Source organism: Choloepus didactylus, chromosome 11 (genome assembly GCF_015220235.1).
Source record: "Choloepus didactylus isolate mChoDid1 chromosome 11, mChoDid1.pri, whole genome shotgun sequence".
In the NCBI taxonomy this organism is placed as follows: domain Eukaryota; kingdom Metazoa; phylum Chordata; class Mammalia; order Pilosa; family Megalonychidae; genus Choloepus; species Choloepus didactylus.
In genome coordinates this window covers 44648747-45802179 of record NC_051317.1, presented here as the reverse complement: position 1 = coordinate 45802179, position 1153433 = coordinate 44648747, and the positions used below count along the sequence as shown (strand labels likewise).

Genomic DNA, 1153433 nt, shown 5'->3' with positions numbered 1-1153433 from the left:
AACAGGCAATTTGGAGATAAAGAACAATAGGCCACTATACCTGTTCCAATTTGCAAAAGCTGCTATTATGCAAAATACCAGAAATGGATTGGCATTTATAAAGGGGATTTATGAGGTTACAAATTTGCTGGTCTAAGGCCATAAATATGTCCAAACTAAGGCACCAACAAGAGGATTCCTTCACTGAAGGAAGGCCCATGGTGTCCAGAAAACCACTGTCAGCTGAGAAGGCAAGTGGCGGGCATCTGCTTGTCCTTTGCTCCTGGGTTGCCTTTCAAAATGGCTTTCTCCAAAATGTCTCTGGGCTTGTCTCTCTTAACTTCTCTCAGCTCTTTGCTTGGTTCTCCTGGGACATTTCTCTCTAAGCATCTGAAAGTCCTCTCTTAGCTTCTATGGAGCAAACTCTGGGCCTTATCTCTCAGTTTAGAATTCCCAAATGTCCTTCTCTCTGCATCTCCCAGCATCTCCAAGCATCTGTGTCTGGGTTGACTCTTAGCTTCTCCCAGGTGGCAAACTCTGGATCACATATATTAGCTTCCCTCCAAAATGTCTCGCTCAGCTTCTCTGAGCTCCTTTTCTCCATGAGCTTTCTTAAAGGACTCCTCTAGTGATCTAATTAAGACCTACCTGGAATGAGTGGGATCATATCTTCATGGAAATAATCTAATCAAAAGTTCTCATCTACAGTTGGGTGAGTCACATCTCCATGGAAACAACCTCATCAAACATCTCATCCTATTCAAAAGACTAGTAAGTCTGCCCCCATAAGATTGCATTAAAGAATATGGCTCTTATGAGGGACATAATAGATTCAAACCAGCACAATAGTCAACAGCTTATGATCATTTCTAAGGCATCTTACATCCATACAAATCAAACTGCCAGTGTATTTTGTATTATATCATTGGGTTTTATGAATATAGAACATAAATATTCATTATTAACTACATAATTTATTTTCCCTTTTTTTAATTATTTTAAATCAAATGTTAAATATATATATAAATGAATATTTAAAACAAATTTTGGGAAGAAACAACAACAATGAATTGATTATTCATTTATTTATCAATCCGCTAAATCTCTCTAGATTTTTCACTTGCATCCCATTCTCTTCCTTCTTCAACTGAGTAATAATCCCTTTGCTTTTCTTTATAGGCTTGCAAAATATATATATGGAATCTATATTATTTTTTGAAATTTGTACAGAGTGACATAGTATATATTTCATTATTGACATTTTTTCCTGAGATTAAAATTGATGTATGTGGCTATAATTCATTCATTTTTACTGTTCTATAGTCTTGCGTTGTATGACTCTGCCACTTACGTTTTTTTATGAATTTCAATGGATGGACATTTGGAGGGTTTCCACCCCATAACCTCCCTGTCTTTTTTTCTCTTAGTAAATTTATATGAGACTCTGGAGTAAATGCTAATGGTGAATTTTCTAAGTAGCACCTAATTATTTTCCAAAGTCCAAGTAAAGATTTTTTGCGCCCATTAGTACCCATTAGCAATGTATAAGTAGGACAACTTTCCTATGTTGATAATGTCACAGGTTTTTGTTTGTATGTATATGTTGGGTGTCAAATTGAGTATTTAATTATAAATGGGGGTTAGCATCTTTTTATATTTTTATGTAACAGTTGTTTCCTCTTTTCTGAAGTGAAGTGCCTGTTCAATATTTTTGGCCATTTTTAAAACATTTTATTTGCTTAATGATTGGGAGAGAATTTCTTGATTTTTGTTTGTTTGTTTTTCCCTCTGTATTTAATGCCTACTAATCCATTATAAGTAATATATGTTGGAAATATCATCTGTGATGTGTAGCTTGTATTTCTCTTTCTTAATGGTGACTTTCACTAAGCAAATTTTTACATTTAAATTAGAATTTGTCTATGTATTTCATTATGTTTTGGGATTTTTTGTGATACACATGAAAATGTTATCTAATCCAAAAATGTAAATATATTCTTCTATCTTGTTTGTGAACATTTTTCATTCAGAGTTAGTTCTTTAATCCACCTAGAATAGTTCTTTCTATTGTGCAATATTGGATCCTTTTTTTTCCATATATGTTTGCCAATTTTCCGAGCAATATTTTTTGAAATATATATCAGTCTCTTTTTGCTAATAACATACAAACATACACACACATGTATTTATATCAAGTATCCACATATGCTTGGGTCTTTTATTGGCTCTCTTTTCTGCTCCACAGTCTACTTACCTTTCCTAATGAAAGTACTACATTGAAATAACTCTTATAGAGTTACAATTGCTTTTGTTACATGGGAAGAGAAGTCCCCGCCTAAATTGTTAAATTTGTTCAGATAGTTTGAACTATTTTTGAATTTTTGTAGCCCATATGCATTCCAAAGGTGGCTTGTTGAATTCCATAAAAAACTTAATTTGGAATTGCATTGAAGATGTTGAACTTTGGGGGAAATGTGACATTTATAGTATTCAAAGTTTTTGTCTTCAGAGATGGCAAGATACAAAAACTAGTATATAAGGGTACATAAATTTTAACCTGTCATTTATTTCCTATGAAGGGAAAATTTTGTCATTACTTAGTGAGCTACTATTAGTTTTTTAATCTAGAGAAGTTGTTCGCCAAGATCAACATTTTATGAAATTAATGTAGTGACACAACTTACTTTGGGCTGATATGTGTCCTATATTTAACATTTCTTCAGCCTTGTGTTTGAGGTGAGTCTCTTCTGAACAGTTAATTACATTCTTAAACCAATTTAATACTTTTTTCCCATTTAGATAAATCATTATTGCCATTTATTTTATGCAGTTAATAATATATGACATGATTTTCAATTTAACAGCAACAACAAAAAAAAATACTGCTAATACCACTAATGTGAGCAGGTTTGTTGTAATAAATTCTCAGGAAATATTTCCTTTTTTCTTTATTTTCCTGTCAGTGTCCTGGGAGAAGAGAGAGTTGGTATATTTCTAGTTCAAACTTATTCTGAAACTATCTGTATAACCTTTCAGTTCCAGGATTTGTTTTTGTATTTGTCAGGGTTTTTGTTTGCTTTCTTGCTTACTTCATTGCTTGATTGTTTATTTTTTGCCAGTTCCTATTTGTCTTCCTCCCATGAGAAGGCTCTTTTTTATCTCAGACTTGTCACTGTAAGTTCTGACTCTCTAGAGAGAGCAACTGCCTTCTGGATTCCTACTTCACTCATCTCCTGAGCTGAGTATCTCCTAACTTAGTACTAGGTCATAGAAGCATTTCAGAGTTTATTCTATTTTTTCATCCGGCATTTCAGTTGTTTTCTGTGGCAATCAGTTCTACCTTATTTTTAGAAAAGGAATCCTTTTTTCTGTACAGTCTGCATTTGATATTTATGATGCATATAGGTAATAGAGCTACTGTTGTAGTTTTTGTGTTAAAACCATAAGAATTAATTCCTTTTTGTAACTTTTATGTTAAAAAGTCAAATATGAATACTTGGACTATTCCACTTGAAGAAAACTATCATTTTCTAGCAAGTTATTTTTTTTTTTTTATGTTATTGTGTTTCATTTCCCAATAAGTATTTTAGAGATAAAAATTGCTAAGAGGGCTTTCCTTATTTTGAAAAGAACTGAGTATATATCTTTATGTCACACATTAAATCATTATTTTTGCTTATGGTACACTAATAGCAGATGTATTTTAATGAAATATTTTACCTAATATAAAAATATATATTTTAGATAAGATAAAAATACTCTCTCCTGTCCTATATTAATCCCACTTCAGGGATAAATTTCAAACTACTGACTTTTCCTCAACTCTTTATTCAAAAATAATAAAACCATTTAATTAAAAAAACAATCCTGATTGGTCTTATCTTACCACTGAAGCAGGTTTTTACAGACAAAATATTGAAGGGACATGTCAAACAAGAATTATGTTCTTATCACCGAGATATCAAATTTCCAGCCAAGAGACAATACATTTTATTCTTTCATATTTTGAAATATCCACTGTACTTCCAATGACTCTTACCTTTCAGAGATGAGCTCACTTATTTTAACATCTTTTTGTACATCAAAACCACATTCATAACTATGTTCTTTTCTTCTCCAATACTTCTGCAAAGGGTTCAAACTGTCTATTGGCACTCAATTACCATGAGGGTGAGGTTCTTATACTTTTAGCCTCAAGATACTTTTATACATTTAAAAACTATTGAGATCTCAAGTAACTTTTGTTTATGTGTCTTGTATCTCTCAATGTTTATTGTAAGAGGACATAAAATGGAGGAATTTTTAAATATCTATTTGTAATTCATTAAAAATAATAAACCTATAAGATGTTGAAATAAATATATGACAAAAATGTATTTTTTCTGGGACAAAAAAAATTATGGTAAGTATGACATTGTTTTGCAGTTTTTGCAAATCTCTTTAATGTCTGCTTTAATGGAAGACAGTTGGATTCTCATATCTGTTTCTATATCCAATTTGTTGTGATACGCTGTTTGGTTGAAGTACGAGAAGTAAATCTGGCCTTACCCAGCTATGTAGTGAGAAAGGGAGATATTTTATTATTCCTTTTAGTTAATTGTGTATCTTTTTATCCTATACCAAAATTTAGCATTTGGTAGTTCTTAAAATCCACTGTTCAATCCTACACTTTTAATGAATCATTTACCCATTCATGATTTTGCAACATTGAACATTTGAAAAATATTGGTTCTCTGAAGTATATAGTCCTTCACATACTGACACATTTCACTATACAACACAAAAAATCATATTAGTTAATATCCCCAATACTCTCATCAGAAATAACACAGTATTTAAGTATGTTAAACTCATTGCAGCAAGTACTAGTTTTCTAAATTTTTAAGTTTTGCTTGAATGATTGCATTTTATCATTGACAACGTCAATTGTTTTCCTTGAAGTGACAGCCTCCCCTTGTTCATTTTCAAGGAAATGTCTACCAAAACCCAAATCTGAGTATTCACAGTATGTCTGAGAGACTGTCAAGTAAAAACGGTACCCTGAACAAAGCAGCTAGTTTAGCTCGTTACTAAAACTGCACATGTGCTTTTCCTGGAGATAATCATTGAACTTCAGAACACAGCAAAAAGTGCTTCTTCCTATTTATTCATAACAATAGGTACTCAAGGATCAATATTTAATTTGTAATTTATTTTTCTTTATCAAAGGAAACATGGCACTACTTTTTTTCTTTTTTTCTGTGAGCATACAGTATTGAAAAATACTGCAAGTCTTAGTATGGTTTGGAGACACTTCCTTGATTTGTGCTAAGGCACCAACATTTTTACCCATTGTTGTTTTTAGCTATCAGTGCCACTGTCCACACAGCAACAAATATAGCATTTAATTAAGAAAATAATTTTGACCTCATAAAGCAACTCATAGGGTCTCATGAAACTACAGGGGCTTAAGAATCAAATTCAAAAATTGCTGCCTAATGCAATTCCCATAGCACATTCTGAGTACCTTAGATTTTATGCAAATATTTGGCATGAAAGAACAACAGAAAAGCTGACATTTTAATGAATAATATTATGCTTAACATAATTACCACATTTGGGCTCAGTTATTATGGTCCTTTCCAACATTGTTAAAACACATTGAAGGGGGCTGGCCTAGTTATTGCTCTGCCAGCCCTTTATGCGAGGGCCACTAAATCATTGTCATTTAAGAATATAATTAGCACATCTCATTAGCTAATGAAGATGACCATTAAAATTATTTCCCAACTTATGGTTTCCTCTTAATCACAATTTAACAACAATGTCGTTTCAGGGTAATAACAGAACTGGCTTACAAATGACCCTTATGCTAATGAGTGAACAGCACCTTGTATTAAGGAGCAAAGGATTATTTATTCATTGCACTCCTAATTATATTATGTAGTGGGGTTATATTGCTGATGACTTTCCAATATGTTGAAGTAAGAGTGTTCTGTGGAAGTACAATGCCAAACCCTACAGAGTATAATTTTTTTAAAAAAATCCTTATTTATAGAGTGCTTAGAGTCAATTTCTACATTCTAAGTGTTAAAGTAAAGGATTAATTATAATGATGAATGCAAATAGACTATACAAGCATTTCATAAATAATCTTAGTTTTAATTTGGAAAAGCTCCATTTGTTCAAACTTGGTTTTGTTTTTTTTAAAAATGCATTTTCTAAAAATGCATTCTGGATGCTTAGTACACATTTAAGAAAATCTGAAATAATTAAAAAAAGCAATTCCACTGATAATTATTAACACTCTCAAAAGGAAAATGCAGTGGGGAGAAATCTTTGAGATTAACAAAATAATATGTTGACATTTAACTAGACAAGTGAAAAAGTTGAATTAGGAATCAACTGATTATTAATATCACTTTATGACAGGTGCATTCATTTTGTATTGCTGTGTGACAAATTACCACAAACTTAGGGCTTAAAATAACATCTATTTGATATCTCAGTTTCTGTGGCTCTGGAGTCTGGACCTGAGTTAACTGGCTCTCACAAAGCCAAACAAGATATTATTGGCCAGGTCTGTAATCTCGTCTGAGCCTCAGGGTCTTCTTTCAAGTTCATTCAGGTTGTTGGAATAATTTAGTTACTTGTAGTTATAGAACTGAGATCCCTTTCTTGTCTAGTCAGACAGGTGACTCTCTCAGCTGCTAGACGGTGCCCTCAGATCCTAAAACAAAAACAAAACAAAAACAAAAGCATGGCAGATTACATCTTCCAAGACAGCGAGAGAATCAGATGCCTGCTATTCAGGAATCTATATAATATAGTAAAATCACAGGACAGACTCTTCATTAGATTCATAGACTCTTCCTCTATGTGTGTGTGTATGTGTGTGTGTGCACACACATGCAAACAAACTCATCCACTAGCTTTTTTCATCCTCGGCTTCAATTACTCAATTTCTTTATTTTGTGGATTTACTACACTTTTTTAATTTTAAGGCTTTATGAATTGACTGTTTTACCTCTATCCTCCATCTCTAATAAATTACATGATCACACAGGCACTTTGTTCCCAGAATGTTGCTCATTCATCATTTCCTTCTCATTCCCATCACTACCACCCCAATAGCATCTTTGTTTGTCTTTATATCTCCTATTATAACAATGCATATTTAATGGGTCTTCTTAACCCTTTCCACTTCCTCCTCATGCACTTCCCAGTTTGGAACACTTAAGGTGTGTCAAACAACCAGGATTCACCAAAACAGGAAAACAACTTAAATTGTGGGTGTGCATAGCTGAGATTCCAATGTAGATAGGTCTGACTTCAGAATCTTTCCATGCTATGTGCAGTAAGTGGCAGAGTTTATGGGCTCTAATACAGGTTGAGAAGACTGAGATGCGGACTGCTAGGCAGGGTGATAATTAGTCAGTACTGTGTATACAAGTGTTTGGAAGGAAAGAGAAGAGAAAAGTAGGATTGAGCAGAGCAGGAAGTTGATTTCTGAGTTGTTTGCAAAAACAGATCTCAGTAGACTACGTGGGGAGTTCTCAAGATGGTTATGAGCATTTAGAGCTGTCCCTAGTTAGAATGAGAAGGCCAGGACATTTGCTAATAGCAGTCATTGGATATGAGCTATCCTGGAAGTGGGACTAACTTTAAGAGGGGATTACTTCAAATACAGCATTTTTTTTTTCTAACTGAGTTTCTTACTGGGAAGTTCTGATTCTTTAATATCCAGAACTCTTACTTCAAATTGGCCTGGTTCTTAAAAAATACAATTAAAAATTACATCAAAGGATTATAATATTGTTTTATTATATTGCAACATGTATTTTCTTGTTATTTTTGGACAACATGCAGACACTTCTTAACCCCATTCTGCCTTTATTTTTCTTCATAGCACCTTTGGTCATCTGATACATAGTATATATTTACTTATTCAAGTGTATATTTTTGTTACCCCCACCCATTGCACCCTCCAGAATATAAGTAGCATGAGGAGAGGGGCTTTTATCCTTTGTGTTCACTGCTCTATCCCCAGCATGAATAATAGTGTTTTGCACATCCTAGGTGCTCAATAAATTGTTGTTGAATGAATACTCTGTCCCTTTGTCTTATTTACAAAGTATTTAAGGTATCTTTTTAACCTTTATGAGTACCATTTTCACCAGTTTTAGGAATAGAAATCATATATCAAAGCACATTGTCACCAAAGGACAAGTAAAGCTGACTATGGCTAAGAAAGTCAGGGAATCCAATCCTTATGTTTTTGGCTTTTAGGCTCTGAAAAGCCTTCATCACCTCTGAGAATACATATTCATCTTTATTTGTCTTCTTTTAATATCTTTAAGTATTAATAATAAACATTTTCTTCTTTTCGAATTTAATGCTTCAATCCAACTGAAAATATGTTATGTATGTCATAAAATATGTACCATTTTTTTAAATTTTCTCAAACATGTAATTGTTAAAATACCAGCACAAGAGATTTCTTATTGATTTAAAATACCCCTTTATTATACATTTTATATTTTAGTTTTTATTTACTTCTCTTTCTGGAATTTCTAGTCCTAGTCTGATCTGTTGCTCATATTGTGTTAGTTTCAAAGTTCTTTAATTATTGACTTAATGCTTGTTAATATTATTAATTACTAATATCATAACTATCATTTTAATATTATTTAAAATTACATCATATTTTATATTGACCATATATAAGCACAATGCTAAGTGCCTAAATGGATTATAATATTTAAGTTAATACTCAGGGCCCTACAAGGGATATTATATATCTGTCATTATCATTTGAGGTGATAGCACTTAGGAAAACATGACTAAATTGTCCAGGATCATACAGATAACAGGTGATAGCCTAAGATTCTAATTGGTGTGTTTGTTTCAAAAGGCTGTGCCCTTAAAAAAATATACCCAGTAGTTCAAGACCCTCAATATTTTCCCTCTTCAATAAATGTATTTGCTATACATCCTCAGTTAGGCTTTCATTGATTGAATTCTTCAGTAGTATGGAGAAATTTATAACTTAATAGCTATATTTCACTTTACTCAGAATTGTACATAAATTTATATACTATAGAAGTTGAAAAGTTTTTCATGTTTTTTTTCCATTTTTCCCCCTTCAGAATTCAACTACTGTGATATTTAGAGAGAAAATATATCATCAAACATTCATGAAGTGAATTATAAGGTAATTTTTCTGTGTAATTTTTGTTACATTAAAAATGTTACAGAAATGTCAGACTTGTCATAGAGATTCTCTTAAAAACCTTTAAACTTATATTGAGATATATAGAGATTTGGTAATTTTCATATGTTATATATGGGTTTTAAACCGCCTTGAAAATAAAAAATCATCTAACCCATTCTTTTTTCCAATAAATTTTTAAACTCTTCCTTAAAGTCACACTTATCAAATGTCATAGAACTAGCAAAGGCACTTTGACATTTTGCCACCTTTTATGGGTGTTTCTAAATTTTCATTAAAAATATAATAAATCTCAAGAGAGTTGTACTTGAGCAAGATCAATGTCTTTCAATAAATATGCTCTATTTCTAAACTAAAATATTTAATAATTATTCATGAAATATGTTTCTTAGTATTGTGTACTTCAAGTATACATATATAAATAAATCAGATATCTTATGTTATTTTTTTCCCTACATGTATATCTCTTTACTAATAAGCACAAAGGTTATACTTTGTAACATATCTTTAAAAGGCAGATTCTAGAGGTGTAAGAGATTCTGGGCATTAATCATCATTTAACTATGTACATTTGTTTCACAGGTGAGGTTTAGTAAAACAAAAACACTTATTTTTGAACAGCAATTAGTTATAGTGAATGTGGATATTGAAAAAGTTAATAATTAACAGTAGATAAAAAAACACCTTCTACCATTTTGGCCAGTGATTAATGACGCCTGATCCAAAATCCCCTTGTGTTATAAACAACATCTGCCTGAGTACTTGAATTTCTCATCAAAAGATGAAATATAAGGAAACAAGCCATGAGATCAAAAGTATTATTTTAATTTATTTTGTATGAATTACACTCATTAACTATATTCTATGTAATTGCTTAACTTTTTAGGTAAGTATATATATATATCATGTTAAATTCTGTTTATTCTTACAATTGGAAAGGATTGAAAATGCTGATATTTCCCATAATTTTGTAATGTGTTGTTATTAAGTCAATTCTGAATAAGTACCTGCTCTTCTGAAAAGATATTAAATGCAAAAACAAAGCAAAACAAAAATACTAATACTGTGTTGGATTTAATTTATTACACAGTTTTCAATTGTGGGACCCTCTGGTCTTGTCCCCACCATCTGCATGTACCCCCAGTCAACCTCAGGAGCCTCCAACCTCGGATGTGTTGGAAACTCTTAGCAAGGTTGAGATCACATAGATTCAAAACTTATTTGTGTTGCAAACTATTTTTTTTCAATGTCTTTTAGGATGCAGAAATATATAGATTTAAAGCAAACAAGGTATAGAAACTGTGTCATGAGAGGTTTTGTTGCATACATGGCTTTATTGTTATAATAAATCATTTTATTATGACTTTATCATCCTGAATACACTTCACCATTAGAGGTAAAAACAGTTTTGTGCATGTGTTTGTGAAAAAATTTGAACTAATTTTCATGTCCCATGATGTGAATTAAAAATACATAACTTTGAAAATTAAAATATTAATTCATAATTTATTATTAAATTATTTATTTTGTTTAAATCTTACAGTGCCATCTTTTACAGCTGTAGGGAGTTATAAACAGAGTTAAATTTATGGAATCATTTGCTCCGTATGTTGGAGATAAATTCTGTAGCCCCACTTCTGATAGAGCAGGTAGAACATCTCAAGCTTTATCTTATGAGGTAAAACTTAATTACACTTTTAATATTAGCCTGAGTTTCCCATGGTATTAGGTAATATTTACAGAGAGAGCTATTTAATGTAAACAGAAGAGGGTGTATGACACTCTTCATCTAGTGAATTTAATCTAAAGACATTTGCCTGACTCCAATATTATTGCAATTTATTAAAAACACTGAACAAGAAAAAAATGAAAGCAGGAGGAAGAGATTGTATACTCACTGTCTTTCTAAATTAAACCTCAAACATGTCTTTATATTAATTTTATATTAAGTATCACCTATACTTTAATTCTTAGAAATCATTCTTCTAACTCTTCCTTCAAATCTAACGTAACTTGAGGATGTAAATACCAAGACACAGTCTCTGTGTTTAATTAATGAGTGGAGTCAGAAAATCTCTGATTTACAAGCATCAGTGTCCTGTGTAAAGGATGTGGGCTTACATTTCAGAAGAATGTTCATACTCTACTTCTATTCCTCCAAAACACATAACAGGAAAACTTTTCACTAGAATTTTCACAGAAAGAAAATATTCAGGAAGGCATATGGTGCACTTTAAATTAATGATTGATTTGTCTTTACAATAGAATTCAATATATACCTGTTGATGTTAATGGAGTGGAACCACAAGCCACATGCTAAGTTATAAATTAGCTAATTGTGGTTTCATATTTTAAAAAAACACATTTAATTGTAGGCAATGAAAACAATTTATAATTAGTTAAATGTACATGATTACATAATGTATACATAATTACACAAAAACTTTTACACCACTCAATTTTAGATGATTCTTTTTTTCTTTTATACACAGAGAAAAATTGCATAATCTATGTTTCCTTAATGAAGTTATTTAATTTTTTACCACTCTTGTTGGGAAAATGTGAGTAGTAGTATATCTATTTCATAGAGCTGATATTAGACAAAAATAATACATTTGTGTATTGCTTTTACCCCACAGGATTTTTAGTTGTTTTTTTTCATTGATTGTTTCTATGTGCTATTCTTAGCTCAATAAATATTCCTCATATTGTCACATAAAGAAACCAAGTAAACTATGTAAATTTTTGCATGCCAACATCTACTAGTATAATTATGTGGTCATGAATATTTACTGAGTACATCCTGTAAGTGATTGGTGTTTGTAAATTCTTTACTCCTTACAATAACCCTATGACATAGCTATGCTTATTACTTACCAGAACAGTGGATAAAATGGAAATTACATAATTTGGATATGGCTTTAAACAATTGTTTTTTAATGTCAACTAAAACACAAAAACGATATAATTATACTAAGTGCAATACTTGCTTACTCTGCTTTTCCTTAAAACTTATTATCAAATGATGTATAACCATTCTACAGAAGGTCACCTGGGATTGAGAAATTGTCTATGGTTTGAAATGGTAACAAATCTAATTTTTAGTTACAGACATTGACACTTATTTTTCTTCTGTTTTATAATGAAGTAATTTTGGAAAGTGTCATCAGGAACTTCTCTGTTAGTCAGAAAATTGTTCTTCAATATTTTCATTGCTTCCGCTACCTCTTGTTTGGAGGCTGGGGTACATGGCAAGGCAAACCACACAGTTTGTGCTGTGTCTCTAGAATGAACGTTTATCTCTTGTCATGTAGCCAAGGCAGATTTATAAGTACTTCATATCTTCTGGGGGATTGAATCAAGCTGACTGTTTATGAGGGAGAATATGATCATGTACTTTCAAGTTTCCTGTACATTTATTGATGAACGACATTATTCATGTTCCTTAACGTCAAACATTTATCTCTTTTTGCTTACTCAACAGTGTCAGTGATTTGAAACATGTCCCATTGAAGAAATAACCCTGATCCAGTCTGCATTAAATCTATCATTTCACATATTTTGTATCTCATGAAAATCTTTCACACCTTAAAAAAATAACTTCACAAGAAATATATTTTTTAATTTAGCAATTGCATACTTCATGTTTAATTTATACAAATCAAAGGGAAAGTACTTATTGTGTATTTCTAAATAAATAAATACTATATTTTCTCAGAATTTTGAAAAATAAATTAATTACCTTTTAGAAAAACATGCATGAATCTTTACTAGTACAATGTCTTCTTTGATCTAAATCCAAATTTTCCCATACATTTCCTCATTTCTTAATATTCTGCCACCCTCCATTTTAATTAAAATTCCTCTTCCCTTTTCCTATTGTTAATTACCTACAAATTTAGGTCTTATTTTAGAGAAGTCACAGTGCCTGAATGTAACTTTAAACCACTAGAAGTTCCGCTTCCCCAAAAGTATATCTTTCACTCACCTTCACAAAATAGCTATTTCTTCTTATCTAGACTATCTTCACAATAGCTCACTAATTATATTAAAAAGCATGTCGTTATCTTATTAGTGTTTATATTCAGTCCTCTGCCTTCCCCTAAGCCCCACCTGCACCCCCCAGTGTAGAGTACATTGCTTAGCATAAGATAAGTTAACTAAGGGAGAAATAAGTTGCAAGTTTCATTTAATAGAATATACCTCCTAAAATACACTCAGGGGTGCCAGAGAGCAAAATGTGGTAGGGATGGGAGAGTAAGTACCTCAAATCCTGAGGCATTAGATGAACTCCTTAGTGGAGAAATGAATTATCAGGCTGGATAATTGCGAAGGCATTGACTGTGGACTATTGTTGGCATGGCTCCAGTGGATCAGAGGAAGAGGAGAAAACCAGAAGGAAGGAGAAAACTGAAATATCAACAAAATTGGTGTCAGTAATGGGGTGCTCAGTGTAGGCACAAGGTCTTTAGAAGTGGGACATTACTAAATTTTTAATGATTATTTTTGTGATTATGATTGTGCTATTTTTGTAGTAGAAAGTTAAACTTGGCTTGGGGAGGACTTTGGAAAGTAACTACCACAATGGTTTGAAAAAAATCTATATTAAAGGCAAGGTTCATTTAATGCTTAATGATTTTTTGATGTCTAATTCTATCACGTCTTGGGTTGGCTCACCTTAGGAGCTTCACATAGCATGTCACTGTCACCGTCTCAGGGCTCTAAAGTAAAACTTCCTTAACCACTCCAAACATCTTCGCTAGGAATTTTCCACATCTACATAGAGCAATAATTTTTGACAAACACTACATAGTATTTTTAAGTGTCAGTTCCATACCTCTTTATAAAGGGTAACTGATCTAGTCTTATAATAGCCCTATGAGGTATTTACTATTATTAAATGTGCACACTGTAGCTCAGAGAGGTTAACTTGTCCAAAGTAAGTAAAGAAACTGGTATTTAATCCCAGGCAATCTCTAGAGTCTGTGATCTTAAACACTATGCTATGCTCTCTTTGTATAAAAAAGGTTGAGTTTGCATCTTAATATGCCTTCAATGCCAATGAAGAACATTATATAGTAGTGGGAAGTAGCTTAGTGAAAGTGATTTTGGATTAAGAATCTGTGTTTGGTTGAAGTCCATGCATTTCTCATTAATATTTTTGAAACCAGTGGGCATGAGTTGGCTACTTTATTGTTTAAAGTCTGTTTCCTTCTCTCTAAAATAAGATAATAGTGCAATGAATGATCCACCACTTAGATGGATTTTGAAAGTAACCAATTAAGGCAATGCATGTAAAAGTCATTGGAAAGTGCAGAGAATATAAAAACAAGATTACTGTATCATTTGGAATAAATGGGTCATCAAACAACCAAAAGGGGGTTATTAAATCATTAAATAAATATTGTGTGTATGTGTGTGTGTGTCCACCAGCTTGAATGACTACTATATCAAAAACTATAAGAAGTGATTGACAAACTGTATCTTATTTTACCTTTCTCCAAACCTCTGAGGTAGGAATTATAATCACCATTTTAAAGAAGAAAAATGGGAGACTCAGAAAAGCATGGTAACTCTCTTAAAATCGCAGAGCTAGAAAATAGACAAAGAAGACATTTTCAACTATTCTGGTTCTAGCTTCCATGTTCTTTCCTCTATACCCAACTCTCTATTCTGTTGGAAAGAATATTAAGCTTGATGATCTGTGGACTTTTTCTGTCCTCCTTTTTTTCTCTTATAATCAAAACATCCATCTTTATAAATGCTAAGATAAGTAGAATATCAATCAAGTCCTGGGATTTTAACTCACTATGTGATATTTCCCTCATTATATATAGAAAAATTACATTCATTTTATACATATAAAATGTTTTACACCCACTCTGAGCCAGGTAATATTCATTAGCATGCAGAAGTCTAATTTGATATTCAGAAAAATCCAATTAAACAGGTACTGTCTCCATTTTACTGATGATAAAACTAAACCTGAATTGATTGTGGGTTCTTCTGGCAGAAACACCCTGCTCTTAACCATCAGGAATATGGAGGTGTATTTGGTTATATTCACCCACACCCACACAGGCACCATGGTTTTGTCAATCTAGTAATTAGAGCTATTGTTTCTTTCTAATTATGGATTCATAATTAACCCTTTGTATTTGTGCTTTTGGCTTTTCTTCAAGAAATGTACTAAAATAGAACTTCTTTCAAATCCCCTCAAAGAATGTGCAAAATTTTGTTTCTATATGGTTTGCTTTGCAGTGTTGTCATCCTTTTCATAAAATTCTCAATGGAATCTGTGACTGAAAAGGGTTTTACGTACATAAAGCAACAGAGGGATAGAGAAAATCATACTAAAATATTTGTCATTTGGGGAAAAAAAAAGAACAGCCGTGGCTTCCTAATTACCAGAAACAATAATCGATCTACACAAATAATAAATAGCTACCTGAATAAAGTTTGTGCATCCTGAGTGAAGTTTTTTATAAGATACATTTATATTAGCGTAATATGGCCTCCACACTTGTCTTTTGACCTAATTGCTATGTGTTTATAATTTGATATTTTATAGGATTAACTCAAGGTAAAACTGCATAGTAAGCATGTGTTTTCTTGGACCTTCCACCTTGGTATTTAGCAACCCTTTACAAAACTATGGATGTTATTTTCCATAACTCCATATACTGCTGCTCCACAGTCCTCAAATTTTGATAGTCATTCTGCAGGTCACCATTAGCCGTAACTATCCTTTCTTCTTTTTACAATCTCCTCCCCAATTAAAACAAGGGCAACACAAATTACATCATCTTAACATCAGGCTGTCCTTTCTTTCAATCTTGTCCTCTGCAAACCAAAAATGGTGATAATACCAGTTATCAATATATTAGATATCTAACTGTTATTCCATTCTGAAAACTTATGCTATAGTGCAGTTAAGATTCAGAAGGTTACTTGCAAGGTATGACACTAAATACTGAGGATTTCTCTACAAAGGCAGTTTTTTGTTTGTTTTTGTTTTTTATTGCACATGATGTGTTTATGTGTTTGTTTATGCATGACATGAGAAGGAGAGGGCATGTTTAAATAGGAGCCCAGGCTATCTCAAATCACATTATTCTAACTCATGAGCAATTTTGAGCAATTAAAAAGCCAGGCACTGTTCTGGGCACTGCAAATATAGGTTTGTTATCTTGCTGAATGTTCTTAATAGTCTGATAAGATAGGTAATAATGTACCCACTTTTCAGAGAAGAACTTATTAAAGAATTCAAACCAGATCAAGTGGAAATTTACACTCAGCTTTTCTGGCTATATTTCTAGAACTTTCTCTTATATCACAAGATATAAAAAAAATCTGTTTGGCATCTTTTCTTTTCACCTTCCCCATTGCTGTGTTTTCTATTTTACTTCAGAAAAATAAATAGTTTTAGTTCACATTCATTCTGGGATTCAAATCCAGGCTTATTTATGGGGATATAAAAATGCTTTAGAACTTTTGATACTGTTTCACTTGTTTTAAGCTGGAATATATAACATCACAATGCCATCTATTTCAACGTTATTGCAAAAACAATGTATCCAGATTGTTCTGTAGGAAGGTAAAATAAGGTTTGGAACTGATTCTAGTGTGAGTATAAGTTTTATTTATAAAGCATGCTCTGCAAGGACAAGAAAAGCCATTCTGCAGAGCTGAAGACATATCTACTAACAAATGGCCATTTAGTTCTGATTTAATGCAACTCCTGGGCACCAGTAAATTACCTAGAGAGATACCAGGCCAAAACATAAGATCTTTAAGTCTTGAAGTTTCTTGTCAACTGTTGCTTCATGCACTTGATTTCAAACATTAAATCTGTTACTGAAAGGCCAAATAAATTTTTTAAAAAAATGATGAGCCACATTTCTCTCTTCCTTTCTCTCTCTCTCTCTCTCTTCTCTCTCTCTCTTTCTCTCTTTCTCTCTGTCTACCTGGATCCAGGAAATTCATTAACAAGGTCATTCTTTATTTATCCCACTGGGATATGATTTTTAAAAGTTATATGCAAAGAAACAATTAAATGGCAAAACATATTTGATAAAATAATACATTATAAAAACACATACAATTGAAAGAAACGTTCTTACTTCAGAACCTTTTAAAGATTATAAAACATCAAGAAAACATATAACTGCTTTTATTTATCACAAGGAAACTTAATTACTTTCATTTCCACCCAGTCCAAACCATAAAATTCCATCAATTTCTTATGCTTAAATTATTTACTAAGTCTTCTTAGTTAGAATTTCAGATTTTCTGAGAATTATGAAAGTGGGCACTGTATTTGGATACCTTTTGGTTGCCCTCTTGCGCTGGTAAAATGATGAGGCTAGTCTAATGTGAGCATACGGGGCTGCTGGCATTGAGTGTGAGAGGACAAGGTTAGAGTCTCCAAGCAGAATTCAGTATCACGTGGACAATACTTTTTGAACAGAAAAAAAATATGTGGTTTATGCCCATGTGTCTTTGCTTTGATTGGCACCTTGTTTCTTAAAACTGCTTTATAGTAGGTTACACTATCAAAATGAAATTTCAACTCAAGATTCAGCCATTATCAACAGAAGTTGCTATTAGATGTAATTAGTTTGTGGGTGATTACTGATGGTAAATGATGTCCATCTGTTTTTCTCGATCATATCTTAAAATTTAATATTTAGAATATCATCAGAGAAAAACATCTAAATATTGTAAAATGCTCAATATTTCAATCACTAATCATAGATTTTTAACTGAATAATGTCAAAAATCTTCAGCTGGGAGTTCCAGACATCCCCAGCACCTTTGCTTTTTTGACCCTCATTAGCTGTGTCACCTTGAGTAATTAATGTGCTCTGTCTGAGCCTCTGACTCATTATTTGATAATTAGGAGTGGGAATGGTGTGGAGGTTTCTAAGTGCCAATCCTTGCACTGGGGCCTTTCTATGATAAAGAGTCACAGGTCTAACTTACAGTGATATAAATAATTACCGAGTTTATTGTTATTCTATGTGAATTCCATTTAAGCTCTCTGCTTTATTTAGAGATTGTTTTAATGTAAGCTGCCTTTTCTGAAAAATTTAAGAGAACATTACTATTGTAATAATAATCATCAAAATGATATCAGTTGATCATTAACGATCAAACTGTGCAGCACTTTGTGCATTCTGGATTTTAAAAGTTTTTTATTATGCATTATATCAAATCTCCCACTGTATTAGTGGAAATTAAGACTATGTAGTTTTTATATGTTGCAGTATTTCTTCAAACAAATCTCTACTGTAAACAAAAAACAATTATAATAAAATTTAATTTTTCATTCTCTTTGACACGGGAAATGTAAAATTATATTTTGGAAGCAAATATTTTTCTTTATAGGTGGGTTATTAGATGATAAAGAATGGCTGATAATTCCAATAATTTTACCTATAATAATGAAATCAAACTTGTCGTTATTAAGAAAATTTTTTTTTAGAGTTTCATGCTAAACTATTTAGAAGGAAAATTCTTAATTTCTGGGATTTGCTGTAAATTAATTGAGCAAAATATGCAGACACAGCAAATATACCAAAAGATTAATAATTTTTCAGTCTGGATTATGGGTTTATTGTGATAGGGGTCATTTTATTTTGCTCTCTGTTTTTAGGTTCAGTGGGAAATTTTCATTCAAAATGCTTTAAAAATGTAACATGACTTCAATGAAATGACAATGAAAATTGTTACCATATCCTCATTTAGGGAAATAACAGATTAGTATTCCTTTGACAATCATTTCATTTGAATATATTCTTCTAGTCAATGAAACCTACAATGAAGGAATAAATATACTGGGTCAAATGTCCACTTTCTTTTTAAAATTATGTATTAAATCCCTTTAAAATTTAAATCTAAGTCAACCAAAACTTCATAGGAAAAAAGTGTTGCTTCCAACTTTGCCTTTGTTTATTCTAACTATTTTTGGCTAATGAGGTAGCTTTCATTGCCTCAACTTCTTTATGCCTAATTATCCAGGGGGAGAAAAAAAACATATTTAGCTAACAAATATTTATGGAGAATTTACACAATGTCTCTAACTAAACAGAATTTATACATTTTAAAATACATGAACAAGTTGCTGGGGAACCAGAAATGTTTATGTTTGTGGAGGTACAATCTCATTTTTGATACCATAGAAACTGTGTGGTCCCATCCTTAAAGTTGCTCGCAGCCAATTACACAAGCAGATGCACACGCCCGCATGCGTATCATGGTGGGCATTCCGTTAGGCTTCTCATCTTCTAGGATGAAATGCAAAGAACATATGCTTGAGTGTGGGCTTTGTTTCAGGGAGACCTGAAATCTTGGTTCAAATCCCCAATCTGACACTTATTAGCAAATAAAAATTAAGAAAATTATGCCTGAATGCTCTCACCTACAAAAAAGTAGGTTAGTTTTGAAAAGTTAATACACTTAATAATGCAATATCTGATAAATAGAAAATTCACAGTAGAGATGTATTTTCAACATTTTTTGTCATGTTTTACTTTAAGGAAGGGTGTAAATGTAATAACCTCTGTTTACTTAGATTTCCAAAATGAATATTGTCACAGCCCATGAGGGCCATGCCAGTCCAGAGGCTAAAGAAGACAACAAGCATTTTCTGATACATGAACTTTTATTCAGGGCTTACTTACAGGGTGGGAAGTCGTGGAGAAATCCTGAAGGCTCCCTCAGGCTAAGCAGACATCGCATTTGCAGGGAAGACTACCGAGCGATTCAAAAAGGACAGAAAGCCTTTCATAAGGCTTAAGACAAAGGCCTTCCTAAGGGTAGGGGGAGCATAGATGCAGGAACAGGTCACTCTGACCTGGGGGTAGTGCAGGATGGACTAGAATAACACTTGAATAATTACATTTTGCTCTTTTTGTGAGACTAAGAGCCTCTCGCTACCTCCCTGCTTCCTATAAAGTTACATTTTAAGTTCAATTTACTCTTTTTCACTTTACTGGCTTACAAAGACAATAGGTTAAACATATAGCTGCCTAGGTCATGCAGACTGCTGTGCACCAAAGATCTGCAGATCTGTTTTGCTCAGGCCACGGGTTGCCACGAATATACATAAAATGTTTTAAAACTGTTCTAAATTAATTGATAATTTGTTTAAAGGGGGAAAAAGGAGGACCCTATGATGCCCATGTCCATTCTCTATTAAATATATAATTCTGCCCATATCTCCAATCTTTCTGCTTTATCTGTGTTTTTGTATACAGACATTAAGCTTTCCAATAATATTTTTGGGCTCTTAAGGTTCCAGGTGATAGTTTTTTGTATTTGTTTGCTTTTCTCCCCAAACAAGCAACACAAAATAGAGGGTCAGATCTTGGGAATAAAACATTAAGCTTTCTGAGCCTTTAATAGATAGCACATCCTGAGCTCTCCCTGGGTAGAGCCTCTAGAAATGGAAGACAGGATAGATTTAATGAAACTTTACAAGTGTTAAAATGGATCCAAGTAAAAAAAGAAAAGAAAATAATTAGGAAACATTGTTAGTATTTTGCTTTAGAACTCCTAACATTTTATATTGTGTCTGAACTTGTAAAATGTATTCAAATCTTGCTACATACATAGATAATCTTCAAGCAATCAATTTAAATCATAGATGTGAAAGAAGAAAGTTATAGACTGTTATTGATTTATATAGAGTTAGAAATCTATTAAGTCCAATATTTTTTTAAACACCTATGTTTGTCATAAAAAATATCAACTATTTTTTAAACACCTATGTGTGGAGAGACCTACCCTAGTCACGCCGTGTGGGAGTTCAAGTGGAACCACTTTAATTCCCCCATCCTTCTTCCCTCTTCCCTTACCCCCTGCTCCCCAAATCTCTGTCCTCACCCGGGACCTGGGGCCTTCGTCTTCACCGGAGGCACCCAGCTGCATCCACCCCAATTCACCCAACGTCGGGACCACTAGGTACCGGCGCCTGAGGTCTCCCTCAGTAAAGTCAAACTCTGCCACAAGCTCAACGGTGGGGGCCAGATCATGCTGAACGCCTTATATAAATACGAACCCCACATTCACATAGTGAAGGTTGGGGGTCCACAGCCATTGCTTTCCCAAAACCAGTTCATAGAGGTGACAGCTTACTAGAACGAGGAGAACATGACTCTTAAAATGAAATGCAATGCATTTGCAAAAGCTTTCCTTGATGCAAAGGAAAGAAGCAATCACAAACATGTGCCTGAAGGACCCTCAGACAACCAGCAAGCTGGGCACTCTCAGTCAGGTGGTGGCTTATTGCAGGCACCAGAACGCTCTGTCCACCTGCCAGCCCCGACCATCAGTGTGCAGGTCCCCTCCCACTCTCCCCCCCTACCGGCTGTGAAGGATACCCACCCCACCCTGAGGAACCACCGCTGAACCCCCTACCCCAGTGCATATACTCATCGGAACAACTGTCCAAACTATTCTGACAATTCATCTGCATGTTTCTCCACGCTCCAATCTCATGACAATCGGTCCAGCCTCGTAAAGGTCCGTGAGCCATAGCCAGTGCCACCTACTGTACTAGTCAGCACTCCAACCCTTGGCCTGTGGATAACGGCACCTTCACACCTGGCTCCCAGACACCAGGGATGTCCAAAGGGCTTGGGGCCCAGTTCTTCGCAGGCTTCACTGCACACTATGTACCCCTTGCCCACACATTCTCAGCTTACTCCTCCTCAGGGTCCCTGCTGTATGACGGGGTGCCGTGGCTGCAGACATGCCTGACAGTGCCTTGGCACAACCCCGCCTCATAACCTCATTGACACCCGGGTTTCCAACTTCCACATGAATCACAGCCCTTTTCTTAAAAGATGCATTGACTTTTTTTTGGTTTGGCAACGAAGTATTGATTTGATCAATCTACTAGTAAGGTACAAAACGGCAGTCTCAAGGGGCAAGGGAAGGAAATAAAGCTTTTTAAACTCCATCTTCAGTAGGAGGAGGAATACACATTCCGTTTATCAAATACAACAGAACAAAAACAACCCACCACTTCCATCACCACTGATTTCCCCAACATCTGCAATAGCAGTTTAGTCCTGAGTTGTTTAAATGCTGCAGGTGAATTTAAGTTTGAAAACAATATCTTTGGTCTAATTCACCATTATTCATAATAAAATAAATTGCTAGCGTCCAGAAACTTAATTTTTTTTCATAGCGCATATGACTTTGACACACCAGACTTTATAAACTCCACTGGTCCTACTCTAGAGAAATAAAATACACACTTCCTAACTTGTTGCTCTTTCTTGTTTCTTTGGAGTAGTTTTTCATGTCCCTTTTGGGGTAATTACCATAGTTAATGGTGAGCTGTTATGGACAGAACAAATCTGAGGAAAACAGATTTTACTTGAAATGAAAATCTGCCATCTACTAAAAAGTGTGTCCCTTGGAGCAGATGCAGTTATTTTCTTGTTTTGTTAAACCCAGAACTGTTTGTATTTTTCTTCTGACAAAGTAGCCAAAGACAATTGGGGAAAAAAAAAAAAACATTTTTGCAAAATAAAAGCAATATGTAAAAAAACAAAAACAACAGCAAAACTACCTATGTGTGAAGCATTCTACAAAGTGATACAGGTAATAAATTCTTACCGACACAATGCTTTTGGCATATAACGTACTTCCATATGTATTGCATCAATTGATTCTTACACATAGTGTGAATCAAAAATAATATTTTAAAATCCATTTCTCATTGTTGCTTAAAATTATTTTAAATTTTAAGGTGACTATTGTTTTTTGTTTTTTTTTTGTTTTTTTTTTTTAAGTTTTCAGGGTAATATAAAAGCATAAAGCATTGTCCTGATAACCTAACAAATTAAATTCACACTTGGGTACCTGCTATTGTTTTTCTCATTAGCATCGGCAATCATATTATTTTTGTTCTTTTTCTCTTTGTGCTAAAATACATACTTAAAATATTGACTCTTTCAATACATTTATTTTGTCCCTTTTGTTCAGGTTAATTCACTTCATTAATTCTCCTTTCAGGAAACCTATGTTCTCTGTATTTTTTTATTATTATTATTTAATATGTCTTTTCCCAGTATCATATGTGCATCATTGTAGCTAAACATCAGAATTTCTTAAGGCCTCAATCTAGGAGATAATTAATTAAAAAACATCACAAGCAATGAAGATGCAAAATAGAATGAAGTATTTTGAAAGTATTTCTTACTTACTTCTAAATAATTTTAACACCATTATTGAGGTATAGTGGACATACAACAAAAACTGTGTATAGAGTGCAAAACTTGATGTGAATTGCAACCAATATATACTCTGAAACCAGAGCATAATCAAGATAGTGAACATTACCAGTACCCATAAATATTTACTCTTTCTCTTTTGTATTCTTTTCCTCCAACCCCTTCCTGTATGCTTTTCTGATTTCTGATACTGTACAGTTTTTGTATTTTCTAGAATTCTTTAATAAATATAATCATCATGCAGTAGGTACTTTTGGGAGGAGGGTCTGGCTTCTTTCACTTAGTGTAATGATTTTTAAATTCCTACACACTGGAACATGTCTCAATAGTTCATTCTTTTTAATTGCTGAGTCATATTTCATTGTGTGGCTATACCAGTTTATTTACCATCAACATGTTAAGATATATTTGTGTTATTTCCAGATTTTAGCTATGATAAATAAACCTGGTGTGAACATTCACAAAGAGTCTCAGCATAAATATATACCTTTGTTTCCCCTTAGGTAAATACTAAGGGGTGGAATGGCTGCATTGTATGATAGGTATATGTTTAACTGTTGTGCAAAGTGGTTGTAACATTTTACATCTCCAACAGCAGGGTCTGATAGTTCAAGTTTCTCCACATCACTGCCAATATGTATGGTTTTATTTCACATTTCCCTAAGGACTAATGATGTTGAGTATCTTTCTATGTGCTTATTGGCCATCCATATATTTTCTTTGTGAAACGTCTGTTTAAAATTCTTGCCAATTTTTATTCGTTGTTTTCTTATTATGGAATTTTGAGAGTTCTTTACATATTCTGGATTTTTTTTAATGTGAAAAATGGTTCATGAATTATTTCTCCCAGTCTGTCACTCATCTTTTCATTTTTTCAACTGTCTTTCAAAGAGAAGTTTTTAATTTTGATGAAGACCAAATTTTATACACACATGCTCTGTCACACACAGACACATATATTAATTGATCGTATTTTGATCTTACCTAATAAATTTCTTTCTCTTACCCAAAGTTGCAAATGTTTTCTCATGTTTTATTCTAAAAACTTTAAAATTTTAGATTTTATAATTAGGTCTATGATCTACTCTGAGTTATTTTTTTTTTATATGGTATGAGGTATAGATCCAAGTATTATTTTTTTGTTTTGTGTTTGTTTGTTCTAGAGCCAAGTGTTGCAAAGGCTATCCTTTCTTCCAGCAAATACCTTTGATACCTTTGTCTGAAAGTATATGGCCCTATCTCTGGGCTCTCTATGTCATTTCATTGATCTACTTGTCTATCTTTATGCCAATATCACTTTGTCTTGTTTACTTTATCTTTATAATGAGTTTTGAAATCAGGTAGTGTTAATTTTCTAAACTTGCTCTTCATTATTGTTTTGCTGTTCTAGGTCATTTGCATTTTCATGTAAATTTTAGATTTAGTTTGTCAGTTTCCATGAGAAAGTTTACTGGGATTTTGATTGGTCTTACATTTAGTCTACACATCAATTTGGGGATAATAGACATCTTAAAAATATTGTATCTACTGATCAATGAGAGGGATATTTCTCTCATTTTATTTAGGTTGTCCTTAATTTATCTCATAAATATTTTATACTTTTTGTTGTACATGCATTTCTAACCTGTTGTTAGATTTATCCTTAAATATTTCTTATTTTATTCTGTAGTAAATTGTAACATTTTAAAAGTTTAATTTTTGATGCTCTTAAAATACAGTTGACTTTGTTTGGTATGTAAATCTTATATTCTGCAAACTTTCTAAATACATTTATTACTTATAGTAACTTTTTTAGAGTTTTCATCACAATTTTTACATAAATGATTGTACCAGTTTGTGTGTGTTGTGTCCCCAGAGGAGGCCATGTACTTTGGTGTGGTTTTGTGGGGGCAGACATATTAATGGGGATTAAGTTGGAATTTTGGATTAGGTTGTTTCCATGGAAATGAGCCCCACCCAACTGTGGGTGATGACTCTGATTGGATAATTTCCATGGAGGTGTGCCCCAGCCCATTTAGCATGGGCCTTGATTAGTTTACTGGAGCACTATATAAGCTCAGACAGAAGGAACAGGCCTGCTACAGCCAAGAGGGACACTTTGAAGAATACACAGAAGCTGAGAGAATAGCTGCAGATGAGAAACAGTTTGAAGATGGCCATTGAAAGCAGACTCTTGCTCTGGAGAAGCTAAGACAAGACAAACACCCCAAGAGCAACAAAGAGTGACATTTTTGAAGAACTGCAGCCTAGAGAGGAATGTCCTAGGAGAAAGCCATTTTGAAACCAGAACTTTGGAGCGGATGCCAGCCACGTGCCTTCCCAGCTAACAGAGGTTATCTGGATACCATAGGCCATCGTCCAGTGAAGGTACCCGATTGTTGTTGACTTACCTTGGACACTTCATGGCCTTAAGACTGTAACTTTGTAACCAAATAAACCCCCTTTTATAAAAGCCAATCCCTCTCTGGTGTTTTGCATTCTGGCAGCATTAGCAAATTAAACAATGATCATTTTATCTGTGAAGATGGTAAAATTTTACTTCTTCCTTCCTAGTATGCTTGACTTCTATTATTGTTCTTCCCATTTCACTGGCAAAAATATCCTCTACAGCCCTGAATAAATTGGTGAAAAGATATTCCTATCTTATTCCTAATTTTAGGGAAAAAGAAAACATGCTTCTTTTACTATTAAGAATGATGTTGGTTATTGGTTTTTTATAGATCTCCTTTATCAGTTTGAGGAAGTTCTCTTTTATTCCTAATGTCCTGAGAATTCTTATTTGGAATGAATTCTCAGTTTTATTAACTCTGATTTTGAATCTATTGAGATATATTATACAATTGATATTTTTAAAATTTCTTAGTATACTGAAGCGGTTTGATTAATTTGCCATGTTAAACCTAACTTTCATTCCTGAAGTAAACCCTCTTGGTGTATTATCCTTTCCATAAACCATAGCCTTTGATTTGCTAATACTTTAATAAAAAATTTTATTTACATGCTCATGAAGAATATGGGGTTGTAACTTTCTAATATCTGGGTCTTGTTTTTATATCAGGGCAGTATTTCCTCCTGTTCAAGTTGGTAGAAAAGTTTGTGTAGAAATGGTGTGATTTTTTATCCTTCTAATATTTTGAAGAATTTACTAGTGAAACCATCTGGTTCAATCTACAAATTCAATTTCTTAAATAGATACTGGGCTATTTGGTATCTCAATTTCTTCTTGAGCGAGTTTGTGTAGTTTGTGTTTTTCATGAAATTAGTCCTTTTAATCTAAGTAGTCAAATTTACCTGTATAAAATTGTTTATAATTTTTCTTCAATATGTTTTTAATAATGTTATAGTCACCTCCCTCACTCCTAATATTGGTAATTTGTGGTTTCTTTTCTCCATTATCAGTCTAAATGCACATCTGGAGAAAGTCTTTATTTTGTCTTCTTGAAAAATAGTTTTGGGGGGTATAGAATTCTTTATTTGGATATATATATTTTTTCTCAGTACTTTAAAGATCTTGTTCCTCTGGTTTGTTGCTGGGATAGTTTATGACACCAAATCTGTTACCATCTTTATCTTTTTTTCTCGGTTCATAATGTACCTATTTTAGCTGCCTGCTTTTAATATATTCTCTTTAGCATAAGTTTTGTGCAATTTGATAATGTAGATGTGCTGGCTTATTCTACAACACCACCCCTGCAAAATACAACCTGGTAACTCTCTCAAGGTATTGTTTTCTTCATGTTTCTTGTGCTTGGAGTATGCAAGATTCTCAGTTCTGTGATTTTCTAAATAATTTTCATCTAAATTTTAAACATTTCTGCCTGTCTTTTTCTTCAATCATTATTTTTCTTTTCCCTCCCCTGTCATTTACAGACTGCAGTTGCACATATAATAGCTATTTTAACTTGTCCTAAAGTTTACTGATGCTCTGTTTGTTTTGTTTGGTTTTAATTTTAAATTTCTGTTTCCTTTCTGTATTTCACTTGGGATAGTATTTTTTGCTATATTTTCAGTTCAACAATCTTTTCTTCTGCAATATAGCGTTCTACCCATAACGCAACTCAATTAATTTTTTTCTCCAAAATTATAATTATCATCTCTAGAATTTAAATGTGGGTCTTTTTTTATTTATTCCATATCCCTACTCCGTTTTATTCAGGGTAATTTTATTATCCTTATTTTATCATCTTTGTTTGCTAGTTCTAACATTTTTGATAGTTTTTGTGACAGCTTGACCAGGTAATTGTCTCCAGTTTTCTGTTCAAGCAAACACTGGCCTAACTGTTATGCAAGGATATTTTGTGGACTTAAATTATCAGTAGGTTGATTGCATTTATGGCTTATTACATCTGCAATCAACTAAGGAGGGTTTCTTCAGCAATGAGACATATTTCATACTATTGATTGAAGGCTTTAAAAGGAGAAGTGATGACTTCAGCAGTCAGAAGAGAGAATATTATCTCTACTTCAGCCAGCCAGCTTCTCCTGGGGAATTCATTAAAAACCATCAGAGTTCTCAGCTTGCAGCCTACCCTACAAAATATGGACTCATGCAACTCTACAGTTGTGTGAAATACTTTTATAAAATATCCTAATTTTATAGATTACTCCTCTAGGTTCTGTTTCCCTAGAAAACCCTGAATAATATAGCTTTGGTACTGAGAGTGGTTTTTATGAAATAGAATCTTAGAAATGGGATTGCTCAATTGGTTCTGGGGTTTTTGCAATTGATTCTCCACTCTGGTTAGATTCAAAGACACTTATGACTCTATTTCCAAGAAACAACATGGCACTGATAGTCCATGCTGTCAGTGGCAAAATATCACCACCGGATATGGCTACTCAAGTGCCTGTAAGAGGCAAGGCTCTGAGAGAAAGTGTTTTTGATGCCTTAAAAGAATTTTGTGGAGTTAAAAGGTATAAAGATGTTGGCTGGTTATTCCTAGATATGCTGGATACAGTTATAAAAGCAAGGGATGGGCTGAAGTCTTCAAATTTGCAACTTAAATGCCACATGAAAGATGTAAAAGTTTCTATATGAGCCCTGACAGCAAACGTTATTTCCTGTAGCAGCAGATGAGATTTCTGAAAACCAGCCCCAGAGTCTCATTTTGTGAGTGGCAGAATTACAATTTAGACTAAAATCCCAACCTTGCAGGGTGTCTGATGTTAATGTAAAGGCATTTATTGGAAAGGAATGGGATCCTGAAAATCAGAATGGGGACATATGGATTGGTAATGATGGCAGTGGGGCACTGAATCCCTAAACTCTGCTGAGTCTTTGCCAGATAAACTTGTAATGGTCTGCCCTGAGGAAGCAAACACCCAAATTCAAATGTGCCTTGAGGAATCTGTCATACAATTTTCACCTGAAGAAATTAACCTTATAGGTTAATAAATACCTGTACCCACCTCTGCTGAGGAAATAGACCTCATGCCTCTGTCTGGAAAGATTAATCCTGTTTCACAAGATGAAGCTGCAATGGTATGCCCTTAGGTAATTTGCATAAAATACACTTCTAATTCTTTTTCTGACTGTCTCCCACTACCTCTCTTTTCTTCCAGACCTATAAGTAGACTGAAGTCCCAACAGACCCCAAGAGGTGAGGTATAAAGTGTGACCCATGAGGAGTTATGCTATACTCCAAAAGAACTGCATGAGTTTTCCAACTTACATAGACAGAAATCAGGGGAGTATGTGTGGGAATAGATATTAAGGGTGTGGGATAATGGTGAAAGTTGGGTCAGGCTGAATTTACTGATATGGGCCCACTAAGCAGAGACTCTACAAACAATATTTTAGGTCAAGAGGTTAGAAAACACTCTTAACAGTTTGGGTGGTTGGCTGAAACATGGACCAAAATGTGGCCGACATTACCTGAAGTTGAAATGCCAGAACTGCCCTGGTATAATGTAGATGAAGGGAATCTACAGGCTTAGAGAGATAAGTATGTTAGAATGGATTTACCATGTAAGACCTGCTCACCCACCCCAGGAATGTCCAGAGGACACACCTTTCAGCAGAACTATAAGGAATAAATATGTAAGACTAACGCTTTCATCTCCGAAGAGCTCTGTGGTTGCTCTTCTGTGTAGGTCAGGTATTACTGTAGGAATTGCTGTCACTGAGCTAGAATCCTTAAACACAATGGGGATGATCAGATCCCAGGTTGGCAGAAACAATTTGGCAGCATTTAATTGATAAAGACAAGGTGGGCATGGCTATCATAATGGACCGCAGACTCAAAGCAGCAATCAAAATAATCTGACTCACACAGACCTATGGCATTGTCTAGTAGACCACGGGGTACATAGAATTAAAATAGATGGGCAGTCTACTAAATTTTTATTTGATCTGTATAGGCAAAAGGATTTAAGGTCAAGTAAACAAAAGTCTAAATTGAATTATAAAAACAGAGTTTTCTTAATTGCCAGACAAACTTGTAATGATCTGTGCTGAGGAAACAGACACCCAAACTCCAGTTTTCTCTGAGGAATTTGAGGGCAAATTGATCATGGCCCCTTAATCAATTCATGGATTTAAGATGATTTATATACCCAGAGCCCCTTGAATGAGGGGAAGGCTGGGACCCCTTGGGGAAGGACCCTTTTACACTGCCAAAAATTTATACAGTTAATCCTTCTGCCAGCCTTCCCCAAAGAGACCTACAGCCTTTTACTAGGGTAACTGTGCACTGGGGAAAAAGAAATGATCAGACATTTTGAGGATTAGTAGACACTGGCTCAGAGGTGATGTTAATTCCAGAATACCAAAAATGTCACTGTGGTCCACCAGTCAGAGTAAGGGCTTATGGAGGTCAGGTGATTGATGGAGTTTTAACTCAGGTCTGTCTCACAGTAGGTCCAGTGGATCCCCATTCTGTGGTTATTTCCCCAGTTCCGGAATGCATAATTGGAATAGACCTACTCAGCAACTGGCAGAATCCCCATATTGGTTCCCTGACTTGTGGAGTGAGGGCTATTATGGTAGGAAAGCCCAAGTGGAAGCCACTAGAACTTCCTCTACCTATCAAAAATCATACATCAAAAGCAATGATGGACTCCTGGAGGGATTGTAGAGATTAGTGCCACTGTCAAGAACTGAAAGAATGCAAAGGTAGTGATTTCCACTACATCCCCATTCAACTCTCCTTTTTGACCTGTGCAGAAAACAAATGGCTCTTGGAGGATGATAGTGTATTACTGTAAACTAAACCAGGTGGTGACTCCAATTGCAGCTACTGTTCCAGATGTGGTATCATTGCTTGAGCAAATCAACACATCCCCTGGCACCTGGTTTGCAGCTATTGAATTGGCAAATACTTTTGTCTCAATTTCTGCTAGCAAGGAACACCAGATACAGTTTACCTTCAGCTGGCAAGGCCAGCAGTACACCTTCACTCTCCTACCTTAGGGGTATATCAACTCTCCAGCCCTATGTCATAATATTGTCTGCAAGGACCTTGATAGTTTCTCCTTCCCATGAGACATCACACTGGTCCATTATATTAATGATATCATGTTGATTGGACCTGGTGAGCAAGAAGTAGCAACTATTCTAGACTTATTGGTAAGACATTTGCATTTCAGAGGATGAAGATAAATCCAACAAAGGTACAAGAGCCTTCAGAGAAATTCTAGGTGTCCAATGGAGTGGAGCATGTCAAGATATCCCTTTTAAGGTGAAGGATAAGCTGTTGCATCTGGCCCCATCTTGACCAAAAAAAGAGGCACAGCATCTAGTTTGTCTCTTTGGATTTTGGAGACAACATATTCCTTATTTGGTTGTGCTATTCTAGCCCATTTACTGAGTGACCATAAAAGCTTCTAGTTTTGAATGGGGACTGGAACAAGAGGAGACTCTGTGACTAGTCCAGGCTCCTATGAAAGTGCTTTGTCATTTGGGCCATCTGATCTAGTAGATCTAATGGTACTAGAAGTGCTATTCAGAGGCTTTGGTGGGCCACTGTAGGAGAATCACAATATAAGCCCTTAGGATTTTGAAGAAAAGACTTGCCATCCTCTATAGATAACTATTCTCCTTTTGAGAAAGAGCTTTTGGCCTGATGATGGTCCTTAGTAGAAAACAAACGCTTAATCATGAGCCACCAAGTTACCATGAGACCTGAGTTGCCTGTCATGAGCTACATGTTTTCTGACCCACTAAGCCATAAACTTGGGCATGCACAGAAGCACTCCATCATAAAATGGAAGCAGTATGTATGAGATAGGCCTTGAGAGGGTTCTCAAGGCACAAGTAAGTTACATGAGAAAGTGGCCCAAATGCTCATGGCCCCCACTCCTGCCACATTATGTTCTCTTTCCCAGCCCACAGCTATGGCCTCTTGGGTTGTTCCTTAAATCAGGTGACTGAGGAAGAGAAAATTTGTGCCTGGTTTAGAGATGTTTCTGCACACTATGCATATACCACTCAAAAGTGGACAGCTGCAGTGCTACAGCCCCATTCTTGGATGTCCCTGAAGGGGAGTGGTGAGGGAAAATCCTCCCAGTAGGCAGAACTTCAAGTAGAGCACCTGGTTGTTCATTTTGCTTGGGAGGAGAACTGACAAGAGGTGCATTTGTATACTGATTCGTGGACTGTTGCTAATGGTTTGGCTGGATGGTCAGGGACTTTGAAGGAGCATGATTGGAAATTGGCGACAAAGAAGTCTGATAAAGGAGTATGTGGATAGACCTTCATGAGTGGCCAACAATTATGAAGAGATTTGTGTCCCATGTGTATGTTCACCAGATGTTCACCAGAGGGTGAATTCAGCAGAGGAAGATTTTAATACCCAAGTGGATAAAATGACCCATTTGGTGGATACCAATCAGCCTCTTTCCCCAGCCATTCCTGTCATTGCCCAATGGGCTCATGAAAGAAGTAGCCATGTTGGTAGGGATGGAGGTTATGCATGGGCTCAGCAAAACCAGCTTCCACTCATCAAGGCCAACCTAGTTACAGCCACTGCTGAGTGCCCAATCTGCCAGCAGCAGAGACCCATACTCAGTCCCCAATAAGGCACCATTTCCTGAGTTGTTCAGTCTACTACCTGGTGGTTGATTGACTACATTGGACCACTTTCTTCATGAAAGGTGCAGCAATTTGTTCTAAGTTGAATAGACACATACTCTGGATATGGATTTGTGGTCCCTGAATGCAATGCTTCTGCCGAAACTACTATCCATGGACTTATAGAATGCCTCATCTACCATCATGGTATTCCATGCAGCATTGCTTCTGTTCATGGAACCCTCTTCACAGCAAATGACATGTAGGAATGGGCACATGCTCATGGGATTGTCTAGGCTTACCATGTTTCCCATCATCCTGAAGCAGCTGGATTGACAGAATGGTAGAATGGCTTTTTGCAGACTCAATTATGGCACAAAAGAGGTGGCAATGTCTTAAAGGGCTGGGGCAGTGTTCTCCAGGAAGCTGTGTATGCTCTAAATCAGCATCCACTCTATGGTGCTGTTTCTCCCATAGCCAGGAATCAAGGGATGGGGTGGGAGTGGCACCACTCACTATTACTCCTAGTGATACACTAGAAAAATGTTTGCTTCCTGTCCCTGCAACCTTAAACTTTGCTGGTCTATAGGTTTTAGTTCCAAAAGGAGGAGTGATCTCACCCAGAGACACAACAACAATTCCATTGAACTGGAAGTTAAGACACCATGTGGTCATTTTGGGTTTCTCATGCCTCTGAGTCAATAGGCGAAGAAAGAGGTTACTGTAATGGCTGGGGAGATTGATCCTGTCTATCAAGGGAAAATAGGACTACAACTACACAATGGAGGTAAAGAAAAGTTGGCCTGGATAACAGGCAGTCTCCTAGGGCATCTCTTAGTACTACCATGCCCTGAAATTAAAGACAGTGGAAAACAGCAACAACCCAATTCATGGCCCAGAAACTTCAGGAATGAAGGTTTGAGTCCCCCTACCAGGAAAAGAACCATGGCCAGTTCAGCTGGCCAGCTGAGGTACTTGATGAGGGTTAAGGGAACATGGAGTGGGTAGTATAAAAATGTAGCAATAAATATGAAGTACAGCCAACTGACTAGTTACAGAAATGAGGACTGGAATGTTGTAAATATTTATTCCTTGTTTTGTTATGAGTATGTTTGTATATGCATAAAGCAAATATGTGTTTTCTTTTCTATCTTATCCCCTTATCATATGATATAAGCTGTATTGTTCAAATCATAGTATTTAAGTTCTAAGACATCATGTTTAGAATGAATATTATACAAGGATTTGCACCCTATTGTGGAGAGATTTATTGCATTTCCAGTTGTACAATGGACAGTTGAGTATTGTTAGGCTAAAAATATATCTGTTATTGGTTGTGTTTTTTTTTTTTTTTTATTTAGAGATTATGGTTTAAAGTGAAGTGAATAGCTACCAATTTGACAAGGGTAGACTGCGATGTTTAAGTTCATGTGTCAACTTGATCAGGTAATGGTGCTCAGTTGTCTGGTCAAGCAAGCACTGACCTTCTACTGTGAGGACCTTTTGTGAATTTAAAACATCAGTAAGTCATTTGCATTTATGGCTGATTACATCTATAATCAACTAAAGAGAGTTTCTTCAGCAATGAGAGTTATTTCATCCAATCAATTGAAGGCTTTAAAGGAGAAGCGATGACTTCAGCAGTCAGAAGAAAGAATTTTCATCTCTAATTCAGCTGGCTAGTTTCTCCTGGGGAATTTATCAAAAACCTTCATTGGAGTTCCCAGCTTGCAGCCTGTCTGTGCTGGTTTGGAGCTATTAAGTACCCCAGAAAAGGCCATGTTCTTTTAATCCATTCCTGTGGGTGCAGACCTATTGTGGGTGGGACCTTTTGGTTAGGTTATTTCAGTTGAGATGTGACCCAACCCATTTAAGGTAGGACTTAATCCTTTTTCTGGAGTCCTTTGTGAGAGGATAAAAGACAGAAAATCCCAGAAAGCTCAGAGAGAAACATCCCTGGAGTAGCAAGCAAGGACCCACAGAACCTCACAGAGGAAGCCCCTGGAACAAGAGAGCTGAAAGCAACCCAGGAGAGAAGGACCAGCAGACATCTCCATGTGTCTTCCCATGTGACAGAAGTGTCCTGGATGCCAGCAGCCTGTCTTCAGAGTCCTGCTGACGCCTTAATTGGGACATTTTCATGGCCTTAGAACAGTAAATTTTGTTAATAAACCCCCATTGTAAAAGTCAATCTATTTCTGGTATATTACATTCAGGCAGTATTAGCAAACCAAAACACTGCCTTACGGAATTTGGACCTGTGCATCTCTACAGTTGGTGTGAGACAATTTCATATATCTCCTGTAAGTTCTGTTTCCCTAGAAAACCCTGACTAATACAGCTATGAGTCAGGTTTTTCCCTTGGTCGTATTTTTCTGCCTCTCTGCCTCCCTGATGATGTTTGATCGAATACCAGAGATTGTGAATTTTACCTTTTTGTGTGCTTGATATTTTTATATTTCTATAAATATTCTTTTTTCTGGGATGCAGTTAAATAACATGAAACAGTTTTATCATTTGTTTTTAAGTTATGCTAGGTGGTGCCATAGAAGCATTTATTCTAAGCCTTCCCACAGATTAATTCCCCATTTCTGAGGCAGCAACCTTCTAAGTGGTCTACTCAAGACCTCTGAATCATGAGGATTTCCAGTGTGGCTGCTAGACACAGCCACAGTTCCTGCTCCTGTGCATCCCTCGCTGTCACTTCTAATACTCTCGGCTGCATCTATTCCTGCCCTCTGACAGTTTCCTTACCTGCATATCCTTGTTAGTACTCAGCTAATTTATTCAGTGGCACCCGCTGCAGATTTCTGGAGTTTTCTTTGTGTGCATCTTTCTTCTCCAGTACTGTGTTCTTCAGGCTTAGCCACTCTGTTCCAGATTTCTCAGTTCTGTATTTTCAACTCAGGGAATCTACCATGACCCTCCTGTCTTGGACTGCTCCCTGGAAAAACTCTCAACAGTCTTATGCTCACCTTGCGTGTTTCTGGTGTGTTAGGGTTAAGTTTTTTGTTATAATGGCCAAGGTCTTGACAATTTTGTTTCATACATTTTGAACAATTTTTGGTTGTTTCAAGAAGGAGGGAAAATCTGTGCCCCGTTTCTCCATCTTTGCTGGGTTTGGAATTCAAATGTAAACGTTGAAATGTAATGTTTTTAGATATTTCAATTTATTATCACTATAAAATATGATGTCTAAAGTCAGTGGATACTCAAAAATGCAGATGTTGGAAGATGGAGTAATTTTCTATGCTGGAGGATAATTTAAATCAATGCCCATTTTAATGGTGTTATCTCAATTTCATATGGTTTAGAGAACATGATTTCACTCAAGTTTCTGGTCATTCAATTATTGCTATAATATCTGATCACATTCTCATGTCCTTGGTTTTTAAACTGTATGTTAGAATTTGCCAAACTTGGTTTTATTATTTTCTTTTTCCTTTTATATTCTTTTTATTTTCTTTAATTTTTTCTTTGATATATTTGGATGACATTTAAAAGAAGATTGTTATTTAACATATATAAAAAGGGAACTCATGATCAGGAACACAAGCTGAAGAAATTATCCAGAATGTATAATTATAGATAAACTTATGGATGAAGTGAAAGAGTTATTAAGAAAAATGGAGAATTGGATCAATATATGTGGCACACAACGAATCTGAGTACCAGAAGGAGAGATTAGAGGGAATGTGAAAGAAGAAATATTCAAAGAGAAAATAAATGTGGTCTTAGAACACGTGTCTATGCTTTGTTTGGATGGTCGTGATGCCCTGGGCCAGGCCCCCTTATTTCAGCAGAGCTCACTCTCGCATCTGTGATCAAGTGGTGCATTGGCTGGGGACTGGCTGGTGAAGGACGGTCTCAAGTAAGATCATTCATTTTTCCTCCACGTGTTCTCTTATCTTCCAGTAGGAAGACAGACTTGTTCTCATCTTGGATGCTGGGTTCTGAGATAGGAGGGAGGGGACAGACAGAGAGATGTGGGAAGTGCTCAATGACTTTTGAGGCCTATATCATACCTGGAACAATGTAACTTCCACCATATTCCATGGATCAAAAAGCAAACAAACAAACAAAAGTCCACCAGCCAGATCTTATTCAAGAGGTAGGTCAACTAATGATAATGATATGGGGAACGGGGGAGGGGTGAGATTTGTATTCATTTATGTAGTTTATCTTCCCAAAAGATTTTCAGAATAGGATAAAAAGCAAAACATTAATACCAAATGTAGAGGAGCACCAGCCTGGAACAGAATAAAGAACAAATCCAAAATATACATTGTGAAACTACAGAAATCCAAAATTAAAAAGAAATTCTTAAAAAAAATCAGCAAATAAGGACAGATTACAACCAAAAATGATAAATTTCTCATCAAAAGCAAGAGAAAAGGAAGATAATAAAATACATGTTTATGGTGCTACTGGGAAAGAGCAATCAATGTAGAATGTCTGCTTATCTAAACTATCTTTTAGTTTAGAGAGAACTGAATACAATTTCAAAGTTTTCCTCTAACATCATCACAAAAAAAAATGAAAGACTAAAATAGAACGAAAGAGATACAAGATACAAAGGGATTAAATTCATAATCCTGTGAATAAGCATAGATTGTAAATAAGTATCATCTATATTAATCTATCAATCTGCCATAAAAATCACTAATAACTAGTAAATATGTATTAGTGTATGTAATAAATATGTAAAATACAAATATTAAAAATTTTATATATATTTGCAGTTGGGAAAACTAAAAAATAAAATATTAGGTAATGACTATATGAAGGACAAGCTAGCTACTTAGTATGATTTAAATCAAATGTTTAAGTTTCTTAGAGGAAAGATAGGGATATTGATTAAACACCAGTGTTTTATAATCAAATGGATTATCTGATCTTTATTTTTGATTCTGATTGACATCTGTAAGTCATATATTCAATTCTATTGAAGTGACTGGTGGTTGACAATTGCATACCTATAAAATATGGCCTTTCTAATCCAAATTACAGTTTTCTTTCTCAAAGTCAGAAGGCAGTCTATTATTCCTCCCAAAGTCATTTGTTTTCCTTAAAGTTAATCCTTTAATTAATGTAGAATATGTAGATGCAGACCCACTTTTCAACTATTACATAAATAACATAAAATAATTTAAAAATAAACATTTTATTTTTGGTATCTTGTCCTTTTAAAAATATTTCTCTTCACCTCCCTGTAAAATGTATCAATGTGATATGTTTTTGCCTCAATATAGCTCATATAAACAGGTCAGAAAGCAAACAATATCCCATTTGGCATGGTTACTATCGTAAGGGGAACAAAGTTTCCCAGTGGTGAAAACAGTGGGCCCAGGATTTTTAAAAACTTCCTCAGAGCATTCACAATGTTAAAGAAATTGGTCTACACATTCTAATCTAAACATCACTTTAATGATATTTTGACAAAACCCCAGAACTATGATTTAGCATTAGACACTGATTTTAATTCCTTCTTTTCTTTTTCTACAAATCTCACTGTCATGACTTCCAATGCTAGAAGCAACCTGAAAATAAATTCCAATCACTTTTTGGTCCCTGTGTTACTGACCACTTGTAAAGTTGGTCAACAGAAAAAAAAAAATCACTCTTCATGTACAGAATAATCACTTCACATAGGTGGCATTGTTTAAACACCCAGAATTTTTCCACCTCTTTTGTCTTTTCTTTATCAGTTCTTATTATATTTGTATCATCAAGATAATTTCCCAACAATGCTTTAGGATGCCATGACTGATTAACTCATTCTCTCCTCTATTTTTTCTGAAATAAATGAGATGCAGTTTGGAAACTTTCTCTCTGTGTAGATTCCATTTCAACAGTGTGTGTAATAGAAAATAAAACAACATATTCCAGAAGACTTGGAATGATCAAAGTCACTTTATTACATTGCATAAACTAGCAGAACTAGGTAGAACAAAGTTAAAACATTATCTCCTCACAAATAAAATAATATATATTTGTATATATTTTTATTTCTGTACTTACTTGAAATGAAAGCGTATGTATGACCTGTGAGCATACAAAGAGTGATGTATTAATAGTTAACAGATTACTGGAGCTAATAGGATGAGCATCAGTCAGCAGTGGAGAACTAGTCTTTGCGGTTTTAACCAACAAATTTAGGCAGGAGTAAATATCAGTATTAGGAAGCCCAGCTTCTCTAAGCTCTGGGGTAGAGATCTCAAATCATGTCTCAGTCTGGGTCTCAAAGGAATAGGAGAAATTTGATTTTGAAAATGTATTTTGAACTATTACCAGTATTTTCTAGGGACAGAGTGATCAATTCCATTCCTCTGGTTCCTACAGGAACTTAGCGGAAGTTGAAGGACCATATCCTACTGTAATGACTCTCATTGCAAGACACTGGCTTTCTGTTATGCACACACAGGTTTTAGAAGAGGCATGCATGGGAACTACTATTCCTAATGAATGGAAAATCATGCAACTCAACTCATAAAGGACTTTAGCTTCTAATTAACTTAGGGAAACTCACCAGTTGTATTTCACATTCTTAAGATATATAATGGGTGCAAATGATCTTCCAAACATAAGAGGAAAAAAAAAAAAGATGATCATAGACAAAATGCCTGGAAACTAACCAAACTCCTTCCTCATTCAGAGGTAAATAATACAAACAATATACCTAAATGTGTTGGATTCTACAGAAAATAAATAATGGAAGTAACACTGTAATCATATTATTAATTTACAGTGCTCCTCTCAAAACAGAATCTGGGATACTTTGTGAGGAACAAACAAAAATTATACCAATCTGGGCTCTTTGCCCAGAAATACAACCACATAAAAATATACATAACTAAGGGAGAAAAAGAATCTAGCCCAAGGAAAAGACACTTGGAGAGGGAAAAGGAAAAAACAAAACAAAACAAAACAAAACAAAAAAAAAAAAACAGGCAAAATTCTACTGATTTAAGAAAAAAAAATGCTTTAATTGAAATTGCCAGTAGATCTGATGGGATGCATTTTTATAGCAGTAAGAGATAAGGTTACTTAAATAGAAAAATAACAATTTTAATAAAAATAAACTCAAAATAATTATTTAGTGATAAAAATAAAGATTTTGTATGGTCTCAAAAGGTATCTACTAAGGAGCAAGATTCACTGAGTTCCTGACCTCTTCTTCAAGATGAAATAGACCCCGGTCTTTTATGGGAAAGATTGAGGAACAGGTCTGCCTGGTGTCCTAGACAGTACAAGTCTTCAGAGATGTGGGGCCTAAGGATACTCAATAAGTCTGAACACGACCTGATCTGGGTGAGGATTTTGTGAAATGCACACATGATAACAAGAACCTTTTGCTGATTAAGTTGAGAAACATGTGATTCTAATGTCTGAGCTAGCTTTTTTGTTTTGTTTTGTTTTGAAATTTAATCTTTTTTTTTATTTATTCTTATTTTGAAATAATTTCAAACATGTAGGACAGCTGCAACTACAATACAAACCCCATACAGAGAACTCCAACACCCCCCAACCCCCCAATATATCCGTATCTACCAATTTTACATTTTGCTACCTTGGCAGTACCATTGTTTCTCCTTCCTTCCTTCATTCCTTCCTTCCTCCTTCCCTTCCTCCCTCCCCCATCTCTTTCTTTCAACTGTATCTATTATCTTTCTATCAATTATCTATCTACCCCTTTATCATCTTCTGAACCTTTGAGAGCAGGTTGCATGTATCATACTCCTTGAACTCATAACACTTCCATGTACATTTCCTACCAACAAGGATATTCACTTATGTCATTAACTTAACAGCAGTTAATTCAAGAAAATTAATATGGATATAAAGCATAAATTCTATATTCCAATTTATCTTTATGCCCCCTTTGAGCTTTTCTCCTCCAGTATCACATATTGCATTAATTGTCATTAACTCTTAATTAACTTTTTTTAGATTAACTATATCAAAAAAAATTTCTTAAAAAAGATACACAATAAAAAACGTTTCAAACAAACCATAACAAGGGAGTAAGAAAAAGACAGCTAACCTAAAATAACTACTTTACTTACAACATATTCCTACTCTGCCCCAAGGAAGTAACCTAATATAGCAACATTTCTGTGAACTTGTTCCTACCATACCCATCAGAAATTAACAAACAATAGTTATTCCTGAGCATTCCCAGAATGTTAAATTTACCCACAATAGCTTATCTGTTCTTATTGGGTTATCACTCCCCCTTCATTAATTGCTCTCTATTGCTAGTTCCCCTACATTCTACATTATAAACCATTTATTTTAGGAGTGTGTTGTTCAACCTCCAGGTGTTTGTGAATTTTCTAAGTCTCTGATGGTTATTGACTTCTAATTGTATTTCACTGTGGTCAGAGAATGTGCTTTGAATAATTTCAATTTTTTGAAATTTATTGAGGCTTGTTTTATGTCCCAGCATATGGTCTATTCTGGAAAAAGTTCCGTGATCACTAGAGAAGAATGTGTATCCTGGTGATCTAGGATGTGATGGTCTATATATGTCTGTTAAATCAAATTTATTTATCATATTGTTTAGGTTTTCAGTTTCCTTACTGGTCTTCTGTCTGGTTGATCTATCTATAGGAGAGAGTGCTATGTTGAAGTATCCCACAATGATTTTGAAACATCTGTTGCATCCTTTAGTTTTGCCAGTGTTTGTCTCATGTATTTTGTGGCACCAGGATTGGTTGCATAAACATTTATGATTGTTATTTCTTCTTGTGGAATTGCCCCTTTTATTAGTATGTAGTGGCCTTCTTTGTCTCTCATAACATCCTTGCATTTAAAGTCTATTTTATCTGAGATTAATATTGTTAATCCTGCTTTCTTCTGGCTGTACCTTGCATGAAATATTTTTTCCATCCTTTCACTTTCTATTTCTTTGTGTCCCTGTGTCTAAGATGAGTCTCTTGTATGCAACATATTGATGGTTCATATTTTTTGATCCATTCTGCCAATCTATATCTTTTAATTGGGGAGTTTAATCCATTTACATTCAATGTTATTACTGTGAAGGCATTTCTTGAATCAGGCATCCTACCCTTTGGTTTATGTTTGTCAGATATATATTTTCCCTCTCTCTCTTAATGTCCTTTAATGAACCAATATTGAATCTCTTTAGTATTGAACCTTTCTCTATATCTCTCTCTCCTTTCTTTGTTTCTCTTGTTGGTAGGGCTCCCTTTAGTATCTGAAGAGGGCAGGTCTTTTATTTGCAAAATCTCTCAGCATTTGTTTGTCTGTGAAAAATTTAAGCTCTTTCCTCAAATTTGAAGAAGAGCTTTGCTTTGCTGGATAAAGTATTCTTGGTTGGAAATTTTTCTCTCTCAGAATTTTAAATATGTCATGCCACTGCCTTCTCGCCTCCATGGTGGCTGCTGGGTAGTCACTACTTAGTCTTATGTTGTGTCTTTTGTATGTGGTGACTTGCTTTTCTCTTGCTGCTTTCAGAACTTGCTTTTTCTCTTCAGTATTTGACAGTCTGATCAGAATATGCCTTGGAGTGTGTTTATTTGGATTTATTCTCTTTGGATTTCACTGGGCATTTATGCTTTGTGTATTTATATTGTGTAGGAGGTTTGGGAAGTTTTCCCCAAAAATTTCCTTGAATATACTTTCTAGACCTTTACCCTTCTCTTCCCCTTCTGGGACACCAATGAGTCTTTTATTTGGATGTTTTATTTTATCTATCATATCCTTGAGGTCCATTTCAACTTTTTAATTTTTTCCCCATTCTTTCTTTTTTTCTTTCATTTTCTGTTCTGTGGTCCTCAAGGTTGCTAATTTGTTGTTCATCTTCCACTAGTCTTATACTTTGAGTATCCAGAATCTTTTTAATTTGGTCAACAGTTTCTTTTATTTCCATAAGATCATCTATTTTTTTATTTACTCTTGCAATTTCTTCTTTATGCTCTTCTAATGTCTTCCTCATGCCATTCATATCCTGTGTCATGCTCTTCTTTGTGTCCTTTATATCCTGTGCCATGCACTCATTGTCTTTGTTCTTTGATTGATTGCTCCAAGTACTGTGTCTCCTCTGATCTTTTGATTTGGGTGTTTGGGTTTGGGTTATCCATATCGTCTGGTTTTATCATATGCTTAAAATTTTCTGTTGTTTTGTGCCTCTTGGCATTTGCTTTACTTGATAGGGTTCTTTTAGAATATGTAGGATTATACAAAGATGAATCTCTGATTTGTCAGATCTACAGCTTGGTGGTTTACACTTTAACGAACCAGCAGATGGCATCTGTGAGTCACCTATTCCCCTCAAGTCAGTTCTCCCCAACTTTGTCTTTGTGGTGTGTGGGGGTCTGACTCTTGTGGGGTCCAATTGGTGGACCAAATTTGCATGTGTTGTTGGTGCTGTCTGCCGTGAATGTGGAGTGTGTGTCTGAGCAGTTAGCAAGGGAGGGCAGCTTTAACAATCAAACCTCCCAGGTGTTCTTGAAGATTTAATGCTGTTGCAGGAGTCTAATCCTTCATTTCAGTCTCACCACAGATTATCTCTGCTACTGACCCGCAAGTCCTTGGTATTGGCGTATGATCCCTGGGATTTCCGAGTGTTTCCCTCTTCCAAGCTGTGCCCTTCTAGGGCCTCTGCTGAGGGAAGGTTTTACTATATCACAAGTGCATGCCGTCCCTCAAAGGAAGTTCTGGGCCATCACACTGTGTAGGGGCATTCCCAGCCTGCTGAAAGGATGGCTGAATAGGGTGTGTTAATTTCCCCCTTTTTGCACAGCTCTGCCTTCCCAGTTCCGGGACAATTAGCTGTGGGTGCATGAAAAGCTATTGTCCATGCCCGATATTGTGGCATGTGCACATGGTGCTGGAAACACTTCCCATTGCACTGGGTTTTTTGGTGCAGCTCTGGTCTGTGGCTCCAGAGCTGGGCAGGAGCATACCCAGCCTGCTGGGAAGCTGGTTGCAAGGGGCATGGTTTTTTTCTCCTTTTGGCTAACCTCTGCCTTCCTTACTCCAAGTCAATTACCAGTGGGTGCACAAAAGGCTATCTTGCATGCCAGATATTGAGGTGTTTGCACAGCCCGTTCCTGCCATGCTTCACTTTGTGGTTCTTGCTACTGTATCTGTGGCCACTTTTGGGTTTCTTTTAAAAAAAAAGAACTAGTCCTCCTCCAAATGCCAACCCTCAGTTTCCCCACACCACAGCATGGCTGCTGGATATTCACTGGCTTACTCACTCATTTCAGAACACAGACTCCCGATTTCACCAAGTGCATGGACCCTGTGGATTTAGCAGAACTTGTCCAGCTGGTGCATCGCTGGAACTGGTGTTCTGGGTCACTTTCTGGCTTTTATCTCTGAGCTGGCTTTTTAATCAATGATCTGATATTTTATACTTCTACTTGAAATTAAAACTTCAGGGTCTTGACAGTTTTTTAATGTACTTAAGTTTTATTCTAACCCTTCTTCCCATTGATATCCCCATATGGCACAGAAAATGAAGTAGCAAAGGCATCCCTATCTGGAAAAAAGAATATTGATCAACTCTCAATTCATCATCCCTATCTGGAAAAAAGAATATTGATCAACTATCAATTCATCAATCTCTCCTTGGAGCCCTACATACATGTGAATCTACCTAACTTAAGCTTCCTTAAGTACATTCACTACATGAGACTATGACTCTGCAGCTGATGAGAAAGCCTCTAGCCTATTATGCTACTGTCAAGAGGATTTTGAAGCAACCAAATCTACTAGTCCCACTCCTCATAACACAATACTTCTCTTCCATATTGGAGATTAAGTAGTCTAGCCAAAAGAAATGTTCAGGGAAAAGGGTGTTGGTTTTGTGGCATTTTGAGAGCTGCAGACAAGAATAACTGGGTATGAATTTAAGAAATAGACAAGAAGTGACCAAAAGGCAGGATAAAAACCAAAAAAAAACAAAAAATAAAAAAATAAAAAAATCACTACTTTTGTCACTGAATGCAAAGACAAAATATTTTTCAGGTAAAGGGATCACATCAACATTGTCAAATATTGTAGAAAATTAAGAAAAATATGCTTTAGTGGGCACTGGATTTAGCATTAATAAAGCATTTGATTTAATTATCTTAGAAAAGCAATGCCAGCAGAAAGTTGAGGATGTTAAGTGAGACTTCAGTGGATTAATGAGAAAACAGGAAATGAATGGAATAATGGTAGATAATTCCTACAATCACTATGTATGTGGAAGAAATGAGAGAAAACACTGTGGTGAAATGTGGGGCTAAGGCCATTTGTGTTGGCTTGCCAGATGAGGTGGAAGGGCTCTGAATATGTTTAAACACTAACAGGGAGGGGCTAGCACAGGAAGGGTTGATGCTATAAAAAAAGAAAAAATATATTGTTTAAGGTTTCTGAGATGTGAATGAAAAGAAAGTATAGAATGATCAACTGGAGAGAGGGTATGGGGTGGAGGAAATGAAGATACTTAAATTTGTGGGTCAGAAGAGGGTTGATTCTTGAATCCTAATGAATCCTCATGTCTTTATAAAATAGGAAGCCTCGTCATTTGTTGGTCATGCGTGAGGATGTGCTGGAATAGGACCTTTGTGGAACAAATCAGAAGAGTGGTGAAACAAACCCCAAGATGAACTGGGGAGTAGGCTGACTATGAAGTAGAGGAGTTGAGCACAGTTTTGAAATACAATTTGAGATTGGAAACTATACATTTGCAAATGGATCTACCTGTGAATTTGAGAGTTTTTTACCCATCACATTAGAAAGCCCAGGTATAAGAGGAGCTGGGTAGATGGAATATTGATCACATTAAGGGTTGTATAAGGGCAGGACAAATTTGGGACAGTTTGTTGTATCAGCAAGTGCAGGGTTGAATACGACTAAATATGGGATTTGGTTTAGATGAGAAAAGAGATGAAGATTTAGTTATAGCTAGAGATAAAGATACAGATACAGATACAGATACAGACAGATACAAACATCAATGAGTCAGAGAGCCATTGTACTGGGAGGAGCTGAGTGAGAGAATGAGGCCTTGGTAACTGCTTTTGTCCATCCAGTGATTTGAAATAATTGCTTAAAGCTCTTAGACAACCTGTGCCAGTTTGAATGCATTATGTTCCCCAAAACACCATTACCTTTGATGCAATTTTCTGTGGGCAGAGGTATTAGTGTTGATTAGATTGTAATTCTTTGATTGGGTGTTTCCATGGAGATTGACCCACCCAACTGTAGGTGATAACTCTGATTGAATAATTCACATGGGGGTGTGGCCCTGCCCATTTGGCCTGGGCCTTGATTAGTTCACTAGAGCACTATATAAGCTCAGACAGAAGGAGTGCGCTTGCTACAGCCAAGAGAGACACTACAAGGAATGCACAGGTGCTGAGAGAGTCGCTGCAGATGAGAGATAGTTTGAAGATGGCCATTGAAAGCAGACTTTTGCTCTGGAGATGCTAAGAGAGGACAAATGCCCCAAGAGCAACTGAGAGTGACATCTTGGAGAGAAACTGAAGCATAGAGAGGAGCGTCCTGGGAGAAAGCCATTTTGAAGAACTTTGGAGCAGATACCAGCCATGTGCCTTCCCAGCTAATAGAGTATTTCCAGACACCATTGGCCATTCTCCAGGGAAGGTACCCAATTCCTGATGCATTATCCTGGACATTTTATAGCCTTAAGACTGTAATTGTGTGACCAAATAAACCCCCTTTATAAAAGCCAATCTATTTCTGGTGTTTTGTGAAAGGGCAGCATTAGCAAACTGGAACAGAACCCTAAGGAAGAACATTGAAGAGTAGTTGAAGGGGTAGAGGAGGACCATTTGGAAACATCAAGTTTTAAAGTGTCAAGTAGATAAAGTAAGTAGTAAATTTATATAGAACAGTTTCAGTGTTACTGAGGGCAAAAGCCAAGAACAGTTAAAGAGCAAATAAGAAGTTAAAGTATTCCTTGTGGAGAAAAGAAAAGATAGAAATTGGTAGCTGTATAGGGTGAAAAATGAAAAGAAGATTTATGTTATGTATTTATTTTAGGGGATGGATAAAGGTTCCAGGGAGAACATAAAAGAGTGTAGAGTACAGTTGAATATTTAGAAGAAAGATGGTAAAAATAATGGGACAAGATGCATCTTAAAGGAAGGAGAAGAATTTAAAGGAGAGGTACATTCTTCCAATGTGAACTCAAGGAAGAAGACATATGCTAATGTTCAAAGATTTTCTCTATCTCTTCAAATAGTAGATTCACACCTTTACTATCACTACTGTATTTTTTGGATTTTATAACATATATTCATATGGCATCCCTTCTATTGTTTTTTTTTAAGCTTTTGTATATGCATAACTTGTCTCCTCTTTCTAATTGTGGAAAGCATTGAGAATGCATGAATAATTTTTTAATGTCCAAAATATCTAGTATAATGCTTTTACATAAATTAATATTTCTGGATTAATTTGGTCCATAGAATCAAAAAATAAATATTAAACGTGTATTTAATGAATAAATTTTGATCCATGTACATTAAAAGTATGAAAATTCAAATAACTGGTTTACCAAATTAAAAATATAGAAACACTATGTTAGTTTCTTACTGAAATAACCACCTCAGGTCTAATACATAACTTAGAATAAATTATATAAGGTTCCTGCTTTCTGCAGAAAGCAAAAAGAACTGAGTTTGTAATTTTTAATACAGTGTCTTTTTTTAGAGATTTATTATTTCCTTCTTTTAAAGTGAGAATTTTATTTAATATGACAGGAATGACAATAATCTCACTGTTGAAACCCTTCCATCAACTTTCTTAAGAATTAAATGTTCTAAGTGCAGTATATCTGTGGCAGAAGTCACATCCATACAGAAGTGATTCATTTCAACAAACAATATATTAGTAAAGTTAGCATATTTTGCATTTGCTTTTAATCATAATAATCACCCAATCTCTTTGTAGATGAAACTTTGATTGTCAAATATAATTTGATTTTTATTCAAAACAGTGACAACTAATTTCAACTGCTATTTTATACACTTTAATTTTAGTTGTGTGCATAACTCTTAAACTATACTTTTAAGGTTCAGATTTTTGCTTTCTAAAGACTGGTATGTTTGTGTGGATATGTGTTTGCGTGGATCTTGCTTTTTTCTTTAACATTTGCTTTGAGTTGCCTTTAAGAACAAGTTTCATACAAATGCTTATAGATTCCAGAGAAGAAGCATACTTGTAAAAATAGTTTATTTAGTTAGCTCAGTACAGAGGGTCCAATGCCTTTATTTTCTCCCTTCATGTCCTACAAAAATGTTCTGTCATGCCATTGCCCATCACCTGACATACTTTGTACAGATCCCATGGCCTTCCATTTATATATAATTTTAAGAACCTTTCTTTTGCCTGTAAAGACTCACTTTCAAATATTCCCAAGGCACTCCAGTCCAACATAAAACTTCTATCTTACATCCAATTCAAAGACCCATCCCCCCACTGCTCTAGCTGAGGTCAACCTCAGACATCAGAGGTCCAAAATAGGGCCTATTCTCTAATTTTTTCTCTGGGTCTTTTAGCTGCTTTTGGGCACTCCAGAATCTACTTAGAGGGTGGTGCTTGGAGGGAGGAGACTGGTACAGTAAGGAAAAAAAGTCTTTTACTTAGATAAGGGATTTTCTCAATTCTCTTTTTGCAATTCTCTTGTGGCTCTGTCTCTGGATGGACTCAGTTTTTGGGAATGTCTATAGGCTGCAGTCTTCATATCTGTGTGTCCCAAGCCATAGACAATGAATTTTCTGAGATACACCACAACTCTCTCTCATCTTCTGCCTCCTGTAGTCTGTCCTACAGTCTCTTAGAATTGGGGTCCCCTTGTTCTGTTGGACACCCTTCAAGAAGGTCCAGGTTTCTTGCTGGTGTTCTCACAAATATTGGGGACTGATGGCTTGATGCACTGAGCCTCCTGTCTTGGGGCTCACCCCTATGAACCTTGTTGCTGCATGGAGAGGCTAAACTTGCTTAAAATTGTGCCTAAGATTCTCTCCCTGAGTACCTCTTTGTTGCTCAGATGTAGCCATCTCTCTCTAACTAAGCCACCTTGGCAGGTGATCTCACTGCCCTCCCCGCTACATGGGACCTGACTCCCAGGGGTGCAAATCTCCCTAGAAAAGCAGGATATGACTCCCAGGGATGAATCTGGACTGAGCCTCATGGGATTGAGAACATCTTCTTGACCAAATGTGGGATGCAAAATGAAATGAAATAAAGTTTCAGTGGCTAAGAGATTTCAAATGGAGTCAAGAGGTCACTCTGGTGGAAATTCTTATGAACTATATGGATAATCCTTTTTAGGTTTTAACATATTGGAATAGCTAGAAGTAAATACCTGAATCTACAAAACTCCAGCCCACTAGCCTTGACTCTTGAAGATGATTGTATAACAATGTAGCTTACAAGGGGTGACAGTGTGATTGTGAAAACCCTGTGGGTTGCACTCCCTTTATCCAGTGTATGGATGGATGAGTAGAAAAATGGGGACAAAACCCAAATGAAAAAGAGGGTGGGATGCAGGGGTGATTTGGGTGTTCTTTTTTATTTTTATTTTTTTATTCTGATTCTGATTCTTTCTGGTGTATGGAAAATGTTCAAAAATAGATTGGGGTGGGGAGAACCTAAGATGGCGGCTAGGAGAGACAGGGCAAAAAGAACACCTCTGTGAAAACTACTAGATAAAAGCCAGAAAGTGACACCAGAAAGCGAAACAGAACACCAGTTCCAGTGATGCACCAGCTGGACAAGGTCTGCTAAACCCACAGGGACCGTGCACTTGGTGAAACCAGGAGTCTGCATTCTGAAACAAGTGAGTAAGCTTGTTGAATATCTGGTAGCCATGCTGCAGTGTGGAGAAACTGTGGGGTGGCATTTGGAAGCGGACTAGTTCTTTTTAAAAAACCCAAAAGTGGCTGCAGATACAGAGTGAGAACCACACAGCCAAGCGCAGCAGGAACAGGCTGTGTGAATGCCTCAGTTTCTAACATGGAATACAGACTTTCACCCACCTGCTGCTAACTGTCTCAGAGCAAGGCAGGCAGAGAGAGCCAAAAGGGGAAAATAACCACACCCCTTGCAGCCATCTTCCCAGCAAGCTGGGAATGCTGCTTCCCAGCGCTGGCGCCACAGCCCAGAGCCGCGCCAAAAAACCCCGTGTGAGACGAACTGTTTTCAGCAACACGCACACATGCCACAATATCGAGTGTGGACAATAGCCTTTTACGCACCCACAGCTAATTGTCCCAGAGCTGGGAAGGTGGAGCAGTATGAAAATGGGGAAATTAACATGCCCCATTCAGCCATCCTTTCAGCAGGCTGGGAACACCCCTACACAGTCTGGCGGCCCAGAACTTCCCTTGAGGGATGGCATGCATTTGTCACATAGCACAACCTTCCCTCAGCAGAGGCCCTAGAAGGGCACAGCTTGGAAGAGGAAACCACTTGGGAATCCCAGGGACCATACACCAATACCAAAGACTTGTGGGTCAGCAGCAGAGACAATCTGTGGTGAGACTGAAATGAAGGTTTAGACTATTGCAACAGCCTTAAATCTCTAGGAATACCTGGGAGGTTTGATTATTAAAGCTGCCCTTCCTCCCTAACTGCTCAGACACACACCCTACATTCAGGGCAGACAGCACCAACAACACACCCAAACTTGGTGCACTGACTGGACCCCACAAGAATCAGACCCCCACACACCACGAAGACAAAGTTGGGGAGAACTGACTTGAGGGGAATAGGTGACTCACAGATGCCATCCACTGGTTATTTAGAGAAAGTGTATGCCACCAAGCTGTAGATCTGACAAATCAGAGATTAGCCTTTGAATAATCCTACATATCCTAAAAGAACCCTATCAAGTAAAGCAAATGCCAAAAGACCAAAACAACAGAAAATTTTAAAGCATATGAAAAAACCAGATAATATGGATAATCCAAACCCAAACACCCAAATCAAAAGATCAGAGGAGACACAGTACTTGGAGCAATTAATCAAAGAACTAAAGACAAGTAATAAGAGCATACCACAGGATATAAAGGACACAAAGAAGAGCATGGCCCAGGATATAAAGGACATGAAGAAGAACCTAGAAGAGCATAAAGAAGAAATTGCAAGAGTAAATAAAAAAATAGATGATCTTATGGAAATAAAAGAAACTGTTGACCAAATTAAAAAGATTCTGGATACTCATATTACAAGACTAGAGGAAGCTGAAAAATGAATCAGCAACCTTGAGGACCACAGAATGGAAAATGAAAGAACAAAAGAAAGAATGGGGAAAAAATCAAAAAAATTGAAATGGACTTCAGGGATATGATAGATAAAATAAAACGTCCAAATATAAGACTCATTGGTATCCTGGAAGGGGAAGAGAAGGGTAAGATCTAGAAAGTGTATTCAAAGAAATTGTTGGGGAAAACTTCCCCAACCTTCTACGCAATATAAATACACAAAGCATAAATGCCCAGCAAACTCCAAATAGAATAAACCCAAATAAACCCACTCCAAGATATATTCTGATCAGACTGTCAAATACTGAAGAGAAGGAGCAAGTTCTGAAAGCAGAAAGAGAAAAGCAATTCACCACATACAAAGGAAACAACTTAAGACTAAGTAGTGACTACTCAATGGCCACCATGGAGGCAAGAAGGCAGCGGCATGACATATTTATAATTCTGAGAGAGAAAAATTTCCAACCAAGAATACTTTATCCAGCAAAGCTCTTCTTCAAATTTGAGGGAGCACTTAAATTTTTCACAGACAAACAAATGCTGAGAGATTTTGCTAATAAACGACCTGCCCTACTTCAGATACTAAAGGGAGCCCTACCAACAGAGAAACAAAGAAAGGAGAGAGAGATATGGAGAAAGGTTCAATACTAAAGAGATTCAATATTGGTATATTAAAGGACAATAAGAGAGAGGGGGAAAAAATATATGTGAAAAACATAAACCAAAGGATAGGATGGCTGATTCAAGAAATGCCTTCACAGTAACAACGTTGAATGTAAATGGATTAAACTCCCTGATTAAAAGATATAGATTGGCAGAATGGATCAAAAAATATGCACCATCAATATGTTGTATGCAAGAGACTCATCTTAGACACAGGGACACAAAGAAATAGAAAGTGAAAGGATGGAAAAAATATTTCATGCAAGCTACAGCCAAAAGAGCAGGAGTAGCAATATTAATCTCAGATAAAATAGACTTTAAATGCAAGGATGTTATGAGAGACAAAAAAGGCCACTACATACTAATGAAAAGGGCAATTCAACAAGAAGAAATAACAATCATAAACATTAATGCACCCAATCGTGGTGCCACAAAATACATGAGAATGAGACAAACACTGGCAAAACTAAAGGATGCAATGGATGTTTCCACAATCATTGTGGAGACTTCAACACATCACTCCCTCCTATAGACAGATCAACCAGACAGAAGACCAATAAGGAAATTGAAAACCTAAACAATATGATAAATGAATTTGATTTAACAGACATATATAGAACATTACATCCCAAATCACCAGGATACACAGTCTTCTCTAGTGATCCTGGAACTTTTTCCAGAATAGACCAGATGCTGGGACATAAAACAAGCCTCAATAAATTAAAAAAAAAAAAAAAATGAAATTATTCAAAGCACATTCTCTGACCACAAGGGAATACAGTTAGAAGTCAATAACCATCAGAGACTGAGAAAATTCACAAAAATCTAAAATAAATGGTTTATAATGTAGAATGTGGGGGAACTAGCGATAAAGAGCAATTAATGAAGGGGGAATGATAACCCAGTAAGAACAGATAACCTATTGTGGGTAAATTTAAGGTTCTGGGAATGCCTATGGTTTGTTAATTTCTGATGGGTATGGTAGGAACAAGTTCACAGAAATGTTTCTATATTAGGTTATTTTCTTGGAGCAGAGTAGGAATATGTTGTAAGTAAAGTAGTTATTTTAGGTTAGTTGTCTTTTTCTTACTCCCTTGTTATGGTTTGTTTGAAATGTTTTTTTATTGTATATCTTCTTTTTTAATTTTTTTTTGATACAGTTAATTTAAAAGAAAAAAGAGTTAATTAAAAAAAAATGAAAAATACATGCAGAGCCCCCCTGAGGAGCTGGGGGAGAATGCAGGGGTGTTGAGCTTCCCACTTGGAAGCTGATGTGCTCACAAACATAGGGGACTGGTGGTTTGATGAGCTGAGCCCTCTACCATGGAACTTGCCTTTGGCAAGACAGTTGCTGCAATGGAGAGGCTAGGCCTGCCTATAATTGTGCCTAAGAGCCTCCTCCCGAATGCCTCTTTGTTGCTTAGTTGTGGCCCTCTCTCTTTAGCTAAGCCAACTTGGCAGGTGAAATCACTGCCCTCCCCCCTGCATGGGATCTGACACCCAGGGGATTGAATCTCCCTGGCAACGTGGAATATGACTCCCAGGGAGGAATCTAGGCCTGGCATCATGGGATGGAGAACATCTTCTTGACCAAAAGAGGGATGTGAAGGGAAATGAAATAAGCTTCAGTAGCAGAGAGATTCCAAAAGGAGCTGAGAGTTTACTCTGGTGGGCACTCTTACACACAATATAGACAAGCCTTTTTAGATTCTAATGAATTAGAATGGCTAGCAGTAAATACTTGAAACTATCAAACTACAACCCAGAAACCATGAATCTTGTAGACAATTGTATAAAAATGTAGTATTTGGGGGGTGGCAATGTGATTGGGAAAGTCATAGGGACCACACTCCCCTTTGTCCAGTTTGTGGATGGAGGAGTAGAAAAATGGGGGGGGGGGGGGGTGAGGAGGAAGGCACCCAGTATTCTTTTTTACTTTGGTTGTTCTTTTTCACTTTGCTTTTTATTCTTATTGTTTTTGTGTGTGTGGGAATGAAAATGTCAAAAATTAATTTTGGTGATGAATGCACAACTATATAATGGTGCTATAAACAATTGAATGTATGCTTTGTTTTGTATGACTTCATGGTATGTGAATGTATCTTAATAAAAATGAATGAAAAAAATACATCAGTTCATGTCACTCCCCTACTCCAGACTCCCTATTATCTTCCAGTTTCTTTTGAGTAAGAGTCAAAGTCCTTGCAAGCAATTTGTCAGCCTAGATTAGTTTTTAGTAAAATGTGTGTGTGTGTATGTGCAGCTCAAAAAACTTCTCAAATTATATAGATTTTTCAAAAACCAAGGAAATTGCTTCCCCAAAATTCTTGTAAGGAAAGGCATATATCGTTTACACCCAAAAATGTGCAATATCCTCTGATTAATCAATAAATTTTTTTCAGTGGTTAAAAAAAAATAGATTGGGGTGATGAATGCACAACTATAAGATGGTACTGTGAACAGCTGAAGGTACGCCATGGATGATTGTATGGTATGTGACTATATCTCAATAAGACTGAATTTAAAAAAAAAAAAAAAAAGAAGGAAGAAGGTTCAGGTCATGCTACATTCTACACCATCCATATGGCCCATAGGACCATCACTCACTTTTCCCACATGCTATCTAGGAAATGAAGGCTGTCCTGCAGCTGCTGCTTCTCTACTGCTTAACATCATAGGCAACTCCAGTGAACCCATTCCACCCCTAGAATTCTCAAAGAAGGGAACAGGCATGCAACTCCAAATTTATGCTACTTGCCCGCTACTCTTTACAGAAAATATATGCCGAGCCCTTCACAGCATTTTGAGTAGTGAGCCTCTGAGTTTCCACAGCTCAGCAAGTTTTATTGTGTGTGTCATGACGGTGGCAGCAGTGGTGGTGGTGGTGATGTTACCAGCTTATAGCTGAAATATTATATAAGTATTATCCCTTTTATCTACTACTGTCCTGAGACAGCAAGCAGATTGTTCACTCGTTTGTCCATTTGCTCAACAAATATTTATTAAGAACCTAATGTATTTTAGGCATTTTTCTAGGCCTGGGAATATAGCCGTGAATGGAACAAAATCAGTATTTTTCTCCTCCAGCTCAAGTTATCTTCCAGCTGGGATGAAGACAAATAATGTCAGATGAAGTGATAAATGCTGTGAAGGAGAAATAATATAGGATAAAAAGGTAGACAGTGACTTCGAGAGATATATTTTGATGGGATTTTCAGGGAAATTTTCATTGATGAAGTGACATTTGAACAATGACCTGAAGGAAGTGAGGGAAGGATCTGTACAATATCAGATTAAAGTGTTTTTCTTCTGAGTACAATGGAATATTCTAGTAGCAGCTAGAAGAAAATTGTTGAGGTTTGAGGGTAGGAAGAAAGGGGGAGAGTATGAATATTTGTTTATATACTAGGGTGATTGTTTGTGACACAAGAGAATATTCAAGACCATTGCCATTTTCCCAGTAAATGCTGTATAATCATGTCAAAGCAAATGCTTGCAAATTAGCGGGAAAAAAAAAGAACAACTTACATCAGAAAATTTCTGGCAAGCTTTTATATCTAATTTGAAGCATTTATCAAATCAGTAAAAAGAGAAACACTATTTGTTCTTTAATTAAAAAGAATGTATTTTATCATGTCAGCAGACTTTTAACCAAAAGGCATAGGAAGAGAATAGATGTAGCAGAAAACAGCAAATCAATATAAATGATAGCCTATCCAGTACAGATTGATTTTGCAATATATAAAAGCTTGAAATAAAAATGGAAAATGAAATCCAGAATTCCACCTGGCCCAAATCCAAGCTGTCTTAGTGGTGCATGCTCATATAACCATTGACAACATATTCATATTCTGAAGTTGGATTTAAAATCCAAAATATAAGAACAGTGTGGATGTTCATACAGAAGTGTCCCTTTCCCAAATAATTAAAATATTCTGAATACAATAACTTTTCAAAATTACTGGAGCTAGGAATAACATTATGTGCTCTAGTGCAAAATGATGCTAAGGTTTTTATTATTGTATATATGAACCCATTAAATATCTGCAATTGTTTGATTTTTAAATACTTGACCTATATTTTGAGAAACAAGAGTAAGGTAGCTATCTGCCAAAGTAATTTTACATGTTCAAAATAAGAACAAGATTTCAGAGCATCTGTAAGTCATAAGAGCCTGGTTAAAAGATGACTCAATTTATCTCCTGTGACAGTGAAGCTTCTGCAAATTGAAAACAGAAGCAGATACTGAAATGTGCATTGTTTCATAACAACTTAATACAAAAGGAAAAAGCAAATCTTTCTCAGGAATTGTGGTATTTATCATTCAAATAAAAATATTTGTTAACTCTATAACTTTCTCACCCAGAAATCACAAGACAGAAAGATTTCTAATAGTATGCAATGTATTAACCTTTATTAAATAGCCATCAAATAAATTTTATTAAAAGTTAATTTTTATTAGATGAATTACTCTGATAATCAGAATAAATTTACGGTTAAAGTTATTATCATTATTATTATTTTATTTTGGTAAAAATAGAAAGCTTCTATGTGATAATACATTCACTTCCTCACATTTTTTAATATGTGAAATATAAAACATTATTCTTTACAAAAAATGTCAAACTTGGTAATAAATGACTGCAAGGAAATCAGACAGAAAGAGGCATCAGAAAAATGCACACTGCTAGTTACCTCTGAATCCCTTCATCACAGGAATAAATCTCAAATCATAATTTTTTTTTTTTCAAAACAAAACTGGCAGTTATAATAGTTGAGAAGCAAAAATGTTGAAGAAACTATTTCCATAGTCCTTGGAAACCAAAATAGGTGAATTAAACCACAATTCTAGAATATGTAGTATTTTGTAGCCCCTCTCCTTTCACCTCCCTCCAACACTACCAGCAAGCTAAAGAGGAACAGAGAGTATTGCTATTCTTTGAAGAAGTGTGATTTCCAGAAAACACTCTGCTTAGGAGTCCTTGCCAGGAAGCCACACTGCCTGGCTGAAAATCTGAGCTTTGCCATGCATAGCATATGTGGCCTGGAGAAGTATTTCTATACATTACTGTGGGTCAGTTTTCTCATCTGTACAGTGTGGACAATGACAGTGTTTGTAGCAGATACTTTTTGGGAGGATTAAATGAGTTTATGCAAACATTGTAATAACATATTATCTATCAGTCTCCCTTTGTGAAGTTTAATCAGACGTCTTGCATAAACAAAGAGTGGCAGTAATTTTCTATTTAACAAATTTATTGGCCTTGTCTACATCTTCATCCTCTCCCTTTTCCCATCAGCATCTCTTGGTCTAGATGGTATGGCAAAGACCCCTGTTACATATATCTCCTGTGCTTCATGTACAACCTAGGATGAGGGCTGTAATGGCCATGGGGCCAGTCCCAGGTGGGATAAATTTGCAAAAGAAAACTCGCATTCATTGTTTTTGTTGGTACTGTTGTTTTTCCTGTTTTTTGAAAACTTACTTAATAAAAGGTTTAAAGATATAGAAGTACATTCTAAAGTAAATAAGTTACACCAGTACATTATAATCACATCAGCAAGATTTTTAGGAATACACTTATATACTTACATTTATACTTATATTTCAGGAATATGTTTATTTATATGCTATTAAAATATTTGTACAATAATTACAGACTGTCAAGGCAACCAATGGGAAAATTTGCTGAGAGATGGAGGAAACTAGAAGAGGAAATTATTATAAAATTTTATCAATATTGTAATAAATGCCTACATTTGGATAATTAAATTAAAAATGGAAAAGAGAAAAGTTATGCAGAAGTTTTTGTATATAATAATGAAGGTGAAATAATTCCTTGAATGCTGTTCTGAATTCTGAGAAAGTAGCTGTTTATCTACAGGTCCTTACCTTTAGTTTTGGAGACTGATTTAAGTACATCTCCCCATTGCTCTTGGAATCCACAAGAACAGTTTTGTTTGCTTTGTTTTAGATTTTAAATATATTTTAATCCATAAAATGTGAAATTAAGATGCAAGGCTTGAATATGAATAAACTTGCAATTATTAAATCTATTTTTGCTATTAACATAGGTTTGGGTTTTAGGGTTGACCCAAGTTGTGGATTGAATTGTGTCTGCCAAAATGTTATCTTCAGTTACTAATACCTGTGCCATGAATGATATCCTATTTAGAAACAGGATTTTGCACATGTTATTAGTTAAGATAAAGCCAACCTAGATGAGGGTGGATCCTTTTCCCATATGACCAATGTCCTTCTGAAAAGAGGAATTTTGGACAGAGAGAACACGGCCAAGTAGCATAGGCAGAGATTGAGTTATGCTACAAGCCAAAGAATGCCAAGAATTATCAGCAAACCCTGCCAGAACCCTATGGGTTTAAGAGGAAGACTGACCCTGTCTACAGCTACCAATTTTCAACATCTCATCCCCAGAACTGTCAGACAACAAACCTGTGGTTTTATGCCATCAAACTTTTGGTACTTTGTTACTGAAGCCCTAGAAAACTAAGACACCTAGGATTCAAATAGATCAAATAAAAATTTATATTAAATTAGAAAATGTCCTTTCAGTAGTTTTGGCTTTCAAAAACAGAAAAAAAATTAAAGGAGAAATTAGACTACTTTTATGCCAATGCAACATACAAATATTTGGACTTTGATTAAGAATAATCTAAATGGAAGAAGATAAGCAAGATATTGAGAAAAGTACAAAAATATGCAGAGCTCCCTGCTGTAATTTAATTAATATTCTAGAGATATCCAAACTGTTTTGCTCATGGCATAATCAGTGTTTGATTAATTTTTTCACAGCACTTCTAGGCCAAATACTTATCAGTTCTTTTCATTAAGAAGGAAGTGTAAACAACTAGTAGATTGTGGGGTTTCTAACAAACATCCTCTTGTTTCCTTCAAAATTTAATACATCCTGGATTACTCTTAATCCCATGAATTCACTGTGATGCTCTGGGGTATAGGGAGTTTGAGAACTGTAAAGTGCATGTTACTTCTAGAAGCATATTCAGACAGATGAACGTGAGAGCCTCCTTCTTCTGCTTTATGGATCTAAATGTTCACCTCCTCATCCATTTTTATATCCAATGACTAGACAAATGTGCTTGCATCATGCTTCTCCTCTGTGTTAGTATCTATAATGAACCCAGCACTACTGTTACCCACTTCATTGGATTGCCTCTGTGATGGTGAGGTTCATGTGTCAGCTTGACCAGGTGACAGTGTCCAGGTGTCTGGTCAAGCAAGCACTGGCCTAACCTTACTGCAAGGACATTTGTGGGTGGTTAATCAACCAGAAGCCTGGTTTATTAAATCATCAGTCAATTGACTTCACATGTGACTGATCACATCAACGAAGGGTGTGTCTTCTGCAATGAGAGAATTCAATCAGCTGGATTTAATCCAATCAATTGAAGACTTTAAAGGGAGAGAGAGAGAGAGGATCTTCACTTCTTCTTTGGTTACCAAGTGAAGTATTTATTTCCTGAGGAGTTCACTGAACACCGTCATCGGAGTTGCCAGTTCACTGTATGCCCTACAGAATTTGGACCCTTGCATCCCACCCTACGGAATTTGGACTCGTGCATCCCCACAGTTGCATGAGACACTTTTATAAAATCTTATATTTATAGATATCTCTTTTTGGTTCTGTTTCCCTAGAGAACACTAACAAATACAGCCCCTAACCCACCTCAATGGGTTCCCAAAGCTTGGTTTTCACATACCTTAGCTTGAGTCAGGTCGCATCTTAATTGTTCCTCGAACACTCTTTGATTATTATATTCTCTATAACTTTCCTCCCTGGAATGTGCTTCTCTGTCTTTCCTTCTTAGTCAAATAATAGCAAGTCAAATGTCAAGGTCAAGTTCTAACTTGTTCTGGATACCTTACTTGCCTAACATTTCTATTACTTGCTTTTGGTACTAGAAAAAAAATAGCATTAGTGTCTTCAGTTATTATATATTGCATGTTTCTAATTATTAGTCGCTTTAAGTAGCTATTTTACATTTATCATACTAAAAGGTCCTATGCATGTACAAAATTCTAAATAAATTTTGAATTGGTAATTTTTAAAAAAAATCTCTGCATTCAGTATACCTATATAAGCAAACCTGTTTTGGAATTCATTAAGATAAGGGAAACAATGGAAATAAATTCCAGTTGAAGTGATGAGAAAAGGAGTGATTTTATAGTTTGAGACCCTGATAACCATATCACATTTCCTTTCTGATTTGGAAGACCACAAATGAGTAATAATGATCACCTGCATTTGTATAACACTTAATAGTTTAAAAAGCACTTTTGATGACATTTAATGGGATTCTGAGTATTATATAACATGTCACATTAAGCAAGAATTATAATTTCCTTTTGGCTGTGAGCAAAGACTCTTGGGATGGTTATAATGCACAGATACATGAATTCAAAACACTTACTTGTGAAAATCACAGTTTGTAAGTATAAGAGCGAGGAGTGAAATTCTGACTGCTGAGTCATAGCTGCATGCTCTAGCCACTATACCACAATGTCTTATGTTTTTGAAAGATAGATTCTACTTCCTTGATTCTGATCGTTAACTGAAAACAAGAAAATGAGGAGGTAAGTATTTGGATGATGTGTTTACTAATCACTCAATGAATTCTGCATCTGGAGAAATTTTCTGATTTAGTGAAATGTGTGTCCTCATGTTTGTAAAAAGGCAGTCACTGTTCTTTAGAACCTATGAATAAGTTACCCAACACTAGAATTCTAGTGAGGTTTTTTTTCCTAATCTTGGATTTCAGAAGCCATTTAGATTGTTTTCTATTATATAATTATCTTATGTTTAATATATATTGCTCTCTAAACAGTCACACTGATTTTTGGCTGTAACAGTTGCCAGAATTAAATGTCATGACAGAATTTCAGGACTCGGCAACAGTGAAGCAGCAAGATTGGCTAGATGCCCTACGACACAACCAGGGTCATTGTCACTGTGAGTAGTATTTGTGCAAGGAAACTTCCTGATTCTTCCAGCCATAACTGCTGGAGTCTGGATTTTCACATCTAGTGTATTTGTTTGAGAAGGCTGAGCTCCACTTAAGTATTTTTTATAGTACAAAATTTAAACCAACAGAAAATACAGTCATTTTTCCTAGAAAGATAATCATTTCCTTGACATATTTTGCTCTATGGCAAAATAAGAATGTTTTATTCATATATTTCATCTTCTAGAAATAAGAAGGCTATGTAATTCAAGGGAACTTGAATTGAGGAAGGGGAGTTTAATCATCTGCTTTATCATTTTCACTTCAAGCTGCTAAACCATCCTTTCTCCACCCCAATATCACACACTTAAAACATGCAAAAAGCAGTGCTGCATAGCAGTACTATGACTTTATAACCTGAGATTTGCAAGTAATATGACTTGCAAAACCTGAGATTACTCCACAACTTCTCCACGTCAGAGCATTTTTTACTGAGACAGCTGTGAATAGAGTGAATAAGCAATGATGCTTTAGGTCATGAAATAATGTAGGAATCAAGCTACCTATGTTGACATCCTTAGCAAGCGTCCAATACATATTTTAATTGGAAACTCTCTTGTAGAAATATTTTTATCCGTTCAAATTCTCTTTCATGGGAATTGAAACGTAAAAAGTAGAACACTGGAACCTCAGTAATTGGTACATTGCTATTATTAAGTATACCAAAAATCTGATTTAAGTTGAAGTATTTTTTTCCCAGAGTTGAAAAGATAGATGCAGGCTTTCCAGGACTACAAATTTAATGTTCATTGAGGGACTGAACAATATAATTATAGGGCATAGATCCCAGAGTTAGTCTGCCTTCATTTAATTCTGGTCCTGCCATGTACTCATTGTGAGATCTTAGAAATAGTATCTCTGTGCCTTAGTTTCTTGTTCGTAAACTAGGTGTACCAGTTTGGATATAGGCTGTCCCTCCCAAAGATATGTTTTAATCCAGTCTTGTGGGATATTTGGATTAGGGTGTTTCCATGGATATGTGACTCACCCAACTGTAGGTGATAATTTTTATTAGATTATTTCCATGCCTATTCAGCATTGATTAGTTAACTGCAGTCCTTTAAAAAGAGCCACACAGGCCCAGAAGCTTGCTGACGCAGATGCTTAGACATGCTTGGAGAGACAGACAGAAGGATGTTTAGCTAAAAGAAGAAGCCCAGAGTTTTCCCCAGGGTAAACCAAGAAAACACCCCCAGATGCTTAGGGAGAAACGTCCTGGGACAAAGCCATTTTGAAACCAGAACCCCATAGCAGATGCCAGCCGCGTGCCTTCCCAGCTGACGGGTTTTCCAGACGGCATTCCTGTTCTTCAGTAAAGGTATCCTCTTGTTGATGTCTTAGTCTGGACACTTTTATGGCCTGAGGAATGTAACTTTGTAACCAAACAACCCCCCTTTATAAAAGCCAATCCGTTCACAATATTTCACATAATGGCAGCATTAGCAAACTGGAACACTAGGGATAAGGACATATGCTTTAATCATCACAGTTCTTTGTGATGATTAAAGGAGTTACTATATGTAAAGCATTCAGAATATTGCCTGGATTCATAGGCACTATAACTCTTACCTATTATGAAAATATGCTCTGGGGCCTATCAAAATAATGCTGTTTTACTGAATGTCAGAAAAGAAAATAACAACAAAAACAGCCAAAACAAACACTAGAAACAACATCCTCCTTGGCAGTGTCTTACTTTTTATGCAAACAGATGTACAGTTATCTCTAACTCATTGACTTAGAAGATGAACAGATGTATATATGTGTCTTCCAGGAAGGGTGCTAAATTTTCACGCTATCCCATAATAGTCAAAACATATCTTATATAATGTTTTAACACATTCCTATTTATCGAGCTTCAACCTCCTTTTGATTTTGTCAAATTATTGGAAATTTGGAATCATCTATGTTTTTCAGGTTCAGGAATCTACAGGCCTTCCCCTAAGTGGTTCTGTGAGAGTGATTTGATATTTATGAAGGCTCATGATAAAATATGAATTAAATATCAAAGGATGTTACCTACAGAGTCACTGCGAATATGTTCTACCTAATTAGTCAAATTATTAGTTAGCCAGTATATGCCTGCAGTTTCACTTCATCAGAATTACAGTTTTACTCCTTCATTCTTAATTTCTTGGAGGAAACAAATTCTCTTAAAGATACCATATACTTATTCATTGATTAACATATGTTAACTATTTTAATATAATCAAACATATTCAAAAAGTCAGTCTATGCAAAGAATTGACCATTTGTAATTTTATATAATTATTTTGATGCACTGATTCCATTTAATAAACTCTGCTCTCATGTGATAGGGTATTTCACCTTAAAGATAATTTTCTGAGATCTTTTTAGGCAATGAAATGCTGAAAAAAATAAAAGCTGTAATAAATTATTCTGCAATGAAATTCCTCAGTGAGAAGAAGAAAAGATCATTTTTATTATTAGCTGGGTGCAGACATCATAGAGATATCATATAAATAAATATGAATAATAGAAAGACATTCAAATATTGCATCAATTTTTGTTCAAATTACTAAAATTCCACTCTTATAATATCAGTGAACAATGAATAATTTCAAGTAACTGCATCTTCTGGGTCACTGAATGCTAGCCTTTTCATGAAATACAATTCTCAGTATATAACGATAATCATATACACAAAATCTGCTGCTTCTACATAAGATATAGATATATGTAGGCTTTGGTTTATTACTTTTTAGACTTTTCTTTTAGCTTTGCAGTATTATCTAACTATTTTCCTTTATACAGTATAGTAATTTGAAAATCACAACTATTTAATTTATCAACCAGGCCAAGCCCAGATTTTGTAAGCAGCCTGATGAAAATAAAAAGTTGAAACTGAATCCGACAGTTTTAACCAGGGATAACAAACCTAGAGGGAAAAAATTAGATGAGGTTTAAAGTTATGGTGATGAAATGCAAATCTGGAATTACTGTTTGATCTCTTAGGAGAATAAATGCAGGTAGAGGTGACTAGGGAAGAAAAAAATTACCCCCTAGCAATTCAGAACAGCTGAATCAAGTCTGGTATTCAGGGAAGTGTTAAGTGTTGCATAGAATTTTCCCTTCCATCTAGGTGGTCAAGGGGCAAATCACTATTTTTTTTTTTTTTTTTTTTCTTGTTTGGAAACTTGGCTTCAAAATTTCAGAAGTTTATAAATACTGTTCAAGTGTTCCCACTTGAAATCTTACAAAATTCAAATGGCAATAAGTTATATCCATAACTTTTGCTCACTCATTCTTCCTAGACCTCATCCCACCAGCATTCACGATTCCTTCCTCTTATGCCTTTATGCCAGCCAGAGTATTTGTCCCTTTGGCCAACTGATCCATCACCAACTTTAGATGTCCATATATAATCCTGACAGTTACCATACAATGGGTTGGCCTTGCAACAGGACTTTATTAGCTCATGGTTTCTGGGGCTTTCAGTCCAAAATCAAGGCATTGGCAAGGCTTACTTTCTCCATGGAGTCTGTAGCCTTCTGGTGCTGGCTTGCCACAATCCTTGGAGCTCCTTGGCTTGCATCTCTGCCTTGTGTAGTGATCTGTGCTGATTTGGATGTATTATGTCCCCCCCAAACTCCATGTTATTTGATGCAATCATGGGGGCAGATATATTAATATTGATTAGGTTGGAACTATTGGTTCAGTGTTTCCATGGAGATGTGACTTAACTGTGGACAAGACCTTTCATTGGATTATTTCCATGGAGGTATTGCCCCACCCATTCAGGGTGGGTCTTGATTGGATCACTGAAGTACTTTAAAAAGAGCCACACAGTCCCAGACACAGAACAGCTGTGAGTGACATTTTGGTGAGCAACTGAGAGAGAAGCTGCAGCTGAGGTACACATTTTGAAGATGGCCACTGGAAGCTGACATTGACGTTTTGGAGAAAGCCACTTTGAAACCAGAACTCCAGAGCAGTTGCCAGCCATGTGCCTTCTCAGAGGTTTTCTGGACACTATTGGTCATCCTCCAGTGAAGGTACCCGATTGTTGATGACTTACTTTGGACACTTTATGGCCTTAAGACTGCAACTTTGGACACTTTATGGTCTTGAGACTGCAACTTTGTAACCAAATAAACCCCCTTTATAAAAGCCTATCCATTTCTGGTGTTTTGCAAAACTGTAGCATTGGCAAACCATTTCATGATCCTCTCTCCTTCTGTCTGCTAACTTCTGGCTTCTGGCGTCGTTCTGACTTTCTGCACCTGAATTTCTGCTGCTTGTAAAAGACTCCTATAATAGAGAATAAGGCCCAGCCTGGTTCAGTTGGGCCATACCTTAACTAAAAATCATATCTTCAACAGGTCTAATTTATAAATGGGTTCATGCCCACAGGAATGTGGATTGAGATTAAGAGCATGTCCTTGGAGAGGTACATAATTCTATCTACCACAACTACTAGTCTTTCTGTAGATTTTTCCAGGTTATTCAGTATATTCAGTAGCATTCTCATTATTTTAATCAGTAGCTAATTGAACATGACCTACAGTTCAATTCAAGACAGATGTAACAGTCTCTGAAAAGGCATAAGTACTGGAGAAATGTAAGAAAATTAAGAAATATGATTTCACTGATGCAAAGGGAATATACATAGCGTGGCGAAAAGTACAGCTGAAAGGGATGCTGGGTTACCTGCTGAAAGGTCTTATATATGAAACCAAAATGGTTTGACACTAACCAAGCACCAGTGGTTACTCATTTCTGAACTTGAGTAGATGAACTTCAGAATGTATAAATCGAGCCGGTGTATCACAATATCCTTCAGTTTATTCCTTATTTTTATCTGTGATTAGTTAATAACACAAATCATGAAAAGCATTAACTTATTGAATGAAAACATTTCAGTACTTACAATTTTCTATGAAGATGCAAGATTACAAGGATGGAAAAATATGAACCATCCCTGCCATAGACAGAAGACAAATATGGTTTAAAAATGCAAAAGTAATAAGCGTAAAGATAGACATATGGCGCTGTAGAAGCAGAATGAAACCTGGAACGTGCTCTTCTGGAGGTACATTTCTGTTAGATCTCGAAGGATTAGTATATATGCGGGCCAAAAATAGGGGAAGGAAATTTTAGAAATAGTGCCAGTATGGTTGGAGCGTGCAGCAGCAGGGAGGCAGTGTCAGATGTAGCTAGTGGTGAACGACATGTCATTCCCTATTAAGGTTTAAATTTATGCTGTGAGATCGGAGGAGTCAATGACAATTATGGCTTTATTGAATATTTTTCTTTTTTATTTAGAAAAGTAAATATGAAAGCACATGTGAAGCATGTTCTCAAGTGAGAGGAGAACAGTGGGTGGGAAATCTCCAGTTAGAGAATTGATAAAATCTAGATGATTAATCAGAAATTATGTGGATGAAAGCAGTGACCAGGAGAATTAGGGAATGGGAAAGATTTAATAGATGCCATACAGGTATTGTTTTGGGGACTTAGTTGATACAGTGAGGGTGAGGAAGAATTGGAGAATGATTCTGAGGATGGGGTATTAGTTGGGGTTTAGTCAGGAAAGCAGAAAACATGCTATGTATTTTGAACTAAGGGAAATCAAGGCTGCCCATTTGTTACCCAGAGGTTGGTAGGCTGTAAACATAAAATGAGTACACTGAAATTACTTAAAAATTAATAACTGCAGGAAACAGCTTTCATTCCAAGGGTTGAGGGTATAGAAAAAGAACAGTAACATAATCAGAACCTAGAATTTTGCGGACAAACACTACAGGACTGGTGTTCATTTTGGGGGTTAGGGCAAAGCTCAGCACCCCTTGTACTAGACCCTCTGTGGAGATCTTGTTCCAAGGGTTATTGTTCCCTCTTGAGGGGGCTCAACGAGGGGACCCAGAGAGTTCTGGAAGAAGCTGGGGAATGGAGCCAACTGTCTTCTGCTGCTGGAGATGTACTAGCAGGAACTTGAAAAGAGGAAGCCCCTTTTCCCCGTCTGCCAGATTCCAGCCTTCCTCTCCTGCTCACATCTGGCCAAACCTAATAAGAAGTCAGAAGGTAAGAAAGTCTGAAAAATTCAATAAGCAGTGTCTCAGCCCCAGCAACCAAGAACAGTGATTAGAGGGTGGTCTTAGAGTTGAGAGACAAAAAAAAATAACTTGGCACAGATAGTAACTAAAATTGGCAATTCAGGAAAAAAGAAGCACTGAAGTAAAGATAAGTTCAATTTTGGACATGGCTGGTGTGAAATGAAGGGATAGGGTATAGATTGGACTTAGAGATAGTCCTTATTTTGTTTTATGCTGTTTTTAACCTACTTTGGCTACATCTCTTACTAGCTGTTTTTTGTTTTGTTTTGTTTTACTTTAGGTCAGTAAATTAGTCTCCCTATGGCTTGGTTTTCTCATTTGTAACATGGGGATTATAACAGTATCTCCCTCATAATGTTGTGAAGATTAAATAAATTACTATATATAAATTACTAAAATGCTGAGTGGAATATAGGAAGTCCTGCAGGAGAGTTAGCTACTATTATTACTTGAATATCTTCCATTATAGAAGACTTTAGAAGTCAGGAGAATGGAGATAGATCTATAAAGAGCATGCAGATGATTAATAGGAGGACATACTGTCTACTAGCATTTACATTGCTAGAAAAGAAGAAGTTATTATTAAATTGCAGGAGGTCTAAAAGAAGATTGTGTTAAGGAAAACAAGAGGAATACTTTATAGGAATGAGGGTGATCATTAGGCTCCTAAGAATGAGAAAAGTGAGATGACAATTGAAAACAGTTCTAGAGAATTGAGATTAGGAAATTATTTATTATATTCATCTAAAACTGCTTAGGTGGACTAGAGATGAAAGTCTTTTGAAATGGACTGAATAATAAATGCCAGCAGTGAGAGATTAATTAGGAGGCTTTCCATCCCTGACAACTAACATAAAGACTCCAGTGACAGTGAGCCACTGAGGGTGCAGGAAAGAAGTCAAGTGGAGCAATGGCCCAAAGGAGGTTGCAGGTAAGGTGACCAATAACACACATCAGGATATTAACTCTTCAAAATTAGAACCACATATTTTTCATGGACATTGGGATGTGTTTAGCCTAGAAAAGAGAGAAGTTGAGGCATATTTTTGCCAACATGAGAAGAACAGAGAAAGAAACTGGTTGCCGCAGTCTAGGTTGTAGATTGATTTTGCATTTGGGTCAGACCTGTTGGCAAAGAAATGAGGTGATGGAAGGTTCTGAGGAGGGCTTTGTAATAAATCAGTGAGAACTGGATTTAAATGTCAGCCCCACTATTTACCAGCTGCCTCATTTTGAACAAGCTATTTAAGCTCTCTGTGCCAGCAAAAGGGGGGCAATAATTACTTTCTCATAGGAGTATATGAAATATATACAGCATGTAGCACAGTTCTTGACAGATAGTAAGGTCTCCATTTTGAAAATGATGATGAAAATGATGATGATGATGATAAAAATATTGATGATTGAAAAATGGAAATGTTCAACCTTGCTGCCAGTGTGGGTAGAGAAATGGAGATACAGAATAAAACGATTAACATAAACAATTGGGAGTGATCAGTGGAATGAAGAAATTTCTAGACAGGGAATCATTCTCTAACATTTATTTGACTGGCAGTGTTTGAGTCAGATGCTACAGTTTTTGAACCATGATGACTCTCCATAGCTTCAAATATGTGTTTATTGATTTGTTACATTAGACTCAGCATTCTATTTGGCAAAAAAAAGATTATTATTTAATTGAAATGGAGCTTTTACAGCATGTTGTATAGGTTGAAAACCTTTAATTATTAAAATAAATGCATAATAGGTATAATAAAGGACCATACACAAATATATACACAAAGGTTCTGAGGAGGGCTTTGTAATAAATCAATGAGAACCAGATTTAAATGTGACCCCCACTATTTAATGTTATATATAACATTAAATATTACAAATATTGTAAGGTACTTCAACTTGTGATGTTTCTTAGCAATGCATTCTTATTTTAATGCAACGTGTTTATATGACTCACAAAGCATTACTCCTTGGCGTATCTGCTTTCCCTATTGAGTTGGCAGGTTTTAGAACATAGATCCCATGTTCAGCACAATTAAGGTTCTATCTTATAATTCTCATATGTGTTGATGTATTTCAATAAGCTTTGGAATACAAGTTGTTTTCATTAAGCACATTTATCAAATTCTCATTTTTGAGAATATTCCCTAATATCTGGTGCCATATGTAATTTTATTTTATACAAGCTGTTCATGAAACAATGCTTATGATTGCTATTTTTGTGTTAACATAAAAAAGAACAATACTCTCAAGATTCAACTGCTCACACCCTTGATTAGACACATTTAAAAAATATTGTTACAAGTCATATAGTATTTTGGCAAACTAGCTTGAAACTGAGGAAGAAGATCATACTTTTTCTTATATTGCTTGAGAATCACAAAGGAACCTGACATGCATTTCGTAGCTGCATGAAAGAAACTTGTTTTCTTTTTTCCTTCCTTCCTTCCTCATTTCACACAAGGGACAGAGTAATGACTATGGAATTTGGCACAAACGTGAAACAATGTTTCATAACTTATATGTGTAACCTCGAGAAACTTTTGTTTGAGCCCCATTTGTCTTATCTGAAAATGGGGAAATTTATAGTCCATCCCAATATTGCCTAAGAACTGAGTAAGATAAATGTATACATAGTGCAAGTACTTTGCCTTGTCCAATGATATTACAGGTTTTCAATGAATATGTCTTAATTCCTTTCAATTTCTTTTCCATTTTCATTTTCTATTTTCACTTCTATTATCCTCTTCTTTCTTTTATTCTCTTCATGTCATTTATTCTTTCCTTCAACAAATACATATTGCATGCCAACTGTGTACAGGCAAAACAGATGAAATTGCTACTTCCGTGGGACTTAGAAGCTAGTGTGTGGTGGATAGTGACAGAAAATAAACATACATACACACACTCATACATATAACCAGGCAATGAGAAAATAAAGCTGCGTAAGGTAGAAAAGGATAGTGGCCGTTGCTCTATATTATATAAAGTGGTAAGAGAAATCCTTTCAGGTTCAGTCATATTTAACAGAGGCCTTAAGGGAGAAAAGGAGTGAGCTCTGAAGATGTCCTCAGAAAGGACAGCAAGTGTTAAAGTCTTCAGATAAGATTGTGGCTGTCTGCGACACACAGGGCCCCATTGTGGCCGAAGTGAAATGATCAAATGGGGAAGGGCCTTGAAGTAAAGGTCAAAGAACTAGAGGAGGCCAAATCATGCAAGAGTTTGTAGTCATAGCATAGACTCTGGATTTAATTCTGAATAACATAGGGAAGTATGGGGCTGCTTTGAGGAAAGGAGTGTCATAATATGACTTGTTTTTCAAAAGAATCTTTGTGACTTCTACACTGTGAAAAAACTAGAATGGGGACAAGTGTGGAAGCAGACTGATTATTTGGGAAGCTGCTATAAGAGTACAGGTCAAATATCTTGGTGTTTGGATAAGGGTGCTGTCAGCGAAGGTGGTAAGAGGTGATCTGATTCAGTATCTGTTTGATAATAGAGTTGACTAAGTTTCCTACTGAATTGGAGGTAGAGAGTGAGATGAAGAGATGGATCAAGAACAACTCCAAGGTTTTTGACCTGAGTAATTCATGACTGGAGTTGCTAGTTTCCAAGAGTTTTTGAGTACCTAATGGGAAATCAAGCTGAGAGAGAAATAAAAAATATATCCCACCAAGGAGCAAATTATAGTAGTGCTTATTTTAACAAAGTCAATCAGTGTAATTCAAATCAATAGCAGGTGACTGGAGGTGATCTTGAAGTTTAAAGGTCTAGTTCTTTGCTTCAGGCAAGCAAAACATATCTTAATAAAGCAACTGAGGACCAGAAAGACCAAGTGAGCTATACAAGGTCAATCACCTATAGTTGAGGACGGGGAAGAACTCCTGATGCTAGCATCACTTTCTATGTCCCTTTATCTAATTTAAATCACATTGCTTTTCTGATATTGTGATTTCCAAAGAGAATTTATATTCCTGATCACCTTCTACAATAGGAAAGGGAAAATTGAAATCATCTTCATTAGATCAAGTGATTATTATGTCAGAAAAGTACTCAAGATGTTTACTGGATATTTAACTTCAATCCAGCCCTAGCCAAGTCACACTGAGAATTACAGAGAGCCACACATGTAACTGTATAGTAATTTTCATTATTTATTATCACAGAAGCAATGATATGTAGAGGCAGAAGGACAGTTTTAGATGCCTTAAGCTTGTGTTAGTGGAGAAATTTTTTTTTTTTTTTTTGGATTGTTGAAAGAGATACGAGCAATTAAAGAAAACAGGAGAGATTAGATTTACCAATCTGCATTATATAATGAAGATGCAATGAATAAGGCATGTATTTGATTTCCCTATTCATATCAGGGGACTTTCTTAGATAAAGAATAGTACTAATGTTAATCTGGAAGTAGGTTGACAATCACATCATGACAAGCACTTTCTTCTCTTTTTTTTTTTTTTTTTTTTTTTTTTTAAATTTTTTTATATATGCCTGTCTATTGAGATACCTTCATTGAAGCATTCTATAAAAGTGGAAAAAAATTTCCTGTACGGTTTTTGATCACCCAGGTTGCTAAATGAGTCTTCAGTCAAGTTAAGACTATTTTAGAAAGTCAAAAACTTCAAAAACCATTGCTCATCATTGTATATCAGTGTCCTGGGTTTCTATTATCATTTATTCCTAAGGATTTAAGAGTAACTGATATTTTCAAATGACACTAGAAGAAAGAAAATATTTGGAATTTAGTGTATATCATTTCACGTAACTCTTCCTTGTATTAATTCCTTTAACAAGCATTGATATTGTAAATTTTGAGGAAGTTTCATTAAAATCAATATTAACCAAAATTAACATTTATCCAGTTAGGTATGAATCATCCAGTAAAAAAAAATTTGTTCATTTATTGGCAAGAGGTTACTAAGGACTTCCCCCATGCCAAACATGCTATTTAGCTGAAGGGTAAGAGGTTTGAGCAAGCACAGTTCCTAGATTCAGAGAGGAAACAGTGAGATAAAAAGAAAACTATATGTGAATGAATCTCTGTAAAATGTGCTAAATGCTATATGAAAGGCAGGCGAAGGGGCTTCAGAAACAGATAAGGAAAGAGCTGCTTATGTTGGATGATGGTGCAATGTCAGCAAAAGCTGCAGTCTTTTCTTTGGTTTCCATTATTTTTGTTATTTTTTTTCCTTTTTTTCATTTTATATTTTATTCCTTCTCTATTTGAAGCAAATCTTTGCCTAGGCCTAGCAAGAGATTAGATGGTAAAACATAGACATGTATCAGTTTATTAAAATTATAGTTTGTACAGCTAAATTTTCCATTCAAGCTATCTTTTAAAATTAAGTAGCCTTTTATTGTCAGATCTTTAATATTCACTATTCAAAATCATTGTTGTGAAACTTCTGAAAGAATTCAAAAAATGAGCCTGTGAACACATATGTGAGGTTATTTTGACTTTTAAAAGAAAATTAATATCATAACATCCAACAGTGCTTGGTGTATGCTAGACACTGTTCCATGCATTTTACCTGTAGTACTTGCTTTAATCTCCACAACAGACTAACAAGGTTGTACTATTTTTCTCATTATTTTACAGATGACAAAACTAATGTCCAGAGAGTTTAAGTAACTTGAGCAGGGTCACAGAGCTTGAAAGAAAATGGGCCAGGATTTATCTTAGGAAATCTGGTTCTATAGACTACACTATTCAACTCTACACTAATCCTATAATTAGCATCTCTGCATTCTCATGAGTGAAGCTGAAGTGATAAAAACACGGAAATTATTCAGACTCTGCCAAAAAAAATGTTTCCTTGGTTTCAGGATTAACCCTTCACATGCAATCATTTCTCACTGGAAGGAGTTGAGGGTCATTTTTTAGCAATCTGTTCTTTTCCTTCCTAGATTGAAAGGATTTTCAAGACAGATTTGTGAAAGCAGATAACCCATGCACATTTTCTTTGCTCTCACAAATTGACAGGCCCGGCGGCAATTTATGCTGTCATGTTTAAGGACCCTTATGTGAAAGTGCATTGAGGCAGAGTGGGAAAAGAATAGAATTTGAAGGCTGGCAAACAAAGATGCAGAATATAGCTCTGCAAATTACTATGTGGCTTTATACAGGACACTTTAAACTCTTTGAGTGTCTCTTTCTTCAGCTCTAGGGTGAGGCCTTAATGCCTACCTTATAGCATTGGTTATTTGAAGTTCTAGTACAGAGAAACACTAACATGGTGAATAGACCAAGTAAGTCCTGGATAACTGATAAGTACTGTCACAAGAAAAACAATGTTATTTTTATTACTTTTGTTGTTGTTAGTTTAAATCATACAAAATTACCATTTCCGTAGGTCAAAAACTATCAGTTATAGTTTACTGTGTTACAAACTACGGTAACATTTCATGACTTGAAACAAGAATGATTTGTTATTTCTTATGATCCTATTATCTGAGTGATTCTTCTCCCCCTGGTGTTAGCTGGGTCACTGCATTCACTGGCAATTCCACTGGGGTGTTTGTTTCTCCTCCACATACCCTCTCACTATACATAGTGTCTCATTCCAAAGGCCCTTCCATGTGGCCCCTTCTCTTTCCAGCAGAATATCCTGGAACTTCTTATAACCTGGCAGCTGGATGCCAAGAAGGGCTCTTTCAAGAGGATAAGTCCCAATAGCAAATGCTTATGAGGTTTCTGTTGACATCCTGCTTTATGATGCCTCATGGGCTAAAACAAATCACATAGAAAATTCCAAAACAGTGTGAGTGGGGACTACTCAAGAACAGGAATGCCAGGAAGTATCGTCCAACAGGGGCCACCAATGTAACAGCCTAGCACACTATGGATATTATTGATTTTGTATTATTTGATCAATGTAGGCTGGAGAAACTCTCTAGAATGGCCACTCTAGGCAAAGGGGACCTGCACCCTCGTGAAATTTCAGATGTATCAGTAGAGGTGCTCTCCTTTCCACTGTGATAGCTGTCATTCAAGGACCAATGATCCAAGAATAGAGAAGCAGAGGCTCAGCCTAACTGAAAGACGCCAAGAAAGGACTATGGATAAGCTGTTGGCCTCATCTAAATGCAATGCTGCATAATCACATGCCCAGTGTAATAAGTGTGCTCTTCTCATATCCCCATCTCCCCTATTCCACCTCCATGCACAATAGCAACTGGCTTCAGGTGACTTTTGCCTCCAATCGCCAGTACCTGCATCTGTTTTTAAGTAGGCTGCTCTCAGGCTGCCAGAACTAATCAAGATGGCCTTTAATTAAGGAAAACTAGAGTCCCCTGCCATTCCCACATTTAACCAATGAAGAAGGGGCATAGTGGCAAACACATTCTCAGATTGGTAGAACTTTGAGATATGGTTTACATAGGCTGCAAGTTTCCTCTACCAGATTGAGTCAGACTTAACCTTGATGGAACTTTGCAAGCTTCCTTGACCTCCTTTTCTTCCTGGAGCCTCTTCTTTGCCCCACCACTTTTACTCCTCTGGGCCGTCTTCCCAATAAATAACTTTTACATGAGTCCTTATCCTTATCTCATGTCTGCCTCTGGAAACCCAAAACCTAAGACAAGAACTAACATCTTGTTAGTTCTTGCTCTTCAATTTGCATATTAAATACTGCATTTTACACTAACAAATGTAAAAAGAAATCAAATCCTTTCTAATTTCTTAATAATTCTAAAGTTAGCACCAATATTTACTGGTTTCTTTTCCTTTCAGCTTAGGGCCTCCCCACTCTGGTTCTTGGCATAGCAAATCTAGATGTCACCTAACTTTGAAGAGGTTTTTCAGTTTATCTGGGTCTCAGTTTCATCAACTATGTTAAAATGAAGTAATAACACTTGTCTTCTTAGACAAATCTTTATTAGAACCACCACAAATTCCTGGAAGGTTCTTGACACCATGTGCTTAGTAAATGTAGGCTGCTGCCACCACTGTTGTTAGTAGTATCATTATTTCATTAATATACTTGTTGAAGCTCAGCTTACTTATACAGTAAATGTATTAAGTAACTCTTTGCAATGACCTGCAACTCACCCTGCCATAAATTTTTCACATAGCTATTAGTTTCTCTAAGGTCAAATCATTGTCTCTGTCTTTTGGAGCAGAAATCCACTAGGTCTGATTTGTTCTTTCTCTTTTGAGTAACTGTCAACTCACCCTTGAAAGATATAATTAATGCAGCTCTGTCCACAAGCAGAGTTGTTTCATTGCAAGAATACTTGATTTATTGTCAGAAGACCCAGGTTGAAATTTTGGTTCTGCTGCTTACTTTATTCTGCAATGTTTCCATTTTCTCATTTGTGAAGGATGAAAATATCTAGTCTGCCCACTCCCTTGTTATTTTGTGTGACTCAAGTGTATGTGGAAATGCTTTTGGAACTGCAAATTATAATGCAGGAAAAGGTATTATTATTGTCAGCACACCCTGGCTGTTCTTACACATTTTCCACCACTATTTCACCACCTGGTGTGTGAGAAAAGTAGAACACTTGCTTCTGTAGAAATTGGAAAAAAAAGAGAGAAACTCTATTTACACCAATTACTGAAGAAAGGTTGCTCTCACACCTGCTCTAGATATTTTATAAAGTTTTGTTTTTCTTAATTAGAGCTTACAAAAGGAGCTACTTAGAATATCTTCAGTAAGCTAATGAAGGAACAAAAAATGTTGGAAATGGGGAAGACTGGTGAGGAGAGAAAGAAAATCCAGCCATAGAGTTTGAGAATGGTCTAAATGGAATGTTAGGAGCAAAGATTTTCAATATAATAATTGGTTCTAAAATGGATTCATATTGGAGAAAATTAGATAGAACCCCCCTAAAAGAATACAAGCAAAGTTCCTGACTCTCACCCTTTCCCAACAGTCTGTGACTGGGGCACTGTGATAAGAGGGGTTTGGTCATAGCAGATGTTTCACATCTATTTCTCCTTTGACCTTTAATATATCCACTGTGTTCATCCATCAGTACTGTCCTCCCTAGAAAAATCAACAGTTGATATTAACAGAACTTCTCAAACTGATACAAATGTATTTTTGATTCTTTGTTAAACAAATAAAACTATAGAGTGGAATAGTTGCAGGTCAGTTAAATGATTTGGTGCTTCTCACAAATCCAATATGATAAATCATATGTCTTTCTGTTTCGCTTTTTCGCAAGAGTTACTTATTTATTAAAATAAGAAAGACATAGAAACTCAAAATTCTAAAAGTGAAATACCAAAATGAGCCTATTCTTCTAAAAGATATTACTTGGAAAGGCTCTTGTTATGATAATTAGGGTGTAGCAAACATTTTTCAAATTAACTTACCAGTACCTCCTAGCCTGAAAAAATTAATTTTTTCTAAAATATCAGAAAAGCTAAGTTTTAGCTAGTAGAGCTATGGTTCTTCAAAACTAAAGAACTTTAAAGTCACTGTTTTAAACACTGAATTAAAATAATCACATTGAATAGAACAATAATTTATTGTCACATCTATATTGTAAAAATACATAAAGCATAAACTGCATTTAGATACACATAAATCCCCAAATCACAGTGGCTTAGCACAGTTGCTCTATCCTGGCAGAGTTCCGTGGGTTGGCAGGAAGGCAAAGCTTTAAGAGTCATTTGGGAACCCATGTTGAGCTTCTTCAGTGATCTTGCTCTACTATATACATCGGAAACCTCTGAGGTCAGCCCAGCATTGTCTAGGTGGCAAACCCGGGAAAGAGAGAGAGAGAGTGAGAAGAGGAAGCACAGTATCTCTTAAGCTGCTCCCAAATGAAAGTGATCCATAACATCTGTGTACATTCCATTGGTAAGAAATAGTCACAAGGACTACATGGATGCTGGTGGAGGTGGGATCAGAAAGTAGAGTTTCGCCCTAAGGCAAAGAAAAAGCTGTGGAGTCAATAGCACATCTTCACAACACTGATAAATGGTTTGAGAATTTGCAGGTTCAAGTATAGCAACAGGAGTTAGCAGCCCGTTGGTGATGATTGGCCTATGCCAGCAATCTCAAATAGAAGCAAAGTAGCAACAATATTGTTCACATTAAGAAACTGTTTTGGGCACTTAACTTTAGAATAGGAGGCAGCATACTTGTAATTATGCCTAAGAGTTACCCCCAGAGAACCTCTTTTGTTGCTCAGATATGGCCTCTCTCTCCCAGCCAATTCTGCAAATAAACTCACTACCCTCCCCACTATGTGGGACATGACTCTCAGGAGTGTAAATTTCCCTGGCAACATGGGACAGGACTCCTGGGGATGAGCCTAGTCCCAGCATTGTGGGATTGACAGTGCCTTCTTAACCAAAAATGGGGAAAGAAATGAACAAAATAAACTTTCAGTACTAAGAGATTTAAATAGAGTCAAGAGGTCAATCTGGAGGTTATTCTTTTGCATTACATAGATATTCCTCTTTAATTTCTAGTGTATTAAACTAGCTAGAAGTTAATACCTGAATCTGTTGAAGTGTAATCCAGTAGACATGATTACTGATGATGATTATATAACTATATAGCTCTGATCGTGGGACTGTGTGATTGTGAAAACCACGTGACCTTTATCCAGTGTATGGACAGATGAGTTATAAAATAAAGATATATATATATATATATATATATATATAACTAGAACGGGGGATATAGGGTATGATATGTTTTGAGTGTTCTTTTTTCTTTGAGTAATAAAATGTTCTAAAATTTTGGTGATGAATGCACAACTATATGATAATACTGTGAGTCACTGATTGCATACTTTGGATAGATTATATGATGTGTGGATATATCTCAATAAAATTGCATATAAAAAAAGAATAGGAGGAAGCAGGAGGGTTATTGTTAGGATCTTATGGTAATAATTTCTAGTGTCAGACTGATTAGTTTGTGACTATAGCATTTGACATTGAACAGGTTACTTGTGTCTCTTTCCTCTTTCTATTTCTGTTCCTCCTTCTCTCTCTTCCTCCTCTTCCTTCTCATCTTCTACCTCTACCCCCCAACCCTTCTTCTTTTTCTTCCTCTTCTTATTAATATCATTATTATACACAATAGGACATATTATACATATTTCATTATTATACAATGAAATGTATATAGGCTACTAATCCATCTTTATATATCTTGAAGAGACAGCTTTTAGAACATCTTGATCACAAATTTATCTTCTGTCTGATAGTTATGCAGACAGATTTTTCACTACTTTTCTAGTGTTTCATAGTTTTTAAAAATAGAGAGCCAAATGTTTATTTTAAATGTGATGCTCACTGCAAAAAATTAGCTAAGAAAAATACAGTAAAATATTATAAAAGCATAATAAAAGCATGAAAAGCATGCCTTTAATTCAATCACTCGGAGACTACTAGTTTGCTAAAAAATCCATATTTTCATCATATGTTTGTTGTTAAAATGGAGTATTTTGCTGTGTTTTATAACCGGATTTTATTCTTTCCTAGAAATATATGGTTGACATCTTTCTAGGTTAATGAATATCAACCCATATCTTTATACCTGATGCATAGTATTTCATTTTCCTCAAATCTTTAAATAGGAAAACATGTTGGCATTCATTACACCTAAATGGAGTGACTTGTCTAGCTGGTTGTATTATGTGATTGCCTGATTTGAGTAAGATGTGTATAGATTTATCTAAAGCACCTGTTGAGACTGTCCATTCCTGCTCCCATGTGCTGCAGAACATAAAGCAATGCATGGTGTACAGTAGTTGCTCAATAATTCATATTTCACTCTATTGAGGGCATATCTTTGTTTCACAAACATCTGATCTCAGGCTGAGAATAGAGAAATAACTTGTGTATAGTTTCTTACCACAATAATCTCATCTAAAGACCCTTAAATGAGCAATTGTATTATACATTAAAATTAAAATACTATTTTAATAAGTTATTCTGGGATGATAGCATTGTCAGTAGTGTATTTTGTTAATCTATTAAATTCCACCCATAAAAAGAAAAAGAGCAAGTAAGACTACAAAATCAAGTAGTACAACAAGTAAGACAAAACCTACAACAAAACAGCTATAAGACATCCTCATGAGTACTGAAATACAAATGGATTTGTTTAAACACCATAGCTACAAGACATATTTGCAACAAACAATTACATGAGAGAAAGTGATGTGATGGCTCTGAGAAGCAGGTAGCTGAAAACAATCTTAATATGCACACCAGAAAGCTCAGTGGGCAATCCTGAAACAGCACTTGAAACTGGGAAATTTGGGGTTGGTGGGATTTGAAGGCTCCAATACTCAGGTGAGTACAAGGGAATAAAAGAATGTCAATAATGCCCAAGTATGCTAGGTGTCTGCGCATATGAACCTTCTAGACTAAACAAAGCACCCTTCCACGTCAAAGCCTGGTTGCAGAATCCTAATGAGCTGCATAGGATGACAGGGAAAGGAGAGAGAATATTCAGATAAAAGGACTAAGATCTCAGAAAACTGAATCCTATTGTTTTGATCTCTTGGTGAAAACAATGGAAACAAAGCTTTAGAGTAGTGAAGTTAGAAGAGTTATACTGGTCCTCTTCTTTCTCTTTAAAGTACACAAAAATTCATTTCACTTAAAAAAGAAACAATGCATGGAATAGCTAGAAGTAAATACCTGAAACTATCAAACTGCAATCCAGTGGCCTTGACTCTTGAAGATGATTGTATAGCAAAGTAGTTTACAAGAGGTGACAGTGTGATTGTGAAAGCCTTGTGGATCACATTCCCTTTATCTAGTGTATGAATGGATAAGTAGAAAAATTGGGACAAAAAACTAAATGAAAAATAGGGTGGGAAGGGGGGATGATTTGGGTGTTCATTTTTACTTTTATTTTTTATTCTTATTTTTACTTTTTGTGGTACAAGGAAAATGTTCAAAAAATAGATTGGGGTGATGAATGTACAACTATATGATGATACTGTGAACAACTGATTGTACACTTTGGATGATTGTATGGTATGTGAATATATCTCAATAAAATTGAATTAAAAAAATGCAAAAGATTGTGTCTTTACCCTTAAAAATTTATAAAAGGAAAAATAGAATAAGGAACAGAAGAACCTCCTACAAATGAAGAAGTGTGTCAGAAGTACATGCCCACACAACAAATGAAAAGCATAACTTATTTTAAAATTAGTCAAAAGAAATAGAGAAAATTATAGAATTTACTAACCAACAACAAAAATCAGATTTACAAATGATCAGAAGCGAAGTAATTGGAGAAAATGAAGATAAAAAAGAGAGGTGCAATAAATACTCAGTTTAGATTTAGCAATAAAATAAAAAAAAAAATGTTATAGACCTCACTAAAGAAAAAAACGAGAAAAATGCAATAGAACAAATACCAACAATTATTGTCCAAGGACACTTCTCTGAAATAAACAACAGCAACAAAAGTACTTGAAACTATATAATGAAAGAGCACTTGGAGTTCCTTGGAAAGTCAAACAAAAATTGACAACATTAAGTCATATTCTGATAAAATATTTGGACTTTGAAGTAAAGAAAAAAAAGTCTTTAGGACCATCCAGGATATTGTATGGGACTTTTCTTGGATTACTATTCAAACTAAGAAAGCATTAAACTAACTAACAAAAAGAACATGTATGTTGCAATCAGAGAAAATAATGTGAACATGACTGGATATGTGATAATATTAAAGAAAGAAATGATTATACTGGGGGATAGGTTTCTAGTGGTAGTTGCATTTGAAAAGGAGAATCCTTGTCATTTAGAAATACATGCTGAAATATTAACATACAAATTAAAGTGATGCCTGTGATATGCCTCAAGCTCATCTGGTGTGAGGATGAGAAGTGAGTGGGTGAAGAGAGAAAAGAAGATTGGTCACAGTTAAAAAATTACTGAAGCTGGGTGATGAGTACATGAGAGCTCAATATACTCTACTTATATCTATTTTTACATATTAGACAGTAAAACAATTTGAAAAAAAAAAATGGATTGTTTTCCTTTCTACTTTAAACCAATGATTTTCCACCATAGTACACTTTGATTTACCATTCCTAATGTAACAAATTTAATTTCCCCAAATCTTGGGGTAATTCTCAAAAGATTTTAGCCATCACACCCAAACTACTCTCCATGAAACAAATGAGCATGTCCTCTAAATTCAAGCTACTCAAAATGGATAAAATTATATTGGTATATGTAACTTCATACCTCTTAGTGAGGAAAATATGTATTCATTTTAATTGATTACATACTCTAAGCATTAGAAACCCATAAATAATGTCTCTACCTAGGGCCCAGTACTGTGATTACAATTTTTCATAATAATCCATCATCTTTTTTTCAAGCTACAAGTATTTCTGGCGTCACCAGTCTGATCTACACACTTTCCTCAGTAATATTTTAAAATACATATCTGACATGTCACCCCCCCACCCCGGTGGAAACATTTCTATGGCTTCCTGTTTTTCTTGTTATAAAGACAGTGATATTTCACCCACATTTTCTATCCCTTTCAGATGACATCAGCCTCATCTCACCCTCCCCTATCACCCCCCCCACATCCCCTCTGCCCCCCCACACACACACACACACATTGCCCACTTCCCCTTCAATTCACTTCAACTCTGACGTTTGGGTTGCTCTTCCTCCTTTGCATCTCCAGGTCTTCACAGTGTCTGTCACCTCTGTCTGGAACGGTGCCGAAGCCGCCCCACCCCCACCCCACTCCAATATTTTCACCTAGTTAATTCCTACACAGGAATACAGGTCCAAAGTCATTGCCCGGGACAATAGCTCCTGAGACTCATTTTGCAATTTCTTGAGGTATACATTCATAAAACCCTGTCATTTTGGTTTAGAGCAATTATGAGTTTGTTATTATATATTTATATGCTTCTGTATTGGTTTTCAAGGACTGCTATGACTTACAACACAATGCGTTGGCTTAAAGAGGAATTGATTGTCTCACAGTTTTGGAGGCTAGAATTTTCACATCAAGGTCTCAGCAGGCCATGCTTTCTCCTGGAATCTGCTGTGTTCTTGTGCTGGCTTGCCACAATTCTTGAGGTTCCTTGGCTTACAACACTGCCTTTGTCATGTGGCTTCTCCTTCTGGCTTCTACTTCTGCTCAGTCACCTGTGGCTCTGTCTAGATGTCTTCTCCTCGTAAGCACTTCAGCCATTCAGACTAAGACTTAGCCTGATTCAGTTTGAGCTCATATAGATAGGATCTTTAAGGATCCTATTCACAAATGAGTCTACACTTTAACAATAACATCTTCAAAAGTCCCAACAATTGGTTCACACCCATAGGAACAAGAATTAAAACTCAACCATGGCCTTTGTCAGGGACATAACTGAATCCCCAACAATCTGCCCTCTGGACCCCCCAAAAACATGTTCTTCTCACAAGCAAAATAATTCATCCCAACCTTAAATCCCCAAAGACTTTCAGTAACAACTTTCAGTGCAAGATCTTATCAAAATCAGTTATGGGTGTAATCTATCCCGGGGCAAAAGACTTCTCCAACTTTAGACCTGTGAAACCTAGAAAACAATTTATCTGCTTCCAAAATACAATGGTGCAATAAGTATATGCTAGACATTCCCATTCCATAGGGAAAAACTAGAAGGGAAAGAGAGTAACAGTTCCCAAGCATGTCTGATATACACAGCAGGACAAACTCCATCAACTGATGCTTTCTCCTCTGAATATTTTGGAGTGGCAGCACTATCCCTTTCAAATGTTGGGACAGCGGCCACACTTCTCCCAAATATCGGGACATATACCCTACCATCTCCAAACACCAAGGTTATGGCCAAGTTCTTCTGAAAACCTGGGGCATAGGTGCCAACCCCTCTGAGCACCAGGGCAGTGACCATGCCCTCTCCAAATGCTGGCATGGGCCTGCTCTTTCCAAATGCCAGAGCAGAAGCCCCTCTTTCTTGGCTCAATGAAATCACTTCAGCCTCACCCCCTGTTTCAGTGGTTCAGCCCTTGAAGTCACTTTTTCTTCACTGCATCCTATCTCTCTCCCTTTCAGTCCAGGCCAGCAGTGCATCTGCTCATACAAAATTCTCAAAATCCCTACTGGTTTCTGTTGCAATTCAAGGAGTCTACTCCATCAGATAAAAGGGTCTTCCACAGATCCTTCCTGGATAACTGCATTTCCACTCTTGACTTCCTCCAAAATGTCTGACTGAATTCATGAGTCATACACCTAAATCTCCTTACCAAGGAGCTGTTCAGTCACACCCTCTCACAGCACCCAGTTCCCTGGGAATTCATCTTCCAGAAACTCAGGGAGGATCCTATAGGGCTGATTTATTTTTTTTAAGATGAGATTTCTCATTAAGTAATGGATAGTGACTAAAACTCACTCTACAGTTTATTTTACTATGCTACAGGAAACTGCTGTGACCCAGTTCACGTAATTAGTAGAAGCACATGTACACTGTATAATCAATATTTATGCAAAATTAAATAAAATCATACAGTTTTGGAAAACAACCATCCATCAGCTTTGGTCTATTTCCTAACAAAACCATCACATACACTTTTATCCTCAAAGTAATGCCTCCTCCCATTTAAGATACGATCACAGTTTAATGCGATGTTGACCATAAAGATGGTATACTATTGGTGTGCTGCTTCACAAAGCATGTACTATTCATGGGAGGGAGAGTATATGAATATACTCTACCCCTGCCACTGTACTATTTTTTATGATTATGGTTTCTAAAAGAGAGTGCCAAAATATATATAGTTTTACATCATCCACATTATGATTTAATGTGGTTCATGTAAGAAGAGAAGGAAGGTCACAGTTTGGGGAACCAGTAAACCATCCTGTAAGTTGGTATAAGAGGCAGAATAAAATGCAGGATTTTGAGTCCTTGGGTCTGTCTCATACTAGTTACATAACTTCATTTGGGACACTTACTTTCATAGACCTCAGTTTTCTCCTTTGTACAGTGAGAAAAATGAGAATCACCCTTTTAATTCTTGGGAATTGTAAGGATATAAGGAAACAAATCTGTGTGGATAGACATTGTATGTTTAGTTGCTTTTTTTCCGTCTTTCAGAATATCACAAAAAGGAAATGTATTTCTATGGTATGGTTGCTTCTGACCTTAATCTCAGAGCATGCTATCTATATAAACTGAAATTTTTCCAAATCATCAAATACTTGATCCTTTATGCCTAACAGTTCTATTCTTAGTTTATCCCTTTCCTCTCTCATTTTACTATAAGTAACAAGAAGAAACCAAACTGTAACTTCTACACTTTACTTGGAAATCTCCTCAGCTAAATATACAAAGTTCATCACTTACAAATTTTGCCTTCCATCCAATTTCAGAATATAATTTCACCATTTTCTCTGCCACTTTACAATAAGGACTGCCTATCCTCCAGTTTCCAATACATTCATCATTTCCTTCTAAGACCTCATCAGAAGTATCTTTTAAGCCCATATTTATACCAACATTCTGTTCGTACGATATATGTATTCTTTAACACAGTAGAAACTTTCTCTAGAGCTCTCTTCAAAGCAATCTAGACTTTTTCTATAAAGTGCCTCAAAATTCTCCCAGTCTCTATCCATTAACCAATTTGAAAGTCACTTCCACATTTTTAAGTATTTGTAATAACAGCATCCCCCTTTCCATTACCCAAAACTATCTTAAACTGTGCTCTTGGCGGGATGTATTATAAGGTACATACCTCCAAAGTTGAGTCCAAAGTCCCCAGGGGAAGCCAGTGGACTGCTGGAGACACTTCTATGACCTCCTGTTTTTCTTGCTGTAAAAACAGAGATCTTTCACTTATATTTTCAATCTCTTTCAGACCTCTTCAGCCTTATCACACCCTTTTCCCCTCTCAATAAACTTCAAATCTGAAGTCTGGGCTGCTGTTCCTCCTTTGCCATCAGGGCCTTCACAGAGGCTGCTATGTCTGGTGTGAGCGTCCCCAGCCACTCCTGATGTTTTCACAGCTAATGCCTACACGAGGATCAGAACAAAGGTCCAATGCCACTTCCTGGGACAATGGCTTCTGAAGCTGGTTTTGTAATTGCTTTGATGTAGACATTCATGACACCCTGTAATTTTGATTAAAACAATTTTCACAGTTTGTTATATAGTTACATATCCACTTATAATTTATAAATATTTAATTCATGCATTAGGAAATAAGCTCCACGAAGGCAGGAGCCATGGATATTTTATATGTTAATGGTTTTCCATTTCTTTAGGCAATGGTTTAGTTTACATTGTTGAATGAAGAATTCCCAAATGCTCTTGTTTGCATTCAGTGCCTCTCTCTGCCAGATAATGAACATACATTTAAGAAAAAAGTCAATAGTAGTCCTCCTCTGTATTCTCCTTTTTCACTTACTGCTTTCAAGTATTTATTTTTCTCCAAAACATCTCTCCTAGGAAATAGTGGCAAGTTAAGCAGAATTTACTGACTGACTGAGTTCAAGAGAAAACCACTATGGCCTCATATGTAACTCTTAAAATTTCATCATTTAAACTAAATGTATCCCAAGACTCTCTAAAAACATAGTTTCAAAGACATTTTCAAATTGCAAGCTATCAAAAGCCACAACTGATTTCTAAAAGGAAAAATGTAAAAACAATTGTAGAAACAAACAAGAATAACGGAACAATGATAAAGGAACTGGAAAAAGGCAAGCATTAAAGTATGTGTACTATTAATGCAGCCTTACATGCTAATGGTAAAAATTTTGAACTTCTGAGTGTATAACCTCAGAGAGAAGAGATGTAAACAGTACTGCTGATATAAAAGCTCCTGACATCTTAATTTGCCTTATATTGAAAGAACATGTGATCAGTCTAATAGTCATGGAATGATAATAGTCAATTGTTATTAAACATTTCAGTTCTCCAAGTTAGAGAAAAATCTAACTAAATCAAATTAAAATATTTGGATAAATATCAGTATTTCTATATTTTTTCTTTTATCAAGCAAAGCAATTTGAATTGCATGTATGGTGAAAAATATTTTCTAACAAATTGTTAATTTTCCAGAATATCTAAACATAAGACTTACTTTCTTAAAGGGAAATATCTTCCCAGAAAGGGGGAAAATTATAAACAGTATTATGACCTTAAATAAATAACTATATGACACAATATATTAATGCCCTCAAAATTTTTAATACATTTACTATTCTATATGAAGCAGAGAGAACTATCAAGAAAAATGCACCTTCTTATAAGGTTGAATAAAAAGTTCATTCATCTAGGGAAGAAAGCATATAATGTTGAAAAACATGACCAAATAAAATAAACTAGAATGTATATGATTTAGCCATTGCATAGTTTTAGTTTTGTACCTTAAATGGATTTATACCTTTATTAACCAAGAAGGATCTTCTGCATCATGATAAAAAGCAAAAACAAAAAAAAAAAACAAAAAAAAAAACATATTTTATATTCTTCATTTAGTTAGATAATGGCAAGAACTTATATGGTAGTTTTTCCAAAAAAAAAAGCAATTTCTATTTTACAGACTCCACTAAAGCAAAACAAACAAACAGAAACTAAACTAAGCTAAACAAATGCCTAATACAAAATAAAACCGTAACAATGACTTCTAAAAAACATAGATATTGACAAGTTTTTGTCTTTAGAAACATGTAGGTTGACAAGACATTTTAATTAATTTGTTTATATGTTTTAATTTAACTTGTTTTCTTTGTTTGAATACACTTGTGATACTGTCATTATGCATAACTAAATATAGTTAACTAAGCCATGTTTTTCTTTTCATTCTCCTGTGAATAATTATTAGACTATTAATAATAATAATAGAACTATTAATAATGTTTAAACTTTTATTATAGATTTGAGATCTCTATATCTATATAGATAATAATTATTAAAATATAATTTTATACATGTAAATTTAATTTTAATTTATTCTGAGACGGCTACTTTAAGACTTTAATTTGACCAAGACATAGCTGCTTATAATGAAATGTGCAAATATACAATCAAAAGTTGATTACAATATAATACCCAAAAGATTAACTTCTAAAAGGCTCACGTTTAATACAGGGATTGAAATAAGAGAAACTTATTTTATTGCATATGGGCTTAGTCTTATAAAGCACACATTAATAAATTACTGGACATAAGCAGTAGAGTTTAAAAAATTCTGTTCTCTAATTCTTTTGGATGTAAAAAAAAAATACTGGCCCTTCTTATTTCATTATTTATATATTTTTCATCTCCAATTTAAAAAGTTAATAAACCTGGAATTTTATATTTTGCCAAAATATTTCTAAGTTTGTGATTTAAAATACTTGCATAATATTTAATATCAGAGATGATTACTTTTGGAATGTGTGAAGTGATGAGACCAAACAAGTTTTGAGAAAAATTGAGAGCTAAATTAACAGCAAATAGTCAAAGTGGGTAACTTAGAATGGCTCCTATGAAACTTCTTTGCTTTTATGGTTGAAAGTACAAATTATCCCCAAGGTTAGTTCTCAAAAACAATCATTATTACTATTGCTACTTGTGGAAGTACTTCTTTGAATTAAAACTGAATATATTTTAATGAAAATTTTTGATGCACTCCACAGAATAGAATAGGAATTAATGTTCTCTCTTTGGTTTGGGAATCTTCTGTCCGGCGCTGCCCCGCTCGGTCCCCGGTTCCCGGCCGGCGAGGGGAAACAGGGAAGGAGAGAGAGAGATGCAGACTGCGCGAACTAACCTGGTCATGAATCACGACTCGAACCACACGGCAGTTGTGAAAGCAAGCCCTTTACTACAGCTAGATGAACATTCTGTGTTACTGGTTCCCACACGGGGCACGGCGCCTCGTGGGAGAGCAGCCTCGATGTGGCCGTCAGGCACGGCTCCTTGTGGGCTGTCTCACCCTACCCCGTCCGGGTAAGACCTTTTATACACAATTAACAACCAATAAGCTTCTAGGCTAGTATCGCGTATACAGGATTTCGATTGGTAGGAGCGGGTGGCGGATACATGCGTCACTATGCGGAAACAGGATGCAGGCGCCATCTTGGCTCACTCGATGGGCGGGGGTAACTCTAGAGCAGGCTGCAGCGCATACGCTAGGCCCGATTCGGGAGGCGGCTTTCCACATCTCCCCCTTTCTTATTTATTTTTGACCCAGTGTCTCCAGTGATGAGCGTGCTCCCGTGAACCCAAATGGTTCACAACCTCTTTGGTGCTTTGGGGAGTCTGGACTAGGCCTCAGCCATCCAGCGGCGGAGCCTCTAGCACCAACCAGAATGCTCACGTCATATGGAGACCGGAGAGTCCGTAAGCTGGAAGCAACGTGACTCTCCCTGCAGTGCTTTGCCTGGCAACTGGGGAACAACGACGGGGGCAGGAACAGCAGTAACCAGAGTCGGGGGTGTCACTAGGTGTCTCTGTGCAATGGCTAGGGTCCAGTCTGGCCACAACTAGGACTCTGCCCTAGAGACCCACCTGAGACAAAATTATGACTACTGGTGTCGCCTTTTACACCCGAGAAACAGCCATGCGATTCGCTACAAATTTTGCTCCAAAGCGCCCCACCTGAGGCGACCAGGAAGGGGTATGGTTAATAAATCGGTCACTATCGGGGGTAACAGAGGTGGGAGTCATAGCCATCATAGTGGTAACACGCAATTGCTGCTGCGCTTGAAACAGGCATTCTAGCAAACATTTAACAACGACTAATCCCACCAATAATCCCACTGCAATGAGGATCCAATTAGTTAAATTGGGCCAAGAGAACCAGGAAGAAACACTGTGCAATAGTTTCTGTAGAACCTCGCCTAACCCGGAGAGATCGACTTTAACGGGTTTTAACTTGATCCCCCCAATTGTGTCTAAACTAGATTCCACCTGTTGGGAGAGATTAACAAATTCAGGAAAATATGACCTTTTCAGCCAATCAGAGACTCTGGAAATGCTTCCGGTCACGTTGGCCCTGACAGGAGTGACACAGAGTTTAACCGTAAGCCACCGGGTGTCACATGTTTGCTGAAGCACTCTCCAGAGTCCATCTATTTCCAGTCCAAGTTCATCTATCTCCGCTTGGAGTTTCTGAATGGCCTGGAAATTTAAGTTCAGCATCTGATTGTGGCGGCGTAGCACGTCTCGGGTAAGGTTGACCAAGCCATTTACCGTTTCCATCGTTATGGCGAGCTGCCGATCTGTCCATGCTTGTAGCACAGCCTGCCCGATCGTTGGGACAAACAAAGAGGAAGCTACACTGGCAGCATTCGATAGCCATTCTTTTATGCCTCTTGGACGCCTAGACTTAGAGAAGGGGATATTGTTAAGTGAAACAACTTGAGAAACAGGGCCAACCCAGTCGGTTGCCTTGACGGGGAGCCAGACATAACTTGGGCGATACACTAGGATAGTGGGGCGGCGAGGCATCCGGGTCTTTGGAACGGTTGCAGACTGTAGGAGCAAGCCCTGGAAGGAAAAGGCACCTTTGAGTCTCCTTTTTACTCAAGATCCCTTCACAAGACTGGCGGCTCTTCCCTGTAACGTTAAGAAATTCAAGCAAGACTCCCTTACTTAACTCGCCATTACCAGTTTCACAAGTAGCATTCGCCGCAACTGTGGTGTTGACAACCTTGACAGAGAGGTTAGCAAAAGAGAGGATCAGTGTGTCATTGGTGAGGGGGAAGGACTCGTTGAAGCTTGTGGAGGAAATCCACTAAAAAGAAAAAGGCAGATTAGAAGGATTGCTATAGGAGAGCAAAGAACAGAGTTACCGATCCTCTTTTTGGGCAACCGCGGGGTGGTCAGTCCTACTATTATCGTCTTGTCGGTCGTCGCCATCATCAGCAGGGTCGGAGGCTTGGTCTAATGGTTCAGGTTGTATATTCGTTGGCGTTTCTGACAGCTGTTCCTTGGCTTCTTCAGGTGATGTCACGGTTCTCACCAGTCTTTCTGGAACCCACACTGGTTGACGTCCTGGTTCCTGGGGAAAAACACAAACAGAGCCTCTGGCCCAGCTGAGCACCGGGTCAGGGCCTTTCCACTGCCCCGACAGGACATCCTTCCAACGGACTAGACCTCTATGCGGAGGACTCGGGGTGGTGTGTTGCAGGGCAGGTGTCATTCCTTGTGAATTTTCGTTTAAAAAATTATATGTGAGCAAGGCTACAGACAGTCGAGCTTTTGGGGACAGGCCGTGGCCTATACCCTCTTTCTGTTTTTTAAGCAAGTCTTTGAGAGATCTGTGCGCTCTTTCAATGATTCCTTGCCCCTGAGGGTTATAGGGGATGCCATGTTTTAATTGGACATCCATGTTGTCACAAAATTTTTGGAAGGATTTACTAGTGTAGGCAGGCCCGTTATCCGTCTTTAACGTCTTTGGCTTACCCCAAGCTGCCCATGCAGCAAGGCAGTGTGCAATGACGTGGGAGACTCTTTCTCCTGGTTCAGCAGAGGCAAATAAAACTTGGGAGCATGTGTCCACCGACACATGTAAGTACTTGATCTTACCATACTCTGAATGATGAGTGACATCCATCTGCCAAGTATCCCCTGGGGTGAGACCCCTAGGGTTGACCCCAACCGAGGGGACTGCTCTCTGCTCTGCACAATTGTTGCAGGCTCGGACAATATCTCGAGCAGCTGCACGTGGTATGCTGAACCGCTTAGCTAGGGTACCTGCATTGATGTGAAACTTGGCATGGAATTCTCGGGCTTGTTGATACGGTACCAGCATCGGAAAGATGTGCAGCTGTCGAGTGGCTACATCTGCGCTATGGTTCCCCTGGGCCATAGGGCCAGGCAAACCTGTGTGGGCTCTAATATGGGTTATGTAAAAAGGGTGTTGCCTGGTCCATATAACCTCCTGTAGTTTGGCAAAGAACGTCCTTACTGTAGAGGAATGTTTAACAATGCCCACCGTTTCTAAAATTTGTACAGAGTTCACAACATAAGCAGAATCCGAGACGACATTTAAGGGCTCGGAAAGGCTTTCCAGGACTGCAATGATAACCTGCAGTTCTACCCATTGAGGCTTTTGTGGTTGGAAGAGCACTGTTTTAGGAGTGTCCCCCTCCACACAATACGCCCCTGTTCCAGAGCTGGAGCCGTCCGTGTATACGGTGGGGGCGCCTGCTAGTGGCCTAGGAGAGGTTACTTTGGGAAAAATCACTGGGTGCCGGGTGACAAACTGCAAGAGAGGAGCCTTAGGGAACTGATTGTTAATGGGACCAAGAAATGTACACCGGAGAATGGCCCATTGATCTATGCATCCGGTGAGTATCTCAAGCTGCTGGGAAGAATAAGGCACCCTGAGATTTTTGGGCTGCTGACCGAAATGCTGCACAGCCCTTTTAATGCATTCTAGGGCCAAGTCTGCAACCGCTGTAGGATAGTGCTCTAGGACTTTTTTGGGGGAAACTCCAGGGTGGACCCAGAGCAGCGGCCCCCGCTGCCACAGTACCGCAGTGGGCTGTAATTCTGTCGGCAGCACGCAGGCTTCAAAAGGCTCATCAGGGTCTATTCTCTTCAATGCAGCGCCACTGAGCGCCTGTTCCACCTGGCATAGTGCTCGCCTTGCCTCTGGAGTGAAGCTTCGAGGTGAGTTTATATTAGAATCCCCCTTCAACAGGTCGAACAAAGGTGTTAGTTTGACATTGGGTATTTTTAGGTATGGACGGATCCAATTGATATCCCCCATGAGTTTTTGTAGATCATTGAGAGTGTGTATATTGTCTAGCCTGAGAGACACCTTTTGGGGGGAAACATGAGTGGGTGCGACTTTCGCCCCCAGGAAAGTGGTAATGTCAGTCATTTGGATTTTTTCAGGGGCAATCTCTAGGTTAGCTTCTCTAAGACTAAGGACTAAATGTGACAAAACTGTTTTAAGAAGATCTGTGTCTCTATGGGCTAAGAGAATGTCATCCATATAATGGATGATTTTCACTTGAGGGAACTGCTGCCGAGTGCTAGCTAGCTTCGCAGCGACATACAGCTGGCACATGGTAGGACTATTAGCCATGCCTTGGGGCAGGACTGTCCATTCAAAGCGTTGACAGGGCTCCTCTTGATTACTAGAGGGCACAGTAAAGGCAAACTTAGGGGTGTCTTCAGGGTGGAGCGAAATAGAAAAGAAGCAATCTTTCAGATCTATGATGAAAATCGACCAGTGCTCCGGTAATGCCGAGAGGAGGGGCAATCCCATCTGAACGGGCCCTAAAGGCTCCATGCAATCGTTAATAGCTCTTAGATCATGTAGCAGTCTCCATTTACCAGATTTCTTTTTTATTACGAATATAGGGGTGTTCCACGGTGACGTGGAAGGGGCGATATGGCCCTTTTCTAGTTGTTCTGATACTAGGGCGTGCAACGCTGCAAGTTTTTCCTGTGGCAAGGGCCACTGAGGCACCCACACCGGAGCCTCGGTTTTCCATTTTAGTTTTATAGGTGTGGGTGGGAATCTCTCCTCAGTGGCCCCTATGAAAAACCCAAGCCTCGTCTGTCAGACTTGGGGGCAGCTTGTATAGGCTCCGCACGTCCGTGCAGTGAAGCTCCTAAACCCTTGCCGGGGGTATACCCCATTTCTTTTAGCAGTCGCTTAGAGGTTGGGGAGTAGCCGCTAATTAAAGTAACGTCCATTTGGGTCAGAATGTCTCTTCCCCACAAAGACACAGGCAGGGCTAATACATAAGGCTGGAAACTGCCTTGGTGTCCTTCTTCATCGGCCCAATGAAGGGCAGCTGCACTGAGCATGGGCGCTGAAATTTGGCCTATTCCTCTAATGGGCTCTTCCGCCCTGCTCGTTGGCCAGGTGGGGGGCCATTCTTGTTGTCTTATGATAGACCGATCGGCCCCTGTATCGAGCAGGCCCAAGAAAGATCTGCCTTGCACCTTAATGGTTAGCATAGGTCGAGACTCCAGGGACATATGGAGTCCCTCAAAAATCGCTCCACTGGATCCGAACCCTTTTTCCCCTCTCTGTCTGATTCTGCTTGGAAAGACTGCATGTAAGCTGGGTAAGAGCAGGAGCTGCGCCAGCTTATCACCTTCTGCAATGACTAAGGTGCCCTGCTGAGATTGAACCATAACTTGGGCACGGCCTGTGAAATCTGAATCTACAAGTCCTGGTATAACTGTTAATCCTTTCAGGGCCGTGGATGCTCTTCCCAATATGAGCCCTACAGTACCAGCCGGTAAGGGCCCCTTGAAGGAGGTCCCTACTAACTGGACACCCATGGAGGGGGTTAGTACGAGTCTGGAGGTGGCACAGAGGTCCAGTCCTGCTGAGCCGGGGGACGCACGAATTTGATCGGATCCTGTGTTGTCGAATGGCATGCAAGGGGGTCCGTCGAAAGGGCGGACCCCCTCTTCCCGTTTTTTGGAATCTGCTCGGGGCGGCCAGAGAGGCGTCTACCCTGCGCATCGAAAACCGATTTACAGTCTTCTGCGCGGTGGGGGCCTTTGTGGCAACGGCCACACGGCCTGGTTGCTGCACCTGGTTCGCCAAACCGTTGAGTGGCAGGGGGCTGACGTCTATTGGGACAATCTCTCTTAAAGTGCCCTGATTGGCCACAGCCATAGCACCCGTTAGACTTTGCCCCTAAGGTTCTCGGGCTTTTTGTAGCCACCTGTAGGGAGCTGGCTAGCATGGCAGCTAGACCTGCATTAGTTAAAGGGCTGCCAGCATCTCTACAGAGCCTGACCCACTCTGTCAAATTTTTTGCTCTGTTTTGTGCCAGGATAACTTTGCACTCCTTGTTGCACTGCTCAAAAATCATTTGCTTAACCACAGTCTCTGCTACTCCTGGATCTGAGAAGATTCTCTCAGCTGCGGTTTGCATCCTGGCTACAAAATCCGCAAATGGTTCTGTGGGGCCTTGGTGTATATTGCTGAGTGAGGCCTGAGCCTCTCCCTCACCTGTTAGCTTTTTCCAGGCACCCACAAAACAGCGGAAGATCTGGGCATAGACCTCTTGTGGGAAACCCGTTTGGTTCTGGGCATGGGCGCCTCTCCCCAACAGCATGTCAGCATTCCACCCGCCACGTCTCCCCGCCGCATTCCTTGCGGCCTGCTCTTCAGCTAACTCCTCAAACCATGCTTTCCAATCTATGAATCGGCCTGACGGCAAGCAAGCACGGGCTAGCTGAAAAATATCTGCGGGTGTATGATTTAGAGCAGAGAGGTTCTCGATCATGTTCAAGGTATAAGGGGCATTGGGGCCATACTGATGGACGGCCTGCCTCAATTCCCTCAATAGTTTGTAATCATATGATTCATGCCGATTGCCACCTTGGGGATTGATAATAACCGGGTACATTTCTGAGACTGGCTGCGGCTCAAGTGGCTGGTAGCCACCCAGCATGCCAAAAGGTCTAAATGTTGTGAAAGGGTTCCATCTCCAGAAATGTCTCCCACCACTACCTAATGGCAAAGGGTCCTGAGGGCCTGTATACTCGGGCGGGGGGTACGGCAAAGGTTGCCCCTCCCCTGACCGACCCATCGGGGTTTCCGGGTCTGGCAGCAAAGGATAATTACATTTACTGGGCATGGCCACTAGAGGGAGCTCTCGGCAAGGTCCTTTGGTGGGACCGCCCAAGGCGTCAGTTGGGAGCTGGGGTGTCCCTGGGGGTGCAGCGGTAGACATTGGCGGGGCGGAAGGCCGCACGGGTGTGGCGGGAGGCTCCTCCCACTCAATTAGCGGGGATGCTTCCGCCTTCTCGTCAGTATCGCTATCTGACTCTGAGTCAGAGTCACTGGACTCCGGCGGTTTGCCCTTACAGGAGCCGTCCGCTGACGAAACTGACTGGGTTTCTTGGAGCGCGCACCGTGCTTCTTGCAAGACAGAGGACGGGCTTAGGCCGGTAGCCGATTCTAGTTCAAGGACCGCACGGACGGTCTCCCATATGGGTACTAGAATCGGGTCCATACACACGCCCGTCTGGCGCGCTCGGTCTATGTCGCGACCGAGCTTCATCCAAGAGGGTAGGCTAAGGCTGCCGGTGCAGGCAAACCAAGGGGCAAAAGTATCAACATCATCAAGAAAACGCTGAAGGGAGCTTTTCCTGACCGAGATACCCCGTTGTTTCAAAAGGTTCTTTAAGGGAGCTAAGAGAGGTGAACTTCCGGACTGCCCCATGATTGCAGTCGGCACTATACTTCAGTCACTCGGAGAGCTCTTCCGAGTCCCCCGGGGTCACCTGAAAACCCACGGGCCCTAACTATCATGTAATAAGACGCACTCACCTTCTCGCGTTGATCAGGCGCGGGAAGTCCGCCGTAAGCTCGACGCGCAGCGCTGCTCTCCTCACAGAGGGACCGTCGAGAGCGAGGCAGGAGGAGGAGCTCCCCGTACGGGCCACCACTTGTCCGGCGCTGCCCCGCTCGGTCCCCGGTTCCCGGCCGGCGAGGGGAAACAGGGAAGGAGAGAGAGAGATGCAGACTGCGCGAACTAACCTGGTCATGAATCACGACTCGAACCACACGGCAGTTGTGAAAGCAAGCCCTTTACTACAGCTAGATGAACATTCTGTGTTACTGGTTCCCACACGGGGCACGGCGCCTCGTGGGAGAGCAGCCTCGATGTGGCCGTCAGGCACGGCTCCTTGTGGGCTGTCTCACCCTACCCCGTCCGGGTAAGACCTTTTATACACAATTAACAACCAATAAGCTTCTAGGCTAGTATCGCGTATACAGGATTTCGATTGGTAGGAGCGGGTGGCGGATACATGCGTCACTATGCGGAAACAGGATGCAGGCGCCATCTTGGCTCACTCGATGGGCGGGGGTAACTCTAGAGCAGGCTGCAGCGCATACGCTAGGCCCAATTCGGGAGGCGGCTTTCCACAATCTTCCACAGAATTTTTTAAAATTCCTACCTTTACCTAAAGATTTTCAAAGATACTGTGTGCCTTTCAATTTTAGTCAATAGTTGAGTCATTTTAAATTATATGGAATGTCTTCCAGTGTAACAGTGGAGCACCACTATATTTTGTAGGACAATTTTCCTTCTCTGTGGTCTATTGCTTTAAATTAGATTCCCTAGCTTGGGGTTATTATTTCTGCAGTTGTTTGATCAAGCACACTGAATTCATTCAATGACATGAGCCTCTCAGTTACAAAAGGATGCTACATTTTATCTAAAGATGTAATTATAGATTTGAGAATTTCATAACTTTTCAATGATGATCCATTTTCAGTTTCATATTAATTTACAACTATACATTCATTCCCTTGTTTGGTTCCTTTAAGCCTTGCTTAAGTCGTGATTATAATTAGCTATATATTAATGTGTGCTACACTTTGGCATTTAACCAATACTGACTAGTGCAGCCAAGACAAATTGCTGTAATCATTATAAGTGTGGAAAATGTATCTTTGGTCTCTAATTTGGAAGTCACATTGTTCATTGATTAGCATCTTTCAAAATATGATATCTTTAATTACCTCTGTTATGATAAACGTGCTTGCTTGTTGAAGCAATTTCAATATCATTATCCTAAAACAGCTTATGGGGGACCTCATCAGTTAGTCAAAGTTATTAGAACAAATTTTATGAAATATCCACAGACTTTATTTAGAAAAATTATGTTTTAGATGATAGATACATAGGTCTATAGATAGATAGATAGATAGATAGATAGATAGATAGTAGATAGATAATGTATAACATTTACAACCCAACAAAGAAGTGTAAATGTTAGGAGTTTTAAATGTCTCTGTGAGAAACATGTATTAAAATAATTAATGTTGCAGAAATAAAATATCTAATGCATTTGTTTTCCTTGAGCAATTCATGACTTTAAACATTTCAATTATTCACTCATTCATTCATCCATTCAACATATACTTATCTATTCTGTGCTAGGTATCTGCTGTTGGCCACTCTAGAACCACATTCCACACTTTACCCCAGCTGTATGGCCCATAAAGCTTATCTGTATCTGCATGGCCCATGATACTGCCTTGTTCTGGCTTCTCATGGTTTAAGTCAATTGGCTCCCTGGCAGGATATGACAGGGAGAGAGAAGAGTAAGGTCAAAGTGTTTCTCCCATCCCTTTGTCTTTATGTGTGGTACATAACTACAGCAAATATAAAAACCATTCTTCAAGGAAAAAATGAAAGAAGCTGTATTGCCTTGTCATTAATATTTTTCACATTCTTATTTAAATATTTTAAATAAAGTATTATTATCTAATCTTTTTAAAGGCAATTAAAGGATACAGTTCAGATTTAAAAACATTAAAAGCATTTACAACCATTGAAAAATGAAAATAAACATTTAAAAATTTGTTTGGATATAAAAATCCACAGATTTTTGCTCTTTTCTAACACATTCCTTAATTACTCAGTTTGTTAAACATGAGGTTTAGGTTAAAGTATTGATTCAAATTCCTTGAAAACAAGTCTAACAAGACGTGCTAAGTAAAACTTTTATCATAAACCTATGAGATAAATTGTAAATTCTATGGTGTTAGAATTAGGATTCAGAATATAAAAAGACAGCAACATGACATAACTATATTACTGCATGGTATATTAAAACAGTAAAGTGTTAAGTACATTATGTTTTGGGTGTGCAACTTTTGTTATTCTCCTTGCACTAGTTTGAATGATTCATATCTCTCTGTCTTTCTCTCTTGTGATGAACTAAACTCAAATTTTATAATGGATAAATTTTATTTTATAAGAGCTATTAGAGCAAGTGAAATCAAAGATAATTTTTAAGAAATGTATCTTCTTTCCTGAAAATTCATTATAGTAATGAAACTTAATCTTAGACTATAATATTCAATTGAATATATTTCACTACCCTTAAAACTTCCAAGCACAGTACATTTTTAAGATGACTTTAGCTAAGTCATCATTGTTAATAAAGTTTAAGGTAAATGAATGTAAAAATTGGAAGATGATGTCATTTAGTCATTTTTCTATCCTCAAAGTGGAATACATTGTTAGGTAATAGCAGGTATTTAATTAAATTCCTATAATAAAGTTAACTATTGACACATACATTATACAGTAAAAATAAATAACTCTTTCATTGAGGAGAAAACATGCTCTCCAAAATTAGGGAATTCATTTACAAAAGTCACAGAACACAGCACAAATAATGGAAAAGGCTTTCTTTCAAACATTTCTACTGTGCTTCCCATTTTCATTAACCTTAATTTTCCTAAGACAATTTCTCCCTGGTCAACCCACTTCTCTTGTTTGAATTTAAATTGCACATCCAAAACTCTTTATTCCTTAAGTCACTTTTGGTTGAAAGATATAAAGGTAGTTAAATTATGAATGAATTCATTGTATTCCATCATCCTTTATCTTCTCACTGGGGAAGATCTCAGGAAGGAGAATAGCTGTTGCAACTAAAAGAATGGAACAAGTGAAGATTGTTTTCATAAATTTAACAACGAAATGAGACAACTTATGAATAACAATATTCTTGTCTTTTAGTTCAATTTGGAAGAAAGCTTTTTTAATGGAAATCATTAAATGATTCGGACTATCTTTCTGTGATACCTGTATTTAACACTATAAAAGAGTCACATCTGATTATGATATCTGGGCATCATCTCTCTACCCTTTAACAATGGTTCTGCTCCCAAGTTAATTTACTCAAATTTAAATACTTTATATTTTATCTGACATAATATGGAACTAATACCAGAAGATGAAAAATCCTTCACTTTAATAACCATTTAAGAAACACTGGCTGATTTAGAAAAAGATTTTAGAAATTAGGTCCTTTACAAATATAGAAAACATCTGTCCTACATTGCAAGGAATTACTGGTATTGTCTTCTCACTAGAATGTTTATATAAGGTTAAAACCATGGTCCTCTGTAAGTAGCAGGGAGGTTGCAAGTGTTGTAACCTAACCAACATTTGAATCTTGTCTCCACCACTCAATAACTCTGTCACTGCCCAGAAATTCTTTATTTTGGGCCTTAGTTTAGAAAAACATAATGATTATGTTCTGGTTTGCTAATGCTGCTCTTATGCAAAATAGAAATGGATTGGCTTTTATACAGGGGGTTTATTTGGTTGCACAGCTACAGTCTTAAGGCCATAATGTGTCCAAGGTAAGGCATCAACAATTGGGTACCTTCATCAAAGGAAGGCCAGTGGGGTCCAGGAAAACCTCATTAAGCTGGGAAGGCACATGGCTCACATCTGCTGATGCCGAGTTCTGTTCTAGCTCCTCTCTCAGTTCTTGTGGGTTCTTCAAAATGTTGCTCTTGGGGCATTTGTCCTCTCTTAGCTTCACCAGAGCAAAAGTCTACTTTCAACGGCCATCTTCAAAATGTCTCTCTCAGTTGCTCTCCAAAATGTCACTCACAGCTGTTCTGAGGTCTTTCTGTCTGTGAACTCCTTTATAGGACTCCAGTGATCCAATTAACACCCATCCTGAATGGGTGGGGTAACACCTCCATGGAAATTATCCAATCAAATGTTTGACTCACAGTTGATTGAGTCCCATCTCCATGCAAACAATCAAAGGATTCCAATCTAATCTAATACAGCTGCCCCCACAAAACTGCAATGTAGAACATTACATTTGGGGGAACATAATACATCCAAACTGGCACAGATTACTTTGTTGGGTTTCTGATTAATATGTGTGAACCTCTTAGTTTTTTCAATAAATAGTAACTTCTGTTATCATCAGTACTAAATACAGTATGCACCAGTACACATAATAGCTTATAATAAATAGTATAAATGAATTAACCAATGCCAACACTTCACATTTATATCACTCCCATGTATTTTATACATTTTATCACAAGACTCTGTATTAAAAATGCAAAATTTTTAAAATTTGAGTTTTCTCTGTGAAAATAATGTTTTGAATCTATCTCATGGGTTGTTTTATAGTTGCACAGAAATGTAAGCATCAGAGGAAACTTTAATGATTATTTGCAAGGTTTTTTTTCTGCTTTATAACTTTTGGCCTTTATACTCATTTCATGCTCTTTGCTCAATAGAAGCTTCCTCTACTTGAATGATGATTGCCAATCAACCTGCAGCTTAATGGCCATTTGCTGCTAAAAGGCCCAGCAAGATAGGAATCTAAAGATGGCATTGGATTGACAAGAGATAGTCCACAGTGATCTTTAGAAGAATCAGTATAGTAAAAAAAAAAAAAAAAAAAAAAAAAAAACAGGACTGAAATTGCTTTAAAAGCTCATGAGCAGAAATATTGGACATTCTATAGGAAAATTGACCTGGTTTCCTCAACAAATCAAAGGAATAAGAAAATGTGATGGTGGTGTTTCTAGATTAAAAGAGACTTAGGAGATATGACACACAAATCTGAACATCAATTTCACATAGATTAAAAAAAAAGTAAAAAGTCATTTTTGTGACAGTGGAAGAAATTTGAATATTAGCATAATGTTAGATGACACCAAGGAATTAACTTTATTATTGTTTGATATGGCAAGGGTATTACAGTTATGCAAATAAAATTTCATGTTTTTTCAAGATTATTTTTGAAATGCATAGGGATAAAATAATATGACATTAGGGACGTTCTTTAAAATGCCTCAAGAAAATTTGTGGATAGATGAACAAATATGATAAAATCTTCATAATTATTGAATTTAAGTAAGGCTCTAGAGAGCAATTATGCTGTTTGTTTTTATATTTCTTTAAAGAAGTAACAAATTTAATATAGAAACAGTTTTGTTTTTTTTTTTAAAGAATTAAGGTTGTCTTCTATTTCTACTGGAATGCTGGATGATATATTCCATGACCATCTTCCTACAGAAAGGTACTAAAAACACAGAAAATATTAAAGTAGAAAACCAACCTTACGATTGCATCAATGAGCTAGAGAGAAAATGGGAATCATGAGGCCAAAAACTAGTTTAAAGCAAGAAAGAAGAGTGGTAAAAGAATTTTACTGGAGTTAGCTTCTTACACTGAGGGCATTATAAAACCTGAGGAAATTGAGTATTTGTTTTTATATAATTATTGGACTGGTCAAGGGGTGAAGACCTAGAGTAGAACTACTAAATACAGTTAGGATTCCAAATGGCCATACCCTTCAATTAAGAACACAGTAAATAAAGGGGCATTCCCTAAGGCCATGCTAGATCAAGAAAAATTACTAGCCCTCAAATGAGGAACTAGGTGGAAAGAAATAAATCTTCCCTGAGATTCATCCAGGTCTTTGTTCTGAATTCAATTGATGTGATTGAAAAAAAAAAAAAAAAAAAAAAGTTCTAAAGTTGTGATTATGGTCTAAAGAGGTCCCATAGTAGTGCTTCCTTGACTTTGGAAAAAGTAAACACAAATCTCACTGTACAAACTCGGCCTCAAAGAATTCCCAAGGAGAACGTTCCATAGAAATGAGTTCACAGTCAAAAATTGCAAAACACACAAGGAAATGAGACAACATGAGGGGAAGATGATAAACAACAGATCATCAAATCAGACCAAAAAATGTCCAAAATTGAATTAATTAAAAAAAAGAATGTAAACCAAGCATTTTTACTATTTATATAAAACCAAATAATGGTTGAAAACATAAATAAAATAAAGTACAATAAAGGATTATGAGAGACTGTTTTAATGGTTGCCTCGTATAAATCATGCTTCTCAGTATTGAGACTTTGTTTACTCCTCTCCCACCTTGACTCCAGGCTTGGCTATTTTTCCTACCTTTGTCAAAGGGAAATTTTCAAGCACAGTAAAAGCAGATGTTTAATGAGCACTTGCACATTGGGATTGTTTAGCTTTTCTAAAACTGCTGGAATGCAATATACCAGAAATGGATTGCCTTTTACTACGGGCATTTATTCACTTACAGATTTACAGTTCTAAGTCCATGAAAATGTCCAAATTAAGGCATCAGCAGGATGATACCTTCTCTGAAGAAAGGCTGCCAGCACCTGGGACATCCCTGTCATATGGTAAACCATGTGGCTGGTGTCTGCTTGTCTTTCTCTCCCAGGTTTCATTGCTTTCAGTTTCTGGCTTCAGTAGCTCCCTCCCTTAACTTCTGTGGGTGTGCCCTGGTTTGTCAGCTTCTCTGGGGCTTCATTGAGCTCCCTGGGCTTTTCTTTCTTTTGTCCTCTCACAAAGGACTCCAGTAAAAGGATTGAGACCCACCTTGAATAGGGTGTGTCACATCTTAATTGAAATAACCTAATCCAAAGTTCCTACCCACAATAGGTCTGCACCCACAGGAATGCATTAAAAGAACATGGCCTTTTCTAGGGTACATTACTGATCCAAACCACCACAGGAATTTTTCATTTGGAATGTTCCCTTGAGGAAAGCAGCCTCCATGTTGTAAAACGGCTCTGGTTAGACTTTTGAATCATGAGAGGAAACATAGAAGAAAAGCTATGTAGTATTAGATACCATCTTGGAAGTTCTAGAACCAGCCAAGCATCCCTTCTATTTGGGCTTTCCTTCCATTTCCATCATGTAATTCATGAATGGAATTATGAATTTCTTTCCTAAGACACAATCCACATTTGATTAAATACTGTTTGTCTAGTGAAGGGGACAAAAGAAACAAGATATTTCCACATGGTATTTGCAAAATGTGTATCCATGTTTATATGGAAAATTTTCTGTTGGGAAAGGCCTGATAAATTTATAAAACAAGGTATAGTTTTGACATACTTATAGGAAAATCAATAGTTGAGAATTTTGTGATCAGCTCCACCTAACTCTGCCATTTCCCTCATTTTCTAAGAAAGCCACCTGGATCCAATTATTATTCATGCTGGTTCCATTTTCAGTCCTTCGGTAGAATATTTCTTGTTGTAGTCTTTGAGGTTAAGACTCAGGTACAGAAAGATACTCGGGCACATCTTTTGTAGTCAACATCAAAATGCAACCTCAGGAGTCTGACCTGAGTTGAACAGGTCACATAGTCCATTACTCGTATTTACTATAAGCTGACTCCACATAGGCAGAAAATATGCAAAAGTTGTACCAAAAACAGTCTAGAAAAATGTACAAAAGAGTTCTTTAAAATGGTTTGAATTATATTTCCTAATCAATAGATCTTTCAAGTGGAATGAGGATATTGGAATGCCCCATTTACTTCATCCAATTTTGCCCCTGATTTCTAAATGAGTAGTGATTTTTATCCCAGGTGCTAATTCCCACAGTACACTTTCTTATCTTATTGGTAGGAAATCCATTGTCCTTCAACTTTTTTTAATTCCTTAATGGTCTCTAGATTTTCAATACTCAAATATCCCCCATTCTCCTGACCTAGTCTTTTCAGTCTTCAGTGTGTATTAGCAGTCACTTTGTTATCCAGTTACACATTTCAAATCCACAGTAAACCAGTAGAGGATGGAGTAGGAAGAGACATGAAAGAGAAAACATCCCCTAACAACAAGTAACTTTAAGAAAATAAAAAGTTTTACATCATCAAAGTTGATTTTCTCTGAGCAGATTTTCCATAAAAAGATTTTGTCACTTCATCTACTTCATATTGCAACATCACAAGCTGCTCTGCCTTCTGTTATCTAATCTTTGGTCAGGACTGAGCCATAGAAGAAGGAAAGGCATGCAGTATTATTATAAGAATTGATGATAGGAAATAGTCATAATGATTAAATTAGTGTTTTTGTTTTTTAATGCAAGATTCAAAGTATCAACTGACTAATCTGCATTGCAAAATTCATATGGACAAATTAACATATAGGGTTTCTAAAACTCATTGAATTGCTAAACATTTTTTCAATGAAAATTTTATGGTATAATTTCCAAAATACACCTTATTGGGGAAATATCACTGTTTTTATTAACTCTGATTTTATTTTTATAATTTTTTTACTATTATAACAAGATTAGGATTATTTTATTCTTCTTGCACCCTGATCTCCATCCTAAAATGTAGACTGTCAGATATCAACACAAGTATTCTTTATCATCATTCCAATTTCATCCATGCTAGGCTTCTCTTTTTATACACTCCATAATTTTAAAATTTTGCAATGTCAAAGTTAAATATAGTTAGACCTAGGCAATCTTGCATGTATTCAAGACATATAAGTGATAAAGAGTAAGTCAGCAAATTCCTCCTTTTAGAAATCAACTCTTCCATGGACAAGGGCTATTAAAATTATATAAGACTTTGTATTTTATATAACTGGTTTTAACCACATCATATATTCAGCATTATCAAAGCAAATGATCCCTGTTATAAAATAACCTCACTCAGTAGAAACAGACATTTAAATCATGTTCATCATCACTGGATTCTACATAGTCCATTCATATTCCACTGGACATTATAAAGCTGAGAAACTTAATTATTTAAATTTTTCAAGGCAAAGATTCCCACATTCTCCACATGCTTTTTTTCAAGTGAATAGCGGTATTTAAGTTGGATTTATTGGCACTTTAAATTTCTGCAGTCATGTTTTCCCACATCCTCCCTCCCAAGTTTAAGTTTTATTCTTTGTTGAGTTAATACATTTTATAACAACTGTGATGAGAAATAAAAGAAAATTCAAAGTTGGCCTAATGGCATTTTAATGAGAAAAGGTCAGGCTTTCACTAAAAGACAAAATATAAAGTTTACTTATGTATGTATGTATGTATGCATACAGACACACACATATCTAAATCAGCTTAACATCAACTTACATCTAGAAGATAAAATGGAAAGTAAATTTTTTGCATAATTTTTATTATGGAAACCTAATATATTTTACACATACATGAGCATAAACTAGAGATCATTAAAGTTATCATTTTAGATATTTAGAGTTTTACATTGAACAACTAGAGTAGGCCTCACAGGGATGGTGGCATTTGAATAAAACTCCAAAAGAAGTGAATTTCCTAGCCAAGTGGTTATTGGGGTGTTCTGGTTTGCTAATGCCGCCATTTTGCAAAACACTAGAAATGGATTGGCTTTTGTAAAGGGGGTTTATTTGGTTACAAATTTACAGTCTTAAAACCATAAAGTGTCCAAGGTAACAAATCAGTAATCGGGTACCTTCACTGGAGGATGGCCACTGGCATCCGGAAAACCTCTGTTAGCAGGGAAGGCACCTGGCTGGTGTCTGCTCAGGGGTTCTGCTTTCAAAATGGCTTTCTCCTCTCTTAGCTGCAGCCAACGTCGGAGGTCCACAACTCCAAGCATCTCTGAGATAAGCAGCTTTCAATGGCCATCTTCAAAATGACTATCTCACCTGCAGTTCCTCTTTCTGCCTGTGAACACGTTTATAGGACTCCAGTGATTCAATTAAGACCCACCCTGAATGGGTAGGGTAACACCTCCAAGGAAATTATCCTATCAAAGATTTCGCTCACAGTTGATAGAGTCACATCTCTACAGAAACAATCAAAGGATTCCAAGCTAATCAATACTAATACATCTGTCCCCACAAGGTTGCATCAAAGATCATGGTTTTTTCTGGGGGACATAATATATCCAAACTGGCACACTGGGTAAGATATGTTCTATGCAGTGGAAAAAAAAATGCAAAATCTCTGAATTAGAAGCATGCTGTTTGTTTGTGGAACTGCAAGGAGACCAGGAAGAGCAGTTTAGAGTGAGCAGTGGATAAAGGGAGTAACACAGGCTGAAGTCAGAGAAGAGATGGGACCACTCCTTGGGAGGCAAAGGGGATCACAGTCAGGATGTTGGCATTTAACTTGAGTGAGAAGGGAAGCAATTGGGGGTGGGTGTTTAGCAAGGGTGTGACTTGGTTGGATTCACATTTCAATGGGATCATTCTGGCAGATATTTTGAGAAGAGATTAGAAGACAACCAGAGAAGAGTGGTAGAAACAGAGATGATGAGAAGAATCAATTGAAGGTATATTGTCAAGACAGAGGCAAAGAAATTTTAACATTTTAATAAGTGGATTAAATAATACTAAAGTTTTTTGTTTGGCTTAGTTTCTAAAAGTAGTTGTACAGAAGAAGATGGAAATAAGTGAGATGCAGTTTGAGGGCAGACTCTCAGATTCTTGAATAAGAAGAAAGAGAAAATGAACTCTTGATATCCATCAACAGGTGACTGTGATAAACATCACAAAGCAAATAGAAAGGTCATGCTTGTTGGCAAAATATGATTTTTTTTTTTGAAATGCTAGTGCTAAAATTTTGGCAGATTATTAAAATGTAAAAGGTAGGAAAGCTCTTCAAGGATGTGGACGGAAGAGAATTTGCATCTGAAGATAAGTATTTGGCAATCATCCATATTCATTAATAAGGCAAATATTTTTTAGCAGTTGTTAAGTGCCCGTCATTCTTCTAGGCACCAGGGATATAGTAGTCAAGAGTAGAGAGAAAATCAACTCTTTACAAGGTCTAGAGTACTCACAACAATGCTTTCATCAATGGTAACTCCACTGGGTCTGTTTTTGGTAGACAGAGAAAGGGGAAGAAAGGTAATGACAGCCTCTACTCTTATGTATTCATGGTTCTTAGAGAGGGAGCAGCTGGGTGTGTGGGAGTGTGTGTGTGTGTGTGTGTGTTTAAAACATCATATGATATATAATAGGAAAAAAACAACAATCTCAACATTTTGTGTTATTACTATTTCACTTTCTTTTGCGTCTATGGTATGCATACCAGTGAGGGATTAATGCACATAATGGAAAGTAAACTGGTAAATTTAGGGGCTTTGAATCTGATGTCAAAAACTAGGTGCTTATATGATTATTGCAAAGGCTGGGGAAGATAGACTGTAGGGTGCACTGATGGGATACACTCTGAATAGCACCCCAGAATTTTTCTGCAAGGGATCTGCTACTTCTGACCCACTCAGAGAGTGGAGAATCTGGCAGCACTGATTGACAATAGTCAAGAAGACTGACTCCAAGATCACTCTGTCTGTGTATATAATCCAGAATCAGGAATCTCCAGACAGAGCTGTTAGCTCTAGAACTATGCTAAACAGGAATTCCTAGTTTATTAAGATTATTGCTAGTAGACTAATATGCCTAAAGACTTGCCTCTCTCTCTACTTCACTCAGTTCTGAATTTGGATTTCAGGTGAATATTTCTGATGGACAAAAACACCCAGACCTTAAGTTGCAAGGGGGTTGTACAAAACACTAGGTGCAAAAGGTTCTGAAAATACAGCTTCTGGATTTCTACCCTTTGCAGTATAAGAGGGCACTTCTGGAGGGTGAAATAGACTTTGACATGCTAACCTACCATACTTACCTGCTAATTAGGAAAATTATACAATTAGCTATGAAAGAAAATGTACTCCTGATTATTGATTGATGGGAATTTCTGGTAGATGACCACAGACAAAATTGATAAAACTGATGTCTGGAAAATAGAGAACAAATTACAGACAGGTTTGTTAGTGATAATGTTCCTAATGTTTGTACTGAATATTTTCTTGAGATAAACAGCAATAGGTTAGGAGACTGTTCTTTGTGAAAACACCTGGGGAATTCATATCACTGTGTTGGTTTTCTACTGTTTATCTTCAAAAGAATGCCTTCCTGTTAAAATCTGTTCATGTGTTAAATCATAAGACCAAGTGTTGAGTTAAACAAATCCAGACAAATAAATCACCACTCTGAGAACCTTTTAGAATATCTCCAAGAAAGTGTATCTCCTCAGTAACATTTATGGTAATTTAAAAATAAATAATACGAATTAATGTGTCCTTAGTTATACATGAAAATAAAACTACTGCTACAAATAGATGATGGATGATAGATAGGGAGGGAGGGAGGGAGGGAAAGAAATAGCGATGTGACAGCATGTTAAGGTTGGTGGATTGAGCTATCGGGGGAGGGGGGTCAGGGTATGATGGAATTCTTTGTATGGGGTTAGTATTGTTTTTGCAACTGTTCCTATAACTTTGAATTTATTTCAAAATAAAATAAATAAATAAAAAATAAAAAACTGCTACAAAATTAATAGATCATATGATCCAATTTTGCTTTTATCTTTTTTTTCCTCTATTGAGATTTTTCCAGGCTTTCTTTACTTCGAACCTTAAATAGCATGCAGCTCGTGGATGGTCTCCAGAGTTTCTATGGATTATGTGAAATTGCGTGAAATGTTTACTGTAACTTTATTTTCTAGGCAGAGCTCAACAACTTTAGTCAAATCATAATTTGACATCTACCATCCCAAAATACAAATTCATCCAAAAAATGTTTCACCTCTTCCTTGCAATGAATGACTCATCTTCGTGAAACTGTTGGGTTTATTAAAGTCGGTTAAGAGGAAACAACTTTTCTTTATGCAAAATTAATTAGCCCTTGGAGAACTACAACTGTGTATAATCTTGGCCTCACAAGCAGAATTCTCCAACTGAGTTAACGGGGACATCACAGTGATCTCAATTCAGCGTTAATCTATTCAGAACCGTCTTATATTTATTAAGTGCATTTTTACATTTAATTTAATTTTCATGAGAATTTCATTACTGCAAGATTTTTTCCAGGGACTCAGAATTAGCTCTTAGCAAGGAGATAACTACTTATCTTCTTTTAACAAGATTTTTATTTTTAGTGGGAATTGAGATTGAGGTAATAGATTATAAGGATTAAGCTGCTGCAAATGCAATACTCACTCTGCAGCCATAAGAGAGAAATTTAATCTTTAAATCTACAAGTAAAGTGCTTCAGAACTCCAAGCAATTTACTTTCTTTCTGATTTTAAGCTCTGTAAACAAATATGCAATATAATAAAAACAATAAAGAGGGTTCAAGGAATGCCAATATGAGAATAGAATGCCTTAAGGAAATTTCCCTGTTCATAATGTCTTAATTTGCTCTTGAACCTCATATATGTTTCTCACTTTGAAGGACCCTTAATGTTAAAATTTGTTCAATTCTAATCTTATATTTAACTCCTTGTTCCACACTCTTAGGAAGGGTAAATGCAATTTAATTTCCAAAGTATGTGTCCTGAATCCAACGGCTATTAATGAAGCTGCTAAATGTTGATAACTATAGAACACTTCTAACAATTGATACTGAACCCCTGAGATGCCTCATATTTTCCCTGATGGTACAAGTTAAATCATTTCTTATATTGGTTTATAAGTGTTAATGTGTTGAAGAATTATATCTTCCTCCATACATTTGTGAATTATTAAAAGTATGAGGAAATGCCAACTTTAATAGACGTTTTTGGAAAGGACCTCTTGCCTTTGAAAGTAGCATGGGGTCATTAAATAAATCAAAAGAAACATGTAAAAAAATGTATAAAATCACACCCACACCAGAATTAAAAGCACAACTGATTTATCATTTGTGGGTGGTACTCTGTCTTCAGTCAATAGAAATATTTCAAAGTAGGTTATAACTCAGGTTAAGGAGCCAAAATGCAAAGCTTTAAGCATGAATTTTGTTTATCAACATTACAAATTTAGAGATACATGTTTCCTTAGTTATATACCAGGGATCTTTCTACTTAAGCTCTTACCAATGGTCAATCATCCAGTTTCTATATAAGTATTTCCACATAGAGAAAGCCAAATAAATATACATATACATATAGCTTATATCATTAACATAGGAAAAAACAAAGTTGGTTACTCTTAAATACCACCTAGGTCAAGAAATAATACTTCTACAGACTCCTCTGAATCTGCTCCTTGTGCCCCAATCCACAACCAACTCCTCACCTCCCACCAAATGGAAACACTATCTTGACTATACAACAATCAATTCCTTATATTTCTGTATGTAATTTCCAATTTATTATAGTTTAAAGAGTTCTGTATTTATTTAAATAGACCAGTTTCTGTGTTGGTGTTGTATATATCTGATTTTCAATGTTTCTTTCTTATGATAATCTCAAATTTGCTTTCTTATTATTAGTAAAATGTACTCGAGTGTCCTGCAAATACACGGAGTTCGAGTATTTCTTTCCCATAACACAGACTTTCAAGTAATAGAGGAGCTATAAAATTGTCCCAGGAATCTTCTTCTATAGGTTAAATTCATAATTTCTTTAAGCTAATTCTTCTCAAATTAAAGTACCCATACCAATGTTATGGAAATCACCCGCAGACCTAGTTAAATATACCTATTTTTAAATCTTACTCCATGTCTAATGAATAAAAATCTCCAAGGGGTAGGATACAAGCACCATCCATTTTTAGCCAGCTCCCCAAGTAACTGTAATACATATTCACTCATTCTAAAGTCCCATGGGTGGGCAGCTATGAACTGTGGTAAGGTTAGCAGGGAAGAAAATGAAATTGAGTTAGGGACTCAACGTTTTTCTTCTTCTTCTTCTTTTTCTTAATGATTTTTCTCTATTCTTCTTTCCTCCATTACTTGATTGTTTTACAATATTTATAGACAAAACTTCCTAGATGACCAAAAAATTGCTGAGAAAATGTAGACACTAGCCTGAACTTGGTTTGCAAAATAGACTTAAAAAAAAAAAAAATACCCTCTAATTTCTCCAGTCTATTCATGAGCATTCCTCAGTACGGTGTCCTCATCACCAAGTATTCAGAAAAGGAAATGAAGGTTATTTAGAATTCACATGGACCTATTAATTTAAAAGTACTGATTTAAGAGTACCAATTTAAGACCACCAATTTAAGAGTACTAATAAGCAACTTGCTGGGGTTTTATTTTCCATCCCCATTCCTAGATAGTCTTTTGCTTGGAATACAAGTGTCTAACAATTGATGATGTTATCAGTCATACCACTTGACACATAAATTGAGTATGTAGGCTACACCCCTAAACTCTCTCTTCAGAGAAAGACAGAGAAGAATTCTTTATCAGGGAATCAGCCCAGCAGGATGATGGGCACGTATCAGCTGCAGCAGACTCTCTGGTTCTATTAATTAAGCTCCCCACCTGCTGCTATTTTGCTGTTGTCCAAAAAAGCAAGAACCAGGGACCATGGTCTTGTCTCCTCCAGGTTAATACACCACAATGGAAACTTCATTCTCATTGGATTATTCATTCCAATCTCATTCTGAGGAATGTGGCCTAACTGTTGTTGACTCAACTACATTATCTTGTATACACAGAGAAAATTTAGCAAAATCTGGGGTTTGTTGACAACATTATCTCTAATTTATTCGTATATCAGTTGTCCATCAAACACTCATGGATGGGAGCTGCAGCATGTGATTAAGCAAATGGGCCCTGGATCCAAACTGAAGGGGTTTGAATTCCTGCTCTGCCACTGCATGGGTATATAACTCTGGGCAACTGGTTAATCCCTTGCAGTTTCTCAACTGCAAATAAGGATGATAAAAATACCTACTTCAAATGGTTATTGTGAAGAGCAAATATGTGAATAAATATAAATCACTTAGAATGGTACCTGGCATGTGACAAGTACTATAGAAGAATTAGCTATTTTTCATAAACTGAATAATTGATTTCCCACCTGTTCTAGTTTGCTAATGCTGCCGGAATGCAAAACACCAGAGATGGACTGGCTTTCATAAAAGGGGGTTTATTTGGTTACACAGTTACAGTCTTTTAAGGCTATAAAGTGTCCAAGGTAACACATCAATAATCGGGTACCTTCATTGGAGGATGGCCAATGGATTCCGGAAACCTCTGTTAGCTGGGAAGGCACGTGGCTGGTGTCTGCTCCAAAGTTCTGGTTTCAAAATGGCTTTCTCCCAGGACATTCCTCTTGAGGCTGCAGTTCCTCAAAAATGTCACTCTTAGTTGCTCTTGGGGTGTTTGTCCTCTCTTAGCTTCTTTGGAGCAAGAGTATACTTTCAATGGCTGTCTTCAAACTGTCTCTCATCTGCAGCTCCTCTCTCAGCTTCTGTGCATTCTTCAAAGTGGCCCTCTAGGGTGTAACAAGCCCGCTCCTTCTGTCTGAGCTTATATAGTGCTCCAGTAAACTAATCAAGGCCCATGCTGAATTGGTGGGGCCACACCTCCATGGAAATTATCCAATCAGAGTTATCACCCACAGTTGGGTGGGGTGCATTTCCATGGAAACAACCTAATCCAAACATTATAATTTAATCAACACTAATATGTCTGCCCCCACAAGATTGCATCAAAGAACATGGCTTTTTCTGGGGAATATAATATATACAAACCAGTACACCATGGTTCATTCAATGCACAAACAACTGGAAAATACTGGTGAGTAAAGGAAATATGATTCTATCTCTCACAGTACAGTTAGGACAATTTATAGTAATGAATCAATCAAACAAATAATATACTACTGAAAGTAGCAATTCCAGATCTTTAAGGCTATGTGAACAAATTTGGTCTTTTTCTTAAAAGCAAAACAGTGAGTTATCTTGAATAGATTTGCCTTAGAAGTATCTCTTGAAGGGTAATACATGCAATATTTGGGTTGTGAGTTGGAGACCCAAAGATGAATGCATAAAGCTGACTCATAAGATTAATGTAATAATCTTTGTAAGAGGTAGTGGTAGTTTAGATGCATGTGATGGAACAGTAAAATTGAACAAAATGGATAGATGGAATATGAGAGGCAAAGGAGAAGAAAAGTTCAGAATGACTCCCAGATTTCCATCTTACGTAATTGGATGGCTAGTGGTTGCATTTACTGATATAGAAGACATAAGAATACAATATTATTAATTTCATTTTTGTGTGGGAGAAAGGATATGAAATGCATATATTCATGTTTGACACATTGAATTTGAGGAACTGAATTGTCTATTGATGCACTGTCCAATAGAAATATAAGCCACAAAACAAGCCATATGTGTACTTTTAATTCTCCTAGGAACCAAATTAAAAGAGGTATGAAGAAAATAGTGGGATTAATTTTAATAGGTTTTATTTAACAAAATATATGTTAAATTTGTTAATTTCAATCTATCAATATAAAATTATTAATGAAATAGTTTATATTGTTTTGTACATTCTAAGTCTTTGAAAGCCTGTTTGTATTTTGCCCTTATAAAACATCTTAATTGAGACTAATCATATTTCAAACACTCAATAGTCATATATGATTAGTAGGTATCATACTGGATACTGGGCAACTGTAAATATGTAGATCCAGAGCTCACAGGAAAAATCTGGGGTGGGTATAACACTGGCAAATATCAATATATAGATAGAAATATCTTCCATGTATATATAAGATATTGTCTTAAATTCCAAGGGCTGCCTTTAAAAAGTGTCACAAATTGGGGGGCTTAAAAGAAAAGGAATTTATTGTCTCACAGTTCTGTAGGTTGGAAATCTGAATCAAGTTTTTGTCATGGCCCTGCTTCCTCTGAAGTCTGTAGGGGTATGGTAGTGGCTCTCTGGCAATCCATGACATTCTTTGGATTCTAGTATAACTCAGTTTCAGCATCTATCACAAGTCTGTCTCCTCAGTCTGTCTGTCTGTGCCCAAATTTTGTACTCTTATAAGGACACTAGCAATATTGGATTAGGGCCCACTTAATCTAGTTTGGCCTTATCTTAACTAATAACATCTTCAGAAATCTTATTTTCAAATAGGGTCGCATTTATGTGACTGGGGCTAGGACTTAAACATATTTTTTGGGGGATGCCACTCAACCTATAACAGATATCACCTAGGAAAATGGGATGCAATCAGTTAAGAAGGTTCCTAAATAAATATTCTTGAGAAAGATCATCATTTAACAGTAGGATGGGGGAGAAGGGGTGTGGTGATTTGGAGCTCTAGGTACCCAAGAGAAACATGCTGTTAAACATAATCCATTCCTGTGGGTATGAATGCATTGTGACTAGAACTGATGGTCGGGTTCATGTGTCAGCTTGGTCAGGTAAAGACCTAACCGTTACTGTGAGGACATTTCATGGACTTAAACTGTCAGTAAGTTGCATCTATGACTGATTGTATCTACAGCCAACTAAGCAGAGTGTCTTCAGCAATGACAGATGTTTAATCCAATCAGTTGAAAGCTTTAAAGGGAGAAGTGATGATTTCAGCAGTCTGAAGAGAGAACTTTCATTTCTGCTTTAGCCAGTCAGCTCCTCCTAGGGAATTCATAGAAAACCCTCATCGGAGTTGCCAGTTTGCAGCCTGTCCCATGGAATTTGGACTCATGCATCCCCACAGTTGTGTGAGACACTTTTATAAAATCTTATACTATTTACAGATATCTCCTGTTCATTCTGTTTACCTAGAGAAAACTGACTTATTTATACAGGACTTTTGATGAGGTTACTTCAGTTAAGGTGTGGCCCACGATGGGTCTTAATCCTATTATTGGAGTCCTTATAAACAGAACGAAACTCAGACAGATAGAGTGAAAGCCATGAGAAGCAAGAAGCTGAAGATCAATAGAACAAAGAAGAGAAGAGGGAAGCCAGGAGAAGCTGCCATGGGCATTTCTACGAGACAGAGGAGCCTGGGACCAAAGATCACTGGCAGACAGCCCCAGAAAGCCAGTCTTCAGGAAGAAAGCATTGCCTTTATAACACCTTGGTTTGGACTTTCTCTTAACTTCAAAACCGTGAGCTAATAAATTCTCATTGTTTGAGCCACCCCATTGCATGGTATTGCTTGAGAAGCCAAGGAAACTAAAACAGGTGGTAGCAAACAAGACTGAGAATGAACTGATATAAAAAGAGTAAAACCAAGAGAATAGGGTCAAACTAAGTATTACAAGTGCTTGAACAAGGCCAACTGCCATTTAAATGCTGCTGAAAAATCAGATAACATGAAGAAGAATAAAAGTCCCTTGGATTTAGTAACATGGACAATACAGATGCTCTCATCAAGAACTGTATTTATGTGTAATGAGACAATAACTGTCTTGAAAAAGTCATCAGTGTATAAGAGATGAGATTTTGAGAAATTTCAGAGTAATAAGTATTTTGAAGAGCTTGTGAAATAAAGGTACAGATAAGATAATTGTTAGAGAATGAATATGAGGAGAAAAATGTTTTTAATGTTTTGTTGTTTTCCTGGCTGCATTTATGCTGAGTTGTATGTAAGTGTGTTCAGATACAATCCTAGAGCAAAGAAGACTTTGAAGGTATGGAATGAGATAATTAATTGTATAAGGTTCTTTTGTTGAGAAAAGGGATAAGGACATACCTTCTTTATAGTAACTGGTGGAAACTAGGAGACAATGAATTAAAATATGAATGTATATTTAGTTTTGGAAACATCAGGATGAGAACTTTCCCAGCTAATGGTTTCTATTTTCTCTGTGAGGCAGGAGGTGAGTTTGTATAAACTGAAAAAATAATTATGGTATGGGTATTGAGGAGGTTGGAGAAGGTTTGAGATTGTTATTGTAAAGGATGGGCTCTTCAGATTTCATTTGGAGAAGAGTCAAAATTAGTAAATTTATAGTGCCACCAATCTGAATTTTTGCATGATTTTTTTTTTCTGGCTGTTTTGGCTGGACTGAATAAAACACAAAATGAAGCAACACAACAAAATATCACACAAGAAAATTTAGGATATGGAAAAGATTTTTGTTACAACATTGAACCACAAGAAATTAGATGAGGAATTAGGAGCAAAAAGACAGAAAGCAAAAGTCAGGATTTGGAGTGAGTAAATGAATAAAGGCAAGGTAGAAGAGTAAGAATCCCAATAAGCTGAGTAGATGTTTGTAATAAACTATTTAAACTAGCAGGCTAAAGATTGTCAGCAGAAAATTTAATTAATGATTTAGCAACTTTGAAGGTAAAATGACTTCTACTCCTGAGGTAGCTAATGAAATAAATGACAAGATGACACAAAATGAGGTAGTCAAAGAAATCTGGGTTGATTGAGTTAGCTATGATGTAGAAAATAATTGTGGTGAGTTGTTTAATTGTAATGAGATGCAGATTCTTTTGGAAATGAAATAGAGATGAAAGAAGTAGGAGAGAGTGAAGGCAATAGTCAAGTGGTGTGATTTTCCAAAGAAGAATAGCTGGTTTTTCACTTATTCCATCATCATTTGTTCACTTATTGTTTTACTTACAAGAACTGTAGAATGGTAATGGTCTGAGGGCAATAGTGAGCAATGAGGATAATGCCTCACCTCTTGATTCTGAGATGCAAGAGTTGATATCATTTAAAATCCTTCACTTAGAGAGGATTAGAAAGAAATGGTGACTTTGGAGGTGAGTCAGGATTCATTTGAAGCAAGGGAGTGGATGGAACCCTGTGAGAAGATGATGAGGCTCTAGCGAATATGATTACCCACCAGTAGTCCTTAGCATAAATTCACTACTGGGAATTGGGAGTCCAAACCAGGACCAGATTTACTAAACACCATTTCAACTAGAATTGGCCTGAGATAAAATTCTGTTAGATGGAATGTGACTGAAAGTGAGATGACAGCTCCCATGGACATCTTATCTACTATGCTTTCTCCTCCATCCTGTTTTCACCTTCTGGCTGTCTGCCTGGAATGAAGAGACCACCCAGGCATGAATCCAAGTATTTGAGGTGACATGGTGCTCTCATTTGCTAATGCTGCCATTATGCAAAATACCAAAAACAGACTGGCTTTTATAAAGGTCACACAGTTACGGTCTTAAGGCCATAAAGTGTCAAGGTAAGGCATCAACAATAGGGTATCTTCACTGAAGGATGGCCAATGGCATCTGGAAAACCTCTGTTAGCTGGGAAGCCACATGGCTGGTGTCTGCTTGTTCCCAGGTTGTATTTCAAAATGGCATTCTCAAGAATGTCAGCAGTCAGCTTCCAATGGCAGTCTTCAAAATGTATCTCTAAGCTGCAGCTGCTCAGAAGTCCTTCTGTTTGTGAGCCCTGTTATGAGTCTCCAGTGAACTAATCAAGGCCCATGCTGAATGAGCAGGGCCACACCTCCATGGAAACTTTCAATCAGAGGCCACATCCTTACCAAAGATGTCACTTACAGTCGGGTGGGTCACATCTCCATGGAAACAACCTAATCCAAATATCCCACAAGATTGGATTAAAGAATGTGGCTTTTTCTGGGGGACATAAAATGTACAGACTACCACACATGGTTTTGTCATACTGGGTCCTTGAATCACTTCACAGAAGAGGTCTATCCCACTAATCTGATCACTCACCCAATACTATTATGTAAGCAACATCAGTTGTATTGAAGCCGTTATAAGATTTAGTTAATTTTTCTACAACTAGCCTTATACATAATGCAATGGTGTTTGTTGTTTGGTTGGTTGGTTGGTTGATTTCAATGAAGTGTCAATTCTAGAGGGTTTTAGGGAGGAAAGGAGGACCAGGTCAGAAATAAGAAATTATAGAATATTAAAGTAATTAGCTTCTATGGAGGCTACTTTGCCTGAGGATTGTTTTTCTACTTTCTGCATTGACTGATGAAAATGAAGATGAGAAGCATAGTTAAATTTGGAAGCTCCATTACTCTTAGCTTGGTTGATGGAGAACAATGTGATTTTAAGCGTAAGTAGTGTGGTCTAAGCATCCAGAGATGTTGCTGGTCCAAACTGCTATAATTTGCAAGATATTTATAATTGAATAGCTTACAATTTTAAAATCAAAATATACTTACTTCTCCTTTTGTTGTAATAATAATATTGTTTTAATTAATATGGGACATAACCCTTTCCTTAAGCAATAGAAAGTAGAAAGGAAAAAACAAAAAAAAATGTGTTATTAAAACAATATTTAAGCACACATGAACACATACACAGACAAACAAAACGCCTCAAATGCAGTGTTCCCTGACCTCTTTAGTCTGAACTATTTTATCTTCTAAAATAGTTGGGAGATAACCACTTATCCCAATAGCGTTAAGTGTAAGAACCATAAAATCTCCTTTGCAAGTACTGTAGAGGTGGTTAAGCAATTCACACTGGAAAGGACAAGTGATTGCCTTATAATTGTTTGTTTTATTTGTACCCTATTGTGATAACAACAAAAACAAATGGATATTCCCATTTTAACATCTTGTTGTGTTACATATGTTTTGTGGAAAATCCTCTTTGGCCCTTGATCCAAACTGAGAAATGAACCAACAAAAATATTTTCTACTTGGGAGCTAAATCCATAGCTGCAAAGATCATGAAGTTCTGGACAAAGGAAGGGAAAAGAGAACAAAAACAAACCAAAGCAATTTTTTTCAAAACATGTTATTTATCTATATTAAAATTTATAAACTTTGCCATGTGTCTGGAATGTTTCCAACTTTGGGCTATTGCATATGGATCGGGATTAAAAAAAAGAACTATTAACAGATTAATAGGCTGCTATCTTTTTATTCACTCTTATTTTATGTTTTCTTCTGTCTTTTTATAAATCAGTTTCTCCTATTTTTAATAGTGCAGTCTAATATCGCTTGTGACAGAGCTGGAGAGTATAAAATGCAATCAATTTATTTCTTCTTAATAATTTTTGCAATGCCTTGCTGTAAACATTGCTTATATTTGTTTGTAAAAATTCCAAGCAGAAAATAAGCAATCTTTGCAATACCAAATCCATACGTGCTCCTCCTTTGGATCAACCTTATTAAATATACATGTGCAAATTAAACCCAAGCAATAAGAATTTGTAAATATAAAGTAATAATTTATGTGTCTTAGAAGTGTAAATGAGTAAAGGAATTCTCCCTTTAGCAATGTTTCCAAAATCATGCTTTTCATTAATTTGAGATACTTTAAACTTTAATATGAACCCCATGGTGAATGTTGTGCCTCTTAGAAGCAAGCCCTATAAAAACAGTGGGTACTTTTAGAAATAAACATTAATTAATTAATTAATGCAATGGCTGTCAATTTTCAGTCATTCCTCCCAAAGTTCAAGAACAGTGGTAGTGAATGTGTATGTAATATTAAGTAATACCTAAGAAATAAAAATCAAAATTTTGAAAAATCATTGCTTTTGATCATACTCTTTTCAAAAGCAGCTTTATCACTTGTTTGAAATAAATTATTAAAAAGTAAACTGCTTTAGTAATATGGTATTGTTAATATATACTTATTAACTGAAAGTTTAGTAGCTTACCTTTTTGTTTCTACCATATACTGACAGTTGCTAGTATGGCACATTCTACTTTTAGCTTTAACAAGTAAATTATGATAAATAAAATTTAATTTTTGTTTGACTGAAATATACATTTTTGGTGCAGGCATTCATTCATTTATTTGTTTGACAAAATTTTTATTAAGTATTTTTGGTAGGCCAAGTGCTACTGAAAGCACTGGAGATAATGTAAGTAATTGTTGGAAGAAAACTCGGTCTTCCTGGAGCTTTACAGGAGCTTAACAATAAGCAAGTCGGTAAATAATATGATATAATTCAATATAATTTCTAGATGGGGTGAGTGTTAGAGGGATAATAAGACAGCCTGAGTGAATGGAAGGTGACCCAGTGGGTGGCTGGGGGTGGGGGCATTGGGTGAAGGCTGCTATTTCAATTAGGGGAGTCAGGAAAAGGCCTTTATTTAGCAACATTAGATCATACGGTGAGAAGGAGCCAGCTGCATGAAGATCTCGAATGTTCCATATGGAGTGGTTGACTAAATGCTCTGAAAGGATTAAAAAAGCCTTATTGAGGAAATACAAAAAGGTAAGTGTGTTTTCAGTAGAGTGAGGGAGGGAGAAAATGGTCAGAAAGGAGGCTTTGGAGAACTATTGACAAGAATCCTGTATGTCCTCATAGGCCATTGCAAGGATTTGAGATTTTGTTCATGGGGAAAAGGAAAGCCAGGGTTTAAGAGTGACATAAATGAATTATATTTTAAATTTTAGAATATCTCTCCAAGATCCATAGGGAGAACGAGTCTATGGGAAGAGTAGGGCAAGAGTGAAAATGTAGCATCCAGTTAAAAAGTACAAACAAGCAGTTTTTGTAAAAATAAAAAAAAAATTGAAAGATAATTACAGTGAACGGTCTAAATGAAAGACAGTGATGTTTTGCACTAGGGTGTTATCAGTGGAGTTTTAGTAAAATTTGGGATATTATATTGATATGCACATGGTTGATAGATTGTATAGTCTGTGAGTGAAAGAGGGAAATTGAGGATTAATCCTATGTTGAAATCTGAGCAACAGAGTGAATACTGAGTCTATCATCTGAAATTCAGAAGACACAGAGTGGAGCTGCTATGTATGGAGTAGAGGAGATCAAAATTTGTGCCTTGCACTTAGTAAATTTCAGAAGTCTATTAGAGCTCCAAATGCAGATGTTAAGTAAGCAGTAAAATACACCTGTATGGAATGCAGAAAAGAAGTCAGAAATGGAGATAGAGGTTTAGAATTTATCCTCTTGCACTTGGTGTTTAAAGCCAGTCATAACTCAAGACAAAGAGTTAATGAAGGACCTATGACTTGCCCTGGGTAAGAAAGAGGGAAGACAGCAAAGAACTCTGTGGTTAGACTGTGGGAAACTCTCCAAGAAGGAAGATGTGGCCAAAAAGAGGAAAGAGAAAGGTCTCTTGGTATGACAAGAAAGAAGACATTGGCACTTTTGAGAGAAGAGGTTTCTAAGTCCAGGACAAAGGCCTAAATGGAGTTGGCTAGAATGAAAAAGAATGGCTTGGAGACAGTCATGGTGACAACAGTCAATGTTTGATCATATCTATTTAATCCATGTACAAATTTAAAAGCAAATGAAGTTTACAAAATTCTATTAGATCCCTTACATCAGGTTTTCTCTTGAAAGTTGTGCATGATTATTTTTTTAAAAAACATATCTAACATTGACTTACTATCTTGTAACTTGTCTGTTTCTCCACAAAATTATGTAGAGAAAATACACTGGAGAATTATAGAGTCTGTTACTTTACTCTATGATTTATTAATGTAACTTTTTTGTTTATCTTTGAGAAATAGATTTAAATTGCAGAATTTATTTGTCTTATGCACGCTATAGATAACAACTGGGTTGATGTGTTCAAGTTACGCAGAGAGAAAATGGGCAATAGCACCAATCCATCATAGTGTGGAAAATTAAAGTGTAAGGCTCATCAGTTGTGACTGTGACATACAATGGAAATAGGCAAAATAAAATGAAAGAAATATTCAGATAACTGTATCAAATTCCATATGATTTACAGCTTCTCTGTAAGGAAATAAATTGTTATTTCCATTACAATGAAACTAGACAGTTGTTTGAAGTAACTGTACTATTAAAAAAAAATTAATACTGAAAATACCGTAGAGTAAGCAATGAACAAATTCTTAAAGAATATTGTCTACTGAAATCAAATCACATCAAATACATTAAACAGTGTTCCCATCATCCCCATGAAACAACTTATCAAATGCATGATGTTATTTAACTTTAGTCCTCGTAATGAAATGGAGTGGAGGGGAAAGATTTTGCAGAAGCCCACATCTATCTTTAGTACTGAAAGCAAAACAAACAAAATAAACAAGAAAATAAAGTTTCAAAATCAATGGTCTTGAGACATAATGCTCTTCTTTATGTAAGAAAATATATACCAGCAGATTACAAAATTTCCACAAGAACTTACCATATAGATTAATTTCAGCAATTGCATTTACTATTAACAAATGAATACATGTCTCAGGTGAGTATACATATAAAAAATTTTTAAGCAAAATAATGTTAATTATCTATTTTTACCTATAGTTCTGAGGAATTTGTATTTTCACATGTAAAAATACATCTTTATTGAAAAAGGATATTCTAATAAAATTCTATTAGAATTCTTCATGAATTCATAACCACATCAGATAAATGAAAATAAACTAAAATTAAGAATTAAATTTAATTATTAAATGAAGTTGACTATATTCAGGGTTTTTTTTTTTAATTATTGAGGAAAAGCAATTTTTAAAACTCTGCTTTTCTGTATGACATTTAATATTTCAGAATTTTCAATAAAAGGATGTTTCCAGAATTTGGGCCTTTGTAGTAATAATACTTTTGACTATTTTACAGGATTTTTATATTACAATTGACTACAATATAGATGCCTTTCATAAAATATATGAATTTGTCCCAAGGTATTTGGGTTTTAATGAACTTCAGCTTCAGGATAACTTTGTTCTGTTTTTTTTTCTAAACTCTTGAATACAAAAGATGACAGTCAAAAGAAGTAGCAATTTGGTTACATGCATGAGATTAAGGAAGATAACTAAATTTCAAATGAGATAAAACTTTTTTATCAACATACTTTTATGTTAGTTCTCTAGGATTAGATCTTATAATGGATAAACGACCCTCAGATTCTAACTGAATTATCCTTCCTGCTTATGTTGAGACCCCAAATTGTTTTCTTCCTAAACTGAAAGATACCTCGGAAGAGAAGGCTTGTGTCTCTCTGTTTCTTTATCTATTTTATAGGTTTTCTATTTATTTATTGCAATCTTTTTCTTCCACATAAAGTGTCTAGTTACCCATTTAACATTATTCAGAATTTAATTTTCACATTTTGCTGTCCTTACTATTGATAGTTGGCTGTCTTATAATTCTCTCCTTCATTGACTTTGATGACATTTGATGACTTTGAAATTTACATTCTTTCTAAATTTCCTCATACCCACTGTATACATCTCAGATATTGTCTCTCTTTTGTATTTCCTATCTCATTCTCAGCTATGTCATGTTACTATATAATTTGTACCCAATAAAGCCCTTGCTACAACTGCATTCTAAATCTCAATCTACAGTCTGATCTTCAGGGTTCAATCTTCTACTGATGGACTGGATCCCTGCCATGGGATGGCCTCAAGTCTATCTGTGACAAACTAAATATACAAGGAACAATTCTTCCTCCTAACCTCACTTTTACTCTTGGTGCCACCTAAGCCAAGCATTAGTTATGTAGCCTCTGCCATCTATTTCCTCCATAATTTATATGCTATCAAAACTAGTTGATTTACAAGACCTCATTTACACTTCTATGAATACACTGCAGGTGTAAGTGACTTTTGCTTAGATAGTGATAATGTTCTCCCTATTTCTTTCCCTCCTGGTGGTATAGCCCCACCTCAATCCCACCTAGGACCACTACCAAGTCAATTCAATCAAATTTATTGACTGATATGTCAAGTTATGTGTTGCATAAACAGATCCAAGTTCCTGTTTTTATGAAACATAAATTCTAGTTGGGTGACAGGTGCTTAAAAATAAGTGTAATACAGTAATAAATGCTAAAATAGAAACACAGATATTTAGATAATAAATGCAGGCAATTCAGATTCCTTCCTGGGGATTCAGAGTAAATTATATGGTGGAGCTGGAAATGGAAGGTGAGTGGGAGTTAAGCTGGTAGAAAAGTACATTCCAAGTAAAAAAAGTCAAGTGAAAATTCACTGTGACATCCAAGTACATAGACATTTAGTGAACGGCAGGTGGTCCTCAATGCTGGAATGAAAGCAGAGACTGAATTCAGAAGGACCAAATTCACTTGCAAGTTTGATGGACATGTATGGTAGAACAAAGGGAGATGAGTATAATGAGGGCCAAAGGCAAGAAAGTGAACTTAGTGTTTTCCAAAATGTGACTTCCTATTTCAGCTTTGACATGTGAAATACATGGAAGTCCTCTCTCCTTACTTGCAACAAGAAAAAAGCTAAACAAACTGAAAATTAATGAATTTTCTTGGACCTGTCAGAAAATGGAGGTGACAAAACACTGCTTCCCTGAAACCTAGAGAGAGGCAGGCAAATTCTGAGGACACAGACAAATTATGCTTGCTTGGAAAAGAAGTCATTGGAGTATAAGCTGCTGAAGAACTTAAATGGGAAATTTGTCAGTCTTCTAGAGGCCAAGTATATACTAGCACAAGAGTGAGAAATATGTGGAGTCACAAATACAGGGATGGCCCCTGTACCAGTTTGTATATATTATGTCCCACAGAAAAAGCCATGTTCTTTGATGCAATCTTGTGGGGCAGACATATTAGTGGGGATTAAGTTGGAATGTTTGGATTAGGTTGTTTCCATGGAAATGCACCCCACCCAACTGTGGGTGATAACTCTGACTGCATAATTTCCATGGAGGTGTGGCCCCACCAATTCAGCATGGGCCTTGATTAGTTTACTGGAGCACTATATAAGCTCAGACAGAAGGAGCGGGCTTGTTACACCCTAGAGGGCCACTTTGAAGAATGCACAGAAGCTGAGAGAGGAGCTGCAGATGAGAGACAGTTTGAAGACAGCCATTGAAAGTATACTCTTGCTCCAGAGAAGCTAAGAGAGGACAAACACCCCAAGAGCAACTAAGAGTGACATTTTTGAGGAACTGCAGCCTCAAGAGGAATGTCCTGGGAGAAAGCCATTTTGAAACCAGAACTTTGGAGCAGATGCCAGCCACATGCCTTCCCAGCTAACACAGGTTTTCCAGACACCATTGGCCATCCTCCAGTGAAGGTAACTGATTGTTGATGTGTTACCTTGGACAATTTATGGCCTTAAGACTGTAACTATGTAACCGAATAACCCCCCTTTTATAAAAGCCAATCCATCTCTGGTGTTTTGCCTTCTGGCAGCATTAGCAAACTAGAACCACCCCCATAGTTTATCTCCACAAATTCCATCTTTTCTTATGGTGAAGCTCATAGGAAAAACAAAATAACAACAACAACAACAACAACAAAACACCCTAGTGGTTCTGGAAGGGAGAGGGAATAGTTATCATTGTGAAATATACCCAGAACATTATCCATAACAAAAGCCTACTATCTGGTGTAAAAGACTTTACTAGAGCCTTATCCAATTAGAGGGAAGGGTATTCCTCCCACTATATTTCTTTGAGGACTTCCTGGCTTGCTTAAATGAGAAAATAAAGCTAGTCAACAGGAGTCAAGTTTACAAGGAAATAGATGGCAAAAGCTGTGGCCATGAAGGGAGTATAGAACAATGGAAAAAAGCAACCATACCACTGGACAAATGTGATGGACACAGCTCTGGGACACAGGTCCACTAAAAGACTTAGATTTAATCAAAAGATTAGAGAACACTCCTTCTCCTCAATACTTAACTGCCACAGCAACATGGTTCCAAATATGGATTAGAGCTGAAAGAGCTGCAATACACAGATTCTCTTAGGAGGATTATTTAGGGAAGCCAAATGTCAAGAGGAGACAAAAACAAAGGGAATAGGGAAATTTTAAGGTTCAGGTAGCTATAATTATAACAGACATTAAAGCAACACAAACAACCCTCAGCCAGCTCAACATGAAACATACACTAAGTGCTTATTTGCCTAAGTTCCTGGTACCCAATACAATATGTCCAACATACAACAAAAAATTATAAGCCATGCCAAAGGTCAAGATAAAAACACTCTGAAAAGGTAAAGCAACCATGAGAACTGGATATGAATAGAACACAGATAATATAAAATAACCATGATAAATATGTTAAGGTCTCTAGTGAAAAAAACAGACAATGGGTAAGCACAGATGGATAATATGACAGGTGGAAAGGCTAGAAAGCAGTTCAAAGGTCATGATTCTTTCCCTGGTGGGGTAAAATCCAAACCTTTATCCCTTAAGGGTCTGAGCCATTAGTAGTCCTACCTGGCTTGGGTTGTTGTAGTTTTTCATTCACTTTAATCACAAGGCATGGTAGTATTAAGAGATGCCCTAAAGGATCTCCTGTATTGCAGGTATATTCTTCTTTACTTCCATTGGATAGTAGCAGTCCAATTTTCCCTTGGTAATCAGGAGCAATTACTCCAGCCAGTACAGTAATTCCCTTCATTGTCTGAGTCAAACTCATAGTCATGAAAAGCCACAAGTGGCCAAGTGGAAGTCTTAACTTCCAGTTCAGTGGAACTATTGCTGTGTATCCTGTTGAAAGCACTCTTGTTTTTTTGGAACTAAGACATCTAGACCAGCAGAGCACAAGGTCATGAGGACAGGAAACAATTGTTTTCTAGTGGGTCATAAGGGGTAATATTGAGTGGTTTCACGTCTACTTCCACCTCTTGATTACTGAATGCATCAATCTTCACTACAAGAGAAATAGCATCATAGATTAGACATTGATTTAGAGCATATACAGCCTCCTAGAGAACATTACTCCAGCTATGCAATCCTGTTGGCACTGTAATTGGATAAATACCAAAATCTATGCAAATAGACTTATCACATCCAAACTGCATAAAAACTAAAGACTTGGAGCAAATATTGATAGAAGCTGGGGGGTTGGAGGATGGCACCATAGAGAAATAAGACTAGGAATTGCAGCAGACTGATCAGAAACAATCCAAGCAAGAAGCAAAAAGAATGATATATTTAACATTTTGACATTAAAAAAAAGAAAAAAAAAAAAAGAACACCAACCTAAAATTCTTTATCCAGTGAAGTTAGACCTCAAAAGTGAATTAAAGGAGCAAAATCAGCAAGACGGTGAAGTAGGCAGCTCCAAGCTCCAGTTCCCCCAAAGAAACATCAAAAAGAAGCACAAAACACTTAGAGCCAACTTTGTCAGAACTTTGGAAAGCAGATAAAGGTTTATAGCAACCAAACAAACACTAAATCAAGAAAGGATCAATTTAAAGGTGGTAGGAAAGCATTGTGGTGTTTTTATCTGCGCTTGCTGTACCCCCTACCTGTCTCAGCAGCAGTCTTTAAGATGGTAGCCTGCATTCCTAATGTGAGATCCTGATCAATGGTTATAGAGGGAGCAGAGCAGACCTCATTTGCAAATCCTTGTTGTTCCAACCCAGATGAGCCTCAAAACCAAACAGCACACCTGGCACAGAGTTACACACGAGTTTAATTAGGGACTTACAAAACAGGGGATGATGTTTCCTGATGGCAGCAGGTTGGAAGAGTTAAGTCAGCATTCCACCATTCCACAAAGAAAGAGAGGCATGCAGGGTGGGGGTAGGGGGGGACTTATAAAGGTTTGTGACAGTGGAGTTTCTTATGAGATTTGGTTAAAACAGGATCCCATGAGATTTAGTTGTAACAAGGTCTAGCAAGATTTGGTTACTAACAGTGATTAGGGGAGAGAAGTTTTAAGGCTTTTCCCCTGGGGAGAGGGGGCTTTTGCCTGGTCATGTAGGTGACTGGGTGTATCTCATAATGGAGGACGGGGCAGGGCCCCGGGCCCTGGGTCCTTGCAAATGTGTTTGTCAGTTCTAACCTGTCTGGTGGCTACCTGATGGACTGACACGAGGTGCTCACAGCTCCCTTACCTATCTTGATACTCTCAGAACTCACTTGGAGCAGAAAAGTGATTGATCAACCCACATCTGCCTGGAGCCAAAGATTATAGTTGAGACATACCATGGATCTCCTGAAGTACAGAATGAAAATCTAGAGAAGTCTCCCTGGGAAATTAAGGCATTCAAAAACACCCAGGATTAGGGAGAATTTAGAAAGCCACATGCATACCTAGGGCAAAATGCCCTGAAAAGATTAAAAAAGACCCTGAGCTTTTAACTTGGGCTGATCTCTAGACTCAGTGCAACTTGGCTAAGGACAATCTGAAAAGACTGGGAGAGGTATGTTCTGTTGCTGTTGTTTAGTTAGTTGGTTGGTTGGTTGGTTTTGTTTTAGTATTTTTAGTACCCGATAGTCAAGGAAATCTCTGTCAAAACATCAGCTGAACACAAGCTAATAGAGCAGAGACTTCAGTGACCACACATGACAAGGAACACAGTCTTTGCAAAAGCAGTTTGGAAAACTCACTAAACAAATGGACTAATACAGCCTTCAACAATCACAGAAACAGCAAAGCTTAGGGAAGAGAAAGATTCAGATTTCCTGAGTATGACATTATATTATTCAATTGTCCATATTTCAACAAAAACATACAGAAAGCATGCAAAGAAACAGAAAAGGATGGTCCATTAAAAGGAACAAAGTGAAGTGACAGAAGCCTTCTCTGAGTACACTGTGGATGAGTGTAGGGTTCATGAATGTATCTCAATCAAACTGTATTTTAAAAAGTAAATGAACAATGAAGGGAGCAGGAGAATGGGATGTTTTAGGTGTTCTTTTTTATTTTTAATTTTTATTTTAGTTTTTGGAGTAGTGAAAATGTTCAAAGTTTGTGGTGATGAAAGCAAAACAATATGATGATACTGTAAACGATTGTACACTTTGAATGATTGTATGTTATGTGATTATATCTCAATAAAATTGCATTAAAAATCAAAGAAACAAAAATATGGTTTTATAAGAAGATCAATATATTTAATAGACACAACTGGCCCTGCTAACCAAGGAAAAAGGAGAGAACACACAAATTACCAACCAAAAACTAAACAAAGGCTATTACTACTGAGATTACGGACATTATAAGGGTAATATAGTATAAAAACTCTATGCCCACAAATTTGTGACTTAGATGAAATGGACAAGTTAATTGAAAGATTTTAACTACCAAAACTCACACAATGAGTAGTAGATAACCTGAATAGTCCTATATCTATTAACAATATTTAATCAGTAATTCATAACCTGGCAATAAAGAAAGCACCAAGCCTAAAATCTAGCTAGAATTCTAGTGAATTCTACCAAACATTTAAGGAAGAAGTAATACTAATTCTCTTATAGAAAAAAATACACAATCTCTTCCAGAAAATTAAGATTGAGTAAATACTTCCTGTTTTATTCAATAAGGCCAGTATCACCCTAATACCAAAACCGGAGAAAGACAATACAAGAAAACTACAGAACAACACTAGTTAACTTAGATACAAAATTTCTCAAAAAATAGTAGTAAATTGAATCCAACAATGTACAAAAACAATTATACACTGCAACCAAGTACTGTTTGTTCTAGATATACAAGTTTGTTCAACATTTGAAAAATCAATCAATATAATATACCACCTCAATAAGCTAAAGAAGAAAAATCAAATGTTCCTATCTATTGACATGGAAAATGATATAACAAAATCCAACACCCATACATGATAAAAATACTCTGCAAATTAGGAACAGAGAGGAACTTCTTCCACTTAATAAAGAAAATCTACCAAAAAATCCCTAATGCATATGATCATATATATTGACATGGAAAAGGATATGACAAAATCCAGCACCTACTCATGATAAAACAAATCTCTGCAAATTAGGAACAGAGAGGAACTTCTTCCATTTATTAAAGAAAATCTACCACAAAACCCAGATGTAACATATTTAATGGTGAAAGATAGGATATTTCTTCTCTACGACAGAATAAGGCAAGGATACATTCTCTCACCCATTCCTACTCAACATGGCATTGAATACACTAGCTATTGAAATAAAATATTAAAATTAAATACTTAGTTTGGAAAATCAAAAATATGTAGAACTTTCTTTGTTTGCAGATTACATGCATATCCATGTAGAACATTCTAATGAATCAACAAAAAATTATCTCCTGAAACTAGTAAGTGAATATAGCAAAGGAGCAGGATACCAGGTCCATATGCAAAAATCAATTACTTTTCATTATACCAGTAATGAAAAATTGGAATTTGAAATTAATAAAAACAATTCTATTTACAATAGTTTCAAAAAAATTAAATACTTTGGTAAAAATCTAACAAAAATATATAAAGGATCTCTATGTGGAAAACTACAAATCACTGATGAAGAAATCAAAGAATATCTAAATAAATGCAGATACATCTCATATTTAAGGATCGGAAGAGGTGATATTGTTAACATGTCAATTATTTTTGATATGTAGATTCAACTCAATCCCAATTAAATTCACAAAATATATTGCAGATATTAATAAGCCGATTCTACAGTTTATAAGTGAAAGCAAAAGGCCTAGAATTGCCAACAGAATGCAGAAGAACAAAGTTGGAGGACTCACTTTATCCAGTTTCAAGATTTTACTATAAGCTACAATGATTGAGACAGTGTATTGGTGAAAGAATTGACACATATATCAATGGAACATAGCAGGCAGTAAGAATAGAACCATGCAAATGAAGTCAACTGCCTTCTAACAAAGACATGAATGGAATCCAAAAGAGTGTCATTCAAAAAACGGTTCTTCATCCTTTTGACCAAAAGGGGGATGTGAAAGGAAATGAAATAAGCTTCAGTGCCAGAGAGATTCCGAAAGGAACCGAGAGGTCACTCTGGTGGGCACACTTATGCACAATATAGACAACTCTTTTAGGTTCTAATGAATTGGAATAGCTAGCAGTAAATAACTGAACTATCAAACTACAACCCAGAACCCATGAATCTTGAAGACAATTGTCATCCCTCATAAGCAAAAACTTGCTTATGAGGGGTGACAATGTGATTGGGAAAGCCATATGGATCATACTCCCCTTTGTCCAGTGTATGGATGGATGAGTAGAAAAATGGGGGCAAAAAAAAAAAAAAAAGGCACCCAGTGTTCTTTTTTACTTTAGTTGTTCTTTTTCACTTTAATTTTTATTCTTATTATTTTTGTGTGTGTGGTAATGAAAATGTTCAAAAATTAATTTTGGAAATGAATGCACAATTATATAATGGTACTGTGAACAACTGAATGTACACTTTATATGACTGCATGGTATGTGAATATATCTCAATAAAAATGAATTTAAAAAAACTGTTCTTGAATAATTGACTTCTTTATAGAAAAACAATAAAAAGGAACCTAGAAATAGAATTTACACCTTACACACCTGACACAAAATTGATCATTGACTTAAATGTATAATGTAAAACAATAAAACATAAAAAGAAAACATAGGAGAAAATATATGTGAACTTGCATTTGGAGATGAGTTTTACATACAACACCAAGAGAACAACCCACTGAAGAATAATTGATAGGGTTGACTTCATAGAATTATAAACTTCTGCACTGTGAAAGACAAACCAAAGATTGAGAGAAAATATGTGAAAAACCAGTATCTGATAAAGGGTTTATCTAAAATATACAAAGAAATCTTAAAGCTCAACAATTTTCTTATTTGCTCCTTTTGTGTTCTGAACAAATAGCACAATTTTTTAAAAGTGCAAAAGATCTGTACAGACCCCTCAACAAAAAAGATTTACAATGCTAAATAAGCATATGTAAAGTTGCTAAACATCATCTCTCCTTAGGGAAAGGCAAATTATAACAACAGGATACCAGTGCACACGGATTTGAATGACTAAAATCCAAAAAACCTGAAAAATCCCATTGCTGGTAACGATTCAGAGCAGTAGGAATTTTATTCATTGCTGGAATAAAAAGTTGTACCATCATTTTGAAGACAGTTAAGTATTTTCTTACAGGGCTAAACATAATCTTCCCATAAGATTCAGCAATGGTGCGTCTAGATATTATCCCAGTTGATTACAAAAATTATGTCTACACAAAAACCTGCATGTGAATGGTTAGAGCAGCTTTATTCATAATTGCCAAAACTTTGAAGCAACTAAGAACGTTTTACAATAGGTCAACGTGTAAACAGACAGTGGAATAATATTCACTGCTAAAAAGGAATGAGTTAGATGAATCATAAATGCAACTTGCTATGTGAATGAAGCCAGTCTGAAAAGCCTACATACTATATGACTCAATTTATATGACATTCTAGAAAATTTAAAAATATAGAGGTGAAAAATTAGAGGTTGCCAGGGGCTCAATGGTGGGTGGTGTTGAATGGATATAGCAAAGGGGATTTTGTAGGATGGTGAAAACCATTTGTATGGCATTGTAATAATGAATACATGACACTTTGCATTTGATAAAACCCATAAAAATTTACAGCACTATAATGTATGAACATTAAAAATATATATATTTAGGAGTTTTAAAAATCTCAAAATAGATGGAATACAGACTATACTTAAAGAATCTATCTGTATTACCAATATATGAAAAAACGTCATTGAAGAAGTTAGGGGAAAGGTGCTAAACTAAATAATGTTGGAAATGAGTGAATTATATAACATTAAAGTTAAAAAAAAAAAAAACTGCACATAAGAATTGGTATACAGTTGAAAACTACACCCTCCCCCCATGGGGCTTTAGGTTAACAATTCCAATACTGCCATACATGTAATTCTGGAATTGAACTATTAAGTAAATGGATGCCAGATGGAGGGATCCTGGTTTATCCCTGTTAGAGTGACAAATTGCTGACAGGCAAGCAAGAGGGAAAGGTTAGAATGATTCATGTGGTCATGGAATAGAGCTGGAGGCATCAGAAATAATTCATATTTAAAGTAATATAGTTACGGATAGTTATATATAAAGATCTAGAAACATCTTTATAGATGTATGTTTAGTATATGTAAATGGTTAGTTATATATATATGTATATACGTATATTTAGTTAGTGTACTTGTATATGCACATGCATTTTGTTGTAAGCCAAGAGATCCTAGAAGCAACGCCAACCCAATTAACAGTGAGTAGACCTGGCACCCAGATCTTGGTTTCTAGTACCACTCTCCAATACAAGGAATCTGGGATCCTTGGAGAAATCACTGATTCTAGGACTGGGACAGTAAAATACAAGATGAGATTTCTACATCTTATAGTACCAAAGGTAAGGAAATGCTCAAAAATTATATATACCACATGCAATGATGGAGGTACATTAGAGACTCAGGAACCAACTAAACAAGAAACCAATAGTGAGAGCTGGAACATTTTGAGCAATGAAATAAATAAATAAGTTTGAATTATATTTGAGGTTTGAAATGAGTATCCATGAGTCTATACTAATAAAATGAATGAATGAGTGAACGAATGGGGTAGAGTAGATAAATCTCCTGTGCCCAAATGAGTCCAAACAATGCATGTAGATATTCTGCCTTCAGTGAGGCAGAGCATAATTCTCCATTGTTGAAGTTGGACTGCACATAGTGACTTCCTTCCGAAAGGTTCACTGCAAATTTCTTGATGTCTGCTATTAGATTATTCTTCCTAAAGATCTGATTGTGTGTCTGCCCACTCACAAATGTTCAGTGTCTCACAATTATCAATTTAAAGAGAAGCCCCCCCCCCATATCCTACCATCCTACCTTTTATGGTTAACATCCACGTATTTTCATATAGATTCCTCCAAAGATATTTCTTGTATTGTCCCAAACACACCCAATAATTGGTATGCCTTTTCCACTAAATCTATTTCTTAATATCTTTTCCACCAAGACTAGCTTTCCATATTCTCACCATTTCTCAAGACCCATTTAAAATCTAAAATATAATTTTTTCCTTGAGCCTTTTTCCAAAACAATTGCATTCCTTATCTAGTATGCATTTTAATGGCCCTTTAGAACTCTTCAAAGTTTTATCATATTCTGTCATGATGAAATAATTTTAGTAGTTTCTATCATTAAAATTCAATATCTTATGCTGCACTAATAAATGACTCCCAGCATCTCAGTGGTTTTCATCACCAAGAAGTCTTTTATTTTCACTCTTATTATAACCCCTTCATGGGTCACCTATGGCTCTGCTCATCTGGAACATAGCTTGAAGGTGCAGTGCTTACCCAGAACATCCAGATCTTGTGGAAGATGGAAAGGAAAAGGGTGGAACTGCATGATGAATTTTCAAGATTTTGCTCATCAGAGCTGCTCACATTTCTTTAGCCTAAGCAACTTATATGGTCAAGCCTTTATAAAACCTTGCATAATATCTCTTGGCATATGATGTGTCATTTCCTTATTAATTTTTCTTAATTTGGATAAAATTAGACATATTAATGTATATGTTTCAGCTGCAAGTAATAGATTGTAACTTGAGATTAAAAGTGATATGTGGTGTTTTTTCTTCCTTGTGGATCATGTAACCCAAGGACAGAAATTAACTAGATCTCAGAAAGAAACTGGAAAGAGAAAATGCAAGTTATTGTGTGAATTAGTCCCCTGGACTGCTGTAACAAATACCACAGAATTGGTGGCTTAAAACAACAGAAATTTATTTTCTCATAGTTCTGGAGGCCAGAGGTCCAAAGTCAGTATTACTAGGTCAAAATCATGGTGTCAACATGGCTGTACTCTTCCCAAAGGCTAGAGGAGGGATTATTCCAGCTTCTGGTTTCTCTGGAATTCTTTGGCTTATGGCCACATCACTCCAACTTATGAGCCCTGCATTTTCAAATCTCTCTCTACTCCGTCCTCACATTTCCTTCTCCTGCATCTGCCTCAAATCTCCCTCTGCCTTCCTCTTATAAGAATACACATGATTGCATTTAGAGCCCCAACTGTATAATTCAGGATATTTCCTCATGTCAAAATCCTTGACTTAATCATATACATCTGCATTTTCTTTTTACCATATAAGGTACCATTCACAAGTTTCAGGGGTTAGGATATGGAATTCCAATGGGAGACCATTTTCAATCTACCGCATTTGGTTGCTCACTCTGATTACTGTTTGACCTATGGTTTCTCTCTCTCTGCCTCTCTCTCTCTCTCTCTCTCTCTCTCTCTAATCCAAATGATGGAGAAAGCCCCAACAACATATATTTTCATCTTACAAATTTCAAACCACATGCAAAGACTTCCTGAATCCCACGTTTAGATGGTTAAGATTGAGAATCTTTTGTCTCAGTATTTTTCGTGTGCCCTCTCCTGATGAAATCAACAATGACCAGGTTTTTGGTTTCAGACATGACTACTGGATCCTTTCCTTTACAGATCAATTATGAAAATAAAACTAATGCCCATAAACTGGACAAGCATTCTAGTTTCTGATACATTTGAACTGCATGCAGTGTTCTGGGGAAAACTATACTTCTGTGTCCAATGAATCTTTAAAGTAGCCTAAACATTTATTTTCTAGGATTTCACACTTTCCTTAGATTTTTTAACAGAATGCACTGATGTAAGAGCAGTCTGCAAGAAAGCTTAATAATACTATCTCTGATAAATCACACCTTACAAGCCCACATTTTGCTAATTAAGAGTTTATAAGGTGATAAGCTGACAAATTCAGCTGTTCCTAAAATGTAGCACATTTTGATTTGTATTAGGAGTAGCAAAATGCATGGGCAATGAATTTCTCCTTTAGGTGTTTCAAATTCCCTTATTCATCAATATATGACAGTGTATATATTTATTCATACCAAGGAGACGTGTCAGAACACTTTAACACTATAAAAGTAAGCTCTGGGGTAGCCCAAATTATGCTGCTTTAATACCATAGTAATTTAACTATCACAGGAAGATCTTATTTTAAATGTCCACCATATTTATCTCTTTTCTGATAGAAGAATCCCTTCATAGTTCAGCTAGATTAGCCAGATTTTCTTAAAACAATAGCACTGTATCTTTGTACATGGTTTTCAAAGAACTTTTCCTCATATTATCTTTTTGTAATACATTTTCTGAAAAGCCTTGTCAGATGAATAGGGGAGTTTTATTCTTATAAATGGGGGAAGTTGAGACTCAGAATGATTAAAATGCTGTTTAGTAAAAGACTGTACTCAAAGACACCTTTTTCTGGTGTCACCCTGTAATAATTGGAGTGATGTGGAAATATACTTCCAGGAAAGCCTATTGGGGAGAACAGAATGAGCTGAGGCTGACCTACAGCAGTCTGTTAGAGATGAAGGTCACATTAAGTGGTTGCAAGAGCAATCCCTCCTCCCCAGGAGAGGACCATAGCCATAAGTCACTTTTCAGAGAGAGTGGCAAAGTCAGATCTGATATGGGCCACAGGCAGTGGGCAAGTACAGAAAAACAGGGTCTTAGGAGGGGGATGATCAAGACAGTAGTGGGAGTGAGTCCTCAGAGTCAAGGGAAAATGAAGGCGATCAACTGGCATGATCTTGTAAGGTGAACAAGGTTGATGTGCCACAAGAAGGCCTTGCCTCAACAATAAAAAAAGAAATGATCTTGTAGATTTAAAAATTTCTACTCATAGCACATGTGTTTGAGCAGCAATCTTTCTCATTTAAAGTTTAATATAGATATTTTATATGAAAACATTATGTAATTAATTACAGAATAAGATGCATAATATGGAATAAATTTCACCAGTGATTTTTAAAAAGTGATAGCTATTTTTTCTCTAAATGCAATATGTGTATAAAAAGAAAATTATTACAAATAAAAACATACACATATACTCTCTATATAAGATGAATATATTATAGTGTATGAAACTTCTTATTCCAAAGAAAACATTATGTAGAAAATAGAAACTTTTACACAATTTCAAGAGAACCACATATATTTGTAGGTTACAGCTGAGCAAGTTCTTCCTGAACCCCAAAATTTCTGTCTTCACAGCATAGCAAGGCAACCATTTTTTTTTGCTCTGACACACTATTGTTTTGTGTGTGTATGTTGGAGGAGGGAGAATTATTATTGATTTGTGTATGGTCTTTATTTCCATATATGCAAACACCGATTTCCCTGAAACCTTCCCAAATAGAATACAACTAATAGATGATAGAATACAAATCTTCTTCTCATTTGGTGATCCAGTCTCTAACCCTGCTTTTTATGTTGAAAATTCCAGAAACCCATTTAAATATGAACACTAGTCATCTGATATTTATCCAGGAACCAGCAAATATAATTCCCTCTCTAGTATTTATTTTAAGTTAATCTAAAACAACTATTTCCTCTCTGGAAACCATCACATGTCTGAGTCAGATTCTAGATGTTGCTACAGAAATACAGTTATCAACTAAGCTCTTCTGTTTCAAAGAAATCTTTATTTTTCTATAAATTCAGCACATATTTATTGAGCACTTTCTATCTGGAAGGTAATTTTCTTCTTTCTTGGGATACATCAGCAGCAAACAAAAATAACCCAAGTCCTGCCTTCAAAGAGCTTAAATTCTGGTATACTTTCACCAAAACACACTTGAGTTTGCACTTATTTGTTACCAGAAGAACCTACTTTCAATTAACAGCTTCGTAGATTTGGTAGAGGTGGTGGTGGATGGAGTGGGGGGGAGGGTGGCGGGGAGGACTCGCTCATAAAGGATACATCCCTTTTGTTTTCCATCAACACATATGCTTAATTTTTAAATCTACATCTTCGTCTTGCCCTTGCTTTTATATTGAAGTTTCTGTTTTCCTTAATGCATTCACTAATAGAATATTAAAGATATTGAAGGAAATAAATACTGCCTTTTCTGGTAGGATTAGAGAATTGCTATGATATTTTCCAAAGGCATAATATGAAAGTTAAAATGGTCTAACATTTGCATTTGATACATACTTTATAAAGATAGTATTTGATAACTTCACTAGAATCTAAAACAGTGGTAATATAGTAAAGATAAATTCCTCATGGGAATTGATCTGGTGAAGATCATTGTAAATTCAGGTATTTAACTGATAGCTTACTAAACCGATAGTAATTCAATATTAGCAGTCACACAGAAAAACTATGAGTATAAAAGAAAAGTGATTTCTTAAACTTTCAAAGGCATACATCTAATGACTCAGTTTAAAAGAGTTGAGTGTAGGTGTTATACTTTGCTGGTGACAAAGCTGCATATTTATGGATAGTGTTTCCTGAAGCTATAAAACCAGGACCATGTAGAGCAGACTTGCTTTGAGATTTTTATACAATATGGAGAATACAATAATTTATTTTACTCTTTCCACTTTAGAGTTTTTCTAATAAAATGCCTTTCTCTATATGCTTCATTATAGGAGAGGCAAGAATAAACGAAGTCATTGCTAAGCTTTCAGCAGACAGTAAAGTTACTGGCATAACTATGGCTCCCATATTCAGCTTAGATTTAGAGATTATAAAATGTACAGTTTACAGCATGGTAGTATTGATCTTAGCAAAATATATTTTGAATTGTCAATTTTCGTTTTTATGTTGAATTTTTCAGCTAATTTCACTTTCTAGAACATTCCTCATCAGTGTACTCACAGGGAAAAGCCAGAAATTCAGCCTCTGTATTCAGCGTGAACCTTTCAATGATTCTGTTTTCTCTATGATCATCAGAATTTTCCTCCCTTAGCTGGGACCTGCTGAGATGTGTATTTAAATGTGGGCCTGAGGTATGCGCTTCATGCAGGAAGAGAAAACTGTAGCTTTTCATGAAGTCTTTTCTCCTAGGATGCTGATTGCAAGCTAACTGTTAATAATTTCCATCTGGTTGAGTCTTGCACCTACTTTACTCCCCGATTCTCATCTTCCCCTTTGAGCAGGAAAGTTTTGCTGCTTCCTATAAGAATGATTTGTGTCTACTGTACAAATACGAACAGTAGCAAATATCATGTACTCTCATAGTTTTCAACAAAAGCAAACTTTGAATAAAAAAACAGCTGAAATTAGGATTTTATAATTTTTAACTAGAAAACAAATAAAAATAGCATCTGTGAGTTATTTTTATTGTATTTAACACTTCCTAAAGCATTAATGACTTAGAAACTCTTGAGAAGTGTTCTAAAATAGCTTACAGATTATTTCAAGTTTTAATTTTCTTGTAAATAAATTATTTTGGAAGTATTATTTACATACCTGAAAGAATAACACAACATCTAGCAAATAAATGATGTTTCCTTCTTATATACACAGTGTGTTTTGTATAGATAAAAGATAAAATCCCCATTCCTTATGTTTTAGACTCTATTGGATGCTGGTGTTTGTGGGAGAGTATTTCCAGATTTTCATACATGCAGAATGTTGCCATTAGACAAAACTTGTGTTGGTAAATTAACTATATAGTTGTTTGATGGGCAATGACACCCAACAATAGTCCACAACATTTGTCACATTTTAAATGAAAATCCAAATTTAGCATTTGAATGGCTATTCAGGAGGACATTCAATATAGAAGGTAAATTCTGATCATTTGATTGTTGAAAGTTGGAATCCAAGGAAAAGTCATTGAAATATGCTCTCTTCCATTGACACATCTATTTGCTTTTAACTGGCTAGAGCTAATCCATCCATTTTTCAAGAACATTTAAGGATTCATTAAAGTCATTCCAACAAGTGTCTCTGATGTGAAATAATCAGATTAAACATAGGTTCTGTCTGAGCAGAATTTACTGTGCTGTGGTAGTCATTTAAACACTTCCAGAGAAATAGTTTAGATACTAAATACTTTATAAATATAGAATATAGCTCAGAAATGCAGATTCTTTTTTTTTTATTTTTGCTAAGACTAGGCAGTATAATTTTGGAATGACTATGTCATGGCTTCACTAGCTTTTAGTTATGTGATCTAACTAGCTTTTCTTATGCAACCTCTTAGATTACTTAAATTCCCCTGTGCCTCATTTTATATATCTATTGGGAATCGAATCATATACCCCACAAAAGACACATTCAAGTCTTGATCTGCATTCCTGTGGGTGTGAAACCATTGCAAAAGGGACTATCGAAGATGTTATTATCAGTGAAGGTATGGGGTCATTTGTGAATAGGCTCTTTGAATATCCTTTTTAAATGAGGCCAAATTGAATCAGGCTGGGCTTTAATCCATATGACTGGAGGCCTTTTAAAGACAGGAAATGTTGGATTCTGTCAATCACAAGAACTCAGAAGCAGCCAGAGAGGAGAAAGCTCACCGTGTGATGGAGGCCTGCCTCATCAGGATACGACCTACTCCAGGAGAAAGCATGGCCCTATCAACATCTTGACTTTGGACTTCTAGCCTCTAAACTCTGAGCCAATAAAATCTTGTTGTTTAAGCCAACCCATTGTGTGTTGTATGTCAGAGCAGCTCTGGCAAACTAAGACACTTATCTTACAGTATCCCTGTCCTTATTAAGTGATTTAATCCTTACAAATTGCTGAGAACAGAGCTTAGAAAACAGTGAAATCTTTAGGCATTTTAGCTCTTATCATAATCATTGCTTTGTTGTGTGTTGATATTATAATTATCTTCCACCGTTCAGGAAGCACTAAGTTATTCTTCTTTCACCTTGTCATACTTCATGTATACCTACATCCTATTATGCCATACAATGCATTTTTGATGAATTTTTGTCTTTCTTTCTCTCTCTAATGGATTGCTACAATAGAGAGAAAAGATATACCCATTCAGCTTTAAAATATTGAGAGCTCCTGGTGCATATCCATCAGTTCAAAGTGAACTGAATGAGTTTAGTGTATTAATGTAATTTTATGTGTAATAATATGAGTTGAGGACCTGGTTAAGCTGCATTGTGAGTATGGAGATCAAATATAGGAAATTTGTTTATATTTTTAAATACTTTCTATATAAATTATATTGATTAATATGCATTTTAATTATAGTACTACAATTAAAGGCTGCTGTTATACTATGATAACAAAACAAAAATAATAAAAATTACCAGTTGCTTGCCACATGTATAATTTCATGGTAAATACTCCATTGTTGGACTTATCTAATTTAGGAAGAAATTTCAGCAAAGGAAATATCTTCCTAAATTAGATAAGTCCAACAATCGAGTTCACTACTGCAGGTTTCCATGGACTCAGCCAGAAAACCTTCAGGGACAGAGGTGGAAATCCACACGCCACAGTGCTCCAGAAAGGGAGAGGATGAATTAGATCACCTTCCATATTCTGAAAGATTATGATCCCCTGATACAGCGCAAAGCTGAGTGGCATACCTTTATGGAATATTTTAAAGCATTCTACATATTATATGAGCGCCTACTTTCCCCCTCCTCCTATTTTATCTCCAGCACCTAGCTTGGTGCCTGGTGTAGTAGTAGTTGTTAAATAAATAAATACTGAATGAGTTAATGTGCACTAAGGTATATTCTTTAGCTTACTGTAAATTAACCTCAGTTTATAGGTAGGCAATTTTTATTAAAATGTTTTACTCTGGGAAAGTCAATATATGTTCTTCTATCCCCTATCAAAATTGAATATTTTCTCTCTGATTTCCTACCAATTCATTTATTCATCCATTCATTCAAGATAGATTTATTAAACATTTCTCTGGGAACCTTAAGGATCCTTCACTCAAGTAAAAGAGACAAGACACAGATACTTAGACTATGACTGGTTCAAAAATACTTTGAGTGAATCAATTATGGAATATATGTTGAGTGGAAGGAAAACATATAGGAAAATTTTCAACAGATTTGGAGATGTTGAAGCAGGACTTAGATTTATATAAAGGAAATATCTAGGTGTTGAAAGCAGGAGACAGTAGAACAAGGTACAACGAATCTGCCCCAGATTTTGTTCTGGAGAGAAGAAGTGAAGACAAAAGAGGAGAAATTTCAGCAAAGGAAGTATCTTCCTAAATTAGAGAAGTCCCACAATCGAGTTCACTGCTGCAGGTTTCCATGGACTCAGCCAGAAAACCTTCAGGGACAGAGGTGGAAATCCACACGCTACAGTGCTCCAGAAAGGGAGAGGATGAATTAGATCACCTTCCATATTCTGAAAGATTATGATCCCCTGATACAGCGCAAAGCTGAGTGGCATACCTTTAAGGAATATTTTAAAGCATTCTACAGATCACATGTTATTAATTTGTTCTCTTAATATATATAAATTACATACTTAGTATCTGAAAGAGGAAAATTATAAATACAAAAAAATAATTTCCAGATAGTGCACATATGAATTGGATATATGCAGTGATGGTGCAATGAAGGGAGTAGGAAGTTTTGCCTGGGTTGTTGAGGATGTATTTCCTTTAGGTATTATGGGATGTGTGGCATTGGCCAAATGAGAAATGTCCTCAGAAAGTGAACACATGGTTAAAGATAGAGAAGTATGGAACAGCTTTCTATTTTGAACTTTATATTTTTAAACTATAAATTCGTCAACATGACTTACCACTTGAAATTGTGGGAAATAAGTCTAGAGAGATCTACAGGGCCTTGAATGACATGGTAAATTGGATTATATGCTAAAGTGGAAGAGAGCCAGTAAAGATTTTTAAATAGAGTTAAAAGTATATCCTTTTAAAAAGTGAGATCATAGTGTTTAAAAAAAAAATCTGCCAATGATCATTGCTTTGCTATACAATTCATAATAAATACTAGAAAAGCCAGTTGAAGAATAGTAGCCATAACCAGACATTTCTTTAGTATTTGATGGGCACCCTTCTTTTCATAATTTTTAAGTGTTAGCTCTTAAAGTAAATCTGAATACCATTAAGTAATTTCTTTAGTCACTCAACATTTTTTTCTAAAATCAATGCTACAATTAACAAAAAAAAAAATGGTTACAAAAGATTTCTAAGATGAAATTTTTTAATGTAGTATACTTTTCCAAGTTGCTGACAAATCAACCTATGCTGATGATATTCACTTTTTTGTAGTTCTTCTTAATAAGTTGGTCCTTTCTGGGACTTATTTGTATAAAATTATGAAGAAAAATTGTAAAGGAATTAGCAGCAATGCTATTAATATACTCCCCACCTCTTATGTACTTACATTTTGACATTAGAGTAGGTGGATTTATTTCCCTTCACTTATAATAATAGCAATTGAAAAAGCAAAAAAAGAAAAAAAAAATGGTGATTGCTCTGGTTATTCATCAACTAAATTGCCATACCTGTGTCTTAAATATCATCATCTATTAATCAAAAATATTTTAATATATTTCATGAAATGCCCTAAAATTGTTATTGGATACATATTCCATGCATAATCACCAGTTAATCAAAAGAAATTAGAAATATTTTAAAATCCTTAATAGCATTCCATCTTATAATTCTGTTCACTGCATTTCTAAAATGTCTCCCATTTTAATTTGCACTCACTTCTTCTAAGTCAACATGTTTTGATCTTTTGGTAAATGTTGTTTATAACCTGAAGGTGATTATAAAACTAAATCCTACTTATTACTTAATAGATCTTCCATTTAGAATCAGTGTACTCAATTTATCTCTACTAGATCTAAACAAACACCGTATTATAAAGGTCAGATTTGACCGGCACAAGTAAACAAGTAATCTTAATAAAGTCTCATTAGGAGGAAGCATATTTTCCACCTTCATCTTTTGAGGGAAGTTTCTTTACAGAAATAATTGAAGAGAAATTGGTTATATTTCATTTTTTCTTGGCAAGCCTTGATTATCAATGCAAAATAATTTGTTTAGAATGAGGTAAAATCAGATTACTTTTTTCTCCCTTGATATATAGTATGTGCATATATTTATGTGCTTTTAATTTGCAATAGTATTTGGAAGGATTACAAACAGATGATGCTGGAGGTGGACATAAGTATAAGAGAGTTATTAGTTATGCTTAAGTTTTGTACTTATAAATTTGAATGTGAAACATATTTAATTAAATGATCAAGTTGAAGAGAAATCAAACACCCCTCAACAGTAACATGCAAAGTAACCAGCATTAAAAACAAGCAAATAAAACAGATTTTACTTTAATACAAGAGAAAATATAATTCCAGTAAAATTTAGGCATATTTGAAAGATGTATTTTCAGAAATAAGTTAAAAGGTTAAAATATTTTTTTTTCCTTTCCTTATTTTTATAAATAGATCCATAATGTGGTGGTTTGGAATTGTCTGTACCCCAGAAAATCATGTTCTTAAAGCTAATCCATTCCTGAGGTTGTAAATCTATTGTAAGTAAGATTTTTTGATGAGGTTACTTCAGTTAAGGTATGGCACAGGGTGTGTCTTATTCCTTTTACTGGAGTCCTTTATAAGAGAATGACATTCAGACACAGAGGGAGAAAGTCATGGAAGGAAGAAGTTGAAAGCAATGAAACCTGAAAGAGAAGGGAGGGACCAGCGGATGCTGCCATGTGTCTTTCTATGTGGCAGCAGAGCCAAGGATCGCTGGCAGCCAGTCTTTGGGAAGAAAGCATTGCCTTGATTCCTTGATTTGGATTCTCACAGTCTCAAACTGTAAGCTAATAAATACCTGTTGTTAAAAGCCAACTCATTTCATGGTATCTGCTTTTGGTAGTCTAGGAAACTAAAACACACAGGTAAAACTTTCCTTTCTGGAAATGATGCTAATTTCTCTGCCAAATATGGTTTTTCAGATCTACTAATTAGAGAGAATTTATTTCCTGAAATTCCTCCCTCCAACTGCAGCCTTCACTGGACTGCAGACTTATCACTTTATCTTCTTCTTTCAATCATTATGCCATGAGTCATGTGTATCTTCCATTCTGCCACTTCCATTGCTAAGTGCCAGACAATCATTAATTTCATGGAATATTAGAGAATTTAGAAAGATACAATTGAAGTCGGTTAATTTTGCTCTTAGCAAAATTGCAGTGTTCCCTATCCTATTAGTTTTATTAACATAGTTCCATTTAAAAGTAACGGTGTAATTGTGGTATAATCACTACAATCTAGAGGAATGGAATAGACAAGTTGAAAATATTGGATATCCTCAATGCAACACAAATCCCTTCAGGTTACTGAAAACAAGTCTATAGTAATCTCTGGGGCAGAATCCGTCATTTTCTCTTGAAAGGAGGATACAATACTTCTCACTGGAGTCAAGGTTTGGAGAGGGTGGATAGAATGGGAGAATGTTCCCAAACACAGGTGTCAATCAATGTTTATCTGTGTACAGACAAGGGTTCAATATGTACTCATGTGTACATCATGTTACATATGGATGATTCCTTGTCTTCCTGACTCAACCTCTTCAATACGCCTCATGTCCTTTCACTTCTTACACTCTGTGACCTGCTTATTCTAGGAACCCTACCCATCACCTCTGCCAATAGGTGATACAGCCAAGCCCCTTCCCTATGCCATAAATCTGTCCCCCAATAAAATATCAATGGATATTTCATATTCTTAGGTTCCGGAGAGCTCTAATTATTGGGGAGGGGACTCTGGTTCTCTGTGTTTGAAGAAGGATGGAGAGTAGGGTGCCATAGTAGCTTCTTTGATCCCATTTCTCTTTCACAGTGATGACTAGGCTGGTTACCTCCTGTGCCAGTTCGATGTATTATGTCCCCCAAAATGCCATTATCTTTGATGCAATCTTGTGTGGGCAGACATATTAGTGTTGATTACATTTGGAATCCCTTGGGTGTTTCCATGGACATGTGATTCAATCAACTGTGGACAAGACCTTTGGTTGGATAATTTTGATGGAGGTGTTGCCCCACCCATTCAGGGTGGGTCTGAATTAAATTACTGAAGCACTATATAAGCTCAGACAGAAGAAGCGAGCTTGCTACATCCAAGAGGGATACTTTGAAGAATGCACAGAAGCTGAGAGAGTAGCTGCAGATGAGAGACAGTTTGAAGATGGCCGTTGAAACCAGACTCTTGCTCTGGAGACGCTAAGAGAGGACAAGCACCCAAAGAGCAACTAAGAGTGACATTTTTGAGGAACTGAAGCCTAGAGAGGAATATCCTGGGAGAAAGCCATTCTGAAACCAGAACTTGGAGCAGACCCCAGCCCCGTGCCTTCCCAGCTAACTGAGGTTTTCTGGACACCATTGGCCATCCTCCAGTGAAGGCACCTGATTGTTGATGTGTTACCTTGGATACTCTATGACCTTAAGACTGTAACTGTGTAACCCAATAAACCCCCTTTATAAAAGCCAATCCATTTCTGGTGTTTTGCATTCCAGCAGCATTAGCAAACTAGAACAGCTCCTGAACTTCCTAAGGTCAGATACAGCCTGTCATCTAGGATGTGAATTTGCTTTTGAAGAATTTACAGTCCACTCTCACGAGAAATCATGTTTAACCAATTAGCATGATTTTTGCCACTACTCCTATAAAATAATTATTTAACTTTCTTAAGGCAAAGCCATGATAATATTTAAATTTTTATCCTCCTGAAATAATAAAAGCTGCTTGCTCCTTTCTGAGCCTTCACTTGGCTCCCAGAACACAATTCATTCTTGGTTTTCCCTCTGTTCCCAGGGTCATTTCTTCTCAATCACTTCCACTGATTCTTTCCTCATTTTATCAGTAATCAATGTTATATGGCCTCAGTGTTCAGGAATCTGAAAGTGACTGAACTATATTCACTTTTTCATTGATATCAGACAGATCTATGATAGCTCTGTATACCTTCTGTTGACTGATAAGTACCAGATTCCCATCTCAAACCTAGAGTCACATCCAACAACCCACCCAGCCACTCCAATGTGGTATCTCATAGGAATCGAAAGCATAAACTGACCACCCTACACAGACACAGACTGACAGACAGACAGACACACACACCACCCTCACAGAACCTGCTCCTCCTTTAACCTTCTCCCTCTTTCCCTCTCAGTAAGTGGCAAAGCCTTCCTTCCCATGACCCAGCCGAAGAGCCAGGGTCATCTTTGCAATGTCTCCCTCTCCCACAGCCCCTCAGGTAATCTAACATTAAATCCTAGGGGCTCAAAACTCCAAATATATACATTGTCGTAAATTAGTCTAAACCACTGTCTCTCACAATGACCCATGCAGTATATCCTGACTCATCTTCCTTTTTCCAAATTGCCTTCTTTCAGGCTGTTCTTCACAAGTAACCACAGCAAGCCTTTTAAAGCTTAACTCATTTCAAAATTCTGTCCCAAACCCCCAGTCACCAAGTATGAAAAGCATAGTATGTAAAGTGTGTGTGTGCAATATAATATATATATACACTTCATAATACTAAATATAGTACATAGCATTACAAGGCTCTGGTGTATAGGATCCATCTCTTTAATTTCATCTAGTATCCATCTCCCTTTTGCTCTCTACACTCCAGCCACACTGTTCTCCTCCACATTCTGCTAACATGTTGAGCTCCTGCATTATTTCTGTCTGCTATGATTGCGATTTAGAATTCAGCCTGGCTCTCTCCCTCATTTCATTCAGTTCCCTGGATAAACCAGAGAGGCTTTTCCTTACTATCTTGTATTAAGTAGCAAACTCATTCTCCACCACCTGTAACTCCATTGTCACTCCTTACCCAGAATGTCACATCTTTATAAACATAGCATCGCCTGACTTATGCACTGTTCATTGCCCATTCATGCGCATTTAGACAGAGAGGTCAATGAGAGCAAAAACACTTGGTCTGTTTTGTTTTCTGTTCTATTTAACCACTTAAGGCAGGGGTTGGTGTTTAGCAAGTACTCAATAGATACCTTTGTTCTCAATATTGAGTTTAAATGATTCCTGAACTTCTTTCACTAAAAAGAGCTCCTTTTTTAGCTGAAGATTCCTCTGGCTGTCTCTTCATCTGAAACTGATTGTGCAAATGTCACTCCATCTTCAAATGGTTTCTCTCTGATATTCACATTTCTATTTTGGTTGTAGACTAGTGAGGGAACAGGAAGAAGAGGGGTTAATTAATACTACATCACTATTATATTTTTGGATGTCACTGCAAACCAGACAAGATTCCTTAATTCCAACAACACTTCCAGGTAATTCGTTAGAATGATCCATGCAACATCTACTCCACTTGTTTCAACAGTAAATTAATTGAATATCCTGAATGTACCTGTCTCCTTGAGCCACCAGCTTTCCCCTTTGAGGCATATACAACACACAAATACCTCTTAAACAATTAACAACCATAAAAAAAACATCCAGCAGCAACAGCAAAAAAACTTCTCTCTGTACTTGCTACTCTAACAAACTTCTCTCTGTACTTGGCACTCTAACTTCTTTCCCCTTCTTCAGAATTTTCCCAGAGAATATTGCTATGCTTCTTGTCATTTTTACTTAAGTTCTTCCTTGTCTTACTGTTATACCAGTAAGCCTTCAGAGAAACCTTACTATGGGCATTATTATTTTCCAGCTAACCTATAAGTTTTGCATTCTAAAAATAGTTTTGAAATGCCTTTTATTCAAATATGCTGACAAAGAGCCACATAAGAAAACCATCCTAATTCCTTTATTGCCCACAGCTAAATTCCGCAATAAATTTCTTGGCATCAGAATGCAATCAGTCTGCCAGAAACAGAAGTGTGAAGTGGCTTGTTTTTGTTTTGGGGTGGGGAGACAAATATTGCATGTTTTGAATACAAAATGCTTTAAATAGAGTTGCAAACTGGAACCAGCCTTCCTTATAAACAAGAAAAAAAGAAAAAGACTAAGGGCTTTGATGTTGGCTGAGGATTAAAGGATTTCAGCTTGGGAAAAATGCATATAATTCCTCTTTCAATAAATGGGAATACTGTGGCAGTCGACTACTGAAAACAAATGCTAGTTATTTATCTCCTCAATGCTCCAGTATGGTGAATTATAATTCAGTGCCTTTTCCTGAAATATACTTTTTAAAATATATTACAATATAATGAAATGAGGAGGTTATTAAAATATAATCTGCATTTAGAAACACTTCTGTTAACCTGTGCTTTTAGAACTAAAGCGGTTGTTTATAAACGTGGAAGAAACAAGTCTCCAATGGTTTTATTGTTTTGTATTTTAAGCCAAAGCAGCCTGCTTTTGGGAAGAATTATAATAAAAAGAATCAACAGAAGATTTCTAACAACATGAAGCTCAGTATTTGAAAAATAATTTCAAATTGTGCTAAAAATAATGTTTTCAGTGCCTACTCCAAAATTCAGTGTGAAATTCTCCCCCAAGCACAATTTTACTTTATCAATATTTCAGCCAAATGCAAATTGTATGTGTGTGTGTTTGTGTAGGGAGATATGAATAACAGGCGTTATAACGTATGGCTATATTCTGTTTTTAATATTAACTATTAACTATATAATTAAAATATATTTATTTATAAGTTTACTATAGTTACACTTGCCAACAAAGCAATGGTTATGCTTCACACATTTGGCTAATTGACATGATAATATACTGCCATTTCAATGAATAGTGTCATGCCTTAAGAGGAAATGTAGTTAGGTCAAAATTGTAGCAAATGTATTTAAGGTACTAATGTTCACACATTTATTTAAAGGCCAAATATATATTTCATGTAATAGATTTCCTTAAGTAAGAATATCTGTGTATGGGAACAATGCATATTTGAAATTCTTGCTTGTCACAAGAACCCAGTATTTGTTATCAACTATCTATGCCACCCCCATTTAATCATCTCATACTTTAAAGTAACATCTTAATCACAGTAGAAAGAGAAAGAATCCTGTCTTATGAATCTGATGATTATTCATAATGGCCCTGTGTTTTTTTAAAGCAAGGGAAACCAGAATTCAGGCTCAGATATTTGATGGCTACTTCTGCACTCCCAGTAATTACCTTATACTTTTTACCACATCACACATAAAGCTTCTAGAAAAGTGGCTGGCACTTAGCAGGTGCATTATTTGTTAGAGAACGTTTCATCAGCTACTGAAAAATAAATCCCTGACACCTGTGGTTTGCTCTATTTTAAATGTATTTGTGCTCACCTTGGAGGCTGGTGTGCATCTGCTTACACACTAAGGTAGCTGTCCTCCAAGGGGTGACTCAGGCATCCAGGCTTCTTCCATTGTGACCTTTCTCCAACTTGGACTCCTTTGCTTTCAGCTCACTTTCAGCATTTTGGATGGAAGGCAGCATGTTTAAAATGATTCTGAGGGTCAGGATTAGAAGTTGTACTTCTTATCTTGTCTGTCTGCATTTCTTTGGTCATGGTAGGGTCATGGCCCCATCTAACTGCAAAGTGAACTTGGAAATGTAGTGTCTTTGTTCTTGAGGGAAAAAAAAAAATTTTATGTTAGCAAACATCTAGCTATTTTCATCCAGATAAAAGAAAAAAAAATGCTGTTGGATGAATCTCCATACCTAGCCTGTTTTCATACAAATAGCCTATGCATTAAGTAGATTTAATGCATAGGCTATTTGAACCTTTTACTCAAGGCGGAAAGAACACTTAGGAGGGAAAAAGAAAATATTAAGTACAAAGGCAAGTAATTCACACTTTTGCTATTGTCTTTGTTCACGAAAATGTTATATATGGATTAATATAATGGAGGGAAATAAAAAGGAAAAAAATCAGTATTATAGAAACTATAGTTCTATAGAAATTACCTTACTTGATAATTAACCGTTTTCCTTGAATTTGATTATTCAAAAGCAGTAACAAACAAAAGGTAAAAAATCACTGATCTAGCCAGATTTCCAATTGATAATTAATAAAAATAGGATTTTTTATCCTTAATTATGAGACATCAAAGTGCTGGGGACAGGGGGAACTAGAAGACAAATTTACACACAATTTATGTCCTTATTCCAAGGAAGATACATATATTTAGTATTTGCTTTGTCAGGTAAATACATAGATTTTATTGGGGAAGAGTACAAATTCATTTTCAATATTACAGATTCTCGTTTTTCTTTAGTTTGCCAGTACCTTGGGTATAAGGTCAATTTAACAATTAGCCACAATAATTTGTCTTATATTTCAGATTCCAAAACCAGATCCATAAGGGTCGTTGAAGTATCTCTTAAAAAAAATGTTCAGTATTTTCAAAAGTGCAATTAAAAATGGTATAATCACCAAAGTAAAAGCTGAATGGCTAAAAGCATTTTGTCAAGTAGAAGCTCTCATTAGCAACTGGTGTAGCTATAGATGATCCAAGGTTAATATAATAGGCGGGGATTGATTTTTGTTTGTTATATATTTTGGTAGACAAGTATTTAAATGTGGGATCATGGAGAAGATCTGGCAGTTCTCAGTGTTTTTATCACATTCTGTTCTAGGAAATACACTATTTCCTCCATGCTTTTGAAACATTTTAAATATATCAGTGACCTCTAGCCTTTCCTTCCAAAGTCATCTAGATGGTCTTTCCAGATGGAGAAAGTCTCAAGGTTTCGAGATAACATATAAGCTTATTGTCATGCTCTTCCTCTTTTCCTCTCTCTCCTTCTTTCTCTCCTTCTCGCCACCTCTGCCTTTCTTAAAAATGATTCCATCTTAATTGTCTGCATGATATGATAATATTAAGAAAAAATACCCAAATTTTACTCCACATTCTAACACAAGTGTGTAGTTTCACGCAAGTTTATCTACTTCCAGTTTCTAAATGGTTAGAAAACAATTTAACCAAAAGTCTTTACTTTTTTAATTCTAAAGAAACTTTTTCTTTTTTTTTTTTTATTGTTCAAAAACCTCTTTGAAGTAAACAGAGAGCAAAGCAAGCAGGGAATATAGTCAAGTTTTTAAGAAAACAATCTTTTGTTGTTGCAAAACCAAGTAAAGCAAAACAAAACAAAAACTGAGCTAACTGCCTCCTAAATTATTGTACCTTAGTAAAAATGACTTCAAAAACAGCTGCATGGGCTTAGGTGGGATCCATTCTGAGGGGTCTGCTGGAAATCTACCTCTTAAACTAATGTTGAAAGCTCTGCCTGCTGCTTTGGGGCATATAGTGTCGGCATTTAACCTTTATTCTGTTGTTTTAGAAATGAAGCCTTTATCAATTTAGTTCCTTTTTTGTACTTCAGTCCTTGTTATTCTTGCCATTGTACCTGCCATAGCTGAGATTTGTCTTTGCCTTCTTCAAGTTGCAAATAAAAAATGCTCTTTGCATCTCATGGTAACTGTATCTCTCCCCAAAGAGAATGTTTTCTTACCAGAAACTTTATCTAGTCAAAAGACGTCCACTTCTAATTGCACTCCTAAATTCTTAAATTTGTCTTTTAGAGCCAGTCCCAGTTACTGTACTTATTCTAATTGTAAGGGCTAGATTTTTCTCTATCTGTGCCATTACTGATTCCAAAAATACCTTTTGAACATGTATTACATGTAAAGCCCTGTAAGAAGGAACTAGGGATACAGTAGTAAGCAAATCAAAGCAGCTTCTTGGCCTAATGGAGCTAACAGTCTATGAGAAGATGGAAGTTTAAATGAGTTTTTATCATTAGTGACTACACCTTAATGCATGCCAGACCCTTTTATAAGCAATTAATATTTTATATTTCATTTGTTGATCATTACATACATCTGACAAAATTATCAGTTCCCTTTACAGATGAGGAAACTGAGGTATAGAGAGTATGAATAAGTCCCCTGAGGTTTCATCAGTGGCATTAACCCTGGCAGTCCAGAGAAACTTGTACAGGTGACTAAAATCTTTCATCACGTCTTAAAGCTTCTGATTCCAACTGAAAATACTGCACTAGCTTAACTCAATTCAATTCTGACTCTATTAACTGCCTGGAATTTGGCCAGACTCCATAGGTTAAGGGAAATCCCCTGGAAGATCGCCCTTCAGCTACCAACTATGTTTGGGGGCCTAGCCCATCTGCACTTCTGGCCAACTGGCTACAAATCTGGGAATTCCCTCTACCCCTTTGGATTTGCTAATTTGCTAGAATGACTCCCAGAACCCATGGAAAGTGCTATACTTACGATTATCGTTTTATTACAGTAAAGGTGATACTAAGCAAGAACAAAGGCTCACTGCCCAATGCTTACAGAGGCCAATACTGTGACATAAAGATATTGAGAAAAAAAGTTTACTGTGAGGTCCACCAACAAGGAGACAGGAGGCAAGACTCAAATATGTCTCCCTGAACAGAGAACTAATGGAAGTTTTATTGGAATGTGAGGTGGGAGGTGGGGACAGAAGTAGGGAGGTTTGATTGATCATATTCTGACTGGTTAATTATAGAGTTCTCCATACGTGTAGAGTGGACTTTAGGCCAGTCTTCCTTACTGCAGGACTTCTCACATTTTATTTGCTTCTGATGTCTCCTTGTCCTTGTAATGTTGGTTCTGACAGAGGTAATCTTTTCTCCTGGTGTCTCAAAGGTCATCTAAAGGACAAGGGTCTGTGTTTCACGCATGCTTGAGTTATGTAGGTTGCAGCCCAGCTTGGCTGCTTGTAGGACAAGCTCAGAAAAATGTGTTAGATAAGAAAACGTTCTGCTAAGCCACTTGTAGCCTGCCCATGGTTTGAAAAAGATACAATAAGAGGCAGCCAAAAGAAGAGATGCATAGGGCAAGGTTTGGGAGGGTCTCCAACACAAGCTTCTTACATTCTCTCCGTGTGGAGTCAAAAAGGTGTCTCATCAATTGTGGAATCTCATCTGCCCTAGGGTCCTGAGTTTATATGGGATCTTACTCTGGGGCATGATTGATAGATTCAACATCCATGTGTTTGAACTCAATTTGCAACCTCTCTCCTCCCCTCTTCACCCTCCTCTCCCCTCCCCTCCCAGAGGTCAGGGGTAGGAGATGGGCTGATATGACGTGACTTGAAGCCCCAATTTCCTAATCACAAGGTTGATCTTTCTGGTGTAGCCACCCCCACCCCAAGACTGCTGGGGTGACTGGCCCCTCTTGTCACCTCACTAGCGTATAAATTATTAGATGTGGTCCTGGACTCACCATGGGTAATGAAAGGAAAGACATTCCTATCACAGGAAATTCCAAAGATTCAGAGTCTCCCTCCCCAGGAACTAGGGACTAAGATCAGCTAAGTTTGTCATTATATTATACCACCACACTGTCATCATAAAAACTACCATGTGATAAGGATAATTACGGCATGAACTTAAGATAGTCTAGTAGACAGGGAAAGCATCCTTGAGGAAGCAGTGGTTAAACTCATCTAGGTAAGCAGGGTTGTGGTTAGCATGGGAGACTGAGACAAAGTTAAGGGCTCACAGCTGCCCAGACTAGGAGTTGGGGAGCCAGGAGAGTCAAGTGGTTTGAGGGAAAGATTTAGAAAAAGAATTGGGAAGATTCAGTGATTGCCCTGATGAAGAATACAGATAAATCTAAAACAAATCCTAGGTTCTTTCTGGTTAGACACCTGGAATCATTTACCATGATAAGAACCAGCTGGTTGCTTAAAAAATTCACTTCTGTTAATGGAAAGTATGAATATAAAAGGAATTTAAATGCCTTTCCAATAAAATGTTACTCAGAATTACAATGAAATACTAAAAAGCCCATTTGATTAATAGAAATTCATTTTATTAGGTAATCAGTACAAACAAAACTTTTTTGAAACATACAACTTGAAATTACAGTTTATGGATGATTTTTGCAGTCTGTATTAGCCTTGCTATCTAATTTACTATTTTATATTTTTGAAGATACATGGTCTTAAGGAATCCTAATTCATAGATGAGTTATTACATATTACAGTCATGTTTTCACAGGTTGCCATGCAATCTTGGGTTGAGTTTCAACAACACTGAGGTGGCAGTGAAATGTTATTTTAAGTTGAGTTCTACATTGGACAAGGAAACAAACAATATCAAAAGCAACAAACCAACAGGCAACAAAGGTCATTTCCAACACATTTAATTTTCATAAATAATACTTTTGAAAATGTTTTTTATTATACTATGTCAATAATATCAATGATTATGAAATATGGAACACAAGAATTTTGTGGAAACCTTGGAACTCATGAGTAAGTTTTTAAGGCCTCTTTTATTCATTCGCTCAACAAATGTGTATTGTGCAACTATCATATCTGTGAAACTTCCAGCAGAAAACAGATAGTAAACTTGTAAATATTTAACTGAAAAAAAATCAATAAAGTGATTATTTAAGAAAACAAGTAGGAATGTGTCAAATCCTTTGATTTCTCTGAGGACCATTCAAAGGTGGGAATGCTCAGCAACCCTCACCCTGAGGCGACAAGAGGAGGGCAAAGCAGGATGACAGCACCAATCCAGGGAAGTGGGATTGGTGACAAGACTTTCAGGGATAGGAGGGAGCCACTGGCAAAACCACAGCAGGACAGGAGGTTTGGGACCTCTTAACCCAACCTCACTTCTCCTCCTTCGTATCTCCTGCTGGTGCCTCCCCCAAACCTACCCAACTGAAGCCAAAAAGGTAGAATGAAGTCTATAGGTGTCAGCTTTCTGGGACACAGAACAGAACAGAAAAGGAAGAATCAAGAACAAAATATAACTAGCTATTTGCTAGACACCAGACACTATTCAAGACACTGTAGACACAGCAGGAACACAGACCAGATAAAAATCTGCACTCAAAGAACTTACATCACATGAGGAGACAGATCATAGAGTATGTAACATGTGAGGTAGAGATAAAAGATGAGGAAATTCAATAAGGCCCTGAAAGGTACAGGAAGTGTGTGTGTGCATGTGTGTATAAAAGTGGGCTGAAAATTTAGGTTGAGTATGCTGGCAAGGCTTACTGTTAGGTTGGCATTAAAGTAAAAACTCCTGTGCACCGCTGTGATGAGAGAGAAGTGGAGCAGGTGGTGGACCCAGAAAAGTGACAGGGAAGAGATCATGTGGGACCTCTAGACATTCTAAAAATGTCTGTTTACCCTGGAGGAGAAGGGAATACACTGCAGTGTTTTGAGCATATTCATACTTCAACAGAACACAGTTGGAAACCCACTGAGACACTCTTGTTCCCTCAATTTACAAATGCTTACAAACATCTTAGAAATGTTTACAGATGTCCTAATCCAAAGATGCTAAGAGACATCCTATCAAAGCTAGGAACAGAGTAGGGTTAGCACCCATGTTTTCTGAACTGCTTATGCTCTCTATTGCATACCTTCATTACATCTATTGAGCATAGCATTGCTCAATAGAGGTGCTTTTTAATTATCACTGTTTCAAGCAATTGAGGTGATTTTACTTACCTTGTGGAATGCACTGGAAGAATAATTTAAAATATATATCATCTCTATCTCTATCTATACACATACATATATCTATATATATATGCATATGTATGTGTATGTAATGCATACAAACGTGTGTATTTTATATACAGACAATGTACACTTCTATATACAAGGTATAATACATGTACATATAAAATGCTAAGATATATTTTGATATATTATTTAATACTATATACTGATATATATATACACACACATACACACACACACATACATGAAGTGTTTTAAAAATAGCCATGCCCAGTTTCCATCTAAAACCAAGAGAGTCTTGGGGTCTGAGAGTGGGATCTGAGCATTAATATTACTTTGAAGTGACCCAGATGATTCTAATTTGTCCCCAGGAATGAGAACCACTCACTTGGAAGGAAAGGAAGATAGAAAGAAAAGGAACACCACTAAGGCTTGAGAAACCAAAATAGACATAACTTTACACAACTTTGCTTTCAGTCTAAGGCAATGTTAAATTTTTTACCATTTCTTTTTCTAAACTTTTCTTTCTTTTGGCTCACTGTACATAATCCCCACAATATATTCTGTTTTAAAGTATGATATTTTCACATAAATATCTCAGCTGAAGGTGCTACCAGTCATCTGCTTCCTATTTAATTTTTTTGTGACACCTTTTAAAATGCAATCACAAATGTTGATTTTATAAATCCATTTGGCCAGTGTTATAAGAGTCTGATTTACTTTTTGAGAGGATATTTTAAAGTGTTTCGAGCAAATTATCAGTTGGAGAGCACTGCAATAAACTATTGCAAAAATAGAAGAGACTGGAAAGATAGATATGTTTCAGTACATTGCTTAAAAACCAACAATTTGACAAGGGATGTTACAAATCACTCTTGTCTATATTGAATGGTCACAGACATAGAAGCAGGCATTGGATTTGTTCAAAAAGCATTTTTTAATGCAATGAGTTCCTAGAGTACTTATTCTGGGAACTTCAACATTAACTGAAAATATTATTTTGTAACAATCTGGTTGAGACAATTCTTAGCAACTTCTGCATGTTTTTATATGCATGTGTGCTTCACTCAAGAGAGCTATAAGTCCAAAACACATAGCTAAGAACCCACGAACTAACACCCTTGTAGGGAGGAGAACTTAATTTGTCCCTTATTGTTTTTCTAATCACAGTTGGTTTATAATTTAACCTTTCTTTTTGGTTAAATTAAATAATTTTGACCTCTGTCATTGTTCACAAAATCCCACCTATCTTCTTATCCATCCCTCTTTATACTATTTCTGGTTTTACCAGCTTCTGCACATCAAGAACATGGTGCCTGCAGAGATATAAGGTGAGTGTAAGTAAGTGGCTGATCAAGAGAAATGAGATGGTGGTCTTGTCCTCAGATCCAGGCACAGTGCAGCTATCATTATGCAACATACCAGAAATAGATTGGCTTATATAAAGGGGATTTATTAAGTTACAAACTTACACTTCTAAGGCCATAAAAGTGTCCAAACTAAGGCATGAACAAGAGGATACCTTCACTGGGGAAAGGCCAATGGCGTCCAGAACACCCTATCAGCTGGGAAGGAACATGGCTGGCATCTGCAGGTCCTTTGCTCTCAGGTTGTGTTTCAAAATGGCTTTCTCCAAAATGTTCCTGGGCTCCTGTTTTTCTTAGTTTCTCTCAGCTCTCTGCTTGATTTTCCTGGGGCATTTCTCTCTAAGCATCTGGGAGTCCTCTCTTAGCTTCTCCGCAGCAAACTCTCAACTCCAAATGTCCTTCTGTCTGCATCTCCCAGTGTCTCCAGGCGTCTTGGTCTGTGTGTGTGATCAGATCTCTTAAAGGAATCTAGGGATCTAATTAAGATCCACCAGGAATTGGTAGGGTCACTTCACCATGGAAATAATCAAACATCTCACCCACAGTAAGGTGAGTCACATCTCCATGGAAACAATCAAAAGGCTCCACTCAACAAGCTTGGATTAAAAGATCAGAGCTCTTTTGGGGTCCATAATAGCTTCAAACTGGACCAAGTATTAACTTTTGTCTCCTCTGGACCTCAGACCCTCAGCTCAGACTATCTTCATCCAACCCATGGCAGACACTACATTTCTCATTGCTCACACAAGCACATGCACACAACTACAAAGGATATTTGAATATAATCTCATCATAATTCACATGTATAGCTAATTCCTTCCACTTAAGAAAGTGATGTAAAACTTTGGCAATACCAAATGAAAGAAAAATTGGCTGTTTCATTTGTAATCCAGTCCTTTTATCAAATTGGCTCATTGACTATCATTGATCTTCATTTGTGTTTCACATTGGAACTAGCAAAATGGTTCACTCTGAGTTTGAGCACTGGTACACAAACTGAAGAGATTTCTCAATCTTGTTTTCGATGATTAAAACAATTTCACTTACAATAGTCATTATCAGCTGTATTTCCATAGCTTCCGTTAATGATATTCCTAGTGCGATGCTTTCTGGATCCTGGCATTAGTGAAATTTAGCAGTGTCTCTCATGCAGTCACTCTTCAAGACTGCCTGTGGCAGATGCCTGGATATCCTAGCATTATTATTATTATTATTATTATTATTATTATTATTCTTTCTTCTTCTTCATCTGTTGCTGTAGCAGATGTTTTATAAACTACCATGAGGTTTCTAAAAAAATAGAGTATCTTTCACCTTACCCAAAATCATTTTCTACAAGTTCTTCTTGAACCGTCCTATCAACCATTCTTATTGGTTGCAGCAGTCTGAAATTTTGTTCTTTAGTACCATCAATCCAATTTCATATTACATGCAAAAAAAGCCTCAGATTTATATCAATAGTCATAAACATGATTAAAGTATACATTTACTCTCTCAATTAGAGATACAACTAAAAAGTGACTATTTCTAAAAACCTTAAAGTATAAAGTAAAATCCATGCTAACAAGTATACACACACACAATAATAGATATATACATGAATCACACCCCCACTCCAAGTGCAAATGTTACTGGTGATGGAGGGAGCCATGAAGAACAACGTACTTTTGGAAGCTGGACAGTGAATTCCAAGGTGGGAGATGGGACGTGATATGAAATTAGAGGCTGTGCATATGGGAAATACACTCAACCTGGAGATAAATTTAGATGCTATGAAATTATATTATGGCATAAATAAGCCAAACTCATCATGAAACACGGGAATGATTTTTACCAAAATCAATGTACTTAATGATGACAAATTATAAATTCCCGGAGGGAAAATATTTTTTTAAACATAGGTATTGATAATTATACAGGTGTACACAAAGGGAATTAAAACTTAGATATTTATCTATCTAGGCAACACTAAATTGAATATACGGTTTTGTTTTGTTTTTTATGATGGGGCTTTATTGTAATTGGAACTCAATATATGCTTCTGTTTGGGCAAGAACTTTAAAAGCCTGCCTCAGGTAAGGTAACAACTCTTAAAATAAAAATGTAGTATACTAGACAAAGGATACAGGAACAAAGTTTCAAAATTTCATCCATTTATTGCATTACCCAAGGAGTTTATTTCCCTTCTTCATACTTTTAGTATATAGTTAGTAAGATTTTGTTTTCTTGCAACATATTATTGAGAAATAGACCTCAAGAGCCCACTCCTTCCTCCAGAAATGAAAATAACTTTTAAAAATTAAAGGAAAATAAAATATTTCATTTGATCAGGAAATCAAGGAAATCTTGTCTAACAGATACACTAAATCAAAACTATCTCTTCTCTTTTAATTTTTTATGAATATTTTTACATTATTCAGTTACTAGTAATTATTATTTTAATAGAAATTAATGAACAAAATTAAATGGTATTCTATGGGCCATAATTTTCCCTGATATTAGAAAAACTTTTGCAGCAAGGTTAATAATTTAAAAGGGATATATCTAGAATTCATTTGGTTAGAGATAGATGACAGTATTTTCTTTCTGAAAATAAAATTAATTTTTAAGAGAAATGCCTCCTTCTCAGGAGTTATTAAGCCCTCATAAAAATTCATGGGTGGAAAGTAGATCATTGTCTTTATTTTGAGTCATATCAAAATGACTATAGCAACAGGCACAAAACTGCCAAAACATTCACTGTCACCTAATTCAGTCTTTGATAAATTTGACTAATGAATGCACTATAGTAGTCCATTCTCAAAAAAAAAAAAGTTAATGTCCATAATATCCAGAATCACCCAACGCATGATTATGTCTTCTCTTAGGAAGAAAACCAGAAATCAGTGGAAAAATTGCATTTTGTGAAATTGAGATTATGTTTATTCACTAAGAGTTCTGTTTTCCTTATATGCTGCCAGACATCTGGATAGAGACTGAAAATCTTAGCAAAATATCAACATCTTTCCAAGTGTCTAAATGTTTGATTGCATTTTATGTTTCACTCTAAATATTTGATGAAATTTAGTTTTATCTACCAAATATATATTTCGTTGCTCTATTATCTTTGAAGATATTTCTCGAGCAAGCAGTTAGGATTTGTCTGGTTTGGAAAGAGAGAAGAGAATATGTGATGCAATTTTAGAACTGGAAGAGATTAAAATAGTGTTGACCAACTACATTACTGGTGCTGAAAATTTTAAAAATAAAAATGTCATTTTTCTAAATCATATGTGATATCTGTGGCCAAGTATAACAAGAATTTCTGTATTATACAATAAACCCCTTTATTTTCCCCTCAATAAAACAACCCTGAACATGAAAATCATTAAATTAAAATGAGAAACTGAACAAGGGAGCCTGTTATCCTCATTACTGTGTAAGATATTCTTTGAGATTCTATGGATTTTAGTAAGAAATAAAATAAATTAGTGTACACATTTGAAAATAGGAGATAAAGTGATTTATTTTTGGTGATGATATGATTTATCATGGATGTCCATTTAAAGCACTTTGGGAAGTACATGAAAATTTGTTAAGCTACATAAATTCTAAATATGTAAAAATTTTTATCTCTATTTTAAAAACAGTTACTTATAAATTAAAATGGGAGAGAAATTCCATTTACTAAGGAATAAAAAGAAATACAATTGCAATTGAGACAGAACCTACATAAGGAAATTATAAATTCTAATGGAAAGACGTAAAACTAGGTTTGAATAAATGAAAAACGACTATACAAAATCATGTACTATAAAGCATCCTATCATAAAAATCTATTTTCTCAAATTCCAAAAGCAAATTAAATACATTTTCCATAAAATTACAACAGCATTTTTCTGTTTAGATAACATAATTTTAAATATATGTTGAAAAATAAATATTTAAAACAACCAAGAAAACCTGAAGAAAGAGAATATCAGTGGCTTATTAGTTATCAGATCGTTCTGACTCAAATCAATACTATATTGGGAGAAGAACAAACAAGTAAATCAGTAAAACAGAATAAGGGTCTAAAAATGGATTAAAGTATATGGAATTAATATAAGATAAAAGTAGGATTTTGATTCAGTGAGAAAAGGATGAATTGTTCAATGGGATTGTGAAACAGGGTATAGGCCCAGAAGAAGTTTAATGATTTACATATAAAATTTAAAGCAAAAATGTAAGAAAATTTAGGAGAAGCAGTTCATGGAAGGTAAATTTTGAAAAATTAAGACTGAGTTACCTGGTATATTAGTCAGGGTTCTCTAGTGAAATAGGAGATACCCATAAATATGAGATTTTATAAAAGTGTTTCGTGCAACTGTGGGGATACATAGGTCCAAATTCCATAGGGCAGGCTGTGAGCCAGCAACTCAGATGAAGATTGTCAATGAACTTCCCAGGAGAGGCTGACTGGCTGAAGAAGTGAAAGTTCTCTCTTCTCCTATTGAAAAAAAAAAAAAATCTTCAACTGATTGGATTATATCCAGCTGATTGAATTCTCTTATTGTGGAAGACATACCCTTAGTTGATCGTTGATCTCATCAGTCACAGATGCAAGCCATTGAATGATGACTTAATAAATCAATCTTCTTGTTTATTAACCAGCCGCAACATGTCCTTGCAGTAACGTTTAGGCCAGTGCTTACTTGACCAGACAACTGAGCATCATCACCCGGCCAAGTTGACACATGAACCTAACCATCACAGTCCACCCCTTGTCAAATTGACAGCCATACACATCATCTTAAACCATAATTAATCTCTAAATAGAGCACAATAATGGGCATATGTTTCACCTAACAAGACTCCTGTGTACAATCATTAATGCACTAAATCTCTCCAGAATAGGGTGCAAGTCCTTGGATAACATCCACTCTTAAATTGGATATCCTATACTATGAAATGAACAGACATGTAAATTGTCATGATAAGGAGACAAGATAGGAAGAAAACAAAGATGTTTGCTTTATGTACAAATACAAACATATTCATAACAAAACAAGTAGGAAATATTCATACCATCACAGTCCTCATTTCTGTAACTGGTCACATGGTCATAGTTCATATTTATCACTACATTCTTCCACTACCCATTCCATGTTCCCTTTACCCTCAGCAAGCACTTCAGCTGGCCATGGTTCTTTGCCTGGTGTGTGACCCATACCTTGATTCCTGAAATTTCTGGGCAATTGGTAGTCCTGCCTGGATTGGGTTGTTAAGTTTTCCATTGACTTTAATCACAGGGCAGGGTAGCACTAGGATATGCCCTAGGGGATCTCCTGAAGGCCAGGAAAACCTTTCTTTACCTCCATTGTGTGGATGCAGTTCTATTTCCCCTTGATAGTCAGGATCAATCACTCCAGCCAGTACAGTACTCCCATTCCTTGCCTGTTAATTCAGAGGGATGAAAGCCCAAAGTTGCCAGGTTCAATGGAATCATTGTTGTGTCTCCCGGTACGAGCACTCCTTTTAGAACTAGGACCTACAGACCAGTAGAGCTTAAGGTTGCAGGGACAGGAAGTAAAATTTTTTTCTAGTGGATCACTAGAAGTGATAGTGAGTGGTGCCACTCCCATTTCCACCCCTTGATTCCTGGACGTGTGTATCCCAGCTATAGAAGAAACAGCACCATAGAGTGGATGCTAATTCAGAGCATACATGGTCTGCTAAAGAACACTGACCCAGTCCTGCCAGGTATTGCCACCTGGTTGGCGCCATAATTGAGTCTTTAAAATCTGTTGTAGTTTGCTAAAGCTGCTGAAATGCAAAATAACAGAAATGGATTGGCTTTTACAACAGGGGTTTATGTCACAAATTACAGTTCTAAGGCCATGAAAATGTCCCAATTAAGGCATCAAGAGTAAGATACCTTCTGTGAAGGAAGGCCAGTGGTATGTGGGGTTCCTGTGTCACATGGGGAGGCACATAGCCAGAGTTTGCTGGTCCTCTCCTGGTTCTCATGGCCTTCTTCAAAATGTCTCTGGGCTTCTATCTTAGCTTCTGTCTTTGCTTCTCCTGGGGGCAAACTCTGGGTTACATGTCTTTGTTTCCCTCTGAAGTGTCTCTCTCAGCTTTTCTGAGCTCTCTCTCTCCATGAACTCTTTTAAAGACTCCTTTAAAGGATTAAGACCCACCTTGAATGAGCAGGGTCATATCTCCATGGAAACAACCTAATCAAATGATCCCACCCACAATAGGTCTGCCCCCACAAGAGTGGATTAAAAGAACATAGTCCTTTACGGAGTATGTAAGAGATTCAAACCAGCACACCTGAATATCTTTAAGAAAAGGTAGAAACATATGTAAATATTAATGTAAATATTTGAAATATTTTATAGTCATATAGACTATTGAAAAATTAACGTTGCAATTCAGTTGGGAAAATGTTTGTCATACCAAATATGATAAATGACTTATTTATGCTACACAAAGAGTCCTATAACTTCTTGCATTTAAGTGCGTTTTTGAGCAACTTATAGTTGAGCTGTATCTTTAACTATTTTCAAATTTTGTCTCTAATTAATGAGTTTACCTGTAGTCTCTGAAGTTTTGGTTTATATCTTTTATTTTATGATTTGTCCCATTTAAAAAATTCTTCTATGTAACTCTTTCCTCTTCTATTTTGCCTTTTTTTTAACTAATTATGTTTTCTCTTCTATTATTATTATTAACATTTTAATTATATATATTTTTTTCAGTGAAAGGTGGGCATTTTCTAATAGTTAAACTGAAATTACAATATGCATAATGGACTTCTTACTGTTAATGTGAATACCATTTTCAACACAATGTTAATATATTACAAAAAATAGTATCTATTTATTGCATGTCATGTATTTTAATTCTCTAAGTATTTTAAACTCCATAGACATTATTATTATGGTAATTTGTGCACTTAAAATTTGTCTATATTTTTGCATGTAATTATACTTTCCTTTTCATTTCTTTCTGCATATGTGTATTTAATTATGGCATACTTTTTCTTTGGCCCAAGAAGTCCTCTTATGGTTTCTTCAGAATATGACTTTTTTTCTGAAAATATATATATATTTCACCACCACCCTTAAAATATATGTGTGATGGATATAATAGTATGGATTAATGGTTGTTTTCTTTCTGCAATTTAAAGATATTTTTGGTCTTCTATCATTTTACATAAAAGTAACTTAGCCTGTTTCTGTATATTTGAAGTTGTATTATTTTTCTGGTTATTTATATATATAAATATTGCTGTTCATGAAAGGCCTAAATATTTACCTTGCTTAGAATTTCAACTGCATATTAAAAGTATAGCTTGATATCTTAAGGTCTTTAAACAGTTTCATGAATTCTTATCCATTTTTCTCTGCACATATTGCTTCCTTTCAATACTCTCTCCTTCTGTTTTTGGATTCTAATGTAAAGTAAGTAAGAAATCTTGTTCAAATCCAAGAAGTCACTAACCCTCTTTTACATTTTCTCTTTTTACAATTTCTGCTCTTGTTTTTCAGCTTGCATGTTTTCTACTGTCTATTTTCCAATTCATTATTCCTCTCTTCTGTTGTATCCAATCTATCCCCTGTGGTTCTTTTTTTATTATTATTATTGAGACTGTTCACATACCATACAATTATCCAAAGATCCAAAGTGTACAATCAGTTGCCCAAGGTACCATCATACAGCTGTGCATCCATCACAACAATTAATTTTTTTTCCATTTTTTAGAATATGTTCATTACTCCAGAAAAGAAATAAAGACAAAAAAAAAAAAAAGGGAAACTCAAATAGTCTCATACCCCTAACTACCCTCCCTCCATTATTGATTCGTAGTATTGGTATAGTACATTCATTACTGTTGTTGAAAGAATGTTAAAATACTACTAACTATAGTATATAGTTTGCTATAGGTATATATATTTTTCCTATATGTCCCTCTATTATTAACTTCTAGTTACAGTGTAATACATTTGTCCTAGTTCATGAGAGAGATTTCTAATATTTGAACATGGACATTGTCCACCACAAGATTCACTGTTTTATACATTCCTATCTTTTAACCTCCAACTTTCCTTCTGGTAGTATATGTGACTCTAAGCTTATCCCTTTCCACCACATTCACAGACCATTCAGCACTGTTAGTTATTCTCACAATGTGCTATCATCACCTCTGTCCATTTCCAAACATTTAAGTTCACCTTAGTTGAACATTCTGCTTATAATAAGCAACCACTCCCCATTCTTTAGCCTCATTCTACATCCTGGTAACTTACGTTTCATGTTTATGAGTTTACATGTTATAATTAATTCATATCAGTGAGACCCTGCAATATTTGTCCTTATGTGTCTGTCTTATTTCACTCAATATGGTGCCCTCAAATTTTCTTCATCAACCCATTTTTTTAAGACGGTTTTGTTCACACACCATACATTACATTCCTAAGTAAACAATCATTGGTTCCCTGTATAGCCAGACATTTATGTATTCATCACCATCACTACTATTAATATAAGAACATCTCCATTTCTTCCACAAAGAAGGAGGGAGAGTCAAAGAAGGCAGAGAGACAAAAGAAAAAGAAAGAGAGAAAAAAAAAACATGACAGCTAGGAAGCAACAAAAGGAAAGATAGCATTAAACTAAAGTAGAATAAAGACTCAGACAACATCACCAATGTCAATAGTCCATTACCCCTCCCCTGTGTCCCCCCCGTATGCATTTAGCTTTGGTGTATTGCCTTTGTTACATTAAAGGAAGCATAGTACAATGTTTCTGTTAATTATAGTATCTAGTTTGCATTGATTGTATTTTTCCCCAATCCCACCCTATTTTTAACACCTTGCAGGGTTGACATTCATTTGTTCTCCCTCATATAACAACATATTTGTAAATTTTATCAAAATTTTTGAGCACCCTAGGTTTCACTGAGTTATACAGTCCCAGTCATTATCTTCTTTCTTTCCTTCTGGTGTCCCACATGCTCCTAACCTTCTTCTTTCAACCATACTCACAGTCATTTTTGTTCAGTGGACTTATGTTGCTGTGCTACTGTCTCCCAAAATTGTTTTCCAAACCTCTCACTCCTGTCTTTTCTTTTCTATCTGTAGCTCCCTTTAGTGTTTGCTGTAGAGCTGGTACCTTGTTCACAAACTCTGTCATTGTCTGTTTGTTAAAGAATATTTTAAGCTCTCTCTCATATTTGAAGGACAGTTTTGCCAGATATGAGATTCTTGGATGATAGTTTTTCCCTTTCAGTATCATAAATATATCAACCCACTTCCTTCTTGCCTCCATGGTTTCTGTTGAGAAATCCACACATAGTCTTTTCAAGCTTCCTTTGTATGTGATGGATTGCTTTTCTCTTGCTGCTTTCAGGATTCTCTCTTTATCTTTGATGTTTGATAGTTTGATTAAGTGTCTTGGCATAGGCCTATTCAGATCTATTCTGTTTGTGGTATGCTGCATTTCTTGGATCTGTAATTTTGTTTTTCATAAGAGATGGGGAATTTTCATTTATTATTTCTTCTATTATTGCTTCTGTCCCTTTTCCCTTCTCCTTGCGGGACACCCATGACATGAACATTTATGTGTTTCATGTTGTCGTTCAATTCCTGGAGCCATTACTTATATTTTTCCATTCTGTTCTCTATCTGTTCTTTTATGTGTAGGCTTTCAGGTGTGTTGTTTGCCAGTTCCTGAGTGTTTTCTTCTGCCTCTTGAGATCTGCTTTTGTATGTATCCAGTGTGTCTTTCATCTCTTGTGTTGTGCCTTTCATTTCCATAGATTCTGCCAGTTGTTTTTGCAAACTCTTGATTTCTACCTTCTGTACACCCAGTGTTTTCATTATATGCTTCATCTCTTTTGCCATATCTTCCCTAAACTTTTTGAATTGATTTAGCATTAGTTGTTTCAATTTCTGTATCTCAGTTGAAGTGTAAGTTTGTACCTTTGACTGGGCCATAACTTCATTTTTCTTAGTGTAGGTTGTAGTTTTCTGCTGTCTAGGCATCTGGTTTCCTTGGTTACCCCAATCAGGTTTTCCCAGACCAGAACCGGCTCAGGTCTTGGAAGAAGGCAATAGTATCCAGTTTCCCTGGGGGTGTCTTAGAATATTGACATACCCTGTTAGGCCTCATGTCACTGTGCTTTTCTGCCCAGCAGGTGGCACCTGTTAGCCTGTCACTCTAGACTGGTGTAAGGAGTTGTGGCCTGTGGCTGTTTTCCCTCAGGCTCTGGGGTCTGGTTCTGAATGGAAGGTGGGTATAAAGCTTGGCACGACCTCTTTCCTCTTAGGGAAGATACACCCTCTAGGGAGAAATCATTTGCATTTAAGTAGTCTCTCTGACTCTGCTATCTCCACCCTTGTCTGGGTCACAGTACTGAGAACTGAAAATGGCTGAGGCTTTCTGCACTGAGCCAAAAAGGGACAGAAAGTCCCCCCTTCAGGGCCAGTCCATGGCCACCCACAGTTTCACCCTCTGGCCAGAGAAAGCACCTGGTCCTCTAGGCTCCTCCTCCCTCCCAGAGAAGTCCTCCATCTCTCCAAGCTCAGTCATCACCAAAAGCCTCTGTCTGCTTGTTGAGGATTCATTGCTTGTATTGAACAGTCAACATTTGCTAATTAAAACCTCAGTTGGAACTGGGCTGAGGTTTATTCACTTACTCAGAGACTGCTGCTCTCTATCACAGCAAAGCTTTACAGTCTGGGGCTGCTGTGCCGGGAGGGGGCTCTCAGCTTGGGTCTGCAGTTTTTATTTGCAGATTATATGCTGCAATCTCAGGTATTCCTCCCAATCCAGGTTGATGTATGATGTGTGGGCAGTCACATTTGTCCCCCAGCAGTTATTCCAAATTATTTACTAGTTGTTCCTGGTTGTTCATTAGTTGTTCCAGAGGGACTAACTAGCTTCCACTCCTCTCTATGCCATCATCTTCTTCTGGATCCTGTGGTTCTTTTTTGTAGACTATAGTTCTATGGTAAATTTCTACATCTTGTCAATAATTTTTTCATGTGTAATTTTCACATGCTATTTTAAAGTTCATAACTGATAGATTTCAATATCTACATTATCTGTGTACCTGAGCCAATTGTCTCATTGTTTTGTTGATCCTGCTTTTAGATATGCCTGGCAATTTTTTTTCCTGGAAACCAGCCATTGTTTCTGAAAGTATATGGTAACCATGCATGAGGCTACCTGTGGTGGTTTGGAACTGTATGTACCCCAGATAAACATGTTCTTAAGGTTAATCTATTCCTGTGGTATGAATCGATTCTAAGTTGGAACTTTGATGAGGTTAGTTGAGTTAAGGTGTGGCCTACTTTAATCAGGATGGACCTTAATCCTCTTACTGGAATCCTTTATAAGAAAATGAAATTCGTACAGAAAGAGGAGAAAGCCACAGGAAGCAAGAAGCTGAAACAGAATGCAGAAGAAAAGGAAGAAATCAGGAGGTACTGCCATGTGACAGAGGATATAAGGATCGCCAGCAGCCAGCCCCAGGGTGCCACAGACTTTGGGGAGAAAACATTGCCTTGATTTGGACATTTTCCCAGCTTCAAAACTTGAGCAAATAAGTTCCTATTGTTTAAGCCAAACTATTTAATGTGCTTTTCTTAAGCAGTAAAGGAAACTAAAACACTACAGTCTTCTAGTGATGGTTTACTCTTTCTTATAATCAGCAGCTAAACTACAGGTAGATCACTTTTTTTTTTTTGTTAATTTTTTTTTATTAAATTCAGTTTTATTGAAATACATTCACACACCATGCAATCATCCATGATATATAATCCACTGTCCACAGTATGATAACATAGTTATGTGTTCATCACCACAATCTGTCTCTGAACATTTTCCTTACATCAGAAAGAACCAGAACAAGAATAAAAAACAAAAGTGAAAAAAAACACCCAAATCATCCCCTCATCCCACCCCATTTGTCCTTTAGTTTTTATCCCCATTCCTCCACTCATCCATACACTAGATAAAGGGGGTGTGATCCACAAGGTCTTCACAATCACACTGTCACCCCTTGTAATCTACATTATTATATAATTGTCTTCAGGAGTCCAGACTGCTGGGTTGGAGTTTGGTAGTTTCAGGTATTTACTTCTAGCTATTCCAATACATTAAAGCCTAAGAGGTGTTATCTATATAGTGCATAAGAATGTCCACCAGAGTGACCTCTCAACTCCATTTGGAATCTCTCAGCCACTGAAACTATTTCATCTCATTTTGCATCCCCCTTTTGGTCAAGAAGATACTCTCAGTCCCACGATGCCGGGTCCAATTCATCCCCGGGAGTCATACTCTGCGTTGCCAGGGAGATTTACACCCCTGGGAGTCGGGTCCCACGTAGGCGGGAGGGCAGCGAGTTCACCTGTCGAGATGGCTCAGTTAGAGAGAGAGAGGGCCACATCTGAGCAACAAAGAGGTACTCAGGGGGAGACTCTTAGGCACCATTACATACAAGTTTAGACTCTCCTTTGTGGTAATGAGCTTCATAAGAGCAAGTCCCATGCTCGAGGGCTCAGCACATCAAACCGCCAGTCCCAATGTTTGTGACAACATATGCTAGGGGATCAGCATCTCAAAGTTTAGAGATAGGCCTTACAATTCAGGGATAGAGTTAACTGCTGTAAGAGCTTACAATCTAGGGACTATTACAATTATTGTGTCCACGTTAGGCTATGTTCTAAGATTCAATTCTGAGTTTACACATTGTAGTTAGTCCATATTGGTGAGGCATCATCCCTCTCACCATGTTTTCTCCAACACTTTCACTCCTATATATATATTTTCCTACAATTTTATAGAGTTATATTCACATACCATACATTTATCCACAGTGTACAATCAGTTGTTCATGGTATCATCATAAAGTTGCACACTTATCACCACAATCAGCATTTGAACATACTTATTACTACAAGAAAAATTTTTTTTTTGTTTTTTGTTTTTTTTTTTAGCAATAAGAAAAAATGATAAAAAGAAAAATAACATGTCATACAATACAATATACTACTAAGGACAGCAAATAACACCACTACCAAGAATCCCATATTACTCCCCTATATCCCCTTCTCATATACATTTAGCATTGGCGTATTGCTTTTGTTACATTTAATGGAGGTATATTACAATGTTACTGTTGACCATAGACTCCAGTTTGCTTTGATTATGTTTTTTCCTGAATACCATCCCTTTTTCAAATTTCTACATGGTTGACATTCATTTGCTTTCCCACATGGAAAAACATTTTTATATTTGTATATTTAGTAACAGTCATTGTCCACTCCAGTTTTTGCCACGTTATACAGTCCCAGTCTTTATCATCTATCTTTACCTCTGGTGTCATACATTCTCCTATCCCACCTCTTTCAGCTTTACTCACAGACATCTTTGTTCAGTGTACTTACAATACCGTGCTACCATCACATAGTATTATCCTGTCTATTTCTGGATCTATGCAATCAATCCTAAACATTCTGTAGTCCTTCAGCATCAAATGGCTGATCTCTGCCCTCTTTCTATCTCCTGGTCGCCTGTGTTGTCAGCTTTTAACTCCCAAAGTTTGTTCATTAATGTCTGTTCATATTAGTGAGACCATACAGAATCTGTCCTTTTGTTTCTGGCTAACTTCACTCAACATAATGTCCTCAAGGTTCATCCACATTATTACATGATCCATGTCTTTGTTCTGTCTTACAGCTGCATAATATTCCATCATGTGTATATACCACAGTTTGTTTATCCACTCATCCTTTGATGGACATTTGGACTGTTTCCATCTCTTGCCAATTGTGAATAATGCTGCAATAAACATCGGTTTACAAATGTCTGTTTGTGTCTTAAGTTTCCGTTCCTCTGAGTATATACCCAGCAATGGAATAGCTCGGTCATATGGCAAATCTATATTTAGTTTCCTGAGGAACCTCCATACTGTCTTCCAGAGTGGTTGCACCATTCTACATTCCCACCAACAATGAATAAGTGTGCCTCTTTCTCCACATCCTCTCCAGCACTTGTCATTTTCTGTTTTTTGGATAATGGCCATTCTGGTAGGTGTGAGATGATATCTCATTGTGGTTTTGATTTGCATTTCCTTAATAGCCAGTGAAGTTGAGCATTTTTTCATATACTTTTGAGCCATTTTTATTTCCTCTTCAGAAAAATGTCTGTTCATGTCTTTTGCCCATTTTTTAATTGGATTGTTTGTCTTTCTGTTATTGAGATGCAGGATTCCTTTATATATTCGGGATATTAAACCCTTATCTGATATGTGGTTTCCAAATATCATCTCCCATTGTGTAGGTTGCCTTTTTACTTTTCTGACAAAGTCCTTTGATGTACAAAAGTGTTTAATTTTGAGGAGATCCCATTTGTCTATTTGTTCTTTGGTTGCTCGTGCCTTGGGTGTGAGGTCTAAGAAGCCACCTCCTTTCACAAGATTTTTAAGATATTGCCCTACATTTTCTTCTAAGAGTTTTATGGTCTTGGTGCTAATGTTTAGGTCTTTGATCCACTTTGAGTTAATTTTGGTATAAGGTGTGAGATGGACATCCTCTTTCATTCTTTTGGAAATGGATATCCAATTCTCCAAACACCATTTATTGAACAGGCTGCTCTTTTCCAGTTGCTTTGGCTTCACTGCCTTATCAAAGATCAGTTGTCCATAGATGTGAGAGTCTACTTCTGAACACTCAATTCAATTCCATTGATCAGTATATCTGTCCTTATGCCAGTACCATGCTGTTTTGAGCACTGTAGCTTTGTAATATGCTTCAAAGTCAGGTAGTGTGAGACCTCCCACTTCACTCCTCTTTCTCAAGACATTTTTGGCTATTCGGGGCACCTTACCCTTCCAAATAAATTTAGTTATTGGTTTTTCTATTTCTGTAAAGTAAGTTGTTGGGATTTGAATTGGTATTGCATTGAATCTGTAAATCAGTTTAGGTAAAATTGCCATCTTAACTATATTTTGTCTTCCAATCCATGAACATGGTATGTTCTTCCATTTTTTCAGGTCTTGTTCAATTTCTTTTTGCAGTTTCTTATACTTTTCTATGTAAAGGTCTTTTGTGTCCTTGGTTAAGTTTATTCCTAAATACTTGATTCTTTTGGTTGCTATTGTAAACGGGATTTTTTTCTTGATTTCCTCCTCTTGTTGCACATTACTTGTGTATAGGAACACTACAGATTTTTGCATGTTGATCTTGTAGCATGCTACTTTGCTGTATTCATTGACTAGTTCTAGTAGCTTTGCTGTAGATTTTTCTGGATTTCCTACATATAGAATCATGTCATCTGCAAATAGTGAAAGTTTTATTTCTTCCTCTCCAATTTGGATGCCTTTTATTTCTTTTTCTTGCCTAATTGCTCTAGCTAGAACTTCCAGCACAATGTTGAATAGCAATGGTGATAGTGGGCATCCCTGTCTTGTTCCTGTTCTTAGAGGAAAAGCTTTCAGTCTCTCCCCATTGAGTGTGATGTTAGCTGTGGGTTTTTCATATATTGCCTTTATCATGTTGAAAAAGTTCCCTTCTATTCCTATCCTTTGAAGTGTTTTCATCAGGAAAGGATGTTGAATTTTGTCAAATGCCTTTTCTGCATCAATCGAGATGATCATGTGGTTCTTCTGCTTTGATTTATTGATGTGGTGTATTACATTAATTGATTTTCTTGTGTTGAACCAGCCTTGCATACCTGGAATAAATCCCACCTGGTCGTGGTGTATAATTCTTTTAATGTGCTGCTGGATTCGATTTGTGAGTATTTTGTTGAGGATTTTTAAGTCTATATTCATTAAAGAAATTGGTCTATAATTTTCTTTTTTTGTAGTATCTTTGCCTGGTTTTGGTATTAGGGTGATGATGGCTTCATAGAAAGAGTTAGGTAGCTTTCCCTCTTCTTCAATTTTTTTGAAGAGATTAAGCAGGATTGGTACTAATTCATTCTTGAATGCTTGGTAGAATTCACATGTGAAACTATCTGGTCCTGGGCTTTTCCTTTTTGGGAGCTTTTTGATGACTGACTCAATCTCTTTACTTGTGATTGGTTTGTTGAGGTCATCTATTTCTTCTTGAGTTAATGTTGGTTGTTTATGCTTTTCTAGGAAGTTGCCCATTTCATCTAAGTTGTCTAGTTTATTAGCATATAGTTGCTCATAGTATCTTCTCATTATCTCCTTAATTTCTGCAGGGTCGGTAGTTATATTTCCTTTCCCATTTCTGATTGCATTTATTTGCATCTGCTCTCTCTTTTTTTTTGTTAGCCTAGCCAGTGGTCCATCGATTTTATTGATTTTCTCAAAGAACCAACTTCTGGTTTTGTTGATTCTCTCTATTGTTTTCCTGTTCTCAATTGCATTTATTTCTCCTCTAATCTTTGTTATTTCTTCCCTTCTGCTTGCTTTGGGGTTAGTTTGCTGTTCTTTCTCTAATTCCTCCAGGTGAGCAGTTAACTCTTCAATTTTTGCTCTCTCTTCTCTTTTAATATAGGCATTTAGGGCAATAAATTTCCCTCTCAGCACCGCCTTTGCTGCATCCCATAAGTTTTGATAAGTTGTGTTTTCATTGTCATTTGCCTCGAGGTATTTACTAATTTCTCTTGTAATTTCTTCCTTTACCCACTGGTTTTCTAAGAGGGTGTTGTTTAGCCTCCATATGTTTGTGAATTTTATGACCTTCTGCCTTTTATTTATTTCCAACTTCATTCCATTGTGGTCTGAGAAAGTGTTTTGTATAATATCAATATTTTTAAATTTGTTGAGGCTTGCTTTGTGACCCAACATGTGGTCTATCCTAGAGAATGTTCCATGAGCACTTGAGAAAAAAGTGTATCCTGCTGTTGTTGGATGTAGTGTTCTATAAATGTCTGTCAAGTCTAGTTCATTTATCATACAATTCAACATCTCTGTTTCTTTAGTGATCCTCTGTCTAGATGTTCTATCTATTGATGAGAGTGGTGTATTGAAGTCTCCAACTATTATTGTAGAGGTATCTATTTCTCCTTTCAGTGATCGCAGTGTTTGCCTCATGAATTTTGGGGCATTCTGGTTTGGTGCATAAATATTTATGACTGTTATGTTTTCTTGATGAATTGACCCTTTTATTAATATATAGTGTCCTTCTTTGTCTCTTTTAATAGTTTTGCTTTTGAAGTCTAACTTGTCTGATATTAATATAGCTACTCCCGCTTTTTTCTGGTTGTTGTTTGCATGAAATATCTTTTTCCAACCTTTCACTTTCAGTCTATGTTTGTCCTTGTGTCTAAAGTGAGTTTCTTGTAGACAGCATATAGATGGGTCCTGTTTTTTAATACATTCTGCCAGTCTGTGTCTTTTTATTGGGGAGTTTAATCCATTTACATTTAGTGTTATTACTGTAAGGGCAGTACTTTCTACTACCATTTTGTTTTTTGGAATTTATATGTCATATCTTATTTTTTCCTCTCCTTTTACCTTTCCTGATAATCTTCATTTCTGCACTCTTCTCCAACTCTCTCTCTCCTGTCTTTTCCTATCAGCCTGTAGCGCTCCCTTTAGTATTTCTTGTAGTGCTGGTCTCTTATTCACAAACTCTCTCAGTGTCTGTTTGTCTGAAAATGTTTTAATCTCTCCCTCATTTTTGAAGGAGTTTTGCTGGGTATAAAATTCTTGGTTGGCAGTTTTTCTCTTTCAATATCTTAAATATATCATGCCACTGTCTTCTTGCCTCCATGGTTTCTGCAGAGAAATCTGTACATAGTCTTATTGACTTTCCCTTGTATGTGATGGATTGCTTTTCTCTTGCTGCTTTCAGAATCCTCTCTTTGTCTTTGACATTGGACAATCTGACCAGTAAGTGTCTTGGAGTAGGTCTATTGGGGTCTATTCTATTTGGGGTACGTTGTACTTCTTGAATCTCTAATTTTCTGTCTTTTATAAGAGTTGGGAAATTTTCAGTGAATATGTCTTCTATTACTCTTTCTGCCCCTTTTCCCCTCTCTTCTCCTTCTGGGATACCCATAGCACATATATTTGTGCGTTTCATGTTGTCACTCAGCTCCCTAAGACCCTGCTCATATTTTTCCATTTTTTTCACCATCTGTTCTTTTGTGTGTATGAATTCGAATGACCTGTCTTCCAGTTCACTGATCCTTTCTTCTGCCTGTTCAAATCTACTGTTGTGTCCCTTCATCGTGTTTTTCATCTCCTCCATTGTGGCCTTCATTCCCATGAGTTCTGCCATTTGTTTTTTTAAGTTTATGAATTCTTCTTTATGGTCAGCCAGTGTCTTCTTTATATCCTTCAGCTCTTTTGCTATATCTACCTTCATTTCATCAAATTTATTTAGCATTAGTTGCCTCCACTCCTGTTTCTCAGCTGAGCTATTAGTTTGTTCCTTTGGCTGGTCCATGTTTTCGTGTTTCCTGGTATGGCTTGTTATCTTAAGTTGTCTAGGCATCTGATTCTCTTGATTACTTTATTTTGGAGCTTGTTTTCTGTCTTTTACCTAGTGGTTTTCTTGTTGGTTGGCTTTGTTTTCTGGCCTCTGTTATTCAGTTCAACTTATTCTAGACCTCTAACTTAGCTTCTATTTAGTTGATCAGAATTTTTCCCCTCTTGTTTTTTCTGTTTCTTGCTCTGCCTCTATGTAACCTTTTTGTGAGTGGGTCTCCTCAGATATGGTCGACCCTAGTCAGATTTTCCCAGCCTAGTGAGGCCCAGGTCTCAGTGGGAGGGTATGGAGTTTTCCTGAGAATGAGACCCTCCTATGAGGCCTTTAGAATTGGTGCTTTTCCTCTCCTGTCCAGCAGGTGGCGCTGGCCAGCCCGCAGCTCCCCCACCAGTGTAAGGAGGTGTGGAGCCTTTAGTTCTCCTGGTGACTCTGATCCTGTCGGGGGTGTGGCTGACTGAAGCAATGTTCGCTGCGATCTCAGCTTTTCCTCCAATTCCGAACTTGTGTCCAATGTGTGACTGGTTACTGGAGACCCCAAAAACACTGTTTCATATAGTTCTTGGGTAATTGCCAGCTGCTCTAGGGGAGAGATGAAATTCTGCTCCTCACCACTCCGCTATCTTGCCCCACCTCCAGGTAGATCACTTTAATCTAACCAAGGACTGAGATGATTCCAGACTGAGTTATAGTTTTGAGAATATTTTGCTGATATCTAGCTCATCTTGTGTCTAGGCTGTCACTTTCTTAACTGAGAGCATTGGATATTTAGTAGGTCCCCTCCTCATAAGACAGTATTAAATTTTTCTCTCCTTGGCACTGTGCATCCACTGAAAAGATCACTTTGATTTCCATTGGTTTCTTCTTAGCTTTTTAAGCACTTGCTGTGCACAGCTGAAGAATTTGGTAAATGCCTCCAGGGGATGAACCATCTTTCTTGACAAAGTATTGGCCTCTTAAATCCTAGAAATTCTGGCTTCCCAGAATTCCAATTTTTATTTCCCCTGCCCTGCAAAGTTGTGAGAGCTCCACTGCCTTTTCTTCCTCTTGGCTCTTGCCCTCTGCTGGGATTCCTAGACTCATGATTGACACCATGAATTAGTAAATTCCCTGAGGATAAAAGCAACTCACACTATTTGAGCTCACCTATATGCCCCTCAATTCTTGACTGCCTAGGTAGTTCTCTAATTCTTTCCATCAGATTTTTTTCTTTCCTTTTTTCTGGATTTTTAGTTGGTTTTCACCTATTATTTTTATACTTTATATAAGAAATTATCAAGGTACCAAACAAATGATTCATCTGTGTTTAATTTTCAGTGTCTTCTTTAGAAAATCTATGCGTTTAATACAGTATAAACAACATATATAGTTCAACATAATTTTCAATTGTATTCTAGTCACTTCTAAAGCAATGAATTCTAGACTGTGTTCATTTACACGTAATGAATTTAATATGCCTATATTACTTGCATGATCAAGTAACTAGAGATCACAGAAAAAGAGTACAGATTTAAATCAGTAGAAAAGAAATAAAATTTGCAATGAATTTTAAAAATAATTTGTAGTGCATTTTATGTAAGGATTTTCCCACAATAAATGTAATTTTAATTGGATTAATTAATAGTTTAATATTTGTGAACATGTTACACTAGTCATTCTTTCTCTTTTAATGGAGCAAATTCCATTTACTTTCTTCATGCAGTTGGGAACTTAGATATACAAAATGCCATCCTGTGCATTGGGAAGGTTCACAAAATAAGTCAGATTTAAACCTCATTTGCTGTAATATGGTAACCAAAATTGGAAGCATATATTATAAATGATTTTAAGTAAAATACTTCATTGGAGAGGCATGTCCCATGGAGGAGGCCATGGTTGTACTGGGCCTTGAAAGATATACATTGAATTTTCCATGATAATTCACATTTTAATAACAATCATCAGAGAGAAAAGTTTTCTTACAATAATGGCGTTCAAATACGTGAATCATTTTCTTGAATGCTCAAGCATTTAGAAATGTATTTAAAAATATAATAGCAGACTATTTCAAAATACAAAATTTTTTCTCTTCAAGCCATGTTTTATCATTTCACAATTTCAGCTAAAATGTTGTAATTCTTTCTTATCCATTTATTCTTCAAGGGTAGTGCTTTATATTCAATTTTTTCAGTTCAATGAAATAAAAATTCCAAACTCTGTTAACATGGGAAACAGAATTTTATGTTATTCTCAAAGGATGATTATCTTTTCAACTAAAATAGTTAGTTTATTTTGTATCCGGTGGAGTCCTCTTGAGTCAAAATCTAAAATCCATAGGCAGGGGTTCCATATGTTTTTAACCTCCTGAACATTGCCAGCTACTTTGTCATGTCCCCTGTGGAAACCGTTCTGTGGTAGTTTACACTTACTCAGCACCTTACACTGGAAGAAAAATGCAATCACCTTGATAATGAAATCCCTTGACAGTATTTCAATCAAGGAGGTTAGCAGAAAAAGTCAATATGCTCCTTCTCCTATGGATTCAAGATTACTTTGTGTGGCAGTTAAGCAAAGCCTCCTGACGTGACTATATCCTTTTTCCTAAATGAGGTAACTTCACCTCTGGTGATGCCTAACCTGGAGATATTTGCTTAATGTCACCAATGTGCTGTGATAGTTGATTGTTATTATTAATGAAACACTTGAATTTTTAATTGTGTCACCTCATCTCTTCATTTTAAGTAAATACAATGTACAAGTTTTACAAAAATATGAAATAACATACCAATATTGGATTTAAACAATTTATAAAATAATTTTTATAAGATAAATCTACCAACATAGAGAACTACCTGACTGTATTAAATAGAAGAAAGAGATCACTGGTACTGTGAGAGTTCAAGTGAATTAATAATTGTAAACTACTTCTGCATTCACATTATCATTGCTGAGTTGTTGAAGTTTATGAATGTCTCTCAGTTTTGTACTTTAGAATTTGTTCCATGTCACATCTATTTTCAGAGCACATACTTCGTTTTGGAATCATTTCCCCTAAACAATTCCAATAACACAAGTGTTACAACTGGCAGTTACCCATGGTATAACACTTTTAATATTTTCTATAATTCACCAAAATTCTTGGTATGTACTTTCCAAAGGCAATTCATTTAACAAATACAATTGTAGTTTTATACTGAAATCTAAATGAAGTATACTTTCCTGTGCCTTTATTAACTTATTATTTCCTGTTTTCATTTATAAACTTTTTCAAACTGTCACCCACCCAAAGACTATGTTTAATTTATTGACAACGTACACACTTTAAATAAGAATATTTTTCAAAGCATTCTTAAGCACCAGATAAAAAGCTTTGACAATATCAAGTTCACTTATAGAATATATTAATTGAAAATTGAAAAACAATATCTCTAATGATTCTTTGGAAACTGTTCCAATGTCATGATGAAAACTAGTAGCAGGTAATGTAGCAAAATCAAGCTAATTTTTAAAACAATATTAAAGCAGCATGTGGTATTTCAAAGGCAGCAATGTTTTATAAGCCCAAGTTCTTAGGATCCATCCAAGAATATTTGGCTACAGGTATGCTCTAAAGAAGTGTTTTAATAGCAATAAAATGGCCATAAAATATGATAATGCCCAGAAAAAGCATACGTTCTTTATACAATTTTTGTCAAAATCTTGATAACTTTAAAAATAAGAACCAGATTGAAATGAGAATCTCCGTGGTTTTTATTTTGACAATTTTTCTATGCAAGTAGTGCTCATCCCAGATGTTAGCATAAAGTATTCCATCACTAAAACAAAAGGCATTGACGCAAACTATGTGCATTAATTTTCTGAGCATTTATTTTGTGGATCTTACAAATCACTAAGAGAAATATTTAAATGGATTTATTTCAATTATGAACATAGGGACCACACTGAGTAAAAAGTATGTGTGTCAAATTTCCATTTTTTCCCCAGAACAATGAGACTAAAGAATTTTGTCATTTGTCATTTTGACCACTTACTTGATTAAGTAGTGTAAAAAACAATGACAATGACAACAGCTGCAGCAGCAAAAGTCGGGCACCAGATTTGGAAAATTCTAACAATGATAATCCTTTTCATGTGCAAAGGCCTTCAAGCTAAAAATCTGTATGCATGAACATTCCTTCCTTACTTTTAAAACATCACTGAGTCAGCTATGTCTGATGTCGTTGCACCTATTTTACAGATTGAGGGAACTAAAGTTCAAAGGAAGCAGATGATCCAGGATTCAAAGCCATGTTTTCAGAATCTGAGAACAGTGATTATCCATAAGCTCATGCATGCAAATAAGGCACAATCCCAAAAGTAGAGAAGCATGAAATTAAAAAAAAAAAAAAAAAAAAAAAAAAGTCTCAACTGGGAATCTCAACTTGATGCACTCAAATCAACTGCAAGAGTCTGAAATTCTCTTGGGAATAAGTCCTAACACCACATCCCTCAAAATAAACCCCCATTTGTAGCAGATGCAGAAATATCACCTTGGATGCCATCATCCTGCAGCAGGTATAGAAAGGAATATTCTAAAGTGAAGGTAACTTTAAAGAAGTAACTCCTATTGCATATTTTTCTAAGTAGACACATATTTTGGTAGAGTCTGGTAGGAAAATGTAAGAAGAAAAGTTGGAAAAATTCACCAGGAAGTTTGCCTTTGGTTTTGTGCAGCATTTCACCTATAGAAAATCAGAAGCAGAAATGGAGAAGCAAATGGCAAATGGAGTAAGTTAGGAACACTTCAGACCTTCGGCACCTACAACAATGGCTCAAATATTGTTGATGCCCAATACACAAGCTTTTAGTGAAATAATTTGTTTTAACAGCCAGCTAACATTTTGGGGAAAGGAGAAACCAAATCTAAACTCAAAAGTTTGCATTAGTAAGAGTATCTCTGAGAGGGGTACAGAAAAAGTCATTTGTGGTTTAATTTAGAAACTGCTGCTAATTAGAGCGATGCCACTCTAACTTATATAAAATTGTGGGTCTATTTTTCCTGTCACCCTTAGCTTGTAGGGCAACAACACCATGCTTTAGCTTCAGCTACTTCTTCAACTTGGAGTTGCCTTCCCTGACAGTTATGGTCTCCACCTGGTACAATCACAAAAATATATCTAGAGTCAAATTAAAAGCCACTTACTTTAAGAATGTTTTCTACCTCCTCCAACACTGGAGATACTTCCTTGAATTAAATCAAACAGTATTGAGTTAACTCTGACTTTTATCATAGAAAATCAACCTAAAAGCTGACTATAACATCCTGACGATTCTGAATGTAACTTACTCACCATGATAACGGACTTTACAGGTTCTGCATATTGTTTTCAATATATCAGATGCTTGATTTTCTTTTGCATCAAATTGACACTTTTTAACCCTGAAAATGGTTAAAACCCTTTTTTGTCTGACATCTTGTAAAGGAGATGGGGATTCATTTAAATAAAACTACCTTATTTTTATTGAAAAAAAAAAGATTCAGGAAAGTGCACAAAGATAATTCAAATGTTCTATTTGGTATCAAGTTTTATTTACAGTAGAATAAGAAAACCATTGGTAGGTTTTAAGTAATCATTCAATCATAGTCTTCACTAGCCATGGCTCCAAAATTTATGATGTTTTAAAAATAGGTATAGTAGCTCAGAACATATTTTTTATCCAAAGATCTTTATACCTTGTTCAAAAGTCTTATACAAGCAGTCTATCCCCCATATATTTATCTTACAAACCTACCAGAAAATCCAGCAATGTAAGCTGGTTTTTCTCAAGCTTTCTTTATTCAAAAGCCAAGCATGGCACTGAGTCATAAGTCTAATCTTCTCAGTATTGGATTCAAAAACTCCTTCTAGATATTTTCAGAAGGGAAGGAAGAGTAGTGAGTCATTTGGGACTGGGATTTAAAAAAATGTACCGGCTACTGGCTTTGTGTTCATGGGCAATGTAACTCACTATTTGAATTTCCTTTGTTCCTATATAAATTTGGAATAAGTCTATTTCTTAGGGTGCTTTCAGCTACTAATTATGGAAAGGTCAACTGAAAAAGGCGGTAATAATAAGTAACTTTATTAACTCATGTAAGAGAGAGTCCAGGGACGCCTCAGACTCCTGGACTAAGTTGATCTGCATTCTGGCTCCCATTCTTCTGCCTGCCTGTTCTTCCATATGCTGGCCTTGCCTACAGGCTGGCTTCTCTCATGGACACAGTTGTCTGCCAGAAACTTCCAGGACAACATGCTCCCTTAATTATGTCAAACAGGAAAGAAAGCACCTGTATTCCAATGTAAATATTAAGAGATTTGTTCTAGGAATTGGCTCACGCGACTGTAGTGATTGGCAAGTCCAAATGCCATAGGACAGGCCACAAGCTGGGAACTCTGATGAAGTTTCTATGAATTCCTCCAGGAGAAGCTGGCTGACTGGAGTAGATGTAGACATTTTTCTTTCTGACTGCTGAAATCATCAGTTTTCCCTTTTTTGTCTTTAACTGACCGGATGAAACTTCTCTCATGGCTGAAGGCAAGCTCGTTTGTTGATTGTAGATATAACCTGCCATAGATATAATCAACTGACTGACTTCAATCCATGAAATATCCTCACAGCAACAATCAGGCCAGAGCTTGCTTGACCAAACAATTAGATGCCATAACTGAGTTTAACCATCACACTTTGTTTAGGTAATTTGTACCATGACTTTTCCTGTTTATTAGCTGTTTTATACTACTTGTTGGCAATGTATGGCTTTTTACCAAGCAAAGCAAAGCACTTGCTAAATCCCGGGAAAGGAGAAAAAACATAGTCAAAATAAATGACCAAGACAAAATTGAAAAATGACTTGAGGAGACCCATTGTATATTGTCTCACAATACATACTTATGCAATTTGCAAATATTGCAAGTGACATATAGATAGCTAGCCTTAAATAAAAAAAAGTGTGCTAGAAGCACTACATCTGTTTCACTTTTTAAAATTAAACTCTATCTTTGAAGCATCACCACTAAAAAAATACACTTTAATACATGTTTCATATACTATTCATAAAAACTATGGAGTATTATGTAGTGATTTAAAAACAGATAAAGCATATCTTTATATTGTGGATATATATCACAGATTTGTTGCTTTTTCTTGAACTCAAGAGTAGCAGAAAACTATTTTCCAAAATTACTGCAATTTTTTTGTGTGTGTTCAGTATAAAAGGAATTACTGATATTCCTTGGTCTCAGCAAAACATATTGCTGTATAGTTGGACCACCAGTTGATTGAATCAAATACTTTGTTCTCCAAAATACTTTTTGAATCATTTTACCATAACTAGAATAAGCAAATTGTGACTGAGAAGACTTGTGATAACATATCTTTGTAAACAAATAATACTTCCCATAACAAACTTTAATATTGATGGTATTCAATTGTTTGAAAACCACTGACCATACCTCAAATTCTAGATCATAGTAATACTCTATGGTACCAAATGTAGGCTAAGAAACAAATCACATATCTATGCTAAGAAAAAATGTATAAAAGATAACCAATATTTTATTTATGAAATCATTTAATCAGTAAATATTTACTATTTCAAAGCAAGCAGTATTTGGTACCAGTAATTCAAGTTTAAAATTTTTATTAAGAAATTCGTATTCTACTATGAGATAATGACATTTAAATTCAGTGTGATCAATGCAATATTAGGATAATGAACATGATGGAACCCTAACAAAGAGGAAGCTTCATATTTCCCTAAGCTGTATCGGGGAAGATTTCACAACTGTGAGTATTGACTATGAATGATATTGTTTCTGTGACTTTGCATATCATTCATTTATAGTACATAGTTATTTTTTATTTTCTTTATTCCTTTGATTTTTCCTTCATATCTACCTCCACCTCCCTCTCCCCTTCCTATTCCTCCTCCTTTTTCTCTTCCTTATGGTTCTGCTTTTCCTTTTTATTCAACCTACATTAAAGTTTATAGTCCTAGTTCCAAAAAAATAACCAATATACTGATAATTTTAGCTCAAAATACATAGGTAATGATTTTAAGAAATTTTGCTGTTCATTATTTTTAAAATTTTAGCTAAGTCTTTATTGATAAGCTCATTATTATGTGTTCTCTGCACTCTTGTTGCCTTTGAGCAGACCCTTCACAGCATTTGAGAATACCTTGGTATTCCAGTTGTGTAACTCAGTTGACTGTATTTGTGTAACTCCACAGCAGTGCTGTGCTCTGTCCCTGATAAGTTATCTTAATGAAATTCCGTGCAGCACCACTAAATTACATGACTTCACATTTAATCACAGAATGCTTTGATTATTTAATGAAAAAAGATTTTAAATGCTCTTTCAACTTTGCTATTTCAAGGAAGTTCAAAGGAACAAAGAGAATATAATAAATGGCCTAAAGGTCAAATAAAGAAAGAAAAGAAATAAAAGCCATGATGTAGGGGAGAATTTGAATATATATACATCACATGCACACACACATTTATATATAGCCAGCAACTTGTTGGACAAGATCATTACATTTCTCTCATCTGTGGGTTGGTTTTCAACTGAGAAGCTTCATTCACAGTACGTGCTCTTCAGATGTTGTTATCTCAACTCCACAATAAGCAGCATTATGACACTACTAAATGTTAAATATGCAGGTCAATACGGCCACTCTGCTCTTCTTAGTTTGTTTGTTTGTTTGTTTGTTTGCTTTGTTTCATTTTTTTAATCACCTGTTCACTTTCCTCTTTAAGGAAGCTAATGAAACTGAATAAGCAAATTTGGTAAGTGATTAGGTCAATCTTTCCAGTCCTTCAAAATTTGACAAAGTATAAGGAAGTGGAAAATTGAGTTGTGTACAACTAGGAAAATATACACAATTATACAAAGTGCTATATTTTACTAACAGAGAATAAAACTTCAACCTAAGCAGAAAGCTTTTTTAGATAGATAAACAGTCAACATCCCATTTAAAAATGAATAATTGAATTTAAAAACGCCATTATTAGGCAATTGTAAGAGAGAAGACAGTGGACTTTTTTAATAAAACCTTCAAATATTTTAAACCATTTATTCAAAATAGCTAAAATTTATGTGTGGTGATAAAATGTAACACATCTGAGTAAATGCAAAAGGCATAATACTTTTATATATTCCCATAACTTTTGTAAACAAGATTTCACTTTTTCAACGTTGAAAAGGCTACTACCTTCCTCATTTAGTTCCTGATTTTTTAAGACAAGTCTCCCTTCCCACCAACAAATGGTCATAAAAACTATATTCAGAAGGAAAGGTTTATTGCTACACTGTTTTAGACGTACTTTCTTATGTTTGGAGTTGTATTCTCGGCATTTCACAGCCCATAAATCAAAATCTCAGGGGACTACTGCCATCCCAGCCCAGGGAAAATGATTTGGAGAGCCCTGAAGTTCATTGAAGGGGTATATTCTCCTAAGCTCTACATTGGCAGTTTGCTGTGTCATCAATCTTGTTCAGCTGAATGGCATGACAGTTTGTCTGGACAACACTACATAAAGGATAGCAAAAGGTTATTGTTAGGTTATGAAGTTTTTCTGACAAGTGCAATATGCCAAGGTTTATGTAAGTATAAAATAAACCTCAAACTCAAGAATTGCTTTGTAAAGTTGAGTTCTACCTACATTTTACAAAGAAATTTTGAAGTCTAAGTTAATATACTCCAAATTTCAGGGACGCTACCTGAGATATAGCAGTTGCCTATATGATCTTCTATATAAGAAACTTTGACATTACTTTAATTGAGTAGAGGATGCAAAGGTAACTTAATGTTGACCTCAGTGTCAAGGGCCCAGGAATAGAAATATGGTTCCATTATTCATAAGGATAATGACCTAGCACAATTTGAATTTGATGTGCTTGACACTCTTTGTCAACCACAATGAATAATTTTTACAAAAATGTATAGCTCATTTTATTTTGTTGATTAGAAGAACCATGCCGAAAAACTGTCAATCCATGTATTTTATTCTTCTTACTAGTATATTTATATAGTCCATAAAGAAAATGTCAATTATCACAAATAAATTGGTATAAAAATTGATAAGGCCTTAGATACCATCACCCTATATTTTTAAACATATATATATATTTAGCATTCTATATAACAAAGCCACTTTGAGAAAGTATATAGAAGACAAAAAATGCAAAATTTTGAAGGTAACTTGGGAAATTAAATACTCATATATGGACAGATGAAGAAGTCTGAAACTATACACAATTTTCCACCTATATTTTCTGTCTTTAAATTAATCAGAGTACTTAGTTATTGAGCTTAGAATTTGGTCCTTTTCATTTATTTTGAAATCTATTTAATGATACTGGTTTATTTTAGTGTCTGCTAATAATTTTATTTTAAAACAGATAATTCTAGGAATAAAAAGTTGTTATTTCATTATGAGGCTTATGCTAGTTTCGTTTCACATTTTATTACCATTTCAATTAATTGATGAAGATGAAAATGAACAAACAACAATTTAAAAAAAATCCTTATTGGGACATCACAATAAAAACAGTCAATATCTGATAAATCTAACAAATTCCAATTGAAACTTTGAGCATCCTTTAAGTAGTCCTCTATACAAATAGAAATGTTTATATTATGTAACATATATTTTGGTATATATTGACTGTATTAATCCTTTATTCTTGTGGAAAAAAGAAGGAAATGTAACTAACCTGTATATAAATGGCAAAATCATGAAGTATATACATGTTTTGAATCATCTGTAACACAAATTAACTTCTAATTCCTCAAAGGAAATGGTGAAGCAAAGACTTGAGTTTGAGATTTTTTTCAAGATATTCAATTATTTCTGTCTCTGAAAATGCCACACTATAAGATCAAAAATTAAATAGAAAATAAAAAATTGATTTCCTCATGGTGATCCCAACTTGATCATCAATACATGAAAATGTTGAATTAGAAAGATCACAGACCTTGAATACAGAAACAGGACAGGGTTCTTTGCTGAGTGTTCCACCCTGAATCTTGATCCAATAACTTAGCTTTCCCCTCATCTGAAAAATAAAAGATTGGAGGAGGTGGATTCTAATGTTCTTTTCGTTTTTAATTTTCTTTCTTAACCTAAAATACTTAGGTCTGTCTTATGGCCATACTCTGTCATTATGGAGCTGCTCTGCTCTCTAAGGATTTAGCATCATTTCCATCCAAGGTACTCCAAGGATCCAGGGAATTAATGGGCGATTTTTCATATGTGCACCTTTTTGGCTTGGCCCACAGACTCCTAAGTCATGATCAAAACAGGCCAATACAAGTAAAACTCAGTTGTCATTCTCTGTCTGCAGATTATCACGAAATGACTTTATTCTTCAATCTGTTTCCCACCATCCAATTTCCCATCCCAGGGGAAGCAAGTCTACATAGGTTTGTGATCCTCTGTATAAGCAAGAAAAAATCAAAGTCACAATACTGCCTCACAAATAGTGAAAAATAATTAGATTTCCTTCTTTTTTCCCCAAGAGTAGAGGATTAATACAGTCAATATATACTAAAATAAGTAACACATTTTCTAAGGAATAGCATGTATATAACAAGAATGCCTCTGACACTTTAATGATGAATTAACTGTAGATTTCATAATATTTTACTGTAGAAATTAACATAAAGATAATAAAAAAATAACCTTACAGATGCAAAAATATTTGCATTAAAAGCTCTTGAAACATCCTCATGTGATGGTGTGTATTGCCTATTCTAATTATAGGGCCATTCATATTTCTACTTAATTTTGAAAGCATAAATATAGCCAACGTGTATTATCCAAAGAGAAATGAAAGAGTCTGTATCTTTATTGGTAGTTATTCCACATGCCTCTCTTGCAGTTAAAAGTCTATTTTAAATGCAAATGTGTTATTTTGTAGCTATTAATTCAGAATGCCACTTCATTATTTGACTTACTTATTTCAAGGAGTATTTAGACATTTTATTTAGCCATTTTGACCCAGAAGCCCAACACTATTATTTGCAAATCTATTCACAAGACAGAATTTTCAATAAGTAGTCAATAGTGGGTCAAAAATCAGTTTAAAAACTATATTGTGTATAAATGCCATCCTGGGCTACTGAAAAAAAAAAAGAAACAAGTAAAAGCACTCAAAATTAAATACAGGAGACACAATATATGATGATCATGTATACATAAGAACTTAGAGAAAACAGAGGCATTCAAGATGGGAGTTCTGTATCTTCAGCTGTATGTATATGAATAATTACCATTATTATTATCATTACTATTATTATTATATTTCATTCATGCCTAGAAATGAACACCTAATTAAAAAGCTCTAGTATTTGAGACAGGGTCTATGTCTAATTTTTAAAGGCAAACTCAAGCCCAATATCAATGATCATTCCAGAAAATAGATCCTTGAAACTGATGGTCCCAACCAAGATGAAGAAATTGGTTTTCCATGAGTTGCTAGCTCTACAATATGGAGGGTATTATTACCCAAGAATCCAATGAATCTCAGAATAAGTTCCCTTTCAGTGAGCATGCAGATGAGACTGATAGTGTTGAGATGAGTGAATTCATTAATATTATTTCTTCCTCATCATCTTTTCTTTTTTTCTCATCTTTTTCTTGCTGCACTTTAGTTTTTCCTTCCTTCTTATTTTTCTGTTTGCAACAAATACTGTATAATAGCTAGCCATTTTCTCCAGAGAAATATGAGTATTGTTCCCTATAATAGTGGCTAGATTTTACTGGCATATACTGGTTTCCCTCTGCTTGCAACATTCTCTCGCCTATTCTGAACATTTTCAATCTTATCTTTGAAGAAGGAAAACAAATGAATATTACATTACCAAGCACAATTCCACTGGACCAGCACCACTGTAAGCAAATATCCTTTATACAGTGAATAAAATCGTTGTTTCAAAATGCAATGAAATGTTACACTGGGAATACTTTCAATTGTCCTCATGGTGAACTGTTTTAACAATTGAGTTGAGAACATTTTTGGCATGCACAGCAGAGGAGGGTATTACATCCTCATCCTCTCCCCACACTGGAAAAAATGAAAGGAGGGGAAAAAGAAAGAGAGAGAGAGAGAGAGAGAGAGAGAGAGAGAGAGAGAGAGAGAGAGAGAGAGAGAGAGAGAGAGAGAGAGAGAGAGAGAGAGAGAGAGAGAGAGAGAGAGAGAGAGAAGAAATTATTTCAAGAGAAACAAATAAGAATTATCAGGTCAGATCACAAAATAAGTTTTGCAACTTGCCAAATTTGAAAATGCAGTTCTTCACCTAAGAGAATATCCTTGAAATTTCAGACAGCTGTTAGTGTGAAGTCTTTGATTCTGGGATAGATTTTTTAAATAAGACTCAACCAACAGTTCAAAAAGTGGAAAGATGTAAGTTGTGCACCAAAATGCACATGCACTGAACTGGGATTGTATGCATTCAAGAGTATTGGAATCAATAGAAAGAACTCTATAGGTTCTGAATAGGTAAATGTTGGAATTTTTATCTGCTGTCATCTGAAAGTGCTTAATTAAAATAATAATTTTACTAGCTGTTCTTAACTTTCTAAAGCAGTCTGAAGTTGGCAACTAATGATTCTAAAGTTTTTCTATGTACTCTTTTCCTAATAGCCTCAATAATGAGAAAGGTATTGGAAAAAATATGCTTAAGAACTAATAACTCAATTCTGTCATCCCTATATTAATGAAAATATGAGCATCATTTCCTGATCAATCATCTTTAAAAAGAGCAGCTAGATGGTTTATCATGTTCTTTCAACCACAACAGTCTACAGATACATGAAAATACTTTAAATCCTTTATGCCACTTCATGGCAAATGTGTATTTCATTAAAAGTACTAAATGAAATTAAAATTATAATACTCACAGATTACTCTGCCAAAGTTAAACATTTAAAAGAAAGTTTGTACCATTTACACCTTTAAAAATATTTTGAATGCTCTGCAGCTGCAGATCTTCCAAAGACTATTGAGAACTGTTAACACTCTACCTTCAGAGTAGAATTTCTGTTTTTCTTTTTTTTTTTTTTTCTTTTGGCTAAAGATCATTGATGTATATTGAAACGTGGGTGTTTTTCTTTGTGCTTTTCACTTCTGTATTACACAATCTCTCTCTACTTCAGTGTCTCGGCTGCTAAAACACAGATATGTATTGGCTCTTGGGTTTTTGAGACTAGCAGAAGTCCAGAATTGATGTGTCAACAAGGAGAAGCTTTCTGCATGAAGACTGTGGAGTTCTGGGGTAGGCTGCAATCTTTGGTCTTTGGCTTTTCTGTCACATGACAGAGTACGTGGCAGCATCCTTTCCTTTCTCTTCAAGGTTCTGTTGACTTCCAGCTTCTGGCTTTTCCCTGTGACTTTTTTCTGTGTCCAATTTCCTTTCTTATAAGAACTTCAGCCATGCTAGATTAGGCCCACCATCATTCAGCCTGGGCACACCTTAACTATTAACAGCTTCCAAGTCCTGTTTACAAATGGATTCATACTCACTGGACCAGGAGTTGGAACCTGAACATGCCTTTTGTGGGGGACAAGATTCAATCCCCACCAGTCCCCCTTTCTGGACATTTCTCAGACATCTGTGTTCCAGCGAAGCCCATTTCAGTTGTCACTACAATTAGAGTCTCAAGGAGTGTTTCAAAAGTGTTACACTCTATTAAAAGTTTCATGTCCACTCCTCCCACTGTTCCCTCAAGGTAACTGAATTTATCAAGTAAGTGTAATCCCAAATACTCAGTGGAATGGAGTAATCCTCTTTTAATTGGGCAAATGAAATACAGGAGGAGAAATTCATGGAGTAGTCATTTAATGTGACCAACAAGGTTTCCTCCTCCCAAAGGTAGTTCCCTACTGTCCATCCCTCCACTTAGCTTTCTGTTACTGTATCGTTTTCCCTGAGGACCACACTGCTGCTTCAGTGTTTCCCTGCTTCATATTAGGATCAGATATGGTACTCATTGAGGTAAAACAAAAAACAACAACAACAAAAAAAGATGCAAACAATGTGAGAATTTTAACCTGTTACTTACCAAAGTATCCCAATTAGTTTTGTTAAAAATACCAAATTAATTAACTAAAAAGAAGATATATTCATCAGCAATTTAGTATCTATGGAAATTCTCACCAAAGATGTGGGCCTCCAACTTCGGAAATGATCTTCTTTTGTGTGTAATAGGGAGAAATACACCTAAATTCCAAGAGAGGGTGGAATGCATAACTGAGATACTTAGAAGTATGTTTCATAAGACAGCATGTGGTATTTAAAACATTACTGTTTAGGGGAGAAAGAGATTTCAAGGAAATGTACTGGCAGGTATATGCAATTTTTAAAAAATCATCTTGCAGCACTCAGATATTCCAAATTAATAGATTGTAGAATTGGATACCTGATTTTATTCCCTTGCATGTTAAACATTGGTCGATAGCTATCAGGCTCTCAGATTTCTGATTTAATATTGAATATATTAAGAAAGGATATTGTAGTTGTAGTTTACATTGCAGTTTTGTTGTAGCGTATGTGTTTGTTAATAATGAAAGGAAAATAGCAATTCAATTGCATAGCTTTTGCTTCAGATATAAAGAATCTGGGTTCTAAATTAATAACTCTGGCAGTCTATTTAAATTTCCTGTGACTGCAGCAGCATGTGCAAAACATGATTAAAAAAAGTAGGAGGTGGATCACTTTGGGGAGTTTCATCAAAATAGCTCATGCTATTTAAAAATATTTCCTTTCTTAATTTTAGGAGTTTTGTAGCACTCCCTAGCACTCTAAGGATAGGTGATATTATTTGAGTGCCAGCAGAGAAATGTAACACAACTACTTAAACCTTAAAGATATTTTCTGGATCTGAAATGATTTGTCTTTAACTCCATATTCTTTCTTAAAGGGCCAATATCATCTGACATATGCAGATGAATGAGGTGAGTAACTTGCAACTAAATTTCAAATCACAATTTCATTTTGAATGTGTTTGTATAGCCTCAATAAATTACCACAACTTTATTCTCATGAAGAATTGGGGTGAAAAATCCATTAGACTTGTTCATCAAAAAGTTTAGAAAAATGGGAGAAAGGATCTCTTTAGTAGCATTGCATGAGCTGGCAAGTGATTTATTTACTGGAAATTAGCAATGAATTCCAGAACAGGGATTGATTACGTAATTTACTTTGTGTTGGATCAGAATTGTTATATATTTTTATGTGCTCTTGCTAGACCTTTTTTAAAATATTAAAATTAGATTTTAAAGAGATAAATCTGAAAGTAAATAAAAGCATAATAATAGATTAGTTACCAGTTTATTGGTTAATGTTTACATTTTCTCTGCAAACTGTTCATCCTTCTGGACAAGGATGTAAATGGAGCAGGACTCATATACCCATCACCAGAACCTTAAAACGGTCTTTAACTTCTTCCTCTACTTGACATCAATTTGAATGTTGATAGCCCCTTGCCAACACTCTGTATGTTTAGCACTGGTTCTTACAATTTTATTTTCACTGATTTCACTCTAGTTGAAATTCAGATTCAGTCTTTATATGTGGTCAACAATAAGTTTTTAATGCCACACTGCAATAATCTTGTTAGCGTTCCTCTAACCTGACTATGGCCTTACCCTTAAAATATCCGTTCACCGTGAGTAACAGAGTGTAATTTGATTTTCTTACCTTTCCATTCCTCAGTTTATTTGCTGACCTCATACATCTCAAAGCTCTTTCTTTAACCATCTTCTCTTCCAAGCCATATTCTCTGGGTGAACTCATTCACTTCCATGGGTTGCACTATCATATGTATTTGAGGACCTCCAATATTTCACCTCTGTTTTACTTAACATGCAAGAACGAAACCAATAATTCCAAACATCTGCTTTTTAGATCTCCTGTGTATTCTCCTGGCATCAAGCCTAGTTTAAAATGGCATGCATTTGCTTCTTCAAACATGCTCTGGCTCTTATATTGGTTACCTCAGTGAATGGTATGGCATTTTGGCCACTGTCAAGACAAAGAAGAATCTTTCTCTAACTTACTTCCTCAGGATTATCTTCTGCTACTTCTTTGCTATGGTCTTTCATTGAAGAAGCATAACTTGGCTTGAGGTTAGCATTTACACCATTGGACAGATAATTTATTGAGCAACTACTATATGCACTATACAGTTCTAGACTCTTAAAATACATTAGGGAACAAGACATACAAATTCCCTCCTCTCATGAGTCTTAGTTTTTAATGAGGGTGATAAAAGAGACAACAAACAAACACTTAAATATAGGTATAATTTCAAATACCAAATGCTAGGAAGATAATGAAACAGAATAATGGGATAGAGTGTAATGGGAAAAGGGTCAGTTATATAGACTGGATGCTTTTCCAAGGAAGTAGCACTTGAAATGAAACCTCAGATACGAGAAGAAGATTCATTTGAAGAGCCTCAGAAAAAGCATCACAGATAGAAGTTATGCCATGTACAAAGGTCCTGACGGGGGATCAAGTTTGGCATATATGGATAATGAAAACAAAGTTTCGTATCATCTCCATCAGCAAAATTTTTAAATAATACACTGCAATGGTATGACTGGAAAAAAAACTCCCTTTCTTTCTTATCTTGTTTTAATCATAAATTTTTCCAAGTGATGAGCAAGTAAGAATTTAGCATGGAGTCCACTTTGAAAGGGTTTGTGGGAGGAGGGGCTTGTATTGAAGTGTAAGGTAGTTGCACCAGATAAACAGAGGAGATGGATACAGCAGCTGTTTTCTTAGGCTATCAATTTAACTTTATTTTCTTGGGTCCAAAATACTGACAGAAAGAGAAAATCATAACACCAGAAAAGAGGAAAAAGGGGAAAAATGCTAAAGTAATGCAAAAAGGCTATATTTCATTTCTTATTCCTTTAGGAACAAATTACATAACATGTATGAAGACTCATATAATGATGAAATATGTGACTATTCATCATTTATGGGCAACCTTTCTTTAATTTATAGTTGGGCTAAAATTAATTAGCCCTTAATCACTGGAAGACTTTCATTTAATTAAAACCAACTAATGGTCTGCGTAGCTATCCTACGGTACACTGTGTGTCTGAATTCATAATTAGTTTGAGATTGCAAATAAGTAGATAGTATTAACACATTAGCTGCATCATTTAGGTGAGGGCTGTCAATGATTAGCAGAGTCTTACAATCAATGCTACAGATATGTATGTTTCTAATATATTATGCTATGTGGATAATATTAGAGAACTGTTTTTGATGATGATTTTTTTTTCTTTTCTTTCTGTTATTGTTATTAATGACACCTGAAAAACACACCACACAGGTGAATACCGCAAATATCAAATAACTATCTGGGGGAAGTCTGAAGTGCTTGAAAATATCTAGTATGAATTTAGTAAATTAGTTATCACATTTCTTCTTTTTTGCTTAATGAAAAAAATTTCAAAATACTATTGCTGTGTCACTGAAACTAGGAAAACTTCTGAAAATATTAAGCAAAGTTACATACAAATTCATACCATTTTTAGAATGGCCAATGTTGGTGTTTTAGTTTCCTAGTTGCCCAAATACCATACAAGAGGTTGGCTTAAACAATGGGAATTTATTGGCTGACGATTCTGAGCCCAGGAGATGACAAAAATCCAGGAATCACCAAGGTGATCCTTTCTTACTGAAGACTAGCCTGCTGGGGCTGGATGCTGGTGATCCTTGGTCCCTGGCTTTTCTCCCACATTGCAAAGCACATGGAGGCCTCTCCTGGCCTCTACCTCCTCTTCTGGGTTCCTCTGACATTCAGCTTCTAGCTGTTTCCTCTGGCTTTCTCTTGCCCTATAAGGATCTCAGTAATAGGATTAAGACCCATCCTGATACTTCTGGGCCACAAGTTATCTGAAGTAACCATATCAAAAGGTCCTATTTCCAAGAGTTCCCATCCACAGGGTTGGATTAAATTTAAGACATTTTTTTTCTGGGGTACACATCTCTCCAACAGCAGAGTTGGCATAAACTTTTGTTAACAGGCCAAATTTATTTTGAGAATGTGAAAGTTTATAATAATTTTTTTCTATTTATCTGTTAATATTGTCATATTCCCTGCCCCTAGCAAAGTACAGAAAACTTTTACTGAGCATCTCAAATATTATCCATCTTACCCCATGTACCAGTCCATCTATTTACTTATATTTTGTCCTTGTTGCTTTTAAATAAAGACTGATACGGAAAATATATTATATTTTGTTACCTGGACATATTGCTGAAAAAATACAATTAGATATTTTGGATGAAATTTTCATTGCATAGGGGAAAGTTTTCCTGTATTTTATGTAGACTGCAAGTTTCACCAATCACCTTAATGGAAGCCCTTTGAAAGTTTCCTTGTCTGGGTGGATATATTTACTTTGGGCTTGTTTCACCTCACATTGATAACAGCATTTGGGATTTTGAGACATGAGTGATAACTCAACATTGTACAAAATGGCAAATATATTGAAAATTGCATATCAAGAACATTTTGTTGACGTTATTAGACAATTAAGGTTTAATATTTTTCAGGTGTCTAGATCAGTAGTTAACAATGACACTGAAAATCAGAATCACTGGGGGATATGGTGATATACAGATATAGATACACAGGTATAGGTATAGGTATCGATAAGTATAAATGTAGAGATGGAGATATAGAGATAGAGATATATTCCCCCAGGCCCTTATCCTAAACCTCCTGTGTTAGAATCTGAGGAATCAGAGATCCTGCAGCTTTTCATTTTCAGAACTCTTTCCATGTGCTTCAGATTCAAAATATACAAAGAATTCATACTGGCTCCTGATTCAAGAAAAATTGTGATTTATGTTCTGGCTTGGCCTTTCATAATTTATTTTCTGATGATGCAGGTTTTGTTTCTTGATCTATCCTGGCCTTATTTGTATAATTGCTTTTTCAGCAGTAATCATCATAATTTTCACATTTTTATAAAAAAAAAAAAAATGGACCTACTTTGAAAATACAATTTGTAAAATAGCTCCATTTTTTAAAGTCCTTGGCAGTGAATTCCATGCAGCTATTTGGATGTTTTGCAAAATAATTAAGTTCATGTTAAGCACTATGAGAACTGCCTTTGTAATATTAAATATACCCTTTTATAGTCTCAAGAAAATACTATAAAATTGTAATAAATTCTTAATAACCTTTCTCTTTTTCATGTGGTAAAATTATAGATGTCTAAATTAGTATGCAAGGTATTTTGCTAATTGAAAATTTATCATTTATCTTAAGGAAATTACCAGAAAACTATTTTAAGTTAGATAACTGAATTATCTGTAATATTATCTTTGATTTTGTCTCAAATTTCTGGACCAAATAAATTTTATCTGTTTAATATAAACCTTTGGAATGAGAAACCTCATAACTCTTATCCCCCAAATAAAATCTCAATTAAAACTTTATTACAGATGTTATTTCTACCTTTTTTAATGGAGAAAGATTCTCAAGAAAGGAATGTTTCTTAACTCAGTTTAAAATTAGTAGTAAAACAAACGCAAGACCAACTCAAAACTTACAGAGCATTAAAATTAACAATTCCCCCAAATTTCTGACAGAAACTTAGAAGTCATAAACTAGCAGGAAGAGAGCCTGGTAAGCTAACTTAGTACTTCAGGGTAGCTAGAACAATAAACTATGTCATTTTCTTGATTATGCCCAGGTGATTGAAGTAAGGCTCTGTGATTTGGACAGGATCATAATACAGGGGCATTTCAATGTGGTGGTACAACTAGGTTCCCAAATTAATCTGGAAGCTCATATTCCAAAGCTTTCAGGGAAAAAAACCTGGTCACAATAATGAACAAATACACAAATGTTACATGAAAAAATTACTACCAGTGATAAAGTTAATTAGTGTATACCAAACCTAGATACACACATATATAATATAAAAAGTAATAGTTTTAGTATATTTTAAAGGAAGTGTGTTATATATGTATGACTACACCTTATATTTGTAGAGGTCTTCATAATTTATAAAAATAGTTTCATAGGAATTACCTCCATTCATCCTTACCACAGCTTAATGTAGTAAGCTGAGCAGATACATCATCTTCATTTTTCAGAGGCTGACAAAAGCTGAGCATCAGAATTTAATGACAGTTTTCAAGGCTATATGTGGTGAGCTATCTGGTCAGCCAAAAGTCAGATTCTCCAGTTAAGTGCTATTAGGACTTTAGGTATCCAAAAAGTTAATGAAAGAACAAAAAAAATTTTTAAAAGTAGTCAAATAAATTGTGTTTGTAAACACAAAGGTAAAATAATAAAGGAATTAAAAAGCAGATAAAATTTATGACACAGATTTTTCCACAGAGAAGCAAAAGCTTGGCATCCAAAACAACAGCCCACGATTAAGAGCAAGAAACACAAGAATCAAGATAGATAGCAGTGACGAGCCATTTTATTTGCCAATTTTTCTCGATAAAGTCAATTTATCTTTTGCTCTTCACTTCGTCTGTATATGAAATGGGAAAAAATGTCATCAGGCTTTTATGTTACATTCTAAATCAAATAGCTAACTTTCAACTACGGTGTTTCAATTTACGGAGTCCAGAGATTATTTGTCACTGCCAGCTTAAGCGTAGTGTGGTTTCTGAGATGTTAGAGAAAGTTCCCATTGATGGAAAATATTAATCATTTGTTTTCACAACAATGTTTAAGAGGTATGCTTAAGTTGTAAGTATATTATTCTTATTATTTTAGCATATAAAATATGCTAAATTACAATATAGCATAAGAAGCATCTCCCAAATCTCAAAGATGTTTAAAATGTGCTTTTAATTCATTCAAAATATTTCCTGAACATATATCCATGTGCTGGACACTGAGCTTAATGCCAAGCACCAGTCCTGCCTCTGGGAGTGTGAGGTCAGTTTGTGAAAATAGAAACATATTCAGGTAGCATTTATTCAGTGCTTACAAAGGATTAGCAACTTGTGGGATATATGGGGGAAATATGGCATATTTATTAATAAAGCTTGTCTGGATCTTAGTGATTAATTACATGTGTTGGTGAGAAAGGGAAATTCAGTCTCTTGTTTAGTGTGTGTCCCCAGAAGAGTGCCTGAGATTCAGAATTAACCAATACAATTTAATTATCTGAAGGATGTTATGGATTTAATTGTGTTCCCTCCGAAACACATTCATATCCAAACCCCCAGTTCTGTGAATGTGCACTCATTTGTAAGTAGTATCACTTAAGATGTCTTTTGAGAGGAAATTTGGAAACAAGGAGACAGAGGTAGAGAGAGATGGCCATGAGACAGAGGCAGGGATTTTGAATTAAGCCACCACCAAACAAGGACTACTATGGTTTGCTGACCACCCATCAGAAGCCAGGAGAGAGGCATGGAATAGGTTATCCTCTTTAAGAAGAGGCCTGGCTCTTCTGACACCTTGATTTCAGACTTCTAGCCTCTATAACTGTGAGACAATAAATTACTGTCATGTGAGCCAACAAATCTGTGGCACTTTGTTATAACAGCCCTGGAAATTTAGGACACAATATGTCTATGTTTACAGGAAAGCAGTGGGCAAAGTGACTTTTCAACTAACTGCAAGATATGAGACAAGACATTAAAATTTCTGAATCTTAGATTTTTCATTAGCAAAATGTGTAACTGGTCAATGCTCACTGTGGTTCAATCAAGATTTTTTCCTTCTTGATAGATCAAATTAGCATTCTAGTCCTTTGGGATTTCTAGAATTATACACTTTAATGGTAAGTAAATGGAGATCCAGAGAATGACTACTTATTTCTTGTGGGCCTATTTACAATCTCTTGATACTGAAAGTAATTCTTGACATGCAGGGCTTACAGGGTTTTGTCAATAAAGCAAGGAAATATTTGTGGAATCATTATAAAAAGGTGAAAAGTATTATTAAAGAGTGAAGTACTACTGCTGCTGATTTTATTTTCACTAGTGTCATGATATTGAAGATATTTCTTTCTGATATAATTTTATGAATGTTTTATAAAAAATTAATCCCTGAAATCAATAAGCTCAACCGTACCTTAGTAAGACATTTATCAGTGAAAAGTTCTCTTTTTAAAAAAACTGATATGTCAAATAATTCTTGATGATTATGCCAAAATACCTTATATTTGAAAAGTATTTGATTAAAAATAAAATTTATTTTATTTCTATGAGAAATAAAGTACCAAAATCAAGGTACTTTATCCTATGAGATTTAATTTAGAATAAGTTTTAAATGAAGAGTAATTTAAACCAATAACTTAGGAACATATAATAGTTGTGCATTATGTTCCATAAAATGTGTTGAGCTATTTTTTTATAGTCTGAGGTAGTTGACCTGGACATTTTGTCCCAATTCCTATATATTTTTAAAGATTTCAAATCCTTAGATGTATAAGACATTTCTTTATGTATTAAACTTTTAAAAGAAATAGAAGAGCAGTGTCAACTGTCTATATGCCTCCCTTTTGACAATTGTTCCAAGTCAATAATGTCTCATTTGGTTATCAAAAAACAAATCCATGCTGTCTCCATTACCTTCCAATCTGGGAAGGTAGAGAAATTTTCTCATGTAGTGATTATTATGCATAGTGAAATACTTTCCTTAACCAAGGTTCATCTGTGCCTTCTTGTTGGTTGTTTATTAAGACACCATTCGGAATGCTGCTATATTTGTATTGGGCAGCAATTGACAGGACCAATTCTAGGCCAAATTTCCTGTTCAAGTGCTGGCTCCACCCCTTAGGAGCTGCAGGATGTTGGGCAATTTACCTAAGCCGTCTGGGCCTTAGTTTCCTCATCTGTAAAACAGGGGGAAAAAAAAAGTGCCTTCATCATCTGTGAGGATTAGTGAACATATGTAAAACACAGAACAATAACGTGCATGCAATGACACAATAAGTACCGTGGAAATGGTGATTACTTTTGTTTGTTGACCATCTCAAGGTCTAAGTCATGAAATGGGCACTTGGATGCTTATCTGACATGCACATGCAACAAAAGTCAAAGCAGAAATAGCATGTTAACTTTTAACAAGACTTTCTTTAGCAACCAGAAGAGTATTTTCTAAAGCAAATACCATTTTTACAAGATGTATGTGGCTTGGTCATTTCACCTTGTTAATTGCTCTTGTCATTTGACTTTAAATACAACTTTACTATATATTCTTTTTAACAGTTTAAAATAATACGAAGAAATAACTGCCATTTCTACTTCTAAAGTGTGAAGACTGCTAACATTTGGTAAAAATACTTCCAATATTTTGCTGTATGTAAATCCAAATATAAAAACAAGTTTATTTTAGAAAAGATGTCTTTAAATCTAATTATTCTTGAATCTAAAATTAAATTAAACAAACAGCCAAGGCCATTACCTATAGATGGCATGTAGAGCTGTTGTTTTGATGCTTAGTTTTACCAATATCTATTGAACACTTTGTGCTTAAATCAAAGTGTATTGATTACATTGTTTGTCTTTTAAGAAAATTTTAATAGTATTTGTTAGTTTTTATTTTAACAACTCATTATGAAACTCTTTCCATGTAACTTAAAGCAAGGAATTGAGAGGGAAATGTAGGAACATTTCACATGAAAGTTCCAGTAGTAAATGCTCTTCCATGTAATATATAACATTTCATGAGAAACAGAAGAATATTAAAATTAAACTGATCATATACACATTATTTCCCAGAATTTTGTGCATGTATACAAAAGCCAAAGGAAATTTTTTTCCTAAGTTTTAAATCCTTAATAAATGCGAAATGACTTTCTATGTTTTTCCCTGCAGTGTTACTAGAGCAAAAATAACTTTAGGAAAAAATATCATTTCTGCCACTCATGCTTAAAAGGATGTTTCTTTAAACTATGGTTATATCTTCTTTCTGAGTCATATAGTGTATGCATATTTTAATAGAATGATGAATAATACTTGGGTTGGCTTCACTTACGTGGAATTCAGCACAGATAGTAGAATGTACTTCTTTACTAAGTGAGATAAGTTCACAAAGAATGCCACAATATCTTTTTCTCTGTACTAAAAAGGATAATTTAATTTCAGAAGTAACCTTAGTGCATGTTTTAAAACTACTGCTTCTCTACAGCAGTGGAGTGTGCTTCTCTACATTAAGTTCATAGTTCTATCACACGTATGTCATAAATTTTCAAAATTTCAGAGTTTTGAAGAATTTTAGGGCACACAAAGATAGAATTGTATAGCTAAGTATTATCTTTATTAATACAATATTAAATGTGATTTTCTGGCTGTTGATATGAGTCATAAAAACTTACCAAATTCCTACTGAGCCTACTTTGTAATAGTTACTATGGCAGTCCTTTTATGGTATATTGATGAAAATAAACTTGAGTTGATGATTTTGTAAACTAGAGTCCACTAGGTCATATTTTTAAATTAATAATAAATAGTGTTGGTGCAGTCATCAAAACTTGGAAGACAAATAGATTTAAATCAATAGTATTTACTTCTCTATGATCTGCTTCCATTCCCTTGTAATCCATTCTCCATGACCATATTTTGTTCTTTTCTTTAGAGGGCTATTTAGGTTCTTACTACAAGTCTTTGGTTAGCCTAGGGAACTTGAGTATAATAATATAGAATGCTATTACTCTCAGGGGAAAATATTTTAATGTCTACCTCGAAAATGTAGCTCTAAATCAAAAGATGTTTTAGGTAAAACACAATAATAACACTTCCTAAATTTATCTTCTTCATTGTGAAGCCCTTAGTTATATCTAAAAATTAAAGAGAGTTTTTCTCAGAATGCTACTCATGAAATAACCATGCTACTTAATCATCCTGAAAGTTATAGTTCCCTCAGTAGAAAAGTTAGGTACAACCAGTGTGCAAATATTCCTATTTCTTTAAGTTATGCCTTAAAAATAGTAACTGGATTAACATAGCTATGATGAATTTTGTATATTTGTTTATTGATTTGCTTATTTTTGAGGGGAAAAAAAAAAACAAAACAGTTCTAGTAGAATTCTAGAATGCCATGCAGTATGATATAAACATTTGGAAAAGGATTTCTCACCATTCTCGATGAGGCCCATTTTTTTCATACTTGGCTCATTTTTGAACAATGGTGTGAGTGTCTTTAACAACTAAAGGAAATGTATGATTCCAAAAATATAATTGCATAAGAACCTTGAACTATTATATATACATATGTATAGTATATTAAGGAAAAAATAATTGCATGTCACAAATGTCATTTTAAAAATAAAGTGAATTAGATAAGTTATGATGGTTTGAAGCTGGATGTACCCCAGAAAAAATGTTCTTAAGCTTAATCCATTCCTGTGGATGTAAACCCATCTTAAGTAGGACATTTTGTTGAGACTACTTCAGTTAAGGTATGACCCACATCATTCAGAAAAGGACTTAATCCTATTATTAGAGTCCTATGTAAATGGGGTAAAAAGCCATGGAAGCAAGAAGCTGAAAGCAAAAACAAAAACAAAAACAAAAAACAAAAAGAAGAGAAGAGAAAATAAAAGAAAGAAAGAAGGAAAGAAAATATAAACAGAAGAGAAGGGAGAAGGGAGAGCCCAGCAGATGCCACCATTGTGCCTTGCCATGTGGCAGAGAAGCCAATGATCGCTGGCAGCTGGTCTTTGGGAAGAAAGCATCACCTTAATGATGCTTTGATTTGGACATTTTCTTGGCCTCAAACCAATAAATTTCCATTGTTTAAGCCAGTCCATTTCATAGTACCTGCTTTAACCAGCCTAAGAAACTAAAAGAGGAGCTAAATTTCATGAGGGAAGTCTTTGTTCACCACTGTAACCTCAGTGCCTAAAACAGTGTCTGGTACGTATTGGAAAGTCAAAGGATATCTGTTGAATGAGTAATGAATGAATAAATATATAAGTTAATAAAGAGGGTGTATATTGGCTCTTACATGAATTAATAATTTTGGTAGGGTATGATAGAAAGGAAGTCTGTCTAAATTATAGAATAGAATATTTATGTGGATTATTCTTAATAGAAAATTCAAAATGTATAAGAAGAAAAGAGATTGACACTGTAATGTTTCCAAAGATTGATATATATTAATAATCTCTTATTTTCTTGATTTTTTGAGATTGTATGTGGATCACATGTTCATGAAAGGGGCAAATAAAGGATGTTGTTTCAGTTTCCCAGGCTGCTCCAAGCAGACACCATGGAATGGGTTGGCTTTTAACAATGGGAATTTATTAGCTCACAGTTTGAAGCTGAGAAAATGTCCAAATGCAGGCATCATCAAGGCGATGCTTTCTTCCCAAAAACCGGCTGGTGGTGATCCGTGACTCCTCTGCCAAATGGCAAGGCAGTGGCAGTGCCTGCTGGTCTCTCCTTTCTTTTCCAGGTTTTGTTGCTTTCAGCTTCTTGCTTCCTTGGCTTTTCTCTCTCTCTTTCTCTCTGTTTTCATTCTGCTCATAAATGACTCCAGTAATAGGATTAAATCCCATCCTGAATGAGGTGGGTAACAACCTGAAGTTGTCTCATCAAAAGGTCCTACTTACAAGGAGTTCACACCCACAGGAATGGATTAGACTTAAGAACATGTTTTTCTGGGGAACATACAGCTTCAAACCACCACAGATGTATTCTTAAATTATATTTTAATTCAAAAGATGAACAAATATTGTTGTTGCTTTTATTGTCTAATAGACACCACTGTAAATACCGGGGATATAGCAATTAATAAGACAAATTGCATCTTTGTCCTTATGAAGTTAACATTCTATTCCAGAGGCTGTTATTTACTTATGGATGACATCTTTAACCTACCACAAAGAAACAAGGAGTCAACTGCATCTACTTTTTGCTTATTTTTTTGAGAATATGGAACACAGCTCTGTTTTTCTTCTTGATTTATCTTCGCAATTCTGGGTACAGGATATTCTTTTCCTAGCTCTTTTCAAAGGATAAAGAATGAATGATGACCACTTGATATATATGTGCTTAGAAACTAATACAATATTTACTTACACAAAATGAGCTGCAACCAGAAAAACAAAATGAAAACAAAAACATTAAAATGGAAACTTACATTAATGTAAAGAAGTTTCATTTCTTAAGAAACAGCTACTCTATTCCTTCATGTGAAAGTGCATTTTCTTAAATTTAGAACATACAGAAACTTTTTGGACTCTAAATTTAGAAATAAACTGAAGCCTTCAAGGAAAAAGCCCTATTTAATACTGGCAAAGAGCCAGTTCCCTTCTTCCACAGACAGCAATGGCTATTGCTCATAATGAACTTGGAAGCAAGTGCTTTTACATACCTGTCATTAGTATAAAGGCCCTTCTATTTCAGGTGAAGTGATAAAAATGAAAATTTCAACATTGACTCCAGTACTTCCAGATTGCTTCAAAAAAGAGAAACCGTGTCTTAACTCAGTAGGGGATGGTTGCACAGAGTTCTGTAAGTTCATGTCATCTATTTCTGTCAGTCAGAGCAAATATGTGTCTGAAACAGTGATAGCTGAAATAAAGCAGGTTTTCTTGAATGCCATTTGTTGGGTTTGTTTATTTACTTATTTTATAAATGCACACTTAGCCTCACTCTCTGAGCACGAGTACAGAATACAGATAATTATAGCAGCTAAGATTTGCTATGTGCTTTCCTGCCATGGGAAGTTTCCAAGCATCTTCGCAAAACCTCTCTCTCTCACTTTCCTACCGACAAAGAACTCTCTTTCTAGACATGTGTTCTACTTGGCTCATGCTTATAAACCAACTCCACAATAAGATAAGTATAATCCAATTGAAAGAATGTGTTTTTTTTAGAATGTAGTATATGAGAATATAGAATTTAGTTTGTAGAACAGGTGCCAAACTTGAACATGATATTTCACATGAGAATGTTTTATGCACCCAGAGACTTCGATGGACCCCAACAGGGATTTGTATATTTCCCATTGATAATAAGTCAGCAGTAGGTCTTACATATGACTAAGTTATTTCCTCACACATTTTATACTAGTAGGCTATGTAAAATAAAATCTTAACTTTGTTAGATAACAGGGAAAAATAAAACAAAAAAAAATAAACAAATTGTGTGTTTTCTGTGTTGGTTGTATTTCACAGAATTACAGATGATGGTGTTGCAATTAAGAGTCTTTTGCAACAAAGGTGTTAATATTATACATGCTCATGTCAAGAAGATCTATCTTCTTCAAGAGATCTGGTCTTGTTCAGTTGTCCCATCTCAGATACAGCCTTTGATAATCTGCAATGCCTGACTTTGCTCCACCTGGCTACAGTTCATTGAATTGAGCTCAGTAGGCAATGAAAGCCATGAATACATAGAATTATTGACAACTTATGCAATAGCCAGGAATGAGCATCCTTTTTTTTTTCCCAAATGAGCCCTTGTAATCAAGAAATTGAGAGACAGTCTCTTTATAGTAATTGTTATATCTGTGAAGATGAGCAGGCAGAGCTAAGTCATGAAAAAGCATGAATATACCCTAGTTAGAGGGCACAGAAGCTGTGAGAAGAAGCCATAAGGTGGAGGAGAGATAAACAGAAGGTGAGGAAGTTCAATTGATATTGTGAGGAGAACCTAAACATGAAAATCTACAAACTCCTAATGATGAGGTTCCTCAGATAGAATCCAGTTTCCTTGGACCCAAATGATCTTCAAGTTTTGACTTTTTAAGACCTGCCTGGTCATACTACTGATCTTCATGTTTGAGGGGGGTGGGGGTGGAGGGAAGGAACGTGATAAGATAAACAAAAAAAAAGACATTATCATATTATAGATTACACATGCATGTCCTTTTGTGTTGAGTACTTGAACTATTTATCTAATCTAATCCTTGTGGCAATTCTGTTCATTCTTCCACTGAACTCATATTTTGAGCTCTACTATGTGACACACATTTGTTGAGCATCTTTGTGAGCTAGGTACTTGGGCAAGTGACATCCCACCCTTAGGAAGTAGATTTTTTAAGGAGGGTGATGCAAAATAAAAATAAGCATATTAAACAAATAAATTGCACAATATGTGCCTTAGTTCCAATTCCCCAGAAAACTAACTAATGAAGAAATTTATCTGCAGGAGATTTATTGGGATATTGTCTCAGAATCAACCTCCCTGTGGGAGAGAAGGAAGTAGAATTGGACAGAGGGAGGAATTGCATTGCACCACAGTCATAAGAAAGGATCCCACAGTAACTCTGGGCCTGGAACCTTCCTTTAGCATTGTCCCACGTTGAAGCAGTGGCCCTGGCTTTTATCTCCAACCCACCTATAGAATGTGGGCTACCCCCAGGGAGGAAGAGTGGAGAGTAAACTTGGACAAGGAAATTTTCTATGGCTAAGAACAATTCCCAGAGAGGAAACTCATCAGAGAGTCATTAACAGATCAAAGTCCCAACATCTAAGGGAATGTGTTCCCCTGGGGGGTTCTTGGGTGCTGAACCACAGCATCCTCTACAGAACGTTAAATTTGATAAGTGTCATAAAAAAACAGAGCTGAGTAAGGGGAATCCAGATAATTGGGAGGCAATTTGAAATTTAAATAAATAATAGGGTAGGTCTCATTGAGAAGTGATGTCAAAGAAAAGACTTGAATGAAGAGAATTTGATGAAGAGATGGATGGAGAAAATCTCAGGCAAAAGGAAGAGTTGAGCAAAGATTCACCTGGCATGTTCAAGGAAGGAGAAGGACACCAGTTCAGGTTGACTCCGAGTATATCAGTGATTGAGTATTAGGAGATGTGGTCAGATTGGAAATTGGAGACCAGTTCATTTGGGACTTTGTAAGCTATCATAGGTGATGGAAAACTTCTTTTGTGGGGAGTATGGGTACATGCTGTGCCTATCTAAGTAACACACTTAAATAAGAGACACTATCAGTTTATTCTGGAAGTTATCAACCAAAAGATATTACTAGCTTCATGTATTGATAACCTTAATAGCTTTTGTATAGGATTTGAATATCAATAACTTTCCCTTATCTCCAGAAGGTGGAATTTAGTAAAAGCTCTAGAAATAGAGAAAAAAGTACTAGACTTAGTCTATGAGTGCAGGAATCCATACTGCCATTGTTGGTATTTAATCTATCTTTTTTCTGACATCAATGAACTTCATTATATTTGGACCAGTAAACAAAGTCTATTGCCTTCACCCAAACTGCATTCTATGGAAACCATCCTTCCTGCTATAACATTTGGAACTTGAATTTTCCCAGTATTGATGCCTATACAGCATGAATTATTTGCAAATTGGTTCATAAAGAGATAACATTATTTTTTGCCCCTGAGGCACCTCATTTCTCATGCTTTGCTGCTATTCTGAGATACCATTTTGTCAGATTTCCTGGTAAACTTTGAAGTTAGGCAAGCGCATTTTCCCTTTTATCCTTGTAGATCTCATTCATTGCTCCAAATGCAAGTCCTTTTAAAGTATTGCAGCCTCTCTTTCTCTCAGAGATTTGAGAAAGACCCTTTGGATGAAGTTTCTTCATCATTTAATCTATCTTGACCTATCTTGATATTTTTATGTATATTAGGCAGAAACTTTTTCATTGTTAAACTTACCCACTTACCTTAAACTCCAGAGGGAAGAGCTGATTGGGACAATGATGAATCAGAGTGTGCAAATAATGGTATTTGGAATCTCTCTCCAGCCCCTTTACTTCTATATTTCCTCTGTGTTGTACTGCTGTTCCTTACCATACACGAGTTCTATGTTTCCTTAGTGATATGATCTTTATTTTATTTTAGCAAGGTAGAATCATATTATGGATTGAATTGTGTCCCCCACAAAAAGAAAATATTTAGTTCCTTATCCCCACTACCTCAGAATGTGATGTTATTTGGAAGTAGGTTCCTTACAGACAGAATTAGGCAAGTTAAAATGAGGTCACACTGGAGTAGGCTGGGCTCTTAACCCAGTACAACAAGTGTCCTTTTAAGAAGAGGCTATTTAGATACATGCAGAGAGGGAACAAGAGACAGAGAAAATGCCATGGATGGCTGGCACATGACCAGAAGCTAGACAAGGCATGGAACAGACTCTTCCCTATAGATTTAAGAAAAAGCTTGGCCCTGCCTGCTGCTTGATTTTGGACTCTAGGCTGTGGAACATGGACAATACATTTCTGTTGTCTCAAGCTATGCAGTTTGTGTATTAAGGAAGCTCTAGCAAAACTAAGGCAAATCATAACTCCAGAAAGTTGTAATTATCTAGAAAAATGGTTGGAAACTTCACATGTTTTACAATGATAAAAAATATGATGGAAGAAAATACTGCATGAGCTGATTCTGCTGTCATCACAATTAACACTGAAGAAATTAAAGGACATGTAGGTTCTTTAGCATTATTTTAGACAAATTGGCAAGACCTCAGTAAGCAAATGAAAGGCCAGGTCTTATTTGGAATTCTTGGCCAACCACAAAATCTTCTATTAAATGGCTAAATTATGTCATGACACAAAATGGGAAAACAATTTTATTCCCTCATGTACGAGAAAAGGATTTTTTTTATCTTCATATAATCAGTTGTTAACACACTTGCCATGATCAATATTAGAACACGTTTAATACATTTTGATCATATCTCTCTTTTCTGGAAAATAAGCAAGCTGTGGTAAAGCCGAAGTGCATTTTTATTAGAAAATTCTGTTGTTTTTTTCTGACCCAAGCTCTTTTGAAATTATATAGACCACTCTAAATTGCGAGAGAGTATTCTCTAGAGAGTAAAAGGTAAAGATTAGCTTTTTTGTGGTACTTCTACCAAAAAAAGAAAAAGAAAAAGACCAGTTTCCAAGGAGCTAAATGCCAGACTATGTCCTGACATTCATAGGTTAAAAATAGGACTGTTTTGGTTAGAATCAGTAATTATTTTTTGTTATTTTGGTTAATAAGGGACTGTCATTATTCTGCTTGACTGACATTCCCTCATATTCTACTTGAACTGACTATGGTTAAGCATGAACTTTCTTATTGACCCTATGAGAAAAATATTATAATCTGGTGCGTCTTGCAGTGTCTTAGTATAAGTATGCACATAATATTATTCTCTGCCTGCCAGAATTTAAGCAGTATTTTGGATTAAGAGATACTTAGCTCATAACAGAATATAAATGTGTGCTTAATGATTTATTTGAAACACTACACATACACATTTACATTTGAAAACTATAATGGGAGCTAAAACATTTGTGAACCAAGTTCATATCCTCTCCTAACGATTATAGCTGTCCGTACAGAAAGCCAGGGCATTTGCCCATTTGTGAGAAACTGCTACTAATATTCTGCTTTTGTATCCATGTTCTTCAGGTTAAAAATGCCCTAAATATCATAGCTGTTTGGCTTCAGCATGCCCACATGAAAGAGAAATATGCAACCATTAGGCATTTTCAAAAAATCAAGTATTCATGGTAATCCCAAAATGAAACAGAAAACTTTATAAGGAAAAGATCCTCCCCAGCTCAGAAATAGAACCTCCAATAATATCTGTTACCTATCTTGGGGTAGGGAGGATAGTTACCTTCACATTTATAAGTAACATGCCTACTACTGCTACTACTTGATTAATTAACTTTAATCATTTTTTATTGACTTCCTGCTTTGAAAGTTGAGGATTTAGCCTCTAACCCACCCCCCCGTTGCTTTTTCTCCATTTTAGTTTTAATAGGAGTTGCTATTTTGTCTTTTCTCAGTTATGTTTCAACTTCAATTGATATTATTAAATTTGTTTTTCTTATTCCTTCAGCTTTGACAGTATCTTTTCACTTGCATCTTGTAATCTGAGCATATCAGTACTCCTGAAGTTCTGTCCAATTCTCTTGCTTGCGTGCTTTCAGTAAGATCGTAAACTACAGCTTTTCTTTTAACAATGTCCAGTATGATAATATTTCATTATGTTCTGTAGCCAGAATTGAGTTTCATGAATAGATTATAAAAGTGTAGTTAAAATCCAGTGAGTAGCATATGTATTAGTATGGCTACACAAATTTCCTCATGGAGTCAAAGAGTAGACATGTGCTTCCCAAAGGAGAGTGTTCTTAAGGTCAACACCAAATGCATGTCTTTGTGATGTTTTAACTTTCATCAGTTACTCCAAAGCTTGCTGTGTTTTTAGCGTTCATTTTATATGGATCATTTATTCTGTGCATAGTTTGTGGTTATTCTTGGAGGATCTCATGACCTTTATTATATTGCAGAGACTCTAAGACAACTTCATGGTCATAGGTTTCTAGGATACCCCAGTATATTCCTCAGGAACTAAATCGCCGTGGTATACCAGGACTGCCTTTTAGCTACACATATTACTTTATTTTATTTTATTAATTTTTGTCCTCCAATACTACATCTATCACTTAGTAAATATGTGTTAGTTCATGATTATCAGCTTAAAATACAGCTATATCAAAACAGTAATTAATACCATTTTCAGAAATGTTTGTGTATTTTATACTTTATCAGCAAATAAAACCTTCTGATTTATATTTTGTTTAAACCAATAAAAATGCTTTGCACTGAAACATATGGAGATTACAGGAAATACTTTGCTTAGAAATCAGTTTTGCTTTGAAATCTTGTCTTATCAATATCCATGTTGTACTTAAACCTGGTAAAAGAGGAAACTAAAATTCTGTAACAAAGAACTGCCAGGAGTATAAAAATGTCACCATTTAGTACAGGTAGTTGTTAAGCATTTTCTGATAATAAATCAGAAGCCTTATTTTACTTCTATAGATTAGACCAAACACAGGACTGAAAATTTGTGATTCTAGATATTCCTTAAATCTGATAACCTTTTGAAAATCAGGGAAATGTCTGTAGAAAAAGGATCCAATTACGTTCAGATCCTGTCTCTGTGGCTTCATTATTTCTAGAGGTTCTTGAGAAAGTTACTTTTAAAAAGTTGCTAAGATTTAAATTCCAATTCTGGAAAAGCATATAATCATACTTATGTTTCTGGCTTATATTGAAGTCCAAATGTGATAAGACTTGTACATAGCCTAATGAAAGGCTGGGTATGTAGTAGGAACTCAATATTTATAATGAATCATATTATTAAATAAAGAAGATGGTGTCTATATTCTCACTGTCCTCACACCAATTAAAAAAAAATTAACTAGGAACTTTATGAAGCAACATACCTTGAACTGCTTTAATGATACACTAAATCGTGTAAATATCTTGGTTGCATCAGGAAAGCAGGTGCTAATTCATTTGACCAATTCCTTTTTCAGGAAATATAGCATTGCTCAAAATGTGGAAAGGAATATAGACGTATTCCTTTTTATTTTTATCATATGCAATTATTTCTGTCTTTTTTAAGAAAAAGATTAAGCATTGAATAAAACTCTGGATAAGAATTTCTTATTAAAGACAAAACATTAAAGTTATTTGTATTTCCTTTGAATAATAGTATAAGTTAACTATTGAAGTATAAAGTCTAAATGTCCACAGTGTTGAGAAATGTTTTGTAAACGATGTGCTTAAATCACTAAATAGTGAAAGGGACCCTGAAACAAATGTTCTTGATTTGTTTTAGATAATTAGTGTCCTAAAATGTATTTAATGATTTTTAAAGCTTGAAAAAATAATATGGCGCTGCAGTTTGTTCAAAGACTATCAACAATTTAATAGAATACTTAGGAAGCTGTTTAAATCCAATTAAAACTATATGTGGAAATGGGACTTTTCACATCTGTAAGGTTGACAGTAAATATTTATTTTCTGAGTGATACTTGCTAATACTCTACTGCCTAATTGCTTTTCTGCATTGCATAGCAGACTCAAAACATTTTGAAGACATTGCACTTTTCAAACTTTAACAATAGACTATCTAAAGGCAAACATTTGTTCACTTGAGTGATACAGTTCTATTTTAAATTACTTTGAATTTGGGTTAATAAGACTGCAAACCTTTTTTTCCCATGTGTGTTCCATTTAAATATGCAATTTAAAAGCATAATATTTCTCTCATTTCTTTCAAAGATTCCCTGTCTTTAACTGTAGTATTTTCTATTCTTGCTTTTAATAATAGAAATAATGCTAAGGTGCTGTAAAGTTCACAAATTGATTTCACATGCATTATTCATCGATTATTTGTCATTTCGTAGGTAAAAGACATATTTCTGTTGAATTGTTTTCCTTGAAGGGCTCATGAATTTCATCAGAGAATTTTTACCACAAAATCTATTAACCTACATGCATTTGTACACATGCCTTCTGTCATTTCTTTCTGTTTCAGTTGTTGTACTGTTCCAATCCTATCCAATCCCAACCCCTTATTATTTTTGTCTCTTCTTGCTTTTTATCTTTGCCTCTCTAGATTATTCCCATCATCATATAAACATGCTGTTAGATCCACCATTTTTAAACTCTCCATTGTTTATCTATTCTATTCCAACTACTGCTCCATGTTCCTCTTATTCTACCTTGCAGCAAAATTCCTTGAAAGACCTTTCCCTCATTTATACTTCAACTTCTCTGATTCCTTTTTGAACAAACACCAATCAGGTTTTCTTTCCCAGAAATCTACCAAAACTGCTTTTGCAAAGTGCTGCAAAATCCAACACTCCATTCTCCATCATAACTGTTTTTGATATATCAGCAGCATTTGACACAATTTTTGACCTTCTCATCCTTGAAACTTTTTATTTACTTGTCCCCTGGGCCATTCTCTTCTCATCTCACAGGAAAAATTCTGTCAGGCTCTTTTTTGGATCTTTTTCGAAATCCAGCTTTTTAAAAATGTTTGACTTCCAAGTGCCTCATAATATTTATCTATGACCCAAACACCTCCACTGAACTACAGATTCATATGGACCAATCTTCTTATATATATCTTTACTGAGAGGTCAAAATTACTGCATCCAAAATTTAACTCATCACCCACCTCTGTGAGCTTGTCCCCAAGTGTTCCCCATCTCAATAATTGCTGTAGATGGCAACTCCATTCTTGCAGTTACTCAAGCGAGAAAAGGTTGTGTCATCCCGGATGCCTCCATTTCCTTCAACCCTCACATTAATCTAGCAACAAATTCCAGGGGCCCTAACTTCATATTATTTCCAGAATCTGACTTCTTCTTACTACTTCCACAACTATCACCCATGTTCCAATTACTGCAATCTAAACTGGACTTGTTTAATAGCATACTAATCTTTCTTCTTTTTCTGTCCGCTCCCCTCAATGGTCTATTCTCCACATAGTAGCCTGATTAAGCCTCTTAAAATGTAAGTAAAATCATATCGCTTCCATGTTCAGATCCATCAAATATCTTCCCATTGCATTTGTAATCAAATAACGTGCCCTTACAATGGTCATTAAGGCACAGCAATCTACACACTGATATCGTGTACTCTCTCTGCCTAGCATTTCTACTCCAGTTACTCTGGCCTCTTTGATTTTACCTGAACAAATAAAAGGATGTTTCTACCTCAGACTTTCACCTTCTCTAGTCCCTCTAGCTAAACTGTTCTCTTTGTAGGGTTCTCTGTTCAAATGTCTTCTCCTCAGTTGAGATGATTTTGACTACCCTATCTAAAATGGTACCTCCCCCGTGTAGCTCTGTCGCTATTTCCTTAACTTTCTTTTATTTTCTTCATATAATGGAGAGTAATATGTATTCCATAGAGATATGAAAGTATTATATCTTTCATAAATGCATATATAGTTTATATATGTACATATATATATATGTTTGGGTTTATGTAAATTTGGGTTTTGTCTATCTCCCCTCACCAGAAAGTGAGCTCTCTGCTATTAGACTATCTCACTAAATTTCTGTTGAATAAATGAAAAAGTGGTAATGAAAAGTAGCAAAGAAAAGGAGAATCATAGGTCATATGGAAAGAGTGTTTGACAATTGCAAATAGTGCACAGTATTTTTATTTTTGAGGGTTTGAAATTTCTTGAACTATCTATGGCACCAGCTTCAAAGATATATCTGGGTTGGAATGGGCAGGTAATTTATTGCCACTTCCAAAGATATGTTATTTACTAAAAGGAGTCACTGGGTATTATTAGAACAGATAAATTAAGATGTGCCTAATATGAAATAAATCAATCTTCTAGATGAGTATAAGTACAATGAAGTATGAATCTTAAATAATACACAGTCATAAATATTTTGAGTCCCCTATTTTGCATGACCTTAACCACTTTGAAATATAAAGTGACTATATTCTGGGCACAGGAACTGTACTCTGGCCTCCTATGCAACCTTGTCATCATCACCATTCTACCACTTGAATTTGGAATTTACAAAGTAATACAGGGGAATTTGTGGCCTGTCCTGAGAATTATTTCATGTTGCATTTCTCATTTCTGCTCTCTCTTGTGTGAAGCCTGTAAGTGGCAAATGGATAGACACTGATGTGGTATGACCCAGAGAGCTCTGAAAAGCCCATCAACTAAAAATTATTACTCCATCAAAAGACAGGAACAGTGCCTGAAAATGTCAGCATAAACATTATGACTCCTTTGAGTTTCAGAAAAGTGTTTCATAAAAGTTCTTCCTAAAATATTTGTGAAGTCTTATCACCTTAATTTGAATTAACTAGCTGCTAAACAAAATAGTTACAGCCCTGAACTCAGGAATAGTATTGAAATGTGATGGCAAAACACTGATAGCTGGGTCTGGGGTAATTCTGATAGAAAAATTATGAACAGTCTTCCCTACTGGAATATTGGGCAACCACTGAACATTTTGGTATATTGAATGACATGGAAGAAAATGTGCAATTAGAGAAAGAGTAAGAAAATATTAAAATTTATTTGTTTAATATACCTTTTTCCAAAAACAGATCTTGTTTGCAGCATGGTTTTAAAAGTAAAGGAGAAAATATCTACAGAGTACAATAATCCATCAATAAATACTGATAATCATGGGAGGCAGGGTGAGGAGTAAAGGGAAGGAGGAGAAGGGAAGTAGACATGGAAGACAGCAAGATAACATGGAGTGTGGAATGAGATGACATGATAAATTCTGGCTTTACATTTTATGTGCCTATATGATTCTAGCTAAGTGATTGTATTAGTTTCCCAGCTGCTAAAACAAATACCATACAATGGTTTGGCTTTATAATGGGAATTTATTGGCTCACAGTATCAGGGTTAGAAAGCCATGGTAAACACCTTCTGGATGGCGCACAATCTTTGGGGTTCCTTGGCTATTCCATCACAGACAATATACATGGTGTCATCTTCTCCTTTCTCTTTCAGGTTCCATTGACTTCCAGTTTCTGGCTTCTCCCCATGGCTTTTTTCTCACTGTCCAATTCCCTTTGCTTATAAGGAGTCCAGCCATATTGGATTAAGGACCACCCTCATTCAGTTTGCATGCACCTTAACTAATGACATCTTCTAAAGTCATATTTACAAGAGGGTTCACATCCATAGGACCAAGGGTTGGGATCTGTGAATGTCTTTTGTGGGGGACATGATTCAATCCCAATCAGCAGTTTACCTTTTCTAAGACATAGTTTACTCTTTTCTTAAACAGAGATCATATTTCCTACACACAAGTTATTGCTAAGTGGGTAAATGATATAAAACATTAATGATATGAAGAGCATTGGTATTGGCTGGTACAGAGAAAGCTCATTGAATATAAGGTGTTCTCATTCTCTTCATTATTCAGCAGCATTTTAATTCCTTTTTCTATAAAATGAGGATTATTTTACTTATATTGAAGAATTAGTGGCTACTGACTAGAACTAACTTGGATGAAACAAAAAATTGCCAAATAATATTTTCTATTAACATATATTTAGGTTTTATGAATCTTTTGCCACCATAAGAATCTACCATTTTCAGACCAATCTCTTGGATTAAGCAACAGAGGAATACACATAGCATTTGATCTGTCTGCTTCCTCCACTCCAGAAAAGGATTTATAGGCTAAGTCAAAAAGAGCTCTTAGAATGTGAAATGATTGTCTCCCAGATTCCTGCTTTTCCAGTATTTAGCCTAACTCCCCATATTATTTATATCCTGATGCCACTTGGAGTGCCCAAAAACCAAAATAATTTTGAAACAAAATCCGTCTCTCATATAAAAAGAGTGCAAAGTTTATCATTCCAGAACTGATATGGTGCTCCATGGTTCCCATTATTAACATACAGGTTTTACACATTGGCCAATGAATACAGAAGTTGGTGGCTGACAGTAGTTGCTCACATTCCAGCCATCACTTCCAGCCAGCCCAAAGGAGAAAGGCTTAAGAGGAGACATTATGTCCTCTTTCTAAGGACATCTGCCAAAGACTGCACATACGATTTTCACTTAAAAACCATTGTCTAGGAACTTGTCATGTGGCCATACCTAGCTGTAACAGAGGCCTGGCAATATAATCTTTATTTTGGGGTGTCATGTATCCAGCTTAAAAGAAGGAAAAAAAAAGGTGGAAAGGGAATGGATATAGGAAGACACAATTGGGAACCTGTCAATCTGTACCATATACTCTTATTTTTTAAGAAAATGAACTTCTAAAGGGAAGTGGACTTTCCTTAGAGTGTGCCAAGATTTGGTGACCTCACATTCTTAGCTTTTCAGATAAAGAGAACTTTGACCCTATTATGCTTACTTTCTGCAAAAACTGTAAGAAGGACCAAAACGACATAACATAGTATTACATTATAGGAATAGAAACATAACTCTAATAGAAAGTTTTCTCATAATTCATCCAAGAGAGCTTTCAATTGCACAGGCAATATAAGTGTTTATAAACACCAAGATTTTTTTTTTTTAATTTTTGGAAAGAGGTAACAACTGAATGCAATGCTTAAATGCTTCATTTCTCTTTGGTTAAATTAATCTTCACAATTCTGTTTATGTATCATTAGCATATGCAAATTAAATACATGGATGAACAACACATAGTTAGGCCAGTAACACAATTTGTCTATAGGAGGTGAAAAATATGTAACTATTCATATATATTATAACTATTCCAAAATACACATTATGTAAGCATATAAGTATATATACGTACATACATATATATATATATATATATATATATATATACACATATATATTCAAAATATCCCTCTTTTTGTATATGTTGTCCTTTTACTTTCTTGATAAAGTCCTCAGAGGCCCAAAAGCTTAAAATTTTTAAAAGATCCCATTTATCTATTTTTTCTTTTGTTGCTTGTACTTTGGGGTGTAAAATCTATGGAACCATTGCTGTTTTGATTACTGAGACTTTGTATTAAGTTTTAAGATTGGGAAGTGTGAATCCTCCAACCTTGTTCTTCTTTTTAAAAATGTCTTTATTTATTCATTGCCTTCAGCTTTTCCCCATAAATTTGATGATCGGTTTTTCCATTTCTGCAAAGAAGGTTCTTGGAATTTTAATTGAGATTGCATTAAATATGTAAATTTCTTTGGGTAGAATTGACATCTTAATATTTTGTCTTCCAATCCATGGATGTCAAATGCCCTTACATTTATTTAGGTCTTCTTTGATTTCTTTTAGCAATGTTTTGTAGTTTTCTGTGTAAAAGTCTTTTACATCTTTGGTTAGATTTATTCCTAGATTTTGATTCTTTTAGTAGCTATTGTAAATGGATTTTTTTCCTAAATTACTTCTTCTGATTGTTCACTGCTAATGTATAGAAATACTTCTGATTTGGGGTGGTTGATCTTGTAACCTGCAACCTTTCTGAATTTATTTATTAGCTTTAAGAGTTTGTGTGTGTGTGTGTGTGTGTGTGTGTATGTGTGTGTGTTTTAAAAAAGTCAGTGAGACAGAAATTTGGATTACAAAACTCACATCTTTAAAATAGAAATATTCATGAAAATATGCAATCAAAAATATGTATTTGTTAATTAATTTATTAACTCATAATTCTTCTTATGTAGAGAGAATGAATCTGAAAGTCACACAATTCACTTGCTCACTAACATTTGGAATCACTGACAGAACATATGTTTTCATTTGTGGAGAATAAGCAAGGAATAACTTCAGGGAACAGATCAGGCTTCTGCTCCAAATGCTGCTGCTTCTTTTTGGAAACTTCTATAAACATAAGTTCTGGGGAATTGATTAAAGGGTATGCATATCAAAACTAACCCATTTTGATTTAATCTATTTTTTTTTTATGTACCTGACCATAGAAAGGAAAATCAGCCCTCTTTCTGTTTCATCCCATCCTTTAAAACACTACCACATGGCTCCCTATTATTAGGAATCAGAATTAGGAAAATTACCTTTTACAGAGTTCAAATGATTTATGAATAAATGGTATTTTGAAGACTATCCTGGGAAAACAGCTACCTATTTTATGTTGTCCTTAATTTCTGAATTCTGCATAATCTATTTACAAATGATCTTTAGGAACATTGTAAAGAGAATACCATGGAAATTTGTGCATATAGTATACTACACAGAGGCATGACTTGCAGAAGGGGAGAGCAATGGCAGAATTCAAGTCTCCATTCTGCTCCCCAAACTCTGTGTCCTGGGGTGGGACTGTGACAGCAGGAAGAGCAACCATTGAGCAATTCCTGCAAATAATCACTTTTTTGCAATTTCCATAAAGGCATGGGAAAAGAGAATTAAATTATATCGGAGGCAGAAGGAATAAGGAGCAAAGATCAATGGGTATGTAGACAAAAGGAAAAATCTTGGGTATCATGAAGAAAGGCAAATCCAGAGGATGGTGGCCTTAAACCAGTGGTTCTCAATCTGGGAAGAGTTTGTGAGTTTGTCTCCCTGGGGATATTTGGCAATGCCTGGAGACATTTTTGACTGTCCTTACTGAAAGATTGAAGGGATGCTCCTGGCAGCTGCTGGTAAGTAGAGTCCAGGGATACTGCTAAACATCTTTTAATGCACAGGATAGTCCCCCACAACAAAGAAGTATCCAGTCCAAAATGTCAACAGTGCTGGTGCTGAGAAACTGTACTTAAATGAATACACACAGTATTTAGAAAGAGGTTAAAATGTTAGGAAGAAAAGAAGTTTGCTGAAGGGAGATTGACACCCAAATAAAATTTTGTTTGGAGGATTATTTTTCCTGACCATTAAATGTTTTTATTGATGTGGTTGTTGTTTCATGCTATTAAGTAAGATGCCATATACTGATCTTTTTTGGTGAAAAAAATATCTGGTATCAAATTACTTTTTTTCTCAAAAATAACAGATCTTATTATTTGGAAAAAGTATGCCATTTTTTACAATTACTATACAAATAAGAAATCTAGATCCAGGGGAAATTTTCCCTTGATATTTTGATCTAATTATTATTTATACAGAAATGTTACTGTAAACTCTTCATTGAATTTCCAAAAAGATCAAAATATGGAAGTTGGATGACATCTAAATGTATCTCTCTAAAGTATAGTAAAGACATATGGTATTATGGTTTTATAATCCACAGTTATAAATTATACTTACTAATTTCTGTATAACTGAATTATTATTCTGTTTCTTTTAATCTGTGTGATGCTATTTAATATACTATCATTGCAACTGCTGAAAAGATGTGACAGCATTAAGCTGGCAGTTAAGAAACATTTGCTATCTAAATCAAAATAATAAGTTTCTCCGAATTTTTAAAAGTGCCTTTAGACAAGACAAGATCATCACTGGAAATGTCTAAACATCACCCTTACACCTTGTCTGAGAACTTTCCACGTGAGTGTTGTCTATGCTATTTCATCACCTCAACCAGACAGTTTAAATATGTCTTTTTTCCAGAAAGGGGAAAGAAAACCATAAACTAATGCATTTATTCATTTTTGAAAAGGAAATTTTATGTTTTTGAGTCATTAAACTAGAGAAGAGAAATGTAGCTTGAGGTATTAGCAATCTGGGAAGCTCAAGCTAATAACATTTAAAACAACTTCTCCTAAAACCTGGGTCTAATTCAGAAGTCACCTTATCATTCTTAGGTTTTAGAAAGATGTAAAGAAAGGCAAATAACTAAGCTACACTGCATCAATTTTGTATTTTGTCCTGAAGAAGTATCATTCAGTAATATAATTTAGTGTTGATATATTAAGGACACTACAAAACATGCTAGACATAAAGAAAAATATGACAAGAGAATGGGTCTTTTTTCTGTCCAGAAGGAAAAGAGTGGGAAAGCTCAGATTCTAGAATCACATTGTTTGGGTTCAAATACCAACTTCCTCTTTTTGTAGCTTATGATCATGCACATGCTATTTAACTTCTCTATACCTCACTTTCCTAATATTTTTACAAACATAATGTAACCTTTCTTGTAAGATAAATGAGTTGATACAAATACAACACTAGCTCATATTGCCTTGTCCATAGTAAATGTTGACTAATACCTGAAGAATCCTTGAGTAAGTTTAAACAGAGATTTGGAGAAAGGCAAATATGTTATTTTATGGTTTTCAGGATCCTTAAAAATCAACAGGTGCAGCTTCCCATAGAATACTGATTTCCCTTTGTTAGGTCTCAGAAAATGGCTGTCTAACGAACTCTTGAACCCACTTTTGATAAGGAAGGTACCACTACATGAGGAAACATATGTCATGATGACTATTTCAGGGGATTCTATTTAGGTAACTCAAAAATTTAAGAAATGTTCCTTTTAAATGAGCAATAAACAGCATTCCCTGAATTTTTCACTCTTTGGACCAGAAGAAGAACCTGAAGTTCACGTTCATGTCTGGCCTGAAGCTTTTTGTTTTTAGGAAATTCAACATCCCTAGTTGTTTCTTTATGACAAATTTCAGAAGCACCATGAACCCTACTTATTTTCTGATTCATAGCCATCTCCAAACAGCACACTTTATGAAACACAGTATTTGAATTGTTCTCCTATAAGTTCACTGTGTGACCCTTTCATTTCTCTGCTTGTGGGGCTCCTCTATGCTTTCAGTGTACCATCTATGCAGTTCTTTTTCTCTTTTTATTTGGTTATATTTTTTGTTTGTTTGTTTTCTTGTGTCACATCTTCTTTTCCGTTCCATTAAAATGAATACCTTCAGAAATGTTAAAAACATTGTACATGCGTAGTTTTTGGTAGTCATCCAAAAACACTGACATGCCTCCAGGTCTCTAAGTCATTTAAAAGTTTTGAACATGGAAGATCTGAAGACAGCCTTGGTTCCTCCTCTTTTTTTCTCCTCCTTCTTTTTTTTTTTTTTTTTTTTTAATTTTTTAAGGTATTATTTTTAAATTTATTAAAGATTTAGTGCCTGCCATTATCTGCCAGGCTGAGAAATTTACCTACATTATCCCATTTAATTCTCACGATCAATAGTCAATGTAGTTAGAATTTTCTATTGTGCAAATGGGGACTGATGTATAAAGAGTTTGTCACTTTTCCCAATCCCAGGCTGACACTGGAGCTCATGTACTCCACCAGGGGAACAGCTGTGGATTAACATCCTTTGGAAATATACCCCTTGCCAAAGGTTGTACATCTAATTTATTGTACTTTTTTCAGTCTGCATTTCTTTGCTATATTCATGATGACTTCATGAATGTCTTTGTCAAATGCCTTAATGTCTTTTTAATATGTTGTTTTGAGGGTCTAATTATAGTAGCTACTCTTTATCCCTGAAATGTCAGCAAAAAATAACTACAACAACAAGAACAACAACAACAACACACACACACACACACACACACACAAACGGACGAGAAATAATCAACCACCAAACTTTGCCCTGCTATAAAATGAAAACAAAAACAGCAAAAACAACAAACAATAGTTATTGAGGCAAATTAGAAAAAGCCTTAGACTCACCTTCTTTGGGTGCCCAGCTCTAGCACCTTCAGCAAGCTATATAATATCTCAGACTCATTTTCTTTTCTTTTCTTTTCTCTTTTCTTTTTTCTCTTCTTTTCTTTCAAATCCCATATAAAATTCTACTTTGAAGTGTTGTGATATCTGCAAAGCTCCTAACAGTTCAGTACCTGGCTCATTGTTATTAAAACAAACAATACTAAAATTCAGCACTCGATGGATTGCATGAACATGCCAAGAAGGTACTGTTAGCATGTGCCAGTCAATGCAGTGGTAACAAACTCTCCAAATTTTACTGGCTTGCACAACACAAGTTTGTGTTGGACTAACACTACATGTCTAATGTGGGTTGGCAGAGGATTACACTCAATTTAATCAGTGATGACTTGCGATGACAGAGGCTTTACTTACATTCTCACCCAAAAACTGAAACAGAGAAAAGATAAGGAACTATGTCCAATCATGCAACAGATTTTAAGGTTTCCATGTGGAAGTGATTGGCGTATTCATATTTCATTGGGCATGCAGATCAACTGATCATGTCTTACTACAAAGTCCCTGAAAGAAAAAGTACTAGAACATTTGTTGAACACTGATTCTTCAACACAGTAGGTTTAGAATACAAGTGAACCTACAGAAAAAGAAGCCAGAATATGCAATGATTTCAAATAAGCAAGGGAAAAAAATGGCTTTAGAGTGGAATTTTTCAGCTGTTTGCAGAAGAGAGTAGGATCCCCTCTTCATTTTGTAGACAGGAATGTAATTACTTGAAGGAAAATTAATTCCTGGCCCTTGTGATTTGATCTCACGGTGGAAAATCTGAAACTCCATCAATTTCTTATTTTCATGTACAGTCACAATTCTTTCCCCCTACCCACTCCATATTCCTATCACATATGTGTCTCACACACTTCAGAAATGATATCATGCAGCTGCTTCCATTGCCATCTGTTTTATTATAAATCATTCCTTTCAATTTCTGAGAATTTTGTCATTCTCATATGAGGTTACTCTTCTTTTTTTCTGTGTGCCACTTCCATATCAGAGAAATTTAAAAATAAATATATGTAGCAATTATGCTGCATATATGTTTACATGTTCACTGGAATAACATCTAATCACCATGAAAAACTTGGAAATACATAGCAAATAATGGAAGTTCATTGATAAAAAGTAATGTCCATAAACAAAAGACAACCAATATGACTGTATTTCTATCATGCAAGGATTATTAACTTTAATGGAATAGGTTGATCTTTGCATGAACTAAAAGTGTCTATGTACATGGTCCTCTAATGGCATGACAATGTAAAGAAGCTGACTGCCAATAAAAGAGCCATATTGAAAAAAACACTCTCTTGCTGATGTGATACTTGGCTCCACCATTCCAATTTTCATTTTTAAGATTTGATAAGTGAAAGGAGCACGATGACCACATTAGGCATAAAGAGCTCTTGAATATATGTGTTGGAGTCATAATCATTCAAAAGGGTGAAACTTTGAAACTGACTTCCAGACAGTCTGTTTACTTCCTGGCATGCCATCCATTCTATCTCATTCGGCACCCTCAAATTTCTTTGGCAGTAGTCGGGATATTTTGGTACTACTGAACCCAGTGGCTTTGTCTCAGTCTGTTGGATTTAGGCAGCTATCCTTTAGAAGTTTCAGTACACTGATTTTTGTTTCAATACTCTGTCCTTGTCCACAGTACAAGGCCATTTTAGATGACAAAAAAGTTTTAGAGATTACCTAGCTTAACCCCATCACTTTGTAGAAAAGGAAACATTTTTTAAAAAAGACAGATGCAGCTCCTTGTCACAACCAGAAGCATGTTAATCGCTTCCTCTTTCTAAACCTTTTGCTGAACATGCATTGCATGTACAATGAAGACAGTTTTAGTACTGTAAAAAGGTAAAAGGATTGTTCTTCAAGGTTCTTTGCAAAGAAAATACCAAGAATGAATGTCATCTTCGTTTCCCTCTCTCCTCCAACCTCTCAACCTCGGTACTGTCTAGAAATCTGGCTTTATTCAGTAGATCTGAGCATACTGATATCACAAACTTAAAAGACAACCATAGGAAGATTTAGGGAGCACTGGCTTTCTTACAAGTTTACTACTCATGTGTCATGTGACCCGGGGAAAATTGATCTAACTCCCTTTTAATAATCTAAAAAGAAAGAGGTATTATATCAGTTTGGTGGATTTTAAATTTGGAAACTTGGCCCTATTTAAAAATTCTGTTGAAATGAGAGAAATCACTCTTCAAAGAAAGGAACATCAACTGAGTTTTGCTTGCCAAACTAGAGTATCAAGTTTAAGAGTGTATATTTTCTCAAAGGGCACTCTTAACCTCTGTCCCCAAATGAATCATACATTTCTGGAAGTTGCATGACCTCAACCAATCTAGAACCCACAAATATCTAAGACAGAGCCTGGTAAATTACTATTCATTTGAAGGCAACAAGGCAGACAAGTGGATAAGATTGGAGACATATATACCTAGGTTCAAACGTTGACTTGGAACTGTGTAGATACCAAAGTCTCCATACCTTGATTCCTTAACACCTTATCTACCCTTTCCACCTAACTGGGCTGTTGTGGAGGTAAGCAATTGTGCATGTAAACAAATAACAATACCGAGCACTAGTCTTAGATTTATTACCATTGCCATTGGAATTTCCAGGTGAAAGATGATGGCAAACTTAATTAGCTTCTTCCTAAATTGCTTAGGAAATGGTTTGGGCACATAAGTAATATAAATTGCCTGATTGTCATGACTACTGCTTTTTAACTGCAAAAAGTAAGACACTTTGTGACTTTTTTGCTTGTCTTTAAAAAGTTTGTACTGACCTTTAAAATTTCTAGGATGGCCATCTTCAGATTTGGTATCATTTAATTTTCTCACCAAACAAGAACAATCTCTGTTACCTGGCCTTGAAATTGGCCTTGAATTGGGTATATGTTCTCTCCGACACCAACAGGCCTCCTGCAACTCCTCCTCTTTTTTCCTTTTCCTCTTTATTTATTTACTTACTATAAATTATTAGCTTAAGGCATTTTACCTTGCTGAATGTTTCTGAGAGAAGATGGATTGAAATCCTTTATAATTTCCAGTTTAATCCATTTTCCTTAAATTAAATCCCCTATAGCAAAACCATACCTTGTTCACATAGCTCTAATACCTTCAAACCTTTACTTACTTACTGTATTTGTTTCCCACTGTTGCTGCAACAAATTACCAAAAACTTAGCAATTTGGTACTAAACACAAACTTAGTAATTTGGTACCAAAATGACGCAAATGGACTCTCTGTCAGTTCTAGAGGTCAGAAATCCAAAATGGGTCTCACTGTGCTAAAAATAAGGTGCTGGTATTTTCTTCTGGAGGCTTGAGACAAGAATCATTCCTTTGCCTTTTTCAGCTTCTAGAGGCCACTTGCATTCTCCTTGGCTCCAGAACCCTTCAATGACAACAATGACATCACTCTGACCTCTGTGCCAGCATTACATCTCCTTCTCTGAGTTTTCTTTCCTCTTTTAAGGACCTTTGTGATTTCATTGGGCCCCCCAGATGATCCAGGATAATCTCCCTATTTTAAGATCATAACCTAATCACATCTGCAAAGCCACTTTATAACATACTCCTGGGTGCCAGGGATTAGAACACAGATATCTTTGAGAAACAAATATTGTGTCTACCACACATAGCATTTCTTTTATATCAGCTTTTTCGAAATTCCTCTCCTCACTTCAAGGCCTGATTTTATACCTACCTACCCTGTGTCTGAAATCTTCCTTGTTGCTGTAAAAGGTCTTGCTCTTCTGTGATTTCTGATACTACCTATCGTTTGGATCATTCACTGGGATCTTATCTCCTTTGAAATTTACATTTACATACTTTGATATGTATATCTTAACCCATTTTGATTTATTAAATTTTATTAGGCACTGTATACACTTTCTCTTTCCTTAAGGATCCAGAAGTGACTATCTTTTAGAGAGTAAGTTCCAAAATGAGAAAGAGTTTATATTCCTGTTAGGTGCTTAGCAAAAACACTTCCACTGTGTTGATTGATAGGTTGGCTGTGCCCTGTCTTCATTCTGGCACTCAATATCTTCCATCTCTATCCTCCAAAAGGTCTCCTTCCTCATCACAGATGTTGGGGCATTCTATTTGGTTTGCAATAGGTGAGCCCAGGCTGTTTAGCTTTCGGTGGAAGGTGAATTTTCACTCTGTCTCTATATTATAGTCTCTTAAAAAAGACACTATTGACAACTCACCTGTAAGCGTCCATTACTTCTGTGCAAAGATATTTATGAACTGCATAATCTGAAACATTCATTTTCTGCCTTAAAAATTATCCTAATCTTATTTCTTTACAAATATCACATAAAGGTTACAGAGTCTCAAGAGTTGTTCTGGGTTTTTGTTTTTGTTGTTATTTTTCTTTCTGTTTTCTTTTTTTTTTTTAAAGAATACAAAGAACTTAATGCTTGAATATCTTGGACTCCTTCCACTACCAGTGTCACTATCTTACTTTTCAAGTAAAGAAAATAGAAACAGGAGCAGGGGATTAGCAAGGGTAAAACTTTGGTCTCATTTTATGAGAAGTAAATGAGGTAGTTAAGCAGTTCCCTCATGCTCTCAGAAACTGCATGTGCTCGTTGGGGAATTTATCTGCCACTTTAGATTTGCCAGTCTTGTGTATCTAACACCATTCCCAGGAATCTGTGATGGCACCAGCCCCTTCTAAAGCTTGTTAACAACCAAACATTTTAAACCATTTATTTTCAAAGACTTTCTTTTCTTCCCAGTAGAATTTAAGGGATCCTCAGTCTTTTTGGTCATTATGGCAGAGTAATTCAACAATAAGCTTTCCTTTACAGATTAAATTAAGTCCACCATACACCATGATGTGTAAAGATCAGCGTGGCTCATGGGGTTCCAGAACTGTTTAATCTCTCAACATCCTTTGAACTAACTCACGCAGTTCATTCACAGGTTGTAATAATAATGTGGCCGAAGTCCCCTAATGACTTTCTTGGGTTTCTGAGTATATTACAGAAAATAAAAGGAAATGTATACAGGGCCCCATGTCCTCTACATCAAAGAAATGGGTGAGCCAAGTGTCAGTTTTGATACTTTCAATTCAAATAGACAGTTCTCACTACTAACCAAATCCCTACTGAAAGAATGCACATTCTTATATTAGGTCAGCCCCATCATTTCACAATATCCTCATAATCCTCTGATGACTTCACTTTTCCACATGTCTGTATAGGTGAAGGTGGAACATAAAAGCCACTTTTATTTCAGGTTGTCTAGGATACTCTGTGGTTCATCTCCTAATATTATACATCTTTCATTGGAAGTGGCTAATTATCTCCATCTCTTCCACTGAACATTCACATCTCAGCATGCCTGAGTTCTTGATGTACTTACCCAATATCCATTACTTAAATATTTGCACAATTCAATCTTTTTGGGGGGGATACAGGCACTTCCCTCATAATATAACATAGCTAATCATTGTGTCTTATCTTTTGCATATAATAGTAATGATTTTCTGTTGATTCAGACTCAAATATTTACTAGTGCCTACTAGAAAAAAACTATGGCATTCTAATGTACATCTCTTATGATCATTGTTGCTATTTTCACAGATGTGTCATAACTTTTCTGTCCAGGTGTTTCTATGAACACAGCATTAGCCATTTTACATGGAAGTTAGAGTCTATTCTGTAAGTATGGCATACATTGAGACGTGCTGCTCAGACCCATTTCGTGGTGTGTGGTTAGTTGACAGATTCCATCTCTTAACAACTAAAAGGTCGGTTTCACCTTTTGAGTTGAAGTCTCACCCTTCTCTGGTGGCCATCAGCCAATGTCAGAGCAACGTGGAGAACAAGACCTAGGGATTTCCACCTGAGGTCAGGGAATAAATGGAATTCAGAGAGAAAAAAACAAACTTTTAAAGAACTTAGGCCTTTAATTCTAGAATCACACAAGCTGCTAAAAAAAAAAAAATCTATCAACATGGAAATAATAGAAAATGTTATTAGTTTTCTGTTTGTTTGTTTTAATTTCATTCAAATGCTAAGGTGCAAGGCAACATGATATCTTCTTTTTTTTGTTTTGTTTTGTTTATTTTAATTCTCTGCTTCTTATGCCCAGTGATTAAAACTCACATGAAAATGTAAGAATAATACATAAATATTATGTTCACTTGGAATTTTCAAAGAGTTCCAACCCTTTATATTCTATACAATTCACTCTAATGTCTTACCTTTAAAATGTCATCATTATACAGCATCCTGTTTGAGAACCTCTAGAAGTTATTATGGCAGGTTGGATTCTAAGTTTCCTCCCCAGATTTATCCCTTAAACACACAGGTCCTACATAATCCTTTGGACTGTGAAGATGATGGATTTCCCTCCTATGATTAGGTTATATCATATGACATGGGTGGTGTTAAAATAGGGAGGCAATCCAGGTGGGCCTGACCTAATCATATGAGACCTTTAAAAGTACAGAGTTTCTTTGCCTGAGGCACAAAAGAGAAAGTTATAGATTTGAAGCAAGTGAACGACTCAAAGCACTCGTGCAGTCATGAAGATGTGGGCCACACGTCTAGGAATGCAGGCAATTTCTAAGGGCTGAGAGCAGCCCCCAGCTGGCAGCCATCAAGCATAAGGGACCTCAGTCTTAGATCCACAGGGAACTAAATTTTGCCAAGAACCAGAATGAGTTTGGAAGAGAATTGTTTCTCAGAGTTTACAGATGAGAACTCAGACCAGCAGGCATCTAGATTTCAGCCTTGTGATACTCTAAGCTGCAAACACAGTCTTGCCATGCATTTTGTTCTTACTTATAGAATTGTGCTGTTTTATAGCCTGAAGTTTGCAGTAATTTGATGCACAGCAATAGAGACTAGTATGGTTATGTTCTTTCATGCCATGGAAGTTATACAATTAGAAAACATGCCCTCCCTAAACCTTCTGAATAATAAAACTTTAAAATCCATTATTTGGTTTCATATAACAATAATTTTTTAAAAATTTAGCCATTAATCATTTTCCAATAAATAAATAGCACAGATAATCTCATAGCCTCATGAAAATGCTCTTACTTTAAGAAAGTATCAAAGCAAAACTTCAATAATTGTGCTGTAAACCTTAAAAATTGAACATAAGTTAAATGAAAGATAAGATCTGCAAATATAGGAATTTTTCTGGGAGGATGGCCAAGCATGTTCTATGTTCTAATGAGAATGTTACAAAAAAAAGAGATTTATCATTGGAATTATAAAAGTGCATAGTTATCCAAATAACATGACATAGCTATAGCATCTCTGACCCTGCTTCTTTAAGGCTGTGTTTCAACTGTAAGCATTTCCCTGTTTTTGGCCATAAAGAATTTCTTTGGACCAAGCAACAATCACTTCCCATAAACATCACTAAATAGATCAAAGAGCCAATCACCATTGTGGTCGATTGCCTCCACTCCATCATGCCATGGCATTACCTCTTTCTTCTTACCGAGAAGCCTTTCTGACTGTACGTATGGAATTTGTCTACACATCTCTGGTTGTGTGGCAACCTTGTACATGGCATCTTCCTTGACCAGATATACAATATCTTCCAAACAACACCATCCTCAATTTTTTATTACTCTCCTTTACTGGTTTTTCATGAGCCCTTCTTTCCACTTGCCACCCACATGCTGATATGATATAGCATATATATAGCAAAGTCCTATTTTTTTCCTAGGCAACTAGTTTAGTTTTCCAGGGATGCTATCACAAATATCACAAGCTGGTTGGCTTAAAAAACAGGAATTTATTGTCTCACAACATTGTCTCACAGGAGGTTAGAAGTCCAATATCAAGGTTTTGGCTGGATCATGATTTCTCTAAAGTCTGTGGTGTTCTGGTAATGGCTTTCCAGCCATCCAAAATTCAGTGTCTGCCTCTGTCACCTGATCATTTGTCCCCTTCTCTGACTGTGTCCAGATTTCCTCTGCTTATTAAGACGCCTTGGATTAAGGCCCATCCTGATTCAGTTTAGCCTCATCTTAGCTACCAGTATCTTTGAAGGTCCTATTTATAATTGAGTTCATGCCTCAGTACCTACATTAGGAATTGAACTTGTCTTTCACAGCACTATGAATCAATCCACAAAAGCAACCTACTCTAGCAGTGGTAATTGAGGTATTTGAATGTTATTGATGAGAGATTTGGAATTTCAATATGAAATCAAGAAATTATATAGTTTAGTGTAATATATGAATAAAAGAAGTTTCAAGCTGAAAGATAAAGACATTTACATTTTGCTACATGATGGAAAACTATAATCACTATGTTATATATGCATAGATGCACATAATAAATATTTTTGAATGGGTTTTATGTTCAAAAAATATTTGCTGACTAAATGAAATTTCTAAGCTTGATACATAGAAAGTTTTGAAATCTCACAAAAATGGTGTAAGAGAGATATTATCTTTTTTTCACACTTGAGAAAACTAAAGCTTCCAGACTGTAACTAATTCATCAATGGCTAACAGCAGCAAATAGGCAAAGGCATGATTTGAACCCAGATCAGATCTTCCTGCCCACAAAACCCCACACATTTTCTCATACAGCAAACATCTTTGTTTGTTTTCTCTGTGCTGAAAAGACAATGTTTTATTACAGCATTTTTCTAAGAACAAGCCAAGGTCAGGCTGTCAAAATCAACCAACCACTATTTAAGAAAGATATTTAAGAAAGAGTGACACAGAGATACACTTAATTTGTGGAAAAGTATAGAGTAGAAAAACAGCAATGTTTTAGCATATTTTTTAGGTATTATTTGACTTCATTTTATATGGAAATTATTTCAAAAATAAGATTTGGGTTGGACATAGTAGAGGGTGGATATTATATTGAACATATTTCCAAGCAGAGATTATTCATTAACAAAAGGACTGTGGTAGATTGAGTTATATACCCAGAAAAAAATAAAATAAAAATAAAAATAAAATACGATCTTAAACTTAATCCTAGCCCTGTAGGTGTGAACCCATCATAAATAGGACCTCTTAAAGATGTTATTTTTAGGTAAGGTGTGTCACAACTGAACAAGGGTGGGCCTTTATCTGCCTTACTGGAAGCTTTATAAAGAGAAAGCCATGAGGAGGCGCTGGAAGTCAGAAGTTAACAGAACCCAGAAGAGAAAGGAAAAGACATTGCTTCGTGGTAGGAGGCAGAGATGCAAGCCAAGTACTACCAGCAAGCCAATGCCAGAATGTTCCAGGCTTCAAGGAGAAAGCATTGCCTTGATAATGATTGATATGGACTCTCCAAATCTCAAAACCATGAGCCACCTGAATTCCCATTATTTAAGCCAATCCATTGTTTGGTATTTGTCTTAGCAGATTAGCAAACTAGCAAACTAAGACAAGTTCTAAGTGAAAAATTGATAGTGAGAGGAGTATGTGAAGAAAGTTGTAATATAAAAATAATTTGTTTGGTGCTACTTAGAAAACAGGCTTGGACATTACAATTTTGATTTGTTACTAACAAACAGGAATGCCTGTACTGTTTAAAGAAAAATAAGGCTTGGAACAAGAGAGCTGATTAAGAGGAAACTGTAGTTGTTAAACATGACCTTGGCCTTCTGCAGACATTATCTCATTGTAAGGAAAAGAAAATCATTTTGGAAAACTCAAATTTGTCAGATTTGACCAAAGAATAAAATAAAATGCCGATTTGACTTTGCTATTTAACCAAATTGATTACACCATAGTCACTTTCTCACTCATGAGCTTGAAAGATATGATTCTATTTTATATGCTTTAATTTAATATTCCCTAAATGGAAATATGACCACAGGGATAAAAAGAGTATGGAAAAGTGGAAACTATTCTGACATATTTATGATCTTCCTGTTTTCTCTTAGGCTTCTCTGTGTATCCTTACCAAGATGAAAAATATGTAGATTTTCTATTAATGTATATGAATTTTTTACATTTATCAAATTCTGCTATATTCCACAAGTTAAGGCATAGGCTCTGCTCCATAGAATCCCCATAGCCTGGTGTTAATGATAGACAACAAATGACTACTTACAGGGTAGTAAGATCTGTTTAGTAAGATATGTTCATTTATTTAGAAAAGAGGGTAGCATTCTTTATAGAGTGATGACGTACTTCCTCAGAGTGTAAAGGAAGAATTACAAAATAAAACTCTTTTGAACTGGATCTTGTTATATAAATACCTGAGCAGAGAGGAGGGGGAATGCTATTCCAGGCAGAGGGAACAGAATGTACAAAGACATGAAACACAAGATGGCTCAAGAAAGGTGATTAGTTCAGAATCATTGGAATGAGATGGGAGAAATTATTAGCAGATAAGCTAGAATACTAAAGACCATGTAAGTCAAGGATACTTCGACATCCTCATTGGTTTATAAAACATTTGTGATTTTCAGTGCACAAATCCGCTGGCTCAATTTAGACCTTATCCTGGAATAATTGCTTATAAATATTCTCCATGGATTTGTTCTCAACCATTTGTCTATGTTCCACACTATACAGACAAAACTGACATTTGTCTCCTTGTTCAAACACCTTCAATGGCTCTCACCCACTTACAGGGAACATTCTGAACCCTTTACCAGAGCGGATGAGGATTTTCTTCGTCTGATTATCCCCTCAATATGCTAACACAGGAAAACAAAGTTTCAGTCATTCCAAAATACTTCTCATCCCCTAACTTGTTATTTCTCTTACATATACCACACCTTCATATTTTCAAACAAGCCTGATTTTCTTCATTCCTCTCTACCATGATACCATGCCAACCAGGCCAACTTCTTTTATGCTTCAAGAACTTTGCCAAAACATCACTTCCTTTTTGAACGTTTTCCTCTCTTTACCCTCCTTAAGATCCAATTACTTATTTCAGATTTTATGTGACATTTTACACCTTATTACATTATCCCATGTCACTTTTGCGATGATTTGTTTCATGTAGCTGCCTCTTCCAATACAGTTTGTACTCTTTGACTGTAGGGAGCCACATTTTATTTCCTTGAATAAGAACCTAGAAAAATGCTAATCGAACTGTTGACTCCAAAGAAAGGTTTTGAGCAAAACAAATGGTTGTCTAAAGAGAGAATAATAAGGAAGCTTAGATTTCATCCCTTAGACTGTGGTTAATTAAGGCATTTTATAGTAATTTTATGGTCAGAGTAGTTTTTCATAAACATAATTTTATTTTCAGTACACAATGGATACTGTGAGTTTGTTTGCTCAACACTCACTCCAACCATCTCTCTTCCCTAGCTGGAAAAACTAAAGACTGCATTTTCCGGACTCTATTACAGCAAGATTTCCAGATAGGATTTGTTTTGCCAATCAGTGCACTAACACCCATCTGTGCAGAATTGAGTTGGTAACGGAGGAAGGCAGAGCATTTTGTTGTCTTGGATTAGGTCAGAAGCAATGTGATTCTGCAGCCAGTTACTTTGGGAATCATAAAAAAGCTGAAGTAGCTCATGCAGTTCCAAAATTTAGGTTTAGAAATTCTTCATGGAAGCTCAGCCTACAGTCTATTGCTTTAGTCTATAGTTTTAATACCTTGAGGAATTCTGTGATCTAGCTATACACCTTAATAAATCCCTTTCATATTTAACTAGCTAGAATGGATCTCGTTTTCTACAAGCAAGAACCCTGACAAATGGACAAAATAAACAATGCAACAAAGGTTGTAGAGAAGAGGGACAGTGGGTACAGTTATCAACAGTTGATATATGAGAAATGCCTTACCAAAGGCAAAGCTGAGGCCAGTGGATATTAGACACCGGAAATGGATTTAAGAGGCAGCTCTGAAATGGAGATGATATGACTTGATAATTAGTTGAAAAGTCAAGGGAAGAAATGAAAGAAGTTGTCAGATTTGAATGATGTCATCAATATAGATAGAATTTTCACGAGGAAGCACATTTTGGGGGGCAAAGATACTATCTTAGGTTTGGTATATTTTAAAATTAAAAAAGCAGAAACAAATCAAGAAGAAATATGTAGTAGATATTAAAAGATAGATTTTGTGGAAGGACATTTGGATATTTCTACAGAGGTTGAAATTGACCCTTCATCTATCTGATGTAAGCTTATCAACTACAAATATTATTATATTCCAAGCACTATGAAAGATTCTAAAAGGTAGCACTATTTAAACCTGAATATAAGTACAGAACCATTGGGAAATTGAGAGTCAATTATATATGCATAATTTTTTTTCATTTCTAATTTCAAAATAGCCTTGCACTACAGTTTTCTCACATTAATAAAATATAGAGAAATAAACATATGAAACTTAAATTACCTGTAGTATAAACCTTTCTAATCCTTTGATTTTTCTTCTTCATCTTTATCTTTCAACCCTATTTTTTTCTTCAGGATTTGCTTAAATTGTAACTCTTTCCCAAATGAACAATTATTTCTATACTATAAAAATTTTACTATGTTTTACTATAAATTAATTTTAAGGAAAGCATTTGGAGAGGTCCAGCTAGTTAACTGACTCTTTGTATTAAAGAGGTTTATCTGGTCAAAACATGTACCAAGGAATGTCTTCTTGTAGCTGTCAAATGATTGTAGTCAAATCGTGTGCATTTATTTAAGAACTTGGTTATTTTTAAAAAAAAATATTCATAGACTCCCCTTAAGAGCAGATGGTAATATCATTCTTATACACATTGAAAGAGAAATGGAATAAGTTTTATTAGATTTTATACAAGCAATACAATTCATAATCCTTTCATTGACAAATTAGCTCCCAAGCCTTTCCACCTACTTCCTTATTATTTTCATTGAATTGTTTCACTAAAACCAGTACATGAAGGGCATGAAATGTAACAAATGAGAAACAATATTCCCTTACCAAATATGAACGCAGGAGAACAGTCAAAATCCATCTGAGGCTTGACCACAAGGTGTTTTGTGGTGTTTAGTTTGTATAGTGAAGGTCTTCCATGACACACAAGCCTGCCAGTGAGTAGTGGAGAACATCTGAATAATAAAAGAACTGTAGATGTCTGGGAATTACTCATCTGTAAGTCAGAATTCCCCATTATGCAATGTGTTAAACTACAAAAGTCATTTATTTGCCTTGAGCTATCTCCAAGGTGATTATTTTCTGGGTATAATATTCCCTTAACAACACTCTTGTTATTTAGCAAGTATTTATCACCTGCTCTGTTCATGACTTCTGTTTCTTGAAACAAAATGTGTAATTGTTTCCAAATGCCTATACATAGTAGTTTGCTATTGCCCACCACACTCATTCTATGAAAATGCTTATAAAGATAATGTGCTGCTTTATAAGGACTCTACATTATCATATGTCACTGACTGAAAGTACGTACCCATGCCTCGTTTAAGCTGTCATCCTTCTTTGTCAATTTGGAGCAAAAATTCCTTAACTTTAGCTGCACTTCAAATGGCTCTATCATTCTTATTTTATTATCCGGAGATAACCAGTACTATACGCACTCTTTGTTTAGTGATGTTTTCTTGACCTTGATTCCATGAAAATACCAAAGCACCGTTCATTTCCTCAAGTTGATAATGTGGTATTCTTAGAGGACTCACTAAAAGGTATTGTATCTAAAGCACCCAAACCTTGTTTTTGCCTGCTCGGAAACGTTCCAGTTATTCATTTTCATTCCATGGAAAGAAATGTTGATTTCTTGCAGTGTTTTATCAACTGTATCTGTAACCCTCTTGTACTGTTTTAGGAAGCCTATTCTATAAAAAATTCAGCGTACAAGCCTTTTATTTTCTTAAGATTCCTCACACCCAAAATGTTATTCTTTGGCATACAAAATGTTTTACTTTGTTGCACGTACATCAACTCTGCATCACACAATCATAAGTAAAGCTCAATAAGGAAAGATCCTGTAAGTGGTAATACTTTCCATTTTTCTTCTACTCTGGGCAGCAGAATCTTGTTTCCAGATGTTATGCTGTGTAACCTAAAAGCTTTATGTCTATTTCTATGTTGATATCTGGATCTAACTTCACTTATAATTGTCCTTGTATCTCTCAACTGTCTAAATCTACCTCTACACATATCACCGCAACATGGGCCCAACAGGGTAGTAGATAAGAGCATCAGCTCTGGTCTGGATCGGCCACTTGGGCCCATTGCTAGTTCTGTGACATCGGCAAGTTACTTAACCTTACAGTGTCTTAGTTCCATGCATAAAAAAAAAATGATAACAGTACTTTCATCATCACATTGTAATGTAGGTTAAATGTTAAACAACCTAAAGTGCTTAGTAAGGTTCCTGGCACACACCAAATACTTAGAAATGTCACCTTTTAGTTAAGTTGCTCTTGCTCGCTCTCTCTTATTCTCTTTCTCTCTTTATCCCCCTCTCTCCCTTCCTCTACCCTCATCTATCTCTCCCTCTTCCTCTCTCTTTCTGCTTCTCTCTCTCTCTCTCTCTCTCTCTCTCTCTCTCTCTCTCTCTCTCTCTCTCTCTTTCTCTCTCTCTTTCTCCCTCCCTCCCTCTCCTTAGAATGAATATAAATGTTAAGGTCTTGTTGAGAATGTTAAACTCACACACGTATAGCAACCTACATGTTCATTCACTACATAGAGTATTTTATAATAAATGCTAAGGGATAGAGCATGGTGCCTAGTTCCTGCTAACTAAGGGGAATGCTAATCCTTAACAGTGACCAAAAAGAAAAGTTTTCACCTAGTGGGTATCCTACTCTGCTCCCTCTTTTATTTACCTTATAAGGTCTACCCAGAGCTTCCCACTTCTTGTTTCAAGACTTACATGACTAAGCCTTGGTCTTTGATTATTCATTTCCTTCAAACTACATTTCTTACACATGGCATCTTTGCCAAACTGTTTTCATATAAAGGACTACCCCTTCCAACATGCTTCACCAATGGCTGGCCTAGAATGCAACACCACAGTCATCTCTGTAAAGTTGTCAGATGATTTTAACATAAGTCACCCACTTAAAATGCATGTTATAAAGGAAGTTGAGTCATTAAAATCCACAGAGTTATCTTAATTTTTATATTAAATTGGTTTTCCTAATTTCCTTTTTTAAATTTTTCTCTCCCCCCAAACAATGAAAATTCACCTTTCAACGATATTCTACATGATTTGTTGAGGTATTAGTCCAAAATTATCCAAGACAATAGCTTTTCTTCCCTCAATAAAATATCTAACCAACAACAGCAAATTTGAAATTACTTTTTTTTTTCCTGGAAGTGAACATATTCTTATAATTACAATGGGAAGAGTACCCTTATTTTCCTCCCATATGGGCAATATGTAAGTCTGAATTTAATATAAAACCGATTCCTGATTAGCCAAAGACAACTTTCCAAGAAAAATATTTCCTTAAATATTTGAGATTTCTTCATTATATATTTAATCCTTCAGGAAAATTTCTAGCTGGGAAATTTTTCAATATTTTTAAATACGTTAAAAAAACTTACCTACTGTTTTCTTTCCCCAAGGAATTTTTTTTTATTTTATTTTGAAATAAATTCAAAGTTACATGAATAGTTACAAAAACAATACTAGCCCCATACACAGAATTCCATCATACCCTGACCCCCCTCCCCTGATAGCTCAATCCACCAACTTTAGCATGTTGTCACATCACTATTTCTTTCTCTCCCTATCTATCATCCATCATGTATTTCTCTGTCTTCTGAATATATAAGAGTTAGCTGCACACATCCTTGAAAATACACTATAATTCACGTATGTACTTCCCATGAACAAGAACATTCTTATATGTAATTACATTAAGCACAGCTAAGAAGTATAAGAGATTCAACAATGATACAATGCTTACATTCTATATTTCCTTTTCCTTCTGTCTAAACTGTCCCTTCGAGCCACCTGTCCTCCACCCTCCAATCCCATCCAAGTTCATCCTTAGCATTCAATTGTCATCTAGTTAGACTGCCTTTTTTTTTTTTTCTTTTTTCAATTGTGGAAACATATATACAGCCTAAATCTTCCCATTCCACCCCTTTCCTAGCCTTCCATTAGTGGGATTAATCACATTTAGAATGATGTTATGCTCTTTCCCACCATCCATTACTAGAAATTTCCCTTCACCTCAAACAGCAACCCTACACTCCTTTCTTAACTTCTCATTGCCTCTTCCCCCATTTCTCTTAACCCAAACTCTACTTTTCATCTCTATGATTATATTCTCCGATAATTTCTTTGTGTTTACTGTGGGGCTTAAAATTAACCTCTTAAATCCCTATCAATCTTGTTTTTCTTTGATACCACCTTCACTTCAATAGGGCACTTAAACTATGTTCCTATACTCCTTCATTCCCCCACCTTTATATAGTTGTCTAAAATTACATATTTTACATTGAGTTCAAAACCATTGATTTGTCCTTAGAGTTTGTGTATTTTTTATCATGTAGGAAGTAAATAGTAGAGTTATAGTTCAAAAATTATTGACTTCTATTTGTATTCCATTGTGTTTGGAGAATGTTCTTTGAGTATATTCTTTTTTTTTTTTTTTTTTTTTTTTTAATTTCTTGAGGCTTGTTTTATGTCCCAGCTTATGGGCCCTTCTGGAGAAAGATCTGTGATCACTAGAGAAAAATGTGTTTCCTGGTGATTTGGGATGTAAGGTACTATATATATCTGTTAAAATTATCTATATCTCTTTCTCCTTTCTTTGTCTCTCTGTTGGTAGGGCTTCCTTTAGAATCTGAAGTGGGGCAGGTCTTTTATTGGCAAAGTCTCTCAGCGTTTGTTTGTCTGTGAAAAATTTAAGCTCTCCCTCAAATTTGAAGGAGAGTTTTGCTGAATAAAGTATTCTTGGCTGGAAATTTTTCTCTCTCAGAATTTTAAATATGTCATGCCACTACCTTCTCGCCTTCATAGTGGCCACTGAGTAGTCACTACTTAGTCTTGTATGTGGTGAATTGCTTTTCTCTTGCTGCTTTCAGAACTTGCTCCTTCTCTTCAGTATTTGACAGTCTGATCAGAATATGTCTTGGGGTGGGTTTATTTGGATTTATTCTATTTGGAGTTCGCTGGGCATTTATGCTTTGTGTGTTTATATTGTGTAGAAGGTTTGGGAAGTTTTCCCCAACAATTTATTTGAATACTCTTTCTAGACCTTTACCCTTCTTTTCCCCTTCTGGGACCCCAATGAGTCTTAAGTTTGGACGTTTTATTTTATCTATCGTATCCCTGAGATCCATTGTGATTTTTTCAATTTTTTTCTCCATTCTTTCTTTTGTTCTTTCATTTTCTGTTCTGTGGATTTCTAGGACGCTGAGATGTTGTTCAGCTTCCTCTAGTCTTGTATTGTGAATATCCGGAGTCTTTTTAATTTGGCCAACAGTTTCTTTTATTTCCATAAGATCTTCTATTTTTTTATTTACTCTTGCAATGTCTTCTTTATGCTCTTCTAGGGTCTTTTTTTTATGGCGCTTATATCCTGGGCCATGGTCCTCTTGATGTCCTTTAAATTCTTTGCCATGTTTTCGTTCTTTGATTGTAGTACTTTAATTTTGCAAGGTATAACATTTCTTCCAAAGTCTTGATTTGTGTGTTTGGAGCTGGATTCTCCATATCATCTGGTTTTATCATATGCATTAAGATTTTCTGTTGTTTTTGGCCTCTTGGCATTTGTTTTGCTTGATAGGGTTCTTTCAAGTTGTATCAAAAAAAAAAGGATATCGATCTAATTTTTCAGAGATAAAGTTTGGTGATGTACACTTTCTCTAACTAACCAGCAGATGGTGTCTGTGAGCCACCTATGTCCCTCCAGTCAGTTCTCAACCTTTTTTCCCATATAGTGTGGGGAAATGATTCTTGTGTGTTCAGTTGGAGAGCTCAGCCTGGGTGTGCCGCTGGAGTTGCCCACCCTGAATGTGGGGTGCATGCACAGGTGGCCAGGGAGGAGGGGCAGCTCTCTCTTGGTGTCCCATAAACCATCAGACTTGGCGTAGTGCACCTGGGTTCTCCAAGCGGATCCCCCCTCCCAGCTGCGATCCTCCCTCAGCCGAGGGGGATGCCGTGCTATGTCATCAATGTGCGCCGTCCCTCTAGGGAAGCCCTGGGCCACTTGGCTGTGCTGCAGGACTCTCAGCTCGTTTCAGAATGCAGAATGTGTGAGGCTGTCTTTACTGCAACTCCTTGTGGGCTGAGAGCAGCCGAGGTTTTCTCCACAGAAAGAGAGCGAGAGACAGAATATTTCCCCCGATTCTCCCAAGGTCAGTTGTCACCAAAAGCCTCTGTCTGCTTGTTGAGGATTTGCTGTCTGTATTGAGCAGTTATTATCAAAACCTCACTTGGAGATGGGCTGAGAAAGTGCACGGCGCGGCTTCATGAGGGAGGGGCTCCCGGCTCTAGGTTCTCGGCTCTCAGCGCGGGTCCGCAATTTTACTTACAGATTTTATGCTGTGATCTCGGGCATTCCTCCCAATTCATGTCGGTGGAAGTTGAGTGTACAGTCATGTTTGTCTCCCCATTACCATTCCAGGTTATTTACTGGTTTTTTGTTCATTTATGAATTGTTCTGGGGGAGACTAAGTCTTCCACTTCTTTCTATGCTGCCATCTTCCCAGAATCCTGGAATTTTTTAAATACATTTTTAAAATTGTTGACTTAATATGGACAATCTTCTTTTGATAAAACCGTTTACTTGAAAAGAGACCTGAAAAAGAGCAAACCAAAGGGCAGTATTATTAAGACTGTGCATTTATAATATTCATAAATTATTAATTGTTTTTTCTCTTTACCAGTGGGTCATTTGAATATGAATTGGAAACTGCAAACACATGGCCCTTGGGCCAGGGTCTGTAGAGGTCACCCTGCGTTCCTATACCAGCAGAGTTTACATGTGAAAGAAGGAGCCTCAGCCCATGTCTAGAGCTTTACAAAAAGTAAAAGATAAAACTCCTTTTTGTACTCTCCTCCTGGAAAAATGGCTAGATACTGACTGTTGGCTTAAAATCAAAAATTGAAATCTGCTTGTCCCCCTGAATGAATACAAATAAGTAAAGGTTGAGTTTTTGTGCTGAAAGAATTGCTATTGTCATAGAATTGCAGCTGAAGGGGGAGGCTTCAGCATCCTTCGATTATAGTTCCACCATGTTTAGATCTCCTCAATAGTCTCCATCCATCTCCTCAAGAACTTCAACCCCTTGATTTATTCGTTCCCTTCCTAGCTGTACTCCTGTCCTGTTGAGTGAAGACATTATTCATCTATAATTTCTTCCAGTCTCTTACCGATGCTAACTCCTTTGCTCTCTTGACCTTTTACCACACCAATCAGACAAAACCCATACTTTTTTTGTTTATTTGTTTTTTGTTTTTTTTGTTTGTTTGTTTGTTTGTTTTTGCAATGGAACAAAACCTTTATTTGAATCATAAAACATTTTACTTATATTACATCAGAGTGACTGTGAAATATTACAAACTTTCAATATGAAGTTATATAAAAATTTTGTAATAAATTTGCATTTGATACATATTAATGTTACAGTCCTATTTTCCCTAAGGGTTCCTCCACTAGAGAGTGGATGACAGGTGAAGAACAGCCTCTGCTGCCCATTCTGAATCAAGTTCTAATGTGACATTAGGCAGAAAACCCATGCGTTTTGATTAATCAAACTACCATTTCTACTGGTGGGAATACAAACTTATCTCCAATGCAAACTAGGCACTCAATAATGTCTGGTAATATTTCATGATTTCCTTATTCAACTCTCCCATTATCCAACCTCTCTCCTATTCTCCAAAACAGTTATTTAAAATTCCTAAATCTCCTACACTGTCACTTCTCCCATCCCCCAACCTATAACTCTGTTTCTTATTCCACTGAAAAGATGAAGACATCAAAAAGAAACTTCCACTTCCACATTTATACTGATTTTTAACCCTCTTCATCTACTTTTCCTGTCTTAAGGCCCCATCCTCCATTTTGGACTGTTGTCCATTACCTTCTACGTTTTCAGGTATCTCACATGTAACCCATCTGCTACATATACCTGAACACATATTTAAAACTTCCAAATGATATTCCATTGTTTTTAGAATAAAGCCTGATCCTTAGAGTAATAAATGGTATGTGGATGTTCCCAGATACAATTAAGTGTGCAAAAGTAAAACTTATTTTTATCTTTAATTAACTCCAGACCCCCATTTGTCTTCACCACAAGTTTAGATGTTGGGTAACCAGGTTCCCACTTTGACTCCCGCACATAACTGTTGCCCTATAATATCCAATCATTATCTGGGAGACATACCTGCTCTGTCTGCCTCTTATTTTCCTAGTTCAGAGCACAGAGGAAATATCTGATCACCCTTTTAACAATTTGAAATCCATGGGAAAATTGGCCAAAGGAATTTGTTCTCCAGCCTACTGTCTCATGGCCAGAAATGCCATATCTCTGTTTCTGAACCAGGAGTGCAAATCTGTCCAACCCAAAGATTCTTAGAAATTCCATCAAAGAACCAATTTATTCTACCACTGCCCACACTACAAGGTTCTGTGCTTTTTTTCCTATTGGTTTTTTTTTTTTTCCTAGGCTAGATCCTTTCCGCTTACCTTATGTCCAGCTCTACAGAATTCCAAGTCTCCTCTCTCCACTCTAGGGGAATGTCTATCCTGGGCTATTGATGGGTGAATTGTACATGGAATGCAGGACTGAGCTGAGCATCACAGATCAGACAAATAGCTCTACTGACCAAATGATCGCCTACTGAGTAGTTCCCTCTCATCAAATACTTCCCCAGCTGGGAACAAACAAGATAACTCAATGCTGTCATGCCTCGCCTCTGCCTGTCTCCCTGGAGCTGTCTCTGAATGATGTTTACTCAGGCAGAGGCTCCAAATTTCTGGATTCACATTCCTATTTCCACTCCCCTTCCTCAATGTTGTCAACTGATGGGGAAGATGCTAAACCATATCCTTAGCCATTGGACTTAAACTACATATGCAAGAATTTGGATCCTTGAATGTCTGATTACACAGCTAAAAACTTAGATCTAGTTTTTTGCCTTGGAAGGTTCCCAGTTCTCCCTTGTCCTCATTAAATGATTACCTCTTATCCATCCTTCAAGTATCAGCATAGTATACTGTCCCTGGGAAGATGTTTCCTTTCCCCTCAGAATGGATTCAGTGTTATTTCCAATAGAGCTGTCATCCTAACTTTATCCCATCATAGCAATTCTTCACTCATTCCAAGTATTAAACATCTACCTTCTGTTTATCTGTCTTCTCCAATAGACTGTAGATGCCTTGCAAGCAGGAACTATGCATTTTTCTTCCTTGTACAGGCAGTACCTAACACAGAAACTTCTTTTGTAAATATTTTGAAATGTAGCTGGATGTTCACTATTGGGCTTAATTCACCTCACTGAATTAGCAAGTGCAATAGCCCTATGTCTGTCTGGCATGTTTGGGGAACCTCTAATCTTATTCTCTGTAAGTATCAGAGAAATGTTGTGAATATTCTGTCATTGGCATTTTTGTAGAACCACAGTGGTATGCATTCTCTCAAATGGCACATTAAGCAGTAGGGTATCTATTGACTTAAATAAGCAATCTAAAAATATTTTGGATCTCACCATAAACAACTTTCCTTGCTGTTAACAGCATTTGGGGAAAGTACATCAAAAATACTCTTGGCTGCATAAAACAAAGTGACATTCTAAGTTTAGGTCTCAAAATATGGTTACAATAATATAGCTACAAAGGAATGCTTTGGTTCCCTTAAGCGTTGGTATGTAAAAATAGTTTAGTAGGTGTGAATCTAAATATCCATATTTTACCCCGAGGCATGTTTGAAATATGTAAGTCTATCTGAGGGAATGATGAAATAGAAGCCTTAACTATTTTTTATTTGGATGGTTTCTTTAAATAAAATTCATGATAACATTAGCCAATCTATATAAATATATAAATAAACATAATAAGATACCAAGGGACATTGAAAAGCATCTAATGTCCTAGCCAGTAAAATTTTTCCAAGGCATTCTAAAATTGGTTAGTCATCAATCTAATAATCAAGTCCTATTTTCAAGCTATGCTGGAGAACTTATCAGGGTCATAATTGTCAATCTACTAATATAGGTTGTCCTTAGAGATTCAGAGAAGGGCCCAGTGAGGGAGAGAGAGACCCAGCATAAGAGGGGCCCAGGGAGAGGTTTCCTCACAAGGAACCAGGGTGCCTAATGACAATATTATACTGCCTTTGAACTATCAAATACCATCCCCCACATGTAGATTGAATTTGCAATAGGAGCAGTATTATGACTTTAAAAAATTAAAGGAAATTCATGTGTATACAATGCATGCACAGAGATCAACATGTGAAAGTTGACAGACAAAATTTCCCAATTTTAGACACATTTATAAAAAACTGGAAGTGGCTTCTTATTAGTAAAAACTATCAATAAAATTCTAGCAGCTTTCAGAATGCTAAGCATGGAGAATTTGTTTTGAAAGCTTACTTGACATCTGTATTTTTATTATTCAGATAAAAGATATAAGAAAGTCCTGCATATTTTGGAAGCAGTTCTATATGATTGGTACATTATTTTCTAATAATGGAAAGCATACTGAATTTTATAAAGGTCCTTATATGAAAAATGTTAACAGCATTGTGCATTGGGGAGTCATTTTGGAGATGAGAAACAAAATCTCTCATTTCAGCAAGACATAGTTTGAAATAGTGGGAGTGATCTGACTCTCCAGTATTTCCTGCTGCCCCCAAACAACATACCTCAACTCCTTATAAAGTACTGGGGGGAAGGAGAGAAACATTGCAGAAGAAGTGGCTCATAGCACATCTTTGATGTCTAAATAACATTGGGTCCAGTGATTTTATTCTAATTGTTGATTATCTTCAGACTGTTGAACAATTCTGAACAAGTGCTAACCTTCATTGTTTCTCGTTTCAGAAGTCAAGCCATAAAAAAGTTCTAAGAATAAAAAGCAGAATTTGGATAAAGCTGAAAATCTCTTTCAAACCAGCTTTTTCCCAAAATATGGATTGTGCCACAAACATTGAAATTTCCAAAAAATATATAAATAAATAAAAGTTGCTCAAATGCACAATGATATCTCACAGGAACCACAATTCTTGAGGTATCCCTTCACTGACATTGGCAAGACAAATATAGAATAGTTACATAGCACACATATTTTCAGCTTATAGGATATTTTTTATAATTACAAAAACATTTAGTTGCCATTTTGACATTGTTTTATTCAAACATATATTTATTTTAATGAGTCATATTAAGGTTACTATAGATATTCTAAGTGAGATTTTACAAATTGGAAGTTCAGAGCTGATTTTAATACTCTCTGAGAAGTCTTTCACGTATTCTCCAATTTCGAATATCTTTTTATTTTGCTCTTTCTTCTAGGCTCTATACCGATGACTACACAGGAGTTGTGTTATACATTACAAAGCAGAATTTGCTATGGGGAGATTGCTTTGGTGATAAACATGAAGATGGTCAGACAAGAACCCTACAAATGTTATTTGTCTGTTGCCATGCACAGTCTGATCTCTCCTAGCCTGAACAAAACATTTTCAAAAGGCTAACTGTACTTTTGCTCATGTTCACCATCCTTGCCTAAAATATCCTTTTCTAATTTGTTTTCATGGCTAAATGTTTCTCGTCCTTCCTATGCCAACTTTTCTTGAAAGTCAGTTTGTATTCCATTACTTGGAAGTAAACACCCCTTCCATGTAGTTTACACAGATCCTCTTTTCAGAATGTATTTCATTCAGACAGATTTTAATGTTTATTGAATGATTATAAGGATTAAACTTTCACTGTTCTAGGCACATTTCACATTCTTAACAAATAATAAGTAATCATATTTGGCAATGAAGGCCAAAGTAGAGGATTTCCCTCTTTATTCTAAGTGCAATTGAATTAAAGGATGTTAAAAAAGAGATCAGCAGCTTCCAATTTATATTTAAAAATCACTCTGATATGGTGGGGAGAATGGTTTAGACAGAGCTAACTGTCTATGTGGAGACTAGATAGGAGATTATTTCTGTAATTTAGGGCAGAGATGATGGTAAATTGGACAACAAAGATGTCAGTTGAGATAGAAGGCAATGAGTGGAAACACTACTGTGAAAAAAAACGATAGTGTGTGATATGCACTAAATATATAGGGGATGACTGTGAGGGAGAAATGAAAAGTGATCTCCTATATCTTGGAAAATGGAAGTGGATTGATAATTGTGTCATTCACTGAAATAGGAAATGCTTTGGGAATGCCACAACTTGGGTCTGGGGAGATCATTATTTGAGTTCTAGAAACACTAAATTTGTGGTGCCTTTGAGATATAGAAGTGCATTTTCAAGGAGGCAGTTGGATAAATAGGTCTAGAGATCAGAGGAGATGTGTTGGCTAGGGACACACCAATCAGAGGCACTGGGTAAGGGAGTTGTTGAAAACTTGGACTCTGATAATATTGCCTAGGTTTGAGTAGTATGCAAGAAACAAAGGAGATAGTCATGAAGAATTCCAAGATTTAAAGCATAAAGAGCAAATCTGTAAAGAAGATTGAAAAGAAGCAACATGAGAGATAGAAGGTGCTTTGCCTTACAACTTAAGAAAAGAGGGTCTTTTAAGATGGAAAGCACAGTCAATGTTACTGAAAATTCAAGAAAGATAAGGATTGAAAATAATGGCCATAAGATAGAATGACATAGGAGTCTTTGTGAGAGATTCACCTAGTTGAGTGATGAGGACAAAAGCCAAATAAGAATGTGTTAAAGAGATGGTAGAAAGTGAAATATAGAAAAACTTTTACAAAGTGTGTATAATTTTCCAGCATGCTTTTGGTCAAGGGGAATGACACAGACTGCTCCCTCATTTATTCATGTAAGTACCTGGGCTCTCTGTTGAGGCATCCCCCAGAAAAAGGATAGATGTTATCTCACAATACATTTGGGAAGTTAAAATTCAATATCAACATAATTAATACAAATTGAGATATGCAAACCAAACATAAAGAGAGTAGCTCTGAACCTGACAAAATATAATTGTGACCTTATTATATGCATTAAATTTTAAAAATACAGAATGCATCTTTTAGAATGGAGTACTAAGAACCTTGAAAAGAAATAAATAGATGCAAATATTAGTACTATCCTTCCATAAAAGATTTAACTTGGCCAGGTATTACCATAATTTGTAGAAGGGAAAGAGTCTATCTTATCATTTGAATATTATCAAATTCCCTGTACTCTACTATTCTCACAAAATTTTATTTTGATAATGATTTCACTTCCTTTTTAGCTTGTCAACAGAGAGAGGGTACATTCATGTGACAACTTGCCCTTTTGATTTCCTTAGCAGTTATAGTTCTCTGTGTAGATTAACTCATTAACATTATAATTTTATACATCAGTATGGACTTGCATAATTACGCAGTTTGGTCTTGAGAAATGCACATCTTTGACAATAGAATCAGATTTCTTATTGTTCAGAAATTAGGGACGGATTTTACAATTCATCAAGGTGAAGCCGTCTCAGAGAGCCATGGGAGAAAACCTGGATTCATTTTGATGACATTATACTCTTCTATACTAGCATCATTCACTGGATGAGGTTTTTCTTACTTTCATTTTACATTTAACAAGACTGTATCTCATCTATCATTATAAGTACTTTGTGGGTGGATATCATTTATTTTCCCTAGCACCCAGCAAATTGTCCTAGACATATTGGCTACTGAAAATAAAATAAAAATTTTAAATGTTTGTATATTTTATTGATGTGAATTTGAGCATAGAAGGGCATTTTTTTCTTGGCAGCAAAGTGTTGTATTTCATATGCATTATCCATCCATTTATTGAATTCTCTTTGTGCTGGAAATTAAAACCCCTGAGGCACAAGGGTATTATTGTAAATATGGAATGTTCTTTCAAGATCTTGGGCTGTAACTGATAAATATTAGCTAAAAATGAAAAATTCTGTACTGTAGTTGAACACTTTAGCAGAATTAACATTCATATGCAATGTTGTTATGTGTCCTCGAAGAACAGATTGGCAATAACATGCTCTGTGTTTGATGGGATATTAAAGACCTGCTTTCATATTTTTTCACTTCACGTTTACAGATTTGTTTCTGCTGACAAACTAGTGGAAATGTAATAAAATGTTTAGTTTAATTAAAATGGAAAATAAAGCCCTGCTCTCAGAAATTAAACACAACCCATAAAACAGCAAACATGAGTGATGATGTATCTCAAAAGCATGTACTACTAGCTTTCTACATGTATATATATTTTTAATACACAAATATAATTACACTCATATATTGCACGGTCCCCAAAGCAAACTGCAGTGTCATCATAAAAAGAAGTTTTATATGTAGGGTCCACACAGAGTTTACCATATTTACATGCAAAAATTAGCTGCAGTTGGCCTAGTGATGTGATGTGGTGTGTATTGGGAAATTCACAAAAGATATGCCTATGCCAGGGATCAACCAAGTTCTCTGTAAATGTTTTAGACTCTGCTGGCCACATGGTCCCCGTGACAATTACTCAACTCGAGCACTGTGGTAGTAACCACAGACATAATCAAATGGGCAAATGTTCTGATAAATCTTAATTTATGACCCTGAAATTTGAAATTCATGCAATTTTCATGTTTTGTTAAATAGTCTACTTCTTTGGCTTTTTAAAAGCCCTTTAAAAATGTACAAACATTCTTAGCTCTCATGCTAAGCAAAAGCAGGGAGCACATCCAATTTGTCCCCAGAGACAATAGTTTGCACGGCCATGGATACACAAACACACTCACACACATGTCCCACACTTTCTTCCACAAAGGTACTGCACTTCAAACTAGTCAATAAACTCTCCAACCTCGACTCTGGCTGCTCCTTGCCTTGTTCATCCTGCTCTAGTCACACTGGCATTTTTTTTTTTTCCTTCCAAGAACACTTCACTTTATTGTCTCTATATTCAAAGGTTTTATGGATACTTACCCATACTTTTTTTCTCCTCATTTTTATGTGTTTATTTTTTGTTTACTGAAGTGTTTTCTCCTCTGGAATGTATTTTTTGTATGTGTCAGCTCAAGGTCAGGCTTTTATTTCTTGTTCCCAATGGTTAGCTATTTCACTCTCTATTACTAATTGAATAATTCACCCTTTCCTTTTCTAACTTGAAATGGTGCTATGCTGTAGAGTAAACCTTTATATTTTCTGGTGTGTATGGAATAATTTCTCTACTTATGGTTAATGTATACTTTTAAAAGTCACTTTCAAATATATTTTGAAATATATATATAGGCCAAGTCACTATGACTTTTACAAATTTGTGTTGGTACATCCAGTGAGTCAATTTTGAAATCAAAATTCACATCTGCTAAATTAAAAAAAAATTATTCATTCAAATATAGGTGGCAGTTGTGTAAAGGTTTTAGAATATTTACTTAAGAATTGACATATTTAATCTCATCTAAAAATACAGGATGTGTTTCTTTTAGGTCTTTTTATAATTCTGTAACCTTTCCTTACAAATGTATCACATATTTTCCTGTTTAATCTTAGTTGCATAACATTTTTGTTGCAATTTTGAAGAAGAATTGTTGATACATTAATTTCAGTTTATTAGAGATTTATCATATTCCGTGAAACCATTCTTTGAGTCATTAGACTTTTTAAGCATTTATCAGATAGGTACTATGCTTTTGAAAAATGTCTAAATTGACACTTCTTTTCCAGTCATAATAATAGCTATGTTTCAGCCAATTATAATAATTTAGCTTTTAAATTATAGAATACTAATTGAGGAAACTCTCAAACAGAGAAGTAGGAAGAGGGAAGATTAAAAAGCAAACTCGTATCCTACTAATCTGAGCATTATCCTTTGTTTCCACTTTTAATATTAAAGGGTGTTTAAGTTGCTTTTATTATAGAAATTATAGAAATTCTCATGGAATTCAAAAAATCAAAATGTTTAAATAAAAAGAAAATTCTTCCTCAAAGCATCCCTCAGGACAGGAATTCTTATTTTTAATTCTTCTGGTAGACAATATTATTGTAAATACACCTCTTATATGCGTCTTTTTAATTTTTTTTTTTTTAGCTTTTAACTCCATACTGTTAAAGAAAAGGAATTTGACACATGTAAAGCATCTATTTCCTCTTGGATACTTCCACTTTCCACTTTTTGTTTTCTTGTTATGTCTTTTATGATTTACAAAAATTAACAACTTAAATCCCTTTTTTTCATTTCCAAGTCTAGTTGCTATCTTTTGATGTTTTGCCCTTCACAGAGACGAAATCTATATATTAATCCAACCTTCCAATTTGTCTCTCCAATTTTGTTAGTCATATTATTATTGTGTGTATTATGTTTTCTTATATTATATTGGTTTATCATAAAATTAGTTTTCAGTGCTCTGTGAGTTTATTGAAAGGAAAAATGAAACAGTTTGTTTCACATTTGACATCCTATTTCTTTGAAATTGCCACTCAAAGAACAGTTCTCCAAGCATCAAGGTTTAGTGCTCACTTGCCAAACTTGTTTAATCATAAGCATCAACTCATGGAAGCCTGTTAAATATACAGATTCCTAATTCATCCACACTGAGGGGTCTAACATAGTTAGTCTAAGGAGGTCCAAGATTAGCTTTATAATCAGACAACATTGACCAATTGTTTCTTTTTCTGGATCTACTCTGTAAAAAGTGTTTCTGGTATCATGATATCAGTGTCTTTTTTTTTTTTTTTCTTTCATTCCTTCTCGTTTGGTTAGTATCCTCCCTGAACACACACACACACACACACACACACACACACACACACACACACACGCATATAAAACTGGCAGGTAGTAAATGTGTACAGTTTTTCATGTTTAAATGTATTTATCTTGCCATTATCTTTGATTGATAAGTATGGCAAGCTATGGAATGCCAGATTCAAACATCTGTTCAGATTATGTGCTGCTGTTTTCTGGCATTTAATGCTTGTTGGTGAGAAATCAAATGTCAGTCAGGTTTTCGTTCCTTAGTAGATAATATCTTTTGTTTGTTTGTTTGTTTTTTTGATTTTCCATCTAAAGTCTTTAAACTATCTCTTTAATTCTGTTATTCTAAAATCTGACTGAGATTTTTACATGTGGTTCTTTCTCTTTTTTTCCATTATTTTTCTTTAGAATTTCATGGGCTATTTCAACTTAAAAATTTGTGTCTTCCCTTAACCATAGGAACATATTATTCTTTTTATTCACCCTTCAGATTTATTTTTTATTTTCTTCCTTTCTGGAATACCCTCAATAGATTTTTGAATTTGGTATACCCATCAACATTCTGATTTTATAAACATTAGTATAGGAATGGTTAATTAGGCAAACTGGTCTTAAGAAATTGACTTGCTCTTAGTTGATAATAAGTAGATTTTTGAGTATTCAGACTTAAAGGAGTATTTTGATATCTAGACCTCCCTTTAGTTTACATGTGCAGTAATTAAGCAGACCAATGAGGGACATGCTCAGTCATCAAAATAACAAAGGTTTTGTTCTGATATAACCATTAAAAATGATTACTCTCCTGCTTTGCAGGAATCAAAAGTTAGTGTAGGAAGCTCTTACAGGAGTCCTAGTGAGGTAAACAGGTGACTTGGACCAGTGAAGAGAGAGTAAAGCACTCTAGCCAGATTCAGAACATGCATGTACTTGCTAATGAGTTAGAAATAGGAGGTGATAAAAAGTGAGGAATCAAGGACAATCCCTAGCAAATTTAATTGAGAGCACAAATGAAGTGGTTGGCTTTAGCTAAGAGCACATCTATCATTGTAACAAAGAAAAGACTAAAAATATGAGTATGATATATTAGATGCAGGTGCTAGGTTTTCTTATAAGAAGAAAAATGGTCATTTTGTGATTATTTCTATTTTATAAATGAAATTGATTAAGGTGAGAGGGAGACAGAGGTGTAGGTTGGAGAATAAACAAGAAGTTGAGAAATGGACACCTTGGGGAAAAAATAGTTGGAAAATATAGCACAATTACTAGGAAAATAATGTGCCCTTTTGGGGTCTATGTTTCAAATATGAAGACACAACAATCAGCAGTGTAGTGTGAAGTTTCTCCAGCAACTTCAAACTGTAGTAGAAAATAGTGCATGGAATAGATGCATAATTGGCTGTAATTAGGGTTGGGGCTTCCTAGAAAAAATAAATGAAGGAATGGGGAGAAAATACCGTGTTATAAGGAACTCATCACCTTGGAGCATGGACTCCATAGTGAAGAAAATGGGTAACTGAATAGTTTAAAAGCTGATTGGAAGAAAGGAAAATAGAGGTCAAAGAAAGGAAGTTTGAAATTGAAATCTATATAGTGACCATGGGTAGGCAACTTGGGTGGGATGGAAGGAAAATTTATTAGAGATGAGAAAATCAAGGAATTGAGAGTATGGGTTGCTCGATAGATCATCTTCATGGATATTAATGTCAGATCTCTAAGTATACCAATAGGCATCACAAAAGAACAGAAATGGAAAGGCTTGTGTCAAAGTCTTTAGTTACTTAGCAGGAGATCCTTGGAGATATATAGAGAATCATGAAGAGCAGTAGCGGGAGAGATTTTCAAATCCTAAGTCCTTCAAAGGAGCTGAGATATTGAAGAAGGGTAATGAAGAAATGGTTTGGGAACAGAAAAACAAAACAAGACCAAATCCTTCATATTCTAACATTGAAGAATGCAGATTAAAGGAGAAGACCCTACAACCCTTGGCAGGAGTTTCATGAAAAAGATGGCTTCAAGGGACAGAGTAGTTTCAGTTAAAGTAAGAAAGAAAAGAGTTTAGAAAGGAGATTGAATGTGTTGTAAGATTTTCAGTGAGAATTCCAGAAAGCAAACCATGTGCAGAGGTCCACTAAAAGATGGCTATGGGTTACCGGCTCAGATTCAGGTTGGTACAATGTAGTGTGGGGCTGAATGTCTGGGTGCTAATGACCTAGAAACTTGGTCTTACGATAGGGACTATGATCACTAACCCATGAGACATGGTGAAATTAGCCTAGGCAATCTCTTAAAGCTGGGTTGGGCAATAACTCTGTACAGTGCACTGAGCAGTGGTAATGGAAGCCTAGAGAATAAATGACAGATGCCTTCAGGGCAGGTGCTAATCAATAAGAAGAAAGAATATGTAGACCTCCTGGAACTTGACCATCAATTTGGACCTGAAGTCTCAAGTTTATTCCTGCTCACTGAGTTTACCAGGAAATGGGGAAGCAGGGCTGGCTTCAACTTGCCCAACTCTCTGGAATAGCATATTTAGTGGAAATTCCCACTCTTCCTTGGCCCATTCCCGAATTTTCATTAACCAGTTATTTGCTTAAACCTTGAAATTTATCTGAGGCTCTTTTGGTTAGAAGGGATATTTTTCTGTTTTGTTATTTTTTAAATTTCTGAGCACCAAAACAGTGTTGATGATTTTAAAAATATATTAAATGGAATATTATTGTATAAATATCAGATGCAAATTTGTGTCTTCCTATCTACATTTTTATTAGTTTCTAAAATGTAGACTTTTATACAGTTACAATTATCAGGATATTAATTTATTTATTATCAATTAAGTTATTGGTCATACTATATGGAAGCTTCAATGCCATTCTCACTTAATTTTAGCCAGAAAACATTTGTTCCTAATGATGTTTGCATGTGTGTGTCTGTCTGTGTGTGTGTGTTTTTATGAGCATCTAGAGAACACTTGTTCACTGTATGTATCCATTATCCAACACTTCCTCAAAATATATAAATGCTTTAAGGCTAGAATTTCTAACTACTACCCATGACATCCCAAAACACACACAGAAACACACATGCACAGACATTGTCCAAGGCTGAGATTCATGTATGATTTAATTTTAATTAAAATTTGTAGATTTGTATGACTTTCGTGGTCTTTGCAGTGCCTTTTCAATTTATAAACATGGCAAAAACATTGCTCATAATCTCTAAAATGATTTTAATGTACATTTATCTTTCTTTACACATCCTGAGAATATTGCTTCTAAATTATTAAAAACAAAATCAGCTTAAATTTTGTGGGAGAAACACAAATGATGACCTAAAATATTCAAGTTGACATGATAATAAATTGTCATGTTTATTGTGGCCATTTAGCAGGAAACAGAGCACCTAACACACAGATTTTCTTCTTTTTGGTTGAGTTCTTTTTCTGACTTTTTCTCTGTTTCACATATTCACGGTTGTGCTCTACAGGTTCTGTGATTGGCAAACCAATCCCCTTTATCTCTAGCCTCTGATTTTTGTTCTCTGGAACTCTGAAATAGAGAAAATCTATATCTTTCCTGAACAGATTGTGGATGGCAACAGATTCCTTCTTTAGTTCTGCTTTTCACTTTTCAGAGAAGTGGGTAATCTCAGCAGCAAAAAAATGTCAACAAATGAGCCATGTTGCTATTGCTGCAAATCATACTGCTTTTTTTATTTTCTGTAATGAATGTATTGTCTTCTTTGTGCAGTCACTTATAACTTAATGACATTTAGGAAGATCCCATTTACACATACATACTTTGGTAAAACCATAATAGTAACTATGAAGTTATGTCTATGGTTATTACTGTTATTTACTGAGTGTATACTATGTTCTAGGTCCTGTTCTAGGTGAATTAAATAAATTATCTTCTTCAAGCTGTATAAGCACCCCAACTCTCTTTCTGGAAATGTGCTGTTCTGCCATCAGAAAATGAGGAAATGGAGAGCCAGTTCTTATCAAATGCAACACAGCAAATACATGGCAATGCCATGATTTGGACACAGGTTGGTCTCTCCAAACTTTAAGCATTAGTTTTCAGTTTCCTTTAAGCAAAAAGAACAACAAAAGGATTACAAAGAACTATATTTATTACACAATATATTCAATAAAGTTCTAGGGGGAAATTCAGAGATGGTCAGCTAATGAGATCAATACTATTTCAATACAAAAGTTACATAAGTTGGATCCCTGTTGTGTGAATTAAAATTCAAAACATGGTAGAACTGTGCTAGAAAGATTTAGGGGACTTTGGAAGGGAGAGATTCTGACCTGGAGAATGTGATGAGAAAATATCAATGTCAGTAACGATGGGCAGAGCATATGGTAAGGGACAATATGTGTGAAACTGCCAACTATAATATATGAAAATTGGCAGCTTGAGGAATCTTTAGTTAGGCAAAGAAGGACCAGCAAGCTCCTCTCCAGCCTATATATGCTTCAGTATGAATGCAGTATGCTGGTGAAATTGTAACACCATCTATACTTTAAAGTTGCTACTCTGAAGGCCTGAAGTTGAGCAGGACAATAAATTTAAAGCCTGAATTGTCTCTGCTCTCATGAGCCCATCATGTGATTCTTATGGCTACAGTGACCAAAAGAATAAGGCTTACACAACAAAGGAGCCTGAAGAAAAAATATTTCTGCACACCACACTCAACTGATTTGCAATAAAAAAGAAAAAGAGTAACAACATAAGGCATCCTGAAATTAGGTAAATGAAATCCCTTTTGATTTAGCCAATCCTCCCAGAGTCCCAAATTAGCACTGGCAATATGAAATTTATTTGGAAACACTTTCTAGACAATGCATCAGAGACCCTGTTCTTTTTTTAGCTTGTTCTGTTCTTTATGGGGTTGACAGCCTCTATAAATTTTTCTCTGAGTTAAAAATAATCAGGCTTTATGACATGATCCAAGTTTCAAGGTAGTAATATAACTACCCTTTAATATATAGCAGCTACTCTTAATATTGTGCACTCATGCACATTCACTGACACAGACAGGGTAAGAGAAGGTGATAGAGTTCACATTTCAATTTCTTGCCTTCAATAAAATCTTTAATTTCCTCTATGCATAATTATACATGCTTACTCCTTGGAAATCTTTCTATAAAGCAACTCTGAATAAGCAAGGAAATGGTAAAGTGTAGCTAATCACACATTCCAAATGAAGATCAAGCTTCTCATGCATTAAAATAAAGAGAAATTATGATATTTCATTTGAGAATTCTGCATGCTGTAGAGTATGCAAATTTCTACTATACTAAGAGTCAATTTGATCTATTTTTAGTGAGACAGTTTTCCACACTGACCAGACCTTATCATTGAGTTTCCACATTTTTACCTTGCCAGCCTTTGAGAATAATTCTGCTTACTAATCAGTAATATGAGGTTTTGAATTACTACAATATCTTTTTATCATATCACCTTCAGATTTAGTAGTGTTTTCTGATCATCCCTTCTTTCTCCTTTTAAGTACCATCGCTCCCCTCCCTACCCTCCCTATTTCTCCTGTCCCCTCCTTTCCTTCCCTCTCTCTCTCCCTCCCTCTCTCTCTCTCTCCCTCTCTCTCTCTCTTCCCCCTCACCCAAAATGCATCACTTATTCTAGCTCTATCATTTGATATTGTAGACACTTTTTCTTCCTCCTTAAGGGCTGCCTAGTTTATATTATTATTGTTGTCTGTAGATGACTCATAAAATTATTTCCTCCACTCCAATCTATTTCCCAAGCTGTAGTCTCATATTGCACCATGTCCTGGGTATGTCTTCATAATGTCTAGCTAACACCTTGACATCAAAACATTCCAATCTGAATCTATTACATTCCTAAACCAGACATTACTATTTTCTTCCCTCTTTCTATGGATGACAATGCCATTTTTGGGGGACCAATATTTCAGATCTGACAACGCTGATTCACTCTTAGCTCCACTATGACACAGTTCATTCTTCTCTAAATGTCTCCAATGCAAGCATTTTTTTCCTTTTTCTATTCTTAGACCCAGTAAAAGGCATTCAGTACATCTTTCTAGATTGCAACCATAAGATCACCACTGCTTTTTCATCCTGCAATTCAACATGCAGAGTGATAAAACACTGTGTATTTGACTAATGTTTTTTGATTCTGTATTAAAAGTCTTTGAAAGTATGGACAGTGTCCCCACCAGCTCAACCCCATTATTCCACCATGCCCCCATTTGACTTCTCTGCTTCTATAAATTGTAAAAGCTACTAAAATCTCCTCACTACCCCCTAATCCCCATTATTTGAATTGGTAGCATGGCAATGGCATAATTTAAGCCCTCATGGTGCTTGCCAACCATCCTACCTGACTAATCAGCAAAAATCCATTCAAGAGTGATGGGAGAATATGGTGAACTATATGAAGGTAGAAGAACTTGGGATGGTGCACAATGGATGCTTTGAGGATTATCAATAAAGCAAGATGGGCTGAACTTGATTGATTGGATTGGTAGCAGCAGTGAGTAAAGCTGACTTCACAGGCATGTCAATTCTGCTGTCTCACAAGGCTCCACACAGAAAATCCTCATACTCAGTTCAATGCTCTCCTGCTGACATCTTGAAATTATTAATAATTTTTTAACATGGGTCTCAACGTTTTCATTTTACACTATTCTCAGATTCATTTAACTGGTCCTGGTAGTGCGGAAAAGATATATAACAAGGCTAATGCCCAAGATTTTATTTGGCAATTGCGGAGAAGGTGTGTGTGTGTCTGTGCGTGTGTGTGCACGTGTGTGCACGTGTGCTTGCCTGGGGGAAGTAGCAGTAGGAGTGAATGATGGTTCCTTCATTAATTTGAGGACCTCTAAATAAGAAGCAGATTTAGAGTCTTGTTAAGCCTCTTTCTGTATCCTTGTGGACTTCACCCTATACCTTACCTTCTCTCTTTTTCTTGTAGCTTTAAAGCATTCATTTTTATAGTTATTGTCTAACGTTTTCTTTTTCTAAGGGGGAGAGTGGCTTAAGCATTAGGAATGTGTTGTGTCACAGTTTTTGTTTTGAGGCTAGACATCTACAGCCAAGGTGTCAATGGGGCCACGGCATTCTGGTGGTGCTTGCTGGCAATCCGTAACTCAGTCTCTGCCTCCATCATCCGGCCATCTGTCTCCTCCTCCTGCTGTGTCTAAACTCCCCCTGCTTATAAGGACTCCTGTCATATCGCCCTCAATGATTTTTGGTTTTGTTTTTTGTTCTGTTTCTTAAACTAGATCCAGTTTCTTCCATTTGAAAAGATAGTGGTAATTTAAGAATTTCACCATGAATCCCATGATGCCTTGCTGTTATGAGTCTCTTCCCACTTTCTAGCAAAATCATTCTACATTGTCCTCTTATTTTTAATTTTTTTATTTTTTTTCATTTACCAGCAGTCTATTTTTTTGACCATCAATTTTTTGATTGATGCTGCCAATGCTACAGATGAAATACAGGTTAAAAATGGCCTCCACATCACCAAATATTACATAACTTTTCACATATAATTCTACCAAAATTAATATGATTGATTTTTCCAAGCCTTATGGCAGTCTCTATTTTAGGTTTGTAACACAAAGCACTTTTTGTATTATTCTAAGATCTCCACCTCTTTCTCTGATAACCACTACAAGAGGTTCTCCCCCGTGGCTCATACTATATTTACTAATTTTGTTTAGGGCTTTTTCCCTTTTATGCTGCCCTTTACCAATACCATAAAATCAGGAGACTTTTCATTGTGATATATATGTATATGATGTGTATATATACATGATATATATTTATATTATTTGTGTATATGTATGAACAACAAAACAAGTCAGATTTAGAAATACACACACATATATCATACATGTACATATGTGTGTGTGTATGTATATACATGTATTCCAAAATTTTATTTCAGCCCCGACTTATTCTCTAAACATGAAGCTAATATCCAACTGGTCCAATAATTCACTCACATCTAACAGACCCCTTAAAGTCAATGTGATCTCAAATCAATTCGTTATCTGCTTTTTTCTAACTGATTTTCCTCTGGCAGTGAACTTTCTGACTATATAGAAACTTTGGCCTGACTCAGGAGAATCCCCATATTCTACCTTTCTTATCTTATCCATTTTATTGTAAAGTCATCCTTCTTTTATATATTTTATAAATATTCCTTGATCCCATCCTCCCATTTCAGCCCTATTATAAGTGACATATTTCATGAATTCATAAAAAGTATTTCAAATTACTTTGATAACCTCCAGACTGGTCCCCCTACCCCATGATATTTATTTTGACTCCCCTGTACTTGGCCACTTCGGTAGTAGTTTGGAGATTCAGTTATGAGATCAAATGTCACCATGTCACTATCCTACTTAAAACCATTCATTATTTCCCCATAACTTAGACTATAAAGTCTATGGCCATCTTGCCTCTACTCTCCATTCCAGCTTTACCTTTTACCTCTACCTTCCTTATTCTTTATATACAAAGTTTGATGAATGCCTTGCGACTTCTGCTCACACCTCTGCTTCTCCTCCTATTTTTTCATCATTTTTCATTATTGTATAATTCATCTCTCCTAGATATTTGCCCTAAATATTCAAGATGAATTAAGGAATCCTCATGTACTTTCACTATACTCAAGGCAAGCCTCTATTATAGTACCTGGCTTAGTGATGAAATGTTTATGTTTGCGTATCCTTCACACTATTAAAAGCTTCTTGAGGTCTAGATCGTACCTTATCCATCAATGCGTTTCACACACCTTGTACTTAGAGTGAACTGCAATTTATTGAAACAGATGTGGGGATAGAAAATTATAAAATATGACTTCCTTTGGTCCTCGAAGAGTTTAGAGTGTATTTGTGCATAAAGATATGGTAATACACACATTGCATTATGCTATGCTGATCTCCTCAATGCAGATATAAACAAATACTTTTGGGACCCTACATACAGAAGTGATTAATACCACCTGTGATTGTCCAGAAATTGTTCAGAAAAGAAGATTACAAAATTAAATGTTCTATTCATTTTATTCACCTTCTCAGAAATACCTACATGTTCTACAGTAAGTCTGCCATTGGAATCTTAAGAAGGAATCTAAATACTAAAAAAATTTCATACACACTCTGCACAATATACTCAAAAACAGTGCTTGTCCAGAATCTTCCATGAAATGATTTTAAAACTCAGTCTTTGAAGATTCTGATTCAGTAGTTCTCTAGATAAACAAAAGCATTTCCTATTTAAAAGATTTTTTGTGTTTGAAATGTTTTTTTATTCATCAATTTCTATTACAAGCCTCCTTGTTATTTAAACTCTATCTCAAATTTTGTCTTCCCCAAGAGCCCTTTACCAACTTCGTTGCCCTCACCCCATCTCCAAGGAGGTACTATTGAAAGTAATTTACCAATTTTTTAATATGTGAAGGACATTGTCCATACATAGAACTGGGAATTCATTATGCTGCACTGCAGAAAGTAAGTGGTAAGAAAGTAGTTGGTAAGCTTGAGGCCAGAAAAATCTGCCTTACTTTTCTTCATATCCATCATGGAACACAGAGCAGTGCTTTGCATATGTTGTTCTGTAGCTGTTTATGGAATAAGTCTATTAATTTCACATGTACATGTATATATTGATACATGCATATGTGTATATATGATTATATATAAAAGCTTTTAGACTAAGAATGAGAAAAGTATAAAAACTTCTGCTGAATTCCATTTTCTAGCATATCTTCCAATTGAACATTAAATCAATTAAGTCCATTACATTACTCAATTAGCAATAACATCCTAGGGGAGTGGATATGGACAGAAAATTATGAGAAGAAAACAAGAAAATGGTTAATAAAGATTCAGTAGTCTCATAAATAGAAGCAAACAATGAGATACTAATTTTCCATTATAGAATAAGCAAATTGAAAAAAAAAAACTATTATTATTTAGGTGTAACAATGGACCAATTAATCCTTGACTCTTCTCTAATAATGTTAGGGAGCAATAAGGCAAAACATCATGAGTTTTAAAAAATATGCATGTCTATTACTTTGTAGTTCCACTATCAGGAGTCTATCTAAGTGCAGGAGTCTGCAATACAAAGTTTTATAAAAAGAGATGTTCACCAAAGTATTATTTATAATATCAAAAGCTTAGAAACAACATAGGGATCAGTGATCGGACAAGGGTTAAATACATATATGTATACATAGATATGTGTGTATGTGTGTCTATATATATATAGTGGACTATAAGGTTGATAATTTACTGAAAATGTTGGATAAGAATTTTAATACCATAGGAAAATCTGATAAATTCTAAAGGGCAAGATATATCAAGATATAGGTATCATTTTTCAAAGTGTCTTATAAGATGTTCTTAGGGAAAACAATAGCAAGTTTGAGTGCTACTATACACTACTGTCTTCGCTGGGATGGTCACAAATGCACATTAGCAAACTGAATAAAGTTCTGAAAAGATTGATCATTCCATCAACTGGAAGTTTTGATTAATTGAATATTAATGAAATCACTTTGGTTTTTGTGAACCCAGCTTATCAGAAATGATTTTAAACACTTACTTCTTTTATGGTATTACAAATATTGTATCCTGGGTGCAATATAATATTTATTTGATGGTTAAGAATTTTACAGTGCCTCAAGGTAATCTAAATGTCAATTTTTATTATATAGCACCAAAAAAAGGTAAATATAGATATGGGAGGTTGAACTCAGCGATTGCTATCCCCAGGATATTCCATGGAAGCTATTTTTGCTCTTTTAATAAAAAGCTTCCAGGTAAGAGTTTGTTTATTTCTGATTTGCCTCTCTGCTACAAATGGAGAACAGAAAGCAAATATGATTTATTTAATAAACACTAACTGAGCACATACAATTGGGATTCAACTAACCTTTATCCAAGGCTTTTATGTGCCATGGACTGTTCTAGGCCCTTTATGGTGCATAAAATTTTTTAAGGCCTGCAACGTCTCTATCAGGTGAAGGTGGCTTCCCAGTTTACAAGTGAGGTAACATGTTCACAGAGTAAAAAACCTGGTTAAATAGCTCTATATTTAATATTTTTTGACATTAGGTCTCCTAGCCCCAATATATATTTATCCACATTTAGACATATCATGTACCAAATAAACATCCAACAGCTTGCATTCAATTTGGAGAAAGACGTGCAAACATATACTGATTTTTTTTTAAAAGCAAGCGTATATAAACATCATTAGATGCCTAACAGTTTTCTAAGCACTTATTTTAACATGTCTCATCTTCTAGTAACTCTAAGAGATAGGTGATATTGCTGTGGTCATTCTACTGAAACGAAAAGGAAACTTATCTAATGATGCAACGTACCTGTTTGGCTTCAGATTCCGTTCTCTTAACAATTATGTCATGGTGTCTCTAGCTAAAACACAATTTGTTAAAACAACATGTTAGAAGTCTTTTAAAAGTATTTGGCTCAAAAATGGAGAAACTAGAAATACCTGTTGGAGCAAGATGCTTTCTCTGAAGAGGTGATTTTCATTCTGCCATTTGAAGGATGGATATGGCAGGGAGGCTAACAGGAAAAGAACCAAGTGAGTGAATCCCAGGAGTGAAGGAGAGAGAGAAGTTAGAGATGGTATTATAAGCTTTGCAACCAAATAAATGCTAATGAAAATATAATGAAGAAGGATCACCAATACCTATGGTCTTTTTTAAATGCAATATTCCAAGTGAAGTCTCAATATTTTAGAACTGAGGAAGACGATACCACTACCATCATTGTGATGCTTTGATTTTTGTAAGGATGCCTAAATTTACATTTGCATTTTTGATGATCACATAGCATAATTCATTTATACTGAAGTTATTGTCAGTAAAAATCTCTAAGTCTTTTTCACAAGTTTTGATTCTAACATATGTTTCCACTTCCCTACCAATTATTTAATACACTCATCCTTTGGGACCTAGCTATGAAATTTGTTATGTGTTAGATTTGTCAATCAAGTTTTTCAAGATCCTTTTTAAAAAATTCAGTTCTTCATTAAATATATTGGTCCTTTGTCATGTATATATTTTTTATGGATCACTGTGGTATTCTTAGCATTAATAAAAACTATGATCAGGGTGGGTTTGAAGTCAGAGCTCTGCCTTCTCCTCCAGGTAAGCACATATACTTTTCTAAACACTTGAGTATGGTTACTTAACCAGTTACTATACCAAATAATGGTGCTAATACTTCTTCATGTGGGCCATAATGAAATTAAGAGAGTTATGTGAATGCCATATTGAAAAGTTATCAATATCAAATACATTTCCCCAATTTCCTGTTTAGCATGCCTATCACAGAAAGGAATGAGATTGTTCTGAAATGATTTACTTGTGATGCAGACTCAGATGATACCACTATTTCCTCTTCTTAGTGCTCTGTGTATTTCTTTCATAAATCACCTTACTATGTTGCCACATCCCACATTCGGTGCAGTAATCACTAATTTATAGAATCCACATTCACTCAATCAATTTTTGAAAGTTGAGAGAAGTTTGCATGCCTCTAGTCTCTAGAAATTTGCGGCCATTTATTCTCACTGAATCCTCAAAGTTTACTGACAGTACTGCAGATTACATATATTTTTTTTAATTAGGGCATGTACTTTATGTGATCTATATACAAAAATGTTAAATCATTTAAAACTACATTCCATGTTTTAGTATAGTTTCACTTACCTTGGAATTCATTCAATCATTTATAATGCAAAAATTAACTGTTTTACAGAAATAAAGTATATACACAGAAGTTGAGGAATTTTACTACAGCTATCAATACTATCTCATTTGATTCAAATAAACTCATTGGTTATTTGGTGTTTTAACTGAACAAAACTAAATATGAAAAGTGTATTCACTCATTTAATTATTATTATGAGTAAGACATTGTTTTTTAAAATAAACTTTACATGTAGCATCTTTGAAACATTTTTGCTAGCTCTCTATTCATTTTCCTGTATCAATATTTTCATAGTGCTCTGCAGTTATTAAGCTGAATTGTGATCACAGAATGATTAAAGGTTAACTTTATTAGGTCATCTATAATTAACACTATTAGAAATCACATTTTAATTAGTGTTCTCTATTTTCTTTTAACAAAAATATACAAACTTTAGTACTTGTTACCCTAGCACATAAAATTAAGAGCTACAAAGGAAATTTTGATTTGTTTCATATTTTCACCACCTGTCCCTTACATGAAAATCAGATCACTTATTTTAATATTATTTTAATTCTAATAATTTCAATTAGAACATTAACCAATGTGCCATTTTTCTGCAGTTGACTGCTCTCACTGCTAATTATAACAAGAGGTATCCCCACAATTCCTTTACATTTCTTCTTTATTAAGCTTTGAAAACATTGCATAGCCTCCCACAATTCCAGAGTAAAGCTGAGCATGAGATGACATCCAAAGAGACAATTTCTTGAGCCTGTCTCTCAGAACACGATTGAAGTTTAGCATTACAATTTTATCTTTCTTCGTTTCTGAAGTCCAGCCTTCATCAATTGTGTGTTGGAGGATTTTCTGTCACCAGCTAAAATGAGTCTTATAACTCTCCCAAGGTAATATAAGTGAGGACTCAGTATCAGAAATGCCCGTGCTTTCAGTTTTAGAGATTAGTGCTGAAATACATTCTGCTGCCTGAAACATTGTCCAGTGTTTTGAAGTAATCTTTGACAAAAGGAGAAAATGGGCACCTTGCCTACCACCTGGCTTTCCACAAACCACATGTTCTGCATTGGTTCACTTGCTTTCTTCTTTTTAACCTGAAAATACAAGAGATGCACTAAGTGGCTGACAGGTTCACTTTTCTATGGCTAGGAAAAGTTGGCACAATTTCAGAATGTCAAACTTCAGAAACTATTTAAATCCAGTGTGCGTTGCATCATTGGGTTTGTGCAGAATCCAGGGCCCTTAAGGTGAGTTTGGGCTTACAAATACAAATCCTCCCTTGGTGAATGAATTCCTTCCCTAGAAATGGATGGCACTGTTTGGTGAGGCTGACAATTCCCTCTGCGTGTCATCCCACTCAGGAGCAAGTGCCTGTTGACTTCGAATATGACTGTCCACTGGATGTGCTTATTATGGTCTTAACCAGGGAAAACCACCAAGGAAGTCTAGCAAAACACATTTTATTTTCAAGTGTGTCCCTTGGATGCTCGTTGCTGGTGTCTCAGCAAACGCTTCAGTAGCAAGCTGGCAAACAAATATTTTATTTCATTCAACTGAAGGCAGCAAAATAAACACAGTTAGGCTTCTCTGGAGGATGTCATAATGTGAAATTTTAAAATGAAACTCTATGGCCTCTTTCAGACCAAAAGTTCCTCTCTAACTCCTCTTTATTTTGCATGACTATTCTTTCCCTTTTACTCTCAGGGCTTCAACAACTTAGGAAGATTTGAGATGGAGTCTTTTCATTCTCTCCTTCAATAACCAAAAATGAACAAGCATTTGTGTCTGGAGACTAAGCAAGGCAAATCCTTTATTTAAATCAAAAGCTGCATGAGTGAGGACATGCAAAACATAATCTAACATTGACTCATTATTCTGATGCTGTTGTTTCTGTCCCACTCTTTCTGTGAGAGGTAAGATTTTTGGAGATTTCTAAATTCTAATTGACTTTTAACATCTTCTTTATTAGTAACTAAGCACTTAAATGTAAAAGTCACTCACAATTAGAAGTAATCCAATTTAAGTGCCTGCTTCATTGTTTCTGTGGGTTTGTTTAATCATACCAACACCCCACACCAAATTAAATCCCTCCACATTTCACATTACTCAAGCTAAATAAAGATAGTCAAATAGAACTCAAGAGGATTCCAAATGCTCTCTCTGTGACTCTTTAAAATTCTATCACTTACCTTATCTTCTTGGTCTCTTTGACCTTTCTCAGGTCAAGAGAAGAGAAAAGGGGAGGATGATTAGAAATTAATAAAACTTTATTAAAATTTTAGTGAGGATTAGGCATAATTACACTGTTATTTAATCCTCACAGAGAACCTCTGAAGTGAGGATTACCATTTAGAATTTTAAAAAAAGCTTCTGGGATTCAGAGAAGCAAAACAGCTTACTCAGGTTCAGGCATGGAGGAAAAGTCCAAGTTAGCATTTGAATCCTCGCCTTCTGGCCTTTTAGAGAGTCTGGCCCCTCTCAAACACCAGGTCTCTTATGCCTAAGTTTTTTTTGTTGTTGTTTTTTTTTTTTGTTTGTTTGTTTTTCCTCCTTTGAACCTCTCAACCTGGCCATACATAGTTTTTATGAACCAACCAGAGCAAATGATCCTGCTCTGTTCGTGGTTTCAATGGCTGATGATCTTGTATAGTTATGTATCTATCTGCTAAGAGACCCTTGGAACAATCTTTCAATTTAGAAAGACTCCTACTCTTGTTAACTACAAGGGCTTTAAATGGGGATGCTTGATGTTCTCAATCTGTGAGTATGGGTGACTTTCTGTTGGGAATAAGTCCTGAAGTTATTTCAGTTATTCTCATCAATTTTAAATACAGCAAGCAGGCCCCCTAAATTCCTGTTCTAAGAAGCTATGTGCATTTCAAACTATTCCGGAGTGATATGGAGGTGAGAAGTTTGTGTGTGTGTGTGTGTGCGCGCGCGCGTGCGTGTGCGAGTTTTCCTGGCACAAGTAGAGGGGTTGGAAAGGCACTGCAGTTCCTATTCATCTTTACAAATATAATGCTGACCTCCACAGGGAGATCTATCTAATAGAAACCCTCCATGCCTTGAGCACTTTGGGGTAAGGCATTAAAGGGCATCACTCTAGCCAAGTCTCCCGGCTACGTCCGGATTATGGATCGCTGATGAATGAGCCAGCGGTTGAATGTTTAGCAGGCTGTGACGACTTTGTACGGAAATATGAAAATTTATTACCAGCTTGCCACATCAGTGCCTGCCCTGCCTGCTTTTTCTCGTTCCCTCCCGTCGTATACTCCCGCTCCATGTGACAGTCAAACCCCTTCTCGCCCCCCAGTTTCCTCTCCCCCGCAGAGCATTGATGGTCTAAACTGTCACCGAGTCCTGGCCTTCATTTTTTTCAAGAGCTCCGATACTAAAGAGGATGCCGTTGGACCGGGATTTTATTTTTATTTATTTATTATTATTAATGAGATTGCTTCCCACATGACCTTGCTGAGGGGGCCAAAGGGTGTCCTTTCTCTGGGCTATAAAATTTGTGTAGTACCAAAGTAGGTATGATGGGGGGGGGGGGAAGGAGGTGGGGAGAAAGGAAGGAGGCCGAAGGGAAAAGGAGCGGACAGGAGAGCCAGGGAGAGGAGGAAGGAGGAGAGACAGAGAGGAGAGGATCAGGCAGACAGGCTCTGCCAGCCAATCAGAGGCGCGCTCCGGAGCTGCAGAAGACGGAGCCTCGCAGCCCCAGGCTAGCAGGAGCGCGGAGCTGGAGTCTGGGGCTCTCCGAGGACCCGGAGCAGCTGCGCCGTGAGCTCTGGGAAAGTCCCCTCTTTTGCTTCTCATACATTAAGTTCCTTTCCACCACTTAGGGCAAGTCAACCAAGGTAAGGCTTCTATAAATGACACTTTCCTATGTAGTGACATGAATCTTTTTCTACAGTGGAGCTGCTTACCTAGTGGCGAGTCAAAACAATATTTGGTGAAACCGTGCTCTCGGATATTGGTTTCACACAGAATCTGGTGCTAATGGGAAAGTTGTAGCAGATGCCTTAAGCCTGATTGCTAGTGTACGGTTTTATTTTCTTCTCCGGAAATGTTGCAGTCGAGCCTATGGAATGCGAGTGTGATAAGCCAGCTGGCTCTCTGTTTATGTTTCTCGGTGAATGTGTTGTTATCTGCCCTGCCCCTGAAGAAGTTGGAAGGATACTCTGCAAGGCGCATTTGAATAGTGATGGCATCAAAGTGAGCTCTCAGGCGTATCTATGTGCAAAAGTGAGGGAAAGCATTGTCAGGATAAAAACAGGGACATTGAAATTGGAATCTCGACAGTGCATTTTAATTATTGCCTTTCCAGTATCCTCTAAAATTACACGATATTGTGAGCACTGAAACTGCAGTAGAGCAAGGCTCATTTTTTATTTTCTTTCTCACTCCCTTTCTTTCTTTTTTTTTTTTTTTTCCATGAATCGCTTCCATAAATGCTTATTAAGGTTTAAGAGAAAACTTTTACTTCTTTTAAAGGGCACTATAAATAATGCATGAAATGAAATTAGATAGCCTTCTACGGCCAGTAACCCCCATCTTCAGAATCTGCTCTTTTATTTGTTAACTCTGATTCATTTCCCTTTATTAACTTCCTGATTGTGATTTGTTTAAGTGGGAAGAACTGTTATTTCATCTTAATTTCCATGTCTTAAAAACAAGGTAAAATTATGCTTTATGTATGCTTGCATGTGTGTGCTTGTGTGTGGGTGTGTGTTGTGGTACAGATGTGAAACTGGGGAAACCCCTCATATGTAACAGGTGAAAAAAAGAGAATTTTATTAACTAGAGTTATTAAAATATTTTCTTATTTCAGTGGCTGTTGTATTTAATGAACTTTCAGTTTAATAAAGAGTTAATCCTCTTTGCGCTTTCCCTGATGAAAAACAAGAGAAAATAAAATGAAAATCTTGGCTGAAATTATTATGGTCTTCAGATTGCTCAGGTGATGGCATCGCTGCTTTAAGCACAGAGACAGATCAGAGAAAGATTTTGTTATGCAGCCAAAATACTAACTATAGGCTCTGACTGTGTTTTCAAACCTTTATTTTCCACTCTGGGATCACCCACAGATTTTACAAAGCAGGGGGCTTTACTTCTGCAGTAATTGTTCTCCCCTGTTTTACTGTACTTGTCTTATCAAAAAAATATTGAATTCTAAATCAAGAGTTTGAGCTCCAGACTAGATCTTCTGTTTGCCTTGCTGGATGTGGGAGAAAGAGGGCAGGGTGATGTGATACTAGAGAGAATTATTCCCATAGCCTAACCCTGGTCCCAACTACTAATAATTACTCCAGTTTCCTTCAAGTCTCCTGTTAGTGCATTTATTCTGGATTTCCTAACAATAAATTCACCTCATGTGTGTCAAGCCATTTATTCACTTAATAAGGCCCATGTAGATAAGCATTTTATAAACCATAGTTATGATACTTTTTTTGCATAGGCAGCTAATTTCAGAGAAAGAAAGTAAAGCATAAAAAGCAGCTAATGGTCCAGTTATGTTTCCTCCTTTCCTAGCCTGTAAACACTGTAGGTAGAAAAGGGGATTTGCTATTTTAGGTGCAACTGAAATGTCCAACTGAAGGTAACCCAATAGGAAAGGAGAAAATAACAGTAGAAGGAGAGTAAGTGGCAAGTAACTCTAGCTGCAACTGTATCCTGTGTCTGTTCAATATAATTAGCTATAGCAGTTGCAAGCATGGGCAATAGCAACCAATGCCTGAATAAAATGTATACATTGTGCATTATGTCTCCTAATGACTTATTTCAGATGGATACAGTGGAAGTATGAAAACATTCAGTCCAACTTTATAAATTCTTAAGATGAAGGGGTCTGTATGTATAGCAAATATAAAGTATTTATTCCATGGCTGATATAAACACCATTATTGTGGTTTGTTTTGGGTTTTTGTGGTCTGATGAGTACAAACTACATATTTACAAATCTGTGTCCCACCTGTCCTGTAATTGTCTTGTTGATGATAACCTTGTATATTTACATTTGCAACATGACCTAATAGTCATTTCAAATCTAAACATGCATGTATACTGGAACAGATCTAGGCTAAAATGTATTGCCTTTATTGAAGTGGAAAAAAATGTACTTATCTGGGATCCATATTCTGATACAAAGCTAGAGAAACAGATTAGGTGAGTAAAGGCAGTTCATGTAAGGTGTTCCTTTGTGTTTTCTTATAGGTAGAAAACTTCACTCTTTAGTTTGCTTAATTATATGTCTTCTTTATAGTTGCATTATAAATGTCTATAGACCTACATTCTAGATCAGGGAGTCTTAACCTCAATGCTATTGATATTTTGGGCTTGATAATACTTTGTCATGGGGCACCGTCCTGTGTATTGTGGGGTATTTAGCAGCATCCCTGATGTCTACCTAGTAGATGCCAGTAGCAGCAGCCCAAAATTGTGGCAATGAAAAAATGTCTCCAGATATGTTAAATGTACCTTGAGGTGACAAAACCACATCCCTCCTCCCACTGAAAGCCACTGTTAGAGGTAAAACCAAAGGATGTATACAGAGAAGGGTGGTGAATGTGCTGTTTGAGTAGTTAACTGCTCCTGTGAAGTGCAGTTTGGGTGCTCCAGGTACGGTCTCCCTTCTCTTGCATTGATAGGGTTTCTGCTTGCAGATCATTAGGTCCGTGGCACAATACTGTGGAAGAGTTTATCAATGCCATTTTTTTTTTTTTTGCTGTAAACTGAGACAAGAGCTGTATAATCATTTGCTAACACTTTGAGGGACAAGAGGGAATGTAAGCTGAGAGAAAGACCATGTAGGTGTTGAGGGAGAAGACAGTGTTGACTTCAATATGTTTTTCAGATGACCCTTTAATATAAATACTAAATCAATGAGAGATACCTATTCTCTTTACAATTGCTTTCGCCAAATTTTCTGGAGTATGTGCACGTGTGGGTGTTGGAGGAGGGGTGCAGTCTATTTGCAGAGGATTGCTCATAGCATTCAAAGGCTCCTTTCAAAGGCTACACAAGAAAAAAGCATTTTAATTTAAAAATCACAGTTCTCAACAGGTGGTGATGTGTAGCACAATGGGAAAAAAGCACTGAACTTGATTTAAAGACATGGTAGAATGTGAATCCTGCCAGGGTTTACTCCAGTTACTTGCTACTTGTCTGTAGGCTATTTTCCTCATCTGTAAAGGGGATAAAAGTAGGTAAGAGATACAAATAATGAAAAGTTTAAAAATGGGTTGTAAATTATAAATATCTACACAAATGTTTGTAAATTATCATAGATATAATGTCTTTAGTGATTTCTTTGAGAATTGCTTCAGCACAGTCAAATTTTAGTGTGGATTAAAATCATATATAAGATAGTCTTATTTTGAAAGTATTTCTTAATGGATGAAAATAGAGCATCTTCAGTTTGAAACATGTGATTGTAAATTACAGATAGATCTTAATTTTCTGTCTTATTTCCACCCTTCACCACATCATCCACTTATCTATTTTGTAAAAATAAAGAAATGTAGAACAGAATGTGCTTGAAATTCACTGTTCAACAGTAACTTTTATTACTAGCTTGGTGTATATTTTTAAATGATTTTTTCTTTGAATAGACCAATATGGATATCATTATACAATTATATAATCAAATATAGACATAAAGTAAATATGTAGTTATATAGATAGAGGTACATACATTAAAATACACATATGTACGTAAACATTTTTACATAAAGAAAACACAATTTGATGATACAGTCAACTAATATTATAGCTTGGACAGTCTTCCATGTGTGTTATACAGGATCTTTGTTTTTTGTTTTTGTTTTTTTTTTTACAAGAGTCCAATATTTTAGTTTCCTTGGCTACTCAAGAAAATACTATGCAATGGGTTGGCTTAAACAACAGGAATTTATTGGCTGAAAATTTGAGGCTAGATGAAGTCCAGATCAAGGCATCATCAAAACAGTTCTTCCCAAAGACTGGTATTCTGGGGCTGATGGCCAGTAATCCTTGGTCTTTGGCTCCTCTGTCACATAGCAGTGTATGGCGACCTCTCCTGTCTTCTGCCACCTCTTCTGTGTTCCAACGATCTTCAGCTTCTTGCTTCTGGTGGCTTTCTCCTTGTCTATCTGAATTTCATTCTGCTTATACAGGACTCCAATCATAGGACCTAAGCCCATCCTGACTGACTTGGGCCACACCTTAATGAAGGAAACTCATCAAAAGTTCCTGCTTACAATAGGTTGATGCCATTAGTAATGGATTAAGTTTAAGAACATGATTTTTGGGAGTTACATAGCTCCCAAACCATCTCACCCAATATGCAAATATGCACAGGCCTGATATTTAGCTCAGGTTTAGTTCCAGGAGTGCTTTTTCCTCTCTTTAGGTCAGGGTATTTTGAATTGCTGGCCGCCTTCACCATATTGACTGTTAAGCATATTGATTGTCACATGGGATTGTACAGATAAAGTATCATCATTTAAGTAATCCCCTATTAAAATTTCTTTTTACAAAGAGGAAAGAGAAGGCCGATACAAATTAAATAATTTAATATCTTTAACTCTGCTGATAGTGTTTTGATTTTTAAGCACTGTACAAGTTGCAAGAAGATATATCCAGGAAAATAAATGGACAGAAGGAAGGTTGCTAGAATATTCTTCACCAGGGGACATGTGGGAACATAGAACAGATATGTTTTCTCTCATGCATCCTGACATGCCTGAATGTTGCTTCTGTGGATACCAGAACATTCTGATATGTAGACTTGTACATTGCTGGGCTATATCAATTTAGAAAACTTCCTTGTAACCTGAGAAGAAAATGAGCATAATTCAATCCCTGGAAGAATTTGAGTGAAATATTTGAATAAAACAAAAACTTCATTTATCTGAGCTCCTTGAGTTCCATAACTAAGATTTATTTGAGATTGTATTCACAATGCGTAGAATATGGTAGATGAAATGCTGGCAAAATGAATTCAGGCTTATGCAGATGTCTCCTTTAAACAGGAATTCAACTATTATATCCTTTTCATTTTCTATTTAGATGATCAGAAGGACCCTCAAATAGGTATTTATCATCATTTATACTGAGGCCTTTGGGGTACATAGGACTATGGCACAATCAGATTTGGCTGACAAGTTGCACTTGATCCAATTACATTCAGTCAGTCAATCTCATGCTAAAAGTATTTTAAACAAAAATATCCATCCAGGTCAAATTCAGTTTTTGAAGGGCTATAAATGGAGGCAGGATACTATTTTAACCAATAGAATCAACATATTATAATGTCTTAAAACCAATGTTTACATAGGTGTGTTAAAACTAGTACTTACATTTATTCTTGGTGAAAATGAAAATTAATATACCAGTTTTGCAATTTGCATTCCACTGTGAGAGACAGAAAAGAAAATGAAGAAATCCCTCAAGAAGTTAAAATTAAATTTAAAAATTTAAATCAATCTGAATAACAAAATCATGGAAATTTTATATAGTATATTAAAACTGAGTACAAAGTTTTACGTGCACTGTGATTTTAAAAATGACTTACAGAAATCCATTTAGGTTAGACCAAGTATTAAGATGAAAATGTGTGTCTTCCCCCAATTTTTCTATGTTTTAATTTGTTTTTTAAAAATCATGTGAAATTAATAGTTTCTACTGTAGCATATGTTATAATTTAAGTGAGCAGTGGCAGATAAAAACCAAAAAAATATTTTGGCTGTACGTTATTTTGCTGCTTTTATAGAGACCCCACTGGTTGGCCAATGGTTTGATTTAACTTAGCAATAGATGAATACTATTGATAACAATATAATAATAATGAAAATAATAATATTAAGGTCAAAGGGTAAACCAATTTCAAAAGAATCTTCAGTAAGATTTTAATTCTGGTTATTGCAATTCTACTTTTATTTTTTAAAACAGAAAAATTGAATATTAAATTATAACTCATTAAATACTAAATTATAATTCTACATTTATTCCTTAATTGACAGAAATTGCATTCTATGTGGGTAGAAAGATGGTAAGCAAGGAAAATAACTAATATTATATCACATTTGCAGGAAATGATCATTGTTAAGGAGGAAACTGTAACAGAGAAGGTAACTTTGAATGGAAGCCTGGAGGAAGGGGTGATATGAACAATGTTGATATCTCGAGAACCATATTCCAGGCACAGCAAAAAACAAGAACAAAAGCCCTCAGGGTGGAACATGCCTGGCCTATTAGGGGAATAGCAAGAAGGCCAGTGTGAAGCAAAGTGACAAAAAGGCAGCATCGGAGGAGACACCATTAAGAGATATCCTGGAGCTTAGAGTGAGGACTTCAGATTTTACATAAACAGCTGAGACAGCATTAGATATTTCTGAGCATAGACATGACATGATCTGATTTATATAATAACAAGACCCTCTGGACACTGCACTGCTGTTAGACTAAAGGGGAGCAAGGACAGAAGCAGGGAGTCCAGTTAAGAATCCAATTCAATAATCCTGGAGCTAAGTGATGATGAAATGGACCTGAGTGGCAGCAGTGGAGGTGGTAAAAGAAGGTTGGATGGTCTCTATCTGTCTTTAACATAAAGCTGACAGGACTTGATATGGTATAGGATATAGACAAGTTGGGGAGAGAAAGGGTAATTCTACTTTTATTACTTTACTTTACTTTCTACTTTTATTACTTTACTTTGTTTGCTTTACCTTGAACAACTGGAAGGATGGAGCTGCTATTCCCTAAGAATGGAAACAATTGGGAGAAGCAGGTTTGTCAGGGGAAGGGATGGGGACGGAAGTTATAAAGAACTGAGTATTGGACATTTTTAGATTGAGATGTCCAAATGGGGATGTCATACTGGCAATCGAGAACACAAGTCTGAAATTCAGGGGCGAGATTGGTTCTCAAGATATAAAATCAGGAGCCATTGCTCTTAGATCATGTATAAGCCAAGACACTGAATAAGTGTTAAGAGAAAAGGGGAAAGACCCAAGGACCAAGCTTTGGTGCAACCCAACACCATAGATTGGGAAGATAAAGAAGAAACAATCAAGCCACTGAAAGTAGTAATTAAATAGGGAGGAAGAAAACACTAGTGATTCAAGTCTTTGGGAAGCCAGAGAAAGATGAATTCCAAGGTGGAGAATGTCCAATATATTAAAATATTGAAATGGAAACTCCCAAACATATATAAATACATACACTATATGCATTATGAGCATTTTCATTTTAGGGTATAAATGAGCCATTTCCTTATTTTTTTTCAATGTTCATCTTTGAATGACCTTATTCAGCATGGTTGCTTACTATTCGTATTTATAATAATCATTTTAGATTCAATGTGAGTCTGATATTAGGAAGAACTGGAAGGATTTTTGATGTCATAGAAAAAAACATTGCCACAGATTTATTGGTTTAATTATGTTTGGTTTCCATTCATTAATGTAGTTGTTGTGTTCTGATTTATATGTTGGCTTTTCCTGAAATATGATGTTGCAATTATTGTTTTTCAGATATGGTTAATTTGCAACATAAAATACATCTCATTTACTGGTAACTCTTTGGGTATTGTTCTCTGTCAAACCAAAAGTACTCTAAAAATAATTAACAACAAAAGAAGAATAGATGAGATATGAAAAGTTTCCTCCAGCCAATATCCGATTAAGGGCCTCAGTGTTTTCACTTTGCCGTGTTACTAGTGATTTATGCTCATCCCTGCAAGAGCTAGAGACATTATTAAGAACTGAGAAATAAATCTGCAGTGTTAGCTGCAAGTATGAGGCGACTATAAAGCTGGGAAACTGATATTTAAGGAAATACTCAAGATCACTATATTAGGAAGATCATATCTGCGATGCTGACACCACTTAAGGCATTCCTTCCCATAACTATTACAAAAGCCACACATGCACAGAAACTTCTGACTTAATACTCACACAGTTTCTTAGCCTAAAAGGATAATAGCTTGAGTAACTAGCTCTTCATCCACCATTCTTCACTTGGAAAGTTTTATAATATCAGGTCAATTAAGTGATGCAGTTTCTGAAGTTCAGTTTTAGGAGAGACATGATAACAATATTTTGAACAATTTAAATAATGTGTAAGTGCCGCGTGGAAGTACACGAAGGCTGGGATAATCTCCTCCAAAGATGGCTACTTCCTAATACAGGGACATGTGACTATGTGAAGTAACACAGCAAAGGGGAATGAAGGTTGTAAATAAAATTAATGTTGTTAATCAGCTGACTTTAAATAGGGAGATGAACCTGGGTTATTCTGGTGGGCCCAATAGAATCACAGAATCTTTAAAAGTAAAAGAGTGGGGCAAAGAGGAGGTCAGAGGTCATGTAAGGAGGATTCTGCCTGCTTTGCTTGGTTTAACAGTGAGGATGAGGTTGCACCAAGGACCACAGGCAACCTCTAACATGGGCCCACAGGCATTTTGAGACCTGTGTCAGACTTCTGAACTACAAAACTGTAAGGTAACCACTTTGTATTAAGCTGCTGAGTTTGGGGTAATTTGTTACAGCAGCAATAGGAAATAAATACTACCAGTGTACTGGGGTATATTAAATTTCACCTTTTTGTTAACAACAGAACTTATGAATTTTCTGAGAAGGATGTAATAATTCTACTACTAACCTGACATAATTAGTCATTTAACACTAAATTGATGGGAAAATCATGATGTCAATCCTGAAGGCTAGTTTCCTAAAAGAGAAGATAGGCTATAATCATCAAAAATGAAAGAAAATGATTTATCCTACCCAATGTATACTTTCTTTTCCCTAATATTTATAAGTTATATTTATTTTATACTGCTATTTATATGGATTTATTGGACATCTGATTCCTGTGTCCAAATACAGCTCTATTAAGTAGATTATTCATTTATGTAACTATGCAAACAAATAACAAAGTAAAATGCAGAACACATAGCAAAATAAACAGTCTCCTCACCTTTCGTCTCCTTTTACTTTTGCAATAAGTGAAATATTTATTCACCTTTTGAGATATACTGCTAAAAAACACACAAAGTTTAATAATGATAGAACATTCTTTAGTTTACAGACAAGATTATAACCAGGTATGATGGATGAAGATGGACTTGGAATAATAATATCTGCATGCTTTTCCTTTTCTATTTTTTAAACAATTGACTTTGAGATGCTACTTATCCTCCCCAAAACTATCAAATGGGGAAAAAGTTATCCTCCATGAGAAAATAGCTTTTTCTAATGTTTAAATCATAACATTTAAGAGAATGTTCATAAAAAAAATAAGAGAATAGGGTAAGGCAAAGCATCTAATGATATGTCATTCATTACAATTTTATTTCAATCTTTAAAATGTCCTGGGAATATAGTTTCTTTCAAAACTATACAAAGCCCTTTTCAGCACATGGTTCTAACAGTGGGAGCCAATCCTACCAGGACAAACAACCAGATAAATAAGTTGCACCATTCTTCCCTGATGTGTCTTGTTGGTGATTTCACTGGCACTGCAACAAATTCCAACTAAGCTTCCATATTCTTGATCAGAGTATCCCATTCAACTAAACTGAATTTCATGTAATAACAAAAGTCCAGTGAACCAGGGCTTTTGAGGGTAACTTTAGCTAAGTGTGGAGGCATAAGCTTGCTGAGATTGCATCAACACCTCGTCTGTTCCTAAAGACTTTGACTGGGCATCCAGCACCTGGCATTGATTAAGAGCCACATGTCCATCACTGACACAGAAACAAGTGTCATTGTATTTTCTCTTGTGTTTGGTTTTCTCATTTATTGTTTTTATGCTAATTCTTTCAGTGATAAAGTGATCCATTGCCATTTTAACAAGTCAAATGATAAAGTTTAATGACCTTTATTTTTTTACCTAGCTACACCTTTCTCTTATATTGAATAAATATATGCATGCACATGTATATATACATTTATACACACATGCATATTATACACATTATACACATATACTTATGAATATATTATGATATATTCACATAGATTTTTTTTTCAATTTTCTTTTCTTTTCTGTTTTAAATTAAAGGTATACTTTTATCCATATTACAGTATTGCATATTTTTATGTAATATTAGATCAAAGGTATCTCTACAAGTCAATAGATCAGTCTAGTTCTTCCTTGTTTTTATTGTCTGTCTCCTCTCAACTCATTTTCGACTCTGTTTCATTCTTTATGTTCTGCCATATTTCATCTCTTTTGTCACTCTTCAGTCTTTTCTTTCCTACATTTATGTGTTCTTCCTTTGGTTTTTCTGTTTGCAACTCTACATAACATATTGACAATTCTGATTATTATATTTCTAAAGATTTATGTTTTCTCCTTCTGCCATTCTTGAATCCACCAATCTCTTCCCTCCTTAATCTCTCCCAGTCCTCAATCACCTTCTTTCCCCAATGCCAGTTCACCTTATATGACTCCTAAAGAAAATGCCTGATTATTATAGCCTCTATTCTTCATCCTTGGTAACAAAGACTAAATCCACACCTCCTCTCTGAAATGTCACAGATGACAGTCATCATGTAGGTCATTCTTGAAGACAGTTTAAAGGTCATGAATATTACTTGAATAGTGTGCCAACTCTATACTGTCAAGTACTGAAGGAGCAAATGTAAGAATCAATGTATATAGCTCTTTATGAAGATAATGTGTTATTTTCCCTCAACACCTACTTCCTTTAATTATGTTGATTGCCTACATCTATGAGATGATACTATTTAGAATATCACTTGCAAATTTATTGCATTGTCTCTGATAGCTAAAGTCCATTATTTTTCTGGAGTTTGTGAACATATTATTTAAAGTACAGTTTAAAATAACTTGTTTCAGATTTTTAAACAGAATTTCTGGGAGTTTTATTAAGGAAAGTTTACTTTGAGCAATTTAATACTCACCTGAGTATTAAAAAGGGGCGGGGGCTGCGGGTTGGGCATCCAAAATCTGAGAAGAATCAGTACTACATGAATCCCATGGTTTGAAATTGCAATGTCATGAATGCCATTTCCAATGAGGTGCTTTCACCAACTTCAAATGCAGCTCCATGTGTGATTCTGGAGATATGTAACAGTTATGAATAGTTTGCTGCATCTCAGGAAAAATACATCTCATTCCATTTCCAGTCTAGTGCTAAGGAGAATTTATGTGTATGTAAAGAAAGTATTTTTAACACTTAAATTTGGTATTAGCCTCCTGGAATTGCTGACTCTTCCGAGTGTAAAATTGTGGCTTTCAGAAAGAAGTAAACTAGGACACCCTGTCAGCATCCTGGGAATGATACCCATTCTTTTACTAAAGGAAGTGCCAAACATTTAAAATGATAAAGAAACACGTTAGCTCAACAAAAAGGCTGTATTTTTTTAAGCAATAAGCTCTACAAGAATAGTTTATTCTTAGCTAATGCAAGTTTATGCCCCTAATTTATTAAGCCAAAAAAAAATCTGATTTTCTGAGAGAGATAAAATATTTAAAATAACAATTGCTTCAAACCAGGTTGTATTTATTGTTATTGATCTTCCAACTCTATCTAAATGCTCAACTGAGTGCCTGCTCTTCATTGAAAATGCATTCACTCAGATGTTTATCAGAGTACACATTTTTCCTGCACACACCAGAATTTACTTTTCTGTATATTAATTTCCATCCAATATCACTAAGTTTTCTGTGATTTTTTGCAGTTAATTAAACAAAAACTACACAGAAAATAGCATTCTTATAAAGTGCAAAAGTGGCAAATTTTGGCCAAGAATGTTTCAATGGACAAAACAGATGTCACTGAATTTAATACAATGTGTTTTTTTTTCTATAAAGTATAACATGGAGACCTAGTACACTGAAACATTTTACAGAAAGTATTGAATAAAAATATATACTTGAATTCAAATTTTAGTTTAATTAACTTACTGACTTATTTAAGAATTCGGTTCCTTTCATACAGTTTTAATCATGGAACCCTGAAATTTCAGAAAAAAAAAAGACAAAATTAGTATGGGTGAAAATGCATTGTCTAAGTTTGGAATTATGAGAATTTGGGAGATACACACAATGTTTAAATAAGTTATTTTTTAAATACTGGATTACTAATATTAGTAGTGTTACAGGTATTGACCTGGTTAGGACAAATGCAAGGAAGGTATTTGCTTAAAAAGAGTTAGAAAAATGTGTAAATAAAAATATATTTAAGAAGTTTGGGTATATTCACATGGAGAGCATGAGGGAAGGGCTTGAATTTTAGGATTTGATTTTTACCTGTTGAATGTGATGGAGGATCACTGTCACCTTCATAAGTAAATACATATAATAATGTGGGATCCATGCTGAAGTTAGCAGTAGGCTTGTGAGGGGTGGTGGGTGAGATGATTGGGTAGAAATGGATAGTCACGTGCCTTCTTGTAAATATGGAGAGTTTTCCCCTTGACAAGAGACTTTCCGTCCGTCTTTCCTTCCCTCTCTTCCTCCCTTTCTTTTTCTTTATTCACATTAATCAAAAATTTGCCAGAAGACTTCTCTGCTTTTCTGCTCCCATTGTGGTCTGCTAATTTACTCAGAGAACTATGTCGGTTATAGCTCAAAGCCAAACGCTAGAGGAAGCAACTCTGTGTAGAGTCAACCAGGTTAAACTGAAGTCTTTTCAGGAACCTTAGAATGTACTCATTGCTTTTCTGTATGAAATCTCCTTTGTGGCCTACTGCACTTGAGGTTGGGTGGGTGTCATTAACTTCATTTTGAATAAGAGTGAACTGAAGTCCGAGAAGTTTGCCCACTTGCCCGAGGTTGCACACTGAATAGTCCAGCACCCGTCTCCCACACCCACCCTGGATCTCAGCTGATGCTCTTGCCTCACATTTCAATCATAACACTTTTTAAAACAATAGCTTAGTAATTAACTGTCTCATGTCACCTTCACCAAATCTGAATATGAACTAGCATCTATCCTCTAATCTCTTGTCTCTGCTCAAATGATAATGAATGAGGACCCTTGCCACAGCATCTTTACCCTTTCTGACTCCTCCCCCTAATCTGCTGCATCATCAAATATCCTTCCCTAATGGATGGTTCCCATAAGTGTGTTCCGGTAACCCCATCTTTATAAAACATCTTAAGCTCCCACACCCGTTTACTCTGCTCAGATTTAACTTGTGTTAGTCATCTCAGTAAATGATACCACTACTTCACAAGCCAGAAACCTCAGAGATTTCCTTTATTGCCTCCTCATCCTTATCCCTCAAGTCCTATACATTCTACTCCTAAAATGTATCTAAAATATTTTCACTACATTCTATCTCTGTTGCCACCAATCACCTAACTACCTTGGTCCATATCACTAAGATTTTTTTTCTACAATGATTTCCTCTAGTTGGCTGGCACCAACTAATGCACTCCTCAGATAATGTACCATATATCAGCCAGCAGAAACTTTTTTTATTTTTCATTTTCCACATCTGGCTTTAAATACTCATCAGGGTGCCAAACAAAGGGGCTGGGGTGAGAACTTGTTACATGCAGCAGAAACTTTTTAACATATAAACCAGTAAGTGTTCTTTCTGTCCTTAGAAACCCTCCTATGGGTCCCAATTTTATGTATAATAAAAAGCTAACTTCTCGTGATAAGATATAACATCCTATATGATGTCACCCCACCTCCTTCTCCAGCTGTGCTTTTATTCTTTCTTGTCCTCAAATGTGCTAAGCCTCTCTCAAGACATTTGAACTTGCTACTCCTTCTGTCTGAAGTGTCCTTCTCCCGTATCTTTCTCTGGCTATCTTCCTCTTATCCATAGTGCTTAATCTCTTCCAATTAAAAATAATGCTCCCTTCCCTGAAGTATCTATCATGCCATCCTATGTTTTTTTAAATGTTCTTCAATGATATTGTTTACTTATAGGTATACTCATTTCTTTTTTCTCACCTCCCACTAGAATCTAAACCCTCTTTGAGCTGAGGTTTTGTCTGTTTATTCACCTTTTGGTCCCCAGTACATTCAAATTGTCTGGCACATAGCAGAAATTGGACAAACTCTCCCGGAATATTTAATACAAGGCAAACAACAAGGCAAATATAATAAAATACATAGACTTAAACTGTAAAAATTCAGGCTTTTTTCCCCTAACATTTTGTCAGATTTATTTAGTCATTTTTTCTCTTGCTCTTTCTGAAAGCATTGCATACTCTCAGAGAACTTTACCCCTAACAGTTCAATGAGTTTCCTAGGAACAAGGGTTTCTTTTCCTGTACAACCACAGTATTAAATTCAGTAAATTTTACAGTGATACATACTTTCACATAATCTACAGTCTGTATTCCTATCTTGTCAATTATCTTGATACTGTCCCTAGAGTTATGCCCTATCACCATCAGTAATGGATCCAGTCCAAGATCAGATGTTGCATTTAACTGTCATGTCACTTTGAACTTATTCAGTCTGGAACAGTTCCTCAGCCTTGTCTTTTTGTTTAAATCTTGCTTGATATTGTCATTGTTGAAGGATACAGGCCAATTATTGTATAGAAAGTCTCTAAATTTTGATCAGTGTGCCTCATGATAAAGTTCAGGTTTTTCATCCTTCAAAGTTAGGGAATCATCCACAAGGCCACCCTCACTTCTGACACCACTTGTAAGTTAAAAGTCCCCAAGATCAAGCTTCCATTCAGTAATTTGTTAGAACTCACAGTGCTCACTTAAAGCTGCTATATTCATGGTTATGGTTAAAACAGTGAAAGGATATTGATCAAAATCAGTCAAGGGAAAGGACGCATGGGGCAGCGTCTAGAAGAGTTCCACACATGGAGCTTCCAGTTTTCCTCTCCTGGAAGAGTCAAGGACAGCGTTAACTTCTCTTTGAAATTATGTTTGACGATATGCGGAGTATTGCCAACCAGGAAAGCACACTCAACCCTTGATGTCCAGAGCCTTTCCTGGGACTTGGTCATGTAAATATGGTCAACTGTTCACATGCTGACCTCCAGAGACTGAGGTGATACCACGTGACCTCAAGCCCCCACTCTAAACCACATTGTTAGACTACCTGGTGTGGCCCAATGCCCCAGGTATTCAAAGACACTCTTTTCAGGCAGGACAATTCTAGGGGTTAGAGATTATCTCCCAGGAGCTGACGGCAAAGGTCAGAACTCTGCTTGGGCAAGATTAAAGTTAAATTCCTTACTTTACAAATATCCCCAACCAGGATATTATATAAGTGATATTGTATCCTTTTGAGGATCTCGCATATGGAGGCACTTGATGTCTGACCAACTCATATAGGTGATGTTAATTCTGATCACCCGGTCAATGTTGTGTCTGGTGTCACCAGTAGTTTCTTTTTTTCTCTTTCACATTAAACAAGCTATGGGGAGACACTTCAAGACTTTGCAAATTTCTGGTTCCTCTTTAAATTTCCTTTCTAGATTTAGCATTTATTGATGATACTTGCCAGATCAGACTTTGCTATGATTATTGTAAACTGGTCGTTTTCCAGCTCCACCTCTTCCTCTGCTTTTATCAGTTGGCATTCTAATGTAAGGAAGAGTGCTCCTTTCTCTCTTGTTTCCTTATTTATTTTCCATGTATTGTCCATTGATTGGGCTCATGGATACCTGTTTTAGTCTATGGATAAAAATACAGGCTTTTTCCAGGCACAAAAAGAGAGATATTGTATGTTACCACTAATGTGAATTCTGTGAAAAATGTACAATGTTTTGTACTGTAGAATGTAGGGGACCTAGAGATACCAATTGGTGGAGGGGGAATGAAAATCTAATAAGAACAGATAAACTATGGAGGGTAATCTCAATGTTGTGGGAATGCTCAGGAATGATTATGGTTTGTAAACTTTCTTGGATATAGTAAGATCATGTTGGAAGCAATAGAGTTATTTTAGGTTATTTTTTTCTCTTATTCCTTTGTTTTCTTAGGGGTTGTTAATTTTCTTGGGGTATAGTAGGAACATGTTGGAAGCAATGTAGTTATTTTAGATTATTTGTTTTTCTTACTCCTCTGTTTGGACATGGTTTATTAATTTTCTTGAGGTATGGTAGGAACATATTGGAAGCAAAGTAGTTATTTTAGGTTATTTGTTTTCCTTAATCCATTGCTTTGTTTGAAATGTTGTGGGGTTTTTTTGGTTGTTGTTTGCCTGTTTGTTTTTAATTTTTTGATAAACAAAGTTAAAAAATGGAAAAAAAATCAGTAGAAAAATGGGAGTAAAAACTAAATGACAAATAGGGTGGGATGGGGGGATGGTTTGGGTATTCTCTTTTCACTTTTATTTTTTATTCTTATTCTGATTCTTTCTGATGTAAGGAAAATGTTCAGAAATAGATTGTGGTGATGAACGCATAACTATATGATCATACTGTGAACAGTTGATTGTATACCATGGATGACTGTATGGTTTGTGAATATATTTCAATAAAACTGAATTAAAAAAAAATACAGGCTTTTTAAAATTAAACTTCTTAATTAAAGTATGACATTCATAGGTAATAGTGCACAAATCATTTGCTAAGTGTACAGCTAAGTAACTATCACAAATGGAACACACTCAGGTGACTCTTAGTTAAAATAGATTATTACCTGCATTCCAGAATCTGCCTTTTACACCTTCACAGTCCCTTCTTCTTCTTAGATGTAATTTCTTTATCTTGACTTCTCCTATAGTAGATTATTTTGCCTATTGTATTTTATATAAATAGAATCAAAGATATTAATTCATTGTGTTTGTTTCTCAACATTACTTTTCTGAAAATATTCCATTTTGTTGAATTAATTCATTTTAATTATTATTACGGTTGTGGTTAGGGTTAGGTTCAGGTTAGGTTTTCTATTAAAAATAATATAACTATGAACACTCTTGTATTTGATATTTGGAGAACATAAGTATGCATTTATATTGGGTATATACTGGTGTCCTAGTTTGCTAATGCTGTAGAATGCAAATCACCAGAGATGGATAGGCTTTTATAAAACGGGGGTTTATTTTGCTACACAGTTACAGTCTTAAGGCCACAAAACGTCCAAGGTAACACATCAGCAATCGGGTACCTTCACCGGAGGATGGCCAATGGCATCCGGAAAACCTCTGTTAGCTGGGAAGGCACGTGGCTGGCGTCTGCTCCAAAGTTCTGGTTTCCAAATGGCTTTCTCCCAGGACGTTCCTCTCTAGCAAGCTTGCTCCTATTCAAAATGTCACTCACAGCTGCACTGAGTTCCTTTTCTTTGAGTCAGTTCATTTATATGGCTCCACTGATCAAGGCTCACCCTGAATGGGCGGGGCCATTCCTCCATGGGAGTATCCCACTGGAGTCAACACCCACAGCTGGGTGGGGCACATCTCCATGCAAACAACCTAATCCAAACATTCCATCTTAATCCCCACTATTATGTCTGCCCCACAAGACTGCATCAAAGAATATGGCTTTTTCTGGGGGACATAATACGTTCAAACCGGCACAACTGGAAATAGAATTGTTAGGTTATAGGGTATGCCTATGATCAGTTTGAGTAGATACAGCCAAATAGTTTTCCAAAGAGGTTGTATTATCCCACCATCAATGTATGAGAAAAAATACACAGTATGGTGAATTTTAGCCATTCTGGCAAGTGTGTAGTAGCATCTCATTATGTTTTTCCCCAAAATTTATTTTCAATCTTTAAAACTACAGGAGAATTAAAGAATGATGTAATGAACATTCATGACCTTCAACTGCATTCATTAATTGCTTACATTTGCCACTTTTGTTTATTGATAGCTAGCCATCTTGATGTTTCTGAATATTTGAAAGCAATTTTTTCATGTTAGTTTCAGACTTTTAATAATTGGAAATTGAAAGGCTTTCTGAATGTATAGACTTGGCAGTTTTTGACATTCACTGAGCATTTTCTTGATTTACTTTATCAGTTTACAAAAAAGAATGGTAGGCTGCAACATAAATACAATGCCCTAGGTATATTTATTTCAGATGCTAGAGAAACAAATTGTTTTGCAACTGGTGAGGATACTATATAAGTGAGAAAAAACAAAGGCCATAGTAAAGTTAAACAAGTTCATTCATTCTTTTCATCATATTTAAACTTGAATCAGGCTTGAAATGCTATTTGTAGACAATGTCATTATAGGGACAAAAGAAGAATATCACTTTCTCTTTGTATCATCCCTCATTAATGAATAAAATAATAGTTATTTACTCCAGAAAGTATTTGCATATATATATTTTTAAATTTATAAACTTTTCCCCTTTTTTATAATGCTTATCGACATAACAGCACTTGAATGAGGGAAACCAAATGGTTGCACTATGCTTTCTTATGAAACTCTGGTAATATAATTTAAACTTTGCTTCACTGGGTACCAACTTTTCTGGGCACATTGGCATTTTTCCTTCTCTGATTAGGGTGATACGTGATGTGTGTAATTCATCCCTGTCCATTGGCTCTGGAATGATTGAGATACTACAAACTATTGCTAAATAATTAAACCATTTTGTATGTTGTCACATTCTATATTCTGATTATTATAAATTTTATTTTTTATGGTAGACTTGTATTCAATCCATAACTATGCTTTGCTTTAACTTGCTGTGTTATTTTAAAATCATCATGCTAAAATGACATTTGTTTTAGAATAAAATATAAAAATATAAAAATAAGAGTAAGAAAGAATTATGCTCTAGCATAGGAAAGGAATAAGGGATCGTTGCATACAATTTAAAAAACTCTTTTATTTTCCTTACATTAGTATCACTCCATTTCCAATAATACTATCCTTAACTATTTTTAGGAAAAGTTGTCTGCACTGCCTGAGTATGTAAACAAGTTAATCTTCACTAGAAACTGTGATTTGGACTGTTTTCACTGTTATTAAAAATACCCAAATTTGTCATGAATGGCAGAACAAATGATTTTTAAAACCTGCTAATAGGCATCTTTCCAATTTAAACATGATTTTTAAAGTGCAAATAATTTATTAAACTTTTACTTTCCTTGCTAAGAATTCTAAAAATAATACTGTTATGGACTATATTTCCATGAACCTGGGGAACTTAGCATTTTAATGTTCATTCAGTTAGATCACTTACAGTTGGCATAATTGTATCTAGAACATTGCAGAACCTTTTTAAAGAGAGAGTAAGACAGTATTACCTAAGAAATTTAAAAGACAAAGTAAGACAGTATTACCTAAGAAACTTAACTTAAGAACATTGAGGGTTTTCCCTAACTGATTTATTTGATTATTTTCACTTTAAAATTTTCTTTTCACTTCTGTTACTAAATGAAAAAAGTGGTTATTCAAAAGTATGAAATGATTAACATTTATCTTGGAACAGAAGGGTATCTTTTACTATGTATAAATTTAATTTAAAATATCCAGATGCATAATATTTATTTTTAATGCATTGCAAATATATAGACTACTGGACCGTGGAAGTACCAGTAATTGACTTTATGAAAAATTACCATTGTTCATTTGTGTTTATGTTTTTATGTGTGTTGTTTATTTATAATATAAATAAAAATTTATTCTTATTTATTCATTAATTAATTGACTTGCTTCTTGTCTTTTTCATTTTTGAGTCCCTTTAATTCTTGCCACCTTTCTTTATATATTCTCACTCCCTTTTTTAGCTCATCAGCATTCATGGTTGTCACTCATGTAATTTTATGACTCTGTGTGTCTAGCTCTGTCCTTTAACCTCTGAACTGGTCTTTTATTTCCAGCAATCAATAGACTCTCTATTGGGTTATCTTGACTGTTGCTTGATGATATATCATACTTATTGAATTTTTAAATGACCACATTACTCTAACAAGGTAATGATTCATTGCTTCTTTTGTGATCTGAGAATATCAATCTTCTTTATATTTTAAACGAAAATATTATGTTATACCTTCTTTCATTTCTCTAGACCTAATAGGATATTGGATAAAGAGCATGAACTTTTAGAATCAGACAGAAATTATTTTGCAACTTGATTTCATTAATATTTGTATCACCAGAGGCAAGTTAACTTCTACTATAAAATATGTATAGTACCAACTGAAAAGACTGAAATTATATATTATACATCTCTAGCATAGAGCACAGTGCCAAGCATAGAAATAGCATTCAGTAAAACATAGGTCTTCATCCTTTCTATTCCAGCCAATTGAAATGCTCTTCCCAATTTTTCTATTTATAACATTGACAGCACCAGGATTTCTTTCTTTAAGACCATAATTCTAAAATAATGTTGAATATTCCTTCTCTAACACATTTCTAATTCTGTCAATTTTTTTCCAATTATTTATCTTGCAAATACATCAAATCTTCTATATTCCAATGACTATCAGTATGTTCCGTACTGTCAATATCCCTATTTGGCTTACAGTACCTCTTACCACAATACCTCTTACCACATTCTCTTTTTTTTTTTTTACAACTTTTGTCTTGAGGACAAATATCAAATAACTAATTTTTCTTGGCTGTTGGCCAGAACCTAGTCTGGAAGTGAGTATATTATGCTGATGGTGAGCATTTCAATTGATAGTTTAGCATAAATACATTTTTTTCTAGTAATGTTTGACATTTAGGTCTGATGTACACTCAATTATACATTTTTTATATCTGCCATCTTTTATTTTAAAATCACCTCTCTCAAAATGTGAGGGTAACCTGAAATGAATTTTAAAATACCTTACCAAAATTATTAATTAAATGAATTGCTCTCCTTTATTCTCCATTGTTGATCGTATGTGAGTATGTATGTATATAATTCTTAAGAATAATAACTTTCTGTTTGCCAATGGAGAGGAAATCTTATCCCAGAAAGTCATACTTTTTGAGCTCACTTCAATCAGTAATATGTTCTACTAGAATCTCTTTATTAAAAAAAAAAGAGTGGTTGTTATTCCTGTTTAATGATGTGGCAATTATGCTATATTTTTTGACCTTTTGATAGATTTGCTAAATATGCTTTCCATGCTTTTGGTATAAATACAGAAAGAAATAGAAATTAAATCTACAATATTCAACTGGAATATAAGATAAGGTGGGTATCTCATGTAATACTAAAATGTATTAAACTTTTCCTTTCTTATACAGATTTATAAGCTCCTAATCTTCTGTTAAGGTTTCAGTGTTTTTTTTAATAATTAGAAAACTGAGAAGGCTAACTAATATACATAAAACTATGAAATATTTTTCCCTATGAGGAAAAATGTTTATGGCTATGTTATTTTTTCATACCATCATGACTGAGTTAAATATACTGAACAGTTGTCCAGAAATAAGAAGATACTATGATTTAATGACCAGTAACCTCCAGGGTGATGTACCCATTTGAAAAGTGATATTTCTGTTGTCTTTGTTCCGTGCTTTTAAAAAAATTCTCTTTTTACACATAAATCAAGTTAGAATGTGCAGAAGTCAAACTCACAAAATAAAACCAATTCATTTTCTTTCCTGAAAGCACGTTGCTTTTTTCATGATAACCACATACCATCTGTTCAGTATTTACTACAGGTTGTTTTCATTGTAGAAAAAGAAAACAAACTTGTGTGTTCCGTTGTATTGTATGCACACCTTCTATTACGCTCAAGCGTAGCTAAAACAGATTTCTGTGTTTACTGACAAGGTGGGACAATATGTTCCAAGATTCTGTTCTCTTTCCAATGTGCTGTTTTCACCACAATAGTGTAAACTGCCCCCCATGTGGGTAAAAGTATCCTTGAGGACAGTTAAGTGGCAACCTGCCTAGACTTGGTGCTATCACCCCTATTTAGAATGAAATAAATCTAAGAAGTCACTCTCCTAATTCTAGTTCACTGATTCTCTTCAATAGGTATTTTGCTAATATGCAATGCTCTTTATTTAATCTACTCATTTAAATTATTTTGCTTTTGTTTCTATCAGTTCAATTATTACCAGATATTTTAATATAATAAAATTAGACATACTCCATTTAATGCATCAAGGTTTTCTAAACAAATTGTGTACACACAGGATTCAGATTTAGAGTTTCTCTTGCTTGTCACAATTGTGGAGAAAAGCCCTGGAAAGCAGGCAGATCCATTATGGAAAGCAGGCAGATCCATTATCCCCCTCTATAATCCCACATAGACAGATAAGGTTACCTGTGTTCACTTATGTCCACATAGGACCTATTATATTTTATAAATTCCTAGAGGACTAAAAATACTTTATTTCTATGGAATAGGGTAAGTACTAAGTTATACTTACATCATTAATTTTTGCCTTTCTCCACATTAAGTAATACAGATATCGCATTGAAAATATTGGTGTAGAAATCCATAAAGTACAAAATAAAGTCCCTCTATACCCCTCCACTCAAAAAACAATTTCTGCAAACACTTTGTTGAATATTCTTCCAAGTATATTTTTAAGTAGAATTCATTTTATTATATTGTATATTGCTTATATATGGGTTTTGAATGTGCTTATGCAACGAATAATAATATATTTTTGGATCTCCCCATAGCCCTAAATATTTCAGTGTGATATCATCTTAGTGTCTTTATATGTTGAATGGACATATCAAAATGCATTTCACCAAAAATTTATGGTGGACCCAGTTTATTTCTACTGCTACCACCAAGGCTTTGTTCATTTTTGCTGTTTTTGTGTGTGTATGTATTTCTGATTATTTTCTCAACTTAATTCTTATGAATTAAGTGGAATCACTCAATATTCATGAATATTTTCCAGATTCTTAATACCCAGTTCCATATTATACTTCAAAGGATTTATTTAAGTTTCTTCTACCTGTCTGCATGACTAACCAATTTTATGTACAGTCATGGAGTTCCCAGCTGACTGAATATATTTTATAATACAAAATATGAAAATACTTCCTTTTAACCCTCTATGATATAATATTGTGTTTTAGTTCTCAACATTTTCAGTCCAGTCCTATACCTCTCAAGTGAAAAGTCTCAGTTTCATGCTTTGCCTTCTTATTCCAATCTGCTATCATCATCTTCCAACAGTGTTTTAATTTTATACCTTTGTTTTAGTTTCCTGGCTACTAAAAGAAATACCACACAATAAGATGACTTAAACACAGGAATTTATTGACTCAAATCATCAGAGGCTGCAACACTTGCCTTGTTATTTTCTGGTTGGTCGACAATCTTTGGGTTTCCTTGGCTTTTCTGTCACTTGGCAATGCGCATAGCGATGTCTTCTCCTTTCTCTTCTATGTTTCCTTGACTTACAGCTTCTGGTTACTCACCATGGCTCCTTTTTCTGTGTCCAATTTCCTTTGCTTATAAGGACTCCAGCCACATTTTATTTAGGCCCACCCTCATTCAGTTTGGGCACATCTTAATGAGTAACATCTTCAAGAGTCCTATTTACAAACGGGTTCACACCCACAGGACTTGTGGTTGAGACCTAAACATAACTTTTGTTGGGGATGTGGTTCAGCCCCCAACAACCTTCAAATGAAAAGTTGGATTGGGATGAAAACTGCTTAAATATTTTCATCCTCTTAATATTTTTAAGAAATGCATAAAATAAAAATACAAAAAAAATACTGTTGATGTTCCACAAAGAAACTAGTTTTTAAAAACCTTTATAAATGGGAATAGTGCAGTCTCATGGTTTTATGAAAGGAACTGTTTTGTTTTCTTCTCAGACCTCTTAATAGCAGTATTTTTTTGTCACTGTTATCAGAAATAAATTTTTAAAACCTAATATTTAAGGAAATATGGTGTGTTCCTTTGCTATTGTACAGCATATTTTAGGCAGGAAAGAGAGAGGACAATAAGCTCAATACTGTTTATTATGTCTTGGTACATTAGAAGGGAAGTCATTTAATTTTAAATGAATCATGTATAATGAATACTTTAAATTGTGTTCTATTAGACTTAAGCATTACAGAGCCTCCTTAAGATTTTCCTCGACATATAGCATAATGCTGTCTGACCTAGAATTTGATGCCAGACCTATATATGTCAAATAATCTGAAAAGAAATAAGTTTTCTGAATTTTTAAATGCATTTTCTAATTTATAGATTTATCATCTGTCCATATACATTAGGTCTTCAAATTGTCTTCCTCTATGTTCATAAGTAATAAATATGATTGGCAAATATATGTTTCTATCTTTCAAAATTAAAGTATGATAATAATATAAGATAGGAGGGACAAATGAAGATAACAGCATGCTCCAGAAATCATTTTATAGGCAAACATTTCTCATACAAGCAAGGAGACATCACAAATCAAGGTTAAGAAATGAGCCTACAATAAATTATGGCAATATTGGGGAAATCAATTAAAACTGTACCTTTCCAAATTAAAAAAAAAAGAGAGAGAGAATGCATTGGAAATCAATCACAAAAAGTAAAATAATAGAAAACTGGAGGAATTTATAATGCCACATTTATCATACCTGTGGAAGGGACGGTTGATATAGCTGATAGTTTAGAAACAATATAGGTTGCAGAGGAATAATGGCAAAGCTTAAGAATTGCATACTATAAAAACAATACACTTGGATATAAAAACTAAGGAAGGAATGAAAAAAATCATTAAGAAGGCTAATAAAAATTTACCGTAAACTTGAAGGGATAATAATTTTACTATGTTATAATAATTAAAATTTGGTAAATCTTGAGCAATAATCATGACTATAAAATAATATTATTATATAAGGAATATATAGAAACATTAAAATAATTTTAAAAACTACAATTGGCCAAAGACAATGAAATCACAATTAATCTCAGCCTTGCACATTATTAAATTAATTAAAATTAAGCAAAAGATAAAATATTTATCTGAATTTAAATTTGAAACCAAGAGTTAGGAATATAGGGCTGGTGACAGTGAAGTGATATGGCCACTCTCCTGCATTGCCAATGGCCCTCTACACTTGAACCTTTTGGAAGGCAATTTTACAACTGATATTGAAAGCCATAAGATATGTAAAGCCTTTTGCTCACCTTTTTCGTTTCTGGAAAACCACCTCTTAAAAAAGCCCTAAATTTGAAACATTTATGTTTAAAGAATATGTATTTATACTTACTAAACATTCAATGTTCTAAATGTTCAATAATTTTTAACATTGTTAAATAAATGGTTATTAGGTAAAATATTATAATCACATAACAAAATGGGTTTTCTTTGACTAACAAATGGAAAATGGATTTTCTTTGACCAACACAAGTAGGAAAATAATCATACAAATTTTAAATACAGTATAATTACATCTGTATTTATAACATGGATAGGAAAAAAAAATCCTGTTTTGATTTTTACCCCCTTTTCTTTGCATTGTTAAATTCCCATAACTAAATATAAATCAATATATCTCCTAAAAGTTTATCTTTGATAAAATCTTAATGAAAATTTTAGATAATTGACACACACACACACACACACACACACACACACACACACACACATTGTGGGAAAAGTGTATGAGTTTATTTTCTCATTAGCTAAATTCCCAATGAATGCTGTTCTTTAGCATCTTGCAAACATGTTCTGATCAGTTTCCTAATGACTTGTTCAGCCTGCTGCATGGTGACAGAGACAAAAAATATTTATGCATTTGCACTGCATATGTTCTGAAATGTAGGTCTGAGATTTCTTAAGGGAAATGAAATTTGCGGTAACTTGAAAAATGCATTTCAACCCCAATTCCAGGAAAGTAAGAACAATCCTTTCCCCTCCTTTTCTTTTCTTTCTCTCCATATTTTTATTCCGTTCCTCCCGCCTTCATTCACTCTTCCCTCTCTCTTCATTCTTATTCCTGTCTTTTTAAGTCAATTTCACCCATACCTTTCTCTTTTCTCCTCATGACCGCTGCATTAAACAAATGTTAATCATAGCAGTTAACATAAAGACCACATGATATTACTGAGTGCATCCGACAAGGGTAAATTATTCAGTGGATACAGGAATTGGTTTTAGGAGTCAGGATACATAGCAAATGATCAGCAACCTTCTTCAAGGGCATTGTTGCAAATGAGAAAACAGAAAGTGCTGCCACAGCAGACCATTTTAGAAGTTTAAGCATTTTCCATAGAATATAACAACAGAACATGTTGCAGTTGAGATCATCATGCATGAGTTTGTGCCTCGCCTATTACCTCCAGGCTAACATTCTCTTAGCAGGATAAAAGGTCTATTGTAAACATCCTTTTCCTCTTTTACATTTTAGGCTTTTATATTAGTTAATTCAGTCAATATTATTTGGTGCCTGTTGAGTTCCTGACAGGTGCTCAGCTTTAGGGGCACCCAGATAAGGTACGCTGGCCTCAGGTATCTTACAGTCCAGCCTTGAAACTTGCTGATAGCACATTGTTAGGTCTCTTTCATTTCCCATCTGATGGAAACCAACCATTGACAAGGTACCAGGAAATTTTATTCATAAACCTGATATATTTTGAAGTGATGCACATTTGTCATTAAATATCATGGTGCTTCATAACCTTAGCAAATACGATAAATATTGATGTAGACCAGACAATCACATGCAGCTTTATTCTTAGACTATTCATGGGTGTTAATCCTGCTCAGAGATTTTCACACTTCAACTCTCCTTGTTTTCAGTTGTCATAAATAATTCATATAAGAATCTTGAGAGCAGAAAACTGTGAATGAAGAACACCTTAGCAAAATTCCAAATAGTAAAATGGATTTAAATCTGTTATATTTAGAAAATTAAATTGGTATAAGTTCATATACATAACTGTAATTAGATGTGCTACTCCCTTTAACTGGGTTCAAACTATTTCTGTCCTATTAAGTGTTTGTGAGCTTCTGGGAAAAATTAAAGTCATCTTCAGTTTGGTGAAATATTGTAAAATTCTTCTTTAAATTTCTTATGGTATAGAAATTGTGACTCTCTGGACTTTTTTGTTGATCATTTTAAGGAGATCTCAGCATTCTGGGGAATTTGCATTTAATTTGACCAAGAATAAACAGGAAAATCATTTCTTTACTTTCATGGTGATCTCAAACCTCTGGAAATGTATAGATGATTGAATGATAGATAGATAGATAGATAGATGTTTTTTTATTTAAATTGTTAAGAATAAAAATGTTTTAATGACAGGGAAATAATTTATCTAAAAGTTATATGTACGTACATGTTTGTATTATGTAAATATAAAGATTTATTTAAATAGCTATATGATTTTTGCATACCCTTTGTAATTTTAAATTTAAGATGTTCATTGCAGTGAGCTATGACAAAAGTGTTTCTCTTTAGATGTATGGAGTTGTTTTAGTTATTATTTATCACTTGGATATAATAAGGTTGGCTATAAATAGAAATTGCTAACTAAACTCCCAATAATCTAGTGTTTTATTTTTCTTTAAAAGCATTTGTGAAATTCATTTAAGGAGACATTGGCATTACTTTTTGTGTATTTGAGAGGGATACAGTTTATTTTCTTTCTTTCCTGCCATCGTTTGTTATAATTGTAAGCTGATGCACATTAGAGGACCATTTGTTTCCAGATTTAAGGATTATCTGAGAAAATAAAATCTGTAGTTTTATTAAAGAGAAATTTTCTATTACAGTGTGGATAACAGAAAAAGGACAAACACTTCTATTAATGATTATGATGCCGAAATTTCTAATTGATGAGTCTGTGCTAAGTCAGAGTATAGTAGATACAGCTAGCTCTTTCCAAAGCACATTTTGTTTTGTTTTCACTTCTTTTTAGGCATTTAGGGATGCATTTAAGTGTGGCCATGTGACTTAATGTGCAGGCCACAAAAATTTTCCACATATTACCTTTAATTTTGTTTCTTTCAGCCTAATGGATAGTAACAGCCAAGGAGAATAAAGGCACACAAAGAAGAAGGTAGAGCTTCAGGTAGTTAGTACAGCTAACTGCCTGGAGCAGAGCAAATACCTTCAACCATTGACCTGGAACCATGTTGGACTGTTCAGTAATTAAATAAACAAACAACAAATAAACAAATTTTTATTGTATCTAGCTCAAGAATTTGGGGGCACCTTAAATATGTACACATGCACATACATATGTATATATATGCATATATAATTATTGCTGACAGGGCGACACAGGAATGAGACACGGACACAAAGCTAAGAATTAAGGGAGCAGGGGGCCCACTTGTATCTCGTGCTAAGTGGACGACAATGCAGCCTTGCTCCAGCTATTTATTTCAGAAGATCAGGTGTATACGCTAAAGGTGCATACAATCTAGGTTTAAGACAATGGTAGTCACAAGACACACATCTTTACAGGGCGGGCCTGCATGGCATTCGATGCAGGCCTGCAGCTCAGCGTTCTAAGCCACCACCCCAGATATGCCTCAGGCAACATGGAAGACTCAGTTCCCCACATATAATATGTGCATTCTTTTAATATTACAGGTATTAAATATTAAGGAAGTAAGTTATAATATATAGCAAGCTCTAAACATTAAGCAGGAATTAATCCTATTAAAAAGGACTATATATACCATTAACTGTTTGATAAAAAGTTTAAAGGAAGAATAGTTTAACACCATATGGTCTCTTAGTATCTGTAATTTGAAATTCAGTCAATCAAAACTGAAGACACACAATCCCTAAACATTGTGGGATGCAATTTTATGTACAGAAATTTATAGAGAAGCTCATTTTGAAATTAAATAAAAAGTTTACTTAACTAAAAAGATACTAGTGAATATCTTTAAATCTAACTACTGATAATTAAAAAATTATTGTGTTCTGCTTTTCTGGCCTAACACATGTAGTCAGAATGGTATATTTAAACATCCCAAAGATAAATTATTATTTAGAGAATGGAAAAATAAAAAAAAATTGAATTTGATCATGTATTTGTTTCATGGTTTAAATCAGTTTTTATTAGTAGGAAGGTATAGGAGGGGTTAGCTAAGTTTCATTTCAATTTGATATTTAAATTGAAGGATTGGCTTTCAACTGTGTTTCTAATTATAACTTTTGATATGTTCTTTTGAATACTATTAACTCTTTAGAAATGAACAATGTCAGTACAAAAATTAATTTTTCCTTACAACCATATCCCACGTCATTTCAGTAACAGCATTACACGTCCAGTTGTCAACTAATTTTAAAGGAATTGGCATGTTGCTCTGAGGTGGACACTTTTTAAATGATGAAAATGCCTATTATTTAAAGCAGTGTATCCACAGTTTGAAACCTGAAAGTTTATATGTAAATTTAGCTTCTTATGATAAAACATTTCATAAAACTTATTTTAAACTGACATATTTTCTTGTAGAGTATAAATCACAGTCAGCAAGTTTGTTTGCTACATGGATGTGTCCATAAACTTATATACCTACCCTTATGCCCTACAGCTACTTGTCAGGGACTTGTGGAATCCGTAATAGCTTTTCATGGTTTATTATTTTTCCCATTCATTCTTGAATTTTATCTCCTTCTATGTAATCTTTCAACTTTGATTTAGCCATCTTTATATTCCATCAAATTCTCTTCCCATTGGGAATATCCGTTGTGTGATGCTATACACGTTAGTGTTCTTTTCTTGTCTTCAAACTCACCCTGTCATATAATCATATTTAAAATTAGGAGCATTTCTTATCTGTTTGACCACTCTCTTTAGCATATTCAAAATACTATAAAATCAATACAAGAAAATGTTGCAATAAATTCCACAGTGCAGGATGGGTTAAAATTACGTGATTATCTCACCACCTTCATCAAAATACAAATTGTTAAAAATATTCACTCTTTTTGCATTTGTTTCTTCTGGTATGGAAATAATGTAATACTACAATGGATTCCTATCTTGATTTCTTTATCATCTTTTGAAAGTATCATAAAATGATGAGCACTTTAACTTAATATCCCCTAAGCTTCACTCCTCATTTTGCACTCAAATTTTTAAATGCAAAGAACTCATTTTTCCTATAGATGTTTCTTGTTTTATTTGATGTAATTTTCAAATATATTTGAGAATTCTAATATATAATATATGGTATGGATATATGTGTGTATGTGTATCTGTATATCTATAGATATATATTCTATATTCTTTCTTGATATCTGTTCAGATTATTCACCTTGGTCCATTTATTCTGCTGTATGCTTTCTTTAAATGATAATTTGTGGTGTCCCAACATATTTGTGAATTAAGGACATTTTTAATGTAAATCTCTGTAATATTTTATCTGCCGTTGCTGCAGTTACATAGGGCTGTCCCCAATATGTCAGACCAATTTTGCATATTTTTAAATTTTTCCTAATAAGACTTTTTCATGTCCCAAGTATGGATCAATATGGCTAACTTTTCTCTCAATTTTCATATCATATGTTCATTTTAATATTTCTTGTCAAATAGACTTTTCAGCATTTAAACCTAATTTGTTACTTCTCTTTTATCCACAGCATTAATGCACACATCTATGAAACTAAAAAAAAAAATCAGTTTCATATTACTACCAGCATTTTCACCTTTTCTTAATATTAGTTATTTTACTAACTAAAATCAGCAAGGCAGTACTAAGTAATCAGTAATAGCTCTTTGAAGAATGATATATATTGTTCATGTATATTAATTCAGAATCATAAATGACACAAATTAGAAGTGGTATTTTTAGAGTATTTACTAAGTTGGTGATAACGTTATAGGGTCCAAAATGAATGCAAATCTGTGGTGGAATCAAGTTCTATTAAATAATTGCTTTTAGTCTCCTAAAAATAGATATTTTAAATAGTACAGCCATGATTTTAATAGTTTTCATTTTAAAAACCTTTTCAACTCTTGGTTTAAGAATTTTGCTTTCCAAGAAACAATTAAAACACCAATTACTTTGAGTATAACCACTGCCATCCTATATTCCAAAATCCATGTAAATATAAACAAAAATCCATGTAAATATAAACAAAAATTCAAAGCAGTAAAAGATCCCTATATTTTGACCAGAATCTAATGCTCCCATTCTGATTTGGTGGCAAGACAAAAAACTATGTCAGTTTCACATAAAGCAACACACTGACTTTCTGTGCTGTTTTCTAACCTGCACAAGAAGTCTACACTGTTGAATCTCCTTCAGGAAATAAATTGAATATCACTATTGCCAAAGTTAAAGATGAATAGCCAAGTGGATTCATTTTTCTGGCAAAGAATAATACATTTAATATCTATTAGTTATGGCGTATAATTATATGTATAATTACTTTAAAATGCTAATCTTTTTTTATTTGAATGGAAGTTTTTTGCCTGCTTATCTATGAACTATAATTACCCAAATACAATTAACAAGCCAGGAAAGTTCTATGGATTGCTCATTTTTACTATCCACTTCATCCAGACAATGTAACATAGACCAAGAGAGAAACTACAAACAGTACTCCAACTCATTAATAGACTAAAGAGTCTTTTTGTGGGTATTAAACTCATTTATTCTTTGCTTTTAACATAATATTGATTCTATGTAAAACCTTCATGAATTTTTGTAATATTTAACTACCCTATCATTCTAAATAATTTACAGGATATTTGTGAATAGTTTTTTTAATCTTAGATGTGGTGGGAGTCTAGTATCCAGCTGGGATTTTATGTTCTATAAGTAAAGTTGACTGTGTGTATAGATCTGCCTTTAAATCTAACAATGGATATTCAAGTACAGTATCTTATATGCCAAATGCTTTCTTAGCAGATGAGTCTTTTAAAAAATAACTCAAATAATTGTTTTCCAGAAGAATATAAGTGAATATGTATTCACCAACTTTATTTCAGTCAGAGAAGATAAAATGGATAAAATAGATAAGACAATTCAGATGGCAAAATTTTATACTTTTATTTACTTTCTGTTTTAGAACATCTGGTTCCAAGCAATTGGACAATTTTATAATTACATTTCACTACTGTAACGTATCTTCATTTCTCCATGTCAGAAAATTTTCCTCAAATTCCTTCTATACAGGTAAATATATTACATGGGATTTGAGTGTACATTGAACAATTTGAGCCTGGAAATTATGCTAACTTAGCTATGCAGTGGCCAGTTCAAACTTGCAAAAATGCTGACAGCTTAAAAATGCAGTGAAACATAATTTCACAAGCTATTTTCGTAAAGTACCTTTATTTTGAAGTATATTAATACATTCATTTATTAGATGCAAGAAAACTGAAGAGATTGTATGTACTGGGAGCAAAAGAAGGGTTTTATGAATAAAGCTGCATAATGCAATAGTATCTTGTGTTTTTCTGCTTCTTGTGTATCTTATATGTATATTTGGCTACAGATTGGTGGCAGAACAGTGGGGAACTGAAGGGATGAAGGGGTCCATTAACCATAAGAAATCTTGGAATAGGTACAGGCCTGAGAAGTAGAATTATTAGGTTACATTTATGGTTCTGTTACAGTTGGAAACTGGAAAAATATAATTGCAGTGATTATATGGGAGAATAACTAAGAATTGTTTATGTGAGTTTTTTTTTTAAATTCTTTGGTTCTAGATTTTCAGATTAGTGATGTGAGAATTGCCTTTTTTTTTTTAATTTAGAATGTAACAGATTTGATGACTTTGAAATGCCTCAGATTCCTAAATATTCATAACCATCTGGATATCTCTGAACAGTGAGAAGACAAGAGCAAAGTAGGATGATAACAAACAACTCAAAACTTGCTTACCCCCGACCTCCATAGTTGGAGAATTGAGTATCCTAAAACACAAATGTGTGCAAAGTGTATAGATTTTCTTAATAGGCAAGGATTTTAATACTTTTAGGAGATATATATATATATATATATATATATATTTAGTCCAATAGTTGACATAAACTATAAAACGTGATGCCATAATTAACTTAGTTTTATGATTTCAGATCTCAATTTAATTCTGTTTAGTTGTCTCTGTCACAAAATAAGCAAGCTCCAAATTGGAGAGATTGCTTCCCAATACTTTCTACGTCCTTGAGGATGATATTAAAAATAAAGTACTATTACTAATATATTTTATAAAAATGAAAATAGAATATTTGAGAAAATACAAAGACTGAAGCTTGTGGAATCATAATCCCTTAAAGGGTGCTCTACTCGTTCCAATTATATGGTTTCTACAATTAATATACTTGTAGAATGAAGTTTACTAGACTGCAGATATACAAGCTTCCTTTTTCATTTATCTTTCTAGCATTAAGTGTCTCACCCAAAGAGAATAATACTTAGCTGGCATGACTTGGCACTCTGGGTCTTAAAACTTGCAAGACATCTCTAATCTTTCCGGGTAAGCCTTGAAATTCTCCTTAAAACTACTTAAGGCCCCAACAGCCAATTGAATGGAGCAGACATTGACACTGAAACCTGTTCACTCCAGATCAAATGAAATATTTTTGGTCCAAAAGATCCTGAGTTAAACCCATTCATTCTTAAAAGAGCCGATCACTGTGACTGAACCCAAACAATGGATAACCTAATCCAAGTAAGGGGAGAGAATCCTACTCATTTTAACTAGTTTATGATGACATATGATAGAATGGGTTTAAAATTATTTTTCAATGGATTGACAAGCATTTGTTGAACAATTTTAAGCCTTGTAGTAAAATTATTTTTATTTTCCATTTATTATAGTTATGTTGAATATAAAATAATATATTACATGTCAGATATTTATTTCAATAATTATTTGGAGTGTGTTTATTTATTTATGTAACAATGCACTGAATCATTTTTATATCAACTTTATATTGTTTCTCTGATGACTTAAATTCCAGATGGTAATCAGCAAAGATAACTCAAAATGAGAAGATGTTTGGCCGCAAAGTATTTTCACAATTGTAGTTAATGTTTCCATATTTCATGAAATAGAATTACCTTAACAGTTCCTGACGTTAATATTATAATCCTGTTTGTTTTTTTTTTTCCTTTTGTAACTGGAGCCAGCTGGAAGACTAAAACTGACCACAGAATTTGTAACCACATTTTATATATTAGGAAAAGTCTATGTATTGCAGTTCAGCAAATTATAGTAATTTTACCCCAGTTTGTTGCAAAATTAGAGCAAAGGAATTAAATGACAAAAAGAATAATATACTTATTTTAAAGATATTTCCCATCCAAACTTCAAAAATGACAGAGGTTTCCTTTCCTATATTCTCTTTGGAAATTTGGGAGAATATTATTAAAGTTCAAAACTTACACATGGTTTCCAAATGTACATGATGGACTGGGAGGGGGCAAAATCAGCTTATGTACTTGTTAATAAGCACTCTAACAGAGGAGTGAGATGTCACACATATCTTCCTCTATGTGGACAAGTATGTCAGAAAGGAGGGACATGGCAATGACCACAAATATGTCAAATACTTAGGTGCATTTTTGTTATGAAACCTTGAAAGATAAAAATGTACATACCTCAATACATATTTTCTTTCTTATAAATACAAGACCTTATATCAAGGTATAACCTATACTGAAGTAGTCTTTTAGGAACTATTAAATGTAGTTTTCAGTATTATTTCTTTTGTGTCCAGGAAAGAAACATTTTGAGAGAATATATAGTTTGAGTATAATGGCTAATGTAATCTTTGATCCCTCGCATGTAGCCTGTGCTTAACTTTATGTTGCCTATAACATTTTTATGATTATGAAGGAGGTCTGCTATTCAATCATGTGTAAAGAAGGAAAGCTTCAATGAATCCACTGTTTAGACATAGGCATTAGAGCAAAAAGCAGTCATAGCCACTTCAATACAGATTAAACTTTCAAAACCTGCTACTGTTCTTTAACTGGCTTCAGGTCTTGAGCAAGTTTTTTGGTAGAAAACCAATGGTTTGTATGTGAGGTTGTGTGTGTTTAATTCATTCTGCCAATCTCTGTTTTTAATTGAAATATTTGGACCATTTAAATTTAAATTAATTGCTGATATGTTAAGTCTGCCTTTGTGTTATTTCTTTTGCTTTTTTCCTTCTCTGCCCTATCCCTATGATTCCTTCTTTTGCCCTCCTGTGGTTTACTAGTACATTTTATAAAATTTCATTGTGATTTATTTATATTGGTTTTAAGTATATCTCTTTTATAGTTTTCTTTGTGATTGCTCTTTGTATTATAATATACATATGCAACATTTCACCCCTTATTAGTATTGCCAATTTCTATTTTGGTCCTTTTACACTTTCCATTTTAAAAATATAATTGTGTTACGCATTTCCTTTATATACTTTTGATACCACGTCAGAGAGTGTTTTTATTTTAATACAACAAATTTTTTTTTAAAGCTCATGAAGAGAAGAAGAGTCTATTATATTTACCCCTATTTCTACCTGTTGTATTGCTCTTTCCTTTCCAAAGAATAAACCTTCTTCTGTTATTGTTTCCTCTCTGTTTGAAAAGCTTCATTCTTCAAGAATAGGTCTCTGTGTTGGAATAAATTGTGTACCCAGATTATACAGGTTTTTGGTCCTGGTCCATGTTATGGTGGGTGTGGACCCATTGTAAATAAGACCTCTTCAAGATATCTCTTCAGTTAAACTATGGCCCTACTGAAACAGGTTGGGATTCAGTCTGGATTACTAGAGTCTTTTATAAACATAGTGAAAGTCAGATTGTGAGAAAAGCTATGACGAGCAACCAGAAGCTGGAAGTCAATGAAACCCAGAGGAAAAAGGAGAAGACATCATCATGTGCATTGCCATGTGACAGAAAAGCCAAGGATTGTCAGCAGCCAATCTCGGAATACCACAGTCTTCAGTGGGAAATCATCACCTTGCTGACACCTCCATTTTGGAATTCTCTTAGCTCAAAACCAAGAGCCAATAAATTACCATTGTTTAAGCCAACCCATGTATGCTATTTGTTTTAGTATCCAGGAAACTAAAGCAGTCACTGATGACAAATTCTCTTAGTTCACTGACTCTAAGAAGGGCTTTATTTCCCCAACAATCCTGAAAGCTAGTTTCACTGAATACTGAATTCATAGTTGACCATTCTTTTATTTTAACAGTTGAAAAATGATTGTCCACTTCTTTCTGGCCTCCTTGGTTTCAGATGAGCCATCAATTGTCATTTGAATTGGTATTCCCCTATATAAAATTCCTGTTAAGATGTTTTCTTTGTCTTTTTTTTATTTATTGTTTTATTTGGATGTGTCTTGGTGTGGATATCTTGGGTTTTTCCTATGTAAGTTTTCCTTAGCTCCTTGGATCTATAGGTTTATATTTCACCATGTTTGGAGAGTTTTCAGTCCTCTACTCTGCTATTGAGCCCATCCAGTGTTTCTTTTTTTTTTTTCTTTCACTTTTTGTAGTTTTCAGTTCTATAATTTTCATCTGATTCTTTTTTATAACTTTTATTTCTTCATTGAGTCTTTCTATTTTTTTTCATTTGTTTCAAGATAATTTGGAATTGATTGCTAAAACATTTTTATGATGGCTGCTTCAAAATTCTTGTCAAATAATTATAAAATATTGATGGTAGTTGATTGTCTTTTCTCATGAAATCATGATGGTCTTCATTCTTGGAAAGATGAGTGATTTTCAATTGTATAATAAATGTTTTGGATATCATGCTAGTAGGTTTTTGGTCTTGCTTATATCTTCTATTTTAGTTGACATTTGCCCATTTTAGGCTTAGGTGTATGTTCTGGCTTACTATTATGGAAGGTGGTTCCACTGACAAATTAGTTTTCAGAGCTGTTGCAGTGCTATTCTTGGCTGCTTCATTTTATGGTACTGCTGGAGCTTCTGATGGATTCCTGCTGGTGCTGCCTATAGTATCAAAAAGCATGTTTTGAGATATCTTCTGCAGGCAATGGGGAGAAGCCACTGGGCCAGTTCATATTCTGCCCCTGCTAGCAGAGGGCCAGAAGATGGCAGGCCTGGGGCCCCTTATGGTGGGGCTGGAGACACCAGGCTCTGCTGTTGCTGCTGGGGTATCGGCCAGCAGGTTCTGGGGCCCCCCGCTTGGTGTCTGTTGGGCTTCTCCTTTCCTGGTTATTTGATCAGAGAGAGAGAGGCTTTTCTTATTTTTCTGTTGATGGTTACAAGCTGCACGCTGCTCTAGTGTTCGGTACAGGATATATGAGAAATAAAAGAAAAACTCAGGGAACTCACTTCAGTGTTGTTCCCTGAGTGCCAAACTCCCTAGCCAGGCCCCTATCTCCTTTCCATCTTTCAGAGTCCTTGAAAGATTATCTGTGGAATTATTTTCAGGATATTTGATTATAGTTAGAGGGGAGGAGCAGGGAAAGTGAATCTGTGCTGTCTTGTCTGGGCATGTGTAATATATTTTGAGGAAATGGCCAAAGCTTATATGAATCCAGATCAGTAAACATGCCAGCTTAATATACCTCTGTTAGTAGGGCAGATAGTTCATTTTTAACAAAGAGAGTGAGTGGAATAGGTAAGGAAAAGAAAAATGAATGCAGAAACAGCAGTTCTCCTCAAAATGAACAGTGCATTCTCCATGTGTGAAAACCATAAGGGGGCTTTGGGCATCTTTATCTTCTAAACCAGTCTTATTAAACAATCACCACTAGAAGCACACTCTTAGAATTAGAACCCAATGATCTAGTACCTTTATTAAATTACATGTACACTTTAAGGACTCAGATTTTCTTGAGTTTTATACTTCATCTATTATTAGGTATGCAGTTCTTTTTTATCTATTCCTAATTTAAGGTTGAATAGATGGGCTTTGCCTTTTTTTTTTCTATTTCTTGTAAAATATCATATTAAAGGACAAAAGACAACTACACTTTTAGATCAAACTAAAGAAAACAACATTTGACAACAAATGTTATCACCAATTGCATTACTCTTTATGAAGTGCAGTATGAAACCAGAAAAATCATCTGGAGACTGTAAGAAAATATTAACATAGAAAATGACAAAGGAAACCATGTCAAGCAGGAGTTTTCATGCCAACTTCTCCAAACCTTTTCTCCTTTTTATAAGTGGATGTAATTTTGTTTCATTTTATTGGTTGAATCAGTTAACCTAGTTTTTAACGATGTAATAGAATGTTGAAGTCAGAATGAATAAATGTAACTGCTGCTTATTAGTAATGCAAAATAATTATTGAAAAAAAATGCCTGCATCTCTTTTCTTACAGAATTTTTTTTCTATAAATTAGCAACTAAGAAGATTTCCACAAAAAGCAGAGCATTGGGTGTTTTTATTTAAGAAAGAGGTTTAAATATTTGTTTTGCTAGATTTTTTTATGTACAACTATAGTTGCTATTAGATCATCATAGTACTTTACAGGGTCACAGAAACAATTAGATCTAAATTCTCTCAAAGATCCTTGAGCTATTACAAAATGTGTATATCTTGGTGTAAGAGTGGGGTTACCTTGTTTATTTTCATTTTCTCTAAAATTAGATCTCAAAATTTATGACTGATGATGGATCAGAGTACTGTTACCCAAATATGACATTTAAATCACATCTCAGTTTAGAGCTTGGAATAGCTTTCATATCTTGACAAGACTGGTTATTTACAATCTGAGCAATATCTCAGGATTCAAGTGTTTGGATTCATTCTATATGTCCTTGAAATATTACATTTAGCCTCATGTTTCCTCTCAATTCACTCTGAAGACTGAATTACTTAGATTGATGTAGTTTTGTGGAACGAAAATGTCATTTGGATTCAAGAGACTGAATTTGAATTCTAACTTCACCACGTAGCGACTGAATATATTTGTCAAATCTTTTCTTTGATTCTCACTTTTATTATGGAAAAAAGATGAGTATTATAATAATTTCTACCATGCGACTGTCACAGTCTTGTGAGGATCAAGGTGAGATGACATGAAGTAAAAGCACTTTGTAAATTGTTCAGAAACATGTAATATTGCATTATCATTGTTGCTAAATTTTCTGTTTGTAGTGAGTTCACAGTTAGCTAAAACTAAGCTCAATGAGGCATCATGCTGCTATGGGGCAGGAAAATCACCTAGACGAGATTATGTCAGATGACAGACAGTCTTATCATCCATGACATGGGTAGCCAGTCTTCTCTCCAAGTCGTGGGTTTGGGGTGTTCTGGAAATGAAGCCCTGTCAATGGCAAGATGTCCAATTGCCTCTGATACCTATGTTGCTTCCTGCTGAGGGTCGGTGTTGTGATTTGGTAATGCTGCCATTATGCAAAATAACAAAAATGGATTGGCTTTTATAAGGGGGGTTTATTTGGCTACAAATTTACAGTTCTATGGCCATAAAAGTGTCCAAACTAAGGTATCAAAAAGAGGATATCTTCAATGACAGAAGGCTGATGGCATCCGGAGCACCTCTGTCAGGTAGGAAGGCATGTGGCTGGCCTCTGCTGGTCCCAGGTTGTGTTTCAGCTCCTCTCAGCTCCTTTCCCAGCTCCTGTGAATCCTTAGCTTAGCATCTCCACATGCTCTTCTTTCTGCAACTCCAAGCATCTCTGAGCATCTCAGGCAGCTCCCAAGCATCTCTGCAAAAGTCTCTCTCAGCTGCTCTGAGCTTCTTCTGTCTGTGAGCTCTCTTATAGGACTACAGTGATTTAATTAAGACCCATCTTGAAAGGGCAGGGTCCACATCTCCATGGAAGTAATTTAATCAACCGTTTCCACCATAATCAATAACCTGATCGATCTGCCCCCACAAGATTACATTAAAAACTTTGGATTTTCTGGGGGACATAATGTATCCAAACTGGCACAGTTGAGGTACTTCTTCACACCGTCTGCACACCTAATGTTAGCCTCATGCTTCTGCCTTGACCTCCATTTCTTACTCAGTCTTTGCTCTGACTTTTAACCTGATGTCAAACCAAACTCTCGTTCCTTAATCTGTCTCCAGCAAGCCTTAAAGGCAAGAATGGTGACAAGTCAGAAGTAGGCAAGAATGGTGATGTTTGTCAGCTCTGTGTGAAGGGCTCAACCTGTGTGGTGACTCATTTCAGGAAAATATTAGCAAAATGGCAGATTGAAAGCCAGAAGTTAAGGATCACAGTTACCCTTTAGAGAGAGTGTGAGAATGAAGGGCAGGCTTGCCTGGGAAACGTTGAAAAGTTTATGGGAATAGAGCCCCCTGATAAAATGCAGAAAGATATTTTGTTTGTACATGAAACTAGGTCCAGAAAGTCACTTGTAAATGGAAGCACTCTTTATTCCGTTGTCACCGATGCAGTGGCTGCAGTGGATCTTATTTCCAAGGCCAAGGCTTTAAGCAGGTTGAGGCTGAGTTAGCATGCTCCAGGAAAGGACGAAAAGCTGGTGAAGGGAGGTCATATCTGCCTCAGTTATGCCATGAGAAGAAAAGGCCTCACAGATGTTGGCAAATTCTTCTTCCAAAACAGGTCTGTAGCTCCTTGAAATTTTTGGTACTGTCTGGGTTTTGGAGCTCTGTCCTTGGTGCAGAAGTTTATATATAATTTTGATTAATGATTTAATATGCTTTTGATGTTGAACCAATATTTAACTGCTTTCTATGTCTTGTTTCCCATTTGAATTCCACTTTACTAAGTTTATCTTCATTCTCCAATCCTAAACTCAATTGCTGTCTCTAAGCTAATATGAAATTCTGGGATTTGTTTGAAGGGTCATGGTATAGTGCAATGAAATGAGCATGATCTGGAAGATAGTACATTGGTTGTAGTATTAGTTTCTCAACTAGTTTGATATATGATTTAAGGCAAATATGTCAGTGACTCAGCCTCTTTCCTCACCTGTAAAACAAAAGAGATTGGCAGGAAGGTTAAGAAAGTTTTTAAATATGATTTGGGGACAGTTCAAAGTATATATTCTAATTACCGGCAATAAAGCCAGACTGTGTTCAAATGCTCTGTCAACCAACTGCTTGCTGTATGACCATGGCCAAGTTATTTACTCTCTGTAAAACTCTTTTTATCCCCTCACCCCACTTCTTTAATATGCAGATATTAGTTTAAGCTCTGTGTTAGGCATTGAAATATAGAAATAAATAAGGAATATCTATTCCTTGCATTTTGGCTCTTTAATTTTACTGGGGAAAAATTAAGAAAACTATTCAAAATAAATAGAGAATTTTGATTTGTAAATGCTGTGATGGAAATAAACAGATGTGTAGATCAAAGATACAGGTGAAAAGTTCCATTTTAAGCAGAGTAGTTTAAGAAGCACTTTATGAGGAGACAACATTGAAATATACCATAGTCCGAAGTGCAAAGTTTAGTAAGGTGCTTGGTAGATTGCAGGTACTGGAAGGAAATCCATGTGTGTAAATCACAAATGATAAGGGACAAATTTGGAGGTTTATGCAGGCATTAGATTATGAAGAACTGTGTATGACAAATTAAAAATTTTTATTTTTTTTCTAAATGCAGGACTTTAAAAAATGTATAATACCATCTAATACACATTTTAAAAATAGTTATCTGGTCTATGTGTGCAGAGTTGTGGGGTGGGGAGTATCTGAAGATTGAAGATCAGTTGTGAAAATAGTGTAATGATCTAGGACAGAGATGATGCTGGTTTAAACTAGGAAGACGTCAGAGAAGCTGGAGACATATTTAAATTATATTTTATAATATTTAGAGATTATATGATTTGATGAAAAAAATTTATGTGTATACTGTTGATAAGCACTACCAACATTTAGTTGATATTTATCGATGATTGGTTATGAAATGAAGAGGAGGTTTCATCTTAAAATGTTTAAATGAAATAATACCCCTCTATTACTTAGGGTGCCTTTTTTATTAGGGGAGAGGTTCAAACAATGCAAAAGTGTTGATTTCTTTATGGACAAACAGGGAAAGAGGTCAAGGTTGATAAATGAATATGCAAATTTTGGAAAGTATCAGCATTTTTTTTACACAATCACCCAAAATATGTTAAAGATACAGGAGCTAACCTTTTTTTGCCCATACAACTGGAAAAAGTAATTAAAATAAGAGAAAGAATTACTAAATTTAAGAAGCCTGTTGATTTTTACTTACAATTACATAAAAATATGAGAAGTTTAAGTTAAATAGAAGTCCCCTCTTATCTACATAGGGTTCTTTCCAGTCCAGAAAATAATGGAAATTTTATGAGGTTTTTCCAGAGTGTTAAATCTGACACATCATCATGATCACTAATATATCATTTAATAATTGAAATGAAAGATTTGCTTTTTAATATATAATTTTGCATCATGTCCCAAGGATATAAAGAAAATTTTGTAGGTCTAATCATTCCTTATGATACTAATACTTTTCCAGCCTTCTGCTTTAATTTATACTTAGCACACACACAGTTAAAAATATGCTTAGGGCAGAAAAGTGTATCAAAAATTAAGCTTCCATTTTCAATATACATAATGACAATAAAAAATTAGACACTTTTTTCATTGGTGAAACTGTTGAAATCAGCTTTGTAGTTAAAGAAATATGGGTTACAATTGGGAAAAATATATAAATTTATTCAAATTAAATTACTAAAAATGTAACACAGTATTAAACTGACTTCATTGGTTGCTTGTAATTTTAAGAAAGTTAAAATTTTTAATTGAATTTCAAAATGGTAGAAAATTTACTTCATGAGATGTGTTACATCATACCACCAAATTGAGAAAAATGAAACAAACAAAAGAAAACCAAAAACACCAGAAAAACTTTGCTATCTATTACTGGTAGATCTAAGATAAAGAAAAGGAAAAATCAATTTTTGGATTGTTGCTATAGAGCTTATCTCAAGTAAATTTCACTGGTAAATATTTTGGTCCTCATTGGAAAAAAAACATTTTCAACTATGAAAGCCTCGTTAAATGAGCTTGATTTATCTGCAATGATACTTTCTGTCTTTTAAAAATAGTTTTCTCTCATTAGTGTATGGAAAGAAGCCATTGTACTTTAATGCTAATTGAAATTTAAAAAAATAGAGGTCATATTCAAACATGTTTAAGTACATTAAAAATCAAACTCGTCATTTATACTTAGTAGTGGATTTTAAAAGTGAAAGCACATCCCTATAGAGAGTATCTATGTAACTTTAAAAGGCATATCATAGGCACAGATATTTATCTATTTACTTTTCTAAAAGGTTTAGATAATACCATTTTAAAGTACCTATAACTTTCTGCCCTGACAATTGTTTCAGAAACAACCAAACTGTGACTTCAAGAATCACTGATAAGGCATTGAATTTGATAAATGGAAAAATACATATTAAAAGAATAATTGAAGGACGTATTCTTGAAATTCCTAGTTACCAATGTGATTGATTTGATAATATTTACTTAATTTTTGTAAGTACAAAAAGGTTTATAAAATTATGTACTTTATTGTGGTATGGAGAAAAATATATGAGAATGTATATAACTGCTGAAAGTTGCCATTGTCTAGTAAATGTTTGGCATAGGGTATCTGATGTCATATTCGTGATAGCAACAACATCCACAGACAACCTTGGCTTCTCTGTCAGGAAGGCTACAATCAAGAGGATAAGAGCAAAATTAAACCATGACAACAGAGTAGCTTTTCCATAAGCTAGTATCACTGGATCAACAACCCTTCAAACTTCTCTCCTTTTGCTGTGGTTCTGGGATGTTTCCTGGAAAGACGGTCATTCCATTTCCGTGACCTCACCAGTTCATAGTATTTGCTCTCTAAATCGAGTTATTTTTAAGTAGTGATTTACAAAAGGAGGGTCTATTTGTCCATTGTTTAAATATAGAAGCTCCTGGAACATTTTTGTTATTCAAGGACATATTATTTCAAATAGAGGTATATATATAAATACACAGACACACACACACACACACACCCTCCCACCCCATCCCCTTTTTAAAAATAAAGTGGAGTAAAATAGAAAATGGGCACATCCCATTGTGTGGATAGGCATTGCTTGCTAATATTTTTCTTGAAGTTGTATATTGTTTATGTCTGAGTATGCATGTATGGCTGTACGTGTGTGTATCGGCTTGTGATAAAAGACATATTTAGTGTCAAAAAATTGAAAAATACTCTTCTAATGTGTATTTGTTTTCTACCTATTTTACTCAGGGTCTCTCTATCCAATATTGGTATTCAACCTAACCTTAACAGTCATTGTGCCTCACAAGCACCAGGCTCTTGAGTAAATCCCATCTTCACTACTCCATTCTAACAACACCTCCATACTCATTTCCTGTTGAGAATGCCACCTCCTATCACACACAGCATGTGCTCAAGAGAGAGCACTATGCACCGTACAAGAGTGACTGCTTGACCAAATGAATGAGTGACGAGCATCTAGAACCATCCTTTTTCTGGAAAGATAATTATGTTTTACAATAGAACCTTCCAATGTCATTTCTTCAAATATATGCCCCTCAACATTCTACCATGGAAATTTAAAATTTTGATGTACATAATGATAAGTTGCCTCAACTTTTATGATGTTTTAAACTGGTCAAGTAGGTAATCTGAAAATTTTATAAAACTGATTCTTTTTTTAAAGAATTGCTCTCATCATATATTTACAGTAACTAAATTTCGTATTGGTATAATGGAAAATAACATACATAACTAATGAAAAATAACATAAATAGCCCTAATATATAATTAATGGAAAGTAAAATCAATAGCTCTCTTGATTCTAACATTTCTATTATTGTCATATATAAGCATATTTAAGGCTGAAAAATTGCAATAATGATAATATCTAAACACAACTAGATACACTCACCATTACATCTCTATTCATTAAGGGTCTGTGACACATTTTATCTGACGTATTTGTCAGTTTCTATATTTTGCTTTTAAATCTTTAAACACAAAAGGAATTTTGTATTCACATGCTAAGTAAATGAATTTAACATATATTTGTGGAGATTTCCACCTGAGAGTATAGAAAAGATAGCTTTAGTGGTATTTTATTTAAGCCTTCAAAGTCTATATTAAAAATCTTGCAAATTTACCAAAAAGGAAAACATTTCTATTATCAATAGCCTCAGTGTTTTGTTTTTTCTTTGAAAAAATCAAGATCTCAGAGAAGCCAAATTGTAGCCCATTTGTTGTATTTATTAAGTTAGTTATACTGAAAGCATTATAATTGCTATTTGGCAGTTCTTTTTACAAAATTGTAAAGCACACATATGTGAATCGTTGTATTGCTTTCGAACTTTTAAATTCAGGGTATACAATTGATAAAAACATAAAGCTCGAAGCAGTTTAGGTTAAAGAATGTTCTATATGAACGTTCCCAGCATCCTCTTCAACATTTTGTCCAAATATTTAGCCAGGGAAACAAATCTCATTTATAATTTATCCTTTTAAAAATAAAAGAAATGCCCTTTAACTTTCACTTGGGCAGCATTTGATGCTGAAAAACAGAGTTACAACCAAACAGTCTTTTATTCTATTTGTACCTAAGGGGAAATTTTTAAAACTAACAAGGCAACAAATGTTTCAAAAATGCATTTAAAACTGCATTTGAATCAACTGCTTGACACAGAGAGCACAAGCAACGGTTTGATTTACTTAGTATCACAGAATTAAAAATTAAAGTGTCATAGGAACTTTAACACAATGTGCTGTGTCACACTTAATACATATGGATTGTCTAACTATGGGTTTCAGTTACTGTTTGTGTAAAATTTCTCATAAGTGGTTTATAGAAACTGGAAAATGACAGCCTTTTCAATCATGCTATTTAAAACAACAGTGCTAACAGATTTGATTAAATGATCAAATGAAATCTATCAGAAGAAAATAAATCACCACTACTCCCATAGAAACAACTACAGGTATTGAGAAAACATCCAGGTAGAGATTTCCTGATTGGCCTTAAAATCTAACTCAGTGTTTAAAAGTGATAACTACATTGAGAGTCTTCCTTTCTCTTAGCAAAAAATGCTCACAATTCAAATAGCCTAGCCCAATTAAGGATGTCTATGGAAAATATAGGGAAGCAGATCAAGAGCAGGCAAGCCAGAGCATTTTAATCCTCCTATTTCAGGGTTGGGTCAAATAAGTGTAAAGCCACCCTAGAGATGTCATGCGCTGATCATTAAGAGGTATATCACCAAAGAACTATGCAAGTCCTTTAAGAATTTGGATGGAGTTCCTTTCTGGAGTTTTTGGACAAACAACAAGTAGACAACCAAAAAAAAAAAAAAAAAAAAAAAAAAATAAACCTGGAATAACAGCTTATTTTGTGTTTTTCCACTTCCAAACTGAAAGTGATGTTTGAAGATAGGGACATAATTATTGGCCAAGGAAAAAAATATCAAACTGGGTCTTTGAAAGCTCCTTAAGCACAGAAAAATGTGCTAAATAAATTCAGGATGTTATTGGTCCTATTGCTTTCTTTCCCCCCCTTTTTTTCTGGGAACATCTTAATAGAGCAACCAAGGTCTTAGGGTAAAATACAAGAGGAAACCCAAGGCCAGGCACTGTCTTGAAAAATCTAAATTAACCCACTTCGATGAATCTGGAGTTTTTAGACCGTATCTTTGTCATTCTGTGCAGGATTAAAAAGTATTAATAAAATGAAAATTGTGTTCTAAGCATTTGCAAAACGATGATGCCCATGTAGATAAATATTGTCCTATGAATGGCCATATAGTGCCATTGAGTGAATCACCTAAGATTTTCCTGTCTCCTTACATCAGAGCCACATTTCTTTCATAAAAATTCCTCCTGTGAATATGCTCTATGCATGTAAAGGTTCTTAGTTCTGTGAATTGGAGGTAAAATCAGATATAAAAAAATGTTTTAAATGTTTCCTCTGGCTTGCTGCAGGCTTCACAGTTAGCAGGGAGTCTTTAGGGAACCAGCCATTTCTGAATGGCCTTCCCATGTCTGTTAGAAAGTGAAGGCTTGCACATAATATAGTGAGCCCAATATGTTTTGTTGTTTGAAAGTCAAGTCACCTTGCCATGTTTTCCACTCCTATATCCTCAACTGTTAGCACATTACAAATACTCAATAAATGCATGTTAAATTGTAAGATGTACCCTACACTAAATGCCCATCACCAAAAGTAGAATGAATAATTTTTGCTCCTATTGCAAAAGCAGATGCTATGTTGGTATGAAGGGGCATAAAAACACAATTTAATTCTTAACCCAAGTACTGAGTAGTATTAGGATTACATTTCTCACCTGCTTTCTACTTTGCCTCATGTCCATAAACATAAGTGCAATATCTTAGATATTTAGATACTTTTTGAAACAAGCTCTATTATATTAGAGTTCCAGATACTGTCTCTTTTAAACCAGAATAAGTAAGGTAAATATTATTTAAAATAACACAGAGTGAAATAAACGTTAAATATACAGTTGAAAAGATGAAAATATCAATGCCAATTAGCTCATTTGTTGCTCAATATGCTAATAGACTACAGTTTTCTATGAAAAAATAGAGACTTTCAAAGTAAGTTAACGTAACAAAAACCAAATGCATGTGGACAACCAGAAAGGTACTTAAAATGAAATAAATGTAAAGGTTAATAAAAACAAAAGAATATACAAGATAAATTCAAATTTAAAATAAACAATGGAAATGTAACATTAATGTCAGTCAAGATGTGTTTTAAAAGCAGTAGACAATATTATTTTGGAATGATAAAGGTTAGAGACATATGAAGAATATAAAGTAGATATAAAATCACTTAGTGTACTGTTATATCTTAATTGGATATAAACTTCTTGTAAAAAAAGTTGTTTATATTTAAAAGTAAAAAAAAAAAGAAAAAAGTAAATATAATGGAAAATTTTAATATACCTCTTTCAAAATCAGCCGTATCTACTAGATAAAGAATTTAAATGAAGATATAGAGGAACTGAATAATAAATTATAGAGAAAACTTTGCATCCTCAGATTAAAACATTTACACTGTGTATATTCATAAAGCATTTATGAAAATAGTGTACTAAGAAAACATTATTAAAAATTTTAAAAGTATAATTTTTTCCAGGATACTTTCTCTGATCATCATTCAAAAATAGTTTAAAATAAATTTAAAATAATAACCAAAATGCCCACTTCTTCCCAATCCCTATCCTAATTTCCCTTACCAATTCCAGGGCACTCTAATTTGTAGAATACTTGCTTTCAAATTTATAGTTATCCCAAAAACTATGTAGTGCTGCTTTGAATATATGTTTAATTTACAGGAATAGCCTAATGCTAAATATCTCTTTTTATTCTAAATTTTGCAACTGAATACTATATTTTTCAGGTCTCTCTATATTGCTGTATTAACAACAATAGGGAAAATCCCATTGTTGGAAGCCTAAGCCTAAACAGATAGATAACTAAATAAAACAGATGCACAAATACATTGGTTCATAAACATATATCATTAGGATAATTACAATTGCATGTTTTTGGGTGACAAAAATTAAATAAACTGGAAACACTCTGTTTATCCAATAATATGGTTTGAACAAATATTTATGCATCCATCCCTGAGAATATAATACTTCTAATGGGAAGAATGTTAGATATATACCTGTCTATTTGAATGGATTTCCATGCTATGCCACCACATAGGAAAAATAAAATGTAGGGAAGCATATGCAACAACAATAATGATGAAAATGACAATAGCAGCTAACCTTTATTCAACCTCAAAGCCTTTCAGTGGTCTAAATGTTTTCTGTTTATTGCCCCTTTGAATTCTTAAAAATCTCGGGTGTCAGTAGAATTATTGTTCCTTTTATAGACAAGGAAAGTGAGAGGGAGGTAATTTGCTTATTAAAGTGAACAGTTAGTAAGTGGAAGCCCCTCAATCAAAATCTGCTTAACTCTGAATCACAACCCCTTAACCTCTATATCATACTGTCTCGATGTAAGAAAGGAATAAGTTTCGTTTTCACATAGAGACAGCATGGAATAAGGGAAATGGAGGCAAAACCAGTTTAAACAAGCCCCAGACAAAGAGAAGAGAGAATCTGCCTGATGTAAAGAGACATGAGGTAGTATCAGAGGCGGGAACTCACAGCAAAAAAATAAAAATTTGGGGGGGGGCATTGGCTAATCAGTTCAAAATCTCAATAATGAGCTAGTTGGCTCTCTGGGATTGGCTGTACAAATTAAAATCTCAAAAGATGAATTAGTTAGTGTTCTCGGATAGGCTGTAACCTCTGTAGTACCCAGTCAATGGGGAAACAGGGGAGGGACTTGCGAATTAGGAGTAGGAGATTTAAACATCGCCATTCTCTTCCTCTGGTGCGCCAGCCTTCCGCGTGTTTGGCTGGACGCCCCATCTTGCAAGATCGTAAATAAATTCTTTTCTCCTCCAGAACCGAGAGAGCGTTTATTCCCTTACAGGTACCACTTTATTTCTGACATCGAGTGGTTCACAAGTAAGAAAAGAAGTCACTCATCTCCCCATTTACCCCACCAGTGTCGCTGCCTTTCAGCTGAACTGCCTGACTGTAGAGAGAGAAAGAGAAAAGTCTCAGCATCCTGTCCAGCAAGGGCACCTCAGTAGTTTCTTCAGCCCTCACACAGTTGCAATTTGCTGAGGTCCTTCTGTGAGAGAATTATTGTGCTAAACACAACGGGAAGTATGGAGAGGGAGAAGACAAGCTCCTGTCTTCAAGAAACATTTCACTTAGAAGTAAATTGACACATTCCTCATGTTTTCCTAATGCAAAAGAAAGAATTTCAGTTGAGGTATCAGTTAAGATCAGATATTTCTTATCTAAGAAAACAAATGAAACTATCTTATTTTTTAAAATTTGCTGGAATGCCACGGCTCTCTCCTGCCTTTATGAGTTACGTTATCCTCTATTCAATCCTAGATATGTGTTTACACAAGGTGACGTGTAGCACCATTGATACACACAAATTTGAGGCAATAGGGCCAGAGGGCACCTGCCGCAGAAGAGGCGATGTGCAGTGGGAGCTGCATTTGTGATGGCTATAAGGGAAGATTCTAGAGTCCAACTGCCCAGCTTCAAACTTTTGCTCGGCAACTTTCAAGCTTTGTAACTTTTGACAAAATCTCCTAAACAATCAAACATTCAGTTTCTTCATGCTTGAAAAAGGAATAGAAATATTAAATATATCCTAGGGTTGTTATGAGGTTCAAATGAAATAAAGCATGTAAGTGGTTAGCAGAATGTGTGATGATGCTAATATTATTTGAATATTTACTATCTGTCATTTTTCTTAATGAAAGCTCTGCTATTTTTTTTTTAAATGGGAATGTATTACTATTTTATCATTTGTATAGAATTTTCATGCAGGGTAATAGTATTATTTTGAAAAACATGTGCACACAAAGTTGATGGTTTTCAATGTCATTCACAGTATTTAAAATATTCTTAATACCACTACAAAATAGCTCATTAATTCATAGCTATAAATGTGGAGAGAAGGGAGAAATCTTAATTATTGGCTGTATATGCATGTGTTTGCATTCATTCCACTGTGCTGTTTCAAATATACCCTGTCACCTCATTCATATAATATAAAAAAGAGCTATTATGTTTATTTTTAAGTGGTCAGAAACTGTAAATAAGAAATTTATAGGATTTCAAATTCAAATGGCCTATAAACATACAAAAATTTGTTAAGTCAATTGCCAGAAAGGTAAATACAGATAAAATGAGAAATCTGTGTGTGTGTGTGTATGTATGTATGCTTTTAGAAACTTTTAGGGAAGGTAGAATAGGAACTTACCGGATTCTCTTTCCTAAAAGATAATGGTTAGTTCTAGGAATCTAAAGTGCTACAGAGAATTATGTATAAACATGGACTAACCACTTTCCACCACTGTGAGGGATGCAAAAATAGGCCAACACATTAAACTCTTCCCAAATTACTCATTTATTCACTCATTCATTCATTGGGCACATATTTATTTAGCACTTATTTATACCAGTCATTGCCCAACCGTTGTCATTTAGCAATGGGGAAAATAGTCCCTGCCTCATGAAATTTATATCTATTGAAATTCTATTTGGTTTGAGCTGACTGAGATGAGGAAGAGTGCAACAAAATCAGGACTGGGAAGTGGGAAATAAAATAAAATAAAGTCATGAGTCTAGATGTTATCCCTTTCCTAAATGAGGAAAGGGAGTATAGATAAAAAAGAAATGTCCAAAACTGACCCTCTTCAAAATTTTAAAGATCAGAGAGTGGCACCAACAAAGGAGGCTGAGAGAAAGTACCAGTAAGGTTGGGAAAAAAACAAAAACAAAAAACATGAGCCTCTAATGTCTTGGAAGCAAAAGAGGAAAAAGTTACGGGAAAAACAGGGGATCAGGCATTTAAATGCTGCTGTTTGGGTGAGAACGATGAGACCAAGAACTTACCATTGGTTTTAGCAATATAGAGGCCACTGTTTTTTGCATGAGCAATTTGAGTGGAGTTATGATGGAAAAATGCTGACTGAAACAGGTACAGAAGAGAAATGAAGAAGCAGAATGAAAATATTGCTTGTAGGTAGTTCTTTCCAGAAGCTTTGTTATCACAGGAGCAGAGAAATGGGGAAGTAGTTGGAGAAGGAATTGAGGTCAATATTGAGTATATTCATATGCTGATGGAAATACCTAAAAGAAGGGAGAAAAATAATGAAGTGAGAGGGAACAATTGATGAGATTCTTTTCTTGAGAATGTAAGAGAGGATGGACTTCAATGCACAAGTAGAAGATACAGACTTTGGAGCATATATTATTTATATATGAGTTTATAGACACATATTTTCCATAATAACAAACAGAAGACACATAATATGGGAAGAGATGTAAGAAAGTATGTATGTTAGTGGAAGCTTATCAAGTTTCCCCTCTGATTGTTTTTTCTTATCTCATTGGAACAAGAATTATCATCAGCTGAGTGCAGAGATGGGGGAAGAAGCGATAGAGATTTGAAACAGCAGAAGGTGTCAAAGAACGAGCTAATACAGAGGTACAGTGAATGGAGCAGGATTGTATGGTTTGTATATCAGGATTCCACTTAGGGGTGATAATCATGAAGTTTTAGGAGAAACCAGTAAGCATGACTGTATAAATTATTTTTCAGTCATTTTTATTTAAATGGTTACAGGAAAGGAATAAACAAATAGTTTATTTTAATCAATGTTACAGTTTAGTGACATGCTTCATTTAAGTTTCAGAGAAGAGAAATTGAGAGTGGTTTCAGCATGTATGCAAGCAAATACTTATGAAAATTGGTCATGGAGTAAAGAAAAGTGAGAACACAATGGATGTGAGGTACAATGAGGAGATGGTAGGATCTTTGGACTGTATGTTCAAGGAGGGATAAAGGATTGTTGAAATTGGTATATTAAAGCAAGTGGGCTGTAAAGACAGGAGATGAGGAGGACAGAGACTTGCAATTGAAAGTGTGGAGGGATTGCAGTTATTAGTAGGACAAGTTCTAGTGGATGACTATTGTAGAGAGGAGTTGAGGTAGGTTAGAGGTCAGTGTTATTGAAAAATAGGAAGTAAAGTAATTGAAAAGTCCAGCATATTGGACGGGCCATCATAGATGCATGATGGGATTGTTGTAGAGAATAAATGACCAAAATTTAAAAAGAAAAAAATCAGGGGCTGGCTTAATACGTACTCTTCAATGAATATAGATTATCTTCAAATTATCTCTGTACCTATGGGTATGAAACAGAGCCTTTTCTATGTCAAAAGAATGTCAATAGTTTTCTGAGCTGTGAAATCTTGTGTGTTCTCAGCCTTCTGGGCTTATGTGCTTAATGCTTTCTCAACCTCGAAGAGCCCACCTCATTGATTCTCTAAGAACTAAGAGCATCAAATATGATATGTACCAGGTACCCTTATTGGTTTGGAACCTCGTATGCTCTAGTCCATCTTTTAGTCGATATATTCAATTCCCAGCTTAAAAAAAAAGGGAAAAAAAAAGAACAAAAAGACAGATGGGGTAAAGAGTACGGAATCAGGAACTTGGATTAGTCTTTGCTGGAAGAGGAAAAAAGATAGCTAGCATAGGGCATGGGGAAAGTGAGACAGAAGGGAAAAAATAAAATTTAAGAGAGAGACAGGGAGATAGAGATATGTATCTAGAGAGGTAAACACTCAGAAAGGCAGTTAAAGAGGCACACGGGCAAAGAAAGGGAAGGATACAGGAGATTATATAAAAGTAGAATAACACAGAAAAGACTAAAAGCTAGAGATTTTTGAATGATATCTTCATATTTTACTCCTATGTTAAACAAAAATTTTAGTTGTGGCATTTTCCCATTTGTAGTCATAAAAATCTTTATTGATTGTCAGGCACTAGCTGCATAAACAAATTTATTAAGTCAGTTCTTGTATCTGACCTGCAGCTGGATACTTCTGACAACGTTTAGGCTTTCTACATTAATACACTGTCTCTGAAAGAATAAAGAGCATTTAATGCAGAAAATTTGGCATTCAGTAGTAACAGCAATAGCTCTAAGACCTAGTTCTTAATTTTAGTCACATTTATGTGAAAATACACATTCCAATCTTAAAAATGGATGTTAATTTCAGTGGAAAATAAAATTACACTTTTGGGATTAGGAAAGAACTTTTTTTTTCCATCTAAGAGCTGAAACACTGAGAGAATAAAAATTAGCTGTAGATGTGTATTAGCATTTTAACCAAGTTGAAGTTATTTTGACAGATGAAATCACAACTGACATTAGAATGGAGAGACAAAATTATCATTGAAGAATCCTGTATTTGAATTAATAGTCACAATTTTACTAATCACATACGTGAAGGATTATGACATTCTTAAATAAATCTTATATATGACAAAATTAGTGATGCAATTTATTTAATGCTGTACCTCAAGTGAGTTCATTGGTACTGTGCATCTAATACCGCCTGTGCACTTGAGTATTTCAGTGTTTGAATATATAGTAAACCAACCCATGAATGTAGTTTATATTTAAATTATATCTGCCAAGATGTAATACATAGAAAGTCTTGATCACAGTTCCATTCAGGGATTTATAAATGTTTTATTCTTTATTACATTCTTTGAATTAGGTTTCTGTTATTAAACTGCAGAAACATCTTAAGGGTATGGATTTTGGGGGCTTGATTACTTGCTTTATTTTTCACTTGTTTTACTTTGGAACCAACGACTGCCCTGATCTTCTTTAAATATGGTGTGCATCTTATGCAATACAAGCAAGACCTGGTTTATAAACTTAGATGGAGAGTTTATGACACACTTTCAAGCTGCCTGTATCCCTTGGCAGCACAGCAGGCCCTTGTTATCGAGCTGCTTGCAACTCTTCTCACTTACTACTTTATCCTTTTATTTCCCTTCTCAGGCACATCCCCTAGACCTTTATGGAGTCTTGAAGATGTTAGCCACTGATCAATATTTCTTTCTTGATTGATATGATGGCAGAACAGGGTATGCTACTGTGGGAAATAAAAGAAGGATTTTTTTTATCGTTTTTCATATTATCTATAGGATGATATGATTCTTATTCTTAACGTTGGATACCCACATCCAAAATTATTTTTTTTTCCTTTTCAACGTTTCCTTACTCCTGTGTTCCAACTTGGCTTCTGCAGTGTCTATGTGTCTGTGTATTTTCCCCTTTTCTTGCCCTGTGTTTAGCTTTTTAACCCAATCCAGAGACAATAATTTGAGAGTAATTAAGAATGTACACTTTGTCACCAGTTCCCTGAGTTGGTTATCTCGGTATTACCAATTATCAGCAGTGTGTGCATGTGACCCTTGACAAGTTGCTTAACCTCTCTGTGTTCCATTTTCTGCATACATATGTTGGTGACGATAATTATAGGATGTGATCCTTTAGGGACCATATGAACACTATTGCAAAGAACTTGGAATAGTGCCTAGCATGCACTAAACCTTTTCTAGGTGGGGATTAGCTCCATTCTTATGCTTTGTTCTGCTGCTCTCATTATGCATCTGAACCTATTTTTCCCATTTGAGTTTCTACTTTAACCGTTACCTCTTCACATGAAGGAGGAGCCTAACCAACATGCATCTTCCCAGTAAGTCATCATGCTTTCATTTTCAGGGAAGCACTGGAAATATAGAAATCTTGACAGGTTTAGGATATAACATGAAAATTCAACATATTTATATAATGCCTGATTATTTTGGCTATTCTGCTTACACTAGAAAGTGTGCAAATAAGTGATAGGTTCGAGGGAACAAACATTGGCCTGTGACACTCATATTTGCGCACTAAAATTTAAAGCTCTGATATACTAGGGTCATTCTTGAAAGGTCCTTATATATCATAGATTATCTTGCTGATGATTCTCAAATCCTGGGTTTCAGAACCCATCAAGAACAGTGAGGAGAGCAAATCAAGATAGTCACTTATCCATTAATTCCTTCATCCATTTATTTGTTCAGTAAGTAATAGCACATGTCTGTTTTAGGCCAGTTAGAGAATCAGATTCCCTGGAACACAGAAGCTTATGGAATATTTATGGGAACATAATATATATGCACCCACATTAAACATTGATTGACAAGGCAATTTATAAATGTGCCTGTATGCACAGTGTCCAAAAAACCTCCTGTCGATTGTAGGCTGGTGCCACTTAGACATCCTTAATTCCCAGTACCTCATTTTTACTGGTTGTCCTGCAACCTTTTTAGTCTAATGATTCTGCCTTTTTATTTCATGTTCCTACTTTTCACCAATAAACTGTTGAGCCAGACTAGAGGTGTCTGTCTCTTTGCTTTTCTGCCTATATATTTAGAAACACTCTTCTCTACATAGGTAGCTATGATGCCACACTAAACCCAAATGATTAAGTAACTTGATTAAAAGGCCCATATTTTGAGTTGTCTAGAACCAATGAGAGGAAGAAGGTGTGACTCATAACTACACTTTTGAGACTGTCACAAATGGACAGGTTTCTACTAATCATAGAAAACATGAACAGATGTGCATTTGCAGTCCTCAAGATTTGCCTTGATTATAAAGTTAGAAAACATTTTTATGGTATTGAAGGAATTCTCAAGGAATATTATGGGAGATTACTTCCACTATATAATTAAGGATGGAAATCTATTGCATGAATGGCTGAAACCTGAAAGCAACAATAAAAGAAAAATGCTTATGTGTTTTCCAACACAATTTCTGGAGTTGTCTGTGTCCAGTTTCTTCAGCTGTAAAGTGGGATAATAATAGCCCCATTTACAAAGCTATTGTAAGGATTAAACAAGGTAATGCATGTAAAATAGCAGTGCCTGACACTCAGTGAGCAATCAGTACCTTTATTAACAGATCCTGAGATTCAAGGTTACCATCCAGCTGACAGGTGATTCACTGCAATGTCAATTTAGGCTCTTATCTTCGAGACCCATTCCTATGTCTCTTCCCAGTGTTCTGATATAGATAGCTAGCTAGATTTTTTTTTTTTTTTTTTTTTTTTTTTGCTATTCTTGGCCATTGTTTATTTCTTTGTTTAAAAACATCCTATGGGGTAATTGATAAACACAGGAGGCTGCAGACAAAATTGCAGATGGAATTGGAAACTCAGGAATATGCATGGTCATGTTTCTCCATTATTACTGTAAAGAGCAGGTAGACCTGCTAGACCTGCCCTTTTACTGTCAGGTGTGGTCCCCCGGGCCCAGGGAGGTTGAGTCTATAGGCCGATAAGCTTGACCCTATGGGACAGAAGACCTGCTCTGCCCATCCTGCTCTGTCCTTCCCAGAGGACAATTGCACATGATAATGAACTACCATAAAAAAATGCTTCAAGATGCTCATGAGCCAGAAACTGTCCTGTCCTCTGAGGGTCCCTCATATTTCATGTCTCTTTGGATACATACTACCCCGCAGATACTTTCTGTAAACACTCTTCAGTCTGAGAGCCTTGAAGCTCTGCTTACCAGCCTTGCTCTTTGGAATCCCATCTCATAATTGTTTTGAACATGCTTGTTTGAGCAAGCATTGTAGTATCTCCCTTAAAGGGAATAATTTTGAAACTTATTTTCATAATGTGAATCACTATCAGGTTATTACAGACAAAATGACTTTTTTTTTTAAATCCTGTGGTTCACTATGAGTATCACAAACTTCTTTAACTTCCACAACAATATCTTACTGCTTTGGACGCCAACCACAAATACTACAGTAACTAAATCAATCCAATTCTCACTCTATTACCTGGAGTTAATCCAGACTCCATAGGTTGAGGACAATCTTCTCCAAGGTTGTCCTTTAACACCAGTTGCAAGTTTGGTGGCCCAGGCCTCTGGCACTTCTGACCAAAGGGCTATAAATGTGGGGGCTCCCACCACCCCCTTGGCTTTGATAATTCACTAGAACAACTCATAGAATTCACTGAAAGCACTATACTTAACATATAATTTTATAATGGTAAAAATATATAAATAAGAAGAAGCCAAAAGAAGTGATAAATAGGGTGAGTTTGGGAGGGTCTCAAACACAGGCTTCTGTGTCCTCTCCATGTGGAGTCAAAAGGCTTCACCCTCCAACAGAGCAATAGATGATGGGTGTTAGGGAGGGAAAGAAAGAGACAGTGGTGTGACAGGATCTTAAAGGTGATGGATCGGGGTATCGGGGGAGGAGGGTGGGGTATGATGGAGTTCTGTGTATGGGGTTTGTACTGTTTTTGCAACTGTTACTGTAAGATTGAACTTATTTCAAAATAAAATTTATTATTAAAAAAAAAAAAAGTCATCACCCTCCTGACACAGAGATGTATTTTCTCAATCATAGAAGCCCTCTGGAGCTTCGAGTGTCCTGAGTTTATATGGGGTTTCATTATGTAGGCTTCATTGGTAGAATCCATGTCCGCATGGTTGAATTCAATCTGCCACCTCTCTCCCCTCCCAGAGTTTGGGGAAGTGGGTTGATGTGGACTGATGTTACCTGATTTAATGCTCTAACACCCTAATCATATTCTTGGCCTTTCTGGTGTGGCTGTTCCCCACACTAAGGCTACAGGTGTGGCTAGACCTGATCTTTAACTGTCAGATGTCATCTCTAGGCCCCCCATAAAGAACAAAAGACACTCCTATCACAGAAAATTCCAAAGATTCAGAGGTTGCTTCCCCAGGAACTGGGGACAAAGACCAGCCAAGTTCTTCATTAGACTCCATACTCATGAGACTGTGTATCCAAGCATACTAGATTCTACATTCTGACAGAACTTTTAGGAAAATAGTTCATTTTTCCGAGTGTAATGTGTATGTGTTTGGTGATTTCTAATCAGATAAAAAAGTAAATGGTTTTCAAGGGCCATGTCCAGGATTCCCATCTTTTATTTTAACAACCTCTTATATAATTCTTTTTCTGTGTCACTCACTGTTGTAAGTGTTTGTACACATTAATTCATATATGTCAACAGTTTCTAGTACTGCAACAAACAAATAATGCATTGGCAAGCAGCATAGTTAGAAGATTCCTGTTCAATATTTGTTTTAAACATTTAGGTGCAACTGAATTCAGTTTAAGTGCCTTGGACAGCAGCCACTGAAAGCTGTGAGGGTCTTTGCAGGCAATCTGGAGACTCTTTTATCCTCCTCACAGAGTTTGGGTATTGCTTGAGCTTCTCCATGGCAATGAATCATGAAGTGGGACTGCCATGCTGTGTTTACAGGAGCTCTGCATGACCAATAAGCAAAGTGAGTAAATAAATAGATTGATCTCAAATAAGAACAAATAAAATAGAATGGATTTAATAGACATGAAACCTCGTTTAGGCTTAGTGACCACATTCTCATTGTAGAGGCTCAGAATCACAATGAAGTAGAATTTAGAAAAAACATGCCACCTCCTGGATCAACATCAGAACATAAACTCACAATTTATTTTATGAGCTCAATAAACAAATGTGTACATCATATAAAATGTTCAATAATCTAGGATTAAATTGAGATCCATTTTTTCAAGTTTTATTCACCATTTTAGATGCAGAATGTTTGTCTTAAAAAGTAGAAGCTATGAAATACATAGTTTTTTAAAATTGCATTCCTGCATTAGGAAAACAGCTGGCCTGCAGTGGAATTCACCAAAATGTGATTTTTTTCAAACAATTTATATCAAAAAAACATATATTTTTTATTGTTACATTTTTTATTTTTATGAACACTCAGGGATTCTTATATGTGTTTTCATACTTTGTTTCATAATCATGTACCTTTAATATTAAATGAAATATTTTATGTTTTAATAATAATTATTGTTATTGTTTTTATTGGTAAGGAATTGGATACATTTATATATTTAAATAGTCCATATAGTATATTGGTTAAGAGGTCAATGTCTGGAGTTGAATACTTCCTGGGTTCAACTCAAGGCTCCACCATTTTGCGGGCTTTTGACTTTGACAAGTAATTAACTTCATCTGTAAAGTGACTATGGCAAGAAAAAACACCTCATAGAGTATTGTGAGGAAGAAAAGAGATATTACCTCCAAACTGTTTAGTGTACTACTTAGTATTTACACTGGGAAACAACTATCTTGTTTCTGCAAGTCTTCCAAGCAAGGAACATTGACATCTTTGTCCAAATCATCTTTTCAAGGATATTTGTATCGCAAACAATCTTGTAAGGTAGAGATCATATCTCCCTCCAGGGAAGAGGACACATTTGCTTCTTGACCAGATTAATACAAATGCTATCTCTATCCTGGAGAAAGTTTGCTATGTGCCACTTCTAAAAGATTGGAGATTTCTAAGCTTGTGCTTTCTCAACTATGAGACAAATTTACTGTATGTGCAGCATACACCTGGGCTCTTTCACATGGTCCCCATGGCTTTTAGGGTAGTAATCAAGGAGAACTAATGTGAACATGAAGCTCACATGGCCTGCTGTGCACTGAGTAATAATGTTGTTTGTCTCTGAGCAAGGAATCTCATGTCTTATGCCAGCATTTATGAAACTGTGGCAGGTTAACTGAGGCAGGTTTACAAGCAGGGTAAAATCCCACATCATTCACAATTCTTGACTATGTGAAAAGCACTCAGTAAACTTTAGTTATAATAATAATATTATAATTTTATAACCTAAAGAAGTAATAACGCAAAAAGTACTTAATATAAATTCCTTGACAGTTTTAATACCAATAGAATGCCAATTGGATTAAACAATCCAAAATGTCTTATTCATGACAAAAGCAAAAGCAAAAAACATTAAATAGATAACATGTTTTGGCTAATCAGATTATGATGTGAATGTTTGGCTCTTTCCTTTAAAAATGGCCTTATCTTCACATATGCTTTCTATCTTGACGATAAAAGTTCTTCACATTATTAGTTCAAAAATAATGTAATTCCTAAGCATTGAATTCTGAAAAAAAAAGGTAAATAAAATTTGGAAATTGGATCGCTGATATTCATTTTGTTAGCTAAAGAAAACTTCAGTGAAGCCAGTGAAATAGTGGTTGCCCGTGTGTTAAAACTTGGTATAAAACACATTTAAGTGGAAATTTTATTTTTATTATAGTTTTAAAAGTCTTTTAAAATGTCTTACGAATGAAATTAAAAGCAAGGATTTATGGAGCTTCTAAAGCTCTTCAAGTTTCTGTAGAATATATTTAAAAAGCACTGTGCCAAATAGAGCACACGAGAAGCCTCGAAGCTGTATTCCACTTGAGAATTTTGGTTCTGAAAGCATTTAGATGAGCCCTCCAGTTTCCTTCAGTTCCCGCCACTGTTTTTGTTCTCACCCAGCTTCATTGATTTACATTACCTTGCTGCCTCCTCTAGCTATCCAAATTTTTAACCTTATATTAGATGATTTCTAACGTGCTGTTAAAATTTTTAAAAAATAGGAAAGAAAAGGAAAAAGACAAAAAGAATATAGTACAGGGAGATATATTGTTTATTTGTAATAGAGAGTGAAACTAAATTTATGAGAGGAAGGTAGACTATGTGTTGGAGTACTTATTTACGGGAAATAATACTATCATGGTAACATGCTTCTGAAAGCTTACCTTTCTCATAATTGTTACTCTAATCATAAATATAAATATTTTTTTCACTGCTAGGAAGTCTGTTAAAAACTCATGGCTGAAAAGCCATTATATCTATAGCTTTACTCATGGTTGAAAGTTACATTCCACAGACTGAAATGTAAACCAACAATGGAATGCCCCCAAAGAAAGTAATTGGGCTACTGTTGCTCTATAATACACACTCCTTTTGCCTGTTCAGCACATAAAATAATTCCTATAACTATAGCATCTCACTAGCAGATGGTAGAGCACTTGATCTGTAACTGCTGTTCCACAAAAGGTGAACAACAGCTTCGGGCAGTTGTCAGAATTTCCATGGTCTAAATATGAGTCTCTCACAAACTAGCCTTTTGAGAAGAGTTGACATCTACGATATTAATAAGAGATCATTTAAGTAAGGTTTCAGATTTTTGAAAGGGCTTTGAGCGTGCTAGTTAAGGCTTTATGTCCATAGCATTGTCAGCTTATATGTTGTCCGGTTTAGTTCCTTCACCTGTAGTTGGAGATATGATGGTAAGAAACATGGGAAGAGACTATTGAGCTTATCCATAGCTATAAGAATGCATTCTTATGTTTTCATTAGATTACAGAGTCTAGACTCATGGACTCTGCATTTTTCTGCTATGTGTGTGGAGTGGGGGATGCAGTAAATAAAGGGAAAGGAAATTCAACCCGTATGTAAGTGGCCAAGATATTTAAGGGAAATCATCTATTCCAGGTATCTATTGATGTGTAACAAACCACTCCATACTTAACTTGTATAAAGCAGCAAACTATTTTTGTGCTCAGTTTCTGTGGATCCAGAATTCAGAGAAGGCACAAAGGGAATGACTGGTCTCAGATTCATGTTTTCTGGAGCATGATAAGGGAAGGCTTGAAGTCTTGGGGTTCCAAACTCTCTGGCTGATCATCTGGAGATTTCCTCGCTCACATCTCTGATGTATGGGTTGGAATAGCTTCAAAGCTGGGTTCAGCTGGGCCTGTCAGTTGGGCTGCCTACCTTCACATGAAACTCTTCACATTATGTGGGCTTCCTTACAGCATCGCAGCTCCAGGATTTGCATGGTGGCTCAGGGCTCAAAGAGCAGAGAAGATGTGGCATAGCCTTTCATGGAGTCTCATTTTTGTTGTACCCTATTGCTCAGTGTAATCACAAGCTTGCCCAAATCCTAGTGGAGGATTCAGAAATACCAGTTTGCTATTTAAGAGATGTCAAAGAATTCATATTAAAGCTGCCACAGAAACTAGGCAAAAAAATTTAAGAGGTATCTTACCAGTGACTGCTAAAACATACAATCTAGACTCAATCTTGCATTAAGTCAATTTTCTCACCTTCCCTTCTCTCCAAAAATAGCTCATGATACAGGAGCATCTGGGCATTTTAAATGATATTATGAAGAATATAAGTATAATCTTTCATTTGTTCAATTCTTAGATATGTTGATGAATATTATTGCACCTCTCTGGAGAATAATGGCAAAATAAATGTTTCAAAGACCAGTAAAATTAAACACAGTATAAACAAATTCCCAAGAATGAAGTAACAATTCCCTGCCAGAGAAGTGGATTAAAAGTAAATCCACTAAAGCACATGGCATCTTGGTGATTTTACATTTTTCTGTCATAAGCCAACAAGGATCTTGTTATCAAGAGACAGAGGGAGGAGGTTTTGGTTGATTTTCATGTCAAAACACAGATCTGACAGGTCCATAGATCTGGTAGCAAGCTGCATGATAGCATTTGATGTGTATGCAACAGGCTTGATCTCCTTTAATGCCCACACAATTCTTTAACTGAAAAGTTTGCTGTGTCTATATTTAGCAGTTGTGAACATTTCAATCATTTTTAAAAGCACTGTTTTATAATAATTTCAAGTTCATTTAACTGTATCACTACCCAATGTAAAGAAGAATTAATAATTCTCCAGTTGACTGAGTGAAAGCAGAATATATGTAAACAAGTATAGAACAAGGCATGGTTTTGTTTATATTGCTCTAATAAATTCTTTCCATTGGCAGTTTATTTTGTTTTAGAGTAATAAGATTCATTACTTGGAATGATAAAATGCGCTTTGCTTGAAAACTTGGATTAGTTCTGACAGTTCACTGAGAGAGAAGTAGTTCTTCTGTGAAAATGTGTTAGGTCAGCAGTACTCTCCATCTCCGAATCCCATCTACCTTTACACTCCCAGGAACGGCCTGTTATTGGTATTATGTTTCTCCATAATGAAAGCAGCAGGGAAATGTGATAGACCTTCCCTCCAGCGCAGTGATTCTCAGATGTTTTGGTGACAGGGCCCTTTTATACACAAATGTTATTAAAGGCTATAAATAGCCTTTGTTTATGTGAATTATCTATAATGAGATTTCTTGTGTCAGAAATTAAAACTGAGGAATTTTATGTGAGAATTTTCCTTTTCCTGCTTTATTATCAACATAGCTTTTAAAAAATGTCTTTGCCAATTTAATAGGTAAAATATATCACATAGTTTTAATTTTGAGTTTTTCTAATTCTGAATAAGGTTGCATGTCTGGATATTCTTTTTCAGTGAAATATTTATTTATATTCTTTGCACATTTTTATATTGAGTTTTTAATTTTCCCTTATTTTTCCAGGAGTTCTATATGTTTCAACGTAATTAATTTGCCCTTGGTATGGGCTGCAAATATTTTTCCAGTTTGTCTTTGATTTCGACTTTATGTTGTTGTTGCCTTAATATGGATTTATATTTTTAATTATATGGTTGGATTTATCAATCTTTTCCTTTGTGGCTTCCAGTTAAAATTATAATGGTCTTTTTGACTTTGATTCATAAAAACAATTTCCTACTGGTTCTTCAAGTACTTTTCTTTTAATGTCTGAATGTTTGGTCTCTCCAGAACTTATTTTCATTTCATGTTTGAGGTGATAAACTATTTGTTCTTTTCTTGAAGCTAACCAATTGTCATAGTACCATTTTTTAAATGACTTATCTTTTTTCCATTAATTTGAAATGATAATTTTATCTTGTACTAAACCCTCCCATAGTGGTATATCTGTGTGTGTGTGTGTGTGTGTGCGTGTGTGTGTTATTTATTCCCTAACTCCTTAATTTCAGGTGAGAAAAGTAAGGTTAATGTCTTTTATCTAATACGTATCATTTAATAAAGAGAAATTTGCATGAAAATAAACTGGACACATGATTTTGGTAACGGTGCTACTATAACAGCAATGATATTAACTGTACAGCTGGAACAAAAATTGGCATCTCTTAAGACCTGATCAATATTTTTTACTTGTTCATTACATTGTATGCAGTAAATTGTCATCCCTTTCTAACATTGCATATTCAAAATGGCTTAAATTAAACGTTTAGTTTGTTTATACAGTCTTGATACTTAAATTATTTAATGCAAAACAAAGGCAAAATGGAATTTTCTAATGTATATTATGAAATATAATTTTAAAATTTCAAAGGTAGCAAGTTTTAATTGCAGAGCTTTAGAAAAATGTTATGTTAACTGAAAATATTACACAGAAAAATATTTCCCAATATTGTGTCTGCAATTTCTTTAAAATGGTTTTTTGTTAGATAAAAATAGTTAGAACCAGAAAGTGATCTACTAATGCAAATTTGTGGTTTAATAAGCCTCATTCTTCCTCTTTAATAAAAAAAATGACTTCTAATGTAGAAGAGAAGGAAAGAAAATTAGCATATGTAGAAACATTTTGATATGTTTGGTTTTAATGGGCCTATTTCTTTCCTTCCACTTTTTTCTTTTCTTTTTTTTCCCCTCATTTGTAACCAGAAAAACTTAATCCGAAAGCTGCATGTAAGTCTGTACAGTATAGCCATCTCCTTTTTCTGTATCCAAGCCTCTATTTCTTTCCTCAAAATTTGATCAGATGTTCAGTCACATAATCACAGGAGAAATTAGTATCCTTTCTTCCAAACCATTTGACTTCTGTAAAAATTTGAATATGATCATTGCTTTACCAGCATAAAGACAAAAACTTTACTTAACTCTTAACTTGATTTACACAGTGCTTTTGAGATATCTTTACACTTTTTAAAGTCATGCTCTAAATTTAATGAGATAGTTTCTGAGAAAATATAAACCTCTCACCTCATTTATTTAATTATAAGGATTTGTTCAGTCATCCACATGAAATTTATTACAATTCGTTTTTATGGATGACATAGTACAGCTATTAATGTATGACTGAACAAGCAAATGTAATCTCTGCATGAATCTGAAGTTGTGAGTCCTGAAAGATTAGGTAAAATATTAGCACACATCATGATGGATTAGGTTTACTGGTTTACGGAGATATTACTGTGGGATGTCATATGTTGTCTGAAATTTTCCAAAAATCTTATATAAGATAATGGATTTTTTTTTCTTCTATATGAAATAAGTAATTATCTTTGATAATAGGTTGCAATAACATCTAATCGGCAAATTCTTCACTTTTTAAAGATAAATGTGGACTTGCATTATCATGGAGTACCTTAACTTGCAACAGCAGTATTGTCATATTGGAAATCATTTATTTTTCTGAAGTTGTCCCATTTAAAGTCAGAGATTAAGGCTGATGCTGACACAATTTGACAGAGTTATATCTGTGCCCTTATAAACACATATGTTTTAATCTCTATATAAACATTTCTTTACCTGAAAGATGATACTAGTACAATAAGGCACATATAATTTTACAGAATTATATTTCACACTATCTCATAGAAAAAAAAAAAAATCAGTCCCTGAAGACAGGGTTTGCCTTACTTATCTTTTTCTTCCACAATTCACTTCTGTCCTTCAATTACTCATGTATTGAAAGTGATTAGAATTTTCCCATCATGGTCTTAATTCAAAGTCATTGAATTGCATCAAAGAGCTAAAATAAATAATAAAAATGGAATGCTGGGTCATATTATGTAATGGATTATAATTGAACATGTATTTTTAGCACAACAATCTTCTAGGTATTGAGGAAATGTAACAATAAATAATGTAGTGCTTACCCACCAAAGAGCTTGCAATAATAATCCTTACCTTAATATGATGTGAATTAATGTACATTTTCATCCATTATCTCATGTTGACCCACTAGAATTAAACTGAATACTGAATAGATACCACTTGCTGCCTTTATATAGAAGATGAAGTCCAACCTTAGAGACCTGAAATGACTTGTTTTAAGTCTTGGGGCCATTAAGTGGGAATACGAGAATGCAAAACCAGACATTTTTACTCCTAACTTAAAAGCCTTTTCTACTCTTCTACACAATCTCAGTTAGGAAACTGAGGCCACCTGCCAAGCCCCTGTCATATAAAGTAGTTTAAATCTTCAGGACCATGACTCTGAAGTACATGTTGTAACGATTTTTAAATACTCACTGTCAGCAAAAATTTGAGAAATGCAGGAGAATGAGAAAAAGCCCAGAATAATATTGGACACAAAATAGTCCTCAATTTTTAAAACACAAGGAAAAGTATACTCTGATTACTATATATCATGTTTATAAAAATTCCAAAATTAATTTGGTGAACTTTTGAAAATGGAAAAGATTTTTAGAAGTCATTATGAATTAATGTCAAACTGTACTAATTAAAAAGAAATATGTTGTCATAGAACTGATGGAATGCAGATAAATTTAGACGTAATTTATTTTGATTTCAGCCATGCAGATACAGATTTTCTCAAAATAATGTGGGAAAAATTTAAAGAAATATGTGTTATACTGATAATTAATTTGCATCTATTTCAATAGAATACCCGTCAGAGGTGCTTATGGAATGACTGACAACTTGAATAATATGTGCATGCTACACAGCTCTGTATATGGTACTGGCTATGAGAGATAGAATTCTTGGCAGAAAATTCTATTGAAACATAGCAATCATTTATCAAACATTCAAGTAAAATGTTGTTGCTAGCTTTATTTTGTATGTTGGCAAACAGGATCAAAAATTTAATGCCCTTGGATAGATTTGAAAGATTGCTAGAACTTAACAGAAATAAATTTTTTGAGGGTAAATGTGAAGACCTGAATTCAAAATACTATTTATTGTGTATCTTCTAAGATTCAGCCATGATTTTAGGGACTTGGACAACATCTTTGACCTCTAGAAATTTTATTCCTGTCTTCATAGGTCGTAACTTTGATATTCTAGCTGGGAAACATAAAATAAACAATAAGCATAACATGTAGCATTTTAGAAGGTGATACCTGTATGGAGAAAATGTAGAAAAGGATAAGGGGGATTTGGAATTGGAGCAGGGATGACCGGGTAGGTTTATTAAATACCAGAATCAGGAGGTATTTCACTGGGATAGTGGAGATTGAGCAAGAACTGGATGAGATGAGAGAATGATCCATGCAGATATTTGAGGGAAGAGTTTTCCAGCAGAGTAATTCAAAGAGGCAGGGGTCAGGGGAGATGCCGGTGTGGAAGAGTGGAGTGGCTGAGTGGAGTATTGTAAGACAGGATGTCAGGGAAGTAACTGGAGGTCAGATCTGGTAGCATCTTGTGGTCCCAGCATAAGGACTTTGGCTTTTGAGGGTTTTAACTTAAGATTTCAAAGGATACTTTATGCCCCTATGTTAGGATTAGACGTCAGAAGGGGACAAAGCAGAAGCAAAATATCAATGGTGGCTTGGAATTATGTACCCCAGAAAAACATGTTCTTAATCTTAATCCATTCCTGTGGGTGTGAAGCCACTGTAAAGAGAACATTTTGATGTGGTTTCTTCAGTTAAGGTGTGGCCTACCTCAACCAGGATGGCTATTAATCCATTACTAGAGGCCTAGTAGAGAAGGCCACAGAGAGAGAAGCCATGGGGAGGAGCCAGGAGCTGGAAGTCAAAGGAAAGAAGAGAAAGAAGACACTGCCATGTGCAATGCCATGTGACAGCACAGCCAAGGACCAAGGATCACCGGCAGGCAGACCGACAGCACCATAGTTTTCAGGGAAAAAGCCACACCATCAAGATGCCTCAATTTTGGACTTCTCCTAGCCTCAAAACCATGAGCCAATAAATTCCCATTGTTTAAGCCAACCCATTGTTTAGTATTTGTTTCAGCAGCGAGGAAACTAAAACCATCAGTTAAGAAGCTACTGCAGAGTTACAGGATTTTCTGAATATTAATTGTGTGGTGTGGAAGAGAGATTGGAGTCAAGGATGCATCCAGTGATATTGGCCTGATTAACTTGAAGGATTTAACAGTAATAAATCATAAGAAAAGTTTAAAATTAGGCAAGGAGTAATCTATGGACTGAAATCAAGCAATTTAGTTACTCATGAGCTTAATGGAAGTCAAAAATGAAAGTTCTGAAATAGATGAATTAGAGAATGATTGTTTATTGACCCCTTACTCTAAGCTATATATATAATAAAATATTAAATAAGCAAATTAAAATATATTAAACTAAAAAAATTAAATATATATATAGTATCCATAGTTAAAAAAAAGCTCAAAAAGCTCAAATATTTTGAACAAGTTCACCCAGCTAGTCAACTATTACCAACTAATGTATAAATAATGTTCTAGTTTTAGTAATTATTTGTGATGTGATTCCTTAAGAAGACATGGCTTATGTAGTTATGCTAACCACCTTAAAAGAATTTAAATATTATTATCTTAAGACCAACTACAAAGAAAGGTAACCATATTTTCCTTCTAATGGTGGGTTTTATTAAAAAGCAAATCTGGGATACATATAAATAGTGCTGCCCCATCTGAAAGAGCCCAGGCTCCACTGTGCAATAGTGAAAATCTGAAGTGCCCTATCAGCTCTTAAATCCCACTCTCACAGTGTTGTTCACAGAATAATATGCATGAGGGTGCCTTTGTACCGTATTTCTAAGATTCCCCCCCATCAACGATATTCAATAATTTGTATATTCTCTGACTACAAGAATCTGGCAATTCATGATCAGTATTTTCCAAATTAGATAGGGTTTAACTGTGTGCAGCCCACATAGATAATCTTGATCTCCCTTCTGTCCTAGCCACAATTTACCAGTCTCCTGAGTGACTGCTCCAAGACGGAGATCCTCCACTCTCCCCTCCCACCATGCATTTCATTTTAACACTGACAGCCACTGTCTGCTGGGCAAAGGATTCTCTTTGGCAAGTTTTCTAGAAAACAATTGATGCATAATAAAGACCAAAACTTCCAACTCAAATTTGATACAAGTTTTAAATTTTTAAAACATTGAAAGATTTACTACTTGAGAGTTCTGGGAACAAAAAGAGCAAGAAATAAGGAACAATATTTCAGGTAACTTTAGGTGCCAAAATAGTCAGACTTCATTGATAAAAGGAAAGAAGGCAGCTGAAATGGATTATGTTTACAGACAAATAAAAGCAGGGCCGTCCTGGGCTCTCAAATTTTGCAAGCAGAAGAATTTAAAATGCTAATGTGAGAGGAAGGTAGGGAAAAGAAAGGCAGTTGAACTGGAAAAGACCATGGAAAGATACAGTATTTTCTAAAGGACATTAGTAGAGGGGTTTCTAAAAGGAACTTAGAAATCAGAGGAAGATTTTGGCAAAAATGACAGTTTTTATGTTTTCTTTAAAAGGAGCAGCATGTTTTAGAACAACTTCAAAGTTCTTCCACTCCACTTGTTTTTATACCCACCAACTACACAATTCCAAGTGTTTTTAAATCTGTTTTGAACCAGCTTTGTCATCTATTTGACTCCCCATTTAAGAGTTTAAACTTTTGACAGAAGTTCACTATTTACTACATGATAGTGGTGTTAATATATTGAGAATTATATTTTGACAGGCATGAAAATAATTAAATTGTCTCATATCATTTCCCATCACACTTCTTTCATATACGGGCAGCTATCTTTTTTCCTTCCATCCCTGCAACACCCCAGCCCTTTGCCCATCCTCAAAATCTGCAAACTCCTCTTCTATTTAAGGAGCAAGGGAAAGATTCGTCAATGAGAGCATCATTTCATTATTCTCAGAAGAGACTTATTTAATACATTATTTCAGATGCTTCTATACTGTTTCATATTTCTGTCCTATGACTTGTCTCTTCCATCATAGCTCTGATCACTATTTTATAAGATGACCATCACTTATCTGTGTATAAATATCGCTGAACCATCCCTTTCTTGTCTATCAGGCAAATGATCCTAACCTCCTGATATTTTCTTGCATGGCCTGAGACATGCCTGTTCCCTAATATCAGGCTTCTTCATAGAAACAAAATGCGTTTGCCTGTTGATTGATTTTTCTACGACCAAAGAGTACTGGCAGATCAAGGATACGGAAAATCAAGAACACTATAGACATTAACATTCTCCAATGCAAATGTCCTAATTCTCTCCTGTTGCAAGTTTCTCTTTGTCTCTCTCTTTCTCCCTCCCTCCATCTCCCTCTTGCTCTCTCTCTCCCCATGTCTCAATTTCTTCTCAAGAACAGAAGAATAACTATTATTTCAACAGATAATTTTATCTATATGGTTTTTTCTTTCTAGAACCCACAACTTCATAACAAGCATTACATTTTCTTTAACCTTTCCTCACTTAAAGGTATTCATATTTTAGATATCCTTGTAATGGGACCTTATATAATGAGAGCATTATTCTTTCCTAATATAAAATATAAATTATCTTGTGCACACACTGAAAACATCAGTTTCTGCTTTAAAAAAAATCAGTACCTCTTTTCTGTCATTTGTCTTGATTCCCTCTTTCTCTCCACAGTGATGGGAAAAAGGGATTGATTTTCTTAAAATACTCATATTCTTCCTGCCACTGTCCTGACCAAATGACTCAAAGGCTCCTTCATGTCTCTAAGAAATGTCTAAAATCTGGCTGAAAATCATCTCAGCCTCAGTGTCCAATCATCCCTTTGAAGAACCCTCACAGCCCAGTCTTCTCACTGTTACAGTTTCTGCACTCTCCTCTCGCTGTCACTGAAGACACCAAGCAATTTTATCTTCCCTCTGACCCATGGCATTTTTTTTGATGCCACTCCTTCTTCAGACTAAGCTCAAATCTCTCTGCCTTTATTCAGTTTTTCATCATTCCCCCATACATCATTCCCCTGTGTACCTCAGAAATAAACATGTTCTTAAACCACATTTCTGTGGGTGTGACCCTTTTGTAAATAGGACATATTGAAGATGTTATATTTAGATAAAGATGTTATATATTAGATGAAAACCAACTGAATGAGGATGGGTCTTAAGCCAGATTACTGGAGGCACTGTAAAGAGAACCCAGAAGTCACAGAAGTCAGAAAGGAGAGGACATTGCCATGTGAGGGGAAAGCCAAGGCACCCCAAGTTCACCACAACCTTTGGTGAGGAAAAAAGCCAGCACCAGAACACTACAATCTTTGGTGAGAAAGCAAGCCTTGCCATTCTAGATTTTGAACTTCTCCTAGCCTCAGAACCATGAGCCAATAAATTCCCATTGTTTATGTCAAACCGATGTGTGGTATTTGTGATAGCATTTCTGGCAAACTAAGCACAAATCATCTACTGCCTAGAAATTCATAACAGAAATAACTTATTAGCAAAATAATTCAACTCTCCCTTACTCATTTGCAATTGGAATAAGATTTGTGGGGTAAAGGGGCCAGGGGTTAAAATAGAGAAACTTGATAATCACTAAACTTAGTTTCAGTCAGTGGCCTCGTTGCTCCAATATAATTATTCTATGTAAGTTGACCATGTCCTCCAGGTCACTAAATTCATGGGCATTTTTCAATTTCTGTCTCCTTTAACATCTCAGAGCCTCAGACATTGATGTATGTGTCTTCCTTTTTCAAGCAAACTCCATGTGACTGATGAAACACCCTCCTGCTTTGCTCCATCCCCTGTGGCTGCTGTGTTTCAATCACTTTGCTTTCAAAAAACTTTTAAATGTTGTTAGTCAGTCCTTAATAGTTAGACAATTCTTGGCACGCTCTTTGTTTTTGTTTTTGTTTTGTTTTTTTCCTCACTGTGTGCTCTCTTCCTGAACACTCACACCTGGCTTTACATTATCTAGAATCACTGACTCCCAAATATTATCTCTAATCTAGCTATTTAACTGACATCACCACCTAAAATCTCAAAGGCGCTCAAGTTCCACTTAGCCACATCTGAATGTGTCATTACCACTCCCACCCACCAAGCAAATATGGTCCCCTCACTGTTTCCTTTCTCTGTGGTATTTGATGCTGAAGCAAGTTATCCAAAAATAACCTTTGTCAACTCACTCCCTTACCTGTATTCATTCACCTCTTCTATGGCTGGTTCCCCTGGTGATCTCCAGAGTCTGTCCCCTTCTGTTTCCACCACCAACACCCTCTTTGAAACCACCATCATATCTTAGTTCGACTCATTACTTCTTCCCCATCTCTTGCTACACAGAGAATACAGAAATGTTTTTAATAAGAATGTGAACCTAATAAGGGCATTCAGCTACCAAATACCTTTCCGTGACTTCACACTGTTTTAGGATGAGAACATAATCCACAATATGGCTTTCATCTCTCAAGCTGGGATGCATTTAAAGTCTCCAGCTTCTGTCACCAGAAGCTTCCCCCCTCTTTACCTCTTGCTTTGTCAGTGGCAGCCACATGAACCTCCTTTCAGTTCTCTGTTTCTTGCAGGCATTTGATGATGCTCTACCCTCTGCCTGGAATTTTCCTTCCACTTCCCATGTGTTTAATTAGTCAGAATCCACTTACCTTTCACACATCAGCTCAGATGTCATCTTTGTGTCTATGCCTTCCCCAGGCCTGAGTAAATCCTTCTTAATAGGTTTTCACTGTACTTTTCATTTAAAGAATTTAGAATATTTTGTGATGGTAATTATTTATGTAGTTGTTTGGTTAATATAGCTCTTCCTCCCCTCTCCCAGACTGTAAGATCCACAAGCATGACTTTTTTGTCTAGTTGGCTAATTTATTACCTCCAATACTTAGCACACATAGTGGGCATTGCAGAAATATTTTTGATTGAATGGTTATACCATGTACTGCCTGAAGACATGATTGTATTTTTATTTGACTATTCTACCGTTATATATTCTCAAAGTGCTTAGTTTAGCTCCTGGTCTCTTTCCCAAAGTGCCTATAACCTCTATTAAATATTGATATAAGTAAAAAATATTGATTGATTGCCTAGAAATATCTTTGACCATATCCATTTGTGAATCTATAATAAGTAAATTTGCACACAAGGGCAAGCAAATAAATCCCCACAACATCAGGTCATGATACAGAGCTTAATGGGGCACAGATCCCTGCTGCTTGTGTCCTTAAGGAGCATGTGCTTGTTTTCACTCTGGGGTGATCTAAACCAGCCTAGAGTTGTTTTTATTTAGGTGGCTGAGGCACTTTAAAAGAATGATTGTGACATTGCTGACTCATTTGGGTTCCAGTTCACTAGGATATATTTCATAGTAGGTTGTATTTCTTCAATAAATGTAAATAACACCAATTTGCAGTCAGCTCTTTTTACATTTCCCCATTATTACATCCCATCTTGGCCACAGTTATTGAACAACATTGGGACTGATTTATTTCCTGAGAGCTAATAAACGCTCCACATTTTGAAGGTTAACTGATACATTAGCAAAGGAGAAAATCTATGCAGTGGACCCCTAAAGGATGTTTGCCACAGCAAGAATGAACTAGCTGTCACATCAGAAGTCAGGCTATGTTTGTTTATAATGTAGAAGGGGAATGGCATACTCTCCAACACTGTGCTTTAAAGTGTAGTAATTATCCTCAAAGGAAAAAAAGACAAGCACATCTTGCATCCTCACAACATACTTATTTTATTTGGCCTACCAAGTCCATTATATCTTTCCTGTCCCATGAGATACAGGGCTGTCAGTTGTGTACACTGATGGTAGTTGGAAATGGTGTTTTTCTTTCTTCTGTAACAAAGACAGATTTAGTTAAGGCAAAATCAAGACATTCACCAAACAAATTTATACGCCTTTCATTAGTATTACTTCCTACAAACTTGAAGTAAATGATAGCACAAGATAACCATTGCAGATAGATATCAATGTGTGTATTTTAATTTGTCATTTCACCTACAGGGAAGATTTGACACCAGATTTGTTACATAATAATATTTATTAAAATAATAATAACATTCAGCAAAGGGTTCCTGTATAACAGAAATTTGAGAGGGCATTTGCATTACTTCATTTAATCCTCACAACTCTATAGAGTTGTTTTGTTTAGTGGCTGAGACACTTTAAAAATTGATTGTGGAGCTGCTGACTAATTTGGGTTCCAGTTTGCATGGATCTATGTCATGGTATGTTGCATTTTCTCAATCAATGTGAAAAACCCAAATTTCTCCCCCCAATGCCATTATGATTCTATTTTATAGCTAATAAAAATGATGTTTCTGGTGTAAGAAGTTGTGCCCACAATAACTGAGCAACATGGTGCTACTACGTGACTGAGCCAGGCAATGAATGCAAATCTTACTGACTTCAAAGGCTACATGTTCACCCACTGCATTGATCTCCCTCTTAGCATGAATGTTCAACCTAATAAATGGACAATATTATGTTTATTCCATTTGGGATTTAGGAAATCTTTCCAAGCAGATTTCAGTATAACTTTTTCTGTCACCATTCAGGGTCAACAAAATATAATTTAAGTTTCCAGTGCAAACAGTTGCCCTAATATGACTTGGAAGAAATTGAAATCTCGCTTCAAATAGAAATAGATCATGTGACTGATTGCTGGTTGCTCCTGTCTTATGCATGCACTGACAGTATGCTCCATTGAGAAGAGCTGTAGACAACCTGGAAAAGCACAAATGAATTCTGGAGATTTGGTCTAACATTTTGGTGTCCTCCGACTGCTGGAAAGAAAAGTTCTTGAACTTATACAAGCATTTTTAGAAGAACCAAATTTTATTGTGGGCATTATTAGTGCTCTTTATTTTGATTTGGAGTTTGTCTACATTTTTCTTAGTTTATTTTTTCCTGACTCCTTATAGTACATACATAACTTTAGGTTAAAATTATGGAAGATGTTCAGGCCACAGGAAAATGTTTTTTAATTAACTAATGTTAAAGTTTTCATATATGTATATATGTTCACATATATAAAAGAAACATCATCACTCTCAATAATAGAACTCATTACAATAACTCTTTGAAATGTCTGAGCATCTGAATTTCACTTTCCATTGAACATTTAATCATATTAGTTCCACTGACTTTTTTTTTTCCTTTTATACAAGTTAAAAGAGTGATCAGGTATTTCTGACAATTTTTTATAATGATTGATAGTAAATAAGCTTTCTGAAACAAGATTTTTAATTCCTTACCAAGAAGAATAGAAAGCAAATTAAAGACTAGTCTTTTGATGTTGCTAGGCTAATCACTGAGAAATAAGAGAACTAATGAAAGCAAATTACATATTTGTTAGACATTTCTGATTGATTCTTCCTTATTCGTGTTCAAAGACTCTAAAATATACATGTCGAGTACCAAGTATAAGATGTTATTTTATTGTGAGTCAAAACTTGAAAAATATTGCCCCTAAATATTGAATGAGTAGACAGTTGTATATTATATCCATAAAGTTATTTCATCTTCAACCTTAGCAAAAATGGACTAAGTCAAGATAATGATTATATCATAATTCTATAAATCAATTCATTTTGTGAATACCCTTTTCCTACTTTTTGTAGAATAATGCATTGTGTTTAAGAAACAAAGAAAATTATTGGAGATTGTAGAAGCGAAAAAGTCAATGAAACATAGTTAGCATCATGATTTTCTTTAGCTTTATAAGTTTATTTAATTTTTCAATATGAAGGTTTCAAACCACAAGGCAAAGTATATTGTGAATCTACAGAAGTAGATTCAGTGAAAGCATTTCCTAAACATATATGATCATGTACTTTTTTAAATGGAGACATTTTTCTAGACTGATATTTTTAGGAACCTATTGCCAGAAAGTTTGTATAAAGACGAACATAAAACAAGAATTTTTCTTTTGAATTAGCTGGCAATTTTCAGCAATCATCATTTCTCTTTATATTTCAGGCATGGTATGATAGACAAAATATTATTTTATCATTATTCACCAAATATTGACAATTTCCTTTTTAAATTGATCTTTATTTACCTTTAATGTGATATATCACTATACTTTAGTTACCAACTTCTGATAACTGGTGAATATGAATAACTGATATCACAGGATGATATCTCCACTGAGGAATCTAATAATGAGAACGCTGATTCTTTCTCTTTGTGCTGCTCTCATATACCACCTGATGTTTTCTGTTCCGATAGTGAAGAACCAATTATTCCTTCTGATATAGAAACATATTTAACAGAACTTTTACCTAAAAACACTCAAGTACAATTTCCAAATGATAAAAAGTGGAAAGGTAGAAAGGCCTTACTATAATAACTGGGACAGATGTTTCATATCCTTCAAGTCCCATATTAGAAAATTATACTGAAGGAGAAGCTAAACAGTTAAAAGAACTGTGAGTATTTTTTAAGAAAGCAGAAAGGCCCTCTCAACCTACTTAGATATAGATAACATGTAATCACTTAGTCCTCTGTGAAAACGGGATGGACTACAGCTGTTACTTTAATCATAGAGAAGTTGTAAATAATGTAGCAAGGTTGAACACGGTCCAAATCAAATGTATGTTTATCAGTATGATGTAATGGCTAAACTAATCAATAGAAGAGAATAAAAAAATGTAGTAACAAGTTAGAGACAAGTAATAGTAATCTCTTTTCTAATTTTTATTAAAGTAAAAGTATGTTACGTTACTCTTACAGAAATCACAGCTTAGTAAAAATATTATCAGTAGAGTGTTATGGGAATTCAAAGCTAAGACTCTGATAACATGAATACCTTCCTTTGATCTTGATGCATTCATGTTCACGAAGGATGATTTAATGTAAAAATAGAATATGACTTAATTAAAGTAACTCTAAATCAAGGGCTATAAATTTTCTGTAATCGAGACAAGGGGGAGCTCTCTCTGATGTCATGTCCAGCTGCATCTGGAGAAAGGGGGCTCCCAGGCTTGGTAATGTATCAATTAATTTTACCTTAAGAGCTCCTTAAAATGTGTTAAAGGTGAATTCTTGTCTTGAGTGCTCTTTACTTTCTAAACTCTTGTCTGTCTCTGTACTCTTAATTGAGTGAGAGGTTGCTTGAAAGAAGCCCAAACCCATTGAATCAGGACCTGATTAGGCTCAGGCCTTTTCTAATGGAGATCATAGGTTTGAGGCGTAAAGAGACAAGCTCATGACACTGAGAGAGAAAGAAGAAAGAGACAGACTTGGGCAGATGATAGTTGCATTATGACTGGATGTTGACTGAATTTAGTTGTTATTACATTGGTCCAATCATGATATATTTTTATTCTAAAATACTCGGTCTTGAATAATTGATTTTAGAATGATGTAATTTTGACTGTATTTTCTGTTTTATCTAGTATCTGTGCTATTTTGAACTGGGGAATCAACTGGAATACTTTCCTCAGAACATTTATCAGAATTACATAAGCTTGAATAGCACTTCAGAACTATGCAGCACAAAGATACAGAATCTTAGATACTGTGTGTGGGTCACAATATTAGCAATAAATTAGCAATAAAGCGAAGTCTAGGAAGAAGTGTTGCAATGAGTATATGGTCAAGATATGGAACTTCTCATTGGAAATATTGTCCTGTTTAGGTTAATGGGGTGAAGTTAATGAAAAATATCTTTAAATGGTAAACTATTACATTGTACATTTGAATACGTGTATGTGTGTGTGTGTGTGTGTGTGTGCGTGTGTGTGTGTGTGTCTTAGCAGTTCAGTACATTGCAAATTGTCATTAGATAGTGTCTGGTGTCAGCATGGCTGTGTTCCTTCCTTCTGGGGGCTCCAGGAGGCTCTGTTTTCTGGCCTTTTTCAGATTCTAGGGGCTGACCATTTCCTTGGCTAGAGGCACTGATCATCATCTCTCTGAACCATCACGTCTCTTTCTATCCATAGCTTTGTCCCCAGAGAAGTTCTTCACCTTTAAGATTCATGTGATGAGTTTGGGCAGAACTGGGCAATGCCTTAAACACATCTGCAAAGTCCCTTTTTCAATGTAAGGTAACATATTCACAGGTTCCAGGGATTAGGGCATGGACATGTTTGGGGGGAAGAGAGGTTCTGGTTATTCTATCTAACATACTTTCCAAGATTTTAAGCTAAAAGAACCAACTATGGCTCAAAGAGTTCTAAGAAGGTGATTCTACTATCACCAACCCCAATTTCATGAGCATTTCTGTTCTGGGTCCTTCATCTTCCACCTAATATACTTAATTCAGCCACGAACAAAATCAAGCAGTAGATATCACCTGGGGTGGCACCTTTTTGCTTCCAGAACTGCATCCAGAATTACTCTTGCCCATAACATGTGGATTAGATTTACGAGTCCCATGAAATCCCTGCAGTCATAGAATTTCTGCCATGTCATGATTTTTTTTAATATTTTTATCCATCTTTCAGACAGTTTGCTGATCATTTTTTAATGAATTATTTCTTCCACCATCTCTAGGAACTGTTAAATTGAAGTTTGATCTCTGAAACTGTACAATATCAAGGTGTTTGTTCATGGGTAAAGGGAGAAAATACATTTTAATTCCTACGGAAAAAATGTACTAGCTGCAGAAGGTAATTGTCTAAAATGATACAAGTAGTATCTTTGAGGATGAATAGTCTTACTGCTGACATCTGGATATTTTCTCTATATGGAATTTTTTTTAAGTGATATCAATTGCAGAAAATGCTATATAATCCTACTTGTCAGTTTTCTCCTGGATTCTCTATCAACCTTCATTTCAGATAATTCATAAGTCACAGTGATTTTAACCCAGTTATTTCATGTCCTGAGACCTCTAGTGGTCATGCTAAAATAGCCTCAACCAACATTATTCATCCCCCACCAAAATTTTTTAAAAGGTTAAAAACAAGTATATACAGGTAAAGAAACAAAGCATTATATTTTGTAGTTTACCTATAGCTGGTTTTCACTAATTCTTTTCTATGAAAGGAGATTAGAAAAAAAAATTAAGCGGTTATTATAATAATAAACTACAAATATAGAAATTATGTGTATTATAAATTTAATATAGTTCTAAATGCATTATAACTCATTCATCACTCCATTTCCCATTCAATATTTTAAAGGAAATATTAGGAAAACATAAAGAATCACAGGCCATTTCCAAATTACAAACAAGTTGTGCTCTGCAAGTTCATTTTTAAGCCACTTTTAGAATTTGGAACCTATTTCACCATAAAGCCTGTGTGATGAATGTGGTTAAGATACAAAGCCAACCTCCAAGATTCTCCCTAAATCAAAATGTAATTAAAATATAGTACTGGTATTATTATAGAACCTGGCCATTATTTATCCACCTGCTTCTTTGGGAAACAGTTTCCAATTTCTAACTTGGAAATTGGAATACCTGGACTTCATCTTTCTCCTTCATGTCTCCAGTCGTTTGCAGAATTTCCCTCCCCTTCTCTAGCCCCAGGCTCTGGAAGCTCCCATTTCAATAACACAAATAGAGAGCCTTTATCAGTTCAGAGAAATGTCTCTCAGTGCAAAGCCATTTGCAGTTGCAAGACCTTCATAAATCATGCGGATATCTCTCAGACTTGCTGTGAAAGTTGCATTCTCTTTGTGGTTGTTTTTGTACATCTACATTTTTCAAGAAAAATATCCACAACTGTCATCATATTCTCAAAGAAATTAAACACTCACTTCACACACAATATCAAGATATGTTTTTATAAATTTTGGAAAGGAATATATAAGCTAGATTATGATCAGATTACCTCATAGAAATAATCATAAGGAGCCACTTCAAAATCATAAATCTAATACTCATTTTTCAAATTAAAAGTGCAAAGGACAAATTAGTGCTGATTCAGCTGAGCATATATAGCTAGCTAAGAATACAGCTGGGTTAAATGCAAAGCAGTGATGTGATATCACAGCACCTGAAAACTTATATATAAAGAATTTTTTTTCTCTTATAGTAGTATTTTCTTAAGGTAGACATATACATATATCTTGTATTCTCAAGTGTCTCCCCAGCTTCCCAATACTAGAGAGGCCTGACAACTTGTGGCCAAACATATAGATTCCTATATTTTCCTATTTAATATTGGGTTATATGGCTTTATGGGATAGACTCTCTTATAAGATAGAACCATTACATTATCCAGTACAAAAAGAATCCAAGTGTCATATTATTCAATTGTCTTATTCAACAAATGACAAAAAATACTTAGGAAGATTGTAATTCATTCCAGGGAACAGCCCATTTTGTCAGCATGCACTTTGGAAGGAAGGCCTCTGTCCTCTGAAATAATGGAGAAATGGTTGTGTTCTTTGTTTCACTCTCATGGAGCAGCACAATCTCCTTCAGATACTTCAGTTGAGTTCTGTCCACACACTGCAAAATGCTGCTCGAATAATGTAAATGTATAGCCCTTCAGAAGGAACAAAGCAACTTTGCTTGCTTTACTCAAGAAACTGACATAACAACTGAAGTTCCTGGCAACATCTTTAGATTTTCCTGCAGTGTCATTATTTTTTTGTGGTAACTACCAATATATTTTTATATATTGGTCTATTTGTAATAAAACCATAACCTTTGCTTTACCCCCTGTTGCGGATTGAATCATGTCTCCATCAAAAGGCATGTTCCCATGTCCCAACTCCTGGTCCTGTGGGTGTGAACCCATTTCTAAGTAGGACCTTTGAATGTTTTTATTTATGGTGTGCCCAAATTGAATGAGGGTGGGCCTTAATCCAATACGGCTGAAGACTTTATAAGCAGAGGAAATTGAACACAAGAGAGGAGGTCATGGGGAGCAGCCAGAATCTGGAAACCGATAGAACCAGAAGAGAAAGCAGATGTATGTGCATTGGAACATGACAGAAAAGCCAAGGAACCCAAAGAATTGCCCGCAGCCAGGCCAACAGTGCCACAGTCTTTAGGAAAAAGCATTGCCTTGAGGTCACCTCAATTTTGGACTTCTCTTAGCCTCAAAAGTGTGAGCCAATAAATTCCCTGATGTTAAGTCATCAAATGGTATTTGTATTAGCAGCTAGGAAACTAAAACATGCCCCCCACCCCACCCCACTCCCACTCCCCTGTTTAAAACAACTTAGAAGCTATGAAACAGCAAAGCACTGTATTTTAAGCACTATTAGGAGAAGGAGAGACAGGGTGCCATTCCTAGTTCATCACCTATTAAATGAAAACTCTAACTTTCTATATAAGAAATTCTAAAGCTAAAAAATGTCATAGAGTAACACACCACATTTTAATTTTCAAATAAAAAATATGTAGTGCTTTATTATAGTGTGAGGCTCTTTCATATTATGTGACCAGATTTACAGCTCTTTTATGGCTTGTATAAGTTTTTTATAGGTTTGGAAGATAAATTAAAATGCTCCAAGCCAAACCCTGATTGAGAAAAGCTGTTGTGTAGAGATATGAAGAAACAATTTCAATTAAATTCTCACTTTTTTCTTATATTTTGAATAATTTACAATAATAAAGAAAATATTTTGAATAATACTTGATAAAAATAATAGGAAAAACAAGTATATATTCATGTATTGATTGCTTTCTAGATGCCCATTTTCTTGATATACTGTGGTTACTTGGTATGAGCTAAAGCTCAGAATTACTCTGTGAAATATAGATATGTAAAGACTCAGTGTAGAGAATGGGAAACCATAGCTGTGAGAGGTTAAGTAACATGTGCAGGAGCAGTTGGGTAAATTCTGTATTTTTCCTACCTGTATTCATTTACCTAAACTTAGCAGTGTAATAAAATAAACATTTATTATCCCACACAATTTTCATGGGTCAAGAATGTGGGAGTAGCTTAGGTGGTGGTTCTGTCTAAGCGTCTCCTAAAAAATTGAGGTGGCTGGGACTGCACTTATCTCAAGGCTCAACTGGGACTGGAGAATCCACTTCCAACTCACTTACATGGCTGTTGTCAGGACTTAGTTCCTCTGGGTTGTTGAACTAAGTTCCCCGCTCCTCACCTCTTGGGCCTCTCTTGTACGGCAGTGAACAATATGGCATCTGGTTTCCTTGAGCAGTTGATCCAAGTGGGAGGGAAGGAGGGAAGGAGACAGAGAGACCTTGTAACCTAATATCAGAAGTGACTTGCCATCTTCTGTTGATTAGAAAGGAGCCACTAAGTCCAGCCCACACTCAAGGGTTGGGGAATGAATGTCCACCATCTTGAAGGGGGTAGAATCAGAAATAATGAGGATATACTTTTATTTTTTTTTTTTTTTTTTTTTAAATCATCATTTTATTGAGATATATTCACATACCACGCAGTCATACAAAACAAATTGTACTTTCGATTGTTTACAGTACCATTACATAGTTGTACATTCCTCACCTAAATCAATCCCTGACACCTTCATTAGCACACACACAAAAATAACAAGAATAATAATTAGAGTGAAAAAGAGCAATTGAAGTAAAAAAGAACACTAGGTACCTTTGTCTGTTTGTTTGCTTCCCCTACTTTTCTACACATCGATCCATAAACTAGACAAAGTGGAGTTTGGTCCTTATGGCATTCCCAATCCCACTGTCACCCCTCATAAGCTACATTTTTATACAACTGTCTTCGAGATTCATGGGTTCTGGGTTGTAGTTTGATAGTTTCAGGTATCCACCACCAGCTACCCCAATTCTTTAGAACCTAAAAAAGGTTGTCTAAAGTGTGCGTAAGAGTGCCCACCAGAGTGATCTCTCGGCTCGCTTTGGAATCTCTCTGCCACTGAAGCTTATTTCATTTCCTTTGACATCCCCCTTTTGGTCAAGAAGATGTTCTCCATCCCACGATGCCGGGTCTACATTCCTCCCCGGGAGTCATATTCCACGTTGCCAGGGAGATTCACTTCCCTGGGTGTCTGATCCCACGTAGGGGGGAGGGCAGTGATTTCACCTTTCAAGTTGGCTTAGCCAGAGAGAGAGGGCCACATCTGAGCAACAAAGAGGCATTCAGGAGGAGACTCTTAGGCACAAATACAGGGAGGCCTAGCCTCTCCTTTGCAGCAACCGTCTTCCCAAGGGTAAAACTTATGGTAGAGGGCTCAACCCATCAAACCACCAGTCCCCTATGTCTGTGGTCATGTTAGCAACCATGGAGGTGGGGTAGGCGAATACCCCTGCATTCTCCACAGGCTCCTCAAGGGGGCACTACATCGTTTTTTTTTTTGTTTTTTTTTCCTTGTTTGTCTTTTTTCTTTTTTTTTTTTTTTTTTTAACTTTCCCTTCTTTTTTCAAATCAACTGTATGAAAAAAAAAGTTAAAAAGAAAACAAACATACAATAAAAGAACATTTCAAAGAGACCATAGCAAGGGAGTAAGAAAAAGACAACTAACCTAAGATAACTGCTTAACTTCCAACATGTTCCTACTTTACCCCAAGAAAGTTACATACTATAGCAACATTTCAGTGAACTTGTTCCTACTACATCCATCAGAAATTAACAGACCATAGTCATTTCTGGGCATCCCCAGAACGTTAAATAGCTTATCTGTTCTTCTTGGATTATTGTTCCCCCTTCCTTAATTGCTCTCTACTGCTAGTTCCCCTACATTCTACATTATAAACCATTTGTTTTACATTTTTCAAAGTTCACATTAGTGGTAGCATATAATATTTCTCTTTTTGTGCCTGGCTTATTTCGCTCAGCATTATGTCTTCAAGGTTCATCCATGTTGTCATATGTTTCACCAGATCGTTCCTTCTTACTGCCGCGTAGTATTCCATCGTGTGTATATACCACATTTTATTTATCCACTCATCTGTTGATGGACATTTGGGTTGTTTCCATCTCTTGGCAATTGGGAATAATGCTGCTATGAACATTGGCGTGCAGATATCTGTTCGTGTCACTGCTTTCCGATCTTCCGGGTATATCCCGAGAAGTGCAATCGTTGGATTGAATGGTAGCTCTATCTCTAGTTTTCTAAGGAACTGCCAGACTGACTTCCAGAGTGGCTGAACCATTATACAGTCCCACCAACAATGAATAAGAGTTCCAATTTCTCCACATCCCCTCCAGCATTTGTAGTTTCCTGTTTGTTTAATGGCAGCCATTCTAACCGGTGTTAGATGGTATCTCATTGTGGTCTTAATTTGCATCTCTCTAATAGCTAGTGAAGCTGAACATTTTTTCATGTGTTTCTTGGCCATTTGTATTTCCTCTTCAGAGAACTGTCTTTTCATATCTTTTGCCCATTTTATAATTGGGCTGTCTGTACTATTGTCATTGAGTTGTAGGATTTCTTTGTATATGCAAGATATCAGTCTTTTGTCAGATACATGGTTTCCAAAAATTTTTTCCCATTGAGTTGGCTGCCTCTTTACCTTTTTGAGAAATTCCTTTGAGGTGCAGAAACTTCTAAGCTTGAGGAGTTCCCATTTATCTATTTTCTCTTTTGTTGCTTGTGCTTTGGGTGTAAAGTCTAGGAAGTGGCCTCCTAATACAAGGTCTTGAAGATGTTTTCCTACATTATCTTCTAGGAGTTTAATGGTACTTTCTTTTATATTGAGATCTTTGGTCCATTTTGAGTTAATTTTTGTGTAGGGGGTGAGGTAGGGGTCCTCTTTCATTCTTTTGGATATGGATATCCAACTCTCCCAGCCCCATTTGTTGAAAAGACCATTATGGCTCAGTTCGGTGACTTTGGGGGCCTTATCAAAGATCAGTCGGCCATAGATCTGAGGGTCTATCTCTGAATTCTCAATTCGATTCCATTGATCTATATGTCTATCTTTGTGCCAGTACCATGCTGTTTTGGCAACTGTGGCTTTATAATAAGCTTCAAAGTCAGGGAGTGTAAGTCCTCCCACTTCGTTTTTCTTTTTTAAAGTGTCTTTAGCAATTCGAGGCATCTTCCCTTTCCAAATAAATTTGATAACTAGCTTTTCCAAGTCTGCAAAGTAGGTTGTTGGAATTTTGATTGGGATTGCATTGAATCTGTAGATGAGTTTGGGTAGAATTGACATCTTAATGACATTTAGCCTTCCTATCCATGAACATGGAATATTTTTCCATCTTTTAAGGTCCCCTTCTATTTCTTTTAGTAGAGTTATGTAGTTTTCTTTGTATAGGTCTTTTACATCTTTGGTTAAGTTTATTCCTAGGTACTTGATTTTTTTAGTTGCTATTGAAAATGGTATCTTTTTCTTGAGTGTCTCTTCAGTTTGTTCATTTCTAGCATATAGAAACATTACTGACTTATGTGCATTAATCTTGTATCCCGCTACTTTGCTAAATTTGTTTATTAGCTCTAGTAGGTGTATCGTTGATTTCTCAGGGTTTTCTAGATATAAGATCATATCATCTGCAAACAATGACAGTTTTACTTCTTCTTTTCCAATTTGGATGCCTTTTATTTCTATGTCTTGCCGGATTGCCCTGGCTAGCACTTCCAGCACAATGTTGAATAACAGTGGTGACAGCGGGCATCCTTGTCTTGTTCCTGATCTTAGAGGGAAGGCTTTCAGTCTCTCACCATTGAGTACTATGCTGGCTGTGGGTTTTTCATATATGCTCTTTATCATGTTGAGGAAGTTTCCTTCAATTCCTACCTTTTGAAGTGTTTTTATCAAAAAGGGATGTTGGATTTTGTCAAATGCTTTTTCAGCATCTATTGAGATGATCAATTGATTTTTCCCTTTCGAGTTTTTAATGTGTTGTAATACATTGATTGATTTTCTTATGTTGAACCATCCTTGCATGCCTGGAATGAACCCCACTTGGTCATGGTGTATGATTTTTTTAATGTGTCTTTGGATTCGATTTGCAAGTATTTTGTTGAGGATTTTTGCATCTATATTCATTAGGGAGATTGGCCGGTAGTTTTCCTTTTTTGTAGCATCTTTGCCTGGTTTTGGTATTAGATTGATGTTAGCTTCATAAAATGAGTTAGGTAGTGTTCCATTTTTTTCAATGTTTTGAAAGAGTTTGAGTAAGATTGGTGTCAGTTCTTTCTGGAAAGTTTGGTAGAATTCCCCTGTGAAGCCATCTGGCCCTGGGCATTTATTTGTGGGAAGATTTTTGATGACTGATTGGATCTCTTTGCTTGTGATGGGTTGGTTGAGGTCTTCTATTTCTTCTCTGGTCAGTCTAGGTTGTTCATATGTTTCCAGGAAATTGTCCATTTCTTCTACATTATCCAGTTTGTTGCCATACAGTTGTTCATAATATCCTCTTATAATTTTTTTAATTTCTTCAGGATCTGCAGTTATGTCACCTTTTTCATTCATTATTTTGTTTATATGGGTCTTCTCTCTTTTTGATTTTGTCAGTCTAGCTAGGGGCTTGTCAATCTTGTTGATCTTCTCAAAGAACCAACTTTTGGTGATATTTATCCTTTCTATTGTTTTTTTGTTCTCTATGTCATTTATTTCTGCTTTAATCCTTGTTATTTCTTTTCTTGTACTTGGTTTAGGATTGGTTTGCTGTTCATTTTCTAGCTTCTTCAGTTGATCCATTAGTTCTTTGATTTTGGCTCTTTCTTCCTTTTTAATATATGCGTTTAGTGCTATAAATTTCCCCCTTAGCACTGCTTTTGCTGCATCCCATAGGTTTTGGTATGTTGTGTTCTCATTTTCATTCGTCTCTATATATTTAGCAATTTCTCTTGCTATTTCTTCTTTAACCCACTGATTGTTTAGGAGTGTGTTGTTTAACCTCCAGGTATTTGTGAATTTTCTAAGTCTCTGATGGTTATTGACTTCTAATTGTATTCCATTGTGGTCAGAGAATGTGCTTTGAATAATTTCAATCTTTTTAAATTTATTGAGGCTTGTTTTATGTCCCAGCATATGATCTATTCTGGAGAAAGTTCCGTGAGCACTAGAAAAGTATGTGTATCCTGTTGATTTGGGATGTAATGTCCTGTAGATGTCTGTTAAATCTAATTCATTTATCAGATTGTTTAGGTTTTCAATTTCCTTATTGGTCTTCTGTCTGGTTGATCTATCTATAGGAGAGAGTGATGTGTTGAAGTCTCCCACAATTATTGTGGAAACATCAATTGCTTCCTTTAGTTTTGCCAATGTTTCTCTCATGTATTTTGTGGCACCTTGATTGGGTGCATAGACATTTACGATTGTTATTTCTTCTTGCTGAATTGCCCCTTTTATTAGTATGTAGTGGCCTTCTTTGTCTCTCAAAACATCCCTGCATTTGAAGTCTATTTTATCTGAGATTAATATTGCTACACCTGCTTTCTTTTGGCTGTAGCTTGCATGAAATATTTTTTTCCATCCTTTCACTTTCAGTTTCTTTGTGTCCCTGTGTCTAAGATGAGTCTCTTGTATGCAACATATTGATGGTTCATTTTTTTTGATCCATTCTGCGAATCTATATCTTTTAATTGGGGAGTTTAATCCATTTACATTCAACGTTAAAACCGTGAAGGCATTTCTTGAATCGGCCATCTTATCCTTTGGATTATGTTTGCCATATTTTTCCCTCTCTCTATTAATATCCTTTATTGTACCCATACCGAATCTCTTTAGTACTGAACCTTTCTCCAAGTCTCTCTGTCCTGTCTTTGTTTCTCTGTCTGTAGGGCTCCCTTTAGTATCTCCAGTAGGGCAGGTCTCTTGTTAGCAAATTCTCTCAGCATTTCTTTGTCTGTGAAAAATTTAAGCTCTCCCTCAAATTTGAAGGAGAGCTTTGCTGGATAAAGTATTCTTGGCTGGAAATTCCTCTCACTCAGAATTTTAAATATATCGTGCCACTGCCTTCTCGCCTCCATGGTGGCTGCTGAGTAGTCACTACTTAGTCTTATGCTGTTTCCTTTGTATGTGGTGAATTGCTTTTCTCTTGCTGCTTTCAGAACTTGCTCCTTCTCTTCTATGTTTGACAGTGTGATCAGTATATGTCTCGGAGTGGGTTTTTTTGGATTTATTCTATTTGGAGTTCGCTGAGCATTTATGATTTGTGTATTTATGTTGTTTAGAAGATTTGGGAAGTTTTCCCCAACAATTTCTTTGAATACTCTTCCTAGACCTTTACCCTTTTCTTCCCCTTCTGGGACACCAATGAGTCTTATATTCGGACGTTTCATATTATCTATCATATCCCTGAGGTCCATTTCGAGTTTTTCAATTTTTTTCCCCATTCTTTCTTTTATGTTTTCATTTTCCATTCTGTCATCTTCCAGGTCACTGATTCGTTGTTCAACTTCCTCTAGTCTTGTACTATGAGTGTCCAGAATCTTTTTAATTTGGTCAACAGTTTCTTTAATTTCCATAAGATCATCCATTTTTTTATTTAGTCTTGCAATGTCTTCTTTATGCTCTTCTAGGGTCTTCTTGATTTCCTTCATATCCCGTACTAGGGTCTCATTGTTCATCTTTAGTTCTTTGAGTAGCTGCTCTAGGTGTGTCTCTTCTGGTCTTTTGATTTGGGTGCTTGGGCTTGGGTTATCCATATCGTCTGGTTTTTTCATATGCTTTATAATTTTCTGTTGTTTTTGGCCTCGTGGCATTTGCTGACCTTGATAGGGTTCTTTTAGGGTTTGTAGACCAGTTGAAGTCCTTATCTCTAATTTATCAGATCTACAGCTTCGTGGAGTACACTTTCTCTAACTAACCAGCAGGTGGCGTCCACGAGCCACCTGTTCTCCACAAGCCAGATCTCCCCTGCTTAGCCTTTTTGGTGAGTGGGGGAGTGAGTCTTGTGGGGCCCAATTGGTGTCCCAAGCTTGCGTGTGTAGTTGGTGTTGCCTGCCCTGTATGTGGGGCGTGTTTCTGGGCAGTCGGGGAGGGGGGGTGGCCCTAACAATCAAATCTCCCTGATGATCCTAGAGTTTTAAAGCTACTGCAATAGTCTAATCCTTCAGTTCAGTCCTGCCACAGTTTGTCTCTGCCACTGACCCACAAGTCTTTGGTATTGGCGTATGGCTCCTGAGACTTGCAAGTGGGCCCCTCTTCCAGGCTGTGCACCCCGGGTCCTCTGTTGAGGGATGACTGTGCTATGTCGCAGGAGAGTGCCGTCCCCCCAGGGCAGTTCTGGGCTGCTGGGCTGTGTTGGGAGGCTCCCAGTCTGCTCAAATGATGGCTGAATGGGGCTCTGTTAATTCACACTGCTCCCCCTTCCCAGCTCTGGGACATTCAGCTGAGGTTGCAGGGAAGGCTAATGTCACGCCCAGTTTTGTGGTGTGTGCCTGTTATTTGAAGCACTTCCGTCACACTGGGTTGTCTGGGGCAGCTCTGGGCTATGGGGCTGGCGATGGGCAGGAGTGTTTCCTGTCCACCAGGATGGTGGCTGTGAGCGGACACCCCCCTTTTCTTGGGAAGTTGTGTTGTTTAGTGAATTTTCTCAGCCACTGGATTATTGCCTTTTGTCTCAGAGCTCTCTTAGTTCTGCTCTTGACTTGACGTGCCCAAATTTCAATTCTTTGAAGCTTTCTGTATTGAGCTTCTTAGAGTAATTGTTTTAGAAAAAGCAAAAAGGATTTAAAAAAAAAAAAAAAAAAAAAAAAAAAAACGGCCCTCCTCAGAGATCTAATGGGTTATTGAATTGCTAATAGACAAAGCAACCAGGGCCATTATGGAAAGGTGCCCAGGGCAGAGAGATCAGCCTTGCTTCGGGATTTGCATATGCGCCTCAAGGCCTGATCTCCGCCCTTCCCCTTTCTGTGTTCACCAGAATTCCAAAAATCCTCTGCTTTTATTTTGGAGTTTTTCGTGTTGTTTTTTTTCTATGCCTGTCTCCTCTCTGCTGGGCTGGCTGCTCTCAGAGTCTCTGGTGTCTGGCCTCAGTCTATCTATGGTTGGAGTTTGAATCAGTAGAATGAGTTTCCGGTAAGAGCAGCCACTGCAATTCTCCCTTCTCCTTCCTGGAGCTGACAGCCCCTCCTCCCCCGGGACTGAGCCTGGCAGGGAGGGGCGCGGGTCCCCTGGCCGCAAAAACTTACAGGTTTCGCTGATCTCAGCAGTTCCACGTTTTCATGAGTGTTGTATGAAGTATGCCCAAAGACAGATTGCTCTGTGGTGTCCAGTCCACGCAGTTCCTGGCTTTTTACCTACTTTCCTGGAGGAGTAACTAAAACATACAGCTCACCAGTCTGCCATCTTGCCCCGCCTCTAGAGGATATACTTTTAAAGCCACCACACCACTCTTACGGACTGTTTCCATATACTTGTCAAGTGTAAGGTAGCACAGTTTTTCATTGATAATTGTGAATATGTTAAAATAGAACTCAGTAACATCTTAAATGAATTAACTGTGTGATGGTTTAATGTACATGTTTTGGTTGAATCAAGAAAAATAAGTAGGCCTACTTAAGGCAATGATAAATATGATAATACTTTATTTAGAGCATTGTGATATTATTCTGAAGAAGAATTAATCACTGTTAAGATAAAAATAATTTACATGTCATTTATTTGATTATTGATTGAGAGCATGTGATATATACCTATAGCCATTTAAACTTTAAACATTACATGCTTAAAAAAAATTCAGTGATTGAGTGATAATGGCTTGTTCTTATTTATCTCACAAAATGCCAATATTGGGTTTTATTATGAGCCTAAAATTTTATTTATATTCCACATTCTGCCAGGGAATTTATTCTGAGTTTGTTTCATAAATATTTTTATATGAACATTTATTTTTTTAAACTATCAATATTTATTTACGACATGTAACATCAAAGCTTATTTCTTATTTGTTCCAAACTCAGTGAGCAGTCTATACCATCTGAAACTTGAAACCATCCATATTGTAGATTTAATCTTAGTCTCAAAAGCTCATTTTGTTTCCAATGCAAATAATGTAGAGAATTCAAACGTAAGTGAGGTAAATTGAAGGATAATTAGTTAAGCTTATTTTAAGATAATGAAAGAGATCTTGGAAAGAGTGAACAGGAATGTTAATAAAGTAACCAAATGAGAATGCATAATTATATATTTTCTTCTGTTGAAACTATTAAAATGTGTAGAATTTTTGAAACAGGTTTTTCTATGCTGAAGTGATCAACTACATTTAAAAACTATAAAGATGCAAGTAAAATACTTTTAAAAGTGGTAGTGTATTCCTTTATATTTAAAAGAGTAGACTATGACGTATCAAAACATGGCCCCCAAAAGTTTCTCCAGTATGTTAATAATAATGAAAAAATAAACAACAGTTTATTCAAGACCACATATAATATACTCCTGCATTAATATGTGAGAGCTTTGTTTTCCCAATTTTAGAGAGGGAAAAATTAATTCTTGCTGAGGTTAATTATATTTCCTAAGACACAAGATCTTAAGAGCAAAGCCAGAATTTTAACCTGCTCTGCTTGATTCCTAAATCTATTTTCGATTGCTCCACTTACCTGCATAATATTTTTGGAAGGCTCCTTTTATTCAAAGGCTTTATTGATATTTTAAAAAAAGTAATGTATTATTCTGTAAGAGCAGGGAAAGACAGATTTCCACTAAGCACATAATAGCTTGAAAATCTTTTATGCAAACCATCAAAAAGAATAAAACGAAAGTAATAATTACAACACTAATGTATTACTATTTTAGAAAATTGGTATATATCCAGATTTTTTCCATTATATATATTTAAGCATTCTTATATATATACATATATATATATATTTGTAACATGCTGTTTAACTTAGCAATGAATTATCACTTTACACCCACTTAATAATTCATATACCACATCACTTTTATTGACTCCATGTTATTCTTTTGTAGGGATGCTCCCATTTTTAATAAGCAGCACTGGAATGAATCTCTTTAAAGCTATGCTGTGCTATGTATTTAGGCACATCCCTGATATTTTTATAAAATGCATTCCCAAAGTTGGAATAAAGTCATGGCACTTCATTATTAAACAATTAGAAAATGTGGTATCTTGAAAAGATTTCTTTCACAATAGCAAAAAAATATTTAGATACATATAAAAATAGGAAACTATCTGACCCCAAATTTTCATGACGTATTATTAAGAGAAAATAAAAGCAGAACAAAATATTTCTGAAGGGAACAAATATAAAATAAGTGAAAATATATAGCAAGTTGTTTAATGTGAAAATAAAAAACAAAACAGCATGGATGAAAAGTCTATAAATTCAATGCAATCCCTATTGGTTATTTTCTGGAACTAAAGCCCATCCAAAAGGATAAATAAAAAAATAAATTGTGTGTGTGTATGTGTGTGTGTGTGTGTGTGTGTGTGTGTGTGTGTGTATACATATATTTAATTGGCATAGCATATAGCGCAATAAACTTTCCTGGGATGAAGCCACCCATATTCCCTGAACCCAGAAAAAGAACTTCACCAAAATACCAAAATTATGCCATTCCCTAACCTCATTCCCAACCCCTTCAAGTATAACCACTGTCTCTGTGGTTACCTTTTCATTCTCTTACTGGTGTTTTTCTAAGGAATATTATTTCTCAATTTCATAAATTTTAACTTAATATTTTTCATGGTTAACATGTTTTTTTTTTTGTTGTTTTGTGTTTAAGATATCTTCACATACCCTATGGTCATGAAGATAGTCTTCTATTTTTTCTAGTAGTTCTAAGTAAAGTAACTACTTTTTTATTAATTAAATGTTAATCTTAAAATAATCATAAATTCACATGTAATTTTGTAATGTCATGTACCCTTTAACCAGTTTCCCCCAATGGTAATATCTTACAAAGCTATATAGTACAAAATCACAACCAGGGAATTGATATTGATATAATCCACTAATTTTCTTCAGACCCCTCCAGTTTTACAAGTATTTATTTTCATTTTTTTATTAATTCTTTGCAGTTTTATCACATGTGCACCGTATTAGTTTCCTTTCACTGCTACAACAAATTTCAGCAAACTGGATGGCTTAAAACAACAGAAATTTATTCCCTCATCGTTCTGGAGGCCAGAAGTCTGAATTTGGTATCACAGGGTCAAAATTCAAGTGTCTGCAGGGTTGTGTTCCCACTAGAGGATGGAGGGGAGAATCTTCTCTTCATCTTTTCTGTCCTCTGCAGCCTGCCAGCATTCTTTGGCTTGTGGTTGCATCACTTCATTCTCTGCCTCTGTGGTTACATTTCCTCTTCTTCTGTATGTAAAAGCTCCCTCTCTCTCTCTCTTATAAGGATACTTGTGATGCCATTTAATGCCCACCTCCCTCTTGCCCCTTACCCCTGTCCCTAACCTCTAGCAACTACTAATCAATTGTCCACCTATATAATTTTATCATTTCAAGAATGTTATCTCATTAGGCCCATATAGTATGTAATCTTTGGGGATTGGCCTTTTTCATTCAGCATAATTCCCTGGAGGTTCATCCAAATGTTCTGAGTATTGATAGCTATTTATTCTTATTGCTGAGTATTATGCCATGGTATGAATGTAGTGCAATTTGTTCACCCACTGAAGGGCATATGAGTTGTTTTCAATTATGGGCTATAAAAAATAACATGCTGTGAACATTTATTTGCACTTTTTGCATGAACATATGTCCCCCCATCTCCACCCCACCCCACTCTGGAATAAATGCTTAGGAGTACAATTGCTAGTCATTTGCAACTGTCACATTTAATTTCCAGGCTTCTCACTCTTGTGGCTTTAAAGTCTTCAGGGTTTTAGGGTAGAAAGAAATTTAAGTATATCCCGTGCTTTCTTCAGAGAAAACTACACCTTTATAAAAATTTATGGCCTCACTCTAGATCAAGCTTATCATCTCTGGCTTCTTTAGCATGTTTCTGTTTGCTCCCTGTCAACAGACTTTTATTAGAGGGAAAACTCAGTTTGCAAGATATTCCATGATAAATCTAATGACTGCAGCTCAAATTCTTCTCAAGGAGAATCTCAGTTCTACTCCCACACCCCACTACAGAAACAAACCTATGCTGGATTTTTACCAAAAGTTCAGCAGACTTGACTACTCCAACAGCCAGCACAACCTAGGCTCAAGCAGAAATATGCACCACCAAGAATTATGTTTACATGAACATTTTGATCAAAGGAAAATTGGTTATATCAAAATGAGGAAATTATATAGGTACGGTCTTAGATCACCAGGCTGAGACTAATAGCACACAATGGGTTGGTTTAAACAATGGGGAGTTGCTGGTTTATGGTTTTGAGGCTAGGAGAAGTCACAAATGTAGATATGGGTAAGATTTTCTTTTTCCCCTAAAGACCATAGCATTTTGGTAGGGGCTGCAGGCAATCATTAGGTTTCCTTGTTTCTTACAGCACGTGATGATTTCTTCTCTTTTTCGCTTCTGTGACTTCTAGATCTTTATAAATTGAAGAAGGGTTTAAAACCCACACTCATTCCTTTGGCCACACTTTAAAATAACATCTTCAATTGGTCCTATTTACAATGGGTTCAGATCCACAGGAATGCAGATTAAGTTTAAGAACATGTCTAAATTGGGGTACATAATTCAGTCTACCACTGCTACTTTATGACTCAAGGTTGGCAATGAGAACAAGGATTCACAAGGAAATCATCAGCAAAGACAGAATTATCTGTATGTGTCAAAGAGAAAAATATCACCTGCACGACTTTTCAGTGCTTAAAGACTAATAACATCATTCTTCTTGAGCACTGAAGAAATTCTTCAGGTAAGGGTGATAAATAAGTCTCTAGTGTTTACTAATATTGGATGAGTCTGAGAGAATATAGAAATGTTTGGGAATGAAATGTTAATAACTTTCTGTTTTTCAAATGTTTGTACAAACAGTTGTGAAGGTAGGAATTCATTTAGAAAAAGTTGCATGAAAAAACAAAATAACTGGTATTTTTCTGGAGCTAACAATAAATATATAGTTTCTTAATTTCCTCTAATAAGAGAAAACATCTCCACAAAAAACATAAAGAATGAGTGAACACTTAAGAAAATTTAAGTATAAGTGCATTTAAATAATAAAAAAAGTTAAAAATTTTGAAACCACCCTCCCACCCCACCCCACCCCACCCCACCCTACCCCACCCCACCCCCATTTTTGGAAATGGACAGACATTTATTTATCATGGTGACCTAATATTCTGTCATTTTCTAAATACATATACTTAGCATATGAAATAGGTAATTAAATATTAAATAGACATACTAAGTATGTAAATTTAATTTACCAAACTGCCCTAACTCTCACAGGAAAACCTGTATTTATATGAAAATATCACTTTTATTAACACAGTACATCTATAAATTCAAGTAGTTGCTATTTTATATTTTTCTATTTGCATATATTCCTTTCAAAAGGGAGGTTGAAAAAATAAAATTAATCCAATTTAAAAATACCAGTGGATTTACTTCCAGAGATTCCTGATTCTTATGCTAATTAGAACAATTATTCATTTGGAAACACTGACATTATTTTTCATAAAGATAAAATACTCCTAATTTAAAATCAGTATAATCTATTACAAAATAATTTTTTTTAAAAAAATAAAAAAAAAGGGTAACAATGATACAAAGCAAAACTGATAGGGTACATGGCAATATACTGTAATAATGTCAGAACAGTTTTTCTTTTAGCCTCTTATCCTTATTTTTAGAGATGTTTTCCAATACATGAAAATGAAGTAAAAAAAAAAAAAGGAAAACGCGGCCAATTATGTGTTTTCATGGAAGTCATTCCCCACCACATATGTTTAGGGATGTGTCTATTTTTTAGTTTCTTACACCATCTCTGCTTATGACCTAGGAATATTTTTTAACATAATTTTATTGGGATATATTCATATACCATACAGTCCATCCAAAGTATACAATCATTTGTTCACAGTATCATCACATTGTTGTGCATTCATCACCATGATCATTTTTAGGATATTTGCATTACTCCAGAAAAAAAAATAAAAAGAAAAAAGAAAACTCCAAACATCTGATACCCTTTATCCCACCCCCTAACCCACTGACCACTACTATTGCACTTGACCCAATTTAAGACTTGCAATAGAGGTAGGTTAAATAAGACAGTGTAGCATTGTCAGAGAGAGATATATAGATCAGTGGAACAAAACAAAACATCCAGAAGTAGATTCATACAAATGTGGGCAACTGTCTTTTAGTTTTGTTTTGTTTTTGTTTTTTGCTATATACTTATGCAATCATTATCAAAGATCAGGACTACTGGATTAAAGTTCAACAAATTCAGGTATTTCATTCTGGCTATTCTGAAACACTAGACACTAACAAGATATCTATATAGTGAGTCAGTAGTAAAAGTCATTCATTAAATCCTAATTTCTCAGTTATACCTCCTCTTCATTTGATCATTTCTTCAATCTTCAGGGATATCTGGGCAATGACCATTTTAACTTCTTATGCTGTAAAGGGGTGTTGACCTTATGGGGTAGAGAAATGAAACTGTTGATGTTCTTGGAGAGACTAGTATCTCTGGGTTTCAGGGCTTATCAGGCATAGGATCAATCTAGAGGCCTTACATTTCTAAAAGAATAAACTTACTAAGAAAAACTTTCATAGAGACTTAAATAGAGCCCAGAGCACCCCCTAGGGTTTTCAGGAATACTGTTGGTTGGGTTTTGACATACTGTGGTAGTTTACAATTTCTGGCTAAAGCTTACATAGGAGTAACCTCCAGGATGACCTCTTGACCATATTTGAAATTTCTTAGCCATGGGAACTTTATTTTGTTCCATTATTTTCCCCCTTTTGGTCAGGAAGGCATTCTCAATCCCATGATGCCAGGGCCAAGCTCACCCTGGGAGTCATGTCCCACATTGCCAGGGAGACTTACACCCCTGGGAGTCATGTCCCATGTAGGAGGGGAGTATAGTGAGTTTACCTGCAGAGTTGGCTTAGAGAGAAAGGCCACATCTGAGCAACAAAGGAGGTTCTCTGGGAGTGACTCTTAGTTATAATTAAAAGCAAACCTAGCTTCATCATTGCAGAAGTAAGTTTCATAAGGGCAAGTCTCAAGATCGAGGGCTTGGCTTATTAAATTGAAAGTCCCTAATGCTTGAGAGAATATCAGGAGTTCCCCAGTTGTGGAAGTTTAATCATTCCATGCTTTTCCCCATTCCCTCAAGGGGGCTTTGCACATACTTTTTCTTTATTTTCTGCCCCATATACTCTGGGATGTATCCAAGTATTTCATTTACCTGTACAGAATAATAAGATCTCGTCTTCTATTCTAGGTTCCACATAATTAGATTGCTTAAATAAACTTACCAGACAAGATAAATTAGATAATGTCTGTTCCAGTTTGCTAACGCTGCCATTTTGCAAAACATCAAAAATGGATTGACTTTTATTAAGGGGGTTTATTTGGTTACACAGTTACAGTCTTAAGGTCATAAAGTATCCAAGGTAAGGCATCAACAATAGGGTACCTTCCCTGGAGGATGGCCAATGGAGTCCGGAAAACCTCTGTTAGCTGGGAAGGCACGTGACTAGTGTCTGCTCTGGAGTTCTGATTTCAAAAGGGCTTTCTCCAAAGACATTCCTCTCTAGGCTGAAGCAGATGTCCAAAATGTCACTCTTAGCTGCTCTTAGGTTGTGTTTCAAAATGGCATTCTCCAAAATGTCTCTGTCAGCCTTTTGGGGCAAACTCTGTGCTAGTACCACCAAAGCATCAGCAAAACTCTGCTTTCAATAGCCGTCTTCAAAATGTCTCTGTAAGTTGCAGCAGCAAGCTCCTTTTGTCTCTAGTAAACTAATCAAAGCCCATGCTATATGGGCAAACCCACACCTCCATAGAAATTATATCAGAGTTATCAGCTACAGTTGGGTGAGTCACATATCCATGGAATTGACTTAATCCAATGAATCCAACTTAATCAGCACAATACATCTGCTCCCACAAGATTGCATCAAAGAACATGGCTTTTTCTGGGGGACATAATATATACAAACCAGCACAATGTGCTACAGAAAATTTAAATTTTGGACCAAATAAACATCTCTTCCTTTGGTCTTATACAGAAAATGAGGTTTTAAAATACAGACAATATCATCCTTTGCCCTGTTTTCTGATTTACCTTAGATCTAACCAGGTCCATGTTATTCATATCTTTAATTGAAGTCTTTTTCAGCTTCTTTAACAGTTGCTGTATGGAGTAATACTGATGTTTAGAGCAATAGAATTCTGACTCTGAGTCTCAGGTGTCACACAGATACCTAATGTTCCAGGGAACTACCAGGTTATACACAAAGAGCACAGCATCTCAGACTTTAGAAATAACAGTTAAAACTCAGGAATAGATATGACTGCTGTAAGTGCTTACAATCTAGAAACATTTACAATGAGCCTTATTTGAACATTCTGTACTCCTTAATCATCGATTGCCCAATCTCTACCAACTTCCCATCCCATGATAACCCATGCTCATGAATTCAATTCTCAGAGTTTGCTCATTATAGTTAGTTTATATTAGTGAGACCATACAATATTTGACCTTTTGTTTCTGGCTTATTTCACTCAACATAATGTCCTCAAGGTTCATTCATCTAGTTGCACATCACACAATTTCATTCCTTCCTGTTGCCACTCAATATTCCATTGTATTTATATACCACAGTTCACCCTTCCATTCATTGATGAACCCGTAGGCCACCCCCATCCATTAAAATCCTGAATACTGCCACCATAAACACCAGTGTGCAAATGCCTATTCATGTCTCTGCTTTCCGTTCTTTCAAGTCTTTGTCTAATAACAGAGCTGCAGGATCATGTGGCAACCCTATACTTAGCCTCCTGTGGAGCCACCACACTGCCCTCCAGAGGGGCTGCACCATTCTTCTACCCTACCAGCAGTGAATAGGTATCTCTCTCTCTACATCTTCTCCAGCACTTGTATCCTTCTGTTTATTTTCAACCAGTTTTATACACACACCATACAATTCTTCCTATGTGTACAACCAGTGGTTCCCAGTATAATCACACAGTTATTCATTCACCAGCACAATCTATATGAGAACATTTCCATTTCTTCTGCAAAGCAAGAAGAGGAGGAGAAAAGAAAAAAAAAAAAAAAGGAGAAACAACACCACCACCAAGAATCCCGTAGCGCTCCCTTATATCGCCCTTGTATTGGCTTTTAGCTTTGATATATTGCGTTTGTTACAATTAATGAAAGAACACTACAATATTATTGTTAACCATGGACCCTAGTTTGCATTAATTGTATTTTTTCCATATACCATCCTAGGAATATTTTTTAAAGTCATTATGCTATATTAGTCTGTGTGACCCTAAATGTACTTTTGATTCTGTCTTTATAAAGTCCCTCTGTGGGGCTCAGGAATTTGTCTAGGATTAATGTGTCTAGGATACTGTGGATACATGGAAAGGTAGAGAAGTACCACATATTAGGGGAGGGATTTTCTCAATAACATACCGATTCTAACATACTAATTAATATAGTTTACATAAATATTTACATATTTATACAAATATATTTTTGCTATTTTATCAGTTAGCTATTTCTGCATAACAAATTATTCTAAAATTCATGGCTTAAGAAAACAATAAACACTTAAATCTCCCATCATTTTTGCAAGGCAGGAAATCAGGAGCAGCTTAACTGGGTAGTTCTTGAACATTGTCTCTTATGAGGTTGCTGTTAAGAAGTGTTGGCAGGGGTTACCATCATTTGAAATCTTGCTGGACCTAGAAGATGTGTTCCCAGGATAGTTTAACCACATGCTGCTGGTGGTTGATGGGAAGCAAGCCTCAATTCCTCCCCCTCTTTGCCTCTGCTGGCATGTCCACCTGATATCATAGCCAGTTTTCCCCAGAGTGAGTAGTTCAAGGAAATGCAAGGCAGAAGCCACCTTGAAAGTTACACTCATCTTTTCCAAAATATCCTTGTTGGTTATATAGATCAGCCCCGCTTAGTGTGGGAGGGGACTATGTAGGCACCAAGAGATGAGACTCCTGAGGGTCATAGATCATTGGAGACAATATCTTAGTTCAAATTCTTAATTCTAAAGTTAAGAATTTTAGACAATATGATTTATAATTTTAAGGGTAATAACATTACAGTTTTGGCTTTTGATTGCTAAAGCAAATACCATGCAATTGATTGGCTTAAACAATAGGAATTTATTGGCTCATGGTTTTGAGGCTAGAAGTCCAAAATCAAGGTGTCATCAAGGAGATGCTTTCTGCTAGAAGACTGTGGCATTCTGGGGCTGGCTGTTGGAAATGCTTAATCTTGGTTCCTCTGTCACCTGGCATTACAAATGGCAACCTCTCCTGGCTTCTCATTTCCATTGACTTCTAGTTTCCAGCTGTTCCATGTGGCTTTCTCTCTGTGTCTGAATTTCACTCTACCCATAAAGGACTCAGTAACAGGATTAAGACTCATATTGATTGGATTGGTCCACATCTTCAAAAGGTCCTATTTACAATGGGTTTACATCCACAGGAATGGGTCAAGATTAAGACTATGTTTTCCTGAAGTCTATAAGCTCCAAGCCATCACAGTCACTAAGATTGTGCCTTGTACAAATGCTTGTTTCCAACTCTTTCTCAAACTGAAAAGTAGAATTATATTTCACTATTTTTAATATATCAAAAAGTATTGCATACTTTAGATAACAATAATTTTCTTTACTAAAGGTAAACTAATATTAATTACTAAACTTTAAAGATACCCTAGCCCTTTATAAACCCAGGCAAGTAGTATTCTAGCTCAATGGTTATTGTAGCTAATCAGGCAATATCTTCTAACTTTGGTTTTGAATACTCTTAATCCCTAATTATTTCTAGTATTGATTATTGTGCAAATTTGAAGATTGAGTTCTAGTTTTAATTTTGCTTCCTGTTCCTCTCTGATATCCACCCAATTGTGCATTTACATTACTAATCATGCTGAATTCCCACAAAATGCTAAGACTGGGAAGAGAATGGAATAGTTAGCTAAATAGGCAAGCAAATAAAATGTCAGCAGGACAGTGCTCTTTAACGAAGCTCTTCTGTGACAACTTCATTTTATCTTAGTTTTCTTTTGCTAAGAATCCTCTTAAACTTTGCTCTCAGGCAATGTTTTTAAAATGAAATATGTAATTACATTGCATTCTCTTGGTAAATATGTGAGTCAGTTAGAAAGCAAGTTTAACTGTAACGGGGAGATCAGATTGTCCCAGACTGGTGCTTTGTGTCATTTCCAGAGCTGGTGTTTCTATGCTTGAAGCAGGGCAACTCAGCTTTGGGACATATTCAGAGGTTACATAGTCTCACACCAATCTGACATTAGAAGCCTCTCTATTATCCTTCTGCCAAAATATAATCCAGTTAAGGTTTGAGGGCATTTAACAACAGGAAACTCAGTATTTCCTGAGGGAAGCATGAACAATTCAGGGCTCTTATGAGTTGTTTTGTAAGTTTTTCCTTATACTGGGTCAAAAATTCATAGTTTCACTTTCATGCGGTCATCTTTCATTTGTACACATAACATACCATCTCGAAGCAAGGCATGAACGTTTCCTACTTCTAGTTGTGCCCCACCCCCATTCCTCTGTCACACCCTCCAAGAATTCTCAAATAAATGAAATAATACTAATGTTAGAAAGTGAAACTATAAAATCAGCATGTATTTCACAGTGGTCATGTACCACACTTGTAAAGAGGTAGAAGGATTCCTTGGCTAGCTTATACACACAAGCATGTTGAAGACTTTTCTAGCAAAATCGCAAAGCCAGAGGCTGTCAGTGCCCATCTTAGAACTTCAGCAGGAAGAAATAAGCTCTAACAATGGACCCTGAATACTGTAGTCTTATTAGGAATGCTATCCAATGTTGTGGAAATGGATGAGTGACTGGTATTCCCTTAATAGTAAAGTTTTCTGTCATGTAACTAATCTTTTACTGATTTCACTTTCACTCTGAAACTCACGTAGATTTTGTAATTGTTTTTCCACATAGTTCCACCTATAAGGAATAACTGTAGTGGTTATTATAGAAAACAAGTATTGCAGTCTGTAAGATATTATAAATACATAAATTGATGTTTTGGACTTACACTATCCTGAGTATGATTAATGTTAGATGGTCCCATTTTCTGCATCATCTTAAAATCATATTGTTTCTCATAAGCTATGCCTCTCTGAACTGAGCTCAGATAATGGAAATTTATAAATTCAACAAGGTTGCTATGGTAGGCAGAAAATGCCCCTCCCTGAAAATGTCTGTGTCCTAATCATTGGAACCTTTGGATATTTACTTTAGAGGGCTAAAATAACATTACAGATATGATTAAGGTAAACTTTGAGATGGGGAGATGGTCCTGGATTATTTGGGTGTGCCCAGTATGATCACAAGAGACCTTCAAAGAGGGAGGCAGGAGGGTCAGAGGCAGCGATGAAATGTGAGGGCAGAAGCAGAGGTTGCAGTTATGTACTTTGAAAATGGAGGAAAGAGCCAGAGCCAAAGAATGCAAGCAGCTTCTAGAAGCTGGAAAAGTCAAGGAAACAGATTCTCCCAGAGCCTCCATAAGGAAAGCAGCTCTGCCAGCACATTGATATTAGTCTGTAGGACTCATTTTCGACTTCCGACCTCCAGAACTGTAAGGTGACAAATTTGTGCTAAATCACTAAATTGCTAGTAATTTTTTATGACACCAATAGGAACTTATTATAGTAATTCATCTTTTGAAGACTCTAAGAAGGCAGACAGTTGACTTTTCCTTGTTCAGTCCCATCTTGTATTGTAAAAATTTTTTTTTCTTAAATGGCTATCTGCATATCTGATATCACATTATCATCCTCTTCTAGAAAAATGCAGAATTTCAGATACAGTTTGTCATATCACATTCTTTTTATGCTACTCTACTTTATGCAAGCATTTTAAATCAAAGTAAATTTCTTGATGGCAGCCACACTACCTATTAAAGCTTTTAAAAATAAACACATATTGCTGGATTTCCTACTTCTACTTAGAGATTCTTTGATTTAAAAACTCAGATACCATTAAAATCTTCTCCTAGGCCTGCTTTATCTTTCTTTCTTTCTTTTTTTTTTTTTTTTTTTTTTGGTAAAAAGCAATTTTTTTTTAATTAGAAAAGTTGTAGATTTTCAGAAAAAAAATCATGCAGAAAATACAGAGTTCCCATATACCCACCCCCATGATTAACACCTTGCATTGCTATGGTATATTTATTACATCTGATAACAGAATATTACTGGAATTGTACTATTAACCACAGTCACTAACATAAACTGCAAATTATAATTAATAGGAACTGTGAATTCTTACAACCAGAGTCTAAATTCTAAATTCCTGGGAGAGAATACGATTAACCAGCAAGATTCAGATACCCATCCCAGGACCAGTGTTATGTGATTAAGATTCAATCTTTTGTTCAAGATACTTCAAAAAGTTATGTTTGTTTTGGTGCTTTTTTCTTTAAGAAAAGATATGTGACATGGGAAGAATTAATTGAGCTATCTTTTCACTTGCTACCTGTGTGGGTGATGGAAATAAAATGTTATAGTACAGTGGTTCTCAAACTTTATAATCTCACACAATTGTAAATGTATTAAAGGCCCCAAAGAGCTTTCATTTATGTGGGTTATATCTATCAATATTTTCCATAAGAGGAATCAGGACTTCAAGAAATTATAAAAATATTTATTGTGATTACAGTCCAGAAAAAATAAAATTTGCTCATTGTATGATAATTTAAATAACTAGTTTTTAATGAAGAATAATTATATTTTCAAAAACAAAAAGATTAGTAAGTGTGGCATTGTTTTACAGTTTTTCCAAATGTCTTTAAAGTCTGGCTTAATAGAAGGCAGCTCAATTCTCTTATCTCTTTGTGCTTCCAATCTTTTGCTCTGTCACACTCAAGGGGGAATGAGAATGAAAAAGACAGATAATGGCCTAGTAGAATTATAAAGATAGTTTTGATTTCCCAGATCACTTGAAAGGGTTCCAAGGGATTTCCTCCTCACCTGAGATGTGTTGATGTGATGAAGGAAAAGTGGCTCTGGAGCTAAATACACCAGAGCTCAAATTGCAGTTGAATCGATTGTAACTTTGTCACCTCTCATTTTCTTCATCTGTCAAACGGGTCTGTTAAAATCTCACAAAAATTATTGGGAGATGATTTTGAAGATGATGTGAGATAAAATATATGAGCTACTTTATCAGTGATAATAACACAAATAGAACCTCTTTCACTGACACTTCACAATACCTCGGACTTCTTTCATTTGGCTTTACATGAATTAATTCACAAGCTTAATGAAGTAATTCCATTTTGCACTCCATTTTATAGATGAGACAAAATTGTCATTACTTGATTAAGATAGCAAGTCTACCAAGTGGGAGAATAGGATATAAAGCCAGACATTCTAATGCTGCATCTCTCATTCTTGGCTACCATGTGCTGTCTTAAGTGAATAAGAAATATTCAAAAATGCATTTTTTAATTATGTTTACTCTAATATAGGACCTATGATCCTATTCTTTATTTAATCTTGATTTGAATTTTATATCTTTTTGCACCCCTCTGAAATCACATTAGATTTATTGTCACTTCTTAGGAATCATGTCATATACAGATTTGATTTGCTTGATAATAAATACTCCTACAGAATTTAAAATGAGCTGGGGGCCATTCTAATTCAATGCTTACAACAACCTTCCAAATACATGCTAATTCATTATACATTTTATATGTGAAGAAATGAAAGAATTGGAGACTAAGTCACTTATCCTCAGCCTAAAAGGTAGTAAAAGACAGAGCTGAAATATGAACTCTAGTGCCCAAGTTCATTTGCTTAACCACTAAGTTATGCTTTGTAAACCATCTCTGTCCATTTGTAGTATGGTAGAGAGTAGAAAAAGGAGGCAGAAAGACGGAACTAATTTATAGCTCATTTAGTGATACTTTATAATTTCCTTTGAACTATCATGTCTCAAGACATTAAAAAGGCACAGCAGAAAAAAAAAGCATAATGTATAGATTATGTTTGGCATCAATTGTAAGTTATTTGCATCCTCCAGTTTGCATCCAATGGTCAGTTGACTACTATTATGGGTTGAATCATGTCCCCCACAGACACATGTTCAAGTCCTAATCCCTGGTCCTGTGGATGTAAACTGATTTGTAAATAGGTTCTTTGAAGATCCTATCAAGATGAGGTCAAGCTGACTCCAATTTGACTGAAGTCCAAATAGGCCCAGAGAATTTGGACACAAAGTCAGCGTGAGTAGGAGACCAAAGGAGGCAGATGGCCATGTGGCAGGGGCAGAGGATGAGTTATGGATTGGCAGCAAGTCATCACCAGAACATACGAACTTCAGAGAAAACATGATCTGCCCACACTTTGACTTTCAACTTCTAGCCTCTGGGACAGTGAATTCCTGTTGTTAAACCAACCATTCTGTGGTCTTTGTTATAGCAGCTCTGGCAAACTATGACAACTATAAATGATGTTAATCAATGATATTGTTGTGCTGTAACTAGTTATATTGAGTTGGTTTGATTTTGGTGGTAAAAATTCATTATTACAAGGAAAGCAAGAAAGATGAGTGGGGGGCACAGAGAGAAAGAGAGAGAGACAGAGAGACAGAGACAGAGAGAGAGAGAGGAGAGCAAGGGGGAGGGAAAGAGGAAAAACTGTTTATGAAAACGAAAAAAAGAGTGAAATTCCTTACTGAAAGTTGCTAGGAATAATCCTTTCTTCAACTGCCAATAAAATGGTAAAAACACAGATGCTATTTTTTTAAAAACGCAAAGTGCCATAAGAGTCTTCAACAATCTGTTTAGAGTATTTGTATTATTCTCTTCCTTTATTTCTTTTTATCATATTTATTCTTATTATTTATATTATAGGAGTAACAATGTGCTATATAGTTGTAACTCTTTGAGGGTTTCTTCATATATTTATGCTTTTATTATTTTCATATAACAAATCCTATTGCTAATAAACAAAATGATAGATTTTAAATTAAAATATATAGTTATAGCTCTTTGAATGTTTTCTCCATATATTTATGCTTTTAATATTTTCATAAAACCAATCCTATTACTAATAAACAAAATGATAGATTTTAAGTTAAAATAGTAACTAGCCTCAAAGGGAAAATAATTGCTATGTTAGGTAGTATTTAATAACTTTTCCACATTTCTAACTTCTTTAAGGACTATTTAGTTCATTGTTGTCATTTTGTGCCATTAATAGGTCTGAAGTTTCCCTCTGAGGCTCAAATGCAAAAATCATCAAAGCTTTAGTGAAAACAATTTTGTTAACAGTCTTTTATAGCTAGAGATGATCTGAAGCAGACAACATTGCTGCAAAATTTGTCTTCAGAATTTTTAGTAGAATATAGACTCCAACTATAGCTATAATTTTAACTTTCCATTGACTGTCAGTTGGAAATATATAGAAAAAGATGTGCTATTCTCAGAAATCTCCATAAAAGGTTTAAAGATTATTACATTTCAACATATTCAACTGACAACTCGTGCTTTATTGCACATAAAAATAATCACACACAGAAAAGAAATAAGCACTTTATGGCCTGTAAAACACATAGAACAAATTGTATTTCTCAAGGCATGTTTTAGAAAGTCAAAATGTGATTTAAACAAAGATGGCATGCATAATAGCTTAATATTATATGTTATGATGACATAGTATAGAACTAAGAAATAGAATTATTTTAATATTATAAAGAGTAGGCATATTTCTTTAGTAAACTCTCTAATCTCTTCTTGTATATTTGCAAGTTGAGTTTTATTTTTGCCTTTAGGCATAAAACCCCAACTAGAATACAGATATGGCCTTAAGAATAGAATATTTAAACCTTTTCTTTTCATATTCTAGCTCATATCACATTTCAAACCTTAGTTAATGTCCAAAATATAATCTTTACATGTAAGATGTGACATTTTAAATTATAAAATTGTACATTTAAATTATGCAAATACATCTAAAATGTAAAATACCAAAAGTTATAGTTTGTTAAAAACTGTTTTGTTTGTTCACTCACTTTATTAAATTGTGTAACAACAAAAAATGACTGATTCCAAACAATACTATTTTAAAAAATGGTAACTAGATGTTTGTCCACTATACAAACTATGTATGCCTCTCATTAGAAATACTAAAGTAAATTCCTATTAAATCTGAAAGAAGAAACACGTGTCTTTGAAAATATACATACTGGACAGAACAATCATGATTATTTTTCTAAATCATTAAAAATGTAGGTGCAAAATGTATCTCAGAAATCTTATAAACAACAAATGCTTTAGAAAAAATAAAGAAATTGTGGTATAGTAGATGATCGATGGATATTCCTTATCTGAGATGCTAAGTGCCCATGACTTGATTTTTATAGTATAAATTGCTCTTTAAAATTAAGAAAAGGTTTCTTGGACACTCCACTCTGATGATGTAGAAATGCCTCCCACAATTTGCTTGCAGTCATATTTCAAGTAACTGATTATCCCCTTCTTCAAGACCAATATTTCCAAACTAATATTTACAAGAATCATCTGAAGAACATGTTTAAAATGTAGTCTCCGGACTTAATGTCCCACCAATTATATTCTGTAAGTGTGACCGAGGGCTCTAGAATCTGTATTTTGGGCCCTGTAACCCCTGTGGTAAACAGGGTGTGTTTAACAGGCCATTTCTTGTACTTAACGGTTTAAGTACCTTCAAAAATCCAAACACACATATTCTTTTATGGGATTAAATGCATTCATTAGACTGTTACTGTTCTCATCAGTTTGAAAGCAGTGTGGGTGTAAAAATATGATTATACTTTTATAAAGATAAAATGCAACCAATCATATCTTTATAACTGATAAATACAGTTAAATGTCGCATTTCTCCCTTCTTTCCTTTATTTGGGATTGTTCATATATAGTAAAATCTATTCCATGATCATGCATATGAATCTTCTGTTCTGATAACATTTTAGGGCATTGTTTCTCAATTGGCAAGAGATTATATATCAATGAAAAATTTCTTGCAGCTTCTTTTCCAAGTTTTGCTATCTTCACTCATATCACAATGAGTATGTTGATGCCATGCTGCCAATGCTTCAGAGAATTTAGGTACAAAACTAGTTTTGAAAATAAAGGGAAATGCATTTTTGTCTTTGTCTTTTTAATATTTTAATTTCTATCTACATCATTTATATAAATAATTCAAACTATTATTCTAGTTCACAAAGTGCTAAGAGTATTTACAAAAGAAAACAAAACAAAACCCTATACAATGCTTTTATTTAATTATCCTAAGAAAATTCAACTTTATGATGTAGCTCTTGAAATAAAACAGGAAGAGATTTGGTTTATATTTATGCATACATTTCACAATAAACTTGTATTTAATACTGAATGTACATCTACTCATGTTATGTACAATGGAGTGTGGGAAAAGATGGACTATTCCTATAATCAGAATACTTTCTCGGTGAAATAATGAGTCATAGATTCAAAAAACAACAAAACATATAGAGTGTCAGCATTGCTTTTAAGTGAGCAGTTATTTTCTAAAAGGTGAATAAAATAATCCTGTGAGACCTATATAAGGTTCAGTGCACATAGGAATTTTGACTACACACGTAAATGGAAGGAGATCAAACTTGCAAATAATCTGCAATGATGATGTGTTAAGAGTTTTAATATTTACATTAGAATATGCCATGACCTAAACTGAAATATCCAAAATTTATTATAAAATAGTAAATGCACATCATGAATGAAGTTCAGGTCCAAGAATACCAAAAAAGTTAGTTACCTTCATCTACTTACTAGAGTATAGTCCAAAAAGTTAGTTACCTTCATTTACTTACCAGGATATATTCCAACACAACTATCAAATAATAGAAATAGGCATGTATAAACTTTCATTAATCTCATCACTGAGGGAACCAGCAGGATACTGAAAGGGATTCAAAGAGCACCTGAAGAATTAAGTATTTATCAGCATTTTAAAAATGAATGTTCAACTAGAATAAGACTACTCAGTTATATAGAAAACTGATTATGTTCTTCAGGACAGTAAAACCATAACCTTTCCTGTTATCTTTTCTACCACACAGAACCATCTGCATTTGCCTTGACCAAAAACCAAAACAAAACCAAATAAAACTGAATATATCACATTATTGTGTAACTTTATAGAGTACTGGCCTTTAATCAATAGTAGATAGTACATGAAACAAGGAGATGTTCTTGAGGTTTAAATAATCTTTGGGCTCTCTGTTAAAATTCAACATTGATAGGGCATGCTATCCACCCTTTGCCTTATATCCAAGTTTTAGATAACTTTTCTTAACTATATTTCTACTGTTCTCTCCTTTCACATGTATTCCTTATTTAATATTGTTGCCTAGTTTACAGCACTATTTAATAAACTCTTTCCCCTCTCCTTTTGCCAGAATCACAGTTCCCTGGAGAGAAGGAAGTAATTAAGTATGTGAATTCAAAGGGGTTCCCTGCAGGGCCCCAGGCTTCAAGCTAAGTAAGAGTAAACAGAAATTGTTTGAGATGCCAACAATCAGAGCAGACAGAATCAATAAGAATTTAGAGGTAAGGTTAGCAATAGATAAGCCACTAAATAGGAAATATTCCTTATGAGAGTTAATGAGATATCTCTATTTGGAAAGTTCTGAGATGTTTAGTGTTTCTCTGTGAGCATACAGATGTTTCTAACCGATTTCTCATTCTAATTTTAGATGTTTTGTATGTTGCATTAAAAATTCCTTCATGTTTTGAACAGCTATAATTAAATGCTATTTAATGTGCCCTTCAAAATGAGACACTTCAATAATTTACTGTACTCCAATCCACAGTGCTTCTGTCCAGAGCAATGATTACACCAAATTGATCTCTTGACATTTTTCCCAGCACTCCATTTCCAAAGTAGTTGGTCTTGTACACATGCATATTAACCAAAATATTGCAATTCAGAGGGGCTCTTCAAAAACTGTCAAATAAATCTGTCTTTCTTTAGTGCTTAATTCACTTGAAAGCTAAATCCTATAGATTTGATGGTTCTCTAAATGAGTGTAATTACTCTTCATTTAGGCCTTCTAAAAATGCTGCTTCTTGTTTAAAATTACTCAATTTGCGTTCACCTCAGTATGTGTGGATGATATTTTTTGTTTGGAAGTCTAATTTCAATAAAATCTAATTTAATATACCTAAGTGCCTAATTTAGGTAAGTTTCTGCTCTCCGTCCCATAAACTTTATAATTTCTGAATTCCTTTCTCTCTTCCTTTCCCCTAATGGAGTTTAAGTGTCTGGCTGATGGAGCAGTTAAAGAGTGGAAAAGAAAACAGATAGAAATGCACATAGAGATTAAACCAGAGCATGAATATTAGTTTGATCATTTTCCTTAAGTAGGAGCCTTGCTCGTGCTACACTGTGGGAAAATATTATTTATACAATGTAAAATATATGAATACATGGTCCCATTCATTTAATGCTCCCCAAAAGGAATGCTTTAGGAATTGGCTTTGTGTACATTGCATTCATTCATTCATTCATTCATTCATTCTTACCAGGTAGGATGTAATGAGGTTCCCAGCAAACGATTTATTAAGCATCTTAGTTTACCAGGGCACTTATGACAAATGCCACAATCTGCTTGGCTTAAACAAGAGGGATGTTTTGCCTCACAGTTAGGCTAGAAGTCCAAAATGAAGCTATGGGCTGGCTGTGCGTTGTGGTGGTGGTTTGCCAGCAATCAATCTCTGTCTCTGTTGCAAAGCAATCTGTCTCAGTTTCCTCCTGTGTCTTCTAGCCCTCCTGCTCAGTACTTTGGATCTCAGTTTAGATTTCCTTTCCTTAATATGATTCCATTCATATTGGTTTAAGGCCCACCCTGATTCGATTTGGCCTCATCTTAACAGGATGGAGAGATCCCACTTACAAATGAGTTCACACCCGTACCATGTGTTAGGACTTGAACATATTTGTGGGGAACATGATACAATCCCCAATGTTGAATCACGTCTACAAGATATACATCCACCAAGAAGAGGCCACAGTGGAATATATCAAACAAGCTAGGCCTAAATGAGGAGAACTCAGCTATGTTTTGAAAGAAACAACTACAAGAAAATCAGTGATATTACCTAATTAAATGTGGTTTCCTCCTGATGGACACATATTCCGTTTCCCGGTAAAAATTTTCAATATTTTGTTCTTTCTAAATACTTCAGCTGACTTTCATCTAACATTTGCTACAGCCATGTCGTTGCTCCAGTAATTATAATGAGTGCCATCCTACTTAGGCTCACAACCTCATACTTTAGGCATTATATTTAGTTCACAGCAAGGAAATAAAGACACAGGTATTTCATGAAATTTATCCAACATTATATAGGTGGTAAGTGGCAGGATCAAGATATAAATAGTAGTCTGGAATTTTTAAGCTCATGTTTTTCCACTTTCTCATTTCCTTTACAAATACAGGAATCTTTGGTCAGTATTTGATGTATCAATATCCTACTCTTCAGACACTAGGGTTAAGAAAACTGAGGAATTGGTTGGAAAAAATGTTTTTAAAGAGTTAGGAGTCTTTTTATTCAGCTTAAGAATTAACACAACTTTTCACTTCACTTAGAGCATTCTTATCACCCTATAAAATTCTCTCTTTACAACATCACACTTGGTTTTGTTTTTTTGTTTTTTTTCCTTTTCAGTTTTTTCTGTTCAGATTAAAGCTCTAAATTTATTTATTGGGCCATTTAAGCTAATTTTAGGTAAAGGAAACCTGGACTAGAATATTATTCAGTAGCCTCTAAAACAAGCTTGAATATCATGTTCATTGGTGCCCTCATTTGACAGTGGTACGATAATTGGCATAATTCCATTTACTTATTGTAGGTCTTATTTCTAAACAATAGTTTTTCACATGTTCAAATATTTATTGCTTAAGTTTAATGAAAATGGGACTATAGATAATGGTAGACATTTGAATAAATATATTAATATCAAATTCATAGTAATAAGCTGAAGACAGTATTCTTTCTGTATCATATCTCTTAAGACAGTACTTATTGTTTAAAAGTTAAGAAGCTTTGAAAATACTTCTAAGTAAGAATTAGTTTTATTGGATTAAAATTTAAATTCTGACTTCGTACCATAAAAAGATGATTTTCATAAAATTCCTTTCAGGGATGAGGCTATTTTTATTGTTGACAGACAAAATAAACTCATTTTATTATATCAACTGTGCCTCTTACAAGTAACATAATTGTAGCTATTTTTTAATATGTCTAAGCCTTGTTTTTGTTTTTGTTTTTGTTTGTCTTTTTTTGTTTTCCATAGATAAAAAGAGTTTCTTTAGATCTGAAATTACAGAACCTCTCCTCAAACCCCTGTCCCTTAATGCCAAAGCACATATTCCCAATCTTCTACATTGGTGCCCTCATTTGACAGTGGTATGATAATTGGCATAATTCCATTTACTTATTGTAGGTCTTATTTCTAAACGATAAGTTTTTCACAAAGAAAACGGCCATATAAGTTTTTTAAATCCCTATTACTACAAACATCTGTGCCTCAGAAAATGCCAGCTTTGTATTTTTGTGAAATTGTTTTAATAACTATATTCCCTTCCTTTTTGTGTACAAGCTGTAACATATTACCTAGCCCACTGTGGATTTACATTTTAGGGCCTAAAAATCTCCACTATATGAATACCTTGTATTTAAGTGTCGCACAGTTGCTCAAATTATTTCTTCTTGGGGAAAATTCACAGAATTACAATTGCTCAATCAAAGCACATGGCCATTTAAAATTCTGAGGCATATGATAATACTGTCAACTAGTTTCCTCCACTTTTATCAACATTTAATATTGTGTTGTTTTTTTTTTACATTCCAATCAAAGCTACTAGCCAAAATGAAATCTTACCTAAATCCTAAGCTATTGCTTTGTGATAGAGAAATACTCATTGCTGTAAGAGATAAAACTCCAAGGATCAATAGCCAAACACAAATTATTTTATTTCTCACTCACCTAAAGTTCACTGGGAGTGTGGTGAAGGGCTCTGCTCCCCACAGTCCTCCAGGGATCAGTTCCTTCCATTCTGTGGTGCAGCCTTCGCCTAAGGCCACCGAGTTTTCTCTATTCCGCCAGAAATGGGTAGAGTGATCTCAAGGGAGGATTTTGCAGGCCATACCTAGAGTTGAGGTAAATCATTTCTACCTATATTTCATTGGCCAGAATTATATCATGTGGCCACCTTTCACTTCCAGGGAATCTGGGAATTTAGTCTAACTGTGTGCTCAGGAAAACTGGAACACAGGCTTAGTAAGCAATGAGCCAAAGCTAATTATAGTCTTGCCTTCTGACTCTTCTGACTCACTAAATATCTGTTCCAATATTCATCCTTCACATAGAATACCAAAGGAGACAATCATTCATCCCATCTGTACAAAATTCATGATTTCTGGGTGATGCTCAGTCTTCTCTAATAAATTGAGATCTAAAAGACAACCTCACCTCACCCCATATGCACACACAAAATTAGAGGAAGAACCAAAATAGGATAGCCACAATAAAATTTCCTCCTGGGTAAAAGGAGAATGGGAGACATACACCAGTTCCCAGTCTGTATCATTTCTGAAATACTCCTGAGAAGGCTTTCTGAATGTCCTCCCCTTAAAGGTGTGGAAATTCCTTGCTTAGACACTGATTCTGACAAATGAGGGGGCCTCTTTGGTCCATTATTCTATAAAGCTTCTAGCTCCACCCTATAACATGTATTTCTTTGTCTTTTTTCTTCCATGGCTATATATGTAGGAGGCACAGGTGAATAAGTTGCTCTTTAGGACTTCCCAATTCTCGTAACCTCACCCCCATATTTGCACTTCTCAGCATCCAAAGGTTTGAGTCTCAAAATATCATACTTTCAATTTTGAAATCTGGGGTCATTGTTTCATTGTCAGTAAGAGTTCCTTATACAATCAGTAGATTTCTGGCCTATTTGTTTGAATCAGTTCCATATATAGTAAATCCACCCACAGTGATTACCTAGACAAAAACTAAGCTGTCCTTAGTTTCCTTATTACTTTGCTGTATGCCCCTTTGTCTCTCTCGGATTAATAATGGCTACCTTGAGGTGATCTGGAACAGAGGAATTGGGTGTGGAGGTAACACTCTTCATCTGATCATACAGCATCATTTTGTTCAACTGACAAGTCGTAATTAGCTTTTTTTTTCTATTTACTCAAGTATATTTTCAATCTTACCTTTCAGATTTTGATGGTCAAATTGCAGTCAGCTTTTTGAAACTTCTAAAGCCCTGGACTCTCTTTATTCCCTTTGATTTCTACTTAAGTATCAGGAAATACTCACTGAGCCCATCTCATGCTTGTAATATCTTTTTGAAGGCAGTTGTTAGTAGCCATCACACTCTAACTGACTCTAACAAATTCCCTTGAAACTAGAGTCTAGTTGGCAAACTGCCTGCTTTCTAAATTCTGCAGGTGATAATTTTACCAAAGTTTTTCTGCTTTATAATATGATGACAGAACCACACTTAATATATTTTTAAAATTATCAGTAAGCTTTATTTTTAATATGGCTTTAGATGTACAGAATAATTGAGCACATAGTACGTAGAGTATCACCATACACACACACTACCTCCACTCCCCACCCCACACAGTTTCCACTATTATTATCATGCATTAGTGTAGTATATTTATTAAAATTAATGAACCGTTATGGATACATTATTATTAACTATGTAGCCCATAGTTTACATAAAGGATTAATCTTCATGTTGTACCATTCTATGGGTTTTGACAAATACGTAATGGTATGTAACCACCACCAAAGTTTCATAAGGAATAATTTTACAACCCTAGAATTCCCCTGTGCTTCACTTATTCATCCTTTGCCTCCCTCTGCCTGAACTCCTGGCAATCGCCGACCTTTTTACTGTCTTCATAGTTTGGACTTTTCCAAAATGTCATATTTGGAATAATGAATTTGCAGCCTGTTCAGACTGGCTTCTTTCACATAGCAACATGCATTTAAGTTTCTTCCCTGTATTTCTGTGAATTTCTGTGATTTGACAGATCATTTCTTTTTATTGCTGAATAATATCCATTGTATGGGTGAACCACAGTTCGTTTATCCATTCACTTATTGAGGGATGGTTTGGTTGCTTCCAGTTTTGAGTGATTATGAATAAAGCCACTATAAACTTTCATGTGCAGATTTTGAGTGGAATTAAGTTTTCAACTCAATTGGACAGCACAAAGGACTTGTATCCAGAATATACAGAGAACACTTAAAACTCAACAATAAGAAAACAAAAAATCCAATTAAAAAATGGGCAAAAGATTCGAAGAGACACCCCACCAAAGAAGACATAGTGATGGCAAATAAGAATATGAAAAGATGCTCAAAACCCGAAGTTATCTGTGAACTGCAAATTTAAATGACAATGAAATATATGTACACAAATATTATAATGGCTAACATTCCCCCCAAAACTGACAATACCCGATACTGGTGAGTATGCAGAACAACAGGAAGGCTTATTCATTGCTGACAGGAATGTAAAATGGTAAAACCACTTTGTGTAACAGTTTGGCAGTTGCTCACAAAGGTAAACATGCTCTTAACCGTATGATCCAGCAACCACGCTCTTAGGGTATTTAACAACTGAGTTGAAAATTTACTCCACTAATTTTGATATTAGTTGGAGTGATATTTGCAGATCTAACAGATATACCCCATGATCTTAGTAGTCTAATGTAATAGATGCTTATTTCTTGCTCAAATAAATTTAGTTGGTAGAAGAGAGTGTAATTCTTTAACACATAATTCAGAGATGCAAGATTCCTCTATCTTGGATGTTTTCCCTGATCTAAAGTCTTCTTCATTTAACTAGAGATAGGAGAAGAGAGGATTCAGGATCTCTGGGAGGTATTTATTGGTCAGAACTGGAAAAGGTTTTGACCACATTCTACCACACTCTTTTGGCCAGAACTCAGTGAAAATAGCCACACCTACAAGAAAGGGGAGGCAATGCAACCCAGCTATATATCCAGGAGCAAAGAGAAGAGAATTTTGGTAAATAATGAATCCATTATTTCCTTAACCATGGAAAAGAATAAACTCTCATTAAGGAATAAAGTTTGGTTAATTTTCACCGCCTTGTTGAAGTTTAGAGTCTGTAAATAAAGAAAGATGAAAGTACAACTTTGTTCATTTTTTTTTTTCATTTACAAAGTAATAAAACAAAGAATTAATGTGAAATATATTTAAGTTTAATAGGAGAAAAACATATCTTCAAGAAATCATTTTCCCCAGTAAATGTGATTAAACTATCATTTAACTGTAAATTTTTTAAAAAGTTGAAATACAATTACATATAGAATAGCAATAGAAATTAAAGAAAAGTTAAACATTTTCTTCTTCCTAGATTTAACCATTTCATGGATCCATTTATATTTTGAATACTTGTATTTAAAAAGAGTTGACATTGGGTATGCAAGCTTCATGGAAGAAAAAGCAGAATGTGTTTTCAAGTAAAATAATTGGGCTTTCCCAATTACATAAGGAAGGGGCATATGGAGAGATGAAATTAGATACTTCTCTCTCAGGAGCTGACCCTCCTAACTGAGGACCCTCAAACCTTATTGCATAAGTATCCTTGATTCTTTTAATCATCTCCCATGGGGATTCAGGAATCAATAAGGCATACAGCTTCCCTTCAGAGGGTTATATTAGGGTGCAATGGTTACAAAAAGGGGGTCCAGAGATGGGCAGAATCAGCATCACTTGTGAACTCAGTAGTCCCGTGTTCTTCTAACAATCTGTTTTTAACAGGCTCTCTGGGTGATTCTAATGCAAGCTAAATTTTGAGTATCACTGGTCTGGTGAGATCCTTTAGGGGTAGTTGTGATTTGTGAGAGAATATATCCCCCCATCCCTTCCAAAGATTTTTTCTAAATTACAACAGTATACTTAAAATGTGTGAGAATTCAGCTTCAGCACTTTCTGTTACATGTACCTGCTTTATGTCCTATATGCATTATAAAAATAAATATATCTATAAATAAGTTGTAGCAGGGAAGGTCTTATAGATATCTGAAAATAAGATACATATATTAAAATAATATAATAAACTTCTATTGAAATAAGCATTAATTTTTTTTCTTAATTTAGATTAAATCTGCCTGTCTTTTCCAGAATGAAGTAAAGACAATTTCTACCAAAAATATGTAAAATATAGTTAATAAGGAACAAACCCAAAGTAAAGATCAAGACAATAGAAGGAAGAAAGCAAGTCTGTTAACTATAATGGTAAATATAGATTAGGCGATTGAGAATTAGATTTCACTCTTATCTTTCCTTGAGCTAAAGTTGAAAGGAAAGCATGAGTAGTCACATTGGGATTAGTGCTGTAGAAACATATGAAATGCTTTTCTGTGTTTTCATAAAGATATTGTGGATGATATTATTAAATACTTTTAGAGGTCCCAAACTCAATAGCCTAAAGTGACAGGCAGATAATTTAAATGAGCAATTAGGGCTGCATGTGATAAAATAGACTTCTCAGCTCATGGAGATCACTGTTAGGCACCATATATGCCAAAAGTTTTTTTTAATAATTAATATTCTTAAGATTTTGTTGGGAAAGAACATATTTCTGAAAGAACATACCTTTGGAAACCACCCACCAGTACGTAAACTCTGTACTACATTGTATTCTTTATGTGAATTCAAGAAAAATTTATTTCTTGTTTTTGTCTCAGAAAAAAATGATTTCTTTATACTTTGACACCATGAAACATGAAAATGGTAATGTGTCCATTTTGACTTGGGTACCAAAATACTTTTAGCCTTTGTCTTCAATTTTTAGTTATCCACCAGGATGGCCTATACCTATTACAAAAGGGTAGGCCATCAGATGTTTGCATTCTTATGTAAGCTTTTTTATGCCTTGTCTTTTGTATGCCTCCTTACTTTGATCACTGCATTTTAATGTTATTATTTATTATATCATATTTTATGGTATATTTAACCCAAACATTCTTCTGTCTTCTCAAATTTATAAGTACATGTACAAATACATTTATATGTAGACATTAGATATAGAGGCTCCATCCATATTTTGAATAGTTCAGTTTGGGGGGGATTTCGCTCCACAAATATTTCTGAGATTTCTTAGTGTCCCCATCATTAGGTCTCTGTCATGAGGCCTGACTCTACAGTGACAGATGCCAAGGAGCTGCTTCTGTAGCTGGAGGTGAAAACAAGTTGCAACATCCAGCAGTCATGCCAAGCTATCTTTGTCCCTGAGAGCTGTACAGAAATTTTTAGTGTTCCCAAAGGAACCTGCCCCTCACTGACTATTCACTGCAGACTCCAGTGCCTTAATTCCTTTTGTTGCTGCCACCGTTGATGAGCCATCACTTAATCAGGCCACTGTATAGACTCTCAATGAGATATATAGGGCAGGACTTTAAGGTAAGAGAGACAAGTTTCTTTTCTCTGAGCCATGTAAGTCAGACTGCTTTCACAAGATAACTGCCTGAATTGCCATGTCAAAGTCCTCTGGTAATTTAGCTCTTTGCATCCATACATGTATGTCTTACCGCACAGTTTCCACAGGGTATCATGAAAATCAGATAGTCAGAAGCACCCATGTTCTGTAACCAGAATGATCATTTCTTTCCAGGCGACACCAGAATCTGTACTCACCTTAAGTCCCCAGGCCAGTCTCCCCTCCTACACACACACACACCTTTTTAAATGTTTCCCCCTGAAACATTTATCCTTTTATGAAATTTGTCTTCATTTAAATCTATCTCATTCCCTCAGAGATGTCTTTATATCCTTGCTTCCAAGCATACCTACGGTAGAGGACAGCCTAAGGACAGGGATTGGGATTCTTGTCTCCAGAGAGTTGTTCTGGTCCTGTGTATTCAAGGGATGGGGCATGTACTCATTTTCTGTTGCTGTGCAATGGATTCCCACAGCCTTAGCCACTTGAAATAACACCCATTTATCTCTCAATTTCTGTGGAACAGCAGTCAGGCATAGTTTAACTGGGTATCAGCTCAGGGTGTCACAAGGCTGCAATGAAGTTGTCAGTCTGGTTGCATTCTCATCTGGAAGCATGGCTGGGGGAAAATCTGCTTCCAAGATCATTGAGGTTGTTGACAAAGTTCATTTTCTTCTGGCTATAGAAGTCATGGTGGTTTTCTTCTTGAAGGCCCATAGGAGAGCTTGTCTGTCCTCATGGAGGACCCCTGTCCCTCCTTCAGTGGCTTTCACTTGATAAAATGAGGCCCTTTTGATTACCTCAAAATCACTTCATTAAATAAACTTAATTAAAACTGAAAAATCACTTCACCATTGCCACATAACCTACTGTAATCAAGGAACTGTCTCTACCATTACTTTTTCTATTATTTATTGGCTAGATGTCACAGAATCTGCCTGCACTCAAGGGAAGATGTTTATACATGGACAGGACTCATTGGGGAGAGTGGGGATGTCACCTTAGGGTATGTCTGCTACAAGGTCTTCCCAGGTACAGCTGAATGTATTTTAAGGCAGATGATGACTAACCACCTGCCAAAAGACTCTTAGTAGCAGGCTGTTCATCAACTACAAAATATTATTTTATTTGAATTTGAATAAGACATTTAAACACATTCTTATATAGAATTAGAATTGAATGATTAATGAGTCAATCAAATATAAACTCTAAGATAATATGTATGAAACAAAGAGTTTACATTATCTAAATCGATTTCGCTCATCAATTTCCAGTGAGAGGCAAGCTTTCTCTAACACCAAAGTCTGAAAGAAATATCTCACGCTACTTTGTTAATAGGCATAATAGATAGTGTTCTTAACATTAATAATTCTCAAATGTATTGTTGCTTAGTAAAGACAACGTATGCCTTAGCTCATTTTATTTAAAAAAAAAAAAAAATAAAGTAATTTTTATTATTATGAAACTGAAGCTTGAAGAGGTTACAACACACACACACAGACATTTAGGAACATAATATGTTCTAGAATGAATTTTAGAATCCAAGTTTCTCTAGAGTCAAAATTCAAAAACTCTACTTCATTTCATTGTGCTATATTGTCTTCACAGTGATGAAAAAGAAGTCATCATAAATAGAGGTATATAGACTTGAAAGTAACCATATGATAATTTCATGAACAGAGTAAAAAGTAGACTATAAAAGAATATATGAATTAAACTACAGAACTGTTGAACTAAAAGATATTTAGAACTAGTTCTTCATTCATTATTTCAATATATACTGAATGCTTTTTCTATGCCAGATAGTGTTCTAAGTTCTGAGAATGTAAACTAGAAAGATGCTTCCCTTTTTACTAATGCTGAATTTAAAAAATATGGCTTAGGAGCTTGGAATTTGGAAACACATGATCCTGGGTTAGACTGCTACCTCTTGCATCCTCAAATTCTAGAGCATTTGGTAAGTTATATGACCTCTCCACATCGGTTTCTTCATATCTAAGATGGATGAGCTATTAGTTACCATCTCATATGATCATTATAAGGATTAAAAGAGATAATACAGGCAAAGTGCTTATTGTCATTCCAATGGCATGTCAATCAATACATGTCATCTCTAGATAATGATGATGAGAATAATAATAATGATGATGATGAAGTCAAGATTGACATTCTGTCTCTGTGTCATGGAAGCACATAAAGGAAAGATGACTAAAAATCATAGTGTAGGTCCTTGGGTAAAACTGGCCCACACAAGTATTTCGTTAGACTAACATAATTTCCATAGTTATGCCAAACGACAATGGGCTAAATCTTCGGACTATGTAATGTCCAGATTTCCACAGTCCATTCCCATTGCTTAATTATTTTACCTTATCTGCTTGGACCTGTAAGTATCATGAGTACTGGCCCTTAAAGTACAACTGCTTAATGGTTTCTATTAGTGCCTAGAACTCTAGCATGGTGAAAACAGAAACTTGCCCAAGGAAAGGTATGCCTCCAATTGAAGAAATGTTATTTTATGCAAGTATTTGAGGAAGTCTCAGAATCTTATAATATTGGCATACTCCATAGCTGAGCTAAGAGAATTTCAAAATTGGTCATGGCTAAAATTCTTATTTAATTAAAAGCAGATATGAAGGTCAGTCATAAAAAATATGGTCAAAAAATCAACCTCTGATTTTATAATATCCCCAGATAAAGTACTTTTTCACTACAAAAATTTTATAGGGATACACCAAAAGACTGGGTTTAGAATAACAAAATATATCATCCCATCTACAATTAATAACATTTATTTAGATAGTGGAAAGCCATTGTCTTTTTTGACAAAAACTCTTTGAAACCCAGGGACTAATATAAAATTGATATTCCTCAAAGAGATATGAAACAAACTCATAATTAGTGCATGATATATATTGGTTATCAAAAATAGCTATGAGTCAACTCATCCTCCTTTGCTACTTAAGATTTCACATGCTTTTGTGGTTAAGAATATATATATATATATTTGTGTTACTTGTAGTAATGCACTCATTTGGTTTATAAAATAACTCACACAAACCTATAAATCTTCATTCAGAACACCAAAATTTAAAATTAGACCATTTTATATGCCAATTGGAGTCTCAGAATGACTTTGCTACAAAAAAACTTGAAGTACATAATGTGAACAATTAATATAATGCTGCAGTTATAATATTGATGCATTACTTGTTCTAGCAAGTCTTACAAGTACTATGTCAACTGGTTTGAAAGGTGATCAGAGATATGCCTCATTAAAATGTGTGGAGATGGTATAATTACTAGAAATATGAATTTAAATGCGACTGCCCCTTAGCAACACCAAACATCTTAGTCCAGAAAATGAAAATATAGCATTGCTTAATTAACAGCTTGTACAATACTACTAAGGCCATACATTTAAATATAAACTACCTTTGTGGTTTATAAATGGATTATGTCCTTAATCCTCACAGCCTTCTTGAATGACAGCAAGCTGTAAAGTAATATGGAAAGTTGCATTATTACAATCCTGGATAATGCTATTGTCATTAACGTCATCAAAAATACATATGTTACAAAGAAAAGTTGGTAGTTTGTTGGTAAGGGGAAAAAACCCTCCTTATATATTGTGCTTATATTTAAAAGGTATCTATCATGTTGAAAGATGAAATTGTAAGGTGCTCATAATTAGCCATTGGTTCTTCTGGATATGTAGAATTATATTACGACTGTTGGTTTAGGTATCTTTTGGACTGATGAACACAAGTGTATGGAGCAAAGTACAAAGGAAAGGGGGAAAGACCACAAGCATGTTTCCTTTTTTAATCATTTTGCTGAAGGTCAGTTTAATATGTTTAGTACTTAAAATTAGGATGACACTGCTGTGTGTGTGCTTAGTAAATTAATTAATTTCTTGCTTATTTTCAGAATTAAGAGGACATATAAACATGCATATGGTGCATATAAATTAAAAAAATAAGTCAGTATACTAATGCGTTATTTTCTCTACAATGCTCTGTCTCTTCTTTCTTGTTCCTTAATGATATTTTGGGCATATTTTGTAACATTGTGGCCACTTTCAGTTCCAGAATTTTTTTTTCAGTTCATTAGAGAACATCAAACTTGAAATCAAATGAAATCTGTTTCTGTCCTTACCTCATCCTTGCCCCTCTCATTTCTCCTTCCCATCCCCATTCCACACTTCCACCCTCACAGCACACGAGCTGGGACCCTACTTCCTTGGAGTGGAGAGTAGTGTGACCTCTTTATGCCCTTTTTCTGGTAACCACAACCTCCAAGAGTGGGTGCTGAGGAGACATAGACATGGAGTTAGGGAACATTTTATGGAAATGTGCTCATATTTGTGTTGTGGGATATCTCTAACTTTGTCATGGTTTAATGTTTTCCATCGTAGGTCTCTGAGGATGCAATGGTCTCTATTCATCCAAGGTGTGTTGATTTCATGAGGTGGTAGAATTCCAATTCAGCTGGATGTTATACCGAAGTTTTTTTTTGTTTTGTTTTGTTTTTTTAAATCAGTGTACTATAGATAGGTCATATAGCGTCAGAGTAAAATTCAGTAAAATCTTTGTGTGAGCGTGTGTGTGTGTGTGTGTGTGTGTGTGAGAGAGAGAGTATGTACATGTGTTTGATCCAGCTGTCATCTCTCTGAAGGCCTAGTTTATCACAGATTGTATAGTATTTGTCTGAATGGTGATTCTCTGCTTTTTGAAATATTAATCATGCTGGCTTCTCTAGTTCTCTCCAATTGGATTAGTGCTCAGGCAAGCACAAATAAGGCCCATGAGCTGATCTCCACAGAGATAGGATGTGGTAGTGGATTTGGGGAGAGGCTGGAGGGAAACTTGTGGATAATCATGTATTTGTGTTTTCTGTTCCTAGAACCACATTCATATTCATTATTATATTTTGCAGGAAATAACTTATCTATATTGGTAACATAAGTAAAATAATATGGTATAGCTCAAAATGTTTATTTAGGTAAACTGGTTAATAACAATCAGTAAATATCTTTTATATATGTCATTATGTGTGTATCACATTTAGTGGTCGGTATTATAAGAAAATATCAGACCTGTTTTAATTAAATCACACACAATATGCCATTCATAAGATCAGCAAGCAAGTCATCATTTGTTAGCTTGTATCCCAAGGCTTTATTTCACATAAATCCTTTCAGGTACATATCAAACACCATTTATTACATGAAGTTTTCAAAAAGATGTTAAAAGATGGATAGATAGATGTGGATGTAGATATCAAATCTTTTCCTCATGCTTTGTGTGTGTTCCTTCACTTTTTAAATTTCTTATATCTTTTTCTCTGATTCAAGTCAATTCAACATAAACTATGGGGTCAGATTACGTAAGGAAGCTTAGTTAGTTCCTCCTAACTGTTCCTACTTGTTATTACAAAAAGAGAAGAACCATCAAAAAGGGGACAAGAAATGAAATAAAAATCCAATTTTCCAATAATATTGATTTCAATAATCTTTTAGAATTATTAAATATCAAATTACCTTATGGAAATGCTTTCTTAGAGGGGCTGGGTGTTCTGAGAGTACATTTTTTAATGCCCCAAATCCATGCTTAGATGGCCTATTAAATAGAATGACTATGCAATTTATCGTCCAAATCAGATACCTTGAAGAGTAGAAGGAGGAGATACTAATCAGCACATCAGGACCACAGGGGTAAAACGAGACTGCCCTGGGAAAACCAGGCTGTGGGCACCCTACTGAGAAATCCGTCACCCAGGACAGCTGGTTCTTTTCTGCACCTTTCCCCACTTACCCGATGCCAAGTAGGTTCTCTAAACATCTGTGCTTTATTCTTGTCTTTGCACTGGGAATGCTCGCCAACTTTCTTTTTTTTTTTTATCTGACAAAATTTAGTTGGGTGGCCTCCTTCAGAATCCCTTTCCTCACCTTCCCCTTTTTGTGTCCCTTGAAATTGGGTTAGGCAACCTGCCTCTCTTCTGTACTGAAGCTGAATCGAGCAGTCACTAAACGCCTGCTGTGTTTTCCTTGGTGCTGGGTTTTGTAAGGACACATTTCCTTCTTGACAGTATAATAATTTGATTATACTGATTATATGTCCTTCATGCACAATCCCCCATTCCAGGCTGATTGGTCTCAGAGTTTTATTATAGAAATGCCTCAAGGCATAGTTTGTTTTGCAGAGAGAAAATATTTTATGTGTTTTCAGAGCACTGGTTTTTGTTTTTCTGAAGCAGTGGTATAGAACTCTGATCCACAAGTTTCTGCCTTAAAGAATAAGAAGTTATTTCCCACAAGATTCTACAAAGATGTCACTGGCTGAAGAAAAGAGTTAGATTAGTGGTATCTCTGAAGAAAAATGGTCCTAATCCCATTTTCCCTTGAATACAGTCCTTGAGATTCAGGTGAAAGATGTAGGTATCTTTGATGATTCAAAGGCAGAGGGAATTTAATGCATGTCCCAGATAGATCCTGGAAAAACAATGAATTTTCACAATCATTAAATCCAGCATGTCATGGGGGCAGTAAATATATGGGGTGCCATTGCATAACAAAGCAAGAGGTTCTGAGTCAAACTCATAAGTCTCCTGCAGCCCCTGAGAACTTTCAGAGCTCAACCAAATTTCCTATGGCCCTGAAAGGGGCAAAGGGGTAGTCCAGGGTTGCCAGTGAGCATTGGAAGACCTTGAGATGTCTTGTGGACACTGAGGATTCTGCAAGGAGGCAGGTTTAGAGACAGACTGGGTATATGGATTTCTCAATGGGAGCAAGCAGGGGTAGTTGCCTTTGTCCAGGGAAGTGGCAGATGATTCCCTGACTACCTGACACTTGACATGCCCAAGCCACTCCTGCTTGTCATCGAGGTGGATAAAATATAGAAATGACTCTTCATTTGCATGGGTGTCATTTGCCAAGAGTTGACGAAATCCAAGATTGAAATAGAGATTGAGTTATTATGAAAAAAAGTAACAGAAGCTACATTTTCTGTACATCTGGCTGTAGAATGTGAATATTAAGCAGCTTCTCAAATTTAGAGAGAAAGGAAGGATAAAGAGCTAGCAGATACTATGTAGCAATAATTTGCCAGGATTTGTGTTTGATATTTCACACGTTATCTCACTCATCCTTCAAAATAACTCATCTATTTAGAGTCTTATCCTCAGTTCCCACCAGAAGCTTAGCTTGATTCAAAGTCTTGCGTGTACATCGTTTGTTTTGTGATGTGATCCTAAGGAATGCGTGCAGGGGAAGGAAGCTGGGAAGAATCAGTTAGGGAAGGAGAGAAAACCTGACAAAGGTGTCTTGTGGAGCTGTTCCTTGTGGGCAACTGGGGGTGGTTTGAACAGGGTGTCTGAGGGGTTTTGGAGAAAGTACTTCAGATTTTTGCCCCTGTGGGCCTGAAGAAGGGAGCCTTTGTCCATCAGCTCATATCCCTGACTGATCATCAGTTCCGCACTTCTAAGTTTGCACACGTCTGATCAGCTGAATTGGTTCCCACCACATTGCTTGCAATCCTCAGACAGGAAGTGAGATATTTACTGAGCAACTGAGGCACGAAGCCGTTTAAGGTTATATCTGAGCACAGCTGGTTTCTCCAGCAAGGGCCACAATAAAGTTAGGGGTAGAGGATGTGAGGTGTGGCACAGAAGCTGCCCTTAGGTCCAGGGCTGACTTTGTGGATACATGACCGTGGCAGTTGCACAGGGTCTCCTCCTCATTAGGGCCTCACGCTTGGGGTTTCATGCTCTGTGGATATGGTATTGAAATGCTTACACATTTTACTTTTCAATTTGTGTTTTGTAAATGAAGTTGGAGGGAACAGTGGCGCATGCTCTAGGTCTTGAAGTATTGGTAACACTTGGTCCTGTCTCCCGCTGCCTCCCTCGTTCTGCAGCATGCACCGATGGCTGCCTGCGATGTTGGTTGCCTTTCCCAGCCCTCTGGTGCTGTGGACCCCACCAGGCCTCTCCCTCCTCTTCACAGTCCTGAGACCACTGCTGTCCCCTGCCTGGGGCAGTGACCATATTGTACTAATGAATGGAGAGGTAGCCCCACATTCTACCATTAACCTCTGCCCCAGTGGCATGGGCACAAGGAGGGCCAGGGTCAGGCACACTCTGTAATGTCTTGGAAAAGAACAAGGCAGTGGCCATCTTCCCCGAAGTAGCAGTACATGGGGCACTCAGCAAGGCCCTCTGCATACCCCATCCAGGTACCAAGCACATCTCAGCATGGAGTTTGCTGTCACTTGGGATTCACCCATCTGCAGTGAGTTGGGGCAGTGGTGCCGTGGGAAGGAGATCGACTTCCCCACTGGCTGCAGTCTGCATTTTCATTTCGCTCTGGATGCTGCAATTGTGAAACAAATCCTGCATACAGGGGACAGTGATATGACTAGGTTTAAATGTCATAACTATTAAGCTGCAAGGATTCTAGTCCTGCTCTGCCTTACTCTGAGTTTGTGTTCTGGTCACACCACTCTGCCAGCTGTACTGAAGTACATTCACCTGTACTGCGGCCAGCAGTGCATCAGTCTCATCAAGTCCATTGTTCTAGAAGGCAGGTAAGCAGTGAGCCCAGGGACAAAACTGGAGTGTGGTCTCAAGACAAAGACTACCCAGGCATAGAGCAGGGTCTGATGGATTTTCATGGATGAGGTCTCTTTTTAAAGAAATTCTTTGAGATACCATGTGGCTTTCATGCACAGGTTAAGGGTAGGCAAGAGTGTCTACCTTTAGGCTGTTATCTCTTGCCTCATAATAACCTTTGGTAAAAAAAAGAAAAAAAAATGCCATTATCCTCTGCTTCTGGTGAGATAGTGTGCTGTTTGGGTGATTGGGGGATCATTTTCATGTATTTGTACCATATTTTGTGGTCATTTATGATTTATGTACCTGCCTTGATATGATATACACCACAGCTTTTGGGGGAATAAATGATTAGGAATAATTAACACAGTTTATCTGTTTTATGGGCATAAAATGGTATATATGAGGCTTTTTTTTAGTTGGTAGCAATAATGGTTTGATTTAATGTAAGTAAAAACAGCACCCTATTAAGTTTGAAAAGTTCATCCAAAATTAACTTCACTTCCCGATCTGCCTATTTCTGAAAACCTGAAATCTCTAATATAATATGCATTTGGAAACAAACAAACAAACAAAAGAACAGCAAAGAGCATACTATGAGATTGTTATATGCCCTCATCTATAGTGGTTTGGTACTACCTCGTCACCATTTGATTTATCAGTTTATTGATTTATTATTTGACTTATCAAACAGTTCTACAAATGAGTTCATGACTAATCTTACCTATTCCAATGAGTACATTCAATATTATTTATTCATTGAACGTGTAAAACCATGGAGAATAATTCAAATAATTGCCAACTTGCTGCAAATTCTGTACTCTCAACAACAAGGAAATCATGTGTCACTATGTAGTGTGATAAATACCATATCACTTAATATTTGATATAATTCGAAGTGTTTGCATTCTCCTCTTTTCTATATAAATCATTGATAGGAAAAATGATTTTATTCTTGAAGTTGGGTTCCTTTAACTGAGCAAATAAAAATCTTTCTTACATGGGATTTTATTTCCCTAATTTAAGTTATAAAATGTGGCATTGGGTCTAAACTCCTTAATGTGCCAAACATTATTATCATTTCAAAATTTGTTAATTTTGATACATAAATCATTTAAATGCATTAACAAATCTTCTATTCTTGTTAAAATGCTTTGGTTAAGCCAGCAGATACTTCAGTTTATGCACCAATGTTTATGAAGTAAATCATGATTTGGCCTGCAGAATTATTTAAAAATCATGATTCCTAATAGTTCCTTCAACAGTAGCTTGATTTATATGTCATAATGCTTGTTCATAAGATCCATTTTGTCAACTATATATCATCATTTTACACTGAAGAAACTAAGACTCAGAGAAGTTAGTTATTGGCCTAAGTCACAATGCTCTAAGTGGGAGAATGATCCCACAAACTATAATCTTAAACCACATGGCTTACATATTTAATTTTACTTCTACTATGCTTTCTAGGTGGAGTGATTAGTGACATAATTAATTGTCTAAATGTTCTAATCTGGGACTAAATTATTTTACTCTTTTCAGGAGGAAAGTTTTGATTTGATGGTCCTTTACTAACCTTCATATCCATCACCTCAACTTTGAACCCAAAGTAATTCAAAAGTATCTTCTGTTGGGAAGATGTGCAATCTATCATCACTAGAATTGACAGTGCAAGCTTACACCTATGCCCATTCTTGTTACATTTTCTTATTGGAATATTGCTTATGATTCTTCCATATCATAGGTAAGGTACACTATCATCTCAGGTGCATAAAGTTTTAGGGAAGTGCTCCTTAAAAAAAAAAAAAAAAATCAGCACCAGAATCACCTGTAAAACTTGTTAAAACACATTTTCCTGACCCCATCACTGCAGATTTACTTGGTCTGGGAATTTGCATATATAATCAGCTCCCAGTTGAAGCTGATACTGCTGGTCTCTAGAACAAAACTTCAGCAGTGTCGTTCAAAAACATGCCCACTGACTCAAGTTACCTTTTATTACTTTGGAGAAATGGCACGATTTCATTTAGAATGTTTATTGGAACAGTGGAGCTTTGGGTAATTATTAGGAAAAGTCTTTTGCTGTGAGCCTTTCTTTTGCTTTAAGCAGATGCTGTTCCCATAAATAAAGGAAAGAACAACTGTGCCTTTTCCAATATTATCCCCTGAATCCTTCCTTTTAACTAAAAACCACCTTGAAAATATCTTAAATGAGTTATCAGTTTGCAAGACATGAGGTTGTTTTCCTTTGTTCCCAGTCTGGTTTTCCAAATATAGAAACTTCTTAATCTACATAATTGTTGATAATCTCTTATTTGTTTTAGTGACATTAAATCATCATGCAATTTTATCTGTTGTAGCAAAAAAGGATGGTAATTATTAAACAATTACTACCAGAAAACATATTGCTTTTTTGAGGATCAAGCACATCTGGGGCTGCAAACTACCTCAAGCACCAGATGCTCCATTTGCTGTCATTTGTTTCAGAATTATTTACACACATGTGGGTGAGCAGAAGGGTAGGGAGGTGCCAAACATTATTATTATTTCAAAATTTGTTAATTTTGATTCATAAATCATTTAAATGGCTTAATATAGTGTAAAAAATGTAAACATAAAAATGTATACAGGAAAAAGTCTTCACTCCACCTGGTTCCCACTCTCCCCCCAAAAGGAAATAGTGTAAATTTCTCATATATTCTTTCAGAGATGTTTATCTATAATGAAGTAAATATAAATGCATAGTCTATTCCATTCTTTAGAACCATCACTAACATTAATATATACACTATTCTGAAACTTGTTGTTTGCTCTTAACGACATATCTTGGAGAATCTTTCCTCTGTTTAAAGTGCTGCCTGATACATAGAATCCCTTTAACCAGGCACCTGTTGATGGATATTAGCAGGTAAATGGTAACACGTAAATGTTTGCTGAAACAAAACATTTCCATTTAGCATGGTGTTAAACGTTTAAATTTTTATGTGGGTCATTTACCATATATGTGATTAAATTTTATTAAAGAATAATACTCATGTGGCATTAAAGGAATAAACTGACAACATTTTATTCTTTTCTTTAAGTGTTTTCAATGATTTAACTTAATATCTTGAAGAAATTCCTAGAAGTAGAATTTATTAGTCTAGAAACAGGAGCTTAATAATTTTGGTGCAAATCAACAAATTGTCCTCAAGGGAATGGAAATAGTTTCCATAATCATAAGCAATGTGTAAGAATGTACCTTTCTTCCCTAGACTTGCAAAATTAGACATCACATCTTTGGATTCTTTAATAATCTACTGGGTAAGAAATTGCATCTCGATGTAGTTTTTTTTTTTTGGTTTGCTAAAGCTGGATTGGCTTTCTTTTTTTTTTTATTTAATTTTTTTTTAATCATCATTTTATTGAGATATATTCACATACCACGAAGTCATACAAAACAAATAGTACTTTCGATTGTTTACAGTACCATTACCTAGTGGTACATTCATCACCTAAATCAATCCCTGACACCTTCATTAGCACACACACAAAAATAACAAGAATAATAATTAGAGTGAAAAAGAGCAATTGAAGTAAAAAAGAACACTGAGTACCTTTGTCTGTTTGTTTCCTTCCCCTGTTTTTCTACACATCCATCCATAAACTAGACAAAGTGGAGTGTGGTCCTTATGGCTTTCCCAATCCCATTGTCACTCCTCATAAGCTACATTTTTATACAACTGTCTTCGAGATTCACGGGTTCTGGGTTGCAGTTTGATAGTTTCAGGTATCCACCACCAGCTACCCCAATTCTTTAGAACCTAAAAAGGGTTGCCTAAAGTGTGCGTAAGAGTGCCCACCAGAGTGACCTCTCGGCTCGTTTTGGAATCTCTCTGCCACTGAAGCTTATTTCATTTCCTTTCACATCCCCCTTTTGGTCAAGAAGATGTTCTCCGTCCCACGATGCCGGGTCTACATTCCTCCCTGGGAGTCATATTCCACGTTGCCAGGGAGATTCACTCCCCTGGGTGTCTGATCCCACGTAGGGGGGAGGGCAGTGATTTCACCTTTCAAGTTGGCTTAGCCAGAGAAAGAGGGCCACATCTGAGCAACAAAGAGGCATTCAGGAGGAGACTCTTAGGCACAAATATAGGGAGGCCTAGCCTCTCCTTTGCAGCAACCGTCTTCCCAAGGGTAAAACTTATGGTAGAGGGCTCAACCCATCAAACCACCAGTCCCTTATGTCTGTGGTCATGTTAGCAACCATGGAGGTGGGGTAGGCGAATACCCCTGCATTCTCCACAGGCTCCTCAAGGGGGCACTACATCTTTTTCTTTTCCTTGTTTTTCTTTTTTTTTTTTTTTTTAACTTTCCCTTCTTTATTAAATCAACTGTATGAAAAAAAAAGTTAAAAAGAAAACAAACATACAATAAAAGAACATTTCAAAGAGACCATAACAAGGGAGTAAGAAAAAGACAACTAACCTAAGATAACTGCTTAACTTCCAACATGTTCCTACTTTACCCCAAGAAAGTTACATAATATAGCAACATTTCTGTGAACTTGTTCCTACTATATCCATCAGAAATTAACAGACCATAGTCATTTCTGGGCATCCCCATAATGTTAAATATCTTATCTGTTCTTCTTGGATTATTGTTCCCCCTTCCTTAATTGCTCTCTACTGCTAGTTCCCCTACATTCTACATTATAAACCATTTGTTTTACATTTTTCAAAGTTCACATTAGTGGTAGCATATAATATTTCTCTTTTTGTGCCTGGCTTATTTCGCTCAGCATTATGTTTTCAAGGTTCATCCATGTTGTCATATGTTTCACGAGATCGTTCCTTCTTACTGCCACGTAGTATTCCATCGTGTGTATATAACACATTTTATTTATCCACTCATCTGTTGAAGGACATTTGGGTTGTTTCCATCTCTTGGCAATTGTGAATAATGCTGCTATGAACATTGGCATGCAGATATCTGTTCGTGTCACTGCTTTCCGATCTTCCGGGTATATACTGAGAAGTGCAATCGCTGGATCGAATGGTAACTCTATATCTAGTTTTCTAAGGAACTGCCAGACTGACTTCCAGAGTGGCTGAACCATTATACAGTCCCACCAACAATGAATAAGAGTTCCAATTTCTCCACATCCCCTCCAGCATTTGTAGTTTCCTGTTTGTTTAATGGCAGCCATTCTAACGGGTGTTAGATGGTATCTCATTGTGGTCTTAATTTGCATCTCTCTAATAGCTAGTGAAGCTGAACATTTTTTCATGTGTTTCTTGGCCATTTGTATTTCCGCTTCAGAGAACTGTCTTTTCATATCTTTTGCCCATTTTATAATTGGGCTGTCTGTACTATTGTCATTGAGTTGTAGGATTTCTTTGTATATGCAAGATATCAGTCTTTTGTCAGATACATGGTTTCCAAAAATTTTTTCCCATTGAGTTGGCTGCCTCTTTACCTTTTTGAGAAATTCCTTTCGATGTAGTTTTAATTTCCATGTCTCTTATTATGAGTGAAGAAGATGGTTTCCATAATGTGTTTAAAAACCTTTTTTCTGTTTTCTTCCCTCTGAATTGCCTACTGATATACATTGTCCAATTTTGGGGGTGGGTGAGGTTATTGATATGTAGGAGCCTGTTTTTCCAATAGGAAGATTAGTAATTCTTGTGTATCATATTCATATTATGTAGACATTTCCAGTGTTTATGAGTTGGTTTTAACAACCTTTTCTTTTATAATTTCATGGGTTAACAAAAAAAGTAACTTTTTGTGCCTTTATGGGGCCAGCACTGCATTTGCCCAGATTAGCCTGTTTATAAAATTCGAGACTCTCTCCTGCCAAGACAGATAGCTCTCAGTAAATCAGCTGTGTATTTGTGATTTGGGATGCAGTCTTGCTTTCTCTGCATTGCTGAACCATAAGGGGTTCAGGAAGGTTTTACTGCAAACTTGACATTCCCCAGTTCCCATTGCAGGCAAAGTTTTAAACTTGAGGATGTCCCCTTACCTTCAGAAAATTTATTTTTGTTCAGATCTACTAATAATGACTCCACTTGCCTCTAAGATCTATTTTAACACTTGCCTCTGAGATCTATTTCAATGGTTTCTTGTCTCTGCTCCTTCTGTGCAGCATAATAAAAAAAAAACAAAAACAAAAAACTACTTTGTTTCATTCCTTCATTTTTGGAAGCCCTTATGTATATTTTAGATTCTAGAGATTATATATCTCTCAGGGTTTATGGAAACCTTTCCATAAATAAGCAGTCTTTCCCACCATATTGTTACTTTACTTACTGTTTTTCAATGAAATTCAATAGGACCTGGAGGGAATACTGATATAAACATCCAATTTCATACTAGAAATATCTGTGATAATTCTAAATTGCATTTTTTTGATAGTCTTTAAGACCACCGTTTGTCATTGATTGTTGGAAAATAACATATATTGTGTTTAGTCCAAATGGATTTGTAGACAACCGTTATTCAAGTTATCACTTCAAAGAAAACAAAACAAAAAAGCTATTGGATGAAGAATAGGGCATGATTTTTCACAAATGTGAACAGGACCACTCAGTAGGTTTTTCAGTGGGAACTTAGGAAGGGGATATGTGTGACCTCTCCAGTTTACCACCAAACAGAGAATATTGTAATACATCATAGTTTATACTGCCTATGCTGAATACATAAAGACTGAAATCTAAAACAGGTAACAGGAAAAAGAGGATTTTCCTATTTTGATGCTCACAGGTATATGCAAATATGTACATCCACATGGTCACACTTGCAGCCAGATGCCTCACAGGTGTTAAATTGCTTTTCTCCCCAAAGAAAACAATGAGAATGATCATTGTTTCAATGATAATGATCATACTATCATTACTGATTATATTTGAGAGATTTATTCAAGCTAGACCCTCTGAGAGATATCTTATGTAATAATTTTACTAGTCATAGTAAATAGTTATTGTCCTCAGTTCTAGGATGTGAATTCAGAGGCTAGAGAAATTTAAGTTGCTTGCGTAGATAACCCCGTTTAATAATGACAAGCAGCAGAGTCAAAACTCAAACTCGGATTTGTGCGACTCCAAAGCCCTAGCTATTCACCTCTGCCACCTGGTTACTCCAGATATTCTTACTGGAAAGGAAAAAGTGAGTAATGAAGAATGATTATTGTCCTTTCTCTAAGTTAACAGGATCTTGGTTGAAATAGCATGAGCTATTTTTTCCCTATTTAACCACATCTTATATGGAGTGAGCTTATTTATCTACATACACAAAACCATGCTGATAAAAACGTGCTCTATAAACAGACTGCCTTTGTTTATAATGTAACTCAGAATAACTCCCCTATCAGCTAATAAACTAAAACTCTGGCTTTCTCTTGGGTTTAAACTTAAAGATTTTAAATTAATCTTTTGAACCAAAAAAGGATTGTTGTCCACTGATTTGAAAGAGTGTGTGTTTTTTAAGGATAAAGAATCTATATGCTCAACAGCAAGATAAGTAGTTGAATTATTGTACATTCTTACATTGTGGGATATGAGATAGTAAAAAATAAGTTAGGTCTATAAAAGATATAAAATGCATTCATTAGCAAGGCAAAAAGTGTTACAGAATACAAGTCTAAAATAACCCTGTTTGTGTAAAAAAAAAATCAGTTTAGCTCTCTTCATTTATTCTCTGTTTATTGATATATCAAGTATTCAGTTTATCCTAGGAATACATATGCATACTAATTTTTATATATGCAAAGTAGAATTTGGAGTCGGGAAGAAGGGAGATTTTTTGCTTTTCCTCTTGTGTTTTTGTTTTTTTGTTTTTTTACCATGAGTTGGTAAAACTTATAAAATATAAACGGATAATAAGATCATCATCATAAATGTTTTAAGATAAAAATGTAGACCTAGAGAATTTACTTTTATTCCTTTGGAAAAATGGTTATAAAAATCTTTTGCATAGTCCCAATAAAGATATATCAGCTGAAAAGCCTTCATTTTTATGGACAACAATGCAGTGATTATATTAACAATGTAGCAAATATCCCACGTAAAAATATCAGCAAGTTATCTAATAATACTCTGGAGCTCATTTCACAGTTTCATTTTTTTTTCCTTCATTAAGATTCAACCAAGTTACAATTTACAGGCTAGCAAGAGTTGGTTGAAATGTCCACAAGGACTTTATTACAACAGGCGACTCCTCCTTATATTCAATCTTTTGAATGATAATATGATGAAAACGTATTACATACTTTATTTCTTAATTGCTACAAGCTATAAAATTGTATAAACAGTATAATGCAATAATTGTATATATGCACATAAAATTGCAAATAAAAACTCAATGAGTTTTTAGATAGTTTTTAGATAGTAAAAATAAAAACCTTTACTTTCTAAGCTCCCTCCCTTCAAAAAGTTAGATATTTAATGTTTACATAATTCTAATAAAATCTCGAAAATTTAGTAATGCCTTGGAAATGTTAGGGTTGTTTTTCTTTTATGGGTCTGAAAGATGATAGCAAAATTGGTGATGGATTCAATCTCCCTATTTCCTTTCTTTGTAATCTCCCTTCTATGTATGCCAAATTAACATTTGAAAGAAAATGTCCCTGTCATTTGAAAAACCTACTTAGGTGTAGATTTGTTTTTCTAGAGTTTATCCTAGTTTGCAAGGACAGGAGAATCAGGCTCATTAAAAAGGTAAGCTCCTTATCTTACTGAAGCTATAGAAAGACATTTGAATATGCATGACTTGTGGAATGCTAGATAATGGTAACGTGATTTAAAAAATCACATTTATTCTAAACATTATGTGCAGTTGATTATCATAGTGCATATATTTACTTTGTAATTTTAGGATAGTATACCAGATATAATAATAATAAGATTCCCTATCTTTAAGTTTTGTGTATAGAAAACAAAACAAGACAGGTAACATGCAATAACAATCAATGTGAGCTAAATATTGAAATATCTAATAACCAAAACTAGTAGTATTACCAGTGCTTACTATGAATCAGGAAGAATAATGAGTGCTTTATCTTCTTTTAGCGCACATAATTCTAACTACAATTTATGGAATGGGTTCTGCTGTCATACCCATTCAACATCCAGGGAACTAAAGCTCTGAAATGTTAAATAACTTACATCTACGGGACCCACAATGAGTTAACAGAAGCATAATGATTCTGTTTAAATCCAATGTCAGAGGATTGTGAACTCAAAGAGAACTGTTTTCAAATGTCGTCTCTCCTAATTTTAGTTCGATGCAGTGAGTCAACTGAAAATGGGCATAAAACAAGTTGATTAAATAAAATAATGGTTTTTAAGAATCTACCCCAGTATATACAGTATAGTAACTATTTCTAAAGTGTTTATTCCTATACTCACTACATAAATACATATTAACATAATTCAGTGCAAAGGGCTGGTTGCTTGGATCTGGGTGTAGTATAAATAAAGACAGTGATTTGACTGGTTATCCACTTCTCACCATCTGAAAATGCTTTGTTCTCTATGATACCCTGTTTACCTCCAATCCCCACCACAAGCACACTGGGCATTTCTTCTGTTTCTTTTACTGGTTCTTGATCCTCAGCTCTTAACTCTAACTGTTCAATACCAAGGTCTGACACCCAGGCCTTCTATGCTTCTCTACCTCCATCCCTCCCTACAGGATGTTATAACTCTATGTAACTTCTCTCTATATCCTGCTGACTCTTGTCTTTATACCTTTTGTCCTGACCTTTCTACTGAGCTCCAGAATAGTTTATCTGTTGGTTCAACATCTCCTTTCAGCTTCATCATACATAGCACACTTACACTAAGTTTGAAGACAGAACTTTATATTTTTACCCTATTACCCTTCACTCTTCTGATTCTGGATTCTTCTCTTGGTGTCCCCCAGCTATCACCTTATTCTTAGCTGCTATCATCTTATCTGCACTTCTGCAAAAGCCTAATCAGCTCCCATTTACTCCTATTTGCCTCCCATATTCCATTCTTCCCATGGAAGCTAGAGCAGTTTTTTAAACCAGATTATGTTATACCCTCCCTAAAGCTCTGTACTGTCTTCCTAGTTCAGTTAGTGTTATAAACACTGTCCTCACTGATCTTTGTTGTTCTGACTCCCTCCTGTTTCTGATGCAATTTCTAACCCCTCGCCAACCCCACTCAGCCATCACTGACTTCCTTGCTTATAATGAGCAAGCCCAGAACTCAGGGCATTTATATTTGCTATTTTCTCACGTGGAATGTTTTGGCCTCATTTCTTTATCTCTGGCTTCTCTTTATGATTCAGGCTTCTGTCCTCAAGTATCAGGCCCTGAAGGGAGATTTTCCCTCAGGCCACTCATTTTGAAGTTCCCTACAATTCAGTATTCTTTAAAACACCCTGAAGGTTTTTGTTTATTTTGTTTTTCTGTCATAACACTTGTTACCTGAAAGATATTTGTATCCTTAGTTTATCATTTTTAACTAACTTAAATGTAATGAAAGAACAGTAATATCCTCTGTTTTGTTAATCAGTAATCCCCAGTGTAGTAGGTCGAATTATATTCTCCCCAAAGATATGTTCAAATGCTGACCCATGGTACAAGAAATGTGATTGCATTTGGAAATAGGGTTATTGCAGATATAATCAAGTTAAGATAAGGTCATACTGGATTAGGGTGGATTCCAAATCTAATGACTGATGTGTTTATAATAGAAAAAGGCATTGTGTTGTTTTTATGTTTGTGTGTATATTCAAATATATATTCAGATGGTCTGATGATCAAACATACTTTGCATTTTTATTATGCTCAATGTTACCTTCTACCAGTACAATCATATTCTTGCCAATATAGTCAACTCTTCCTCTCCAGTGTAAGCCTGTTATACCTACTTGGCAACACTGTAATCCTAAGAATATGCCTTCTCCATGTTGGAGACAATCAAACAGATCTGCTCCCTGGTGCCACCACAGCTTCACGGTTTCCAGCATTAAATGGTTCTCACTGTTCCTTTATCCTACAGCATTTTGTAAAACATATTATCTTACTGATTTTCTAATGATAACTCATTTGTCAATTTCATTACCTATGCTTAACTTCTCATTATGGCCAGCAAGACCTTTTACCTTAAGCCATACCCATAAGAAACCCTGTACTCTGTGTGCTGAGTAATTTTACTAGTTTGGACACAACATGTTTGCTCACATGTGTTGGTATATTCTGTTTGTTTTTATTGAAATTCCTCTCACTCCTTCAGTCCCTGAACATTTTATACTCATCCCTTAAGCATCAATATTATTCCCTCTATGGCTCCCCCAATTCAAATTCTCATCACTCTCTGTGGGTTAGGTACTTCCTCTTCTTTGCACCTATAACTTACTGTAAACACAATTTTATTTTGTACTATAAAATTTTATCATGTCTTTTGTTTTCTCAGACTAGACTGGGAGTGTCTTAAAAACAAGAGATACATCGTTTCTCAAATACTTGAAGTAGGGGCATATAAAATGGTCTTTGAATGAATTTCTGGATCATTGTTAATGAACATACCCTTAATCTAATAAGTGAATAGTTAAAAATAGTAGTCTCAGTGGTCCAAACTGGACCTGAAGCTTTCAAATTGAATTTTGATAAGTCTCCATCATTTCTAAAAACATCAATAATGCCAATGTGAACTAAACTATTGCAGATCCAATGTTGTAGACCTATTTGCTACCTTTCTGTTATGTATTTAATAAAAGTTATTAAATTCTACAACATGTGAATTACTTTACTTGTGGTCATGAAGAACTGCAAGAGAAAACAGAAAATAAATGAGCTCATAAAGTGACCATAGAACAATAAGGAAAATAGAATATGCATATGTAACTAAAATTCCATATTTCTATTAAAATTTGTATGCCACATTACAATATGAAAGTGTTTTCTCATCTTCCATATTATTTTATTTTCACAGTAATCCTGTGAGGTAATTGAAAAATGATAACATAATAAGGAGTGTGTGAAAAACATGGAAAAGTGTTGACATAAGAAAAAGCATTCTCCATATTTCAAATAAAGACACTTTTATGAAGAGGATACCATTTCATTTAGGTTTCAAAGGTTTTGCTTTGGATTTTGATTTCAAATTTTATCAAATCCGTTTATGCATACCATTCCTCATCATTCAGCTAAAATTTATTGAGTAGTATCTATTATCAGCTAGCCACACTCTAATAATTGGTGTATTTGTTTCTTAGGGCTGGAATAACAAATTACCACACTGGGGTGGCTTAAAACAACAGAAATTTGTTCTCTCACCATTCTCGTTACTTGCATCAATCTTTCTAGGAGTGAGTTGGAGTACACATGCAGACATGTTCCTTTTGTGTATTTGTTGTGTTAATAACCAGATAATAGGAGCACAGACTACCACACAGGGATGTGGACTGTTGGGCTAAGCTGGGGGAGGGGTGGGGCTAGGGACAGTGGAAGGACCATGCAGCTTTCCTACTATTTTTAGATTTTTTTCCTGAATCAGTGTCCTATTGGTTGCTGTTTACCCTTGAACATTTTCCTCAGCTCTAGAAAAGTTGGTTCTGCCTTTTTTTTTTTTTTGCTTCTGTGGGAAGAGATTGCTTACAAGCTGTTATTTCACTATCTTTCTGATGTCACTCCCCCTAAATGTTATGTTTTAATTATGCCAAACAAATTTCCATATAAATTGAGGGATATAAAATCCCCCAAAATAGGGGAAATCATGTTCTTACTTTTTATAGGAAAATGTCACCACTTTACTGGCAAAATAGTTGGAGAATACACATTATAGGGGAGTTAAATTCTCTCAATTTTTTTCAGGTTTATTGTACCCACTGCTGATTATATGTATCTTTTGAGAAAATTTCTTTGGCAGTGTTATAGCTGAAGGATAGATTTCAAAGGGAGGTGAGTTAATGTATTGAACTAATGTTCCCCTTCCATTGCATAACATAGTGTTATGTGCTGTGGTTGACACCAATACAACTTAAGATACGATGTATGACTTCAAAAGAGGAAGACAGAGGAAAATAAAACTTTCACATTTTAAAAATTTGTCCTACAAGTTGCTGAGAAGACTTTTACAGTAATTAAGTTTTCTGGAATTTACAATGATGTGTCATACATTATTTTCTCATGTTTTCATTCCAATTTCTTTTCTTCCTTGGTACTTTATTTCCAAAATCCTCCCCCAAATCCAAAGCTGTTGAAAATACACTGTTTCAGCTCTATAGTTGGTTATGTTCAGCTGTGAGTAACAGAAGCACAGGACTTTCGCTTTAAAAGACAGGAATGTTTTCTTTCTCAAATTCTCACATGTGAATCCAGAGGAAAACAGCCCAAGGCATAGAGCAGTTCTGCTCTACCATGTTCTCAGAGACCCCAGGTGCTTTTGATGGAGGCTTTTCCACTGCCAGCCTTCCAGGCTGTGACAGACATCTCATAGTCCAAAAAGGAAAACATTCAGGATCCGCATGGCAGGATGCAGGAAGGAGGGAGAAGGGGTAAGACACAAGTCAGTAGCCTTTCAGGGAAGTTGCAGGGAAACTGCTAGCCAACACTTCTGCTTATATGACATTGGCTCTAACTTAGTAATGGAACCACACTCAGCTTCTAGTTAGGCTAAGAAATGTAATCTTTATTCCAGGGCCAAGGACATATTCTAGGCAAAATATATAGGGTACTCAAAATCAAGCTGTGAGTTAGGCCACTAGAAGTCTCTGCTCAGATAGGATTCCTTTAGGATGTTGTAATATTTTAAATCAAAGAGACTATTCACTTTTAAAATGTATTTCATGAAATTCCATCATGGTAAATGTATGCATTTCTAAAAATAACTGAAGCAAAGCAGAAAAATAGTATGGTAGATATCTTTTAGAAGATCTTAAGATATTCAAAATATCTACTTGGCATTCTGTCAGTTTCTGTATGTATCTGTATGTATATGTATACAGATAAGTAGAAAAAGTATTCTGTTTGGTGCCATGGTTTTCTTCTTCTAATCTGTATGTATTTGTATATAGATAAGTAAAAATACATATATATTCTGCTTGGTGCCATCATTTTCTTCTTCTATTTTTTGCTTTTTAATTTTACTGAGTAATGTCCATTAAACATTATGATAGTTAGAATCATCCACAAGGGAATAGGAAGTAATTCTATAACCTTAGCTACTATGGCCAAATAGAACAATATTGTTTATATCATCTTATATTTGCAAATATCTTTAGACTATTGCTCCTTCTATTTTTATGTATAATCCCAGGAATATGTAAAATATTAAAATAAAACAGCTCTACAAATTTTGACCTCCCTTGAGTCAGAAGAACGGTGACAACATGAATCATTTCTGTTTTCTTTCCATTTATATATTTTTTTCAGTCAACACAGCAGGAGGGTTTATACATGTATGTTGAGTCACATATAACCAATAAGACTGACTTATAAAGGTATACAGTATGTGCCATTCCAAATTTGACTACTAATGTGCAGTTGGCTCAATATTTGAATGACTCCCTTGAATTCCTCTGTGTACAAGGGAATTTAGTGAAAGCAGGGTTTTATCAATGAAATGAGACTTTGATATCCAGCACTTATGCTTCTTTGATGCTTACAGGCTTTTAAGTGAAAGGCAGAGTATAATGTTAACCACATCAAAGCAAGCTTTTACAAACTTCTGTAGCCCACACTCTTAAAATTAACAACCTTAAGTTGAAACTTAGTATTTTAAAAGCACTCTTGCTGCACAAAGCCTGAATTAATTTGTCTATTTCTGTTCTATTTTTTAACTTCCCTCAACAAATGTTTACTTATGGCTACAATATGAAAGGCACTTTACTAGCCAATGCAGGGGATGGAAAAATACATAAGATATGGTATGAGAACTCACAAAAGTATCTGATAAAAAGGAAAAATTAAATAACACTTATGTAAGTAACTAGAATGCTATGGGTCTGCAAGAGTAAGAAAGAATTAGATGAATGCTATGGTCATTTAGAGGAGCAAACAATTAAATTGGACTACGATATCCACACTGTCAAATAAGGGTCTAACAAGCCAACAGGTCACCCTGACACAGTTTTATCAATGGTGGTAGAAAACACAACACTCCTGGGTCAGAGACAAAAGATGTTATTACCCACGGCACAGCAGGCATCATGAGCTTAGTGTTAGCATGGGTTCCCTTTGCTACTCACATCCTAAGGGCAACAGATATATATGCCACATACACAGTAGGTATGAGTCACACCTTCCAAACCCTGTGCTTCAGAACCCCAAATCTTATAGGGGACTGCTAACACATTTCCTAACCTTTGCCCCAGAGGAAGACATTGTCTTCCTTATGCTGTCAGAAAACACATCTTCCCTCAGCCCACAAGGGAAGGTATATCTCTAACTCCCAAGGCTGTTTGCTAAATAAATATCCTTGAAAAGACAGTATGAAACAAAACTGCCATTGCCTCTTTTTCAGAAGCTATGCAGAATTATAAGAGGACCAGAGAGAATTGCCTCTCCACACAAGGAAGTCTTTGTGGACATACAGCTTTTAGTCTAGGCCTGGAAAGGCAGGTTTCATTAAATGGAGTTTGGTGAGTGAAGAGTTCAAGGCAAACAGAGTTGAATGAACCATGACATAGAGCAATGGTCATACATGCCAAAGTAGTATTTTCATCACTGTTTTCATGAAAACTAAATGAATGTTTCCAACAGAAAAGCACAATCTGAAAAAAATTACTTACTTCTGAATTTTAATGCTATATAGCATTTTATTATAATTCAGAAAGAAACAAACCGTATTTTAAATATGCTTGGCTGTTTACATAATTTAGTTTCCTGGGCTACTCGAGCAAATACCATGGAATGGATAGGTTAAACAATGAGAATTTATTTACTCACAGTTTTGAGGCTGGGAAAAAATCCAATCAAGGCATCATCGAAGTGATGCTTTCTTTCTGAAGACTGTGCTATTCTGTGGCTGGCTGCTGGTGATCTTTGGCACTTAGTTTGTCACATGCCAAGCATATGGCTGCATTTCTTGTCCCCTTCATTCTCTTCTGGATTCCACTGAATTTCAGTTTCTTGCTTCCATGGTTTTCTCTCTTTGTCTGAATTTCATTATCTTATAAAGGACTCCATTAATAGAATTAAGACCCGTCCTGATTCAGATGGGGCACACTTTAACTGTAGTAACCTCATCTAAAATTCCTACTTACAATGGGTTCACATCCACAGAAATAGATTAAATTCTAGAACATGTTTTTCTGAGGTACACACAGCTTCAAACCACTACACTACACCTTCTGGACCCCCAAAGACATGTTCTTTATATACACAAAAATTCATTCACTCCATCACAGTATCCCAAAGGCCTTAAGTCATTTCAGTAACAATGCTTAGTACAAAAATCAAAACCTTTTATAGATGTAGTCTATCCTGGGGAATAATTCCCCTCTTTGTGTACCTGTGACACCCAGAGAATAAGCTTTGCTTTCAATATACCATGGAGGGGTGGACATAAAGTAAACATTTCCATTCCCATAGGGAGAAATTGGAAGGAAAACAGAGGTCATAGGTCTCCAAAATTCTGAAACCCAACAGGGCATTCTCCATTAGATGTTGAGGTTGGAGTATCATCTGTGGAATGATGTTTTGTCCTCTGGGCCTGATGGAGCAGCATCCATACCTCTTCCAAGTGCTTGCTCAGTGGGCATGCTCTCTGCAAATGCCTGGGCACAAGATCCATCCTGTCAGAGCACTAGGATGATTGCCAGACTTGCATGCCCCGGGGCATAGGCTCCCCTTCTCTGAGCACTGGGGTGGCAGGATCTAACTGAAAAATGGGGCAGGAGACCCACCCTCTCCAAGCACCGGGGCAGACTCACCCTTTCCACACTCATGGGTGGACCTTGTCTCTTGGCCCAAGAAGATGTCTTCAGTTCAGACCTCAGCTTTCATGGTTCTGTTGTTGAAGTAACTTTTCCTTCAATTTGTCCCTTCTCTGTCCTTTTAGTCCAGACTGGAAATGGTTCCATTCATACGAATTATGCAAAAAACTACTTGCCAGCTTTGGCTGTAGTATGCAGGGATCCAAACCATCAGACAAAAGAACTTTTCACACTGATAGCAGAGACAGGAATGGACATTTGCAGACTGGTGTTCATGGAGGCAGTAATCATGATTTGCAAAGGGTGGAGATGACCTAAGGGTACATTGACTGAAGAACTGAATGGTGTACTGTGGTGTACGCATACAGTGGAACATTGAGCAACTACAAGAAGGAGTGATGCTGTGAGACACACAACGAGGTGAATGGATCCTTCACACAGTATTTGAGTGAAGTACACCAGAAATAAAGGCAAACACTTTAATGCCTCACCAATATGGTCTAACTACAATATGTAAACTCAGAATTGAATCTTAAAACATAGCCTAACGTGGACATAATTATTGTAATAGTCCCTAGACTGTAAGCTCTTACAGCAGTTAACTCTATTCCTGAATTGCAATGCCTGTCTCTAAACTATGAGATGCTGATCCCTTAGTGTATAACCTGATTGGTCTCTGGAACAATGCATATCCTGAGACACCTGAAACTCAGAGCTAGAGCTCGGCAGATATGAATGCCAGTATTAGTGCCTACAGCCACTGTTAAAAAAAAAAAAAAAAAAAAGCTGAAAAAGAGCCCAGACTTCGATTAGTGATATGAATGAAGCAGGTCTGGTTAAGACCAGGGCAAACTGGGCCAAAGAGTAAAGGTTGAAACTGACTGTGTATTAAAACTTCAACTTACATATGAGACCAAGGGAAGAGATGTCTATTTGGTACAGGATCTATATTTTCTAAACAGTACAACTCTACAGTCAGTTTGTTCAAACACCACAATTACAAGGAACTTTAAATAGGAAGTGAGATACAGTAGCTTAGTATAGGCTAGAGTGTAATAGTGACACATCCCAAAGTAATTTGGGCAGGTAATAAAGAATATATTTACAGCCTCCCCCGCCAGCCCCGAGGAGCTGGGGGAAAGTGCAGTGTTGGACTTCCTCATCTGGACTGGTGTTGATGTTGTCACAAACATTGGGACTGGCGGTTTGATGTGTTGAGCCTTCGATCATGGAACTTGCCCTTATGAAGCTCGTTGCTGCAAAGGAGAGGCTAAACTTGCATATAATTGTGCCTAAGAGTCTCCCCCTGAGTACCTCTTTGTTGCTCAGATGTGGCCCTCTCTCTCTCTCTAACTGAGCCACCTCGACAGGTGAACTCACTGCCCTCCCCGCTACATGGGACTCGACTCTCAGTGGTGTAAATCTCCCTAGCAATGCAGGATATGACTCCTGGGGATGAATCTGGACCTGGCATTGTGGGACTGAGAGTATCTTCTTGACCAAAAGGGGGATGCAAAATGAGACGAAATAGTTTCAGTGGCTGAGAGATTTCAAATGGAGTCGAGAGGTCACCCTGGTGGACATTCTTATGCACTATATAGATAACATCTCTTAGGTTTTAATGTATTGGAATAGCTAGAAGTAAATACCTGAAACTACCAAACTCCAACCCAGCAGTCTGGAATTCTGAAGGCGTTTATATAATAATGTAGATTACAAGGGGTGACAGCGTGATTGTGAAAACCTTGTGGATCACACCCCCTTTATCTAGTGTATGGATGGATGAGTAGAAAAATGGGGATAAAAACTAAATGACAAATAGGGTGGGATGGGGAGGGATGATTTGGGTGTTATTTTTTCACTTTTACTTTTTATTCTTATTCTGATTCTTTCTGATGTAAGGAAAATGTTCAGAAATAGATTGTGGTGATGAATGCGTAACTATATGATCATTCTGTGAACAGTTGATTGTATGCCATGGATGATTGTAAGGTATGTGAATATATTTCAATAAAAATGAACTTTAAAAAAAAAAAAAAAAAGAACTTTTCACAAATCCGTCCTGGGAAACTGTATTTCCACTTCCGACTTCCCAGGAAATGACTGACTGATTCCACGTTCAGTTAAACCCTCTCATGGAGAACTATTCTCTGTGGACTCTCTTTCTGGAAGCTCAGAATATTCCATACCATCAATTTCTGATTTTGTTGTGCCCAAGAGTTCAGTTCTCAGTGTATCCCTTTCTTCTTGCATTTTACTGTAAGCTGCAAGGAGAAACAAGGCTGAGCACTTTCCACGTATAGCCTGGAAATTACTTCAGCTAAATATCCAAGTTCCTCACTTTCAAGTTCTGCCTTCCATCCACCATCAGAACTCAATTTCACCAAGTTCTCTGCCACTTTAAAATAAGGATCACCTTTTCTCCAGTTTCCAGTAGCAAATTCATCATTTTCTTCTAAGGCCTCATCAGGAGAAACTTGATATTTCTATCAAAAGTTTCTTCAAAGCAATCTAAGCCCTTTCTATCAAATGCCTCACAATTCTTCCAGCCTCTACCCATTACCCAATTCCAATGCCTTTCCCACATTTTTGGTATTTGTAATAGCAGCCCCCCACTCTCCTGGAACCAAAATCTGTTTTAGTTCCCTGGGCTGCTCAAGCAAATCCCACAAAACAGATCAGGTTAAACAATGGGAATTTATTCACTCACAGTTTGAGGCTGGGGAGAAGTCCAAATCAAGATGTCATCAAGACAAGACTTTCCTCCCAAAGACTGTGGATTTCTGGTCTGGCTACTGGAGATCTGTGGTCCCTAGCTTGTCACATGGCAAGGCACATGGTGGCCTCTCCTGGCCTCACTGTTCTCTTCCTGGTTCCTCTGAATTTCAGTTTCTTCCTTCTGTAGCTTTCTCTCTTTATCTGAATTTCATTCTCTTTAAAGTGTTCCAGTAATAGGATTAAGACCCATCCTGACTGAGATGGGATACTCCTTAACTGAAGCAACTTCATCAAAATATCCTACTTACAACAGGTTAACACTCACAGGAATGGATTATTTTTTTTTTTTATTTTTCTGTTATTAGAGAATTTGTGGAATTACAGAACAATCATGCATAAAATACAGGATTCTTATGTTATTAACACCTTGCATTAGTGTGGAACATTATTTACAATTGATATTAGCACATTTTAATAATTGTACTATAAACTATAGTCCATGATATAACTTAGGGTTCACTGTCTGTGTTGTCCTTCCATGTATCTTTTTTTAATTTTTGTTCTGTTACCATATATACAATTTAATATTTCCCTCCGTAATCATATTCAAATATATATTTTACTGCTGTGAATTACATTTACAATGTTGTGCTACCATCACCACAATCCATTGCCAATGCATTTCAACCATTCCAAATAAGAATGCTGCATAATTTAAGCCTTAACTTCCCATTCCCTGTAGCCATCACATCTCCTGGTAAACTTTATTCCAGATTCTGACCCTATGAGTTTGGTTATGCTAATTATTTCAAATCCATGAAATCATGCAATATTTGTCCTTTTGTGTCTAGCTTATTTTATTCAACTTGATTTCTTCCATGTTCGTCCATGTTGTCGCATGAATCAGGACTTCATTCCTTTTTATGGCTGAATGATATTCCATTGTATGTATATGTATATACCACATTTTATTTATCTGCTCATAATCAGTTGATGAACCCTTATATTGCTTTCATCTTTTGGCAATTGTAAATAATGCCACTATGAACATTGGTGTGCAAATGTATGTTTGAGTCTGCTTTTCAATTTTTTTGGCTATATACCTAGTAGTGGGCTTGCCAGGTCATATGGTAGTTCTATGCTTAGCTTTCTGAGGAACCTCCAAAATGTCTTCTACAGCAGCTGCACCATTTTACATTCCCAAGAGCAATGAATGAGTGTTCCTATTTCTTTACATCCTATGTAACACTGCTATTTTCCTTTTGTAAAAAAATAGCAATTGTTCTAATGAGTGTGAAATGGTATCTCATTGTGGTTTTGGTTTGCATTTCCTTGATAGCTAATAGTGTTGCGCATCTTTTCGTGTGATTTCTGGCCATTTGTGTATCTTCTTTGGAAGTATTGAAGTATTTTGCTCATTCTTTAATGGGGTTATTTACCTTTTTGTTGTTAAGTTCAAGAATTTCTTTATATAGCCTGGGTATTAAACATTTATCAGATATGTGATTTCAAAATATTTTCTCCCATTGTGAAGGTTTTCATTTTATATTCATGATAAAGTCTTTTGAGGCACGAAAGTTTTCAGTTGATTTTCATATGTGGTGTGAGGTCCACTTTCATTCTTCTGCGAATGGAGATTCAGCTTTCCCAGCACCATTTGTTGAAGACTGTATGCTTTCCCAATTGAATGATCTTTGCCCATTTATCAAAAATCACTTGGCCATAAATGCAAAAGTTGATTTCTGAGCTCTCAATTTGATTCCGTTGGTCTCTTTTTCTGTCCTTGTCCCAGCACCATGCTGTCATGATTACTGTTGCTTTGTAGTACCTTTTAATATTGAGAAGTCTTATTCCCCCAACTTCATTCTTCTTTTTCAAGATGGCTTGAGTTATTCAAGGCACCTTACTCTTCCATAAAAATTGGATGACTGGTTTTTCCATTTCTGCACAGAAGGTTGTTGGAATTTTTATTGGGATTGCATTGAATTGCTTTGGGTACCATTGACAGCCTAATGATATTTAGTCTTCCAATTCATGAACATGGAATATCCTTCCATTTATTTAGGTCTTTTTTTAAAATGTATTTTAGCAGTGTTTTGTAGTTTTCTGAGTACAAATCCTTTATACCCTTGGTTGCATTTATTCCTAGATATTTAACTCTTTTAGTTGCTTCTGTGAATGGAATATTTTTCTTGATTTTTTCTTCTGATTGTTCATTTCTTGTGTATAAAAACACTACAGATTTTGGGGTGTTGATCTTATGTCCTGCCACTTTGATGAATTCATTTATTAGCTCTAGGAGACTTACTGTGGATTTTTCAGGATTTTCTGAATACAGAATCATGGCATCTGCAAATAGGGAAAATTTTATGTCTGTCTTCCAATTTGGATGCCTTTTATTTCTTTTTCCAGCCTAGTTGCTCTGGCAAGAACTTTCAGTACATGTTGAATAACAGTGGTGACAGTGGGCATCCTTATCTTGTTCCTGATCTTGGAGAGAAAGCTTTCAGTCTTTCAACACTAAGTAGGGTGTTAGCTGTGGGCTTTTCATATATGCCTTTTATCAAGTATTTTTATCAAGAGGAGATGCTGGGCTTTTCATATATGCCTTGATAAGTGTTTTTATTAAGCGGGGATGCTGGATTTTGTCAAATGTCTTTTCTGCATCAATTGAGATGATCATTTTTTTTCCCTTCATTCCGTTAATGTTGTGTATTACATTGTTAGTCTTATGCTGAACCAACCTTGCATACCACCTGACCATGGTATATAATCCTTTTAATATGCTTTTAGATTCAGTTTGCTAGTATTTACTTGAGGATTTTTGCATCTATATTCATAAAATGTAGTGGTTTGTAGTTTTCTTGTAGTATCTTTATCTGGCTTGGCTATGAGGTGATGTTGGCCTGGTAAAATGAATTAGGATGTGCTCCCTCCTCTTCAATGTTTTTGAAGAATTTGAGCAAATGTTTTTGAAGAATTTGAGCAGAATTGGAGTTGAGGTTTCTTGGAATGTTTGGTAGAATTCTCCTGTGAAGCCGTCTGCTCCTGGGCTTTCTTTTGTTGGGAGGTTTTTGATTACTAATTCCATCTCTTTACTGGTAATTGACTTGTTGAGATCTTCTACTTCTTGAGTAAATGTAGGTAGTTAGTGTGTTTCTAAGAATTTGTCCACTTCATAGAGGTTATCTAATTTATTGGCATATAGTTGTTCATAGTATCTGCATAAAGTCCCTTTTATTTTTCATTTCAGTTATTGTGGTCTTCAACTCCAGAGTTCTGTTTGGCTCCTTTCTAACATTTCTCTCTTTACTAAGATTCTTAAATTGCACATTAATTTTTTTGCTGATATCCTTTAGTTCTACCTCTTTATTTTCCTTCATCTCATTTAGCATTTTTAAGGTGATTTTTTTAAAAGGATCGTTGGTATGTCCAAATTCTAGTCTTCTTCATTGGTATTTCCTGGATTTTTATCCTCTTGCTGTGGATGGGCCATCATTCCTGTTTCTTTGTCTTGTACTTTTTTGTTGCACACTGTACATTTTCATATTTTAAAATGTTAAGTCTGGGATTTATTCCCTGAGATGTCTGTTTCCTGATTTTATAACTAGCTGGTGATAAGACATTTTAAGCTTCAGCCCTGCTATTAGGAATGTCTGCCTAAGGTGAATGCAGTGTATGGGGTTTTCCCTTTCTTTCTGGGCTTCTCCCTAGTCACGGGCTTTTGCTTGTTAGTTGATTTGGCATTCCCCTATTTACAGGAGTTTTGCTATCCCCTCTGGTTCCCAGGAGACAGACTTCCCTTTCCTTAGTATTTAAAGCTCAAAAGCCTTTCTGCCTCTATTGTTTCTTACACTCCTTTTGTTGTTTCAAGCTGCTCTTGCTGGGAGAGTAAATTCTGGGTGGAGAAACACACCAGAGAGGGTTTTCCCAAACAAGTCTTTCTAGCCAAAATAGGACCAGGGACCCACAAGAGGGCACAGACTGGCTTGAGTACCCTGGAAAGGGGATCAAGAAGGGCACCAAGAGTTTCTTTTATGGCTCTGCAAAGCTGAGCTTTCATGGCATGCTCAGCAAGTGCAGCCCTTCAACTAACTGTCCCCTGCAGCCCTGAGGAAGCTCAACATCCTTATATTTACATTGCTACTGCCCCTTTTCAGGGCAGGTTGAAACAATGACTGCCCTCAGAGCCGGACTTCCCACAATCTGAAGTTGCTGATCAAAAGCTGTGATCAGTGATCAGCCATGCTCACACCTGGTCTTGGGAAGAGGATTTTTATGGTCCTTTCTCTCACCAGCGAGCTAGCCAGGGGCTGGGCCCCATAGTGGCCTGTCATTAGAGTGGGATATGGGTGCCAGTATGCACAGCTCAGAGAGAGCAATTTACAAATTTTACTGTAATTTTTCAGCCTCTTCCTCCTACTTTTCCCTGGATGTTGTACAGTAATTTTCTGGCCTGTGGAGTTAAATAGTTGCTTCAGAAGTTCCTACATGTTTAGTAATTGTTCTGGTAGAAGGACTGAGTCCTGGAACTCCCTGCTCTGCCAATTACCAACAATCCTTCTCACCCAATACCAGGAATGAAATAAATTGAAGAACATGTTTTTCTGGGGTACATACTGCTTCAAACCACCACATATGTGTGTGTGTGTTTGTGTGTGTGTGTGTGTGTGTGTGTGGTTTTAAAATGTTATTTATTATATCCAATTTTATCAAACTCTATTTTCCTGAAATGATCAGTTTGAGATTGGAAATGTAGATTTGGGAATCAACCAAGAAATCATACTTTTAACAAATTTAGGTGAGGCCTTCTACAATTCCATGTGGTTTATGGATGCTCCCATTTTGATTGCAATCAATAGTTATTTAATTGAATTTCTATTCTTGCAGAAGAGTAAAATTAATTACTAGACTGATAAACTATCACTTAGGAGAGAGAGAAAAAAAGTGAAGGTACAAAGAAATAGTGAAAAAAAAGGGTAAAGGACAGGTTGGTAAAAGAATGCCAGAAGCCAACAACATTGGAAATTGAACAATAACTAGATTTAGAAGAGAAAAATACTGAAATTGTGTATCATTGGATCAAAAAATGATGGAAACCCTAGCTCTAGGAGTGAACCTATACTTGAGAATGTAGCTTGCTAGAAATTGGAGTTATGGCTGCAATCACCAAACTGAAAGACTGACTTCAAGGATTTAGAAGACACAGATACAGGCTAACAACCTAAAAGTGAAAAAAAAAAAAAAAATGTAGCTTGTTAGTTACAAAAAAAACACAAAACAAAACATTATTATACTTAATTAGAGAAAAATAGCTTATACTCATTATGTGTAACTCTCACCTATGTAGGTATCCAAAAATTCAAAAATAATATAAATTTCATGTATTTAAATCTGCCTGTCAGTCTGATGATTTAAATGCTTCAATGCTGAATAAGTTAAGTTCCATTACTTTCAATATGAGTCCTCCTTACATGAAGAACAGCTCTTATCATTAGATGGATTTGTGGGTCTGAACTTTGTGAGAAGTCCCCTTTCAGTATCATGAGCATGTTACCACTGGCAGGCAATTTTCCATTTAAGATGCCCTTATATTTCCTACAATGAAAGTATTTCCCAAAAAAAAAAATTGGACTTTTCATCAGTCTTTAGCTTCTTTGACATTTTCCATTTAAGCTAGGCTTCCTCTGTATGAAGTCAGATAAATTCCTATCAGCATGATTCTAGACTTTAGAAGTTGGCAATTATAATTCCAGGTTTTTGAACATGTAATATAATATCTCATGCCATCCCACAATTATGCAAATATGGAGAAAGAAATAATATATTAATGTAATAAAATTCACAATGGGTTTTTTTTTTTTTTTTTTTTTTTTACTTTTCAAAACAAGAACAAGAAAAAAAAACATTTTTTTTAAGAAAGCATTCTCTAGACCTCTTTGGAGTCCAAGGTTTGTAAATTAAGAACAAAGTTGCATAAGAAAATCCAGTCATAGTTCTTAGTGACAAGAAATAAAATCTGCGGTAAATTTGAGGCTCTTTTCCTTTGTGAATAGGGTTTCTGTTTTATTCCTATCACCTTGTGTGAAGTATGGTAAAGTCAGAGGCAGATCAAAAGAGAGAGAACAGAAGAGTTGGAAAGATTAATTATGCTCACAGTTACCTGGGGAGTGGGCAGCATGCTATGCACAGCTACAAGAGGAAAACATCAGCGTTGGTCACTAGGCAGAGAGTTCAAGTTGGGCTGAAGAAACGTCTTTAATGTGGTTTTCATAGGAAGCAGGCAAGGATGGGGCTGGGGCATGCCAGTTTGAGATTGGTTGCCTATATTTGAAAGTGTGGCCTCACGGTGGGGGTCAGAATTATTTAAGAGTAACAATTGTATAGGTGGGGTTTGCCACCTGGGGATCCCTCTAGATGTTAAAGCATCAATTTGCAGAAACTAGAAAATGTGATCAATACAACTTCTTCAGCACTCTCTGAAGGAATGTTCTCTGCAGAGCTTTAAATGGCTAATGATTTAATTTTGAGTGACGTAACTCATAGCACCTAAGAGAAGTCATATGGAAATGTGAAGTTCTTGCTGTTGGAATAGGGTAGCTAGAATGCCTTTCCACTAAGGCCGCGACCACTGGACTCTGTCTCTCATAGCTGCTGACCTCACCACCATTATTTCTGAGCTATTGGGACCTTCTCCATTCCTGTAATGAATTTCTCAACTCTGCTCACATCTATTCATCATTTGATCCAGTGCGTTACAGCATATGATAGTCACGCATACGTCATTGGCAGGTGCTCTAACTAATAGGATGAAGAAGAAAGTCTCTGGTCCCTAAGTGTTCATTGTTGAATGGCAGGGCTCTGTCATCAGAATTCACACATTGGAGGGTTCTATGAAAGCAGGAAGGGTATTTGGTTACCTCTTAGTAAAAAAAGAGAGAAAGAAAGCAAATCTATACTGTTTTCTTTTGTGTTAGTATCAATCTGTGTTTTCTTTATTATTATTTGCATTTTAATTCTTTCTAAACTATTCAGGGATCAATTCCATGAAATAGAGAAGAAAATTTTCATATTTGGAGTTCTGTACTCTCATATAGTAAATTAAATTATCTTCAAAACACAATACTGATGTTTGCATTTGCTCTTACTTTCCACAGAGCCATATTTATCACTTTTCATAAATGATTGTCAAAAACAGAAAGGCATAAACATATAATGCATATATCAGACTAAAATGTATTTGTATATTTTTGGAAGATCACACAAGATTGTTATTGGAAAGAAAGTACCTGTTCTATATATCTACAATGCATTACAAAAGCCAATTTCTTCACACTCTACTCATAAATTATGCTTTGTTAAACAACATAGCATAAAGGGCAAAGATGTTAATTTCATTTGAAAATCACACCAAATGGTGTGAAAGTATTAAGATAACACTTTCTATATATTCATCAACGTGGCTTCTAAGAAAAAAGACTAAAGTTTCTTTTTTTGAAATTCATGACTTGAAAATTAAGAATCTTTTGACAATTAAAAAAAAACTTTAAGATAAAAACATAAATAAATTATTAAATAGGCTGAAATAATATTAAAAGTAATAATGCCAGTCCCATGTTTTAGTAAATGAGAAAATTAAGACTTGAAGAAACTAAATGATTCCTATAATTCATACTGTAAATTAATTGTCAAAAAAGGAGAATAAAACCTGTTTGGTTTTTTTTTCTTGACTCTTTCCAGTGTTCTTAGAATGTTGGAGCTAGCATGACATTCTTCTTTTTCACATGTTAGAAGAGTTTTTGAGCCATTTAAATTTAAATTAGTGAAAAGGTATTGTTTTCATAATTTTTTAACATATTATTGGCAACACAAGTATTATTATTATCCCTAAATAATGGGGAAAGTTATTGATAGAGAAGAGCATCCTGCTCTGGGGACTTTTTTCACCCCTAACTCAATATAAATATATTTTTTTCTCAAATGTATGAAAGGTTCATGCTATGATTGTTCGTAATCAATCTTTAAAATAAATTTCATTATCACACTGACCACTTTGTAATAATATGGAAATAATATTATATGTAATACATAATATATCTTTATTTATATAATACATTGTATATATTATATTATAATATATAACACCATATATTATATATATAATATTTCTTCCAGAAATGTTTCTCAAATTTGACTTTGCTGTCCAGTTGTGCTTAAACCTAAGTACAAATACTTAACATCTCTTATGTGAAAAATCAAAGCATTTTCCCCTGTCTTCTTTCCTTCCTCAAATCGTTTCCTCAACCATGATGCTAGTGTTATATGTTCCAGTGTGTTCCGTGTGTTTTCAATCATGAAAATCTGTCTTGCCTATGTGGAGAGTCTCACTATAGGGTAATGTTAACAGGGTCTATCAAAATCCATGCAATCTTTGACTTACCCAGTTAAGTTGTATGCATTTTATATACCCAGTCTCTTCCCTTTTCTTGTTTCTTTTCTTCTCTTTTACATACAAGCACTTTAGTGCATACTTGATTGCTATGATGATCTGTGACAGTATGTCAGTCCTAAGGGTATTTTGTTGAAGTTCTGTGAATGGCATACCAGGAATCCACTATGTAGTTTGAATAGTAAATTTATATTACACCTAATAAAAACAAAAATAAACTCAAAAACAAACAAAAAATTGTGTTTAGAATGTAATTCTTTAATAGATCACATGGCATAAGAGATCACACTACAGTCAGCTATATGTACATACTCATGGTCAAGTTCTGAGTGTCCCTTCAGCTGTCATTCCTATTGTTTCAAAGGATAGATACTTAGTTGAGAATTGACAGTACAGGCAAGAATGTCCATGTAAAAATGCTCACAGACATGTGCATGAGTGTGTGTTTATGTGTTTGTGTGCATATTTCCAAAAGAACCTGCATATATTCTTTGACTATCAGCATCACACTGCAAAATAGTATAATTTGCATTCAGAGCAAATAGTTAAAATTACTATTTTTCACAACATGTAATTTTCTCTCTTTCCATTAGGTAGAAAAATGGTTGGCTGTGTTTAATTACTGTGAAGACTTGGAATCAGACAACTACAGCTTTAATTCTCAAAGTGTTTCAGGATGTAAATGTAGACTGACCTTTACCCAACGGGCAGATAAATCATGGACGCGTCAGTTTACTTCGGACTGTCCTTCCGAAACCTTCTTTGGCTTCTCTCTTGAATGCTCACTAAGCAATTGTAGCTGACAAAGAATAGAAAGAACTTTGTGAACTGGCACGTGATCTTACAATGAAAATTACGAGCACATCTTGCATCTGTCCAGTCCTAGTGTGTCTCTGTTTTGTGCAGAGGTGTTATGGAACTGCCCATCACAGTTCCATAAGGGTGACCAGAAACCAAACCAAACACATTGAAGGGGAAACTGAAGTCCACCATCGTCCAAAAAGGGGATGGGTATGGAATCAGTTCTTTGTTTTAGAAGAACATATGGGACCAGATCCACAATATGTTGGAAAGGTAAGTTTTTGTTTGTTGGTTTGTTTTTTCTTCTGGGGAATTTTGGGGTGAGATGAAGGTGGAGTTGGAGTGGGATTTGAGGAGATATGGAGTATGGAAATAAATTCTGTAATAGAAAACTATTATTTGTACTAGACGGTTGAAAATAATGATTGTAAAAATGGACATTTTCAATCATACCACATCTCTCTAATCATTGTTCCTATACTAGCCAGAATTTTCCTCACCCCATATTATACTTTCTCTTGTGGTAGGAGAAAAGACTTCATTGAATACGCAACTTAATAGTTTTATCTTTTATTATCACTAAGGTGTATTGGAACTTACAATGTCCCTTATCGCAAAGTTGATATTTACAAGCATTATTATTTATTACTAATGCAACTGAAGCTAAAAGAAGAAACTATATCATGATATTTGATATATGTCTTCTAATTAGATTGTGTTGTAAGATAAATCAGATTTGAAAAGCACATGGATATTTTTTCCAGTCTCCAAAGTTGATTTCAGTAAAACTGCTGATACATTTTAACTATTGACTGTCTTAGTTTCCTATCTGGTAAGACAAATACCACACAATGGGTTGGCTTAAAAATGGGAATTTATTGGCTCACAGTTTTGAGTCTAGGAGAAGTTCAAAATCAGGTGTCAGAAACTTGATCCTTTCTCCCTGAAGACTGTGATATTACGGGACTAGCTGCTGGTGATCCTTGGATCATTGGCTTTTCTGTCACATGGCGATGCACACGGCAGCATCTTCTCCTTTATTTTACTGGTTCCATTGTCTTCCAGCTTCCATTCTGCTTACAAAGGGCTCCAGGAATCCAGGTTAAAGCACATCTCAATTTAGTTGGGCCACACCTTAACTAAACATGTCATAGTCTAAAGATCTTATTGACAATGGATTACCACCCACAGGGATTAATAAAGTTTATAACTTGTTTTTATTTTTATTTTCTGAAGTACATAATTCAACCTACCACCTTGACAAAGCACTGGATATATAAGATTTATTTTTTAATCCCCAAAGAAGAAAGTTAATGAAGAGATCAGTAATTTCAGATCAAGTTGCTTTTCTTTCCAAAATGCAGACACAGCAATTTAATATTTTACCAAAACCTTTAGGAATTTGTGTGCTTGTTGTTTTTTTTTGTTTGTTTGTTTTGTTTTGTTTTGTTTTCAAATAATATCGGAGAGCTTAAACAGAGTAGAAAGTGGAGAGACCTTCTTCTGATTAATTACTGATCTTTAAAAGAAGCCACATTTAAACTATGCTCATCATCACTTATCAGTAAAGAAATTGGGAATGAGCCTCGATAAGTTCACTCAGTACCTTTAGGAGAAAGGGTAAATGTAACACTAAGAATTTCTGTGGTTGCAGTCTCAGGGGCTTCCAACTCACTGCTTGGCAATCTATTCTCACTTTGGTACTGTTAGTACTGAAAAATAGTATTCCATCCAAACCATGGAGCTCCCCTAATGTGTAGGCAGTGCGGTATCACAAACCATCTGTTCTACCCCTCATACAGCAAGGACTGGGCTACAGCTGCATCCGACACTGTGGTGTTGGGATATGGGCAAAAAAATCTGCAACAATTCTGTTATGCTTTTATTCTGTGCATATTAAAATGAGAGAAAAGTTTCGTCCTAATTTTATGCTTTTTATCCCCGCAAAATACTCCATGAAGTAAATGAAAAAAAAATATTAAAATCAAGACATAATATACTAAATTACTAGAAGTGTTTTTGTTATGAATTTCAAAATTCTCTTTCTTTAGTTTTTCTTCAATTTTTGAAAAGAAAAATTTTGCCCTTTCGTGTTAGCCAATAGAAAAAATGTTTTATTATTTAAAAATGATTTGTTATCATTTCCTCCATCACTACCACCACCCCCACAAATACATACATATGTACATACAAGCATACAATTTTTAAAAACCTGTAAATCTCAACAATCTACATGTGCTTCCTCTGCCATTTTAAATTTTTTTAGAAAGTAAATTTACATCTTACACATGCAGATATATTTATTTATATTGAACAAGCCACATATTTTCACAGCACTGCTGAATAAAAGATAGAATCATTATAATTACTATGGAGATGAGAAGGGGCACCTCCACAAAAGAAAAAAAATTATCCCCTCCACCCTTCTCTCCCATATAATAAGCATACAATACAGCTCTGATATTAAGAGAATGTTCTTTAAAGATGAATTATTTATATTTGTTTCTAATTATTCTTGAGGTCTTGATTGCAGTTTTCATAACATAGGCACACTCACATTATAAAACATTTACCGGACTTTTAATAAGTGCTCAAGCCTAAGTATTTTGATATGTGCCAACTTCCCTTACATTTCTCTTTAAGTTTTTCTTAGCTTTTTGTTAGTCAATGATTTTATTTATTATGAAAGTGTTTATTTTGTTTATATTGGTCAATATGTATTGTTCATTACTAAATTATGTATCTATGTAGCTGAAGCTATGATTATAGGGTCCTTTTTCATTTTTATTTTTATATTTTTTTATATTAGGATATTGTACAATTTTCAAGGCTAATAACAGACTCTTTTTAGTGTGAGTATTTAAAGCATAACAAAATAAAAGTATTTCAAAAAAGAATCCCACATTACAGTACTATTGAAATATGAAGCATAGGATAATTATGCATTTGTGGGTTATTAACATAATACATTCATTTAAAAGACTAAACATTTAATGTGAATAACATTTTGGTTAAGATAAACATCATGGTAAATGTTAACAGCAACACCTGAAATATACAGATACAAGAAAGGTGTTTTGTAGTAAATACTATGAAGAATGGTAAAGCATTCATGAAATGACTGTAATATCTTACTAAATTTACAATCGTTGCACACTCTCGAGCACTTTATTTATATAGGGATACTCTTCTCCACCATTCCAGAACCTCAGCATACAAAGCAAAGATACCCCACATTTTTCTCTGGGTAATGGGTACCAGCATCTGAATAAGATTCAGAATCAGAAGTACCTTCCGATAGGGTCATTTTTAATGAGAAGAAATATGTAAACATACATGTGCAATACACACATATAAAATCATTAAGCCATAGATTTTTTTTCCCGGAATGTGGGATCCAAAGAGAAATCAAATATCCAAACTAGCATAGGAAGAAAATACAGCATGAATTTGATCATTTGTTAAAAGTCTTTTAAATAACTGAAGGAATAGAGAAAGAAAAATATAATGGCACATTTGTTGAATAAATTATAGGGTAATTAGTCACTGTAATTTGAAAACAAAGTTGTTCATTCTCAAAAATCATGTGAATACTAGCATAGACTGGCTAGTATATTCATTTTTCAAAGTTGAACAATGATAAATGAACCCCATCATAAATAAGAATATAATTTTATATAAGATGTTACACAAATTCTACAATTCATGTCATACATCATATGTATCACTGGAGTTGGCTCATTATCTACATGAAATATAATGATTCATGCATACAGTTTCGGGTTTGAGTTAGGGCTTCCCTGATTGCTCTCTGCATTACATTTGACAAGACTCTTTCATTCCTTGTAGTTTGTTTCCTTACATGTAAAACTGAGAAATACTGTTGGGCATTTCTATCCCTTATTGAAGTGTATTCTAAGGTTTGGTTCATAGTTTAGATCAGGGGTCAGTAAACTACAGACTATGGACCAAATCCAGCCTGCTACCAGGTTTGGTATGCCCTGCAGTATTTATTCACTTTTGAATTGTTGACAAAAAAACACAAGAATAATATTTTGTGACACATGGAAATTAAGTGAAATTCAAATTTCAGTGTCTATAAATAATGTTTTATTGGAACACAGACTCACTAATTCATTTATGTATTGCTTATGGCTCTAGTGGCAGAATTGAGTACTTGCAAATGTGATGGCAGAGCTTGCAAAGTCTAAAATATTTACTACCTGGCCATTTACAGAAGATGTTTTCAAGTCCTTGGTTAAGATGTCTACTTCTTCTGCCACACTCTGAAGGCCTTGGCAGCAGATTCTGGGTCTATTTTATCATTATGTCTTCAGCACCTATCACAGTGCCTATTGTAATGTTCAAATATGATAATTCAGAGGTGCTGCATAAACTCTAAACACCTGTGGCTGTGTTAATGTTTGTCATAATTATTTGAAATTATTGAAATGAAAATTTCCATAAAAGACCTTTTTAAATTTAGAAACCCAAATTAAATAAGCAGAGTTAAACTCTCTAACTTCCACAAAATTTTCACTTCCCATCTCTATTCCTCCTCATACACACACACACACATTTACATACATAGACAAATATATGCACATACTTATACATGCACATATGTATATCTACATGTGTGCTTACTTTTTTCTTCATTAGAGAGGTTGTTGGTTTACAGAACAATCACTCATAAAATACATTTTTTTTATCTCTCCTCTAACAGAAATTGGAATTCTCCCTTTAGTCAAAGGAAATCTGTCTTCTAAATCTTGAATGTACCCCCCCACCCCCACACCATCAATTTAATTCCTTTGCTGATGACATCTCCTCACCTAATTCAAGTCCATCCTTTCTTTTACAAAAGGAATTCTCTTTTGACCTAAGGTGTCCTAATTGCTCTCCTTTGTTGCTTCTTTAGTTTTCCTGAACATTAATGGAAAAAATAATCACTTTGCATCTCCCATACAAACATCTCATAGTAATCTGGTTTCCTACTTTACTTCCTTTGATAAAGTCACAGATAACCAACCCAAAGCCACATCCTGTTGATCTTATCTAATTTTTCTCTTATTTCAGAATTTTAAATGGTTGACCATTTGCTCCTTGTATCTTCCTCCACTTTTGGCTTCCACGGCATTCTTTTCTGGTTCACCTCATTTTATAGCAATTTCTTTTCATCAGATTCCTTCTTTCAATTTCACCTTGAATGTTGGTGTTCTTGTGGTTTGGTCCTTAACCTTGTTCTCATCAAATACCTCCCTTGAGTAATTTAATCCAAACCTCTGCAACACTTATTTGTATAACCCCACAAGAATATAAAGAGTTGAGACTTTTTCTGTTGGGTCCATTTATGCTTTTCCATATGTCTAGTGTATAGGTCCATTTCAATGGACCACACTTATATATTTGAACTGCACATATGCAAAACTGGACTCTGTATTTCCATTCACACCTTACTACTCGTATATAGCCTATACTAAATCATAGCATCACTATCCATCTGGTCATTTAAACTAGAGATGTAAGCGCCATTTATTTTTATTTCCCCCCTCCTTCATTTTTCATGTACTGTCAGTGCCCTAATTTTTTTTTCTCCCACTTATTTCCAAGTGAACATTATTTACTACTTATATTATTACATTCTTCTCAAACTTTCTTTTCTTTCTTTTCTGTGTAATTTTCAAATGCTTTTTTATTCAATGATGAGCATATACAAATATTTATTCTTGCCTGCCCCATTTTCTGCACAAATATTAGCCTGGTATATGCGCTAGTACAAACACTAGTCTCTCATTTTTTATATCAGAGCTTAGTGAGTTTGCTCGATCTTTTGTAGAGTCATATAATATGCCATTATACGGATGTAACATAATTTATTTATCCAGTGTTTATTACTGGGTCTTCTTTACCAACTCCAGGAGCATCCTCCTTGTTCCTCATTGCCATCTACAAAGCTTTATTCCTCCCTCAAAATCCCACATTGCTCTGAAGTGCTGGTATTAGAATTTGCCACCTAAAACCTTCTTTGTAGAAATTATCCAAGGACACCCTGTTCACAAACCATTCATTGAAAATTTTAGCTCAGGGGCTTTCTCACATCATTGTCAATGACTCCAACACCAATGTAAATAATATATCCAAAATCCTTGCATCCCATCTTTTGTCCTCCTCCCTTCAAACGATCTTTACCTCCACTGTATCTTTAATATTCTCTCCCATGGTCTCATCATAATTATTTCCATTATGTGCAAAACCTCAACAACAGAGTACTTTACCCACTCTGTTGCCCAAACAAGCAAAACCCAATCCTTCTTTTTTTTTAATTTCATTCAAAATCTCTGAAGATTTCTAGAAAAGAAAATGAAAGTATGCTGACTAATCTCACTTTAAAATCATGATTATAAACATTATTAGGCCCTCATCCCTTCCAGAAAAGCCCAGTTTAATTTTGTTTTCCTTCTATTTCATGAGTCCTTCAATCCTCCAAACCATATGCCAGGCTGTTCCAGCAAATGAAATGCAATGGGTTGGCTTAAACAATGGAAATTTATTAGCTTAAACTTTTGAGGATAAAAGAAAGCCCAAATCAAGTATTCATCAGAACAGTGCTTTCTCCTGAAAAACTGTGGCATCCTGGGCCTGGCTGCCAGCAATCTTTGGTCCTTAGTTTGTCACATGACAAAGCACATGTCAGTTTCTCCTGGTCTCTCCATTCTGGGTTCTACTGATTTCAGCTTCTGGCTGCTTCCTCTGTGGCTTTTTTGCTGTCTAAATTTCATTCTGCTTATAAAGGACTCCAAAGATAGGATTAAGACCCATCCTGACTGAGGTTGGACACACCTTTGTAACTGAAGTCACTTCATGCAATGGTCCCCACTCTCTTCCATGGAAATATGACTTCTATCATAAGCACTCAAGTGAGTGTATTATCTCCCATTTTTGAAACATAAAAATCTATACTTTCTATGTTCCACATCTTCCTGCTTTACTACCTGCTTCCAGTTCCTAATTTTTTGGTTTGTTTCAAATAGCTAATTTATTTGTATGGCACAAAAATCAAAATGACATAGCAAGATATAATAATTTTAATCAAGGGATCTCATTAACAACCTGCCCTTTTCTCTCCTTTTGTCTACTATTACCTCTTGGCAACCACTGTTTTAAATTTGTGTGTAGCTTTGCAATGTTTCTTTATTAAATTATGAACAACTACAAATATACAATCTCATCCTTACAGTCATTCAAAACTATTAGACTAATATATACACTAGTATATACACTATTGTGACATTTTTCTGTGTCAGTGGTGCATAGTGTAGTGACCTTGCTAATTCTTTTTTGGAGCCATATAGTATGTCATTACATGGAAGAGCCATACTTAATTTTATGTTTGCCTATGTGGGTAACTTGACTGGTACTCTTTATTTCTTCAAGTAGTTTGAATTACTGTCCAGTGTTCTTTTATTTTAGTGTGAAAGACTCCTTTCTCCTTTCAGTATTTCTTGTAGGTCTGCTGACAACACTTTTTTTTTCTCTCTAATCTGTGATAGTGTCTATTTCATGTATACTTTTGAAGGATAGCTTTGTGGATTTAGAATTCTTAGTTAACATTTTTTTTTTTTTCTTGCAGCACTTAGAATATGTTATTCCACTACTTTCTATCCTCCATGGTTTCTAATGAAAACTCAGCTTTAGTCTTAACTAAGGATTGCTTGTAGATGATGTATCATTTCTCTCTTGCCACTTTCAAAATGCTCCCATGGTCTCAGGTTCTCAACAGTTTGGTTGTGATGTGTCTAGATGTTTGTTAATTCTACTTGGTATTCACAGAACTTCTTAAATGTGTAGATTCATGTTTTCCATCAAATTTGGGAGGTTTTCAACTATTACTTCTGCAAATACTCTTTCTGTCATTTTCTCTCTCTTTTCTCCATCTGGAGCTCCCTTTATGAGTATATTGAAATGTTCGGTGTTAATCTACAATTCTGAGACTGTTCATTTTTCTTTATTATTTTCACTTGTTCTTCAACCTGGATAATCTCAATTGATCTATTTTCAAGTTCACTGATTCATTCTGCTACCTGCTCAAACCTGCTGGTATTTTTTTTTTTTTTTTCATTTAAACTATTGTGCTTTTCAAATCCTGAATTTCTATTTGGTTCTTTTGTATAGTTTCTTTTTACTGATATTCCTTATTTGATAAGACATTGTTCTCATATTTTCCTTTAGTTATTTAGACATGGTTTCCTTTAGACTTTAGAACACACAATGCAGCCATTTTAAAGTCTTTGTCTAGTAAGTCCAATAAGTGGACTTTCTTGGGGATAGCTTCTATTGATTGCAATCAATATGGGCAGCATTTTCATATTTCTTTGCATACCTCATAATTCTTTTGTTGTTGAAGTCTGGACATTTTAAGTGATATAATGTGGAAATTCTGGAAATCGAATCCTCCTACCTTGCCAGGGCTTGACAGTATTTCTGCTTTTTTATAGTATAGTACTGGTTGCTTGTTTAGCACTATTCTGAATTAATATTTTAAAGTCTATATTCCTTGTTGTGTGTGCCCATTGAAGTCTCTGTTTAGTTTGCTTAGTGATCACCTGATTGGACAGAGATTTTCTTAACAGCCTAGAATCAGTAAGTCCTGCAGTCTTTGTCAAAAGGTTCTGTGCAGGTGTTGGAGAATGCCTTCAATACTTGGCCAACAGTTGACAACTCTGCCTTAGCCTTTACTTTCTGTTTGTGCAGAATCCCAAGTTCACCCAGAGGTTGGAGTTTACAGCTTTCTCAGCTGTTTCTGAGCACGAGTGCAGCTCTGAGCATGTGCACAGCCCTATACATGCAAATGCCATCTAGATTACCAGGAATATGATGGTGTTTTCTAAACACATATGAGCATCTTATCACTCAGGTTTTCCTTTTAAGTTTTTGGTTATCTTGTTGTTTTCTGTAATTGTTACCCACTGCCTCAGGCAGCTGGGAAATTAAACTATCATCTGCCTATAATTGTTTTTGACAAATGTACCTGTAGAAAAGTTTCTTAGCCTGGGAGAGTTCCCAGTCTGGTAATATAAAAATCCTTTAAGCTCAATGTTCCTCCCAGATTTAGTGTTTTCTTAAAGAAACACTCCTTGAATCAGTGCATGCCTGTGTTTAATTTCCAGAGTTATGAAACATTGATTCTAACAATTTTCACACAGGTGTACCCAATCACAATAGTTAATTTAACACTGTTTATTATTGGGTTCTTGGAATTTGTTGTTGTTGTTTTGTTGTAGTTGTTATTACATTAATTAATGCAATGAAAAATCTTGGACAAACATCACTTCACACACCTAAAGGAATATCGGTGGGAGAGATTTCTAGAATAAAATTCTGATTAAAGATACATAAGTCTTCAATTTTGGGAGAAAACACTAGATTCTTCTGCATAGGTATTGCATTACTTTCACCTTTGTCAGTGATGTAGACGAGTGACTATTGCTCCACAGCCGTGCTGTCCTGGTATGAATCTATTATGACTCCCACAAAAGCCATGTTCTTTAATGCAATATTATGGGGGCAGACCTATTAGTCTTTCAATTGGGTGAAACCTTTTGATTAGGTTGTTTCCATGTAGATGTGACCCACCCAATTGTAGGTGGGTTTATTTATTACTTGATTAGATAATTTCCATGGAGCAATGACCCTGCCCATTCAGGGTGGGTCTTAATTAGATCGCTGGAGTCCTTTAAGAGAGACAGAAGCCCAGATACATTTTGAGATGCTTAGAGAGAAATGCTGTGGGAGAACAAGAAGGAACTCAGAGATGCTGAGAGGGACATTTTGGAGAGAAGCTAAGATAAACAATCCAGAGTTTGCCCTCAGAGAAGCTAAGAGCCAACACAGCCCCAGATGCTCGGAGATGTAGACAGAAAGATGTTTGGAGATGCTAAGCTAAGAGATGAAACCCAGAGTTTGCTCTGGAGACGCTAAGAGAGGATCCCCAGATGTTTAGAAACACCCCAGGAGAACAAGCAAGAATGCACAGGAGCTGAGAGAGAGAAACTAATAGAGACAGAAGCCCAGAGGCATTTTGGAGAAAGCCATTTTGAAACCAGAACCCAGGAGCAAAGAACCAGCAGATGCCAACCACATGTCTTCCCAGCTGACAGAGGTTTTCGGATGCCACCAGCCATTCTTCAGTGACAGTATCCTCTTGTTGATGCCTTAGTTTGGACCCTTTTATGACCTTAGAACTGTAAATTTGTAAACTAATAAATCCCCTTTATAAAAGCCAATCCATTTATTGTATTTTGCATAATAGCAGCTCTAGAAAACCAGAACACATCCCAACTGATGGGGTCATAAAGCTTGGAATTTTGCCAATATGACAGGTGAAAAATGATTTCAGTGTACTTTTTGCCTTTTTCTTATTCTGACTAAGAACGATCATATTTTCATGTTTTAGAGATATAAGTATTTCTATTTATTAATTGGTTCTTCATGTTGCTTCTTAATCTTCCTGTTCTGTTGCTAGTTTCTTTAACTTATCAATGTCTAGTTCTTTATGTATGAGAGAGAGTAGGTCTTTGTCAGTAATATAAATTGCAAATAATTGTTCTAGGATTTTTTTACTTTTCTTATAATGATTTTTGTTATAGAAATTTATTATTTTAATTCAGTAAATATTAGCAGTCTTAGAAATGAAATTATATTTTTATTTGATCTGAAATTTGAGGACATTGGTCTTCTGAATTCAGGGCCATTATTAAAAATGCATTATTCAGTCCTTAATATCTACAGTTGATCATATATATTAGAAAATGCTACATATTGAATATGAAAAATGATGTAAAAATGAATTGCTTATGTTAAAGACCAAAAATTATATTATAGCATACATTGGGATTTCTAGTTTTAGCCATTAACTATCAGCAGTACTGCATATGCATCTTATATTTACTGATAGAACATAGCGTAGGTGTGCAGGTTGTAATTGCAAAGTGTTGCTTCTTAATGGCAATGTGTTGAGAATATTCAAATATATGTAACTGGTCTAATTTAAATAAGAAGATACATTTGAAATAATGTCTGATGAAAACAAAGCAAGAGCCAAAATGTTTCATGTATTTGAAGTCCCCTTCCCCCATAATCACTATCACTCCCATTCTTTTACATTATTCTTTATTCAGAAGAGTGCCTTTAGATTTCTTTTAATATGAAGAACTGTGGTTTCAAATTAAATGATTTTCAGGTTAAACAGAGCATAAATCATGTACAAAGGAAGTGGAAGGGTCAGGCTTTTCAGAAAAAAAAATATGATAGCTTTAATGTCATCATGAACTCAGAATTAAAAATTAAGTGCACTGCTAGGAAAGGTCCCAATTGTCATTTAATATTGTCAAGATGATAATTTTATGAACATTTTTATCATAACTTCCATAAAATGGAAGGCTTTGTATATCAAACATGACATTTAAATTCTATGGAAATGACAGTGTGATGACATGGTGCCATATGCAATTAATTATGGCACACAGTTCTGTATGGATATAGAATTTTTATAATAGTCATCCTGGAAATTTAACTACCAAGATCCAGTCCTCAAATGAATTGATACATAAAAGAGGAACTTGATTTGGTATATATTTTATTTAGTTTTTAGTGACATGGAATTTTTTAAGTCAGTTTTCATTAAGATTATTTTATATTTTAGAGAATATGATATTTATTTCTTCAAATAATTCAAAAATGTTTAAATTAATGAGTATGTTTCTTTACACTGACAAATGATTCTTTAAAGACTGTTAGTGAAAAGTAATATATATATTATGGACAGAATTCATATATTTGCATTGTGAACTTTGTATTACGATACAAATGATACACATATACATGTATTAGTGTGTGTCTGTGTGTATGTGTATACATATTGTGGTGCTCAGCCAAAGGTATCTTTGATCACAGAGGGCATTTGGAATGTCTAGAGTTATTTTTGCCGGGTGTAACTTATTCGTTAGGCACAATAGACATAGACACTAGTGCCTATGAGTCTTATGAACCTCAGGAAAATGTTTTACTATATTTTGAAATCAGAACAAAAGGTTACTTTAATTCAGTCTGTATTGTATTAGTCTTTATACCAATAAAAATGTAAACTTATAATTATTTTATTATTATTATTATTATTATTAAAACTAGAGTCCACAAAGACAAAAGTGCCTAAGGCTCATGATCATCCTAACTAACACAGGCTTGATTTTTTTTGTGACATCTAAGGGTGAGGTGCTACTGGCATCTGGGTAGTAGCAACCAGGGATGCTACTAAGCATTTTATAGTAGGTAGGACAGCACACCACAACAAAGAATCATCCAGCCTCAAATGGCAATAGTGCAAAGGTTGAGCTACTGTATGTAAATGTGTATTTATATGTAAATGTATGTATATATATGTGTGTGTGTGTGTATATGTAAATATACGTGTCTATGTGCATGCATAGTTAATTGTGGTTTATCAAGTGCATATTCATATCTGAAAAGGAAAACCGAAATTGATTATAGTAATTACCTGCGGGGGTGGGGATGAGACTGGTTGAGCAACAAAGATGACATTTGATAAACTTTTGCATTCTGTTTAAAATAAGAATATATTAATTATGTTACTTTTGCAATGAAAAATAAACTTCGGAAACATAAATAAATAAAGCCTATCAAGTCATAGATAGCAAAGTTGTGTTAGCCAGAGCCTCTTCTATCAAATTGAAATCATGAAATCTGCACTGTTGAAAGGAAAAACTACTTTCTGCCATCCTCCCTGAACCTTGAGGTTGCACCAAAATCATCAAGATATCATATATGATAATATGGTCAGTTATAGCTGGTTTTGTTTTGTTTTGACTTGTTATGTTTGTTTTTATTAGATTTAACATAAATGTCAATGAAGCCATCAAAATGAATAATGGATTTCTGCAATCTGGTTTATATAAGAAGGCTTTTTTTGCCTCCTTAATAATAATAATCATAAAAGTTGAGTTCTACAATAAAAACTAAATATTTAAAATACGTATTTTCAGTATATGTTTATTGCTGATGGTGTTCTTCACTCAAATATTGCACTTAAATATACTTTACCTGGGTGGAATAGACATTAAAACCTTTTACTATGACTATGGATTTCAATTTTTGTGATTTTGTAACTTTAATTTTATATTTTGAATTTAAGTTCTGAAATAGTTATTAGTTCAGAATTATGTTATATGAAAATTATTCATTTATTATTAAATAACTTACCTCCAATATTGTTTTCCTTTAAAATCTCCTTGACCTGATATTAACATCCATATACCAAGTTTGTCTTGGTCAAAATATTCTTTAATATTTTGTTCATGTATTATAGCACTATAATAATGTTTTATGTGTCTTTTATGATCTACTTAAAGATGGGTTTTAACTTTTAGTTGTCTTGTTTATGCAATCTGGCAATATCTTTTTGTAAGCTGTGACTTTTTTCCAGACTTATTGTGATGTCTAACATATTTGTAGTCATTCCTATCAATTTTTTTTTTTTCTGTTAACTATGGGTTTTGTTTGTTTGTGGATTTGTTTTGTCTTCTTTTGTTCCCCTGCAATGGCGTCTACTGAATTTTCTCTCTATTGGTTTATGTTTATGATATTTGTGTTTCTTTATAATTTTTTACATGCATTTTTAACTTTGCATGTCAAACTCAATGTATCTGCCTACCTCTGAAACAATAAGAATATAAAATATTCAAATTTGGATTAATTATTGTGCTTTTCATGTGTGTAATATGGCTTTTTCAAGCCTTTGAAATCACTCGTTACCCTTATCATTACTGTTGTTATTATTGTTAATGTCAAAGTATATATTTATTTATATTTCTAATAAAGAATCTCTACTACTCTTTCTTTCTATATCAAATTGTTTTCTTCCTGATTTCAGTTTATTTCTTACTAAAATATCATTACCCTAATTCTTTATAGCATTAAAAGTTATTATCTTTTTAATTATCCACAACTATGTAAATACCTTAGTATGCTTAAACACTGATTATTTTCTCCTTTATTTCTTGTTATAGTGGTCTAGTATTTTGTTTCTTGCTGTTTTTAAGTACTTTCAAGGTCTTACATTACTATCAAAATCATTTAAACATTCAATATTTGCTTGGATTTACCCACATGTTTACCATTAATTGTTTCTCATTGCTTCTTTTCTTTTCTTCCTCCTGAATTTAATTTCTTTATTGACTGTATACAGTCTTTATTAATTTTATCCTATTCAGCCTGTGAGCAGTAAATGCTCTGTCTTTGTTCTTATTTCTGTATAAATGGTTCTATGATGAATTATTTTCATTATTGCTTTGTTACAGATATAATTATATTAGACTTAATTTTGCCAATAAGAAGTCTGCTGTAATTATATTGTAAATTTCCCCTCTTTCTGTTAGGTTGATTTCAGGTTTGCCTCTTTGTCTGTGTGATCTGTAGATTCGCTAACATGTGCCTAGCTTCAGATTGATTTTGTTTGTTTGTTTTTTTGTCTTTCTGTTTTTCGTGGTCTTGAATTATTATTTTTTGTTTAATTTTTAGGAATTTTATACATAACTGTAGAAAAATTATTTTTTTAAATTGCTATTCCTCATTTTTTTTTCATTCTGGAACTTCTGGTTAATGTAATTATTGTTAGATCTATTTTCTAGCTTACAGCTTCTCTCTTCAGCTTGTTGAATCTGTTATTCCTTATGCTTTTTGACTTTGAACATGAATATTAACTTGAATATATTTTATAATTTATAGTTATTTTTTGTTCCTTTTCTACTTTTTTGCGTAGTGTCCTGTCCTTTCACTTTAATCCCTTTTCTCCTCTTAAGGCTTTAATTATTTCAAACTACGTATTTAACAGTGTTGCTCCAATTTTCTATTTGGTCTGTTTGGGGTAGGGGAGGACAAGTCTGCATATTTCTTTCATCTATTCGTTCTCCTTCATGGAGATTTGGGCTTGGTATGCCTTATGTGTTTTTATACACACTTGTCTTCAAGGTACATGAGGAATGAGGGTGGATATTTGTATGAGATTCATACTAAATTTAACAAGTTATTTCCATAAGGAGAGCCATCTATCTTTTAATCTTCTGGCAATCAAGTGATTTTGTAAATCTAGTCATTTTTAATTATTTACTACTGATTGTTGTCCATGCATTAAATGTAACCCTGAATAGTAACAACAGCAAAACGAAAGCCAAAAACAAACAAATAAACAAACAAAAAACACTCTTCATATGGGCTGAAGATTTGAAGTATCAATTTCTTACAGGAAAGTTTTTCCCTATCCAGAATTCCAAATGGACAGCTAGCTTCCTGGCTATCTTTTCTAAGCTTGTGGGAAGATAGTATAATTTTTGTTTCCTGGAGTTGTTTTCAACTGTTTTGGCTTCCTTCAAAGATCTCTATTCCAGTTCACCACTTTGAGGAGACTAATAGCTATATTTTCTTACCTACATGAGTTGCAAAAACCAAATTCATAGTGGCTGAGGTCCTTATCCAGTTGAACATCTTCCTTGAGGCGTTGAGCCTGCTGCCAGTTGAAAATGACCTCCTGGCAGAAAGCCCTCTCTCCCTTCCTTGAACTCAGTAAATTATCTTTCACTATTTCTAGCTCTGTTTTATATTATTTTTACTTTTAATTTTGATACACTACTTCTAATTGTTTATAGTAAGAGAAAAGACTTTTTCAGCTTTCTTTGCCATTTATATGGTATTTCTTGCCTTGAACTTTTCTTTGTAGAAAAGCAAAATTTTGATTAGCTGTATTCTTTACTTTCCCTTCTGCTTTTACCATGCTTCAATACTTTCTTGTATGAGTAGAGTTGATAATCAAAATAGTTCCAGAATATGAAAGGGTAGAAATATGTTTCCAAAAACCCCATTGCTTCAAAAGCAATTATAAATGGATTTGTTCCAACATGTATTTACTTTAAGGCAATGAATAGTTTTTAACTTTGGCATTGGATTTTTCTCAGGAACTCTGTTCCATTATTTTATTGATTTTTATCCAGTGAATATTTGAACATTTAATTGCACTATACTTCACATAACAAAGTCATTTAATTTGAAATTTGAGCCTACAGGGCCTCCAAATATATCCAGATTTTTTTTTTTTCCTTTCGTAAAGGAACTACCAGGCATTAGAATTACAGGCAAAACATAATCAACTCATCTTTTCCAGGATTTGTTGTGTTTCCTGTATTTGATTGATTTTTTTACCATATTCATAGAAATTTGAACAATATATGATGTGAAATACTTTCCTACATTAAAAAGAAAATAAAAATATATAATAACTCATGACATTTTCTTTGATTTTCAATATTTGAAACTACAGTTAAGCTCATTTTGTAAAAGCTTGGAGATTCTTTAGTACGTATTCATTTGTCCAAAATTTTCTGATAACTTCCTCTGTTAAGGTTATCACGCTGTGCATTGTTTTATGGTGAACAAAGCAGACATATTGCCTAGAATCTACTGGGTTTATGGGGGACATTGGCATTAAACCAACATTCACACAAGTAAATATTCAACTGCAAACTAATGTGGATTAAGAAATAAAATGATCGTTCCAACATAGTATATAACCTAAATTGGGAATGATGGAAGAAGAAGATCTGAAGAAGGGGCAGTCAGGCTCAGATCTAAAAAAAAAATGGAATAGGGACTAATCATGCTGAAATGACAGTGCACTTGTGTATAATTATTGGGAATGGGGAGTTGGTATCCTTAGAAAGGGGGCAGCAAATGTGAAGATCCTGAGATCAGAAAGAGTTTGGGGATTGGAGGTTTAATGGAAAGATGTAGATGTTAGTACTTTAGAAGAATACACAGTACAGAAAAGAGAGATGAGGCTGGACTCATTAGTGTCTACATGATACAAGACTTCTTAAGTAAATAACTGGATTTGATATTTAGAGAAGTGTAAAGATGTTATTGACTTTTAAGAAGAAACATTGGTGACATAAATGAATTTATTTGATTTTATTTATTGTTAAGTAATCACTTCTTCTGCATGTACACTTGGATTGGAGTGCAAAAAGAGTTTCCGGAAAGCCAAATATAGTTTTGTTTCTGAAAGGAGTTAATATATCATAGAGAAGAGGGTAGTAGAGCATAGTTTGCTTTTACTTCTCCATAATTTTGTGAAAATCATTCAAGGGATATTGTACTGACACTCTTAGCACAGCATCTGAAAAATACTAATAACACATATTTAAGTAATAAGTAGAAGAAGTAATATTGGACAGGAAGTCCTGAGTTTTCTACTGTATGGTTCTTTGACTTGGTAAATCCAACCTTTCAGAAGAACATTTTCTTATGCATATATCTTAGTTTCCTATCTGCTAAACAAATACCATAAAATGGGCTAGTTGGCTTAAACAGTTGGCATGTTTTTATTATTATTATTATTATTTCATGGCTTTGAGATTAGGAGAAATCCAAAATTGAAACATCATCAAGGTGATGCTTTCTCTCCTCAGTCTGTGGCAATCTGGGGCTGATTGTTGGTAATTATTGGTCATTTTTTTTTTTTTTTTTCCTGTTCCATGGCAATGCACATGCCAGTAGCTTCTTTCTTCTCCAGGTTCTGGCTTCTTCATGTGGCTTGCTCTGTCTATATCTGAACTTCATTCTGCTTATAAAGGACTCTGGTAATCCAGATTAAAACCCAACCTGATTCAGTTGGGCACATTTTAACTCAAGTCAAATCTGCAAAAGATTCTATTTACCATGGCTCCACACTTATCAGAATGCTGACCAAGAATAAGAACACAACCAAACGGGTACACGATTCAATCAATCGTACTTGTATAAAACTAAAAGTAATGATTCATAAACTTGTTCAGGAACATCTTGTCTGCTGGGTAATTGCTTGTTCTATTCATTAGATACTTTGCATGCATGGGTTCTTCCTATTGTTATATCAAAATTATGAGAAGTACTAAGCACATCTATGGTATTCAAGGCAATATAAACCATTTTTAATTAAAATGAGAGACCACTAAACAGAAAGGAAATGCTGTGAGAGAGACATATTTTACTTGGAATTACATTTCCCTTTTTTATGTGAGTTATATTATGGGTTTATATTAAGATTTTTTTCCTTTTGCTGTTGTTATTCTTGTTCTATGAACCTTGTTATTATTGTTTTGTTGAATTAAATTGATGATGAGGAGTTTTCAGTTTTATTACTATTTTAAAAATCATTTAGATAGAGAAGGATAGAATACTATCTAATTGCTCATCAATTATTGGCACAAAAAGCATTAAGAAAATATTTGTATGTTTCTTGGGGAGGAGCATCAATATGCAGTGCAGCTGTGGAAAACAATCTTTCTGGAGAGCTGTCAATTTGCATATGTTGTTTTCTGTCTTATGCTTGGCAGCTGCACTTTGCTTAGTGTCTATAAGAAACATTGAAAATAATGAGATAATTGCATACTAAATTTTGTATGGTAAGTATATTAGAATCAAAGTTCTGATCTGATGCATGTAACTATGGGGCAGAAATTGATAAGGTACAGAGCTGTGGTTGGATGTTAGAATCAGCTGAGGAGATTTTAGAAATCCTGAAGCCCAGAGCAGCAACCCAGACAATTAAGTCAGGAACTCTGAGAATAGGGCCCAGGTACCAGTAATTTTATGCTGCCAATTTCATCCTAAATAAGTATCTCCCCTCAAGAATCATGGATCGTTAGGGTCACTTCACTAAATTGATAGTATGATCTATATGGATACCTTAAGTGACACAGCCCTTGGGCAATGATGGAAATTTCTACTTTGTTTTAATTACTGATACTTCCAAAATAATGATATCATCTTAATACAACACATGTAGTTAATCTTATTGCATTATATTGAATAATGTTGAGGGTTCTTAGTAAATCTTCTGAACGAAAATATTCTTCCTCTTTTAAGGTTATTGTTAAATAAGACTTAGTGTTCTTTTATTATATTTTTGCTATACTTACATGACTTCATGTCACCTTTATTGTTTTATTGGGTGTGTTCCCATTTTTATTGACTTAGTGTGTGCACATAGTAGGGGAGAAAGCAAATAGTACAAAAGCAGTTATAACAAAAAATGACATTCCTCTTCCCTACCCTTTCCCATCACAGCCCTCCTTTACAGGTACAAATAAATCTGAAACATTTAATTATTTTATTTTAACACAACTAGTCATGATCTTGATTTCCTGCTGTGATATGTGAGGATATACTAATTTACCCTAATCCTACCTCTTTCTCTTTTTCCCAGTGTAGTTTTTTTCACTAATCTTATAGTTCCTTTTCTTCATAGTCTCTTTAACCTATGTAAAATACTGAAATGTTTCTTATTAACTCATTAACTGTCCTTATTAACTGTAGATGGGCTACACTGACTTCCCACTTTGTAACATGAGAATCGAGACAAGCCTAGCCCTGGCTTCTGAGGCCTTGAGGCAGATGACAAATATCTGTGCTCCAAGACAGAATGTGGATACAGAGCCTGTTATTGTAGGTAATCCCATCCTCATTGGCTCCCTCAGTTATTTCTCCCCAGACAGGTTCATTAGTACTTTCCTTAAAAATATATTACATTAAATTTTTTCATGGGTATGGACTATTACAGAGAGAGAGGTCTATTGACTGATGTTGGGAGTTCTGCTTGGAAACACCAAGTTATTTTTTATTTTTCCATTAACTTTATTTTTTAGAAAAAAAAGTCTCACTCTTGCTGTCAGTTATACCTGGCATTTCTAATTCTTAAGCTTCTCAGGAAATATGCAGGACAGGCTAAAGTCTTGCTCAGCAGTAGTCCTTCGGCATGTTTTTTAAAGGTCTGTTTTCCTTTTCCCTCCTATATCAATCATCATTCCTTCATTTGTACTTTGTGTTTTAGTAACTTACTGAAATGTATTTTGCTGAGAGCAAACCTCCCAAACTTTACTTTGGCAAGTGTTTAAACCTTTCAAGTTATTTTTATCACTTTATTCAGACCTCAGGGGGAAGAAGAAACAAAAATCTTGTGCCCAATCTCCCATCTTGAGCACAAAGACTTCAGTGAACCTCGCATAAAGGAAAATGTGTATTGTTTGTGTTACAGTGTTTCTTGAAAAAGATAGATGGCTTGCAAAGTTTATACTTCCCAAGCATTTAGGCTACACAAGCATACAATGCTGTATGATAGCATTATCATCTGAGACAACAAAATGGACACCAAGTTTTAACTTATATGTTGGACTTCATTGTTTTCCATTGTGTTAGATATTAGACAATATGAAAAAATAATCCCCTGGGAAAGTAATGCAGCAATGATGTATCTTAATATGTTTTCACATCAGTAGATTATGTTTACATATGCTCTGTAATAATTCTCTGTTCCACCTTCACCGCATTTCATTATTCCTTAAGCTATCCTTAAGATATTTGACAATGTCATGTACTTTTTTTGATATGTTACATGAACATCCAATTCTTAGGTTTTATTTAATATTTTGTAAATAAAGTGTTAGCAGAATAAAATTAGAGATTCAAGACTCTAAGGTTGAACTTTTAGTTTATGAATGAGTAGAAACTGATTTTCAACACTTAACACTTTGAAAATTTAATGCTGGCAAAAGTCTGATGACCTTTTGGGATTTCCTCTAAACCTGCTTTAACATATGACTTACAATGACCAACAAAACTATATTTGTTGATGCTAATAGTAAGCATTGGCTCATTTTGTTCAGCATCCCTGCCCCCAATTCAGCAACAAAGTTGGTTATTAGTTAAGAGTATTTCCAAAAGTCTGGAAATGCATCAGAGATTATTTGCCTTTTTTCAACTCTGTATACTATTTTTTCATTGAAATTTTTATTGAGGTAATTGTGGATTCATATACTGTTGTGAGAAATAATACAGAGAGCTTCCCTGCAAACTTTGCCTAGTTCCACCCAGTGGTAACATTTTTCAAATTAGAATATAATGGCAACCAAGATATTGACATTAATAAAATGTACTCTTCTTATTCAGATTGTCCAAAGTGTGTTTGTACTCATTTCTATGTATGTTTTTGTATTAATTTTTATAAAAAATATTGCAAACATTGACAGTTCACAAATCTACCACCATAGTCACTATTCTAACAATTTTAGTTTCTGCATGTTGTTATTGTGTAGAAATGTGAGTGATTTTTGTGCATTAATCTGTCTTGTAAACCTGATGAGCTCACTTATTAGTTCTAGGAATTTATTTATTTATTTATTATTTTTTTTTTTTTTTGGTAGATTTCTTAGGATTTTCTATGTGGACAAAGATGTCATCTATGAATAAGTATAATTTAATTTCTACCCTTTGGATTTGTATGCATTTTATTTCCTTGTCTTGGATTATTGCACTGGTTATAGCTTCCAGAACTGTCTTGAATAAGAGAGGTGAGCATGAACATCCTTGTGATGAAAAAGCATCCAATTTTTACCATTAAGTATGATGTTATTTGTAGGATTATTTATGAATACTCTGTATCAATTTTCTTTTATTCCTATTGCTAACTTACTGGGAGTTTTTATCTTCAATAGATGCTGGAGCTTGTAAAATGCTTTGCATCAACTGATATGATCATATGTATTCTTCCTTATCTATATATGGCTAAAATTGGAGACAAAGTATGCCTATCTTCTTTTCCTCCTAATCTTAAATTTCACTCACAAAATTCTTCTTTTTCCTTTTCCTTATTTCTACCATGGCCACAAAGAGCAGAACTAGGTTAAGGGCATTAAAAATATTTTTTTTCTTCCAAGGTTTGTAATGTGTGAATGAGGCATGTTTCTGTCTTGTCCCTAAAAGGTATGGTTTATATATTTTGTCCCATAATAAATTTTAAGGTGCAGATTGGATGATGATCATATGGTCACCTTAGCTCTCAGGCAACAAATACTTGTTTCTGAAGCAGTCTCAAGAATATCGGTGAAATGACTTAACAGATCATCTGTTGCAAAACAAAACAAAACAAAAACAAAAACAAACAAACAAAAACTTATTTAATGAAATACTTTTATTATTGCCACTGATTTTTGAAGTTAGTAAAATTTTAATGACCAGTGATTACTTTGGATTAGAACTAGGGCTTAAGGTAGGGAGCAAGTCGAATCATTTCCCCAGAAATAATAGCCTAAAATCACGATCTCAAGTCCCACTTACTATTTTCTCCAGGTTATCTGCTTTGTCTTTGGAAGAAAACAGCAAAAATTGAGTAGGGAAGGAGTAGAACAATCATAGATTATAAATTTTCTTTAATGGAAAATGGAATAGTAGTACTAGTAATTCTAAAAATATAGTAATTAGAAGTCATTGATTTCTCAGAGCCAAACTCAAGGATAGGAAGATGGTTGGACTATTCTGAATGCCAAACTATAAAGGATAGTAAAACAACAGTGAAATAAATTGAAAGTATTATCATTTTTTCTGATATGCTACAAGTGCCTATGCATAGTGGGCTAAACGTAAATGTCTTGTCTTTCTATTGAAGTAAAAGTAAAGTGCCCACCATGGGTGGTTCATCTCTGTGAAGGATGATGAAAATTAATTGTTCATAAATAGGTATCTTTTGATATGATACATATAAGTCTATGTCTTACATCTGTAAATAAATAAATAATAACACATAATGCTATACCTTCTCCTGCACTTATGGTCCAGCTTGACTTTGTGCAGTGAAAATATAACTAAAAACTTGTGACCAAAAATTACCATCTAAACTTTGGAAATTATAGAATGCCTGGCATACTACTACTTACACATAATATGTGCTTACAAATAAACATGTACAGTTTAAATTCCTTAATATTCCTCCAAAGAAGTACTGTTGTGGAACACCACAAGATAAAATGAGGATAGAATAAGAGCTATGGAAAAGTGAGAAATAACCTGCTGAATTTTTCAGAGTATTGACATTGGTTCCGCTAATGTAAAAGAATGAATAAGTAAATCTACTTCTTTTTCCCCTGTTACTGTCACATTTCTTGTGAGAATCTGATTTGCTTTCTGATTTTGAAATGGAAAATAAAAATAGAATACTGTTTGGCTTCTGCTGTGTCAGATAATTACTCTGAAAATTCTGTAACTTGAAGCCAAGTGGGATTTGAACTGTGTTTTGTTCCTCTGAAGGAGAAATTCTGTCATGTGCAGCTGCAAGATTTGACTGATACTGCTGAAAATCCCCTCTGTACTAAGTGAGCATGGCTCACTAGCCTATCCAGTTTACCTGTGATGGAAAAGCTGTGTAATGAAAGCTAATTGCAGAAAGTTAATGTATTTTAACATGCACAATAAATGTCTTACGTTGAATATAAAGAAGGAAGGATAGATAGATCTTTTATTAATACAGATGTTTTTCCTTCTTCCCCTACTAAATACATTTTCCGCCCACCTGTATATATAGCTAGCTATCTAGCTAGATAGGTAGGTAGATAGATCGATAGATAGATAGACAGATTATTTTTAAAGTGCCAAAATTATTAGGCTCCTCTCTGGGAACCTCCATAGCTCGGACAATTGAGTCCCTGTTCTGTGATATGTGCTTGGTATTTTGTAGACGTTAATACTTGCTATCAATCCCCAGAATGTCACCTTCATTTTCAAAGGAAGGAACTGAGGCTTTAGACATAGTCTAAATGGTGGTGATTTAGAGATTGATATTTCTAACCCAAAGCTGCTTGAGATTCAGACTCATATAAGTGATATGATCTTAAGATTTATGATTGGAAGTTGTGTTGCCATTTCAATATAAACATGTACAGAACTGAACCCTAAGTCTCCCTCCCTGCTCTCCCTGCAGACTCCTCTTTTCAGCAATTATACCTCCACCTACCCAAGTACAAAGCAACACACCTGAGAATCAAAGAATCATTATTTTTAAAATTAATAACTTTTTATTATTAGACAAGCTTTAGATTTACAGAAAAATCATGAAGAAAATACAAAGTGCCATTATAAACCCTTTAACACACACAATTTTCCCTAATAATTCACACTTTGCATTAATGTGGTAACTTTCTTAAAATTGATGAAATAATATTATTATGCTAATAACCATAATCCGTAATTAACATTAGAGTCACTGTTTATGTTGTACAGACCTATATTTTGTTTTGTTTTCAAATGTTTATTCTAAGAAATTTTATGCAAACTAAAATTTCCTCTTTAAACCATGTTCAGATATATAATATAGTGGTATCAGTTTCTTTTACAATGCTGTGCTATAATACCAACCATCTAGTAACAAAACTTTTTCATTACTCCAAACAGAAACTCTGCCTATTAAGCATTAAATGCCCATAAGCCACACCCACCATGGCCTCTAAAAACTGTATTCTAGTTTCTGACTCTACAAATTAGTTTATTCTAATTATTTCATTTCAGTGAGCTCATACAGTATTTGTCCTTTTGTATTTGGCTTATTTCACTCACCGTGATTTCTTTAAGGTTCACCCATGTTATCCAAAGTATCAGAAATTCATTCCTCTTTATGGCTCGATAATATCCCATTGTATTTGTATACCACATTTTGTTTGTCTGTGCATCAACTGATGTGCACTTGGGTTGCTTCCTTCTTTTGGCAATTGTGAATAACACTGTTAAGAACATCAATGTGCAAATACATGTTTGAGTACTGCTTTCATTTCTTTTGGGTATATACCTAAAAGTGGGATTGTGGAATCATATGGTAATTCTATACTTAACTTTTTGAGGAATTTCCAAACTGTCTTGCACAGCAGCTGTGCCATTTTACTTTCCCACTGACAAAGAATTTGTGTTCGTATTTCTCCACATCCTCTCCAACACTTGTAATTTTCATTTTTTCTTGTAAATAGTAGCCATTCTAGTGGGTATGAAATGGTTTTGTTTTGCATTTTCCTAATGGCTAATGATGTTGAGCATCTTTCATGTGCTCATTGGCATTTCTGTATCTTCTTAAGAGAAATAGTTATCAAGTATTTTGCCCAGTGTTTCATTGGTTTGTGAGTCTTTTGGTTGTTGAGTTGTGTATGTGTGTATATATATATATACACACATACACAACAGATATTTTCTCCCATTTTTGTAGGTTGTCTTTTCACTTTCATGAGGAAGTCCTTTGATGCACAAATGTTTTGAATTTTGATGAAGTCCTATTTATCTATTTTTTTCCTTTGGTTGCTTGTGCTTTCATTGTAAAGTCTAAGCAACTATTGTTTAAAACAAGGTCCTAAGGTGCTTCCCTATGTGTTCTTCTTGGAGTTTCATAATTTTGGTTCTTATATTTAAGTATTTGAAACATTTTGAATTAACGTTGTGTATTGTGTAAGGTAGGTTTTTTTCATATGGATATTCAGTTTCCCTAGCACCATTTTTGAAAAGACTATTCTTCCCCCATTGAGGGTACTTGGCATCCTTGCCAAAAATGAACCTGCGAATAGAAGTGAGGGTTATTTATGAACTCTCAATTCTATTCCTTTGGTTGATACGTACTTCTGCCACTACTGTGTTGTTTTGATTACTGTAGCTTTGTAATAAATTTTAAAATCAGGAAGTGTAAGTCTCCAACTTTTTTCTTTTTTTTTCAAAATGGTTTTGGCTCTTTGAGACTCCTTTCCTTTCAAAATATATTTGAGTATTGGGTTTTTCGTTTCTGCAAAGAGGGTTTTGGAATTTTGATTTGGATTGTTTGAAACTGTAAATCACTCATGGTAGAAATTACATCTTAGCAATATTTAATTTTCCAGTACATTAGGTCTTCTTTGATTTCTTTTAGCAATGATTTGTAGTTTTGCATGAACAAGTTCTTAACTCCCATGGTTAAATTTATTTGTAGAGATTGGATTCTTTAGTTGCTCCTGTAAATGGATATTTTCCCTTGATTTCCTGTTGAGATTATTCCTTACCAGTGCATAGAAATACCACTGATTTGTGCATATTGAACTTATACCCTGCAAACTTGCTGAATTCATTAGCCCTTTTGGCTTGGTTTTGGATTTTTCAGGATTTTATATATAGGATCATTAAACCTACAAATAGGGTAAGTTTTATTTCTTTCTTTTCAATTTGAGTGTCTTTCTTGCCTAATTTCTCTGGCTAGAACATCCAGTACAATGTCAAATAACAGAGATGACACTGGACATTCTTGTCTTGTTCCTGATCTTACAGGGAAAGCTTTCAGTCTTTCACCACTGAGCATTATATTAATTTTTGTTTCTTTTCATATATGTTCTTTATCATGTTGAGAAAGCATCTTTCTATTTCTATTTTTTTAAGAATTTTTATCAAGGAAGTGTGCTGGAAGTTGTCAAATGACTTCTGCTTCAATTGTGATGATCATTTTTTCCTTTCATTCTACTAATGCTGTGTATTGCATTGATTTTCTTAGATGAAACAGTGCTTGCAAAACTGGATGAAATCCCACTTGAACATGTGTATAATTATTTTAATGTGTCATTGGATTCTATTTGCTAGTAGTTTGTTGAGTATTTTTGCATCTATATTCATAAGGGATACTGGACTGTAATTTTTGTTTCTTATAGTATCTTCATCTGGCTTTGGTATTTGATGTTGACCTCAAAGAATTAGTTAGGAATTGTTCCTTCCTCTTCAATTTTTTGAAAGAATTTGAGGAGGATCGGTGTGTTAATATTTCTTGAAATGTATGGTAAAATTCACCAAATGAGCCATTTGGTCCCATGATTTTCTTTGTTCGGAGGTTCTTGATTACTGGTTCAAACTCTTTAGTAGTTATTGGTCTATTGAGATCTTCTATTTCTTCCTGAGTCAGTGTAGGTAGTTTGTGGGTTTCTAGGCATTTTTCCAGTTCATCTAGGTTATCAAATTTGTTTACATATAATTGCTCATAATGTTCTCTCATAATCTTTTGATATTTCTATGAAGTCATTACAGATATGACCCCTATTTCATTTCTGATTTTAGTTATTTTCATCCTCTCTTTTTCTTTATCAGTCTAGCTGAAGGTTTGTCAATTTTATTGGTCATTGCAAACAACCAAAATTTGGGTTTGTTTATTTTCTCTATTGTTTTTCTTTTAATTCTCAACTTTCATTTATGCTTGCTCTAATCTTTGTTACTTCCTTCTTTCTGCCTGCTTTGAGTTTAATTTGTTCTTCATTTTCTAGATCCCTCAATAGTGAGGTTAGGTCTCTGATGTGAAATCTCTCTTCTTTTTTAATGTAAGCATTTTGAACAGTAAATTTCCTCTCAGCACTGCCTTTGAAGCATCTCATATGTTTTGGTGTATTGTGTTTTCATTACCATTTGCCTCAAAATATTTCCTAATTTCCTTTTGGATTTCTTCTTTGACCTATTTGTTGATTAAGTATGCATTGTTTGATTTCCATATAGTTGAAAATTTTCTTGTTTTGTCTCTGTTACTGATTTCTAGCTTCATTCCATTTTGGTCAGAGAAGATACATTGAATGAGTTCTTTTTTTTTTTTTTTTTTTTTCTTTTTTGAGACTTGCTGTGTGATCTTACATATCTTCTATCCTGTAAAATAATCCATGTGCACTTGAGAAGAATGTGTATTCTGCTACTCTGGGATGAAGAGTACTATATATGTCTGTCAGGTCTAGTTGGTTTAGAGTATCATTCAGGTATTCTGTTTCCTTATTTATTGCCTGTCTAGAGGTTCTGTCCATTATTGAAGGAAGTAGGAGTTCTCCTACTATTAATTAAAGTAGAACCACCATTTTTTTTAACCTTCATGTCTGTCAATATTTACTTAAGATATTTTGTATCTCTGCCATTAGGTGCTTATGTATTTATACTTGTTATGGCTTCTTATTGAATTCACCCCTTTATCAGCATAAAGTGACTTTTTTTGACTCTCCTAATAATTTTGAATGGAAATCTGTTTTATCTGAAACCAGTATAGCTAACCTAGCTCTCGTTTGATTTCTATTTGCATGGCATATTTTCCCATCCTTTCACTTTCAAAGGTTTTTCAAATTTCACTTGTCTTTGAATTTAAGGTGAGTCTCTTAAAAACAGCGTTATTTGGTCCATTTTTTTCTTTATCCTTTCTGCCAATCTCTGCCTTTTTACTGGAGAGTTTATTCCACTTACATTTAAAGTAAGAACTGATAATTCAGTGCTTTCTTCTGTCATTTTACTATTTAGGTTTTGTAAGTCTCTACCTTCTTTCTCTCTCAATTCTTTCCTTAATGCCTAATTTCATATTTATTTGCTTTTTGTAGTGTATCATTTTTAGTTCCTTCTTATTTACTTCTGTATATATTTTTCAGATATGTTCTTTGTGGTTTTGATGGATGTGCCGGTTTGATGTATTATGTCCCCAAAACACCATTATCTTTGATGCAATCTTGTGTGGGCAGACATATTAGTGTTGATTAGATTTTGGAATCCTTTGAGTGTTTCCTTGGAGATGTGCCCCACCCAACTGTGGGTGATGACTCTTATTGGATAATTTCCATGGAGGTGTTACTCCACCCATTCAGGGTTGGTCTAAATTAAATCACTGGAGCCATATAAATGAGCTGACAAACAGAAGGAACTCAGTGCAGCTGTGAGTGACATTTTGAAGAGCAACTGAGAGTGACATTTTGAAGAGGAGCTACAGCCAAGAGGGACACTTTGAAGAATGCACAGGAGCAGACAGAGCAACTGCAGTTTACAGAGACATTTTGGAGATTGCCTTTGAAAGCAGACATTTGCTCCAGAGAAGCTAAGAGAGGACAAATGCCCCAAGAACAACTGAGTGACATCTTGGAGAGAAGCTGAAGCCTAGAGAGGAATGTCCTGGGGGAAAGCCATTTTGAAACCAGAATTCTGGAGCAGATACCAGCCATGGGCCTTCCCAGCTAACAGAGGTTTTCCAAACACCATTGGCCATCCTCCAGTGAAGGTACCCTTTGTTGATGGACACTTTATGGCCTTAAGACTGTAACTTTGTAGCCAAATAAATCCCCTTTATAAAAGCCAATCCATTTCTGGCGTTTTGCATTCTGACAGCATGGCAAACTAGAACAATGCAGTTTAAATTTAACATTCTAAATCTATAACAATCACATTCATTTGATACAAGCTTAACTACAACAGCATTCACAAACACTATTCCTATAACCCTTCATCTATCCACCTTTATGTCATGCTTGCTACAAATTATTTCCTTCTACATTGTGTATCTAAAATCACAGATTTATCATCAATCCCTATTCATTTGCATTTTAGAATCTGTAAGAAGTCAAGGGGGATTTACATACTGAAAAATGCAATACAATAGTACTGGCTTTTATAAACTACCCATATTGTTACCTTTACTTATTCCACTTTGATCCACTGTTTAGTATCTTTCATTTTGGTTTGAAGAGTACCCTTTAGCATCATTAGTAGGGCAGTCTAGTGGTGACGAATTCCCTCAGCTTTTGTTTATCTGGAAATGACTTAGTGTCCCCCTAATTTTTTAAAAAAGTCTCACTGAATATAAAATTCTTGGTTGGAAATTATTTCCTTTCAGATCTTTAAAAATGTCATCCTACTGCCTTTTTGCATCTATGATATATGAGAAATCAGCGCTTAATCTTACTGTGGCAAACAGTATACAACATGTTGCTTTTCTCTTGCAGCTTTCAGAACTGTCTCCTTGTCCTTAGCATTTAACAGTTTGACTACTTTGTACTTAGATGTGGTTTTCTTTGAGTTTATTTTGTTTGAGGTTTGTTGGGATTCTTGAATGTGTATATTCATATATTTCATTAAATTTGGAAATTTTCTTGCCCTTATTTCTTTGAATATTCCTTCTGCCCCTTTATTTATTTTTTTTCTGGGACTCCCATAATGTAAATATTGGTACACTTGGTGGTATTCCACACATCTCTTAGATTCTGTTCATTTTTTTGCCATTTTATTTTTCTTTTTGCTCCTGACCCTAAATCATTTCAATTGTCTTCAAGTTCACTTATTCTTTCTGCTGCCAGCTCCAATCTGTTGCTGAAACCCTCTAGGAAATTTTTCATTTCCATTATTGTGGTCTTCAATTGCAGTATTTATGCTTGGTTCCTTTTAAATATTTCTGTTTCTTTTTAAGATTCTCATATTTTCATTCTTTTTCCTGACATTCTTTAGTTCTTTCTTTATGTTTCTTCTATTTCCTTGAGCATTTTAGGATCCTTTTTAAAAATTTTTGTCCAGGATATTCAAAGTTTTATCTTCTTCATTGATGGATCCTGAATTTCTATATGTTAAGGGCCATTATTTCCTGTTTCTTTCTTTGTCTTGTAATCTTTTTTGCACACTGTACATTTTAATATCTTAATGTGTTAACTCTGGGATTTAGTCCCTTAGCTCTCTAGTCTTAAATTTGTATCCAGCTGGTGATATGACAGAGTTTTCCTTGAATGCTAGGAAATAACAAAAACAATGCAAAAACACCTTTCACAATCTTTGTAAATTGACTCTGCATTGACTGGTGCTCTTCTTCACAATTTTGCCCTCCTTTCAAGAAAAACAGCCAGCAACTAAAGTGAAGTACAGGGTTCTCTCTGTCTTTCTCATTCTGTATTTTGTCCTGGGTTTGTGCTGGACTGTGGCCTTAAGAATTCCTCCATTTATAGGAATATTTGTCTCCTCTATTCCCTATGAAATAGACCCTCCACCCCCTCCTAAGTTACTCTATTGTATGTCTTAAAGCTTATAATAATTTGCCCCAGGCTGCTTTGACCTAATTGTTGCTTATACTGCTTTAGCTGTCTTCATGATGCTTCTGCCTACAATGCAAGTTCTGGAAGAGCTAGCAACAGATGATTTTCCTGGTTCAGTCTTTCAAGCTGTCACCCAATAGATTGGTACCAACATAGAGATGCCCCAGTAGGTGCCTTGGATTTACTCTGCTCCCTCCAGAACAGGATCTAGTGACCTACACTGGGAGCACAGGCTAGCTCTACTCCTTGTCAGGAAAGTGGTGGAGGACAATGAAGGGTGCCACAAGCTTCTCCTACCTTTTTTAGAGCTGCAATTTCTTGATTCAGCAGTTGCCTAGTTACTGCAACTCTTTAACTGTTTTCCAGAATTTTGAGGAAGATGGCTCTGCCAGTTATTGCTAGTTTTTCAAAACTTCTGTTGGTGACTTGCTCCCTGGAATGTCTTGCACCTCCATCTTGGTCAACTGGAAGTCAAATGTGTGAGAATCACTTCTGATATCTCCTCACACTCACCACTCCTTCAACCAAGTCTGTTAGTGAGTACTGCCAGCTGCTCATCTAAAATGTATCTCAAATCTGTTTGGTTCCCTTGAAGTCAAGTGTAAATGGAAATGAATTATGGAGAATTAACAGCATCCATTTCATAGGCAAATGAAAATGTAGAACTTACCCCAGAATATGTTCAGGATTAAAATATTTTAAGAACCACACATTCCCAAACTACATCTATTTTTGTAGAAGTTCCAACCCAGCTTAGCCCTAAGACCAAACAATACACCAGGCATGGAAGTGGACATGGGTTTAATTGGGACGTACGGACAGGAGATGATGGTCTCATGGTTACAGCAAGCTGTGGAAAGTGAACCACACAAAAAAGAGAGATTGGAGAGCCAGAGGGGGTAGCTTATAAGGACTTAGGTTCACAGGGTGTAACAGCAGATTTTCAGCAGGATCTGAGTTTTGGGTGTTAACAATGATCAGGTTAGGGAAGTTTTAATGCTTTAATGATACATTCTTTCCCCCCTCCCAGAGGGGGTTTGCTGACCTTTGATGTCTGTCCTGGTCTTGGAGACAGTTGCATACACTGATAGTGGAGGAGGGACAGGACCCTGTGTCCTCACAATCCACCCACACTCATTGACCATAGGACAGACGTTTATCCATATTTCACAACAGTATAAGAGAAAACAGAACACCAGAAATCTCCCACACAGAGATAAAAATTCCACAAAAAGATACTGCCATGACCAAGAAAGGGAATTATAACATTTAGACAAGGGATCTACTGACAATTGATCAATATTATGTATATGCTCTTGCATATGACTTAAAACATGTGAAACATTGTGTGAATCAACAAGAATATATTGTTGCGGATTGATTAAGGCACAGGTGCCACCCTATGCTGCAGTGAGGATATTTAAGGCCATTCTCTTTTGTAAAACTGTTTCTTAAGCTGTGTGGTTTCTTCGTTTAGCAAGGATATAGCCATTTTCGAATCATTAAGCTTGTGGGTAGTGTGATTGACTAAAGCTGCCAAATGTTTTTCAGTAACTTTTGTAGGTCCACCTGGTGCCAGAATGGCAAAAGGGTAATACCACCTGGGAGTGCATTTTATTCTATATCTAGCTGCAGCCATCTCCCAATTTCTAGGTGTATAGGTTAAAGAGTCATACAAGGTAATAGGAAAGTAGGTCTGTACCCACATACAACCTGTCCAGTTATAAGGTAAATAGGGCCAACTGTATTGCCCAGAAATCCATAGACATCCCCTTGGGTAAGGATATGCCCCGTGTTGGTTGGAGACATTTTTCCAGTGGAAAAGACTATTGTTTTGTAGTTTAACAGTAAAATTGCACAATTTGTTGGGGGTGGGGGGTAGACACCCCACATAATGAATTCCATTAAGCCTTTCCTTTCAGACAGGGGCAACATGGTCTACTATTAACAGCTTCTGCCATCAGACACCCTAAACCGTCATACACAGCATACCCCAATACAGATTGGGGCTTGTTCACCTCTTCCCATACAATGGAGGATATGTAAGCCCTGGTTTCATTATACGATGGTAGGTGGATTTCAGTCTTAAATGAGAGATTTTTTTTCAGATTTTTTAATGTTGAATTCTGCCAGGCCAGCAGGGTGTTCCACACAATCCGATTTGCAGGGATTGCAGTCCAAGGAAGGCCAGTAGTGCCTGAAAATGGCAAGTCTGTAAAAACCCAACATTAGGTTCAATTGTGGGCATGAGTTACTGCTACAGCCCGTTGCGGGAGGGTGTTTGCTATGGTGCTATGGGTGAAAAGAAAAATGTTTATGGGGAACAATAAGGGATAATTCCTTCAGCTCTAATAATATAGATGCTGGAGTCCCATTGTTGACAAGGTACTGGGAAGAGAACATTATGGGAAAATTTAAAATACCAGATATCCTGTCCTTGCAAATCTGGAGAGTCCTCTGCTGTTACATCAGTTGTTAATTTGGGCATAAGAAGGGTCCACAGAGACATACATAAGGTTCCTCTGGGAATAGGAAGCACTGGATTAGTGATAAAAATTTTAATAGGCATTTTCTGAATAAATTGAGGGCTTATTGCGATAAATTGAGGAGTTATTTTGGGTAACTCCTATTCCCCAGGGGCTTACGATTCCTAAGCAACCCAGCTGCATAGGCCAGCAAGGCCACAGGACCTCATTTTCCACATTTTGTACGGTCTGAGGGACAGACAAAAACAAGTTATCATTATTCTCTCACTTACGCCATGAGGCGGATGGCCCTTAAACTTGGATTCTCAGTGCTTGCATTGGTCCCACCACTAGCATTTCAATGGGGGCAGGTGTAGCAGCTTGTGGAATTGCATTCAAGCAAATTAGTTAAGGCATGATAGAGCCTTTTAATCCATGCTGCAAAGACCTTTTATTATCTTTTAGCTATTCCTTTAACAAACCATTCATTCTTTCAATAAGGCCTGCACCTGTGGGGTTATAAGGTAGATGGAAAATCCACGTTAAATCATATCCATAGCCCATGCTTGGGTCATTTGTCCAGTGAAAAGTGTTCCCCAATTACTGTCTATTTGTGTAGGTATACCATACAGAGCACTCATTCTTTCCAACAGCATTTGGTGGCCCGCTGATGTGCCTTCCCCAGTAAAAGCATACCCCACCCCTTCCAAGAGCAGAAAGGGACTGATGTAGTCCACTTTCCACCAGGTCACCAGGATTTGTGACCAGCAAATTTGTCCCATCTGGTATGTTGGCCCAAGTGGTTGATACAGGGAGCGTGAAGGGCACTCTCTAGTGATATCCATTAGGTGCTGGTGCATGACTGGCAACTGGAACTGTTGAGTCAGATGCCCTTGATGTCCATTTTTCCAATGGAGCTGTCGGAAATAAAGCGGTACCTGTAAGGGAATAAACACTCTCTCGGTTCTGGAGGAGAAAAGAATTTATTTACGATCTTGCAAGATGGGGCGTCCAGCCAAACACGCGGAAGGCTGGCGCCCCAGAGGAAGAGAATGGCGATCTTTAAATCTCCTACTCCTAATTCGCAAGTCCCTCCCCTGTTTCCCCATTGACTGGGTACTACAGAGGTTACAGCCTATCGGAGAACACTAACTAATTCATCTTTTGAGATTTTAATTTGTACAGCCAATCCCAGAGAGCCAACTAGCTCATTATTGAGATTTTGAACTGATTAGCCAATCTCCCCCCAAATTTTTATTTTATTTTATTTTATTTTTTTGCTGTGAGTTCCCACCTCTGATACTACCTCATGTCTCTTTACATCAGGCAGATTCTCTCTTCTCTTTGTCTGGGGCTTGTTTAAACTGGTTTTGCCTCCATTTCCCTTATTCCATGCTGTCTCTATGTGAAAACGAAACTTATTCCTTTCTTACAAAGCTGTTCTGCTGCTTTACTGGATTCAGCTGTGCTGCTCCAAACCCATGTGAGTGCAACTGCTTCACATTCCTGGGTAGTGTGTTGGCATGTGGGCAGGAACATGATAAATGCTTACCTTTCATCACTGACAGGTGTCCTAGATGTCTTTCCACAATTCTTGTCCCCTGAAAGGGCAACCTATGATCGCCCATTGTTCCTACATCCAGGTTGCCATCCAGGTCATGAGGTCTTTGTAAACAGCCCAACTGTCAGTACAGACAGCATTCGTGCACTTTTACCATCCACATGGCTCTTAACTCAGCCCATTGGCTGCTTTCATAGTGCCAGTTTCCCACCATATGGTGTCAATACTGGGTTACACTGCCACAGCTGTTGATGTGGGAGGCTGCCTGCTAGCAGACCTATCAGTGTACCAAGGTGACTCAGGAATGGTACCCATGCCTTCAGTAGTGGGCATTTCAACAATTTCACATGCAGCAACTTTAGCTGTTGAATATTCTGTAAAGGACGTTTGTCTGAGAATTTCATGCATTTCTGCCCTCAGAGAGCTGGTATTGAAAATGCTGTGCTGTAGCAGGTAGACTTTCCATTTTGTCACTGTGCTCAGTTGGGCACTACAAGAATGTGGCTTAGAAGCCATACCAGTTATCCACCCCTGAATAGGATGGTCATTTTCAAGGTGACTGGGCATCTTTGTGTCAGTTCCTTAACTTGCAATAAGACATTATATGCAGCACACAATTGCTTTTCCAGGGGGCCATATGTCAGTTTTGCCTCTTTCCATAATTGTGACCAAAAGCCAAGGGGCATTCATTTAGAATGTTGCCTCTGCCACAGACCACACCCAAAGCCAGTATTAGTGCTGGCTACATCCAATTCACAGGTCTGGATTTACACCCCCCAGAACTTGTGCCTGTGGTATTGCCCTTTTTGCCTTTTCAAATGCCATTTGTTGGAGGTCATCCCATTCCCAAGGATGGCCTTTCCTAAACAAAACATTCAAAGGTTTTAACATTTGGGCTAAGTGAGGAACAAAAAGTCCCCAACACCCCAACAACCCCAAGAAAAGCCATTAGTTGTTTTTTTGGCATTTGTGGTGTGGGAAAACATTGCACCTTATTAATCATAGTAGAAGGTTTTTTTTTTTTTGGTTTTTGTTTTGTCTTACCCAACCATGCAACACCCAAGAATTTGATAGAGGAGCCAGAACCTTGCAATTTGTCACGATTGACAGCCTGTTCTCAACTCACGGTGAGACAGCAATGAACCTGATATTTCTTTTAATTTTGAAAGAGAGTTACTGATTAACATGACATCATCAATACAGTGAATTAAAGTCATGCTTGTGGGAATTTTCCATTTATCCAAATCCTTTGCCACCAGACTGGCAGATGCTCAGGCTATGCCCATAGCATTGAGAAAGCACAGTGAGAGTCCATTGTTGGCCTCCACAAGTGAAGGCAAATGTAGACTGGCTTGATTTTTCTAGGGAGATAAAGCATTAGCAAGATCCAGTAGCAAATGGTAGTGAAACAATTGGGTGTGAATCTCTTGTAATAAACCAGTGATGTTCAGGAATGCAACATACAATGGTGATGTTACCTTGTTTAACTCCCAAAAATCTATCACGTACCAAATTCCATCAGGCTTTCATAGTGGCCATGCAGAACTATTAAAAGGACTATGGATTGGTATTATTATCCCCACCTGCTCCAGTTCTTTGATATGGCTGAGATTTCTTGATGCCCTCTCAGAAGTTTATATTGTTTTGTAGCCATGACCCTCTGGGATGGGGGCACTTCTACAGGGGACCATTTTGCCTACTCCTTTAAGACCACTTTAATTGTTCTACACCAGAGGTGGAATTCTTCTACAGTAGTCTGCAGTGTGACATTCTGTAGCTCAATTCCAAAAGTGTATTACAGTATAGGGGAAATATATACTGTATACACTTGGGATAATCTCCCAATTTTTAAGATCAAATTATGCTATTTAGCTCGATTATTTTTCCCCCATATCCATCTATGGCCAGCACATACCCCTTAAATGAGGCTACATTTTCATTAGTCAGAGCACATTCAGCTCCCATATCTACCAGTGCTAAAATGGCTTGTAGCTCCTCCATAGTTTGCTACTGGGGATGTATCCCCTTCATTAGGCCATGCAGCCTTACACCCATCAATGAGCCATACCAATAAGGAGGCAGTCCTCACATTAGCTGAGGTAGCGTATAAGTGTTATTGTAGTGAAGGGTGGGTGATAATAGATGCTGTGCTCATTTGGATGTATTATGTCCCCCAAAATGCCATGTTATTTGATTCAATCTTGTGGGGGCAGATGTATTTAGTCTTCATTAGGTTGGAACCTTTGGATTGGGTTGTTTCCACAGAGATGTGACCCACCGGACTGTAGGTGATAACTGATTGGATTATTTCCATGGATGAATGGCCCCACCCATTCAGCGTGGGTCTTAATTAAATCATTGGAGCCCTATAAGAGCTCAGTCCAAAGGAGCTTGGTGCTACAGCCAAGAGAAACATTTTGGAGATGGCCATTGAAAGCAGACTTTTGCTGACACTTTGCTCCAGAGAAGTTAAGGGAGGAAAAATGCCCCAAGAGCAACATTTTGAAGAACGCACAGGAGCTGAGAGAGGAGCTGGAACAATCTGGGATCAGCAGATGCCAGCCACATGACTTCCCAGCTAACAGAGGTTTTCTAAATGCCATTGACCTTCCTTCAGTGAGGGTATACTTGTGTTGATGCCTTAATTTGGCTATTTTCATGGCCTTCAGACTGTAACTTTGTAACCAAATAAACCCCCATTATGAAAGCCAATCCATTTCTGATATTTTGCATAATGGCAGCATTAGCAAACTAGAACAGATGCCAATTTACTCATCTCTACCTGCAGAAAGCATTATTTCCTCTGCTCTGGAGTCTCATAACCTCAGAAGCCATTTGGGTAGAGACTCCCTAGTTTTTTGTCTATACTGCTCCCCCAAATCGTCCTATTCAGTGGTGGTATAATCTCTCATATTAACATGTAATTTCTGTTCAGAAGGTTGGAACTGCCAAACCCCAGGGGGTTGATCTTGTGATGCCTTCCATTTCTGTTGTATTAAGGGGTACACCTGTGGGGCTCTTCATCTTCCTCCACCTCCCATTCTTCCTCCCCTTTCTCTTCTGAGGAGTCTATAGGGGCCCATGCTTTGGGGTCCCATCTCAGAGTAGCTAAAATGCTCCAGACTTGAGCCCAAGGCAACTTATGGCCTTTGACTCAGGCATATTTGTATGCCAGAGTCTCTAGCTGATCGTCCACTTGGAGCAGGCAATCAGCCAGAGTCATTCATTTCCACTTGTCAAGGTACATATCTTTTTCTAGCTTCACCTTCTCCTCTAAATGGCATGCAGTAGCTTTCACTGCTTGTTCTGCCTCAGTAGCTATTTGCAAGTCTTCTAAAAGGGGCCATACTATGGATGCCACTATTTGGTGGTCTCTTTTCTTCTTACTCAAATTTAATTTTCCCACTATCTGTTACAAAACAGCAACCCTGCCAGAGTTTCTAGTTCCCATACTCCTGCATTGCTCCCCATTCATCCATAAGGGCATCCACCCCTCCCCATGTGGACAATATGGGCCAATTTGGGATTGCCCCCATGGATTCCCCCTTCCCCAGGACCTGAGCCCACTACAGCGAGCAGCTCTTCAGCCTCCTGGCTGACATTCCAGTTGTTCCAACCCTGCTTAGCCCTAAGACCAAAGAACACACCAGGCATGGAAGTGGACATGGTTTTAACTGGGACTCATTTACAGGAGATGATGGCCTCATGGTTGTGGCCAGCCATGGAAAGTGAACTGTACAAAAAGGAGAGAGAGGAGTGGCTTATAAAGGCTTAGGTCCACAGGGTTTGATGATGGAGTTTCAAGGGTCTCCTGAGATTTGGGTACTAACAATGACCATAGGTGGGGAGATTTAATGCTTTGAACACACCTAGCATGAGGGGATTTGTTGACCTTTTATACCTGTCATGGAGGCAGCTGCATGTACTGAAAATGGAGGACAGGGTGGGGTCCTGGGTCCTCACAGTGTTTTCCTCATTAAACGTTTGAAATGAAGTATTTGTTTCTATCATTGGTAATCTAATCATAAAAATGAAATAATGTGAATTTCAGCACACTTTTTACAAGAATGCATATTCCCTATGTGCCTTAAGCAGTGTCAATTATGACCTTATTGAAAAGTGTATCTCTGTCTCCCCAAAGTACATAAATTCCACCCCTGACTGCAGTTGCTTAGTTACCATTTTTCAGCATCCTGAGAGTAACAGAATATTTGAGGACTGAACGTAACAAACAGGTACATTTTCCCTACAGTTTACTGAGTGCCCTATTACAAGCAAGAGAGTAAGCACAATCTAGCTCTTCTTTTTTCACTGCAGAATTGGTTAATTTTAGGCAACGAGATGTAGAATTTGAACAAGAGTGAGAGACAAAGAGAGATTAAAAATGATAAATATTAATATTATTGTTGCTATAGTGTGCCCAATGCACACAAAAATCACTTTTGTATTGTCAGGGTTTCAAAGAAAGAGGTTGGTTAAATGGCTGTTAGTAAGGAGAACAGGAGCCAAAGGAACAAGCTCCAATCTGTCTCCTTTATCTAAAGAGCTCAGGGTTTTATGGGATTTAAACAAAAGGAGGTGGAGATAGTGCAGTTGGTACATATTGCTTGTTTTTAATTGGAAGTGTGTAAGAGCTGACCCAGGAAGCTCTCTTAAAGATTAATAAAAGCCAGTTGAGGTGATCATTGGGTTACAGGTTATAACAGGGTTGTAAATTTCTTAATTAACATAAGTTAACAAGTAAAGGAATTGAAATGAGCAAAACAAAGGGGCCATTAGGAGTGGACAAAGTCCAGCTGGGGTAATACATATGGTTACAGGCTACAGTAGAGTTGTAAGTGGTTCAATCAACATAAGAAAACTGAGCTAAACTAATAGGCTATGAGAGCTAACAAAAAGCAGCTGGGGCAAACATTTAATTACCGGTTACAGCAATGTTGTAAAACATAAGAGAACAAGTAAATTAATGGAAGCAAACTAAGTTAACATTTGCAATTAAAATTTTCTAGTCATCCATTATGATCTACAGGGAAACAGAGACTTTTCTCAAGGGAAATGGGCTACCTGGTGACAACAGAGGTTACATGTTTACAACAGGTGCTATACCTAATCAAATAAATATTATTTATCTGACAAAACTTCTGAGGCATTGTTTTATACTGGGTTAAAAAAAAACTATTTTATCTGGAAAGATAGTGTTAATCTTATTTGTTGGGGGAGTCTTTAGATATATTTCTTTCTCTTTAGATACCTGGTCTTTTATCAGGGTTTTTATGCTCTCACTTGCTCTCTCTTTTCCCAATAGATTTTTTTTTTTTTTTATCCTGCCAGAGTTTTATCTTTTCTGGTTTGATATGTGTGTAGTCATTGATCCAAGCCTGGCTCACAATAATTTGGTCTTCCTTTTCCTTTAAATCACTTGACCTAGATGTATTTCATTCATTGACAAATTTTAAATATGCAGTGTTTGCATCATTCAATCATTTGGGAAAACTTCTTTTAAATAGTAATTACAACTAGAGCTGGAAATTATTGATAACAGAATTCCAACAAAAATAAGTGCTCTTGTATAGTCACAGAATGGATAAATTTTTATTCTTAAATGCTAACACTGATTTCAAGTGTGGAAATTATTGTACCAGTGTTTTTGTATGTAATACATTTTGTTTTTATTTTTAACTTTAACAGAATAGCAGTTGATGATATCCCTTTAAAAAAATATATACGTATTTCTTAAATATAGTCATTTATTTCTATTTATAATCTTAATGTTTTAAAAACTACTCAATTTATTGCATCAATGAATTTGAAATCATAATTCATAAAATGTTTTAGCTTAACTCCCTGTTAAAATATGTATTTAAATTCCAATCCTCTGGGTGATAATAATTGAAGAAAGAATTTTGCATTTTTGCATCTAGTTACCAGAACACATGCTATCTAATCAAAATGCTATAATAATAATTTATTGACACATAAAAGATTATTGTGAATTTTTTTTAATTAAAATATAGCAAAGACGCAATGCATGGGGGCTGGGAACTATATATCCTGAGTATTATATGATCCTTAACCTTTGTCGCCGGCTGTAACTTCCTTATGTATCAAAGATTCCCTTCCACAACCTTAAGTTTTTAAACTCTTCCTCTCATTGTGTTTTTTTGTTTCATTTTGTTTTTTGTTTGTTTTTTAATGTAGAAAAACAATTTATTTCATTATAAGCACTTACACAGTTAGTCATGGAGAATAACAGGCCTGCTGGTGAAACAGGTCACCCAAAAGGGGCATGGTACCAAACTAGTGGTCAAGGACTAACTCCTAAAAAGAAAAAAAGGAGCAAACTCTTATTCAGGATTAATTTAATTTTAAAAACAAGTATCCGCTATTGAGTCATTCTTCTCAACTTAACTGGACAGTCTACCTGTGGTATAACTGTCAGGTAAAAACATACATCTTTACAACTTGGTGGTCCCAAGTTTAAAAAAACAACCATTTCACAGAAAGGAAAGAAATAATATGAAACAGCTCAAGAAATACACTAATGAGCAAAAATATATGGGGAAAGAGGAACACATAAAATAAAGTTTTGACTTAACTGAAGAAACTGAAACTGGTCTACATAGGAAAATGTGCATCCTGGAAAGTTAGGTATGATGATTTTAGAGAAGGAATCTATATGACTTGAATCTCTCCCCTATTTCCTGAATAAGCACATCTGCAGTATTACACTTCATGGCTCAGACGCCAACCCAACGTGGCTCTATTCATTATCCATTCTAACCTGAAATGAGTCTGAAAAACTTGGGAATATAGCGTAAGAAAAACAACCACACAGCTATATTCCCCTTTCTGTGTCTACTTCAGACCTGGGTTTGATTCTAGAAAATTCCTGAAGAAAATTTAAATATAAGTTTGTGGCTTTCCTGAATCCAAGTCCCCCAGTTAATATTTAGAAAAACACCTAATGTCTGGGCTAACAGCATTTGTTGGTGGCAATTGTAGAGGGATAGCCAAAGTCTGTGTCTCAAAACCAGTGTTAAATCAATCTCATGATTGAGAGGGAAAAAAGGGGAGTTTAAAATCACAAGTGCAGATGTATCTAGGATTCTTGTCCTTCTGGATTCACACTTCCTTCAGGGTCTTCATCATTATAACTGTTCTCTGCCATCTGCCACACTTGCATGATACTGTCTTCTGATACAGAACAAATCACCCAAGGTTCATTGGGATTCCAGGAGAAATCAGATATCTTGGCAGTGTGACCACCATGAATGAACAACAACTCTGGTGGCCCATCTTCTGCATCTTCTTGATGATTGTTCCTCTCCAATTTTACTTAAATCCCAGACATTCAGTCTACGATCCATGCCACTGGAAGCCAAAATAGTTTCATTGTGAGGTGACCACTGAACCTGGAATATTTCATCCTTATGTGATTCAAAGGAATGCAACTTGAGTTTCAGATTTCTCAGATCCCACAAGGCAACAGTCTTGTCAGCTGATCCTGTGGCAAGAATGAACTCACTGTAAGGACTGAAAGAGAGGCAGTTCATTTCAGCAGTGTGAGCATCAGCTGAGTGGCTTGGTTTGGAAGTATTGTTTGAACGAGTATCTCAGATCATAAGCTTCTGATCATCAGCAACTGAACCAAACAGAGACTCATGGAGTAGATACCAGGAAACATCCTCCACTACAGCTGTGTGCCCTGTAAAGATGGTCTTCGAATCTACCACTTTTTCCTTCCTTTGGAATGGCACTGATGTCCCATAAGCAGACGGTATGGTCATCTGAAGCACTAAGTAAGTGCCCACTGAGATTTGGGTTCCAAGAAAGCCCATACCCTTCTTTCTGATGTCCACGGAGACGCAAGTCTGGGTTGCACTCTCCAGATGGGTCTTGTTTAGAAGGGTGTTTCATGTAGTAAAAAACAAGAACGTCACTGGATGGAGTCTTTGTTGCAATGATGCAAGGGTTCTGGGGCATATAATGGGCCCTGTTCACTTCTCCTTCATGGTTGATCTTGATTTCTATTTAAATTTTTCCGCTAACTGAGCCAAAACCTCCAAATTCTCCTTTCTCACTGTCATAGCGTGATGCATAAAACTGAGCATCATCATTAGGGAGCTGCACACTGGCTATTACAAGGTGGTTTTTTTCATCTGAAGTGTGTGTCCCCAGGACAAGTCGATGAATGCTGAAATCTTTTCCTTCTGGTCTGGTTACATCTGGAAGCCACTGTGCAGTGAGGCTGGGCCAATCCAGAGCATGGGTCATGACCAAATCATAAAGAAAAGGAGTGTTCTTTCTCCATATTTTGTACTCCTTGCTGATCACACGTTCTTCCACTGCGTCATCAAAGGCTGCTTCCTTGTCGGCCATGGCGGACAGGCAAGCGGGGGAGTGGGGGGGGGTGTAGTGGGAGTGGTTCCCAGAGTTGAGCATTGCGGGAGGGGTGGGGAGGCTGGGGACGCTTGCTCAGCACGCTGGGCCTCTATTGTTTCCTCATTGTGTTTTATAGTATTCTATGGCTACTGTTAACTTGGATTATTCTGACTCATTGTTAGTTTTTGTTTGTTTTCTTTTTTCTTTTTTTTTTCAGTTTATAACTGAATATCATGTACTTTTAAAAGCATGCTTGCCACAATTTTCTTGTGTATCAATATGCATTTTTTTACTCTCTGGTTTCTATTTAAGCAAGACATTTGGCTCTTTGAAATGCTGAAGTTGTGCTTCCATTATTTTTCCTATTGCTTATCATGCAAATTATTCTTGAAAATATTTAAAATATTCTAGAAAGATTTGACTCAGGTAATTGTTTTTATTATCTATCTATCTATCTATCTATCTATCTATCTATCTATCTATCTACCTAGCTATAATCTATGTACTTTTAAGTAACTACCATTGAGCTTTTGGTGCAGATTTTTTATAAGTGTTTTTTTCTTTGGTATTTCATGAATTTTTCTTTCTGGTTTCAACCTTTAATGTTGTTACTAATAATTCTGAAAGGTTATGCTTTCAGAGACACAATTGAAAAGGCAACTGAGAGAAAACTTTAGTCTTTTGGTTCTGTTTGTATATTTTATCACAATACCAAAACTTTTGTTCCAGTGCTTATTCCTCAAATGAAAAGAAAAAAAAATATTTATATATATATATTTACTATATGTATTTTTATTATTTTTTTAGCGACAATTATTTCTACATGCTACTACATGCAATGCTTATTCAAAAACTGCCTTGGTTGTGAATATATGCCCCTGTGTGAGATAATGATTTGCAAGTAAAAATAGCAATTTCAATTCTGCTACCAAAAAAGAAGCGGCAGTTATTGAGAGCTCACACTAGAAAGTTGCCTTCAGCAGCATTGTGATCTTTTCCAATGATCTCAGTTGTTATTTATCGAAATCACAACTAAAATTAGTCTGCAACACACACCAAATTTCTGACTTCAAATATCAGCAAAGTTAACATTGCAGTGACATGTAAATAAATGTATTATAAAGTTTCTACAACAAATAAGAACAATGCTGTTTTGCATTCAATAATTTGCTCATTAATTGAGCAAACATTTTTGTAAAGATCTGCCGTGCATCCTCCCAATTTGATATATATAGAAATAAAATGACTCTTCTGTCTGGGAGTCAGCTCAAGGTGGAAAGGTCTCAGATTCATGAAACTATGACAGCTTGTTGCCAACCAACAATTCCTGCTCCCAATCTACAGGGGAGCCCACTCAGTGCCTGAATTTCTCAGTCTTATTTACATTTGTATCTATTTCTCCCATATAGAATAAGAATGGAAGGGGTTTTTGCATATCCCACGGGGGAGCTTATCCTCTGGTTTTTACTGTTCTGAAGTGGAAACACAGAGGGTCCACCAGAAAGCCTTCAGGCTGCAGAGGATGGAGAAGCCACATGGTGGAAAGAGTCTGGAAGAAAATCCATGTCTACACACATGCCCATGTGTGTGCATACACACGCGCACACACACACACATACATGCTGGGGGCTTATGTGAGCTGGAAGAAGTAGACTCCCTTGTGATAATCCAGTTACATTCTAGGGTTAGCAGTCAGATGTCCCTTAACTAGTACAATGTCTGAAGAAGGGTTAAGTGACATATTAAGAGTCTGTGTAGTGTAGTGAAGACATGAAAGAGAGATCAAATGTGTGATATCAGGGACATTGAGGGATGATGTGTTAGCACTGCTAAGAGTCTATTGAAGACTCTCCTCTGCCCTTCCCCTCAATTTTGTTTTGTCTAATTTTTTTTTTTTTATTTTCCTTTTTTTAAGTTAGTGCTCTGTATATTCAAGGAGACTGATTGGAGATACAGGTAGAACCGTTTCAAGCTCATTTGATTAGCAATCCCAAATCTCATTAACAAGCCAGAAAATAAAGCTTCCACTACAATAGATTTGGTTTAAAAAAAATGAATGGGAAGTAATTACTCTATTTCTCTAAAATCAAATATGAAGTATGCTGACATACTAAATAGAAATGTGGGGGACTGATAAAAGCACTCAGAGCATACTAAGAAGTCTATCATGTTAACAATTTTTACCTGAGTGTTGACAGCACCATCATCTTAATTTAGAAATAATTGGAAGTTCTCTCTATTTTTTGGCATTCTTTATTGGATTTTTTTTTTTTTTTAATTTTGCCTTCTTTAATCGAGTTTTCTACTCTGTTGTATTCCTTGAAGTTATTCTGTGTGGAGAAAGCTGGGTTCTAAGATATTTGTTTTTCATTTTTTTGTTGAGATTTTTTTTTAATTCAGCAGTAAACAAATGCTGTAAATTTTTCTTTTCTGAATTTACTTTACTTTCTGATATTTTAGAGAAATTTGCCAAGTACCCCTACCCATCAAATGTTTCATTGCATTTCATACTGTTTTGTGAAATACAAAAAACAAATTGGATATTCATCATTGCTGAATTCCTGAACTGTTACTGTGAAAATACCATGGTGTATATAGTGTATATGTGAAGCATGTTTTATTTATAATGAGTTATAGTGACTCATAGTTACATGTTATTCATTTTTAATTCACAAGTAATACATGCTTTCATTGTAGGAACATTGGAAAATACAAAAAAAGTAAAGAAAACAATTTCAAATCACCATTTATATCATTACACAAAGGTATTCCCCCTTAGCATTTTTTCTCTGCTATTTTAGATCTTTTTCCTGTACCTGTATACACATTTACATTTAAAAATAAGACCATTCCTGCTCAAAGTATTTTCAAACTTGCTTTTTCCACTTGGAAATCTTATAAAATCTTTCTGTCAATAAATATATTGATAGAGTAGCATTCTTAATTGCTAGATAATATCTGATTTTCAAATATGCCATAATTTAGCCAACTAGTCATCAGTTATTTGACATTTTGTTTTTTTTCAATGATTCATTATTGTATGGAGTACTGGAATGAGCCTCATGTTACCCCCAACTTTGTAACTCCATTTTGATTGATTGATTGATTTTTATTTGATAATTCCCATATGGCAAGGATTGTATTATGATCTGAAGAGAGTGGCAATGACTTTAAGAGTACAGGTTCAGGAGTCCAGCACCCTGCATCTAAGTAAATTACTAGTTGTATGCCTTTGGGCAAGGTACTTTACTTTCTGTCTGTATTTATCTGTATAACTTATAGTGATTTCTAATTTGTTTAGGGCTGCTGAAAGGGTTGAATGGGTTAATACAGATATGGTAATTTTTAAAAGTGTTTAGTACTTAGCACATGCTCAGTTATTGCTGAATTTTATTGTATACTTTTACTAATGAAGTGTAAGAAAGACTGATAAGAACTAATATAGTGCCATGGAAGGAAAATGTCTCCAGGTATTTGAAAACATTGGCAAGAGACAAGATAGATCTGGAAGATGAAAACCACACAAGAAACTGGGATTTCTGTGAGATCAGAGACCAGTTTTAATGTCTGAGTGGGTGACACAGGTGTCAAGTATTATTATTTTCAAAATGCCAAAAAGAAGAAGACAACGAATTGGCTTGGAGTGGACTCCTAGAAAGGAGACAAGCATTTTATTGTTCAATACTTCTGCAAATGATTTTGTAAAAGTATTATTGCTAGCTTGTATCTTTGCATGTTTTGATGGCTTTTCAAACCTGTTACCAACTGTGGTTCAGAAGGACTCAAGCCTGTGCATTCTAACCAAGTCTGGAACTATACATTTTTGTTTTCCTTTAAATCCTGAGTATATGTTTTTCCTGAGTTATCTGACTACATTTCTATGGGACTGTATGCTTATTTACATTTGACTTTAGAATTATGAAAATATATAAAAGAAATGAACCCTTTAATGGTAAAATCTATTGTAATTCTTATCTCCATTTATTATTTTTTACTTGTCAGTGGGATTTCATTGTTATTGTTGCAGAGAAATGTTAATAATATTGAGGTAAATGTCCTCTCTTTCTTTTTTGTTTTCCTTAGAAATTAACCCACAAAATATGGTTAAATATCAACTACAAACCATCAATAATTCTTCTAGTTCTCTAACACTTAGTTGATATGTAGCATTTTAATCCATTCAATTCATTGTAGGTACTGTATGAAGAATTTTAACTCTTTATTTTCAAAGAAGTGACCAGTTGTTTTCGCACCAATTATATCATTCATTTTCTGCTCACTGATTGAAATTTCATTGCCATCAAAGCTTACATTTTCTGTCTGTTTTACATATATATATGTATTTATATGTGTGTATATATACACTCACGCACCTATATGGTTTCCACCTTCATTCTATTGCATTGCATAGTTCACTTATAGTCTTTCAACAGTATAGCTTTATTTTTATCAACTCATTGATTAATTATATATATATATACACACACACATACATATATACATTCACACATTTAAGAATATAGGTCATTGAATTTTCATCAGTGTTTACACTAGTAACAACTCCCCAATCAAGATATGAATTGTGCTGTCCAATAGGATAACCTCAAGTTCTATTAAGCACTTGATATGTGCCTGGTTCAAATTAAGATTTGCAGTAAACATAAAATATGTACTGAATTTCCAAGATGTAATGTGAAATCCAAGTAATATGCCTCATTTTTTATCTTGATTGCAGAATGAAATTATAATACTTTGGGTATATAGGTCTAAATAAAATTATTATTAAAACTTTAAAAATGTGACTATTAGAAATTTTAAATTACATATGTGGCTCACATTATACTTCAATTAGACAGTGCTGATAAAGATCAACAATCTCCCCAGATTCTTCTCTAGATCCTACCCCTGGGAGCCACTGACCTGATTTCTGTTACTATAGAAGTTTTTCCCTATTAGACTTCCATATAAAGGAAATCATACTCTATGTACCCTTCAGTGTCCAGATTATTTTTCTCAGTTTACCTGTGATTTTCACCCATTTATAAATGAATCTTATCCATTTATAAACATGCCACAATTTGTTTAGCCCTTCATCTGTTAATGAACATTTAAGTTGATTCCAGTTTTGGGCTAATATGAATATAGTCACTATGGTCAGTTATATACAAGTATATTATGGGCACAGGTTTTCCTTTCTTTGGGTAGGGCATAATTGCTGAGCCTTATGGTAGGTATGTTTAACTTTATAACAAATTGCCAAAATATATTTGGAAAGGTTTTTTCCCCCCATCATTTGAACTGATTTTATTGATACTCATTAGTGAATAAAAATACATTTTGGATTTTTCATGCATTACAACACACTTCTTGGTAGTGGTTGCACAATGTTGATCATTTATTTACTATACTAAGTATTGCAACCTCCAAATTGCTAATGTTTTTAAACAGAAATTTCCATTGTAAAGATGGGTGGTTCCTCTTTCCGAATTCATTAAGTGGTCTATTTAGTCCATGTTTTCCATGTTCCTTTGCTATTCTATCTACTGCTTTAAAATACATTCAAATAAAAAGACATAAGTTACTTGCAGTGAGTGCCCACATACAAGAGTGAGGGGAGCTGAGAAAATCCTTACTTGGAATCTTCAGTCTTTTTAATTTTAGTTGGTCTGAGGAGGTATCACATTAGGATTTTAATTTCTCTACTGACTAATGGTATTGATCATCTTTCCATGTGCATAGTAGCTATTGATATATTTTCTTTTAAAGTGTCTATCCACATAGTTTGTATCATTTTAATTGGAATGATTGTCATCATATTATTGAATTATGAGAATTTTTATATTCTAAATATAAGACCTTTGGAAGATTTATGTATTGTAAAAATTTTCTTCAAGCTATGACTTGCCTTTTCATTTTCTTAGTGGCGTTTCTTTTTTACAGCACAAGTTTTTAGGCCTAATTAATTCCAATTTTATACTTAATTTTCTTATGTGGTTAGTGCTTTTTGTATCCAATCATATAACTGCTTCAGATTCCCAAAATTTGCTTGTATGTTTTATTTTAGAAGATTTATGTTTTGGTTAATCTAGGTATTTGTCTTTTCATGTGAATTGCAGAACATATAAGGGATTTGATAGGGATTCAGTGAATCTATGAATCAATTTGAAGAGAATGGACATTTTACTAATGTTGAGTTTACACATTAGCATGGTGTATTGCTTAATTTATTTGGATCATCTATAAGTGATTTTTCTCAGTTGAATTTTATAATTTTCAGTGTGTGTATATATGTATTGCACAATTTTCTACAAATTTATAATATATTAATTTATCGATGCTAATGTAAAGAGTACTGTTTTATTCCATTTTTGCTGATCAGAAATACAATTAAGAAATAGTGTGTACTGTTATAGCATGAAATGCATTTGTTTTGCTAATTTTTTGTAGATCCTTAAGTTTTCTACATAGATTCTCATATTCTTTCTGAAGACCAGCCGCACAATTTTGAATTGAAATGATAGGAGTGAACATCCTTACCTTGTTTCCTCTCCTAGAGAAAAATCATTCAGTCTTTCACCATTTAGTGTATTGGTAGCTGTATGTTTTTAGTAGAAACCCTTTATCAGGGAGAAATTTTTATTTATTCTTATTTTGCTGGCAAGTTTTCTTATGAGTGCGTGTGGTATCTCATCAGATGATTTTCTGATTGTATTGTGTTTTCATATGCTTTTTATTCTTTATTCAGTTAATGGGATGATTTGTATTTATTGCAGTTCAAATGTTGAACTATCATTCTAACTCTGGGATCAATCTCACTTGGTCAGTATGTTCTATCCTTTTCATATATTGCTGGATGATTATTGAGGATGTATGTGTCTATATTCATGGGAGATATTGTTCTGTACTTTTCTTTCATTATATATCTTTGTCAGGTTTTGGTGGGAAGTTAATAATTATCCTTTGAATTTGTTTTTGATTAGTATTAACTCTTTGAATGTATGAAAAAAAATCACCAATGTAAACATCTGTGTGTGGTGTTTACATGGTAATAAGTTTTATGAATACAAATTAATTATTTTATTAGCTATAATTCTATTTTTTCTTGAACCAGTTTTGATAAACTGTATTTTCATATTTCATTTAATTGAATTTGTTGAATAAATTAGCAGAAAATTCTTCAAATTATTCTTTTATCATTGTACTGTTTGTAATATCTGTAGTGTTCCTTACTTTCAATTCCATATTTTCATTTCTCTTGCATATTCATAGGACTATGAAGAAATAGTATTAATCCTTTCAAAAAGCAAACCTCAGCCTTTGTTAATTTTCTGTTTTGTTCATCTCATTTCTCTCTTTGATCTCTGCTTTTAACTATAATTTTTTTCCTTCTACTTCTTTGTATTTATTTTCCTTTTTTCTAGATTTGAAGTGTAGAAACTTAGATTACAGACTTTCATCCTTTTATTTTAATAGAAGCATTAAAAGGTATAAATTAACCTCTAAGAATTACTTTAAATGAATTTGTTATTATAATTCAATTAAATATATTTCTTCAAACATTCAATTAATTAGAGGTTTCAAGTAAATATAAACCTAGTTACTTTCCAATTTGTGTATCATTGCTTTGTTCTTTCTGAGATAAATGAAAGACTGACTAGATTTCTTAGCTATGTTAAGCATATATGGGGTTTATTCTGTTATAGAATTTTTAATGTATATATGCACGTTTATATTTATAATTATTTAAGCACTAACTATGAAGTATTAGTGACTAATCCCTGGATGTATTTAACATGTAGATCAGTATTTTAAAGTTCATTAGTGAACATGATTGAAATGTTTTGGACTTGTCTTTCCTAATCCATTCAACACTACTGGCAAATTCCACTGTTTCTGTAGTGGAATTAGCTTCAGCAAAATATAATTTCATATGTTTTCACTGTAGTACCATATTGTCTGTAATGTTTTCTTAATGAAGGTGATAACAATAATTATCAGAGTATTTATACACTTCCTATTTGTTACTATATTGCTATGTATCAGGACGTAGCTTGTATCATTTAAAATATACTTTTAAGAGTCCAGCCTTTATTAATGCAGCTGCAACATAAGTTTATATAAGCCTAGATAAGAATGAAGCATCATTGAGTTATTTAGCACAAATTATATGGGAACACAAAGAATACTGACTTCTTTTTAAAATAGACTTTACTTTTGCTTTGGAAGTGAAGGGTTCAAGAAATTTCTCTCAGTACAAATCATTTAGGCAAGAGTACCTTGGTAGAAAGCAGAGAACACTGTGGTTATCAAAGCAGTCCAGTTTCCTTTCCTCCACATGTACCAAAAGAAGTGTGGAGAGCCACAGTGACTTAAGATGAAAATAGGAGAGGTGACTTAGATCAAAAGAAGGCAGTTTGTACAGAGAGAGAGGAAGAATGATATTTCTCATTTTCAATATTTGAGTTTATTCTCCATGTTTACAATAATTTTATCCGTCATTATTGGGAAAATTGAAGTGAGAATTTTTTTCTCTGCTACTCCCTCCATGAACTCTCAGTTTCAGATGTGCTGGCTGCTTTGTCTTTCCCAAGAAGTATTCCTATTGCTGCTTCAGAAGTCAATGGTTGGCCTAATTTCCTTTTGACCACCTTCTCTTTTCTGTCTCTAATAAATCATTTAATTCAACAAATTAAATTAAAGTAATTCAAATTAATGATTTAACACTCATGATATCTAAATAATTTTGATATTTCAAGATATTAGCAATAACTACACTTTAGTAAGTGCCTGCTAAGTTGAATAGGCTAAATGCCATTATTTATATTACATATATTTCATTGCATGTATTAGCTAGTTTAATCTTCATAAAAGCATTATGAACTACCTATTTTAATCTGCATTTTGCAAATGAGGAAACTCAGGTTCAAATATTTTTTTATTTTATTTATTCATCAAATGTCTATGGAATGGCTAATGGATTTTTATAATTTGATAGAAGTTGGAAATACAAGAGTGAGCAAGGCAAACACTCTTTCTGACTTAACGGAGTAATCATATGATAAGTAACAGGCAAAAGTGACATCTATATATATTTTTGTGTATGTGTGTATATATACACATACAAATAAATACAAATACAAATTGTGACTCTAAAAGTTTTAAAATATGTCCAAAAATTATTTGATATTTTCTCCCTGGAGAGGTGAGATTCCTGTCCCCTCCCCTTGAATCTAAGTTGGTCTCAGTGACTCACTTTTAACTAATGGAATGTGTTCAGAAGCTGCTGTGTGATATCTGCAGCTAGGTCAGAAAAGGCTATGCAGTTTCCTCTGTTTCTTTTGGTGAAAGCCAAACCCCAAGTAGAAACTCTGAATACCCTTAGACCACCATGCTGGAGAGGTCAGTTTAGGTCCTCCAGTTGATACCCAGGAGAAATTTCTATCCAATAACCACCATCAACTTCCAGGCATATGAGTGAGCCATATGGGACATGCAGCCCAAAAAGACCTTCAGATGTTGATATCTGACTGCAACTATAAGAAAGGCCCTAAGTGAGAATTGTCCAGCCAAGTCCTTCCTATTTATGATCCATAAAATCATGAGCAAAATAAATTTTTTTGTCTTAGATGCTAGGTTTGGGGTTTGGGTTAATGTGATATTAAACAATAGAAACTGATAGAGTAATAAATATGATGGAGAGAGCTGGGATGAGGGGAATAGAAATTTCTATTTTAATTAGGATGGACAGAGAAAACTGAAAGTTAGTGAACACATTGTCTATGAGAAGAAGAGATGGGAAAGAATGCTGTAGGTCAAGAAAACCACTCTTGAGGAGGCTCTGAGTTGGGAATGAGCGTGCTGTGTTGTAGGAACTGAAAGGAAGCCCAGCAGCCTTGGACCACAGTGAGCAATGAACAGGGAAAACTCAAAGGCCAAGATACAGACTTTAGGTTTCATTCTACTTCCAATAATAATTTATTCAGGGGCTGCATAAACCCTTGAGTGAATTGATGGCAATACACACATACACACACATGACACTCATACATGTGTGTGTTTTGTGTGTGTGTGCGTTATTTTTTCTCTGAGTGCTTTTGGAAATGAAATGGATGGAGACAAGAATAGAGGTGGTAGAGCATTTAGGAAGCTACTATGGCTTGGACTAGGATGCTGACAATGAAAAGACAAATTGGGAGAGAATCCAGATAATTAGCACTCATTGACGTAGTTAATGAGATTAAAGGAAAACCACAGATTTGAACCTATGTGCATCACTCCCATCTCAGTAAAAATCTATAAACAATAGAAAACAATAGAAATACATGTATGAAGACATGCAATACATATAAATACTGGAAAACCAGAAGAGGTGAGCTTGGATGGAGGGTCTGCACCAATGGTCAAGGTGATAGGGTCGGACCATAGGGTAGAAGGATGGGGTGCAGTAGCAAAATCAAAGAGTGAGAGGCCCGAGTGCTAGACTGGATACTTGGATGCTGAAGTTACCAAGAAGTCTTCAATAATTGGTCAAGAAATTCATGAATAGATCTGCAATTGCAAGCAAAAAGCAGAGAAAGGAGCTATGTATCTTGCTGGACCTATGTTAGTCATGTTCGAGGTCAGAATCAAGCATTTAGCCATGAGTTAAACAAATATCTCTCTGCTCAATATATTAAGATGTGAAGAAAATTATAGAAACTGGTAAAAACAAGAGTAGAATATTGAAAAATAATTTGCATGATCAGGAAGTCCATTCTAAAGAATTAACATTTGTATTGAGATCTGAACTATGAGTAGGAGTTAAGTAGACAAATAGAGTAGGGGAAGCTTTTAAAAATATTTTTTAGCAGAATAAGCAGGAAAAAAAGGTATGAAGACCCCAAGTGTGAAAGAGCTTGGGGATTATGAAGATCAGAGAGTGAGTGGGTTTAGAGTAAAGGCAGGTAGTCTGCAGGATGCCACATAAATACAATCTGTTTGACCCTTGGGATGATGACCTGTGCAGTATACAGGAGTAAATTGAGATCATCTCTGCAGCTGAAAATAAACAATGACCCTGCAGTTGGTTGAGAGTGCAGTATTGGCATCCTTGCATTCTGATATGGAAATTGCAGGGCGGTGCTGTGTGTCAGCAGCCCAGTTAGAGGGGATGCACTTTCTCCAATTCATCACACTCAGACCAGTCACTTCATTTATGTTACCCGTCCATCTGCATGTGAGTATGGTACCCCTGATCTAGATTAAGAAAAGTGAAGGGGACAATGAAGGGAGTTATTGGTGAAGGGTTTACACTATGTTGAAGATTTTGTTTTTCATATTGCAAAGGGAAACCATTGAAAAGATTTTTGTAGTGAATGAAATGATAAAATTCAGTTATGTGTGGGCATGAAAGGATAAGACCAGCTAAAATACAGAGAATAGATGCACATATGGCTTTATATGTCCCAGTTCCCAGGGAGAATATTTTTAAGTACTAATTGGACATATGGTAAACAATATGTCCTATTATTATATACTACCTAGAAGCAAAATTTGCCTTAGCATTTGTATTTGTTAGGGTATAGGCTCAGCTGCTGTGATAGAGTCCCCCAAACTAACAGTGGCTCAAAGATGAAATAAATGTATTGCTCACATTTAACTATCCTGAGGGAGATAGAGATTCCTGTGTTGGTGGACAGATCTGCACAATGGTGTCATGGGTGTGTGTGTTCAAGGTTCTGTCTATCCCATTGTACATCATTTGATAAGGTTACTTTTCATCTATATGATCAGAGCAAGTTTGCAAGTAGCATTCATATTCTAGGAAGGCTGGTGGAAGAAAGGAGAGTGGATGCTTACATCCCAGCAGGTGGAATGGAATGCAGTCAGGGTACTACATCTACCTGATGGGAGGCTTGCTAATGTATTATTTTGCTCGATAATATGTAACCAGGTAGAGCCCAGGGATATATCAATAAGGAAGAAGTAAAAAGACATACTAGGGAAATTAGCAGTCTTTCCCAACAATAACTCTACTTGTAACCAAGTTACCTTTCTTAATCACAATGTAGGAATCTCTTTTAAGAACCCTTTGTATTAGTTAAGGTTCTCTAGGGAAACAGAATCAACAAGAGATCTATAAATATAAGATTTTATAAAAGTATTTCACGCAACTGTGTGTGCATGAGTCCAAATTCCATAGGGCAGGTAGCAAACTGGCAACTTTGATGAATGTGTTCAATGAAGTCCTCAGGAAACAAACTGGCAACTTTGATGAACTCCTCAGGAAACTCTTTGCTGGTCAGTTGAAGAAGAAGTGAAGGTCCTCTATCTGTCTCACTTAAAAGTCTTCAACTGATTGGATTAAATCCAGCTGATTGAATTCTCTCATTGTGGAAGACACACCCTTCATTGATGTGATCAGTCATAGCTGCAGCCAATTGACTGACTTAATAAACCAGCCTACTGGTTTATTAACCAGTCACAAATGTGCTTGCAGTAACAGTTAGGCCAGTGCTTGCTTGACCAGACACCTGGGCACCATTATGTGGCCAAGTTGACACATGAACCTAACCATCACACTCTTATTTGCAAGTATTACTCTCCTGGATATATTCACTTTTGTAAAATACTTCAGCATGTTCTGAACTAAACTTAGTTACTCCAAAAATGTGTACTTTTTCATACATATTTATATCAGCTATTATGTGCCATGCATGGGCTAAATATGCCACAAACTTTCTATGTTTCCAATTTATTAAAAATCATATATGATCACTCAGTCATGAAAGCTGAGTCAATCACTCATTGAAAAAATATTTATTCATCCCATATTCTGTAACAGGCATATTGTTGCTACCAGGTTTACAGCACTAAACAAAATACAGGATACCTTTATGAATCTATATTCCAGTGGGAGACAGGCAAGAAATAGGAACAAAATAGCATATAAATTGTGACATATGATAATTTTTATAAAGAAAAACAATGGAAAGAGATAGGAAGTTCTAGGGGTAGGAATGTTATTTTTAATAGGTTTGTCAGAGAAAAAATCACTAATAGATGACATTTGCACAGATACCTTAAGAGAGGAGAAAGCCATTGTTCCAGTTGGCTAATGCTGCCATTATGCAAAATACCAGAAATAGATTAGCTTTTTTAAAAGGGATTGATTAGATTACAAATTTATAGTTCTAAGGCCATAAAAGTATCCAAACTGAGGCATCAAAAAGAGGATACATTCATTGAAGAAAGGCCGATGGCATCTGGAACACCCGCATCAGCTGGGAGGGCATTTGGCTCGTGCCTGCTTGTCCTTTGCTCCTGGGTTCTGGTTTGAAAATGGCTTTCTCCAAAAAGTCTCTGGCTTCTTTTAGCTTCTGTTTCTCAGCTCCTGTGCATCTGTGCTTGTTCTCCCAGGACATTTCTCTCTAAGCATCTAGGGATCCTTTACCAGCTTCTCCAGGGCAAACTCTGGGCTTCATTTCATAGCTTAGCATCTCCAAATGTCCTTCTGTCTGCATCTCCCAGCATCTCCAAGCATCTGGGTCTGTGTCAGCTCTCAGTTTCTCCTTGGGGCAAACTCTGGATTACGTATCTTAGCTTCTCTCCAAAATGTCTCTCTCAGCTTCTCCTTATTTCTATGAGTTCTCTTAAAGGACTCCAGTGATCTAATTAAGACCCACCCAAAATGGGCAGGGTCACATCTCCTTGGAAATAATTTAATCAAAAGCCTCCCCCATGGTTGGGTGAGTCACATCTCCATGGAAACACGCAATCAAAATGTTCCACCCAACAAGATTTGATTAACAAGGCTCTTCTGGGCTCCATAACAGTTTCAAACAGACACAGCCATACAGATAAACTGCATGAGAACATTTTGACATATAGAACAAGTACAAAAGCCCTGAGCCAGGATTCTAGCTAGAGAATTGTGAGACGGTAGAAAGCTATGGAGCATCAGTTCCTATTAGTCCTTGTTGGAGGTTGTTGAAAGAAGCCTCTGTGTAACTTAGCTGAGATCTTTCATTTTTCAACTGTTCATTTCAGAGCTTAAGGTTCACTTTTTTTATGGTGTATAGCAGTTTACACAAACCTAATGGTTGGTGGAAAGAGAGGATTTTCTGCAAAAGAAAAAGGTACTGCAGAGAAACAGTAAAGACAGGGATTTAATTACAATCTGAAGAGGAGAGGCTGCTTTTATCACATGGATGGTAGCCAAAGGGGGCAGAAACAGTTGTGATCCCAGGCCCGTTCAACGAGTCCCTAACATTCTTTTTCATATCTACCATTAAATTGCACAACAAATAGAAAAGTTCTGGAAAAAAGAATTATCATACTTTTCTATGTTATAAATTAGGAAATCACTTCAGAGAGCAATTTGGCAATAGCTAGGAAAGTTAAAGATTCTTGTTCTCTACAACATATTTACAAGGAAAACTCATACATACACAATGATGAATGTACAAAAATGGTTGAGATTGTTTTAATAGCAAAAAAATTGAAATAACCAAAACAAAATTAAGTTAAATAAAATGTGGCATATTCATAACATGGAATACTATGTTACAGGTAGTATCAAAGGCTTTGATTTAATGTCTCCACATGATCAAATGTCAGGATAATGCTAACTGAAAATTTCAAGTTGCAAAATGATAATAGAGAATTAAGCTATTTTTTTTAATTATAGAAAATGTATGAAAGTGCTATATTTAATTTCCAGAAAATGCTTTTGAAGTATAAATCATTCATGGGGATGATAGGATGAGAGAGGGATAAACTTGGGAGATTAAATTATATCTTAATTTTTTATTTCCTTAAAAAAATTGTAAATATACATGGGAAATCATTTGATTTTTTAAAATTAGGCATTTAATCCAAAAGACATAATGGTGATCATTACAGTCTGTGTGTTTGTATATATGTATGTATATATGTGTGTGTGTATATATATACACACATACATATATATATATATATATACACACACACATATAGTAGGTTTTTAATGAATTGCAGATAGAAAAAAATACAAGTTAAGGAGACATTTGATTATTAAGTATATGTAAAGGATACTTCCTAGAGGCCTATAGCAGCTCAGAGTATCACAAAGTACCTTTTGAAAAATACGAGTTCTGTGATATGGTATATACACATACACACCCAGATGCAACAGGGGATATTCCTGTAAGTAAGTGAAGGAAAGTCTACATTATATTGATTACCAGAAAAAATGAACAATATTATTTTATATTCTCTCTCTAGACATAGAACAATGTACTCAACTAATGTGAAAACAGTCATTAATTGGGTAAATATTTTATTTCTTTATCATGTTATATGATATGTTTAGCTCACTGAAAAGGATACCTTTATGTATCTTCAAACTTATTTAATCTTTCAATAATTTTTCTTTAAATCTTACTTAACACTGTTTAACCCTAATTTATCCTTTCTTTAACCCCAAGTTAATAAAATGAACTTTAGGAAATGCTGAAATATAATCTTCAAAATTGGCATTAAATATTTCTTGTTTGTTCTCATCTGATTAATTATTAAATCTACAATTTCTATTGAGTACTGTACATATTGTTCTTACAAATATTTGAAATTATATTACACAGTTTCGAGCTCCTCTCGGACACACATGAAATTCATTCTCAGAGCGCTATAAGAAGAATCATTGGCTTGTAGAGCATGAGCATCTTTAACTTTCTAGATTTTGCCCAATTATTTTCTGTATTACAAATTTTGGCCCATATTCTCATGCTGTTTTGAATTTTGCACCCTTTACAAACATATCTTTATTATATATATTTTGCTCTTCCTTTAACCGTATTGTAAACCCCTGAAAACACAGGCTATGCAATTTTAATACACAAATTTTGCTCAAAAACTTGCACAATGATATGTACATAGCACATAAATAAAATGAATTAAATTAGTTCTTGAATGAGTAAATGAATATACTTGTTTTGAGTACAGAACTATTAAATATGTATTTGATTATCTATGAAATACATAAAATTATACCTCCTTTTAGGTTTTGCATATATAATGGACATAGGAGGGTATTTGATAATGAGTAGGCATTGAATAAATGGTACAGATCATTTGTAATATTATTTGTAATAAAATCAATATAAATAATTTAAAAATGCTTACTAGATGTGTTACAAAGAGCTCATTATCATTATAAAATTCCTCTAGCAAATATTTCCTGTCATATAATTTAATTGTCAATTCTCAATATCAAACGTAATAACATGCCAAGGAAATTATGATAAATGATGGAAAGACTGTACAACTGATAGCAGGTCATAACAAATGAGAGACGGTTCTTCCTAAAATAATGTGGAGTGTAGGGAGTAAATTACAGAATTGAATGTGGCCCCATCTGGTGAAAGAGCTTTCATTGATAGAAGAAATGTTTGACTTTATCATCCATTAATTCCTAATGGGAATGATACTAAGTTGGAAATATAACAACAACTGCAAATGTACAGTGATTTCTAAGAGAGCCATTATTTAAAATCTGGTTATGTTTTTTGTTTTAAGTTGGGTTTTTGTTTTGTTTCAACTCCTGCTGCTTTGAAAGTGTAAAATACCTAATATGTTATTATGTAGATATAAGAGTTTTAAGATTGTTAGCTTATGTCCTTCATTATTTTATTCTGTCTGATTCACTGTTTCCACATTTATAGCTCTCTATAGAAACCATTTCATAGAGGTTAAGAAACCTCTTTATCTAAGTGTGTCTTATTAAAGAATGTTGGAATTAGGATGTGAACTGAAGTCTATCAGGCTTTCAATTTCATATTCTTCCACTTCTGCATCATGCCTTCATGGTAATCATAAGAGTGCAGAAAATTAAATAATGATTCTGATTATGGGCTGGCAAAAAGGTTTTATCGCTAATTGTCCCTATCAATTAGAAACAAAATTCATGCAGCCCAGAGCAGCAGAGAACTTTCCTTCAAATGCATTTTACATTTGTGAACCACATACCATACTCAGAAAGCTCGGACTATACAAAGCACTAAACTACTTCCAAGAGCAGAGAAGTATTAGATGAATTCATTTTATATCTACAACAATTGATATAATATTGAAGTATATAGGTCACCCAAAGTAAAATTCTAGTCCTCGTGAGCTTTCCTTATACACGGAGTAAGGTCAGAAGTACTTAGGAAGCTTGAGGGTGACTTCTCCAGGCAGGGCTTTTATTAGAACTATGTGAGGGAATATTTTTGTCGTTAGGAATGGGACTTGTCCCAACATACCCGAGTATTACTGTCATCCTCATTTTAAAGTGGAGGACACTGAGTCACAGAAAGGTTAACTAACTTCTTCCAGATCACAGGGCAAGGAAGCCTAAGTGCCCTCATGCAAATTCAGAAATTTACTTGACCATCATTCTGCTGTGTTGCCTCTGTTCTGGAGTAATATATCTGTAATTATACGAGTTTTTATTAAATTTATATTTGCTTTGTTCCACACCACAACCCACCAACCAACACTACACCACATGAAAGTCCATTTTGTCTCACTCACCTCCATAGAAAGGTTTTTTGTTTGGGCATGAATTTGTTCCACCCTAATATAATATTTGAACTGAAAATAGTTTTTTAGATAATATGTATTTCCTTTGATAAAAAGCAAATAAGTAGCTATAAAGATGAAGGTAAAATATATTAGTAAATAGTAGACATATGATATTAGTGTATATTAACAGAGATGCCTTGGAAACAGCAAAGTAAGGTAGAAGGTATAAAAGAAGTCAAAGAAATGAAAAGCAGAATGCTGCTATTTTGCTTTGCCCTTAAAACAGGTGATTGCCACTCTTTTTTTCCTTCTCTGTCCCACTGCCTTTTCCATTTTCACCCATAATTCTCTCTAGACTGATTCCATTTTGAGTTTTTAATTTATATGCTAGAAACTATAATGTTGAGGAAGGAGAAGATGGTGGATATACTAAACCATTTAATAACCATTTTTCATTCTGTAATGCAACTTATCTTAAAAAGTTTTCATAAAACCTAGCTTTATATGAATAAAAGATAAAAATCCAACAGATGATTTTAAGTTTTTCATGATTCCATATAGTGCCTGTTTTAAAAGAAATGTTAGTACTACATACAGTACTGTCTTTTTGTTATTTTTTCTTTTATAATGATTATAATTTTTGAGGAGTTTTTAGGCGTATATTTCTGTTTTCTAATACAGCCTAAAGGGTTGATGGTATATATTTTTGTTGTCATATTTAAATCTTACAGCCATTTTATTTTATTTTATTTTTAATTTTATTTTGAAATAAATTCAAACTTACAGGAACAGTTGCGAAAACAATACAAACCCCATTCACAGAACTCCAGCATACCTTGACACCCCTCCCCCGATACCCCGATCCACCACCTTTAACATCCTGTCACACCACCATTTCTTTCTTTCCCTCCCTCCCTATCTATCATCCATCATCTATTGCTCTGTCTCCTGAACATATGAGAGCAGGCTGCACACATCCTTGAACAAACAATATAATTCACATATACATTTCCCATAAACAAGAACATTCTTTTATGCATTCCCATTAAGCACAGCTAAGAAGTTCAAGAAACTCAACATTGATACAAAGCTTACATTCTATATTTACTTTCTTTTCCTTATGTCCCAACTGTGTCCCTTTGAGCCTCCTCTCCTCCATCCTCACATCCCATCCAGGGTCATCCTTGGCATTTAATTGTCATTGTCTATTTAGACTGTCTTTTTTTTTTTTTTTTCCCACTTGTGGAAACATATATACAGCCTAAATCTTCCTATTCCAGCCCTTCCCTAGCATTCCATTAGTGGGATTAATCACATTTAGAATGTTGCAATGTTATCACCTTCCCACCATCCATTACTACAAATTTCCCTTCACCCCAAACAGAAACCCTACACTCCTTTCTTAACTCCCCATTGCCCCTTCCCCCACTTCTCATAACCCATACTCTACTTTTCATCTCTATGGTTATATTCTCTGTTACTTCCTTTGTGTTTACCATGGGGCTTAAATTTAACCTCTTAAGTCTATAACAATCTTGTTTTTCTTTGATACCAACTTAACTTCAATAGGACACATAAACTATGTTCCTTTAATCCTCCATCCCCCCACCTTTATGTAGTTCTTGTCAAAAATTGCATATTTTACATTGAGTCCAAAACCACTGATTTATCATTGCAGTTTATGTATTTTAGATCCTGTAGGAAGTAAATAGTGGAGTTACAAATCAAAAATACAGTAGTATTGGTATTTATATTTACCATGTGATCTTTACTGGAAATCTTTATTTTTTCATGTGGTTTCAGTCAATTGTTTAGTGTCCCTTCCTTTCAGCCTGCTCAACTCCCTTTAGCATTTCTTATAGGACTGATCTACTGGTGCTGAAGTCCCTCATCTTTTGATTATCCGGGAATGTTTTCATCTTCCCCTCATTTTTACCCTTCAGGTGTTTATGCATTTTATGTCTCTGATGGTTATTGACTTCTATTTGTATTCCACTGTGGTCAGAGAATGTGCTTTGAATAAATTCATTTTTTTTTTTTTTAATTTATTGAGGCTGGTTTTATGTCCCAGCATATGGTATATTCTGGAGAAAGATCCATGATCACTACAGAAGAATGTGCATCCTAGTGATTTGGGATGTAATGTTCCATATATGTCTGTTAAATTTCTCTATATCTCTCTCTCCTTTCTTTGTTTCTCTGTTGGTAGGGCTCCCTTTCTATCTGAAGTAGGGCAGGTCTTTTATGCTTTATGTATTTATATTGTGTAGAAGGTTTGGGAAGTTTTCTCCAACAGTTTCTTTGCATACTCTTTCTAGGCCTTTACCTTTCTCTTCCCCTTCTGGGACACCAATGAGTCTTAAATTTGGACGTTTTATTTTTTCTATTGTATCCCTGAGATCCATTTTGATTTTTTTGATTTTTTTCCCCATTCTTTCTTTTGTTCTTTCATTTTCCGTTCTGTGGTCCTCAAGGATGCTGAGTCATTGCTCAACTTCCTCTAATCTTGTTTTGTGAGTATCCAGTGTCTTTTTAATTTGGCCAACAGTTTTTTTTATTTCCATAAGATCTTCTATTTTTTTACTTACTCTTGCAATTTCTTCTTTATGCTCTTCTAGGGTCTTCTTTATGTCCTTTGTATCCTGTGCCATGATCTTCTTCATGTCCTTTATATCCTGTGCCATGCTCTCATTGTTTGACTTTAGTTCTTTGATTAATTGCGACAAGTACTGTGTCTCTTCTGATCTTTTGATTTCGGTCCCTGGGTTTGGGTTCTCCATATCATCTGGTTTTATCATATGCTTTAAGATTTTTTGTTGTTTTTGGCCTCTTGGCATTTGCTTTACTTGATAAGGTTCTTTCAGGGTCTTTAAAATACCAATCTCTGATTTGTCAGATCTACATTTTGGTGGCGTACACTTTCTCTAACTAACCAGCAGATGGCATCCGCGATTCACCTATTCCTCTCAAGTCAGTTTTCCCTAACTTTGTCTTTGTAGTGTGTGGGGATCTGATTCTTGTGGGGTTCAATTGGTGCCCCAAGTCTGGGTGTGTTGTTGGTGCTGTCTGCCCTGAATTTGGGGTGTGTGTCTGAGCAGTTAGGGAGGCACGGCAGCTTTAATAATCAAACCTCCTAGATGTTCCCAGAGATTTAAGGCTGTTGCAAGGGTCCAAGCCTTAAACTCAGTCCCACCACAGATTGTCTCTGCTGCTGACCCACAAGACCCTGGCACTGGCTTAGGGTCCCTGGGATTTCCAAGCGGGTCCCCCCTCTCAGCCGTGCTCTTCCGGAACCCCTGCCGAGAGAAGGCTGCGCCACATCACATGTGTGCACTGGCCCGCTAGGGAAGCCCTGGGCCACGGGGCCGTGCAGGGGCATTCCCAGTCTGCTATAAGGTGGTTGAATGGGGCATGTTAATTTCCCCCTCTTCGCACAGCTCTGCCTTCCCAGCTCTGGGACAGTTAGCTGTGGATTGCCCTAAAGGCCACTGTCCATGGCCGATATTGTGGCATGAGCGCGGTGCTGTGGGAATCACTCCCCATCACACTGGGTTTTTTGGTGCGGCTCTGGGCCATGGGTCCGACCCCAGGCGGGAGTATCCCTGGCCCACTGGGGAGATGGTTGCAAGGGACATGGTTTCTTTCTCCTCTTGGCTCCCCTCTGCCCCCCTGGCCCCAAGACAATCAGCAGCAGGTGTGGATAGGGCTATCTTGCATGCCAGACACCGAGGCGTTGGGAGAGCCTGCTCCTGCCGTGCTTCACTGCATGGTTCTCACCGTTGTATCCACAGTTGGTCCCAGGTTTTTTTTTTTTTTTTTTAAAGAACTAGTCCATCTCCAAACACCAACCCATGGTTTCCCCACACTGCAATGTAGCTGCCTGACTTTCAGCCGGCTCACTCACCCATTTCAGAATGCAGACAACCAGTTTCTCCAAATGCATGGTCTCTGTGGATTTAGCAGACCTGGTCCAGCTGGTTCATTGCTGGAACTGGTGTTCTGGGTCACTTTCTGGCTTTTATCTAGTATTTTCATGGAGGTGTTTTTTTGCCCTGTCTTACCTAGCTGCCATCTTGAGTTCTCTAGCCATTTTATTTTAGTTGTGTGACTTTTTTGCATGGGAGTTTGTAAAATTTAGAATTTCAACATTTTCTGATTAAGTTCAATCTTTGATGATTGCAAGTGTTTATTTTTGTTTCTTTGAAATAACAACATGCCTTTACATATGCCAATTAGTACACATTAGACCTTTGAACCATGGGCATATTTTTTGCCACAGTAACTCGTGAATTGAGAAAAAGCTTCTGGTTGTAACTTTAAATTGGCTACAGAAGCACACATAGACTTGTACATGTTAGAGTCATTGGAAGAAAGCATATTTATTTGGGACTTTTGTTTCCTTCTAAAAGCATTTTAAGTCACTGATTTCTTATATCACTCAATAAGAAAATCACTCAGAAAGCCTGATTTGGTCAATTGTAGAAATATTCTTTGCAGTAAGTACAGGTTCCTTCAGTTGTGGTGTAACAGTTCCCACTACTAAACCTTTGCAGAAAGCCAATACAAAATTTGACTGGAAAGTAACTATAAACCATGTTTTAATTTGAGAGGCATTATTAAAAATCTAGAAATTATGGCTGTATAAAAAAGTCAAGGAAAGGAATTGGAATAAGTAATAGGAAAAATTAATAAATTTTGTCTCTAGTGAATTTGCAGCAGGTAGTGGGAAATCATTTCACTCTTTAGAAATGATATTGAAGCAGAAATAACAAAAAGGTCAATATGAACCAGGCCATGTCCTCTGCAGGTTGGTAGATTAGATAACCAAGAAAAAAATGTATCTAGAAGCAGTGTAAAGGAGTTCCAAAATAAGAATTTTTAAATTCTTAAAATAAGCTAAACATGTATATTTAAATATGTTGTGAAAAACAATGTAGGCAATAAAGTGACAGCAGAATTTAATATATTGATGAAATCAAAACACAAAAATAAAAACTTGTGAAATGAGACAGAAAATATTATTTATAAGAGAAGGGAAAAAATTCACATAAGAAAAAGGTACTAGCAATATACAGATTCACTGTTGCTTTTTATTACCAATGAAATACACAGATTTTTTTTTTATGCAGTTAGACACGAGATTTAATACAGTGAATATGCTTGGTGTCTGTAAATATATTTAGTTAAAATATGAATACATATCTACTTGGGAAAATGGAGGTGGTACATGAAGACATGGATAACTTCAACTGATGGTTAAAAATAACAAAACCAACCAACCAAAAAGCCTAGTCATTTTGTGATCAGAAGGAAGATCCATTTTGTTTGATCTAGTAGGAATTTGTGTTTTTTTTCCCCTCCTCAGCTCATTCACTTTTCTAGCTTGATAAGTATGTAGCAGTGGCTTCAGCTAACTCCCCATGACTCACATTTCCACTATTCTGGGGCAAATGTTCCATGTCCTGGAAAGAGAATTGATAGAGGGAATCTTAGGTGTCCTGGTTAAGGCAGAGATGGGGACACAGAAGCTTACCCTCTTGAAGTTACTTTTGTACTTTCAAGGCCTAACCCCACAGGCTCCTCTATGGAAGGCAACCACTGTATAGGGCTAAACAGATCCTACTCAGTTCCCAAGCCCCTTAAGTTGATAAGCAGCTAGGAAGGTGTACATTGACAGGTCCTTCCTATGTCTATATCAAGAATATCTAAATTCTTTGTATTAAATATAATTCATAAATTATCATTGTTATGTGAAAGCATCCATGCATTAATAAGGCAAGAGAGAGAAATGGAATGAAATTTTTATACTGTGCTATATTGTGAGGCAAAAAGAACTTAGGTTATGAAATTAAACATACTGTTCAATTCTATGAACCACACATTACTAGCTATGTGACCATGACACAGACTGCTAGTTGTTCTTCAAAGTCTGATCATCTTTTGTGCATTTTAGCAATATAAGGTTCCTTGTACATATCTGCCAGCTGAAGAATACTTTGCCAGAATTCTTTGTAGATATGTGTAGCAATGACTAAGTTCTAGCCAGTTGGTATTAGTACAAATAATATGTGCATATCCTATGTGAAAATAGACTTTGTCTCTTGTTTTCTGCTCTATGCTCAGCACTTAGGTGAGTACAAAGTGGGCACTCAATAATATTTTTGGAAGAATGAATGGATGAATAAGTAACTTAATAAATGAATGAAAATAAGTGAATGATTAAATGAATAAGTAAATACCACACTGGACAAATGACAACTGATTAAACAGAAGAATGAATGATTATTAAGGTGAAGTTTATATAAGGAATTTCTTGAAATCGAGGAACTTTTGGATTCATAGACATTTTTGTTCATTTTTATCAATATGTAACTTACTTGTATTAAACCACACTGCACATGTGTAAAGAAAGTTGATAAATTATGTATATGTAATCGAGATAGCCATCACCCCCAAAAGTTTCTGTGTCATCTTTGATAATAATAGCTGGATAAGTAGAAAATACTCAATATAATTCTTTAGCTGGGAAATGCTTAGTATAGTCTCCAATAGCCAGAAGAAAAAAAAGAACCGTTTATTAAGATCACCTCATTCAAGCAGCATAAAAAGCCGTTGTTAAAATAACTTGCTGTTGCTCTAATCTCAACAACATAAAAAAACTTATTCTTGTTACCATTAGAAAACATAGTAACAATAATCCTTCCCATCTTCCTTCTTTACCCTACTCCCTAGGCCACCATTTATCTGCTTGCTATTACTCTATTACTGGCTTAAGTGGCATCATGGATTAAGTACTGTATTTTGTCTAGCTGCATTGAATTAGACTAATTTATGTTTAGATTCAGCCATGTTGTAGTGTGCATCAAGAATTCATTCCTTTTTACAATGAGTCCTATTCTACAAAAAAGATATATCACTGTATTTACCCATCCACTTGTGATAGAGAATTGGCTTGTTTCAAATATTTAGCATAACAAACGTAGCTGCTATGGATGTATACATTTGTGTACAAGTCATTGTATGGACAAATTCTCTACTTTCTCTTGGAAAAAAATACAGGATGTCATGGCTGGTCATATGGTAACTGTATGTTTATCTTTCTAATTAGAAACAAATTAGAAATTTAGCATAACAAACGTAGCTGCTATGGATGTATACATTTGTGTACAAGTCATTGTATGGACAAATTCTTTACTTTCCCTTGGAAAAAAATACAGGGTGTCATGGCTGGTCATATGGTAACCGTATGTTTATCTTTCTAATACATGGGCAAACTGTTTTATAAGGAGTTTGTACAACTTTGTATTCCTACCAGCAGTGTTTGTGTGTCCTAATATTCCTGTATATCTTTGGCAACACTTGATATGTTCAGTCTTTTTAATCAAAAAAAGGTTCAATTAAAAATGAAAATAGGTTTACAGTGGTACCTCATAGTGGTTTTATGGAATTTTCCTGATAACTAATAATGTTGAACACTTTTCCTGGTGCTTATATGCCTTCCAGATACCTTCTCTGGTGAATTGTTTGGTCAAATATTTTACCCATTTATTTTGTTGGGTTGTTTGTTTTCTTATTATTGATTTTTTTTCAGAGTTATTTATGTATTTTGGAAATGAATCCTTTAAGACACATATTATTTGTACATATTTTCTCCTTGTCAATTATTTGTCTTTTCATTCTCTTAAAAGCATCTTACAAAAAGCAGATTTAAAAAGTTCTGATGAAGTCCAAATTATTAATATGTTACTACATGGATCCTTATTTTGGTGTTTTATGAAAGAAAATTTTGCCCAACCCCAAGGGTTTCTCATGTTTTTTTCTTCTACAAGTTTAGAGCTTGTATTATACATTTAGTACTATGATCCATTGTAAGTTAATTTTTTTTAATCTTAATGAGAGGTATGGATCAAATTTTATTTAATTGTTTGCATATCAGTGGTTCCTGCTCCATTTGTTGAAAAGACTATGTATTTTCCCCACCTTGTTTTTGCAACATGGTTGAAAATCAGTTGTTTGTGTAGGTATGGGTTGATTTATTGATACTATTTTTCCTTTAATATACTTGTTTGTCTTTATGCAATATCACAATGTCTTGATTAATGTGTCTTTATAATAAGTCTTGAAATCAGGTGGTGTTAATTCTCCAAAACTGTTTATCTTTTTCAGCATTCTGTCTATTCCTGATTCTTTGCATTACAATTTGAAATTTTGAATCAGATTGTTGATTTGTAGGGAAAAAAAAAAGATTTTAGGAGATTAAATTAAGCCTATGTATCAATTTTGAGGAATAGACATCTTAAAAATATTGAATCTTCTGAACTATAAATAAATTTTTCTCTCCCTGTATTTAGGTTTTTGTGTACTTTCTCTTAGCAATGTTAAATTTCTCTCAGAAGTATACAGGTCTTCCATATATTTAGGAGATTTGTTCCTAATTTTTATGCTTTGATAAATAATAAATTTTCATTTCAATGTTTGATTGTTTTTAGTATAGAGATAAAATTGCTATTGTATCTTGAGCTTGTATCCTGCTGAGTAAACTTGATTAATAGTTCTAGTAACCTTTTTGTAGATTTAGTTGGATTTTTTTTTTTAAACAGAAAATTGCATGATCTGTGAATTCAGATAGTTTCATTTCTTCCTTTCCAATTTAGAGGTCTCTTATTTATCTTTCTTGCTTTATTTTCCTTGCTAGAACTTCCAGTAAACTATTGAATAGAGTGTTGAGAACAGGAATCTGACTTTTTTCTGATCTTTGGGGAAAAACATTCAATCTTTCATATTTCATTACGAGTTTAGAGGCATGTTTTTCATAGAGGCCATTTATCACTTGAGGATGGTCCTCTTTATTTTTAGTTTGCTGAGAATTTTTAACAGAGATGGATGTTGAATTTTGTGAAACGCTTTTAGTGTATCTATGAGACAGTCATACATTTATTTCTTTTGTAGTTTGTTAATACGGTGAATGACATTGAATAAATTTCAAATGTTATATCACCTGTGTATACTTTGGACTTACTTGGCTAGGCCATGATGTATTTTCTTTTTTTATAAGTATTTGGATTTGATTTGCTATTTTTTGTTTTTTTTTTTTTAGCATTTTTGCATCTATGCTCATGAGGAATATTTATCTATATTTTTGTGGTAATATATTTTATTTTCTTGTCAGATTAATGGTGGTCTTGTAGAATAATTTAGAATGCATTCTATCTTATCCTTTTCAATTTTCTGAAGAATTGGTTTTATTTCTTCCTTAAATCTTTGATTGAAATCACTGGTTAAGCTATCTGGGCCTGGAGATTTTTGTTTGAATGATTTTTTATTACTTTTTGGAACATCTTAAACTATACGATAAATATAATTAATAGGTACAGAGCCATTTATGTTATCTGTTCCTTCTTGATTGAGTTTTTATAATTTGGTTCTTTCCAGGAATTTTCTCCTTTATCTAAGTTATTGAAATTATTCACATAAAATTGTTTATTTTATTTCCTTATTGCCTTTTTATTATTTTAGAATTTCAATGATGTCCCCACTATCATATCAGATTTGATAATTTTTGTCCTCTTTTTTTTTTTGTCTGTCATCAATCTGACTGCATTGCTATTCATTTTAGCAATTTTATTCATTTTCACAAAGAACCTTCATTAAAAAGTCCAGGTATTTTCAGTCACTTTGACTATTCGAGTGGTATGACTCTTTTTGTTGTTATTCTTGTAATTCTCCGTTTCCTATTTGACTAAGGAGGAGAGGACTTTCATCTCAACAATATTTTATTCTAATTCACCCTGCAAGAATGCCAATAATTTAGACACTAATATGCCTTTTAAACACAGTAGCTCCTTCTTCATCCTAAAAGTTTTAGATTCACTAGCTAGCATATTTTGGTCCAAGCCAATCCATGTGACTCTTCTGGTTATATCAGTTCATTAGACAGGGACTATAGTGGCATAGCTGTCTTCTGAGCTCTATGCATACTGGGTAGTCCACCCAAATAAAATTGCTTTCCACAGTGTGCCCCATTCACCTATTTCACCTCAAAAGTGCATTGTGTGAAGAGAAGGAAAAAACCCTCTTAGATACTGATATTAATATATTTTTGCATCATATTTACAGTTTCCTTTTTAAAACTTGTACAAAAAAGTGGATATTTAAGTATTATGTTATGTAATATTTTATTAACATCAGCTACTTTCTAAGCACCTGTTTTTATTACCTGGCATTATTATAACTGATTTACTGGCATGTAATTTAATCTCTGTATCTACTTTGACTATTTAATTAGTAGTGTTTCTACTTTCCAAATGAGAAGATTGAGACTCATATGATATTTAATTTTTTGATATCATAGAACTATCACATTCTAAAGCTCACACTCATATAGTCTTATTTTAATATGATGCCACCCAATCAAGAAAAAAATAATAGCTTGAAGTGGTTGCTTAAGAGAAAAATTCTATGGGCTTATGTTTTATAAATATAAGACTGCTGCTCTATACCTACTCATTTTCTAAAACCCGCTTGACAATATATGTTACTGTTTACAACTCCTTTTTTCTCCCGTTTAATCTCACTAAATGTGAATCTTACCTTCCAGTTATCTCATATTCTATTGTGTCATATCCACTGTTTAATTCATCCACTAAGAGTTTGATTACCATAATATTTTTCATTTCCAGATGGTAATATTTGTTGAATGCTTGTTCCTTCTTGATGGTTTCTTGTTATTTGAGCATCTTTGTAATTACATCCTTTATTTCTCTAATCGTTTTGTGTGCAGCACAGTTATTCTGTAGTCTGTATGTACATCTGCAGTTTTTGGTGATCAAAATCCATTGTTTCTTGACTCTTGATTCTCATTTGGGATGGCCTGCCTTTGCATGAGTCTTATAATTTTGCTTTGTTAAGCCATACTTATTTTTCATGGGCAATATTCCTGTTTGCCTTACTTGGTAAAACTTTGCTCCAAAGAGTGTGTATATATGCCTCAGCTGGTAATAGGGGCAGGCCCATGTCCCTGGCTTGCTTCAACTCAACAGTTTCCCTCTGATTTTGGCAAAAAGCTAGTATTATAGTAATTCCATGCATCTTTATCTTCATCAACTGGTTGTCATAGAAATCCATCTGTTGTTCAAGCCTGGCTCGCTGCCCCTTCTGGCTACTGGTTTCTTCCACTCTGTGCTGCTCCTGACCTGGCTCTGAAAATCTGCTCTGGGTTGCCCACTGTGCCTCCTGGATATTCCTGCCCAGGACATAAGACATTGAAGGACTGAAGGACTAGCTATTGGGCTGTGAAATCCAGGCATTTTTTCTGCTTTGCTATGTCTTATCACTTCCCCATTCTCCCAAACTCAGGTTGTTTTGGTGAGATCCTTTGAGACCAGCTGTATGTCCAAGAGTGTTTAGTGTCTTGGGTCTACTTGTGTAGAGAAGTACTTTGCACAAAGACCTCCAGAAACTGTTCTTGTTTTTATGCTTCTTCTTTTTTTAAAAAAATATTGTTTACTTTGGCATTTTTCTCTACTCTTCCCCTAAAGGTTGGTGAAGATTTTAGATGCATTGTTGGTATTGTGACCAGTATTCTGGTTTTAACTACTATCAATGAAATCTTTGGATTGATAGCCCATATCTTTTATTCCTGATGTTCCCATTAATCTGTCAACTGGTTACATCTACTTATGTATTTACATGTAGCTCAAATTCAACTTTACCCAAGTGATGTTATATTTATATCATCTTCTATTTATGTCCCTCCCCCATATTTTACTTCTTCTTATTTACTTTTAACCTATAAAAGACACCATTATCTTTCCAAGTGTCTTAGTTTGCTTGGGCTGCTGTAAAAAGGTAACAGAATTGGGTTAAACAACAGGAATGCACTGTCTCACAGTTTTGGAGACTAGAAGTCCAAAATCAAGGTGTTGGAGAGTCATGCTGTTTTCAGTCTGTAGTATTCTGGTGGTGGCTTTGCCAGTAATCCATAACTCAATCTTCACCTCCATCACATGGTTACCTCTCTCCATATCTCCTACTATGTCCATATTTCACCTGCTTATAAGGACTCCAGTCATATTTGATTAAGTCCACCCTGATTCATCTTGGCCTCATCTTAACCAATGGGATGTTCAAAGATATTATTTACAAAGGAGTTTACATCCACAAAACCAGGGTTAGGACTTGAACATGTCTTTGTCGGGCAGGATTTAATTCATAACACCAAGGTAGAAAACAATTTGCCATCCTTGACTCTACCTTCCCCTTTTATCATCCAAAAACCGGTTTAAAAGTTAGGAATATTACATCTATTTACTGTCCCTCAGATGTGCTCTTATATCACAGCTTACCTAATATTTTCAGTGCATCCTCATAACTTGTCATGCTTTCTGTAATCTTGCCCCTTCTAAATCTGATTACACATGGCTTGTTCATCCTAGAATCCAATTCTGCTTCTACCAATTGTTCTTTCTCTATACACTTCCCTTTCTAGGTTCCAATAATTACACAGATTTCTTCTTTTAATTTTTCCATAAAAATTTTAAAATACCTAGCTTGCCATTCAGGTTCTTTGGCCCTATTTATCTCTTCAGATTTCTCCTGATTTTATTCTGTATGATTTAGAACTTAAGCAAGAATGTCAATTTATTCATCTCTGAATTTAGACTTAGTTATATTTTCTTTGGTCTTAATAATTGCACACATTAGCTGGTACTTAGTAAGTACCTGATATCTAGCTGATGAAATATGAAACAGGCACAAGGATCATTTATACTTACCCTATGATTATGTCCATAAGAAAATATATACAAAAGTCTATGGAGGAAAAAAAAACAAACAAACAAGGAAAAAATATGCAGAGCCCCCTTGAGGATCTGTGGAGAATGCAGGGGGATTGGCCTGCCCTACCACGATGGTTGCTAATGTGCTCAGAGACATAGGGAACTGGTGGTTTGATGGGTTGAGCCCTCTACCACAGGACTTGCCCTTGGGAAGACTGTTGCTGCAAAAGAGTGGCTAGGCCTCCCTATAATTGTGCCTAAGAGCCTCCTCCCGAATGCCTCTTTGTTGCTCAGATGTGGCCCTCTGTCTCTAGCTAAGCCAACTTGGCAGGTGAAATCACTGCCCTCCCCGCTACGTGGGATCAGACACTTAGGGGAGTGAATCTCCCTGGCAACATGGAATATGACTCCCGGGGAGGAATGTAGACCCAGCATCGTGGGATGGAGAACATCTTCTTGACCAAAAGGGGGAAATGAAAGGAAATGAAACAAGCTTCAGTGGCAGAGAGATTCCAAAGGGAGCCGAGAGGTCACTCTCTGGTGGGCACTCTTATGTACAATATAGACAACCCTTTTTAGGTTCTAATGAATTGGGGTAGCTGGAGGTAGATACCTGAAACTATCAAACTACAACCCAGAACCCATGAATCTTGAAGACGATTGTATAAAAATGTAGCTTATGAGGGGTGACAATGGGATTGGGAAAGCCATAAGGACCACACTCCCCTTTGTCTAGTTTATGGATGGATGAGTAGAAAAATGGGGGAAGGAAATAAACAAACAGACAAAGGCACCCAGTGTTCTTTTTCACTTTAATTATTATTGTTGTTATTTTTGCATGTGTGGTAATGAAGGTGTCAGGGATTGATTTTGGTGATGAATGCACAACTATGTAATAGTACTGTGAACAATCAAATGTATGATTTATTTTGTATGACTACATGGTATGTGAATATATCTCAATAAAAAAAATCTATGGGGGGTATGAATATGAGAAGATGCATATCACAAGGGTAAATCATCCTTCACTTGTTTACATATACTCAAGGTGACATAATATACAAGCTTTATCATGTTTAATCACTAAAATATGGCTATTGCAGAAGTGAAGAAAGTTTATACAATTTTACATAGATGTTTCAATAACTATGCATGTGCATACATAATACTGCCATTTGACTCAACTGTATCAGTTCAGTCTCTGAAATAAGACATACAGGAGATCAAATTCAAATTCTCTCACAAGCCACCTAACAACAAAAAAGTTCAGTTTCCTCATTAAAAGAAATAAATGAAGATAAAAATAGTAGCTGTCTCCTAGAGTTACTGTAAATAAAGATATGGTAATTTTTTAGCAAGATGTTTGTCACATGCATAGTGCATTAATTTCCTACTGCTTCTGTAATAAATTGCCACAGACTTAATGATTTAAGACAAGGCAATTTATTATCTTACAGCTCTGGAGTCAAGAGTCAAAAAAGTCCAGGGGTTAGCAGGGTGGCATTCCTTCTGGACGCTTATGGGAAGAATCTGTTTCCCTGTGTTTTCCAGTTTCATGATCCCTTTCTCTATCTTCAAGGCAAGCTGCACAGCATGTTAAAATGACCTCTGCTTCTGCTGTCAAATCTTTTCTCTGTTTTTCCTACCTTCCTCTTTTGCTGATAAGGACTTAATCTTAAGCCACATCCTTGTGTGTGTGTACCCTATTTTACAAACGGGAATTTTTGAATATGTTATTTTTTGTTAAGCTTTGGTGAACTGAACCAAGGTGGACCTTAATCTGGAATACTGAAGGCCTTAGATAGAGAAGGCCTTACGGAGGGGCCAGAAGGCAGCAGTCAGTGGAAACTGGAGGAGTAGTGAGGGAGAAGACATCACCATGTGACTGGAAAGCAAAAAACCCCAAGGATTGCCAGAAGCCAGCACCAGAATGCTACAACCCTCAAGTAAAAAACAAGCCTTACTGATGTTTAGGTTTTAGACTTCTAGCTTCAAAACTGTGAGCAAATAAATTCCCAATCCCTTTGGCTGTTTAAGCCAACCCATTGTGTGGTATTTATGATGACACATTTGGTAAGCTAAAATAGGACCACTGCAATTACACTGGGCACACCAGGATAATCCAAGATAATATCTCCATCTCAAGGTTTTTAATTTAAGCATATCTGGAATATCAATTTTTCCATATAAAGTAATATATTGACAGATTTTGGGAATTAGGATATGAACATTTTTAGGGGAAAATTATTCTTCCTACCACATATTGTAAGTGCAAAATTAATGTAGTTTCTTTTTTTAATTTGTTTTTGTGGGAGAAACAGTGACAACCAAGCTCTATTGTTCCGTTTTTTTTTTTTTTTTGTCCCAGATATTCATTAATTAATTGTGTGGCTTTAGTTTTATCAGAGATTTGTAGGGAAAAGTACCTAAGCATCTTAATGGAAGATTCTCTGAAAAGATCCCATGAAAAGGATTCATGATGGGAAATAATCTGGATATTTCCATATCCAGTAAGATGCAAAAGAATCATAGAACTTTACTTTTGATAATAGATATTTTTCCTCAAATCTATAGAGGTTCAATGTGCACAATGTATATTGAACATATATGTATAGTTTTAATACATATAGTTTGGACATTACATAAATTGTCCTAATCAAGAGACAGAAAAATTCATCACCTGAAAATATTTCCTTCTACCTCCTTGTAGTCAATTTCCTGCACTTTTACTCCTGACAACCACTGTTTTGATTTCTGTCACTATAGATGGTTTTCCTGTTTTATATATTTATATAAATGGAACCAAAGTATATGCTCTCTGTTGTGTTTGACTTATTTCATTCAGCATAATGTTGTAAGACACTTCCTTATGCATCACCAGTGGATTAATTATTTATTACTCCAAAACCTAGTGGCTTAAAATGACAAACATTTATTTTCTAACAGTTTCTGTGAGTCAGGAATTCAGGCATGTCTCAGCTGGATGTCATCGAGTGAGGTGCTATATGATGTGTCATCTGCACATAGTCCCAAGCACAACAGAATCTTTCATAAATGACCACTTTATTACTGACACAGCACAAAGGGTCCAAAAGAGCAGGGGAATACATCTTATCATGGCTGGGCTCCCAGAAAGGCCAAACTACTCAGGTTAGGTTGGTGGCTGGCACTCCACATGCCCCACTTCATGTCAGAGAGGAGAGACAAATGCCTGCTGTTTGAAGGCTATTAATGCAACTCGGGGAGGGTACCCTACTGCTGCAGCTGCTTTTTCCTGGTTTCCAGGTTCATGATGTGAACAGGACATTTCATTAGACTTAACATCTTCCCCAGCTGCAGAAGGTAGACAGACAGAAACATCTGCCTACAACAGTGAAGGAGGGAGCTGGGTAGGTGAGGACTGGGAGATGGCCATCCACGGGCCATCTCAGCAATAGCAGGTGTCTGGCTTGGGATCTTTCATAAGCCTGTGATCAAGATTCTATCTGGGGTTACAGTCATCACAAGAGTCAGTTGGTGGAAAATCTGCTTCCAAGCTCACTCAACTGTCCGTAAGACTCAGAATGTATGACTCCAAGTGCACTGGCATAGCTGCTGGTGGGCATCAAGTTCACTCTGGCTGATAGCTGGAAACATCAGTTCTTTATCTTGTGAGCCTTTTCTTAGGGCTTCTCAAACATGACAACTTCCTTCCCTCAGCATGATGGCTCCAAGAGGGAAAATGAGATAGGACAAGAAGAGATAAGCAAGACAGAAGCCAGAATCTTTTTATAACCTAAATTTATTAGAGTGAGTCACTAGGTTCCTCCCCACATAATCAAAGAGAAGGAACTATACAAGAGTGTCAACAGCAGGAGATTAGGGGTAATTCTAAAAGCCACTTACCACAGTTTGCTTCTGACCCCTAATAATTCACACCCTCCCACACCCTGTCTCATGGTCCCGAAATATTATCCCAGTATATTGTCCCCTCAAAGTCCAGAGTCTCATCTAATTTAGGTCCAGGTATAGATGGGGATTTTGGGTTGTAGGTTCACAAGTACATCTCTTTAAATATACTTCCTCTTGATCTGTTTTGTGGAACTGGAAAGTCATGTTATCTGCACACCAGACACACAATTTACAATGGTAATAAGAAAACCAGTGTAAACATTCCTGTTCAAAAAGGGGAACAAATGGGAGGCACAAAGGAGTGCCGAGTCCATAGTAATTCTGAAATTCAGCCAAGCAAATTTAGGAGTTCCTGGAGAAGATCTCAAGAGCTAGGAATACTTATTTATGGCTCCACCCTCTCGGCTTCTTTTTCTGCATTCTGAGTCATCCTTCCCTTCCCGTGAAATTTAGTATGTGTTTGCATCTAAATAGTTTTCTCAGATTATTTTCTGCCATTAGAATTTTAGGGATCAAACAGCCTTTTTTTCCTTTTGTACTCTCTCTGACGCATTTAGACCAAGCTAGTGATGTTTCTCCAAATGTGCCTTTTGAGAACATTGTGGGCAACCTGTGGAACTTTTTAGGGTTCACTCCATTACTAGACAAAAGCCACAAATACAAATCCCTTTCAGGTAAGTCTTTCACTACCTTTCCCTCCTGCTGTGATGACTGAGGGAAAACACCATAGGCTTCCTAGAAGTCCTATTTGAGAAGAACAGTGAGGCACACCCTTCATCTATTTACAGGATCCTGTTGTTTAGTGAGTTGTACAATGAAATACCAACTTTGATCTTTCTGGGGTCTTAATGTTTTTTAGCAGTCACACCCTTTGCTTCATCCTTAGACCACTCTTTCCCAAAGGGGTCCTGGACCTAAATTTTGCTTGGAAACAATTTCTTAGTTTTGGCATCTTTTGCCTACCAAGTGTAATTTACAGATTTTTATTACTGAGAAGTATTCTATTTATGGACCTACCACAATTTGTTGTTGATGGACAGCTGAGCAATTTCCATTTTTTGATAATGATAAAGCTGCTACAAACATTAATGTAAAAGATGATTTACGGAAATATTTTCATTTCTCTTGGGTAAATGCATAGAGATGTGACTGCTGGCTCACAGGATAAATATATGTTTAAATTTATGAGAAACTGCAACATTGTTTGCTAAGTGTTTATAATCTTCTCAATCCTACCAGTAAATTATGAGAGTACCAGTTGTTCCACAGACTAGCAACCCATGCTCTTGTCAGTGTCTCTAATTTTAACCATTCTACTGAATATGTAATAGTATCTCATTAATTAGCACTTAATCAATGATTTAAAATGTTGAGAATCTTCTATGAACTTAATAGCTAATTATATATGTAATTTTGGAAGTGTCTATAAAGTTTTTGTATATTTTACAGTTGACTCTTATTGTCTTATCATATTGTAAGTGTTCTTTATATATTCTGGATACAAATCCTTGTCAGATTTATATTTGCAAATATTTATTTCCTATCACTGACTTGCTTTTATTTTCGTAATGTTTTCTCTTGAAGAACAGAAAAAAAAATCAATTTTGATTAATTACAATATCTCATTTAATTTTTTTGTTACTATGTTTCTTTCGTGAGAAATCTTTGCCTACCATTACGGCAGTAAAAAATTTTCCTGTGTTTTCTTGTAGAAATTTTATAGCTTCTGCTTTTGCATGCTGGTCAATGATCATCTTGGATTATCTTTTTGTATGTTGTGTATAGGGATCAAGTTTTTTTTTTTGTTTTTTTTTTCCCCATATGTGTAGCTAGTTTTTCCAGCAGGATTGGTTGAAAAGTCTTTCTTTTCCACCTTAAATTATATTAGTGCTTGTGTTAAAATTCACTTGATCATAAATAGGTGTGTGAGGCTCTATTTTTTGACTCTTGATTCTGTCTTTTTAATCTATATATCTATACTTTATACCAATGTAGCTTTCTTACAAGACCTGAAGTCAAGTAGTGCAAATCCCTCCAAATATGTTTTTATTTTTCAAAATGTTTTTCACAATTCTATCTCCTTCACAGTTTCATATAATTTTTAGGATCTGTTTGTCAATTTCTTAAAAGAAGAACCCATATTAATTTTGACTGAAATTTCATGTGATGCATGAATTGATTCGTGGAGAAAAAAATCTTCATTTTATAGAGACATATATGCCATGAATATGTGATAGCTATCTTCATATTTTTGATTTCCTTAATTGTTTTAGCAATGATTTATAGTTTTCAGTAAAGAGATCGTCCCACATCTTTCAATAAATTTATTTCTAAGCACTTATGCTGTTTTAAGATATTTAAATGATATTCATTCTGTATTAATGTCACTTTTTAATTATTGCTAGTATGTAGAAATGCTTTTGATTTTAAAACTTAAATCCAGTTACCTTGCTAAAATTCACCAAGGTTGTAGTTTCTGTGTGTGTGTGTGTGTGTGCATGTGCAAGTGTGTAGAATCCTTAGTATTTTTTAGGTAGAAAATCATGTCATCTATGAATAGAAGCAGGTTTACTTCCCCTTTTCCAATCCATATTGATTATATATTATTGTTTTCTAATTTTACTGGGTACTATTTCCATGACAATGTTAAATAAAAGTGTTAACATGGACATTCTTGCTTTCTTTCCAATCTTAGCAGGAAAGTGTTACTCTTTCATGACCAAGTATTATGTTAACCGTAAGCTTTATGCTGATTAGTAGGCCGAGTATTTCCTTGTATTTCTAATGTGCTGAATGTTTTTATCAGTATAGTTAAATTTTATAGAATTCTTCTTCTGCATTTATTGAGATGATCATATAATTTTTATCCTTATTTGTCCCAAGGTATTTAAAAGCATTAATTTAAAAAATATATTTGCAATTATTGTAAAATATGCAGAACATAAAAACCATTTTAACTACTTTTAACAGGATAATTCTGTAATATTCACAACATTGTGTAACTTTAACCGCTATCTATTTCCAGACTAGTCTCATCATCCCAACCAAAATTCATACCCATCATATATTCATCTGGTGATGGACACTCGGGTTGCTTCCACTTGTTGTCTATTGCGAATAATGCTGCAATGAACAGTGTTATACAAATGTCTGTCCCAGACCTTGCCTTCATTCTTTTGGGTATATACCAAAGAGTGAAATCACTAGGTCATGTGGTAATTCTGCTTAATTTTCTGCAGAACTGCCAAGTGTTGTTTAAAGCAGCTGCAGCATTTTACATTCCCACTAGCAATGCACTATGGTTTCTATTTCTCCATGTTCTTACCAACATTTATTTTCTGTTTTTTTTTTTATTATTATTAATAGCCATCCTAGTTGGTGTGAAGTGGTATCTCATAGTTTTAATTTGTATTTCTCTAACAGCTAATGATGTTAAGCTTCTTTTCATGTACTTATTGGCCATTTGTATATCTTTAGAGACATGTTTATTCAAATCCTTGGTCCATCTTTTAATTCGGTTGTTTGTCTTTTCGGTGTTGAGTTGTAGGAATTCTTTATTTATTCTGTATGTTAAGCCCATATCAGATATATGTGTTCTGAATACTTTCACCCATTCTGTAAGTTTTCTTTTAGTGCAATTTATCTATCTTTTTTCTTTTGTTGCTTGTTTTTCATGTAAAATCTAAAAATCTGGCATAAGGATAGACATACAGGGACTGGAGTAGAATTGAGACTCCAGAAATAAATGTATACCTCTGTGGCCAATTGATTTCTAAGAAGGGCACCAAGTCCATTCTATAGGGAAATAATAGTTTCTTCAACAAATGGTGCTGGGGCAGCTGGAAGCCCATATGCAAAAGAATGAATTTGGATCCCCACCACTCACCATATACAAAAATTCAAAATGTATCAACAGCCTAAATATAAGAGCTACTGCAATAAAACTTTTACAAGAAAACATAAGCAAATATATTCAAGACTTTGTATAGGCAATGGATTTTTAGATTTTATATCAAAAGTACAAGCAACAACAAAAAAATGTTTGAATGTTAAACTTTCATTACTGCTATAGACAACACTTGGCCATGGAGTACTATTAGTATTGTATTGTGCTGGATTTACCTTACTAAAATATTATAATGAAGTTTTCATCTATTTTTATGAAGGGTGTTGATACATGATATTTTTCGTGGTCTAATATCTGATATTTCCTGGTTTAATACCAGTCTCATAAAATAAATTGGGAAGCATTGTCTTCTCTATTTTCTGAAAAAGACTATGTCAGATTGACAGTTTTCTCTTGCCTACTTGTTTGAAAGTATTCACTGTTGAGACTATGCGAGAGCAGATGGTGGTAATTTTGCTCCACACGGGGATAGTAGAGAATATCTACAGAATGGGGGAGGAACCACTGGCATCAAGTAGATGGTATCTAGAGATGTTATTAAACAATAACAGGAAAGAATCCCTCAACAAAGAATTAAAAAAAATTTTTCTATTGTTGCTTGTGTTTTTCATGTAAAATCTAAAAATCTGGCATAAGGATAGACTGGTATTTAACGGTGCTAAGTTTTAGAAATCCTGGCCTGGTGTTTTGAAGGGTGTGTGTGTGGGGGGGTGAGGGTGTGTAAGGAGTGAGGATGTAGATTACAAACGCAATTACTTTAAAATACATTATCCTTTTCTGTTTCTTCTTGCATCAGCCTTGATAAGTTCTGTTTTTCGAGGAATTTGTCCATTTAAAATGAGTAATGCAAATCTTTGGCATAAAGTTATTTTTATACTATTATCCATTTAATGTCTGTATTATTTGTAGTGATATTCCCTATATATTCCAAGATTTGTATTTTTCCTTTATTTTCATTTATTGTTGCATTGTTGGTTTTCTAGGGTTTTAGAAATTTTTTTTTCAAGAAAATGAACTTGATTTTTAAAATTTTCTTCTCTTGTCTATTTCCTGTTTCTAAAAAAAAACAAACCCTCTGCTCTTATCTTTACTTTTTCTTTCTTGGAGTTTAATTTTCTCTTATTTTTCTTCTTTCTTGAGGTAGATTAAATCACTGATTTGGGCCATTTCTATAATATATGCAATTAAAATATGCATTTTTCTCTAAGTATAGCTTTTGCTGTATTCTGTGTATTTTGATATGTTGTCTTTTCCTTATCTTTCAATAAATTATATTTAAATTTTTTCTTTGAAAATTTTTTATGACTCATGGTTTACTTAGTAGTATGTTACTTATTTTCAACTATTCATCATTTTTCTAAAAATGTTATTAATGATTTTTATTATTTCCATTTTCATGAGAGAGCATAGTCTATAAGTTGTTATTCTTTTGAAATTTATTGAGACATATAATCTAACATACAGTCTTTCTTGGTGAACATCCCTTGTATTTTAGTCAGGAATGTGTTTTGTGCGATTGTTGTGCATAATATTTTCTGAAGAGAATTTGGCCAGTTTGATAGAGAGCATAAGCCAGCTTTTACCTTTCTTTACTAATAATGTTGGGTAAATAGTCTATTAATTACCAAAAGTGAGGTGTTTAATTCCGCAACTTTTATTACAGATTATCTATTTCCCCTTTTAATTATGTCAGTTTTTGCTTCATGTATTTGGTGTTCTGTAATTAAATCTATGTGTGTTTGGGATTTTTATGTGTTTTTGATCAATTTCCCCTTTAATAGTTATGAAATTTCCTCTCTATCTTCTATAAAACAGTTGCCTTGAAATTCATTTTGTCTGATATTCATGAGACATGTTTGCTTTTATGCTTATATTTCATATTATATATAATTTGCATCCTTGTACTTTCAACCTTTTTGTGCTGCTTAATTTAATATGCAGTACTTATAGACAGCATATTGTAGGATTATTTTAAAATCCAGTCTAATAGTTTCTGCCTCTAATTGAAGTGTTTAGATTTATATATGTTTATTTTTTAATAAGATGTAATTGACAAAGATTAATGTTCACCCTTTTAAAGTATATAATTCAGTGATGTTTTGAGTGTACAGTTCAGTGAAATATTAGTATATTCACAAAGATGTGAGGCTGTCACCGCTAATGTAAATCCAGAACATTTTCATCTCCAGAAAGGAACCCCATACTCATTAACAGTCTTTCCCCATTTTCCACTTCCCACTTCAAGTTCCTAGCACTCACTAATCTACTTTCTGTCTCTCTATATTTGCTTATTCAAGACATTTAAGAAATGGAATTCCATAAGTAGAATCATAAAATATGTGGTCTTTTGTGACTGGCTTCTTACACTTAGCATACTGTGTTCAAGGTTCATCCATATTGTAGCATGTGTCAGTACTTTATTCCCGTATTGCTGAATAATATTCAGTTGTATGGATAAACACCACATTCTTTTATTGATTCAGGCTTGAGAAATAATTGAGATGTTTCCACTTTTTCACTTATTTGAATAATGTTGCTATGAACATTCATAGACAAGTTTGCCTCTGATAGATGTTTAAGTTTCTTCTGGATATATGCTGAAGAGTAGAATAGCTGGATATTATGGTTACTATATATTGAAGATCTGAAGAACGCCAACGTGTTTTCCAGAATGGGTGCCATATTTTATAATTCCATCAGCAATGTATGAGGGTTTTGATTTCTCCACAGTCTTGTCAATATTTTTTATTTTCTGTTTTTTTTTTAATTTTAGTCTATCTAGTTGATGTGAAATGGTAGAACATTGTGGTTTTAATTTACATTTCTCTAATAACTAATGATGTTGAACGTCTTTTCATGTGCTTATTGGTCATTTATTTATTTTAAGAAATATTTATTGAAATATTTTGCCCATTTTTTTATTGGTTATTTGTCTCTTGGTGTTGAGTTGCAAGGCTTCATTATAAATTCAGATAGTAGAACCTTATCAGATATGATTTACAAATCTTTTCTCCCACATTTGTGAGTTTTCTCTCTACTTTCTTGATAAGGTCCTTTGAAGCAAAAAAATAAATAATTTTGATGAAGGCCAATCGCTCTATTTTTTCTTGGTTGTTTGTGTTTGGGTGTCATAAGTAAGAAAGTGTAGCTTAATTCAACATCACGAAGATTTACACCAATGTGTTATTCTAGGAGTGGTATAGTCTTAGCTCTTAATTAACGGTTTTGATAGATGTTGAGTTAATTTTTGTATATCACAAATGTTAGTGGTCCAACTTCATTCCTTTGTAAGTGGGTTTCCATTTGTCCCTGAAATATTTGCTTTAAAGGGTATTCTTTATTATATTATCATCCTTGTCAAATTTCCATTAACCGTAAAATGGGTTTATTTCTGAACTTTCAATTCTATTCCATTGATCTTTATTTCTTTTCTTTACCAGTCACACATAGTCTTGTTTACCATGTATTTATAGTAAGTTTGAAATTGAGGAATGTGAGGATTCCAACTTTGCTATTTCTCAATATTTTCTTGATATCTGGGTTCCTTTGCATTTCGATTTGAATTGCAGTGTCAGCTTCTAAATTTCTTCAAAAACCAGGTGGATTTTGATAGATATTCTGATGAATATGTAGATCAATCTGGAGGCTTTTATTTATTTTTCTTACCCAATGGTAATTGCTAGAATGCCCAGTACAATGTTGAATAAAATTAATGAGAATGTACATGTCTTGTTCTTGATCTTAGGAGGAGAACGTTTAGTCTTTCATCATTAAGTATGATGTTAACTGTGGGTTCTAAGCATATGCTCTTTATCAGCTAAATGAAGCTCCCTTCTAGTCCTAGTTAGTTGAATCTTTTTTATCATGCTTTTTCTGTGTCTATTAAAATGATCATATTGTTTTTATCATTCGTTCTATTTCTACAATGTGTTACATTGATTGATTATGGCATGTTTACCCAACATGAATTCCTGGGATAAATCCTACTTGGTCATGGCATATAAGCCTTTTCTATATGTTAGTGGAGTCAGTTTTCTAGTATTTTGTCTATATTTATAAGGAATACAGATCCATATATTTCTTTTTTGTGTGATGTATTTGGGTGGTTTTGGTAGCAAGCTAATACTAGCCTCATAAAATGTATTGTGAAGTGCTCCCAATTCTATTTTTTTTCTAGCATTTTGTGAACAACTGTGTAAATTCTTCTTTAAATGTTTAGTATAAATCACCAGTGAAGCCATCTGGTACTGGGCTTTACTTTGTAGGAAGTTATTTTATTACTAATTCAATTCATTTACTGGTTATAAATCTATTCAGGTTTTTAAAATTTCTTCTTGAAATACAGAAATGTAAATTGTTAAAAATATTGTTCTAAATATTCTATATATATTTTAGAGGGAAAATACTTGTTAAGAGAGGCAGAGGACATTTCATAATAATAAAAGGGTTAATTTGTAAAGAAGCTGTAATAATGATGAACAGATATGCTTCTAATAACAAAGCCCTAAAATGCATGAAACAAAAATGGACAAAATTGAATGTAGAAGTAGATCATTCAGCAGAAATAGATGGAGACTTCAGTATCCCCTTTATAAATAAAGATTGTTGGCTAATGTTTACCCAGCATTTCTTTTTCTATCTTAACATTTCCACCTATTTGTATCTTTGAATTTAAAGTGTGTCTCTTGTAGGAGTATGATATTGTGTCATGATTATTTTTTATCTATTCTGCCTATCTCTGCTTTTAATTAGAGGGTTTAATCCTTTACATATAATTGTAATTATTGATAAAATAGTATTTATGACTGACATTTAGCAATTTCTTTTCAATATGTCTATTTTGTTACTCTTCTTCCATCACTGCTTTCTTTTGCATTTAGTAATATTCTTAGTATACCATTTTAATTACCTTATTTTTTTTACTGTTTCTTCGTTATTTTCTTGGTGGTTACCTTGAGGATTACAATTAATATTTTACTTTATAACAATATAGTTTGTATTAATACTAAATTAATTACAATATTATCCAAAAACTTTTCTTGTATATAACTCATCTTCCTACCCCTTGTGATGTTATCATACAATTTTCATCTTTATAAATTATAAACCCATCAATACAGACTTGTAATTGGTGCTATATGCAGTTTTCTTTTAAGTCATATTGGAGAAGAAAGATAAAATACATTTCTATTGCTTTCTTATTTATATATGAATTTAACTTTATCAGTATTGTTTGTTTATTCATATGAATTAAAGTTACTATCTGCTGTCCTTTCATTTCAGCCTGAGGGACTCCTTTTGGTATTTTGCTTAAGGCAAGTCTAATAGTGATGAATTCTCTCAATTTTTGTTTACCTAGGAATATCTTAATTTCTTTTTCATTTTTTATGGATAGTTTTGGTGGATATTCAATTGTTGGTTGATAGTCTTTTTCTTTGAGCAATTTAAATATTTTATCTAACTCCCTTCTATTCTCTGTGGTTCTGATGAAAATTAGCTGTTAATGTTGCTAAAGATTCCTTTTATATCATGAGTCATTGTCTCTTGCTGCCTTCAGATGTCTGTTTTTGGCTTTGAATTGTTTGATTATAATATATATTGGTGTGAAATTGTTTGAGTTTATTCTGCATGACATTCATTAATGTTCTTGTATGTGTAGATTCATGTACTCCATCACATTTGGGAAGTTTTCATCCATTATTTATTCAAATATTCTTTCTTTCCTCTTTTCATCTACTTATGTCACTTCAGTTATGCATATATTGGTACACTAGATGCTAGCCCACAGATTTCCTTGGTGCTGTTAATTTTTCTATATGCTTTTCTATTTATGTTTCTTAGACTGGATAATCTCGACATGTATTCAACATCAGTGGTTCTTTCTTTAGTCTCCTCAAATTTGTCATAGAACCCCTTTTGTGAATTTTTCATTTCTGTTGCTGTATTTTTCAACTCCAAAAGTTGTATTTGGTTTTTCCTATATTTTTGATTTCTTCGTTGATATCCTCTACTTGGTTAGACACCATTACCCTACTTTCCTTTAATTATTTAATTATTTAGACATGGCTTCTTTTAGCTCTTTGAGTGTATTTACAATACTCAATATAAATTCTTTGCCTACTAAGTCCACTGCATGAGGTTTCTGAGATAAACTTTCTGGTGATTATTTTTATTCCAGCACATGGGTCATACCTTCATGTTTCTTTGTATGTCCCTATTTTTTTAATTAAGATTTATTCACGTACCATACAATCATCCAAAGTATATAATCCATTGATCATATTACCATCATATAGTTGTTCATTCATATCCTGATCTATTTTTTTAACATTTTTTTTCTACCAGAAAAAGTGAAAGCAAGAATTAAAAAAAACAAGAGTAAAAACAGAACACCCAAATTGTCCCCCACCCCATTCTTTTTTTAGTTGGTTTTTCTTTTCTTTTTTTTTTTTTTTTTTTGCCCCTGGTTTTTCTACTCATCCATCTGTACACTGGACCAAGGGGAGTGTGATCCACATGGCTTTACCAATCATATTGTCATGCCTCATAAGCTACCTTGTTATACAATCATCTTCAAGATTCAAGGGTTCTGGGTCATAGTTTGAAAGTTTCAGGTATTTACTGCCGGCTATTCCAATTCATTAAAACCTAAAAAAAGGTTATCTGTATGTAAGAGTGCCCACCAGAGTGACCTCTTGGCTCCTTTTGGAATCTCTCAGGCACTGAAACTTATTTCATTTCATTTCACATCCCCCTTTTGGTCAAGAAGAAGTTCCCCATCCCATGATGCCGGGTCTAGATTCCTCCGTGGGAGTCATATTCCACATTGCCAGGGAGATTTACACACCTGGCTGTCAGATCCCATGTAGGGGGAAGGGCAGTCATTTCACCTGCCAAGATGGCTTAGCTAGAGAGAGAGGCCACATCTGAGCAACAAAGAGGCATTCAGGGGGAGACTCTTAGGCACAATTATAAGCAGGCCTAGCCTCTCCTTTGCAGCAACAGGCTTCCCAAGGGCAAATCCCATGATAGAGAGTTCAGCATATCAAACTGCCATTCCCCAATGTCTGTGAGCAAATCAGAAACCATCAGGGTGGGGAAACCCAACACCCCTGCATTCTCCCCCAGCTCCTTGGCGGCGGGGGGGGCTCTGCACATTTTTTTTTTCACTTTTTTTTTAAATTAACTTTTAACTATATCAAAAAAATAAAAAAAAAACAATAAAAAACATTTTAAACAAAGCAAAACAATGGAATAAGAAAAAGACAACTAACCTAAAATAACTACTTTACTTCCAACATGTTCCTACTCTACCCCAAGAGAATATACAGACTATAACCCAGCAAAGGAATAAGAAAGACAGATAATCTAAGATAGCAACATTTTTATGAACATGTTCCTGCCATACCCACCAGAAATTAACAAGCCATAGTCATTCCTGGACATTCCCAGAAGATTAAATTTACCCACAATAACTTATCTGTTCTTATTAGGTTATCAGTCCCGCTTTACTAATTGCTCTCTATTGCTAGGTCTCCTACATTCTACATTATAAACCATTTATTTTACATTTTTCAATGTTCACATTAGTGGTAGCATATAATATTTCTCTTTTTGTGCCTGACTTATTTCTCTCAGCATTATGTCTAAAAGGTTCATCCATGTTGTCATATGTTTTATGACATCATTCCTTCTAACTGCCGCAATGCATTCCATCGTGTATATATACCACATTTTATTTATCCACTCATCTGTTTGGGTTGTTTCCATCTCTTGGCAGTTGTGAATAATGCTGCTATGAACATTGGTGTGCAGATATCTGTTCATGTCACTGCTTTCAGATCTTCCAGGTATATGTGGAGAAGTTCAATTGCTGGATCGAAGGGTAACTCTATATCTAGTTTTCTAAGGAACTGCCAGACTATCTTCCAGAGTGGCTAAACCATTATACAGTCCCATCAACAATGAATAAGAGTTTCAATTTCTCCACATCCTCTCCAGCATTTGTAGTTTCCTGTTTGTTTAATGGCAGCCATTCTAATTGGTGTGAGATGGTATCTCATTGTGGTCTCTTTTTTTTTATGCAATTTTATTGAGATATGATCACATAACATACAGTCATTCCAAGCATACAATCAGTTGTTCACCATATCATCATATAGTTGTGCATTCACCACCACAATCAATCTTTGAACATTTTCATTACTCCAAAAAATAAAATTAAAATTAAAATAGAAAAGAATATTCAAAATATCCCATTCCCTTCCTCCCCCATTGTACATTTACTTTTTTTTTTAAATAAAAGAAAATATTTTTCATTAATGAATAATTCAAGTGACATAATTTTACCATTACAATCAGTTGCCCCTGGGTACCCTCATACAGCTGTGCATCCATCACCATATTTAATTTCTGTTCAATTTTTAGAAACTTTTCATTTCTCCAGACAAGAAATAAAGTGAAAAATGAAAAAAGAAAAAAAGAAAAGGAAACTCGGATCCTTCCCTATCCCCAACCAACCCCCCTCAATTGTTGACTCATAGTGTTGGTATAGTACATTTGTTACTGTCCATGAAAAAATGCTGAAGTACTACTAACTGCAGTATACAGTCTGCAATAGATATATATTTTCTCCCTATATACCCCTCTATTATTAACTTCCAATTGTATTGTCATACATTTGTTCTGGTTCATGGAAGCAATTTCCAATATTTGCACAGTTAATCATGGGCACTGCCTACCACAGGATTCAGTTTTATACATTCCCATCTTTCGATCTCCAGCCTTCCCTCTGGTGACATATATGACCCTGAGCTTCTCCCTTCCACCTCATTCACATGCCGTTTGGCACTGTTAGTCATTCTCACATCTTGCTAATGGCATGTCTGTTCATTTCCAAACATCCAAGTTCATCCTAGTTGAACGTTCCGCTCATACTAAGCAACTGCTCCATTCTTAAGCCTCATCCTATATCCTGGTATGCTATATTTCATGTCTATGAGTTTACATATTATAATTAGTTCCTATCAGTGAGACCCTGCAATAATTGTCCTTATGTGTCTGGCTTATTTCACTCAGTACATTGCCCTCAAGGTTTTGTCATCAACCCGTTTTTTTTTTCTTTTAATATGGTTTTGTTCACTCACCATACATTCCATCCTAAGTAAATAATCGATGGTTCTCTGTATTGTCATATATTTATATGTTCACCACCTTCACCACTATCTATATAAGGGCATCTACATTTCTTTCACAAGGCAGGAGGGAGAGTCAAAGAAGGTAGAGAGGCAAAAGAAAGAGAAAAAAAATGACAGCTAAGAAGCAGCAAAAGGAAAAATAACCTCAAATCAAAGCAGAGCAAAGAATCAGACACCACCACCAATGTCAAGTGTCCAACATGTCTCCCCTGTACCCCCCTCTTATCTACATTTACCTTGGTATATCACCTTGTCAGATGAAAGGAAGCATAACACAATGATTCTGTTAGTTACAGTCTCTAGTTTATGTTGATTGCATCCCACCCCCAATGCCTCCCCACCTCTAACACCCTGCAAGGTTGACATTTGCCCATTCTCCCTCATAAAAGAACATATTTGTACATCTTATCACAACCATTGAACACTCTAGATTTCACCAAGTTACATAGTCCCAGTCTTTATCTTTCCTCTTTTCTGGTGTCTCACATGCTCCCCACCTTCCTCTCTCAACCATATTTATGGTTATCTTTGTTCAGTGTACTTACATTGTTGTGCCACCATCTCCCAAAATTGTGTTCCAAACCACACACTCCTGTCTTCTATCACCCTGTAGTGCTCCCTTTAGTATTTCCTGTAGGGCGGGTGTCTTGTTCATAAAGTCTCTCATTGTCTGTTTGTCAGAAAATATTTTGAGCTCTCCCTCATATTTGAAGGACAGCTTTGCTGGATATAGGATTCTTGGTTGGTGGTTTTTCTCTTTCAGTATCCCAAATATATCACACCACTTCCTTCTTGCCTTCCTGGTTTCTGCTGAGAGATCCGCACATAGTCTTATGAAGCTTCCTTTGTACGTAATGGATTGCTTTTCTCTTGCTGCTTCCAGGATTCTCTTTGTCTTTGACCTTTGATAATCTGATTATTAAGTGTCTTGACGTAGGCCTATTCAAACCTATTCTGTTTGGGGTATGCTGTGCTTCTTGGATCTGTAATTTTATGTCTTTCATAAGAGATGGGAAATTTTCATTAATTATTTCCTCTATTATTGCTTCTGCCCCTTTTCCCTTCTCTTCTCCTTCTGGGACACAATGATACGTACATTATTGAACTTTGTTTCATCCTTAATTTCCCGGAGACGTTGCTCATATTTTTTCATTCTTTTCTCCATCTGCTCCTTTGCATGTAGGCTTTCAGGTGTTTTGTTCTCCAGTTCCTGAGTGTTTTCTTCTGCCTCTTGAGATCTGCTGTTGTATGTTTCCATTGTGTCTTTCATCTCTTGTGTTGTGCCTTTCATTTCCACGGATTCTACTAGTTGTTTTTTGAACATTTTATTTCTGCCTTATATATGCTTAGTGTTTTCTTTACAGCCTCTATCTGTTTTGCAATATCTTCTCTAAACTTTTTGAATTGATTTAGCATTAGTTGTTTAAATTCCTGTATCTCAGTTGAAATGTACATTTGTTCCTTTGGGCCATAACTTTGTTCCTCTTAGTGTAGGTTGTAATTCCCTGTTTTCTAGGCCTGGTTTCCTTGGTTATCCATATCAGGCTTTCCCAGACCAGAACAGGCTCAGGTCCCAGAGGGAAGAAATATTCAGTATCTGGTTTCCCTGAGGGTGTGTTTTAGAAAATTGCTCCACCCTGTGATGCCTCAGGTCACTGTGCTTTTCTGCCCAGCAGTTGGTGCCTGTTAGCCTATAATTCTTGACTGGTGTGAGGAGGTATGGCCGTATTCCCCCAGGCTCTGGGGTCTGGTTCTGAATGGAAAGGGCTCCACCCCTTTCCTCTTAGAGAAGATAGACCCCCATTAGCATTTCAATGGTCTCTCTCTCTGCTTGTGCTATCCCCACCCTTCTCTGAGTCACAGTCCTGGGAACTGGAAATGACTGGGGCTTTCTCCACTGAGCCAAAAAACAAACAGATAGTCCCCTTCAGACCCAGCCCAAGTGACCCTCTGGCTCTCCAGGTCAGTCATAACCCAAAGCCTCTGTCTGCTTTTTGGGGATTCATACCTATAGTGAGCAGTTTACACTTGCTACTTAAAACCCCAGTTGGAGCTCAGCTGAGCTATATTTGCTTGCTGGGAGAGAGCTTCTCTCTGGCACCATGAGGCTTTGCAGGTCAGGCTGTGGGGCAGGGGGTCTCATGACTTGGATCCGCAGGTTTTACTTGCAGATTTTATGCTGTGATCTTGGGCATTCCTCCCAATTCAGGTTGGTGTATGATGAGTGGACAGTCTTGTTTGTCCCCCCGCAGTTATTCTGGATTATTTACTAGTTGTTTCTGGCTTTTTTTAGTTGTTCCAGGGGGACTACTTAGCTTCCACTCCTCTCTATGCCGTCATCTTCCCTCCAGATCTCTCGTTGTGGTCTTAGTATGCATCGCTCTAATAGCTAGTGAAGCTGAACATTTCCTCATGTGGTTTTTGGCCATTTGTATTTCCTCTTCAGAGAACTATCTTTTCATATCTTTGCCCATTTTATAATTGGGCTGTCTGTACTATTGTCATTGAATTGTAGGATTTTTTAATATGTGCAAGATATCAGTCTTTTGTCAGATACATGGTTTCCAAAATTTTTTTCCCATTGAGTTGGCTGCCTTTTCACCTTTTTGACAAATTCGTCTGAGGTACAGAAACTTCTAAGCTTGAGGAGTTCCCATTTATCTATTTTTTCTTTTGTACTTGTGTTTTGGGTGTAAGGTCTAGGAAGTGACTGCCTAATATAAAGTCTTGAAGATGTTTTCCTAGGAGTTTTATGGTACTGTATTTTGTGTTGAGCTCCTTGATCCACTTTGAGTTAATTTTTGTGTAGGGTGTGAGGTAGGGGTCCTCTTTCATTCTTTTGGATATAGATATCCAACTCTCCCAGCCCCATTTGTTGAAAAGACCATTATGACCCAGTTCAGTGACTTTTGGGGCCTTATCAAAGATCGGTCGGCCATAGATCTGGGGGTCTCTGAATTCTCAATTTGATTCCATTGATGAACATGTGTATCTTTGTGCCAGTACCATGCTGTTTTGACAACTGTGGCTTTATAAGCTTCAAAGTCAGGGAGTGTAAGTCCTCCCACTTTGTTTTTCTTTTTTTAGAGTGTTTTTAGCAATTTGAGGCATCTTCTTTTCCAAATAAATTTGATAACTAGCTTTTCCAAGTCTGCAAAGTAGGTTGTTGGAATTTTGATTGACATTGCATTGAATCTGTAGATAAGTTTGGGTAGAATTGACATCTTAATGACATTTAGCCTTCCTATCCATGAACATGGAATATTTTTCCATCTTTTAAGGTCCCTTTATATTTGTTTTAATAGAGTTACATATTTTTCTTTGTATAGGTCATTTATATCTTTGGTTGAGTTTATTCCTAGGTACTTGATTATTTTAGTTGCTATTGAGACACTTTTTCTTGAGTGTCTCTTCCCTTTGTTCATTTCTAGCATGTAGAAACATTACTGACCTATGTGCATTAATCTTGTATCCCTCTCCTTTGCTAAATTTGTTTTTTAGCTCTAGTAGCTGTGTTGTCAATTTCTCAGGGTTTTCCAGATATAAAATCCTATCATCTGCAAATGATGACAGTTTTACTTCTTCCTTTCCAATTTGGATGCCTTTTATTTCTTTGTCTTGCTGGATTGCCCTGGATAGCACTTCTAGCACAATGTTGAATAACAGTGGTGACAGCGGGCATCCTTGTCTCATTCCTGATCTTAAAGGGAAGGCTTTCAGTCTCTCACCATTGAGTACTAGGCTGGCTGTGGGTTTTTCATATATGCTCTTTATCATATTGAGGAAGTTTCCTTCAATTCCTACCTTTTGAAGTGTTTTTATCAAAAAAGGATGTTGGATTTTGTTGAATGCTTTTTCAGCATCTATTGAGATGATCATTTGATTTTTCTCTTTTGGTTTGTTAATATATTATAATACATTGATTTTCTTATGTTGAACCATCCTTGCATGCCTGGAATGAACCCCACTTGGTCATGGTGTATGATTTTTTTAACGTGTCTTTGGATTCAATTTGCAAATATTTTGTTGAGAATTTTTGCGTCTGTATTCATTAAGGAGATTGGCCTGTAGATTTCCTTTTTTGTAGCATCTTTGCCTGGTATTGTTGTTAGATTGATGTTAGCTTCATAAAATATGCTAGGTAGTGTTCCATTTTCTTCAATGTTTTGAAGAATTTAAGTAAGATTGGTGTTAGTTCTTTTTGGAAAGTTTGGTGTAATTCCCCTGTGAAGCCATCTGACCCTGGGCATTTATTTGGGGGAAGTTTTTTGATGATTGATTGGATCTCTTTGCTTATGATTGGTTGGTTGTTGTCTTCTATTTCTTCTCTGGTCAGTCTAGGTTGTTCATATGTTTCCAGGAAATTGTCCATTTCCTCTACATTATCCAGTTTGTTGGCATAGAGTTGTTCATATTATCATTTGGGATCTGCAGTAATGTTACCTTTCTCATTCATTATTTTGTTTGTATGGGTCTTCTCTCTTTTTGATTTTGTAAGTCTAGCTAGGGGCTTGTCAATCCTGTTGATAAAGAACCAACTTTTGTTATTATTTGTTCTCTCTCTTTTTTTCTCTATGTCATTTATTTTGGCTTTAATCCTTGTTATTTATTTTCTTCTACTTGGTTTAGGGCTAGTTTGCTGTTCATTTTCCAGCTTCTTCAGTTGCTCCACTAGTTCTTTTATTTAGCTCTTCCTTTTTAATTTATGCATTTAGCACTATAAATGTCCCCCTCAGTACCGCTTTTGCTGCATTCCATAGGTTTTGGTATGTTGTGTTCTCATTTTCATTTGGCTCTCTATATTTAGCTATTTCTCTTGCTATTTCTTCTTTAACCCACTGATTGTTTAGGAGTTTGTTGTTTAACCTCCATGTATTTGTGAATTTTCTAAGTCCCTGATGGTTATTGACTTCTAATTGTAAACCATTGTGGTCAGAGAATGTGCTTTGAATAATTTCAATTTTTTTAAATTTATTGAGGCTTGTTTTGTTTCCCAGGCTTTGATCTATTCTGAAGAAAGTTCCATGAGCACTAGAGAAGAATGTTTACCCTGGTGATCTGGGATGCAATGTTCTATATATGTCTGTTAAATCAAATTCATTTATCATATTGTTTAGGTTTTTAATTTTCTTATTGGTCTTCTGTCTGGTTGATCTATCTGTAGGAGAGATTGATGTGTTGAAGTCTCCCACAATTATTGTGGAAGCATCAATTGCTTCCTTCAGTTTTGCCAATGTTTGTCTCATTTATTTTGTGGCACCTTGATTGGGTGCATAAACATTTATGATTGTTATTTCTTCTTGTTGAATTGCCCCTTTTATTAGTATGTAGTGGCCTTCTTTGTCTCTCATAACATCCTTACATTTAAAGTCTATTTTATCTGAGATTAATATTGCTATTCCTGCTTTCTTTTGGCTGTAGCTTGCATGAAATACTTTTTCCATCCTTTCCCTTTCAATTTCTTTGTGTCCCTGTGTCTAAGATGGGTCTCTTGTATGCAACATGTTGATGGATAACATTTTTTGATCCATTCTGGCAATCTATATCTTTTATTGGGGAGTTTAATCCATTTACATTCAATGTTATTATTTTGAAGGCATTTCTTGAATCAGCCATCCTATCCTTTGGTTTATGTTTGTCAGTTATATTTTTTCCATCTCTCTCTTAATGTCCTTTAATGTACCTGTACTGAATGTCTTTAGTGCTGAACCTTTCTCCATATCTCACTCTCCTTTATTTTTTCTCTGTCGTTAGGTCTCCCTTTAGTATCTCAAGCAGCAGGTCTCTTGTTAGCAAATTGTCTCAGCATTTGTTTGTATGTGGAAAATTTAAGCTCTCCTTTAAATTTGAAGGAGAGCTTTGCTAGATAAAGAATTCTTGGTTGGCAATTTTTCTCTCTCAGAATTTTAAATATGTCATGTCACTGCCTTCTTGCCTCCATTGTGGCTGTTGAGTAGTAACTAGTCTTATGGTTTTTTTCCTTTTTAAGTGGTGAATTGCTTTTCTCTTGCTGCTTTCAGAACTTGCTCCTTCTCTTCAGTATTTGACAATCTGATCAGAATATTTCTTGGAGTGGTTTTTTTTTTTTTTTGTATTTATTCTATTTGGAGTTCAGTGTGCATTTATGATTTGTGTATTTATGTTGTTAGGAAGGTTTGCAAAGGTTACCCCAATAATTTCTTTGAATACTCTTCCTAGCCTTTACCCTTCTCTTCCCCTTCTAGAACAGCAATGCCTCTTATATTTGGACATGTTATATTATCTATCATATCCCTGAAGTCCATTTCAATTTTTTTTTTAATTTTTTCCCCATTCTTTCACTTTCTGTTCTGTCCTCTTCAAGGTTGCTCATTCACTGTTCAGCTTCCTCTAGTCTTGTACTATGAGTATCCAGAATCTTTTTAATTTGCTCAACAGATTCTTTTATTTCCACAAGATAGTTTATTTTTTTATTTACTCTTACAATTTCTTCTTTACCGTCTTCTAGGGTCTTCTTCATGTCCTTTATATCCTGTGCCATGCTGTCGGTGTTTGTCTTTTGAGTAATTCCTCCAATTACTGTGTCTTTTCTGATCTTTTGATTTGGGTTTTTGGATTTGGGTTATCCATATCATCTGGTTTCTTCATATGCTTTAAAATTTTCTGTTGTTTTGGTCTCTTGTCATTTTCTTCACTTGATAGGGTTCTTTTAGGATATGTAGGCTTATTCAAACCCTTATCTCTAATTTGTCAGATCTACAGCTTGGTGGTGTACACTTTCTCTAACTAACTAGCATTTGGCCTCCACAAGCCACCTATTCCCCTCAACCCAGTTCTCCCCAACTTTGTCTTTGTGGTGAGTGGGGGTCTGAATCTTGTGGAGGTCCAATTGGTGTACCAAGTTTGTGTGTGCATTTGGTGCTGCCTGCCCTGAATGTGGGGGCATGTGTCTGAGCAGTTAGGGAAGGAGGGTGGCTTTAATAATCAAACCACCCAGGTGTTCCTGGGGATTTAAAGCTGTTGCAAGAGTCTAAACCTTCAGTTCATTCCCACCACAGTTTTTTCTGCCACTGAGTCACAAGCCCCTCAAGCCCCTGGTATTGGTGTATGGTCCCTGGGACTTCCGAGTGGGTCCCTCTTTGAAGCCATGCCCTCTTAGGGCCTCTGCTGTGGGAAGACTGTCCTCTATTTTTTAATTGAAAACTGGAAATTTTAAATATTATAATCCACAGTTCTGGGAATCAGATCCTATCTCCTTGCAAGTTGTTGCAATTTGTTGTTACTATTTTTGTTCAGAAAATTTGCTGAATTAATTTTGTAAAAGTCTTTATTCTTTGTCATATTTTGGTGTCCACCAAAATCTCTGCTCATTTAGCTTTTAAGAACAGAGATTTCTTTATATGTCTGGAACCATTATGCCTCCTAGTCCTTGCTGTGGGGCAGTATTGTGCATGCCTTCACCACACTGCCAGGCAGAATACAACTCCACCTTTGCCTTCACTCCCTGCTTTCTTCAGAGCCTCAAGGTTAGCTAAAGGTGAGAACTGATGGTCTTCTCAGGTCTTTACTAGGAATGTGTACTGCCCTGAATATCTGCAGAGTCCTATGCAGGCCTGTGGCCTTGCAGATTGCCAGCAACAGGTTGAAGCTTCCAAAGTCTCCTATGGATTTCTTAATCTCCAGCTTTTGCTTTTAAGCTTTTTGTTTAGCTTATCGGTAAGCCCTAACTGCTATCCACTGTCCCAGGAAACTACAATAGTCAACAAAGTGCTTCTGATTGTTTTTGACAAATGTCTCTAGGGATAAATGTTGTTTGCACTGGTAGATCTCTGAATCATGTCAATTAAAGGCAGCCTGGAGTGGTAGAGTCTTCCAAGGAATCACCAGACAGCTCAAGTAATTAGAATTCTCTGGGAATATGGATCCCCTCCACAACCCTTCTGCCCCCTTGGATTGGTTGCCAGGCTGCTGGTTTTCACTGTGATTTAGGCATGTTGGTTTTCAACACTGTAGTGGAACTGGAAGAAGGCATTGGGATTAAGGCACATTGAAACGCCACGAATCTCACTATTCTTGTAGAAATTCAGCCATTTATTCTTTTTAAAATAAATACTCCCTGGAGTGGTGCATGTCTGATTAATTTCCAGAGTTATAAAAAAATTGACTGTGTCAATTTTTGCAGTTCAATGTTTTATGAAGGAAAATTTTTGTTTTCATTGTGTTTATGGAGTTTCTGAAGGTTCTAAATCTATCCTATTTGCTGTTGCCACCAGTACATTTAAATCTAATGTGATTATTGATATGATTCATTAAAAGTCAACAATATTGTTACTGTATATACATTGTACAATTTTTGTTGTTGTTCTATAATTCTCCTTTTGTCTTCTCTTGTGTTGAAATAATTCTTATTGAATGTTTTAATTCTCCTCTTAGCATTCATGGCTATGCCTCTCTTTATTAATTGTTCATGTCTGCTAAAGTATTCACAGTATGCATTCAGAGTCTATTCAGAGTCATATTGTACTGTTTCACACCTGACACTTCACATTTTCTACATTTTTCCCTCTGCTCATCTGACACATTATACTTTCTCTGTCTCAATTTTTACTTCACTCTTCAAACTTTCTCATTCGCAAATGCAGTAGCCTTAAGAAAGTGTAATTACTATTACCTGCTGCCTGTAAAGTTTTTTCTTATTTTCTCATATACTTTATTTAAATTACCTTGTAGATCCCATTTTACAATGTTATTTTGGCTTAAACAGTTAGTTGTCTTGAGACTGCAAAAATTAAAATCCTTCCCCCAAAAAACAACCCACAAAATTTTTTATCATTTATTCTTCACTAACCACTTCTGGATCACTTCGTAACTGTTCAGCTGAGTTTAAGTCTGGTAACGTTTTTATATCTTGATGCTTCTTTGTAATTTTTTTGTTTATTCATTGGAATCCCATAATATATCATGAATTTATTTTTTAAAATTTCAATCATCATATTTGATTAATAATAGTTCTTTAAATTCATGATTTGTATTGGCTATTGAAAATACAAAAAAAAAAGTGAATTAAACTAGGCTCCTGCTTTCAATGAGTGCCAAGTCAAGTGAGATGGAAGGGGCACTGCATAGAAAATTATAGCATGAGGTTCTTCAGCATCATGAAATAGTATCATCTTATTTGGATGAGAATTCAGAGGCATTTTCAGAGAGGGGAGGTGATCACTTGATTCCACATAGATTAATTTTTAAAGTCTAAATTGACGGGCATTCAGTCTGAACAAATTGGCGCTTTAGGAGCCAGTTCATCCAGTTCAGTCTGCTTGAAATTCAGAGTGAATGGAAAAATGCAGGAGGATTAAATTAAAAGCATAGGCAAGAACCAGATCAAGATTTGTGCTTTCTGAAAGCTGTGGGGAACCACTCAAGTGTTTTATGCAGTAGAGAAACAGATTCAAATTTTAGAAATAAAACCCTGAACTGTAATGTGAATGGCTTTTGCAAGGGGACAGGGACAGGAACAGAGGAAGTGAAATTACTTAGGGGATGACTGTAATGGTCTAAGTCTGAGAGCATGAATTAATTCAGTGGCCACTGTGATGGAATGAAGGGGATGTATTTAGGATATTTTAAGAACATAGAATCACAGGAAATTAGAAACCTATTAGTGAGGGAAATAGAGAATGAAATATCAACTTTAATGCATACCATTTCAATCTTGGATAACTGAGAGAAGTGTAAGAAAGCCTCAGTTATTCAACTCAAATAAAAACAAGTTAAGCCACAGAATGAATTCAGGGTTGTAACTGAACAATCTGGACAGTATGATTCAAAAAGTTTGGAATAAATTTTCCATTCTTAATAGGATTAACTGAAAGGAAAAGTTTGTGCACAATAAGAGAACTAGCTGAATTTTTATTTCAACATACAGGGTTATGCAGATTCAAACTCTGGGTGGAATAACCCCATTCTACAGCAAAGGAAAATTTAGCAAGACACACTACACTGTCTGACTTATTGTGCCTTAAATTAAGATTTTTCCCATCTTCACTCTTTTCCCATTCTCCTCAATTTCAGAGTGAGATTGCAATATGTGAGAATGTGTGTATGTATCTTTCTATTCTTAATCTGTCATCTATTTTTGAAAATTAAGTTATTCAATAACTAGGAGAGTTTTTGTGACCTTAAGAAAATCTCAGTGGAAACATAGGAATTAAATGCATTATACAGATGATTGTGAGAAAAAGGTACAATGATATTTTAAAAAAATCTTGAATAATTTCAACTCCTTATTGTGAAAGAAGAAACAGGACTGTAGATTGAGACACAATGCCCTTTCATCTGGGAGAAATTCCCAGGAAGAGAACATTACTTTCACCTAACACTTCTATCAGAGAACTTACCATTCTGTGGCTCTGATGCTCTTTCTCTCTCACTATACTAAAAATTCCTTATGGACAAAAGACTTTGTATGATTCATTACAGGAAATTTCCTGGAATATTAAGGATGCAGTTAATTTCATTTCTTCCATTCAATTACATTGTATTGGATTTTAACCAAGAATAAACAAGAAGACTGTGTTGATGCATGCCTGAGATTTGCCTGAATAGAAGTGCAGAAATAAAAGGGCTTAGGTGAGAGAAATGTGAGATGGACAATGCTACAATTCTAAAAAAATATCAATAAGGATTTGAATAGGACATATAGGCAATTGAGCAATTATTATGATTGACAGTACCTTGGGAACTTAATGCAATAGCCTGGGAGTTTTAGTCAAATTGAGGACAGAACTTAGCAAATAAGGCATGACCATAAAAAATATCAAATTCTTATGCAACTCCCAAGGAAAATCTATCCAAAGTTGGAGGTAATACATAAGAAGGACATTGTACCTGAGATAGTCCCAATGATTCTTACTATTTTTACAAAGGGCTACAATGGACTGTGATTTTCCAAGTAAATGATTCCAATAAAACCCAGCACCTTTCTTTAGTGATAATAATAATGATAAAAACAATAGCAATATTTATATAAAAAGTAATAGTTATTCATTCAATCAAATAAAAACATGAAAGATGTATAAAGGGAAATTGACAAGCTCACCATGTAGTCTTCTTTTCTGCTTTCCCTCATATCTCACTTGTCTGGGTTATATTGTTCCCCAACTTTCTACAAGTTCACTATGCATATACACATACAAATACGTAGTGTTTTGTTATTATTTGTTATTTTTAGCTAAATAAAATAATACTTTCCCATATTATTCCACAATAGCATTTTCTAAATTAAGAACAAATTACAGATAGTTATTCAGAACATATCAATGTTCATAGTTTAATGATAATTCCTAATTTAAAAAGATAACTCACCCTTTTGCTGTCCTTTATATTTTTTGTTTACTTCTAAAAAAATCTAAAATTTTCATTCTTCTATAGATATCCTTTTATGCAGTTACTTTTTCTTTCTTTTTTTTTTTTTTTTCCAGGATTCTACATGCTCCTGGATTGCTTTTATCTTACTAGTTGGTGTTTTTCAATCTCTTTCTGGTCCCTCTGGCTTTTTAACTTTGAAGCACTACAGGCTTCAATGCTCAGTGTTTCTCTTCTCTTCTGCGCTCATTCTGTTGATGAGCTCACCCTGTGTCATGGTTCTAAATATTACCTTTATGCTTATGTCTCCCAAGTTTACAAAGCCAACAGAACTTTTCTGAACTCCTGACTGAATATGCAAATGCATTTTCTACTCCTTCGCTGAGAACTCCAATAGAAACTAATATTTGGCATATCCAAAATTGAATTCCTGATTTTCCCCTCCAAACTACCTATACCTGGATCCTTCTACGTCTCCATTGATGCCAACTTAATCATTTTTCTAACTCAGGAAAGAGGCCTATAGTCATATTTGATCTGTCTTCTCTTCTACCCCATATCCAGTACTTAAGGAAGACTTTGCTCTACTTTCCAAATATATTTGTGATAAAACCACATCTTACTGGTTCATGCCACCATTAGCTATTACCTAGTTACCACGGTAGCATTCTATCAAGTGTCCTTGACCTTACTTTTTCCTACATATATCCTGTCCTCAATATTTAAGAGAGTGACACTTTTGAGATTCAAACCAGATTTGGAAATCCCACTACTTAAAAGTCTACAATGTCTCCCCATCTCACAGCATGGTCCTCCATGAGCTCACTTCCTGTTTTTCCCTGGTCCCTTCCACTACTCTCCTCCTCACCCATGCTGCTGTGGTCACACTTCCCCCCTCATGCTTCTTGAGCCTGCTAGTCATGTGCCTCTCTTGACCCTTTTTCCCTCACTGTCCCCTCTGCCTGCAGTGCTCTTTCCAGAGAAATGCCCTTGGCTAGCCCTTCCTACCCTCCAAGAATTTGTGACAATCTCACCGTCTTCATGAGCCTTATCTAACTTCTTTTATTAGTTTCTTGTTGCTGCCCTAACAAATTAGCATAAACTCAGTGGCTTAAAGTAGCAGCATTTATTGTTAAAAAATTCTGTAATTCAGAAACCCAACATGGATTTCACTGAGCTAAAAGCAAGATGTCAGCAGAGTGTCCTTGCCTTTTCCAGTTTCTAATGACCTCACTCTGGTACTTGCACAGAGACTCCTACATTTCAGAACCAGCAACTGGGCATTGATACCTCTCATGTTGCCATCTTTCTCTCTTATCCAGCTGGGAGTCCTTCTAAGGACTGATGTGATCAGATTGAGCCCATTCAGAAATCCAGGATAATCATTCCCTGGCAAAGTCCCTTTTTCCATGTGTTCCAGTTTGCTAATGCTGCCATTATGCAAAATATCAAAATGGATTGGCTTTTGTAAGGGGATTTATTTGGCTGCAAATTTACAGTTTTAAGGCCATAAAGTATCCAAACTAAGGCACCAACAGGAGGATAACTTCACTGAAAGAAGGCTGATGCATCTGAAACATTTCTGTAATCTGGGAAGGCACATACCTGGAGTCTGCTGGTACTTTGCTCCCAGGTTTCATTGCTTTCAGCTTTTGATTCCAGTGGTTTTCTGTTTAAAGATCTGTGGATTCTCACTTAGCTTCTTGGGGCAAACTCTGGGCTTCATCTCCATACGTCTTTCTGTCTGCATCTCCAAACGTCTGGGTCTGTGTCAGCTCTCTCTGTTAGCTTCTTAAGGACTCCAGTAAACTAATCAAGACCTACCTTGAATGGGTAAAGTCACACCTCCATGGAAATAATGTAATCAAAAGGTCTCACCGCAATTGGGTGGGTCACAACTCCATGGAAACAACCTGATTCAAAGATCTCACCAACAATAGGTCTTCTGTTACAAGATGGCATTAAGGAAAATGCCTTTTATAGGGTACATAACAGATTCAAACCAGCACATTATGTACAGAAATGTGCTCACAGTTCCCAGGAATTTAATTTATAGACATCCTTCAGGAGCCATTACTTAGCATTGCAAACTCTCTGCACCACCCCAACCCCCTTGGATATTGCTTCCATTCCTTTTCTCTGATTTCTCTGTCTCCTTTTTAAGCATAGTTCTCACTTTCTGGCATATTTTATGATATATCCATCAGGTTCATTGCCTATTGTCTGTTTCTCCACATTGGAAAGAATATAGGCTCTGCCATAGAAGGGATCACTACTTTCTTGTCCAGTAATGTATCCTAGCACCTAGGACAATGACTGGCACATGGTGAGAGGTCCAAAAAATATTTGTTGAATGAAACAGACCCCTTAAAGCAATTGCTGAATCAAACAGTAATCTTATATTTTAATAAATATCATCAGATGAATTTCCTAAAGATGAAAGCAATTCATACTGCCATCATCCTCCTTTCTTCTCCCTTCCAAGCACAATTACTGTTTTATTACTTACATAAAGGGCTAAAATGATTAGCAATGGCAGAATTTTTAATAGGGATAGACGTCTAACCCATTTGAATATGTGGGTAATGTATTGATACACTATTTTCTTGGAATTGTGGAAAGGTTTAATAGACTATGTGGATCTTTTTGTTGTTGTTGTTGGTTGGTTGGTTATTTTTGTCTTTAAAAAGACAAAAGTCTAATCTGTTCCTGAGGGTGTGAACCCACTGTAAGTAAGAACTTTTGATCAGGTTACTTCAGTTAAGGTGTGGCCCAGCACTATCAAGAAGGGTATTAATCTTATTACTGGAGGACTTTATAAGCAGAATGAAATTCAGTTATATAGAGAGAAACCCTCAGGAAGCAAAAAGCTGATGAACAGAATCTGCAACAGAAGGGAGAGACCAGGAGATGCTGCCATGTGCCTTTCCATGTGCTTAGATAGGGACCAAGGATCACCAGCTGCCATCTCCAGAATACCACGGCCTGTGAGAAGAAAGCATCACCTTGATGATGCCTTGATTTGGACTTTTTCCCATCCTCAAACTGTGAATGAATAAATTCTCAGTGTTTAAGATGACCCATTTGATGGTTATTTGTTTAAGCAGTCTAGGAAACTAAAACAGATTTTGGTACCAGGAGACTGGGATGCTGTTATTGCAAATATCAAAAATGTGTAAATGGCTTTGGAATTGGGTAATGGGTAGAGGTTGGAAGAGTTACGAGGTGCTTATTACAAAGGGCCTAGATTGCTTTGAAGAGTCTATTGGTAGAAACAATGGATATTAAAGGCACTTCCAACAATGCCTTATAAGGAAATAATGAATATGCTATAGGAAACTGGAGGAAAGATGAACCTTGTTTACAGTGGCAGACAACTTGGAGAAATTGATTTCTGATGGTGGATGGGAAGCAGAACTTGAAAATAATGAAATCAGATATTTAGCTGAGGAGATTGCCAAGCTAAGTATGGAAAGTACAGCCTGCTTTCTCCTTGCAGCTTAAGGAATAAGCTGAGGACTGAACTGGGCACAAATAAACCAGAAATAGATGGTCTGGAAAATTCTGAGCTTCCAGAAAGCAAGTCCACAGAGAATATTGCTCTATATGAGAGTTTAATTGAACGTAGATCCAGTCAGCCATTTCAGGGTAAGTCAAGATTGGAAGTGCAGTTCTGCAGGAAAGAATAGGAAGTCTCTATTGTCTGATGGTTTGGACCCCCGTGAACTACATTCGAAACCAAAATGGTTTCTGCAAGATTTGAATGAATGGGACCACTTTCAACCTGGACTAAAAGGGACAGAAAAGGGACAAATTGAAGGAAGAATTGCTCCAAGGGCAGAACCAGGGAAGCTGAAGTCTGGACCAAAGCCATGTTCTCAGGCCACAAGGGTGGGTCCACCCATTGTGTGGAAAGGGCTAGTCCATCCCTGTGCTTGAAGGGGGTGGGCCTTCCAGCCCATTGTTCAAGGAGAATGCTGTCACCCCAGTGCTTAGAGATGGTGGGACCTATGCCCAAGCACTCACAGAGAATCTATTTGTCATCACAGTGCTCAGAAAGGGTGGAGTTTCACCCCAATGTTCAGGGAGAACATGGCCAGAGCATGGCCCTGTGCAAGCACTTGGAAGGGGTGGGGCTGCCACATTGTGAGGCCTAGAGGACAGAACATCATTCCATAGATTATTCTCAGATCTTAAAATCATATGGAGTTTGCTCTGCTTGGTTTTAGATCAGTTTGGGATCAGTGACTACAGTTTTCTTTCCAATTTCTCCCTATGGGTATGGGAATGTTTATCCTATGTCCCCATTTTATATTGGAAGCAGAGAACTCATTCTATAGGTTTCACAGGTCCAAAGACAGAGGGAAATTATGCCCCAGGATTGACCTCACCCATAACTTATTTTGATGAGACTTTGTACCAAGCATTCTTTATGAAAGGACATAAGGCTTTTGGGAATTTGTGATGGAATGAGTGCATTTTGCATGTAGAAAGAAAGTAATTCATTATTGAGTTTGGACCTTTTGATGAGGTTACTTCAGTTAAGATGTGGCTCAGCCTTGTCAGAACGGGTCTTTTTCCTATTAATGGAATCCTTTAAAAGCAGAATGAAATTCAGATATAGAGAAAAAGGTACATGAAGTATGAAACTGAACACCAATGGAACTTGCAATAGAAGGCTATGTGCCTTGGCCATGTGACTAATTAAGGACCAAGGATTGCCAGCAGCCATCTCCAGAATGCCACAGTGTTTTGGAAGAAAGCATCAACACGATGATGTCTTTATTTAGGCTTTTTCCCAGCCTCAAACCATGAGTGAACAAATTCCCATTGTTAAACCTAATTCTTTTCACAGTATTTGCTTGAGTAGCCAAGGAACTAAAACACAGAACCACCTCTATCTCATCTAGATCCAGAATGGGAAATATAAGAAGACAAGTAAATTCTGACATAGAGTAAGTGCACTTACATATCCTATATATCTCACTCCAATTCCAATCAATTAGCCACTTTTTAATGCCTCTAGCAATTAGCAGTAAAATATTACCCAAATATTTGGTACAACTGAATGAAACATTCTAAAGCCAATAGGTATAAAATTATGAAAACTTTAAACCTTTGAGAATTTTTGCAGTTTTTTTCATCTTGAATAGTATAATTCTTGAATTCCTTATACCGGAATTCAGAGAATGTAACACTAAAACAGGTTTTGCCTTTTTCTCCTTTTCCTCTCCTCCTCTGTGGACATTTGTTTCCTTCTCCAAAAACATAAACATAAATCAACTAAAACCTAAAAACTACAATTCAAATGCAAGAGACCTTTGTTCTCCAACATTTCCAGTTAATAACACATATACTTTATGTTCACTACTATCTGGCTACTCCAGAGAAACAGAACTAACTCTGAGAGATAGATAGATAGATAGATAGATAGATAGATAGATAGATAGATAGATAGAAAGAGAGGGAAGGAGATTTTTTATTATAAGGAATCAGCTCACGCATCTTTGCGAGCTGGTAAGTCCAAATTCTGTAAGACAGACTGTAAGCTGGAGAATCCATTAAAGGTGATTATCAAGACTGGAAAGTCCATACTCCCCTGGGAAAGCTGGCTGGCTGAAGTTAAGGAAAAAATTCTTCTTTCTGCAATCTTCAGCTCTGGATTTTAAGATCTCCAACCGATTGCGTGAGGAGACTCCCCACATTGCTGAGGGCAATTTCCATTATTGATTGTAAATGCAACCAGCCATAGACGCATTCAACTGATTATGTATGCAAATCCATCAATGAAATACCCTAACAGTAACAATCAGGCCATATTTGCTTGACAAAACAACTGGACACTATAACCTAGTGAAGTTTAATATGAAATTAGCCATCATACCTTACTTCCTTATTCTGATCCAATTTTGTAATCTTTGCACTTATATTTTTACTTGATCCACATTGTTTTTGTAGTCGAATGCAATTCTTTGACACTGCTCTTTAACATAACATTTTACATATTTATTAATGCACAATTAGAAATTATGGTTAATGAATTTATTTTATCACAGAGGCAGAGGAATGGTTATTATTTGATTTTTTTTTGCCTCAACTACTTATTAAAATAGTTCAGTTGAATTTTGTTTTTTTCTGCTTACATGCTTACATTTTAACATAAAAATACAACATTCTGAAATGACAGATGCAAAATAAGTTTAAATGACATTCTCTCCCTGTGATTTTCACATTTCTCTCACATTGTAATACTTGTATTTTGGGCAACAGATATTGGAGATGATGATAATAGTGAAATATAATATAATATTGGTGCCTTTATTTCTGACTTCCAATGGAATATTGTAAACGTGAGTTTCCTCTTTATGAAAGTTTCTAAATTATGTGGTCCAAAAATATCACACTTTTAAGTCAGTGACCTTTCTTTTTAACATAGCTTTAAGTTCTAACTAAAAACAACTTTCTAAATTAATTGCTCTGCCATCATCTTCTTAACCTTTTAAAGTTACTCTTCCCCAAGGGATAGAATATTATGTAAGTGAGGAATTCTGCATTAGAATGAAAGCTATAAATTTGTAAGTCCTGATCCTAATGGGGACCAGGGTGCATAAATGAGTTTTCTAGGGTGAAATCACATGACTCACATTAGCTTTCTAAATGCCATAGGTTACTACTTAGCAATAAAGAAGAGACAATTTATTAAAGTGAGGGAAGTGTCCATTTGCTTTACTGGGTTGGCAAGTTTTCCTTTTCTCTCTTTCTTCACCCCTCTCCTCTCTGCTGTTTTCCAAAGAACAGTTAATTAATCATATATTATTCAATGATCAGACACAAAAGAATTATTCCTTTATGCTTTTAGGCAAAAGAACATCTGTCCTTCAGAAAAAAAATCACCTGCTTTGCAAAATCTCAAAGCTCTAAAAGTATATTCCCACCACTGTACCTTATATTAAGTCCCTGCTACTACTCTCTTCGTGGTATTTCTAAACAGTCTACTACAAAGGGTTGTTTGTACATGACTAAAGTCAACTTCCTCTTCTGAACATCTCCACAGATTTCAACGTACAAAAATGCTGGACATCTGTCTTAAATAACATAGTAGCTACCTAAAATTACAGCCTAATATTTTACTGTTTATGAAATCAGTAGTGTATATGTATCTAGATTCTTTCTAACTTCATTGCTCTGTATCTAGTCTTTTTCTTTACATGCCTTACTGCTGCCTACACTCAAAAAATAGCACATTTATATGCTGATTATCTGTATTACCTGATTACTTGTATCCAAAAGTTTTCACTGCATTTCTCAAGATTTCTTCCAGTACTGCCACAATTACTGTTCCTTCTATTCATTCACTCATTCAGTCAGTCACCATTAGATAAGTTACAAAACCCAATACAAAATTTGTGCTCATCATCAGTCCTACAGCCTATGCATTAAACAAAATAAAATAGTATAACTGTTGTTTCTCACAGGCTCCCCCTTGATTGCAGCATGCATGTTGGGAACAGAATGGAATATTTGAGAATAAGTGTGGTTGGGAAGAGGGAGTCTTGGGAGGGGATGACTTTGTTGCTTTACAAGTGGTTATTTTTCTTCTCAAACTATTGTTATGGATTGAATCGTGTCCTCTACAAAGACATGGTCAAGTCCTAATACCCAGTTTGGTAAATGTGAACTCATTAATAAATGGAATCTTCAAAGACCCTATTAAGATGAGGCTAAACTGAATCAAGATTGGCCCAATACCTTCTAGCCTCCAAAACTGTGAGACAATACATTCCTGTTGTTGCAGCCAACTAACCTGTGGTATGTTGTTACAGCAGACTTGGCAGACTAAGACAACTGTTAATCAATTGACTAAATGCTACCGTGAAGGTTTCTCATTGTTACTAACATGAAAACTTATTGTTTTAAGATAAGACCAAGCCAACTGAGAACTTTAAACTTTATTAATAAAATGATCATCTACATATTTAAAAACCCAAAATGAATATTATCGACAACTGATATTATCTGAAATTGTTTAGAATATTTTGAAGAAACTCTTACCCATGTTGTCCACCAATGTAAATGTTGCTGAGTCGCAATTCATTAAGCATATTAAGAACCCATTTTAACTTATGAATATCTTCTGAAATCTTTATGCTAATGGGCTTATAATTACACAAACTTTATGAATATGGAGGCAGATTCAAGTCTTAAAATCTTAAACCTTGAAATTGCTGACATTTTTCTGGAGTCTGAATTAGATTGATTCAGAACCTGTGTATAGTGTATCATGTATAGTTTTATGTAATAGATGCTTTAGATTGGATATGTGGCAGTTGTCTGCTACATAAAGTAGCTTTTCTCCTAGGAAATAAAATGATATGTCAAGATGTATAAAGAAACAAATAATTACATTTTCATGCATGCGTATAGTTTTCTCCACTCATTTCTTTCTGCATTCTTCTTTTAGTATCATTTCACTAATAAAGTGTGAATCCTTGAAAGATGCATTTTCTGCACTGTGCTGGTGTATTTTTAGTCCTTTCTGTAAAAGCTCCAAATAAGCATACATTTTCCAATGATCTAATTTGTTGAAACTTGTTAAGTGATTAGCATCAGAATTTTGTCCCTGTTGTATGCTATGTGTTTCCAAGATAGAAGTAAAATGATTCCTGTTGTATTATTATTATGTTTGTTGCATCAGTTTTCCCATAATCATGTCCTTTTATCATATTTCATTGCTTATTCTATACTTTATCTTTTTCCAATGTATCCAATAAGTTCAGAAACTTTAAAATAAGCTTTGAAAATGTTCACTTTACTATGGTAAAAAAAAAAAAAAAAAAAAGCTGAAATGCTATGTGAACAAGTTTCAATATTTTAATGTTTCCAAGTGTCAGAAATGAGATAAGGTGAGTAGTTGAGGCTATGTGTCTAAAAGGCTTTTATCTGAAGGATAACTGTTCAGATATATTGGGAAAACAATTCTTTAAATATGTGATTTGATTTCAGAAAATATCATATATATAGCAGTGGCACTCATGGAAGTATTTAACTGGATTTTTAGGTTATAAAGTTATACTAGAAATTTAAATACAGATTATACACAGTTAAAAAAATATGTACAGGTTTTTTAAATCCCAAAAAATATAGTTAGTAATTACCTTAATATATTTTTGATCTTAAAGATATCTCTACTGAGATTTTTTTCTAAGATCTTTTAAAAGCATAATTGATCATTTTAACTTCAATAAGTTGGAATTATTAGTGTACTTTTATTAATTAAAATTGGAACTCACATATTGATTAAATAGATCAATACTAATTAAAATTTGAGTTAAATATTAATAATGCTTAAAAAAAGAAAATATTCTGCCACTAATTTTTCAAATTCTAAATCCAAACAATTATACTAGAAAATATTATATTACTTTTTCAAGTTAAAATTAATACCTTTGTAATATCTGCCTTATGTGTAGAAATTATAATAATTATTTTGAATCTAAATTTCTCTTACACGTATCTGTTTCCAAAATTGTTTGAAGTAAAAGTTAAAATAAGTAATGAAAAATAAATGATTAAAAAAGAGTATTTGCACAAGTATGGGAGACAATATTAATCTACTGGGAATTTCTTTTCCCAACTATGTTGTAGTTAGTAAAATATTCATTTAGTAGAATGACAACCACAGTTATTATTTTTCTTTTGATGAATTTGGTTTGTTAATGTCCCTTAACTCATTAACTGGATCTCCTATAAAATTACAATAAAAAGAATTCATATTAATACTAAGGGGAAAAAGACTCAGAAAAATAAATGATTATAGTAATGCACAGGGCTCAGTGGAAAAAAGAAAACTCATAATTGTCAAACTATGAAATTATAAATATGGAATTTTCAGAGAACATTATGTGAAGTTGACATCTAATTCCATGCTAAATTATGCTATGTGTATTTTACAGCTGCACTCCAATTCTGACAAAGGTGATGGGTCTGTCAAGTACATCCTTACTGGAGAAGGTGCTGGGACTATATTTATCATTGATGATACCACAGGGGACATTCATTCCACAAAAAGCCTCGACAGAGAGCAGAAGACCCACTATGTGCTTCATGCTCAGGCTATTGACAGACGGACAAACAAGCCTCTTGAGCCTGAATCTGAGTTTATCATCAAAGTGCAAGACATCAATGACAACGCCCCCAAATTCACAGATGGACCATACATCGTTACTGTGCCTGAAATGTCAGATATGGGTAAGAAAAATTATTTTTATACCCAGGCTGTTATTATATTTTTGAAAATCCAAAAATCATCTTTGAACACTTTTTAAAATTATTTCTTTATGGAGAAAACAGGAGAAATTTCAAAATATTTTAATATTTTCTGTGACATAAAAGTGTTAGAGTATTGGGTATAGCTATGATTGTATTTATTAAAATTAATAACAGAACATCTAAGTGTAGGTAATGGTTTGATCACAAAAACAAAGTCATAAGTTGCCAAATACCTACAATCCTTGTGTAATTGACATAGTTAATTTACCATGTAAATTATTGATCCATATTGTTAAGAACATAAAAATACATTGAAACTGACAATTTACATTGAAGAGGAAAGAAGTTTTTGGCTACATATCTTTTAAGCATGCAGATTATGACTAAATATTAATAGCATTAATAGGAGAAGCAATAGCCATACTATCAATGAAAAATTTCATGTGCTGCTAAGGGCTTTATGTATCTTATTTATTTAAAAATCTACAACAACCATGTGAAGTATTATAAATGCTATTCTAAACATGGCAAATCTGGCATAATATTAAGTAACATTCCCAAATTCACACATGTTCTACATCACCAAGGAGGGATTGACTCCACATCTATCTGAAGGCAAAACTTGATAAGTCATCGTCAAGTCCTCCAGTTGCTCTGATAATTTGGGGTTTTCCCACAGTCACAGTTTTCAGTGGCCTAGCTATTATTATTTTTAATTTCATATGATAAATTTCCTAAATGTAATTAAAAGGAAATTCATTTCTATATGGCAGTTTGGAACTCTCCAAACTTGGATTTAGAATACTTATTCGTTAAGATTTTACATATTAATTAAAGTTTCCTACAGTATATTTATAAATGTGTTTATTTCTTTGTAAGTGTATATATATATATATTTGCATATATATTATTTTAAATTAAGGTTATTATAGTCACAGTGTATTTGGAAAAAGTTGTTTATGGAAAATAGTTTCTTATCTTCTTAACTCGAGCACATTTTTAGTTCTCCTGAGCTAGATATATGACTCCTGCCACTATGGGGGAGTAGGTTGGAAAGGAAAACCACAGTCTCCTTCTTGATCAGTCTTAAGGGAGAAAGCAAATGCCAAACTGGTTCGCTCTGGAGCAGAGTGGAGCACAAGACCAGAAGAGGCTCAGGCTCATTGGAATCCAAAGAGCTGATGAGAAACCAAAGTGCTCAGAACCATTAACCCAGAGTATGAGAGTTTGTGGGGGAAACTTGAGATCAAAAATATCCTCCTCCTGCCTTGCCAGGAGACTGACAGCCATGTGACAGTGAGCCCTTCTGTCTTACAAAGGCAAGAAGCTCTAGAACCCCAGTGCCTGTGAGGACACCACCATAAAGCTACTACCAGGAGGTTAGTAAGAGCTTCAAAGAGCACAAAGGAAGACAACTATGACTGTAGGGGCAAAGCACCAGAGAAAGAAAAACAGGCAGAGTTGAGAAAGACAACTTATTGCAAAGTACATTATAAGACCAATTGAGGAGCTTTGAGGATATCATACATAATGAAATTTGCTGCAACTACAGACCACATGGATTTTAATTTTTTTTTTTTGACAAATAAGTAAACAACAACAAAAAATCAATATACGAAGTGAAGGCATGAATGGTTACTGATTAGACCCAAAGTAAAAAATGCTAGACTGGAAAAAGTAGCTAAAAATCACAGCGCAAATACATAAAAAGATGGAAAATGTGGGAAAAAAGGTAAGAGATTGTGCCAGTTTGAATGTATTATGCCCCCCCAAAAGCCATTATCTTTGATGTAATCTGTGTGGGCAGACCTATCAGTGTTAGTTAGATTGTAATTCTTTGAGTGTTTCCATGGAGATGCAACCCACCCAACTGTGGGTGATGACTCTGACTGGATAATTTCCATGGAGATATTGGCCCGCCCATTCTGGGTGGGTCTGAATTAAGTTACTGGAGTACTATATAAGGTCAGACAGAAGGAGCAGCTGCTACAGCCAAGAGGGAGACTTTGAAGAAAACACAGGAGCTGCAGATGAAAGAGAGTTTGAAGATGGCCGTTGAAAGCAGACTCTTGCTCTGGAGAAGCTGAGACAGGACAAAAAACCCAAGTGCAACTAAGAGTGACATTTTTGAGGAACTGCAGCCTAGAGAGGAATGTCCTGGGAGAAAGCCATTTTGAAACCAGAACTTTGGAACAGACGCCAGCCACATGCCTTCCCAGCTAACAGGTTTTCTGGACACCATTGGCCATCCTCCAGTGAAGGTTCCCAATTGCTAATGTGTTACCTTGGACACTTTATGGCCTTAAGACTGTAACTGTGTAACAAAATAAACCCCCTTTTATAAAAGCCAATCTATTTCTGGTGTTTTGCATTCTGGCAGCATTAGCAAACTAGAACAGAGATTTAGAGAATATATTTAGTAGACATGCCCTCTGAATAATGGGAGTTTACAAAGAAGAAAAGAGAGGAATAATTGTATTTTTTTTCCTTGAGGTGAAGAAAACTCTAAATTTACAGGTTTATTAGGAATTCTGAGATCAGGAAGTTTTAATGGAATAAAAATCAAATAAGTAAATTCTGGCAAAGTTCCTAAAGTCTAAGAATAAAAAGAAATTTTTGCAAATTTTCAGATTGTTTTTATTTACCTACAAAGAAAAAAACAAATATATTTATCACTTGAAACACTGGAACTTGGTAGACAGTTGAATACCACTTACATACTTCAGATAAAATTACCGAAACCCCAAGTCCTTTGATCAGCTAAAATATGGTTCATATGCCAGGGGGAAAGGAATATCTGGAAATGATCCAGAAAATATATCATTTTCCTACCTTATCTAGAAAACATTTGAGAAAATTCTTGAAATAGCAAGACTCTGAAATGAATCAGGACAGAGGTAAATATCGGGAAAAATGACAGGGAGAGGAAACAAATTATCAGAAATGAACCCTGAAACTTGTGTATTGTGTGTGTGTGTGCAAGTGTGTGTAAACACAAAGGTACATCTAAATGAGTATGTCAAGGATGCAAGAGGATACTGTGCATTCTAAGTAAGAATCACAAAGCACAGGGAATTATTGCACCCAAAGCTGAGATCTGAGGAATTGAGAACAAGTCAAAGCAAACCAAAGTCCTCCTTCAGGGTGTGGCAATGAGGGAGGAATGAAAAACAGCTACTTTTCTCAAATTTTCTTACTGATATGAGTAGGGTTGAGGGTCAAAAATTTAATATATGAAAGTGTTAGAGAAAAAGAACACTATAGAAAAGGGTTTACATCTCCGTATGATGAGTTCTAGGCAACATTCTATTTAAAGAATATTAATATGCTCAAGACTAGGCCACATATTGGAAATTATTCTGTGTGTGTGTGTGTATATGTGTGTGTATAAAGTCATTATTGTGGAAAACAATTATATAAAAATCGTGATAAAATCACACAATACATGCAAGATGATATGAAAGTTAGTAGAGGGAGAAACTCACTTTGTATTGTGTGCTTACACAATACAAAGTGATATTTGCCTTAAGGTTCTTATTTTATAAATAAAAAGCTAATAATATTGCCCAGCAGTGTCAGCAAATAATGGCATATTTTTGTGAATGAATTTCTTATGGGAACACCAACACATCTATTTATTTAGACATTGTCTAGGGTAGTTTTTTTCACTGCAATGGCAGAGTTCGGTATTTGTGATGGAGACCAAATAGCCCACAAAACCTAAAATATTTACTACATGTCCTTTTACAGAATAAGTTTGCCAACCCAGTTGTAGAATATTGCAGGGGATGAGACCAAGGTAGGGAGAACAATTAAGTGGATAGTATTATAGTCCTGGTAGAGACCTGCATGTCTGCTGAAAGCATGTGTAGCCTCAAAAGCAGGGCAATGATTGAATATACCAAGTGTTGGTAATGGATGATGGTGATGGTAGTGCAACATTGTGGATGCAATTAACAGCACTGAAGTATATATATGAATATGATTACAGTGGAAAATGTTAGATTGTATGTATGGTAACTGCGGTCGCAGTTGATTCGTCTGGGGGAGGGTGGCGGCCGGTTGCTAAATCCTAGGCTCCCAGGATTGCTCCGAGGGTACCGGCGGCGGGGGCTCTTTCCCGGAGGCGAGGGCGAGGCGGGGGACTTGGCCAGGTCCCCGGCGGGAGGCGTGCAAGTATGGAGGGCGGCGAGAAAGGAACAGGCGGGACACGTTTCTTTTAGGATGATGAAAACCAAGAGAGAGAGAGTTTATTAGGGGAGAGTACAAGCTTATATTGGGCGGTTTAGAGGGCGGGGTAGCTATAAGGGTAAAAGGCTTGGATTGGTTCTGAGAGGACGCGGAAGCTGTTTGTCACGGGCAGGAGTTGCTCTGGCAACGGTGCATGCGCACTGGCGGTGGGGGAGTTGCTCTGGCAATGGGGAGTGTCCGGGCAAGATAAGGGGGTGGGGAAAAGGCGGTTCCCTCCGGCAAGCCTCTCCTAACATTTGGTATATTTTGGGTGAGGAAATGGGGCCTGCCTCCGGCCTCACTTTCCCAGGCCTGGGGGGCTGTAGAGGGCGCACTCACCCGTACCCACTACCCTCCCCAGGGGTGGATCCGGTCCCCCAGCCCAGGCCCGCCAAGTTAAAGCGCGTAATCAGTGTCCCGCAGTAACAATAAATTTTTTTTTTTTTTAATTCATGGAATTACACTATACAGTGAACTCTAAACCATGGACTTCAATTAATAGTGCAATTATAAAAATGTGCTATCATCAGTTGTAACAAATGTTCCACACCAATGCAAAGTGTTGGTGATGGGATGGTATATGGGAATGTTGTATTTTATGCATGATTTTTTTTGTAAACCCACAACTTCTCTAATAAAGGAAAGAAAGGGAAAAATACCCAGGATCAGGCCTCTTCCCTTTAGGTAGACACTGTTAGCCATCTACCCAATATCCAGCCTCCCATGAAGGCTTATTAAGAAAACTCAGTTTTGTCAGGGTGACACTATGCAGATTTAAAATATTCACCCCCACCATCTCCTTTCATATATTGGTGGCCATAGTCTGAATTTTCTAGTACTGCCAAAAGCAAGTGCCACCAATTGTTCAGCTTAAAACAAAAGAAATGCATTATCTCAAAGTTCTGGAGGCTGGAAGTTCAAAATCAAGATATTGGCAGGCCCACACCCCCCTGAAACCTATAGGGGAGAATCCTTTCTTGTCTCTTCCTAACTTCTGGTAGTTTACGGAAATCCTTGGCATTCCTTGGCTTGCAGCTCCAGGAACTCAGTGTTTGCTTCTGTCACCACATCACCTTCCCCCTTCTGTCTGGTCTGTCTTTTCTTTTAGAAGAACACCGGTCATATTGGATTAAGGAACCACTTTACTCCAGCATAATCTCAACTTTGACACTCAGTCTCTTTGTAATTACTCTTTCCAAATAAGGTCAAATTCCAAGTTACTGTGGATTTAGAGTTCAATATATCTTTATGGGGAGGTCCACAGTTCAACCCAGAAAACCATGTGACCTAGTTCTAGCCACATGGGATGTAAAAAAAAGCCAGTGGAGTGGAGCCTCCAAGGACGCGATGATTTTCCTGACAAGTGCAGCTGGCACACATTTCACTGGTGCCCGTTTCTCCTTGCTGCCTGTAATGCAGATGTGGGGTATGGAAATGCAGCAGTCACATGCAATCCTAAGGAGAAAAGTTGTTTGCCAAAAAGAAAGAGAAGAGGCCCTGGAAGAGTGATGTCACCACAGAGCCTGTGCTGATGCTCAAGCCCTGGTGTGCCAATGCCCACATTTCTGTTTACTTCAGATAATAAATAACCTTCTATTTTAAGCCTCTTTAGTTGGACTCCAGGTACATGCAGCTACATTGAATCCTAATTGGTATTTGGGCAGATTTGAGGATTTAAAATGGGCCCTGATAACCAAGAATTGAACCTAATACTGAATCCAAAGGAACCATAATAGGATGCCAGCATCAGATAGAACAGTGATGTCATGTTCCATTAAGTGCCTTGTTTTGGGGTGATATATGAAATTATCATTCATTTTTCTTCCAGAATGTACTTGTGATTTCAGGCAATTTTGCTATGGAAACAATTTTAGTTTCTGCCTGAGGTTGAGCTAACAGCTGATTTATTACTTCTAAATCATGCTTGTGATCAACTGGAGAATTAATTGTATCCATACATGATCTGATGAATATAAAAGGAGTTTTGACATTTTGAATTTACACCTTGAGTTCTGCAGAAGATCTAAAATTGATCACTACAAAACAACCAGCTATTTTTGTCAGGGTATTTGACTACAGGCAGCCGTGGTGACTGCAACTAGGATCAAAGAAACAAAGGCATTATTTATTGAGTACTTATTCTGCACCAGGCATTATTGTATCGATTTCATGATTATAACATCACAAGGTCAGTGTTATGATTATCCCTGTTTTATAAAGGAAGAAACTGAGAGAGAAATAATTTGCCCAAGTTCACATGGTTAGCAAGAAGTACAACTAGAAAAGGTTTTTAAGCTAAGCAGGAGATTCTGCTTTTGTGTTCCCACTTTTTAATACATTTTAGAAATTAAACGCTGGATGCAAGCTTTCTGTGGAATAATAATTAAAAAAGGAGTGTTCCCAGAGACATACAGATTACTGAGTCAGAGCTGAGGGTCACCTTTTAGATTCATCAGAATATTTACATGATAATAAAGCTCCTCTTGTTCAAGCTATATTGGTATGGGATGGTTATGTGCCTATCAGAGGAAAATTCAACCCAAGCTTCATGGAGTTAAAGGAATAGCCAATTATTTATACTAGAATCTAATCATTAGAGAGCCAGGTAGGATTTAGGGAATAAGGGACATGATTTTGTGTAAAAATCTCTCTAATACTCCCCAAATTTATACAGCAGACAGTGGGGGTGAAGACAGAGGATAGGTTTCAGGTAGATATGGATACTGAGAGCTGAAAGAATTTGGTGACCCAGAAGATAAATAGAATAGCCAGGGGCCCCTGTCAGGAGTGGAAAGTACATTCATTAACCAAAGGGGAGTTCAAATGGAGGACCAAGTGTGATGATGCTGATGTTAGGACAATGTGAAATAGGACAATTTTCCCCACACTTAACAATAAAGTCATGGTAAATTGCTCCAAGGTTTAGCTGTAAAAATTGAAACTGTCAATGTTCTAGAAAAAATACAACCTCTCAAAAACAAAAGAAAACAATTAAAGGTGGCAAAAGACTTTTTAATGTAAGGCATGTTTCCATAGCCAAGAGGAAATAAGACATGAATCTGAACAAACATTTGGAAATATAGATACCAAATAATTGCACTAAACCTACTAAGAAAAAAGATAAACTGAAATACTTATAATCATATATGGAAGATATGTTATAAAAGTTTCTAAATTAATAAGAAAAATTGCCCCACAATCAAATAAAAATAGGGAAATTACATTAGCAGAAAATTTACAGAAAAAAGAATACATTTTAATTGTACAAAAAAACCCCACAAATTCACTAATTTAAGAAAACAAAAAACACATATCTTGAACTTACAAGTTATGCAAATTCAATAATTCACAGAGTTGTTAATGTGCAGATCTATTAGCATAAAAGTGAATTCTCATAGCTTTTAGAGGGGAATTTGGCAATATCTATCAAAATAAAAAAAAAAATACATACCTTTTTTTGAGTAATCTCTATCATAGAAAGCTATTCTGTAGGTATACTCAAAGGGATATGCAAAGATATGTGTAAAAAGATAGTTAATAGTCCAATTATAATATTCTTTCATCAATTTTAACAATGGTACCACACTAATTCAAAGTGTTAATAATGGGGGGAGTACGGATTTATATGGGCACATTGTGTTTTTTACATGATTTTTCCATAAACTTGCAACTTCTCTAATTAAAAATAAAAATACTAAAGACGACGTATGCTGCCCATTGCAGCATTCCTCATAATAATGAAAAACTGGAAATACACTTAAAGTACACTGATAGGGAGTTGACAAATAAAGGACTCTTCAAACATATTCATCTCGTATGTAGCTGTAAAATGAATGACTCCAATCTGTATGTCCTGATATAGAATGATGGATATTGTGTAAAAGAGATAAAAAGCTTTCATAAATACATGTAAAATAGTCTTCAATTTATTTTGAAACTTAAGAATTTCGTGCAGAATACACATGCACATACCAGGAAATTTTGGAAGGAAACATACACACTGTTGAAGATGGTTACTTCTGAAATGTGGGTCGAGACTTCAGCTGGTATGAGAAAAATATGTTTTTTTATTCAGAATTATACATGTGTGTTATTTATAAAATGTTAATAAAATATCAAATCTAAATTTATGATAGCCACAACTAGTTTTTCTAACATTGATGTTTAATTGAAAGATGTACCTGCTTCTATCATTTAATAAAGGCTAACAATGGAGATAGGTGACAACAAAAATTTTCTCAACATATGTGCCTGATAAGATCATTCTTTTTACCATATTTTAATTAATTGAGTTATTCAATCATTCAGTTGTTTTTTAAAAAATTCTGTCTCCTTATATCTATGTCAACTTTCTGGTGAGTGAGAAAGTGAAAACATTTGGTGTGCTGAGAGCTCTGATAACGACTAGTAATAAAAAGGTATATAAAACAAAGTCCCTATCTTTGAGCAGCTTGCAGACATATAACAGCAAATTTTAATATAGTGTCTGGTAAGCAAAACATAGAGGAATCATAGGGCAGACCAAGGACACCAGCTTGTGGATTAGAGAAGACACCCTTGATAGATCTTACCTAAGGTATAGGGGTATGTCAGTTAGAAAAGGAATAAAGGGCATTCCACAAAGAAGACGTATCATGAAAATACTCCTCTCTCCCATTATTTTGTAGTCAAGGTGTGTGTGTTTGTGTGTGTGCATGTGTGTGTGTTGGGGGGAATAAATATAATACACATGCAAATGATGGATTATCTATATAGATTTTTTTAAAATTTATTATAAGAACACTGAGAAGGCAGCACTAGAGACTTCTTGGGTGTGCAAGTTTTTATTGGATTGCTGTTTTTTGCATATCTACGCTGCTAAACGATGGCCATACAGCCACTCTAAGTAATTGCTTTGTGCCATATTGCCAGTGAAATATAAAGCATAATATGTTTGTATGTTTCTTGTCAGAGTGTCCTAATCAGCAGATAAATTCTGTAACATTCTGGATAGTTTAATAAAGACAGATGCAAAAATAATCAGTGAAGTGGTTTCTAAAATATCTTTTAATATATGGCTTTCTCTGTCTCTGATTCATACAATGTCATTTCAACTATTTTCAAGAGAAACTATCCCCTGAGAGTAGGGTTTTCAGCCTTGCCATTATTAAAATGTTGGACCAGATAACTCTCTGTGCTGTGAGGTTTGATCTGTGTGTTGTAGGATGGGTAGCAGTGCCCCCAGCTTCTCTTCTGTAGATGTCTGTAGCATCCCCAAACCCCATCAAGCTGCAATGTCTCCAGACATGCCAAATGGCCTCTGGGGTCAAAATTGCTCTTGGCTGAGAACCACTGCCACAGAGGTCATGGAAGATAGAAGAATGGAATATTTTCAAAGTACAAATATGAATTGGAGAATATGATATTTATTAAATATTTCATGATTTCCAAAAAGCATACAATAATATTATAATGCTTCTGCCATGTACTTTATGACCCCAAACTGTCCTATCTTCCCATTTAAGTAATTTTGGTGTTTCAATATTGAGCTTCATATTCAATCGCATGATATTTTGAAAATGATGGAAAAATTTATTGAATGGAGAGAGTCAGTATGGCTCCCATTTAAAAATATGCTAATTCTATAGCATTGATCTAGAATTATGATGGGATGCCTAGTAAGCTACTGGGTGTCATATTGATAAATATTTTTACTTATATAAAAATTTGATCAAATTCAACAGAGTAAACATATATGAACAAATAGAATGAACTTAGTGTTATTGGACTGTAGTGTTATTGAAGTCAAAGATATCATAGTTAGGCACTTGGAGAGGCTTGTATAACTCTCCATGAACCAGTAACATTTTTTAAATTTTCTTTTGTACTGTGAAATGCAGTATATTATCATGACACCCTGGTGATGTTTCCCATCTCCTACCAATTCCCCTCTGGAAGTAATTTTTAATTGGATATCTATAATTTTAGTAAATGTTCAAGTTTTTCAGCACTGAGACAAAGTAATCTTTTGAACATTTCATAATGCTGATTATAACAACAGAAAGAGAAAAATAATCATAACTTGAAATTTAGCCAACTACACTTGGAGTCAGCAATCAAATTAATGTGTGGTATTTCAGAAATGGGGAGAGGGTGCATGAAATTGTATTTGTAAACTGTATTGAAATTCTCAGGTGGAAAGGACATTACAATTGTCTTAAGACATTTGTAAATTTTACAAAGACAAATATGAATTTGAAAAAAACAGGGTAAAGGTTTTTGTCTTCGTTGTGTTATTGATAAAGCTCTGTTTTTGAAAACAAGAATATCTTTGTCTCTTCTATTTTTATAGAAATATAACCCAAGTTTCTGCAATTAAAGCCTTGCTTTCACGTGGAATCAGGAGTTCTTTCTAAGAACTTTAATTTAGTTATACTTTAGTCACTAAATTAACAAAAACTGTTTTATAGCTAGAAATTTCTTTAAGCAAAATCATACCAGATTACAATGCAATTTGACTGAAAATAAAGTTCACTATTTCTTTTTCAAAGAAACATTTCTGTATGGAAATGTATAAATCTCTACCTTTCCTGGTCTTAATAAATATTAACTTTGAACATAATTTAAAAACATTTAACATGTTATAACAGATACAGGCATAGCAATTTTTAGTTTACGGGAGAGAAGAATATTATATTTTTTTCAGAATTATGAGTATATCATTTATAGATTTTAGGTGCAAAAGAGTGCTTAAACTTAATTTGATGTATGAAGAGACGCAGTTATACTATATCTGTATGACTTAAAATCCACAAGGTTCCTTGTCCTTAGAGATGTACTAAAGCATCTCTAACCATTTTTAGATGTCTTTTTTGCTTCCCTCCAATCCCTAAATCCCTGGGCCCATTTCCATTTGCAGATGTTTTCTTTGTTGCAAAGCAACAAGAAGTGACCCAGCTGTGCTGACTTCATTGTGCCACTGATTGGGGGACTGATTTAGCTTTGCCCTAAACATCTTGGGAGTTTCACCCTGGACATCTGCCAGGGCTCTTGCAGCCATTTTTAAAATCAGTACCCTGGGGCATGACCTTGAGAATGAGATCATTTCAATAAAGTGAGGCCAACAATACAATTCTAAATGGTACTTGACTGGCACATGTACAGTCTACATTGGAAAATGGATGAATCTTAAATTGGACAAAAATTCTAGATTTTGTAAGTTTTTTCTTCATTCTTCTCATAACTTTTTTTCTAACCACGTCAGTTCGCTTTCGTTTTGTAACAAACCCATCAACAACTTAATGACTCAGAACAATACCTGTTTACAGTTCATTTGCTCACAATCCTGTGGACTGGGATTCTCTTCTCTCAGGGTCTCCCACTGGGCTGCAGTCAACCAGTGGCTCCACCAGAGCAGGGTGGTCTCAGATGGCCTCACTCACAAATCTGGTGGTAGGTGCTGGCTGCCAGTTGGTCGGTCTGGGACTCAGATGGGTGGCTTGTCTCTGCTCCGTGGCCTTCATCTTCAAGTAGGCCAAACTGGGCTTCTTCACATGCATTTTAGGGCAGCAACTGTAGAAGGTAAGAGCAGAGCTTCAAACCTTTTGAAAAGGAAGCACAGACTTTCTAATATTTTATTTCTGCTGTATCTGTAATTGCGACTCCCTCACTTGGAACAAAATGCTATATAAATATTTATCCAATAAATACAGACTATCCTTCGTATCTACATTCATATCTGGAGAAAAGATTTTTATAGAAATCTAGTCTCTTCAGATACTGACCATCTCTTGTCTAATATCTGATCAGTTGCATCATTGCCTCATGGGGTAATGATTCATTTTATTTTCCTATATATGATTAATTTTTATTGTTGTAAATGTAAGAAAGACCAAATAAGCTAATTTAAGCTAATTTAGTGTCTCACTTTTATTCAATGTTTGATGTGATTCACCAGCTTGCATTTTAGGTTACTATTGAGTCCTTAGTTTTACATTTGCTTTTTATGAAAGTAGACTAGATTTGGAATTCCCCAACAAAATCAATTGACTCATAATAGAATTCTTAATAGCAAATACTTGTCCATTACAGATAAATTCTTCTTCTATATGTTGGAACTGGTTAACACAAATGAAATCTGCACATCATGTTTTTAAAAATTTGTTATCCAGAAAGTGACTCTTCATGTGTACGTATGACATACATATAGCCACTTCAAAGTGTATACTATTGGGACACACTGGTGCCATGGGGTGTTGTGGATACCGTGCTCTTTGGAGGAGGAGCACTGCTGTGGAAATTTATTGCAGTATAGCATGTAAATAGGCAAGAAACACAAACACACACCCATAAGTATGTTTGATTTTGTTTTAACACAATGTTTGCAACACTAGAAAACTAACACAACAAACTAGAAAAAGCTAAAGATGCATCAGTAAGCAATGCAGAATATCATATAACTGTTAACATTTTATTTACAAAGTTGGCAATGGAAATGTCCTTGACATATTGTTAGATGGAGAAAAGCTACATAGTATTTTGTTTAGTATATACACAACTACCACTACTATAGATAGCTGTATTATATACCTTTGAATGAATAGAGGCAAATTTATGGAAGATTGCTTTTCTTAAGGGGGATGGTACTGGGTTGAATTTATATTTCTTATCAAGAGCATGCTTTACATCTATAATTTAAAATATCCAGTAAGGTAAATTCAATTAGAAAAAATATTGAAGAGAGTGGAACGCTATTATGCTTTTAGCAAAGAGATGCAAGAGCACCACTCTTGGAACTGTTTTGTGACTAAATTTACACTCTGGTTCAGAGTCTGTGTGATTCAAGCACCTACTGAGAGTGCAGCTGACAATGATATGGAATACATAATGATTCCAAGCAAGATGCCATGAACCCAAATGTGTCCCACCAGGTTTAAGAGGTTTCACCAGTCTTTTTCAAAAATAATAATGTAACCAGGCTAATGAGCCAGAAGACTCTAACTGTCTATATTTGATTTATCCGATTGGATACTTTGCTAGCACTCAGCCAGTATGCACAGAACTGGGGAAATGATGTGTATATTATTTTCATGTTCACAGTATTTTATATGATCTAAATCACGTGTTTAAGTAATTTTATCCAAGTTTAGAAGTGGCTTTGGTAGACATCAAGAGCAAAAACTGAAAGAGCAGCACATGCACGTGATCCAGACAACAAGAACTACAAACAAATTATTTTCGTATAACTTTATCGGGAGTGCCATTAACCCAAAACACTTCATATTATTCTCGATTCAAACAGAGACATTATCAATAAAGTGCTAAAGCAACAATCCAGAAGATGGAGATTTGGTAGTCTGTCTCCTTGAAGGCAGATAGCTTGCAGCATAGCTACACCAGCCCAACTGATACAGGTAGTGGGAATGAAAAATCAACTTTTGTTGTTTAAAGCTGTTGAAATTTCAGGATTGTTTGTTATGGTAACATAACCTAGGCTGGTATTTCTGATATATTTCCCTGTATTAGACAAGATCCTCTAGAGAAACAGAGCCGCAAGTATATATATCCTGTTACAGAAAAAGAGATTTATCATAACAAATTTGCTCACATGACATTGAGGGCTGGCAAGTTTGAACTCCATAGGTCAGCCTTCAGGCTGAAAATGCCAGTAAAAGTGATGGTAAAGTCCTTAGTCTGAATTCTGCAGGAGAAACTGGCTGGCTGGAAATTGGAAATTGCTCTAAAAGTTAATGTTGAAGTTGAGGCAGAAACTTTTCTTCTCACCTCTGAAATCGTCAGTTCTGGCTTTAAGACTGAATGTATGAGGAAATTACCCACATTGTTGAGGGCAATCTCCTTTTTGATTACAGATGCAAACAACTTATTGTAGATGCAAATCCCATCTAATAAATACCTCCATAGTAAAACAATTAAGCCAATGTTTGGCCAAGTACTAGACACCATAAGCTAGGCAAGGTGACACATGAAATTAACCATCATGCCTCCTTTGATAGGTCAGAGAAGATATCTCTTAAAGACACCATAATAGTAATGAAAAACAAGGTGGGATACTGCCAGTGGATAAGAGAGTCTGATAATTTCTCAGGGATCAAAAACAGGTTGGATTAACAGGGTAAAAGGGACAGGTCAAATTTTTAGCCCCAAATATTAAATGTAAGAATTGTTCTATCCAAGAAAACCTGTATAATTACAAAGGACACAGAGAAGACCCTGGAGAAGTCACCCAAGAAACTTATTGAATTAAAGCTTTCATAACAAGAAAGCATTTGTCCAGCCTCTCCTGAGCATACAAAAAGCATGTGTTTCTTCCATAATAAAGACTTTGATAATTTTTTCTCAATATGGTTCCCAGTAGGGATATTGGGGCACAAGAATGAAACAGAAAACAGCAACAATAAAAACCACTGCTCTTAACAGTAGGTAATATAAAAATTCCTTACTCCAGTGTAAATTACTCCTCCCTCTGGGGACATGGATTCCTCAACCTGCCTGGCAGGTGTGTCCACCCAATCTTGTCACGAATATTGAGATGTGGCACTCCCATTTAAAGGGGGAAACCCCACTCAATTTCTAAAAAAAAAACCATACATTATTATCTTTCAATTTCCCTGCTGCTTCATTTCTTTCTATGAGATAAAGCAGCAACACACAAGACAGGAATTAAGATGAACAAATAAAATGATGATTCACTCAAGAGAAAAATAGAAATTCAGATAAAATAGAATATTTTAAATAAAAAAAAAACTACTTTGCTTACCCTGTGACAGATGAGATTTTATTGCATTCATGAAACAAGAACAGTATGCAATGAAGGGTAAAGCTTTCAGACAATAAACAATAAAGGTAACATGCTTAAATTAAATTAATAGTGATAGATGACTGAATAACAGATAAGCATAGTTGAAGACTAAGTTGGTGATTTGGCAAATAAACCAGGAAAATTTCCCATTATGTTGAAAAAAAAAGGCAGATGTAGAAACACATAAAAGAGACATTAATAGACAAGGATGATCAAATGAAAAAGTCCTACATTTCCTTGTGGAAAAAAAAAATGATGATGAACAAAAGAAAAACTGAGTGTTCAGCTTGAAAGAAGCTAAATACGCAAGCACCAAGCAGGAAAATTAACAAATTAATTTTAAAAACTTGTATCTAGTGCTACCTTGGAAAATGAAGAAATTTGAAAACATGAGAATGAAGAGATACGTTTTTAAGGACAAATATATATTTTTTGTATCACATGTTTAATGAGCAAAGCTGAAAATGAGATGATAATGGCAAACTTTATAAAAAAATTGTATTTTGAATCTAGAAGCAAATTATGAATCAATTATGAGAGAAAATAAAGGTGATTTCCAATATGCTATGAAATGACTCAGAAAATTTACACCATTTCAGATGTGGAAAGACGAATAAAAATTAACCAACATGCTCTAGATGCATTATTATGGACACCAGCAAAATAGCAAAACTATACCACATTTCTAGAAGGTAGAAGATAGCAGATATGGAAAATGATGAGTGAAAAAATATGTCAGAAGCATTAAAGAATTCTATACAGTCATTTGATCATGGCATCTTAAAAGTTCTCTCATTCTAGTGACAAATGGGAAAATATAGGCTGATATCTTTTAAAATTATTTTCACATTAATTGGCTTTGCAGTGAATACTTTTTGCAAATCAAATGGTGTTTTTACTTCTCTGCTTTTATAATCAAACTAGAATGAGTACAGAAGTGATTTTTACTGAGGAAGAACATAATATAATGTTGTCTACTGTAAAATAAGTATATAGCTGACAAAAATGAATGGTGAAAGGATGGTATAGTATATACACTTTCTCAGAAATCATGTCCAGAACAAAACAGATGCTGCCTAAAATTAATGAAGCAAAAAATATGTATTTAACCATTTTATCTATAGTGTTAAAAGTAATACTCATATAATAAAAATTAATAATGTAATTAAATTGCACAATGGGGAGAGCTATTGGGAGATAATTTAGGTACAGTGCATTCTTCATCTTTCATTATGGTGTATCAAAATCTTTTTCAATGATGATAAACCAGATAATTGATTATTTTAAAATGTATATAAACTATGGAATTATGGTATTTTAGAAATGAATTTATTCCAGTCAACTACTAAAAAATACACAGAAACTGGAGTTCTTCCTCAATGACTGAACCTGGGTGCTAATTGTAAATCTATGTGGTTGTCTGTTATATATTTACATATATAATGTAGTTAATATATAGCTTATATAATGAATATATATTATAATCTTGTATTAACTATAGTGAAATATTGTTGACAACTTTTGTGATCAAACAAGGACAAGCAATTTCAATTCCTAGTGTGTTGTGTTGTTGTTGTTGTTGTTGTTGTTTTGCTTCTGCTTTTGTTGAGTGAAGATTCAATCGTAACAATATCAGATCACCCATAAAAATGCTGACCTTGGCCACAATTATTTTTTCAAATGTAATCTTTTCCAAAGTGTGAAAATTAACATAGTTTGTAGATATCAGCTCTAATTTTTACTAAGAATATGATGTAACATCTGAAACAAGGCAATGGACTAACTAATACAAAAGTTAAACTAGGAATGCATAATTCTGATAATATACCTCTCTCATAAATTAGTCAAAAACAATTCAATATTCTTGACAGGATGAATCTTATATTCCAACTCCACTGATAAAAAAGAAAACTTTTCTGAAGAAAGCATTTTTAAGATGTCTCATTTATACAAAGAGAAGTTACTGGCAAAGTTCTTTGAGAACTATTGAAGTGTTTACAGATATACATGCATATACATGCACATATATATATACACACATATACATATACATATATTTTACATTCTCTCAACATTACAAATCATTCTCAACTAAAGTCTTATTATTTTGTTTCTCATGTAATCAGTAACTCTCCAGAAGATATATTTATCAGATTTGAATACATCCAATAATTTAAAGTTACTGAATGTAAAGAACACCAGCTTTGTATTTAAAAGTACTACCTATATTAGGGTCAAATTCAAGTATAGTACTTAACCTTTATATATGGTAGAGTGTAGTCATTATGTTAAAAAGGGATGGGGCAAAATTGGAGAGAAACTAGTTAATATCTTCTGTATCAGTTAGGGTTCAATCAGGAAACCAAATTCACTACCAGTTAAATGAACAGAGGGGATTGAATATGAGGAACAAGTTATGAAAATAGTAGGTGGACTGAAAATTCAAAGTGGACTTTGAGGTAGCCAAGTCTGGGAGGGATAGTACTACCTGAGCCCAGGAGCTGGGCTTTATTGGATGTACCTTGGAAAGGGGGCTGCTCAGAGGAAGCAGGAACCTTGAAGAAATGCAACTACTAGCAGAGACAACACTCAAAGCAGAGAGAGGGAGGGTGAGGGAGAAAGAGACTGAGAGACAGACAGAGACAGAAAGACTTTGGCTTTCCTGTTTTCCAGTTTCCTTCCAGGACCTCTCATTGTTCAGCTGGTGAGAAAGTCTGGTCAATGTCAGTAAATGGCATTAGTTTCCTGCTCAATGGATCAGGGCAGGAGAGTGTAGGAACTTAATTCAAGAGAAATGGGCAAATTTGTCTATAAATTAAGGAAGGCCACTGGGAGTATGATTATTCTAGTCATTTTTTTATTGCAACTGTTTACTGTACAGTGCAATCAAAGAATGAACATTCTGCAATGCTGCACTGTACAACTAGAGTGCTGTCAGTAACTGGAAGTTGTTTCTCCATAAGTACTCAACCACAATCTCTGGTTTGACGAATTGTGTGTCCACTTGGCCTTTGGCTATGGGGGCGGTACATCTGGACTGCCATTCCACAGCATCAAACAAACATGAGAGAAAAATGCCGACATTCTAACTATCAAAGAAGATTCAACAAATCACGACTGGGATGAGCCAGAGAGTATACCAAAATGAACGAAGCTCAGATAGGAAAAGAGATAAGGCTGGGCTTGAATGCTGCCTTCTTTAATTGCCAATTATATAACCTTCTTGGCTCTCAACGTCCCTATCTTTGTCATTAAATGCAATTTTCTCAGTAGATTGATCTATAATTAATTATGTGTCTGTATCAGAGTGCTCCCCACATCATAGGCATTCAGTACATATTATTTCCTTAATTATTAATTGTCTTCCATTTAAGGAATATAATAGAAGGGATTTTTGAGTTACATGAAATTTCACCATTGGTAGTACCATCAAAAAAATTGGAAGTACACAGAAATTGGCAATAACCATGATTTAGAGAATCACAGTAAAGTACAGTTGGAATAGTGATTTTTGTTTTGGTACCCAGATGTTCCATAACAGTTCTTGCAGAAGGATTTTTTTTTAATTTAATGACTGTTGAGTTAATACTCAACACTTTATCAAATTACACAATGACTAGAATCCAGTGTTATTGTTCTGTTGGTGAAATTAACAGTCCCGTGTAGAATGAAATTTAAGTTTTATCTTGATGACTATTGCTTTTTCACAGTCACTAGGAAAATCTTTTGAGAATTAAGCCCTAAGAGATTCCTTCAAAGGTACTCTCAGCCCTCCTAAATCTTCAGCTTAATTTTGCTCTAAATTCTTGTTCAACAAAAATTGACTTGAGATTTTAGTAGACTGGTGAATCCTGAGAACTCACGCATAACAATTTTCAATCTCAAAGAGATTCTTCTATTAAAATGTCTTATTAAATATTTCAAATAGGTCTTTAGAGACTTTTGAGGGCATCCACTTGTTCTTGCCATTCTAAGCAACCTTATAAAATGTGTGTGCTATTTATTAAGTAGCAGTATAAAAAAACAGAATGAAAAGAATGACACAGGGCAACTCCCAAATGAAGTAAGACTTAGGTTTTATTGTAAAAGAGAGATCTTGAAAGCTTTTTTATGTGCTTAAATATTCTTTTTCAGACATGATAAAACAGTGGCTGAGTCAATAATCCCATGCTTTCAAACAGCTGTGTTCCACGGGAAATATTTCAATTGGAAATATTATATGTGAAATAGCTAATGAAATTTTAAAATTAAATGTACCCATGGTTATTGTTTTTAATGGAGACAGTTGTAAAGATTGAGAGTTTCTTTGGTAATTTGCAGTTTTTTTGGATGGGAAGTCAGTCATATAGGGAAGGGCTGTTGGTTTAATATTAATATCTATTGATCAAATCAATATAATAATGCCCAGGAAAAATTAGATTCTTGTTTTAATATTCTGGCTGAATAATGGATTTTTGGGTATAACTTTATGTATTGTGATTTGGAAATAGCAATGCAGAAGGTAATAATTTTCTCTTTTCCGCCATGTTTGCAATTTGGGCATGTAAGAGTGAATAAAGACATTGAATAGTCCAATATGGAAGACTTTTCTCAGACACAAGTATATGATAATGATAAATTTTGTTCACTTTAGCTACATGTATATATATATATATATATACATATATTTATTGAGATTGTTCACATACCATACAACTGTCCAAAGATCCAAAGTGTACAGTTGCCCATCATGCCATCATACAGCTGTGCATCCGTCACCACAATTAATTTTTTTTAAATTTTTAGAATATTTTCATTACTCTAGAAAAGGATATCAAGACAAAAAAAGGAGACTCAAATCCTTCCATACCCCTAACCACCCCTCCTCTCCATTATTGATTCATAGTTTTGGTATAGTACATTTGTTACTGTTGATGAAAGAATGTTAAAATACTACTAACTGTAGTATATAGTTTGCAATAGGTATATATTTTTTCCTATATGCCCCTCTATTATTAACTTCTAGTTATAGTATCATACATTTGTTCTAGTTCATGAAAGAGATTTCTAATATTTGTGCAGTTAATCACAGACGTTGTCCACCATAAGATTCACTGTTTTATACATTCCCATCTTTTAACCTCCAACTTTCCTTCTGGTGACATACGTGACTCTGAGCTTACCCTTTCCACCACATTCACGGATTATTCAGCACTGTTAGTTATTCTCACAACATGCTACCATCACCCCTGTCCATTTCCAAATGTTTAAGTTCACCCTAGTTGAACATTCTGCTCATAATAAGCAAACACTCCACCTTCTTTAGACTCATTCTATATCCTGGTAACTTATATTTCATGTCTATGAGTTTACATATTATAATTAGTTCATATCAGTGAGATCCTGCAATATTTGCCTTTATGTGTCTCTCTTATTTCACTCAATATAGTGCCCTCCAGGTTTCTTCATCAACCAGTTTCTTTTAAGATGGTTTTGTTCACACACCATACATTCCGTCCTAAGTAAACAATTTTTGGTTCCCTGTATTGTCACGCATTTGTGTATTCAGCTCCATCACCACTATCCATATAAAGACATCTCCATTTCCTCCCCAAAGAGGAGGAAGAGTCAAAGAAGGGAGAGAAAGAAAAAAGAAAAAAGAAAAAGAAAAAAAGCAAAGAGAGAGAGAAATAAAGCAACAACAGCAACAAAAACATGACAGCTAGAAAGCAAAAAAAGGAAAGATAGCATTAACCTAAAATAGAATAAAGAGTCAGATAACATCACTAATGCCAGGAGTCCTGTATCCTTCTCCTATTCCTCCCCACCCCCATATGCATTTAGCTTTGGTATATTGCCTTTGTTATATTAAAGGAAACATAATACAATGTTTCCATTAATTATAGTCTCTAGTTTGCATTGATTGTATTTTCCCCCCATCCTACCCTACTTTTAACACCTTGCAATGCTGACATTCGTTTGTTCTACCTCATGTAAAAACATATTTGTACCTTTTATCACAATCGTTGAGCATCCTAGTTTTCCCTGAGTTACACAGTCACAGTCTTTATTGTTCGTCTTTTGTTCTGCTGTCCTACATGATCCCAGCCTTCCTCTTTCAACCAAACTCACAGTCATCTTTGTTCAGTGTACTTACATTGCTGGGCTACTATCTCCCAAAATTGTTTTCCAAACCTCTCACTCCTGCCTTTTCCTTTCTCTCTGCAGTGCTTCCTTTAGTATTTCCTGTAGAGCAGGTATCTTGTTCACAAACTCTCTCATTGTCTGTCTGAAAATATTTTAAGCTTTCCCTCATATTTGAAGGACAGTTTTGCCAGATATAGGATTCTTGGTTGGTGAGTTTTCTCTTTTGGTATCTTACATATTATCACCCCACTTCCTTCTTGCTTTTATGGTTTCTGTTGTATGGTTTCAAGCTTCCTTTGTATGTGTTGGATCGCTTTTCTCTTGCTGCTTTCAGGATTCTCTCTTTATCTTTGACATTTGATAATCTGATCATTAAGTTTCTTGGCATAGGCCTATTCAGAGCTATTCTGTTTGGGATACACTGTGCTTCTTGGATCTGTAATTTTATGTCTTTCATAAGAGATGGGAAATTTTCATTGATTATTTTCTCTATTATTGCTTCTGCCACTTTTCCCTTCTCTTCTCCTTCAGGGACACCAGTGACATGTACATTCCTAATTATCATTTTGTCCTTAAATTCCCAGAGACGTTGCTTGTATTTTTCCATTCTTTTCTCTATCTGTTCTTTTGTGTGTAGGCTTTCAGGTGCCTTGTTCTCCAGTTCCTGAGTGTTTTCTTCTGCCTCTTGAGATCTACTGTTGTAAGTTTCCATTGTGTCTTTCATCTCTTGTGTTGTACCTTTCATTTCCATGGATTCTGCCAGTTGGTTTCTCAAACTTTCTGTTTCTACCTTATGTACACCTAGTGTTTTCATTATATAGTCCATGTCTTTTGCCACATGCTTCCTAAACTTTTTGAATTGACTTAGTATTAGTTGTTTAAGTTCCTGTATCTTAGTTGAAGTGTAAGTTTATTCCCTTGAATGGACCATAACTTTGTTTGTCTTAGTGTAGGTTGTCATTTTCTGTTGTCTAGGCATGGTTTCCTTGGTTACCCCAATCAAGTTTTCCCAGACCAAAATGGGCTCCAGTCCCAGAAGGAAGAACCATTCAGTATCCAGTTTCCCTGAGTGTGTCTTAGAAAATTGGTACACCCTGTGAGGCCTCAGGTCACTGTGCTTTACTGCCCGGCCAGTAGGCCCCACCCCTTTCCTTTTAGGGAAGATAACACCCCTATGGAGAGGTCATTAACATTTGAATAGACTCTGCCTGTGCTATCTCCACCCTTGTCTGGGTCAGAGCACTGGGAATTAAAAATGGTTGAGGCTTTCTCCACTGAGCCAAAACAGGGACAGAAAGCCCCCTTCAGGGCCAGTCCATGGCCACCCTCCAGCTCTCCAAGGTCAGTCTTCACCCAAAGCCTCTGTCTGCTTGTTGGGGATTTGTATCAAGCAGTCCACACTTGTTAACTAAAACCCCAGTTGGAGCTCAGCTATGCTATATTCACTTGCTGGGAGAGAGCTGCTCTCTGGCTCCAGGAGGCTTTGCAGCTTGGGCTGTGGGGGGAGGGGGAACTCAGATTGGATCCTCAGTTTTTACTTACAGATTTTATGCTGCTATCTTGGGCATTCCTCTCAATTCAGGTTGCTGTATGATGAGCGGACAGTCACGTCTGTCCCTCTGCAGTTATTCCAGATTATTTACTAGCTGTTCCTGGTTGCTTATTAGTTATTCCAGGGGGATTAACTAGTTTCCCATCCTCTCTATGCCACCGTCTTAGCTGCCACCGTCTTAGCTTACTTTAGCTTTTAACCTTGGAAAAAATTCTGCATTAAAATGACCAATGACTCATTAATTTACCTTAAAATGCCAGCAGGCAAATCACTAGCTGTGCCTGATGTTAGAAAAATATCAACTATCAATACCTAATTTAATCTTATCTACTTGTGAAAATAACTTGATTTTATCTCATTTGTACTACATCTGGTACCTAATAGCGTAAGAAACTATCCATCATAATTTGCATGTGTTTTTGTGACTTCTTTCTTCAATCTCTTTTCCCAGATTCAGATAAAGAACTGTTGCAGATTATGATAATAAATGTTTTAATTTCTTCTCACTGGATCTCTAATACACCATAAAGAAGTCTTTTTTTTTTTTTTTAGATTATTTGTTTTTAATGTAAAAAAGGTGTTTTGTTTTCTAATGTAAAAGAATTTCTGAATGCACCCATGGGCTTTATAATTTTCTCCTCTAGACTTCAAATAAGAAAGCAAAATCAGAATATATTTTTCTTTGAGCTTGAAACTCCCATACTAAGTCTCCTTGGTAAGAAACCCTTTAACCATTGGACAAAGACTTTCTCTTCTGTGCCTGCTATACATCACCACCCCTGCTGCATTTTGTGGAGGTCTGGCTTGTATGGGATGATGTTGCATATGTACGTCCACTCCCTTCAGCCATTAATCTCTGCACTCAAAATGACACCCTGACACTATCAGACACCACTGGAGTGCAGTATGGGTAGTGATCTGTTTGCTCTTCCTTGCATCACGTGCAAATGAATTGCCAAATATCTGCTAGACTTACCACATTGAGGTGCATGTAGCTGTTGACGACCATCCTTTGTGACCCACAGTCCAGAGTTTTATATTTTCTCTTTGTCACTTGCACCCTGTCCTGCTCTGCTCACTGCTCACTGCTGCTTCCAGCCATCACTGTGGTTATGCGACTTCTCACACTGGCCTTACTCCTGGGCCTTCTCCTTTCCTTCTTCCTTATTTCACTTGTTACCCCACCCAGGTGGCTCTTCTTTCCCCTAGCAGGGCTGGATTTTTCTAGACACATCAAGCCAAATGGGGCACTCTTTGTCCTCACATGGTGAAAAATGAGCAAATGAGGTGTGATCTGACACTGTTTGTCTTCCTGTTTTTAATGTGGAATGGTAGTTCAGGGACTACTTTTTAAATGTTACAAACCATTTAGACTTCAATCACTATTGCAGAGCCAAAGCTAGTTTCAGAACCTGAGCATTTTACCAGCCTGGTTTCTAATGTCCAGCATTTTACTGTCTTTTCTATACTGCTCTCTCTTCCCTGAGTCCCAGAACTGTCACCATTTTTCCTATCAGATCAAAGATTTGAATTAGTACGTTTTCAATTGTTTAGCCTCATGATGGTCTTGATAGACTTTTAGAAGCAAATCTGGGAACATGACTATACAGTTTATTATTTTTTCTTCAATGAGGTTCCAAGGAAAATGTCTTCCAAACAAGCTTTTATGTGGCAATGTCTATCTGGTGGTATTCTCTGAATAAATTAGAGAGATGAATAGTGGGTAGGCTGCAAGTGCCGGTAACAGCACATGAGAAATCTTTAATATGTTATAACTATTCAAAATGCGTTATGGACCCAGGAACAGTTCTCACCAGAGCAACATGTTAGAAGTTATGGTAAATGCATACATGGAAGCACAGGGAGAGCCTACCTAACCAGAAACTGTCTTCAAAAGAAAGAAATTTGGTTAAAGTTTTAAGTAATCATAAACTTTTGGAAATCTGTTTTTTTTCAAGCCATCTTTTACTGCTAAATATTCATGCCTGGTTAGAATTTGTTGAGACACTGAAAATTAATTAAGGTGGATATTTAAGGAGAATGTTCATTATTGTGGCTTTTTCCAACTCATAGTTTTAGTACCTTTATCCCTGGTATCTCATGACACAGAAACTTAAAAATATATAAATCATTTATGATAATTATAAGCTGGAAAATAATAAAAGCAAAATTAAAATGGAATTTCAACTAGAAAACTAATTAAGCAAACTGAAAACACCAAGCCCATATATCAAGACAGAGTCAAAATTTATACTTAAACCGATAAATGTTACCTGTGCTCTTCAATTTTCTGCCACTAATTTTCAATCTTGGCTAGTTTCCTGCTTGCCATTTAGCAAATATGTGATCATGTTATATGAATTGCAATATTAGCCTCAAATACTTTATGATATGGCCATTAAATATTCTGGCAAGACAACTAAAATTATGATAAGCTTTAAGCTTCTTTTGGATTTTTAGTTACCTAGAATTATTCCTATTATAATTCTTTTTCATTACCATGTATAGGATTTTTAATCAATTTTGTTTTCAGTTAAAAGCATATTTTACTCTAAAAATGGAATGCTCTTTAAAATGGTTGGTTATACATCAGAAAAATATGTATTGGATCAAAGAAGTAAGGCTAAAGTAATTAAGCAAAAAATAATGCCACAGATCTTTTAGCATGTTTAATTTTACCTTTGATTATGCTTAGTAGGAAGAGATAGTTTGCATGTGACCAGCTCTGGAAAATTTATGGTGGAAATTAACTTTTAATCAAATGAGAAAGTTTAGTGCTATAATGTGAAAACTCAAGGTAGAAACACAATACTAAATAAGCCTCACGTTTAATGGACTAGCATTGAGGTAAGAAGACATTGTGTTTTGCTGTTTTTTTAGCTTTTAATTTTGAAACCATGGTAGATTTACATGCAGTTATAAGAAATAATACAGAGAGCTCTCTGGCACCCTTTACCCAGTTTCCCCCATTTGCATCTTGTAAAACCACAGTACAAGATATTAGGCAGTTTATTGAATTGCTACGATCCACCAATCTTAGAGATTTCCCCATTTTTACTTGTACAAATTTGCGTGTGTGTGTGCATGTTGTGCATGTGTAGTGCTGTATAATTTTATAACCTGTGCAGGTTTGTGTATCCACTACCACAGTCAAGATACTGAACAATTCAAACATCACAGGTATCGCTCATGTCATCATTTTATAACCAGACCCACTTCTTCCAGGCCGTCTCCCCCAACCTCTGGCAGCTACAGATCTGTTATTCATTTCTAAAGTTGTCATTTCCAGAATGGTACATGAATGGAATCACACAGTATGTAACCTTTTGGGATTGCCTTTTTCTCAGTTAGTATAAATTCCCTGAAGATTAACCAAAGTCATTATATTTATTAATAATTTCTTCATTTTTACTGCTGAGTAATATCCCATGTAATGCATGTATTCTAGTTTGTTTAACTCTCATTGGAAGCCACCACATCTGGGTTGCTTCCGATTTGGGGTTATTACAAATAAATCTGCTATGAATATTCATCTATAAGTTTTCTGTTTGTGAACATATGTTTTCATTTCTTTGGAATAAATGTCCAAAAGTAAAATTCCTGGGCTAGATAGCAAACATTTGTTTAGTTTTATAAGAAACTGCCAAACTTTACATTTCTATCGACGGTGTATCAGTGATCAGATTCTGAACAACCTTACCAACATGTGGTACGGACATTGTGCTTTATTAGCTCCTAATTTGACATAACACTGTCTTCCTCTTCTGAATGTGGGTAATAAGTAATCATCTTTGTGCTTAGAAACTTAATGTACAAACACAATTTAAAGACGTGCATAATAATATATTATCAAAAACCCATGTACATTTATAATCTGTGAATAAGGATTGTCAGCTGAACTTGGCATACTATTTCTTAATTCTTAATTTAAGTTTCCTGGGATCACTTGAAGAAAAAGAACAAGCTTTGCCCAAAGTTGTTTCTAAGCTTCACCATGGAAGTGTAAACTTTAACCCTTAAATAGTTCTTCATATCAAAATTATTGAAGTAATTAATGAACTGAGAAATTGAAAATCATCAGTGATTCCATATTGCAGTACCAAAATGAATATAATATCTCATACAACGTCGCTTCACTGAAAATAATGGAAATGTTTTTATTTGATGCATAATCCACAATAGCAGGTAGAATTTTTCTAGTTAGGTTGAATAATATTCATTATTAGATGATTCATCAAGTGCATTTAATGAATAAATGAGAGCTCTTACCCACTAATTCTATAATGAAGTTGTATAGGCCTTAATAGATTGATTTTATTTTCAGAATACTTGAAATATGATACAGATGTGTGTAATTATGCAAATTGTGTTTTAAAAATGCAAATGTAAAGAAACCAGCATAATGGCTCCACTAATTTTAGTACCTCAAATATAATATTTTAAAATTTGTAAATTATTTTAAAATGCATGTTAATCATCAAAATAGCAGTGTGATAGTCATATTATGATACCCATCTTAGAAAGATAATTATGTGAGCTCTAGGTAGAAGAGAATAAAGTAGTGAGTTTAGGAGCCAGGGGACCAATTAGGATTCTCAACAGTCCAGGTAAGATATAAAAAGAATGTGAGTAATGGAAAAGGACTCAAAAGGACTGTTTTGATGGCTTGATAGTTTGGTGTCAACTCAACCACCTTTCCACCTACTCAAAAACTATTCCACTTCCAGTTTTCTGAGTAGTTGTGTAGCGTGCGATATATACCCTCACCATACATTTAACTTCACCTTTTATTTAACACCTATTTGATTCTTGCACAGCAGTTCAACTTAACTCTGGTTATATGAGGATCTAACGAGACCCTCCACAATGCTATCAGCACATACAGAGCCACAGAAAATATATATGAATGCATATTTTATTATGGAGCTTCAGTCAGTACTTTGATGGCAGGGAAAAGTGACAAGGAGTATATTTGATAGATAAGCTCAAGATTTAAATTTAGTAGGACTCATCAATTATAGCTCTCCATAGATATGTCAGCATACTCTCTATATGTGTACAAATTAAGCATTTGCTAAATGCCATCATAAACTAAAATTTATTTTCCTGAATGCACAGGTACCTCTGTTCTACAGGTGACAGCTACGGATGCGGATGACCCTACCTATGGGAACAGTGCTCGTGTAGTTTACAGCATTCTCCAGGGACAACCCTACTTCTCCGTAGATCCTAAAACAGGTTAGTGCCCTGATGTTTGATTTGTGTGCAGGTTCGTGGTGCAGAAAAAGGAAACAGTGCTTTTTATTGATGTGTACACTTCTATAAAAGGCATTATTATTTTAGCATAAGTAAAATATTCTTCCTTTTCTTAACGTAATGTAAATGATTCACTGAAGATGAATTAACTGGTTTTCATTATTTTGAATAGCCATTGCTTATTTCCATGCCAGAAAACAAAACAAAACAAAACAAAAAACCAAAAACCTACTTCCTTTGCATATTCATGCAAAGTAAATAAATATTCTCTGTTAAAAACAAATTGAGTGTATTACACAAAATGATACTTTCAGGTGTATTATTTGTTCTGCTCACATATTAGTTTTAACTTTTTGCCAAAGTGGATGAATGATTTATTGAGATTTCCATACTTTATTTCTTTTTGAATTTAGTTGTCACATAAATATTTCGTATTATTTACATCTTGTGATAGATAATCACTGGGGGGAATTGTTATATCTTGAACTGGAATTTTTTTTTTTGCCAAAGAACAAATCCTTAGTCCTCAAATATTGTGTTATGAAAATGAAATTAACTGAGAACAAAGTCAACCACTTATAAACATTTTTTTTCCTAGAAAAATATGAATTCTGCTCCCTTTCCTTGTCTTATTTCTGGCCAAAACAATCATATGTCATGTAATGCAAAAGGAGAATGAAGCTTATTCAGAAATGCATTACAGGGCTAAATTAAAATGGCATGATCCAGAAACTTCACTGGGATCCTTTTGTACAGCAATCTTTTATATGTGACTTGTGTCTCGTTTCCTGGTTGTCACATGATTAAGACAGCAGCTGCACTTGCTTCCAATGGTCACATATATGGATAGATCCAGTGAAGTAAGCCTGGTAAGGTTATTTGTTATATGCAGACCAATACAATGCCAAGTAAAACCTGGAGCCTTTTTGAAATGTGCTTTGAGGACCTATAAATCACTTTCACAGAATTGCCTGGACTGGTGAGAACAGGCTCCCGAAAACTTCTTCATTCCTATCAACCCCAAATCCGTGATTCAGAGAGACTACACTGCTCTCTACATACAGCTAACAATTTTACATTCTAGTACCAATGCTAACCTTCAAAAGGAGCATAGCTACTCCTATTTAAGTAAATATTAAAAATTTAATTATTTTCTGATATTTGGGTTGAATCAGGAAATGGGACCAAGAGGATATTTTCTCTGAAATACCACTGAGAAAGCATGTTTTAAAAATAATTTTACTGTCATCACAAGGTAGTCAAGTATTTTAAAGACACTGAGGACATGAGATAACTCTCCTACTTAGTAGCAGTGAGATCATCATGACTTATTGATTTAACAGAATTAATAAAATCTACTGAACTGGTATGAATAGAGTTCTAACTAATTCAAAGTTACAGATTAATGTTTTGTGTTAATTACACTATTTTCTTACCCTTAGATGGAATCATTGAAGTTAAATAAGCTTGAATTGTACACTTAAGTGAATTTTACAGCATGTAAATTATACTTAACAGCTGATAAACAAACAAACAAACAAAACCAATTGAATATGCTTTGTACACACATCAATTTTTTTTTACAAAATTGACCAGATATTATCAGGAGGGAAATAATCATAGTATTGATGATAAAAGCATAGTGATGTCTTTATACATCAAAATGATAAGAATCATTGCTGGTTCATTGCAATGTGTTTTGTTTCTTCCTGGTAAAATTAAATGGATTTTTATTTGATCCTTCTTTTGTGACTTCACTCCATGTATTCTGCACCTCAGTAGCAACTGGTGAAGGAAATGCTGGGCATTCTTGTATTGATGTCTTTAGCCAAGAGCATGCCTGGCATATACTGGCTATTTGATAATTAGCTACTTACTCAGCCTTTAAACCTAATGAAGCATAATTCATGGAATGCAATTACAAAATAATTCTATTTTGTTCCTCCCTATCTCTTTAAATTTTTTCTAAGAGGCTATTTCTTCCTTGCCCTAGCATGAAAGGCACTGTGATTTCACTGGCTTTCTGAGATTATTCCCTAACCAAATATCTTAAGAATTTAAAATGAAATCTAGACAACCCTAGAATAACCCTAGTTTCTCTCCATAATCCTTCCCTTATAGTTTTTAACCTCCCACTCCTATCTATACTATATTTCACCCAAGCATGATTGTGCATTTTTTTTTTCCTTAGTTTATTACTCTATCCTGGCTTGCTTTTCCCAGGGAAAAGTTTACTTCTTCTTTGGTTGAGGCTCCAGACTCCTTAACTTGAACTAATGTGTCTCTGATCATTGAGCCTCTTATTTGTGTCCCTCCTAAAACATAGCAAATACTCCTTTTGCTCATCTGTAATTTCTTCTCCACTCTGACAGCACCTTAGGACATGGACCTGGTCACCTTTTCATTGTCTCCACCCAGTGACCGACAGTGTGTCTTATACATAGACACATACTCCTAATTTTCTTTCTTGAATGAACATGTGGTTTAACTCTGACTAAAATTTAGTTTATAAAATTTCTGGAAAAAAATATGGAAATTTTTGATATTTCAAAAATTTGTGCTATCTTCATAATATTGTATATAATATAACTCACCCCTGGTCTTCCATAAACACCGATTTTAATATTTTTTCTTCAGTCTAATTTAGGATTTTCACAAATGATTAGCAGCTGTTAGAAAACTAAGTATTTGGGGCATCAGAATGACTAAAATCTTTAGTAAGTTGTGAGGGCGTAAGAAAACTATTCCTGAGAAATAGAACAACATGTTTGATGTGTATATAATTGAAAAATGAATTGCTAGAATGCAAACTCCTTGAGACACTGCATTAATCATCTTTGCATATTCTAAAATGTTTATTACATTCTGTGACATAAGGAAAATTTTCAGTATTTACTTTTATAAAAATAAAAATAGGACTTATGAAAGGGGGAGGGTGTTCCAAAGTGACAGCAGTATCTAGTAGGAAGGACCATTTGTATTATTATCTGTCACAGCCCATGAGGGCCATGCCAGTCCAAAGGCCTAAGAAGACAATGAGCATTTTCTGATACATGAACTTTTTTCAGAGCTTACTTACAGGGTGAGAAGTCATGGAGAGCTCATGATGGCTCTCTCAGGCTGGGCAGGAAATGCGTTCACGGGGAAGATGACCGAGCAATGCAAAAAGCACAGAAGGCCTTTTATAAGGGTTTAAGACAAAGGCCTTCCTAAGGGTGGGGGGAGCATAGATGCAGAAACAGCTTACTTTGACCTGGGGGGTGGTGCAGGAAGGACTAGAATAGCACTTGAACTATTACATTTTGCTCTTTTTGTGAGACTAAGAGCCTCTCACTTCCTGCCTGCTTGCATAAAGTTACATTTTAAGGTCAATTTACCCTTTTTTTTTCTTTACTGGCTTAGAAAGACAATAGGTTAAACATTTAGCTGCCTAGGTCATGCAGACTGCAGTGCACCAAAGATCTGCAGGCCTGTTTTGCTCAGGCCACGGGTTGCTACATTATCATAATTATGTCTCTATTTTAAAAATTTTCTTGTCTTCCACATAGTGAATTCAGATAGGCTGAATGTCTGGATAAGAAAGGATTCACAAAATAGTTGCCTTTAAGCTTTCTTTTCTCTACTCTGTTTTTCCTCTCTATTTCTAATTTTCCCTTATCTTTGGTCTTATGTGCATAACTCTTAAACCTTCTGGGAAGAGTCTTTCCTTTAAAATTCAATTAAAATGGCTCAAAGTCTTGTCCCATGCAATATGGGAAGACACGTTGCTCTCCCCAGTTGTTATGAAGATTCCTCATTTGGGAAGGGGATGGAACAAAACACTTGAGAGGCTGCTTCTATGCTTAATTTTTAACTCTAATGGCTACAGCCCTCTATCTACTCTTGCTAAAGAACTGACTTCTATTGTCTTCATTGCTCAGAATGCTGCTAACACAGGACTTCTGGGGAAACCAGAATTTTATTGAAGTTTCTGAGAATGTGGGAAAGAATTAGAATCCATGCCAAAGAGGAATCAACTTGAAACAGAAAATTAAATATTTCTAAGTTCTTCACTAACCAATGTCACAAACAATTTGCACTGGCTTTCTTATTTCACAGAGGTACTTCTCCCTCACTCTTTGGACCTTTTTTTTCATGTTTCCATCTTTTTTCAACATCTTCCAGGGTGCTCCACAGAAACAAAAACCCTCAATTATTTTATTATGCAGAGTGTTAGGTTGTTGTTTTGCCTCAGTTTTGTCCTCCTGACACATCCAGGGAGCACCGTGCTTCACCAAGAAACACAGAAGGCAGGGATGTTTTTTCCCCTAGGAATTGTCCTTTCTTCATAGAGCTATCTGGTCAAACACAGCCATCTTTTAAATCATACTTTTCCCACTTTCGAACCAGAGAAATCTCAAAAATACAAGGCAATACACTTTGAAAAAGTGAATAGGATTCTAGCCATATGTCTTACCCCTTCATGTATCTCTACCACTCATTATCTTTTCCTATTATTTATGATATTTTCCTGACCACACTTACTATCTGATTTCTTTGTATTTCTTGATCCTTTTTTGTTTTCTTTCACTGATTTGTTCTATTTTTCTCACTGTATTTCCCCACTTTATTCTAATTTCTTGTGCTGCTAAAAATAATTCTTAATTTTTCCTCTGAAATTGATGACAACTAAGAAAGTTCAACAGAGTGTGAACTGTAAAGAAACTGTTCCGAATGTAACAAGGCCCATGGGGTATTCTTTTGAGGAAAAATAAAGCCCTTCCTACTGGGAATGTTTGGGTACACGAATGCATGTACAGGACCACGGAGTCCACTGAAATTTACTGACAGGTAATCTTTGCCTCCAGTGCCTGCAAAAGATCCGCAGGAAACTGTCATTCTTAGTTCGTTGAACGTTGAAGCATTCATCCGAAGGAGGAGTAGCTAATGTATTAAGAGTTGAGGGCCTTCTGGCCCCAATCCTTCTTTGCATGGAAGTTGTAAGAGTAAAACCTCAGAAAATTAAAATAAAAGCAAATATGCCATATAAATAGCTTCTTTTGGTTAAAAAAAAGTACCCTGGTTATGTCTATACTATAATATATGCATATTTTATATATATAGCACAACATACATATTATATATATAACACATGTAACATGTACAAGTTATTTTATATATATTATATATATTATATATATATAATATATATATATGTCAAAGTTGTAGCCCAGTTATGGCCTCCAATTGACATTTGTTGCACATCCCTGAAGCATTTATTCATGCATTCACACATTTATTCTTTGAATATTTATGGTGCCTTTTAAGCAGCAGTTCCCCGGCTAACTGAACTTTTATATTACTGTTCTACTGACCACCTCCACCTACTCAAAAGGCTCAGTGCCCTCTCATATCATCACTTACTGAAATCTAAGTGAGCAACAATGTTATGACCGTCAGAATGGTCTGTTGTCTTTCACATCCCCCTCAGCCCTGCCAAGCATTTCTGAGCTAATCTTTCCAGGTGACAGCTTGATTGACTACTAGATGTAGCTGATTGATAGAGGTACAAACTCAAAGAGACAGCCCTTTTGTTTAAGGCACTGGATGGCTTTATGTAAACACAGTCAAGAATCCAGTCTTAAAACCTTGAGCTTTTTACTTATGAACCAGGTAAGTGGAAGTACTAATGGAAAACAGATTGGCTTTGTACAATTAATCTTTATCTATCCAATATCTTCTTATGTATAATACTTTGCATGTATCTGTATTTCTCAATTTATATGTTGCCTCAACATTGTTCAGTATTCACATTTGCAACACATTCTTTTCAATGGGCAAAAGAGAAAAAGTATTGGAGAGGGGGCTATAGGAGAATGCAGTGTCTGACAAGAAAAGAATCTATTGAAATGTGGAAGCTAAAACTTTTAAAATATTTGAATATTTTCTTTTCAGTTACTTTTGTCACCCCCTTCTCAATAAACCATTCTTATATTTTATTTATGGGCCACCTTAATCAAATCATGGCCTGCAATAAGCACATTTATGCTATAAAATGAACATGGCCTAGTGGAAAGAGTTAATGGTGGGACTTCAGAAAAGTATTTTATATTGTCTAAGTCTGCGTTTCATCATCTGTAAGATGGGAGAAACCAATAAGCACCTTACCTAATTATTGTGGAGATTAAAGTTAATGTATTCAAGATAACCAAGGCACCACCCAATGTTTGGTTGACAGTAGTTATTTATATATCCATATCGGCTAATAGTATCATTATTCACATCCCTATATTATTTGTATGAATAAATTGTCATTTTCTTGAGGAGGAATATGCCTATTTTGCTTTGTTTCTCCATACCTTTTAGCAAACCACTTTGCATTAGGGTAAACAATTTTAAAATATCTTTTGTGTTATGTTTAATTTTCTCATCTCATTAAGACTTTTTCTTGCTTTTGATATATTTTTCCAATTGTTTATATACATACCATTGAATATATTGCTGTTGTTTCTACCATGCAAATGCAACCCAGGTGTTCTTAGAAAACGAATGGAGTTTGGTTTGGAACTCTCATTTATAGGATGAGTTGTGCAGAATGTTACACTCTCAGAAACAAAATAATTTTAATGGAGCACAGGATGGTGACTACTTTATGCAAATAATTGCAACTGTTTCTTTCAGAAAATAAAAAGGACAGTAATATTTTCCAAAAAAAAAGATTGCAAAATTCATTAAAGTATACTTCTAAGAAGTGACTATCCCCTTTGGAATGAAGACATATCTTCAGAATATGGGTTGTGCTCCATAGCACAAAGAGCACTAGAGTTGGAATCTGCACACTGTAGTCTGAATTCTGTCTTTGTTTCTTTTTTGGAAGCATAATATGGAAACATTCAACCTTTCACATATCTGTCACACCAGGGAACATCAAATGAAACACTATGGATGACAATACAGAATTCAGTGCAAAATATGAGGTGCTAAGAGAGTAACTGAGCACACATAATCAGTGAGTATGCCTATCTCCATATTGAATAAATGCTGAATTAACCTATTATATTAAAATCCAAATCACTTAAATGTTTCTATGTTTGGAAAAAAAATCACCTTAGAATATAACTCATGTATCATTTCAGAAAAGAGGAAATACTGATTATCGTCCAGCCGGTGGTGTACCCTGCTATTTTTGGCAAGTAGGGAGCCTCATTTATGTTCAGAATCATATAGAGAAGATTCAATTATGTTTGGGATCCTGTAGAGGAGAGAACGAAACAGAATGGCACTGCAATCTTAGGGATAATTTATGAGGGCAGCTACCATTATATCCTTTGCTGAGAGCATACAGTTGCTCACGATGTCCTGCATTTTCCCCTTCACGTCAAATCTGAGGTCTGATGAGCATAACTCTGTCTGAAATACAAAAAGCATAATCTCCTATGAGTCACTTTATGGCACATAAACTTTGAAACATACACATTTAAAATTCACTCTATTATTTCCAAGGGTATGCTTTTATTTTGATTTCAGATCTAGATATGTAAACTATTCAAATTTTTATGGGTGGAACTTATGTTTATTTTCCAGTTTTTCTGTACTATTTCCTATTTTATAATATTCAGGTAACTTGTCCTGCGACATTGCATTTATTGTAATTTTTGAAACTGATGTGATAATTTCAAATGTGTAGTTATTTTTAAAACCATCATGAAACTTTTGGAAATGTATTGTTAATTTATTTATTGGGTAAAATTATCTTTTGGTGTATTCAAGATCCATATAAAAAACTGAAAACCACTCCTTTCCCGGCACTTGCCTTCCAAGTACTACTATCATAGATTCTATTCTATATCTCTCTTAAATTATAATAAAATGGTACATATACAAAGCAATAGCAAACCTTTCATCTCAATGTGAAAAATTATAAACTAATAACAATGTTCTTAGAAAGACAGGTGAAAATAACATATATTTTCAGATAATCTCCATATTTTAAAAATTGTGTACCCATATCAGTCATTTCACTAAGATCGTCTCATCTAAGAATGTGACCTATTCTGGAGTATAGTTTTCAATTCCGGCTCGGAATCAAATTTAGCCCTTTGTAGACTGACGAAAGAGACCCTGACTTTGATAAGGCAGGCATAGATAGACAGACATTGGTGAAATTTATCTGAGGCTGAGAAGCTGCAGCATTTACAGCATTTACAAATGTTCTCACTTGCCAGGGACAGAAGAAAGATTCTATGTGGATTTTCATAAGGCAACCCTGACTAAGAGACCCGGAGCAGGCAAGAATAGAAACTGCTTCCCTAGACGGGGCCCATGTTCATCTGAGGAAGATAGAGATGGATCACTGAACAGGCACCATGAGAACTTAGATGGACTGACTCAACTTTTTCTCACTGGGAACTCATGGAATATATCCAAGGCTGTCCACATGACTTTGTTTTCTAATCTCAATAAAGCCGCTTTTTTACCGTGCCTATCACTGGGGGCATTAGGGTTAAAGATACTCAATTTTTCTTCTTTTTATCTGAGAAAACAAACAAACAAACAAACAAAAAACCCTTGCATTCTCTTATTCTAGAATATTGAACTTTCCTTTTTATATTTTCTTGCTTTTTAAATAGAGGGTCTTTATTCAAGAGTATTCAAATCATACTATTGCCAAATTTTTAAATGATGATCTATTATATTGTGAGGAGATAGCATCAGAATTTTGAAAAACCTTTGTGTAAAATGATCCACTTTTTTAGGCTTGCTAGTGTTCTTATTAGTAATATGGATTCTAAGAATTTAACATTATGAATTCAAATATAAACCTCTTATGATAATCAATATGCCTACAGTCTAAATGAATTCTTATTTAATATATAATTTTGCATTTAAAAATACAATTTAAATAATGCATCAGCTTAACATAGTCCTATTAACATATATTATGTGAAATATGCAACTGGGATTGATCTATAGCTAATTATTCTCATTCCAAATAGACCATGTGCCTTAATTTTCTTTTGTATTTAAGAATACAGAGCCACCTGCAGCAACTGCTGAATACTTGGACATATATGTGGGGTTCATATTTTTCTAATTTAAGAGATGTGACATTTTATACTTCTCTAGACATTTTTTACCAGCATAATATCATGTGGTTTAACTGGAGCTTCTACTTATTTCTTTAACTAACGTAAAAATAAGTTGCCCCTTATAATTCATTTCAACTGATTCATTCAGCCCAATATTTGTTGCTTGCTCTCTGTGTGAAAGAATCTGTGAAGTATTTTCTTGTTCATTAATGGAATAATATCAGTGCTTAAACTGCTGACAATAACACCTTCTTTGGCAGACTTTTAAAAATTTTCTAGGCAACTAAAGCAAAACTTCCAAACTCGCTCTCACAGTTATTCAAGTGAAAAACTTCCATCATATTTGCCCAGTGAAATAAGACGAGTGTGTTTGATCTTATTTGAAGCAACTTTTATAAACTGAAAATGCATTCAGTCTTACTGAAAGCAACTGTATGGCTGCTGTAACTTTTTTTATAGACAATAAAACATATTCAAAGGATTCAAGTGAAAAATGTTTTCAGCATTGATTGCATTTAGATAATTCAGTCTTCTGTGTCAAAGGATTTTGTTGATTACACAATATTCCCCTATCCTCTGTAGCACATCTTTTCCAGTAAAGCTTTTGGATCTTACAATTACTTTTAGGTTTAAAGAGATATATTCCTAATCTCCACATTGGGATACACTTTGTAAAAAATGTTTTGGTGAATTTATTTATGTGAAAATTCCACAAAGATAAAAAAGGAATGTATACTTTAGCTAATGATCTTTATTAAAAATTAATTAAATTCCATGAAATTGTGACTCTCACAGCCTTTTAAAGTATTTTTAGATCATAATAACAAACTAGAGAAATTAGGCTTACTTTTTCCAAATATATTTATATGGGGTAAGGAATGTGGTTACCCCAAGAATAAATAATCCATTATGGTTTAGTGAAACACAAACGGTCTATAGCTACCTAAATTGAAATACATAAAATACATCAGTTGGTTTGCTTTTAGTAAAACTGGTTTTAGTTAATTGAAGTATTCTTTTCCATGGGGATATACTTAAAACCATATTAATTAGCAAAAATATCGCATATCCAATGGAAATTGTGGTGTTACGTTTGCTTTCAGGTTTCCAGTTTAAAGGGGCAGTTACATTGAAAGAAACATGGCATTTGTATTCCCCGTGAAGTCCACACCTGCTGTTGAAAAAAAATAAAATTACTGGTGAGCTAAGAGAGGTAGACATTTATGGAAGAAATGCACTGGACCCAAATTTATAAAGTATTGAATTTTTGCTCCACCACATACAATCTATGTGGCCCCAACTAAGTCAATTCACAATTCTGAGCTTTGCTTTTCTCCTGTATAAAATGGGAATAAAAATTGCTGCCCTTAATTCCGTCAGGATAGTTGTCAATATTCAATACACATGAACACAAATACAAAGCCCTATATGTAGCAAGAAATTATCATTGACAGAATTTAATTAAAATAAAGAGATGTTACAATGTAAATCATAAGTAAATAAGTGTGGAAGTATATGATCTTACTTGATAGGAAACAAGAGGAGGGCAATTAAACCTATTGTGACTTTTACATTTGAGGCTATATTTCCTTTTGATGAGTGATGATTTTGAAGATGAACTCACTCCTGGAAGTCACTTATTTTCCTCACACACATTCAGAAAATTTTTTGGTTGTAGTAGCAGGCAAAGGTTGCTATCCACAGTGTTTGTGATAGATTTTGACTTCGGCTCTTTGAGTTGAAGTAATCTGAAGTGTCAGCTCAGAGTTCACCAACCTATTCCTGATTGCAAGAACCACAGGATGCTGATTGCAGTGTGAAAACGTGTGTGGGTAAAAGACAAGTCTGTGTGTCATTGCCGGTGAACTTGGGAAGAATAATTGCGATTTTGTGATTACTTTTAAACCAATTATATGTCAGGCAAAAAAACAAAAAAAAAACAAAAAAAAAGCTAATACGTTTTTAGCCTTTTAATGTATTTAAAATTGACCTTTACATGGACAGGTGTTTCTGTTGTATAAACAGATCCCTGATCATTCAATTGGTTTCTTTCTGGACAGCAAGTTGATATTTAATATCTAAGACCCACTGCATAATTAGATTTAGTGCTGGAATGATATTTTTAAATATTAGCCTTTGTAACAAAGAAAAAACATGCAACCTCAATTATGACCCTAATGTATACTTGTTCAATAAATCAATTATTTGTTTGGGAGTAGAAGGTCAATGCAGAAGAAAACAATTATGAGTGTATCTCTCCAGCTAATTGCTGCATTGTTTTCTATACACAGAGAGAGACCTGAAGCTATTTTCTATTTCCTGTCTCTTTTACACACATGCATAAGCCACTTTGCACCAGGAAGGAGGAATTGTATTGCCCCACAGGCAAGCAGGTGGAATAGAAAGGCAAAACTCTGAGTTCATTCATTCAATGTGATTTCTTGAGCTCCACTCTGTTCCCGAGACTGTTTTAGCTGCAGTCAGGTACTATTCCAGGACTATAGCAAGACCCTCTTTCCTCTTTATATCATTTCTCTTCTTGATGCTTTTCCTGAAGCATGGCAGGAACCTTCTTACCTTATCACATTTTGTAACCTGTCATGCATACTTTCCTTTGTTACTTATTTATTCAACAAATCTTCATCAACATCTACAAAATGCCAAAGACTGGTAGAGAATAAAACATGAAGATTACAACTTCCCACCCCCACGTAGGATTTAATTATAAATTCACTTAAAAATCTATATACTAGACACTGTAGAAATACAACAGGTTAACAAGTGAATATATATGTGGACTCAAAAACTCTAAATATCAATTAATATCTATTAAAGCTTAGACTTTTGCCTTTATTAAATCATTTGCAATTCTGAATTAAAATGTGTCAAAAATAGTTTTCTTATTTTCTTGGCACCATGTAATTTACAAATCTACAATAAACAGCCATTTGGAGGGAAATACACTTGCTTATCATTATCTATCATTAAATCTCATTTAAAAATTATTGTATCCATGTTTTAAATAGGCTTCTCTTTACCTCCCCTATATTTTTCAGTCAATGTTACTGAGAACAGACTATAATATAGTGGGGATTTATGGGGAAAACATGCAACCAGGGAAAATAGCTTGAAAATAGCCAGGGAACATTAACTATGCAAATACACTGAATATTGAGGAGACTAGATCTATTGGTGTGGTTGGAATTCTTTTGCATCCCTGGAAGCTGGGGTTGTGTCTGTATGTCTGTTTGTCTTTTTGCATGTCAGGATGTGCGTGCATATGCATGCATTTGGGTGTAAAGGGTATGAAACAGTATAGTGAACAAGGTTCATACTGGGAGATAAGTTAGGTAAAATTTTGAATGCAACCTGCCCCAGGTTGCTTAGCTTCATTTCCTAGGGGGATCATGAAATTTGATTTTTGAATCAATCACAAAGCTTTATATCAGAGACAAGTAATGAGCACAATTTGGGAAAAATTAAAACCAAGCCAGAGTGAAACAGAAAATTTTGACAAAAGAGGGTAGGAGAGAATAAAAATTTCTAATTTTATTGAAATAATGAGATATAAGAAGTTCTAAGAAAGTTGAATTTGAATTATTTTACAATTTTTAAATAGTTTTAACTTATTTCTAACTCTCCAGGACAAGAATTTCATTTAAATTCTTTCTCAAAACTCTAACAGTATTTATTGTTTCAAATTTAAAGCTATGGCTTATTTTTTGCTCTTTGTAAAAGTGAAGAGTAAGAAGTAGTAAGAAATTAAAACAGGAAGAAGATTGTTAATGAAACAATTACATATTTCAACTCTTTATTTTGAAAAGTTTTCTTATACAATTACCGAAAATGATCTATAACATTTAAAAACTATTCAGATGCTATTTCACATGCTCCTTTTCTTTTCTTTCTTTTTTTTTTTTCCTTTTCTGCGTGTTCTTTGTATTTTCTAAGGACTTTATATAGGTGCAAAATCAGGGTCTCTAGAGCCCAAATATCTAGATATAAACTGAGTTTGCAGTACTTGAAGTCATCTTATCAAAGCCTCCTCCCCTATCCCAGGTACAATCTTTTCCCTTAAGCAAATTCTATTTAAAGAGTTTACGTTCTACTGATATCTATATCTATATCTATATCTATATCTATATATATTTTCTAATAGTGAATCACCTTCCCTTCTTTGTTGACTGCCTTTCATGAGTTGGAATGGAAATGTTTGTCCATTTTTCAAATAAATTGAAACCATTGCAGTTATTACTACTTTATTGTATAAAGTTGCACAATACCATCTTCATTAAAATCACCTAATTCCCTACCTAGTCAAAATATAAAATTAATTTTCCTCTATCCTTTGTTATGAAAAAAGAAAAACTTTTCATGCAGTTAAGGATCTCACAGATTTACTGAGCAATTCATGAATCGGGCAGTATCCCATGCAGAAAGTGGAAGGAAGCTACACTGAGGGGGTGGAAAAGAGATGCTCACATAGGGAGAATGCATGTGGAAGCAAGTGAGGTGTTCTGATTGGCTATTAAATTCCATTTTACTCTGGGAGACTTACAAAGTGGGAAGCAGGTGGTTGCTTAAGAAGGGGGAAGTTAGCTGGCATTAGAATTAGAAAGTTAGCTTGTGATAACTGATTCCTGTATTTAAAATTGGTTTTCTAGGTGTATTAGTCAGGGTTCTTTAGGGAAACAACTTACAGAGGATATCTGTAAATGCGAGATTTTATAAAAGTGTCTCATGCAAGTGTGAAGATGCACAAGTCCAAATTCTGTCAGGCAAGCTGGCAACTCCGATCAAAGTTTTCGATGACTTCCCCAGGAAAGACTGACTGGCAGAAATAGAGATGAAAATTATCTTTTCTTACTGCTGAGATCATAACCTTTTTTTTTTAAAGCCTTCAATTGATTGGATTACATGTGTCTCATTGTGGAAGATAATCCCATTAGTTGATTGTAGATGTAATCAGTCATAGATGCAGTTAACTTACTGATGATTTAAGTCCATGAAATTTCCTCGCAGTAGCAGTTAGGTAAGTACTTGCTTGACCAGACAATTGAGCACCATTACCTGGCCAAGTTGACACATGAACCTAACCATCACACTGGGCAAGCCTGGCATTTACAGGAAGTAAAGACTAGCTTAGGTTTTTGGTTTTGCTGACATGGGGCTTTGCATGGGCATCTCCATTTTAGGCCTACTAGATTTTATTTACCACTTTCAAGGTTTTTAATCTCTCACACATTTGCCTCACAAATTCTCACTAGCCTGAGGTAATTCCTTGGTATATTTGTGAAGGGGAAGATATTTTTTGGTATCCTTAGTTGCAAGTCTTCTTTCTCAGTGTGACAAAGTAGAAAGTACTGATTTAGTGAATTTGAAATTGAGTAAGTTCTCCTACAATACTTGTTTTGAAAACATAAATTTGTTGCATTGCAATAGATACATTAGGGACAACTTGTGCATAATGCAAATTTTGTGTTTGCTATGCACTCTTTTGTCTAGGAGTAACAGGAGGTGAACCCAGAGAACTGCACCCAATTGAAAACACAAAATGTAACTCCCCATTTTGCACCATAGACTTCAAACATCTCCCTGCTACATCACTGCATTTGTTATAAGGTACAGGCATCCACATCAGATATCAGATGTTATTCATTGCCATCTGACTTCAAATTGCCCTCCTTCTACCACTGACACTAAGTCACAAACTGCAACTCTTCCAACACCTAATTTTGTAAACTAGCTTAGGAAGAGCAGTTAATCTTTAAATTATTTTTGAAATACTGCCATAATATAAGAAAATAGTTCTAATAATAGTGTCTAGGAAAAATAGTAAATTGAGCAGACTCCAACAGAGGGCAAAACTATTTAATCAATTTTTTGTAACGTTAAAGTGGGATTTGCATATCAGAAAAACAGGTAGATCTAAAAGCTAAGTATCCTCCAAATGTAAGTTTTTGGTGTCTCACAAATTGTTATTTTGGAGACTTCTATATATTTTAAAAATTATTTTGAACACTTTCTAAACTTTGCTCATAGCAGTGATATTTTATTAACATGAACATTTTCAAATATTTCATCTAGCTACATTTAATTCATTTTAATATTTGACACCTTTTTGCTCCTTTTTACCCATATGTCAAATATATGAAATCTGACAGTTGACTAGTGACTGATATAGTTAAAGTCATTAAAATTGAGACAGGCAGTTGTGGATGATAAATCTTCAGTCTGAAACAAAATTGGGGAAAAACTTGTAAACATCATTGAAAAAACAAGATAGAGAAAAACAGAAAAAGAGAAACAAAACAGCTCACTATAGAAACCAAAATTTAAAGCAAAGTATGGCTGGACACTGACATTTGTTTTTTTTTTTCTTTGAATTTTGTTTCATGCAACATTGGAAGTTTTTGCATTAAAATCTTTATGTTAAAATAAATTTTAATACAGTTTATTTATTTTCCAAAGTCAACTTTTAAATTTACATTTACACATTCATGTAATGAACATTTCTCATTTTCCACCTTTTAAGTTTAACCCTTGGGTCCTCATCACATTCACAGTGAGGTAAATGTATAAGGTTTTGGTATTGTCTCTTCTGCTGCTACTTCAGGAAAGATATGGAAGCAGTAATCTAGAAAAATTCTTCTCCTTTCTTCATTTCCTATTCAGTCTGTGAGTTCTGTGAAATTTGACTTGCTTAGGTGAGTTTCTTCTTTAAAGTGTGATTTGTCTAATGGGTTGTGAGGTCAGTCTGCCTAGAGCCTATCACAACTTCACACTCTCTGGCTATGCAAATTTGGGCAAGTTATTTAACCTGCTAATGGAAAATATAATAGCAACCATCTCACAGCTTTATTGTGAGGATTAAATGTGTGTATAATTGTATAGAATTTAATGCATAGTAAATTAATACGTTAAACATTATTGTTCTGATTACACAAGTAAGATAATGCTTGTGAAATTTAAACAATAAAAATGTAGAATACAGAAAGCTGATAGCAGTTATTTGAGTCCAGTGAAATATTTCAGCAAAACAATTTATAGAGATATTCCTATTTAGTATTTCTGCTGGTTTGTATATCTTATGTCCCCCAGAAATAAGCCATATTCTTTAATGAATCTTGTGGGGGCAGATGAATTAATCTTTTTTATTAGGGTGTGACCTCTTGATTGAATGTTCCCATGGAGATTTGATACCATCCATTCAGGGTAGGTCTTGATTAGTTTACTGGAGTCCTTTAAAGGGAGCTCACACAGAGAGCAGAGAGACGAAAATGCCCCGGGATATGCAAAGCCAGGAGACTGAGATGTTAGATGCTTGGAAGCTGACAGAGATGCTTGCTGACGCATTGAGATGCTAGCACAGAGTTTGCTCCCAAGAAGCTAAGAGAGGACAAATGCCCCAAGAGCAGCTGAGAAAGACATTTTGGAGAAACCCATTTTGAAACACAATCAGGGAGCAAGGGAACAGCAGACGCCAGCCATGTGCCTTCCCAGCTGACAGAGATGTTCTAGACACCATCGGCCATTTCTTAGTGAAGGTATCCTCTTGTTGATGCCTTAGTTTGGGCACTTTTTTGGCCGTAGGACTGTAAATTTGTAGCCAAACAAACCTTCTTTATAAAAGCCAATCCATTTCTGGTATTTTGCATAATGGCAGCATTAGCAAACCGGAACAGTATTCAAAGAAACAACTGAACTTTGCCAAATGACAATCTGCTCATTTGTAGTTCTTCTCCAAAATTCTGGTTACCTTGGTTTAGATACCTTAGTTTAGATACGGTTACAAAAATCTTAAGATCCCAAAATTCTGAATTTATACCAGAATTACAACATCTTTAAATTATTATCATCTGTTCTTATCACTGAAATCTAGCTTTAATTGTTAAAATAAATAGCTTACAAACACATAAATAACAGTTTTAAAGAATTATTGTTGCTTTTTAATATTTCATAAAGGTAAGAGCTATTGCCCTTTTCTTAAATTATTTATTTATTTTGCAATATATTCAACCTGGCATAATCACAAGCTTTCAGTTCATGGTAATTCCTTGAAGTCTAATGAGAGGCTAAACAAAGAGAAAAGAGCACAGCATAATGAAAGCACAACTCCATGTGGTTCAGCTGTTGTTTATTCAATGTCACAAATCATTAAAATGACAAAATATTGCTTGCTGTTAAATGAAACAAATGATTACTTGTTCTTAGTTGAATGCACATAGGCATCACTTAAGGAAATTTCTCAGTTAATTATATAACAAAGAATGTGTGACTTAAGTAAAGTCATTTCTGAAAATAACTGTATTGAGAGCTCTTTGTTTTATTATTGTCTGCAACAAAAGGGTTTGTATTATAAAAGTCTGGGCATTTAAAACCTGCTCAGCTAATGAAAAACAATACTACCATCAAATGTTATCACTGACAGTATCCCACTCCCAATAAATCTATCTTTCTGTTATTCAATGCATTTATTGGCAAAATATTTCTTACAGCTACTTATCCCTCTCTCAGATAATACCTATATTATTATTATATTACTTTTTTGATCTACATCACTGATTCTGTGGCAGCAGTTCTTTCATAAGCTCTCCAGAATTTAAAGACAACTTTATTAAGGGGGTATCACCACCAAACAGCAAGGAAAAAGTATACTAAATTACGTAGTCAATCGTTAACTGTGGAAATATAGGGAAAACTGTGAGCTTAAATTAGTTATTTCATAGAAAATGAAGAGTTAAGACTTATCTTTAAAGTACTTTCAAAGCCTTAATTCCAAAAGTATCAACTTTAGAGAAATCATATAATACCGTTAACAAAAGGAATTATTTGTTTATAAGGTACTCTTCTAAGTGAATTAGTTTAATTCTCACAGCAGCTCTTTAAATGCTGTAATATTATCTGGATTTTATTGAAAAGTAAAGTGGGGCACAGAGAAGTGAAATGACTTACCCAAAGTCACACAAGTCATGAGTGCCAGGTCTGGGGTTCACCTTCTACAGGTTGGTCCTTAAACATTAGTCCATGTTGCTGTTCTTCAAAGAAATCATTCTACATATTGTTTTACTTGTATCAGGAGGACACAGCTGTGGAGTCAGTTTCCACGGTGGATCTGTGAACTCAGCTCCAACCACCGAGGTCTTAAAGAGTATTTTATGCTTCTCAGTCCTTCCAAAACAGCACATTGTTTAGCATTTGTGGGCAAAAGACTAATAGATCTATATCATGAAATAATAATAAATGATCTGCATGTGCTTAATTGCAAAACATCTTTAATTGCCCCTACATGCCAATATTCGTTTCTCCATCACAGGTGGTACTTATCTTGTGCTATAAATAAATCATCACACATAGTTTATAAGGGTTGTCTCCAGAATATTCTTGGTCTAACTTTCTGAATTGAGTTATGTCTAGTTCTAATTACGAACATTTATGTCCCCAAATTAGATGTCTCGATTGTATACATGGCCCTTTTGCCATTATTCTCTTTCACAATTTATGCTCCTTCTCTGTTATGGTGGGCCAGTCTGCCAATTATATAATTTTCTTATAATAAATCCCAGAGAAACCTGGAAATTGAATAAATTAAATTTAAATAAGTATACTTTTACTATTCTACTGAAGAAGTACCAATGTCAAAATTATATGATCTAACAAGAAACTAAGAATCAACATTTTTCATCATACAGAATTTTTTCAAGTTTTTAACTCTGAATGGGGGCACTGAAGGGTCAGATGTGAACTCCACAGCTAACCTAATATCAACCCCCAAATATTAGACAATTAACAAAGGTTATCTGCTAAGTAAGCAAACATGGTGACTGCTAATGTGTATTTATATGAAATGTTTGGAAAGTAATCATTTTATTCATTACAATTTCTTTGAGTATGAGTTTTTTTTTTAATTACTTTCTGTTCTGGTTTCTTAAAGCTGCCATTATGTAAAATACAAGAAATGGATTGGCTTTTAAAAAGGGGATATATTAGGTTACAAATTTACAGTTCTAAGACCATAAAAGTGTCCAGACTAAAACTGTCAGCAAGAGAATGTCTTCGCTGAAGAAAGGCCAATGGCATCCGGAACACCTCTGTCAGCTGGGAAGGCACATGTGTCTAGTATTCCTTTGCTCCTGGGTTCTGGTTTCATAACGGCTTTTTCCAAAATGTCTCTGGGCTTCTGTCTCTGTTAGCTTCTTTCTCTTTGCTCCTATACATCCTTGCTTGTTCTCCCAGGGTGTTTCTCTCTAAGCATCTGCATGTCCTCTCTTAGCTTCTCTGAGGCAAACTCTGGGCTTCATCTCTTAGCTTAGCATCTCCAAACATCCTTCTGTCTTCATCTCTAAGAGTCTGGGTCTGTGTCAGCCCCTGAGCTCTCTTAAGGACTCCAGTAAACTAATCAAGACCCACCTTGAATGTGCAGGGTCACATTTCCATGGAAATAAGCTAGTCAAAAGATTCCACCCATAATAAGTCTGCCCCCACAAGATTGCATTAAAGAACATAGTCTTTCCTGGGGTACATAACAGTTTCAAACCAGCATACTGTCTAATCCAACTGTATTTTGCTGATTCTATTTAACTCCCTACTCTCAGATTTGAGGAAACGGAAATACAGAAGGTTCTGTCCTGGGAGCATATAACTTCTCATCAGTTTTCTCTTAAACTGACTCTCAGTTCTTGACCTTTACTCCCTTCTCACCTTAATAAATTACTAGAACAACACAATTCACAATTTTTTTTTCCAAATCGTTTATCTGCTGCCCACAGCCTCTGTGGAATTCCAGTTATGTCTAACAGCTTACCCTATACTTCTCACTAAACATGCAAAAGCACTGCAAACCTGACAAGCACTAAACAAAATTAATAAACAAGTTACCAGTCTTTCACTTCCTTTATTTCTATTGACTTATTTATTTGGCTCAGCCAAACTTGACATTTTTCTAAACTTTTTCTTTTATTTCGCTTATTTATATTTTAGCCGAACAGCACAGAATACCTACATACCCACTGTAGTGCGTTTTTAGTCTGTCAACACCTCTTTATGAGCATTATGACTACATTAATTTAGTTTTTTGTCATTTTGCCCCAAAGTGTTGCAAATCCTTTTAATTTATCTGGTTCCCATGTGGGATCCCCTGCATTTCATCATACCTATGGAGCAGAGATCCTAGAATGGGCCTCAGAAAGCATATACATCTTTTGAAGCATTCTATATGCATTTCTATCCCCACCCCAGACTTCATTTTTGTACAGGGACAAGGAGACAGAAACAGAGTGATAGCATTATCTTTTAAATGTAAATCTGATCATGCCTTGCTCTTACTTGCAATTTTCTCCAAATCCTTCAAGATAAAAGTTTGATTTGTCCTGCAGGACACAAAAGTCCCTTCCTGATGTGATCTGTGTCTGAAGGAGCAGCACTTCCTGCCATCCTCCTGTTCAATAATTCAAACTTCTGGCTTCCATTCTTTGTCCTCCCTTATAAAAATGATCATACTGCTTAAAAATCTATGCAGGTTATTGTGCTTTCCTATTCTCATTAACATAAATTGCTATTGCTTAGAATTGCAGTTTGGAGAGTTTCTCTCATTTGTACCATTTTTTACATTGCTTTAAGTCATTGAATCATTTCCATATTTTATTTGAAAAATGCTAAGCAATTTTTAATGGATGGCATTATCTTCTTGGAGTTCACCTGTGTGTTTCTTTTATGTCCGTCCTTGCTAGTATTTTGTTCAGAACTTCCCTTGATCAAAAAGATACTCCCCCTTCCCTTCCTCCCCCTAGGTAATCCCCACTCATTCTTCAGACCTCACTTTAAATATGACTTCCATACATGCTCAGGTTCCTGTTCCAGTGTTTCCCAAAGTATGGCTGCCCCCTAACAGGCAGCATCAGAACTACCTGGAAACTTGTTAAAATGTAAACTGTGGGCCACCACTCAGATTCCCATGAGACATTACAATATCTTTAAATAGGAAGTGATCTTTTTGTTGTGGTTTCTGTTGCCTTTGTTGTTGTTAACCATTGTATTAGCTGTACTTCTACAATTCCTGGCTTAGGGCAGTCATCCAGTAAATATTTGCTGAATAAATGAATACACAGATGACATCATTTCTGCCATTTTACTAGCCCTTCTTGTTACCCTGTAATCTTCATGCTCAGGTCCTTTCATTGCCCTTTAGATATATTCTTCCTTTGTTGAGGGATTGCATTTTCCAGTAATATTTTTTTTCTTCCTCTTTCTGAGGCAAGGTGACCATGATATAACTAAGTTTACACACACTAAGTTGTTTTAATGATTTTGTTCTGAATGTCTTTATAAACAAAAATTTTGTGTTACATTCAAGTCATTGTGGAAATAGGGCTGCGTGGGAAAGGAGCCATATTTAGGATTTAAAGTTTTGGTATATTATTTTATTCCTTATGTAAATGTGACCTCACAAGCAATCATGATTTAGCACAGCAGAATAGATTGGTTTGAAAAATTGGTATTAAAATATTTGTTTACATACATGCAGGGCTAATACAGGGAAACAGGTGCTTGGGATCACATGACTGCTTCGTGACTGAGAGGCCATCCTCTGGGGAATGCAGTGACAGTGCACCTTGCCGTCACCTTCATTTCTTATTTTTGACAATTAATTAAGAAAAATCATTCATTACAAGACTATTTTCAATTATTAGAAGTCTTTCATTCACACATCTTTTACTCCACGCTGAACTCTTTTGACTGTCACTTATTTTATTCAAAACAGAGCTAAGCTGATAAGTCTTTTATTATTTTATATAATACTAAGTCAATAGTTCCCTGCAGCCATTTCTGATAGACAGTTATCTCATTAATTAAATGGGTAGAATTTACATTTTAAATTATTATAAGTCTTTGATGACAGTGGTTTACCGTCTTGAAAGAATAGAGGAGAAACACTCAAAGTAAGTGCTTGGTCATTATCATCTTATTTATTTTGTTCAATGCTAATGAGTCATATGAGCTAATAGAATATTAATGAGGATTTTATGTGAATTTGAAAGTCAGGGTAAAAAGAATATAATAATATAAATGCAAAAATATTTCACAAATGCATTCAAATACCACAAACTCGCAAAGTATAAATCCTCACATATTCTCATGCAAAATACATTGTAAAAATAAAATGTAATTGTATGGAAAGGTTTTTAATTTGTAATGACCCAAGCAATAATTTCAGATAATTTGTCCTATCTTGAGTTTGTGAATTGATATTTTTACCTTGAAAAAGGTCTTTTCTTTATCCCAAAGAAATTAATATACCACCCATAATTTTGAGAGAAAATAAAATAACGTTTTACAATTTTTAAATAGCTTAATTATCATTGAAAAATTGAATTCCTAAAAATATATTCTAACCTTTTTTAGTATTGTGTATATCTGCATGGCTAATTGCAGAGTAAGAAATACGACTATATTGGTGTTCTAGAATAGTAAATAAATTCCTGTAGCGAATTGCATTACTAAGCATGCCCCTTTGATATATCAACTGCATGAAGATGAGAAAAATGATCAAATTGGACCTTGATGTAAGATTAATAAAATCTTTGATCAATCTGAGAGGATTAAATTGATTTAACTTTGTAAAATATGATATCTGATTAAAAAGATAGTTGGACTTTTTGATAGGATAATAGAAATGTATATATAATTTTGCCTAGTTATTTAAACAGGAAACATGTAGTTAAATTGCCTGTTCAACTATTTTGATTGCTACTCCTGTGTTTCTGTCACTCAAGATTAGTGAGCCAGTTTATCTATTTATCTACCTATCATCTATCTATATCTATCTATCTATCTATCTATCTATCTATCTATCTGTCTATCTTTTCTACCAATCTATCATCTATCTTTTTCTCATCTATCATCTATTATCTAGGTGTGTGTGTACATACTTACACACAAACTTTCTTCTACACTTCTTAAGAATAGTCTTTACATTCTATTCTAGTCTTTGTCTCCATCCCCCTTCCCTTCCTTCATACTTATTAAAGGAAAAAAATGTTGATAAGAACAATAATAGCATTCAAAAACAAAAATAAATATCTTTTAATAAATGCCTACTCTACTAGATAATTTATGTAGACTATATATAATGATCAAAAGGCATTTTCAATATTTTTCATTTTGATTTTACAGATGAAGAAAATGAGGTTGGGATAGATTTAGTAACTTGTCCAAACTCATTGAGTTAGCAAATTATGGTCTGGGACTCAAAGCCCATGCTTTTTCCACTGTATTCTATGTCATTGACTAACCAGTTGATTATTTTAATCATTTATAAACAGTTTGTTTTCATATATAACAATTTGAATTTTATGAAAGGCATTAGATTTGAAATTTTGAAATACGTTCTTATGGATCTAGAGGTATAAAAATATACAATTGATTTTAAAAATTAACTGATTTAGATATTAAATGCATTTATTACAAAACAGATTATTCTTAGCATAATAAAGTATGAAGTATTCAATTCACTGAATTGTAACTTTATCTAATAAGATACATTTTAAGCTTTTGTGTACAGGTGAAATACAGTAAAAATAAATGTATCATCATAAAATATAAATAATCGTTAATATAGCATTTAAAATTTGACTTTTATATTATAATATTCCTTTATGTCTGTAACATATAAACTTGGTTTTGGGGAGTAAAAAGATTTTCTTAGTCAAATCTTAATCGTCAATTCAAAAATGAAAACATATTTTGCCCAAACATAACAGATTAAGAAATAGGCATTTAATTCCAAAATTTACTAAAGTTGATGATTTCAACAGTAAAGAAACCATGTTTGAATGCTGATATTTACCATACTATAAAACTTAGAAATTTACTTGAAATTAATTTCACCTAAGCTATGGTTCAGTCCTTTGACATAATTTTTCCCTTTCTATGCTTATTTTCCCCTATCCTCTAACAGAAACTTAGACAAGGTCACAAATAACTGTTATTAAATATAATGTCCTATATCACCTCTTATCCTTCTCCCCCCCCCCCCCCTTTCTTTTGGCATTCCCTTCTTTTATTTGTTAACCTATCTTCACTCCAGCTTCTTTGACATTGAAATATTAGCGTTCTCTTTGGATGCAAAACATTTTGCCAAAAATCAATTTGCTTATGGAAGATTGGTTTGAGCCATATTGATTTTTGGAGAATTGACCTAGAGCTATTTCTATCTGTTTACAAAACAACTTTCTTAAATCTTTCCTTTACCACAAATTCAACATGTTTGATAGAAGAGCCACAACTTCTCCTGAAATCATTTTCTAGTCAAATGTTCTTCATTAACTGGAGTCATATATTTCTCCTATTCTCCCAGGGCAGACACTGGTAGATATATGTTTGATTGTTTCCTTCCATTCATTGTCTAGGACTAGTCATCAAAGCTTATCACTTTTCCCATAAAATTTCTACATGGATACTTTTCATTCTAGTTACGTCAAAGTTCTCAGTTGCATCTTATTTAGATTTTCTGATTAGTCTGAATAAGGTCAACTTGAATCCAGACTCTTTTATTTCAGTGCATCCTGAATACAAATATGTTTCTCAAACAAATTCATTACTCAGATTCTGTGTCACAAAATCCTATTGCTGGACATTTAAAATCTAAAGTCCTGTGTTATCAAGGCATCTCTGAACTTCACCACCACTAAAACTCAGCAATGAGTTTTAGTTTCCTCATTGCTACAGCAAATTCCATATGATGGGTTGGCTTCAAGAATCAGAATTTATTGGCTCACATTTTTGAGGTTAGAAGAAGTCCAAATCAAAGCCTCATCAAGATGATGCTTTCTTCCTCAAGAATGGCATTCTGGGGCTGGCTGCCAGTGATCCTTGGCTTTTCTGCCACATGGCAATGCCCATGGCAGCCTCTCCTGTCTTCTCCCTTCTCTTCTGGGTTCTGTGGACCTTCAATTTATTGCTTTCTGTGGCTTTTTCTGTCTCAATTTCATTCTGCTTATAAAGAACTCCTGTGATAGGATTAAGACCCATCCTAATTGAGTTGGGCCACAACTTAACTGAAGTAACCTCAACAAAAGGTCCTATTTACAAAGATTCACATCCACAGGAATGAGTTAAATTTAAGAACATGTTTTTTTTGGGGTGCATAGCTCCAAACCACAGGAAAAAGTTAAACAGATTTCTTCAGTTCAGGATTTCTCAATGCTTTTATTGTGTAATGCAAAGTGACAATATCCCATAGAGGGAAGGACTGGTTTCCATTTTCCTAGTCATTGAACCCAAGATTCACTGATTCATTTATTTCCTTGAACATTGGTCTCCACCTTAGTTTTCTAGTAGTTTTCCAGGGCTGCCATACAAATACCACACAATGGGTTGGATTAAACAAGAACTTATTGGCTCATGGTTTGAGAGGCCAGAAATTCCAAATCAAGACCATGCTTTCTCCAGGTTGGTAGGGGTCTTGTAGTAGCAGTCCTCCATCACATGGTCATGTCCTTTCTTTCCTTCTGTGGGGTTTTCTCTGACTCCCTGCATTCAATTTCTTCTGCTTATAAAAGACTCTAGGGATAGGAATGAAGGCCCACCCTGATCCAGTTGGACCATACCTAACTATGATTTTAGAAAATCCCATTCACAAGTGAGTCCACACTTCAATTGGTAATACATCTTCAAAGGGTTCTATTTATGCAGGAATGCAGATTAAGATAAGAACATGTCTTTTTGTTGGGGTACATAATTCAATCTACCAAGTCACTTTCTCTTTTCTTGCTAGACGAGCTTTCACGATTCATTTTCTCAAAAATTCACTTGAGAAATTCTGATTTAGGACAGTCTTAAAACTGCCTCCTAGCCATCTTTAGCCAGCTAAGAATTTAGGATGTGGGTGGAGAGGCTCCGAAATCAAATGACCCATGCATTCAATTTCCATGTATTTAAAAGGATTTTGTCATTCTTACAGAATTTAAAGGCATAGAGCAAGATCAGGTCCATGCTTATTGGTAAACAACTGTTAGCACAGTATAAATTTTGTATAATAAGAAAAATTGCAAAATAAGTGTTTAAATTATAATTTTGCATAGGCATAGAGCCATTTTTTCCCCTCACTAAGGGATTTTCCCTTTCCTAAGATTTGGTCATTATTTAAGGTTTCCAAAAATGACCGTTAGCAATACTAAAGGAAATACCTTTTGAAAGCATTAATTTTGTTAGCTTTAATGCACAGTTGTATTATTATAAATACTTAAATACTTAAAAAAATACCTGTTACGTGTGTACTTTACTGTAATTCTATCTTCTCAGGGTTTTAGATGACTTTTTTTCTCATATGTTACAACAAAATAGGAAATTAAGATAAAAACATTCATTCTCCTGATAATGTTCAACAGTTTTCTGAATCTTCTTTGTTCATTTTGCCTTATTTCTAAATTTATACTAGTAAGCTAAGCTTACTTATTTATTATATTCATATACATATATTGTATTTGTGATGGAAATGAAGGCATAGGTGCAATGTGCTGTAATTTCAAATTTGGCTATACATCGTTTTCTTCTCCATATTTTTGCATCAATATTGTACAAAAGACAGGCCATGGGGAAGACAAAATCTCATAATTAATGCATGAATGCAGAGAAACATGGCAGATATATTGGTATGGTTTACTGCTAATCACATTATTTTTAAATCCTTAGGAAAGATGGAACAAATAATAAATATAATATAACAGGATAGGGGACGCCATGCTACTAGATCTGAAATGTCCTAATGCAAACTGTGCAATTATGTACTTTGAATGTGATAAACTACACATCTAAGGCATTGAACCATAAAATCAGAGAAAGAATTCTTGTACAATGATACTTACCTCTATTTTGCACAGTAAGAAGTAACACTCTGGGAGACTACATGATCAGTCTGTTCTTTTGTTTTTTTCCTCAAAATACCTATATGTCGTTTCATCACTGCTGCTGTGCATATAAGCAGCATATGCTACCTTGAAATAAATGTCAGCACATCAAGATAAATTCTAAAGGTGGCAGTGGTCATCATCTTGAATGCTCAGTGTAAGTGTATATATTTCCATCTACAAAGATAAATGACCAATCTTTGAAAGAACATTCATTATATAAACAGCATATCCACATTTGTGCTGAAAGAACTCATCACAAGTTATTTTACTCTCCTTGGGTGATGTAAATGATAAGGCTGACTTGCATCTTCCCCTCTGTTTTTTTTAATGCAATTTTATTCAGATACAATCACATATCATACAATCATTCAAAATGTACAATCAGTTGTTCACAGTATCATCATATAGTTGTGCTTTCGTCACCACAATCAAACTTTGAACATTTTTATTACTCCAAAAAATAAAATGAAAATGAAAATGAAAAAGAATATAAAAAACATCCCATTCCCCTCCTCTACCTAGTGTTTTTTTACTTTTTTTTAATACAGTTTAATTGAGATATCTTTGCACGCCCTATAGTGATCCACAGTGTACAACCAATTATTCACACCATCATACAGTTGTGCGTTCATCATCAGAATCAATTTTTGAAAATTTTCCTTACTCCAAATTAAAAATAAAAGCAAAAAAGGATACCTAAATCTTTCCATCTCCTCCATCCCACCTTATTCTTCATCTAATTTTTGTCCCCATTTTTCCATTCATCTGTCCATACACTGGATAAAGGGAGTGCGAGCCACATGGTTTTCACAGTCACACAGTCACACTATGCAATCTACATAGTTACATAATCATCTTCAAGAATCAAGGCCACTGGATTGCAGTTTGACAGCTTCAGGCGTCTCCCTCTAGCCGTTCCAACACACCAAAGACTAAAATGTGATATCTGTATAGTGCGTAGGAATACCCTCCAGAGTGACTTCTTCGACAGACTTACAACTCTACTTCCAGCCTCTGAAAGGGAGGGCAAATATTAAGGGCATCTACCAACTCAAGACCAGAGAGTAGAGGGGAAATTCATTGCTCACCATCCTATAGTCAGTTGACTTATGTACTCCCAAAATACACCTTCTTAATCTATGTTGCTGTAGGTGTGACCCCACTGTAAATAGGACCTCTTAAAAATGTTATTTTTAGCTACGGTGTGTTTCAACTGATTGAGGGAAACTCTTAATCTGATTACTGAAGTACTTTATAAGCAGAAGAAATTCAGACATAGTCAGAAAAAGTCACAGGGAGGAGCCAGAAGCCATTGGGTCTGGAAAAGAAAGAAGAGGGCATTGCCATGTGATGGGGAAGCCAAGGAACCCAAGTTTTGCCAGCCAGTCAGAACACTATCTTGCTGACCCAGGAGGAAGCAAGCCTTCTAGCCTCAAAATCATGAGCTCTTGCATTCCTGTTGTTAAGCCAACCCACTGTCTGATATTCGTGATCACAGCCTAGCAAAACCAAGACACCATCTCATTTGAACATTAATATGCATGAGTCAGGTTCCTAAAACGATCTCATTGATCCCTTTCATTGATAAGGTTTTTGTCCTCCAAACACTTCTCCAATTTTTAAAGAGAAAGAACAGATTACTTTATGTATTTTATTGTAGTTTTCATTCTATTTTACAAGATTGGGTTTCAAAAAGGTAGCTATCAACTTTAAACTTTCCATTTGAGCTATGTTTTACTAATCATTGTTTTTTTAATCTATTGTATCACCAATTTTGTTAAAATGAAAATAAGGTAAAAAAATAGGAGAACATTAATATTATTTTATGTTAAAATACATATCTGCTAGTCTGCCAATTACCTTGAATAAATGTAATATATTGCTTTTTTCATTTTAAACACATGAGGGGATATTAAATTCTATCACTAATATTTTATTTTATGAAAGTACCTCAGGATATAGAATGTACCCAAGAACTTCAATCCTATTATGAACTTAAAATAAATATCTAGTATTTTTAGAATATTTCATTGGAATATACAATGTAAAAAGAAATTAAAAAAATTGAAAATAAGTTACAGTTAAATTAAATAATTGTGTGAATGTAATAGTACCTTTTCTTTCAAAGCCTAATGGATATTTATATAGTCAATATGCTTGTCATAATTCCTACTTTTTTTTTTTCCCATCCACTGGAAATAGGTTTTATGTTCTCAGTCTCCTCTTCTGATCATCATTACTGTATTAGTTTGCTATTGATGCTTAACAAATTACCACAAATATTGTATCTTAAAACAATACCCATGTCAGAGTGAATCTCAGGGATCTGTAGATCAGAAATCTGGGTGGGTTTGATTGGATTCTTAGTTTAGGGTCCTACAAGGTTGAAATCAGGTCTCTGCCAGGCTGGGCTGCCATATGGAGGCTATGGGGAAAGAATCCACATTAAGGTTCTTTCAGACTGTTGGAAGAATCCAGATCCTTGCAACTGTAGAACTGACATTTCCCTGTTCTCTTGCTGATTGTCAGCCCAGGGTCACTCACAGTTCTAAGAGGCTGCTCTGATGGCTTTTCCTGCTGAAGATTGCCCCTCCTTCTTCAAATCCAGCAACAAAGTACCTCTCCAAATTCTACTGTAGCTACTAGTCAATGAAAACACTCTACTTTTAAAGGGCTCAGGTAATTAATTAGGCCCGGCTGGATAATCTCCCTATCTGAGGACAGATTCTTAGTAATCTGAATTATACCTGCAAATTATCTTTTCCATGTAAAATGATATAACCTCAGGAATACACCCAGGGGGCAAAGGTCAGGGTGACCATCTTAGAATCCTGCTTTCTTAATTATTTTCCATACCAATACTTCAAAAAACCTCCACTTACTTATCTTTGACCTGTTCTCCTCTAATCCAAATACATGCTCTCTCTCTCTATGTATATATAATATTATCTATTACTATAAATGTTACATATGTTTAATTTTTTGTAAGAAAAACTACCTCTAGTTGAATTGTAGTTATATGGATTCATACTGTGGGAAATATACAGGAGTGTATGTATGCATGTGTGTGTAATATATTGTTCTCAATAAGTACCTAAACTTTAAGACTTCTCAACTATTATTTTTATGGCTAATGTTTGTACTTTTCTCTGAAAACATTGAAAATGATAAACTATTTTACAGTTTAATAAATGCTATCAAATAACAGAATCATATCAATGTCTTGTTTCTCCTAAAAATTCAATCATATAAAAATTTTATTTGGTCCCATGTATTTTATGGAGTTGAATTACATGAATTCTGCACTACATAAATATGGAATTCTGATAATCAGGGGAGGATTTATAAATACCTCAAAATGTAAAATAAATTTATGGTATTTTCAAGTAGTTAAGGTTTCAGAAACACAGTGTTTTCTGGTATGAAAGAAGAACTGATACCCTGTTTGTACTTTATTTTAAATTATTTCCTAAGGAGAGTCTTCGAACAATACTTATCCAGCTTTATTTAATTAGTTTCCATATTTTACCCAAATTAGATATAATTTGGATCTAGTGAAAAATGTTGCATGTTTTCCACATCTTGAACAGTTTCTGCACCTCTGTGAAGGCTATTAAGAACAGATAACCCGAGTAACCTGTGATTCAATATGAGGTAATAGAAATGCATTTTAATTAATTTTTTAGCACATTGTAATTATATACAATATATTTAATTCTTTTTTCTTGTGAGCAATTCTAAAAATTTTGAAAACTACGTAGAAACAGATTGTCACTAACACCATCAACAATGGAGTCCTACCATCTCCTCCAAATTTCCCACATGCTGCTGGATAGTTAATCACTCCTCTCACCCCTGGACTGTGGCTGCCAGTCATCTCTTGTCTATCCCTATGGTTTTGTCTTTTGTCCGCAATCATTAAACTCAATCATACAACATGCAGTCCTATGAGTTTGCCTTCTTCCAATTAGTATAAGACACTTGAGAATCATCCATATTCTTGTCTGTATCAATAATTCTTTGCCATTTTATTGTTGAGTGGCATTCCCAGCTATAATGTGTGGGTGCATGATAGAATGTCTATCCATTTACCAGTTCAATAATATTTTTGTTTTCTAATAATTATGAGCAACACTGCTGTAAACATTCATGTACACTTTTTGTGTGAGCAACTGTTTTCATAAGTATGGTATTTTTAAAATGAACTTAAGTTTTTATTGCCCTTGGGTAAGTAGCTAAGACTGGGATTGCTAAATTCTATTGTAGGTGTATGTTTAATATTATAACCAACTACTAATCTGTCTTCTGAAGTGGTTGTACTGTCTTGTCTTCCAACTGGTAATGTATGAAAGTTTTGATTGATTTGCATCTTTGGCAACAATTGATATTGGCCGGTTTTTAAAATAGTTTAATTTTAGTTATTCTAATGGATATTGTTGTTCCACTGAAGTTTTAATTTTTGCTTACTAAATACTAATGATGATCAGCAACATTTCAAGAGTTTTTGACTATGTATCTTTGATGAAGTGTTGGTTCAAATTTTGTGCCTTTATATATATATATATATATATATGTATATATATATGTATATATATTTATATATACATATATATATAAATATATATATGTATGTGTATATATAGTTGAAATGTTGTTTTCTTATTAATAAATTTAGAGAGTTCAGTAATACAAGTTCTTTATCTTATAAATGATTTGAAAATATTTTATCCCAGTCTCTAGTTTATATTTTCATTATCTTAATTGTTATCTTTCAAGGAGTAGAAGTTTTCAATTTTGATGAAGTCCAATTTATTAATTTTTCTTGTATGAATGGTGATTTTTGTATAGTATCTAAAAATCTTCTGCCTAACCAAAAGTGACAAAGAATTTCTTCTAGACTTTCCTCATGAAGTTTTATAGTTTTAGACTTTACATAAAAATGTATAATCTAATAATTCCCTTATATTCTTAATTTCCCAAGAGTTTTTAATTCTGAATGTCTGTTGAATTCTGTCAAATGCTAACTGTGCATGTATTTAGAGAACCAAAAGGATTTTATTTTTTAGTCTGTTCATATGTTGAATCACATAATCAAAAGGAATCAGCTTTTCAAATGTTGAATCAGCCGTGTATTCACAGGCAAAACTCTACTTGGTCATGTTGTGTTATTGTTATAAATATATATTCTTCTATGTGGTTGGCTAACTTATTGTTGAGGATCTTTGTGTTCATGTTCATGTGGAATATTGGGGTCTACTTTTCCTTTCTTGTGATTTTTTTTTTATTTAGTGGCAATTTTTGCTTGATAAAATGAATTGAGAAGTAGTCATCACTTTCCTGTTAACTAGCCCAGTTTGTGTTAACTTCTCATCATGTTTTTCTTAAAAATTTGATAAAATGTGTGGGGAAGCCACTTGGGCTTGGAGTTTTCTGTGTTCAAATATTCCATCTATTCCATTTAAGTAATAGATTTGATACTATTTAGCTTCTATTTTTCCTTGAGTAAGCTATTTCCTCTACATTTAAAAAATTTTTGGTACAGAGTTGTTCACTATATTCCCTTAATTATCCTTTTAATTTCTGTTAGATCTGAAATGATATCTACCTTTTATTTCTTAAGTTGGTAATTTGTGTCTTCTTTTATTTTGTGGCTGGTATTGCCAGAAGTTTATCACTTTTATCATTTTTTTTTAAAAAGCAGCCTTTGTTTTCCTTGATTTTCTCTACTCTTTTTTCAATCTCATTGACATTTTGCCCTTCTCTTTATTATTTCTTTCCTCTGATTTATTTTGGGCTTAATTTTATGTTATATTTCTAGTCATAAGGTAGAATCTTACACTGTTGATTTGAGATTGTTTTTCTCTCCTTCTCTTTCATATAATCATTTAATGATATAACTTTCTCTCCATGCAGTGCAATAGCTGCATCCCCTGAATTTTTTAATGTGTTTTTTACTTTTAATTAAATTTAAACTATTTTTTTAGTGTTTCTTATGGCCACTTCATTGACCCATGGGTTATTGGTAAATGTGTTTTGCAATTTCCAAATATGTACAGGTTTCTCAGATATCTGTTATTGATTTCTATGTAAATGATATTATGGTCAGAAAGCATATTTAATATAATTTCAATTCTTGTAAATTCATTAAGATTTCATTTATGGCCTAGCTTTATGGGCTACCTTGTTGAATTTTTTATGTGCAGTTTATAAAGAATGTGTATTTTGCTGTATTTTGGTAGTGTGATGTATGAAGTAGGTCAGATTGGTTGTTAGAGTTGTTAGGTTTTCTATATCCTCACTGACATCCACCCCAAGCTTTCCTGTGAATACCTAGTGAAGATCCATGGTGAGAACATTTTGAGTGGATAGGAAATCCTCTTCTGTGGGTGGTTTTTCAAATATTCCAGGCTCTCACACATTCCAAACTTGGCATTTAGCCATTTGATAAAAATGTTACCTATGTTTTCCATACTTGCTGGTATGTTACAGCTGTGTTCCTTTTTCGCTCTGCCCATTCAGAGGCAGTACTTGTATCCTTCCTCTCCTTATACACTTCTAGTTTTTTCTTCAATTTCAAGTTGGTAAGTACCCTTACAATAACAGGTCTCTGAAGAGGTCTTGAAAAGTTGTGATTTTGTAGATAAACCAGACTCTATTGTTATGAATGCTGTTGTTTGGTTGATAGCAAGTCTGTGTCTAATTTTTTATACCCTAAGTGGAAGCTAGAAGAGTCCATTACACTTTCAGAGGCATAAAATCATCCACTCAGAAATTTGAAAGCTATTGCTTATCTGTACCCAAGTTGACAGGGTAAGAGTTACAAATGGTAACCTTGTAGGTTGCAATTCTGTCATAATATGTTCAAATGGTACTAAAATGACATTAAAATTATCAACAGTAAAGAATTAAGAAATTTGCTAAGGAAGAGTGTGTGCATGGTACTAGATTGTTACATTTTTCAACACTGTTTAAAATATTAGGAATTGATACTTTATGTAAGGCTTTACTTTAAAGATGTTTGGCAAAGCACTTCAACAGGCACTGCTGCTTTTTTTCCCACCAAGTAATTCTGATTGTATTGACACTGTTGTTGCTAACTTATAGAATGTAGAACAAAATTTTTATTTGCCCGGAATATATAAACTTTATTTTTGAAACATGTACACTAAGAGATTTAGTATTTATTTATTATCAAATAAATGAAATTTACTCATACTTGGCACAGCTTCTATCAGCAATTGTATAATTAAAAGTATTAATAACTAGCACCATGGATACCACCTGTATTAGAGGCTGCTTCCCAGACAGTTTGCATACTTTATCTAAAGAAATATTACCGAAGGTTTACAAAGAACATACTGTAATTCCTCTTTATGAGTTGAGGAAGCAAACTTGCTCAGGTCAGAAGTCCAATGCAGTATTTTACACTGATTACCCAAAGGCCAATGTTGTAGTGAGTTTCTGACACACTGCAAGGTGTAACATGATGGTTACATACCGGCTGACATGACATATACATGCTTCCATTGCTTAGTGGGGAGAACATAGTCCTTTAAGTTCCTTTTCCACATATAAAAAGGACCATATCCATATAAAATACAGATGTACATGCTAAATTTCAGCAAAAGAAAATTGAATCAAGGAACAGCAAAGAACTTTGAGGTAGGAAAATACACATGAGTTTAGAAATATTGGCCACAGGAACCTCAATATTGAATGAATGAAATGTTTCAGGGATCAAATAGACTAACTTCTAGGCAGAAAGCATCCTCAGCAATGACCACCCCTTCATCCCTGTGCTGTATATCCCCCGTGGGATTACACCAATGATAAGGGTTATACATGGTAAGAGGCCCTCCTGCTCAAAATTTCTGCTGGCTGGTGCACAGTTCCTCAGGGCAAACTGCAAACATTCTGTTAAGAATTGGAGTATGCACAGTCTTGCAGGGGAAATTGCTATTCCTCACGTAGTCCAAGAAATGCCAACTTCCCAGAGTGAGGAGAATAGTTAATGAGTTTCAGCTTGTTTCAAAGCCCACTTCTCTTGAAGAAAAGATGTTTATATTGAAATTAACGATACTTTGTATCTCGGCTGGAAAATACATTTAAAGCTGACTCAACAATACTGAAAACGTACCTTTTATGATTTTCAACTTCACAACATTTTTAAAAAATGAAAATCTTTAATCTCATCAGACACCATGGGTTACCAGTAAGAGTAAATATCAAAACATATTTATTAAATAACTATTTGATCTGACTCAGCATTTCACTATAAATGTCAAACTATAGTTTGAAGAAGTTTCTAAAACCAGCTTTTTTGAGAGTATAGGAATATCTTATGAAGCTTTTGTATCAAGGCATTCATGTTACCAAGTTTTGCTTGTTGGATTTGTGTTACCATGTTTTATTTGGAGACTTAATGTTACTGGAAAACTGATACATCTTTTTTCCTTCCTTGCCACATAATGCCAAGTAATTTATTTTAAAATTTGGAATAGTAAATGATTATTTCTAATTACAAGTTTTTAATTTTCTTTGTTCAATTAAATTTCCTCACAGAAGCAACAGGATTTTTAAAAATATTCTTATTTTTTATTATTTTTCTCTCCTGTCTTATTTGTTTACCTCTGACCCGTAAACTAACATGCTAGAATGAAGCATTTTCTCTTCTTTCTTTCCCTTTTTGTTTTCATGATGGAGCAGTTGCTTACTTTTACATTTCTTTTCTTCAACACATGAAAAAACAACAATGACAAAAAACACCACCACTTGATTCTGAGTTTATTAAAAAGAAGTTAATTTTATTATTGTATTGTAAAAAAGAAAGTCAAATTAAGTTAACTGAGAGAACCTTTACTGATATCATGACAGTCAAGTGTTCAGCCTTCCCACAAAATGCCTAAATTATTATAATTACTTCTTCAAATTATAAATTACTTAGATTAAAAAAATTCATAGAATTGTGTATTTCTGATTCTTTAGGTAAAGTAATTTTTTTGATATGACCAAATAATGACCATCATATGTAATATGTGTCAATGGAAACTCTCTAATATTTCATCAGTTTCTTTTTTCTTTGCTTGCTTCTTTTCTTCTTTAGTAGCCTTTGGTTACTTCCAACTGACATTTTATAAAGTTATATATCCTTAGCAAATTATCATTCAATTAAAATACTTTAAAAGAAGTTTATGTACAAATCTATGGTGCCCAAAAGGATGCTAAAACTGCATCTCTATACCCTGACTTTCCTTACAGTCAACTTCAAAAGAAATTGTGTAAATGCCAGTGTATCTGTCTATAGATGTTTGCAACAGTCTTTGATTAAATTAAAGACAATAAATTCTACATAAAACAAGAAATTATATTTTAGGGAAAAGTTTATTAAAATATTTGTAATGCTGATTACTGACATTTTTCAATTTGATTAAATTAACAACAAAAATGATGATCATCACCAAATTTTGGAACATGTAGTAAATCAGATTGAGCATAATGTGCTGGCAATAATTCCAGTCACAATACAGAAAAAAACTGCTTTTTTTATGCGCTCAGAAATAAGTTACTTGGGAATAAATCTACCTTCTTGCATAGATGGTAACTATAAGGGAAATTACATTCATGTTAGCTATGCTTGAGTATATTTCACAGCTAGAATTTCAATTACTAAGGACTTTACATTAGTGAGCCAGGAGAAATCTGTCAGAATAATAAAAAGTCAGTAGACTAAAAGTATCTCTTCTCTCATACTTCATCTGTGTATGGGAAGAATCAATTTGCTTTCATCTTAATCCCAGAGAGAAGGAGCAATTGACTTTGGGGAAATCCTATAAAATTTATTGCTGACAGCATGTTAGAGAGTATTTTCTAAGGATGACAGAACACATGAATTGATTTTGCTTTCAGTGACACCAGGATAACTGATGCTCTCAGTTGCATGGCTTAGCTCTGGGGTTTGTTGTCACTTTCCCCTGCTGCTTGAAAGATTTATAGCAAATATGCAGAAGGAAAATTTGAGAGGGAATATCCAATGTGGTTCTTAATTAGTATGATACATTCAACTGCAATTGCTTGTACATAGATAATGTATAGAGAATTAATTTATTAGATATATAAGGAATAAAAAATAGGTATACATTTAACAACAGAATATAAAAATTTGCAACTATGTTAAGGAACAATGCTGTGTTTATTCAACAAATATTGATTAAAATGATTTTAAGAAAGGTATAATTTTAAGGCAGTTATGTTTAGATATATTCACACCCATGCAATCCATCCAGAGTGTATAGTCAGTGGCTCTCAATATAATCACAGAGTTGTACATTCACCACCACAATCAATTTTAGAACATTTTCATTGCTCCAAGAAGAAAAAACTCATACCTCTTATTCCCCCTGTGCTGGTTTGAATCTATATGCCCCACACAAAAGCCATGTTCTTTAATGCAATCTTGTGGGGGCAGTCTTATTAGTCTTTTGATTAGGGTGGAACTTTTGATTGAATGTTTCCATGGAGATGTGATCCTCTCAACTGTAGGTGAGACCTTTTGATTAGATCATTTCCATGGAGGTGAGATTAGTTCACTGGAGTCCTTTAAGAGAGCTCGTGGAAAGGAGCTCAGAGAAGCTGAGAGAGACATTTTTGAAGAGAAGCTAAGATATGTAATCCAGAGTTTGTCCCCAGGGAGAAGCAAGGAGGACCCGCAAAGGCTGACACAGAGAGAGAAACTTAAGAGAGAAAATGCCCAGAGACATTTTGGATAGCCATTGAAACCAGGCGTTTGTAGTTGCTAAATGAAGAGATGAGGCCCAGAGTTTGCCCTGGAGAAGCTAAGTGAGAACCCACAGATGTTTAAAGAGAAAGCTACTGGAATTGGAAGCTGAAAGCAATGCAACCCGGGAGCAAAGGACAGCAGACACCAGCCACTTGCCTTCCTGGCTGACAGAGGTGTTCCAGATGCCACTGGCCTTTCTTCAGTGAAGGAATCCTCTTGTTGATGCCTTAGTTTGGCACTTTTATGGCCTTAGAACTGTAAATTTGTAAGCTAACAAATTCCCTTTATAAAAGCCAATTCATTTCTGGTATTTTGCGTAACGGCAGCTGTAGCAAACTGGAACATCCCCCCATTACTGACCTTTGGCATTGGTGTGGTTCCTTTGTTAAAACTGATGAAATAACATTAAAATATTATGGTTAACTATTGTCCATAGCTTGCGTTAGGTGTATTTTTATTTATCATATACAATTGTATTATTAATACCTTATAATAGTGACGTACATTTGTTCTAGTTCATGAAATGGGATTCTTGTATGTCATCATCAACAACAAGACTCACTGTGTTATAAAGCCGCATGTTTTCTCTTCTAACTTTCCTTCTAGTGACACATATGACTGTAAACTTCCCCTTTCAATCACATCACACACATAGATCAGCTCTGTTAACTGCACTCACAGTAGTGTGCTACCATCACCTCTATCCATTTTCAAACATTTACAGTCAAACTAATTTAAAATTCTGCATAAGATAAGCATCAGCTCCCTAACACAATAAAGGGCATATATGAAAAACCCACAGCTAACATCATTCTCAGCAGTGAAAGACTGAAAGCTTTCCCTCTAAGATCTGGAGAAAGACAAGGATGCCCACTGTCACTGCTGTTATTTAATATGTGCTAGAAGTTCCAGCTAAAGCAACAAAAATAAATAAAAGGCATCCACATTAGGAAAGGAAGAAGTAAAGCTTTCACTATCTGCAGCTGGCATGATCCTATATATAGAAAGACCTAAAAAGCTACTAGAGCTACTCGAGCAAAAAAACAAGTTCAGAAAAGTGGTGGGGTACAAGATAAACAGTAAAAAATCAGTAGTGTTTCTATATACTAGTAATGAGCAAACTGAGGAGGAAACCAAGAAATAAATTCAATTTACAATAGCAACTAAAAGAATCAAATATCTAGGCATAAATAAAACCAAGGATGTAAAGGACATGTACAAAGCATACTATAAAACATTGCTAAAAATAATCAAAGAAGACCTAATTAAATGGAAGGACATTCTGTGTTCATGGATTACAACACTAAATATTGTTAAGATGTCAATTCGGCACAAATTGATTTACAGATTTGTTGTGGCTTGCTAATGCCGCCTTTTCACAAAACACCAGAAATGGATTGGCTTTTATAAAGGGGGTTTATTTGGTTACAAAGTTACATCAACAACTGGTACCTTCACTGGAGGATGGCCAATAGTGTCTGGAAAACCTCTGTTAGCTGGGAAGGCACTTGGCTTGTGTCTGCTCCAGAGTTCTGGACTCAAAATGGCTTTCTCCCAGGACATTCCTCTCTAGGCTGCAGTTCCTCAGAAATGTCACTCTTAGTTGCTCTTGGGGCGTTTTCCCACTGATAGCTTCTCCAGAGAAAAAGTCTGCTTTCAATGGCTGTCTTCAAACTCTCTCATCTGCAGCACCTCTCTCAGCTCCTGTGCAGTCTTCAAAGTGTCCCTCTTGGCTGCAGCAAGCTCGCTCCTGTCTGAGCTTATATAGTGCTCTAGTAAATTAATCAAGGCCCATGTTGAGTGGGCGGGGCCACACCTCCATGGAAATTATCCAGAATTATCACCCACAGTTGGGTGGGGTGCATCTCCATGGAAACAACCTAATCCAAATTTTCCAACTTAGTTAACACTAATATGTCTGCTCCCACAAGATTGCATCAAAGAACATGGCTTTTTCTGGTAGACATAATGTATACAAACCAGTACAAGATTCAATGCAATCTCAATTAAAAATCCAAGTCCATTTTGTAGTAATGGAAAAGACAATTATCAATTTTATTTGGAAGGTTAAAGGGCCCCAAACAGCCAAAAATATCTTGAAAAAGAAGAACAAAGTTGGAGGACTCACACCTCCTGACTTTAAAGCATATTACAAAGCAACAGTGATTAAAACTGCATGGTATTGGAATAAAGATAGATATACTGGCTGATTTCCAAACAGAATTCAGAAATAGACCCTCACATCTATGGCCAACTGATTTTTGACAAGACTGCCAAGTCCACTCAACTTGGGACAGAACAGTCTCTTCAGAAAAATGGTGCTGGGATAATGAAAGGGGACCCCTATCTCACACCTTACACAAAATTCTACCGAAAATGTTTCAAAGACCTAAATGTAAGAGCTGGGACCATAAATCTCCTAGAAGAAAATGTAGGGAAGCATCTTCAAGATTTTCTGGTTAGGCAAACAAAGTTAAAAATAGGTAAATGGAACCTCCTCAAAATTAAAAACTTTTGTGATTCAAGGGACTTTGTCAAGAAAGTGAAAAGGCAGCCTACTCAGTGGGAGAAAAAAATTTGGAAGCCACATATCTGATAAGTGTTTAATATCCAGACTATACAAAGCAATTCTACAACTCAACAATAAAAAAAAAAACAACTCAATTAAAAAATGGGCAAAAGACTTGACTAGATATTTTTCCAAAGAGGGAATGCAAATGGCTAAAAAGCACCTGAAAAATTCTCAACAACACTAGCCATTAGGGCAATGCATATCAAAATCACAATGAGATATATCATTTAATAACAACTACTAGAATGCCCACTCTTAGAAAAACAGAAAACCACTGTGTTGGAGAGGATGTGGAGAAATAGGAACACTCATTCACTGCTGGTGGGAATGTAAAATGGTGCAGCTGCTGTGGAAGACAGTTTGGCAGTTCCTCAGGAAGCTAAGTATAGAATTGCCCTATGATCCGGCCAGTCAGCTACTAGGTATATACCCAGAGGAATTGAAAGCAGGGACACAAACAGACATTTGCACACCAATGTTCACATCAACATTATTCACAATTGCCAAAAGATAGAAGTAACCTGAGTGTCCATCAACCAATAAATGGATAAACAAAATGTGGTATATGTATACGATGGAATGTTATTCAGCGGTAAGAAGGAATAAAGTCCTGATGCATGGAACAACATGGATGAACCCAGTGGATGTTATTTTGAGTGAAATAAGCCAGATACAAAAGGATGAATATTGTATGATCTCACTAATATGAACTAATTATAATAAGCAAATTCATAGAGTTAGAATCTAGAATATAGGTTACCTGGGGATAGAATGAAGGTAGAAAGATATAATTTTGATAGAAACCACCCCTTGCTTATATATATAAGGCATTGATTTTAATATTTACAATACACAAATGCATTCAATTATCAAATTCAGTTGTTGATATTGACAAATTATTCTGAATGAAATTCTACCTGAGTAGATAACATTTATATCTCGTCACTTTCATGCAGTGTGTCCATATACATGGATGTACATATACATATACACATACAAAGTATATATACACACACATACTTGCATATATATATATATGTATATTACATTAGTATATATTGAAAACCACATACACATACATACACATTCATATATATTATCCATGTACACACAACATAAGTACATAACCAAAGTTCATATATGCATATATAATTTACATTTCATAATTTCAAGTACATGTGGTATAGACAGGGAGAATTTTTTTAGCTACGTAGTACAGAACAAGAGCCAGGGTATTATGAAATTTTGTTACCTATTCCCTCTTTCCCCTCCTCCCTTCAAAATAATCTCACAAGGATCAAAGCCAGGATCAAAAACATATTGTTAAAGACCTCTGTAACAGATTGTAAATGAGACCCATCTTATTATCTCCAAGTTTCAGCAGAGGTCTCCAAAGTCTGAGAAATAAACAATAGGTGCCTTACTTCTCCTCATTCTAATGAGAAGTACTAGATGTCTATGCGTTACTTACAAAAGGTATGGTTTAAAATTTATTTGGGTAACATTAATCAATCACACACCTGCCTCCACTAAGAGAAGGCATGTTTGAAAATATGGAAGAGAGGACCTTATTAGATAGAAATGGCCACTCACCGCTGTCAACCCCTTTCCTCAATCCATTCTCCAGCAAATACATGGAATGTTTTCCTTTACCTTAACCCAAATGAGAGAGGTTCCAAGACAGTCACAGCAAGAGTGCATCGTATGCTCACTGGAGTTTGGGAATCCTGGGGACAGTTTGGAGAGTCTACTGACGCCCTGGCTAAAACAGCTGAGGAAAGAAAGCTGGTCTTTTACTTCCACCAAGATGAACACACTCTACCAATGGCAAAGTGAGGTGTCCTTGGTGTCCTTCCCAAGAGGACTACTGCTTTGAAGGTTAAATTGACCCCTAAAAACAGGAGTGTCAGGTAGCCCTGACCAATAAGTGTCAGAGGAAAAGTGTTGAGGCATAATCTGTATTGAGGTGACTGCAGTTGCAGATACCCACTTGGGAATGTCAGAAGATTCCACAAAAATGGTCTCTGAGAAAGATCCAGCAAGAGTGCATCAACCATGGAGAGGACAGGAACCCAAGATTACAACTTTTCCTGCTGTGTATGACTGAGCTTTCTTGAGCAAATCCACTCCTTCTTTGGACCAGATCCTGGATGGTCTGAAAAAAGCAACTAGCTAGAGGGTAGAATAAAAATGGTAAACCAAGATGAAGCCAAATAACCAGTGTCCCACTGGAAGCTTCTAAGCCTGCGCTTGGAAAGGAGATGGTTTAAATACAGCTTAACTATTCTATTGAACTGTATTTTGCTATTGTAATCCTCATCCTGGTCTGGAACTTTTCATTCCTAAACAAAGAAACTATTTATAATGTATATTATATGGAGAGTCTGAAAAACCTATAAGACTTGTGTGAAGTGTTACCTAGGAGAAGAAAAAAGTATCAGCCCATGTAACAGTTTGGATGTGTTATATCCCCCAACGTACAATGTTCTTTGATGCAATCTTGTGGGGGCAGATGTATTAGTGTTGATTAGGTTGGAATCCTCTGATTGAGTGTTTCCATGGAGATTTGACTCAATCAACTGTGAGTGAAACCTTTGATTGGATAATTTTCATGGAGATACGGACTCTGCCCATTCAGAGTGTGTCTTCATTTAATTGCTGGAGTACTTTAAAAGGAGCCACACAGGCCCAGACATTAGCCATAGTTTAGAGTAACATTTTGAAGAAGGCTGTTGAAAGCTGACACTGACATTTTGGAGAATGCCATTTTGAAATACAACCTGGGAGCAAGCAGATGCCTGCCACATGCCTTCCCAGCTAACAGAGGTTTTCTGGATACCAATGGCTATCCTTCAGTGAAGGTACCCTATCGTTGATGCCTTATTTGGACACTTTATGGCCTTAAGACTGTAACTTTGTAACCAAATAAACTCCCTTTATAAAAGCCAATCCATTTATAGTGTTTTGCAAAATGGCAGTATTAGCAAACTGGAAAAGTCCAAAAAGCAGATTTAAAGAGTTGGTGGGAGTAAAAGCTAAATCCAAGTCTATGACATTCAGTAAACAAATTAACCCTCCAAAGAAGATTTTTCAACTTCTATTATGAAGCCGTTGCTATATTAACAACTCTTCTTATAAAGAAACACAGTGTTTTATTTAAATTTAAAGAAAGTGTTTATTTCCACTTCTAATTATAGCATAATTTGTCTCCTCTTTGCCTTCCCTAATGCCTCTCTTATCTCAGCACCTCATCATGTCCTTATTATGCCTCTGAATGGCTGTTACCAATGGTCTCATAATTCTGCAATCTATATGCCATTCTTCCTCCATACTGGTATAACAAAGCTCAGAATCTGATCATTTCACCCTTTGCTTCATAGACTCCAGTCTTCACCCCCCACCGACAGCACCCTCTTCCCCAACTCCTTCAGAATCAAAGTTAGTCTTTTCAGAGCACTTATTGGACCCTTTGTAATCTGCCTTTTACTTACCTTTTGGGTTTTGTGTCTTCCCGCTCCCATGTAAACTCTGTTCCAACATTTCCTCAAACTTACCATGCTTGTACAACTCTTTGTAAAATGGCAATTAAAATCCTTACTCCTTTTCCACTTTTCCATACAGGGCTGATTTCTACTTTTCCTGCAAAATTCCTCTCAGGGGCACTTCAACAAGCCATTTCTTCTGAAGGTTCCTCTAAATTTTTCAACCAGCACTGTGCCAATGCTCTCTACTTTGCCACTGGGTCTGTAATAGCAATAGTCATAAAAGAAGTAATACATTAAACAGACAATGCTAATAACATAAAACTTGCCAGTAAAACATAAATTTTACAGAAAAATAGATTTCAAATGTTAGGCTTCACAAATTGTTGAAGGAGATGTGATGTAATAAAAATATTAAAAAAGATAAAACAAATTTAAGTAATGAAAATAATGACAGACCATAACTGGCCAATAAAATGCTATCTTTGACTCTATGAAAGCTTATGTAAAAATGATAATATCATAGCAATGCTAGCTATGATTTATTAAGCACTAATGAGGTGTTGGGAACTATGCAAAGTACTTTACATATTAGAACGTAATCAAAATTGAAAAAATAAATGGTATTTTACATTTATTTTTTCCCATTCTCTGAAGGAGGACACTGCTCTTCTGAGTGTTTAATTCACAGAGTTAACTAAAGAGTAAGACAGAGAGCCAGCCCTGGTTCTGAATTTCTTACAGTCTAATGCCTAGGTTTTATAAAATAATCATTTAGACTCATGCTTCTTGTCTTTTTTTTTAATCTGGATTTTGTTTGTTTGGTTTTATTTTTTATTATATAATTTGTGGGTTACAGAACAATTATGCATATATATCTGTTTATTATAGAGTTTTATCTTAGCAAATCAAAACAGAAGCACTGAATGATACTTTTAGCTTAGTACATAGGTGTGTGTTTGCTCAAAAGGCTCTTTCTAGTAAATTAGGGAAACATGAAAAAGTTTTATCTTTTAATTTTTACCCTACTCAAAGAGAATGTCCATATTGGAAATTCTTTTAGATGAAATCTGATCTCTACTTAAAGTTTTCTCATATTCCTTAATAGCTTCCTTGGCAGACTTTTGCTGCTATTAATGGAATATGATGTCTGAACAGTTGTCATGCTGAGACTGAGGTGCAGGTCTCCCTAATTTATGTCTTGATATTTTTAATAATTTTATATAATTACATATACAACATGATATAGAGAAATGTCTTAGCCAAGCAATTATGTTGAAATACTTTTTTTAAAAAATACAGAGATATTTTCTGGCAACTTTATTCCCACATTATTTTGTTGACAATATTTCCTTCATTTATTAATTCATTCCACATTTATTTAGAAAGCATATATCCTGGGACTAAAGTAAAAGAGGGGCTACATAGAAACCGTAACTCCTTAAGATCTCTAACCTGTGGATCCACAACAATATAATGAGAAGTGTACTGCAGTCTATGCATTTAGACTGCTACTAATTTACAGAATTAAAGCCAGGTAATTATGTTAGGAAAAATACATTAAAAATTTTAAAATGAATACATAATATGTTCTTGCTTATTATGAGCTCACTAAATCCATGAGAATATTGACAGTTAACAGTTACTGTGAGTTCAGATGACCATCTACATTACAATTCCCAGATAAATTCTATAACTCTAGATCTTTATCTGTATTATTCAAGATATCTTGAGAATTATTGAACCAGAAATGAAAATTAAGTGCATTGTAATTTGTATACTTTGGGTAAGACCATCCAAAATGAGAAGTTTCTTCCATTGTTCCTCACCATTAACTTGGTGATTATACACCTACAGGGCTTTTTAAGGGAATATGTGGGGATTGTGTTTCCTCTCTCCCCTAACTGAATTTAAGATCCACGTGAACAAGAACCTTAATCACCTTGTTCATGACAAGATGCCACGTAGCCCTACATTTCATGGCACAGAGAACCTCTGCAGGGATGAGCACAAGGGAAACATGCAATACATGTTTGTTGTTGGAGCCTGATTTATTTTCCAGGTTATGGGCATTTTCTTTATTTTGTCTTCATGGCAATTATTTCAAGCTATATACCATGGGATGTTTGGCTCATTAATATTCATGTTAGATTTTGCTTTTCAATCTGTCCTAATTACTAGGTGGGTCTTATTCTATTTATGTAGAATGCCTTGACTACAACATTGTAAAACTAAAAATGTTGCTGGCCAGAATTATTAGGTAATGAAAGTTGCTGTGTGTTGTTGTGAGTCTTCGTATCCCTCATTTTAGCACTTTTTCTACTGTATGTGTTTTCTCTGGCGGTGGGATGTGATATATTAAGGCTGATTTTTTGGGGGAATAGGAATTTCCTAAGTATACTGAATAAAAATTAACCCCCAGTTAAACATCATTAGCTGCTTTTTGTCCCCACCATCAGGAAGCATTTGTTACTTCACAGCCCATAAATATTGTATTCATTAGCTATAATTATTTCAGTTTACATTGGCATATTCTGATATAAGAGAATGGAGTTAATAGGAAAAATCACAAGAAGAATAAAAAAGTCTCACTCTCATTTTTAGCTGGACCATAAACCAAGAGCAGTGCTTAGTCATTGAAACATATTTGCTCTTTGACATTTGATTTGACTAGCTGAGAAAGTGGCATTGACTCATCAGCATCTACCATTACTGAGTATGAGCACAGGAAAACATGAGAATTCTGAAACTCCTTGAGCCATTTTGTAAAACAAATTTAATAAAAATTGTGTATTTGTATATACCTGGCAATTTTAGGAAACAATTTTAACCATTTAATGTTGGATATTGTCTATTACAAATTATTTACAAAAGAAAATAACAAATTTTATTCAAAAGCCAATATTGAGATGGGAAGGTAAGTAAGTTTTTAATGGTAATCCTAGAAGAAACATGGGCCTTTAAACCTCAATTTTCTATTTCGTTGTCTTGACCATTTTCCATTTTGTTCCTTTGTAAAGTTACTATCACTGTTATATTTAATAGTATTTTGATGCCTTCTAACACTGTTGCAATTCAACTCCATAAGTTTAACATTTAAAATATGTAAAATAAAAACCAGTGAATAGATAGTCAGTAAATATTTTGAGATATTGCTTGGAAACTTGTAAGCGTAGAAACAAACTTAAAATATGTAACCCATGATGAAACCAAAATATTATGACCTCAGAATGATAGGGCATGAGACGACATGACCAAAGCTGAAAACATATCTGTTCCTTTCATATGTTTTTGCCTCTTACACCTAAATGTGTGTTTATAAAATAATAAACCCCTTTGTGTTTAGTTCCTTGAGAAGAATAACAATCAACCAATTTTTGTTCACCTTGGATTGAAGCCTATTTCTGTTTTAAGGTGGCAAATATTTTAGAAAGCAAGTGTTTTTCTATATTGATCTCCCAAAGACTTCTGAAAAGTTGGTTTAGAATTAGAATTTAGCATTGATATTTTTAATTTGTAGGTCAGAAACAGTGATTTGTAGATTTCCATGCCATGTGTGGTTTCTTTCTGCCTTGACTGAAACTCTTGAGGAAATTTGTAGATTTAGGGAATTATCTGAAGGATAAAAAGCAATTCACTGTAAATGCTTTATTTATCTTCTCTCATAAGACTACCCTTGATGCCAGAGCAAGTAAAAGATGTAACGCACCCAAGAATACATAGCCAGGTTAAAAAAAAAAAATAAAGCCAGTTTTTCCATTACATTTAAATAAGTATATACAAGTTATCTTTTTTTCTAAATTAAGTGAAAAAAACCTCCCTCCATATACAAAATTTAATTTGTTTGTGAATAATAAGAGTAAGAAGGAGGGCATTTGGAATCAGAAAAAAATAAAAGTATTGTAATGTTTATTCAAAATTCAGTATTGTTTTCTTTGGTTCATAAGTAAAATGGCTGAAAAAAATATTGACACCTGATACGTCATATTTGATGTTTTATTAAGGCAAAGTAATTTCATGTACAAAAATAGTTGAGAACACCAATAGAATAGGCTACAGGTAAACAAATGAAAGGGGGAGAGTTACTTTCCCCATGGAGCGTGGCGCACGGTATTTGATTAAGAGATGGAATTTGAAAACAAAGAAGGAAACAAACAAAATGTGAAAATTGATTACGAGTATTCAGACATTCCAGTTCATCTAATCAGATTCTTTCTCTTTATAATTAAGACATTAAATAAATGCTCAAGGCATTTGGCTGAGATGTGTTTGCTCTCATTCTAAAATCTGAGACTCTTTAAAAAACAACACATCAATTCTTTGTCTGCCTGCATAGTTTAATTTTTGAGTATTTTTGGGTTTCAGATATTTTTGATTACAAATGCAGACCTTAAGCCTTCTAGAAGGAATGGTTTCTCTATCATTTTTTTCTTTTTTCACTGATAGGTAAAACAAGAAATCTTGTTTTCAAGAATGATGGATGGACCCTACCGTCTCCTCTATAGGGTTTCACCATCAATATAAAAGTAGTCATAGGGAATGCAACAGCTCAGAAAGCAGTGAGTGATCAATCTGCTGTTTGGCAGAATTGGCCAAGGTTTTTGGGCACATTTACCCTCCAATTACACTGGCCCTGTTCCTGTGTTAAGAACTGCTGCAGAGAGGAGTCTGCAGCTTCTAAATTGCCTCTGGTTGCTTGGGGTTGGCTTCCAGGACCCACTACAACAATCTCCCTTAAATTGCACCAGTCTCTAATAGCCTAAAGGATTAAAAATATTTGCATTTCTTGCCTTTTATTTAGTTATGTCAGTGAGGATCACAATCCTCTATCTTTACCTTGTGAGACAGCAGTATTTTCTTGGAGAAGTGGGTTGTAGGCTATAAATATGCACAAGTCTTTGATTAACTTTGAAATTTAAAAAACAAAAAACAAAAAACAAAAAACCTTGCATCAATATATTTAAATATTAAACCATACTAAGAACCTTTTTGAGCTGAAAATCTACTGTTTTCAGGTCAGAGAATTTCCTCCTCTACCTTCTTCCTGCTTTTCCTCTTCCTGCTCCATGCCTTCCTCCTCCTCCTCCTCTTCTGTCATTGAACATTGTGTTTGCTATGTGTTATCATTTTTATAGAATATGTTGCCTTCTATTAGATACTGAAATCTATCTTCTGTGTCAGCTTTTCTCTTTAGTCTCTGTCTGGATCTTTTTTCCTCTTCATTATAAGAAAGCTTCAGCAATTTATTCTGCATTGCTGATTTGATTTGAATTGTTCAGTGTTGCTGCTGCACTTTATGCTTCTAATGTTTTCATTTAATTAATTTAAACTCTGTGATGTATTTTGCATTTTTAAAAAGTAATTTCTTTATTGTATGGGCTACTTTTTCTTAATTTACTTCCCAGTCTTCTCCAACACAGTAAATGGTAAGACTATTCTTCTTGTTGCTCAGGCCAAAAATAAACAACTATAGCAACAAAAATCCTTCAAGTCATCCTTGGCTCTTTTTTCTTTCTCTTTACAACATACACAAATCAACAAGCACATCTCATCAACTCTACTTTCAGCATATATCCTCAATCAAATCACTTCCTTCCCTCTTTTTTTCTACTATCTTAGTTAAAGACATTATCATCTCATATAGAAGATCTCAGTCTCTTCTTATCTCCTTGCCTTCATTCATGTTTCCATATATTTTATGCTCCACTGAACAACTACTAAGTGGTCCTTTTAACACTCACACTGTTAATTTCAATAGATGGTATTAGTGTTTCCATTCACCCACTCCTTCCTTTTCCTAAGGTAATTGTACATCCGTACCTGTTACTCTGGGTCTCTCAGGAAAGAGTGTACTTCCTCACTCCATGGTCAGGATTGGTCATTTGACTTGTGGATCAATGACATGTTAATGGTAGTGACATGGACCAATTTTCTAGCAGAAATTCTTGGATCCTTCTTGCTATTTCCTTCTGCCATGAGGCATGCTCTGTCAGCCTGGTCCCAGAATGAAATGACATATGGAGTTGCAGCTGACCTAAATCCATGCATGTGCAAGCAAATAATCTCTGCTGTTTAAGCCAGAGCTTAGCTTAAACAGGTAGTACAGACATCTTCAGCTTCAAAATCATCCAATGCTCCCTTCAAAACAGAAGCCAGTGCCCTTTCTAGGTCTGCAGTGCCTTCTTTGATTTAGTTCTCTGTACCTCCCTACTGTCCTATTTTCCTTCCACTCATTCTTTTCCAGTCACACTGACTCCTAATATTCTTGGACTCTCCCAGCTCCTTCCAGTTTTGGACAGTTTGCATTTACTTTCACTACTGCTCAGAATGTTTTTATTTAGATCATTACATGGCTCATTTTCTCCCTTCATTCTCTATTCAAATACCAACTTTTATAGAGGTCATTTCTAACCACTCTATGTAAAATTCAAATATATCCATCCTCTTCTTCCGTACACCTTTGTATTTATATAAATTATCACTTACATGTTTAAAAACAATACTAACATTTATTGAGTAGTTGCCATATGCAGGTACACTTCTACATATTTTCTATGGTTCATTTTATCCTCTGTAAAAGATAAACTGAGGCAACTTAAAATTTTATTAATGTTTATTTGAGTAACAAATGATTTTCAATTGGGTGGGCAAATCCAAAAGTAGTAAGAAGCTCAGATGAGGGAATGAAAAGGATAAGTTTATATAGGACAACCTTAGAAGCAAGCCAGGAAATTTTCTGATTGAATAGCTAAGCTTCATTGCCTTATTTGGGCTATTTCCAGTGGAAAGCCCCCTTCCTACAAGGCTCCACATCGTGGTATAACAGTTTTTGGGAAAGGCAGCCTCTCCTGAGTTTTGATCTTGTTACTTGTGTTTGTCAGTGAGGGATTGACCAGGAACAGTCACCTCAGTCTAATTTATTTTAACACCTCTCAATAATACTACGAAGAAGTTACTGTGATTATATTGTTTTACAGATCAGAAAGCTGAAGGACAAGGATGTTAAATAATTTAACCAAGGTCACAAAGCATTAAGTGAAAGAATCTGATACAAACCTGGCCATTCTCATTCCAGAGAATGGGCTCTTAGCCAGTATGCCAGGTGTTCTAGTTTGCTAATGCTGCTGGAATGCAAAACACCAGAGATGGATTGGCTTTTATAAAAGGGGGTTTATTTGGTTACACAGTTACAGTCTTAAGGTCATAAAGTGTCCAAGGTAACACATCAGCAATCAGGTACCTTCATTGGAGGATGGCCAATGGTGTCCGGAAAACCTCTGTTAGCTGGGAAGGCATGTGGCTGGCATCTGCTCCAGAGTTCTGGTTCCAAAATGGCTTTCTCCCAGGACATTCCTCTCTAGGCTGCAGTTCCTCAAAAGTGTCATTCTCAGTTGCACTTGGGGTATTTGTCCTCTCTCAGCTTCTCCAGAGCAAGAGTCTGCTTTCAATGGACATTTTCAAACTGTCTCTCATCTGCAGCTCCTGTGCTTTCTTTAAAGTGCCCCTCTTGGCTGTAGCTCCTCCTCAAAACATCACTCACAGCTGCACCACACAAGATTATATCAATGATAATGGTGTTTGGGGGGACATAATTCATTCAAACTGGCAAACCAGGCCAGCCTGATACTGCCCCAGGAGTAAGGCTGACTTCTTGGGACTGTACACTATTCATCTAAAAGCTGTTGGAATTCCTTGCCCAGATCAGAAGTTGAAAGCTGTTTTGATGTAACCCAGCACGACTATTTCAGAGGTTCAGCAGCCTGAGAAGCAAAGAGATGACTGGGGCTATAACAAGCCCCAGCAAAAAGAAAACACACACCTCTTTTTCTTTTTTTCCCCCTGTATTAAAACAGGGAAGGATCCCTATTCAGAGGGTCTGCATTTTATATCTGGTTTATCACAACTGCCATTTGATAATTTTATATAAACTTCTTCCTAGCTATGGCTCAGAAAACAGAAAAGAACCTCACAATATAAGGGAGAATGAACAAGTCATGATCAGTTATATGCTTTGCTGGATTCTGGATTCCACACATAGTTCCTTCAGAAAAATTTAGATCCACAGCACAAGAAACAGGTTTGAACACATTGCTTTCATCTGTTTTATAGCCTCTATGCAGGATTTGGTGATGGAGAAAAGCTAAGGTGATGTCAGTTTGTTCCACATGACACCTGTTATAATATTAGGACAGATTTTGCAATTTATCCCTAGAAATTTCCTATCATCTCCTTTTCTAGCTGCATTAAATATAAATTCCCGGAAGCTAATAGTGTTTGAATGGCACTTTTACAATTCTGAGTATATTTTCCCCTATTAATATATTTCCTTTGTCCTTTCAGTGGGGTTCTCAGTGGGCTTTCACTTACCCTCTTTTCCAAAAACCATAGTCAGTAATCCCATGCCAGGAAAGAAAAAAAAGTAAACTTAAATATAGAAGCTGTGCATAACTTAGTTAGTTGTCCCTTTTCAGTTAAGTGAAAGGGAAGACACTACTTGAACATTTGTAGTCTGTGCAACATATTCAGCAAGACTTAAACACACTAAATAAATGTTTGGTCTACAAGCAATTACCACTTCGTTTGTGGTATTGGTGGGAGAGGGAATGGAGGGGAATTTCTCCCGACAGACCAAGTGAAAAGATGAGCAAACTAACAAACTACCCTCCTGTAGTATATAATAAGATGGGTTGTGGTCTCAATCTTAGCATTCAGGAAACTAAGGGATCTTATAAAAATGAAGATTCTGAGACAGGTTGAGGTGAGGCCTAAGATCTACATTTCTAACAAGCTCTCAGGTGGCTCAGATTCTCTGATTCCTAGCATCACACTTTGGATACCAAGGATCTAGAGAATTTTGAGAGAAACTGTGCTTCTGATTATTATGCTCTTCATATCATTAGTGAACATCTTGTTGTTTATTCAAATTTTCTTTCATTTAATAAGGGTTGACTGCTTGTCATGTGTAAGGCATTCTTCTAGATGCTTGGGCTATATCAGCAAACAAAACAAACACATATCCATGACCATATGAAGCTTACAGTCTAGCCATGGGAGGCAGTGGAGGGAAGCCAGGTAAGAGATAAGAAAAAAACATAAATAATAATAATAGGTAGGAAGTTAGAAAGTGATCATTGCTATGGAATCGAAAGAAGAATTAGAGCAAGGAATAAGATCTGACATGAGGGGACTTGGAGAGGACAAGGTGTAGTATTAAATAAGTAGGCAGTGTTGGTGAGTTGGCAGTGATATTACTATGTCCTGTTATAAACATGAATAAGAATATCCTACCTGCTATTGGTTAATTTCCACAAGCACTACTTGAATTTTCACGAGAGGAGCAAAATTCCACTGGCGATGAGGCACAGATGGTTTTTATGCAGTCTTTTCTCTCAGTTTTGCTTGAGAGGAGATATTATTTAAACATATTTTGGCTTGAAAAAGAAGAATCACATTGTGTATGAAAGGTAAATTTATCCTTATGTAAGTAAGATGCAAAGTAAAGCTTATGCTTGCAAAATGCCAACAGCATTACAGATATGACTAAGAATATAGATTGTCATGATTTCAGCTGTTTTTCTCTTCTTTTTACTATCTGAATGATATTTTTTTAGTAACTTGTTAGTAACTGTAAAGGCACCATGAGAAAATTTTGACAGACAATGAAAGAAGCAATGCATCAAGTCCTGAGCCACTGATTTCTTAGTGACCATGGCGGTTCCATAATTTTTTATAAATAATTTGTCTTTATTTATAAAATAGGACACCTTGAATTTAATTTATTTTGCTAACAAATTTTAAGAATTAGGGATAGTAAGGTATATGAAAATTGTTGGTCAATTTTTAAAATAAGATATTAAATATTAAAACATAGACTTCATATACTCAAGATGAAGCATGTAAACTGCACATTTAAAAGCATAGAAAGTAAAGTAAAATATTTTAGCTACAAGATTATTTGCGTAGAAATAAAATAGGCATGCATCTTTGGTTGGAAACTTTTTTTGTGCTTGGTTTTTGAAACATTGAAGAGGTTATTAATATTTAGTAATTACACTTCAGAAGAAGATGTACTTGTAAATCCACAGTTTATAATCCCTTTCTATTGTTTTTATTGCCCTTGGTGAATTAGACTACATAAAAATCAGGAGAGGTCTTTTTAACTTAGTAATTGAAAATCATCGATTGAGATAGGTCTATTTCAGCAAATAGTGGTTTTATGTTTAATATTTCACAATTCATTGGCACTTCACTAAGAGAAAAATCCTTCTTTACTTTCAGGAAACTTTCCCCTGCTGCTATCACCTACAATAAATTTGCAGTTTGACTAAAAATGATTGAGGATGTCTATTTATCCTTTGCCAAAGCAAATAAAAATGATTGTTACTCTTCAAGTCAATTACTTTGGAGAATTATATTCAGTACAACTGTGTTAGGTTTGTTAAACATTATCTTTGAACTCTCCTTCCAGTACAGGTGAAGGGGCAGTTTGTCCTGCAAAAATAAATACTTAAATTTAAATAAATAACCGAAAATCTGTCTTCCTGTTTTATTTTGTTTTGGGTACAAATACAACTTAATCACTTACCTTAGTTATTTATTTATAAAATTTAGCTTCAAATTATCGTATATGTTTCCAACAATGAACTGCAGCTTCCAAAGGTGAAGGTCTTTATTATGAAAAGTTTGCAAACCAATCTTTTGGTCTTCCAGGAGAGGTTGGGAAAAAAATATAAGAACAACCAAATGAATAGTGTCACTGAATGAGAATTAAACCATGCGAAGACCATTTTTAGAGTGTTCAAATATATATATATATACATATTCAAATTTTGTAAGTTATTTAAGGAGCATTACCAATTGACCAGGCATAAATAAGCATGCCTTATATGCTTAGGTTAAACAGATGCCTGTAGAAAAATGTATAGTGGTCCCATAGAGAACTGTGGTTAAGTAGGTGACCGCCTCAATGTAAGGAACGTGTTGCCTTCCTTCATTTGCTCTGGAAAAAAACAAAAACAGAACTGTCGTCAGCATTCAGTGGAAATCACTGAACGTGTCTTTGCTGATATAGATAAGTTATTTGGTCTTTTGTGTCTTTGTTCTCATCACTACATTAGAATAATGTATAAGCATCCTGTTCTGTCAGCTCATGGAGATATTTTGAACTGAAATTAGGTAGTTTACATTACAACACTTTATAAACTTTAAAACACTATCATAATTTCAAGAGCAATGTATGTCCAAGCACCTTCTTTGAGGTGATACTTCTTACCAAGCTGCACATTTTATCTTATCCTGACTCAACAATAAACACAGAAAGAATGAGACTAATTTTTGCTTAGTCTCATTCTTCCTGTGTTTATTGCGCTCAAGGTGCTCAAGGTGGTTTCTAAGTCCTTTACCAGGCAGTTTGTGTTTTCTAAAGGAAGAAACTGAGGCATAAGGAAGTAACTTCCTTATGACCACACTACTAATTAGTAAAAATGGGATCTGAACATCAGACGTCTGTCTGCATAGTCTGTTTTTGTTTTTGTTTTTTTTAAGTCACTGCACTATCTCTACTGCTTTTGTTTCTAGTGTGGAAATGGAAAGCAAAGAAAGCATCATTTCACTCAACTAAATACCAATATTGTTCAGTATTAAAATACAGTTTTTACAAGATTTTTCCTTCACATATTTTAAATAGTTCTGCAGAAATAGTTTAGCATAAAATTACATGAGAAAAGAATAGGAAATTTTCCCAAGTTGAATACCTACATGACATTACAAGCTTTTCTTTGGGAAAAAGCTATTTGTCCTGACTTTGATCACTGCAATTCCTATTGGCTAAATATTTGATTGCCAATGTTTCCAAAATACGGGTACAAAGTTAAAGTAGCAGGATAATTACAACCAGTTTTTTTCACTCATTTCCACTGGGGCCTACAAGTTTTGCTAATCAGAAAACTAATTTTGATTATTCATTAGGAGAGATTTTTCTCCTATCCATGCCATATTCCCTAAATACACACACACACACACACACACACACACACGCACACACACACATAATATATATGTGTCTCTGTGTGCATATATATGTATATGTATAATAATCCTGACTTAATTAACATGATTATGTCATGTAAAAAAACATAAACCATGCTTTTAATCTGTGAGTATATGTGCCATAGGATTGTTTTCTGTATCCATTTGTATTCTGAGCACTTAACACATGTAATAATGCAATCAATGTTCACTGAATTAATGACTTCATTAAATGAAGTAACTGAATTATTTTGGTGATTTCTAATTTGTTAGAATTTTGCCCTTTTAACGTACAAAATGCAATTAGCAGAAATAGGTTGTGTTTAATATCTGTTGATATACAGACATTAGGCCAATACCTTTACTTCATTATTAATTCTTTTTGATGGCAGGACTGAAATGTAAAATCTGAAAACAACATACCATAAATATACTGTAGAGAAAAGACCCATCACTGGGACCAGGAGATGTAAGAATTTTATTATTTTCTTTCTATGCAGCAAGGAGCTAGGTAAGCATACCAGAAGCCAATTAATGCAGTTTGAGGGACTACACAGAATTAGCCACTGCTCACGACTCCACTTTGTATTCTTTACTTAGAGTAGCCTGAGGGCAATTTTTGCAGCCTGCTGTGATGCAAAGGGAGATCCCAGTCAATTGGAACAAGCCTATCCAGGGTTGATTACCCTGCTTCCCAAAGAGACCTGTACCTATAGAACACAGAGAGGGTTGGCCACAGCCTAAAATCTTCTTCTTCTTCATCTAAGCTGTGTGCCCAAAATAAAGAGGAGAAGGATAGCTGTAGACTTCTCAGTGTTCTATGAGTCCAAGTTTTTGAAAATAAGAAGTTGGGTAAGATGATAGAATGAAATCGAAGTTAAAAAACAAAAACAAAAACACATCTAACATAGTGCTTGGCGTATAGAAGGCATTGAGTAATTGTGTATTTACATACATACCTAGAGATAAACGAATGAGGCACATGATAATATTCAATAAATCTTGATAATATAGTTTGATTGCAGGAAAGTATTCTATAGAAAGAGGGCAGGCAGTCCTGGGTGTTGGGAATATCACAAAGGCTTTAGAACCTGTAGGAAGAAAGCCAGAAAGAGAGAAGGAAAAATAACTATACATACGGTTGAGGAAAGTTCAACATAGTCAACCTGTGGGAAAAATGGTTAGAAATGAATTTCTAATTGGAATTTGTATCATAAAATGAAAGCCTCTATAAGTACAGATAGAAATATCGCTGCCACAGAGGCAAACAAAGCAAATAGCTCACAATTTTAAATTATTGGGGGTGTGGACTTGGGTGGAAATCAGAGAACAGTTCAAGAACTGTGATGTTTCTGACTTGCATATTTGCTTTGGGATGAAGGACATAAGGATGCCCATTTTTGAACAAAATCAAAAAACAAAAATGCATTTCAGTCTTTAAAAGCAGGTGATAGCTATATTAAAATTTTACTGTGTGATAGGCACTCTTTTAAATGCTTTTATGAATTAACTAATGTATTTTCTCATTAACCAAATAAAATAGGTGCTATTGTTTTTTTTCCAGTCCAGTGTTAAGGTAAATTATTCAAGGAAGTGAGGGGAGCTGAAGTTTGAATGCAGGCAGTTGGCTGTAAACCAGAAAAACATTAACTGTAACTTAAGGCCAAAGTGTTTCATTTATGCAAATTAACCTACACATGTAGCCAAAAGAAAATCCTAGTAGCCAAAACATGTAATTAATGACAAAAAATTGTAATTACAATAGTGAAAAGGACAGTAAATCTTTCAAGATAATAAATGGGAATAATATATATTTTTACAACAATTCAGTACAAGTATAAATTCTAATGATATTAATATCATGTGATACTACCGCTGAATGAATTTTAAACATAGTTACTGGATAATAGTTAACTATATCTCTTCAGTCATTCAAAAAATACAATATTAGCTTGTCATCTATTCTTTATGAATAAAATATGAGTATTTTATGAAAAATCTTCCTAAGCCCTCAACAAAGACCTGCTTATTATTGTGGTATATTGTAAAATTTCTTGACTCATCCTAGAACTTGAAAATATTAACAGAGTTTCAGGAATGGCTGGTACAGTGTCCTTGACAAAGTTACCACAGAGGAGAGACTAGGAAGTAAAGTTAAATTCTCAAATTGAGGGTTTGGGGCAGCAAATTACTGTTACAGAATCAGAGGGAAAAAAAAAAACAAACGAATTAAGAATCCATTTAGATCTCAAATGATAAAATGAAAGAATAAAATAGAAAATATTTATGTTTCATGAGTAATACATTGCTGATTCTAAATTAACCAGGAGTACCTAAATTCCCATTTGATACCTGTTCTCAATATTGACAGTTACCCATATGCATGGAATATTTCAGGCTTATTGCCTACCTATTCTCATATTCAGATTCTCTCTTTGTTAATTTCTTTTAGAATTGTTTCTGAAAGGGAAATACCACAGAACAAGATCCCTAAACTGTGGCCTTGTGAGCTCATGCAGTAACTTTGATAAATGGTGCTCCAATCTGCGGAAAGACATTTATAGGTTCTCTGGAACACCAAGAGTGAACCTCATTAAACTAAGCAATGAAAGAGCTAAATCAACAAAAACGATATGATTTCTGGGCTTATTTTAATAGAGAAAGGCTCTAAATAGCTAAATCAATGCCTCATTTTTTCCTTCTTCCTCAGCCGTTATTTGCGGTGTTAAATCCCTTCCTAGTTCAGGCCTTGCTCCATAATCCTGTGTTCCTGTTCACTAATATAACTTATCCTTTCAGTTTTAAATAACTCTACAGAAAGACTCCTCCAACGTGTCTGTGGAACCAGATCTTTATATCAAGTCTGCATTACATTACATTCATTAATGCAGTATTTTTTCTGCTTGCTTCCTAGACTTCCCGAGTTGCCTAGTTTTGCTTTCGCCTGGTCCTCTTACTCAGAAACTAAATAGAGAAATATAGAATGGTTAATAAAAGGGGAAGGCAGACCTTGGCATGAAAATTAGAAAGCATTCACTCCCAAATTAAAGGATCCTGGGTCAACTCACAAACTACTACCTCGCTTAGCTGCAAAACAAGCAAATAAATAAATAAAATCAAAACAATGGATCCTTACTGACACATATGCTACTTCAAGGAATATAAAGAGAGCATTAAAAATACAAAGATACTTTTGGGCAGAATGTACTTAACATAATAGTCCTAGTAGGAAGATGTATTTTAGAGTATAGCTCAACTAAAGAAGGGCCACGATGATAACTAGTAGAGTGGGAGAAGAGGGGGGAATGAATGGGCACTTTAAATCAATGATTCGATACATCAAAAATTTCTACACCCCTCCATTTTAAATTAGGTTTCTTCAATTTTTTCTCTTGTCTCTACTTTTGAGATATGTTGCCTACTTTTCTAAGTATCTCTAAATGACCCCTCTGTAGTACTAAAGGTCCTGTACATTTTGCATTATTGTCATTTCAGATTAATTCTGAATTTTAACTTATCAAGGTGAAGGAGGTGTTCCAGGTTGCTAAAGCTGCCAAAATGCACTATACCAGAAATGGATTAGCTTCTACAATGGGGTTTGTCAGTTCACAAATGTACAGTTCTAAGGGCATGAAAATGCCCCAATAAAAAGGCATCAAGAACAAGATACCATCTCTGAAGAAAGGCTGATGGCATCTGGGGTTCCTCTGTCACGTGGGAAAGCACATGGCCAGAGGCTGCTGGTCCTCTCCTAGATTTAGCTTCTGGTTTCTGTGGCTTTCTCCAAAAATGCCTCTGGGCTTCTATTTTAGCTTCTCTCAGCTCCTGTGGTTCCTTCTTGCTTCTCCTGGGGGCAAGCTCTGGATTACATACTTTAGCTTCTCTGAGCTCTCTCCAAAATGTCTCTGCTTTTTAACCTCTCACAGAGGACTCCAGCAAGGGGACCAAGACCCACCTTGAATGGGCGGGGTCACATCTCCATGGAAATAGCCTAATCAAAAGGCTACACCCACAGTAAGTTTGCCCCCACAAGATTGGACTAAAAGAACATTGTCTTTTCTGGGAAACATAACAGATTCAAATGAGCACAGGAGTTTAGTCAGTTCTGTCCAACCTGTAGTCATATATGTAAAGAAACAAACAAAGTAATGTTGAATTTAGTGGAAATAACTAGTCTTTTAAAATATATATTCATTAAGATTAGAAGATTAGAAAGATAATATATTTCATCTGCTTTTAAAAAATATCCCTTTTCTGTTCTGACTGGTAATTTTTGAGTATAAGATTCAAGGAATGAGGATTCGATAGAGAGCAATTTAGACCATTACTTGTAAGAAGTGCCCCTCTCTGCACTATTTTGGAGGTAAGCAAGTTCATCTCCATTCATGTCTTTATAACTCATTATCTTGGCTCATCATTCTGGACCTTTCTATTGAGCGCTATGTGTTCAACTACCCAATATTCTTTCATTCAGATATCTCTAAGGCACTTAAAAGTAAATATAGCCATGAATTAACTCACTCTATTCACTGGTTTGTTTTGTTTTTTCTTATACTGTTGGTCTTGAGGATGGGCTCCTCACTGAACCAATTCTTCAGTGCCATTTAAATCACACAGGTTTTCCATTCAGTTTTCTTGTCCCAAAAATTTTACTCCATAATGCCTCATATGCCTTTTTCACCATTTCATATTTACTGCTACATTTAAGTCAGTCGTGTCTCTCTTACAGGGTCGCTGACTCCAATTCATTATGTACACTGCTCAAGCAATATCAGAATGACTTAGAAGCAGCATTAGTCACATTGGATCAGTTTCTTTTCCTTGAAATACTTTTCTTCACTTGGCTTCCTAGAAGACATACCCTCTTGGTTTGCTTTTCTTCCCCTCTCAATGGTCACCACAGTTGTGACTTCCAGCTTTTCCCCAATATCCTAGCACTGGTGTGTGCTAGGATGTTTGCGTCTCGTCTATACAATTGCTCCTGTGCAAATCTCTTTATGAAGATCACAATTGTATCTCCAGTCTGTACTGTTCCTCTAACCATTAATGTACTGTATGCCAACAGAACTTCTCTGACTGAGTGTCTAAGACACATATCGAACAGACCAGGTCAAAAAAAATAGAACTTCTGACCTTAACCCTCTTCCTCAAACAGTTTCTCTCACAGGAGTAGCTGAGTTCATAAACCTTAGATCCTACATTACTCCCTCTTTTCTCTAACAGCACATGTTTAATCCACCAGTAAATCCTACCTTCAGAATATATCCAGCGTCTGACCATATCTCCTCACTAATTTCCCAACTAAATTTAATGTAATGATCTCTTTACCTGTCTCCTCCATTCCAACCTTGTTCCAGAGTCTTCTCCCAACCCAGCAGCCAAAGCAATCATGTTAAAATATGTCAGACCATGTCACTCCTTTATTCAACACCCTCTAATGATTTCCCATCTCATTTATGACCGAAGCCAAAAACATTATATAATATACGCACCCTCATATGATCTGGTGCATCATTATCACTCTGTTCTCATCTCCTCTTTTTTTTTTTTTTTGCTTTGGCTGTGCTGGCTACTCAAATTTTTCTCATGTGAACATGTGCCTCTTTTTGCCTGGAGCTCTCTTCTCCTACTTCTTTCAAGTTGATTTATCCTCAACAGTCAGTGGTGTGCTGGTGACTGTATAACAACCGGGAAGACATATGCATATATATAAATATGTATAGATGTTTACCATAAATTTTATTGCTATAAAGGATATGTAGCACCCAATTTACAATTATAAAATGTACAATATAATTTATTTTAAATTTCATATAACCAGTTGATTCTCAACAAATGCCTACACTGATTTTTTTTTCCAAACTCTTGCATTCTCAACCAACCTATTGTTGCAACTCAACAACCATTTGACAAAATTTGACTGCAAATAAATATTTTATTGCCATCCAATTCAGCAAAGAAGTCACATCATTCACAAAGGAGTGTATTCTAGCAGGGATGTTGGCGGATATTTTCATATACATTACTGCACAGCTAAAAGATATATGTCTGGATTTCATTTGTTCAACAATTAATCACTTTTTTCTGAATTGGAAAACAATTTTCAATTTTTGGAATTTAGAACAGAATTTAGAACAGAATTTCATCAACTTTCATGCTATTCACATTGCTATAGCTATGACTCATGTTTGTTAATCTGCTTTGTTAATATTTTCTCCGTTACTTTCTTAAGTAATCTTTCTTAAGAAAATCAACAAGATAATTAATCAAGCCTTGATTTAGAAGCATTTGCTGATGTCCATGGTGAAAGTACTTCTACCATGGCTGATTTCAACCTACCAAGGTCACACCACTGAACATTTCTACCACACAGATAGAGTAGGCAGAGATAGCATCAAGGACATGTATCATATAAAATATAGTAAAATGTAGTGTAATGTAGTATAATGTAGTAAGATAATTAGGAAATCATGAATGTTCAGTATCCATTACCATTGTTTTTAACATGGTATAGTGTTTTAAGTTTATATAATTTACTTTTTTGCAATGCCTCGCACAATTCTTGAAAGTTTAACAACCAGTACCAGAGAATTCCAGCACAGCACTGTTACAATCCTATTTAAAACTTCATCCCAAATCAAATACTTCATTTTCATCTAAACAGTTTTCACCACCTAATTTGCTATATATAATAAAATTATTCATCTTGCTTTTCGTTTTCTCTGCCTTCCCTAGAATGTAAGCTTCATGAGGATAGTGATTTTTGTCTGCTTCTAGTGGACACTGTATATATATACTAGTACACTGAATGAGTAGCTCTTTTATGTTTTCAGAAAAATGGAATTCAAGACCATGCATCATGAGCTTATGCTTGTTTAACCTCTTAAGCCTTAATTCTTCAGACCACACATACAAAGGGCCTTCTTCACACTTTCTGCAACATTCTGTTTTTTCACATTTCTCTTTTCCAAATTCGGTTTTCTCTTCTAACTGTTGCCTTCACAAGGTCTTTTTTGGTCTAGCTTACTCCCACAATTTAATTTAAAGACCTTCTCTAATATAGACCCAAAGAACAGATTTGTGTTTTCAGCATACCTTTTTTTGTTCTCTTGGTGCTATTATTATTTTTAAACTTAATATCCATAGGGACTAGATTAAAATTAGTAAATTCATTTGTATTGTAGAAATTCTGGTTATGTTCTAAACTCAAAATGGGTTTCTGTGAGGCATTTCTGTGGGTTTTGTAGCACTCCCTTAATTCAAAATACATTTGTTGAGGAAAACTATAAATCAGCAATTGCTTTAGGCAATGAGGACACAACAGTGAAATCCAACAAACAGAACTTGAACTTGTGGGGCTTTTATTTTAGTAGGAAGAGACAAAAAAGTTGTCAAAATTTCCAAGTGAATAGTATGATGGCAATAATCATCATAGTATGATGGCAATTCAAAATACTAGAGAGTAGATTTGAGGGATCCAAGAAAAGAAAGTCTTTCAGGAGAGAGGGAATAATAGACTGTGGCCCCTATTGCTGATGATGAAATGAGGAGAAGATTATGCCTTGCATAGAGATAATGATAGGATGCTAGATCCTATGAACATTTTAAGTGTGGTCTGTGGCCAGAATGAAGAACAAAGGGGCTTGAACTAGAAATTAAGTGGCGCAAAGTGGGATTATTGTGTAGTTGACACAGGGATGCGTCACCTGACCCCATTCAAGGAAGGATTTGCTGTGCAGCATGGGGAGTGCAATCAGCTTGCAGCCTGCAGCTGTCAGCACCTTCAGGGTCCACCTCATCTGCAGAGACACACCTCACCTGAGGCCACACCCTTCAGGGTTGCCCTCACCCAGTGACTGAGTGAAGTGGGGTATAGAGGAATGGATATTTTGGTCCAAAGCTGGATGCTCTGACAGGCAATCCATCTTCCAGAATCACCTGCTATTTTAGTCTAAGCTTTGTTAAGTCTGCACAGCAGGCAGTTTAACCTCTTCCGCTGTCCATTCCTGCACCGGGAAAACAGAATTAAAAGCTAACATTTGGCTGAAACTTTCTGTTTCATCTGTCTGGTTTTACTATCAGGTGGTTCATATCTCTGCCCAATATATGCAATACAACAATTTTTTTATTTGTTCTACCACTGAGTAAATTCTTAATTAATCTGTGCACTTAAATATAGATTCCTTTTTAAGCAACTTATTTCATTGTCCAGAATTCTCAGTAATCATCATATTTGCATTTTTGTCAGCTCCTAAGCATTCCTTCCTTTTCCATGGTGCAATTTAACCCATGATTAACATATTATTCCATGAAGTCAAATATTAAAAAAGATGGTAAAATTATTTAGCCTACTAGAGTAACACTAGTATTCAGTATGTGCTCCTTAGCTTTGTTTTTCTTTCCTGGAACTCCTTTCCTTACAAAATATTGGGATCCTGATTAAATCCACACTCCACATAAAGAAAGATTCATCCTTCCGTACTCATCTTTCAAGTGTTAGTGGATTTCTTTTCAGTCTCTTCATCAAAGGACAAAAAATCTGTTCATACATATCCCAGGTTATCAATTAATTATGAATCATTTGTCATATTTCTATCGCACAGTAAAAATAATAGCATTTTGCATTTACCTAACTTAACAGGCACTCAAATGTTCTATGAGCATCATTTAAGTTAGAATTGTAGCTTTCTATACTGTGCATGCTGTTGTTACTATTTTGCAAGTAGTTAAATAGGGTATACAACTTCCTGCTTAGCTTACATCCAGTAAGGGCTAAAGTGAACTCAAGGTGCTTCTGTTTCTTAGGCAACATCTGAATCATTCAAGAGCATGAACAGCTAAGGCTTTAACACATGAATAAACCTCTTTTCCGTGAACAGATGTTTTCTATAAAAACTTTCACCTTTCTTTGACCTATGTAATTTTCTTGTTACCCTGTATGATCTGCATTTGTGCTTGCAAGTGATGCTCATAAATTTCTCTGTTCATTTGATCTCACCATATTGCTGTATAGAGGAAATGACATGAGCAGCCTTTAACTGTTCATTAATAATCTATCTATACGTTAATGGCAATCAAACACCTGAAATTGAATTAACAGTAAAACTTAAACAATCAATATAATATCCAAAAAATACTCTCAAGCATGTTCATTTATATATCACTTTAAAGTTTCCAGGAAAAAAGAGGTAGTGTTACGGTTACATTAATTTTGTAATGTTTTCACTGTAGACTTACATTAAAAGGTCAAAGACAGTAAGAATGCATGAGTGTTCTTGAAAGCCTAGGGATTGCTTTCCTGTATTTTTCAATTACATCTGCACTTTTTGTATGTGACTCGTTCAGTCTGCAACCACTTTGGGTACATTTTAATACTTAGTCACAAAACTCAATTAGCCACTTGAATTCTTCACGAGTGCTTAAAATTTTGACTTTAAAATATATGCCAAAGGAAATAAAACATATATATATGCATACCTTTGAAATCTTAAAGATAATTTTAGGGATCAAATATATGAGTTTGCTTCAGAAATACATATTTACTATATGTGACATACATGATATGTGTATATCATATATACATATATATGTGTATGCATACATATTCATATATATGTATTAAATTATGACAGAATGTATCATAAATAAGATCACAGTATAAAGGGACAATAAAAATTTCTTTTTAAAATTAGAAAAGCTCTGACACAATATGTAAATTGGTATTCCAAAAGAGATTGTTAATTTTGAGTTACTGAGGGGACTATATTGTCAACTATATCATTACTAATAGGACTAGATGGCCATTGGTGTATGTATAATTTACAAAGCAATGCTTTAACATTCTTCTTCATTATATGATTTTATACATAGTTGTCTCAATAAAAAATGTCCCAAAGGTTTTCCTATGTTCCTCTTAAGTACTCTTTAAACTCAGAGTCTTAAGAGCAACTATAGTTTGGAGGTCAGAAAATTGAGTGGGGCTTGTGTGGATGATTTCTTTGATGTACATGAAGTTGCTTGACAGTGTTCAATGAAACCTTGACTGGTGTGGAAGTTCAAAGATGGTTCTACTCGTATGCCTGGTGTCTTAGATAGGAGAGTTAGGAGACCGGACTTAGTTGGATCTTTCATCCCTTCCACATGAACCTGGGCATCTCCGTGTGGTTTGTCTGGCAGGGTAAAGGGACTACTTACATGGGAGCTAAGGGCTCCTAAAGACCAATGCAGAAGATGACACAATGCATTGGTCAAAGTAGTCATAGTCCAGCACAGATTCAATGGAAAGGCAAATGGACCCAGACTCTTGATAGGTTTAGTGCAAAGAAATGGTTGGAAGCCTTGTTAAATCCATGAAGCTATGAGCACGTTATCCAGGTGGGAGCTGTGGTTTTATTGGCATTTGATTCCTGTAAAGAAAACACCATGAAGAGCTAATGGCCACCTGGAACACGATGAATCTTGGTTTTCTAAGTACCTCACAGTTTTTCTCCTGCTTTTAGAGTAGGGGCTTTAGTTACACAAATTATCCACCATGTTTCCACCATCTACTGAAGGAAACTTTACTATTTTGGAGAACTTTGATTCCAATGCTTTAGGAATCCATCTGGCCAAGGGAGCTGGAGACTGTTTCTGAAACCACATTGCCAAAATGTAGACATCCTTTCAAAATCTATTTAAGGCTCTAATACTCAACAGTAGAGATACATTTTGAGTATAATACCACAATTGCTTCTATTTTTAGTTTTCATCCAGAAACATACTTAATCAGAAGCAAATATCTGTAAACTATTTCACAAATGCACACAGGCCAACCTAATTCCTTATATTCTAACCATTCAGGAAGAAGTATAGGAAGAAGGAGATGATTGGAAGCATGAAAAGGCCCATTAGATGGACATGTTTTCTAACTGTAACCCTGAAATTATAGATCACATTGAAACACTATAAAGAGAAAGAAAAATAAAAGTAAATGAAAATTAAAAATGTAAACAAAATGCAAAAAAAAGAGAAAAAGAGAAATAAAACATTCTTTGAGTCTCCCTGATTTATGCCCCCAAACCCATAGATGCAATGCCTGCTTTCATGTCTCCCACTACTTCTCTCTCTTTCTCTCTCTCATTTTAAAATCTAAAAATCTAGCTCATGTCTCTCCTGTGGAATCCACAAGATTCAAGGGTTTAATTACTTACACAAATGCCACTGAGGTAAAAGAAGAAGAGCTTGTGCAGGATTTTAGTATCAGGAAGATCTGAATTAGAAACTTAGAACCCAAGTTCTGCAACTTTATGATTTTGTCATTTGGGAAAAGTTAGTTAAAATTTGACCTTTCTCACTAATAATTTATTAGATGTATGTCTGAAGGCAGTGCCTGAGTCAGAGTCCATACACAAAACCTGTGAATCATCTTTCCTTTCCTCCTTAGCAGAAATAAAATGCTTCACCACCAGTTTTGATGGTAAAACAAACAAACAAAAGATGCCAAGGGGGAAAAGTTGCATCTTTCTACTAAGGCATAAAAATGTTTATAAAAATGTTTATCTCCATGATTTTTGTTTGTTAATTCTACTAGTGAGTTTTATGCTGTATGCATGTGTATTTTTATATATATTTTATATGAATATGTGCATATAGGTATATTACATATATATGTACTTTGGGGATGCAAATGTTCTGTATAATATCTAATTTAGGTTTTACTTTAAATAAAATAAAGTGTATAGAAAAAACTATCAATAAAGTATATGAAACTTAATTCATTGCATACTGGAAATGTAGAGTCTCAAATAGGTTAAATGTAGCTGCAGAGATAACCAGGAATCTTCTCAGCTCCGGCCGGTAACAACAACTGATAATTGTTGAAATTTAGTCAATCTTGTCTGTCCACAAGGGTGGCAAAAGAACTATTTGACTTTCAGTCACTTGAAGAACAAAACATAAAATTGGTCAAAGAGCATTATAATCGCTAAGTACCTAATCTCAACCATTCTCCCATCCATATTTTCCAAATTTGTCTATTCACTGACCTCTATGGACATGAAAACATTCCAGAGCCACACCTTTGTTCATGCCCATTCCCCTTTCCATGGATGCTTTTAATTCTCCACCCATCCTTCTGTAGCTCTCCCTTGAGGTCATGCTTGCCCGCTTGTATTACTATGACATCTGAGCTTTGTTGGGTTTTGTTGGCCATTTAATACAATATATTTTTGTTATGCTTAGCTTCCAGATTTGAATATCTTTTTCCCCAACAGCTGGCACCCTATTCATAAAAACCTAATGCCATAGGCTCTGACTTAATGCTTTTCTACACCTCATATTTTATACAGAGCAGAAACTCATTCAGCACACATAAAATTGGTGGTGATAAATGAATAAAACAAGGTTCTAAAGCTCTATTGCTAATGGATACATAAAGATTTGATGCATAATATTTTTCATTTTCTATGCAGAAAAGAATTATAGAAACCCTGCTATCCTTGTAAATTCAGTAGGAAAATTCAGAACAAGAAGTTGAACATATGTAGCATGTAATATACTAAATGTTGACACACTTAAATAGCACTTCAAAAGGTAACATAAAGAATACTGCCAGTGCCTAAATCACCACAATCAGGTGGAAAGCTGAATTATTTCTTCAAAGGTGTTTAGTGGCATCATTTACAAAATGGTTAATTAAACTTCTAATTTTCTTTAAAGCATCTCTATATTCATATTAATTGTTTTAATTAAATAGTCCCTCCAGTGAAATTTGGGCAAATGGAAGCCACATACCATGTATTCTCTACTCTCAAATTTGACCATTCGTGAGAATCTTTGACGAGTTTGTCCCAATTACCAGTGCCTGGGCTCCATTCCCTAAATTCCGATTTGGTAGGTCTGAGATGGGGTCCTTTAATTTGCACAATGATTGACACTCCAAGTGATTCAGTTATTACCTCTTTCATATGCCCCATTAGAGGAAACTCTGGGAACTCAGTACATTTTCTATAACATTCTAGAAGTTAAATGAATGAAAAAAGCAATCGAGCAAATTTAGAAGTAAAATAAGCAATTGAGCAAAAGTGCATATGTGTAGTTTAGGCATGGAAGGAAACTGAGCAGTTCCTCATATAAATGCATATTTGTATTCAAGCGGGTGTTGCAGGAATTCGAGTATGTGCAATGGTTTCTTTTGTTCCAGCTTATTAGAAATATTTATTTTGCAGTCTTCTGTGGTATTATGTAATGAATCAAATGTGCACAACATTTGCATCTAAGATTAATTTCAGTAGGTAAAAATGCAAGAAAACATTTGGAGGATCTATTTTTAAATGAATATCATTTGTCAGGGGGCATAAACATATGGTAATATGGTAAGACAGTGAGTTGGGCTCAACAGGTTATGTTTATAACCACAGACGAGTTTTCAATATTATGAACTTGTATTCAGCAGAGAGTAATTCCCAGTTAGAAGCTCCTACATATCACAGTGATTGGGAAGCCATAGTCAGAAGGTTATTTGCAGGTGGTGGGGCACCTACAATCTTTTACCAGGAAAGTAATAAAAAACAAAACAAAATGATACATGGGTAATCATATCCTGTTCATTTACCCCAGCACCAAGGAGAATAGGAGGCAGCAATTCCTGTTAAAAGTTTGGAAGTAAACATTGCTAGTGAAGCATATCTGACAAACTTTCAGAATATGTCATAACCACTCGCCTAGCATGCATTGAAAAGAGGAGTGTTTACTTTTAAACAAATGAAAAATGCAATAATTACATGGTGATTTATTTAACTGGTCTGTATTTTTTATTTAAAAATGCATGAAGTGTCTATGGTATACGCTTTCATTAAGTTTATTTGGAAAGCAACAATAAATTACCATTACTGGGTACATTGGTAAAGGAAGAAAAAGCCTAACAAACTAATCGTCATTAACTATTTGAACTGTGTAAATTCAGTTTATCCAAACTTCTCCACTGTATTAGATTTCAGTTGTGTAAAATGGGTATTACCATTGCGTTTCATTTGTATGAATATGTACATTTCCATCTGTAAATGAATTTGCTAGGCATGAAAAGATGGAGATAAAAAGTGTAAAAATGCATGAGCCCCTAATAGTAGAATTTTTTCTTTGTAATCATATGATTTCCAAAGTATGGTTTTGACCCATTTGCATTGGAATCACCTGTGGTAGCCACTTGGCGATACAAATAACCCAGCCCCATCCAGAATCACTAAATAACAATCTCTGAGGGCTGAATCAAATTTCATTTTAAAGAGATCTTGTAACTTGAGAAGTTAGGATTTAAGGGATGATTATGATTACTGAATTATTATATAGATATTCCTTTTTATTTTCTGATATATTAAAATAGACAGAGGGGAAATCCTGAAATCTCTGAACTGTAATTCAGCTGCCTTGATCTTTGATAATGATTGTATAGCCTTTATCTTATGCCCTTGTGATTGTAAAACCTTGAGACTAAGCTTCACTTTACCCTTTATCCAGTTTTTTGACTTTGGAGTCACTAAAGACAGCCCCTAATGTGTATTAATGAATGGCCTCGGGTCAGCCCAGAACTCTCCCACCCTATGTCCAAAGTTATCCTGATAACCAAAGCTGGATCTAACAAAAATGGGCCCACCTGACATGCACAGTAGCTTAGATTTTAACCTATAAATTACCTATACCTTATTATAATACTAAAAATCACACCCATCATCATATTCAGGCCACCATTTTCCTGCATATGTGCTTTGACTAAGCATGTAATCAATCTGCACATGCTCAATAATTAGATCACCTCTAATTATATCATCTGGTGCCATTGTGTTCATTATCCTAAAACTTGCCCATCTTTTGAGGCTATAAAACTATCAGAATTATTGTCATTCAGGGAGACAGATTTTGGGCCTATAGGCCATCTGCTCTCCTGCTTTGCACCTAGTAATAAAACTCTTTCTCTCTTTGAAACCCTGGTGTCTCACGAATTGGTCATTTGAGTACATTGGGCAGAGAACCCACCACCTTGGTCTGGTAACAATCTCAAGGTGATTTTTAAACACAGTCATATTTAAAAGCCACAGCCAAGTATATATATTCAACCTAATAATATTCTAGAAATAAGGGTGACTGTATAATTGACCATCTAAACTGGTAAAATGTTGAAAGTGAAAGGGAATCCTTTAATAATTAAGCTAGCAAAGGCATAATCTGAAACTATCCTGGGAAAACCAATATATAATGTCACTTTGCATAGATTGCTTCACATTTAATCTATTTTTTCCTTTGATAAAAAAAAGTCACACAGCTTAACATTTTTTCTATTGGCAAAATATAGCCTCCTGGTTAAAAATATGTGAAGAAATCAATGTATGTATGTATGTGTATATATGCCTATATAAATTCAAAAATGTTTTATTTATTTGAAATATAAAGTTAATGCTGTTAGAAAGTCCAACTATTGTGCTAAGCTTTGAGAAAGCAAAGTAGGATGAGAATTATTCTTCATTTTTTTTTTTTTTCCTTCTCAAAATGCTGGGAAGATAAAAATAGTGGTTTGTTAAATTTCAATTTTCAACATTGTTTGCACTTCCTGATTAATTTATTTACAAGAGTATTTTATTTATGATTGAATATCTATGTAATTGTTTACCATTATGGATAAGATATTAAAAAAAAAATTACCCACTCAATGCGAACTGCAAGGTGTGAGCAGAACATGGTAGCTGTGGTTCTTGTAGTGTAGACAAAAGTCATCTACACAGAGAGAAGGATCCAGGACCAGAAACATACAGAAGAATCATGAGTTCATATTTAAGGGATGTCAGAGCCTGTTAGAAACCTTATTATTCATCTACTTCAAGTAATAATAATTAAATATTATTGCTTAACATGCAAAATTGGAAGGTATTTTTACACTTTTTTTCATCTTAATAGCCAAGTCAGATGAATAGCATAAGTGATATAAATTTACGTAAACCACCAACCAACTAACTAACCAACCAACCAAACAAACAGACAGAATCTGAGCCAGGAAAGACATCTTCCTTTAAAAGTGCCAAGTCCCTCTTCTACTAAAAAGTATGTTTTCCATTTTAAAAATTTTACCATGTATCATCTGTTCTCTAAGCCACTCCACGTACATGCATTTGGGCTACAGGTGAGGAGGGATTATTTTATCTTGGGATCACATTGCTTTGCAATTTGACTATAATATTCCCCAGTTCCCTCTGCACCACCCAGAGGAGGTCTTAGCTAAGAACATGCAACTGTGCCATCCTCAAGAGAGTTGTGGGTTTTTAGGGATCCTTAGACAATCATTTCTGAGAAGTATGTGTCAATTCTGGATATGTTTTTTTCTTTCCATGAGAAGATTTGGCTAATTTCTTCTCATGTTGTACAGGAAGTAGCTGTATTGTAAAAGAAGGAAGGTAATGGCACTGCAATCAAATTACTCAAGTCCACACTATAAAACTTGTGCTGTCTCTTCTCTGATTCTCCTAAATAACTAATACTCAAATTGTATAAAAGATATATCTATCATTCTTTCTGTTAAGATCGATTTTACCCATAGATATTCTGCAAAACAGCAGTTTAATGATTTTATTGCAAAACATTATCCTTCTCAACAATTGCATACTTCTACCCACCAGAGGCAAGTCTGACTTATAATACATTGTAGTTAGGACAGGAATCTTTATTTCTTTCCAACACTAGAAAGTATACAGTCCTTACATAAAATAATTATTTGCTTCTTTATTTATGCTTCAGTTCAATTCTTACTTAAGGTAATTCTATGTGATAAAACAGTGTTCTTTTTAGTAAGACTGCTTAAGGCTTTTTCACATACAGGAATTGGATGAATATTTATTTTCATATTATTTATCATTTTTTCCTATAAGAACAATTTTGATTTCTCCATAGCTTCAGGAAAGTTTCTCTGAACTCCCGCAATTATATGTTCACAATGTTTGAAAATTGTGGGCTCTTTCTTCCTGGTTCCTGGGGCTCTCCTCTCAAAGTCATTACATAGCCAAGTAATTCAGTGAAAAAAAAAAACATTGTTTAGTTTTATATATTAAAAACAATTGGTATATGAATACACTCCATTTTTATTGTGCTATTATTATTTAACTTGAAGATACAATTTCCTCTGATGTATCTAGATACTGTCTCTAAAATCTATTTGGTAAAATCTATAGTACTTGCAATGTTGGCACGTGGTATAATTAGTATTATCCCATGAATTGAACTTCTCTCTAATCTAGCATGTGCTTGATTGAAGCCATTGATTTTTTTTCAAGGGTGGTATGAGCTAAATATTTTTAATAAAATTAAAAAGGAGGTTACTAAATTACAAGTGTTGGAGGAGCAAATAATACGGTTTATAATCTCTCTCATCTACATGATGAAAAGCTTTGATTTGGGCACTGTTACATGTCTGAGTAAATTTGAGACCCTAGAAAATGTGTTTTAATTTTTGAATTTAAGGTTCTTTTGGCTAAACTATTTAATTTACACATGTATGTGCACATGCATGTGTGCATTCGTGTATATGTATTTATGCATGATCACATACAGGTATACAGAGCATTTGTTATCTCTTTATTCAGTCCAATTGTCCATTCATGAAAAATACATTAAATACATCCTTTGGCACTATAAAATAATGTGACTTTATTTTGCTTGTATTTGTAGATCTAGTTGTGTTTTCTGACAAAAAAAAGTGAATTTTTAGTCTTGATACATTTAAAAATGCCTCCTGCCTGTAGATTTTGTTTGAGTGTACACACAGCTCTGTTTCCCATCATCAAATTTTGACCATCCTTTCAGGAAGCTATGCAAATTGTCCTGTAGAGATGAAATTTAACATCTGCTGAAGTCGATAATGACCATAGCAATCTGACACTTCTGAGGCACCTGCATTGTGAAATGTTCAGCACAGCAGCAAAAGGAAGCAAGCCTGAGTGCTCGGGCAGCCCTCTAGGGGCAGTCCATCCCAGCAAAAGTAGAGATATGGGTTTCTTATTTTGCCATTAATGGAATGGTTTGGGACATATGGTTGCAAATGTTTCATTTAGACATTATTAGAAGGGTACTAGTTATACTGTTAAGATTCTGGTTCTCTCAGAGGTGTTGCTCTCTTTCAAAAAATATGTTATTTGAAAAGGCATTTCCTTAAAACATAAAAATAAATGTGTCTAAGTGGCTTCTCATTTGATGTCCACTCATACTGTATACTCATACTGTTTTTTTTTTTTTCAAATATGTATTACAGGAGTTATTAGAACTGCCTTACATAACATGGATAGAGAAGCCAGAGAACACTACTCAGTGGTCATTCAAGCCAAAGACATGGCTGGGCAAGTTGGAGGGCTTTCAGGGTCTACAACGGTCAACATCACACTGACTGATGTCAACGACAACCCACCACGGTTTCCACAGAGTATGTACATGCTTTGTGCTTCCTATTATTTTAAGTAGTCACCATTTATGTAGAAAAAATACTTGAATATATGTCATGCTGCCATGTTCATAAATGGGATTATTTTGTTTTGTTTAGTTTTGTTTTTAATATATGAGCACCCTTTTATATGTAAGACTGAACAAGTCACTCAACCTATTGCCTCCTGAACCTGGTAGATAATTGACACTGTGTTAAGAGTGTGAATTTCAATTGGCATCACAGTTAAATGGTAAAAATGATGTAGTGGTGCTAAGTAATGATACTCTGCATTTGTTAAGGAAGTTATGCATCATTATGTATCCATAGAGTTATTAAAAAAGCAGTTTGATATGGGAATCTACTCATGTAGAATTAGCGTATGTTTACTTTTTGTGACCCAAATGAGAAAAATCTCCTTCATGTTATGAATGGACATTCTTCACACACACATATGCACACAAACACACATACACACATCATCTAACCCCTGATATAATATCACATCTCATATTAGAATAGGAGCCTTGAAAAGGGGGAGAGCAATATCTAGTAGTTGATGGGGAGAGGGCAGAAATATCAATACTGTGAGCTTGAAGGGTGATGGTTTTTATAACATCTTCAGGACAGTAAAGAGATAATTATAATCTTTTGAGTGTTTATAACATGGCAGATACTGTGGCTGACATTTTATAGGACAATCATTAATTCTCATAAAAATCCTCTAGGGCAGTTTCCTTTACATCCATTTTACTGATGATGTTTAAAACTGTAATAAAATAAACTCAGTGATATGTCAGTAAAGGTGTGTAAGAAGTCAGCATGAAATGCCTTTTCCAACTTTGTCTCCTAACCGCATTCTCTCTTTCCCAGCTTTATCTCCTAATCCCATTCTCATTATACTCCAGACCTAGCCATGTTGGGGCATTCCCTGTCCTTAAAGCATAATAACACTTTGCATATTCTTCAACAAAGAATTTCTCCACATGTACTCTCTTCTGTTTAGCAGCCCTGTTATAATTTCTCTGAATGCTCTGTGGCAGAATTAGCAGAGTTAATTAATCCTTCTTGTTTCTTGTTGCATGGCCTTTATCCATGGGTACTCATGCTATGCTTTTTCTGTAGATGCATATCTTCTCCACTACTATCAGTTACTCTAATAGAATATTATAGAATTGTCTTTGTAACCTCATGTGTTCAGCCCAATGCCCAACACTTGATAAACTGTTATTAAATATGAAATGAATGAGTAAATGTGTTGAATTTCAGTACTGTCAAATTACCATTGCTAAAAACATGCAAATCAAGTTCATGGTTAGATAGAGACTCTTGAAAATATTAGTGTTGGAAATAAGATTAATATCTATGACACACTTCAATCTGGTGGCCTTCACTCTGTGAAGAAAATATTTTTGAAAGATAATTATAAATCATAGATAAGACCCTATTAAATTGAACTGTAATTTAATTTGAAATCAATTTACAAATCAGAGGGAACTTTTCTAGCTATTTTATCATTAATCCAAACAATAGGCATATACAGGTGTCACTATGGAACCAGTTCTATTATTTTATAAGATGAGGAAACCGAATGAAGTTTAAAGCTAAAAAAATGTGGTGAGTGACAGTACTGGATACAACTAAATACAAAGATTATTATAATTTACTACAGAATCTTGCCTATATTAATTTCAAGAAGATTCTACTACTGCTAAAGTTAAGATATAAATTAATATTATAGTTCTTAATAAAGTAAAATATCAAGTTATATAAAATAGATAGAATAGGGGCTCAATAAATGCTTGGTCATGATACAAATTGCATCTCTCACTGCTTCTCTCTCTCCCTGAAATAAAGTCAAAAACATAAAATTTAAATTTATAATCTCTTTAAGTTGATTTTGGAGAGTAACAGAAAATTGTTGTAATTATGAGGAATACAGGGAAATGTATTCCTAAGTTTATTATTTTGATTAATAGTAGTGCTGTTATTGAAGCATCAGTAAATGGTGAAAACAATTGTTTTACCTGAAGAAACACATTAAACAGAATAAATGTATACTCTCTGAGTGAATTCATTGTATCTGATAGTATCTGTCTTTCTTCAAGTAGTAACATTATGGGCAGAATGACTGACAGATGTTAATCTTTCCAGAAACACTGTGTAGATGTGCTAAGGGTTTTGAAGTAGAGGTACTGTACTTCCAAGAACCTTACACTGGAGTGCTGAAGATATTTTGTGCTTGGATTGCACAGAACACACTGTTGCTTTCACTCTGATTTGGTGTCACCATGACAAAAGTAGCTTGCAGCAAAGTATTCTTTAAGTTATCCATATGCATTATAACTCATCAAATAGCTGATAAATAGTGGGGAACTTTGTAAGCTGCTTTGAGAAAAAAAGCATGATTTATTATGAGAACTTGCAATTGCAAAACCTCATGACATGCACATATCTATATACAATTTAAATTATATAGAGATCATATCCATTCATCAAACTGATCTAGTAATCTAGTTGTTTCTCTTGAGATGTGAGTTTCTTACAGTTCTCCTTCTGATTTCTTTCTTTCTTCACTTTGTGGGAACCATCTCTTTTATACCATTATTAGGATTAAACTCGAGTATCAACAACCCACCCCAACTCCATACATGCAACCTTGCAAAAATATTCACTCAAATCATTTTTCTTGTTAACCTACCATGACCGGAGAAAGCAAATCAACTTTTTTATAACTGTTAGTCCTTAAGCTTAATTTAAAGTAAATAGGTTCTCAGTAAGAGTTTTATAGCTAGAGACTGAACTAGAGCTAATAATTTGCTTTGCAAAGTCTTGCCTCTAGAACGCTGCAAACTCAGTGGGCTAGAATACAAGGCAAATAAATTGACTTGTGGCAGGAGGCTGCTGTCAGTGTCAGTGAGGTGGTAGGAGAGCATAGAGACTGGCCAGTGTAAAACCAACTAAGAGGACAAGCACTGTCCAATAGAAGGTAATGCCTTTGCCTAGGCATTGGGATCCACTGTAGCCAGATCTTGTGAATATTTTAAAAGCATTAGAATGCTGGATATTTCAGTGAAATGTTCTGATTTTTAAATGTTAACTACTAATGTTAGATTTAAAAAAAAAAATGTGTGGCTAATCAAATTATTTTCAGGAGATATTAACTCAACGAGAGATTCAATTCATAAGCAACAAGTTTGCAACAACTCCTTCAATCTGATTGTAATCGTGTCTTGTTATGCACAATGTAAATTTCTGAGTGGGAGAAAGAAGTGTCTTTTGGAAACAGACAGCTCATCTTTGACCAGAAAGTGAAAAAGGAACATTACCATGAGTTTTGTAAGTCATTGGTTACACAAATATCAGTGGATGTTATGTATCAAGGAATTCTGAGTAGGGGAATCACATCTGGAAAGCAATCATCTTTATCCAGAAAATATTTTTTGGATTATTATCAGCACCAGATTGATAGTTTCAGTGTTAAAGAAAGAGTCCACTATGTCTTCCCAGGACATTGTTCCTGAGCATCTTACTCAAATCAATCCTAGAGATAAATCATGGTATAAATATGTAAATAGTGAATAAATGACAAGAAAATCAATATAGAAATCAAGATATTTTATTGCTTTTCTATTATTATTCCCTGTGCCGGTTTGAGTGTATTGTGTCCCCCAAATGCCATTATCTTTGTGGTCTTGTGTGGGGCAGAAGTTTTGGTGCTGGTTGGATTTGCTTGGAGTGTGCCCCACCCAGCCGTGGGTAATAATTTTGATGAGATGTTCCCATGGAGGTGTGGCCCCGCCCATTCAGGGTGGGCCTTGATCAGTGGAGCCATATAAATGAACTGACTGAGCAAGAGAAAACTCGGTGAGTGCAGCTGGGAGTGATGTTTTGAAGAGGAGCAAGCTTGCTAGAGAGGAACGTCCTGGGAGAAAGCTGTTTTGAGGCCGGAGCTTTGGAGCAGATGCCAGCTGCCTTCCTAGCTAGCAGAGGTTTTCCGGACACCATTGGCCATCCTCCGGTGAAGGTACCCGATTGCTGGTGTGTTACCTTGGACGCTTTGTGGCCTTAAGACTGTAACTGTGTAGCAAAATAAACCCCCGTTTTATAAAAGCCTATCCATCTATGGTGTTTTGCATTCTGCAGCATTACCAAACTAGAACATTCCCCCTAAATAAATTCTTAAAGGGAACTCCAAAATGTTTAGCTATTTTTTTTAGGACAAAACCCAAGGATTATTACCTTCCCAATTCAAGTTCAACAACCCTCTCCTTCTCTCTGTAGAGTACAGACATTTTGGTGGTTGTTGATGATGAAACTATCATCATCATTGTTTCCTCCTCCTCCTCCTCCTCATCCTCCTCCTCCTCCTCTTCATCATCACCATGCTCTAGTTCTTTTAGGCTATTATGGAGATCTAAAATGACCTCAGAGCCGAATGACATTATTTTAGCAACTTCACTTATTGGTTTTCATATTACTTCTTTTCAGCAAAAGTGACCATGTCAGTAAATCTTCTAAATGGGAATTGAATAAGGAAGGCTTGTGTTTTCAAATTGATCATGCTTTGAATCATTGCCTTCACAGAGGGTTGGCGTGAGTGCACTGGCATTAGAAATTAAAAAGGACTAGGAAAGTCAATAAAATATATTTAAAAAAAGACATTTAGTTTCCCTACTGGGGCAAAGGGTATTCTCCTATTACTTCTTCCTTATCTTATTTAAAAATAAAATCTACAAATTGAGTCATATGAGTTAGATAAAATGTCATTGTGTGTGATTAGTAATTTGATTCTGCAGTGAGAAAGATCTGGGTTAGACCACTAACTTGGCCACTAACTGCCCAGGTAACATAGGACACATTTCTTAAACTTCTCTTGAATTTCATTTCCTCTTATATAAAACAGAGGTTGTCATAATACATGCTGCACTTCCAAAGACTCTTAAATATATGCAAGACATAATTATCATCCAAAAGGCTAATCTTATCAAGTAACTAAAAACAGAAAGATCCAAAAATGTAAGAGGGTTGAAAGGTAGAAGATTATTTTTCTTTAAACCTACAACTTCTCTAATAAAAGAATGACCAAATATTTTAAAAGGTAGATTAGCTCAGAATTAAAAGGAAAATATTATCAATTAAAAAGTGAAATATGCTATGGTATAAATTTGGTAAAGATTTTGTATCAAAACTGGTATAAACAAATACAGAAGCTAAAGACAATAAAGCCAACCACCCCAATACACACACACGCACATCCACACACACACACGTGCATACACACTCATACCCACCAGAGACAATGAGATTGTTTGGAAAGCAATAGCTCAAGAAAACAATAGATGCACAGTTTGATAAATATCATGTAAGTCATAACGGGAACCTTGAAGCCAAAATTCAAACTGGAAAATCTTAGGAAAATGGTGGCCTTAATATGATGATGGGTGTGATTTTTAGTATTATAATGAGGTATAGGTAATTTATAGGTTAAAATCTAAGCTAGTGTGCATGTCAGGTGGGCCCATTTGTGTTAGATCCAGCTTTGGTTATCAGGATAACTTTGGACATAGGGTGGGATAGTTGTGGGCTGACCCGAGGCCATTCATCAATAAACATTAGGGGCTGTCTTTAGTGACTCCAAAGTCAAAAAACTGGATAGAGGGTACAGGTGAGGCTTAGTCTCAAGGTTTTACAATCACAAGGGCACAAGACAAAGGCTGTACAATCATTATCAAAGATCAAGGCAGCTGAATTACAGTTCAGAGATTTCAGGTATTTCCCCTCTGTTTTAATATATCAGAAAATAAAAAGGAATATCTATATAATAATTCAGTAATCATAATCATCCCTTAAATCCTAACTTCTTGGTTACAAGATCTCTTTAAAATGAAATTTGATTCAGCCCTCAGAGATTGTTATTTAGTGATTCTGGATGGGGCTGGGTTATTTGTATCTCCAAGTGGCTACCACAGGTGATTCCAATCCAAATGGGTCAAAACCATACTTTGAAATTCATATGAAAAAATTCTACTATTGGGGGCTCACGCATTTTTACACTTTTTATCTCCATCTTGTCATGCCTAGTAAATTCATTTCTATATGGAAATGTACATATTTATACAAATGATATGCAATGGTAACACCCATTTTACACAGCTGAAATCTAATCCAATGGAGAAGTTGGGATAAACTAAATTTACACAGTTCCAATAGGTAATGATGATTTGTTTGTTAGACTTTTTCTTCCTTTACCGATGTACCCAGTAATAGTCATTTATTGTTGCTTTCCAAATAAACTTAATAAAAGCATATAGTGTAGACACTTAATGCATTTTTAAATAAAAAATACTGACCAGCTAAATAAATCACCATGTAATTACTGCAGTTTTCATTTGTTTAAAAGTAAAGAAAACACTCCTCTTTTCAATACATGCTAGGTGAGTGGTTATGACATATTCTGAAAGTTAGGAAATGGTGCGAGCCACTAGGAAGACTGAAAACAAAAAAGTTAGTCCACCTATGGCTTGGGTTGATTCCTCTACCCAAAGGACAAAGTGATATCCAGTTAATTCTCATTCAGATACAAATATCTCAAATGTAAAATTCCTCAACATTAGTCCTTCTCTTGAAAGGAATCTATTCTACTGTTTAAGATTATTTTATTCCCTTCTCTGATTTTAACTGTGTTCTATGTTATGGTTGTGGCATGGTTTATTCTTATCTAGGTAAAAATTCATTGACATCTATTATTCTGTATAAAGAATATACCTTTGAAATTCAGTAACTCACATGAAATTCATAAAGCAAACTTTCTGTATACTAAATGAAATGAGCTGAATTTTGAGAAGTGTCCTCGTGGAGTAAATAACCTAGTTGGGAAAAGAATAAAATCATGTATCAAAAAAAATTACATTGTAACAATAGAACTTTGATTATTTAACAAAACATCCTCAAGAACTTGAAATGACTGCAAAATTTTTAGTCAACCAACTATTAAGCCAACTTATGACTAGAGTTGATATAGTACTACCCAATATCGAAAGCATAAAGTCCTAAAAGTTCAGCAGATGGCACTATTTTCCACAAAGTTGGTAGAAGTATCCCAGATGCATATTGATTGGGGTAAATTTTAACATTAGTGCAAACGACAAAATCACATCAGTATCCCCTTTTCTCATGTGATTTTTGTTGATACAAAAATATCTAGGAGAATGGCTGTTGTTTTTAATTGATTAATCAACTTTTCATGAAAGACAATCTAGATAGTATATATTGAATATTCTCCATTAACATCATATTTGAAACAGAGAAATAACATCAAAGCCATCAAAAGTGTATTTTTTAATTAATAGCAAGTTAGGATTTCTCCAGTTTATTCCAGTGTACAAACACTGAATTATTTCAATTTTTTCAAATTTGTTGAGGATTTCTGTAAATGTCAGTATGTGCTTCGTTTTAGTAACTGTTCCTAGACTTGAAAATTAAGTAAATGCTGCAGGTGCATGTTTAGTGTTCTATATGTGTCAATTGGTTCAGGTTTGTTCATTGTGCCATTTTAATTTTCCATGTAATTACAGAATTTTTGTCAACTACTGAGAGATGTATGTTATTGTCTCCCGCTAGAATGCTGAATCTGTCTATTCTTTTCTTTTCTCTTAATTTTTAAGATGCACTTTTAATATTAATGGATGCTTACAGATATAAGGCTTTGATATCTTCCTTTTGCATTAAAAATATTTCATTGTGAAACATCTCTCTTTAACTTTATTAACGCTTCGTACCTTAAAGTCTACTTTGTCTGATATTAATATAGCCGCATCAGATTTTTTCTTTTCATTTTTGCTTTGTTAATTGTTTGTGAATTACAATGTTTTTCATCCTTTTACTTCTCACTTTTATTTCCTTCAATTTTAAGGAGTCGCTTGTAAACAACTTAGGTAAATTTGTTTGATAGTGTTTCATTTTAACCTGGTTTCTAAATGATCTTGTTTGTTTTGATTTACTACACTTATAATTAATATAATTACTGATATATTATTAACTGTGCCATCTTGCTATTTATGCCTTTTAATTATTTTATTTATTTATTTTTCTCCTTTCTTACCTTTAAATTATTCAAGCATTTTATTCCATTTATTTCTCCTCCACTAACTTTTTAACTTTAATTTCTTTTATTTTGCTTTAATATTTGCCTTAAATATTACAATTTATGTCATTCAACCTTGATTTAGTAACTTTAACATGCATTGAAAAATGGAAAATTTTGTACTTTTTAACTTTTCTTCTATTTTTTTGATCTTTATATACTTCCATGTATATTGAGCCCTGTATGGCACTGTGATTATTGCTGCTGTTTTTAACAGTAAATAGTCATTTAAAAGTCAATAATGATTTACTCTTCCTGGTGCTATTAGCTTCTTCCTGAATTTCTGTGTTTCTTTCAAAAAACCATTTCTTTCTAAAGAAAATGTAAAATGTTCTTACATATTCTCATTTGATTTTTTGTAGTTAGATTGCAATGGATTCTTTCAGCTTTTGTTTGATTGTATATTTTCTATTTGCTTTCAGTTCTAAAGGATATTGCCATTGAGTAGACTTTTAGTTTGGAGGATTTTCCCCCTTTCAATAATTAATTAATATCATTTGTCTTCTGACTTCCATCTTGTCTGCTGAAAAATCAACTGTCAGTCTTATTACTTTATTATAGATAAATTTGTTGAAGTTCAGTGGATCTTTTTTCTTTGTGGATATTCTTTTTGTATTTGGTGGTTTTCAGCAATTTATGACGTACATATGCATCACTTTCTTTTTATGTCTGACTTTCTATTGTAAAGATTTTTGAAACTATCTTTTATTAGTTTTGGGAAACTCTTCATCAGTGTTTTATTTTTCTTTCACCTACCCTACTGGGATGCTAATGACATGAACATTAGATGTTTTAACTGTGTAACATTAATATATTTCTTTTAAATTTCTGTCTCTTCTTTAACCTGGATAGGCTGTATTGACCTATATCCAGTACACTAATCCTCATCTGTGCTGTGCTTATTCTCTAATTACCCCATCTGTTAAATCTATAAAATACATAATCTGTCATTGAGATTTTCAGTTGATGTATTAAATGAAGATTACTGGCATCTTCTCAAATCCTCTAACTTTTTTGCTCTATCTTCTTAAGCATATTAATTATAGTTATTTAAAAACTTATATCTAATAGCTCCAATAGCAAAGTCTTATCTGGGCCATTTCATTCTTTGTACCTTCTTGGATTTTTGACATCTTTTGCTTTTAAGCATTCCTTGGACTTTTCTGTTGAATTCTGACATTGTGTGTGAACAACTGGAGAGGTTCCTAATGAGTCATCTTCCTTCAAAAAGGCTTGTGTTGTTTCTTTAAAGACATATACAGCATGGACTACCTTAATTAGTTAGACTTTGTTAGAGATGGTTTTCATTTCTGTCTTTACTTCTGGGAAGTAACTCTTACTCTTAAATCCAATCTGTCTCCAACCTTGTATTAGGTTCTCCAGAAAATGGAACAAAGAGTTTATGTGTATACATGTAAATATTATGAGATTTATTATATGAATTGTCTCATGCAACTTTGAGGATTGGCAAGTCCAAATTCCAAAGGGTAAGCTACAAGCTGGGAACTCCTCCTATGAAGGTTTCGATGAATTCTTTCATTGCTGAAGGCAATCTCCTTTGTTGATTGTAGATGTAATCAGACATAGATGCAATCAACCTACTAATGATTAAAATCCATGTAATTCCCTCATAGTAACAATCAGGCCAATACTTGCTGGATCAAACAACTAAACACCATAACCTAGCCAATTTGCTACATGAACTTGGCCATCACAAGTCTCAGCCGAAAGTTTCCAGTGTTTAACAATTTCTGACTCCACCTTCCCCCATGGCTGCTGAATAATTTGTTTGGCTTTTTTTGCCTCCCAGCATGATTTTCTCTTGATTTCTTGGACTTTTCAAGTGCAGTATATGCATCTGTAATTACCCCAAGGAAAATCGAATGAATATTTTGTGGCTCATTTCTCTAAAGTTCATTCTTCTCTGAGCTTTTGCCCTTGAGTTTCAGCTGCTGCGCCAGCTTTGAATTCCAATCTCTGTCTTCACAATCTATGTGATTTATACTTGGACTTGCCACACTTAGCCCTGCATATTAACAAATGCCCTCAATGAAAAAAAGTCGTTGTGAATATTAAACTCACTTTAATATGCTTCTTTTCTCTCAAGGGTCATACCTCATTCAGGCCTCCCTGCATCAATTGCTCTCCAATGGCTCGAAACAGTTGTTTTATGAATATTCTCCAGGTTTTATAGTTGTTTCTTATGAGAGAGTTCATCAGACACAAACCACTCCATCATGACCAAATTCAAAAGGCCATCTTGGTTAAGTTTAAATTGAAAGGTCATGGAACATAATAATATGTATGATATATAAATTTGATAATCTACATGGCTGAATAGAATGTATGAGTTTTGAAATACAGCTGTAATTCTAAAACAGCTAAGTTATTGGTCTGTTATAATCTCTTTTCCATTCAGCCTTCATAAAGATAAAATCTGTTTATAATGCTATGAGAGTTAGTATATAAAACAAAGACAAATGTACATATACCTATACAGATTATTCTTTTGACCAAGACAGCAGCTGGCTATATATAAATAAGACTGTGACATTCCCCTGACTTTGAAGGTGAATATTTTGAAATAATTATGAGGTTGCTTATTTAGAAATTTACCAATCACAAACACCTCAATGGTTTTATGATTTAAAAAATCTATTTGGCTGTATGCCATGACAAAAGTGGGAGATTATGAAAAAAGCAACACACTATACTAATATTTTGAAGAAAATTTCTTTTACAGGATATTCAGCTTTACTATAGTATACATTGACGCATAGTAATACATAATGTGTTAAGTTAACCAATTTAAAAATTGTTATTCAAGAGAACAGTAAAAAATATGATCCATGAAAACTGCCTTTTTTATGTGTGGTATTCAAATAGTTCTATTATTTGATTTTACTTTGCTCATGTATTTAAATACATCCCAAGCACAACTAAACACAATGATCGGGAATCAATATTAAATGTAAGCCTCATAAAGGCAGGAAAATCCCCACTCATTTGTGATTTTTTATTAATTAACTTTCACTTGAAAGTACCATTTTAAAAGGAAACTGCATCTACATAACTTAAATTAGGGATTTAATAACTCTAGTCAGTTTATCAATAAAAACAAAGTTAATTCAGATACACAATATTTAAGCAGATACATGTCCATCAAATATTTTTTCACCTAGAGTATACAGCTTAAATAGCTACTCATTTCCAAAGCAAATACTACTTATATAAAATATTAAACAGGCTGAATAAATATAATTATCAAATTGATTACAGCCTTTTTAGGCTGGGACCTGCAGTTAATATTAGGGAATGCTTAGTCACTTTCCTGCCAGAGTTGCTGAAGCAAAGCACAAGGTCTTTTAAAAGGCAATTAGAATCAGTACTGTCCTGGGAAAAATGTATATTAAAAGGGACAAGCTCCAATGAACCACATGCTCTTTTATTATTCCCACCAATTCTTCCTTTCTTAAATATACTTCAGCTAAACCTTAGCATTTTATGATGAAGTCTAAAGAATGATATGAAAATGACCACATATGGCTTGTGGAATTATGGTGCATTGAGAGAAGAAAAAAAATAAGAAATAATGAGATGGACTTTATCTATGCTGTGAAAAATTTTGTAGTCTTAAAACCAAAACTGATACATCTAGCAATATTTGGTGATTTTAAAAACATTTTTAAATTTGCCAATGAGTTAGACTACAGCTTACACATTATTCATATATATATTCCAAGTAATTAAAAAGAGTTTACTAATGTACAGAAAATACTTTTGAAGCCTAAATTTCAACAATACGCATTACACCACTTCATATCTAAATAAGTCTAAGCATTGCATAACAAAAAGTGGAGCAAAAAATTATTTTCTTTTGGTCAGATTCTCCCCATCATGATGAATTCTTAGCTCTTGTGTATCTCTCCTTCCTTTTTCCCATTCTGAAGAAAAGTTCCAGTACCAGATGTTCACATCTTTTTATTTCAGGCATTTAAATCTTAAGTGTGCCAATATATTTATTTTTTCCAAGTAGGTGAAAATTTCACCTCTGAACTCATTTAAAATATCAAAAGTACTATAAATTCTGCAATGTACATATTCAGTGTAGTAGACATTTCATTTAGTGGGAAACTTTGTTTTTTTCCCCAAGAAAGTATCTAATAATCCTCAAGAGTGAAGCGGGTTTCATGATAATTACTTCTTTTTTTCAAAAGAAGATATGAAAAGAAATTCAAGTGCACAAATTTACTGATATTTTGCAGTGACAATGATTAGGGGTCTAATATGATAAAGCAAGTTAAACTTAGAAAAGTGAGGAGAGACAAAACTGAATGGTCCTGGAGATTTATTTCTGTAGTTTATAAGACACCTGGCTCAGCAGATTTGAGCAGCTCAAGTGAATATAAGATGGTACCAACTGCTGAGCTCCACAGAGTCCTCTTTCTAATAAGGCCAATGTATTGCATTCTCCAAAGAAACAGATCTGACAGGAGATGATAGATTAGATATAGATATAGGTATAGATATAGATATAGATAGACATAGATATATAAATATAGATATAGATAGATATAGATATAGATAGATGTGTGAGCAGTAAGATTTCTTATAGGAATTGGCTCACATGACCATGGAGATTGCCAAGTCCAGATTCCGCAGGGTGGGCCACCAGTTAGTAACACAATGAATATGATGATGAACTCACCAGAAGCTGGCTGTCTAGATTAGAGAAAAACTTCCTTCTGACTGCTAAAATCATCAGTTCTTCATTTATGGCCTTCAACTGCTGGATGAAGAGAAATCTCTCATTGCTGAAGACATTCTCCTTTTGTGGATTGTAGATAACATCAGACACAGATGCATTCAGTTGACCAATGATTTAAATCCATGAAATGTCCTCACAGCAAAAATCAGGCCAGTAATTATTTAACTAAACAACTGGACAAAATGACCTAGCCATCTTTATACATGAAATTAACCATCACATTCCACACCTTGTCAACTTGGCATACACACACATCTCCTTAAACCATGCTTAATTGCCAAATAAAGACAATAATATAGTCATACTTTCATTTAACACCCCAAAAGAGGGTGCAAGCCCTCGAGTAATATTCACTCTTAAACTTGATATCCTGTAATTTAAATACTGTAACATAAAGTTAATACTACTTATGCTATACGGTAAGGGGATAGAAGAGTGATGAAAGCAAGGGTATTTGCTTTATGTATATAGACAAACATATTTATAATAAAACAAGGAAGAAATTGTCATAACCATTATAGTTCTCATTTCTGTAACTGGTCACATGGTCATAGATCATATTTATAACTACCTTCTTCCATTACCCATTTCATATACCCTTTACACAAGCACCTTAACTGGTCATGGATCTTTGCCTGATAGAGTGACACAAACCTTCATTCCTAAAGGGTCTGGGTCATTAGTAGTACTACCTGGATTGGGTTGTTCTGGTTTCCAATTAACTTTAATCCTGGGGTGAGGTAGTACTAAGAGATTCCCTGAGGGATCGCCTGTATTCAAAGCAAACTCTACCTCTGTTGTTTAGGAGCCATCCTATTTCTCCGTGGTAATCAGGATCTATCACCCCTCCCAGTGTAGAAATTCCCTTCTTTGCTTGTTGATTCAGAGGCATAGAGATCCCAGTGTGGCCGGGTGACAGTCAGTCTAAATTTCTGGCTTAACACAAAATCATTGATGTGTCTCCTGGTGGAAGCGGTCCTCCTTTTAGACCTAAGACCTCTAGACCAGCATAACATGAGTTTTCAGGGACAGGAAACAAAAACATTAATAGTGACTCACCAAGGGTAATAGTGATTGGTGCCACTCCATTTCCACCCTTTTATTCCTGAACCTATTGGCTATGGCAAAAACAGCACCATAAATTGTTTACTTGTTTAAAGCATAAAGAGCCTTCTGGAAAATGTTGCCCAAACCCTGTAAGCTATTGCCCCCCAGTTGGTGTCACAAATGAGTCTTCAAAAAGCCATTCCACCATTCTATCAGTCCAGTTGCTTCAGCATGATGGGGAACATGGTATGAATAATGAGTTGATGAGCATGTGCCAATTCCTATACTTAATTTGTTGCAAAGTGGGCTTCTAAATCAGAAGTAACACTGTTATATGTCTGAGTTAACATTATAGGCAAACATATATTAGGAATGAAAGACATTGATACGATGGGCCATCCATATGAAAACAGATAAATTGGCATCGTGAATATTTATCAGATTGATAAGTATTTATATGATCTTTAAACTTTAAAAGAGAGTATAAAATATTAATTGATGACATTAGGAGAGAGAAAGACAAAATAAAGTCATGAATCGTAAATAAAATGATTGATAAACTTACTACATAAACATTAAATGTTTCTATGCAAAATGTATAAACAGAGAATAGGCAAATTATAATCTTATTTAGATATTGTAACAATTATAATAATTTATATATATACACACATGTAAGCATTATATATACATATGTACACATAAATATAATAAACAAGTAAACAAATAAATAAATAAATATTTAACTGACTATAAATTTATAAGACTAGTAGATTATAAAAACATTTTGGATTGCAAAATCAGAAAATCTAAGAGATATAAAATCACCATATTATAAAGAGAGATAATTCTAAGATTGCCCAGAAATCTGGGGAAATAACCAACTATAGGCAGACACACACACACACACACACACACACACACACACACACACACACAGCTTAGAGAACTATTTATCATTTTCAGTAGGACAGAAGCAGACATAGCGTCAATGTAATAGGAAAAGAAAGCTATAATTTTCTAAAATAAATATAATTTTATTGAAATAATTTTTAAAAAGGACTGTTATACCATAACTACATGAAACCTTGACTAGGGAGTGAGAGAGATCTTGTTGGTTTGTACAGGAGAGCATGAAGCTCTGATACAACCCAGAGTAATCTGGGCAGAAAATAAAAAGTATTTGCAAAGCCTCCTTGAGGGACTAGGGGAAAATGTGGAAATATTAAACATCCCCAACTGGGGAGTTCCTGATATTCTTGCATCATTGGGGACTGCCAGTTTGGTGAACTGAGACCTCGATCTTTGGGTTTGCCCTTATGAAGCCTGTTACTGCAAAGCAGAGGTTAAGTCTACTCATAACTGTGCCTAAGAGTCACCCCCAGAGAGCATCTTTTGTTGCTCAGATGTGGCTTCTCTCTCTAAGCCAACTCAGCAGGTAAACTCACTGCCTTCCCCCCTATATGGTATGTGACTCCCAGGGGTATAAATCTCCCTGGTAATGTGGGATGTGACTCCTGGGGATGAGACTGGACCCTGCATAGTGTGATTGAGAAAGCCTTCTGGATCTAAAGGGGGAAGAGGAATGCAACAAAATAAAATTTCAGTGGCTGAGAGATTTCAAATGGAGTCCAGAGGTCATTTTGAAGATAACTCTTATGCATTATATAGATATCCCTTTTTACATTTCAGTTTATTAGAATAGTCAAAGGAAGTATCTGAAACAGTTGAACTGCAATCCAGTATCCTTGATTCTTGAAGGTGGGCATATAACTATATAGCTTATATGGTATGACTGTGTGACTGTGAAAACCTTACAGCTCACACTCCCTTTACCCAGTGTATGGACAAATGAGTAAAAATGGGGGCAAAAAGTAAATGAATATTACTGGGGGGGGGAGCATGGGATGATTTGTGTGTTCTTTTTCCTTTTATTTTTACTCTTATTTTTATTTTTTGGAGTAATAAAAGTGTTCAAAAATTGTGGTGATGAATCCACAACTGTATGATAATATTGTGAACAAATGTTTTACATTTTGGATGGCTGTATAGTATGTGAATATATTTCAATAAAAAATTAAAAAAAAAGTACTGTTACCTTGATGTATAAAAAGAGATCTGAGAAATAAAACAGAGCTTCTAGAAAACTAAAAATGCTTAAGCAAAATCAGTCATGGAAGTAATAAAAAGCAAAAGAGCCAATACAGACAGAAAAACAGTAATGTAGAATGCAAATAGTAAAAAGAAAGGAAACATGTCTGCATACAAACCCAAGATGATATTATTTATATGTGGGAGAAGATAGAAAATTAAGACATGTAAATAGCACTTAAAGTAAACAGATAAAACAAATTTTTGAAGGAAAGCTGTCATGCCTTGGGGGAAAAATGATTCAGGACATAGATTAATGTATCTCTACATGTTTAATATTGAAACAACATCCAGACATTTTTGGGTTAGTTAAAACAAAAGAAAGAGGGAGTGGGGGCAAGATGGTGGCATAGAAAGGAGTGGAATTTAGTTAGTCCCCTGGGACAATTGATAACTAAGAACAACTAATAAATAATTTGGAATACTGCTGGGGGACAACTGTGACTGTCCACTCATCATACACCAACCTGAATTGGGAGGAATGCCTGAGATTGCAGCATAAAATCTGTAAGTAAAAACTGCAGAATTGTGCTGGGAGCCCCCTCCCTCCATGGCAGGCTTAGCTGCAAAACCTCACTGTGGTAGAGAGCAGCACTCTCCCATCAAGCAAATATAGCTCAACCGACCTCCAACTAGGATTTTAATTAACAAATGTGGACTGCTGAATACAAGCTACAAACCCCCAACAAGCAGATAGAAGCTTTTAGTAATGACTGACCTTAATAAACCAGAAGATAATTTGTCCTGGGAAGGGGAACCCAGAAGATCAGTTGTTACCTCTGGCCAACAAGTGAAACTGGGGTTATGTACTGGCTCTAAAAGGGAGCTTTCTTTCCCTTTTACTCTCTCTCAACCTGAGAGGCTCAGAGGAGAGAGCCACAGCCATTTTCAGTTTGCAGTGCTCTGACCCAAACAGGGGTGGAGATAACAGAGTCAGAGAGGCTATTCAAATGCAGATGATAAACCCCTTGGGGGTGTGTCTTCCCTAAGAATAAGGAGGTGGGGCCCAGCTTTCCCTTCACAACCAGATCCCAGAGCCTGGGGGAAAACAGCCAATACAGAAACTGAAGGTGCCACATCTCCTTACACCAGTCAGGAGTGACAGGCTGACATGTGCCACCTTCTGGGCAGGATAGGAAAAGCACAGTGACTGGAGACCTCACAGGAAAGTCTGTCATTCTCCTAAGATACACCCTGAATATAACCCCATTCTGAGACCTGAACCCATTCTGGTCTGGGAAAATCTTGGATAACCAAGGAAACAAGATGCCTAGAAAACAGAAGACTACAATCTATACTAGGAAAAGTGAAAATATGGCCCAAAGGAACAAACTTACACCTCAATCAAGATACAGTTGAGATATTGTTTCACTTTAATGAAACAATCTATTAAAGATTTTCAAAGAAATATGCTAAACCAAATCAAAAACCAAATCAACAAGTTCAGGGAAGTTATAAAAAAAGAGATGATGGCCATAAAGAAAACACTGGGCAAACATAAGTTAGAAATCAAAAGTTTGAGAAAACAACTGGCAGAATCTATGGAAAAAAGGCACAGCACAAGAGATGAAAAACACAATGGAGACATACAATAGCAGATCTCAAGGGGCAGAAGGAAACACTCAGGAACTGGAGAACAAGCCACCTGAAATCCTACATACAAAAGAACAGATACGGAGAAGAATGGAAAAATATGAGCAACATCTCAGGGAATTGAATGACAAAATGAAGTGCATGAATGTACGTGTTTTGGATGTCCCAGAAGGAAAAGAGAAGAGAAAAGGGGTAGAAACAATAATGGAGGAAATAATCAATGAAAATTTCCTATCTCTTATGAAAGACTTAAAATTACAGATCCATGAACCACAATGCACCCCAAACAGAATAGATACTAATAGACCTATGCCAAGACACTTATTAATCAGATTATCAAACATCAAAGACAAAGATAGAAAATCCTGAAAGCAGCATGAGAAAAGTGATCCATTACATACAAAGGAAGCTTGATAAGACTTTGTATAGATTTCTCAGTAGAAACCATGGAGGCAAGAAGGAAGTGGTGTGATATATTTAAGATAATGAAAGAGAAAAACTGCCAACTAAGAATCCTATATCTGGCAAAACTGTCCTTCAAATATGAGGGAGAGTTTAAAATATTCTCTGACAAACAGACAATGAGAGTTTATGAACAAGATATCTGCTCTACAGGAAATACTAAAGGGAGCACTATAGACAGATAGGAAAATACAGGAGTGAGAGGTTTGGAACACAATTTTGGGTGATGGTAACACAGAAATGTAAGTACACTGAACAAAGATGACTCTGAGTGGTTGAAAGAGGAAGACTGGGACCATGTGGGACACCAGATGGGAAGAGGAAAGATAAAGACTGGGACTGTATAACTCAGTGAAACCTAGAATGCTCAACAATTGTGATAAGATGTATAAATATGTTTTTACATGAGGGAGAATAAATGAATGTCAACCTTGCAAGGTGTTAAAAATAGGGTGATATTGGGGAAAAAATACAATAATGCAAACTAGAGACTGTAGTTAACAGAAACATTGGTTTATGCTTCCTTTAATGTAACAAAGGCAATATACCAAAGCTAAATGCCTTTAAGAGGGGGACATAATGGAGGGGTATGGGACTCTTGGCATTGGTCATGTTGTCTGACTCTTTTATTCTACTTCAGGTTAATTCTATCTTTCCTTTTGTTGCTTTTTGGCTGTCATGCTTTTTTTTTTCCTTTCTTTTTCTTTTGTTTCTCTAACTTCTTTGACTTTTACTCATCCTTTGTGGAAGAAAGAAAGATGTCCTTATATAGATAGTGGTGATGGTGGTGCATACATGAATATATGATTATACAGGGAACCATTGATTGTTTACTTGGGATGAAAAGTGTGGTGGGTGAACAAAATCATCTGTAAAAAAAAATGGATTGATGAAGAAACCTTGAGGGTACCACATTGAGTGAAATAAGTCAGACACATAAGGACAAATATTGCAGGGTGTCACTGATATGAACTAATTATAATATGTTAACTCATAGACATGAAATAGGTTACCAGGTTATAGAATGAGGTTAAACAATGGAGAGTGGTTGCTTATTATGAGTAGAATGTTCAACTAGGTTGCACCTAAGTGCTTGGAAATGGACAAAGGTGATGGCAGCACGTTATTGGGAGAATAACTAACAGTGTTGAATGGTATATGAATGTGGTGGAAAGGGGAAGCTTACAGTCACATATTTCACCCGAAGGAAAGTTGGAAGTTAAAAGATGGAAATGTATAAAACTGAATCTTCTGGTAGACAATGTCTGTGATCAGCTGTACAAATATTAGAAATCTGTTTCATGAACTAGAACAAATGTATGACACTATAACTAGAAGTTCATAATAGAGGGGTATATAGGGAAAAATATATCTTTTGCAAATTATGTACTACAGTTAGTAGTATTTTAACATTATTTCATCAATAGTAACAATTGTACTATACCCATACTATGACTCAATAATGGAGGGGGGTGGTTAGGGGTATGGGAGAATTTGAGTTTTCTTTTTCTGTCTTTATTTCTTTTCTGGAGTAATGAAAATGTTCTAAAAATTGAAAAAAAAATTGTGATGATGGATGTACAGCTGTATGATGGTACCATAAGCAATTGATTGTGCACTTTGGATCTTTGGATAATTGTATGGTATGTGAGAAATCTCAACAAAATTAAATTAAAAAAAAAAAAAAAAACCTCCATCCAGAATTTGCCAACTTACGTTGAAGTTTGGTTATTACAAAGATCAAAATAAATCCTAAAATTGTAAATACAAGAAAGAACCTTACTGAAGAGCAGAAAATCAGCCAGCTAATGGTGGTTTTCTCCTTTGCCAACCTATATCCCCACTTCTTCACACCATATGGAAGTGCAACATATAGACACTTCAATTTGTTGGTGTGACTTTTTGGATCACATTTTTATATCAAGTAGGCACCTAGTTTAGGCTTCAACTAAACAAAAATTTGTTTTATCAAGAAGGACTTTTTTTCTTTTCTTTTTATTTTCTGTGACTCTTCTCTACAGCACAGTTGAGATGGAATATCCTTTCACAGTAGATGACTATTAAAACAATAACTGGGACTATTTTATTCTAGCATGAGTACCTCATGGCTATTACTTAGCTATTAGTGAACTGGGTCAGCAGAATCATGAAGGACACTTGTCATCTTTTCCTAAAAGCATAGGTGCATGTAAGGCAGTAAATGACTCTTACATACTCAAGAATTTGAAAAATAGATGTCTGCCTTTGAAAGCACACATTAAATGAATAGAATTTTATGTTAAAAGATGCCTAAACTATCCTATCACAGATATTGTTTATATCAATTTCTTCTTTATATGGACTAAATCTATGATCCATAGCTAGCACACATTATAAAATGTTTACATACATTGAAGCTATGCAAAACTTATATATATATGATAATAATTATAGGGGAATTATATCATAAAGTTCAAAGTTATTATCTTTTATGTTGGAATTCTAGAAACATTACAACTATGATCAGAAAACAAAGTATTCCTTAAAATTGTCACATAGTTTATTTTAAAAATCCATGTTGGTGAGACTATAAAATTTTTTCCTTCAATTTTGTCTTTTCAAATATGTCAGTAGTAGTCACATATTATTGTATGGTTATGAATAACCTGTTTTAAATGAAAATTTAGCATTTTATTTAGAAATGTTGGCAATACTATGATATTGAATAACCATATTCTAAGGGCTGTACTGCCATTATTTTTCTATAAGCTTGAAATGTTAGATTTCATTACAAATATCATATCTCTTCATGTGTGTGGTTTCATTGGCTCCAGCCAACTTGAACAATTTTTAATACTAAAAGTAATTAAATATTTATGAGACGTGAGAGTGAGTTTCATGACTATATCAAACCTAGAAGAATTGAGTTCTTTTACAGACTTACTCTTTGGATTTGCATATATACATAGAATAGATGACTACAAGCAGGACAAAGTAAAAGTAAATTTTTTTCATTTACTTTTGGACAAAGTAAAAAAAAAAAAAAAATGCCTAATAGCATGGATGCTATAAAATTCTACTGCAGTTAATCTGACTCATGGTGCTTGGTTGCCCTACAATTGTTACCGTACACCAAATGTTTGATTTTTTTTTTTGCATTTATTATTGTACATGTTACAGTTCAATCCTTAAAGAAATAAGTCAAGAGATTTTCAAAAGACATTAAAGAACTTGGCAATTTATTAGGGGCTTACTCCTTCCTGCTTTGATAGGCTTATTTTCTCCAGGAGGGTGATCAGTATTTTGAAAAATGGCAAATTACTCAGCACTTGTGCTAAGAACATCAAAAATAGTGGTGTGTTTTTGCCAAGAAATATGCTACATTCAGATCCCACGTGGCCATTGTGAGCAATGACCCTGCACATCAGAGAAGACAGATGGTAAAAGGCGAATTGAGGGAGGGCAACAGCAAGTGTCTAAGTTCCCAACCAAAGGAAGAGCAATCCATGAATACAAAATAGGAAGACTTTTAGATATGCAAACAATGTGCTGGTTTATATTTTCATGTAATAACTCTGAACATTCATGCTAACAAATATAGATATTGTCCAGAACCCAACTATAAAAAAAATTTGTTTCTGAGAATTAAATACAAGACCTCTCTCTCTCCCTCTTTCTAATACATATGTGGTGTATACATGCAACACACACATGTAGTATGTATAAGTACACACGTATATGTGCATGTGAAATTGTGATCTGTATTATTATTTTTTAGTTCTCTTGGAAATGGGATAATATGCTCACAGTCTATGACTTTTTTGTGACCTTGAGCAGGGTACTCTGAGGGAGATTTTGGCAACAGAAGAAATGCTGATAAGCCTGCACTGTAAAATTATTCTAGATGTGTTTTATTTTCCCAGAGTAATTATAGATTAAACATAATATGGAGATGAAAAAGATCATTCACTATGTATACCAAATATTCTATGAGTTATGATCTTCATTGGTCTTATTTAGATAAGAGGGGCTAGATAGATAGATAGGTAGATAAATAGGTAAGAAGGTCTAAGAAGAAATAACAGTCTCTTTCAACATGATAGACACATCATGGAGAGAAATACCAAAACTGTAGACAATTAGTCAAAGATTTCTAACTAGAATTTTGAACTATACCAAATAAAAGTTTCTCCCAAGTGCTCTTCACTTTTATGGAGAAACCCAATTCTCAAAAAATAGCATATTAAGAAAGGATCATGTATAATCATTATTATTCAAAGTTGATAGTGCCTAGTTATTTATGGAATAGCTGGTTCTCAATTCTCAAAGATATTTTTAAGGTGATTCTATATGTTATATGTCTTCATGATTGGCACCTGCATGTTTCTTTGTTAGAGTGTGTGTTACTATCAATGGATAATCTTCGAAAGCTTTTTTTTTTTTACTTTAGTACAATTTTTAAATATTTCCCCCATGACTAGTCACATTGAAATAAAAATGTGACAGGCCTAAAAGTATTATTTTAAGGGTTAAGTTTACAATGGTCGATTTGCATCTTCATTTGCTAGGGCTGCTGTAACAAAGTACCACAAGCCCAGTGGCTTAAAACAACAGAAATTTGTCTCAGCCCTGGAGACTTGAAGTCTGAAATCAAGGTGTTGGCAGGGCCATGCTTCTTTTGAAGGCTGTAGGGAATAATCTGTTCCATGGCCCTTCTAGTTTCTGGTTCCGGCATTCTTCCCTCTGTCTGCCTGCCAGCGTCCAAAATTACTCTTCTTATAAGACATCATTTTGGATTAGGGCCCAATTTATTGGGCCTCTTTTGACTTGCCTAATTCCATTTGTTATCACCCTATTTCTAATTAAGATCAAATGCTGAGATACCATGGATTAGAACTTCAGTATATCTTTTTTTGGGGGGGGCACAATTTAATCCCCAACAATGTGCATATTATATTTTTGTTAAACACACAGATCAATCCAACATTTAAACAGTAAACACATAATAGGCTCTGTAAAATATACTATATACTCTAGAATGATTCCATGCTCATCAATTCTGGTTTCTTTGAGATTAATTTATTGCCACTCTATTGTGTGTGTGTGTGTGTGTGTGTGTGTGTGTGTGTGTGTGTGTGTATTATGAGTGATCTTTTTATTGGACCGTACACATCTCATAAAATTCATCTCCATTTATCGTAATATCTCTACTTTTCCCATTTCCTCTCCTTTATAAATCCTTTAGTTCTTTCACCAGAATATCGCTTCTGTCATATTTATTCTTGGAAGTTTTAGTTTCCAAATTTCTGACATTTTTATCATAATTAATGAAACGCATCATGATTATATCTGGGTTTTTCAATATTTTGTGTTGTTTCAATCTATTCATTCAGTTCTTAGTAAATCTTTAAAAATACCCTAGCCACTTCTGATTTAGAAATAAATCCTATATTTCAAATATTTCCTAGTGCTTAGGAGAGACACTTCGAATATTTTGCATTATGCATTTTATCAATTAGAATAAATTTTGTTTTAAATTCCTTATGAATATCAGTTTATTTTATAGTCTTTATTTTATACTTTTTAGACTCCCCACCTTTTGTAGAACTATTCTTTTGAATTAGGTCATAATGTCTTCATTTTCACACCCAATCAATATTTTTTAAAAGATAAGTCTCTTTTGATTCATTTTTTATGTTGAAATTTGGTTATTAGAAAGATTATCATTATTATTATAATAAAGATTATTTTTGGTAGTTTTAGTGTTTTATATCAGTAAGTTGTGGGAGATTTCTAACAAGTGAAATGTTCATGTTTGAACCATTCAGTTTTCTATGTTCCTCTTCCCTCTTTTATTGTTTATATATATTAAACAATTTATTTTTCTACCTGCATTGGTCTAAATTTGAAGCTTTCCAAATTGTTTTTAATTTATTTTTATAATAAAAGATATCAAGTTGTAGATGTCCAGTATTTATTTGAAGACATATAACAAGAAGTCAGGAGAGAGTAGTTGTAGTTGAAACCACAGGAATAAATATATTTCACTAGAGAATATGTATAAGGAAAAGAAAGAAGAGTCAATATTATGGCCAATACTAACTTTTAAGGCAAAAACAGATGATGAGTTTTTAAAGGAACTAAGAAGCAACTGTCAGGAAGGTGGCTACAGAAACAAGGAAGGAAAATTTCCTGAAAGTTGAGGGAGGGCATTGCTTATGGTTATAGCCTAGGCAGAAGCTCCTACATGTGCATTAGGAGATATGTGAAATAATAATCATTTCAGTGTTATTTAAAATAGAAAAAATGGAAGCATGGATAAATCATGGCACTCACATAATGGGATACTATATTATAGTTAAAAATGAACTTGATCTACTTTCATTATTTTGGAAATGTCTCAGTACACTGATATTGAGTGGGAAAAAAGAACATATCTGTTCTAGTTTGCTAATGCTGCCGGAATGCAAAACACCAGAGATGGATTGGCTTTTATAAAAGGGGGTTTATTTGGCTACACAGTTACAGTCTTAAGGCCATAAAGTGTCCAAGGTAACACATCAGTAATCGGGTACTTTCACTGGAGGATGGCCAATGGTGTCCGGAAAACCTCTGTTAGCTGGGAAGGCACGTGGCTGGCGTCTGCTCCAAAGTTCTGGTTTCAAAATGGCTTTCTCCCAGGACGTTCCTCTCTAGGCTGCAGTTCCTCAAAAATGTCACTCTTAGTTGCACTTGGGGTATCTGTCCTCTCTTAGCTTCTCTGGAGCAAGACTCTGCTTTCAATGGCCGTCTTCAAAATGTCTCTCATCTGCAGCTCCTGTGCTTTCTTCAAAGCGTCCCTTTTGGCTGTAAGAGCTTATATAGTGTCCCAGTAGTTTAATTCAGACCCACCCTGAATGGGTGGGCCAACACCTCCAGGGAAATTATCCAATCAGAGTCATCACCCACAGTTGGGTGGGGCACATCTCCATGGAAACACTCAGAGAATTACAATCTAATTAACACTGATAACGTCTGCCCACACAAGATTACATCAAAGATAATGGCATTTGGGGGGACATAATACATTCAAACTGGCACAGTATCTCACACATACAAATCTAATACATGAAAACCTATACTATCCAAATATATATTTTTAAACCATATGTAAAGTAAAATTATGAAGCTATGAAAGGGAATGATAATTAATCTGTAAAGGCACACCAAGGATTTTATTATGGCAAATGGTTCACCTGGGTCATGGGCTATGTCTAAAACAATTAATTTCTTTGTAAAATCAGATTTGGAACAAATACATTAGCAAACAGGTATATTCATCACATTATTTTATCTGTTTTTGAAAGTTTGAAATGTATCAAAATAAAAAGCTATAGAGAAATTTTCAAGAATTAAGTGCGATCGTAGGATTCTGTTGTATGTTTGTTTGATTGTGTTAATTTCTCCAAACATTACCCAAAGAATCCCATGATAACAAGGACTGAAAAGGATCCATTGGATTTAGCAAACTGAAAGTCATTGGTAACTACAGTGGAGTGTATATGAGTTATCTGTTGCTGTATTACAAATCAGCCCAATATTCAACAGCTTAAAATGATCAGCATACATTGCCACAGTTTCTGTGAGTCAGGAAACTGGTGTGGCTTAACCGGGTAGCTCCGGTTCAGGTATCTCGTGAGATTCCAGTGTAGTCGTCAGCAGGGACTTTGGTCTCATTTGAAGAATTTGTTTGGGGGAGGGATGATCTGGTTTCCACTTCCCACCTCACTCACATGTCATTGACAGGTCTCGAACCTTCTCACATAGACCACATGCCAGCTAGCTTCCACCAGGGTAAGTGTTCCGAGAGAGAGGAACAACCCAATATGGGAGCCACAGTCTTTTTGTTATCTTAAATTGGAATTGACATCCCATGTCTTTTTCTATGCTCTATTTTTAAGAGAGTCACTAAATACAACCAATATTCAAGGGTAGGATATGAATGCCAAGTTTTTATAATAAGTATTTGTACAGTAGGGCATAGTGAATGGAGAGGAGTTACTATACTTGCAGTTCTTAGAATGAATTAACAAGTATCAGTGCTTCTTCTAAACATGATCTTCTTGGGTTGGCTTGAGTCTTGTAAGACACAACCTAAATATTTTCAGGGCCCTAAAGTTTTCATGACCCACTTGTACAAATTTTAGCTTTCTTTGTAATACCACCACCATAATAATTATTCAACTTATCTCTGTTTCTCTACAAACTAGGGATTTTTGTTTGTTTGTTTGAAAGTACCATAATGCCAGTTTTAACTAACTGAAAACCTTTTGGGAGGCTTATAGACCTTTGGGAAAGCCTGGTCTTCCTGGGTCTTACAGACCACAGCAACTAGAAACTTAACTCCTTAGGCCTTCTGTCCCAGAAAACGCTTTAGAATATTTATTTTAATTTATTTTATATGTCTATATGTTGTCAACAACACTGCATTCTTTTTCAAATATGCCTTGCCAGGAGCATCATAGTATTTTCAAGACTGGTATAAACTGTCATGATTCTTTCTGTTGCTGAGTCTAAGATTGGGTTCTTCTACATGAATTTTAGAAACATGGCTATTGTCAGAAGCCCCATCCAGCATTTTGTAGCTTTGCCACCAAAGAGAGACTAAAGTTCTTTCTTGGTGCCAGTCCAGATATTTCTGGAGAATAACTCTTTTTAAAACATTGCGAGTAAGCTACTAACTCCTTCACTAATCAAGTATAAGAAGAAAGATGGAGTCTATGAACCTTTTCATCATGCACTGCCCAGGACACTTAACTGTAGCTAGGAGGATAGAATGTTTAACAATATGGCATGGAAGCACTTGTTTCCCAGAAGAGCATGCTCTACCAGGAATTATTTTGGTAGGGATTACTGAAGTAACAAGGTTATGTGTTTCCTTTACTTGATTGTGTTATTGCTATCGAGTAGCACATTTTACATCGGTGGGTGTGTGTGTTGGGGGGGTGCTATTTTTGGCTGTAATGACTATGGAAGATAAATGGGAGAAATGTTTGTTGAATATTTTATAAACACATACACAAATTCATACAAATTCAATCCTTGGTGTCTACATATCTACTTTTCAAACATACAATTTTACCTTTAGAAGCCAATAAAAATACTTGGGCAACTCATCAGAATTATTAACTTCTTTTTAAAATAATGCCACAACTAATAAAAGAATGGCTGAACTTATTTTCATGGATGCTCTGCATTTGCTTATCTATATAGTCCACTTATATCCTTGAATAAAGTATGAATCTATTAATTTAGTCTGTTGAAATTTTTTTATCAAATTACATTTTAATTCAAGGTTCCTGTATTTATTGTTTTTTGAGATTTTTTAATAATAAATTGATTTTATAAAAATGTATCCACCTTGTAGATAAACAATGGTACAGCATGTTTATTATGCTTGTTAATATCTATTCCATAAATACTTACAAGTTCCATTCAGCATTTAGTATCAGTATAGACTTTGAAAAATAGCTATTTTGTATATCAGACAATAAGATTTATAGAATCAATAATGTCTTACTGTTGTTACTATGGACAATAGTGTCAACATTAATATTAATTTACAAATACTGCATCATCCTTATACGATATTATATTTATATTCTCAAACTTCAACTTGGTTATTGAATTTTTTAGAAGGTGATGGGAAATAAATGATAAATATATAAATAAAGTCATCATCTCTCTGTGTCATGGTTGATACATTTCACTAAACTTAAGTCTATTGATCATAGCAATAATATATATTCACATCAGAGGTTATGCACTTTTCTACAGAGGGAGAAATATATTGGGGATTACATTAATATTTAATTAATTCTGTTTTTTTCCCTTCAATTTAAGAATGCAAACTTGATCTCTACTATTGATTTCCTTTCTGCTTATGGGCTTACAGCTAATATAATGTTTATGTTCAGATATCTACACATTCTTTTCACTTAAAACACTTTGAATGTATTTTAAAGATGAAGTGACTATTACTTTTCTTTACTAAATAAGAAACCAGCATTTTGAGATCTGGAAGAGAAAAAGTTTTATATGCTATGCAATATAATGTTAATTTGAATATGTAGTCTAAACATTTTAACATCTATTTCTTATAAGACAATTTTATATGATTTTTAGCATAATTAATTAAGTTTAATATTTTAAATGATATTTTCCAGAGCACTATCAGCTGTATGTTCCTGAGTCAGCTCAAGTTGGTTCAGCTGTTGGGAAAATCAAGGCAAATGATGCAGACACTGGCTCAAACGCTGACATGACATACTCCATCCTAAATGGTGATGGTGTTGGGATATTCTCCATCTCCACTGACAAAGAAACCAGAGAAGGGATACTTTCTTTAAAGAAGGTAAAAAGAACATAGTTTTCATGATTCAGGAAACTCACCCATCTTTCCATGAATAGAAATTTGGCAGAGGTATGGATAACCTAAAATGTCGGGTCATTAATGAGATAAAATATTTTCTCTTTGACAACATAATTGCATTTTAATTATGAGTATGTCTGACCCTTCAAATCTTCTTTCAGGAAATACAGTCTGTGAATATAAAATACACCATGGATATGCTACCCCCTTTTATATATTATTTGTCTTTTTAAATTCTCCCTGAAATGTCCTAATGATGTCAGTCAGGATTTAAAGGTAGTACATTTCAACCAGATACAAGGAATTAAAATATCATCAAAATAAAACAAGGTGAGGTGGCAATATCAACAGAAGATGACCTAGGTAGCATTACAGATATTGAATAATTAAAATATAATCTAACTACAAATTATATTAGAATTAAGATTATTTTTAATTATTATGAAAAATATTTAAGAGTGGACTGTATAAATATTCTGAAGACTCATGTAAAAGCCTATTTCAAAAACTACACTATTCTTATGAACAGAAATCTAGATATAATAAAAAGGACGGTAACAAAAATGTTTAAGATATTTTCAAAGTCACAATTGGTCTAAAGTATATGATGGGAGACAGTTAAAAGGAATATACTAACTTAAATATCACATTAATTTGAATCTATTTTAGTCAAATTGAAGATACAAACCTATTGAATTATATTAAAAGTTATTTTATAACTATTTAAGGTTTGATTAACACTACTACTCAGCTGAAAGAGAACTGATAATTTCATAAAACTACTTGAAATCTTAAATTATCAAAAAAGTATCTCAAGAGATTGGACTCTCGAAAGCTTTTTGATCCGGTCCCTGACAGTTTAGCCTTCCCTACAGAACTCTTTGTTCTCTTCTACTCTCCATCTTGTTCTGCCTTAGGATCTATTTCCCTGTATTCTAACCTGCCCCTCTTCCTGCTCCCCTGCTGGGGTCTTATTCAATTTCTGAACATCCTAATATCTTTGTGCATAACTCAATTTTCTTTGTCTTCTCCTATTGAATAATTTTCCTTCTACTTTCCTCCAAATAAACACATGCATTAACAAAATGGCTATCTCATAGTTCAGATTTCTAAAAAAGTATTCATAAGGTATATATGACAGTATTTAGAATTTTCAGAGAACCTAGATTTATAATGGACGTCAGTTCTACTGTCATTACTCTAGGTTGCACTTATCTAAGTAACAATAAAAGACTTTTCTAAGTAATGTAAAAATTCTCACCATGTTAGCCATGTTAGCCTACACTCATTAAGTGACAAGATTTTGCTTGATGGCCATGGAAACGTCAAGTTAGAGTCTACGAAATCTTTAACTTTCTCCCCCATTCATTTCATTCCTAGTAATCTGTCATTGGAACCAAATCCATTCCTCTCTGCCTTTAAGAGAACATATGCTCCTGTCTTAGGAAAGATGAAGTAGAAAACAGACAATGACCAAAGTAGGATCTAGATGCAACTGTTGATGCAGGGTCTGAGTTTTTAAATGCTCAAAGATTTTTAGCTGGGGAATCTGGTAAAACTTAGATCCCTAGGTCTTATCTCCATCTATTTTGATTCAGTAAGACTGGTGAGGTACTCAGGTATTTGACTTTTTGTCAAATGCTCCAGATGATTCAACCAGAGATTATGTTCAGAACACAGGCAAAGAAATTTTATCCTAATGTGATATTGAAATGAATCTCATCTAGCTATTCATCTATCTATCTATATCTATTATCAATCATCTATGTACGATCTATTTTTACATATACTTTTCTATTCACATTTTGTAAAATCTCATTAATTCTTCTCCCAATAATTAAAATCCTTAGTTATTTTAAAATTGAGGGTTAAGTTGTCTTTTTAATGCTACAAAAGGGGATTGCTAAGCAGAAAGAAAATTGATTCTGTCAAATAGATCAGAAATCAAAACTGGTACCTATAAAAATTGATGTTTTCACCTAATATATTTTCTCAGTGTAATACTTATTTTCTAATATTACCAAACCTGGGTCAATAATATGACAATAGAGTAAATTTTCATTTCTTTAATTTACATAAATTAAATATATTATTATTATATAATATATTACATATAATATTATTTATAATATTTATCTTTTATATACAGAGACTTTATGAGCCAATTGCTTTCTTCTACATTAATCATAAAAGGGTGAGCAAATCTTGATGTATTCCCTGCCTTTATAGAATTTCCAACCTATGGAACAAGACATTAATAAAATATCACATGCATTCCTAGAACAGAAATGTATTCTCTTCTATGAAGGAGTGTTATCCTGTACTACTGAAAAAAATGTGGGATATTTGATCTTGTCTGATAATTCAGTGTTGGTTGAAAAAAGAACAGAAAGAAATCTAGGAGTTAATTAGGTGAAGAGTGTAAACAGTGAGCTATCTAGGAAAAGGAAAGAAAATGCACATAGAGTTTTGAGTTGGGCAGGATGTGGCACATTTAAGGGACTAAACGCATATAGTTGAATCTAGAACAAAGAGATTGAGGGGTTCAGTGGGTCTGCTCAAGAGCACATGGGTCCTTGCTAGACTTTGCCCCAGTGTGGAGCCATTGATGGTTTCTAAGCAGGAAGTGACAAGATCTTTTTGATGCCAATATTTCTTCTTGAGAGTTGATGTAAACACTTGAGGACAAGACTCTGTTTTAACTCTTCATTGCATTCCCAACATTTAGCACATTTTGTGACATAGAAAAGGCAGTCAGCAAGAACTGTAGTTAATTAATGAATGGGGATATGGATAGGAAGGTAAGAAGAAGGCTGCCTGTTTTTCAATCCCTGATGGCTTTATCATCCTGATGCATTCTAATAAATGAGCTTATTGTTTCCATAAGATGGCTACTGAAACCTGGGAAATACCAAGATTTAAGAAGTAAGCAGAAGACAGGAAATAGAGGCTCAGAGAAAAACTCAGAAAACAGGAGATCATTTTGACATTGAAAAAACACAAGGGAGACTTTACAGTAGGAAGGTAGTCATTGAAAAGTGAAGTGTTCCATAAATTTAAAACAGTTTAAGATTATAAATATAAATTGAATTGAGCAAAACAGAGGAAAGGAGTTACTGGCTGATTGTGCCTAGAATTTTTCAGATCATCATCATCATCACCAATGTCATTCTGACAATAATAGTAACAGCAACTAATTTTTTTAGATGTTTCCTCTGTGTCATGCCAGTTTTAACCACCTTTCCTAAGTCTCAACTGAATTGGTACATATGTTATCACTCATTTAAGTGTCACTATAATATCATGAGGTCAGGTGTATTAATATCAGCACATTACAGCTGAAGAAGCTGAATCTCAGAGAGATAAAGAATCATGCTCAAATAGACAGTCAATGACAGAAAACTGAATTTTGACAGCTGGTCTTCAGAGTCTTCACACTTAAGTGTTTAACATACTTGGATGGTGTGATGGTCAGGTTCATTTGTCAGCTTGGCCAGGTGATGGGGCCCAGTTGTCTGGTCAAACAAGCACTGGCCTAACCATTACTGCAAGCACACTTCATAGCTGGTTAATAAATCAGAAGGCTGGTTTATTAAATCATCTGTCAATTGATTGCTTCTGTGGCTGATTACATCTCTAATCAACTAAAGGAGTGTCTTCAACAATGAGAGAATCCAATCAGTTGATTTAATCCAATCATTTGAAAGCTTTTAAGGGAGAAGACAGAACTTTCATTTCTTCTTCAACCAGCTGGCCCCTCCTGGGGAGTTCATCAAAGACCTTCTTTGGAGTTGCCAGCTGCAGCCTGCCCTATGGAATTTGTACTCGTGCTTCCCCACAGTTGCATGAGACACTTTTATAAAATCTCATGTTCACAGTTATCTCCTATTGGATCTGTTTCCCTAGAGAACCCTGACTAATACAGATGGAAATATATATATTTATTCTTTTCTACAGTGGACAGAGGAACAAATAGTACAATAGAGAGAAAATGGGAAGTAAGGAAGCATGGGGGAGAGGAGAAACACACCACTGTCTGGGGAAAGCTTTGTAGTAAAATGGAAGACAAAAGGGTATGAGACAAAGAGACGAGGAACATGGTGGAATAAATATTTTAATTATAAGTCAGAGGACTAAAGTGTGATTTCCTGCAGATGGGTAAAAGCACAATGGAGAAAAAGAATTTGAGGCTACTGGAGAAAGGATAATTGATTTTAAAAATCCACTGGAGGCAGAGATAACCTTGAATGGGTCTTGATCACAGGTGAAGGGAAACACCCTACAACAGTATGTCTAGTTCAATGAGACAATAGAACAAGAAAGAGAAGCTTACATTTGCCATTATTTAGTGGGAGGTAGAGAGGGTTCCTGTTTTTTGAGTATTGTCTGTCTCATATTATAAAAACTGAGGTAAAGATAGTTGGTTGAATAAACAAATGATCTGAAAAATAAGTGTATACTGTGGAATTGAGAACAATGGGAGATCTTACCATCCTGCATTACTGCAATTAATTTGATGTTGTCTGTGATAAATGAAGGTAAAATGACACATGTGTGTGCATATGCATAGATTAATTATATTTATAATTATATAGAGATTTACTTAAGACACTCCATTCTATATTACATAGACATGCACATACACATAGATACAAATACAATGGGTATTTTCAAGATGAGATTTATTTTAATTGTGTAAAAGGTAGTGATGATATATAAAAATAATATTGAATATTAATAAGTTCAAATTAAGTATTTCACTTTGTTTTCCTGAACTTATTTTTCAATGTAGTCTAGAACTTCTCTGAGGTACATTCTTGCTTATGTAACTCTAACTTTTTTGTTCATTCAGATTATGATTTTGCACCTCAGAGTTATTTAATTGCTCTATGCATTATGTTGGAAATAATTGCAATTCAAAAACTCAAGTGTATACCTCAGTGGGTTTCAACCTTCAAGAGTTACTGATTCAGATAGAAGAAAATGGATAAAACAGGCCTTAAAAACTTTTTCCTTATTTAATCTCTAAGGCAGCTCACCTTAGCCAGCAAGGCAGAACAGCTAATCTTTGCAGAGATCAAAATCAGCATTGCTCTATAAATCAGCTAGCAAGAGTGTCTGCACATCCCTGTCCATATCATTTCTTCATCTGAAAATTGCCAAGTTGAATTCACTGGTTCATGCTCTGGTGCATTGTAAATATACCTTGATAACTTTCACTTGTTTAATGGCGCCTGACTAAGTGGAAAGAGAAAAAGATAAGGTTGAATGCAAGCGGATGCACTTTCCTTTGGAATAAACCCCTATGGCTAGGGACCTGCTTCTTAAAAGTCTCTTTTATCCTCTCCTCTTGTGGTCCTTATGGCCATTTGTACTCTTCACAGCAATTATCTGAAATCATTACTTCAAATCTCCTCCCCTACTCTGCTTCCCTGACTTCGGACAAATACCGTTTAGAATGTCACTTGCCTTCTTCAAGTTTATTAAATCATACATACAATGCCTGTCAATTAACTTTGCAAAAACTTAAACTTGACCTTCAAGTTAACAAAAGGTGGTGGAAAAATTAAATCTTTAGGGTCACATGAAATATAAATGTTGATCCTGCTGCTTAAGAGATCTATGGCATTATCTCAAATCTCTGAGGCTTCAATTTTCTTATTTAATCACTTCGCAAAGTGGCCATGAAAAATAGATTTAAGAAAAGGTGAAAATGGCTCTCTGAGCTGTGCCTGGCTCATAACTACAATAATAATTTCTCTCCATATTGTGGCCGCCCTTTTCCTTCCTTTTTTCCTCCACTTGGACCACCATTTAATTACATTTTACAGACTAATCCACGTGGTTATTTTTGTAGTCCTCATTGTTTTAAGTTATTCAAATAAACTGGAATACATCAAGAACAAAACATCTTGTGTGTATAACATGGCATGGACATGCTGTCATTCATTGTTTTGGTAATCTACATTCCTTTCCTTCTCTAAGAGAAGTTCCTTTTTGTCTCTTCAAAATTCAAGCTAACAATTGTCCTTGTAGCGCAGAATTTCAGAGCATATTTCAGTAAAACTTTGCCTTTGGATATTATTTTCATTTTCCCGTGTTAAAATATGCATTTCCTAATGTCCCACGGTAGAATGCATAGCAATTCCATTTCCCTCATAAATCTGCTAGGCTGGATAATATAGAAAGTTCTTATTCTAATTAAATCACTATGAATGCACTGTTAATTCTCATAAATGTGTATCTATGTGTATTAATAAGTACATCCCTATCTATACTAGATATTAATCATTTTGAAATATATATATATCTAAAATTTCCATACCCCACAGTGTATACAGGACTATTACATGTTAATTAATGAATTCTAAATGTCATGTAACAAATGATTTGATATGACTCAATTATAATAAATCATAAAAATATAAAAACTTAAGTTAATCCTAGGTGTTCAACTAAAGCCATAGTAGATTTATTTCACACAATCAGTGTTTTGGTCTATTAGTGGATTGTGTTTATTGGAGTTTTCTTTGTAGTTACTTTAGCTTGCACTGAGTGAAAGAATAAGAATCAGGATATTGTTTGCCACTGGATTTTAAAGTTTTTGGCTTATGAACCACAAAGAGCAATAAAAAAAAAATGCATCCCAACGTACTGCAATTGTGCTCAGGCAAATACATGAGCACATTTTGTATACAGGAACACATAGATGACATGGTAATTTCTAATTCTAGTAAGCTATTTACAAAAAAAAATGAGCATTCATTAGGATTTTTTTTTGTCTCAGAAACTTTAGTAAAGATTATGTTTTCAGTCTTATGAGGTTCTAGTATTTGGAAATAAATTTTCCTGCTTAGATAGAGGCTAAAGATAGAAGAGCCCAAGTATTAATTCAGTGAAATCTATCACTCTGTTTCTAATAACTTTTGACAGAGCAGGGTTATTGGGCAACTTTTGTTCTTATTGTTCATCTATAGGCATGGCCATGAGCCTATAGAGTGATAGATCATTTGAAGCTACCATGAATGTTAATTGACTATTTTGAAGAGATATATTCACACAAAATAATTTAGAGTCCTAGTTGAAAACTAATGATTGAAATTAAGCTATCCACATCATGGTCTGTTGTTAAGTTTTTAAGTTTTTGTGCATGTATGCATGCAATTATTTAAATTATATGTATACAAAATAATGTACATAATATATTGATAATTTTGATACATATTATATATCTTATATCTTATATATTAATATATATTATATATTAATAATTTGAAATTTAAGATATTTGAATTTATTTTCCTAGTGTTTAAATGACAACAAGCAAACATGTAATATTTATTTGTATTGGTACCCTTGGAAACACACACTGAATGAGCATCACTCTTTTCTTCATGGAGAAATAATAAAACAAGAAAGTTTATACATATATCATACTCTATACATAAAGTCCACCATCTAGACAATGGCTCAGATAAAGACCACAAACCATGGCATAATAAAAAAGCCTAGCAAGAGAAATCTTATTTAAATGTATGCCATTTTCTTTGCATTTTGGCAGAATAACACCATATAAGCTGCAAATTTTTAAAAGAAAGAATAATGTTACAGTCACTATTCCAAGAGTTTTGCCTGTTTTTGCATATTCAAAGTGACATTTTCATGGGTGAAAATACTGGTATCAACCCTATCATTATCCCCCCATTCGTTTTATTGAAAACCTGGAGGATGGTGCAGCATCGAAATAGAAAAAGGTAAGATCCATGAGGAGGTGCTTCTTTTATTTGGGAAAACAGATATTTAGGACCTCTTTGAACTCCAGGAAGAACAGACTTTGTCTAAATGCTGTTTTCAATACCCTTCTAACCGTGATTGTTATATAGTTCCACAGGAAGAATATATGAGTGTGATTTAGGGAATAGTAGAAATGATTGATGAACAACAATTAAACAGTCCTAAATATGTAGAGCTAGCTGGAAAATGATTGATGGGAAAGATAACTATCTACACTAATATGAAATGTGTTAATATTAAAGAGAGAAAGCATCATTTTATAAGTTATAAAATATAAAGGAAAGAGCAATGGTATGTAAAAGTAATTACTAGCAGTAATAGGATGAAATTAAGAAATTACAATTTAAGATGAAAATCAGAGTCAACTCATTGGCAGTAAGCTTCTCTAGGCTATTGAGCAGTGGCTAAAGAAAAGCAAGAGACACCTCATTGCCTGGGAAATTAGCACTTCTAGCAGGGTATGAGGAGATAAAGGCTTTTTCTTTAAAAGCTTTTCAGTTTCTTAGTTTTCTTAGTCTAGGAAGTAAAAAAAAAAATAAAATTACTCAGAGTTCTGAAAGCCAACATTAAAGAAATAATGAATTCATTTTCAAACTGATGGTGAAAATTTGGAAAGATTTGGCATGGAGCTATCTTTTTAGAAGTCAGGACACTATATTCCACTGCAAGTCTTTACGTTTTTCAGTCATCAAATTGGATTATTATATTATATGATTGATTTGCTAACAGATTTCAGGCAGTACAGCATAGTGCTAAAGGGCACAATCATGGAGGTCATGGCCTGAGTTCAATCCCCAAGTATTCTCCTTAATGGCTGTTGCCCCTGAGCAAGTGTCTTAGCCTTTCTTTGCCTCAATTTCCTCGTTTGTAAATTGGAAACAACAATATCTCACAGAGGCAATGTGATGATTAAATCAGCCAATACACGTAAAATATTTAGGGCACACATAGGTATTGGCTCTTTTATTTAAAGTGATATGGAAGTTTTCTTTCTTTAAAAATAAAGCATAAAAAGCACTTTTCTGTAGCCTAAACACAGCTATAATTAAGACTGAGGAAGAGTTTGTGATCACCTTCCATGTACTAGGAATTATGCCCAATACTGCAACTATGAAAATCAATCTGATAATATTCTTTTCCTTAGGAAGCAGGAGAAACAGGAAACATTACTACAATGCAAGATGTCAAATGCTAATAGTATAGTTTACTCAATTTGTTACGAGCTCAGATAAATGAGGGCTAGTTTTTCAAAGATGCAGAAGATCAGGTAAACCTTGGAATGGGAGATTGCTTATAAAACTGCTTGGAGTATGTGGAGCAATATCTGCCAGAAACTCAAGAAAAGAAACTGTGGGCCAAAGATTTTATATCCAGTCATGTTGTCCTTCATTCAAAAATGAGGAAATTTTGTCTTAGGAATATGGCATCCTACTTGGATTTGTTGTGGGTAGTAAAAGTAAAGGACAGAGAAGGGAACTGACGTCAATTAACATCAGGGCCAAGAAAGTGGATTAGAATGTGCCTGAAAGTGTAAAAATGATACTTCCTATAATAAAAAGGAAACAAGATGAGAAGTGAAATAAACCAATTGATTGTTTCATCAGTAATAACTGGGAATTAAAGAACAGCAGTGAACATCAATAATCAAATATTAAATGTAGTAGTGTACTTAGTACAAAGGTAAAAATAAAAAAATGTAGTGATATTAATATGAAAGGGAAGAAACACTCATTTAATAACTATTTTGCCTAGGGCACTAATAACTATTATTAAATGAAGTGCCAACTAAGTATGTCACCTAAATGTGCAATCATAAAAGCAGGCATTAGAACAAAAATTTGTAAACATTTCTAAATTACAGAAATATCAGGACATCAGACAAAAAAAATCAGAAACACTTCTAAAACAAAGAAATTAAGAGGAAAATTAAAAGATAGGAAGATAAAACAGAAAGTAAGAGATGTTATTTTAATTCCCAATATGATGAAATCCAGACAAAAAATCAAATAAGCGAACAGGACTTTACAATTCTAAAGGGAACAATTCACCTTGTTAGCAATATTTGTAAATATCTATGCAGCATATTACACAGAAGCAACATTTTCAAGGAAGAAATTACAGTACCTAGAAGGAGTCCTGTATGGGAATAGACTGGTGAAAGAAGATGATATTTTACCTATTTCAGTCCAAAACAGATAAAGTACTTAAAGAACATGGATAAAAAGGGAGGTTGATATGTATCAAACTCTGTATTCTAAATACTTCTTTTAGTTCAAATGTCTATAAGAAATTTAGTGAAATTGATCTGTATTAGCCTTCAAATAATATTCCAATAAATACCAATAAACCAAATTAGTTAAGACTCTTGTTCATACCATAATGCAATACAAATAAAATTAATTTAAAAATCAGCAAAAAAAATTCTACATCTTGAAAATCTTACAACAATAGCAACAAACTTCGTATTCAATAATTTTCAAACCATTGAAAAAATACACAATGAAATTGCAGAAGTTCTAGGAAAATGATAATGACAAATAATACACATAAAGTTAAGGGATGTGGATAAAGTATTCTTGTGAGCAAATTCATACTCCTAAATATATCAAGGAGGGAAAATAAAGAATAAAACTTAATGAATGGAATATATGACTTAAAATTTAGGAAGAAGAACAAAGTAAAATAAAGGTGGAAAAATACTAATAAAAACAAAAGGAGATGTTAAATATTAGAAAGCAAAACTATATTGTATGAAATTTAGAAACCTTTTTCTTTGGAAAGAAAGCAATGCAATAATAATCCTTATCTAATTGTGTTCTGAAATGTGAAAAACACAGAAAATAAATAACCAAGAAAAATTTAAAGGAATATAACACAACACTTTCTTAATTCTACACAAATAAATTTCTTGTAATTGGTAATTTTAAGGAAAAATTCCAAAACTAACTTTAAAGAATTTGAAAATACATATAAACATATATCCATATAAAAAAGTAAGGATATTGTGAAGGAACTAAACTAACTCCCTATGCTAATCAGATCCCATGATTCAGTAGGGAATTCTATAAAACCTTAAAAGCAGATAATTAAAGATGGCAATGTAGGATGCTCCAGGGTGCCATTCCTCCACAGACTCCTAAAGAACTACCAAAATTGACAGAAGTATCTTCCTTAAAACTCTGGAAAACAGTTAAAGTGTTTCAGTAACTAGGTAAGGACTAGATCAAGAAAGCACAGGTTTAAAATTTGTAGGAGAGCTTGTGGCACATTTACTGGTGAGGCCAGCCTACACTCCCATTGTGGGTCTCTGATCCTGTTCCAGAGGGAGCAGAGTAACACGTATGTGCATACTATGGTGCCTGTATATCAGTGCCAGTGGATCAGGTGGCAACCTGAGTGACAACCAGGACATTCTTCTCTGGCTCACCCTCCCAGAACTTGTACAGCAGCCAGAGGCAGCCTGTGGATAGCTAAAGCAGTGTAAGAAGCAATTAAGTTCAAAGCATCCTGGGACATTAAATCATATAATAGAACAAATAAAAGGGGGATAGTCTATTTCATAAGGGGTAGAGGAGGCACTCAAATTCCTGTAAATGGGGGAATTCCTAAGGCTATGAGCAAGCACAAGTCTAAGACAAAACACAGATTCAGAAAACATGGAGGGGACCCTGCACTTCATATTCATTGCAGGCTGATTTTCGTGAGAGGAGGAATAAACTCTGAGAGAGAGCATCAGCCAACCAAAGCCAATTTGCAATGGCTGTGAAAGTGTGTGTTTTGTTTTTACATTTGTTTGCGTGCTTTTGTTAGCTCCTGGCACTAAGGAAATCTCTGTCATATTGATAACTGGATTTAAAAATAAGGAACAGACAGCTCATGGAATAAATCTCAAAGTCAACGCTTTTAAATATTAAAATTTACAATGTGCATCAAAAGATTATAAGACAAAGAAACAGGAAATGATGGTCCATACAAAGGAATAAAATAAAATCCCAGAAAACATCAACAAAGAAGACCAGACTTTGGATATACCACACAACTTTATAAATATGGTTATCAATATGATCAAGGGAGAAATAAAAGCTCTGAGACAAACTAAATGATATCAGGAGAATAGTGAATTAACAAAATGACAATCTCAATATAGAGATAGAAATTTAAAAAAGAAACCAAACAAATAAAGGAGTTGAAGATTGCAAAAACTGATAGGAAAAATTCCCTAGAGGTTTTCAATAGCAGATTGGAGCTGTCAAAGAAAGAATCAGTGATGTTGGAGACAACAGAATTGAGATGATTCAAGCTGAGGAACAGAAGGAAAAAAAATCAATTTATAGAAATAAGCAGAACCTAAGTGACCCATGGGATACCATCAAGCATACCAATATTTATATTATGTGAGCCCCAGAAGGAGAAGAAAGAGAGAAAGGGGCAGAAGGAACATCAAAGAAATAATCACAGTAAACTTCCCCAGTTTAAGGAAATACATGAATATGCACATTCAAGAAGCCAACAAACTCCACGCAAAATAAACTCAAAGAGAACCATGACTACATACATAGTAATCACACTGTCAAATGTCAAAGAAAAGAAGATGGTTCTGAAACCTGCAAGAGAAAAGTAACATGATGTACAAGGGATTCCCAATAAGATTAAATGTTGAATTCTCATTGGAAACATCGAGGCAAGAAAGTAGTGAGAAAGAATATTTAAAATGTGAAAGCAAATGCTTGCCAATAAGAATTCTATATCTGGTGAGATTTAGTTGCCTTGACTGCTCAGGCAAATACCATTAAATGGGTTGGGTTAAACAGTGAAAATTTTTTTCACTCATGGTTTTGAGTCTTGGAGAAAGTCCAAATTAAGGCAGCATCATAAGGATGCTTTCTTGCTGAACACTGATATTCCTGAGCTGATTGCCAGTGATCTTTGGTCCTTAGCCTGTCACATGGCAAGGCACATGGCAGCATCTCTTAGTCTCTTCTTTCTCTTTCAGGTTCCCTTGATTTTCAGCTTCTTGCTGCTCCCTCTGAGGCTTTCCCTCTCTCTGAATGTCATTCCACTTATAAAGGATTCCAGTAATAGGATTAAGACCCATCCTGATTGAAGTGGGTCACACCTTGTGCTGGTTTGAAGCTGTTATCCCCAGAAAATGCATGTTCTTTTAATCCATCCCTGTGGGTGCAGACCTATTGTGAGTGGGACCTTTTGATTAGGTTATTTCAATTGAGATGTGACCCAGCCCATTCAAGGTGGGTCTTAGTCCTTTTACAGGAGTCCTTTATGAGAGGATAAAGAACAGACAAAGCTGAGAGAGATTAGGGAGAAAATCCCTGGAAGAGGTAAGAGGGGATCCACAGAGGAAGCCAATGGAACCAGAGCTGAAGACAATGAAACCTGGGAGCAAAGGACCAGCAGACACCAGCCATGTGCCTTCTCATGTGACAAAGATGCCCCAGATGCTGGCAACCTTTCTTCAGAGTCCAGGTATCACCTTGTTGATGCCTTCATTTGGATATTTTCATGGCCTCAGAATTGTAAATTGTAACTTAATAAACCTCATTGTAAAAGTCAAAACATTTCTGGCATACTACATTCCAGCAGCTTTAGCAAACTGAAACACACCTTAACTGAAGTAACTTCATCAAAAGTTCCTTCTTACAATGGGTTCACATCCACATGAATGGATTAGATTTAAGAACATGGTTTTCTGGGTACACACAGCTTCAAACCACCACACTGGACAACAGTTCAAAGTGGCAGAAAGAAATAAAGACCTCCAGTAAAGATATCCATTTAGGTAACTATAAATACCAGTAATATTTTATTGTATTTTTTTGGTATTTAACTCCACTTTCTACTTCCTACTAGTTCTAAAATGCAAATTCATAAAATGTAATGATAAATCTATGATTTTAGACATACAATGTATAAAGATATAATTTTAACAAGTGTGTATATATATATAAAGAAATTAGATACAAAAAGTATGAATATATATGTATATATATATAAAGAAATAAATTAGAAGGATCTCAAAATGTTACACTACAAAAAGCAAACAAATATGAAAGTGGGAATTAAGAAGAAGAATTGAGTGATAAAAAAGTATGTCTCACAAACACCAAGTAGCAAAATGGCAGAGGAAAGTCTTGCATTTTCAGCAGTTACTTTAAATGTACTGGATTAAACTCTCCAGTCAAAAAGCAGAAATTAACAAAATGATAATAAAGCATGACCCAATTATATGCTTTTAACAAGAGACACACCTTAAATTCAAAGACACAATTAGAATGAAAGTAAAAGGATGGAAAAATACACTATCCAAATAGGAATCAAAAGGGAGCTAGGGTAGCTATACTAATATCAGATAACATATACTTTAAATAAGTAACTGTATGAGGAACAAAGAAGGTCACTTTTTACTATAAAGGGGTTAATTCAATTAGAAGATATTAATAGGAGGATACATCAATATACTACTTTCAATAATTGATAGAATATCTAGAGAGAAGATCAATAAGGAAATGGAAGATTTGAATGATACTATAAACAAACAATATCTAATATACATATATAGAACACTTCATCTAATGCACATGAATATATAATAAGTTTGGTAAAAAAAGTCTCAATGAATTCAAAACTATAGAAATCATACCATGTGTCCTCTCTGACCACAATGGAGTGAAGCTAGAAATCAGTAATAGAGAACTGGAAAATTCACAAATTTTTGGAAATTAAATAATATATTCTTGATCAACCAATATGTGGAAGAAGAAATCACAAGTAAAGTTAGGAAATATCTTGAGGCAAATGAAAATGCAAAGAATACACAAAAATTTTAGGGATACAGCAAAGGCAGCACTGAGAGGGAAATTTGTAGATTATATTAAAACAAAAAAGACAAATCAGAAACATAACTTCACAACTGGAGGATTCAGAAAAAGAAGAGCAAGTAAACCCAAAGCAAGCAGAGGAAGGAAATAAAACAGGGTGGAGATAAATGAAATACAGAATAAAACACAATATTATTAATCAATGGAACTAAAAGTTGTTTCTTTGAAAAAGATCAATAAAATCAACAAACTTTTGACAAAGAAAAAAAGAGAGAAGACACAATAAAATAAAATCCAAAATGAAAGTGGGACATTATTATTGATTCCACAAAAACAAAAGGGATAAGAGTGTACTATGAATAATTGAATGCCAACAAATTAGGTAGCATTGATGAAATGCACAAATTCCTAGAAACACATGAACTACTTTCCATGACTCAAGAAGATATAGAAGATCTCAGCAAACCAATAGCAAGTAAGGAGACTGTATCAGTATTCCAAAACCTTCCAATGAAGAAAAGCCCAGGACAAGATGTCTTCACTAGTGGTTTTTACTAAATGTTCCATGAATAATTAACACCAATCCTGCTCAAATTCTTCCAAAAAAAGAAAAGAAAAGAAAAGAAAACCAAAAACAAACAAACCAAAACCAAACCAAAACAAAACAAAACAAAAAAAAAAAAGAAAGAACACTTCCCAACTCGTTCTGTGAGAATAAAATCACCTTAATACCAAAGCCAGAAGATAAAGGTACTTCAAGAAAATAAAATTGCAGAATATGAATATAGATGGAAAATTCCTCACCAAAAGAATAGCAAATTGATTCTAACAGCATATTAAAAGAATTAAACACTCTGATCAAATGAAACTTATTACTAATGTAATACACTACATTAATAGAATAGAAAAAAACACATGATCTTCTCCTCCATTTCATCAGAGTTGATGCAGAAAAGGTATTTGACAAAATCCAGAACCCCTTCTTGATAAAAATTACTTAGAAACTAGGAATAGAATGAAACTTCCTCAAAATGATAGAAGGCATATACAAAAAACCCACTGCTAATATCATACTCAATGGTGAAAGACTGAAAACTTTCCTCCTAGGATAAGAAACAAGACAAGGATTCCCACTGTCACCACTGTTATTCAACATTGTAATGTGAGTCCTAGCCAGAGTAGTTAGGCAAGAAAAAGAAATAAAATGTATCCAAATTGGAAAGGTAGAAGTAAAACTTTTCCTTCTTGCAGATATGGCTCTCTATATAGAAAATCCTGAAAAGTGTACCACAAAGCTATTAGAGCTAACTAAAAAACTCAGCAAAATGGTGGGGTAAAAGATCAACATGCAAAAATTGGTACTGTTTCTATACACTAGTATATAATCTGAAGAGGAAATTGAGAAAAATATTCCATTCACAATGGCAACTGAAGTAATCAAATATATAAGAATAAATTTAACAAAAGTATAAAGTACTTAACACAGAATTAAAAAAAATACATTGCTAAAAGACATAAAAAAATACTAAATAAATGGAAGAGCATTCTGTGTTCATGAATTGGAAGTCTAAATATTGTTAACATGTCAATTCTTCCCAAAGTGATTTACAAATTCAATGCGTTACCAATGGAATTTCCAACAGTCTTCTTTCCAGTAATGGAAAAGCCAATTATCAAGTTTAAATGGAAATGTAAGGGCCCTGAATAGCTAAAACCATCTTGACAAAGGACTACAAAGTTGGAAGACACAGATTTCCCAATTTTAAAACTTGATATAAAGCTACAATAATAAAAAGAACATGGAACTGGCACAATGATAGACATATAGACAAATGGAATAGAGTTGAAAATCTAAAAAAAACCCTTGCATGCATCTATGGCCAACTGATCTTTCACAAGGGTGCCAAATCCACTCAGTAGGGATGAAATAGTCTCTTCAACAAGTGATGCTGGGAAAACTGGATACTCATATGCAAAAAAAAAAAAAAGAAGGTGGGTCCTGCTTCATACCATATACAAAAATTAATTCACAATGGATCAAAGAACTAAACATAGGAATCAAAACTATAAAATTACTAGAAGAAAGCATAGGGAAGCATCTTAAGTAATTTGTGTTAGGCAGAGGTTTCTTAAACTTTACATCCAAAGCATGACCAGGAAAAAATATATGTATCTATGAATTAAATATATATAAATTAAAAATTTATATATCAAAATTAAAAACTTTTGTGCATCAAAGATCTTCATCATGAAAGACAACTCAACAATGGGAAAAATATTTGAAAAACACATCCAGTAAAGGTTTAATATCCTGAACATATAAAGAAATCCTACAACTCAGCAACAAAAAGACAAGCAAACCAATTAATAAATGGACAAAAGACTTGAATATAGTCATTTCTCCAAAGAAGACATTCAGATGGTCAAAAAGCACCTGAGAATATGCTCAACATCATTACCCATCGTGGAAATGTAAATCAAAACCACGATGATATGCCGTTTCACACCCCACTATAATGGCTACTGTTTAAAAAAAAAAAAAAAGGGAAATAACAAGTGTTGAAGAGTGTTGTAGGGAATGAGGAACACTTGTTCTTTGTTCTTGGGAAAGTAAAATGGTGCAGCCACTGTGGAAAACAGTTCAGAATTACATGACTCGGAAATCCCACTTCCAGGTATATACTCAAAAGAAGTGAAAGCAGGGATTTGGACAGATATTTGCATTCCAAGAGCAGCATTATTGCCAAAAGATGGAAGGAAAACTAATATCCATCAACAGATAAATGTGTGAAAAAAAAGAGGCATATATATACATTACAATATTATTCAGCTTAAAAAGAATGAAGTTCTGAAAAAATGTGGCAACCTGTATGAGCTTTGAAAATATCATATTGCGTGAAATAAGCCAGTCATAAAGGGATAAATAGTGTATGATCTCATAGACATCAAATAATTAGAAGAAGCAAATTCATAGAGTCAGAAACTAGAATACAGTGTACCAGGGGCCAGCATGGGGTGGGGGGGTGAGAATGGGGAGTTAAAACTAAACTGGTAAAGAAATTTTGTTTGGGGTGTTGAAAAATTTTGATGATGATAGTCACAATGGAGATGTGACTCAATCAACTGTGAGTGAAACATTTGATTAGATAATTTCCATGGAGGTTTTACCCCACTGTCCTAGTTTGCTAATGCTGCTGGAATGCAAAACACCAGAAATAGATTGGCTTTTTTAAAAGGGGGTTTATTTGGTTACACAGTTATAGTCTTAAGGCCATAAAGTGTCCACCAACAAAGGTACCTTCACTGGACAAAGGCACTGGCATCCGGAAAACCTCTGTTAGCTGGGAAGGCACATGGCTGGTGTCTGCTCCCAGGTTGTGTTTCAAAATGGAATCTTCCAAAATGTCTGCATCAGTTTCCAATGGCCATCTTCAAAATGTCTGTCTCAGCTCCAGCTCACTATGAGCTCCTTCTGTCTGAGCTTATATAGTGCTCCAGTAAACTAAACAAGGCCCATGCTGAATGGACAGGGCCACACCTCCATGGAAATTATCCAATCAGAGTTATCACCTACAGTTGGGTAGGTCAGATCTCCATGGACACTGAACCAATAGGTTCCAACCCATTCCACACTATAATGTCTGCCCCCACAAGAATGCATTAAAGAATATGGCTTTTACTAAGGGACATAAATATACAAACTAGCACACCCACCCATTCAGGGTGGGTGCTAATTGGATCACTGAAGTCCTTTAAAGGAATTCACAAACAGAAGGGCATCAGAGCAATTGAGAGTAACATTTGGAAGAGGAGCTGCAGCTAAGAGAGGACAAAACACCCCAAGAGCAACATTTTGGAGAATGCCATTTTGAAACGCCACCTGGGAGCAAGTGGACACCAGCCATGTGCCTTCCAAGCTAATAGAGGTTTTCTGGACACCAATGGCCATTCTTCTGTGAAGGTACCCAATTGCTGATGCCTCCTTACCTTGGACACTTTATGGCCTTTAGACTGTAACTTTGCAACTAAATAGCCCCCCTTTATAAAAACCAATCCATTTCTGGTGTTTCGCAGAACAGCAGTGTTAGAAAACTGAACAGGAGGTGATATCATAATGTCTCTTGCTCATGCCCCATGAACTGTCTCTAGCTCTACAACTACACCCATTAAGTTCATCCTATCTTTAATATTTATGGAGTTTTTCCTCATGTTGTATCTTGTTTTGAGAAAGGAAAAATATATATTTTGTATTTTATAAGCTCTCAAGAGGCCATTTCATGTTTTGCCTGTGGTACCTAAATAACCTTGTTAATTTTCATTTCTTTCTTTTTATATTTCTTTTTGTCCTCTACTATCTTCTTATCAAAAGTGGGGATTAGATGAATAGATTTCATGGTTGCTGGTATATTTTTGATAGACGATTGTTACGTAAAACAAATCTGAGAAGTGAAACCCTGAGGAAGAGTTCTAAACAGTTCTCATAAGTAAAACATTACTGTGAAATTCTGGAGGATTTCTTTAAAATGTGCAGATGTTGAGCATTTGCACATCTTTGCGAGGGCTACAGTAATAAGAAAAATGATAATTATACTCCTAATCCTAGCTCTGTATATGACTGTAGTTGGAATACAAAATGAAGAATTAATATATTGTATACATAATATTGCAGTCTCTAAGAATAAAATATGTGGGTATAATTTCCTCACAGTTTTGCTATACTTGCAATTCACAACCAGATTCTCTTCATAAATGAGGTTGCTAAAATATTTCCATTTGCATTTATTCATCTGTTTCTGAATTCATGTCCCAACCTGAAATGATCTATTCATTCTTTAGTGGCTCCAGATGGGTTCCTTTCCATCCATCTGCCAGCCCTGGCAATCAAGTCCCTCAAAATTATCAGCCCTGCCTTGGGGTAGTTAAATATGCATAAGATGATAGTAAACAGGAAACCATGAGTCCACACAAACAGCCGGCACCTTAGCAGTAGGTAGGTTAGTGTTAAGACAAATGGCACAGTGTGCCAAGTAATCTGCCAGAAAACAAAACAAACACACAAAAAAGAGGTGCCTGTCATATTGGATACACAGCTTGATAATAATATCTGGTAGGAGTAGAGGTGGCCAAAATTACTTCTGAAAATTTCACTGAGAGTCAGAAAGATGTAAAGCCTCCAACAACAAGTAAATGGAGATAGACGTTTTGCACTAAAGTGTTATTGCAATAAAGGAATGCTAATCATTCCTGGGAAAGTAAACAAAGTGATTCTTAGATTTTAGGTCCCAAACACACTGCTCAATGAGAAGAAATTTAGTCCTTATAAAGTCTACCATATGCAGCCATTGAACTTACACTACTGGTAAAATTGCCATGGCTGCTGCTTCCCATGAGCAGCCTGCCCTGGATTCTGGCAATCCATGCTCTGTTAAGGCAGGATGGACTGTATCCTTTCACAAAATTTCTGTTAGGCACCGAGTGTGTACTATATTTGGAGACGTTATTGAAAGTGGTATTGGATTTGTTGGTAAAGCAAAGAAGGATTCTCATTTACTAATATTGAGGAGAGAGGAGCATAGGAAAGAAAAAGTGCAATATTTGGGTCCAATCAGGAGTTGTATAACTCCTGAGACTGGATGCATGGAAGTTATTTGGATACTTATTTCTGGAATAAATTCTCTCAGAAAGAAATGGCTTCCCATAAACTACCGTATCAACTAACACTTTTTAAAATATATATAAATCTAAAATACATGATATATGATCCATAAAAAACAAAAATATATTGCATGTGGTCAACTTCTGAAAATACTAGTTTCTAAGATTCTCTTTCTCTTATAAAAACTGGTCAACTATTGTAGTAGCCCAGCATCATCTGTGTCCTGGTATTCTGACAACTTTTCTAGGTTATTTGGAAAAGAAATGATGTTCACTTCAATCTCAGTGCAATCGCCAATATTTGGGAATACCTATATCCAAGGCATTTCAGAGGGGATAAGAGAAACAATCATCAATAGGATGGATCATTCAATTTATAAAATCCAATTAAGGCTCACTTTCTTTCTAGTTTGCTTCCTCCTGGCCTTAAAGGATGAAGGAAAAATCTGAGCTCCCACATAGGGAATGACCCTCTGGGATCAAGCCAAGAAAGAAGACTGCAATATTGAAGCAGGATCATGTGAAAGCAGAGGTAAAAACAAGGGATGAAATATCTCTATTCACAGATATTTATCAGGACAACCAGCATCACTGATCATACACCATATTCACTGTTTCAATTTGCTAAAGCTACCAGATGCAGTATACCAGAAATGGGTTGACTTTTAATAATGGGGATTTATTAAAATACAAGTTACAATTCTAAGGCCATGAAAATGTTAGAATTAAAGCATGAACAACAGGGATTACTTCTCTGAAGAAAGGTTACTAGCATCCATGGTTCCTCTCTCAGATAGCAAGGCACATGGCGGGTGTCTGCTGGTCTCTCAGTCCTGGGTTTCATTGCTTTCAGCTTCTGATTCTGGTGGCTTTCTGTCTGAGTGTCTGTAAGTTCTCTGTTAGCATCTATAGAGCATCTCCCTCTCTCTCTCTTCTTTCCAAATGTCTCTGCCTTTTATACTCCATAAATGACTCCAGTAAAGGATTAAGGCCCACCTTGAATGAGTTGGCTCACATCTCAATTGAAACAACCTAATCAAAAGTTTCCAACCACAATAGGTCTGCACCCACAGGAATGGATTAAAAGACCATGGCCTTGGGTGAGGTTGGGCAATATGGTGGCATAGGGGAAGTGTGGAATTTAGTTAGTCCTCTAGAGCAGCTAGTAAACAGCCAAGAACAACTAGTAAATAATCTGGAACAACTGTTTGGGGGATATCCATGACCGGATATACACTGTACACTAATCTGGAATGGGTGAAAAGGCTAAACCACAGCATAGAACAGTAAATAGAACTCCCCAAATGGCAAAGGCTGGTGCCCCTCCCCCACTGGCATGGAAGGCTGAGTTGGAACACTCCCTGTGGAAAAAGAAGCAGTCTCTACTAGGAGCAAGGGAAAGTAGCTCAACCAAGCTCCAATTGTGGTTTTAAATAACAAATTTGAACTATTGAATACAAGTTATGAACACAGATAAATATAAGCTACAAACACAGATAAACCAGAACAAGCAGGAAAGAATGCTGAGGTATCTCTCAACAGAGAGGAGGTGGGACTGATGAAAAAAAAATGAACAAAAAACAGAGGCTTTTGGATTTGGCAGAATTCAGAATAATGGAAAAGTACTGTGAGCCAAGAAAAGGGGCACATAGAGCTGGGTATCAACTCTGGTTCTTGACTAGTGAAACTGGAGGGCTAGGGACTGGCTCTTCAAAGGGAATTTCTTTCTTTCTTTATTTTTCTCTCTCTTTTCTTAAAATATTCTCAGTAGCTCATTAGAGAAAGTCTTAAGCATATTCAATTGTAAACAAGACAAAGTAGGGAGTCAGTTGAAAGAGATAATTGCCAAAAGGTGTACCTTCCCCAAGAAAAACGGGTGCGGAGCCCAGCTCAAGTGGCAGCCCTTCTTCAGAAAATTCAGCCCCCAGGGGCTGGAAAAAAAATGAAAACAAAAACAGCTTAAGTTTGCCTTAACAATACTCTGTGTGCAGGGACAGGGTCTGCTGAGAATTAAAGGCACCACACCTCTTTATGCCTGTGGGGAGCAGCGGGCTGACAATGCCAGCTGCTGGGCAGTATAGTGAAAGCACAGAGTCTAGAGACATCACAGGGAAGTCTAACTTCCTGGATCTTATCCTCAGGGAAACTTAATATTGATTACACCCTCCTCCTAAGACCTGGGCCTGTGTGATCTGGGAAAATCTGTTTGGGGTCCATCATATCTGGGTAGACCCTCCTCAAAAAATAATGGTTCTATATAGGCAGGACAAGAACCAGAATGACAAGAGCTGAGAAATTCTAATCAGTTAAACAGAAGCTATGCTAGAGGTCTAGAATAATTGAACTGAACCCCAAAGAACAGATAGAGAACAAAAGCTACCAACAAGAAAACCGTGAAAAATTCTAATCAGTTAAACAGAAAATATGCTACAGATCTAGAATAAATTGAACTGAACACCAAAGAACAGATAGAGACCAGAGCCAAACAACAAGAAAACACTAGGTAAAAGAGCGAAATGACCTCTAAAATAAACTAATCAAGGAAACCAGATGCCTAGACACCAACAAAAAATTACAAGTCACACTAGGAAAAACGAAGCTAGGCCCCAGTCAAAGGAACAAATTAACACTTCAAATAAGATACAGGAGTTGAAACAACTAATTAAAGATCTTCACTCATATGTGTTAAATCAATTCAAAAATCAAATCAGTGTGTTGAGGGAAGATATGTCAAAAGTGATGAAGGATATAAAGAAAACATATTATATTGGGTGAATATAAGGTAGAAGTCAAATGTTTGAAAAAACAATTGGCAGAACTTATGGGAATGAAAAGCACAATAGAAAAGATGGAAAACACAGCAGAGATTTACAACAGCAGATTTCGAGAGGCAGAAGAAATGGTTAGTGAACTATAGGACAGACATCTGAAACCTTACACACAAAAGAACAGATAGGAAAAATATAAGCAGGGTCACAGAGAATTGATGACAACATGAAGCACATGAATATACATGCCATGAGTGTACCAGAAGGAGAAGAGAAGGGTAAAGGGCAGAAGGAATAATGGAGGAAATAGTGACTGAAAATTTCTCATCTCTTATGAAAGATATAAAATTACAGATCCAAGTAGTACAGTGTACCTCAAACAGAATAGATCCGAGTAGACCTACTCCAAGACACTTACTAATCAGATTGTCCAATGTCAAAGAAAATCAGAGAATTCTGAAAGAAAGAAAAGTGATCCATCACACACAAGGGAAGCTTGATAAGACTATATGTAGATTTCTCAGTAGAAACCATGGAGGCAAGAGGGCAGTGGTATGATATATTTAAGATACTGAAAGAGAAAAACTGGCAACCAAGAATTCTGTATCTGACAAAACTGTCCTTCAAAAATGAGGGAGAATTTAAAATATTTTCAGGCAGACACTGAAAGAGTTTGTGAACAAGAGACCTGCTCTACATGAAATACTAAAGGGAGCACTACAGACAAGAAAAGACAGGAGAGAGAGTTTAGTGAAGAGCATAGAAATGAAGACTATCAGTAAGGGTAAGGAGAGAGAAAGAAAAAAAAAATAAAATAAGATGGGACATATAAAATCCAAAAGACAAAAAGGTAGCCAGTAGCACAATATTGTAAGAACACTGAGCAAAGCTGAGTGTGAGTAAGAATAGAAGAGAAAGTCTTGGGGCATGTAAGACCCCAGAAGGAAAAATAAAAGATAAGGTCTGGGACTGTATAACATAGTGAAACCTAGAGTGGGCAATGATGGTGATTAAATGTACAAATATAAAAATGGTTTTGCATGAAGGAGAACAAATGGATGTCAACAATAAATGTGTTAAAAATGGGATGGTATCGGGAAAAATATAATTAATGCAAATTAGAGTCTATAGTTAACAATAACATTGCAGTATACTTCCAGGAAATGTAAGAAGGGCAATATACAAGAGCTAAATGTCAATAAGAGGGGGATATAAGGGAGGGGTGGGGGATACTTGATGTCTTGATGTTGTTGTTCCAACTTTTTATTCTATTTTATTTTTTCAATTTTTTGTTCCTCATTTTTTTCCCTCTTCTATCTTTGTGGAAGAAGTGGAAATGTTCTCATATAGATTGTGGTAGTGAATGCATAACTATGTGATTATACCAGGAACCATTGATTGTTTACTTAGGGTGGATTGTATGGTATGTGAATAAAACTATTGAAAAAAATAAACAGAAAGATACCAGTGCTGGAGAAAATGTGGAGAGAGAGATGTACCTATTCACTCTTGGGGGGTAGTACAATGGTGCAGCCCATCTGGGGTGCAGTGTGGTGATTTCACAGGAGGCTGAGTATAGGGTTGCCATATGATCCTGCAACCCCATTGTTTGGTATATGCTTGGAAGAACTAAAAGCAGGGACTAGAATGGACATTTGCACACTGGTGTTTATGGTGGCAGTATTCATGATTTGCAATGGATGGAGGTAGCCTAAGAGTACATTGACTGATGAAGGGAAGGGCAAACTGTGGACACATACAATGGAATATTGAGTGGCTGCAAGAATGAATGAAATTGTGATGCATAAAACTAAATGAATGAACCTTGAGGACAGTATATTGAGTGAGATAGACCAGAAACAAAAAGACTAATATAATGCCTCACTAATATAAATATATATTTATAAACTTTATATTTTATATTGTTATATTTATAATATAAATATAACATGGGAACTCTGAAAATTGAATTTGAGAGCATAGGGTATCAGGGGAAGGCTTATTGTAAAGGTTCCTAGATTGTAAGCTCTTAGAGCAGTCACATGTATTCTTGAGTTTTTACATTTATTTCTAAATTCTGAGATCTTGGCTCTTTGTGTATAACCTGGCCATTCTCTGGAACTTTGCATATCTGTGTGACATCTGAGAATCAGAGCTAGGGTTCTGCAGCTATGAAAGTCAGCATTACCCTGTACAGCAAATGTTAAAAAAGCTAAAAAAGAGATCAGACTTCAATTAGAGATATGAATTAAGCTGATCTGATTAGGACTAAGTCAAATAAGACTAAAGGGTAAAGGATTATATTGACAGTGTTTTAGAACTTCAACTTCTGAGAGATCAAAGGAAGAGATTTTATTTGGTGCAAAATTGATATTTTCTGGAGAACACTATATAATCTAACTTGTATGGTCAGTTCATTTGAACACCATAACTGTATAGAACCTTGGATAGGGAGTGAGATCTTGTTGGTTTGTGCAGGTTAATGGGATGCCCCAATTCATCCCAGAGTAATTTGGGCAGAGAAAAAAAAAAAAGGTATTTGCAAATCCCCCTTGAGGGATTGGGGAAAATGTGGAAATGTTAAACTTCCCCACCTGGGGAACTCCTGATATTCATACATGCATTAGGAGCTACCACTTTAATAGGCCAAGCCCTCAATGTTGGAGCTTGCCCTTCTGAAACATATTCCTGCAAAGGAGAAGCTAAGCCTACTTACAATTATGCCTAAGAGTCACCCACAGGGACTTTTGTTGCTCTTTTGTTGCTCAGATGTGGCCTCTCTCTCTAAGCCAACTCTGCAGGTAAACTTATTGCCCTTCCACCCATGTGGGACATGACTCCCAGGGGAGTCTCTGGCAACTTGGGACATGACTCCTGGGGATGAGCCTGGCCCAGGCATTGTGGGATTGACAAAATCTTCTTGGACTGAAAGGGGGAAGAGAAATGAAACAAAATAGAGTTTCACTGGCTGAGAGATTAAAATAGTTGAGAGGTCATTCTGGAGGTTATTCTTATGCATTATATAGCTATCACTTTGTAGTTTTTAGTGTATTGGAATAGCTAGAAGGAAATGCTGAAATTGTTGAACTGTAATCAAGTAGCCTTGCTTCTTGAAGATGATCAAATAAATAAATAGCTCTTAAGGTGTGACTGTGTAAATGCAAAAACCTTGTGACTGACACTGCCTTTATCCAGTGTATGGACAGATGAATAAGAAAATAAATAAACAAATAATAAGGGGGGATTAGGGATATAGGACATTTTAGATGTTACTTTTAAAATTTTTATTCATTTTTTTTGGAGTAATGAAAATTGAAAAAATTGGTTGTGTTGATTAATGCACAATATGTGATTGTACACTTTGGATGATTATCTGGTATGTGAACATATCTCAATAAAATTGTGTTTAAAAAAAGAACATGGCCTTTTCTGGGGAATATAACAGCTCCAAACCAGCACACTCACAACAATTTTCTCTCTGCATCAACTGCACTAACTTCACCATGGAAACTTTGTCCATGGTTAGACTTAAATCTGAAAGATCAGCTCTGCAGAAGTTTCAGTTGTGTGCTGGAGACAGCTAATTTTGGCTCACAAAGCCTATTATGGATATGACTTTCCCAGTCTGCATTCAGTGAAATTATGTTGATCGTAGCTTAAATTTCACCATAGTGGGAGTATTTATACCATGGAAACTTGCAAATGCTAAAAATCAGTGTTGTTGTTGTTTTGTTTTTTTTTTAAATTATCTTCCAGGGATCATTTACCAACACACCAGAGCTCAAAATCTTCCCACTAATAATAAAAACATTCTCATTACCAGCACTTTTCTGGCTTTTTAAAATAATGGATATATTTAAATCATGCATTAAGACTGGAAAACATATATTATTTGTATGATTTTAGTCTTACTTGATTTTCACCTCATTCTTTTCCATTCCTACATACTTCAGAAATCCTGAAAGATGGTTTGTTCCTTGGAAACATCATGTTCTTTTCTCTATGTCTTCATGTTATTCTTTCCTTTAAATATATTTTACTGCTACACACACACACATGTGCAAGTGTTAATACTTCCTAAACTTTCAGTTCTTATATAAGAAGACACTTCCTTTGGAAACATTACCTAGCTGCTCACACCTTTGAAACTGAGTTTTGTATCCTTATTCACTTCTATAACACCCAGGAAGTCTTACAGCACAAGTTGTATAATGATGCAAATGTCTGTTTACTACTTTATGTCCTATATTAGACCATGTATTCCTTGGAGGATAAACAGCAGGGCAACCTTATTCACTATTATATGCTAAGTCAAATTCATAGTCACTGAAATATATTCTTAATAAAAGACAAATAGATACCAGCTGCATAATTTAAAAAAAAATAAGAAAAACATGAAAAAAATTACAAGAAACTATTAACATAGACTCAAACAAAAATGCTATAAACAAGCAGAAAGCCAAAGATACACTTGTTAAAAGTTGTCAGTGCATCCTAAATAAATAAAGGAAATAAAAAACAAAACAAAGAAAAATGGTACACCTGCAAACAGACAAATATATACAATCAAAACTAACAAAAATAAACTTCAAGATCTGTACAAAAACTTTTTTCTAAATTTGAAAGAAAACATTGTTGAATTAAAACTTAAAAATTCATCAGATTTAAAAATAAGATACCAAGTTTAAAACCAGTGAGATGAAAATAATTTTATGATTGATAAAAATAATTGAGATAATTTTTTTAAAATAGTAAAGTGGAGTTCTAATTTATTTTTTAAATTTGAAGAATTTAGCAGCTAATATTTTAAGACTGAAAAAATTATAGGTTGAAAATTAGATGAGAGAAATTACTAGAAGGGACCAAGGGAGAGAGTGCCAAAACAAGCTTGTTTGTCTATGGGGAGTATCTTTTTGTACCTAGTGATTCACCATATTTATGACAAGGCAAAAATCATGATTTTTTTTCAGGCTTGAATTTCCAGGATATCTGCTTAGATAATAGCATTATGGGAATTGTTCAGATATGCCTTCTAGTTTGTTTTTAAATTAAGATTGGATTATTCTATACATGCATTTTTTCCAAAAAAAAAAAAAAAAAAAAAATGTTGGCTTGGTAAGCAATGGAAAATCATAACCAATATTGGAAATTTTTTTTTTCCTACAGCCACTGAACTATGAGAAAAAGAAGTCATATACCCTCAACATAGAAGGAGCAAACACACATCTTGATTTTCGCTTTTCTCACTTGGGTCCTTTCAAAGATGCTACCATGCTGAAAATCATTGTTGGAGATGTAGATGAGCCACCACTATTTTCCATGCCTTCTTACATCATGGATGTCTATGAAAATGCCAAGATTGGAACCGTTGTTGGCACAGTTTTAGCACAAGATCCTGACAGTGCAAATAGCCTAGTAAGGTATAGTATGACTCAGAAATTATACATACACGTGCGTGTGTGTGTGTGTGTGTGTATGTGTGTGTGTATATATATGTCTATATGCATACATATGCCTATATTAAGATTTTTATTGCCTTTCACATCAATTTAAATGAATGAAATACTTGTAAAGATTTTATTTCCATCATTTTTCTATTAATATAATCAAAGCATAGTATCAGCTGGGTTTAAATAAGTAATTTAGAGGATTTTTCTTGTCAAATCAAGAATATACACAGCTAGCTCCATGAACAAAATTGTTGCCCATACGGTTAGGTTTTTCCTTTTGGTTTTATGGATGGGAATTTGTGTAGAAACAATTAAACACAAACTAGGGAACTTCTGGAACTTTAGCTATAGGAAGATAGAGTTCAAAAAGCCAAGATTTTGGAATAACACTCATCTCTAACTGACTTTTGCTTCTGTCCCATCAGCTATGTGACTTTAGGAAATGCAGCTACCCTTATCTGTAAAAGAGGAAAAATAATATCTATCTCTCAGAGTTGTGAGAGTGCATGAAGCAATTTGCATAAAGTACATAGCTGAGAGTCCAGCACCCAGTAGCCTTCAGTAAATGTTAACTTGCATGAGGTAATATAGAGTATTGACTTAGAGACTAGTCTCTGATGATCCAAAGCCCAATGATGGAATTCTGGCATCACAAGTTATTAGCTTTGTGATTCTATATAGTCAGTCAACCCTGCTGAACCTCAAATTCCAAATATATGAAGAAAGAATAATTGTGCATAAACATATTTATAGAATTAAGTTTGAAATGAAGTATTTAGCATAGGGCCAGGCACATACTAAGTGTTCAATAAATAATATTTTATTATTTTAGTATTCCATGAACTAAAGATACTTATGCATCTGTCGCATAATTAAGAGTTTTTTTTTGTGGTGGATAGGGGTGTCTCATCTATGGGCAAAGGACTGCATAAATGTGTAAGATTCATTTGCTACCTTGTATTTATACTCTTGGTAATCCTGAACCCCAAGAACTTTTGAAATCCTTAAAAAACTGCGTTTGCTTTGTAACTTCAAGTTCCTTATTCTCATTTTCTTTACTTTCCATCCATTTTAATGAAAGCTAATATGCTAAACATTCTCTTGGCTATCTAAGTGCTATTTGTAAAGGCTCTCAATTTCCTTTTCTGTAAGCATGATTGTTCCAGTTTTAAAAAATGTCCATAGCAGCCATGCATGAAGAGAAACTATTTTCTGTGCACAAATGTGTTGATTCAACAATCCTGCTATATCTGTGAATGCAGAAATGGTACTTGTCAGGGCTGGTGAACCCTCTCTTACATTGAGAGCAAGAGCTGGATATTGTTTGAAGAAGCAGGTTTGCAAAGTCTGCAAAATGATGTCCGTAAATTAAGTTTTAAAAATTAAACTTTAATTATGTGATGGAAGAAATTTTCAACTAGAGGAAAGCCCACTATGCTTCAGCAGGTCAAAGAGAGTGCCGTATTTTTAACGCTACTTTTGAATCATAACAATAACTATAATTTGCCTAAATATAAAATGCACTTACTGTGAGGTTATTCTTTACCAAAAGTAGTCAATGCCTTTGGGACATAAAGATATTCCAAGCTGTCAGTGTGATGTGAAAGATTTGACAATGATTTAATTTTTGGAAGTTAAAGCATGCTATTCATAATGTGGTCTGTTTAAGTTTAATTAAAACAGATGGGAGTAATATTTTTTATAAAGTGTTATTTCAAACACCTGTCATGTATCACTATTTTAGTAGCCCTTATAATAAAGGAATAGAAACACCCATGCACATATGCATATAGGCAGACAAACGCACAGTCTCAGAGCAGCTAGAAATCCAATGGAGAGAAAGACTGAATAAAACGCACAAGAGAACCATATCATTGTGTGATGAAGGTCATAATAGTTTGACGAAGGCATGCACAGAACAAGTTTTACAATGTCTTCTGGAGAGAATGAGATAAACAAAGATTGAATGGAGGCTTATAACTCAGGTGAGGTTTAGACAGGTGAAGAATGGAGGGGACTTGGATCTGGTTGTGAATATGGGAAGCCTAGGTTACCCGAGTGTGGCGTGAGTTGATAAGTGCATCATGGGAACACAGGTTTAGGGCACAAGAGAAGCTTTCAACAATTTATCCCTTTATTACTTGCACAGAATAAAGAATTCAAGAAAGCAGGGGAAGAAGTCCCTCTTAGCTGGTCTTCCAGGGTGGCCCAAAACTGCCCCACATCAAGGTCAATTGATGGCAGCTCCACATACTGCACTTGGCACCAGAGAAGATCTATACTGTTTGACTGTGGTTTTTATGCATCTCAGTGGGAGGGGACCCTGCCACTGAGAATTTCTGTTCTGATAAGCATCTGGGGCTATTTGTTCCCAGTTTCTGGGTTCAAGGTCTGGCTGGACCTTTTCATTAGACTTAACATCTCCCCCAGGTCATGGAACAGCATGCAATGGAAAAGGAGGTGGGGGTAGCAGAAGGCTGGAGGATGGCTGCTTAGTACATGTTTATGCCTCCCACAGAGAAGGTAGGTGAGGTATGGCTGATGGCTGCTTAACAGGAATGAATGCATTTTGCCTATGGAAAAAGCATGTCTTTTGGGGGTCCAGAGGGTGGAATGTGCTGGTTTGAAACTATTATGTACCCCAGAAAAGCCATTTTATTTTAATCCAATCTTGTGGGTACAAACATATTGGGGGTGGGATCTTTTGATTAGGTTGTTTCCATGGAGATGTGACCCACCCAATTGTGGGTGGGACCTTTTGGTCAGATTATTTCCATAGACATGTGATCCTGTCCATTCAAGGTGGGCCTTAGTTTACTGGAGTCTTTTAAGAGAGCTCACACTGAGAAAGAAGCTAAGAGATACTTGGAGATGAAGACAAAGATGTTTGGAAGATGCTAAGCCAAGAGATGAAGCCCAGAGTTTGCCTTGGAAAAGCTAAATGAGAGCCCACATATGCTTAAAGGGGAAGCCACTGAAATCAGAAGCTCATTGCTGAGTGGATTGTGCAGTAAAGTGGGTTCCTTAGTCAGAGAAGATGTCATCTGGGTCCCGAAAGTGGGGGTAAAGCCACTTTTCCAAGGTCTCCATTGGATGTTATGTGTCTGGAAACATCTTGGTTTAGAAGTCCAGGGGATTGCAAATTCCTGTTGCTCCCTTATTCTACCATAGAGACCAGTTGGCATGGGTCCAGGTGGTAGAAATCTGCAGCTCCAAAGGAGATCCAGGGTCTAAAGGTTCTGGAGAAAGGACAGCTGAATTGGCCACCTCTATGTCCTGCAGAGCCTACTAATCTGTTCCCCAGTGGAAAACATGTGCTTTCTCTGTCACCTAACATAGGGGTTCCAGAAGGATACTGGGATGAGGTCAATAAGCAAATATCACAATGTCTGGGATAGCAGGTTCCAAAGGGAGTGCATTTGTGCCTTCAGACCCCAATAGTCTATAATCGGCCACCACACTCTACTCACTTTTTTCACTGGCCACACTGGGCTATTATAGGCAGAGATGTTGGAGGACACCCACAGATAGAAAGTCCTTTATGAGTTCAGTAATGCCCCTTTCCCCACAAGGGAGGAGATATTGCTTCTCCTGGTCAATGTGCTGAGGAAATGGAAGTGCTGGTGGTGCATGGCCAATCACTTGCCCAAACATGAAGGCCAGAATTTGGGATGGGGGAGCACATCTCCATAGTCATGGCTGGGAGGTACAGCAGTGCAGGATATCAGCTTCTACAGTACATTCCCCGGTGGAAAACGTGGACACAGAAGCAGCTAAAAAGCCATGGGAGCCTACCCAGCGGGAGTCAGTAACTTCCCCTCTCCACACCGGTGTGGAATCTGCAGAGCCTTCCAAGCCATTTGTGTCCTCCACTCCCCTCTGCCTCATAAGGCCTTTGGTCCCCAGGTGATGGTCAGGAACCTTGGCCTCTCCCATAGGCCATTTTTTATTTAGTCAGGTCTGGATAAGAGGCTTCTCCCAGGGGCTAGAGTCTTCAGCAGGCACCCAAAGAAGAGAGGGAAGGTCTGCAAACTTGGCCTCCTCCACCATCTGGATCTGAGTTCCGAGTGGGGGCTCCAAGTGGAACAGGCGGCTGCTGGTCTGTTCCATGGATAGGAGTTCCTGCCCTGCTGTTGAGCATGTGCCCACCATCTGCCAGCCTGGCTCTCCTGCCATTCACAGTGGTCACTTCCTTAGCATGGGGAGAACCTCCTCAAGTGCGAGGGTAAGATAAATTCAATCACATCTCACAGGGGAAGCGCTGGAGTGAGGAGCAAAATCAACTTGCCACCCCACTCAAGGAAGCCTAATAAAATAATCAATGTCCCATCATGATATGGAGATTTGTTGAGGGACTAAATCCCTCCAGCAGGGATGGAATACCCATGGGATGAGCATAGCCACAACTCCATCATTACTCCAAGGCTTAGTTGGAATTTGGGGGAGGGGGTCCCCTAGAGGAGGGTTTACTTGCCTGACTCCCTTTATTAGAGGACTCAGTCAAAAAGAGGTTGGGGCCATGCCCCATATCTTGCCATGGCTTAGCCCTACCAGCAGCTGCCCGCTCCCTCCCTGCTTCCTCCTCTCCCTGCTCCAGCTGGCTGAGAGTCTTTTGGAGGATGGGGTTGAATGCAAGGTGGCTGAGATTTCTCCACTCAGCCTGGATAATCAGGGCACTCATCATCCCTTCATCATAAACTCTGGATAGCCATGACAAGAGATGCTCTCCTGGTTTTTGCCTATATCTATATTTAATAACCTCCAGTTTCACACCTTCAATTCTAACAGTCTCCTGAATAACAACTGGTTTCACATTAACACTTCACACTAAATAACCAGAAACTGGTGTACTGAGTTTGCTTGGTTCCAGAATAAGAATAGATATAGGAAGCCATGAGCCAGGGGAGTTTATTTTGGGCAGTAGATACCCCAGTGTCTCTAAGCTGAGCATGGAACAAATTTGCCAACTACCTGGAATTCATGGGGGGATTTTCAAAGTCCCATCTATCACTGCCTCTCCCCCAGAGGTAGGAAACAGTGTGCTTTAGGTCCCCAGCTCTAGGATGGCACTTCTAGCCATACTGGTAGGGTGGGACGACCCCTCAGTTTAGCCTGCAAAACCCTGAGTCTGATGTTACCTGTGGCACTCCTACACAAAAGAAAGAAAAGAGTGATGAGAAGACAAGATGGGCCAAAAAATCAACCTACTCCGTATTTCCCCATGCACCCTGCTGACTGCACCAAAAATCTGAGGAGCAGATGGCTACAATGGGATGTCGTGTGAACATAGGTTCAGCGCACAACAGAAACTTTCAGCAAATGATCTCTTTATTGCTTATACAGAATAAAGAGTTCAGAAAGAACAAATCATTTCCTTGTCACTTACATAGCATAAAGAGTCTAATAGAGCAGGGGAAGAAGTCCCATCATGGCTGGTCTCCCCAGGTGGCAGAAAACTGCTCAGGGATAGGGCCCACAGAAGGCAGTTCTGAATACGCCACTTCCTGCTGGAGAGGAGAGACCAATCTATCTCAGCGTGGTTTTTATCCACCTGGGTGGAGGGGGTCCTGCTACTAGAATTCCTTTTCTGATAAGCATCTGGGGCTACTAGTTTCCAGTTTCCTAGTTTAAGTCCTAGTTGGGCCTTTTCAATAGGCTTACTGTCTCCTTCCAGATTGTGAATGGCAAACAATAGAAAAGGAAGTGGGGTAGCAGAAGGCTGATGATGGCTGCTTAGCACGTGTTTGTGACTTCCCCAGAAAAGGAGGTAGGAGTAGGTGAGGGCTGGGTGACTGGCTTCTTAACATGTGTTTGTGATTTCCCTAATACAGTGGGGAAATGGCAAGTCATGAGTTAGAGAGAGAAACTAAAATGGGATCTCAAAGAGGCTTCAGGCAATGCAGAGGTCTTTGAAAATTACCCTGGTAGCAATGCCAATGGAGACAGCAGAAAAAACAGAAAAATCTTGAGTAATTATAATCCAATCAAAGGCAGGAAGATTTGCATTTCAAAATAAACAATAACATCAAAATGATGTGAAGAATGGATTATATGTGCCCAAAAGCAGGCCAAAGGAGGAGTAATCAGGTCAGGTTCCAATATTTTTCAGTGTTCCTTATGTATCTTAACATAAACGATGTGCCAGTTTGAATGTATTGTGTCCCCCAAACGCCATTAACTTTCATGTAGTCTTGTGGGGCAGATGTTTTGGTGCTGATTAGATTTGCTTGGAATGTGCCCCACCCAGCTGTGGGTGATGACTCTGATGAGATATTCCTGTGGAGGCATGGCCCCACCCATTCAGGGTGGGCCTTGATCAGTGGAGCCATATAAATGAGCTGACTCAAAGAGAAGGAACTCAGTGCAGCTGTGAGTGACATTTTGAAGAGGAGCAAGCTTGCTAGAGAGGAACATCCTGGGAGAAAGCCATTTTGAAACCAGAACTTTGGAGCAGATGCCAGCCACATGCCTTCTCAGCTAACAGAGGTTTTCCAGATGCCATTGGCCATCCTCCAGTGAAGGTACCCGATTGGGGATGTGTTACCTTGGACACTTTATGGCCTTACAACTGTAACTGTGTAGCCAAATAAACCCCCTTTTATAAAAGCCAATCCATCTCTGGTGTTTTGCATTCTGGCAGCATTAGCAAACTAGAACAGATTTTGGTACTGAAAGTGGGGAGTTTGTGCTGCTGCATTTGCAAATGCCAAACATGTTGGAAAAACTTTTTAAATGGATAAGGGGAAGATTCTGGAAGAATTGTGAGGAGATTGATAGAAAAGGCCTAAACTGCTTTCAAGAGACTGTTTGTGGAATTAAGGACTCTAAAGATACTTCTGATGAGGACTTGAACAGAAATGATGAATGTGCTGTTGCAAACTGGAAGAAAGGTGATCCTTGTTTTAAAGTGGCAGAGAATTTGGCAAAATTGAGTCCTGGTGTCAGATGGAAGGAAGAATTTGAAAGTGACAACCTGGAGTACTTATCTGAGGAGATCTCCAGACTATGTCTGGAGGATGTACCCTGGCTTCTTGCAGCTTATAGTAAAATGTGAGTGGAGAGAGATAAACATAGAACTGAACTCTTGGGTTCAAAGAAACCAGAACAAACACCCATCCACATAGAACAGTGCTTCTGAACCAGAGGCAGAATTGCAACCAATGGGACATGTTGCAATGTCTGGAACATTTTTGGTTGACACATCTGGAGAAGGGGTGCTATTGGTATCTATTGAGTAGGGGCCAAGGATGCTGGTAAACATCTTACAATGCAGGTCCAACCCCTGAAACATAGAATTATCTGGCCAAAAATATCCATAATCCTGAGGTTGAGAAACCCTGACATACAGTAAAACCACCAGGAGGTACATTGCAAAACTAGTGTATTCATTATATTGAAGGAAAAAAACTTTGAAAAGATAATTTGGGAATTTATGCCAGTATGTGTGTCACATATACTTGCATAGTTGTGTGAATATATCAACATAATATGTTTCCTTTCATAAAATAAATTATTTATATATTATCTTACTCATTATCTCAATATTTGCCCCATTTTATTGGAAGCTTTTAATTTAACCCCCACCATGTTGCATACATGTCCAATATATTGTCTCAAATTACTAATATTGACAAGCATTGACCATTAGCATTTGCATATTCTCCCTGCTTTGCTTTTGTTAGAAAATAACAATGAATCTTGTAAAGTCTGCCTTAAAATAATTAGAACTCCATAGCTGCTATTTAGGGCCACAATTTACATAATATTTATTGTTGATTTTAATAAAAATGTGTCATTCACATGGGCCTCTAGGTACAGTGAATAAAAAATACAAAACATTAACAAACATAAAAGCAAGCCTTATACTTTCACCTTTCTCAGGGACCAAATGTTTGTACTAATTAAGGAAAAGCACTTTGAGAAGATGTACTTTATAATGTGCCCTGAAATACAATTAACTCCACATTAGTAGAATTGGTAACAAAAGGGAGTTTGAGTATTAGAGGCATTTGTGGAAAGCTTTCTGACTTCAGTGTTTTGCATTCAATTTTCTGAATTATTTGTATGACTCTTCAATTTTCTAAGAGCATACCATGTCTAGTTTTTTATTTATTTATTTATTATTGTTTTAAATTCAAACCAAGACTGCAATTTACAGCAGAATAATCATCACCCTTTAAGAAAATAAAATCAGGGTCAGACATTTTTCCTGCAGTGAAGTATCCTTTGCTTTAAATAGGCTGTGCTTACTTATTGGCATAATGCAAATGGCATTCAGGAACTTCCTGTTAGCTTTTGAAGTAGAGCAATCATATGTTAGATGTGAGAAAGTAGAGCTTTTTGAACATGCTACCTTATGTCACCTCACTATTAAAAACAGCCACCAAACAGTGCTTGCTACCTATGGGCCAGAGGCTTATAATTTGGCATGATTTTTTTTTTAATTTCTTTTTTAATGCAATTTTATTGAGGTATATGCAGATACCACAATAAAATCACCCAAGCATACAGTTGGTTACAGCACCACCATATTGTTGTTCAATCATTACCACAATCAATTTTTTGAACATTTTCATTACTCCAAGAAATAAAAATAAAAATAAAAGTGAAAAAGAACACCCCAAACATCTCATACTGCTCCCATCCCCATTTTTCATTTATTTTTGCCCCTTTTTTTCTACTTATCTGTCCATACATCGGGTAAAGGGAGTATGGACCACAAGGTTTTCACAATCACACAGTCATCCCATATAAGCTATATAGTTGTATGATCATCTTCAAGAATCGAGGATACCAGATTACAGTTCAAGTTTTGGGTGTTTCCTTCTAGCTATTCTAATACACTAAAACTGAAAAGGCATCTCTATATGATGAATAAGAATAACCTCAAGAATAACCTCTGGACTCCATTTGAAATCTCTCAGCCACTGAAACTTTATTTTGTTTCATTTCTCTCTCCCCTTTTGGTCAAGAAGGCTTTCTCAATCGCATGATGCCAGGTCCAGGCTCATTCCTGGGAGTCATGACCCCTGTTGCCAGGGAGATTAACAACCCCTGGGAGTCATGTCGTACATAGTGGGGAGGGCAGTGAGTTCACCTGCAGTGTTGGCTTAGAGAGAGAGGCCACATCTGAGCAACAAAAGAGGTTTTCTGGGGGTGGCTCTTGGGCACAATTATTAGTAGACTTAGCCTCTCCTTTGGAGTAGCAAGCTTCATAAGGGCAAGCCCCATGGTCAAGGGATTGGCCTACTACAATGGTAGTCCCAAATGTTTGTGAGAATTTCAGGAATTCCCCAGGTAGGGAAGTTTAATATTTCCAGTTTTTCCCCAGGCCCTCAGGGGGCTTTGCAAATACTTTTTATTCTCTGCCCACATTACTCTGGGACATATTGGAGTTTCATGCTAACCTGTACAAACCAACCAGATCTCACCCCCTATTCAAGGTTCCATGTAATTATGGTTTTTGAGTAAACTGACCATACAAGTTACATTATTTGGCATGCTACAGAAAATATATATTTTCCACCAAATAAACATCTCTTCCTCTGGTCTCACACAGAAGTTGAAGTTTTAAAACATGGTCAATATCATTCTTTTATCTTTAGTCTGATTTACCTTAATCCTAACCAAGTGCATTTCATTCATATCTAGTTAAAGTCTGGTCTCTTTTTCAGCTTCTTTAACATTTGCTGTATGGGGTATTGCTGACATTCATAGTTACCAAACTGTGGCTATGAGTCTCAGGTGTCACACAGATACCCAGAGTTCCAGGGACTGACTAGATTATCCACAAACAGCTCATCATCTCAGGATTTAGAAATATCTGTTACAACTCATGAATAGCTGTGACTGCTTTAAGAGCTTACAGGCTAGGAGCCTTTACCACAAGTCCTCCCCTGATAACTTGTACTCTCAGATTCAATTTTCAAAATTTGCACATTACAGTTATTCCATATTAGTGAGGTGGTATAATGTTTGTGTTTTTGATTCTGGCTTATTTCACTCCATGAATTCTTAAGTCAGTCTTGCAAAGGAAGAAACTAAGGCTTAGAGAGTTAAGTATTTTGGCCAAGTTTATGTAGAGAACAAGTGATAGATTCAGAATTCAAACACAGTTTTCTTTCACTCTGAAAAACATACTTTTAAGCTCATAATGTGCTACCTCTCATATATTTTAATGGGTAAAAAGTAATAAATTAAAGTGTGCATTTACAAAATTTGAGTATTGTAAATTAGAAAAGAGATGGGGGCTTTAAATGTGCAGAAAGCCATTGATAAAATGCTGGTCTTGGAGTCTACTATTTCTATGGACCCACTTCAGATGCTGGGGTAAGTGTGCTTTGAAGACAGTCAAGTCTCACTTAAGTTTCATAAATATGGAACAAAACTGCTTTAAATTTTATAGTCTCTCTATATTGTAACATCAAAGATATACACCATTGATGTGGTACAAGATAAAGAAAGTTATTGGAGTCCCATAGTCAATTTTTCATAGGATCAGGAGATTTTGTTACTGAATATGCATGAGAAAGTAAATGACCTCATCTTTCCTTTCCCCTTTAATTTCCAACATAAATGTATCAAAATATTAGCTTATTGTTAAAATTTTTCAATATATTTTGTTACCATAATTTTAACAATTGGAAGTAAATATTAACATTTAAACAGTTTCATTCAAAATAGTTTCATGACAATATCTATAAAATGATAGCCAGTTTGTGAGTTAACCTTAAAAATAAAACAAATTATGATTGGATTTGGAAATATTTGCCAGAATAAAAAAAAAATAATTAACAGAAGGTATCTTAAAAAAAAAATGGCCTCAGAGAATTGTAAGTGTGTACTCATCCCATTTTCAGTTTGTTGTGACCTCAGTGCAAAAGTGCTTCCAGCAATGTTCACAACATCTATATTGGTATGTTTGATTTTCTTATGATGTTCTGAAATTTAAAAAAAATTCATGATGAGATGGGAGGTAAGTGTCCCACAGTAAATTTTAAATGTTATAAAAGCAAAAAAGTAATAAATATATGAAAATATTGACAAGGTCATACAGCAAAGTTGAAGAGAGAGAGTAAAACAATGATTAAGAGGCTTTGAATGCAGGACATAAACTTTTGAAAAGAAAGATGAACAATAACAAGGAAATGTGTTTAAAAATATGATCATGTTAAGGACATCATCTGATATGCAATTCACTTTTTTCTGTAGACCAAACTAAACTTACTTATCAAAGTTTACCTGATTGAAAATCCAAAATATCTTTATTAGTCCCTTTACAGAAAACCTTAATGTGCCTTTGTAAAAACTCAGGCAAAGCCTTCAGTAGCAAAGAAAATGAACCATTAGGGTATCAGGCATCAAGAAGATTAGCTTATTTTCTGGTTTGGTCTTGGTGTTTAGAAAATATAATTTAATGGAGATAAAATAGAATGCAGTCTCTTGTTTAAGACCAGAAGTCTTTGTTGATAATCCAAGTTTTGTAATTGCATTTTGTATCTCATTGTTTATGGTCATTATTAGCACATCTAGATAATTAATATCTATATTGTTAAATGTCATGAATATTTGATATTTGAATGTTGAAGGGGACATGAAGATTTCTTAGACAATCTTATTATTTTAAAGATGACAGATGACATGACTGTCTCCAAGTCACCAAGCTGGTCAATCATGGAGAATGGATAAGAATGTGGTCACATAGAGAAACAGAAGACAACATTTTTTTTTTTCAATTTCTGCCTCAGATTTATCTAATGGCCCAGCATGATCACCTACAAATATTTTAATTTCTTATTCTGCCTAAACAAATACTATGAAATCATTTAGCTTAAGCAATAAGAATTTATTTGCTCATCGTTTTGAAGCCAGAAAAATGTCCAAGTAAAGTTGTCATCAAGGCAATGCTTTCTTCTGAAGATGGCTGCTGGTTATCCTTGGCTCTTCTGTCACATGGCAAGGCACATGGTGGTATCTGCTGTTTTCTCCCTTCTATTCCATGTTTCATTGATTTCAGCTTCTTGCTTCTATGGCTTTCTCTCTGTCTGAATTTCATTCTCTTATAAAGGACTCCAGTAATAGGATTAAAACCCATCCTGATTGAAGTGGGCAACATCTTAACTGAAGTAACCTCATCAAAAGTTAGTACTTGCAATGGGTTCATACTCATAGGGATGGATTAAAATTAAGAACATATTTTTTTTTTCAGGTATATACAGCTCCAAAGCACCACAAGAAATAATTATCTCAAATTCAAAGTATTTTCTGGGAGGAAATATGTAACTCGTTTATCTGTAGAATGAATACATAAACCATGGATGGCTTAGTGACACTTTCCAGGTTTCCTGACAGGAGATTAATATGCAAATAGTTTTCTATGAATTTTGCAAACAAACGAACAACGAAAATCACTAAAATGGTCCCATACCATTTCTAGAACTCAGAATTACTGGAATTTCTGATATCTTAGTTAGAGGAACAAATAACAGAGAGAAACATTATAATTGTTTATGTAATGAAAAGAAACATAAAATGTTCATTTCTTTAGAGAGATTTGTTCCATTGTATAAAGGTTTGGATTCAGGAAGTGAAAAAACATTTCCAAAGCATCTATGTGCTATATTCTATCCATTTTCTTAAGCACAATACACTATTTTTCAGGTGGCAAATGACGCATGGGTTTTATTTTTTTAAGGAAGATTGTTTTCTGGATGCATGACTTCTAGAATAAATTACCTCCTGAAGTGAACTAAGGGAAACTTAACATTTTTAATGGATCTGAGCTGTACTGCATATGTGAAATTCCTTGTTAAGGCAAGTAAGAGGCTAAATTGCTGTAATATCCCACAGGGTGTATAATGATTAAACTTTATCCCAGCTATTGATCATAGTCAGTAAAACTTACAAAAATAGCTATGTTGGGTCAAAATCTCAAGGAAATCTGTTTTCCTACTCACATGTGGAACTTGCAAGTATCTAAACTGTGACAACTGAAAGGAACCTCCTAGACTTTTAAACCAACTGATATTCCTACAAGTAAATCACTTCAAAATTAGATTTGTTATGTAAATTTTACATTAATTTCTGTTGGTGAAATGGTCAGAATACAATGAAAATAATAGGAGCCTCCGAGAACAGAAATTTTGGCATTCGGATAAAAAAGAAAAACAAAAAACTTTTCCAATGCAGTTTAACATGGCTAATAATTACCTTGATTCCATTCCTACATAATCAAAGAGAAATTAAGTGCCAAGTGATGAACTGTGTAATTTGTTTGAAGTAGTTTCTGTTGAAGAAAATACTTGAATAAAGATATTAGTTAGTGATTGAGTGTTTGCTATGGCCATAAATTCTCTGCCTCTGTGTTGGTCCATAAAGTGCTAATTTAAATAATGAATTTTCACCTTATTTCAAAAATACAATGCATTTTCTTTTCCCTCGTCTCACTGTTTTTAAACATGTGCACTAGATATATGAAATATTATGTATGCTGTAGGACAGAACAGAGAGTGTTTGTAAACATGTGAAATCATAATCTAGATTTAGTTACAATGGCAACTCGGACATAAAAGATTATATACTGACAGAGGAGCAAATGGGCCCATTTACCCACCAGTGTGAAAATAGATGGGTTTTCTATTGGGGATTGCACAATAGCAAGGTTCTTAAAGACCACTGGATCAATTTGAGCTGCCATAAACTTAACTGCACTTCCTGTAATCCAAATCTAAGTGGTGACCAATGCCTCATAGGGGGGCTCTTATTGATAGTTAATCATACAACTTCATAAGTAACATTGAGTAGAGATGCTATTTTGATATTTATTTCAAAAAGGATGTGGTAAATAGATAGTGTCAGAAGGGTTCAAATGATGTGACATAATCATCATTTTAGAGTGAGCTTTGTATCTATTTCCCATTTCCTTCCTAATCTTTTTGGGCACATGTACTTGTAGAATGGTCCAGTACATGTAGCTAGAGGGACTGTGGAGTATGTACTTTTTCCTTAGACTCAACCTGTATTCTAAAAGACGGACTTTAAAAACTGGTGACACATCTTTAAATTCTTATAATTTCATCTTTAAATTCATATAATACATCTTTAAATTCTTTCCAGAACCAAGAGTTCTATGCAATATTACAAAAAGTATAAAATTATTCATCTTTTTTTCAATGTTTTGGTATCTCTAAAGGAAACAAGCAAAATAATTTTATTTCTTGCATTAATCATATCAATTTCAAGCATAATATTAGGAATCCTTATAAATGATAATTTTAGGAATCTATAAAACATGTATCTACATATGAAAGTATACTTTACATAGGGAAGTATATCAACTTATTATCCTGATTATTTCTACCAAGATATTTATTTAAAAAGTTAAAGACTACTATGGAATGCCATAATTAATCAGACATTAAATTTTAACATTATTTCCATTACATTTGTTGATTGATAGATTTATTCATTCATTCACTTACAAAACTAAGCCATATATAGAGCCAAGCTATATACATGATACCTCTGAAGTGCTTTATGGCCTTCCTGCAATAGAATTTTATATTCTGATCTCCTGTTAAACTCTTGCAGCAACTGCCGTATTAGTTTGCAAATTTTTTTTTTTTTGATAATCTGTTTCTATAACCAAACTCTGTGCCTAAATAATGCTGCAGGTTATGACATTTCTCTCTTTTGCTTATCTCTTTCCTTCCTTGTCCTCATTCAAATGAATGTTTTTTGAATGAATGAAGCCCCACTTTTTTCTCTTAAAAATTATAGCTTCCAAATATTGCTCAATAGACCCAGATTCTACCATCATATTTTGCACCAGTTAGCTCCTTGATGCTGGACAAGTCTCCATCACTCTATGCTTTATTTTTCTTGTCTGTAAAATGGGGCTCTTAATTGAACCTATTTCATTGGATTGTTGGAAGTATTTAATAAACCAATACATAAAACACAGCACCTTATCTAGAATATTGCAAGTGCTCAAAAAATGTTAGCTTTTCTTACCTCTTACTAGATTGGTTTTAATAAATATCTCATAAATGAGTATATATACTTGTTCCCTATCTCATATGATGTCATCCTTACACTTCTAGGCTTATATATATAGGAAAAGTAGAATTTGAGGAAAATCATTAAATGTCATAACCAGTTAAAACATTTTTTTACCATTAATTTATACTTGTTCTTTTTTGACAGCTATGTTCTAGAATAAAAAACATTCTAAAGATTCCAATTCCTCATGGTTTATTATGGAACCTGATTAAGACCTACCTTATCAAAAGGTTATTTGTTCTATTTTTCCTATAAATGTCAAATAATATTGGTCTTCGCAAAACATCTAGTCATACCTAAGTGCATAAAAAACTGCTTTGTTTACTTGTTGAGGATTCATAAATGGACAGAAACTGGATTTTATTGTGAAAATTATTTGAAAAAAAAAAAGCCCTCAGCATATTTTTGTCTTATATGTTTGTTTGTTTTTATGTTTGAAAACAGATTTATGAGCTCATGTCCTTTCTTAATTTTGTGCAATTAGCATTGAATAATTCTACATTTAATCCCCCAAATTATTTTGAGCAATCTCTTTTCTCTCGCATTTCTATAGTCCCTTTCTCTGAGCTTTTATTGCCATGGCTGGGCATAAATCCAAGGGCTGTTAAGCAGAACCATTTAGTTCTACTTGAGTCAAAATTCAATTGCAAATCCATGAATAAGACTGTGGATCCAAGCATTATCCAATATCAAGCACTTATATTGTAGATTTCCTAAGAGAGCTGCATGACCTGGAAAACTAAGAGGTAAATAACATGAATCTGAGGATGTTTGCCTACCATGATATCTACCTAGTTTCTGCTGTTTAAATGTAGATTCTATTTTATTAAATCTAAATAAAAAGCATATTTACTCTAAAAGAATTCAACCACCAATGCTAGCACAGACATTAGAAAGCCCAGTGTCAATTATGCAGAAGGGAAGAGATTACTCAGATGAAGAGGTTGCAGATTTTTGTATTTAGCATATAAATGGAGGAAGCCTTCATTTTCCTCCAGGTTGACAGTTCCAAAGTGATCAGATTTCTGAAATGAGGTAATTCTGCCATGTTTCATAAAGGTGTATTGATAGCAATGTAATCTGAACCTTCCTGATTGTTGCTGTAGGAAATGTTGAGGATGAAATATATTTCAATTTTAGGCTTCCAACTTTCAGATATATAAAGTCTTTCTTAGAGTAACCAAAAATGTACAGCTTCTTGAAACCATGATAAATTTATGTAATATAGTAACCAGATTGCCAACTGATTACATTTTAATGAAAGTTATCATTTCCCTGTGACAAGACTTCCCATATCTCCTTAAGCAATTCAACCTTTGTCATCAGCATCAGGCCTCTGGGGAAGGGACATTATCAAAAGGTTGCTTCATGGTATGGATTCTGGTCAAAGCAAGTAAAATGGTTTCAATGTAGTATGGCATCTGTTTCATTTCCTAGGCTACTAAAACAAATACCATGAAATGGATCAGGTTAAACAATGGGAATTTATCTGCTCATGGTTTAAGGCTTGGGAAAAGGCCAAATGAAAGTGTCATCAAGGTAATACTTTCTTCCCAAATACTGTGGTATTCTGGGGCTGGCTGCTGGTGATCTTTGTTCCTTAGATTGTCACATGGCAAGGCACGTGGTAGTGTCTCCTGGTCTCTCCCATTTCTTCTGTGTTCCATTGATATTTGCTTCTTGTTTCCTGTGGCTTTCTCTTCCTATCCAAATTTCACTCTGCTTTTAAAGGACTTTAGTGATGGGATTAAGACCCATTCTGATTGGGCTGGGCTGCATCTAATTGAAATAACCTCTTCAAAAGGTCCTACTTACAGTGGGTTCATACCCACAGGAATGGATTAGATGTAAGAACATGTTTTTCTGGGGTACATGCAGAATCAAACCACCATACTCCACCCTCTGCACCCAAAAATTACATGCTCTTTCTACATGCAAAATATACTCATTCCAACATAACATCCCCAAAGCCTTAAGTTATTTCAGAGACAATGCTAAGTATAGCATCTTATGGCTGTGGCCTGTCTTGAGGTAGAATTCCTCTCAGTCTGTGGACCTGTGAAACCTAGAGAACAAGATATCTGCTTCTGATACACAATGGAGAGACAAGCATAGGGTGAATATTTCTACTCCCATAAGGAGATATTGAAAGAAAAAGAAGGGTCATATGTTCCAAACAATTCCGAAACCCAGCAGAGCATTCTCCATTAGATATTGTATGAGTCTTTTAAAGTTTCCTGTAGGCAAAATACCAGAAATAGATTGGCTTTTACAATGGGGGTTTATTAGTTCACAAATTTACAGTTCAAAAGCCATGAAAATGTCCCAAATAAGGCATCAACAGGGCAATACCTTCTCTGAAGAAAGGTCGATTGCATCCGCAGTTCCTCTGTCACATGGGAAGGCACATGGCCTGAGTCTGCTGGTCCTCTCCAAGGTTTAGCTTCTGGCTTGTGCGGCTTTTGCCAAAAGATCTTTGGGCTTCTGTCTTAGCTTCTCTCTTAGCTTCTCCTGGGGGAAATCTCTGGATTGCATATCTTAGCTTCTCTGAGCTCTCTCCAAAATGTCTCTGCCTTTTATCCTCTCATAAAGGACTCCAGCAAGGGAACTAAGACCCTCTTGAATGGGTAGGGTTACACCTCCATGGAAACAAACTAAACAAAAGTTCTCACCCACAATAAATTTGCCCCCTCAAGATGGATTAAAAGAACATGACTTTTCTGAGGTACATACTAGATTCAAACTAGCACATTCTACCCTCTGGATCCCAAAAAGACATGCTCTTTCCAAATGCAAAATATGTTCATTCCATCACAATATCACAAAGGCCTTAAATCATTTCAGAAACAATATTAAGTACAAAGTCTTATCAAAATCAGTTACAGGCATGGTTTGTCCCAAGGCAAAATTCCCCTTTGCTGTGGACCTGTGAAACTCAGAACAAGTTATCTCCTTCTAATATAAAAAGGAGGGACAGTCATTGGATAAACATTCCCATCACCACAGAAATCCCTGACTGGTTCCATATTCAGGTAAACATATGGAGCACTATTCTCTGGTGACTCACTTTCTGGAAGCTCAGAATTTTGAAACCATTAGTGTCTCGTTTCTTTGTGCCCAAGAGTTCAGTTCTCAGTTTATCCCTTTCCTCTTGTACCTTATTATATGCTTCAAGGAGAAACCAGACTGCACTTTCTATACTTACACTCGAAATATTCCCTGCTAAATATCCAAGTGTATCGCTTTCAAGTTCTGTCTTCCATCTGACATAAGAATTCAGATTTTCCATGTTCGCTGCCACTTTCAAACAAGGATTGCCTTTCCTCCAGTTTCCAATAACACATTCATCGTTTTCTTCTAATGCCTCATCAGAAATACTTTTAGTCCTCTCCATTTCTACCACCCATCTCTTCAAGGCAATCTAGGCCTTTTCTATCAACAGCCTCCTAGTCCTTACAGCATCTCTCCATTACCCAATTCCAAACCTATTTCCATTTCCACATTTTCATATTTGCAGTAGCAGCACCCTACTCTCCTGGTACCAAAATCTGTTTAGTTTCCATTGCTAATAAACAAATACAATGAAATGGATCAGGTTAAACAATGGGAAGTTATTCACTCATGGTTGGAGGCTGGGAAAACTTCAAATCAAGGCATCATCAAGGAGATACTTTCTTCCCAAAGACTGTGACATTCTTGGGCTGGCTGCTGGTGATCTTTGGTCCTTAGATTGTCACCTGAGCCCTCTCTTCTCCTATGTGTTCCATTGATGTTCAGCTTCTTGCTTCTTGTGGCTTCCTCTCCCTGTCTGAATTTCATTCTCTGATTAAGGTCTCCAGTAATAGGATTGAGACCCATTCTTATTGGACTGGGTCACTCCTTAAGTGAAATAAGATCATCAAAAGATCCTACTTACAATGGGTTCACACCCACAGAAATGGATTAGATTTAATACAATGTTTTTCTGGGAAACATACAGCTTCAAACCACCACAGCATCATACTTTGGAAAAGTTCAATGATGTATCTCTTTGTCATTAATCTATGGCATCTGGGGTTTAGTTTCCCTTCTTTGAATAAAGGTTGCTTTATCACTATGAATTTTTTGTTTAAATCCCTTTGTCATATTGAACTTTCTACAAAGAACATATAGAAGTTGTTGAGAACATTCAATGCAACAATCAGTTCCCTGTTTTGATCACAGTTACAAGTGATAGGCTCTGTCTCAATTTAGGTGTTATTTTCACTAAATAAATACCTACAGTTCTTAGTATGTTCTGTGATTTCATTCTATGTGGTGCTGTTAATATCTTTAGCCATATTTATGCAGTTGTGCCACAGGATGTTTTAAGATTTCACACCTTAGCAATATTTTCTACATGCCTATTAACACATTATACCTTGTGAGAGGCATGGGTTATATTGCAATTATAATTACATTCTCTGCTAGAAAATATGATGAACTTTGTCACATTCCCATCACAATAATCACTAACCCTGTATATGCTTTTATTCAACTTCTAAGTTTTTCCTCATGCTACAATGGATGAAGTTTCCCTATTACTTTCAGTGATAAAACCTTACATTTGTGCTCTGGTACCCAGTCCTTCTCAGCTTCTCACATGTCTTTCATTTTGGGGTATTCCTCTTTTTCAAAAGGATCATTCCCTTCAGTAAAGGCAACGCTTACTATCTCCCATATTGAAAAAAATATTTTCTTCAAACCCATTTCTCTGATGAAATAAAACATCATTTCCCTGATCTCCAATCTCAGGAAAATTTATCTGACAAGTAGTCCTAACCTATGGTGTTCATAGATGCACATTCAATATACTCTTGAATTCACTGTAATAAATTTCACATCCTTTGAAATTTTATTGAAACTTTTCCCATCAAGTAATGCCTCTTGCCAAATCCAATCACTTTTTACTAATTTCGCTCAACCTCTTAATAGAATTCATTACCAGTGTCTGTTTCTTACTTAAAATGCTCTCGTCTCTTGGCTTCCATGCTACTTTCTCCCCTAGTTTTCTTCCTCCCTTGGGCTGTTTGTCTCCTTTTGTTGACACCTTTTCATCTACAGATGCGGAACTGCCTCACAACTCAAGATACTGGGGGCTTCAAATCTCAACTTTCACTTCCTTTTATTATTCTCTCTCAGATGAGATTAAACCCTCCCCATTACCTTAAATTTATACTGATATATCTAAAATTTGTATTTCCTATCAAGGAAACACATTTCAGCTCCAAACCCATATCTAACTCTATGCTTTATATTCCATATATTTATATCATAGACAACTAATCATAATATTTCAAAGTCTCCCATAATTTTTTTTTTACTACAAGAAAAATTGTTTTTCTTTTTAGCAATAAGAAAAAAATGATAAAAAGAAAAATAACATGTCATAAATACAATATACTAGTAAGGACAGCAAATAACACCACTACCAAGAATCCCATATTCCTCCCCTATATCCCCCTCTCAGATACATTTAGCATTGGCATATTGCCTTTGTTATATTTAATGGATGTATATTACAACGTTACTGTTGACCATAGACTCCAGTTTGCTTTGATTATGTTTTTTTCCTGAATACCATCCCCTTTTCAACTCTCTACAAGGTTGACATTCATTTGCTTTCCCACATGCAAAAACATTTTTATATTTGTATATTTAGTAACAGTCATTGGCCACTCCAGTTTTTGCCACGTTATACGGTCCCAGTCTATATCATCTATCTTTACCTCTGGTGTCATACATTCTCCTATCCCACCTCTTTCAGCTTTACTCACAGACATCTTTGTTCAGTGTACTTACAATACTGTGCTACCATCACACAGTATTATGCTATCTATTTCTGGATCTATGCAATCAATCCTAAACATTCTGTAGTCCTTCAGCATCAAATGGCTGGTCTCTGCCCTCTTTCTATCTCCTGGTCGCCTGTGTTGTCAGGTTTTAACTCCCAAAGTTTGTTCATTAATGTCTGTTCATATTAGTGAGACCATACAGAATCTGTCCTTTTGTTTCTGGCTAACTTCACTCAACATAATGTCCTGAAGGTTCATCCACATTATTACATGATCCATGTCTTTGTTCTGTCTTACAGCTGCATAATATTCCATCATGTGCATATACCACAGTTTGTTTATCCACTCGTCCTTTGATGGACATTTGGGCTGTTTCCATCTCTTGGCAATTGTGAATAATGCTGCAATAAACATTGGTTTACAAACGTCTGTTTGTGTCTTAAGTTTCAGTTCCTCTGAGTATATACCTAGCAATGGAATAGCTGGGTCATATGGCAAATCCATATTTAGCTTCCTGAGGAACCTCCACACTGTCTTCCAGAGTGGTTGCACCATTCTACATTCCCACCAACAATGAATAAGTGTGTCTCTTTCTCCACATCCTCTCCAGCACTTCTCATTTTCTGTTTTTTGGATAATGGCCATTCTGGTAGGTGTGAGATGATATCTCATTGTGGTTTTGATTTGCATTTCCTTAATAGCCAGTGAAGTTGAGCATTTTTTCATGTTTTTGAGCCATTTGTATTTCCTCTTCAGAAAAATGTCTGTTCATGTCCTTTGCCCATTTTTTAGTTGGATTGTTTGTCTTTCTGTTATTGAGATGAAGGATTCCTTTATATATTCGGGATATTAAATCCTTATCTGATATGCGGTTTCCAAATATCATCTCCCATTGTGTAGGTTGCCTTTTTACTTTTCTGACAAAATCCTTTGATGTACAGAAGTGTTTAATTTTGAGGAGATCCCATTTGTCTATTTGTTCTTTGGTTGCTCGTGCCTTGGGTGTGAGGTCTAAGAAACCACCTCCTATCACAAGATCTTTAAGGTATTGCCCTACATTTTCTTCTAAGAGTTTTATGGTCTTGGTGCTAATGTTTAGGTCTTTGATCCACTTTGAATTAATTTTGGTATAAGGTGTGAGATGGACATCCTCTTTCATTCTTTTGGACATGGATATCCAGTTCTCCAAACACCATTTATTGAACAGGCTGCTCTTTCCCAGTTGCTTCGGCTTCACTGCCTTATCAAAGATCCGTTGTCCATAGATGCGAGGGTCTACTTCTGAACATGCAATTCGATTCCATTGATCAGTATATCTGTCCTTATGCCAGTACCATGCTGTTTTGAGCACTGTAGCTTTGTAATATGCTTCAAAGTCAGGAAGTGTGAGACCTCCCACTTCATTCCTCTTTCTCAAGATATTTTTGGCTATTCAGGGCACCTTACTCTTCCAAATAAATTTAGTTATTGGTTTTTCTATTTCTGTAAAGTAAGTTTTTGGGATTTGAATTGGTATTGCATTGAATCTGTAAATCAGTTTAGGTAAAATTGCCATCTTAACTATATTTAGTCTTCCAATCCATGAGGTCTTGTTCAATTTCTTTTAGCAGTTTCTTATAGTTTTCTATGTAAACGTCTTTTGTGTCCTTGGTTAAGTTTATTCCTAAATACTTGATTCTTTTGGTTGCTGTTGTAAATGGGATTTTTTTCTTGATTTCCTCCTCTTGTTGCACATTACTTGTGTATAGGAACACTATAGATTTTTGCTTGTTGATCTTATAGCCTGCTACTTTGCTGTATTCATTGACTAGTTCTAGTAGCTTTGCTGTAGATTTTTCTGGATTTCCTGCATATCATCATGTCATCTGCAAATAGTGAAAGTTTTACCTCTTCCTCTCCAATTTGGATGCCTTTTATTTCTTTTTCTTGCCTAATTGCTCTAGCTAGAACTTCCAGCACAATGTTGAATAACAATGGTGATAGTGGGCATCCCTGTCTTGTTCCTGATCTTAGAGGAAAAGCTTTCAGTCTCTCCCCATTGAGTGTGATGTTAGCTGTGGGTTTTTCATATATTGCCTTTATCATATTGAAAAAGTTCCCTTCTATTCCTATCCTTTGAAGTGTTTTCATCAGGAAAGGATGTTGAATTTTGTCAAATGCCTTTTCTGCATCTATCAAGATGATCATGTGGTTCTTCTGCTTTGATTTATTGATGTGGTATATTATATTAATTGATTTTCTTGTGTTGAACCAGGCTTGCATACCTGGAATAAATCCCACCTGGTCATGGTGTATAATTCTTTTAATGTGCTGCTGGATTTGATTTGCGAGTATTTTGTTGAGGATTTTTGCGTCTATATTCTTTAAAGAAATTGGTCTATAATTTTCTTTTTTTGTAGTATCTTTGTCTGGTTTTGGTATTAGGGTGATGTTGGCTTCATAGAAAGAGTTAGGTAGCTTTCTCTCTTCTTCAATTTTTTTGAAGAGTTTGAGCAGGATTGGTACTAATTCGTTCTTGAATGCTTGGTAGAATTCACATGTGAAACCATCTGGTCCTGGGCTTTTCCTTTTTGGGAGCTTTTTGATGACTGACTCAATCTCTTTACTTGTGATTGGTTTGTTGAGGTCATCTATTTCTTCTTGAGTTAATGTTGGTTGCTTATGCTTTTCTAGGAAGTTGTCCATTTCATCTAAGTTGTCTAGTTTATTAGCATATAGTTGCTCATAGGATCTTCTCATTATCTCCTTAATTTCTGCAGGGTCGGTAGTTTTATTTCCTTTCCCATTTCTGATTGTGTTTATTTGCATCTCCTCTCTCTTTTTTTTTGTTAGCCTACTCAGTGGTCCATCAATTTTATTGATTTTCTCAAAGAACCAGCTTCTGGTTTTGTTGATTCTCTCTATTGTTCTCCTGTTCTCAATTGCATTTATTTCTGCTCTAATCTTTGTTATTTTTTCTCTTCTGCTTGCTTTGGAGTTAGTTTGCTATTCTTTCTCTAATTCCTCCAGGTAAGCAGTTAACTCTTCAATTTTTTGCTCTCTCTTCTCTTTTAATATAGACATTTAGGGCAATAAATTTCCCTCTCAGCACCGCCTTTGCTGCATCCCATAAGTTTTGATAAGTTGTGTTTTCATTGTCATTTGCCTCGAGGTATTTACTAATTTCTCTTGTAATTTCTTCCTTTACCCTCTGGTTTTCTAAGAGGGTGTTGTTTAGCCTCCATATGTTTGTGAATTTTATGACCTTCTGCCTTTTATTTATTTCCAACTTCATTCCATTGTGGTCTGAGAAAGTGTTTTCTATAATATCAGTATTTTTAAATTTGTTGAGACTTGCTTTGTGACCCAACATGTGGTCTATCCTAGAGAATGTTCCATGAGCACTTGAGAAAAAAGTGTATCCTGCTGTTGTTGGATGTAGTGTTCTATGAATGTCTGTCAAGTCTAGTTCATTTATCATACAATTCAACATCTTTTTCTTTAGTGATCCTCTGTCTAGATGTTCTATCCATTGATGAGAGTGGTGTATTGAAGTCTACAACTATTATTGTAGAGGTATCTATTTCTCCTTTCAGCGATCGCAGTGTTTGCCTCATGAATTTTGGGGCATTCTGGCTTGGTGCATAAATATTTATGATTGTTATGTTTTCCTGATGAATTGACCCTTTTATTAATATATAGTGTCCTTCTTTGTCTCTTTTAATTGTTTCGCTTTTGAAGTCTAACTTGTCTGATATTAATATAGCTACTCTTGCTTTTTTCCGGTTGTTGTTTGCATGAAATATCTTTTTACAACCTTTCACTTTCAATCTATGTTTGTCCTTGTGTCTAAAGTGAGTTTCTTGTAGACAGCATATAGATGGGTCCTGTTTTTTAATCCATTCTGCCAGTCTGTGTCTTTTTATTGGGGAGTTTAATCCATTTACATTTAGTGCTATTACTGTAAGGGCAGTACTTTCTACTACCATTTTGTTTTTTGGAATTTATATGTCATATCTTATTTTTTTCCTCTCCTTTTACCTTTCCTGATAATCTTCATTTCTGCACTTTTCTCCAACTCTCTCCCTCCTGTCTTTTCCTATCAGCCTGTAGCACCCCCTTTAGTATTTCTTATAGTGCTGGTCTCTCATTCACAAATTCTCTCAGTGTCTGTTTGTCTTCCCATATTGTTTTTTAACTGTTTTTCTATCTCAGTAAATAAGTCCATAATTTTTATAGTAAGTCAAACATATACATGCATGCCACACACACAAACACACATACACACCCACACTCATTTGTCATTTCTCCCTTTATTAATGCCAATCAAACAAGTGCTATAGACTGTACCCAATATATAATACTATTATATACACTTCTTTCCTTCTTTTTTTCTTCTTCTGTCTAAGAGTAAATCATTTATTTTCTAAATAGTTTTTAACTTTCCACAATTTAAGATCCAGTGTAGATGGATTGCTGATTTTTCCAGAATATAAATAGAACTGTAATTCCCTTTGTGAAAAATTCTTCCCATTGCACTTACAGAAAAGTAAAAGAGCTCACCTTTTCCTACAGGGTTTTCATGATCTACCTATTGGTCTTCACCTTATTTACTCTGTGCAGCCATATTCACCTACATTTGATTTTTTATCATGTCACTTTAAAATTTTTAATTTGGACATTTCACTTTGGTTCTCTCTATTTCAAGTGTTCTTCCCCTAGCACTATTCAGTTAATTTTTATTTTTCAGGTCAAGAAGAAACATTACTTAAGTTGAGATTAAAAGGGGAGAATTATTGGAGCTTTAGGAGGCTCTTTAAGGTGAAAAACTTTAAAAAGAGAAAAACTTTTAAAATATTCTGTAAAGAGTACAGACTTCATCTAGAACATAAAGTGATTGTTCACTGTATTATTTATTCATATTTATATTAATTAGATATGGCTGAATTACATACAACCTCCAAAACCATTGGCATGAAGTTTATAACCATAGTTTATGTGTCTGTAGTTAGCTGAGGGTCTGCTGAGCCAGGTTGACCTTTGTTTGACATCTCTGCTTATCCCGTGTACCCGCACAAGGACTAGGCAGACTAGGGGACTCGGCCCCATGTCCCTTCTACCTCCTTCTGGACCAATGGACTGACCTAGTCATGTTCTTCTTGTGGCAATGGCATAGCGCAAGAGGAATTATACTGAGTATTTTAAGATGTAGACCCAGAAAAGGAACACCTTGACTCTTACCTCATTGTGTGGCCAACATAAGTTCCAGGCCAAACCCTATATGAGACAGCTCTGCAAAGCTACATGAATTAGGGAGGGTTGAAGTATTGGGGCCAATAATATGAGCCACCTCTTATTTATTTATTTTGTTCTTTGATTAAACAATCACAAAAGGTAATGGAAATTCAATGGTAATCAAATGAAGTCTTTCCTTTTTCCTTTTTATATTTATCTACAAACCTCAGATAAAATAAAATTTCAGAATTCATCTCTGACATGTCCTTTCATCCTAATCTTGTGTAGATATAACAAAATAAATTTTATTATTGGTTTTAATATTTTTCTTCCAATGTATTATAGACCCAACAGAGGCAGCTATTTTCTTTCTATATCTTATTAAATGCTGTTTTCTAGAATCTAGTTTTATACACGGAATGTAGACGTTTATCTTTGTTTTGTTTTAATTGTTTTTATCAGTAATTGGATTAATAAAAATTAACAGCTGGTTTAGAGAAAAGTAATTAACATAAGTTCTTTCCAAATATAAAGTTGCCATGGAAATCTTAGAGAGCAAAAAGTAGAAATTAAAATATAAATTTTTAACTTTGAATATATTTCAATACTGACATTGGTTCAGTTTTATTGTATTCATTATAGCATTGAGTGAAAAGATTTGTCTGTTTTTTTTTTTTTCTGTAGATACTTCATTGACTACAATGCTGAAGATGACAGATTTTTCTATATTGATGCCAATACTGGAACCATAAAGACTACAAAGATTCTTGACAGAGAGGAAACTCCATGGTACAACATCACAGTTGCTGCTTCAGAAAATGGTAAACCACTTTATGTATCACAGGAAAAAATGTGATTTGTACATGAAAACTTGTACTGAGATTTCTCTGAGGGCAGAGATCTCACCATTTTGATTTCTGATGCCAATATCTAGCATAGAACACAGAGTGTATTAGGTACAATTACTCATTTTCAGAAACAGTAAATAAATCTTAAAACAGTTTCCTTACTTTAATCCCTGAATAGTGGTGGAAAATTGGTATCACAGAACTCTTAGGTCCCTTCCTTGAATGAAGAGCATTTGGTTCCTGTACTAATTGCTAGACTTTATTTGCCATGTGCTTATGTCTTACCTAAGCCATTTAGGAGATAGAATTATACTTCTTAGATAGCACTTTAAAGGAAAAAAAAAATATAATCGCACTTGGGTCATTTTATTAATATAATACTATGATCACAGTTCAATTGATACTTACAGAAATTAGAGTAAAAGAATTTCTTGGAATTTCAACAGGCATCATTAAGGGTTCTTAAAGAGAAGAGAATGATATAAAGCTGGAGAAGGCTCTCATTCCATATTCATCCACAATATATACAGTAAACATTTAAGCTCACTTACATAACATTAAAACATAAGTATCAATAATCATCTCTGAATTCATAAAGGTGGATATGACTATGTTCAAATGAAGTTAGAACAAAATTATAAGAAAAGAGATCTACTCTTATGACAATAAAATAATTCCTTTCATATCAAGAAATAAGCCAAATGTACTAAATTCCCCAGATTGGAATTATATAAACAAATTAGATATATTTAGGAAAGATTTCAATATATTCATGAGAGAACCATAAAAATCTTAGTAATTAGAAATACTAAAAACTTGAATATAGTGTCATGTAAAAGCTGAGTGTATTGGACATTTAAAAATATTTTTACCAGTTTCATTTAGATATAATTCACATACCATATGATTCACCCATTCAAAGTGTACAATTCTATGGTTTTTAATAATAGTCACAGAGTCATGTATCCATTACCACACTCAATCAATCAAAAGAAACCCTGCACCTCTTAGAAATGTTCCCTAATCCTCCTTTACCACCTCTTACCCCAACCCTACACAGTCACTAATCTACTTTTTGTCTCTGTAGTTCTGACTATTCTAGACATTTCATAAAATAGAAATAAATTGTAAATGAAATAGAATCTTACAATACATAGTCTTTTGTGACTAATATCTTTCCCTTAGCATAATGTTTGCAAGGTTTATCCATGTTGCAGCATGCATCAGTATTTAATTCCTTTATATTGCTGAAAAATATTCCATTGAATGGATAGGCCACATTTTATTTATTGATTCATCAGTTGATGGACATTTGGGTTGTTTCCACTTTTGGCTATTATGCAAAATGCTTCTATGAGCATTTGTGTGTAAGTTTTTCTGGGAACATATGTTTTTATTTCTCTTATGGAATTGTGTGGAATTGTTGGATGAAATGGTAACTACGTTTAACTGTTTAACAAAAATCCAGGCTGTTTTCCAAAATGGATGCACCTTTCTATATTCCCACCAGCATTACATGAGGTATTCAATTTCTCCACCTCCTTATCTATACATGCTATCATCTGACTTTTTGTATTTGGTCATCCTAGTGGGTAGGAGGTGGCATTTTATTGTGATGAATGGTCTCTTCCTCTGCCCTTTGTTACAAATCGATCATCAGGTGAATCCAGTCTCTTCTATCCTACCTGAATTTTTCACATTTCTGTCTACAAAATCAGCTCAGGTAGCTTCTAAGTAGATTGTTGTTTCAACATTATATTCTCATTGAAAATAAGCAGTTGTTAATTGTGTTTAAATGGATGCAATAAAGAATCCATGAGTGGGTTCATTTGTGATCATCCTGGTTAATTTTAGTTGTCAAAATAACCAGACTAAGTGTGCAGCTGCATGTTCGTTTTCACTCAAGGACAATTAATGGCTGTCAACAAATAAGAGCTCAGTAAAAAAAAATTAGTAGAAAAAGTAAAGGAGTCATATATCCAAGAAAATGATAAGGGTTTTGAGTAAATGCTTCAGGAAAGACTGTATAGGTCTTCTTGAAAACAGATTCCTTATACAGAAAGAAGAAAAGAAAAAGCCCCAGAGAGGGTGATTATTTGTTAATCAGAGACAATAGGAACTTCTTTTAAAACACTTTAGGTTCAATTCCAGATATATTTTGGTCAGAAACCATACTTTAAGTTGCTTCTAATTCAACTATTTAGCCCAATAACACTTGCATCAAGTAGAAATTCATTTATCAATATGTATGAGTTCATATATATTATGAAAACTATATTATTTGAATCATTATCAAAGTAAATTCCTGACTTTTACCAAGGATTTTTTTTTTTATTTTGCCAGTATCTTATATGGGAATTGAGTTAATGCATACCTGCTAAGTAAAACAGTATAATAAATAGTAAAATCCTGAATTTTATAGATGGTGATAAAAAACTTTAGAGACCACCTCAATGAGTGTTACTAAAATATAATTTAATCCTGATCATAAACAGGTGTATATAAGGAATGAGCACCTGTTAAGATTTTATAGTCATGCTGGGATACTGAATTTAGGGAAGTCCACATTTATACACTGAAGCTCAGCCTAAGTGTCTATTAAATATATTTAGAGGCCCTTCCTATCAATTGTTTGTAAGCTTTCACTTCAACATTAGCCAAGTTATCTAAGTATTTTCTAGCATATTCTCTTTTAGAAATGCAGTGGATATTTCCTCAGAGTGGATTTTTAAAAATCTTCTTGAAACGGTTTCTGAAAAAGACTGTTGTTCTTCAGAATTGCACTTAGCAATTGATGTTTCAAGCTAATCTTTTAGTCTCCCTAGGGCTTTGCACAAGAATAAAGGTACCCTCTCCGATCAGGTGAAGCAATGCATTAGAATGTAAGAGTGAATGAGGGAAAACCAGCTTTGTGCTAAGAATAAATGGTGCCCCTTCTTCTGGGTAAACAGGCCTCATGCCAAGGGCCAAATGTGAGCATCTAAGATGTCACAGTTGAAGGTGGAACCCTATGACCAAGCAGGTAGGACTCAGATGCAATGAAGCTGTTATTGACATGCTGTCTGGCTCTACTTTTTTTCTCATTCTGTAGTTTTAAGTTAGAGTGGTCTTTCAGCTGCCCAATTAAATGGTAAAATTAGAAAACACATATCTGGGCTATGATATTTTTACTGCTATTGCTGATCATAACTAGTAGCCCTCTTGCATTTTATGGTATTCTTTTACAGACATATCATACGAATGAAAACCTCAGTGAAATAGACAAGGAATAGATAAAGAAATTGAGGCTCATTACAAAATCTTCAGCTAAATATTCTTTCTCCTAGTTCTGTTTTCATCCCAGTGTGGCCCTTTAAAGATACTGATGTTTCTTGAACCTGAGCATTGGTCATGCATTTTACTGATTTAGATTTATTGTATGATTTATGTTTTCAATTTACACTGAGAGTTTATTTTCATAAATGTAAAAGAAACACTAAGAATCAGATCAATTCAATAAGTTGCCTATTCTCAGAGAACTAGTGTTGTATTTTCATCACATAACACAGAGCTTGAGACATAGAACTTTCTCACCGAATCCTTGTGGAGCATTTTTCATCACAGGTGATAATACCTTTCCTGTGTATAATACATAATGCAGTTACTTGATACCATATATTGGTTTTCCATTGCTGTACAACAAAAACCACAAACTTAATGGATTAAAATAACACCCATTTATTATAGCATGGTTTCTGTAGGTCAGAAGTCCAGGCAGGTGCAAAGGGGTTTTCTACTGAGAATCTCACAAGGCCGAAGCCAAGGCTGGACTCTTATCTGGAGGATCTGGAGAACTGACTTCCAAGGTTATTTTGTTGACAGAATCCTTTTCCCTGCAGAAGTAGGTCTAAGATCTCATTCACTTGCTAAGCTGACATCTCAGGTTAGCTTTCTGCTTCTGGAGATTTCCTAGGGAACTCTCGGTTCTGCATTCCTTCTCACATGGTTCTCACCATCTTTAATCAAGCAATGGTACCAAATCTTGCTCAAACTTTTAATCTCTTTGACTTCTTCTGCCACCAACTGGAGGTAGTTCTCTGCTTAAATGGGTTCGTCTGATTGGGACAGGGCCACTCAGAGAATCTCCATATTTTAAGGTCAAATGACTTGGGACTTATCTCCAAAATTCCTTCACAGTAGAACCTAGATTAGATGGCTTAGATGGCTAAGAAATGCCATCTTAAGAATTATGTCTTTAAGAGACCTGAGAACATCTTGAGGCAGGGAGGGTATATATACTTCTTACTGGATCATAAACTTTTTTTCAAACTTGCAGGCTATGACTCTTTTTTTCCTTTACTATTACTCCCTACTAAAATAGCTCGTACAAGTAGATATTCAATAAATGGTTCTAATATTTTTCATGTGAATATCATCTATCTCCATTTCCTTATTAAATTCTCAGCTCAAGATAATGTATTCCTCTGTCTGTATTGCTTTTCAGAACTTGTCCTCATTGTCACCAGTGACTTCCTAATAGCCCAATTCAATCATCACTTTCTGTTTCATTTCTTCTCCTGATTTCTTTAAAACCTTGAACTATTTTAGTCTTTTTTTTTCCCTTGGAATTTCTTTTCTCTTTAGCTTCCATTCCAGCACTTTATTATAGTGGATTTTTATCTCTTCTAGAGAATGAATTAATTAATTCACCCAAATTGTGCTAAGCAATTATACTTTCTCAGCAGTCTGGTATTCTAGGCACTAAGGACATTGAAGATATTATTTTGCCTTTGAGGAATTCAAGCCTCTACAGCAGAAGACATGACAAGCAGTTAATATCATTACATTATAGATAAGCACAATGACAACATGGTTTCTAGGAAGTAAGGAACTAAGGAAACACTAAATAATAATAGTTTAATCTCTTTAAGAGGATCAGTGAAAGTTTCATGGAGATGAGAAAATATGATACAGTCATGAGGTGAAGCTTGAGTAAAAGTAAGCATGCATATTCTGTTTCCCATTCTACCATATGTTTTATCATTCACATGGTTGCCAGAATGATCTTTCTCATCATCTGAGGCGCAACCCTAGCTACATTACAAATTTAGATCACTTTGAGTATTTCTAAAAAGTGCTATAAAGAGTCTCCATTTCAATATACTATTGTGCAATCTTCTTGGAGAGGGACCTCAGTATTTTGAATTTCAAGTCAGTGATTTCCAAAAGGTGGTCCCTAGGAACTTAATAATTCAGGCTCTCAGTCCCCACCCCATATGTGCTGAAACAGAAACTGTGATTGTCACCCAACAAAGTCCTCCAGGTGATTCTGTCACATGCTAAAGTCTAAGAACTACTGTCCTCATTGATTCTCATTGGAAGTTAAAGTTAAAAAAATTAATTTACAATCCAAATTTTATTGATATTATAGCTCCAATTACTAGTAATTCCATGGAGTTGAGTGCATATAGAGACACACACTCTTACAGCTACACACACACACAAATCTTGATTGCCCAAGAAATAAAGTAAATGAAGGAAAAGTATAGATTATCTTCATAAGAATCTACCATCTTTGCTTTCAACTTATTCCTCTAAAAAATATTCAATTTGCTTTTAGTCAAAACAGATGCTCCAAAAGTTCATGTTCTTGCAGTTATCTTACAATCCTTTCATCTCTCAATGCCGTCTTCTCATTCTGTTGTTCTTTATAAACATCCATTTTCTTTTGAAAACTATTTCAAATGTTACTGTATCTGTGAAGTCCTTCTCAACTACTCAAGCAAATTTTGCAGGTCCTTTCCTTCTACATTCTAACATGTCACATTTCATTGTAATATTTTTCTACCTCTAAAAAGCTGTAGGGACCTCAGATTGAACTTATCATAATATTTCCCTAAATTTAGTAAATTTCCTGGCATGTAGAACTTTGGTAATACAAAGTTATTAATACTTGAATATTCTTTCCCTTCTCATTTCTCCACTGATTTTACCTACCCAACAGCTTCACTATACAACTCAGTGACCTCTAAACTATATAGTTTCATTTTACTCAAAATATCCTGTTTCTTCTTGTTCTGTGCACTCAATGTCAGAATGTATTCCATATGACCTCTTTACCAAAATTGGACTTTATCTCCCATTCAGTGCTGGCATGACAATTGCATGGAAATGCAGCTCCAAAGGAGACAAGTGGGGAAGATGCTATTATATTCACAGACGTATTCAAAAGGTTCTACTGTCACCAGAGTTCACAAATTAAACAAAGCAGCAACAAAAATTGCATGTTTTGTGAATCAATATGGGTATTTGTTTCTACTCTCCTATTCACTGTTTCTCTGTACAGCTTACATACATAACTCATTCCAGAGACAAACATTTATATCCTTTTTATTCATTGTATCTTTCTAGTTTTTCTTTGACTCTCATGCAAACACATTCAAAGATTAAAAATCACAAATTTTAAATTTAATCTAGTTGTTTACTTGAGGTGATGAAAATTAAATTTAGATATTATAGTATTCCTTCTTGCCTTTTAATCCAAAATTAATTTTTGTTAGCAGCTGCATCTAACAATGCAAAAATCCATTACTGTGGAGGATGTGGTTTTAAGTCCCTGTAGCTTCTAGAAATTATTTTTCTATTAGAGTATGCCAGTTTTCAATATATTTCTTCCACAAATGTGTTCATATTAGCAATTTCTCATAGCACACAAAGGAACACTAATTGGCACTCTTTCTTAGCATATAAAGGGGATAGCATACAAAGAAATTGGCATTGCTTTAACCAATTATCAAAAGCAATAAAATAACGTATTTTACTTAAAATAGTTTTACATATATACATATATATATGCACATATGTATGTGTGTGTATATATATATATCAGTGCAATAGTCACCTATTTCTGTGTAACAAGTTACTCCAAAATAAAGTTACTTAAAGTATTAATAAGCATTATTATACATTTTATATGCATCAGAGATATGGGAGCACTTTTGGTGGGTGCTTCTTAATCAGGGTTATTCATAAAGTTATCCTCAAGATTTTGGCTGGAGCTGAAATCATATGAAGATGTGACTGGGCCTGCTGTGTACATTCCAATATGGCTCCCTCACATAGTTAGCAGGTTGGTGCTGGCTGTTTAGAGGTCTCAGTCTTCACCTCCTTGATCTCTTCATAGGACTGCTTGAGTATCTTTACAACATGGTGACTAGTCTCTACAGAGACAGTTATCTAGGAAAGAGGTGACAATTTTCTTTATGATCTAATCTCAGAAGCCAAATACCATTATTTCTGCAATGTTTTTTTTAAAATGATCAACCCTACTCGAATTTGGAGATGATTATACACAAGTATGAATAACAGGAGGTTAGCATTGAGTGCCATCTTGGATTATAGCTACCAAGATTAGTCAGGATGTTTTGAGTTACAATTAACAATAACAATAATGACAATAACAACAATAAAACTTGATCTGGTCTAAAATTTAAATGAGATGTCTTGGTTCATGTATTTTTAAATTTGAGAGGTAAATTCGCCTTCACATATTCTTTGATCAGGCTTTTGTCTCCAATTCTCTGTGATCCTTTCTTTTCTGCATTCCTTTTTATATTATCTTTTGTCTTATTGTGTCATAGGAAGAAGTAAGAAGTAATATGTTGACTTTAACATAGTGTGATGGTTATATTCATGTGTCAACTTGTCTTGGTCATAGTGTCCAGTTATTTGGTCAAGAAAGCTTTTGCTGGGTCGTTACTGTGATAGTATTTCACAGCCGGATTTGCTTGAATAGTTAGTTGATTGTCTCTAAGGCTGATGGCATCATTAACAAGGGAGATTGCCCTCAGCAATCCAATCAGTTGGAGATCTTAAAGGGAGAACTGAGGATTTCAGAAGTCAAAAAGAATTTCTATCTTTACTTCAGAAGGCCAGCTTCTACTGAGCAATTCAATATGGAGTTCCCACATTGTGGCCTGCTCTACAGAATTCAGAATGTTGCATGAGCCAATTCCTATAAGAAATCTCTTTAAATATTTTTACATGAATAGATTCCTGCAAGTTTGGTTTCTCTGGAGAACCTTGGATAATACACATAGCAGCAAGATATGTGCCACCACAAATTGGGGTATGCTTGTCCTCACTTGCATACAGGGGGAGAGAGATTACCACTTTGGAGAACTGTTGAAAATTTTACTCCTATTAGTTCACCTTTGAATGCATCCTTGTAAACAGTACACTGACTTTTGAAAATTTTATTTAATAGGTAACATATACCTGTTACTGAATTAATTATTGTGGCAAACAGTATGAGATTATGCTGACTGGATCACTGCCATCAGGGACCACATTTTAGTCTTGCTTGTGGTCAATCCCATCCAAACCTGTTAGCTTCTACACAATGTGGGGGATGAGGCATTTGGTGAGGCAACTACAATATCTATACAGATTTTTAAAAAACATCTAATATGTGGATAACTCTGGGGGCTTATTCATTACAATACCCCAACCTTGGTATCAAATTCTAGAAAAATTCGGATGGCTTAATTTAATCAAAATAAATTCAAATAGGTAAAACAATTTTATACAACTCTGCTGTGTGTGTGTGTGTGTGTGTGTGTGTGTGTGTACACTTTTCCTCTATCATCAAATTCTCAATACCTCTTCCTATCTTCTTCCTTAATCAAATAAACTATATCCTCTCATGGCTTATAAAATAGAAATAATCAGAAAAATGTTTCTGCATGTGTCTCCATTGTATCTTCCAACATAACAGCTTTATTACACGTAAATCTGGCATCCTTCAAGTTACTGTGAATGAACTCTGCACGCAGCTGTCCATGGCCAACATGTCCTGCATCCTATCCTTTCTTGCTCATGCTAGTATGTTGTTCCATCAATTATTTCTCTTTTTCCTGCATCATCACTTTTCCCTGTCTAATACACAATTCCCCTGTCCTCAGAAACATGCTTCATTTCCTATCAAAATGAAATCAACTCAAACAAACAAAACCTAAAAGCTCTGCGTAAAATCATGGTTTTTCTGAACCTCCCCATCCATTGAATTGTGGGGAATACCAACCTTCAGCCCTCAGATCTACCTTTTGTTATTTACACAGTGATCTCATAAGTTTCTTAAAGATTTTTATAGTATCTGCATACTGATGTGTATCAAAATTATGTCTGTAGAAGCTGAGTTATTGTCTCTGGAGTATATATTAGCCATCTAATAATTACATCTAGTCCTGGATGTCTCAACCTCAACAAGCCTTAAGTAACTCTTTTTCCCCTAAATTCAATTTCTTCCTAAATCTGCTCCTCCAGGCACTTGTAGCCATCTCATTAGTGGTGAATCTAGCCTTCAGGTCTTTTATGCAAATCACCAGGTCATCATTAGCCCCTATCTTTCACTCATATTCCAAACCCCATCCACCAGAAACATCTGTCTGCACTATCTTTAAAAAATATTCATAAGTTAACCATTGCTTACCAATCCAATCATGTATCATCCCTTACCTGGAGTATTGAAATAGATTCCTGGAAGATCTAACTCTTGCCTCCTTTAATTTATTATCCAAATAGCTGTCATAATTTTTATTCTCAGTCATAAAATATATAAAATTCTTCTCTTTTACTTAAGACAGAATACTCCTAAATAAACTAAAGTTCCAAAATATAACACTTGTATGTCATGAACAAAGACACAGAAACACCCTCACACACACACACACACACACACACACACACACACACATACACCTTTCTAATCAGTTTTTTGCAACAATGTAAACTTTCTCAATTATTTCACCCAGACCTAACTAAATCTTGAATTTTATGTTTTTTGTTGCATTGTTTTTCTTTTTAATTTTATGGAATACAGTTTGGCTGAGTGTTTACCTATGTCTATGTGCAAATCTCTTTCTATATCTATCTTATGTATATAAACTTCTATATAACTATGGATCATGGATATTTGTATATTAATGGGATAACACTATATGCATTTTCTGTTTTTTTTCCTCAGTGCTATGTTTTTAAGATTCACCTATGTTGAAAAGTGCAGCTGAAATGCATTCATTTTCACTGTGATGAGATAAATACATTGATTTTAATTCATGCATGTTACTGTTAATGGCTATGAGTTGCTTGCAGGTTTGTGTGCTTCAGATATTATGAACATTGCTGATATAAAATATCTTGTATTTTTTTTTCTGTTGCAAATGTGAAAAACTTTTCTAGGTATATAACTTGAGGACACATACTAAGAACATACAATAAAGTATAGGAGGTATTTTTGAATGTTTTCCAAAGAGAGACTGTTGACTTCTGCTTTGAATAAATACTTAAATATCAATGATTGAAACAAATTTATGCATTTATTAAATATGAGTTAAATCTCTCTTAAGAAATACATTTCATCTTAGTGTAGAAAAATTCCGCCCTAAAATATATATGTGTATTTGGCTCCATAATTACATCAACTGTCCTAAAAGGCACAGATTCTGTGTAACTTGAAATTGTGATTCTGAAGGTTCCAGAAAATAAGTCCTGAAATCTTTACATGAATCAGAACAAACTTTAGAGACTTTACAAATAAATGTAGGCTGTACTGAGTTTCTTTATTGTTTCATCATATGTATTTCTCTATTTTAACTTTTATGTTCATCAAGGATATTAACATATCTAATTAATTATTATTATGCCAATCATGTCCTTACATTATCTTAGTAGGCAATGATGCCTAATACTTAAGAATATTGTATCTAGAGTAGGACAGACTAGACATAAATTGTTTTCTTTTAATTAGAAACTGTGGGAACTTGGGCAAGTTATTTAACCTTTCTGACTGATGATTTTCTCATCTGTAACAACGGAGGTTTTATTTTCTGCTTGATTTCTGTTTGTTCTTTGTGTTGATGGTAAATTATTATTAACTTGAAAAATTAATTAAATATATAAGGCTCTTTAGATTTTGTATGGCAGTTTGGGTAAGTTATATCTTTGAATAACTGTATTTATTTCATTTTAGTTGTTAGTTTCCTGTGCTTAAAGTTGTGCATGAGTTTTACTATTTTTATTATTGGCAAGATCTGTACTAAAATCCCATTTTAAATATCTATTATTGGGAATTTTTGAGTTCCTCTCTTTTTCTCTCTTGATCACATTTTACAAGGGTTTATATATATCTTTTTTTTCCAAGGAAGAAACTATTGGTGTTTTGTTTTGCTAAAGCTGCCAGAATGCAATATGTAAGAAATGGGTTGCTTTTAACAATGAGAATTTACTAGCTTACAATTTACAGTTCTTAGGCCATGAGAATGTCCAGCTCAAAGAGTCAACAGGATGATACTGGGATTCTGAAGACAGGCTGCTGGCATCCAGGACACCTCTGTCACATGGGGAGGCACATGGCTAGAGTCTGCTGGTCTTTTGCTCTGTGTTTCATTGCTTTCAGCTTCTGGTTTCAGTGACTTCCTCTCTGAGCGCCTATGGGTGCTCTTAATTTCTCCAGAGCTTTTCTCTCTATGCTCTGTCTCTGGGCTTTTTCTGTCTTTTAACCTCTATGAAAGGACTCCAGTAAAAAGATTAAGACCAAACTTGAAAAGGCTGGATCACATCTCAGTTGAAATAACCTAACCAAAAGGTCCCACCCACAATAGGTCTGTACTCACAGGAATGGATTAAAAGAACATGGCCTTTTCTGGGGTACATAATAGCTCCAGACTACCACAACTGGTGTATTCATTTCCTCAATCGTTTGTCTTTTTCTTTTAACTGATTTTCAGTCTTTTATTATTTCCTCCTTCCCAGTGACTTGAGTTTAATTTTTCCTCTTTTCTACAGTATTAATAAATATTTAGGTCATTGATATAGGGACTTAGACATTTCCTTCTGAGTCTTGATTTGGCTACACCCTATGATTTTCATGTGTTGTGTTTTGAATGCCCTATAACTCATAACCTATGTTGAAGCACTTTGCTTCATTTTCAAGTATTTGGTGATTTTTCCAGATTCCCTATTATGGATTTGTAATTTATTTCTCTTGTAATCATAAAACATACTAGACTTGATTCTCACACTTTTGAACTTTTGAGATATTTATATGACTGCATATATGGTCAATAGTGATTAATATCTCTGAAAAGAATTTATATTCTGCAATTGTGCCATGTTCAGCCAGAGAATATTTTATTTCAGATACTGCATTTTTATCTTATACAATTACCATTCATTTTCAAATCCCTTATATCTCTCCTGAGATTTTATATCAACTATTTAAAATTCTAAATGTAATTAAAATAGCTAAGCATTTTTATATGCTATTCACAACATTTTATCATACTAGTTAATTTTTTAGTCTGATTCCTCTGACTTATTATTTTCTTTCTTTCTTGGTTAGGTTCATACTTCCTGGTATGGAATTTTTAATTTTTACTGAAACATTGTCAGTATTTGCTTGTTGAGCATCTGAATTTTGTTGTCTTCCTTAGAAGATTGTTGAATTTTGTTGTGCAAGGCATTTAATTCTGATCCATCCCTTCATGTTTTTATGACTTGTTTTTTTGTTTTGTTAAGGCAGGTCTGGAATACTCATTTCTCTAACACTGGTGAGAACATACTAATAATGTGTGGCTTTACTAGTATCTCAATTAAATGTCCATGGTATTCAACAAACTCAAAGGAATTTACTCTGGTTGTAGCCACTTTGTCTTCCACATCCCAGCAAACTCTAGAATTTCCATTACATTTGGATCTCCTCAGCACCATTACATTTGGATCTCCTCTGCCAGTGTTATCAGATTCAGGCTTGTGCATTCATAGCTTAGTTTTCAGCTGATAACTCCAGAGGATCCAACTGGAAATTTCTGCAGCTTCTTCTTTGTTCTTAGTTCAAATGTCTCTAAGCCAAAAGTCAGAGTTAATCTTGGAGCTCAGCTTTTTATTTCTCTTCTCTTAGATTTTCATGCTTTCCTTTATAATACCTTTGCATTGTAAAGTTGCTTTGCATATTTTAATCTGGTTTAAAGTCATTTTTGGTAGCAGGCTAATCTGGTATCAGTTGCTTTTCATGGAAAAATAGAAGTTTCTTTTCTTGAGTTTTATTTTCAAGCCTGTCAAACTTGTGATTGTAATTATGTAATTTTATTAATTACTACATAAATAAACTTAATAAACTTTCTGGTCCTGATTGTAACTGATAAGAAAACTTTATTAAGATTTTATTGCTTAGGCAGAAAAAGAAAAATAATATATTATGATCCATTCTCTTAGTGAAGTTCTAGGCTGCATAAAAGTATGATTTAAATATAAGTTCAAATGACAGCAAGGTAGCTGATCACAGAATGGATTTTGGGTTCTCTATGAGGATGAAAGCTACAGCAGTTCACATTTTGGATGCATAGACCAAGAGGGAAAATAAATGTTAAAACTTTGCATATTGCAAATAAATTAGACAATGCACACTTGTTAGATTCTCTCATATAATTGAATGAGCCCATTGTGAACATTTTTACAGAGATAAAAAATATTTTTCAGTTTTATAATTAAATACTGAAATAATCACAATGTAATTAATTGCATATAGAGGTGAATTATTTTAACTTTACAGTTTTGATTTGCAGAACAAAGACAGTGGGCATTCCTAAGGTCAAAGGCATAGATCAACACATGAAGCTCCCAACATTTGCTAGTTTCAGGCAACGATACGTTTTAGTTTGCCAAGTTGCTATGACAAGAATCTCACAGTGGGTTGGCTTAGCAATAAGAGTTTATTGGCTCACCATTTGGAAGACTAGAGCTCCAAAATCAAGACCTCTGTAGGGCCACACTTTCTCCTGAAAGTCTGTAGTCCTCTGGTGGTGTTGTCCTCAATCCTTGGGGTTCCTTGGCTTGCATCTCTGCTTCCCTTTACCTGGCAATTTCTGTCTCCTTGTGTCTGTTCTTCCAGTTTCTGCTGATTTCCTGCTTCTTCCTGTGTGGCCTTCTCTGACTCTCTGTGCTGAAATTTCTTCTTCTAAAGGACTTCAGTAATAAGGATTAAGACCCACTCTGATACATTTGGGTCACTTTTTAACTAAAAATAGCACATTTAAAAGGTCCTATTTATACTGGGTTCCCACCCATAGGAGTATGGATTAAGATTAAGAACATATCATTTGAGGGGATTCATAATTCAATCTACCAGAAATACTAACAGCATATGGAGGGAATTGTTGGATGATTAATGGGTAATTGAGAAAAATAATGCCCTCAAAAGAGTCAAGATTCACTTTAAGTAATTAGTTTCAATCTGGAATTTGTATGATCAACAGGTCATTAATACAATTTTATACTGGCATCCTGGTGAAAATTTGGAGAAATACATGGAGTTACTTTTGAGTGATGTATATCTAACTTCTTTGTAATTTTCAAAAGCCATGGTCTTACCAGAGAGGTGTCATATTTCTTATTATGAAATAAGGAATGGGTTCAAGATATATGAGGTTAGTTTAATTTTCTATCATATAAAATTCCAACAGTATTATGTCTTAAACAGTTTTATTTGGCTACATTAATGGAATGTTTTAGGATTAGCTATCTTATATATCAGATTAAAACCCTTCCTTATCCATTACAAGAATAATTATGAATACAATATTTGATTTCTTAGTTAACATTTAAACAAGTTCTGAGGAAAAGAAGGGTGGAGAGAAAAGGGACATATTAGTGGCACCACACATATGTCAGGCAGTGGAATAGTTTTCTTTATAAAATAATTCCTAAATGGATCAAATACTAATGTTAGTGGTGGTTTCTATTATTTATTAATTGTTTTATTGTAATTTTCTGCCTAAAAAGTAAATATGACATTCACATGGAGAAATTTTAAAATACAAATAAAAATAGTAGAACTGTCTTAATTTCAAAACAAACAAATGTATTCAGTCAAAATTTTGAGTTTCATTTTAACACGTTTGGGAAACTTATTTTTATGTCTATTTTTAAAAAGGATGGATTATATATTTGTTACTAAACAAAATATTAGCTTAAATTTTAAAATGTTCTGTCATCTGCCCACAGTAACAATTAAAGAGGCTATGGAGTATTATGGTTTGTAGATTTAATCACCAATAGTGAAAAACTTTCATATAAATAAAAGAAATATAGGGGGAAAAGCAATGCAATATGTGAAAAACCTCTCTTTACAAGCATGAGCATTTATGAAAAAATTACAAGTGTGTGTATATTATTATATTCATAGTCACTGTAATTTTCTATTGTGTAATATACAAAATTTTCATTTTGAGTGAATTTTTATAAAGGAAAGGCGAGAAACCCTATATAATTTTCATTTGTTTTATATTGTGCCAGCTCTTTTTTTTCTACTATTCAGTAGATTTTAACATATAATATTTTATATATAGAAACAAATTATCTGTCAGTTATATAGGTTGTGAATATGTTCACATGTAGTGTATTCTGAGAAAATGACAATATTATATGTTAACGAAATTAAATTTATCAATGCTTCCTTTATGATTGGTGCATTTTGTGTCTTCAACTCTTCCATGTATTTATTCATATTTTATGTGCCTATATATTTTTCTAAAAAATTTATAGTTTTGCTTTATACAATCAAGCAAATATTTAAATGTTTTTGTGTATAATATATTTAAAATGTTTTTGTGTATAATATATGATCCACATTTTGTTTTTATTACTATGTGGATAACCGGTTGTACTAAAACGATTTGTGATGACTCCATATTATTCCCACTCATCTGCAGTACCATTTTTACTATATATTATATTTCTATATATAGTATGTCTGTTGTCAGGCTTTGTTTACTTTTTCTGTTTGTCTATTCCTGTACCACTATCAGAGTGTCATCAGTTTCAGCATCATATAATAAACCTTGACAAATAAACATTTCCTTTATTGTTCTTCTTCATGCAATTCTGTATAATCTCAGAGTTTATAAATTTTAGAACCAACGTTCAATTTTAATAAAAATCTCTCACTGGAATTGTATTAGATTTCATTGAATTTATTCATCAATTTGGGAAGGGTGGCGTTTCTTGAGATATTTTATCTCCCTAACCACAGACATGGCAAAGCTCTTAAATTATTTATATCTTCTTTAATGAATATCAGTAAAGTGTCATGCATATTGTTCTTTCATAAACTTTGTTAGATTTATTTCCTGCATTCCTTATAGCTCTGATTAATTTGATATGCTAGTTCTTCACCATTATGGATAATATTTGCTGTAGTTTTTTGAAATATTTCTTCAATCAACTTGTGATAGCATAGTCTATTCCTGATTTGCTGAGGTTTTTTTTTTTTTAGTGTATATAGATATTAAATTCTATTTCACGATTTTGCTATATTTGCTGAGATGTTTATGAATGTGCTCTGTTGTCCCTCCTTTAATCCATTAGCTTTATGGATAATTTTATACTTTGTTCTGTCTCTCTCTGCTTTTCCCTCTTTTGTTGTTGTCTTCCTTTCTCCCTCCCTCCCTTCCTACTTTCCTTCCTTCAATGCTGAATGAAGCCAGTGTTCTTGGAACTAAATTAATCAAGATAGAATTTGGTATTTTTACACACTGTTGGAGTAGTGTGCTCTCTTGTGTTCTGGCTATGGACAACTATTATCTTTCATGAATGGGAATGTCTGGTGTTGGTATTAAAATTTTACAGGCCCCAGAAAAAAAATGTGGTGTATTTCCTCCATTCTATATTTTCTGGAAAGTCCATACAGTACCACAATTACTTGTTTTTTAATCTTGGGTGAAACCATCAGGGCATATTTTTTCTACTTTGGGAAAATATGTTTACCTAAAAATTAAACTTATTTTATTATCATTCTACTCAGATTTTCTACTTCTTTTTGACTGTGTGTGAAAAATTTTTAATCTACCCATTATCTTAACATTTCAATATGTTCTGAATATACATCTATACTCTACTTTTTCCTAATAAAATTAGTTTTTTTCTTTCTCATGTCATACTTTGATAAATTTGGCTAGATTTTACATCACATCTACTAGTCTTATTTTTTAATGGACTAGTCTAAGTTTTATTAGATACATTTCAGAAGATGCCAGAAACAGCAATCATAGAAAAGAGATTAGAAATCAGCATCTGTAGCTTTGATATGTAAAATCTACCAAATATTTTCCTTTTTCATTATATCCCAGAACTAAAAATCTTGAAAAATAGGAAGACTGAGTTTTATGCATATATTAAAGTATTGAATAAAATATTTTGATATCTACCACAATTACATATGAACACCATGCTATGTTCTGATTTAAATTATTCTTTACTTTTACCAAGTTTTGATTTATCATCCCGCATTGCATATATTCCCATATATGAATAAAACTGTCCTTTGTATAAAGAATTTTCTATTTTCTCTGAGTTTATTTAGATTTGAAATCTTGAACTTTTTAAAGATTATGCAATTTTTTTACCAACTGCTGTGCTTTTCTTATATAAATGATGAAATCAATTTTCCTCCCTTCGACTCTGACAGCATACAATGAATTCTGACACCTTTCTCCCACTCCTGTTCCTGAATAACATGTAATTTCCTTGATATGACAAAAATATCATTTTAGCATTCATGTCATGCCTTGGTGTTCATTTTTCATTTTTCTGTAAGTAAATGAGTTTCAGAAAAGAGTGGCTTCATAAAGTTGTCTTTTGACAAGAGTCCTGCTGAAGCATACGGATCTAGTGACAAGCTGCAGTATTAAGGAGATTTGTTTTAAACCAAGGATTTAAACTGTGCATGGAAATACTAAATACCTCTCTGTGTGTTTTGCAGACAATCCTGGTTTGCTGAGCCATGTCACAGTGGGTATTAGAGTTCTGGATGTCAATGACAATCCACCCGAACTTGCCAGGGAATATGATATTGTTGTCTGTGAAAATTCTAAGCCTGGCCAGGTAAGTTAACTGTTTCCTTCCTATAATTTAAATGGAAGAAAATGAGCAACCCACACTGTCCCCCAATGTATTTGTATTCAGTGAAATGATTTTATAACATTTTATTTTAAGTACCAAAAATATTTTTATGATGATAGAAAACAAATTTTCTCTGGACCCAAATATATCACAAAAATTGACTGATTCATGCATGCATGCATTCGTCATGCTGATAAAACTATGCTGAGTGCTTTGTGCACAGCCCTGTACTAAGTGATTAGGAAACAGCAAACTTTCCTGTACTAATGAAGCTTGGAGACTCGATTTGGGGTTGGGGGTGAGAGTTGCTTGATCTACTTTGGAGGGTATGAGGAAGTGACATATGTGTGATGACTAAGTGATACTGAGTACTGATGGATGATTAGGTTTCAGCAAGATGAAGAGTGTGTACATATTTAGGAGTGGGGGAGGGTGAAGGAAGGAGAGAAGGGCTTGAACACAGTACAGGGTCTGGATATCACGTGGTGGTCAGTTAAAGATGCATGGCAATTCTGAAGGGAAGCCAGAGTGGCTGAGGTACAGAAGCAAGCGGAAAAGAATATGCATTTGTCTTCCACGCTGCATAATAAGTTACAGAAATTGAACAGATTAAAGCCACACATATTTTTTATCTCATAGCTTCTGTAGGCCATGACCCAGAAGTCTGGTCATGGCTTACTGGGGTCCCTTGGTGAGTCTCACAAGGCTGCAAACAGTGTGTTAGCCAGGACTGAGTTCTCACCAAGCTCTTCCAAGCTCCAACTGTTGTTGGGCAGAATTCAGTTCCTTGCAGCTATAGAACTGAGAATTTCAAGATTTTCCTCATTTCCTCAAGGCTGCCTGTAGTTCCAAGAGGCCACCTGCCATTTCTTATCAATAGGGCCACCTGCAGTTCCCCAAATGGCCACTTCATCAATCCAGTAATAAGAGATACTCTAGGGAATGTGATAGGCAGAAGGAGCTCTTATATAACTTAAAATAATCACAAGTGACATATAATTACCTTTGCCATATGCTTTTTGTTAGAAAGGAGATCAGGTCATTATTAAGCATAAAAGATTCCACAAAGCCATCCATACAAGGAAGGGCCACCTTATAGTCTCTCTGCCATAGATGAATCTAGAGAAGTAGACAAGGTTTAGGTCAGCTGAATCTGATGGACTATTCTACTGTCTTTGGTAATCCAGGATGAATATATCCTTCAATATCACATTAAATAATTTTGAATCTTGTGATGAAATGATACAGTAATGTGAAACTTTGCCTGTGTATGAGGGGCAATCAGTAGCAGCTTGCTAAAGTAATTATTGTTTATGTGTTTTAAACTCTCCGTAAAAAGCAAAAAAAATCTGCATCAACTTGGTTCTTTGTTCCATATTTTTTCAAGGTTTATTGCACCTAAAATATCAGAAAATATAAATGAAGAAAAGTTGAAAAGAGTTGTATTTTAAAATACTACCCATGTTCTTTGTTTTATTCACTTATCAATATATCAAAATGGTCAATTTACATCCCTAAATATTTTCCTATATCAGCATTCCAAACAGAATGTTATGATACAGATATATAATGATTTACTTATCAAACCCAAGTTCAATTATGTCAGAAATAGATGTACACAATTGACATCATTTTCTTAACATACATTGTAAAAGTAAAATTGGTGAGAGGAATTTTAATTTTTTTAGATGTTGAAAGTAATGGGTTTGACCAACTTTAGATAAATATCTCTGACCAAAACTTAAGAAATCAATATGAAAATTGTAAAATTCTATGCTAAATAGTTTGGGGAAGAGGTTTGAAACAGAAGTACACTTGAGAGAAAGAGGGGGTGATGAGTTTAATTTTCGACATGTGAATTTGTCATGCCTTTGTGGTATATAATTTTCTGTTAGGTAAGAAACAAGTAATGCTTATTCAGGAGAGAGTTACCTGCACTGAAGAAAGAAAATTGGGGGACCATCATCATGATCATGATAGTATAAACCCTGAGAGTACATGAAATCATTTTAGAAGAATAAATAAAGAAAAAAAAATGTAAAGGATCAAATTCTTGTGAAAATTGACAAACTATCAATAAACATGTATAAGAACAGACACTTAGAGAAAGCAAAATCAAACAAAAAAAGAGGTAATTGATTTGAAATGTATGAAGAATAGAGTTTTTACTGGAAGGAGTGGTCACAAAGGATATGGACTGAAAGTTCTACTTTGTTTTTGGCACTTAGTCATTTCTTTGAGAATATAAATTGCTACAATCACTTTGAAAACTGTTTGATAATGTCTACTAAAGATAATGATAAACATAATCCATGACCCCGAATTCCATTTTAGGTTATATTTTACCAGAAGGAGTGTTTGTAGTGTCCGAATATATGTATGCTAACATTTATAGTGATCTTATTCATAATAGTCGCAAGTTAGAAATAACCCAGATATTTATCAAGATAAATCCATTGCAGTATACTCATGAAGTGGGATAGTATAAAATAATGAAAAGGAAATAATTACTTCAACACAAAACAGATTTAATAAAGCAAACAAGACATAGAAGACAAGATACCTTATGAATCCTTTTTTTGTAAAGTTCAAATATATTCAAAGTTATATATGATGAATGACTTCAGATTAGAGGTTGGCTTTTCAGAATATTGACAGGGAAGGGAACAAAGATGGCTTCTGAAAACAATGAAAGTTTCCACACCTTAATCCTTGTAGTTATGATATAGGCCACTGTGCAATAAGCACATGAAAAGATATCCAACATCATTAACCAATAAAGAAATACAAATTAAAGCTATGAATATATTTCACTACACACCTATCAGAAAGTCTAAAATAGAAAAAAAAAAGTAGTGACAACAAATGCTGTGAGATGTGAAGAAATTGGATCATTCATGCATTGCTGCAGATGTAAAATGGTACAGCCACTTTGGGAAATATTTTTGGAAGTTTCTCAAAAAACGAAAAGTGCAAGTGCCATGCAATCCATCAACTGCACCGTTGGGCATTAACTTCTAAGGAATGAAGGCTTATATTCACAGAAAATCCATTCCAAAATGTTTATAGCAGTTTTATTCATAATATCCCTGAACCGAAAACAACCCAGATGTCCTTTAATGTGTGAGTGGTTAAACAATTGTAGTATACTCATACCATGGAATACTAATCATATATATATGTATATGTACATGTATGTGTATATAATTATTGATACTTGTAACAACCTGGATGAGTGATTTTTTTTAAGAAGCAAATCTTTATTAAAAGTATACATAAGTATGAATCAATTGATATAAAACTCTTAACATGGCTACATAATAGAAGTAGAGAACATATTAGTGGTTGCCAGATGTCAAGGAGGGAGTGGGAATAACAGCAAACTTCATGCAACCATAAAAAGGCAAAATGAGGGATCCTTGTGGGGAAGAAAATGTCTATATCTTCTATATATTTACTGCAGCTGTGTCAATATCATGGTTGTTAATGTTACTATAGTTTTGAAAATTTTTACACTGGGGATATTTGGATAATGGTTGCATGGATTATCTACGTAGTATTTCTTACAACTGTATATGGATCTACAAATCTTTAAAAACATAAAGTTTTAGTTAGAAATAGAAGAATACACACAAAAAAGACAGCAGCATCAAGAGAACAATACTGAAATTCTCATCAGAAAATATGAAAGCTGGAGAGCAATGGAAAGATAACTCTCTATAGCTGCAAGATAATACATGGCAACCCTGATTATATTCCTATCAAAAATATCCTTTGAGAAAAGCAAGGAAAAGAAATACCTAGGCAAACAAAAATGTGAAAATTTCTTTCCATAAGACATGCAGCAGTGCTTTCTTTGAGTGAAAAGGAAAATAACTATATTGGGCAGCTTGGGGACGCTAGAAACAGTAAATATAGAGACAAAACTAAGTGAATAAAGACTGAATAAGCAAGAAAAGGAATGTTTTCTGGAATTTAAAATATGCATCTTATACATGACAACAAGAGATTATGAGTAATGAAAGGGAGAAATTAAGTTAAAATCTATTTTTTTTTTAGTTTTGGGGAGTTGATAAGCTACTAATTATAACACTTGTTATAAATCAATTATGACTGTTGTAATTTCTAGATTAATTATTACGTTGCAAAAAGACCATGTAACTAACAAGCTAATAAAAATTGAAACTGTAAAAAGTTCTCAATCCCAAAGAAGGCAATTTATTGACCTTGTTATCTAATTTGCAAATCTATTTATTGATCTTGATTATGTTATAATCATTCTGTTCATTAACTTTAAAATTATTCACATTATAAAATTGTTTCATGTGATTTTCTCTTGCTATATTATATTTTACATACAGAGATAAAGACAAACAGCTTTTTATATAGAGCCTATAGTTAAGGATTCTATAATTGTACATTTCAAGTCTAATATGTAATCCTAATAAAATATGAAGGTTGTAACCAATTTAATAGTTCTAAAATAATCTTGTATTTTGCATGTAGTTCATAAAATTCGAAGTTGGAATGATGACTTTTCATATTTGCTGTTAAGTTATAGTTTTGTCTCTTCACACAAACCAAGAAAAATATAGAATAAAGGTTTTAGTACCCAAAATCCTAATACATAAGTAGAGGTCATTGTAAATTATAAAGGAAAAAGCAATAAATCAAATAAAAATGCATATAGAAAAACTGGGAAAAATAGAAGAAAATAAAAAGTTGAATATTTAAACAAGCATATTTCAATATTTCTGCTAAAATGAAATAAACTAAGTACTTTTTATTTACTTATTTATTTTATTAAATACATTGAATATATAAACAGAAACCTTCTTCCCAAAATCTTATCTTTATGGCTTTAATGGTGAATTTTACTAAACTTTCTAGAAAAATTATTAAGAATTTTACAAAACCCATTTTAGGAATTGGAAACAGGGAATTAATTTTTCTTCTCATATTTTGATAACCACCTAATATCAAAACTTGAAAAGTTTATTATTTGAATCATAGCCCATTTTCACTCATGAATATAGATATAAATATCAAAAATAAAATAACTGTAAACCAAATCCGGATAAAAGGATAGCACCTCAGAATCAAACAAAGAAAAATAAAAATTCATCTCAATAGATGAAGACAAAGTATTTGATAAAGTTCAATACTGGTTAATAATAATAATAACTGTAACAATAGAAATAGAAGGGATTTCTTTACACTGAGAATGAATATGTATGAAAACTATAACAAACTGTATATTTTATGGTTAAATGATAAAAAAGTTCTCCCTCCTTCAAAATTTTACTGTAGATCTATTTAGTTTAATCAGACAAGACAAATTTTGAAATCATATTTAAGTATGGTAAGGTTATGTCTCAGATGACATTATATATTTAAAAGATCATGTTAACTTATATATACACTGACAGAATATGTGAATGACATTAACACATTTGCTAAATAAAAGAGCAATATAAATATAATACTTGTATATCTGGATATCACAATTATAGAATGAAAATTAAACAGTATACCATTTACTATTACTTTAAAAGCATATAATACCTAGGAATAAATGTTACCTTTCTTACATCTCAATTAATTCATCTGTAAATAGCAGGCCTTAGTAAATTTAGGTCTTTCCCTCACTGAGTATTTATTAAATAGATTCATTGGCTACTCAGAGACTTCAAATTGGTGAATTGGGAATGTCACATGAAATATGATATAGAGAAACAAGAATCAAAGCATATTCTAATGTTTGCATCAGCTATTATCATTTGTTTTCTAATTAATTATAATCTTTCAATAAAACTTCATTTAAATAAATAATCAATAATTCCATTTATTTATGTATTTATTTTTATTTCAAGGTTATTGTAAATGTTCAATGATAAAGCATACTCTTGTACTAGGGAGCAATACACACTAGCTAATCCAGAGCCATGTTTGTAGGCTGCTGAAAAACTTGGCAAATAATATCTGGCCCTAGCTCTTGGATCAATTGATGCGTTTTCTGTGAACATCTGCTGCTAAATCTAAAACCCTGGTCCTGGTTTTCTGAACTGGGCTATCTTCTTATTGCCCTTTTATATTGAATTTTCCCATTGAGCTCTCATATTGTCCACTTCTGGTTCTCTAGGTCATGCTTCCTCTCCGTTTCACATTACTACCCTGCGTCCTTCTGATCTACCCTCTACGTTGACCATCTCAGCTTTGCAGCACTTCTAATAAATGATATTACATGACTTTGACAAGTTCTTTCTTCATCTGTAAAAATGAGGAAAATTGTTATAATTTCAGGGCCCTTCCAAGCGTGGGATTCTTTGAATATAGGACTAGATAAACATCAATTCCTTTAAATATGGGTTACCTTGTTCTCTTGCATGATAAGCTACTTTAGTTTTTAGAGAGTGCTGTATCTGTGACGACTTTATTTCCTTGATGGGTCCTATTAATCATTTATATAATGTTCCTCTTTAATTGTATATTTGTTACTGGTTTCCAGAAGTAGTTGGTAGACTTAGCATACCTAGGTTATAATGTATTGGGTTAAGTTATTGATTAATTCTATTTTGTTCTTTAAACTATATTCATACTTAATCATCATTGCTTTAAAATTGTAAGATTTTAGATGCAATTCTAAGATAATTGGACCCTTTATATTGCTCTGTTTCTATCTCTTTTGCTAAAATGAATTTAAACTTTTGTTGAGGAAAGGGAAAATCATTCCAATTATTTTGTTCTTTAAACTATATTCATACTTAATCATCATTGCTTTAAAATTGTAGGATTTTAGATGCAATTCTAAGATAATTGGACCCTTTATATTGCTCTGTTTCTATCTCTTTTGCTAAAATGAATTTAAACTTTTGTTGAGGAAAGGGAAAATCATTCCTAAGTTGTTTCTTGTAACCTCCATATTTAAATAAATCATTGTCAATCTGTGTTGTCCATAACATTTCCAGATTTACATTTTTGTTTAATTTTACATTTATTTTTATTTCAAGATTATTGTAAATGTTCAATGATACAGTATACTCTTGTACTAGCGAGCAATACACACTAGCTAAGTTTTTTTAAACTTAATGTGTATAGCAGTTCTGGAGAAACTGCTTGTGTTTTGATGCAGATTTGTAATAGGGAACTCCATTTAAATAATAATTTATGAAATAAGTTTTCTGAAGTATATGGCCATTACCCAACTCTATGATTTTTTTTTTTTCTTGTGACAATTGCTTTTAGAATTACAGGCATTTTCTTAACAGGTGCTTTCCACCTAAATATATCCTTATGTGGCATGGCAATGAGAATAGTCCTTTACGGAGGCAGATTTTTAAATTACAGATAAAAGCAGAGTTCAGGCAAATTCAGATCTCAATATAAATTGCAACAGTATATTTATTTGAGTTAATATAGTTACCGGTTCTGAAAAAAATGTTTTAAATAAATAAAGGGTTGCTTTCCATCTTATGCATATTGATTTCCATCAGTGTTCTTATTTTCCCTTAGAAGTAGACTTACAAAACATGTAAAGGTCATTTTATTGTATAATAGCAGCCTCTATCCCCAACACGTGCAATTGCTAACTTTATAACTTTGTATGAAAATGAAAATAACTAGATCAGTAGAGGTTTTACACTGACTGTATCAAAGATCAAGCTTATTTAGCTAACATTGTAATCAAATACATTTATGCAGATTCTGAGATTATATTATAAAGCAAACTCAATGATTAATTTAATCAAGACATTATGTCTTCCTCAAAACTTCCTTTTTAAAGAAAATATTTAGTTAGGATTATCCCACTTTTGTAAATAGAAGACTGCAATATTTGAACAAATTTGTGACACTTTTTTTTTTTTTTAAATAACAAAGCACTCCTGCCATAATAGATAATGGAAAAGGAATTTAAACACACAGATGTATTTATTTGATGAAAGAAATTTTTAAAAATGGCTTTAATTAGTTTCTGCCATAAATGAATACTTATTTCTGAATATCATTAAAATTTGTCCTGGTAATTATTTATAAATATCACTATCAATATGGATTTTTCCCTTTGCTTTGAAAGGCACACTAAATTTGACTATATTTCTCTCAGATCTTTCAAAATAATCAAAAATGTTATGCTCTAGTTAGATTATGGGTTTATGCTACAGAGCATTTAGGTGAAGTTAGAAGGGATGAGAATCAGAAAATATAATGAAAAGGACTATACATTGCCAACTAATTTCCCAAATGGAGACCTAAGGTAGCACAGTGTATATACAGCAAACTCTTGCCATCAAGATGGAAATTATTGAGGATGAGGACCTGGCAATTATTTAGTTCTGTACCAGAAATTTAAATCTTCTAAAAAAATGTAAATATGTTAACTTCCTGAGTATTTTATCTAATGAAAGTCTTAGAAATCAATGAGTGGAAAAGCTCATTGCTGATCAAAGTATGTTTTACAGGGAAAAAACAAGAGTGAGTGGGGGGGGTGGAGAGAGAGAGAGGGAAATTGCTAATGCTTTTCCGTGTTTGCTGAAAGAAAATCAGAAGCAATTACCAGTTTTATGAATGTGTATAGACTACTCAATCCCATAGATCCCATGGAACTTTGGTTTTTTCATCTGATAAGTGGAAATATTTTTTATCTAGATCTAGGATTACAGCAAAGGCATAGAGTGAGTGAATAATGCACAACAAATGCTTTAGCCCAGTATAAATTTTATAATAAGAAGTAAAAAATTAGTAGCTGTTGTTACTACTAGTGTTAGCATATGATTTTAATTTGATGGTTTTATCGTGGCTTGTGACAATATTGTTCTTCTGATAAAAGGTAAATGAGAAAACTTTTTTTTTCAGAAAATTTGTGTTAATCCCTCTGGAAATAAAAATAAAAAAATTTAAAGTCTCAAAATATGTGCTTGCTTGTACAAAAATATAGACATGGACAATTATGTACATGTCATTGGTCATTACCTGGTAAACTGAGGTGGACTCAAATGCTTTTCATTTTCCCCTGCCATTTGGAACCCACTCAAATCCTAATTGCACACCTACTATTCTAAACAATAACAACAGAAAATGCTCTTATTCTCTTGAATGATGTTCATGTTGCTAATTCAGTATATAAAATTTTCATACTCATCCTCTTTATCCCATCCCAGCATCTGGGATGATTGATCTTGAAGCACTTTACTTATTTAGCTTCCATAAGAACACATGCTTTCCTGATTTTACTTCTACTGACCACTCCTTCTTAGTACTTTTATGTTTTACCCAATCTCTTTGAACAACAATGTCAGGTTCAGTAAGAGGAGAGGAATTTAGGATGTAACTGTGATACATTTTGGTAGGCCTTTTTACCTGAAACATATTAAAATTGGGTGAAATTGAGTAAAAGTTTCATAGAAATTGTATCAAAGTTTGAAATGGACATGCTATTTTTGACAAGTTAGAAATAAGTATTTTTTTATGGCTTTCTTTTCCCTCTCTTTGCTTTTAGTTTTTCTAGGAAATAGCAGGAAAGAAGTCACCTAAGGATTAAGATAATAATTTTAAAATGAGGAAAATATTTTGCTTATTTGTTTGGAGATTTATTTTTCAACAGCAAAATGACCACAGCTAATGGAATTTTATTCTGCTCTTGGGACACCTAGAATATTCTATTTATATTTTCTAGCTTACTCTGTGCTTGAATAGGAATATAGTCTGAATTTTAGAATTGCTTTCTCTCAACCATTAGTGATGAAAAGTTATCAAGTGAAGTGCTGAGTAATCTGGTTTTGCCTCTGACAATATTTTAGATATTTGGGGCACATCACAATCAGGTTCATTGTCTATAAAATACAGGGACTACATCACGATCTGCTAGGCTGTTCTACATCAACACTGGGACATTTATATTTGTACAAATGATGCTTCGCATCTCCCCAAATAGATGGTCACACAAAATCTTATAAATAATTGGCCTCAAGGAACTGCAATTTGATAAAGGAAAATTTTTTAAAAGCTTATGCCATTACAATGGAATACTGAGCAGCTGCAAGGAGTGAAGCGGTGAGACATACAACAAGGTGAATGGATCCAGTGGACAGCATTTTGAGTGAAGTACACCAGAAATGAAAAGACAAACTTTATAATGCCTCACCAATATGGACTAACTACAATGTGTACACTCTGAGAACTGAATTTTAGAGCACAGATTATCAGGGAAACTCTTATTGTAATGGTCCCTAGACTGTAAGCTCTTACAGCAGTCGCATCTATGTAGAGATTAAAAATATGTTCTCAGGGCCCCCCTGAAGACAGACCTGGGGGAAAATGCAGAAATGTTGGACATCCCCCCCGGGGTTATTGCTAATATTCTCACAAACACCAAAGACTGATAATTCGGAATGCCAGGCCCTCGATCTTGGGGCTTGCTCTTATAAGGCTTCTTACTGCAAAGGAGAGGCTAAGCCTACTTATAATTGTGCCTAAGAGTTTCCCCCAGAGAACTTCTTTGTTGCTCTGGAGTGGCCCTCTCTTTCTAGCTAAGCCAACTCGGCTGGTGGACTCACTGCCCTCCCCCCTATGTGGGACCTGACTCCCAGAGGTGTAAATTTCCCTGGCAACATAGCATATGACTCCTGGGGATGAGCCTGGACCTGGCATTGTGAGATTGAGAAAATCTTCTTGACCAAAAGGGGGAAGCAAAATGAAACCAAATAAAGTTTCAGTGGCTGAGAGATTTCAAATGGAGTACAGAGGTCATTCTGGAGCTTATTCCTATGCATTAAATAGATATGCCTTTTTAGTTTTAGTATATTAGAATAGCTAGAAGGAAACACCCAAAACTGTTGAACTGTAATCCAGTATCCTTGATTCTTGAAGATGATTGTACAACTATATAGCTTATACGGGATGACTGTGTGATTGTGAAAACTGTGGCTCACACTCCCTTTATCCAGTGTATGGATGGATGAGTAGAAAAATGATGTCAAAAACTAAATGAAAATTAGGGTGGGATGGGGAGGATGGAATGATTTGGGTGTTCTTTTTTACCTTTTTTTTTAGTCTTATTTTCATTCTTTTTAGTGTAAGGAAAATATTAAAAAATTGATTGCAGTGATGGTTACACAGCTATGTTATGGTTCTGTGAACAGGTGATTGTAAACCATGGATGATTGTATGGTATGTGAATATGTCTCAATAAAACTGAATTTTTATTTAAAAAAAGTTTATGCCATGCTATAAAATACAGTGTGAATGATTATAAATTTTGCCATAATATTTTTCCCAAAATCTAATGCAAGAGATAACAAGTTAATCAGTATTTTTATGAATTGAATCTAAACCATTCAATTGAAAATGATACAATATAATTAAAATCAAGGGAATATACAAAATTAAATTTACTCTTCACTGTTTGTTTTTTCCTTAGGTTATTCACACAATCAGTGCCACTGATAAAGATGATTTTGCCAATGGACCAAGATTTAACTTCTTTCTTGATGAACACCTGTCCATAAACCCAAACTTCACTCTGAAGGACAATGAAGGTGAACATATATGCATATATTTTATCTATGTGGTTTTTGCACTGATTTAAAATTGAACAGGTTTGAACAGTTTTGCTTTATTCTCATATACCCATGAACAGCTTGCAAATAAGCATTCACAGCCAGTTTGATGTTAATGTGTTATGATCTGTGAATAGTTTGTATTTAAAATTGAGCCATATGTACAAATAATTTTCATTGAATTTATTCAGAAGCATCCCTTTAAACAAGCAATGTACATGTAATATGCTCTTGGGCAAATTTTAAGAGAAATCTTAGCTGACAAATATGTTTGTGAAAGCTGTTGCAACTGCTAGGAGGTAGAAAAATTTAAATTAGGAAAAATGAAATTATGTCCTAGGGACAGTTAAGAAAGAAAATGGGATGTTTGAAATCATCTTGTATTAGCAAGACTATCAAGATGTGCTGTACAAATTATATTTCCTTTTGTTATTACAAACATTTTTTCCAAAATATAGACAGATAAAAATGCTTAATTGCAGAATATTGGGGAAATTTTTGAATTTTCTTTGTTTCCATGATGAATGTTTCATGGTTAATAACTTATGGGATTCTTCTTTTCCCATATGATTTAGATTCCCTATTTGGCAAATGCCTCAATATTGTGTATATGTCATTCTTCATACCTAGGGGAAACATTAAGTCTTTCAAGATGTACAATCATCTTATTAGTATCAACTTTTTCTTTCCCCAAAATAACTTTGATTGTGTTTGCCTGAATACGCTATTTTGTGGTTTAACAATTGCCATAGAATCACATGAAGAAAACAAGGGTGATACATTTTGTAGTAATCATTAAATATCCTCTCTGTACCTTTCCAGAAGCAGCATTTTCAAACTCAGTAAAAAATAAGATCACTCAATGACAACACATTGGAAGTATTTCTCCCATTATCCATAGCTTCTTTAAATTAACAAGGAGTGTGCTGGGGAGAGCAAGGCTCCCTGGTAATACTAAAGGGTAGATATGAGTACATAACAAGATGCATATGAACCAATTAGTTTTGAATTTCTCTCTCTTTCATGTAGTCCTGTGGTCAACTTTATTAATTGAAACATATATTTGTGTGTGCATTTGTATGACATTTTATTTTTATTACACATTTAATGATAATTGAACATCTCATATTATGTTTCCAAATATATTAAATATAGTAAAATAAGTGAAATATATTTTAAAAATCATGTTTTCCATTAATCTCAAAGAATTACATAACTTTTGGGAGTATTGACCTCATTGCCTTGGTATCTAGATACCTGTGCTGACATTTCTGTTGATTTTTTTTCTAAGCCACTGAAGACTTTATTTTCTTTAATATTGTGAAAAAAATGACTTCATTTGGTAGTAATGCAATGAAAATTTGGATTAAGGCAGTGTCAAATTCAAGCTATTTAACCTATGTACGTGTGTCTCCAAAAGTCTTTAGCAATGTTTTAGAAAAATGGGAAAATTTTATTGTTGTCAAAACCCACCTTAGTGACTAAAAGTTTTTCACACAAGATTGTTATATCCAGAATTTGTTAATTTAATTAATAAATATATTGTAAATATCTCAATTCAATGATATAAGATTATGTATTTCTGTATGTATACGTGTGCACACACACATACACATATGAATAGACCAACAAATCAAATAAATCTTAAATGGTAAAGCAGTTATTATAGAAAATATCCTATAAATGATGTCTAAATTCATCATTTTAAAACATAATGTTATTGAGAATACAAAAACACACCTGAAAAGAATAATGTTGCCCTGTTCATTAAACAGAAAGTTAAATTTTGCACAAAAATTTATATATTGAATGTAGTGTTAATCATATTTTCAATTTAATAATCTGTCAATAAAATTCAAATGGTAAAGAAGAATTAACAGTAATCTGGATGATATTGAAAAAAAGATGGAGAAGAGTTAGAGAATGAGGAAAAAAGAGGACATATGCTAACATATATAATGGCTTATTGTAAATATGGTAGTGGCATAGGAAAATATAAGTAGATGAGTAGAGTAAATGGAGAGAGCTGAAATAAATGATTAGATATCTAGTCTATATATAAATATATGAATTTGACAGATGGCAACTGTAACATTTATAATCATTGTGAAAAAGTTCATTTAAATTATAAATAGAGCAAGTCAAACTGGATATCTATGGAGACAAACTAAAATTAGAACCTTTCCACACACAGGTGCAAAAATAAATTACATATAGATTGAAGAATCATATTCACAAAATTTTAAGAATTTTACAATAAAATGCGGTGAGCTAATTTTGTATAATTGGGGTAGAAGAAGATTTCTTATACAAGGCAAAGTACCATTTTTCATAAAATATTGGCACCTGTGATAATCTTGAAGTTATTATATTTCTGCATCAAATACTGTCTTAGTTTTCCAGGCTGCTATAATACCACAGATTGGCTGATTTAAACAATGGACATTTATTTTCTCACAGTTTTGGAGGCCAGAAGTGCAAATAAAGGTGCTGGCAAGCCTGTGCTTTCTCTGAAGTCTGCAGCAGTCTGGTGACGGCTTGCCAGTAAAACTCATTCTCTGCCTTTGTCACTTGGCCATCTGTCTAATTCTGCCTCCTACTCTTCCTGTGTCCAGATTTCCTCTGCTTATAAGGATTCCAGTCATATCCTATTTACAAATGAGTTCACATCCCAGGACATTAGTTAGAACTAAAAAAATGACTTCTAAACAAAATTTCAAAACAAGCCATTCCCTGTGAGGAGATTATAGCCACACATATAACTAAGTAAGGATTAGTATAATAAATACATTTAAAATTCAACAAAATAAGAGAGAGAGTCCAAATAGGAAGCAAAATAGGTAAAGGAAAGAGATAAGTAAGTAACAGAAAAGAAATACCCAATGGTGAACAAACATGCAAACATTTGTGCAAACCTATTAATGTTCTTAAATATAAAATAAAAACCAATAATAGCCACATAGATACCATTACCCCAAACTAAAAATAATATTGGGTGATTACAAATGATTGAAGCACCAAGTAGTTGTGGAAGATATGTAATACCAATATTCTCGACTTGCTGTTGAAATTTTACCTTATTTATATGCTAAGAAGTGAGCCTGCAACAATATCATGAAAGCTGGCAGAAGACATGAGACTACTGGGTCAGAGATAAAGGACTTCATAACTCATGGACATCAAGCTGTATGAACTTCATGTTTGCTCTGATTCCCCTTACCCCAAAGACCCAAGAGAGCAATGAGTGGTTCTAGAGGATGCTGTAAATGCATTAGGTTTCCTTGACTGCAGAGGAACTTCAATTTAGGGAACCCTAACATTTTATAATGGGCTGCAGCAAAACTTTCTGGACTTTTCCCTAGGGTTAGTTATTATATTTATTACACTGGATTATAAACAAATGTCACCTCTGCTATGGAATGAGTTACCTTCTCTATTGTCTAAGGCTATTCACTATACAACATCTTTGGAAAAAAAAAGTTTGGAGCGAGAGAAGTTTTTGGCTCTGTTCACAAGTCTTGCAGTAATATGAAAGAATTGTGAAAAATCTCCTTTCAAAAGCAATTGCTAAATATATTCCCAAAAGAAATGTTGATATTTGTTCACAGGAAGGCACATGCAGTAATAGTAATGTCACTTATGCTTTGGCTAATGAAATATTGGGAAAAAACAAAATGATGATAAAAATGAAAATGAATATAACTATGCACAGTGCATGTATATAACGGAAAATTTCACAAAAGTTAAGTTGAATGAGTTATGTTTATATTTGCAAATATGGGCTAAATCTCTACCATATCCTGTATAAAAGAAATTTTCTGAATAACACAGTGTATCATTCATTTATATTTTAAAAACTCACAAAACAATATATGAGTTATACATAAGTAGATTAAATACATAGGTAGATAGATACATTATAAAGTTGAAATATATGTTTGGGGAAGATATACACTAAATTCAGAATAGTGGTTAATACTGGGTGGAAATGGAGAGGCATGAGATCAGGGAGAAATAAAAAAGGTATTTTCAACTGCATGTTTAATGTTTTATTTCTTAAAAAGAGTTCTGAATCACACATGGCATAATAATGTTTTAAAGTTGTCTGAGGGCCATGTGATATTTTCTCTGAATTTCTACATCAATGAAATATTTCACTGAAACAAATTTGCCATAATTCATAGCATACAACTGTCACTTAAAAAAGCCATTCAAGAAGTACTATATTAAAACACTACTCAAGTCAGTTTATATAATAAATGATGAACAGATCACAAGTATGGTTAGGAACCAATTTCTGCTTTCAAAACATCTAATATGGTAAGGCAATAAAACACTGAAATTGGACAAAGAAGAAATGTGGATTTTGGTTAGGAAATTTAAGAGGTGTGTCTATTCTGGCATGGGATTTGGGGGTAACTTTCTACAAATCATTATTTTTAAAGTGATAGCTGAGATGTGTAATGCTTTATGAGAAAATAATACCTGGCTAAGAAATTTAGAGGTAAAAAGTTGAGCACATCTAAAGCCTTGAAGTGGGGAAGATCAGCATAGTAAGATCAAGGAACTAGAAAAAGTGCAGTATGGTTTGAATATAGCTTTTGAGAGTGTAAATAAGATTGAGAAATGGCTGGGGAAGCAAGCTGTAGCAAGTTCTCACAATTTCTTAGACCATGAAAAGAAAGTTTCTATTTTTCTTTTATTTTTTTCCGATTAATTATAAGCATGGGACATTATGGAAATTATTTAAGCAAGGGAATGAAATAGATTTGTTAAAGATCATTCCAGTTGTTTACATAACGGGCTGTAATTGGGCAAGAGTGGTGGTAACATTATCCATAGTTGTAGTTATTATGAAATTCCCTAATTGGACCAGTTTTCCCTTTATGAATGGTCATACAAGCACTTCTAGAATTTTTTAAACCTCCATGTCAGGTTCATCATATTGGGAGACAATTCTTCATGTGTCCCTTTCGTTTTCTCATGTCTTGTATTCACAAACACTAAATTTCATTTTCTTCCAGACTATCTCTTCTTGGACATTTGTATAGAAAACAGCAAATAGAGATGGTGCCTCTCTCAGGATCAAAAGGCATATTTACTTGTTGTAGAGTATAAAACAGATAATGGCTCTCTCTGGGACAACGTTTAGGCAGTTTGTAGCTTATTATAAAAGATCTGGATTCCTTAAGCTCAGGGTTCCTCAGTTGCAACATATATCCACTGGGAGCACAGCATGTACCTGTTTACTTTGGGATACAAGGGAAAAAAAGCTGATGCTGCTGGCTGTGCACTGAGTACTAAAGTAATAAAGACCTTTGCCTCAGACTCAGAAATCTCATACCTTCTGCCAGCATCCAATAAATTGTGACAGGCTAACTTGGTAATATGTGAGTATGGTAAAATCTCAAACCTCTCACATTTCTTGATAACTGCATTGGACCAAGGAAAAACTGTAAAAACAGCTATGTGTGTACATGCATTCAGATTATCCTGAGTTGGATACCTTAATAGTGTTGTGGGCTTAGAATCACATGAGATAGCTAATTTCTTCTTACCTACCAAAAAGAACATCTTCACCCATCTATACTCTGATAGGATTTCCCTGTCACCTGGCTCTGCTTGCTAAATAATTAAATTTGAGACCTTTGTCAATGATTTTTCCTAATCTTGCCCACACTTACCAAATCCTCCCTGCCACATGTTCTATCTTTTCATTAATTTGGGATCTTCTAATTTATCTGACCATTGGAGAAATAATATCTTCTTGAATGCTCATTCCTATTTATATGACCATATATTTACTTGGGGTCTAGATTTTTATCAGTCGCTGTGATATATCCTGGGCATGCACAAGTAGAAAACACATTACTTGCATTGAGCTAGTTGTCTTCTTAGGGAGATATATTAGTTTCTTGTGATGGCCATAAAAATTACCATAAACTGGTGGCTTAAAACAAGAGAAATTCATTCTCTTGCAGTTCTAGAAGACACAAGTCTGAATTCAAGGTGTTGGGAGGGCTGTTCCTCCTTGGGTCCTACAGGAGAATCTGCTCTTTGCCACTTCCAACTTCTGGTGGGTCCAGGCATTCTTTTACTTGTTGCTGCATAATCAAATTTCTTCTTCCTTCTTCACATGGACTTCTCTTCTGTGTTTTCATGTCTTTTCCTCTTTTGTCTCTTATAACGAAATTTGTCATTGGATTTCGGGCTCACTCAGATAATCCAGGATGGTCTCATTTCAAGATTCTGCACTTCATTGCATCTTCAAAAACCTTTTTTTCCATATAAGGTGACATTTATATGTTCTGGTGGGTTAGGGCAAGAACTTATCTCTTGGGGGACCACCATTCAACCCATGATATGAGGCAAGAATCCTATTACAGCAGATACATCCATGCAAAGAAAAAGTGGTCCAAACACTCAATGGTTTGGTTGTTCATTTCATCCTTTTAGAGATATGTAAATCTCTGTTGAAATTTTTTTTTAACTTTTTTCTGTGTTCTTCATCTTTTTCTTTATTTTCTTGACCATATTTATCTTTTTTTAAAAAACCTTATCAAAAAAATTAAAAAAAATTTCAAACAAAACAAAACAAAGGAATAAGAAAAACAAATATCCTAAAATAACTACATTCCTTCCAGTATGCTCCTACCATACTTCAAGAAAATTATGGAACCACAGTCACACCTGAGCATTCCCATATCATTAAGATTACCCTCAATATCTTACCTGTTCTTATCCTTCCCCCGTCACTAGTTTCTGTCTGTCTCTAGGTCCCTTATATTCTACAATATAAGACACTTGTTTTACGTTTTTCACAAAGTTTACATTTGTGGTATCATACAGTATCTCTCCTTTTCTATCTGACTTATTGCACTCAACATTATGTCCTTAAGGACATATTGATATTAATGATTTTATAGCCATTTGCCTGCTAACTCTACTATCTGGGTCAGGAATGGGTTTCTTTATTTTGATGATTTGGAGTGAGTGAGAGAGGACTTTATGTGTCTAATAAATTCTTTTCAATGTCAGACATAATGTGTAAAAATAGAAGAGAGTCAAATGAGAGTACATTCCTACAGTGTGTTCACCATTGCCTCTAAGCAATTAGAAAGGGGGATCATCACTTTAATCCAATCAGAATCTGATTTCCTGAGTTGATGATATCTTCAGTTTCATTTAGACTCTATCTCTAATTTTTCCCTGTCCCTAGGGCATGACCCTCTAAGGCTTTCAATGGAGAAACTTTGTGTTCACTGGAGCCCATCTCCCTGATCCTCACTGTATTTACTGTCTATTCAACACCAGGAGACTGAAAAATGCTCTGATTTGTCTTTCAGGAGGTTTCTGCTTAGGGTTGTAGCTTCCTAACTAGCACATCTTCCAATTTAACAAATGTCTTTAGGGAAAATCAGCCATGTGTTTGAGGCCCCTCAATTTCCAACTTGTATGTAGACCAAGGAGTATTCCAGAATTTCTCCTGGCTTCTCAATTCCCAGCCTGGAACTCCAAACACTTTTTGGCTCCCAGTATCATCAAATGCCTCCAGAGAAAATGAAGACTCACAACCGTGAGTTTACCACTCTACATTTCACTCCTCTCTGGAATCTTAACCCCACTAGTCATCTTGCTTCGGTGGATCTCTGATGCCTTCAAACATGAGTTTTGAATTTTTCAGGCTTTTCTTGTTATCAGTGGGAGTGTTGGTCAGCCACAAACTTCTTATTTACTCAGACCTACTTTTGTTACTTATACAGCAAGCATTATTTGGTAACAGTTTAATTAAATATTAAATAGTTGGGATATAAACTAGGCTTGGAAAAAGAATGCAGTTTAATTTATCCAGTTATCATCAGGATGATTGATGCTTGGTTGTTACCTAATGTGCTACAGACATTTGCTCTAAATTTAATTTAATTTGTTGTAGATTTAATTAAGATTGTTTAGGAACCCCGTTCCATGCCTCTTCCTTGTCTTCTTCAACCCTTCACTCCCCGAAGTGCTGCACGCTCAAAGAGGAAGCTATTACGAAAGGTTTGGACCAAAAGTGTGCGGTGTAAGCACAGACTTGCTTAGCAGATTCCTGAAAGGATATTGGATGACAAAAATCATAGCCTAAGCACTGACTCTTTCTCCCACATACATACAGGGGTAACATGTACAGCTAAATAAACTTGGATTATGGATGGAGCCTGGGGGTCATCTCCAAAGCAGAGTTGATGTGAGATTTGTAAAATACTCAGGTACAGACCCTAACCTCCCTACTACCACTCACTACATTGGAAGATTTCCTGGTAATCAGAGCTCAAATAGCCTACCTAAGTGGAGGATCACATAGTACTAATGAGCAGCAGAAGGATGAATGACAGGGGCCTGTTAGCGTGTTTGAGGGTTTGAGGTGGTATATTTAAGAAGGCAGAAAAAGAAAAAAAACCCACAACTTTCTAAAGAGAATTTTTAGACTGCCATGAAAATATTGCCTATTAAAAAATTCAAGTGGAAAAATTCAAATGCACTCTGCTAAAAACAGAATTAGTGGCTGAGAAGATCAAAAGTGGAAGCAGAGTAGAAGAATGATTCAAAATGGGGCTCTAGAAAGAGTTTGCCTCTCTTTGAAATCTGGCTATATTATTAATCAAATGTGAGACCATGGCTGATGCATTGTTCACTTGTGCCTCAGTTTCCTCATCTATAAAATGGAGATATGTAGACAATAATAATCGTTAGTTATTTTTAACAGATCTCAAAATAAAAAGAATTTGAAATCACATGAAATGCTGTGAGTTGTAAAGGACACGTTAAACAGAACTGAAAAATAAACAAAGAAATAGAAAAATAATGATCAAATAACTGAAGGGAACTACACTGAGTGTAGGAAGATTAGGGTTTAAGACAGAAAGAATACGCATATATCCTGGAATAATTTCTTAACATGGAAGATAATGAGATGATTTTGCAAAATTCCAGACAGTGAATTTAAATTGTAAAGAGATTGAATGATGCTTTAAATACTATTATGCAAAATTAGAAGATAAAAGTCAATAGATCTTTTAACGACATATGAAAGAAAGAACTAACATTAGAATTTTGTTCCTATCTAAGGTACATGTGTAGCCGTGTATTTAAGGTGTTTTAAAATACTGAATGACTTAGGAAATATAGCAATTGGGCATCAATTTTAATAGAATTTCATTGGTGAAATTTTTGCAGGTATTCCAGCCAAATAAAAATAAGAATATTGCCAGATTAAATAATTTAAGAAAGCTAGAGTCAAAGTGTAAAAGGAGCACTACATGAATAAGTATTAAAAATCAATTATAATTTAAATATAGATATGATCAAATATAAGCAATAAATATAATATGGTTGAAAATATAATACTTAATTAGGAAAGACGTGTTAAATGCACTTTGAATGTTTTCAATAAGAATATATTCATTTATTGCCCCTAATTATAAATGAAGAAAAATACTTTTAATGCACACTCACACATACACAACACATACATTTGGCAGTCCTCTCTTCTCTGCCTGATATTTCATACTGGCTGTCTAGCATGTAATATTATAGCCTCATACTATATTGCTAAGCTTCATCACTCTTCCTCCCCCTTCTTGGAGATGCATATTTAGACACAAATATTTGAGTGTGTGTGTGTATATATATATATATATGCTTTTTATCTTAAGAGAAATTCTGACATCAGCTTGCAAGCTAAAATTGTTTTTTTCTTTACCACTTCATCTTTAAATTGATATGTATTGTATTTAAAATTAAAAATGAGTTTAGAAGTTAATTTCTAACTTACTACACTTTTAAATAGTATTACTCTGAAACAATAACAAATTATACATTTTTTCACCACAATGCAGGTTTTACACAATCACTCTCTCTTTAAATTGTGGTAGGTAAAACTTTTGTTTTAATTTTTAGCATATAATAAATCTATTGCTTAATTTGAACTTCTTAACAGAGTGTCTATAGCAAATGAACCATAGCCATAATGTTAGAATATTTATGAATATAGGTTTACATCAGGGTTCTGTGTACATGATAAAATTACTTATTTGGTAATATAAAAGTGTAACCTAATACCCAAAATAAAATCATTAATCTACCAAGGTATGTCTCCTCTGCTTCACGATCTTCATCCTATCTCTTGAGGGACTAGGCTTTACTTTCTGCAAGGAGATTTGCCAGCCTAATTCCTAGGCTTAATTCTAATTGTAAGGTGCACTTGTAAATCTTACAGATTTTAGTAGGGAAACAAATCCCTAATAACTGTGAATACATTTCTGTTTGTAGATTTCTAACTCACATTTAAGGTGCTTTTTAAATTTGAAAGTCCTCATAATTTTGTTGATGATTTGCTATCAAGAGCATCTACTGTTCATATTTGACTTTACATTCTCTTTAGAGATGTATGTCCACTTTTGTAGACTTTTTCTTTAAAAAATGAATGTGTACAAGCCACATATTCTTTTTAAAACAATGAAAATACTGCATTTACAATGATTGCTTTTAATCATATTAAACAAAAGATTCTTCTGAGTGTTATTTTCAACTTTGTTGCAGTGTTTTGAAGATTTTGATTTTTTTCTTGGGTTCATTACTCTTGTATATTTTTTTTGCAATATTCAATTACAGTTTGAAAAAATGAAAGTCATATTATTTATAAATTGCTTTATGATTTTAGCAAAGCATTTAAGAGGCAACATAGGAAAATACTGTTTTTCCTTATGGCTATTTGGGTTGTTGAATGGATGTATAACAAATTTACATTGCATCAAGGTTAAGATAACAGATATTTTCAAAGTATGTGCCCTTTCAAACACTGCAGTCCATGAGTGATGAAATGCAGTTATTTAGTTATTTAGTTTGATGCATGCTGGAAACCGTGGGGTTATTTTGTTTGGTTTTGTTTTGTTTTTTTGTTTGTTTTTTTCTTTTAATGATTATTTTGATTTCTTTGACATTCTCAGATTTGTAGAAGTCAACATTTCCATGGTTTATTTTAGTCTTTCAAACAAAAACTCACATCTGGTGGTGTAATGTGCTTAATTTTTCTGAAGAGTGTAGCCATTTAAAATTCTGTTTTTATCCACAGGGTGTCAAGAGACCATTTAGCAATTTCTCCTATTTGTAGGCAAGATAGCACGCACAGTCCGTCCAGAGAATATAGTTGCAAATCAAGTCTCTGACATCATCTAGTGGATGTAGGAATGACTGTTCCTTGCTCTAAGCATTTATCTACTGTCAGTTATGAGGCCTGAGCTTTTATTGCTTTTATTCTACTCCAGACCTCCTTTCTCCTGCAAGTCAGTTCTTTACTTGCTAACAGGTTTCTTTACTTGCTAACACTTATCCAGTCATGCCTGATAGAAAACATTCACTGTCATGTGGCAGTGGGTACTTAAAGCTTGCCTAGCGATAGGTTGAAAAGTCCTTGTGCCATCTTGGCCCTAAAATGGGAAAATTTCTGTGGTGATTTGTTTTAATGGGTCTTTTGCTTTAGATAGAAAAAAATGTTATTTATTATGTCCCTGATTATTTTAAACTCTGTTGTTTTTTTTTAGTCTTTTATATATTTTTCTTTATGGATTTGCAGTCCCACTCCTCCTCTGACCTTCTTATACGCCTACTCACATTGACAGCCAAAGGACAGCTGACTCATATTCTCCAAGCAAAAAATGCAGGAGAAAAATAAAATTTAACATATTGCTAATTTTACCATCTCCTGTCATTTGGTTTTGCTTTCCTTTTGTGAAAATGTAGGAGCCAGTATTTATTTTTCCTTTCTTTCTTTCCTTCCTTCCTCCCTTCCTTCCTTTCCTTCTTTCCTTTTTTCTTCCCTTCTTCCTCCCCCCCTCCTTTATTTCTTTTCTGCTTTAATTATTTCCTTATTAGAACACACTACTGCTAATAGAGGGGTCATCTTCTCTATCCTTTAAAGGCAGGGAAAATTTAAAACAATTACACTATATAGGATTATGTATTGACTTTTTTAAAGTTTCTAAGCTTATATACTCACGACTTTCCTCAATAACTTCTTCAGTGTTTACAAATTTAGTGACTCCAAGCAAAACTTCTTCTGTTTCCATTTCTTCCATTACCTACTAAAAATAGTATTATTTGTTAAAGATATGTGACAAATAATGGATAGAGGGTGGATAGAGGATTTCTCTTGGAGTTTATTTTTCTCTAAACTTACCTCTACTTCTACAATTACTGTATTATCGTATGTTGATGAATTACTTTGTATTTTGTGTTGGATTTCTATTTCAAAACATACCCTTTTTCTTCTTTATCACCTTTCCACCTAAATTAACACTCTGTGCAAATCCATATGTTATTCTTCATATTTATTTATATTCTTTATTTTTAAGTCTCTGATATATAGAGTCTTATACATGGAGACATAATTACTAGCCAAGGAAGAACTGGAACAGATTCAAATTTGGTTAAGAAATGCAAAGAGTGGACAGGCTTTTCTTTGCAAGGAAAAATGTTTTTTTACTGCAAGTGGGAGAACAGGGCTTAAAAGGAAATGGCAGAAGAAACTTAGAATACTACTCTCTGACACTGATAAAAAATGAATATTAATAGGTTGATTACTAATCTCCTTTGAAGGCATAGTTTAAGTTTCTTTATATACTTGGCAGAGTCAATTAAGATGGCTGCGTTTATCTGAGATTTAAGGATTTTAAAGAATGAGTGTGGCAGAGACAGAGTCAAAGGGATGACATTCCAAGGAGCAAATCAAAACATAATGACATATTGGATCATACATTTTTGTCTTAGCAGAAAGATGCATGAAGCCAGGAGAATGTTTACAAACTTAAATGAACTAAATGAATGGGTAGAATCTGGAGTCTGGAAATTGAGATTAGAACAATTCTAGGATTAACATGAGAAAGAGTAAACCTTCATGAGCGAGTGTGAGAAAATCATGCTGCTGAAGTAGTACAAGATATATTTGTTTATTTTGGTTTTAATTTCTAAATATATGTCAACATAATAAGGAAACCGTAACAGAAGTCAAATTCCTGTTGAGTATATTTCAAATCATTTTTTAACAAGTGCCTATTATGTGAAAGGAGCTTTGCAGGAAAACAGAACAATATTGTTTTATGCATGGGTTCTGATGATAGTTAAATTATGAATGGATCTTATTGCCACTGGAGGATGAAAAAATAAAACTGAAACCAGTATGAAGACATGCCTATTTATCTGTCTGGTAAAAGTTGAGGCTCTATTTCTTAGCTTCCTCCTCAGACATAATTAAAAACAAACAAACAAACAGAAAAACACAACAACAAAAAAACAAAGTTATTTCATTTAAAGTCCCACATTTCAGGTTTTCAAACCCTTCTGCTGTTGTGATTCATTTGGTAATATTATTTTAAAGGTATGTTAGACTATTCTTGAGATTTCAAACCAAAATATATCAAAATGCGTGCATTTCACTCCCTGAAATGGCAGGGAGTATATGGGTATCTAATAGTCTAAGAGTTCCAAAGAACACATGGTTTTAATACTTTCTAAGGCATAAGGTAAATTTAGATTTTAATATAAGATTTTCTTTTGCCCCAGGGTATATTTTAAAAGCATGCCTTATTTTAACTTAAACCGAATTACAGTTTACTAAGTGGCAATAAGATTAGAATCCACTCAGCAGGTTGCCTTAAAATATACAATAAAGAAATAATAGGGCACACAGAAATTATATCTGAACTCCAGGCCATCTATTTTATTCCTCAAGGTGACAAATTAAAGAGAGCAAGATGAGATGCTATCTTATATTTAAAAGTAGAGATATGGCAGAATAGAAGTTGGAAGCACTATATAGCAGGTACTTTACTATCATTTACTCAACAATATCTATTTACATGCTTTTATATAAAAGATCTCTCCCCCAATTATCAGGCAATTGCAAAATCTCAATGATTCTGATAGATACAAAAGTGAAACAATTATTATCAGTATTGTTATTATTACTTCTGCTTGTTAAAGGACTCTAAATTTCAGCTCTTTCACTATCATTACAATGATATTCTAATGTATGTACATCAGCCAGATAATACATACCTGCATAGAAACTTCCTTACTGCCCTTACATACTCTCATTTCCTTTCCTGAAGAAGAAATGAGATCATATAATAAAATAAACAATGGCTTGTCAACTACCTTAAAAGAATAAAATGTGCTCAAGGCTGGTTCTTCATTTAACTGAGGGTATGGTTGCTGAGAATTTCAGGAATATTTTGATTATATTCAGAAAGACCTTAATTAGTAAAAGAGCTCCCCAATTTTTCTTGGACATTTTCAGAGACCCTTAGGCCACCTTAATCCATAACTGAAATGCAAAATTCTCACAGTCTGCTGTTGCTAAGATTCCTCATATGACATACTTTTCTAACCCTTTGACCACCCCAGTTAAGGGCTTCTAAACACAATCAGTTGTCTCCTTTAAAGTATACCCAGAAGTATGCCTTGTACTCCAGGTGTGATACTCTCAATACAGAGGTGCTTAGAAAACGCATACCTTTTTTGAATGCTACTGTTCAAGAACTGTCCCTCCTGATATGTGTCAGAGATTACAATCTAATGGGTATTTTTATTTCATGTCTTCTGGTTAGTTCAAGGTCTTTGTTCTAGCTATTTAAAATTTCCTTGCATTCTAATCCAACATATTAGCTGTATTAGCTTGGCTTCCAACTGTTGTATAAACTCTGTCTTCATCCAAGCTATTGTGAGTTAGAATTAATAACCAAGTTTGGGGGCATATTATTAGAGATTGTCCTTTATTTTACACTGATAATAAGTACTCAGTCACAAATATTCTACCTGCAATGATTTCCCTTTTTTTCAGTTCACATTCATTTTTCTTATCCCCTTGGAAAAGCCACGTAAGACTTTCTACATTACCTTTATCTTTTTATATACTCTACTTCAAGAATACATTGTTGCTTTTGTTGCCTAATTTTACAGTTTTAGAAAGAATTAGATTTGCTCTGTTCTGTTATATGTGTGCATGTATGTATGAGAGGGGGACTTCTTACCCCTTTAATTTTAGTTTGAAATTTTGTTGTTCAAGTTCACTGAGTCTTCCCCCAAGTACATTTTTCTGTAGTTCTTGTAAGGTTCACAATAGCCCTTGTCAAGAGCTCATTATGCTGCTGTGCTAAGCCTTTCTAGGTGGGTAGCTCTTTACTTCCTAAATCCTCTTTTCTTTTCAAAAGTCAAACCAAAGAATGTTGAACAGAAAAAAACGATTTTTATGTCTCCATGTCTGAGTGTTTTGTACTTAAGAACTTAAAATACACTAGAAACATATTCTGCCTTTCTCTCTATTTCTGAGTATGTGTCTGATTCCATTTCCAACAATTATTCTTAGAGAGAATATGCATCCAGATTAACAATGTAAAGTAAACATGAGGCCAGAGCCATAGAAGAGGGTCTCATCTACCACTGCATCTTCCTAATTCATTCCACAGTTTACTATTTACTGAGATCCAGTGCCTTACATCTTTTCTTCAGAGGGCCAGCAGTGAGATTCTCAAACCTGTTTGTGCCTCTGAATAGTTTGTTCATATTTTTTCATTAGACTAAAACATTACATATAGGCAAGTTTATGTTATGCATGATCCAATATCTAACAACTGATCTGCTTCTCCAAAGGTCAGGCTTCCTAGGAGATTCTTCTTGACTTATGCAGTACACATGCTATCTGTCAGCACTGCTCTCTGAATGGGGTCTAATCACACATTCCTTACAATGAATCTTGCATTTTTTACCAATGGAGTAAGGGCAGATCTTAGATTTCTGCTTTTCATGTAAACTTTTGCCTAATCCATTAAAGCTCTCACATTCCTGGAAAAAAAAAATGCTTTTCCATTTCTTATTTCACTATTCTGAAACTTGCTTTAGAATCAACAGTTGATACAATGTTGTGTATTCCTCTTTTATCAGGCAAGAAGATCTTTTTCAATCCCTGATAGGATTATTTATTTCTGTCCTACTCAGCAAAGCTTCAGTAACCTCTCCATGTAGACAGATCATGTCTATATTCCATCAAGCATGTCCATATGTATATTCCTGTGTTTTATTATCTGCATTAATTGAATATTTGAGAAAATAATCTTTCTATTGCATTAAGTTAGCAATGCAAAGTCAAGGAAATATAGTTATGGTATAGTGGATCATTACTATCATAAGTATACCTATATGTAACAGAATCCCAGTTTTCAGAATAAGAGGAATTTATATGTGAAAAAGAACCTCAATATGAAATTGTCTTTTGAGTGCAAAGTAATTAACTGATAGATTAATTCATCGCTCTGGGAAGCAGACTCTGAAATGGAGTGTAGCATGCAGGATGTTTGCTAGAACGTTCCCTTGGGGGCAATGCCTGTAAAAAGTCGCGAAGGAACGGCTAGGCAGAGAGAGAAATGGAGCTCCTGCCATGAAGTTTTAATGCCACCTCTGCTGACCTCATGGGAAAGCCCTGCATATAAATTGGCCTTTCAAATTTGCTAGGGTTGAACAGAAATGACCAGATCTTTTTCCCTTGCAGCAAGGAGCTACTGATTACATGCAACAAGTTGCTCCTTGAAGAGAATCTGAGCAGCACATCCAAGTGCATACGAAGGGGGTCTTTAAGCTGACAGCCTTTCTGGAACGATAATAACAATTTTGAGATAATCCTGCATTAGGTGCTTCTGTTGATGTCAGTACATATTGGAGGTGGATTGGCAGGACTTGGGCAGTGTGAAATCGTGGTTTTGAGCAAGAGCGTTGAGTGTGATGGGGTCAAATCCTGGTCATTCACTAGTTTTGTGACTTTACCCTCTGAGCTTTAGGTTATTTATATTTAGATTATTATTCATAATATCAAAAAATTTCCCTTATCAAGTAAAGAATTTGATACCCTCTTTGTTCTGAACAAAATGTATCATATAGGTATCTGAAATGGAACATTGCATTTAAAAAGCACAAAGAAAAACAATTATTGTATTTATCATTGACTTCTCCCTGGTGTAGTCACTATAACAAGAATGCTTCATATAACAGCTAAATGTAAAGAGGTTTATCAATTGATTTTGTGTCTCTATAATAAGTGGTTCTTAAACTTTATGCATGAAGACCACCTGAATAATTTGCTAAAATATAGATATCTGCCCTTATCTTTTATATTCAGAGTCACCAGATTTGGAGTAGTGCCTACTGGCTCACCCCAAGCTTTGGGAACAGCTAGCTTAAAGCCATCCCTATCTTTTGGAATCTGTTGGTTCAGTGCCCATATCTAAAATGTGTATTGCTTCCTACAATAAAATGTTTAGTTTGAGCTAAATTAATATTTTTTTCAAATTCGTTTCTCTTTTAACACTTGCCCCTTCATGTTCCCTCCTCCATTTCATAAGCTGAAAAAAGATCAGCAGAAACAAACCTCACACTTGCCCCTTTTATCCATTAAAGGAAATGTGACTCTTTAATGGCGGCTTTACTAAGTACGTTTTGTTTTGCTTATGTCTATCATAGATAACACAGCCAGCATTCTGACAAGGCGGAGGAGATTTAGTCGAACTATTCAGGATGTGTATTATCTCCCCATTATGATCTCTGATGGTGGAATCCCCTCTCTCAGCAGCAGCAGCACCCTCACCATCAGGGTTTGTGCATGCGAGAGAGATGGGCGCGTGCGGACCTGCCATGCAGAAGCTTTCCTGTCCTCGGCGGGCTTGAGTACAGGAGCCTTAATCGCTATTCTTCTGTGTGTTGTCATTCTCCTCGGTAAGTCGTTCTAAAGGCTGATGCTGTATGAAGGCAATTCTGAAATTCCGAATGCACTTTAATATGCGAGTGAGCCAGAGGGAAAAGGAGAGAGAGTCATTCTGACAAAAATTAAGAATTAGGAATGCACAATTGGATGACAAATAACTGCTCAAATTTTCTTTTAATTAACATTCTCAATAATATAGTTAATCTAGAAACAACTTGATTCAAATATGATGAGCAATCTGGAATAACCAAAAAAAAAAAAATCTTATAAAAGATTTTTGGGAAGTTTACCTTTTAGGAAGAATTAATATTAAAATATTCTAAAACCCATCTTAAAAGGATTTTTATGATTTATTTCCAAGGACACAAGTGATACCATTCTAAAAGGAATCTGAAAATCAAATTACAAAATTGATGTCTGATGGAACTTTTTCTATGTCATTAATCCAAAATATTTAATCATTAATGCTAGCTCAATTTTTCAGCTGAACAATTTTGCCCCCGAGATACTAAGTTGTATTCAGTTAGATAATATACATTAAAGCCAATAAGATGCTTTATTTGAGATTTGCATTGCATTTCATTTTATGAAAAACACAACTTTTTTCAGTCTCTCATTATTTGTGGCAATAGTCTAAATCTGATCATAACCACACTTGAAGCTGGGGTTTCCATAACTCTTTGCCATTGTTATTGAACAAGAGATAGTAAATCTGAATTTTTATATCAATAAAAGTATTTTAATATTCCCTCTGCTTCTAGTGGTCATGGTTTAAAGTATGCGAATGTTTATTTTTTTCAGTGTGCCCTCTCCCTTCTACCTTCTTCTTTGCAGCCATATGTTTTTCTCCTTTCTTGGTACTATGCATACATGAAAGGAGAGTACATTCTGGTGAGACACAGGTGTTCTTGCAAGTAATGTTTCTTGTTTTATTCTTGGGATAGAGATATATCACCCATGTAGAAGGAGTACAGAGCAAGGCGGGTTGAGGCTGAGAAGGATGGATAGGCAGGTAGGAATGAGAAAGTTTGAGGTCATATTGGGCATGTTAAAGATGGAGGGATTGGTGCTAGGAATGTAAAGAAATATTTTAAGCAAGAGAGTCCCATCATAAAATTTGCATTTTGAAAAAGATGACTGTGCACTGAGTGGAAAACAGACTGCATAGTGATGAGAGAGCATGTAGGTAAACCAGATTGGAAGATAAGGTAGTTGTCTTGCTCAGACATAGCCTAGTTAGCACTAGTCAGCTTGGAGTGCAGGTGAAGAAAGGTGGAAGATAGCAAGAGAAACTAGGTGAAATCAGAAGTCATCTGTGATATATTAAATAGCTCTGCAGGTGAGTTGTGTATCAGAGACCTTATGTCTTTTGCTGAATGTGTGCTCTGATCTTCCTTGAGCTGTTGGACACTGGAAGTGCACTTTGCTGAAGTCACTACAGCAAGAGACTATAAAGAGAGAGTAGGATGAGGGCTGAGCTGTAAGAAACTCCAAGTTGGTAAATAAGTTTTTTAAAAAATGAGGTAGCAGAAAAGAGTGAAAGAGAAGTAGGAGAAAGAAAATGAATAAAGTATAATGACATGAAAATCAAGGAGAAAAAAATATATATCAGAAAGGATTCAACACTGTCAGAAGCTCCTCACAGATTAAATAAATTGAGCACGGAAAATTATCAATTGCACACAGTGACGTGGAGATTTGGTTCACCTTAGCAAGTACTGTATTGGCAGGGTGGAGTTGTTTATGGAAGATATATGCTGCAGAATGAAGCCAGAGAAATGAGTCTTTTAAATTTTTGTTTATCTGTTTGTTTATTGGTCAAAACTGCTATTTTTTTACACATTAATATTTCCCATTTTTTCTTTCAAAATTAAACAAAACAAAACAAAACACTCTTGAAACTTCTAGGTTTCCCAACTGAAGTCAGAGAGAAAAAAACCTCAATGAATTTAATATATGTTCTTTTCCAGGGCTCTTATTCTGAAAAATGGCTCAGTGCATGGAGGTTTGCTATCTTTGGCTTTTGTTTTCATTTATCATCATAAAATTATTTTTGTTTACTAAGAGAAAAAGTTAAAAGGTAACTGAAAATTTTAATCCACTGATGCATTTTGAAGTAGATTATGCAAAACAACATTTTATTATTACATAATAGTAATGCTTCTTTCTAATTGATTTTATGAAGATGTTTCTTCTGTAAGGTAAATAACAGAAAAACTCTAATTTTTTGCTATCACTCCCTCAAGACTAACAAAAGAAAGGTGCTATTTTGTATGCTTGTTTTATTCTTTTATTTTTTTAATGAAACTCAAATATGTTTTTACAGTTTTATCCAAAGGGATCAGACCCTTATCTTAAGCTTAGATTTAAACAAATATTAGTTATAATATAATTCATATTTTTCATGGCATTATAAGTGTTTTTTGTTGTTATTTAGAAATCATTTAGCCACTGAAGTTGAAATGTACTTATTTGTAACTTCAAAATAATGTTGAAGATAATGTGTGAGCTGATAATTTTTAAGGAAAATAATATCAGCAACAACAGAGGTAGCAAAATTTTATTTTAGATCATGTAATGATTCTGAAATGACACTTAACCATAACAACCAAATTGTGAAATTAATATTTTAATATTGAATAATGTTTTAACTATCAGTTTGGCTTTTGTGAAAATGATTATAATCCCATAAACCCAGCCCAAGCTTTTCCACTCATTAGCTATGTGATCTCAGGAGACCCATTAATTCTCTCATCTTAAATTCTCAATCTGTGAAAATGAAGTTTCAGCCACATGAGCCTTAGAGCTGCCTATAAAATTTCATTATTTTTATTAATATTTTATTATAGATTGCATATGATATGATATTTTACAGTATCATTCCATGTATATGTATATAGATTATCTCATTCTCTGTAAATATTTATAGATTATCTGAAAATGACACTTAAAATTCAAAGGGCCTAACTTTAAATGAGAGATTTACATGTTGTGAGTTGGGTGACTTCCTGTCTGGACCACTTCTTTCAGGTCCATTTTATTTGATGGATTGGAAGAAAAATTAGGGTGGGTCCTCATGATGCAGTCAGAGTTTGCTGCTAGTGTAGGGGGCAGGTGGAATCCTCTCTCCCTCTCAGAGGTCTGACATTTCCTTCCAGCCTCATTCTGTCCCTTACCAGAGGCACGAAAGCAATTGGCAGGGCAGACCCTAACCACACTTGGCACAAGAAGCCATTGAGCTAAGAGTTGAGTCAGACCTTGGCCAGCTAACCTCTCAGTCTCTACATCATATGTGAAGAGGTGGCCTAGCTGAATCCACCACCAGGATCACTCCCTACTCTTAGATGTAAATTTCCTGATCAGTAGGGAGCAGGACAGATTCGATATGAAGAGATTGATGGCCAAAGAGAGGAGGAAGAGTGAATGATGAGATAACATCCAACCTGTTTGTCATTTGAACTATACAAATAACTTTGTATGTTCTTCTTGGTTTGAGAAACTAAGGTTCCACTGAGTGGTGTCAAGGCTGATGAGCACCACAGGAGCTCATCAGAATAATCTCTCTGACTTTGGTCACCTCAATTCCACCAACATTAGTCCCATCATATGATGGCATGAAAAAGAACCAGACAATATGTGGAAAAAATGATTCTGCTATGAAAATTATTCCGGAGTAGTAGGTTAGGAGTCAATATATAATGTATTCAAATGTAACTTGTATGACTGTTTAAGTTATGAAAACTAAAGACTCTTATTCCAAGCACTGGGGTCATATATAATATAAAGGAATAGCTAAATGATGCAATGAAAACATATACAAGAAAGTTTCCATAAACTTTAATTCCCTTTTGATTAAAATTAATAATTGAAACTAGACAAATTCATTTTAATTTTCTTAAATAAAAAGATATTGAAATGTCTGTTTAAAATTCTGATCAAACTAGAAGATAAGAAAAGGAAACTTAGTAACTGGCAGTAAAATATTCATTATAATAAAGACCTATCAAAAATGCTGCAGTTTATTCAAGTTTCAATCAAGATTATACAACAAAAATCTGTTTCAAAATATACCAGAAATTACTTTTATCTTTGAGCAAAGAAGGCTAAGATCTGTATCTCTTATTTCTTTTGCAACACCCTAGTCCTATCATATTTTCTCCAGATGAACCACCAAAAGACGAGGTACCACAGATGTAGTTCGGTATATGGGAGAGAGAAAAGTCATTTGACAGCCAGTGTTTAATAAAGATTTCATTCTCTAATCTACATATATAATTATTATCTTCACTCATTCTTTTAAAAATACACTTTTGCCTTGGGATAGCATGGAATATTTAGATTGGTTTTCAAATGTTCAAAAATATTCTTAAGCAAAATAAAAACAACAAAATTAGATGTTGGTATTGTTAGTAAACAAGAACTGCTTTAAAAATATATTAAAAATTATTTTCCTTGTAAGGCTATCACCATTTGGGAGGATTCACTTAACACACTGCCATATTAACACTCTTACAGAGACCCTTCCTTTGTTCATCTACACAAGAATTGCTTATAGAGTATCTACACTGTGTCATCTGCCCCAGAAACATACTGAACAAACATGAATGGAAAGCAGATCCACAGGGTGCCTTACTGGCCACGTTTCAGTAGTCTGCTCCAAATTTATTTGAATTTGCCTTTAACTAGAGGGAACATATGCCCAGATTAGCCCTGACATCTTAATGAAATTTTAAACCACACCCCCTTTCACCTTTAAAATTGATTTAGATTGTAAGATTAATTATATTTTCACCCTTAAATGAAATAGGTATGTAACAAATCTACAAATCATTGGTTACATAAGTTTATGTCTAGGATAGAGTGAAGTGATATGCTGCATACACAAGGATTGAAATATTGCACACATATTGATGAAGGATGTAAATTACCTCCATATCTCTAAATTAGTATTGATCACATTCTGCCTGTTTTGCATGCACACAGATTCCCTTGACATTAACCACCAACCATTTCAACATAATGGAAAATAACTTGATTTATTGATGAAGGTAGGAAATTTTGCTATAATAAATTAAGCAGTCTGCAGAATTAGGTGTTTTAATCTAGAACAACCTCCTCATTTAATCATCAGGATGAGCAGAAAAACATAGTGGATGATAAATCTACACCTCTGAAGAGAATGGACTGAGTTACTTTAGGATGCTGTTTGGAGCTTTTAATCCGAGAGCTGTCAGCTAGATTTACCCTAAATAAGCAGGGAGGTGTTAAATACATATTAATGCATTTATCTAAAGACTTTTATTTTTCTTCAAAAATAAAGTGCTATGATGGTTAATGTCTTTGAAATATAAATAACATATACAGGAAACTCTTTCATTCCTGGCACTTGGGGAGCAGGTCACGTTTCACCTCAGCAGTTCCTTCTTGTTCTTGGCTGTGTCAGAGCCTCTCATCTGGGTTTCCAGTGACTGCCCTAGTCTTTCCCATTGCATTTCCCATTATCTTGTCAATATCTTTTTATTCCACAGTTTTCTGGATGATTCTTTAACTTTTTTTAAAAAAGTGCATGTGTGTGTTTTTAATCCCCACAGGCTCTCACTTGCTTTTCTTCTGGAAAATTAGATTCTTCAGAGTGTACTGTAACCACCACTTTGTTACCCTCTCTCATTATCTTTTCTGCTGCAGACTCCAAAATCCATTCCTCTTCCTCTCTGTATATTTAAGTCTTAGAAGTACATGTACAATATGATACCTAGCTCAAAAAAATGCAAAACTAATCTGTATCATTAAAATATATACATAAATAGGTTGTTAAATTCTAAAGAGAAGCAAGGAAGCAATAACAGTAAAAGTTAGGATAGAGGTTACCTTTGTACAGGCAAGAGGTCCAAGAGTGGCTTCAAGGGTACCAGGTATGTTTTTTTTCCTTTACCAGAGCATAGCTAGCATGGAATTTGCTTGCTATAAAATCGTTTGTTAAAGTTGATATATAAACTTTACCAGATAAAATACAGAACATCCAATTAAATATGAATTTTGGGTATTTCTAAATCTGGGAAACATTCCTGTCAGTTGTATGTACTTCTCTGATTATTATATTGTGAAAACATGTTTTCAATTTTATTAAACCTCGTTACTTCCATCATAAAGTCTAGAACAGTAGTTGAGAAACAGAACAATCTGTAGAAGCAAATATTGTTGGGCTTGATAACAGTTTATAACCAAGCAATTTTTTCTTTTTAGCAATGGTTTAAGATAATCAACTGGAAAATTTGAAGACACTGAAAAAAAAATGATGACAGCAAAATGCCCAAGATCTTTTTCTATTACTTTACTGACGAGTTGCAAAATTATTGGTTTAATAAGGAGTAGACCATTGTGCTTGACAAGGCAATTCTAAGCCAAATGTCGAAATGGTCTTTCAGTTCTTTGTTCCACCATTTTGAATAATGAAGAAGATGTAGTAGAAATGTCATTGACTTTGGTATGAGAAGTTATAGATTATGTTCTCAGCTATTCTCCTTTTATGGTCTTAGTCTTTGATATAAATTATTCAGGTAATCTCTCCTAAGTCTCAGTTTCATCATGTGAAAAATGGAGGAGAACACAGAAGTGCTGTGATAAAGTTGTATACAGATAAATTAACATTCTTTTGCAGCTAGAGAGATAATTGCAATATTAATGCATAAACAATTTTAAAGACTAATAGAGAAAAGTAATCAATCATGTAAAATATTCTTGTATCAATTTCCTTTAAAGCATCAAAAAGTAAAGGGTTTAAGGTACAGGCTTGTTCTTCTAAGTTCATAGAAACTGAAAACCTCCTGCTTGGTGAGTCCGCCTAGAAGGATTACATAGCAATAGATAAATACACACACTCCATTATTTCTCCAAAGTTACATGTTATTTTTTCCTTATCTATTTTCCTCATTTTAAACACCAAATGGTTGTACTAAAATATAAGTCAAGAATATTAAATTCATAAGGGTGGCATATAAGAATGTATTATGGTTTTCCAGAAAAGATCAATGATTCCAAATGTTTGGTAGGTAATCTTTATGGATCTATCTATCTATACACATTCTTTGAGGTATTAAAATATCTTAAGGTGGAATCCAGAGAGTCTAGCAATCAAGGGTGTGTAACGTGCAAGGCTAACTCTGGAAAGTGGTTGCTGACTGACAGGGATGGAAAATTGCTGTCAACTCTCCAAAAAGTCCCTTTTCTCTAACTTTTCATCTTCTTTCCATTTTTCCCCCTCAGCAATCGTAGTACTTTTTATCACCCTGAGACGCAGCAAAAAAGAGCCCCTGATCATTTCGGAGGAGGACGTGCGGGAGAACGTGGTCACTTACGACGACGAAGGCGGCGGGGAAGAAGACACCGAGGCCTTTGACATCACGGCCCTGAGGAACCCGTGCGCTGCCGAGGAGCTCAAGTGCAGGAGAGACATCAGACCGGACGTGAAGCTCACTCCCAGGCACCAGACGTTGGCCACACTGGAGAGTATAGACGTTCAGGAATTTATCGAGCAAAGACTGGCGGAAGCAGATCTGGACCCCAGCGTGCCCCCTTACGACTCTCTTCAGACCTATGCCTACGAGGGTCAGCGGTCCGAGGCCGGGTCCATCAGCTCGCTGGACTCAGCAACGACACAGTCAGACCAGGATTATCACTACCTTGGAGACTGGGGACCTGAGTTTAAAAAGTTAGCTGAACTCTATGGAGAAATAGAATCTGAAAGAACAACTTAGGGGGTTAATTCCTGCAACCGGGTAGAAGTTGCTTCCTGAGCTAATGGAGATGCAACCTCAGAAAGGACGAGAGTGAAGCGTTCAAACAGTGGTAGGAACAGAGCAAGTTGTACACAGCTACTGTAGAAACAAGTGCCCTTTTCTTGATTGAAACTGGGTGATTTCATTGGAGGAAAAAGTCAAATTTAAAAAAAAATACAGAGAAAAAATGCTGTTGCTCCTTGTGTATATTTTCAGTTGCTCAATAAAGTCTGTGGTACTGTTTAATTAAGAATACCTGAATTAAGCCAAACAATGATATTTTGTTTCAATATTTTGTGATTATTTTTCAAAAGCAAAACAAAACAAGAAAGACTCATCATCACTGATGTCTATGTTTATAGGAGTGGTAAACGGCAAAATGAAACGTGTGAAGGTGATCATGATGTCTCTTTCCACTTTTCTGTGTGGACCCTTGAGACCTACTCTCTGTTACTGTGACAGATCTCATTAGCCTTGTTTCCTGTTTAAATTACTAGAGGCGTTTCCAATATACCAGGCCATTCTGTCATGGACCTGTATGTACCATTTCCCTTTGCCCTCCCCACTTATTTCCTCCATACAAAATTGATGGAGCATGGGGATTTGCTGCCTGCAGTATAATGTATGCAAATTCTGTGCACTTGGTGTGCACATTTTTGGGGTATCCCACCCTCCCATCTTTATTTTAACTAAATGATACTCCTCCCTTTTTTTTTTTTCTTTTTTTAATGGATAGAATGAATGGTTCGGGTTATACTCAAATTATCTGATATGTCAGGGAAAGATGCAATTTTTTTAAAATTGCTAAGCTCTTACTTTGTACAAAATATTGGAGAACCATTTTTTCCCCCTTTAGTTTGAATTCATTTGAATCAGCAATTTTGATCAATCCTCTGCCAAGAACTAGTTGTCATAAAAGTTGCTGATTGTTTTATGCTTTAGTTTCATTTGCTTATTTATGTCATGGGCAGTCAGTAGAAATATGTACCTCACTCAATAGCAATGCAGTCTGACAAGACTATCCTCCAGTTTACCTACACTTCATAGACTCATGATTGACCCAACTTTATTCCTTACATAGGTTCAAAATGACCCTGTCTCACTGACTGATGGCCCCTTACATGTTTGGGATCTATGTGGAAAATGTGTAGTAATAGGATCAAGACAATGGGACTCTCACACTGATTAGCGTTGGCCACATCCCCAAATCTCCATGAGTTTCAGGGTCCAAAACTGCAAAATAGAGATGACACTGATTCCCCTGCCTACCTCACAGGGTTGTTGTGAGGATGAAATAAGCACCTGTAAAAATGCTTTGCAAACTGTACTCTATTACATAAAAGTTTGCAGACACTCTCTAATTTTCTAATTCTATTGGTTGATAAGTATATATTTGCAAACATTTTGCATAAAATATTATATTATCATGGGAATTTCATGAAACATTCAATAGTGAAGCTACTGCAAACTAAACATGTAATACACAAGTCTGATTATTTTAATATTTTCCTAGACAAGCAAATTCTGTTATAATTTCCTGTGTTTTGTTTTCCACTTGTTTTAGATAATATTTTTGTTGTTCTTGCTTTTGGACTTGAAGAAAGAGTTCCTAGCACAATTGCCCTGTTTTCCAAATATGACCACATCCATGTATTTCAGATAAATTGGATTTTTTTATACCCGTGAAGTAAGAATATTTTTTCCTTTGTTCTTTAGTTTATCACAATCTGATGTCCCCAAAATTGATAGCATTTGCTTTCTGATTATATTTATTTGCCAAAGTTTGAATTTTACATCTGTTTGCAACTGCCCTGTGCTATCACATTACAGTTTTGAGATATGGGAAGTAGGTGAATTTAATTTGAATAATTCTTAATTTATGTTTTAAGCCTGAGGAATAAAATGTACTTTAAACTTTTTCAAAATTTTCACTTTCCAGATGCTGCTTTATCATTTTTCCTGTCATAATGGGGAACATTCTGGAATAAAGCTAAATCAAAACAGACATTGAAGGGTTTGGGGAATAGCCTCTGCACAGGCATAGTTTGATTATGCTAATGGCCTAAATTAACCCTGAAAGGAAATGGATCCAATATTTTGACTCTTCTATGGAAACAGGACCAGAAAGACCAGGTTTTGGAAGTCTACTGAGCTTCTGGATTTACACTATTGATATTTATTATTGTTTTTAAGATTCGCCTGCTAACTTTACAGATGAAAGTTTCAAAGTTGAAAATGTTTGTATGCTTCTAACTATTTACATAAAAATCATGGCCCTTCTGAGTGCTAAAATATTTCCCTGATTTTGTGGAACAAAGCACTCCAGATCCACTTAATTTATATATACATTATAATGATAATAGATTGCTTTTAAGCCCCTGATACTAAATCAAAATAGAGCTCCTTATAGTCTGGAAATAATGTATTTCCACATTGATTTAGTTTAAAATTTTGTTAATGAGTGCATTAAAATCCTATTTTTTTACATGAATTCTGAAACTGGGTAATTATATAAGTATGGCTTGGGTATCGTATTTTTATTCCTGCTACTTTGAATTGAGAGAATAATGATAATATAGAAATACTTTGCAAATGGACTGAAGTCCTTTAGCACCCAATACTTTAAAAACTTCAGTTTTCAGTGCTAGAGAATGTTCTCATGAGTTTAGCAAACAAAGGATTTCCACATTTTCTACGAGCATTCACTGGACACAAATACTCAGCTATGGAATCAAATCACTAATGGGTCTCAGCCCATTTTGTAAGTCTTAGTTGGCATTTATAGATCTAAATAAAATATAAATTTGAAATCAAATTACTTCTTTCCAATAAAATTATGTTCTACAGACAGACCATGTTCAAATTAGTGGCTGCTAAATTAGAGGATATAAAAATGGATTGACAGTGTTTTTATCTGTGTTGTTTCTTACCATAATTTATAAATTTAAACACTCTTAGTGTAAACCCTGAGAAGTTGGTAGTTCTTGCAGAAATCACTAAAGATGAATTGTCAGAAGTTCTTCCTATCACAATCTGTACAAACACAGATTTGAAGAGAATATTATCATTAAGATTAGGCCCTGTATACACTGTTAAGTTGCATTCCTATAATTTGGTAGAAGATGAAAATTATGATGAGAGAAATTATATTCAGTTAAGCACACACACACATGCACACAATATGTATAATTTTACTTCCTGAAGAATATTTGGACAGTGAAAAGAATACTCAAACCAGTAATATGGATGCTGATAAGATCCAAATATTTGATGTATATTACATGCTGGTCCCCAACAAATAACAGATTCATCTAGATGATAATAAAACATTCTTTTACCTTTATTTTGTATCCAGCTTCAATTTTACTTACAGTACTGGCAATAATTGGAGCCAATTCACAGTGACAGAGATTGCAAAAGATTTTTGAAAAATAATAAATAAATTTGTTGACAATAGACATAGTGTGGTGGTTAAATATTTAGCACAATTTAGATGTAGGCACAAAGCATCCTACGGTTTAATCAGAAATCTGGGCAGAAGCAGGAAAATATATCTAATCCACCATTTTCTGCAATGTAGAAGATTTTAAATACACAACCAGCATTGTGTTGTTTGTACTTACAGGCATGTATCCCAGAGTTTGATTTCTTGACCACTTTTCAGTCTAGCTGATTATATAGGGTCAAAGTGGCTTTCAGGTAGATTCATTCTTTTCAGCAGCCATCAAGAAGCATTAATTACATGATCATAGTAATAATAGGTAGACTGAGATGCTTGGACCCAGTAGGTAAGTCTTATCTGCCCAATAATGGGTGCAATGCTTGATCATCTTTTAAACAAATTGGAAATCTAGAGCTGATTGTTTTATAAAGAATGAAGAGTCCTGTGTTTCAAGCTAAATTTGTGCTTAAACTGTAGGCATGTCAGCATTTGGTTGCATTGTTTGGTTTTCAATTTAAAGAATAAAACAAATCTCAGAAGAGTTCTTTGGAGATATGTGACTCAAATTATCTCTATCTTAAAATTTTATTTGGGATTAAAGGCAAATTAAATATTATTTGAAGGGAACAAAACCATTTCACTTTTACTTATATTTTCCTCATTTGCAGACAGTAAATCTTTTTGGAAATATTAAAGGATTAGAAATCATAAGCAGCCAAAATTAACTCACAACTATTTGAAGATACGACTAACAAAGTAATCTAATCACTTACTCAAAGTTTCCCAATGTATCATTTTATAATGAAAATATTACAACAACATTTTTTAACATGTTAAAAGATATATTCCTACTTTGAACTGTGCCAACAAAAGATGGAGTGAGACTTTATTTAAATAATGAAGAAAGCAAACAAAAACAGAACTTATTTGTCTTTGAAGCATTGATAAAAAAACTAATAAACAAAAACTTCATAGTCTAGTGAATTATGGTTACATTCAGCTACTTTGCAAATCTTCTGAAATGAAGGATTTTTTGCCCTTCAAGCCTACAGAGACATCAAAACCTATTTTAGTGATGATTCTGCTTAAAACTATTAGGTGAAAATGAATGGAGCAAATGGGTGTTCAAGGACTCTTGGAATTATATCCTGCAAGGAAGCTTGTGCCATTTATAGGTTACAATGGACTCATGATGATTTACTCATTGCCCAACGATACTACTTTTGGGAAATAAGAAAATGGGTTATAATAGTTAGTGTCACCCTAATAATTTCATCAAGGCAATTTTTCTGATTTCAAAAATCTTAGTCTAAATTATCTATTCAGATTTTCAAAGTGCCATTTCAATTGCCTTAGTCTCAAAGAGAAATTCATGCATTCAAACATTTATCAATTCAGTAAGATACTTTAAACACCACTTACATGTAAAACACATTTCCAGACATAAGAGGGATTTTACATAACGTCTCAGTGATGGGTGTTACCATCTAATGAATTTAGAGTTAAGATCTGCATATAAAAAGCTGTGGAAATCCTAATAAATGACAAGAAGTGGCAAATCTTCTACAAGGGGCACAGATATGATGCTGTGGAAGGTCACAGGATACATGAAAAATGTGTCAACAAGGTGCAATATTTGAAGTGTTCTATAAGACAGAGGGAATGGTACGATTGGAAAGGTGAGGACTATGGAGGGAGAAGCAGAGGGAGCACTTTAAGATAATGCCCAGAGGTAGATTTTTCCACATGGACCAGAGGATTTGCACAGAGGAATAATGATGAAGTAAGGTATTAAGTTGAATCTAGGTGTTAGAGGATATGATGGAATATAATTCTTTAGCCAATGTCACTGAGGATTTTTCCCCCAAATAGAAAAGTACCTGTGGCCGCAACTCTTTTTTAGGAAGATGTATTTTCCATTAACCTCTATTGTCAATTAAATATATACTAAAGGGGAATTTTGGAGTGATGTATTCCTACACGAGACTATTCAGTACTCCAGGCCAGAATGAATATTAGACTATTTTAATTATTTTCAGATAATTAAAAAAAAAATTACCTACTTTAAACATTTTCTTAACAAATATAACAAAGAAAGGGGAAAATGTAACCAGACATCTAATACAATATTATAAATAAATATGACTTCTTTTATCAGAATTCATGTGCCTGTTAAGGTTGATTGTGGGAGTCATATAATTTTATCATTCTATTAATTTTAATAAAAACATTGAAAATTAGGATGAGACTTTCAAGAATGATGTCCATTTATATTAATTTATTCTTAACTGAATAAATGTTCTGCCTTTTATAATTATTGCTTTAGATTAAAAAGTATTTCAGAATCCCCCCAAAAAACCAACTCAAAATACCAAAGATCTAATTGATGCCTTAAAACTAGATTGGTTATTTCTAATAAATTTTTAATACTTTGCAGCAGCACGGATGTCAAATATTCTAGAGTTTCATGAGATAATAATTTAATGTTTGGATTTATTTTCAAAAAGTGACCTTCGTACAAAGTTAAGTTGTAATGGTTGTTACTAAGACAAGTAGACTTAATCTGAAAATCCTACTTTTTTATCTTCTGTTTCCTCACTTTTTTAGCTATTACTTGCCTATTTGTTTTATAGCCCTTGAAAAGCTATGTTTGAGCAATTTCTGTATTTCATGTATTTTGCAGAACAAATTCAGGAAAACGTTTTTCAGAAATAGAAAGTAGTTATGTTGTTTTCAGGGTTTTTTATTTTCAATACATTTTCTCCCCCTGTCACTAATCATGCTCTTCCTCACCAAAAAGTAATAAAAGAAAATTGCCTTTGGAAAAATCCTGTGACATTCACTTTCCTGTGAGCTTGAGGTTTCATCCCATGTTGTGTGGTTTGGTTTTGGTTTTGAGGCTCTTTGCAACAGTGTTTGTTTCCAATCACTTAGAAGTCATCCTGTTTTCATTCTTCCAAAGATAGCTGGAGGAAAATGTCATTTGTGTTCAAGTAAAATTTATTTCAAACATTTTAAATGACTTTGATGATTCATTTCATAAGCCATTGAAATTATAACAGATTAGAATAGTGCTTTACCCTTTACAAAGCATATTCAATATGTTTTTAAAAATTTAATCTATATTTTTCAAAAAGGGAAAATTTTCAAAAATCAAGTATAGTTTTATGAATTTCCTTTGCTTCACTTGAAAGAAAAATGTAAAAATATATTTTTTCCAGGAGTACCAACACTGAATAAATCTTCCAAGTGTCATAACCTAAATGATTTTTTTCTCTTTTGAATTACACTTGAATTTAACAATATTGATCACACAGTGCTAATTAAATGTTACTTTATCAGTAAAGTCGCAATTAAAAAATAACCTTTTTACTCATATGTTTCAGCTTAGGTTGAGGTACAATGCTAAAGTATCTTAATTTGTATTTAGTTTAATTTTCCTCAGAATATTATTTCCAACGCATGAGAATAAATACACTACCTTGGCCCCCCTCCACTTGCATTTGTCATTATTTACTTTTCCTTGTCCCGTCTTAAATTAGTCAGCTATCCTACCTGTCCTTATGTGTTCAGGCTTCTTGATTCTCAATCAGTGTCCTGAATCAAAATTTGGAACTGAGCAATATTAACAGTATACATTTGATGAATGGAAAATTTAAAAACAGCTCTGGGAGCCTGGGATTCAGAACATAAAATCTGGAGTCTGTGACTGTAACTACTTGTATAAATTTAAATGTCACAGAGTCTGTTTAATTCCCTTAAATTTAAAATAGAAATAATAATAGATTTTATATTTATCTCAGTGTTTTTATAAAGACCAGATGTGACTTTGGAAGTGAAACATGGAAAATAGTAAACTTCTAGACAATTTGAGTAGCTTTATTATGCCCTTCTTTATTGCTCCCTCAACTTTCCCCAACCTCTGGCCTCAGAAAATTGTGACTTGGGTTTTACATTACAGGTAATCAAGGCATTGCAAAGTTTCAATTTAGGCTAAGCACAGAAATATATTCTCCATACAAGCAGATATGGAAAAGAGTTATTTCAGTATCTATTCATTTGATTCTTCTTTTCATTTTGCTGAGGACAGAAGAAAATATAATCTCTGTTTCACTATATGTCTTAGAATTCCTTCAATAGTTTGGTGGTGAAAAATCTAAGAATTCAGAATACAAAATTATATTATGAATTATACTTACTCTACCCATTTTCTCTGTGTTCCCAAGACTTTTTATTGTGAAAGAGAAATGGCACTGGATAATGTGAAACAGGCAAGGGTCACTTTATTCAAAGCTGTATGCAGTAGAAAATAAAGAGAAGAGAATGCTACTGAAAGAGAGAGAGACCAGAGCCTATCACAATGGGGAAGGGAGATAGGGACAAAACTCCACTGCAGCAGAGGGCAGGAGATAGTTTTTAGTCTGAGGTGAGCTAAAGGAAGAGAACTGGGGAGGAGGTCAAGCAACAGGGAGTGTCCATTACACTATGTTCTCTCTGGAGTCTACTGCCGAAGCCAGGTTGAATGTCTTCTATCTGAATCCTGTAAGGGCCAAAGTGAGGGAGGTCAGGAGCCCAAACACAAAGAGGAGAATATCTCAATTAGTCAAGCTAAGGAGAAGTTAAGGCCATTGAACAGTAACCCAAAGGGTGGAGTAGGGACTTTTTAACCTACACTGTTTTCCAGAATCTCAGGGGTTCAGGTAAAATTCAACATTGTTCCTATAAAAATCAGTTTCAATTGTTAATATAATTATAAAAAACAAATGGAAATTCATTCTTGTGATTTTTATAGAAAAATTAATTGAAATATTTAAGCAAGAATATTCGAAAATATATAAAATCTCTTAAAATTCAAGAGAAACAAAGATCATTAGCATTATCATGAAGTATACTTTCACAGTCAAGCAAGCACCTTTTTATGATGTCAGTTGCGTCTATTCTCCAATTGCAAGTGAAGAATGATGCTGGTCTTTAGGGAGGCTTTGAACAAAATTAAAATGATTTATTTAGGATCTACTTCTTCATTTGCCAGGCTTTAAAACTTCATATTCCAGAGACAGGAAGAGGAGCAATTTATTTTAACAGGATATAGCTCCCTTTTGAGGAAGTTAATCAGCACATTTTATTAGCACATTAACAAGAATATTATGGCAAGTCTTTTGGGGAACAGAGTACATTTTAAGAAAATTTCTTCTTTCTGCTGCATTCCAAATATACACCAGCCCCTCTCTATTAAATGACAGCTTTACCTTCTTGCTCACTGAAAAGAGAAATCACTAAGTTCATAAAACAACAGAATTCCATTCCTTTTCCTTTATCCTTCCCGAATCTTATTTTGTCTCAACAAACAACTTGACATCAATAACTCTTCACAAAGATCTTTCCTAAATCTCCTTCATGAGATTCTTTTTCTCTGCCAGCTAGTCAAAAAATTGTTCTCTCAATTTTCTATTCAGTCTCTATCCCAAAAAGGCAAGAAAAAACAGTGACACAGAAAATATTAGTGTTGGTAAAATTGGACAGTTTTCTGAGAGTGTTACTCCTTACCATGTTTAATTATTGATTTTCATCAATGATTTTCCTGAAAAGGACTACAGCCTGGACAACTTAAATCTAAATTTTTGAAGAACAAATCTGTAAAGGGGGGAACAGAATTTTTATTACCCCCAAATAAAGATTATGAAAATATAATTTACCATAGAACAAAACCTGGCTAGATGGGGTGGCGGTGGAGGTAAACAGAGAATTGTTTTATAAAACGCTAACAACCATGCCAAGAAGGTCAAAACCGGGGAAGGCAGAAGGAAGCTAGAATATTTGGAGTGGAGATATTTCAGATGGCACTGAGAGACTGAGAGTTCTCAGGCAACATTATAGGGCTTAAAGGCAAGGATTAACTCTGCTCAATCACACATTTAAATAAGAATAGATTCCTAACAGTTTGCATAATGATTGGAAAAGGTCCCTTTGGTCAATCAAATGAAAAAAATAACAGTGTAAAATGACCAAATTCTTGAGGAATGAATATGTTTTATATTATCCAAATACTACAACAAAATACCTTAGAAAATCAGAACAAAATGGATAATTTTAGTCTCTCTGTGTCCTTTAGAAAGCAAACTTCTGATAACAGGAAAAATACACTCTGTGGATGTCTTCGTAGGAAAGCATGTACCTGTTGAATTTTCAGATAAAAAAAAATTGTAGTAAAAGTAAAGTTAAACAAATATAACATGTAAGGAGGGGATTCAGAAATCAAAGCCAAATTATTAAAGCAGGAATAAAGCAGTTTGTAGCTGGTTTCAGGGCAAAGCTACAGCTCCCAATAGAAAAGACGTTTCAGCAAGCACAGAAGTTATACCAAAGTTATCAATCCCATAGGAATATTGGATATGTCCCATGTGAACTTGCTGCACAACATATTTTTTCCTACATCCCACAGAACAATAAATTGATTTCCAGGAAATGATGATTAAGATATGTCAACCCTGAGCCATGAATACCTTGAGACATTTCATATTTGGAATTAGCAAAACAGCAGAACAAAAACCCTGGAAAGGAACTAGCAAAACAGCAGAATAAAAACCCTGGAAAATTATAATTTATGAATAAAAATTAAGCCTCAGATTTTCCTGGGTTATGGATACAGCATAGGGGAAAATAAAAATTGAGGGGGATGCCAGATGTTCCTCTGGATTCTGCAAGACAGCTCTTCAATGTAAGAATTTACAAGCACGTGGTGATGTTTGAGTATCATAGTTGAGATCTTTTAAAAGTAATTATTGCAAAAAAAACCATGGTGTTATTCTATATGAGTTCTAGGTAATTACCCCAAAAGCTCTTGGTCTTCCTAAGGTTACCAGATGCCCTAATTCTCACCTTATGAGATAATTCAATGTATCGTAGAAAGATTGACTGGATATATTATCAGTACAGTTATTACTTTCCTAATCTTTATAGAGAAAGGAAGAGACTGCCTTCTGGGGAAAGAATGTTATCATTGATGGGAGTCAGATTTAATAGTTTACCTTAATTTTTATTCATGAAATATACATAAATATTAACTCTTTGTTTTTATACATTAATGAATAAAAAATAATACTTAAGATACAAAATTTAAAAAAAAATTTGAATCTCTCCATGAGTGTATTCCCAACCACATTACCTTCTATCCCACCAGAGGTAGGTACTAATCTAAATTTTGTTTTGCATTGTAATTTCACCAAAATTTGGATGACTCTTTGCATCTTTGTCACTAAGGGGATCAGGCTTAATGAGTTGCCACAATTCTATGGCATTACTGCTTAAAAAACATTTCTATGATCATGTGCTTTTTCCCTTTTTTCCCTTTCTTTTATATTTTGTTGACAAAAATATGTCACAGGCCTTGAAAAATTTAAGGACTTTAAGGAAATGCATTGCTATTGGAAAATGGGAAGAACCAAAAATGGTGAGCAGGATGGTGTGATCTTTGAAATATTAAATTTTAGTTAAAATATCTTAATTTTGGTTTATTTATTTTAATGATGATGGCATGTTTTCAGTCCATACATCCTTTCCTTTGGGTATATTTGTCATTTTTGCATTTTTATTTGATATGTTTTGAAATAATAGCCTTATCTTTTTCATTTAATGGTTAATATAGACAGTTTATCATGTGAACTTAATGAAGTTGAAAGATAATCAGTATCATTATCTTCCATCATTGGCTACAAGAATCTCAGAACATTTTGATGAAAGTCACTCTCCTCCAAATTATCCACCTTTGTAGTTAATATTCAATTCTACTTTTTTATTTTAAGTAACAATGGCATTAATTAATTAAGCTTTAATCTTACTATTATCTCAATGCTAATGTTAGTTTAGATTTAGCCTCAAGCTGGCCATTTTCTCTCCAACAATTCCTTGAATCTTAAATATATTTCTGGAATCAATTTCCTGTGGTGATTTTGTTGTTGTTGTTGGTGGTAAGTTCTATTTATTGTCTGAAATTTTTTTTTTTATTTTGTTCTTTTAAAAAGTTAGTTTTAATAATGTATTTTTCTAATTTTGACGAACACATTGACCTCAACATTTTAGGATAACATTTCCTTGCCTTTGACTTTTATTGTTTCTGATATATTCAATCATTTATTTGTATTTATTGGCCCATGGGTAATTATTTTATCCTTTGAGTTATAATTCAACCAAATTTGTTTACTTTACTTTGTTCTGCAAATTGTTCCAGCTTTGGCCATTGGGAAGTAGCTGGTAGATGGACACACCCTTTCTGACTACAACATCCAGAGTCCACCCCATATCTGGTCCTCCTTCTTAGAGGCTCCTTTAGTTGTTTCCTGTGTCCGTTTCACCATCAATGTGGGTTGGCTTTTATATTGTGGGGATTTGTTTTTTCAAGCATTTGCTTAATTTAAGGCCATCGAGATAGTCCAGGATCATCTCATTTGTACCATGTTATCTATCCTAGAATAACCCATTTTTCCAAGGAACCCTGATTCCTTTTATTTTGAAAGGTACCAGAGCCCAAAATCTGGGTGTTAGGCATGCTCACTGCTACTGGGGTGCATTTCTTTTAGTCTCTTATCTGACAGAGCAACAGAAATATAAGGATGTATACCAATCCATGTATATACACATATCCAAAATATGTTTCCATATGTAACCATCTGTATTAAGGTAATAATGAGTTCATACTAATATTTCAACTCCAATTCATTACCAAATGCATCATTCTAGCCTCCTCCTTTATGTATAAACTCTGACTCCAGAACTGAGAATCCTAGCTCCCACCATTGTCATCTATTTCCTTAATTGTTTAATTTCAATATACAAGTTTAGCAGTAGCAAAATGTTACCCTGTACCCCTGAAGAAAATGACTTTACCAACTAGAGTACAGTACTTATGTGCATTACTTTTGGCTTTAGTCTTAAGAAAACCATTGGTTTCCATAGTTATTAAGGCCAGCAGATTTTCTCCCCATCCCTCCAGTTAGGTGATTTCATGCATTTATAACAGAATTATATTATATTATTCAGTTCACATTCCATCTAGGGATTCCCCCAATTCCCTAGATGAAGTTTTTTTTTTAAAATTTTAATCATGTTTTTTATTGTGGAATATAACATATATGCATAGAAGTGATAACTTTCCAACTGCAATTTAACAAGTATGTTAGCAAATTTCAAAGAATGTTATGGGTTGCAATTCCACAGTTTCAATTATTTCCTTATTGTGAAATATAACATATGCAAAGAGGTAATAACTTTCAAAGTATGATTTATAAGTAGTTATATAGGAAATTTGCAAAAATTTTATGAGTTACAGTACCATGGCTACAGCTCTTTCCCTATTGTGAAATATAACATATATACAAAAATATAACTTTCAAATTACAATTTAACAAGTAGCTATAGAGCAAATTTCAAAGAATGCTATGAGATACAATTCTAGCATTTCAATTATTTCCTTTTAGCTATTCTAATACCTCAGCAACTAAGAAAAAGAAAATTATCTAGAGATTCAATATTCATAATCCTTTGCTAAATTCCATCTTGTCTGTTGCTACCCCTTCCTCTAGTTCAATCACTTTTTCAATCTTCAGAGATGTCTGGGCAGTGAACACTCTTTTTCATGTTGAAAAAGGGATGTTGACATTATGGGAAAAGGAGACACATCTGGTTGATGTTCTTGAAGAGGCTATTGCTTCTGGGTTTTGGGAATTAGCTGATATATAGGGGTTCTGCGGAGGATTTAATTTTCTGAAAAATAAACTTGGTGAGTGAAACTTTTGTAGAGTCTTAGATAGGGATTTGGGTATTCTTTAGGGTTTGGGGAACTAATACTAACTTGGGCTTATCATACTTTGGCCATTTGGCATTTCAAGGTGAAGTGAACATAGGAGTAACCTCCATGACAGCCTCTCAACTATTAGAAGTCTCTTAGCCACTGAAACCTTATTTTGTTGCCTTTCTTTTCCCTTTTTTAGCCAAACAGGCATTCTGAACCCCTCAATGCTGGGTCACCCTCATTCCCGGAATCTATGTCCCACATCACCAGGGAGATTCATTCACCTGGAGTGCCCTGTGTCGTATCGAGGGGAGGGTGATGAATTTATTTGCAGAGTTGGGCTTAGAGAGAGAAAGTCCACATTTGACCAACAGAAGACGTTCTCTGGAGGTGACTTCTTGGCATAGTTATGTTACAACCATAAGTTTCACAAGAGCAAGCCTCAAGATGGAGAGCTTGCTTATGAAGTAGGGGGTTCCTAAGTTCACATAGCTTATGTTATGCCCACGATAATACATCTGTATCTCATATTTTCATCACTTAGTTGTACAATCCTCTTCTCTCTCCATTTAACAATTCTTATGATCCAAAACACCGCATAGCTCTTTTCAGCCCTTAACTATTTGTCCCTTGTATTTGTGTAGTGCTAGTATGGCATTCCTATTAATTATAGTCCCTAGTATACAACAGGTAGATTTTCCCATATACCATTCTGCTGTCAACTCTCTGTACTATAGTCATACCTTAGAAGTGTACCATGCAAACACCTATCTATATTTGTAATACTAATCTGTGGGATATATACCTTTAAATAACCCCTTTCAATCTTATTCACCTTCAGTACAACTCTGATACTTATATTCATTAACAATCATCACCGCTCCATACCTCTAACCATTGAATTCACCATTATGAGCATATAGGAACATATTAGATTATCATTCCCCCACTACTAGCTCCTATCACTAGGTCCCCAATATTCTACATTATAAGACAATGATTTTACATTGTTCAGGGAGTTTGTAGTAGTGGCAACATAAAATATCTCTCCCTTTGTGTCTAACTTATTTCACTCAGCATTAATATCTTCAAGTTTCATCCATGTTACCATATATTTCAGGACCTTGTTCTTTCTTACTGCTACATAGTATTCCATCATAAGTATATAACACATTTTGTTTATCCACTCATCTTCTGAAGGACACTTGGATTGTTTCCATCTCTTGGCAATTGTGAAAAATGCTGCTATGAACGTTGGTATGCATACACATCTGCTCATGTCACTGCTTTCAGATCTTTTGGATATATACTGAGAAGCAGAAATGCCAGATCCTATGGTATTTTGATATCTAGTTTTCTGAGAAACCACCAAACTATTTTGCACAGCAGCTGTACCATTATACATTCCCACCAACAGTGAATAAGAGTTCCAGTTTCTCCACATCCTCTCCAGCATTTATTGTTTCCTGTTTGTTTAATGGCAGCATTTGTATTGGTGTAAGTTGGTGCCTCGTTGTGGTTTTGAGTTGCATTTCCCTAATAGGTAGTGAAGAGGAACATTATTTTCATGCGATTTTTAGCCATTTGTATTTCCTCTTTGGAAAAGTGCCTTTTCATATCTTTTGCCTGTTTTATAATTGGGCTGTTTGTACTATTGCTATTGGGTTACAGGATTTATTTATTTTTGCAGGATATCAGTCTCTTATTAGATATATGTTTTCAAATATTTTCTCCCATGTCAGTCTCTTATCAGATATATGGTTTCCAAATATTTTCTCCATTGCCTCTTCACCTTACTGACAAAGTCTTTTGAGGCTCAGAAACTTTTGATTTTGAGGAGTTCCCATTTATCAATTTTTTTCTTTTATTGCTTCTTCTTTGGGTGTAAGGTCTAATAAGTAACATCCTATTACTAGGTTTTGAAGGTGTTTCCTTTATTCTCTTCTAAGATTTTTATTCTGTTATATCTTACACTGAGGTCTTTAATCCACTTTGAGTTAATTTTTTGTGTAGGGTGTGAGGTAGGGGTCTTCTTTTATGTATATCCAGTTCTCCCAGCCCCATTTGTTGAAGAGACTGTTCTGTCACAGTTCAACAGATTTGGAGGCCTTATCAAAAATCAGTTGACCATAGATCTTGGGATCTATTTCTGAACTCTCAGTGTGATTCCACTGATCAGTATGTCTCTCTTTATGTCAATACCATGCTGTTTTTACAACTGTGGCTTTATGACAGGCTTCAAAGCCTGGAAGTGTAAGTACTCCCACTTAGTTCTTCATTTCTTAGGATGTTTTTGGCAAATTTGGTCATGTCATCTGCAAATAATGACAGTTTTACTTTTTCCTTTCCAATTTAGATACACTTTATTTCTTTGTTTTGGTGAATTGCTCTGGCTAGAACTTCTAGCAAAACGTTGAATAATAGAGGTGACAGTGGGTATCCTTGTCACATCCCTGATCTTGGGGGGAGGGCTTTCAGCCTCTCACCACTGAGTACTATGCTGGTTGTGGGTTTTTGATATATCCCCTTTATCATATTGTGGGATGTTCCTTCAATTCCTACCTTTGGCAGTGTTTTTATCAAAATTGGATTTAGAATTTTCTCAAATACTTTCTCAACATCTGTCAAGATGATATTTCATTTTTCCGTTTCAATTTTTTAATGTGTTGTATGCATTGATTTAGTTTCTTATGTTTAACCACCCTTGCATGCCAGGAATGAGCCCCAATTGGTCATGATGTATAATTCTTTCAGTGTGCCTTTGGATTCAATTTGCAAGCATTTTGTTGAGAAGTTCCACATCTACATTCATTAGGGAGATTGGATTATAGTTTTCTATTTTTGTATTATCTTTATCTGGTTTCGATATAGGAGTGATATTAGCTTCATAAAATGAGTTATGTGGTGTTCTTTTTACTTCAATTTTTTGAAATAGTTTGAGCAGGATTGGTGTCAATTCTTTTTGGTAAGTTTGGGAAAATTCCCCTGTGAAGCCGTCTGGCCCTGGGCTTTTATTTGTAGGTAGATTTTTTGATGACTGACTGGATCTTTTTCCTTGTATTTGTTTGTTGAAGTCTTCCATTTCTTCTTGGGTCAGTCTATGTTGTTCATGTGTTTCCAGAAAATTGTCCACTTACTCTAAATTGTCTAGCATGCTGGCAAACAGTTGTTCACAGTATCCTCTTGTGATTTTCTTTTTATTTCTTCAGGAGCCATAGTAATTATCCCACTCTCATTTCTGATTCTGTTTATTTGGGTCTTCTCTCTTTTTTACTATGTCAGTCTAGCTAAGGATCTGTCAATCTTCTCAAAGAACCAACTTTTTGTTTTGCTTTTTCTCTCTATTGTTTTTGTTTCTGTTGTTGTTGCTGTTCTCCAGCTCATTTATTTCTGCTCTAATCTCTGTTATTTCTTTTCTTCTGCTTGCTTAAGGGTTAGTTTGCTGATCATTCTCTAACCTTTTCAGTTGTTCAGTTGGGTCTTTGATTTTAGCTGTCTCTTGCTTTTTGATATATGCATTTAGAGCTATAAATTACCCTCTTAGCACCACCTTTGCTGCATCCCATAGCTTTTGATATGTTGTGTTCTCATTTTTATTCATCTGTAGATATTTACCTATTTCTCTTGCAGTTTCTTTTTTGACCCAGTGTTTTCTTAGGAGTGTAATGTTTAACCTCCATATATCTGTGAAAGATCTGGTTCTCTGGTGGTTATTGATTTCTACTAGTTGCATTCCATTATGGTCAGAGTATGTGTTTTGAATAACTTCAATATTTTGAATTTATTAAGACTTATTTTATGCCCCAGCATATGATATATCCTGGAGTACTGGAGTATGTTCCATGGGTGTTAAAAAAGAATGTATACCCTGGTACTTTGGGATGTAATGATTATATATATATATATATATATATATATAAATAATCATTTAAGTCTAATTTGGTTATCATATTGCTTAGGTTCTCACTTTCCTTATTGGTCCTCTGTCTAATTATTGTAGCTATAGAAGAGAGTGGTGCATTGAAGTCTCCCACTATTATTGTAGATGTGTCTATTGCTCCCTTCAGTTTACCCAATGTTTGTCTCATGTATTTTGAAGCTCTTTGATTGGGTGCATAAACATTTATGATTGTTATTCACTATTCTTGGTGAATGGTCCTTTTCAGTTATTTCCATCCATCACTTATAATACCCTAGCATCCAAACAAAATAAAACAAGACAATTTGTTTAAAGATTCAATATTTGTAATACTTTGTTAAATCCTATCCTGTCTGCTGCTACCCCTTCCTCTTGTTTCACCACTTCCTCAATCTTTAGGGGTGTCTAGGCAGTGACCACCCTAACTTTTTCATATTGAAGAGGGGTTTCAACATTATGGGGAAGGTAGCTACATCTGATTGCTGTCCTTAAAGAGGCTGTTGTCTCTGACTTCTTTAATTAATTACTGCAAATTTTGTCCCTCTTCCAGCTTTTAATTTTTTTTCATTGATTTGTCCGTATCTTCTAGATTCTTCAAGTGATTTATGATTTGCTGTTTGCTTTGGTTCATTTGCTTATCTTGATAAAGTTGTTTTGGGAAATGCTGGATTATTTGAGAATTCATATATAATTTGGCACAAATACAGCTTGCTGGAGTAGTTTCCCTATCCTACCAGTAGGTTGCACTCATGAGCCACCTTTTACTCCCAAACCAGTTTTCTCTAATCTTCTCCTATGCACTGGGTGGGGTCCAAACTGGGTGGGGAACCAATCAGTGTACCAGTTCTCCGTGTGCACTGGGGACTGCCTGCCCTGGGGCTGTGATGTGGGTCCTGTGCAGTGCAGCAGGGAATCTCCTCAAAGGCACTCTCCAGTGCAAACATGCCTTGCTCCCTGCTGTTGTCCACCCTGAGACTCTGGGGTGTGGGAGGGGCTCCTGATGCCTCTGTATGGCATCCTCCCCTATCCCTGCTTCTTGCCCATGCACACCCTGGACTTCCCATGGGGGAAGAGTAAATGCTGCCTCCTGGATTCTCTCATGGGAGGTCCTGGCTTTATGGCAGTGGAGGATCACCTCCCCAGCTAACTGTCACAGTGGGCGCATGAGAGTGGATAGTTGCTGCTCACTCCCTTGCCCTGCAGCCATCTCTCTGCTATTAGCCATGGGAGGCAGACCCAGCCAAACAAACTCATCCCATCCCTCAAGGCACCATCTCTCCATATGTGTGTGTGTGTGTTTTCTTTTCCCATGTCCCCACCATCTATTTGTAAGGGTCCCTCTAAGGCTGGTCACACCCCAAATTCACAATCCTGCATGTCCTCCAGCTCCTCTCTAATTTCTTTCACAGAGGAGAAGCCCACTCCACCTCATCCACTCTGCCATCTTTCTGGAAGTCTCTAAATGAGTTTTTAAGTGAATATATATTAAGGTTCACTCTTTATGTTGCAAGGTTTATAGATTTTGACAAAGGTACTGTGTCATGTACCCACCATTACTATATATTACAGTATAGTTTTAACACTCTGAAAAAAACTTTCTCTACTGCAGTTGAAACCCTGGCAACCACCACTCTTCTACTGTCACTCTGGCTTTGCCTTTTCCAGAATGTCATATAACTGGAATGATGAAGTATGTAACCTTTCAGACTTTCACTTCATAATATGCATTTCAAGTTTCCCATATTTTTTATGTCTTGATAAATCATTTATTTTTATTGCTGAGTAATATCCTATTGCATGGATGTAATAAAATTTGTTTTCCTTTCAACTTTTGCAAAACATCTTGTTTGCTTCCAGTTTTTGGAATTATGAAGGAAGCTGCTATGATGCTTTGAGAGCAAGTTTTGTGTAGACATAAGTTTTCTGATTTTCAGATTAGTCCAGTAACTAGGAGTGCAGTTGCTGGATTGTATGGAAAAATTATGTTTAGCTTTATAAGTAATTGTTAAAATGTCTTCTGAAGTAACTGTGTAATTTTGCATTTCAACCAGCAATGAATGAGAGTTCTGATTGCTCTGTATTCTTGCCAGTAATGTGATTTTGGGGGAGATTTTAGCCTTTCTAATAAGTTTGTGTGTTATCTCATTGTTTTAATTTTTATTTCCCTAATGAGAAATGATTTGGGGCATCTTTTCATATGCTTTCTGTAAAAGCTTGTCTTTTCATTTTCTTCAATCTGTTTTACATACATTTTAATTTTAACAAAGTCCAACTTATCAAATTTTCCTTTGAGTCACGCTGTTAGTGTTTCATACAAATTGCTTTACCAAACCCAACATTACCTGGATATTCTCATATATTTCCGTCCAGATGTTTTATAGTTTTTGTTTTGTTTTGTTTTAAGTGTATGTATATAACCATTTTTGAATTAATTTTTCTGAAGGGTATAAGGTGTGTGACCAGTTTTTTTTTTTTTTTTCTTTTTTGTATGCAGGCATCCAATATTCCAGCATCATATTTTGGGGAAAAAACTATCCTTTCTCTATAGAATTGTCTTTGATCCTTTGTCAAAGATCAGTTGATGATGTCTGTTTATGTCTATTTCTGGGTTATTGTATTCTGTTCTGTTCATCCATGTGTCCATTGTTTTGCCAATAGCATTCTGCCTTGATTACTATAGCATTTTAGAAAGTTTTCAGATCAGGTAGGATGAGTCCTGCAATTGTGTTCTTTTTCAGGTTTGCGTGTCTATTTGAGGTCTTTTGCCTTTCCATGTAAATGTTAGAATCAGTTTGTTGATATCTACAAAACAGCTTGGTGGGGTTTTGACTGGGATAGTGTTGAATATATAGAATAATGGGAATAATTGACATCTAAAAAATACTGTCTCCCAATCCACCAGCGCAGAGTATCCTTCCATTCATTTAGATCTTCATTGATTTCATTCATCATTTATCTGAATATAGAATCTGTATATATTTTGCTAGTTATATACCTAAGTATTTCCTTTTTGGTGCTATAGGAAATGGTATTATTTTTATTTCAAATTCCGATTGTGTATTGTTGGCATATAGGAAACCAATTGACTCTTTATATTAACCTTGTATCCTATGACCTTGCTATACTTATTAGTTCAGAGAAATTTTTAATTTTTTTAATGGGATTTTTGACATAGACAATCATGTCACCTGTGAAAAAGAACTGTTTTAGTTCTTCCTCTGAAGTATGTATATTTTTATTTCTCTTCCTGCCCAATTTTGCTAGACAGGAATTCCAATACAATGTTGAAAAAGAGTAGTGAGAGAGAAAAATCCTTGCTCTATCAGGAGTTCCCAAAACCACCCATGCTTTGATTATTTGCTAAGAGTACTTACAAAACTCAGCATATAGGCACATGCAAGGCTATTATTTATTGCAGCAAAATATTACAAAACAAAATCAGCAAAGGAACTAGGCACTTGGGTGAACTCCAGAGGAAAACAGATACAGTACAAGCTGCCAAGACTCTTCTCAGTGGATTCACAAAGAATGTGATGATTCCTCCAACAATGAATTGTGATAATATGTGTTAAATGTTTCTACTGGGAAAGCTCATTAGAGATCAGTCCCAAGGTTTATCCTGGGGCCTGGTAATGTATGTGGCCTCTGCCTAACATATAAAAATTTCCAGGCTCCCAGCAGGAAAAGAGGTGTTCAACATGAAATACATTGTTTATACAAACAGTTTAGGCACTATAAGTCACACTTGTCAGCTAGGGAATAATAGGAAATGGTATAAAATATAAGTTCACATCTGCCAACCAAGGGCAAAAACATGTGAGCAGATCGTTCTAAGGAGAGCAATCTCTGACTTGCTATGTTAACTCTTTTCTGCACACTTGCCTTGTTCCTGATATTAGGGGAGAAACATCCAGTGTGTCACCATATTTAATGTTGTTAATCTCAATGGAATAATTTACCTGTTATGTTCACCAGGGATTATGTTAGGAGCTGATTTGTTTTGTATATTGGAAAACCTCTGAAAGAGAGTCCATGTTGTCTTTCCATGTTATGCCTACTCTCTTACAAGCTGGTGGATCTTTGTGACTTAGTCAGCCCATAACAAAAACTGGACTTTTGCTTTATGATTTCCAAGGCTGCGTCATGAAAATGCTATACATTTCCATCTTGTTCTCCTGGAGCACTTACTTTTGGAGCTCAGCTGCCAGGTTTGCAGGAAACCAAGCAGCTACAGAGAGAAGCAAAGGGCAGGTGCTCTATTTGACTGTCAGGCTGAGGTCCCAGCCAACAGCTAGCTTCAACGCCTAGATATATGAGTGACTGAAACTTGAGATGATCTCAGACAGCTATGGAGTCACCCCAAGTTTTGAGCTGCCTCAGCTGATGCCCAGGCATTACAAATTGCTGATTGGTGAGCAACATAATTTATTGTTGTTATAATAAGCTCCTAAATTTGAGGTGATCTGTTCAGAATAAATAAATAACTGGAACATCTGGATTAAAGGAAGATTTTTTTTATTGTCTTATGCAATACTTGAGTTTCTATCACCCAGGAACTATTTTTAAATTAAATAATCTGTTTGACTACACTCAACTAGTTTCCATATTGTAATCAAGTACAAATAAGCAGGTTCTTTTCCAGGCTCATTTATGGTTGGCATGTGTTCACAAATTGTTAGAAGAATATTGTTTTGCTTTGATCCTTTTGTTGGTCCCATAGTTTTGAGGAGGTGTGATCTGAATTCTCAACTTGCAGGATCCCTTCAGCTTTTTCTTCCGTCTCCTCGTGACCCATTAAAACATAATTTCCAGGTCATCAAGGAGCAACAGAGGCTCATGGGACCACTATGGGCTGTAGAGATTGTCCTTTTTTTTTCTTTTCTTGCATTGGTTGGAAGCGTCACAGATTTCATTTACATAATTGTCTGTTCAGCAGTACATTTTAAAACTATGTCATCATATTTTATCAAATATATCAGGTGTTTTGTACCAAGAGGCCTTTTTAAAAGATATATTCTTTTTTTGCCAGAAAAAAATATTAGTTTGCATTTAGCACTCTTATTTTCAAGCTCTCATTTCAGAACACATCTCTAAAGATGAGTGTCCACTAACTCCAACTCCATATCTAAAAAAAAAAAATCCAGTTGTGTTTGTGTCAAACCTCAAACTAAAAAGAAATAAATGAACATGCATATCCAACAATTTGTAGCTTATAAATATATTTATTGCCATTATTTGCTTCTGTCATTTTTGGAACATTCAGATGGATGTTGTGAATAGCCAACCTTAGGGAGGATACTATATGGGCCATAAGACAATTAGTATTTGCAGTAGCTGATCACTATCAGGCCTTAGGAGGAGTTGTCACTAGGCTTCACAGGTTCTTCCATTTGGTATTATAGGTCACTGATTTAGCTATTGGTAGTAACTATTCACCCATCATTTCCTCTACTTTTGCTGTGGTGGTGGTTGTTTATTTGTAGTTTTAGAATGTCTTTATGTGATTCTGCTTGAATCTCCTAAAATAATGGCAACGCCAGTTTTATGCAAATACAGGCTGTCTCCTCTAGTAACTGTCTTGGGTTAAGCATCAAATTTACTTCTATCTTTCTGTAGGTCATTGTTATCTAATAGAAATATAATGTCAAGTAATTGTCAAAGTAATATACAAATATAAACATATTATATATTTATATAAATATAAAATATGTAATTTTAAATTTTCTAGTTTCCACATTAAACACAAATAAAAATAAACATCTGAAGTTTAATTTGATATTTTCTTTTATCTAAAATATCAAAAAAATTATCATTGCAGTAAGTAATCAATATAAAAATGAATAGTAAGATATTTTACATTATATAGTTTAAGTTTTTGAAAATTTCTCTATATATTTTACTTAAAGAACATATCATTTCAGACACTAAATTCTCATCACTTCAGTGAAATGTAGTCCTCAGTTGCGGTAGCCACATTTCAAGTTCTCAATAGCCACATGTAGCTAGTGGTTTCTGTTTTTGGATTATAACATTCTGGATACTTGGCCTCCTTAAATATGTTGCTATATTGTTTGTACAATTTTCTTGTACCTAGTTCTGGTTCTTAGAAAATGCAAAAATGGAAGGCTAACTTTTTGCCTTGTACTCTACCAGTATTAGGACAAGCGAGGCCTACGAATACCTCTTTCATTTCCATTCAGATTATGTGATTCCAGAAACAACAGGAATTATGACTCTAGGTCAATATCTTGGATTCCTTGGGACCAATCTATGTAAAGATTAAAGGAAAAACACCACTCCTCCATCATATGCCCCCCCCCAGGCACACCCACCCACCCAGCCAAATGCACACACACACACACATATGCACACAGAAACACACAAACATACACAAGCATGGTCACCTTGAAATGGGTGTAAAGAGAATTTGATAAAATTCAACAATCTTTCATGACAAAAATATTCAGTAACCAAGAATAAAAGAGTTTATTTATTTTTATTTTTCTCATCACTGAAAATTAAGGTAATACTTTGTATTTAATTGTGAAGTCTATTAAGAACAATCCATTAGGACTTTCATAATTTAGACTGATATTCAATAAAGAGCATCTGATTGTAAGATGAAGAAAAAAAGCATTATAATGCTGAGAATTTGAGGGGAAGAAAAATCACCTCCTGCTATTTTAGACCATTTAATTATTCAAGTGGACCATCTGAGAAAATTTGGAAATGGTACATTAATGTTAAAAAGAGAGTAATAATTTTGGTAGACACAATATTTTAGAGATAAATTAATATTTTTCTTATATAACAATAAATAATTTTCAAGCAGTTCAAAAGAAGTAATTATTCAAGATATAAATAAGAACTCTCAGTCCTTCTTCAATTATTGTATGAAATATGGACCAGTTCCCTTGCAATTTATATTTGGATTCTAAATTAATATGACATTAAACAACTTAAGTATGTGTGCAGTAAACTAATTACAGGCAAATAGATAACTGTCAAATTTCTGGTTTGTTTTCTAAACAATTTTTCACAAAATTATTGAATGTATTATCCTTCAGTAATATCCTGCTTTCCATTATGTTATTATTATCAATTTGTGGAATTGACTTGGTGGAAAGAGAGGCTTTATGCCTTCTATTATTTAAATTGGGAGAACAATTAATATTTTCAACATGCTAGGAGCTTCTCTTGACCATGTACTACATTAACCAAAAAATCTATGGTGATTTATCTCTGTATAGTATAGATCAGTGATGTCCAATATAATATTCAGTAATGGAAATTTCTATAATCTATGCTTTAAAATATGGTTTTCATGAACCACGTGTGATTACTGTGTGACTGAAAAAGTAAATTTTAATTTTATTTATATTTAATTAATTTCAATTTACATAGCCATATTTTTGTCTTATAAATTCCATATTGAAGAGCACACCTATAGATCACTGTAGTCATTAGAAAAACACATCACTTCTTAGTGCATTCAGTGTTTAGACATTTGATAGAGATTTTTAAAGTGCTCTCTATTATTGTCAACTTTATAGGTCAAAAGTTTAAAGTATTGCTTTTCAACACATAGTGTATTGGGCCTGACTTCTATATCCTCAGAAAAGTTTTATAAAGTCTTACTAAATAAATGAGATAATGAACTATCTAAGGAAATGTTTTTGTTTCCTGGCTGCTAAAATGTATACCTTGCAGTGGGTTGGATTAAACAAGGAGAATTTATTGGCTCACAATTTTGAGGCTAGGAGAAGTTTGAAATCCAGGTGTCATCAAGGTGATGCTTTCTCCCAGAACACTGTGGCATTCTGGATCTGGCTGCCCTTTGTCCTTTGTTGTTGGTTTTATTGCACATGACTTCTCCCTTCTTTTCCAGATTCCACTGACTTTCAGCTTCTGACTGCTCTCTTGGTCTTTCTCCTGGGCCTTCTCTATCAGGCTTCCAACAATAGGATTAAGACCCATCCTGATTTACCTGCAGGCCACACCTTAACTGAAGTAATCTCATTAAAAGGACCTTTTATAAGGGTTTACTCCTACAGGAATGGATAAATTTAAGAACATGTTTTTCTGGGGTACATAGCTCCAAGCCACCACAGGAATCAAAATCACTTTGTTTATTTGGGAGTGTGAGCTAATTTGCCTCATTTAGACTATACACAGATTGTGTCTGGTAGCTGTGATGTTACAACCTTAACAATCAACAATGCATGATATAGGTCTGGATAATCTCCCAAACCTAAAAATAAGGGAGAAAAATAAGTGAGCCTATGCCCACTCCTTCCTTTTTTTTTCATTGTTGGGAAAAAGAATGTGATAACCATGGGTGAAATATTTTATACCAACAAGGTAGTCTAGTTTTTTTGTTTATATCTCCAAAAGTCCACTGATTCAGAGTAATTCATTTAGGTTGAGCCAAAGTAAATTCAATTATGTTATATAAGGTTGTTTTCCAATTATGTTCTCCCCCCGCAACAATCACTGCCATGAAGAGCCTTAAATTCACTTGGTTCCAAGTGGATAATAAAATTAAAGAAAATAAAATTTTACAAATATATTAAAGCGTAATTGACATAAAATAACTTGCGCATATTAAAAATGGACATTTCCATGATTTTTTACATGTACGTATCTTATTCTTATAAAACCATTATCACAATCAAGTTGCCAAAATTTTCTACTAAAATGTAATCACACATCCCTTATTGCACTAATGTTTGATATTTGTGATGATATATTACCCTAGTCTATCTTTGATGGAAAAATTAACTAAAGCTGAGTAATAAGATATTTCACAATTTTATTCTCTATATGGAATAGGGAAAATGAACATCTCTACCACTGGCATCTTTACAAGTCAACTCTTGGATTCATTCCAAAATCATCATACCCTGTGGAGGAGACAAAAAGTAACCCCTCATCACCAATGTTAATTTCATTTATAAAAAGACACTCATCATGGTTAACTTATGATACGTAAACATTTAAATAACAGAACAAAAGACAATTAAAATATGACAAATAAGAAACTTGGCCCAAAGAAGTCAAACATATATATGCAAGTTTCTCTGAGGAGCTAGTTACAGTATTAATCCATGAAAGCTTACAAAATGACCATTCCGAAGGAAAACCAGATTTAATTCAATTTATTAGAGTTTTTGTCAAATTATATAACTGTGTGGGTGCATGTGTGCATGTGTGTATGAGATTTGCTCTCAAGATTCCACAATTAATTTGCCTTTCCAAGTCTACAGTTGTTTCTATTCTTTATTTTACAACATGTTGGGGTATTTCCAATGCCATGAAATGCTTTACAGTTATTATGGCCAAAATCCTTACTGTAAAACTACAAAATTTGTCTAGCCTCTTAAACTTGCAATAATGTCTCTGATTAGCAGCTTTTGAGGTAAACACAAAATTTTTAAATTCTTTTATTTTAACAGATAGGAAACCTAAAGACAGGAATGAAAAAAACAAAACAAAACCCCACAAGAAATATAATAACAGCACTTGGACTAGAGAAAAACTCTTGTCATTCTTACATACTGGATTATGTATTTTTCTTATTATTAATTCAATTTAAATTTAACCTAGCTTTCAAGTATTAATAGCAGCCATACTATATATATGATCAAATGCCTAATGACTGACAGCATCTTGCCAAATAACCCAATAATGATTTCAAAATGGCATGAGAGAATGTATAGAGTACCTATATGAAAATAGGAAAAACGATTAGGTCCTATCTCTGAGGACAAACTACATGGTATTAAAAAAATTCTTAATATTTCCAGGAGTAAGTAAACTCAACTGTGAGGATCATCTGAGGATGGTTATAGTATGTAATCTCAAAAATTCTATTATTATTTTTTGTCTCATTCCTCCATCTGACAATTCAATTTAAGGTGTTTATATTTTTAACATTTATTTCATCAGTATTGTGAAAGAGAATAGATATTACTAAGTTGCACAGTTAGAAGCATTAGCTATCTTATTAACATGCTCATTTCCAGATTTCAAGAATATTCCTGACTTCAAGTCTAACCTTTCCTCTTAATAAATTTCCTGATGCAAGTTTTTTTTTTATTAAATTCAGTTTTATTGAAATACATTCACACACCATACAATCATCCATGATATACAATCCACCTTCCACAGTATGATAACATAGTTATGCGTTCATCACCACAATCTACCTCTGAACATTTTCCTTACATCAGAAAGAACCAGAACAAGAATAAAAAATAAAAGTGAAAAAAGAACATCCAAATCATCCCCCCATTACACCCCATTTGTCCTTTAGTTTTTATCCCCATTCCTCCACTCATCCATACACTAGATAAAGGGGGTGTGATGCACAAGGTCTTCACAATCACACTGTCACCCCTTGTAATCTACATTATTATATAATTGTCTTCAGGAGTCCAGACTGCTGGGTTGGAGTTTGGTAGTTTCAGGTATTTACTTCTAGCTATTCCAATACATTAAAGCCTAAGAGGTGTTATCTATATAGTGCATAAGAATGTCCACCAGAGTGACCTCTCAACTCCATTTGGAATCTCTCAGCCACTGAAACCATTTCGTCTCATTTTGCATCCTGATGCAAGTTTTGAAAATTCAGTGTGTATTCCATAGTCAGAGGGAGATATGTTAAGTAATATCCATACATGCTAAAACCTGTGAATCTCTCCTGAAATTTTACTTTATTTTGATGTAAATTGTTTCTGATTCTTCCATATCTATGATAATTTTTGGGTCAAACCTGAAAATGATTAGTTTCTAATTGCCATCTGTGTAGTCCAATGTCAAGTATGAGTTTAGGGACCTGAATTCTTGAAATAATAAGTGATGTTCCTCAATGTTTCAAATTCAACAGCTTGAGTGAATTTTGAGAGTACTAAGAAATTAGACCTTATACACCAGTAGGAGTATTAAATATAAGTTTTCTCAGAACTTTAATTTCAGGGTTTTGGGTTAATTATTAGACATTCTTAAAAAAATTTTCAAGAACTTACCATGATATAGTCATATGACCACAAAGGAAAAATCAAAGTACATAAAGAAAGCAAGAGGGTGTGGACAAAGATGAAGAAGTCAACAATATTAATAAATTCTTCCAGAAGTAATGCTTTATTAATATGCAGTCCACAAGTGTTGTAAATAGGGCAAGCAGCATATGTTGAGAGAAGTCTGTGCAACTGGCTACAAAATTGATAGCAGATAATATGGACTAGAAGGGACATCTGAACCATTCTGTATTCAGAAGGAAAATGAATTAAATACTAGACACTGTTGAAAGATGATTTCATCTTAATCTCAATATAACCTGGTGAATTTGCTATTATATTTTCCACAAGAATTTACAAAAGGAGAAAGAATTTCCTAATATTCACAATTGTTTTTGTTGGCAAAGTTGAGATTTAAGATCTGGATTTCTGCTGCTAAGGCTAAGGTTGTGATTGAATGTGCTCTGCATTTCCTTTAAAAAGGGATATCATGGATGTTTACTAACCTTGTATCAAATTAAGGACTGTGAATCAAATTTATAACTTTAATTCCAGGCAACCTGTCTTCAAAGAAGACTTAGGATAAGTTCCTTTGTATGTTAGGGATTCTAGGGTGGATTTCAGAATCATATGAAGTTATAAAATTGTGATTGACTAACAACCAGCTCTTCTACCATTAGTCTGAATTCCCTTAGCTCATACATAGCAGAGCAGTGTATATATTCCATGAAATATTCATTGTTGAATTATGCTATTTGTGCCAGTTTCAATGTATTATGTCCCCCAAATGCCATTATCTTTGATGTAATCTTGTGTGGGCACACCTATCAGTGTTATTTAGATTGTAATTATTTGAGTGTTTCTATGGAAATGCATCCCACTAACTGTGGGTGATGACTCTGATTGGATAATTTCCATGGAGGTGTTGGCCTGTCCATTGGGTGCACTATATAAGATCAGACAGAAGGAGCAAGCTTGCTACAGCCAAGAGGGACACCCTGAAGAAAGCACAGGTGCTACAGATGAGAGACGTTTTGAAGATGGCCGTTGAAAGCAGACTCCTGTTCCAGAGAAGCTGAGAGAGGACAAGTATCCCAAGTGCAACTAAGAGTAACATTTTTGAGGAACTGCAGCCTAGAGAGGAACGTCCTGGGAGAAAGCCATTTTGAAACCAGAACTTTGGAGCAGACGCCAGCCAGCTAACAGAGGTTTTCCGGACACCGTTGGCCATCCTCCAGTGAAGGTACCCGATTGCTGATGTGTTACCTTGGACACTTTATGGCCTTAAGACTGTAACTATGTAACCAAATAAACCCCCTTTTATAAAAGCCAATCCATCTCTGGTGTTTTGCATTCTGGCAGCAATAGCAAACTAGAAAACTATTCAACAGAAATTATTCTCAAAATTGACATTTTAAAAGAGTAAGTAATTATATTGGGTAATGAGATTTTCCACTTTTGTAGTGGCCTCGAAATAGAAATTACCTAACATATTAGTTGGCTATTAAATTAACGTGTTGCCTTTAGAACATGGATAATTCTAATGTTCCCCTGTTTTTAAATCTGACCATAAGCAAAATTTCTGTATGTCTATTACTTAAAATTTCCGAAAAGTGGTAAAATATATGTACTATCATTATCAAATATGATCCAGAAGAATGCAAATAAATCCTAAAATAGAGCACTAGCACTGAAAATCAAACAGAATGAGTTTCCCTAATATCTCCACAATATGTGTTGTTTGGAAGCAATTGGTCACAAAAACCTTTTCAGTCACACTCCCATACAACGCTAATTGTCGTCATGACCATGTATCCTTTATGAAGGTGGCAATATGGTCAAAGAATTAATGTAATTAAAGAATATATAGATGAATATATATGTACAAATACAAACATTTTGTGTAGATATATATTCATAGATGTGTGTAAGTCAGAGTGACATGTTGCAAATCATCATTGGGAAAAAAAAACCGATTAAAAAATATCTGAACTAACCTCTGAGTATTTCAGGAAATAGTTTACTTATTTCCTTAATAAACAATTGTTAGAAAATTAAATTGGACATATAAAGAATTGTTTTAGTGAAAATTATTCTTTATTCATTCATTTATTCATTTATTCATTCATTCATTTTCTTCCAGAAATTGTACCAAAAATTTCAGCAATATGCTTCCATGATAGTAAGCAAGAATTCCCACTTTTGTCCACTCTAACTACAAACAGTTTGGATAATCTAACTCGCCAACATATCTTGCTTCTTTCCTTGTAAGTAGACTCTGGAAACAGATAAATTGAAAAAGGGAATCAAAACCACTGTTAAATACACATCAATAATCGGTAATATTCTCCAAGAGAGGAAGTGTTTATTTTATTATTAAAAACAAATCAAATTGACACTATAAAAATTTTATATGATGTTTTAAATTAAATCTCAATATATAGATTAAACATCAGAATAGACATAGATTAAGAGTATGCAAGAGAGCAATAAAATAAAGCAAGATGTGGTAGATTGAATCATGTCTCCCACAAACACATGTCCAAGTTTTAACCTCTGATTCTGTGGTGTGAACTCATTTGCAAATGAGATCTTCAAAATTCCTATTGAAATGAGGCCAGACTGAATCTGGGTGAGCATTAATCGTATAAAATTGGAGTCCTCATGAACAAAGAACTTTATGATCCTGCAGTAGTAAGCCACCAGAGGAGACAGAAAAAGACAGGCCACATGACGGTAGAGATTGATTGCATGCAAGCCATGACAAGGATACTACAGGGTATGGGGAAAGCATGGCCTGCTGACACCGTAATTTTGACCTTCTAGCCTCCAGATTGTGAGCCCAAATATTCCTGTTGTTTTAAGCCAGGCAATTTGTGGCATTTTGTTTTAGCAGCCCTCACAAACTTCGTTTATGATTCCAGTGGTGGGGGTCTCAAATGAAAAATATCTAAATTCCTTTGGCTGGAGTAATTTTGAGGTGTTTGACAAATTGCCTTCAAGAGACTATTGGCAGAGATATGGTCATTAAAGATATTCTGTTGAGGGCTTAGAAAAAAGTGAGGAGAACTGTAAAGAAAGTTTCTCTAATCATAGAGTACACTATGTATATATATACCATCATGAATAAAATGTTGGTAGAATATGGACATTAAAGGCACTTCTGGTGATGCTTCAGAAGAAAGTAATAAATATGTTATTGCAAACTGAAATGTGATCCTTGCTATAAAGTGGCAGAGAACTTGGCAAAATTATGTTTTGATATGGGATGGAAGGTATGACTTGTAAGAAAGGAACTTCCATATTGAGATCCCATACATTCCTGTTGTTTAAGCCAGTCAGTCTGTGTTTGTTGTTGTGGTTGTTTTTATTACCATCCCTGTCAAAATAGGATGCAAAATATCACAATGGATGTAGCACAAAAAGAATGAGTAGTTAAAAGTCATAAATAAAAACCAAGATTGTTTTCTATAAATTCCCACATCCTGGTAATGGTAGATGTAAAACATTCCATTATATCAATTACATCGTGATAAGTATCTGCACTGACAAAGCTGGAATGGCTTTTCATGGAATCCCAAATCAGTTGGTAAAGGATGGATAGAAATTGAGTGGGGACAAAAAAATGTACCTGCCACTCAATGATTTTTTGAGGGCAATCTAGATTACACCCAACAAGGACATTCCATAGACTGGACCATTGAAGTCAAACTTCTGGCTCTGTGGCCAAAAACAAAATAAAGACGGCTAACCTTTGATTTATTCTTTGAATATTAGTGACAGTGCATGCCATATCTGGAGAATTATGTCTGTATTTCAGGTGGCAAATTTGAAAACGAGTTTTATAGTAAGCATCGTTGGAAACAATCCAGGAAGCAAAGAAACAAGCCCTGTCTTGGGATCACTGTTTTCTTCAGAGCCAGCATGTGCAGGTTTGGATATATTATTTATCCCACAAAAAGCCATGATCTTTAACCCAATCTTGTGGGATACTGGGATTAGGTTGCTTCCATGGAGATGTGACTCACCCAACTGTAGGTGAAACTTTTGATTAGATTATTTCCATGGAGGCATGGTCCCATCTATTCAGCGTGGGTCTTGATTAGTTTACTGGAGTCCTTTAAAAATGTTAGCACAGGCCCAGAGGTTTGCTGGCTTAACTCAGAGGTGCTTGGAGTTGTGGACCACTGATTTTAGCTGATGCTTAGACATTTTGGAGAATGCCATTTTGAAATGCAACCTGGGAGCAAGCAGCAGACACCAGCCATGTGTCTTCCCAGCTAACAGAGGTTTTCCAGATGCCAGCGGCCTTTCTCTAGTGAAAGTATAGTCATGTTTATGCCTTGGTTTGGACATTTTTATGGCCTTGGGACTATAACTTTGTAATGAAATAAACCCTCTTTATAAAAGCCAGTCCATTTCTGGTATTTTGCATAATGGCGACATTAGCAAACTGGGACACAATGGAATGAAAAATATCTATAAAAATTGCACAGCTCATTGGAGACTGACTACAAGAGTCTGACAGATACTGGGTTTTGAACTTGGGGACTTCCTCCTGATGCTGAACAGCAATTATTAGTCTGTTACTGAGCTCTAGTGAGGACAACTTTTCTCACTACAAGAGAATAAATGACTCAGTCATGTGATATTCCTTTCTCTTAGAGAGGGCTTTTTCAGCCTAGAAAACTTCCATTGAGAAATAGCAATGGCATTTCTGAACATGGACCAAGACAGATATCTGAGGCCTTGACCAACTTCATAACAGGGCTGCTAATCCATCTGGAAGAGTGATGGTTCTGTCTTTGGCTTCATTTAAACTTCTGGCTCAGTGAGGACCTCAGCTCCAAAATTTACACTCTAAAAAAATTATGTTTCATTAATGAAATGGCTACCCTCTCAGGTGGGAAAATCCATATATATGATACAGCCTTCTACAATAATCTTGATAAACTGTTGATGGTCCACAGTGCTGGAAATGCTCACAGTGATCTTATCTTCATGCTGTGCTCTTGGGGGACTGATTATCTTTGAAAAGTAAAGCAGAACAGGCATGCCATTGCATCACCCATAAAACCACTAAAGACTTACCCATATATGATGACTCCTGTGCTAACAACTTAAAGTCGGGCTTTATCTTTATGTTACACATGTATTTACACATAAGAAGCAACCAGATCTAGAGGAAAACATCTATAAAGGAAAAGATGATCAGGGATCTACGGACATAATCTCTTCAGTCTAAGGAACCATAAAAGTAATCATCCAAACTGGACATAGTATATGGGGGGCACTGTTATTAATTGTGCCAGACAGCAATAGATGAAACTTAAGTTACCATAACCATAGTTCAGTAGATCCATGTGGAAACATTCCATAGAAATGAAACCATTATGTAAGACTGTGATGTACGAGTGAAATTCTTCCCACTCACAAGAAACTGCTGACTTTCAAAGACTGATTCCTTACCAGGATCAATATAAGGAAGGCCACTGGGGAGCCTGTCTGGAGACATTCACAAGTTTCATGGGGCCTTAGTGCTCTCTGCCTTGAAAGAACTACTAGGCATCAAGTTGTTAAGAGTTAAAGAGTGGGGCAATTTAAACAGCAAACCTGTCCATGACACTTGTGAGCCTTTTGACAAGGAAAAAACCAGAATCCCACTTAAAATGTCTAAATATTTTCTTTATAAATCTAGTAAACAAATAAAGTATTTGCTCTTCCTTGAGAAATATGCCTTGGAAATGAGAACATTCCAAATCTATTATTTTATGTAATCAGAAGTAGGCAAAATACGATCTTGACTTGTACACATTTTACATGATCTAAAGGGTTAAAAATGCCATTACATTCAAAATGTGCTAAATTTGAATATAGTTCTAGGAAAAAATACGAGTTAAAGAAAAAGGTGTATATTCATTTGCTTTCAAAGATTTTCCTTAAATATTCTTTTCTATATTAAAGTAAAAAATATATAAATTGTATTTAATAAATAGAATTTTAGATAAAATCATTGAAAGCTGATTTTGTTTGATGTCCTGAAGACAGAATTAATTTTTAAAAAAATATTTTGATATAATTAAAGTTTTTATGCTTCACTTGGTCAATTTCTGTCTAGTTCCCCAGGTAAAGAATTTTTATCACAATGCACCTATTCTATATCTAGAGCATCTCAAGAACCACAAATTGAGAAACAAAGGGAAGCAAGACATTAATGCTAGGCACTCCTGAGATACATTTTATTATGAAATAATCAATGGTAAACATAATATTTCAAAGGAAGTATCTGAAAATTTAATTATGTTGTTCTTCCTTCTTCCTGAACACTTTTGGACTTAAGCTAGTCTTGTATTCTGAAGAACTGGCCATCTCTGACATCAGCAGTGAACAGAGTGGAGGTTGAAATTTTTCGAAAAGCTCTTTCTGTATTTCTTAAGAAAACAAATGAGGCTTCTTTTTTCTTAAGTTATTTTGGTAAATAACATTGTTTTATTTTCAAAGTTATACCAACCATGCTTTTCTGGAATGCATGCCAATTGGCTGCGATACAATACCTTTTGACATATCATTGGATTTTGTTTTGCTCATATTTCATTTCAGATATGTGCATATATGTTCATGAGTTAGATCTACAGTTTTCCTTTTTAGTAATGCCCCTGTCAGATTTTGTTTTCAAAGATAGGCTGGCTTCAAAAAATGAATTGGAAAGTGTCATAGCACTTTATGCTGAATGAAATAATTTGTCTAACATTGGTGTTTTATTTTTCCCTTCTTGGAATATTTTGTAGAACTCACTGGTATTTCATTTACATATGAGATAAATTTTAGAGAGACAGTTTTCCTTGCATCTCTTGTGATTCTCCTCATCTTGCAGGCAGAGGAACTGATTGCATTGCTCCTGATTGTTTTTTCAAGGGGGTTACTATAGTGATCAGATCAGGAAGAGAGAAATAAAGCCTCTCTCTGAAGCAGAAGTATTATTTTGCCCTACAGTATGATTAAGATATCTCCCAGGCAGGTAACATTTGAATGCACCGCCGAGCCCCTCCCTTGTAATATTGGGTGTTTCTTAAACTCAGGATTTTTGGGCTCTGAAAGTCCATTATCTCTACCCCATGAGTCTCCAGTCTTCTTCCAGCATCTATAAAACCATGGCAGACTAAATTATTAGCTTGTAACCTGGGTAAGTAACAGATCCTTCAGGGAACTTAGGTGAAATGCTGATTTCTCTAGAGGAAGGGAGAATACGTTCTGGCATTTCCTTGATTTTTAGACACAACTGAACTTTAAGGTTTGATTAATTAAAAGTAGTATATTTAAGGGGAGCAAGCAGCCATTTAGAAAACAAAACAAATTCTCCAAATAAGTGAAGGAAAAGTGATATATTTTAAGTATAAATGGATAACAAATTACAATACTTATGTTCTAATGTTCATTTTCTGCTTATTGCCTGTGTAAGTGCAGCAAGATTCAGTATCTTTAATTGTAAGAAACAAATTATAACATCTGCCTACAATATTATTTTGAGAAATCAATTGGACAATCTAGTATAAGTTTGTACTTTAATTGGATTGAAATACGCATACATCTGATTACATATATCATAATACATACCGAATTACATTTTTTAAATTGAGCATACCCATAGAATGAGGATGCAGATCAATAAACAGACGTTGCCAGCACTCTAGAAGGCCAACTTGATGTCTTGTACAACCGTTACCATTTCTCAACTGCAACCATTATTCTGACTTCTAACGCATAGATTGTTTTGCCTATTGTGTATTTTATATAACTTGAAGTAAGCCAGCATGTATCTGTTCGTATGTATTATTTTCTTGCTTAATATTATGTTTGAGAGATTCATCATTATTTGCAAGTAGTTGAAGATCTATAATGTTCATTATTACATAATACCCTCCTTTGTTAGTATACCACAATTTACATTTCCAGCCTGCTTTTGGTGACATGGGGCTAGTTTCAAGTTTAGGTCTATTGCATTACTGTTGGTATAAACAAGCTAGTACATGTCTTTTGGTGTACGTATTAACTTAGTTCTGTTAGATATATAACAGGAGTAGAATTGATGGGTCATAGGGCATATATGTTCAGTTTAGTAGACACTGCTAAACAGCATTCAAAATAGTGTTCGGTGTATCTAGGCTTACATCAATGCCGTACTGCCCTAAGTACTATGGGATAATAGGTCTGGATATCTGGTAGTTTCTTATTCTTACTTTGTTCTACTTTGACTTGGTTGGTCATGGCTTTTACATTTCCATATGTTTAGAAATAGATTATGAATTTTAGCAAAGCCTGCCGATATTTTGATGGAGTTTGTGATGAATCCATATATTTACTTAGGAAGAATTTACATTTTTACAATATTGAGTCTTGCAATCTACTAACTTGGTACATTCCTTCATTTACTGAAATATTTTATTTCTCTCAATAAATTGTCTACTTTTTCATGGTGGAAGTCTTGAACTTTGTTTGTTAGATATTTTCCCTTAGGTATTAGATGTTTTTGATGTTATTGTAAGTAGTGCAATGTTTTAGTTTGTTTTGTTTTGTGTCTATCCATTGCTCTTTATAGAATTATGACTGATGACCCATATAGACCTTCTACCAGCAACACTGATAAGTTCACTTATTAAAGGCCAACATTTATGTAGATTCTTTTAGAAATCCAAACACACTGATTTTGAGTAATGGCAGTTTGTTGTTAGTTTTTCAACCCTTAAGCCTTTAATCCCTTTGAATTTTTCCACTTGTTTGACATCCCCCCTCCCCATGAGAAAAGTGACTGCAGAGCAGTATTTTACCTAGAACTGTTACTTTCCATTTAAAATTAAAGTTTACCTTGTGACTCTTTTTACTGTGTTTAAATATGCAGTACAAATTAATACAATTTATATTATATTATTGCAACAGGGACATTGCCCCCCATCCTGAGCTAATGTTAAAGTCCTTCTGATCAGGTTTTAAATTCCAAAACATTATGATATTTAGAATATTGTTTATGGCATACAGATAAATATACACACATACCAAATTTATATCTATAGAATAATACACATGGCATTTACCAATATGATAATTGAACATCTTTAAGAGATGATAATCCCAAGCCCATTTTAATTTTCAGTTATACAAAGTTACTCTTCATCTGACTCTGTGATTACTCTTGTATTAAGTAAATATTTTACAGATTATAAATGTGTACCACCGTGGTGATCCAAGATAAAAATAAGATATCATAAACATTTTATTTTATGGGATAATTCAGGCTGCTGTAAAAGCCCACAAAAATATGAGTAGTTTCACCTGTAATAGTCTAAAGTAAGTTTCATTAACTGGCAGGGTAACTGCTTTCCTCCACACAGTTATTCATGGATCCATATGGACAGAGGCTCTGCCACCTTAAATTCATGACTGCCAAGTTTACCTTGATTGTTTCTATTGCATTTAGGCAGAAGGAAGAAAGATCACAGAGAAAATTCAAGAATTTCTTATGGGCCAGGCATGAACACATCACTTCTGCTCAAATTTAATTCAATAGAATTAAGTCAAATGGCTATGCATCATTGCCAATGTTTGAGAAATTTAATCTATTTATGTTACTCTTTCAAATTTCTTAAATTGAGTTTCAAATTCTGGAGGTCAGGTGCAACACAATGGAAACCAAGGTCATCATGCATGAGGAAAGAGTGTGTTACTCATGGGTCCCAGAGAGAACAGGGTCCAGGGGAAGTGCAATTGGCTCTGGTGGCTCAACTAGCAGATGGGGAGTACAGAGGCAGAGCCAGAGGTTAGTAGATTTCCTGCAGGAGTCAAGCACTGGTTAGTTTAAGGCAAAAGTGTATGAAAAAGGCAAAGAACTGATGGTTTGACAGTGGTGGGGATGGTGAGCTTATCATTTGGGATGAACTGTGGATTTTGGGTGAGGTGTTTGGGGGGTGTGGTTGGGGGTCACAGATTTGGGTTTGGGCTCTGTGAGGAGTTTATGCCCCAGAGCTGGAAAGCTAGTTATTAATTAGGCCAACGGTCAATGCTGAGGCAAGTGGCTTAGCCAAAATAAGATGGATGCTGATGGAGCTTTAAAAAATTTGACAGTTATAACACTTTTCAGGAAGAATAGAAAGACATGTGTTTTGCTGAAATGTACTGAAAGAAAGATATGTGTAAAATGGCAGAAAACATAAATTAATCCTTCTCAGGGATTCTAGAAGATAGAGAATAGCTATACAATCTATGAGAGATTGAAAGATAAATAAACTCTATGATTCCACTAAGTGAATAAGTGGAGGATGACAAGATTTCAGTTGCATAAAACAGCAAGTGCTCAGACCAAAAGCATGAAATGAAATAGATAGGTATTCAAAGGAAATATAGATAGAGTAAATTCTTATTATTGAAAGATTTGATATTGAGGGTTTTGGCTTTGTGGGCAAAAGATCAGTGGTAATAAGGTTGAGGAATGCATTTGAGTAATTTGTTTTGCAACTCTTAGGTTTGGAAATCAAATAACTGAAGTTTTGATATTGAGTATAGAAGCTCAAATTACATGTTAATCAACTGGGTCAGATTCTGCATACCTCGATTTATTGATGCAACGAGACAATGCATAAACATTTAAGCTCCTGTTGGTTTCTCGAATGCTCTCTCCCTGTATCCAAGTAATTGTTTACTCTGTGTTCAAAATTGTTCAGATTAGCTATCTATGTCACTCAAATGTAATGAGCATTTATCGACTTGCCATTTTACAGCATATTTCGTGCACACTGCCATAAGACAAAATGTCCAGATACACCTAATTAACTACAGATGGGGAAAAGTGAAGAGGAAAACATAGCTCCTTAATTATCAAATCATATTTTTTCCTTATGCAAGAGATAAATTGATCACAAAAATAGCCAATCCAAAGAGATTTATGAATTAATATATTTTATAACAACATCCCATAAAATATATAATTTATGGACATATGTTGTACTTAAAAAGGAAATTTATGTCAATTTGCAAGTGTATCTTAGAACATTTTTTCCTTAGGGATTCCAAGAATTAGTTTCCCAACAGCAATAATTTAAGCACAGCATTTATAAGTAAGTATATCCCACTTTTACCATGATACTATGTTTTAAAAGTCACAGTGGCGTATACCAATATTAAGGAAAGGTTGACACTGCTTGTTATTACCATTTTTTTTCCATTTTTGCTTTTCTTGGAACTACCAACTGGGTCAAGAATTCCAGGAATTTTTATTTCTAGTCCAATTACATTCCCATTGCACTACTTCATAATTTTTTCCTCTTTTGTCTGGAGGATTAGATTTATTTGTAAACATTGTAGGCAATGGACCTCAGTAATTATTGTAGCCACAGAGCAAACTTCAAAGAATTCCATGGGCCACAGCTCCACCATTTTAGCCATTTTCTTCTAGCTCAATACCCTAGTATCTAAAAAATATATATTTATATAAAGATTCAGCATTCATAACCCTATCTTGTCTGCTGGATTGTGCTTTGAGTGTTGTCAGCTTTCTACGTGTATGCTGTATTTCACAATGGGGATATGGCTGAGGCTGTGGAGCTGTGGCCCATAACATTCTTTGAAACTACCTATACAACTGCTTGTTGAATTGTGCTTTGGAGGTTGTTACCTTTCTGTGTATATGTTGTGTTTCACAGAGGGGAAGTGACTGGGTTTGTGGGGTTGTGGCCCATGGCATTTTTTCGAGTTTGCTCTCTGTTTGTTGGATCGTGCTTTGGAGGTTATCACTTTTCTGTGTATATATTGGATTTCACAATGAAAAATGCATTAAAAATAATTACTATTTTAAATACATATATAATAGTCAATAATCAGTAGACTGTTTGTATTGTCAGTGATGTTAAACTGTTAAAAATGTATAGATAACCACAGTACTTAAATTACAAACACATCAAAATTTAAAATATTGATACTAGATTCTGATATGTTGTCAATATGTATACTTAAAATTTTATAAAAAGTCTTGTACAGTTACTGCATTCAATGCTTTGATATTTATTTTTTGCCATAGGATATCTTGTATCAGGCAATGACCTTTTGGAAAGACTAGTATCTAATGAGAGAACATTTTTTCATTATGATTAATTTTTTTAAATGAAGTTTTATTGAGATATACCCACACAGCATATAATCCATCCAAAGTATGCAGTTAAGGGCTCACAGTATCATATAGTTGTGCATTCATCGCTGTAATCAATTTTAGAACATTTTCATTAATCCAAAATAAGGAAAAATAAGTAAATAAAAAAGAGCACCCAAAACATCCCATACCCTTTATCCACCCCCCTATTATTTATATATGTTCTTGTGTTTATTACTCATCTGCCCATACACTGGATAAAGGGAGTGACAGTCACAAGTTTTCATAACCACACAGTCACATGATAAAAGCTGTATAATTATACAATCATCATCAAGAATCAAGTCTACTGGATTACAGTTTAACAGATTCATGCATTTCCTTCCAGCTATTCTAATACACTAGAAACTAAAAAGGAATATCTATGTAATACACAAAAATAGCCTCCAGAATGGCCTCTCAACTCTATTTAAGATCGTAGTCACTGAAACTTTATTTTGTTTCATTCTTTTCCCTCTTCTGGTCAAGAAAGCATTCTCATGTCCCACTGTGGAAAGCCGCCTCCCGAATCGGGCCTAGCGTATGCGCTGCAGCCTGCTCTAGAGTTACCCCCGCCCATCGAGTGAGCCAAGATGGCGCCTGCATCCTGTTTCCGCATAGTGACGCATGTATCCGCCACCCGCTCCTACCAATCGAAATCCTGTATACGCGATACTAGCCTAGAAGCTTATTGGTTGTTAATTGTGTATAAAAGGTCTTACCCGGACGGGGTAGGGTGAGACAGCCCACAAGGAGCCGTGCCTGACGGCCACATCGAGGCTGCTCTCCCACGAGGCGCCGTGCCCCGTGTGGGAACCAGTAACACAGAATGTTCATCTAGCTGTAGTAAAGGGCTTGCTTTCACAACTGCCGTGTGGTTCGAGTCGTGATTCATGACCAGGTTAGTTCGCGCAGTCTGCATCTCTCTCTCTCCTTCCCTGTTTCCCCTCGCCGGCCGGGAACCGGGGACTGGGCGGGGCAGCGCCGGACAAGTGGTGGCCCGTACGGGGAAGCTCCTCCTCCTGCCTCGCTCTCGACGGTCCCTCTGTGAGGACAGCAGCGCTGCGCGTCGAGCTTACGGCGGACTTCCCGCGCCTGATCAACGCGAGAAGGTGAGTGCGTCTTATTACATGATAGTTAGGGCCCGTGGGTTTTCAGGTGACCCCGGGGGACTCGGAAGAGCTCTCCGAGTGACTGAAGTATAGTGCCGACTGCAATCATGGGGCAGTCCGGAAGTTCACCTCTCTTAGCTCCCTTAAAGAACCTTTTGAAACAACGGGGTATCTCGGTCAGGAAAAGCTCCCTTCAGCGTTTTCTTGATGATGTTGATACTTTTGCCCCTTGGTTTGCCTGCACTGGCAGCCTTAGCCTACCCTCTTGGATGAAGCTCGGTCGCGACATAGACCGAGCGCGCCAGACGGGCGTGTGTATGGACCCGATTCTAGTACCCATATGGGAGACCGTCCGTGCGGTCCTTGAACTAGAATCGGCTACCGGCCTAAGCCCGTCCTCTGTCTTGCAAGAAGCACGGTGCGCGCTCCAAGAAACCCAGTCAGTTTCGTCAGCGGACGGCTCCTGTAAGGGCAAACCGCCGGAGTCCAGTGACTCTGACTCAGAGTCAGATAGCGATACTGACGAGAAGGCGGAAGCATCCCCGCTAATTGAGTGGGAGGAGCCTCCCGCCACACCCGTGCGGCCTTCCGCCCCGCCAATGTCTACCGCTGCACCCCCAGGGACACCCCAGCTCCCAACTGACGCCTTGGGCGGTCCCACCAAAGGACCTTGCCGAGAGCTCCCTCTAGTGGCCATGCCCAGTAAATGTAATTATCCTTTGCTGCCAGACCCGGAAACCCCGATGGGTCGGTCAGGGGAGGGGCAACCTTTGCCGTACCCCCCGCCCGAGTATACAGGCCCTCAGGACCCCCTTGCATGCCATTCGACAACACAGGATCCGATCAAATTCGTGCGTCCCCCGGCTCAGCAGGACTGGACCTCTGTGCCACCTCCAGACTCGTACTAACCCCCTCCATGGGTGTCCAGTTAGTAGGGACCTCCTTCAAGGGGCCCTTACCGGCTGGTACTGTAGGGCTCATATTGGGAAGAGCATCCACGGCCCTGAAAGGATTAACAGTTATACCAGGACTTGTAGATTCAGATTTCACAGGCCGTGCCCAAGTTATGGTTCAATCTCAGCGGGGCACCTTAGTCATTGCAGAAGGTGATAAGCTGGCGCAGCTCCTGCTCTTACCCAGCTTACATGCAGTCTTTCCAAGCAGAATCAGACAGAGAGGGGAAAAAGGGTTCGGATCCAGTGGAGCGATTTTTGAGGGACTCCATATGTCCCTGGAGTCTCGACCTATGCTAACCATTAAGGTGCAAGGCAGATCTTTCTTGGGCCTGCTCGATACAGGGGCCGATCGGTCTATCATAAGACAACAAGAATGGCCCCCCACCTGGCCAACGAGCAGGGCGGAAGAGCCCATTAGAGGAATAGGCCAAATTTCAGCGCCCATGCTCAGTGCAGCTGCCCTTCATTGGGCCGATGAAGAAGGACACCAAGGCAGTTTCCAGCCTTATGTATTAGCCCTGCCTGTGTCTTTGTGGGGAAGAGACATTCTGACCCAAATGGACGTTACTTTAATTAGCGGCTACTCCCCAACCTCTAAGCGACTGCTAAAAGAAATGGGGTATACCCCCGGCAAGGGTTTAGGAGCTTCACTGCACGGACGTGCGGAGCCTATACAAGCTGCCCCCAAGTCTGACAGACGAGGCTTGGGTTTTTCATAGGGGCCACTGAGGAGAGATTCCCACCCACACCTATAAAACTAAAATGGAAAACCGAGGCTCCGGTGTGGGTGCCTCAGTGGCCCTTGCCACAGGAAAAACTTGCAGCGTTGCACGCCCTAGTATCAGAACAACTAGAAAAGGGCCATATCGCCCCTTCCACGTCACCGTGGAACACCCCTATATTCGTAATAAAAAAGAAATCTGGTAAATGGAGACTGCTACATGATCTAAGAGCTATTAACGATTGCATGGAGCCTTTAGGGCCCGTTCAGATGGGACTGCCCCTCCTCTCGGCATTACCGGAGCACTGGTCGATTTTCATCATAGATCTGAAAGATTGCTTCTTTTCTATTCCGCTCCACCCTGAAGACACCCCTAAGTTTGCCTTTACTGTGCCCTCTAGTAATCAAGAGGAGCCCTGTCAACGCTTTGAATGGACAGTCCTGCCCCAAGGCATGGCTAATAGTCCTACCATGTGCCAGCTGTATGTCGCTGCGAAGCTAGCTAGCACTCGGCAGCAGTTCCCTCAAGTGAAAATCATCCATTATATGGATGACATTCTCTTAGCCCATAGAGACACAGATCTTCTTAAAACAGTTTTGTCACATTTAGTCTTTAGTCTTAGAGAAGCTAACCTAGAGATTGCCCCTGAAAAAATCCAAATGACTGACATTACCACTTTCCTGGGGGCGAAAGTCACACCCACTCATGTTTCCCCCCAAAAGGTGTCTCTCAGGCTAGACAATATACACACTCTCAATGATCTACAAAAACTCATGGGGGATATCAATTGGATCCGTCCATACCTAAAAATACCCAATGTCAAACTAACACCTTTGTTCGACCTGTTGAAGGGGGATTCTAATATAAACTCACCTCGAAGCTTCACTCCAGAGGCAAGGCGAGCACTATGCCAGGTGGAACAGGCGCTCAGTGGCGCTGCATTGAAGAGAATAGACCCTGATGAGCCTTTTGAAGCCTGCGTGCTGCCGACAGAATTACAGCCCACTGCGGTACTGTGGCAGCGGGGGCCGCTGCTCTGGGTCCACCCTGGAGTTTCCCCCAAAAAAGTCCTAGAGCACTATCCTACAGCGGTTGCAGACTTGGCCCTAGAATGCATTAAAAGGGCTGTGCAGCATTTCGGTCAGCAGCCCAAAAATCTCAGGGTGCCTTATTCTTCACAGCAGCTTGAGATACTCACCGGATGCATAGATCAATGGGCCATTCTCCGGTGTACATTTCTTGGTCCCATTAACAATCAGTTCCCTAAGGCTCCTCTCTTGCAGTTTGTCACCCGGCACCCAGTGATTTTTCCCAAAGTAACCTCTCCTAGGCCACTAGCAGGCGCCCCCACCGTATACACGGACGGCTCCAGCTCTGGAACAGGGGCGTATTGTGTGGAGGGGGACACTCCTAAAACAGTGCTCTTCCAACCACAAAAGCCTCAATGGGTAGAACTGCAGGTTATCATTGCAGTCCTGGAAAGCCTTTCCGAGCCCTTAAATGTCGTCTCGGATTCTGCTTATGTTGTGAACTCTGTACAAATTTTAGAAACGGTGGGCATTGTTAAACATTCCTCTACAGTAAGGACGTTCTTTGCCAAACTACAGGAGGTTATATGGACCAGGCAACACCCTTTTTACATAACCCATATTAGAGCCCACACAGGTTTGCCTGGCCCTATGGCCCAGGGGAACCATAGCGCAGATGTAGCCACTCGACAGCTGCACATCTTTCCGACGCTGGTACCGTATCAACAAGCCCGAGAATTCCATGCCAAGTTTCACATCAATGCAGGTACCCTAGCTAAGCGGTTCAGCATACCACGTGCAGCTGCTCGAGATATTGTCCGAGCCTGCAACAATTGTGCAGAGCAGAGAGCAGTCCCCTCGGTTGGGGTCAACCCTAGGGGTCTCACCCCAGGGGATACTTGGCAGATGGATGTCACTCATCATTCAGAGTATGGTAAGATCAAGTACTTACATGTGTCGGTGGACACATGCTCCCAAGTTTTATTTGCCTCTGCTGAACCAGGAGAAAGAGTCTCCCACGTCATTGCACACTGCCTTGATGCATGGGCAGCTTGGGGTAAGCCAAAGACGTTAAAGACGGATAACGGGCCTGCCTACACTAGTAAATCCTTCCAAAAATTTTGTGACAACATGTATGTCCAATTAAAACATGGCATCCCCTATAACCCTCAGGGGCAAGGAATCATTGAAAGAGCGCACAGATCTCTCAAAGACTTGCTTAAAAAACAGAAAGAGGGTATAGGCCACGGCCTGTCCCCAAAAGCTCGACTGTCTGTAGCCTTGCTCACATATAATTTTTTAAACGAAAATTCACAAGGAATGACACCTGCCCTGCAACACACCACCCCGAGTCCTCCGCATAGAGGTCTAGTCCGTTGGAAGGATGTCCTGTCGGGGCAGTGGAAAGGCCCTGACCCGGTGCTCAGCTGGGCCAGAGGCTCTGTTTGTGTTTTTCCCCAGGAACCAGGACGTCAACCAGTGTGGGTTCCGGAAAGACTGGTGAGAACCGTGACATCACCTGAAGAAGCCAAGGAACAGCTGTCAGAAACGCCAACGAATATACAACCTGAACCATTAGACCAAGCCTCCGACCCTGCTGATGATGGCGACGACCGACAAGACGATAATAGTAGGACTGACCACCCCGCGGTTGCCCAAAAGAGGATCGGTAACTCTGTTCTTTGCTCTCCTATAGCAATCCTTCTAATCTGCCTTTTTCTTTTTAGTGGAACTATATTTCCTCCACAAGCTTCAACGAGTCCTTCCCCCTCACCAATGACACACTGATCCTCTCTTTTGCTAACCTCTCTGTCAAGGTTGTCAACACCACAGTTGCGGCGAATGCTACTTGTGAAACTGGTAATGGCGAGTTAAGTAAGGGAGTCTTGCTTGAATTTCTTAACGTTACAGGGAAGAGCCGCCAGTCTTGTGAAGGGATCTTGAGTAAAAAGGAGACTCAAAGGTGCCTTTTCCTTCCAGGACTTGCTCCTACAGTCTGCAACCGTTCCAAAGACCCGGATGCCTCGCCGCCCCGCTATCCTAGTGTATCGCCCAAGTTATGTCTGGCTCCCCGTCAAGGCAACCGACTGGGTTGGCCCTGTTTCTCAAGTTGTTTCACTTAACAATATCCCCTTCTCTAAGTCTAGGCGTCCAAGAGGCATAAAAGAATGGCTATCGAATGCTGCCAGTGTAGCTTCCTCTTTGTTTGTCCCAACGATCGGGCAGGCTGTGCTACAAGCATGGACAGATCGGCAGCTCGCCATAACGATGGAAACGGTAAATGGCTTGGTCAACCTTACCCGAGACGTGCTACGCCGCCACAATCAGATGCTGAACTTAAATTTCCAGGCCATTCAGAAACTCCAAGCGGAGATAGATGAACTTGGACTGGAAACAGATGGACTCTGGAGAGTGCTTCAGCAAACATGTGACACCCGGTGGCTTACGGTTAAACTCTGTGTCACTCCTGTCAGGGCCAACGTGACCGGAAGCATTTCCAGAGTCTCTGATTGGCTGAAAAGGTCATATTTTCCTGAATTTGTTAATCTCTCCCAACAGGTGGAATCTAGTTTAGACACAATTGGGGGGATCAAGTTAAAACCCGTTAAAGTCGATCTCTCCGGGTTAGGCGAGGTTCTACAGAAACTATTGCACAGTGTTTCTTCCTGGTTCTCTTGGCCCAATTTAACTAATTGGATCCTCATTGCAGTGGGATTATTGGTGGGATTAGTCGTTGTTAAATGTTTGCTAGAACGCCTGTTTCAAGCGCAGCAGCAATTGCGTGTTACCACTATGATGGCTATGACTCCCACCTCTGTTACCCCCGATAGTGACCGATTTATTAACCATACCCCTTCCTGGTCGCCTCAGGTGGGGCGCTTTGGAGCAAAATTTGTAGCGAATCGCATGGCTGTTTCTCGGGTGTAAAAGGCGACACCAGTAGTCATAATTTTGTCTCAGGTGGGTCTCTAGGGCAGAGTCCTAGTTGTGGCCAGACTGGACCCTAGCCATTGCACAGAGACACCTAGTGACACCCCCGACTCTGGTTACTGCTGTTCCTGCCCCCGTCGTTGTTCCCCAGTTGCCAGGCAAAGCACTGCAGGGAGAGTCACGTTGCTTCCAGCTTACGGACTCTCCGGTCTCCATATGACGTGAGCATTCTGGTTGGTGCTAGAGGCTCCGCCGCTGGATGGCTGAGGCCTAGTCCAGACTCCCCAAAGCACCAAAGAGGTTGTGAACCATTTGGGTTCACGGGAGCACGCTCATCACTGGAGACACTGGGTCAAAAATAAATAAGAAAGGGGGAGATGTGGAAAGCCGCCTCCCGAATCGGGCCTAGCGTATGCGCTGCAGCCTGCTCTAGAGTTACCCCCGCCCATCGAGTGAGCCAAGATGGCGCCTGCATCCTGTTTCCGCATAGTGACGCATGTATCCGCCACCCGCTCCTACCAATCGAAATCCTGTATACGCGATACTAGCCTAGAAGCTTATTGGTTGTTAATTGTGTATAAAAGGTCTTACCCGGACGGGGTAGGGTGAGACAGCCCACAAGGAGCCGTGCCTGACGGCCACATCGAGGCTGCTCTCCCACGAGGCGCCGTGCCCCGTGTGGGAACCAGTAACACAGAATGTTCATCTAGCTGTAGTAAAGGGCTTGCTTTCACAACTGCCGTGTGGTTCGAGTCGTGATTCATGACCAGGTTAGTTCGCGCAGTCTGCATCTCTCTCTCTCCTTCCCTGTTTCCCCTCGCCGGCCGGGAACCAGGGACCGGGCGGGGCAGCGCCGGACACCCACAGAGAGAGGGGAAGGAAGTGAGTTTATTTGCAGAGTTGGCTGACAGAGAGAGGCATGATTCTTAGCTATAATTATAAGTAGGCTTAGCTTCTCCTTTGCAGGAGTAAGTTTCATAAGGGCAAGTCCCAAGATCAAGGGTTTGACTTATTAAATAGGGAGTCCTCAGTGCTTATGAGAATATTAGGAATTCCGCAAGTGTGGGAGTTTAATATTTCCACATTCTCCCCCAGTCCCTCAAGGGGCCATTATGTGTGTGTGTGTGTGTGTGTGTAATTTTCTGCCCAAAATACTGTAGGATGTATTGGGGTATTAAATTAGCCTGTATAGATAACAAGATCTCATTTCCTATTCTAGTTTCCATGTAATTCTGCAGTTTAATAAAATGACCATACAAGTTGAATTAGATGCTGTGCTACAGACAAAATAAATTTTGTACTAAATAAACATCTCTTAAGTAACAGTCAAAACTCAGGAATAGATGTGACTGCCATAAGAGCTTACAATCTATGAACCTTTACACTAGCTTTATTGAAGATCGTGTACTCCAGCATCATTGATTGCCCAGTCTCTGCCCATGTTTTATCCCCTGATAGCCTATGCTCTCAAATAAAATTCGGAGCATTTGCTCATTATAGTTAGTTTATATTAGTGAGGCCTCACAATATTGGTTCTTTCATTTCTGGCTTATTTCACTCAATATAATATTCTCAAGATTCATTCAAATTGTTGCATGCCTCACAACTTCATTTCTTCTTGCTGCTGCTCAGTATTCCATTGTATGTGTATACCACAGTTTCCCCTACTGTTCACCCATCCATGTACCCTTAAGGCCACCTCCATCCATTCCGAACTGTGAATACTGCTGCCATAAAAACCAGTGTGCAAATGCCTATTCACGTCCCTGCTTTCAGTTCTTCCAAGTATATACCAAATAACAGGGTTGCAGGATCACATGTCAACCCTATACTTAGCTTTCTGTGGAACTACCACACTGTCCTCCAGAGGGGCTGCACTGTTCTACTTCCCTACCAATGGTGAATATGTATATTTCTTTCTCCACATCTTCTCCAGCACTTGTATCTTTCTGTTTATTTTTTAAAGTTTTATTTGCACACCATACAATTTATCCTTCATGAACAATCAGTAGCTCCCAGTATAATCATGTAGTTATGCATTCACCACCACACTCTATATGAGAACATTTCCATTTTTTCTGCAAAGAAAGAAGAGGAAAAAATAAAAGAATAAATTATAAATAAAAAAATAAAAAAAGAGAAACAACAAGGACAAAAATCCCTTACCCCTTCCTTATATCCCCCTCTATTGACATTTAATTTTGGTATATTGCTTTTGTTAAAATTAATGGAAGGATATTATAATACTACTATTAACTATAGACCCTAGTTTGCATTGATTTTTTTTCCACATATACCATCCCACTTTCAACACCTTGCAATTTTGACATTGACTTTTCTGCTTCATGTAAAAACTTTCTTATATTTCTACATTTAACCACCATCATTGTTTAATTTTAATTCAAAGAATCCTAGTAAAAAGAAATTTTGGGTTAAATATAAATTTACTCACTATACAGTAGAATGTATTTCTTAATTAGAATGCAAGAGGGGTTTGGTAGTGGAAAACCTTTCCTGAATAAAAAGTAAGTGCATAGGCAAAGAAAATTTCAAGATGGAGATTGTTAGAGAAGTTATACTGCATCTATGAAATAGAATTGGATTAATATACATCTGCTTTGAAATATCAGTTCCACTTCCTATAAGGTCTGAGATATTTAGGCAATTAAAATAAACCTCTAAACTTTCTATCTCCTTATCAATAATAAAGACTATTAATACCCTATATTTCACATAAATATTCTTAGTACAAAGAATACACTGTGGGGTTTGGGTGTCAAGTCCATATTTGTGATGGTTAGTCTTATGTGTCCACTTGGCTAGCCCAGTTATTTAATCAAACACTAACATAGGAATTATTGTGGAGATGTTTTGTAGATGTAGTTAACATTTACAACTAGTTGACTTTAAGTAAAGGACATTGCCCTATAAAATATGGTGGTCTTTATCCAATAAATTTTAGGACTTTAGAGCAAAAACTAGGGTTTCTCAGAGAAGAAGTTCTGCCTCAAGACTGCAGCATAAAATCCTGCCTCAGTTTCCAAAGCGCCATACTACCTCCTAGGTTTTGGACTTGTCAGCCCCACAGTCACAGGAGCCAATTCTTTAAAATAAATCTCTCTCTCTCTCTCTCTCTCTCTCTCTCTCTCTCTCTCTCTCTCTCTCTCTTTCGCGTGTACAGAATATTGGTTCTGTTTTTTATGATACCCTGACTCATACAATATTCATGGACTTTAGTGACATTCTTCCATTCCAAACACAGTCACACGTTGGTACTCAACTGTTTTGAAACTTGTTGAATTTGGTACTTGACACATATTGATGCCAAAATTTTGTCCTGGTACTCATCATTTGTTTGGTACTTGATGGCCAAACTAGAACTTGGTGTCAGTTGCCTCATGACTACATACCCTTTCCAGCTGAAACAAAGAGTCACACATAAGTCACATGGTAGTTCTCGCCCTGTGCACAACCCTTTGTGGTCTTTTCTTAGCTTCTGTGCTCATTCTGTGTATTTTTTGAACTTTTTTTCTTATCATGGGTCCTAAGAAAATGAGCAGTGACAATGCTGAGCAGAAAAGAAAATTACTTTGTGCCAGCACAGAATGAAAAAAGAAATATGAGCACAGTATTCATATTGCTGATCTTGCTAGGGAAGATGGTACTCCTAGAAGAATGGTCTCTACCACCTGAAGAATAAAAAGTGATTAAAAAAAGGCTGATATTGTGAAAGAAGTTAAAGCAGTAACAACACAGTGTTCCCAAACACTTGAGGAAGTTGAAAAGCTGTTATTAATTTGGGTAAATGAGAAACAATGGGCAACAGTTTATTGGAAGCCAAGATGCGAAAAAGTGAAAGTGTTGCATGCCACTCTTTTGAAAAACAAACCAGGACTGAGTGATGAGAGTGCTGAAGTTTTCAAGGCCAGCCATGACTAGCTTGATAATTTTAAAAAGAGCACCTGCATCCACAGTGTCATTTGGCATGGTGAGGCAGTGAGTGCTAATAAAAAGGCTGCTGATGAATTTGTCAATGAATTTCAAGACTATGTAGAGGCTGAGAATGTTATTCCCCACCAAGTTTTTAACTGGGATGAGACTGGACTTTCTTTGGGAAAAAGTGCCAAATAGAACCAACATCACAAAAGAGGAGACACATTACCAGGCCACAAAACAATGAAGGACAGCTTCATTCTATTGTGTCTGAATGCTAATGGGCACTTAAAACTCAAGCCTCTACTAGTCTACCATAATGAAAACCCACAAGTTTTCAGGAAACTTAATGTCATAAAAAGCAAACGCCACGTGATGTGGAGGGCAAACAGCCAAGCTTGGGTCATAAAGCAATTTTTCACTGGGTGGATAAATGAAGTGTTTGGTCCATCAGTGGAAAAAAATTTGCTGGAGAAATATTTACCTCCGAAAGCCCTCCTACTTTTAGACAATGTGCCTGCCCACCCTCCAGGCTTGGAGGATGACTTTACTGGAAGAGTTCAGCTTCATCACTGTAAGGTTCCTGCCCCCCAACACTAATTCTCTCATCCAGTCCATGGACCTGCAGTTCATTTCAAACTTCAAAAAGTTGTACACCAAGGTGCTCTTCCAGAGGAGCTTTGAGATCACCTCTGACACCCAGTTGATACTCACAGAATTCTGGAAAGGGCACTTCCATATCCTGCATTGCCTTAACCTTATTGATAAGACCTGGAATGAAGCCTCTTATAGGACAATGAATTCAACAAGGAAGAATTTGTGGCCACAAGCTATGACTCAGAGAGACTTTGAAGGGTTTGAGGCTGACCCTAAGCCTGCAGGTACAGAGGGTACAGTTGTGCAGGATATTGTATCTTTGGGCCAATCCATGGGTCTGGAGGTTGATGCTGCTGATGTGGAGGAGTTAGTGGGGGAACATCATGAAGAGCTCAGCACTGGGGAGCTGCAGGAGGTACAGAAGGAGCAGCAACAAGAGGTGGCTGAAGAGATTTCTTCAGGTGAGGAGGAGATAAGTGAGAACATCTCCAATTCCTTGATAAAAGAAATGTGCAATATGGGCAGAAGTTCAAAACTTTGTGGAGAAATACCATCTGGACAAAGCTTTGACAAGCAAAAATGTAAATTTATTGAATGACCAAACAATTTCAAATTTTCAAGGAATTCTGAAGACAGAAGCAGTCCTCATTGGATAAACTTTTAGTGAAAGTGACAAACAGTGTGTCAGAGCCTGTGGTGCAAGTTGAAAAAATGCTGAAAAGAGAAAGAACACCTAAAGTGCAAGTACCTGATATTCTATTGGAGGGGGACTCCACTTCCAAGCAACACTCCATGTAATCTCTCCTCCCCACCACTCTCCCCCCACCATCCCATTAGGCCATGAACTCTTCTCAGTACAGGTAAAGTGAAAGTTTTATTTTATTTAATCTAAGTATTTATTAATTTTTAGGTTTATTTCTCATGTAAAGTAATGATGTACAACCATATATTTTTGCATATTGCCTTAAAAATGTGAATTGTCTTTGGTTTGGGAAAGCACTAAATTTATTTACATTATTCTTTATGGGAAAAATTTGTTTGGTATTCATCATTTTTGGTATCTGTCATGCTTCCTAGAACCAACTAATGACAAGTACCAAGGTACCACTGTATCACTTGAGGGATTTTCATTGTCAGACTTGTTTGGAACCATATTTTTCCAGTACTTTATTCTCTGATCTTCCAAGTGCAGGACTGCTAGAGCAACTTAAAATGATACGGTCATTTCATTGAATCATTCCTTCAAATTTAATTAAAGAAAAGTAGCATCTCACCACTATTCCTCAGTTGATATTTTCAATGCTTTTCCTATAGCTCATTCCCTGTAAAGATATTTGTTCTAGATGTAAATGAACCTATCACAGATTTTCTGTCTATCCCTTGTGAATTGCCTCACTATTCCTCTCTGAAGAGCATCTCCATTCTTATATTCTATCAGAATTTCCAAGGGGCTGTGAGAGTTAAAAAGGCTGCCAAGCACTCTGACCCAGACAAGGGTGGAGATGGTAGAGCCAGAGAAACAAAGAATATATTTATATGAAAATGACCTCTCTCTGGGGGACATATCTTCCCAAGAGAAAAGAGGAGGGGCCCAGCTCTACTACTTGCCTTCCTTTCAGAACCAGACCCCAGAGCCTGGGGGAAAACAACCATGGTCCACACCTCCTTACACCACTCTGGAGTGACAGGCTGATGGGTTCTACCTGCTGGGCAGAAAAGCACAGGGTGTGTCAATCCTCTAAGATACACCATCAGGGAAAATGGATACTGAATATTTCTTCCTTCTGGGACCTGAGCCTGTTCTTATCTGGAAAAACCTGATTGGGATGGCCAAGAAGGTCAGATGTCTAGACAACAGAAAACAACAACCTACAATAAACTTACACTTCAACTGAGATACAGGAATTTAAACTAATGCTAAATCAATTCAAAAAGTTTCAAGAAGATGTGGCAAAAGAGATAAAGGTTATAAAGAAAACACTGGGTGTACATAAGGCAGAAATCAAAAGTTCAAAAAAAAAAAAAACAACTGGCAAAATCTGTGGAATGAAAGGCACAACACATGAGACAAAAGACAGAATGGAAACCTACAACAACTGACCTCAAGGAGCACAAGAAAACACTCAGGAACTGGAGAACATGGCACCTGAAAGCCTACACACAAAAGAATAGATAGAGGAAAGAATGGAAAAATATGAGCAACATCTCTGGGGACTTAAGGACAAAATGAAATATAGGAAGATATGTAGCTTTGGTGTCCCAGAAGGAGAAGAGAAGGGAAAAGGGGCAGATGCAATAATAGAGGAAATAATCAATGAAAATTTCCCATCTCTTATGAAAGACATAAAATTACAGATCCAAAAAGTGCAGCATACTCCAAGGAGAATAGATCTGAATAGGCCTATGCCAAGACACTTAATAATCAGATTATCAAATGACAAAGACAAAGACAGAATCCTGAAAGCAGCAAAAGAAAAGTGATTCATCATATACAAAGTAAGCTGAATGAGACTATGTGTGGATTTCTCAGCAGAAACCATGGAAGTAAGAAGGAAGTGGTGTGATATATTTAAGATACTGAAAGAGAAAAAATGACAACCAAGAATCCTATATCCAGCAAAACTGTCCTTCGGATATGAGGGAGAGTTTAAAATATTCTTTGACAAAAAGACAATGAGAGAGTTTGAACAAGATACCTGCTCTACAGGAAATACTAAAACGAGCACAATGGACTGATAGGAAAAGACAGGAGTGGGAGGTTTGGAACACAATTTTGGGTGATGGTAGCACAGCAATGTTAAGTACACTGAGGAAAGATAACTATGAATATGGTTGAAAGAGGCAGTTTAGGAGCATGTGGGACACCAGAAGAAAAGAGGAAAGATAAAGACTGGGGCTGTATAACTCTGTGAAGCCTAGAGTGTTCAATGATTGTAATAAAATGTATGTTTTATTCATGAGAGAGAACAAATGAATGTCAATCTTGCAAGATGTCAATAATAGGGAGGTATTGGGGGAAAAATACAATCAATGTAAACTGGAGACTACAATTAACAGAATCATTGTATTATGCTTCCATTAATGTAACAAAAGGCAATATACCAAGGTAAATGCAGATAAGAGGGGGGGCGTAGGGGAGGGGAGTGAGACTCTTGGCATTGATGGTGTTGTCTGACTCTTTATTCTACTTTGATCTAAGATTATCTTTACTTTTGCTGTTTCCTAGCTGTCATGTTGTTGTGTTTTTTTTGTTGCTGTTTGTTTATTTTTGGTTGTTTATTTTTCTTTTTCCTCTTTCTTTCTCTCTTTTTCTTTTGCCTCCCTACCTTCTTTGACTCTTTCTCCTGCTTTGTGGAAGAAATGTAGATGTCCTTATATATATAGTGGTGAGGGTGGTGAACAGCTAAATATATGACTACACAGGGAACCATCGATTGTTTACTTAGGATGGAATATATGAGGTGTGAACAAAACTGTCTTAAAATAAAATGAGTTGAAACCTTGAGGACAATATATTGAGTGAAATAAGAAAGACACATAAGGACAAATATTGAAGGGTCTCACTGATAAGGACAAATTATAATATGTAAACTGATAGACATGAAATATAAGTTACCAAGATATAGAATGAGGCTAAAGAATGGGGAGTGGTTGCTTAGTATGAGCAGAATGTTCAACTAGGTTGAACTTAAATGTTTGGAAATGGACAGAGATGATGGTAGCATGTTGTGAGAATAACTAACAGTGCTGAGTGTTGTGTGAATGTGGTGGAAAGGGGAAGCTCAGAGTCATGTATGTCACCGGAAGGAAAGTCGGAAGTTAAAAGATGAGAATGTATAAAACAGTGAATCTTGTGGTAGGCAGTGTTTGAGATTAACTGTGCAAATAATAGAAATCTTTTTGATGAAACAGAACAAATATATGACACTACAACTAGAAATTAATAATAGAGGGGCATATAGGAAAAAATGTATACCTATTGCAAACTATCTACTGTAGTTAGTAGTATTTCAATGTTCTTTCATAAAAAGTAACAAATATACTATACCAATACTGAGTCAACAATGGAAGGGGGTTGGTTAGGGGTATGGGAGGATTTGGGTTTCCTTTTTTTGTCTTTATTTCTTTTCTGGAGTAATGAAAGCATTCTAAAAATTCAACAAATATTGTGGTGATGGATGCACAGCTGTGTGATGGTACTGGGGGCAACTGGTTGTACACTTTGATATTTGGATAATTGTATGGTATGTGAACAATCACAATAGAAAAAAAAAAGGCTGCCAATTGTTTGACAAAGAGAAACCAAATATAAACTGAATAAAACCACAAAAATCCTTCATTGTTTATGTATTTGTCAGAAATATCCTTGTGGCTCCAGGAACTAGTGGTCTATTTGTTGTATACCCACAACATATAGGCAACAGCAGTTCTATAATGATAAAGACTCTCAAATTATGTTTTTGTTAACTGTGATTACCTCAATTGTAATAAAGCCTATAGACAACTAGAGATAAAGAATCACAACTCATTTGCATTTCAAAATGGATTTTACAGTACTTGAAGATCAGTATTTAATGGGAAGGACTTTGAAATAAACTGCCATAGTGGATATATGCTAAATTATCCACAAAACTACCAGATGTTTAAAGATGTTTCAATTTTATTTTATAGAATATCAAGTGTGCAACTCCAAATGGCACAAATTTGGAAGGGGAGAAAATATACGTTGAAGACTTTCAGAGTAATGCTCAGCCAGTTTTACAGTATCTTGAAATTGATTTTATTCAACTAGATGAGCTTTATGTGAAAAAATTTTAATCAAAATCATAAAGAGCTCACATTCCTAAAGGTGAATTCCAAACCAGTTTTTCTGCCAACCACCTGCTGAATTTAACTAAATTTTCCAACAGATTTACTTGGCTTTCCAAAGATGCAGTCTGCAGGGTGCATCTGTTTCAGAATTGACTTCCATTCTATTTATCCAGCAAGAACATAAGCAAGTCAGATATGCATTGTAGGATCCTAATCTAAAAGCAAGAGATACAATATGATTTTGTCATTTGAAATAAATCAATTAGAATCTCTAGGTCCTAGATGACAGAAATATTTCTAAGTAAATCATATTGTAACTTTCAGGTATCTCCATTAACTTTAACTCCTTAACTTAGTAGTACATCAAATTTTTGTGTATTGGGCAGAAATTATTATGCCTGGCCCATGGCAAAGTTCTTTAACTCATTGTTTTAACTGGAGGGTTTTTGTTGTTTCTTTCTGGTTAATGCAACTTCTTTTTTAGCAGATGCATTTTCTAAATATCCAGTAATGACCAGTCATTTTCATAACTTGACCTGATCCAAGTGATAAGCACAAACCCACACAGGAAAAGCCAACCAAATAACAGAACCCATCTTATAACTCAATCTGTAATAGAACTGATCTACTCTTCATCTGATGTGCCATCTGTGGTAGTTTGAAGCTATATGTTCAAAAACACAGAAAGACATGTTCTTAATCTTCATCCATTCCTGTGGGCATGAACCCATGGTAAGTAGGACATTTTGATGAGGTTACTTCAGGTAAGGTAAGTCCATCTCAATCAGGTTGGGTCTTAATCCTGTTACTGGAGTCCTGTGTCAGTAGAGTGAAATTCAGACAGAAAAGAGAGAAAGCCACGGGAAGCAAGTGGCTGAAACTCAATGGAACCTGAACGAGAACAGGAAGGCCAGGAGAAGCTGCCATGTGCATTGCCAGGTGACAGAGAAGCCAAGGACCAAGAGACCCTGGCAGCCAGGTCCAGAATGCCACAGTCTTTGGGGATCAAGCATCATCTTGAATGATGCTTGATTTGAACTTTTTCCTGGTTTCAACCCTGAGCCATTAAATTTATTGTTTAAGCTGTCCCTCTGCATGGTATTTGCTTGCATACCTAAGGAAACTAAAACAGCATCTCTTCTTCACTCTCAGACTGCTCTATTAACCATACTTTGATTCTAATAAGCTCCCCTTTGCTTATGCTCTGTCCATTTGCCTATCTTTTCTAATCACCATGAAACCTGTTTTCTCTCTTTGAGTTGAGTGCCTTTGGGTTAGCCACAGCTCAAGTGATCTTGGTTTAGACATCAAGAATTTGTTTGCAATTTCTACACTTCCTCCATTTCCAATAATAGTATTTTGTCTTAATTCTCCTGCAACACTACAGGCAAAATTAACCATATATGCTGAGACCCTGCTATTGTTCAGTGCTGCACAAAGTAGAAAACAAAAGTCAAATTACATGTTAGAGAATAACACATTTTATCTTTTTAAAACCAAAAAGCTAGTTAAGAAGGCTGTATTTTTCTCCCATTATGCTTGTAGCAATGTTTTGCTTCTATTTGGTATATTGATGCTGTGAAAAAAGCTGAAAGCATTAGAATCATCATATTAAAATGACAGCACAGTGTCCTTTGCCAGACATTATTGAAGGATTAAAAATGTATCAAGAGACCACTCATAGTTTACTATATGTACGCTGCTTGAATTTAGTTGCTATTGAGTATCTAAAATGAAAGAAAATTCTCCTACTACCTTTTAAATAATAATTTTTCTCTTAATATAAATATATATCCCACTATGACAGGAATAAGATTTTTTAAGGCCAAATCTACTGGAGGATATAGCTTGCTTCCTCTTCTTACTCTGGACACTAGACTATTAACACAAATGATGAATTAGGGTCTACTTGGTACAGAATATAGCATGGTTCTTCCTTCCAAATAGGTACTTAACAAATGCTTAATGAATATTTGTGAAATAGATGAATGAGTGGGTTTTATAATTGCAAGAACAACTACTGAACCAATATTATAAAGTGAGAACCATACCCAGATTATTTCTTCAAAAAAGAAGAGTAATTACATATCAATTATATATAACATGGGTTTGATTTTAATTTCTAAGTGCCCCTTACACAGATTTGGCAAAATCATTATACAAGTGAGATATACAGATGATGTTTCCACGTGCTTTTTCTCCTTTTTAATGGTTTGCACACCAATGACCAACTTCAATTGCATCCTGTAGTTTTCTTATCCAGAATCAGTTTATATTAGAATAACCACTTTAATTCATTGTAAGGGTTTTAAGCCTCAGTTACAGGAAATTTTTAATCCCCATTTCTCATACAAAGGATCTTATTAATGCTTTCTATAGCACAAGCCCTGCTGGTATTTTAAAAAGTATGTTCTGTAACATAAATGGTGCTCTTTTATATGGAAGTAACTTTACTTTTTGCTGTGTCTTTATCTGGAACTCTTTTTTTTTCCTCATTCTCTCTTTTGTTCAGAATTCTCTCTGAACTTTCCTGAATTATGGTATAATGTAATTTCTTTCTTTCTAGGAAAAAGAAAAAGTGTAATTTCATACAAAACACCTTCCACTCAGACATCAAGACCCCCTCCAAAAAATCCCATGCTATTTCCCAGCTACAAACAGTTCAAAATTTTGATGATTACCCATGTCAAGGTATCATTTTTTTGTGCTAAAGAACCACTTCAAGGGGATGTGTGTGTGTGTGTGTGCGCACGTGTGTGTGATGAATTTTATAAATAGTTAAATAGCCGTCTGGATGGATTTTTACATATCTACTAATAAATAAGAATAGCACATTCCTACACTAAAAATTATTGTTTTGTTCATTACTGATCATATATTTTATTGCAGATACAATGGTTGCATCTGTAGCTGGTATAACTTGAAGTTTTAATAACAAGTGTATTGACATTTGCAGCCCTTTGGTACAGTGTTCCCCAGATTACTCTTCTCAAAATTTTTATCACCCATAAAAGACTTTCACTGAAGAAAAGGATGGTGGGAATAGGAGACTACATCCAAGAGCCTGTGGCATATTCCCTGATTGGAACTTCTGCTAAGAATGGCTTTGCTTAAATTTTGAACCTGTTGGATCTTCCTTTAAGAAAGAACTGAGGCAGTAAAGAACATAATTTTTCATGACCACAGTTTTCCTCAAGCAATTCTACAAGCCACAGGCATAGTTTTAGAGACCTCTCATATTTTGAAAGGACTTGTTTCAAGCAGCCTTTTACATTTTATTTGATGTTATATCACATATCACTGCTTTCCTTTCATTGCAGTATTTCCAAAAACTTCCAACCATCCAGAAAGCTACTGATCTCACTGAGCAACATGAGAGCTCACCCATCAAATTATGTCTTTGTTCTGCAGAAAAGATGGAAAGTTAATAATTGAAACTCTTTTATCTGAACTTGTAGAAGTCAATGTTTATTTTCCATGCCCTTCTGAAGAGAGAGTGCAGCTTTGAATGACTGCTTTCCCATGAACATATATGAATTAGGTGTAGTTAAATATTTCTGAACTTCAGTTTATTCATCTGAAAACTGGAGTGGCTGTTCAATGTCAATTAAATTAAGTACATACTTAATGCAATGTGCAGCATTCCTTTGACAAGCCACCAGGAGTAAGGAATGAATGCATAGTATTACCTGAAAATTCCAGCTGAGTTTTGTGGCTCATCTAAATAGTATGGGGGGAAGGTATTTGAGGGAAGGTAGAAAATATACAATGGTTTGCCTGGCTTTTCTACTTTTCCTTCTTTTTGTGAGTTTGTGGGATTTTGTTTTGTTTGTCCTTTTATTGAGTAACATCTTACTGATTTTCCAGTTCTCCCTGAATATACTCTCCTATTTTTATTTCCATTGTTTAACCTTGAAAACCTCTCTTCTCCTGTAAAATAGATTCTCCTCTCTACACTGTCCCTCTGATTAATTTAGTTTATCCAGCAAAAAAATCTATCCCACAATGATTTTCATGTATGGTATTTTATTATATCATAAAGAACTAAAAAAATATACATTTCAGATATGGATGGACTAAGAAAACATACCTCATTTCAGTAAGAAAAATAATGGAGAAAAATATAAAAAAACATCTCTATAATAATAAATCAGAAAAGATTTTAAGATAAAGCAGGAAAAAAAAAGAACACCAAAGGGGGGAAAAATGGTTAGCATATAATCAGAAATATTTGCAGTTAAACCTAAAGAGACTATAAATATGTTTTAGAGTTGAAATCCAAGGATTGTGAGAAAAAAACTGGGAGAAGTTTAGCAAATGTAATTTTAGCTTTGGAATATAATAGCTGATTATTCTAATTAAATAGAGGAAAGAAAATGGTTTGGAAACTGAGGAGTTAAAGTTACTCTTGTCTTAAGGGGCATGGTTAGTATTTAATTAGCATTTTTATAAAAAGTATAAAAATAACTACTATGTAATAGAAATGCAACAAGTTTAAATATTAATGGAAATGTTTTCTAGATCAAGAATAAAATAAGGGGAAAATGGTAAAATAATAAAGTATATTAAATAGTAAGTATCTAATAGGTGGTGAGAACAAAAGGGATAAAATAAGTGGTGAGAATAAAAAGTAATGGAAAAGTGGTGGGGCATGATGGCAGAGACATGAGGTGTGGGTTTTAGTTACTCCCCTGGGGCTGGTAGATAGCCAGGAACTGTGTGGACCAGCCACCTCAGGGGAATCTGAGGTTGGACACACATCATACAACAGACTCCAGTGCGTGGAACTGCTGGGATCAGTGAAATCTTTAAGATTTTGTGGGGGCAATACCCCTCCCTGCCAAGCACAACAGACTATTTTGCAGCTGGCTTACCAAGGGAGGAGGGGTTGTCAGTGTTGGGAACAAGGGGGGAGAATTACAGTTACAGAACTGATAAACAAACTCAGACTGCTGAACAAAAATTCCAACCATAGATAAACCGAGACCAGACACTGGAGAATCTGGAAGCAGTCAGCCTGGAGAGGAGATAGGGCTAGCAAAAATGGCAAAAACAAAAACAAAAACAGAGACTTTTGGAGTTGGAGGAGAACATAATATGAGGAAGGGCTAGGCTCAAACAGAATCAGGCAAACCCAGGGGGCCAGGGCCCTTCTCTGAAAATCCAGCCTTTCAGGTTTCTTGATTGTTCCTCAATTGCTCTCCAACTCCTTGTTTTTCATCTCAATAGCCCATCAGAACTGTAAGGACTGAATTAAAGCACTTTTCTTTAAATTGTATATACTGGGACTTTCTTTTTCTTTTTTCTATTTTTTCTCTTTTTCTCATTTTTTTTTTTTTAATAACTATTCTAAGTAGCCCACTACAGAAAGCGTTAAAGACTATCAATTTGGGCCCAGGAAAAAGCAGAGCTAAGATGGCTCTGAGAGGCAAAGCAATAAGACTATTGGGGGAGACAATTCACTGAAGGCCATAACTTCGCCATGAAAAGGTGGGTGTGGTCCAGCTCAAGTGGCAGCCTTGCTTTGGGTAACTCAGACTCCAAGGGCTAGAATTCAGAAAACAACTTCAGTCAGTCATGGCCCTGACAGGATTAGGGTCACCTGGAGAACTAAAGTCTCCATACTTCCTGTGCCAGTTTGAATGTATTATGTCCACAAACACCATTATCTTTGATGTAATCTAGTGGGGCAGACATATTATTGGAATTAAGTTGGAATGTTTGGATTAGGTTGTTTGCATGGAAATGCACCCCACCCAACTGTAGGTGATAACTCTGATGAGATATTTCCATGGAGGCATGGCCTCATCCATTCAGGGTGGGCCTTGATCAGTGGAGCCATATAAATGAGCTGACAAACAGAAAGAACTCAGTGCAGGTGAGAGTGACATTTTGAAGAGGAGATACAGCCAAGAGGGACACTTTGAAGAAAGCATAGGAGCTGCAGATGAGAGATAGTTTGAAGATGGCCATTGAAAGCAGACTCTTGCTCCAGAGAAGCTAAGAGAGGACAAATACCCCAAGTGCAACTAAGAGTGACATTTTTGAGGAACTGCAGCCTAGAGAGAAATGTCCTGGGAGAAAGCCATTTTGAGACCAGAATTTTGGAGCAGACTTCAGCCACATGCCTTCCCAGCTAACAGAGTTTTTCTGGACACCATTGGCCATCCTCCAGTGAAGGTACCTGATTGCTGATGTGTTACCTTGGACACTTTATGGCCTTAAGACTGTAACTGTGAAACCAAATAAACCCCCTTTTATAAAAGCCAATCCATCTCTGGTGTTTTGCATTCCAGCAGCATTAGCAAACTAGAACACCTCCTTACACTAGTGGAGGAGCTGTGGGCTGGCAAATACCATCTGCTGGACAGGATAGGAAAAGCACAGGATGTAAGGCTTCACAGGAGGGTCTCATTTTCAATGAAATTCCATACCCTCCTCCTGAGACCTGAGCCTCTCTGGATTGGGAAAACCTGACTGGGGTTGACCATATCTGAGGAGACCCTCAAAAAAAAGGCTACAAAGACACAGGGCAAGAAACAAAAAAACAAGAGGTGAAAAACTAATCAACTATTTAGTTGATTATCTAACCTAAGTTAGAGGCCTAGAATAAGCTGAACTGACCACCAAATGTTAGAGAACAAAGCCAATGAACAAGAAACCCTAGGTAAAAGAGTGAAAATCAGCTCCAGGGTAAACTAATCAAGAAAGTCAGATGCCTAGACAGCTTAAAATAATGAGCCATACTAGGAAACATGAAAATATGGACCAGCCAAAGGCACAAACTAATCATTCAACCTAGATACAGGAGTTGAGGCAACTAATGCTAAATCAGTTCAATGAATTGAAGGAAGAACTAATTAAAGATGGTCAAACAAATCTCCTAAATCAATTCAGAAATCAAGAAAATGAACTGAGGGAAGATATAGCAAAAGAGATGAAGGATATGAGGAAGACACTGGATGACCATAAAGAAGAAATCATGAGTTTGAAAAAACAATTAGTAGAGCTTATGGGAAAGAAGGACATAATGGAGGAGATGAAAAAGACAATGGAGGGATACAACAGTAGACTTGAACAGGTAGAAGAAAGGATCAGTGAATTGGAAGACAAGATTTGAATTCATACACATAAAAGAACTGATGGTAAAAAGAATGGAAAAATATGAGCAGGGTGTTAGGGAGCTGAGTGACAACATGAAGCACAAATATGTACATGTTATGGTATCCCAAAAGGTGACCAGAAGGGAAAGGGGGAAGAAAGAATAATAGAAGAAATATTCACTGAATATTTCCCAACTCTCATGAAAGGCAGTAACTTAAAGATTCAATAAGTACAGTGTACATCAAACAGAATAGATCCCAATAGACCTACTCCAAAACACTTACTGATCAGATTGTCCAATGTCAAAGACAAAGAGAGAATTCTGAAAGCACCAGGAGAAAAGCTATCCATCACATACAAGGGAAGGTTGATAAGACCATGTACAGATTTCTCTCCAGAAACCATGTTGCTGAGAAGACAGTGGTATGATATATTTAGGATACAGAAAGAGAAGAACTGCCAACCAAGAATTCTATAACTGGAAAAATTGTCTTTCAAAAATGAAGGAGAAATTAAAATATTTTCAGACAAACAAACACTCACAGAGTTTGTGAATAAGAGACTGGCACTAAAAGAAATACCAAAGGTGGTGCTACAGGCTGATAGGAAATGACAGGAGAGAGAGGTTTGGAGAAGAATGTAGAAATGAAGATTATCAGGAAGGGTAAAAGGAAAAACAGGAAAAAATAAGATGTGACATATAAAATCCAACAGACAAAATGGTAGAAGAAAGTACTGCTTTTACAGTAATAATACTAAAAGTTAATGCATTAAACTCCGCAATAAAAAGATGAAGATGGGCAGAATGGATTAAAAAACAGGATCCATCTATATGCTATCTACAAAAAACTCACTTTAGACACAAGGACAAAAATAGGCTGAAAGTGAAAGGTTGGAAAAAGATATTTCATCCAAAGAGCAACCAGAAAAAAATGCAGTAGCTATATTAATACCAGACAATTTAGACTTCAAAAATAAAACTATTAAAAGAGACATGAAGGATACTATATATTAATAAAATGGTCAGTTCATCAAGAAAACATAATAATCATTAATAATTATGCATCAAGCCAGAGTGCCCCAAATTTCATGAGGTAAACACTGAGAACACTGAAAGGAGAAGTAGATACCCTTATATAATATTTGGAGACTTCAATACACCATTCTTATCAATGGATAGAACATCCAGACAGATGATCAATAAGGAAAAAGAGATGTTGAATTGCATAATAAAAGGTATAGACTTGACAGACATGTATAGAATACTACACCCCACAACAGCAGGATAAACATTTTTCTCAAGTGCTCAGGAACATTCTATAGGATAGACCATGTGTTGGGTCACAAATCAAGTCTCAACAAATTTAAAAATATTGATATTATAAAAACAGTTTCTCAGATCATAATGGAATGAAGTTGGAAATAATTAACAGGCAGAAGATTGTAAAATTCACAAATATATGGAGGTTAAATAACACACTCTTAGAAAACCAGTGGGTAAGGAAGAAATTACAAGAGAAATTTAGTAAATACCTTGAGGCAAATGACAAGGAGAACACAACATACCAAAATATGGGATGTAGCAAGTTAGTGCTGAGAGGGAAATTTATTGCACTAAATGCCTATATTAAAAGAGAAGAAGAGCAATACTTGAGGAATTAACGGTTGACCAGGAATAACTAGAGAAAGAAGAGCAAATAAACCCCAAAGAAAACAGGAAGAAAGAAGTAACAAAGATTAGAGCAGAAATGAATGAAATTGAGAACAGGAAAACAATAGAGTGAATCAGCAAAACCAGAAGTCGGTCCTTTGAGAAAATCAACAAAATTGATGGACCCCTAGTTAGGCTAACAAAAAAAGAAAAAGAGAGCAGATGCAAATAAATGCAATCAGAAACAGGAAAGGAAACATAACTACTCACCCTGCAGAAATAAAGGAGACAATGAGAAGATACTATGATCAGTGATATGCTAATAAACTAGACAACTTAGATGAAATGGACAACTTTCTAGAAAAGCATAAACAACCAACATTGACTCAAGAAGAAATAGATGACCTCAACAAACCAATCACAAGTAAAGAGATTGAGTCAGTCATCAAAAATTTCCCAAAGAGAAAAGCCCAAGACCAAATGGCTTCACAAGTGAATTCTTCAAAGCCGTCAAGAAAGAATTAGTACAAATCCTGCTCATACTCTTCAAAAAAATTGAACAGGAGGGAAAACTACCCAACTCATTCTATGAAGTCACATCACCCTAATACCAAATTCAGACAAAGATACTACAAGAAAAGAAAGTTATAGACCAATCCCTTTAAAGAATATAGATGCAAAAATCCTCAGCAAAATGCTCACAAGTTGAATCCAGCAGCTAAAAGAATTATACACCATAGTCAGGTGGGGTTTATTCTAGGTATGCAAGCTGGTTCAACACAAGAAAATCAATTAATGTAACACACTACATCAATAAATCAAAGCAGAAGAACCACATGATTATCTTGATTGATGCAGAAAAGGCATTTGACAAAATTCAACATCCTTTCTTGATGAAAACACTTCAAAATATAGGAATAGCATGGAATTTCTCAGTATGATAAAGGTAATATATGGAAAACCCACACTTAACAACTTAACAGGGAGAGGCTGAAAGCTTTCCCTCTAAGTTCAGGAACAAGGCAGGGATGTCCACTGTCACCATTGTTATTCAACATTGGACTGGAAGTTCTAGTTAGAGCAATTAGGGAAGAAAAAGAAATAAAAGGAATCCAAATTGGAGAGGAAGAAGTAAAACTCTCACTGTTTGCAGATGACATGATTCTATATGTGGAAAATCCAGAAAAATCTATAGCAAAGCTATTAGAATTAATCAATGAATATAGAAAATTGGCAGGCTACAAGATCAACATGCAAAAATCTATAGTGTTCCTATACACAAGTAATATGCAACAAGAGGAAGAAATCAAGAGAGACATTCCATTTTCAATAGCAACCAAAAGAATCAAGTATTTAGGAATAAACTTAATGAAGGCCACAAAAGACCTATACAAAGAAAATGACAAGAAACTGCTAAAATAAATCAAACAGGACTTAAAAAATAATGAAAGAAAATATCATGTTCATGGATTGGAAGACTAAATATAATAAGATGTCAATTCTTACCTAAACTGATTTATGGATTCAATGCAATAGCAATGAAAACCCCAATGACTTACTTTACAGAAATAGAAAAACCAATAACCAAGTACATTTTGAAGGGCAAGGTGCCCTGAATAGCCAATAATATCTTGAGAAAGATGAAGAAAGTTGGAGGTCTCACACTACCTGACTGAAGCATATTACAAAGCTACAGTGCTCAAAACAGCATGATACTGGCATAAAGATAGATATACTGAACAATGGAATCAAAGTGAGTGTTCAGAAATAGATTCTTGCATCTACAAACAATTGATCTTTGACAAGGTTAGTCAAGCCAAAGCAACTGGGAAAGAGCAGCCTCTTCAATTAATGGTGTTTGGAGAACTGGATATCCATTTCCAAAATAATGAAAGAGGACCCCTATCTCACACCTTATACAAAAATTAACTTGAAATGGATCAAAGACCTAAACATTAGTCCTAAGACCACAACACTCTCAGAAGAAAATGCAGGTCAATTTCTTAAAGAACTTGTGATAGACCTTACACCCAAAGTGTGAGCAACCGAAGAACAAACAGACAAACTGGATCTCCACAAAAGTAAACACTTTTGCACATAAAAGGACTTTGTCAGAAAGGTAAAAAGGAAGCCTACCCAATGGGAGACAATATTTGGAACCACATATCAGATCAGGGATTAATATCCTGGATATAAAAAGTGATCCTACAGCTCAACAACAGAAAGACAAACAACCCAATTAAAAAATGGGCAAAACACATGGACAGACACTTTTCTGAAGAGGAAATACAAATGGCTCAAAAACATAAAAAAAATGCTCAACTTCACTGGCTGTTAGGGAAATGCAAATCAAAACCACAATTAGATATCATCTTACATCTACCAGAATAGCCATTATCCAAAAAAACAGAAAATTGAAAGTACTGGAGAGGATGTGGAGAAAAGAGGCACATTTATTCACTGTTGGTGGGAATGTGGAATGGTGTAACCACTCTGGAGGAGAGTGTGGCAATTCACCAGGAAGCAAGTATAGATTTGCTATACTAGCCAGCTATTCCATTACCAGGTATACACTCAGAGGAACTGAAAGTTAAGAGATGAATAGACATTTGTAAACCAATGTTTATCGTGGCATTACACAATAGCCAAGAGATGGAAACAGCCCAAATGTCCACCAACAGATGAGTGGATAAACAATCTGTGGTACATACACATGATGGAATATTACACAGCTATAAGGCAGAACAAAGGCATGGAACATACAATAATGTAGATGAACCTTGAGGGTATTATGTTTATCAAAGTTATTCAGAAACAACAGAACAAATACTGTATGGTCTCAATAATATGAACTAACATTAATAAGCAAAAGCTGATAACATAGGCTACCAGGAGATAGAAAGAGGGTAGAGATCAGGCATTTGGTGTTGAAGGACTACAGAATATTCAGCAGGACTGATTGTATAGATCCAGAAATAGATAACATAATACTCTGTGATGCTAGCACAATATTGTAACTACACTGAACAGTGATGTCTACCAGTAAAGCTAAAAGAGGTGGGCTAGGGGCATGAGTGACACCTGAGGTAAAGATGGAATTTAAAGACTAGTATAGTTTAACTCAGCAAACACTGGAGTGGTCAATGATTATGACTAAATGTACAAATATAAAACTATTCTTGCATATGGTAGAACAAATGAATGTCAACCATGTAGAGTGTTGGAAAGGGGATGGTATTGGGGAAAAATGTAATCAAAGCAAACTGGAGTCTATGGTTAACAGTAACATTGTAATGTAACATTGTTACTGCCTTTGTTACATTTAGTGCTCCCATTAAATGTAACAAAGGCAATATACCAAAGCTAAATGTGTTTGAGAGGGGGATATAGGGGAGGGATATGGGATCCTTGGTAGTGGTGGTAGTGTCTGACCCTACCATTATATTGCATTGTTTAATATTTTATTTTTCTTTTTATTATCTTTTTTTATTATTCATTAAAAAAAACTTTTTTTTTGTAGTAATCCATATGTTCAAGTCTTGACTGTGGTGATAAATGCACAACAGTATGATGATGCCATGAACAACTGATTGTACATTGTGGATAATTATATGGTATGTGAATATAGCTCTATAAAATTGTATGGAAAAATATAAGCAGGGATAAGAGTGCTGGAGAAAACGTGGAGAAAGGGATGTAGGTATTTACTGTTGATTAGGAGGCAGAATGGTATAGCCTTTCTGGAAGACAGTGGGATGGTTCCACATGAAGCTAAGTATGTGGATGCCATAAGGTCCTGCAACCTCATTAGGGGGCATTTACTTGGAGGATCTGAGAGCAGGGACATGAATGAACATTTGCACACTGTGGTTTATGGAGAGAGTATGCATGATTTGCAATGGGTGGAATTGGCCTAAGGGTACATCAACTGAGGAACAGAGTGGTGAACCTATTGCTGACAGGGCGGCGCAGGAATGAAACATGGACACAAAGTTAAGAATTAAGGGAGCAGGGGGCCCACTGCATCTCGTGCTAAGTGGACGCCAATGCATCCTTGCTCCAGCTATTTATTACAGAAGATAACGTGTATATGCTAAAGGTCCTCAGGTGTATATCAGAAGGGATAATTTACATCAGGTGTACACAATCTAGGTTTAAGACAATGGTAAACACCGTCATCATAGTCACAAGACACACATCTTTACAGGGCGGGCCTGCATGGCATTCTATGCAGGCCTGCAGCTCAGCATTCCAAGCCACCACCCCAGATATGCCTCAGGCAACATGGAAGACTCAGTTCCCCACATGAACCATTGTGTGCATACAATGGAATGTTGAGTAACCTCAAGAAGGATTAAAGCTGTGAGACACACAATAATGTGAATAAATCCTGTAGACAGCATGTTGAAGAAACTATGCCAGAAACAAAGGCAAACACTATAATTCCTCACCAATATGGATAACTACAATGTGTAAACTCAGAATTGAACTTTAGAGCACAGCTTATCAGGGGAATGCTTATTCTAGTGGTCCCTAGATTGTAAGCTCTTACAGCAGCCTCATCTATTCCTGAATTGTATTGGCTACCTCCAGATTCCAAGAAGTTGGTCCCTTTGTGTATAACTTGATTGATTTCTAGAACTTTGGGTATCTGTGTGACTTCTGAAACTCAGAGCTAGAACTCGGCAGATATGAATATTGGTATTATCACATATAGCAACTGCTAAAAAAGCTGAAAAAGCATCCAGATTTCAGCTAGAGATATGAATGAAGCAGATGTGGTTAGGACTAGGGCAAATTGGGCCAAAGGGTAAAGGACAACACTGACTGCATTTTTTTTCATTATTTAGATAATACTTTATTAGTTTCTGTAATCAAACCCATGCAGATAAGACCTTACATATTTAATACAGTGCACTACCCCTGTACAAATGGAAAAAAAAATTATGTTTAATGTTTTTAGACCAATATGGCTGTTAATTTCTGTACAATGCCAACTCAACACGGTACAACTGGGACACTTTTTCCAAAGTTGACAGCACAGCTAAAGTTTCCAAAAATTCAAATTTTATATATATATAAATAATATATATATGTATAAATAATAACATACAATAGCAGTATGTTATGCATCAATAGCAGCAACAGCTTTTCCAGGTTCTGCAGTCATCTGAACAAAATTATAGTATTCTGTCATGTGTATGTACCACATTTTATTTATCCACTCATCTGTTGAAGGACATTTGGGTTGTTTCCATCTCTTGGCAATTGTGAGTATGCTGCTATGGACATTGGCATGCAGATAACTGTTTGTGTCACTGCTTTCAGATTTTCCAGGTATATACCGAGAAGTGCAATCGCTGGATCAAAGGGTATCCCTATGTCTAGTTTTCTAAGGAATTGCCAGACTGACTTCCAGAGTGGCTGAACCATTATACAGTCCCACCAACAACGAATAAGAGTTCTAATTTCTCCACATCTTCTAGAGCATTTGTAGTTTCCTGTTTGCTTAATGGCAGCCATTCTAATTGCTGTGAGGTGGTATCTCATTGTGGAAAGATTCCAAATGAAGTCAAGAGGTCACTCTGGTGGGCATTCTTATGCGCTATATAGATAACCCTTTTTAGATATTAATGCATTGGAATGGCTAGAAGTAAATACCTGAAAGTATCAAACTGCAACCCAGTAGCCTTGACTCTTGAAGATGATTGTATTGCAATGTAGCTTACATAGGGTGAAAGTGTGATTGTGAAAGCTTTGTGGATCAGACTCCCTTTATCCAGTGTATGGATCAATGAGTAGAAAAATGGGGACAAAAAACTAAATGAAAAATAGGATGGGAGGGATGATGATTTGTGTGTTCTTTTTTACTTTTTTTTTAATTCTTATTTTCACTTTTTCTGGTACAAGGAAAATTTTCAAAAAATAGATTGGGGTGATGAATGCACAACTATATAATGGTACTGTGAGCAAATGATTATACACTTTGGATGATTTATGGTATGTGGATATATCTCAATAAAATTGAATTAAAAATGAATGGGGAAAGTAGTTCAATGATAACATAAGTAAGCAGTTTAAGTATTGGTTTTCATTAGGTATCAATCAAAAAAATAAGAAAACAAAACTGAGGTACATGTTGTTTAAAACAAATCCATCTTAAATAAATTCCTATAGTGAAACTGCAGCAGATGAAAACAATGGAGTAGTTTTATCTAAATGTATTCATACAGAATAATCCCAAAGAAACCATATTTTTACTTGTAAAAGGCAGTTAGTAGTTCTGCACTATTAGCCTTATGAAAAAATACATGCATGTGTATATAGATATTCAGCTATATGGGCATTCAATTATCAATGCCTATAAATAAATAAATGAAAAAAATAAATGTTTGCTATGACTTTAGCCTAAATTGTTTGCAGGGATACAAGAAGGAACATAATAGGAAACCCTTTTTGATATAGATATATCTGTATTTTTTTCATAGTTTTACAATGAGCATGTTTCTTTCAAGTTTAAAAAAAGTTAATTTAAATAAAAGAAGAATTAAAATATATTTAAATTGTACAAATTTTATGACTTAGGCTATGGTCCTTTCTAATGATTGCACATATATATGACTATAATTATATCATTTGAGTTTAGTTGGATATAATTTAAAAAGGGGAGCAGAATATTAGTGGCAGTCATTTTTAAACTTAGCATAACCTCTTCAGAACTTGATAGTTTGAGGAGTATCCTGAAATGATGCATTTTAAATACTTCTTTGTCATTTGTGTAGATATTTATAAAAACTTTGAGTGGCAGAGGAATTAATCTCATTGGTCTTAAATGAAAAGAAGAGGGTAAAACTATTGGGGCAGTGACTCCTTTAACGAGCTGGAGTTAATTTTCTAACATTTTCTGATAGTTTTCACTGAGAAGAACAGGATATATTGTGTTTTAGCACAATTCTAAATATAAGTCTCATCTGTCTTATAAGAAAATATTAATAAACTAGAAAATTTTTGGAATGTAAGTGAAATATTTCAGCCACGAGTGAAAACATGTTTAAAACAGAAAAAAAAAAAACATTGTAGAATAAAACATATCAAAACTTGAATAGTAGGCATAACATAGCTAGAAAACAAATTCATACTCATCTGTTCAATTAAAAGCATGATGTGTTATTCTTATATACTGTAGGTTCACTTATGATTTTATGTAGAATAATCATTGCATTTATTTTTAACCTCTCATATCTGTTGAGTAAAATAAATTTGGCTGCTTCAATGGATTTCCAGGAGTGGCTCTTTTTCCAATAAGTAACAAGGACTTTTTAAAGAGTATTTAAAAAAAAATAAAAGTGGGGGCTTTCTGAAAATATGGAACATACACTGTTGTGCAAGGTGCTATATGGTTATTCATGGGAACACAGGCTCAGGCACAACAGAAGTTTTCATTAAAGGAGGGCTTTATTACTTATACAGCACACAGGATCCAGAAGAGCAGGAAGAAAGAGCCATCGTGGTGGTCTCAGGAGGTCAGCTGCTCAGGTCAGGTTTGTGGTTGGCAACTTCACATGCACTGCCTCACATCTGAGAGGAGAGATAAATCCGTACTGCCCCAGAGTGGGTATTTATACAACCCCATGGCAAGGAAGCCCTGCCACTGAGAGTTCCCACGCTGATAAGCAGCTAGAACTGCTTGTTCCCAGTTGTGGGTTAAAGGTAAGGTAGGGCTTGCCCATTTGCCCTAAAACTACCCCTGGAATTTAGAATGGAAACATATTGAAACATCTGCACACAATAGAAAAGGAGTGGGGGTTTCTCTCCAAGGGCTGGGAGATAGTTGGTAGATGTGTCCTGGATTTCCCCAGCATACCCTGTGAAAGTTGCATCTTGAGCAAAATTGAAAATGATCTGGTTCAGGTCCAGTATAGATAAACGAGCTGAAATAGACAAATACACTGGAATAATTAATCTATGATCATTCCCTGCTTTGTAAGACCGTCTTTTATAATAAGGAATCTTAAATGTCAACCAATTATTATTTCCCCATTGGAAATCCCATAATTGACTTCATAAGATTAATGTAACTTGCTAACTATTTTGAGACTCTTACCTTGGTTTGACCTCTCCCTGATTGAGCAGTTTCTCTTTCAATAAACCCACTATATAATTATTGTTTCCTCGGTTTCTTTTGACATTTCTAAAAAAGGCAAAATCAATATTCAAAGTGCATTCACTACATCAAGATAAAAATAGGTGAACAGATAAGGCAAAGAAGGGAGGCATAAATAGAACAAAGCCAGAAATGTTAGTACCTAGCCAAGAGATTGCTGTAAAACAGTTTGTTAGGTTCAGAGCCATTCAAGAATTCATACAATGCAGCGAGTCAAAGTTTAAGTATAAAATTTAAGATTTATTAGAGGAAGAAAGCAGGTGGGAGCCAGCAGAAAAGAAGAAAAAGATAATGGCTCCCACTCTATCTGAGAGCAGCATTTTTTAACAAAAAAAAGGAACCCACTCTGGGTAGGGTGTCTGCTGTGATGTTCTGTGCCTTGATTGGGTGAGTGCACATCTAGTTTTGGGCTGAATGGATGGTAGAATTCTGAGACAATATTCTTTTTAGGAAAGCAGCTGCATTATCTAACTAGGGAGGGCAGGCCTTTTCGGTTGTTTATTTTGTGGGCATCTCTGACCTTGCCTTACCCACTTTTGAGGAGCCACTGGGACGGCCTTGAACAGCTTTGAACAGCCTTCCTTCTTTAGTTTATGGGGCACCTGTTTTTTTGTGAGATAAGCTGTGAGGCCCCTGAGTTAGAAACTCCTTCTACATGTTAGTTTCTTCTTCTGGGATCTAACAAGTTCAGATTACATAGTTGTAATTCCCCAAATCCAAATAAATACAAAGAAATACAAAAATGCTATTGCTTATGTAATTCAGATTCTCCATATGATAAATATCAATCAAATATTTACCTTAAGACCACAAGTATCTCTAATCCTGAGACCCATTAAGACGCTTGGAGCCTCACAGCTGTATAATTAGACTCCACTGTAGAGTTAGTAACTGTCTTAGATCCCCAGCACTGCCATAACAAAGTACTGTAAACCTGGTGATTTAAATTACCACTACTTTACTCTGTCTCATTTCCAGAGGTTAGAGAGCTAAAATCAAGGCGACAGACAGCAGGGCCTCATGTCCACTGAAGAATCCAGGGCAGGAATCTTGTCTTGGCCTCTTCCTAGTTTCTGGTGGTGACTGGCTGGCAACCCTCCATATTCCTTGGCTTGTGGTGGCATAACTCTAGTCTCTGCCTCCATTTATGTGTCTGCGTCTGCTCCTCTTCTTATGGGTACACCAGTTATATTGGATTAGGGCTCCTACCCTAGTTCAGTAGGGCCCCATTATAACTTGATTAAATCACAGTCATAGATACTAGGTGTTAGGACTTCAACAGATCTTTAGGGAGAGGGTGGATAATTCAACCCATAAGAGCAACTAACCCAATAATCTCCTAGTAAATATGGCAAGGATATGCATTTTTTTCTAAAATACCTCCATTAATTAATAATTCCATAAAGTCAAAATATATTTTAGGGAAAGTTGTTTTTCTGATTAGAGTAAAAGAGGTGGGATGGTACAAACTGATATGTTTTGATATAATCCCTATTTAGGCATTCTTCCATAAACATGATTTCCCTCTGCAATGCTTTTGATAAATGTTGTACCTCACTGTTTTTTAGGATATAATGTTTAAGAGAAAGCTGGATACAAATGTTCTGTGTTGCAAGCTAATTTCAGACCCTGTGTTTTGTCTAAATGTTCAGCAACCCTACTGATAAGCTTCGCAAGGGCAAATAATTTAGTTCTTTTATTCATTGACATAATCCAAAGGATCAGAACAGTTGTTTGGCATATGGTCAACACTCAATAAATATTTGTTGCATGAATGATTGAATCCTCTTATGAGAGTTCAAGGGTCTACATATTACTTCTCCTTGAGTGGACTGCTATTCAACCAAATCACAGAAGTAGGCCAAGGGAGTACTTATCATCAGATCTGAAACTTTCCCCAAGTAAATCATTATGGGTCAGCTCCATAAGGAAAAATAGTAAATTGAGCCTGTAAGTTCCTATATTAAAGAGGAAACAGAATGATATTTTAAAATTTGTGTTTCTAAATATCTATCATTGAACTCTGACATAAGGAATACTGAAAAATAACGACCACAATGAAGGCAAGCCTGGTGTGCCAGTTTGGATGTATTATATCCCCCAAACCACCATGTTCTTTAATGAAATCTTAGGGCGGCAGATATATTAGTGTTGATTAGTTTGGAATTTACTGATTGGGTGTTTCCAAAGAGATGTGGCCCAATCGTGGGTGAGATCTTTGATTGGATAATTTCCATGGAGATGTTGCCACCCATTCAGGGTGGGTCTTAATTAAATCAATGCAGCCACATAAAAGAGCTAAAAAACAGAAGGAACTCAGAGCAGTTATGAGTGACATTTTGGAGAGCAGCCAAGAGAAACATTTTGGAGATGGCCAATGAAAGCAGACTTTTGCTGATACTTTGGAAATGCTAGACCAGAGTTTGCTCCAGAGAAGCTAAGAGAAGACAAAATGCCCCAAGAGCAACATTTTGAAGAATGCACAGAAGCTGTGAGAGGAGCTGGAATACAACCCGGGATCAGCAGATACCAGCCACATGACTTCCCAGCTGACAGATGCTTTTTGGATGCCATTGGCCTTTCTTCAGTGAAGGTATACTCATGTTGAAGCATTAATTTGGACACTTTCATGGTGTTCAGACTGTAAACTTTGTAACCAAATAAATCCCCTTTATAAAAGCCAATCCATATCTAGTATTTTGCAGAGCAGCAGCATTGGCAAACTGGAACACCTGGGAAGCTCCTGCAAATACCTTTGGCTAATCTTAAGAATATGCCTGAAGATAAACTCATATACATCTGTCTGTCCAGAAGATATAAAAATTACTGGCTCACACAGCCTGGCAAATCATCAAGAGGGACGTGAAATATCAGTTGTCCTCATTTCAAAAGAAAGCATGACTCTACCTCATGTTGGCAGAAAAGCAATCCAAAATTTCTTTTTCTACAGTTTCACTGCTGTAATAGAAAGGGGGTGATATAAGTGGTTCATTTGATCTGCCACCATGGGTTAGGAGAGAAACTTGAAATCAGGGTGAGTGATGATAGCTCAAAGTTTGACTATGACTCCACCCAACTTGAGAGCATGCCTAATGGAAAGAAAATTCATCTACTGTGTCACTTGTTATCATCTGATTTTCAGAATTAAGAGGTTTTCCTTATAAACTTGATCTATGGTTTGCTGTAGAGAAACTTTTATTTAAAGAGTCTGACAGAATTTGTACAACTTAATGCCTGTCCAAGGAGACAAATACAACTTAATGCCTGTCCAAGGAGACAAAGATAAAATCGTGTCAGTTTGGATGTATTATGTCCCTCAAAACTCCATGTTCTTTGATGCAGTCTTGTGGGGGCAGGCATATTAATGTTGATTAGGTTGGAACCTATTGATCGGGTGTTTCCATGGAAATGTGACTCAATCAACCGTGGGCAAGACTTTTGACTGGATAATTTCCATGGAGGTGTTACTCCACCCATTCAGGGTGGGTTTTAATTAAATCACTAAAGCCATATAAAAGAGCTGACAAACAGAAGGAACTTAGTGCTGCAGCTTACAGAGAAATTTTGAAGACAGCTGTTAAAAGGTGATGCTGACATTTTAGAGAACACCATTTTGAAATGCCACCTAGGATCAAGAAGATGTCAGCCACCTAGGATCAAGAAGATCCCAGCTAACAGAGGTTTTCCAGACACCATTGGTGTTCTTCAGTGAGGGTACTCTATTGTTGATGCCTTACCTTGGACATTTTTATGGCCTTCAGACTGTAAATTTGTAACCAAATAAACCCCTTTTATAAAAGCCAATCGATTTCTGGTATTTTGGAGAATGGTAGCATTAGCAAAATGGAACACAAAGAAAGATCAATAAATGCAGACAATATAATTGTTGAGGGGTTCTCCAGGTTATAATAAAAAATTAAAATAGTCAAGATGCATTAGAAATACTTAAATCTCATTTTCTCCTGAATTAAAATAGTATAGCAATAAGGTTTTTCAAAATGTGTTTGATTCTGAGTAAAATCTCAGGCTCTTTCACAAATGTATATTCTACAGCTGCCGTGAGTACACTGTCCAAATTGGGTTTCTCAATATCTAAAAGTCCTCAAGTCTCTCTGCTAGTCACCAGTGGTCAAGGTCCAGTACAAGATAAGATGTTAGAAGGCTCATGGGATTCTCCTATGAAATTTGAAAGTCCCGTGGTGCTCCAGGCTTCAACATATCTGGCCAGCATTTGCTCTCAGAATGGGGAATTCAGTGACAGAACTGGTGGGCACAACATGAAAAGCACAATCATGGCACCAAGGTCACTCCTAGTAATGTCACTTGGAACAATGAAACTTCTCCATGCTTTGATTTTCTTGCAGATGCAAAAGGGAAAATGGACTCAAAGGAAGTTATGTATGAAAGGTTTTATTAAAATCCTGCTGTCTGATAAATATTTATTAAACACTATTAAAAAGTAATTAGTAACCAACTACTACTTATTATTTTTAGAATTTTAACTCTTATGATTAAATACTTATTTTCTTTCTTTAGATTAACCCACTCTGGTCAGAATAACACAAAGCCTATAGGGTTTTTTTTTTTGTTTTTCTGTTCAATACAGAAATTTAGAAGTATTTTACCAGTACCATATTTGCTCATACCTCTATAAATAAGGTAAAATTTTTCACAGGTTTGTAAACTGATGTCTATAGCTACAACTATTATGGATTTGCAGACAGCAAGACTTAGACAGAAATTAAAAATGACTGAATTTGTGAATGCATCATGAGAAAACCTTCCAAAAGACCAAGATTATATCACCTTTCACTAAAAACTGTAAATCAAACACACAATCTTTTTATTCATGCTGGAAATCCATTAAAATGGAAAGCCAGTTTGGCAAATGTCAAAGGATAAGAAATGAAGCTTTTCACTATGACAAAAATGGTCCCAGTTGAGTGTCTGGACGTGTTTCCTTCATCTTGAATTTGCTTTTTAATAACTGACAGGTCTATGGCCATGTATGTACAACAAGGTCAGGCCTAGACAACCTCTGTCAGGCTGTTCTGGTTTGCTAAAGTTGCTGTTAAGCAAAATACCAGAAATGTATTGGCCTTTATAATGTATTAGGTTACAAATTTACAATTCTAAGGCCATAAAAGTGTCCAAACTAAGGCATCAACAAGAGGATACCTCACTAAAGAGAGGCCAATGGGATCCAGAACACCTCTGTTAGATTGGAAGGCAAGTGGCTGGTGTCTGCTGGTCGTTTGCTTCTGGGTTCTGGTTTCAAAATGGCTTTCTCCAAAATGTCTCTGGGCTTCTGTCTCTGTTAGTTTCTCTCTCTCAGCTTCTGTGCATCCTTGCTTGTTCTCCCAGGGTGTTTCTCTTTAGGTGTCTGACTGTCCTCTCTTAGCTTCTCTGAGGCAAAATCTGGGCTTCATGTCTTAGCTTAGCATCTCCAAACAGCTTTCTGTCTGCATCTCCAAGCATCTGGGTCTGTGCTGACTCTTAGCTTCTCCCAGGAGCAAATTCGGGATACATATGTTAGCTTCTCTCCAAACTATCTCTTTCAACTTCTCTGAGCTCCTCCTTCCCTCCATGAGCTCTCTTAAAGGAATCCAGTGATCTAATTAAGACCCACCCTGAATGGGCAGGGTCACATCTCCATGGAAATATTCAATCAAAGGTCCCACTCCACAAGATTGGATTAAAAGATTATTGCATTTCTGGGGTCCATAACAGCTTCAAACTGGCACACAGGCCAATTTATTTTGTACTTCTTCCAATAGATATAACAATTTATTTGCCTATATATTGCATATAGCATTATAAAACATTGTGTATCTCAAGGTTGACACTAAAATTATCAGTTATTGTTATTTTAAGAAATTTATAATGCACTCAAAAATATATGCTTAATGAATAAATGAATGAATGGTGGAAGGCTAGGTACTGTTGAAAAATGTGATTATATTTCCATTTGTTTGTGCTATCCTATTTCATTAGTTATATCAAAGGCTTTGATGGCAGCATAATCCAACTGCATGATATATCAAATCTTTAATTTAATTTGGCTTCTAGGTAGGTGATTGTGGCAGAGGCTATATAGCTTGACTCTACAATGTCTGCATTTATTTTCTTGCCAAGATATTCTCAAATGTGTTTGGAGCTGAAATTTATCAAAGCTGATTCTTCTGTTCCAGCATTTCTCAACCTCGCTTGGAGCTATAGATAGCCACTTATTTTGATGCCTTTCTTGCCAATCCGTCTTAGGGTGAAATATGCTGTATGGAATGTTGGAAAAGTTAGTATTCCTGGTAAAAGCACACAGCCATGCGACAACATCCTTTTAATTATTCCCTCTTCTTTCTTTTACTTATACTGTGATCACTACTCATTAGCAGCCATCTAAAGAATATGAGGCAGTGATCACACCAGAATCGTCAGAATAGCAGAAGCTGGCAAAGCTTCTTCCTATGTTCACTATGTTCCTAAGTGGAATTGTTTTTTCCTTGATAATTTCATAAAATTGATGGAATATATGGATTTTGCAGTGACAACTATTTAAAAGATTTAATTTTGTTAGTAATGATAAAGAAATTGAGGTTTTATAATTTATTGAAAAAGTTTTGGAAATTTGTACATTTCTAATAAATTATCCATTTTATATATTTACAATTTTCCCTCAAAAAGTCATTTATACTTAATATGAATTCTGTTTGTGGTCCTGTCCATTTTATATTCCCAATATTATTTATTTTAGTTATTACTTATTTTTTTATTTTACTGCAGGTTTTACAAATATTAATCCTTTCAGTGAACCAACTTTGACTTCTTCACCACCTTCTCCTGCTCTTCTCCTCCTTTTTCTCCATGTATTATTTTTTCTTTCTCAAATATTTCTATTTAAATATGTTATTTCTTTCTCTATTTTCCAAGGGTCAATTTTTTGCTCTTTATCTAAATTCCAGAGTTTTAACCTTCAATATTTTCTTATTTTCTAAATTTCACTTATAAGGTTGAAAACATCTTTTCAGTTACTGTTTTACTTTCATTGTACAAGTTTCAAAATACAGCGTTTTCAATGTCTTTTATCTAAAAATACATTAAATGGGATTCTAATTTATTTAGCTATGTATTAACTAGAAGAGCTTCTTTTCTTTATGTAAAGCAAAACGTCAAACTCACAAATACCAGTTATTCCCAGAAAAAAAATGCTTTCTGATACTAGTGCTAAATAATTTTGAAATGTTCTGTAGGTTGTGTAAGATCTCATGAATTATTTTGTTATAGAAGATATTAAATAATTTTATCATATACGTTGCATGAAAGTGAAGCATTAAAACCAAAACCAGCAGGGCAATGTGCAGGAAAGGCAAGGCTTTGGGTGTCAGATGGCACTTGGCATCAGCTTTATGTCCCTACATTTTTTAGATTTGTTCTTTTCTCAAGATAAACTTGAACACACCTCAGAAATTTGGAGAAGATTAAATTATATAATTTATATAAAACTATATTTTTACTTGTAAAGCAATATACAACCCTCAATTTTTAAAAATCATGAAACTCTAGAAATAAAAACTTGGTAGAAGGAAATGGAGAATATTTTCAATAGACTCATAAATAGAGTATAGCTGAGGAAAGAATCCCAGGGCTCAAAAATGTCACTAGAGACTTTCCATGCTGCAAAAACAAAGATTAAAATACTGAAAAAAAATTTAAAAAGGAAAAGAATATCCACAAATTGTGAAACAATCACAAAAGTTTAAAATATGCTGTTGGGGATTTACCGTGTCCTCACAAAAATCATGTTCACCTCCCAACCCTTGGTCCTGTGGGTATAAACCCCTTTGTAAATAGAACCTTTGACGATATTATTAGTTAAGGTGTGACTGAAATGAACGAAGATGAGCCCTAATCCAATACGGCTGAAGTACATTTAAGCAAAGGGAATTGGACACAAGAGACAGAAGCCACAGGGCACAGCCAGAAGCTGGAAGTCAATGGAATGGAAAAGAAAGAAGATGCCACCATGTGCATTGCCATGTGGCAAAAAGCCAAGGACAAAGGATTGCTGGCAGCCAGTCCCAGAACACTACAGTCTTCTGAGAGCACAAAGGATCCAAAAGAACAGGGGAAGAGATCCCACTGTGGCCCATCCCCCAGGGAGGCCAGTTGCCCGGTGCAGGGTAGGTGGATTGCGCTTTTTGCTGCCGCACTCCATGTCAGAGAGGAGGGACACCTGTACTGCCGGAGAGCTGAGTCTTTACACAACTCCAGGTGAGGGGACTGGCCACTCAGGGTTTCCACCCTGATAAGCAGCTGGACCTGCTTCTTTCCCTTTTCCTGTTCAAGGCATGGTCAGGCCAGTCCCTTGGACCTAGCATCAACCCCAGCTCTAGAATGGAAAGATTCTGAAGCATGTGCACATAATATAAAAGTAGTGGAGTTTGGCCAGGACTAGGAGATGGCTGCTAGGTGTTCCCTAATTTCCCCAGCAGAAGCCATTACTTTTTTACTAGCCTCCTCAGGAGACAAATCTGCCCTCCGGTCTAGAAGGAGTCACTATCTCCGTGTTCTAAGGATGTTTCTTAAGCAAATATCCTTGGAAAAAAAATACCCTGGAACAAAAGCTGTCATGCCCCTTCTCAAGATATTCAGAAGCAAGAGACCCACGGAGAAATTGTCTCTCAAAGGACTATTCAATATTCATTTGTGCCCATGAATAACACTGATTTTTTTTTTTAATTGCAAATCTTATATGTGCTTTTCCTGGTTTAAAAAAATTAATTATGTGCTCTATAAAGGATGTTTTGGGAACTAAGACTATTAAATTTACTTCTGTTTACCAAAAAGTATGAGAACCATGTATAAGAATTAAATGACTAGAAACTCAAGAAGTAATTGCATTTTTCAAGAGAAGGATGGCATTTATTTATACTTTTTAAATTAAATGACATTCACTATTGCGGGACACTGATTACGTGCTTCAACTTGGCGGGCCTGGGCTGGGGGACCGGATCCACCCCTGGGGAGGGTAGTGGGCACGGGCGACAGCGCCCTCTACAGCCCCCCGGGCCTGGGAAAGTGAGGCCGGAGGCAGGCCCCATTTCCTCACCCAAAATACCACTGTTAGGGGAGGCTTGCCGGAGGGAACCGCCTTTTCCCCACCCCCTTATCTTGCCCGGACACTCCCCGTTGCCGGTGCAACTCCCATCACCACCAGTGCGCATACATTGTTGCCAGACACCGTTACCGGAGCAACTCTCGCCCCTTTTCAATCAACCTCCGCGCCCTCTCAGAACCAATCCAAGCCTTTAACCTCTACAGCTACCCCGCCCTCTAATCGCCCGATATAAGCTTGTACTCTCCCCTAATAAACTCTCTCTTGGTTTCTTCACCCTAAAAAGAACCGTGTCCCGCCTGTTCCTTTCTCGCCACCCTCCATACTTTGCACACCACCCCGCCGGGGACCTGGCCAAGTCCCCCGCCTCGCCCTCGCCTCCGGGAAAGAGCCCCCGCCGCCGGTACCCTCCGAGCAATCCTGGGAGCCTAGGATTTAGCAACCGGCCGCCACCACCCCCCCAGACGAATCAACTGCGACCGCAACTGGCGCCCAACGTGGGGCCCCTGGAATTAAAAGTCCTCTCCACGCAGTGGTCCAGTAAAACCACCCGCTCGCCCGGACGCCTCTCCAGCTCCCCTTCTCCTCGCCTGCAAAGTAAGGGCCGCCTCTCCCTCGCCGCCCCGCGGAGCCGCCTCTCCCTCGCCGCTCCACGTCTGGAGCCGCCTCTCCCACGCCGCTCCGCGCCCGGGCCGCTCTTCCTTTCCCGCGTTAACCTAACTCTTACCCCCGACTACCTTTCGTCTTCTCTTCCTAAGTCCCCCCATTCCTCCTAACACTCTTCCTCCAGTAGCTTTCCCTCTTCCCCTCCATTACTTTGCTGTGGTCCTTTGTGTCTTTGTTTCTTTGTTTCGCGCGGTGTGCCTCTTTGTGACCGCCCCCCCCTAAACTGCTCTCGCTACTAGAGGCTCCTGCCTTCTATTCTCACCGTCTCCTTCGGCCTCGCGGCCACGGTTTACCTCATTTTCTTTACTCAATAATCAACCCCCCTTTTTTTTTCTTCTTTTCTCACTCCGCTATGGGTAATCGTCTATCTGCACTACAAGCACCCCAAGTTCGCGCTCTGGCGGGTCTCCTAGACAAACATCACTGTAAAGTGTCTGTCCGGCAGCTGCAGGTATACTGGGACCTCCTGCTGCCCTTTAACCCATGGCTCACCACTTGCCATCTTTGGGACCCTGTTACTTATGATCGCCTTATTGATCGGGTCACCAACGCCATGGAACATGAGAGCAAGTGCTTCCCTCCCGGCTTGCTCCCCACCTTAATAACCGTCCGCTCCTGCCTTCAAGGCTCCCTCCCCCCGATCGAGGCCCCATTAAATCCAAGGAGGCCCTATCAACCCAGCCAACAGATTCAGACAGCGATACTAATGTAGACCACGATTCGGACACAGAATCCTTAGTCGAGCAAATTAACAACGCGCTCGAAGTCGCCCCCCGAAAACAAAGCAATACTAAGCCTCTCCAAAATGGCGAACTTCCTCCTTCTTCTTCCACTGAGGGGAGGAAGTGCTCTAGTGATGACGTCAGCCCTAAGCCGGGCCGGAAACCGCAAGCGCTTTACCCCGCCCTTTCACAGGGCGGAGCTAGTCCACCATCTTATGCCTTAGCCACTCCCACCGCGCCGCCGTCTTGCGACGCTTGGGGCCTCCCACTTCCGCCTCCCCCTTCGGCGAGCTCCCCCTCGGAGCCGCTACCGGCAGCTGCCGCCGCTCCTCCCACCCTGCCGACTAACAACCCCTGGCTGCCTTCTACACCTCAAGGCAACCCTTGGGGCAACGCTCCCCCTACCCCCACTCCTGCGCCAAGCCCTCTGCAAGCGCGTCCTCCTTTCTCTCGTGCTTTTCGCTGCTTTCCTCTTAACCTTACCCCCACACCACAGAAACCGTATGACTGGTATCCCATTGACTTAGATACTATCAAGCAGCTTCGCAGGGCCGTCAAGGAAGACGGGTTAGGTAGCCCATACGCTTCCCAATTACTACAGGATATCACCATGAACTTTTGCCTCCCCCAAGACTGGGCCTCGCTTGCCCGTTCCATTCTTAACCCCGGCCAGTTTGTTAATTGGTGTGCTCACTTCCAGGCGGAAGCAGCTAAGCAAAGTGAGCAAGACGCAGCCACTGGAGTCTATCATCACCCCAAAACCTATTTAGGCACAGGAGCGTTTATAAATGCATCTGCTTATATTAATGTCCCTGCCACCTTCTGGACTATCCTCAGAGGCATCGCCTTACGCGCGTTTGCCAACTGCTCTGCCTGTCGGCCTAATAAATTCACCAAGCTCTTCCAGGAGCCGAGTAAGCCTTTCGCCACCTTTGTCTCCAGAGTCGAAGAAACCTGCGCTCGAAAGGTAAGTGATCCCCAGGCCCAATATTACATGTGCCCACCCTCAAATCCTGGAAAATCGTACTGTAATTCCCCCAACGAGTACTACTGTGCATACTGGAGGTGTGAAACATTAGCCACTAATTGGAAGCCTCCTGTTCCTAATCATTACCTTACCTTAAAGTGGGCCCCTACAGGGTGCAAACTCCCTACAGTTAACTGGCTCGGCCAAGAAAGCGAGGGATCCTGCACACATCTTAATCTTACAGTGCAGCTCCCCACTGATCCCTCCTGGTTACTCGGTCAAACTTGGGGCTTCAAAATCTATGAGAAAGAAGCCGACCGAGGATCACTTATTCTTATAAAAAAGGAGGCTGTAAGCCAACCATGCCAAAATACTGCATTAAAAACACCCTCTGGCATAGGTCCCAACCAAGTCCTTAACCCCCTTAATCCACAGCCCTCCAGCCGCACTTCAAGTACAAGCAGCGCATCCGGAAACCACACCTCAGCTACAAACAGCGCATCGCCAACCCCACCACCCCAACCTTTTCTGCCCCCCCTCTCGTTACTCCTCTCCCCTCCTCAGCCTTATCCAAGCAGCCTTCACCTCAGTGAATTCCTCCAACCCCAATCTTACCTCCTCCTGCTGGCTTTGCCTCTCTACCTCCTCCTCCCTGTATGAGCCAGTTGCCTCCAACCTCTCCTTTTCAGAAAACACAGAGGACAGCCCCTCGGAATGCAATTGGAATACCTCTGCCGTCCCCCTAACCTTTCATTCAGTCTCCTTTACAGGAAAGTGCATCCGCCCTCGCTCAAGTAACTCTCCCAACCTCACAGCTTGTGCCAACTACTCATCTCCCAGCAGCTCTGCCAAATTTCTCATTCCTCATAACTCCTCCCAATGGCTCTGCTCCTCTACAGGACTTACCCCCTGCCTTAATGTGCAAACCCTCAATACAACTAATGAAACTTGCCTCCTAATTGTCCTTATCCCTAGGGTCCTATACCACAGCGAGGAAGATTTCTTCCTCCGCCTGGAAAGAACTGCAGTTCCTGCCACTCTGCAAAAGCGAGAACCCATCACCGCCCTCACGATTGCCTCCCTCCTAGGTCTTGCAGGCGCTGGCACCGGAATCGCTGCATTAGCCAGTCAAGGCTCCGCCCTAACTCACCTCCGGGCGGCTGTTGACGAGGACATTCGTCACCTACAAGACGCTATTTCCCTTCTTAAAAATTCTGTCAATTCCCTCTCAGAGGTCGTGCTCCAAAACCGCCGAGGTCTCGACCTTCTCCTCCTCAAAGAAGGAGGCCTTTGCGCCGCCCTAGGAGAAGAGTGCTGTGTATATGCCAATTCCACAGGTCTCGCCGAGGACAGCCTAAAGAAGTTTCGAGAGGGACTGGAAGAACGCAAAAGAGACCGTGAAGCCACCAGCTATTGGTCCCACATCTTTACCCCCCTCCTCCCTTACCTCCTCCCTCTCCTCGGCCCCCTACTAATGATTATTCTAGCTCTCACCTTAGGACCCTGCATTATCCGCAGAATTGTCCAGCTTGTAAGGAAACAAACGGATGCTATTTTTTCCTCGTTCGTGCAAGTCCAGTACCAGCGACTCGCCACCTCTGACGCTCCCTACTCCGAGATGACAACCAAACCTCCGCAACCTCACCGCCACCGGTCAACCCGCCGACCGCGAGGCCCTTCTCGATCGCCTGAACATCGCACCAACCTCGAGCTCCAGCTTCTCTGAACCTCCAACTTTAAACTCCCCACCCTCATCCATCCCGCAAGCAGCAAGGCCCCTGTCGAGCGCCCGGGCGCCACACCAACGCCGAGCTCCAGCCTCGCTGAGCCACCGTCAACCCCTTTTTCCCCTCCCCGGCCTCCCCCTTCCCTCATCCCTTAGCGGGCCTCTCCGGTAAGCTTCTTCCTTTAATTAGAAAGGAAGGGGGAAATGCGGGACACTGATTACGTGCTTCAACTTGGCGGGCCTGGGCTGGGGGACCTGATCAGCCCCTGGGGAGGGTGGTGGGCACGGGCGACAGCGCCCTCTACAGCCCCCCGGGCCTGGGAAAGTGAGGCCGGAGGCAGGCCCCATTTCCTCACCCAAAATACCACTGTTAGGGGAGGCTTGCCGGAGGGAACCGCCTTTTCCCCACCCCCTTATCTTGCCCGGACACTCCCCGTTGCCGGTGCAACTCCCATCACCACCAGTGCGCATACATTGTTGCCAGACACCGTTACCGGAGCAACTCTCGCCCCTTTTCAATCAACCTCCGCACCCTCTCAGAACCAATCCAAGCCTTTAACCTCTACAGCTACCCCGCCCTCTAATCGCCCGATATAAGCTTGTACTCTCCCCTAATAAACTCTCTTGGTTTCTTCACCCTAAAAGAACCGTGTCCCGCCTGTTCCTTTCTCGCCGCCCTCCATACTTTGCACGCCACCCCGCCGGGGACCTGGCCAAGTCCCCCGCCTCGCCCTCGCCTCCTGGAAAGAGCCCCCACCGCCGGTACCCTCCGAGCAATCCTGGGAGCCTAGGATTTAGCAACCGGCCGCCACCCCCGCCCCCCCCCAGACGAATCAACTGCGACCGCACACTATTTCTCCTGCCTTACCTTTTCATCTTGAAATAAGATCTATAACATTTCACCTGTCAAGAATGGAATAAGAACAACCTAAGTAAGTATCTTCAACTTGTAAAACCTGATAGCAAGTACAAGATAATATAGACCACACATTTTCAAAAAAACTTGATGATATAAGAACATTTTGGACATTATTAGTACATAAATGATTAGCCCATATTAAAATATAAATCACTCAGGGAATTGTGTCACCAGTCAGCATAATTTTATTAATTGCCTGTTTCAAGGAATGATCCAAGTGTAGGAATTACACTGATATTCTCTTCAGGCAAGGAAATTCAGAGTTTACTATTTCTCTTTTATGTAAAAGAACTCCATTTCCACCCTATTTATATAGTGACCCCACTGATTTTCAAGCTGGCTTCCTTCTTTTAATGTACTGTTAGAACCTCAAAATTTTCCTTTGAAGAATATTGACTGGCGATTCTCTATTTCCTTTTTTTTTTTTTTTTTAATTCTGCCTGATTTCTAGTTCTTTTTTTCATATGAGGGAAGAGATGCAATGAAAGTTACCTGGAAACTCTCTCTGAAATGCTTCCAGGATGCAGTTCTGGTTAAGATTGTTTTACTTTGTGTAAACTCTGTATCTTAAACTGAAATGTAGACTAGGTGTACGACAAATTTGAATTTGAGGGGATTTTAGACCTTAATGATTCAAAAAAAGTCAAAACAAACAAACAAACAAACAAAAACAGAATCTCATTTTGAATTTACTGTCCTCGAAATATCCCATGACATAAATGTCATTGAAGATTTTAATCTCCAATTTGAATAATAATATTGATGGCTGAAAGTAGGGAGAGAAATATCATAGGCAGAGTTACCAATTGAGATTTAAATAATCCCAGATAGCTTCAATTTGCATGCCAATGTAACATAATGTTATTTATTAAGGATATGTGTTCAATTTGGACCATAGATTCTTGAAACAAATTGCCCACGTTCATAAACAGTAAGTTATTTCAGTAGTGAGTCAAGTAAAACAAACCTGGAGCATTTAACTGACAAGAATATTAACATAAGTCAGGAATGTTTTGAGAAACACATCATAGCCAATTAAAACTTACACAGCATGATTGAATACATAATGAGCTGACAAAAGGAAGTGATAATCTTTGATAAGTCTCTACGTGCTCCCCAACCCTGGAGAACAGTATTGCTCTCAGTTACCATTATTCTATTTTGTGTTGAAGAAAAAGCATGCAAAACAAGTGTTACCTTAAAATATTTGAAGCCAGGGATAAGGTAAAGAGACTAGACTCAGTGTGAATTATCCTCTTGAGAAAAATCAGGATATTACGTGGAAGAAATTTCCGTTTCAAAATTATGAAGACTTTTCTAATGGTGAGAAATATAAACATTATGAATATGGAATGGATTGCTTATTTGGGCATTACCATCAGCAGAAGTATTCAGGAAAGGCCAAATTATCCCTCACTGACATCTCATGATTATTTCTTGCCAGAAGCAATCTAGGAAAGTTCTTTCCCAACACCAATATTCCATAATTCTCTAACAGTTGATGTGTAGAGTTTTGCTTTCCTTCTAGTTACTATTGGCTTTTTTTATTTTGAGAGGAAAGACATAGAGCAGTATTTTTCAAATCAGTGCTGAAAATAATACTTGGTTAAAAGGGGATGGTAATATAAATATGTGGTTTTAGGAGAGATCACCAGGTTAATTCAAATTTTGCACAGGAAACAGTATTCCTGAATGATACCTACATTGCATTTAAATAATTTCAGCCAGCTCTTTGAAAAGCAACCAAGAGAAAATTAAACTTGTGGAGGATAAAACTTTTTAACAATGGTTTTCACGTATTAGTCCTAATGATCTTATAAGGAGACTGAATTTGTAAAGATAAGCAAAGAGATACATAATGCTTCTTGCATTTTATGGCCAATTCTAAGAAAGTATTAACTGCCATATCCCCTTTGGTGGTATGAATCCTTTCATCTCTGTTGTAGGAGTGAATTTTCTACTTATCTTAGTGGCTACTGCTTTCCTTTGTGCACAGCTCCGGGTCCTATAAAAATATTAGACCAGAACTCCATTTTCCACGTTCTCCACAGTCACCACTTGCTGTATACCAGTGCTCTGGGGAGTGGAAACTGATAAAAAAATAAATAAATAAAATAACAAGAAGCAAAATCAGTAAAGTTTCTCCTTCACAACACTAGATCAACAATTTTAAATACTTTTTTAAAATGATAGTTCTCTTCATTATCTATTGCTGCATAAAAACATATTTCATACTTTAACAGTTTAAAAGAGCAAACATTTATTACCTCACAGTTTCCGAGGATCAGAAATCTAGGCATTGCTTTATCTGTTTGCCTCTGACTCAAGGTCTCTTACAAGTTTGTAGGTAAGCTGTTGGCACTGGCTTTGGAGTCATCCAAAATCCAAAATGGAGAGTTTAGGATCTGCTTCCAAGCTCACTCTTATCATTGAGCATCTCTAGAGGGCTGATTCAATGACATGCCTTCTAACTTCCCCACAACATGGCAGTAGGCTTTCCCCAGAGCAAACAATCCAAGAAAGTGAAAGAGAGCAACCCAGAAAGAAGCCATAGTCTTTTTATAACCTAATTTCAGAAGTGGCATGACAGCACTTCTGTTGTGTTCTATTAGTTAGAAGCAAGTTAAGAAGTCCAGTCCACATAGAAGGGGAGCAGAGTCCACAAATCTATGAGTATCAGGAGGTAGAGATTATTGGTAGCTATCCTACAGTCTGTTTACCACAGTGGCCTTCAATTTTTTAACCTGTAGATTCGTAACCAAAGCACTGGGTATCTGCACACAGGAACGCACAGCTCTCTATGGAATCTGTGATTTATCAACAACAAAGGAACCAACATTAGTGAATTATTTCTCAAGGAGACCGTGATCTCCCTATACTTTGGTTGTTCTTCCAAACTAACGGATTCAAACATCTATTAAGGATGCCCTGTGTTGCCAATCTCTGATTATTCTACAAAAAATCAAATTTTACATTTGACAGACAAGTATTTATTTTCTAATACTATTAAGAAAATATACTCTATTAACTTGATTGTTTTCTTAAGTGTTTGTCTCCGCATATATGCTCTTCACACACAACTGAAAACCATTTTGTCCCACTTTCATTATCGGGTCTCCCCCAGTTTTCAGAGTAATGTGGAAATTTAAAATTTACATGAGGAAGGCAGTTCTCCACACTCTCAGTTTTGCTGCTGGTCACCCTCTCACTTTGACCCATGGTTCTGGCAATTCTAGAAGTGAATCTAAACTCTGCCTTGTACCCTACTTCCAGTGATGCAAACATGGCTTGATATACATTTCATATTCCAAGCCTTCTGCTATTATCCATGTGCTCCACGTATTTGTTATTTGCTCCTAATCATTCATTTATGGTCCCCATATACCTGGCTGGTTGAATTTCTGTATCTTGCTTTAGAGACAGACATGTTTTATATATTCTACATGCACCATATTAAATAGAATATTGCTTTATTCTTAATAATATTGTTATTAACAATATGTGTAAAGTTCCTCCTAATTTGCAAAGTTTTATCTAACATTTTTCATACAATAATGAAAATAACATTGAGAGTTAGATGTTTCTACTTTATAGTTGAGTAAACAGAAGTTTGAGAATTGTTAAGTGATGTGTCTGTAACACAAAGATAATAGTAGAACCAACATTTAAGACCAGGTTTTGTCTATTGCATATCTTGAAGCCTGTAAACTATATTGTTATACTTATTGCATAAGAATAGAATAACTAAAATAATAAAACTTTTCTTGTATTCAAAGGAAATTTTTTAAGTTTTTTTTCTTCAGTGAATGAGGAAGACTTGAGAAGAACTTTCATTTAAAGAGAATTTGGTGAAATAAGGTTTAAAATATGATATAGTCTCATAATACTTTTGGTAAGCCTAGATTTTACATTCTGCACTTCCAAAGGCAAAGCACATGCTGCTTTTGGATAATCTTCTGGTATTTGGCATGCTGGATCCCTCTAAGACTTTATAGCCCTACTTCTTGTCATACTTTGTGCCAGGAATCACGAATGATAATGCTAGAAAGAGCAGAAGCTCACACTGGAGTCCCAGGATGAATTTTAAGGAAATGCACTGACTTGAACAGTAGACAAGCTAAATTGCTTTAATCAATTCAAGAGGGTAAATTTTGGAATGTGGTATTTAAGCAGGAAATGATTTTTAAAAAATAATATATGTGTTTACTTTTTAACTTTGGATACAGACAGATGATTTAGACTTATCTATTTAGAAAAGAAAAAAAAAACAAGAAAGAATCTGCATCATTATATTCAGTTAAGGCTTGTTGTCTCTGGAGCTTCTCATATACAGAATAACATTGCTGAAATTTCAAAGCACTAATTTTATTTTTGTAATTACATCAAAGAAATTATACCTGTGGAACATTGCAGAGGGAAAGAAGGGATCCATTTATTATCTAGTCTGTTCCTTCTTTATTTCAGTTATTTTTTTTTTAATCATCATTTTATTGAGATATATTCACATACCACGCAGTCATACAAAACAAATTGTACTTTCGATTGTTTACAGTACCATTACATAGTTGTACATTCATCACCAAAATCAATCCCTGACACCTTCATTAGCACACACACAAAAATAACAAGAATAATAACTAGAGTGAAAAAGAGCAATTGAAGTAAAAAAGAACACTGGGTACCTTTGTCTGTTTGTTTCCTTCCCCTACTTTTCTACACATCCATCTATAAACTAGACAAAGTGGAGTTTGGTCCTTATGGCTTTCCCAATCCCATTGTCACCCCTCATAAGCTACATTTTTATACAACTGTCTTCGAGATTCATGGGTTCTGGGTTGTAGTTTGATAGTTTCAGGTATCCACCACCAGCTACCCCAATTCTTTAGAACCTAAAAAGGGTTGTCTAAAGTGTGCGTAAGAGTGCCCACCAGAGTGATCTCTCGGCTCATTTTGGAATCTCTCTGCCACTGAAGCTTATTTCATTTCCTTTCACATCCCCCTTTTGGTCAAGAAGATGTTCTCCATCCCACGATGCCGGGTCTACATTCCTCCCCGGGAGTCATATTCCACGTTGCCAGGGAGATTCACTCCCCTGGGTGTCTGATCCCACGTAGGGGGGAGGGCAGTGATTTCACTTTTCAAGTTGGCTTAGCCAGAGAGAGAGGGCCACATCTGAGCAACAAAGAGGCATTCAGGAGGAGACTCTTAGGCACAAATACAGGGAGGCCTAGCCTCTCCTTTGCAGCAACCGTCTTCCCAAGGGTAAAACTTATGGTAGAGGGCTCAACCCATCAAACCACCAGTCCCCTATGTCTGTGGTCATGTTAGCAACCATGGAGGTGGGGTAGGCGAATACCCCTGCATTCTCCACAGGCTCCTCAAGGGGGCACTACATCTTTTTTTTTTTTTTCCTTGTTTTCCTTTTTCTTTTTTTTTTTTATAATCATTTTATTGAGATATATTCACATACCACGCAGTCATACAAAACAAATTGTACTTTCGATTGTTTACAGTACCATTACATAGTTGTACATTCATCACCTAAATCAATCCCTGACACCTTCATTAGCACACACACAAAAATAACAAGAATAATAACTAGAGTGAAAAAGAGCAATTGAAGTAAAAAAGAACACTGGGTACCTTTGTCTGTTTGTTTCCTTCCCCTACTTTTCTACACATCCATCTATAAACTAGACAAAGTGGAGTTTGGTCCTTATGGCTTTCCCAATCCCATTGTCACCCCTCATAAGCTACATTTTTATACAACTGTCTTCGAGATTCATGGGTTCTGGGTTGTAGTTTGATAGTTTCAGGTATCCACCACCAGCTACCCCAATTCTTTAGAACCTAAAAAGGGTTGTCTAAAATGTGCGTAAGAGTGCCCACCAGAGTGATCTCTCGGCTCATTTTGGAATCTCTCTGCCACTGAAGCTTATTTCATTTCCTTTCACATCCCCCTTTTGGTCAAGAAGATGTTCTCCATCCCACGATGCCGGGTCTACATTCCTCCCCGGGAGTCATATTCCACGTTGCCAGGGAGATTCACTCCCCTGGGTGTCTGATCCCACGTAGGGGGGAGGGCAGTGATTTCACTTTTCAAGTTGGCTTAGCCAGAGAGAGAGGGCCACATCTGAGCAACAAAGAGGCATTCAGGAGGAGACTCTTAGGCACAAATATAGGGAGGCCTAGCCTCTCCTTTGCAGCAACCGTCTTCCCAAGGGTAAAACTTATGGTAGAGGGCTCAAACCATCAAACCACCAGTCCCCTATGTCTGTGGTCATGTTAGCAACCATGGAGGTGGGGTAGGCGAATACCCCTGCATTCTCCACAGGCTCCTCAAGGGGGCACTACATCTTTTTTTTTTTTTTCCTTGTTTTTCTTTTTCTTTTTTTTTTTTTTTTTTAACTTTCCCTTCTTTTTTAAATCAACTGTATGAAAAGAAAAGTTAAAAAGAAAACAAACATAAAATAAAAGAACATTTCAAAGAGACCATAACAAGGGAGTAAGAAAAAGACAACTAACCTAAGATAACTGCTTAACATCCAACATGTTCCTACTTTACCCCAAGAAAGTTACATAATATAGCAACATTTCCGTGAACTTGTTCCTACTATATCCATCAGAAATTAACAGACCATAGTAATTTCTGGGCATCCCCAGAACGTTAAATAGCTTATCTGTTCTTCTTGGATTATTGTTCCCCCTTCCTTAATTGCTCTCTACTGCTAGTTCCCCTACATTCTACATTATAAACCATTTGTTTTACATTTTTCAAAGTTCACATTAGTGGTAGCATATAATATTTCTCTTTTTGTGCCTGGCTTATTTCGCTCAGCATTATGTCTTCAAGGTTCATCCATGTTGTCATATGTTTCACCAGATCGTTCCTTCTTACTGCCGCATAGTATTCCATCGTGTGTATATACCACATTTTATTTATCCACTCATCTGTTGAAGGACATCTGGGTTGTTTCCATCTCTTGGCAATTGTGAATAATGCTGCTATGAACATTGGCGTGCAGATATCTGTTCGTGTCACTGCTTTCCGATCTTCCGGGTATATACCGAGAAGTGCAATCGCTGGATCGAATGGTAGCTCTATATCTAGTTTTCTAAGGAACTGCCAGACTGACTTCCAGAGTAGCTGAACCATTATACAGTCCCACCAACAATGAATAAGAGTTCCAATTTCTCCACATCCTCTCCAGCATTTGTAGTTTCCTGTTTGTTTAATGGCAGCCATTCTAACCGGTGTTAGATGGTATCTCATTGTGGTCTTAATTGGCATCTCTCTAATAGCTAGCAAAGCTGAACATTTTTTTCATCTGCTTCTTGGCAATTTGTATTTCCTCTTCAGAGAACTGTCTTTTCATATCTTTTGCCCATTTTATAATTGGGCTGTCTGTACTATTGTCATTGAGTTGTAGGATTTCTTTGTATATGCAAGATATCAGTCTTTTGTCAGATACATGGTTTCCAAAAATTTTTTCCCATTGAGTTGGCTGCCTCTTTACCTTTTTGAGAAATTCCTTTGAGGTGCAGAAACTTCTAAGCTTGAGGAGTTCCCATTTATCTATTTTCTCTTTTGTTGCTTGTGCTTTGGGTGTAAAGTCTAGGAAGTGGCCGCCTAATACAAGGTCTTGAAGATGTTTTCCTACATTATCTTCTAGGAGTTTTATGGTACTTTCTTTTATATTGAGATCTTTGGTCCATTTTGAGTTAATTTTGTGTAGGGGGTGAGGTAGGGGTCCTCTTTCATTCTTTTGGATATGGATATCCAACTCTCCCAGCCCCATTTGTTGAAAAGACCATTATGGCTCAGTTCAGTGACTTTGGGGGCCTTATCAAAGATCAGTCGGCCATAGATCTGAGGGTCTATCTCCGAATTCTCAATTCGATTCCATTGATCTATATGTCTATCTTTGTGCCAGTACCATGCTGTTTTGGCAACTGTGGCTTTATAATAAGCTTCAAAGTCAGGGAGTGTAAGTCCTCCCACTTCGTTTTTCTTTTTTAGAGTGTCTTTAGCAATTCGAGGCATCTTCCCTTTCCAAATAAATTTGATAACTAGCTTTTCCAAGTCTGCAAAGTAGGTTGTTGGAATTTTGATTGGGATTGCATTGAATCTGTAGATGAGTTTGGGTAGAATTGACATCTTAATGACATTTAGCCTTCCTATCCATGAACATGGAATATTTTTCCATCTTTTAAGGTCCCCTTCTATTTCTTTTAGTAGAGTTATGTAGTTTTCTTTGTATAGGTCTTTTACATCTTTGGTTAAGTTTATTCCTAGGTACTTGATTTTTTTAGTTGCTATTGAAAATGGTATCTTTTCCTTGAGTGTCTCTTCAGTTTGTTCATTTCTAGCATATAGAAACATTACTGACTTATGTGCATTAATCTTGTATCCCGCTACTTTGCTAAATTTGTTTATTAGCTCTAGTAGCTGTATCGTTGATTTCTCAGGGTTTTCTAGATATAAGATCATATCATCTGCAAACAATGACAGTTTTACTTCTTCTTTTCCAATTTGGATGCCTTTTATTTCTTTGTCTTGCCGGATTGCCCTGGCTAGCACTTCCAGCACAATGTTGAATAACAGTGGTGACAGCGGGCATCCTTGTCTTGTTCCTGATCTTAGAGGGAAGGCTTTCAGTCTCTCACCATTGAGTACTATGCTGGCTGTGGGTTTTTCATATATGCTCTTTATCACGTTGAGGAAGTTTCCTTCAGTTCCTACCTTTTGAAGTGTTTTTATCAAAAAGGGATGTTGGATTTTGTCAAATGCTTTTTCAGCATCTATTGAGATGATCAATTGATTTTTCCCTTTTGACTTGTTAATGTATTGTAATACATTGATTGATTTTCTTATGTTGAACCATCCTTGCATGCCTGGAATGAACCCCACTTTGTCATGGTGTATGATTTTTTTAATGTGTCTTTGGATTCGATTTGCAAGTATTTTGTTGAGGATTTTTGCATCTATATTCATTAGGGAGATTGGCCGGTAGTTTTCCTTTTTTGTAGCATCTTTGCCTGGTTTTGGTATTAGATTGATGTTAGCTTCATAAAATGAGTTAGGTAGTGTTCCATTTTTTTCAATGTTTTGAAAGAGTTTGAGTAAGATTGGTGTCAGTTCTTTCTGGAAAGTTTGGTAGAATTCCCCTGTGAAGCCATCTGACCCTGGGCATTTATTTGTGGGAAGATTTTTGATGACTGATTGGATCTCTTTGCTTGTGATGGGTTCGTTGAGGTCTTCTATTTCTTCTCTGGTCAGTCTAGGTTGTTCATATGTTTCCAGGAAATTGTCCATTTCCTCTACATTATCCAGTTTGTTGCCATACAGTTGTTCATAGTATCCTCTTATAATTTTTTTAATTTCTTCAGGATCTGCAGTTATGTCACCTTTTTCATTCATTATTTTGTTTATATGGGTCTTCTCTCTTTTTGATTTTGTCAGTCTAGCTAGGGGCTTGTCAATCTTGTTGATCTTCTCAAAGAACCAACTTTTGGTGATATTTATCCTCTCTATTGTTTTTTTGTTCTCTATGTCATTTATTTCTGCTTTAATCCTTGTTATTTCTTTTCTTCTACTTGGTTTAGGATTGGTTTGCTGTTCGTTTTCTAGCTTCTTCAGTTGATCCATTAGTTCTTTGATTTTGGCTCTTTCTTCCTTTTTAATATATGCGTTTAGTGCTATAAATTTCCCCCTTAGCACTGCTTTTGCTGCATCCCATAGGTTTTTGTATGTTGTGTTCTCATTTTCATTAGTCTCTATATATTTAGCAATTTCTCTTGCTATTTCTTCTTTAACCCACTGATTGTTTAGGAGTGTGTTGTTTAACCTCCAGGTATTTGTGAATTTTCTAAGTCTCTGATGGTTATTGACTTCTAATTGTATTCCATTGTGGTCAGAGAATGTGCTTTGAATAATTTCAATCTCTTTAAATTTATTGAGGCTTGTTTTGTGTCCCAGCATATGATCTATTCTGGAGAAAGTTCCATGAGCACTAGAAAAGTATGTGTATCCTGGTGATTTGGGATGTAATGTCCTGTATATGTCTGTTAAATCTAATTCATTTATCAGATTTTTTAGGTTTTCAATTTCCTTATTGGTCTTCTGTCTGGTTGATCTATGTATCGGAGAGAGTGATGTGTTGAAGTCTCCCACAATTATTGTGGAAACATCAATTGCTTCCTTTAGTTTTGCCAGTGTTTCTCTCATGTATTTTGTGGCACCTTGATTGGGTGCATAGACATTTACGATTGTTATTTCTTCTTGCTGAATTGCCCCTTTTATTAGTATGTAGTGGCCTTCTTTGTCTCTCAAAACATCCCTGCATTTGAAGTCTATTTTATCTGAGATTAATATTGCTACACCTGCTTTCTTTTGGCTGTAGCTTGCATGAAATACTTTTTTCCATCCTTTCACTTTCAGTTTCTTTGTGTCCCTGTGTCTAAGATGAGTCTCTTGTATGCAACATATTGATGGTTCATTTTTTTTGATCCATTCTGCGAATCTATATCTTTTAATTGGGGAGTTTAATCCATTTGCATTCAACGTTAAAACCGTGAAGGCATTTCTTGAATCGGCGATCTTATCCTTTGGTTTATGTTTGCCATATTTTTCCCTCTCTTTATTAATATCCTTTATTGTACCCATACCGAATCTCTTTAGTACTGAACCTTTCTCCAAGTCTCTCTGTCCTGTCTTTGTTTTTCTGTCTGTAGGGCTCCCTTTAGTATCTCCAGTAGGGCAGGTCTCTTGTTAGCAAATTCTCTCAGCATTTGTTTGTCTGTGAAAAATTTAAGCTCTCCCTCAAATTTGAAGGAGAGCTTTGCTGGATAAAGTATTCTTGGCTGGAAATTTTTCTCACTCAGAATTTTAAATATATCGTGCCACTGCCTTCTTGCCTCCATGGTGGCTGCTGAGTAGTCACTACTTAGTCTTATGCTGTTTCCTTTGTATGTGGTGAATTGCTTTTCTCTTGCTGCTTTCAGAACTTGCTCCTTCTCTTCTGTGTTTGACAGTGTGATCAGTATATGTCTCAGAGTGGGTTTTTTTGGATTTATTCTATTTGGAGTTCGCTGAGCATTTATGATTTGTGTATTTATGTTGTTTAGAAGATTTGGGAAGTTTTCCCCAACAATTTCTTTGAATACTCTTCCTAGACCTTTACCCTTTTCTTCCCCTTCTGGGACACCAATGAGTCTTATATTTGGATGTTTCATATCATCTATCATATCCCTGAGGTCCATTTCGATTTTTTCAATTTTTTTCCCCATTCTTTCTTTTATGCTTTCATTTTCCATTCTGTCATCTTCCAGGTCACTGATTCGTTGTTCAACTTCCTCTAGTCTTGTACTATGAGTGTCCAGAATCTTTTTAATTTGGTCAACAGTTTCTTTAATTTCCATAAGATCATCCATTTTTTTATTTAGTCTTGCAATGTCTTCTTTATGCTCTTCTAGAGTCTTCTTGATTTCCTTCATATCCCGTACTATGGTCTCATTGTTCATCTTTAGTTCTTTGAGTAGCTGCTCTAGGTGCTGTGTCTCTTCTGGTCTTTTGATTTGGGTGCTTGGGCTTGGGTTATCCATATCGTCTGGTTTTTTCATATGCTTTATAATTTTCTGTTGTTTTTGGCCTCGTGGCATTTGCTGAACTTGATAGGGTTCTTTTAGGGTTTGTAGACCTATTGAAGTCCTTATCTCTAATTTATCAGATCTACAGCTTCGTGGAGTACACTTTCTCTAACTAACCAGCAGGTGGCGTCCACGAGCCACCTGTTCTCCACAGAGACTCATTTTAGACACAGGGACACTCCCCTGCTTAGCCTTTTTGGTGAGTGGGGGAGTGAGTCTTGTGGGGCCCAATTGGTGTACCAAGCTTGCGTGTGTAGTTGGTGTTGCCTGCCCTGTATGTGGGGCATGTTTCTGGGCAGTCAGGGAGGGGGGGGTGGCCGTAACAATCAAATCTCCCTGATGATCCTAGAGTTTTAAAGCTGCTGCAATAGTCTAATCCTTCAGTTCAGTCCTGCCACAGTTTGTCTCTGCCACTGACCCACAAGTCCTTGGTATTGGCGTATGGCTCCTGAGACTTGCAAGTGGGCCCCTCTTCCAGGCTGTGCACCCCGGGTCCTCTGTTGAGGGATGACTGTGCTATGTCACAGGTGAGTGCCGTCCCCCCAGGGCAGTTCTGGGCTGCTGGGCTGTGTAGGGAGTCTCCCAGTCTGCTGAAATGATGGCTGAATGGGGCTTTGTTAATTCACACTGCTCCACCTTCCCAACTCTGGGACAATCAGCTGAGGTTGCAGGGAAGGCTAATGTCCATGCCCAGTTTTGTGGTGTGTGCCTGTTATTTGAAGCACTTCCATCACACTGGTTTGTCTGGGGCAGCTCTGGGCTATGGGGCTGGCGATGGGCAGGAGTGTTTCCTGTCCACCAGGATGGTGGCTGTGAGTGGACACCCCCCTTTTCTTGGGAAGTTGTGGTGTTTAGTGAATTTTCTCAGCCACTAGATTATTGCCTTTTGTCACAGAGCTCTCTTAGTTCTGCTCTTGACTTGACGTGCCCAAATTGCAATTCTTTGAAGCTTTCTGTATTGGGCTTCTTAGAGTAATTGTTTTAGAAAAAGAAGAAAGGATTAAAAAAAAAAAAAAAAAAAAAAAAGGGCCCTCCTCAGAGATCTAATGGGTTATTGAAATGCTAATAGACAAAGCAACCAGGGCCATTAAGGAAAGGTCCACAGGGCAGAGAGATCAGCTTTTCTTCGGGATTTGCATATGTGCCTCAAGGCCTGAGCTCCGCCCTTCCCCTTTCTATGTTCACCAGAACTCCAAAAATCCTCTGCTTTTATTTTGGAGTTTATCGTGTTATTTTTTTTTTTTTTCTATGCCTGTCTCCTCTCTGCTGGGCTGGCAGCTCTCAGATTCTCTGGTGTCTGGTCTCAGTCTATCTATGGTTGGAGTATGGATCGGTAGAATGAGTTTCTGAGAAGGGCTACCACTGCAGTTCTCCCTTCTCCTTCCCAGAGCTGACAGCCCCTCCTCCCACGGGACTGAGCCTGGCAGGGAGGGGCGCGTGTCCCCTGGCCACAAAAACTTACAGATTTCGCTGATCTCAGCAGTTCGACATTTTCATGAGTGTTGTATGAAGTATGCCCAAAGACAGATTGCTCTGTGGTGTCCAGTCCACGCAGTTCCTGGCTTTTTACCTACTTTCCTGGAGGAGTAACTAAAACTTACAGCTCACCAGTCTGCCATCTTGCCCCGCCTCTTTCAGTTATTATTTTTAATAATAAAATGTTAGAATTAAGTAGTGCTTCTTAAAAACCAGTCTAACCCCATCCATTTCTATAAAGAAGAGAGAAGGAAATTAACCTCTTTAAGGTTTCATGATTTGCCACCATCCCTACATGCATTATCTCTTTTTCTTGACAGTAGTTTTGCCAGGTAGATATTGTTTTACAGGGTAGAAAAACAAAATTAAAGGTATTCAAGTAATTTATGTATATTTCAGGCAATAATTCATAGAGTTGAGAGTTCAATGTCTGTGCCTAAAGTGTCTTTATGGATTACAGAAGGGTGGCAAAAGAATTGCATAGAGGAGTGTCCATAGCTCAAGGTTAGGGTAAGATAGGCTGTTTGCTTTTTCTTTTGGTGAAATATCAATTTGTAAATTATAGGTTCATCCAAAAATTATGCTGTGCCAAAATTACACAATTGTAACAAAGTATGGAAAATGTTGAAATCTTGAGGTTAAAGTTGAAACTAACATTGCTATTTTTATTGCCCTTGAAATCCGACTATTTTGCTGCTTATGATTCCTAATATCATGGCTATTGAGACTGAAAATTGAGTAGAGAATAAAATATTCACACACTATTGCATTTAAAGGAGACTTTGAATTCATATACTTATTCATTTTAGAGATATTCTATTCTCTCTGACTCGGCCTCAAATGACACTTTCTTTTCATCCATACATTCACTCCCCTTACTCTTCCTCACTATCTCTTAGTAACATATCAAGTCCCAGGCTCACCAACTCGTAAATATCCCTCCATTGGAGGTCAATTCTGCTCTTCTGTGCTTTCTTAGCGTCCTATCCACATGTGAGCTCCCACCTATCACTGCATCAATAAAATGGACATCTTCTCATCATACCCCTCCTCCCCAATTATATTACCAGCCATGCCTACTTCTCTCTTTTTATGGAAGTAGTCCTATCTTGGATTTAGGATAATCAACCTCTGTTCTGTATACCATTTTCTCTAACTTTCTTGAGTTGCTCCATTTCCTTGAATCATAGAAGAGAACCATCAGACTGGTTCTCTTCTACCTTACCAAGAGTAAAAAAGAATTAAAATTTCCAAGACACTAATGCTTCTCACCACAGTTCCCAGTCTCTTTTCTCTCCTTTAATGCCAAGTTTCCTGAAAGTTGGGTGTGCACTCACCAGACATTCATTCTTCAGAGCACTGTAATTTGACAATTGTTTCCACCACTGCACTGAATCAATTCTAACTTACATCATCAATAGCTTTCTCATTTCTAAATCTTAATGCTAACTTTTATTCCACGTATTAAGTAAAGTCTATAAGCACTAGACATGCCTTTCTTAACTATCTTTTATCCTTGTTTTCAGTGGTGCCATATCATTCCCTGGCATCTCCCAGGTTTCCTTTTGTGCATGTGTGTGTGTGTGTGTGTGTGTGTGGCTTACGGCCTCCCTTGCTTTCCTCTAAATGCAATACATTATTTCTCAGGATTATGATTTCTTTTTTTCCCATCTTCCCGAATCCTCCTTATTTTATGATCCACTTCTGTGACTTTAAATCATTCATGGAATTATGACTTATACATATATCCTGTCCAGAGCTCCCTCTCTGAGCCCCAAGCAAATATATTTAACTGCTCCATGAACATATCATTAATGAATCTCTTCCATGTCATGAAGAGAATAGACATATTTCACTGTGGCGAAGTTAGTTCTCTCTCTTTCTCTGTCTCTCTCTCTCTCCCCTTGCATTTATCCCCTTTTATTTTAATAGTTTTCAAATGTAGTACTACTCTGCAAAATATGCTTAACTGGATTTTGCATTACTTTCTGTCTCCATAGATGGACATTTAAGATATTTCTTAATATGGGTGAAGCTTATCACTAAAGCTTCCTGCCTGACCATTTCTACTGTTAACATTCAACACTATAGTGCACAAAACTATGCACGGTTAATGAAATATACCACACTGTCATTATTTTCTCCCATCATTTGAAGAGTCTAGATTTTGGTAAATTAACACTTCAGCAAAACCATGCAATTGAATCACTTGTTATATTCACTCTTAAATGTGTGTGCATTTATACCCAGTACAATTTGTAAATATTTAGCCTAAAAAAAAAACTGTTTTTCTTCTAATAAAGATGGGTTGTTCCCACTCCCTTTGTAGCCATGAATGACTTCTAATTAGTATATTGCTTACATAATTTGAATTCTGTGATATTGAACGTGGTGTAATTCTGCTCTTTTGTAGTTGTTTGTAGGGGTCTGTAATCATAAGGAATGGGAAAAGTAATTCTGAGCTCAAACATTCCAAGAGATTAATAGCACCTCTCTTGGCAATAAGTAGCTATGTTCTTTGGTTACGTGATAGGGTAATGTGTTAAGGATTAACATATAAGTGGTAAGGGCAAGTGTTCAATATAGAGAGTGTAGTAAGAAAATCTCTCTAATTATAGTATATTAGGATTGCAACTTGAATGACAAAAATTCAACTCTGTAATTATCTATGAAAATATTGTTCCAGGTTATAAAGCAAACTTATGCAAAGATCCTGAGTTGTTTTTGTGTGCAAGCATTATTATGGTGTTCATTTTGCAAATGAGGACATTGTCCAAGATTATAAATAAATAATTCACACTGGAATTTGAGTTTTGCCAAAGAAAGCAGAAGCAATATGCTCTTAGTGAATGAAAATTTTATCTTTTCTGCTTGGTGCCTTAATTAAGTTGTTTATTTCAATATATTAATGCATGAATACATTTCCATTTAAAAATGAAAACCATATTTTACATTTTCATCTTTATTACTTTATCCTGCGTATTATAATCACAACACTTAACAATATTTTCCTTTCATTTTAATTAGATCTATTGAAGTTACATAGTTTATAATTTTCCATACTTTTACTTAGAACCCATACATGTTTATATTTAAAATATTTTTGGTAGAATGTTTATAGATGAGTCTTGTTTTTTTTTTTTTTTTATCTAAACTGACACTCCCTACCTTTACTTGGAGAATTTAGACTATTTATATTTAATACAATGATTAATATGGTCAAGTTTAAATCTACTTTCTTGTTCTTTGTATTTTGTTTTCCTCAACAGGTTTCCATTCTTTTATCTCATCCTTTTTTTTAGGTTTATTTTGTTTTAATCATTCCATTTTCTCTCTTATACTGATTTATTATTATAATACCTCTGTTAATTTTTAGTGATAGTTCTGGCTTTTATAATATACAATCTTAGCTTATCACAGTCTTTCGTTAAATAATATTATACCAACTTTATTATTCAGGGTTCTCTAAGGAAACAGAATCAACAGGAGATATATTTAAATATTATGATATTTTATAAGAATTGTTTCACACAACTGTGGGATGGGCAAGTCCAAATTCCATAAAGCAGGCTGTAAGCTGTGAATTCCAATGAAAGTTTTCAATGAATTCCCCAGGAGAAGCTTGCTGGGTGAAGTAGAGATGGAAATTCTCTCTTCTGAATGCTGAAATCATCATCTTTCCTTTTAAAAGCTTCAACTGATTGAATGGAATTTCTCTTATTGTTGAAGGCAATCTCCTCAGTTGACTGCAGATGTAATCAGCTATAGATGGAATCAACTTACTGATGATTTAAGTCCATGAAATATACTCATAGTTACAAAAAGGCCAATGCTGGCTTGACCAAACAACTGAACACCATAACCTGGCCAAGATGGCACAGGAACATAACCATCAAACCACCTCACATTTAGTCTAAGAAACTTGTAGTAGTAGACTTCCATTTCCTCCTTTCCAAGTGTTGCACTATTTTATTAATATATTTACATTTATGTAAATCAATTATTTTATAGAGATTAAAATGTAATAAAAATGTATTTTATATTTATCCACATTTTTCCATTCTCAGTATTCTTACATTTTAATATACTTGCAAGTTTTGATCTGGAATCATGTTTCTTTGCTTGAAGAACTTTCCATCATATTTTATTTATGTAATGAAGGTCTTATGACAATGACTTCCCTTTTAAAAAAATATTTTGTCTAACAAGGTCTTTGTTTCACCTTAATTTTTTAAACAGTTATATAAAAGCATTATTGATATACCATGAATAACATATATTTAAAGTATAAAATTGGGTAAGTTTTTACATAAAGATCTGTGAAAGCATCATTACACTCATGAAAGAAAACATATCTATCATCCCTAAAAGTAATTTCTTCTCTATAATACCTCCACATGATCTTTGTGTTCAGGCAACTACTGATCTGCTAGTCACTATAGTTTTAAATATGGATGAAGTCCAATTTATCAATTTATTCTTTATAGATAATGTTTTTGATGGTATTTTATCTAAAAACACATTTACCTAACCTCAAAATTATTTTCTTATATGTTTTCATGTAAGTTTAGGTTTTATATTTATGTCTATGATATTTTAAGTTAAGCTATGTGGTGTGACCACTGGATCGAAGTTTATTATTTTGCATGTGGGTATCCAATTTTTCTGTCACCAGTTTTGGAAAGACCATCCTTTCTCCACTTAACTGTCTTGACACCTTTGCTGAAAAACAGTAGTATAGAAGGTCTGCTTCTGGGCTCTCCATTTGGTTCCTTTGATCATCAACATGGTAATTTTTTAAAAGTTGCAAGATCAGAGAATGTTGTTCTCCAACTTTGTTCTTCTCTTTAAGGTTGTTTTGGCAATTATATGTCCTCTGCATTTCCATGTGAATTTTAGACCCATTTTCTCAATTGATACCAAATAAAGAAAAAGAAAAAGAAAGAAGAAAAAGGAAAAGAGAAAAAGAAAAAGGAAAAGAAAGCTCCTGGGATTTTTTTATGTGATTGCACTGGATCTATAGATCAGTTAATGGATAATTGACATCATAAAGATATTGAGTCTCCATTGTGTACCTCACCTTTTATTTAGGCCAGTTTTTTTCTTTATTAGAAAATTTGTGGGTTTACAGAAAAATCATGCATAAAATACACAATTCCATATAAAATCCTTTTATCAACACCTTGTATTGGGACATTTCTTCAGTTGATGATAGCACGTTTTTATACTTTTACTAATAAATATAGTCCATGTGCAGATGTTTTTCTCATATTTTCCCAGACTTAACTCTATTTCAATTTTTTCCTACTCTTGTAAATTGTATTTTTATTTCTAATTTTGATTGATTCTTGCCTGCATTCATTAATATGATTGATATTTGTACTTTGATACAGCATCATACACCCTTGCTATATTCACCCATTATTTCTGATAGCTTTGGGTGTATAGCATTGGGTTTTCTGCAAAAAATGGTTGTGCTGTGTACAGATTAAAAAAAAAAACAAAGAAAAAATATTTTACTACATTATTTCCTATGTGGCTGCCTTTTTTTTCTTCCTGTTTTATTCCTATTGTAACCAGATTACGCTGGTTGCAATCTCCAGAATGATGTTGAATGGAAACAGTGAGAGAAGCAATCCCAGCTTTATCTCTTATCATAGGTTAAAAGCCTGCACTCCTTTACCATTAACTATAATAAAAGCTGTAGTTTTTTTGTAAAATGTTTTTTATTAGACTGGGGAAGTGCTCTTCTATTCCTAGTTCCCTAAGTGTTTTTATCAAGAATATAGGTTAGATTTTGTCAAATGCATTTTCTGTATTTATTAAGCAATCATATATTCTTTAAATACATTTTTTAATATGGTGAATTTCAATGATTGATTTCAAATATCATACCAACCTTGTATTCCTGTGACAGACTGTCCATGACCATGATATTTTGTCCTTTTTAAAGGCTGTTGGTTTTGATTAGCTAAAATTCCATTTAGAATTTTTACCTATGTTTTCATGAGGGATATTAGTAGAAGTAATGAATATATGTACATTTAGAGAGGATAGAATATGCGTTGTTTGCAATGACTCTATAGAAATCATACAACTAATAAAAGCAAAGGGGTTAGTGCAAAACAAATGTATTTGTTAATTGGTGCATCTGTAAGAGCTATGAATAAAAGGATATTCCTTTGTGTTGAAAAATTCAAGTTACATCATAATCAGAATATAAAAAATTACAAAGATAAATGCAAAGTGAAAATATTATAGTTGGGGTTAACATTTTTTCTTGCTCTGAGGAGGTAACTACTATTGATGGTTTAATCCTGATGGATAGATATTATTTATAAGCATAATTATAAAGTTAGCCACTAGAAAGCAAGTCATAATGTAAATGCAAGAGGAAAAACTTTTTTAAAAACCACAAAATTTTAAAAAGAAATGATTACTCATATTGTGATATCAATAAATATTAATGTGTTCATGTGGTGTATACATACAATGGAATTTTGAATGGCTGTAAGAAGGAAGGAAGTTGTGAGGCATGCAACTCGGTGGATGAGCCTTGAGGACATTACGTTGCGTGAAATAAGCCAACAAGAAAGGACAAATATTGTAAGTTCTCACTAATATAAACTTGTAATGAGAAAATGCTAAGAATTGAATTCAAGAGTATAGGTACCAGGGGAGAGAATGTAGACAGAGGTTGGACAATCGATGATGTAGGAGTGCAGAATGTTCAACAAAGCTTGTTGTAAAGATTCCTAGATAGTAAGCTCTTACAGAAGTCACATCTATTCCTGAGTTTTGACTGTTATTTAAGAGATGTTCATTTGGTACAACATTTATATTCTCTGTAGCACACCATCTAGTTTAATCTGTATGGTCAGTTCATTTAAACAACATAATTACATGGTACCTAGAAAAGGGAATGAGATCTTGTTATTCTGTACAGGTTAATGTAATGCCTCCAACATATCTCAGAGGATTTTGGACAGAAAATAAAAAAGTGTTTGCAAAGTCCCCTTGAGGGACTGGAGAAAAATGTTGGAAATATTAAACTTCCTCACCTGAGGAATTCCTGATAATTCCGTAAGCATGAAGGAACCCCAATTTAATAAATCAAGCCCTCAATCTTGGGGCTTGCCCCAATGAAACTTATTCCTGAAGGAGAAGCTAAGCCTGCTAATAATTATGCATAGGAGTCACCCCCAGAGCACCTCTTTTGTTGTTCAAATGTGTCCTATTTCTCTCAGCCAACTCTGCAAATATAATTACTACCCTCCCCCCTACATGGGACATGACTTGCAGGGGTGTAAGTCTCCCTGGCAATGAGGGGCAGGGTCCCAGGGATAAGCCTGGCCCTGGTGTGGGATTGAGAAAGCTGTCTTGACCAAAAGGGGGAAAAGAAATGAAACACAATAAAGTTTCAGTGAGATTTCAAATAGAGTCGAGGGGTCAGTCTTGATGTTATTCTTATGCAATATATAGATATTCCTTTTTAGTTTCTAGTGCATTAGAATAGCTAGAAGGAATTAACTGAATCTGTTGAACAGTAATCAAGCAGATATGATTCTTGATGATAATTGTATAACTATATAACTTTTATCATGTGACTGTATGATAGTGCAAGCCTGATGACTTACACTCCCTTTAAACAGTGTATGGGCAGATAAGTAAGGAAGTAATGACAAAAAAAAATATATATATATATATATGTATATATAAAATAGGGGGTATAAGGGGTATGGGATGGTTTGGGTGTTCTTTTTATTTCTTTTTTAATTTCTAAATTTTTTATATTTTTTTTCTTTATTTTAGAGTAATGAAAATGTTTGAAAATTGATTGCGACAATGAATGCACATCTATATGATGAAACTGTGAGCCATTGATTGTATACTTTGGATGGTTTATGTGATGTGTGAGTATATCTCAGTAAAATTATATTAAAAATATATGTAAATGTGTTCAATTCACCTATTAAACTTAATTTCAAATTGGATAACAAAGCAAATCTGATATCTTTGTCCTTTATATGGGATTTACTTAAAGCAAACCAATTCAGAAAATTTGGAAATAAAGAATTGACAAACAATACTTTAAGATTTAGCAAAATTATATTGGAAAACTGCAGGTTTAAAAAAAGGGGAGTTAGCAATACTCATAACAGCAAAGTGAATGCAAAACATAAAGCATTAGAAATGAGACAAGATGGTGGCATAGAGAGGTGTGGAGTTTAGTTAGTCCTCTAGAGCAACTAGTAAACAGCCAGGAACATCTAGTAAAGAGCCTGGAACAACTGTTGGGTGACATCCATGACTGAACACACATTGTACACCAGCCTGGAATGGGTGAAATGCTGAGATCACAGCACAGGACTGTAAGTAAATCTCCCAAACTGTGGAGATGATTTTCTTTTGTAAAATTAATAAAACCATTTATATAGTCTTATTCTGGTATTCATATAAAATGTTTTATGAAGTTTAGAATTAAAAATTGTTATTGAAGGATAGTATTTTTTAAATGATTATTATTAAGACTGGATTAGAGCATTACCTGAAATCACTTAGAAACACATAATGCATGATATAAATATTAATGTCAATTTAAAATAGGCTTTAATTTATGTGAATCAGAAATTCTCTCTTCTGAGTAAACACAACTTGTATCTTGATATTACAAAAGGACCAGTTTTCATTTTGTTTTTAAATTCCAGTTATATTGTTGTCATAACCAATATTCTTTTGGATTTTGCTATCTGTATGAACATGACAGTGCTTTTCCCTCAGTCAGTGATTCCAGTCAGACCATTTAATAAATAAAGTGAAGTCTTTGTTCCACATTATTAACCTTTATCTCAAGACCATATTATACATGCTGAAGAATTAAGTGTCTTCTTGAAAAAGAGAATGTTTGCTTCTTCATATCTTTAAGATAATACTAAAGCAAAGAAAATGTTGGTATCTTTAAATTGTTGAATGTTCAGCATTATATTTCTTCAAATAATTATTCAATGTACATTACTTATGTTACCATTTAATTATTCAAATTATATTACTTGCTTGCATAATAAAGTATTAACAGTTTTCCTTGTAAATTAAAAAAATACTGAAGTGACTACTCATAAAGTGTGCAGTCCTTTTAATACTTGACCTAAAATCTTCATCCAGTTTCCTGTGTGTTCTACACTTAAACTTGTGTTTGGGTAAAAATGGATAGTGTGGCTTTTCTCTAATTTCAGTTCATTCATAATTATATATAATTTGTATGTTCCTAAATCAAAAGAAGGATTAAATTACTTGTAAAATCCAATTTGCCACAGAGTAGCAGGTGTCTAGAAACACCAAACCTGATACTTTAAAGTCCTTTAATGGTGTGTGCAATTTGGATTTAACTAACATTAAATAACCTTAAAGAAAGTGGGAAAATACTGTGAAAAAAATGTGTCAAACAATGTCTTCCTGAGCATTGCCTACGCATCTTCCTCTTACCTTCTTTTTTTTCCTGAATTTTAGTTTACGGAACCCAAAGTTGTTCCCTCCCTCTAGTCCTACCCTTGCATTTCAGGCCCTAAGCAATACATTGGGGTAAAATAGTGAACAAGATGGAGATGAGTCTTGTTCATGTGACTCCCATGTGTCATGATTAAATATAATAACTGCTCTATATTAATGTATGTATGAATGTTTGTATTGTGTGAGGAGAGAGAGAGGAGAGAAGAGGAGAGAGGGATTGATTAGATGATCAGACATTATTTACTTTCATTTTCTTGACACAAAGTAAAAGGTAATTTTTCAAAACCTGTATCTCCGATTAAAAGCAAGCTACTTTGAGAAAACTAAATAGTCTGTGTTCGTTAAAGGAAGTAAACAGATGGGAGTCTTTCAAAGAAACACAATGATACTGATATCAATAAAGCATTTCCAAAAGTTTCTCATTTAATTTTTTGAGAGTTCAATGAAAAAAATGAGATGGAGTTATAACCATACTCAATGGATGTTTTTCAATAAAAACTGTGGTATGCTTTAATCTGCTTCCATTTTATGGAACATGATTGAAAACAGGAAAATGCACATATAAAATATGGTGTTTTCTATGAATGCTAAAATTAATAACTTCCTGATTATAAACCAAAACAATTTTATTAAGCTTGAATTATAGCCTGAAACCTAAAAGAAACATTAATTTAAAAAATAATTGAATTAACTAGTATAGATTAGATTACCCTGCTATGATAATCAAACCCAACATCTCAACGGATTAAAAATAGACATATTGTTTCCTTGCTCACACATGTCCACTGCAGAGTGACTTGGGACACTGCTCTATGTCTTCTGATAGAGTTTTAGGGGACCTAATATTCCATGTGTCCATGATTTCCCAGGTAGGAAAATGGGATCATGGCAACTCAGCTGTGGCCCTTCAATCTGGAAAATGCTCTTGTCACTTCTGCTGACATTTCATTGGTCAGAAAAGATCTCATGGTCAAATGGAATCTCCAAGGCAAAGAAAAGTACAATTTGACCATGCACATTAAAAATGAAGATCCAGAAATATTTTTGAAGAACTCAAATGACTATTAGAGTCATGGTGTAAACTGAATCTCTTCACCATCAAAATCCAGGGTTTGAATAAAACACATATTGACAGTAATGGATATGAAAAATCACACTGCAGATATTTCTACAATGTGACATACGGGCTGAAAAAAAGCCATGTCCCCTGGCTAAACTATTTGATTGTCATAGTTTCAGAGTCACAATATTATCACAGCCCTCTCTAAACATGATCAACTGTGGTCCAGGAACCTTCAGTTTAGATGATCAGTGCCTCAGAGTTGAGTCAATTCACTATACCTTACTTGGAAGGAAATAGATAACTTCAGACCCCCAATTTTTGTCCTGGGTTTAGACTGACATCTTAAAACCTGTTTGTGATGTTAATATTAAATTTATCTTTATGAAGGAGCCTCTGCTGTGATTTTCTGTTTCCCCTCCAGTTATCAGCTTGGGTGGCAGAATCATTCCTGAATCCCAGTCTGAATTTATAGGCTCCTGATATTTTGTAAGTATTTGCTACACTACCTTCCTCAGGGCAGTGTCTATGAACCCAAACTTTAGCAATGGGCATGGATATGTGAATTACACTCACATTTGAAAAGGGCCCTGTCTTTTCCCACATTTGAACTTCAAATCTGTGGGGGAAAAAAAAAATATCTTGCCACCAAATTGGGTCCACCCTACTTTTAAATGGATAATTGCAGATTATACTTGAATTTGATATTAATACTACACCAAAACTGTAACCCTGTTTTTAGCTATCTCTGATGAGAACCAGTTCCTTCAGGTTGGTTAAGGCTCTCTTAGTTCCCAATTTGGCTATTTTCAGTTTGTTCACTGTATCTGTTTCCAATGGCTGCTATAACAAGAAGTCTAAAATCAGTTTCACTGAGCCGAAATCAGAGTGTTGGTGGGGTTTTGCTACTTCCAGAAGCTTTGCAGGAAAATCTGTGAACTTGTCTTTTGTAGCATCTAGAGCTGCATTCCTCATATTCCTTGACACATGGACTCTCCCTATATCTTCAAAGCAAATGGGGTAACATCTCTCTCTGACTCTGCTTCCTTCTGGCTCTGTCACATGGGTTCTTCGCTGAACCCCCGTCTTTGAAGGTACACGTGATTGCACTTAGGGACCACCCAGATAATCCAAAATAATGTCCTCATCTCAAAATCCTCAATTAAACCACATCTGCAAAGTCCTTTTCTGCCATACAGAAATCATTTGGAGGCTCCAGGGATTAAGACATAGATTTCTTTTTTCTCCAGTGGGAGCATTGTTTACCCTACCATGTCCCCATTCACTACTTTGCCAAACCTGACATTGTTTTGAGGATTTTGTATGGATTAAAACTCTAAATTTTCAAATCCAAACACTAAAATTTAAGAAAACCATGTAATACAGAAATGTGGGAATAGGCATTGCACTTTTAAACATGTTTTATGAGATGCAGATAAACCTATGCAGTTATTTTAACTGCTTTTCATATAGAAAAGTGAAGATTGATATATACTGGAATGCAATGACTTTTTAAATAAGAGAACTTATAAATTTTGGAATATCTTCAAAGATATGAATCAGGACACACATGAACATAAGTTAAAAGTAGGCTGATATCTCAACATTATACAGAGTTTTAAGTGCTCTTTAACACGGAAAAATGTATGCTTCTTGAAGTCATACCTCCTGGTAATTGTTTTATTTCAAAGGAAAAACTGATACTGAAATGCCAGGGATGATGTGAAAGATGATATTGATGTGGAAAGTAGTTGAAGCTAACAATGGTTAAAATTCATTCCAATTCTAAAAGTCTATAAATATCCTCATCCCAGATAATTTTTTTAGTCAGGTATATATCTTTGAGATAAAGAAGTGGCATTAGTTACAGTGAAAATATTCCAATCAATTTTTTTTTATTTTATTACTTAAGATGTAAACTAACAGACCTAGAAAGAAGATATTACCTTCCACGTGTCCATTCTTAGTTATATAATAAATGTTTGTTACTATGTATTTTGCTTTAACTGTAGAAGTACTATAGGCTGTACCCTAGATAATACCATAAAGCTATAACTCTGTCATGCAAAGAAAGTTAAAATATAATTTCCCTACAAAAGATGATGTCGTATCCCCAATGAGATATTCAAAAAAGTTTGATAGGGATGATATCTAGATAAACGTGAATATGAACTCTTTAATTTAACCCCTTCCCCCTCCAACTCATTTCTACTGGAATATATGGGGGAAAAGCATAATATCAGCAACAGGATTCAGGCAAAAGATGGTATTCTCTTCCATAAACAGAAATGTGTGCTAGAAGGCTGAAAAGAGGGATGCAGCAGGTTTTATTTTTGATGAGGTCCAAGATTTTTATGAGAATTAAAAGGAAGACGTATAGCAGAAACACACAGCTTCCCCAACTTCTCAGTGAGAACATTTGAATACAAGAGCTTGGTGGGAAGGATGGTGAAGAGGATGGCAAAGTAAGAAAAAACATTCAGCAGTATCTTGGGGCATGAAAGAAGTTTGCTGCTGCTGTGCTCACTCCAAGTTTATAAAGGACATGCCGGACACATTTGGCCATGTTGGAGGCACTGCCATAGCCAGTTTCCAACAACGGCAGCCATGCTGTTTAGAAAAGGGAGCTTATCACAACCTGTTTTGATTTGATTAAATCTATAAAATAAGTCTTTATTCTGTGCAAATCTACTCCCTGTTCTATCCATAGCCTGCAGTTATAGCTTCCTCTCCATACCAGCTCTCTAGCTCTGTCATGTTGATGTCCACTCTTGAAGTAGTATAACATTTCCTTATGAAAGTTTTATCTATGTTTTTATGTATTCTATTTAAATATTGGTTATTTCAGCAAGGTATCAATTAGTTACCTCTTAAAGCCTTAAAATTTGACATGTGTGATATATTTCTTTATTTGTGTTCTGGCATTGATATGAAATGTTGAGAGGCAGCAGGGAACTGTAATAAAACACTTACTACCTTCCTGAAGACATAAACACTTCATACAATGCTTGATACATTTTTAATTATTCTTCATACTCTGTTACATACCTGCTTTGAAATAGCAGAAATGCATCTAGCAAATTATATAGACTTCCATTCTTAGTAGCCGATCTTTTCAATTGTCAATGTCAATTTTTAGTTTTTGACAATGTACACTTCAAGTTTTATAGATTTATAATTATCATAAAGTTACTGTATATTAATCTTTTATTTAAACATCATTATGACCTGTTAACCCACTATTCTATGGTCTCTTTTATTCCTCTTTTATCTCTTTGATACTCTCCACCTACTTTCACTCAAGCCACCTTATTTTGGTAGTGCTTACTTCTTGGTGTCAAGAGTTTTCAACCCCTATCATTTATAATGTGTACTTGTATATGGGGATTTGGGAGTAAACATGGCATCATTTGTATTATGCTCTCTTATGTTATATATCTCACTTTACTATATATTGTGGAAATGCCTCCAAGCCAGCAGGCACATAGCTATCTCATTTTTAATGACTGCGTAGTATAGTCCATTAAAAATACCATAATTTGACCATTTCCAAGTGATGGATATTCCAAAAGTTCTCAGCTTCCTACTGCTACAAAAATACTAAAGTGATCACTATTTAATTTAATTTATATAGTGATGATTTTTTCTCTAGATTCTTCTATAAAATGGGATTTTTTTTTTACTAAAGGATGTATATTTTACTTGCTATTATTGGATTGTTTTGAAAAACGAATATATAATGCACATTTCTAACAGCAATGTATGAGAAAACATTTCTTATATTTCTAAGTGTTATTATTTATTCAGTTTCTCCAAATGAGTCTACTTAATTGTAATTTTCATTCAATTTCCTTGGCAATCTTTAAGACTGAGCATCTTTTCATAGATCTATTGGCAGTTTGTAAAATCCCCCTTGGATATTCCCTTCTATGAATTCATGTCCTTCACCAATTTTTATCACATTGAGTCTTTTCCATATTAATGATTAGCAGGGATTGGGCAATAGAAATATCAAAACTTTATCTCTCTTAAACATTTGCAAACATTTTTGTTTTGAAGCTACATATATGGTATAATTTTAAATAGAAAATATTAAACTCTACATGTCATATGTATTTTATGGCTACTGTGTTTCTTCTCTTTTCTAAGGTCTCCCTATTCTTAAGTGTGGGCATTCATTCCCTTAACATTTCTTTTTCATTCTCAATTACTTTTTTAATATTTATATGTTTCATACTATTTACCTTTATTTAGCTATAATACAATGTAAAATATTTTCCAGATGGATAACTCAGTTTGCCTGCAATGCTTCAAGACTACTATTCCCATGGAAATGAAAAACACCTTGTCATATATTAAATTCCTTTACAAGCTAAGATTCAATTTTTAACTTCCCATTGTTTTCCTGAGCTATTTTCAATTGCTATACAAATACTGTACTGTTTTTAATAAAATTGCCATGTTGGCCTTTTTAAATATTGCTTTATATTTGCATGAATTATTCAAGTTGAACAAAATAAGTTTTAACAATTATCTAATAATTTGTAAGAACTCAGAAACCATTTATAAAACTCCTAGAAGAAGATGTAGGGAAGCATCTTCAGATCTTTTGTTAGACAATGTTTTCTTAGGCTTTACACCCAAAGTACAAGCAACAGAAAAAAAAAATAGAGAAATGAGATCTCATCAAAATGAAACACTTTTGATCCTCAAGGGACTTTATCATGAAAGGGAAATGAGAACCTCAATTGGAGAAAATATTTGGAAACCACATATATGATAAAAGGTTTAATATCCAAAATATATACAGAAATCCTACAATTCAATAATAAAAACACAAACAACCCAATTAAAATGTGCAAAATATTTGAAAAGAATGTCTTCAAAGAAGATATAACACAAATGTCCAAAAAGCACATGAAAAGATGTTCAATATCATTAGCTATTAGGGAAGTGCAAATCAAAACCACAATAAGATACAATTTCACACCCACTAGAATGGCTACTATTTAAAAAAAAAAAATCCAGAAAATTACAAGTGTTGGAGATAATACGGAGACAGGGGAACACTCCTTCATTGCTGGTGGGAATGTAAAATGGTGCAGTTTGGCAGTTCCTCAGGAAGGTAAGTATAGGATTATCATATAACCTGGCAATCCCTCTACTAGATATATACCCAAAGAATTGAAAACAGGGACTGAAACAGATATTTGCACACCGATGTACATAGCTGCATTATTCACGAATGCCGAAAGATGGAAGCAACCCAAGCGTCCATTAACTGATAAATGAATAAATAAAATGTGATATATACATACAATATAATGTTATTTAGCCATATAAAGAAAGCAATGAAGTTCTGATACATGCAGCGACATAGATGAACCTTGAAGACATCATGTTGAGTGAAATAAGCCAGATACAAAAGGACAAATATTGTATTACATAATGGATATGAAATAATTAGAATAAACAAAGTCATAGGGTCAGAATCTATAGTATAGGTTATCAGGGACTGGGTAGGGTAGGGAATGGGAAGTTAATTCTTTAGTTGTACTGACTTCCTTTCTATTTGGGTTGATTCTAAAGTTTTGGTAATGGATGGTATTGATGGTAGCACAACATTGTGAATGTAATTAACAACACTGGATCGCATATGTGAATGTAGTAAAAAGAGGAAATTTTAGGTCGAATATATGTTACCGGAAAAAGATTTCAAAAACCAACAGTGTAGGACTGTACAACACCAACTGTGAAGTGTATTATAAATGATGAACTATAGTTAATAATACAGATATCAAAATATCCTTTTATTAATTTTAACATATATACCTCACTAATGCAAGGTATTAATAATAAGGTGGTATATGGGAACTCTATATTTTGTGTATTTTATACATGAGTTTTCTGTAAACCTACAACTTCTCTAATTAAATAAAAAAAAGGGCAAACACAAACAAGCAATCAACAACAATCCATTCCAGAAGTATGCTGACCTTATCAATCTCTCATTCATAGAATCAAAGACTATGGCTAGAACTTTCCATTCTTTGTTCTGTTTTTCTATTCTTCATGTTATATTGTAAGTCATCAATTTTTCCTTCCTGATTACAAAGTCTCTTAGATTGTCTCTCAGACTTGGAAACACCAATATATTTTTTGGTAACAGGACAAATATAGATAATTTTGATTATATTACTGTTGAAACCAAGACACCAAGAGACAGAGACCAAAAAAAAAGAGTTTCACACATCTACCTTTCTCTTTCAACAGCAGTTCTTAAAAATGTCCATATGTTTTCTGCATCACTACAGCCTTTACCTAAAGTTGGAATTTTTTTTTTTTTTGAATTTTCTATATGTTTTTAAGAATCAGAGTTTCCATTCCAAGATGGTAGTGGAAAGTGGTCAACAGAGTGGTGACTTTTAAGCCTATAACTGAGTCCCTTTAGGGATCCCTGGTGGCAGTTCCCAAAATAACAAGGAAATTTCAGATTATGCTAGTGCTTGTATTGTGAAGTTCATTAAGATAAGTATTTACAGACTCCTGGGGATTCAAAGACATATTAGTTCCTAAATCTAAAATATTGAAAAGAAGAAGCAGAGAGGATCCTTAAACAAAGGATCTTAAACATAAAGGGTTGCAAATGTTACACATCACTCAGTACAGATACAGAAAGGAACAGTGTACACGGCATACCTTGCTCAAAATCAATTGTCATTGAGGCAAACTGAAATTGGCAATAAAATATTTAATGAGTTTAACTTTAGAGAGTTTATTAGTGCATTAGATATAAGTGGATCTTATGCTATTAAGGAAATGATCTGTCCTCAAAACACAGGCATATTCAGCAACATATAAGTCAGCTCAATATTAGCAGCCTTTGGCAGCAGGTAACCAAAAGCATCAAGTGTATTTCACAGCTTTAACCACAAAAGCAAAATGCCATTTCCTCTCAGTTAGTAGAAAATTTACTAGCAATAAGTTGGTCACCCATGCTCCAGAGAGTGTTATTTAGAAAATCAAACCACTCCTGACATTGTAATACTATAATATTATAAATTTGCAATAATTACTAAAATGGCCTCTTGAATTAAGCACTGGGCAGGAACCCAAGTGGAGCCCTGAGAGATGCTACTTAATGGTAAAACTGTTATTTTATTAATGGGCACAACTTTCTACTCTTACCATTTTACGTGTTACTGATGCCAGAGAGAAATGAGACTGGTGAGAGCAATGCAGCAACAGATGATTGTCAACAGTTATAATTTAATAGTGCCTTTTTGTTCTGGTGAGAAGGAAAAAATCAGTACATGGGGCCATTATGGATCTCAGGCCCCATGAATTTTCCATGTCCATTGCCTTGAGGTTACAGAGATGATGTTTCATCAATGAGAAATTAGGACACTTGTGAACAATTTCAAAAAATGAATTAAGTTTGACAAATGTATTCATTAGAAAGTTTACTTACAGGTGGTCTCCCATTTATGATTCCCCTTTATAAATATTCACACTTCCCCACCCACACTCAATTACACCATCCATTCCAGGAGAATCATACCACACACACAGACTTCATGCACAAATCCACAGAAATTGTGTATTCCTCTTGTGATTCCATTATAAATGGTGCATCTATCATCTGTGCTTTGGTTATTCCTTTAAGTGTGGAATATCATTTTTCTTATTTTTCTTAAATGAAGGTACAAATTAGGATTTAAATAGCTTCACTGTCTCTTGACTCTATTATTTACATCCTATATTTTATTTTTTTTATTATCTCTGCTTTGGCAACTTAATTAGACACTTATTTTCAGTTTTTACCCATGGATTAAATATATAGAAAATAATGTTTCTTAAAGAGAGTTGTTCAAATTTCTCTCTATCATCTTTAATAATGGATAGTATTTTCTTTTAGAAAATATGCTAGGTAAAATAAGTGGATCCATGTCAAAAGCATTGCTGATTTGCTTTTTCACCAGAGAAGCTAAATGATATTTGCCCTGGACAAAGTGCAGTGGGGAAAAGTGCCCGAATCTCCTATTTTATTTCTCCCCCTGTGGTTCCTCATTAAGCTCCTTCTACACTCAGTGCGCTTATGACTTTCTCTCTCTCCCCTATAACAATTGCTCTAGGGAAGTGAAATGAAAAAGGGAACAGAAATCATTTTCGGTGGAGGCATTTACAGAAGAGCAGCATTTCAAAGAACTCAGAGCCCAAAGGTGCAGGTTAAAAAAACAGATTTAAAGTTGGAAATGATCTGAGGAATTAAATTGCAGAAAGTTCTTGCCTCTTTCCCACTAAGTGGAATGAAGTGTGATTTTTTGAAGTACCAGAAATTATCAGAATGGAGCATTATAACTTTCATTTTCTCATCCTTAGGTCTTTTGCAACGTTACCTTGCATTTTAAAAGGCAACCATCTCTTCACGGCATACGATGGTCCTCTTTCCAGTCTCCTTTTAAATAGTAGTTTCTTTAATTTACCAATTATATATAACCTTAATCATCATCATAATGACTATACAGTATGTTGCATTGACTTATATCGAAGCAACTACATAAAGTAGAAAATAATAACACTTGTGTGCTGACTTTAAATCATGAATTCCAAGCAGATATTTTACTGAGTCACACACTTTACCTGTGATAGCCCACTTGCACATTTCCACCTGCAAATCCTGATGGATGCTTCAAATATAACATTTCTAAAATAAATTCTGCTTGAAGTCTACCTTCCATCTTTTTATCATCACTTTCCTTTACCTTGAAAATTTGTTCAAATGTCAACATCTTCTAACTAATTTTATTTTCTTGCTGTTATAAGTCTTTCATAAGGTATCAGTTTTCTATGAAAGCAGAAAATTAGAACTGCTCATAAGGATTAACACCAACTACTTTAAATAGTGGACAAGACAAGCTAAATAAACCCTGTAAACTGAACAGAAGGAACTGAAATGATAGGATAAGCCAAAGTACCCCTACCCAGGGTTTTTTTCCTTTCAATATTATTATTGGTCATCAAGAATTTTGAATGTTTTAAAATATAATAGTTAATAAGATTCCTCCTACTTCAAATTATTTGTGCTGTCCAATGATGTTTATATATATTTATATATATTTATATTTATATATATATAATCACATATATTAAGTTTAGAACTTTTTCATGAAGTTTTCAAATAGTTCTACTAATATGTGAGACATCTTAGGAGAAGTTACAGAGAAAAGATGGGGTCCTCTCCTTCCTAGCATTTATGGACCTATAAATATTCCTTTAGAATTCTCCTTGAAAGTTCATCCAGTGGGGGTAGTTGTACCTTGTTTACAAAAATCTTGAATACATCTTGATAAACCGAACCAGCAGATGTACCAAATGGGGACTCACACCCGCCTAGAAAGGATTAAATTACAGCACAGAATCATTAGAGTGCATCTAATCTACATTTGAAGAGTGTCATTTCTCTAAAGTATAGCCATAAACCGAATTAATTTGAACTGATCTTCCAAATGAGAAGCTACGTGTGTGTGTGTTTATGCCTAATAATGTCTTCAGCTCTGGGTGAGAACGCCCACTTGAACAAACTCATTTCCACCTCTGCCTTCTGAAGTAAGTTAATGAGTTAACTAGGGTAAAACCTTGCAAACCTGTCTGACAATGTTTAGCTAAGTCAACACCACATCTTAAAATTTCTGTAATCTTCCCGTTTCCTGTCATTTATCTGCTAATGTAAATCCTGATATTCATATCTTTCCGTGCTGCCATTTTCTTTTTTATTTTACATGACTACTCTTGGATGCATTAAACAAAATTTGCGACTCACTTTGTTCTTTGTTTTAAAACACTGTTCTTTGTGCGGAAGTGTAAAATTGATGCATAATTATTGTGGAATTTGTAAAACTCTTTCTTCTCTTATTGAGAAGAAAATGTAAAACTCCTCTAATCCCATCAATTGAAGATGACTCCTTTTGTCATGTTTTTCTTTCCAATCCTGAACTTTTACTATGATTTTCTTTTTACTGTGTACTCATTCTTAACCCCTCCCCCATGCCTCATTTACTATTGTTCTCCCTCCCTCTCCCTCTCTCTCTCTCTGACTCTACAGACTCACAAACATACACATCCTTATCGCTAACACTGAAGTTCTGTAATTGCCTTTATATGAATCCCTAACATTTCTCATTTGGGTTGTACCTAGATATTTAAAAATTTTTTCAGCTGCTTTGGCTAAGCTTTTATTTTCCTTCATTTCGGCTTCTAATTGGTATTTACATAAATAGATAGATAGATAGATAGATAGATAGATACTATCTATATTTACATGAAAACAAGTGCTTCTTATATGACTCCTATTTTCTACTCCTATGCAATGCTCTTTACATTGTGTGAGCAACATAAATGGAAACTAAGAGTGATGATAGCATTTTACTGTGACAAGAATTGGTTGGTTTGAGGCAATTATGTTTTCTCAGGTTAAGGTAGTAATTTCTATCATTAGTCTGTTGGTTTTTCATTTGTTTTTTTTGTTTTCAGCTGTGGGCTTCATGTTTTATTCAATGTGTTTCAGAATTAATTATGAATAGCTATGGGAATTTTATTTAGCTGTATGATAAAAATATTCCTTTAGTACTGACAAAAACATAGTTTTGATCTCTGGTGTAGTGATTTCAAAATATATTGTAAAACCTGATTGTTATTCTTTATAGGATTTTGCATACATATTCCAAACTTCTATTCTTATTTTTATTTTATTTTTTTCTAATTTTTAATGCTAAATATCTATAGTTTTAAAGTTAGAATTTTGCAAGTATATAAAATAGTTTTGGTTACTATTTCTTTTTTATATTTTAATGTATTATTTTAAAGTACAAAATAATTAATCAGTAAAATATTAGTTTGAGTTGGTACTTTTTAAAAGATTTACATTTGCCTAGAATAGGCAAATTAAATAATGAATAAACATACATACATATATGTGATGTATAATATGCTTAAAATACATAATATTACATTTGTTGTATTAATTATATTATTTGAAATCAGTTTTTATCATTTAATTTTGCATTCACCAAACTGTTTCTTTGTGCTTTCTATTGTCTTTTTATTAGAGTGATCCAATTTCCTTTTATATTTTCAAAAGTAAGCATTTTATCTCTCATACCAGTAGTCTCTAGTTTCTCCAGAACTTAAAAAAAAAAAAAAACTTTTATCATTTTTAAACAGAATCACTCTCAACACCTAATATATTTCATGCTATTTATTTGCTTATCTGCTTGTTTCCACCTAGTTTTTGACCCTTTATACTTAGACATTATTTTATTATTATGTTTTTACAATATAATTTTTAAATATGTGTCATTTTATGGTCTGATTTCCCTACCTAGAATGTAAATTCATAACAAAAATGTTTTCTGCTTTCTTTTTTTTTTTTTTTTTTTATTATTATTTTTTTTTAATCATCATTTTATTGAGATATATTCACATACCACGCAGTCATACAAAACAAATTGTACTTTCGATTGTTTACAGTACCATTACATAGTTGTACATTCATCACCTAAATCAATCCCTGACACCTTCATTAGCACACACACAAAAATAACAAGAATAATAATTAGAGTGAAAAAGAGCAATTGAAGTAAAAAAGAACACTGGGTACCTTTGTCTGTTTGTTTCCTTCCCCTACTTTTCTACACATCCATCCATAAACTAGACAAAGTGGTGTTTGGTCCTTATGGCTTTCCCAATCCCATTGTCACCCCTCATAAGCTACATTTTTATACAACTGTCTTCGAGATTCATGGGTTCTGGGTTGTAGTTTGATAGTTTCAGGTATCCACCACCAGCTACCCCAATTCTTTAGAACCTAAAAAGGGTTGTCTAAAGTGTGCATAAGAGTGCCCACCAGAGTGACCTCTCGGCTCCTTTTGGAATCTCTCTGCCACTGAAGCTTATTTCATTTCCTTTCACATCCCCCTTTTGGTCAAGAAGATGTTCTCCGTCCCACGGTGCCAGGTCTACATTCCTCCCTGGGAGTCATATTCCACGTTGCCAGGGAGATTCACTTCCCTGGGTGTCTGATCCCACGTAGGGGGGAGGGCAGTGATTTCACCTTTCAAGTTGGCTTAGCCAGAGAGAGAGGGCCACATCTGAGCAACAAAGAGGCATTCAGGAGGAGACTCTTAGGCACAAATACAGGGAGGCCTAGCCTCTCCTTTGCAGCAACCGTCTTCCCAAGGGTAAAACTTATGGTAGAGGGCTCAACCCATCAAACCACCAGTCCCCTATGTCTGTGGTCATGTTAGCAACCATGGAGGTGGGGTAGGCGAATACCCCTGCATTCTCCACAGGCTCCTCAAGGGGGCACTACATCTTTTTTTTTTTTTTTTTTTTTTCCCCTTGTTTGTCTTTTTTCTTTTTTTCTTTCTTTTTTTTTTTTTTAACTTTCCCTTCTTTTTTCAAATCACCTGTATGAAAAAAAAAGTTAAAAAGAAAACAAACATACAATAAAAGACATTTCAAAGAGACCATAGCAAGGGAGTAAGAAAAAGACAACTAACCTAAGATAACTGCTTAACTTCCAACATGTTCCTACTTTACCCCAAGAAAGTTACATAATATAGCAACATTTCAGTGAACTTGTTCCTACTACAACCATCAGAAATTAACAGACCATAGTCATTTCTGGGCATCCCCAGAACGTTAAATAGCTTATCTGTTCTTCCTGGATTATTGTTCCCCCTTCCTTAATTGCTCTCTACTGCTAGTTCCCCTACATTCTACATTATAAACCATTTGTTTTACATTTTTCAAAGTTCACATTAGTGGTAGCATATAATATTTCTCTTTTTGTGCCTGGCTTATTTCGCTCAGCATTATGTCTTCAAGGTTCATCCATGTTGTCATATGTTTCACCAGATCGTTCCTTCTTACTGCCGCGTAGTATTCCATCGTGTGTATATACCACATTTTATTTATCCACTCATCTGTTGAAGGACATTTGGGTTGTTTCCATCTCTTGGCAATTGTGAATAATGCTGCTATGAACATTGGCGTGCAGATATCTGTTCGTGTCACTGCTTTCCGATCTTCCGGGTATATACCGAGGAGTGCAATCGCTGGATCGAATGGTAGCTCTATATCTAGTTTTCTAAGGAACTGCCAGACTGACTTCCAGAGTGGCTGAACCATTATACAGTCCCACCAACAATGAATAAGAGTTCCAATTTCTCCACATCCCCTCCAGCATTTGTAGTTTCCTGTTTGTTTAATGGCAGCCATTCTAACCGGTGTTAGATGGTATCTCATTGTGGTCTTAATTTGCATCTCTCTAATAGCTAGTGAAGCTGAACATTTTTTCATGTGTTTCTTGGTCATTTGTATTTCCTCTTCAGAGAACTGTCTTTTCATATCTTTTGCCCATTTTACAATTGGGCTGTCTGTACTATTGTCATTGAGTTGTAGGATTTCTTTGTATATGCAAGATATCAGTCTTTTGTCAGATACATGGTTTCCAAAAATTTTTTCCCATTGAGTTGGCTGCCTCTTTACCTTTTTGAGAAATTCCTTTGAGGTGCAGAAACTTCTAAGCTTGAGGAGTTCCCATTTATCTATTTTCTCTTTTGTTGCTTGTGCTTTGGGTGTAAAGTCTAGGAAGTGGCCTCCTAATACAAGGTCTTGAAGATGTTTTCCTACATTATCTTCTAGGAGTTTTATGGTACTTTCTTTTATATTGAGATCTTTGGTCCATTTTGAGTTAATTTTTGTGTAGGGGGTGAGGTAGGGGTCCTCTTTCATTCTTTTGGATATGGATATCCAACTCTCCCAGCCCCATTTGTTGAAAAGACCATTATGGCTCAGTTCGGTGACTTTGGGGGCCTTATCAAAGATCAGTCGGCCATAGATCTGAGGGTCTATCTCTGAATTCTCAATTCGATTCCATTGATCTATATGTCTATCTTTGTGCCAGTACCATGCTGTCTTGGCAACTGTGGCTTTATAATAAGCTTCAAAGTCAGGGAGTGTAAGTCCTCCCACTTCGTTTTTCTTTTTTAGAGTGTCTTTAGCAATTCGAGGCATCTTCCCTTTCCAAATAAATTTGATAACTAGCTTTTCCAAGTCTGCAAAGTAGGTTGTTGGAATTTTGATTGGGATTGCATTGAATCTGTAGATGAGTTTGGGTAGAATTGACATCTTAATGACATTTAGCCTTCCTATCCATGAACATGGAATATTTTTCCATCTTTTAAGGTCCCCTTCTATTTCTTTTAGTAGAGTTATGTAGTTTTCTTTGTATAGGTCTTTTACATCTTTGGTTAAGTTGATTCCTAGGTACTTGATTTTTTTAGTTGCTATTGAAAATGGTATCTTTTTCTTGAGTGTCTCTTCAGTTTGTTCATTTCTAGCATATAGAAACATTACTGACTTATGTGCATTAATCTTGTATCCCGCTACTTTGCTAAATTTGTTTATTAGCTCTAGTAGGTGTATCGTTGATTTCTCAGGGTTTTCTAGATATAAGATCATATCATCTGCAAACAATGACAGTTTTACTTCTTCTTTTCCAATTTGGATGCCTTTTATTTCTTTGTCTTGCCGGATTGCCCTGGCTAGCACTTCCAGCACAATGTTGAATAACAGTGGTGACAGCGGGCATCCTTGTCTTGTTCCTGATCTTAGAGGGAGGGCTTTCAGTCTCTCACCATTGAGTACTATGCTGGCTGTGGGTTTTTCATATATGCTCTTTATCATGTTGAGGAAGTTTCCTTCAATTCCTACCTTTTGAAGTGTTTTTATCAAAAAGGGATGTTGGATTTTGTCAAATGCTTTTTCAGCATCTATTGAGATGATCAATTGATTTTTTCCTTTCGAGTTTTTAATGTGTTGTAATACATTGATTGTTTTTCTTATGTTGAACCATCCTTGCATGCCTGGAATGAACCCCACTTGGTCATGGTGTATGATTTTTTTAATGTGTCTTTGGATTCGATTTGCAAGTATTTTGTTGAGGATTTTTGCATCTATATTCATTAGGGAGATTGGCCGGTAGTTTTCCTTTTTTGTAGCATCTTTGCCTGGTTTTGGTATTAGATTGATGTTAGCTTCATAAAATGAGTTAGGTAGTGTTCCATTTTTTTCAATGTTTTGAAAGAGTTTGAGTAAGATTGGTGTCAGTTCTTTCTGGAAAGTTTGGTAGAATTCCCCTGTGAAGCCATCTGGCCCTGGGCATTTATTTGTGGGAAGATTTTTGATGACTGATTGGATCTCTTTGCTTGTGATGGGTTGGTTGAGGTCTTCTATTTCTTCTCTGGTCAGTCTAGGTTGTTCATATGTTTCCAGGAAATTGTCCATTTCTTCTACATTATCCAGTTTGTTGCCATACAGTTGTTCATAATATCCTCTTATAATTTTTTTAATTTCTTCAGGATCTGCAGTTATGTCACCTTTTTCATTCATTATTTTGTTTATATGGGTCTTCTCTCTTTTTGATTTTGTCAGTCTAGCTAGGGGCTTGTCAATCTTGTTGATCTTCTCAAAGAACCAACTTTTGGTGATATTTATCCTTTCTATTGTTTTTTTGTTCTCTATGTCATTTATTTCTGCTTTAATCCTTGTTATTTCTTTTCTTCTACTTGGTTTAGGATTGGTTTGCTGTTCATTTTCTAGCTTCTTCAGTTGATCCATTAGTTCTTTGATTTTGGCTCTTTCTTCCTTTTTAATATATGCGTTTAGTGCTATAAATTTCCCCCTTAGCACTGCTTTTGCTGCATCCCATAGGTTTTGGTATGTTGTGTTCTCATTTTCATTCGTCTCTATATATTTAGCAATTTCTCTTGCTATTTCTTCTTTAACCCACTGATTGTTTAGGAGTGTGTTGTTTAACCTCCAGGTATTTGTGAATTTTCTAAGTCTCTGATGGTTATTGACTTCTAATTGTATTCCATTGTGGTCAGAGAATGTGCTTTGAATAATTTCAATCTTTTTAAATTTATTGAGGCTTGTTTTATGTCCCAGCATATGATCTATTCTGGAGAAAGTTCCGTGAGCACTAGAAAAGTATGTGTATCCTGGTGATTTGGGATGTAATGTCCTGTAGATGTCTGTTAAATCTAATTCATTTATCAGATTGTTTAGGTTTTCAATTTCCTTATTGGTCTTCTGTCTGGTTGATCTATCTATAGGAGAGAGTGATGTGTTGAAGTCTCCCACAATTATTGTGGAAACATCAATTGCTTCCTTTAGTTTTGCCAATGTTTCTCTCATGTATTTTGTGGCACCTTGATTGGGTGCATAGACATTTACGATTGTTATTTCTTCTTGCTGAATTGCCCCTTTTATTAGTATGTAGTGGCCTTCTTTGTCTCTCAAAACATCCCTGCATTTGAAGTCTATTTTATCTGAGATTAATATTGCTACACCTGCTTTCTTTTGGCTGTAGCTTGCATGAAATATTTTTTTCCATCCTTTCACTTTCAATTTCTTTGTGTCCCTGTGTCTAAGATGAGTCTCTTGTATGCAACATATTGATGGTTCATTTTTTTTGATCCATTCTGCGAATCTATATCTTTTAATTGGGGAGTTTAATCCATTTACATTCAACGTTAAAACCGTGAAGGCATTTCTTGAATCGGCCATCTTATCCTTTGGATTATGTTTGCCATATTTTTCCCTCTCTCTATTAATATCCTTTATTGTACCCATACCGAATCTCTTTAGTACTGAACCTTTCTCCAAGTCTCTCTGTCCTGTCTTTGTTTCTCTGTCTGTAGGGCTCCCTTTAGTATCTCCAGTAGGGCAGGTCTCTTGTTAGCAAATTCTCTCAGCATTTCTTTGTCTGTGAAAAATTTAAGCTCTCCCTCAAATTTGAAGGAGAGCTTTGCTGGATAAAGTATTCTTGGCTGGAAATTCCTCTCTCTCAGAATTTTAAATATATCGTGCCATTGCCTTCTCGCCTCCATGGTGGCTGCTGAGTAGTCACTACTTAGTCTTATGCTGTTTCCTTTGTATGTGGTGAATTGCTTTTCTCTTGCTGCTTTCAGAACTTGCTCCTTCTCTTCTATGTTTGACAGTGTGATCAGTATATGTCTCGGAGTGGGTTTTTTTGGATTTATTCTATTTGGAGTTCGCTGAGCATTTATGATTTGTGTATTTATGTTGTTTAGAAGATTTGGGAAGTTTTCCCCAACAATTTCTTTGAATACTCTTCCTAGACCTTTACCCTTTTCTTCCCCTTCTGGGACACCAATGAGTCTTATATTCGGACGCTTCATATTATCTATCATATCCCTGAGGTCCATTTCGAGTTTTTCAATTTTTTTCCCCATTCTTTCTTTTATGCTTTCATTTTCCATTCTGTCATCTTCCAGGTCACTGATTCGTTGTTCAACTTCCTCTAGTCTTGTACTATGAGTGTCCAGAATCTTTTTAATTTGGTCAACAGTTTCTTTAATTTCCATAAGATCATCCATTTTTTTATTTAGTCTTGCAATGTCTTCTTTATGCTCTTCTAGGGTCTTCTTGATTTCCTTCATATCCCGTACTAGGGTCTCATTGTTCATCTTTAGTTCTTTGAGTAGCTGCTCTAGGTGTGTCTCTTCTGGTCTTTTGATTTGGGTGCTTGGGCTTGGGTTATCCATATCGTCTGGTTTTTTCATATGCTTTATAATTTTCTGTTGTTTTTGGCCTCGTGGCATTTGCTGTCCTTGATAGGGTTCTTTTAGGGTTTGTAGACCAGTTGAAGTCCTTATCTCTAATTTATCAGATCTACAGCTTCGTGGAGTACACTTTCTCTAACTAACCAGCAGGTGGCGTCCACGAGCCACCTGTTCTCCACAAGCCAGATCTCCCCTGCTCAGCCTTTTTGGTGAGTGGGGGGAGTGAGTCTTGTGGGGCCCAATTGGTGTCCCAAGCTTGCGTGTGTAGTTGGTGTTGCCTGCCCTGTATGTGGGGCGTGTTTCTGGGCAGTCGGGGAGGGGGGGTGGCCCTAACAATCAAATCTCCCTGATGATCCTAGAGTTTTAAAGCTACTGCAATAGTCTAATCCTTCAGTTCAGTCCTGCCACAGTTTGTCTCTGCCACTGACCCACAAGTCTTTGGTATTGGCGTATGGCTCCTGAGACTTGCAAGTGGGCCCCTCTTCCAGGCTGTGCACCCCGGGTCCTCTGTTGAGGGATGACTGTGCTATGTCACAGGTGAGTGCCGTCCCCCCAGGGCAGTTCTGGGCTGCTGGGCTGTGTTGGGAGGCTCCCAGTCTGCTCAAATGATGGCTGAATGGGGCTCTGTTAATTCACACTGCTCCCCCTTCCCAGCTCTGGGACATTCAGCTGAGGTTGCAGGGAAGGCTAATGTCCACGCCCAGTTTTGTGGTGTGTGCCTGTTATTTGAAGCACTTCCGTCACACTGGGTTGTCTGGGGCAGCTCTGGGCTATGGGGCTGGCGATGGGCAGGAGTGTTTCCTGTCCACCAGGATGGTGGCTGTGAGCGGACACCCCCCTTTTCTTGGGAAGTTGTGTTGTTTAGTGAATTTTCTCAGCCACTGGATTATTGCCTTTTGTCTCAGAGCTCTCTTATTTCTGCTCTTGACTTGACGTGCCCAAATTTCAATTCTTTGAAGCTTTCTGTATTGAGCTTCTTAGAGTAATTGTTTTAGAAAAAGCAAAAAGGATTTGAAAAAAAAAAAAAAAAAAAAAAAAACAAAACGGCCCTCCTCAGAGATCTAATGGGTTATTGAAATGCTAATAGACAAAGCAACCAGGGCCATTAAGGAAAGGTGCCCTGGGCAGAGAGATCAGCCTTGCTTCGGGATTTGCATATGCGCCTCAAGGCCTGATCTCCGCCCTTCCCCTTTCTGTGTTCACCAGAACTCCAAAAATCCTCTGCTTTTACTTTGGAGCTTCTCGTGTTGTTTTCCTTCTATGCCCGTCTCCTCTCTGCTGGGCTGGCTGCTCTCAGAGTCTCTGGTGTCTGGCCTCAGTCTATCTATGGTTGGAGTTTGAATCAGTAGAATGAGTTTCCGATGAGAGCAGCCACTGCAATTCTCCCTTCTCCTTCCTGGAGCTGACAGCCCCTCCTCCCCCGGGACTGAGCCTGGCAGGGAGGGGCGCGGGTCCCCTGGCCGCAAAAACTTACAGATTTCGCTGATCTCAGCAGTTCCACGTTTTCATGAGTGTTGTATGAAGTATGCCCAAAGACAGATTGCTCTGTGGTGTCCAGTCCACGCAGTTCCTGGCTTTTTACCTACTTTCCTGGAGGAGTAACTAAAACATACAGCTCACCAGTCTGCCATCTTGCCCCGCCTCCCTTCTGCTTTCTTTTGTACTCTCTTTCCTCTATACCTAAAATATTATTTTGCACATTTGAACATTTCAATAAATAAAATAATGAATAAATGATAGAATTTAGAATTTGCTCATATTTTCTGATGTTTTCTAATTTCATTAAAATGTGCCTAGGTTTGAATATATTTTCCCTCTTGCTCAATATGTATCATTATACTAAAATCTTTGAAAATATTCAGTATTTATGTCTTTGAATATTTCTTCTTGCCCATTCTCTGTCGACCCTTTCCATGTAAACGAAAGAGCACCCAAGATGAAATCCACAATCCCTTTTTTTAAAAAAGAAACCTAAATTCAGCAATGGTAGCTCATCATGACTGCATATTCTAATTCTTTAGAACTGAGTGTATCAATAAGTCCAGCCTACACTCAAGAGGTGGGAATTACATAAGGCCATGAATTCCAGGAAAGATGAATCACTTGGGGGCCTCATAGAGGCTGCATGTCACAATAATTAAAATATTTCATGACATGAATTTATCTTTGAAACACATGACCCAGCTGCATTTTTTATACATAATGGAATTTATAATCTGTGGCTTACATCTGAATCTAATTACATCTGAACCAATTTTGTAACAATGTTACTGTGACTGAAAAGGAAATTTAAGTATATTTTTTAGATTATAAGGTTTACAGGTAGCAAGTAAACATTATAGCATTCATCATTCATATCCATATCTTTGTTTTTTACAGATTTGACTTCTCAGAGGCTGAGGGAACTTTACTAGTTTTGGCAAACATCAGATATTTACCAAGGCAAACATTTATTACTAGGAGTATTTGATTTCCTTAATATGATCCTATGTTTTTCAGTTAAGGTAGAAAACTTTATTTAGATTTTAATTTAAGTTTTTTCTCTAAACATCACCATCCCCCATTCCCAGAAAGAAGCCAAAGCAAAAAACTGAAGCTGCTTGTCAATAACTCCTTGTTTTCAATGAAAGACCAGAGACTAAATCTTTTGAGGAAAGGGAAGAAAGTGAGTTAGTTGAGTTTAACCAGTACTCTATTCCCAATAAAAGAATATATGAGAAACATGATGAGTTGGTTTAGAGCTATATGTACCCCAGAAAAACATGTTGTTAAGCTTAGTGTATTATTGTGGGAAACCCATTGTGAGGGGGACTTTTTGATGAAGTTAGTTCAGTTAAGCTGTTAGGATTAATCAGGATCGCTTTTAATCCTATTGCTCGAGTCCTTTATAAGTAGAATGAAATTCAGACAGATGGAGAAAGAGGCACAAGAAGCAAGAAGCTGAAATTCAATGGAACCCGGAAGAGAACTTAGAAGCCAGGGGAGGCAATGTGCCGTGTCATGTGACAGAAGAGCCGAGGACCAAAGATCTCCAGCAGCTGACGCTAGAATGCCAGTCTTCAGGAACAATGTATTGCCTTGTTATGGCTTGATTTGATCTTTCCCTTATCCTCAAAACTGTGAGCTAATAAATTCTTATTTTTTTAAGTCAACCCATTGCATGGTATTTGCTTGAGCAACCAATGAATCTAAAACACATGATAATATTTGTTTGAATATTAAGTCAAGATGCAAAAGTTTTTCTAGTGGCTCACTATGGGTAATCGTGGGCAGTGCCACTCATATTTCCATCTCTTGATTCTTGGATCTGTGAATCCTAGCTATGGGAGAAAGAGCTCCATATATTGGATGCTGACTTAGATCATATACGGTCTTCTGGATAACATTGCCCCAAGGCTGAAAGATATTGTTACCTACTGACAACGTAGTTGGATCTTGAAAAAGGCCATTCCACAATTCTATCAAGCAAGCTATTTGAGGGTGAAGGGGAACAAGGTAAGACCAGTGAATTCTAGGAGCAGGGGCCCATTGCCACACTCATTTTCCACTAAGTGAATTTCTTGATCAGAAACAGTGCTGATTAGAATACCATGATGGTGGATAAGGCATTCTGTAAATCCACCCACGGTGATTTTAGCAGAAGAGTTGCAGGCAGAGAAGGCAAATATGTATTAAGAATAATAATTTGTGTTGCAATTCTTTTAAGGCACACATAGCAACTTTCATGTTATTTATGTGGTACCTGAGCTGTGAATTTGAAAACCTAAATTCATCTTTTTCTTTTTTCTTTCACCATTTTCTCCAGCACACTCATGAGCAACCATCCAATCTCATTAACCTTTTTAGTTTGACAGAAATGTTCTAAGAGATTAAATACAGACTCACCAAGAAACTTGCCTCTTATAGTATGTTATTAGGTTTACCCTATGGTGATATTTTGTGTATTTTTATCACCTCATCATGTCAATGCTCTATCAGTGCTCTCTTTATCACTGGAAATAGAGTCATTAGTGCTTTTAAATCTAATCAGATAAAAGAACCAATTCCAAATCCCCAGAACAAATCCAGAAAACTCTTCCTTAAGATGCTATTCTTTTCAAGCTACTCTAGGTATCAAAATCTGTATCAGTAAGTGAGCTCCAGAGAAACAGAACAAAGAGCAATATATAGGTATGTGTGTATATATACATATAAACATATATACATATAAATCTCTTATGTATTAATCTCTTTATAAATATATATTTACAGAGATTTATTATAAAGAATTGGCTCATGCAATTGTTGGGGCTGGCAAGTTGGAATTCTGTAAGGCAGGCCTGAGGATAGAAATTATAGTAAGAATGATGTTGAAATCTTGAGTCTGAATCCCTTAGGCTGGAAACTCAGGAATTTGTGAAGGGTATGGATTTGACTTAGAATTCCTTCTTTTTCCTGTAATTGTCAGAAAAACCTTCTTTGCATTTAAGGTCTCCAACTGATTGGATGAGGCCCATCCACATTAATGTGGGTAATATAATTTATTTAATGTCAATTGATTGTAGATTTAATTCCTTCCCTACAGCTACATCTAGATCAGTGTTTGACAAGAAACAGGACAGTGTAACTTCGTAAATTGATGTGTAAATTTAAACATCACAATCAGTATATAATCTTACTTCTGGTCTTTAGACAAGCTATGGTAAATTGTGAAAAAATGACCACAAATTCTTCATGGTTTTGCATTCAGTCTCTTGCAATGAGATTTTGCAAATCCTCTCATCAAAAGTTGGAATCTATTTATCTTCCATTGAATCTGGGTGTAGCTTTCTTTGACCATAGGACATTAGCAATCATGTAACAAGCAAAGATTTGGAAATCACTGCACATTTGGAGTTTTTCTTTCATTGCTCCTGTAGTCTGTTATCACCACATAAACAACTACAGGCTAGCTGGCTGGATGATGAAAGACATTTCAAACAATAATCAGCCAACATCCAGACATAGAGTTTCCAAATTAATCATTAGCTGAAAGCAAATGGATAAGTGAACCCAGACAGACCACCCACTGACTTTGGCCCTAATTGCCAACCCAAAATGGGCTAGATAAATAGTTGCTGTTCAAAGCCACTACATTTTCAATGGTTTGTTGTGCTGCAAATGCTGTTACACAAGCCAAACTCATTTTTACCTTAAATGTTTTTTGTTTACTATTTCCTCTGCCTGGAAAAGAGTTTTCTCACTATCTTTTGTATTCTAATTCCAGTGTAAAATTCAGCTTGTCAGAAATGTTCTAAGAGATTAAATAGAGACTCACCGAGAAAACTTGCCTCTTGTAGAGAGGGATTCCTTGACTACGTAATGCAAATTTGTCATACTCTATAATCCACTTTTGTTTCCCCCAGTACATTTATCTCTATCTGAAATTACTTATCTTCTTTATTTAATTATTTTTAAAATCTCCTCTGTTAAAAAAAAAAAAAAAAGTAAGTTCCTTGGGAGTAGACCCCATTTTGGTCTTTTTATCATGGTATCACCAAGATTTAGCATATAGCAGGTATTTAATAAAGCTCAACAATATTAATTAATACAAAGATAAGCCAGAATACATTTAAGTAAGTAGTCTCATAATTAAAATCATATATGTATGTATATATATATAGTATCCTATTTAAAATATTTTCCTTCAAATAAACTGCTTGAATCACTTAATCATTTGCATGGGATTTGATTATTCACCTAGAAATTCATGAATAAATCCATTTAATTTATTGGTAATGTAGCTAGAAATGGATATCTTTGGGATAGCCTTCTCTTACTTCCTAGAGGTGATCCTCTCCTAGACATTGACTGGCATAATTTCTTCCTCCAAGAAAATTAAAATATTTATTTTTGATGTACGAAGAGATAAAAGTCAATGATTGACAAATAGAAGCTAGGGAAAGTTAAACGAAGGCCTGAGGGATGCTGAGCAAAGAAATAATGTCTTAGAATGATAGAACAGGAAAGAGTAAAGAGGAGAAGCAAGAATAAACCTCTGTGTCCTCTCACCCTCACTAAGCCTTAATAAGGGACACCTCCTCAAAATAAATGAAGTGGAGGAGAGGGGTCTGGAGACCTTGAGAAGGAAGTGGTAGAAGAAAGTTAGTAGGAACCAGAGGAAAGGAAGAGAGCATTGGCAGAGGGTTAAACACCATCTGGGGTCAAAACCATTAGCAGGAAACAGAACCAATTCTGTGAATTCATCTTTTTTCATTTCTGTGAACACTGCACAGCCCACACAGATGAGCCACATTAGAAATGCTTGACACCTACATTTGATTGCTGCCTGCAAGACTCCCATGAATCTTTGAAGAAAAATTCACCTCCCCTATATCACTCTAAATGGCCCTCTGTCAAAACCTCCTCTTCACCGTGGCACAAGCATCTCCCCAAAACACAGGGTGAGTTTCTGGACACAGATAATTTGTGGTAGAGTAGAAGGTGTACCTTCAGAACTTGTTCTTTAAAATTACGGATTAATAAAAGTAGATTAAGCTGGACAGATAAAAAGTGAACATACAAACATCATTAGGTTTCCTGTACATGAGTATTGATATAGCTAAACTAGAATATAGTCCTCTCAGTACAAAAGAAAATCAGAATCACATGTAAAGTTTTTTTTTAATGGATTAAAAGTTTAATTTTGAACTATTTTCATAACCGCGTTTTCTCTGGAAGCATTGTATCACAGCAGGTTACAGCTGCTTTGTTTTTTTTTTAAACAGTCCAAAACAAGGTTCAAAATAACACCTCTTCCTGACTCCTACCCATACATATTCCAAATGAAGTTTTTGATCAAAAACATGAAATAAATCCACCTGCTGATTTTAAGCATATTATAATGGAAACTAATTGGACCATTTCTATTTGTCTATCTTACACAAAAAGGCTACACAATGCTACACTTTATTCAGATTACAATTAGAGTGATTACAAATTAGTGTTCTATGCCATTACTTAATTCTTAAAGATCAGAAATTGCTGTAGCAGTATTCACTGTAACTTAGCACTACAAGAAACTTAAAAAGCTAATAGTTACAGCAATAGAAAAGCTACTTCAAAGCAAGCAAAGTCAGTACCATTACAGATATTAAAAAAAAATTTAACAAGCAAGGCTAAGGTTTGATAAATTCTATCTTGTGATCCATTCTTGTGCATTCTTCACTTCTTGAGTAATCGATTCTACTGTTTCAAAGAATGTAATCTCTTGATGTAGCTGTGTACAGAAACTTTAACAAAACAATTCATTGTAAATATAGTATATGAACCCATTCTGAGAGATGACACATGACTCAAAACCATAGCTGTTTCCTCTCTCTGTCTTATGTCATTAGCTGGAAATGAAATAAATTTTCACCAAAAATAATCTTATCTACAAAGTTGTAACTATATTTCACTTAGATAGCTTTTTTAATCACCACCCAAAACTAGTCCTGGAAACCAATGTATCCCCATTTCTAGAGAAGGTCTTGGCATTGAAATTGCATAACATGAGTCTATTTTTGCTGGTTGTCCAGAACAAAGCTATAATCAGGTAATCAGGCTAAAGGAGTATTGATTCCTCTTTTTCTGGAATCCATATACATTAAAAACACAGAATGAAATATATTTGAAAAAATTCAGTTGTCTCCAGCTCCTTATAGGGCGTAAAACATAGAAAATGCATCCTATCCTGTGTCCACAAAAGTGACTATATATGCCATCTTTACAGTGATAAACATTAGGAAAACAGTTTTTTTTTTAATTGACCAATCCATTCCAAATAGATTAGAGAAGCTGTAAGTATTCACGCCTGGAATGCAAGTTCACCTGGCTAATGCATGTAAACTATGTGCAAGTACATGAAAAGAGCTAGACAATGAAGAGTGTCAGGGCACAGACAAGTACACCCAGTCTGTCTTGGGTGCTATTCTAAAACTACAAATTTAGCTAACATTTTCTTGCTCAAAATATTTCAGTGGGTTCTCACTGTCTACTTACTTTGAAGTACCTACCTGTGGTTTGTATATGCCTTGCCTTGGCAAGTATCGGCCTCACTATGATAATTGAGATGAATGAGGCAAAATATGTATTAGCCATAAGGAATTAAGAAATAGTTTGCTATAATACTCTGCAGAAGGAAAGGGAGGAGTTCTGGGCAAGGTTTTAGGCTCTGTAACTCAGTTCATGATAATGCTGATCTGAAATACAAGAATTTCAGTAGGAGGTACATAATGTAAGAGGAAATATATTGCTTTTAGATCTGTGCAAATGTGAATTTGACATTTCTGTGAGATATCTGGCTGAAAAAGATGATCATATTAAATAACATAAATTAAGCAACATCTTTGTTCATGTCATTGTGCTGTTTCCTACCACCACCATCACCATCTCCAATACAATGACAAAAAAAGGATAGAAAAATTACAAAATATGGTTTAAAATTAAGCATCCTGGCATAGAGAAAGTACAATGAAATTATCTTGTATCAGCAGTGGCTACTGGCATAATAGTCATAGAGTCTCTGAATCTAGAAACTCTCAGGATGCCAGGAATTTAAATGCTGTAGAGGATGCGTACTGCCCTGGGTAACAGGAAATTGACATGTTCAGACAGGCCCTGTTTGCTACTGCATTCATTGAGAAGAGGCTGAACAAGACTGGCATATTCATGGCTATGGCAGCAGTTCATAACCAGATAACAATATGTTGGCCCATGGTGGCCAGGAGGCTCTCGTTGTGAACCTAACAAAGCAGTGTGGTGTCCCAGGTACCTGGGTTTCGATCGCACTTTGGTATTATAAGCTACAACAACCAGTGTAAGATCTGGTCAAAGAAGGGTCGTTTGGAAGCAACCACAAGCTGGGAAGGAAAGAAAAACAAAAGAACATCCAACTCAAAAAAATAGGCTTTCAATTGACATTTTTTGAAACAAAAGGAAAAAAAAATGAGAAATGCCCCCTAAAATCAACAAGTAAGGTAAATCATTTAGCAAAAAAACAAAACAAAAAAATAGTCTAAGTCATGCTGATAAAGATTTAAATGTTTGTTGTGATACACATAAAGAGAGAATAGAAAACTATCAATAGGTTAATTAATAACATTAGATATGAATTCAATATGGAAAAAAGTCAGAAATCCTGGAAGAAATATTTTTATTGAAGCATCAAGCTCAACACATGGCTATATTATCTTGCTTAGCCTCCCCAAATTGCTGTGTGGTAGGAACAGTTCTCTTTCTCCTGAGATGCTTTGATTGCCCAATGGGTAATCAAAACTATTCAAAATCATACAACTGGAAGGTACAGAAGCAGTATTCTAACTTAGGAATCACAGATTGCAAAACCGCTGTTACCTCCAAAACTCTGTTACCTTCCTGTAGTATGAGATTCAGTTTGATTTATGGGTCTACAGCTCAAAATGCAATCTCCATGTAGCTTTTTGAGAAAGACTAGTTAACAGAGTCTAGAAAATGCACAACAACAATGAAAAGGGTAATTCATCTCTCCTCTCATTATACTTCTTCAAAACCTGATTAAACATCCAAAAGGAAATATTAATCGCCTTACATTGTTTCCATCATTCAAATGGTTTAAGCCACTGGGTTAATAGCTGGTGGGGTACAAGGGTAAGCAAAATAGACACAATCATTTTATGGGTCTATAGGCTTGGAACAAGGTAAGATACTAAAAAAAATTTTAAAAATAGAGTTATAGATGCAGTAAGCATTTTATAAAATGCAGGAGAAAGCACAAAGAATCAGAGCTAATTTGCATGAATTCCAGTAGGCTTTATATTGTTTGATCTTAATACTTCTGGAGTGCCAATGCAAAAAAGAGTTCATAGGTTGTCTTTTAGGAAGTCGATTCAGAACATATTGATTAGTAGTACCCCTGGGACTTTATTAATCATGTAGGGATTGTAGAACATGTCTAGCTCCTTCTTTTGCTATGAAATGTAGAGGGAACACTCTAAGGAAAAAAGATGACTAAACCTATCTTGTCAGGGGAAGTTTGGAGAACTATTGCCACCCATTATACCGCAAAAGAGATTGAATAACAGACTACCTTTGCTGAAACTGAAGAGAGGAGTTAAAGGCACAGTGTTATGAACATACATGGATGGGGTTCTTCCTAATAGAGTCAACATTGTGAATTTTTAAAAAGAGTTTTTAAAACCACTGGGTATCACTGGGAAAGGATGTCACTATTAGTGAGAGGGGGTATTGTTCAATTGTTATTAAATAAGGCCATGTAAGAAAGTGTCAGAAGTGCAAAGGCAGTACATTATATAAAGAAGTAAACAAAACAAAACAAAACCATAAACAGATGTAAGTCAACTTCATGTAAAGGGAATACAGGAAACTAATTTGAACAGGAAAGTGAGAGTATGAAAATAGTTCTATCTGATTTTTCTTTTGAAAAAGAAAATTATTGGCTTTAGCATGATGGTGTGATGCTGTGATGGTGTCAGAGATAGGGAAAAGAAAATGCAAAGAGAAAGAAAGGGGTTATATAATTTCAGCAGAGTCATTATCTTTAATTAGAAATTTACAAAGATGGCTTTTAAGTAAAAGGAAATTGAATAACCTAATTGGTCTCTGGAACATTGGGTACCTCTGTGACACCTGAAACTCAGAGCTAGAGGTCAGCAGATATGAATGGCAGTATTAGCGCATACAGCAACTGCTAAAAAAAAAAAAAAAAAAAGCTGAAAAGAGCCCAGACTTCAATTAGGGACATGAATGAAGCAGATGTGGTTAAGACTAGGGCAAACCAGGCCAAAGGGTAAAGGTAGAAACTGACTGTGTTTTGAAACTTCAACTTGCATGTGAGACCAAGGGAAGAGATGTTTATTTGGTGCAGGATCTATATTTTCTAAACAGTATAACTCTACAGTCAGTTTGTCCAAACACCACAATTACATGGAACTTTGAATAGGAAGTGAGATATGGCAGGTTAGTATAGGTTAGAGTGAAATAGTGACACATCCCAAAGTAATTTGGGCAGAGAATAAAAATATATTTGCAGGGCCCCCCCGAGGAGCTGGGGAAAAATGCAGAATTGTTGGACTTCCTCACCTGGACTGATGCTGATGTTGTCACAAACATTGAGGACTGGTGGTCTGATGTGCTGAGCCCTCTATCATGGGACTTGCCTCTCTAAAGTTTGTTACTGCAAAGGTGAGGCTAAAATTGCAAATAATTGTGCCTAAGAGTCTCCCCGAGTACCTCTTGGTTGCTCAGATGTGGCCCTTTCACTCTCTCTCTAACTAAGCCAGCTCAGCAGGTGAACTCACTGCCCTCCCCGTTGACATGGGACCTGACTCCCAGGGGTTAAATCTCCCTGGCAACACAGGATTTGACTCCCAGGGATGAACCTGGACCTGGCATTGTGGGATTGAGAATATCTTCTAGACCAAAAGGGGAATGCAAAATGAAATGAAATAGAGTTTCAGTGGCTGAGAGATTTCAAATTGAATTGAGAGGTCACTCTGGTGGACATTCTTATGCACTATATAGATAACTCCTCTGAAACTATCAAACTCCATCCCAGTAGTCTGGACTCCTGAAGACGATTGTATAACAATGTAGATTATAAGGGGTGTTCTAGTTTGCTAATGCTGCTGGAATGTAAAACACCAGAGACAGATTGGCTTTTATAAAAGGGGGCTTATTTGGTTACACAGTTACAGTCTTAAGGCCATAAAGTATCCAAGGTAACACATCAGCAATCGGGTACCTTCACTGGAGGATGGCCAACGGTGTCCAGAAAACCTCTGTTAGCTGGCTGGCGTCTGCTCCAAAGTTCTGGTTTCAAAATGGCTTTCTCCCAGGAGTCCCTCTCTAGGCTGCAGTTTCTCAAAAATGTTACTCTTAGTTGCACTTGGGATATTTGTCCTCTCTCAGCTTCTCCGGAGCAAGAGTCTGCTTTCAACAGCCGTCTTCAAACTGTCCCTCATCTGCAGCTCCTGTGCTTTCTTCAAAGTGTCCCTCTTGGCTGTAGCTCCTCTTCAGAACATCACTCACAGCTGCACTGAATTCCTTCTGCTTGTCAGCTCATTTATATGGCTGCACTGATCAAGGCCCACCCAATGGGCAGACAAAACTCCATGGAAATTATCCAATTAGAGTCATCACCCACAGCTGGGTGGGGCACATTCCAAAGAAACACTCAGAGAATTACAATCTAATCAACACTGATTACCTCTGCCTACACAAGATTACATCAAAGATAATGGCATTTGGGGGACACAATATATTCAACCTGGCACAAGGGGTGACAGGGTGATTGTGAAAACCTTGTGGATCACACTCCCTTTATCTAGAGTATGGTTGGATGAGTAGAAAAATGGGGACAGAAACTAAATGAAAAATAGGGTGGGATGGGAGGGATGATTTGAGTGTTCTTCTTTACTTTTATTTTTTGTTCTTATTCTGATTCTTTCTGATGAAAGGAAAATGTTCAAAAATAGATTGGGGCAATGAATACATAACTATATGATGGTACTCTGAACAGTTGATTGTACACCATGGATGATTATATGATATGTGAATATATTTCAACAAAACTGAATTTAATTAAAAAAGAAGGAAATTGGCCATTAGAGAACAGTGTAAATGAATACAAACAAAACTTTCTCAAAGAAATGTCAGAAATTTCAAAGGAACAAACATTATCTTTGTTGAAAAATGACTTCATGAAGAAAAGGTTTTTCCAGATATCATATACTGTTTCCCCTTCAGCCTTTTTCTCCTTATCCCAGACCCACACATACATACACAATCAAAATTCAAATGTATTGTTTTTCTTTTTCCCCCCATTAGTTAGTTTAATAAGGTCCTTGTAACATTTTCTCTCTGTCATCTTTACTTAAGGAGCATTCCTTACAAAACTTCATTTCCAATTTCTTATATAAAAATTAATGTTACTATTACAGATCTCTGGTTTTCAAATAGCATAAATACTTTGTTCAGAAATGTGTAGTCATAAAATTGTAGTATGTGACTAAAGGCTTCTTAATTTAAAGTTGTCTCAAAACCACTATGTAGACTGCTCACAAAGGGGGCAGAGGTTGGGCTTGGGCTGTTGGTGGGTAGCAGGGCCAGTGGAGATAAGACTTTGGAAATCCCATGATTTGGGCCTGGAGGATGAATTAGCTGGATCAAGCTGAGAGATGTGATACCACACAATATTAAACAGTTGAAGAGATTAAACTAAGTCATCTTTCCAGTCAGCTACAATGACATGTTCTACAAGGATGTTCTGGAGGTTGGCGAGCTAGCAAAACTTCCCTATTTCAATGCTATTGCAGTAGGTGTGGTATGCGGTAGGGTGGATCATTCGCAGAATCAGAAGAGACTTTATATCATGACACTAGGAGGTCTGACACCTTACCAAAGGCTAGGAATAGGAACTAAAATGCTAAATCATGTCTTAAACATCTTGAAAAAGATGGCACTTTTGACAATGCCTATGTGCATGCCCGGATCAGCAATGAGTTGGCAACTGACTTCTACAGGGAGTTTGACTTTGAGATTATTGAGACAAAGAACTATCATAAGAGGATAGAGCCCACAGATGCTCATGTGTTGCAGAAAAACCTCCAAGTCTCTTCTGGCCAGAATGCGGATATGCAAAATCAGACAACGGAACAAATTGCAAATGAACTTTCTTGCAGTTGTTTGTTGCCCAGTAGTTTTTTTTCCCTTCTTTCTTTTAAAGCTTCCCTCCTCCTTCTTCTTATTTCTCTTTCTTTCATCTTTCTATCTTTCCTTCCTTTTTCTCTAAAACATTTAATAATTTCCAGGACTTTAAACATTAATCACATTTGGATTGTTTTAGTTTTCTGAGTTCTGTGAGGTGATTTCATTGAAGGAAGAAAGTATAGATATGTTCAGTTTCACACTTAAGATATATGGTCCCCAAAATTATGGTGTCAAATAGTTTCAATTTTTTTAGCTAGTTTTTAAAAATTTTCTGTTTTCACATTGAAGGGCAGAGCCTAAAGAAATATTGTGTATGCCAAAGGACAAAAAGAAGCAGCAGCAATGTCTTGTTCTCTAATTCAGAGACAAGTTAATGAGTTTGTGGTACTTTGGGTTTTTTGAAGACTATTTGTGTGATGCTAATCCCTAAACAATGCTTTCACTCCACCTTTAGTCCTTCTGAACACTACTTCGGGAATTGGACATTATCGTTGTAAGAAATATTTAAGCTTTTGTTGTCGTTATTTTAAGTAGTTATTTCCTCTCTTCCTCGCCGATGGTTGAGGTGGATGGGGCAGTTTGTTTAGGAAGGGTTTATACTTCAGTCTTGGTATTTGACTTAAATTTTTTTGCTAATGAGTGGGCTGGTTGTTGACAGGTTTATTTTCCCTGCTGTTGATTGTTATTAGTGGCATTAACTTTTAGAGTATGGGCTGGTGAGATTAATTGATTTTAACATCCCAGCTAGAGATATGGCCTTTAACTGACCTAAAGAGGTTTGTTGTGATTTACTTTTTTTCTGCTGTCCTTTTACTGCAGAGAACACAATAGTAGTTTTAGTCCACATTATTAAAAATGGAGTTTATGTCCTTATAGGTCAAGACCCTAATTAAACCTGAAGCAGGTGTTTTCTCTTAGACATATTAAAAAGTACTTAAAAGGAAGTGTGGATGGACTTATGGCACAAAAAAAGGTGTTTAATGTCAGCTAATGCAGCCTTCTAAACCTGAGTGATTATATAGGAAATAATATCTAGGCAGTATTTTTGACGACATAGCTGTGTTGTTGCTTATCTGTTGAAGAACATCTCAGATTTGATTACACTCTGCATACAATTTTGAGCATAAGGATTTGGGGAAGAGTGGAATTGTCAAACATATTGCTTCTACACTTTTAAAGAAGAGATCCAGAAGTGTTTATAGTGCATATGTCACTGTGACCTCCTCTACTAACAGAGCTAACTTATGCCAGAATATTTTCTGGCACCTAGACAGCTGACTTTGATGTTGATCAATTTTTCTTTTTTTTTGAAATAAATTCAAACTTACAGGAAAAGTTGCAAAAATAATACAAAACCCATACACAGAACCCTAGCACACCCCAACCCCCCACCACTGATACCCTGATCTACCAACTTTAATATTTTGTCACTTTACCATTTCTTTCTTTCCCTCCCTCCCTCCCTATCTATCATCCATCATCTATTGCTCTGTCTGCTGAACATATGAGAGCAAGTTGTACACATCCTTGAACAAATAATGTAATTCACATATATATTTCCTATGAACAAGAATATTCATTTATGTAATCACATTAAGTACAGTTAAGAAGTTCAAGAAATTTAACATTGATATAAAGCTTACATTTTATATTTCATTTTTTTCTTATGTTCCAATTGTGTCCTTTTGAGCCTTTTCTCTTCTATTCTTAGATCTCATCCAGGATCATCTATGGCATTTAATTGTCATTATCTATTTAGACTGTCTTTTTTTTCAATTGTGGAAACATATCTACAGCATAAATCTTCCCATTCCAACCCCTCCCAAGCATTCTTTTTAGTGGGATTAATCACATTCACAATGTTTCAATGCCATCACCTTCCCACTATCCATTACTAGAAATTTCCCTTCACCCCAAACAGAAACCCTTCACTCATTTCTTATTAACTTCCTGTGCCAGTTTGAATTTATTTTGTCCCCGCCAAACACCACTATCTTTGATGTACTCTTGTGTGGGCAGACCTATCAGTGTTAATTAGATTGTAATTCTTTGAGTATTTGCATGGAATGCACCCCACCCAACTGTAGGTGATAGCTCTGATGAGATATTCCCATGGAGGCATGGCCCCACCCATTCAGGGTGGGCCTTGATCAGTGGAGCCATATAAATGGGCTGACAAACAGAACGAACTCAGTGCAGCTGTGAGTGATCTTTTGAAGAGGAGCTACAGCCAAGAGGGACACTTTGAAGAAAGCACAGGAGCTGCAGATGAGAGACAGTTTGAAGATGGCCCTTGAAAGCAGACTCTTGCTCCAGAGAAGCTAAGAGAGGACAATACCCCAAGTGCAACTAAGAGTGACATTTTTGAGGAACTGCAGCCTAGAGAGGAATGTCCTGGGAGAAAGTCATTTTGAAACCAGAACCTTGGAGCAGACACCAGCCACGTGCCTTCCCAGCTAACAGAGGTTTTCCAGATACCATTGGCCATCCTCAAGTGAAGGTACCCGATTGTTGATGCATTACCTTGGACACTTTATGGCCTTAAGATTGTAACTGTGTAACCAAATAAACCCCCTTTTATAAAAGCCAATCCATCTCTGGTGTTTTGCATTCCAGCAGCATTAGCAAACTAGAACACTCCCCATTGCCCCTTCCCCCAATTCTCATAAGCCATACTCTACTTTTCATCTCTATGATCATATTCTCTGATACTTTCTTTGTGTTTACCATGGGGCTTAAATTTAACATCTTAAGTCTATAACAATCTTGTTTTCTTTGATACCAACTTAACTTCAATAGGCCACATAAACTTATGTTCCTATACTCCTCCATTTCCCCACCTTTATGGAGTTCTTGTCAAAAATTACGTATTTTACCTTGAGTCCAAAACCACTGATTTATCTTTACACTCTATGTATTTTAGATCTTGTAGGAAGTAAATAGTGGAGTTACAAATCAAAAATACATTAGTATTGGTATTTATATTTATGATTTGATCTTTACTAGAAATCTTTATTTATTCATGTGGTTTCAGTCAATTGTTTAGCATCCTTTCCTTTCAGCCAGTACAATTTCCTTTAGCATTTCTTATAGGAATGATGTACTGGTGATGAAGTCCCTCAGCTTTTGATTATCCAGGAATGTTTTCATCTCCCCCTCATTTTTAACCTCCAGGTGTTTGTGAATTTTCTAAGTCTCTGATGATTATTGACTTCTATTTCTATTCCATTGTGGTCAGAGAATGTGCTTTGAATAATTTCAAATTTTTTTTTTAAATTAATTGAGGCTTGTTTTATGCCCCAACCTATGGTCTATTCTGGAGAAAGATCCATGATCACTGGAGAAGAATGCGTATCCTGGTGATTTGGGATGTAATGCTCTATATATGTCTGTTAAATTTCTCTCTATCTCTCTCTCCTTTCTTAGTTTCTCTGTTGGTAGGGCTCCCTTTGGTAACTGAAGTAGGGCAGGTCTTTTATTAGCAAAATCTCTCAGCATTTATTTGTCTGTGAAAAATTTAAGCTCTCCCTCAAATTTGAAGGAGAGTTTTGCTGGATAAAGTATTCTTGGTTGAAAATTTTTCTCTCTCAGAATTTTAAATATGTCATACCACTGTCTTTTCACCTCCATTGTGGCCACTGAGTAGTCAAGTTATCTTGTTTCTTTTGTATGTGGTTAATTGATTTTCTCTTACTGCTTTCAGAACTTTCTCCTTCACTTCAGTATTTGACAGTCTGATCAGAAAATGTCTTGGAGTGGGTTTATTTGGATTTATTCTACTTGAAGCTCACTGGGCATTTATGCTTTGTGTGTTTATATTGTGTAGAAGGTTTGGGAAGTTTTCCCCAACAATTTCCTTGAATACTCTTTCTAGACCTTTACCCTTCTCTTCCCCTTCTGAGACACCAATGAGTCTTAAATTTGGATGTTTTATTTTATCTATCATATCCTTGAGGTCCATTTTGTTTTTTTCAAATTTTTCCCCATTCTTTCTTTTGTTCTTTCATTTTTCATTCTGTGGTTCTTGAGGTCACTGAGTTGTTGTTCAGCTTCCACTAGTCTTGTAGTATGAGTATCCAGAATCTTTTAAATTTGACCAACAGTTTCTTTTATTTCCATAAGATCAACTATTTTTTTATTTACTCTTGCAATTTCTTCTTTATGTTCTTCTAGGGTCTTCTTCATGTCCTTTATATCCTGTGCCATGCTCTCATTGTCCATCTTTAGTTCGTTGATTAATTGCTCCAAGTACTGCGTCTCCAATCTTTTGATTTGGGTGTTTGGGTTTGGGTTATCCATATTGTCTGTTTTTTTCATATGCTTTAAAAATTTCTGTTATTTCTGGGTTCTTGACATTTGCTTTACTTGATAGGGTTCTTTTAGGATATAAAGGATTATTTAGACACCAATCTCTAATTTGTCGGATCTACAGCTTGGTAGTGTACAGTTTCTCTAACTACCCAGAAGATGGCACCCACCAGTCACCTATTCCCCTCAAGTCAGTTCTCCCTAAATTTGTCTTTGTGGTGTGTGAGGATCTGGTTATTGTGGGGTCCAATTGGTGCACCAAGTTTAGGTGTGTTGTTGGTGCTATCTGCCCTGAATGTGGGGTGTGTGTCTGAGTGGTTTGGGAGGGAGGGCAGCTTTAATAATTAACCCTCCCAGGTGTTCCTGGAGATTTAAGGCTGTTGCAAGAGTCTAAACCTTCATTTCAGTCTCACCACAGATTGTCTCTGCTGCTGACCCACAAGTCCTTGGTATCGGCATAGAGGCCCTGGGATTTCCAGGTGGGTTCCTCTTCCCAGCCATGTCCTTCTAGGGCCTTTGCTGAGGGAAGGCTATGCTACATCACAAGTGCATGCCATCCTCAAGGGAAGCCCTGGGCCACAAGACCGTGCAGGGGCATTCCCAGCCTGCTGTAAAGATGGCTGAATGGGGTGTGTTAATTTCCCCCTTTTGGCACAGCTTCACCTTTCCAGCTCCAGGACAATTAGCTGTGGGTGTGTGAAAGGCTATTGTCCATGCGTGATATTGTGGTGTGTGCATGGTGTTGCCAGAAACACTTCCTGTCTCACTGGGTCCCTTTGTGCCGCTCTGGGCTGTGGCTCCAGTGCCAGGCAGGAGCATTCCTAGCCTGCCAGGAAGATGGCTGTAAGGGGCATGGTTTTTTTCCCCTTTTGGCTCACCCCTGCCCTCCTCGCTCTGAGACAACTAGCAGTGGGTGCATGAAAGGCTATCTTCCATGCCAGATATAGAGGTGTTCTCAGAGCCCTTTCCTGCCATGTTTCACTGTGTGGTTCTTGCTGCCATATCTGCATCCGCTTTTGTTTTTTTTTTATAAAGAACTAGACCACCTCCAAATGCCAACCCACAGTTTCCCCACACCACAGCATGGCCGCTGGACATTCAGCAGGCTCACCCACTCATTTCAGAACACAGAATTTCAGTTTCACAAAGTGCATGATCCCTGTGGATTTAGCAGACCTTGTCCAGCTGGTGCATCGCTGGAACTGGTGTTCTGGGTCACTTTCTGGCCTCTATCTAGTATTTTTCATGGAGGTGTTTTTTTCGCCCTGTCTCTCCTAGCTGCCATCTTAGGTTCTCCTGATCAATCTTTAAAAGATGGGAAACATCTGGAATTTTCATCTTTTCCTATCATAGTCCCATCTCCAATACTTAAAATTTTTTAGATTGCTTATACTGATGGCCAATTACAATGTACCATTATATTTTGAAACCACACAGGGCTTGATTTTCTCTGGCTTGACTTCAAAATGGATGTTGATTCATAACATTTATCCTCTTATATAAGACTCTAGTATGAAAGAGTCATCTCTCCAAATATGTTATTTACAAAATGTGTATGCACATTTCATAATCCTAAATTCTTGAGAATGAAATTATAATACCCTTAAATGCCAAGAATAATACAGAAAAAGAAGATAGTTAATGAATGAATATATAAGGTTCTAAATTTAAGATAGTAAAAATCTGCAAGGACTATGCTGTTTCTTGAACATCAATTTCTTAAGCAGTCCAAATCTAAGCTTGGAAGAAATGTTTCATAGTGATGACCTTTAACGTTCATGGATAAGCTTCACCTTGCCCTTGCCAAGAGAAGAGTGCTTGAGTTACAGAAGGCATTGGTTTGAAGAATTCACTTTTTATAAACTTCAGATACCAAAATATATTTTGATATGTAAATGAATTTTCTGAGATGACACTGCCTCTATTTCTATAACCATTTTTCCTAGAATATCTAATCAGTCCTATGAATATATCCCTAAATGTGGTTATTGAAAATGGGATAGCTGCCTCATGTTATTTAAGGAGGGAAAAAAATTAAATTTTGAATTGTGTAGGCTTCCTGTCATTATAGTTTATTTTTTCACACTATTCAATAACTTAACTTAAATCATAAATGCTTGTAAAGGGTTAATCAGACTGCATCAAACTTGTATGAAATAATTCCATCCACTTAAGGAGGCGGTAGAAGTTGGCCACTAAGTCATATGCCTGTGAATCAGTAAAGACTGAATGAGTGTCCCATGCTGAGTCGGTAATTTTGATATATAATAAAAATTATCTTGCTGGAGGTAATACAATAAATGATTCTATTAACTGGAAGATCACAGTATGTATCCATTATATTTTTCAGGACAGATAGTTTTTACTGTGGATGAATAGGTAAAAATTATAATGTATGGTAATTGATTTAGATTCTAAAGAAGAGAATCTGCAGATAAATCTATGCAATATATAATTTGTCCAGGTTAGTTTTCATTTGGGTAAGAAAGTTCTGAAATATTCCCCAAAGCAGTTTACTTATCAATTGAAAGTCCTCCAAAAACAACACTATTGGGAAATCTTTGTGTGTGGTGGTAGAAAAGAAAAGCCCCCTCAGTTTTTTGGAGGGGATAACTAAAAATACTTAAATGGCTAGGTTTACTTGGTGCAGATAAGAATTAAATTTGTCAATTTTAACAGTGCTGTTACAACTAAAGTAAACTTATGTGATGTTCTGCTAAAACAAACAAACACTATGATAGATAAAACAAAATAATATCCCCCCAAAGATTTCCATGACTTACACCTTAGAACCTATGAATATGGTAGGGTATACAGCAAGGATGAATTAACATTGCAGATGGAATTAAAGTTGTTATTCCCTCAATCATAAAATAGAGAGAATATGCTCAGTTTCCTGGGTGGGCCCAATGTAATTACAGGATCCTTGAAAGTGGAAAAAGGAGTCAGAGGAGTCAAAGTTAGTGGAAATGTGCCAATACAAACTGAGGTCAGTGATGTGATGGGAGAAGGACTCCACCCTCCTTACTGAACTTGGAAATGAAGGAAGATCAGAGGTCAAGCATGTCACAGTCTGGAGATGGTAGAAAAGGCAAAGAATTGGGTTCCCCCTTTATCTTTAAGAAAGGAACAAATTCCTGATGAATGGCAACTTGATTTTAGTCATTGGAGAATTGAACACTCCTGAATTGTAAAGTTACACATTTTCACTGTTTTAAGCCTTAATTGTAGGTGTTCTGGTTTGCTAATGCTGCTGTTATGCAAAGTACCACCCTGTAAATGATTTTGATAAGATCTTGTACTTACCTATTTTTTTTTAAATGATTTAAGCTTCTGTGATATTGTGATGAATGAATGTATTTTTGCATTTGGAAAGAACATGTCTTCTGGGATCCAGGGGGTGGAATGTGTTGGTTTGAACCCCAGAAGAGCCATGATCTTTTAATCCAATCCTGTTGGGTGGAACATTTTCATAGAGTGATTCCATGGAGATATGACTCACCTAACTGTATGTGAGATATTCTGATTAGATATTTCCATGGAGATGTGGACCCCATCCATTCAGAGTGGGTCTTGATTAGTTCATTGGAGTACTTAAGTGAGATCAGAAGCTGACACAGGCCCAGACACTTGGGAGCCAAAAGAGGGGTTTGGAGATTCTTGGAGATGCAGAGAGAAGGACATTTGGAGATGCTAAGCTAAGAAATGAAGCCCAGAGTTTGCCCCAGGGAAGCTAAGAGAGGATCCCCAGATGCTTAGAGAGAAATGTCCTGGGAGAAAGAAGCAAGGATGCTTAGGAGATGAGAGAGAAGAGCTAAGAAAAATCCAGAGACATTTTGGAGAATGTTATTTTGAAAAGCAACCTGGGAGCAAAAGAACAGCAGTCACCAGCCATGTGCCTTCCCAGTTGACAGAAGTGTTCTGGATGCCATCAGCCTTGCTTCAGTGAAGGTATCCTTTTGCTGATGTCTTTGTTTGGACACTTTTATTGGCCTTAAAACTGTTAATTTGTAACCTAATAAATCTCCTTTATAAAAGCCAATCCATTTCTGGTATTTTGCATAATGGCAGCATTAGCAAACTGGAATAGTGGGTAATTTGTTACTGCATCAACAGAAAAGTAATATAGCCCACCCACAGTATTACAATTCTTTCTTATTCAGAATTTGGTCCTCAGGCAAATTTTCAAAATCTTATTCTGAAATATTCCTTAATTTCACATTTATGTTATCAGTCATCAAGAGTAAGCCAAAGGTAGGCTAAAATAAATTACAATTTATGCTATCAGTCATCAGGAATAAGCCAAAGGTAAGCTAAAACAAATTGCAGGGACATCTGTAGTGTTTTAGACACATATTCAAAATGCAAATTTTTAGAAGCCATGGTTTTACAGTTATCAAAACCAAAATTATTAATTTCATAATTAATAATAGCTTTCTTTTAAATATTTGCTTCTTAAAAAGTGTAAATGCTTATTTTTAGGTTTGAAAGAGAAGTACTCTGTTTTCAGCCCATAGACTCTGAAGGTAGAAAATCTTTAAAAAACTGTCATAATTTATTCCTGTGAAATATGAAGGCAACATACAATTTAATGAGAATATTTCATATGGAGATTCCCTAGTCTTTTAAAATATGCTTCCAAAAATGCTTTTAGGTAAAAAACAAAATTTGAAGAAAATAATGGCAACAACATGATTTGAATTCAAATCATAATTATATGCCTAACTGAAATGATTACTGTGATGAAGCCAGAAGCATAGTGCAATGCCTTTTTTAGCTTTTTTTTAAAATGTTTTGATGGTTAATTTCATATGTCAGCATGACTAGGTTATGATGTCCAGTTGTTTGGCCAAACACTGGAAGAGATATTGCTATAGAGCTATTTAAGCTGTTTCCAGTCTAGCCTCCCCATGTGGATATCAGACTAGAGACTTTAATATCAACTCTTACTGCCCTGCCTCATGGAATTTGGACTGTGCAGCCTCAACAACTGCATGGAGCGATACCTTAAATTAAATATCTACATATCTATATATCTACTGTTATTAGTAATGTTTCTCTGGAAAACCTAGAGCAACGCAGAATTGGTACCAAAAATAGTTCAAGAAGAACAGACTATTAAAGGTCAGTTTCAGAAATGGTTCTGGGGTTTTCTGAACTGGTTCTGTAATATGATTAGATTTAAAGTCACTAGTGAGTCTATTTCCAGTGGTAAAGAGGATACTGATTGGCTATGGCAAGATGTGGCAATAGAACTATGCAAAATATCATCATTTGATACTTTTAATCAAATACTTATAAAAGGGAAGGTCCTAGGTGAATTTGATTTTTGATGTGTACTTGATAATTTAGAACATTTTTGTCAAATTAATGAGTATGGTGAGATTGGCTAGTTGCTCCAAAATGCACTGGAGAAAGTAGAAGAAGAAAATGAGTTCAGGGTTTCAAATTCCCAGCATAAGCACTGCATAAATGACTTAAAAGTTTCTATGTGTGTATTGAAGGAAACTCGTAACTCCTAAAGCTATATTCGAGATTTCTGAAAAGCAAACCCAGAATCTAATCTTGCAAGTACCTGGATTACAATGCCAATTGAATTCCTAAACTAACACTGTGTCTGCAGCTAAAGTGAGGCCACTGATTGGGAAGGAGTGGGAGATCTGAAAATTGGAATAGGAACAAATGGAAAGATACTAATGAAGCTGGAAATATTGAACACCTAAATTCTGCTGAGCCTTCTTGGCCAGTAGAAGCAGCCCTTGTTAACCCTGCTTTGCTGGGCATTTAATAGCCTCCCTTGAGGAAGCTGCTCTTCCATCCTTGTAAAAGGAGGTTAATCCTGCTTTGCTAGACAATTTATAATGATCTCTCTTAATAGAAGTTGATTTGCAAGATACTGTTGATTCTCTTCAGAACCTTGACCCCCCATTTGCTTCCAGACCTATTAATAGACTGAAGCATCAACAGGAAAGGTACCCAGGAGGAAGTCTGCTATACTCCAAAAGAACTGCATGATTTTTCCAATTTATACAGACAGAAATCTGGCTATTATGTTTGGGAATGGATATAAAGAGTGTGGAGCAAGTTGCTACACAATGCATCCTGGGAACAGAGGCCCACACACAAGAGAAACTTTCAGCAAATGATAGTATTATCACTTACACAGTCCAAAAGAGCATGATGGGAGAGAAACTATCATGACCAGTCTCCAGGGAGGCAAATTGCTTGGGTCAGGATTGATGGATGGCAGTGACACATGTACCACTTTGCTTCAGAGAGGAGAGGCTCCTGTATTGCAGAAGATGGGATGTTTATACATCCCAGCAGGAGGGGACCTGCTGTTGAGCAAACAGCATGCATCAAGCCAACTTTGTGCAGAATTCCAGCCCTGATCTGCAGGTGGGGCTCTTTGTGCCTAGTTTGGGGTTCAAGGGTCTGGTCAGGCCATTCCATCAGACTTAATGAATCTCCCAAGCTGTGAAATGGAATCATATTGAAACATGTACACACAAGAAAAAGGAGTTAGGTAGCTAGGAAAGGGCAGAGAGAAGACTGCTGAGCTCTGTCTATGACTTCCCCAGCAAAGTGTGTGAATAATGGCAGAAGGAGCATAACATTGGATCAGGCTGAATTTATTGATTAGGGCCCACTAAGCAGAAGTTCTGGATTCCACATCATAAACCTGAGGGGTTAGAAAGGGCTCTAACAATGCATTTGGTTGCTTGGCTGAAACATAGACCAAAAGGTGACACACCCTAAGTGAAGCTGAAATGCTGGAACTGCCTTGGTATAGTGTAGAAGATATCCAAAGATGTAGGGAGATTGAAATGTGAGAGTGGAATTTTCTTGTTATAGTTGCACAAAGACCTGATAAATATCCAGAGGACACACCTTTCACCATGACTGTGAGAAGTAAGTTTGTAAGTGGAGCTCTAGCATTCTTAAGAGCTCTGTAGTCACTCTTCTTTGTAAGAAAGGAATTACTGTGGGAATTGCTGCCAATGAACTTGGATCATTAAATGCAACGGAGATAACTGGAACCCAGGATGTTACAGGCCAGGAGCCTGCACTTAATTACCAAGGACAAGATGGGCCTGGCTACTGTAATGGACAGCAGAGTGAAAGCAGTAATCAATATAGTCTGACTGACAAGAGACCTATGGCATTGGCTAGTTGATCATGGGGCATCTGGATGTGAAACAGAGAGGTATTCTAGTAAATTCCTCCTTGATCTGTATAAGGAGAGGAATTTTAAGTCAAATTAACAGAAATCTAACTAGAATCATAAAATAAAGTTACAACCCTCCAACGAGACAGTTTACAGACCCAGAACCCCTTGAGTGAAGGGAAGGCTGGGTTCCCCATGGGAAGGACCCTACTATATTGCCAAAAATTTATATGTTAATATATCTCTTAGCCTTCCCAAAAAGATCTGTGACTTTTTACCAGGGCAACTGTGTTTTGACAAAAAGGAGCATGTTTTGTTCTTACTGGAATAGACAGATACTCTAGATATAGATTTGCCTTCCCTGCACACAATGCTTCTGCTAATCGACTGTCAGTGGTAGATGTCTTAGCCACTTTCATTGTAATCCACATAACATTGCTTCTGATGAAGGAACTCACTTCACAGCTAGTGAGTGTGGCAATGGGCCTGTGCTCATGGACTTCACTGTTACATTATTACCATGTTCCTTGTGGCAGATTGAGTTTTGCACTCTAGAAACCAGCATGTTCTTAATCTTCACCCAATCTGTGAGTGTGAATCCATTGTAAATGGGACTTTTTGAAGATGTTACTTTTAGGGTACATTCAACTGAATCAAGATGAATGCTAATCCTATTACTGGAAACCTTATAAGGAAGGTCACAGGAAAAAAAAAGCCACAGGCAGGAAGCCAGAAGTCAATGCAACCTGGAAGAAAAAGGAAAGGACATTGCCATGTGATAGGAAATCCTAGGAACCAAGAACCCCAGGAGGAAGCATGCCTTCTGTCCTCTGAAACTGTGAGCCAATAAATACCTGATGTTAAGCCAACCCACTGTATGGTATTTGTCATAGAAACCTGGAAACTAAGATATTCCCCATCACCTTGAAATAGCTTGCTTGACAGAATGGTGGAATGGCTTCATGAAGACCCAGTTATAGCACAAGCTAAGTGGCCTTACCTTGCTGAATGGGGCAATGTTCTCCAGGAGGCTCTATAGACTCTAAATTGGCATCTGATATATGGTGCTATTTATCCTGTTGTAAATATTCAAGGATCCAGGAATCAAGATATGGAAAAAGAATGGCATCATTCACTAATTACCCTAATAGTGAAATGTTTGCTTCCAATTTCCACCACTTCATGCCCTGCTGGTCTAGAAGTCTTAGTTGCAAAGGGAGAAAAGATTCCACCAGGAGTTAGAACAACTATTTCTTTGATCTGGATGTTAGGACTTACCTGGACATTTTATGTTCTTCTTATCTCTGAATCAACAGTCAAAGAAGTGGGGTACTGTACTACCAAGGAGAAATTGGACTTTGACTACCAGTGGAGGTAATAAGGAATATGCCTAGAGTAGAAGAGATCCCTTAGTACTATTATGTCCTGTGATTAAAGTCAGTAGAAAACTATAACAATCCAATACCGTCAGGACTGCTAATGGCCCAGACTCTTCCATAATGAAGTTTTGGGTCTCCCCACCAGGCAAAGAACTTGAATTTCCAGCTTCTGATCTGCCCTATGGAATTAGGATATTCCAATACTCACAATTGTGTGATCCAGTACTTATAGATAGATAGATAGATAGATAGATAGATAGATAGATAGATAGACAAATGCATGTGTGAATATATGTATATACACAGATGCATGTGTGTATATATGTATATTATACATACTCAAAAAATAAAAAACAAAGACTTCATTCAAAAAAGATGATTGTAAAGGGGAAAAGAGGCTATTGCAATAGGAGAATGGGACTATTGCAATAGGGAGAACACTATGACCAAAAGGTTCACAAGCATCTCAAGGGTATGCTGGTTTGAAACCATTTTGCACCCCAGAAAATGCCATGTTCTTTTAATCCATTCTTGTGGGTATGGGCCAATTGTTGGTTGGGATCTTTTGATTAGATTGCTTCCATGGATATGTGACCCACCCAATTCAAGGTGGGTCTTAATCCTCTACCAGAGTCCTTTAAGACTGCTCACAGAGAGAGAGAGAGAGATTTGAATGAAAACACCCCAGGAGAAGCTGGAAGGACCTACAGAAAGTGGGAGAGCCATTTTGAAACCAGGGCCAGGAGGGAAGGACCAGCAGACGTTGCCATGTACCTTCCCATGTGACTGAGGAACCCTGGATGCCAGCAGCCTTCCTCACAGAAGGCATCTTCTTTGATGCCTTCATTTGAGCATGTTCATGGCCTTAGAACTGTACATTTGTAACCTAATAAAACCTCATTGAAAAAGCCAATCCATTTCTGGCATATTGCCTTCTGGCACCTTTAGAAAACTGAAACACATGGGTTAGGCAAAGAGGGTTTTTCTTTCATGGAAAAGAACCTGATGCAGGGAAGTGGGGTGAAAAGTCATAATCATACAAGAGAACTGAGACTATTTTATGCCAAGGCAGCGTGTTTTGGAGAGGCACACTTAAAGTTCAGGGTTCTAAAGGAAAGAGAGAAACTTAGATGTTTAATTAACAAATATTTAGTTAACAAACATTGTTCTGGTTTATCAGTGGGAACAAATAGTGCTGCTAAAAATTTATGAGGAAAAGAATGGGAATTTGAGGGTCTGTGTCCGGCCTTGTCATAGTTAAACAAAGGACCATTTATGAGTCTTTTCTAAATCATATGGAGATGGGCAGTTCTAAATCATATGGATTGTGAAAGAAAATATTCCAATTTTCTGGAATACAGTGGGTGGGAATCTCTTTTTTTTTTAAATACATTTTTATTGTGAAATTTGACATATATACAAAATAGTGATACTTTCAAAGTACAATTTAACAAGATGTGAAAGAGCAAACTTCAAAGAATGTTATGGGTTATAGTTCCACAATTTCAGTTATTTCCTATTGTGTATTAAATCAAAGTATGATTTGAAAGTAGCTATATAGGTAATTTCAAAGAATGTTATAGGTTCTGTTAACCTTTGCTGTTTCCTATAACAGGACTCAGGTAAATGTAAACATTGTCAATACAAACACCCATCCTGTTGTTTCTGTTTCTCTGGAGAACCCTGACTGACAAACTGATCCACATGTCTCAATTGAGGCACTTTTTAAAATTGGGCAGTTTAAGAAGAAATTCTTCTTAAGAAGAAATTAAGGTGGAGGCTCTCTCTTGAGACTGTTGAGTAATTTTTCCTGCTTGATCTTAGAGTTGCCTGATGTTCTTTGCTAAGCTGGTTCCCCGTCTTTTGGTGCTTCTGTAAAGTAACTGGTATCTTTCTATTCAGTTATTTCTCTAACTAAAGGCCTTAACTGATATACATTTTGTAAATTAAATTACTAGAGTTCACTTATAGAAAACAATTTAATATGAAAATTCTACTTCCTGGGTCATGTCAAGATAATGCAAACTTATATTTGAATCATGATTGATTTTAAGTGAAAATTATATAAAATGTAAACATCTTCTGACCTTGTTTTCATTTCCAATCAGATGAAAAAACTGCTGCTTTTTCTTTAAATTTCAACTATCATAGTTAGTTATTCCAATAAGGATGTAAAAATATAATTTACAACTCATTATTTATATTGCTTGGGTTGTCACACTGTCTCTATTATTAATCTTTATAATGAATGTAGAAATGTTTGAACAGCTAATGGAAGAGAATGATTTGAGACCAAGTGGGCTAAAGCCAGAGTGAATTGATACAAAAAAAAAAATAGTTGTAATAAATTAGCAATGAAAAATTACTAGTTTAGGAAATGAAAACAAAAAATGTTTGTCATAAAGGACTATAGCAAAGAGATAATTCAGATTTTTAAAAACTAGACTTTGTCAAATAGCATAAGAATGTCTCCAAGATTTCAAATCTAAATTGTTGTGATTCAACTAACATTAACCAGGAAATCAACTCTATTTGGTAATAGATAAAATAAATCTACCCAAATGTCTTCAAATAAACACCAGTGTTAAAAAATAAATTTAAATTCTCAGGATAAAATAATTTTAATAAAAATCTGCAGTTTTTAATTGATTTGCTATATTATTTTTGATGTTTTTTCCCCAATGAAAGGTCCATAGAGTTGGCACTGTGGTTGCACTGCTCATATACCACCTGTCCTTAGCATTTCATAGCACTGACCTCCAAATGCCAGCATGTGACTTTCTTTGGCTGAAGTCTTCCTTTGCTGATAGAAATCTGCTTTACCAATGATTATATTGTGTCAGAAATCTTTGATAACAACATTCTTCTTTAACATTCCTCAAACTAAGACTGGTTGAAAAATAGCCCTACTTTCTTAACTCAAAGTGGGGAATAATTGGAGGCACGTCTTTTAAGTCAGATACCATATTTCCCCTACAGAATTAAGTAGCATTTACTCACAGTGGTGTATATACCCAAGAAATACTTGTTAGTTGCGTTAATTCAGGCTGAAAGCAAAATGTAATCCTTATTTCATATTATATAGGGCAGAATATTCTCCATCACTGGTTATAATTTCAATCAAGTTAATCCTCAGTTACCGAGTTCACTATTGGAGTTTTGTCCCGTTAACTGTCTGTTTAATACTTTTAACTTCTTGTCCCTTACTGTGTATGTGTGTGTGTATATGTATATATATACATATATATATATGGGATTATCATCTCCTTTTTAGTATAGCTCAGATACTGTTATAAATATTTATTACATGCAGTTCATCCCCAGTATCTAAGATTTCTGTAGGACAAAGATTTTTATTTACTGTTTTGAATCACAGGTGCTTAGCATAGTATACCAACACATAACATATTCTCAACTGTTGCCTGTTGAATAAATGGTTAATTTTTAAGTACACTTCCACTCATAGCACCTACTTCTGTTGGTGAACTAATAGAGAATATTTTTCCTCAAATCATAATTTGAAAAATTGACCTGAAATATCATTACAAATATACATGAAGAAGAAATGCTAAGGAATGAACAATTAAACTATATTTTCCCTTGACTTTCTCTATGTGTAAAGTTGGGTGTGGAATCAAAGGATTTTGTTTAGAAATACTGTCAAGAATGAGGAAACATCCCAATTTTCAATAGACTCAGTTATATGGTACATTTGTAAATATATATGGTTCACTATTAAGCATATTCCTACTAGAAAATAAATTCCAGTTTTCTAAGCATTAATGAGATTCAAATACTTTGCCTACATTTTAAAATATGTGATGACTTAGGCAATTTTTCACAGGCTAGCTCTGACATGGTAAATTACAATCCTTGTGTTTCTTCCCCACTCACACATGTCCACTGCTACAAACCAGAGGACATGGCAATATGACTTTGGCATCACATGTTTACAGATGGCAATTAAAATATGGAAATTGATGAAATTGTCTAGAGAAATAATTTACAGAGGAAAGGCAAAGAAGTGACCAGATAGGAAAGCATGAGACTACATCAAGGACAAAGATTGTGCATGAAACAGTGTCAGTACAGGGTAAGATTACTGATTCTTATGAAAATCAAGGAGTTAATATCATAATTAATTTTCTCTATGCATTTCATTTCATATTCCTTTTGGTCATAGGAATGGAATTATTTTAAACAATAGAATTTGAGTGAAGAATAGGAATAAATTTTATGAATGTTCTGAAATATGTTTTATAATTGAAAATTAAGTATATCAGCAAACTTAGCTCACATAATATGAAACTTATTGTCAATGGCATTTTATTCCCTATGAGAATTTATTATTTAGGATGTTACACTAGAAACAGAAAATATTTTAATGTTCTGTTGGTCATGACTATGTAAAAGTGCAAGAATGTTGCTTGCCTTCATTACTCTAGAAATTATGTGCAGTACATATTTATAAAGAAGTGAGGAATGTAAGAAAAAAATATTTGAACAGGGAGGTTAAGATTTTGGAGTAAGTGTTGACTTTCATTTCTATGCAATTAAAAAAATTCCTCTCAAATATCTGTCTATAAAATGTACATTAATGCCAGAATTAGAGACTGGATTTTCTAATTGACCTCAGAGCCATTTACTATAATGTATCTAATTTGAAAGTGAACTTGGCATTTATGCACAATTTGGCCAGTTATAAGTGGCTAAAGTAGTTTACAAAGGGTTCAATATAAGAGTACTTTTAAGGACATTATACATCTAAAATGAACAATGGTTCAAAGTTTCCCAATATTCATGGTTCCATGTCAGAGGACAAATTATCAAATGTATCAACAAGGCCAGTATTTTATGTGTACAAAAGGAATGTTTGTTTTTTCTTAAGGGAGAGAAGGGTTTACGTATCACTGGATTATCAGATAATTTTTCATGTCATGTGAAATTAAAGTATGATCTGTGTAACAACACTATTGAGGAGGGGGAAATCAGACAAAGTGAATTTTTAATGCTTTAAAATAAATTTTCCATCATTACTCCAAAGTTTTGTTCCTGAATCCTTCGTTTGGCAATAGAAAGAAATATAAAAGCATTCTTTACATTTCATATCCCACAACTTAAATGGTTATTATTATATTTTGATTCAGTGTATCAAGAGTTTTCCAAGAGCATGTACCCATAATCATGGATGTATGCCAGCTTGTTGTCTAAACTATTTATTGAATGGATATAGGAAACAGGCACTATTTAAGGAGAATAGGCATCTGATTGCTTGAGCAGAAGGGGATAAGGAAGAGAGTTTTTACTAAGACACAAGAACATGAAATAAACAAAGAATACCCAAATGAGAACAAGCAAGGACTATTGTATTCAGAGTTTGTTTAGCAAGGGAGTCATCCATCAAACCATGCCTTTGGCTGAGATTCAAGGGCAGACAGAAGAATGGAAAAGCTTTATAGTGGAAAAAAGGGAAGACTTTAGGAGATGCCCGATTGGAGGCTGTTGGTATGGGGAAGCTGGAGGCACATGAATTAGAAGTGTGGTATCCTATGTGATTGGTTAAGGGAGCATATTTGACTTTATCCAATTGGTCTTAAGTTGGAAGTGGAGGAAAAACTTAAGGAAGCCATCAGTTCTTGGTCAAGTTCTGGCTATTTTGAGTTGTGTTACAGGGATTGTGGTTTTAATTACTGGGATGTTTGCTGTAGATGGTGGCCTGACTGTTGGACTGATTGTTGCAGGTAGTGGGATAGTGTTTTTTAGTCTGGTTGCTGCTGATAGTGGGGCCTAGTTTTCTGATCATTGTCCATTTTTATATTCAGTCCCTCAGGAAAGAGTCATTGGGCAAGAACCTCTATGACCTTGGGTCTAGCCACAATCAGCTAGGGAAGTAGAGCAATATATACTTTTGCCTCATCTCCTGCTTTGGTTGCTCATTAGCCAAACCCAAAAAAGAAGCAGAGGCAAACAGTGTTTAATGATATGCTCCATATAGGTTAGCATGCCAGGGTAGAGAGCAGGGTGGAGAAGGTGGAGGAGGGGGTTGTTGGGGGAGGTTGCAAAGGAGGTTGGATCTAGAGGGGCAAATGGAATATATGGAAGATATCCTGCAAAATGGTTTGTAAATTCCTGGTGAGTTCAAAAAGAAGTGAAGAAATTTATGCTTCTTATTTAATTTATTGAATAATGATTATTTCTGATAACTTTCCAACCTTAGATAATAATATGCCATCTCTTTCATTTTGTTCTTTCTTTTTTGTCCCCCCCCCACTCCCCAAATTATAATTCCCTTAGTTTAGGCTGAGAATTTGAAAGAATGCTGTTTCTAATATATTCTCTTAAGTTAATAGTCCTACTTTGGCTGGAAAAAAAATCATCACATTTTTAGCTTCATGGCTCTCTGCTGAGCAGTGGGAGAAGCAACAAACAATAAAATTTGTCTTCCTTCAATCAAAAGGTCATAGTCTACCTAAAATGAATGGATTTGTTTTCAAATGCACAGCACAAAATCAATAATTTTAGATGGGTGGGCCACTTGTTCATGTTATTTAATACACAAATGCCTAGCCAAGGTGGTGAATGAGGGGTAAGTTCCAACCCTTGTTTGGTTTACTAAACCCTCCTAAGGGGTCACACCTGCTGACCAGGAAATGGTACGCCTTTCAATTTGTCCAAAGATGCAATGCCTATCTTCTCATCAGGGTGAGTTCAATAAGAATGAGAGTATTTTTTTTTTCCAATTGGCAAGAGGCCTAAAGAACTTGGACCAACAGAGGTCTTGCTAGGATATGATCAGGAATGAGTGGAAATGCCTTAAGAAAATACAAAAGTAGGGCTACAGAGTTTCTGCCTTGTATAATGGCAGTTTGCAGGATCTGAAGCCTGAAAGGCAGAGGAGCTAAGTTGTTAATTATGAATGAAGTAATTACATTAACCAATGTCTCTGATAGGCAAATATAAGACACTTTTTTTTAACTGATATGTCAGTTCCTGAAATTAAAGATAAAAGAAAGTAAAGTATTAGAAAATGAAAATGTTTCTTACTCATGTCTAAGCTCCTCAATGTAGGGCAAGCAAAAGGAAATGAAAGCAATGAAGTGAGACATTAATGGAAATTACTTCTTCCAAAAGCTTAAAATTCTTTTTAATCAAATAACACATCTATTCAGAGATTTTAAAAATCAGTCAACCATATACTCAGTAAGCAACAGAATGAAAGTTACTATTTAAGACATTCTTAATGATGTGGAAAACTATGATTTGAAACTTTTCTGATTTTTGTTTATTATCATTTTACTCTAATATATTCATTTTAGTAATATGTAGATGAGAGGTTATTTTATAATTATATACCCTATGTGTACTGCATTCATGTATTTGTGAACTGTATTTGACTTTCAATTTAATAAAAAAATCAGATAAAGAGAATGTAAAATATAACATGTCTCAAAACATCATCAAACCCATACTTCTGCTTTCTGAACCTCACCTTCCTGGCATTAATTTGAGTGAAAAATGTTACTACTTAAAGGATAATTCTCTTTAAAATATTGAGTGATATTACATTAAAAATCAATTGCATAGAAAAATCAATTGCATAAATGGCAAAATTAGATTAACCCATTGTGCTTGATTTAAAGGCAAGTTTGCCTATGTCTGAAAACTACTTTAAAAAGGATTAATTTTACAACTGCATGGTAACTTCACTTTACAAATTGACAATGAAAAAAAATTGAAAATTTGTATTTTCAACCAGCCATTTTTCAGTTGTCCTTAATATTTAGTTGCTTTTTTATAATTAACAAAGTATTTTCTTAATTGATATTAATAATTTCAAAATTAAAATTTTGTAGTAAATATATTTTTATTTTGATAATTGATCTGAGTTCATAGTTAGGAAGAGTTTAAATATTTAATAAAATAAAGGTGAAAAGGATATGGAAGGTACTTGAAGCAATTCTTGCCAAAAATATTTATTTTCTATAAATAGATATTGATCTAAGTAGGATAGCATTATCTTGTTATTTATAAGGAACAACACACCAACTCAGTAAAATATGAGTTGGATTTGACTGACATGGAACTAGAGAGATCATGAGTGTTTACCATGGAGGCCATGGAAAAATTTTCACAGGGCAAAATGGAGACGCATGCCTGCAGAGACTATATATTTATTAAATCATTGACAATAAAAATAACACAAAACTGACTAATAATGAGGATTTTTGAGACATAATATTAGTTGTGAAAGGAATTTTTAATAAATGGGAAAATAAGAAATTGAGAGTAGAGAAACTAGTAATGGTTGTATGTTGTATGTTATTGAATTGAGAGACCATGTATCTCAAATATGCTTTGTAAGGAGAGATTTATGTTGGTTGGCATAATAAGGAAAGGCTGCATGAGGAAACTGAGATTTGACTTAAATTTCAAAGAATGGATAGGATTGTTTTAAAAACAAGAGGGAAGACTTGTAAATTATGATCACCTGGACTGTTGTGATTGAAATGTGGTCTGAGCAGAGATATCCTCAAGAGTGATAGGGATCAACCACACACACAGGGGCTTTTTTTAACTTTCCTCCCTAAGAGTCAAAAGAGAAAGTTATCCCCAGTCAGATGTAATCACCAGTGGGAGAGCAGAAGTTATCAGAAATATAAAAGAAGAATTTCTAATAATAATTAAAGAATTCAGCAAAAGCAATACTAATTTCTTTTTAAAAAAAAGCTATTTCAAATCCAATCCAGAGAAAATCTAACATTCAAGAAAAGATAGTTAAAAAAGGAAATGGGAAAATAGATTAAAATGGATGTAATGACTATCTTGAAAACGGTAAAGATAAACCAGTAAGGAATTAGACATTTGGGAAATCATATAATTACTAAACTGAAAAAAAAAAAAAAAGAAAGAAGAACTCACTCGTTAAACAAGCAAACGTAGCTTAAAAGTAATCATAGTGGGCTAGCCTGGACAGAAGGTGAAAAATGATTTTGGAAAACAAGTCTGGTTTTATCAAGTAAGACCAAACATGCATATTGCACACAAAGAACTATGTATTAAAATAATTACAGCAGCATTATTTATAAGAGCAAATTACCTGAACCAAGATCATGGCCCATTGTCAGTGGAGTGAATAAACAGTAGATAGTCATAAAACACTGAGTTAAACACACTCAAAAATTGCTATGCAGATAATGCCCATTATCCACTGTGCTGGTTTGAAACTGTTATGGACCCCAGAAGAGCCATGATCATTTAATCCAATCTTGTTGGGTAGAAACTTTTGATTGTTTCCATGGAGATGTGACTCACACAATGGTGGGTGAAAACTTTGATTAAATTAGTTCCATGGAGATGAGAACACTGTCCATTCAAGGTGGGTCTTGATTAGTTCACTGGAGTATTTAATGGAGCTCAAGAGCTGACACAGAATTAGAGATGCATGGAGATGTGAAATGAAGGATGTTTGGAGATTCTAAGCCAAGAAATGAAGTCCAGAGTTTGCCCCAGAGAAGCAAAGAGAGGATGCCAAGATGCTTAGAGAGAAAGCCACTGGGATTAGAAGCTGAAAGCAAAGGAACCCAGGAGCAAAGGACCAGCAGACAACAGCCATGTGCCTTCCCAGCTGACAGAGGCATTCCAGATGCCATCGGCCTTTCTTTAGTGAAGTTATCTTCTTGTTGATGCCTTTGAACAGTTTTATGGCCTTGGAACTGTTAATGTGTAACCAAATAAACCTGCTTTATAAAAGCCAATCCAATTCTGTTATTTTGCATAGCATTATCAAACCAGAACATCCACTAAAACATATTCCATATCAAATTTTAAAACATTCAAAATTGAACAATATAAAGCTTAAGAATCATTACATATCTGGTAAAAGTGATGAGAAAAATAAAGGTATGTTGTAAAGAATTCAAGAGAGTAGTTACTGTTGAGAGTGAGTTAATGTAATCAGATAGTGGCAAACAGGCAGTTTCAAAGTTATTAGTAATATCTCTACTTATTCCGAGTTGTGGGCAACATGTACTTAATTACTAAAGCAAATTCAAGCCTGTGAAAGATAAGAGGAACATTAGATTACATATTTGACATACAGTAGTACCTCAGTACTCGTCATTCATTGGTTCTGGGAGGCATGAGAGGTACCAAAGATGATGAGTACCAAACAAATTTTTCCCATAAGGAATAATGTAAATAAATTTAATACATTCCCAAACCAAAGACAATGCACATTTTTAAGGCAATATGTAAAAAGATATGGTTGTATATCATTACTTTACATGAGAAATAAACCTAAAAATTAATAAATATTTAGATTAAATAAAATAAAACTTCACTTTACCTGTACTGAGAAGAGTCCATGGCCTAATGGGGTGGTGGAAGGAGACTGGCGCGGAGGAGAGGTTACATGGAGTGCTGCTTGGAAGGAGAGCCTCCCCTTCAAAAGAAATCGGGCACTTGCATTTCAGGTGTTCTTTCTCTTTTCTGCCTTTTTTCAACTTGCACCACAGGCTCTGACACACCTTTTGTCACCAAAAACTTATCCAATGTGGACTGCTTCTGCCTTCTTTTCAGAATTCCTCAAAAATGTGAAATTGATCATTCAACAAATTCACATTTCTGCTTGTCAGAGCTTTGTCTGGATGGTATTTCTCCACCAAGTTTTGAACTTCTGCCCATTTTGCACACATTTCTTTTATCAAGGAACTGGGGACATCCTTCCTTATCTCCTCCTCACTGGTCTCTTCACAGTTAAAAACTTGCTGGGGAAAAAAAACCCTCAGTCTCAACGAAGTCTGGAAATTTACTGATGAATTCATCAGCAGTCTTTCTATTAGCACTCGCTGCCTCACCATGTTTCATGACACTGTGGACCCCGGTCCTTGTTTTAACATTGTCAGACCAGCTTTGGCTGGCGTTAAAAACTTCAACACTCTCATCACTCAGTCCCAGTTTTTTTTCCAAAAGATCAGTATCAACACTCATTTTTTCACATATCATGGCTTCCAATACACTGTCGCCCACTAACTGCTTCTCACTTATCCAAATTAATAACAGCTTTTCAACTTCTTTGAGTGTTTGGAAAAGCTGCTTTGTTACTGCTTTTACTCCTTTCATAGCATCAGCCTTTTATATAGTTTCTTTGTTCTTAACAATGGTGGAGACCATTGTTCTAGGCATACCGTATTCCCTAGCAAGATCAGTAATGTGAATGCCACTCTATTTGCCTATTTTTTGTTCTTTTTTTTGCTCAATGGTTGTGCAAAGTAATTTTCTTTTCTGTTAAGTGCTATCACTGCCCATTTTCTTAGGACCATGATGAGAGAAAAAGTGTGAAAATACACAAAATGACCACAGAAGCTAAGGTGAAACTGCAAGGGTATGTGCACAGGGCAAGAGCTACCACATGACTAATGCATGACCCTTTGTTTCAGCAGGAAATGGTAGCAAGTCACAAGGCAACTGACACTGACAAGTTCTACTTGCACATCCAAGTACCAGATGAAAGACAAGTACCAGGACAAAACTTTCATGTCAAAATGCATTGAGTACCAAATTTGATAAGTTTCAAAGCAATCTAGTACCAAGGTACCACTGTATATTGAGAGATAACTGAAACAAATTTAAAAAAATTATGAATTGAAAATATATTTATGAGGCATATTACAGATAAATTTTAATAAGATGCAAACCAAAGGAAAAATGATTTAATAATTGAGTAGGAAATTCAGAATAAAATTCATATAACATCTAATGATCAGATGAAAATGGGCCATGTCACTAAGTCTAAGAAATGCAAATTAATGGAACCATGTGATATACTTTCTAACTTATGTAAATTGCTGACAATGAAAAATCATAATACTGACATCTTGCAGAGATAAGGGGAAAGGGAGAAAATATGAAATATTGAAGACATTTTGGAAAGCCATCTAGCATTATATAGTTAAATTATTGATACACTAAACACCAGACTCAGTAATCTTATGCCTCAGAATCCAATCTAAAGAATAAAACCACTGGGTTATAATGAAAATGAGATGCAGCATATTGTGTATTTTTTTGGAGTGCATGTTCTGCAATCCACCACTATTTGTTTGTCATTGGACAATTTAGTTAACCTTTCTACAGCTCAGTTTCCTTTTTCTGTTAGATAATTATTGTATTCTGTAAAATAACTGTAATACTCTCTTTTAGTGCTGTTGAGAGGAATATTCGTAAAGATATTAAATGTAGATGTAAGATTGCCCATGTTGATCATTGAAGTGGAGAGTTAATCTGTAAAAGGTAGGCCTCAATGTTTTATAAAAATAGCATATGTGCTATTACAGCATACAATATTTGGTAATATTATATGTTTAGTATATATAATAGTACATGTGCTTATGTATAAACATAAATTGATACATATAGGTATGGTTAACAAGAAGGAAAAATGTAAAAACAGTGGACATCTCTAACATATAGAAAACAAAATATAAAAAAATGGAGTAGATACAAATCATGTAAGAGGCAAAGATGTGTTTTATTGAACATATGTTTAGGATCTTTTTTAAAAAATTTCCTTTAGATTACTCTAGTGTTTACTAATATGTAACAATTTTTTCCTGGATCTCCTCTTTCCACATTTAAACACACAATTAAGTTCCACTTAATATCACTTCCTTCAGAAAGACTTCTCTTACTCTCCCACTGACATTTTCTTCTTCTCTTTTATGATTCATCATTTTTAGGAGAAAATTTTTAAATGATGAAGACATTTCTGAAACAAAGAAAAATTTCTGTTAACAAACAAGTAATACTTTTCTAGAATATACTAGAAATGACTCAATGTCTTACAAGGGTTCACTGCTAAATGGTCAGAAATGTTGTGAGCAAATTGGTCTCATGTTGGTAGCCTGATATCAGCCCTAGTGAGAGTATTCATCCTATGGTGTGTGGTTTGTATACATTATTTCCCCCAAAAAAGCCATATTTTTTAATGCAATCTTGTGGGAACAGACATATTGTTGTTGATTAGGTTGGAGCCTATTGATTGAGTGTTTCCATGGAGATGTGACTCAATCAACTGTGGGCAAGACCTTTGATTGGATAATTTCCATGGAGGTGTTATCCCACCCATTTAGGGTGGGTCTGAATTAAATCACTGGAGCCACACAAAGAGTTCACAGACAGAAGGAACTCAGAGCAACTAAGAGTGACATTTGAAGGAGCTGCTGCTTAAAGAGATATTTTGAAGATGGCTGTTAAAGGCTGAAACTGACACTTTGGAGAACACCATTTTCAAATGCAACCTGGGAGCAAGCAGATGCCAGCCACATGCCTTCCCAGCTAACAGGTTTTCTGAATGCCAATGGCCTTTCTCCAGTGTAGATGCCTTACCTTGGACACTTTATGGCCTTAAGACTGTAACTGTGCAACCAAATAAACTCCCTTTATAAAAGCCAATGCATTTCTGGTATTTTGCATTCTGGCAGCATTAGCAAACTGGAACATATAGAAGTTGGCCAGTGCTAAAAATCAGGGCTTTTTAATCCCAAAGAGTCAGTTGTGTTTAATGGCACATTACTGATGTGTGTCTAACGCCCAATAAGCCAACTTTTATTAAGCATTTACTTAATAAATGAACAAAAGAAGTATAAGATTATAAAGCCACTGACCTCATCCATGTTATTTGGTAGTACACCCTATGAGAATAATTACAGAGTCAAATCTCCATAGCCTAAAATAATTCTCACCCAATTCTTGTTACTTACCCAATTCTTGTTCCTTAACAGCCCCCTATTCTAGTTTTACAATTTTTTTTTTCATTTTTAAATAGCATGGATTGGTTCTGAAGTTCAATCATTTCTCTATCTCTTCTTTTTGTTCTTCAGACATTCTTTTCCTTTGAGACACATTACTGGCCAAGTTTTGAAGCTAGGAAATAATGATGGATTAATATAATATAATATAATAAATATAATATAATACAATATAATATAATAATATAATATGACACGATATAATAGGTATGATATATAACGTAATATGTTTTTGTATAATATAGTTGTTGATATGTAAGAATCAACACATTCACCCTCAAAAGTATTGTTTCCTATTCATCACTTAAAAAGATCTTTTTGTTTTATTTTCTCCATCATTTGCAACAGTGAAAAGGTTGACATTATACCACCTTCAAGCTAACCAGGCACTGTTGATCACACACAAAAAGGCTGCATTGTCTAGATTTCATCATGGAGTATACATGCAAAGTAGTTAAGGTAGAGGATGTTTTATTTATGAAAATATGGTTCACATGCTGTTTCAGAAGACCCCCAACTAAGAAGTGATTGAAAGTTACTCTGTCATTTGTTAAAGTACCTCAAGGAATACAAAGAATAATATATACATATATTTATATATTCTCCTTTGGAGGATGAAATGTTAAATACAAGTGCTAAAGATTCATTGTGGGTGGGAAACAGAAATAACCTCCTGGTATGTGGTGCCTTCTCCATTTCATCTCTTCACATCCATATATCCATGGATAGGAACACTTTTTTTCCATTTGCATAAAAAAGCAATTGAAATGACATCCCAGAAATAAGAGTATAAATTTATAAATAGGATGAGTCATTTATTCATTCAGTAAATATTGGTTTTATTTGCATCTTCTGTCAGTTCTGCCCATAATAAAATAAGTAACATCTTCTTTCCTTGAGAAACATAACATACATTTAGAAAGATGGACAAATAACCAACAAATGAAAATGCAATATATAAAAAATACTTATGATCAAGTATAATCAACATTATAATTTATGCCTATAAATGAAACCAAGAATTCAGCAGGAAGCAGAGAAATTTACAAACAGATACCACATCTCTTAGTTTTCCTAATTTAAAAATAAAGATTTATGGTTTTTTACTATAGTGTTAATCACAGTGATATTTATTCTTCTGAAAGACATTTTAATACATGATACTTTATTAAAATATTTTCCCTTAGCTACAATTTCAGTTTACTCAGTCTTCTCAGTTTTTGCTCTGTAGCACAGCCACAACATACAAAATTCTTAATAAAATAGCTCCTAGTCTTCTAGTAAGATTTTTTTTTTCAATTGCAAGAAACCATGATTGAAGCAGGTAGTATTAAGTAGAGGGTTCTATATGTTTAAAAGGAAACTGGAAAGCTAAAAGGAGAGTAAGGCACCTCTAGGGAAAAGCTAAACACTCGTTCTGGCTCCCTCTCCTACTCTACTCTTCTCTCTCTCAATATAATGAGATACATAGCATTTCTTTACTGAAATTAGTTTCTCTAGGCACTTCCCCTCAAGCATGGCTCCCTGACTCTACTATTCATAGACTATACTTTCTCCTAACTATGGCTTGCACATACCTGGAATGGCTACTCCAGCCCCTGTGGCTATCAACATCTTGTACTTCATCTCTCCCTCCCAGAAAAATATACCCTTCATATTGCAGGTCAGATTCCTAGAAAATCTAACCTGATTTATCCAGCCTTCAACCAATCCTACCAACTTCCTTTATTGTAGCATGCCTATGGATTGGAGAGTTTTCATTAGAATGGTTTCTGGTGCTGGCAACTAGTAGATACATCCTTAATAGGGGGTACAGTATAATTTTACTTATCTTAGAAATATAAGAAAGCACCTACCATACCATTAGCATGGATTTACAAAAATTTAAAAAGAAGTTACAAAATATGTCTAGGTAACTTCAAAAGAGGCATGTTTGAGAAAAAGAGTGTATTCTTTTGTTTGCAAGTCACTATAGGATCCTTAAACCAATATCAGTCAGTCCTAAGTTTGGAGTAGACCAAAAGAATCTCAAGAAAACAATACCTTCCAAACATATAGTTACCTTTAGAGGACATAAATAAAGAAAAGATCCGAGAGACAAATAGTTGTGTTAAGAGGTGCCACAATGTGTCAAGAACAGCTTCCCAGATGATTTTGAAGCAGGTGCCTGGCTGCTTCAGCTAGGGAGGCCACCACTCCATTCCCTGACATGTTTATATGCAATGCTCTGCACATAGCCCCTCTGGGCTCATGTGCCAAGGCCATTCCTCACAGCACAGCTGTAATTCTTCAATCATGTGTGTCCCATTGGAAAATTTGGAAAAGCAAGTGAAAACTGACAGCCAATATTCCATATTTCATGCAACTCATTACGTTATGCACATCACTTTTGACAGAATGAAATTCCGGACCCTTCACGTATCCCTAGGTCTGAGGGTGGTACAACTAGTAACCATATATCCACATAGTTCTAAAAACTAGTTGAAACCACTAAATCAGAGAGTTCTTTCACAATACATTAATGTACTTCATAGATTTTTGTGAACCCCCTGAAGGTACTTCAACAAATTTGTGTGCATGTGTACATTTATCTGGAGAAAAGATAAAAATTTTCATCAGTTTTTCAAAGGAGTTTGTGATGAGAAAAAAAAGGAAAAAGAAGAAAGTAGACCCAGCATTAAATGCAGAGGGAATTGATAAAAGGGCTTGCATTAGGCAGTCACAAAGGAGCAAAACCAGAAACTTAGAAATCCAAAGTATTTATTAGAAACATTGCTTTCTGGGAAAAAACCTTGTCTAGATAGAGATTAAGCAAATACTTCTAATTTCGCAAATACCTAATACAGTTGTTCAAATCTCCCCAGGAGTTAACACTGGTGTGTTTAATATTAATGTAATTTAACTGTACCAAAGAAGCACCTGCCTATGGTAGCAATCTTTTTAAAAATCCCTATAAATTTGCCTTTTTGCTAGGAAGGGTATATCTATTTGATAGTAAATTAATTTCTTACAAACACAAGTCTCCTCAGTATTAATTTCTGCTATGCTCATGTTCAAGCATGATTTAATAATGTTGCTTGTATCTCCAGTATTCTCTAGCCTCCTCTCAAAAAGACCATGCCCATCATGTTGATTTGTTTCTCACATCCACAGGTTAATGATAGGAGGCAAAGAAGGAGAAACAACTTCTAGCATCATCGTTGCAAATCTTTCCAGTGAGCTCTATTAAACAAAAACGATTTTGTTGATTTGAGGTGACCATAGATATATACCTTATTATTTTTTAATTGACTAACCTCATTTGGGAGGATTTATGAAGATAAAGCTTGGCAAAATGATTGATTGCCTTTTTACACAGAGAAGACGTGTTGATGTATTTAAGGAACAGAAGTTATGTATATTTTATACAACATGGTTTGTGATTTGAAAAAATCTTTTTTGATTTTTTTAATGGCACTAATTTATTTTAATTAAAAACTTTAATTATTAATAGTCATTGAAGGCTTGACAACTCATTTATGCCTTCAAAGCTTTAATGTTCATCTAAATAGATAAGTTAAATAACTGAATTAGGACAGTTTACATTTTTGATAAGTTTTATTACAAGTAGTTTTGTATATGTGAGAGTTTTTTTATAAAATATAATTCACTGGATACATTCTCCTGAGAGTTCTATTTAATTTGACAAAAAATAGATAAATGTACCCTTTTTATAAATTTACAAATGACAAATTGAAATCATGCTTATGGAAATGCATTCCTAACAAGGGTCCTCAGGTTGGGATTTGGTTATGCAACAAATCATTGTATTTTTATCTAGTGTTACTATTCTTAAGGTCTATATCCATTTCCTAAAATATGACACTTATTATGTATTCAATACAGGCATTATAACACCAAAAAATGGTCTTATACGATCTCAACAGGTAGAAAATAAATTACTTTTCAACATTTTATGTGCCAAACACTGTGCCATATCTTAAGAAGGAACAGTGAAAAATGGGCTGTCTCCAAAGGTGACTTTACATACCTAACTTTATACTGATTTATTCATTTTAGCTTTAGGGAACTTATTAGGATGATCACAAAATGGATATACATTTATCTCAACTTTTTTTTCTTAGTCATGATTAGTTTCTTTCTATTAGTTGTGCTAGGATAATAAAGAAACTACCAAATTTTAGTAACTTAAAAACAAGCAAACTAAGAAACAAGTTTATGCAGAACATATTCTACATGCCCATCAGAAGTCTGCGGGGACTCAGCTTATTGTAGACACTCAAGAACAGGTTGATGGGGCTCCACTTAGGGTTAGCTTCATGATCATATAGGTGGGGAGAAAGAAAACAGTGATCCACATGCTGGCTAGTAAAATTTCTGCCTAGAAGTGGCATACTTCCTTGCCATTTATGTTTTATTGACTAAAAATGGTCAACTGGGCAGGGACAAATAAAATTATCCAAGCGGGACAGCTAGCAGTTTTCAACAGAAATAAAATTTATCTCAGATATATTACTTTACAATATTCAAATTCCATTTTCTTAATTAAGATAGTAAACTTTTCTTCCTCTACTACTAAGAAAAAGTTGTTTTAATGGTTTCCATGAATTTATCTCTTAAAAGAATAAGCACAGAGTTGAAAAGTGGACTTATATAAAAGATCATTGAATTTGGTATATAATTCCCTGGTTGGTTTCATGGCTATTATTCATATAAACCATATGATTTTGGAAACCTGACAAATTCTATAATTCCTGATTACATACCTATAAAATGATGGACTTGTATCTAACTCATAGAGTTGCTGGGGAGACTAAATGACCAATAATAAAGAAATATACAACGTACAGAGATGGTGGTATATTTTACTATTCATATATTGTATATAAATATCTACTTTAACTTGAGAGTATTTGAATGATTCCTATCACATAAAGAAAAAAAAATTATATTCACTGCCTTAGGTGAAATATATAAAGAAAAAAAAAGTTGATTTGATCCAGTGTGGAAATGCTGTGGTCCATAAATTATTGCTTGTTATGTTATGAGAGCATAACCAGCCATTAATTTGCTGGCTTGTTTATCCACAGGGGATAACATCCGAGAGAAAGAAGTATTCAGAATTCCATAATGGGATGATTGGAAGCCACAAAGACTCCAAATGGCACTGAATGACAAAGAACAGAAACAAATGAAGCAATGAAGAAAAGTACTTTGGACAATAGATGTAACATCTCTTTATGTCAGCTGATAATCACTTCAGCAAGATGTTTCACTTCTGTATCAGTGGGAAGTCTGGGAATGACAACCAGAAAAAAATGGATCTTGTAAAAATATCTGAAGGCACACCATATCAGAGGGATGGTCAGCTTTATTTTCAGAGAAAAAAACAATCAATTTTTTTTTCTTTTTTTACAAAACTGTTAAAATATTCTCTGGATGTAGGTATGCAAATAACATTTGATGAGGGAGATGTGGCCAGCAGTAGAGTAAAATCTCTAAACGTGGAAATAAGATTGGAATACAACTACATTTAAATAACTGTCAATACCAATCTTGAAGAGTTGCTCTAATACACTGTTACCTTCCACTTGAATTGTGCATATTAATAATATGCATTCACATGTGAGCAGTAATACTGTGAAAGAGAACATTTTTTAAAAATTAAATATTAGTTGAACAAATATTTTTACATATCTGTTACATACCAAAAACTTCACTAGGCTTTAGGATTACAATGAAAAAATGAATGAAATAGGCTCCCCTTGAACATATCAATTAGTAGGTGATACAGATTAAATAAGAAAAATACAACTGAATGAAATAATCAAATCTCAGTGAGAGCTACAACTGAAATAAATGAAAAAGCAATAAAAGATAATGACAGCAAACAATTTACATGATAGGGTGATCAGTGAGCATGCTTCCTCTGCAGTAACAGTCTCCATAGTTACAATCACAAACACTTATTACTCACTCATGGCTGTGCAAATTGGCAGTGGCTCTACCTGGCTCGATTCTTTATACCTTTCTTAATATTCTGGCTTTCAGACTAAACGGGCAGCCCTTCTCTGGGATATGGCATTCTGATAGGAGAAGGCAGGGGACAAAGGCTGCAACTAACCACAGAGGTATATTTAAAACTTTAGTTATAACATACCCCTAATCCACTGGGAAAAGAAAGACACAAGGCCAAGCTTGACAGTGGAGCAGGGAAATTAAATCCAGTTTCAGGGGGGTATGGCAAATGTGGGAGGTAAAGTGCTCCTACAGAGGAAGGGGAAGATAAGTGGGGAGAATGGTATAATATGCCACTCCCTACTCTCTTGTTCATAAATAATCACTTCTCCCCAACATGCAAAATCTAATTTTTTCCCTCTTCAGGGAATTACCCCAAAGAGTCTCATTTAATCATAATCACAGGCTTGAAGTCCAGTGAATTTTGATATACTTTAGTTCTGGATGCAGGTCCTCCTGGTACACGTGGTTAAAAATGTTAAAAATAGAAGTAATCTAACTCTTCTCAAACACAGCATACAATCACATAGAAAAGCTGAAATGAACACATTGAGAAAAGAGAGGAGCAGTAGTCACACATCAGTTACTGGTCCCTAGAAATTCTGAAACACCACTAGGTCATGATTGTGCACAAGGGATGCTCTCTGATTAGGCCCATTACACTCCCTACAAGCAGCAACCCTACCCCTTGTTCTCTATGTCTCTTGACTCTGCCCTCTGGGAGGTCCTCCCTTTTCCATTCACCTACTTAGCCACATCTGAAGTTTGCAGAATATGTCGTCTCTGGAAGCTCAGCAAATGTTTTTTGTTGTTGTTGTTGTTTTGTTTTGTTTTGCTTTTTTCAGTTGAACTTCTTGCAGTGGAAATAATGGACACAAAACGTCACTATTGTGCGAGTTGCTCAAGAGTCTCTCTAATACACACCTCAAATAGTTACAAAGTGTCTTAATCCAGACTAAGGCATAGTGGGAAATACAACATCGTCAAATGTGTTGCTAATTTTTGAAAATTTTTAATTCCATTCAGTTCCATGTGAGAGCAGCTATATATATGACTCTATTTGAGACTCTCTCTCAAATGTTTCTCTCTCTCTCTAAAGTTAATATTAGAATTTTGTTGAGCTTATCAGGATTCTATGGGACCATGACTTTGTTCTTATTTCCCTGAGCTATTTTGTGCAATTGAAATACTTACTGGGACCCACATTAAGATAACCAAGTATTATAACAAAGGGCATAGTAGACATTCTTTTGAACTGGTCTTTGCTCTGATCTTAGTCTTATTTTGAGTCTTAATAGATCTTCATAGATAACAGCCCTTCTCAATTTTTTATACACAATTTATGACAATCAGTTCATTGTTTTTAACCCTGCATGTCCTAGAATTCCTGAACTCTCTATTTGCCTTTTAATTTTTCTTTGAAAATAGGCCAATTGTTTTCTCAGCTTTTTTTTTTTTTTTTTTTTTTTTTTTGCAGGTATCACTTTATTACATAAAGCTAATAGATGTTTGGTAATTTATTACCTACCTTCCAAGTTATGGAAGGTTCAATTTTATCAAATAGGTTGCCACAACCAAAAGCTTACCATCATTTTGTTCAGCCTCCTGTAACATTTTTCTCACATCTCACCATCCAGCCCTGAAGTCAATGCAATATGCAATAGGTTTTGAAGTTACAGCCAAATCTTACTCCTGGTAGCAATTTCTGTTTTAATCAGGTTCTACCACAGAAACCAACAACACAAAAATTTATTGGTTTTCAAAAATGAAAATCAGTTTCTCACTCACCTATAGGCTGTGATGCTGCTGGGTTTGGTCTGGCTCTGCTGGACTCTGGAGGGCCCTGCTGGGCATTGGTAGGCACTGCTTATCTGCACATTCCTTCTTATTCCGGTCCCAGGCTGAAGGATCAGACATTATCTCAGGGCAGAAGACAACAACAAGAGGCTGAACGAAATCAAGCTCACTTAAAGCTTCTGCTCAGAAAAGTTGTACATCAAGTCTATTCATATTTCCTTGCCCAAGGGAAATCATGTGACCAATCCTAATGATAGGCTTGAAAGTATACCTGCCTACAGAGAGACCTGGCAAAGATGGAAATCTAAGACATTCTCATGGGGAAAAAGAGAATAATTGGAACAATAATACAATTTATGCCAGAATTACTCGGGCTGAGATGTTATATGAAGTATGAAAGGAAGAGAATTTGAGGCAGACAGAATAACACTTTCACAGGACTGGAGCTGGGAAAGGACTTGATGTGTCTGACCAGCTCCCCAAACCAGAATTGCTGGAATGTAGTGAGATACGGGAAAAAAAGGCAAAAGTTGAGTCGGAGTATGTGAACCACAACTAGAACAACTAGATGCTACTGGCTAATGTGATGAATAGAATAGTTACTTTATATGCATTGGGAAGCCATTGAAGTTGTTCAGTAAACAGAAGTGCAATAATTTAATATACGTGTAATTTTGAAATATATTGGCACTGTCTGCAGTTTGGTTTCCTAGAAGCACTGAGATGACACTTCGTGTGTAAGTGATTTATTAAGGAAGTATTTCCCAAGGAAACTTGGAAAAGATCGGAGAAGCAGGAGAAGAGGGGGGAAGCCAAGCCAGGGCACCTTCATCGTGATTCATAAGTATAAATTAAATTTCAGAGCTGTCTCTCCTCAAGGCAGGGGAGCTGTGCTGCATAATCTCCACCCTTTGGAGATATATTTCTCTGGCACTTCCTGTTCTCCTGGGAAATGGGTTCAGTAACCGGAACACAACTCTCTGATAAAGAGCTAAGAATTGGGAAAAATGTAAACTGAAGCCTGGGGACACCTGAGACGAGGCGAGGTTGCAGTATTAGGCTTAGCCGTGGAACCCAAGTAAAACCTTAGGTTAGGAGCTAGCACACTGTTTGCATTTCCCCGTATATATGTCTTTCTCTTTTATTGGTAAAAAGCTCCTGGAGGGCAGGGACTTTATATCTGTTCACCATTGTATCTCAATGACCTACATATTATGTAAGATATTATAAACAGTCAATATTTTAGATATGAGAGACAGCAGAAATGATAGAAATATAGAAAACAGCAAAAAAAAAAAAAAAAAAAAAAGAAAAAAAAGAGAGAAAAGAGAAAGTAAACCAAACACATGTTTGACCAATTAATAGTTGTAAACCAGGTAGAATACTTCAAAATTTACAGGGAAAAATTAAATTGAAAAAATATATTCACCCTTGGAAATTTGATTTTAAAAAATAAACATAGACCAGACTTTCCATATTTCAGGGCATATTACCAAAATATAACAGTTAAATTGGTGTGGAAGTAGTTTGAGTCCAAAATAGCCATGATAATTCAAAATATAAGAAATTAAATATAGTTAAAATAGTGGCAAATAATTATTTCTGGATTCTGTTGGCTTCCAGTTTCTTCTCATGGCTTTCTCTCTCTGTCTGAATTTCATTCTGCTTACAAAGGACTCCAGTGATCTAGATTAAGACCCAACCTCTTTCAGTTGTCCCACGCCTTAATCTAAAACAACATCTGCAAGAGATCCTATTTATAATGGGCCCACCACTGCCAGAATGTTGACCGAGACCAAGAATGCGTCCAAACAGGTATATGAAATTCAGTCGACCCCAATTATTTGGAATTATCTTTCACTATAGAAATCATTAGATACCTGGGACACAAACAAAAATTTCAAATCCTGACAATAAATGGGGAGCTGTATTCTCAAAACCATGCATGATAGGTAATTTTTACACTACAGAAGCAATAGAATAAACTACAAAGTATAGATTTTATTATTGAAACATAACACTTCCTATAGAAACACAATAACTTTTTACAGTGAATGCAATGGTTAAAATTCACATTTAAATATATGTACAGCTTTGACAAAGTCCTAAGAATGCCCAATCTAAAACCTGAAATTATTCATTTACACAGAAAAATTGCCCAAGAGAAATGATGTTAAACCAATTCTACATATCCTTATTAGAAGTTAGTAAAAGGAATTTTATTTGAAAAAATAAAATATTAGTATTCTAAAATAGTAAGTTAGTAGAAGTAAATTAAAAGGGTAAGATAGCAAAGAAAGATAAAATTGAATTTTTGAAGCAAAGCAAATTGTTGCTTTGTTTTATGGTTCTCAGTTTTTTTTTTTACTGTAATAAACAGAAAAGAATATTATGTATATTGTGACTGAAATGATGTATACATATTTATAATTGAAGCAAAAAATTGAAATAATATTATACTATGCATTTGGTATTTTATTTTAGTTGTATTATATTATGTTTTATTTTATTCTTTAAAACTTTTGGTTGAGCTCCATTTAATTGCAAGATCCACTAAAAGAAGAAAATCACTATTCCAAAAACTTCTGATTTTGATTGCAGTCTTATAGTTCATATCAATGGTATTAACCTGTACTCTCGTTTATGAGGCAAAATGTTTTCCTATTCAAAATCATTTTCTTAGTAAAAATTGACTGGAAGAATATATTTTCACATGTATTCCAGGTAACTCTCACTTTGTTAAACACTGTTCTAGTAAATAGCATCTGATTAACACAATACTAATTTGTTGGTTCCTTAAATTATATCAAGGTTTAAATATGCTTTGTTGGTTAGTCTACTCAAATCATAGAAATCAGCAGATTTCTAATCAATTCAAATAAATTAGCTTTTCCATAATTTGGAAATGAATAGTGATTTTCAAGTAAAGTTTAATTTTCTTTTTAATATCAGTCTGTCAAGATAATGGATGTTGACTTAGCAGTTATATTGGAACATGCCTAGTTAATTTTTTACATCTGTAAACAAATTTTGCAAAGTTTCTTCCAGATTGCATATTGTGTATTTAATGTCCTTGTAGTTTAGATAATATTTAAAGCATTCAAGGAAAAAAGCATTAAAATGTTTTAAAATCAAATAGCTTAAAAATATAAACTTACAATAAAATAAGAAAGCTATATTAAAGTTAAAATCTTCTGGCTTGACAATTCCTAGCATTTCCTTACCAAATCATCATTACCCGAAATAGATTCTAGTTACATTGAGAAACATTATAATATGTCTAATGCATCTCCAAGATAAGCAGCTTAAGACAGCTAATTAAGTATTTTATTTACCAAAATAAGCAGCCAATTTTGACTTATGAAAACTCAATAAGCATGTATTTTGAAATTCTACTGTGACTAAAAAATTAAGAAAGTTAACAAATATAGCTTATATTCTGGGAGGTAGCAGGAAGGTAGCAGGAGCAATGTTCACGAAGAAAGAGTTTTGGAGAAGAACCTGCGTTTCAGTCCCTCCAAACTTTTTTTCAGTCAGCCTTTCAGTAGATTGCCCTCCTCTTTGATTACATGCAGAACAGATATTTCTATTGTGCAGAACTACTGGTAATTTTGTAGGTTTTAGCAACCCATTTGCTTAGAGATCAGATACATTGTTCTATTAGCTTTATTAATATTAATAATGTTTTTTTTCCTTTACTCAGTCTTTCTTTTCCTTCCTTATTTCTCAATTAGTTCTATTTTGCAAGGAGAAGAAAATAATATTTATTTTGTCCCCAAACTCCAAAACTTTATTTTATCTGGATGAAATTTGGGATAATTTTTTTTTTTTTTTTTCTGGAGTGCTGAGCTCCAGAGTCAGAGAATTCTTGGGAAAGAAGTGCTTATCTTTGATTTTTTCCCTGAAAATATTCAGGAGAAAATAAAATTGTTTTAGTTAAATCATGCAGATTTCCTAAGCAAGAAAGATCTTATATAGAATAGCAGATGAACATGGGAAATCATGTAGGCTCATTTTCATGCCTAGTGGATTAAATCAAACTCAATGAGGAAAGATATGCAATAGAAACTTCCACAGAATTCTGAACAGAATTGGCAGTAGTTGATCTGGTTAATCATTTTTATTTCCCAATATGAAATTACAACTGAAGACAAATCCTCAAACTGCTTAAGAAAAATATTCACTTAATTGCTTAATTTCTTCAGGAAAAAAATCCATGAAATTGAGGACTTGCATTAGTTTTCTATGACTTTGTAGCAATATTACCACATATTTCGTAGTTTAAAACAAGTTTATTATCTCACAGTTTCTGTGGTTCAAGAGTCTTGACATGGCTTTGCTGGATCCTTGGCTTAAAATCTCACAAGGATACAACCAAAGGTTCGACTGGGGAAGCATTTTATCAAATGGTGTTACAAATCTTTTGTTACATAGTCATGCTCATGCAATTACATATATCCTGTCACTTTGCCACATTCCATTCATTAGCAGCAAGTCAAAGAAGATGGACAGCATCAAGGTATGAATACCAGTCCCCACAAGCTACACAACTGATTTTCCTTGGTAATACACAATGTTCTTCATTTCCTTTGCACTGTGAGTTTATAGTATGTAAAACTACTCAATGAGACTAATGTTATAATCTAAAGAATCTAAATCAATGCAATAATATATAGTCATTTTACATCTAGTCCAATAACCCACAAAACTATCCTTTTTTCTCAGGCTGCCTGTTCTTAGCTATTTTACTATCCTCCTGGTTTAATATTGTCAATCTATACCCCAAACAAGCTTCCATATATGGAATGAAACTGCAATGTAGCATTGCTGACTGGGTTTGTTGATTGACTAAATGTTCAGTTGAATCATGTCTTCCCACCTACTCTTTCCTTCATTGACCTGCTTTATCCCATGAACACTCTTCTAAGAACCAAAGACTGCTAACCCACTTATAAATCTACACTAGATTCAGGATTCTGTCTAGGAACAGATGCGTAAAGTTTCCACAGATCAGTGAAATGGAAAGAGTGGGCAATACACTGGGGAAAGAAATCCTATACAGAACAGGAGCCATATTTTGTTTAGAGTTATGTAGCTTCTACTTAACTTATATTTTTCTCATTGATGGGACAAGACGATATTGATAAATTGTATGAATCATAATCATGAATTTTATATAATTTGTTGTTAACTTTCATAAATGTCTAGGTACTATTTGATATGTATGAAATTATATACGTAAATATATGTAAATAAAAAGCATAATAAAATGAAAACTTGGAAATCATTAAAGCTGGAGTTAATGTAGGAAGGATCCTTCACCTCCTGTACCTCAAGATTGAATCAATTAATAAGTTGGAACATACTCATCTCATTGACCATTACCTCAATGAAAATTACTTTTTGTCATGTGAATTACTGCAACAAAGTATAACTCCTTTTCCTCCAGTTTCCCGCCCCCTTCTTCCTACATGCACACAGAAGACATTCTCACAGTTACAAAGAAGATGTAACCCAAACTCCTTTGCATTGTATTCAATGACTTCTCCGTCTGTCTTACCTCTTCAGACTTTCCTTTTGGCCCATCTCCATTGCCACCCTTCACTTGGATAACCATACTAAACTACATGTTTTCTTTAAGTCCTGGAATTTGCACAGGACTCTGTAGGTTTCTTGATCTGGCAAGGTCCTAATCATGAATTTATATATAATTTTCATGAAGAAGCTTTTCTTTATTCCTTAGTTAAGTTGATGTATTCTTTCCCTGTCTTCCAGTAGCAAACTTTATGACCCTACATTGATATTTCTCTTTTTCCCATTCTTTTTCATGAATAATAGACAGGGTTCCCATATACCACCTGTGGTGGTTTGGAACTGCATGTACCTAGAAAAATATGTTCTTAAAGTTAATCCATTCCTGTGAATGTGAACCCATTGCAAGTAGTAGGCTGCTTCAACTAAGTTGTGACCCACCTCCTTCAGAATGGGTCTTAATCCTATTAATGCAATCTTTTATAAACAGAATGAACTAAAAAGGAGAAAAGACCACAGAAACAAGAAGCTGAAAGCAACAAAACACAGAAGAGAAAGTAGAGACCAGCATATGCCACCATGTACCTTGCCATGTGGCAGAGGAGCCAAGGATAGCCAGCAGCTGGTCTTTGGGAAGAAAGCATCACCTTGATGATGCCCCAGTTTGGACATTCTCACAGCCTCAAACTGTAAGCTAATACATTTGTATTGTATAAGGCCAACTCATTTCATGGTATCCACTTTAGGCAGTCTAGGATACTAATATTCCAGCCTATTATTAATATCTTACATTGGTGCTTCGCTTACAAGTGCTGAAAGCATATTTTTAAATTATGCTATTAACCACAGTCCATGATTTAATGTAGTGTTCACTGTTTGTGTTGTGAGGTTCCATAGATTTGTAAGATTTTTTATTCTAGTAACATATACAACCTAAAATTTCTCCTTTTAACCACATTAAAATATATATTTTCATGCTTTTAATTACATTCAAAATGTTGTGCTATCATCACCACCATCCATTTACAAAACATTTACATTGTTCCAAAAAGAAATTCTGTTTTACGCCTTAACTCACTCTTCCCTACTGCCTCCCCAACTCTTGGTAACCTATACTCTAGATTCTGATTACTTCGTATCACTGAGATCATACAATATCTTTTTGTGTCTGGCTGATTTCACTCAACATTACATCTTCACGCTTCATTCATTTTGCCACATGTATCAGAACTTCATTCCTTTTTATAGTTGATTAGTAATCCATTGTATGTATATACCATATGTTTACCATTCATTGTTTAATGGGCACTTGAGTTGCTTCCATCTTTGGACAATTATGAATAATGCTGCCATGAAACACCAGTGTGCAAATATGTGTTCAAGTCCCTGTTTCAACTCATTGGGATATATACATAGACGAGGAATTGTCAGGTTACATAGTTATTCTATACTTTCCAAGGAACTGCCAAACTCTCTTTCACAGTGGATGAACCATTGTGCATTACTGCTATCAATTAATGAGTGTCCCAATTTCTGTACATCGTCTTCATCATTCTTAATCTTCCTTTTTTTTTAAAAAAAAAAAAAATAGCCATTCTAGTGGATGTGAAATGATATCTCATTGGGATTTTGATTTGTATTTCCTTAATGACTAATAAGACAGAGCATCTTTTCATGTGCTATTTGGCCTTTGGTTTATCTTCTTTGGAGAAATGTCTATTAAAGTATTTTGCCCATTTTAAAAATTAGATCATTTGTCTTTCTGTTGTTTAGTTAAAGGATTTCTTCATATATTCTTCATATTAATCCATTATTGAATATGTGGTTTTGAAATATTTTCTTCTATTTTCTAAGTTGTCATTTTACTTCCATGATAAAGTCCTTTGATGCACCAGAGTTTTTATTTTGATGAGGTCCCATTTATCTATTTTTTTCTTTTGTTGCTTGCTTTGTGTTAAAGTCAGAAAAACATTGCCTAACACAAGCATCATGAAGATGCTTTCTTAAATGTTATTCTAGTAATCTTTCTCTTACATTTTGGTCTTTGATCCATTTTGAGTTGATTTTTGTATATGCTGTGAGGTAAGGGTCCAATTTCATTCTTTTGCAAATAAAAATCCAGTTTTGAGGATACTTTTCTTTCCCCACTTTCTCAAGTAGTTTTTGCCCCCTTGTCAAAAATCAGTTGGCTATAAATATGAGGGTTGATTTCTTAGCTCTCTGTTTGAGTCCGTAAGTCTATATGTCTGTCCTTTTAACAGTACCATGTTTTGATTACCATGGCTTTGTAATAAGTTTTAAGATTGGCAATGTGAGTCCTCCTACTTGATTCTTCTTTTACAAGCTGGCTTTGGCTATTCAGGGTTCCTTACTCTTCCATATAAATTTGATAATTTGCTCTTCCATTTCTGCAAAGACAGTTGTTGACATTTTTATTGGGATTGCATTTAATTTGTAAATCACTTTGGGTAGAATTGACATCTTAACAATATTTAGTCTTCCAATCCATGTACGTGGAATGTCTTTCTACTTATTTTGATCTCCTTTAATTTATTTTAGCAACCTTTTGTAGTTTACAGTGTACAAAACCTTTACATGATTGTTTAGATTTATTCATATATATTAGATTCTCTTAATAGTGATTGTAACTGGATTTTTTTTCTTGATTTCTTTGTCTAATTTTTCATGCTAGTGCATAGAAATGAAACAATTATGGAATATGAATCTTGTATCCTGTCATTTTCCTGAATTTGTTTATTAGCTCTAGTCATTTTGTTGCAGATTTTTCAGGATTGTCTGAATATAGGATCATGTCATCTGCTAATAACAAAAGTTTCTCTTCTTCCTTTCTAATTTTGATGCCTTTTATTTCTTTTTATTGCCTAATTTTTCTGGCTAGAATTCCCAGTACAATGTCAAATAACAGTGATGAGAGTGGGCATCCTTGTCTTGTTCCTGATCTTAGAGGGAAAGCTTTCAGTCTTTCCATTAAGTAGGACATTAGCTATGGGTTGTTCATATATGCCCTTTATCATTTTGAGGAAATTCCCTTCTCTTCTTAATTTTCTAAGTGTTTTTATCAAGGGGTGTTGGGTTTTGTCTAAATGCCTTTTCTGTATCAATTGAGATAATCATTTAGTTTTGTTCCTTGATTCTGTTAATGTAGCATATTATGTTAATTGATTTTCTTACATTGATTCACCCTTGCATATCTGGGTAAAACCCCACTCGGTCATTGTGTATAATTCTTTGAATGTGCTGTTGGATTTAATTTGCCTGTATTTTGTAGAGGATTTTTACATCTGTATTCATAAGAGATATCATTCTGAAATTTTCCTTCCTTGCGGTATCTTTATCTGGCTTTGGTAGGAGGGTGATGTTAGACTCATACAATGAATGAGATAGCAACCCTTTTTATTCACTATTTTAGAAGATTTCAAGGAGGATTCGTGTTAATTTTGGGGGGGGTGTGTTTGGTAAATTTCCTCTGTGGAGCCATCTGTTCCTGAGATTTTCATGTTGGGAGGTTTTGATTTCTGATTATACTTCTTTACTACTTATTGGTTTGTTGAGATATTCTATAGATTCTTGAATCAGTGTTGATAGTTTGTGTATTTCTAAAATATTGTCCATTTCCTCTAGGTTATTGAATTTGTTGGCATACAGTTGTTCATAGTATTGCTTTATAGTCCTTTATTTCAGTGGGGTCAGTAGTAATGTTCCCTATTTCAATTGTGATTTTATTTACTTGTTTCCTCTCTTTCTTCTTTTTATCAGTCTGGTTAAAGCTTTATCAAATTAATTGATCTTTATCAGAGAACCAACTTTTGGTTTTGTAATTCTCCCTATTGTTTTTTCTTCTCTATTTCGTTTATCTTTGAACTAATCTTTGTTACTTCTTTCCTTCTGTTCGCATTAAGTTGAGTTTCCTCCTCTTTTTTTTTTTTTTTTTTTTTTGTTCTTTCTATTTGTGCCGGTTTGAGTGTATTGTGTCCCCCAAATGCCATTATCTTTGTAGTCTTGTGTGGGGCAGAAGTTTTGGTGATGGTTGGATTTGCTTGGAATGTGCCCCACCCAGCTGTGGGCAATGATTCTGATGAGATGTTCTCATGGAGGTGTGGCCCCGCCCATTCAGGGTGGGCCCTTATCGGTGGAGCTATATAAATGAGCTGACTCGGGGGGAAGAAAGAGAGTGCAGCTGGGAGTGATGTTTTGAAGAGGAGCAAGCTTGCTAGAGAGGAACGTCCTGGGAGAAAGCCGTTTTGAGGCCGGAGCTTTGGAGCAGAAGCCAGCTGCCTTTCTAGCTAACAGAGGTTTTCCGGACACCACTGGCCGTCCTCCGGTGAAGGTACCCTATTGCTGAGGTGTTACCTTGGATGCTTTGTGGCCTTAAGACTGTAATTGTTTAGTGAAATAAACCCCCATTTTATAAAAGCCTATCCATCTCTGGTGTTTTGCATTCTCCAGCATTAGCAAACTAAGACACTAGTTTTGAAGTTGTCTCTGATTTGAAATCTTTCTTCTTGTTTTAATGTAAGTATTTAGAGCTATAAATTTCCCTCTCAGGACTACATTTGCTGCATTTCATAAATCTTGGTATGCTGTATTTTAATTTTCATTGGCCTCCAGATATTTCCTCATTTCCTATATGATTCCCTCTTTAACCCACTCTTTTTTAAGAGTATGTGGTTTAAGAACCACAAATTTGTGAATTTTCTATTTCTCCCTTTGCTGTTGATTTCTAGCTTCATTTCACTGTGGTCCCAGAAAATCAATTATATGATTTCAATAGTTTTTAATTTACTGAGACTTGTTTTGTGACCTAACATATGATCTGTCTTGGAGGATGATCCATGTGCACCCAAGCAGAATATGCACTCTGTTGTTGTTGATTGTTGTTGTTGTATGTCTATTAAGACTAGTTGGTTGAATATAGTTCAAGTCTTCTATTTACTTGTTGATCTTCAGTCTAGATGTTCTCTCCATTATTGCAACCATGTATTAAACTCTACTACTATTAATGTAGAACCATTAATTTCTCCCTTTAAATCTGTTAGGTTTGATTCATATATTTTGGGTCTCTTTCCTTAGGTGCATATACATTTATAATTTTTACATCTTCTTATTGAATTGACCCTTTATTAATATATAATGAATGTCTTTGTCCCTCATAATTGTTTCTAATTTAAAGTCTATTTTATCTGATATTCATGTAGTTACTTAAGCTCTCTTTTGGTTACTATGTGAATGGTATATTTCTCTTTTCCATCCTTTCAATTTCATCCTACTTGTATCTTTAAAGGGTCTGTTTCTTGCAGAGAGCATATAATTGGATCATGAGTTTTTATCCATTCTGCCATTCCTTAACTTTTGACTGGAGAATTCAATCCATTTATGTTTAAATGCATTATCTATTGATAATGCAGGACTTTCATCTGCTATTTGATATTAATGTTTGTATTATATCATTTTTGTGTCTCAATTCTTCCATTAATGCCTACTTTCATATGTATTTGTTTGTGTGAGTGTGTGTGTGTTGTACCATATTGAGTCCCTTCTCATTTATATCTGGATATATTTTTCATATATTTTCCTCATGGATACCATGGGGTTGAAACTTAACATCTTTAATAGAACATCATATTTTGTTTGATACCAACTTGACTTCAGTAGCATACACAACAATGTTCCTAGAACCCTCTGTCCCCCATCTTTTTGTACTTGTTACTAAATTATATTTTTATACATTGTACGTCCCAAATAATAGATTTTTCATTATTTTTTTCTTCATTTGTATTTTAGTACTTGTAGAAAGTAAGAAGTGGAGTTGCATACCAAAGATACATATATATGTGTGTGTGTGTGTGTGTGTGTGTGTGTGTGTGTGTGTTTGTATATATATGTAAATACTGGTATTTATAATTCCCCAAAGGGTCACCTTTACTGGAGGTCTTTATTTATTAATGACACTTTTAACCACTGTCTAGTGTCCTTTGTTTACAATCTGCAGAGCTTCCATTATCATTTTTTGTGGGACAAGTCTAGTAGTGATGAAATCCCACAGCTTTTGTTTACCTGAGAATGTCTTAATCTCTCCCTCATTTTTGAAATAAATTCTCACAAGACATAAAATTCTTGGTTGGTAGTTGTTTTTTTAAGTATTTTAAGTATTTAAACCCACTGCCTTCATAACTCCATGGTTTCTCCTGGGAAATTGGCACTTAATCTAATTTGGAGTCTGTTGAACATATATTAGTTTTCTCTTACAGCTTTCAGAAACTTTCTCCTTGTGCTTTGCATTTGACAATTTGATTAGCATGTGATTGACTTTTTCTTTTTTTTTTCAAGTTTGCCCTGTTTGGTGTTCATTGGTCTTCTTACATGTGTATATTCATGTCTTTTGCTAAGCTTATGAAATATTTTGTCATCGTTTCTTTTATATTCCTTCTGCCCACCTCTGTCTTTCTTCTTCTTCTGGGACTCTCATAATACCTCTATTGGTATGCTTGATGATGTCTCAGAGGTCCCCTAAGCTATTTTAACTTTTTACCATTCTTTTTTCCTTCTGCTCCCCAACCTGACTTATTTCTCTACTCTTATTGTTGCATACACTGATTCATCTATCAGGTCCAATCTGCTGATTAAATCCTCCCACCCCCCAACCTTGGAATTTTTCATTTCAGTTATTATGGTCTGTAACTCCAGAAATTGTGTTTGGTTAGTTTTGTTTTTGTTTTTGTTTTTGTTTTTGTTTTATTTATTTATTTAGTTAGTTAGTTAGTTAGTTAGTTTAGTTTAATTTTATTGAGATTCTTCACATACTAGACAATTATCCAAAGATCCAAAGTGCACAATCAATTGCCCATGGTACCATCATACAGCTATACATCCATCACCACAATTAATTTTTTTTTTCAATTTTTGGAACATTTTCTTTACTCCAGAACAGAAATAAAAACAAAGAAAGAAAACTCAAATCCTCCCATATCCCTAACCACTCCCCTTCCATTGTTGACTCATAGAATTGGTATAGTACATTTGTTACTATTGATGAAAGAATTTTAAAATACTACTAACTGTAGTACACAGTTTACAATAATTATATTTTTCCTATATACCCCTCTATTATTATCTTCTAGTTACAGTGTTATGCATTTGTTCTAGTTCATGAAGGAGATTTCTAATATTTGTACAGTTAATCACAGACATTGTCCACCACAAGATTCACTGTTTTATACATTCCCATCCTTTAACCTCCAACTTTCCTTCTGGTGGCATACATGACTCTAAGCTTCCCCTTTCCACCACATTCACACACCATTCAGCACTGTTAGTTATTCTTACAATAACATGCTACCATCACCTCTGTCCATTTCCAAACACTGAAATTCAACCTAGCTGAACATTCTGCCCATAATAAGCAACTTCTCCCCATTCTTTGGTGTTATTCTACATCCTGGTAACTTATATTTCATGTCTATGAGTGTGCATATTATAATTAGTTCATATCAGTGAGACCATGCAATATTTGTCCTTATGTGTCTGACTTATTTCACTCAATATAGTGCCATCAAGGATTCTTCATCAACCCATTTTTTCCTTTTTTTAAGATGGTTTTGTTCACCCACTCTGATGGTTAGGTTCATGTGTCAATTTGGCCAGGTAAGGGTATCCAGGTGTCTCGTCAAGCAATCAATGGCCTAACCATTACTGCAAGGACATTTCTGGCTGGTTAATAAACCAGAAGGCTGATTTATTAAATCATCAGTCAATTGGCTGCAGCTGTGACTGTTAACATCAATGAAGGGCTTGTCTTCCACAACGAGAGAATTAAATCAGCTGGATTTAATCCAATCAGTTGAAGACTTTTAAGGGAGACAGATAGAGGACCTTCACTTCTTCTTCAGCTAACGAGAGAAGCATTTCCTGAGGAGTTCATCACAGTTGCCAGTTCATTCTGAAAGAGGTCACTGAACATGTTCATCAAACTTGCCAGTCCACTGACTGAGGAGTTCATTGAACATCTTCATTGGAGTTGCCAGTTTGCTGCCTGCCCTATGGAATGTGGACTCATACATACCCACAGTTCCATGAGACACTTTTATAAAATCTTATATTTATAGGTATCTTTTGTTGATTCTGTTTCCCTAGTGAATTCTAATACAACTTGGTACTGGGAGTGGTTCTTGAGAAAGAGAATCTTAAAATGGACTTTTACAATTGGTTTTCTATTCTGATTAGATTCAAAGACACTAATGAGTCCATTTCCAATATGGAACTTATGGTCCATGGCGTGAGTTGGCAATGGAGATACACAAAATATCACTGATTGATTCTCCTAATCATACTCTTGTATGAAACAAGGCTCTGGGTGACAGTGTTTTTGACACCTTAACAGACTTTTGCAGAGTTAAGAGGTATAATGAGGTTGGCTGGTTGCTCTTAGATATGCTGGATAAAGTTATAAGAGAAAGAGATGAGCTAAAGGCTTCTAATTAAAGAGCCGTGTGACAGATGTAAACATTTCTATGTGCGCCCTGAAAGAAAATCTTATTTCCTGTGGCCATAGACTTGAGATTTCTGAAAACCAGACCCAGAGTCTCATTTTATAAATACCAGATTTACAAGGTAAACTAAAATCTCAAACTCATAGTCATCTTCTGTGAAAGTAAAGGCATTGATTGGAAAAGAATTGGATCCTGAAACTTGAGATGAGGACATATGGATTGATAATAATGGCAGTGAGGACATCAGAACCCTGGATTTTGCTGAGTCTTTGTTAGGTATATGTGCAGTGATCTGTCCTGAGGAAATAGCCACCCCACCTCCAGTCTGCCCTGAGGAGAGAGCTATACAACCTCCAGCTTGCTTTGAGGAAACAGCTTCCCAACCTCCAGTCTACCCTGAGAAGCCTGCCATCCAACCTCCACCTAAAGAGAGTAACCTTTCAGTTTCTGCTAAACCTGTAATCACCTCCCCTAGAGAAGCAGCCCTCAATCCTCTGAAGAGATTAACGCTGTTTCACTAGGTGAAACTGCAGCAGAATGTCCTGAGGTAATGGCTTCAGGGATACTTCTAATTCCATTCGTGACCCACCCTCACCACCAGACTTTGCTTCACGACCTATAACTAAAGTCCCAACAAGGCCCTGAAAGGTGAGGTACAAAGTGTGACCCATGAGGAAGTACATTAAACCCCAAAAGAGCTCTATGAGTTTTCCAACTTATACAGGCAAAAATCAGGGGAATATGTGTGGGAATGGATATTAAAGGTGTGGGAAAATCATGGAAGGAATATAAAGTTGGATCAGGCTGAATTTATTGATATGGGCCAAATAAGCAAAGATTCTGCATTCAGTGTTGTAGCTCAAGGGGTTAGAAAAGGTATTAACTGCTTGGGTGGTTGGCTGAAACATGGATCAAAAGGTGGCCAACATTACCTGAGGTTGAAATGCCAGAACTGCCCTGGTATAATGTAGACAAGGGGATTCAAAGGCTTAAAGAGATTGGAATGTTAGTGTGGATTTATCATGTAAGACCTGCTCTCACACCCCTAGAATGTCCAGAGGACACACCTTTTACCAAGACCATGAGGATTAATTTGTGAGCTCATCCCTGAAGAGCTCTCTAGTTGCCCTCTCTGCAGGTCAGATATTTCTGTGGGAACTGCTGTCACTGAGCTGGACTCCTTATACACATTGGGGATAATTGGATCCCTAGTTGGCAGAAGCAATGTGGCAGCGGTTAATCATCAAAGATAAGGTGGGTGTTGCTACTATAATGGAAAACAGGCTCAAGGCAGCAAAGTAATCTGACTTGCATAGACTTATGATGTTGGCTAGTAGATCATGGGGTATCTAGCAGTAAAATAGATGGACAGACTATTAAATTCTTGTTTGACTTGTATAAGCAGAATGATTCAGGTCAAGTGAACAAAAGACTACCTTGAATTACAAAAACAGAGAGTCATGGCCCCTTAATCAATTCCCAGAATTGAGACAGTTTACAGAATGAGAGCCCCTTGAATGGAGGGAAGGTTGGGTACCCTTAGGGAAGGACCCTGTTACACTGCCAAAAATTTATACTGTTAATCTTCCTCTGAGCCCTTCCCAGGGGTACCTACAGACTTTTACCAGGGTAACTGTGCATTGGGGAAAAGGAAATGATCAGATATTTCCAGTGACAGAATTCCAGGAGACCCAAAACGTCAGTCTGGTCTACCAGTGTTGGGGCTTACAGAGGTCAGGTGATTGATGGAGTTTTAGCACAGGTCCATCTCACAGTGGGTCCAGTGGGTCCCTGGAACCATTCTGTTGTTATTTCCCCTGTTTTGGAGTACATAATTGGAACAGACATACTCAGCAACTGGCAGAATCCTCACATTGGTTCCCTGACTCATGGAGTGAAGGCTAATATGGTGGGAAAGGCCAAGTGGAAGCCACTAGAACGGCCCCTGCCTAGCAAAATAGTAAACCAGAAGCAATATTGGATTCCTGGAGGGATTGCAGAGATTAATGCCACTCTTAAGGACTTGAAGGATGCAGGGGCCATGGACTGGCTCTGAAAGGGGGCTTTCCATCACTTTTTCTCTCTCTCAACCTGAAGGGCTCGGTGGACAGAGCCTCAGCCATTTTCAGTTCGCAGTTTGGCTTTATTTTGTTGCAGTAGATTTAAATTGTATTCTCCTGTGTTTGTTCCCTAAATTGTAAAGTATACTTCTCTAGTTTGAATAAAAAATGATCAGGAATTCAAGCAATTCTTCTAATTGTCATGACTGGTTATACAAATCTGTTATCTAAAATAGTCATAAAGATAGGTTCATATTTTAAATCACATAAATTAAAAATAGAAAGGAACAAAACTATCAACCAAGGATAATGATTTTTATTCTCTAGTTTCTTCTTAATAATAGACAATTATTGTTCACTTTCTGTTTTAAATTACAGTGTGCTGCCTAGAATATGACAGTAGTTTTCATTTAATTTGGTTCTGTGTTACCCTAGTAACCATAAGCACATTCTTTAATGCACTCACATCCAAATAGTTTCATATGATGAAACTCTTGTTCCTAGAGCAGTACATTATGAACCAGGTGCTGATGCAGAGGTTTTAAAAAAAGCAAATAAAAAGAAAAAAGAAAGAAAGAACACATTGGAACTCAGGCAAAACTGTCCTGCACAACTCTAATGGCACATAAACAGGCAAGATTACAAATAAAATATAATTGCAGCAAAGTGGGATAATTACATCAAGGAAGGCTGTTCTCCTTTTGTATTGATTCCCATCAAATTTGACTCTAGATATTAAACTTGAATTAAAGGGTGACTGTTGTCAGTCACTTTGTTTCCCAGTTTAAAATAAATGTCTGCATTATCATTTTCAATTTACTTGCCATTATTCATTGTCAGAAGCACCTTTGGAAAAATAAAAAATATATCTGCATTTCTTATATATTTCCTTTCTGGGAGTCAAGAGGTGGACACAGCTCATGAGAGATTTTCTACCAATGTCACTATTAGTAGGGCAGAACCTGGGGAATTACAGAGTCTTGAAAGAAATTTCAAGAACTTTTAGAGATTGAAAACATTTGGTTCTTTGGTCACGTCAATAGCTTTTACTGAAAATAAGGGAGAAAAGGCAAAATACTAATGAAAGACTTTTAAAACTAAGCACAGTGTCCTAAATTTCCAAAGTAACATACAGCAGAAGTTTGTGAAATGTATTAAAATGAATATGAAAAAATAAACTGTATGCAGTAGAAAACTGATCAGTTAAAATAAAGTTTAATGGAAATAAACTGCATTGAAAGGGCAATAATTTTAAAGGAAATTTCAAGCATGCAACAAATATTCAACCATGACATTTTCTAGATGATGAAACTAAAGCTCAGGATGCAAGACACACACATCAATGTTTTTTCTACCATATTATATGGTGACAACATATTAGAGAGGATACTAGTTTATAGTATATTAATGCTAAATTTCTCATGGGCCAAATATCATTATGCTAATAAAATAATGTTTGCTGACAGTGTTTTCTCTAACAGTCTACTGAGTTTAGGTAAACAGATCTGGGCCAATTAAGTAGTGCATATACATACACAAATACATACATACATACTTTTATACACACACACACACACACACACACACACACACACACATATACATATACATGTATGACTTAGAAAATTAAAAAATTAAGTTTTATTGAAAAATTCCTCTGCAGTTTCCTGAGATAGGAATGAGGGCAGCTGCTTTCAACTGGATGTGAGATAGGAGTTTTATGTAGCTTGAACAGGATAAAAATTAGATTGATCTTATAAATGAAAAATGACCAGACAGATTGGTTAGTGGTCTGCCTGGATATAGTCAAGAGTTGGAGAAAGAGTAAGCCTCAGTTCATGTTGGAAGGCACTTGTTGGAGAAAATTACACCTCTTTACCATACCAGCCTGCAATCAGCCCATTTTATACAATCTTGATGTTAAATAGGATTTTTTAATAGGACTTCCATAATGGTTATTGTTGTTCAGTAAGATAATATCTCCCAAAGAAGAAACACAGGCATTGTCTTTCTGTTTTCATTTTATGGGAAGCATTTTCATCTATAGAATTAATAATTTAGTAACTCTTAAAATTGCACAAGGTCTTGGAAATTAAGGGTTTTAAGTAACTACTTCGAGGGAAAAAAAGGTCCAGTTGCCAAGAATCCAAACTTTTTTTATTTTAATTTTGCTCAACTAAATTGTGGGAGTGAGTTTAGTCTATTTGAAATTCAAATGCTTTCCAGGTTTCAGATAAAGCTTTTAAAATCTATATATGCTATCAGGAAATATATCCCAATTAATGACACTAAACACTTAAAGTACGTCTGATAAATAGAACATATATGCCCAATGATGATGATTTCCTCAGAGTCACTGGAAATTGAATATCATATTCAAATACTTTCTGAATTTTGCTATCCCATCTTGGAGTTGTACTGTTCTTTTCCCTTCAACTTGAATTTTGTGTGGCACATGAAAGCGTGAGAACTAGTGGGATTTGCCCTGTGGATAGTGCTCCAGAGCACTGATTTTAGAATTCACACTTTGTGGAAAATGAAGCAAAAATTCATTGTGAAACAAATTATACAATTAAATTTGAAAGTAGCAGCTGGGTATTGCAAGAATTTTATATGAAAATCATAGTAAACATTGCTTAACTTTATGGAACCAGATTTGTAATAGATTTGTTTTCTGCTGTAGAGGATTCACAGCAGCAACTCAATTATTACTACTCATAGTGAACTTGCATTTCTGCAAAGCTTTCCTCCTCTGTCTTAAAAAAATCACCCTAATGATGATGAAATAGTAGACAAATCCATTTATTTGAGAAAAAATATTACAACCCTTTAATGCATATTCTAAAAATCTGCCAAGGTTAACTGTTGGAATTTGAGCAATGTATTATATAAGATTTTAAACTTTAATAAATCCAACTGTTGATTTTTAAAATGGTATTTAACATGAAAGTTTTATTAAGATGAATTGTATGTAATGTAGACTATAGATGTGCATGTGTATGAATTATTACAAACATAGCACATCTCTACCTTGGATATAGTTCTGATTTGAAATACTTAATATCTGTGTTGCCATATGTTCTTGATTTTCTGAAAATATGACCTGTTTTCTTTTATTTAAAAAAATGTTAACATATAAAACTGGATTCTCTGTTTGTTGAATGAATCTCGTTCTTTTTTCTGACAAACCTCATGACAGTAGTAATACTTTGATTCAAAAACACAATTTCTTTCACTTTTTAACATTTCTGAAATTTGAAGCTGCTTACAATCAATTGCTTATTACAGTTATAATTATCAGTGTTTTCTCCATCTTAATCTAAAATAAAGACACAATTAAAATAGATAGTTTTGTTATAAAATACTAGTAAAATTATAACTACACATTTTGGAAAACACTTTCACATAAACTAACTTTAATATTTCATTTGAGAGATATTTATTGAATATCTAATGCATACAATTCACTGATGATAACAAAAAAAAAAAAGCAGAAGCCCAGCCTTTATGGAACTCTGAATCTAGTACAAAAAATGTTCAAGATAATTGTTCATTATAATACGTCTATCTTTATCATTCATGGGTGATCAGAAAATGATTTCAGGATGAGGAAACAACTAGTTTAGTCTCAGAGATGACTATTACTAAACAATCAGGGCTTGATAAAACTAAGATAAATATTACCAGTCTAAAGGCTTGCAGGTGAAGATGAGCACTTTAGTCAAAGCAGTTTGGAATGCCTGAAGTTAGGGTAAAGGGAAGGGAAGGAAAGGAGGAAACATGCCATGAGGTATATTTATTGCATGTTATAATGAAGTTCTTGGACTTTACTCTTATGACAACTGGGAGCTGCAAAGCTCAGTCACTTTGTGCAGTTGGGAAGTTTTGCTGAATCTTTGTCCTTCAGAGAATTTTTCAATTTTATCTCATACTGTTTAATGGGCAAAGGCAGGCAATGGTTCACTCTCATAAGGCCTTCCGTCTCTGTAATCTATTTTCTTCATTTTTTTCTCAAAACCAGCCAATTCTTGTGCTCATCTCTATTTTGTAATAACCAATAATAATCACTACACACACTACTATTTTCAGTTTTTGAAACCACTTCACTGATATCTAGAGTCTCCAGTTTTAACAATTTTATAAACTCTTTACGTGAGTCTTCAACTTTTCAAACTCCAGATTGGTTATTTTGTGTACCATACCCAATTTCCCAATTGCTATGCCATATATTTTAAGTTTTGGGTTATGAACAGACATATTTAACAACCAGCTAAAAATGCCCTTGCTATTTAAAACAAATTGTAGATGTTTAATTAAGACCTGCTACAGATATGCCAGCATGGCTGGGAAAGGAATAAACAAGAAGAGTGGATAGCTGTCTTAGTTTCCCAGGGCTGTTGAGATACTGCACACTGGTTGGCTTAAATAGGAATTTATTGGCTCACAGTATTTGAGGCTAGAATTTCAAAATCAAAGAGTTGACAAGGCCATGTTTTCTCCAAAGTTTTAATGTTCTGGTGATGTCAATTCCATGTCACACGACAATTTCTTTCTCTGTGGCTTCTTCTACATCTGGCTTCTACTTCAGTGTCCGATTTCCTTTCCCCATGAGAACTTTACCCCTATTGGATTAAGTCCCATCCTCAATCTGTCTGGCCACTTAACCAATAATAACATTTTCAATGCCCTATTTATAAATGGATCCATATCCACAGGGCAGGGTAGGGTGGGGTTAGGACTTGAGCATGTCTTTTGTGGGAAACATAATTCAATCCCCAATAATACTGAAAACAAGAAGGTACCATATGGTGGGAATTACCAATGAGGGAGGGGATGGAACCAACAAGTCTGGACAATACTCTATTCATACTTAAAAGAGTCACACTTGTATATAGTAGTTCATGATCAGTTCACCTATCGATATAGCTATTTGATAATTTCTGCTCATTTAGCATACAATTGCTTCGGAATAACAATCTTTAATAAATATGGGAGTGACTGGTCATCATATACCCATCATCTCTAGATCTAGCTATACCAAGGGAAATGGAGAACAAGAGGTATTAAGGTAGCTATTTCAAGGATTTGAATCAATTTACTTGACTTGAGTATTTTAGGTGCAAGTAAATTATTCTTCACATTTGGCTATTCCAGTTTATTTTGTGGATAGCACAGAAAACAATTTTTGGACCCACATCCTTATAATTTACCTACATCCTTGTAACTATGGATGGTTTCTTTAATTATCTTGATTTAACTATGTCTTCATTGGATTTGTTTTTCCTTCATATGTCTGATTTTTCAAATATTCAGATTTGATTATTAAAAGTTTAATTCAGAGTCATTTTTGTAATAGAATATTTTATAATTAATACTTTTAACAAACTAACAAAATGTGTGAAAAGGTAATGCCATTTATAAATTGTGACTCAATTGGATTTCCTTTTAGTAAGTTGCGTAGTAAAATTCACATATGCCGGAATATGTAATATTTCCTCTTTTTATTTCCCACTTATATAGACAATTTAAGATTATTTAAATTACTATTAAGTGTTTTATAGGTGTGTGTGCATGCAAACAGCAGAGGTAAATTGAATCTAGGTCTAACTTCAAATTCCATGGTGCTAGCCATTAATCCTATTCTACAATTGTGATCTATTATTTTTTATGATAATGGCTGAATTACTATTCTCTATTACTGCTAATTAAATTTACATTAAATCATTTTAATTCATGGTTATTATTTCTTTAAATAATATTTACTGAGCACTTGCTGTATTTAAGGCACTGTGCTATAGATGAAGTTTCAAGTAAAAAAGATTGGGTTGCAAAACTTAATGTTGGGAGAGAATGGAAGGCTTTTCATTGTATACAAGGTTAATAAACATTTGGGATATGAAAGTTGTAGGGAAAGTTTTATGCTTCATTGGAAGCATCATTCAGAGCACATTATTTGGAGTTATCTGTTTCTGAGTCTGATTCTATGAGTACTCAGTGACTTTTACTGCTTTTGACATACATCAAAATTTTGTAAGCTTTAGATAACTGATTTCAATACACATAATTCTTGTTTATATACATACAAATAAATTCTGTCCAGCAGAGAGAACAACACCCACCACCTTGCATCTCCTAAACCCTATGGACAAAGGCAGTTTTTCTAGGTAGCCATTTATAAATTTATTTCAGGAAACTTGGCCTATAAAAGTCTGTATATTTTACAGAAATTCATTTCATGTTTGAATAAGATTCATGATTTTAAATTTTTGGAGATTACCCTCTTAAAGAGCAGATTACAAAGTAATTTGACTTATGTGGTGGATGATGAGATAATTAAGGAAAACTCCCTGATAATATGGTACTTGGGCTGGAATATAAAGGATTAGGAGGTATTAATTAGAAACAGTTATGTTGCATACCTTACTAGTAAAGGAAAACCAAATGGGCAAAGCTTTACAGTGGAAGGAGTATTGTATACTTGAGGAAATAAAGGAAGTACAGAATGGCTAGAACAGGGAAAATAATGGAGAGGGTAATTAGAGATGATGCTGGACCTGGGTTGTGGTCACACCATGTATGAGTTCATATCCCCTGTTATGGATTCTTTGTTGTTATTCTAGAAAGTATCAAAAATTATTAATCAGGTTAGGATTAGATAATATTTCTGTTTAAAAAATCAAACAAATAAAATTCAAAAAAGATAAAGTTTGGAAGTGAGGTGGAGTAGATAAAAGAAAACCAGTAGAAGAATTTTGCAATAATCCAATGAAAAAATGTAGGAACACTGACCAAATTAGATTTCACAACATTTGAGGGAAATTGAAGGTTTAAAAACTTAAGAAAAAAAATCAGCAGACTTGGTGATGACTTGAATATGAAAAAAAAAGGTATCAAAATATTTGGGTATGAATAATGCATGGACCAGTTGTGTTTTTCTGAGCTAGTAAAAAATATTAAAAAAAAAATTAGATAGGAAAGATCATGAATTCACTCATGGAGTTTTTGAGACAAAAATTGTGGAGATGAGAAATAGAGATGGTGATAGAAAATGTTCCAGTCTGCATGTCAGAAGGGAGACCTTGGTTGAGGATGTGAATTTGGGATTGCTCAGTGTAGATGATAATAGAAGCTAGTGTAGGAGTATGATAATAGAGACTTCTTAAATAAGTATAGAGGAATAAGAAATGAACTAGGCTACTTTAAGAAAATCCAAAATTTAAAGACTGGTAGAGAAAAATGAGATTGCAAAAGAGGCTAAGAAGGAGCAGACTAAGAGATAGAGGAAACATGAAGGATGTGGTATCCAAGGAGCTAGGAAAATATTTTGAGAAGGAATTTGCCAACAGTGTCAAAGACGTAGACTTAAAATTAATCATTAGGTTAGTGGCTTTCAAAATGTGATCTACAGAGCAGCAGGATCAGAAATTGTTAGAAAATAGAGTTGTTAGAAATGCAAATCTTTGGGCCCCAGGTCAGCCATACCTTTTAAATCAGAAATTCTAAAAGTGGAGTTTGGCTATCTGTGTTTTAAAATTGAGAACCTTAGTATGAGGTGATGGAGGCTGTTAGTGAGCTTCAAAAGCAATTGTTTTTGTAGGATGGGAATCAGAGCCAGATTAGACTGAGCTGAGGAGTTATATGAAAAATGATAACATGGAATTCTGGAATAAAGAGAACTTGAACAATTTTGGCTTCAAAGGAAAGGAGATAATTTTGAAAACTGCAGAGGGATATCCAGTAAAGGGCTGCTTCACTGCTTGGTTAGTGGCGGTTGCTATTGTTTTTAACAGGAGGTATTTGAGAATAATTAAAAGGCAACAGGAAGTATACAAACCAGATGAAAAGTCTGAATAAAAAATAAATGTATTGGTTGGAAGAATATGGTGGCACAGAAATCAGTGGAACAACTATAAACAACCAGGAACAACTAGTAAATAATCTGGAATAAATGCTTGGGGACAAATGTGACAATCCACACATCATACACCAACCTGGATTGGGAGGAATGCCCGCGATCATGGCATAAAATCTGTAAGTAAAAACTGTGGACCACAGCTGAGACCCCCTTCCCCATGGCAGCCCAAACTGCAAAGCCTCACTTTGCTAGAGAGCAACACTCTCTGAACAAGTGAATATACCTCAGCCAAGCTCCAACTGAGGTTTTAATTAACACTGTTTGTTGCTCAGTACAAGCTATGAATGCCCAAAAAACAGGCAGAGGCTTTTGATGACAACTGAACTTGGAGAGCTGGAGGGAGGGGGAGCCCAGAGGACCAGGTGCTATCTCTGGCTGATGGGTGAAACTGAGGGTGGTGGTGGACTGACCCTGAAGGGGGCTTTCTGTCCCTTTTTCTGCTCAGTGGAGAAAGCCTCAGCCATTTTCAGTTTGCAACACTCTGACCCAGACAAGGGTGGAGATAGCAGAGTCAGAGAGACTATTCAAATGCAAATGATATCTCCCCAGGGGGTGTATCTTCCCTAAGATGAAAAAGGTGGTGCTGAGCTCTATTACCTGCCTTCCATTCAGAATCAGACCCCAGAGCCTGGGGGAAAACAGCCACAGGCCACCTCCTTACACCATTCTGGATGTACAGGCTGACAGTTGCCACCTGCTGGGCAGAAAAGCACAGTGGTTTGAGGCCTCACAGCATGCATCAATCTTCTAACACACCCACAGGGAGACCTGAAACTATTGCCTCCTGAAAACTGAACTGTTTTGGTCTGGGAAGCCTGATTGGGGTAACCAAGGAAACCAGATGCCTAGACAATAGACAACTACAACCTACACTAAGAAAAATGAAGTTATGGCCAGTCAAAGGAACAAACTTACACTTCAGCTGAGATACAGGAATTGAAACAACTAATGCTAAATCAATTCTAAAAGTTTAGGGAAGATACGGCAAAAGAGATGAAGCATATAATGAAAACACTGGTGTACATAAGGTAGAAATTGAAAGTTTGAAAAAACAATTGGCAGAATCTATGGAAATGAAAGGCACAACACAAGAGAGGAAAGACACAATGCATACATACAACAGCAGATCTCAAGAGGCAGAAGAAAACACTCAGGAACTGGAAATCAAGAAACCTAAGAGCCTACACAGATAGAGAAAAGAATGGAAAAATATGAGCAACACCTCTGGGAATTGAATGACAACATGAAATTCAGGAATGTACATGTCATGGGTGTCCCAGAAGGAGAAGAGAAGGGAAAAGGGGCAGAAGCAATAATAGAGGAAATAATCAATGAAAATTTCCCATCTCTTATGCAAGACATAAAATTACAGATTCAAGAAGTGAGGCTTAACACAAACAGAATAGATCTGAATAGGCCTATGCCAAGACACTTAATAATCAGATTATCAAACATCAAAGATAAAGAGAGAATCCTGAAAGCAGCAAGAGAAAAGTGAACCATCACATACAAAGGAAGCTTGATAGGACTATGTGCAGATTTCTTAATAGAAACCATGGAGGCAAAAAGGAAGTTGTGTGACATATTTAAGATACTGAAAGAGAAAAACCACCAACCAAGAATCCTATATCCAGCAAAACTGTACGTCAAATCTTAGGGAGAGCTTAAAATATTCTCTGACAAACAGACAATGACAGAGTTTGTGAACAAGATCCCAGCTCTACAGGAAACACTAAAGGGAGCACTACAGACAGAAAGGAAAAGACAGTAAGAGGTTTGGAACACAGTTTTGGGAGGTAGTAGCACAGCAATGTAAGTACAATGAGCAAAGATGACTGTGAGTATGGTTTGAAGAGGAAGGTTAGGAGCAGGTGGAACACCAGAAGGAAAGAGGAAAGATAAAGATTGGGACTGTATAACTCAGTGAAACCTAGGGTTCTCAATAATTGTGTTAAAAGGCACAAATATGGTTTCACATGAGGGAGAACAAATGAATGTCAACATTGCAAGCTGTTAAAAATAGGGTAGGATTGGGAGGAAATACAATCAATGCAAACTACAGACTATAATTAACAGAAACATTGTATTATGCTTCCTTTAATGTAACAAAAGCAAGATGCCAAAGCTAAATGCATATGGGGGGGCATAGGGGAGGGTTATTGGATTCTTGGCATTGGTGATGTTGTCTGACTATTCTACTTTGGTTTAATGCTATCTTTCCTTTTGTCCCTTCCTAGTTGTCATGTTTTTTTTTTTTTTTTTCTCTCTCTCTTTTTTTTTTTTTTCCTTTTGTCTGTCTACCTTCTTTGAGTCTTCCTCCTTCTTTATGGGAGAAATGGAGATGTCCTTATATAGACAGTGGTGTTGGTGGTGAATACATAAATACATGACTATACGGGGAACCATTGATTGCTTACTTAAGATGGAACTTTTGGTATAGGAACAAAACTGTCTTAAATAAAATGGGTTGAAGAAACCTTGAGGGCACTCTATTGAGTGAAATAAGACAGACACATAAGGACAAATATTGCATGGTCTCACTGATATGAACTAGTTATAATAGTAAACTCATAGACATGAAATATAAGTTACCAGGATATAGAATGGGGCTAAAGAATGGGGAGCGGTTGCTTATTATGAGCAGAATGTTCAACTACAGTGAATCTAAATGTTTGGAAGTGGACAGAGGTGATGGTAGCACATTGTAAGAATGACTAACAGTGGTGAATGGTGTGTGAAGGTGGTGGAAAGGGTAAGCTCAGAGTCATGTATGTCACCAGAAGGAAAGTTGGAAGTTAAAAAATGGGAATGTATAAATCAGTGACTCTTGTGGTGGACAATGTCCATTTTTAGCTGTACAAATATTAGAAATTTCTCTCATGAACTAGAGCAAATGTATGACACTATAGCTAGAAGTTAATAATAGAGAGGCATATAGGAAAAAAATATACCTACTGCAAACTATAGACTACAGTTAGTGGTATTTTAACATTCTTTGATCAACAGTAACAAATGTACTATAGCAATACTATGAATCAATAATGAGAAGGGTGGTTGAGTTTCCTTTTTTTGTCTTTATTTCTTTTCTGGAGTAATGAAAATGTTCTAAAAATTGAAACAAAAAATTAATTGTGGTGATGGTTGCACAGCTGTATGATGGGCAAGTGATTGTACACTTTGGATCTTTGGATAATTGTATGGTATGTGAACAATCGCAACAAAAATTAAAAAAATATATATATTAACAATTCAAAAAGTTCTTGAGAAGGTTGAAGATGATGGAGTCTGTCTTTGCTTTGCTAGGCTGCTAGCACAAATACCACACAATTGGTTGGTTTGAACAACAGGCTTTTATTGGCGAGAAGTCTAAATCCAGGCATTGGCTGGAAGGCTTACTTCCTCACAGGCTGATGGCGTTCTGACTGACACAAATCTTCTTGTGTTGCTTGGTGTTTCTGTCACATAACAATGTCTTCTTTCTCTTCTGGATTTTGTTGACTTCTGGCTTTTGTCTACTCCCGGTGGCTTTCTCTCCTATGTCTGAACATCTTTGGTTCATAAAGGACACCAGTAATCCAGACAAAGGCCCAACCTCATTTATTTGGGCCACATCTTATCTAAAATAGCATTGTAAAGAGATCCTATTTATAATGGATACAAACCCACAGGAACACAGATCGAGATCAGGAACATATCTAAATTACAGTATGTAATTCAATCCACAACAGAGTCCAAACCAAAAATGTTAATGTTTATCATTAAATGAGAAATGAGGTAGTTGCTTTTATGCAGATTTTGTCAAACTTTTTTCTCTAAAGGGCCAGATATTAAATATTTTAGGTTTTGAGAGATAAATGGTCTCTGTTGCCATTGCTTACCTTTGCCATTTTAGTGGGAAGGCAGACATCAAAAACAGTAAAAAAATAGTCACAGCAAAGCTGTGCTCCAATAAATAGGTGAAACATGGGCATGGCTGTGTTTGAATAAAATTCAGTTTGCCCAAGCAGGTAGCAGGCCATATTTGGTCCATGTAGTTTGTCAATCCCTGCTTCAATGGAACAGGAGCAAAAAGGGCAGATGATATTGCACATGTACATTGCTTTTGCATTTGTATATCTGTACAATGAAGATGGGACAGGGTGGCTTTTTCTGATTGTTACTATAATATCTTTAATTTAGGAGACAAAATAATCTGTCCATCATTTGTGTTTGGAGGGTGAGATTAAAGGCACATAGGATATTTTTTAAAAGTAATTTCAAAGCATGACTTGACCTGGGAAAATTAATTGAAACCCTTCTGTTGGGAGCCATCTAAGATTTGTGATCAGACTTTGGTAAATGGGATTAGTATGCTTTGTTGAGACTTTCACCAAAAACTCTCATGTGGGGAGAATGGATAGCTGGATTCAGTCAAGTTGGGTTATTTCCAACCAAAAAACAATTTTTAAAAAACCATAAAGAGGTAAAGGGGTTTACAATATTGTCAACATTATTATTGAATGCATTATTTATGAAATCTAAGCTTGATATGAAGAGAAGGGAAGAGAAGAAAACACTGACAAGTTAGGAAGTTTAAAAGGTCAGTGGGCTTATGATATCCATACAGTAGGGGAGTCCTTGTGTAAACCTCCTGGAAGGTCAGGGGTTTATGTCTTACAGGGAAATTCTGGGGAGCTCACACAAGCTATCTACAAATATTTTTAATTTAATTCCTCCGCTGCTAAATCTAATACCATACAGTGGGATGGCTAAACAGTGGGAGGTTATAGACTCCTGGTTTTGAGGTTAGAAGTACAAATTCTAACATCTCAGCATGGAGATGTTTTGTCCTTGAAGCCTGTTGAATTCTGGACCTGGCTAACTGTGATCCTTGGGGCTCCTTGCCTTTTCTATTACACAGTGATATCCTTTTCTTTCTATTCTGGGTTCTGGTGACTTCCCTCTTCTCTATTCTCCCAGGGCTTTCTTTCTGTGGCGGTCTCTATAAGACCTCCAGCAATAGGATTAAGATCCATCCTGATTTAATTGGCTACATCTTAACTAAAAGAAACATAATCAAAAGGTCCTACTCACAATCAGTTCATACTCACAGTAATGGATTAAAATTAAGAACATGTTTTTTTCTCCCCACCCCAAGGGTACATAATAACTTACTATAGAAGGATAATTTAAAACGTATTATGAGTTTATTATGCATGTAACCATATTTTAACCAACTACTACCAAAGTATCTTTGATTCCTATAATGCAACTTTAAGGTTGTGTTGGTATGTTTAAAATAACAGAGCTAATAGGAAGAAAAAAATAAAGAAGAGAAATTCATTCATGAACACTTTGTACTAAGTGAATTCCAAATCATGGAATTTGTACTATTATGTACTAGAATTCATACTATTACTTTTTTAGGCACATCTCAGTAATATAATTAAAATAACTTAGACCAAGAAGGGTATTAAGTTTGAGTAATGGTACTACAGGTGATGTGCATACTTTAGATAAATTGAAAAGGTAATAAATACTAGTTCAGCTGATAATTATGGGTCTTATGTTAAAAATGAACATTGTGAATTAGAAAATAAACTCTAAAATAATTCAAGACAGCTTTGTTTGGTATGTTCCTCCATCCTTGGCTGTGCTCAGATCCCTTTGGAATGCATAAAGCGCTAATGAAAGCTATGATTAACTAGTTACATTTTCATAACTGATGTCTAATTATAAGTTTAGACATTTCCCTGCCTAACAAAGAAAAAGGCATTGCTGCTGACAGCTGCACAAGCTATAAAAACTGGGAACTGACTAAGTGAGGGAATTTGAAACAGCTGTGACATTGTGAGGTAAAACCCTGCCATTTCTCTATGTGAGGAGAGAGAAGATGTATCATTAAATACAAAACAACATGCATCTTTATGTGAGGATTCACCAGTCCTCATAGGTTTTAAATTATAACTGTCATTTAAAAAAAAAAAAAAAACACAGCCTACACACTATAGTTGTTTTAAATAGAAAGCAAAGTACTGAAATCACAAAACTGTCACAAAATATTTTTGGAAGAAAATTGTCTTCATACTGTTCTTGATTCCTTTTTATGATATGACTAAATTTTGCCAGGATGGCAAAGAGAGGCACTTTAAAGGAACAGGCTTTAGAGGTTTTCTTGTGGCAGTTTGATAAGTAAAAAAAAAAATTCATAACATTAAATATTGGCTTTAAAATTGCTGAACTTTTGTATTGAAAGAAACATGGGGGACTTATTGAAAATATATATATATATATATATATATATATATATATATATATACACACACACACATACACACACACATATATATGTATGTATATGTATCTACACGATGCTTTTGCAAAAGTCACAATATAAAATAAACCTTCTCGAATTTTATGTAGAGGTTTTCCACTGCATAAAAGTGATCTCACTTTTATATTCATTCAACAAATGTATGTGAAGCAGTTGATATGTATCAGGCATTATTAAAATTGTAAAATTGGTGAACAAATTACACACAACCTCATGCGGCTTTCTGTTCAGAAGGCAAGCCAGCCAATAAAAATGTGAATAAAACATATCTTTTATCTTAGCAATCCTAAAATCCCCTTTTTTCACATTTTAAGATCTCTGAACTTTGTATTCCTTGTGGCTTTCTGTTGCTGTCATCTAGGTAGTGTCATGGAGAAGTTGAAACTGTCTGCGCTTTGAGTCCTGGCTTTCCCATGTCATCATGTTAGTGGGGTTTGGTGCTTTCTTTGATAAAAGCTTTGGCCCCTAGGGGAAAGGCATTCCCAGGCATAGGAGAGATGTCTGTCTGGTTCAGAAGAAGAGAAGAAGAAGTGGGTTGGGCTAAAAATTACTGGAAGTGGTAATGGGGAGACAGTCCTACTTGATGTAGACATGGGTGTGACAAAGAATAAATTCACATAAAAATCTGTCTTGTTGGTATTGCTGGTGCTATATCTGGAAAGCTACGTGCCTTCACATTTCCGTCCATAAGCTATTTCAGGGCTATTTGAAAATGTAATATGACTACTGGTTATTGACACCTCTGAGATCAAGAAAGTGCCAACATCAAAACTTACAAAATAGGGGCCAGTGGCTTGGTTTAAAACTCAGGAACCAAGAGCAAAAAAATCTTTGACAATAATGATTTCTTGATTTCTCTGTACTTGCCCATTGTCTTACCAGCATGTGGGACATGATTGCATGGAATGTATAGAGAACAATAACTCTGAATCAAACTACCACATGGAAAAGTTGAACTCTGAATGAAGAGAAGGTTTAGGGTCACTTTAACCAGTGTATTTTGCTCATAATTACATTTTTATATGTACAAGGGGGTTAAATATTGAATAAGATTGAAAGTACTCTTCTAAAAGGCCTGTGATGAAAGTTATGAGTCAGATAAAAATAATATATCATGTTGTCTTAGCTTATCATGACTGCTATGATGAATACTACACACTAGTTGGCTTAAACAACATGACTTTATTGTCTGTCCATTTTGGAGCTTTAAGTCCAAAATTAAGGCATTGGCAGGCCTGTTTACCCTCAAGTCTGAAGAAGTCTGGTGGAAGGGCAACCTCTGCTTCTGTCTTATGGCTCTCTCTCTCCTTCTCTGGCCTCTTCTGGCTTCTGCTGTAGAGTGTCCAAATTCCTTTGCTTATAAGGATTTCAGCCATATTGGATTAAGGCCCACCCTCACTCAATTTGACTTCATCCAATTAGGATATTTGGAGGCCCTATTAACAAAAGAGTTTATACCCTAAGGACCAGGGATTAGGGCTTCAACACATATCTTTGTGGGGGGCATAGTCAATCTACAGCACATAGTTTAGCAGAACTTTTGCTTTCTTAGCAATATATAATATAATTTGGGGTCTTACATTCATATTTAAAGTTCACGAAATATATGTTATTTCAAACTCTGCCTTAGGGGATCAGGGAAAGGGGCATTATTCTGTAAATTGGGGAATGCTTTACAAAGGATGTCAGACAATGTTTTTGATGAAGTGACACTTATTTTGTGCTCTGAAGAATAAGAATAATTTGCTTTGCAAAGACATGTACATTATAGAATTTGTCCAAACATGCCCATTTCTGAGGAAAAAAAAAAGGACACTATTTTAGGTTGTGAGTGAGCATGATCACTCTAATCAAAGAGTCGGGATATATTATATGAGGCAGACAAAAATGTGAAATGAGAAAAGGTCTGCATGTTAGGCTAACTTAAGACTGTGTTCTTCATGTAATGGAAAGGGAGATAGTGCTATTGAGATGAGGTTTGAGTAGTAAATGAATGGGGCAAGAACAAATAGTAGACCTTACTAGACTAAAGTAGGGAGTCTTTATATTTTATTCTAAATAAAATATGAAAGTATTTAAACTGAAAATAATATTATCTGGTTTTAATGCAAAATTATTATTCTGACAACTATGAGAAGGAAAGATCGGAAGGGTGAGGAGAGGAAGCAGGGCTATGAGTCAGGAGGATATTGCCATAATCCATATGAAACAGGGATCAGGGAGGTGACAATAGGTATTTAAAAATGTGGACAGATTATATGATTAAAATAAAAGAAGAACTGAGGCTTGCATATAATGCCAAAGGGAGACAAAGGAGTGCAAAATGATTCCATTTTTTTAATTTCTCACATTGTTGTATTAATTCTAGCACCATTTTCTGATATATGTTAGATGTGAAAAAGAACAGATTTGGGGAGAGAAATCCAGATTTCTGTTCAGTTCATGTTAATTTTATAACACATGAGAAACATCCACACATGGAGATATTGAGTAGGGATTTAGATAAGTTGGAGTAGAGCCCAGAATAAAAATCTGGGCTAAAGGGGTAAATTTAGAAATCAGCATAACCCACTGATTAAAGCAATATATTTATTTGACCTAAGGAAAATATAAAAAGAAAAGAAAATAAATATCAGAGGCATGCAAATGAGTTTGGACATGAGGAAAAGTGTTCCGGAAGAGTAAAATGAATCAAACACACAAGGGAAAAACTGAAAAGCATAGTGTCAGGGAACCCAAGAGAGTTATCACATGAAGAATGGAGTGGTTAAACATATCAAATGTTGTTAGACATTTAATAAGATGAGAAGAGAGTAGTTGCCAATGGCCTTGTCAATAAGACATTGGAAAAAATATATTCTGAAGACTTGATAGAGCTGAATCCATTCAGTGGTAGCAGATAGGTGGATGGCAAAACCAGAATTTGAGATATGTGAGTGGTGATCTTCTCAAGAAATATGCCAATGTAGGGAAGCAGAGAAATGAGGTGGAGTATAGAGAGCAAATCAGTGTCAAGAGGGAAGATTTTATTTATTATTAGTAGTAGTATTATAATTATTACTTTAATTAGAAGATATTAGGATTAATCTATAATCTTGGTGGAGGGGAAGGGAGGAAAAGATATTAGTAGAAATGGAGAATTTGGTAAACTATAAGATAGCAAGATGCAAAATTCTTAAGAAAATGAGAAAACTCTGAGTACAAGAGAAGAAATTCCTTTTAGATTGCAGACAGTGCTGGCCATGAGATTGCGATTGTAGACGTCCAACTGCAGAGAGCATCACTGAACAAGAATCCCAGCTGCTCAGCTCTGAAACCCATCACTGCATTTATGTCAAAGACGTACTTCTCACAGGCTGTTTCTGGCCCATGACTGAGTGCAGCAGGAATGCGAAAGCAGGCCCAGTCCTGGGAGACAACTAAATCTTCAGAGGGTTGGCTTTAATGTTTCCTCTCACACAGGTGATTGCTGGATCCTCTCATAAAAGCTTTAGACATTTAATCCTCCCCTGTGCTTATCAGAGCACATGAAGTACAATAGTAGTATTGATAGTGATCTGAAGTAATAGGCAGTAGGATAGGAATTTGGAGCTTGGTCCCTTGGCCCACATGTCCTTTCTGTTAGGAACATGCACTAGAGGTATTTGCTTTAATAAGTACACTTGTCCTGAGGGAAGGCGCCTTATTTATTCAGAATATTTTCTCTGAGCAGACATTTTAGTTGTGTCTTTGGAAGGCTGTTTCCGCATTCTACAAACTCTGCTGCCTCCAGATGATAAGGGCGGTGGGAGGATGGGGGGGAGCAGTTAGAAAGGACCTATATGCAAAATTAGAGCACTTTTTTTTTTTTTAATTTTCAGCCTTTTTAATGCATGGATGCTAGGCAAGGAAGACTTGAGATGACTAAGGACTGAACATAAAAATAGTGATAAAGTTTTTGAGAAATTAATCAGTGAGACAGGCTAATGTTATCAATGAAAACTAAGATTTTGGGAGCCCCCAAACAATGTATGAATGATTTTTGAAAGATTTGTGGTTGTATGTGTGTGTGTGGGTGTATGTATGTGTGTGGTGATGTGTGCTAGCAAGAAAAGGGTATTTTGGTTCATATAGGGACTATTTACAAAATAAACACCTAAGAAAGATTCTGATTTTGTCCCGGTATTGGTGAAAATTAATCACTGTAATTAATAAATTGTGGCTCAAGCTATACTAATCCAGTTCTATATAGCTAAAAGTTTTCTAGAATGGTAAACGTAGCCCATCCTTAATAGACACAGATTTTTTTCTCTTTACTTGTAGTAATAGCCAATTGTCACAAATTGATTGAATCAATGAAGATTGGATCTGATTCAGTGGTTAAGACTGACATAACCAGAAAATTACAGTCAATTCAATTATTTTAACAATCCTAATGACTAAATAGGATTGCACTAACATATTTAGTTTGGGTATGATCTTTTTCAAAGCAACTGGCTATTACATTCGTTGAAGATGGAAATTAATCATTTGTAGAAGCTCGTCATACAAACAGTCTTTTTAAGCTAGCTGGAATTGAATGTCCAAAATTAATGTTTGCATTTTTCTGCAACTTGGGACGTTTACTAGTTTTGAGATACAATATAAGTTTGCAGAAATATTATATTAATTTTTGTGGGTGACAGGAAAACATTCAGAGAATTAGCTTATGTAGAAATGTCTTCAGAGTATCTATTGTCTGGAAATAAGATGGCAATGCAAAAAAGATATTTTTCCTTGCTGTTTTTAATCAGTTTCTCTCAGTATTATAATAAAAATCAGGCAGTAATGATTGTTATGTATACAAATAAAACCCTTCAGATTGTGATCATGGGAATGAATATTGATTGCCATAGAATAAATATGCAACAGTGGGACATGGTAGTTTTTACAATGTACCATGACTAAGTGAAACCTGATTTAATTGAAAATATAAGTTCTATTATGTTTTTTGAATATTTTGAACTGATAATGAAGAGGCCTTTTGACCTAACCAGAATTAAATTGTAACAGCTGTGATATCTCAATTCCAACCCATGTTGAATGAGCCCAACATTTAGAACATCTGTTTCTGCAATAAAAGAAGGCTAATTGCTGCAATCTCAGTGACATTTGAGTAGAACTGCTGGATTCCAACAGAGAGAAAAAAAAGAAAATGCTTATTAGAAGAATTTTTTATTCACTAAAATAAAAACTCTTATTTTTTTCTGGCACTTAAAATATTTAAGAATGTTTTTGCAGTGAAATACTTCATAATTTTAAGATGATTAAACATGGTTTTAGTATTTGTTCTCTAAATGAGTAAGTATATACATGAATGAATAAATAAACCAACAGAACTTCTGGCAGTCTTCAAAGTAGAATCAGAGGACTCACTGAGAAACCCCTTTGGAAATCTCATGAAAGCTATGGATGCTTTCAAAAGTAAAGACTATATATTCAGAAAATAATATCAAGGCATCTACTTATACTGACATAATCATTCTCATGCATCTGAAGTTAACATCTGCTTTAGACTTTGGATTTCATTTGTGTATTGTATGTTCATGTTAAGAAACAAGACAGTAAAGAAAGCCTCATAAGAGTAAAAAAAATAACACAGTTTCTGTAATTGTAAATAATGTCCTGAGCATTAAAATTCTGTATTAGGAATAGAGGCAAAAATAAAGAAAATTGATTAACCAAAAACCTTGAGACAAATGGAAGTAGTACTTGCATACCTCTCAGGGAAAGTAAAAATACACCTTGAACCATCTCTATGGCATATGATATGTGATATGTGATTGATAATATTACTATCTCTGTAAAATTTTAATTTTCAAGTCTTTGATTTCTTTTTTTCTGCTTTGAGATTCAATGATAGACTAGAGGTAGTGGTCAACATGATAGAACATGGCATTGGATGCTGACATAAAGAGGTCTGCAGTAAATAAATACCCAGAAGAGAAAAGAGAGTTCATTATCCACAGTACGGTATGTGAATAAATCATGAGGAGTCAAAGGAAGAAAGCAACAAACATTTAGGAAAGTGTGGGTTACTTGTTCAGCAGTGCTTTCATGATAAAACTAGTTCTGATAATTTCATGATGAAGCAGATTCCCCAATTCCTCTCCTCATTATCTCTACAAATGCCTCCCTAATTGTGACCAGATCCTGCACTGTAGGTCTGGTGCTGGCACCGATACCCTGGCCAATGACCCCATCACCTTTGACACAACCTTCCCTGACGGCCTCCTAATTGGTTTCGCAGCCTCAGCCTTGTTCCTTAAATCAGAAATCTCAATCTTGATAACTTATTCCTCCCATTTAAAAAATAGAACTGTCTTCTTTTAATTATTTTTGAAATTCAAACTAGGTCACATATCTTGTCTAAATAAAAATATATAAACATGAGGACAATTTCCTCTTTGTTTTTAAATTCTTGCAAGAAGTTCCATCTCTGGATATGGCCTTTTCCCAGACAACTCTCCCCTTTGCAACTAGGGAAACAACCTTCAGATGAAAGTGGGAAGTCTTCAGCCCTTTATGTAAGACCCTCTGGGACCTGGCCCAGCCCTACCATTCCAGATTGTTTGCCGCATGTTACTTTTACTTCAACATGTGTGGCCCCTTAGTTCTGACCTTCACACCATTTTTCTGTATACAGCATACTGTTTCTTTGCCCAGGAGTTCCCTCTAGAGTCCCTTTGTCTGATTACCTTCTACTTACAATTCTTATATCATGCATCACTTTCTATAAAAAGAATGCTCCTATAAACGTCAATCTCCAAAGCCTACTAATAGTTATTCACAGCTTTTAAACTATGTTTATGTAACTAAAAATCAGCACTTACCACCCTCTATTGTATTTCCATGCAATAATAATTCTGCCTTTTTCAGAAAACTCCTCTTAGCAGAAACTCTGTTGTATTGTAGTTTGTATCCCTGGCACCAAGCATAAAAGCATGCACTTGAAGGCCACATAAATTAATCTAGTTGAGAGGAATGACTTGTGTGGTGGAAAGAGCATATGTGTCTTGATGTCAGATCACTCTGGATTCAAGTTTCAGTTCTATTAGTTAGCAGCAATGTGGTATTAGGTTGGGATGAAAATCTTTCTCTATCAAGGGTATGTACTCATCTGTATGGCTGGGTTAACAATGAATGCCACCTTGCCAAATTATTATTGAAAATCAAGGTAATGTATTTAATGTATCAAATGATGCCTAAATTAAACAGAAAATAAGTAAATATTAATGTCTCCTTCATTCCCCTTACATGCCAAGTTGGTTTACTGAAATGAAAATCAACTTTAAAGAGAGATTATATCCCTCAAAAATAAATGGATATAATTAGGTAACTGGTATCTATGTCCAGTGGCTTTAATTTATGGTTACTCAACCATTGCTTTGGATTGTGATAAGAAGAGAACTATATTTCCTTATTGATTAGAACTACAAATTATTATAAAGTAAAAAGATTCTTAGGTTTCCACCCTTAATGTATTTACTTTAAAATCCCTTAAAGTTTAGGGAAACTGAAAAAAAAATATTTAGGCCCTTTTGTTTATATATTACTTCAACAGACTCTTTAAGGCCCTTAAAAAAATCACATGCAAAAGGAATAGTAAAAATTATTATACTATAAGAAAAATAATTAACTTTTAATTTGAGTTTGGTAAGAACTGATCAAGAAAGCAACATCTTGGCCATACTAACATATTTGTATTACTTTTAAAGTTTGAGGCAATATAGAACTTTGGTCTAGCATATGATGTGGCTGTTTATAAATAATTTTCCTCACTGTTGGGTGTCAATAGCCTCAGGGCCACTCAGCCAAAAAAATTACAAAATTACTAACTTTCTCGATCATTTTGTCATTTAGGTTTTCAGAGAACATGCTCCAAGTACAAAATACTATTTTGACAAAAATGTGTTTTTGGCAGAAGCCACCATCATAGATTTCAAACTTAGAGTTTCCAAATTGACTTCTTTTCTTTTCTATTCTTTTCTTTTCTTTTCAAAAGTGCATCATGATTGCTATGATGTATTGAAAATTTTCACTCTCTTAACTTTCTTGGAAAAAATAATTCCACAGCTTTTATTGTTTGTGGGTATTGGGGAGGAGGTTGTTTCTCTGAAGCTTCACAGAAAGAATATTCATACATATAAATATATTTCTATAGGTAATGTAGAGTTACTATATGAACCTGCAATTCCACTCCTCAGTATCTACCCAAGAACAATAAAATTGTATATTCATATGGAGACTTGTGCACACATATTCATGGTAGCCTTATTCATAAGAAGGGAAAGATACATTAGATGTTGAATGGATAACAAAATGTGATATATACACACAATAGAATATCGTGTGTCATCGAAAAGGAACAGAATGGTGGTACATGCTACAAAATGTATGAATCTCAAAAATCTTATGACAAGTTGTGTTAGAAATTGTAGAAAGGTGTAATGTATGGATCAAACCAATACGAACCATAAGCAGATAGCTGCCCTGCATGACAGCCTATCTACAAGGGAATGAGGACCGAAGGTATGTATAATAAAGGAAGTCACTAAGCCTAATAGAGTTTACCCAGGAGTTTCAATAATAACAGATTACCTATGTCTCCACCGAGGGGTAGTCTACCCGCCTGCAGATGTGCCTTGGAAACTAAGATAAGAAAGTCTTTGTACTCATCCCAAGGAATTAGCCCTTCCTTGAGACATGCAGTGAAGCACTTCTATTTCTGGATAAATTGCCATAAATACTGTCCCAAGTCCCAGCAAAAATTGGGGGTCTCACCCAGGAGGGGATGCTCTGCCTGGGACTGTGTGCCGGCAGAGACTCTGATCAGCTGAAGCACCAGGACCTCCCCAGCCACAGTGTCAGATGTGGGGGCTTTCCCTGGCTTGGTGAGTTTTTCTTTTTTTTTTTTCCTTTATCTACTGGACAAGACCGCTTTGTCTGCTGGACAGATCACTTTACTTTGAACTATCATATCATTAATAATAAGTGTTTGTAGTCTTGTAATTCAATAAATCTCTTCTGTAAAGTTATTCTATATCGGTTTGTGTCTCTTCCTTTTTCCCACAATTCACGTCACACAACACAAGTGAATGAAGCCAGTAACACAATACCAGATATTGTATGATTCTATTCACACTGAGATGTCCTGAACTGACAAATCTACAGAAACAAAATGTGAACTAGTGGTTACTAGGGGAGTGATTGCTGACAGGCATGAGGCATCTTTCTTCGGGGATGATAGAATTATATCAAAATTAGATTGTGGTGATGGTTGTACAACTCTGCAAATATACTAAAGAAGCATTGACTTTTACTCTTAAAACCAGTTAATTTTTTAATGTAAATTATGTATCAATAAAGCTGTTTAAAATAATATTTAATCATGTATATATTTCAATGATTAAAGGAATTTACTACACTGAGTAGTAAATTTATTTCAAATATTAATATAAAATATGTTGAAAAAGAAATCTTAGCTTCCAAAGATAATAGTCATCTGCATAGATATCTTTATTTTAAAATATTTGTGGTCTAATATTTTTCATGGCACTATCCTTATGAATAATAAAATATAACCTTGATAGATAAAAACTGACTAGTTTCAAATATATAGTTTATTAGTTTTTACAAAATAAACTAATAAAATTCAAGGAAATATAATTGGCCACCAAGGGGATTTTATACGTTTTTCAAAGCCAGGTTAACCTGTATCCAACATCATTTCTTTATAGAATTTTAGGTAATCCCTTATGTTTCTATTACTCTTTATTCTATGACAAGCTGGTTTTATTCCTATCACGTCACTGAAGATGATAGCCACAGAATTACAGATAATTTACTCTTTGTAGTCTCATTTCAGGTGAAGACATCTTAGTAGGCCCCTCTACCATCTTTTGCAGGGTCTGTAACTTTGTTTTATGTCTTAGGAGGTCCTCCTTTGTGGATCCAGCTAATTGTATCTGTCTAGTATCTAAGGAAAGTTCAAGTTCAGGGATACCAGCTCTGCTTGTCAACCTCATTCAGTTTGAACACAGAATGTTGTATTTTCTGACCCTGTAGGTGTCTAGCCCTGCCTGAGAGATCTTTCTCCAGTAATCCATCTTTCCCAGTTTGAACCCCTTAGCCAAAGTTTTATTTTCCTTCATTCTCATACAATGTAATCATTTTTCCTATGAACATTCCTTCCACTGCTGGTCTCCTACACAGCCACCACACTCTGTTCCTAACTCCTTTTCCACTGTTAATCTTTTCGATGTAAAATGTATTTCTTAGTTGGAATCTTCTCATTCTAAGATAAATAAAGGCTGGAATGTCTTGAGGCCTGGTAGATTAGGACTTCCAGGTTTTCATAATCAAAGCAGTTCATAAGAAAGTTTTCAACCAACTGAGTCTATCAATAAGTGATCCAATAAAAATTTCCTGTGGTGAAAATTTCCTGTGGTGAAAAGTTGGTTTTTATCATGATTACCCTTTGGCTGAGTCTTCTACAGATTGTCATATAACACAGATGGTCATATACAAGGAAAAAAATTCAAACTATTTTTCCAGCAATTTCTGTGAAACTGGAGGCATGAAGCTTTGAAACCAGTAGAGTATCACAGCTGGAGAAATGCCTTCTTCCCTTTCCTTTCAGACATATCACAGTTTATTCTTTAATGGTGCTAATAAATCACCTGGGGAAAAACGTTTCTGGCAGTTGTGAGGTTACAAAGTATAGAAGCAAAAGGTTGGCACCTTAGATACAATATTAAAACTAGAGCCAGGTTAGGAATAGTAATAAATGATAGAAGGTCATGTATTAAGCAAAAATTACACTTACTGTATACACATAAAGTAGTTGTAGGATAGATTTTGAAGAAGATCCAGAGACTCTAAATGGTAAAGGCTCTTTAAAATGTAATTGCATTTCCATTTTTAAACCTAAAGATCTATATAAATAGGGATTGATAAAGACCGACAGAAACTCTGCTCTCATCCATGAATCCAGAATAATCTTTAGTAATCTCAAGTTTGGAGGCTACTGTTATGGGTTGAATTGTAGATATGTTCATGTCCTACTTCCTGGACCTGTGAATGAGACCCTATAAGTAAACAGGATCTTCGAAGAGGAGATTAGTTAAGATAAGGGCAAACTGGAGTCAGGTGGCTCATACTCCTCTATAACTGATGTCCTGATAAGAAGGGGGAGAATTGGGCATATTTAGACAAACACAGGAGAGAGTAGCGTGGGGCAGAGATAGAAGCCCAAGGGTTGTTGGCCTACAAGCAGAAGCTAGGAAGAGATAAAGCATGATTCTCCCTTTCATATTTCAGACTACTAATCTCCAGAACTGTGCCATTAAATTTCTATTGTTTTACACCATTCAGTTTGTAGTACTTTATCACTGTAGCCCTTCAAACCAAGACAGTTAAACATTCCCCTACATCCAGCAAGGGTCACAGCATGGTGACAGCATTCTAGTTTCTTTCAAAATTCAAAACTCTTTTCTTGCTCTCTTCCATTCCTGGTATCTGGTTATAAAACAAAATTTAAGGACTTTTATGACCTCTTTGTCACTCTTACTCATTTCCTTAGATTTTGAAAACTGACATTTTCTCCATTTAAATAACAAACATCATCTTGCATCTGTGTTTGAGTGGTTATTGGGATGATTTGTTGTAATCACTTTTTGTTGAAATTACAAATAACAACAAAATCTCAGTTACTTAAAAAGGCATGACTTTTTTGGACTCTGCTCATCTTTAATAAGTTCTTGTTATTAGGCTCAGGACAAAAATCTGTCTGCATCTGTGATGTGCTGTTTCTCATGGATGAGGGAGGGGACAAAAAGGAGGTGGAGCCAAATCACACAAGTGCGTTAAATGCTCTGCACAGATTGGGAGAGGAATATATCTGTTCACCTACCATTGCCAAACCAAATTATATGGTTGAGCCCAAAGTCAGGAATGTATATGTGACCTATAGGGAAGCATGGCAAGGTGGTGGAGAACAAAGAACTGTTATCAAATAATGCTGTCCACCCCTCCTTATCATCTTGGTTAAAAAAACATTTGCTTCCTCTCATGAAGTTGCACTCACCCTCAACCAAGGAAACTCCAAAAGCCTCATCTGATCAAGTTTGTAAACTGCATCAATTTTAGAGACAGCTCCACGTCACCCAAGTTTTGTGAACTGAAAGGATAAGATACCTGTTTCCTCTTGTCACATGCACGTACACCCATACTCATCACACACACATACACACTACATAGAATGGCGGAATGGTAGCAAGACAAACCTAATACATTTTCACAGTTGGAAAAAAGGAAAGGGTAGGCACACGTAAGTCACTGGATCACAGCAATTTTTAAAAGTGGGCAATGTTTGTGAAGCCCCCTATTCTTGGAAAAGGAAATGTTCCTCGATTAGGGCCTTGTTGTGTTCCCTGGGGTATTGTTTTCTGTGGTTCTCAATTGTGTCCTAGGGAAAGTTATTCCTTTTCTATCACCTTCTCAGATGCATGAAGAGAAATGAAGGATATTCACTTCAGAGGATTAAGTAGCTTCCTAAATATGATTCCTTTACATAGCAATTTGGGGTCCAAAGTTTTATTTTTCATCTTGTAAAGTCACAATATTCCTTAATTTGGACAATTGAGACATTAGGCAATATGACACCCTCAAAAATTGGAATTGTTTCTAACTGATTTGTCAATTCCAGGTGCCAATGGCCATATACCACTATCCCTATAGAGACACCGTCAGCTGCCCAGGCTTCATGGGATTGTATTCTTGCTCTTTTTCCCTGGAGACACTTTGTTAAATTGAATAGAATTTCTAAGTGAAATATTAGTCCAATGAGCCATTTTAACAAAGGGTATGATGACCACTCTATGAATTTTTTCTCCAAGACAACATTTTAATTTAATTAATTAATTCTGTTAATGTCCAACATTGAGATACAGTTGCTTCTCTGAATTCGATTTGCAGAAACTATGGATTCTCTCATGTTCTCTTCAACTCTAATTAGAAACATGGCTTTCTCTCAGAGCCAATCTAATTTGGGTAACATGTTTCAAATGCAGCCAATAATAATCATTGTATACTACCAATATTCTGTCTTGAAACCATATTGCCCAAAACCACAAATTTATTGGACACATTTTTGCCTCCCAAGTTATTATGGGTGGCAGTCATATCCAATGTTTTGCTGCTGGATAACATGGATTGACATTTTTCTAATAGGTATAGCTTTTTCTCAACATTTGGTAGCCAGAACAAAAGACTATGTCACATTTTTTTATATTTGTTGTGTCAGTTCCTCAATTTTGTACATATTTCTGTTTTAGTCAGCTTCTGCTACAGAAACAACACCAATAATTTAGAACTTACAAAGTGAACATGTTTTTATTTTTCACCTTAAATGATGGCTGCAGATTAGGTGTTTCTCAGATGGGTTCCGCTGGCACTGTTCAGTTGCAGGTGCTTCTCTTTGGAGATCACAGGCTGAATGAACCACTCTTATTTAGGACATTTGCACATATGGCAGAGGGCAGTATTTCCAGAGTCAGAGGCAGAACATATGAGTGTATTGAAAGATTCTATTCTGACATGTACATTTCATCTGTGCCACTCCACTGGCTGAAGAAATCTCATGTCCAAGGTCAAAGTCAATAGACAGTAAACTCCACACGTAGTGAAGCATGAGAGGATATAGAAGGAAAAAGTAACTGTGAATCATAACAAAATATTCCTAATCATACAAACTCTTCCCACCCTTCCCTGATTCTGCCACAATTCTTCAGTGATAACTCCTTTATACATAGCCAGGATATTGTCATCACATGAAACAATATGAAATACTGTTTTCCAATATACAGCCTCTGAAAATAAGTTTGATCTTCCAGCTGTGTTTCTTCATTACTTCCATTCCACCATACCTTCTTTAAAAATTTTGGCAACCTCCAGTGTGTTGATTCTTTGTCACCATATGTAAAAAATTGAAAGCTTATGTAGTAACTTTCTTTCCTAATCAAACTAATTACTCTAGGCAGTAGCAATGTCAGTGAGGGGAAATCTCCAGTTTCTTCCCCACTTGCTTTTCCATTACATCTATTCTGAATATGTTCAAATTTGTTTAATTCTGTCTTAGTTAGTGATCAATCATTTGTGAGACTAGAATTAGAATTAGGCTTAAATAGTAAGGATGGTTAAAAGGAATCTCATAGAATTTATCTTAATGAAACTGATATTGAGACCTAGCCTTCTGGAACTAGAATTGATGTATACTCCCCAATAACACTTTCTCCTTCCTCTACATAATTTTTTTCTTAGACTGTGTTAGTACCTAACATTAGAATATTAGACCCATCAAGGCAAAGATGTGATAGTTAATTTCACATGTTAGGTTACAGTGCCCAGTTCTTTGTTCCAGCAAGCACCAAAACACCAGCCCAGTTCTTTGGTCCAGCAATACCCTCACAGTGAGAGTATTTTGTAGATTTAAATCATCAGTCTGTTGGTTGCATTTATGGCTGATTACATCTATAGTCAAGAAAGGAGATTTCCTTCAGCAAGGAAGGGCATATCCTCATCCAATCAGTTGGAGAACTTAAAGGAAGAACTGAAGATTTCAGTAGTAAGAAAGAAAAATTATTTCTACTTCTGCCAGCCGTTTTCTCCTGGGGAATTCCCTGTCACACTTCATCAAAGCTCCCAACTTTTGGCTTCCCCTGGAGAGTTCAATTCATCAAGTTCCTGACTTGTAGCCTGCTCTATGGCATTTGGACTGGCCAATTCCCATGGCTGTGTGAGCCAAATTCTATAACTCTCTTAATATTCTCCCTCTCTTCTCTCTCTCAATCTCTCTCAATCTCTCTCTCTCTCTGTCTCTCTCTCTCTCTCTGTCTCTCTCTCTCTCTCTCTCTCTCTCTCTCTCTCTCTCTCTCTCTCTATATATATATATATATATATATATATATATATATGTATATATACTTTTTTTTTCCTGTTAGTTCTCTTTCTCTGGAGAACCCTAATACAAGGGCTTTCATCTGTTTCCTATACTTAAAACTCAATGGGAAGCATAGTGGGTACTCAATATAAGTGAATACAGGGACTGAAACATTAATGGCTGGGCAGGGACATCACCCATGATAAATAAAACTGAATGTCCCCAGGTGAGAGAAGAAGTTAGCATTAACTATGAACCAGACAAGAGAGCTTGAAGCCATCTTCCTAGTGGCCCTCCAGGTAGTAGCATCCCATTCACCTCAAAGCTTCTCTTGCTTTTGCCTTGCAGTGAACCAGCTGAATGAGGAAGAGAAGTGCGAGAACGAAGAGAGACTCACACTGCGAGGGGGCACCGTATGGCAGCTCCCAGCCATGCAAAGGGTTGAGAAGTTGTTTTAAATGAAGTTCAGAAGGTTATAGTTTTGAGATGATGACCTGGGACTGGCCACTTTTAATTAACGTTGATAGCCTAAAATGACTGTTTGACTGTGCTGGTTTGAATGTACTATGTCCCCCCAAATGCCATTATCTTTGATGTAATCTTGTATGGGCAGAGGTATCAGTGTGGATTAGATTGTAATTCTTTGAATGTTTCCATGGAGATGTGCTCCACCGAACTGTGGGTGATGACTCTGATTGGATAATTTCCATGGAGGTGTTACCCTACCCATTCAGGGTGAGTCTAAATTAAATCACTGGAGCCATATAAATGAGCCGACAAACAGAAGGAACTCAGTGCAGCTGTGAGTGACATTTTGAAGTGCAGCTGAGAGTGACATTTTGAAGAGGGGCTACAGCCAAGAGGGACACTTCAAAGAATGCACAGGAGCTGAGAAGAGGAGCTGCAGATGAGAGACAGTTTAAAGACAGCTGTTGAAAGCAGATTTTTGCTCTGGAGAAGCTAAGAGAGGTGCCCCAAGAGCACCTAAGAGTGACATTTTTGAGGAATTCCAAATTCCATGGGGCAGGCCACAAGATGATGACTCCAATAAAGATTTTAAAGAATTCCCCAGAAGAAGCTGGCTGGCTCAAGTAGAGATAGAAATTCTTCTTTCTGACTGCTGAAATCATCAATCCTCTTGCAAGGCTTCCAACTGATTAGATGGAACTACTTCATTGCTGAAGGAAACCCCCATCTTGACTATAGATGTAATCAGCCATAGATTCAATCAACTGACTAATGATTCAAATCCACAAAATACCCTTACAGTCACCATCAGGCCAGTGCTTGCTAGACCAAACAACTGTACACTATAACTTAACCAAATTGACACATGAGGTTCACCATCACAATCTACTCATTGCCATCTTGGCACCCATAAACATCTCCTTAAACAATACTTAATCTCTAAATAAAAACAATAATAGTCATATTTTGCCTTATGTAACCTAACTTCCCTGAGTACAGCCAGAAAGATGTTAACCCTTTCCTTAGTAGAGCATGCAAGGACTTGGGTAATATTCACTCTTAAACTTAATATCCTATAACTTAAATTGTATGACATACATTTAATAAAACTTGAGTTAAATGATGAAGGGATAAGAAAGAAGAAAACAAGGATATGTGTTTCCTGTTTATTTATAAAAGTATTCATCACAAAGAAGGAAGAAATACTCGTAATCATTACAGTCCTCATTTCTACAACTGGTCATGTGTCTATAGCTTATATTTATTGCTATCTTCTTCCACCACCCATTCCATATTCCTTTTAGATTTACCCTCAGCAAGCACCTCTGCTGGTCATGGTTCTTCATCTGAAGGGTCTCCCAGCATTCCTAAAGCTTATGGGCCATTAGTAGCCATGCTTGAATTGGGTTCTTGCAGTTTTGTATTGACTTTAATCACAAGGCATGGAAATACTAAGAGATGCACTAATGGATCTCCTGTATTCCAGGAAAGCCTTTTTCTTTTGCCTCCATTGTGTAGTAGCAGTTCTATTTCCCCCCTTTGTAAGTAGGAATAGTCACTAAGCCAGTATGGAAATTCCCTTTCTTGCCTGTTGATTCAGAGGCACAAGGAGCCCAAGGTGGCCAGGTGACAGTCTTGACTACCAGTTCAATGGAATCATTGCTGTGTCTCCTAGTGGAAACACTATTCCTTTTAGAACTAAGACCTGTAGACTAGCAGAGCTTAAGGTTGCAGTGACAAAAAACAAAAACAAAAAATTCTACTGGATCACTAGGGATAATAGTGAGTGGTGGCATTTGAATTTCTACTCCTTGATTTCTTAACCTGTGAATCCTGGCTGTGGGAGAAACAACACCATAGAGTGAATGCTGATTTAGAGCATATACAGTTTCTTAGATAATATTGTCCCAGAGCTGCAAGGTATTGCCACCCAGTGGTTGCTGTTATTGAGTCTTCAAAAGGCTGTTCCACCATTCTATCAATCCAGCTCCTTCAGGATGATGGGGAACATGGTAAGTCTGGTAAATTCCACAAGCATATGCCCATTTCTGACATCATTGACTGTGAGGTGTGTTCTTGTTCAGAAGTGATTCTGTGAAATTTTATAAGGGTGGATATGGGATACTGTAAATCCATGGGTGGTAGATTTGGCAGAAGCATTGTTTACAGGGAAGGCAAATCCATTTCTGAAGCATATGTCTGTGGTGGTTTGGAACTGTACATATCCCAGATAATTTTGTTCTTAAAGCTAACCCATTTCATAATAGGTGTGGATCCATTGTAAAGTAGGATCTTTTGGTAAGGTTACTTAAATTAAGATGTGACATACCTCATTTAGGTTCTGTCTTAATCCTCTTCCTGGAGTCTTTATAAGAGAATGAAATTCAGACAAGAGACAAAAAGCCCATGGAAACAAGAAGGTGAAAGCAATGAAACCTGGAAGAGAAAGGAGAGACCAACAGATGCCACCATGCACCTTGCCATGTGATAGAGAGTCTAGAATCACTGTTAGCTTGCCTTCAAGAAGAAAGCATCATCTTGATGATACCTTGATTTGGACATTTTCAGGGCCTCAAAACTGTAAGCTTGTAAGATAATGAATTCCCTCTGTTAAAATCCAACACATTTTATGGTATCTGCTTTGAACAGTTTAGCAAACTTAAACATGTCTAATCCAGTTAGAACAAAACACTACCCCCTTCCATGATGGAAGTTGCCAAATGTAATCAATCTGCCACCAGGTAGCAGGCTGACCATGTTATGGTCTGAGTGTTGGTCCATTTTGCCAGTAGATTGGGCACTCAGCAGTTGCGGTGGCCTTGGTGAGTAGAGGTCCAAGTTGCTGAGCATATGCATAACCTTCACCATAGCATAATGGCCACTTTGTTCATGAGCCCATTGGGCATTGATAGTAGGAGATCTAGATGGAGGCCAAGTGATAGCCACACAATGGGTCATGTTTTCTACCTGATTTTTTAAATCCTTCTCTTCTGATCATACTCTGATGAGTATTCACATGGGACACAAATAGCTTCATCCTTTTCATCCATTCAGAAAGGTCTATCAGAACTCTCTTTGACCAGTTACAATTATGTTCATTCCAGGTTTCTCACAATCCAAGCAAACCATTGGCCAAAGCTCATGAATCAACATACAATCCATCTCTGGCAAAAAATCTTTGGTACACTGCTCAAAGTTCTTCTCAATGGGGGAATTTCCCTTCACCATTACCCTTCAGTAGTTTTCCAAATAGAGGCTGTAGTGCTGCAGATGTCCACTTTTGGGTAATACTGTATACAATGCAGAACTGACTATAAACTAGACTCAAGTTTTCTCTTCCTCAGTCAAATGATTGCACAAAACTTTCCAAGATGCCAGATTCTACAAAACTTTCCCAGAAGTGGTCTGGAAAAGAAAAGGATGTTACAAGAGTGGGGGCCATGGGCATGTGGGCCACTTATTGTAATTTACTTGTGCCTTCAAGGCCTGATCTCATATATACCACTTCCATTTGATGATGGAGTGCTGCTGTGCACATCCAAATTCGTGATTTTGTGGGTCAGACAACACCCAGTTCATCATGGGCAACCCAAATCTCATGGTAACTTGCTGGTTCCAGGATTAAGCATTCCATCTCTTCTCAGATCTAGTAGCAAGCCAAAACCTGTCTCTCAAAAGAATTGTTATTATCTGAAGATGGTGGCAATGCTTTGCTCTCAAACCTTAAGTGTCTGCATTATGATTCCTATAGGGGCAAATGCTTCAAACAGCTTCTATGTTTGCCACTGACAATTCTAGCACCATTGGATATGCTGGATCATATGTGCCATATGGCAAAGCATTTTGCATAGCATCCTGCCCCTGTTACAGACACACCTCTTTTTCCTGCTTCATCTCAAAACTTGCAGCTTTCCAGGTCACCCTGTAAATGTGCTGGGGTAGCACACCCAAATTAGGAATATATTACCTCCAAAATTTATAGAAATGAACTTGGTGTGTATCTCCTTTCTGGTTGCAGCAAGGGCCAGAGGCAACAACATATCCTTCACCTAGAAGGGATATCTCAACATACCCCACACCACTGGATGCCTAGAAATTTCACTGAGGTGGAAGACCCCTGAAATTTCAATGATTCTTTTTTCCTACCCTCTGACATGCAAATGCCTTACTAATAAATCTAGGTGGTTGCTACTTCTTCTAGGTCCAATCATCATAATGTATCAGTATAATGGATCAGTTTGATAGCCTGTGGATAGGAAAGGTGATCAATATCCCTGATGACTAGATTTTGATATAGGGCTGGATAGTGGACATACCCTTGAGATAAAACAGTGAAGGTCTATTGCTGGCCTTGCTAACTGAAAGCAAACAGGTTGTTTTGGTCTTTTCTTAAAGTTATTGAAATAAAAGCATTTGCCAGATCTATTGCTGCATACCATGTTCCAGGAGATGTGCTCAGGAATGATACCATATCTGGAACAGATGCTGCAATTGTTGTCAAAATCTGGTTGTTTACAATAATTCAATGTCATTCTATATAATATCCATCTATAATTCAATCCATCTATTTTCTGCACAAACCAAATAGGAAAGTAGAATGGGGATGTGGTGGGATCACCACCTCTCTATACTTCAAGTCCTTGATGGGGACACTAATTCCTGCTGTCACTCTAGGAATACAGTATTCTGTTTGGTTTACCATGTTGCTAGGTAGACACAGTTTTAGTGGCTTCCACTTGAACTTTCCTACCATAATAGTCTTCACTCCATAGTCAAGGAAGCAATGTGGAGATTCTGCCTATCACTGAGTCTGTCTACTGCAATTGCACACTCTGGAATTTGGGGCATAAACACAGAATGGTTTCAGTGATGCACTGGACTCACTGTGAGATGGACCTGAGCTAAACCTCCATCCATACATAACCCCCAAAAGCCCCTATTCTAACTGATGGACCACAGTGATGTTTTATGTATACTGGAATTGATGTCACTGCAGAGTCAGTATATAATGATCTCTCAAATATCTGATTCTGTAAGCCCCTTTGGGGAAGGCTGGGAGGAAGATTCACAGCATAAAGTTTTGGCAGCAGAGCAAGGTCATTCCTCAAGAGAACTGGCCTTTCCATCATTCAAGATATTCTGGGTTTGAAACTGCCTCATGTCTGGGAATTGATTGAGGGACCAGGAATCTCTGTCTTATTGATTCAAGTTAGGCTTTTGTTCACTTGACCTAGAATTCCTCTGCTTATACATATCAAGCAAGAATACCATAGACAGCTCATTTAGTTCGTTTCTAGGTTTTTGTGCATCAGACTATTCTGATTACCGCTTTGCCCCTATTGTTCATTAGAGTAGCTATGTCAACCTTGTCTTTTGCAATTAAGTGACACTTGCCTGCTGTCAACCCTGGAACTGATCATCCCCATTGTGTTCAATGATCCAAGTTCAGTGGCAGCAGTTCCCACAATATTATATGATCTAGCAGAGATGAGTGACCACAGAGCTCTTCAGGGATGATGGAGTTGTTCTCACAAATTTATTCCTCACAGTCCTGATGAAAGGTGTGTCCTCAAGACATTCCTTGGTTGGTGAGCAAGTCTTATATGAGAAATCTTCTCTAACATTCCAATCTTTCTAAGCCTTTGGATCCCCTCATCTATATTATACCAGGGAAGATCTGGCATTTCAACTTCAGGTAATTTATGTCAACTATTGGTCCATGCTTTAGCCAACCACCCAAACTGTTAGAGCCCTTTCTGATACCTCAGGCTACAATATTGAATCCAGAATCTCTGCTTAGTGTGCCCATATCAATAAATTCTGCTGCTCCAACTCTATGTTCCTCCCACCATTATCCCACATCCTTAGTCCATTCCAAAAATTTTCCCCTTGTTTTTGCCTATATAGATCAGACAAATTCATACAATCTTTTAGGCTATAGTACACCTTTTCATGGGCCACCTTATGTGCCTCACCTCATGGGGTATGTTGTGACAGTGCAGTTATAGGACTGGAAGAAAAGAGAGGTGGTGAAGTTGGATCATGAGAGGAATTAGCAGTGTCTTGCAAGCCAACTACCTCAGGGCATTTCACACAATTTCATACAGGGTAAATTTCTTCAGAGGGAGGTATGAAGACTGTTTCCTCAGTGGAGACAGTTACAGGTTTATCAGGTACAGCAGGTTTAATCTCTTCATGGGGAAGCTGGATGGCTGATTTCTCAGAACAGACAATTACAGGTTTACCTGGCAGACTCCAATAAAAGGTTTCAATGAATTTCCCAGGAGAAACTAGGGAGTTGAAGTAGAAATTGAAATTATTCTAACTTCTGAAATCCTCATTTTTCCCTGTAAAGTCTTCAACTGATTGGATGAGATTTCCCTCGTTGCTAAAGGCAATAATATCCCCAGTGAAATGTAGATGTTACAGCCATAGATGCAATGGACTGATGCGATAATTTAAATCCATGAAGTGCCCTCACAGTAACAACAACAGTAACAACCCACAGCCATGATGAAATGAACCATCACACCCATGAAGACACGCTCAAGTCCCAAACCCTGGTCATGCGAGTGTGAACTCATTTGTAAATAGGATCTTCAAAGATCCTATTAGGATAAGCCAAATGGAAACAGGTGGACCTTAATCCTATATGACGGGAGTCTTTATAAGCAACCTAGAGTCTGGAAATAATCTTTGCAGTCAGGTTTTGGTTCTTAGTGAAAACAAGACAGAAGGGTGGGAGAAAAATTGGGTATGCTTGTTTAGAGAGTTGTAGCCAGATAGTGAAGGAAACAGAAAAAAATAATGATTTGGTAATGTGTGCAAGATGATAGGATCTGGTCCAATTTATGAGTAAATAATAAAACCATTCCATTTACAAAGAGGTGCAAAATAGCACAAAGATAATGAATACGAGCAGAATTTGATAATCCACAATAATGTACTATAGTTTTCTATTGAAACACAATATTTTTTCTATGCCCACCTTCCTTTTGATCAAAGATAATCCTAAGAAAAAATTATTCTTGATAGTAAAATAATACAAGCCTCATTAGGTTTACCCTGATTATTTACATAGGTGCAGCAAGAATGATAAGTTACCATATAGGCCTTTTAACATTTGCTGTACTGGAAGTTTCATAAGAAATTGTAGTTGGGCCTTTTCATTTCTGAATATCTTTAATTGTTATTTTTGTAATTTAATTCCTGAGTGTATATAAATTTACATAAATCAAATGCAAATATAATGTGATTCCACTCTATAATTTCATATGCAAAATATACAGTGTATGGGAAAATTGTGGACCTCTCCAGCAAAGCTTATTTACTTCCTCATCCTTGGTTATTTATGAGGCCATTTTAGTTTGCTAAAGTTACCAAAATGCACTGAAATGGTTTGATTCTTACAAGCTTACAGTTTGAAGGCCATGAAAATATCCAAATCAAGGCATCAACAGGCTATGCTTTCTCCCCAAAGACCAGCTACCAATGATCTTCAGCTCCTCCATCACATGGCAAGACACATGGTGGTACCAGCTGGTCTCTCCCTTCTCTCCTGGGTTTTGTGGCATCTAGCTTCTGTCTTCAGTGGCTTCCTCTCTGTTTCTGTGGTTTTTCTCTGATTTCTTTGTGTCCTTCTCTCTCAGCCTTTCTAGCTTTTCTTTCTCAGCTTCATGCTCTTATAAAAGGTTCCAGTAAGATGATTAAGTCCCACCTGGGCCATGCTTCAACTGAAATAACCTAATCTTAAGGTCCCACCCACAATAGTTTACACTGACAGGAATGGATTAGCTTTAAGAACATGAGCTTTTCTGAGGTCCATAAAACCTGCAAACCACCACAGAGGCAAATACAGTATCAGGCCCCTGGTACTGAAGAATTTACTTGGATGATAGTATTTTCCACATTCAGGAGAAAACCAAAAGCTCTTAGTAGGGATTGTTGTGTATGCTGGGTTTTTTCCCTCACTTTTTTTTCTTTGTTAGAGAAGTTGTGGGCTTACAGAACAATCATGAATAAAATAAAGAATTCTCATACACCACATTACAACCAACACCTTGCATTGATGTTCAACACTTGTTAAATTGATGATAGTATTTTAGAATTATACTACTAACTGTATAGTCCATGGTTTAACTTAGTGTTCACTGTGTAGCATAGTTCCATGTTTTTTTTTCTTCTGTTATGATATATGCAATGTAATATTTCTCCTTTTAGTCACATTCAGATAAATATTTCAGGACTGTTAACTACCTTCACAATGCACTACCAACATCACAATCCATTATCAAAACATTTCCATCATTCCGAACAGGAACCCTGTACATTTTAAGCCTGAACTTCCTATTCCTACCCCCACTCCATCCCCTGGTAACCTATATTCTAGACTCTGACTCTATGAGTTTGCTTATTCTAATTCTTCCAAATCAGTGAAAACATACAATATTTTTCCTTTTATGTCTGGCTTATTTCACTCAACATGATATCTTCAAAGTTCATCCATGTTGGTCACCATGTATCAGGGCTTCATTCCATTTTACAGCTCAATTATATTCCATTGTATGTATATACTAAAGGTATCTAGAAACTAGGAAGCCACGCAAAGAAATTGACATCAGATTTCATGTGCAGTACCTACAGTTTTGGGTGAATTCCTCTCTTCTCAATGTCCCCAAAATATCCTAAGATTCCTGAGACTGCTTGGAAATGACTTTCCTTACTTACCTGTAAGACTCTGAATCCTGTAAGGCAGCTACCAGGCCAGTTGTCTAAAGAAAACTTTATAAACTTTAGCTCCGTAAAGTCAACCTTAGTTCCTTAAAAGGGTCTAGTCATTTCTGATTAAATGAACATCATTTTCAAACATGACATTCAAGTCTGAGCCTTGGTTAAATAATGTTTCCAATTATGTTTTGGTAATAAGGAGGAGAGATTCTTATATAACCTATGAAAATAATTATATTGCCATGGATATAAGAATACTCAATAAGAATTTCTGAAATCTGGAGGGATCATGCAGGGAAGAAAAGATAAAAGTTTCTTTATGTTTTAAAAAAGCATGGCATACTAAATTGTTATAAGTTGTAGATAGCTTAAGAGAAAAGAGAAAGGGGCTCATTATATTCATAAAATAAAACATTACATCATCCCCAATGTTCCATACATTACCCATAATCATCCTTCATTAGTTCATTCAACCCTATGTAATTAAAAGTGGTTTGCTTGATCTTGAGTTAACAGGCTCATGAACCTATCAACTTCTCCACTAGAGTTCTGGAAATCCTGACTCAGTCCAGTAATATGGTCTCAATATCATCAGAAGCCTGTACCCCGGAGTACCTGGCATAGTCCTTTCCATGGATCCATGATACAAATCCTTTTTATTGTCAGAGAAACACTCTGGCTTGTAGTTGATTGCAAGTACTTTCAAGGAAGCATTAGTGTTAAAAACAACAAAAAAGGAAAACAAGCCACAACTTATCTGTGGATGACAAAAGATTTAAGATGGTCATGGTTAAAATCTGATGAGAGTTCTTTATAAGAATAATGTGTTTAAAAGGAAACTATGTTGTTTAGCAGGTGAAATCACTGCCCTCCCCCCTACATGGGATCTGACACCCAGGGGTGTAAATCTCCCTGTTGATGTGGAATATGACTCCCATGGAGGAATCTAGACCTGGCATTGTGGGATGGAGAACATCTTCTTGACCAAAAGAGGGATGTGAAATGAAATGAAATAAGTTTCAGTGGCAGAGAGATTCCAAAAGGAGCTGAGAGGTCACTCTGGTGGGCACTCTTTTGCCCAATATAGATAACCCTTTTTAGGTTCTAATGAATTGGAATAGCTAGTAGTAAATACCTGAAACTATCAAACTACAACCCAGAACCCTTGAATCTTGAAGACGATTGTATAAAAATGTAGCTTATGAGGGGTGACAATGTGATTGGGAAAGCCATATGGACCACACTCTTTTTTGTCCAGTGTATGGATGGATGAGTAGAAAAATGGGGAAAGGAAAAAAAAAAAAAAGGCACCCAGTGTTCTTTTTTACTTAATTGTTCTTTTTCACTTTAATTTTTATTCTTACTATTTTTGTGAGTTTGGTAATGTAAATGCTCAAAAATTAATTTTGGTAATGAATGCACAATTATATAATAGTACTGTGAACAATTGTATGCTTTGTATGACTGCATGGTATGTGAATATATCTCAATAAAATTTAATTAAAAAAACTTTGTGGAGGTGTACCATCTGGACAAAGCTCTGACAAGCAGAAATGTGAATTTATTGAATGACCAAGCAATTTCATTTTTGAGGAATTCTGAAAAGAATACAGAAGCAGTCCTCATTGGGTAAGTTTTTAGTGAAGGTGACAAAGAGTGTGTCAGAGCCCGTGGTGCAAGTTGAAAAAAGGCAGAACAGTGAAAGAACAGCTGAAGAGAAATTGCCCAATATTCTATTGGAGGGGAACTCTCCTTTCAGGCAACACTCCATGTAACCTCTCCTCCCCACCACTCTCCTCCCACCATCCCAATAGGCCATGGACTCTTAGTAAAGGTAAAGTGAAGTTTTTATTTTATTTAATCTAAGTCTTTATTAATTTTTAGGTTTATTTCTCACATAAAGTAATGATATAACCATATCTTTTTACAAATTGCCTTTAAAATGTGCATTGTCTTTGGTTTGGGAATGCATTAAATTTATTTACATTTAAAAAAAGGAAACTATGCTGTTTCTGTAGCATGCAGCATATTTTAAAGTTAGCTGATGTTATGGCCAGTAACACTATACAGTTATATCTAATATAAGGAGAAACAGTATCAGAACATATAATGGACAGTGAGGATGTTTACAAATATCTGGGAATTTCATGCAATTTCTGAAATTTGTATTTAAAACATTTATCCATATAAATTTAACCAAGGGAATGTCACACATCTTTTCCAATTTGACAGTTGTTCCCATGCAATGCATAGCATATCAAATAAATTCATTTTAGCACTAATTAATTTTGGTACCTCTCTTTTACAAAGTGAAAGATCCTTTATGATTTTTCAGGGGTTCTCTGGGAAATCTCAAAGACAGTTTGAAATGAAGAGGATACCAATGAAGATTTCATTTTGGGAAGGCAAAATGTATAGAGTTGTCAGGAGGTTTGAACACTTGGTTACATATCATGTGTCACTGAGAAACAAGTCTTGGTTCTCTAACAAAAGTGGCAATAAAAAATAGCTGCCCCCACAAGATTGGATTATAAGAACATAGGCTTTTCTGGGGGTACCTAACATATTCAAACTATCACATCTTTATTAAAATTCCTCTATTTCTGCAGCTATTTAACTGAGCCTGTGCTGTAATGGCTCAGTGAGAATTGGATGGATGGCACTGAACAGAATGAGTTACCCATGGAGAATTATAACAAATACCACACATTAGTCTGCTTAAGCAGTGGGAATTTATTGGCTCATTGGAGGCTAAAAGTCCAAAATAAAGGTCTTGAAAGGCCATGCTTTTCTCCCACAGTCAGTAATATTCTGGTGCTGGCTTGCCACAGTTTTTGGGCTTTCTTGGCTTTCATCTCTGCCTCTGTTCCATGGCCATCTGCCTCTCTTTGTGTGTGCTCCTTTCGTTTATGCCGACTTCCAGCTTCTGCTGCCTTCTGGCTTCCACTGATTGTCTATATCTGAATTTCCTCTCATTATAAGGCCTCCAGTCATATACATTAAGGCCTATCCTGGTTTAATTTGGCCTCAGATAAGCAGGACCTTGAAGATCCTATTCACAAATAAGTCCACATCTTAATAGTAACATCTTCAAAGGTCCTATGTAAAAATGAGTTCACAGCTGCAGGAATGAGGATTAAAACTAGAATATGTCCTTTTTTTATGGAAAACCTGAATCAATCTCCAACACATGGATTTAATAGATAGTTAAGTCAAGAACAAAAGAAAACTTTAAAGAAACCAGGAAAGAGTCCTGCTTGAATAATTTTCTTGCAAAATTCCTGGATCCAGAGACCTGAGAAAACCACTCAGGAAAACCTCTCAGGAAATCCCAGGGTCCAGAATGCTGAGGGAACCTGTCACACATCCCTCTGTCAAGGACCCAAGAGAAAACAGGGGAGGTGTCACAGCAGGGACAAAGTTAAGAATGAAAGTTTCTCTTTACTGTGCTCCAACAGACAAGACATTCAGAGCACTGGTTTGAGATTTGGATTCAACAAGGAATTCCCAAATCATAGAACAGGATAAGGGTTCAAAGGACTCATAAGGCACCATTACCTGGGTGGGGGTGACGGGGGTCCATAGGTGAGGGTCAATTCCTTTCAGAGTCATGTTACCATTAACCACCAAATAAAAATTATATCCAGTCTTGATGTTTCAGTTTGCTAAAACTTCCAAAATGCAGTATGCCAGAAATGGTTTGGCTTTTAACAATGGGGATTTATTAACTTACAATTTACAATTTACAGTTCTTAGGCCATGACCATATCCAACTCAAGGCATCAACAGGATGATACCGGGACTCTGAAGACAGGCTGCTGACGTCAAGGACATCTCTGCCACATGGAAAGTGTGGGTACCCAGGCCCAGGCTCTCCCCTCAATAGTGATTTTTCATACCCACCTACTTGACCAAGACAGTAGGTCATCAAGACCTCCCCAGGGGAGGAAAAATTTTATTATAAATGAAGCACTGAAATCCCCCTCCCCTGATCACTGTTGATAACAAATCTTCACACCCTTGTACCATAAGACACTGCTGAAACTCTGTTCTCACACCCCTCTTGTCATGGCTCTTATAAACCACCCCCAGCACTCCCTGCTTTTGCAGAGTACTAACTTCCATCCTTCCTGGATGGCAGCTTCATGGAACCATATCTCCTGTAAGTAAATCCTATTAAACAGATGTCTAACTTCATGCCTGGTGTGTTCCTCAGTCTTGGGGCTAAGCTGGGTTGAAACAGGAAGGTGCATGGCCTGTGTCTGCAGGTCCTTTGCTCTTGGATTTCATCACTTTCAACTTCTTGCTTCAGTGGCTTCCTCCCAGATTTTCTGGGACTTTTCTAAGAACTTCTCTTAATTTCATCTCTTAGCTTCTGTATGTGTTTTATCCTCTTATAAAGGCCTCCAGTAAGAGGTTAAGGCCCACCTTGAATGAGGTGGCTCACATGTCAATTGAAATAACTTCATCAAAAGGTTCCACCTACAATAGGTCTGCACCCACAGGAATGAATTAAAAGAACATGGCCTTTTCTTGGGTACATAGCAGTTTCAAACTACCACACTTGGTAAGGAAAGACTTTACTTGAAAGGGTTATTGTAAGGAAGAAAAGGAAATATTGTAATATGGAGAATCCTCTGACCATCAGGTCAACAAATGTCTCAAGGGTTAGGTTAAAAGGTTTTTGTTTTGTTCTTATTCAGAGAGGAGTGGAAGCACCAGGTGTGAGGAAGTAGGGAAGTGGGATGAAAGGGTAGTGTGATCAGATAGGAGATCAGAGAATGTCCTACACTGTAACCAGCCTACTCTCTGACAGGGATGCTTAAGAAGGGGCTGTCTCAGCAGATAGCTCAGGATGAGAGTAGAACAATATTTAGGGGTCTGCAAGAAGGAGATAAGCTTAACCAAAGTTTGGTTAGCAAACATTTTGCTCCAACTGATTAGTGGGGACAAGCAGTTCAGTGAATCATTTGAGGTGAAGAATACAATCTGGAAGTTCTGTGTCTGTCCTGGTCACAGGTGAGTCATACTAAGTCATATGGAGAAAGTGGTTCTTTGCAATAAGTTGTTTTCCAGAGCACAAAGGGTTGGAGGTTTTCTTAATCTACTGTTTTCCAGGATCACAGAGCTTGAGTAACTTTTGACCTCATATATATATGTGTGTGTCTGTGTGTATGATACGTATATATATACACATATACATACACATGAATATATATATATATATATATATATATATATATATATATATATATTCATCTTTCCTGATATTGTCATACAATTCTGTCTAATAAGGGTAGAGTGAATACATGCACATACACACACACACACACACACACACACACGGGGAGAGACAGAGGTGTGTGTAGTGGTTGTACTATGCAAATTGTCACTATTAACAGAGCTGCCCAGTCACATTGTCTCTATGAGATTAAGTCACATCCACAAGATAAATACATTAGGTTGAGAGAACTTATTGAACTGATCACTCATGGAAGCAGACAAGCAGAAATAGACCACAATGATCTTCATAAAACTCTCCAAACCTAGGATGAAAACTGGTGATTGTGATCATAAACCAGGTGGTTTCATATTTCCTTGAGGTAGAACAACTTAGTGATGAAAGGATCAGCAATCCTTAAGGAAGATGAGGATAATGGCTCTTGACCCATGAGTGTGTTTTATAAATGCTGATTTACTGCAGGGCTTTGGGTTTCCAGTGGAGAGTCACCCACTTGACTGGAACATGGGTCCTTGATACCATTTTTCTCACAACTCAGCTCCCACATTCAGTCTGCAAAGTAAAATTCTTGTAATATACTCCTTGTTTCCTATGTTAATCCTCAAAGTCTTAGCCATTTTGCATTCCAACTGCATCTGCAACTATGATAATTCTACACTAAACAGGTGCTTCATGAAGGAAGCAACACTTTTGAACACAATCTACTTTAATTACTAGGTTATTATCATTTCTACCAGAGACAATTTTATTTGCATGATTATGCCTTGGAACAGGAAGGGATGCTAATCGTCTAGGTCCAGTCTCCAATGTAATGCAGTTTCTCTCTGACTTCTGGTGATCCCCCAAAGTAAGAACAATTGCCAATCCTTCTAGCCCCTTTTCGATGAGATTCCTTTAGGTTTCAGCTGAAAGATCATTCACTCTGGGAAGCTTTCCCTGATTCCTCAACACTGATCTATAAATCCCTCATAAGTGTGATCTATATTTCCTCAGAACAGCACTGCTTTAAAACTGCCTTTTCAACTTTCAGTTTTACCTGCCACTCTGATTTTAGGTTCTGTAAGTTAATGCTTTTATGGATCTTATTCCTATTATAATGGGCACCCAGTTCAGTGATTAGCATATAGTGGATGATTCATAAATATTTTGATTTGATACATAAATAGCTCCATAAGATCAACTATGTCAAATCTGTAGATATTCTTGAAGATAATATGAAGGCCCCAGGAACAAATTTCTTTCTGGAGTTTGTAGCAAGAATGATGTCTTAACATCATTGACCTGATTAATTATATAATTATTGAGGTTTTCTATTTTTGGTCCATGCATAAAATATGACTATTTTGATGGTCCCACCCTTTAAAACTTTTTTCTTTATTTTTTCCTTTTTCCTTATAAAATTTCTCAAATAACTCTATGTTGAGCTATCTTGCTTAAAATAAACAATATAAATAAAGCACCTGGAATTCATTTTGGTGTGAAACAAGTCTGTACATACATTCAAGATACATACTGACCATTTTTTACATTCCTAACTTATAATCAATAATAGTTGTCCATCTAAACCTCCATAAATATCATACATTCAACATTGGATACATTTCCAAACCTCTTTTAAATAACTTACAGGCTTCAGAAATAATTAGAACCTATATAGATACCAATTGTTATTCACTCATATGTTTAGTCAAAGAATTGTCTCACTGATTTTTTTTCCTAATGGGGTTTTCCCTCAATTTCCTTATATTCAGGCCAATTTTAAAACACTTAGATTAAGTATTTTGCAAATTTCTACACCTTTTTCAACAATATTACCCGTGTGATTACTGAAACCCTGAAAAATATTTGGTGCCCAGGCAAAGGCTCTAGTTTAAAATATTCAGAAATGCAACAATGTAAGAAAATATATCAATTGCTCATACAAAGTCACTTTCCTCTTATCAATTGAGATCATTTATGAGGGCAATTAAATTATTCTAAGGCATCCTTCTTAGACCTTCAGAATATATCACAGTTTGTACATTTCATATCCTTGTACATGTTCAAGAATATTGATATTGGATTATGTTATCCTTTGGCTATGCTGAGAAAAAATATTTGAAGTTAAAACTGAATAAAAGTCAACACTCTTTGAAATTGGCCAACTGTGGGTGATATCTTTGATTAAATTATTTCCATGGAGGTGTGGATCTTGCCCACTCAGGGTGGGTCTTGATTGGTTCACTAGGGTAGCTAAGATAACTCGAGAGTCAACCCAGATGCTCACTGATGCTTGTGGCTGCTTGAAGATGAGGACAGAAAGATGTTTGAGATACTAAGCTAAGACATGAAGCTCACAGTTTGCCCTGAAGAAGCTGAGAGGACCCCCAGATGCTTAGAGAGAAGTATCCTCAGAGAAAGAAGCAAAGACACACAGAAGCTGAAAGAGGGGAAGCAAGACAGACTCCTAGAGGCATTTTGGAGAAAGCCATTTTGAAACACAACCTGAGAGCAAATGACCAGCAACCTTCCCAGTGCTGGAGGCTATCAACCTTTCTTCAGTGAAGGTATCCTCTTGTTGATGCCTTAGTTTGGACACTTTCATGGCCTTAGAACTGTAAATTTGTAACTTAATAAATCCCCTTTATAAAAGCCAATCCACTCTGGCTTTTGCAAAAGGGCAGCATTAGCAAACTGGAACAACACCATAATAATTTATCTCTTGAATATAATGGTCAATAAAAAAAAAGTCAATGTTACTCTTTCTGAAAGGCACTAGATAATTGCAGACTGCCTTCTGCTGATGAGAGGAGAAACAGTAATTCTCAATCTTTTTCAAATAAATTCTTCAGATGTAAACCAAATTCTCTAAACTCTTAGCTCACTGGAGAATACACAGTATAAATATTTAAGTATTTGTACATATAAATATACATAAGTTGCAAATCAAGTTGGTTGGAAAAATAAATAAACTAGCACATACAAACAACAACAACAAAAACTTCCAAATTTCAGCTAATGACCTAGGCAGCCAAATTCCTATGGATTTAACTAATACAACAATTAATTTTACACACTAGTTTTATTACAACATTAATTTAAAAAATGAGTGAGATCATGAAAATGGATTTTTGGAATGACTGTATTAAAAATTTCTTGGAGAGAGGGTGCAAGATGGTGGCATAGAGAGGAGTGGGATTTAGTTAGTACCCTGGAACAACTAATGAATAACCAGGGACAACTAGTATACAATTTGGAATAACTGCTGGGGGACAATCGTGAGTGTCTACACATTGTACACCAACCTGGATTGGGAGGAATGCCTGAGATCCCAGCATAAAATCTGTAAGTAAAATCTGTGGAGCTGTGCCAGGCACTCCCCCCCACCCCCGCCATGGCTGGCTTAGCTTCAAAACCTTGCTGCAGTAGAAAGCAGAACTCTCTCAGCAAGTGAATATGGCTCAACTGAGCTCCAACTAGGGTTTTAATTAACAAATGTGGACTGCTGAATACAAGCTACAAACTCCCAACAAGCAGACAGAGGCTTTTAGTGATGACAGACCTTAAAGAACCAGAAGAATCATCTGTCCTGGGAGGGGGAGCCCAGAAGACCAGGTGTTACCTCTGGCCAATGAGTGAAACTGTGGGGCTATGTATTGACTCTAAAAGGGGTTTTTCTGTCCCTTTTTCTCTTTCTCAACCTGAGGGGCTCAGAGGAGAGAGCCACAGCCATTTTCAGTTCGCAGCTCTCTGACCCAGACAAGGGTGGAGACAACAGAGTCTGAGAGACATTCCAAATGCAGATGATAACACCGTAGGGGGAGTATCTTTGCTAGGAGTAAAGAGGTGGAGCCCAGATTTCCCTTCAGAATCAGACCCCAGAGCCTGGGGGAAAACAGCCAAAACAGAAACTGAAGGGGCCACATCTCCTTACACCAGACAGGAGCGACAGACTGAGAGGCACCACCTGCTAGGAAGGTTAGGAAAAGCACAGTGACTGGATACATCACAGGAAAGTCTGTCATTCTTTAAGATATTCCCTGAATATAACCCTATTCTGAGACCTGAACCTGTTCTGGTCCAGAAAATGCTGTTCTGTTCTGGAAAAAACAAGGAAACCAGATGCCTAGACAACAGAAAACTGCAATCTATACTAGGAAAAATGAAGATATGGCCCAGTCAAGGGAACAAACATATACCTCAATCAAGATCAGTTGAGATATTGTTTCACTTTAATGAAAATATTAAAGATTTTCAAAGAAATATGCTAAATCAAAAACCAAATCAATGAGTTCAGGCAAGATATAACAAAAGAGATGAAGGTTATAAAGAAAACACTGGGCAAACATAAGGTAGAAATTGAAAGTTTGAAAAAATAACTGACAGAATCTATGGAAATGAAAGGTGCAACATAAGAGTTGAAAAACACAATGGAGACATACAACAGCAGACATCAAGAGGCAGAAGAAAACATTCAGAAACTGGAGAACAAAACACCTAAAAGCCTACACACAAAAAAACAAATGAGGAAAAGAATGGAAAAATATGAGCAACATCTCAGGGAATTGAATGACAACATGAAGTGCATGAATGTATGCATTATGGGTGTCCCAGAAGCAGAAGAGAAGGGAAAAGGGGCAGAAATGATAATAGAGGAAATAATCAATGAAAATTTCCCATCTCTCATGAAAGACATAAAATTACAGAACCAAGAAGCACAGCATACTCCAAACAGAATAGATATGAATATACCTACACCAAGACACTTAATAATCAGATTATCAAATGTCAAAGACAAAGAGAGAATACTGAAAGCAGCAACAGAAAAGTGATCCTTCACATAAAAATAAAGCTTGATAAGACTATGTGTGGATTTTCCAGTAGAAACCATGGAGGCAAGAAGGAAGGGGGTGATATATTAAAGACACTGAAAGAGAAAAACCACCTATATTCAGCAAAACTGTCCTTCAAATATGAAGGAGAGTTTAAAATATTCTCTGACAAACTGACAATGAGAGAGTTTGTGAACAAGATACCTGCACTACAAGAAATACTAAAGGGAGCACTACAGACATAAAGGAAAAGACAGGAATGAGAGGTTTGGAATACAATTTTGGGTGATGGTAGCACAGCAATGTAAGTACACCACAAAGATGACTCTGAGTATGGTTGAAAGAGGAAGATTAGGAGCATGTGACACACCAGAAGGAATGAGGAAAGATAAAGACTGGGACCATATAACTCAGTGAAACCTAGAGTGCTCAACAATTGTGATAAAATGTACAAATATGTTTTTACATGAGGGAGAACAAATGAACGTCAACCTTTCAAGGTGTTAAAAGTAGGGTGGTATTGGGGAAAAAAATACCATCAATTCAAAGTAGAGACTATAGTTAACAGAAACATTGTATTATGCTTCCTTTAATGTAACAAAGGCAATATATCAAAGCTAAATGCATATAAGAGGGGGACATTAGGGAGGGGTGTGGGACTCTTGGCATTGGTGATATTGTCTGACTCTTGTATTCTACTTTAGGTTAATTCTATCTTTCCTTTTGTTGTGTTTTAGCTCTCATGTTTGTTTTTCTTTTCTTTTTCTTTTGTCTCTCTACCTTTTTTGACTCTTCTTTCTTCTTTGTGGAAGAAATGGAAATATCCTTATGTAGATAGTGGTTATGGTGGTGAATACATAAATATATGACTATACAGGGAACCATCGATTGTTTACTTGAGACAGAAAGTATGGTGGGTGAACAAAACTGTGTTTAAAAAAAGTTGATTGATGAAGAAACCTTGAGGGCACTACAGTGAGTGAAATAAGTCAGATACATAAGGACAAATATTACATGGTCTCACAGATATGAACTAGTTATCATATGTAAACTCATAGACATGAAATGTAAATTACCAGTATACAGAAAGAGGTTAAAGAATGGGGAGCAGTTGCTTAACATGAGCAGAATGTTCAACTAGGTTGAACTTTAGTATTTGGAAATGGGCAGAGGTAATGGTAGCACATAATTGTGAGAATAACTAGTTCTGAATGGTGTGTGGACATGGTGGAAAGGGGAAACTCGGAGTCACATATGTCTCCAGAAGGAAAGTTGGAGGTTAAAAGATGGGAATATATAAAACAGTCATTCTTGTGGTGGACAATGTCCATGACTAACTGTACAAGTATTAGAAATGTCACTCATGAACTAGAACAAATGTATGACACTTTAAATAGAAGTTAATAACAGAGGGGTATATAGGGAAAATATACCAGTTGCAAACTATGTACTACAGTTAGTAGTATTTAGCATTCTTTCATCAATATTGACAAATGTACTATACCAATACTATGAGTCAGTAATGGAGGAAGGGTAGTTAGGAGTATGAGAAGATTTGACTTTTCTGTTTTTGTCTTTATTTCTTTTCTGGAGTAATGAAAATGTTCTAAAAATTGAAAAAAAATAATTTTGGTGATAGATGCACAGTTTATGATGGTACCCTGGGCCACTGATGGTATACTTTGAATCTTTGGATAATGGTATGGTATGTGAACAATCTCAATGGAATTAAATTATATATAAAAAAATTTCTCACTAGAAAGCCTAAAGATTAAACCTGACCTCAGGATTAGTTATGTAATTCATTTTCTCCCATAATGGATGCTTTAATAAGAGATTGCTTACCTCCTACATTGCACTATAGGGTAAATGCCACTTCTCATTTCCAGAACCCTGTGAGAATAAATTGCTGTTGTTTAAAGCCACTTAGTTTGTGGTTCTTAACTTAAATATATGAAGACATAGATATGGGGGCACTTAATGTAGGAATGAATAGGTGTTGAGCATTCACTACTTTGTGAGACTTTTTGAGACTTACACTTTATGGACTGATTTGTAATATTTGCTATGACTCCCAGTGCAATTAAATTATCAGTGAGATTAAGGAATTTTTTTTTTCCTGGTGATGCTGGGTGTCAGAGGACCCAGCCATCTACAACCACATTAAAGGGGGAATCAGTTGAGCTGGAGGTAAATAAAAAATGCATCTAAGAATCGATAGTAAGTATTTGCCCAGCAGTTTCTCAGTCCTTATCAAAAGCCCTGAGGTTATTTTTTGTGTGCCTCCCTGCAGGTGTTGGAGACTTCCACTGAGGTTTTTATACAGTCTGATTAGTATTCCACATGATAATCTTTTCCTTCACTAGGTTGAAACTGTTACAGGGATGAGAAAAACTAAAGCTTCCCTTTTAGGCTCTGTGTTCACCTCGAAAATCTTTTTTTATTTTTTGTTTTGTTTTGTTTTTCTATTTAGCTGTCCAGCAATGTAAACAATGACCTTGAAGTGACCTTTGAATAATGTTTGGTTCTTTTTATTTTTATATACTTTCCTTTTCTGACTTAAAAGTTCCCAAGAATTAAACAATTCTTGTAATTCTAGTTAAACCTCAATAAAGTTGATTAATGAAATAAAATGTGCATGCAATTAACATGAAGTTGTTACAGTACTAAGTAAGAGAAGATTTTTAACTTAAATCATCACATTACATTATTGTACATTTTGAAATACAGTTATCTGGCTGTTGGTGTAATAGGCCAACTTTTCTTGCACAGAGGAAATACACTAAATTATCTTTTTTAATTTCCTTTTAAATCATGATTTATACTAATATTTGTAATTCTGTTTGAACATTTTTGTGTTTTTGTCTAATATTTCATAATGACTGCACCTGCTTTCTCTTTCCTGGCAACTTTAATTTTTAACAAAATAATCCTACCTGATAAAATATTTCCAAAAATAATTAAATAAAAGCACCAACAATCACATTACAATTATTTAAAAATTAAATCTATTTAAAAAATTTCAACATTCTCTTACAGATGTGCTTTGGTTTGGTTTGGTTTGGTATTCCCTAGGGATGATCCCCTCTTTATTACTCACCCTAGCACAGACATTCAGGTAAATCACAATTCTGTTTATAATTATATGTAACTCTTCAATGTACCTGACTATTTAAGTAGCTTTCTGATATATAATTTTTACAATTATTTTTAATTTATTGATGTCAGTATTTGCACAGCTAATTGTTATGGCTTTTAGAAATTGGTGACTTGGACCTCTGGATTTTCTTGACAAGTGAAAAATAGTAGAAATTATTTAAATTATCTCTCATTAATTGGGCTGTGTGGACTGGGCAGGAGTAATTTAATCTCACAAGTTCTGCATACAAATTTTAACTAGTTCCCTCAGCAATAGCTATATAGTTATATGCATAAGATTTTTATATACTTACTATGGTAGGAGAGAATTAGAGAAACCAATTCCGTTTTCTATTACCTTTCTAGTAATATATACTTGGTATATGCATTAGAGAATGCATGTTTTAAGTATGGTATTAAATTACAATTTAACTTTACTAAATCCTGTCCTGATATTAATAGAAATTATTGTTCTCCCTTTTCTGAGTTATATGCTTTCATTTGTTAGCTGAAATTCAGCATTTATCAATTTAATATATCACACACTATTTAATAAGATTTAAAATGTATAAACCCAACTGATTATCACAGTTAGCATTATCTTGAAAAAGTATGGATCTAATCTTTAATTTTTCTTTAAGGTGTCTTTAAAGAGAATAATTAGAACAAAGTAATTGTATATAATAAAAAAAGAATGCTATATGTAAGCATAAACATTTAAGATTTTGTCTATGCTCCTTCCATTTACAGAGTAAAATTTCTAAACTTAATTTATAGATCAGTGCATTATTGTTATCCTTATTTTTAACTATAGATAATCTTACAGTAGAATTCATTTTATGGAAAACTTTGAATAAATAAAAAGTATGCAGTATCATGGGGTAAACAACAACAGCAAAACCTTCAGAAAACAAGGATAAGGCTAGAAAAAAGAATCATGCTATAGCAAGATGAAATAAATTTAAATTAATAAGAACTTATTGAAAAGATGTGTTAGATATTAAAACTTTAAATTTGACCCCAAATTTTATGTAGGAATTTTACAATAGTTTTGTATTTTTTGTATATCTGGAATTTAGTAAAAGACATTTTTAAACATTCTAATTTTTATAATTTTAAAATAAAATTTTATGAAAAATGTCACAGTTATGTTACATTTATATGGAAATTTAGCTATTTCATTTATTGCAATAATGCAAATAAGAACACACCATTCTCATAGTTTAAACTTTTCATTCTGCAGGAACTTTACTCACCAGCACAGTAACACAACGTAGCACAAAATAGCATTCTTGAACCTTAAAGAGAATCTCACACTTCCCAATTTTGTTCATCAATAACCTCTTATCTCATTTTGACATTCAAGACATATAAAGGACATATATGCAAATTTGTTCAGATTTGGATCAGCTGTTTTAGAAAATAACCACAGTAATAAATATTTATTAAACAAAAAAGCCTAGGTGTAGTTCAGCTCTAGGATGAAAACTTGGCCTTTACTTATGATTTAAAACTACTCTTATCTTCACAACTGTAGCCTTAGGTTATCAAGTATTTACCTACTTCCTTTTTTATGTGGTGTTTTCTTACCAGTCCCAAAGTTAAATTTCTTTTGGAGTTAACATCTGTGATTTTTTAAAACATTACTTATTGGTTTATAAATAATTTGTTTAAGTTTTAACCATATAAATACACATAAACTTCCCTTTTACAAATATGAAAGCATGTGAGCTTCAACACTGACAGATTTTAGAATTGATGTCTCAGAACAAATTCTTGGGAAAATAGAGGAGTTATCTTTATAGAAATGTTACAACTCCAATGCTGTATGACTTATACAGAGAATGATATTCAGAATTTTCATGTGGTTGTTTTTTCTTAGTATTAATGTGTAAATTGCAGTCATTTTTTATAAGCAATAGTGTCTTAGATGTGATTAAATAAGAGTACTTAGCTTTTTACATGGAAATACGAATTTGTAAATTACAGATGACTTTACATGTTAAAATAGAATAGTTTATATATCTGAATATATATAAACTTTTTTGATACATTATGATTTTAAATACAAAAACTACCTGAAACTCCTAGTGTTGGCCATCTTTAAGGAAAGAGTGGTTTCATTTTTGATGTATTTATTTAAAAGCATATGAAATTTCTGTTATTTTGCCACTTTTGACCTACAAAATCAGCAAATTCTTATGGTCAGGCTAGTATTCTCCAATTACTCAAATGTCCTATGTTGACTAGTCAATTAAATGCTACCTTGTGCTTTCTGAGTTCACTGTTCTGGGTTTAAACTTTGTTGATTCAATTAGAGAGAGCCGTTTCCCTCAGAGAGGATCATGGGTACAAGATAGATTTAATTGATTGTGGGTGGGAGGAGGGGTAGAAAAAGAAGACAAAGATCACTTACTCCTTCCTGACTAGGTATTTTGTCTATAGATAAACACATGTGTTTGAGAACCTGTACAATTTCAGGTCATCCTATATATACAATTTCTATTTTTGTAAAAATCAGTTTTAAAGAAAAGAACCATAATGGCAGATCCTAAATGGAGCATGACTCAGGCTCCAATTTCACCAGGCAAGCATCTGTATGAACTGTATTAACTAGATTTGACCTGGACAAGAAAACAGAATATCCATTCTCCTTATGGAGTCTTGTAGATGAAGTTTTAATGACCAAGGAGGATTGTGTTCCCCAAATGGTTCAAATCCTAACCCTGATACTATGAATGTGAATTTACATGAAAATAGGGTCTCTGAAGATGTTATTAGTTAAGACTAGCCCCAACTGGGTTAGGATGGGCCCTAATCCAATATGAGAGCCATCCTTACACAAAGGGAAACAGAGACACAAAGAGAGAAGACGGCCATGGGATGATGGAGGCAGATTGAGCTAACCACAGCCTAAGGGATGCCAGGGATTGCCTGCCACTCCCAGAAACCAGAAGCTCACTTCAGGGGGACCATGTCCCTTCTGACACCTTGCTCTTGGACTTCTCACCTCCAGAACTGTGAGACAATGCATTTCTGTTGGTTTAAGCCACCCAGTTTGTGGTACTTGTTATGGCAGCCCTAGGAAGCTGAATCAGAGCACTTTTAGAGAAGTTAGCAAGACAGACCTGCTCAGTTTATGACCCCAACAAGAGTAAAGCCTTCTGGACCCACCACAGTTCTGGGTCAGAGCCAAGCAGCTCCACACCATAGGGAAGTAACATGGAGAAACAGAAAGCCCGGCCAGGAATCTTGAGATTTCGCATGCAATTATGCTGAAATCCCTTCTGCTGTCTTGGCAATTCTTCTTGCTCCCAGAGATGTCAAGGCCATGCTAAATTCTGGAGAAATAAAGACCACAATATCAACCTTTAAAGAAAAGCTTTAATCATTTCTAGAATTCTGCAAGCACAAAGGAGGTGAAAGTATGGAAATTTGTGCCTGAGGATGGCCTGCTAGCTTTTTTATCTTCTCTTCTTTTCTGTTCACTGAAATGATGTAACTAACAGAAAAAACATAGCTTAAATTTTAGTCTGAGGTTTTTATTGCCACAATATAATGCAACACTAGGCTTTAATCCTGGCGAGGAGGGGAGGCTGGGGTAGTAATGGTTGAATACTGTGAGAAAGAGGCAAGAGTCCAAATGAAAATCAGTTAAATTCTATAAATTCTAGACCAGTTGTTAAAAAAAACAATATAAGATAATATAATTTTGAGGAGGAAAAAAATGAGGCCCAGCTCTGTTAACTTCAGGGCAGGGACTGGGAAGTGTGGAAGTTGTAAAATAGATTAAGGTTATTCCTAAAACTATTATTTAAAACCAACAAGGTTGTTAAGGTTAAGATAGAAAAATAGAAACAGGCTGGATAGTCCTTAAGTATTTTCTTGGTTCTCATTAAAATGTCAGCTAGAGAGGTCGGGCAAGATGGTGGCATAGAGAGGAGTGGAAGCTAAGTAGTCCCCCTGGAACAACTACAAAAAACCAGAAACAACTAATAAATAATCCAGAATAACTGCAGGGGGACAAACGAGACCATCCATTCATCATACACCAACCTGAATTGGGAGGAATGTCTGAGAACACAGCATAAAATCTGTAAGTAAAACCTGCGGAACCAGGTCGGGAGACTCCCTCCCCCATAGCCCAAGCTGTGGAGCCCTGTGGTGCCAGAGAGAAGCTCTCTCCCAGCAAGCGAATACAGCTCAGCTGAGCTCCAACTGGGGTTTTAAGTAGCAAGTGTGAACTGCTCACTACAGGTACGCAGCCCCAAAAAACAGAGGCTTTGGGTGACGACTGACCTGGGAGAGCCAGAGGGTTGCCTTGGACTGGGTCTGAAGGGGACTATCTGTTTCTTTTTTGGCTCAGTGGAGAAAGCCCCAGTCATTTTCAGTTTCCAGGGCTGTGACTCTGGGAAGGGTGGAGACACCACAAGCAGAGAGGGAGACCATTGAAATGCTAATGACCTCCACCTGGGGGCTCTGTCTTCTCTAGGAGGAAAGGGGTGGGGCCCCTTCCATTCAGAACCAGACCCCAGAGCCTGGGGGAACACGGCCATACCTCCTCACACCAGTCAAGAATTATAGGCTAACAGGCGTCACCTGCTGGGCAGAAAAGCACAGTGACCTGGGGCATCAAAGGATGGAGCAATTTTCTAAGACACATCTGCAGGGAAACCAGATACTGAATATTTCTTCCCTCTGGGACCTGAGCCTGTTCTGGTCTGAGAAAACCCGATTTGGATAACCAAGGAAACCATGCCTAGACAACAGAAAATTACAACCTACACTAAGAAAAACAAAGTTATGGCTCAGTCAAAGGAACAAATGTACACTTCAACTGAGATACAGGAATTTTAAACAACTAATGCTAAATCAATTCAAAAAGTTTAGAGAAGATATTGCAAAAGAGATAGAGGCTGTAAAGGAAGAACTGGACATGTATATGGCAGAAATCAAAAGTTCAAAAAACCTACTAGTAGAATCTATGGAAATGAAAGGCACAACACAAGAGATGAAAGACACAATGGAGACATACAACAGCAGATCTCAAGAGGCAGAAGAAAACACTCAGGAACTGGAGAACAAAACACCTGAAAGCCTACACGCAAAGGAGCAGATGGAGAAAAGAATGAAAAAATATGAGCAACGTCTCTGGGAACTCAAGGATGAAACAAAGTACAATAATGTACATATCATTGGTGTCCCAGAAGGAGAAGAGAAGGGAAAGGGGGCAGAAGCAATAATAGAGGAAATAATTAATGAAAATTTCCCATCTCTTATGAAAGACATAAAATTACAGATCCAAGAAGCTCAGCGTGCTCCAAACAGAAGAGATATGAATAGGCCTATGCCAAGACACTTAATAATCAGATTATCAAATGTCAAAGACAAAGAGAGAATCCTGAAAGCAGCAAGAGAAAAGCGATCCATTACATACAAAGGAAGCTTAATAAGACTATGTGCAGATGTCTCAGCAGAAACCATGGAGGCAAGAAGGAATTGGTGTGATATATTTAAGATACTGAAAGAGAAAAACCACCAACCAAGAATCCTGTATCCAGCAAAGCTGTCCTTCAAATATGAGGGAGAGCTCAAAATATTTTCTGACAAACAGACAATGAGAGACTTTGTGAACAAGACACCTGCCCTACAGGAAATACTAAAGAGAGCACTACAGGGTGATAGAAGACAGGAGTGTGTGGTTTGGAACACAATTTGGGGCGATGGTAGCACAACAATGTAAGTACACTGAACAAAGGTAACTATGAATATGGTTGAGAGAGAAAGATGGGGAGCATGTGAGACACCACAAGAAAGGAGGAAAGATAAAGACTGGGACTGTGTAACTTGGTGAAATCTAGAGTATTCAACAATTGTGATAAAATGTACAAATATCTTTTTTTACAAGGAGAACAAGCAAATGTCAACCTTGCAAGGTGTTAAAAATGGGGAGGCATTGGGGGAGGGATGCAATCAGCATAAACTAGAGACTGTAACTAATAAAAAAAAAATGTCAGCTAGAAGGAAGAAATTGAAACACCACAGAATATGAAGTGGATTGCACTCACTGCAATGATGAAGAAGCTACACTGAAAATTCATTAGAGTATGGTTCAATCCTTGGATAGAAACTTCTAGAACCCTAGATTAGGGAAACTTCTAGAATAGAATATCTCCCTTGGTAACTTCTGAATTAGAGAACACATTGGCTGACATTCCTGAAAACAAACCTGGGGACCAGAACTGCAAGTACATAACTCTCCCATGCAGCTTATTGAAGAATTAAATTCATTTGTGCTCATCTCTATTTTCTGACATTGTATCTTTAATTCAATTCACATTTAATTTATTGTTGAGCAAATCTTATCTTACCAACTAAATGTGCACTCCTTAAGAGCAACAACTGAGCTTTATATTTTCCACAGTTTCTTGAACATAATAGGACCTTGTTAAACTTTTCTGAAAAGCAATTTATTTTTATCTCTGTAATGCTGTCTATAAATAACAAGTAGATTACTGGTATTTAATACAATGTTGACACCAATTATAGCAAGAAGTTTACTTTATCTTATTGAAAAATAGTTACAATGTTCTCAAAAATGAAGTAGCAGATTTCAGGGCTCTTCAAGGGACTTGAACATTGGAATGAACATTTAACACAATTTTTAGAATCATAATGCTTTCCCAGATCATCTATCTTCATCCTGTTCCATGCAAATTAGGCATCAGAATGATTACAGGTACTAGAGGCAATTACATGTGTCTAACCTATTAAGAGCACTCTAAATTCCACATAAATTAAGGCTGTTTCTAAATGTTAATTAACTAAATGTATGAAAAAGTGATTATAATTTGGACTCTGGCATTTGGAAAATTATTAATCCCCTTAAATTATCTTATTTATTGCTTCTCTTTTATTCAAAGTTTCTAAATATGGTAAAATTATAAATCATATCACCAAAGAGAGAGACCTTTCCTCTCCTGGGTCTGGAAATTATACCTTGCTTTCAACTAATAGTACCTATCATTCAAGTAAATCACTTAATGTTCAAAAGTTGAATTTTTAGAAAACAATATATGAGATTTTTAAGAGGTAAGGTGTTGCCCCAAAAGGGAAGCTCTGTCTGTTGCCAATTTTACAATTATGAATTTTAATCACACTCTATGCTTTGAAATTTTCAAAGAAGGAATGTGGAGAGACTTCACAAATGGCAGCTTGCGAGAATATGCTTCTGTATTTTGTAAAGAGAGAGTCTGTGAAAACAAACCTTAAATTCTCTCTAAAACAGCTACTCAATTTATGAGCAAGATGACATAAGCATCCCCCATTTAACTGAGGGCATATTAATATTAATTGTAGGGGATTTGTACTTTCTTTTCTTTTTTTTTTTTTTTTTTGCTTTTGCACTTCAGTAATCTGTACCTAATTGATGATTGTGGCTTTATTAGTTGTTTCCCATTTTTTATCTCATGTTATTTATATTGAAAACATTTGTGTAACTTTTGTAATTAGGTAATGCAAACCTAAAGAATTCTATTTAAATCCTTTAATGACCCCTATAAATTTGTTTTTAAATAGTTGTTTTAAATTCTTATATTAGCTTATTTCATTTTAGAAATTTTACAAATCATGATTAGGTCCAAATAAAGAATGTGAAATGCCCATAAATCCATCACCTAGAAATAACATTTTTGACAGATTAACTCACATCCTTCTGACCGTTAATGGACACTTACTATCTATGCTATTTTATAATCTGCCTTTTAAACATGTGTCATAAATATTTACCAGGGTCGTGAAATATTTTTCATTGACATTAATTATGGCTGGTATTAAAGAAATTGTTCTTTAATTTATTTCCCTATTACCCATGTTTTCAATTTTTTTTAAATTGCTTTTGTATATCAATTCAATGAGTATATGTTGGATGTTTAAGGATAAATTTGACTTTAAAATCAAATTTAGTCATAGTAGCATAGTCAATTTTATCATAGTTGATTAATAATACATTTTATTTTTCAATTGTTTTTCAGTCTTTAGGCTTTATTATTCACTCTACACAATTCTGAAAGCTATTCATTAAAGTATGTAACTATAATTTATTAAAATCTCTTTGCACTTCTATTTTTTCATTTGTATCTCTAACTTCTGTATATATTATGCATATATGGTTATTATGTATAACTTCTTTATGAAGTGTGCCTTTTAAAACTAATATCTGTCTTTGATACACCTTTTGTTCTTAATTTTCTTTAGAATTTCATTCAACCAAATTCCTTGTAAACCTGTAGCTGGGTGATTTTGTTTTTGTTTTAACCAGTATGACATTTTGGAAGGAGAAGTGGATTTAGTAATCACCCTTAAAGTAAATCTTAAATACCTATTCTTTGTTTTGTTTTGTTTTAGCTCACTTTATATTTATTTTATTCTGTTATTTTCTCTTGTAATTTTTTTCCATCTGCACCTGATTTGATCAACATACTATTTATCTTATTTTTTATCCATATTTATTGGGGATTTCTACTGTACATTCCTTTCTACTTCTGTATAATTTTCTTTCTTGGTAATTAAATAATTAAATGTATATTTCTATATTATAGGCAAAAAAGACATCTCTCATTCTCCCCTCTCTCTACCACCCTGAGACATATACCATACCACCACATAAAATAAGCTATTTAAAATGATTCCCCTTCGTCAACGCCCACTTTCCAATGAAGTCAATTTTTCTCCCTTTTCTACTTTCATATCCCATAACCCAAATATTTTGCTAAAATAATGTATATAATACATTTCACTCTAAGCTATGACTCAGTTTTCCTTTGAGATATGTCTTTTTTTAAAAAATACTTTTATCAGCATTAATCACACAGGTCCTGTCTGTCTCCCATTGCCCACTCTTTGCTCATATTTTGTCCATGGCTGTTTGTCTCAATGTTGAATAGTCACAGCAGAGATTGTATGACCTGCAGAGTCTATACTATTTCTTTACAGAATGTTTGCTGATTCCTGATCCTTGGTTACTATTTCAATTCTGTACTGTTACCATCCTCCCTTTCACTGCAACAGAATATTTTTTAAGGAATGGATTTCCACATCTCCCTGAATACTCATACTGGTTTAATTTAATGACATTGTTATTGCTTTTTCACTCGCTCTATTTTATCAAAGTATTTTTCTGCTTATGATTTCTCTCTCTGTCTACTAGCGCTCTTAAATGTTTTGTTTTTTTCCTTTGCCTACCTATGACCCCAGTTCACCTTGAGGCTCAGATGAATCCAGTGGGTAGTTTAACTGGCAATAAGCTTTCAAGGAGTAGGGGTCATTGGAGACAGCTGCTGGTGATGTCTTAGAAGGTCGAACAAAAGGCATAATTTCTGGAGGTCATAAAGGGCTTTATTAGGTCTTTCATAAATTGTAGTTTCCTTCATCTATTTTTGGCCTTCCTTTGAAAACCTGGAATCTAATGGTGTTAGCTAAAGACAGAGTTACTTATATGGCTTTGGAGATTCATCCTTAGTTACAACTGGTCAAACCATGCCTAAATGTATAGCTGGGCTATATAGGATTGGAATAGATACATGATAAACAAGAGCATATATTTAAATCATATATATGGGAGAGATGGGAGATCATCTGAAAAATAGAAAGAGCTGAGAAATTGGAGTGTGAGCAATTCTAGGAAAATGGCCACCCCATTCATATGTCGGTCTCCCTAACTTCCATCCACAAGTCAACTATTGAATACCTGCCCTGGTAGAGCAGCTGCTAGAGACTGGTGGAACCGAAGGATATGTGCAAGTTCTAGAAAGGAGCTCTCTTGGGCTGAGTGAGTGCAGGGCTTTATTTTCTTTGGGATGAAGGTGGAACTGGGCCAGAGATCTTTGGTGCAATCATGAAAACTTCCCAAATCCTGTAGAACATTGACTTAAAGTAATTCACGAATCCTAGACAATAAAGGTGATCCCAGATTGTGTGTATGATTGTAGGATGACATGCTCTTGATCTCCATCCACACAAAGAATCTCCAGATTCTGTTAAACCTATGGACCAAATTTCACCCTAAACCTTGGCCTGGGATAACAGGAGGCTTTACAGAAGTATATTTTGAGAAAATGTTACAAAAGTAGCTTTATGTAAAAGTACTAGGGACCACAAGGCAAAAAAAAAAAAAAAAGGTACAAATGTGACCCAGAAGAGTCACATGGGACAGGTATTTATAGTCACCTTTCAATGTTCTGTGACAAATGCTGTGGTAAAGATTGGGTTGGGAGTTATCAGATTGTTGACTTAAGGTCCTCAAGTCAGTAGCTTTGCTTAAAAAAAAAAAAGCCAATGTTTTCTTCATCTACTTTTTAAAATTTATTTATTTATTTTTTTGCCTGGATATGAAAACCATTATAAACTCACTACACAATAAAGCACTATTAGGTTCATAGGTCTTTTTTTATATTAATGCAGAATTTAAAATTTATGACCCTATATCTTTCAAGATAACCTTTCAAGATATCTTACAAATTCAATTTATATTTTTCTCTTTTCTTTGATTTTGATGGCAAAGTTTTTGAGGGAAAGGTTATACCCTACAAAATTTATTATAACATAAAACATAACAGATCAAATTATCAATTACAATTTACTAAATTATTTGTAGACCACTCTGAATAAAGGACCCAATAAAGTTATGTTTAGTGGTATTAGGGAAATGCTGAGAATGAAGAAAACTGGAGTTTCATTGCCTGCTTAGTTAAATCTTTTGCCTAACTTCATGTTAGTCATGTCAGATCATATTCCCTTTTAAATAAATATGAATATAACTAGGTTCTTATGTTGATTTGTATAAACTAAAAGAAAAAAAGTGAGATTATTTTGATAGCTTTTTTCCTACCTAAAAAGAATGAATCATTGAAAGTATGAGAACAAAAAGAGAAAAATTTAAAATAGGGCTTATAAAGATTGGAAATACAGATCTATTGTTTCCATAAACTTTAGAATAATCTAATCTTTTTAAATGTTGTGAAATTCTTAGTGGTTTTAAAAATGAAGTGGAAACTATATCATGTTGAATTCATAGCCTGCAGTGGAAACACACTGAGCCTTAAATATTAACATTTGGTGCTATTTCTTGTCCTATTAATGTTACAATGAAGATCAAATTCAGCTAATCTGTCTTCATGCAGTATAATTTCAGTATACTTTCAGGCAGTATAATTTCAGACAAATGGTCTAAAGTCGGCTAACTATTCTAAGCACCAATTTTCTGCAATGATTTCCTTCTCTAACAAAAAGTAACCAGTATTCTCTATTTTCAACAAATACGATATAAATAATATAAACAACAGAAAATGATAATAAAGGAAAAAGGCCATTATATTATATATAGAAAATAACTTTGACATCATAGCTCTAAGAAGCAGAGGACTTGAAATTCATTTCAATCTACACTTGGGTGAATTGGCCCAGGTACCCTGGGGGTAAAACAAAAACTTATCATTGCTAGAAAATAGAATTGGCTGCACTATTTCATTTTAGTGAGTTTGTTAGACATGATAAAATACACTCCATAAAATCCTGATCATCAAGACTATAGTTTTGTTTGTTCTTTAAACAAAATTCAATTCAATAACATATCTGCTACAAAATTAGTATTAAATATGGATTATTTTCAGAAAGTTTTGCATCATCATACATTTTGCACTGTCATACATAATATAAGCAAACTAAGAGTAGGATGCTTGCATCCATATTTTAATTAATATTTTTCATATTTCTACTACCTAGGACATTACCAGCTTAAAATGCTGTCCATAAAAATAACCTATACAAGTATATTAATTTTCTAAAGGTGCCATAAAATATTAACACAAACTTAGAGGACCACAGCAACATAAATTTCTGTCATGGTTGTGTGGGTTAAAAGTCTGACATGGTCTCACCAGGCTAAACTCAAGTTGCCAGCCTGCTGCATTCCTTTCTATAGGCTTTAGGGAAGACTCATTCAGATTGCTGTGACAATATGTAGTTCCTTGAAGTTGTTGGACTCAGGGTTTCAATTTCCTGCTGGCTGTCAGTGGGGGGCCATCCCAGCGTCTCTAAGTCGTCTTCATTCCTTAGTATGAGGTTCTCTTTTTCAGGTTCACACTATGCAATAGTGGGTCAAGTATGTCTCACACTTTAGATGTGCCTCTTCTTCTGTTGTTCCCTCTCTCTGATTGACTCTTTTGCCCTTCTCTTCCCCATTTAAGGGCCATGTGATTATATTGGACCCACCCAAATAACTCAGGATAATCTCCCTATTTATGGTAACCTACATTCTATATGTAAAATTCCTTTCTTTATGTAAAGTAGTATTTTCATAGGTTCCAGGGATTAGGACATGGGCATCTTTTTGGGGAGGAGGGAGTTTTATTCTGTCTACCATAAGTTTCCTGAAATTGGTGAAACTTCTTTAGGCTCTAAGCACTAGAGAAAGAAAAAGAATGTCTTCAGATCTAAGCTCCATCCTTTATAAAGCAATTTGAGCAAGCTGCTTATTTTCATGGAGGCTCAATTTATGTCTGATATAGACATCCACCCCATAATGGGGGTTTTAGTTCTTGTAAAGCCCTAGCACATGCTGAAAATGATGGATTTTCACACCCATCTTCCTCTATCCTTTCCTTTGCCCACTCCTTAATGTTTTTTTGTCCCCAGAAATGTTGCTTTTTCTTTTTCTCTTTTTAATGTAGCAAACCTCTCTTTTTACACTAATTCCGAATGTTACCAAGAGTACATATTTATGTTGCTGCTTCCCCTATGCCAAGGCCCTGCTGGTTGGCCCCTACTAAATCTCCCCAATGCAGGTAAAATTTGATATATTCCAAATCAAACAAATAATTTAACCTCCATCTTTCCACGTCTACATATTCTCTGAATTTGCTGCTTAGTAAATATCTTAATTTCTCTGCTGTGATCAGAGACACCACAAAATGGGTTGGCTTAAACAATGGGAAGTTATTGGCTAATGGTTTGAGGCTAAGAAAAGTGCAAAACTGAGGCATCAACAAGATGGTGCTTTCTCCCTGGAGACTGTGGCATTCAGAAGCTGGCTGCCAGTGATCCTTGGGTCTCTGGCTTTTCCATCACATGACGATGCATATGGCAGCAAGTTCTCTCTCTTCTGGGTTCTATTTGTTGACCTCCAGCTTTACTCCTTCCTGGTGCTTTCTCCCTCTGGCCTTTTCTATAAAGCCTCCAGTAAAAGACCCATCCTGGTTCAGTTGGCTACACTTAAACTAAAAACAACATCTTCAAAATGTCTTGTTTACAATGGGTTCACACCTGCTAGAATAGATTATGATTAAGGACATGTTTTTCTGAGGTATATAACTCAACCTGCCACAGTAAATGATATTCAAGCTGATGACCAGCATTGACCCAAGGAACCATCCTTGACATTTTCCACTCCATAACCAGCCTTAAATATTCATTCCAGTTGCATAGACACTATCGGATAAGTTCTCTCACATATGCCCATTTTGGTGGCTGTGGTGTTGTATTACGTCTTTTATCTTGGTTTTCTAAGGTATCACTATTGTTGCATTCTACCTAACAGGATGCTTTTAAGTATTGCAACTGCTTGATCTCTCAAGAACATTCAACACTTTTGACCACTCTGTCCTCCAAACACTCACTCTTGGCCACTGTGAGACCAGGATTGGCTCTCTTTCTTAGGATGAGTTATTTTGTAGATATCTATTCCTTAGCCTTACATGTTTGAGATCTTTTGGACTACTCAGTTTTGTCTGAGGCCCTCTTTCCTTGTCAATTCACATATTTTTGCTAATCAATCTAAATATTTAGCATTTTTTAAAATGTGCGTTTGTGTACCAAAGAATTTGCAATCACCATAAATGTTGCTGAGTTTTTCTATTTAAGGTCTTCTCTTCTGCTGTACTTTAATTTATATCTCACTGTAAACTTATTATATATTTTCCAAAACATCTTCAGCTTATTCTGCCATACTCTCATTGTACTCTATTTGTTATAGTTTCATTAAACTTTTTCTCACTATTTCAATATTTCTCTGTCCTTCTAGACTATAAACTTCACAAGGAAAGAAATTGAATTTGCCTTGTTCACAGCTGTATCCCCTGTGGCTAGCATAAAATATTCCAGTATTCCCAGTGCTCAATACATGTGTGATCAAGAATGAGTTACTAAATGAATGAATGAATAAATTAATGGGCTCCTCTTCTTTTATCTTGATTCTCTTCAGGTTATACTTTATTCTGTTGTTAGATTTACTGTTCTGAAATATAAAATTGATTATACTAAACATCTGCTTAAAATCATTTTGTTGCTAATTCCTTCAGTTTAAGAACAAAGTTCACATACCTTGACATGGCACAATTGACAGGTCATTGTTTAAATTAGAACAAGCACATATTTGAATGATGGAAGAGCCCTAGAGTTCCATTTCTTTTCTCTAACCCCAATAAAGATAAGGCAGACAAAATACAATTATAATCAGAGAAGTGACATGCATTCTCAATAGATTCCTCTGAGTTCAAATGACTTTGCAGGTCATTGAGAACCAGAAAAATACCCAGATGTGAGAAGTCAGACAGCAGATGTAGTTTTTTTTTTTTTTAAATCTTATTTCCATTGTGTTTAACTTTCAACCTTTGCTCTCCATAGCTAAGTTTGCTGAATTAGAGAAAGCCAATCATTAGGAAAACACAGCCTAGGATGTTTAGATCTTCCTTCCTACATACCATCATACCCTGCCTTCTATTATCTTACTGAATCTTAAGCACTGCAGGGTCAACTTTAGCCCAGACATCTCTCCTCTACCAGTATCAAATGAATCACAGTTCCTCAAATTCACCATATTCTATCTTTCATTCAACAGATATTAATTGAATGCCAACTCCATGTAGATAATTTTCTATGCTTAAGATATATCACTATATAAAAGAGATCCCTACTATATTATTAAGCTTATATTATAGCATCATGCACTTTTATCTTATATATGCTGGTATCTTTTAATAAAAAGCTTCTCCATCTGTATGAATAACAAAATACCACCTTTAAAACTCAGCTTGAACATTATATTTCATAAGGTAGCTTCCACATCTGTTTCCTCAATCTTAAGCAGAGCATTATTATAGCATTTAGTACTCAAAACTGCAATTACTGAGGTATTTTTTTTTCCTTCCATGACTGTAATCATCAGTGTGAAGAATATCTCATAACCACCTTTATATATATAAAATCCATTCCTGCTACAGATGAGATTTTAAATGCTATATTGATACCTGGTAAAGGCCATGGGATAAAAAAAGTTGTAGAAATTTTCTGGGTTATGGACTACTAAGAGAAAGATTTAAGATGGGCTTCTGGAACCAAGGATGGTGGTAATAGAAGTGTCTGTGAGCGAGAGCTGTACGTCCACTGGGAAATGTTTCTGCTTCCTGCTTGCTATAACTCTATGTTGGCTACAGATTTGTTCGTTCTAATAGGGATGTCTCTAAGGATGTGAGATCAGTTCTGTTGGATCTACTTGCTTTTGATTAGACATAATGATTTCAGGTCTCTCTTACATTGGAATCATCATACTTAAATTTACATTCCCGTCTAGATTCCTATCTAGATGCCCAGAAATGGAGTTGACAGTAGCACCTACCTGTTGCAGAAGGAGAGGCAGCTTGTATTGCTTTATTTATCACCCTGTGTGCCCAACCAAATTGAGCATTCTTGACGCTCAAATTATTTGATTAGACCCCAACTCGAGGCCCATAATGAAATGGCATGCATTCTTAATGGACCCAAATTTGAACAGACCTTACTTTGAGGTGATAATGAAGAAGAAATATTCTCTTATGTTCCTTCTCTCACAAGTATGATTAGAGTTCTTCCCAGTGGGTGACTATGTTGCTAATCTTATCCTAGACTATAAGCTCATCTGTACTGGCCTCTGTTTCAATTTCTTCTCAAGTGTTTAAAGGCTATCTGAAAGACTAACTCTTCACAAATTTTCCTAACGAGCAGGGAAATATATGCATAAAATTCTCTTTTAACTGATTTGGTTTTGCAGGTTCACATCTCTTTTTATGGACTCTTCTCTTAAAGCTTGAAACATAAATCAGGATAATAGAGGGGGCAGGAAGTGGGTGGGTAATTTCAAGAAGATTTCACTTTTATCTTCCCCAAGGGTAGAATTTATTCATTTATCACCAGCTAAATTTTCTCTCTTTACTATCAAAATATGGCTTAGCTGGAAAACCTAAATCATAATATCCATATTTCAGAAAATGTGGAAAAGATTCAAGCAGTTTTATCATTCCAGTTCACAGTGATTCATTAAAGTCCATGATTGAGGTCATCTTTGACACCTCTTATTTTACTCAAAAACAACAAATTTAAATGGCCACCACTTTCCTTTCCATCTACAGAATGCACACTAATACTGTCAGTGCTTTGCCCTGATGATTATCAGTCTCAAACTAAACACATGACTGAGTAACAAGGTTGCAGGGATCTGCTGATTCTAACACCATGTATGCAACAAATACAGTGGAGCTGCTAAAAACACAGATTGTGGAGTCACACCGACTGGGTTAAAACCATGCCACACCCTGTACAGGCTGAGGGACTCTGCACATATTACTTACTCTCCTGAGGCTTAATTTCTTCCCCTATACAATAGTGAAAATAATGATACTTCTATCACAGTGTAGGATGAGGATTAAATGAGATAATTGCTGCAGAGTTCACGGAACAGTGCTGAGGAAAGAGAAGATGCACAGTAAATATATACCTGTATCATTTATGCTATAAATATTAAAACAGAAATAGTGTGAACTCAGATAGGAAAAAATTTAAAAATTAAAAAAATATTGCCTAATTCTCCAATATTTGCTGAAGATGAGACACCTCCTTTAAAATATGTCATTTCCAGTCTTCACTAATAAGAGCACCACACTGTTGGCATGAATGTCTGTTTCTTGAGATCCTTTAGAACAAAAAAAATAAGTTTTATTGTTGGTGATAAAATTTTTGTATCATAAAAGGGTAGTTGTACATTCTAGTATGTACAATAGAATCTTGATTTATACCTGCTGTCACATAATAAAAAGTAGCATCTTCTTACATTCACAAAAGCAATTTGGTTTGCATAATAAATTATATGAATAAATTACTTTGAGAGCCGTAGAATCACATAAACTTTAGGAAAAACCTTCTCAGCCCCTCAATTCTCTTTTTGTAATTCTTATTTTTTATTTTTTTGCTCAAGCACATATTCCATGGATAGATTGAAACAAACTATAAGGAAACAAATATGTATTTATTGATCAACAATTCAACTGATATATGTGGCCAAACTGCTGTTATAGCCTCTCCTCTCCCCTCCCCCTATATATTCCCCATCTTCACAATGTGAAAATTCCTTCATCCTACAGGTCTCTGTACAGGTGATTAATTTTCCAAGGATCAATTTATAATCTTCTAGGCTAACTGAGGACCTCTCTACTCTTAAATACATGTCACCTTCATTGTCCTTACATTTTTAAGACAATTTTATTGAGATATACTTTGCAAATTATATAATTCACCCATTTAAAAAGTAAAATTCAGTGGTTTTTAATATATTTGTAGATAGACACAGCCATCCACAGAGTCAATTTAGAACATTTTCCTCAACCAAAAAAGAATTCCTGTCTGCTTTCACTACCACCCCTGTGCCCCCATCTCCCCTGCACCCCTTTATCCTAGGTGATCACTCATCTACTTTCTGTCTCAGTAGATTTCCCTGCTCTGGATTTCATATAAATAGAATCATACAATATGTAGCCTTTTGTGACTGGCTTCTTTCACTTATCATGAAGTTTTCAAGGTTCATCCATGTTGTAGCATGTATAATTACTTCATTTTCTTTTATGGCTGAATACTATTCCTTTACGTGGATGTATCACTTTCTATTCATTCATTAGTTGATGGATTTTTGGGATGTTGTCACCTTTTGGCTATTATGTATCAAACTGCTATGAACATCCATGTCCAAATATGCTCGTGGGCAGTGTGCAGGTTTCTGTGTGGATGCCTGTTTTCATTTCTCTTGGGTATATACCTACGAGAGGAATTGTTGGGTGTTATGGTAACTCTAATCTTTTGAAGAACTACCAGGCTGTTTTCCAAAGCAGCTGCATCTTTTACTTACTTTCCCACCAGCAGTTAATTGGGTTCATGTATCTTCACATCTTCACTTACTATTATTTGATTTTTTGACTTTAACCAGCCTAGTGGGCATGAATTGCTATCTCATTGTGATTTTGATTTGCATTCCCTGATAATCAATGATATTAGCATATTTTCCTATAACCCTTTCTTGCCTTCTTTATCCCATAAACTGAACCACATGGTTATATAATTGTTTTCTGCTTCCACCATCGTATTGAAAACTTTCCTCGAGTGCTTTGTAATGGTCAAATCCAATGGCATACTATTACATTCTTGTATATTTGTTGCTGTTTTTAACCTGAAGTCTTTGGTAAATGTCAGTGCCTTTGGCCACTACTTTTTTCTAAGAATGTTTTCCTTCCATCAGCGTAATGGCCATTTGTTTATTTCCTATCTTTCTTATGGTTATGATTAATTTTCTCTCACATAATATATTCTGTGACTTGTACTATAAAATATTGCTTTTTTTTTTTCTTTGAACTTATATTTGCAGTCTGTACCAATTCCTGAGGTACTATCATCTATTCTTATAAATGTTTAACTCCCAAATAAGTCTTTTTGAATTTGACTGAAATACCTCTATAGAATGTAAACATAAATCTATAATTCCAAATATTTTGTCTTAACCTTTATATTACATTTATTTAGAAAAAAAAACAGAGTTGTTGAAACACTTTTTTTGGCAAATGCTAAATACCATGTTAACTCTTGCTTTTTGTTTAGAATAAAAAAAAGAAGGTTTGAAAATCTATATAGTACTCATATAACATCATAACGTTCAAATTAATGTTTACATGTGCTGAGACTTTTAATCAACATATTTACATTATATTTATTAAATTTGTTAGAGTTCTCCTGTATTATTCAGAGTTTTTGCAGTAATTTCTATACTCCAAGAACTATCTGGTAATTTTTAAAGAGAAATCCTCACCACTCCTTCCATCAACAGATGGGTATATTTCCCCTCCCCTTGAAGTAAGAAGTAGGTTCTGTTTCCACTCTCTTTCAATGCTGCCTGTCAGTGAGTTAGCTTTTGATCAGTAGAAAGTGACTAAAGTGATGCTGTGTAACACCTGAGTTGGGGTATTAAGAGATCTGCATCCTCTACTATTACCTCTCTTGGACCTCTTTTTAAAAACTCAAGCTCCATATTGTTTGGAAGCTCAGTCTAGCAACCTGGAGAGGCCCTGAGAGCACAGGGAAATTGTGGGATCCAGATGAACAAGTCCTTCAAACTGATTGTCCATATTAATTCTCTGTCACCAGTCCTCCAGCTGGCAACCACAGCTGAGTCTCAAGCCATCGGCAAGAACCAATTTCCAGTCATGCAAATGAAGTCATTTTTGGATCATCCAGCTCTGCATGCATGGCTCTAGACAAAGCCATGTGAGGCAGTGAGGAATCCTGACAAGCCCTGCCCAAATTGCAGAATCATAAGCAAATAACTCTCATGGATATTCTAGGCCAGAGGTCATATTTCTATAAAGGGTCATTTGTGGGTCACATATGATCTCTGTCACATATTCCTTTTTGTTTGTTTTATTATACTTTAAATACAAAGGTCATTCTTCACTCATGGGCCACACAAAAACAGACCACAGGCAGGTTTTGGCCAGTGGGTCTTATTATAAGACCTCCTATCTAAGTGATTAACTTTTAAGGTTATTTTTCAAATAGCAATAAATACTGCAAAAGATGATAGTATGCAATTTAGAGATTATTTATGTTCTGAAAAATTTATTTGTTAAAATATTTGTTGTAGAGTATATTGCTTATTTACTTAAAAGATGTAAACTGAGTTTTCATAGTGGTTCAATATTCTCCTCTACTTTGATGTAATTACTACTACTGATATTTTTTTCTCATTTAAACTAAGAAGAGTATTTCATGATATAAGGATCCTAGGGGATAGTTAAGAGTTACTATACTAATCTTTAATCTCTACTCAAAATATTATTTTAGAGTATTCATATTACATTGGTTTCACTCTGCTGCTTATGAGATTTCTTTCTTTGTCACGTGTCTTATTGTTCTTTACCTTTCAACCCCTAAAGTGGATATACTGTGAAGCAAAGTGATCCTAGTGATGGGTTCACATAAGTGTGTTTTTACAAATAGGTGTTCTGGTTTGTTAATGTTGCCATTATGCAAAATACCGAAAGTGGATTGGCTTTTACAAAGGGGATTTATTAGGTTATGAATTTACAGTTCTAAGGCCATAAAAGTGTCCAACTATGCCATCAACAAGAGGATACCTTCACTGAGGAAAGGCCAGTAGCATCTGGAACACCTCTGTCAGCTGGGAATGCATGTGGCTGGTTTCTGCTGGTCCTCTGATCCCAGGTTCTGGTTTCAAAGTGGCTTTCTCCAAAATGTCTCTGGGCTTCTGTCTTCACTCCTTTATCTCAGCTCCTGTGTATCGTTGCTGCTTTCTCCCAGGGCATTTCTCTCTAAATGTCTGGGGGTCCTTTCTTTGCTTCTCCAGGGCAAGCTCTGGGCTTCTTTACCTCTTAGCTTAGCATCTCCAAACGTTTTTCTGTATGCATCTCCAAATGTCAGCCTCTGAGTTGGTTCTTGAGTTCTCTTAAGTACTCCAGTGAACCAATCAAGACCTACGCTGATTGGGTGGGGCCACACCTGCATGGAAATAATCTAATCAACAGTTTTCACCCACAGTCACATCCCTATGGAAACACTCAGTCAGATGTTTCCATCCTAATCAAAAGATTAATAAATCTGCTTCCACAAGACTGCATTAAAGAACCTGGCTTTTTTGGGGGGTATATAATATATCCAAATAGGCACAATAGGCAAGACTAAAGTCTTTATCACAGTTTTGAAGAATGCTGCTTCTCTGATCTTTGACTTCTAATCTACCGTTTCCCTCTTGTGGGGTAATTTTGGAGCAGCTATGGCTGCTTTTGGAATTCAGCTCTGGGAAGATGATTTGGGTCACAGTTAGTTTGTTTGGCAGTATATATTTATGTTCACTGTAACTTGCATGAATCTATGTTATTTCATGCCTTCCTGATGTAGGAATGTCTTCCAGAAATACTTCTACTGACTCACTCTTCTAACTGAGTCTTCTGACTCAGTCAACATCATCACCAAGAAGTCATACAATATGTGCTTATATAGCTCATTCTCTTAATCTAATCAGGAAAAAAAAAAAAAAACTATATTCACAGTTTCTAAATTTGTTGGCTCTTGAGACTTTGCAATTTTTATATAATTTTATTTCAAATTCATCTAACTGCCAATTTGGATGTTTAAAGTGTAATGAGATGTTCTGCCCACTATAAAGCTGTTCACACTTTGCAATATGGGTACAAACCATTTCAAGCATTTTAAATCTATTTTTGAGACCTCAGAGGAGAAATCATTGCACAGATGAAATGCAAAATTTATTTAAAAAGATGATAAGACTCAAATATATCAATCAACTTCAGTTTTAAAAAGATTTGCATATTTTAATAAAACACAGGGAAAAGAAAAAAACAGATGCCTGACTTGGATGTTCATGAAAGATACTCTTCTATCAGATTAAAATTTATTTACTAAAGAATTGAGAGAAAACTCAGATTGAAAAATGGAATGTGAAATAATAGTCATAAATATAAGTGATGAAATCACTAGAAAATATTTTGACATTAATAATCAAATTGTAACAAAAATTAAATCATAAGAATTCATTGAGGGGAAGAAAGAAATTACAAATAGAATTCATAAATAAGACCTTGTATTTTGCTGCTCCATTTATCATAAAGAAATGAATCACCAGAACACTTTTCAAAAACAAGTTTCTTATTTTTTTGACATGTAATACTGATATCAGTGAAGATATCAATAACAATCTCATTAATGAGTGATTTAAATTAGAGACTGTTCAAGATTAGTTACCAAAGAAGTAATTTTGATATACCTTGAAATCATACAGTTCATGTATCAAAAATATTTGATGGAGATTTCCCCATATTTAACAATTATGTATATATATGTTTGTGTATCTATATATATATATATATATATATTTATATAAATTAAAAATGATTTGTGGGGCTAAAAGAAACTTTTCTAAATAATCAGCAATAATATCAAAAAATGGAGACTAAACTGGAGGAGAAACAAATGCTTTTTCTTTCCTTTCTATGGAAAACATTTTAAAGAGTTTTCATATTATGAGGTGATCAGAGTATGTAGTCAAAAGTTTTGCACAAAAGTCCTATGGAGGTATGTCAGGCAGTTAATGAATAAAAAAAGTGCTAGATTTGTGAATGTGTTAGTTTTTTATTATTTGTAATCTTTTGTGATTCTTTGTTCATTTTAAATCTATACTAACTTTGATAACTAACTGTATTCTTTTCCCTTAAAATGGGTCTCTCAAGTTGTATAAACGTGAATCCATCCCAACTTTGGTGTTGGTAGTGGGGAGTATTTTTCTTATAAATGCATGTTTTTCCTGATGGGATGCCTTGGGTGTTATTTTTCTGGTCATTGAGTAGATGAAATTAGCAGTAAGGATCCAGTTGGGGGTCCATTACCTCCTCTGGAGTAAGGAGGACTCTGCCCTCCAACAATCATGTTAACACAAATGTCTTTAACAATGTTTGAATAGAAGCTTCTTCTGATAATTTAGTGAGCTTTTCATGTTCCATCTGTTGCAATAAAGTGGAAAAAGGTGGAAGAGGTGTAGTGTTAGCAATTTGCTTAAGCATAATACTTGACAGTCACTGTTTGTCGCTGTTGTTTTAATTCTCTCTATCATTTTTTTTCCTAAAGTGGGGAAGAGTAAAGTTCTGGTGAGTATTAGGGAAACTTCATGTCTCTAAAGTATGTTGCAAATAGTCTTGTGAGTCATTAATACCCTTAATTAATCAATATTGAGATATGCACTAAGAGATAATTCTGTGAAACAAGCACCATTAGAAAAGTCAAAACCAATCTTGGCAAAAGCTGTGGCCACATGGATTCTAGGATAAACAAAGAATGCAAAGGTTTTGTATTTTATTTATCTTATGGTGTTCAGTAGTGCAAGCCAGTTTTAGACTTAAAAAAGAAACATCAGCAATTACTTTTATCTTCTTTAATCTTTATTTATTTATTTAATTTTTGAGACAGTATTCATGTGTTGTTTATATACCACACATTTCCAGATTGTAAGAAACACAGGGAAATAAGGAAAACATATTAGTAATTGAGCTGTAAGCTTCAAAGAGTAATACAATATCATTCCTCGATGTTTAGATAGGACAACAGCCCCAGGTACCTGGTCATTTTGCTCCTCAGAAGTATTTCCACATTATCTCTGTCATTCTTTTATTTTTTTAAATATTTTTTATTGTGAAATATAGCATATATACAAAAAAGTGATAACTTTCAAAGTATGGTTTAACACATGGTTATAGATCAAATTTCAAGGTATGATATGGGTTATAGTCTGACAATTTCAGTTATTTCCTTCTAGCTGTTCTAATACACTAGAGATACATTAAATAGTTAAATCTTGTCTGTTGCTACTCTTCCCTCTCATTTGATCACTGTCTCAGTCTTCAGAAATATCAGGACAATGACCACTCTAACTTGTTCATATTGAAAAGGGGTGTCAACATTATGGGGAAGAGGAATGCAGCCGGTTGGCATTCTTGATGAGACTGATTCCTCTGGGTTTTGGGATTTATCTGGCATAGGGAACAATCTGTAAGTTTTAAGTTTCTGAAAAATAAACTTAGTGAAACTTTTATAGAGTTTCAGATAGGGACCTGGGTATTCATTCTTTAGGATTTTCAGGAATACTGTTGGCTTGGGCTTGGCTTACTGTGGCCATTTGCAATATCTAGCTGAAGCCGGCATAAGAATAATCTTCAGGATAGCCTCTTGATGCTATTTGAAACCTCTTAGCCCCTGAAACCTTATTTTGTTACATTTCTTTTTCCCCTTTTGGTCAAAAAGGCATTCTCAATTCCATGATGCCAGGGTCAGGCTCATTCTTGGGAGTCATGTCCCAGGTAGGGGGAGGTTAATGAATTTATTTGCAGAGTTGGGCTTAGAGAGAGAAACCGCACATCTGAACAACAAAAGAGGTTCTCTGGAAGTGACTCTTAGGGAGAGACCATAATGGATTTGTGCTACTGGCCCATATCTGACCTGTGTTCTTTGTCTTCCCATCTCCAGTGACCTGTGATGATGAGGTTACAGAGATCCACAAAATGACGATACCGTCACTTCTCTGTTTTCTGCCTGTGTAGAGAATGAACAAGTTTGGAATTTATTCTAATGATAAACATGTCTGTTTTAGAGGTAAATGACAGCATTTGCATGCAGGATGGACAAGGAACATTGATTAGTTTAGGTGAACCCATGTTTCATCTCAAAATTCTCATTAAGGAGCCACATAGCTCACAAGTTACAGGGCTCAAGCCTGATCTTTTTTGTTGTTATTTTTGTTTTCCCCAAAGCTGCTGACAAAAAGATAATGAGAATTTTTTTTTTCCTTGAAAATCTCTCTCTCTCTCTCTCTGAGAAGCATATTTCCTTTTTGCAATTGTGGGGCAACTGTCACAACTAATACATGTCATAGAAATGAATACAAACTGACTCTTTAAAATATAATTATACAGTAATTGATTCTTCAAAAACTCAAAACATAACAGTGATATTATGGTTCAACCTCTTTCTGTTATTCTTGTGAAGGAAGCACATTTGTTGAATGATGGCTCTATAGAATCTCCATATATTTTCCACAGGAGATTTGGAAATGTTCTTACCACCAAACATTTCCACAATTCAATCCCTTTAAAAATTCTACTGCCAACTTATTGATTTCCCAGAGAGAAAATAGCCTTGCCAGAGGTATGCTTGTTATGGCAAATCAGATTTGTGTGCTTTTACACTAATGACAAATAATCAGGAGTCCCATGCTTTAGAGATTCAATAAGGAGTACAGAAAACTTGGAATAGAAACTGCTATGAGGGCAGATGTACTAAGAGTAATGGGCAATGGTATTTCAAGAGCTGACCAAATAACATAGGAGGGAGATATAGAGCTACAAAACTTATAACAGACAGATTCGCAAGCTAGTTTATCTATTGAACATTCCATGGCATTGTTATACTACAGAACAATGAAATCATCAGATCAGTCTACTGCCTTCATAACTGTCTTTCATGACTAATGATCAGAAATTATTATAATAAATATAAGAACAAGGAAGGACAGTCTAGTCAAGGTTTTGGAATATATTATGATTCTATAAATAGAGGGATGGCAACAGACCTGAAAACAACTTTGTGTTATGACCATAATTTTTTCTGGAATTTCCATCATAGACATTGCCCATTATATAGAGTGACTTTGTGATGGTTATGCTTTGCACAATATGCTTTCAGGAACAAAATGAATACTCATTGGAACTTTAATAGTAAAGGTAGGTCAGGTTATATTCCATAAGAGCTATTATTAGTGGCTTAATTCAGCAGAGATTCATTTCTTGCTTGCACCAAGACTAAACTGAGTCTGGAAGTTTCTGGGCAGCTGTCTTCAATGTAGTGCTTCAGAGTTTCAGCTGCTTCTGTCTTGATGCTCCTCCCTCTCAATACCTGGACTCGTGGACACCACAGTGGAGGAACAAAGAGCACAGAAAACATATGCTTTCTCCCAAGTACCTCAGACTGAAAATGATACACACATTTCTGCTCTCAGCTTACTGGTGAGAACTGGGCACATGTCCCACAAAGGGGCTGAAAAGTGTGGCCTGTGAGTTGAGCACTAGAAATCTCTGCCACACTAATAGAAATTTGAGATGGTTTTCTAAATGAGGTCTTCTTGGTAATTTAAAATCAGTTCTATCTAAATCATTGTTATTTTGCTGTCGTGTTTATGCATTTGATTACATTTGAAAACAAATTTTTGAATAAATCCTCCTAGGAACTAAGTTATATCTTGATTGGAATTTAGGTAATTGGATTATATACAATGACTTCTTAATCCTTAGGTATAGAGAAATTAATTTGCATATGAGAAAATGAGAAGATTGTAAGTGATTTTACTTAACAGCACCTAAATGTCAAGGTATCTGGTATTTGATTCCTATAGTTTCCTTATTTCTACAGTGTACTTCAGTTTGTAAAGTTCCTCCAATGTAGAAGTGCAGAGCCAGGACAGAATTAACCATATAATAGAGTCACAAGGATGAGCAAAGGTTTAGAAGCAGTCAGAGGTAACTATCATTTCACTCTGCAGTATATATTCCTTTTTAATTTCCTCTACCATAACAAAGCAAAGGCTGCTAACAGTCAGCCACCCTGCATTTTTCAGTTTTGGGCAACGACTTACTCATGGGTGCCATGATGATACACACACACACACACACACACACACACACACACACACACACACACACATATAGATATATATGAATTTACAAGCCGTATTTCTGCTTTACTGGTTAACATCACTGACCAGTCATTCTGTCTGACCATAAAATAGAATCAGATAACCAATTAGTAGGCCAGGCCCTTGATTTGGGGCTCGCCCTTTTGAAGCCTGCTACTGCAAAGGAGAGGCTAAGCATACTTATAATTGTGTCTAAGAGTCTCCCCCAGAGAACCTCTTTTGTTGCTCAGATGTGGCCTCTCTCTGTAAGCCAACTTGGCAGGTGGACTTGCTGCCCTCCCCCTTTCATAGGACATGACTCCCAGGGGTGTAAATCTCCCTGGCAATGTGGGACTTGACTCCCAGGGATGAGTCTGAACCCAGCATCATGGGATTGGGAAAGCCTTCTTTACTAAAAGGAGGAAGAGAAACAAAGCAATGTTTCAGGGGCTGAGAGATTTCAAATGGAGCCAAGAGGTCATTTTGGAGGTTATTCTAATGCATTATATAGATAACTCTTTTTAGTTTTTAAAGTATTAGAATAGCTAGAAAGAAATACCTGAAACTATTGAAGTGCAACCCAGCAGCCTTGTTTCTGGAAGATGTGTGCATAACTATATAGCTTATATGGTGTGACTGTGTGATTGTTGAAAACTTTGTGGCCTAAACTCCCTTTATCCAGTGTATGGACAGATGAGTAGAATAACAGTGAATAAAAGTAAATAAATAATTGGGGGATGGGGGTTGGGTTGTTTTGGGTGTTCTTTTTGACTTTTATTTTTATTCTTATTTTTTATTATTTTTTTTTGAGTAATGAAAATGTTAAAAAGTTTACTGTGATGATGAATGCACAACTATATGATGATACTGTGAATAACTGACTGTGCACCTTGGATGACTGTATGGTATGTGACTGTATCTCAATAAAATTGCAAGGAAAAAAATGGAATCAGATATAATTTTATCCCATCAAGGTACACATAATAAATATGCACACTTTCTTAAACATCTTCATAGTATTTGATTCAAGAATCTGTGAGGTCATACAAATTTGAGAAAATTAATCAGAAAAAATCTGTTACACAAAAAAGTTTAGTTTTTATCTTTCTTCTTCTTCATGACTTTACTATTAGAGTTAGACATATGTAATTAATCCAAAATACATATATATTTTTCTTGAGTCCATTTATTTATATTTTTCTTGAAGAGCTTATTTTATTCTAAAGAAAATTCCATCAGCAGTTTCAGACTCTTGCATTTTGTATGCTGTTGGTAATTAAATTCATATGGAAATTCTCATGCATCACATAGCTGATGTATTACAGCGCATGTTTTGATAGGTAAAAAAAGTAAAATGGAAAGACAAAAGTATGTTGAAGATGTTTAGGATTTTTTTCAATGTAAACCTTTAAAATTAATTGGGTATTATCACAATAACAATAAAAAAATAATTACCTGTGACTTAACAGATACTTTTTCACCCAGAATAATGACTTAGAAGAATCTGACCTATCTTGAAATTAAGGGATGATTTTTCTCAATGACAAAGAAAAACTCACGTTAACTGTGAATTTTTTCAGGACTCTACCAGGTTCACCCTTTTGAAAATGAATGCTCAAAATACAACTGTATCTCAGTCTTCCCCTTTATTATCATTTTTGTCTTAAAGTTTTATGTGAGTTAATGTATTTATGAGGCACTAAGAATTGAGTCCATTTGTGTGATTCATCAAGAAAACAGATATAAAAAGTGAATATAGCTTTGTTTTAATTACAGTGTGAACCATCTTAGGTTTAACAACATTTTAGGATTTAAAACTGCTTATGGAAGTTAATTTTCAAAAACTATTAAATGCTGGGGATTCTGGGAAGATGGTGGCATAGAAAGAAGTGGAAGACTTAGTCTCCCCCAGAACAATTCATAAATGAACAAAAAACCAGTAAATAACCTGGAATGGTAGTGGTGAGACAAACGTGACAGTACACTCAACTTCCACCAACATGAATTGGGAGGAATGCCTGAGATCACAGCATAAAATCTGTAAGTAAAATTGCGGATCCGCACTGAGAGCCGAGAACCTAGAGCCGGGAGCCCCTCCCTCACGGAAGCCGCGCCGTGCACTTTCTCAGCCCAGCCCCAAGTGAGGTTTTAACAATAACTGCTCAATACAGACAGCGAATCCTCAACAAGCAGACAGAGTCTTTTGGTGATGGCTGACCTTGGGAGAATTGGGGGAAATATTCTGTCTCTCGCTCTCTCTCTGTGGAGAAAACCTCAGCTGCTCTCAGCCCACAAGGCATTGCAGTAAAGACAGCCTCACGCATTCTGCATTCTGAAACGAGCTGAGAGCCCCGCGGCACAGCCCAGCGGCCCAGGGCTTCCCTAGAGGGACGGCACACACTGATGACGTAGCACGGCATGTTCTCTCGGTTGAGGGAGGATCGCGGCTGGGAGGGGGGATCTGCTCAGAGAACCCAGGGGTGCTACGCCAAGTCTGGTGGTTTATGGGACACCGAGAGAGAGCTGCTCCTCCTCCCTGGCCACCTGTGCGCGCGCCCCACATTCAGGGTGGGCGACTCCAGCGGCACTCCCACGCTGAGCTCTCCAACCGAACACACAAGAATCATTTCCCCTCACTACGCGAGAACTGTCTGGAGGGATATAGGTGGCTCACAGACGCCATCTGCTGGTTACTTAGAGAAAGTGTACATCACCAAACTGTGTCTCTGAAAAATTAGATTGATATCCTTTTTTTTTGGTACAACTTGAAAGAACCTTATCAAGCAAAACAAATGCCAAGAGGCCAAAAACAACAGAAAATCTTAATGCATATGATAAAACCAGATGATATGGAGAATCCAGCTCTAAACACACAAATCAAGATTTCGGAAGAAACGTTATATCTCACAAATTTAATTAAAGAACTACAGTCAAAGAATGAAAACATGGCAAAGGATTTAAAGGACATCAAGAGGACCATGGACCAGGATATAAGCACCATAAAAAAGACCCTAGAAGAGCATAAAGAAGACATTGCAAGAGTAAATAAAAAAATAGAAGATCTTATGGAAATAAAAGAAACTGTTGGCCAAATTAAAAAGACTCTGGATATTCACAACACAAGACTAGAGGAAGCTGAAGCTGAACAATATCCCAGTGTCCTAGAAATCCACAGAACAGAAAATGAAAGAACAAAAGAAAGAATGGAGAAAAAAATTGAAAAAATCACAATGGATCTCAGGGATACGATAGATAAAATAAAACGTCCAAACTTAAGACTCTTGGTGTCCCAGAAGGGGAAGAGAAGGGTAAAGTTCTAGAAAGAGTATTCAAAGAAATTGTTGGGGAAAACTTCCCCAACCTTCTACACAATATAAACACACAAAGCATAAATGCCCAGCAAACTCCAAATAAAATAAATCCAAATAAACCCACCCCAAGACATATTCTGATGAGACTCTCAAATACTGAAGAGAAGGAGCAAGTTCTGAAAGCAGCAAGAGAAAAGCAATTCACCACATACAAAGGAAACAACATAAGACTAAGTAGTGACTACTCAGTGGCCACTATGGAGGCGAGCAGGCAGTGGCATGATATATTTAAAATTCTGAGAGAGAAAAATTTCCAACCCAGAATACTTTATCCAGCAAAACTCTCCTTCAAATTTGAGGGAGAGCTTAAATTTTTCACAGACAAACAAATGCTGAGAGACTTTGCCAATAAAAGACCTGCCCTACTTCAGATTCTAAAGGAAGCCCTACCAACAGAGAGGCAAAGAAAGGAGAAAGAGATATAGAGAATTTTAACAGACACATATAGTACCTCACATCCCAAATCACCAGGACACTCATTTTTCTGTAGTGATCACAGATCTTTTTCCAGAAGGGACCATAAGCTGGGACATAAAACAAGCCTCAAGAAATTAAAAAAAAGAAAAAATTGAATATACTCAAAGAACATTCTCCAAACACAATGGAATACAAATAGAAGTCAATAATTTTTGAACTGTAACTCCACTATTTACTTCCTACATGATGAAAAATACACAAACTCTAAGGATAAATCAGTGGTTTTGAACTCAATGTAAAATTTGTAATTTTAGACAACTATATAAAGGTGGGGGAATGAAGGAGTATAGGAACATAGTTTATGTGCCCTATTGAAGTGAAGGTGGTAACAAAGAAAAACAAGATTGATAGGGATTTAAGAGGTTAATTTTAAGCCCCACAGTAAACACAAAGAAATTATCAGAGAATATAACCATAGAGATGAAATTAGAGTTTGGGTTAAGAGAAATGGGGGAAGGGGCAATGGGAAGTTAAGAAAGGAGTGTAGGGTTGCTGTTTGAGGTAAAGGGAAATTTCTAGCAATGGATGGTGGGAAAGAGCATAACATCATTCTAAATGTGATTAATCCCACTAATGGAAGGCTAGGGAGGGGGTGGAATGGGAAGATGTAGGCTGTATGTATGTTTCCACAATTGAAAAAAGGAAAAAAAAAAAAAAGAGACAGTCTAACTAGACGACAGTTGATTGCTAAGGATGAACTTGGATGGGATTGGAGGGTGGAGGACAGGTGGCTGGAAGGGACACAGTTGAGACATAAGGAAAAGGAAATACGGAATGTAAGCTTTGGATCATTGTTGAATCTCTTATACTTCTTAGCTGTGCTTAATGGAATTACATAAAAGAATGTTCTTGTTCATGGGAAGTACATACGTGAATTATAGTGTATGTTCAAGGATGTGTGCAGCTAACTCATATGTTCAGAAGACAGAGAAATATATGATGGATGATAGGGAGGGAGGGAGGGTGGGAGGGAAAGAAATAGTGATGTGACAGCATGTTAAAGTTGGTGGATTGAGCTATTGGGGGAGGGGGGTCAGGGTATGATGGAATTCTGTGTATGGGGCTAGTATTGTTTTTGCAGCTATTCATGTAACTTTGAATTTATTTCAAAATAAAAAAGAACTATTAAATGCTAATTTAGGGAAAATTCGATACCTAAGGAAAAGTTTACTTTTTAACTTTTGATATTAAAAGAATATCAATATACATTGAATCACACCCAACATTTTGAAGTTGGAAAATTATATTGGAAAAAAAAGTTAGGGAACAAACTAATGGCTGTTTTAATTTAGTAAAAAATAAGTGAAAATATGTTCCATTATAATTGCATTTTTCTTAGTAAATTTTAACTTTGGGTATTCAAGTACATGATCTGGCAAATTCTTTTATTGGTTATTCTTTATTGTTTTTGATTTTCTAATACCACCTCTAAGATTAAAAAATTCAAATTAAGTCTGGGTCTGATATAAATGTTCTCACATTTTGTTCCTGTTACTGATGCTTTTTCTACTCTTTTATCCTGTAACCTACCTATCTTGTTTATAAGTTTTCAAAGAACATGGACTACAAAATACAATCTTACACATACCTAGGTTTATTTTTTAAAAATATGGGATAAATAATGTTGATGTTAATTGTTGACTTGGCACAACTAATTTTTGGTAAAATTGATTGATCTCTCTGATGAGAATAAAAGCTCAGCTATAAACAAATTCAATATAATCAATGTCTATGGTAGGATATGCTGGGGAGTACATTTTGTCCTCCCAGGTTGTGTGTTCTTGAAGATCCAGTTTTTCTTTAAACTTACTCCTCACATAAACTTCCCCAAATGAGGAAGAGTGCATTTTGATTGATGGATATATTGGATTGAAATAAGAATGCAAATCTCAAATTAATTTTAGAGGTATATACCTTCCTGAAGAAAGCCAGCTTTCTTGACCCCCTGCCCACCTATGAAATAAATAATATAAGGGACGGCCTCCTTAAGAGAGGTCAGTAATTTGTAAGTCTGGCTATGACTGAATGCGAAAGTCTTAGCTCCCAATTGCCTCCCTTGAACACAGTCTGATAGATCCTGTGCTTATCTCTCTAATAATCTCAAATATGAATAAGAATGGGGTAATTTTTCCTTCCATGAGGAACAAAGATTTATGTTTGAATTTTAGAAGTCTCTTTAACTTTTTAAGATTTACCAATATTAATGATTATTTTTAGTGATGTGTGCTTAGAGAACTATTTTTTGAGTGATATTTTGAGTTGTAATAATTATAGGAAGATTTTTTTAAGTGAAAGATGTTAGAATATAGGGAAAACAAACTCCTAGAACATGCCTCAGATTTCACGATATATTACAACTCTTGGGATTCTTTTTCTTTTGCATATATCACATTCACTGAAATGTACATTAAGCTCAGCAAAGATTATTAAATATTATGATAGTCTATAAAATGAGCATTTAAAGTATACATATGTCAGTATATATATATAATCAAATTTTATTTCAACTACAAGTGCTTTTGCTTCTTTAGTTTCTATATTTCATTATGCTGAATAACTTAACCATGAATATTTTAAGAATCAGAATGTTTACCAGAAGTATTAAAGAGGAAAAATTTAAAATAACTTTCCAAAAGGTAAAAGCTAAAACAATTTACATCTTTATCCAAAAGTTATATCAGTTACATCAGTTCATCTCTGTTATTATGTTAAATAAACCATTTCTGGCATAAATCAAATTTAATCATAATGAATATATTGATGGATTTAGTTTGCTAATATTTTTCTGGGTTTATTTTCATATTTGTTCATGAGTGTTATTCTTCTATTTTCTCTCTGTTTTTTTAAGCTGCTGTAGTTTTAATGAAAAATCATGCAGAAAGTAGGGTTTCCATATACCCACATTACAATGCAGATTTCCCTATTATTAACATTTTGCATTAGTATGAGACCTTGGTTAAAATTGTTGAAACAATGTTGCTATAACTATACTGTTGGCTATAGTCCATATTTTACATTAGGGTTCACACTTTGTGTGGGCTTTTTTTAAATAAAAAATTGTGTTTTAAAAAAAGGAATTAAAAAATATTATGGTAACAAATATACAACAAATACACAAACTTTCCCATGTTAACCACTTTAGAATATACAATTCAGTGGTTCAATTACATTCACAATATTGTGCCACCATCACCACCATCCGTTATCAAAACTATCCTTTTATTGTCTTATACCAAGGTTTTTGCTAGCTTTATAAAATGACATGGGACATGATTTCTCTTTCCCCACTATGTTGAATGATTATTAAAATTGGAATTACATGTACCTCAAATGTCTGAAAGAACTTAGTGATGGAATCAAGTAGAACGTGTGAGTGTGTGTGTGTGTGTGTGTGTGTGTGTATGTAGGTGCACTTCATTATTGTGGTTACTGATGCAATTTGTTTAATTGTAATAGGACTACTGTATTCAGATTTTCTATTTCTTCTTTCATCTATTTTTATTTTATTTTATTTTATTTTTTTAATCATCATTTTGTTGAGATATATTCACACACCACGCAGTCATACAAAACAAATCGTACTTTCGATTGTTTACAGTACCATTACATAGTTGTACATTCATCACCTAAATCAATCCCTGACACCTTCATTAGCACACACACAAAAATAACAAGAATAATAATTAGAGTGAAAAAGAGCAATTGAAGTAAAAAAGAACACTGGGTACCTTTGTCTGTTTGTTTCCTTTCCCTATTTTTCTACTCATCCATCCATAAACTAGAAAAAGGGGAGTGTGGTCCTTATGGCTTTCCCAATCCCATTGTCATCCCTCATAAGCTACTTTTTTATACAACTGTCTTCGAGATTCATGGGTTCTGGGTTGTAGTTTGATAGTTTCAGGTATCCACCACCAGCTACCCCAATTCTTTAGAACCTAAAAAGGGTTGTCTAAAGTGTGCGTAAGAGTGCCCACCAGAGTGACCTCTCGGCTCCTTTTGGAATCTCTCTGCCACTGAAGCCTATTTCATTTCCTTTCACATCCCACTTTTGGTCAAGAAGATGTTCTCCGTCCCACGATGCCGGGTCTACATTCCTCCCCGGGAGTCATATTCTACGTTGCCAGGGAGATTCACTCCCCTGGGTGTCTGATCCCACGTAGGGGGGAGGGCAGTGATTTCACCTTTCAAGTTGGCTTAGCCAGAGAGAGAGGGCCACATCTGAGCAACAAAGAGGCATTCAGGAGGAGACTCTTAGGCACAAATATAGGGAGGCCTAGCCTCTCCTTTGCAGCAACCGTCTTCCCAAGGGTAAAACTTATGGTAGAGGGCTCAACCCATCAAACCACCAGTCCCCTATGTCTGTGGTCATGTTAGCAACCATGGAGGTGGGGTAGGCGAATACCCCTGCATTCTCCACAGGCTCCTCAAGGGGGCACTACATCTTTTTTTTTCCTTGTTTTTCTTCTTTTTTTTTTTTCTTTAACTTTCCCTTCTTTTTTAAATCAACTGTATGAAAAAAAAGTTAAAAAGAAAACAAACATACAATAAAAGAACATTTCAAAGAGACCATAACAAGGGAGTAAGAAAAAGACAACTAACCTAAGATAACTGCTTAACTTCCAACATGTTCCTACTTTACCCCAAGAAAGTTACCTAATATAGCAACATTTCTGTGAACTTGCTCCTACTATATCCATCAGAAATTAACAGACCATAGTCATTCCTGGACATCCCCAGAACGTTAAATAGCTTATCTGTTCTTCTTGGATTATTGTTCCCCTTTCCTTAATTGCTCTCTATTGCTAGTTCCCCTACATTCTACATTATAAACCATTTGTTTTACATTTTTCAAAGCTCACATTAGTGGTAGCATATAATATTTCTCTTTTTGTGCCTGGCTTATTTCGCTCAGCATTATGTCTTCAAGGTTCATCCATGTTGTCATATGTTTCATGAGATTGTTCCTTCTTACTGCCGCGTAGTATTCCATTGTGTGTATATAGCACATTTTATTTATCCACTCATCTGTTGAAGGACATTTGGGTTGTTTCCATCTCTTGGCAATTGTGAATAATGCTGCTATGAACATTGGCGTGCAGATATCTGTTCGTGTCACTGCTTTCCGATCTTCCGGGTATATACTGAGAAGTGCAATCCCTGGGTCGAATGGTAGCTCTATATCTAGTTTTCTAAGGAACTGCCAGACTGACTTCCAGAGTGGCTGAACCATTATACAGTCCCACCAATAATGAATAAGAGTTCCAATTTCTCCACATCCCCTCCAGCATTTGTAGTTTCCTGTTTGTTTAATGGCAGCCATTCTAACCGGTGTTACATGGTATCTCATTGTGGTCTTAATTTGCATCTCTCTAATAGCTAGTGAAGCTGAACATTTTTTCATGTGTGTCTTGGCCATTTGTATTTCCTCTTCAGAGAACTGTCTTTTCATATCTTTTGCCCATTTTATAATTGGGCCGACTGTACTATTGTCATTGAGTTGTAGGATTTCTTTATATATGCAAGATATCAGTCTTTTGCCAGATACATGGTTTCCAAAAATTTTTTCCCATTGAGTTGGCTGCCTCTTTACCTTTTTGAGAAATTCCTTTGAGGTGCAGAAACTTCTAAGCTGGAGGAGTTTCCATTTATCTATTTTCTCTTTTGTTGCTTGTGCTTTGGGTGTAAAGTCTAGGAAGTGGCCGCCTAATACAAGGTCTTGAAGATGTTTTCCTACATTATCTTCTAGGAGTTTTATGGTACTTTTATATTGAGATCTTTGGTCCATTTTGAGTTAATTTTTGTGTAGGGGGTGAGGTAGGGGTCCTCTTTCATTCTTTTGGATATGGATATCCAACTCTCCCAGCCCCATTTGTTGAAAAGACCATTATGGCTCAGTTCAGTGACTTTGGGGGCCTTATCAAAGATCAGTCGGCCATAGATCTGAGGGTCTATCTCTGAATTCTCAATTCGATTCCATTGATCTATATATCTATCTTTGTGCCAGTACCATGCTGTTTTGGCAACTGTGGCTTTATAATAAGCTTCAAAGTCAGGGAGTGTAAGTCCTCCCACTTCGTTTTTCTTTTTTAGAGTGTCTTTAGCAATTCGAGGCATCTTCCCTTTCCAAATAAATTTGATAACTAGCTTTTCCAAGTCTGCAAAGTAGGTTGTTGGAATTTTGATTGGGATTGCATTGAATCTGTAGATGAGTTTGGGTAGAATTGACATTTTAATGACATTTAGTCTTCCTATCCATGAACATGGAATATTTTTCCATCGCTTAAGGTCCCCTTCTATTTCTTTTAGTAGAGTTATGTAGTTTTCTTTGTATAGGTCTTTTACATCTTTGGTTAAGTTTATTCCTAGGTACTTGATTTTTTTAGTTGCTATTGAAAATGGTATCTTTTTCTTGAGTGCCTCTTCAGTTTGTTCATTTCTAGCATATAGAAACATTACGGACTTATGTGCATTAACCTTGTATCCCGCTACTTTGCTAAATTTGTTTATTAGCTCTAGTAGCTGTATCGTCGATTTCTCAGGGTTTTCTAGATATAAGATCATATCATCTGCAAACAATGACAGTTTTACTTCTTCTTTTCCAATTTGGATGCCTTTTATTTCTTCGTCTTGCCGGATTGCCCTGGCTAGCACTTCCAGCACAATGTTGAATAAAAGTGGTGACAGCGGGCATCCTTGTCTTGTTCCTGATCTTAGAGGGAAGGCTTTCAGTCTCTCACCATTGAGTACTATACTGGCTGTGGGTTTTTCATATATGCTCTTTATCATGTTGAGGAAGTTTCCTTCAATTCCTACCTTTTGAAGTGTTTTTATCAAAAAGGGATGTTGGATTTTGTCAAATGCTTTTTCAGCATCTATTGAGATGATCAGTTGATTTTTCCCTTTCGAGTTTTTAATGTGTTGTAGTACATTGATTGTTTTTCTTATGTTGAACCATCCTTGCATGCCTGGAATGAACCCCACTTGGTCATGGTGTATGATTTTTTTAATGTGTCTTTGGATTCGATTTGCAAGTATTTTGTTGAGGATTTTTGCATCTATATTCATTAGGGAGATTGGCCGGAAGTTTTCCTTTTTTGTAGCATCTTTGCCTGGTTTTGGTATTAGATTGATGTTAGCTTCATAAAATGAGTTAGGTAGTGTTCCATTTTCTTCAATGTTTTGAAAGAGTTTGAGTAAGATTGGTGTCAGTTATTTCTGGAAAGTTTGGTAGAATTCCCCTGTGAAGCCATCTGGCCCTGGGCATTTATTTGTGGGAAGATTTTTGATGACTGATTGGATCTCTTTGCTTGTGATGGGTTGGTTGAGGTCTTCTATTTCTTCTCTGGTCAGTCTAGGTTGTTCATATGTTTCCAGGAAATTGTCCATTTCTTCTACATTGTCCAGTTTGTTGCCATACAGTTGTTCATAATATCCTCTTATAATTTTTTTAATTTCTTCAGGATCTGCAGTTATGTCACCTTTTTCATTCATTATTTTGTTTATATGGGTCTTCTCTCTTTTTGATTTTGTCAGTCTAGCTAGGGGATTGTCAATCTTGTTGATCTTCTCAAAGAACCAACTTTTGGTGATATTTATCCTCTCTATTGTTTTTTTGTTCTCTATGTCATTTATTTCGGCTTTAATCCTTGTTATTTCTTTTCTTCTACTTGGTTTAGGATTGGTTTGCTGTTCATTTTCTAGCTTCTTCAGTTGATCCATTAGTTCTTTGATTTTGGCTCTTTCTTCCTTTTTAATATATGTGTTTAGTGCTATAAATTTCCCCCTTAGCACTGCTTTTGCTGCATCCCATAGGTTTTGGTATGTTGTGTTCTCATTTTCATTTGTGTCTATATATTTAGCAATTTCTCTTGCTATTTCTTCTTTAACCCACTGATTGTTTAGGAGTGTGTTGTTTAACCTCCAGGTATTTGTGAATTTTCTAAGTCTCTGATGGTTATTGACTTCTAATTGTATTCCATTGTGGTCAGACAATGTGCTTTGAATAATTTCAATCTTTTTAAATTTATTGAGGCTTGTTTTATGTCCCAGCATATGATCTATTCTGGAGAAAGTTCCGTGAGCACTAGAAAAGTATGTGTATCCTGGTGATTTGGGATGTAATGTCCTGTATATGTTTGTTAAATCTAATTCATTTATTAGATTGTTTAGGTTTTCAGTTTCCTTATTGGTCTTCTGTCTGGTTGATCTATCTATAGGAGAGAGTGATGTGTTGAAGTCTCCCACAATTATTGGGGAAACATCAATTGCTTCCTTTAGTTTTTCCAGTGTTTCTCTCATGTATTTTGTGGCACCTTGATTGGGTGCATAGACATTTACGATTGTTATTTCTTCTTGCTGAATTGCCCCTTTTATTAGTATGTAGTGGCCTTCTTTGTCTCTCAAAACATCCCTGCATTTGAAGTCTATTTTATCTGAGATTAATATTGCTACACCTGCTTTCTTTTGGCTGTAGCTTGCATGAAATATTTTTTTCCATCCTTTCACTTTCAGTTTCTTTGTGTCCCTGTGTCTAAGATGAGTCTCTTGTATGCAACATATTGATGGTTCATTTTTTTTGATCCATTCTGCGAATCTATATCTTTTAATTGGGGAGTTTAATCCATTTACATTCAACGTTATAACCATGAAGGCATTTCTTGAATCGGCCATCTTATCCTTTGGTTTATGTTTGCCATATTTTTCCCTCTCTCTATTAATATCCTTTATTGTACCCATACCGAATCTCTTTAGTACTGAACCTTTCTCCAAGTCTCTCTGTCCTGTCTTTGTTTCTCTGTCTGTAGGGCTCCCTTTAGTGTCTCCAGTAGGGCAGGTCTCTTGTTAGCAAATTCTCTCAGCATTTGTTTGTCTGTGAAAAATTTAAGCTCTCCCTCAAATTTGAAGGAGAGCTTTGCTGGATAAAGTATTCTTGGCTGGAAATTTTTCTCACTCAGAATTTTAAATATATCGTGCCACTGCCTTCTCGCCTCCATGGTGGCTGCTGAGTAGTCACTACTTAGTCTTATGCTGTTTCCTTTGTATGTGGTGAATTGCTTTTCTCTTGCTGCTTTCAGAACTTGCTCCTTCTCTTCTGTGTTTGACAGTGTGATCAGTATATGTCTCAGAGTGGGTTTATTTGGATTTATTCTATTTGGAGTTCACTGAGCATTTATGATTTGTGTATTTATGTTGTTTAGAAGATTTGGGAAGTTTTCCCCAACAATTTCTTTGAATACTCTTCCTAGACCTTTACCCTTTTCTTCCCCTTCTGGGACACCAATGAGTCTTATATTTGGACGTTTCATATTATCTATCATATCCCTGAGGTCCATTTCGATTTTTTCAATTTTTTTCCCCATTCTTTCTTTTATGCTTTCATTTTCCATTCTGTCATCTTCCAGGTCACTGATTCGTTGTTCAACTTCCTCTAGTCTTGTACTATGAGTGTCCAGAATCTTTTTAATTTGGTCAACAGTTTCTTTAATTTCCATAAGATCATCCATTTTTTTATTTAGTCTTGCAATGTCTTCTTTATGCTCTTCTAGAGTCTTCTTGATTTCCTTTATATCCCGTACTATGGTCTCATTGTTCATCTTTAGTTCTTTGAGTAGCTGCTCTAGGTGCTGTGTCTCTTCTGGTCTTTTGATTTGGGTGCTTGGGCTTGGGTTATCCATATCGTCTGGTTTTTTCATATGCTTTATAATTTTCTGTTGTTTTTGGCCTCGTGGCATTTGCTGAACTTGATAGGGTTCTTTTAGGGTTTGTAGACCTATTGAAGTCCTTATCTCTAATTTATCAGATCTACAGCTTCGTGGAGTACACTTTCTCTAACTAACCAGCAGGTGGCGTCCACGAGCCACCTGTTCTCCACAAGCCAGTTCTCCCCTGCTTAGCCTTTTTGGTGAGTGGGGGAGTGAGTCTTGTGGGGCCCAATTGGTGTACCAATCTTGCGTGTGTAGTTGTTGTTGCCTGCCCTGTATGTGGGGCGTGTTTCTGGGCAGTCGGGGAGGGGGGGTGGCCCTAACAATCAAATCTCCCTGGTGATCCTAGAGTTTTAAAGCTGCTGCAATAGTCTAATCCTTCAGTTCAGTCCTGCCACAGTTTGTCTCTGCCACTGACCCACAAGTCCTTGGTATTGGCGTATGGCTTCTGAGACTTGCAAGTGGGCCCCTCTTCCAGGCTGTGCACCCCGGGTCCTCTGTTGAGGGATGACTGTGCTATGTCACAGATGAGTGCCGTCCCCCCAGGGCAGTTCTGGGCTGCTGGGCTGTGTAGGGAGGCTCCCAGTCTGCTCAAATGATGGCTGAATGGGGCTTTGTTAATTCACACTGCTCCACCTTCCCAGCTCTGGGACAATCAGCTGAGGTTGCAGGGAAGGCTAATGTCCACGCCCAGTTTTGTGATGTGTGCCTGTTATTTGAAGCACTTCTGTCGCACTGGGTTGTCTGGGGCAGCTCTGGGCTATGGGGCTGGTGATGGGCAGGAGTGTTTCCTGTCCACTAGGATGGTGGCTGTGAGCAGATACCCCCCTTTTCTTGGGAAGTTGTGGTGTTTAGTGAATTTTCTCAGCCACTGGATTATTGCCTTTTGTCTCAGAGCTCTCTTAGTTCTGCTCTTGACTTGACTTGCCCAAATTGAAAGTCTTTGAAGCTTTCTGTATTGGGCTTCTTAGAGTAATTGTTTTAGAAAAAGAAAAAAGGATTTAAAAAAAAAAAAAAAGGGCCCTCCTCAGAGATCTAATGGGTTATTGAAATGCTAATAGACAAAGCAACCAGGGCCATTAAGGAAAGGTCCACAGGGCAGAGAGATCAGCTTTTCTTCGGGATTTGCATATGCGCCTCAAGGCCTGAGCTCCACCCTTCCCCTTTCTGTGTTCACCAGAACTCCAAAAATCCTCTGCTTTTATTTTGGAGTTTTTCGTGTTGTTTTTTTTTCTATGCCTGTCTCCTCTCTGCTGGGCTGGCTGCTCTCAGATTCTCTGGTGTCTGGTCTCAGTCTATCTATGGTTGGAATTTGGATCAGTAGAATGAATTTCTGATAAGGGCTGCCACTGCAGTTCTCCCTTCTCCTTCCCGGAGCTGACAGCCCCTCCTCCCACGGGACTGAGCCTGGCAGGGAGGGGCGCGGGTCCCCTGGCCGCAAAAACCCACAGATTTCGCTGATCTCAGCAGTTCAGCATTCTCATGAGTGTTGTATGAAGTATGCCCAAAGACAGATTGCTCTGTGGTGTCCAGTCCACGCAATTCCTGGCTTTCTACCTACTTTCCTGGAGGAGTAACTAAAACATGCAGCTCACCAGTCTGCCATCTTGCCCCGCCTCTCTGACAATCTCGTCTATTTTTATAGCTTAAGATTTTTTATAGATTCATGCTCATTTCATCTAGATTTGCAAATTTACTGACATGATTTGTTTTATTATATTCTCTTTTGATCTTCAAAATACCTGTAGCTTTTGTAATAATGTTGACATGTAGTCTTTATTTTTTATTTTTTTGCATTATTATTCACTCTCTCTTCTTGTCAATAGTTGACATTTTATTAGTTTTTCAGTGAACAAGATTTTTACTTCCTTAATAGGCTCCATTGCATGTTTTTAAGTATATTTTGCTTTCTATGAATTTGTGTCATTTTCTTGAATACATCTGTCCATATTTTGGGGATTGTTTTTGCTATTCTTTATCAGACCTCTTAACAAGTAAGATTATCTAACTTTATGTATTTTACCTTGGATTCTCATATAACAAGCTATATAAGCATAATATAATATTAGCTAACACATTTTTATTCTGTAGAAAGTTCTGAGACAATAGGAGAGAGTCAGGGTCAAGCAAACTTTGAAAATAAAAGGAAGATGCTATCTCATACAAATTTTATAAATAGGCTAGACAGAAAGATAGAAAATTGATATAGAAAGAAAGAGGATAAATACATATATAAAATATTTTACATATGTAGTCACTTTGACAGTAGAGTACTGTAGTAATGTAGGCTTACTTTCTATCAGAATTTTTCATAATTAGTTTAATAATGAACATTTGTTGGCTAAGACAATTTTACATAGTTTATATAGACTCACTCCTACTTCTTAAAAATGTGCTCATATTTCCTAAAACTTTAGCAAAGAGAAACTGATTTTCCATGAATTCTATTATTTATTTATGGACTATGATCCTTTCATAGATTAAGTTGGAGATACTTGCATTGTACCTAGATGTTTCCATCAACTTCTCAGAAGGACTACAACTAAGTTTAGAAAGTCTATGTTATACCGTTGGGCCAGAAAGCCTGTGCTGAAAGGAAATTGGGTCATAATGATCATCTAACTCTTACTGGATCAAATTTGGTTATTTTAAATGCTGGTTTTTATTGTCTAGCATTAATCAATAGGAGTGAAGAGGTAAAAGCAGCTTTCTGATTAATGACCGCTGATCGTTCAAATTAGTTTGCTCCGTATCCTTAGTCAATAATGTGTCCGAAACCATTGTAATGCTCCCACCCACCAATTTACCTTTATTAATAAATAGTTGAAACTTTTAAAAATATAGTAATTAACAGCAGCAAGACACCCAAATAGACAATCTGCTGTCAACACACATCACACAAGGCCATCCTAAACTTGAAATGATGGCTCAGCATAAGATAAGTGAAATAGAGCAAACAAGACTCTCTATTGTTTTTAGTGAGGGAGAAAACATAAATTTTTGGATTTCTTTGAGATATAACAGAAACTTAAAAATTAAAAAAAAGTTTATCAAAAAAAGTTTAGAGATGGTTCTCAACTAGTCAGGATTCTTAAAGTCAAAATACTACATTTTAGTTCATAGATATGTTAAATATTTCAAATTAAATAATAAAGAAAATTTTCCTTTTACAGGCTTTATTTGTCCCTATTGTATTGACTTTTCTTTATCCTCACCTTTCGTGTTCTTTGGGGTTTGCTAAAATGTCTTTTTTGTCATTTTACTTATGATGGCACATACCATCACATATTTTTTAAATTCTATACACTCACAGAGACAAAACTATTTTGTTTTTATGTGGAGCTTGTAATTTTTAAGATTTCAGTAATAAACTTACTTTTCTTTCAATTAACAAAAAGACCTCTTTTTCCATTAGGCAAATATATCACTGAAAAGAATGCTAGCATTTTTGAAATACAACTTAAATTACTCTTTTATTTACACAGCTGTTTAAAGGATAAATGGCACTATATTGAAATTTATTGTGAATATCAATTGGTTACCTCCAAATGTGTGATTGTTTTAGTGTTTTCATGCTGCTAAAAGTCAGATTTTGATTTGATTGAAGCTCTCTTGATATTAAATCTTTAACGTAAATGAATACAATTGCTTATCATCTAATAGAGCTTACTCTATAATACACAAGGGAATTAAATGTGGCAGAATAGTATGATCTAGGGAACATGGTATAATACCTCTTTACTTTAGTAAATTGTGATAAATTTAAATTTTACTGTAAATGGGCTATTTCAATTTCTTTTTCTTCTTTCAGTATTTTGCTGTAGTTGTGGAATAGTTTCTTAGCAAGGGAAGAAAAAGGATTAACTTGACTGAAACCCAGTTAAAATGCAAATGAAATGAATTTCTGGGCAATAAAACATGCATTAAGCTGGAACTCTAATGAACATAATAGTAAAAAGTCCCTGGAATATTTTATGCACCTCTATCTATTTCATCTTTATGCTCATTTAGATGTAAGTCTTCCGATAATTTTAGAGGCTTTGCATTTCTGTTTGCCACAAACATGATTAACAGCACCACTGCTCCATTTTTTCTAGAGATGGCTTTGTACGTACTTCATCTCACTCTCCTGAAACCAAATCATGAAGCCGGAAAGAATCATATCTCACTTCGAAGATTTTTGTTCATTTCTTATGGTTTTCTGAAATTCAGTGTTAGTTGTGGGATATAAATTGGCAAAGCACTTCCCAGTAGTTAAGAGGCTTTCTTAAATTATCAAATGAATTTTATTTAAAACAATGAAGAACATTTAACATCTGTTTAATGTGTTAATTATTAGAATACAAAAAAGGAGGAATGATTTATATGTAAGAACAGATACATCTTACCCTGTTATCACCCTGTAGATAGAGAATATCCATCTGTGGGCTGGGAACAAGGGGGTTTCCTCATGCAGGTGATGGATTTTGCCGAGTGGGGCACCCCTTTTGATGAAACAAGCCATAGTTTCTGCAAAAGTAACCAGGCCATTTCTTTTACCTTGCTAGACCCATTCTCACTGTGCTCAGAGCCTGTTAAATATTCAGAAGATTTTAATATATTATCCTATAAAATAATTGTGTAATCTATTATTATAATAGATCATAAAAGAGTATGGTCATTATGGAGTAGATACTATGTCAGAATCATAAAATGTTAATAAGTGTTCAAGGTCAAGAAAATATAGGATAGGTTGAGAGTTAAATCTACAATAGCTGGTGCATTGTGAGTTGAAATAACTGCAAAAGATTCATGAAGTCTATTCTATGCCAAGAACAGTATCCCCGAAACTAATTTAAATGATTAGTCTTACTTTTTTCATGTTCATCCGTTAGGAAGCATATGGTATAGCCTCAATGATTACAGCAATAAAAAAGGACCATTTGCTAAGTCATGGCAATGCTGTGACTATGAGATATAAGGTCAACTAATGCAAAAGAAATGTAGTTTAAAACCAGAGACCATAGAAATGTATCATTTCATGTGCAGTATCCACTTTATATACAGTATGCTTTTTATATTAAAAAGAAAGTATTTTTGGCCTCAACTGCTTGTTCCCATCTATCTACTAGAGAAAACAACAACACTGAATTAGCTGGGGCAAATGAATTACAGAGTGGGTGGCCCCATCTACTCGTTCAATTTGATAAACTATCTGCAGATTTGTCTTTCTGAAGTCAGAACATTAATGTTGTCAATTGCTTCATGAATCAAAGATTCTTTATCAAATATGTGCTCCATCCTTCAGGAAATACAAAGTGCAGTGATGCCTGGTGACTCAGAAGGCACTTTAAATAGCTGAGGAAATGGAAATCTTTTATTGCCCCATTAAATTATTTTTTCTCTAGTTAAATTTGAGCTGTGATGCTATCATGAAATGTGTACCCATAGATTCATTTATATTTATGGTCGTACATTTCTTAACCTTGGCTTGTTGGCACAATTAATTCTATTCTAGTTATGCTCTGGGTACTCCTCTTTCCTGCCATCTCTCTTTGACTTCTCTGCATTCTTTCTGAGTTACTCCTCATTATTAAAGAGAAAATCACAACAGGAATATAGATTTACATTGAAGCAGCAATGCTTTGGCTCTATGAAATGTCTCTTCTAATTTTTAATGTAGCATCTATGCGTTATGGTAATCCACTATTTCAGACATGATGGTGGCATTTTTACTCTACATTCTTGGTGAAGTGTGTGTAGCTTATTGGCTAGGAGATCGGGACATTAAGTCATTTGACTAAACACCATCACCACCATTAGGCTTTCCAGAACTTTTCCCTCTCACTGCCTTACATCCTTACATCTATAATATTGTCTTCTATTTCTTGAAGAACTTCTCCCCTTCAATCAAGAAGACAGTTTTCTGGTAGAAAATTTAACCAAGTTATGAACAACCCCAACCCAATCATCCATCTCTGTGGTTAATTCAGAGATGAGCCCGTGATCAGGCTGTTCAAACTTACTCTTCCCATTTTGGGATCTGGTTTAAAGGGAAGGAACACCTCTCTCTCCCTTTGTTTGGATGCATGTTATTTGCATAAGCTAATATCAAAGTAAAAGGACTTTGGTCTGATATTCTGATATAGTTATTCTTATCTAGAAAAGTAGCATAAGAATTTACTTATTTTCCATTTATTTTATTTAACAGTGGACCTTTTACAATTTGGCACATAATATATTGTAATGAGGAGTTTAGGTTATGATATAATTATGAAAAAATTGATGCCAGCAATTTGAATAAAAATATATCTCAGTTCTTAATGAGTAATAAATTTAAGCCAGTTGCTTAGCACTTAATTGGTTAAAACGTATTAATGGGAATAGATTCAGAATACAATGGTAACAATAACAACAAACAGCTTGCAAAATCACCTGGTGAATCATAAAACTTCCAACTTGATATAATTCCTTTAGAACCAATGAAAGTAAGCTAAATTGAACTCAAACAGCTTTTTTTTTCAAATAGCTGATATATTTTTATGGTGCTATATTAATATATGAGGCATAAACTCAAGCCTAAGAAAAGTATTTAACTCAAAATCCCTTATGTCTCTATAGCATGCAATTACAATGAATCACATTACCATCAACAAAAGAAAGTCTGTACTTTTCAATATGAACTTAATATAAGAAAACTTTTGTTTTTTCCTGAGAGTCCCCTAGCTGCCTGTAGTGTTCTCATGACCCTGCTCATGGGTTACCTCGTTCACATAGCTTCCGTCTAACGCCACCTGTGGATGACAGCTCACTCAGATCCTACTGCATATGCCCATCCAAACCACACTAACACCTGTGGCAAGTGGCCCTTTCCTTTAATACTCATGAGGTCAATGTCTCAAAGTGTCAAACATCATGGGGGATCCCCGTCATCTTCACTCTTATATTCTGCCTTCTCTTTTTCACAGTTACCTTTTCTTTCCATAGGTCCAAAGCATGCCCATAGAAAAATGCTGTGTCCAACAGTGAGGTATTGCAAACTTTAAAGCTTCTAGCTGGAATCCACTCAGATCAGGATCAGAGTGGGCAAATGTGATCTTTTGTCCTCAAAAACCACACTAAGAATAAGAAAAAACAGGATAAGAAATGTCATTGTAACAAGATGGGTAATACCATCTTTGAGAAGCTTAATGGTGACTGTCATTTGCAGGGAGAGGTTCAGGATGGGGCTTCTGCCACAGAACTGGCTTCATAGAAATAGTGGGATTCTGTGCAAAGGCCAGATGACAGCAGCTTACCAAACTCACACATCTGTTTTCTGCCTGGTATTCAGATTTTCTTATACTTGCTTCCTTCTTTGAAGGGCAGCTTGGAAATAGCCATCAAATAAGCCTTTGTCCTAGTAATTATATTTTCAATAATTTATTCAAAAGTTTGAATCTGAGGAGCATGCAACCTTTTTTATAGTGGTGCATATCACATCATTATGTAGAAGAGATGGAAAACATTGGAAACAGATGTATAGAGCCAAATAAATTTAAGTAAATTATGATACATATAAAGGATGGAATATTATTCAAGGATTACAGTCACATTCTGGAAGCACATGTAAATTTACATGTCTATTATTTTTGGAGAAAAGCACACTAAAACCTGGATGTAGTGTGTGATCCTCATTTTAGAAATACACCAAAATATTAATGATAGCTTTCTGTGATTTTGTAGGTAATTTTCTTATTACTTTCCATATCATTTTTTAAAAGTTTTGTGTAATAATATTATTACCCTTTCAGTTTGCTAAAGCTGCTGGAATGCAGTGTACCAGAAATGGGTTAGCTTTTACAATGGATTTATTAGCTTACAAATTTACAGTTCTAATGTCATGAAAATGTCCAAATTAAGGCATCAACAGGACGATACCATATCTGAAGAAAGGCTGCAGGCATGTGGGATGCCTCTGTCACATGAGAAGGCACATGGCCAGCATCTGCTGGTCCTACTTTCCTGGGTTCCCTTGCTTTCAGCTTCTGGCTTCAGTGGCTTCCTCTCTCAGATTCTCTGGGACTTCTCTGAACTCTCTGGGTTTCATCTCTCACTTCTGTATGTGTTTTAACCTCTTATAAAGGTTTCCAGTAAGTGCATTAAGATCCACCGTGAATCGGGTATGTCACATCTGAATTGAAATAACCTAACCGAAGGTCCCACCCGCAATAAGTCTGCACCCACAGGAATGGATTAGAACAGCATAGCCTTTTCTGGGTATGTAACAGCTTCAAACTAGCACAATTACTTTTAAGTTAGAGGAATAAACATATTATTAACATAAAATATCTGATTATTATATCTACATGGTTTATCTTTGTATAGTTTAGTGTCCTTATGGTAAATAATCATTTCTTTTTAGCATTTTTAGGAAATAAATATTCATATTCTTGCCAAGTGACATCCACATACTTGATTCTCTTATCAGGAAGGTCCAAACCAGGAGGCATCTTAAAGTTCTGAAAACATTGATATACAGACTTACCAAAATTCTAGGAATCTATAGTAAAAGGCAATTGGCTTACTTCAAGAAGATAACTCCTACTTGTTCCCTTTTGGGAAAGATATGAAGATAAATATTATGAAAATGTAAGGAATAATCCAAAGACATTGATATAGCATTTACATTTTACACATATGTTTATTTTCAGGGGAAAAAAAAAAACAAAAACAAACAAAAGAACATCTCCCTTGCTCTTTCTCAGCCAATAGAATAACAAAAAATTAATAGTTACATAGATCTTTTTGAGGTTATCTCTACTATTTCTGGAAATTTCATGATCAACAGCAACTACATCCAAATAGCACATTTCTTCAGCTTTTCTGAAACTCAAATAACAGGAGAGCTAACTATTGACTTGTGGTGTTAGAAAAATGGTATCACATGCTCCAAATAGCCAAGGAGATGGAAAGCTATTTTTAAAATTAAAATTCCTTAAAAAAAAATTGACTGACACTTTTCCAGATTAGGGATCAACTAATATGTCAATCCTGCTTATTTGATTAGCAGAACCCTAGCCACTGCTGATCTTTTCTCACTGAGTTTTGAGTTCAGACACCTGTCTAGGGAAAACTATCTAAACTAAGACAGTAAAAAAACTGTATTCTAGGGAAACATATGGCCTACAAGACCATGGAAGAGAGTGCTCTACCCTATTAGTTTTCTATACATGGCTTGCATTTTATACCAGGGAAGTTCTAATAAATCTGATTAGTATTTTCCTGGTTTAGTTCTAAAAAAAAACTGAGATTACATGAACTCCCAAAAGAAAAAACAATGCCTAAATACTTTTCCAAAATGGAGCTGTGGAGAGGTGTACTATTTTATTTGGAATATCTAATGATTGATGATAATGAGCTCCCACCTCAAAATCTCATTAAATGACAGAAATATATACAAATACATACATATATACATACTCATACATAAATAACTATGCATGGATCCATAGGGATATATGCCTACATGTATATATTTATGTTGTGTATACATGTAAGTATAAGAATTTATACATGCATGTATATGTATGTATGTTTGTATGCATGCATGTGTGGTGTTATATATTATTTACATAAATAATATATGAAATAAAATATGAATTTACCAGTTTATCAGGATGATTTTGGAATTTTCTGAATACAAAACCAATTGATGATAAATTCTTAAAATTTTTCTCTTTGAAGAACTCCAGTTCACTACTTTTACCAATTTATCATTGTCCGCACCTCTTCTTGCATTCTTATTTCACCTTTTATCAACTTGAGTCTGTGGTTGGCTCTTATGAAGCCCTGGCAATGACCCCAGCCCCTCCTTTTTACCCCCAATCATGTTCAGTTGGTAAAGTCACAGCCCTGCTTTTACTTATCTCTCTAGGATTCATGCTCAGTTCCTTTTCCTGAACACAGTTTCCCTGCACGGAACCCTGCTGAATAAATTACACAACTCTCCTGTCAAGTTGCACTTTAAAATAACAGTCCAGTCACATTGTTCTGCAAAAAATTCAATACGGACTTTACAAAAATTTCAATGTCATGAAAACAAAAAAAGACTGAGGACTTGATCCATATTGGAGGCATGACAAATACACTGTGTAATCCTTGTTTGGGTTCTGGATCAATCAATAAGACATGCATATAAGGTCTGTTACTGGGACAGATGGAAAAATCTGAACATGACTATATATTAAGTCATAGTATTGCACCAGTACTATATTCCTAAATATGATACTTGAGTTGAGATTATGTAGGAAGATGTCCCTTTAAATATTGACCCCAGAACCATAGTGGAGAAACACAGAACAGGAATAAAACAGTGGTGAGCAAAGGGCTCCCTGTCTCCCCCGCCCCAGGTAAATGTAAGTCACTAAGAGAAACCTGGTCCACATAGTTCCAGGGCCAAGGAGGCCTGGACCTTCCTGACTCTACAGAGCAGCTATTGCCCTGAAATTTACTTCACAAAAATGAAGGAACTGCATAGAGAGGCAGTGTACAGGTTGAGTACAAAAATGGAAAACAAGAGAATTTCAGGTATATCCTTAAAGATCTTCTTAAAGATCTTGGATCAATCTCTTTTCCACAATGGAGAACTCTTAGTGCAGTTAACAAATTCCCAGGATTTAGCTAAGTTGTTGTCAATATTTAGTACTACATAACAAGTTTGTGATAAATGTTGATTCAGTAAACCTATGCTGGAGCTGAAGAATTGCATTTCTACTGGGAAAATGGGTGTGTTTGATGCAGTTAATTTAAAGGCCTCATTAAAACAAACAGACAAACAAAAAACAGGCTTAATTTTTTTCTCTCTACATTGTGCTGTGAGAGTTCTCAAATTTTTATGATCAACTTCTCCCAACCAGAGTAAATCTTCAACTCTATTACACATTTTCAGATAACTTCTAGCACAATACTCAGGGGAGACATGTAACACTCACTCTAAGACTAGTTAGGATTAGGACTCATCACCCATGTATTGAATTTGCAATATTTCAAAGTGCATTTACTTTTGTCTGTACAGTTGATAACATTTCTTCCAGCTTGGTAAGGCAAGAGTCAACTACATTTTACATATGAAGAGAACAAATTATAGAAACTTTAAATAACATGCCTGCGACTTCACTTGTACTTTTACAGTAACTATCTTATGTTACTGGGTTTTTATGCCACAAATTATTGAATTCTCATAAACCTTGGTTATTGTTCAACAGAATTTAAAACTCATGATTAAGTGCTGCTATATCCCCAGCACCTAGAAGTGTATGAGGCTAGAAAAAAAAAAAAAGAAGAAGAAGAAAAGTAGAGGTTAGATGATAAGCTAGAAAGAAAAGGGAAGTAAATGGTAAGAAAGGAAAGGAAAGGGAAAGGAAAGAGAAAACAAAACAAAAGGAAGAAAAGCCAAGAGAAGAAGAGTAATGAAGAAGAGAAAGGGAAAGAAAGACAAGAAATAAATGTGTAATTGATGAAACTAATATATACCTAAGATTTTTTTTTTTTTTTTTTTTTTTTGGCCAAGGGAAAAAAAGAAATGTACTGTGCCTCATATTTTTAAGTAAATTTTATTCTCTTAACCTAAAGTCTTTTCCTATACTTAAAGACCCCTAAAACCTATTTATTTTCCATTATACTCCATTGTGAAGTACTTTCTTTACCCACAGTGAATTTGAATTAAAGTGTCATATGCTATTCTGAAGAGCTTATACTTCTAAAATGTAGTTCACTACAATTATGGGCACACTTTTCAATTTTTCTTGCTGCTGTCTGATAGAATATGAAAGAAACCAAATAGATATGCGTACATGTACATTTTCCTGACCTACTTCAGTATAGTTTGCATATGATTACTTTTGCATTATAAAAGAAGTATTGCTAAATACATCACTTTAGTTCATTCTAATGATTATTCAACACAAAATGCAATAGAAACATACAAAATTTTAAAAAGTCATAGTTAGAACTTTAGAACTTTAATTTCACATCTCCATATGTATAAAAGAACACTGTGGAAAAGTGTTTAAAAGGCATGTAAAATATTCTTTGACTATCATCTTTTGCAGTAATAAATCAGATTTCACAATCATTTTTAAACCATCCTTTGGGGTGGTTGTGTGTTTGTATATGTGTGTATATGTATCAGTTTTCCCTTTTGCTCTCAAATAGGCAATATTTTATTGCCATTCACTCACCATTACACATGTCCCAAATCACCCTGAGTCCTTCCTTTTCTTCCTGCCTGGAAAAAATTAGCAGGTACTCCTCCCTAGTAAAAGGAGCTATGTTTACCTTATTACGTGTGCTGGTTTGGAGCTATGTACCACACACACACACACACACACACACACACATAAAACAGGTTCTTAGACTTGGTGCATTCCTGTGGGTATGAACTCTTGTAAATGGAACCCTGTGATGAGGTTACTTGAGTTCAGGTAGGGCCCAGTTGAGTCAGGATGGGTTTTAACCCTATTAGTGAAGGTCTCACAGAGAAGGTCACAGAGAGAGCGAGAGAAGGCCAGTGGAGACAGCCAGAAGCTGAATGTTAATGGAACCCAGAAGAGAAAGGCAATGCTGGGAGAGACTCCTGTGTGCATTGCCATGTGCATTGCCATATGACAGAAAAACCAAGGACCAAGTATCACTGGCAGCCAGCCCCAGAACTCCACAGTTTTCCAGGACAAAGCATCACCTTCATGGAACCTTGCTTTTTGGACTTCCTTAACCTCAAAAGAGTGAACCAATAAATGCCTGTTGTTGAAGCTGACCCAGTGCATAGTATTTGCTTTAGCAACAAGGAAACTAAAATACTGTGTTAAAAAAATATTTATGAATCTTGGAAAATATTTATTTGGAACATGGAGAACAGCTTTGGGGATTTTATTTCATTGTACATATAAGGCATTTTATTTTTTAATCCATATAATCTAAGTGTTTTGAAACTTCTTGATCCAGAGCTTTATATGCAACTCATATGAGTGTTGCTCTCAGAGTATAAATACTTTGGTATAGCATATATTAAATGTTCAGTTCGTTGAATAAATCTGTTTTCTCTGTTGACTGCGAATACCTGTAAATATACTTCTAGCCATAGATTGAACTGAGGTTGTAGGCTGGAATAAATAGGGATAAAGAAAACAATTTCGTAGACTTCTACAGTAGAAGGAAGGGCCATTGTATTTATCTGTAGGCTGTTTTCAAAAGTACAGGCTGTTCCTCTCAATAGTTACTCAGCAGTTAAGGTATTAGATACTGTTTGTTTGTTTGTTTGTTTTTCTCAATGTTTAACTTATTCCCTCCCCTTCACGTAACACAGCAGACTTTTCCTCTTTAGGAGCAAGTAAAATTGTCAATCCTAGAGACCTGCTGCTTAAATAAAAAGATTATATTTTTAGCTGTTTTTAATTGTGAACTTTAACATGTATACATAACAGTGATAACTTTCAAAGCACGATTTCACAAGTAGTTACAAAGCAAATTTCAAAGAATTTCATGGGTCTCAGTTCCACAACTTCAGCCAGCCATAAGATTATTATTTTTAAATAAAAGGATATTTCTTACCTACAGTTTTAAGTTCTCAACTCTTCAACCGATAGCATCTAAGTATAATTTTCATCGCTACTAAAGAACTAGAAATTTGCCAGTTTGAAGGAGCCCTGGTCACATTTTCAATAGACAGAATATTCCTTCAATTGATAACAACTAGGGAGTTACTGGTAAAATTAACTTTGTAAATGCACTAAATAGAAGGTAAATTCTTGTGTTGGTTACTCATGTTACAATATAAGAGTGTTTAACCATGTAAACACTGGTGTAAAAGTTGGAGAAGTGGATGGGTCTCTCTCTCTCTCTCTCTCTCTCTCTCTCTCTCTCTCTCTCTCTCTCTCTCTCCTCTCACTCCAAGAACTATGGAAGTAAATAAAAAGGAAAATAAATTTCCATTGATATGAAATTATAACACAAAATAACTTAGATTTTAGAATAACTAATGTGAAATTAAGAAAGAGGATGTCACTTTTTAATATATTTTTATCCCAATTTCCATTAAAAATAATGCCTGGGCCTCCACAAAGACATCCAGCACCCTCACAGTGAGGTCTCCCAAGGTGAAGTGTTTCAAGTCCATAAAATTTATAAACTTGTCCTGGTCAGGTCTGAACTGAAAGGCAACCTCCTAGATTTTCCTAGAGCACAACTGGCTCCCAGGAGAAAGTGGAGCAGGGAGCAGTTCCCTGTGGGGCTGGCAGACACTTTGTGGTGTGGTGGAACCAACCCACAGCTCCAGATTCAAGTTATTGGATCAGGAGCTGAGGGTCGCTGTTTCTGCTCCCCTTCCACATGCAGACTAGTATGAAGAGTTCCAGTGATTCACCGACCAGCTGGTGTAGAAAACACTCTGTGTTTATGTATACACACACACATATATATATATATATATATATATATATATATATATATATATATACACATATATAATTTTGTACTATCAAAACTCTTTTTCAAGTATGTCCTTTTCCTAACATGTAAGAACTCAGAGCATATTATTCCCTTGAGACATCCTAAAGTAGATACAGAGAATGAACTCCACCCAACCAAATGACTAGAGACACATCAACACAAGGCCCAGCAGGGAGCAATAAATACAATTTTGCTCATAGAACTAAGATCAAGTTATGGTTTTGGAGACAGAATATTGTCCTTCATAAAAGGCATGTTCAGATCCTACCCTCTGGTCCTGTGGGTATAAATAAATTTGTAAATAGAACCTTTGAAGATGTTATTAGTTAAGATGTGTCCAAATTCAATAGGGGTGGGCCTTAATCCAATATGGATGAAATACTTACAAGCAAAGGAAATTGGACACCAAGAGAAGACACAGGGAACAAACAGAAGTTGCACATGATGGAACTTATAAGAGAAAGGAGAAGAGTTTTAGCTTGGGTCTGTCTCACAGTGGGTTCAGTGAGACCATGAATCCATTCTATGGTTATTCCCCCAGTTTCAGAATGCTTAATTGGAATAAAAATAGTAAGAAATTGGCAGAATCCCCACATTGGTTTCCTAACCTGTGGAGTGAGGGCTATTATGATAGGAAAGGCAAAGTAGAAACCACAAGAACCACATCCTCTTAGCAAGAAAGTAAACAAAAATCAATACTCCATTCCTGGAGGGATTGCCAAGGTGAGTGCCACCCTCAAGGACTTAAAGGTTTTAGGGGTAGTAATTCCCATCACATTCCCCTTCAAGTCCTCTATTTGGCCTATGTAGAAAGCAGATGGAACTTGGAGGATGACAGCGGATTATCATAAACTTAAGAGTGGTGACTCCAATTGCAGCTGCTGTTCCAGATGTGGTTTCATTGCTTGAGAAAATCATTATCCCCAGATATGATATGCAGCTATTGATTTCAAAATCATTGTTTTCTAGATACTTCTTAGTAAAGTTCAGCAAAACCAGTTTGCTTTCAGCTGGTAAAATCAATAACCTTCACTGTTGTACCTCAGAGATATGTCAACTCTCCAGCCTGATGTCATAATCTATTCTGCAGGGGCCTTTGTTGCCTTTTTTCTTCTATTAGATATTAAAGTGGTCCATTATATTGATGGCATTATGCTGACCAGACATAGTGAACAAGAAGTAGCAACTAGTTTAGACTTACTGGAGAGGGATTTGTGTGTCAAACAGAGAGATAAATCCAACAAACCTCCAGAGACCTACCAGCTCAGTGAAATTTCTAGGTATTCAGTGATATGGGGCAGCTTGAGAAATATCTTCTAGGGTGACAGGTTGGCTGTTGTATCTAGCCTCTCTTACAACCAGAAAAAACACACAATGCCTACTTGACCACCTTGGATTCTTTTGTGCATGCTACTAAAGCCCATTTACCAGGTCACCCCCAAAAGATGCTAGTTTTGTGTGGGGACTAGAACAAGAGGAGGCTCTGTAGCTATGCAACATGCTCTACCCCATGAGTCATATGATTCAGAAGATCCAATGGTTCTGGAATTATCAGCTGCAAAGAGAGATGCTGATTGGAGACTGCATGCACCTATAGGAGAATCACAAAACAAACCCTTATGATTTTGGAGCAATTCTCTGCCTTCCTCTGCTGATAACTACCTTCGTTTTGAAGAAAATTTTGGCATGCTAATGGGTGTTAGTAGAGACCAAACACTTAACCATGGGCCACAAAGTCACCATGAGAAAACTGGATGTTTCTCAAGTCATAAAGTTTGGCATACACAGCAGCACTCCACCATCAAATGTAAGTGATATATATGATATCAACTCAAGTGGGCATTGAAGGCAAAAGTAACTTATACAAGGAAGTGGCCCAAATGCCCATGACCTCTACTACTGCCACATTGCCTTCTCTTTTCCTTCCACAGTTAAAGACTCCTGAGGAGTTCCCTATGATCTTTTAAGGATGATAAAACTTGAGCCTGGTTCACAGATGGTTCTGCATGATTTGTAGGTGTGACTTGAGAGTCAACAGCTAAAGTACCACAAACCCTTTCTAGAATATCCATGACGACAATGGTGAAGGGAAATCCTCTCAGTTCAATACACTTTGAGCACTGTGTCAGATTATTTACTTTCTTGGATGGATAGATGGCCAGAGGTGCATATGTAAAATGATTTATTGGTTTTGGGCAATAGTTTGCCTGGGTGGTCAGGGACTTGGAAGGAACATGGTGGGAAAATTGGTGAAAAAGAGGTCTGGGGGAGGGGTATGTGGATAGAACTTTTGAATGGATAAAAAATGTGAAGATATTTGTGTCCCATGTGAATGCTCACCAGAGGGTGTATTAGCAGAGGAAGATTTTAATAACAAAGTGGATAGGATGTCTCCTTTGGTGGAGATTGGTTGCCTTCTTTCCCTAGCCACTGCTGTCATTGTCTATGGGCACATGAACAAAGTAGCCATATGATAGGGCTGGAAGTTATGTATGGGCTCAGCAACATGGACTTCCTTTCAATCAGCAGGGTCAACCTGACTACAGAAACTGCTGAGTGCCCAATGAACCAGTAACAAAGACAAACAGTCCCTGGTGCACCATTCCCAGAGGTGATGAGTCTGCTACCTGCTGGCCAATTGTTTACATTGGATCACTCCCATCAGAGATGTGGCAACCCTTTGTTCTTACTGGAATAGACATGCACTCTGAATATTGGTTCGCTGTCTCTGAATGCAATGCTTTTGGCAAGACTACTATGTGTGGATTTACAAAATGACTTATACACTGTCATGGTATTCCACACAGAATTGCTTTTGATCAAGGAACACACTTCACAGCAAAGGAAGTGCAGGGATTGGCATGTGCTAATAGAAATCACTGGTCTTACCATATTCCCTATCATCCTGAAGCATATGTTTGGTAGAACAGTGAAATGGTCTTTTGAAGACACAATTATGGCAACACTTTGGTGGCAGTACCTTGCCCTGCCTGACCAATGTTCTCCAAGAGGATGAGTATTCTCTAAAGCACTGTCCAATCTATGGTGCTGTTATCCCATAGACAGAATTCACAGGTCCAGGAATCAAGGGTTTAAAATGAAGTAACACCATGCACTATTACTCCTAGTGATCCACTAGAAAAATATTGCTTCCTGTCTCTGTAACCGTATGCTGTGCTTGTGTAGAGGTCTTAGTACAAAAAGGAGCAGTGTATCCACCAGAAGGCACAATGATTTTATTTAACTGGAGGTTAAAATTGCTGCCCCACCACTCTGGGCTCCTCATGATTCTGAATTAACAGGCAAAGGAGGCAGTTATGGTACTGGTTGGGATGATTGATTCTGATTGTTAAGGCAAAATAGGATTGCTATGGCACAATGGAGGTAAAGAAGAGTTTGCCAGGAATTCAAGAGATCCCTTAACTTGTCTTTTAATATTACCATGCCATGTGATTAAGTCAATTGAAAATTGCAACAGCACAATCCAAGAGGGACTACTAATAGCCCAGACCTTTTAGGAATGAAGTTTAGGTCACACCACCAGGTGAAGAACCATGGCTAGCTGAGGTGATTTTAGAGGGCAAAGGGAATATGGAAGGGGACATGGAAGAAGGTAGTTATAAATACCAGCTACAACCATGTGAAAAGTTTCCCAAATGAGGTCTATAATGGCTTGAGTATTTCCTCCTTCTTTTATTAGGAATATGTTTGCATATATATATATATATATATATATATATATATATATATATATATATGAAGAAATATCTTTGTTTTCTTCCCTCTGTTATCCCCTTATCATATAATAAAATGTATTAATTTTATGATATAATATTTAACAAGATATCAAATTTAAGACTGAATTTTACCCAAGGACTTGCATCCTCTACTGGAGAAAGGGTTAGTATTTTTCTGGTTGTACACAGGACAGTGAACTATGTTAGGCAAAAGTGCTACTATGATGTGTCTTTATTTGGAGATTAAGTATGGTTTAAGGTGATGTTTATAGGTGTCAAGTTGACAAGGGGTGGACTGTGATGACTACATTCAATGTTAACTTGGCCAGGTTATGGTGTCCAGTTGTTTGGTCAAGCCAGCACTGTACTGATTGCTGTTGTGAGGATGTATTGTGGATATAAATGAATAGTCAGTTGATTGCATTCCTGGTGAATCACATCTACAATCAACAAAGGAATCTCCTCATCCAATCAGTTGGAAGCCTTAATGATTTCAGTAGTCAGAAAGAAGAATTTCTATCTCTACTTCTACCAGCCAGTTTCTCCTGGGGAATTTATTGTCACCTTGATTGGACGTTCCAACTTGTGACTTTTCTTGTAGAATTCAATGTAACCATCAAGTTCTGGTACCCATGGTCAGGTAAGACAATTCCTATGATAAATTTCTTAATATTTATATATTTACATATTCTGTCAGTTCTATTTCTTGGAATAAATCCTCATTAATACCGACCATATTAAATATTTGCTGACCACTTTGTCGTTATTAACCGTGTGCAAAGATTCTTAAAGTCAGACAGTGGGGAAAAGGGAAATAGGCTAGGGAGAAATTTGGGTTAATTACTAAACCAATAAGAAGTGATCAAACACAGATTGAACATATATTATGAGTAATATCAGCATAGTAGTATCAGTGTAGCAATAGAGTAAAACAACAAATCTTTATGAAAGAAAATATTAGAAATCAATGAGATGAACCTTGGAAACATGCTAAGGGAAAGAAGGCGATCACAAAGGACGTTTTCATGATACAATTGATATGAAATGTCAGAATCTACCAATCTATAAAACCAGAAATTAGATTAGTGGTTGTCTAGGTCCAGGGTGGGTTAGGGATGATTAGGGGTGATGGCTCAGGGATATGGAGTAATAAAAGTATTCTAAAATCTATTGTGATAATGGGTGCACAACTCTGAGAATATACTAAAAATCACTGAAATGTATTCATTAAATGGGTGAATTTTATGGTATGCAGCCTTATAACTCAATGAAGCTGTTAAGAAACAAAATTAGGGTCAACTCCAAAATTAAATATATGTAGCTTTTCAGGTGAGGAAAGAAGCAGTTGAGTAAATTTTGTTTTAAAATTTTTACAGTAGAGTCACACAAGTATTTTACATAATTATAAACCAAAATTAAAGGAGATTTAATAAACATATGAACCAATTATCATGTGTAGATCTTACTTGTATTACCGAATTTTATGAATGTTTTGTATTTTACTGAATTCTCCCATTATTTCTGAATTAAAATTTCAATTCAAGAGAAAAGGGAGAGAACCACAAATATATCCAAAAACAGTAAAATCAAAAAAAAAAGTAAAAGAAAATAGAAGTAATTAAGAAACCAAAAAAAAAACAAATAGACATTAAATTGCATACATTAAAACATACTGTGTAATATTTTATAATAAGACAAACTTTAAGCCTATATAAAATGAAAACATTTATAAAAATGAAATTCTCCATATTTGTCCTTCAAAAATACAGACAAAAAAAAAATGATGTTAGCCAAATATCCACACAAATATCACCAAATGAATTCTACCAAACCAAGGCATAGTTACTAGCTTATATCAGCTGCTCAAGAGAATAAAATACATTGGAAATATATCAAAATGATTTTACAGAATAGCTTTATCCAGAAAAAAAATCAGTAAGGATAATCAAATATTTAGCACATTTACACTTTTGAACATATGCAGAATTATGCCTAAATACATTGAAAACCATAGCCCGAAAACATGTAATGGAAAGGCACTTTTCTAATCATTAGTGTATACTTGGATGTCTCCAAGAAGATCCAGGATTATATTAGAAAGAGGGTCAAGATTAAATGTGGGATACTCTCCATTTGGATTGTCAGTCTCCACGTGATGCTCCAATGAAGGACTGGGAGAGATTTCTTAGCAGCAAATCCTCCCAAATGATTGCTTCTTTCCAAGTCAGTCCCTTTCTGTCATTTTCCAAACTATCTTTCAAAATCATTAGTTATCTGTATTACATATTTTTGCCTTCTCCTCATTATGTCATAATTAATAAAATTTGAAGTACATTATCACCAAACACATTTTGAAGCCTAAGATTCTAAGAATTTTTACATTTTGGATCAAATATTTGTGGTTGTGCATGCAACCATATAATTTGTACACTTTGATATATAAACATTTACAGAAATTTGTACACTTATATAGGAAGATCACTGCAAATGAAATAGTGGAAAAGAAGTATCAAATTTGTCAGGTTGGAAATGTAATTACCATTGAAATCCACATTAGCCATCTTATTCACAGATATAACTCATTTATTTTGGAAACTTGGGAGTGGTGGTGGAAATAATATTTCACAAACAAGATTTAGTAAAGATGATAATGTTTAACAGCAAAGCACTCAATATTCTGACTGTAGTGTAAGTTCCACTTCCAAAAATCATTACTGAAGAGAGACTTAATTCTAGTTACTTGTTGGCTTGTATCTATATCATTTATCTGTCTTCCTTCTCTCTATATCTCTTCTCTCACTATCATTTCTCTCTCTCTCTCTCCCTCTCTCTCTCTTTCTTGTCTTTCTCTCTACACACAGACATGCATATATATATATATATATATGTATAATCACAGAATAATATTCCGAATGGCTTTGTCTTTCTATTCAGGCAATACTTCATAATACTGTTTATTTTGCAAATTTAATTTGAGAATACAACAAAAAGCTACATACAAAAAAAAATCATATTGAATCCTATCCTCTAGATATAATCATTGTTAATCATTTCCTGCTTTCATTTTTAATGAAGGTCATATGAGCTGCAGTTGAATTTTAAGAGAAATTGACTTATGGCAATTGCAATAATATATTATAAAATCTCAATCACATCTGCCTTTAGGTATAAAACTTGAAATAAAATGAATTATCCATGAGTTACATTTTTTTAAAAAAATTAATTAATTTTTATATTGTGGGGCTGTACAATTTGTAAGTAGTTTGCATGCTATTGCCGCATGGTAGCAGTACTTCTGCAGAAATAGGGAAATATCCATCAGATATTATTAGGATTATGCCTTGAATTATGCAAGTGTTGACATGAGCCAAGTATTCAGGATGCCTCTCACAAAAATGCCACTGCATTGTATATGTGGCTGCCTTTTTATTTGTTTACATACAGCAGTCCCAGTGGAACCTCAATCAAATCTTCCTGAGGATCCTCTGAGACTTACTAGACATTTATTTATTTATGTTCGTTTAAAAAAGATGGTATTTAAAACTGTGAGTATTCAAGTTAAAGAAATATAAAATTTTAACAGGGGTAGGTATCATGAAATGTTTATAAAATGTCTGTGAAAACTCATTCTTTTCCAGAAATTCTGCTTCCTTTTTATTTACTGTTTATACTGGGAAATATAGAGTGACTTGTCCTTTGAACCTGCCTCAAGTGATATAATGAAGTTATGATTTTGGATAGTCCTAATGGTCCACTGTTTCTGCCCCATTGGAGGTAATAAATGGTCTCAAAGCATCATTTATAAAAACTATTTCACAGAAAGAAAACTGCTTGTCTATGGGTCCCTAGTGAACCTTCAAGAAAAAAAAAAGTGAGCCACGCTCTGTGATGCTGAATTACTTGCACACACACACAGATGCTATGATTAACTGAAGGCTGAGAAAAGAGTAATGTCCCCATGTTGCTTGACATTTTCTTAGCAAAGGAAAAAAAAGGGGAGGATAATGTACACACATCCCACATCTCAATCCTTCAACTGGGTTTGTTTCTGTATTTTAACATGATGTTCCTCCCATTATGTTTTAAAGAATATAAATATGATCTGGTTTAAAGAAGTAATTTTTATTGTATTTTGGCAAAGCCCTGATCACTTGTATCATTTTGTATTTTTCATTTACTATTATGTGCTGAGCATTACATTATGTCATTAAGTAGTCTTTGATAATCTGATTTTTTATGATTAACACTACTACTACAATCTTTACCAACATCTGCTGACAGTGAATATTTACTGTTAGGCTTTGTGCCACACATTTGACACATGTCATAAGATCCTCCAATAACAGGGTGAAATGGTTATTATTATTCTCCATCATTCAAAGATGAAGAGACTGGGATACAGAAGAGATACAGACTTTTTTTAAGGTCAACTATATGGGAAGTACCACACCTCAAATGGATGACAGTCTACATTGTCTCACTACACAACAGTCATTCATAATCACCATAACAATGTCTCACAAACAATTCCATGATTTTTTACTATAAAAATACAGCAGACTTATTTGAGGCGACATTTTGATGTGTTTCCACATTAGACTTTTGTGAATAACAATATAGTAAATATTTTATACATGATTTCTATTTTTGTACTATTTTTTTAAGAAATGAAACAAAGTTAATTCAGAGATTTTCCAGCATGGAGATCTTTCATTCTATTGTAAGTTTTATGTATTTTACTTCATACATGGTTTATTTTCAAGCAGTAAACTTTCACCTCATGCTAAATGTTACTTTCAGTCAAATTCATTCAAGTGGATTACTTTATGTAACTATATAAAATAACATTGATTTAAGATTAAACTAATTTAGATACACATCTTACTGTTTAAATTGTCAATGTGGGAGACAAAATATTTAATAAATAAAATACAAGAGAGCAGCTGAGAATGGAATAAGTAGAAAATTAATATCCTTTCCACACATGTAACATTTTATGGCCCATTTCGTCTTGAATGTTTTAGTACATTCACATTAACAAATACCTTTTGACATTGTTTTTTTGATGTGCTGAAGGATAATTTGTTATTAGGAGCAAGTTTGAAACAGTGGCTTGACTATGTCTGAACCCTGATTATTCAAAAGATAAAAGGGCATAAATCAAAGGCTCAAAATATAAACAGATATCAAGAATAAAATGTATAATGGTAACTTCACAGATTCTAATAATAATTTAACATTTTCACAAACACATACATACACAAAGCCAGCAATAATTTGCATGATCTATCCTTACCTCTGTCTGTATACTCTTTTGAATATTTCTTACTGGTAATATATTCATTCATTTAGTGCATGATTCTTCTTCTTGGTTCAATTTTTTTTTTTTAATTTCCTTCTTCTTTAACTTTCCATCTCTCCAATTTCTGAGCTTATTTTTCTTCAATTTTTGTCACATTATATTATGTGAATTTTTCCAAGTCTCATTATATTCCTTCAGTCAAGGTAGAGTACAAATCAATGATTCACTCTAATGTAGTGTCATCAACCACTTTCTCAGTTTGTGACATCTGAAGAGTCTTCAGTTTTGCTACATCAACTATAAGAGCACATGGAAGTATGAGTTACCTATGAGCATTTGTTATTGAGTCTTGGGCCCCACAAAGACAGGTTCAATTCCTAACCCCCAATCTTGTAGATGTGAACTCATTTGAAAATAGGATCTTTGAAGATATTGATGAAGGTGAAGTCAAACTGAATCAGGGTGGGATTTAATCCCAATATGACTGGAGTACTTACAAGTAGAGGAAAGTTGGACACAGGAGGAGACAGAAGGGTAGAGAGAAGGTCATGTAACAGAGGCAGAGTTTGAGTTATGAATTGCCTGCAAGAAACCGTCAGAACTTTACGGTCTTTAGAAGAAGCATGACACTCCTGGTACCTTGGTTTTTTATTTCTAGCCTCCAAATCTATGAGACAGTAAGTTTTGTTGTTTATGTCAACCATTTTGTGGTACTTTGTTACAGCAGCCTTGGCAAACTAAGACACCATTCTATTAATTGTTCAGATACCAACATCCTTTACCTTGATAATAAAAGGATACTTGGGGCATGATGTAAAGAAGTATAAATTCCAGTGGGTACTAAGAAAATTTGGTAGGACAGAACATTCATGCTCATTACTCAAAAAGTGAGGCATTCATGTTTGGGAAGGAGGTAACCATGGAAGGAACAACGGGCCTAGTCCCTGCGTTATGACAATGGGTCATTTTTGTTGGATTAAAGTTTGAGAGACTTATGGGTGATGACTTCACCACTTAGCCCTTGACTACCAAATATCAAACTCTAATTGTTGATTGAACATTTTTTCCCTTGGGAGAACTTCCTTGGGATTGTTCCCATGTTCATATGCTCCTCATTACCTTTATGGTAAACACTCTATATAATCTTTTCTCTGTTTTCTTATCCCATTTAAAACTTCTGTCTTGTCTCTCCACTTGTTTCTCCCAAAGGCATTTTTGTAATTCTGCCTTTCCCCATAACACTTTTGTTTTTGGCCTAACATCAATTCCTCCATTCTTCTCTGTAAGAGAACCCAGGGTATCCCTTAGGTAACATGACACAATATCTAGCTGGGGGAAGGTCCAATTGGTTAAGGGTTTAGATTGAACTTATGAGATTTTAAAAAATCTGAAGATGAAGAAGCACTAGTTTAATCCAAACATTTTGGTTTCTTTCCTCCTGCCATTGATTGTCCCATCCTTCTTGCTAGCAGTTGATTTAGGCAGGGCTATATGAGCATTTTCACAATTCTGGCCATTGAGACATGAGATAAAGTTTTACAGGGGGTTTCTGGGAAATGTTTACTCACTCTTAAAAAGTTAAATGAGGAAGATTCATCTGTAACTTTATTTCAGCTTTCACAAGTCAGGTTTGAACCCCACAATTTCTATAGTCATCTTGTGATCATGAAGTAAGGTAACTTTAGGATGAAGCCAAGATACTGAGGGGTGTTAAGCATAAGATGGAAAAACAAATACAAGATTGTTAAAAATTTTGACCCAATGAATTGATTAATCCTTGAGCTACTACAACTCAGGATGTTTTCTTCTATAGACAGTAGATATTTCTCATCTTTTAAGATATTTTGTATTTGAGCTTTGGTTACTGGCCACTCAGATATTTATTCCTCTTATTCTTTCAAAAGTGGTATTTTTAGTCTTACAAACCAAACAGCTCTATCATTAACTAAACACATTTTTTTTTTTTAAATCTTAATATCAAAGCCCTAGAACTTGATTGGAAAAAAATATATACAATCATATTTCTACAGAAGCAAATAACGGGATAAAATGACCATTTAAATTTCTGTGTTAATACAGTCTAAATGCACATTTTATTTCATGTAACTTTCATTTGTCACTATAAGACAGGAATAGTATTCTAACTCAGTCTCATCTCACATTAGTTCCCATTTAAACTTGAATATAGAATATTTCATGGAAATATTCTGAATGCATATATTTTGAATGCATATAGGGATTTTATTTCTTGTTCATGTAATCTATGAGCTCTAAAAACCTTAGAAAGTCATCATTCTTCATGTCTTGCCCAAGCATAGTCCCCATGTACTTTGTGATAAATCAGAACAAACTATAACATTCAGTTAATCCTTTAATCACAATTTCCTCTGGGACTGAAATAAAGGCTGATGGCTGGATACTTTTGTTTTCATCATGGAAATAGCATTTCAAATTCTCCATGGAGTTGACTTGAGTGATAACAGCAAACCAGGGAGCTGAAATTTATAAAAGATACTTTTAAATTGTATTAAGCTAATTTGTTCACATGATCGCTCCATTGGTCATGTATTCATCATCAAATTGAATTCATTCATCAAATAACAAGGTAAAGTCACCAACTACAGAGTCCACCAATGCAAAGTTTCCTGCTTACATAAACTTTCCAGGATTTACTATGTATGAGGAATCATTTGTGGTGCAAGCCTCACAGAGCTGCTTTTTTTTATGACACTCTCCACCTGTCGCCACTTTCCTGCACCTGTGATTGTGGGGACAAAGCAGTCGCTTGTATTTATGTTCGTAGAGAAATCACAGATGGACAGGCACTGGGTTTCTGTCTCGCTTTCTCCATACACATTTGAGACAGCAAGATCATTCATTAAACTGAGAAGTTGTAAAACAGCAGTGAAAGAAATGCAACAACCTATACATAGCTTTGTATAGGACAATATGAAGCATACTGATTAGTTATTGTTGTTGTTTTTAGGAGCTTTTGATTTGAAATAGAAAAAACCACAAGAACATTTTGGTTCTCCATATGAAGAACATTAAAATCTCTCTCTGTCTTAGCTCACTTACGGGGTATGAAAGTTAACAGATTTCACCACAAAGTTACATAATGACACGACTCTAGCCCCATATAATAATAATCTCAGAGAAATCAGTTTTAGCATTATTGTATTTATTCATTGTCAAGAAATAATCCTGTGACTGTTATCTCTATACATATCTTGACATGGTATTTTTTGAAGTTGTTTCATGTCTTTATAATTTCACTCAGAATTTATCTCTCTATGAAAAATTGTCTTTCCCTGATGGTTTGTTAGCATCCTTTTATAGGATAATTAGACTCATAAAATTCACCATGTTTATGTACTTGCCTTAGCAGTCAAGAAGCCTAGCACAAAGATCTGTGCTCATTTCCAGTAACTCCCCTCAGGCTAGATTTTTTGGAATAAACATTTCCTCTTTACCTCATTCCTTTTTTGTTATCATTTGATTTTTATGTTAATTGTTCTAGTATTTTATTGTAATTGCAGCTTTTATGACAAGCTTCCTCAAATGATTTTGGAAATGTGTAAATAAATGCAAAGTATTCTGGTCATAACCAGTCTGACATTTACTGAGCATTTGCTATATGCCAAACTCTACAATAATTTTATCTCATTTAATCTCAGAAAAATTGCTATGCTACAGCTCTCTTTACATATATATTTACATTATTAATATTTCAATGGTGAAGTAATTTAGGGGAGCAAAGTTATGTGATTTTCCCAGGATTACACAGTAAGCATGTTACCTCGGTCTATTTGATTCCAAAATCTGTCCTCCTAAACACCATATATAGCAACTCTACAGAAAGTTAGACGAACAGTGTTTGTTCTGTTTTAAAAAGCAGCTGTCCATTTTCTCTTTTTCTTCCTTTCCTTTCCTCCTTCTTTCCTTCCTTCCTTCCTTCCCTCTTTCCTTCCTTCACTTTTTCTCTTTCTTTGCTTTCATTTTTTTTTCCTTCCTTCTTTTAAGCAATTATTTACTGAACCAACATTTACATTAGATGTCTTCACAGTTTTAGATGCTGGGATAGAGTAGTGAAAAACAACTGTAAACAAATCTAAAAGACTCTGTTTCCATGGTTGAGGAAGGAGTATTTTACTCTTTTCATTCCACCTTCATATAGGAAAATTAAAAATTAGATGTCTTGTCAAAAGTCTTTTAATTTTGTTTTTCTAACACATTTTCAAACAGCTTCTCTGATTTACTATCGAATGGATTCTTGTTATTTTTATAAGTTTTTATAAGCTCTGGAAAGGATATCAAGCAAAGGTTCAACCTCATAGTGAAAACATTTCTCTTGTGTACCTTAGAAAATACCAGTCAGTGAGATAGATGGTAGTTAGAATTTTTTTTTTCACTTGAAGCTTCTCATTCTTATTTTTTGTCCCTGTCTAAGCCTAGACTTCAGAATGTTCTGACATCAGGAGGACTTGTTAAGTAAAAGAAGAATTCTGTTTCATGTTCAATTTCTGGTCTACCACTTATGAAAAATTCTGAGAAATGTGGAAAAAGCACATTACACCACATTTGTGTTTCTAATTGGCAACTCACTATCATTTTGTGGTTATATATAGGCTTTTGGCTGTTTCTTTTCCTCCATCTCATTTCCTTTATGTGATTCACCTTCTCTCAGAAAGCATAAATTTCAAAATTGTTCCTTCAGGATTTCATTTAGCCTTTGACAGCTCATCTCTAATTTTTAGATTCCATCTTAATGGTGATGATGTGTCTTCCACCATCCAGAATATGATTTTTGGGTTCTGTCTAGTTTTGGTGCTCTACTCTATATTCTTTTTTTTTTATTCAGTTTTATTGAGATATATTCATATACCATACAATCATCCATGGTGCACAATCAACTGTTCACAGTACCATCATATAGTTGTGCATTCACCACTCCAATCTATTTTATATATATATATATATATATATATATATATATATATATATTTTTTTTTTTTACTGAGATTGTTCAGATACTATACAACTATCCAAAGATCCAAAGTGTACAATCAATTGCCCACGGCACCACCATACAGCTGTGTATCCATCAACACAGTTACTTTTTTTTTCAATTTTTAGAATATTTTCACTACTCCAGAAAAGAAATAAAGACAAAAAAAAAAGGAGACTCAAATCCTCCCATACCCCTAACCACCCTTCCTCTCCATTATTGATTCATAGTTTTGGTATAGAACATTTGTTACTGTTGATGAGAGAATGTTAAAATACTACTAACTATAGTATATAGTTTGCAATAGGTATGTATTTTTTCCCTATATGCCTCTCTATTATTAACCTCTAGTTATAGGGACATACATTTGTTCTAGTTTGTGAGAGAGATTTCTAATATTTGTATAGTTAATCATGGGCATTGTCCATCACAAGATTCACTGTTTTATACATTCCCATCTTTTAATCTCCAAGTTTCCTTCTGGTGACATGGATGACTCTGAGCTTACCCTTTTCACCACTTTCACACACCTTTTAGCACTGTTAGTTATTCTCATTACATGCTACCATCACCCGTGTCCATTTATAAATATTTAAGTTCACCCTAGTTGAACATTCTGCTCATAATAAGCAACTGCTCCCCATTCTTTAGCCTCATTCTGTATCCTGGTAACTTATATTTCATGTCTATTAGTTGGCATATTGTAATTAGTTCATATCAGTGAGACCCTGCAATATTTGCCTTTATGTGTCTGTCTTATTTCACTCAATATAGTGCCCTCAAGTTTTCTTCATCAACCCATTTCTTTTAAGACGGTTTTGTTCAAACACTACATATTCCGTCCAAAGTAAAAAATCACTGGTTCCCCATATAGTCACATATTTATGTATTGAGCACCATCGCCACTCTCTATATAAGGACATTTCTTCCACAAAGATGAAGAGTCAAAGAAGGCAGAGAGGAAAAATAAAAAGGCAAAAGGAAGAGAGAAAAACAAACAAACAAACAAACAAACAACTTGATAGCTGGAAAGTGACAAAAGGAAAGATAACATTAACCTAAGGTAGAATAAAGAGTCAGACAACATCACCAATGCCGGGAGTCCCATACCCTTCCCCTATTCCCCTCCCCCCATATGCACTTAGCTACGGTATATTGCCTTTGTTACATTAAAGGAAGCATAATACAATGTTTCTGTTAATTCTAGCCTCTAGTTTGCATTGATTGTCTTTTCCTCCCAATCCCACCCTCTTTTTAACACCTTGCAATGTTGACATTCATTTCTTCTACCTCATGTAAAAACATATTTGTACCTTTTATTACAATCGTTGAGCATCCTAGGTTTCCCTGAGTTACACAGTCCCAGTCTCTATTGCTCATCTTTTGTTCTGGTGTCCCACATGATCCCAGCCTTCCTTTTTCAACCATATTCACAGTCATCTTTTTTCAGTGTACTTACATTGCTGTGCTACCATCTACCAAAACTGTGTTCCAAACCACACACTCCTGTCTTCTATCACTCTGTAGTGCTCCCTTTAGTATTTCCTGTAGGGCGGGTGTCTTGTTCACAAAGTCTCTCATTGTCTGTTTGTCAGAAAATATTTTGAGCTCTCCCTCATATTTGAAGGACAGTTTTGCTGGATATAGGATTCTTGGTTGGCAGTTTTTCTCTTTCAGTATCTTAAATATATCACACCACTTCCTTCTTGCCTCCATGGTTTCTGCTGAGAGATCCGCACATAGTCTTATTAAGCTTCCTTTGTATGTAATGGATTGCTTTTCTCTTGCTGCTTTCAGGATTCTCTCTTTGTCTTTGATATTCGATAATCTGATTATTAAGTGTCTTGGCGTAGGCCTATTCAGATCCCTTCTGTTTGGAGCACGCTGCGCTTCTTGGATTTGCAATTTTATGTCTTTCATAAGAGATGGAAAATTTTCATTAATTATTTCCTCTATTATTGCTTCTTCCCCTTTTCCCTTCTCTTCTCCTTCTGGGACACCAATGATATGTACATTATTGTACTTTGTTTCATCCTTGAGTTCCCAGAGACGTTGCTCATATTTTTTCATTCTTTTCTCCATCTGCTCCTTTGCGTGTAGGCTTTCAGGTGTTTTGTTCTCCAGTTCCTGAGTGTTTTCTTCTGCCTCTTGAGATCTGCTGTTGTATGTTTCCATTGTGTCTTTCATCTGTTGTGTTGTGCCTTCCATTTCCATAGATTCTGCCAGTTGGTGTTTTGAACTTTCAATTTCTATCTTATGTATGTCCTGTGTTTTCATTATACGGTTCAGCTCTTTCACCATATCTTCCCTAAACTCTATGAATTGACTTGTTATTAGTTGTTTCAATTCCTGCATCACAGTTGAAGTGCAAGTTTGTTCCCCTAAGGAGGCCATAACCTCATTTTTCTTGCTGTAGGTTGTAGTTTTCTGTTGTCTAGGCATGGTTTCCTTGGTTACCCCAATCAGGCCTCCCCAGACCAGAATGGGCTCAGGTCCCAGAAGGAAGAAATATTCAGTATCTGGTTTCCCTGAGAGTGTGTCTTAGAAAATTGGTACACACTCTGATGCCTCTGGTCACTGTGCTTTTCTGCCCAGCAGGGGTGCCTTGACTGGTGTAAGGAGGTGTGACTCTTTTCCCCAAGTTCTGAATGGAAGACAGGTAGTAGAGCTGGGCCCCACCCCTTTCCTCTTAGAGAAGCTAGACCCCCTAGGCAGAGGTCATTAGGATTTCAATGGTCTCTCTCTGCCTGTGCTATACCCTTGTCTGGGTCACAGCACTGGGAACTGAAAATGGCTGAGGCTTTCTCCACTGAGCCGAAAAAGGGACAGAGAGCCTCCTTCAGAGCTAGTCTGAGGTGACCCTCTGGCTCTTCAAGGTCGGTCATCACCCAAAGCCTCTGTCTACTTGTTAGGGATTTGTACCTCATGGTGAGCAGTTCACACTCACTAATTAAAATCCCAGTTGGAGCTCAGCTGAGCTATATTCGCTTGCTGGGAGAAAGCTGCTCTGTGGCACCACGAGGCTTTGCAGCTCATGCTGTTGGGGAAGGAGTCTTCCGATTTGGATCTACCATTTTTACTTACAGATTTTATGCTGTGATCTCGGGCATTCCTCCCAATTCAGGTTGGTGTATGATGAATGGATGGTCACGTTTGTCCCCCTGCAGTTATTCCGGATTATTTACTAGTTGTTTCTGGTTTTTTTTAGTTGTTCCAGGGGGACTACTTAACTTCCACTCCTCTCTATGCCGCCATCTTAGATCGAGAGTCTACTCTATATTCTTAATCTGGGGTTTTCAGTCCATTGAATTTGTCAAAAACTGATAACAACATTCAAATATAAAATAAAAGATATATATTCAAATATACATATTCAAATATATACACATATATATTCAAATATATAGTCATGTAGATATATAAAATCCAATATATATTGGGTAAAAAGCTTTATCCTTATAGTGATTATTTTGTTAAACACTAAGGGTCATAACATCTGCAGTAATACTTATTGATGTCTTATTATTTTACATGGATTAATTTGAAAGCACTTTATGTTTCAAATTATGTTTATTAACCCTCACAACAAGCCTATGGTGTAGGTATTATTGCTACAAACATTTTATTGATGAGAAAATTGGGGCAAAAAGAGATGAAGTATAAGGAAAAGTCCTAGTGTGCAAATGGAAGAGAAGAGAGACTGGTTCCAGCACCCTCTACCTTCACTACTAAGCCATACTTGATCTTCACGTGCTGAGAGGTTTCAAAGGTGCTATGTTATGTGCTTTGCATGTATCATTTCATTAAATAAAAAATAAAAAAAAGAAGATCTTATTAAGTAGAAATCATCTTCACCCCATTTTCACACATCTTTTCCAGGTAGTGAATGGAACTAGGATTTGAACAGAAGTGATGAGACTTTTAAGTTATCTAGGCTGTTCAAGCAAATACCATGAAATTGGCAGGGCTAAACAATGGGAATTTATTCACTCATGATTTTGAGGTTAGGAAAAGTCCAAGTCAAGGCATCAACAAGGCCATTCTTTCTCCCCAGTGATTGTGGCATCCTGGAACTGGCTGCTGGAGAACCTTGGTCTTTAACTTGTCACATGGGAAGGGACATGGTGGCATCTCCTGGTCTCTCTCTTCTCTTTGGGGTTCTGTTGATGTTCAAATTCTGGCTTCTTCCTCCAGCTTTCTCTCTCTTTGCTTTAATTTCATTCCACTTATAAAGGACTTCAGTATTATCTTCAAGACCCATCCTGATTTGAAGTAGGCCACACCTTAACTGAAGTAAGCTCATCAAAAGATCCTACTTACAAAGGATTCTTACCCACAGGAATGGATGAATTTTAAGAACATGTTTTTCTGGGGCATATGGGGTATAGAGAGCACAGATAAATACTTATATATTTAGGTTTTACAATGTATTACTACACAGAGCAACAAACAGCCACTAGATTGAACTACGTTATTGAATATTCCTCATCCTAAATGATTTAGAGAAAGGAAAGAATGGAACTATATTCACCGAACTCAGAGAAATGTTGGCTACTCAGTTTGATTTCTAATTGCAGATATATAGAATAATATGTTAACATGACTATAAATAGAATATGTTTAATTAGATGTTCCTTTGTCATTCTGTAAAAATTCTCATTTAATTTTTAATTTTTTTTTAATTTTTTTACTGTTGATCCTTTTACCTCGGGATGGGCTAAGCAAGATTAAAATAGATATATGGCCTAATGGAGAAAGTTTCTATAGTAACAGAAATTTCATAAAAGAGAGAACAAAATTTTAATGTTCAATTCACACTGAAAGATGTTTATTCTATTTATATATCTAATATCATGTTGAATTTAATGTTATTTCCCATTTTCAATTTTTCTAGTTAATTTGTCTTAAAAGCCCTTATTTTGTTGATTTTTGAAAGATAATTGAGGATATTTGTATTTCCTTCCATGAATGGAAAATAGGGACAACAGAAAGAAACTTTTTTAGACATGCATCTCTTTTTCATATGCCTCACTTATATACAACCCTGCCTATCCAACCTCCCCTGACTCCCACCTCCCCCATTTCAAAAGGACCCAACAATCCTTAAAATGTCTCTCACAACTTGGCCCATGAGACTACTTATGCTCGTTTACCATAGTCTCAACCAGATATCCAAGCTTTCCTTCCTTGTAGAGCTTTACCTACCTTAGTCTGACTGGATCTAACACCTCCCATACCCTCCCCTGCCCCACATAACCTCTCCCCTCCCTAAAAGAATAATGTTCCCCTGGCTTCTGGAACACAAAGCCTTTTATAACTAAAATTCTTGTAATGGTCCCCATCTCTTTTCTAAATTTTACCCTTAACCTTTGCTTTAGTTGAAACTTAGTTATTCCTTAAGAAAATACTTCTTTTTTTAAAAGTCCTCATGTGTGTGTGTGCATTTGAGTGTGTATGTGTGTTTTCACTCTCTATATTCCAAGAGATAATGTATATATAAATATGTTACAACCCATTGCTTTTTCCAGAACATTTCTTAACTTAAAAAAATCCTCCTCTCTTGAAGACTATATGTTGGGTTATATGCATGTCTTCTCTCATTGCCACATCATTTTTTTCACTTTCCAGGATTTTTTTCTTTTATAAGATTTCTGATCACTTAATTCAATACCTCTCTCTTAACCATTTCTTCTGTCTACTTGGATGGCAATTAGGCATTTCTATCTAATATGTCCAAGATATAATATTATATGCATAATCCCCTCCTCTGAGTTGTTTCATTTGGTCTTACACATCTCAGTAAATAGCATCATCATTCACCAAGCCCTCAAGCTCTAGCCTCCCTTGATTCTTCTTTTTTCTTACACCCAATAGTCTACCCATTGGCAAGTCTTCTATAGGGTAGATAATATAAAGGCATTTAGAACATTGTAAGAAATTTGTACTTTATGATGAATATGATGACAATCCGCTGGAAGCTTTTAAAGCGTGGAATGGATTTGACTGTTCAACATACCTCCATTGTTAGTCCACAGCAAATTGACTGAAAGAGCATCTAGTGGAAGCAAGAAGACCTATGGCAAGGTTGTTTCAGTGTCAAAGTGAAAGAAAATATTAGTATGGACTTGTGTGACTGGACAGGAGTAGGTGATAAATGGCTACTTTCCTAGAAATTCATTCCAATCTGTCTACACAGGACTTCTTGCTCTTCCTGAAATACAAGGGACTCACTCTTATTCTAGGGCTTTCCATTTGATGGCATACTTAGGGTCTTTTTGTTGTTGTTAATTTTAAATATTTTATTTTGATATACTTTCAAGCTTACTGGACAGTTACAAAGATAATACAAACGCCATACAGAAAGCTTCAACATACCCCTATTCCCCCAGATACCCAGATATACCAGTTTTAAAATTTTGCCACATTTGCCGTATCATTCCATCGATCTATCAATCCATCCATCTTTCTATCCATACATCTGTCTATTTAGCAATCCCTTTTCTGAACTCTTGAGTGTAGGTTGTATACACCATACTACTTGAACACTTAATACTGCCATGCATAATTCCCAAGAGCCAAGGGTAATCACTTACCACTTTAAAGTTCAGGTAAGAAGTTAAAGAAATTTAACATTGATAAAAACTTATAGTTTTTACTAAATTGATAAAAACCTATAGTTTTTATTCCATGTTTTTCATATATCCCCCAAAATTTCTTTTTGGTTCTTCTCTCCTCCCTTGTTAGGTCTTGTCTAAGTCCATGTTTTGCCTTTAATTGTCATTGAACTAATTGCTCCTTCTTTTTATTTTTTATTATGAGAAAATACATGCAACAAAACTTACCTAAGCATAACATTCAGTAGGATTAATCACATTCACTGTGTTGTGGTTCTTTGTGTTACTAAAATTTTCCCATATCTCCAAACAGAAGCTCTATACCCATTTTGCATTAACTCTCCATTCTCCCTATCCCCACTTCTGGAAACCTTTACTCTAATTTCTGTGTCCATGACCTTGCATACTCTCCAATATTTTCTTTGTGCATACCATGAAGTCTCAATTAAATCCCAAACCTGCAGTAATCTTGTTTTCTTTGACACCAATTTAACTGCAATAGTATACACAAACTATATTCCCACACCTCTCTGTCCCTCCACTTTATGTAGTTCTTGTCACAAATTACATGTTTATACACTATGAGTCTGAAACCATTGATTTCTCATTATATTTTATGCTTCTTTGATTCTCTAGGAAATAAAAATTGAAGTTACAAACCAAAAATATAATAGTATTGACATTTGTATATACCCCTGTTGTTACCCTTACTGGAGATCTTTCTTTCTTCATGCAGCTTCAATCTATTGACTGCTCACCTCTGTTCGGTTCCTTTTAGTAATTTCCCTCTCTCTATTGATATTATCTTTGTGTTTAGCTGTAGTTTCCCTTAATTCTTTTAGTTCCTTGTCCATTGTTTTCCTTTTCCTCTGATCATTTTTTAAGCCCTTCAATATGTCCTAGGTCTTGTCCTCCTCATTGGTAGTTTCTAATGCTTTACTTTTTTTTTTCCTTTCTCTAGACCATCAATTCCTGTTTCTCTGTATGTTTTATAATCTTCTACTGAAACAGACATTTTCATTTATTAATGTGTTACTGTGGGGATTTAGACTCTGAAGCATCTGTTCCTTTAGCTTGGGTAAAGCTAGTGTTAGGAAAGAGCTTTCCTTAAATGTCAGGATTGTGCAAAATAAAAGGAGAGGGGAGAAAATACCTTTGCTAGTCTTTGCAAGTTGACCCAAGGGAGAAGTTCCCTCCACTAAGGATATCCGTGCAGTGAGTTTTAAAAATATCTCCAGGTCAAAATATAGGGGCCTCCTTGATCCCTTCTGCTCCTGCATCTTGTTTTGGACATTTACATGTGGCCCTAGGAATTCCCCCATTTACAGAGTTCTGAATGTCCCCTCTTCCCCAGAATATTTCCTCATAGCCCTTGGCACTTCACTATGCATCTGAAAGCCAGCAATCCCCTTGCCCCAGGCAGCAGGACTTTCTTAATCTTCCACAGTGTCCTGTAGGAGAGCTCTGTGAACTGGCTCCAACTTGCAGGCAAGTTTGGCAACAGCAAGTCCTTCAGGCCACCACCAGACAATTGGGTGGGATATACATTCCTGTGGTATACACTCTAGGGTTACGCTGGGCTTTTTATTGACTTATTCAAACATGACTTGTTGGCATCTTAAATGATGACAAAGCACATGATAATTTTTCAAACAATGAGTGATGAAAGAACAGGAATTTAACAAACTTGGAACTTAGAACAAAGGGCAGAATATCTTCAAGTGGGGGCAGCTTACACCAATTTCCTCATTTTATACGTGATAAAACTAAGGCTCAGATAAATTAAGCAACATATTTAAGGCTATAACCAAATTTATTTCAAAGCTGGGCCTAAAACAAATCTTAATTTCCAGGTCTACACTACATCTTAAGCAAAACATTAAATAGATAGAACATTCATTTTCTTAAATGGAAATACAATATATTATGGACTAAGATGTATTTTATCTCAAACTTCATGACCGTCTTTTTTAAGCTCTGTGACCTTGAGAAAATCTTTTAAACAATTTTGGTTTCAGTTCCTCAATAAGTTAAATGGCAATAACAATATTTCCCTCATAAAATTGTTGCAGAAATCATCAATCCTGCATGGGAAGTAACTGACAATAGACACATGTCACTACAAATTAAATAAGTGATAATTTTGTGGTGGGATTGACAGGGCCAATGGTGGTCATGTTGGTTATCACTGGTATTTTGAGCCACAGAAACAGCAATTTGAAATGGTCAAATGTTTCTGTAATGAGATCTCAGATAAAGGACCTATTTTACTAACATGACTCTCTTGTAAATTTGTACCAGGGTGAGTTTCATGTCATCCACAGAAAAAGCAATTTGTGCTTTACCAATAAAATGTGTTTCTGTTATATTAAAATAAACTATATGTTTTCTCCTAAATCAAATAATCCTTTTGTCAAGAAATTAAATAATCAAATCATATCTACCTCTTTTCATTTGACTTTTATGCTGTGTAATTTATTCAATTGTATTAAAGTATTAAATCCTAATATATTTCTATTATGTAATTCAGATTGAGATTTTTTTCTTTCACTAACAAATAAATCACGTAAGAGTTTTCTATTCTCAACTTTTTTCATGACAATTTTAGATGAAGAGCCTGTTTAAAACAATATTTTTTTCTAACTAAAATTGCCCTATATACCATATATTCAGGATATTTATTTTAGACTCTACTGTGCAGAGATCTTCCCACACAACTCCAACTGTCGAAAAGCAGGCATTTCATTGTGAGTAGGAGTGTTTTCTGACAGCTTAATGGATGAATGACATATTTAAACAATTTTACTACATTAAAGATTTTTGTCTAAAGTGCTTTGGGGTTACATTTTTCCCTATAGTAAAGGACATATTTTAAAAACTTACAGCTGATGTTCCTTGTATTATCTGTCAATTTTAGCTTCAGAAACTACAGTATTTAAAAGTCAGTGCTATAAGCATAGCTTTTTACTTATTTTTCACATTAGTTTTGTTTTCTTGAATTACTGACTTCTAGAAACCTATCACACTTTTCTGTCTAACTTAAAAATTCAAAAATTATTATTGATATTAGAATACTTATTAAAAGATCATGAAGGGAGAGAGGAAGAGCAAATGGAAGCATAGGGAGGTGTAGAATTTAGTTAGTATCCTAGAGTAAATAACAAATAGCCAGGAACAACTAGAAAATAGTCTGGAATAGCTGATGGGGGGACATTCATGACTGGACAATGTCATACACCAGTCAGGAATTAGTGGAACAGCTGAGATCACAGCATAGAACTGTAATTAAAACTCCCCAAACTGCAGAGCCCATCCCTCCCCCACCAGCATGGCAGGCTGAGTTGCAAAATTTTGCTGTGGGAAAATGTAGTCCCTGCCTGGAGCAAGGGAATGTAGCTCAACCAAGCTCTAATTACAGTTTTAATTAACAACTTGAGACTAATGAATACAGGCTACAAGCACAGATAAACCTGGACAAGCAGGAAAGGAACCTAGAGATTTATCCTGACAGAGAGGAGGCAGGGCTGATGGAACAAAAAAAAAAAAAAAAGACAAAAATAAATAAATAAAAACTGAGGCTTTTGGATACCACTGAGATTAGAATAAAGGAAAAGGGCTATGCCCCAAGAAAAGGGGCACACACAACTGGGTACCAATTCCAGTTCTTGCCTGTTGAATAGGAGGGCTGGGAACTTCTTGCTTTCCCCCCTTTTTTTCCCTCTCATTCTAAATAGCACCTTAGAGAAAGTATCAGGAATTTTCAATTATCAGTATCAACCCAGGCAAGGGTGGAATTAAGACAGTAAGAGAGTCAAAGGAAGACATCAAGTGTAGGAGACAATTCCCTAAAAGACTTATCATCCCTAAAAAAAAAGAAGGGGGCAGGGCACAGTTCATGTGGTGGCTCTGCAACAGAGAACTCAGACCCCAGGTCATGGGAGAGAAAAAAACAAAACAGAAACAGCTTAAACTTGGCTTCTGACACACTTGGTCCCTGGCCAGGACAGGTCCACTGAGGATTAAATACCCCACACCATGTTACATGGGGGGAGGGAGCTGATGGCTAACAATTGCCACCTGCTGGACAGGACAAGAGAAGCACAGAGTCTAGAGGCCTCAAAGGAAAGTCACACAATCTTCTGGGTCTCACCCTCAGGGAAAATTGATACTGAATACAGCCTCCTCATGAGCCTGGGCCAGTCTGGTCTGGGAGAATCTGATTGGGGTAATCAAGGAAACCAGATGCATAGAAAACGAAACTTACAAATCACACTAGGAAAAATGAAGATATGACCCAGTCAAAGGAACAAACTTACACTTCAACTGAGATACAGTAATTGAAAAAACTAATTAAACAAATCCCCTAAGTCAATCCAAATTTCAAATCAATGAGTTGAGGGAAGATATGGTAAAATAAATGAAGGATATAAAGAAGTCATTGGGCAAACATAAGGAAGAACTTGAAAGTTTGAAAAAACCATTGGCAGATCTTATGGGAATGAGAGGCACAATAGAAGAGATGAAGAACACAATGGAGACTTACAAAAGCAGATTTGAAGAGATAGAAAAAAGGATTCATGAACTGGAGGACAGACATTGAAATCCTAAACACAAAAGAACAGATAGGTAAAAGAATTTGTAAACATAAGCAGGGTGTCAGGAAACTGAATGACAACATGTAGCACACAAATATATGTGTCACAGGTGTCCCAGAGGAAAACAGAAGGTAAAAGTGGCAGAAAGAATAATGGAGGAAATTATAACTGAAAATTTCCTGTTATGAAATACATAATATTACAGATCCCAGAAGTGCAATGTAACCCAAACAGAATAGATCCAAGAAGACCAACTCCAAGACACTTAATAATGAAATTATCAAATGTCAAAGACAAAGAGAGAATTCTGAAGGTAGCAAGAGAAAAGTAATCCATCACATACAAAGGAAGTTTGATAAGACTATGCGTGGATTTCTCAGTAGAAACCATGGAGGTGAGGAGGCAATGGATATATTTAAGATACTGAAAGAGAAAACCACCAATCAAGAATTCTGTATCTGGCAAAACTGTCCTTTGAAAATGAGGGAGAGTTTAAAATATTTTTCAGACAAACAGACAATGAAAGTTTTTGAACAAGATAGCTGCTCTACAAGAGAAATTAAAAGGAGTACTAGAAGCAGAAAGTAAAGGACAGAAGGGAGAGATTTGAAGAAGAATATAGAAATGAAGACTATCAGTAAGGGTAAAAAGATAGGGAGAGGAAAAATAAAAATAAAATAAGATAGACATATAAAATCCAAAAGACAAAATGGTAAACAGTAGACATTATGTTGAGTGAAATTAGCCAGAAATAAAAGGAGGGATACTGTATGGTCTTACTAATACATACTAATGATGATGAGCAAAATTCAAGTGTTGAGAACATAAGTTATCAGGAGATAGAAAGAAGTTAAATATCAGGCCTTTTGATGCTTGAGGAGTGCAGAAGGTTCAAAAGAATTGATAGTATAGATACAGAAATGGACAGCACATTGCTGTGTGATCATAGCACAATATTTTAAGTACTGTGAACAAAGATGAGTGTGAGTATGGTTGAAAGAGGAAGGCTAGGGGCATGTATGGCACCAGAAGGAAGGACAGAAGATAAAGACTGGGATTGTATAACTTAGCAAAACCTAGAGTGGCCCATGATGGTGATTAAATGTACAAATATAGGAATGTTTTTAAATGAGGGAGAGCAAACAAATATAAACATTGCAAGGTGTTGAAAATTGGAAGGTATAGGGGAAAAATACAATCAGTGCAAACTAGAGTTACAGTTAACGGTGACATTGAACGATGCTTCCATTAATTGTAACAAAGGCAATATACTAAAGCTAAATGTCTAAAAGAATGGTATATATGGGAGTTATATGGGATTCTTTGTGGTGGTGATGTTGTCTGACATTTTCATTTTATTTTATTTTTATTTTTCTTCTAACTTTTTTATTTTTATTCTTCATTTTTTGTCTTCTTTTCCTCCTTCTTTCAGGAGGAGATCAAAATATCCTCATATAGATTGTGGTGGTGAATGCATAATTATGTGATTATACTTGGAATCATTGATTTTTTTTTTTTTTTACTTAGGATGGATTCTATGGTGTGTGAATAAAACTGCCAAAAAAAAAAAATAAACAGAGAGATACAAGTTCTGGAGAAAATGTGGAGACAGATATACCTATTCTCTTTTGGTAGGGAAGTAGAATGCCACATCCCAGCTAGAGAGCAATGTGATGGTTCCACAGGAAGCTAACTATGGGGTTGCCATACAGTCCTGCAATCCCATTATTGGGTATACATTTGGAAGAACTGAGAGCAGGGACATGACTGGACATTGCACACTGGTGATTATGGCAGCCATATTCATGATTTGCAATGGATGGAGGTGGCCTAAGAGTACATAGACTGATAAACAGAATGGTGAACTGCGCATATACATTTAATAGAGTACTGAGTGGCAGCAAGAAGAAATGAAGTTGTGAGTTATGGACCTAGGTGAACGGAACTTGAGGACAGTGAGTTCAGTGAAATAAGCCAGAATTGAAAAGACAAACATTATAATGCCTCACTAATATGACTGACTGTAATGTGCAAACTCTGAGAATTGAATCTGGGAGCACAGGTTATCAGGGCAAGGCTTATGGTAAAGGTTCCTAGATTGTAAGCTCTTACAGCAGTCACATCTATTCAGAAGTTGTAATGATTATCTCTAAATTCTGAGATGCTGAGCTGTTTGTGTATAACCTGGTTGATCCCTGTAACTACTGGTATCTCTGTGATACCTGAGACTCAGAATCAGAGTTCAGCAGCTATGAATGTCAGCATTACCCCACACAACAAATGTTAAAAAAAAGCTGAAAGAGAGATCAGACTTTAATTAGAAATATGACCAAAATGGACATGATTAGAATTAAGGTAAATCAGACTAAAAGGAAAAGGATATTGACTTTGTTTTAAAGCCTCAACTTGTGTGTGATACCAAGGGAAGAGATGTTTATTTGGTGCAAAATTTATTCTTTCTGTAGCATGCTATAAAATTTAACTTGTATGGTCATTTTATTCAAATACCATGATTACAAGGGACCGTGAATAAGGGGTGAGCTCTGTTTGTTTTGCACAGGGTAGCATGAATTCTTGAAACACCCCAGAGCAATTTGGGCAGAGAATAAAAAGTATTTGCAGAGCCCCCTTAAGGGCCTGGAGAAATGTATAAACATTAAGCTTCTCTACCTGGGGAATTCCTGATATTTTCACAAGCATTGGGGAACACCATTGTAATAGGCCAAGTCCTCAATCTTGGGCTTGCCCTTATGAAGCTTGTTACTGCAAAGGAGAGGCTAAGCCTACTTATAATGGTGCCTAAGGGACACCTCTTTTGTTCCTCAGATGTGTGTCTCTCTCTAAGCCTACTCAACAGGTAAACTGACTGCCCTCCACCCTGCATGGGACATGACTCCCAGGGATACAAATCTCCCTGGCAATGTGGGGCTTAACTCCCAGAGATGAGCCTGGACCCAGCACTGTGGGATTGAGAAAACCTTCCTGACTGAAAGGAGTAAGAGAAATGAAACAGTTTCAGTGGCTGAGAGATCTCAAATGGAGTTGAGAGATCATTCTGGGGGTTATTTTTATGCATTGTATAGATATCCCTATTTAGATTTTAGTGTACTAGAATAGCTAGAAGGAAATACTCTGACACTGTTGAACCACACCATTACTCTTGATTCTTGAAGATGATCATATAACTATATAGCTTATAAGTTGTGACTGTGTTATTGTGAAAACCTGATGGCACACACTCCCTTTATCCAGTGTATGGACAAAGAAGTATAAAAAAGGGGGACAAAAAGTAAATGAATAATGGGGGGAAAAGGAGTATGAGGTATTTTGCGTATTTTTACTTTTATTTTAATTTTTATTCTTATTTTTTGAAGTATTGAAAACATTCAAAAAATTGATTATGGTGATGAATGGACAACTATATGATGATACTGTGAACAATTGTACACTTTGGATGACTGTATGATATAGGAATATATTTCAATAAAATTGCATTAAATAAAAGATCATGAAGAACAGTCAAAATATAATAAAGTTAAAGACAACTTATTTTTGGCAACCTTTATTAGAAATTCTTGTTTTTTTGTGGTTTCTCTGGTACAGCATTGCTTTTTCTTCCCCTTCTAAACTTTGAAGTAACTCTTCTGGATGGCTTTGTCTTTATCCTCCTTATATTATAAAAGACATAGTATTCGCTGATTCTTATTATTGGCACCCCACACCACAAACCTGACACATATTTATGCTGAGATGTTTAATATCACTGCTACCTGGATGAAAACTAATGAATAATAATGAAAAAACATGATCTATTCTATCTCAAGACATTGTCCAAAACTCCATAAGTGAACAACTCTTATCTAAGAATAGGAAAGCATAAGGCAAGTTAGAGAGAATATTTCCTTGAGAAAGAACAATATTACCATAACATTAAAAGCCACATCCTGGGAATTCTAATCCACTTGCAAAATAGTACTGGAGATAAATTCAAGGAGCAGATGCTATTTTTATCTGTTATCAATATATATAAATTCATTTTTTGAGATTTAAAATATGAAAAGTAAGTTATGGAGTCAATGAAATATGTATATATATATGAATCTCTAAGAGAATAAAAGTGATTTCCTTCAAAACTTTGAAGTTAAAGAAGAAAATTTCTTGGGACAGACTTTCCCAATAGTACATGAACTGGAAAGAAAGCAGAAAAAAATTGTTTCTCTTTTGCTACCCTGAAGTTATAATACGTATTTGAGTAAAGTAAATGGAGAATTTTGTTTTTGTAAAGTCCAAGAATGGGAAGCATTGTCCAGTGCTTTGTTTGCAGGATGGGAAGCACAGCATCATTCATTTAATTCCACAAATGGTTTGGGATTGCAAGCATAGGGCAATTTTCTGATGGAAGTGTTTTGAGCAAGAAAAGAGGCAAATGGTGGGGGGAGGGTCAGATAATAGATTGCAGAGCTTCATAGCAAATTAAGTAGAAAGGTGATATTCTATGCAGTACTGGGGATGTGGAGAGAGAAGTTGATGTGTTTCAGTAAGATCTGATAGGGTCCCCAAAGGCCTTCAAATGAATCTTAATATAGGGACAGCAGCTGGATGCCACCATCATTTGAAACCAGATTGGTGATGCAGTTTGAAATGGAAGAAAAATTAGCACAGTGAGCTGCCCAGTATAATTTTTCATTCCTACCCATATAGCCCTGTCCAATAATTAGATCACTTTTCCTACAGGATGCCTTAAAACTGTGGCAATTACAGGGCATAATACCTCCAGAGAGTTTAGAATCAGATGAAATGGGGAGGGGGGGTGAGGTATTAAAATCAGAGTGATGGAGAATAAGAACATTGAATTCTTGAAGCCTTACTGAGATGATGAAACTTGAGTTGGGATGGCTACTGTGTTGGTTTTCTATTTGCTGTAGTAACAAATTCCCACAAACACTGGCTTAAAGCAATCCAATATATCATCTCAAAGTTGTATACATTCTGAGTCTGGGTGACCATGAATGGTTTCTCTGTTCAGTTCTCTCAAGATTGAAATCAAGTTATCAGCTGGCCTGGGTTTTTTTTGCTGTGGCTCTGAAGAATCTGCTCCCGTAAACATTCAGGCTGTTGGCAGAATTACATTCCATGCAGTCTTAGGACTGAGATCCTTGAATCCTAATCCTTTCTGACTGTCCAGCAGGGCTCATTCTCAGTTTCTAGAGGCTGCCTGTAGTCCTTGGTTCATGACCTTCATCCTCAAGGCTAGCAACTGTGAGTCAAGTCTCTCTTTTGTCTGATCACTCCTGCCTCCAGCTGGAGAAATTTCTCTACTCAAAGGGCACATGCTATTATGCTAGACCCACCTGGCAATGGAGGATAATTCAGGGCAATCCCAGATAATCCATGATAATGAAGGTCCATAACCTTAGTTACATCTGTAAAGTTCTTTTACCATATAAGGTAACATTCATATGTTCCAGTGATTAGGGCATGGACTTCTTTGTGGACCATTTTGACTATAAAATGTATACCATTTGTGCTGTGCTTTTTAAATGCAGAAGTGGTTGAGAAACACAGGCCTAGGCTGAGGTTACCAAAATGAGTTTGTGAGCTTTGCTTCTTCTCACAACTCAGAAAGTAGAATGCTTTTCTCATTTCCTAACTGCTGATACAAGTAAATATGTAAGTTTTACTTTCTGTTCTTCATTTTCTCTAGCAGAATGGATTTAACAGCAGAAGAGTATAATTCTTGTTTGCATATGCCTGAAGGGCAACCGTTCAATCATGTCCACTTTATATATCACATAACTGTAAGAATAATGCACTTTAAGCATGCTTGTCATTAAATAGCACTAGTGCATATATGCTTAAGGAGCTAAATTAAAATACATAATTGACATTTTTGTATATATTTATTCATTATTAAACAATTGTTTACTGATCACCTATTATGTATTCCAAACTATTATGTGTTCCATTTGAGATACAGCAGTGAACAAGTTAAAGAATCTACACTTGTGGAATTTATAATTTCAAAATCAACTTCTGATAGGTTTAGGATTGTGGAGAAGAACAAAATTGAAGATTCCTTTTAGTCTTCAAAAATGAAATTTCTGATATTTCAAAGAAAATTAATAGTACACTTTTGTAAGGTGTAATTTTTAAAAAATGCAGTTTTTGGCTAAGCTAGTGCTTCAGAGGTTATTGACATTGCTGGAGGCTACAGGCAGGAATTTAATAATGCTGAGTCCTTTGTTCTTTTAATTAAATTATATTAGTCCAATAAGTATCCATTTAATATTTGCTTCCAGGGTTTCACAGTCTTGTGGAAAGGGTTTGGTCATAAGCCATGATATAATATCATAGGTAAGGCTTTAAAGAAGAACAAAGTTGGAGAATATACATTACAATTTATAAAGACTTAGAAATTGACAGCAATTAAGAGAGTGTACATTGTTCAAGGATAGACAAATAGATCAAAGCTTGGGAAAATAGTCCATAAATAGATTCATACCTAGGTGAGTCTTTGATTTATATAAAAACACACACACACAAAAGTGGAATTGTGTTGCATTGGAGAGAGGACAGTCTCATCAATAAATGTTTCCAGGACAATTGCATATGTATATGAAGGTAAAGAGTCTTGACCACACACTATGATGCAAACAAAAAATGAATCTTATAGACCATGGATCAAAATCTGAAAAATAATTTTAAATGGTATGGAAGATAGTATGATAGAATATTTTCATAACTATCAGACTGCAAGATTTTTTAAATAGGACACCAAAAGGAAAAGCTTCATTGGATTATATTAAAATTAAGAACTTCTGTTCATGAAGCAACATTATCAACAAACTATAAATACAATCTGAAGAGTGGGAGAAGGTATTTGTAATACAGGCCTACCTTGGAAATATTGTGGGTTTGGCTGCATGAATTTTTTGGTTTCTCAGTGCTTAAAAAATTATGTTTATATTATTATACTGTAGTCCATTAAGTGTGTATTCTTCATGAACTTAAGTCCTTCAAAGAACTCCTATGACAGCTAAGTCCCCAAACCCAGTGGCAATAGTCTCTTCAACATCAACCAGATGTGTCCCCTTTTCACCTAAAGTTGACATGCCTTTTCAACATGAACAAGTTAGGGTGGTAACTGCCTAGACATCCCTGAAGTTCAGGAAAGTGATTGAACTGGAGGAAGGGGTAGTAACAGTCAAGATGGAATTTAACAAAGGATTATGAATACTGAATCTCTATTTAATTTTCTTTTCCTTAGTTACTAAGGTATTCAAATAGTTAGAAGGAAAGAATTGAAATGGTGGAACTGCAACCCATGGCATCCTTTGAAATTTGTTGTATGACTACTTCTTAAGTGGTAATTTGAAAGTTTTCACCTTTTTTATATATATTTCATGATAAGGAAATAACTGGAGCTATGGTGCTGTAATTCATAACATTTTTGGAAATTTCCTATATAACTACTTGTTAAATCATACTTCAAAAGACATTATCTTTTTGTATATATGTTATATATCACAATAAGGAAATGACTGAAACTGTGGAACTGTAAGCCCATATCATTATTTAAAATTTGCTCTTTAACTACTTATTAAATTGCACTTAGAAAGTTATCACCTTTACGTATACATGTTATATTCTACAATAAAAAAAAAGATTTAAAAAAGCAGCAATGCACACACCTTAAAAATACTTTATTGCCAAAAAATGCTAACCATCATTTGAGCTTCAGCAAATTGTGACCTTTTTGCCATAGAAGAGATGGTCTTGGCCTTGATGTTGATGGCTGCTGACTGATCAGGGTGGTGGTTGCTGAAGATAGGGGTGGCACTTTCTTAGACGAAGACAACAATGAAGTCTCACTCATCAATTGACTCTTCCTTGCATGATAGATGTGGGGCCGTTTGATAGCATTTTACCCATAGTAGAACTTCTTTTGAAGTTGATATCAATTCTCTCTATCCCTGCCACTGATTTATCAACTAAGTTCATGCAATATTCTAAATCCTGTGTTGTCATTTCAACAATATTTACAGCATCTTCAAGAAACCACTTTCTTTGCTCATCCATAAGAAACAAGTCCTCATCTCTTCAAGTTCTATCATGAGATGGCAGCTACTTAGTCACATCTTCAGACTCCATTCCTAATTCTAGTTCTCTTGCTATTCCTACCACATCTATAGTTACCTCCTCCAATGAAGTCTTGAATCCCTCAAAGTCCCCATGAAGATTGGAATCAACTTCTTCCAAACTCCTGTTAATGTTGATATTTTGACCAACTCCCATGAATCACAAATATTCTTAGGGGTGTCTAGAATGGTGAATCCTTTCCAGAAGATTTTCAGTTTACTTTGCAAACATCCATCAGAGAAATCCCTATCTATAGCAGCTATAGCTTTATGAAATATATTTCTTCACTAATAAGATTTGAAAGTCAAAATTGAGCCCCTGATTCATGGGCTCCAGAATGGATTTTGTGTTAGGAGGCATGAAAACCACATTAATCTCATTGTAAATCTTGATCAGACCTCTTGGGTGACCAGGGGCATCGTTAATGAGCCATAATGTTTTGAAGGGAAACTTTGTTTCTGAGCAGTAGGTTTTAAGATTGGGCTTAAAATATTGAGCAAAGCATGATATAAACAGATGTGCTGTCATCCAGACTTTTTTGTTCTATTTATGTAATTTTAAGGACCCTAGGATTTTTGGAAAGGTAAATGTGCATTTGCTGCAATTTCAAGTCACCAGTTGCCTTATTCCTAACAAGGGATTCAGCCTGTCCTTTGAAGCTTTGAAGCCAGGCTTTGACTTCTAATCTCTAGCTATGAAAGTCCTAGATGGCACCTTCTTCCTAGACTGTTTCACCTATGATTAAAATCTGTTGTTTAGTGTAGCCACCTTGATTGATTACCTTAGCTAGATCTTTTTGATAATTTGCTGTGGATTCTATATCAGCACTTGTTTCTTTACCTTGCACTTTTACATTATGAAATGGCTTCTTTCCTTAAACCTCATGAACTACCCCTAGCTTCAAACTTTTGCAGCCTCCACAACCCTCTAAGCCTTCATAGAATTGAAAAGAGTTGGGGCCTTACTCTGGATTATGCTCTGACTTAAGGGACTGCTGTGGCTGGTTTGATCTTCTATCCAGACCACTAAAACATTCTCCATATAAGAAAAAAGGCTGTCTTACTTTCTTATCATTCATGTATACACTGGAAAAGCACTTTTAATTTCCTTTAGAACTTTTCCTTTGGATTCACAACTCAGCTAACTATTTGGCACAAGAGGTCTGACATTTGGCTTATCTCAGCTTTTGACCATTCCTCACTAAGCTTAATAATTTCTAGCTTTTAATTTAATGTGCAACTTTTCCTTTTACTTGAACAGTTAGAGGCCATTGTAGGGTTATTAATTAGTCTAATTTCAATATTGTGTCTCTGGTAATAGTGAAGCCTGAGAGGAGAGGGATGGGAATTGCTGGTCATTGCAGCAGTCAGAACACACATTTATTGATAAAGTCACTGTCTTGTATGGGTGTGGTTTATAGTGTCCAAAAACAATTACTATTGTAACATCAATGATCACTTATCATAGATAAGTGTAACAGATCTAAGAATTAAATGTTTAAAATATTGAGAGAATTGCCAAAATGTGACACAGAGATATGAATTGAAAACAAGCTGTTGGAAAAATGGCACTGATAGGCTTACTCAACCCAGTGTGGACACAAACCTTCAATTTGTAAAAAAAATGTAATATCTGTGAAGTGCAATAAAATGAGGCATGCCTGTACATATTACTGACAGAAGACTCATAGCCATTTCCTATCAAGAATATATGCAGAATGTATTCAAATGAATTAGAAAACGATCCATCCAGTAGAAAAAAAAATATGACCAGGAGACTTGAAATGGCAGTTCACAAAACAAAGATAGCTAAAATGTCAATGAACATATGGAAAGGAAAATAAAGGTTACCATGATATACCATTCCACAATCACCAGAACTGGGGGGTTTCTTGGAGAGAGGAAATGACAATACCAAATGTTGGTGAGGAAATAGAGTAATTGGAACTAACTTACCTTATTGGTTGGAAAAGTAGATTAACAACTCTGCCAAAATTTATGTATGCAGATCTTACAACTCAGCCAATCCTAGTCTTATATATACTTGAGGAATACATGCAAACACATACAGAAATGATCAAGAAATACATACAGAAATATCATAACACTATTTGTAGTATCCAAAAATGGAAAAATAAACACTAATGAAAAATAGAATGAATGAAACCTTCTTGGAATATCCAAACAATATAATACTAAATAGCAATTTAAATGAGCAAACTAATCCTCCATGCAACATGGAGAGTTTCATGGCAAAGATTCTGATGCAAAACAATAAATAGTATATGATTTAATTTACATAAAGTTCACAGCAGAAAAAACTAAGCCATGCTCTTAACCCTATGAAAGGATTTGTAACAGAAGCTACATGACAGCTAGTTTTGGAGTGCCTGACGTGTTATTTTTCTTCTTATGGGTGGAGGTTACAAAGGTGTGTTCACTCTATACTTAGGAACTTTTCCTATACTTATTTGTGTAAACAACTCTACTTATGATTTGTTACTTTATATGTATTTATGTTTGTGTGTCTGTATACCATGCATTACTTCAGTAAAATAAATTAAAAACAAATGAACATAATACAGACTTTTGAATCATGTTAACCAAGTAAGATTTCAATCCCTCACCACCTATTTGTTCTTAAACATTGGGCATTTTTCTAACCTTTCTGAAACTGTTTCCTCATATGTGAAATCAGGGATATATCTGTGAATCATTAAATTACTAACATTTTCAGGACTCTTTGTATGTCAAACTCTGTACATTAAATGCAGAATATTACCTAACATTCGTAATAACACTATGAGGGAAGTGCTCTTGTGATCTCTATTTTAGAGACGAGAACACACAACCTTAGAGTAATTAAATGTCTTACTTAAAGTCTTATAGCCAATACATAACAAAGCCCCTCGCATTAGTCTCATTTCTGTTCCATACTTCAAAATATAAAATTATATGACACTATACATTTATAGTAATGTATCATATTTCCAAATATAACATTATAGAACATTATGCATTCATAACAAGGTAGTTTACAAGAATCTTTGGGTTGCAAATCATAGAAAGGCAACTCAAATTGGAGCTGGCAAATGGTGAATATTTTGTATCTTGTAAACAAACTTGCATAATAGGCAAAAGTGTATACCTAGAAATTAGCAATGGCTGGAATAAAGTCATAGCCTGCTGATATGAGCCTGCCTGATTTCTGTTAATCCACAGAGAAGACTTCGAGCACGGGGACTTGCACCCTTACCCTCTCCTGTGGTCAGGACCATGTACTGTTATGACTGGTAATCCCTAGGGACTCAGCATGGCTGGAGAGAATGGGAGAAGCGGCCCCTTACATGTGCTCTATTTATATATTAACCACGTGTTCTGGGGAAAGCAAACAATAAATGTGCACCACAAATTCAAAAACAATAAAGAGATACCAGCTATGATAGTCTTTTGCATTATGTTTAGAGAAAGATGTTCCTATCTTGTTTTTCTAAGCCTTTCTCATATTTTAAAAATAAAAATATCTTCTCTCCCATCATATTCTGTTAGTCATTTCTCAGCAAATGCTATAGATAACTGTTTCTTCTACAATCCCCAGAATTTGAAGTTCTTTTAAACACTTTCCTTGCAGCAAGCTCTCTTCCACCGAAGACTGCAGAGAGCTAGAGGGGACTTGTTATACCTCTGCCTAGAGGGTAGACTTGTGATTCTTCTCCCACAGTTTCCATTTTATGGAGAATGAAAAGGAAAGTGGCACTCATCAGGTAGTAAGTACACTAAATAGAGCTTGCCCCTGATAACATTTTGTATGGATGATTTATGGCTTCCTTTCTCTCTTCATCACCAAAGTATGCTCCAAACTGCTGACAGGATAGCTAAATCAGGAAAGGAAGTCAAATAGAACATATGGTTGCTTTTACATCAGTGCTCCCTAGTTATGTCTCTCTTTGAATATGAATCTCCAATTCAAAATCCTAAAACAAATACTCTTTTACTTATTCATTATCAGAGATTAGGCATGCATTTTTTGGATAAGCTACAGCTGACTCTAATGCCCTAGAGTCCTATGGAAATTAATGACTTCCAAAATTAAGTCAGAGCAATGGAAGATACGTTAGATCAGTGGGTCTCCTTCTGGGCTGCATATTTTGGTAAATCTTAGAAACACCCACATGTCAGCCTCCATAACAGACCAATTAAAACATTGTCTCCAGGGACAGGTCCTACAGTGGTAATTTTCAAAATGCTCCCAAACAATTCTAAATTTCCCAAAACATTACCTAAATCTTAAGAGAAATAGGGTATCTTCTTTAAAAAAAAAAACAAAAAGCAAACAAAAAAAAACTGCATTAATACTGGGAAGGATTTAGCTTAATAAAGGCAACTTTTTCCTATTTACTTTAACATACTTTGCAAATATATGTTTTACATCACTTGGTTTTAAAGCATAAAGGGGAAAATTGATTTTGATCTTCCCCCTCTCCTCTTCATGAAACTAATGATTTTGGGCACAGATAGCGAGTCATACCTCTGATTTTTTTTTTTTTTTTTCATTTGTCTCAGCTGAGGAGAGGTAAAACGTACATCAGTTAAGGAAAAGAAAGAAAAAACACTTTAACATGCTGAACTTGCTTTTGGTATAAGTAGAACCAATTACTTTCCTGGCTATTCTATGCACATAGAAGGTATCTGATACTCAAGTAAGTTTCAAATTACAGGCATGACCTGATCTTATTTGTAAGTCTTAATCTCCTTACTTTTAGGCTATAAATCTTAATATTTTAAAGATTTATAAATTCTCCCCATTTAACATTAAAGGCATTCATTGCTTCTTAAATTCTTCCTCCTTGTAATGTCTAATAGTTTAACTTTCCCTTTAGAATGGTAGCTTCATGAGAAGGACCTTATTTTTCCTGTTCATTTCATCTAGCATCCAATGCAGACTTGGTGCTTAATACTTCTTGTTATTGAATAACACTTTAGAGAATGTGACTTTATTGTTTGAAAATCTAGTTTTCACATGTGAGCTAACAGCAAACATAAAATAATCCATTAAGTTTATTTATTATGAGACAAACACAACCCCTAAAACAATTAATATTCTAAATTAAATAAATAATTATATTAAACAATATAAAAGAAAAACAATGATAACAGAAAGGTTAAACACTATGAATATATTTGGGAAATGTGAAGGAATGGTATTTTTTTTTAAATTAAACATCCAATTCAGGCTATTAAATGTTAAATGAGAAGGACAAATGGAAGGATGCACCTTATTCTTGATTGGAAAACCTCAACATTTTAAAGATGTTTTAGAATGATATTTTAATTCCAAATCCAGCCAATTAAAATATCAGTGAAATTTATTTTTGGATAGAGGATTTGACAAAATGACTTTAAATCTTGGTTAGAAAATAAGCAAGTTAGAGTAACCAGGTAAAGGTGGAAATAATGAATACAGAGGACAAAGTATGAAAAGTAGTACTATCCCTCTATGCCAGATAGAAATACATTTTATAAAACTATAATAATTAAAACACTTGAGATCTGGTAAGAAATAGATTGAACAAAAGCAAATCAATGTATTAAAAAATGGATGCTTACACAAATATGAATATATTAGAAATTATAATCATCCATTTCAGTTAATGAAGAAATCCAGAATTGTTCAATAAATGATATCATGAATACTAATTAGCCATTGATTTGAAAAGTTTATCTTAAATTCATTGCTTTTAGCAAAGTAAATGCCAGATGAATCAAATATTTAACCATTAGTACTAGAAAAATCTTAAATATATTGTAAGAAAATGTGAGATCTTTTTCTTAAGCTAGAAAAGGAAGGGGGAAAAGAAACCTTTGTAATATTACAAAACAAAACAAAACAAAACAAAACAAAAAAACCCATAGATCATAAAGGGAAAGACATATATCTTTACATAAAAATAAATTTTAAATTTGACACACACATAAACTTTTGGATGGCAATGTTTCACAAATCAATATTTATCATAGTAAAAAAAACAAATGACAATAGTAAAAATATTTGCAATAAATATATACAGAGAGTTAATCACCTTAATCAACTTAATAGAGAGACACTATTTAAATCAATGCAAAAGAGATAAATCCCAACAGAAATAATCTGTGTACAGGTTTTTCATAGAAGTTTAGTTACCAATTGCCCATCACTTGAATGAAAGTTTCAACTCAGTCATAATGAAAGCAATAAAATTAAAGAAAATGATACTTTTTCTTTCAAAGTTACAAAATTATTATGATATTTGATAAAAACCAACATTTACAAGGCTGTGAAGGAAAAAGTTATTATTAGACATGGTTGATACAAGGTAATTGGTGTCTTTGACCAGGCAGGAAAATCTCTGAGAATTTCTTTGCAGATATATAGCTTTGCATGTATTGAAAAAAGCAACTTAAAGACTGAAAATAGAAGGCAAAAATTTAAAGTATTTTCATGCCATTTATATTATGCAACATTTAAAAGTAATTAGGTACATATATAGTCATACATATGGCAAAATCTTTAAGATAATTTAAGTACAAAAAAGCAAGGTACAGAAATGTATATAAACTATTATTTAATTTCAGAAAAGATGGTGAATTCACATATATTTCCATACAGATACATGAAAATGAATATGGCTTATATATGCTTTACAATTTCTAGTTTACAGTTGTTTTGTCTTGGACATTGTATTGGGAGGGAATGAAGATGGGGCTTACATTTTAATATTTGGCTGGACAACTAATTCAATTAATTCTCCATATGAATGCATTTTTAATATTCATATTAATTTACTTTTTAAAATTGAAAATAAAATATACTAACTATATATAAGTAATATGTATTGGATACAGTAGAGTATTATTCCTAATCATAGTGATTGTATACATTAATATGATTTTTTCATTTTAACATTAATGCCTCTTCATAGTACTTTAATTATGAGAAACTGGGTAGCATCTCTAATTAACCAGACAAATATAAATTGATTTAAAAATAAAAATGGATTATATTCATGCATACAGGGTCTATGCCTCTTGAATTCAGTTCAAGACTAACATGTGAGACATCATTCTGGGTGATAGGACCCTCTGTGTTTTTAACTGGCTTTGAATTATCTCATGCAGATAGCCACACTGTTAAACAGATGGCTGTTCCTTGACCTTTAAAATCTTTGTTTTCCTTTTCATAATTACCTGTGGCTTAAAATGTATCAAATTTTCCATTTTGCACATAGATGATACAGATATAGCCATAGCCATAGCCATAAATATAGATATCAGATATAGATGATGTAGACAGGGAGACAGATATAGATGTAGATTATATAGAGCCAGAGAAAGATATAGATACAGATAATGATATATAAATAGAGATGTAGATATAGACTAATTGATATAGATATATCGTGTGTCTTCTATAAATATTACTTAAGTAAGAAAAAAAAGAGTGCACATATTCATAAATAGAAAATTTCAATAAATAACATTTTCTATTGGGAAAGGAATTTTGGAGTGGAGTAACTTTTCTTACTTAAAAGACATGCATTCCCTAGCACAGTATGTGGATGGAACAAATGATTTTTTTTCTCATTTTCTTAAACTGAAACTTATATCTTACATGGATGTCGTAAAGAGAAGAGACTAAGAGAGGTGGTAGTAAAAATAAATATCCCATCTGCCGCAGGGGCCTTTCGATAAAGGATATATGAGCTGATTTGGCTATCGAGTACTGTTCCAGATATTTATCTAGGAAAGGTGTCACCCAGAGGTAGTAGTTGCTGGAACATCCTAATACTAATGTGTACTGTGTTGTTTCAGAGACTTTGGGACATTGTGATAAATTCATTTATCATGCCGATAGAAATTCAAGAAATGTGTATTAGTTCATCATATTAATTAAATATTGTCCACATGCTGATGAAAGTATTTGAAATTTCTCTCCAGTAGATTGACTTTTTCAGATCCCCCAGTCATGCCTAAGCTAAGAAAAAATTGAGAGCAAACATTACATTCAAATGTTTGGGGTACATTTCCAGTTGTTATGAATCAGACTTAATAAAAACCTTAATAAATGTCTTCCTATTTTGAGCTTCACCATTCCATAGGGATAGATAAAGGCCAGGCAAAGTTTCTCTCATAGCAGTCCATTCTGCATTGGGAGACAACGGGAACTGTAGGATCTTACATGAGTAGCCTAACAGCTTGAAATATTGAAGATTGTCCCAAATGTGAGTGAACAGTACAAGATAAACCTGCTAGAATAGTATAAATGAATCTAGCACAGTGCATCCAGGTCTAGTTTTTACACCCTTTGCATCTTACTTGTGCAACCCAGTGTCTCAGTCTTCCAGAGCTACTATGACAACTACCACACATTGTTTGACTTAAAAATAAGAACTTACTGTCTTAAGGTTTTGGAGGATAGAAGCCCCAAATCAAAGAGTTGGTGAGGCCTTGCCTTCATCCCAAAGTCTGTAGCATTCTGATACTAACTTGCCATAATCCTTGGAGTTCCTTGGCTTGCATCTCTGCCTCCCAGTGCTTGGTGATCTCTCTCTACTTGTGTCTGCTCCTCTAGTTTCCAATGACTTCATCTCCTTTGTGTAGCTTTGTCTGACTAATGGTGCCCAAATTTCCTCTCTTTATAATGTCTCTAGTCATTAAGGCCTACGCTGATTCAACTTGGCCACACCTTAACTAATAGTAACATCTTCAAATTGCCCTATTTAAAAATGGGTTCACATCCAAAGTAATGAGGATGAAGACTTGAGAATGTCTTGTGGGGTAAGTGATTCAATCCCCAACCTTCAGGCCAGATTAATTCATTATGAACTTTTTTTTTTTACATTTTATTTTGAAATAAATTCAAAGTTATAGGAACAGTTGCAAAAACAATACAAACCCCATACACAGAACTCCAACATTCCCTGACCCCCCCCCCCGATACCTGGATCCACTAACTTTAACATGTTGTCACACTGCTATTTTTCCCTCCCTCCCTCCCTCCCTGTCTATCATCCATCATCTCTTGCTCTGTATTCTGAACATACGAGAACAAGCTGCACACATCCTTGAACAAACACTATAATTCACATATACAATTCCCATGAACAAGAACATTCTTTTATGCAATCCCATTAAGCACAGCTAAGAAATATAAGAGATTCAACAATGATACAAAGCTTACATTCTATAATTCCTTTTCCTTATGTCTCAAATGTGTCCCTTTGAGCCTCCTGTCCTCCATCCTCAGATCCCGTCTAGGATCGTCCTTGTCATTCAATTGTCATCTATTTAGACTGCCTTTTTTTTTTTCCCCAATTGTGGAGACATATATACAGCCTAAATCTTCCCATTCCACCCCCTCCCTAGCATTCCATTAGTGGGATTAATCACATTTAGAATGCTGTAATGCTATCACCTTCCCACCATCCATTACTAGAAATTTCCTTTCACCTCAAACAACAACCCTACACTCATTTCTTAACTCCCCATTGCCCCTTCCCCCATTTCTCATAACCCATACTCTACTTTTCATCTCTATGGTCATATTCTCTGTTAATTTCTTTGTGTTTACTGTGGGGCTTAAAATTAAACTCTTAAATCCATAACAATCTTGTTTTCCTTTGATACCAACTTAATTTCAATAGGACACTTAAACTATGTACCTATACTCCTCCATTCCCCCACCTTTATATAGTTCTCAAAAATTACATATTTTACATTGAGTCCAAAACCACTGATTTGTCATTAGAGTTTGTGTATTTTATATCCTGTAGGAAGTAAATAGTGGAGTTACAATTCAATAATTATTGACTTATATTTGTATTCCATTGTGGTTAGAGATTGTGCTTTGAATATGTTCAATTTTTTTTTTTTTTTAATTTATTGAGGCTTGTTTTACGTCCCAGCATATGGTCCATTCTGGAGAAAGATCCATGATCACTAGAGAAAAATGAGTGTCCTGGTGATTTGGGATGTAAGGTTCTATATATGTCTGTTAAAATTCTCTGTATCTCTTTCTCCTTTCTTTGTTTCTCTGTTGGTAGGGCTTCTTTTAGTATCTGAAGTAGGGCAGGTCTTTTATTGGCAAACTCTCTCAGCATTTGTTTGTCTGTGAAAAATTTAAGCTCTCCCTCAAATTTGAAGGAGATTTTGCTGGATAAAGTATTCTGGGTTGGAAATTTTTCTCTCTCAGAGTTTTAAATATGTCATGCCACTGCTTCTCGCCTCCATGGTGGCCACTGAGTAGTCACAACTTAGTCTTATGTTGTTTCCTTTGTATGTGGTGAATTGCTTTTCTTTTGCTGCTTTCAGAACTTGCTCCTTCTCTTCAGTATTTGAGAGTGTGATCAGAATATGTCTTGAAGTGGGTTTATTTGGATTTATTCTATTTGGAGTTAGCTGGGCATTTATACTTTGTGTATTTATATTGTGTAGAAGGTTTGGGAAGTTTTCCCCAATAATTTCTTTGAATACTCTTTCTAGACCTTTACCCTTCTCTTCCCCTTCTGGGACACCAATTAGTCTTAAATTTGGACATTTTATTTTTTTTTTTAACTTTTTCTTTTTATCTTCATTTTATTGAGATATATTCACATACCACGCAGTCATACAAAACGAATCGTACTTTCGATTGTTCACAGTACCATCACATAGTTGTAGATTCATCACCTAAATCAATCCCTGACACCCTCATTAGCACACACACAAAAATAACAAGAATAATAATTAAAGTGAAAAAGAGCAATTGAAGTAAAAAAGAACACTGGGTACCTTTGTCTGTTTGTTTGTTTGTTTCCTTCCCCTATTTTTCTACTCATCCATCCATAAACTAGACAAAGTGGAGTATGTTCCTTATGGCTTTCCCAATCCCATTGTCACCTCTCATAAGCTACATTTTTATACAATTGTCTTCGAGATTCATGGGTTCTGGGTTGTAGTTTGATAGTTTCAGGTATCCACCACCAGCTACCCCAATTCTTTACAACCTAAAAAGGGTTGTCTAAATTGTGCCTAAGAGTGCCCACCAGAGTGACCTCTCGGCTCCTTTTGGAATCTCTCTGCTACTAAAGCTTATTTCATTTCCTTTCACATCCCCCTTTTGGTCAAGAAGATGTTCTCCATCCCACGATGCCAGGTCTACATTCCTCCCCGGGAGTCATATTCTACGTTGCCAGGGAGATTCACTCCCCTGGGTGTCTGATCCCACGTAGGGGGGAGGGCAGTGATTTCACCTTTCAAGTTGGCTTAGCCAGAGAGAGAGGGCCACATCTGAGCAACAAAGAGGCATTTGGGAGGAGGCTCTTAGGCACAACAATAGGGAGGCCTAGCCTCTCCTTTGCAGCAACCGTCTTCCCAAGGGTAAAACCTGTGGTAGAGGGCTCAACCCATCAAACCACCAGTCCCCTATGTCTGTGGTCATGTTAGCAACCATGGAGGTGGGGTAGGTGAATACCCCTGCATTCTCCACAGGCTCCTCAAGGGGGCACTACATCTTTTTTTTTCCTTGTTTTTCCTTTTTTTTTTTTTTTAAATTTCCCTTCTTTTTTAAATCAACTGTATGAAAAAAAAGTTAAAAAGAAAACAAACATACAATAAAAGAACATATCAAAGAAACCATAACAAGGGAGTAAGAAAAAGACAACTAACCTAAGATAACTGCTTAACTTCCAACATGTTCCTACTTTACCCCAAGAAAGTTACCTAATATAGCAACATTTCTGTGAACTTCCTCCTACTATATCCATCAGAAATTAACAGACCATAGTCATTCCTGGGCATCCCCAGAACGTTAAATAGCTTATCTGTTCTTCTTGGATTATTGTTCCCCTTTCCTTAATTGCTCTCTATTGCTAGTTCCCCTACATTCTACATTATAAACCATTTGTTTCACATTTTTCAAAGTTCACATTAGTGGTAGCATATAATATTTCTCTTTTTGTGCCTGTCTTATTTCGCTCAGCATGTCTTCAAGGTTCATCCATGTTGTCATATGTTTCACGAGATCGTTCCTTCTTACTGCCGCGTAGTATTCCATCGTGTGTATATACCAAATTTTATTTATCCACTCATCTGTTGAAGGACATTTGGGTTGTTTCCATCTCTTGGCAATTGTGAATAATGCTGCTATGAACATTGGCGTGCAGATATCTGTTCGTGTCACTGCTTTCCGATCTTCCGGGTATATACCGAGAAGTGCAATCGCTGGATCGAATGGTAACTCTATATCTAGTTTTCTAAGGAACTGCCAGACTGACTTCCAGAGTGGCTGAACCATTATACAGTCCCACCAATAATGAATAAGAGTTCCAATTTCTCCACATCCCCTCCAGCATTTGTAGTTTCCTGTTTGTTTAATGGCAGCCATTCTAACCAGTGTTAGATGGTATCTCATTGTGGTCTTAATTTGCATCTCTCTAACAGCTAGTGAAGCTGAACATTTTTTCATGTGTTTCTTGGCCATTTGTATTTCCTCTTCAGAGAACTGTCTTTTCATATCTTTTGCCCATTTTATAATTGGGCTGTCTGTACTATTGTCATTGAGTTGTAGGATTTCTTTATATATGCAAGATATCAGTCTTTTGTCAGATACATGGTTTCCAAAAATTTTTTCCCATTGAGTTGGCTGCCTCTTTACCTTTTTGAGAAATTCCTTTGAGGTGCAGAAACTTCTAAGCTTGAGGAGTTCCCATTTATCTATTTTTTCTTTTGTTGCTTGTGCTTTGGGTGTAAAGTCTAGGAAGTGGCCGCCTAATACAAGGTCTTGAAGATGTTTTCCTACATTATCTTCTAGGAGTTTTATGGTACTTTCTTTTATATTGAGATCTTTGGTCCATTTTGAGTTAATTTTTGTGTAGGGGGTGAGGTAGGGGTCCTCTTTCATTCTTTTGGATATGGATATCCAACTCTCCCAGCCCCATTTGTTGAAAAGACCATTATGACTCAGTTCAGTGACTTTGGGGGCCTTATCAAAGATCAGTCGGCCATAGATCTGAGGGTATATCTCTGAATTTTCAATTCGATTCCATTGATCTATATGTCTATCTTTGTGCCAGTACCATGCTGTTTTGGCAACTGTGGCTTTATAATAAGCTTCAAAGTCAGGGAGTGTAAGTCCTCCCACTTCGTTTTTCTTTTTTAGAGTGTCTTTAGCAATTCAAGGCATCTTCCCTTTCCAAATACATTTGATAACTAGCTTTTCCAAATCTGCAAAGTAGGTTGTTGGAATTTTGATTGGGATTGCATTGAATCTGTAGATGAGTTTGGGTAGAATTGACATCTTAATGACATTTAGTCTTCCTATCCATGAACATGGAACATTTTTCCATCTTTTAAGGTCCCCTTCTATTTCTTTTAGTAGAGTTATGTAGTTTTCTTTGTATAGGTCTTTTACATCTTTGTTTAAGTTGATTCCTAGGTACTTGATTTTTTTAGTTGCTATTGAAAATGGTATCTTTTCCTTGAGTGTCTCTTCAGTTTGTTCATTTCTAGCATATAGAAACATTACTGACTTCTGTGCATTAATCTTGTATCCCGCTACTTTGCTAAATTTGTTTATTAGCTCTAGTAGCTGTATCGTTGATTTCTCAGGGTTTTCTAGATATAAGATCATATCATCTGCAAACAATGACAGTTTTACTTCTTCTTTTCCAATTTGGATGCCTTTTATTTCTTTGTCTCGCCGGATTGCCCTGGCTAGCACTTCCAGCACAATGTTGAATAACAGTGGTGACAGCGGGCATCCTTGTCTTGTTCCTGATCTTAGAGGGAAGGCTTTCAGTCTCTCACCATTGAGTACTATGCTGGCTGTGGGTTTTTCATATATGCTCTTTATCATGTTGAGGAAGTTTCCTTCAATTCCTACCTTTTGAAGTGTTTTTATCAAAAAGGGATGTTGGATTTTGTCAAATGCTTTTTCAGCATCTATTGAGATGATCAATTGATTTTTCCCTTTTGACTTGTTAATGTGTTGTAATACATTGATTGATTTTCTTATGTTGAACCATCCTTGCATGCCTGGAATGAACCCCACTTGGTCATGGTGTATGATTTTTTTAATGTGTCTTTGGATTCGATTTGCAAGTATTTTGTTGAGGATTTTTGCATCTATATTCATTAGGGAGATTGGCCGGTAGTTTTCCTTTTTTGTAGCATCTTTGCCTGGTTTTGGTATTAGATTGATGTTAGCTTCATAAAATGAGTTAGGTAGTGTTCCATTTTCTTCAATGTTTTGAAAGAATTTGAGTAAGATTGGTGTCAGTTCTTTCTGGAAAGTTTGGTAGAATTCCCCTGTGAAGCCATCTGGCACTGGGCATTTATTTGTGGGAAGATTTTTGATGACTGATTGGATCTCTTTGCTTGTGATGGGTTGGTTGAGGTCTTCTATTTCTTCTCTGGTCAGTCTAGGTTGTTCATATGTTTCCAGGAAATTGTCCATTTCTTCTACATTATCCAGTTTGTTGCCATACAGTTGTTCATAATATCCTCTTACAATTTTTTTAATTTCTTCAGGATCTGCAGTTATGTCACCTTTTTCATTCATTATTTTGTTTATATGGGTCTTCTCTCTTTTTGATTTTGTCAGTCTAGCTAGGGGCTTGTCAATCTTGTTGATCTTCTCAAAGAACCAGCTTTTGGTGATATTTATCCTCTCTACTGTTTTTTTGTTCTCTATGTCATTTATTTCGGCTTTAATCCTTGTTATTTCTTTTCTTCTACTTGGTTTAGGATTGGTTTGCTGTTCATTTTCTTGCTTCTTCAGTTGATCCATTAGTTCTTTGATTTTGGCTCTTTCTTCCTTTTTAACATATGCGTTTAGTGCTATAAATTTCCCCCTTAGCACTGCTTTTGCTGCATCCCATAGGTTTTGGTATGTTGTGTTCTCATTTTCATTCGTCTCTATATATTTAGCAATTTCTCTTGCTATTTCTTCTTTAACCCACTGATTGTTTAGGAGGGTGTTGTTTAACCTCCAGGTATTTGTGAATTTTTTAAGTCTCTGATGGTTATTGACTTCTAATTGTATTCCATTGTGGTCAGAGAATGTGCTTTGAATAATTTCAATCTTTTTAAATTTATTGAGGCTTTTATTATGTCCCAGCATATGATCTATTCTGGAGAAAGTCCCATGAGCACTAGAAAAGTATGTTTATCCTGGTGATTTGGGATGTAATGTCCTGTATATGTCTGTTAAATCTAATTCATTTATCAGATTGTTTAGGTTTTCAATTTCCTTATTGGTATTCTGTCTGGTTGATCTATCTATAGGAGAGAGTGATGTGTTGAAGTCTCCCACAATTATCGTGGAAACATCAATTGCTTCCTTTAGTTTTGCCAGTGTTTCTCTCATGTATTTTGTGGCACCTTGATTGGGTGCATAGACATTTACGATTGTTATTTCTTCTTGTTGAATTGTCCCTTTTAGTAGTATGTAATGGCCTTCTTTGTCTCTCAAAACATCCCTGCATTTGAAGTCTATTTTATCTGCAATTAATATTGCTACACCTGCTTTCTTTTGGCTGTAGCTTGCATGAAATATTTTTTCCATCCTTTCACTTTCAGTTTCTTTGTGTCCCTGTGTCTAAGATGAGTCTCTTGTATGCAACATATTGATGGTTCATTTTTTTGATCCATTTTGCAAATCTATATCTTTTAATTGGGGAGTTTAATCCATTTACATTCAACGTTACAACCGTGAAGTCATTTCTTGAATCAGCCATCTTATCCTTTGGTTTATGTTTGTCATATTTTTCCCCTCTCTCTATTGGTATCCTTTATTGTATCCATACCGAATCTCTTTAGTACTGAACCTTTCTGCAAGTCTCTCTGTCCTTTCTTTGTTTCTCTGTCTGTAGGGCTCTCTTTAGTATCTCCCGTAGGGCAGGTCTCTTGTTAGCAAATTCTCTCAGCATTTGTTTGTCTGTGAAAAATTTAAGCTCTCCCTCAAATTTGAAGGAGAGCTTTGCTGGATAAAGTATTCCTGGCTGGAAATTTTTCTCACTCAGAATTTTAAATATATCGTGCCACTGCCTTCTCGCCTCCATGGTGGCTGCTGAGTAGTCACTACTTAGTCTTATGCTGTTTCCTTTTTATGTGGTGAATTGCTTTTATCTTGCTGCTTTCAGAACTTGCTCCTTCTCTTCTGTGTTTGACAGTGTGATCAGAATATGTCTCTGAGTGGGTTTATTTGGATTTATTCTATTTGGGGTTCGCTGAGCATTTATGATTTGTGTATTTATGTTGTTTAGAAGATTTGGGAAGTTTTCCCCAACAATTTCTTTGAATACTCTTCCTAGACCTTTACCCTTTTCTTCCCCTTCTGGGACACCAATGAGTCTTATATTCGGACGTTTCATATTATCTATCATATCCCTGAGGTCCATTTTGATTTTTTCAATTTTTTTCCCCATTCTTTCTTTTATGCTTTCATTTTCCATTCTGTCATCTTCCAGTTCACTGATTCGTTGTTCAACTTCCTCTAGTCTTATACTATGAGTGTCCAGAATCTTTTTGGTCAACAGTTTCTTTAATTTCCATAAGATCATCCATTTTTTTATTTAGTCTTGCAATGTCTTCTTTATGCCCTTCTAATGTCTTCTTGATTTCCTTTGTATCCCGTACTATGGTCTCATTGTTCATCTTTAGTTCTTTGAGTAGCTTCTCTAGGTGCTGTGTCTCTTCTGATCTTTTGATTTCGGTGCTTGGGCTTGGGTTATCCATATCGTCTGTTTTTTTCATATGCTTTATAATTTTCTGTTGTTTTTGGCCTCTTGGCATTTGCTGAACTTGATAGGGTTCTTTTAGGATTTGTAGACCAATTGAAGTCCTTATCTCTAATTTATCAGATCTACAGCTTCGTGGAGTACACTTTCTCTAACTAACCAGCAGGTGGCGTCCACAAGCCACCTGTTCTCCACAAGCCAGTTCTCCCCTGCTTAGCCTTTTTGGTGAGTGGGGGAGTGAGTCTTGTGGGGTCCAATTGGTGTACCAAGCTTGCGGGTGTAGTTGGTGTTGCCTGCCCTGTATATGGGGCGTGTTTCTGGGCAGTCAGGGAGGGGGGTGGCTCTAACAATCAAATTTCCCTGGTGATCCTAGAGTTTTAAAGCTGCTGCAATAGTCTAATCCTTCAGTTCAGTCCTGCCACAGTTTGTCTCTGCCACTGACCCACAAGTCCTTGGTATTGGTGTATGGCTCCTGAGACTTGCAAGTGGGCCCCTCTTCCGGGCTGTGCACCCCGGGTCCTCTGTTGAGGGATGACTGTGCTATGTCACAGGTGAGTGCCGACCCCCCAGGGCAGTTCTGGGCTGCTGGGCTGAATGGGGCTTTGTTAATTCACACTGCTCCACCTTCCCAACTCTGGGACAATCAGCTGAGGTTGCAGGGAAGGCTAATTTCCATGCCCAGTTTTGTGGTGTGTGCCTGTTATTTGAAGCGCTTCTGTCACACTGGGTTGTCTGGAGCAGCTCTGAGCTATGGGGCTGGCGATGGGCAGGAGTGTTTCCTGTCCACCAGGATGATGGCTGTGAGCGGACACCCCCCTTTTCTTGGGAAGTTGTGGTGTTTAGTGAATTTTCTCAGCCACTGGATTATTGCCTTTTGTCTCAGAGCTCTCTTAGTTCTGCTCTTGTCTTGACCTGCCCAAATTGCAAGTCTTTGAAGCTTTCTGTATTGGGCTTCTTAGAGTAATTGTTTTAGAAAAAGAAAAAAGGATTAAAAAAAAAAAAAATGGGGGCCCTCCTCACAGATCTAATGGGTTATTGAAATGCTAACAGACAAAGCAATTAGGACCATTAAGGAAAGGTCCACAGGGCAGAGAGATCAGCTTTTCTTTGGGATTTGCATATGAGCCTGAGGGCCTGAGCTCTGCCCTTCCCCTTTCTATGTTCACCAGAACTCCAAAAATCCTCCACTTTGATTTTGGAGTTTTTCGTGCTGTTTTTTTCTATGTCTGTCTCCTCTCTGCTGGGCTGGCTGCTCTCAGATTCTCTGGTGTCTGGTCTCAGTCTATCTATGGTTGGAGTTTGGATCAGTAGAATGAGTTTCCGATAAGAACTGCCACTGCAGTTCTCCCTTCTCCTTCCCGGAGCTGACGGCCCCTCCTCCCAGGGGACTGAGCCTGGCAGGGAGGGGCGCGGGTCCCCTGGCCGCAAAAACTTACAGATTTCGCTGATCTCAGCAGTTCCACATTTTCATGAGTGTTGTATGAAGTATGCCCAAAGTCAGATTGCTCTGTGGTGTCCAGTCCACGCAGTTCCTGGCTTTCTACTTACTTTCCTGGAGGAGTAACTAAAACATACAGCTCACCAGTCTGCCATCTTGCCCCGCCTCCTGGACATTTTATTTTATCTATCATATCCCTGAGATCCTTTTTGATTTTTTCAATTTTTTTCTCCATTCTTTCTTTTGTTCTTTCATTTTCTGTTCTGTGGACCTCTAGGACACTGAGTCATTGTTCAGCTTCCTCTAATCTTGTATTATGAGTATCCAGAGTCTTTTTAATTTGGCCAACAATTCCTTTTATTTCCATAAGATCTTCTATTTTTTTATTTAATCTTGCAATGTCTTCTTTATGCTCTTCTAGGGTCTTCTTTATGTCCCTTTTATCCTGTTCCATGGTCTTCTTCATGTCTTTTATATCCTGTGCCATGTTTTCATTCCTCGATTGTGATTGTTTGATTTATTGTGCCAAGTACTGTGTCTCTTCTGATATTTTTATTTGGGTGTTTGGGACTGGGTTCTCCAGATCATCTGGTTTTATCATATGCATTAAGATTTTCTGTTGTTTTTGCCTCTTGGCATTTGCTTTGCTTGATAGGGTTCTTTCAAGTTGTAAAAAAAAAAAAAATACCAATCTAATTTTTCAGAAATACAAGTTGGTGGTGTACACTTTCTCCAACTAACCAGCAGATGGCATCTGCAAGTCACCTATACCCCTCAAGTCAGTTCTCCCCAACTCTGTCTCTGTGGTGTGTGGGGAATGATTTTTGTGGGGTTCAGTTGGTGAACTCAGTTTGTATTTGTGTTGGAGTTGTCCACCCTGAACATGGTGTGTGTGTCTGGGTGGTCAGGGCAGCTTTAATATTCAAACCTCCTAGCTGTTCCTGGAGATTCAAGGCTGTTGCAAGAGTCTAAGCCTTCATTTCAGTTTTGCCCCAGATTTTCTCTGTCACTGACCCACAAACCACCAGCATTGACATAGCATCCCTGGGTTTTCTGAGCGGACCCTCCTTCTCAGCTGTGATCTTCCAGGACCTTTGCTGAGGGAAGGCTGTGCTACATCACTAGTGTGCATCATCCCTCAAGGGAAGCCCCGGGCCACCAGGCCATGCAGGGGCACTCTCTGCCTGATGCAAAGATTAGCCTATAATTCTTGACTGGTGTAAGTTCTGAATGAAAGGCAGGTAATAGAGCTGGGCCCCACCCCTTTCCTCTTAGAGAAGATAGACCCCCTAAGCAGAGGTCATTAGAATTTCAATGGTCTCTCTCTGCCTGTGCCACACCCTTGTCTGTGTCACAGAACTGGGAACTGAAAATGGCCGAGGCTTTCTCCACTGAGTTGAAACAGGAGCAGAGCTAGTCCGAGGTGACCCTCCAGCTCTACAAGGTCAGTCATCACCCAAAGCCTCTGTCTACTTGTTGGGGATTCATACCTCATAGTGAGCAGTTCACACTCGCTAATTAAAACCCCAGTTGGAGTTCAGGTGAGCTATATTCGCTCACTGAGAGAAAGCTTCTCTCTGGTACCAGAGGCTTTGTAACTCAGGATGTGGGGGAGGGGGTCTCCCAATTTGGATCCGCAGTTCTTACTTACAGATTTTATGCTGTGATCTCGGGCACTCCTCCCAATTCAGGTTGGTGTATGATGAGTGGACAGTCACATCTGTCCCCCTGCAGTTATTCCAGATTATTTACTAATTGTTTCTGTTTTTTTAAGTTGTTCCAGGGGGACTACTTAGCTTTCACTCCTCTCTATGCTGCCATCTTAGATCCTCTCATTATGAACTTTAATGAAGTTCTGCATCCTGCCACTCCTTCACAGCTAATGTTTTATATATCTGCTTCTGTGCAGTGGTGGAGTCTATTCTCTTCCCCTACTTCTTCAACCTATATATACCTCTTCTGATTTCTGGCTTGTGACCTGACACCCATGCTCTTTTGTTACATGTACCTCCTGAAAGAGGGCAGGCTAACCACCTACTTATCAACTAATATGAGGGAATTGACCTTCCAAAATTTGTTGAGCTAAAAATGAGCTGATATTGAGATTTTAAGTCATATTTTTCTTACTGTAAAACATCAAACTGCACCTTTCACTCTCCCTTGTATTATATTTAAGAAAATACATGTAAATTCATTTCATACCACCATTAATTTGACTGGGTGTTATTACATAACTTTTTTTTCTTAGTCAATGTTACATGGTCAAATTCACAAGCACAATATTTTAATATGCTCTCTGGTAGTATAAACAGAGCAATTTAAATGCATTCATGTCCTCAGCAAGTAGTATCAGAGTGATTAGGAGACCTTGCAAAATGATTGCCTGTGATATTAGAAGTTGTCCCTCTTAGTAACTGGGTGACTGGGCATGTTTCCTAATGTTTCTGGCCTCAGTTTCCATATCTGTAAAATGGGGACAACAGTAGCGCCTACATCCCATGACTGACGTGTTAATTGAGTTAACACATATAAAGGACCCAGAATGTTTCCACACAAATAAGAAGTGCCTTCTAAGCATTTACTATAACAATTATCCACTAATCAAGTTACTCTGTATAAAATGACTGCTAGAGGTCTGTGTTATCTCTTATACCACAAACACAAGGGATTCAGATTTTCCCTTTTCACAGAGACTAAAGTCCACAGATAGAAAAGACACACAAGTTTAGCATCAGACTCAGTGTTCATTCATTCCCAGTTTGGCACCAAAGTCCACACATTTTTCTTTATAATAAAATACAAACACTTATTTTGCAAATATTTTTCAAATTTTTAGTGAATTGTGATTATTTTGATTAATGTCTATGTTGTCAATTGTCAATTTCAACAAGTTAGTATTTATTTTGCCCAAGAGAATCAGGTTATATGAAAATACAATCACATAACTGAAAGACAGAAAACCCCCAAGTACTTACTTACTTATTTATTTGTTTATTTATTTATTTATCAAAGTCCCCTTGAGAACTCCTCTTCAATTGCATAGTGACAGGCTTTGATTAGATGTTTGTAGATCCATCTTAGCCTAATTATTTTTGCTATCATGCCTCTTGTTTGCATTTGCTCTCTTCTATTGGGTCATTTAGGCCCCCCTTGCACAGCCAGGATGGGCTCCTTCCATATCAGGAAGCATGCCAGACATCATGGAATGTCAGAGTGTGATAACTGACAAAACTGCACTTCTGGCCAATTATAGGAATTATTAAGGTGGCCTAGATCAAAATGGGAAAATGGGATTTAATTTCCTTTTTTTTTTTTCTTTTTTGGTTTTAAAAAATTCCAGGTGATTAAAAACTCACACTAAAATTTAAAAGGAAAAAAAATCCTTGAGATTTACAGAAGAAAGGAGGAAATTACCATTATATTTACTATCAATTTGTGATTTTTCACTCAATAAAAGCTTGTTCACTAATCATTTAATTATAATTACCTTGCACAAAATAGTGAAATGAACTATAATACTTGTGTTTGAGTAGGGTATAGACTTTTGACCCATTGCTTCTTAGAAATTTATAGTGGGTTCTCTAATCTCATCTAATGCCATGGCTTTAAATACATGACTCATAAATTTAGAACACACACAAACACACACACACACACACACACACACACACACACACGCTCACCCCTCAGTTCTCTAGCACAACCTCTCTAGTTTATATATACAAATGCTTAATTAACGGGTCCACTTGACTGTCCCAGAGGATCCATATTTAATAGCTAAAAATACTGATTCCAATCCCAGACCTGCTCTTCCTACATTCTTTCTCTTATGAAATGACAGTATATAACTTTGGCTCAGCTTGAAATCACAAGTGCTCTTTTCCTTTTCACGTTTCATATGCAAATGGTCGGAAATCTCTTTCTTCAAAGTTTGACATCATCTGATGCCATCTCTAAACTTCCATGCTGGTTCAAGCCTCTATTTTCTCATGCAGGGACCATGAAAATGGCTCACCAATCATTCCTACTCCCCACCCTCATGTACTTTAAATCTTGAGAGAATGAAGCAAAGACACCACGTCATTTAGAGATTTTTGATAGCATAAGCAACAAATTGGAGAGTGTAATGGCCTGGTATCAAGTGCCCAAGTGAAATGGAATCCAGCAGGTTAGCGGAAAGCTTCCAGATACAGTAGTTCCATAGACGAGGTGGTAAGCTTAGATTCAAATTGCCAGACGAAAAGGGAAGAAATTATCTATCCTCCTTCCAGTTTCCTTAGCAGATGGCTTTGTTGGATTCTATCTTTCATGACATTTTCCCCAAATTGAAAGGGTAGCCAAACAGCAAATGTCCAATGAACTTATTAAACAAAATGTGAAGAACACACAATTTGAAAATGAAAGTAAAATGAAAATTAAAAAATATCTCAAATCTTTAGAGAAAACCAATATTACCATTTGAGTGTATTTTATGAGTCCCAGTAGAAGAGGTATTAAGTGTCCAATTGGACACTGGCTGTAATCTGAGACTATTCTTGGCAGTTCTGAGCCTTTCTTAGTTTTTACATGATTTATACTGAGGCTCATTTCAATACTATTTTACATGTTTTGAACAACATACTTATCTCTCAGTATATTTCATTTATGCTTAAGTTGACTAGAGTAAGTTATAGCTGCAGGCAGCAAGATTTGTGAACAGTTCAGAATTTATATCAGTAATGTTGGGATTGGTGAAAGAAGACAGCATTGAAAATTCATCTAATATGGGACAGTAAAAGACAAAAATCTGGCAGCCATTTTTATGCAGTTATTTGTTAGTTTGTTTTTTGACTAATACCTAACCATCTATATTTCTCACAGAAGAAATAAACATAGGATTCTATTCATTTGAAAGGTATTTCTTTGAATATTCCAGAACAACTCTACAATATAGAAATATATTTGCATTTCCAGTGACTTTCTGACTCCTTCCACACTTAACATGAATTGATCACCAAAAGAAAGCATATACACTTACACAAACACACACATTAGAAGATTCATATCTCTTATACAGGACTTAATGGGGGAAATTGCTGCAAGTACATTCAGCATTGGCAAGAAGCCAGTCATTTTCTCAAGCCTACAGCCTTGTTAGGAGTCTTGGTTAATGAAAATCACCAGTAAGTCTGTAACTATGGTCAGAGTTGAAAGTGTTGGGTCAACAGTTTCAGCACTGTTTAAAAACCACTTTTCAGTGCCAAATGACTTGATTAGACTGCAAGCCATCTATAGGTATTCAGTATTCTCTGATGGATAGAAAATTTTATCTTGCTTATTTTGAGACTGTACTCTATCTTTTTTATTTATTTATTCATTTATTAGCTTTTATTTACAAACACTGTATACACACCAAGCAAAAACTTCCCCTTCTCCCCTTCTGCTGTCCCCTAATAAGCTCATTGAAGATGAATCAATGGTGACCATCACTGTGCAACACACATGACATAAAGGCATAAAACAAAAACAAAACAAAACAAAACAAAACAGTGGAGGGAGTGACAGAATGGGCAGCTAAAGGGAAAAGAATAACAATCTAAAGTCCCTCAATTTTCAGCCAAAGTCATGAACTGAAAACTTGCAACAATCTTGCTTTAGGGAATTTCCATTTGTTGTTTCTTTACCGAGGCAAATTAATAGTTTCTGGCACTTGGTATTTAACCATTCATTCCGAACATCTGTTTTCTACATACCAATATGTAAAGGACACAGAAAGTGTAGGCACAGTTCACAATATTCATTAAGTTTCTGGTTTAAGTTTGTATCACTATCAATGCTTTAGTAATGAGTGATGTTGTCTTACCAGGAAATCACTGAAACCCACTTTATAAATGATATCTTGCATATGAGAACTAATAAACAGAAAATAGGAGGCCATCTAATTGCCTTGGTTGGACACATCCATGCCAAAAAATGGAGGTAAATCTTGAGGAAAATCATGGGCCTGCTACCAAGTTGGCAAGATTTTTGGATAGCTCAACCAAAGTAAAATTCATGATGCTACACTTTGCCCCTTGACTCTCATCACTAAGGAAGAGGCACAATTTGTGGTTCTCTCTAACTTGAAAGGAATGTTTACAATATTTGGGTTACATGACTCTGACCCATGTAAGACTTTGAAAGGGGCCCCAAATAAGAGAAGATTATTTAAATAGCCCAGGCTGCAATTCAAACAGATTTGTCACTTGGGCTTTATGGCCAACTAGATCCCATTCTACTCAAATTGCAAAATGCTATTCTGTATGAAGTGTGAAGTCTGTGTATGCTCTGATGGAATATTTAGAATCCAGTTGCCTAGGTTTTGGCAAACAGGTGTTTACCCTCCTTGATAAAAATAACAAAACCCTTTTCCTTTGAGAAACCTGCTCAGGCTCGTTCTATAATTCAGATAAATAATAAGGGATTGTCTGTCAGACAACAAAAATTCATTAGTCTTTACCTGCCCCTTGTAAACTTTGTATTAGTTAATCCACAAAGTCCATTAAAGCATGTCCAGCAAGACTCTATCTTTTTGTAGTTGCCAATCAGAATCAGCCTTTGTCTCTCATCATCTTAATGCTCATCCAGGGAACTCAACACAAAATGGCCATGATTTCAGGGATGGGGGTGTCAGAAATGGATCTCAACTCAAGTAAGCTGAGTATTACTGAACACAGAGAACACCGAATGCTACAAAATGGCAAGAAGAGACTGTAGCAAAGTAAAGACAAAACCAGGGGAGATGTAACTTATGTCTCAACAATCATTAGAATTTTGATTTGAGAAGCATTTATGGTTCAATGCACCAAAATAAATTAAAAAAAAAGCCCTTACCTTAACATTACATTTTGTAAGCAATTCTAATGTAGTAGAGATTGTATAATATGATTAAAACATGAGTTCTGAAAGTAGATGAGAGGTTTCAAATTCTCACCTTACCTTTAGCTCTGTGACCTTGAGCAAAACATTTTCTTGCCTATGATAGTTTCCTCATCTGTAATATGAGAATGCTAGTAATACTTACCTAGTAGATCAGTTTTAACGAGTATGCAATATGCAAAAAGTGCTAAGGGTGTTCTGATATAAAGCAAATTTTCAGTGTTAAATATTAAATTTGCACTTTTACCTGCAGTCATTCGCTATAAATATTTACCTGTAAATTCCTGTTTTCTGCCATAGTGACTGATTTATATTTCCTCAGTAACTCCTAGTTGAATGAGGTTATATATAATTTAAATGATTTTTCACCACGTATGCATTTATGACTCACAGAACGAACAATTGGAAGAAGCCATCATTTACAACTACCAATAGCTAAATTACTGACAGTGAATGCTCAGTATATCATTATGGATCTAAATTAAAGGGGGCACCATATCTCAAGCCATCACCTCTAACTCTAGATCTGATTTCCGTATCAAAAATTCACAACTCTCTGTCAATTCCCAAAGAGCTAACTAACCCCAGGCAGAGCACTTTTACTCCTGCTGCTCATCATACAGTGCTTTGGGCTTATAGATTTTTCCATCTAGCAAACAGAATCTATACCTGTTACATTTTACATTGTCAAATTCAGCCTGTTCCTTAAGGTTGTGAAGATCTTGGAGGATCCTAATTTTCCAGTGTATCTTTGATCTAAAACAATGTCTTCTAGGAATTAACCCTCTTTAACAGGTTTACTTTTTTTAAAGCAGTTTTGTTGAGAAATAATCACATACAATACAAACCATCCAAAGTGTACAATCAATGGCTTTTATTATATTCACAGAGATGTGGATTCATTACCGCAATCAATTTTAGAACATTTTCTCATTACTCTGAAAAGAAAAACCCCATATCTCTTAGCAGTCACCTCTCAATCCCTGTATCCTTCCCCATCCCTACATAACAACTAATCTATTTCTGTCTTACATATTTATTTATATTTACTTTACAAATGGAATCATACCATATGTAGTATTTTGTGTAAGGTTTCTTAAACTTATAAAATTTTGGGTTTTTAAAATTATTATTATTTTTTTCTTAATTAGAAATGTAGGTTTACAGAAAAGTCATGCAAAAACTATAATGTTTGCATATATCCCCCCATTGCTTACACTTTGCATTAGTGTGGTAGCTTTGTTACAGTTGATGAAAGAATATTAAAATAATGCTATTAACTGTAGTCCATGGTTCACATTAGGTGTATTTTTCCCATATACCTCCTGATTATTAACACCCTGTATTAGTGTCATACTCTTGTTTTTATTCATGAAAGAACATTCTTATACTTGTACTATTAACCCCAGTTCTTTATCCACAACAAGGTTCTGTGTTATACAGTCCAATGTTTTATCTTCTAATTTTCATTCTTGTAACACACATGGCCCCAAATTTCCCCTTTCAAACACAGTCACATCCATAATTGAGCACTGTTAATTATACTTACAGTAATATGCTACCATCACCACCATCCATTTCCAAACCTTTACCATCAACCTAAATAGAAATTCTGTACAAATTAAGCATCAGCTCCCTATTCTTTCCCCCAATCTATCACCTGGTAAACTATATTCTAAATGTTAATGCTGAGTTTGCTTATCATACTTATATCATATATGTGAGGTCATTAATGATTGTTCTTTTGTGCCTAGCTTATTTCACTCAGCATAATGTCCCCAAGGTTCATCCATGTTGTCACATGCATCAGGATTTCATTCCATTTTAAAGCTGAATAATATTCCATCATATGCGTATACCACATTTTGTTTATCTCTGCTTTGGCTGATGGACACTTGGGTTATTTCCATCTTTTGGCTATTGTGAATAATGCCACTATGAACATCCAGGTGAAAATATCTGTTCAAGTCCCTCCCTGTTATCAGTTCTTCTAGGTATATTCCTAGTAGCAGGATTGCTGAGTCATCTGGTAATTCTATATTTAGCTTCTTGAGGAATTGCTAAACTGTCTTCCACAGCAGCTGCACCATTTTCCATTTTCACCAGCAATGAATGAGTGTTCCTATTACTCCACATCCTGTCCAACACTTGTAATTTTCTGTTTTTATGATGATAGGCATTTAGTGGGTGTGAAATGATTTCTCACTGTGGTTTTGAATTGCATTTCTCTAATATCTAGTGATGTTGACCATCTTTTCATGTGCTTTTCCTCCATATTTATAGCCTCTTTGGAAAAATGTCTATTGAAGTATTTTGTCCATTTTAAATTGTGTCATTTGTGTTTTTATTTTTGATTTGTAGGATTTCTTTATATATTCTGGATATTAAACACTTATTAGATAGTGGTTTCCAAATATTTTCTCCGTTTGAGTAGGTTTTTTACTTTGTGACAAATTCCTTTGAAGCACAAAAGTTTTAATTTTGAGGATGTCCCATTTATCTATTTTTTTTGTGTGTGCTTTGGGTGTAAAGGCCAATAAATTATCACCTAATACAAAATCCTAAAGAACCTCCTCCTTACATTTTCTTCTTTATAGTCCTGGCTCTCTTATTTACATCTTTGAGTGATTTTGAGTTAACTTTTGTATATGGTGTGAAATAAGGTCCTCTTTCATTCTTTTGCAAATGGATATCCAGTTTTCCCACCACCATTTGTTGAAAACATTATTCTTTCCCAAATGAGTGGACTTGGCAGCCTTGCCAAAAATCAATTGGCAATTGGTGTGAGGGTCTATTTCTGAACTCTCTATTCAATTCCATTGGTCAATATATCTATTCTTGTGCCAGTACCATACTGTTTTGAGCAATGTAGCTTTATAATGTGCTTTGCTTATTTATTTTTTAATCCTTTTTTTTTTTAATTCAAATGCCAAAACATAAGTTCCAAGGTACTGTAACATGCTTTAAAGCAAGGAAGTGTGAGTCCTCTGACTTCATTCTTCTTTTTCAAGGAATGTTTGGATATTCTGGGTCCCTTACCCTTCCAAATAAATTTGATAATTGACTTTTTCATTTCTGCCAAGAATTGATTGGAATTTCATTAAATCTGTAAATCATTTAGGGCAGAATTGACGTCTTGATATTTAGTCTTCCAATCCATGAATGCAGAATGTTTCTATAATCATTTAGGTCTTCTTCAATTTCTATTTTTTAGTTTTCTGCTAACAAGTCCTTTAAATCCTCAGTTAAATTTATTTCCAGATATTTGATTCTTTCAGAAGCTGTTGTAAATAGAATTTTTTTCTTGATTTCCATCTCAGCTCACTCACTGATAGTCTAAAGAAATACTACTGATTTTTGCATGCTGATCTTTTACTCCACCCCTTTGTTGAATTTGTTTATTAACTATAGTATTTTTATTGCTAATTTTTTGGAACTTTCTACATATAGAATCATATCATCTGCAAATAGTAAATGTTTCACTTTTTCCTTTTCAATTCAGATGCATTTTATTATATTTTCCTTTCTAATTGCTCTGACAAGAACTTCCAGTATGATATGGAATAACAGTGGTACAGTTGGCATCCTTGTCTTGTTCTAGAACTAAGCAGAAAATCTTTCAGTCTTTCAGCATTGAGTTTGATGTTAGCTATGGGTTTTTCATATATGTCCTTTATCATGTTGAGGATGTTGTCTTCTATTCCTATTGTTCTAAGTGTTTTATCAAGAAAGGATGCTGAATTTTGCCACATGCCTTTACAAAGAGGTTTACTTTCTTAACTGTGATGGTAAGAAACATCTCTGAAATGTTAGTTCATTTTTGATCCCACAGAATATAGACTATTACAGTAGCTACTTATAAGTCTGCATTCATTTAATCTCTTTCATTAAAAGCCACACTCTTCCATGTGAGGTTTTAAATCATGTATTAGATATTCTACAATTTATCCATACAGGTCCTTTCTCTACCCTAGCCATTCTGGTCAAAAAACCAATGCCCTAATAGACTGACCTCGATAAATTGTATCACCCAGGTGCCTGAGTCTTCCTTCTTCCAAGGTGGCCATGGGAGTCACTGGCAGGAGATTGAAAGGTGGATGGGAGAGGTCAACATGTGGACTACCCATGTTTCCCCTTGCCAGGCCACAGCACTCGTAGTGACTGTACTCCCCATTTATGATCAGAGTCCAAGAGCTACAGGCCCTTCCAGATTCTGGTAACTTCTTGCATCCATGATTCTTCAGGCCTAGGGGACCTAATGGCTTCCTGCTATCATTTTCCAAGGATACATAACCACCCACTGTCATTCCTTAGGTCCTGCCCACCGTTCTGAAAGTTGTCCCTTCAAATCTCTCTTAATTTATAATTGCAGGCATGCTGCCTTTTTCCCTTCAGGAATCTGACTGCTTCAAACACAAATTTACATTATGTTACATATGTATGAATGTTTCATTTAAGAGTTTTCTTTGGCCAGTTTAATTTAAGCAATATGTCATCTCTCTGGTGAAATATGTTTTTATGCAACATTATAGTGATGAAAAGGAAAGAAGAATTGCTACCTAAACATAGATGATTATTCAGTAATTAAAATTTACATATCATTTTGAAGTACAGTTAAATAGAATAAAGGTTTTTTATTTGTGTTATACACAAGGTTGTGTTTGGCAATGTTACACATGCTTTTATTACCAATTGTTTTGTGATCCCAACTGTAGATTTTCATGATTATGATAAAGAAATTTCATGCAAAATTACAGTCTATCTGTATACAAAAATTGAGCAAAAGGAACTAACATCTTCACAAGACTCACATAAAAAGGAAAAATATAAATGGATGAAGATAGTAAATATTTTTAAACTATACAAAAGACAAAAGACAGCTAAGTTAGTTTAGAATCACGTCACAGACATTTCACAGTAGCACTGGAATATGAGATGTCACTAACTAGCTCTCATTACTCATTCAAATCCATATGATTTAAAGCAAGCCCCACACCTTTAATTGGTATGGGATACAATTCTCTGCAACACTTGCTACTTTATTTCATTCTAAGCTTTGCTCTGGGGGTTTTCCCTCTTGTAATTTTAGTTGAAATAAGGAAAATAAAATTCATAGACCTTACTTTATTAACCAAAGGTAGCATATTTCACTTGTTGGGAATTGAAGTTCTTAACAGTTGCCTCATCAAAAAAATCTGTTTCTTCTAAATTCCATCAAAGACTAATTGTACACTACTCAAGAAAATGAAAGAATGATTAGAAATATTAGGTTGTAAAAGAAAAAACAAAGCACTTTTGTTAATACAAATTTAGCACCTTTCTTTTAATATACCACTTTCATCTTTAATACATGAGCATAATTTTGAAAGAGAGGATTTTGACACTATTTTATTGAACCAATTTAAACCTCTAAAACAGGTTTAACTTTATTACAGTCATAACTAAAATATGTACAATGATATTGTATCACATGTAAACTGTGGACTTTTAGTATCCCCAAGAATGTTTTTCAAATAGGACTTTCTCAAAAATTTAAAAGAGTAAATGATGCATGAATTTCTTCTCATTAATTTTCTTGATGTCTCTTTAACTAGATGGAAATAAACCTGTTAGCACAACATGGGGTGGGGAAGCTAATTGGAAAAATTTAACTCAAAAGTATTAAAAAATGTACCCTTGCAATCAGATATTCAGTCAATTCTATGAGGAAAAAATGCATTACCTTTTCTATATGAGGGACATACTTGTGACTCTTTGGCAACAGAACAGCTAGCAGTGGTGTGGGAATCTAAATGAATTTAAAATTAATGCTCATGGAATTTTGAATGATAGTAAAGAGAAAGGTTGTAAGATAATATATTTAACTCTCTAGAGGAATTTTACATTAAAAAGTTTGATCCACTTCAGTTACACTATACATCATGCAAGTATTGACTGGATTTTTTGAGAACTTGTCTCATGACAATGGTGAGAAGAAATCTAAATTTTACAGGATGGCAAATGTTGACATGCAAGGAAATTATGATTTTCTATTGGATATGCCTAATGAAATAGGTGTTACTGAAATCATTCAATAGTTAGATGGCAAAAGACAACAAAACAAAAAGTGCTCAAAAAAAAGACACCTCCAAAATCCTCACATAAATTTTATTTGCATCAGAATCTATTTATTTATTCTCCAGTTATGAAATCTTATTATTATATAAAAGTAGATCAAGTGATAATATGTTTCAATATTTTGAAGCAACATGGCATGTAATTGCATTTATTGAAGTCATTATGTGTTTTACAATTGACAGATGATCAAAATTTTGGAATGAGAAAGTCCACTATACAGAAAATTATCTTGATGTATAAATAAACCATCTATATTCTTCCTTTTAAGTTTTCTATAGTTTACAAATGCATTTAAAATAGAAAGATTCCTAACAATTAACTTTCTCATTCTCCAGAAATAAGCAATCCATGAGTTAATTTCTTTTAAATGGCATGCTGGCTTGTTCAGTGGAAAATACTACTGATACAATTTACCATGTGTAATCATTTTATTAACATAGAATAGTGTGGAAAGGAGGTGGAAAACATTTTTAAAAACCATTTAAATAATGTATTCTGTATTTGGTCTAAGCATTGAGAGAACTGACTTTTCAAAATACATTAAACCACCACTAAGGGGAGAGTGGCATTGTGGAAGTATTGCAATATAGGTGCAGAGTTTCTGTTTTGGATAATTGTGCCAGTTTGAATATATTATGTCCCCCCAAAAAGCCATGTTCTTTAATGCAGTCTTTTGATTAAGGTGGAAATTTTTGTTTAAATGTCTCCATGGAGATGTGACTCACCAAACTGTGGGTGAGACCTTTTGATTAGATTATTTCCATGGAAGTGTGTCCCTGCCCATTCAGGATTGGTCTTGTTTAGTTCACGGGAGTATTTAAGAGAGCAGAAGGGCTGACACAGATGCTGTCACTTAGAGATGCTTAGAGATGCAGACAGAAGTATGTTTGGAGATGCTAAGCTAAGAGATGAAGTCCAGAGTTTGCCCCCAAGAAGCTGAGAGGACTCCCAGATACTTAGAGGGAAATGCCCTGGGATAAAGAAGCAAGGATGCACAGGAGCAGAGAGAGAGGAGTGAAGATAGAAGCCCAGAAACATTTTGGAGAATGCTATTTTGAAACACAACCTGGGAACAAAGGACAAGCAGATGCCAGTCACTTGCCTTCCCAGTTGACAGAGACGTTCTGTACAGGATCAACCATTCTTCAGTGACGGTATCCACTTGTTGCTGCCTTAATATGGACACTTTCCTTGCCTTAGAACTGTAAATTTGTATCCTAATAAATCCCCTTTATAAAAGCCAATTCCTTTCTGGTATTTTGCATAACAACAACTCTAACAAACAAGAACAATTATGGATATTAGTGATGGAAACACAGCATTGCAAATACAATTAATACCACTTAATTGTACACTTAAATGGTTAAAATGGGAAAAAATATGGCACAATATGTATTCTTAAATGTCTGTGGTTGGTAAGATTAAGAGTAAATAAAGAGGGAGGTGGAGAAAGATGGTGGTATAGAGAAGTGTGGATTTTGTTGGTCCTCTGGAACAACTAGCATATAGCCAGGACCAACTAGCAAATAGCCTGGAACAACTGCTGGGGGACATCTGTGACCAGACACATATCATACACCAGTTTGGAATGGGTAGAATGATTGAGGTTGCAGCATAAGAACTGTAAGTAAAGCTCCCCAAACTGTGCACCTGGTGTCCATCCCCCACTGGCATGGAAAGCTGAGTTGAAACACTTCCCTGTGGGAAAAGACGCAGCCTACTACTAGGAGGAAAGGAAGGTAGCTCAACCAACTTCCAACTGCAGTTTTAATTAATGAATTTGGACTACTGGATACAAGCTATGAGCAAAGATAAACCTGGAGCAAGCATGAAAGGAACCCAGAAATTTCTCCCAACAGAGAGGAGGTGGGGCTGATGGAAAAAAAATGCATAAATAAATAAAAATAGAGGTTTTTGCATTCAGCTGATCTCAGAATACTAGAAAAAGGCAGTGCCCCAATAAAAGACACACATAGAACCAGGCACCAACTCTGGTTCTTGACTGGTATCTGAGGGGCTGGGGTTTGGCTCTGAAAGGAGGATTTCTTTATTTTTTCCTTTTTTTAATCTCATTCTAAGTACCTCCTTAGAGAAAGCCTCAGTCATTTTCAGTTATCAGTGCTGACACAGGCAAGGGTGGAGTCAAGATAGAGAGAAAAAGGAAGAAGTCAAGTGCAGGAGATAAATCTCTAAAGGACTTATCTTCCCTAAGAAAAGGGGGAGACATAGCCCAGCTCAAGTTGCTGCCTTTCCTCAGAGAACTTGAAACCTAGGGCCTGGGGGAAAAAAAAATAAAACAACTTAAGCTGGGCTTCTGACACTCTCAGCCCCTGGCAGGGAGAGGGTCTACTCAGAATGAAAGGCAACACAATTCTTTATGCCAGTGGGGAGCAGTGGACTGACAAGTGACACCTGCTTCACAAGACAGGAAAAACACAGAGTCTAGAGGCTTCACAGGAAATTCTGAAAACATCCTGGGTCTTATCCTCAGGGAAACTTGATACTGATTACACCCTCTTCCAGAGAACTGGATCCATCTGGTCTGGGAAAATCTGATTGGGGTAATAAAGGAAACTAGATGCCTAGACAACAAAGAAATATGATTCATGGTAGAAAAAATGAAGCTATGACTCAGCAAAAGGAGCAAACTTACACTTTAAATGAGATGTACAAGTTGAAACAACTAATTAAAATCTTCAAACAAGTATGCTAAATCAATTCAAAAAGCAAATCAAGAGTTGAGGGAAGATGTGGCAAAAGAGATGAAGGATATGAAGAAGGCATTGGGCAAACAAAAGGAAGAATCCGAAAGTTTGAACAAACAAATAGCAGAACTTAAGGTAATTAAAGGCACAACGGAAGTGATGAAAAACACAATGAGGACATACAATAGCAAATTTGAAGAGGCAGAAGAAGGGATTCAGGAACTAGAGGACAGGACTTCTGAAATCCTACACTAAAAAAGGACAGGGAAAAGAATGGAAAGATATGATCAGGGTCTCACGGAATTAAATGTCAACATGAAGCACATGAATATACGTGTCATCGGTGTCCCAGAAGGAGAAAAAAAGGGAAAATCGGCAGAAAGCGTAATGGAGGAAATAAGCCCTGAAAATTTCCCATCTCTTATGAAAGACATAAAATTGCAGATCCAAGAAGTGCAGTGTACCCCAAACAGAATAGATCTGGATAGACCTACTCCAAGATACTTAATAACCAGCTTATCAAATGTCAAACACAAAGAGAGAATTCTGAAAGCAGCAAGAAAAAAACAATCAATTATATGCAAAGGAAGCTCAATAAGACTGTGTATGGATTTCTCAGTAGAAACTAGGGAAACAAGAAGGCAGTGGCATGATATAATTAAGATAGTGAAAGAGAAAAACTGCCAACAAAGAATTCTATATCCATCCAAGCTGTCCTTCAAAAATGAGGGAGAGTTTAAAATATTTTCAGACAAACAGACACTGAGAGAGTTTGTGAACGTTAGATCTGCTCTACAAGAAACAGTAAAGGGAGCATTCTAGGCAGATAAGAAAAGACAGGAGATAGAGGTTTGGAGAAGAGAGTTTAAATGAAGACTATCAGTGAGAGTAAAAAGAAAGAGGGAAATAAAATAAAAATGAAATGAAATGAAATAATAAAAGATATGACATATAAATTCCGAAATTCAAAATGGTAGACAGTAGACATTACGTTGAGTGAAATTAGCCAGAAACAAAAGGACAGATACTCTATGGACCCACTAAGATGAAGTAACATTGATGAGTGAAATTTGAGAGTTAAAGTTGAGAACACCGGTTATCAGGAGATAGAAAGAGGTTAGAAATTGGGCATTTGATGCTGACGGCACACATAGGAGTAAACAGGATTGATTGAATAGATCCAGAAATGGATAGTATAATACTGTATGACACCAGAAGGAAAGAAATAAGATAAATACTGAGATTGTTTAACTTAGTGAAACAGAGTGGTCAGTGATGGTGAATAAATGTACAAATGTAAGAATGTTTTTTAAAAAGGGAGAACAAATGAATGCCAACATTGCAAGGTGTTGCAAATTGGATATACAGGGGAAAAATACAATCAATGAAAACTAGAGTCTATAGTTAGTGGGAATATTGTAAGATGCTTCCATTAATTATAAAAAAGGCAATATATAAAAGCTAAATATCTATAAGATGGTGTTATACAGGAGTGATATGGCATTCTGGTGTTGTTGTCTGATCTTTTCATTGTATTTTACTTCATTTTAATTTTTCTTCTATATTTTGTATTTATATTCTTCATTTTTTTTCTCCCTTTCCTCTTTATTTGCAGAAGAAATGGAAATGCCCTCATAGAGATTGTGTTGATGAAAGCATAACTATGTGACTATAGCAGGAATCATTGACTATACCAGCATTTAAGTAAAACTATTTAAAAATAAACAGGGATACAAGTGCTGAAGAAAACATGGAGAGAGAGCTGTACCCATTCACTGTTGGTAGGAAAGTGGAATGGTGCAGCCCATCTGGAGAACAATGTGGTGGTTCCACAGGAAGCTAACTATGGGGTTGCCAGAATGTCCTGCAACCCTATTCATGGGTATATACTTGGAAGAACTGAAAGGAGAGCAGAGACATTAGTGGACATTGCACACTGGTGTTTATGGCACCAGTATTCACAATGGGTAGAGGTGACCTGAGAGTAAATCAACCAATAAATGGAATGGTGAACTGCAGTATATACATTCAATGGAATGTTAAGCATTGGCAAGAAGAAATGAAGTTGTGAGGTATGCAACTAGGTGAATGGACCTTGAGGACAGTATGTTGAGTAAAATAAGCCAGAATCGAAAAGACAAACATTATAATGGCTCACTTACATTGACTTACCATAATGTGCAAAACCTGAGAATTGAATCTGAGAGCACAGGTTATCAGGGTAAGGCTTATGGTAAAGGTTCCTAGATTGTAAGCTCTTACAGCAGTCATGTCTATTCATAAGCTGTAATCGTTATTTCTAGATTCTGAGATGCTGAACTGTTTGTGTATAACCTGATTGGTCCATGGAACTTTGGATGTCTATGTGACACCTGAGACTCAGAATCAGAGTTCAGCAGCTCTGAATGTCAGTATTACTCTGTAGAGCAAATATTAAAGATGAAAGACATCAGACTTTAATTAGAGATATGAACAAAATGTAATTCTTTAAGACTAAAATAAACCAGACTAAAGGGGAAAGGATGATATTGACTGTGTTTTAAAATGTCAACTTCTATTGAGACCAAAGGAAGAGATGTTTATTTGGTGGAAAATCTATTCAAACACCACAATTTCATGGAACCTTGAGTAGGGGGTGAGATCTGGTTGGTATGTTCCTGTTAGCATGAAGCCCCAGTATGTCCCAGATTAATTTGGGCAGAGAACAAAATTGTATTTGCAAAGCCCCCTTTAGGGAGTGGAAAAAAAATGGAAATATTAAACTTCCCCACCTGGGGAATTCCTGATATTCTCACAAGTATTGGGGACTACCATTGTAATAGTCCAAGCCCTCGATCTTGGGTCTTGCCCTTATGAAGCTTGTTACTGCAAAGGAGATGCTAAGCCTACTTATAATTGTGCCTAAGAGTTTCCCCCAAGACCCTCTTTTGTTGCCCAGATGCGGCCTCTCTCTCTAATCTAACAGTGTAAGTAAACTCACTGCCCTCCCCCCCTACATGGAACCTGACTCTTAGGGATATAAATCAACCTGTCAATATGGGACATGACTCCCTGGGATGAGCCTGGACCCAATATCGTGGGATTGAGAAATTTTTCTTGACCAAAAGGTGAAATAGAAATGAAACAAAGTTTCAGTGGCTGAGAGATTTCAAATGGAATCAACTGGTCATTCTGGAAATTATTCTTATGCATTACATAGATATCCCTTTTTAGTTATTAGTGTATTAGAATAGTTAGAAAGAAATACCTGAAACTGTTGACTGCAATCTGGTATCCTTGATTCTTGAATACTGTTAAACTCTATAGCATATTTGTTGTGACTATGTGATTCTGCAAACCTTGTGGCTCACATGCACTTTATCCAGTGTATGGACAGATGAGTAGAAAAAAGAGCAAAAAGAAGCAAATGAATAATAGGGGGGAAAGGAGTATGAGATGTTTTGGGTGTTCTTATTTACTTTTATTTTTATTTTTATTTTTTTTTAATTTCTTGCCATAATGAAAAGGTTCAAAAATTTATTGGAGTGATAAATGTACAGCTATATGATAATACTTTGAATAATGATTGTATACTTTGTGTGATTATATATTATGTGAATATATCTCAACAAAATTGCATTTTAAAAAAGAGTAAATAATGTAAGTCCAAAAGCCAAACAATTAGAAATAATCTAAATGTTCATCAAATGATGAATGGATAAACAAATTGTGGTACACCTGTATAGTAAAATATTATCTGGCAATAAAAAAATGGTGCACTGATACATGCTACAGTAGAAATGGATCTTGAAACAATATACTAAATCAAAAAAGCCAGTTACAAAGGGATTATATGGTTTCACTTATATGAAAAGTTCAGAACTGGCAATGTTCAGGGATTGGTAAATGCCCAGGGTTTGGAATCATTCTTTTGCCTCCTAGGGCTGCCTTCATAAAGTGCCACAGACAGGGGTGGCTTAAAACAGAAATTTATTGCCTCACAGTTCTGGATGTTAAAGTTTGAAATCAAGATATTGGTATGGCCATTCTTCCTGTTAAACATAGAGAGGAGAATCTGTTCCATCCCTGTTCTGGTGGTGGCTTGCCATCAGTCTATGACATTCTCAGCCTCAGCATTCAATGGCATTATCCCCTTTCTGTGGGATCTCTGCCTCTCTGTGTTCAAATTTACTCTTCTCATAAAGACACCAATCATGTCAGATTAGGGGCCACCTTAATCAGGTTTGACTTCATCTTAACTAATACCACCTTCAAAGATCCTATTTCCAAACTGTATCACATCATGTGGGGTTAGGACTGAAACATATCTTTTTGGGGGACACAATTCTGTCCATAACAGAAGGTTTAGGGGGAAATGGGAAATGAATGCTAATGGGAACAGGGTTTATTTTTGGGGTGGAGAAAATGTCCTAAAATTCATTGCGGTGAGGGTTGCACAAATGTGTGACAGTACTAAAAACCATTTAATTCTGTATTTTAATTGGTGAATTTCATTGTTATGGATTATATCTTGACATAGCTTTTATTAAAAAAAAAAAAAAAGCAACAGCAAAAGCAACAAAACAATATAAATTACCACAGAGGGGAATTCCAATTTTGACCATGGCATACAAGTTCAGAACACTCCAAATCAAGATCAATATAATAATCAGTATAAAACAACATGAAAATATATTGAGCCTTCTGACTGCTTAGAGGTCATAGCAAATCTTCAAACCTCCAAGCCATATACTTTTTGCAGTGTGAGCCTTTATTGTGTTCTGAAAGGTTTAGATTTCTTCCTACACAGTTTATGTTGTGACTACCTTTTCCTTGCTGATTAACTCTTCAGTCACCTTTCAGCCAGATAAATACATGTATTTGTGTGCATATATTCCAATTTTAACAATCTTGCCAAAAATACAGTTTAATATATAAATTGAATTCTAGTTAAAGAAAAGTTAATACAAATAATTGAATACTATTTTAATGATAATTTGCTATATGCTATTTAAAAGTCATATGTCTTCAATTTTTGCTTTAGATTTCAGTCTGAGAAACTATGAGGACATATGTGAACTGGACAATAACATTTTTGTGTATTTATTCTATTTTACAATTCCTTCTAAATGCTACACATGACTTAATCATGAAGTTAAAACTTTGCTTGATAAGAAGATGCTGAATTTAAATAATTTACCCTTTTTGGATATAAAAGCATACATAGTTTCCCTTCAAAAAAAGCAACCCAACAATAAGCAAGAATCCTGTTTTTCAATATTTTCCATCTGGATAGCACTAGAATCCAAGATTTCATATATCTTTCATCATGGACTCAATTCTAATAAAAAAGATTGACACCATAAATTAAAACATAATCTGCACATGATTTTGAAAAATATTGATAGAAATACAAAGCCCAACTTATATCTCTTATGACTTTAAACATGAATATTAAAAAGGAAAACATAGTTTTACCAGTATTTCTTTTCTAAAAAAGAAAACAAATGTGTCAAACTGAATTGTTCTTATGTATTATGTATCAATATTAAGCTATAATAATAATCTAAAAAACATCTATTAGCTAAAGTTTTTGCCTTTTGTTAGGCAAAGGATACGTGTGAAATAAGAATTATTACCAGATTGCATGCACATATTGATACAGGTTGAATTTTTATAGCTCTGGTAGTTCAGAACTTTGGCACTTTTCATGATGAAATTACATTGTAGAAAGAAGAAAACTCACTAATTTGGAGTACATCAAGCGTAAATTGGTTAAACCATCTAGAGTTTGAAAATGCCCATTGCCCTGACAATTTTCATCCTTTAAGTGAGATCTTTGCCCCAGCGCACCCTCATTGGTTTCCTTTTCTGTTACTCTAATCTAGTCATCCTATTCTTAAATTCAACTGTGCCTTTATGTCTCTGATTATGAATCTTAATTGTATCAACAAGAGTTTTTTCATTTATCTCCATGAGAGTAATTTGTAATTACTTTTCTTTAGTAAGAATAAAAATTGGTTGATAAACTTTACCCATTACCTATATTTTTAAGCTACAAAACAATTCGGATAATCTTAAAGACTTTTTCTCTGTTAACTGTAGTCTACAGTTTGCATTGATCATATTTTCTCCAATATCACCACATTTTTAACACCTTGCAAGGCTGACATTCATTTGTTCTCCCTCATGTAAAAACATATTTGTACCTTTTATCACAATTGTCGGGCACTCTAGGTTTCACTGAGTTATAGAGTCCCAGTCTTTATCTTTGCTTTTTCCTTCTGGAAATCCTAACCTTCCTCTTTCAACCATACACAGAGTCATCTTTGTTCAGTCTACTTACATTGCTGTGCTACCATCACCCAAATTTGTGCTCCCAGTCTCTCACTCCTGTCTTTTCCTATCTGTCTGTAGTGCAGGTATTTTGTTCAAAAACTCTCTCATTGTCTGTTTGTCAGAAAAAATTTTAAACTCTCCCTCATATTTGAAGGAGAGTTTGCCAGATATAGGATTCTTGGTTGGCAGTTTTTCTGTTTTGGTATCTTAGATCACACCACTTCCTTCTTGTCTGCAAGGTTTCTGCTGAGAAATTCACACATAATCTTATCAAGCTTCCTTTGTATGTGATGGACTGTTTTTCTTTTACTGCTTTCAGGATTCTCTCTTTGTCTTTGAGGTCTGATAATCTGATTATTAAGTGTCATGGCATAGGTCTATTCAGATCTACTCTGTTTGGGGTACACTGCCCTTCTTGGATCTGTAATTTTATGTCTTTCCTAAGAGATGGGAAATTTTCAGTGATTATTTCCTCTATTACTGCTTCTGTCCCTTTTCCCTTCTCTTCTCCTTCTGGGACACCCATGACATGCACATTAATGCACTTCATGCTGTCATTCAATTCCCTGAGACATTGCTCATATTTTTCCATTATTTTCCCTACCTGTTCTTTTTTGTGTAGGATTTCAGGTATCTTGTTCTCTAGTTCCTGAGTGTTCCCTTCTGCCTCTTGAAATCTGCTTTTGTATGTCTCCACTGTGTTTTTCATGTCTTGTATTGTACTTTTCATTTCCCTAGATTCTGCCAGTTGTTTGTTTAAACTTTCAATTTCTGCCTTATGCTCACCCAGTGTTTTCTTTATATCCTTCATCTCTTTTACCATATCTTCCCTGAACTCGTTGACTTGGTTTTTGAATTAATTTAGCATATTTCTTTGAAAATATTTAATTGATTGTTTCATTAAAGTGAAACAGTATCTCAACTGTATCTTAATTGAGGTGTAAGTTTGTTCCTCTGACTGGGCCATATCTTCATTTTTCTTAGTGTAATTTGTAGTGTTATCTTGTCTAGGCTTTTGGTTTCCTTGGGAAAAATCTGGAAAATCAGATTTTCTCAGACCTAAATGGGTTCAGATCTCAGAATGTGGCTACAAACAGTGTCAAGTTTCCCTGAGGGTGTGTCTTAGAAGATTGACAGACTTTCCTGTGAGGTCTGTAGCCACTATTGTTTTCCTAACCTGCCCAGCAGGTGGTGCCTGTCAGCCTGTCACTCTTGACTGGTGTAAGGAGGTGTGGCCCCTTTAATTCTCTGTTTAGGTTGTTTCTGTTTTGACTGTATTCCCCCAGGCCCTGGGGTCCGAGCTGGGCCCCACCTCTTTCCTCTTAGGGAAGATATACCCACTAGGGTGTTATCTTCTACATTTGAATTACTCCTTTGTCTCTCTGACTCTGTGAATTCTACCCTTGTCTGAGTCAGAGTGCTGCAAACTGAAAATGGCTGAGGCTATCTCCACTAAGCTAATCAGGTTGAGAGAGAGAAAAAGTGAAAGAAAGCCCCCTTTCAGAGCCTATCCACACCCCTCCGAGTTTTGCCCATTGGTCAGAGTTAGCACCCAGCCTTCTGAACTCAGTTTCCCAGGACACAAGCATTTTCTGTCTCTCTAGGGTCAGTCATCTTTAAAAGCCTCTGTATTTTTCCTTCTTTTTTTTTAATTAATTTTTGTTTCTATCAGCCTCACCTCTTCTCCACTGGCAGCAACCTCAGGGTACTTTGCTACTTGTTAGTGGTTTGTCTATGTTTGTAGCTTGTATTCAGCAGTCCACATGTGTTAATTAAAACCCCATTTGGAGCTAGGTTGAGCTATATTCGCTTGTGCTGGGAATGCTGCTTTCTCCCACAGTGAGATCCTCAGCTCAGCCTGCCATGGGGGAAGAGAGCACTCTATGTGGTTCTGCAGTTTCTACTTACAGATTTTATGCTGGGATTTCAGCCATTTCACCCTTTCCAGGTTGGTGTATGGTGTACTGACAGTCATGGTTGTCCCTCAGCAGTTGTTGCGGATTATTTACTAGTTAATCCTGGTAGTTTATTAGTTGCTCCAGGGGACAAACTAAATTCCACACCTCTCTGTCCTGCCATCTTGCTCCTCCTCCCTGGATAAGCTTATAGACTTTTAGTAGTAACATTGTGCTTTATAATGGCTGATAAATAATCAATTGATCAGTTGACCAATGAAGTAAGGTTAAATAATTTACTGAAAGTACATTCAGATATGGAGAGAACACATGGTTTGTTCTTTATAATTGATCTACTCTCCTTTGCAGCTCCATATCCAGAGTAGCAAGAGGGGAAAAGCACTAAATTTAGAACAAATCACTAAGAGCAATATTAAACAAAATTTTGTTTGGATAACATAATCACTTCAGGTAAATGCATGGTTGGTTAAACATCCTTCCCATCCTCATTGCCTTAGCTAAGTTGGTGTGCACATGTATGAGAGATGAATGTGGCCCATGGTCTTGAGACAGAGAGGAGCAAGGAGTGTGTTCTTGATCATCTTGGTCTCTGATGATGAATAGGTGCCTGACTATTCAACATTCAGAACTGTGGTCTGTATTGGAGATTTTCTTCTTGTAGATCTCTGTGCTTTAAGGATTTCTTTCAATGATAGTCTGTGACTTTAGCACTTCATCTCAGGTCTTAAATCCATAGCCCAGGAAGACCTCTTCATTTTACTCACCAATTCTTTCTACAAGCATGGGTCCTCCCCATTCCTGCATATTTCATTGTAGTTGTCTATTGAATAATCAATTCTTCTCTACATTGATCAAGGATGGGTAGCAACAAAATTGCTCTCTGACTGGAAGCCCACTATGCTATCACATGGTCACTGAAAGCTGATGGATGTGTACACATGGAATTTTTGCCCAAATCTCACAGCCATTTTCCAGGAGCCTCTAGAAATAGACCCTTAACCATGATGGTCTCATACCCTGCTATTTCTATCCAGTGGTTCCACAGTGCCTCCTGCCTCTGCACCCAACTTCCACCTGAATTGAAGCAACAAAAATCACCTGCTATATCAGCATAGAGAGGTGTGGAATTTAGTTTGTCCTCCATTTTCTGCTTATAATCCACCAGAAACATATGGGGTATGTTTTCCTCTATTTTCTTCATGCCTAGTAAGGAACTCCCAATTATCTCAAATCTTCAGGCTGTTTCTTATTATACTAAAAAGTGTGGCAGGAATAAGAATTAAAACAAGAAGCAGAGGTCTCCTATTACCTCTCAGCATCTCAATATTCCGTCTATTTACTCACAAAAGAATTCAAGAATGTGAGTTTCATAGTGGGAGGTAGTGAAGAGATGGTGCGGGAAATCAACTCTGGAAGAAATATGATTTAAGTGGGAAATTAAAATGTAAACAAATGATATTTGAAAAAACCTAGTTTCATTGAATTTCTTCCCTTAAAATAGTTAGCAGTCCCTATATTCACTCCAATGTTATTTTATTATGTCTATCATTGTCAGACTTGTGCTGGGCTTTGTGAAGATGTACTAGTTATAAGATATAGTTCTTCCTCTTAATGAGCTCATTATTGTAAAACTCACATAAAATTTATAAAAAGTTTATTTTTTTTCTAAGAAGGAAAACTAAACCAAAAAAAGTTTTTCATTAATTATTAATGAATTATTTATTAATAATAATATTAATATTATTAATGAATTATTAATTAATGTTCATACCTATTTATATTCAAAATTTTTTGAAGAAGCAGACTTGTGAATTATCACTTCCAGAACTCCTCAGTGGTAAAAAGAGATATGCAAATAAACTTCACTTTGCACATTTTCTTCTACAAAGGCAAATTTAATTTTAAAGCACTTAATTAATTAGAACAGTAATTTGTTTTATATATGTATATAGCTTTCTTTTATCCAGTCTATATTTTGAACAAAATAAAACTTCCACATGTGGCAGTGAGCTTCAAACACCCCCTTAGGAGCCAATTAGTACTTTGCAATACTTATCTATGTATTTTTCTAATGCTACTTGACTAAATTTTACTTAGTTAGATTCCAGCTAGGGCCTATAAAAAGCCCCATGGGCCACAGTTCTTTGAAGTATTTGAAGATGTTTCTCTTTACCCTCCACAGTGAAAGCTTGGATAAATTAGTGTTGGAAAGTGCTAATGAATTAAACTTGGTTGAATTCTTTCTGAAAATCCATCTAAATTCCATTCATTCAAACACCTGAAGCAATAAAATAGTATGCCATTTTAAATATTTTAATACCCCAATTAAAAGGAATTAGCCAAGTACATTTAAATATATGTGTATTTCTAAATACTTAAGAGCATGTGGATTAACTGCCACTTGGCATGTTTTTGAAGGTTAGAACCTTAAAGAAAGTATCTATTTTGACAACAAATAAAGTTATATTCAATATATAATATAACATCTCTAAGACTGCTGTTTTGAGAATTTTATTTGCTTCAAAAAAATCTAGTGAAATGATTAGTAAAAACACGAGATTAAGAAAACAATACCTTTGATTAGATAGGTCTTCAGAAATAAGTCTATCAAAAACCATCAAATTGTACATTATGGTGAGTGATAATTCAAATGTCAGCAGCAAAAAAATAAAAAAAAAAGCCTGCAACAATTTAACCACAATTGAATAAGAAACAAAGCCCCCAAAATAAAAGAACAAAATGAAAATAAAACCACTTTTTATGGCTAAATTTCCTTTAAATTGAAATAAACAATGTTTAGAGGTAACATCATTGCAATAAAAGAAATAAATCCTACATATACAGTAAGTTTAATGATTGTTTTGATCAGTATAAAATATAGGTAATATAGAAATGAAATGTGTTCATTTGGAGTAAATTATTTATTTTATTTTTTATATAATAAAATTCCTTTACATACAAAATCTCTAATTCTTCTATAAATCCTGTTTCACTTAATATTCATGGCATACATACAATATAACTCTTTGGCAATTTTCTTTCATTGAATTATCTTCATAAATGTTAGAATTAGCCAAAGCTCAGTGATGCTTTTGAGCTTTTTCTCACTGATTATGTTCTGCTGCTTCCTTATTACACAAACACATTCTTCAACAAGAATAAACAATGATACATGTAGAAGTCAGTAATGTTTAAAAAATGGAATTGACTTAGTTTAAACAACTGTTCATCAGGTTCAATTTCAGCGGAATGTCTTGAGAATGGAATAAAGGTGTGCTTTAATCATGAGAGGAGGCGTTTAAACTGAGAGCCTTGGCACGTTTCCCTACTATGGGTATGATGTTAACTTCCTGCTTCTTCTCCATATTTAGGAAGGAGCTATCTTATATCAGACATGAGTGGGAAATAAATGCCTCTTGAAGAGAAGGGAGTTGGGATATATGATATTTTAAAAAAATACCCCTCTTTTTATGGTAGGCAGCTATATGGTTTAGAGAAGAAAGGAAGAAATATTTGGATTAGCTGTGCCCAAGTGGAAATAAGAAGATCCTTCAAAGGAGATCTAAATATGTATATTCTAACAGAGCACTGATCACTTACCAATTTTTATTTGCGAAGTGTAACTACATCTGCACAAATTCTGCTAAATGTTGGAGAGGAATACACTACAGCAGAGAGCTAGTAATACTAGCTTCCATTTTTAACCCTCTCTACATTACACAGATTACCACATTCAAAAAACGTTGACACATTCATAGACATACATATATGAGTTATATTTTTGTCAAAAGATAAT

General features: G+C 35.5%; 1 protein-coding gene and 3 pseudogenes across 3 annotated transcripts; 3 read left to right on the top strand and 1 right to left on the bottom strand.

The window, feature by feature from the left end:
- Nucleotides 1–19439: 19439 nt before the first annotated feature.
- On the top strand, nucleotides 19440–22019 carry LOC119506002 (annotated as a pseudogene).
- Nucleotides 22020–265442: 243423 nt separating this feature from the next.
- CDH18 (cadherin 18) lies at nucleotides 265443–775521 on the top strand. 3 transcript variants are annotated; one of them, XM_037799296.1, is made up of 12 exons: nucleotides 265443–265565; nucleotides 421307–421787; nucleotides 533235–533529; nucleotides 561375–561494; nucleotides 635613–635780; nucleotides 664129–664316; nucleotides 692554–692807; nucleotides 719609–719745; nucleotides 737567–737688; nucleotides 749123–749240; nucleotides 766809–767060; nucleotides 774313–774803. In XM_037799296.1, exons 2-12 carry the CDS (start codon nucleotides 421560–421562, stop codon nucleotides 774801–774803), a joined length of 2373 nt encoding a protein of 790 aa, XP_037655224.1. In that variant the 5' UTR covers nucleotides 265443–265565; nucleotides 421307–421559. The 3 variants fall into 3 exon arrangements, with proteins under 3 accessions (XP_037655224.1, XP_037655225.1, XP_037655226.1); XM_037799297.1 differs by lacking the exon at nucleotides 265443–265565 and having other exon boundaries at nucleotides 421560–421787; nucleotides 774313–775521; XM_037799298.1 differs by lacking the exon at nucleotides 265443–265565 and having other exon boundaries at nucleotides 421560–421787; nucleotides 766915–767060; nucleotides 774313–774440.
- Nucleotides 463362–464641, bottom strand: LOC119506318 (annotated as a pseudogene).
- Nucleotides 775522–909993: 134472 nt separating the features above from the next.
- On the top strand, nucleotides 909994–928822 carry LOC119506001 (annotated as a pseudogene).
- Nucleotides 928823–1153433: the final 224611 nt, after the last annotated feature.

What these genes read in the sequence shown, in the direction of transcription:
- CDH18 (XM_037799297.1), top strand. Translation starts at nt 421,560, where the DNA reads ATGAAAATTACGAGCACATCTTGCATCTGTCCAGTCCTAGTGTGTCTC. An exon ending in CACTCTGAAGGACAATGAAG is followed by an intron (nt 749,241 to 766,808) that starts GTGAACATATAT and finishes TGTCTATCATAG; the next exon opens with ATAACACAGCCAGCATTCTG. An exon ending in GTGTGTTGTCATTCTCCTCG is followed by an intron (nt 767,061 to 774,312) that starts GTAAGTCGTTCT and finishes TTTCCCCCTCAG; the next exon opens with CAATCGTAGTACTTTTTATC.